This window comes from Narcine bancroftii, chromosome 5 (genome assembly GCF_036971445.1).
Source record: "Narcine bancroftii isolate sNarBan1 chromosome 5, sNarBan1.hap1, whole genome shotgun sequence".
Taxonomy (NCBI): Eukaryota; Metazoa; Chordata; class Chondrichthyes; order Torpediniformes; family Narcinidae; genus Narcine; species Narcine bancroftii.
The window spans coordinates 162,446,896-163,597,633 of NC_091473.1; the positions used below are offsets into that span (position 1 = coordinate 162,446,896).

Sequence of the window (1,150,738 nt, forward strand, 5' to 3'; positions counted from 1 at the left end):
GCGGGGTGAACTTACTCTTACTCCTGTGAGTGCGTAACGCTTCATCGGTCGGGGGCGGGATGCCCCTAAATTGCTGAGGACGGGAAGTTCCAGGACTTTGGACTGCATTGTGAAAGGCATGGGAGGTCATGAGTTCCCAGGAATTTCACAGGGACAAAGTAGGGTCACTGCTCGCCAGCGGTGTGAAAATGGCTGGTGTTTGAAATTCAGATTCCAGGTCATGAATTTTGAGCTTGAATTCTTTCAGCAACTTCCTGTAGATGTAGTCATCAGGAACCACAACAGGTTTCACCTGCTCCCATATCATGTAACTACAACACATCATCTGATCCTGTAACCCTAATTTATTTAGTTATCTTTAATTTGGTGACTTTTATATAACCACTACAAAAGTAGCCTTACCAGATCCTCATCTGTTCCTCCTCGCCAAAGTCTCAAAGCCCCACTCCTACACTACACCGCTTAAACACTGGCTGCTCCAGTTGAGCTTCCCCTCTTGTTACTGGGCCTAGTTAATTAGCAATGGAGAAATGGGGCAGTTACCTTTCCTGCTGCTTTTTAAAGCCTTTTGAGCTCCTCTATCAGTTTATGTTTCGCTCTCCTTGTCTTTTAATCACCCCACAAACAAAGTTCCACTCTGACACTCACCAGTTGCCGAGTTGTGGTTCTGCTTTGCCCACCTTGTCTTTTAAACACCCTGCAAACAAAGTTCAGCTCCCAGCACTCACCAGTTGCTGAGACTTGCCCACGTCCCAGGCAACACCCTCTTCACTCTGGTACCATCAGGAAGGAGGTAGGGGAGCCTGAAGATGAATACCCAATGATACAAAAGCAGCTTCTTTCTCTCTGCCATCAGATTTCTGAATGGACAATGAATCACAGACACTACCTCACTTTCTCTTCTTTTTGCATTTTTATTTATTTTTTAATGTAATTTAGTGCAATAATTCTACCTGCAACGCTGCTGCAAACTATGAATTTTGTGATGTGTTCATGACAATAAATTCTGATCCTGATAGTCTCTTTTTAAATTGTTAATGATTGAACAGCAGATGGCACTGTAGGAACGTGGTATTTACAAAGAGCAAGCCACGTTTTTGCTGACACAATGTTAACAAATCACAAAAGAGTCAAAAGTAAGATTTAGTAACTGAAGTATGGTTGATGTGCAAAAATGACATTGTTTTCCAATGTTTGATTGGATTAAATTAATTGGAGGTAATTGATTAGATTAAAGCAAATAAATAGTTTATTTTGGAAAAATATCCATAAGATTAAACTGAGCGACAACACAGAAGCTTTGTCAAATCTTGTGCAGTTGTGAGAGTGTTTCTTTTCTTTATTGGTTATCATTTCCTGCTCAAAGTAACACATAATTGCCAGAAAAATATACAAACTAGTCAACTGCTAATATTTCTGCTCATATGTTTTTTAGATCGGTTACTTGTTCCTCTAAAATAATTGATACATTTGTCACACTGTATATAAATTTAATCTCCTAATATTAATCGTTCAGCTAGGTGTACTATTTAATGTGTTCTTATCAGTACTAAAAAGCACACAAACTCATTGAGCACCTACCATTTCAGATTTCTCGCATTTGCCAGATTTTTCCTTTTTAAATTAGTATGGCACGTATGTTACTCAGTACTTCCAGCTCTTCAATGCAAAATTAATTCTGCTGGGAGAATTTGGAATAAAAGTGATGAAATTTAAATTGGAGGTAAATGAATCGGAAATGTATTTCCTAATGAAAAATTCTCAATTCAACATATTTTCATTATGCACCTCGAAGAATTAGTGGAGATCAATTTAATTTTAGACATGGCTCAATGGATGATATGGGGAGAAAAAAAATCAGGAAAGCCTACATGGTCATTTTGAACTTGCCTGCTTTACACCTCTGTGGATGCTATTCCTTGGTCTTTAACGATATATAAAATGCCCTCATTATTTATGTCCCCAGAAATACCTTTATTGGATCTATGTGAAATGTATATCGGATAACCTGAAATCATCTATCAAAAGTATTGTCTTAACTATTTGCAACCGTGACATCCTATTAGACACAAAGCTGAGCTTTCAGCCTCATCTCTTTTCTGTTACGAAGATTGCCTCATTTCACCTCGTTAACATTTTCAATCTCCATACATGGTTTGGCTCATCAGCCATTAAAGCATTAATGCATGACTTTGATTACTTCAATGATACACTTGTCTAGCTTTCCATATTAGATTGGAGCACATCCAAAAGTCTACTGCCTTTATCCTAAATTGCAAATCACATTCATCCCATTGTCTTTCCTCGCTGAATAACATTGACTCCTGGTTCAGCAGGCATCAATATTAAATCCCCATTAATATGTTCAGATTCTACCACTGGACTTATTTTACACTATTTCTGTAACCACGTTCAGCTTCTTGCATCATCACAATTTGCATTATTCCATCTATGCTGTCTAGTGTTTGATTACAAAGTCAACAAGCTCTGGAATTCTCTGCCTCACATTCTGTACCTCATATCCTGTGTCTCACCATTCCCCTTTTAGAACATTTCTTAAAGCCTACTTTAAAGAATGTTTGATAGTTAGCTCAAGATTTAATAGATGTGATCAGAAGGATGGAGTGTTTTGATGTAAGTAATGAATAAGAATAATCTGCATTGGCAACAAAGACTGGATTGAATGGATGTGGATGTCGGGACATTAACCTGAGAAACCAGAAATTAACTGGGAAGATTATATTTGCACATTGAGTTTTTATAATTTAGAATGCATTGCTCAAAAAGGTTATGAAAGGGGGGAGTGTCACGTGATGTGGTAGAGTCTGGATGTGGAATTCTGACTCTCCCAGGAATTAGTAAAAAAGTGCTAATTAGGTAAAGTGAAATTAACCAAAACTATTAAAAACTGCTTTACAACCTGTATACAACATTCTAACTATGTCACCGAAAAGAGGAAAAACCGTCACTGGCCCGTCAGGAATACAGATGGAACAATGACAAGATAAAGATCTAGGAGCTGAAGTGAGGGCTCATCCTAAGGTGAGTCGTGCCCCTACGTGGGCTGTTAGTGATGTTCTACAGCGCTACCACAACCATCTCTAAGGGATGATGGCGTCAAGAAAGAAGACATTGAATTGTGCATGCATGGGCAGATCCATATGCGCAGACCAGAAGAGCCTCACTATGTTACTGGAGCCAGCAATGCTGGCTCTGATACATACCAGATGCTATAATCTTGAACAGGTGGAGATCACTCTATCAGATTCGCAGGCCAGCGACGAAGAAGAGGAGGAAGGTCAAAAAGAAGAGGTGACAAGGCAGATGAAAGTTCTTAAAGGCAAGGGAGGAAAATGAAAGTATTATAAGAAGAATGCACTAATGCCCAGTTACTGAAAGAATTGAGAGAAATAAAAGCAAATATGAAAAACTCATAACAGAATGAAGAAATATTTTGCTATTGTTCAGAAATTGCAAAATAAACTGGATAAGGTTGATGAATGAGTTAAGACTGTGGAAGCTGATATTGAAGATCTACAGGATAGAATGGTGAGAGTGGAGAATTATACTGATGCATCTTTCTTCTTTGGCTTGGCTTCGTGGACGAAGATTTATGGAGGGGTAATGTCCACGTCAGCTGCAGGCTCGTTTGTGGTTGACAAATCTGATGTGGGACAGGCAGACACGGTTGCAGCGGTTGCAAGGGAAAATTGGTTGGTTGGGGTTGGGTTTTTCCTCCTTTGTCTTTTGTCAGTGAGGTGGGCTCTGCGGTCTTCTTCAAAGGAGGTTGCTGCCCGCCGAACTGTGAGGCGCCAAGATGCACGGTTTGAGGCGATATCAGCCGACTGGCGGTGGTCAATGTGGCAGGCACCAAGAGATTTCTTTAGGCAGTCCTTGTACCTCTTCTTTGGTGCACCTCTGTCATAGGCCATTTGAAAAGAACCAACTTTGGGAAAAGGTTGGTCAACTAGAGAATTTTAGTAGAAGAAATAATATTAAAATTGTTGGCCTTTAAAGAAGGTGATGATGCAATAAGTTTTTTTTTCCCAGCGCTGGACTCTTGAGGTCTTGGGATCTGATGAATATGAAAATGTTATTGAAATTGAAAGGGCACATGAAGCCCTGAGACTGCAACCTCCTTAAAATCAAAAGCCAAGATTTGTAGTTATAAAATGTCTTAGGCAGAGAGAAAATATTTGTTCCGGCAGCGGCAGGCACTAAAGAACAACAAGGTCCATTGGAATTCCATGGAGTGAAGATATTCTTCTATCCTAATATGTTTGGATTTGTTCAAGTGGAAGAAAGCATTTAACATTCTGAAATGTGCCTTATGGTAAATGGATATCGGTTCATTCTGCGCCATCCAGCTACTCTGAAGATCTTCTTACAAGGAGGACAGAATAGATTTTTACAGATCACATTCATGCAGAAGAATTTGTTGAAACTCTACCAGTTAAGCTTCAACAGGACATTTGAAAATGTTCTGATTAGTACAAAGTAGTTTATTTAGTACAAACTAAATAAACTGAAATCTGATCAGTGTTTTAGATGCAGTCAGTGTAGTAATAGAGTGCAATCACAAGGAAGAGTTGGAATGTGTAGCATCTGGGGAATGCTGCTGGATCTTGGGTACATTCAAGATGGATGCCTCCACATGAGGTCTGGCATGTGTATGTTCTGTTCTAAGGGATGTTTGCTTAGTTAATAAATCTAGTTTCAAGTTTCTTTATTGTAATAAAAGAAACATCACATGGTACCAGGAGTAGAAGAAACAGTCAAAAGTGGAAGAAACAGCCAAGTTGTGATGTGCAGGGGAGTGAAAGATGAAAAGAAACATACATTGTGCGTAGTGAGTAACAATTGATATCAGCAGTGAAAATATGGAGAGTTTAAAAAATCCTAATGCTGTAAAATGGACTGGAAATGTCGACCATGAGTGGAGGCTGTTTAAACAAAGCTTTATATTGTACCTGCAAGCAATAGCCAACTGGATACATGGAAGATTGCACTGCTGCTTACCATAGCGGGGCCTCAAGCACTAGAGGTTTTCAACACATTTGTTTTTGCCGAGGCAGAAGACCAGAGTAAATTCAGCAAGGTTATAGAGATGTTTGATGAACACTGTTCACCAAAGGAAAATGAAACCTTCAAGAGGTGTATGTTTTGCTCGCGCACGCAGCTGTAGGGAGAAAGCTTTGATACTTTTTTTTTTTACAGACTTAAAAGCAAGAATGTAATTTTGGACCAGTGCAAGATTCAATGATCTGTGATCAAATTATGTTGGAATTAATGATGAGTGAGAGAGAGGTTGCTACAAGAGACAGAGCTTACCTGAGATGGAGCTGTGAAGATATGTTACACCAGTGAATTAACTCTGCAACACGTGAAAAAAATTTGGTAGTGTAAAAGCCAGTGAATATGAAGGCATCAGCATAGCCAGTGTATGGACACACACACAAACAAAAAGATGGAGAGACATTCAGTTGTAAATTATGCGCCACTAAACATGCAATGCCCAGGTTATGGGAAAGTCTGTAACCACTGCAAAGGGCAGAATCACTATGCAAACCAATATTTTTTCAAAGGGAAACTAAACAGAAGAAAAAATATACAGAATATAGAAGACACCGTCACACTATAGAAGAAACTGCTCTCAGTGTACACTTTTCGTGGGCATGGTGGTGCAGGAAGTGAACAGGCTAGAGCAGGATAAATGGACTATGTAATGCATACAAATGGAACAAATATTCCTTTCAAGTTAGACACAGGAGCAAAGGTCAATTTGATCTTTGAGTGTGACATCAAGGCAATGAAGATAAAGTCATACATCCATGCAAATTCTGTACTGCTTAAAGCATACAATGGACAGAGCATCAACACAAAAGGTACATATAAACTCAAGTTGAAAGTTAAAGATAAAGAGCACCAGATGGACATTATTCACTGCGTGGTGACAAAGCATGTGAAAACTTAAACCTCATCAAGAGGGTGTACCACATTTACAGCCTTGAGCATAGAGGAGATACTGGATGAATTTCATGACATCTTCAATGGGTTTGAAGTTCCACCATTCACCTATAAGATACAGTAAAAAGTGGACATGCAGTCCATGCCCTGAAGCGGGTTCTAGTGCCATTAAAGAAAACCTCAAGCAGGAACTTGACCAAATGATGGCACGGGGGGTGGGAGGGGGGGTCATAAAGAAAGTGGAGGAGCCCACAGTATGTGTGAATTCAATGGTGTGTGTCAAAAAGAAGAACAGTAACTTGCATGTGTGTATGGACCTGAAAGACTTGAATGCCAATATAAAGAGGGAACATTATCAGATTCCAACCAGGGATGAAATTACAAGTGAGATGGTCGGTGCAAAGTTTTTCACTAAATTGGATGCATCCCAGCGCTTCTGGCAAATAAAGCTGTACGATGATAGCACAAAATAATGTACATTTAATACACCATTTGGCCGATACTCCTGTTTGACGATGCCTTTTGGAATTTCCTCAGCTCCAGATGTGTTCCACAGGACAATGGAGCACATCATAGAAGGCATGAATGACTACGTGTTTACATGGATGACATGATCCTATGGGGATCCACACTAGAATGACACAACGAGAGCTTCTTCAAAGTGCTCCAACATATCCAGAAGTATGGATTAAAGTTAAACAGAGAAAAATGCCAGTTTGGTGTTTAGGAAATCACCTTTCTGGGAGATAAACTGTCAGAGGCAGGTGTAGAGCCAGACAAGAGCAAAGTGAAAGCAATTTTAGAGGTGCCCAGACCCACTGGCAAAAATGGCATATTGAGAGTGCTGGGAATGATCAATTTCATTGGTAAATTCATATTAAAACCTGTCTTCCAAAACAATGTTCCTAAGGAAGTTGTTTCAGGACAAATGTGAATTCAAGTGGACAGTCAACCTTGAGGAAGCATGGGATAGTCTGAAGACCATTCTAACTACAGAACCAGTACTTTTGACATTCTTTGATGCATCCAGACAGACAAAAATATTCACGGATGCTTCAAAAGATGAAATAGGTGCCATACTACTTCAGGTTATAGGAGAAGATTGGAGGTCAGTAGCATATGCATCAAGGTCAATGACCACATCTGAATGTTGATATGCACAGATCAAGAAAGAGTGTCTAGATCTGGTCTATGGACTTGAGAAATTCCACATGATGGTGACTAGCATCAAATCACATGAAGGAGAGTGCAGGTAAAATGCTAGTTTTGATAGGCTAATATATACAACTAGATCTTGAGGTTCTTGAGTGAGCCACCTGGTGACTAGTGGTGTAATAACATACCACCACATTCAAATTGTAACATTGACCAGGTATGGGAACACCGCCTGTAAGTGGTACTCGTCCACATTGCGGTCCATCTCCCACTGGAACAGGGATACCCTGTTGGTGATGCCAAAGGGGAGGTGGAGGAACTGGAAAAGCCTACCGTCCGCCTCGAATGCCGTGTATATCCAGTCGCTCTCCCTAATGGGCAACTGGTGGTATGCGGCCTTGAGATCAATGGTGGAGTACACTTTGTACTGGGCAATGCTGTTTACCATGTCCGCAATACGTGGAAGTGGGTAGGCATCCAGCTGCGTAAATTTATTGATCGTCTGACTATACTCCACTTCCCTACAACAACCTGTGATCTCCAGCGGCTGGAGGTCTTCTCTATAATGCCCTCCTGCAGGAGTCTGCAGACTTCTGCTCTAATGAACTTCCTGTCTTTCGGGCTGTACCTCCTGCTCTTGGTGGCCACTGGGGTGCAGTCAGGAGTGAGGTGTGTGAATAACAGGGGTGGCTCTATATTCAGGGCCATAAGGTTACAGTGTTGTCTATTTCTAAGTAGTGCGGGGAGCGGCCCGTCATGCACTATTGTGAATCTTTTCAGCTGGCACTGAAAGTCCAGCCCCAGCAGTACTGGCGCGCAGAGGCGCAGGAGCACCAGCAACTTAAACCACTCGTACTCTGTACCCTGTATCTCTAGTGTGACCCTGCAGAAATGTTTGACCTTAGTTACATGTTTGTTAGACGCCAATAAAATTTGATGATCACTCTGGTATGTTTTTAACGCAAGGCGTTCTGCTAGCCCTTGGTTTATGAAACTCTCCGTACTCCCACTATCCACTAAACAATTTATGGTGAACCCATTAATCTTAATTCTAATGGTCACATCTGATTAAATCGTGTGGACTCACCTGATTCAATCGCAGTGAGGCCAGCATGGCACGTCCTCTGTTCTGGTAGGAGTCTGCATCTTGGTCATAATAGCATTTGGCATCGTATTCATCACCCAGTCGCGATGTCCCCTGTCCAGCATCCCTTTCCCAAGATGGCCGACAGCACATGGCACTCTGCTTCTGCTTGCCTGTCGGGGAAGGAGAAGAGCTTTCCCGCCTCTCATTTGCATGAGAGAGGGCTTTGGCGAGAGCTTGATGCTTCTGCAGACTTTCGCATAATGCCCCTTCTTTCCACACCTCGAACAGTCCTTCTCCCTAGCTGGGCAGTGAGCTCTGGGGTGCTTTAGCTGCCCACAGAAAGTGTCAGAAGTACAAATTCTCACACATGAGTCTCTTTAAAGTTGGTGACACGACAAGCTTTATTTACAAGTCTGCAGAGTTGGACTTAACTGGCTTCTCGCCAAGTCAAGCCCCGATACATACAGTGCATTGATTTTTATACCTTTTTTGCTTGTCCTTCCCCTCCTCTTTAACACTGTTTTAATTGGTTAGTTTTTGCAAAATCATTCTAAGTACACTTGCATTTGTAATTATCATGTTAGTCAAGTACACTACGAACTCTGCACACACTAAATTCTGTTTTTCACTCTTTTATCAATCTTTGGCTCCTACATGTCTCTTTGTGACCATGAAAGATCTCTGTTTGTTATAACATTGACCAGCTGAACTTTTATGGTAAGCTCCCTGTCTATTCTGGCTTCCCCTTTTATGATTAATCAACACATTTTAACTTAAGCCCTTTTTAACCTAAATTCTCTATCTATAACAATCCACCCCTTTCTTTCTTTAAAATGTGTGTACTATTTCTGAATGGGGGCCTTAACCCAGGGAAGAGAACCATCTTCTGATAAATCAATTTCGTGCTGAAGTAAAATTCTAACTGGGTCTCCCAGGCCCCCTGGATGCCAGGTCTGGATTGGTACATGGGACAAAGTGCGAATATTATCAGCCAATTTGCGAACGGCTTGGCCATTATCACAATCTTTAAGCAGCAGTTAGTCAAATTAAGCTTTCCACCCTGGGACTCACCCTCCCAGGGCCAACCGTTAAGAGGGAAAGGAGTACTATTAGGAATCTGTATATAATGACCCACACTACTTCCTTCATTCACCGTACGAGGGGTATATGGATGTTGGGTGGTATTTTCTGCCCAGCATGTCTTAGGAACTGAGGTATGGGAAATGAAACTACCCTCCTTTCTTTCTCAAGTGTGGTCCTGAAAAAGGACTACTGTATCTCTGCACTTCTTACACTTCAGACCTGACAAAGACATAGGCAAACCAAGAAGAACCAAAGCATATAACAATAACATTGTCAATCAAGTCTTCCTGCGAAATCGTAAAGTAAGAGGTTTGTCTCCAGGAACACAAGTCCAATCTGAGTCCATATCAGGGTCCTGAGGCGCCTCTACAGGTCCCTTAAATCTGGATGCGTGCGTCCACCCCTTCTCTCTTGTTCGTACTGCAGCCTCTGTAGTCAAGAGAACTTGGAATGGACCTTCCCATTGTGGCTGGAGTTTTTCAGTTTTCCAGGTTGTGATGAGAATCCAGTCTCCCGGTTCCACCTTGTGTAAAGAAAAGTCTAGAGATGGTGTTTGTGCCAATAGTCCCCTCTTTCGTAAATCTGTAAGAGAGCGTGACAGTGCGTGTAAATAGTTCCTAACAAAAATATCCCCTTCCCCCAAGGTGGGACACCCCTCAACTTTACTCCAGAAGGGAAGCCCAAACATCATCTCATAAGGGGATACCCCCACATCCCTGCGTGGGGCAGTACGAATTCTCAATAAGGCCAGGGGCAAACACTTTATCCAAGGCATTTTAGTCTCCACCATTAATTTTGTCAATTGCGTCTTCAGGGTTCCATTCATACGTTCAACCCTCTCTGAGCTTTGCGGATGCCAAGGTGTATGCAGCTTCCAAGAGACTTGCAGGGCATCACAAATCAATTGGTGAACTTTGGAGCAAAAGTGTGGACCCCTGTCCGAGTCTATAGAATCCATTATGCCATATCTGGGGATCACATGCTCTAGGAGTAGGCGAGCTACCGTGGAGGCAGTAGCATTCACTGTTGGGAAGGCTTCCACCCATCGGGTAAAGTGATCTACCATCACCAAATGATACTTCCACTTTTGGACCTGAGGTAACTCCGTGAAGTCGATCTGGATTCTTTGGAAGGGGCGTATTGCCAACGATTGACCTCCCATGGTGTCCGTCCTCATTACCTTCTTATTAATTCTTGTGCAGATGTGGCAGTTCTGCACTTCCTGTTGGGCCAAAGTGTAGATCCCCTTACACACATAGTCTCGAAGCACTGTGTCGCACAAGGCCTGGGTGCCCCAGTGGCTCTGATGATGCAGGTGTTTTAAAATATTGCGAGTTATTTCCTTATTTAGAACCATTCTTCCATCTGGGGTCTTCCATGTTCCATCCGGCAGTCGGCATGCGCCCAGCTGAGCCATGTTCGTTTCTTCCTTAGCAGTGAAAATGGGAGCTTTTTATACCTTGTCTTATTGGGATTAAGGTCAGCAAATGGACTTCCTGTTGCATGGCCGCCCTTTTGGCCTCTTCATCAGCCAGTCTGTTCCCAATTGCGGTCGGGGTATCTTCCCTCTGATGGCCTGGTATGTATACCACTGCTATTTCCCGGGGTAATGTCAGGGCTTCCAAGGTCAGAGTAATCATTTGTTCGTGTGCCAACTCCTTCCCTCTTGATGTAATCAGACCGCGCTCCTTCCAGATCTTACCAAAGGTATGCACTACCCCGTATGCGTATTTGGAATCAGTGTAAATTGTCCCAGTTTTCTCTGCCAGTACTCTGAGGGCCCTCTGCAAGGCATATAGTTCGCAGGACTGTGCCGACCAGTTTCCGGGTAGCCTCGCAGATTCTACCACTTCCCAAGCATCTCCTTCTATTATGGCATACCCGCTTCTCCTCATTCCGTCAACACATCTGGCGGAGCCGTCAATGTAGAATTCATATCCCTCTCCCAGGGGTGTATCGCGAAGATCCTCTCGGGTCTTGGTCTGGAGATCTGTCAACTCGACACAGTCGTGCTCCACTTCTTCCCCTGTTTCACCGCCGTATAAAAACTGAGCTGGGTTGCAACTATTATTCTTAGCAAACTGTAGGTCTTCTCCGACCATTAAAATGGTCTCGTACTTTAATATGCGGGAATCAGTCAGCCATCGATGGGCGGTTTGTGCTAATAGAACACTCACAGAATGGGAGGTGTACACAGTCATCCTTCCTCCAAAGGTGAGTTTGCGTGCCTCCTCCACCAACAGAGCAGCAGCCGCTACTCCCTGGATACACGTCGGCCATCTGCGAGACACTGGGTCCATCATTTTGGACAGGAAAGCCACTGGGTGTCGCTGACCGCCTTTTTCCTGCGTCAAAACTCCCACAGCTGTTCCTTGGTTATGAGTGACAAATTGCTGGAAGGGTTGTTTTAAAGAGGGCAGAGTGAGTACCGGGGCCCGCGTCAGGCGATGCTTCAAGTCCTCAAGTCATCCCTTCTCCTCCTGGGTCCATTTCAATGGATATTCATCTTCATTTGTCAGCTTTTCATACATAAACTTCACCAACGCTGAGTAAGGGTTTTGTTTCCTTTCCCCTCTGGTCTCGGCATTTATCTGTCGGATAGTCTGTACCATAATCTTCGCTGCCCTCTTTTGACCTTCCTCTTCCCTCTGCACATATACTCTTTGCGCCTTTTTTAACAGGTCGCTCAAGGGTTTTTCATTCCAGTCCTCCACCTTTTCTAGTTTCTTCCTAATGTCCTGCCACGATTTGGACACAAATTCGATTCGAATAAGCTGTTCGCCCATTGGTGTACTAGGGTCCATTCTTTCTCACCCTCTCCAAGAAATCAGTAGGGGATTCATCTTTCCCCTGGTGGTTCCCAAATGCCTTGGCGAAATTGTGACCCTTTGGCACAGCCTCCCGTATTCCTTTAATCGTCCACTCTCTGTATTGTCTCATACTTGTCAATCCCTCGGGTGTTCGTTTGTCCCACCTGGGTTCATTCAGGGGATATTTTTGTTCATGGGGTCTGGGGTCCCCAGGTTGTTCACGTTTCCACATGAGGAGGGCAGCTTGTCGAATCATCTGCCTCTCCTGGGGTGAGAATAATGTTCCCATTATTGCGTGCATCTCTTCCCAGGTATATGTATTTGGTCCCAGGAACTGGTCGAACTGTTCGGCCAGTCCCATGGGATCTTCCAATAGACTTTTCATTTCCTTCTTGAATCCCCGCACCTCAGTACTGGTTAGGGGAACGTTTACATATCCCGTTCCCCCTCCCGGTCCTCCCATAGAAACTTCCCTCAGGGAATTTAGGCTTACTGGAGCCTTCGATGGTCCTGGACCAATCTGGGATCTGGTCCAGGTTCGGTTTACCGGTGGAAGTTTAGGGTCCGACTCCCTTAATTCATCCCTTCGTTCCCGGCCCCTTCTGGGACAATCAGATTCATCACCTTTCCCCTCCAGCAGCGAGCTTCCCTCGGGCGCAGTGGGCACTGGGGGAACATAAGGAGGGGGGAGGTTGTCCAAAGGTTCCCACTTCTTTTCTCCCGCTACCCTCAATTTAAAACATTTTGTTAAGGATCCTGGCCAGGGAACCCAACAAAATGCATACGCCGACTCTTCTTGATTCACCTTTTGTCTCGAGTTTACATATATGTTTCTTTAGAGATTTCTTTAGGGAAACAAACATATATCTCTTGAAATCTCTTGGTGCCTGCCACATTGACCACCGCCAGTGGGCTGATAACGCCTCAAACCGTGCATCTTGGCGCCTCACAGTTTGGCGGGCAGCAGCCTCCTTTGAAGAAGACCGCAGAGCCCACCTCACTGACAAAAGGCAAAGGAGGAAAAACCCAACACCCAACCCCAACCAACCAATTTTCCCTTGCAACCGCTGCAATCGTGTCTGCCTGTCCCGCATCGGACTGGTCAGCCACAAACGAGCCTGCAGCTGACGTGGACTTTTTACCCCCTCCATAAATCTTCGTCCGCGAAGTCAAGCCAAAGAGAGAAAGAGACATATATGTTTAATGCTTGTCTACCCAATCCTCATCAGATCCAAATTTCGGCCACCAGACCGAGGAACCTTTGATAGGCTGTTTCGACCAAAGAAGACAATATTGTACCATCTTTTTCTTGTCTTTGTCTCGATATCGTTTACTATCCCAATTTTCAAACATTCTCCCCAAAGGGCTGTCAAGGGGAACCCCCCGGAAAAGTCCTGATCTTTCAGACGAGCCCTTAGATTTTGATCCTCCCATTTCCCCGCCTAGATCCGTTTATTGTTGCTGAGGACCCCCCCGTTCGGGACCCTACTCCCTTTCATCTCGGACGCCTCGTCAGAGGTACTATCCCTCCGCCGGTTCCCGCCGAGGTTTTCCCTGGGGTCTATCCTAAGGTCCCACGACAGGGTCCTCATGCCATGACAAAGGCTCTACACCTGATTTATCGTTTTATATATTTTTTTCCCCGTCATGACCGTTACCTGGGTGGTCTCGTCCGTCAATCCCCACACCACAATCGTAAGTCGTCACTTACCGTTGTCTTCCTGGGGATTGAACCATCACCCCTCTCCTTTTCATCTTGTCGTGTCACCTTGTCCGGATACCACTCGCTCAAGCCGCCCGAGGCAACGAGCAAGGGACTAGGAGCCGCTGAACTCAGTGGGGTGCACCACCTCCGATGTCCCCCTTTCTCGCCTCCTCCCACGGCTGGAGTGTAGATCCCGGACGAACCCCCAGTTGTCAGAAGTACAAATTCTCACACATGAGCCTCTTTAAAGTTGGTGACACGACAAGCTTTATTTACAAGTCTGCAGAGTTGGACTTAACTGGCTTCTCGCCAAGTCAAGCCCCGATACATACAGTGCATTGATTTTTATACCTTTTTTGCTTGTCCTTCCCCTCCTCTTTAACACTGTTTTAATTGGTTAGTTTTTGCAAAATCATTCTAAGTACACTTGCATTTGTAATTATCATGTTAGTCAAGTACACTACGAACTCTGCACACACTAAATTCTGTTTTTCACTCTTTTATCAATCTTTGGCTCCTACATGTCTCTTTGTGACCATGAAAGATCTCTGTTTGTTATAACATTGTCCAGCTGAACTTTTATGGTAAGCTCCCTGTCTATTCTGGCTTCCCCTTTTATGATTAATCATCACATTTTAACTTAAGCCCTTTTTAACCTAAATTCTCTATCTATAACAGAAAGGGCACTTCGGGCGCTCCAGTGGGGCTTCTGCCGCTATGTGCTGCCCTTGATCACTCGTGTATCTCTCCCTGTGAGGGGCTAACGAGTCTAGTTCTGAGTACTCCTCTAGTTCCCTCCTAGAGTCCTCCAGAGCCTCCGCAATAGTTTCTGCCTCCAAGCCAACCATCCCTTTTTCCATCAGCCTTTGTCTTATTTTGGTCAACCTGACACCGGCTACAATTCTTACCAGGTCATCCGCATACTCTTGGGTTGATACTGCTTTAAAAGTACAAGCCCTCGCTAAATCTTTCAGTGCGAGTATGAGGTCACTAACAGACTCCCCTGCCTGCTGCGACCTGGTCATAAGCCGATGCCTGGAGTGCAGCTCACCGTGCCCTCTACTATAGTGTCTCTGCAGAGTGTTCATCGCTTCTTGATATGACTTAGTGTCCTGTGTTAATGAGTATGGGCGATTTCCCCCAGCTGAGCTAACAGTAGCATCAGCATCTCCTCCTCTGACGCTCCCTCCACCCCCCGTGTAATTTAAAAAGCATCTCTGCCATTGGCTGAAGTGCATGCTCGTTCCGGGGGTTCTGTGATCTGGCTCTAGCCTGTCGGGCCTCAGTACTTGGCTGATCCTCAGCCTGTGGTTCGGTAGCTGGGAGGGGGCGTGAACTGGTCCTTATCCCTCTCTCACGTGGTCACCCGGTCCTGCGGGAATGTGGGCCTTCTCTGGCGAATCGGGGATGGTTGGGGGTGGTTCTGGGGTAGTAGTCCATCCCCACAGTCCTGCCGGTAAATAGTGATTGGTAGGGCGACTTTCCTCTCGCCTTCCACCCACGCTTGGCGTGATACTTGGTCGTTCACCAGGAACCCCGGCGAGTTAGTTAACAGGCAGGGCTTTTGGCCGCTCATTACCTGCTCCAGGATGCTTCTGCCCCTTCCGTCATCCACCACGACCACTGGGTGGGTCGCTCTCTCTCGATCCTGATCTTGCAGCTCTCTGTCCGATCTGTTTCTGGCTGCACGTGCACGGGGCCCATCTCTGTTCCTAGGTCCCTGAGTCGGGGCTCGGCTGAGTTGAGGGCTGGTGGGGCAACCATTCTGGATATATATTAGCCTATTAAATTGATGGTGACCAGCATCAAATCACACGAAGCAGAGTGCAGGTAAAATGCTAGTTTTAATAGGCTAATATATACAGCAAGGTCTTGAGTTCTTGCCTCTATGCAAGCCTAGGTCAGAATGAGGGGGGGATGGGTCTCCACCAGTTTATATGCAAGGTCACCAGGTGAATCACCTGGTGACCTAGTGGTGTAATAACATACCACTACACCACAGTTATGTATATTATCTATCAACATTCATGACAGACAGACCACAAGCCATTAATAGCAATAATGAAGAAAAATCTCAGTGAAATGTTGCAAAGAATCCAAAGACTGATGATGAAGTTACAACATTATAACTTTGAATTGATGGACACACCAGGGAAACTTATTGTCTTAACTAATGCATTATCCAGGGCAACGATGCAGAGTGAAGCACACAATGAGAGTTCCTCAGAGACAGATGAGAGTCTTCATGTGACTCTGATCACTGAATCTCTTCCCGTATCTGACATGAAATCCAAGCAGATCACAGCTGAGACAGAAAAGGAAACAGTTCTACAGGTCATCAAGAATCTGAATGAAGAATGGCCAAGAAGGAATATCAGCCATACCTACAACATACTCAGATAGAGCAGAATTGTTATTTCTCAATTACTGTGACAAAAGATGTTAAAAAGGATGCAAGAGAAGCACTTTGGATTTGAAAAATGCAAGAGGAGGGCCAGAACTGCTGTTTATTGGCCAGGGTAAATGCTGACGTTGACAGGATGGTTTCAAGCGAAGAGACCTGTTTGAAACATAATGCAAAGCAGGCAAAGAAACCCATGATAATAACTGATGTACCAGCAGAACCATGATAGAAAGTGTGGACCAATCTGTTCCACATGGATGGAAAGAATTACTTGCTGGTTATTGATTATCTATCGAACTATCCGGAGATTACGTTGCTTTCTCGCATGTCTGCTGCTTGTGTGATCCAATATATGAAATCGATCTTTGCAAGATATGGAATTCCTCAAATTGTCTACAGTAACAATGGACCAAGCTACAGTTGTAGAGAATTTCAGAACTTTGCAAAGCAGAGAAAGGAGTTCACATAGTTAAACAGTTGCTCAAGAAAGCACTCGATTTATATTTTAGATGTGACCAAGAAGTAGGTACTTTTTTTCATTCGATGTAGACATGTCCTAAGGTTAAAAGTTTTTGGTTGGAAATAAATCGTTTTTGGAACAGATATTAAAAGTAAAAAGCCTCTGAGGAAAACCCATGCAGTCATGGGGAGAAGGTACCAACTCCTTACAGCCAGCTTACAATTCAAACCCCAGTTCCGACCGTTAGGGCTGTAACACTGTTGCGCTAACTACTACGTTAACTGTGCCACCCCAACTTTGTTAACCTCTATCAGGTCTCTTAGCTTCTGGTGCTCCAGAGAAAGGAATCCAAGTTTGTCTCACCTTACCTCGATGCTAATACTTTAATCCACCCAACATCTGAGTGAACATCTACTCCACCGTCTCCAAACCTTTCACATCATTCCTGTAATGTGTCCCGAACCAAAGTGTTGTACAGCTGCAACATGACTTGATGACTTTAATAGATAGTGCCCCAACTAATGAAGTCAAGCATGCTGTATGTGTTCTTCATCTTATCGTACTTGTGTTGCCACTATCAGGGAACTATGGACTTGAACCCCAAGATTCCTCAGCACATCAATGCACTTCAGGGTCCTGCTATTTATTGAACACTTTTCACTTATGTTTAACTCCCAAAGTGCAATACCTCACATTGGTCTGGATTAATCTCCAAACTGTCATTTTCCAAACCATATTTGCAAATGATCCATATATTGGTGTATCTTTTAACAACTTCACAATTCACAACTCCACAAATTTTTATGTTGTCTGCAAATGTAGTAATCAGCCCATCTACACATTTTTGGACCAAATCATTTATATATTTATTACAAACAAGAGAGATTCCAGTACTGATCTCTGAGACTCCAGTAACTATCCTCAATTTTCTATGGCTGAACCAGTTTTGAATGGTCCACCACGTTAACCGTGGATTCAGGGTTTGAATCTTCTGGATTAGCCTATCAACCTTGCAAATGCCTTGCTAAAGTCCATACAGCCAACATCCACAGCCTTACCCTCATCAATCAGATTTGCCATCTCAAGATAATGCAATAAAGCCTGCACAAAGCTATACTGATTATCCCGAATAAGCACATCCCCAAGAATCTTTTCCAATAGCATCCTTATTATCAGAATTAAGTTTATTGTCATGAATATGTGTCATGAAACTTCTTGTTTAGTGTCAGGAGTATTATGCAGAACAAGGTGCAAAATTATTACAAATTACAATTCCCTAAAGACAAGATCAAAAAATAATTAGTGAAAAATAGAGAAAAGGCGAGGAAGTCCATAGGTTCATTGTTCAGAAATCTGATGGCAGAGGGGAAGAAACAGTCGATTTTGCAACAGTCATGTTGAACTTAGAACATGGATCAGAACATGGCATTGCAATGTTGTGGCCATTACAGAGCCTTGGCTGGCAGAAGGACAGGATTGGCTGATGCAAGTGTTTATAAAGAAATAGGATGGGAGGTAAGAGAGGGGGATGGAATAGCGTTACTGGTCCAGGATTGTATCACAGCTATAGAAAGGGAGGATGCTGTAGAGGGAGTGTCTACTGGCATGGGTGGAAGTCAGAAATTGGAAGAGAGCAATCACTGCACTGAGAATAGCCTGTAGGCCATCAAATAGCCCTCTGGGCTTGGAGGAACAGAGAAGTAGGCAGAATTTGGAATGGAGAAGAAATTACTGGGTTGTTGTTATGGGAGACTTTAACTTCCCTAATGGTGACTGACACCTCTTGACTGCCAGTGGAATAGACAGGGCAGAATTTGTTAGGTAGGTCCAAGAAGGATTTCTGACGCAGTATATGGACTAGCCAACGAGAGGAGAGGCCATGCTGGATCTAATACTGGGTAATGAACCTGGTCAGGTGACAGACGTCTTGATGGGGGAGCATTTCGATGACCACAATTCCCTGAGTTTTAGCATAGCTATGGACAAGAATAAAAGCAGACAAAATGAGAAAGTGTTTAATTGGGCAAGGGATAATTATGATGGGATGAGGTGGAGAGTAAATTGGGAACAGATGATCACAGGAGAAAGCACAGAAGTAATGTAGAGTATGTTTAGGGACCACTTGTTTGGGGTTTAGGATAGTTTATCCCACTGAGACAGGAAAAATATGGTAAGAAAAGGAAACCGTGGATGACAAAACAGGCAAGGCAGCTGGTTAAGAGGAAGATGGAAGCAAACATTATATTTTGGAAGCAAAAGACAGGAAGGGCTCATGAGAATTGTATGGTAGCCAGGAGGGAACTTAAGAAAGGACTTGGGAGGGCAAGAAGGGGACATGAGAAGACCTTGGTAAGTAGGATTAAGGAGGACCCAAAGTGTTCAATGCATATGTGAAAAACAGGAGGACGATGAGAGTGAAGGTAGGGTTGCTAAAGAATAAAGAAGGCAACATGTGCTTGGAGGTGGAGGAGGTTGGATAAGTCCTAAATGAATAATTTGCTCCAATATTCACCAGAGAAAATAACCTTGATCATGATGAGGTCAGAATAGAACAATCTTCTGTGCTGGACCGTGTTTACATTATGAAAATAGAAGTGCTGGATCTTCTTAAAAACTTTAAGATTGATGAGTCCCTGGAGCTGGATGTGTTATACCCCATGTTGCTGTAGGAAGGGAGAGAAGAGATTGCTCTTTGTGATTTTTTTTAATGATCTTGATGAAGAAATGGAAGAATGGTCAGTAAGTTTATGGAGGATATGAAGGTTAGAGGATTTATGGATAATGTTGAAGGTTGTCATAGGTCACAAAAGGATATAGACAGTATGCAAAAGTGGCAGGAGGAGTTCAATCAGAAGTGTGAGGTGATGCATTTTGGAAGGTCAAACCAGAAGGCTGAATACAGGATTAATGGTTGGTTACTTAACAGTGTGGAGGAACAGAGAGACCTTTGGATCTAAATCCATACATTTCTTAAGATTGCCTCACAGTTTGATAGGATAGTTACGAAGGCCTATGGGATGCTGGGCTTCATTAGTTGGGGGATTGAGTTCAAGAGTCAAAAGGTCATTTTGCAATTCTATAAACCTCTGGTGAGACCACTCTTAGAGTATCATGTTCAGTTCTAGTCACCTCATTGTAGGAAGGATATGGAAGCTGTAGAAAAGGTGCAGAGGAGATTTATCAGGATGTTGCCTGATTTGGAAAATGAACCTTATGAGGTAAGGTTAGCAGAGCTTGGACTTTTCTCTTTGGAGAGAAGGATTTAAAAATAGGTCTACAAGATTCTGAGTGGCATAGATAAGGTGGACAGCCAACACCTTTGCCCAGTTTAGGATTAGCAAATGCCAGAGGACATCTGTACAAAGTGAAGGGAGGGGAGATATCAGGGGTAAGATTTTTTACATAGAGATTTGTGGTGTCTGGAATGCCTTGCTAGGGGTGGTGGTGGAGGCTGAAACATTAGGCAGAAGGATTTATGAGACTCTTAGACACATGCATAAAATAAAAATGGAGGGTTACGAGGTAGGAAGGTAAGAATATATAGGTCAGCACAAGTGTGTGTCTTCAGACTCTAGTACTCCATTCCTGATGGTAGCAGTGAGAAAAGGTAATGGCATGGATCGTGAGGGTCAAATGTGGAAGCTGCTTTCTTGAGGCACCACTTCTTAAGATATCCTCAGTGGAGTGGAGACTAATGCCCATGATGGTGCTTCCCAAGTTTAAACACTCTGTAGCCTCTTCCTATCCTGTGCATTGGCACCTCCATACCAGACAGTGATGCTATCAGTCAGAGCACTCTCCACAGTACGCCTGTAGAAATTTGCATGTGTCTTTGGTGACAAATTAAATCTCCTCAAACTCCTAATAAAATATAGCTGCCTGCCCGCCTTCTTCATGATTGCATTGGCATGATGGCCCAAGGATAAGTCTTCAGAGATGTTGACACACAGGCATTTGAAGATTCTTACCCTCTCCAGTGCTGGCCCCTCATTGAGGAGTGGTTTGTGTTCTCCTGGCTTCCCCTTTCCTGAAGTCCACAGTCAATTCCTTAATTTTGCTGATATTGAAAGCAAGCTGGCTGTGACACCATTCAACTAACTGATCTATCTCCCTCCCGTACACTTGCTGATTACCATCTGTGATTCTGAAAACAACCATGGTGTCATCAGCAAATTTGTAGATGGCATTTATTTGAATTGTGTTTAGCCACTCAGTCATAGATATAGTGAGATTAGAGTACTGGGCTAAGTACATATCCTTGTGGAGGTGCGACTGTGTTGATTGTCAGTGAGGAGGAGATGTGTTACTGATCCCAAATGACTGTGATCTCCTGAGGAAGAAGTCTAGGGTCAAGTTGCAGAGGAAGATACAGAGACCCAGGTTTTAAAGCTTGCTGACCAGAACTGAAGGGATGATGGTGTGAAAAGCTCAGCTGTGATTGATGAAAAGCATCCTCATGTAGGTTTTACTGTTGTCCAGGTGAGAGCCATTGAGATTGCATCTGTTGTAGAATGATCATGGCAATAGATAATTTGCCATGGATTAAATGTGGCCTCTTTGCCTGTCTGGAATGTGTGTATTGTGGCTGGTTACATGTCCTCCCCATCTGGAAGTCATTCATAAGTCACATCACCTGTCAATCAAGGTTGGAGTCTGACCACCCATTAGGGCACACCTTACTGTTGGCTAATTTAAATCACCTGGGATCATTATTGGCTAGAAGCACAAATTAACATGGATAAAACATTGATGCATTGCACATTTTTTCTCTCTGCCTAGTGGTCCAAGCTCTGGACATTGCTCCATTTCAGGTCGCTACTGTGGACGTTGGTGGAAGTGTCTTGGTAAGGTGTGCACTACACTGAAGATGAGCTGTAGTATTGCGATAGATCAATACATGCAGAGAGCCTCACTCCCATTGGTAAAGGGTATGTGTAAGAGTCCCTCTTTATAGTGTATCTACTCAAGTATGTGAGCATGTCGAGTATAGGTTCACTATTGTTGAGTCCAACCTAGGTCCGATGTGAATATCTATATTGGTGTTTAACATTCTCCCGTTTGTCTCTCGTGTGTTATTTAATGTTACATCTGATTGTAATACTTATGTCCAGACATGTCTCTCTGTAAACCCACTGAACTTGATACTCTTCCCAACACGACAATGAGTTAATTCTGGCCACATCCAATCTCTCAAAGCACTTCATTACAGTAGATGTGAGTGCTTCTGGGAGATAGTATTTGTGTAAATCTCACTGGCTATAATTTGCTGGATTATCTCAATGTGAAAATGTATCAGTATTTAATGTCAGAAATATACTACTGGGACCCAACTTTAAAAAAAAAACCCATATAATTGTTATCTTTAGTCCTTTGAGCATGTTAGTAAATTCATTACTAATTTTGTAAAGTGTGCATGTAGACCATATTTATAAAATAAATTATTTATTTAAGATCATGCCAGAATATGATGAGCCTTCCTTAGTTAAAAGTGTCAGGTTTGATGCAAGGGAATTGTTAAACTATCATAATCGTATTTCAGAGCTTATTTTTTTTATCAGTGAGTTTTGAATTTACCGTTTCAAAATATGTATTTGATAATCATTACAGGGCATACGTGCTTTGACACATCCATTTAATTCTGTTTATATCCTAAAGCTATGTCCCCATCTAATCTGTAAACATTTGCACTGTCATTCCTCCTCTTTTGCAAGGTAAACAGATATAAATTTGCTTCTAGTTTCCAGGGAAAGGGTGAGCTGGATTGGTGTAGATCAGTGGTTCTCAACCTTTTTCTTTCCACTCACATCCCATTTTAAGTCATCCCTATTGCCATTGGTGCTCTGTGATTAGTAAGGGATTGCTTAAGGTGGTCTGTGAGTGGGAAGGGAAGCTTGAGAACCACTACTCTAGACCCAATAGTTACTGAAATAGTTTGCTTGAGAAAAATGGTCATTGGTCCATTTCCTTTGGAGTTCTGAAACCATGCACATAACGAGTCAATGAGGTACAATTAAAACAGTGGTTTTCAAATTTTGTCTTTCCACCCACATCCCACCTTAAGCAATCCCTTACTAATCACAGAGCACCTTTGGCATAGAGAATACTTAAAGTGGGATGTGAGTGGAAAGAAAATGGTTGAGAACCACTGGTGTAGATGCTGCCAAATGAAAAACATGCTGGTTGCTGACTCACAATATTTAAATTCAGGTGGACTATGGCCTTGTCATTGTACATTTTGATGGGCAATTGGGAAATTGGCCATGGGCTTTGCCTGTGGAGAAAGAATTGGCTCAATGTGGTTCAAGTTCCCTTCAATGCTCTAAAGGAGTACTGCACCGGGAGTCAAATTATCCTGTGCTGCTTTGACACAAAACTTGCCTCAGGGTTATATGAGAGACACATGACAAGACGTGTTCTTTTAAATTTGCTGATTGGTGTTATTACAGGTTGTACTTCTCTTATCTGCAACTCCCATGGTCCGGCACGTTTGAATCTGCCACAATTAGTACAAACTCCTTACAGCATGGGATTCGAAGCCTGGACCTGATCGCTGGTGCTGTAAAGACTTTGCACCAACCGGTACGCTAACTGTGCCGCCCCACAGTATTATTTCCTGTTTTAAGCTTTGTTCTACCTTTGATATGTTTACATAAGGGGTTCCCTTAGGGGTCAATTTCTGTTTTCTGCCATTTTCTGTGGTCTGGCAATGGCCAGGTCCCAACGCCATCAGATTAAAGAGGTACAATTTGACCAAGAAAATGGCTTCAATGCCATTTTCACTGGATTAACTCTATTTTCAATTTTGAAATGTAGATTTGAAACAATCAGCATTATGCAATACAATTCTGAGGCAATTCCCTTTTCAAACCCCATTCCTGGTTGCACTGAGTTTCAATGGCAGATCAATCTTATTATAATCTTGATTACTGAATAGGATTTTAACTTGTAATGTTAAGTACACAGCCAGTTTGAACTTGCCATCTCCCCTGAAATCAGAATGGTGTGTTTGAAATTGCTTGGCACAGAGATGCATTGTGTTTGCAGTGGGGAACATGTGACTGCCATTTTAACCACTTGACCCCCATTCTTGTCAGGCAGGGAATTTTTTCCATGTCATTAATTCTGTGTAAAGCAGTGATTCTCAACCTTTTTCTTTCCACTCACTTACCACTTCAAATAATCTCTATGCCACTGGTGCTCTGTGATTAATAAGGGATTGCTTAAGGTGGGAAGTGAGTGGGAAGGGAAGGTTGAGAATCACTGCTCTGGACCCAACCGTTACTGAAATATTTTGCTTGAGGAAAAAATTGTCATTGGCCCATTTCCTTTGAAACCGTGCACATAACGAATCAATGAGGTATGATTAAAACAGCGGTTTTTAAACTTTTTATTTCCACCCACATACCGCCTTAAGCAACCCCTTACTCGTCACAGAGCACCTATGGCATAGGGAATACTTAAAGTGAGTGGAAAGAAAAAGGTTGAGAATCACTGGTGTAAAGAATGATTTTTGTAAGGGTTCACAAAAAGGTTTCATAAGATATTTTGTGATTAGTAAATTTTAAGATTTGGAAGATGATTTTTTTTTGAGGCTAATTAGAAGAATAATGCAGCACAGTTCAGCCCCTTCAGCCTTCGATGTTGTGCTGATCTATATATACCTATCAAAAATAACCTAAACCCTCTCTATCTCATAACCCTCTTTCATTTTTTTCTTTCATTCATGTGCTTGTCTACAGAGTCTTGTATATGCCCCTATTGTTCTATGCTCCACTACCACCCCTACAAATGTGATTCCAGGCACCCACAATTCTCTGTGTAATTAAAACAAAATTACCCCTGATGTCTCCCCTAAACTTTCCTCCTCCTTTCACTTTGTACAGATGTCTTCTGGTGTTTTCTACTCCCACCCTGGAGGAAAAAAAAGGTGCTGGCTGTCAACCTTATCTATTCCCGTCATAATCTTGTAGATCCACTCGCCTCTTTTCCAAAATTGAGGCTGAGAATGGAGATCTGAGAGGAGAATAAGCCAAATTTCACACCCTTAAAAACTATGATCTTCATGAATACAATGTCACAACTTGAATAATACATTGTGCAGCAAGAGAAAATTTATCCATAACTAGGAAGGCTGAGGGAATACCCACTGAAGGGAATTGAATAAATTCCTGGCTTTGTGTTGGAATAGAGGAAAAGAAGGTGATGAAGCTGTGATGTCAATCATTTTGAATGCCCAAATTTTCACTAAATAGGCACTGTATATGCCATTGTGTATTGGACGACCCCCAGAATTTTCACCAAAAATGTTGGTTTTGAGCAATATCCTTTCAAAAGATGACCTGCCCTACAAAATATGGCACATTTTTAACCAGTGGATGCTGTTAAAAGCAAATCACAATATTTTAATAACAATTTATAATTTAATGGTTTACATTTTATTTGGATATTTTAAAATAAACCATTGTCAGCTCCTGTAACAGACTATTTAAAGCCTGTATAGAGCAGACAGCAGTTGAACTCAGCAGATGGACTCCATGGAGAAACGCTGATACTTTGCAAATAACTAATGGGGGCATGTGTGAGTTTGCGTCGGAGTTGGCAGGGAGATGGCGGCGGTGTTGTGAATTCATTGTCGAGGTAAGAATTGTATACTCCTTGTATAGGACAACCCCTGATTTTAAGGTGAAAATTTTGTTTTGGATCGTTCTATACAATAGCATATGCGGTATGCATATGAAAATTTACCTCTAGAGTTTAGTGTTGGTAAGGAATTGGAGCTCATGGACTCAAACTGAAACATTTTGTATTAAACAGCAAGTGAGAGAAGAGGTTGTAAAGTATTATAGAATCAGAGGGAGCACAGTACTTGTTCTCATTTTGTGAAGAAGTATTTAGTCAGGGTTGCAAAATTCTATACACATGGAAGATAACAGACTCTGGGATTTTGACCACTGAAGCAGGAAAAGTGTAAGATATGCATGGATCTGGGGCAAAATTGTGAAAAGGTACAGCTGGACAACATATCTAAGTAAATTGCTTTGTTGAGTATATGTCTATTCATTATGCAAATTCTCTAAAAGACTCAGGTGCAAACCATTGTGTTCACAGACCAGAACATGCTAAGCTAATGGTTATAACTTGAAATAGATTAGTGCGAAAAGCAAATGACCAAATTGATTTAATTCCAGCCACTAATAGTTCACCAATATTGAATTTTAGACAGGAGTCCCACATGGGGCTGTTAAATTATTGAATAATTATTGAAATAATCATACAGTGCCGAATATTGCTGAGTGAATGTATTAATGAAAAGGAGTAGAAAAGAAGCAAACAAGGGAAAGAACAGTGATAACAGCAAAGGAAACAAAAGCAAGAGGTCATTCACAGCTCTTTTTGCCATCTCTGCCATTTAACAAGATCATACCTGATATTTTACCTCAGCATTACTTTCTTGTGTTAGTCTTGTATCCTTTGATTCATTTAATATCTGAAAATGACCAATTTCTGTAACTTTCAGTCTATTATTTAGAAAATACTCTAAATGCTACTGAAGTGAACAGCATTATGCTCTTCCACACTGAGAAATCTTCTCTGTTCTTGGTAGTAGGCAAAGGTTTATGTTAAGAGATTTAAATAGGATTTGAGAAATAATTTATTTCACTCAGAAGGTGATGGAAATCTGGAAGGCACTCCCTGAAGGGGTGAAGGAGTCTGATCTTTTCAGAGCATTCAAGAAATACTAAGATGAGGTCTCAAAACACCATGTATAGAAGGCTTTGATTTGAGGGCTGGAAAATAGGATTAATATGGTTGGGTGCTTGATATCCAACCAGATAAGCCCTGTAAGGTTCTACTAACTTTTTGTGTCAGAAGAATCTCCTCATTCTGAAAAAAAATTTCTGCAGTTTAAAATGTCAATCTTAGTTCTATGCTGTAGTTTCTTTTCACATTTTCTCAGAATCTTAGAAGACCTTTAAGCTCACTGAATCTTTGCCAGCATTGAGACACGTTAACTTATTTTCTCACATATGCTCATCAACTGCAGTCGCCCACCTACATTAAAAGCAATTTACATCAGTCAACAAGCGTGTTTTAGGGATGTGGGAGGATGTGGGAGGAAAGTGGACATCAAAGGAAAACCCATATGGCCACAGAGAATGTACAGAGTCCACTCAGGAGGTCAACTTTGAACCTAGCTTGCTAATGTCACAGTGTGTAATTTATACCCTTGACAGTCTTAGAATCACCATGTTATTTGTTAAATGTTATTCTGGTGTAATTACTTAGATCCGAGTAATCTGAGTAGTACAAAGCAGGATATATATATATATATATATACATTCTAAATGTAATCTATAATTTAATTAAGTATTAGCTAAGAGTGAATAAACTGCATCATTTGACCTGTTGTTAGCAGTAAAATTCAGTTCAACTGCCATGTTGCTTTTTAGCACAATTTGCATACTGAAACTCGAAATAGAACTTTCTTTTAAAGAGCCATATTTGTCAATGCAAAATATTTTCTTCAAAGCCCCCGTATTTGATGGAATTCAGGTGTCAAACATGGACACCTGAAAAAAACATGGAATTTCGTGACTTGTCCGTGAATCTGATTCTTATTCTGAAGAGAGGGAAGTTTAAGGGAGACATCAGGGGTAAGTTTTTTTTTACACAGTTGTGGGTGCCTGGAATGCATTGCCAAGGATGGTGGTGGAGGCTGAAATATTGAGGGGCTTTTAAGAGACTCTTAGTTACTTGGATGATAGAAAAATAGAGTTACAAGGTAGAAAAAAAAAGTTTTTTTGGTAGAAATATATAGCTTGGCACAACATTGAGGGCGGAAGGGCCTGCAATGTTCTATGTAATGCCCAGATTTTCTTTGTGGCGTGGTTCAGACTAATGGATTTCACTCATGATTACCAATCTCCTCTGCAGTATTTGATGCTGAGATGGGAGACCATCAGCTACATGGTTAATAGTTTTACTTACATGATTATTATCCTCAGAATATGTCCATACCTTCTGAAACCCAGAGAGCAAAGTCACTACTATTACTCTATATGGTTATCATCATCTGATGTAGCTTTGTATTATTTAGTATGTTTTTGGAATCTATTTGCAGCTGTTTTCACTGCAATCTAACAGGTATTGTTTACATATAATTTTCAATTGTTACTAAAGTGAGTTCTACAAGAGCTGAATAAGTTCCAAGAGGAGGTGGAGCTAAAGTTTTGTGCAATGGGCTCTTTTTGAGGCACATAGCCAATAAAAGGATAGTGGATATAGTAGAATGGCCATTTTGGGGTGAGCAGTGTTTAAAGTCTAAGTGCAATGATTTAGGAATAAAGGCAGAGGTTACGGCTTGGGCGTCTTCTGAAATGTGCGGCTGAGCAGAGGTTCAGGTAATAGATAATTCTTCAGCTTTTCACAGTGCAACTTAGCTCCTCAGTTAAGTTGGCAGTGAGTGCAGAGGTATGTTTCTCTTGCAGGATGTGCAATATCAAAGGTACTTCCAATAGCCCTAGCAACTGTGAGAAATGCACCCAACTACACCTTACTGAATGTATAATGGAGCTGGAGTTGGATCATCCAAGAAGCAGATAGGATCAAAAATTGCAGCTTTCGTGACATGGCACACCCAAGATACTGGCTGCAGACAGTTAGTTGACCATAAGGAAAAGTTTTGGAAAAAGGCACAGTATAGAGCTCTGCTATGGCCATTCTCCTTGGTAACAAGTATTCTGCTTTTGATATCACTAGGGCGTATTACCTATCAGAGGGTAGCAAGGACATCGTTTCTTTATTAAACTGGAGAAAATCAAATACATAGTAAGGGTTCACCAGAAAATTTTCCAAAAATAGCAACTGTTTATGCGTAATTTTTCTACATTACGAGTATTTATGGAGTAAATTTCTAACTGCGAGATGGGTGTTCTGTACGAGTATAATTGGTAATAGACTAATTATACTCTCAGCAAGGCAGCGGGAGGCCCGGGTGTGTATCTGAGGGTGTCTGTGAACATTTATGTATATGTGTATTGGTTTTCTTGTTTTTTTTTAAAAAAGGCCACAACATGCACTGATATAATGTAATGAAGTTGGGTTTGATGCTCAATAAATATATTTTGAAAAAAATAAATATATGTAGGGTAAATGGATTTTATTAAGGCATTTGACAAGGTCCCCCATGATAGACTTATTCAGAAAGTCAGGAGGCACAGAGTACATTAAATCTTTGCTGTGTGGATTCAGATTTGGTTCGCTTTCAGAAAGCAGAGGATAGTAGTAGATGGAATGTATTCTTCTTGGAAGTCGGTGACAAGTGGAGTTCCACAGGGATCTATTTTCTAGAACTTCCCCCCCCCCCCCCCCCGCACTTAATGACTTTTAAAGAAGACCTAGACAAAGAAGTGGAAGGATGGGATAATGTTTACATATGATTGGAGGTGTTGTGTATAGTGTAAAAGGTTGTTGTATGTTACCACAGGATACAGATTTGGAAGAAGTGGTAGAAGGAGTTCAATCTGGATAAGTGTGAAGTGATACATTTTGGAAGGTTTAAAAGCAGAATTACATATTTAGTAGCAGAATTCGTAACAGTGAGGAAAAATGAAGGGACCTTGGGGTCCAAATCCATAGATCTCTCAAGGATTCCACGTAGGTTGATAGGGTAGTTGAGAAGGATTATGATACACTGCCTTTATTAGTTGGGGGATTGAGTTCAGGAGCCACGAGGTAATGTTGCAGCTCTATAAAACTCTGGGTTAGACCACACTTGGAATATTGTGTTCATTTCTGGTCATCTAATTACAGAAAGGATGTGGAATCTCTGAAGAGGGTGCTGAGGAGATTTACTAGGAGGTTGTCTTCTGAGGCCAAGTTAGCAGAGCTAAGGCTTTTCTCTTTGGATTGAAGGATAAGAGATGACTTAATAGAGATCTACAACATTGTAAAATGGACAGCCAGCGCCTTTTTCCTGGGTGACAGTCGCAAATAGTAGAGAATATCTACATTAGGTGAGGGGAAGAAAATTTGGACAAGATGTCAGTGGTGAGTTTTTATACCAAGTACTGGGTGCCTGGAGGGCATTGCCAAGGGTGGTTGTGGCTGATACAATAAGGGCAGTTAAAAGACTCGGACAGGCACACAAATGCAAGAAAATAGAGGGTTATAGGTGTGAGGTAGGGAAGGTTTCGATTATACAGGGAGTTTATGTCAGCACAAGATTGTAGGCCGAAAGGCCAATACTGTGCTGTTATGTTCTATGTAAACTGATAGGGTGGTAAGGAAGGTGTATGGTATGTTTGCTTACTTTAGGTGAGGCATTGAGTATAAAGGTGGGAAAGTTGTACAGTATTGCATTTATATGAAGCTTTGTTTAAACTGCACTTGGAATACTGTGTGGAATTGTGGTCTCCCCATTACAGCATGTGGAGGCTTTGGAAAGAGAACAGAAGAGGTTGTTACCTGATTTAGAGATACAATTATGGGAAGAGATTGGACAATTTTGGCTGTTTTCTCTGGAGTGCAGAAAGCAGTCAGGCAACCTGAGAGAAATTTATCAAATTATGAGGAGCATTAGAATCATAGAATATTACAGCACAGAAACAGGACCTTTGGCCCTTCTGGTTTGTGCCGATCCTTTTTTCTGCCTAGTCCCACTTGCCTGCACCCAGTTCATAGCCCTCCATACCTTTCCCATCCATGTACCTGTCCAAATTCTTCTTAAATTGTTAAAAGTGAGCCCGCATTCACCACATCAGCTGGTTGGCAGCTCATTCCACACTCCTACCACTCTGTGTGAAGATCCTCCTGTAGCAAACAAAGTCAGAGTGAGTTGGTTTAACTGATTTTATTGGAACTCCCATGTGAGCTTATAAGCACAATTCCCATGATACTTTGCTGTCCCCAGGACCACTGTGACGTCAGCCTGGAGGGCTGGCAATGCTCCCAGTATCTCTGGGCTCTCAGCCCCGTGAGAACTTGCACATCCGTGACCCGGTTCACTTGCAGATTGGTGCAGCCTGCAACAAGGCCCCCTCCTCCCCAAGAACCAATGTCAGGAGGTGATGAGTCCATTCGTTGTATAAAGTTCGTTTAGGCGGGCAACCTCTCCGCTGTGGGTATGCTACCTTCACCTGCTGCTCCAGGTTGACGTGTACTGGCTTGAGGTGGTCAATGGTGAATGCTTCTTCCACGTCTCCAATGTGCAGTACACATGTCATTCCATTGTGTTGCAATACTTTGTAAGGGCCCTTATACGGCCACTGAATCCAAGTTCAATGCGCCCCCTGCGCACAAACACATACTGACAGTCCTTGAGCTCCATTTGGACTAAGGAGGTAGTCAGACTATGGTGTGAGGTTGGGACAGGCATCAGGCTGCCGACTTTTTCCTTAAGTCGCATCAGGAGAGCTGTGGGCAGTTCTTTCTGAATTCGTGCCAGTGGTATGAATTCACCCAGAACCATAAGCGGGGCCCCATACACTAGTTTGGTGGAGGATGAGGCCAAATCTTCTTTTCGCGCTGTGCGGATTCCCAGTAGCACCCATAGAAATTCATCAGTCCATTTGGGGCTATTGAGTCGAGCCATAGGGCAGTTTTCAGTTGGCGGTGATACCTCTCAACAAGGCCATTTGATTGCTGGTGGTAGGCCTTGATGCGGTGTAATTGGATGCCAAAGAGCTGGGATGGTGCTGACCATAGTGTTGAAGTGAACTGTGCCTCTGTCCACTGACAGCCCGAAATGGGCTATCCAATTAGTGATGAGGGCACTGGCGTAGGACATCGTGGATGTGTCCGAGAGTGGTACTGCCTCTGGCCATCTGGTAAACCTGTCAACCATGGTGAACAGGTACGTGGCATTTTTGGAGATCAGCAGGGGACCAACAATGTCAACTTGCAAATGATTGAAACACCTGTCTGTCGGGGGAAATGACTAGAGTGGGGCTTTGACGTGCCTCTGAATCTTGGAGGTCTGGCAGTGTGCACAAGTTCTTGCCCAGTGGCCCACCTGGTTTCTGGTTGGAGAAAAGATCTTCGCGCCATGAAGATTGGTGGTGAAACCCTGGATATGGGGAATCGGGTGTCTGTCTGCCATTGTGATGCTGTTGAACCAGTGATAATCACCACAAAGTCTCCAGCCTTGGGTACCACGTGCAGGGGGATACACATGGACTATCGGAGTGTCGTACTATCCCCATTTCCTCCACCTTGCGAATTGGGTGTTTCACCACTAATCTTCACGGCGCGAAGATCTTTTCGAAAATTGTCTGGTTAGGGGATACCATCAGGGACACCCCGACGTCGTCCCAGAAACAGCGCTCCTCACTCCTTTTGGGCTGTTCAAGTTCCTGCGTATGCCTTTTGGACTAAAGAATGTGATGCAAACTTTCGAGGCTAATGGACTCAGTAGGTCGTGGCTTGGACTTCATGTTCATCTATCTGGATAATATTATTGCAATGCACTCCTGTCAGGAGCACAGCACATACCTGCGTCAGCTCTGCCAGCGCCTTAGCGAATATGGACTGGCTGTCATTCCTGCCAAATGCCAGATTATTAGCTGTTGTAATATAATGTACAATTGTATAGAGCTGGGGCGGGCAACCTTTTGCCATGCGTGGGTTGGATGATATGTCAGTGGTTGAGTGGTGGGTTGCACTGAAGCTACCATAAATGAAGTAAATAATGAGATAAATAAATAGATGGAATGAATATGAGAGTGCATTTCAGGTCAGGGGAAGCATCTTCGTATCTGGAAATGCACCAAAAATCACAAATTAGTCATTGATCTGTCCTTGGCCAAGGCTGTTGTTCCAACAAGTTTTAAGACTGCTCCCAAAGCACTCTACCACCCATTGCACTTACTTCCATTATCACGAAATGTTTTGTGAGGTTGGTTTAATTTAATCTGAAATCTGGTTTGCCTTCCACTATCAATTCCACATCAATTTGCTACCGTGCTAACAGGTCGACAGAGGATGTCATTTCAACTGTGCTACGCTCGACTATGACTCACCAGGACAGACCAAACTCTTATGTAAGATTACTATTTATTGATTATAGTTTGGCTTTCAACACTGTTGTACCATCAAAGCTGATAAACAAAACGTTGTATGGTATCAGCTCATCCTTTTGTAATTGGATTCTGGATTTCCTTACTAACAGATAGTCTGTTAGGTTGGGTGATATTTTCTCCTCCAGTCTCACCTTGAATGCTCCAGGGTTGTGTGCTGAGCCTCCTTTTATATTTCATTTTTGCCTCCGACTGCATTCCTATGTACAACTCAAATTTATTTGTAAAGTTCGGAGATGACACCACGGTGGTAGGCCTGATCATAGGGGATGATGAAGTGGTCTATTGGGGTGAGGTTCAGCACCTAGCCTTGTGGTGTGCTGAGAACAATCTGTTACTCAATACCCAGATGACAAAAGAGATCATTGTGGAATTTAGATGGGCAGTGGTGGAGCAGTTACAGAGCTTCAAATTCCTGGGGTCCATATCTCTGATGATCTCACTTGGTCCTTGAATTCATCAATGTTGATCAAAAAGGCACAACAACATCTTTATTTTTTGAGATGCATGAGGAAGATACACCTCTGCCCAAGAATACTGTTGGGTTTCTATAGATGTACTATTGAGAGCGTGTTGACATAAAGTATGTCTGTGTGGTTTGGGAATTGTACTGCACAAGATCCTAAGGCACTCCAGCACGTAGTGAAAACTGCCCAACAGATTGTTGGAATGTAATTGGCTACCATCAAATCTATCTATAGGCAATGATGTTTGGACAGGGTGAGAAATATTATTAAAGACGCAACACACCTTAACCATGAACTCCTTACTCTCCTACCATTGGGCAGACGCTATAGCAGCCTTTGCTCAAGAACTACCAGACTTTAAAAAAAAGATTTTGTTTTCATGAAGCTTTGATAATGTTAAATATCAATTCGTGGCGTTGAGCAGTGCTGCACTTATATTTCAGAATCATTATTTTTTAAAAAACATTTATTTTAGAATATTGCAGACTTATTGAGTGTTTTTTTAAATTGTATGTGTTTATTATATTGTGTTCGATTCTATATTCTGGTCGGTGCTAATCATGTTTCATTGGCTGGGATGCCAGCATAATGGCAATAAAGTGAATCACATCATTAAAATGACACACAATGAAAACAAAATAACAAACCCAAAACAGACAGGAGTGATGGAAGGGGAGGTGTCGGGAGCTCACACAAACGGGGGGGAGGCGCTCCCGCACGGAGGGGGGGGGAGGCGTTCCCGCACGGAGGGGGGGGCGGCGCTCCTGCACGGAGGGGGGGGGAGGCGCTCCCGCACGGAGGGGGGGGGAGGCGCTCCCGCACGGAGGGGGGGGCGGCGCTCCCGCACGGAGGGGGGGGCGGCGCTCCCGCACAGATTTATGCATATATAGGGGGAGCCACACATAAAGAGAGGGATTCACACACACAAGAAATCCAATCCAGGGAGAGGAAGGGTAACACTCTGAGAAGGAGTCCAACACATAGAGATAGATGAGTGCAGAGAGATGGTGTCATATACACACACACCGAAAGTCTCACATACAGGAAGTGAGAGCGAGGGGAGTACCTCGCAGAGAGAAGTTGAAAACACATTACAAATAGAGGTGGTGCAGAGAGAGGGAGAGATGGATTCTCACAGATGTGCATCTCTCACAAAAGGGATGGGTCTCATGCAGAGGAGAAGGCTCTCACAGACAACGGGATAACAACACAGTGAGAGGGGGGAGAATGTCATGGGGGGTAGGTCTTGCGCAAAGGGCAGGGGGAGTCTCCAGCGAAGTGGGTGGGGGAGTCTATTCACAACAGAGGGTGTTGGGGGGTGGGGGGGGGGGGGTTATGAGCTGGAACTATGCACAGAGTGAGAGTCTTCAGCACAAAAAGTGGGGGAGCTATGTACCAAAAGTGAGAACCTCACACAGAGGGGGGGGGGGGGCAGCTGGGCTTGATGGGTGGGGGGAGCTTCATACCAAGCCATGCACCAGGCTGGATAAATATGGATCCAGCCCACAGGGGTGTAGATTGTCCACTCCTAGTATAGACTATCTGTCTGAATTATACCAGACGGAAACAACTGGAAATTAGGTGCAGTAGGACAATACACAGCACTTTTATTAAACTTTAATCTAAAATGTTGCACTGTGAATGGGATGTTTGCACAATCTGCAATTTTTAGTTCCTGATGAAAGAATTTCAGTTGTTTTCCTCTTTAAGTTCTACCATCTGTTCACCGGTAATTATTTGTGCATTTGGGAAAAATAAGTGAATATATCGCCTTTAATTGAATCAGTGTAATCTCTAACATGTGAAAAGATTTGAATATAAACACTTGAAAATGTTCAAGAAAAATGCAACGCAAGGTGGACATTCAGATAAAACTCAGTAGCTTAATGTGGAAAATCTCCTGAAAACCATTCACACAAATGTGCAAGTATTGAAATCAATTTAAATCAATATGGACTTTTTAAAATCATCCATCCAGGAGAAACCAAGACTCTCTAAATTACGGCTCCTAATTGTCTAAAAGGTTTAATGATCTTATCAACTTCATTCATTTCACAGTCAACTTCTACCCTGATCTCAAACTCACCTGGTCAATTTCCCCTTCCTGGATCTCTGTGTCTCCATCTTGGGAGACAAGCTATCCCTCAACATATACTACAAATCCTCTAAGTCTAACAATTACCTTGACTACAATTCCTCACACCCTTTCCCCAGCAAGGATTCTATCCCCCTTTTCTCAATTTCTCTGTCTCCACCGCGTCTGTTCCCAAGATGAGGTCTTCCAGTTCAGATCTTCCAAAATGTCTGCCTTCTTCCACAAACGTGGCTTCCCCTCCACCACCATCAACTCAGCCCTCACCCGCATCTCCTCCATTTCCCGCTCATCTGCCTGACACCTCTGCCCCCAGATGCAACAAGCATAGAATCCTCCTTATCCTCACCTACCACCCCACCAACTTCCACATCCAACACATTATTCTCCAGAATTTTCAGCACTTATAACAGGATCCCACCACCAGACAAATCTTCCCCTCTCCACCCCTCGGTGCCTTCCATAGGGACTGCTCTCACCGTGACTCCCTCGTGCACTCATATCTCCCCACCAATCGCCCCTCCCGGTACCTTCTCCTGTGGCCGCAGTAGGTGCCACACTTACGCCCACACCTCCTCCCACACTATGGTACAGGGTCCCAAACAGGGCTTTCAAGTGCAGGACTGATTGACTGAATCCATTGTTCCCTTTTTGGCTTTCTCAACATCGGAGACACTGGGCACAGATTTAGAGATCACTTCGCTGAGCATCTTTGCTCTGTCCGCAATAGTGATAGAGACCATTTCAGTTCTGTGTCACACTTCCACACTCACATGTCTTTCCATGGCCTTATGCACTGTTCCACTGAGACCACCCACAAATTGGAAGAAAACACCTGATTTTCCATCTGGGCACTCTCCAACCAGATGGCATTAACATCAACTTTTCCAGTTTCTGCTAACCTGCTCTCCTCTTTCTCCTCTCCCCCTTCCCTTTCCAGTTCTCCTCTCTCCCTTCACCCAGCCATCCTTCTTCCCCTTGATCACTGCTGTCTTCTCCCTCCCTTCTCTACCTATCACCTCCTACTTTTGTGACCACGCCTCTCCCCATACTCTTTTGTTCGGACACTTGCCAACATTTCTCCATGCCTTGATGAAGGACTCTAGCCTGAAATATCGGTTATGTATTTTTACCTTTGCTATATAAAGGACACTGTTTGATCAGTTGAGTTTCTCCAGCTTTGTGTTTTGACTTTTCTTGATGATCTAGTTGCAGGACATGTGTATCGCTGACTAAGGGATTTTGTTTAGGATGGGGGTGGGTGAGGAGGCTATAATGTTTCAGAGCAGAAAAAATAGACTGAAAAATGACCAAGATGGAGTGAAATTTCTGTACTCAGATGATGGTGAACTTTTTGAATTCTCTAACTCAGTGATGTGTGACAGCTCAGCTCTTGTATCCATTCAAAATAAAATATTAAGAAATATTATAATTCACAAAAGTGTTGGAGGAACTCAGCAGGTTATGCAGCATCCGTGGAAAGCAATAGGCTGTCAACCCTTTTTTAAACATCTGACTGAGATGGGGGGAGAAGGAGGAGCACAGGCAATCTGGTGAAATGTGGGAGGGAAAGGAGCTGAGAAGTGATTGGGGGCAGAGGGCTGAGAAAGATGGTTTCTGGTTGGAGAAAGGAAGGGTTACGGAGATGAAAGGTGTAGAGGGGTAAGAGGAAGGAGTAGAGGGATGAGGAAAATGAGAGAACTGGAGAGGGGTGGGTGGATTGCTGTTGCAGGAAATTGCAGGTTGATATTGACACTGACCATTGGAAACTGGCAAGATGGAATGGAAGGTGTTGTTCTTCAATTTGTGTGCAGCCTCAGCCGTATGAGGCCATACCCTTGTGAGAATGGGATGTGGAATTGCAGTAGCTGGCCACTGGGATGGCCTAGCTGTTGGAGTGGACAGAGCAAAGATACTCAACAAAGCAATCCCCCAATCTGTGTCTCGTCTCTCTTATGTGGAGGAGACCACACTGCAGGCAGTAAATTATCCCTACAGGTTCACAAGTGAAATGTTGCTTCACTTGGAAGGACTGTTTGGGGTCACAAATGGTGATGTGGTAGGAGGTATAGGTGCAAGTGTACCATTTCTTGCAGCCACAAGGATAAATAATGGGTGGTGGTGCGGTTGATGGGAAGAGATGAATGGATGAGGGAGTTGTGGAGAGAACAATCCCTGTGGAAATCATGGAGGGGAGGGGAAGTTGTTCCACATTGTAAGTGGAAAGAATTGCTGAGACTAAATAATATTATTTAATTGGATTAAATAATTATTATTGGGATAGTCACCCTTATCCATTACAATGATTGATCCATTACAATTTGATTAAAATGAACATTTTACCTAAATTTTTATATCTTTTTCAAGCTTTACCAATCTTCATTCCCAAATTTTTTTTGATTCAGTGGATTTGTTTATTTCTTCATACATATGGCAAGGCAAACAACCTCGCATAATTAAAAATAATCTTCAAAAGACTAAATGGAATAGGAGATGATCATTTTCAAATCTTAGATTTTACTTTTGGGGTGTTAACATACATAATGTACTTTTATTGGTACATTTTGATGAACTAGTGAACTTAGCTTTTTAAAAAAAAAAATATTTGTTTGCATCATTACAGGATAAAAATGAATAAAACATTAATCAAATGTCCATAGCCCAATGATACAAAAGAAAGTACTTTTATATTTTTCTCCCCATCCCCCCCACCCAAAAGTGAGAAAAGGAAAGAAACACCTACCATTTAATATACAATAATATTAGCATAGACAATCATTAATTGTTCTTAAAAATTACTAATTAAGAGGAGTGGATAAGTTAGAAGAGGTGGACAGAAAATTATCCATAAAATCTTTATTTGGTTTCCAAATACTATAAAAATTTTCAACTCAATTCCTTAAACTATACGTAATTTTTTCCAAAGCTATGCAATTTTGCATCTCATTATATCATCTACTTGATAACACTTCTCTGTCATCTTTCCTTGATATTGCTATACATTTCTTTGCAGAATGAACTAAATTTATTATTAGGGCAAATTATGAATCTTAAGATACCAAGTGAACTGCCCTTGGGTAGAAATGGAATTGAATTTCTCCAAAAATTCATCGATGTTGGCAATTTTAAGTTCCTCTTTTCCCCTCTCCTTTTCTAAATTGACACATAATCTGATAATGAGAAATAGGTTGAGAATATGGACACAATTTAGGATTTTTTTTTGGTTATAATAGTTTCTCTCTTGCCAGTCCCATTATAGATGACCATCTTTTTTAACCTTCTTTGTTAGATGCAGGTTTTAAGGAATGGTTTAGATTAGGTAGCAAATGTTATAAAGATATTTTTATCCAAAACAATTTTGTTTCTTTTGAACAATTGAAAGCCAAATTTAAACTTCCTAATACACATTTTTTGACAAGTTAGGCATTTTGTTCAGTCTAAGCTTTCTGATTTTCCTTGAATCTCTGGAAAAAAAAATACTTGATTTACTTTTTGATTTGCAGTTCTCCCAGTATGGATTAATATTAATTATTTTAAATAAATTATTAGATTTAGGAGGCAGTTTCAATGACTGGGATTAAGAATGATTGGGGATACGATTTGAACGTATCATTTGCAGACCAAGACTGGATTTTCCACTTTTAACTTGATTTTGTCCACAACATTGTTTGTTACAGTTTAAGGTGGTGCATAGGATACACATATCCAATGATCTCGTTATTACACAGATGTCAATCTACAATGTGTCAAATCTTTGAAGCCTCATTGATTCGTATGTTTTGGGAGTGCACTAATTTAGAAAAATTGTGGTAAGATTTTTTCAGACTTTATCAATGGCTTGATCAAATTAGAATCATGCCCCCTCATTGCTTTGTTTGGTTTTTCTCAAGAAGAGAATAAACTCTTGACTTCAACCTAAGAGAAAATTTTAGCTTTTACCTCATTGATGGTTAGTCGAGCAGTTTTAATGAAATGGAAAGATGCCTCTCCGCGCAGCCATGACATTATGTCTTATTTCAGCTTGGAGAAAATTAGATATAAAATTTCAATTTGAGAAGATGTGGGGCCCATTCATAGATACTATCATGACTGGCAGATTTAAGAAGTCTGGATGCTCCAGAGACTCTGTGTCTGAAGGTTGTTGTTTGATCCATATCTTTATAATTTTACATTAACTTTGTTTAGAGGGAGGGGCTAGATTAGTCAGAGGATTTTTTGGGTTTTTTCTTTTTACTTTTGTTTAGATTAATTAGTTAAACATGGGTTTAAATATGGCTCATCATGGATCATATCATTAATTAAGATAGAATTTACCCGTTGTTTCTATAAAGGGATTGCTTAATTTTGTGTAATCTATTTTCTATCTAGAATTATACTGGGGATATATTAAGAGAAAGGGATAAACTGTTAAATACCATATTTATAGAATTTGAATCGTCAAATAAGCAATTATGGATAGGTCTTTGATTTACATGATGTGACCTGTTGTTTGTTTTATTAGGTGACTTTGTATGTAGGATTTGTATATTAAACTCAATAACAATATTTTAAAAAGAAAGAATTACTGAGATATTATCATAAAAGTTAAGGGGGATCATGCTGGGAAATGATGCCGAGATAGAAAATCAGCTAAAATGATGGAGATTGCCATTTCTGGTCCTATTTCTTTTGTTCTTGCATCTTAAATGATTTAAAGATTCCCCATCCTGTCTGTTTCTGCATTGGTGTGAATTCTAAGTTACCTTCAAACATTCTTCCTCACTTAGTATTTTGGAAATTATCCAGGTAAATTAGAAAACGCTTTGCACCTAGCATAAACTTTGGTGCACACCACTTGTACTTGGACATTAACTTTCTTTTCTATTCATTAAATCCACGAGTTTAGGCTGTCACTTGCAAGGACAACATTTATTGTTCTTGAGAAGGTGGAACAACGGGCAATGGACCAATCAAGTCACAGAGTGAGAAAGCTACATAGGAGCAGGACTAAATAAAAGTAAAGTAGGGGCAGAGCGGAGTGATTATTGTTTGAGTGGCTCAGTGTGGGAGTGGGATTTTGAGGCTTTGGTTTGCAAGGCTTAATTGAGCAGGAAGGTGCAGGCAAGGACAGGTTTTTCTATTTCCTAGATAGTGGGAATGGAACATGCTCCTCTTGCAGAATGTGGATAGTCAGGGAGCCAACAGTATCCCTGACGATTTCATCTGTGAAAAGTGCATCCAGCTGCAGCTCCTTACAAACTGAGCTAGGGAATTGGAGCTGGAGTTAGATCATTCAGGAGGATGGGGGAGTGATTTACAAGTTATAGGGATGCTATCACATGGAGGAGGCAGGAGGAAGGAAGCTGGATGACAGTCAGAAGAGGGAAAGGGAACAGGCAGTTAACGGGACAAGGGTTCAAATTCTGTACTATCTGTAAGGAGTTTGTACGTTCTCCCTGTGTTTAGCTGGGGGCTCCAGTTTCCTCCCAACCTTCAAAACGTACTGGGGGGGGGGGTGTAGTTAATTGGGTGTAAATTGGGTGGCATGGATTTGTGGGCAGAAGTGGCCTGTTACTGTGCTGTATGTCTAAATTTAAAATCTTTTGTAAAAAAATAGGCAGGGAACCCCTGTGGCAGTCCCCCTCAATAACAAATATACCATTTTGGATACTGTTGTGAAGTTGGGAGAGGGGGGGGGAGGGTATGACCTACTAGGGACAAACTGCGGCAGTCAGGTTTCTGGCACGGAGTCTGGTTTGGTGAAGGAGAAGAAGGGAGTTGTAGTGATGGGGATTCCATGTTTAGGGAACAGATAATAAGTTCTGTGGAAGAGATTGAGGATCCTGGATGGTATGTTGCCTGCCTGGTGTCAGGGTCCGAGATATCCAAGATTGAGTCCAAGACATTCTGAAATCGGAAACATTCTCAGGAAGGAGGGTGAGCAGCTACATGCCATGGTCCATGTAGGGATCAATGGCATGGGTAGGAAGGGTGATGTGGCCCTGCAAAGTGAGTTCAAGGAGTTCGGTGCTGAGTTGAAGGACATGACCTCAGTGTTGTGATCTCAGGATTGCCACCCATATCACATACTAGAGAAGTTACAAATGGGAGGATAACACAGCTTAACACATGGCTAAAGACATGGTGTAGGAGGGAGGGCTCAGGTTTCTGGATCATTGGGGTCTCTTCCAGGGAAGGTGGGACCTGTTCCAATGTTTGCATCTGAACTGGAGGGAGACTTTTTCTTGTGGGAAGGTTTGCTAATGCTGCTCTGGTGGGTTTACACGAGATTTACAGGGGGATGGGAACCAGAGTGCCAGAGAAGATAGGGGAATGGAGGAGGAAAAAGATGATGTGAAAATTGCAAGCACTGTTAGAAGTTAATGGGTTGTACATTGTGGAAATGTCCTCAGGTGCATCTCTTTCAGTGCAAGGAGTATTGCAGGAAAGGCAGACAAGCTTAGAGAGTGGGTTTGCATATGGAATTATGACATTGTGGCCATTAGTGAAACTTGGTGCAAAAGGGGCAGAACTGGCAGTTCAATGTTCCAGGCTTCCACTGTTTCACAAGTGATAGAGCGGGAGGGAAGAAAGGGGGAGGAATGGCATTGCTCATCAGGGAAAATATCACAGCTGTGCTCAGACAGGACAGATCAGAGGGCTCATCTACTGAGGCTATATGGGTGGAGCTGAGGAAGGGGAAAGATGAGACCACGCTCATGGGGTTGTAATATAGACCGCCCAATAGTCAGCAAGAATTGAAGGAGCAAATCTGTAAAGAGATAGCAGACATAAAGTTGTGATAGTAGATATTAAATTTCCACATATTGACTGGGAGTTCCATACTGTAAATGGGCTGGATGGCTTGAAGCTTGTTAAATGTGTTTAGAAAAGTTTTATAAATCAATAGATAGTTGGACCAACTAGAGAGAGTGCAATACTGGATCTCCTATTAGTGAATGAGACAGGACAGGTGACAGAAGTATGTGTATGGGAACATTTTGGGTCCATTGATCATAATGCCATTAGTTTCAAGTTAAATTTGGATAAGGTTATGACTGGATGTTGTTCCATTCTTTTTAAAAAAGCTCCAAAAGTAACTCAGGAAATTATAGGCCGGTGAGCCTGACGTCAGTAGAAGGTGTCCTAAGACATCAGATATACAAGTATTTGGATAGCCAGCAATTGATTACGAATGGTCAACAAGACTTTGTGCATGGTAGGTTGTTTTTAACCAAATTTGTAGACTTTTTCAAGGTTAGCAGGAAAGTTGATAAAAAGTTGTGGCTGTTGTGTACGTGTGTTAATCCTTTGACAAGGTCCCTATGGGAGGGTAGTCAGGAAAGTTCAGACGCTCAGTAGTGAACTGGGTTCAACATTGGCTGTACAGCAGAAGCCAAAGAGTGGTATTGGATGATTGATTCAGACTGAAGGCCTGTGGCTTGTGGTGTGGCTCAGGATCAGTGTTGGGACCTTTGTCATCGATATCAATGACCTAGATGACAATGTGGCAAATTAGATCAGTAAGTTTGTAGATGAGACCAAGTAAATATAGGTAGGCTTTTTCCACTGAGGTTAGATGAGATACAAACCAGAGGACAGAGGTTAAAAGTTAAAATGGAAAAGTTTGAGTGAACATTAGGGGGAACTTCTTCACACAGAGAGAGATGGGAGCGTGGAACGAGCTGCCGCTGAAGTGGTGAATGTGGGCTTAATTTTAACATTTGAGAAAAATTTGGACAAGTACATTGATAGGAGGGGTTTGGAGGGCAACAGACTGGGTACAGGTTAGTGGGACTAGGCAGAATAACAGTTCATCACAGACTAGATGGGTTGAAGGGCCTGTTTTCTCTGCTGTAAAGTTCTATGGTTTTAACTGCAATCCTACTTTTGAAAGTAGTCTCACAATGATGTATGGTAGATGATTCCAGGATTTTCCTTGAATAACAATGAATGGTTATAAATTTAATTCAGAGTGATTATAAAGGAGACAAGCAGGTCTTGTCCCTGGTGATGTGTCACAGGTTTGGCAAATGCTGCCAAGTATAGCCCAGGTGCAGCGAACTTTGTAGATGGTGTACATTGCAGCTAATGTATGCTGGTGGATCAAATTTATGTTTAGGGCGGTTATGAGATGCCAGCCAAGTGGGCCACTTTGTCCTGGATGGTGTCATTTATTGAGAGATGTTCCTGATTTATAGTTTTTAGATGGATGTCGGGGGATTGTCACTTGTCAGTGGCTATTATTTTCTGTGTTGTTAATTTTTTTTAGACTTTGTTAGAATTGACACATTTTAACTTTAACAAATAGGTTTTAGTGAGATTTTACTGTCATAATGTTTGTCCTATGTAGTCTGGATTGTAAATTTGAAATATAAGAAAAAGTTTGTAAAGCAGGATTTTCCTTGTATCAAGAGCCTTGATGACATTTTTTACTAAGATGATTGAAAAAAAATCTATATGTATTCCTACTCAGTAATTTATTTCTCAAGGAAATAATTAAGATGAATTAATTCCATCCCTGGAATAAGGGCTCATCTGCTGGTTTCAAATTGACGAGTATCATCTCGGTATTCTGTAGATCACACATGTTCATTTTTGTCATACTTTCTTAAAATGAACAATATATCAGGCAGGTAATTTATTTTTGATTTTAATTTGTATTCTCTTTGAGTATTGCTGATGTAATTTTTCCCTTCTGAATGTTTTGCTGAAATAATCACACACTATGTTCATCTCCGTTTCAAACTTATTTCCAGTCATTATATCCCTAACTGTATTTTTGCTGTTGTTACATTAACAATTCTGGTTACATTTAGTGACCATGTGAGCCCTTAGTTTTCTGATTGGTCTTCTGAGATATTTCTGCTTTTATTTGCCCTCTTCCCTTCCTCTTTTTAGGACGTACTTTTTTTTGGAAATATTTTATTTATAATTTTTCAAACTCAGTGTCAACAATCCATAATAATAAAAAAAACTACATTTTCCAATTATATACAAGCTTCACTGTCAAGTCCAATCTCCCTTCCCTTATCGCAACTAATATATCCAGAGACAAAATTAAATAGACAATTACTCTCCCCGATTCCTGTAGCATTTTACAGTGTCCTTTTACCTTGCTGACATATTAGGGAGATGAGGACCAAAAAGCAAACCAAAACAATTACACATCAAAAATTCTTACAATAAACTATAAATGAACTTAACGAAAAACAGAAATCGGAGAATTTGTCAGGACCCTACCTCTGGCCCCCAGGTCTTTAAATTTTCGTGACTCAACCTAATTAAGATGGATGGATAGACCCCCCCACCCCCCCACCAAGGAGATAGTAGACAGATATGGACAGAGGTACAAAGCATAAGGAACCACACAATATCTGAGCACCTACAAAATGCAGGTACGGTTGCCAAATTTTAAGGAAGGTGTCGTATTTCCTTCTTAAGTTGTAAGTAATTTTCTCCCGGGAACACAGCTCTGCATTTCCACATGAGAGTCCGACTTCCAAGTAACTGTTATGCACTTCCTGGCCACCGCCAAAGTAATCAACACAAATTGGATTTGAAATTTGGACAGTTTCATCACAAGTCTTATGTCCATGATGTTTCCCAACAGGAACAACTCTGGGTCCTGTGGAAATTACCTATGATTTTTTTCTAGGACTTGGCCTAGCTTTACCCAAAAGGGCCTCACCTTGGAGCATGACCAGGTTGAATGCACAAAGGTTCCCTTCTCTATGCCACACCTAAAACATTAATTTGAAATTTCTGGCTTAGCCCTGTTCATTTTCTGCAGTGTAAAACTGGTGTAGAAAATTATACTGTGCCAGCCTGCATTGAGTATTAATAATTGTGGCCATGCTGTCACAACACAGGTCTGACTAGCACCTTTCAGCAATCGTTACACCCAAGTCTGATTCCCACCTTTGCCTAGATTTATGAAGACCCGCTTCGGGCTTTTCACTTGAAGTAATATATACATTGCTGCAATAAACTTATGCGTGTTCCCCTTTCAAATCAAGGCCTCTATGCCACTGCACTCTGGTAGGACCATAGCTGGATCTAATTTGTCCCTTTAAAAAGTACCTAAACTGAAGATAGGAAAAGAATTACCTATTTGACAAATCATATTTATTTTTTAGATGTTTAAATAACATAAGCTTCCCCCACTCAAAACAGTCCTCGATACACCTGAGCCCATTCTGGACCAGGTGTCCAGGATCTTGTGTTCTATTGTCTATGGTAATAAACCATTCTGAGTCAGGGGTGTTTTTTGAAGACATCCCCCACTTTAAGTCCAATGCATTGATTAATCTTGTTCCACCCATAAAGAATGTTTTAAGAAGGGGGTGTCTTTGTCACCAAATAACAATTTAGAGCAGTGGTTCTCAACCTTTTTCTTTCCATCCACATACCACCTTAAGCAATCCCTTGCTAATCACAGAGGACCTATGGCATAGGGAATACTTAAAGTGGTATGTGAGTGGAAGGAAAAAGGTTGAGAACCACTGATTAAGAGTCCCATTTATAAATAAAGTGAGAATAGGTGAGAAGATAGCAAACCAATTAGTGCCCAGGATGGAATACTTCCTCCCTCAAAGAATGAGGTGATATACCTCAAGGGTGCTGCCCAATAGTATTGCTTAAAGTCTGGAAATCTCAATCCATCCAGATAGTAATTCCAGGTTAATGTCTGCTTGGAGACCCTGGCCACACCCCTTCTGTTCCAAATGAACCTACTTACCTGTGAATTAATATTCTGAAAGAATCTCTGGGCCAATGCTGTGGGGAAAGTCTGGAAGAGGTAATGAAGCCTTGGCAACACATTCATCTTGATACAATTCACCCTGCCCACCAATGTGATGGCCAGGGTCATCTATCTGTTTAGGACTTGCTCAATTTTTTTGAGCAAGGGGGTATAATTTAGTTTATATAAATTTTGTAGATTATTATCCACCTTGACTCCCAGGAACTTGATTCCCTTTTGTGGTCACTTCAATTGACTGTTTTTTAAAAATTGACTATAGTCCCCTTTTGTAAGTGGCATAATTTCATTCTTGTCACAATTAATTTTGTACCCTGAGACATTCCCATATTCCTCCAGGGTAGAGTGAAGCTTGGTCAATGAACTTGCTCAGTTATCCGCAGTTGAGTTACAGTTGGCCCCTCACAGAGCATGTCTATCTGTATTCTAATAAAGCTGCAAACCTCCAGCTTTCTCAACAGCAATGAGTTAAGGCTCCATCTGTATGTTGTCTCCTGTTATCTGGCATTGCAATTGTCAATGTCAAGGGTGGGGGGGGAAATCTAACAAAAATCTTGCCATATATTCAATTTCCATGATCCTATCCTTTGGCTGACGCCAAAAATAAATCTATCCTAGTGTAAGAATCATGCTGTTTTGAATTAAAGTAATAATCCCTTTCTCTTGGATGCTGTCGCCTCCATGCATCTATTAAATTCAGCTCTTTCATGAAGGTCTGGGTAGTTTTAGTCACCCTTCTCGATTACTTATCAAAAACCGGATCCAGACAAAAATTGAAATTGCCCCTAACCAGTGTGTTTTCTCTTCTCTCCACCAATTAAAGAAAAAATCTTGTAAAAATTTCTCATCATCCCAATTAGGGACAAATATGTTTAATAAGGTCCAAGATTCTGAATATATCTGGCAGTGAACCATCACAAATCTTCCTGCTTTCCACCCTCACCAGAACATTTTTTCTTACCAAAATCGCTACCCCCACTTGTCTTAGAATTAAAGGAGGATGCTATTATCTGGCCCACCCATCTTCTCTTCGGTTTTTGGTGTTCATGTTCATTTAATGTGTTTCCTGAAGGAAAGCTATATCCACTCCCAATTTTCTTATGTGTGCCAAGGCTCTTTTCCTCTTTGCCAACCCATTTACGTTAAATTGAACATATTTTATACAGTTGGTCATTGGCCCAGTGATTTAACCCTTGGTTATGCCACCCTAGTACCCTCCTCTCCCCCTTTCCGATAGCCATCCAGTCTTTTATACTTGACCGTTCAGACCAGCCTGCTGGTTCTATGACGAATCCCTGAGAAAACAAAAAAAGAAAAAGATCAAAGACAAAAACAACCTAAAATACAATAACCAACCCCCGGCCCCTCCTCATATTCCCTTCTAACCTTCCCCATCCTTCCCCCTCTGGCAATCACATCTCCCATGCTGTTGCCATTTCCCTCTATTGTTCAGTCTGGGTCATCTACACCTCTCCCTTTCATCTTCCCCCTCCACTCTCACCCCAGAGTTCTCCCAGATCCCTTCCTATTTCTCATTTCCAATACATTTTCATAAACCCAATATTTATACATATTTACATTAAAATACTTTACATTTTGCAGCAGTTGTTTATGATGACATACATTAATCCCTGTTTTTTTTTCTCCCCCAAATGCTGGCAGTTCTTTGGCAAATTGCTGTGCCTTTACCAGGTCTGCAAAAAACCTCCTTCCCCTCCCCCCCCCCCCCCCCCACTCCCTGGCAGTACCACTTTCAGAGTGGCCAGGTACCTAAGGACACTCTCGTATCCCTTCTGTTTAACTGGTCTTTTGACTGGTTCAAATTATTTTCTTTGCTGATATTGGGGTAGAAAAATACTTTATACCTCTCTAGTTCCATCAGCTCCCCCACCCCCCCACGCTTTTTCGCATTGGCCGCTGCTTCCTCCCAAATTTTCTTCCCTGTCTTGATGTCGCAGTAGCTTCACCAGGACCGAGCAGGGTTTCTGCCCTTGGCCTGGTTTTGGAAGGGGTGACTGGTATACCCTCTCCATTTCCACCCTCTCTCCCAATATGTCTCTGCCCAGCACTTCGGGGATCCAACTCGGGGGAAAAAAACTCAAAATTCTTCTCCTTGATGCCCTCCATCAACCCCTCTATTTTTATATTGTATCCAAGGGAATAATTTTCCATGGCATCTAATTTATCTCAGACACGTTCTCCCTCCCTCACTGATGCATCCAATTCATTTTCCATCCTACTTATTCTGTCCTCATTTGTCCCCGTTCTATCTTCTACTTCTGTTAAGCTAGAGAGGGCACCTTGCATTTTGTCCCATTTCCTTGGCTCTCCTCTCCACTGTCTATCTTCTATAAGTTGCATGACCTCCAATAAATCATGTAGAGAGCTCAAAGCTCTCCTCCCTTTGCCTTAAAGTCCTTCTCAGGCTTCCTGGCCTCATGTTGATCCTCCGTTTTTGACCGTTGCTGCTTCTGTGGCTGTTGCAGCTGCTTGCCGTGCCGCCTGACCCGATGCTAGATTGCCTCGAGCCTGCCGCTCTCCCACTCGACACACCCCATGCTTCCCGGCCGCTCAGTCCCGCTTCCGTCGCTCCCGCTGGCCACCACTCGTTTGTCATGTTCAATGCGAGAGTGCCTGACCTGGCACTCTCTCCAAGGGAGAGGGTCCCCGAGCCCTTCCCGCACACCAAATCGCTCCACAGGAATTTCCCTTCCGGGGTAGTGTATCTCCCCTCCACGGACCAGCCTTACCTCAACCTTGGTGTTCCTGTGGAGTGGGCCGCACAGGCTGCACCTCCCTTCCCAGGTCATCCTCCACAGCAGGCCTCAAGATGCCACCATCATTTTCTTTGTCACAAGGCACCTCAGGCCACTCCCCTGGTATCGGAGCTGATTCTTTGGTGTTTTTGCTGGGTGTTTTATTTTTTTTTGTCACCTTCTTACTATTGCCGTCTTCCAACACCCCTGGTGAGTATTTTGATAGTTCTAGGTTTTTCTTCCCTTTGGATCTTAGAGCTCCTGGGTTTCACTTCCTCTCACTCTCCTTATGTCATGCGACCTCCCATTTTACTTATTTTTCAATCTCTTTTGTATGTTTGCTAATTCACTTTTTTTTAGCATTTTGTTAAATTGGAATCAGCATATTCTCAAGAACGTATCAAACCAATGATTATGGTTTGAGTTTTTCTTCTTGTTTTAACACGGTACAATTTAAATTGCTTCTCCTCTTTCTTCATCATGCATTATTTCAAATTTATGTGGTAAACTTATTCTACTATAGAATCGTAGGGTGTCACTGTTGGTGACACCGGTTTGCAAAACACCTTTTCAGTGCCAGCAATCAAGACTGGACTTGGGTTTGAATCCCGTGCTGTCTGTAAGGAGATTGTACGTTCTCCCTGTGTCTGCATGGATTTTCTCCAGGGGCTCCAGTTTCCTCCCACCCTTCAAAAATGTGTGGGTAAACAGAGTGTAATTTGGCCTGTTATATTTTTAAAAAATTACTAATTCTCTTCTTTCATTGACTATAATCCTAACAATTATGACCTTAACTCAATATTGAAACATGTTAACTCTGACCATTCTATAGTTGCAAACATTATGTCATGATGTGACTTTCTTTACACATTGGGTCATAAACTTGTCTGTTATCAACTGATTGTAAACCAGTGATGTGGCTGTGGATACATACAAAAGTATTTTTCTGCAGTATTCCCAATGCAGTATTAGATTTCTGAAGCCTTTCTAATGGTACACAATGTATAGGTCATTAGTCTTCTTCTTTGGCTTGGCTTCGCGGACGAAGATTTATGGAGGGGTAAATGTCAACGTCAGCTGCAGGCTCGTTTGTGGCTGACAAGTCCGATGCGGGACAGGCAGACACGGTTGCAGCGGTTGCAAGGGAAAATTGGTTGGTTGGGGTTGGGTGTTGGGATTATCCTCCTTTGTCTTTTGTCAGTGAGGTGGGCTCTGCGGTCTTCTTCAAAGGAGGTTGCTGCCCGCCGAACTGTGAGACGCCAAGATGCACGGTTTGAGGCGATATCAGCCGACTGGCGGTGGTCAATGTGGCAGGCACCAAGAGATTTCTTTAGGCAGTTCTTGTACCTCTTCTTTGGTGCACCTCTGACACGATGGCCAGTGGAGAGCTCGCCATATAACACGATCTTGGGAAGGCGATGGTCCTCCATGCTGGAGATGTGACCTACCCAGCGCAGTTGGATCTTCAATAGCGTGGATTTGATGCTGTCGGCCTCTGCCATCTCGAGTACTTCGATGTTAGGGTTGAAGTCGCTCCAATGAATGTTGAGGATGGAGCGGAGACAATGCTGGTGGAAGCGTACTAGGAGCCGTAGGTGATGCCGGTAGAGGACCCATGATTCGGAGCCGAACAGGAGTGTGGGTATGACAACGGCTCTGTATACACTTATCTTTGTGAGGTTTTTCAGTTGGTTGTTTTTCCAGACTCTTTTGTGTAGTCTTCCAAAGGTGCTATTTGCCTTGGCGAGTCTGTTGTCTATCTCATTGTCGATCCTTGCATCCGATGAAATGGTGCAGCAGAGATAGGTAAACTGGTTGACCGTTTTGAGTTTTGTGTGCCCGATGGAGATGTGGGGGGGCTGGTAGTCATGTTGGGGAGTTGGCTGATGGAGGACCTCAGTTTTCTTCAGGCTGACTCCAGGCCAAACATTTTGGCAGTTTCCGCAAAACAGGACGTCAAGCGCTGAATGGGCAACTAAAGCGGCATCGTCTGCCAAGAGTAGTTCACGGACAAGTTGGTCTTGTTTCTTGGTGTGAGCTTGCAGGTGCCTCAGATTGAATAGACTGCCATCCATGCGATACCGGATGTAAACAGCGTCTTCATTGTTTTTAAAATTTTTCATTTTTCACACCATAAATCACATTAGCCATGATATACACTATTTCTTTTTCACACATATACAGTGACTTTTTCTCCCCCCACCCTTTCCTCCCAAACCACCCCCCCACCCCCCCCTCATCCATTTTAGGTATACAATCTAGGTTGCATTAAGCCAGTCAGACAATGTTGTCATTCAACAAAATTACACCAGAAATTCTACTGAGTCCATTCTTTTCTTTCCTTCTCCTTCCATCAACTTAGGTAATGTTTGTCCCCGGTAGGTTTTCGCTATTGTATTTAATGTATGGCTCCTATACTTGTTCGAATATTTCAATATTATTTCTTAACCTATATGTTATTTTTTCTAATGGATTACATTTATTCATTTAAATTTAGTAGTTTCTTCCTTTTTGATTTGGTTATGTTTCTTTGGCTTGGCTTCGCGGACGAAGATTTATGGAGGGGGTAAAAAGTCCACGTCAGCTGCAGGCTCGTTTGTGGCTGACAAGTCCGATGCGGGACAGGCAGACACGATTGCAGCGGTTGCAGGGGAAAATTGGTGGGTTGGGGTTGGGTTTTTCCTCCTTTGCCTTTTGTCAGTGAGGTAGGCTCTGCGGTCTTCTTCAAAGGAGGTTGCTGCCCGCCAAACTGTGAGGCGCCAAGATGCACGGTTTGAGGCGATATCAGCCCACTGGTGGTGGTCAATGTGGCAGGCACCAAGAGATTTCTTTAGGCAGTCCTTGTACCTTTTCTTTGGTGCACCTCTGTCACGGTGGCCAGTGGAGAGCTCGCCATATAACACGATCTTGGGAAGGCGATGGTCCTCCATTCTGGAGACCAAATACATTTGGTTATGTATTCCATTAATATTTAAAGACATATAGTTCAGCGTAGCCCTTTTATATTTTGTTTATCTTCTCTTTCCGTTTTTCCATCATTACCTTTCCTCCTTTTCCATTTCTGTTTTCTTATTTTCAACTCTTTATAAGACAACATTCCTACAACATCCAACATTTTCCTTATTCTCCTATTTCTATCTTATTTATCCCCAATCTCCCCTTCACCTCCTGAGTTGTCCTTTATCCTTTGTCGGACAACCACATCTCCCCTCTCCATTTGGATTTGCGAATCCACTCGCAAGCGTCAACTGATTTTGCAGTGACCGCTATTTCCCCCCACCCCGCCTCCCCCAGAAAAGATTTCACTTTTCATATGTCACAAAGGTCACTCTTTTAATTCCCTCCTTATTCTCTCTATTCCATTACCTTCCCTTATTAATTCTTGTCTATACTATCTATATTTTCCTCTAAGTACAGATACATTCATGTATGCTCATTGTCTCTATTCACTCTTATACCTCTTTACCCGCATACATATCAATCGTGATCATTTTAACTCTCATTACCCGTCTTCCTCCCTCAGTCTATTTTTGTAATTGTTCTGCAAATTTTCGTGCTTCTTCTGGATCCGAGAATAGTCTGTTTTGTTGTCCTGGAATAAATATTTTCAATACCGCTGGATGCTTTAGTATAAATTTATACCCTTTCTTCCATAAAATCGCCTTTGCTGTATTGAACTCTTTTCTCTTCTTTAGGAGTTCAAAACTTATATCTGGATAAATGAAGATTTTTTGCCCTTTATACTCCAGTGGTTTGTTGCCCTCTCTTACTTTTTCCATTGTCTTCTCCAGTACCTTTTCTCTTGTAGTATATCTTAGGAATTTTACTACAATAGATCTTGGTTTTTGTTGTGGTTTAGAGGCCAATACTCTATGTGCCCTTTCTATTTCCATTTCTTGCTGTAGTTCTGGACATCCTAGGGTCTTAGGGATCCACTCTTTTATAAACTCCCTCATATTCTTGCCTTCTTCATCTTCCTTAAGGCCCACTATCTTTATGTTATTTCTTCTGTTATGGTTTTCCATTGTATCTATTTTTTGAGCTAGTAGTTCTTGTGTCTCTTTAGTTTTTTTATTAGATTTCTCCAATTTCTTTTTTAAGTCTTCTACCTCCATTTCTGCTGCTACTGCCCGCTCTTCCATCTTGTCCATTTTCTTTCCCATTTCTGTTAAGGTCATCTCTATTTTATTTATTTTCTCTTCTGTGTTGTTTATTCTTTTTCTTAAATCCTTAAATTCCTGTGTTTGCCATTCTTTAAATGACTCCATGTATCCTTTAATAAGAGCAAGTATATCCTTTACCTTGCCTTTCTTTTCTTCTTCTATTTCACCGTACTCTTCCTCTTCCTCTTCTTCTTCCTCTGGGTTGGCCATCTGTTGTTTCTTTGATGCCCTTTCCTCCTCTTCTTTCTTGTTTCCATTGTCTTCTGTGGTCTCTTCTTGCTGCAGGTGTTCTGCAGCTGTCGTTGCCGGCTGTGGAGATCGACTCCCCAGCTGGTTCCCCCTCCCGTCGGTGTGTTTTTTTTCATGCGCGGTTGCGCACTTTTACTCGGCTCTGCGAGCCATTTTTGTAGTCCATTATTTACCGACCTGAGGGAGCGGGTTTCTCTCTCCGCAGCGGGCCTCTTCGGACAGGTAAGGCCTTCACCTTTTTCCTCCTTTGTCTTCTCTTCCTCTCTTCTTACCGTTGTTTTCGATTTTTCTTTTTTTGTCGCCATCTTCTTTCCACCTTTATACTCACTTTTCTGTAACTTTTATTTCTGTGCCTTTGTGTTTTCCTTTGTTTTTCCCGACTTTTCTGGAGAGGGCTGGAGTTCACCGTCCGGCCACTACTCCATCACGTGACTCCTCCCGCGTCTTCATTGTTGAGGTCTTTCGTGGCTTGGTTCAGCATCATGCTGAAGAAGGTTGAAAAGAGGGTTGGTGCGAGAACGCAGCCTTGCTTCACGCCATTGTTAATGGAGAAGGGTTCAGAGAGCTCATTGCTGTATCTGACCTGACCTTGTTGGTTTTCATGCAGTTGGATAACCATGTTGAGGAACTTTGGGGGGCATCCGAGGCGCTCTAGTATTTGCCAAAGCCCTTTCCTGCTCACGGTGTCGAAGGCTTTGGTGAGGTCAACAAAGGTGATGTAGAGTCCTTTGTTTTGTTCTCTGCACTTTTCTTGGAGCTGTCTGAGGGCAAAGACCATGTCAGTGGTTCCTCTGTTTATGCGAAAGCCGCACTGTGATTCTGGGAGAACATTCTCGGTGACACTAGGTATTATTCTATTTAGGAGAATCCCAGCGAAGATTTTGCCTGCAGTGGAGAGCAGCGTGATTCCCCTGTAGTTTGAGCAGTCTGATTTCTCGCCTTTGTTTTTGTATAGGGTGATGATGATGGCATCACGAAGGCCCTGAGGCAGTTTTCCTTGGTCCCAACAAAGCTTGAAAAACTCATGCAGTTTGACATGCTGTGTTTTGCCGCCAGCCTTCCAGACCTCTGGGGGGATTCCATCCATACCTGCTGCTTTGCCACTTTTCAGTTGTTCAATTGCCTTATATGTCTGAACAAATAACTGCCTAATGTATTTACTTTAGATAAATGGATAAATACCACACAAATGTAAATAATCAACATTTACTGAATTTTTCTTACTTGGAAAATGAGGAGGAACTTTTGTTGTGAAAGCAATGTGCAGAACTTGAACGATGGAGATTAAATGCAGATTGCTTTCATATGTAGTAAGATCCACAGAACCCAAGTATGGTACATTTGGACTATCCAAGAGATCATACAATGCACGAGTGGAAAGCTTATGTGTCATTTTCTTTAGTTTGGGAATACAGATGCACTGAGCTAGTTTGACTCTACATGTGTGCTGAAAAGATGGATAGGTGGATTATTACATCTAAACTTCAAAAAAAGGAGTGGTTCTCTTAAATCTGTCCTGCCATTCAACATGATCATCTCCCCTTTTGTACCAATTCCCCATAGCTTTCAAATCTATTTTTAAATGCCTCCAGTGATAAAGCTTCCATAACTCTTCAACTTGCAGAACTCTGGTCACATACTGCCACCTTGGTGAAGAAGATGCAATGCACGTATTTAAAAAAAATGATCAGCCCCTTACATTCACAATGTACTCCATGTGTGGTATTGCCTTTCCCTGGATAATTAATCTAATCTCCAAAATGGCGACATACAGCAGCAATGCTTTGTGAGAAGCTTTGATAGGAATAATCTAATTTTTTTGTTCAGATCTTTTAAGAATCAAACGGGAATCACCAAAATCAAGCTTACCTGACAACATGGGTGTCCCAAGATCACTGGCAGACCTTGGAATCAGCAGAATTGGCAGACTCTGTCAGCCTCAGGACCTTTAAACAGCTCAGGGAAGTACAATTACAACACTGTGGAGTTTTCAACAGCCAATCAGGTCATTTAAACTTTGTGGGAGTCACAGACAGTAGACGCTCAACGCATTTAAATATCATGGAGGATTTAAAGGGACAGCTCACAGACCACTTAAACATCACAGGAACTACCAGCAGCAGACCCATGGGTCAGGTAAAGAAGACCCGACTACGTGGATACAGAGGCAGGCAACAGGTCGAGCTGGGACCTGAGGTTTCCACTCCCTACCATCCTCCTGGCCAACGTACAGTCCAAGGAGGACAAACTGAATGAACTCCAAGCCAGAATTCAACATCAGAGAGACATCAGGGAGTGCTGTGTGATGTGCTTTACGGAAACATGGCTAAAAGTGGACATTCTGGACATGGCGCTGCAGCCCATAGACGGCACCCTCCATGGTGCTGACCGAACACTGGCATCTGGAAAAACCAGGGTTAGGTGGCGTTTGTGTCATCTTCAATTCATCGTGGAACACGGTCATGTTCCAGTCCTGCTACCCCAACCCAAAACATCTGGTGATCAAGCGTCACCCATTCTTCCTGCTGATGGAGTTCTTCACCATCATCCTGGTTGCAATATACATTTCATCCAAGGTTCATGTCAGGCTGGCATGGGAGAGACTGAGCAATATGATAAACAGCCATGAGAAAGCACGTCCTGATGCCTTCCTGATCATTGTGAGAGACTTCAATCAGGCCAAGTTGAAGAAGTCTCTGACAAACTACCACCAACATGTTACATGCGAGACGAGGGGAGGGAACCAACACAGTGGATCACTGCTACGCCACCATGAAGAACTCATACCGAGCCATAACAAGATCGAACTTTGGCAAGTCTGATCACCTGGCTGTACTTCTATTCCCAGTGTGCAAGCAGAGACTGAAGTCCTTAGCACCAGTGGGGAAGGTGGCAAAAGTATGGTCGAGGGAGCCAGAGGAGCATCTGCTTTGAATTGGTGGACTGGAACATATTCAAGAACTCATCCATAGACTTGAATTAATATGCAACAGGTGTCACTGACTTCATTAAGACCTATGCGCAAATACTGCCCCCAACAAAAAGCTCTGAATGAATTAAGAGAATTTGCAACCTGTTGAGGGCAAGAACAAGGGCGTTTAAGGCTAGGGATCGAGATTTTTACATGAAGTCCAGGTACGACTGCAGAAGGCCATCTCTGAAGCAAAGTGGCAATTCGGGAGGTAGATAGAGTCAGATACACACCAGCTATGGCAGGGAGTGCGAGCCACTAAGCCTACAAAGTGAGGGCGAACACTATAGATGGCTGGGATGCTTCACTACCTGATGAGCTGAACACTTCTATGCCTGCTTTGAGAAGAAGAACCAAACAATGTTTACTAGAATCCATGAAAAGGCTGAGGACCATGTGATAACTGTCTCTGAGGGTAACATCAGAACATCAGTCAAGAGGGTGAACCCTCGCAAGGTGTCAGGCCCTGATGGTGTACTTGGCAGGATACTGAAAAACTGCGCCAACCAACTAGCCAGATTGTTCCCGGACATTTTCAACCTCTCATTGCTACAGTCAGAGGTTCCCACCTGTTTCAAAAGGGTCATTGTGACAGATTATGTTATATTTTATATTGTATATAGATAGATATGTTTTAAAGGAGATAAATTGTGGTCGGTTATTTTTAGTGTAGGTCACATACAAACACTTGAAAACAGATCTCATTTAAAATGCCAGAGCTGTGCCCAAACCAGATGGTCCAGGGTCTGAGTGCCTTTGCAAAGACTTGAAGGATGCCAATAAGGATGACAAGTAGGTGTTAATTGGACATACTGTGGAATAATGGATTATTGCTTTGAAAAGCAACAGAAGAATGAATTCAGAAGATTAGGTCTGGAGCTGCAGCCTATCTGAGTGCAGTTTGCTGATCTAAGAGGGTCATGTGGTTTTTCTCTGAGTGAGGGGGAGGGACGGACGGAGGGAGGGAGGGAGAGAGAGAGAGGGAAGGAGAATTCAGTTCTACAGTTCAACAGCAGCTGGGACTGGAACAGGACAAGATCAGAAGGAATCAGCTGTGGGTTTCCCACGAGCAACAAATCTCTCTCTGAAAACTGACAAGAACCTTCCTGAGAGTGGTAACCATTTACCTTTCAAACACCAAAGCCTGGTGAACTTCATAAGAGTTCAATTCTGTGCATAGTGTAAGAATTGCCTGCAACCAGTGAACTTGGAGTGAGAAGTGAGATTGGACTGTGAATAAAAGAACTTTTCTGAACTTACACACACATTACATACACGTGCACTTAGAATTAGAAGGGGGTTAAGTTAATGGTGATATTTAACATCACTGGCTCTTCACTCAGCTCTGGATCACTTCGAAAACAACAATTCATACCTATGGCTGCTCTTCATTGACTCCAGCTCAGCCTTTAATACCATTATTCCCTCAGTGCTGGTCAAGAAGCTACAAATTCTAGGTCTCTGTACCCTCCTCTGCAACTGGATCCTTGACTTTCTCATCAGAAGACCACAGACAGTACGAATTGGAAATAACGCCTCCTCCTCAGGGATTATCAACACAGGTGCACCGCAAGGATGCGTGCTTAGCCCAGTGCTCTACTTGACATACACCTATGACTGTGTGGCCAGGCACAATTCCAATGCCATCTACCAGTTTACCGATGACACCATAGTTGTTGACAGAATCACAAACGGCAATGAATCAGCTCATTGAATGGTGTAACAACAACAATAACCTTGCGGTCAACATCAGCAAAGTCAAGGAGATGATTGTGGAGTTCAGAAGGACATCAGGGGAACACGACCCAGTCCTTATCGAGAGCTCAGTAGTGGAGAGGATCAAGAACTTCAAATTCCTGGGTATTAATATCTCTTGAGGATCTGTCCTGGAGCCTCCACATTAATCCATGTAACCATGCTGTATGTCTAAATTTAAAAAATATTTAAATGCTCTTGAATATTTCCTTGAGTATGGTCTGAATATGTCCTTGAATATGGTTCACTTCATTAGTTCAAAGTAGTTCTGCAGGCACTTCCCGCCTCTCTCGATCATCTTCACCACTTGTACTGTAATCCTCAGTGTCTGCTTGTACTCTAGGAGTAGAAGTACAGCCAGGTGATCAGACTTGCTGAAGTGCAGTGATGGGATGGCTCGGTAGGTGTTCTTGATGGCGGACCACCATTGCACAGCCATTTACCCCTATATGTCACCATATAAGAAGGCATACTTTGTGTGTCACCATGAAATTGCAAAAAGTTGCAAGCATTTTACTCTGAGCTATTCCATGGGGATTAATGTATGTCACACAGCCTTCCATAGGTATAAACTGACACCAATTGTCCCAGCATGATCCTACCCAGCACAGCAGCTTGCACATGGTGGAGAGATTGAATAAGATGCCTATCCATTCGGTTGCTAAGTCCTTTATGGTGTTTGGGTTTTCAATTGTTGTTGGAACTGCGCTTATCCAGCCTGGTGGAGAGTTTTCCATCAGGCTGCTCACCTGTGCCTTGTGGATGGTGGTCAGGCTTTGGAAGTTGAGAAATGAGACATGTTGCATTTATAGCTACTATGGGTTAGTTCCTGATCAATGGTAACCTCCAGGGTATGAATAGTGCGAGTTGCTTTGAGGGGCTGTTAGTTGAATTCTTGTCCTTTTGGATATTGTCATTGTCTGGCACTTGTATAGCAGGTATGTTATGCTACCTATCAGTTCAGGCCTGTACAATTGTTTGGAGTGGACTACTTCATTGTCTGAAGAGTTGCAAATGGTACTGAACTGGGCACTGCAGAGGAAGATGAGGAGAATAAAGAGGCAAGGGTTCTCGTTATGGGGTGTAAAGGTCAGAAGTTTTATTAACTTCAGATCAGAATGTAGATGCTTGTGATGCATGCTATATATTGGATGAAGCAAATCTTCCAGAAATGATGATGTAGATAGATGCATAGAATTGTCAGTTTGCAATCACCTGGGTGAAATGCCCTTTTGGTGTCCTGATTCTCTTTCTGTGTTGTTCATATGTGAGTCTTCTCCATTTTGCTGGCTTTGCTTCATGGTTCTGTTTTCACCCATTTTCGAATTCTTTGATAAATGATTCCAAGTTGGTTGCTCTTTCACTAATCTATAATTAGTTTTGTCATTTAATCATCTAAAATCTACACCTAAATTACACATATCCTTTTTTCCCCCCTCAAAGACCCATTTTCTGGCTCCTCTTCTTTATGAAAGATTCAGCTATAATATCCTCCAGTTCTGATGACATAATTATCCAAAAAAATATTAACTTTCTCTCTTGGTTGATGTCACTGATGAGTCTCCCAGATTTTAAAATGCTTGTATTTCAAACTTTCTGCTGCACTATTTTGGTTTCTCTAACAACGATTTTGGATTAGTTATAAAAAGGAAAAAAAAATCTTAGAAATGCTGCTTGCCATTAAGTCAACTTAAAATGCACCAGAGATCTTGAGTAGGTTTTTAAACCATGAGAATAAAGACATCCAGTTAAATCTTGTGTCAGTTTATGGTCCATCAAAACCCATTCTTTATTTCATGTAAAGGAATACAATTTACATATTAAATAACACTATAATAGAACAATTTACTATCGTTTCCAACAGAACAAAGCAAATTTTTTCAAGTTACAAAACACCACATTTTCAAATGGGTTATGAGACAGACTTGTTCAGCAATTGCCTAGGTCTATTCCTATTGCACACACTGACAATATAGTTGAAAATACCTGCAACTTCGACAACCACTGCCCCAAGAAATAATGCATGTTAAATGCCTTTGAAACGTGATGACATTGTATTCATATCAATGCACTTACATCTTTCCACATAGCCACCACAAAACTATGAAGGAGTTGATACTAGAAAAAAATTAGCTTTATATGAAAATATAAAATTCTGTGATTATATACCATAGATACAAAGTCCCCATTAGAAGCCTGCGAAGCAAAAAAATATTTACAGTTTGATTGTGCCTGCTACCTTTAATGAATGAATAAGGATTATGGATTTCGAGATACGATTTTGTATCTAACCGTGGATTTGTCTAAAATGCAGAAACAAAATTATTTTGAAGACGACTACCCCAAATGTTGGAGAAATTAGGTTTATTAAAAAAATTCAAAAATCTCCCCTTGATTGAGAAAAGTTTTTTCTATTTTTATACACTTCTTTTCTTGAAAAGTTTTTTAATCGCCTAAATGTCTGATTCATCTTTGCCTCATCAAAATGTTTAGCTTGTATAGAAAATGTCTCGTACTTTGAGAAAATACCTCTTTTTTTTTTTAAAACACAAAATTTTGAAACTTTTGTTTTTCTTTCTAGGTAGCAGTTTTCTTTCAGGATGTCATGTCAAAGAGAAGATTCACAGCAAATTCTGTCCAGCAATGCTGTTTTCTTCTGAGTTATGACTACAAAGCTACATCTGCAGGTAACTTACACAAATGACTCTGATGTACAAATAGGGCCAACTCTTGAAAAGAGAATCAATATAATTCTAAACTGTAATTAAGGTATGTACGTTTGTGTGAAAATTTATTCAGTAAGTAGAATTTTTCCTGAAAATATGAACTGACATCTTGTAAGCATTAGTGAGTCACTTATTGAGTTTACAAATAAAAAGTACACCCTGGACTTAAGAGACGGTTTAAAAATAATAAGACAATTATAACCATGTCTGATAAAAGAATAACTACATTCTGCTGAGAACTACTTTATATCTTTGGTAAGTTAAAAATTCTGTTCCAATGACATTATATGATTTGAGATCTTTTAAAAAGTATTTTAAAGATCATTTGAGAATGCAAATATGCTGCGTTATTGGTGTAGCCTTCATACAAGTAATGGTAGAATTTTATTGTCAGATGTTCCCTTATTTTGGACCCATGTAGTGTACAATAGCAAGTTAATATTGGTTCTCAAATCCTTGTACACTGTAAAAGAAACAAATTGCTTGTGTTCTTATTAATCCTTCAACAGGCTTAGTAAATCCTGCACCTTCTTGCATGCAAGATCTTTTTCCCTCATAAGATGCCTGTGACTTTTCTGTTGTGTGCAAAAAAAGTCAATATTTTTCTTCACAAATCTCATTACAGCATGGTGCATTGTAAGTAACATTTTTAGAAATTGATAACTTAATTGCTGTACCATATCCCTGACATACAGAAAAAAGTTACAATTTGGATTACTGAAATTTTTTTTTAAACACTGATGGCATCACAGGTATTTCACAAACATTTGCCAGACTCACATAATGTATTACTTTAAAATAAGTTCAAAAATACACCATCTTATGCATAAGGAAAGGCTTCATCTGAGCTAGCCTGCAACCAAAACATAGAATGCTTTTCCTTGCAAAATTACTGTAAAAACGGTCTCTAAACCCAAATAAGAGAAGATTGCAAACAGTATTGTTTCATTCATTTTTGGGATTTTGTCCAAGGTCTTCATAGGCTGTAACACTGATCAAATAGTGCAAATTAGAATGAATTGTGATTTAACTTTATGAAACTGAGAGGTGCAAAATACTCAGCAGGATAACAATAAGTTTCAGAATGGTTTAAAAAAAAAATTGAATCATCACTGTACAAAGTACAGCCAGGTTATCAGTTAACTTGGAACCTGGCAAAAAAAAAGGCCTCAAAAGTTCATTCATTCCTCACCATTTAAAAAAAAAATTAAGTGCCATTTACAAAAAGCTTCATATTACACAAGAGATTCCATGCTCTCTGTTGGGTCTGATTCATCAGTAATAATGATGGTGCCATTTTTGTCAAATGATGAGGGGCTGTTCCCATTCTCTTTTGTGCTGATTAAGCTGAGCATTGCTTTATATAGGAACTGATACTGCTCCTGTGCAAAGACAGACAAAATGAATTGATTAGGAGAAAATCTGTTCATCCAATGTGCACATTAATACTTCAATGTGTGGGGCAACTTTTACAGCTATCGACTCTTCAATAATGTGCAAAGATTAGTGCAATAGAAGTCGACCAGATGCAAGGCCTTCTATTCCTCTAACTTCATAAGCCTACAATACCAGACCCTGTGTAAGCACTGCTCATTTTTATTGCAAATATCTGAGGATATAGCACAACTATCACTTCATACAACTTGCAATGAATGTTTATAAAATGAATAATTATCTATGCAAAATGGCAAGATTTTAATTTTTCACGCTCATATACTTACAATATCGGTGAAAACACCTGGCCTCATAAGGTTTATCATCTTTGCAACCTGGTATACATCTACAGCAGATTCACATTCCAACTGCTGTGACAGGGTGGTAAGGCCACAGAACAACCCAGCAGAAACTCCTCCAAACCTGTGTAACACATAATGAAGGAAACTGTTTAAGATATCTCTATCTTTTCTGATGGCTACGTCTGTATAGTTCAGATCATAGAGTTAATAGATTAGATACAATTTAGAAGTTTAAACCATTCATGATTTCATAACATTTTATAATATGGAATGTAATTAAATGCAGTTGTTAATTTTGAAATCAAAGACCACTTTTTGCTTTCAACAGTGAATCTTTCTTCAAATTGTTCAATTTTAGCAACATTAAATGAAGAGAGCAGTGGATAGATATTTATTAATAAAGGTACACAATCCTTTATCCAGACATCTAAAATCTGGAAAGCTCCAAAAACCAGGAAGTGGGGAGAGAGACAGCAGCGCGAATCGGGCGGGTGGGAGACTGGCAGCACATTTCGGGTAGATTCCATATTGTAACAATGTAGATGTCTGTTTTAATTATTTCCATAGAATCTACTGGAAGAATGAAAATAAGACAAATATGATAAAGGAATTGATCGTATCAAAAAGTTTGAAATAAGAAAAAAATAATCTCAGAGTAATATGGTTGGACTATTGTTTTAAAATTTGCAAATCTTGTTAGTTGTCGTTGTTGGGAGTTGTTGACCTCCTCCTCCCTCCTTCCCCCCAGCAGCACCACCAGCATGACATTCAGGTGCAAATAAAAATGTGAAACAAGAAGTACATACTCATCATGAACAATTGTTGGTCCATCTCTGCTTGAGGCCTCTTCTTTTAATACATTAATAAGTTCAAAGGTGCTGCTGAGAGGAGCATCTGGATTGGGCCATTTTGGACACTGAAAGTGACGCACCTCCAGTACATAATCATCCTAAAGGGATAGAAGACAGGAGAATATTTTGCAAATGAGAAAAATCCATATCTGTCTTTTTTAATCCCATGTTGTTCATATGAACATTGGTAAAATTGCAAGCCAAAATTTCGTTCCCACATTCCTTGACATTATTTTCTTCTCAAATCACCTGTGTGTGAGGCCTTGGCACCAAAATTCTTCACAAGACCTGTGCTTGTGCAATTGTAAGACTGTCTATATTTAGGCTGCACAATTATTTGTATTGAGTTTTCCTGCTATGTATTTAATATTTACAGTTCAAGGGCCTGTACCTGTACTGCTTTGTTCTACAGTGCCCTCCATTATATTTGAGACAGACACTTTTCCTTTATGCAATTTCTACATGATCAAACCAAAATGTATACAAGTACCCTTTAATAAAATCTGGAATGTGTACTATACTCACACGTGAAATGTTCAATTGCAAATTTAAAACTGTGGAGCACTAGGGCAAATAAAAGAATAAAAAAGTGTCTTTGTCCCAAACTTTATAGAAGGCATTGCATGTTCTATTAAGAATCAATGATTAGTGGATGGCACAAAATTGATTGGATGACAGTGAGGAAGCCAGCCATGACTGCAGGAAGATACATCATTGGAAAGTGCCGAATTGCAATTCAGTTTAGAGAAGTATTAAGTGTATATATTTGAAGAGAATTACAAGCAAGGGTGGACTCGGTGTATCAGAGGATACTCCCAACTGTACCAAAAATGAGTTGATTCTCTTGTGGCAAGTGATTGATGGGCTAAATTGGCTCTCTGTACCATATCTTTTTATGCTATTGACTCTGGTTCATTCTTCTCTTTGACCCCAGTTGAAAAATGGCTTTATTGTCATTAATTACATCCTTCCCCAAGCCAAATCTCAGACTCAAACTGACTATTCTTTAAACGCAGATTTTGTCTCAATTCATCTGCTATTGAAACTCTTACCCATGATTTTGCAACTTTTAGACTTGCTTATTCCAGGCTCACCTGGCTAGGCTACTATCTATTCTATAAATTAAAATTCTCCCAACAATCTAGGAAGTCGTCAACTCTGTATCACAACTCCTATTTTGTTTGTTGAGCGATGTTAATTCAACCTATGCTTACAATATGACCCACAAATACATCAAACATTCAATTTGCATTGATGAATGAGTGCAGTGGCAATAACTCGAGAGAACGTTGGCACCATCCTAGACAAAATAACTTTACTTGATTGGTGCCCAATCAACTGCCTGATGCATTCATTCCATCCATTGCCTGTGCTTAAATAAACTGCAATTATGTGCCCAGGCTACTCTGACAGCACTTTCAAATCTTTTCTGACCAAGTGGCAGAAAATCAGCATGTGCAAGCTAATCCGATTACATTTTGGATACATTTCAAATCTCACAGATACTAATTTGAAAATACATTGCTGGCCATTCATTATTGCAAGGTCTGAATCCTAAAAATCCCTACCCAATAGCACAATACAAGTTCCTTCACAAAAAAGACTATAGCAGTTCAAGAAATTGGCTCACCATCACCACCAAATCAAGGGCAATTGGGACAGACAATAACTACTGAGCTTGCTGGCAGTGACCAAATCCCAAAAGTTGATTGATAAAAATTAATAGAAGGTGTGATCTAAAAGTGCATTATACTATATGTTAACTTGACACTGCTGCACTTATTTTGGCTCTTTAAAAATGCAAAAAAAGTTTGTTTTTAAATAAGCATTGAATAACATAATACTATTTTTCATTTCATGTTTACTCATGTCCTAACTCTAAATTTTGCAGTCCTTAGTAGCATCTTCAAATCACCAGAACCTGCATTCCGGTAAGAATAAGACATTCTAATTTTTTTTCCCCACAGTTATTTCACACTGATTTTACATTGTCATTACATTAGTTCCCATCTGATTTTACATTGTTATCTCTGTACTGAGTTTAATATAACAATAATGTAACATGCTGATGTAATCTAGAAAATTACATCTTCATAGTGAAATTTTATCAGAGAATTTCCATATATGACAAATTCCATATCTTGTGTAGCTCCACTTGGAGACCCCTGGTTGATTCATCATCTTCTCATTTGCATTGGGTCTCTATCTCCAAGTCATTAATTTAGTTTAGGAACAGAAGGGGCCTCCACACTAAAGCCTAAGGCAAGCATTTTAATATTTCCTTCCTATGCTGGCATCATTCATGACCGAGTCTCTGTTGTATTCATCCATTAGCTCATTCTTTATCCTCACTCTATCTTAAATAGTACTGCATCATATTATATAAATATATAGCGGGGGTTATAATCTTCCTTTTGAACATTTTGGCAATATTTTCTTGAAATTTTGTTTCTTAGACATGATTTGTAGTTGTCATGTTAGATTGTCTTTTCTAATTTCAGGACAACTTTCACATGATTACTAAAATTTTACAAATGTTACTCATCGAGAATAGATCCTCTTCTTTGCAAATGTACATAAATTTGTACCAGTTGGGGGTATAAGGGACATGTTAATGTCTCTGGCAAATTCTTATTAAGAAAATAATTATTCAGTGCAATAACATTTCCTTATGCCCCTCCCATTACCCCTCAAGTCTAACTGAGTGCAGGTTGAGTGTGCTGGTTCTCAGCCAGAGCTTGGAGGAGGTTCCCTGGGGCAATGTCTGCTGAGCAGAAGGCTGTGCTTTTGCTTCTGGAAAGTAGCTGCTGGGGCACATTATGATAGGAAGCTTTAAAGTTACATTTAATAATTCCAGAACAATGCACAACCAAATCCCATTGTGTTCATTAATATGCATAATACAGTTTGTTAAAATCAAATGATTTTCTTCGTGGCTCTTTTCATTTTAGATCTACTCACTTCCTCCTGTCCAAGTTTTGATACATTGACTGCTCATTGAAAATCACATTGACTCATTCAAGAATAGCATTTTTGAAAACCAATATTTCTTTTAACAAATACAGTTGTATAACAGCTTGCTGAGGATAAAACTCCACAGCCAAAGCAGCTGCTTCAATAGAAGCTTGATGTCTCAGTGACTAGGTAAAATGCCAGCTTCTATCTGGCCTAATTTCTGCTGGTAGCAACAGACTGGAAATGCCAGTTTCTTGCTTGCCAACTTGGCCTGTTTCAATTGAACAACTTCGCCCCAATGCTCAAGATAAAAATATTTGAATTATGATGATTGTGCAAGTCACCATTAGCCTCAAATTCATTTGCTTTAACCTAATGCAAATTTCAGCCTACCCTAACATTTGCTCAGCAAAAGGTGGAAGGTGCTCATACCTGTTTAGCCTCCCAATCAGGGTCACGCGAAGCCATGGATTGCAGATGGTGAATGGTTTTTACAAGCAGATTCTATAAATTGGAAAACTAAAAAAGCTGAGCCAATGAATCTGCTAATCAATGGCCAGAATTACCCATCCAGTATGGACAGTGCAATGAAGAAGGCAAAGGGAAACCACTTCAGTATTTTAAGTTGTATGTCTATGAGCTCAACTTCGACTACAGTCTCAACTCAAAGATGGAACCTTCACTGAAGGAGAAGGGGGAGGCAACAACTACAATTTGGAGGGTCAGAGATTGTGACAGATGGAGAGACATGATCGTCCACGCTGAAAAGCCATGCATATGAATGATAATGATCATTGATCTTAGTCACTGGCCTATGAAGAAATACAAGAATATCCAAAATAATTTGCTTCAAATCCAAAGAAAGATAAACACACTTTTTTTATAAAAAATATCTAGAGTAGCAGTGTTTGAAAGGATTAGTGGTTAGATTTAAAAGTTGAACAAAATTCTCTTAACATTAAAACAAGCATGGTTTCATTTTCTCATTTAAATTGGAAGGGTATTAAGCTTTATAATGTAAGATGTGTCAATCCAACAATGAAAACAAAATCTTATGAATGCAGAATATTTTTTCCAAACCTGTGTTGCTTCCAGGATAAAATCATGAATGATAACTTGCTCTTCATTAGAAAGGCACAGAATGTCTTTGCTGATAAGGGTCACAGTAAAGGCTTCACAGTTCATGGATTCTTCACGGCTTGGCCAGTAAACTGATTCATCCTCAGCCTATTGGAGAAGAACCACACTTTCAAGACCAGAGCTGCTCGGAGTCCTGCAACTCATTATCATTACCAAAGTATTCAAATCACTCATTTATTTGAATGTCTTGAAAGAACTCTTAGGGGTAGAGGGAATCACGCAATGTACAGTAATTTAGCAGTTGATTCACATTTGTGCTTTCTCTTACCAAGCCATAGGGCAACCAGTTTGAGGTCATGTGCTGAAACAGAAGAACCATAGATACAGGAGCAGAAATAGGCCATTCAGCCCATTGAATCTGCTCCACCATTTGATCATGAACTGATCCATTTTCCTGCTCAGCCTTTGATGCCCTAGCTCAGGGGTGTCAAACTCAAATTCACGGAGGGCCAAAATTAAAAACTTGGACTAAGTCGAGGGCCGAACTAAATATTTATTGAAAATTTTCAACAACATCTGCATGTTTTCTCTTCTTTCAACATATGTAATGTTAAACTTTTTCTTATTAAAATAAATGTTTAATAATAGTTTTGGTTAAACTCTTTCATTGTCATTGGCCCATTACCTTTAGCGTCTGAAACCGTGCACATGACGAGTCAATGAGGGATGATTAAAGCAGTGGTCTTCAAACTTTTTCTTTCCACCCACAGACCACCTTAAGCAATCCCTTACTAATCACAGAGCACCAATGGCACAGGGACGCGAGTGGAAAGAAAAAGGTTGAGAACTGTTGTATTGTGGTAACTCCACATCTGATTAGGTTAATTGTTAGGCAAGTGGTCAGAGAAGGACCCCCCCCACACCACCCCAAGAAAGGCTTAAATCACAGGAACAAAACAAGCTTCCGTCTCACTGCTCCCAATCTTACACACAGTCCTGATGTGGAATGTGGGGTCGCAGCTCTACGTTCACCCGAGTTTAGGTGCTGTCTGTGTGGAGTTTGTACGCTCTCCCCTTGTCTTGGACCAACAGGTCAGTCGCCTGATGAAGGCACCCGAACCCCCCATTGAAACGCTGGCGTCCGGGTCGGTGGAGAAATTGGCTGAGAAGAGTGCGTTGCTCCCACCCCCCTCCCATGGTTGGAGAGGGATTAAACTGCGATCTCACGGCGCCGGGCTCATCTCCAACAAAAGGAGCGGGAGGCAGGGTCCGCCGCGCACGGAGCGAGGGGGAAGGCATCGCCAACGAGACGTTCGGTCCGGCGTCGCCGCTGAAGTGCAGACCCAGCGAGGATGGTCCCCAACTCCAGCTGCGTCGGTGTGTCCGGGAGCCGGGTGGGCTGAGTGCGGCGCTCCGATCCCCGGGATTCGGGACTCTGAGATCCCTCCACACCTCCGGCGTCTTCATTTTCACCTTCAGTGTGCATGCGCTATACTGGCGCGGCGGCCAGCGGGCGAACTCTAATATATATTTAATATGATCTTTTTGGCCCGCAGGCCAGAGTTTGACATGTGTGCCCTAGCTAATCAAGAGACTATCGATCTCTGCCTTAAATACACACAATAACATGACCTCCACAACCGCCTATGGCAAGAAATTCCACTGCATTTCTGTTGTAAGCGGACACCTTTCAATCCTGAAATTGTGCCCTTGTAGCAATCTGCTACCCAGGAGGCGGCACAACAAAAAAAATGGCAGTTGAATGCAGCGATCGCACAAGGCCCACGCAGTCCAATGGCCTTAGCATCCTCTTGAACCTCGGTTCTGATATCTGGTTTTCATTAGCTACTCTCCAGCATCCCATAGCCTGGTGTGAGTCCTTTGACCTCAAGTCACCAGCAGCCCGCAATTCTCCTTAACATTCATAAACATAACCACATCCTCACACAATTTGCTTGCCTGAATTTTTAAACATGTTAAAAATTGCACGTGTCACAGTTACCTGACCAGAACATCATCGTTCTCTTTTCTCCTACTGTAGGTGGGTGGGCCATGTGCTGTATACCAAGAGACAGCAGGAAATTATTGGCATTGGTTTACATATACTTGCATCCCTATAAAGAAATCTACACTTGAGGCAGTGTGAGTAGTGGAAGAGAAACAGCTACAAATGTTGAGGGTCATTAATGACATCTGTTGCAGAGTTGAAATTGTGCTTCCGCCTCCCCCAACCACGTTCTCGGTCAGTGGGTCCAAAAGGGGGACAACCTTAATGGAGACAGCATTAACCTCTGCTGAATCCATGGTGTTTTGAGTCCAGAAGAACATCTGGGCTCGTCAGGATCACCACTATGGCAGTGTGAGCAGTGGAAGAAACACAGCCACCACGTTGAGAGTTGTTAACGACTGTTTTTATTCAAATTCAGCATGGCCGTATAAGAGGTCAGTCACCTGGTGCATTGTGACATTATAGTCGCTGCCCAAGCTGCGCGCTGGAAGGGATGCTGGAGTCAGAGAGAAACCTCTGATGACGCCATTTCCCCATGGCTGCCCCACCACATGGCGATACAAGCGGGGCCGGTTTGCCATGAGGATGTGCGCCGCCACACAACCCCCCCCCCCCCCCCCCCCAAGAACTGGCTGTGATAAGTCCAGATGGGCTGCCTACCATAAAAAGTTCCTCTCTCCCCCTAACATCTAGGGTAAAGGTTCTGCTGGACCAGTGCAAAACTTTGTATGGCCCCACGTACGGTTGCTGTAGCAGCGCACCTTGTGGTCCCCTCCGCACAAAAATGAACTGGGCCAAGTCCAGCTCTTTGGGGAGATGAAACGGCCGGGTGCCAGGGGTGGGGGAGCTAGGGAGGCCAGTCGCCTGCGTAGGCTCGCCAGCAGGTTTTTGTCGGTGGCTGTGGTGTCAGGGTCTGGCAGGGAAAGCGGTGTGCCATAGACCATCACCGCTGCTGAAGTCTGCAGGTCTTCCTTGGATGCCGTCCTAATCCCGAGGAGGACCCAGGGTAGTTCGTCTGCCCAGTCTGGTCCAGAGAGCAAGCCCATAAGTGATGCCTTCAGGTGCCTGTGGAACCTCTCCACCAACCCGTTGGACTGCGGGTCGTATGCTGTGATGGAGTTTGACCCCCAGGAGCTTCGCCATCTGAGTCTACAGGGCAGACATGAACTGTGCCCCTGTCGCTTGTGATGTGCGCCAGGAGTCCAAAATGGGCAATCCATTGGCTGATCAGTGTCCTGGCACATATTTGCGTAGAGGCCTTCTTAATCGGGATGGCCTCCAGCCACCTTGTGGCCTGATCTACCACCATGAGGAGGTATCGAGCCTCCTTGGACACTGGCAGGGGCCCGACGACATCAACGTGGATGTGTTGGAATCTTCAAACTGCCGGGTTGAAGTTTTGGATGGGGACTCGCATGTGTCACTGGACCTTGGAAGTCTGGTACCTCCTTCTTCAGCCTGTGCCACACAGACCGCTCTGCGACCATCTGCATGGTTGTCTTTACCGCTGGGTGAGCGAGGTCGTGGATCAAACTGAAGACCTTCAGAGTGGCGGGACCACCGGGCGTGGTGTGGCTGTTGAGACGTCGCAGAGCAATGTGTCCGGGCTGCTGGGCACCTGGACATCCTGGAGTTTGAGGCCCGAGATGACAGTCAACAAGGCCTGCGTCTCCGCATTGTTCCTCTGTGCCTGAGCCAGTTGCTCGTAATCCAGGCTGGGTGTGAGAGTGTTGCTAGCTGGATGGGAGAGCGCATCCGCCACTACATTGTCCTTGCCATCCTGTGTCGGATGTCAGTTGTCAATTCAGACACGTATGAGAGGTGGCATTGCTATCTGGCAGAACACAGATCCTTGGCCATCGCCAATGCTTGAGTGAGGGGCTTGTGATCCGTGAACGGCCTGCCCTCAAGGAAGTAGCAGAAATGGCAGATAGCCAAAGGTGCTGTACTTGAGCTCCGGCGGGCAGGCACAGCTGCTTGCTGAAAAAGGCCAGCGGGCGCCATTGTCCATCGAGTCACTGTTCCAGAACCATCCCCACTGTCGTAGCTGAGGCATCCACGGAGACCGCCATGTGTGCCTTCGACCGTGGGTGCACCAGCAGCGTGCTGCTGGCTGAGCCTCCTTTGTCGTGATGAAGGCTCTGTCCACCTCCTCTGACCACGATAAAGTCTTTTCTTTGGTGGCCATGAGCGTGAATAATGGGCGCATGGTGCGTGTGGCTCTGGGGATGAAAGTTCACCATCCCTGCGAACTCTTGGTGGCCTTTCAGGGTGGAGGGTTTGGGGAATCATTGAACAGCCGCTACCTTTTCCAGCGCTGGCGCGGCCCCAGCCACCGAAATGGTGGGCTTCAGGAACTGGAGGGACTCCTTGCTGAACTGGTATTTGGCTGCGTTGACCGTAAGGCCAAAGTCCGCCAGCCGGGCAAAGAGTGTGCAGAGGTGGGCTTTGTGTTCGTCGCGGTTGCGACTGGCAATGAGAATAGCGTCCAGGTCTTTTCCAACCACGTCCATGAGGCGCTGGAACGTTTGGGCCACTTTCTTTAGACCGAAGGGCATACACAGGAACTGGAAGATGTCAAAAGGGGTGATAATGTCCGGCTTACCCATGTCATCTGGATGCACCAGGATCTGATGGTATCCCCACATGAGGTCCACTTTGGAGAAGACCCGTGCACTGTGGAGGTTGGCGGAGAAGTCCTGTATGTGGGGCACCAGCTACCTATTGGGGGTGGTTGCATTGTTCAACCGACGGTAGTCCCTGCATGGTCTCCAGCCCCTGGACAATTTCGGGACCATATGGAGCAGTGATCGCAGGCGCTGTCCGAGTGCCGGATGATTCCCAGTTCCTGGAGCCTGGAGAACTCCTCCTTTGCCTGCTGGAGCTTCTCAGGAGGCAACCATCTGGGTCTAGCATGCAGGGGTGGGCCCTGTGTGACGATGTGGTGGAAGACCCCATGCTGGGGCAGGGCGGCATAGAAAGGTAGCTCCAAGATGGCGGGGAATTCGTGGACTATCTCATCGAACTTATCCTTTGCGGCAGCAATTTTTGGCCTGTGGCCTTCTGCTGTGTCCAGTCAAGTGGAGTGGAACATTAGGGCGTTGACCAGCCTTTTGCCCTTCATGTCAACCAGTAGGCCGTGAGCTCTGAGGAAGTCGGCCCCTAACAGCACGATGCCCATGGAGGCTAGGACGAACCTCGAGTGGAACCTTTCCTTCCTGATCTGGATCTGTGACCTGTGGGTGCTGTAGGTCATGGTGGTGGAGTCGTTGGCTGCCCGCAGGGTTGGACCTCGAGATCGGGTGTGAGTCTTTAATGCTGTTGGGGGGGGGGGGGGGGGGAAAGGACGGTGAGCTTAGCCCCTGTATCCACCAGGAATCGGCGGCCGGTGGATCTGTCACATGAGGAAGGCTGTTTGTGTGGCAAGCCGTCGCAGCCATCAACGACGGCTGGCCTGGTCATTTCCCTAAAACCCACAGGCTGATGGTAGAAACACCAGGTCGACTGGCCCTCTTCTGGCTTGGTCTTGGGAGTGGCTTGCGGTCAGCTGGCTCCTGGTCATGCCACCTGGTTGAGGGCTGCCTCGTTCTCCCTCTTCGTGTGCCAGAGGGCATCCGCATGGGCTGCTGTCCTCCTCGGGTTCGAGAAGTCTTCATCTGTGAGGAGCAGCTGGATGCCCTCTGGCATCTGTTCCAGGAATATCTGGCAGAAAAGAAAACAAGGCTTGTGGTCTTCCGCCAGGGCCAGCATTTCGTCCATCAGCACCCTCAGACTACGGTCCCCAAGCCCATCTAGGTGAAGGAGCATGGAAGCCTGTTGCTGGGGAGTTAACCTGAAAGTTCCAAGTAGCAGGTCTTTGAGGGCGGTGTACTTGCCCGTAGCCCGGGGGGTGGTGGATGATGTCGTCCACCCTTGGTGCTGTATCTTGGTCCAGAGCGCTCACGATATGATAGAACATCGTGGCATCTGAGGAGATGTTGCGGGGTTTAAATTGGGCTTTCGCCTGCCTGAACCACGTTCTCGGTTGGTGGGTCCAAAAGGGGGGGAAGCTTGATGGAGACAGCGTTAACCTCTGCTGAATTCATGGTGTTTTGAGTCCAGAAAAATGTCTGGGCTTGTCGGGGTCACCACTGTGGGGGTGTGAGCAGTGGAAGAAACACAACCACCACATTGAGGGTCATTAATGACTGTTTTTATTCAAATTCAGCACGTCCCTATAAGGGCAGCATAAGCTCAGTCACCTGGTGCATTGTGACATCAATCACTGCCCAGGGTGTGGGCTGGAAGGGATGCTGGAGTCAGAGAGAAACCTCTGAAGACACCATTTCCTCATGGCTGCCCCTCCATGTGGCGATACAAGCGGGGCCGGTTCACCTTGAGGATGTGCGCCGCCGCACACTAATCATAATCTTAGGTTTGATTTTTTTTGGCATAATGAGTATGAATCCAAACCCAATTCATCTCACACCCACATTCTATTCACTGACCCTTCTACTCTGACTTTATATATTATAGATAGTGCAGGAATTACATCTTATTTGACCATTAACTCATCCACCTTTTTGGGCAGCACAGATTCATAGTCCGAAATGGCCTGTTAGCCTACTGTACGTATGTCTAAGTATTTTCCACAGTATGATCAATACTTTTTACAATACAGCTGCCTTTATAGACTGCAGCTCAGCCTTCAATACCATCATTCCTTTAGTGCTGGACAAGAAGCTACAAACTCCAAGATATTTATTCTGTTCTCGAGTCTTTACGTCCCTGTTCTTTCCCACATTTGTGATCTAGATAAGAAAAAGAGTTAGACTTTCTGGTCTGGATTCCAGAACCCAAGAGCTCCTTTTTCTTTTGTGATTCCTTTGCTTTATTCACTTTCTCTTCTATTTTCTACCTTCCTTCCATCTTCGGGACATTTGGGAGTGGGGGAAGGAGGGATGGAGTTAGTTGGAAACATGGACAACCTGTATCAATGATTTTTCCACCCGCTTTATTCTATGCATCTATAATGGTTAATTCTTTAACCACAAAATTTAAATAAAATATTTTTAAAAAGCTACAAACTCTAAGCCTCTGAACCCGCTCTGCAACTGGATCCTTGACTCTCTCATTGGAAGACCACAGTTGGTACGAATTGGAAACAACATCTCCTCTTCACTGATCATCAACACAGGTGCACCCCAAGGATGTGTGCTTTGTCCACTGCTCTACTCATTATACACCACGACTGTGTAACCAGGCACAATTCCAATGTCATCTACAAGTTTGCTGATGACACCACAGAGCAGAATCACAAACTGCAATGAGAAAGTGAACAGGTGGAAGATACATCAGCTCGTTGAATGGTGTAACGACAACAACCTTGTGCTCAACATCAGCAAAACCAAGGAAATGATTGTGGACTTCAGGAGGTTGTCAGGGGAACACGACACAGTCCTCATTGAGGGCTCAGTAGTGGAGAGGATCAAGACCTTAAAATATCTGGGTGTCAACATCTCTGAGGATCTGTCCTAAATGTTGATGCAAAGAAATTTGGTACATCACTGAAGTCTCTTGAAAACTTCTTCAGGTGTACCATGAAGAGCATTCTGACTGGTTGCATCACTGCCTGGTAATGGAGTCACCAACTCTCAAGACAAGAATAAACTCCAGAGGGTTGTTAACTCAGGCACCAGACTTCACTCCGTCGAGGACATCTACTTAAGCCGGTATCTTAAAAAAGCCTCTATCCTCAAAGATCCCCACCATCCAGGCCACACCCTCTTCACTCTGTGATCATTGGGGAAAAGGTACATGGGCCTAAAGACTAGTACTCAACGGCACAAGAACAGCTTCTTCCCCGCTGCCATCAGACTCCTAAATAATCAATGAACCAAAGACACTGCCTTACTTTTTGTGCACTTTTTAATATTTCTATGATAATGTTGTAAGATGATTTTCACTTAGATGCTGTTGCAAAACACTGAATTTAAATTTAGTCATGACTTCTGATTCTGATTCCTTGAACTCTCACTTTGATTATAGAGTTAAGTTTATGCTGCTCTGAAACTGTTGGTCATCTTTGTGGAAGGGAATTTTGTGCCCGCAGCTGACAGCCCTATTTGTAGTCAAGCAAGGGTTCTATTTTAAAACATAACTAATTGATATAAATTCATATTATCTAATTTTTCTGTATGACATAGAAGGCCACTCAGCCCCCATGTCCCTGCCAGTTCTCAGAGCATTCTCATCAATATTATTATTCCACACATTTCCTTGCAATATCACACCCATCAAGGCCCACACACATATAGTAGGGGTACTTTAATATAAGCAATTAATCTACTAACCAGTTTTTTTTTTGAGGAAAATGGAGCAACTGAACTAATCCCACAGGGAGAATGCATATATTCCACACTGATAACACTATCTGTCAGGATTGAACCTTACTCTCAGGAGTTGGATGGTAGCACTGTTCCACCATTTTGCTACGGTATTTAGAAACTGTTGAGATTGATACTTCTACTATTTTGATCGACTTGTAGTGAATCACAAGACAGTTGTGTATTTGTCCTTTTTTTGTACGCATACAAATGGAATCTGGAGACGAGTTTCTCTGTAAAAATGAATGGTCTTATTTTAAATGGAAGTGCCGCACCACCAATTAGGATGGAGTTTAATATTCTTGTTGTACTCTAAAGTGAATAGTATGATTTGTCAGACATGTGAGTTACACATTTATAATCCTAGGTAAGTTTTAAAAAAAATAATCAGGTGTCATTACTTAATCAAGGTTTGAGGTGAAAATCTCCTTCAAAGTCTTAACATTAATTACAAATTTTATAAGATGCATCTGATTCCCATTTTCTAGAATTAGGGCTTACCATCAAAATAAGGTGAGGAATGAGAGGGAACTTCTTCACCCAGAGAGTAGTGAATTTTCTGCATTATGGGGCTGTGGGACTCAATTCCTAAGTATATTCAAGTAAGAATTCAATTTGTTGTTGAGGTAGAAAATCTGCTGTTAAAATTTCAGAGCAGGCCAAAACAATAGCCTGTTCCTATTTCTCGCCATTGTATTTAAAAATGAAATACACAGAACAATTAAAGTTAAACAACCACTGAAATAATGTGACAACTAACTTGAGATACTCACAAGTCCATGGTTGTCTGGTAACATGACAATAATTTGTGCATTGTGGTCCCAAATCATTCGCCAAAAGTCCTTTGTTGTGTGTGGCAATGGATGTTGGGTAATAATAAATTCATTGCTTCTGTAATATCCCTGCAATAAACACATTTATGTGATATTGAGGTACTTAAATAGATAATATTCATCCAATGATACAAAACCAAGCAACTCACTTGATCTGCATCCAGTTCTCATTGACCATCCATTCTCTGCATGACAGAAGTTAGCAGAATGCATTCACCTCCATGGTATTCTATTGTATGCCTAGCTTCTTCCACAGCTTCTCCTAAACTCCTGTCCCTACCAACTAGCATGTAAAAGGAATCATAACTACTAAGTTTATTATACATCTTCAGTAGTTCAAGAAGGCATGTCTATAATCTTCTAAATCCAACCTGGATTTTAAAGCAAGTTTGGCCATCAGGAGAACCCCTTTGCTCTTCTTCCAAAATTGCCATGGGCTTTTACTTAAAGTGCATGAGTGATAGCACTCAATGTTGTACTGAAATGACAGTCTGTATCAGTGGCTTAAGTCTCTGAAATGAGGATTGAATGTTCAATCTTCTGATTCGTTGATAATATGGTTAACAAGGTCATGATCCGTCATTTACAATAAGAACCTAATGATTCAGTTCAGAATTCCCTGATAGTCATTTGTGAATATCTGTATATTACCGATGAGCAAATATAAACCACCATTCAAATGCAGTCTGAAAATCAAAATGGTCATTTTTTTAAACCCTATTTAATTTTCTTCATTGTTTAGTCAGTAGATGGAAAAAATGTATAATCCATTCATCATTCAAATTATTGTTCGACACAACATTCATTACAAGCTACGACGAGACTGTGGATTGAAGCAGAAAAGTCTGCAGATGTGATTGTAGTAAAAACACAAAAATTACTGGATGAACTCAGCAGGTCTTTAACACCATTATTTTCATCAAAATACTTTGGGTGTAAATTAGAGTCTGAGTGAATGCAGTTCTTTCTCTTATTACTCACCATGATGTAGGAGGCATTGATGTAATCAGTTCCTTTTGTACCAGGTAAGGGTGCAAGACCTACCCGAGCTCGTTCAGCTGAAAGATTGAATTATCATTCAAGGCAGAAGGTTAGTTCTATGAATTACTAAATCTCAGAAAAAGTCAGAGCAAATCGTGAAAAAAAATCTGAAAAATGTTGAATTACACCTAAATTCAAGTGATAGCTTTCAGTCAAAACTATAAGATTTTGAAAATGACATTTTTCACATGAGGAATTTTGATAAAACATTGTCAGTCATAGTCCAAACATAGGAATCAGGTTCCTGGTTCTAAGAGGTCTAAATTCGATCTCCCACAATACATTTTTTTTAAAAAACGATTTCTCAATCTTCAATTCTTACATCTCACCACTGATGTACAGACACAATTAATCTTACAATATGTTAAAAACTTCGATTACAATTATATCAATTGTTCACCAGTCCTCTAAACAGAGATCATCTTACATGGCACAACCGAGGAGTTTCTGTTCTTCTCCTTATTGCATTCTTTCTGGGCACTGAAGCATTCTATAAATTTTGCATTACACTGGGTGACCAACTGCAAACAAAAAAAGTTGTAATTTCTGTACAAAAATCAATGTTTAAAACAAGCAATTTCTTAAATAGGGTAAAATGTTCGGATAATTTTAAGTTCTAATATGTATATACTGTATATTATCATATCAGTTTCTATGACAAATATACACTGACAATAACATGACAACCTTGTATTGGTTGAACCAAGAACAATTATATCTGAAAACATACAGAGACAATTTTTCCTTCCCATTATGTTCTGGTCTAGTCAACTGCTCAATGTTCCTTGATAATAAGAGCACTCCTGTCAGGAATTCATTGTCTGTCCCTTGTCTTATAGGAGTTTAATGAAAGCACAAGATAAACTACAAGGAGATTCATAACGATTATTTATTATCTCTCAGCAAAATCTTGCTTGACTACATTTTAAAAAGGGCACTGCTTTTATGAGATATTCCTGACAAATATCCTTTGCCTTGAAGGAGAGGTCTTAACTCTAATTAGACAAATGACCCCTGGCTTAAATCCTATATTGTTAAGGGCAGAATAGCTGGAGTAGTGAAAGGAAAACCTCTCCCTCTAGACAGTGCACTCTAAAGTCATCTAAGAAATAAACAAGCAAGCTCATTTTCCTCAACAGCCATCAGATGAATGTGTCCAACGATCAGCAGCAGTGGATAACGGTGCCAAATTTTTCTTCGATGTTCATATAGCCGTTTCATTTTAAAAGTTTGCACTAATCTTTGTTTTACCATATTATTATGCAAAACCCTTTGTATATCCCTACACTGGATTTTAAATGTTAATTGATTGTACAATGCAAGTTCAGTTCAGATCTAACTGGTTCACTAAAATAGATTAAAACCAAACCACACAGAAGCATTCAAATGTCTGAAGTACATACTGAAGTAAAAAACACACTCATCCAGTCTCACAGCGTCCATCAGAGGTAAAGATATATTACTGACGTTTCAGGCCCGAGCCCTTCTTCAAGGAAGAAGCAAAGATCAGGAAGGCATAAAGACTAGCGGGGGAGGAGCCCAGACCAACAAAAGGTGTTAATTGCTGAGTCAGATGACCCATTAGACCATTTCAGTTTGGGCCTCCACCTGGAAACCGGCTACGGGGTGGATCAAAAATCTGGAACTCATCATTCAGACTGCAGCACAAAAAAGCTGCTCCAGCGTCCCATTCAAAGGAGAGGTGCCTCATCGCACCCTCTGGATCCCCGTGGAGATGGGCCAACTGGTGCTGCAGCGCCCCCCCCCCCCCCGTCATCAAAACGCAGCAGAGCAATGGCCGTTTTCCCTACCCATAATCCCCCACACAGCTGAAACTACTCTATGGTTCCCAGAACAGTTCCAGCTGCACGGGGGATTATGGGTAGGGAAGACAACCATTGCTCTGCCACGCTTTGAGCCGCAGAGAGCAGCCCCGAACACCGAAGCAGCCCAGTGTGGCTGTCCCAGCCTGCACCGGCCACCCCCTGATGGTCCCTGCTGCCCTAAAAGTCCCTGCTGACAGCTCCCGCTGCCCTCAAACAGCCGCCTAGCGCAACTGCCAATTCAGATCAATTGGCGGAGGGCTGCATTGCAGAGAATATCCCTCTCGGAGAGGGTTTGGATTATGCGGCTTGGAGACCGCCTCCGCACATTCAGGTCATTATGTATTTTGGCGGAGTTTCTCTGCCTTTACATCCCAACTTTTGGGCTATCTGAAATGGCCTATTGAATCTGCAATCTCTTGGACAATCTGAGTGAGGCTTTTACCTATGCCCCTTTCACAGTTGCATCCCAGTAAATTGGCCATTCAATGTCCCAGGATAGGAATGGGGGTTTGGCCTTTCACACTCGACCACTCCTAACTGGGACACTGAACGCTTTCACATTTGCAAGGGTTTATCCCTAGTGTTTGGTCTGCTCTACCTTTAATAGGAAGTGCCTGTAATGCAATTGCTTGGTTCACACTTCCTTGATCTCAATGCCGGCGTTTGCAGACACCAGAGATTGTACTAGGGGTCGAGGATGGCAATCCCCGGCGTGAGATGACGTCATCTGACGCCAGTGTGGAGCAGATTTTGCTTTCACACTTGCCACTTTAAAAGCTGATTGGTGTTCGATTCCTGGGAGCACTGGCAAGTGTGAAAGGGGCTGTAGATATATGCTTGAGAAGCTGCTGATGGTGAATGGCACACTACGTCTTGTTGGCTTGCACATCAAGGGATGGCTAGATCATGGTCCCCAGAGGAAAAAAAAACTACCTTCCAGAGAATGACATTGTACTGACATTCACTGGCAGTGGCACCAAGAGGGATGAAGCCTGGCAGTAAGAATGAGGCTTTCACCCTGCAGGCAAATACCCCTTCCACATGAGGTCTCTATCATTCATAATCAACAGGCTTGAGTTAGAAAACAGTAGGTGTAATATCAATTGTCTGTTGCATGCCTGAATAGACAAATTTTCTGTGCTTTGTTTTTTGGGTAAAATGCCATTGCATTTAGAAACATGACAGTGTGAGAATGTAATCCAATGCTTTGCAAAATTCACTTTCTGATTAGTCATTAGCATAAATTTGTTTTAGTTTTCGGCAACAGGCTTTCCTTTGTGCAATAAAGGCAACAGTCAAAACACATGAGTTTCTGGTTGATATTTATAAAAAGGAGATCGATTAATGTGTAGATAAAATTGGGTGGGAAAGAACAATGAATCCTCCACAATTTTGAGCCTGCCAATTGCTGGGTTGTGGATGCCAATAAAGTCATAAAGCCTGAAGATTATTGATTTTTGGTTTTGCTGGGTGACTCTGTAACATCAAGTGTTTCTGTTATGTGCGGGCGATTCTGGCCCAATCTACACCGCCAGGTTTCTTGAATGATTCAGATTTGCCTTTCAGAAGCAAATTAGGGTGAGAGGCTCAGAATGCTCAGTTGCACCAATTTTTCCATCTTACATGATGTGCAGCAGCAGGCTATAGACTATAGAAACTACAGCTGAGGCGACAGGCCATTTGGCCCTTCTAGTCTGTGCCAAAACATCATTCCTCTCGCCCCACTGACCTGCACCCACTTCATAATCCTCCAGACCCCTCCCATCCATGTAGCTATCCAATTGATTCTTAAAATTTCAGTGAGCCCGCATTTACCACGTCAGATGGCAGCTTGTTCCAAACTCTCACCACTCTCAGTGAAGAAGTTTCCCCTCATGTTCCCCCTAAGCCTCTTGCCCTAAAGCCATGTCCTCTCGTATTTATCTCTCCCAATCTGTGGAAAGAGCCTAATCATGGAAATCCTTTTGAGGTAGATAATATAATCTAATTAGTAATCTTGCCCATTTCTTTTTCACTGGATCTGAGAATGTAAATGACAAAGGATTGCCTCGGGAGGGAGTCATTTTCAATACTATAACTTTGCCCACAAATGTTACAGAGTGCCTAACACGTTGTGGTTGAAGCAGAGTTATCATTTTAAATTCTTTATGCAGCAATGTGGGAAATACAATGCCATAAATATTCTGATTTTTTTCATTCTCACCCAGGTGAAATTTATAAAGCACAAACTGCTGAGTTAAAGGGGAGCAATAAATGCACTGGGAGTTGAAGGATGTGGAGCACGAATAGCCCTAGTGCCACAGTGGTGCTCGAACACTGAACTGCAGGTTGGTTGAGTCCGGCATTGAGTTAGAAACAGTAAAAAAATGTCAGGATGCATGAACTTGCAAGGCATTGAACTGTACTGAAATAATGTTCATAAAATAGGGTTAAAAAGATTTACATAGATTGCTTTAAAAGAGCAGAATAACTGGAAGCAATACAGATTATATTCCTTCTATCAACTCCAGTACATAAGAATCATACATAAATATTATGGTTTCACTGCTCCCAAGGGTCAGTAGGCAATGCTGAATTTTACTTTTAATTTATCAAATGCTTATCAGCACAATATTTTTCTAAAATAAATATCTAAATAATGCATCATCGGGAATTACGTTGTTCTGAGCTACCGTCACAGTGCAAAATGTAATCAGATTTTAATGCATCAATAACTCAAAGTTGAATTAGTTTCAGGAATGCTTGTACATAAGGGACTAGAAATTCTCTTTTTTGATATGTTTCTGTGTTAGCAATGTTTTCCTGCACCGCAAAAATTGACGTAAAATTTAATTTTACATGAACAACCCTATATTTTTTGTATGCGATTTGTGGCATTTCCAGCATTTGGTGCATGCCTGATAACCAAGTTTCATCGATGGGAACAACACTACCTGCCCTAGTGAACTAGATTCCCCACCTAGTTGCACACTGTCGCCAAGAGGTCTAAATCCTGGAACTCTGTGCCCAAAAGTGGAATTACCTGAACCAGAAGGACTGCCATCTTTCCTGCAGGTCACTGACTACCACTTTCTCAATTTTGCTGGTCGTGCCACAATACCCAGATTTCTTATGAAATGTTTAAAAAGCTGGTTAACTATTAGAGATGACAAAAGAAAAGCCTTTGTGCACTTTGACACACGCAAGACCTATCATGAACAATGCTGGGTGTGTCGTAGAACATTACTGCTAAATGACAGCATGGAGAGCTGCTCCCCCTGGACCCCAAGGGAAGTGGAACCTATCAGCTGATTCACCAGTGTAACTGGCAGATTGCTGGCTGGTATATGAATGGAATTGGAAATGCACATGGCCATCATTTCACTACAGAGGATTCAGCCCATTATTATTCAGAAAAACAAAATGTATAAAATAGCATATTTAGAAATATTCTAATAAAAGCTCATCTTTTACAATTGAGCAAAATATTTATAATGACAGTTTGCATCTTCTACACTTTCTTCATCTTAAAGTCAGAAATTCTTAAAATAATAATCATTTTATAAAATTATGCCAAATAACAAGATTATTTACAATTGCCATTGCTTTTTATATCTTATTTGGATCATTCCAGACCAACAGATTCACATTATTATTTTTCAAATCCATTTTGAGGTGTTATGCTATAAAATGTGCCAAATTTAGAATTGGTTTCATTTTCGATAAATATCCATTAAGACCAAAAAAAAATCATTCAGAAGGTTCTGTCCAAATGACAGATAAAACTAAACTTTCAGAGTTTTACATTCCCATTCTACTATAAAGCTTAGAGAAGACACAAGTTGTAGTTACTGACCTTGAATTGCTTCTCCAGTCTCATCTTCCCAGAGAGACCTGGAATTAAAATACTGTTGACGTAACCATGCAGCAGAGTGGAATGTACTTCTGTCTCTTTTCCATGTATTGCTTCCCGCAAGGCTTCATGGATAAAAATGTATTGTTCCTAAAGGTGAAGAAAGTAACATCAAACATTCACAATGCACTGTAACAATTGAGAGAAACAAAATTAATAATGCAACTGCTTGGAAAAAAAACCCAATTATAATTACAGACTGACAATTTTGTTTGGATCAGTTTTCCTTACTGAAACCGATTCCTGGGCTTCCAATGTTTACTAAGAAAGTCACTCGAATAAAGGTTAAGGTTAAGTTTGAGGGTATTTTCCTTCAGGTAGCTGCTTTTAGTTGAGATCAGGGTAGGACTGGAACTGTCTGCACTTTCCGTGAAATCAGAAGTGGCTGGAAACCTACTTGCACTTCTTTCTAGTCCATATGGTTTCTCAATAGCCACTATAATCCTTACTAGGGCAGGCCCTGCTACTTGTTTTGCCTTTCATTGGCATGCTTCTAAAAGAGGTCCTTTAAAGACTTGATCCTCTCATCAACATTTTCAAGGCACATAATGCTGGTTTCATGTCTCTACTTAGAAATTCAATGGCTGGATCTGCACCATCCTGCTTCTGAGGAACCAATAGAAGAATATTTGCTTACTTTCTCACCTACAACAGTGCAATTTTCAATGGCCTAGAGCAGTACTATCATTTTTGCAGATGCCAGTGTCACTCCTAGATTCAGAATTGGCTACAAATGTAAACTAATCTCTGTAGGACCTGGAAATTTCTAACCTCTAATCTTGAACATTCCAATGTTCCTTTTACAAACACCAAATTAAACCCTGAACAAACCAAATTTTAGATATTTTAAAAATACAATGAGCATTGCTTTTGACTGAAATAATGTTAACTACGGAACAATAATACTTGAAATTCTTGTCATGAAACAGAATATGATAATGATTCCAATGTCAAACATCTGTCATCTTGCTGCAGATGCAAAAGAAAGAGACAAAACATAGGAATTCTAGGTTCTATACTTGATATGGACATTTAACCCTAATACGCTTCAAGAATTTAGAAATATATCTCAACATGCAACAAGCGTGGTGTTAAAATTTAATGCAAATAGAAAAAATATTTCAGAACAATTCACTGGAACAGAGAAAACATCTAAATACTAAAACTTCTGTACAGCAAAGCAGCATTGTCCCACTTTTTCTGACTAAATTTGCTTTCATCCAAATGTAATGCATGTCTATATACAGCCAGTGAAATACGTTCATCCCAATCATCATATTTAGAAGTAACAACTTTCCATCTGATTTGAATCTTTAGAGACGTTTAAACTGTGTGGAATGACAACAGTACACCAGTCTCCTTGGCAAAATTTGTTACTAGTCAAACACAACAATTCCTTACTCAGAAGCAAACAAGTAAATCTGCAAATGCTAGGGTCTAGAGTAGAATCCAAACCTGGTGGAGAAAGTCAGCAGGTCATAGGAAGTAAAAGGCATTAAAGTTTTGAGCCCGAAGAAGGGCTCATCAGGTCCAAAACGGCGACTTCCTTTAGCTTTCTATGATTGCTATGTGACTTGTTGAGTTACTCCAGCACTTTTGTGTACTAAAATTCTTCACTTAAACTACACAAATCAAATTATGAATAGGATATATTTTTCTATTAAAGTACTTGCCATTTTTTTTAATATTTACTTACCTCTGTTTGAACAAGATAGTTCCTCTGAGTCCTGATGTGTTTGAGGAAACCAAGAACATTAACTGTGCTTTTATCTTTGATCTGTTTCAGCATGCTGTCAAGCGCAATGTATGTTCCAGTTCTACCAACACCAGCACTGCAGGGTGGAGAGAACAAGTTAAAACAGTTTAAAATTTAATCTATCACAAGATCAATATTAAAATGTGCTAATTTGTGGATTCAAATTCATAAAAAAAACTTCAGCAGGTAACATTTGCTCATTAAATGTATTGATAACCATCTCAAGGTGTGGTATTTAATTAACATTTAAGTGTAATTATTAACAAAAGCTATCCGAGCTCCAGATTTGCTCTTAATGATTAAAATGCACAGCACATTTCTCCTGCGATAAACTAGATTTCAATTTTTTTCCATTCACTGTACTTTGAAAAAAAATTCTCAAGATTACAGAATTAATTGAAAGTGAAATTTTGCTTAAAATGAACAGCTGAATGGTTTCAATGACAGGGCCTTGTGTTCAATGGCAGATCAAGTGACTGAATTTGAATTCATTTTCATCTGCAGCATCAGTACGAGATCTGAGAGCCAGTTCATTTGACTGATGACCATTAAAGCTGCAGGTCATTAATGACAGACTAATTAAATTGTTGGTGACTTCCACCCACACCCTGATCAGGTGTATCAGAGTCACGAAATCAGAGCAGACAAAAAAAAAGCTACGTTATTTTGGGGATAAGGCCAGATTTGTAAGTGGGACTGCTTTACAAGCCATCAAAATTTGAGCAAATTAAGTTTAATGCAGAGAAGAGTGAGGTGATGCATTTTAATTGGAAGAATAATGAACATTATTCTGAAAGGAATTGTTCTCGAAGGAATTGGGAAGGATTAGGAATGGTAGGTTGAGAAAACCAATTGATAAGGAATACACAATTTTGGGCTTTATTAACAAGCATGGAGGATAAAATCAGGGAAAATGTACAGAACCTCATAAATCCCTTGTATACCCTCAACTGGTGTATTTGTTAGAAGCACATAAAATGAGCGATCTGGACAGAGTGAACAGGACTAGGTTGTTCACCTAGTGAAATGGGATCTGGACAGAGTGAATCTGGACTAGGTTGTTCACCTAGTGAAATGGGATCTGGACAGAGTGAATCTGGACTAGGTTGTTCACCTAGTGAAATGGGATCTGGACAGAGTGAATCTGGACTAGGTTGTTCACCTAGTGAAACGGTGGACAATGAAAAGCTAATGGCAAAAAATGAAAAGCAAGGGAATTGGGTGTGACATGAGGATCATTTTTTTAAGCAATATGTGGTTGGAATTAGAAATGCACTCTGTTGGATGTATGTCTGATTATGGCCTTAAGAATAAACTGAATAAACATGAAGAAAAACTTGCAAGGCTGAAGAGAAAGGGCTGGGAGTTAGAAATAGTGTATTGCTCAGGAGGAGAGGCAATGGACATATGTGGGGCCAAATGAGCTCCTTCCATAACATATCCATTCTACAATTCTATAGGTTTCTGGGTACAAAAGTGAAGTTATAAATTCTAGGATCCTTTGTGCTATTTGGGTCAATTATTTCAGGTAGAAAACAGAGGGTCTCTCGGACAATTAATTATCAGTAAGGATTAAGCAATCACATAACCTGAATATTAAATAAAAGCAGGGGAAAAGTAAGATATTTGGCAATGTTCCTCCTAGTAGGCTGATCCAAAATGTAAAAATACAAGGTGAATTGATTGTTAGGGTTTGGAATTGGCTTGCCCACAGCAGACATGGTAGTAGTAGATGGGTGTAATTCTGGGAAGCCCATGACCAGAAGAGTTCAATAGGGATCAGTATTGGGACCCCTATTGTTTGTAATGAATATAAAAGAGTTGGATGAACGTATAGGTGGGTGGGTTAGTAAGTTTGCATTTGACAAAGATTGGTGGAATTGTGGCTGGTGTAAAGGACAATCACGTGACAGAGTCAGCGTACAGGAGGGAGAATGAAAATTTGGCTGAATAGAGCACCAACAATAAGCTCGTACTCAATGTCATCAAAACCAAGGAGCTGATTGTTGACTTCAAGAAGGGATGATTAGTAGGGGAAATGAGAGGTGGAAAGGGTGAGCAAATTTAATTTCTTGAAAGTTATCTTTGAGGATCTTTCCTGGACCCACACACTAATGGCATCATGGAGACAGCACATCACGTGCCTCTACTTCCTGAGGAGTTTGCAATGACATCGGAAACTCTGGCAAGTATCTACAGAGGTGTGGTGGAAAGTGTGCTGACCGGCTGCATCATGGTCTGGTATGGGGACACCAATACCCCTGAGCATAAAGCTCTGCAGAAAGTAGTGAACAAAACCCAGGACATCACAGGCAAAATACTCCCCATCATCAAGAACATCTACAGGTAAAGCTGCTGTCAAAGATCAGCAGCTATCAGCAAGGATCCACACCACCCAGCACACACATCAGGTTCAAGAACAAAGCTACTCCTCCACCATCGGACTCCTCAATAATAAACAATCAGGGACTCATTTAAGGACTCTTTGCACTTGATTGATTTTTTTCTCTCGATTTTGCAGGTGGCTTACATTTCTTTATTTGTGTCCATTTTGTTTGCATCACCAAAAAGTGGTAATTCTTCCTGGCCCGAAGGAAAAATAATCTCATGATTATGTGATGCCATGTATGTACTCTGACAATAAATTTGAATTGGTGATTAAATGTCGGGGGGGGGGGTGTAAGGTGGGTTAACTGTCTCTTACTGGAGATGATAAAAGGCCAACACTTTTGTGGCAGGAACGTTATTTGCCCTCCATCCTAGTCTTGTTGCCATTGATTCATTTGCTGGAGAGTTGCAAATGGAATTGAACAATGAAGTGGAATGCACCATAAGATTTTGCTCACATCTTCAAGGAAAGATAGAATGTAGCTTGTACCTGCAATGAACCACCACTGGTCCCATATCTGGTGTTTGAGCTGCAGATGATTCTCTCACGAAGGTGAGGACAGGAAGTGCATACTCTGGGACTCCCATGTCAGGCCACTGAGTGTAATGATACTGGATAACCATACGTTCATTCTGACGTCCCTTGGCGTTGCCCTTTTGTCCCTGGAACCCAAGTTTATCAGAACATTTACCAGTGAATAGACAAATCCGTTCATGGAGAATAACTGGCATGTATTAGCATTAGATTCACATTTATCCACTCTACATTACCTCTGCAATGTATTTGTCCTAATAACAGACCATTCAAACCTTAGTACATCCTCCTCAGAGCTTACAGCCCCACAAATATTTGTGATATCGGTAAATCCAGATATTAGTCTGAATTCTCTCATCTAAATCACCAAAATATAGTGTAAATAACTGTGATCCAAGCACAAAACTGTGCCTACCACCTGGGGAAAAAAAGTTTATTCCTCGTTGTTTCCTTTCTCTCCACCATTTTCATGTGCACTTATGCAGGAACTTGTTGAAAGCTTTCTGAAAGTATGCCACATTAACTAACTCTCTCCATCTATTCTTTTAACTATTTCCTTATAACATTTCTGGTACATTTGTTGAACATTATTTCCCTCTTGAACATCCCTGCTGACTTTGACCAATCCTGTCACTGTTTCCTATTGGGCTGGAAACATTTTTAGACATGAATTACAGCATTTTCTCCTCTACTGATGTCAGGTTAATCAGTGTATAATTCTCTTTTATTCATTTCCTTTTGAAAATAATGGAGTTACATTAGCTATCCATGAAACTGTAGGAACCGATCTAGAGCCTACAGAATATTGGAAAAAAACCACTGATTTAAGCACTATTTTTGGACCACTTCCTTTCTGCAGACAATAATGTAACCCATACTGTGATGGACTATATCATATTTTATATTGCATATGGATATGTTTTTGAAGGAGATTGTGACTTACACTACCTCCACAATCTAACACAAACACTTCACTAAACAAATCTCATTTAAAATGCCAGAGTTCTGCTCAAGTCCAGGCTCCGGGCACCTTTGCAAAAACTTTGAAGAATGCCTATAGAGACTTCACAAGTAGGAGTTAATTGAACGTGCTGTGGAGAAATGGATTATTGTTTTGATAGCAACAGTTTGCTGTTCTAAGAAGGTCATGTGGTTTTGCAAAGGGAGGGTGGAAAGAGAGAGAGAGAAAGAAAACTGGTTTCTGCAGTCATGACAAGCTGGCAGCTTGTTGAAACCCCATTTTGAAGATGGGTTGTGAATTCTGAGTTCAGCCAGTTGAAAACCCTTGTGGTCCATACAAGAGGAAAAGGCTGGCTAGAGTATTTCACCTCAAATAAGGGAAACAAAAGGAACTCTGTGGTGACCTGCAGAAGAAGAGGTTATCATTTGGAAAACCCTGATGGGGCAAGTTTCTTCAGCAAGACACTGAAGTGGCTGATTGGAGGGAATCAGTTTGTGTGTGTTCAACGACCAACAAATCTCTCTCTGAAAACCAACAAGAACCTTCCTGAGTGGTAACTGTCATGATAATGAATATGTATGAGATGTACCGGAAGTCACGTGGTATGAGAGAGAGAGACAAGCAGGAGAACAAAGGAAACTGAAGAATAAAGACACTGAGAAATTTACCTGATAAAACTTGTGTTCGATGTTTTATTAACTTCACATTTCAGGCCACAAATGTGACATTGGCGACGAGGATGAAAGAAGCTTGAAGACAATTAAAGACTAAAGAAGATTACAGAGGATTAAAGAGAACTTCAAGGTGATAAGAATTTTCTCTTTGACTCAGTACTTTTGGGGCTGGAATATTTCCTCATGGCTGAGGCAGACGGTGACTTTCTAACACATAGTGGAATTGCTCATTTTGACCCAACGGGTGATGCAAGCACTGTAAGTGTGAAGTGGAAGGCATGGCTGGAAGAATTTGAATCCTATGCCGACAGTCGTGGCCTATTTCTAGATACCGGTACGGTTGAACAAAAAGCGCAGAGAAGGGCGTTACTTCTTTTCACTGCTGGTCCCGCAGTTCGGGAAACATTTAAGACACTTTTGAATACTGGAAGAAAGGATGAGTACCGAAAAGCGGTAGATGCATTAAATGCACACTAATGTAGTGACACTGAATGCTACATTTCAACGCCATTTGTTTAGGAGAACGAGACAAGAAGATGGCCAGACAATTGCTCAGTACGTGACAAGACTACGCCAGCTAGCTGTTGGATGCAATTACATGCCTGCTGATTTGGACAACCAATTATTGGATCAAGTCGTACAGCACTGTAGATCAGATAAACTCAGAAGACGTCTGCTGGAAAAAGGGAGTGAGTTGGAGCTCACCAATGCTTTAGCCATTGCTGCTGCATTAGAGGCTGTTGAAGGGCAATTTCATACCATGACCCTGAAAGACAACTCAAGCCAGCAAATTAAGAGGCTCTCACATCGCCATAACCAGCCAAGATATACGTCGACACAGGACGTGGAGTGTTATCGATGTGGAAACCGAGGTCACTTTGGAAAAGACCCATATTGCCCGGCCAAAGGCAAAGTTTGCAGAAAGTGTGGAGGTAAGGACCACTTTGCAAAGAAGTGCAAAATCAAGTCCAATGCAGACCAGAAGAGGAAGAGTACAACTTCCAAAGGCAAAGCCTGGGGGAAAGGAAAGTATCCTGGAAAGAAAGACACCATTCGCCAGATAGACGGTGACGATGATGATACCCAGGAGGGACAGAGTTGTTACCAATTTACGTTGAATGATGTATATCATGAGAAGGTCCCAGTGATCATTGGTGGAGTGACAGTGCAGGTCATTGTAGACTCAGGCAGTGACAGTAATGTGATTGATCGACATTTATGGGAGAAGTTGAAAAGGAAAAAGATCATCTGTACCTCAAAGAAGTGTTCCAAGAAACTGTATCCATACACAGCAACCAAGCCATTGCAGACCATTGGATGTTTTACTGCAACTGTTGAAGCTGGAGATAAGAACACTGAAGCAGAGTTTATGGTCATAGAAGAGAGGGGAAAACCATTGCTGAGTAGAAGCACAGTGCAAGACCTGGCAATACTTCATATTGGACCTTGTGTCAATTCAATTCAGTCATACGAGGATATGAAGCAAGAATTCCCTGCAGTCTTCCAAGGAGTAGGAAAGCTGAAAGGTCGACAATTGAAGCTAGCGGTAGATGAAACGGTCAAACCCAAGGCACAACCAATGCGCCGAACTCCGTTTGGACTTCGTGTGAAAGTCGAAGCCAAAATTAAAGAATTGATCGAACGAGACATTATTGAACAGGTGGAACATTCGACACAATGGGTCAGTCCCGTAGTGTTTGTGCCCAAACCAAAGGGTGACATAAGACTATGTGTTGACATGAGAATGGCCAATAAAGCTATAATTAGAGAACGACACCCTATACCAACAGTGGAGGAAATACTTCAAGAACTAACTACCAGCAAGGTATTCTCAAAAATTGATCTGAAATGGGGCTATCATCAATTAGAGCTGGATCCAGGTTCCCAAGATGTAACAACATTTGTGACTCACTGTGGATTGTATCGTTACAAGAGACTATCATTTGGAATTAATGCAGCTTCGGAGATCTACCAGTATGAAATCCATCGAGTGATTCAAGGCATTCCTGGAGTTACCAACATTTCTGACGACATCATAGTTCATGCACCAACGAGGGAAGAGCATGACAAACGGTTGAGGCGTGTACTATCTAGACTACAGGAGGCAGGCCTTACCGTGAATGGAAATAAGTGCCAGTTCGGTGTGTCAGAAATGGACTTCATGGGACATAGACTTACACGGGAAGGACTAAACCCTGCAGAGGCCAAGGTGAAAGCTATTGAAGAGGCACGTGCACCTCAGAATGCAACAGAGGTGAGGAGTTTCCTGGGATTGGTCAATTTTTGCGCAAAGTTCATTCCTAATTTCGCTGCAGTGGCAGAACCACTAAGGAAACTAACCAGGAAAGGTGTACCATTTCATTTTGGATCTGAGCAGAAGAAAGCGTTCACAGCGCTGAAGCAAAGCCTGACAGATGCAAAGACTCTTGGATATTACGATCCGGCGGCATCAACCAAAGTCATAGCAGATTGGTTGGTTTAGGAGCCGTGTTGGTCCAGATGCATGATGGAGGACCAAGAATCATTGCCTATGCCAGCAGATCGTTATCAGATGTGGAAAGAAGATACTCTCAGACAGAGAAAGAAGCACTCGGACTTGTATGGGCCTGTGAGAGGTTCCATGCATATTTATACGGCATTGAATTTGAACTCATCACAGATCATAAGCCATTAGAAGTGATCTATGCACCTAGATCCAAACCATGTGCCAGAATAGAGAGATGGGTACTCAGACTACAACCCTACAAATATAAAGTAATCCACATTGCAGGGAAAGCAAACATTGCAGATCCGCTGTCCAGATTGGTGAAGGATGGTGGTCCACAATCCAAGTCAGAATTGGGAACAGAAACAGAGAGCTTTGTACGCTTCGTAGCTATTCAGTCGACACCGAAAGCTGTGACTACGAAGGAAGTCGAGAGAGAATCCGAACATGATCCAGAACTCATGGAAGTAAGAGAATGCATACAGAGTGGACAATGGGACAAGTGTACTCACAAGGCTTACATTCCCATTAGAGACGAACTTTGTTGCATCGGACAGTGTGTATTGAGAGGTTGCAGATTGGTGATACCGCAAAGATTGAGACCGAAGATCGTATCCTTAGCGCATGAAGGACACCTAGGTATTGTTGGTACCAAGCAAAACCTCAGGACCAAGGTATGGTGGCCAGGTTGTGATAAAGACGCAGAGAAATTTGTTAAAACTTGTCACAGATGTCAAATCACAAGTAGGAGTAATCCGCCAGAACCGATCCGGAGTACGCAACTCCCAACAGGACCATGGATCGACGTAGCTGTTGATTTTCTTGGACCTTTACCGACGGGTGAATCAATTATGGTAGTGATAGATTACTACAGCAGATACTATGAGTACGTGGTGTTGAAGTCCACAACCACTGAAAAAACAATACAAGCATTAGCAGAGATATTCGCAAGATATGGATTACCTGTTACATTATACTCTGACAATGGTCCACAATTCATTTCAGAGACATTTGCGGAATACATGAGGACCACAGGTATCCACCATCATAAAGTAACTCCGAAATGGCCGCAAGCCAACGGAGAAGTAGAGAGACAAAATCAGTCCATTGAAAAATGATTGAGGATTGCACACGCAGAAGGACAAAATTGGCGAGAAGCATTGCTATCTTATGTGGCTGTCTATCATGCAACCACTGGAAAAAGTCCTGCAGAAGCATTTTTTGGGAGAAAAATCCGCACAAAAATGCCAGAAATAAAGGAAATCCGAGACGACCAGGAGATGAGGGACCATGATGCTGAAAAGAAAGGTGCAGCAAAGCTGTACACAGATTCGAAACGTGGAGCCAAGTACTCAGACATCATGCCAGGAGATAATGTTCTAGTGAGGCATGAAACTGGTGGTAAGCTAGACACACCTTATTACCCTCAACCCTATACTGTCGTATCCAGAAGTGGCAGTATGGTGACAGTCAAGTCTCCGACTGGAGTCCTGTATAAGAGAAATGTATCAGGTGTAAAAAGGTACCAGTCCAGAGATACATCGAGCGAAGAGGTTGAAAGGCCAATACGAGATGCTGAAACTGAGAGACCTGATGATGTTCCAGAGGCAGTTACCAGCACTCCTGATGAAGTGACTAGAGCGCCAGAAACACCCGAAGCCGTGGCGAGCAGTATTTCCGACGCTGAGAGTGAACAACCGAGAAGCGACGACAATATCGCAGGCAGGCCGAAACGAAACCGGAAAGCGCCCAAACGATACGAAGACTTTATGCCATAGTTTTAATAAGAACTTTGGGACAGTATTTTAATCTTATATCATAATGTGCATGTATGAGTGCTGTAGGAAGTAAATTTTATGTAGTTGAGTTATAGTATTACCATTAGTTACGATGTTTGTAGGTTTCCGAGGGATATTGGTAAGTGAAGGTAAAGTTTATTTCTGATTAAAGGAGGGATGTCATGATAATGAATATGTATGAGATGTACCGGAAGTCACGTGGTATATGAGAGAGATAAGAGCACAAGCAGGAGAACAAAGGAAACTGGAGAATAAAGACACTGAGAAGTTTACCTGATAAAACTTGTGTTCGATGTTTTATTAACTTCACATTTCGGGCCACAAATGTGACAGTAACCATTTACCTTTCAAGCACCAAAGCCCCGTTAACTTCATAAATATTAAATTCTGTGCACAATATAAGAATTGCCTGCAACCAGTGAACTTGCAGGAGTGAGATTGGACTGTGAACCAAAGAACTTTTCTGAACTTATACACATTACATACACGTGCACTTAGAATTAGAAGGAGGTTAAGTTAATAGTAATAAGTTAAAGTTTGATCCTGTTTTTATGTTTAAAGAAAATTAAAAATGACTTTTATTTAAGTAACTATTTGTCTTGGTGAATTTCTATTGCTGCTGGGTTTGGGGTTCTCTAGGCCTGTAACATTACGTTTTTACAGAGCCCTCCATAATTTTTGAGGCAAAGACACTTTTTCCTTTATTTGCCCCTGAGCTCCACAGTTTTAAATTTGTAATCATACAATCATATGTGATTAAAGTGAAACAGATCAGAAACACTCTACAGGTGACAAGTGTGGATGTGTCATTGATGACCGTCCACAGAAGACTTCACTACAGAGGCTGCACTGCAAGATGCAAACCTTTAGTCAACCACATAAACAGGATGTTCATATTACAGCTTGCCAAGTATTTAAAAGAGCATTCAAAATTCTGGAAAAAGATCTTCTTGATAGATGAGACTAAGATTAACCTGTATCAGAGTGATTGCAAGAGCTAAGTGTGGAGGCAAAAAGGAACTTCCCAAGAAATAAAGCATACCACCTTATCTGTGAAATATGGTGGTGGGGGTGTAATACCATGGGCATGCCTGGCTGCCATAGAGTCTGGCTCACTCATCTTCATTGTTGATTTAACTGCTGATGTCAGTATCAAAATGAATTCTGAGGTGTATTGAATCATATTATCTGCTCCAGTTTGAACAAATACCTTTAAAAACTCATTGGATGACGCTTCATCCTGCAGCAAGACAATGATCCCAAACAGACTGCTAAAGCAACAAAGGAGTTTTTCCCAAACTAAAAACTGGAAAATTCTTGAATGGCCAAGTCAGTCACCCGATCCAAATCCAGTTGAGCATGTCTTCCATATTCTCAGAGGACAAGCCCCCAAAACAAGCAGGAGGTGAAGATGGTTGCAGTTGAGGTCTTGCAGGGCATCACCAGAGAAGATACTCAGTACCTGGTGATATCTATCAATCAGTCATTGCATGCAAGGGATATGCACAAAGTACTAAACATGACGACTTTAAAATGCATACCATTGCTATGTCCCAAATATTTTGGTGCCCTTAAATGAGGGGACTATGTATAAAAAGTGCTGTTATTTCTACAGGGTCAAACCAAAATGTATGCAAATGACCTGGAATAAACTGTGGAATCTGCACTTTAATTACATATGAATTGTTTGATAACAAATTTGAAATTGTGGAGCACAGGAGCAAATAAAGGAAAAAAAAAGTGTCTTTGTCCCAAACATTATGGAGGGCACCGTATATGTAAAATGACAAAAAGCAAAAGGAAGTGAATTTATTGGTGACATTTCAGAATTAAATACTGCTATGTAATTTTTATTTCCAACTACAAGCATTCACATCTAAATGGCAGCAATCAAATTTTCATGGATGGTTCCAATGGAAAGAAAGGAGAAATGACTTTTTTTTGGACAATTTCTTAACAGTGCTCAACAGGGGCCAGGAAAGAGCAGGCACAGGCCCATAATTCATTTAATTTATCCCAGTGTGTCTGCAGAACCAAGGCTGACACATTCAGTCTGAGAGTTTGTGTTGGCCTATCTCCTTTCATCAAAGCAAATTTTCCAAAAAGTATATAGCTCTGGCAGGAAACAAAAAAAGATTCCAGTTCTTATTTGCTTTTGTGTTTACACCAACATCCTGGTTTGCCAAAACAGCCAATCTATTGGTATTTGAAAACGCATATCCAATGATCTGATTCCTGCCAGAAGAGGTTTAGAAGAGGTTCCAATACTGGAAGATAAGTTAATTGTTCTAATAATCATGTATTGTGTCAAAAATAATTGCTATAATATCGTTTTAATCTTTTATTTAAGTTTCAATAAAAGATAAGAATACTTTTTTGGCAATATTAAATGGAAAGTCAATCTTGCCAATATTCTTTTACTAACAGCAAAAATGATCAATTTCCAGGTTTGCTTTTTGTGGAGCCTTGTTTTATGTGACTTGGCAGCTTTATTTCCCTACATCAGAGGTTCTCAACCTTTTTCTTTCCACTCACACACCACTTTACATAATCCCTATGCCATAAGCGCTTTGTGATTAGTAAAGAGATTGCTTAAGGTGATATGTGGGTGGAAAGAAAAAAAGTTTGAAAACCACTGTTTTAATCGTACCTAAATGACTCATTATGTGCACGGTTTCATAACTCCAAAGGAAATGGGCTAATGACAATTTTTCTCAAGCAAAATATTTCAGTAATAATTGGGTCTAGAGCAGTGATTCTCAACTTTCCCTTCCCCTTCACATACCACCTTAAGTAATCCCTTACTAATCACAGAACACTGATGGCATAGGGATTACTTAAAGTGGTATGTGAGTGGAAAGAAAAAGGTTGGGAACCATTGATCGACATTGAAACTGACTGTGTTCTAAAAGTAATCAGTTGAGTTTAAACTATTTTAAGATACCCCGAGGACCTAAAACACACCTTATAAATACCTTATAAATACGATATGTCTATAATGTGTTTGTGATTGTGCCAAATTTGGGATTATTAATCCCTAAATTGGAAGCATAAAAAAGTCTAAAAGAGGTACATTTTTAAATTACCTTTTTAACTTTTGTGTTCCTTATGGTGAATCGACGTACAGTACAACATGCTCGTACTTTTGTGCTCTTCAAGGTGACAATAATGTTGCCATACTCTTCATTGTTCTCACTTGGCCAGTACTGATCACACTTTCGCTGGAATACAAGGAGGAAATTTCATTAAGAAATTATTACAATTCACTTCTGAATGACAAATCTGAAGTAAAAGCCATGTGCGGACTCGAAAGGCTAATATGGCCTGTTTCCGCTCCGTAAATGGTTATATGGTTATATTTAATATTCTTCATTTAAATGAATGTCCATGACTGAATTGATGTCAATTTACAGTAAAGTTTCTTTGGATAAATAACAAGTATAAAATTTTCTTACTCTTCCCTTTTCCACTAAATTTGTAATCATAACCATAATTTCTGTATTCTGTTCCCAGATCATTCTCCAAAAATCTTCAAATGTAGACTTGAGGGGTCCTTGTGTAGCTATGTACGCTTTTGACTTGTTGTAACCCTGTGGAGAAGCAGAAAGAGCCCAACTTCAATTTTTTGGCCCACTGCATTTATGAGCTTCTAAAATACAAAATTTATAATTGTGTTGTTTACAATCTAAAGAATTTTACATTTTCATGACATTTTGCTCTCCGTTATTTTTTGCTGAAAAATTTGAACTATTATTTCATTTCTTCATGCAATGATTAAGATTAAAGCACTTCAGAAATAACACTCTGTACACTTGGGTTTTTTTTAAATCCACATCCTTTATTCTGTTTGCTTAGGAGTTTCTTCTAAAAATTTTAACAATATTTTTAATTTTGCACTCGAGTTAGAACATTTTGATGGCTAATGATTGATTTTGGTTACAGTGCTTCATTCAACATAATGCAGATACAAGTTCACAGGTTAACTCAGTGGTTCTCAACCTTTTTCTTTCCACTCACATACCACTTTCAGTAATCCTTATGCCATCGGTGCTCTGTGATTAGTAAGGGATTGCTTAAGGTGGGATGTGAGGGGGAAGGGAAGGTTGAGAATCACTGCTCTCGACTCAAATAGTTACTGAAATAGTTTGCTTGAGAAAAATTGTCATTGGGCCATTTCCTTTGGAGTTCTGAAACCGTGCACATAATGAGTCAATGAGGTACAATTAAAACAGTGGTTTTCAACCTTTTTCTTTCCACCCACATCTCACCTTAAGCAATCCCTTACTAATCACAGAGCACCTATGGCATAGGGAATACTTAAAGTGGTATGTGAGTGGAAAGAAAAAGTTTGAGGACCATTGGGTTAACATGGACCCACACCAAGAAACAGTTTCAAACAAAAGTCAACTTAAAAGCCTCTGTTAAAATAAAAATCTGATTAGGGAAGATTTGTGTGCAAGGTTGTGCTTAAATATGCAACTGGATTAGGATACTAATTTTATATAGGTTTTTTTTTTAATGTGAGAGACAAATGAAAACAATGCAAGAACACATTCAACATAGTGGCAAAGCTGTCACAGAGACAGCGATTGGGACCGAGATTCAAATCCAGCCCTGTCTGTAAGGAGTTTGTACGTGCTCCCTGTGGCTGCATGAGTTTCTTCTGGTGCTCTGGTTTCCTCCCACCATTTAAAAACCCCCTGGGGTTTAGGTCAATTGGGTGTAATTGGGAGCCATGGGCTTGTAGGCCAAAAGGGCCTGATACCGTGCTGATGTCTAAAATTTAAAAGAATCTAAAAGAAAAATATTGACTTAGTTCTCTCAGTCTGGCCAAGATTTCATTTAAACCTGAGAAATGCAATGAGAACAAATTCATGATCAACTCCATCTTCAATTCAAATGAAAGGGAATACAGTACATTTAAAGAATGACTTACATCAACGTAATTGGCATTAATGTAGTCACTGTGCTTTGAATCCTTTCCTGGTATCGGCCTTAGCTTTACTCTGCTGTGATCATCTGGGGAAACAGCAACATTAATCCAGAAGAATAATTACCTTGATCTACACAGTTCATTTCAAGCATCCATTAACAAATATTAAACCATAATCAACATTCAACAAATTAAAGTAAACTCAATTGGGGAAGGGGGGGTGGGGGGGTGAAATCACCTGCTTACTCAAATAATTTATAACAACTGCCAATCAACTTTCAGGTCTGAATAATGATTTCTGGAAGCATTTTTAATTGAAAGAGAACCTTGATAAAATAACCTTGTGATTTTATTTGTTCTATTCCTTCTCCATCCTAAAAATGGGGGAATCTCAATGTTATACTTGAAAGAATGACTTAAATATCAACATATAAAAAAGTACAGCACAATCTTACATGCTACAATGTTGATGTATCTGTTTTTGTGCTTGTTATCTGGATGGTTAGAATGCTCTGACGTGATGTTCATATCGGCTGTACAGCGTTGCACTTCCTATAAATTGCAAAGGAGGGAAACTTGATTGATTTCCTGTCAGAAAACATATTTTCAACATGCAAATATTCACACATGTGATATATTTATGTCCACAATTGTCAAATACAAATAACTACATAAAACAATCCATTTTTAAGGATGAAAAATGTCTTAAATTAGAACATTATTTCATATTTAGTTACAGTTCAGTAGAAAAATAAAATCGACATGAGTTTACAAACAAGTGACAGTTTGGATTCCCAGCTTGCATTACGTTGTATTTGCATCTCAAACAGGAGTTGAAACACAACTGGACTGCTTGGATTTTGAACAGTAAAATAGTTTCAATTTCTGATTGCCATCCAAGAGCACTCAGCTCACTTGCAAATCATTGCTGTGTTTGCCAAGTATATTGCTTTGGTGTGGCACTGGATGGAAAATGTACATGATAATTACGGCTTTTAGAGGGAGAAAATAAATCAAAACCGTTTTAAAAAGGAAATTATATAATCTTGAAAATACATGGTCAAAAAATCCAGCAGATTCTATTCTGATTTCCCTTTTAAACTTAGTGCTCCATCCAACCAATACTTCGTGATCAGTTGGTAAAGGTGAAAAACTTCCAAATATTTTTCTACACGAGCATTTGCATGCCTTGTGCTTTTTAACTTGTTACAGTTTAAAGTATTATGGGAGAATTACACATAGGCATGAACATAATGAAATCTGATTAAATCTTCAACTCCAGCCTAATGAGGAAACTACATAGGTTCAATTTAAAGACCATCAAGTATTGGAAGACTGAAGAACTGGAAAATTATTTTGTTTAATTACATTGCAATTACCATAGAATGTTGAATTTTTACAGTAAAAAAGCTCATTGATTGAGACATCATGATTTGATCAGATGAAGGCCTTAGTTCTGAAGATCAGATGCACTGAAAGCAAGGTGGCAAATTTAAACAAGGCTAATTTGGGATTATCAAGGACAACAGTAACCATTCATATCTTGACAAACAGTATAACAAGCATCTCTTTAGAACAGAATAGATTAGATTCACCAAAATCCAACAATTTCAATGTTTGCAGAAAGCTTTCATCTAGATTTTGATTTGATGAGACTTTTAGTGGAATTTAAACCATGCCTCATTCATTTGCCAAGATATTTTGCACATTAATTAAAGTTCTGCATATTTGGAGCAGTTGTGAATCATCTTTTAAAACAGCATGGCTCAGATAACATTAATATCAGAACAATATATACATTCCACACTCTTGAAGGTGCTGACTACCTTGAGGGAATAGTTCTAGCAGTCATCTAGAATTTCAACCAAATAACAAGTGACATGCTTAGACAATGGAATTTTGCTGCATTATTGTGGGTATCACAACAAGCAAAGTTCAAAGTTCAAATTTTTTGTTTGAGTACATCCAGGATATCACATACAACCCAGAGATTCTTTTTCTGTGGGGCAAGGTTGAGTAATCTCTAGAGAACACACTCCTTACTCTAGTTCCACACTAGAAATTAATTTCCAATATGAAACATCAGTGGTTACTTTCATAGCGAGAGGGTTCTGTGCTGCTTCCATCAAAGGGCTAATTTCCATGAAATGCACTTCTCAGCACAGTTCATTGGATAGTACTCTGGAGAAAAAAATGCTAGTTAACTTCTTCCCTCTCCAGCAAGGGTGTACAAACAGTGAAAAGTCTCTGCTGAGAAAACTTCATAACATCCAGAACACAATGATGAATCAGATTTCTCTACGTTTGCATTTTTAAAGTTTATTCTAAAGACTTGGATTTTGCCAGCCAAGTGGTCACATTTGCTTATCCCAAGTTGCCTTGAAGAGGTGGTGATGGACCCCATTTTAACTTGATACAACTGGAACAGGCAACCACATAGATGAGAAATTAAGTCACATACACAAATTTCATTTGATTTTTGTGTTTTAAAACAGAATTCAAATCCTTCGCTAGAATTTGAACTTACCTGAATTGTTTGTCAACCATATCACTACTATACCAAGGAGTGGATTGATCAAATGATTTGAGGAAGATATGCTTTCTCACTTCATTTGCCCTACTCCACATGAGTGACACATGGCAATTTCAGAATGGCAAAAATGCCCAAGCCTGAATGCATGATCTCAATCTCCACCTGACCTTCTCTGCAGAAATTATTGCAAGTCCAAGAGAACTAGACAATACCTCTTCCTTCCCTGAGGGAATGGAACCACTTATATTATTACGATTAATTCAGCATGGAAATGGATCCCAGCTGAAACTTTTTAAATCTGCCTTGTACATCTAAATGATTTAATCAGCTGATCCATCAAAGGAACTTCATTTATCTAGCCTCAGAGGTAACAGTCATTATTTTATCCTGTTTCAATTCAATTAACTTTAAACAGCTGATAAAAAAACCTAATTATGTTTTGCTATTTTTTTGCTTTAGTTTCTCACTAAATCAGTTACAATACTTTTCAAACATTAGGATCTATTTATGAGAAATTTATAGAATAACCCAAATAACTCAAACAATTCTCTGACCATAATACGCGCTACTCTTGTGAAAATAATAGAATAATGGAGCTCTTCTGAGAGTGGAAGTAAATTTTAAAAAGTCTTTAAACATGATTGATTTTGTAATAACAACATTGAGCACAATATTTTTCAAGTAAACAAAGGACACAAAAAGAGCAGGCAATGAGTCATGAAGCAGATACAATTGTAGCAATTAAGAGACTTCTAGATAGAGACATGAATATGCAGAGGAGAATGTATCATGTACAAGCAGGAGAGTTTTAGTTGAATTTGGGCATCATGTTCAGTGCAGATATGTGGGCCAAAGGGTCTGTTCCTGGGCTGTACTTTTGTGTTCTAGGACTGCATCACTTGGAATGTTCCAGAATTCAATGGCAAAATATGCTAATATATTCTTCCAAACTTAGAAGACATGGAACTTCTGGAAGAGGATTGGATAGTGCTCAGTGTAATCCCTCCTTTCAAAATAGGGGAAAAGAACAAACCGATAATGAATACATCTGTAATGACTACTCCAGGCCAGAACACAGCTAATATTAGTACTCACCAACAAAGCTATTTTAAGATTATTTAAAATGTTAAGATAATCTTGAATCTTGGACTATTAATTGGTTGAAAATGTGGGAGAGAGATATCACGGTAAAGGGTTTGTCATTTTGAGTTTGGATAGTGGGCAGTACTGCAGCAGACAGCGTTCAATATGAGGTCATCTGTCTGGAATCTGAGAAATAAGAGAACTTTTTAATTAGTAAAAGATTAGAAACTGGCAAGAAGTAAATGTATTCACATTCACAAATTATATAGAAAAATAATAAAAAGATTGATAAATTTGGCTTTTATCTCAACGTGGTTGGAATGAATAGTGAGGAATGTTGCTTCAGTAACAATCTTTGACTGATGTCAAAAGGAGTACTATATTCAATTTTGGGCAGAGAAGATAAAGATAAAATACAAGATACAGCAAATCTGTAACCTCTTTAAATGTTAAAATACAATTACATATTGCACATTATTTTAATCCCCTTGAACAAAAAGATTGTTTAAAAATATAAAGAGACTTGACTGCTTAGACAATTAATCTGGTCGAGGAATTCATGTACAATAAGTAATTTAAAAATTAAGTTAGGTCATTTAGAAATAAAATAAGTTCACATGAAGAGCAGTTAAATATGGAATGATTTCCCCAAAAAACTGTTGACAGAAGGCCAGTTGAATTTTTCAAGAGACAGATTAATAGAAAAGGAGGTGGATCTCAAAATGAGTGTTGACCTCTGGTCAGTGGCCCAAAATGAGTGTTGACCCCCCTGGTCAGTGGCCCAAAATGACCCCTGGTCAGTGGCCCAAAATGAGTGTTGACCCCTGGTCAGTGGCCCAAAATGACCCCTGGTCAGTGGCCCAAAATGAGTGTTGACCCCTGGTCAGTGGCCCAAAATGAGTGTTGACCCCTGGTCAGTGGTCCAAAATGAGTGTTGACCCCTGGTCAGTGGCCCAAAATGCCCTGAAGTAGTAGCACTACAACTTTGTGTCTGAAATTTACCAATTAACTCAACAGCTGGGCACGAGGAGAGATTGGAGGAAACCTGGAGAAAAATGTACAACTCGGCCGGTCAAGGGGAACTTTGGGCACATGGAAGTTTAGCTTTTGTTTCAGAAAAGGGGGGAAAAAAAGGGTGACCGAGGAAGCCAAACAGATTTCAATCTCTGCAAGTCTTATTGTTGGAGGCCAAAAGTAAGTAAATGAGAAAACAGTTTTTCTTGGGGAAGGTTTATTGGTATATCCAAGGATGGTAAAGTAAGAAAAAAATCGATCCAATGCTTCCTGTTCAAATCCCATGAGATAAAACAGCTATGATTATTACTGTCTGCAGGTGATGGTGCCTACATGTAAAAATGCCCAAGTTTGGCAGGGATTACTAACAAATATGCTAGACATGTGACTCTCACATTACTTTCAGTACAAGTACAGCATTGGAATCCAAGTACAGAACTGTCAGAAGTCTTGTTCTTCAAAGTGTCTGTAACACAAAACATCCTATAATATGGTCATTGTGCACCAATTAATGTTATGTCAACTCCTGTTAAATAGGAAGCAAACTAGATCCTTTAGAAACTAATCCTTAAATCAATCTCTCAATTAAAAAATCCTTAGATTTTTGCTTAGAATAAGAGGTAGATATGGAAATGTGAAGCTTCTTCAAATGACTATGAAGACAAATACCAAGTTAATACTCTCAGGTAGATGTTGTTATTTCTGTCATCAATATTGCTCAAGAAATCCACTTAACCCCTCATGTTTTATGCAATCGGTGAAAGTCACACATCACATTCAACATAACCAACTGATAAGTAATCTTTCTTGGAATGAAGCTTTTCATTACATTTGACATGCCAATTTATCCTGTGAAGTTTCTTAGTTACAAATAGAATAATGGAATGCATAGTAAAAAGCAAATTTATCAAAATGTTAGAAGATGCACACAAATCGACACGATGGAGAAGTGACACATTACATGAATTACACTCAGGCTGCAGCTTTACATCTTAAGTAATCAGGATAAGTTTTTGTTTTGGTTTGGCAAACATTGTCTACACAGAGCACCCATTACCTTTCCATCTTTCATACCCAAAACTTTTGTCATTTCAGTGATGGCTGAAGATACTTAATGTGTTGGTTTCTTACTGCACAAGACTAGTTTTAAAATACCTTTTAGCCTACATGCAATAATCTATTCTGAGAAACTCAAGAGCTAGGAAATAATCATTGATATCCTATCAGAGTAAAATTATTAATTCCTGATGAAACAAACTTATAGGGAAATATGATACAGAATAATTTATGTTTTAAGAAGACAAATTGATGAACTTGAAACTTGTTTAGGTTTTTGGCAGGAGCTGAATAGAAAGGATGGATAACATTACAGTAAAACTCCAAAGATCCGAGATCGGATGATCCAAAATCCTCATTTATCCAAAATTTTTTTGGACATGGAAGTGAGGTCTGTTTGACTCCAAAAAATTTTGGACAAACGAGGATATCCGAAACAATCAGAAATCCTCATTTATCTGAACAATATTTGGAGCAAAACTGACCTCAGAAATTGAAAAAAATTCACCTGACATGAAATTAGGATGACGATTGTCCTCATTTCAGGTAACTCCCTCCCCTCTCTCTTTCCATTTTTTTAAATCTTCTCCCTTCCTATTGGCTTTTCTTTCCAACTCTCCCTCTCAAACTGTGCGCCACTCTCTTCCAGCCCCAAACAGTCGGAAGACTCCCTTGTCCTGCTGGGATCAGGGAGAGCGGCCTCCTGGGCAGGAGTGGGACCTCAGGCTCGGTGGTATTCCCTCCCCTCCCCGGCACACTGGAGCTCCTGATCCCGACTCCGAACCCTCCCCTCGGCCTACTACTGTACACACACACTGGAGTCCCCAGTATGCGTGTGTGGTAGCCAAGGGGAAGGTTCTATGCCCCTGCTCGGGCTCCCGGGCAGGAGCGGGATTTCAGTGGGGATGTGTCAGGGATCGGCAGTGGCAGTTGGGAGGTCTCGGGGATCAGCGGCAGCATTGGGGATGTGTTGGTGATCGGTGGCAGCCAGTAGTTTTTTTTAGTGAAAATTAAACATTTTAATGCTTAAAAAAGCTTCCCCATGTTTTTTGATGCTGTTTAAACATTGATACAAATGATTTGCTGTTGCTACTAGGCTGTTTTTCAAAATTGACCAATTATCTGAAAAATTCAGTCATCGAAAATAGGTCCGGTCCCAACCACTTCAGATAATCGGAGTTGTACTGTATTTTAGTGGTTCTTTTCTGGAAAGGAACTATTCAATAGTAAATCAGTGCATGACAAATCAGTCATTGAGAAAAATGCAATCCTTGGTAGCAGGAACTGATTTTTTTACCCCCCCAGGAGATAAATAATTATTTTAAAATAAACTCTTGGTTAATGTGACATCAATAGCCAATTTAGATATGTCAGTTATTGAAATAGTTAGCAGTTTACATTTCCCTTTCTCCTCATCCCCTCAATTCATTCACAATGAATATATAGACTGTTCTCATTGAATTATATAAAAAAACAGATTATATTGAGAACAGAATATTAATCTTTATTTCTCTAACACAATGTCAGATGTTGAAGAACATGGTTTTACATGACTATGTAAACATATATCAATATACTTCAAAAAGGCACTGCAGTTTATGCAGTCACTTCAAATGAAAATCACACTTTCACCAGAGATCAAATTGCAGAAATTAATCCAGGAACCACACCCCTCCCCCACTTCCAGTGAACAAAGTTAACAACATCATTTCCGATATGCATGTTAAAACATTTGGTAAAAATTAATGGATAAAACTTCAGATATAATGTAATGCTCTGTTTGAAACAACACTTCCTACAACCCCTTATACAGTGAACAAAACAAATTAATTTGAGATACTGCAGTGTAAAGATGCTCCATTTGCTCGCTACAAATTTGGATTTAAAAAAAAATCAGAATCAGAAAAAAAAAGATTTTTAACAACAGAACTGACCTTTAAATAGTGCTAACTGTACAAAGGTGTTTCTAATCCAGCCAGTATGAAAATTTCAGCTTTTAAAAAAATTAGGCAAGTGATACAGTTAAAAGTGATGCAGCTGGAACACTAACTTGCTTCACATCCATAGGAAAAAGAATTCTCCAGCATTACATGTTTCCAATTTTGTCTCATTCTTTGGGAAGTGATAACCAGACAAAGGGGAAAAAGAAAATTTAATAAGAGTGTCCTGATGGGTGACTCTTGTGTTGGAGACAATGATCTTGCTATCACCCCAGCTCAACAAGGCTCAGAGAATACCTAAAGTAGGTATGATGGGAGAGCATGGAGGGGGGGAGGATAAAAGAAGTAAACTCACAAATAAATAAATTATAGTTAATGCAAAATATGTTAGATCCTATTGTCTTAATTGTCTTGGCTACAATACAAATCTTATTATAAATATGACTGCACTGCACACATACAGTACTTTTTTATACAGTAAATTCACCATTTCTACATATTATTTGGATATGGGTGACTAAAGCAGACGTGTGTAGTTAGAAAGTTACTTACATTGACAAACCATTGGCTAAATGATTAAGCATAGATAAGAGTCTTTAACTATGTTGACAGTAGTCAGGACAAACAAGTTTGTCCCAACGGAATTGTTTTTGATCAAGATGATTTAATTCAAATCAGACAAAATCTATTATTCATGATCTGGCAGGCCATTGCTATTAATCACATCTGTTTTGTTACACCATAAACATACTGTGGAATAATTTCATTTAATAAACATATCAATATGTGTGATGGAAAATGAATTTATTCGCCCAAATGACTGTTGTGCTCCATTACCTTTTAACCTTTTTGCTCTCTAATTCAGCCACAATCACTTATATAACAGTGTAGGTTGTAAATAGAAGAGCCAGAAGCACATTTTGAGGACTCAGAGGATTGGAATCATTAAAAAAAATGACAGAAACAGCTCCTTTTCTGAAATTAGATTCTGTAATTTCCTATTATTACAGAACACAATCTAATAACCAGCACATCTGAAGAAGTCCTCGTTTGTGGGACTTCCTGATTTCCAACTCCCAATCTCACCCAAAGTAAATCTGGATAAATGTTACAGTTTAACAATCAATTAAATGAAATAAATGTTACAAATATCTTGATGGGGAACAGAAAGGATATTTGAATATTAATGGTCAACAAGCAAGCAGAGATTCCTCACAGCAGCATCAGTACCATTTACTAGTACTTAGGCATGCGGCTAAGCAACTGAAGAAAGAAAAAAAAAATGCCAGGATCACTTAAAAGTGATAGCAGCATCAGGCAAACTTAGCCTGGCTCAGATGATTCGAGTGGATATTGGAAAAGTGATATGGTCTATGGGAAGGAAGGAGCCATTTTCTGAAGCGTGCCTTCTGGTCACCACCAAGAGCTGCTCTTTTGCCCATGGACCAATCCATAGGATGGATTTTCTGCTTTCCAAATAGAACAGCTTGCAGAGGCTTGGAGGGTTAAAACTGCATGGATAAAAGATTAAAATACGGGGTTTTATTTTACAAGATACACAAACAGTCAATGAAGCAGAGCAGCTGGAAGAGGATCACATCGTAGAATGCAGGAAGTGGATATCATGAGGCTCTTTGAATCTTGAAAGGGATGACATGCAGGAGAACAAGTAGCACTCCAATCCAAACTTCAGCAACAGTTCTTCATAAGAGTGCTCCAAGATGCGGACATATGCTGTGCTTAAACCAGTGTGGTATTTTCCAGCCCTAAAGCAGGAAATGCAAAAACTGTGCAGTCACAGACAGTTGACAGCGAGGAACACTTTAAAAGTGCCTTTTGACGCAGATCCAAAATAGAGCTTCCCATTTACAACAAATCTAGAATTTCACAGTGTTCCACTGTGTTCAGTGACCATTGTCCTCATGTATGGAATGAGCCAGGATTGTTGTCTGGAACTTCCATAAAAGGTTCAGTGTTTGCCATTATATAATGGAACTTCAAAGCACCAGAACTTGTGTAGATCCCACCAGATATCACGTGTTATAGTAAGATTTATAGATTAAGATGAAGCAAGAAATGTTCAATTACTGTATAAGAAGTGCCAAATAAATTAAGATGGAAGCTAATTGACTTGAATATTCTTTTAAGTTTTGGGCCATCACTCCCATTTTACAGGGTCATTACAATGACGTCACGTAATCAAATTATAAAATATAATGACGACTAATTTACCCTGCAATCATTACAGAAACCATACCCCAAACTTTAGCATCTATTATAATCGTTGCTTACCTCAAATTCTTCAGAAAATCCATGCTGGTTATTGTTATACAGCTCATTGATGTGCTTTATAAACTGCTTGACAGGAATGGCCTCCATATCATCTTCAAGGAATGAACAAAGATAGACAAGATGAGGTTACCAGCACAACTGCAGCAGGGATAACCATAAATATGTACCAATTATACTTTTAATGCAAAACCCTGAACTGACAATAGTTGGTGAACATTTCAAAAATGCCTTGTTTAATTATGTACATAAATAAGCTTTGAATGAAACTAATCAAATGTGACACATATGGCAAACCAGAATTACACTGGGCTTGCATTTTACCATTGATTTTGGGTGAAGAACTTTAATTATTTATCAGATATATTGAGACCCAAAAAAAGCACACATGAGCTTAGCATAAAATACTAAAGACACTGTTAGCGTTTCTCCCAAATGGAAAAACAAACCTACTTCTGCGCATTCAGAATAATTAAGAAATGTGATCTGAATTTGGAACTGCGAAATTAAACCGTGTGCAATACAAATGATGTAGCACAATAAAAAAGAAACCAAAATCATAAATTCTGGCAGGATGCTGCTTTCCAACTATGAAAAACAAGAATGTCGAGATTGCCAATCCCTTTACTCATGCCATCTCTTACATCTTAGATCCATAGAAAACTACAGCACAGAAAACAGGCTATTCAGCCCTTCTAGTCCAGTGTTTTTCAAAATTCCCCCCTGTAATGGAAGATTCTAACCGTGTTTTTTTACTTTTTAAGCCTTTGCTTCTGCAAGGCTGAGAACCTGTTGTTTTTTAGAATCAGCAGACATAAGCTAAATTCCACCGAGGGGCCAGAGATGCTGTTATCAGCAAGAAGAAGAACTTCTAGAGTCCAGCCAACGTCCCGGTCGGGGGAGGTGGAGAAGTTGCTACCGGCGCCCTGACAACCTACTACAAGTGTGCAGTCGTTGCCTCGCTTCGGCAGTTGGGACCAGTCCAAGCGTTGATAAGTATAGTTGGGAAGGGCTTGCATATTGTAGTATGAAATCAGGTTTTGAATTTGTAATAAACATTTGTATAATCTGAACTGCTCTCGGTGTGTGTGTCTATTTTCTTTCGGTAGCTCAAACACTGTGACCAATCTAAAACGAACAAAATGAGAGGTATAAGTTTACCCAAGACACCTCCTAAACTCACATTTCACCTTAAGCAATCCCTAAGTAAGAGATTGCTTAAGGTGGTATGTGAGTGGAAAGAAAAGGTTTGACAACCATTATTTTAATCATGCCTAATTGACTCGTTAAGTGCACATTTTAAAACTCCAAAGGAAATGGGCCAATGACAATTTTTCTCAAGTAAAATATTTCAGTAACAGTTGGGTCTAGAGCAGTGATTCTCAACCTTCCCTTCCCATTCACCCTAAGCAATCCTTTACTAATCACAGAGCACTTATGCCATAGAGATCATTTAGGGGGGCAGTTTGAAAACCATTGCTCTAGTCCCACTGACCTGCACCCATTCCACAACCTTCCAGACCATTCCCAACCATGTATCTATCCAACTTATTCTTAAAACTAAGAGTGAGCCCACATGTACCATGTCAGATGGCAACTTGTTCCAAATTCCCACCACTCTCTGAGTGAAGTTCCCCCTAAATCTTGCACCTTAAAGCCTTCTCTCCCAATCTAAGTGGAAGGAGCCTACTTGCATTTACTCTGTCCACTCCCCTCATAATTATGTAAACCTCTAGCAAATCTCCCCTTATTCTTCGATACTCTGAGGAATTAAGTCCCAACCTGTTGAATTTATCCCTGTAACTCAACTCCTGAAGACCCAGCAACATCCTAGTAAATCTTCTCTGCACTCTTTCAATCTTACTGATATCCTTCCTATAGTTTGGTGACCAGAACTGCACACAATTCTCCAACCTCAACATAACATCCCAACTCATACTTTGATTTATGAAGGCCAAGATGCTCAAAGCTTTCTTTACAACCCTATCTACATGTGACGTCACTTTCAGGGAATAGTGTATCTGCATTCCCAGATCCCTTTATTCCTCTGCAATTCTCAGTGCCCTACCTTTTACTATGTATATCCTACCTTTGTTAGTCCTTCCAATATGCAACACCTCACACTTGCCTGCATTGAATTCCATCTGCCATTTTCTGGCCCATGTTTCCAGTTAGTCCAGATCCCTTTGCAAGTTTTGAAAACCTTCCTCACTGTCCACAACACCTCCAATCTTAGTGTCATCAGCAAATTGCTGATCCAATTTTCCACATTATCATCCATATCATTGATACAGACAACAAATAATAATGGTCCTAATACTGATCCCTGAAGCACACCACTAATCACAGGCCTCCAGATTGAGAAGCAATCATCCACTACCACTCTCTGTCTTCAGCCAATTTTGAATCCAATTTACAAAGTCTCCATGGATACCTAGTGTCCAAACCTTCTGAACGAACCTCCCAGGTGGACCCTTGTTAAAGGCCTTACTAAAGTCCATATAGACAACATCCACAGCCTTTCCTTCATCTATTTTCTTGGTAACCTCCTCAAAAAACTCTAAGATTTGTTGAACATGACCTACCACACACAAAGCCATGCCGACTATCCTTAATCAGCCCTTGGCTGACTTGCATATCCTATCTCCCAGAACAGCCTCCAATAATTTACCCACTACTGATGTCAGGTTCACGGGCCTGTAATTTCTTGGTTTACTTTTGGAGCCTTTTTTAAATAACAGAACAACAAGAGCTACCCTCCAGTCCTCTGGCACTTCACCTGTGGCTAAGGACATATTAAATATTTCTGCCAGGGCCCCTGTAATTCCTACACTAGCCTCCCTCAAGGCCCAAGGGAATATCATTGTCAGGTCTAGGGGATTTATCTCCCTTTATTTGCTGTAAGGCAGAAAGCATCTCCTTGTCTTTAATCCCTGTATGTCCCATGCCACTACAGCTTGTTTTCCTTCATTCCTTACACACCATACCAGTTTCCAGAGTAAATACTGATGCAAAAAAAAACTTAAAGATCTCCCCCATCTCGTAAGGCTCCACACAAAGGCATCTACTCTGATCTTCTAGGGGATCAATTTTATCCCTTACGTTTACATTTAACATACTTGTAGAAACCTTTCGGGTTTACCTTCACATTATCTGCCAAAGCAATCTCATGTCTTCTTTTTGCCTTCTGATTTCCTTCTTAAGTATCGTAATCTCTTACATTTTCTGTACTCTTGTAGTACCTCATTTATTCCTTGTTGCCTATATCTGCTATAGGCCTCTCTCTTCCTCTTTACCAGATTGCTAATATCCCTTGGAAAGCAAGGTTCCCTATGCCTGTTAACTTTGCCTTTAATGCAAGGTTCTCTATGCCTGTTAACTTTGCCTTTAATCCTGACAGGAACATGCAATCTCTGAAATCTCAAAATTTCGCATTGAAGGCCTTCCTCTTACTGAACACATTCCTGCCAGACAACGGCTTATCCCAATCCACTCTTCCTAAACCCTTTCTCAATTCCTCAAAATTGCCCTTTCTCCAATTTAGAATTTCAGCTCGAGTACCAGACCTATCTTTATCCATAATTAACTTGATACTAATGACATTATGGTCACTGGATCCAAAATGTTCGCCTCCACATACTTCCGTCACCTGACCTGTCTGGTTCCCTAATAGGAGATCCAGTGTTGCATTCTCTCTTGTTGGTACCTCTACATATTGATTTAGAAAACTTTCCTGAACACATTTTAGAAACTCCAAGCCACCCAGTCCCAATCAATACGTGGAATGTTAAAATCTCCTACTATTACAACTTTCTGTTTTTTTACATCGGTCTGCTGCCTCTCTCCAGATTTGTTCCTCCAATTCTCTGTGACTATTATACAAAAAAACAGAAATGCATGGGTTTCATTGTTTCAGCCATAAAAATAATTGTGAAAGGAAAGATTAGAGATAAAATGTTAAAGTGCAATATCAAATGTTAAAAGAAAACCAATTGTATGTTTTGCTGGAAGCGTACGAGATGTTTAAAGAAAGAATTAGAGGTAAAATTTGCAATTTGACATTCTGCAAGGGTTAAAGCTATTTTCTTAACTGACATTTGAAACATCAAAAATATCTACATTTGAGGAATTGACCAAAAGAGACTAGACAAAAAGAATAGAAATAGACCTTCTGGGAGGAGAAAAGTAGACATGAACCAGCACTGATAGATCTTAGAGCACTCAGTCACAATTTTCAATGTTACCTTCAAGTTCTGTTTATTAATTCAAATGTAGCAACATTACACTTTGAGCAGTGAAATATATTCACAAGAAATTGAGAAACAAATAGATTCAATATTTCACACTGATTAGATACAAACCACAACGTTTAATTTCCCCACCCCCCAAAAAAAAAGTAATTGAAATGTTCAATAAAATCAGAAAATATTGGAATACAGTCTCAAGATAGAAGAAAGAGAAATTACAAGTGGAACCCTTGGTTAGAATTTAATGCCTTTTAAAGTTTTCATAAAACAAATGGTTGTTGCTTTTGAATGTTGGGTTGTTCTGCAGTGTAAATCCATTTTTTTCCTTTCACTACATATTTATTTCACTCAATATTTGGCTCTTTGTACATAACAAGTTTACTATTACAATTAAAGCAGTTGAAAGTATCTGAATGGTTTCAACAATATTTAACGGTTATTTGAGGAACTTATTTTCTTGGGACAATGCATATTCTGAAGAAAGTTCTGTATGACAAATATAAAACAAAAGCTACTTTTGCTAGGCTATCCAACCTGAGCTGAGAACACCTGCGTATACCTGGCACATTCCAGCCTTGTTAGGAAGTATACCCAGAAAAACATTGTTTCAGTCAGGTCAGATCAAGTTGGGTCTGCTAGCCTGATCTGGCTTTGCAGACAACTGTCCAGTCTCACCACATGTAAACAGCACACCCAAGATTCCCACATTTACCATGATGCTTGGGCCAATCAGGGAACAAGGGTAAACAGACTTAAGAGTGGGTCAGGACCAGGGCATTTATAGTCAGGTTGGTTAGGTCCCAATTTTATATTTGAGCAGCTTTCTGAATTGCAGTTCCATTTTGACGTTCTTTTATTCGGTCACGCAGAATGTGCTAGTGCTTTGGAGCATCCTTTTTTCAAAGATGACGACTGGACCATGTCTCCTAGGGTAACAAGATTCTTCCCGCTGCTTTTGATAAGGAGATCCTGCAGTGATGCTCGAAAATAAATAGATTTGTGAATCACTATGCTGTGCACCTTGAAGTGGTAAAATACTCCCATGCACTTGCTGAGCTTATCTCTTAAGCTGGTAAAGTTTACAGTTTGGGAGGGTGCTGCGATAGAAGCTTTTGCAATTCATTTGATTCATGACTCCCACAACTATTTCCAAGGAGTGGCCAATGAAGACCTGAACCAAGTGTTCAAAGGGTACAATGCATAAAGTGGTGAATGGGGAGTTGATCAGGTGAACAGCTTTGTTGTTCAACCCTGTGGAACCTCACATGGACAATGGAAAAATATGATCATGAAACCTAAGTTTGGGGCTTGCACATTCTTTTCTGATTTGCTCATGGGATATACATTGTTTGGGACAAAGACTCTTCTTTTCTTTTATTTGGCCCTGAGCTCTACAGTTTTAAATTTGTAATCAAACAATTCACATATAATTAAAGTACACATTCCAGATTTTATTAAAGGTTATTTATATACATTTTGGTTTGACCATGTAGAAATTACAGCACTTTTTATACATCGTTCTCCCATTATTTCAGGGCACGATAATATTTGGGACATGAGAATGGTATGTACATTAAAGTAATCACGTTTAGAACTTTGTTGCATATCCCTTCCATGCAAAGTCTGTGATTCATGGACATCACTAGATTCTTCTCTGGTGATGTTCTGCTGGGCCTTGACTGCAGCCATCTTTAGCTCCTCCTTGTTTCAGGGACTTATTCCCTTAAGTTTTCGCTTCAGCAAACGGTATTTGGTCTCTGAATCAACGGTCCAGAGTTTTGTTGCATTAGGCAGTCCACAAACGTAACAATCACACAATAAAGGTGGCACCCATGTTCTAGCTATTGGTTTGCAGAAATTGGATCTCACAGAGTTCACATATCACTACCCATAAGGTTGAGATACTAATACAATTTGCACTCATGAAATTTATGAAGAAAACAAGCAAATCACACTATTTCTTTTTATCATGCGTTTGACATTGTTACGAGCTCAGAAGACCCTAAAACCCAGCAGCAATAGATATTCACCAAGACAAATGGTTACTTAAACAAAAGGTGGTTTTAATTATCTTTAAACATGAAAATAGATTCAAACTTTAACTTATCTCTATTGACTTACTTAACCTAACTTAACCCCCTTCTAATTCTAAGCGCACATGTTTGTAACGTGCATGTAAGTTCAGAACAGTTCTTTGGTTCAGAGTCCAATCTCACTTCTCATTCCTCCATGTTCACTGGTTGCAGGCAATTCTTATACTGTGCACAGAATTTAAGATTTATAAAGTTCACCAGGCTTTGGTGCTCCAAAGGTAAATGGTTACCACTCAGGAAGGTTCTTGTCAGTTTTCAGAGATTTGCTGTTCCAGGACATCCACAACTGATTCCTTTTTAATCAGCCACTCCAGTGTCTTGCTGTTGAAACTTGCCCCTTCAGGGTTCTCCAGATGATAACCTCTTTCTTTCAGGTCACTACAGAGTGCCTTTTTGTTTCCCTTATTCCAAGTGAAACATTAGACAGCCAGTCCTCTCCTCTTGCATGAACCACAAGGACTTTGACCAGGCTGAAATAAGAACCCGTCTTCAGAAACCTGCATTTTTTTTCCTGGTGCTGGTACAGGAGAGAGAGAGAGAGAGAGAGAGAGAGAGAGAGAGAGAGAGAGAGAGAGAGGGAGAGAGAGAGAGAGAGAGAGAGAGAGAGAGAGAGCAGCATGACTAGGTTGGGCGGGCGTGGAGGGGGAGAGAGACAGCAGCACGACTCGGGTGGGCGAGGAGAGAGAGAGAGAAAGACGGCAGCACAACTCAGGTGAGTGGGGGGGGGGAGAGAGAGATGACAGTGCGACTCATGTGGGTGGGGGGGGGGGGGGAGAGACACCAGCGTGACTGGAATGGGATGGATACGGAAGCACAATTCGGGTGGGCTTAAATCTGGAAAAACCTGAAATTTGGAACACACTGCACCCAAAGGGTTCCGGTTAAAGGATTGTGCATCTGTACTCTTTGACAATGAGGTTGATCCATTTTATGCTTGGAGGTTGATGTCACCACGCAGTCTTGACTTGGAAACCTCTGTCAGTTAATTGGGAAGCCAAAAGAGTCAAGATAATAAAAGTTGTACTGTACAAACAATTTGTACATGACTTTTTTTGCGTGCTGACATTTGTATTTGTAATGAAACAACTAATCAATCAATGAACCCAGAAGAATACCATACAAACAGAGAACAGAGCTGCTGAAGAACGAGTCGTGTTTGAACTACAACTAGAATTAGAACTTGTAAAAGAGGAATTGATGGTAAATGGTTGAGAAAGAAAAGCAGAGCTTCCTTCCCTCAATATATGGAAAATAACAAAATTGAATATTCACTAGAATACAGGTACTCACCAACTTGAGACCTATGCAACTTACGTTCATCCGCACATATGACATGGTTTATGTTGTATTTGACAAACTATAACAGGGATACAGGACATGTAAGAGTCAAAATGTGCGTACTTACATTGTTAGTCGGTGTCCCGGGGTCCATAGGCTGGGTACGGTCATCTTGATTCCTGTGCACATATGTGAGTCTTCGGTTGGTGCATCTGTGGTTTGTGCATTGCAGTTCGGTTGGCGCATGCACAAGTGGGCAAATTCAATATCATTACAGTGTTTAACTCCTGAGAATGCACCACTGAACTCTAATACATGAACCCACCTTGCATGCGCCAACCGAAGCCTCGCACATGCACACAGGAATCAAGATGACCGTGCCCAGCTGACGGACCCTGGGATGCTGACTAACAAGTACGCAATTCTGACATACGTCCATTCCAAGATACAACCGATCCTTCGGTCCGAATTATGGTTGAAATTTGGGGAGTACCTGTATGCACAAACACAAAATGTGGTTACTCTATGCTGTAGTCAAGGGTTCCTGCAGATTTTTCTACCCACGAAAAGGAGACAAGTAGGAGAATTTCCACAGAAAATAAGAGCAATAACTTCCAATAACTTGAATGTTAATTTAATTAATCATGGAAGAAAAAGTGAACTTGCATCAAAAAAATGTGTGAGATGGACAGTGCAGCTGCCATGACTAGCAAGATCAGTGAGAGACACGAGGTAAATCTGAAGTCTCATCAGCTTGTGATTAGGGAGATCTCAGTGCTTGACATGATTAAATGGGAAAGTGCAGATTATTCGGTATTTGGTCTCTTGATCAATGTAGCATTAGCCAGTCCACAAATTTAACCAATCCACAATACGGAAGTTACAAAATGAAGTATTTTTCTGAAATGGCTTTAGAGAAAACCACCAGGAAACATCAAGTGCTGATAACAGTATACAAAGTCAAAGCCCATTTAGCAGTGATCAGAGGTTGCAAAGCAATGATGTCGCTTTGGATGACATCTCATGCATGGAAATACTATGTAGCATGTCAAGGCAATTACAAATCTGAACATTTTCTTAGGATTTTATTGCAGGATGGTTGTAGTTCAAGCAGTTCTGTCTCAGAATACTATTGTTTCCTAGATTTCAAAATACAGTATACCTTGATGAAGGGCTCACGCCCAAAACGTTAGTGATGTACCTTCATATTTGTTACATAAAGGACACTGTTTGACCTGCTGAGTTTCTTCAGCATTTTGTGTTTTTACTTCAACCACAGTGTCCACAAACTTTTGAACTGGACACTAGATGTTCTGTTCCCAGATATGACCTGGATGTAATCTGATCTTCCTCTTTTTCCAGCAATTTGGAGCACTTACATTTTGCAGATTCCCAGCTCCACTGCCATATAGAAAAGTGATAACATTCCATAATTTCCTGGTTAACTTCACCAACTGCCACAACCAGAATCAGACATTGTTGGCCACGGGCAGTCAAAATAACAGCTAAATGCTTTCCTAAAAATTGCTGACAGTCCCTCTCAGTATTGCTTATGTGTTGATGGCTCAAGCCACTGATTTTTCAGTGATTTTCAGTGCTCCTAGAATTTAAATGGGCTTTAATCAGAAACAGTATTGGATTTACATATTTATTTGGGTCTGCCACTCTTAAGCAATTCTCTGAGATTACTTAATTTAGCCACATTATTGGAGCATCTGGCATATTTTAATCCAGATTAGTCTGAAATTCCAAAGTGAAATTGAAAGATGGTAGCTCTACACAGCTGGTAGAGCTGGTCCACTGGGCCAGAGCTCAATCTTGACCCAGATGCTACCTGTGTGAAGTTTGCATGTTCCCTTTATGAACACATGGGTATACTTTGGGTGCTCTGGTTTCCTTCCACATCCCAAGGATGTTCGAGTGGTGAGTTAATCAGCTGCTATAAATGATCCCTAGTGCGTGAACTTAGGGTGTGAGTGGGCGTGGGGCGGGGAAATTGGGTGGGTGTGGTGGTTGATGAGAATGTAGGGTGAATAAAACCAGGATTAATGTAGGTAGTAGGTGTAGTGCAATTAGGTGGTTGATGGTTGGAGTGAATTCGATGGTACAAAGTGCTTGTTTCTGGGCTGTATCTCTCGGATCAATGACTGGAATACAAGGGAGCAGATGCTGAATTTATCCTCCACTGTGTCTATATTTTTCAATCCTTTATGTATATCTAGTAACATCTGATACCATGTGCTGTCAAATTCATCTCCACACCCTTATTATGGTTCTTTAAAACCTAATCTTCCCAGTTGAATCTGGCACCTGGGGCTCACAATTCGATTGACAGATTATGCAGCTTTGAGTGAGCAAAATCAATTATGATTGCACATATGAATCAATTAGCACTACAATATTAGAATTAGCCATGGAATACACTGACAGAGGATTTATTATGTAACTCAGGGGCAGAGATTGAAGTTCAATACCAGCATCAAAGGCAACAGGTGTATTTCTTTCCTGATTTTAATAAAAATGTTTTGAGAGTAAATGCATCCCTGTTTCCCATTTGCAGACTTCACTGGAACACAACCTTGATTTCATATTAGACATTACAGCACAGAAACAGACTCTTTGGCCCTCATGTCTTCGCTGAACATGATGCCCATGTGCTTGTATATGATACACAACTCTAGTTCCTGCATATTCACAGGGGTATCTAGAGCTAGAAGAAAATTACAGAACTTAGAGCTCTTGTCCTGTTTCCTTTTTAAACCCTAACTGAATGTAAGGTGATAAATAGATATATTTCCCATCTATCCCTTGATGCAATGCCTTTCTGGCCATTCTCCTCACCGGTGACCTTAATGCTGGAGACCATTTTGTCTCTTTCCGTGTGGCAAACACTTGCTGCCCAAAATCTGGGCTGTGCTGCTAAATACTCTCTAAGGATTTTGTTCCCTTGACCAGATGAGAGAAAGGTATTGAAAAGTTCTCAATCTAAGACTGCAAAGAGTTAGATAATCATCTTGACATGTGGCTCTTTGGCAGGAGTTGTGATTAAAGTTCCAGAATTGATTTAAAACTGGAGAGATTTCTATGAGTATATCCAATTTTATATTTTTGTAGCATAGCTAAATTAAGAGTCGAGTGAAACACGATAGTCTGCAGACGCTGTACTGTAGTAAAACACACACATTGCTAGATTAACTTTGCAAGTCTTCCAGCGTCGATAGGATGCAAAGATATATAACTGATGTTTCAGGCTTGAGCCCTTTTTCAAGGTACAAGTAAAAAACAGCAAGCAGCTGGCTAAAACAAGAGAAAAAAAGGCATTTTTCTCACACCCACAAATCACTTCAAAGACATTGAATCATTTTGAAAACGAGAGCCGCTTATACAAACAGATGGAATGTCATGAATTGTTCAAATGCATCCGCTGATAATGTCAAGGTACACTGTGCAATCTTGAGACCAGTAAAAATAGCAGGATTTCCTCAGTAAACCATATAACCATATAACCATTTACGGAGCGGAAACAGGCCATGTCGGCCTTTCGAGTCCACACCGGTTCACGAGAACAACTCCACTAGCTCAAACCTCCCACTCACCGCCAATAACCCTCCAACTCCCTCACCTCCATGTACACATCCAACCTTCTCTTAAATGACAGAAAGGACCCTGACGCAACTATCTCATTCTGAAGTTCATTCCATTCTGCCACCACTCGCTGTGAAAACGTCACCTCTAATATTTCTCCTAAAGTGTTGCCCCCTTACCCTTAACTCATGGTCTTTTGTTCCAACCTCCCCTGCCCTCAGGGGAAAGAGTCTGTTTATGTCAGGTCTATCTATTCCTTTCATAATTTTAAATACCTCAATCAAGTCCTCTCTCAGTCGTCTACATTCCAATGAATAAAGATCCAGTCTCCTTAATCTCTCCCTGTTACCCAGATGCTGTAAACCAGGCAACATCCTTGTAAACCTTCTCTGCACCCTCTCCACCTTATAATTTGGAGACCAGAACTGAGCACAGTACTCCAAACCTGGCCTCACCAATGCCTTAAATGGCTGCAGCATAACCTCCCAGCTCCTATACTATGATTTATGAAGGCCAGCACACCATATGCCTTCTTAACCACTCTGTCTACATGGGAATCCACCTTCAGTGTACCATAAACCCCAGGTCCCTTTGCTCCTCTGCATGCCTCAGTGCCCTTCCCTTAACTGTATATGTCCTATTCTTGATATTTTTACTGAAATGCAACACCTCACACTTGTCTACATTGAATTCCATCTGCCATCTTTCAGCCCATTCTTCCAAACAAACCAAATCCTTCTGTAATCCAAGAAAATCTACCTCACTATCTACCACTCCCCCTATTTTCGTATTATCCGCATATTTGCTTACCCAGTTAACCACACCCTCCTCTAAATCATTAATATAAATGATAAACAACAAGGGACCCATTTTACAAACCCATGCTGGGTGCCCCTAATCAATCCCTGCCTATCCAGATATGCGTGTATACTATCTCAAAGAATACCCTCCATAATCTTCGCCACCACAGAAGTCAAACTTACTGGCCGATAATTACTTGGCCTACACCTACTGCCTTTTTTGAACAATGCAACAACATTTGCAACCTTCCAATCCTGTGGTACCACCCCCTCCTCCAGTGGTCTTTGAAAAATCACTGTCAGTGCCCCCATTATTTGTTCCCTGACCTCCCTTAAAGTCCTGGGAAAAATCCCATCAGGACCAGGAGACTTATCCACCTTAATTGACCCTAGAAGCTCCAAAACTCTCGCTTTACTAATCCTTATCCTTTCCACAACTAAGCCCTTTGCCTCTCATATCTCATAGAGCCCAATGTCCCATTCCCTCGTGAATACAACGAGAAAAATTTGTTCAATATTTCTCCCATCTCATACAGTCCCTGACATAGTTCACCGGTCCCATCATCCAGTGGACCTATTCTATCCTTAACCCTCCTTTTACTGTTCACATATCTGTAAAAACCCTTAGGATTCACCTTTGCCTTATTAGCTATGGACTCCTCATACCTTCTTTTTGCCTTTCTAATTTCCCTCTTAAGGTTCTTCCTGTGATCTAAGTAACGACCATACATCTCCTCAATCCCTTGTTTATTATATTTGGTTGAGGCCTCCCTCTCGTCCCGAACCAACTTCTTAATTTCATCAGAAAACCACGGCTCCCTCAAACCTTTAGTTTTCCCCTTCGGCCTGACTGGAACATAAAGATCCTGTACTCTCAAAATCTCACCCCTAAATGCCTCCCAAATTTCCTTTACATCCTTTCCAGCAAAAAGATCAGTCCACACAACTCTCTGCAAATCCCTTCTCATTTCTCCAAATCTGGCCTTTCCCCACTCGAAGACCTTCAACCTCAGACCCGACCTATCCCTTTCCATCATTAAGCTAAAGCTAATGGACCCATGAACACTGGATCCGAAGTTTTCTCCAATGCTTACCTCCATCACCAGCCCCATTGCATTCCCAAACAACAGATCTAATACCGCTCCCCCTCTAGTTGGCATCTCAATATATTGCTGCAAAAAGCAAGCCTGAACATAATGCATAAATACTAAGCCATCCTGCCCTTTTACTGACTGCGTTTCCCAATCTATGTTTTGAAAATTGAAATCCCCAACCAATACCACCCTATTTCTCCTGCACATCTCACCTATTTCCTTGCACATTTGCTCTTCTAGATCCCTTTCCCCATTTTGAGACCTATAATATACCCCCATAACAGTAACCTCACCCTTCTTATTTTTTAGCTCTACCCACACTGCCTCCCTCGACGAGCCCTCCAGTCTACCTTGCCTCAGCACTGATGTAATATCCTCCCTGACAAGTAATGCCACAGCTCCCCCTCTTAATCCACCAACTCTGTCACATCTAAAGCAGCAAAATCCTGGAACATTCAACTGCCAGTCACAACCTTCCTTCAACCATGTCTCGCTAATGGCCACAACATCATAATGCCACATGTCAATCCACACCTTTAGCTCATACAGCTTCCTTACTACGCTCCTCGCAGTAAAATAAATACAACTCAGGGATCTCCTACATCCTACCTTCTGCCATTCTCACAATTTTCACTACACCATCTTTTTACTACTTCCTGCTGTTCCTCCCTCAAATTATTCAAACTTGTTTCTTTCCTTAGCCTACTAACCCTCACCATGCTGTCCTGCCTAACTTGAAACCCTGTTCCCAACCATACTAATTTAAACCCCCCCCGCCCCCGACAGCCCTAGCAAATTCCCCCGCCAGGAGACTGGTCCCTCTGGGATTAAGATGTAACCCATCATTACGGTATAGGCCCCATTTTCCCCAAAAAAGGTCCCAGTAGTCCAAGAACTTGAAACCCTGTCTCTTACTCCACCCCTTTAGCCACGTGTTTAACCTCCACCTAATTCTATTTCTGCCCTCACTGTCATGTTCCTTATCACGTCCACAAAAACCTCGGTCTGTTCTCCTAACCATTGAATCCTCTATAACTATCGCCCTTTTCCTTTTATCCCTACTTTTCTGGGTCACAGAGGTTGACACCACACCTCTGCCCACCATAGTCTTACTATCCCCCTCCTCAGTACTCAAGATGGAGTACCGATTTCTGAGAACATCCAAGTTTTATAAGTTGACAGGTTTCTCTGAATTTCTTTGTTTTGAACAAATTTGTATGGCTGGCTCCAGACAAGGACTCTTAAGACTGCATTGCCAAATCACAAGAGAGTACCTCAGACTGATATCAGGAAGTTGCTGCGATTTGTTATCATTCCTTCCAATCACAAAGTGTTGAGTTCTTGTTTTCATAAAATCAGAAATTTTACCTACTGTATTTCAGAAATAATCGGGGGCAGTTCAATCTGAATGTGCACAACGGATTAGTGAATGTTTTGGTGCTATCCAAAGCAACGCAATTAAGAACTTGTGTTATATTTATGACATTTCATCCATCCTTATAGATGTTCTGCCACGTTGGTATAAGTAACCAGTTGTTGAATTATATTCAGTCCTCCAGTTAGATCTGCAAGATGGCAGTGAACATCTTCCAAGATGATGCATATAAAGATACTGAACCAAGTATAAAATATGCAAGTGATATTTTAATCTTGACTACTCATTAACCAGATAATTAATCATACATCCAAAGAGGGAAGTCCGTTGGCAACAAAAAAAAGTCTGATGCATGTTACTGTGTTTTTGCTGTTGCCTGGTAACTAAACATGTTGCAGCTTCACAAGAATGTGTGTCTGTTGCCAGGAAATGTGATGTACCTCTCATTGCATTGAGACTGCTGCCTAAATTGCTAGTTTGTCTACTTATTAGTGAGGAGTGGTGAAAACAATTACATTGTGCACTGGGTAATTTTGACAAATGATTTAAACAAATATATCAGTAAGTTGGTGTGGTCTCTTCTGCAATATATTGGCTGAATCTGGCTTTTCCGCACAATTTTCCCTCTTCATCTTCTCAGAGAATTATGCACAAACGAGAAAAAAATAAGTAGGGGAACTGCTGAGTACCTGTTCCACGAACTATCTTTTAATACTGCTTAAAAGTCGGGAGGAACCATGAACGTACGAGATGGGATACGTGCCAACTGGGAATGGACCTCAAACCAAACAAAATATTATAGACACCAAAGGACTCTAGACATTTCAGATGTTAAAGAGAATTTTTACTTTTAATGAAGAGTAGAAGGAATCTTTGAACTTTATCCAAGGGGCTGTGGAGTCTGAGTTGTTCAGAATATTAAGTGCAGATTGATAGCTTTTTGGATATGAAGGGAATCAAGGGAAACAGAATTCATGCTGGAAAGCAGTATGTTAAAAGATTAGATGGCAAAGGTCCACTCCTCATTTAAAAAAAAAGTTCTAGTCTGAAATTGCAGTTAGTTTTTATGTAGATCTTTAATAAGCTACAAAAACAAATCAAAGCATTTTGCAAGGAAAATTGTTTCAAAGAAAAAGAACTGAATTATCTGGCTTTTCAAGCACTAAATTTCTTGGGTGACAGTATTGTCAAAAACGGGAAGAATTATCAACACAAGCTTCATGTAAAAATAAGGAGGCTTGAATCAGAACAAAAATGACCGGATCATCTCCTAAAAATTAGTACAAAGAATCACAGAAATTCTTAGGATAGAAGTGGCTATTAGAGTCAGAATTTTGTCCAAAGCCAACCTCGTCCTTGTTCTTTCTCAACAAATTATTTTCAAATCCAATGACAGTAAAGCCCCTGTTATCCAGATTTCAAGCAACCAGCAAAAATATCGTGGAAAATAAATAGGTAAAAATAAGGAAGTTTAAAATTGGCACACCTCACCATCAGTTTGTTAATCCAGCAACATGTAATCTCAAGCAATCGGAATATTCACTTATCCAGCATCTACCAATCCCCATAGGTGCCGGATCCCAGCGTTTTTACTGTAATTAAAGAATTTATTTCAGCCATGACAATATGGCATGAAATTTCATTTTCTGGTTTTTACCTACGGCAAGGTCATTTTAAAGTTAATTTCTCTCCTTCCATTTTTGGAAAACTATCACCATTTAGTTGAAGACATTTCATGATCTTGAGGTCTTTATTCAATCCTTGCTCCTAAATCTTCTCCACTGTATTGTAAAGCACAGTAGAGTGCTACGAGTTAGCTGACAAAATAGATTAACCATACTTTAAATTTGATACCACTGTGCCCTTTGAGGATAAGATTCCAGGTCAATTATCAGATATTCTATGTAGTTGTATGCCCAGGTGCATGGATCACTGCCTTGCCCAATGGTTTTTCTCATGAATACATATGACAAAAATATTAAATTCACTGTTTCACGGGGAATTGCCAGCAATTTGGCATGGAAGTTCAGGATTTTGATGCATGCATGAACATGTAAGTCATAAACTTGCTGGCAGCTGTTTGTTAGCAATCTCACACCAGCGCTCAGATGTTCAACCTCTAATGAAATCTAACGACAGGCTGTAATATCCATTGTTCCCCAACACTCATGATGAACAATCTGAGGAACCTGCTCCAATTTGGTCTGGCTTCGATCGTTCTCTCCTATTTCAATTGTTATTGTCATTAATTAATATACAATTCTCAAACATAAAATAACATTTAAACTTTTGATTTTTCTGCCATTTTATTAATTGTGAATTGTTTTGGAATGATTTTTAAATGTCAGAAACATGCAATGTTTTGACAGCTGGCTAAAGTAAGTTAGTGTCTTAGCCAGTAGTCAAAATGTTTTTGAGCATTTTCAACAGATTTATGTTTTAGATGTGGTCAAGAAATAGGTACATTTTTTCATTCAACTTGGTCTTGTCCTAAGGTTAAAAGTTTTTGGTTACTAATTAAATAGTTTTTAGCACAGATATTAAAAGTGAATTTACCTTTCGATCCAATGATGTTTTTACTAGGAGATAGCTCTAAGATTGAGATTGACTATGCATCAAATCAAACTTTTGTGTTTGGCCCTGGCTGTTTCAAAAAAGTGTTTAGCTATTACATGGAAATCTGATATGATTTTGATTATAAAAAGATGGCAATAATGAAATGAGAGCTTGTATTCCTTTAGAAAAGATTACATATAATTTAAGAGACAAATAGTTTTTCTTTATTAAATTTTGGAGCACTTATCTGAAAATTATTGGTTTTAAAATTTGATCTCGGTCTGCTTCGATGGATGCCACCACTCCTGCAGCCGAAAAGTTTAAATATGTATGTTACTGTAGTAGATACTTATATGTATGTTATATGTATGTTACTTGCAGTGATTGTAGTAGATGATGATGTTTTTCTTTCTTTTGTAGGTTAGGAAGGGAGGAGAGAGGGTATTAGTAGGGTAGTTGGGGGAGGGGTTAGGGGTGTTTTTTATATAAAAATTATTAATCACATTATATTTGTATCAATATATAGTAACTAATATTATGTTATGTGATTTTAAATTTTAAATAAAATATTAATAAAAACAACAGTAGAATTTGATTTGGTCCCCTTCCTCTCTAGATGGGAGTGACAGAGAGGAAAGTTCTACAATTTTCCACAGTCATCCCACTGAGGTTATTGGCAGCACTTTCCAGTAGCAGTCAACAGTGGCCCTGGCCCATAACTTACTACAGACTCAAAATCTGGGATACTGGTTTTCTCTCTGATTTTATTGGAAGTATCTAATCTGTGCTCAATGCTTTCCTATAGCCAAGACCGCGTCCATGCGTATGAACTGTGTGGTTAGATGACTCAAAAGGAAGAAAAAGTTGCCTTAGCAACATTAAGAGACATTTCAACTGCCAGCTTTTTAATAGTAGTGGCTGTCTGCTTAGTATGCAAGAGGGTTGGTGGCATTGTGAATCATACTGAGGCATCATGAATGCGTGGGATAGGCATACTGGTCTTTTCATCAATTTTATATGAACACTTGTTTATTAATTTGTCTGTAAGACCTTTAATGCATTATCAAAATATTAGCCCAAAGAAATCTAGATTTTAAAGGACTATTTCTGTTAAAGTGTATCATGGGCTATTTCGTTATCTGATGTGCACAAAAGTCGCTGCAATGGAAGCCTAAAACAAGGCTAAAATTGCAGCAATGCTGGTGCAATGAGGTCTTGTTGTCAAAGTGAATCACATTCAATATTATTCAACAGTATTCAATCTGTTCCTTAGGCCTGATGTGGACACTTGTCACTAGACAGACAAGAACAATTATTCAAAGTGAATGAACAGAAGACAGTGACCAACAGCAACCAATAAAATACTGTGACAGGCAGTGAATGAAGATCATTTATCCAGGCATGACTGTTTAACTACTGTTCAGAGTAATTAAACGTTAAGTGTTCATCCCTCATCACAGTGGCATTGCATATAAAAATCATAAAAAGAAAATCCTTTAAGGTTAGCTGCTCATTTGGATTCTAGAAGTCTGAGGAGGCTGTGTGCAATTTATAAATGGGGAAATGTGTGCTCTTATGAGGAAAAATGGGCTCCCCTTATCTAAGGATGAACAAGTGCAGGCCTTCTAGCCTAAATTTCTTGCCATTACATTCCAAGGCTGCTGATTAACTTAACGTATAGCAGGATAAAAATATGCTTCTATTCTGACAGGCTGATTGTCAGTGTTTTGTGACATGCCCTTACATCCTGTTGATAGACAAAAAAAAAATCAGCGATGTTCAGCCTCCCTACATTTAAGAGCAGTTACTTAGTACTAAAGAGAAACAATACTTCATAATGACAAAAACTGCATTATGCACTGACTTTGTTTTGATCAAATATAAGGCAGCATTACTGATCATAAAATAATAATCTGATCAATAATATCGGAGATAGACTCCTTGCACAGAATATCAAGAAGTATCTTTTCTCCTCCATTACAGTTCTTCATTTCAACACACAAATGCACCTTCACTCCTCTCACCCTCCCTTTACCAACTAGGTGAAACCACCAACTCACAAGACATTCATTGTTAGAAATTTTGACTGAAGTTTTGGTTCGATGTTTCGCCAAAGACAACAATGATGTCTTAAGGATGATTTGTTTCTAACAAGAGCAAATACTTCATCAAAATGCAATTTTTAAAAAATCAGATAATAATACAGGAACTTAAAGTTCCACCTAACTCATTAATGCACGTTTTTGTTTTTCCAATTAAAAATATAAATGTATCACAGACATGTTTTCTATGAAATCGTGCAGATCATTTATATCTAAACTTTGTGGCCCAATTGTGTGCTTAAATTTCTTTATTTTGTGCAAATATAAAGTTAACTTAAACCACATTCAAAATTGTGTTTTACATATGGAACAAAAGAATAATGAACATACCTGGAATTGGAATAATGGGAATGCTTTCATTAGGAACCACCCGCGGTGAATTGCTGTCCTCCACATAGAAGTGTGCTGTCTGAAAGCACTTTCTAAGGAAAAAAATAAATAATATGGTTATTTGAATGTAAACTACATTCACAGACAAGATTTTAAGCTTTGAAATAATGGATGCTCATAAATAAATATTTGGCGCATAGCCATCATTTACATTGTCAATCATTCGAAGGTTTCTGAAGGAGCTTTGAAAACAATCACTAAAGAATCAAAATGCCTGCTGATCTAAATTCCACTTCAGCTTTTGAAAAGTGCATAAAAGATAATATCCACGAGTTTGCGAACTTAACACGATTACAATTCCACGTTTAAGATAAAGTTTTCAAAAATATAAAGCTTTCTCCTTCTCATTTCAAGGGCACTTGGAGCAAAACAAAAATATTGAATTACAACCACTAAAGACACAGAAATCAATATATACATTTCTAAATGGCTTGAGATTTAGCCTGGGGCCCCAAGAAGGATGAAAATATTACACCACAAAGAAAGATTCACACAAAGCAAATTATGATAGTTAAAGATGTGTGGCACCACAACCCACTCAATATTTTACCTGTACTTGATGCAAAGCAACGAGCACAAATTGGTCATCATTGAGAAAGCACGGCTAACGAAAGCACACAGAGCTGTGAACAGCCTTTGCATGGTGATGTTGACTGAAGCTGGACTCTAAAACTCCAGCGTCATTGCTCATCTGATTTAATGACTTTCTTTAGGCTGGAACTGAATATCAAATGAGCCTCTCTCTGCTCTTGTGACAGAAGGAGGGACTGCTATGTTCATCAGAGGCTTCTAACAAAAGGATTATTACACCACAATGAAGCCCTTAATAAACCACTTGGGAACACCTGCATGCGGCCCTGATGTTGCTGTTTCCGAATTCATGTAAATTTACTGCTACCACATTGAAAACAAAAAAAAGCCCCTTATGTGTTTCCAGTGAAATGTTGTGTCACACGGGTTGATCTCACACTTTCTAATTGCTGAGCTGTAATTACTGACGGCTAATTAAAGCACTCAGCAGAACTCAACTACATTTAAAGGTGTTGACTTCGTTGTTGGGATCTAATGCAGCAAAAGACTCAATATATTAAAATACTTCATTAAAAAGTATGTACAAATAAAGGACAACAATCTCAAAATTGATCAATCTGAATGAAAAATAACATAATTCAAAACCCATACAGATTTAGCTTAGTTTTCCTCCTTACGAAGCCACATTTTATTTTATTCTCGAAGAATGACATTTAATAATTATTTTCACGATATCAAACCATTTGAATAATATTTTTATAGGAGTAGTTTCAAATTAGTGGGTGTTTTACAATGATCTTGGTACTGGTGATATTACATGTGAACAGTAATTCAGACTATTCTTTTATCATAACTGATAACAAGATTTCATTTTTAAGGGCTTCTATGAAGTCAATTAAATGTGAATCACCGAAACAGTTGAAAATGATTCAGTTTGGACCTGCAAATTAATTCAAATTTGTGTGTGGATTCAGTTCAAAATCTATCAAATATAACTAGAAGAAAGCCTCAAAACTTAACTCCAATTTTACCTGCCCAATTGGGTGGACAATCCAATATCAAAATCACCATTACCACTCCATTGACATTGGCAGCCACCAATTTTAACTGCTCAATCCATATTCAAGAAAAGCATCTTCCATAGGCAGGTGGTTCTTAAATCATTGCCAAGCAGTGGTCTGCATTTTGTTGGCAGGCTCCACCACCCCTGGACATGTTTTCTAAATGTCCCCAATCCAGATGAGGAGGGCCTTTCTTCTTGCTGGGGTAATAATCTCAGAGTATAACAATGACAGACTCAAAGGAACAATGGAAAATTCTTGTACTGAAAACTACCCATCAGCTTTGGCAATTGATAAAAGCTTGTTCTCAAGTTTGATGGCTTTCAAAACTATCAAGTGTTTTAAAAAATGAAACAAAGAAATTAACTTTAGAAATTATTAAAACGCAAACAAATCACCTTTAAATAATTAAAAACAAACAAATCAAAAGTAACTTCAAAAATCCAGAACTTACATTTTCACCTTTCCTCCCTGCAGCCCCACAATCCCCACTGAAGTCATCAGGTCTAACATCAGCATAAATCTTGGAGAATCTCAACAACATGGACACCACTACTGGAATCCACAAGGACTTCAAGAATAATTAAAAACAGACAGAAATTATCAGTAAAACCAGGCCAACATATGTTTTTAATTGAACAGGCAGATTTAAGCTGAGGAAGTTATCAAAAGTTGGCATCAAACATTAGGCGTCTTAAAATAGCACTCATCTTAAGGCACACACATCAGTTGGAGAATGACTGAGCACTCACGTTCAAGTTTATTATCACCTGACTGCACATATACTATCAGAAGAAACAAAATTTCTTTGAACTATGGTATGTGCATGCACACACACACATTTCTCACAAATTCAGTACATAATCACATACATACATGAAATAAAATATAAAATAAATATGCATGAATAATTTACTCTGTTCATTCATAGAGACCCAAGGTTACAGGATATTGTTCATCAATCTCACAATCTGTGGGAAGAAGGTATTTTCCAGTATGGCACATCTGATTTAGATCCTCCTGAACCTCTTTCCTAATGGCTTGTAGGTCTGAGATACTGTGTGATAGATGAGCAGGGATTCTCAATAATTATTTGAGCCCTATTAAGAAATGCTCCCAGTGAATGCTGTCGATAGAGGAAAGGGAGAACTCAGTGATCTTCTTGGTTGTTGTCTGATTCTTTGCAACTACTACATCACAGAATGATGCACACAGGACACTCTCAATTATTCTCCTGTGAAATCTTGCCCTCCCCAACCTACTTAGGACACTGCATTTTCCTGACTAATGAGGAGGTGGAGTGGGTCCAGGTAAGGCCATTAGATGTACGCCAAAGAACTTTGTGCTCTCAACTCTCGTCATGACAATATGTAGGAGAGACTAGTCAACCTTCATCGTCCTGAAGTCCACAGTCATCTCCTTTGTCTTGTCAATGTTGAGACTTAGATGTTATTGTCACACCATTTGACAAGCCTCCCAACTGCCACTTTGATAAGCCAACTCATCATTATTCCTGATGACCCCAGCTTCTGTTGATTCATCAACATACTTAATGATTCAATCTTTGAGGCTTGTGGTTGCTGCTTTTATTCATTCCTCTGCCTGGAAGGAGATGAAGAGCAATTCCAACAATGTCAATGGCCAGGAAGAGCAGCAGATGGGAGTATTAAATATTGCTTTTGGAGGGTTTCCCATCCCAGGACGTAATGCAAACCCCATCAATTCCCTCGCATAAATCCTGCTCAAAGTTACACTTCTCCAGTAATTCTGTTGTCCTCTAAACAGATTTTACTTTGCCTGTGGGATTCGCCATTGCCTTTTGATATTAGGTTGTTGCGAAGACATCTCCTCATCTGCAATGCTACATTGCTTTATCAGAGCAAATCAGTCATTTTCCGTCGTTGCAGACACTAAGGCGGTAGTTATGGAGCTCTGGAATTTGTTCTGGAATAGGTGGCTTCTCTCAAGCCCATAGCTAGATAAATTGGACTCACTTCTCCATTAACAGGAAAGGGAAAAGAGAATTTCAAGAATTTCACTGACCAGAAAAAATAGGAGCAGAATAGGCCATTTGGCCCATCGAGTCTGATCTGCCATTCAAATCATGGCTGATGTATTTTTCCTCAGCCCTATTCTCCTGCTTTCTCCCATAACCTTTGACACCCTTACTAACCGAGAACCTACAATCCTCTGCTTTGAATATATCCAATGACTAGGTCTCCAAAGCTATCTGTGGCAACCAATTCCTCAGCAGAAATTTCTCCTCACCTCGGTTCTAAAGGGACCTCATTTTATTCTGAGGCTGTGCTCTCTTAGTCTGAGACTCTCTCGCTGCTGTGCAATATCACAGAATGATGAGTGGCAATGCCAGCGTTTCAAACTCTTGTCATAGTGCTCTTTACTTACCCCATTCACCTATATCCCCTATATTTAAACCACTCATCCAAGATGAGGCAGAGATAACTTCAACAAATAGGGATATCATACATTTGGCATCAGAACCTCAGATACACTATTGTAATGGGATCATTCCAAAACATAGTGGGAACATACTATTGACATTCTGAAGCAAAGGTTCTGCTGTCCTTATTCAAGATGGAGTTGATTGCTATTACAAAGGGAACAAGCAAGATGACGCTGTATGTTTGGAATAAGAATGGGAGGTTAAGTAATGCCAGGCAATGAGGTAAATATTATAAGGTCAGAATTGAGCAGGGTAGAAGATAGAAAGATCTGTAAACGGATATAACACAGAAATAGAGAATTACTGAAACTTTACCAATAGCATATCAAAAAGATCCATCTTAGTAAAATTTTTGAGATACACGACAACCAGCGCACCGGTGGCATCACGAAGAGAGCCTCTGCTTCCTCAGGAGTTTGTGGAGGAGCTAGTGGAGTTGTTCAAGTGAACCGGTACAGACTTGAAGGGCCGACATGGCCTGTTTCCGTGCTATAAACGGTTATATTAAATTCAGACAGTATAGGAGTAGGAGTGTGGTGGGTAATTCCAAAATCCATCACACATCTTTCTGGACATTCTTGCTTCAGCACCTTTAACGCAATGCTTGTGTTTCCTCTGTTTCCTTTAACGCAATGCTTGTGTCTCCTCTGTTTCCTCACTTCCAGCAGGACCCACAAGGCAAATACAGAGGCTTGATTTCTGAATATTGCTGATATTCCCCTTCTCTGTTCAGCCAATGTTCAAATAAGAAGACATTTTAAGTCAGTCTTGGTTTTAAGAGTTCCATTGTTATTTTAAATCAACCTCTGGCAAGTCCTTGGAAATTGGACTGACAAACTTGGCAGGAGTCCACCTGTAGGAGCCAACCTGATGAGAACGCCAATCATTGTCATGGGCCCAGAAAATTAAAAGGTTGGGTATTCTACCATGGGTGACTCATCACCTCAGTCCTGCCACTCCCTATCATCAGAAGGTGAAAGCTTATTTAGTTCTGCAAAGGCATCAGCTGAAATCATGTTAAGAATCTCTTTTAGAAAATTACTGCATGCAAATTGGCAATTGCATCCATGGTGCAACAGTGATAAGATTTCAAAAAGTACATTAATAGTCATGGACCATTTTGGGACAAGAGGAGCCGAAAGGCATTACATCAGCTCAGTCTTTAACTCCATCTGTCAACTGTCCACATTGAGAAGAGCTGAAAAAGCTGAAGAAAACTATTGCCTCCAATTTCCCTTCCAACCCACAAATGATTCTAACCTATGGATAAGCACTGCTTCAGCTGATGAATCTTTTGATAAAATTGACTAAAATCCCATATCGTCTGTAAAGGGTTTATATGTTCTCCCTATGTCTGCGTGGGTTTTCTCTGGGGGCTCTTGAAAAATGTACCGGGGTGTAAATTGGGCAGCACGGACTCGTAAGACTGATTTGGCCGGTTATAGTGGTGTATGTCAAAATTTAAATTAAAAAAAAAATCAGACTCGATCACTTCTGTTGAGAGCAAGTTCCTAAATCACCCTACAAACTATTGCACAAAATCTGTCCAGAGTTAAAATCAGGGCCTAAGTTATCAGGTATTTTGTTTGTTGTACATATTCAAATTGAGAAGTATCTGAATCATTCATTCTCTCAGTTACCAGTGGATTATAGCTCCATTGTGCATCATCTACCACACTTCAATTATTCCTTCCGCACTTGAAGTGAAATGAAAACACAATTAGATGCAAATTTCCCTTCAAGTTATATACTGACCTCAGTTATAAATGTTTTATTTTTGCTGCTGTATCTGATCTCAGAACTGCCTCGTCATAAACATTACAGAGATAACTTCAACAGACTTGCTTCAAGAATGAGAAGTACTATCATCTTCTCATGGGCAAATTGAGAATGGGCACTTAATGCTGCCTTGTCACAGATATATCTCGTAAATCAATAAAATGTTATTCATGAGATGAAAGAATCATCTCCTTGGATCATAAAGGAATGGCAAATTGCAATTATTACAAATGACTCACTTATGGATGCCTGTATGAGTTCTCATCATGTTATCTAATTCTGAAGTCTGATGTAAAAAGACACACACGCTCCTCTGAATGGCAGAACTAGTTTCCTCCTACACTCCACTTTTAGTAATTGCACTCTCATATGCCCCATGTCTGCTTTTTATTCCATACATAACTTTCGTGTGCAGGCCTGGTGATTCTAGTGTAGTTTCTGATTCAATGGACAAAATCAACTTATGGATGTCAGTGAAAATAGAACCTATTCATTATCCAGGATTACTGCCTAACCCAAGATTCAATTACTTCCGCTTCTAAATTCAGGATTTAGATTGAATAAACTGAAAGTGGCAACCTGTGGAATTTAATTTTGAGTTTGAAAATAATTGTGTCCATTGTTTAAATTTTTAGGCAAAATTTTAATAACTAATACAGTATATTCATTTACATCAAAAAGCAATATGCTGGAGGACCACAGCCCAGTTGCCAATGGGACCACATTTAACGTGGATGCTGACACTCACCTGCAATAGCAGAAAGGAGTCAGTCCTCAAAGGCACATGTGCTCAGGCAGTCCAACAGCAGCAATGCACATAGTGGCTGTCAAGGAAGAGGAAGTGAGCTCCATATGTGTCGCAAAGAGTTGACTGAATTTTTTGGTGTTAAAGACATACTTGAGTTGCCATTGAAAAGGTTGCTGGGATAGAGTTTGTCTGGGGTAAGAATCCCCACATGCTAGAATATTTCTAGATTTGTCAAGGTAGGATCAACATATGCTTCATGCTTTCTGTTTTTCTCTCACAAACACAGACACTCCATTTACAATGCCATACACCCAATTCTCTCCTACACCATCTCCTACAACTCTTTCCATCACCTCCACTCCTCACACACAATACAAGAATCTGTGTAAATGGACAGTAAGAAAAAGTCTACTCAATGTCCTTTATTTGATCAAAAACAATGAGAAATAGAAGGAAGATTACCAACATGGTGTGGGTTTGAGGTGGGCATGGCCAATGTGTGTCCTCAAAGAGGAAACCACCTCATGAGCACCACTGAGCAACAAACTATCTCACCACCAGGTTGCTCACTAACCATATCTAACTACATCACCTTTGATTCAATCAAAAGATCACTCATTCTCCTCTCACCAGCTACTCGGACTGCACACTCTCCCCACAGCTGGACATCCCAGACAGCTCCTTCAACTGGTTCTTGCCAGAGGCTTTATAAAAGAATTAGAATAATCTAAGTTTGTGCAGAGTCTCAGGGTCTGATCCTACAACACTCCACATTTCAGATATCTAGCCTTTCACCTGTGAAAACAGATGGTTGTGGAAAAGCACATGTGGCTCATGATATCAGATAATCTAGCCATAATTAAAACTGGGACTCAACTATTTATATGCCCACTTTTCCCAGGCTTGAACGTTTGCAATTATTCTGCTTACAACGAAACAAAGTAATCTCAGATAAAGAGTCTTTGCCCTGAAATGGCAATTGTACTTCTGACTCGTCAAGTCTTTCATGTCAATAGCGTGTCTCTTTCATTAATGATAACATCAACAAAATGTCCCGATGTGATCCAAGCTGTTGAATGACTGCCCGCAGTGTTTGGACCTTTGAGCCCCAGTTTATATCAGTCAGAATGGAGATGAGCCTTGCACAAAAAGTAACGCCATTAGGTTGTTTAGGGTTTTGGGAAAATGTCAAATCTGCTAACTTGAAAGGTAAACACAAATGGCTAATCCGATTTTGAGATGGGATTAATTTCACCTGGAATTGATTTTTTAGCACAACTTACTCCAGATTATGCCAATATTTGTACAATGAACATACATCAATAAATTTCTTTACTATCATTTATCACACATTGAAATTGTGTTAACTTCTAAAAACTGACATTTCAATATGTTATCTGGGAGCATTGTATACTTTGAACTTAATTTACTTTTAACTTCTCTGACTGCTGAAAGACTTTTCTCTCTGATATTTTGAAGGGCAATTTGCTAAATAAGAATAATTTATTTTTATCCACATAATGATGTAAACTCTCAGGACACTAATGATCGATATTTTCAGGATTCCAAAGGAAGGTGCAACAAAACCAATCAAAGAGCAAACAGAAATAAATAACAAAAAAGACAAATGACAGGCAAAGTTTCTAATTATTTCTCAAAGTTATGGATCTATTGTTTTGTTAAGATATAGCTGATCACATCCTTTAGGGAGAGTAAAACAAATGTACTTTTGCAATTTGGCTCATAGGAAGCAGGCATATAAACTGGTTGTCAAGCAATGACAACATCGTTATTTAAAAACCACATCGTTATTTATTTACAACATCACAGGACCTGCACAAACAAGCAATTGTAATTGGAAGATTTAAATCTAAATACTTGACTGTCAATGGTCCAAAGTTCATGGACTTTAGTCTCAAGGGAGACAAAAGAAATAAACCTATCCATCAATAATGCCAGTGGAGTCTGGCACTAATAATTTATGGGGAAAGTATAATGGCTACAAAAATAAGATAATTATTTTCTGGTTTTAATAAATTATTCTTCCCCCTAAATTTAAAAAAAATGTTTCTTATTGTTTGCTGAGGATTACTGTAGCCAAAGGGCATTTTGTGGGAAGTAAACAAGATTGGGCTGAGTATTGGCAATTGTCATTTGCTTGATTTTCTTGGGCAAAGCAGGAAGAAATTTAGCAAAGGTTTCCCTCGGGAGATTAAATGAATGTAATAGGGACCTTAATTACGTGGATTGAAGGTAGGCGGCGGATAAAGTGTGGTTTAAAAGAGATGAATAAGTGGGCTATGAACCCTATGGCTCACCATTTCATTCAGGAGTCAAAGAAGCAATTATTTCAATTAACTTTAAGATATGAAACAAATATTCCCTATTACTATGGACCATTATATTTCATTGCTGGCTCACTCACTTTACTGCACAAATGTTTTATGTTCCTGAATTGTTCGCCACAATTTTAATTTTACCGCATATACACAAAGATTAGATTTGTCCAAAATTCAAAAGCTGCTAATATTACACAAAATAATCCACAGAAGAACTCATTAACATTGCAATGAGTCCTCAGATAACTGCCTTCCATCTTTCCTAAAGCAGAATGCATGGTTTAATAGCCCAAGAGTCACAGCATTCATCCCATTGGGACCAATATTGCCTTGGGTCTCATCAGCAATTCGACAGTGCAATGGCCACATATGGGGCAAGGGAAGTTACTAATACAAATCCGTAATACAGGAAGAAAAATCTAAATCTATCATTTATACAGGCAAGATCCCAATGGTCTCCTTATTCTCTTGGGCATTCCTTAGTTGAACAATGAACCAAAATGCTTCAAAAATTGGATTATTGTTTTGACATGAAAAGGCAGTAAACCATCTGTTAATATCATTAATCTTTGAAGTGACAAAAGCAAAAATGTGCAATGCCTCTCCTCAGATACTCCTTCAGTAAAGTCTTGTTATTATCATACATTAGAAATCAGAAGCACTCTTCATTTTATTTAGTTCAAAAACAACTTTAGCAACCTGCAGTGCCTCAAACTATTCAAGCTTAGGCAAGCAAGGACACCACTTCAGAACGTAAATATATTTTAAAAATAGCTAAGGAAACTAATTACATTGTTAAAATTTTTTGACATACAGCATGACATACAATTATACTGTATCATGCCCTTTTGGCCTCTGAGCCTGTGCCATCTAATTATACTCAAATGACCTGCACCCTGGTACGTTTTGAAGGGTGGGAGGAAACTGGAGCACTCGGAGGAAATAAAAACTAGAAATTACAGAAATTAATACTGTTGCCTCTTAAGTAAAACAGATGAAACAGTACGTTTTGTGCGCCTGCATGAGAATTATGAAGAACAGACTTGAATAATGAGTGGAAGTGCCCCATGATTTTACTCCAACAGAAACAAATGTTAATGCAACCAAATTAAACACTTCTCTGTCCCCCTCATGGTAATGTTTCACAAATGAAACATTTATGCTTGTCCAAGATGCCCAGGTCATTTTCTGACCTTTGACATGGGCAAAGTTTGCCCCTCTGCATCTCAAAATGAAGAACACCCTGTGTTTGTTGTGCTTATAGTGGAATTTTAGCAGAACTACCCAACGTTTTTACTGTGGACAATGATAAGGGCAAAGTCATGCCAAAGTATGTTCACACCTATTCTGGTTTGAACCACTTAGATTTGAATGCTCGGAAGTGGAGTAAAGTTAGTTTTTCCAGGAAAAATGCTTGAAATAACCTTTAAAATTATATTAATGAGGCAAACGTCCATTTACCACATTGTGATATGTATACCAATTTATCTACAAAGGAACAATAAAGTAGAGCCATTGCTTGAATTCATGCAAGCTGTTGGCAGCTTTTAAAAGCTTTCTTGGATGAAAAATGTTGAAAATTTTCTCTATCACTGTAAATGGTCACCTCCTAAATTATTTTTGTCTTTTTTGCTCAAGGTTTTCAATATATCAAGTTGGTTAAAAAACACGTCTTTTTCATGCCTCTTTAATGGGGGATTGGTCTCCTTGTTTGAATGATTGAACTTCTGAGGTCACACTCAGCAGCAGGGGGGGCCCTGTCACCTTGACAACTGGCAACTTCAATAAACCCTGAAAGGCCAAATTAACATTTGGTGGAAATTGGTGCTAAAAGTTGCACAAAGATCATTGTTTTGGTAACACTGCAACTTGATTATTGCTGTTCATATCAGTTCATAATTACACCCAATCATTCAAACACAAGAGAGACAAGCCGTGAACCTCATGGAATAGCTGAAACACAAGAACATGCCACTTGTCATGATATCTGAAATGATAAGCCCAAACAAACAAAAATGCTTGCAAATAATCGATGCTATGATAAATATTTCAACATCCCATACAACCCCACTGTAACAGAGAGGGCTTGTACCTCAAAACCATTTGTATTGTAATTTTCTGTAATGCATACCCTTGAGAAAAATTAACAAGATTTTGCATTTTGTGCCTTTGTAGCTGTTTTTCCCTCATAAGCTCTGCAAAAGTTCATTTTTATTCAGTATCTCAATTTTTTTTGCATCAGCGACTGCGAATTCTGCAAGGGCGAACTTCCGTAATGTGGGGTTACAGTATATTAGTGTTCTTTCATAAGGTAGCACGATGCTTTCTCATTTGTTTACAAAATAACATATAGCCCTTTAACAATACTTTTTTTTTAGTAAGCTATCATGCTGGAATTGTTTAATACCACCTGGACAGACACCGAACCTGCAGCCTTAAAATAACTCTACAGCCATGTCTGCCTGTCCCGCATCGGACTTGTGAGCCACAAACGAGCCTGCAGCTGACGTGGACATTACCCCTCCATAAATCTTCGTCCGCGAAGCCAAGCCAAAGAAGAAGAATTCTGGTTAGTTAATCATAACATGCCATGCTTAATGTGCTGTGTATACTGAGAAACTCATTTGAAAGAATGAGTTTTTTTGCGAGATAACCCAATACATAATATTTTGCACAATTGCCAAAGAACTAAGCCTTGGGTATTGCCATCAAAAGGTGAATAAAACAGATAGAAAGCACAACTGATTTGCCTCCTGTTGCATTGTTATTCAATCGACAACAAAGCTCTTTTGTTAACTGTCAAATGTTTTCTACCACTCATGGGTAGTATTCTCGATATTGGAACAAATAAATAAATGCTATATGCCCACAGGTCCTCCCTCATCATCACACTTCACTTGTGAATCTGCAGGGTCATCTACTGCATCTGGTGCTCCCATTGTGGTCTCGCCTGCACTGGAGAGACTTGTCATAGACTGGGAGATCACTTGGGTCAGAACCTTCGCTTTGTCTGCTGCAATTGCGAGAATCTCCCAGTGGCAACCCATTTCAATTTTCCATCCCATTCCCATGTCGACATGTCTGTCCATGGTCTCATGCACTAGCAGAATGATGGAACAACACTTCATATTTTGTCTGGGCATCCTCCAACCAGATGGCATTAACATTGACCTCCATTTTCTGTTATTTCTCCCCACTTCCCCTCCCCTCCACCCCCACTGTCTCTCCCCTTTTCTATTTCCACATTCCTCTCTCTTTCCCTTTCCTTCTGCCTCCAGCTCTGCATTCACAAAGCCATCCCCTCCCCAATCAATTCTCACCTTTCCTCCTATCTGTGTTGGCCTGTTTCTCCCCCCCCTCCCCCCCCCCCCCCCCCCCACCCTGCCCTTTCCTCCCTTCTCCCCCAGCCTTTTAATTCAGGTGTTTTCCTGTTCTTTGCTTATACTTTGGAGAAGAGCTCAGGCCTGAAACATTGGTAATATATCTTTACCTCCTATGGACGTTGTCCAGCATTTCTGTGCATTTACTACAATCACAATGTCTGCAAACTTATGTGTATCCCTCTAAAGAAAAGCTTTCATCAGTCTGGTTCCCTTTTCAGTCTCCTCCACTGAGAGCACATCTCTTGGTTAATGTTTCGCCTAGAATACTTCCAAGTCTTGATGAAAAGTTATGATTGGATCATGTAGGAAATGCAGTTCTTCCAGAATGTTGCAAGCTCTAGTCTCCGCTGTAATAATGCCTGCAGTTTTCCATCTGCAAGCTCTACCAACTTTCCACACAAGAGGAAATCAATTTTAATATTTTTATCCCAACCTTCATATTTCTCCAAGCTATGACTACAGTGATTTCATCTGTGCATCTATGAATAGCAGGACACATTATTTTTCTTGTTTGGTTTTTCTGTTTCACTATCAGCATCAGGCCCTTCAAATAACGTCACAATCCTCTGGAGTGCTTTCAATCATCATTGCTTCTTTCTCAGTCCTAAACCTGATTAATCTTTACTACGATGCTTCATCCATGTCTACCGCATGGCAGGCTTCAAGAAGTACAGTGGAACTAAAGATTACTGTAATTCCATCTGTGATGGTTTTGCAGGACACTATCTGCACACAACTTTGCCAGTTTTCTCATATAACTGAATGTAGTTTTACAGCACATAACTAGGGTATTGGCCGACCTTACTGCCCATCCACAATTTGTATGCATTAGGTCTGTATGCTTATTTCCGTTGTGTTTCTTTAAACAATATTGCATTAATGGTTCAAATTGCTGTGAATCAATGTGCATACAAATCTAAACTGATTCACATTCAAAATAAACTAATGTTTTTCCTTTCCAAAAATGGGCGGTATGGTTATCGTATTGGTTAGTGCAAAGCTGTTGAAATGCCAGAGACTGGGTCTGGGGGTTTGAATCTCACACTGTCTGTCAGGAGTTTGTACGTTCTCCCTGTGTCTGCATGTGTTTCCTCTGGGTGCTTCAGTTTCCTCCCACCCTTCAAAATGTACAGGGGTGTAGGTCAATTTGTGCAACTGGCTCATGGGCCGAAAGGGCCTGTTACCATGTAGTATATCTAAATTTAAATTTAAAACATACTCTTTCAGCAAATAGTCAACTTTAAAGTAATCTTATAAAATCTAAAAAAAATAGAAAATTAAATTGTGGGTTCAACCAACAAGAACATTTTTTTTTACAAGTTAATTTTCAAAATAACCCAAAGACCCCAGATAAAGATGGAAGGCCCTGAGGTTGAACTAAATTTTTTACAAGAAAACAAGACCAAACATATCATCCTGAAGGTAGCTATCAATGGTGCAGCCTTACATTTTCTATGAACGCTTCTATAAATGAATATTTTCTATTAATTTTATTGGTATTAATTGCAGCAGTAAATACCATTAATAATAATTTTGATCCATACAAAATCTCTTTCCCATTCTAACACAATGCAAATACAGTAAAATCCCTGTTATTGGGAATTCAAGCAACTGGCAATCCAAGCAAATGGCAAAAAAAATCCGAGGACATAAATAAATAAAAATAAATAAGAATAATTAAAAAGTTAAATGAAAGTTTATAATGGTAAAAGTTAATGTTCTCCAGAGCAACACATAACCCCTTGGTGAAGATGGGAGCAAACATTCAGTCAGCGGAGTGCCCCAGTCATGCTCCGCCCACAGCAGCTGTTGAAATAAAGTTGTGTTTGAATAAAATGGCGTTGGCCAATGCCGCTTGCCGCTGGGCAACTCTCCCAAAGTGTCTCCCTATCCCTGCCTAGTAAGGGTCTTTCTCTTTATTTTTATATTAAGTACATTAGTAAGGCTTTATCTGTAAACTTGGGGAGGGGGGTTAATTATGACGGTGGAACAGTTAGCGTAGCAGTTAATGCAAGACTGTTACAGCACCAGCGACTGGGGTTCAAATTGAAATTTTGTAAATTATGGGAATTATCTGATTAAAATGAACTTTACACAATTAAAGGCGACAATACTGATTTTTTTTTTACAATTTAATTTCCATTTTGCACCGTCATTTGTCTTTTAAACTGTGTGTTCTTAATGCAGAGGTATCCACCAGAAAATTTGCATGTCCGGCATTTCCCAATCCCCATAGGTGCCAAATTTTCTACTGATTTTCAGGTTCCATGCATTTTATTTGTAATCTTTTGTGTTAATTTAAAACTAAACTAAAAATATTAAACCTGTAAATATAATTTTTAAGCATTGTTGTCAAAGTTCTCAAAATCAATTTGTTTGCATTTCAATGCTATCATTATTACATATGCTGCTATTTACTGCAGAAACATCCATAAGAAATATATTGATGCATGTACATACATGAACATAAAATCCCCATTATCAGAATTCAAGCAACTGGCAAAAAAAATTGAGGAAAATAAATACGTAAAAAATACAAAAGTTTAAAATTAACGACCGCAGCAATGATCTTGCCAACGACACAACACGCAATTGCAAGCAACTGGCAAATTCACTTTTCTGGCATCTACCAATCTGCAAAGGTGCCAGATTAAGGGTTTTTTTTTACTGTATATCAATTAATTAACTCATTCAATATTTTTGCCTCTTTAAAGAATAAGAACCATGGGCAATCTCAACATACTAAAAATATTTTGGGTTATATTTAAGGAAAGACCCCATCTCCACACACATTACTGCTACAGATTTTTACTTAGAATTCTGATGCAACCCAGAATTGGACAAGCAGGCTAATTAACAAACTACCACTTTTTGAAAAGGGAAACTCATTAAAAACAAAGATATCTCCCTGAACGTGGTTTAACCATGGCAAATGGCAGGGAATCTTCTTTTTCAAAATTTCAAACCATTAACTTGAAAAAAATAAGGTATTAAAACTTCTTTATCTGACTAAAGACATCTTGAAAACCATCCTTGTAATTGAGCTGATGGAGCTGACTATTGGTGATATTGTCACGAGAGTACTGCCATGCTAAATATATAATAGAGTGTTCGCACAACATCCAAATTGTATAACATCCTATTTCACAGAACATATCACGGACGTTGAGTGACGCATGACTGTATTTCCTTGGTTGATCTGAAGATAATTCAAAACATATTTTGGAGATCTAAGTCCAAAATGCAATGGATTCCAATAAAGTTAAAGAATCTTTGAAACAGTTCATCATCCATTGATATAGAATTGTGTAAAAATGTACAAATTGAATTCTGGAATAATTTGTTGAATACTGATACTGTTTAATAGCAGATCAAAAACATGATACTGTAATGTAATGAGCAAGAAAAGTAGAACTAGGAAGAGAGCTTCAAGTTCCTTGGTGTCAACAACTCTGAAGATCTGTCCTGGGGCCTCCATGTCGATTCAACCATGAAAAAGGCTTGACAGCAGCTGTACTTAATCTATCGGGAAAGGAGGTCCAGGAGCCTAAAGACAAGCACTCAGCAGCACAAGGACGGCTTGTTCCCCTCCGCCATCAGATTCCTGAATAATCAATGAACCAAAGACTCTGCCTTACTTTTCGTGCATTATTATTTTTACTTTTTTATAGTAATGTTGTAAGATGGTTATAATATGAATGTTTCCCCTATGATGCTGCCCACAAAACAACGAATGTCATGACAATAAATCGTCAAAGTAGGTAACCACGAAACATCAAATTGTCAAAGGCAATGACAGTGAATGAAACACAGGTGCCCAAAACGTACAAAGAACTTTTAAACGAAACATCTAATTAGCTGCTACAATGGAAATGCTGCATAGTTGATGTACATGGATGGCATGGTCTTTGCACGGGGATTTTTCCTATTATCCCGTAATATAAATATGAACATTGAATCTAGCTCATAGAACAGTGAAGTACAGTGGAGTGGCATGGTTAGAGTTGCAGTTAGCGCAATGCTGTTACAGCACGAGCGACCCAGGTTCAAATCTGATGCTGTCTGAAAGGAGTTTGTACGTTCTCCCCATGTCTGTGTGGGTTTCCTCTGGGTGCTCCAGTTTCCTCCCACTCTTCAAAATGTACCAGGTTTGTAGGTCAATTGGGGTATTTGGGCGACACGGGCTCATGGGCCAGAAAGGGCTATTATCATGCTATGTGTCTAAATTTAAAAAAATAATAATTAAAATATTTTAAAAAGTACAAGTCACACAGAGATATTCTGATACTTTAAATCAGTGTGTCCGTGGTGATTTAAAATTCTGTTGATTGATATGAACCATTCAATTATTATAATGATAATGATCTTTTTATTAGACAGTGTTAAATAAAATACATGATCATAGCTTTTCTTGGTTTCTTGATTAATTGGCATTCTATTCACCTTTTAATTCAGTCTTGGTCATACCAGATAACCCAAAGAAAAATCATATTCAATTTAAGCATCAATTTTATTTTCTAAACTTGAGGCAAACTATTGTTTAAATTCCTATTACAAGCAGCTACATTCATCTGAAAGTCAGTCTTGATTTTTAAAAAAATAAATGGCTTCATCTACATTGCAAAGGATTCAACTTTAATCAATCTTACTGCAAAATAAGTTGTGGCAATTTTGCTAAGGGAACAAGGGAAACTGTAAAAATAATTCTCACGATCCCCTAGCCCAATTACCCGCCTTTTCATGTGATCTTTCTATAACCAACCATTCAAATATATCCTTTTGCAAATCTACAGTAACCTTGCTTTGATTTAGCTCATGAAGGTCGTAACTTGCGACTGCAACACTACACCCATCTGATCACTGGTTCCATCAGTTGTAGAGCTCAGGATTTTCAGAAGCTGGAGACCATCAAGGTTAGAACTAAAACTAGGGTTGAGGCAGTGTTTTTCAACTGCTGCTGTCCAAAACCTCAGAATTTCCACACATGCTGAATGATGCCTTCGCCAGCTGTGGTTTCATTTCAGAAGTTGTTGCTGTTATGAGCCCAAAGGACCCCAAAACCCAACATGACAAATGGTTACTTAAGCAAAGGTTGTTTTTAATTATCTTTAAACATGAAAACAGAATCAAACTTTAACTTATCACTATTAACTTAACTACCCAACTTAACCCCCTTTTAATTCTAAGCGCAAATGGATGTAGTGTGTGTGTAAATTTAGGAAAAATTCTTTGGTTCTCAGTTCAATCTGCAAGTTCACTGGTTACAGGCAATTTCTATACTGTGCACAGAATTTAACATGTATAAAGCTCACCAGGCTTTGGTGCTCAAAAGGTAAATGGTTACCACTCAGGAAGGTTCTTGTAGGTTTGCAGAGAGAGATGTGTGGTTCCACGATTTCCACAACTGAGGTACCAGCATTAGTCATCTCAATATCTTGCTGATGAAACTTGCCCCATCAGGGTTCTCCAGATGATAACTGCTTTCTTTCAGACTACCACTGAGTTTCCTTCTGTTCCACTTATTCCAAGAGAAACATCAGACAGATAGCACTTCCAGCCATCTGCCACTCTGGAGCTTCTGTTTCAGTTCCCTCAAGCTTCTCCTGGCTTGTTTCAGGTGTCTCTCTTTCTCTGAGATTCCAACTGCCAGCCACATATCCTTCTCTCTCTCACTTGCAAAAACCCCCACCTTCTCCAACAAACAATAGGATTTAGTCTTCTGCTCCCATCTGTTGTTTTAGGTAGACAAACCTCTCAAAGACCTGAGTGAGCACTTTGTAGAGAGGTCAAAAGCTTTGCAAAAAGGTCCAACACCAACCTGGCTCTTCCAAGACAATAGCCGATTCATTTCATGACATTGTTTCAATTAGCACCTACTTGTGAGATGTTCATATAATTCTCCATAGTTTCTGTAAAGTCACTGAATATGAATTCTTCAGTATTTCAAATAAGATCTGTTTTAAAATGTGTGTATGTATGTAACATACTTTAATTTTACCAATTTATCTCCCAAAAACATTTCCAAATATTCCATCACACTGCTTATCTTTAACCACCACACAGGCTTACAGAAACAGGCAGGCATTCCTTCCTCAAGCTGTGCACTAAAGTGCTAGTAGAGATTAAGTACTTGAGTCATGCAGCCAAATTTCATTCTATAATCTTTTGATTCAAATGCAAAATTTCTAATCTACTTAGAAAGGAGAATGGAAGAAGTGGAATTAATTTATAATGGATGCACTACAAAAAAAAAGAAATCTCGGAGTAGGTAACATATCTGACAATGTAATTCTGACCAGTTTGAAATTAGTAACTCAGAAAGTGTTTCTCTTAAAGTTCAAAGTTCAGTTTATTGTTAGAGTTCACGCACACATACAACCCTGAGATTCTTTTTTCTGTGGGCCAGGCAGAATTACCACTTATTGCTAGTGCAAAAAAAAACTTGTACTCAACATACACATGTAAACAAACAGACTGTAATACAGAGAAAAAAAATCAATGAAGTGAAAAAGAGTCCTGAAATTAATTTGTTGTAGAGGAGTCTGATGGTGGAGGAGTAGCAGCTATTCCTGGAACTGGAGGTGTGGCACCTATACCTCTTTCCTGATGGTAGCAGCTAGAACAGAGTGTGTGCTGGCTGGTGTGAATCCTTGATGCTTGTTGCTGCTCTCTGATGGCAACATTCCCTGTAGATGTTCTTGATGGTAGGGAGGGTTTTGCCTGTGATGTCCTGAGCTGTATCCACTACCTTTTGCAGGGCTTTACAGTCAGGGATATTGGTGTCCCCACTCCAAACCATGATGCAGCTGGTCAGCACACTATCCACCACATATTTGTAAAAATTTGCCAGGGTTTCCGATGTCATACCAAATCTCCACAAACTCCTGAGGAAGCAGAGGTATTGACCCTGTGCTAAATCATTGTATGAATTGGTCTCTCCAAAACTCATGAAATTGGTCAAATATGCAATCAGAAACAAATGGAAATGGAACCAGAATCAATTTTGCCCAACTGCCTGAACCTTGGTAACAAGAAAAAGCAAAAGGGCATCAGCACTCTCAAAAGTGTTCCCTGGGCCATGTAGATAAGACTGACGCACTGCAATGGCTGGCATGGAGGAGATAGGATGCATTGGACAGGAAGAGAGTATTCTGAATTACACATGATACTGAATTCTGGATCAGGAGGGAGAAGTCAGGAAGAATACACATAGAACATACGGTTTTATTTAAGTGAGTATATCCAGAAATAATACGAATGATTGAATGTTCATATGATTGAACTTTTCCTGTTGAAATAAATGATCAACCACTTGGAATTATTCTTGAACATTTACATACAGAACACACTTAACAAATAATAAAAATAAAAATTAATAAAAGAAACAATTATTTTACTATATTTCATTGTTATCAAAACTTAAAACTCTCAACTTCATAAGAACACAAATTGCTTGAGAATCACTTCCTGTCGAAAAAGAGCTCATGTTTCAAGCATTTGACTGCTCTTCAGAACTGGGAAAGTGCGAATATAGGCATACAGTATTAAGTTCCAGAGAAAGGAGAGGACAGAGGGAATAGCTATGATAGGATGGAGGCCAAGTTGACACCAAGAATTTTAGTGCGCAAATGAGAAGAAGGTCAAAGAGAAAGGTGTGTTAATCCTTGCTGAACCATGTGCAGATAGTATAAATAAGTAAGATGAGCAGGACAGAGAAGAGAAAATGAACAATGTTGCAAATATGAGATGAAGGGCAGTGCTCTCTACCCTTGCTTTCTCACTTTTCCAGGCCAAATGAAGGGTTGTTCACCTGAAACTTGAACTGTTTCTCACAATAGAAATGCTTTCTGACCTGCTGACTATCTCCAATATTTTCTGGTTTTATACCAGATTTCCAGCATCTCCAGTTTTTACGTTAAACTTGCACAAAAGTGATGTGCTATATTTTTGGCAGCTGCAAAAAAAAACCAACTCAAAATCTTACCTCCAGTATACTAGCACCCCCACGAGGAGAATCAAGCAGACAAATGTCAATGCTGAGACAACCACCAATGGAATTATCCATTCCATTTTACTGGATGGTGAGTATGGTTGTGTGGCCATACTGGAGGAGGATCTGTCTTCTGCACAAAAATAACAGAAAGAGGAAGGCAGTAAAATTGCAGAAATTTAAATTAGGGTAACATTTAATTGAATGCATAAAACATGATATGAAGAACACAGCATGAACATGCTTCTGTAAGAACAATAGAGCTGTTTTCCAGTGGTTCATTCCTGCAGAGTTATAGACCACTAATTATGTGATTACAGAGGTATAAAATGTACTGCAAGTACCATCTAGATGGCGAGTATAATTGCACAAATTAATTCTGCAATCAAGATCTAGTAGTTATCAAATCGCCTGGCTTTGGACTAGTTGTTGCTTTTCCTTCTTTCCTCTTGAAATACATTTCTACAGTTGTTACATACTCTGGAACTAAGGCACAAAATGGATACAATTCTTTCGAAACATCATAATTATCATGAACTCAAAATATCACACTATGTCCAAAGTTACTCTTGGTTGAAATAACTTTTGCATTGTGTTCCTGTAAATTGCAATTAAATGCAATAAAAGCTAAATTTAGTCTCAAAACCAACAGTTCAAACACCAAGGATAAGCAATATCAGATGCATCCTTGTGGTGTAATTGTTTATTGTCACTTAAAAAAAGCCTTCATTATTGATGGAGTTAATGCCTGAGGCAGGTGCACGAAGAGGTGGGGGGGGGGGGTAATAAGAATGATGGCAGTGAGTATCTGTGATGCACGAGTGCAGCTCTGCATGACCGATTCTTAATGCTACTAGCATTCAATGGCCATCAGAAATTCAATGTTGCTTGATAGAGAAAGAAAGGCAGTCTCTCATTTAATCCATAAAAACCATCTTTGATAAAACTATCAGCTCTAAAATTCGTTGATTCTTTTATTGCAATCTGTTGACTGCAACAAAATTAACATGTTTTGCTCAATATTTTATCCATATTTCTTTCTGGGTATATGTGACAAATGTTTCTATTTTAAAGAAGAAATTCATTTATTAATTAATGATTTAGATTATTCCAATGTACTGTATTTGAACGACATGAAAACCGATTTTTCTAATTTTTGGTAATCCCTCACCTCTATGTGTTTCCAGTGTCCATCTCCTCTTTACCTCCTCCCATTCTTATGTATCTCTCTAACCTTCCCCTTCCCAGAAGTCTCTTTCCCACCTTCTGTCCAACACCCTATTACCTCTTTGTCCATCTCCAGTTTCTTCCCCCCCGACACACACTTTTCCCCCTTTTATATGCTTGATATTACCCCTTCCTTCTTTAGTCTCAGTAAAAGATCCTGACCTGAAACAAAGACTTTTTCTACCTTTAGATGCTTTCTGGCCCACTGAGCTCCTCCAGCATTTCATTACTTGCTTTGGTGAAGAATTTCTGCCTGATAGTGAATCCAGGCTTCTGCTAAAGTTAGGAGCTCCCAGGTATACAAACCCCAGTGAGGATTAATTCTGCAATACTGTATGATTGGGCTTTCACAGCCTTTTTTAAAAAATTTAAACAAATTATTCATAGTAACATTTTAATTATATAATAGATTTTCTCACAAACACAACAAAAACAACTCACCCCCTTCCATACATACAGATCCATTCACCATCAGAGCTATCACATTTTTGAAGCATATAGAGTACAGTTGGGGAAACTATTTTTTGTATATATAATAGTTACTTTTATAGCCTTTTTTGTTCCTTGTTACTACTGTATCTGGGGCCCTACGTGGTCCAGGTATGGCTGCCAGACCTTTACAAAAGTGTCATATTTGTTTTTTAAGTTATGTGATTTTTTTTCCATAGGTATACAGCTGTTCATTTCTGCAGTCCATCGTGCTGAGTAGAGGGGAGTCGGTCTTGCAAGTGATTGTGATACATAGTTTTGCTATTTTTATAAATGAGATTTGATATGGCTGCAGAGCCTTAAATAAGAAGACCATCAATGTACACAGTACTGCAGATGTTGTCTCAACCATATTTTATCATTGAGACAGAACCTCCCCAGAGTTAATCAAGAAAATCTGCAGATGGTGGGGTTGAGTGTAATACACAAACATGCTGTTGAAACTCAGCAGGTCACACAGCATTTATAGGAAGTAACCAGTGTTGGGCCCAGACCTGAAACGTGACCTGTGTTTCCCCAGTACTTTTGTGGATTGCACAGAACCTCCCTACCATTGCAATGAACAATAATGTTCTGCTAGCTTTCTTAATTATGTGTGGTAGCTGCATACTAGTCTTTAGTGAATCCTTCACAAGGACACCCAGATCCCTTTGCATCTTTTCATTCTCTCACTGTTTACATAAAACTGTAGAATCCCCATTATCTGGTACCTATGCGGATCATGGATGTCGGAAATGCGAATTTTCTGGTTGACTGAGACTCACACTTCCAATGCCTAACAAATACACCTGGATTAAGAATTGATCATCCAAAAGACAGTGAAAAATGTAAAGTACAGGTTGTACCTCTTTAATCCGGTGACACTGGGATCTGGCTGTTGCTGGACCACAGAAAACGCTGGAAAACAGAAAACACATGCATGCGTAGACTCTGCCGCTACTTTGAGTTTATGGTGGTAGCTAAGGTCAGGTCTGGCACAGACCCCATGGTAAATACCCATGGATCCCTGCCTGCCATCAGTAAGTGCCCGCTGCACCCTGCCAGCCATCGTTAAATGCCCGGAATGTCCCTGCCGTCGGTAGGTGCATCTCACACCTCTTGCTCAGCATTGACGGTAGGACAGCATTGGTTTCTCTCCCACTCTTGACCACAAGAAGAACTCTGCTCCTGCGCAGTCCCTCCAGATGGAGGAAAATGTGTTTCCACATCACTTCCATTTGTTCTGAGGAGGCCGGTGCGGGGCAATGCAGTTTCTGCCAAACGCTGGGCAGAAGCAGTGTGATGAGATGGACATGTGGGAGCTTATGGGTGGGCATGCTCCTTTCATTATTTACACACAGTTGGTGATGAATAAAGGCGAGGTTCCCAACACCATCAGGAGGCGTGGTTGGCAGAGCAGTTAACAAGAGTTTGGACTAACAGCAGCAGATTCAAAGTGTGCTGGACCACGGAGTGGCAGATAAGAGAGGTACAACTGTAATTTTAAAAAAAAACACTATTGAGGTCTTTAATGATGTAAAGATCAGGTAATTCCCATAAGTTACAAATTCGAACCCCAGCCGCTAAGTATTGCGCTGGCCGCAAAGCTAGTTTTCCGCTGTTATAATCAACCCCCACCAATGTTCAACTTGTGTATTTTTCACCTACCGCATATGCTGGTGGATAGGATGATACTCGAAACTTAAAAGTATCCCCTCGAAATGGATCGTCTTATACGCCAGATCTAAAATCAGAACCTTGGCAGCGAAGTCTCAACAGGGTTGCCATCTTCCCCTCCACCTCCATATCCCATCCTCATTCCACTGGCTCCGACTCACGTGTCCCAGTCAGGCCCTCATGCACCTTCCTGGCACTGACAACCTGGCTCACTTTCACACATATGTCCCGGTCAGGCCCTCGTGAACCTTCCTCGCACTGACAACCTGGCTCACCTTCACACTCACGTGTCCCAGTCAGGCCCTCGCGCACCTTCCCGGTGCTAACAACCGGCTTACCTTCACACATGTGTCCTGATAAGGCCTCGCGCATCTTCCTGGTGCTAACAAGCCAGCTCACCTTCACACACGTGTCCTGGTCAGACCCTCCTTCACCTTTCTCGCGATGACAATCTGGCTCACCTTCAGACACACGTGTCCCGGTCAGGCCCTCGCGCACCTTCCTCGCGCTGACAACATGACTCACCTTCACACACGTGTCTCAGTCAGGCCCTCACACACCTTCCTCACACTGACAACCCGGCTCACCTTCATGCAAGTGACGACAGTGAAAAGAATGCACATGCCCCGTGGGGCATTGGTCATTGAGCAGGGCAAATCTGCCCGAGTCTAACGAAGTCTCAGCGCTGTCCTAGCGGGTCCATCCGCCAAAGTCTCAGTCGTTCAAATCTATTTCCTCAGATTTTTGCCAGCTGTTTGAGTTTCCGGTTGATTGAATTCTGGATAATGGGGATTATACTGTGGGTTTCTTACTGTCAAAATGAACAAATGCACATTTTCTCCATTTGGCAGATCTTTGCCCACTTACTTAACTTATGTATTTTTCTTGGTTGACTCTTTATGGCCACTTCTCAACTTACTTTCCCATTATCTTTTTGTCATAAGCAAATTTAGAAATAATGCCTTCATTCAAGTCCTTCACATGCCTCAAAAAAAGTTGATATGCCAGCGCCAATGCCCTTGGTACAAAAGTGGTTACATCTTGCCAACTCAATAAAAAGGCTAATCTATGCCCAATTTCTGTTTCTTGTTTGCCAGTCAATCTGTAATCCCTGCCAATGAGATATCTCCTACTCCACAAGGTTTTATTTTCTGCAGTCAAGTTGATGCAGTATTTGAACAAATGCCTCTTGGAAATGGAAATATAGTGCATCCACCAGGTCACTTTTATCAACAACATCATTAAAATTGCTTTAAAAATAGAAGTAAAATCAAGGAAATGTATCTTATACTTATCCTTCTTCCCTGCAGCCATACATAATCCCCATTCAAATGAATGGGCCTGTCATTTCTGCACGTCTTAACTTAGTAGAGGAGCTGAAAGCAGATTCTCCAGCCGACAAATCTCCACCAGCTCCTGCTCCACATTGGACACTGCGGGGGATCCACTGGCAAAGCACGGACAGGAAATAGTCAATGGAACTAGTCATTAAATTTGGGATTTCCACGTGGAACTGTCAGCAAAATACACCAAAATCCAATCAATTCTTCTTCTGTTTCAACTAACAATCTGGGGTCATTTTTGAATGGTTCATTTCTCATAATTAACAAAGCTTTCTACATTTCAATACTATTTTGCATAAAAATGTTTCTAATTTTATGGACCATTATCTATTTGTCACTCTTCCTTCTATGGAGCCTCCAGTCCTCTCTTGCCCTTAAGACTATTTTTAAAATTTACATCGGGATGTGACATTATCACACCTTATTTTATATTGTATTTGTTGTTACAGAGAGTGCGGCTCCGACACCTGCCGTAATTAACCAGCTGTTCCAGATTGGATTCTGCTCAACAGTGATCCTAACATGCCGTGGGTGATTGGATAATAGAAATGGAGGTAAATACCATGGGTAAATAATCAGACTTTCTCTTGTTAAATACGATAATTGGCTGGCTCTTGTGTGGTTACTTTCCACTCATGGAATGCCTCTTCGTTCAAGTTCTTGGTTACTGCAGTGGGATCCTCAACTGAACTGCATGGCAAACAACCACATTCTGATTACATATCCAGAGAAGGTCAGTTTCTGTTGCTATAAAGATTATTCTTCCATACCAGTTTGCTGCATAAAATGTAGGTGTTTCATTTTAGCACCTGATGCGATCTGCAGTGAGTGGAAATCTCGCATGATTTAGGGATATCTTGTCATCTATCTTTCTGTGGTTGATTACAGGATAACCCTAAATCTGAAGTTTCCCTCCCCCCTATCAACATGATCTTTCGTGATCGTTGTCAGAAGAGGGCACACAAATTCATCGAGGACCCCTTCCACCCCGCACACTGCATCTTTCAGCTGCTCCCGTTGGAAAAGAGATACAGGAGTTGAGGAGCATCAGAGCCAGCACCTCCATAATGTCTCCATAATACATTCAGAATCTTTGATTGTAATTGTTTTCAGCAGGCACTTTCAGGACCTGAGATTGAAGTGAGAGAGTAGCCTTTACTCCCCTACTACAACCATTGGTGCATTGTGGCAATTTAGGCTGACTGTCTCAGGATGACTAAATCATGTAAACTGTCATGGAGCAATGTATTGATGAAGAACTTTTGGTTACACTTCTGAAACTTTGTAAAGCCAATACTTTGGCAAATCTCTGCTCCCATACGTTTCTCTCTCTTTTCAAGGAAATCGAGGCAATTTCCCCCTTCAAGGAGAAAACCTTCAAACAAGTCCTATTTGTAGCAATGGGCTGCACATACGTGGGGTACATCTACTGCCATTTGGAAGGAACTGGGAGCAAGAAGTTCACGGCCACTTCTAAATGCACAAAAGCAGTGAGTGATTGAAGCTCAACATGCACCAGGTGGGAACACTATGTGTCTACTTGCTTTGAAAAGCACCATCTTTGAGTGCGTGGCTTCTTGCACACTTGGGAGATAGGATGTACTCATAGCTCTCCTCCTCGGGTTTCCTAATGTACAGTCAGGCCTTTCCTTTGTACTCTTGATCATCCTGAACTTGTAGAACTGCAGCCATAATCCGTTTAGATATTGGCCTTCTCATTACAAACTGCCCCCCCCCTAAACTCACATTCCACCTGAAGCAAATCCCTAGGCCATCTGTCATTAGTATCATTAGTCATCTGTGGTTAGTAAGGGATAAGGTCATATGTGTGTGGAAAGAAAAAGGTTTGCAAACCACTGTTTAATGGACTTTTTATGTGCACGGTTTCAGAACTCCAAAGGAAAAGGGCCAATGACATTTTTTCACAAGCAAAATATTTCAGTAGAGCAGTGATTCTTAACTTTCCCTTCCCACCCACATCCCACCTTAAGTAATCCTTAATAATTACAGAGCACCTATGGCATAGGGATTACTAAAGTGGAATGCAAGTTTAGTGGGGTGGGGGGGGGGGGTTAGTTTGAAAAACCATGGCATTGCATTTTTCCAAATGCAACTCCATAAAGCACAGAAATTTCCTGTAAGCAACCTGAAAGTAAACAAGGATCCCTTTGAACACAGTAGAAAGAGACCACTACTGTCTTATGTTCAAGTCTGATTTCAGATGCATTTTGCACAGACACTAGCCAAAGTGATAAGTTAGGCAGACATTAAATGAGTCCTCCCTGGGATGTACTTTGGGCATATGGGAACAAAATGATTACAACAGGACAAATCATTCTCACAAACAGAATTAAGTGTAAATTAATGTCCTAATCAAGAAACGTGATCAAAACTGAGCACAAATGAAGGTCTGAAGTACATTGCCCCTAACAGCATATTACCAACTCCTCTAGTGAATTACTAAATGAAAAGAATCTGAATCCTCAGCAGCCTTTCATGTCTGAGTGCAAAATGACTACCAATTAAAATCGAAAAGGAACATTCACGCTATTCAGTAACATCAAGAAAATTCTGACCTTTATGTGGCAATAAAGCTAAACATGCTAGTCATTGAGAGACTATTGAACTGTTGCCATAGGTTTTAGAAGCAGAGAAAACATTAGGTTCCCTTCCTTTGTGGGTGGGAGGGAAGGGGTGTTGGGATGGATATATAATTCAGTTGTGATCCATCAATCCTCAGGAACATCAGAGTGGAATCTCTGAAGTTTCCCTCCCCCCTATCAACATGATCTACCATGATCGTTGTTAGCAGAGGGCACACAAATTCATCAAGGACCCCTTCCACCCCGCACACTGCATCCTTCAGCTGCTCCCGTTGGAAAAGAGATACAGGAGTTGAGGAGCATCAGAGCCAGCACCACCAGGCTGAGGAATGGGCAGTGAGAATGCTGAATGACCAAAGGAACTGCTCACACCAACCATCTGAGACTCTCATATTCACAAAACAATATTTATTTATTTGAAAATATGAATACTGCATATATATACTTTGCCTGTAATGTGTTATGTCTGGTTGAGTGTCTACATGTTTTGCTCCAAGGACTGGAGAACACTGTTTCATTGGATTATACTTGTACAATCAGATGGCAATAAACTTGAATTGAATTGATTGATCTAGTACTGTGTGCAGAACTGCAAAATGATTTTCAGATATATTAAATGATTGGGAGTTGGGGCGCAGAATAGATTTGAGGTACAGAATAAGCTATGATCTTCTTGAATGGTAGCAGACAGGAGGGGTTGCATAAGCTACCTTCTGCTTCTCTTCCTTACATTTTTACATCACGTAGGAGAGCAATTGGAAACAAAATGTTTTATTATGAATCCACTTGATTAATTAGACTATATTTACAGATTACTCTGAATTTCAAGTATCCCAGATTTTCAAAGATATAAAGTGACTCAAGCTTGCAGGAAATAACTAGAGAGGCAAAAATGTTTTGCCTTCAAAAACATTAAAATACAGATGAATGCCCCAAAATTAAAAGCAGGACAGGTGTTAACATCAAGCCATATTAGCACTCAAACATGTCAAAATAATTTAAATCAATTAAATAACATAGTTCACTGATGCACAGAAATATCTATTAATCTCTATGAAAGGCAATAAAAGTTGAACCTTGTGGATCAAGACCTTTCTCAATAGGTTAGGTATCAGAGAGCTATTCAGGATTTCGGAAGGAGCCCCCAGACGACGTTCAGCTGACCTTCTGGAGCATTGCAGAGATACTAAGTGCCTACTCAACATATACATGTAAACAAATAAAGAAATGTAAACAAACTGACTGCAACATAGAGAGAAAAAAACCCAATAAAGTGTGGTTGGTGGTGCTGTGCAGTGAACGAAAGGGGGAAAAAACACAGCTCACTACAAAAGTGGAAAAGTTCGAGTCATTAAATGAGTGCCTGATGGAATTTGTTGTTGAGGAGTCTGATGGTGGAGCAGTAGCAGCTGTTCCTGATCCTGGATGGTGTGAGTCTTGGGCCACCTATATCTCTTTCCTGAAGGCAGCAGCGAGAACAGAGCGTGTTGGGTGGTGTGAATCCTCGATGATTGTTGCTGCCCTCCAAAAATTAGTTCAAATAAATTAACATCACAAGCATCACCCATGTTGCAGACAGAAAGAGCCAAGAAAATATTTGATGATTGGGACAATACGCTTTCAGAAAATAAAAAAGAGAATCTTATGGATTATGAGTACCATATACTGAGAAATTCTTCTTTTGAGTCCACTTGATTAACTAGTGAGATTGAACTAGGGTCATCCAGATTGCAGACCAAAGTACTTCAATTTTTTAACTCTCCACTTTTTCAGAAAATTTGGTCTATTCAACTCTTGTCATAAACACAGCTTTTAATTTTATGTGGTGGGAAAACATGGAGATAACTGTGTATTGGTGGTTTTTCTGCATTTGTGTGGTTTACTTTCTACAGCTATCTCTTCAAAAGTAACTTTAAGGAATTACTGCCAGTTAAGCACTGTTCATAATATTAAAGGCATTGTGTCCTGCTCGCTGCAATAAATGTTTAGTTATTATTCTTGTGTCTGAGATGAAAACAGTACCAATAGTGCTTGCTCATGTTGCAGGGATAATACAGCTATGTGCACTTAGCCTCTGTTAATCCACAAAGCTCATTTTAAAATGGTTGCAAAACACCCTATCTATGAATGGCATCATTATTATCTAATGTGCACAGTGAGAAATTAATGGAAGGGAGTCAGCCAACCCTGTCTGATTTTATATTCTCTCAACTCCAGGGGGTGATTAAAATTAGATGTGGTTCAACCAATCCAATCCTCCAATTTTTTTGCTGAAAACCACAAGAACAAAATTACCATACTGTTTGACACACGGCCTGTTTGATTATGGACAAATATCACCAGTTGCTCAGGTGGCAGCACTCTCACCTGAAAGCCAGATAGTTCTTGTTTATCCTGTTAAAGTGAATTGAGTTTCAAAATCTGGTCTAAAATTCCACTGCACTGCTGGACATCCCACCCCCCAGTTGGACATATCACCGCACCATTGGATGTACTACCACATCATTGACTGAACATCTGCATCATTGGATGTCCTTGGAGGTACCACTGCACCACTGGACACACCTCACCCCTGGAGGTACCACTGCACCAATGGACGCACCTCCGCACTGCTGGAGGTACCACTGCAATGCTGGACGTACCATCACACCGCTGGGCATACCACTGCACTGCTGGAGGTACCACCGCACCACTGGACGTACCACCACACCGCTGGACCTACCACTGCCCAGTTGGATGTATCACCACACCGTTGGACATACCACTGCACTATTGGACGAACCTCTGCACTGCTGGAGTTATCACTGCACTGCCGGAGGTATCATCGCACTGATGGAGGTATCACCGCACTGCTGGATATACTACCACACCGCTGGATGTACCACCGCACCCCTGGAGGTACCACTGCACATGCCTCCCCACCCCTGGAGGTACCATTTCACCACCAGATGCACCACTGCACCGCTGGAGGTACGACTGCACTGCTGGACGTCATCAATGCACCATTGGAGGTATCACCGCACCAATATACATATGGTCTCTCATATGAGATGTTAAGTTGTGCAACCTCTTTTTAAGGTAAATGTTATGGAGAATTACTTAAAAGAAGATGAGGTAAATTATCTCTAATCACCTGGCGAATATGTATCTCTCAAATCAACATTTCTCAGAAAACACATCATCTGCTTTTCCTCACATTGTTGGTGGGAACTTGTTCACAGATTTGTTTATGTGTTTGCTCTATTATCATAGTCAACAAACTTCAAAAATAGATCAAAATCTAAAACTATTTGAAAGTAATATAAAATTGCAAATACATTTAATTCTCAATACTATAGGAGCCACTTTTAAAATGAATAGGAAAAATTGACCAGAAATTGTAACAGTTGAAACAACAGTCATGTATTAACACAAAATGCTTCTGCTGGTGGGCATGGTTATAACTTGTATACCAAGTGAGGCACAAACCCTGAACAATAAAGGGAATAGCTTCAATGGATGTGTCCATGTAATGATGATCTGTTTACTAGGCTATGTTAAATGGTAGCGGTAATTTTAATTTTGCAGGACCCAGCAGACAACTGGGAAAAATGGATCGACTCCCAAATGAGGTTTACTCTCCACAGGAGTGTGATGTTTCTTCTCTTATGATAAAAAAAACTTGGATTCTTTTTGAAACAATGAGATTTATTAACTAAGCAAACAGCACGAAGGACAGAACATACACATGCCAGACCTCATGTGGAGGAATCCATCTTGAATCTACCTAAGTTGCAACAGTATTCCCCACATGCTACACACTCCATTTCTGACTCCTCCTGGTGGTAGCTCTCTATCACTACAGGAAGTTGATGGTTGGCTGTCTTCAGACCATCAGTTTCTCACTTCCAATACTAAATTAAATCTATCCTCTAATGTTGCATTAGTTTTCAGAAAATCTAAGATTCAAGGTCAAGGTTCCTTTAATTAAAATGAAACATACATAGATACCTAAACAAAGAGTCGCCATGAGGATTGCCCGGTAGCCTTAACCATGGGAGAGAGAGAGAAGCAAAAGAGAGACTCCCTTAAGAGACACTGACTTTTCGTGGATTTGTCTTCAGTGCTTCTGCAGCTACGTAGACTCCTGTCCGATCCATCGGCAACCCAAGCTCCAGATCCAAACCTCTGACAATCAGCTTTCAGTGCCCGTGGGCCTTGGAGCCCTTCTTGCCCTCAGCACCCTCTCAAATCCTAGCTCTGATATCTGGTTCCCATGAGCCAGCCCGCAGCCAGTGCAAGTCATCTGCAGCCTGTGTGGGTCCTTCAGCTGCTGAGCCCTTCACTGTTGGATCGTCTCCTCTGTTTCTCCTTCTCAAAGGGGGGGTGTGTTCAAGAACAAAAATGCTGGAAATTGTCAATGGATACAGCAACCCTTTGAGTGAGAGAAACAAGAGTTAACACTTTTAGTTGCTTTTTTCCAACTCAGAATGGTTCTGAAGAAAGGTCATTGAACTCAATGTTAACTTCGATTCTCCCTTCAGAGATGGGGCCTCACTTCAGAAGTTTTATTATTAGCTGATCAAAAGGTATAAACTTCCAATAAACTCACCAAATTAAACTTGAAATTCTGGCTTTGAATATCACCCCTACTTATTTATGTTGGGGGTGAGAATAAAACTCTTTCTTTGCAGGACAAATTATTTTATTGGCTGGACATTCAGAGTAATGGGACATTAATGGGACATTATGTCAATTAGACTATTAATTAGATTGTGCACTCCTCTATAACCTCTCTCTTTTTAACTTGCACAATTCTAGTACACAATGATTACTTCTGGTAGCTTAATATTCCAGTTTTGTACAAAATAGGGTCAAATATCTTTTATTTAAAGGAAAATAATGCATAGATGGAAATAGAATGGATTGGATATAATTGTCCAAAGAATGCAGCACATTTAACTCCAATGAAGTGAAAACCAAAGTGGAAATAAAGATAAAATGTTACAGATGCTGAAGATTAAAATAGAGAAAAAAAACGGCAGGAAACAGTGAAAAAATAAAGACGTCTGCATAAATTAGGAAGAAATTTGAAATGAAATTAGTAACATTAATTTCATTATTCCTGAACAATGTGAGAGATCATGCGGAAACCATGAGAAAACTCGCTGAAAGTGAAGCAATTTGGCAGACTGAAGTTTTTTTTTTACAAGATATTTAATTTTATTTTTTGATGAGTGTGGGCACAAATTTTTAATTTTGAACATACCCATTTTTTTCAATGCAATTGCTACTTTACTGAAATGAAGCCAAATTTACAAATTAAATAGTTACATTTTCCTGTGGTCATGTCTGGTACAATTATTTAAAGTAAGGAAATAAATTGATTTACTATTGTTTTTTCAGCTTTGGAAGGAAAATTATTCCTTTGCTCTTACCCCTGAAAAAATCATTCTGGCAGGAGACGTGTCCAGGCCCTTAACATTGCTGATCTGTAGATGAATCCTGTACCTAGTGAACATGCCAATCACTGCACTTTATTGAACTGAGAGATAAGGAATTAGTTGGTTTGCTGCTTTGTATGAAAAACCGATTTCACACCTGCCATTCACTGACTGTTACCAACAAGAGAATATAAATCTTTTCTAAGATGTTGTCCAGACACTCCACACAACCTTAATCTGGAATGAACTTTAGTTAACCCATTGTGTTGCAACAAGAATGTACCTCAGAAGACCAAATTTAATCTCTAGAAATTTGCTGATGGTTGACCAGGAGTGGGCAGAATATAGGGTTGGTATTTTCAATGTTGATGCTCCAGCAAGTTCTCATCATCCCCTTTCCTTTTCAGCAACTCCAACAATTGTACAATTCCCTATCATTGAACAGAGAAAATGGCTACCTGTTTCAAGCAAAAGTCACATTTATGAGAAAAATGAGGTGAATGGCCTCGTGGAGCATGAATTATCTAGTTTTACAGCTGTAAACACACCAAGAAGAACATGACATTAGGAGGAACTAGAATATTACTGCTGTCTGCAAAATAAAAACCACGCCACAGGTCCTCTGAGACCTCCCCCTTATCACTCCATCATAATCACAGACCCCAGAAGTCATACAACTCATGGCCAGGCAACCTCTGAGGCATCCAAGAATGCATCAGCCCGAATCCACAGAATTATGTTACTTTTGGTAGTTTTAATTAAAGGAAGTGTGTCCTCAAAACTGCCCTATCTACAGTTTGGAACAGATGAAAAAGCAGGTAACATCTATCCCAAGGCCTGCAGTTCCCTCTTTCAAATTTCATTCGTTTCAATTAATTTGAGTAACCTTGTTAGGTCTGATTTCTAACTAAATAAGAACACCTCCCTTTACACAAATAACACAAAAATATTTACTGATTTGATATTCACATTGTTTGCTCAGAGAAAGTTGCTCTACATAATTTCGCAAATCAATATTACTTTTAATTTCTCAATGGTTCAATTTTTCAAGGTTTGGGAGACAAAAATCAATGAAGGTTCCAAAATTATTGATTAGTTTATATTAAAAAGGCAGCCACAAGCAAGTTGGATAAAACTGAATGTTGACACAAATAGAACAGGTACTCCAAATCTGTAACTTGTCACACATTGAATTACTATGTCACCACATTATGATTGAATGAAGAAAATTAGGAATTGGAGCAGGAGAGGGACATATTGGTCTCTTGGGCCGATTGCACGATTAAATACGTTCAGAGTTGATCTGAATGTAGCTTCAACTTCATTTTCCTGTCTGTTCCCATGATCTTTGAAAATATAATAGTCTAAAAGCAAGGCTTAAATGTATTCAGCAACCCCAGTCTGTACAGTGCTGTCAGAGAGAATTCCAATGATTGCAACTCTTTCCTCTTTACCCTCTCTGCCTTATGTACCCTTTATGATTCTAATTGCATGCACTCCAGTTCTAGATTTCACCATGCAAGACATCATTTTTCTTGTCAACTCCTTTTGCCCTTGTATAAGACCATCTTGCACTTTTCTAAACTCCATTAGGTACAAACACAATTCACTCAACAATTCCACACAAGCCAATCCCTTCAACAAAGGAAACCATCCATAGAATCTTTTCTTAATTCCCTGTAATGCAAGAATAGCCATTCTTGAATGACTTTTACATATTGTACGGAATAATCATGAATAGTCTCAGTGAAAACAGTAAAGCTGCAGGAAGATTTCTTGACTTCCCTTGTCTAACCTTAAGAAGCATTAAAAACTAAATCTGTGAAAAGCAACCACATAGAAACAGTTGAGTACAAAAGAAAACTTGAATGACACTTACCTGGATCCACCATAACAAATGTGTTTTCAGCTGAACTCTCTCGTCCTACATCGTTCCATGTTTTTGAAGGAGGTGTCGGATCGACTGGAATTCGAACTGGATAGCTTTCTGTTGTTGCAACTTTGGATAATGTTTCCGTCAGTTCAATTGTTTGTGGAAAAGTGGTATTTTCCTGACTCATAGTTGTGTTTGAAAGGCCTAGTTTGCTGGTCGGATTTACATCTTTTTCAGTTGGACCACTTGAACCTCCAGGTGATGTCCCTGATTCAGTCTCATTTTGTGCCGTAGTAGTTGTTACATTCACAAAATGCTTCTTTTTGTCCTCTTTATTTTCCCCTTCATCACCTTCTCCTCCCTCCTCTTTCTCACCAGTTTCTTTCTTTTCATCTTCACCTTCTGCCTCACCAGTTTTGTTCACTGCAGAACCACCCTCTGAGCCTGGGGATGACAAGGCTTCAGTCGTTGAAACAACAGGCCTCGCTCGGTGTTTGGTGGTCGAAGAAATGGCTGGAAAGCGTGTAGGCCACACGGTGCTAGGAAAGGAAGGAACAACGCCACCACCAAATCCAAGGCTTGCAAGCAAAGTGCTCGTTACCACAGATGCGACAGTAGTCTGGCTTCCACTGGATGAAGGGCCCATGCCAGTTGCCATGGAAACAAAGGGCAAAGTTAGTCCAGAAGAAGTCCAAGTAGATGACCCAGAACTGATTGGTGCCATGTCAGCTGAAGCAGCAGGAGAAGCTGTAGGCTTCAGTGGAAATATGAAAGGAAAATAATAAATGTAGAATTAGCAAAAATACTGGACCAACTACTTGGTTCCCATTATTTATTACAGGAGTTTACTAAAGGGGATTTAACATCCACCATATTTTCACTCTTGTTCCTGTGGACAAAATACCATTTTTTGTCCTTTCTGCCACAGAGACTTCACTTCTGCAAAATTATGTTTAACAAGACATATGTTATTATATAGGCTTCCTATAAAACCCATAATTTCTTTCAAACCTTACATTTACTTTCTGAATCCTGTATTAGAATCAGAAGAACTTTGCTTATGTCCAACATGATTATTTTTCAACTTGTAAATTTAACCAACTGAATGGAGCAAGCCACAGGCAGAGACTGTATTTGAGGTGACAGATCTGCAGATTCTGTCCACCAAGGTCCAAAATCCTATTGACAGTCTGCTGCAATGGGTAAAGAAAATATTTAAAATACTTTAAAGTCCTGGAAATTAAGTTTAAAAAAAGTAAAAGCTCAAGATTTAAGCATCTGCAGCTTTTGTGCTTCTTTAAAAAAAAGTAAACCACTTACCTCGACTTAATGTTTACTCAGAGTGAGTGATTTCATTCATTCTAGCATAAAGCAGAGGGGCCAGGTGTGAAGTGGATCCTGCCCCTTTACTCAATGCACGGTGTGGTCTGTCACAAGGCTCAAAGCTGGGTTTAACAGTTATTTATGCACAGGATGAAATGTAGTCGTAAATGACCTTCAGCTTGTCTCCAATTCCGAAAATCAATATGTATGCAACATACAGAGGTGAACTGAAGAGTATCTGGTGGTTAAGCAGTGGTTCCCATCAGCACTGCTTACTACAATGACAGCCCATTGCAACACTTTCAGGGAAAAACAGCTCGTCGGTGCTATATTAATGGAGGGAAAGGTAATAGATGCACAGGTGAACTATTAAAGAACTTGTACCTATGCTCCCCAATCTTCCACAGCAAGGTGAACATTTCAGATTTCAATCAAAAGACAATTGAACCACTGTTGCAAGCCATCTAGTGGCTAGTTGTAGTTTCACAAGGAACTGATGGTATCTTTCCCCATACTGTCACTAACTTCAGGACTAGTGTCCAAACGCTGAAGCTCTGACTTTGATGCTGCTATTTGCCAGGGATTTCTAAACTACGCTTGTGCGTTGGGTTTCTCACCAAGTCCTGCAGCAGTTTGCTACTTTGTGGCAATTCTCCATCATTGATACTTGGGAAAATGTCTACTCAACCAGCAACATTAGATCTAGCACAGAAAATAAAAACTCCATTCATTTGAATTTAAATTTTAAATTTAGACATACAGCATGCTAACGGGCCATTTCAGCCCATGAGTCTGCGCCGCCCAATTTACATCCAATTAACCTACACCCTCGTTACGTTTTGTACGGTGGGAGGAAACCAGAGCCCCTGGGGAAAACCCACACAGGCACAGGGAGAACCTACAAACTCCTTACAGACAGTGGAGGATTCGAACCCTGGTCCCGATCGCTGGCGCTGTAAAGGCGTTACGCTGACCATGCTACGCAACAGGGAGGAATGGCTACAAATTTATAAGGCAGTCTCCAAGCATCAGGTGTTTTTTGAATTGATTTTTTTCCCCAACATTTGATGATTTTAACTTTTTGTGTTTTCTTCTAAAATTCTATTTCTTTTAAATTTGCATTTTAGTAACATAGTGTGTTTCTGAATGATAAGGGTATTCAAAGTATGGACTGATTTTCCGCTGTCTAAGCTAGCAAAGTGCCTCAGCCAGCTGTCAACGATTCCCAGCTGTTTTATGGGTTGGCTTCTTCTGGCCTTCCAACATTTATGTGCCTGAATGATTTTCCATTTAGGATTCAACCAGCACCTTGTAGTTACTTGAAACCAATGGATCTGTAGAAGGTAAGTTTGGTCCTTTCACGCAATTCTGTAGTGATTGCAGTCAGAAAATTGCCTCAATAATTATGCATAAGCTAGAAGGAGAAGGAAATATTTTTGAAATTTTCCATTGACGAAGAAAGGTACTGTATAGACACTATTTTTGTAGTTCCATTAATTCAAAGATATGATAGAAAGTTTTTTTTAAGTTAAGACTCTTTATGTAATTTGCATTAATTGGCATTGTTGATATCCAAATAGCTTTCATAGCATTTTTCTATAAAAATACATTAAAGCTGGAGAAACTCAGCAGCATTTATAGGAGGTAAAGATATAAAACCAACATTTCAGGCCTAATTTATTCTTCAAGGTATAAGGGTTCAAGCCCAAAACGGCGGTTTTATATATATATTTACTTCCTATCAATGCTGCGAGACCTGCTGAGTTCCTTCAGCTTTTCTGTGTTTTTACTACAGTCATGGTGTTTGCAGACTTTCATCTTTCACTTCCAAATTTTTTCTACCCAACCTGAATTATAAGATCATCTCATAAAAAATTGGAAAGCACATCTTATCCAAAGTTAACAATCTGTGCATTACAGAACATTGCCCTGTTTATATCTGGTATTTTAAATTATTTTCTATGTTTTGATGGTAGGTCATTATCCTGAAACTGTAACTTTATTTCTCTCCACAGATGCTACCAGATCAGCTGAGTATTTCCTGGTTAACTACTTTTCATGTGCTCATAAGTGACTATATTGCAGAGAAAGAAACATTCTTTAAAAACAAATTCCAATGATAACTGCACTGTGGACATTCTGAATTTAATGTGCCTGTCACATAGTTTCATCTGTAGCTGGTGTTCTCTTGAACATTTCTGATGCCAAATGTTCTACCATATCAGCAAGAAAAACCTGTACTTATGTTGCACCTTTAACATGGCAGAGCTTTGTAAGACTTTCTTACAAAGGTATTATCCAGCAGAAAATGGGATACTAGATCAGGAAAAATAATGGGATACTTTTCACTAAAAGTTTGGTCAAGGAAATAGTTTTTAAGAAACACCTTAATGGAATGAAAGAGAGGTTGACTCAAAATAATGTATGGAATTAATAGAGAGGTTATGGCCTTGATAGTAGAAAATAGCAGTGATTAAGTGTGGAACATCTCAAACTCTGGAGGATCAAGAGGACTGTCACTGTGCAGGATTCTCAGATAAGGTTTCAAGACTGGGGGAGGTTACAGAAATAGAAAGGGAAAGGCCAAGTAAGGAACTAAGGATTTTAAAGTTATGGCATTATCCACCACAGATAGACCAATAACTCGGGAATGAAGGGTGGAGAGAACAGTGTGAACTGAGAAAGTTGGGTGTTAATGCAGAGGTGGAAATAGTTGGTGATGGTATGGCTCTGTATTGGCTCACTTATGACCCCAAGGCCATAAACAGTTCATTTGGTTTTGGGAAGTTGACTGGGAGAGGATGGAATTGAGACCTAAGGAAGGGAAATAGTGATTTTAATAGAAATAAAATGGCTTGTGTCTTTTCAATAGCGGACAAAGAAAATTTCTGCTGATCCTGTTCATTGGATTGGAGAAGTGATCTGACTTGTAGACAGGGGTATGAACCAAGGCACTTGATAGTGAGATAAATCTGGGTGTTGCCAAAATACATGTGAATAATGATAGAGTTGACTTGCTATTGTTGTGTGACCACCTATAGATTACACAATCTTACAGCAGAAGTTGGTCTCTAATACTTGGAAGGAAATCAGGCATAGAAAAGCATAAACGTACTGTGTTGAGAAGATGCATCTTGTTTTAAAAAAAAGTGTGAATTACCTTGGTATGAGACGAATTGAGAATACTCAGTTCTCTAAAACCGATATCCTTACCATTGCTGCCTCCATTTAAGCGACCACCTAACATTTCCCCACCACCTCCCAAAACAAGTGTCTTGTACTCTTCTTCACCATTCCCCATTGTTTCTCTTCCTTAATTCTCGTGACTAAAGAACATACTAAAGTAAGGTTATTTTTGAGATTCCAACACATTTTATTAACACAATGCCTATTCTCTGCCACATGACAGAAATGTGAAGGAGAAATGTAAAATAAATTATTTATCTATGACTGAATTATTGAAATTGGGTCACTTTTGGAGATTAACTTTGTACCTTTCACAAATAAACAAACATGAATGAATATATTTTGCTGCCATCTGTTGGTGAACATTGAACTGTTTACCGTAACCAGGTGGAAAATTATCTCTCAACACAAAAAGCCTGCCTGCTCTACTCCTGATTCTCTCACAAAGATACTTTTTCAATAGAATAAAAGATTCTGTCATGCAAGTTTATCACTGAATTTCCCAATATAGCAAAAACTGGAAAATACTAATCGGTGTCATAATTCATCTCTATTCATTACATTTAATCAACTTGATTTTTTAAAAGAGACGACTTAGAATTGATGAGGGTAGGGCAGTAGTCTATTTTTACATGGACTTCAGCAAGGCCTGGACAAGGTCCAGCTTGGTTGATTGATCAGGAATGCAAATTGACATGTAACCCAGAGTGAACCCGTCAACCCAAGGGCCCTGTTCCTGTGCTGTACTGTTTTATGTTGGATACTAAACTGGCTTGGTAGAAGAATACCAGTAGCATGTCATGGATTGGTACCCTTGTACCCAAGGGTACAAGAAAATAGTTCCTCGAAAGTGGTAACATAGGTGAACAAGATGCTGAGGGAACATATGGTATTCATCAAATGTGTATTATCCTGAGACATCATGCTACAATTGTACAAAACGTTGTTGAGACTGCACCTGGAATATCATACAGTATTATCACCGTACAATATTATCACCATACAGAAGGAATTATGTCATTAAGCTAGAGAGGGTGCAAGAAAGATTCACAAGGATGTTATTTGGACAGGAGGCCTTGAGTTAAAAGCAGAAACTGGAAAGGCTGGGACCATGTTCCCCAAAGTGAAGGAGGTGGTGGTTTATCCTTACAGAGTTTTATAAAACTATGAGGGCCATAGATAAGGTGGATTGTTATTGTCTTTTCCCAAGGGTAAAGGAGTATAAAGCTAGAGGGCATAGCTTTAGATGAGAAAGGACCTGAGGAGCATGTTTTTATCCACATAGAGGATGGTGGAGGTCTGAAACGAACTGCCCAAGGAAGTAGCAGAAGCAGGTACAATGATAGCATTGAACAGAGATTTGGACAGGAAAAGGTCAGAGGGATATGGACCAAATGCAGGCAAATTGGATTAGATCAGGAAGGCACCTTTGGCATAGACATGCTGTGCTGATGAGGCCTGTTTCAAAAGGAATAAAATTTTACCTTCAACATTGCATTGCCTTAATGAAAACTTGCATCAAGAAAAACTACAACATAAACAATAATAACAAAAGGTAGCTCAAACAATACCTTTGAAAGTCACTAGTTTAAATATCATGCAAACAAAATTGTATGTGTAAGGTTGGAAAAAAACACACAGCAACACCATTCAATTCTCTGAAGTCATGTAAATGCATTAATTATAATTATTGTTTATACCATACAACAGCTTTCAATTCAATCTGCTTGAAACTTCAGGTTAGCTCCAATTCACTAAATCTGTGCTATTTTCACGGTGTGGTAACATTGGCAGTTCATAGTTCATTTGTTCTTCAGTAGGATGTGCATGTTGCCCACAATGTTAGCATTTATTATCATTCCCAAACAGCCCTTGAACTGAGGAAGCAAACTGAGAATCAACCACATTAGTGAGTTGGAGTTGCATGGGGGACTCTCTTGAAGGATGGTATTTCTTCTATCATCCACAGAAAGTCACATTATGAACGTCTCTTCAGGCTGTCTGATTTTTCAGTTTTCTTTAACTGCAGCACTATTGTTGATACCACCTCAGATTAGAGATGGCTCTATGATACACAAGGTAAGTGGAACAGAGATGACAGATAAGCCTTGGCACAATGGAGACCTCAGCAGCACGGTTAGTGTATTACAATGCCAATGACCCGGTTTTGAATCCTATGTTAACAGTAAGGAGTTTGTACATTCTCCTTGTGTTGCGTGGGCTTCCTCTGGGTACTCCAGTTTTCTCCCACCCTTCAGGGATTTTCAGATAATTGGGGTATTTGGACAGCATGGGCTTGTTACTGTGTTTTATGTCTAAATTAGACTACATATTCATCTGCTCTACTAGTTTATATTGTTATAATACTGCCCATAATCCACATTTCCTTATGGCATAGAAGGAAGCCATTTCAGTTATTACGAACTCCCATTTAATTTTGTGTATCACTTTAAGGGCTAGTACTGGCTGCAAACATTCACAGCTGTGGAGAGACTGGGTGGCTTTACCTAGTACAGACTATACCCAAAGTTGATACTCTGGAGGAAGAGAAAGAACATTTGTTTCTTTATCCAGAGAGAGACTGAAGGAAACAGTATTCATTATTGACCACCAGCCATCTCATGGAACACTAAAGTGGAGTGACTCTGTGTGAAATGGACAATTTGGTTGATTCTCCTTTGTCAGGGGAATTATTGAACCCCACCGTACCTGGGTTGTGGAAGCATCATGGAAGTCACACATTTTGTTTCACCTATGCAACCGTTTGTCCTTAAGGATATTTCTCAGCAAGAAACTGAACAAGGATTCGTGAGTTTTCAGCAATCTGATCACTCAGTCTCTCCCATCTCCTTCGTCTTCGTGATTACCTCTGGGCAACAGTTTAAAAGTCTGCGTTTCGACAATGGACTTGTAAGACTGAACTTTGGAATGACTTTCCAGAATTGTGTCTAAGCTGTAATGATTTGGGAATCACGCACGCACGCACGCACGCACATTGTTGGGTTTGATTTAAGTAATGTGTTATATTATTAATAGTTATTAATAAATAAAAAAGAAAACAACACTGTCTTGGTGAATTTCTATTGCTGCTGGTCTCTGTCAGGTTGCAGAGCAAGCCTATTCCCCACTAATTTTTTTCTGTAACATATTTTCTTTTAGACATACAGCACAGTAACAGGCCATTTCGGCCCATGGGTCCATGCTGCCCAATTTACACCCTACACCACTGGTACTTTTTAAATGGTGGGAGGAAACCAGAGCCCCCAGAGAAAACGCACACAGACACAGGAAGAACGTATTAACTCCTTACAGATAGCAGGGGTTTCGAACCCTGGTCTGGTCCTGATTGCTGGCGTTGCGCTAATTGCTATGCCAACCGTGCCACCCTATTCTTTTCACATTCATATCAACTCCCCCAAATTCTGCTGCTCGTGCACACACCAAAGGCAAGTTACAGTGGCCAATGCCCATGTCTTAGGGGTGTGGAAGGAAAGTGGAGCACTGGGAGGGAAATCTATTTGAGAAAACGTCCAGAGGCCCGTATTGAACACGGGTCATTGTTCCACTCTGCTGCCCCTGTCTACAATGCCCAAAGGCAGTATCAATCCACACTGAGCTCCCATCTTTATTTTATTTTTCCAAAAAATGAATAATTACATAATGATGAAATTACGCTTACTAAATAATTTCACTGCTGGCTGCTGTTTGGATTAAAAAAAGAAAATTTAGTGTAAGAAGCAAATGTTCAAAGATAGACAGTGATACCATAATTTCCTCCCATTTTACTGCAGGGAGATTGGATGTCATTCGGTATTAAAAAAAGAAACATACAAATATGATTTTTAAGCAGAAAATATTAATTTCTATGCTTACCATTCTTGTTTTTATAATCCTGGTTCCTTCAAATATTCTAGTTGTGTTAGCTACAGAGGAACAAAAATACTTTAATATAAATAAAAACATAATAATCAAAATTATGTAAAAGTTAAAAAGGAAGCCTCATTGAAATAGAGCAAAAATAGGTGAGTCATACCTGGTCAAAGATGTGAACACAACAACATAATTTGAACTTGATTCAGAAAGATAGTTTGTCTATTACTTTTCATAGTCTTGTTTATAATTACATTAAAAAATAATAATTTGCACCTTCAGTTACACAAAGCCCAGATAAAATCACAGCTGATGCAAGGTTAACTTTAGGAAGGCTACTTTGGTAATAATGCCACAATGCTTGGGAGCGGTAGTATCTATTCACCCTATTGAGTCTGCTCCGCATTCAAATCTGATGCATTTTTCAACCCATTTTCCTACTATCATTAAATGTCCATACTAATCAAGAACCTATCAACATCCGCTCTAAATATACCCATCTCCACAGCCATCTGTGGCAACAAATTCCACATATTCACAACCCTTTGATTGAAGAAGCCCCTCAACTCTGTTCTAAAGAGACATGCTTCATTCTGAAATGTGCACTTAGGTTCTAGATTCTTCACATGGACTCTAATCAGAATGTTCAATGAGATTCCCCCTCATCGTTCTAAACTCCAGAAAGTACAGGCCAGAGCCAACAAACACCTCATATCTTAACCCTCTCATTCTCTTAAACCTCCTCTGGATGCTCTCCAATGCCAGCACATCCTTCCTTAGGTAAACTGCTTGCAATACTCCACATGGTCTGACTAATGCCTTGTAAATTCTCAGTATTACATCTTTGCCTTTATATTCTAGTCCTCTTAAAATGGATGCCAATGTTGCATTTTCTATCAACTCAACCTTCAAGTTAACCTTTAAGGAATCCTGCTCTCAGACTCCTAAGTCCCTTTGCAAATAGTCTCCCCCTTGAAAAAACTATCTACTTCTTTATTCCTTCTTCCAAAGTGCATGAATATGCACTTCCCTGCACTGTATTCCATCTGCCACTTCTTTGCCCACTCTTCTAACCTATCCAGGGTCCTCTGCAGAGTCCCAACTTCCACCACACTACTCTCCCCTCCACCTATTTTTGTATCATCCACAAAGTTGGCTACAGAATCATTAATTTTGTCATCTAAATTATTTACCTACAATGTGACAAGTAGCAGATCTAACACATACTGCTGTGGAACACCACTGGTCACTGGCATCCAGCCAGAAAAGGCCCCCTTTATTTCCACTCTTTAGCTTCTACCAGTCAATGTTCTGTCCATGCTAACCTTTCACATAATACCACAGGCTCCAATCTTATTTAGCACCCACATGTGTGGCACCTTATCAAATGCATTCTGAACATTCAAGCATACAAGATCCATTGACTCTCCTTTGTCTATCCTGCTCATTACTTCCTCAAAGAATTCCAATAGATTTGTCAGACAAGATTTCCCCTGAAGGAAACTGCTAACTTCAGTCTTTTTTATCTTGTGCTTCCAAGTACCCTGAAACCTCATCCTTAATAATGGACTCTAGACTCTATGATCTCCATAAGTCCATCATCCACTGCTCCCTCCCAACCTTGGAATCTATCCTTGTGACTGCAGGAGATGCTCCACTTGTACCCACACCACCTCCCTCAGCTCCATTCAGGGCCCAAAACGCTCCTTCCAAGTGAAGCAACATTTCACTTGTAAATCTGCAGGGGTCATCCAGTGCTCTCATTGTGGTCTCTTCTACATCGGAGAGACGACATGCTGACTGGGAGATCTTTGTGTTGAGCACCTCATCTCCGTCTGCCACAATAGTGTGGATCTTCCAGTGGCCACCCAATTCAATTCCCAACCCCATTCCCTTGCTGACATGCCTGTCCATGGTCTCATGCACTGAAAGACTGAGGCCACCTGCAAACTGGAGGAACAACATCTCATATTATGTCTGGGCACCCTCCAACCATCAACCTCCAAGCATCGACCTCCATTTTCCATTAGAACCCCCCCCCCCGCAGCCTTCTCTATGTCTCATTTCCTCTACCTCTGCCTCTCTCACTCTTCCCTTTTCCTTTTGTCTCCTTTCACAGAGCCACAATCAATTCACACTTTTCCTCTCTCCTGTCCTCTTACCATATCCAATTAACACCTTTTATCTGTTGGCTGTACTCCCCACCACCCCCCCATCTTATTCTTCCCCCTTTAACACAGATGCCTTTTTGTTCATACCTTGAAGAAGGGCTCAGGCCCGAAATGTTGTTAGTGTAACTTTACCTCCTATGGACGCTGCGAGATCTCCTGAGCTTCTCCAGCATCTCTGTGATTTGACAAAAAATCCCAGCATCTACAGACTATGGCATTTCATTTTAGATTCTTGCCAACCAGTGAAGTTAGGCTAACTGTGCTGTAATTTCCTGTCATTTTCCCCTCTTCCTTCTCAAAGAGTGGAGTGACATTCATGATTTTCCAGTCCTTTGGAACCATTCCTGACTCCAGCGATTCTTGGAAGATCACTATTAATGTATTCACAATTTCCTCAGCTTCCTCTTTGAGGACCCTAAGGTGTAGTCCATCCAGTGCAGGAGACTTGTGTACCTTCAGCCACCTGGACCCGTTGGACTACACCTAAAGAATACCTGGAGCCTAAGGGTTAAAATACAAGGAAAAGTTACACCAACTAACCCAGTATTTCCTCCTTTTTGAATAGCTGTCATTCAGTCCCACCCTCCTCTTGCTGCTGATGTCCTCTGGGTTCCCTGACTGCATCTTAAATTCCACTCAACAGCTGGAAAATGGCCCATTGAATCACTGACTCAATCAAAGTCTTTATTTTACTTCCAAACGCATGGAAATCTCAGTGTGCCAACCCTTGCCTGATCTGGTGCTCCTTTCTCCTTACTCCCCATTCTCCTCATGCTCACTCAAAATATACCTCCATGTATGGGATACAATTTTGTTGCTGAGGGCTAGACATCCTAATGCACAAACCACTTATGCAGAATACTCCAATTAGGAAATGTGCTGCAGAGGACCAAAGAGTGGAAGGAAAGATTCTTGTTCTAAATCAAACCGCGGCAAATTGGGTTGAACCTCACGGACCATCCGAGTAAAATGGCAAATCAATCAACGTAAAATAGAGGTGCTATTAGAAAGTTAGCATCTACCACTGATACAACTACAAAATTGAACTTACATGATTTATATTGGTTTTTCCCTACCATTTGCCAATAGAATAAAATGTTCATGTGCATTTGCTGCAGTGGGTGAAGGTGCACACAATTCTGAATCAAGACCATACAGACATATACACAACTCTAACAAAGTCAACATAGATTAATGAATGGAAATCAATGTTTATTTTTATTGAGTGACAACATTGTTTGACGAGTTTAATTTATCTTATATTCTGAACTTTAAATAGATGGGAGGGGAGGTAGGGAGGGAGAGAGGGGAGGAGGGAAGGGGGAGAAAACGACACTGTATATATTTAAGAAGGAAAATGTATGTATCTTGATCAGTATGGTTTATAGTGTGAAAAATAAAAAAATAATAAAAAAAAAGTTTGAAAAATACAGGTATGTGCGTGTTTTTTTGAGGTTGAAACCTGCACAATGGACAAGAACAATCCATTTAAAGTAGGTCTTTGAGAAGGTTTTTGATAGAGTATCATGTGGAAGATTATTGATCAAAATTAGAGGGTGAGGTACTGGGATAATATATTGGCATGGACTAAGGGTTGGTTCAATAACTAAAAATAATCAAATCAATCTTGGTTTGGAAGGGATGCCACAGGCATGGTGCTGAGACTCTGTTCACAATCCATTATCAACCTTTTGGTTGAGAGATCAAGTATCCAAGCTAAGCACAATTGGGATTGGGAGGAAGATGTAGAGATACGTACTTCGGGGAGATTTCTAAGTGGTGACCTACATGAGCAAGACAATTTCAAGTGGAATATGATGAGGAAAATGAGAAATCATTGATTTACGTCGAAACGTACAAAGAGAGAATATTTCAAAAAATGTCGAGGCTCAGAGGTACCTGGGTTGTATTTGAATCACAGAAAGTTAACTTGCAAGTATAGTATGCTATGGGAAGGAAGATGGCCTTTATTATAAGAGGATTTGAGTCCAAAAATAGTTGTTTCTAACGCCAATGAAACATTGAATAAAGGCCGTATCTCTGACCTAAGAGAGGATATAAAGGCAAAGAACGAATGCAGCACAAGTCCTATGATTTGTCAAACAAGGGGAGATTAAGAAGTCTAGGCATATACTTGGCAGAATTTAGAAATGTGAGAGATGTGTATTTGTCTGTGTGGGCTTGATTCAGAATTGTGTGCACCATCACCCACTGCAGCAAATGAACATGAACATTTTATTCTATTGGCAAATGGTAGGGAAAACCCAACATAAATCATGTAAGTTTAATTTTGTAGACTCTCAATTTTCTTTTGGGATTTTCTCTATTCTGGGTGTCTGGTTACTCTCTTGATTTATTTTTTCTCTCCCTGCTTTTTTTAAATTATGGGGATAAACCTTCCAGTCTTCCAATTTGTGGTGACAACCACTGTATCGCCCTTCTTCAAAATCCAAAATCCCAGCTCCTGTGGATTTATCACTTTTTGGAACTATTACTTACTCTGACAATTCCTTTCCTAATGCAAGTCTTTGAGCTCTGCATTCCCTATAATTTCAACTTAAAAAAAAGGTCATTTAATTTTGCATAATGCCTGAATGGTTCTAATTATTTGTGGAAACCAAAATCATTCTTCAGGGGATCCCAAAGGCAGGACCTGACAATCATGCTCACAAAGGTCCTGTGTCACAAAGGATCGCTCTGGTCATCTGGGGACTAATTTTTCAGTACAAACTGCATCTGTGGGCACATGGTTAAAAGGGTGTACCCCAAAGTCAAGCAACCAACAAACTCAGGCAACCTGTTGATCAGTGGAGAATTCACCAGACTGCACTATCTCATCACATCTTAATACTCTTGTGGGGTCTTTCTGTTTGTAAATTCCGAAAACATTGGGATTAGTGGAACCGTGGCTGTGTGGATGAAAAATTGGCTCGCAGGAAGAAAGCAGAGAGTAGTAGTGGAAAAAAAATATTCTGCCTAGAGGTTGGTAACTAGTGGAGTGTGGCAAGGATCTCTTATGGACCCCTGGTCTTTGTGATTTTTTTTATAAATGATCTAGATGAAGAGGTGGAAGAATGGGTCAGTAAGTTTGTGGATGACATGAAAGTTGGAAGAGTTGTGGATGGACCTGAAGGTTGTAGAAGGTTACAAGATGATATAGTTGTGCAGAGTTGGGCAGAAAAGTGGCAAATGGAGTTTAATCTAGATAAGTGTGAGGTGATACATTTGGATGAGTACAGTGTTAATGGTAGGTTACTTAAGTGTGGAGGAGCAGAGGGACCTTGGGGATCCAAATCCATGTATCCCTCAAGGTCACTGCACAGGTTGATAGGATAGTTAAGAAGGGCTATGGGAAACTGGGCTTCATAAATAGAGGGATTGAGTTCAGGAGCGGAGAGGACAGGTTGCAACTCTACAAATCTCTGGTAAGACCACACTTGAGTATTGTGTTCAGTTCTAGTCACCTCATTATAGGAAGGATGCGGAAGCTATGGAGAGAGTGCAGAGGAGATTTACCAGGATGTTGCCTGGATTGGAGGGCATGTCTTAAGGTTAGCAGAGCTGGGATTTTTCTCTTTGGAGCATAGAAAGATGAGACTTGATAGAGGTCCACAAGATTATGAAAGGCAGCACCTGTTTCCCAGATCAGGAACAGCAAGCACTAGAGAACCTTTGTATAAAGGGAGGGAAGTTTAGGGGAGTCGTCAGGGGTAATTATTTTTTACACAGAGAGTTATGGATGCCTGGAATGCTTTGCTGGGGATGGTGGTGGAGGCTGAAACATTAGGGCCATTTAAGAGACTCTTTGGCACATGGATGAAAGAAAAATAGAGGGTTACAGGGTAGGGAGGGTTTAGTACTTTTTAAAAAAGGAATATATGGGTTAGCAGAACATCAAGGGCAAAAGGGCCTGTACTGTGCTGCAGTGTTCTATGTTCTATTGAATACATAGAACTGCTGATGTTGTAGTCTGGAGCAAAAAAAAAAACTGCTGGATGATTGCAAGTGGCAGATCCTAATAGAGGGTCTCTAACCAAAACATCACCTATCCCTTTGCCTCCACAGTGCTGCTCCTATGCCTGGCTCCACAGATACTACTTCCAGATTGTGACTTCTTAAACACATGAATGGTAACAATATTTCTTTCCCTTTGCTTATCATATTAATAAGATCTAGACATTGGCCAGTTGTGAACAAAAATAAAATTTGAAATGTTCTAATTCCTTTTTATTCACTTTTCTAGCCTTGAGGGTTAATATCTTCTCATGTGGATGAGTTATCGATTTCAAACAACTCACAGTCATGATAACTATGGACAATTATTGGTGGAACGTTATACAGCAGTAGAAGTAGCACATTTCTCAGTTAGGTACCTTGAATGCTGATTTCATAATTGGAAACACATATAAAGCTTTATGTTATTTGGACACACACGTTGTGCATTCTCCTATGACGGAAGACATGACAATTTTAAAGTAATGCTTTGGCAGGCATCATCGGTATTGCACTGAACAATTGCTTTCTTCCTGAGTCACCTTGTGAGTTTAAATACATTGCAGTTTGTTCTACACCAACTTGAATCTGATTTCAATTTATTTCATTCGTTCCTCATCTTTTGGATGGATTGCTCCCCAGCATACATCCATCTAGAAGCAATGTCATCCATTTGCTCTTTACAAAACTCAATGTGAATCCAAGCGCAGCTTTGTATTAGTACATAATACATCTGGAAGAAGCAGATAGCTACATTTTGGTCATTTGACATGACAACTATTTCATTATTCAGCTTAGCATTTGTCAAGAATAAAGCCCATCATCATAAATTATGGGAAATAATAGGAGAGAGAATGGGAGAAGAGATAATGTTGGGTCAGTTATATTCCAATAATTCTCAGGAGAGGGATACATTTGAGGATTTCCCTTTGAAACAAATACCATGAGATTTTCCATGTCACTCATTTCAAATAAAAAGCCCACTGATCTGCAAAAGGACAAGTGCAATGGGTAAAAGGTTGCGCTGACCTGCAGATGTGAACTCTGTTTATAGCAGATGTCAATAGTTTGAAGGATGTGGACCCAACCCATTGAAAAATGGTGCAGTGAAGGCATTTAGGTGTAAACACTGATGACTTGCCATTGGAAAGTCAGACCACATTCAAAAAGTGGTTGGAATGGGTAATGTGGGAGATCAATAAAAAGAGCCAAGCCCTGAGGATCTGAGGATCCTGCACCACACATAGTCAGGACAGAAACACATCTTTAAATGCCAGATCCTTGTGACTGAACTAAGTGTTAAACATTGCTAATTTACCAGTGCCATGGCTCACTTACCAACAATCTTTATCAACTAGGATTACATGCTCAACAGTAACACTCAGTATTGTTACAAGTTTCATATCCATAATTCACAGCTTGCAATTCAGACACAGATTCAATATCATAACTATATTATTCAAGTGAAACCTCCTGTGGTTGCAATGTCTGCCTCACATTCAATTTTCCTTCAATCCAAGCCCTTTTGTGATTTCCAGCTACAAATAATGCAAATACTCTATCTATTCTGACTCACTTACCCAACTACACCTTAACATTTGTAACGAATCTTCCTTCGCGCATGCACTCAAGAAATGTAAAATGGACAAGCTGTAACCAAAGATTCAAAAGAGTTCAAAGGAGAAAAGAGATAGTACATGGTACCTAGTAAAACACCTCAAGTGGCCTGCAGCTTGGTAGGGGGTAAAGATGTGCAGAAGAATCAGGTGACGAATGAATATAGAAATGTTTTGGATACCTTTTTGATGCAAGTTGGAGTGCAAAATGAATAAATGGTAAAAGCGAGGAGAATTGATTACAATGTTTTTATTCAAGCGTTAATACAAGAACTTTGGATATTTTTCTGGCCTGTGGCTCCAAAATTAAAATGTAAGAAATAGACCAAATGAGGGTCATATACCACAGAACTTTAGCTTCAAGGACATACACATTTCAGCAGAAAACTGTGACCTGCTGAGCGGCAGAGGACCATCTCCAATGCCCATCAGTGTGGGAATATACAGGGCTGTTAAGAAGAAGTCAAGGAATTCACCAAGGTACATACCTGCCAGCCAATTGGTGCAATGTGGTGGGGTAAAATTATACTTGCTAGGATCATGTATCTACTTCCTTTAACATACCTGTTTAACTATCATATGAATTGAGCAAATTGATTCAAAAGCTTTATCTCACTAAACTGAATTACAGTACAAACTTTAAAATCTATTACAAGCCTTTTTTACACTTTCAATTAACCAGATGTATTCAATCCTGTCAGTACTGTATATGATGGAAAATTACAAGGCAATGGAAAGACCCATAATGGAAAGGAAGAGGAAAAGCCAAGTAAGAACTTGTGTTTACGTTCACCTCAAGCTGTTGATGACCAGAACTTGCCTTCTTATTACGTTTAAATAAATCCAAACGTTAACATGCAACTATTTTTTGGTTCCATTTTGGCTCACCTTGAAATAGCATTGTCTGGCTAAAATCACTTCGTAGATCATTCTGACATACAGCTTGAACACGAAACAGGTAGAGTTTATCCAGGGAAACATGATTGATTATTGCTTCCTGTGTTAGAAATACAAACAAGCAAATTACTTATTATGTTAAGTCAATAAATTGCAGGTGTAATTATAACTACACAATACAGGCATATTATGATTATGTAGTAAATAGTATGCAATGACATCTGGTTTTATAAAATGCACTGAATTTGAATGGTGTTAGGCAAAGTGCCAACACAAGTTCAAGTTTTTTGAAGGGTGCCCCATCCTGCAAGATTTTTTTTTGTTTTTTACATATTATGGTGTCTATACTTCACATATTGGAGCATGACAGCCATTTGGCATGTTAGCTAATGACGAATTCCCTGGACAGCAATTAGCAAGATAGTCTGTATGAAACATCCAAAACTATATCAGCATTGTTAATGTACCATGCCAACTCTGAACTCAAAGTCTGGTGATATTTGCCAATAATTTTGCAGCGGGTTGCCAAATTCAGTCTTACTCTTTGATATGTAATTGAAAACTGCACAACTCCCCTTGTTAATAAGCACGACTGCACCATTCTTTAAATGCCCTTCAATGATCACCCTCAATAATGTTCCTTTCAATTACGCTCTAAAGTTACGGGAAATGAAAGCAGAAGACAGGAGAATTTACAAAATTAATAGAAGATGAGTCCTAAAATAACTTCAATATTTTTAAAAAAAATTGTCTTTAAAATTTATTCTCAGAGCTGACCATCTAACATTTGGACGCTTCATGCAGACTATCTCAGGATGATTGAGCATCCTTCAATTCCTTTTGTGCATTCCAGTAATGAAAGGAAGAGACATAGAGAAAGGAGCTAACAATGAGAAAATAGAGAGGGGAAAATAACCATATTGCCAATCATTGTCCTCAAGGACAAAATGAATCAATCTTGCTGATCTAGGTTTAAATTGCATGCTTAATTGACTGTTGGAACAAGGAGATAGGTCAACCACTTGAAATATATTATGGACCAGACTTTATTGGCCAATGAATAGAAACAATGGCAGTTAGGCTGCAGTTCCAGACAACTGCATTTGCACTGTCAGAAGCCCCAACCTTAATGGAGGATGATGCCTACAGAGATGCCAGCATTTGTGTTGTAGGACATCATATGATTCAACACTTAACTGACTGCAATGGGGAATGTAAAGCTGTAGTTGTAAGGCAAAGAGCAAGGCAAGTTCCTTTATTTAAAATCTTATTTTGACTTACTTTAAACATTTAATTATGCATTCATTGATGCTTTAGAAATTTTATCTCTCTTAGAATTTTAACTTATTGTTTTATTTTTATATATCACATACATCAGAATGGCATGGACATTGAAAAACAAATAAAACTCATCAACAGCTGTCAGCTGTAAGAGAGCCACCAGGGAGATATTGATGCCACTTAGGCCATGTCCAGTGAGCCCACAACATTTCAAGCCAGCGAGGTAGACCTCTTACCAGTCAAGGTAAGAAGCGACATAAGGAAAGCATGGGAGGTGATTCTTTGTAATGGACTGAAGCCAAAAGGATCTGTCACAATGAGTTTTCTGTTTTAGTAACCATTGCTTTGAATGTTGGGTATCCTTTAGGGCAGTCAATCTTATTAAAGCAAGAGCTCAGTCTGAAATCGTAAAATATTTTTTCTGTACTTCTCTCCTACATGAAACCTTCTAAATGATTGCTTCACAGGGAAGGGAGCCCATAAACATTGAACAAAGTCCTAAGGGGGCCATAGCTAAAAGAAGGTTGAGAATGGCTGCTTTAGGGTATCCAAATAACAAAAAAACACCAAATACTTAAAAACGTAAGTGTTATGTGTTCTGTCAAAATGTAGAATTTTGTATCTTTAAATCAAAATCCAAATTAAGTTGACAATATTGGTGATTTCAAGGGGTCCCTTGAAATCGAAGCTAGTCATTCGAATGGGGCATGTGGCCTTTTGTTGGGCCTGATGAACTACCTGACGTCCTCAGTGGAGTACGGGAGGTTCTGGGCTTTTATGAAATGGAACAACCTCGTGACTCTGGGGTGGCAGAGGTCATCGTGGAGGGACTGGAGGCGGTTGAGATGCGTGCTGGCACATGTCCCCTAAGATAAGGCATCTGGGGGATTGTTGAGTTTGCCTGGCCAGTACAGGATATTGTAGTTATAGGTGGAGAGTTCGATTCTCCACTTCAATATTTTATCATTCTTGATTTTACCCTGCAGTTTTGTGTTAAACATGAAGGCAATGGCCCGTGTCTTGGGGCTGTGGAAAGTGCGGGAAAAACTTGCTACTGGCCTGCCTGCCTGGTTGAGAATGGCGGCCAGTGCGAAGTCGGAGGCATCGCTCTCCTCCTGGAATGGGATGGATTCATCCACGGTATGCATCGTGGCTTTAGCGATATCTCCTTTGATTTGGTTGAATGCAGCCTGGGCTTCTGCCGCTAAGGGGAAGCTTGTGGACCTTACTAAGGGGTAGGCCTGCCTTATCAGCATAATTGGGCATAGTAAGAAAAAAACCCCAGACACCATTTCAGCGCCTTGAGGTTGTGTGGTATTGGGAGCTCCATAAGGGGACGTGTGCGGTGGGATCGGGGACAATGACACCATGTGCCACGATGCATCCAAGGAGGGCCAGGCGAGTGGTACTAAATACACGTTATAAGTCAGATTAAGGGACTTGGGTGTGCTGAGAAATTTCGTCGGTTTGTGTCATGGTCCTGCTGGTCATGGCCGCAGATGGTGACATTGTCAAGGGAACTTGGGGAACATCGCTGTCAGTTTATGCCTTTCTACCATCTGATCCATTTCCCTTTGGAACACTGAGACCCCGTTGGTGACTCCAAAGGGCACACTGAGGAAGTGATAAAGCCTGCCATCTGCTTCAAAGGCAATGTATTTGCAGCCCCCTGAGCGAAGGGGGAGTTGGTGGTACGCCGACTTCCGGTCAGTCATGGAGTACACTTTATACTGGACTATTTTATTGACCATATCAGGTATCCAGGGGAGGGGGGTAAGCATCTAGCTGAGTGAAGCAGTTGACCATCTGGCTGTAATCGATCACCAAACAGGGTTTACTCCCACCCCTGACCACCACGACTTGGGCTCACCACGGGCTCGAACTGGGAGCTATGATCCCCTCTGGCAGGAGTCACTGCACCTCAGACCTTATAAATGCTCAGTCCTCGGTGCCATAGTGCCTGCTTTTCGTCATGATGGGCCTGCAGGTTAGGTTCTCGAATAATGACAGAGGGGACATGTGGGACAGGTGGGGAGCCCGCAGGCAGGGGCCGGCTGCCGGGGGAGGGAGTTGTGAGTCAGGGTTCTGTACCACAACAGTGGTTGTGGACCTCTGAATACCATCGTCACACTCCTAAACTGGTTCTGGAAGTCAAGGCCCAGGAGGATCAGCACACAGAGCTGTGGCATCACAAGCAAATTAAAGTTATCATAATATTCATCACCCCCACCATTAACAATGCTACACAATACCCCCGGATCTCTGCGGATTGGTCCTTCACGGCCATAGAGATTGTGCCGCTCGTGGGTCTGACAATGAGAGAGATTTTATGGGTAGTGTCCGGGTGGATAAAGCTCTCTGTCCTCCCACTTACAAACAGGCAGTTTGTTCTTTTCCCATTTACCTTGACCTCCATCATTGGAGTGGGCGATTGGATGAGGGCTGCCCTGGTTCAGAATCATGAGGCCAAGATCGGGTCATCATTGTCACTGTCGAAGGGGAGGCCCGACCGGTAAGATGGAGGCCTTCATGTTGACCATGCCATTGCATCGGTGGAAGGAGGAAGTGAGGCAATCCGGACGGCGGGAGGCCGAGGTGACATCGTAAAGGAAGGCGGAGGAGACGTGAGGTAAGATGGTAGCTCCTGAGTTGTGCACGTAGTCGAGTTGTTTTGGGCCAGACGAGACATCAGCGCCGCGCTGCTCGCTACAGAGGGTTTGGGCTTACAGACATGTTGGTAAAGTCCCTTCTTCCCGCATCCCGAAAAGATTGCCTCCTTAGCCAGGCAGAGTCATGGGGGGGGGGGGGGGGTGCTGGTTGCAGATGTGGCACCTTGGGTGTCTGATTGCAGCAGTGGCAGTGCCGGGGTCGTGGCTCGCTATTGCGGAGGCCATCTGTGCCAGGTCCCAACATGGCGGTGCCCGCGGTCTGCATGTGGAGGCCCCGTTCTTACCAGCAATCTCATTGCATTGGGCCGAGACAAGGGTCCTGGCAAGCTGGAAGGCTCTCTTCAGGGGCAGCTTGCCTCCTCAAGCAGCCACTGATGAATGTAGTCAGACCTCACTCCAGTCACACAGGCATCTCGGACCAGCTCCTCCACACACTGGGCTACGGGCACGGGGGCTGTAGCAGTGCCCCAGCACTCTCTCCCCAGGTCGTACAGCGCTTGGAGGAACTCATCCATGGACTCACCAGGTTGCTGTCTCCTCGAGGCCAGTCGATACTGTGAGTACACTTTGTTCACCCAGGGTCGGTAGAAGTTGCAGAGTTCAGCCATGGCCTCCAGGTAGGTCATGCAGTTTTGGATCGCCAGGTACGCTTGGTGGCCAACTCTAGCTTGCAGGATCTTGAGTCTCTTCTCATCTGAGTTCATCAGGCCCACTGCGACTTTGAGGAAGTTTGTGAAGCAGGCGATCCACTGCTCGTACCGTTCAGCAGCTCTGAGCATCTGTGGATCAATTTCGAGTTTTTCAGGTCTCAGCAGCTTGTTCATCCCGTGTGGAAAATTAATGTGTATTAAATTGATCTGCAATATCAATTACTCTAAAGGCTGAGTGAGGAACGATAGGCTTTAATACACATTAGATTGTAACTGATCCAACTCCATGTGCTCGAATGAATGGAAAGGGGCAGGGAGATCGACTTTTATGGCCAGGTCACAGGGGGAGGGGTTATAGGGGGTCGAGTCATCAGTGGATGGGCCAGCAACTTATACACAGAGCAGCAACAGTATATACATATATACATATCACCACAGTGTGTCCACAATAGGAATCTAGTTAAGCAAGCTCTGAGGAATGATGCTCTCCACTCTCTCCACTAAAGAGTTGTTAATGTGGTCATTCCTTCTCGGTCCTCCTCAGGAACATGATCACCTACTTTGTCTTGTTCACATTGAGACTTAGCTTGTTACAGGGATCATGACCTACAATTAGTCTTTACCGGAATGTAATCAGCTGGTTAACTTGTGGTTCATACTCAATTACATAACTGAAGTGAACTGCTAACACTAACCACACAGTTCCCTGGCTGAATGTTTCAGCAGATCTTCGATATCTTGCTGGCTGTCACAAGCAGGTCCTCCTCCTCACATCAAAGACACAAGAAACTGCAGATGCTAGAATCTTGAGCAAGCAATGAGAGTTGGCCTCATGTACTCCTCGCGCCTATCAGCGATGCTCAGGAGTATCTATATCATTAAAGCTGAAATTTCCAAGAGCTCCCATCCTTAAACCCATCATGCAGGTCATATGGGTGGCACAAATGGTGTAGCCATTAGTGCAATGCCATTACAAAGCCAAGGTTTGAATCCCACGCTGTCTGTAAGGAGTTTGTATGGTCTGTGTGGGTTTTCCCCAGGGGGCTCCAGTTTCCTCCCAACCTTAATTAATTGGGCGAAAATTGGACGGCACGGGCTTGTGGGCTGAAACGACCTGTTACCGAGCTGTATGTCTACATTTAATCATTTTTAAAAAATTTAAAGTTTGCCGATATTTTGAATATTATCACTGTGAAGAATCTCTAAGTCTCTGTGTCCTAAACAACAGATGTGATATTTATTCAGGAAAGCAGCTGGTTAAAAATGCACCTTGGAAGCTCCTTCAGCTATATTTTTTTGGTTTAACATGCTATTGAAATAATATCAATCTTATCAATCTTCTCTCTATTATGGTACAATAAGAAATCTCAGAACCAAGTACAAGAGACAACACATTTCAATTCACTGCACCCTTCCCATGCCAACATGTCTGTCCATGGCCTCATGCACTACCAGACTGAAGCTGTCTGCAAATTTGGGAACAACACCTCATCTTCCATGTGGGCATCCCCCATCACCGTTTATCCCTATTCCATAAGCAACCCCCATCACCGTTTATCCCTATTCCTCCTTACCTCTTGGCCCGTCTCTCTCCCACTATCCCTCTGTCTCCTTTCCTCCAGCTCTGGCATTCACAGAGCCATCCCCTTCCCCAATCAATTTTCACCTTTCCTCTCCTATCCATGACCAATTATCACATTTTATCTATAGGTCTGTGTTCCTCACCCTGCTCTTTCATTCCTTCTACCTGGCTTTTTAATTCAGGCACCTGCCTACTTTTCACTCATACCTTGAAGAGTTCCAACCTGAGTCTCAACGTGGATAAGACAAAGCAGATGATCGTGAACTTCAGGAGAACAAAGAATGACTGCCCTCCACTACACATCGATAACTCTGTAGTGGAGAGAGCAAAGAGCACCAAGTTCCTTGGAGTTCACTTAACTAGTGATCTATCATGGACACTCAACATCTCCTCACTTTTCAGTTCAGGAAGGTGAACAGCAACTGCACTTACTGAGAAGACCAAAATGGGCAAGGCTACCAGCCACCATCATGTCAACCTTCTACAGGAGCTCTATCGAGAGCATCCTGGCCAGCTGCATCACAGTGAACTACAGTTGCTACAGAGAAATGGATGGGAGGTCAATCCACAGGACTATGAGTGGCAGAGAGGATCTCTGGAGTCTCTTCCCCCCCCTCCCATCGATGTGATCTACCAGGATTATTGCTTGAAGAAGGTGCGCAAAATCATTGAGGATCTTTTCCACTCTGCACACAACATCTTTCAGCTGCTCCCATCAGGAAAGAGATACAGGAGGATCAGAGCCAGCACCACCAGGCTGAGGATGCTGAACGATCAAAGGAACTGCTCACTTTAACTACGCGACACTCTCAGATTTACAAAACAATATTTATTCATATATATGAATACTTGTATTGTGTGTTTTGCATCAAGGACTGCAGAATGCTGTTTCGTCAAGTTGTACTTAGTCAATCAGATGATAATAAACTTGACTTGAGCCCTGAAATGTCAGTAATATATCTTTACCTATTACAGACACTGTGAGACCTGCTGAGTTCCTCCATCATTTCTTTGTTTTTTCTGCAAGAGGTAATCACTAAGTCACCTTCTCCATGATGAAGTCCATGACTTCAACAGCAGTCTGCAAATTTGTATTGCCCTCAAATGACTATTTCCATCACATACTAAATAGGCTTGACTAAAAAAAGACTACATCAATTGCTTTGGCTTTCTTTGATAAACTGCTTGCTTGTTTAATAAGTATACAATCTGATTTAGTCCATAAGATTACAAAGGTCTTAAAAGTTTTCCCCTTAGTGTGAGAAGTACTCGTGTATATTTATGCAGTTTTCTCTCATGGATTCATAACAGAATATAATTGTCAGCTGCTCTATTCAAATCAATTCATCAAAATTTCCTCAATAAAACAATTACAGGTTTGCAAAATGGCCCTGGTTGAGTCACCATCTTCCCATGTGATGTATATATACTGCCACTTCTCGATTTAATTTAGATAAGCATCTGTTGAAGAATGCGCAATTACAACAACGGGGAACACAGCAATACATCATTATATGGACTGGTTTGATGGATTCCTGCGAGATTTCATAATACAGCATGCATTATCTATTAGTGTAAGCTAGAAACAATGTTTTTGAATAAATTGAAACCAGAATTGAACATGAGAAGGAGAACTTCAAGGATAATGAACAGATGAAATCTGATTCTATTATGCAGAATGGCAATCCAAGGACAGAATGTAACATTTTGTATTCCTGGATTTTCTGTATATACCACTATAATTAGTTTTGCATGTATCTGGTGTATTTCGTGACCTCATGAGTTTGGAAAAGCATTACAGCCAATGCAATATATTTGAAGTGCAGCCTAAAGCAAACTGTTGGAGAAACTCAATGAATTGGTCAGTTGCCATCTGCGAAAAGGAGTCGACGTTTTAGGTCAGGATTTCCCATCAGAATAAGGGGAAATCACCAGTATAACGAGGTGAGTGGGAGGTGTGGGGAGGGAGCTGGTAGGTTATAGGTGGATCTAGAGGTGAGGAAGGAATGATAGATAGATGGAACCAGGAAGAAGGAAGGTTGGAGATAGCAACAGAGCCTGACATGTAAAGACAAAGAGATGCAATGTGTTAATAACCAATTATTGTTTTAGTGACGGTTGGTGAGAAATGAATAATATGTGGGGAAGCAGGGGGAGATCGTTACACCTCTTCAAAGCACTGTCACTAGATCTTGAAAAATCCAGGGAAGAAGGCTGAGGCATTGGTTCAGCATTTCAATGAAAAATACCAATTTCTGTCATGCAGCACATCTTCATTACAAGACTGGAATATCAGAAAAGATCTTTGGCTCCAGATTCCCATTATGTGACTTGAACCCAAATCCTTCTAACTCAGAGGTGCACATAATCAAACTGAGCAACAAATGGCAATTTTTCATTCAACCAAAGAATTTCTTAAAAAAAGCAATGATATATGAACAAAGCTGACAATTTTCCACACACAAATAAGTTGAGGCTATTGAATGAAGATTTTAGATTATAAGACAATGTTGTTGGAATTAATTTAAATACACAAAATCTTGCAAATTTGAAAAAGAAACATAAAATGCTGTAAATACTCAGCAGGTCAGGCAGCATCTGTGGAAAGAGCAACAGAGTTAACCTTTTTGGTTGTTAGACCAAGTGTTGATCTGGAGATCCGTGCGGGGCTGCAGAAGCACTGGAGGAGAACCGATGGACACTCGATGACTCTTTTCCTTCTCTCTCTCTCTGACTGTAAGTCTGTAGGAAGCGCTAAGGCAATTCTTGTTGGTGGTGAACCTGTCTGCCTTGCAGCAGGCAAAGGGAAGTTTCACGTAATGGGACACTGTTTTATTACTATGACAATAAATTGAATCTTGGATCTTTCCTCACACTGTCTGAGCACATTTTCTGCTTTTATTATTAGAATTGATAGCCAGAACTTTGCTTTCTGCTTTTAGAATACTTCAATTTTGCTTAATCACATTAAAAATTTACACAACGATTTGGATCTGTCCAATTACTTGATATTCCATCCCTTACACTGATAAAATAAACTGCAGGCTTCAAAGAATGGCTGATGACTATAATATTTGCCTACCTAATTTTATTTTGGTATTCTCTAAAACCTGAAAGAGCATAATAAATAGAAAATGTTATGATTGTTCAAGCTTGCAGTAATTCTGGCTTCAATGCTTATATTTGACATGCCTACAACCTAAACCAACTGGAGGTGGGGGGGGGGGGGAAAGTGGGGGTAGCCTGAGTAAATGGTTGCTCCCACTCCATGTGGTGGGGCCCTCTTAATTAACCAAAGTTGTAAGAAAGTGGACACCTGGAGTAAGATTCAAGCTCCTCTTCTCATCACTCACTATTGGAAAAGTTCCACCTCAGTTATTGATATTGCTACATTTCCCATCTCATTTCACAGCCTTCCTTCAAGCTTAAAAGCCATATAAATTGCCAAGAGATAAATCACCTGCTTTTCCATGTTCAAAAATCACTTACTTTGAAGTCATGCAGGAAGAAGCGGGGCTTCAAGGTTTACTGCCCACTTGCTCGTTTATCTTCATGCCCATATTTTTAGCAATTAACATACTTATACAATGTCCATGAATCCTTTGAACTGTCATAATATGCAAGTTATTTCTTTAGATCTCATCAAATTGCTCCCATGTAGACACAACATTTCCAAACAGAGCCTTAAATGCTGGCCAGGCACTGCTTTATTCAAATAAAATCCTTCATGCAACCTTAATGTAAGAATGCTTCTGCCAGTTTCTCGAGGTATATGCTTGGATAAAATGACAAGCTAATATTTTTAACCACTGGTTTTTCACACTTGGCAAAATAATAATCAAACACCGCAGAAAATATTTTGTTTTGAAGAACAAAATGTCACTATTGTAGGATGGACGCTACTGGATATAAAGTAATTTTTCCATTCAAACAGAAGTACTGGGTATTCATTTGGTATAATGGTCAATGGTTTTAAAATTAAAATTTTTAAAAATTAATACGCAAGTTAATTTACATGATCAATTAATTTAAATTAAAAAAAAATTTTAGACATTCATTTCGGCCAACGAACCCATGCTGCCCAATTTCACCCAACTAACCTACAACCCCCGGTACGTTTTGAATGGTGGGAGGAAACCGGAGCACCCAGAGGAAACCCACACAGACACAGGGAGAACATACAAACTCTTTATAGACAGTGTGGGATTTGAACCCTGGTCCTGACTGTTGGCGTTGTAAAGGCGCTGTGCTAACTATTAAACCTACCATGCTTATTGTCATGAACATGTCATCTGCATCCCTGTGCAAACCTTGATATAAACCACCTTAAACAATAAATAAACATAGTGCAAGAAAAAGTCAATGTAAGGCAGCATCTTTGGTTCATTGATCATTCAGGAATCTGATGGCAGCATGAAGAAGCTATCCTTGTGGAACTGAGTGCTCATCTTCAGGCTCCCTGTCCCTTTTTCCCAATTGTAGCAGAGTGAAGAGGGCATGGCCTGACTGGTGGTGGGGATCCTTGAGGATAGAGGCTGCTTTCTTAAGACACCAGCTCTTGTAGATGTCCTCAATGGACTGAAGACTAGTGTCTGTGATGTCTCTGGGCATATTAGCAACCCTCTGGAGTTTTTCTTGTCCTGAGAGTTGGCACCTCTGTAACAGACAGTGGTGTAACCAGCCAGAATGCTCTCCACAGTACATCTGTAGAAGTTTTCAAAAGTCTTCAGTGACATGCCAAATCTCCTCAAACTTCTCACAAAGTATAGCCACTGGTGAGCTTTCTTTGTGATTGCATCAACATGAAGACTCCAGGAGAGATCCTCAGAGATGCTGACATCCAGGAATTTGAAGTTCTTGACCCTCTCCACTGCTGATCCCTCGTTGAGGACTAGGCCACGTTCTCCTGATTTCTTCCTGAAATCCACAACTATCCCTTTGGTTTTTCTAGCTTTGAGATCAAGGTTGTTGATGTGACACCACATGATCTATCTCCCTCCTGTACATTTCCTCAATGCTGTCTGTGATTCTGCTGACAACTGTGGTGACATCGGCAAGATTGTAGATAGCGTTAGAATTGTGCCTGGCCACACAGTTATGGGTGTAGAGTGAGTAGAGCAATGGACTAAGCATGCATCCTTAGGGTGTGCCTATGTTGATCAACAGTGTGGAGGAGACGTATCCAATTTGCACTGACTGTGCTCTTCTGATTAGGAAGTCAAGGATCCAGGTGCAGAGGTCCAGGGTTTGAGCTTGTTGACCAGCACTGAGGGAATAGTGGTTTCGAAGGCTGAGCTGTAGTCATGAAGAGCAGCCATATGCAGGAGTTGTTGTTTTCTAGGTGAATCAGAGTTGAATGGAGAGCCAGTGATATTGCAACTGTTGTGGAGAGATTGTATCAGTAGGCAAATTGCAGTTGGTCCAGTCCTTTGCTTAGGTATGTGTTAAATCTGGCCCATGACCAACCTCTCAAAACATTTCCTCACAGTAGATGTCAGTGCTACTGGGTGATAGTCATTGAGGCAGCTCACTCTGCTCTTCTCAGGCACTGGGTTGATTGATGCCCTTTTGAAGCAGGTGGGAATCTCTGACTGCAGCAGAGAGAAATTGCAAATGTCTGTGAATACTCCATGATACTATAAAATTAATCTATTACATTAAAAATAATGACAAGACTGTGGAACATTGTTGCAAAAAGAGCTTTCTAAGTCCTTCTCTACATCAGAGAGACTGGGGCAGTCTGGGCGATTGCTTCACTGAGCACCTTCACTCTGTCCTCAACATTGACCTCCCAGTAGCCATTTCAGTTCTGCATCACACTCCCATACTAACATGTCTGTCCATGGCCTCATGTACTCTCCCACCAAGACCACTCGTAAATTGGAGGAACAACACCTGATTTTCCGTCTGGGCACTCTCCAGCTGGATGGCATTAACGTCAACTTCTCCAGTTTCTGCCAACCTACCATCCTTTCTCCCTCCCTTCCCTTCCCCCTGTCTTCTTTCCCTCAGCTCTCCACCCCCTTCCATTTACCTAGCCATCCCTCCTCCCCCTGCCTGCTGCTGTGCCCTACTTCCCTTCTCCACCTTTTACCTCCTACAATTGGGACCATGCTCCTACCCCACCTCTCCCCCAACCTTTTTGTTCGGATGCCTGCTGACATTTTTTTCATACCTCGATGAAAGGCTCATGCCCAAAACATCTGTTATGTATCTTTACCTTTGCTATATAAAGGACACTGTTTGACCTGCTGAGTTTCTCCAAGTTTGCGTTTTCACTTCAACCAGTGTCTGCAGACTTTCATGTTTTACTTCTAGCTTTCTAAGGCTCTTTCTTTACCAGTAAAACAAAACTTTAAAATTTCTTCAGAGCATTTTAGGTGAGACCAATCCACTGATAAGAAATTCAATTTCCCTCTATTCTTGCTGGTGCAGATCTTGCTCTTTGCTGCAATTGGTGTGTACGTGGCCTCTCCTGTTCTTGTTTCAGAGGACCAGTCTGCTGGCCCAGAATATCCTGGATACTTGCATATTACTAGTATATTTGTCCGCTTGGTGATTGGGCCTCAACTGCTTGACAGAAGGCAAAGTCCCTTCCTTAATTTTATGAAAGCTGGGAGGGTTAACTAATTATTTGATTTTCTCACACAATGTTGAACATTGTTATCTTTTAAAATAGTTGAACATTGTTATGTTAGTTAAAATCAAAAATGCTTGGGAACAGGATTTAAATTTGACTATATCGGATGTGGATTGGGACACAATTCTTAAGTCAGTTAATACCTCTTTGTTATGTGCTCGACATTGTCTATTACAATTCAAAGTGGTATGTAGAGCACATTTGCCAAAGGCTAAATTGTCTCTTTTATTCCGATATGAGTCCCTGGTGTGACAGGTGTAGGAGCAGAGAAGCGTCATTATGGTCATATGTTCTGGACTTGTCCTAGTCTAAAAAAATACTGGAGAAGAGTTTTCCATACTTTATCATAAAATTTCAATATAGATTTAACACCAAAACCTTTGGTGGCCTCTTCGGTACAACAGAAGGGAATGATTCTTCTCTATCTTTGGTTCAGAGTCACGTCATTTCTTTTCCCTCTCTTTTGGTGAGTCATGTGATTTTAATTAAATGGAAGGATGCTGCCCCGCCCACTCGTGATCAGTAGTTGCGTGACATCATGTCCTATTTGAATATGGAAAAGATTCATTATTCAATTAATAATCCAGATTTAAGATTTCAGAAGTTATGGGGGTCATTTATGACTCACTTTCTTACTTTATAATTTCATTCCAATGTAATTAAATTTCTGACTTGTATCCTTTCCACGTTCCTTCTATTTATTTATTTAAATCTTTGTTTTTCTTTTAATTCTAGTCATATATAGCAACTGGCAACACGGTTAGGTAAGGGGTTTGAGTTTTTCTCCTATACTATTTTCTTCTTTCCTTTTTTAAATATTATTATTTTTCTTCCAAAGAAGGGTATATATTATTTATAATATGAATGAGGGATATGATTTACAATTTATGTATGTTAGTGATATATAGAATGTCTTATGTAGCTGTCCATACTATCTTATTGAATTGTACTCTTTTTGTTTGTATAAGTTCCTTATTAAGATCAATAAAAATATTTTAAAAAGAAAAAGGTTAGCTAAAAATATTCGTAACATAAATAATTAAAAACTAAATTACAAATAACTAAACAATAAACAATTGATTCAAAATGATTGAAGAACAAAGGAACTCTTTTATGCTTTTCTTTCTTATCTGCACCAGTCATGGAACACTAAGGAATCTCTTAATTCTGTCAGTCATTTGAAAGGCTAAACTCTGATGTTTCTTTCTATTCAGGATGCTGATTCCTTATTGTGATCTTGTACCTCCAGTCCAAACACTCATTGGTATGTACCCTTTGTCCCTTGAAAAGAACATCTGCTCGTGATGTACACCGTTGTGCCAGAAACATGACTTGAACTCTTGCTCCCCCAAATTGCAACTTATTGATGGAAGTGAGTCTGTGTGAGTCCCTGCACTCTGCTAGGGTTCTCATCGCAATGAACTACCCATGGTTTGGTGGGGAGAGGCTGCCAGTGAAAGCTCGTGCTGTGCATTCTTCACTGAGATGTGGCACTCTGGACTGCAACCTGGCTTGCACTGAGAGACCACTGCTAAGGACTGACAGTGACTGCTCTACATGTTGACAGACCACCCAGATGATATAGATTCTCTTGCCAGCTCCTGTTGCAAAGGATGGATTGCTCTTGTCACCTCTATTTCAGCTGTTGAGTCCAGTGATTTTTCTCCAAGACCAACACTGACTGCTGTTCACTGAGCTTGTTACCTGAGATAAATCTGAGCCAGCGAGGTGTGTAGCCAGAGAAAGAGAGGAAGAGCTTGCAATATCCATAACTTCTAACATGGTGGTGATGAGACTGTATGAACTAAGCCCATGGAGTAGCTGCTGCCATTCCCCCAGCAATGTCTGCCCTCCTCACCTTAATAGCCACCATGCAGTCCCGAGCCCCACATCTCACCTCTCTCCAGTCACAATGCTCCCCACAACCCGCCCAACACCAGTCTTCATAGGCAGTGACCCACACTCAATCACGGAGCAACAGATTGCTGCATTTACACCCAGATGGCAGCATGACTGTAATAGAGCAAGATAGGATTCACATCAGCTTCATAGGTCTCAGGTTCCCAGTGCTGCAGTAGGGAGGGTAGGAAATTGTGCCAAGTTCCTGTTTTCACAATGGTGTCAGTAACATCTCTCTGTATAGAATTGTATAATGCCAATATTTGGCACTGATTTCATTAGCTCTTTCTTTCCTGGGATTGTACCCAGTGTGCTGAGTGAGGTGCCAGGCCATTTAAACTTTAAAAACCCTTCTGAGTTAATATGTCTTACACTTCCAATTTTCAGGCCTAAAATATCAGTTCATACCTACTTTGCATACACAAAAGTCACACAATATTCATTGGTGGTCAATGAAGAGTTAGGTTGGAAAATGCTGTTTTTGCAAAAATAATGACAGACTTGTATCAGCTGCATATAACAACTTTTGTCTACTCAGATTTATCTACACATCTGTCTCTGAGCTAAAAATTGAATTTGATTTACATTAAAGCAGTAGTGAATACCAACAGCCTTATCAGTACTTTTTTTTCATTCGTCCATTGTCGACAACACCATTAGTCACTTTAAAATTGGATGGGGTGTGTCCGAAGATGACTGGTCAAGCCAATTTGGGCACGGAATATCCTGGCACATGTTGGGCAGACAAGTGTAGGCACTGCAGTTGTGCTGATGGCTGGACTAGGGCAACTCGTGCTTATGTTATGCTTCAGCAGTGTGCCTTGCCTCATCAGCTTGACAGCCCGTGTGGATAAGGCCATGCCAAGTAGGGCGGTTTTGTGCCAGTGTTTCCCAGGTGGTTATGACTATGTCAAGTGACTTCAGGGAGGCCTTTAGTGTGTCTTTGTAATGTTTCTTCTGCTCTCCATGCGAGTGTCCAGTAACAAAGAGTTCCCAAAAAAGAAGCTGCTTGGGTATGCGCTCGTCCGGCATACGGATGACATGACCTGCCCACAGGATTTGTGCTCTCATCAGCAGTGTGTGGACTGATGGTAGACTTGCTCTAGAGAGAACTTCAGAGTCTAGTCCAGGTTGGTCATTGTGGGGGCATAGGCACTGATCAGGATGGCTTGACTTCTGTCCTGTAGCAGAAATTGTACAGTCACGAGCCAGTCGTTCACACCCTTGGGAAAACTGGCAAGTTTCCGAACAAGTTGACTCCCGACAGCAAATCCAACTCCAGCATCACGACGCTCATCACAGCCTCAACCACCCCCCAAAAAAATGTACCCATCTCCAGTTTCAGTCTTGACTTTAGTTTCTAAGATGAGTCTTAATCAGGGCTGCAATATCAATGTTGTATCTTGCGAGCTCCCTGGCAATTAAGGTATTCTTCTCTCTGGTCTATCTGCTGTAGGGTTGTCCAAAAGTACGTTCCAAGTGCCAATGGTGAGCGGTGTCACCTTGCGTTTTCTTGTGTTTGTTTGATCGCCAAGATGGGATCCCCACCAGCCGTGGTAAACTGGCCAGGGTGTAGTGAAACAGGCAACATTTAGTGGACCTTTTCTAGCTATGGAGGTGAGCAATACGTTCCTGAAGAGGGCTGCTCAGTCACCCAGGTAGATGCCGAGTTTCTCTGCTGCTTTGGTCAGCGAGAAACGGCCATTAGGACCTGAGCCACCTGTGTCTACAGCTCCCAGTGTATCCACACCTGCTGCTTCATCACTTGTCCATCATCACAGGACTTCAAAAGTTGAAAAAGAGGGTGATGGTGGTATCGAGACTAGAACTTCATTTGGATTAAAGTGAGGGAGAGTTGTGCAGTGTCAGCCTCACTCTATCTTCCCAATTCCCGTCTAGATCCAGTGGCAGGACAAATGTCAAGAGGGCTAGAGATGGGACTAGGTGTGGTGGATGACCAGGATACCTGTGTCTTGTCATGCTCTTCACATTACACAACAGTCTGCCTTCTTGATCATGGACACCATTCAGCAGAAAATCTCCGCAATACAGGGCCATATAACCACCATCATCAACGGAGAAACTGGAAGTGGCCAATAAATGTAGACATTATATCACCCAAGGATAAATATTTGAAAAAAAAACACTGTCATATCAAGGATCTTAGCTTCCCCACTTAGCAGTGGACCAGTCCTATGGTTTTACTCGGCCTGTTTTTTGCTTTCCTGAGTTGTCAAATGTTTTAGTCATCTTATCTGAGTTTCATGTCTGATACTCAAAAATAATATTAAAAGTTAAATTAAATTTATGGATGATGGAATGGATACTTCAGGTTGTTGTCACATAAGTACTTTATGGTTGGAAAAATGTACACTTTTAGCAACATTACACAGATGGATTTGGCATAAGGATTACCACAGTGTTATATCATCCAATATGGTGGTCACATTTAAACATGACATTAATGGAACATTTCATATTTTGATTTCATCTGTGAAGAGACTCATGGGGAGCTATGTAGCACACACTTTCTTGAAACCACACTGGAAAGACTCAGCAAAATGCTCTGCTTTGTAGGCAGGCAAGAATCATTGCATTTCATTTACTGTGAACAAACTGATCCAGACTTTTGCGTACAGTGGGAACTTACCAGGTTGTGATCATTCTTCTTGGTAAACGTTTGCTCTTTTTCCCCTTCATCTTTTGTCCAGCTATAGGAGATGAGATAATTTATAATAGGAGGGTGATAGATGGTTTCTGGTCTGTTCCATGTTACGAGTAAAGCAGACCTGTTCACGGGCTGCACAGTCATATTCACTGGTGGGCTACTGCACACTGAAAAGCAAAGCACATAACGGATTTGGATTATCACCATTTGTCTTGCAGCCAAAACTTTCCCCTTTTTAAGAAAAGATACATAGAAATGAGATTTCAGAATTGCAGTTTTGGAACAGACTGCCTTAACCTTGAATTGATGAACCTGTCAAGTTGTTTAACTAAATTTTTTTCATCACTTGCCATTTATAACAGCAATCAATATAATTTATTGCTTTGTAGGGGAAAGGAAACAATGTTAAAACACCCACATTATCATAACGTGTGTGGTGCATGCTCTGTGTAAGAATATAAAATTTTTGAAGCTCACAATTTTGAATTTCAAAGTGAGAATTGGGTGTAATGTTTTTGGGATTTACTGGTGTTGCAGAAGTGGCAGCAGGCTCCAAGGGTCAAACACAGATTTTCACAATGAATTATTAAGTCACTTTGAGAGATGGAAGTTAATTGGAATTAATATTGTTCATTGTAACAGCCAAGAGACAAATTTTGCTTTGTGTTAAACACTAAAATTAAATACTCAAGAGATGCAACAACTGGCAATTAGCACCTTTCTTACAATGAGCTGCATTCTTTATCCCTCAGGCATTTTGAAAAGAAAATTTAAGGAAAAGAGAATACACCATCTAAAGAAATCCTAAATATGAATAGATTTAAAAATGTACTCAAAATGTGTATGAAACCTTTTAAATGCACATTTAGCAACATCACCCATATTAGGACATCTTTGAACATTGATTTTCAAATTTATTAAAAGAAATGATCAAACAATATAGAGCGATAAATGACTGGCTAGATATGTTCCTTGTCAGTTTATGTGATTCTCTCCAAACCTATCTGCATGTGAGAAATTGTAAAGATCCAAACCATTTCCTTTTGCTTAAAAGGTAAATATTCACACAGATTTGGAAAGTCATTAAACCACCATTCAGGGCAATACCACTTTCTGATTTCTTCAAAATAATGTAATAGTGTCCAAGCAGTTAAATGAGATTACCATTCCACTTGACTATCTACTGAACATTTGTGATTTGCTTAGCCCTTTTTCTGTATCTCATTTCCAAAGATATTTATAGTTGGGATGGAATGAGGAGAGAATGGAAAGGAAGGGCTGAATTTTCCAATTGATATGTGGATTGGTGCAATGACATGCTGAGCTAAAGAACCATTCAGTGTATTTTTGATGCAGTAAAAATACCTAACAATACCCAAGGTTGTTCAAAGACAACAAGTACACCCAATTCTTTGGACTTGCAAACAAAAAAGCCAAATGATAACTTCCTACATACAGTAAAACTTTGATTAGAAATAGGTGACTAGATCGGCAGATTTTCTGCATGATTGGATATTCTTTGTAATATCTCAACACACTTTTAATCCATTTTTCTTTAGATGTTAGAGAGCAGCATATCACATTCTTCAGAAAAACTCAAGAGTTGAAAGAGAGTGCAGGAACAAGGAAGTAGATCCCAGGTGATCATAAAGGGAACAAACTGAGTGTTTTTAACACAGAAGGCCAGAAATAAGGTCTTGATGTGTTTAAAGATAGCAAGGGAAACAAGGCCACTGGGATTTCTGAACAATGGGAAAGAGGGTTATCAGCATTTTACTGCAGAACAGAAAATGAGTTAACACTTGAACAAGAAAGCAAATGATAGAAATGCTGGAAATTGGAAATAAAACAGGTGTTGGAAGCAGCTGTGGAAATCAGAGCAAAACACTTAAATAGTGACCTCTCTGTAGGACTTGTGGCAAAATGTAGGAGCCGAGGAAAAGCAAGGGTGTTTGATAAAAGCCATTGTAATGTTAACTTTTATTGTGAATGATTTAATATAAAAGGATGGAGATTCTCTTATCCAGAACTTTACTCTGGGATCCTTTGGTATATCCCATTTAGATTTAATTAGCTCTCTACCAGAAAAATATTCGAACTATAAAAAAGATTCATGATAAAGATAAAAGTGGCAGATAAATCATGGTATTTAAAAAGAACAAGATCATTTGACAGAACAAATGTGAAAATCCTAAAATTGCACTTAATTAAAAAAAATTAAATCAAAAACATTTTTGATTTAAAAAAAAAGCTTATTGGATGTATCATGTGAGTAAAATTTTCAAGGCAGACAGCCATAGATTTTTTTTAAGTTCAAGTTTTAGAGGAATACAGGACAAAGATGGGTAATAATATTGAAGTACAAATAATGCTCATGAAAGAATGTAAATAAATGGGTGTAGAAGTGGAAAGGGGAAGAAAGGTGTTACAAGTTCAAACCAGCAACCACAAAGAAGGCAAATCACACAGGGGTAAAGATGAACAATTACTTTATTAACAAAAATTCACCTTCAAACTTTAATTCAAAATCCTCCCCTTTTATAACAATGCTCACTGGTTACTATGCAAATTCTTATAACAATGTAAAACTAATAAATTCCCCAGCCTAAATATAACATATGTAATTAAAGTCTAAGTTATATTTCCAACCAGCCCACAGAAAAACTTAGACACAAAACAAACACAAAACACACAAGACTCACTTCAGTTTGTTTGGTAAACTGAAGCCAAAAGATCTTTGAGAGAGAGAGAGAGAGAGAGAGAGAGAGAGAGAGAGAGATTTGAAGTTGTCTTCTTGTGTTGCTGCAGAGAGAGGAACAATGGTTTGGTCCGGATCCTTCTGGCTGCCTTCAGAATGTTCATCCCTTTTAAAATGCGCAACATTCTAAACAGCCTCCCAGACAATGACTCTTCTTGGGCCTCCTTTCACTTCACAGCCACACCCAGTGGTGGTTTGTCTTCCAAATCCAGAAATTTCTAGATCATCTTCTGCACATGCCCGGTCCATCCCCCACTCTCTCAGCAGTCCACCTTCACCTTGGCTCTCTAAGGCAAACTGTCACTTTCCAACACAAAACCACACAACACATAGGCCAATACACAACACAGAACTCTGTAACAAATGTAATGAGGAAAATGGTCCTGGAGACATGGGGAAGATGGGTGGAGAGGAGAGGGAATAGATGGGTGTGAAAGGCACAGCCTTTAATATAGGGGGGGTGATGATGTGAGGGATTCAGTCACCAGTGGAGGGAGAAGGGGAGATCTGCAAAAGGATGGAGAGGAGGAATGTATGGGGGTGGTAAGTAGTTTTAATGGCAGGTGTTGTATGGGGTTGGGGTTTGTTGTTGTAGCTTGTGTTATTTTTGTTTTTCTTTACTTTTTCTTCTTTTGTTGAAGTTTTTCTCTTATCTGTCCTTTTTGGGTTCGTGGTCCTTGTTTTATTTTATCTTCCCAGGGTTTGTCATGGGCCTGGTGGGCTGGAGCAGACAGCTAAAGGAAAAAGAATGGATAAACAATGGACATGGGGTGGTGGTGGTATGGAGGAAACACAAGCCTGAGAATCTCTGAGGCAATGGCTAAAAGTATAAAGTATGTTAGTTTTAACATTAATGGCTTGAACAGGAGAGTGAAGAGATAAAGAGTCTTGGCACACATTAAAAAAATGGGAGTGGATCTGGCCTTTCTCCAAGAAACACACTGAATGGAGCGGGAACACCAAAAACTAAAAAGGGTGTGGGTGGACCAGGTAATAGCCTCCTCGTTCAACTCAAATGCAAGGGAGGTGGCAATTCTGATAGGGAAGAATGTTCCAGTGAGAGTATAGAATATCACAGACAAAAAAGGAAAATTTGTAATGGCGCACTGTCAGATATATTCAGAATCCTGGATCTTAGTAAACATGTATGTCTCCAACTTTGATTTCGAAAAGTTCATACAGGACATTTTCCTAGGATTGGCAGAGGGAGAGGAAAGTATTCTGCATTGGGGAGATTTTAATATTTTGTCTGGATCCTGTCTTAGGTAAGTCAACAAAGAAAATAACCAAAACAAAGGTGGCGTGGGCAACCATTGAGGGAGCTGAAGTTGATAGATGTGTGGAGGCAGAAGCATCTGAGGGAGAGGAATTATTACTTCTATTTAAAACAACATGACTCCGACTCTAGAACAGATTTTTTTTTCTTGGCTTCAGCCCATGTAGAGGATAGGATCATGGAGGTTGAGTATACAGTGAGACTTCTCTCAGATTGTTCACCCCTGACATTAACAATAGAAATGCCAGATAAGCGAGATACAGCATACAGATCGCGTCTTAATATGTTGCTGTTAATGAAGCTGGAGTTTTGTAGTTTCATAAGAGTGCAGATAGACATGTTCTGCAAGGCCAACTGTACCTCTACTCCAGATAAATTCCTCCTATGGGACACCCTCAAAGCATATTTGAGAGGTCAAGTCATTGGATACACCAAAACAATAAAAAAAATTATGACGGAGGTAGATGAATTAGAACAGGAAGTTACTCGTCTAGAAAAGGATGTTCAAAAATCATGTTCAGAGGACCATTACAGGGCTGTAACAAATTTTAAAAAACTGAAATACAATACACTCCAAATGTATAATATAGAAAAGGCCATAATGCAGTCAGAACAAAAATTTGGAGAGAAAGCCCACAAAGTTCTTTCTTGGCAGTTGAGGACAGAACAGGCTTCAAAGATGATCAATGTGGTACAAACTGGGAATGGCAGGATCACCATGAACCAAAAAAGATTAACGAGACCCATACCTGGGAATCTTTCTCAATAGCAATCATTGCGATGATCCTTAAAAAAGACAAAGATCTGATAACACCATCTTCTTATAGACCCATTTCATAGTTAAACAGCCAAAGCCCTGGCAAATAGATTGGCGAAACAGTTGCCAAAACTAACAAATAAAGACCAAGTGGGCTTTGTGCAAAAAAGACAGGCAGCGGATGACATTGACAGACTTTTGAGTATAATGCATCTGGCACTAACCAGAAACAACAGAGGTCTAGCTGTGGCCTGGATGCAGAAAAGGCATTTGATAGTTTAGAGTGGGATTTCTTTTTCAAAGTGTTGGAAAAGTTGGGGTTAGGGCCAACTTTTGTAAATTGGATAAGGGCGCTGTATCATGTGTGCAAGGCTAAAGTTGTGACCAATGGACAAATTTCTCCAGCTTTCCCACTGACAAGATCAAGAAGACAAGGGTGGCTGCTATCCCCAGCCCTGTTCGTACTAGCTATGGAACCACTAACCAAAGCCATTCGTCAGGATCTAGACATCAAGGACTTTAGAGCAGGCCAAGAAGAACATAAAATCAAATTATTTGCTGATAATGTACTGATAGATCTGACAGATCCAGCAAACTCGTTGTCCAAGCCACGCTCTACTCTGGAGGATCTCCGACTATAAGGTCAATTGGGACAAGAGCGAAGACAACAGTTGTTTAAAGTGGACAAAAAAACGGGATTAAATATCTAGGACTCAGAATAGACAATAGCTTGAATAATTTATAGAAACTAAATGATACCTCCTTGCTTGGGAGAATTGAGGACTTAAATAGATGGATGTCCCTGCTCATAATTTTAGTGGGCAGGGTCAACTGTGTTAAAATGAATGTGTTGCTGAGACTTCCCTATCTCACCCACGGTGTTGCCCTGGGGATTCTTCCAAAATTTGCTCTTATGAATAAGAACATTTTTATGGAATGGAAAGGTAGCCAGGGCCTCTGTGGAAAAATTGACTGGGGATTACAGTCTGGGCGGATTACAAATGCCAGACTTCAAGAAATACTATTAGGCAGCCCAGTTGAGATACATCACCTCACTCTTTGAAGGGGGAGGTGTACCATCCTGGACACAAATTGATCTGCACGGGATAGGTGAGAGGGTAGCAGAGGACTTTATTTATAAATGGAATGCTAAATTGTTATCTGGGAAAACAAACAGCCCTATACTAAAACAAATTACTTTCATTCAGAATAAAATTAACCAAAATCTAGGAATCCACAAAAACACCCCTTACTCCAAATGGATTATTACCATTGACCATTGATGGTAAGTAACAAGATCCTGGACACATGACATCGCAATGGCATCAGGTGTGTAGTGGACTGTTATGAGCCAGGGCAGCTAATGTTGTTTGAACAATTCAGGCACAAGCATGATTTATCAAATAAGACATTCCACTGCAACTTTCAGATAAGGTCTTTCCTACAGGACAAATTAGGTCCAACTATGGCCCTACCAACGTGCAGTGATGTAGAGGCCATGATTTGAAGGGGGAACACATCGAAGTTCATCTTGACAATATATCTCTTGCTCCAAGCAGAAGGACCTAAACTAGGCCTTCACAAATCAAGGCAGAGGTGGGAGTTGGATCTAGGAATAACAATTGAGCAGTGCTGGTCCAACTTATGTAATATGCATTAATGACTGCAATCATTAATGCATATTACAGGCTGGTACAATATCACTTCCTATACCAGCTATACTTGACACCACAAAAATTGAACAGATCTAAACCAGAATTGTCAGACCAATGCTTTTGATGTGGCATTGAGACAGGAACCTTTGTACACACAACCTGTACCAAGGTGAGACCCTTCTGGATGGAACTAGGTCAAGTCCTAGAAAAAAATTATAGGGAAAGAATTCCCACAGGACCCAGAGTTGTTCCTGTTGGAAAACACAATGGGCATAACACTTACAATGTACCTGGCCAAATTTCAAATCCAATTTACAATAATCGTATTGGCAGTGGCCAGGGAGTGCATAGTGGATACCTGGAAATCCAACTCCTGCCTGAGCATTACTCGCTGGAATGCAGAAATACAAAGCTTTGTTCCCCTGGAGAAAATTACTTACAACTTAAGGGAAAAAGTATAACACTTTTTTGAAAATTTGGCAATTATACTTAAATTCCATCAGAGCACAATTATAGTGCAGTGACCTACCTTCCCCATCTATCCCTCAATCTGTGCGGAGGTGTGGGGGGGTTCCATTACATCCCAACCAGAAAAACATCAAGAGAAGAAAACAGCCTGAGCACTGGTCGCCGTGTTGTGACAACCCATAAAACCCTGATATATATGTCTTATACCTTTGTTGTGAGAGTCTTGAATGTTGTGTGTAACTGTGGTTAGTTAAGTGTTAAATGTGGAGGGTGGGGAGGGAGGGAGTTGAAAAGATCTTGAACTCTGCAGAAAACTGTATAAAATGGATAATTGTAAATTGTGGTCAATGTTGACACTGTTAATATTGATGCTGATAATGTTGATAACTGTTTAAGTTTGGAAAATCATAAATAAAATATTCAAAAAATACATTGAAGGACGGATCAGCTTTTATTGACTGAATGGCATCACATCTTCAAGGCGCTCAATAGCCTGCTCCTGCTTCCACACTCTCACTTCCTCAGTTGAAAAGACAAGAAACAACCTGAAAATTGGTTTAGCAATAAAAAGCCTCGAGTTCAAAAAGGTAGAAGGGACATTAGCTGGTGAAAAGATAAATTGTGCAGACTTGAGAGATTTTGAATACTGTGAATGCAAGAAACAAATGAGATTATTCAGTCCCAATGGGGTAAAGAGGACTCGAGCTTGACTTCTCCATCATTTTCTGGATCTGGCCCAAATATGCCACTACTGGGTTAATTTATACACGATCAATTCAATTCTATGATTTTAAAATAAATAAAATCCTGCCTCAAAAGGTCCGGATATTCGTATTTTCAGGCAGTCTCTGTGGTGCTTACACAACAGGTGCGCACGCACGCACGCACGCACGCGCACACACACACACACACACACACACACACACACACACACACACACACACACACACACACACACACACACACACACACACACACACATGGGTTTTCACCAGATTCTTGGGTGGTCCCAATTTCTGGCATCCAAATTTTCAGAATTTTATTTAGTATTTGGACGGCCAAGAAATTGCAGATGAATTTACGGTCAGCAGATGGCAGTGTGTGACTAAATATTGCCAAAATATCCATATTTTCCTTCGTATTTTAATAGTCCACATCAAATATTGTACTTTATACCTCTAATTCTGGTGATATTTAGCATGAAAATTTTAATTTAAACAACAGATTTCATCTCATTTGCTACACATGGCCATATACTTCCCTGCTTGTTCATATTTTTGTCAAATGTTTGAATAAAATAATATATTTTTTTGACAGGAACCTTTCCCCCAAATTAGCAGAACATCTCTAACACTCGAGCTACCCAGTGTGGAAACTCTTCATTCACCAAGTACCTTAGTGTGAAATGCAATTCCTGGAATAATGAATTAAAATCATGTCAGCTGTTCATTTACATTTTGAAACAATGAGTTCTGCTAGCATGCAACTTAATTAAGTATAATGATGCCAGTTTATTGAATCTCTGGTATCAAATGCAAAGAACTCCAGAGTGGTTGAACATTCATTGACCAATAGCTCAGAGAACTGATATCCTGTGAGTCAATGTTACTTTCTAATAAAATGGGTTTACTTTTGTGGTGTTTAAGTTAAATGGAGGAAATAATCACAATTCAATAAACCAAGATGACTGGAATTGCTGCTCTCCTAATTCAATGCCAATGAAGTTTAACATTCAAGAGTGCATACCTATAAGACAATGAGCAAACAAGAATCACTAATTGCTTTTTTTTTGGCAGCATCAGGTTTGAAAATATTTGTGCAATTAAACCACTTGGCCCAGTGTACAGTTAGCTTGGATCCAGGCAAGGTGGACCAAAAGTACAGGAACACTTCATTCTCAAAAATGATCTTTGCTAAGAACTTGGAAGGACTCAACAATTGTCTGGAAAAACACATGAAACACGACTCAGGTCCATAAATTTAAAGCGAAAAGAACACTCCTCTCCTTCTACGGTACATTCTTAAACAAGTTATGTGTGCCAGTGATTGAATCATATTATACAACATGTGATGTGCTAATTGTTGCAACTCTTCAGTAAATAATGTCCCTATGTTTTGAAGCATCTGGGTGTTTCCCGGACATAAAAGTGGGGATGTAGTAATGTTTCAGGTATATTGGACATTGATGGAAGAATGTTAATACATCAGAAATGGTTTAATGAAGGATTACTAGACTGATATCTGGGATGGGGTTGTTGTCTTGATGAAGAAAAGTTGGCGATGTTACGGAGGAGTACAAAATCAATCACGAGAGGAATATATCAAATGAACACACTGACTCTTTCCCCACCTCCCCCCCCCCCCCCCCCCCCACCGAGACATCCAGTGATCATTGGGGGGATCAGAGGTGGAGAGGGTGAGCAAATTTAAATTCTTGAGAGTCACTATCTTGCAGGATCTTTCCTGGACCAAAAACACTATTGGTATTGTGAAGAAAGCACATTAGCACCTTCACTTCCTCAGGTGTTTGCAGAGGTTTTGTATTACACCGGAAACACTGGCAAATTTCTACAGATGTGTGGTGGAAAGTGTGCTGACTGGCTGCATCACAGTCTGGTATGGAGACACCAATATCCCTGAGTGGAAAGACCTGCTAAAGGTTGTGGATATAGCCCAGCACATCACAGGCAAATTCCTCCCCACCATCGAGAACATCTACAGGGAACACTGCTGTTGGAGAGTAGCAGTCAGTAATCATCAAGGATCTACAGCTCCCAGCATGTGCTCTGTTCTCACTGCTGCCATCAGGAAGGAGATATAGGTGCCACAAGACTCGCACCACTAGGTTCAGGAACAGCTGCTGCCCCTCCACCATCAAACTCCTCAACAACAAACTCGATCAGGGACTCATTTAAGGACTCTTACTTTTGCACTTTGTTTTTTTCTCTCTCTGCATTGCATAGTGTATGTTGAGTAGTTATTTTTTGCCCTACTAGTAAGTGGTAATTCTGCCTTGCCCGCAGGAAAAAAGAATCTCAGGGTAATATGTGATGTTATGTATGCACTCTGACAATAAATCTGAAATCTAAATCTGAGTCAGGGAATCAGTAACTAGAGGACTTAGTTTTAAGATAAGGAAGGTGATATTTTAACAGGAACCTGAGGGGTAATATTTTAAAAATAGAGGGTGTTGAATGCATGGAGCAGGTTGCCGAAGAAGGTGGTTGAGGCAGGAGCTATTGCAATGTTTGAGAAACATTTGGATGGATACATGGATTGGATATGGGCCAAACCTAGGCAAGCGGGCCTTGTGTGGGTGGGACACTTTGGTTTGTGTGGTGGGCAGGTTGGACTGAATGACCTGTTTCCAAGCTCCATGGCTCTATGAATGCAAATTTTCTACAGGTGCTCCCCTACCTACGATGGTCCAACACAATTTTTCAAAGTTATGATTGTTCGAATCCGTACTTTCAATTTCAAATTTTGATCTGTTTCCATGCATGCGACATGCGGTACACTCCTCTCTCGTGTTGCTGAATGATGGCAGCATCGTGTGAGAATATCATTCAGCATACTCTCTCGTGGTAATAGTTTTTACAGTGTTAAATGTAATTATAAAAAATGGTAGGTGCAGTATTCTTTTTTGACATGATTTTTTTGACTTACAATGGGGTTGCCAGAACGCAACCCCATCGTATGTTGAGAAGCACCTGTACCTGCAACCATTTAAAAATAGTGAAAGACGATTTAATTGAAATATATTCTTACTTGATCCCGACAGGTCTCAATAGGATGGATCAGGGAGACAGAGGAGCAGTGATTCTATATTAAAATAAGACAGGGATGAGCACTTTTTTTCTCTCTCAAAATAACTCAGATCAACCATGACCTCATCAAGTGGAGGACCAGGCCCAAGGGATATGTGCTCTGAATTCATCTGTTTGCATTTATTTTCACATAGAGAATATACTTGTTAGTGGTCAAGATTAGCTTCTGGACCATTTCAAAATAAAATTGGCAACAAGGATAGTGGAATAAATAACACATATTCCCTCCACAAGAAAAATGACAGTTGAAACGAGTGCTCCAAAATAGCAACTTTGCATTGCAGGATCATAGCACGAACCACAGGATCTCAGAAAAACACCAGCTTGGGCTGAGAGTAATTCTATAATTAAAACATCTGGAATTAAAAAATATCCATCAGTTGGAGCTCGGAGCAGATGAGAGAAATGCTCAAAAAGGAAAATTAAATGCAGCAAAGTGAGGAGAAGGCGCGGAAGATGCCTAGAGTGAGGCAATGTCGCTGTTTTATGGAAAGTGGATCAAAATAGGAACTCAGGGTCAGAGTGGCCACATAAGCAGCCTAAGCATGTAGGAGTGAGCATGTAAGCATTTCACAGCGTAGACAGAAAGGATGAAAATGTTTGAAAGTCACTGAATACTGATGTAAGAGGACAATTTATTTTTGGAGTATGGCTCTGAGACTTTTCACATCCTCTATAATCTTGTAGCCACACAGAAAACCAAGCATATTCAATTCACAGCAGCAATCCATAAATTGAAGGATTATTTCCAAGCATTCCAATTTGAAATAACCAAGAATGACATGTTCCATGTATGGAATCAAAGAGCAAAAGAAACTTATTCAGTGGGTGCTGTAAGATGGCTTTGTGTGGGATTTAAATGAGAAATGGATTGGGTCCAAACTATTGAACATGCAGACCAGGTTTGCAAAATTGCAAACTTAATGTAAATGCCAAGGTATTCTGTTCATCATAAGGCATAAACATAACTGCAGCTTACTGACATAAGGAAGTAGTGAAAGATTCATTCCTGAAGCAAGGTTACCACCAGGAGTAAGGAAGGAGCAAATTCTTACCAAGATTGATTTGAGGAAGCCAGTACGGATTTGTTGAAGGCAAATCATGTCTAACATGATTGACGAGATTTGCCTTTGAAAGGAAGGTGGATTAATATCAGAAAGGAAAGGATTTGGGTGGCCATGGAGAGAAGACAAAGCACAAGATGTACTCAGAGCTGGTATAGACTTGACAGCCTGAATGATCTTCTATATTGTATTCATGTGGTGCGCTGTTGGTCGGAAGCCAACACCCAAAACCAAGAGACTGTACAACAGGCTTTATTCGTCATAAACTTCCACAGAGCCAGCTGTGAGGAGAGCTGCTGTAAACTCTGAGAGTGTCTTCGAAGGGCCGGCTCAGGGTTATAACCCAGAGGGTGATTGACACCCGACTGGTGGGGCTTGGTCAATTCAGGTCAGCTGATTGACAGCCGGTCAGGTGTTGTCTTGTCCCCATGCTCATCTGCAGGTACAGAGGTTGCCTCCGGCCAGTGGTGTACCATCACATTCACCCGCTTCTTTAAATTGTCATGGGGGGTGGGGGGAGGCTGCAGTAAAGAGCCCCAAAACAAATATACACAATATTTACAAATTGAGACGGTCTGGCGGCCATTGGAGTCTCTGTGACCGTCGCAGGACTGGCTCCTGGTCACTGGTCGTTGAAGGTGTGCAGGGGCTGGGGATGGGGGCCAGAGCAGCTGGCGTGGTGCAGCGCGGAGGAGTGGCCGGGGGGCCGGGGTTAAGGCGTGTGTGTCACATTGGATGGGTGGAGAAAGTGGGTTTGACCCCCACAGTTGTAGTAAGTCCTTGGTGCCAAAGGAGGTCTTGAGTGCCCCATAGCTGTCCGGGGTTGGGGGTGTGTGTTAGACTGGCATGGTCCTGGGCTGGAGGATGCTGTGCTGCGGTGGGTGGTCCCACTGGTGAAGGTCCCTGGTTGAGATGGTGTCCTCCCTGCCGTTGCCGAACCTAACGTAGGCATAGTTATGTTTCGTGTGTAGGAGGAACACCTGCTCAACCAAGCCTTGTGTGCCCGCACGTATCTACGAAGGAGCACCAGTCCTGGGGATGCAAGCCATGCTAGGAGAGATGTTCCCATCGCCGATCTCCTGGGGAATGAGAACAGGCGTTCGTGAGGGGTCTCATTGGTAGTCGTGCACAGGAGTGACCAAATGGGATAGAGCGCCTCGGGAAGAGCGTCGTGCCAGTATTCTACGGACCACCCCTTTGAATTAAGGGCCAGGAGAACTGCCTTCCAGATCACCCAGTTTTTGTGTTCCACTTGCCTATTACCTCTTGGGTAGTAACTAGTCGTGTGACTAGTCACGATGTCCCTTGCTGTCAGGTACTGGAGTAGTTCCTCACTCATGAAGCTAGGCCCCCGATCGCTGTGGATAAATGCGGGGTAGTCAAACATGGTGAAGATCTGTGTCAGTGCCCTGATGACGGTGGCTATGGAGGTGTCCGGGCAAGGGATGGCAAAAGGGAAGCGGGAGTACTCGTCTATAACCGTGAGGAAAGAGACATTCTGATTTGTGGAAGGCAGGGGCCCCTTGAAGTCCATGCTGAGGCACTCCAAAGGCCGAGTGGCCTTCACGACATTAGCCTGGGATGGGCGGAAAAAGCGAGGTTTGCATTCTGCGCAGATCCGGCACGCCTTGGTCATGAACCTGATGTCCCTGACGGAGTACAGAAGGTTCCGTCTGGGACATGATAAAATGGTTTAAGCAGGTGACGCCCAGGTGGCAGAGGAACTTGTGTAGTGCCTGGAGCTGGTTGTTGCGGAGCGACGCACAGGTCCGGGAGAGGGCACCCGGGGAGTCATTAAACTTCCCCGGACAATACTGGATGTCGTAACTGTATGTCGCCAGCTCGACTCTCCAGGGCAAGATCTCATCATTCTTGATCTTTCCCCTGTTGGTGTGTTGAACATGAACGCCACTGCCCACTGGTTGGTGAGGAGGGTGAACCTCCTGCCAGCCAGGTAGTGGTGCCAGTGGTGGACCGCTTCCATGATCACCTGGGGCCCCTTTTCAATGGCAGAGTGCCCTAACTTGGAGCGTGGAGGGTCCTGGAGAAGAAGGTGATTGCCCCCCCCCCCCACTTCCCGGTTGAGGCTAGCGGCGAGGGCTACATCGGAGGTATCACTCTCCACCTGGAAGGGGGAATCCTCGTCCACGGCATGCACCATGGCATCTGCGATGTTCTGCCTGATGCCATGAATGCCGCCTGCACCTCGGATGGGAGCGGAAATGTTGTGGCCTGGGCCAGTGGGTGGACCTTATCTGAGATATGGGGAACTCACTGTGAGTAGTAAGAGAATAAGCCAAGGCACCTGCGGAGGGCTTTGAGCGTGGGGGGGAGGAGGGGCAGCTCCATTAATGGGCGCATCCGCTCTTGATCTGGGCTAATGACACCATGTGCCACGATGTACCCCAGGATAGTGAGGCAGGTGGTGCTGAACACGAACTTCTCTTTGTGAGGTTCAGCTCCTCGGCTGTCCAGAGAAATTTCTCCAGGTTGGCATTGTGGTCCTGCTGGTCGAGGCCGCAGATGGTGACATCGCATGTGGCGATCGTTGCTGGCGAGGCCAGAAATTGGGCTGCCGGGGTTGAGGAGGTCATAAATGGCTGCGGGGGCAATGGCGTGGCCCAGCAATCGCATGTGGCAGGGACTGTGAGGGAGGGAGGGAGGTCGGAGAGGGCTGCTGAGCTGCCGGCAGGGCTTTGAGAGGCATACTTTGGTGAAGTGGCCTTTCTTGCCACATCTTGAACAATATTTGTTTTTGGCCAGGCAGATTTGGTGGAATCGACAATCAGACCCACACCGCGACCCACAGTACTTGTATGGGCGCTGGGAGCCTGCAGCAGCGATGTTTCCTTCCCCAGCTTGATCAAGGGCCACAGCAGCCGAACGTGCAGACCATGTGGAGGCCTGAGGAAGCCTGGAGTCGAAGGCTTCGGTGTGCAGGACTGCTTCCTCCAGGGTTCAGACTACCTCCACTGTTTTGGCCAGGGAGTAGATATTGGCCTCCAGCAGCTTCTGCCTGACAGCCCTTGCACGTAGGTGTCTCTGATTAGCCTCTTGACTTCCCTTTCATTTACCCCGGGTTCAGCCAGACAAGGTCAAGACAACTCATGCAGGGCTCCCAGGTAAGACTCAGCTGTCTCCCTGGGTAGTTGGGCTCAGGTACTCAGGAGGTACCTTGCAAAGAACACACTTGTGGGAGGGAGGTTTATACATGTTCTCGAGGGTGTTCATCATTTCTGAGTACCCCGTGCAGTCTTTGATTCCCTGGAAGGCTTAGGGACCCAGCTTTGAATGGAGTAAGATGAGCTTCTTTCGATCGGAGTCCAGGATGTCATCGGCATGAGCCTCAATGATCGCTTCAACCGTGTGCTACCAGATCTCGAAGCGTGTTTGTGCTTCCAGGTGGCGTGGGTTGATTTTGAGGCTCCTGGCGCTCAGGAGCTTTTCCATAGCAGCTTTAAGAATTTATGTTGAATAAATTGTGGTGCGCTGTCGGTCAGAAGCCAACACACAAAGCCAGAAGACTGAACAACAGCCTTTATTTGACATAAACTTCCACAGACCAGTTGTGAGGAGAGCTGCTGTAAATTCTGAGAGTGTCTTTGAAGGGCCGGCTCAGGATTACATCCCGGAGGGTGATTGACACCTGACCGGGTGGGGCTTGGTCTATTTAGGTCGGCTGTTTGACTGCCAGCCAGGTCTTGTCCTGTCCCCATGCTCTTCTGCAGGTACAGAGGTTGCCCCCTGCAGAAGGCCAGTGGTGTACCACCACAATTCATTTTGTGACTCCATGTGCCAGAAGAAAGGACAGATGATAATGAGTTGAAGATCGCAACCCAGAACAATTTAGCAGTACATTGCTAACAATGCAACATAAGTAGTCCTCAACCTCCAACCGATGTGAGTTACGACTACCCACAAATATGACCAAAATTTAAAAAAAATATTTATTAAAGCTGTCTGTCAGGATGGAGGCCAGTGACGAGTGGTGTGCCTCAGGAATCAGTGTTGGGTCCTTTGTTGTTCATAGTTTACATTAATGATTTGGATGACGGGTTGGTAAAGTGGGTGAGTAAATATGTGGACGATACAAAAATAGGGGGAGTTGTGGATAGTGAGGAGGGTTTTCATGGATGACAGAAGGATTTGGACTGTTTGGAAAGGTGGGCTGAAAGGTGGCAGATGGAGTTTAATGTAGATAAGTGTGAGGTTCTTCATAACCAAAATAGGATATATGCAGTGAAGGGGAGGGCATTGAGGAATGCTGAAGAACAGAAGGATCTTGCAATAATGGTTCAGTGTTTCTTGAAGGTGGATTCCCATGTTGATAGGGTGGTGAAGAAGGTTTTTGGTATGCCTTTATATGCCTCTATATGCCTTTATAAATCATAGCATAGAATAGAGGAGCTGGGAGGTGATATTGAGACTGTTTAAGGCATTGGTGAGGCCAAGTTTGGAGAATTGTGTGCAGTTCTGGTCTCCAAATTATAGGAAAGATATAAATAAGGATATAAATAGGCTCTTCCCACTTAGGATAGGGGAGACTGCAACAAGGATAAGTTAAGGATTAGGGGGAAAAACTTTAAGAGTAACACAGGTGCCCAATCCTTTATCCGGAACCCTCGGGGGACAGTGTGTTCTGAATTTCAGATTTTTCCGGATTTCGGAAAGCCAGATTTAAGCCCACCCGAATTGTGCTGCCGTATCCATCCCCACCCCCTTCTAGTCGCACTGCTGTCTCCCCCCATTCTCCCTCACCCGCCCAACTCATGCTGTCGGTCCCTCGCCGGCCCGACTTGCGCTGCCAGTCTCTCGACCACCCGAATCACGCTATCGGTCTCCCCCCTCGCCCACCCAATTTGCGCTGCCGGTCTCTCGCCTGCCTGGCTCGTGCTGTCGGACTCCCCCCCTTGCCCGCCCGACTCATGCTGCCGGTCTCCCCCCCCCTCACCCACCCTACTCGCGCTGCCATTCACTCGGCTACCCGACTTGTGCTGTCGGTCTCTCGGCCACCCGACTTGCACTGTCGGTCTCCCCCCCTTGATCGCCCAACTCGCGCTGCCAGTCTCTCGCCTGCCTGACTCGCGCTGCCAGCCTCTCGGCCGCCCAACCCGCGCTGTCAGTCTCCCCCGTTGCCCCCCGCTCACCCGCCCGACTCACGCTCCCGGTCTCTCAGCTGTCCAACTCGCTCTACCAGTTTCTTGGCCGCCCGACTCGTGCTGTCGGTCTACCCCCCTTGACCGCCTGACTCGTGCTGCTGGTCGGTCTCTTGCCTGCCCGACTCATGCTGCCGGTCTCTCGGCTGACTGACTCGCGCTGTTGGTCTCTCTCTCCTCGCCTGCCCAACTCACGCTGCCGCCTCTCTCTCCATGCCGGATTTTGGAGCTTTCCAGATTTTAGATGTCTGGATAAAGGATCGTGTACCTGTATAAGAGGATGCTTCTTCACTCAGCTACTGGAAGAGGTAGTTGAGGTAGGGTCAATTCTGTCATTTAAGAGGAGGATAGATGAGTTCATGGGCATGGAAGTGGGTAGGTGGAACTTGTGGAGTTTCATGTAAATTGGTGCGGACTAGAAGGGCTGATATGGCCTGTTTTCGAACTATAAATTGTTATATGGTTATATGGTTAAAAAAAATGCTACTGTACAAGTACATATTATGTATTAAAAGTACTGTATACAGTCCTACTTTCCTCCCTGAGGCGCCTGAAAGTTCACACCAAGACACAAGAGCAACTTGTCCGTGAACTACTCTTTGCAGATGATGCCGCTTTAGTTGCCCATTCAGAGACAGCTCTTCAGCGCTTGATATCCTGTTTTGCGGAAACTGCCAAAATGTTTGGCCTGGAAGTCAGCCTGAAGAAAACTGAGGTCCTCCATCAGCCAGCTCCCCACCATGACTACCAGCCCCCCCACATCTCCATCGGGCACACAAAACTCAAAACGGTCAACCAGTTTACCTATCTTGGCTGCACCATTTCATCGGATGCAAGGATCGACAACGAGATAGACAACAGACTCGCCAAGGCAAATAGCGCCTTTGGAAGACTACACAAAAGAGTCTGGAAAAACAACCAACTGAAAAACCGCACAAAGATAAGCGTATACAGAGCCGTTGTCATACCCACACCCCTGTTTGGCTCCGAATCATGGGTCCTCTACCAGCATCACCTACAGCTCCTAGAACGCTTCCACCAGCGTTGTCTCCGCTCCATCCTCAACATTCATTGGAGCGACTTCATCCCTAACATCGAAGTACTTGAGATGGCAGAGGCCGACAGCATTGAATCCACGCTGTTGAAGATCCAACTGCGCTGGGTAGGTCATGTCTCCAGAATGGAGGACCATCGCCTCCCCAAGATCGTGTTATATGGCGAGCTCTCCACTGGCCATCGTGTCAGAGATGCACCAAAGAAGAGGTACAAGGACTGCCTAAAGAAATCTCTTGGTGCCTGCCACATTGACCACTGCCAGTGGGCTGATATCGCCTCAAACCGTGCATCTTGGCGCCTCGCAGTTCGGCGGGCAGCAACCTCCTTTGAAGAAGACCGCAGAGCCCACCTCACTGACAAAAGACAAAGGAGGAAAAACCCAACACCCAACCCCAACCAACCAATTTTCCCCTGCAACCGCTGCAACCGTGTCTGCCTGTCCCGCATCGGACTTGTCAGCCACAAACGAGCCTGCAGCAGACGTGGACATTACCCCCCCCATAAATCTTCGTCCGCGAAGCCAAGCCAAAGAAGAAAAAAAGAAGATACAGTGGTGTCTGCTCCCGGCAGCAACTCGAAGCTGCCGCTCCTGACAGCAGCCTGAAGTCCTCATTCCCCGCAGCAGTCCAAGGTTCCAGGTCCTTGGTCCCTGCGGTAGCCCAAAGTTCCCTCGGCAGCTCGACGCCCGAGTCCAATTACTATTATTTACTATAAATTCATATGTTGAGTATCTTTATTAAAGGAACTGTACTGTACTTATGTTGAAATTCTTCATTAAAGGTTCATTTGTTGAAAATCTTTTAAAAAAACTGCTTTAAGACCTCGTTAAGCCATGTGTGGCTTACATCCAATCTGAGTTACGACCAAACCTTTGGTCCCAATTACAGTCATAAGTTGGGGATGACCTGTATCTGAACAGGGAGGATATTGTCCAAAATTGAAGCTGATTCAAAAATAGTGGACCTGAACTTGAATTAGCATCTATGCTATTCACAGAAATAGCAGGACATCAGAAATATTTCAAGATCAAAGCTTCAGAAATGAGCACAGATATAGTATTATCAATGATACCTGCTGGAGGAAATTCAGCTGTTTTCATTTGACAGGTATTACATTTAAAATCAAGAAATACTTTGATGAGTCACTGAGGAGGCCAAATCAAATACAATGCCTGTCGTGGTATTATATTGGCTAATGATTAGAACTACCAACAGTTCTAGTTGGCTACCCCGAGTAACTGAAATTACTGAGGAAGGAATGGTGAAAAAAACCCAAAGGATTAATTACTGAGAAACAAAAAAGTCTGCTGAAACTGTGCTTGTAGTTAATACATAAAAATGGTTAAGGAACTCAGCAAAGATTGCAGCGAAGATAAAAGCTCTCACAAGACTGAAGGGAGAACAACGCTTTTATTAGCTTTCAACAACGGTCAGGGTTCACTAGTAGGCTTCGGAGGGGTTTTAGGTTTAGGCGGGAAACCAGGGTTATATATAGGTAAACAGGAGTGGAGTCAGGAGGCAGGGCCAGTCATCAATACAGCACACTCCCAGTGAACCCCAGTTCACCGCAAAGATATATAACTAATGTTTGGGGCCTGAGCCTTAATAACCAAAGTTTCGTGCCTCAGCTCTTTGTCAACTTATTCGAAATGTTCGATGCTGCCACCACCACCAGCTCCCCAGTCCGATGATGTCAAAAAATCAGTGCCCCCTGCAGTGATGCTCATCCTTACCCCGATTAGATTTGTTCTAACACTGACTTCGATAGCCATTTTTGAAGTGCGGAGTTTCATCAGTTTTCATTTGGTGCTTATTACATATTATATTCTCAGCCGTTTTTATCCTAAAATTAACAATTCCATCCTTAATAATCTTTGGAGAAGAGCAATTTGTTATCCCAATATGACCAAATGATGAGGCGCTACCAGAGTCGCTGTAATGGCAGTGCGCTGCTGGTGTCGACCCGTGGGGAGTGAGAAGTGGTACTGTGCTCCTGTAGGGTCTAAACGGCCAGTCAACTGCCATCATCTCCGCACAGGCTTTGAATGGCCTGCTAAAGGAGCCAACGGCAGTTTTATTTAAAATCCCGCGACCGCAGGGTATGCGCCTAAGATGGCAGTGCCTCTGATTAGCAGCAACCATGAGAGGTTGCAGACTCCAGGGGAGCTGAGGACTGAGGCACCAGAAAACGAGGCATTTAAGAAGGAGAGGCAGAGGAGATGACCACAGCGGTGGACTAGTGAGGGTCTCTGCAGCTGAAAGACCAATGCATGAGGCAGACTGCTGGCGACTCAAGGTGAGGAACCCACCGAAGCTGTGGGCTGCTGGAGACTGCAGTCAGGAGACTTGCACCAGGCTGCGGACTGTTGGATACTGGCTTGAAACTGGCTGAAGGGGTACCAGGTATCAGAACCAGGATGCAAGAGAGTGCTGAAGGTTCCTAACCATGTCAGAGGAATCTAGATCTGGACCTTGGATTGCCAAAGGTTTGGTCTGGACTCTGTGGGGCTATGGAGGCTTTGCAATTGCTGGAGGCAAATCTTTGGACACTTGGTGATTCTGAGGGGACTCTCTTTTGCTTCTCTTTCTCTTTCTCTGACTGTTGCACTTCAGGCAATTTCTGCTGATTGCGAATTTCTCTGTCTTACAGCAGGCAAAAGCAATTTCATGTAATATGACACTATTTAATTACAATGACAGTAAATTGAATCTGGAATCTTGATTACTGGTTTTCCAAATAACACAAATTGAATTAGGTACGAGGACACAAGATGAACTCCAATCTGAGACAGAATGTCTAATAATATCATTCTTTAACATGTATTCAATTTCTTGATTTCTCATTTCAGTAAGATCAGGATCTCTGTTCTGCCTCTCATAAGCTCCTTTCAAGATAATGATAAATCTTTTGGCAGGTCACTACATCCTGATTTCTGCTGTTCACTGTCACAAACATCTGACCCTTCTAAATCATTTTCTATAGAACTGTCTTTACTGGCAAGTTTTTTCACCATCGGCCACATTATGCACAAGATGGGTATACATCCAAATCTGTCTCTGTCTCATCAATAGCCACTTTCAAGTACATTCTCTGCCAAGAAAGTGCCTGCAGAAGCGGATTCAGACCTATGGAATGGCCATTCAGGTGGCAACGCTAAAAGCACTGCACTGACCATCTGAAAGGGACAGCTGCATGGGAGGTGCCTCGGAGTGCACTCTGGGTCCTGTCCCTTTGGGATGTCAGGATTGGGGTGGCCGGCGCGGGCGCTGACATCCCACGCTGGCCGTCCCAGCCCTGACCTCCTATGTCAGCTGCCCCTGCCCTGACGTCCCGTGCCGGGGGGCTGTCAGGCGCTCACCAGTTGATTGTCATCCCCTTAGCAGCCACTTTCAGGCGGCTGCATTCAGGTGCTTGGGGAGACTTCAGTGCTCCGGCAATTATCCCTCTCGGAGGAGGGTTGGAAAGTGCGCATCGAAGGCACCTCCTGCTCTTTCAGGTGGCCTCCCAACAGCCATATAGAGGTAGAATATGCGGCTTTACATTGGGGTATTTTGGCCACCTGAAAGTGCCTAATGAGTGGCTTACCTGTTAACTTCACTGCAGGGTCAACTTTACTCTCTGCCAAATCATTTCTGAATACAATGCAATCCCATCCACTGGTAAACTTGATTTGAGTCCTAACATAACAGGTCCATTAAATAGTTCCGATTCCAACAATATCTGGTGCAGTGGTATTGAACCCGAATCACATCAAATCTTGAATCAAATTAATTTCACCCATGGCAGTCTTATCACCAAACTCCAAAACACTTTCTAACATGAGTGACTGGGCAGCCCCAGTATCTTGAAAGATTTTTACTGTTACTGGTGGTGACCCTTCCTTTATCGAAACCTTACCATCTGACACTAAAGTTCGAATTCCTTCCTAATTTTACCTTGTACTTATTTTACCTTCTACTTATTTAGCAAACTCTTGACTAGTTGTCACTCCCTTTTCATCTAAATATGCTTTTATGTCATTAGGAACACACATTTTAATGTCCTTAACCAACATCAACTCTTTCAGTTTGTTATGGTCACCATTTATTTCTTTTGATGTGCACCATTGGTCAAAGCACACAGCTTTATCATAGGCAAAATCCATATAAGACTGATCTATCAATTTTTTAAAAAATCCTGAATTTTTGTCTATAAGCTTCTGGAACCAATTCATAAGCCTTAAGCACAGCTTGCTTTACAGTGGCTTGTTAAATTGTAAGGGCAGAATATGCCTGCTGTGCCTTCCCTTTAACTACACTCTGTAACATTGGTTTCTTGGCCATTTCAGACTCAGAAAATATTTATCAGTATCAGCCTCATTAAATGGAGGAATTAATTTCATCTCTCTATGAGACATAAAACTCTCATGAAAACCAGAAATTGATTTACTTCTCTCTTCTTGCTTTCAAACTCCCCTTGTTTTGCGGCTTCCTCAGCTCTAAGCACTTCTAATTCTAGCTCCACCCATCTTCTTTTATTCTCTCTCAAACTGCCTCTGCCATTCAGCTTCATCTCTTTTTTTCCCCTCTTCTTCTTCCTTTTTCCTTTCTGCTTTTTTCACCTGAATTCTAAGTGTTTAATGTTGCCTTTGGTCTTTCTCTCTCTCTTTATTCTATATTTTTCTAACTCCATCTGTCTCAGCTGTAACTGCTACTCAAGAGATTTATTCTCAAGAAATTGTTTTAACTCCAAAAGTCCCCTCTTTTTACATAGTGGTCAGCTATAATTCTCTGGACCTCAGTTTTTTTTTACATCGACAGTTTTATCTCCATAAGTTTCAACTCTTGAGTGATAAGCAACAACTCATGCTTTTTTGCACCCCTTCAAATCTGTGGGAATTCCAAAAAATTCTCAATATCCATTGCTGCAGTCTTATCCACACACACAAGCCTTTTAACAGGCTTTAAAAAAAATTAACCAAACAAATAGAAAATTAATCGATTAATAAGTTCCAATTTTGGTTAAATCATGGATGAATCCCCAATTTGTTACAACATGGACCAGCAGCAGGAGAAATTCACCAGGCAAAGTATTTTAAAAACAATAATAATTTTCTATTAACTATTAGTAACACTCTTACTTATCCCCACTATACGCAAGTGTGTGTGTGTATGTGTGTGTGTGTGTGTGTGGGGGGGGGGGGGGGGGAGAAGGTCCCAAACCATTACAGTTTAGGCAGGATTGAGGAAAGTCAAATTTTTAAAGTTCAGTCTCAGAAATCTTTTGTGTTGAAACTCAGAATCTTTACTGTTGTGATTTCTTGTAGAGTTGTTTTTAGAGAATTGTTTCTTCATACGAATAATTTGCCTCTTGCATGGAGATTACGGAAGTTTTTCACATGTTGGTTTCACACCCAGGCAAGAGTTACATGAAGTAACTATTTAAAAATGGATATGATAGAATTACCCTCTTTTGACAAAGAGACAGTGAAGTGGCTCTTTCTCTTCGAAACCACTGATTTTGTGTACCTCCCATGCCGAGCAGAATACAACACAACAATGCCTCTCTCACTGACTTCAGTTGATGACTGGTGCAATATTAAAGATGGCTCTTGGAGGCATAATCACATTACATGACATCACTCCTGGTCCTGTTTGAAGTTTCATCTCATCCAAAAGTATGAGTTGATGGTTCTGATTTGTCTGCTCAGGTCACAAGCAGATGGCTTTGAGTGTACACAGATCATTGAAGCAAAAGCCAGCTTGTGTGAACACATGCCATCTCTCAGTAAACACTTTAGTTTCAATGAAGAATCATTTCTGACTTTATGGTTGTTTATACAGCTTGAACAGAACAATGAATTAACAAATTCATTTCTTAATATAGGTTTCCTATTTACAAGATTTCAAAAATGTCCTCAATGTGTCTTTCCCTGTCCAGTCTTTTCTAAGAAATATATATAACAATGGCGTGAAGCAAGGCTGTGTTCTCGCACCAACCCTCTTTTCAATCTTCTTCAGCATGATGCTGAACCAAGCCATGAAAGACCCCAACAATGAAGACGCTGTTTACATCCGGTACCGCACGGATGGCAGTCTCTTCAATCTGAGGCGCCTGCAAGCTCACACCAAGACACAAGAGAAACTTGTCCGTGAACTACTCTTTGCAGACGATGCCGCTTTAGTTGCCCATTCAGAGCCAGCTCTTCAGCGCTTGACGTCCTGCTTTGCGGAAACTGCCAAAATGTTTGGCCTGGAAGTCAGCCTGAAGAAAACTGAGGTCCTCCATCAGCCAGCTCCCCACCATGACTACCAGCCCCCCCACATCTCCATCGGGCACACAAAACTCAAAACGGTCAACCAGTTTACCTATCTCGGCTGCACCATTTCATCAGATGCAAGGATCGACAATGAGATAGACAACAGACTCGCCAAGGCAAATAGCGCCTTTGGAAGACTACACAAAAGAGTCTGGAAAAACAACCAACTGAAAAACCTCACAAAGATAAGCATATACAGAGCCGTTGTCATACCCACACTCCTGTTCGGCTCCGAATCATGGGTCCTCTACCGGCATCACCTACGGCTCCTAGAACGCTTCCACCAGCATTGTCTCCGCTCCATCCTCAACATCCATTGGAGCGCTTTCATCCCTAACGTCGAAGTACTCGAGATGGCAGAGGTCGACAGCATCGAGTCCACACTGCTGAAGATCCAGCTGCGCTGGGTGGGTCACGTCTCCAGAATGGAGGACCATCGCCTTCCCAAGATCGTGTTATATGGCGAGCTCTCCACTGGCCACCGTGACAGAGGTGCACCAAAGAAAAGGTACAAGGACTGCCTAAAGAAATCTCTTGGTGCCTGCCACATTGACCACCGCCAGTGGGCTGATATCGCTTCAAACTGTGCATCTTGGCGCCTCACAATTTGGCGGGCAGCAACCTCCTTTGAAGAAGACCGCAGAGCCCACCTCACTGACAAAAGGCAAAGGAGGAAAAACCCAACACCCAACCCCAACCAACCAATTTTCCCCTGCAGCCGCTGCAACCGTGTCTGCCTGTCCCGCATCGGACTGGTCAGCCACAAACGAGCCTGCAGCTGACGTGGACTTTTACCCCCTCCATAAATCTTCGTCCGCGAAGCCAAGCCAAAGAAAGAAATATAATTTTAACCTAAAGATTAATAATAGCACAATACTGTCATAATGATCAACATGACATGCCACATTCAAGGTATCTTCTCACCAATGCCCTATATAAATATATAAATGAAGCCTAACCATGTACTCAATTCCCCTGGCGGATAGAGATAACACCCAGTTAACACTTTCAATGATAGCATTTAGAAGGCATTGGACAAGTACTTGAATAGCAAAGCAGTGGAGGGATATGTGTCTAATGTGGGCAAATTGGATTAGTGTAGATAGGTACCATGATCAACATGCATAAGTTGGGCTGAAAGGCCCATTTTCCACATATTTAACTCTGTGACTCCACATTAGCTTTCCTGATTACTTGCCATACCTGCATAATATCCTTTTGTGAAACATGCACCAAGGTACCCTGATCTCTCTGCAATTTCTCACCATTGAAATAGCATGCTTTTCTTCCTTTTCCTGTCAAAAAATATCAGCATTTTCTCAAACTCCATTATCCAAGATCAAGAAGTCAAGAAATCCACGATGCCTATGTCCTTCCCAATGTGATGAAATGTGGACATTCAACCTCTTTACATTGATCAAGGATATCTGAAACAGGAACATAGAACAATCATCCCAAAAACCCTGAGATGAGTTACTTTCAGACTGCTAAAGAAAGGTAAATTTTGAAACCATTGAGAGATAATGTTATATTGGTTGTGTCAAAGCTCTAGAAAATGTAATGTCAATGCATACAATCTGCCAAGATTGCAGAATAGCACCAGACACCCTAGAAACATGGAATTGGCCAGCAAGACAATTTCAGAGAATCCACGTTAATGTTTGTCAGTAAACATCAACATCCTTTCCTGCCTTTGTCGACACTCATTCAAAATGGATTCAGCTTGGACATATGGAATTATGTGGTGGTGAAACATACTGTTCATGGCATGAGATTAATTTTTGCCACTTATTGTATTACTGAATAGTTGGTGCCATGAGGTTTTTTTGTGACCTCTAGATCGGAGAGACTGGAAGCAGACTGGGAGATCGCTTCTCTGAGCACCTTAGCTCAGTTCTCATCAGTGACAGGGATCTCTCAGTGGCTAACCATTTCAATTCTGTGCTCCACTGCCAAGCTGACATGTCTGTCCATTGCCTCATGTACTGTCAAACTAAGACCACTTGTAAATTGGAGGAGCAGCACCTAATTTTCCATCTGGGCACTCTCCAACCAGATGGCATTAACATTGACTTCTCTGGTTTCTGCTCGCCCACTCCCTGTTCTTCTCTTCCCCATCCTTCTGTCTTCTTTCCTCCAGCTCTTCATCCTCTTCCATCTCAATTCACAGCCAGCCCACACCCCCCCCCCCCCAATTCACCTATTACCTCCTCCCTGTGGGACTGTGCTCCTGCCCTTCCCCCACCATTTTGTTCAGGCGCCTGCTTACACTTTGTCCAGATCTTGATGAAGGGCTCAAGCCTGAAATGTTGGTATGTATCTTAGCTAGATAAAGTACATTGTTTGACCCGTTGAGTTTCTCTAGCATTATGTTTTTTCAGTTAGTGTCATACCGTATAATGGGGCATAATTTGCTTCATGAGTTGCAGTGGCATCAATTCTTCATTAATATGCCCTATGCCATTCAGCCTCTGTGGGTACAACTGAAAGGTCTAAAGAAATTCTTAAGGAAGCCTTGAAGACACAAGTTTCCCCAATTTTGAGTTTGAGTGTGAGTAGTGGAGAGGGTCAAGAACTTCAAATTCCTGGATGGCAACATCTCTGAAATTCTGTCCTGAAGCATCCATGTTGATGCAATCACAAAGAAGGCTAGCCATGGACTCTGCTTTTTAAGGTGTCTGAGGAGATTCAATATGTCTCGTAAACTTCTACATGTGGACCATGGAGAGCATTCTGGCTGGTTGCATCACTGCCTGGTATGGAGGCACCAACTCTCAGGACAAGAATAAACTCCGGAGGGTTGTTAATTCAGCCTGTGACATCACAGACACCAGACTTCACTCCATTGAGGGCATCTACATGATGCAGTGTCGTAAAAAAGCAGCCTCTAACCTCAAAGACCCCCACCACCCAGGCCATGCCCTCTTCACTCTGCTACCATTGGCTAAAAGGTACAGGAGCCTAAAGACGAACACTCAGCGGCACAAGGACAGCTTCCCTGCTGCCATCAGATTCCTGAATAATCAATGAACCAAAGACACTGTCTTACTTTTCATACACTATTATTTTTATATTTATAGTAATGTTGTAAGATGGTTGTAATATGTAGGTTTGCTCTGTGATGCTACCACAAAACACCGAATTTTATGAATTGTTCATGAGTATAAATTCTGATTCTAAATATGAATTACTATTTAATTAACTTCTTGTTCAAAATATGTAGAATGCTACATTCTACCTCAGGGTTCACCGCAGCAGAACACTTTTGATTCACAGACATCAAATGACTATAGTGAGTTGGGAAGAATAGAGGACAATAGCTGAAGTAAAGGCCAAATGATGACTCACATTCACCAACGATATTAAGCAGTTCAGACAGCAGAAGAAAATTAAGATTGATGAAGAACAATAAGTAGAAGTGGATAGTGGCGAGATTGTACAAGCTTGCAGTGCTATCAGTATCTTTTTTGAACTGGAGGAAAGGTCAGAAGAATCCATGTTTGCCAATGACAAACATACGGATGTAGTGAAACTATGATGAAGAATTCGTACCAGATGAGTTGAGTCAGGATGATAATTCAAATGATAATGAAATAAAATACAATGTCAGAAACTCAACACACATTTAGAAAAGTCCAAGTGTCTAAGAAAGCTGTAAAACAAATTGAAATGCAATTGTAAAAACTTCTTCAAAGAGGAAAATACGTAGCATAATTTTCAGAAAAGATGTAAGTAAATTATACGCCATTATGTTGGAAGGGAAGCAAAAGTGATTCACTAAGATGTTACCTGGACATGAAGGCTTGAATTATAGGAAGAGTCTGGATTGGCTGGATTTCCTTCAGCACGTGTTTCAAAGTGAAAGGGGAGAGATTTAAGAGAGACTTGAGATGCAAGCTTTTCCACTCATAGGGTAGTTAACTTCCAGCTGGCATGGATTAGCAGCAGTAGTTGTGATCCTACTTTTTATAAATATTTCTTCTATTGATTCACTTCTAACGTTTCAACCAAAGTGCCTTATACTTTACCCCCTTGCTACTTATCATTGCTAATTATTTTAAAGTGACTATGAGGAGCACTAAAGCTGAAAAAAATGGCAGAAGGAGGAAGAGACAGACACTTTGACTATGCACTCAATTTCTGAACTTTTAAACAAACATATATGGGAGATAACTGAAAGTTAAATCTACAAATTAAATCTAAACTTGTAAAGGTTTTGGAGTTGTTATCAGAAATTGATGTATGTCTGCAATCTGTGGAGCGAAACTTGGAATCAGTTCATGATTGTGTGGACAAACGAGAGGAATTTTGCTCGGACTGTCTGGTAACAACTCTAACTTCGAAAGTTACTGACTTGGAGAGGCGAAGTAGAAGACAGAATATATGAATTTTGGGCTTGGGCTAAAAATACCAAAGCCGGCCAACTAACAACTTTTTTTCAGAGATGCTTTTGGAAGTTTGCGGAAAGGAGTTCTTTCCTTCTAATCCTGAGCTCAACAGAAGACATCACTCCTTGATTCCCAAGCCGCCCACGTTCAGTTATTCTGCGGTTTCATCGCTACCAAATAAAAGATTTAGTAATTCATGAAGCTCATCAGAAAAGAACTCTTTAATATCGTGAACAACAGATCAGATTTGTTGACGACCTTCGTCCTGAAGAGATTATTCTGCATACAGAATACAAAGAAGTCATGGCTGAACTGTACAAGAAAGTTTTCAAACCTGCTTTGCGAAACACAGCACGCTTCTGAATTATACCCTTCAATTGTCACAAGAAGTTTTTGAATTCGGTAGAAGCATGAAGATTCTTGGAAGATTTGACTTCAACATCAAGTCTTGCATGAACTGTTATTTGGTGTCTGATTCTTTTTGTTTTCTTTTCTTGATTGGGTGAAGTTTGGCTGCTCTCTCCCTTTTGTTAATTGGAAGGGGTCATATACTCACCTGGCTTATAGATATGTTAGTTTGTTTTTCTTTTAATAATTTCATTATATTTTAAATTCTTTTTTGGATGAGAGTACATTAATTTTATCTCAATAATAATGATTTGTATTTGGTACTTTAGTTAGTTACTTATTAATAACGCATGATTTGTTGTACGCATTTATGCGCACAGGCTATTAGATGACCATGGTAAATAAGGCATATGGTTATAACATATACATATATAGTCCAAGCTATATGTGAGAACTGGAAACTTTAAGATTTGCCGTGTATATGTTTTGGCTATTTGTTCTACTGAGCCTGCAAATCTTAATGGAGAGTAGGCGGAAATTTATATATTCATTGTTCTTTAGTATTAATGGCACTTTTTGTGTTATTTTGGATTCTTATTGCTTAGAAACATTTGAGATATCAATGTCTTAAACACGCATTTTATTCCATATCTGAAAGTGGTAAAGGTTGATGGAATACAACATTCATGCACATGCATTAGGGACCTGAATGCGAATCATTAATATAAATTCTTTGTTTTTCACTTTGGTTGTACCTTTAGATATGTTTACATTGTTAGAAACATTAATAATTATAATTTTATTTTAAAAAGAGTCTATCATTAGAATCCATAGCAGAAGATTTTTTGGGTAACATGTTTTTTGAGTTCACTGCTGTTCTAGACAGCAACCTTCTGATTTTGGTTGATTGGGAAGGAGGGTGGGCACTTAAGATGTTGGCTTTACAAGGTAGTTACAACTTTGTTCTGTGTAAGCTGGGTCATTGCATGGCTTCAAGGTGGCCACCTGAAGGTTGGTGATAATTCGAGACTGGTTTTCTTCATAACATTAATTAAAAACCAAGAAACATCTAATCAAAGTTCTTTCTTGGAATGTGAAAGGTTTAAACAGTCTAATTAAGTGAAGGAAGGTATTTGTACATGTTAAACAATTGAAGGCTGAGGTTATTTTTTTGTTACAAGAAATCCAAACCCAAAACTGTGATAATTCTCGACTTATTACAACATGGAGAGGGCAACTTTGTAATTTATTGTTCAATGCTAAGGCTGGGTGGGGGGGGGGGGGGGTCGTCTCTACTTTAATTAACCAAAACATTCCTTTTGTGCAAAGTTATATTAGAAAAAAAGAGTCAATACATTATTGTGACAGGAAGATCATATAATAAACTGGAAGTATTAGCATATGTATACGCCCGAAATGTTGATGATGTGGGATTTTTAAAGTTTTTCACAGCTCTCCCAGATTTGAATCCTTATTCAATTAAAGTCTCCACCCAGCACCAATGAGTAAATTAGTTAGACCTTGCTTTGGGGATTGGTCATCCTCTGAACTTGCTAAGTTGAACAAATCCGCTTCTGTAATTCATTCTTTCTTATCAAACTTTGGTATGTCAGATGTGTGGTGGTCTCCCAATAGGAGAGAGTATTCTTTTTTTCTCCTGTTCACCATACTTCCTCACAGATTGATTATTTCTTAATAGATAATCAATTCATTTCATTGATTTGAGTATAGTGATTTCAGATCATGCTCCTGTTATTTTGTCAATGAATTTTCCAGATTTCCCTCCTACAAAGAGGCACTGGCATTTTAATTCTACTTTGCTTTCAGATAATGAATCTTTCAAATTTATGGAGGAGCAGAAAACTTTTTTCTTTAACACAAATTCTTCTTCAAACAATATTTGGGACACTTTGAAAGCTAATTTTAGAGGGCAAATTATTTCTTATACTGTTAATATAAAGAAGACTAATAAAGAAAGATTAGATTTAGTTAATCAGATTAAATAAATAGATCATCAATATGCACAAGTTAAAGATCCAGAATTATACAAAAGGAGAGTTGAACTTAAAACTAAATTTGATCTTCTTTCAACCTATGCTATTGAACATCAGTTTTTGAAGAGAAAAAGTCAGTTTTATATTCATAATGAAAAGTCAAGGAAGTTCTTGGCCAATAAATTGAAGGGAATTGCTGCTAAGAGACAATTACTAAGATCCGGATGGATTACGGTGATATTATCACAGCCCATCCTAAAATAAATGAAACATTCAGGGAATTCTATTCTAGGCTTTATACCTCTGAATTTGTTAATGATAACTGTTTCTTGGATCAATTAAATATTCCCACACTCTCTCTAAATAATAGTTTGAGTTTGGAAGAACCCATCTCACATGATGAAATAGTTTTTGCTATTTCTTCACTACAGTTAGGTAAAACTCCAGGACCTGATGGGTATCCTGTCGAGTTTTTTTTAAATCCTTTTCTAAATTGCTCATTGCCCAATTAAGTTCTGTGTTAACTAATTCATTTAAACAAGGCAATCTTCCATTATCGTTAAATGAAGCTCATATATCCCTCAGAGTGAAAAAGGGAACAGATCCAGCTGTGCTCCTCCAACAGACCCATTTCTTTATTGAATGCTGATATGAAAATCTTTTCTAAAGTGTTGGCTCGTAAACTGGAGAACATTTTACCATTACTTATTTCTGAAGATCGACTGGCTTTATTAAAAATCGGTATTCTCATTTTAAAATATGTCATTTAATGGATATTTTGTATTCACCTCCCACTGCAGTCCCAGAATGTGTGGTTTCGTTAAATGCAGAAAAACTGTTTGGCCGGGTGGAGTGGGGATATCTATTTACAATTTTGGAAAAATTTAATTTTGGACCACATTTCATTACATGGATTAAATTATTATATTCAAGTTCTACTGCTTCAGTTCCCATCAAGGCTGTCCGTTAAGTCCATTACTTTTTGATTTGGCCTCAGAGCCTCTAGCAATTGCATTTTACGAGTGTAGAGATATTTTAGGGATCAATAGGAAAGGAACGGAGCAGAACGTTTCCCTTTATGCAGATGACCTTTTGCTCTTTATATCAAACACGATATTTATTTACCTTCCGTAATATTTTTACTTTTTCAATTTAGTCAGTTTTCAAGGTATGTTAAATCTGCGTAAGAGTGAACTTTTCCCTGTAAAATGCCCCTTTTTCCTTCCTTTTAAGATTGTGAAAGATCAATTTACTTTTCTTGACATTACACTCACGAAGAATCATAAACATCTTTTTAGGGAAAATTTCTCTACTTAAGTATGTGAAACTGTCTTTAACGAAATGGTCTCCTTTTTCCTATCTCATTGATTGGTTGCATTAATTCTATTAAAATGAACATTCTTCCTAAATTTTTGTACCTCTTCCAGTCAAAACCAATCTTCATTCCTAAATGAGTTTTTTTATTTACTTGATTTGCATAATATCATCTTACATATGGCAAGGAAAGGGCCCCGTTTAAATAAAGCTCACCTTCAAAAGTATAAAAGGAATGGTGGCTTGTCGCTTCCTCACTTTAGATTTTATTATTGGGCGGTCAATATACGTAACCTTATGTTCTTGTTGCAATTTCATAATCGAGTTGACCCATCCTGCTTGGGTAGAAATGAAATTAAATTTAACTAAAAATGTTTCTTCTTGAGTCCTCTCTTGGTTCATATAAACTTAACTGACAATCAGATTGGTAAACCCAGTTCGAGAATATGGGTGCAGTTTAGAAGGTATTTTGGATTTCAGGGCTTCTCTCTTGCAAGCCCAATTTTGTCCAATCACCTTTCTCAGCCCCTCTTTGCAGGACTCTACTTCTAATAATTGGTATAGATTGGGTATTAAATGTTTTAAAGACCTTTTTATTGATAACAGTTTTGCATCTTTTGAACAGTTAGTTGGGAAATTCAATTTACCAAACACTCATTTTTTTTCCCGATATTTACAAATCCGGCATTTTATTCAATTTCAGGTCCCGATTTTCCTGGAGCTCCTGAGGTGAATATTCTGGATACATTTTTCAAATGACAATCTTCAGGGTAAAGGGTTAATATCTGTTATTTATGACAAATTGGATGGTTTAAGACACACCCATTTAATCCAAAATAAAAATGCTTGGGAGCAGAACCTTTCACTGTCCAATGAGATTTGGGACTCTATTTTCAAACTGATTAACACTACATCCCTTTGTGCTCGCCACTGTCTATTACAATTCAAAGTTATAATAGGGCCCACATGTTTAAAGTCAAATGATCTTTTTTTTTTACTCAGATATAAATTCTTGTTGCGATCAATGTAAAATAGACAATGCTTCTTGAATTCATATGTTTTGGTTGTGCCCACATTTAGAAAAATATTGGGGAGAAGTTTTTCAAACATTAATTTAATTTAAATTCTTAATTTAAAATTAGAACCAAATCTATTAGTTACTCTTTTTGGAACTCTTGGAGAAGATGATGCTTTATTAATTCCAATTAAATGTCACATTGCATCCTTTACTTTGTTGCGGGCTAGACCGGCTATTTTGATTATGAGGAAAGATAATGCCCCACCTACTCATGTACAATGGCTAAGGGACGGAATGTCCTGTTTAAATTTAAAAAAAATAGATATGCAATTAATGATTCAAACAGTAGACTCCAAATGTTATGGGGCCTGTTCATGGATTACTACCATAATCTCTAGGTTTAGTGTTATTATAGAATTTTAGCACTGTGTTATCCCACTTAAGAGTGAGCTACTTTATTTAATTAACATTAACTTTCAACCTTGTTTAGGACTAAGGGTTTTTTGATATATTTAAGCCCATGCTTTGTGAATTCATATGTATGATTATTCTTGTCGTGCTTTTCTTTATCTTTTTTTTGAGCACATTCCATAATTGGACTGTACAAACATTACTGAAAATCAATAAAAATAATCTAGAAAGGGCAGTCCGATTCTGTAATGAGCTATCAGAGAAAACCATAGAAGTGGTAGAATTATGGCATTTGAAAGACATTTGAACAAATTTATGGTGAATAAGAGTTCAGAAAGGAAATAGGATGAACCTAGAATGCCAATTTGGTCCATGAGTTGAGTGGAGGGCTTGTTCTGTGCTCCATGGGTTAATGATTCTTTGACTTAATATTCAAGTGACATCATTATATCATTATACATAATAACACGGACACGTGGAAGTTGTTGCAACACAAAGATATTATAGTGATTCAGTAATTTACTGTACCAGCACAACAAAAATGGTTGGGAAAACTACCTCCAAATTACTTGGATTAATAAGTAGGTGGGTAGGTTTGTCAGTTTGCATGTAATGCAAAGTTTGGTAGATTTGAGAGGAGTATAGAGGGTTATCAAATAATATTAGGATACAGCTCAGTTATAGATAAGAGCAGAGAAATGGAAGATAGAGTTTAATTTGGATAACTGTGAGGTGTTACACTTTGGGAAGAATGGGTGTGAAACGGGATCTGGAGGGCCATGCAAGTAGATAGGGTGGTAAAGAAGGCATATTGAATGCTTGGCATTATTGGGTAGGGCACTGAGTATAAAAGTAAGAAAGTCATGTGGCAATTATATAAAATTTTGACTTCAGCTGCACTTGTAACACTGTATGCAATTCTGGATTCCCCCATTACAGGAAGGATGTGGAGGCATTGGAAGGAGTTAAAAAAAAGGTTTACCAGGATGTTGCTTGATTTGGAGGTAATGAGTTATGGGCAGCAATTGGACAGTCTTGGCTTGTTTTCTCTGAAGTGCAAGAGGCTAAAGGTGCATAAAATCATGAGCGGTATTGAAAGGGTGAACAGTCAGAAGCTTTTCCACTAGTCAAAAGTATCAGACTCTGGAATATATGTGTTTAAGGCGAGGAGGAGGAAGTTTAAGAGAGATGTGCAGGGCAAATATTTTACAAAGGGAGTGGTAGATGCCTGGAATGGGCTGCCTGGAGTAGTGGTGGAATGACCTCCTCATTATTCAGGAAGATGCAGGAAATTGATGAGGATAATGCTACCAGCCTCCATTTTGACACCATTTTACAGGAGCACAATGGAGAGTGTCCTGTCTGGCTGCATCAGTGTGTGGTACAATAGCTGTAAAGCGTTGGACCAGAAGCCAGTACAGAGGATTATCAAAACAGCTGAGAAGATCAATTGAGTCTCCCTTTCCTTTAATGATATTTACCTGGAATATTGCTCAAATAAGGCTCAAAGGATTGTTGAGGACTCTATCCACAGCATCTTTGACTTACAACAATTGAGAAGGAGACATAGAAGCATCCAAATCAGAACTGCCAGGCTGCGAAATAGTTTCTTCCCACAGGCTGTGAGATTGATGAATGGTATGGTGTAACTTGGATCTCTTTTAAATGAAACAAGTACCATTAAATTATTTCAAAATATTATTGAACATTTATTTTGTATTATATCTTGATGTACACTTGTGATTAATCTGTGCTGTGTATGTGTGCAGCATGGTTCAGAGAAACATTGTTTCATCTTGTTGAATATGTAGTCAGATAATATAAATGTGAACTTGAACTTGAGAAACAACAGTGGTGTTTAAGAGGCTTTTAGTTGGATACATGAATATGGGATGGAGGGATATCTATTAACTGCAAGCTGCAGAGTTTTAGTATGATGAGGATATCATGTTCGGCACAGATACGTGGGCCAAATGGCCTGTTCCTGTAGTGTGCTGTTCTGTGTTCTAAATACACCGTACCTTCTGCACAGATTGCATTTTTTTACCAGTATGCAGAGTATGTCACAAACAACATGCAAAGTTTTGTTTTAAAGTTAATACTGTCAATCGACACAAAAAGTTTTTCTCTTTCTGTGAGAAATGTACAATATTAACTCATCTGAGGTTGCAAACAATGACAATTATCAGTCATGTTCACTGGATTGACTCAGATGTTGCAGAACTAACGAGACAATTCTCATTAATTCCTACATCCTAGGTAACTTATACATTGTGAATTCATTGGACTTTCAGTATAACTGGTCATACAGTATATGTTAAATTAATTATATGTAATTTACCAGGTGAGATGTTCTGAAAAGGTGAAACAATAACAAATTATTTGTTGGACTTTGGAGACGAGCACTTCCAGGATACCCTCAGGATGATGTAAAGTAGGTCATCCTCAAAATTACAAAGGACATGAAATTAGTAAAGTGCAGAGGCCAAATTGTGATTTGGTCATTGTTTGGGCCAATTACATATTTGCACAAGAGCCATTTTTTACAAGAACAATTTTCCTTCTGAAATGAAATTACTAGGAGGCAGTAGAAGCATTGATGTTTACATATTCAGTTAATTATGAGCATGGTGGAAACATTATCTGTACAAAGAGTGAAATTGCTTGTTGGAATGATTCTCTGAATTATTTGTTTGACTATGGAACTAAAATTGAAAATACAGTAATAACATGGTTTTTTTTTGAGTGCTATCAAAGCTCTTAAATATCCAGGAGGCAATGACAGCATAAATTGACCATATGTTTCATTGCTGAGGCCATCAGCACATGGCTGTCAAAACTATGCCAAGCTGCAGGTCACACTGCAATTTCAAGCAAGTTTCATCTTGATGCTATTGCTTAAATCACACACAAAGCTGATGCCTGAGCCAATGGCTCAGAATAAAACCTTTTTTATCATGATGTTTTGTTTAAAAAAAATTTTTTTTAAGGGAATATCTGTCTTTAATTTCTTAAGATGAACCAAAACTCTCTTACTTTTAATTGTGTTATTGATCCCATTCACATTAAAAGTTACATAATTCAGACTTTGTTTTGACATAGTAATAAATCTTCAAAAAATATAGAGCTCCTTCTCCACTCCAAGAGGTCTCCATTCCACAGCCCAACCACAAAACTCAACATCTCCCAGAAAGGAAGTAGGAAACCCCAAATAATAAAAGAAAAAAAAGAGGAAAAAAGGAACAAAAAAACCCCAAAAGTGGCTCCTTTCATCTTCAGTTGTGTGTCATTTGGCCTAACAAAAGAGACCAAAGTGCCTCAGTGAATAGCACGCAATGTGCTCAGTTAAAGTGCTTGTCATAGTTGAATAACAACTTGTTCAAGTTACAAGTACCATATTGCAGCATTGCACATGAGTGTATGATTCATGCTTGTTGGCAGGTGACTGATGAGGGAGTAATGAATTGGTATTGACCTCCAGTACTTTGAGTTCCAACAGCTTCCTGAGTGTATCAGAGAGTTTTCCTGGATCTCTAAACCTGAAAGATAAATTTCTTCCTATCCATAATGAAGCCCTCAGATTTAGCATCCAGAAACCATAGAACTGACCAACTTCCATGTATTTCTCTTATTTTTTGTAGGTCAGCTTGAATTTGGCCTACAGTGGGCTAATGTCACAGTTGCCTGGTGGTATAAATGTTATCTTAGCTGGAACATTAAGTTGTCATGCTGTCTACATTCTAATGATTGTGGGCTTGTTTTTTAAGGAGTAATTGAATTGAACCTCTCTCTGCAAAACCAAGTTCTATTGACCCATCTCAAAAGATATGCTATGCATTGAACGGAGATATCAAATTTTAAATTGGTTGACGATTGTTAATCAAGAGTTGGATTTCATTTTTTAAAGCATTGCTACCTACTTATAACGAGTGAGTTGAGACGGTAGATTGTCAGACAGTATCATTCATCGATCAGATGAGCATCCAATTCCACAATTTTGAGACTAATTCTTCAAAGAGAACAAACTCATTTTTCATTTCTGAAATCCTCTGTTAAAAATGCTTTGCCAGTGTTCCATAGAAACATAGAAAATAGGTGTAGGAGTAGGCCATTTGGCCCTTCAAGCCTACACCACCATTCATTTTGATTATGGCTGATCATCCACTCAGTACCCTGTTCCATCTCTCTTTCCGTATCCCCTAGTCGCAAGTACTAAATCTAACTCTCTCTTAAATATAGCTATGGAACCGGCCTCAATCATTTCCTGTGGCAGAGAATTCCATAAATTCACCACCCTCTGAGTGATAAAATTCTTCCTCATCTCAGTCCTAAAGAACTTCCCCTTTATCCTTAAACTGTGACACCTGGTTCTAGACTTGCTCAACATTGGGAACAAGTTTCCTGCATCTAGCCTGTCAAATGCTTTAAGAATTTTGAACGTTTCTATTAAATCTCCTCTTAATCGTCTAAACTCCAGTGAGTACAAGCCCAGTTGTTCTAGCCTTTCTCCATATGCAACTCCCGCCATCCCTGGTATTAATCTGGTCAACCTTTTCTGCACTCTCTCCATGGCAATGATGTCCTTCCTCAGATAAGGAGACCAAAACTGAACACAATACTCCAGGTGAGGTCTCACCAAAGCCCTATACAACTGCATCAATACCTCTCTGCTCCTTACTCGAATCCTCTTGTTATGAACGCCAGTATACTATTCCAAGTCATGGAATGTGATTTAAGCTGTTTACATAGATTTTTACATGCATGGAATATTGCAGCAGAGAGAAATAATTTCATCTCAGTGTCATGGTTCCTCTTGAATTTTGGGATCTGCTTTAGAATGTAGCACAGTAGTCATGAGGAATTACTTGAAGTAACCAGGTAGTCAGTCCAGGATTGGTATAATTGAAAATCAATGTCGAAAACATACTGGCAAATGATTTAAAATAATTGTACAAAGGGATGGGAATCCATACAGAAAGATAGAGGAAGGCAATGTAGGGTCTAAAGAATCAACATTGAAGCAGTGCTTCAACAATGAAATGACCAAAGTGGAGCTGTTCACTCTGCTTCCATCGGGAAAAAGGTATAGGAGCCTAGAGACAAGCACTCAGCTTCTTCCCTGCTGCCATCAAATTCCTGAATAATCAATGAACCAAAGACACTGCCTTACTTTACGTGCATTATTTAAAAAAAAATTGTGTAAGGTAGTTTATATGAATGTTTGCCCTCTGATTGCTGTTGTAAAACATTGAATTTCGTGACTTATTCATGACAATGAATTCTGATTCTGTGGCACAAGTGGAATGGGTTGATTTGAGAGCAGACTTTGCCCCTGTTCTACTGAAAAGCACTCAATTGCAGATTTTGAGGGCCATGCCTGAGGGAGAAGTATGTTTTTGAATGTATTGGAATATCTGACAGGCAGCTCCCAAAAATGTTGGAGACAGTGGTAAGATTTGCTGCCAACTTATGTCAAATGTTGTGCAGGCAGATTTGGCAATTGTATGGATTGTTTGGATACTCAGGTACCTGTGGCACCAAAAGTAGAAATACTTCTAGATGATCATACTGGAGATATGCAAATTCTGAAAACCTCTGGCACATCTACCTTCTAGTCAGGGAAACTAAATAGATGGGGCTGAGAATTATGTCATTTGTACAATCATCTCTTCTGCAGAACTGGAACTCAATGGGGAAACCATATATATTGGAAGTGGAGTATATTGCCTTCAAAGACGACAACAGATTTCTATCCTTGCTACTCTTAGAAAAAAGTCCCTTCTCTAGACAAGATAGATATTTCTGAAAGCAGATGCAGTTGTCCCCTCCTGTTTGAACTCTCAAATATTTCTAGACATAAGGATCTTACAACACCTCTGCTTTCTTCTTTTCTTCATACCTTACGCCAAAGATATTGAAGAAATGCTTCATTAAAATCACTTAGGATCCCACTTTGACAAGTATATACCAAGTCTGTCCAAAGGCAATCGAAGCAAACTGAGACAAAACCATTACTTATCAAACACTTCTTGACTACAATGCTGGAAAGAACCATGCTGCTACTTGATAACTATGGCATTCTACTGCCTGAGACGGAGTTCTTTGCGTGTTTGAACATAGCAACAAGGGTGATTTCAAACAGAATTTATGAGGTAAGATTATAACTGCAGCAGCCTTGGTCTCCAGTAGGCAATCTCCCCCTTGCTAAATACAATGGAAAAGAATAGGAAGGTAAAGAATTAGCCAAGATGAAAAGATCAAGGTAGCTGCCAGGAAAATGGACCTAAATGTTCTGATCCCCTGTTGATAATCATGCAGTCTTTGCAAGACATGTACACAACCAATGAAAATATGAAATCCGTAAATATTCCAAAATTCTATCCAGCTGCATCCAGATGTTCTATTGCAACACAATGAGGTTGTGGTGAGTCACCTGCCACACTACAATGTACAAAGTGAATTATTTTATTTGATGCATATTTCACAACTCTTCCCTCCTGTTGGCCACATACAACTAGAACTTCAACTACCGATGCTCCTCAAGAACAAAATAACTGAAAGCAATGGAAATTTCAAGAGAAAATGTTTTTCCCCTTCGAGTTTCTTCAATTTTGCCCAGTGACACTAACAAAAATCTGAAACTTTGGAAGCTGAACTAACAAAGAGAAACACAACGTTCATTAAAAAAAGTCACAAATTTAGTATCAGATTAGGTGAAAGGTCCTTTGAGTCCTAATAGAGCATTGATTCTATCTGTTTTGGTGATTGCCTAAATCAGATTGAAAAAATTGCCAGGGTTGGACTTCTGTTGATAGGTTTTCTCCCTCAATGCCAATGTCTTTGAAGGAGAAAAATACAATGGAATATAAACTTGCAATTTCTTAAAGTTTTATTAATTGTCTTGCCTTAGCAAATGTTATCATATTACTGACAAGATAATTAGGTCAGGGAGTTTTATGGTTTCATGACAGCAAAGTGCTTAAAAGTACCTGCTGTTTCGTGAAGCTTGAACACCAAAACTGTTTCAGATCCCTGGTGATGTCTGTATCTTTGGACATCTGGTTTCCACAATGTCTGCTTTCAACCTGAACTAACAGCATGGCATCAAGAAAATATTTTTTTTTAAATTATGTGAGAAATAAAACAACACCTTTTTTGTTTAAAACAGTCCACTTTATTGTCCCCTCAAATAAGATATCTCAATTATGACAATCTACTTTTTCCCCAAATTATGTAAAGATGAATTTCCAAATGTAATTTTGAGGAAATCAGCCGAGTTTATTGAGCAATGATGGTGAGAAAATAAGGTTTATAAACATACTTTTCTGCTGATATAAATGACTGTACCAGAATAAGTTAATTGCGTCTGTTGGGCATAGTTACTCCTTACGGCAAATAGCCAAATAAAAGCAAAGCCTATAAAGGCACAATATTTTTAAAGTCATTTAACAAATAAGAACTATTTATTTCCCAATGAAAGGTTGTTTTCCTCCAACCCTGGTGAAATTGCAAACAATTACTATAATCATTGCCAGACCTCAGAGACAATTTTAAAAAAATGAGGAATTGCTGTTCAGTTCTGTCCTTTGCTTTGTCAGCAAGTTAAATTGCATTATTTTTTTTCTCTCTTTATGTTAAGTCATTCAATCTTCACTATTTTTCTCAGGGGGGAAATTATTGATGCTATGCCCATGTCACTTTGCAATTATAAATCTTTCTGTTTGGGAAATTGCAACGACTGAAACCCTCTATTTGACAGGCATTTATTTAGGAATTATGACAATAGTTTTAATTGGTCTATACTTCAAATGGGATGTTCCCACCAATGGGTTTCCTTTGAAATGTAAAATAATATCTGCAGAAAGAGTGATGTGACTGAAAATTACAAGCCCAATGACAAAGTTGAAATAACAAGCAAAGCTATTTATTGCAATTAACTAAGCAGTAGATTTTGTAGAATTTGATCTGAATTTAAGTGTTGGATTGGAAATTAACAGAATGGAAGATAGCGGTATTCAGTAGGTGCCAAATATATTGCTGAGCAATTAAGAGTTCTGAATTAAAAAGGTCAAAGTCTCAATACAAAGAGTAGTCATTGAAATAACTAATTCAGTGAAAGTAATGAAAGACCAATTTTCAATATGCTTTAGAAAACCCAATATTGAAGCAATTAACAAACATACGTACTAAAAACTATATTTAATTTATCTCAGAAGGAAACAACATAATTACTATAGATTCCAAACAATCCAAAACAATTAAAAAGTTATCTACCCTGCCCTTCATAAAACTAATAACTGTTAACTGGGGAATGCTGCGCACCATTTAGCTAACAAATTTTTTTAGAAGGAAGAGTATTCTTTCAAGTAATGATCAGAAATCTATTCCTCATGAATCAGGTACAGTAGTTCAACTTTGATTTTCTGAAATGGTAGTTATTTGGACATTTATTTTTGCTCTTTAATTGGGCTCATGGTTTTTGATCAGTCCTTTCATCTCTCCAAGGCAAGAAAACTGGAAGGTTAGGGATCTGATGCTTAAGGCATCATAATGTTATGAAACAAACTAAATGAATTGGCTTTATTTTCTATTTGACCTTTTCACATGTTTGTAATTGAATCCCAGAGTTAATATAATTAAAGGTTGTTGACAGTGTGAGGCACAGTATTTCAGAACTGCGTGTGATGTCAAAGAATCATTGGATTATGCACCTTTGATCAGTAATCAGTCTGAGTCCAGCAGTTATTCTGGAGATACAAGGTCTTTCATGGGGATAGCACCACTATCCACTCAGAATGAGTAGAGGCCTGACTCAGGGCAGAGAATGCACCTGAAAGCGGATAATGATTCTGGGCTGTTTTAATTTCCAACTTGTGGTATTTTGCAAAAGTTCATATCCTAATCCCCCAGTGTCTTGCAAGGTAAATGCACCAGCTAAATGAAGCATTTAGCCACTTTACACTCAAAGGAAAAATGTGCCCTTTTCCTGTTGTGTTCTAAAAGTTGATCAGCTAGGGAAAAAGGAGATGGTCCCTCTTACTATTGTAAACAAGAAGCATTTTTGGCCTGGCACTATGTGGCCTCTGTTAAAGATAAATTTGAACAGTTGTGTGTCATAGTTGAGTGAAGATGAATTTGACAGTTATGAATGAGAAGCCCTTTCACCAAGCTAAGGCAGCAATACTGATCATGTGGAGTGGGTACCAGAGCACGACGACGACAGACCGCAGTATCATGAAGTACTGCCTTCAGGAAAGAAGAAAATGTAACATAAAAACATTATATACAAAATTCTGTTCAGGAAATATTTACAAACCAGGTCTGAAAATCATTTCTTGAAACACAAGTCATAAATCGAACTTAAGATTTCTTTTCAAATTAGACCAAATTTCTCCACTTTCAGTTCAAATCTAATTTAGTTAAGTGGAAAACTTATTAATAAAATTCTTCCTGTAAAATTGTGATTAATATGGCAGTCCCAGGTTCTGAACAATTATAATTTACTGATCTGATTGCAATTGCATGCATCACTCCAGCTGAGAAGGGAAAATTTAATGAAAAGCTACTGCACATCTGCAGATTGATTAAAAGATATATCTATTTGTCAGACCTAAATTGAATTTTTAAAAAAATTAAAAAGTTTAACTTAATTAAAAAAATTAAACCAGAGGTAAAGCATTTTTGAAATGTATTTTGAAGAAGTTTTAAAGACATCAGTTAAAAGTGTACACTGAAACAAATTCTGCTGCAGGATTTTTAAAAGACACAGTAAACACTCCTGATAGTAGAAATCACTGAAAAAAATTGCTGTTTTCTGGAAAAAAGACTTTATAGGTAGAAATTAATGCAGGTTCAGGCATTAGTCCAGTATGTTCTATTGCTTTCTCCACAAACAAAATAATGCATCAGCAGACTAAAGAAAACCATCCCCTAAACTAAATAGGAATACTGAAGCTTCCTCGGTGAGGATAAGGTCGGGATAAGGCAAATTTGTAATTGGATGCTTCTGCTTTGCACCACTCCTGCTGCATGCAATTCCCCCAATACATAAAAGGTAAATGGGTGGGGGTGGGGAGTAGGATAGAAGGCGGAGCAGTGCATGCTGGAAAGTTAAGGGCTGGGGAACCAAACCGATAGCCGAAATGTGGGGAAGTGAGATCAAAAAGCAGGCACTGAAAAGATGGAGGGACAGCAGGTCAGGCAGGATTCATGGGTACAAATTGGATAGTCAATAATTGGGTAGGATCCAACCTGGAAAGTTGACTGATCAATTTTACCCATGGATGTTTCCTGACCTTGCTTGCTATAGATAACAGCAGTTGAAGTGGTAAAGGTAGCATTAATAATTACACAGAAGAATTGGTAGGTAGAAAAGGGATGAAATAAAAAGTCATCACAGAATCATAGAAGATGCAGACATGAAGCTCTAAATTGCATGATGTAATGGGAAGGAAGAAACAGGGCAAGATTTGCCTCAACTATGTGTTCAAGCATAGACTATGGTCATTGATGGCTCCTTTTCACTATAACAACAGAAAGATGGAGGGAAAAGAGAGCCCAACAGAAACAGAGCAAGGAGGAGAAAACTAGAGATAACCATCAAAGACAATTGCTACCAATGAAAGGAGTTATTAACATTGCCTTAGGTAATTCTATTGGAGTTTGGCAGGTTCCCATAATAGTGAAAGAAATTGAGTAAACTACAAGAAGCTGAGGAGCTCAGCAGGTCAGGTAGCATCCGTGGGCAGAAATGGTCAGTCAACTTTTTGCACAAGGATCTTTTATTGAAAAAGGGTCCCAGCCCAAGACATAGGCTGACCATTTCTACCTATGGATGCTGCCTGACCTGTTGGGTTCCTCCAATTTCTCAGTTCCGTCAGCTCCTTATTGTTTACTCAAGATTCCAAGATCTGCCACTTTTGGTGCTTTGGGATTTGATCCATGACAGACAATAGACCAGCGGAGTGATCATTCAGCGCCCCAACATTGGAGGAATCGGGATAATCTTCAGCTATGTGCTCTGAAGGGACTTTTTTTTCTTTCATTTTGTTTCGAACGATGGTGCCAGAAAGAAAGATTTTCACTGTATCCAGGTGCACATGACCATAATAAATAAATCTGAATCTAAATCTGGTTTGCTCTCCACAGGTCTGACCTGATGTTTTGTTTCTCATCAGGAGCATTTAATTCCGATTTCTAGCAAGTCATTTCTCCAGTATTCTTCTTTCATGCCCATCCTTATTCATCACTTTCCAAACCTACCTCCTCCAAACAGAAGTCATAGTTAACAAACCTTCACTGATTTCACTCAACCATCACCATGCCACTACTTATATCATTCAGTCTCAGCCTTCCCCCAGTACATACATCCCCTTTTTTTTTGTTTCTCTATCCCTGCCACTGCTCTGAATCCAAAGAAGGGCTTGAGACATAAAGCAATGAGTCAACAATCTGAAATATTGGAGATACAAAGGAGACTACAGATGCTAGAATCTGAAACTCAACACAATGTGTTGGAGGAACTCAGAGGGCTGAGCAGCATTCGTGGGAGAAAAAGAATGGTTGATGTGTTGGGCAGAAACCAGTTTCCCTCTCTATGGACAGCATTTTCTGGTTTTATTTCAGATTTCCAAAATATGCAGATTTTCATATTCAAAGTTCTGACACGATGTAATGAATCCATTTGGCCGTACGTCTATTCTGACAATCAGATCAACCTCATGTGTCCTACACCTGCCACCACATTAACTCCACACTGCTTCCCATCATTCTTCAACCACCACCAACATGCAGAGATACTTTACAGTTGCCACTTAACCAATCAGCAGGTCTTTGGGACATGAAATGAAACTAGAGCAGGCAGAAACCCACATGGTCACAGGGAAAATGTGCAAACTACAGAAAGACAGCATCAACGATCAAAATGGAACCCTTAAATTCACTGGAGTTGTGTCTCATTATGATACCCATTTTCCTTTGACCAAATTCATACAAGGTGCATTTGTGGAGTCAAAAGTGTTCAGTGAAATTTGGTCCCTGTTTTAGAACACAGAATATGGAGCATTACAGCACAGTACAGGCACATCAGCCCACAATGTTGTGCTAACCAATATGAACCTAATCTATAAACTAAGTCTTCCCTGCCTCACACACATAAACCATCTATTTTTCTTGCAACATGTGTTTGCCTATCAGTCTTTTAAATGATGTTCCTATGTTTTGTCTATTCATTGCTTGGAAAATAGATGTGCCAATGACTATTTTTTCCTCGTTTAATTATGACTCACAACTATGCCTGTCCACAGAGAAGAAGTCTCTAAGGCTTGCTGATAGGGGAAATTCGTAGTTTGAAAAACGTCTTATTCTCCAGGCGCTGGGTCTCGTTTCTTTTTGGGGGAAGCTTGCTGATGGAGAAGCTGAATATGCACTTTGTACAAAGCTGTCTTTGCAAAGTGAGCACTTTAATTTTTTTTGTCTTATCTTCTTCTCTAAACAATCTGGTAATCTGGACTTAGTGTATCAGAAGTGGAGTGAGAGAACTGGGAGGGTCCAGAAGGTTGCAAAATGATGGATGGTTTTTCTCTTGTACTGGCTATAAATACTATGCTTCAAGTATTGTGTTCCCAGTTTGAAGAGCGACAACTCAAAAATTCATGAATAAGTAAATCAAGTACGAAGTATTAATGAACTGATGTTTAATAGTAGTGGAATTAATGATAAAGAGAATAACAAAGAGAGAATTAAATCATTCAGATTTCATACCGTTTTATCACATTTTAAATTCATTACCACTCCACACATTTTTATTTTCCAATTTTCAACCATCACTATTCAATTAAATTACATGTTTCAAAAATCAACTGTAATGAGCTGCAATTGTAAAAACCAATGTTGAAATGAAATGGAGTTTTTAAATATTTCTGTTTGTCAATGAGGTACGGCGATGAGAGTTTTAATCTCTAAGTCACGATCTGCATTAATCTTAAAATTTTTGATCAGAGTCAGTGAAGAGGAAATTTTAAATTGTTTTTATTGAATATTTCAATTTTCTAGCCAAGGAAAGTGATAAGGGAGAAATGAGAACAAAATCATATCAAAAGGAGGTTTTCTTCTCAGAAACACACAATGAAGCAACTTGCAGTGAAATCCCAGGGGAGGAAAATAATGACCTCTCACTGTGGCTTCTGCTGCAGTTCTGTACATGTTTTGTTTACCCTGCCCTCCATTCAAAGGCAGCTGTGAACACTTACATCAGAAGGGTTAAGGGGAACAGGCATTGTTCTCCCACTGGGATCCTGGAAGGATAGCAATTAGTGTAATGACACCGAACAGCTTAAATTGACATCACACTTCACAGTTGGAGTAGAGACCAGAATGTGATGTTTGTCTCAAAAATAAGTTTCATATTCAGCTACCATATTTACTGATCCAATGCCAATTGAAATTGTCAGATAATCTTAATTAAGGCAGAATATCCTGATACAACAATTAAAGGTTATGGCTTTGAACCATTATTATGTTTATACTGGCATTTCCACTGAATGTTGTTTCTGGATTTACATTTAGTTTGATGGTTGCCAGTGGCATCTCCTATGGATGATATTTTTCACCACATTGCAATGGAACTTGAAACTGAGAAGCTGATAAATGGAAACGCCACAATTTGCTCCAAAGGCACGTGGAAATCGCTAAAGTTTTCCTGCCATTTGGGGATTAATCAATTGGTAGAAAATGGCATTGTCCTGAAGGACAGATAGTCATCAACCTGCAAATCTCTTCATTACTTCATTGGTTAAGGGAAAAAGACAAGGATAAAGTACAATGTTAGTACACAATGATAGCAAATGTTCCACAAAATGAAAAACTTAGCAACAAGCTAACTTTAGGTGATGTTCAAAAAAGAATAAAGATCTTGGATCTTGTCAAAGGTTAAAAAAAAGTACTTTCCTTGTGTTCTTCTGAAGGAGCAGGAAAGATGTTTTTACATGTTCTTGTGTTGTTAGGTATCTTCTCAGAAAGATGGCACCATTGATAGGGCAGCATCCACTCTTATTTTTTTAATTGTTTACTGTCACATGTACTGAGAGAGAGAAAGACTTTGTTTTGTATGTTACCCTGACAAGTCAACGCTTATTTAAGTACATGTAAGTAGTGTGACATATAAGTACACAGAGAGAAACTGTTCAAATAATGCAAGGGCAGTATCATTTCGTGAGGTCCAGTCAATAGTCTGATAACAGCAGGAAAGAAACTCCTTGAATCAAGTGATGAGCATATTCAAACTTGTTTTAAGGATTATTTTGGAGGTGTTGTCATCAATCCTCTGCAGGTCAGGAAGTTGAAGATCCATTTGCAGGGTGGGGGGGGGGGGGAGCTGAGGCCTAGATCCAGGGGTTTGGAGTTGAGACTGACATCAGTTTCAATGAAGTGGTCAAGTCTGTCAAGTGGAGGGCAAACCAACAATGTCCCTTCCTGGTTGATGCTGAGATTGTTTGTGGCAAGGGTAGAGAATATAAGACTGTTTGCATTAAATACACAACATATTGAAGAGCACCCTCTAGGAATCAGAACCCCTGAAATAGAAGCCAGCTTTGCTTTGAACAAAGTAATGGTACCACAGTTTAATCAAGTTGTGCTTGGATTCCTCAAGTCAAGTGTCATTTTAGTCAACAATGTTGTGATAAATTACAAAATATTCTAAAGTTAAACAAGGGAGGTTAGTTCTGAAGGTTAAGACACGAGGTTGTAAACTGGATACGAAATTGGCTGTGTGGGAGAAAACAGTGGTAGTGGATGGTTGCTTCTCAAACTGGAGGCCTGTGACTAGTGGTGTGCCTCAGGGATCTGTGTTGGGATCAATGTTGTTTGTTGTCTATATCAATGATTTGGATGTCAATGTGGTTAATTGGATCAGCAAGTTTGTTGATGACACAAAGATAGGAGGTGTTGTGGACAGTGAGGAAAATTTTCAAAGTTTGAAGAGGCATCTGGACCAACTGGGGAGAATGGGCCAAAAAATGGCAGATGGAGTTTAATTCAGACAAGTGTGAGGTGTTGCATTTTGGAAGGGTAATCCAAAGGAGAAGAGACACAGTAAATGGTAGGGCACCGAGGAGTGTGGAGGAGCAAAGAAATCTGAAAATTCAGATACATTGTTCCCTGAAGGTGGTGTCACAGGTGGACTGGGTTATAAAGAAAGCTTTTGGCATCTTAGCCTTTATCAATCACAGTAGGAGTTGGGATGTTATGTTGAAGTTGTTGTGACATTGGTGAGGCCAAATTTGGAACATTGTGTGCAGTTCTGGGCACCTAACTACAGGAAGGATATCAATAAGATAGAAAGAGTGCAGAGAAGATTTACTAGGATGTTGCTGGGTCTTCAGGAGTTGAGTTACAGGGAAAGATTAAACAGGTTAGGACTTTATTCAAGGGGACCAATAGGGGAGATTTGATAGAGGTTTACAAGATTATGAGAGGCATAGACAGGGTGGATATGAGTAGGCTTTTTCCTCTGAGATTAGGGCATATAAATACAAGAGGACATAGCAGAAAGGAGAAAGATTTATGGGAACATTAGAGGGAAGTTCTTCACTCAGAGCGTGGTGGGAGTGTGGAATGAGCTGCCATATGATGTGGTGAATGTGGATCGATCTTAAGTTTGAAGAGTAAATTGGGACTTCGAATGAGGATCTTTACAAAGAAAGGATAGAACTTTAAATGCAGCACGACTTGCTCTTGAGAGTCAACTTCTTAAGTGTAAGCACCAGTTTTACATATACAGAGATAAATCAAGTAAATTGTTGGCTGGTCAACTAAAAGTAGATATTGTTAGAAGACAAATTTTGAAAATACATAAAGTTGATGGAAAGGTAACTTTAGATTATCATGAAATTAATAAAACATTTTTAGATTTTTATTCTAATTTATATAAATCTGATTTTCCATATATAAATCAATTTTTACAAAACTTGAACGTGCCAAAAATCTCTATTCAAGATATGAATTTATTGGACACACCTATTAAGCAAGAGAAAATAAAAAGGGCAATATCTTCCCTTCAGTCAGGTAAGGTACCAGGACCCGATGGGTTATGGTGGAGTTTTTTTTAAAGCCTTCAAAGATACTTCATCCTTTAATTTACATAAAGTCTTCATTGACTCTATATCCTCTAGGACTTTGCCTAAAACATTTTATGAGGCATCTATTTCATTAATTCCTAAAAGAGATAAAGATCTAACTGATTGTGCCTCCTACAGAACTATATCATTATTAAATGTAGACTCTAAAATTCTTTCCAAAATATTAGCCAACAGACTTGAGAATATTCTAAAATTATATCAAAGGATCAATCTGAGTTCATGAAGAATAGGTATTCCCATTTTAATATTCAAAGATTATTTAATATTATTTACTCTTCTCCAACTGAAAAACCTGATTGGGTTGTATCCCCTGATGCTGAACAAGCTCTCCATAGAGTGGAATGGCCCTATTTATTTGAGATCTTAAAACGATTTAACTGGGATTTATTTTATGGATTAAAATGATTTATCAAGCTCCAATGGTTGCAATTATTACTAACAATCAAAAGTCTTCTTATTTTGGGCTGTATAGGGGCACTCAGCAAGGTGCCCTCTTAGTTCTCTGCTGTTCAACTTGGCCTTGGAACCTTTAGCTATTGCCATTCAAGACTCCAATGACATTCAAGGTATTAAGAGAGTTGATAAGAGATATAAGGTTTCATTATATGCGGATAATTTTGTGGCAGCGCACATCTCTCGTGGCGAACCAGTCCCCGCTTGTATTGCTGTGCCAGCAGGACAGCCGTGGGAAGATGGTACTGTTAGGGTATCTCAGTGCCTTGTGGCTCAGGCCACACACAGCGTGCGCCTCGGGAAACATGATGATGTCACCACCCGCACGGGGTGGAGCTCACGCTGCCCTTAAAGGGTGCCCGCGAAGTTTAAATAAATCAGTTCAACTGAAACCCCTCAGCATCCTGTGGTGTGTTTCAGAGTTTGTAGCTGCTGCTATAATTTATTAGTTTATATTTCTGATCCTAAGAAATCTATTCCTTTTATGCTGTCCCTACTTTCTGAATTTGGTAGTTTTTCAGGATATAAATTAAATCTTTATAAGAATGAACGTTTTCCTATTAATAATCAGGAGTATCTATATGATCAAATATTCTTTAAATTGTTAAGAAGTAATTTACTTATTTGGGTATTAAATTTACAAGAAATTTTAAAGATCTATATAAATATAATTATCTCCCCTTGACAGAATATATGAAACAAATGCTTTCCAGATGGTCTCCTATGGTGCTATAATTAGTTGGTCATATCAACACAATTAAAATGATAATTTTACCAAAGTTATAATATACTTTTCAAGTAACACCTTCCTTCATCCATAAAATATTTTTTGACAAGGTAGACTCCAAGATATCTTCTTACATTTGGAATAATAAAAATTCTAGATCGAGCAAACCTTTATTGCAGAAACAAAACCAAGATGGAGGAATGGCACACCATAATTTTAAATTTTATTATTGGGCTATTATTATCCAATATATTACCTTTTGGATGTACATGAATGTCCTTTATGGGTAGATTTGGAGAGGAATTCAGTTGGGGGGGTGTACTCGTTGGGTTAATTGCTGGGAGTTTCCCTACCCTCTGCGTTATCCAAAATTAAAAGACAAGATCTTAACCCAGTTCTTAGCATATGATAAGGACTTGGGTCCAGTTTCGTAAATTTTTTGAGTTTAATAATTTTGTGTTATCGACTAAACTACATCTTAATTTCTTGATCAGGTTTTTTCAATATAGAAAACTAAAGGAATAATAACCTTTCAGACCTATTTGCAGGAGACTGTTTAATATCTTTCAATCAATTAATAGACAAATATGATTTGAGCAAGGCACCATTTTTTAGGTATTTGCAAATTGTGGACTTTCTGCGTACTTCCAAATGATCCTTCTCCTTATCCATCTAACATAGATAGATGCCCTTTTTCAGGTATATCTATTTCAAAACAGGTAAATAGCTATAATATATAATTGGTCACTTAATTGCGACTGATATCTAATGAGAAAATTAAGATTGCTTGGGAATTGGAATTCCAAGAATTGCTTCCGGACAATCATTAGGATCATATTTTTTGACTAGTAAATACTTAATCAATTTGTGTCCATCATCCCTTGATTTAGTTCAAGGTGGTAATATTGGGCACATATGTCTAAAGATAAGTTGGCCCACATTTTATCCAATGTAAATCTTATTTGTGATAGGTGCAAAGCTGAGGTATTCACCTTTACTCATATGTGCTGGTCATTTTCAAAAAGTAGATAACTTCTGGAAAGGTGTCTTTGAAACCCTAACAAAAGTTCTCATATTAGAATTACAACCAAATCTATTAACAGCTATTTTTGGAATCGTACCATTGGAGACTGGCTAGAAAAAGCCAAATTACTTAAATGGAAGGATCCTAATTCACATACTTTACTTCAATGGCTCTCAGCTGCCATGTAATGATTAAGTTTGGAGAAAGTTAGGATTGGGACATTTGATACATCTTTTAAATTTGAAGAAATTTGGCAAGCATTTATTCAATATTTCTATATAGCTTAAGAATTACAATTTTATACTGGATTCTCTCCTAGTTTTAACCAGGAAACCCTTTGTTTTCCAAGTTTACTCTGAATGGGCTGCCCTTTTTCTTTCCTTTTTTTTGGTTAGAGGGGATCTTGCAATAAAATAATTTTTTTCTCTTTTTGCCCTTTCAGTTTGACAAGAGGAAAAGTAACTTACGGTTAATATATATTTGTTACATACTAATATGTTCTTTTTCTTACACACTTGTAAATATATGTATGTAAGTCTCTTCTTGTAGATATATTAGAAAGAACTCAATAAACAAATTGAAAAAGAAAAAGAAAGAAAAATAAATTTGATACATACATGGATGGAAGCGGGCTGGAGGGTTATGGAATTTAAGCAGGTTAATGGTCCAAGTAGAATAATGGTCAGCACAGACTAGAAGGGCCGAATGGACTGTTTTCTGTGCTCTAGCATTCTATGGTTCTATGTACAATACTTTGGTTTTGATCTCAGAGTATATTTGGATATTCATTTACAATGAGAAACAATTTCCTTTTATGACTCTACCTGAATCAATAGGTACCTCAGGTTACTTTAACTGATCGGTGGGGTTTATGCGGTTTGTAATTTCTAATGAAATACATTTTCCTTTGCTGTAGATTATTCTGCACATTAAACTCCCAATTAATCTCCATCATAGCTTATAATATATGCGAGAGAATTCCCATTGTGTAAGGTTGTTAAGGTCTTTATGAAGAGTAGAATAAAAAAGCTTCCTTTGAAGTACCTTCTGTAAGTTGGAATTACAGGTTTTGATTAAATATAAATTAGCTAAGATCAAAATTGAAGAGAAGACATGTTCTGGTATACCACGTTTCATAAAAAGGTAGAGAGTTGTATATGGATGCAAAAGTCACAGTTTACATCATGTTTACTGTAAGTATGAACAGACACTAAATGTATCACAACTTGCTGTTAGGAGTAAATCATTTGTGAAGTATTCACTCTGCAATTTGCTTCACACAGCTACCACAATCAAAGACGACATGGCATGGCCCTGTGCATATGCAGGAACTTGCATGAGATCACATAATGTTTGTGCAAGGCTGAAGAATAGCAGAAAAAGGGACATATGTGGCGGCTCACCACCAGGCAGATGAACTGGCCCTGCTTGTAAGCCACGTGGCTGGGCAGCCGGCCAAAATGGCGCCGTCAGGGGTGTTCCCTTCCTCCCAGCACAGGGCTCAGAAACCCACACTGGGGGACCACGTGACGCCCAGGGGACGTCAGCGCCCTCCATCACAGTTCTCAGCCAGGTCCGGGGTGGGAGTATAAGTGCAGCCCTGCAGCCTGCAATAAACCAGTCTGCTCACTGAACCCAACCCGTCTGGTTGTGTGTGTTATTGCTGGAGCAGTGTAGCCGCCACTACAATTGTTAATCCCGACTGGTTCAAATGTCTTTGAACCCATCATGAGCGAGCCTGGGATCAGTGCTTTCGCCGTGAAACTGCCTGAATTCTCGGTTCAGGAGCCAGAGACCTGGCTCGGCCACACGGAGGCTCAGTTTCACCTCCGCCAGATTTAGTCCGACACGACCAAATTCTACCATGTGGTCGCTGCCCTGGACCAGGCCACTGCCAGACGCGTGCTGCACCTCGTTCAGCACCCACTCGCCGAAGACAAATACAAGACCATCAAATGAGTCCTTACTGGATCCCTCGGCTATCCAGACACCAGTGTGCCACTCGGATGCTGCACCTCGATGTCCTGGGTGACAGGACCCCGATGGAGCTCATGGATGAGATGCTCGCACTCATGGGTGAGCACACCAACTACCCACTCTTTGAACGCATTTTCCTCGACCATATGCCCGGGGACATCCGGCCTCTGCTGGTTCAGGAGAGCTTCACCAACCCAAGGAAGGTCACTCAGAGGGCCCAAGAGCTATGGCTCGCACAATTCCCGGAGGGCTTAGTGGTCCAGCAGGTCACAAGGCATGGGCACGAGCATGCCAAGCCCGCCCCTAGCACTGCAATAGAGCATCCAGCCCCTGCAGATGCCCCCAAGAGCATAATCAAGGCCACAGCATCTGCTTCTGGCCTCTGCTTCTACCACCAGCACTGGGGAGCCAAGGCTCGGAAGTGTCGTCAGCCCTGCTCGTTCCAGGGAAACGACCAGGCTGGCCCCTGATAATGGCTGCGGCGGCTGGCCAAGGACACAGCCTCCTCTACCTGTGGGACTCAGTCAGAGGCCAGCGGTTCCCCGTTGACACTGGAGCCCAGATCAACGTCATCCCAGCCACGGCCGTCGAGTCCAGGAACTGTCCTCGTGGACCTCCCCTCCGTGTGGCCAACGCAACAGAAATCCGTTCGTATGGAGACAAGACAGTCCACTTCCAGATCGGCCAATGAAATTTCTCGTGGAGGTTCACCGTCTTGTCCCTCCCGACCGCCATCCTGGGTGCAGACTTCCTCCTTGCACACAGGCTTCTGGTAGACATTCGAGGTAGGTGCCTGGTGGATGCCCATACCTTCCAGGTCATTCACCTCGACGCCTCCTGCTCGGAGCAACCGCAGATGGCCAGGATCAGCACGCCCAGAAACGAGTTCCAGTGAATCCTGGATGAGTTCCCGACACTCCTCAAGCCACAGTTCTCCACTGCCTCACAGCGCCACGGGGTGTTCCACCACATCCCCACCCAGGGCCCAACAGTTCACACCAAGGCACGCTGGCTCCCACCTGACAAGCTCCAGGTAGTGAAGGAGGAGTTTTCGTGCCTGTTGGAACTGGGGATCATTCGGCGGTCCGACAGCCCATTGGCCTCGCCGCTCCACCTGGTCCTGAAAGCCTCCAGCGGCTGGCATGCCTGCGGAGACTATCGACAGCTCAACGAGGCAACCGTTCCTGACTGTTACCCCATCCCTCACATCCAAAACTTTATGGCCAACCTGCATGGTGCAAGGGTTTTCTCCAAGGTTGATCTGGTGTGCAGATATCATCAGATCACGGTGCACCCTGAGGACATAGCCATCATCACCCACTTTGGCTTGTTCGAATTCCTGTGCATGCCGTTTGGACTCAAGAATGCCGCTCAGACCTTCCAGCGCCTCATGGACTCTGTGGGCAGGTACTTGGATTTTGTCTTTATTTATTTAGACGACATCCTCATCGCCAGCAAGGACCAGGCGCAACACAAGGCCCACCTATGCGCCCTTTTCTCCAGGCTGGCTGATTTCGGCCTTACCATCAACCCGGCCAAGTGCCAGTTTGGGAAAGAGTCCATGCAGTTCCTGGGCCATATCATCATGGTCGAAGGAGCGACACCCGCCGCTGCAAAGGTCACCGCTATCAGGGAGTTCCCATGCCTGGACAGCCTCAAGGGGCTGCAAGAATTTGCGGGTATGGTCAACTTTTACAACCGCTTCATCCTGGGAGCTGCATGCATCATGCAGCCAGTATTTGCCCTCATCACAGCCAAGCATAAAAAGCTCGCTTGGAACTCAGAAGCCTGTACCGCATTCGAGGCCACCAAAGATGCCCTCGCGAAGGCCACCATGCTCACCCACCTGCACACTGACCTGCATATGGCACTCTCTGTCGATGCCTCTGCCACAGCTGTCGGTGCCGTCCTGGAGCAGCAGGTGAATGGACATTGGAAGCCTCTGGCATTCTTCAGCCGCCTGCTCCGCCCGTCGGAACGCAAGTATAGTGCTTTTGACTGTGAGTTACTGGGCGGTGCGGAATTTCCACTATTTTTTGGAGGGGAGGACTTTTACTATCTTCGCCGATCACAAACCCCTCACCCAGGCGCTCGTGATGACAAAGGATCCCTGGTCGGCCCACCAGCAGCATCACCTCTCCTTCGTGTTGGAGTTTACCACTGACATTCGGCACAAGGCGGGGAAGGACAATGTGGTTGCCGATGCACTCTCATGACTGGCCATCTGCGCGCTGACACCCGGCCTAGTCTTCGACCAGCTAGCCCGGTACCAGAAGTCTAATGAGGAGACGAGGGCCATCAAGACCGCCATCACGGGCCTGCGGTTCCGAGACCTCCCGACTCTGAGCAGCGAAGGTACCATCTTGTGCGATATCTCCATGGGCACCCCACGACCAGTGGTTCCCCAGCAGTGGCACAGGCAGGTCTTCCGTCACATCCATGACCTTTCACATCTATCCATCAGGTCCATGGTCCAGATGGTGGCAGAAGGGTTCGTATGGCATGGGCTGCAGAAGCAGATCGTGGGCTGGGCCAGAACATGCACCCATTGCCAGACGTCCAAGGTGCACAGGCACACCAAGGTGCCTGTACAGGAGTTCGAGCACGTCTGGGAACAGTTTAGCCACATTCATGTGGACATTCTTGGGCCTTTACCCGTTTCCCGGGGCAACCGTTACCTGTTTACGATGGTGGACCGCACCACTCACTGGCCTGAGGAGATCCCGATGCCAGACGCCTGCACCGACTCCTGCTCCTGAGCACTGTTGCGTGGTTAGGTTGCCAATGGACTGGTCGAACGTCTGCACCACCACCTTAAGTCGGCACTCATGGCCCGCCTCACCGGTCCTGACTGAGTGGACAAACTGCCTTGGGTGCTCCTGGGCATCATCCAAGGAAAATCTGCAGGCGTCATCTACTGAGCTGGTCTACAGTGTGCCGCTGGCACTATCTGGTGAGTTCGTCAATGCACCTCACAATCCCCAGTGGTCGCCGCACGAACTACTTCCTCACCTCATGGCATGTTTGGGCTTATTCGAATCCCCACTGCTGCCCAGGCATGGCACCCGCCCGTTTCATGTTCCTGGCGAACTGCTTTCTGCGGGTCATTCTGCAGTGACTGTACGAGGGGCCATACAGGGTTGTACAGCGTTCCAGCTCCACGTTCACTCTGGACATTGGCGGCAGGTGGGACCTGTTTACCGTGGACAGGCTGAAGCCAGCGCACCTCGATCCTACTGAGCCCGTGGTCGTAGCCCAGCCCAAGAAGCGAGGCTGCCCTGCGAAAAAGGACATTGGCGGTGGTTCTGGGGGGCCCGGTGTGGTGGCTCACAACTAGGCAGGCGTACCAGGCCCGCTTCTAAGCCACATGGCGGGGCAGCCAGCCAAAATGGTGCCGTCAGGGTTGTTCCCTTCCTCCCAGCACGGGGCTCAGATGCCCGCACTGGGGGACCATGTGACGCCCGGGTGACTTCAGCGCCCTCCAGCGCAGTTCTCAGCCAGGTCCGGGCTGGGAGTATAAGTACAGCCCAGCAGCCTGCAATAAACTAGTCTGCTCACTGAGCTCAACCCGTCTGGTTGTGTGTGATCTTTCAGAAGCAGTGTAGCTCCTGCTACACACTGACAGTTTACTAACTGTATGTAATATCTGTCCTGAATATTGAATATTTCTGTAGGGCATTCAAAAATTTAGAAAGACATTCAGATATCAATTAAAATAATTATATCTTAAAAATTACTTATTTTAAAATGTTTACAAATTAAAAATAAGCAAATTTTGTAAAAAAACCCCAATAAAATGCAAATGACCTTAACCAAGTCCACATCAACTTCCATTCAAATGAACAGGCTTAATGTTCAATTGTCAGATTCAGCAGGCAAATTCCCTAATAAAGTAATGAGAAACTGCAATATATCTGCGCTCTTTTCTCTTTGGCTTGGCTTCGCGGACGAAGATTTACGGAGGGGTAATGTCCACGTCAGCTGCAGGCTCGTTTGTGGCTGACAAGTCCGATGCGGGACAGGCAGACATGGTTGCAGCGGTTGCAAGGGAAAATTGGTTGGTTGGGGTTGGGTGTTGTGTTTTTCCTCCTTTGTCTTTTGTCAGTGAGGTGGGCTCTGCGGTCTTCTTCAAAGGAGGTTGCTGCCCGCCGAACTGTGAGGCGCCAAGATGCACGGTTTGAGGCGATATCAGCCCACTGGCGGTGGTCAATGTGGCAGGCACCAAGAGATTTCTTTAGGCAGTCCTTGTACCTCTTCTTTGGTGCACCTCTGTCACGGTGGCCAGTGGAGAGCTCGCCATATAACACAATCTTGGGAAGGTGATGGTCCTCCATTCTGGAGACGTGTCCTACCCAGTGCAGTTTGATCTTCAGCAGCGTGGATTCGATGCTGTTGGCCTCTGCCATCTCGAGTACTTCGATATTGGAGATGAAGTCGCTCCAATGAATGTTGAGGATGGAGCGCTCTACTGCTAGAGAAACACACAAAACGCTGGAGGAACTCAGCGGGTCAGGCAGCATCCACGGAAGCAAAAGAGGCTGCTATTTTGCCCTGAAGCATTGACTGCCTTTTGCCTTCCGTAGATGCTGCCTGTCCCGCTGAGTTCCTCCAGCGTTTTGTGTGACATCCCACAAAGGGTTTGGAATTGAGTGCAGCCGGAGAATCACTGAAGGTTAGCCATCAAGTTTGGCCCCTCTGCATTTGCATTGGAAACCTGGTGAAATTTGTCCTCGAGACATTATCCAGGGAGTTCAATATTTAGCTGATCCCAGCATGGAGCGCTTGACGATTTTATGAACAAGTATTAATTGTTATTGAAGGTTTTATTTTCTGTTTTGTACTCAAGCTACTGTGCCAATCTTATTCACAGAATAGTTAAGAAAGGCGCATTTCAATTAAGTGATGAAGTGGAAATTCAATTGGTCAAACATGTGAAATCCCTGAAGAGTGTATTCAATCTTTTATCACAAAGCAGTGAAGAAAACCAAATCTATGATGATGAGCTGTCAATGTTCCTGCAGAATCATTTTATCTCTTTCAACACTGTGTATTCAATGGTGAAAAGAATAATAAATTCAGCCACAACTTGAAGCAAACACTTAATAAAAAGACCTGCTATATTCACATTAATCTAGATTTTCTCATAAAAGGTAATCAATCAAAATATGAGCCCTAAGACTGATCGTGGTTTTATGCTACATAAAACAAAATTATAATGTACCAACTGTTTGTGTTAAATATCACAAAACGTAGTTAACACTCAATAACGTGGGGCTCAAGGTTTTCTTTTATTATTTGCCAATGTAACTTCAAAGGACTTTCAGGCACAATTTGATTACTGTGCCAATTTCAAGTCTTGTAATGTTGGCCACACCAGTGTTGGTTCAAATATGCAGCTGCTCATTTTTGAATTGATTCATTGTACTGTGTGTACTGCATGACCCAATTCCAACTTAATTCTATTAAAGCCAGTTTTCTAAGGAATATTTAACCTGAATCAAATTAGTTTCACTAATGCCCTCCACTGGGGCACAATAACATCATTGCACACACAGACATTTATTTCTTTGTTTTCATTTCTCTTTTTTGAAGATGTATCTTTTCTTGCATACAATTGTTTGCACTGCTGATAAGTAGTGATAAGGAGGGAGACAGATCAGCTAGTTGAGTGGTGTCATGCCAACAACCTTGTGCTCAATGTTAGCAAAACCAAAGAGATGATTGGGGACTTCAGGAGGAAGTCAGGAGAACATGATCTAGTCCTCATCAAGGGTTCAGTAGAGGAGAAGGTCAAGAACTTCAAATTCCTGAGTGTCATCATCTCTGAGGATCCGTCCTGCAGCTGCCACGTTGATGCAATCACAAAGAAAGCTCACCAGTAGCTATTCTTTGTGACTGTAGTGCGCGTCAAAAGAACCAAAGACTTGTTGATCCAAACCAAGGCTTTTATTAACTAAAAGACTGGAGCATATCACAAGTAGGTCGACCAGTCCAGAATGACCTGGTCTGGCTCGGAGCAATCCTTTAAGACCTGCCAGTAGGTGTGGCTACACTCTCAGCCAATCACAGTCATCCTACACTACAATCTGTACATATGTACATTGGTGATAGAATCTGTACTATCACAGGGAGGCATTTGAAGAAATTCAGTATGTCACCCAAGACTCTCAAAAACTTCTACAGGTATACCATGGACAGCAGTTCTGGCTGGTTGCATCACTGTCTGACACTGAGCTGGCAACGTTCAGGACAAGAAAAAATTCCAGAAGCTTGTTAACACAGCCTGTGACATCATGGGCACCAGAACCCCACCACCCAGGCCATGCCCTCTTCATTCTGCTACCATTGGGAAAAAAGTACAGGAGCCCAAAGATGAGTACTCAGCGGCACAAGAACAGCTTCATCCCTGCTGCCATCAATGACCCAAAGACACTCCTTTGCTTTCACTTTTTGTACATTATTTTTATTGATTTTTGTAAGGAGGTCTATATGAATATCTGCATTGTAATGCTGCCACAAAATAATTAATCTTGTGACTTATTCATGGCAATGAATTCTGATTCTGAAATCCTGCCTGGCCCACAGGAAAAGGAATCTCAGGGATGCATGTGATGCCAAGTAGGTAGTCCGACAATAAATCTGAACTCTGAATTAAACTTGTCTGCCTGAAATTAAACTCTCGGCTCTCCATCAATTTAAATATAAGGATCAACTCAAACATATTTTTGCACAATAACCATTGAGTTAGTTGATAATAACCATTAACATCAAAATATGCTGTTTGACCCAGTGACTTTCTCCAGCAGATTGTGTTCAGCTTCAAATTCCAGCATCTACAGCCTCTCGCGTGACTCCATTCTGCAATAGGAGTCAGGAAGAAGTGAAGAATCACACCTCCTCATAAGTGTTTCGGTGTCCAGATGTGGGACACTTAGTTTTTCCCACATGGTCTGAATCTCAGAGCCCTATTATCACAGACAAAATGAATGCATAGCTGCAGAAACCTGCCCGAGATGATCATACTTCATCCTGGACCCACAGACAAGATACCTTCACATTTGTTTAGATGTCCAGGGTCCAGCATGATTGGAGGGAGTAAGAACAGACAAAGGTGAGAGGGAGGGATTGTGGAGATCGTTGCAAGACAGCATTAATCTGGATGGCCACTTGTACAGTATGTGGCAGAATATTGGTGGAGTCTCAGGATGCACTGCTGGATTCCCACACTGAGAAAATTAAGTTTGGTCAAACAGTCGCAATATTTTCAGACAGATTCCCCTGGGAAAGTTTTTAACAAGCTTGTCCTTGATGGAAGAGTTGGAAAGAAGATTATTGCAAGAGTTTAGGATGTCCTTAAGATGCACATCATTCAATCCAGTAAATGTCAGTGTTCTTAATTGATTCATTAGATGTGGGCAATGATGGCAAGACCAGTAATTACACATTTCCTTTCCCAAATAGACCACAAACTGAGTGACCTGCCAAGCTTTTACAAAAGGGTCAACACATGTAAGCCAAACTAGGTAATAACAGCACTCATCTTTTTCCTGAATAACATCAATTCATTTGTCATGACAATCGGATAATTTCATCGTCACCGTTATTCATACCCTCCCAATTTATTTGATTAACTGAATTTAAATGTTGCAGCTAAAAATTGTATGATATCATTGCAGTTGCATCATTAGGAGCACATTGCACAGCACTTCCTGATTCATCATTATCTCCTGCAGGTTAAGTCAGGACTAAAAAGGAAGTATTTTGATGGACTTTTGTGTCCTAACCACTCATGGAGCAGAATGCTAGATACTAATGGTATGGCCACTGCTGATGCTGAGCCTGGCAACAATACTCATTAAAAATGACAGAATTCTTCTTCTTGCATCCTTTCAAGTCACCCTGACTTTTGATTTACAAGATGCATTAAAATCCATTCCTTAGACCACAAACATACATGAATGCCTTGTTTTTCTACAAAGATGGCCAAGATCTGTGTATGATAAGAATCCGGGTACAAACACGTTACAGTCAAGACTGGGCAAAGCGTAGCACAGATGACAGCTGGACAGTGCATGAGGTCACTTACTACTGTAGTTCTGTCCTACCTAGATGAATATGTTGATGGGGTAGAATACAGAGAAAGGTGCATCAACAACCACTCCAATTATCTGAAATCGGTTTCTCCAAAATCCTCATTTATCCGAAAATATTTTAAAATTTCAGATAAATGAGGATATCCAAAACAAATCAGAAATTCTCATTTATCCAAAATTTGTTTGGAGCTGAACTGACCTCCCAGGTTGAAAAAAAATTCACTCGACATGAAATTAGAATGATGATGATCACCTTGAAAACAGCAGTTCATACTTACGGCTGTTCTGCATAGACTACAGCTTGTCCTTCAATGCCAATATTCCATTCGTGCTGGTCAAAAAGCTACAAACTCTAGGCCTCTGTACCCTTCCTGTGCAACTGGATCCTTGACTTTCTCATTGGAAGACCACAGTCAGTACAAATTGGAAACAACGTCTCCTCCTCACTGATCATCAACACAGGATGCCTACTAGCCTACTGCTCTACTCATTATACACCAAAAACTGTGTGGCCAGGCACAATCCCAATGCCATCGATGTTGACACTATAGTTGTCGGCAGAATCACAAACGACAATGAGGAAGTGTACAGAGGGGAGATGGATCCGCTCATTGAATGGTGTCATGAAAACCTGCGCTCAACGGTGGAGGGGATCAAGAACTTCAAATTCCTGGGCATCAATATCTCCAAGGATCTGTCCAGGAGTCTCCACATTGATGCGATCACAAAGAGGACTCACCAGTGGTTATACTTTGTGAGGTGTCTGAGGAGGCTCTGTGTCACTGAAGACTCTAGTAAACTTCTACAGGTGGACTGTGGAGAGAATTCTGGCCGATTCGATCACTGCCTGGTATGGAGGTGCCAACTCTCAGCAATAAACTCCAGAAGGTTGTTCACGCAGCCTGTGGCATCACAGGCACCAGACTTCACTCCATCAAGGACATCTACTTAAGGTGGTGTCTTAAAAAAGCAGCCTCTATCTTCAAAGACACCCACCACCCAGGCCATGCCCTCTTCACTCTGCTACCTTCGGGAAAAACATACAGGGGCTGAAAGACAAGTGCTCGGCGACAGAAGGACAACTTCTTTCCCGCTGCCATCAGATTCCTGAATAATCAATAAACCAAAGACACGGCCGTACTTTTTGTGCACTGTTTATTGTTATCTTTATTTATTTTATTATTTTTTTCACAGTAATGTTGTAAGATGGTTATTATATGAATGTTTGCACTGTGACACTGCCGCAAAACACTGAATTTCGTTACTTGTTCATGATAATAAATCCTGATATATATGTATGTGTTCTGGTGCTGTTCCAGCTCAGATTAATATGATCAGAGAAAGGTTTGAGACTGTCAAAGAAATTCAATATTCACTAGCGTTATATTGCAGATCATTTTATAACAATTTCATGATACTGTATATCAGTATATTATGACTTTTAACATGGTTCATGCCATAGTGCATGACATACAGAAACAAGGAAATGCTCAGCACTCTGTTGCAGTTTTGACAAAGGCTTTGCCCTCAATTTATTCCAGTGTCTGAACTTTCAGAATGGCAAATTTGCCTCATTAGCCGTACAGTCAAAGATAATCAGTGCCAAACATCACTTCCCATTCAAACTAATCTTAGATCAATCCCTTTTTTTATTCTCTCCTTTTTCTCACTATTTTCTCAAACTTCTCTCGCTTAACTGCAACAGCGCCAAATTACTTACCAATTTACCTCCTTGCTATGAGATGTGGGAGAAACCCGCAAGTCATGTGGAGAACGTGCAAACAGTCAGACCCATGGTCAATATTGAATCCAGGTCTCTGGTGTTGTGAGGCAGTGACTTTACTAGTTGAAACACTATGCCAGCCATGCGTCTCTTGCTACTGCTTTGTAATCCAGAACTCTGTTCCCTGTGCTTTGATTTGCATCTTAATTTGCTAATTCAAATCCTCTTGACTTGGTTTTCAATTAAACAACATCCTGATTTTAAAATTATCATCCTTATTTTGGAATAACTCCATGAGATCACTTCTCTCCCTTTCTCTAATTTACCACAGGCTGACCCAACTGCCCAAGATTTTGTGGTTTTCTAAATCTGACTTCATGATCACCACCAATTTAATTGTTCTGCTGTTGAAGGCTGTATAAACATCTGCCCAGGCCTTCACCAATGAAATTCACACTGTTTCTTACTTCCTTATGATTTTCATTAAGATCTTCACTAAGGTTTTGGTCGTCTGTCCTTGATTTATTTTTATGCAATGAAATGTCAGCTTTTGTTTGATTGTGATTTTATAAATTACTTCAGAGTTTTTTTAAAATGAGATTAAAGGCTCCATATACATTGTTATTGTGGTTATAAAAAATGGAGGAAAGGGCCTTGAAGTCTACACAGATTTTAGTGAAATGTCATCATTCAGCTAAAAGTGACACACAATCTAATGCAATATTTTCAATCTCCATTCTGTAGTCTGATTGAATGGAAGTTCATAGCACCCCCTTCCACCCCCACCACATATCAATAAAAGGAAATGCTGATATGTCAATGCAGTTTTTCTTAAAATTGTATTTGTCATGCCAAATTGGGGTGGGGGGGGGGGGTGTAGTGGGGGAGGAGAAACAGATCTTAATTTTCTCTATTTTAAACCCAAAACTTGTAATTATTTCAATCATATTAATTGCATATTTCTCCAAAATTATTCATTCATGACATGGAGTCCAAAGGCCATCCAAACAAACTGAGCCAGTGACCATTAAGTGCAACTAGCCAATGAATACAGTAGACAACATGATATTTTAATGCTCAGAAGAAAAGCCAGTTATTAATTACCATCAGAAAGGTTGAATTCTTGTTGACATTTTCTGTTTCCAAGGATGAAGGATAATAATTATGTAGTACGCCTTATGAAGATCTGCTAATTCTGCACCTGCAACATGGAATTTTACAGGTGTCCAATAAGCTCTCAAAAAGTCAACATGAACGGAAAGTCAGTCAATGAATATTGGGGAAAAGATTATTTCTCAAAGGTTGTTTTCCAGTTTCATTTTTGGCCTTTATAAATGATTTACACTGTCTCTAGGGAACACAATAACAATATGAAAGAAAAAACAGAAGTGCTGGAAGAATCCAGTCAAGAACCATATGGGGAAAGAAAAATCAGTCAATGACCCTTCCTCAGAATTGGGGTGCAAGACTGGAGGTTTACAGTTTTCTCGGCAGAGCTGGGGAAAGCCTGAGGTGTAAGGCAAAAAGCCCATTGGAAATAGATTAAGAAACATCCAGGTGGTAAGGAGCAGATGCACTGAGAATTAGCAAGGTGTTTTAAAGCAATAGAATAAGAAAGGAATAATGGGAAATGATGCGAGAACATCCTACCTGAAATTGGAAAATTCAATGTTCATTCATTCGGGGTTGGGGGTTGCAAAGCACCCTCAATCAAAAAATGCCCTGATGTAGAAATAGATTTGGCAGTAGGCAAGAAGAAACCGTGAAGACTTCAGGAAAGCACAATGCAGCAAAGAAGATACATTTTAAAGTACAAAGCAATATATTTTAGCGAAAAGGAAAAGAATAGAAGAGCTTGGATGATCCGTGGAAGAGAATTGAAGTAAAGCTAATGTTATTACACACTGAATGAAGCAGATTTTGTGAATAGGAGCATAGAATATAAACTACTATGAAGAAATGATAAATTTATGAAAATATCAGTGGACCATCCTAGTTTTGGGTATACATCATATAGAAATGGCATTAGATGTGTATAGGTGATTCAACATAAATTCAATAGAATGTAATAATAATTACACTAGAGATAATAATTAGTGGAAAAGGTCCACGAGATTTGTATTTATTTCCATTGGATCAGAGAATATGAAGAGGAGACGAAAGGGATAATTATGATTAATCTTGATAGTTAACAGCAAAAGGTTTATATATTCTGAATATCAGGACAGTAAATAAAAGAAATATATTCACACAGATTATTTTTACAATATTTCCACCCCACACTTGATTCAAGAAATCAGTGATACCTGATGGATAGCATATTTGAGGAATATTACATTTTTTTGTGTAATTAAGGGATATAGAAAAGATGAGACAAGTAAATAGGTATTCCAATTTTAAAAGAAAAATGCAATAAAAATTAATTTTGGGAACAAACAGAAATACAGTTCAAATTTAAAATAAAAAACCTAAAGTTTTGAAACAAGGGTAAATAAGATCATAAAAATGTAAGCTAAACATTAGAATTTATTTTTACCAAGGAATGAAAAATGGCAGTTTTAATCAGAGTGGATCAAACCTTGGATGCAGTTGCATGGTCCTGGCCCTCATATAAAATGACGCAAACACACCGGAAAGGATGTGGATGTAAAAGGAGGAACAGATTTTGTCTGTTTTCTCTGAAAGTTTCCATTTGAAGAGCCAAATTAAGATAAGTCAGCCATTGAGAATTCAAATTTGGAACGTGGGACTTCTTTAGCTAATGTGATTAAAATAGGAAACCTTCTTCGGCAGGAAGTAGTTGGGGTAAATTGTACAGTATAATTTAATTAACAGATAGGGGGAGATGGCGGCCCCGGCCTCGGTCGAGTGAGGCAGGCGGAGGCCCTGATCCGGGCAGAGAGTGGGAGGCGGCGGCCCCAGTCCGGGCTCAGAGAGAGCAGCGGCGGCCCCGGCCCAGGTCCAACGAAGGGTAGGCGGCGGCAGCCCCGATCCAGGCAGGAGCAAGGGGGAGACGGAGGCCCCGGCCTCGGTCGAGTGAGGCAGGCGGAGGCCCTGATCCGGGCAGAGAGTGGGAGGCGGAGGCACCAGCCCGGGCAGAGAGTTGGAGGCGGCGGCCCCAGTCCGAGCACAGGGAGAGCTGCGGCGGCCTCGGCCCCGGTCCGGGCAGTATGGACCGACCTAGGAGGGGAGGCAGACCCCTCCAGCCCGGGTAAGAAACCTGCATAGGAGAAGGCCACACCGATATAAAACCTACGACCCAAGGACCTCGCTGCCACGTCCCAGCTCGCTTGGCCACGGCACACGAACCATGGGTGTAAAGGGTGGGGCCAGTACTGCGCGCACTGCACTCCACCTAAAAGCTCCTTTGCGCAGGCCCGAGGACAGGTCCACGTCCTCCCCCTCCTCGTCCTCCCCCGCCACGTCCTCCCCCTCAAAAGATGCTCACAAACTCAAGCTAGCATGCTGGAACATCAGAACCATGCTAGACAAGGCTGACAGCCACCGACCTGAACGTCGGTCTGCCCTCATTGCACATGAACTCCTCAGACTTGATATCGACATAGCCGCTCTCAATGAAGTCCGCCTGGCAGATGTAGGCAGCCTCCAAGAACGCGGCGCGGGCTACACACTCTACTGGTCTGGCAAGCCTTCGGATGAACGACGCCTATCTGGTGTAGGCTTCATGGTCAAGAACTCCATTGCCTCCAAACTCGAAAACCTTCCGACAGGCCACTCGGACCGAATCATGTCCATGCGACTCCCCCTTCAAAACAAGCGTTGCATCACCCTCATCAGTGTCTATGCTCCAACCCTCCAGGCGGAACCAGCAGAAAAGGACAAGTTCTAGACTGACCTGCGCAACCTCATCCAACGCACCCCTACAGCCGACAAAATTGTCATCCTTGGCGACTTCAACGCTCGCGTCGGCAAAGACTCAGAAACCTGGCCAGGAATCCTGGGCAAGCATGGCGTCGGCAAGTGCAATGACAATGGGCGCCTCCTGTTGGAGCTCTGCGCAGAACAGTGGCTTGTCATTACAAACACCCTTTTTCAGCAGAGGGACAGCCTTAAGACTACCTGGATGCATCCCCGATCCAAACACTGGCACCTCCTGGACTACATCCTGGTGCGAGAAAGTGACAAACGAGATGTGCTCCACACCAGGGTCATGCCCAGCGCGGAATGCCACACTGACCACAGGCTGGTTCGCTGCAAGCTCAACCTTCACTTCAAGCCAAAGCCCAGGAACAGTAAAGCCCCCAGAAAGAGGTTCAATGTTGGAAACCTGCAGTCAGACGAAGCGAGAGGAAACTTCCAGGCAAACCTCAAAGCAAAGCTCGACAATGCAACCCGCCTCACGGACCCGTCCCCTGAAACCCTCTGGGGTTGAAGACTACCATACTTCAATCCACTGAAGAGGTACTGGGCTTCTCCTCCAGGAAAAACAAGGACTGGTTTGACGAAAACAGCCAGGAAATCCAGGAGCTGCTGGCAAAGAAGCGAGCTGCCCACCAGGCTCACCTTACAAAGCCGTCCTGTCCAGAGAAGAAACAAGCCTTCAGTCGCGCATGCAGCCATCTTCAACGCAAATTCCGGGAGATCCAAAATGAGTGGTGGACTAGCCTCGCCAAACGAACCCAGCTCAGCGCGGACATTGGCGACATCAGGGGTTTCTACGAGGCTCTAAAGGCTGTGTACGGCCCCTCACCCCAAGTCCAAAGCCCGCTGCGCAGCTCAGACGGCAAAGTCCTCCTCAGTGACAAGATCTCCATGCTCAACCGATGGTCAGAACACTTCCAATCTCTTTTCAGTGCCAACCGCTCAGTCCAAGATTCTGCCCTGCTCCACCTCCCTCAACAGCCCCTAAGGCTAGAGCTGGATGAGGTCCTCACCCAGGATGAGACATATAAGGCAATCGAACAACTGAAAAGTGGCAAAGCAGCAGGTATGGATGGAATCCCCCCAGAGGTCTGGAAGGGTGGCGGCAAAACTCTGCATGCCAAACTGCATGAGTTTTTCAAGCTTTGTTGGGACCAAGGAAAACTGCCTCAGGACCTTCGTGATGCCATCATCATCACCCTGTACAAAAACAAAGGCGAGAAATCAGACTGCTCAAACTACAGGGGAATCACGCTGCTCTCCATTGCAGGCAAACTCTTCGCTAGGATTCTACTAAATAGAATAATACCAAGTGTCGCCGAGAATATTCTCCCAGAATCACAGTGCGGCTTTCGCGCAAACAGAGGAACTACTGACATGGTCTTTGCCCTCAGACAGCTCCAAGAAAAGTGCAGAGAACAAAACAAAGGACTCTACATCACCTTTGTTGACCTCACCAAAGCCTTCGACACCGTGAGCAGGAAAGGGCTTTGGCAAATACTAGAGCGCATCGGATGTCCCCCAAAGTTCCTCAACATGATTATCCAACTGCACGAAAACCAACAAGGTCGGGTCAGATACAGCAATGAGCTCTCTGAACCCTTCTCCATTAACAATGGCGTAAAGCAAGGCTGTGTTCTAGCACCAACCCTCTTTTCAATCTTCTTCAGCATGATGCTGAACCAAGCCATGAAAGACCTCAAAAATGAAGACGCTGTTTACATCCGGTACCGCACAGATGGCAGTCTCTTCAATCTGAGGCGCCTGCAAGCTCACACCAAGACACAAGAGAAACTTGTCCGTGAACTACTCTTTGTAGACGATGCCGCTTTAGTTGCCCATTCAGAGCCAGCTCTTCAACGCTTGACGTCCTATTTTGCGGAAACTGCCAAAATGTTTGGCCTGGAAGTCAGCCTGAAGAAAACTGAGGTCCTCCATCAGCCAGCTCCCCACCATGACTACCAGCCCCCCCACATCTCCAATGGGCACACAAAACTCAAAACGGTCAACCAGTTTACCTATCTCGGCTGCACCATTTCATCAGATGCAAGGATCGACAATGAGATAGACAACAGACTCGCCAAGGCAAATAGCACCTTTGGAAGACTACACAAAAGAGTCTGGAAAAACAACCAACTGAAAAACCTCACAAAGATAAGCGTATACAGAGCCGTTGTCATACCCACACTCCTGTTTGGCTCCGAATCATGGGTCCTCTACCGGCATCACCTACGGCTCCTAGAACGCTTCTACCAGCGTTGTCTCTGCTCCATCCTCAACATCCACTGGAGCGCTTTCATCCCTAACGTCGAAGTACTCGAGATGGCAGAGGTCGACAGCATCGAGTCCACGCTGCTGAAGATCCAGCTGCACTGGGTGGGTCACGTCTCCAGAATGGAGGACCATCGCCTTCCCAAGATCGTGTTATATGGCGAGCTCTCCACTGGCCACCGTGACAGAGGTGCACCAAAGAAAAGGTACAAGGACTGCCTAAAGAAATCTCTTGGTGCCTGCCACATTGACCACCGCCAGTGGGCTGATATCGCCTCAAACCGTGCATCTTGGCGCCTCACAGTTTGGCGGTCAGCAACCTCCTTTGAAGAAGACCGCAGAGCCCACCTCACTGACAAAAGGCAAAGGAGGAAAAACCCAACACCCAACCCCAACCAACCAATTTTCCCCTGCAGCCGCTGCAACCGTGTCTGCCTGTCCCGCATCGGACTTGTCAGCCACAAACGAGCCTGCAGCTGACGTGGACTTTTTACACCCTCCATAAATCTTCGTCCGCGAAGCCAAGCCAAAGAGATATGCACAAAGGAGAATGGTACAGAAAGCTATGCTGTTCATTGGTGAGAAAATAATAATCGTGTTATATGGCGAGCTCTCCACTGGCCACCGTGACAAGGTGCACCAAAGAAGAGGTACAAGGAATGCCTAAAGAAATCTCTTGGTGCCTGCCACATTGACCACCGCCAGTGGGCTGAACTCGCCTCCAACCGTGCATCTTGGCGCCTCACATTTCGGCGGGCTGCAACCTCCTTTGAAGAAGACTGCAGAGCCCACCTCACTGACAAAAGGCAAAGGAGGAAAAACCCAACACCCAACCCCAACCAACCATTTTTCCCCTGCAGCCGCTGCAACCGTGTCTGCCTGTCCCGCATCGGACTTGTCAGCCACAAACGAGCCTACAGCTGACGTGGACATTACCCCTCAATAAATCTTCTTCCGCGAAGCCAAGCCAAAGAATAAGAGATTAAGTGGAGAATGGATACTGATATGATGAGCTGGAGTAAATAACCCATTTCAGTAGAATATTCATATTAAAATGCAAAGTAAATTGAAAATGGAGTTTTTGCTTTCTACATTCTTTCAACTGTACAATATCAGCCCGCCCCCCCACCCTCCCCACTCCCATAAGAGAATGGGGCCTTGTTCCTGCAACAAATGTCAGTACAAATACATTCAACAGCAATGATTTCATCCAACTCTGCCACAGTCTTGCAATTTGCTAAACCAATTGCGATGTTCCCTGAAGGTAGGAGCGCATGTGGATAGGGTGGTGAAGAAGGCCTTTAGTATGCTTGTCTTTATAAATCAGTGCATAGAATATAGGAGTTGGGAAGTAATGATGAAACTGTACAAGGCATTGGTGAGGCCAAATTTAGAGTACTGTGTGCAGTTCTGGTCACCGATTTATAGGATGGATATTAACAAGATAGAGAGAGTGCAGAGAAGATTTACAAAAATGTTGCCTGGGTTTCAGCATCTGGAATACAAGGAAAGATTGAGCAAATTAGGTCTTTATTCCTCAGAACGTAGAAGGCTGAGAGGGGATTTGATAGAGGTGTTTAAGATAATGGGAGGAATAGATAGAGTTGATGTGGAAAGGCTTTTCTCATTGAGAGTAGGAGAGATCGATACAACAGATCATAGGTTGAGAGATGATGGCCAAAGGTTTAGGAGTAACATGAGGGGGAACTTCTTTACTCAGAGAATGGTTACTGTGTGGAATGGGCTTCTGGGAAAGGTGGTGAAGGCAGGGTCAATTTTGTCATTTAAGAAAGAGTTGGATAAGTATATGGATGGGAGGGGGATGGCGGGATATGGGCAGAGTGCTGGTAAGTGGGATTAGAGGAGGGTACTACTTGGATCAGCGCAGATTAGAAGGGCCAAATTGGCCTGTTTCCATGCTGTAATTGTTATATGGTTATATGTAACCCAATGTTCATATGCTTCTCTACCACATTTTCAGCTGATGACTATGTTTAATGTAAACATGGATGTCTGAGTAAACTTAGCTTAATTTTCAAAATTTTATACATGAGATTAAACAAAGAATTCAAACTAAATCCCAGACGCACTAGCTTTTGGGCACTGCCCTTAGATCTCCAGACTGTACATTTGTAGAATGCACTGCACTTAATACCACTTTGATGAGGATGTTCATGTAAGTGGTGTGCAGACTCACTACAAGTACACAGAGCAGACAGTCCATGACCTCATTCAATGTTCGATACAGATTTGATGCCTGATCACATTGTTTAATATTCCAACTTATAACCTGTTTTAACATTTTATGTCTGAACATCAATTTAGCAGCTAGAAGAACCTCCTGCCTCAACCCACTGAAGAACCCAATTGCTGGAGGAACTCAGTGGGTCAAGCAGCATCTCGCTGATCGACAGTTCCGTTGAGATCCTGCTTCAGGACTAAAGGAAGAATCATCTCCTATTTGAAGATGAAATATACAAAAGCTCGAGAGAAACTCTGCAGGTCACGCAGCGTCTGCAGACTTTCCTGTTTAACTCCTACTTGTAGATCATTTATTTGTTGAGATCTAATAAGCTTTTCCAATTATTCTTTCTAGAGCTGGCACATGTTGAAAAATGTGAGTTTTGGGAGTGCAAGGAAAGATGTGCTGAAAGGCTGGTGATGAACCACATCAGCTCCTGTCTGAGCAGTGACATGGATCCATTCTAGTTTGCCTAATCGTAGAAACAAGTCTACAGTAGATGCCATCTCACTGGCAACACACAAAGCCTGGAACAACTGTTCAGCATTCATACATCTGAATGCCCTTTATCGACTATAGTTTGGCATTTAGTACCATCGTGGCCTCAAAACTGATCAGCAAACTCCAAGACCTGGAAGTTAACACCCCACTGTGCAATTGGATCATGGATTTCCACATCACCAGACCACAATCAGTGAAGATTGGTAAGAATTTCTCCTCCACAATCTCCACCAGTACCAGAGCACCACAGGGCTGTGTCCTTAGCCCCCTCCTCGACTCACTTTACAACTACAACTGTGTAGTTCGGTACAACAATAACACCATTTATAAATTTTCTGACAATACCATGGTAGAGGGTTGTATAAAGGAAGGGGATAAGTCAGCGTACAAGATGGAAATTGAAAACTTGATTGTATGGTGCACCAACAACAACTTTGTCAACAAAACTAAGTTGATTGTTGACTTCAGGAAAGGAAAGTCAGAGGTGTACAATCCAGGGATCATTGGGGGATCAGAGGTGGAGAGGGTGAGTAAATTTAGGTTCTTGGAGTCACTACCTCTGAGAATCTTTCCTGAACCCAAGACACCAATGGCATCATGAAGAAAGCACATCAGCGCCTCTACTTACTCAGGAGTTTGCAGAAGTTTGGTATGACATCAGAAACCCTAGCAAATTTATACAGAGGTGCAGTGAAAAGTGTGCTGACCAGCTACATCATGGTCTGGTATAGGAACACCAATACCCCTGAGCATAAATTCCTCCAAAAGCTAGTGGACACAGGCCAGGACATCACAATTAGAATCTTCTCTACTACTGAGTACATCTACAGGGAACACTGCTGTCGGAGGGCAGCAGCAATCATTAAAGACCCACACCACCCAGCACATACTCTGTTCTCACTGCTGCCACCAGGTTCAGGAACAGCTGCTACCCCGCCACCATTAGACTACTCAACAACAAATTCAATCAGAGACTTATTTAGGACTTTTACTTGTGCACTTTAATTACTTTCTTTGTTCTCTCTGTAACGCATAGTTTATTTACATTTGTTATCTGTTTACAGTTATTTGCTTGCATCACCTACGGCTCCTAGAACGCTTCCATCAGCGCTGTTTCCGCTCCATCCTCAACATTCATTGGAATGACTTCATCACCAACATCGAAGTACTCGAGCTGGCAGAGTCTGCAAGCATCGAATCCACGCTGCTGAGGACCCAACTGCGCTGGGTGGGTCACGTCTCCAGAATGGAGGACCATCGCCTTCCCAAGATCGTGTTCTGTGGCGAGCTCCCCACTGGCCACCGAGACAGAGGTGCACCAAAGAAGAGGTACAAGGACTGCTTAAAGAAATTTCTTGGTGCCTGCCACATTGACCACCGCCAGTGGGCTGATCTTGCCTCCAACCGTGCATCTTGGCGCCTCACAGTTCGGCAGGCAGCAAACTCCTTTGAAGAAGACCGCAGAGCCCACCTCACTGACAAAAGACAAAGGAGGAAAAACCCAACACCCAATCCCAACCAACCAATTTTCCCTTGCAACCGTGCCTGCCTGTCCCGCATCGGACTTGTCAGTCACCAACGAGCCTGCAGCAGACATGGACATACCCCTCCATAAATTTTCGTCCGCGAAGCCAAGCCAAAGAAAAGAAAAGTTTATTTTTTGCACAACCAATTAGTGGTTAATTCTGCTGTGTCTGCAGTAAAAGTGAATTTCAAGGTTGCATCTGATGTTATGAATGTACTCTGACAAACAATCTGAAATCTGTTGGACCTTCTGATGATTTAATGACTATTGCACCAACCAGTTACAGCCCGAAATAGGCATTCCCCTTTGAGCACAGGATTAGGAGAACATGAGCCCAAAAAGAACAAGGAAGCTCTTGAAAGAAGATGAGGAGCAGAAGGTTCCTTGGAAGGAAATTAATCTAGTAATCAATACTGAGCAATTAGATTATCGATCTGAAGTTCATCAAGAAACCTTTTCATTTCAATCTGCTATGAAATCTGATCCTACTGCAAGCACAGATCCATCAGTGGACAAAAACAAGGGCCACATGCAGAGTGCCACCTGCTGCAAGGTATTCAATGTAGCTAACTATTTTGTGTCTGTCAAATCTGATCTTGGGACATGAAAGTGAGAAAAGCAGCCACAGTTTGGGTTGGCTGCCTGACAAAAAAAAATAGGAGCACTGATACAACGGCAGGGCTGGACAAAACCTGCTGACTTCCTGAGCTCAATGCTCAGCAGAATCCCTATGCCATAGATGCTTTGTGATCAGTAAGGGACTACATAAGGTGGTATGTGAGTGGAAAGAAAAAGTTTGAAAACCACTGTTTTAATTGTACTTCATCGACTCGTTATATGCTTGGTTTCAATTACTCCAAAGAAAATGGGCCAATGACAATTTTTCTCAAACAAAATATCTCAGTAACAATTGAGTCTAAAGCAGTGGTTCTCAACCTGTTTTTTCCCCATCGACATACCTCCTTAAGTAATCCTTTACTAATCACAGAGCACCTATGGCACAGGGATAACTTAAAGTGGTATGTGAATGGAAAGAAAAGGTTTGAAAACTACTCGTTTAAATGATGGTCAACAAATTCTCTGTGACTGTATGGTGAACAAGGTCAACTAGCCAGGATTGCTGGATCAGAGGAAAAAATAGCCAGAAAGACATAAAAGAATCAAGGAAGTGCTCAAAGCCTCTGTGAAAATTTCAACGGCCTCCTGAGTATTTTATTGTTTGCATAAAATCATGTTGCCATTCATGAAATTCACAGCGTTTGCTTCAATGATGTTTAATAAAGTTAGTTATGAAGCTATATTATTATTATTTTGGATCCACAATTACTAGTTTAATGGCACAGGCAAAGTTTCTCCAATACTTTCAACAGATATCACCAAAGACTTGTATGCTAGAAGGAAATTTCCATGATTTGAAATTAAGAATATCATACTTTCCCTTTTAAGATATTCGCTAACCTTAAAGAAAGCAAGATCCTGATCTTTAAAAATAATGAACATTTGAGATACCTTTTTAAAGTCAATTTAGATTAATCTAAATTTGGCCCTAAGGTAGTGTTCTGAAGCATATTGATCTAGAAAGCACAAGATATCTTATCCTCCATTATTTTAATTAGTGCAATGATTTAATTTTAAATTTTTTAAAAAATTGAAAATACCTTCTGTGATATGTAGAATCCCAGGGTTCTCAGTCACTTGGGTCCAGGAGCCTTTGACAACTGACTTGTAGACCACTCTGTTATTCAGATTCTGTTGTGGTCGGAAGTTATTCCTCAAGTACTCCACTGATTTGACGTGGTCTTGTTGTTCAGTTGTAAATATGGAATAAAAGGCATCCAGCTGTGCAGACAATCAAATGAGAAGACATTAACGATTGTCAGAGAATAAATGATTCATAATGAAGTAAATAGGATTCTAGAAACTAGGATGTCAAAAATAATAGGTTAGAGATGAAGCAGAGCTACCCACAGAAATGGAGCCAGCAAGCAAATCCAATTCTAAGTGCCGTGCTGAGTGGAAACATTATCTCTGAAATCCAAAAGAAGATGCTGTCAAACCTATCATTTCAAGCAGAGCACTGTTTTGCCGAATTCAAGAGTTCCATTTGTTACGTCATAGGCCAGCAGCAAGAGCAATTTATCAAGACAATGATAGTTTTAAAATAATATTTTTATTCATAATTACTCATAATATAACATTTTAATAAAATCGAAACTTAACCCCGACTATGTACAAAAGTGTATGTGTGTGTGTATTACTCAAACCATTATAGCTTAGGATGGAGGACCTCAGTTTTCTTCAGGCTGACTTCCAGGCCAAACATTTTGGCAGTTTCCGCAAAGCAGGACGTCAAGCGCTGAAGAGCTGGCTCTGAATGGGCAACTAAAGCGGCATCGTCTGCAAAGAGTAGTTCATGGACAAGTTTCTCTTGTGTCTTGGTGTGAGCTTGCAGGCGCCTCAGATTGAAGAGACTGCCATCCGTGCGGTACCGGATGTAAACAGCGTCTTCATTGTTGGGGTCTTTCATGGCTTGGTTCAGCATCATGCTGAAGAAGATTGAAAAGAGGGTTGGTGCGAGAACACAGCCTTGCTTCACGCCATTGTTAATGGAGAAGGGTTCAGAGAGCTCATTGCTGTATCTGACCCGACCTTGTTGGTTTTCGTGCATTTGGATAATCATGTTGAGGAACTTTGGGGGACATCCGATGCGCTCTAGTATTTGCCAAAGCCCTTTCCTGCTCACGGTGTCGAAGGCTTTGGTGAGGTCAACAAAGGTGATGTAGAGTCCTTTGTTTTGTTCTCTGCACTTTTCTTGGCTCCCCACCATGACTACCAGCCCCCCCACATCTCCAATGGGCACACAAAACTCAAAACGGTCAACAAGTTTACCTATCTCGGCTGCACCATTTCATCAGATGCAAGGATCGACAATGAGATAGACAACAGACTCGCCAAGGCAAATAGCGCCTTTGGAAGACTACACTAAAGAGTCTGGAAAAACAACCAACTGAAAAACCTCACAAAGATAAGCGTATACAGAGCCGTTGTCATACCCACACTCCTGTTCGGCTCCGAATCATGGGTCCTCTACCGGCACCACCTACGGCTCCTAGAACGCTTCCACCAGCGTTGTCTCCGCTCCATCCTCAACATCCATTGGAGCGCTTTCATCCCTAACGTCGAAGTACTCGAGATGGCAGAGGTCGACTGCATCGAGTCCACGCTGCTGAAGATCCAGCTGCGCTGGATGGGTCACGTCTCCAGAATGGAGGACCATCGCCTTCCCAAGATCGTGTTATATGGCGAGCTCTCCACTGGCCACCGTGACAGAGGTGCACCAAAGAAAAGGTACAAGGACTGCCTAAAGAAATCTCTTGGTGCCTGCCACATTGACCACCGCCAGTGGGGTGATAACGCCTCAAACCGTGCATCTTGGCGCCTCACAGTTTGGCGGGCAGCAACCTCCTTTGAAGAAGACCGCAGAGCCCACCTCACTGACAAAAGGCAAAGGAGGAAAAACCCAACACCCAACCCCAACCAACCAATTTTCCCCTACAACCGCTGCAACAGTGTCTGCCTGTCCCGCATCGGACTTGACAGCCACAAACGAGCCTGCAGCTGACGTGGACTTTTTAAATATAGCATAAATCTTCGTCTGCGAAGCCAAGCCAAAGAAAAAGAAAAGATAGCTTAGGAACAATTCTGGAAAGTCAATTCCCAAAGTTTAGTCTTAGAAATCCTGTGTTAAAACTCAAAACTATTAAACTGATGTTCAGAAGTAATTATGAAGTAGGTGAGACACTGTGTCATCAAACTTCTCAAAACTCAGGAATCCTTCTCAAGTTGCTTCCAGCAAAATGTTCTTTGTCACAACTCACCTCGTCCTTGAGTCAGGGAAACAAAACTTCTTACTTCCACGATGCTTCCACGAACCCAGGCAAGGGTCAGAATGACCATGCTCCAGACAGGAATGATCCTGTTTCCTCTATCCCAGTGATTTTCAAACTCCCTAAGCTTCATCAAGAAATCTCTGCATTTCAATCTGCTATGAAATCTGATCCTACTGCAAGCACAGATCCATCAGTGGACAAAGGCAAGGGCCACATGCACATTGCAGCACTGTAGCCAACTATTTTGTGTCTGTCAAATCTGATCTTGGGACACGAGAGTGGGAAAAGCAGCCACAGTTTGGGTTGGCTGTCTTGACAAAAAAATAGGAACACTGATACAATGGCAGGGCTGGACAAAACCAGCTGACTTCCTGAGCTCAATGCTCAGCAGAATCCCTAAGCCAAAGATGCTCTGTAATTAGTAAGGGACTACATAAGGTGGTTTGTGAGTGGAAAGAAAAAGTTTGAAAACCATTGTTTTAATTCTCCTAATTGACTCATCATGTGCACAATTTCATAACTCAAAAGAAAATGGGCCAATAACATTTTTCTCAAGCAAAATCTTTCAATAACAACTGGGTGTAGAGCAGTGGTTCTCAACCTTCCCTTCCCACTCACATACCACCTTAAGCAATTCCTTACCAATCACAGAGCACCTATGACATAGGGATTGCTTAAGGTGGAATGTGAGTTTATAGGGACAGTTTGAAAATCACAGCTCTATCCAGATATGAGTAAATCAAAAATGACCATTACAATGGCCACAGTCGATCACTGCTCCTCCTGACAAGGAGAAACAGCAGAAGTGTCCATCTCACACAAAATTACTTAATATCTATCTTGCGGATCTTTGGTTACTTATTAAATCAACCGTGCTTCTTCAAGTGTCTCAATCACATGACTTACTTGATCAATATTGAAATCATTTTCCCAAAGACATGAGGCATAAACCTATGACTTCTTTCTCACCAGATGTCTTCTTGAGTAAACATGCACTGTTCTAGTTTTTAGCTGACAGTATTAACTCTGTTTATGGTTTTGGACTCAGGTGCCAGACTGTCTGGAAATGTTGTGAACTGTGACTGTTTTCAGCCTGGTCCCAACCCTCAAAGTAACACTCACTAAAAACAGAAGCTTGCAATACAATTTTAAAAAATTTAGAGTACTTTTGTTTAATTTTACAATATAAAAACAAGCTTATCCAGAGATAATCTCCAAGAAGCGCACATCAACTCATATGCAAGGTATTTTTCATTAAAATTATTTGTTACCAAGGGAACAAATGGAATTTGGGTTCAGAACATATTATAGATCATTGTTTTTGGAACTAATGCATTTTAACTACCTTAAAGGAATCATATGTCACTACTGCAAAAATAACCCTTCCATCTTCCTCAAACTACGCTGAATAACTTAAAGATGTATCAACTATTTTTGTGAAACTTAAGGATTTTTTTCATATCAATAATGCAGGTTTTTTTCAAATCCAGCACAATTAAAAAGGATTGCAATGAAAGGAAAGATCAATTAACACAAGGCAGGGGCAGTATGATAGCAGTTCAAAGCAGTTCATTCATTACTCTGATGGCTGCCGGGAAGAAACTCTCTTTATGCTTGCTGGTGTGTGTTTTCACATTTCTTAAAGTTTCATCCTGTGTTCAGCTGTGATGGATCCTTGGTTGCCTTTACTGGCAGGTGGAGGAGATGCAGATGGATTCCATGAAGGGGAGGGATGTTTTTGTTACATTCTGAGCTGCCTTCATTATTTTCTGCAGCTTCTTTCAATTTTGCGCAGAGCAGCCACCAAACAACGCTGATATCTTTCTCTTTTCTCTCTTTGGCTTGGCTTCGCGGATGAAGATTTATGAAGGGGGTAAATGTCCACGTCTGCTGCAGGGTCGTTGGTGACTGACAAGTCCTATGTGGGACAGGCAGGCACGGTTGCAGCGGTTGCAAGGGAAAATTGGTGGGTTGGGGTTGAGTGTTGGGTTTTTCCTCCTTTATCTTTTGTCAGTGAGGTGGGCTCTGCGGTCTTCTTCAAAGGAGGGTGCTGCCCGCCAAACTGTGAGGTGCCAAGATGCATGCTGATATACATCCAGCAAAAAGTCCACATGGAGAAGTTGTTGAGAGACAAGGAGGAAATGCTAAGAAAGTAGAATGTTGGTGTGCTTCCTTGACTGTCACATCGATGTGTTTGTCCCAGCTCAGGCCCAATTATTCCTAAGAATTTGAAGTTCATTTCCAAGAATTCGAAGTTACCTATTTTTATCCATATCAGCACCATAAACACAGACAGGGGCACAGATTTTGCCCCCTCTCCAGAAATCACTGATCATCTCCTTCATTCTTCGGACATTGAGGGACAGGTTGTTAGCAAGGCACCATGCCATGAGACTTTCAATCTTTTTCCATAAGACATAGGAGCAGAAATAGGTTATTTAGGCCATTAGGTCTGCCCCACCGACCTGATCCATTTTTCCTACTCAGCCCCACGCCCGGCCTTCTCCCCATAACCTTTGATGCCCTGGCTAATAAAGAATGCTTTAAATACACCCAATCACCTGGCCTCCACAACTGCTGTGGCAACAAATTCCACAGATTAACCACCCTTCTCTGTTCTAAGCAAACACCCTTCAATCCTGAATTTGTGCTTCTTGTCCTAGAGTCTCCCACCATGGGAAGCAACCTTTATACATCTCATCTGTCTATGCCTTTCAACATTCGAAATGTTTCAATAAGATCATTCCCTTATTCTCCTAAATTCTAATGATCATAGGCCAAGAGCTGTCAAACACTCCTCATATGACAACCCTTTCATTCCTGGTATCATCCTAGTGAACCTGCTTTGAACCCTCTCCAACATCAGCACATACTTTCTTATATGAGGAGCCCAAAACTGCTCACAATACCCCAAGTGAGGACTCACCAGTGCTTTATAGAGCCTCAACATCACAATCCTGCTCTTTTATTTTATTCCTCTTGAAATGAATGCCAGCATTGCATTGGCCTTCTTCATCACCTTCTCAACCTGCAAGTTTACCTTCTTGAGGACTCCCAGGTCCCTTTGAATCTGGGTATTTTCAATTTTCTCTCCATTTAAAAAATAGTCTGCCCGTTTATTTTTTCTACCAAAGTACATGACTGTACACTTTCTGACATTATATTTAATTTGCCACTTCTCTGTCCATTCTCCTAATCAGTTGAAGTCCTTCTGCAGACTGTGTTCCCTCTACACTACCATCCTTCAAATCACCTGCAAACTTGGCCACAAGGCCATTCATTCCATAATCCAAATCACTAATATACAGCATAAAAAGAATCGGCCCCAATCCCAGCCTTTATGGAACACCACTAGCAACTGGTAGCCAACCAGAATATGATCCTTGTATTCTGTCTCTCTGTTTCCTGCCAATCAGCCATGCTCTACCCATGCTTGTATGTTTCCTGTTATACCATGGCCTTTTATCTTTTGAAGCTGCCTCATGACAGCACCTTTTCGAATGCATTCTTAAAATCTAAATACACAACACCTATTGCATCTCCTGTATCCAGCCTGTTTGTCATCTCTTCAAAAAATTCCAATAGATTTGTCAGGAAAGATTTTACCTTAAGGAAACCATCAGAGTTTTGCCCTATCCTGCCATGAATCTCCAAATGCTCCATAACCTCATCCTTGATAATCAACTCCAATATCTTCTCAACCACTGACGTTAGGCTAACTGGCCTATAATTTTCTTTTCTGCTGCTTCCCCCTCTTCTTGAATACTGGGGTGACATTTGCTGCATTTTGTTCTGTTGTTATGCAGCATCTTACTGTGGCCTCATCAGTGGATTTGAAAATGGAATTGGAATGATATTTAGTGGTGCATTTCTGTGCGCAGTAGACTGAGGTCATGTCCTTGACAAGCACCATTGTTGAGAATGATTGTCAGATCAGATACTCTTATTTGTCATGTAATAAAAGAGAAATGTAATATGACATGAAATTGGCTTTAGTTTGTCCTAAGGCAGATAAAAATTTGCTATTAGCATAGCCTGGTGTCCCTGATAGTCTGAGAAAGAAAAGTAAAAGAGAGTCCCCTCGGGGTCACTGAGTGTCTGTCGGTACGTCTCCAGTGCTCCTGCAGCCGCACAAGACTCCAGTTCAGTTCAAACATTCAGCAACCCAAGCCAGATCCAAACCTCTGACACAATGAGGAAGTCTTCAGAATCCCAGGGCCCTTCTTGCCCTCAGCACCCTCTCAAATCCCAGTTTCAATACCTGGTTCTCATGAGCAAGTCTCTAGCAGCCCAGATCCTGGTGTGTGCTCTATGACTTCAAGTCGCCCGCTGCCCATGTTGCCGACTTCCTCGCCCGCAAGTTGGCAACATCTTGCCGCCTGTGTGTGTCCTTCAGCCTTGGAAGAGATGCAATTTCCCTCTTCACTGATTGGATAGGAAGTCAAGGATCCAGTTGCAGAGGGGACAGTCCCTCTAGTTCCCAAAGTTTTTCTCTGTGAACACTGCTTGACCTGCCTCTCTTCGATCACTCAAGATTCAAGTATGTGCAGTTTTTGTGTTTTCAAGAGATCAGTTTCTTGATACAGAACACCCATCTTTTGACTTTCTATAATTTCCACTGTATGTACATTGTTGATCCTGTTAAGCACTTAGTCAACGTGTTGAACCCAAAGTTTCATGGTGGGGAACTTAATGCTGGTTATGTTGATTAATGTCTGAAAAATAGTTAAACTCTTTTGCTGGAGCCAGTCAGTACGTTATATTTGTATGGTGCCATTTATCAGTCTGATCTTGGACTTGCTGCATAAACAGGCACCAATTGTTTCACTATTTAAAATAATTGTAAATGGGATTGAATAAGTGAATATCCCCATATCTGATGCCTTGATGAAAATGAAGGTCAACGATCAGGCAGGTCAAGGTGCTTGGAATGAGGACGACACCTCGAACAGATCACACAGAAATATTCTGCAGCTGAGATAATTGATCATGAACAATGAAAACAACCTTCTCTTGTGAAAGGTACAACTTGAACCAGTGTACATTTTCCATTGATTTCAACATGATTAAAACTCTGATGTCTCCTTCAGTGAAATGTCATTTAATGCCAATGGTGGTCACTCTTATCTCATCTTTGGCAATCAGGTATTTGAATTGTGGCTGAATCCAGGGTCCACTCCTCTCTTCCCACCAATTGCCCCCTTGTGCCTACCCCTGTGACCACAAGAAATGGTTCACTTGCACCCACACCTCCTCCCTCACCACCGTTCAGGGCCCCAAACAGTCCTTCCAAGTGAAGCAATACCTCTGTATCACAGGTTTTGGGACTGAGGTGTGAATGAAGTTGTCGCAGGTGGCTGCCTAAGCATTGCTGGTATCCTTCTGGCTTCTCTCCTTAGCAGGCCAATTGACGGAGCAACAGCTTGCTGGGTTTCTGATATGCTGATAGATCTGCTCTTGACTCCTGCACTACATTTGAAGCCAACATGTTTGAATGGCTATTGTGATGGTACACCATCGGCCTACTGCAGGGGGCAACCTCTGTACCTGCAGGAGTGTAAGGGGACAGGACAACACCTGGCTGGCTGTCAATCAGTCAGCCTGAAGGGATCAAGCCGCATCCGGTGGGGCGTCAATCACCCTCCGGGATATAAGCCTGCGCTGGCCTCCCGAAGCTCACTCAGAGTTACTGCAGCTACAGCCAGCCTGGCTCTGTGGAAGTCTTTTGTACAGTCTTTACCTTGTGTGTGTCTGATTCTGGCTAACAGCGCACCGCAGCTATTATCTGGCAGGGGAAAGTTAAGGCCAAGATTAGATATTCATTTATTTTTCATTACTTGTGGGTGTGATCATGTTTTTAATTATTGAAAGGGGGCTTTATGCTTATAGTACAGGTATATTAAAAATGCCATAACCTCTAATAATTTGCTTCACAAATTTGTAAAATGATTGTAACTCCAGTTTCAATGATGGATAAGGTTCTGATAATAAAAACATTTGTGCATGTGCTCCCACGTGATCATGTGCAGTTGTTTGAGAGCATAATCTTAGAAATACAAAGAGATAAAATTCATTTTAGTTGAGGCCATCATGTTTTTCCCCAATGCTCCCACCTCTTACCCACACTGCCATGAACAAGTCTGATACCTTGTCCGTGATTCTTGATAATTACAGCTACAAATAGATCTTGCTGCTGTTTTAAGTAAGCATAGCTCTCAAATTGCAGTTTCAACTAACCGGACAATCTTCTCATCAAGAGTGAAGAGAGACGAGGATTAGTTATAATGAATCCAATATTTATCTTTGGTTCATCATCTGGTCTTATAGGTTCCCAGAAACGATGGATAACTTAATATATAGTAGGAAGTGTCCAGTTTCCAAAAGTCCTTTTTTTTTCCACAGAAGACAACAACTTTGATATGAAATTTAGTGTATTTATTAGTGAATTACACCTATTTTATGGCTTTGTGATCTTGTAATAGAAGCTCAATAATGATTCAGAGTTGGACGCTCCACAATTGGGATGTCCTTCACAATATAATAATTCCAACAAGATGGAACAAGCAGAAAAGGCTCAGTTATTGACCTTGGCAGGAGTGGAATCTGCAAGACTCCTATTCCTGGAGTTTCACAATGGCATGAAGGCAACTATCCAGTCAGAGAAAACACAACATCTGAGCTTGGACCACCAACAACTGTGATCAATGCAGACCATAAAGAACACCAACAGGCCTTACTAGCTGGGATACACGGAGTGTTGCTAATTACATCTGAAGGCTGAGCTCCATGTAAAACTCCAGTGATGCCCTTTACGCAGGCAAAGGCCAAATCTCCGATACAGCAATGTGGTATAATGAGGCCTCAGGAAATTCAAAATTTCAATGGCAACTGAGATTGTGTATTCTACATCTACTCATTTTTGCATAATGGGTCAATGCTGGAGCAATCACCAAAAAGAAATTCAACTGGAGCCCATGATTGTACATTAAAACCCCTCTTATCTGAATTCAAGCAACTGGCAGCCTCAAGAAGCAAGCAAAAAAAAAAAATCGTGGAAAATAAATAGGTAATAAACATGAGAGTCTAAACTTGGTGCACCTCACCATTAGTTCACCGGTCATGTCTCAAGCATCCAGAAAATTCACTGATCTGGCATCTACGAATACCAGATCCCAGATACCAGGGGTCTTCCTGTATTTGCAAGCAGAATAAGCTACAATCCCTTGCTGGCAAGCACACTGCGTAAAGTCTTATTTCCTTAAACAATACTATGCACCTTTCACTGATTGACTTTGATACATCTCCTTGCATCTGCTAGAGAGAAGGAAGGAATGTGGTTTCTAAGATGACTAAATGTGCAAAACAAACAATGCTTCTATGTAATGGACTCTGCAAACTTCTAAGAAGATAATCAGAGTTGTGATAATATAATGCTGGACTTAAATTCATAGAAGTGATAAAATTATACATATTAGAATTGTAAATATATAAAAGATTCCAAGGACCTATAATTAAAACTGTTACAAAAGACAACTGATAGAAACTAATATACAAGCAAGACTAAAAACAATTGAAAATCACTACATCATTTACAAAGTATCTGTCTCTGACCCAGTTTTACCTTGGAGTTAGAAACCCAAACATTTTGTGCTTTGTGTCGTAAGGTACAATTGAGCTTTTAACAGTGTAATCAGCCATTTCCCCATAAATTCCTATTTTTTTACCTGAGACCATTAACACCATAAGGACATAGGAGCAGAATAGGCTGTTAAACCCATCGAGTCTGCCCCACCATACAATCATGAGCTGATGCATTTCCCCTCTCAGCCTCACTGTCAGGCCTTCTCCCTATAACCTTTGCTGACCTGGCCAATCATGAATCTATCAATCTCTGCCTTAAATACACCCAATAACTTGGACTCCACAACTACCTGTGGCAACAAATACTCACCACCCTTTGGCTGAAGAAATTCCTAAGCATCTCTGTTCTAAGTGCATGCCCTTCAATCCTGAAGTTGTGCCCTCATGTCCTAGATTCTCCCACCATGGGAACCACTTTTTACACCGACTCTGTCCATCCCTTTGAACATTCAAAATATTTCAATGCGATCCCCCCCTCACTCTCCTAAATTCCAAAAAAATACAGGTCAAGAGCTGTCCATCTTTCCTCATATGATAATCCTTTCATTCTTGGAATCATCCTTGTGAACCTCCTCTGAATCCTCTTTAAACGAGGAGCCCAAAACTGCTCACAATAATCCAAGTGAGGTCTCATCAGTGCCTTATGAAGCCTCAACATTACTTCCTGCTCCTGTATTCTATTCCCCTTGAAATGAATGCCAGCATTAGATTTCCCTTCTTCACCACCAACTCAACTTGAAAGGATCTCCTGCATGAGGATTCCAAGGTCCTTTTGCATCTGGGAATTTTCAATTTTCTTCCTATTTAGAAAATCGTCTGCCTGTTTATTTCTTCTACCAAAGTGGTGCACTTTCCAACATTCCATTTCATCTGCCAATTCTCTGCCCATTCTCCTAATCTATCCAAGTCTTTCTGCAGGCTCCCCATTTTCTCAACACTACCTACTCCTCCACCTACCTTAGTGGATTGTCATTTCCCCACATGGATATTTCTGATTTTCTCTCTTGTTGAAAACAATTTTTAACCTGTTCCCATCTTTATGATGCTTTCCACAAAACAAAGTTAAATCAAATAAAAAATTATGCTTTTTGCTGTGCTGCCTGTTAACCAGCTGCTCAGACTGCCAGATGACATCCATGCTTGTAATGCCGCTAAAAAGGAAATAACACCTGGAAAAGTTAACTTCATGTCACGTGGGCTCCTAGACCCTTGTGGGTAGAGATCTTCATGGTATGTAGTCTGCACCATCACTTGTCCACTAATCATAAAATCTAGGCCTTAAAATATTTTTAAAGTAGGCCGATGATCAACAGTTCATTCATTCGGGTGCTTTGCCTTTTGGTGTTGGTGATCATGTCTCCCCATCTGTCATGATCTCTGACCCTCTGAATTGTAGTTGTTTCCTCCACTGTTCTCCTTCAGAGAAGCTCCATCTTTGAGCTGAGACCATAGTCGATGTTGAATTCATGATTATACCAGGGAAAAATACTGAAGTGGTATCTCGTTACCTTCTTCAGTTGCAGTGTCCATACTGGACGGGTCACCCTGGCCATTGATCAGCAGATTCATCTGTCCAGCGTTTAGTTTTACAACCATAAATTCAAATATGTAGAATCTTCTTGTAAAAATAATCCACCATCTGCAGTCTACGGGAGGCTAAATAGGTGCTACATCTTGCCCAAGGGTGATTTGCAGGCTATCGGATGGAAGGAGTGGCTTACACCTCCTTTGGCTGAGCAATTCTGCTGCACTGACACTAAATGGGATAAAGTTATCTGTCCTAAAATCAGCGATGAGGAATTTACTCAGACACAGCTTTAGATTTCTGTCCTGATGCAGGGACTTGGCTCAGAACATTGACCAACCCTTTGCCTCACAAATGGTGCCTGATCCTGACATGTTGAGCTCCCCCACCAGCTTGTTTTTTTCACCTAAGAACTCAGTGGCTGTTAATGCTGATGTTTCCAGATATTCTCTTTGGCTCTTCAATAATAATTTGTCCTTGCATCAGGGCTGTTTTCTAAATCTTATTTTCAAGATACCTGTGTGAGAGATGGGAAAATTGATCTAAAATTATGAACATGGAAGAAACTAAAGTTCATCAGTAAAATGGCTGTAACCAGTTCAAACAGGATAAGCTTGGGGCTTAGGATGCAGGAAAGCAGAGTCAGCACGATTAACATAAGAATCTTCTAGTCTTTGTGACAAGACCATAAGACTAAGATAAGGAATGGTAAGGTACAATAGAATGTAGGAAGTTGAGGTAGCCTGGATCAGATAAGGGTCTCCTAGCCCTGGACAGAAGTACCAAGTCATACATTTCTAATTAGCTAACCATACACAGATTTATACATATGAAATTAGCCAACCCTAGATAGAATGAGTCAACTCTGCATATCAAGAGACTGTAGCCCCGAGAATCAGGAAGGTGTGAATAAGGACAATGACATGAAGGGACACCGACAGGATACCCCCCCCCCCGGTTCTCCAAGTATACTGAAATTGCACGTAGGCAGGCAGGATTGCCTAATGCCAAACCTCTCCAGCAGGAGGCAGAAGAATGTAAGGCGGAGGGTATTCCTACACTGAAATCAACTGTATAAAAGTTGGGTGAGCCCCAGTGTGTGTGTGTATTCCCAGGGTAAGGGGAAGCACCCAACTTTGCATTGTTGTAGTAATAAATGTTCTTTGTTCTCAATTTTTGTCTCGAGCAATTTCTTTAAAGGTACTTTAATTTCTAACAAATGGGGGCTCGTCCGGGATCACACTCCCTCCACTGACAGAGTACCCCGACGACGAGAGTAGGTGCACCCCGGCTGATTCAGCTGGACTCACGGGCGACGGGTGGCTGGTCAGTGGAAGAAGCGAGTGATATCCGAGAAGAGGCATTGAGAACAAACGGCGGAAGGACGCGCGCTAGAGCAGTACTGCTAGAACTCGGTAAGAGTATTTTACTTGTTCCTAAGCATGGGAATAGCGGGCAGTAAAGATGAGAGTCCTGACACAGGACGTGACCACCAGATAGCTACGTACAGCCCGCTTGGGTTGATGTTATCTGAGTGGGGCACAGGAAAGACCCGCGGTAAAGACAAACTGACGATGGTCAGGTATTGTTGTAATGAATGGGTTAAATACCCGGTTAAAGGGAGCTCCGTGTACTGGCCAAAATTCGGATCCGAGGATGAATGGATGTGTAAAGCTTTGAACCTATGGCTCTATCAAAACCAGAAAGACAATGTTGAGAGCAGGGAATATGCAGCCTGCTGGCTCAAGGGATCCATTGAACAGCTGGTTTTGAATGAGAAAGAATCCAGGGATAAGAGAGAGGAGGAACCTCTTGTCCCTGAATCACAGGGTTGGGATGTGTTACATTCCCTCCCTCCACCCTATGTTCCTCCTATGCCAGCTCCTATCTTTCCTTCCCCTCCTATGACCTACCCTTCTGCACCTTCCCCACCTCCCCCACCACTAGAGAAGAGAGAAGAGAGCAGGAGTGGTATGATAACTTGCTCACAAAGCACTCGATTACCACCTCTGTTGGCAGGAGAGAGAGGTAACTTTAATTCAGAACAGCGTGAGACTCTTCAGGAAGAAAGGGCAGAACCCTTTGATTCATTTCCCAGGGAGCAGGAACCCAGACCTAATAAGCCAGAAACCAATTGGATGAGACCACTGCGGGAAGTTCCCATGGGAGAGGGTCTCGGTTTCGTAAATGTGCCCCTGACCAGTACTGAAGTGTGTAACTTTAAGAAAGAACTGACCTCCCTGATAGAAGATCCCCAGGGATGTGCTGAACAGTTAGACCAATTTTTGGGACCATATATATATACAATATGGGGGTCTCGACATAGAATCCCCAGCAGGGGAACAATTGGTACTAACAGGTTTTGTTACCAACTCAGCCCCAGACATTAAGAGAAAATTACAAAAGACAGAAATTTGGCATGAGCAGGGAATAACCCAGCTTCTACAGATCACACAAAAAGCATTTGTCCAGACATCTGAGGATAAGCAGAAAGCAAAGGCTAACATTTTGATGCAAGCAGTTAAAGGAATAGTAGATGAGTAACATGAAAAAAGGCAGGGACTGTGTGCCAGCTCCTGAATGTTGGGAGAAGTGCAGGGAGTGGGAGAGTAGAGACCAGAGATAATTTCATAAATCACGACTTCCCACTTCAGTCACTGACCAATATTGATTAAAATTCATGCTAAAAATTAAATGTCATAAATGATCGTTTTTCAATACTGTAGAATTAGTGAATTTAACTACCAGTTAATTCCAATTTATGAAATAAATTGTATTTAAATGTGATTTTGCACAGGGAGTACCTGAGAGTTGAGTGATGTTATAACATTTGCAGGGAGAAATGTTTGCGCAAATAGGGTGAGTTCTATACATCTTAACTTTAAGTGTATGTGAGATAAAGAAAGGATCTGATGTGTAAAGTGGCTGGATCAGCCAGTTGAAGGGGGAGTGTGCATGTCCCTTTAAGTGCACTGTGGCACTTGAAATTGAGGCTTCAGGCTCTTGTCTTGCAGTTAGAGGTATGGAGCCCTATCAACACATTTAATACATTTCTTCTACACATTCAGCAGTCAAGGTCCGTGAGTTTAAAGATCACCCACCTCTGGAGAATAAAGATACCTCTGGGGATTCCTATGGGGATTCCTATAAGTTTAATCATTCATTTCTCTGGTGCATTTTCCTCTGGAGTGAAATTAATGCCTCAGCACAATTTCTCTGTATTGCCGCTGTTATTTAATTCATGATAACTTTCCCCATTCATCAGGTTTATATTTAAATCCGGTAGTGCAGAAGTTACATTGTAAATAATCACGGAGGTAAACCCTGCGCGACTGGATTCAGCTTAATGGAGAAATAAACCTGCGAACTGGTCTATGGTGCTGTGTGAGTATTGCAATAGGTGGAATATGATTTAAATTGGTGGCATAGTTCAGAACAATTGGGTGCATAAGAATAATAATATCATTAAGAACTCACAGATCTTGTACCGGATGCTATTCAGTACATCTTGACTTAAGGACTGGAGAAATTGGCATGTTAGAATGAGATTGGCATGGCACCAATATTTCTTGATTCAATAATGACTCCACAAGCTCCAGGATTCATGCAGCAAAACTTTTAAGTGGAATATAATAGAAACTAGCCTGTACTTAAATTATTGTGTGTGCAATCTTCATAAGAACATCTTTTAACTTTTTTTGGTGCCTGTTTTACAGACTGTTTTAAATAAGGCCAGCTCCTGTGAGCTGTGGCACAAGGCATTTTACTTAAGGCAGAACTAAAGGTTGAATATGTTTCAAGTTCTCTTGCAGGGGCTCTTGTGCTGCAATGTCTGTTATGTACTCACTCTAACAAATTGGAGGGTTGTGCCCCATACAGACAAGCAGCTCCAACTGCATTTTAATAAGGTCTAACATATTCAAAACCCATGAAAATATGGTTTGTGTTTCATTTTACAATTTTTACACTAACACAAAGGAAAGTCAGATTGTTACAAAGTGCCGTAATTTAACATTTTTTTCGTTTCTTTAATGGTTTATTCAGTTATTGTTGTATTTTATTGCTGTTTTCAATGAGCTTTACATTTATTGTGGTTTATTCAGTTATTGTTGTATTTTATTGCTGTTTTCAATGAGCTTTACATTTATTGTGGTTTATTCAGTTATTGTTGTATTTTATTGCTGTTTTCAATGAGCTTTACATTTATTGTTTATTCAGTTATTGTTATATTTTATTGCTGCTTTCAATGGGTTTTACTTTCATTGTTGTTTTACTCATTTTTTGGAATATTGTTCGTTAATGTTTTAAGTCCCCCTGGAATAGGGGCAGCAGAGGTTACAATTGTGCTCCTTTAGAATGTAGACAGGGCATAGATTTAATGTATAGTCATAGTGGGATATGGGTTAACAAGGGATTCCAATACGGACCAGGGGAACTGAACAGCTTTAGTGGAGTACATCTAATTTGTATCTTAGCCTACACAGGTATTAAAGACAGGAGTTTTGAAGCGATAGCACAAAGGACATGGTGGGACAAAGACAGACAGAATGGTAGTCAGGATTGTACATGTAACAGAGAGAGAGAGTTAATACATATGCTAATGTACACAGACAGGCTGCAACTCACAAGTTCAATGATACATATGCTAATGTTAGCAGACAAGCTGCAACACACAGTTAAATCACAAGAAACAATCCCCCCCCAGCTTGGTCTCTTTTCATCACCCCGTGAAGGGGAGCACCAGTTTCCAACAACGTGAGCTGCTTGACACTTTAATATCAGGCTCCAAACAGCCTTCGGAGATCGGTGGCCCTAGGGTTCGGGGCTGAAGAGGACATCAGATACTAGCCACAATTCAACGGAACCGCCTGACTACTCGTTCGCTGCTGAAGGCAGCGTCTCTCACAGACTTCGTCAGGACAATGCTTACAAAAGTCGGGTGGTTAAAAGACACTGCTTCAATGTTTCAACGTGAATCTGCCCATGCCCATGTTCAGACGTGGCAACTTCGGACTGATGTGGGATGGACTAGACTCTTTACTGAGAACTGGAGCCTGATACTCACAACCCTAATAAGCAGCTGGACTCGCTACTCTGACCTTCATGGTGCTCCCCTACCTAAAGACTTTACACAGGTGTTACAATTCGGTTATTGACCAGCTGGGTAAAACTACACCTTACAATTGAAAGATCAGTATTACTGATCTAAAAGAAAAGTGAGGAAGGGGGGGGGGGATCAGTCACACTGACACTAGTAACCAAAGATCAGTAACACTGATCATGGTGAAAGATCAGTATTACTGATCTAAAAGAAAAGTGAGGATTGTGAGAGATGGGAAAATTGATCTAAAATTATGAACATGGAAGAAACTAAAGTTCATCAGTAAAATGGCTGTAACCAGTTCAAACAGGATAAGCTTGGGGCTTAGGATGCAGGAAAGCAGAGTCAGCACGATTAACATAAGAATCTTCTAGTCTTTGTGACAAGACCATAAGACTAAGATAAGGAATGGTAAGGTACAATAGAATGTAGGAAGTTGAGGTAGCCTGGATCAGATAAGGGTCTCCTAGCCCTGGACAGAAGTACCAAGTCATACATTTCTAATTAGCTAACCATACACAGATTTATACATATGAAATTAGCCAACCCTAGATAGAATGAGTCAACTCTGCATATCAAGAGACTGTAGCCCCGAGAATCAGGAAGGTGTGAATAAGGACAATGACATGAAGGGACACCGACAGGATACCCCCCCCTGGTTCTCCAAGTATACTGAAATTGCACGTAGGCAGGCAGGATTGCCTAATGCCAAACCTCTCCAGCAGGAGGCAGAAGAATGTAAGGGAGAGGGTATTCCTACACTGAAATCAACTGTATAAAAGTTGGGTGAGCCCCAGTGTGTGTGTGTATTCCCAGGGTAAGGGGAAGCACCCAACTTTGCATTGTTGTAGTAATAAATGTTCTTTGTTCTCAATTTTTGTCTCGAGCAATTTCTTTAAAGGTACTTTAATTTCTAACACCTGCATGATTCAATACAATGGGAAAGCCCTTCCAACATGTTCCAGGAACCTTGATATGCAGTGCATCATGTTGAGTCAGCTACTCAGGACCAAGCACGTTCTAATAAAAAATAATGAGGCATTACTATGTTAAGAAAATATACAACATTCTGCACCAAAGAACATATGTCTCCTGCCATCTAACATCTCAATGCATCGATGCAGAAGGTTGTGTTAAAGTGGTTGAAGAGTACTGACAAATTTCTAAATGTCTAATCATTATACTATAAATATGGAGAGTAACACCTGGCAACAAAACATTATACATTAATATTTTGAAATCAGTTAGTTGACCTTCTCAAAGATAAACCTGTTCTACATATAAGCTGAAGAGTGAAATGTCTATAGGCATACATGAATCATCTTCTTATCAGAGTAAATTTGTCTTTGTTTGCAATAACTAGAATGGTGAAATGTGTTGGAAAAGAGCCATAGCAATAAAATGCAGGTCCATTGGTTCCTCTTAACTTGTCAATACATACCTGCTCAAGGGAGATAGAGATAGGTCTGCTGAAGACTATCCATTCCACAATTTCACTGCATGGTGGCTTTGTCAATGAGCCAGAGTATCTGTAGTAACTCCCAAGAGTGGCTGGCAGCAAACGTCCCAGTACAAAAGGATCCAGAAAAGTTTCTTTCTCTAATAAACAAAAAAAAATGAATATTAAAATGATTAGTCACACATTTGTTACAGCTTGAAAGGGAAATGCAAATATGGCACAAATTATTATATCGTTTTTAGTATTGGCCATGAAAATTCACAGACAAGTTACAGCACAGGAGACCATTCAACTCATCAAATTCAGGCTGGCTCTCTACCTGAGCAGCTTTCACCATGACCTTTTTCTTCTCAAGGCTCACAAATTTTTCTTCTCTGCATTTTATTCAATTTCTTCTCAATGGTCACAGTGGAACCTGCCTCCACCACACCTTTGGTCAGTGGATTCTAGATTCCAACCATGTGTTAATATAATATTTTCATATGTCACTCAATTCACATTCCCTTTACACCATTTGACTCCTCTACCAAAGGGAACAATCTGCCAGCATTCATTGTTCAGACATTTCATCATTTATATACATGCTGTTAAACCTTCTCTTCATCTTCTCTCCTTCACTAAAAAAAGTTCCAGTCCCTTATTCCAAGGATGATTTCTGTAAATATTTTCGGGATCCCATCTGAATGTTTCCCATACTTCTGATAACTTAACTACAGTTAATACAGCACTCCAGCTGACACCAGATCAGTGTTTTATTAAAAAATTACCATAGTTTTATATTCTTTTCTGATAAGATGAAGCCCAAAGATTGTGCACTTCGTATGAACCTCTTTCTCAACATGTCCTGCAATTTTAGATGGTTTGTGCATACATAACCCTCACCTCCACTCTGAGACCAGTATCCCTCATTCTACATTGTCTCCCCTCATTCTTCCCACTAAAATGCAGCATTTAATATTAATATTTGGGGAGAATTTATAAGATTTAGAGTAGGTCACATACATACACACATTTTAAAACAGATCTTATTTGAAAGACTGAGGAATTCACATTGCAGGATCTCTTGGAGAATGTAAGCACCTTTCACAAGCAGGTGTTAAATGAACTGACCTCATAAAATGTTTGACCATTGTCTTGTTGGAGTCATGCTGTCTATCAGTACCCTTTCTACAAAGTGCTCACAGAAAGGTGGTCAATTCTGGATTGTTTACCTAAGGTAACAACAGATGGGAGCAGAAGATCGAACTCCTGTTGTTTTGCTCAGGAAGGTGGGGGTTTTGCAAAACATGAGTCACATACTCTCTTTGGCATTTCAGTTGGGAGAGAGACTTGAGTTAATAGCTCAGTCAGTCAGTCAGCGTGTGGAACACTGACAAGTTACTGAAAAGTGCAATTCAGGGAAAACTGTTTGAAACTGATGAAAGCAAGTCCCAGAGCAGTAGATGGCTGGAAGTGCTGTCTGTCTGATATTTCTCTTGAAATAGAGGAAGAAATGGAACTCTGTGGTAGTTTGAAGGAAGAGGTTACCATCTAGAAGAACCTGATGGGACAAGTTTAATCAGCGAGACCCTGAGGTGCCTAGTGGTGGTACCTCAGTTGTGAGAATCCTGGAGCAACAAATATCTCTCTCTGCAAACTCTACAAGAGCCTTCCTGAGCGGTAAACATTTACCTTTCAAACACCAAGCGTGGTGAACTTTATACATGTTAAATTCTGTGCACAGTAAGGTGACTGCCTGCAACCAGAGAACTTGGAAGAAGTGAGATTGAACTGTGAACCAAAAAACTTTTCTTGAATTTACACACACATTGCATAGACAAGTACTTAGAATTAGAAGGGGATTAATTTGGGTTAGTTAAGTATAAAGTTGTGAGAAGCAGAGGTGCCTTCACAGATTTCACTCGAGACAAAAATTGAGAACAAAGAACATTTATTTTACAACAGTGCAAAGTTGGGTGCTTCCCCTTACCCTGGGAATACACACACATACTGGGGCTTACCCAACTTTTTATACATTCTATTTCAGTACAGAGGTACCTCCCCCCTTAACATTCTTCTGCCTCCTGGATTGGATTGGCATTAGGTAATTCTGCCTACATGCAGTTTGTGTGCCTTTCTGTGTGTAAACTTGTTTACCAGGAAGTGTCATGTCTTTGTTCTTATTCATAAATCTCAACCCCCCAGGACTTGCTAAATCTATCTTCTTGCTATAAGACCCCCTATTCTATTATACTTAACCCTTCCTCACACTCCATTCTTACTCCACCCTTATTCAACCCATCATAATTCATTCCTATTTAGCACTTGCTTGACTTCCCTTATTCCATTATCCCTTCATCCCATCCTAATTCATTCCTATTTAGCAATTGCTTAACTTCCCATATTCCATTATCTCTCACAGAGTTAGGTTAATGTTTGATTCTATTTTCATGTTTGAAGTTGATTAAAAATAACTTTTGGTTTGAAAGCCACTTGTCTTGGTGAATGTCTATTGCTGCTGGGTTTTGGGGTCCTTTGGGCTTGTAACACCATTTCTTTGCATTAAATGTGATTGTGAGAGATGAGTAAAACTAATATGAAAATATGAGAGATGAAGAAAGCTAGTATGGATATATGTGAGACGGCAAAGTCCTCCTCAGCGACAAGATCTCCATCCTCAACCGATGGTCAGAACACTTCCAATCCCTTTTCAGTGCCAACCGCTCAGTCCAAGATTCCGCCCTGCTCCAGCTCCCTCAACAGCCCCTAAGGCTAGAGCTGGATGAGGTTCCCACCCTGGTTGAGACATATAAGGCAATCGAACAACTGAAAAGTGGCAAAGCAGCAGGTATGGTTGGAATCCCCCCAGAAGTCTGGAAGGCTGGCGGCAAAACTCTGCATGCCAAACTGCATGAGTTTTTCAAGCTTTGTTGGGACCAAGGTAAACTGCCTCAGGATCTTCGTGATGCCACCATCATCACCCTGTACAAAAACAAAGGCGAGAAATCAGACTGCTCAAACTACAGGGGAATCACGTTGCTCTCCATTGCAGGCAAAATCTTCGCTAGGATTCTACTAAATAGAATAATACCTAGTGTCGCCGAGAATATTCTCCCAGAATCACAGTGCGGCTTTCGCGCAAACAGAGGAACTACTGACATGGTCTTTGCCCTCAGACAGCTCCAAGAAAAATGCAGAGAACAAAACAAAGGACTCTACATCACCTTTGTTGACCTCACCAAAGCCTTCGACACCGTGAGCAGGAAAGGGCTTTGGCAAATACTAGAGCGCATCGGATGTCCCCCAAAGTTCCTCAACATGATTATCCAACTGCACGAAAACCAACAAGGTCGGGTCAGATACAGCAATGAGCTCTCTGAACCCTTCTCCATTAACAATGGCGTGAAGCAAGGCTGTGTTCTGGCACCAACCCTCTTTTCAATCTTCTTCAGCATGATGCTGAATCAAGCCATGAAAGACCCCAACAATGAAGACGCTGTTTACATCCGGTACCGCACGGATGGCAGTCTCTTCAATCTGAGGCGCCTGCAAGCTCACACCAAGACACAAGAGAAACTTGTCCGTGAACTACTCTTTGCAGACGATGCCGCTTTAGTTGCCCATTCAGAGCCAGCTCTTCAGCGCTTGACGTCCTGCTTTGCGGAAACTGCCAAAATGTTTGGCCTGGAAGTCAGCCTGAAGAAAACTGAGGTCCTCCATCAGCCAGCTCCCCACCATGATTACCAGCCCCCCCACATCTCCATCGGGCACACAAAACTCAAAACGGTCAACCAGTTTACCTATCTCGGCTGCACCATTTCATCAGATGCAAGGATCGACAATGAGATAGACAACAGACTCGCCAAGGCAAATAGCGCCTTTGGAAGACTACACAAAAGAGTCTGGAAAAACAACCAACTGAAAAACCTCACAAAGATAAGCGTATACAGAGCCGTTGTCATACCCACACTCCTTTTCGGCTCCGAATCATGGGTCCTCTACCGGCACCACCTACGGCTCCTAGAACGCTTCCACCAGCGTTGTCTCCGCTCCATCCTCAACATCCATTGGAGCGCTTACATCCCTAACGTCGAAGTACTCGAGATGGCAGAGGTCGACAGCATCGAGTCCACGCTGCTGAAGATCCAGCTGTGCTGGATGGGTCACGTCTCCAGAATGGAGGACCATCGCCTTCCCAAGATCGTGTTATATGGCGAGCTCTCCACTGGCCACCTTGACAGAGGTGCACCAAAGAAAAGGTACAAGGACTGCCTAAAGAAATCTCTTGGTGCCTGCCACATTGACCACCGCCAGTGGGCTGATAACGCCTCAAACCGTGCATCTTGGCGCCTCACAGTTTGGCGGGCAGCAACCTCCTTTGAAGAAGACCGCAGAGCCCACCTCACTGACAAAAGGCAAAGGAGGAAAAACCCAACACCCAACCCCAACCAACCAATTTTCCCCTGCAACCGCTGCAATCGTGTCTGCCTGTCCCGCATCGGACTTGTCAGCCACAAACGAGCCTGCAGCTGACGTGGACTTTTTACCCCCTCCATAAATCTTCGTCCGCGAAGCCAAGCCAAAGAAAAGAAAGCTAGTATGAATAGGATAAGGATAGATAATAGATTATAAAGTTAGTCTGAATAAGATAAGGGTCTTCTAGCCTTTTAGACAGAATCAGCAAGTTTGCCAGTATGAATAGGATAAGGATAGATAATAGATAATAGAATGTAGGAAGTAAAGTTAGCCTAGACAGAATTAGCAAGTTATCTTGCATATAAGAAGTTAGTAAGCCCTGAGGGTTGGGAAGGTGTGAATAAGGACAAAGGCAGGTTTGTGAATAAGGACAATGACATGATGGGACACAGACAGGATACCCCCTGGTCCTCCAAGTTCACAGAAACAGCACGTAGGCAGACAGGATTGCCTAATGCCAAACTTATCCAGGAGGCAGAAGAATGTAAGGGGGAGGGTACTTCTATACTGAAATAAACTGTATAAAAGTTGGGTGAGCCCCAGTGTGTGTGTGCATTCCCAGGGTAAGGGGAAAGCACCCAACTTTGCATTGTTGTATAATAAATGTTCTTTGTTCTCAATTTTTGTCTCGAGCAATTTCTGTGAAGGTACTTCTGTTTCTCACATGATCAATCTTGTATCTGCCAATTCCACCAGCCTGCTGATACTCTGCTGTAATCCATTCTCTCTGCAAGCATCGAATCCACGCTGCTGAAGACCTAACTGCGCTGGGTGGGTCACGTCTCCAGAATGGAGGACCATCGCCTTCCCAAGATCGTGTTCTATGGCGAGCTCTCCACTGGCCACCGAGACAGAGGTGCACCAAAGAAGAGGTACAAGGACTGCTTAAAGAAATCTCTTGGTGCCTGCCACATTGACCACCGCCAGTGGGCTGATCTCGTCTCCAACCGTGCATCTTGTGCCTCACAGTTCGGCGGGCAGCAACCTCCTTTGAAGGAGACCGCAGAGCCCACCTCACTGACAAAAGACAAAGGAGGAAAAACCCAACACCCAACCCCAACCATCCAATTTTCCCTTGCAACTGCTGCAACCATGCCTGCCTGTCCCGCGTCGGACTTGTCAGTAACCAACGAGCCTGCAGCAGACGTGGACATACCCCTCCATAAATCTTCGTCTGCGAAGCCAAGCCAAAGAAGATGTGTGAGAGATAATGGAATAAGGGAAGTCAAGCAAGTGCTAAATAGGAATGAATTATGATGGGTTGAATAAGGGTGGAGTAAGAATGGAGTGTGAGGAAGGGTTAAGCAAGTATAATAAAATAGGGGTCTTATAGCAAGTAGATAGATTTAGCAAGTCCTGGGGGTTGAGATTTCTGAATAAGAACAAAGACATGACACTTCCTGGTCAACAAGTTTACACACAGAAAGGCACATAAACTGCACGTAGGCAGAATTACCTAATGCCAAACCAATCCAGGAGGCAGAAGAATGTTAAGAGGGGAGGTACCTCTGTACTGAAATAGAATGTATAAAAAGTTGGGTAAGCCCCAGTATGTGTGTGTATTCCCAGGGTAAGGGGAAGCACCCAACTTTGCACTGTTGTAAAATAAATGTTCTTTGTTCTCAATTTTTTGTTTCGAGTGAAATCTGTGAAGGCACCTCTGCTTCTCACATATGCTTTTCACAGATCCTAATGTTATCCAAGTTTTGTGTTATCCACATTTTTATAATTGTACTGGGAACCTAAATTTTTCATCATATACAAACCTAGTTAAAGTTAAGAGAGTCTATTATTCATCATCTTCTTGTACAAACAGTAATCACTCGGTGACTCCTTTGCTTGGTAGAGTTTTGCATTCCTGCTATGGATGTCCATTTTCTGCTGTGAACCCCAGATTGCCTGGACAACATGTTGCATGGCAACTAATCAAAAGCCTTCTGGAAAACCATTTATATCATCTCAACTGCGTAACTCTCATCAAGTCTAGCTGTTACTTCAACAAAACAATTCTATCGATTGGATAAATTCTATTTGTCCTCAACAAATCCATTTTCCATCAGCAAATCCAGTATCAATGTTTCTAAAATCCTTACCACCACTGAGGTTAAACTGACTGGCCTGTTGTTACTGGGCAAATCTTTGCTTCTCTTTTTGATCAAGGGGGATAATATCTTTAGTCCTCTGTCAGCACTTCTGTACCCAAAGAGCACCATAATATTATGGTCAGTCTTCCCACAATTTCCAACTTGACTTCACTCAGAATCTTGGATGCGCATTATTCCGAGCAGGTTATTTACACACTTTGCTGACATGTCCATTTTTATCCATTTTTAAACATAACTTCACTCTTACTTTGAAGCTCCCCCCCGTTTTCCATGGCATAAAGTGATGCAAAGAACTCAAAGAGTACCTGATCAATGCCCTCAGAATCCAAGCGCAAGATCCCAACTTTGTCCTTCATGAATGTCCATGACCTATCATTTTATTATTATTGATTTACATTGTTTCCCTATATGCTGTGTTCAACCCTCATGTTAATTTTTACTTCCTATGATCAGCCTGGTTCGTATGTGCAAAATGACTATTATCTCATGCAGCTTGTTTCATCTCTATCTTTCTCTCTCTCTATTCATCCAGGATCTGTTTTTGGCCATAACAAGTGCACATCTTAACTATATTGAACTACTGATCCCAACAATTTTGTTACAATTTTCCCAACAATTTTGGTTCCAATGGAATATTCTCATCCTGCATGGTCTTTCTCTGATTAATTATTTTACTTCACAGTGTACTTTTTTTGTAGCTAGCCTACTCTACTTAAATTTACAATCACTATTTCTTAAAAGTTCCTTTCATAAAATTTTATGAACTTAACCCTCATTACCAGAACCTGATTTGTATCATCACTCCTTTGTCTTCAGTGTACAAAAGTTCCAAGTAATCAAGTACAAAGACAACCACAGAAGAGAGGAAGGGTAGGGAATAATCAGATAATTATGTTACACGTGCTGTGAATTATATTTTACAATAATGTCTAACGCTTATAGTTCAGAAACACCAGTTATTAGATTTCTAACGGATTTCAATTTGCAACTGACAAGTTATACAACATAGACCGCCCCAGAGCAGAATTTCTTGAATCTCTGATCAATGTAGATTTGCAAAATCTGAGTTGTCCATCTCTAGATACCAGTACAATTAAGCTCTGATAAGTTTGCTTGTGGCTAACTCTGTCACAGTTTTAAGACCAGTGCAAGGACAGGCTGCATAATTAATTTTTGATTAAAGTAAGGAACGAACACAGGAAGATCTTTAACGAATGAGGCAATAAAAAGCAGCCAGTAAAAACCTGAAATTATGCAGTATCAGTAACATAATAAAACACCAATGATGCTTCAGGACTTCACAAGTGGAAGCATTCAGGAAAAGTTTTAAGCAGCTCTAGAGAGGAAAACAAGTGTGCAGAAGAAAATTTTGGAGATTAGGGATTGGAACATTGTAGGAAGTGGGAAAAAGTTGAAGGAAAGCAGAGATCCAGAAACTGAGAGCTTTGAGACCATGGTGAAAATGTTTGTGTTATCGGAAAATGTATAATCAATTTTTCCTCACCTTATTTTTTTCATACTGTAAAACGTAATTCAGCAATGAATTAGACAAAAGTTTACCACATGCTCTCATTTCAATGTACTGTACAACCTTACAGATATCAGTAATTTCAGATAATTTATAATTTAATCCAAACATTTAGAAGCTTTTTTTTTAAGTTATCAGGAAATCACAATGTCAGTAGAACATTCTTCAATATTAAGCCATTGCTTAATTTTATTTTGCATATTTTTGTCTCGTACAAGATCTTTTCAACTTGCTTAATTGAAAGCAAGATGTAAAGTTCACAGATCTAATAAAAACGCATGCATGGAAAGATAGGAAACTAGAGATAAGGTAAGTTAATTGCATTGGGAGCTCTATCAGCTCACAGTACTCTGAATTAAAAAGCAAAAACAGAATTTAAGAAACTTTTCCCACCATCTTCACTTGTTGGTAAAGATTAGCCCCCCCCCCAAACTGAAGACGTTAAAATTGCAGTTCAAGGTCCAATTGTTATTGAATTGCAATCTGTACAGAGACATAGTTATAATGTACAGAAGCAGGTCCTTCAGCTCAATAAGACAGTATTGGCTGTCAAGCAGTTTTTTTTTATACTAATTTTTTTAATACTAACTCTTGCTTAAAAAAAGTTTTCCAGAGTAAACTATTGAACAGTTTGAGAAAACTGCTTTCAATCTCCACATTTTGAACACAAGGACAGCTGGAAAATCCTAGTATTCTGAAGTCACTGCATCGCACTGAGACGACTACTCAAAATGCTAAAGAAGGATGCAGGTGTTCTACTAGTTCACAGCTTAGTGCTGCAAACCCAGCAAACCTTCTTACCCTTCCCCTAACAAAGTACTTAAGAATATCATTTGGCATCAAACTTCAAGATTCTTTATTGACATGTAATACGAAAGAACATGTAACTGCCTTGTAGCAAGGCAGACAAAGAGTCACCATTAGTGTTCCACAGCGCCCCTTATAGTACAAGAGAATGGTATGTGGAATGAACTGCCAGAAGAAATTGGAGAGGCTGGTACAATTGCAGCATTTAAAAGTACTCTGTATTGGGTTCTAATCTAGAAGACATTCAGACATCGCATGGACAGGAAAAGTTTAGGGCCAAACACAGGCAAATGGGACTACTTTGGACAGACAACTTGGTCAACATGGGCCAAAGGGCTGTAAAATTATACAACTACAACATGGAAACTTGAGGCAAAAGGCTATAAAATTCTACCACCACAATAGGGTCAAAGGACTGTAAAATGTCATGAGTTTATTGAGGACTACTTGGGTCAAAAGTCTGTGATACTCTATGAATACAAATTTCAACCTCCCTAGCAATGATTTCTCTGCACTATACCCCTGTGGGTCCCCAGCCATTGCTCATTCCATTTTATAAGAATTTGAATGCTGAGATCAATTTCCAGTAGCAGACTGATAAAGTGCCATTCATAATGGTACAGTATCAACAATGTCAAATGACAAGGATTTGACAGTCATTATCAAAAAGAAAACAAATGAGCACCCGAAGGAACATATTTTCAGGTCTATTAAGAAAGCAGGAGTCTGAGACTAATTGGATAGCCCTGTAAAATGGTACAGGCTTTTCTATGTTGTCATTATCAGAGGAGCCATTTCAGAAGAGCTGTAACTGGGAAAAACAGTAAACATTCTGAAAAATAATAGCTCAACTAAAATCAAAGGTTCATGAAGATCATGTCTTAAACTATTTTTGTGCATCATGAACAATAAGGACACTGCCTCCATTACTGCATCCTGCTACCCACATCTCACCTGCCCACATTCAGTTTCTATCCAAACTATTAACTTGTACGTGCCAACAGTATGGAAAATACGAGGCTTTGGAATTGCTCCCAAGCACTTCAGTCCTGGCTAGCTGTACAGAACTAACAATCTTCTAGTCCTTCCCTCAACATTTTGTTTGACAACTTGCTGCGGTGCGCTGTTAGCCAGAATCAGACACACACAAGGTAAAGACTGTACAACAGGCTTTAATCGATGAAGACATCCACAGAGCAGGGCTGGCTGTGCTGCAGTAACTCTGTGTGAGGCCTCGGGAGGCCGGCTCAGGCTTATAGCCCGGAAGGTGATTGACACTTGACTGGGTGGGGCTTGGTCTATTCAGGTCAGCTGATTGACAACAGGCCAGGTGTTGTCCTGTCCCCCATACTCTCCTGCAGGTACAGAGGTTGCCCCCTGCAGTAGGCCGGTGGTGTACCACCACATTCACCTCCTTCTTTAAAATTGTCCCGGGGTGGGGGGGGGGCGGGTGCAGTAACAAAAGAAAAACCACACACACACAATAAATATACAATATTTACAGGTTGATATGATGCGGTGGCCATCGGAGTCTCTCCGACCATCGCAGGACTGGCTCCTGGTCACTGGTTGGATGGGGTGCTGGCGGCGGGGGTTGGAGTGACTGGCGTGGTGCAGCGCGGAGGGGTGGCTGGAGGGGCCGGGATGGAGGTGTGTGTGTCGTATCGGATGAGTGGGGGGGGGCAGTTTCGTCCCCCACGGCTGAAGTGGGCCTCTGGTGCTCAAGGAGGTCCTGGATGCCCCAAAGCTGCTCGGGTTCAGGGGTGTGTGCCATGGTAGGTGTTCCTGCTGGTGCCAGGTTCCTGGTTGAGACAGTGTCCTCCCTGCCACTGCCGAACCTAACGTAGGCATAGTTGTGGTTCACGTGTAGGAGGAAAACTTGCTCGACCAGGTGTTTGGCCTTGTGTGCCCATAAGTATTTATGCAGGAGCACTGGTCCCGGGGACGCTAGCCATGGTGGGAGGGACATTCTAATCGCCGATTTTCTGGGGAATGAAAACAGGTGTTCATGAGGGGTCTCGTTGTTAGCCGTACACAGGAGTGACCTAATGCCATGGAGCGCCTCAGGCAGGGCATCCTGCCAGTATTCTACAGACCACCCTTTTGACTTGATGGACAGGAGGACTGCCTTCTAGATCACCCCGTTTTCACGTTCCACTTGCCCATTGCCTCTCGGGTTGTAACTAGTCGTGTAACTAGTCGCGATGCCCCTCGCAGTCAGGTATTGGTGTAGTTCCTCACTCATAAAACTAGATCCCCGATCGCTGTGGGTAAATGAGGGGTAGCCAGACATGGTAAAGATCTGCGCCAGGTGATGGTGGTGAGGATGGTGGCCGTGGAGGTGCCCGGGAAAGGGATAGCGAAGGGGAAGCGGGAGTACTCGTCTACTACTGTGAGGAAGTAGACGTTTCGGTTCGTGGAAGGCAGGGGCCCCTTGAAATCCATGCCGAGGCGCTCGAAGGGCAGAGTGGCCTTTATGACATGAGCCTGGGGCGGGCAGAAGAAACAAGGTTTACACTCCGCGCAGACCCGGCATGCCTCGGTCATGGTCCTGACATCCCTGATGGTGTACGGAAGGTTCTGGGACTTAATAATTGGGTGACGCCTGGGTGGCAGAGGGACTCGTGCAGTGCCTACAGTTTGTCATTGTGGAGAGACGCGCAGGTCCAGGAGAGGGCATTGGGGGAGTCATTAAACTTTCCCGGACGGTACTGGATGTCGTAGCTATAGGTTGCCAGCTCGACTCTCCAGCACAAGATCTTGTCATTCTTGATCTTGCTCTTGTGAGCAGTGTTGAACATGAACACCACCGCCCGCTGGTCGGTGAGGAGGGTGAATCTCCTGCCAGTCAGGTAGTGGCACCAGTGGCGGACCGCTTCCACGATCGCCTGGGCCTTCTTTTCAATAGCGGAATGCCCTAGCTCGGAGCCGTGGAGGGTTCTGGCGAAGAAGGCTATGGGGCACCCCCCTTGGTTGAGAGTAGCAGCAAGGACTACATTGGAGGCATCGTTCTCCACCTGGAAAGGGGAGTCCTCATCCACGGCCTGCATCGTGGTGTCTGCGATGTCCTGCCTGATGCGCATGAAAGCTGCCTGCGCCTCAGATGGGAGTGGAAAATTTGTAGCCTGGGGCAGTGGGTGGACCTTGTCTGAGAAGCAGGAAACCCACTGCGAATAGCAGGAGAATAAGCCAAGGCATCTGCGAAGTGGCTTTAGCGTGGGGGGGAGGGGTAGTTCCATTAATGGGCGCATCCGCTCTGGATCTGGGCCGATGACCCTATGTGCCACAATATACCCCAGGATGACAAGGCAGGTGGTGCTGAACAGATACTTCTCCTTGTTGTAAGTGAGGTTCAGCTCCTTGGCCATCTGGAGAAATTTCTCCAGGTTGGCATTATGGTCCTGCTGGTCATGGCTGCAGATGGTGATGTTATCCAGGTATGGGAATGTCGCCTTCAGCCTGCGTCGGTCTACCATACGGTCCATCTCCCGTTGGAAGATGGACACCCCGTTCGTGACCCCAAAGGGAACTCAGCGGAACTGGTACAGGCACCCATCAGCCTCAAAAGCAGTGTAGGGCTTGTCCTGCGGGTGGATGGGGATTTGGTGATAGGCCGACTTCAGGTCAATTGTGGAGAAAACCCGGTAGCGGGCTATCTCATTGACCATGTCAGCTATCCTCAGCAGGGGGTAGGCATCTAGTTGGGTGTACCGGTTTATGGTCTGGCTGTCATCCACGACCATCCTCGGTTTACTTCCCCCTTTGACCACCATGACTTGGGCTCTCCAAGGGCTGTTGCTGGGCTCTATGACACCTTCTGCCAGAAGCCGCCGGACCTCCACCTTGATAAAATTTCTGTCTGCGGCGCAATAGCGCCTACTTCTGGCGGCGATTGGCTTGCAGTCTGGCATGAGGTGCGAGAAGAGTGCGGGGGGGGGGTGATGCGCAGTATGGAGAGGCTGCAGGTTGGCCGGGGCTGGTAGCTTGGTGCGCTGTGTAGCGTAAGTGGAGGTTGGAGCCAACTCACGCAGGTGTCCCATGTTGCTGGGCTCAGGTATTCAGGACGTACTTTGCGAAGACCGCATTCGTGGGGGGTTTGTACAAGGTCTCGAGAGTGTCCATTGCCTCTTTGTACTTGGATCAGCCTTTGGTTGCCTGGAAGGCACGAGGACCCAGCTTGGATTGGAGTAAGACGAGCTTTTTTTTTGACCGTGTGCCTCCAGATCTTGAAGGGTTTGGGCTTCCGGGTGGTGTGGGTCGATTTCAAGGCTCCCGGCACTCAGGAGTTTTTCCATAACAGCCTTGGGAAAATGTTTTTGCCGATTAAATTGTGATGCGCTGTTAGACAGAATTAGGCACACACAAGGTAAAGACTGTACAACAGGCTTTAATTGACGAAGACATCCACAGAGCAGGGCTGGCTGTGCTGCAGTAACTCTGTGTGAGGCCTCGGGAGGCCGGCTCAGACTTATATCCTGGAGGGTGATTGACATCCAACCGGGTGGGGCTTGATCTATTCAGGTCGGCTGATTGACAGCCGGCCAGGTGTTGTCCTGTCCCTCATACTCTCCTGCAGGTACAGAGGTTGCCCCCTGCAGTAGGCCAGTGGTGTACCACCACACTTGTATAAACAAAATTAAGAGTATAAATATAAATAAATATTCCCCAAGATTAAGATCTGCCTTCTGACTTCTTGGCATGTATGCTCTATCTTTTGATTTAAAAAGGAAATGGAATGTGTAACAGATTTTTAGGTAGTTAGCAATGATGCCTCACTGTCAGTCACAGTATTATCAATAAATAATACAATTTGTTACTATGAAAGGTAATAATCAGGCTCAATTTACAGCTTGAGCTGAAGGCAAGGAAGCAGAAATGGATGTTTGTAAAGATGCTCAGCCCAATAATAGACTGCTACAGATAGGAGACTATTCTTTCCCAAAGCCAGTATCTAACCTAGGTTTCACTGCATTTCCATTTTCTGTGAACTAAGCTAAATGCCATCAACGAGATCAAGATCATTTTAATTCATTTTGTCTTTTGATAGACTGGGAAATTGAAACAGCCAGTCACTAAAATAATTAAAAATCTATTCTATAGTAGATGAGAATAGTAAGAAACATATGTAACTTGTCTTCAATACTAAAAAAAATCAATACCATGCTAATCCCTATGCGGACCTAACATAACTAATTGCATATATTTCAGCTGACACGGCAAGCACCATCATTAACCATTTTTCAATGCATTGTTATTGATCTTATAAACCAATTTTTGACTTGAAATAAAGACATGAATAAAAGAGATCATTTATCTCTCCAAAATAAAAAGAAAGCTATCACCTTGTTTTAAATCTGTTGGGGTAGTAATTATTTAGCATCTTTTATTTATAGACAGTGAACCTGAGAATCATAATTAGAAGTGGCAGGTCACAAAAATGGTTTAATGTTGGACTTATGGATAAATAAAATTATTTGTTCAGAAGTCCAGCATCCACTGCAATGCATCAGACATTATTGGTTTTTAATAATGAAATTCCAACAGGATACCAAATTTAGGTTTAAAGAAAACCAAAAGAAAGAAAGCTTGCACAAAGGCAATCAGAAGCTTAGAAACAAGTTGAGCTCTCTTATACCTGATTCGATGAAGCCATTAAACCTATCTGAATAATCATGAACACCTGTGAAGCCAAATGTCCCAAACATTATGGTGCCCTAAAATAGGGGATTGCTGTATAGGAGGTGCTGTGGTTTCGGTATGGTCATCCCAAGGAGTACACAGGTCTTGGGTGGAGTCTGGAATGTGCACTTTGATCACATATGAATTGTTTGATTGCTGGGTTGGAGTTGTGGAGCACAGGGGAAATAGGGGAAGGAGTCTCTTTGGCCCAAACATTATGTCACTGCATGTCTTAGGTTAGCAGAGCTAGGCGTTTTCTCTTTGGAGCGAAGTAGGATGAGAGGTGACTTAATAGAGGTGTTGAGACCTATTCTTTTCTGAATGGCGATATGCTTAATTTAGATTATTGACTATCATCTCGTTCTCTGTTCCACAACAAAATCCAACAATAAGTTCAGTTTAATGTGGTTTATTGATATAAATACAATTTTACACTATGTTACATTTCATCTTTGATAGAATACAATTTCTTCAGTTGTAGAGACATTGTTAATTTTTATAATTCTTTGAAATTACTTGATAACTTGAAATAGTTAAGATAGTTTGAGATATTTGAAATATTGTAAAAGGAGGATGAGATCTTCAAATATTATCGAAATGTTCTTACTGACCATCAAACAAGGCTTCTTGCTTAATCCACAGCGACAAACTGACTGAACCCCCGCCGCTCATTCTCAAAAAACTCACTCTATGACCTTCACAGAATTGGTAAAAATTCAAAACAAGCTGTACCATAAATATACTAATACAGAAACTATATTATTTTAGCCTCTACAAGAGTTTTATGAGATTATGAGGCATAGATAAGGGAGACAATCAGCACCTTTTTCCCAGGGTGGGAGTAGCAAACACCAGAGGACATCTGTACAATGTGAAGGGAGGGAAATTTAGGGGAGACATCAGGGGGTATTTATTTTTACAGAGAGATTGTGAGTGCCTGAAATGCACTGCAAGGATGGTAGTGGAGGCTAGAACAATAGGGATATTTAAAAGACTCTTAGACAGGCACATGGAAGAATAGGGTCTGTGAGGTAGGGAGGGTTTAGGGATGTTTTTGATAGGTATAAATGGGTAGGCACAACATTGTGGGCTTAAGGGCCTATTCTGTGATGTATTGGTCTCCTTTGGTTCAAAGAAGACATGTGGTTGTGCAATTAATCTGTGGACACGAAGATGACTTTGCAGTCCCTGTCTTGAAGTGCAGTCTAGCACAATGGGGGCACTGGTAGTCCATTGTGGTAATAAATGTGGCTGCTGCTTTGTGATGCCATTCATAGTTTTCCATCAGTTTTTGGCAGCGCCTGTCTTCAAAACTGGTGCAGGCTTCATAGCACAGGGCTCACCAACAGGATCTGTCAGCAGCTGTAGCTTCTCGTTCTCTTGGCTGGATGCCACAGTAGTGTAAGGTCTCCTTCACAGCGTCTTTATAGTGCTTGTGTGGACAATCTTGAGCTCTCCTTCTGGTCTTCAGTTCATTATAGAGCAGCTGGCGAGGCATATGGTGGTCATCCATTCTGATGATGTCTCACCCACCACATCTGGGCTCTAATGATCAGGGACTCAATGCTCGTGGACTTCAAACGACCTAAGACCTCCAGGTTGGAGACACGATCTTACCAACAGATGCCAAGGATGGAACAGAGGGCGTGCATGTGGAATTTCTCCAGTTTGATGTGACATTGGTAAAGAGTCCAGGTCTCACACCCATATAGGAGAGAAGGGATGACCACAGCTCTGTAGACTTTCATCTTTGTGGAGATATGGATGCTGTGCTGATCGAGCACACTGTGTTGTAATGTTCTATATATTCTATATTGTTCCAATGGCACCAAGAAAGTTCCCACTTACAATTACAGACATTTTAACCCTGAAATACAAAAATAAACCAATCTCTCCAAATAATTCTTGTCTGTGTCGTAAACAACAGGTTCTCTTGCAAGATATAGCGGATGCACTGTGTGAACATGAGGAAGAAGGTTGCCCAATTGCAAGATACATCAGAGTTGAATTCAATCCTATCCACAAAATCCACACACATATTTACTCTCACTTTCTCTCTCATGAAGACCCAAGCTCAGTGATCAGGAATTGAAACATAAATCAATTCTTGCACTCGGTTTGTTGTAAGTCAATAAAATGTACGATAATTCTTATTTATTTTGTTAATTTATAAACTTTTGGCACTTATGCAATAACATTGGATTACAATTGAATATTCTGTTTGAATGCATCATACCAAAAATGTTAAATAAAGCTCATGAAGACGATGGAGAAATAAAAAAAATCACTTAAACATGATAAGAGCTTTTGGGGTGGTGGGGGGGGGGGGCATCATTGTGAGTGATATGTAACACTGCTGGAGATGATCCAAGCAGCAGATACATGATACCAATCAATGCTAAAGCACCTATTTGGGTACCTCAACACTCTTTAGAGACTTGCGTGACAGAACTTATCCCTAGAGGCATAACATCTGGTGAATATTGTCATGAAGATACTTTTCAAACAGTGACCATATCAAATAAACAAACCAGGTGATTGTGAATTGAATGCACAGGCAGCTGAAGCTGAGAAAATTGTCAGTACATTTTGGACAAATGTTTCTCCATTTGCCCAAAATTGTATTGTGCTACATTCTTGATGTTATCTTTATATCTATGAACCTGATATAATGGAACTTAGTTTTTAGATTTTCAGCTGTCTAAATGTTCTAAAGTACCAGAGAACAAGAAAGAACATTGACATATTCAATAAAATTAACCTCAATCAAAATTCTATGAACAAAAACATAAATAATATATTCATAGCATAAAATAATCTTTAGAGCTTAAGTTGAAAGCTTAACGCAGGTGATTTAGAGATGTTCTATTGACTAACACTTCTTCCTCAATTACCGCTTGCAGAAATATACAAATGTAATCATATTAGCATTGCTGTGAGAAAATATTGTTTTGATATTGGTAGCCACTATTTCTAAAATGCCAACTCCACCTCAAAAACAATTCATTGCCTTGGAATCATTTTTATGGTATTCAAAAGACTTAAAACAATGTTATACAAGAACAAGTTTCTTTCAATATTCTCAAATTTATATCATGACTAAACATTTTTGACAGTGTAGCAGGGTTTCTCATTGAATGACCCTTGGGGAAGATACAAATAGTATTACAGCTTGGTTGGGTTATATTTTCTTTCCCCTCAATAAAGGAAATCATAAATAATTTCTGCTGTATCAGAGTTCATACTTGCCGGAACTGCTCAATATTGTTCTCCAGCTGTGATGGTACCAGGTCATTCATATGCAGCCACTGACAGCTCCAAAGTAAACCAATTTAGATTTGCTAAACCATTGAACTTAATTTTTGAGGGCAAGTGACACTAAAATAACAAAGAACCTATTTTGTAGACATCTTACAATGCACATATTTGGTTATCTTTTTTGCTAGAAGTTCTAAGTCTTGATTGTCACAAATACTTTGATTTTAAATAAACATGTGATATGAAGCAGTAATCACAGCTGGGAAAATATCACAGCTGTGCTCAGGCAGAACAGACCAGAGGGCTTGTCTTCTGAGGCTATATGGGTGGAGTAGAGGAATGGGAAAGGTATGACCACACTCATGGGGTTGGAATATAGACCGCCCAATAGCCAGCAAGAATTGGAAGAGCAAATCTGTAGAGAGATAGCAGACAGCTGCAGGAAACACAAGGTTGTGATAGTAGGAGATTTAAACTTTCCACACATTGACTGGGACTCCCATACTGTAAAAGGGCTGGATGGCTTGGAGTTTGTCAAATGTGTTGAGGAAAGTTTTCTAAATCAATATATAGAGGGACCAATTAGAGAGAGTGCAATACTGGATCTCCTATTAGGGAACGAGACAGGACGGGTGACAGAAGTATGTGTAGAGGAAGATTTTGGGTCCAGTGATCATAACGCCATTAGTTTCAAGTTAATTATAGAGGAAGATAGGTCTGGGTCTCGGGTCTCGGTTCTCAATTGGAGGAAAGACAATTTTAATGAAAAGAGAAATGATTTAGAATGTGTGGATTGGGGTATTCTGGCAAGGATTGCATGGTAAATGAAAGACCTTCAAAGGTGAAAGTTTGAGAGCACAAAGTCTGTATGTTCCTGTCAGGAATAAAGGCAAAATTGACAGGCAGAGGGAACCTTGGTTTTCGAGGGATATTGGGGATCTGGATTGGAAGAAGAAAGAAGTGTATAACAGGTATAGACAACACAGAGAAAATGAGATACTTGAGGAGTATAAAAGATGCAAGAAAAAACTCAAGAAACAAATCAGGAAGGTGAAAAGAAGACATGAGTTTGCTTTGGCAGACAATGTGAAGAAAAATCCTAAGGGTTTCTACAGGTATATTAAGAGCAAAAGATAGCGAGAGACAAAATTAGACCCCCTGAAGATCAAAGTGGTTAGCTATGTATGGAGTCAAAAGAGATGGAGAAATGTTAAATTTATTTTTTTGAATCTGTATTTACTCAGGAAACTGGCACAGAGTCAAGGGAAGTTAGGAAATGGAGCAGTGAGGTCCTGGAAACTAAACATAATAAAGAGGAAGAGGTCCTTGCTGTTTTAAAGCAAATAAAGGTGAATAAATCCCCATGGCCTGACAAGATATTTTCTCAGACTTTTAGGGAGGCTAGTGTAGAAATTACAGGAGGTTTGGCAGAAATATTTAAAATGTCCTTAGCTATGGGTGGTGGTGCAGGAGAACTGGCAGGTAGCTTATGTTGATCTGTTGTTTAAAAAAGGCTCCAAAAGTATCTCTGGAAATTATAGTACAGTGATATTTGTGGTGGGTAAGCTATTGGAAGGAGTTCCAAAAGATCGGATATACAAGTATTCGGATATATAAGTATTTGGATAGTCATGGACTGATTAGGAATAGTCAACATGGATTTGTGCACAGTAGGTCATGTTTAATCAATCTTACAGAGTTTTAGAGGAGGTTACCAGGAAAGTTGAAGGAAAGACTGTGGATGGTCTCCATGGAGTTTAGTAAGGACTTTAAAAAGATCCCATACTAGAAGTTAGTCAGGAAGGTTCAGACGCTCAGTATTCATAGTGAGGTAGTAAACTGGATTCAACATTGGCTACGTGGGAGAAAAGTCAGACAGTGGAGGTGAATGATTGCTTCTCAGATTGGAGGCCTGTGACTAGTCATGTGCTTCAGGGATTGGTGCTGGGACCATTGTTGTTTGCCATCTCTATCAATGATCTGGATGATAATGTGGTAAATTGGATCAGCAAGTTTACAAATGATACAAAGATTGGCAGCATTATGGTCAATAAGGAAGGTTTTCAAAGCTTGCTGAGGGATCTGGACCAGCTGGGAAAATGGGCTTAAAATTGCAGATGGAATTTAATGCAGATAAGTGTGAGGTGTTGCATTTTGGAAGGACAAATCAAGAAATGGCGTACACGGTGAATGTTAGGGCACTGAGGAGTGTGGTAGAACAGAGGGATCTGGGAATAATGATACATAATTCCCTGAGAGGGGTATCACAATAGATAGGGTTATAAAGGTAGCTTTTGATATATTTTCCTTCATGAATCAAAATATTGTGTACAGGAGTTGGAATGTTATGGTAAAGTTGTATAAGATATTGGTGAGGCCAAATTTAGAGTATTATGTGCAGTTTTGGTCACCTAATCACAGGTCAGAAATCAATAAGACTGAAAGAGTGCAGAGAAGATTTACCAGGATGTTGCCCAGACTTCAGGAACTGAGTTACATGGAAAGGTTAAACAGGTTAAGATTTTTTCCCTGGAGCATAGAAGAATGAGGGGAGATTTGATAGAGATGTTTAAAATTATGAGGGGGATAAACAGAGTAAATATAGGTAAACTTTTTCTACTAAGGGTAGGTGAGATATAAACCAGAGGATGGGTTAAGGGTGAAAGGGTAAAAGTTTAGGGAGAAAATGAGGGGGAAACTTCTTCACATAGAAAGTGGTGGGAGTGTGGAATGAGCTGCCAGCTGAAATGGTGAATGTGGGTTCAATTTTAACATTTAAGAAGAATTTGGACAGATACACGGATGGGAGAGGTATGGAGGGCTTTGGACTAGGTGCAGGTGAGTGGGACTAGGCACAGACGAGAAGAGTTGAAGGGCCTGTTTCTGTGCTGTACTCTTTTATAGTTCTATATTACAGTAAATCTTCTTTGGTACTTATTTAATATATCCTATGGTTACATTTGGTTCCATAATGCAAAGACTTTTGTGGAGTTAGAATTTTCAGACATGCAGAAAATTCATAGAAACCCAAGAGGAATTGTTCCTTCTGAGTTTCAACAAACTTCTGCCAAAATTGTTAACAGATGTTCGGAGCAATCCACAGAAATTCAACCCTCACATAAAATGCTTGCATTTTAAAAGCAAAAATAAAGTCCAAGATATTTCATCATAAAGCAGAAATAAAGAGGCAAGAGAAGTGATTTAAAACTTAAACAAGGAGGTGGGTTTTGAGAATTATTAAAAACATAGCACAGAGTGCTGAGTTACAGAGATCAGTTTAAACAGACACGAGTGAAACACGAAATTCTGCAGATGCTGTGATTGTTGTAAAAACACAACAATGCTGGAGGAACAATAGGTCTCTCAGCGTCCAAAGGAGGTGAAGAGATATAACCAATGTATCGGGCCCGAGCCCTTTTTTAAGCTATGAACAAAAAGCGGGTAGCCGCCTGATTTAAAAAGGTTGGGGAGAAGTGAAGATAGGGCATGAGGAGGGGCACAGGCCAACAGACAAAAGATGATAACTGGACATGGAAGACACGAGAGAAAAGTTGAGATTGATCGACGAAGGGGATGGCTTTGAGAATAACAAGAGGGAAAAGAGACAGAGGGGCAGAGGAAAGGAGAAATAGGGATGTAGAAATGGGAGAGTGGGTGGGTGGGGTGGGGGGTGCGCTAACAGAAACCAGAGAAGTCAATGTTAATGCCATCTGGTTGGAGGGTGCCCAGGCAGAAGATAGGATGTTGCTCCTTCAATTTGTGGGTGGTCTCAGTCTAGCAGTTCATGAGACCATGGACGGACATGTTGGCATGGGAATGGGGCGTGGAATTGAAATGGGTTGCCACTGGGAGATCCAAACCTTTGCGGCGGATAGAGCTAAGGTGCTGAATGAAGCGATCTCCCAATCTGTGTCCAGTCTCTCTGATGTAGAGGAGACCACGACAAGAGCATTATATACAATAGATGGTCCCTACAGATTCAGAAGTGGAGCGTTTCGGGCCCCGAATTGTGGTGAGGGAGGGGCTGTTGGTGCAGGTATTGCACTTCCTGCGGTCACAGGGTTAGGTGGCTAGGAAACAAGTGGTAGGAAAGGAGGAATGGATGAGGGAGTCATGGAGAGAGCGGTTCCTGCTGAGGGCAGAGAGGGGAAGATGTGTCTGGTGGTGGGATCAAGTAGAAGGTGGCAGAAATAGTGGAGGATGACAAATTGGATGAGGAGGCTCGTGGGGTGGTAGATGACAACAAGGGGTATCCTGCCCTTGTCGTGCATGGCAGCAGAGGAGGCCAGGGCAGATGTGCGGGTCATGGAGGGTATGCAGGTGAGGGCCGAGTTGATGGTAGTTGAGGGGAAGCCAAGTTTTTTGAAGAAGGAGGACATCTCTGATGATCTCGCATGGAAGACCTTGTCCTGGAAACAGATACAACAGAGACTGAGGAATTGCGAGAAAGGAATGGAATCCTTATAGGGGATAGGGTGTGAAGAGGTGTAGTTGGGGTAGCTTGCGAGTTGGTGGGTTTGTAGAAAATGTCTACCAACAGTTTGTCTCCCAAAATGGAGTCAGAGAGATCAAAAAATAGGAGAGTGTTGCTCAAAATGGACCAAGTGAATTTGAGGTCATGACAGAACTTGGCAGTAAAGTAGATAAAGTGGATGAGCTTAAAGTAGTCATTGATGTAGCGGAGGAAGAGTTGTGGAACCTTGCCTGTGTAGGCTTGTAGCATGGATTGCTCCATGTAGCCAACAAAAAGGCAGGCGTAGCTGGGGCCTGTGTGGGTACCCATGGCTACCTTTGTGACTTGGAGAAAGTGGGATGAGTAATAGAAAAAGTTATTGAGGGTGACAAGTTCTGTCAGCCGGATGAGGGTGATGGTGGAGGGAGACTGGTTGGGTCTATTGTCCAGAAAGAAACAAAGGGCTTTGAGGCCTTTAGTATGGGAGATGGATGTGTATAGTGATTGTATATCCATGGTAAATATGAGGCAATCAGTTTAGGGAACTGAAAGTTATCAAAGTGCTGGAGGCCATGTGAAGAATCATTGATGGAGGTAGGGAGGGATGGGACGAGGGGGCACAAAATGGAGTCGAGGTAAGGGGATACCAGTTTGGTGTGGCAGGAGCACACGGAAACGATGGGACGGCTGGGACAATTGGATGGGAGGTAGAAGTTGGTAGGAGGTAGGTGCAGGCTTGGGAAACAATAAGGTTGGAGGCTGTGGAAGGGAGGTGACCACAAGTGATGAGTTCAGAGACAGTGTGTGATACAGCGGTTTGATGTGTGTTAGTGTGGTCCTGTTGAAGGAGTTAGTGAGAGGAGGTGCTTGAGAGTTGTCTTTTGGCTTTGGCCAGATAGAGGTCAGTGTGGCAGACCACAACAACATCACCCTTGGCTCTGGGTTTGATGGTGAGATTGGGATGGGTGAGAAGAAGGTGGAGGGTAAGGCATTCTGAGAATAGAATGAGTGAGATGAGAGGTAGTTGAGACGGTTGATGTCTTGGGGGCACTGGAAGCATAAAGACCCAGAGCAGGCTTAAAACCGCAACAAGGTGTTCAAGAAGAGGAAGAAGGTTTAAAACGGGAGAAGGGATCTGCAGTGGGGGGGGGGGGGGGGCCTGGTTATAGTAGAGGGCATAAAGACAGAGCCGATGGAAGAAGAGTTCAGCATCATGGCATGCATGAAACTCATCAAGGTGTGGCCAAAGGGGGATGAAAGTGAAGCCTCTACAGAGGCTGTAATGTGGAGTTCAGGAGGTGTTCCGGAGGAGCAAATGTAATACACTCAACATTATTTTACCAATGTTAGGTACTGATAATGGGAGGAAAAAACTGTCCTTGAATCTTGTGATGCATTATTTCCCACTCGTCAATCTTCTTCCCAATGGGAACAGGGTGAAGAGAATGAGGTTGGGGTAAAAACCATCTGCAGTTTCTTGTGGTCTTGGCAAAGCAGTTCCACACCATGCAATGATGCATTCAGAAAGGATTCTTTCCACGATGCCTCTGTAGATGTTATTGCGGGAAACAAGTAACATGCCAAATTTTCTCATGATTCTGAGGGAAATAAAGGTGCTGGTGCACTTTCTTGTTCATGGCATCAATATGGAGGGACCAGGGTATGTTTATCCTCAAAGCCTGAAGCTGTCTACGATCTCCTCCATGGCACCTTTGATGCAGATGGGAGTGAACTCCACCCCTCTTATGGAAGTAAATGACCAGCTCCTTCATTTTGCTGATATTGAGGGATAGATTGTTGTCCTGGCACCAAGCCACTAGTCACTCTACATTCCATCATCGTTGTTTGAGATGCTGCCTACAACAGTGGTGTCAACCACAAATTTATAGATGGGGCTGGAGCAGTGTTTGTCCACAGTCGCGGGGTGTACAGAGAGTACAGTAGGGGTTCGAGGACTTAGCCTTGCAGAGCATCAATACTGATGAGATCATGGAAGTGATGTTTTCACCAATCTCATTGATTGTGGTACGCAGGAAAGGAGGTTGTGGATCCTCCTGCAAAGGGTTGCTGAAGCCAAGGCCATGGAACTTGGGGATGTGTCACCCAGCCAAAGAAACAATGGACCTATTGAATTCAGTAAGATTCAGCAAGAATGGTCAGAATTTTGGTGTAAAAGAAAAAATAAAATAAAATAAGGATTGGCTTTTAAAAAGTGTCAAATTCAGTAATCTGTGGCTGACATCATTATGTAGTTTTCAAATGATCTCAAGTTAGCCTTCATCTCATAATAACTTCTAAAGGAAAAGCATTGCACTTGCTCAATGCTTTAGAAAAAGCTGGCAATGCATGGCACACTCACTTTTCAATTTCTGGCTTTCTAAGAATAAGATAAGTTGAAAAAAAGTTCCAATATCATGGGCTGAAGATTCAAGATTACTGTCGTGTAATAAAAACAGTGCAATATTATACTGAATTTGCTTTTGCTTGCTGTAAGGCAGACAGAATCACCATTGGTAGAAATTGCCTGAAGCTCCTCTAAAAGTCCGAGGAAGAGACGAAAAGGAGGGTCCCCTGAGAATCTATGGATTTGCCTCCAGCACTCTCACAACCACTCAGAGTCCAGTGCGGACCTGTGGAAAGCAGAAAGCAAAGACACAGTGCTTCCACAGGGTCCAACTGCTCAGTTTGACAGCCGTCAGCTCCGTAACGTCTTGTTAATGGGGCTGACGGCGCTTTTATTTTAAAATTCTGCAAATGCAGGGTCTGCACTCAAGGTGGCAGTGCCTATGATTGGTCGCAAACTCTGGGGAAGCAAGAGCTAGCGCAAAATGGGGAGAACACCTACCGTTTGAGGAGAAGCAGAGGAGACAAATCACGGGATGGTGACCACAGGGCCTGTGTTGTGCTGTAATGTTCCATGTCAGTACACAGAATCTGCTCACTGGAAATATTCGATCATAGACTTCATCATGGGCTAGGTCCATACATGTGTCAAACAGTGCCATCAGCTCCTGATATTGAAGCACAATTTGACCAAAGATGGCTTCAAGAAGTCCTGGTAAAACTGAAGTCAACTAGCAAGGGGAAAAGACTCCAACGTTTGGAAATATACCTTGCAACGCTATGAATATGTTTTGTGGGAACCCATCCATCCATCCCCAGGACTTTGCAGCAGGAGTTTCTCAGCGGTGCTCTAACCCCAACCCCATTGTCAGCTTTTTTGTCAATCATCGTGTTTCACAATAAGAATAGAAATGGGAATTCACCGTCCAAGATTTTTTTTTTTGTCATGTACATAAATACACAAGAGGTAGCACTTGGCCTGGAGCTCCCAACAACAAAAGAAAGAAGCAAAAGAGTCATTGAATTTGTCTCCTTTACTCTCTGCAGGTGCACAGTCTCCTGTTCTCTCCAGTAGTGAATATGAGGTCCTCATGTGTGAACCTACAATATGATCAGGAAGATGCTCACACTCAAGGACTCTTGGGAACAATGCTCACCATTGGAACCCTCATGAATTGTGATCCCAATACCTCGTTCTCCTGCAGCCCACAGCTGGTGTGAGTCCTTCAGGCACTGATCCCTTTCCTTGTTCACTGCTGTGTTATCTTCCCTGTAGGGTCCTCTGGGGAGTGGGGGAGCGGGGTTGTTCTCTTGCTGAGGTGCCCCTTCTCCTCCGCTGATCCCCTCACGGTCTGCTGTGATGATTGAACAATGTTTAATTCCCTCTTCTTCAGATGAAGATATCCATCCTTGCATGCACCCGGATCGAGAAACAGACAGGCACAAGCTAAGAAATGGAAAGTACCATTTGATCAAAAATGTGTCAGGGAATGACAACCTCCATGCAAAGGGAGTATAACCATCTGCCCTTGACAATCCTTGGGAATATCATTATAAAATCCCATACCATCAATCTGGGTTTCACCTTGGGCCAAATAATGGCTGCAAGAGCAGGTCAGAGACCAAGTTTCCTGCTTAAAGTTACCAGTCCCTGATGCCTCAACTCCAACTTTTAGAAGAAATTTCTTTAAAGGTTTCTTTACTATAAATGATTGAGCATCATTTCATTTGAACCGTAACAAGATTTTAAAAATATGTAATTTCTTCTGTGGCCCACTGCTTAACACAGAGAAATTAGTCAAGGAATCATAGGTGACAAGAAATGTTTATTACTGAAATGTTTCCATACCCCGACAGTTAATATTTCTCACTGCATTTCGTATCTTCATTGGGCCTATTTGTATTTTAAAAAAGCATAGCCAGCACAGACGATTATTTCCTCAAAGATCTCTTTTTATGCACATCTGTTTTTAAAAACAGTGACTCAGTATATCTTTATAATGATATAACAAAACAAGGGCAGCACAGTTAGTGTAGCGGTTAGCACAATGCCGTTGCAGTGCCAGCAACCAGGGTTCGAATCCGGCACTGTCTGGAAGGAGTTTGTACACTCTCCCCATGTCTGCGTGGGTTTCCTCTGGGTGCTCCAGTTTCCTCCAACCATTCAAAAACATACCTGGGGTTGTTGGTCAAATGAGTGGGCTGAAAGGGCCTGTTACTGTGCTGTACGTAGTTCTAAATTAAAAATGATTAAATTTTAAATTAAAGAGACAAGGATACATTTTGTAAGAAAGATTTTAAATCTTGGTTTTAAAGTGTGATCATTATAAAAACAACAGATTTTTTTCCTCAATAACAGAATTGTATAGCCCAGATGAAAAGAAAAATCTTTATTTAAACAATAAGAAGAAAATAATTGTTGATATCATTTTAATGTCAGGGTAATATCAACGGGGGAAACACAATTGCTACTGCTTCAGTATTGAACAAAAAGTAAAATATGAAAGAGTTGAAAATCTCACGCAAGAATAGTCAGTGCAAGAAAGATATAGCAAATAAGGCAACATCTGTGGAGCAAGCGATAAATTTTGCCTTTCAGGGAGGGATGTACTTCAAACTGGGTTAACAATGAACAGTTTAAAAAAACCCAGAAAATACCCAACAGATCAGGCAGCATCGGCAATGAGAGCTTCAGGTTAGAGACCCTTCGACCCTGTTCTGTCCCTTTTCCCAGACACAGACTGATTTGAATAGTACCAGCATTTGTGATTCTTTTGTTTTCTGAGAAGCAATACCTGAAAATAAATCTGAGCTACATAAATTATTACAAGGGAAACACTGAAATAGCCGGAAAGGAGAAAGGTTAAGTAAGGCCCTCCTTTTGATGTTTTTAATACATTTCATGACTGAGAAGCAGGCAAAATGGAGAGCTTGAAAGTTAGTAGGCAGGAAAATGTGGCAGGGATAAGAGCACCGGTATTCACATAATTGTGAGGAGACCTGATGTTGGCAAGGTTGTCATATCAAGATGAATGTCATCTGTCCTTTATCAGTTTCCTGGTTCGGCTATGTAGTATGTAGAGATCAAGTTCTAGACTAATTTAGGGTGGCATTTGACAGGAACTATGACACAGGATTTTGTCCTCACTGTGATGCACCATCAATAACTCCAAAAGACTGGAAGTTATGCAAAATTGACAGGCTTTTATTCATAATAGAATGGAGGCACACCCGTGCTGGTTGACTGTCCTGATTTGGGAAGGGGCCACGGAACAGTCGCAGGTACAGTCAGCCACTAGGTGTGCCCCAACAGATAAATATACAGACAGTGGTTTACCACGCACTGTTGGTTCATTCTATAACTACGAAATAAATTGAAACTAATCTTTGTTCAATCTAACAGGAATTTGTGGAAAACAATGGGGCTAAGGTAGGGTGGGTTGGAAGAAAGCTAGTGGTGGGCAATGTTGTTAGTAATGCAAAAACAACCAAACACCCAATATCTCAACCATTGATTGAGCCCGAGCAACATTGGTAATGGTAGCCAGGCTAGGAATGTCAACAACACCATATACAATTTTGCTGTATAGTAGGCTGTATAAAAATGGCAATGAGTCAGCATACAGGAGAGAGATTGAAAACTTGGCTGAATAGTACACCAACAATAACCTCTCACTCAATGCCAAGGAGCTGATTGTAGACTCGTGGAAGGGAAAACCAAAGGTGTATGATGCAGTAATCATTGATCATTGGGAGATTAGCGGTACAAATTTAAATTCCTGGGAGTCACCATCTCGGACAACTTTTCCTGGTTCCATCATTGTGAAGAAAGCACATTAGCACCTCTCTGTCCTTAGGAGTTTGCATAGATTGAGTATGTCATTGGAAACCTTGCCAAACTTCGACAGATGTGTAATGGAGAGTGTTCTGACCAGCTGTACCATGACCACATATGGGGGGGGTCACCATTATTTCTGAGCAGAAAGTCCCGCAAAAGTAGTGAATACAGTCCAGGACATCACGGTCAAAACTTTACGCATCATCAACAACATTTACAAAGGAATGCTGCTGTCGGAGACCACCAGCAATAATCAAGATCCACATCACACAGCACATGCTCTGTTCTCACTGCTACCATCAGGAAAGAAGTATAGGTGCCACAAGACTCCCACCACCAGGTTCAGGAACAGTTGCTACCCCTCCACCATCAGACCCCTCAACAACAAACTCAATCAGGGACTCATTTAAGGATTCTATTTTGCAAATTATTTATTACTGAATATTTATTTATTCAGTATTTGCAGTTTATTTACATTTCTATTTTTTTTATTTACAATTCCCTCTTTTGTATAAATATCTTTGCATTATAGTTTATACCTCCAATAAGTAGAATTTTGCCTGACCCACAGGAAAAAATCTCAGTGTTATATGCAATGTTCTCTGACAATAAATTTTGGAAATTTACCACCATTTGAACAACCTGTGCCTGGCTGGAGTAGGGAATTATTTTCCATGACTGAGGCATTAACAAAAATGTATTGATGTTTTTATTTTACTTTTAATTTCTTCACATTTAACTTTTTTGTAAATTTCTTACTGATGGTTTTGAATAGACTTGATAGTTTTTAAAACTGTTGAAAATCAGTAATATTCAGAAATATTTATAATTTTTGTCAGTGTTGACAGCTGGCTAAGCCAGTGGAGTAATTGAATTATCTATCAAAATAGATAGGCTTTCAAAGTTCAACATTCAGAGAGTATTATGACCATGAAGCCTTATGGCACATGTTATAGAGGGCTGTTCCTGTGAGAATTACACCAGGTTCTATGAGTAGATTTCTGTTGAAGGGTCACAGCAGAGCCTGTAAGGGAATAGTTGTGCCAATCAACAGTGACTGGCTTGCATCTAACTGCAAATGGCGGTCATTATTTTAGATTTATAATGCGCCTGGTTATTGTGTTAACAATTTCTGTATAAATCTGTCAACCTCACTGGCATGACAGTTGATGAGCTTAATAAAAATGGCAAAAGTTGAGGGAGGTGCCCAGTTATATAAAAAGGGAAACATGCTGAATATAATTAAAATATTCCCAATTAAACTCATGATCCTAGGAAAAGCAGTCTAAATGATACACACAATTTAGATTCCATATATAACCATATAACCACTTACAGTATAGAACAGGCCAGTTTGGCCTTACTAGTCCATGCCGTAACAAATCCCCACCCTCCTAGTCCCACTGACTAGCACCCGGTCCATACCCCTCTAGTCCCCTCCTCTCCATGTAACGATCCAGTCTATCCTTAAATGTAACCAATGATCCCGCCTCAACCACATCTGCCGGAAGCTCATTCCACATCCCCACCAACCTTTGCGTAAAGAAATTTCCCCTCATGTTCCCCTTATAATTCTCCCCCTTCAACCTTAAACCATGCCCTCTAGTTTGAATCTCCCCCACTCTTAATTGAAAAAGCCTATCCACATTTACTCTGTCTGTCCCTTTTAAAATCTTAAACACCTCTATCAAGTCCCCCCTCAATCTTCTACGCTCCAGAGAAAAAAACCCTAGTCTGCACAACCTTTCCCTGTAACTCAAACCTTGAAATCCTGTCAACATTCTCGTGAACCTTCTCTGCACTCTCTCTATTTTGTTTATATCTTTCCTATAATTTGGTGACCAAAACTGTACACAGTACTCCAAATTTGGCCTCACCAATGCCTTGTACAATTTCATCATAACCTCCCTACTCTTGAATTCAAAACTCCGATTTATGAAGGCCAATATTCCAAATGCCTTCTTCACCATACCATCTACCTGAGTATCAGCCTTGAGGGTACTATTTACCATCACTCCTAAATCCCTTTGTTGCTCTGCGCATCTCAATAGCCTACCATTTAATGCATATGACCCATTTTGATTTGCCTTTCCAAAATGTAACACCTCACACTTACCTGTATTAAATTCCATCAGCCAATTCTCAGCCCACACCTCCAGCCTTCCTAAATCACCTTTTAATCTACAGTAATCTTCCTCACTGTCCACAACACCACCAATCTTTGTATCATCTGCAAACTTGCTTACCCAACTCTCCACCCCTACTTCCAGATCGTTAATATATATATAACAAACAATAGTGGACCCAGGACCGATACCTGAGGAACTCCACTAGTCACCGGCCTCCAATTGGACAAACAATTTTCTACCACTACTCTCTGACACCTCCCATCCAACCATTTCTGAATCCATTTCACTACCTCCTTATTTATACCTAATGCCTCCACCTTTTTTCCTAACCTCTTGTGGGGAACTTTGTCAAAAGCTTTACTAAAGTCTAAATAGACAACATCCACAGCTTTCCCTTCATCAACCTTTTTTGTAACCCCCTCAAAAAAGTCAATCAGATTTGTCAAGCATGATCTACCCCTGACAAAACCATGCTGATTACTCCCTATCAATCCCTGTACCTCCAAATATTTGTAAATACCATCCCTCAGAACACTTTCCATCAACTTGCCCACCACAGACGTCAGACTCACGGGCCTATAATTCCCAGGTTGACATTTGGACCCTTTCTTAAACAGCGGAACCACATGCGCAACCCTCCAATCCTTTGGCACTACCCCCGTGGCCAGTGACATCCTAAATATCTCTGTTAATGGCCCCACTATCTGTCCACAAGCCTCCCTGAGTGTCCTTGGGAATATTTTGTCTGGTCCCAGAGATTTATCCACCTTTATCTTTTTCAACACAGCCATCACTACCTCCTCGGTTATCCTTATATGCTTCATGACCTCCCCACTATTTTTCTTTACTTCAACTGGTTCAATATTTTTTTCCCTAGTGAATACCGAGGCAAAGAAATAATTCAAAATTTCCCCCATTTCCTCTGACTTCTCACTCAGCCTACCCTCGGTATCTACAAGGGGTCCAATTTTATCCCTCACTAATCTTTTACTTCTAATGTACCTATAGAAACCCTTTGGATTTATTTTTACTCTGTCTGCCAAAGCCTCTTCGTGCCTTTTTTTGGCCTTTCTAATTTCTTTCTTAAGATTGCTTCTACACTCCTTGTAGTCCTCCTTCAAATTCTCAGCTCCCTGCTCTTTATACCTCTTGTACACCTCCCTTTTCTCCTAACCAAATTTCCAAAACCAAGCCTCCCTATGACTTCCAGGCTTTCCTTTGATTCTCACTGGGACATATCTGCTCTGTACCCTCAAAATTTCTTTTTTGAATATCCTCCATTTGTCATTTACATCTTTACCTGAAAATATCCTGTCCCACTCAATACTCCCCAAATCCCTTCTTATTCCTTCGAAATTTGCTCTTCTCCAATCCAGAACCTCAACTTTAGGCCCCTCTTTGCTCTTCCCTAAAACTAACAGAGTTATAATCACTAGACCCAAGTTGTTCTCCAACATTAATGTCCCATACCTGACCTAGCTCGTTCCCTAACAGGAGATCCAGTATTACACCATCCCGAGTCGGTTCTTCTACTAATTGATTTAGAAAACAATCTTGAACACATTTAACGAACTCTAGCCCATCCAGCCCTCTAACTGTGTGGGTATCCCAATCAATGTGAGGGAAGTTAAAATCTCCCATGATCACTACCTTATGATTCTCACACATAAACGTTATCTCCCTATAAATTTGTTCCTCTAATTCTTTTGGCCCATTTGGCGGTCTGTAATAGACCTCTATTAGCACCCTCATGCCTCCTTCACCCCTCAATTCCACCCAAACAGCCTCACTGGACGATCCCTCCAGACCATCCTGCCACCTCACGGCAGTAATGTCCTCCTTAACAAGCAGAGCAACTCCTCTCCCTTTATTACCCCCTGATCTATCACATCTAAAACAAATGTATCCTGGAATATTAAGTTGCCAGTCCTGCCCCTCCTGTAGCCAGGTCTCACTAATTGCCACAATATCATGACCCCAAGTATCTGTCCATGCTCTAAGCTCATCTACCTTGTTCACTATGCTTCTTGCATTAAAATATATGCATTTCAGATAATGACCCCCACATATATTCTCTTTTCTACCTTTTACCCTAATCTCCATCCTACCTATTTTATTGTTATTATTCCTATCTAGGTGGCCATGCTCCTATCCATAGAGCCTAAAAGCATAAAATCTGATCCTGATTTGTTTTCAAGTTTGATTGTACTCATTTGGATGTGTCCACATCAGTTTCATTCAATAATTATATGATTCAAATTAAGCTATGTTCAGAGATATTAACATCTTTTAGAGGCTCAGCAGGAAAAGGGAAGCACAAGGGAGTAAGGCTCAACTCATTCCCCTACTATGCTGTGCCTTTCAACACACAAACTCTTATTCCTTATGCTTCAACTGATGCCAGTTAAATAGATAATTTGCCTGAAAACTTTAACATTTTGTTGGAAGTTACAGAGCATAATTTGACTTTTGTGTTTGCTGCATTAATGGGGTCTGTGTCCTTTGGGGTATTGAAAGAGAGGTCAAATGCACTCCATAAATACTGTACAAATCTTTTATTCTTCTCTTCCAGCTTTTTTGATCAACTGTGATTAGTTCAGCTGTCCATCCTCTCAGCTTTATAGTTCAAATGTATCGACAAACATGGTATCACATACAATTGTTTCCCCTGTGGGCCAGGCAGAATTTTACTTATTAATAGAATTATGAACTGCATTCAAGAAAAAGATAGATACATACACAAGAGAAATATAAACAAAGCAAAAAATTCAAATAAACTGTGCAAATACAGAAAAAAATGCAGTAATAAATAATGTGCAAAGTAAGTCCTTAAATAAGTCCCTGATTGGCGATGTAGCAATTGTTTCTGAACCTGGGTGGTACAAATCTTGTGGCACCTATACCTCTTTCCTGATGGAAGTAAGCAGAACAGAACATGTCCAAGGTGGTGTGGATCCTTGATGAGCAGCAGCATTCCAAGTAGTGGATGGTGGGGAGAGTTTTCCTGTGATGTACTGGGCTGTGTCCATCACCTTTTAAGCTATTTGTCGTCAGAACATAGTTGAAGAAATGTGGCAAACATCTATGGGCAGTTAAGATTTCCACTTGTCAGCACAGATACCTTGATACTGATATATCTTAGGCAGGAAAATGCATGAGGTTATATGCAAAACTGCTGGCATTTCCCACAAAATCCAGGAGAACATTTGCACTGTGCAGCTTGTTTGTCAAATACAAATGCACTAAATTCTTGGGTTTTTTTTCCACCTCACAGGTACACAAAATTCACTAAGAAGTATGAATTAAATGATCACACAAGGTAAAAAAGATAATACATAGGAAAGGATAAGTAAAAATTTGCTGTTGCAGTTAGGACAAAAACTATGATGTGACAATGGTGCAGACAGATCTTTAATCCAGGTGTAGTATTCTGGTTTGTATTTAATATCAAATTATGTACATCAAATCTGTTTAGCACATCAAATGGTTGCTTGAGATGCTAATTGGCTAAAGACCCATACTGATATGGCTGTATTGTCTCTTCAATGTTCATTTGTTGCAGTTTCAAAATGCAAAATGTCAATTCAGGAAAATTCTTCAGGCATGCTTAGCATTCATGTTGCTTTCACAAGCTCAGAGATTGTACCTCACACTGAGACAATTGTTCAAAAAGTGCTTTTATTCAAGGCCATGCAAAATCTCAACTTCAGCAGTTGGATATAAAGTTGCGCTATTGCACGAGGAATCAAAGATGAAAGCAGATTCCAAACTAAATGATGATTTATCTTGCTAAGCAGATGGCACTCGTTAATCACATTCATATTCCATGGTCAAATAAATGTTAATGAAAGAATTCTTTATGATGCCTAATTTCAATAATGGATTTAATTTATGTGCAGAACAATTCTAATTGAGCGGAATTAATAAAATAAATAAATATACATGTTTCATCTTTTTGTGGACTGGGAATGGGTAAAAGCTTCAACTCATCAAAGATATGACACAATCTCTTTATTTCTACAAAAGGACGCCTTAATTAGAAAACTCACCATGATGCACAACTCGTTTCAACCCTCTTATAATAGGAACCAGTGCAAGGTTGTCCTGATAGGTGACCTGTGTGGAAAGAATGTGCATTGTTATTTCCTCCCAGCAACAGATAAAATTATCTTCAATTTTAACCTTTAAAATATATGAGGTGGCCATCATCTTTGCTTTCAAAGTCATCCATGGATATAGTACCCAAGTAGATAAAGACTAAAGGTATGAGGAACTGACAAGACAAAACTGACAAGAAAAAAATATCACATTTTGATGAGCAATACTTGAGATAGGTGAAGCTGGAACTTCCGCTGGCAACCTGACGCTTGTGGTCGTGATCTCCGACTACTTTGTTCATGTTTCCCTATTTTCTACTCGCTTTTAATTAACCAAACTGGTTAAAGTTTATTTTTAAGATTGTCAATTACTACTAGATGACCTCTCATGCCAAAGTACCTAAATTTAAAACCATGGAAGAAAGAGAGGAGGAGGAAGAAATGGAGGAAGAAACTGAGATTGAATAAGACACTCCTCTGACATTTGGAATGGCTATGAAAATGATTGGAAAACAGTCAATGGATATTAACAAAGCTTTAAAAATATGGGCCAAAGAAATTGAAAAGAAACTTGATACAGTTTTGGACTCACTACCACAAATAGAAGAACATCTGACTGCAATGGAAGCCGATGACATCACAGTGAATAATAGGGTGGGTAAACTTGAACAACAAAATGAAGCTTTGATTGCTGATAACAAAAAGTTAAAAGCTTGAGGATTGACATTAGAGGACAGAGCCATCAAAATAATCTTTGTTTTTTTTAGGTCTGAACCACCAATAAAGTTTTTTTTGACAGAGCTACTAACTGAACGGTTTTGATTTGAAGTGGTTAGAAATGATTTAGTGCTGGAAAGAGCACACCTCTTCTTATCTTTAAAGAATGCTTCGGAATATCATAGAGCAGTTATATTACGCTTTCAGCATTATCAAAAATAAGAGCTAATCTTGAGAACTGCTCATTCAAAAAAAGATTGAACTTTTCAAGGTCTACGTATTAGACTTGTGGAGGATTAATGCCCAGTAGTCATCGCTCTGTGTAAGGTCTACAATGAGGTAATGGCGGAGCTGTATAAAAAACAATTTCAAATCTGTCTTATTCTACCTGGCAAGATTGAGGATTATCCAAGGAGATCAGAAAATATTTCTACATTCACCTGAAGAGGCTTATAAATTTGTGAACGAGAGACTGCCGTGGTACCATAGACCTCAGCATCAAGGTGAGTGAACTTTTGATACTTGAAACTGGCTGATTTCAATTAAAAAAGGATGTTATTTTCTCTAACTCCCTTTGGTCTTGTGAAGTAACGTGCTTGTATAAGAGAAATGACCATATCTTGGAAATATTTTTGATTTATATATTTAATCAATTATACATTAATAGCAGTAGAATATATCTTTTGGAGCTAAGAAGGTTATTATTTCTGCCGGTTTCTCTGACACATGCACCCAGTACTTCTCTGTTCATTTTACTTTCAGGACATATATTTGCCTATATTTAAAAGTAATATGAAATCATTTGATATGAAATTTTTCACTAGCTATAGATGGTTTGGTTGTTCAAATTTTTTTTCTTTTGAAAATATTTATATATTTTAACATTCAATGTTAAATGTTACAAGTGATATTTTACAGACTAACTGGTGCTAATTGAGCAGTCATGCGCAAAGGACATTTTGGAATATTTTTCACACACTAGCAGGTTGTTATCAGAAATAACTCTGTGTTTAGGAGCAGTAACAATAATAATAGAAGCTATGAGAGGGTTGCATCAGATTTTTTTTGAACCGGCCAAATTTTTTTCAGTGACCTTCAAGGAGGGTAGGGCTGGCAAGGAGGGATTTGTTTAGTTTTTCAAGGTAAAGGTTGTAATTAACAATTTACTTTTTCATCTTTTGTTTCGCAGCAATGATTCACAGCTGCGGTCTCTAGAGTAAAGATGAAATATGTTCCAATGCATCCATTCATTTTGTCCTATACTATAAATTATATTGTGGAATGTGAAAGGGCTTAATGGACCTATAAAAAGGAAAAGGTATCTGTTCCTATTAAATATTTAAAGGCAAAAATTACTTTCTTTCAAGAAACACATTAAAAAGCCAGAGAGAAAGAGACTAACGTTTAAATGGGTAGGGCAATGTGACCATTCATCTTCAGAAGCTAAAGTCAGGGGTATCACCATATTAATTCAACAAAATGTCCCATTTCTACTCCATAATAGCATTATAGATAAAATGGGGCACTATATAATCCTCACTGGGCCAATACATAATAAACTGATTGTTTTAGCTAATATTTATACTTCAAATGTGGATGAACCAGTGTTTTTTTGCCTTATTACTTACTGGATTTATTTAAATATTCACTAATTTTAGGTGGGGATTTTAACTGTTGTCTAAACACAGTGTTAAGACTGTTCTTCAAATAGAAAGGTTAATTCCCCCAAATCAGCCTTGGCAATACAGTCTTTCTTATCCAATATGCGAGTGACTGATATGTGGAAATTTTCAAATCCCAGTAGTAAAGATGGTTCTTTTTTTCGAGTGTGCACTGTGTTGATATCAGCAGAGACTATTCTTTCATTTATAATTAATTGATTAACATAATTAAATCATGCGAACATCAAGGCATAGCTATATCAGACCACACTCCAGTAATTTTAAATTTGGAGTTTCCAAGTATTCCACATACTAAAAAACAGTGGCAATTTAATATCATATTACTGAAGAGCAAAGAGTTTTTAACTTTTTTAGAAAATCAGATTCAATTTTTTCTTGATGTTAATTCAATAATCTGGGACACAATGAAACATGGTCAAATTATTTCATATACAGCTCGTATAAACAAAAAGACTAGGAGAGAAAGAATGGATTTAATCAATCAGATTAAACAGATTAACCTACAATTTGCCCAAAGTAGAGATTTGGAGTTATTTAAGAAGATAACTGAACTCAAAACCAAATATTATTTACTTTCCACTAGTCCAATTGAACAATAGATATTGAAATCTAAGAGTCAATTTTATATCCATGAAGAGATATCTGGAAAATTACTCTCCAATCAATTGAAAGCTATTTTGATTAAAAAAACAAATTAGTAGGATTTCTCTCCCTGATGGTACAATAACCACTGACTATTCTAAAATAAATGGCATCTTTATAAATTTCTGTTTTAAACTTTACTCTTCCGAATTTAACAATGAATATGACCTAATGAATTATTTTTAAGATCATTTGAATATACCGATGATATCCCAGGAAAATCAACAAAGTTTGGAAGCTCCAATTTCACAAGAAGAACTGCAAAAAGCAATATCCTTTCTACAATCAGGCAAATTTCTGGGTCCAGGCAGATTTCCAGTGGAGTTTTACAAATTATTCTTGAAACAACTTATTCCACAACTAAATCTAGGACTGAATGATACCTTCCTCTTTTAGTGAGGCTGTCATTGCTGGGATTTTAGAAAAGGGAAAGATCTTGATAATTGTGCATCCTACAGTCTAATTTCTTTAGTCACTGTGGACCATGAAGATTTTATCAAAAATGTTAGCTTAGAGAATATTTTACCAGAAATAATGAATTTAGACCAAACAGGTTTTATTAAAATAGATATTCTTATCATAATATTCATAGAATAATGATTTTTATATTCTCCGTCTACTCCTCCTTTCCTTAGATGATGGAAAAGGGTTTGATAGAGTAGAATGGAAATACCTATGTACCACTTTAGTAAAATTTAATTTTGGACCAGATTTTATTCAATGGATAAAACTTTTATTTGCATCTCCAATAGCATCAATTCATACTAATTCTCAACACACAAAGTTTTTAAAATTACAACAAGGCACGAGACAGATTTTCCTCCTAAGCCTCTGCTTTTTGATTTAATGTTTGAGCCACTAGCTGTTGCTATACAAGCAAATGAAGATTTTAGAAGCTTGTTTAGAGGACTTTGTTTATAGGTTATCTCTATATGCAGATGACCTTTTACTTTTGTGCCACTCCAGAGGTATCCATACCAAAGATATTGTCATTAGCCAAATTCACATGATATAAATTTAATCTGCTTAAGAGTGAAAGATCAATTTAAGTATCTAGGTATTATGATCATTAATAATTTTTAAAAAACCTCTTTAAAGAAAATTTTAAAGTTTTATTTAATCAGACTGAAACAATACTCTCTGGATGGTCACCAGTTTCTCTAACTATGATAGGTCATATTAATTCAATGAAAATGAATATTTTACCAACATTTTTATATTTATTTAAATCATTACCGATTTTTATTTCAAATTCTTTCTTTAATACATTGGGATCATCTATTATATCATATACATGGCAAGGAAAGAAATAAAACTTTACTTTAGAACACAAGAAATGAGGGATGACTGGTGTTACTGAATTTTAGATTTTATTATTGGGGCAATGAACATAAGGAATATGTTATTGTTCTTACAGTTGGTAATCAGATGGAAACAGAATTGAAATCCCTTAAGAATACTTCCTTATGGGCGATATTGGGCTCATCTTTACCTGTCTCTATTACAAAATTAACAAAGAATTTAATAATGAGACATACATTGATTTGGAGTCAATTTAGGATTTTTTTTGGAATTATGGGATTTATATTTACTAGCCCTATTCTACTCATTTATTCCAACCAGCCATTTTAGATGTAAACTATGAAGAAAGGAATCATCTAGGGATTAAAACTTTTAAGGATCCTTTTATCCAATAAAATTTGCATCTTTACAACAATTGATGATGAAATGTAATAACCATATAACCATATACAGCACAGAACAGGCCAGTTTGACCCTACTAGTCCATGCCAGAACAAATCCCCACCCTCCTAGTCCCACTGACCAGCACCTGGTCCATACCCCTCCAATCCTCTCCCCTCCATGTAATTATCCAGTCTTTCCTTAAAAGTAAATAATGTCCTTGCTTCAACCACCTCTGCCGGAAGCTTATTGCACATCCCAACCACCCTTTGCATGAAGAAATTTCCCCTCATGTTCCCCTTATAATTTTCCCCCTGCAATCTCAAACCATGGCCTCTGGTTTGAATATCCCCCACTCTTAATTGAAAAAGCCTATCCACGTTGACTCTCTCTGTCCCTTTTAAAATCTTGAACACCTCCATCAAATCCCCCCTCAATCTTCTACGTTCCAGAGAAAAAAGCCCCAGGCTGCTCAACCTTTCTCTGTAACTCAAATCCTGACATCCTGTCAACATTCTCGTGAACCTTCTCTGCACTCTCTCTATTTTGTTTATATCCTTCCTATAATTCGGTGACTAATCTGCTGAATAGACACTTTTAATGATATTATCAAATTAGACACTTTATTCATTCTAAACTTACAGTATTTTCAAATTTTCCAGATCCGAATTTCATAGATGAACTTTTTGAATTACAATTTGTACATAAAGGTATAATATCTGGCTTTTATTATAATATACTGAATTTAAAGACAGTCTCTTTAATTAGGATCAAAACTGAATGGGAGAATGATCTTAATATATCTATTTTAGATGAAGATTGGATTTCAATTTTGACCCTTATCCATGACTCATCTCTATGCGCTAGTCACAATTTGATTGAATTTAGAAAAATATACTCTATGACACAACATTAAGTTACCCAGATATCTACTCATTGTGTGAAAAATGTAAAAGATTTGAAGCCTCTTTAATACATATGTTTTGGTTTTGCCCCAGTTTAGCAGAATATTGGACAGCTTTTTACAGAACATTTTTGGGATTGATCTAGAACCAAGTCCATTGATTCCAATGTTTGGCTTCTCCAATGAAGTAAATGCATATTTAACAGGTCTTAGCATTTTCAACAATACTGGCAAGAAGTGGAATATTGCTTAAATGGAAAGAGGACTTTCTACCATCCATAGACAATGATTACTGGACATCATGTCCTTTCAATGTTTGGAAAAAAATCATTCATGATGCTAGGAAGATTAGGATTTCTTTCAATAAGATTTGGGGTCCATTTATAGCTTACTCTCTTAATTGGAATGATCAAGGTGGGGGATGCAGTAAATGGGTATGTTTTGTAGGTTCTCTGGAGGCCGTAGTTCAGTTTCGAGTCTGCTTGAATACCAATTTCAACCTTGGTTGATGAATGGGGTTAGACCATTATAATCAACTTTTTTTTCTCTTTTCCTTTCTTTTCTTTTTTACTATTCACTATATGTTTAGATTGGAACATGAGTCCATATATTGTTATTTCTATATGATATGATAACAATCCAAATGTATATTATATTTAATTGATATGGACTTACAATGTACAGTTGTATGATAAAACCCAATAAAAATAATTTCAAAAGAAAAGAGATAGGAGAAGCTTTACCTGACCTCATTTCAGCATAAGATGAAAGGAGCTTTAACCACAGGTAGTAGGATTCACAGAACCACAGAATGGTTACAACACAAGGAGATAATTCAGTTCATCAAGCTGAATAAAAAGCCATCAGGTCAATGCCAATCCTGCCCTCCCCTCTGAGCATGACAATTCTTTTATTTGATTTCAAATAAATACCAAACTCCCTTTTGAACACCACAATTAAAACTTGCTCCATTAATACCCCCCAGCAATGCATTCCAAATGCTCAGCTAAGTTTTCTTTTGCTATTACTTTGGGCGATGTTCTGTAGAAAATTCATACTTGGGAGAATCAAAGTACAGATGAAACTGCACCCTTACACCAAAGTCCAAGTCATAAGTATTTCTTAAGAGAAATAGCACCCCTCGTACCAACCACTGTACAATTCTCTCCATTCTAACAAGTGACCTTTTGTTAATAAACTTGGTTCATACGAAGATAATTTTTTTATCCAAACTATTCTAGACTTCTTTATTCCATTGCCTTTGGACACGATGATAAACCTACAAGGGGAGCTGGGCGACACTAGTAGTGGCAAAAGGTAATTTTACGCAATATTACATGTTCTGGACTATGACATGAAGACAAAGGAAGCCTTGAATCTATTTGAATCACAGTCATACAGCAGGGAAACAGACCCTTCAGTCCACCAAAATTCTACATGATCGATGACTACACATTTAAACTAATCCAATAACAATCCCATTTTATTCTTCCTACAATTCCATAAACATTCTCAAGATTAACCACCTGGTTACACTAGGATCACGTTATGCTCATCAATAACCGGTAACCTGGTTACACTCGGATCATTTTATGCTCATCAATAATCGGTAACCTGGTTACACTAGGATCACTTTATGCTCATCAATTACCAGTAACCTACCGTCCACACATCTTTGGGATGTAGGAGGAAACCTGAAGGAAAACTACATGGAACGTGTACTAAGGTCTGGTTTGAACCCAGGATGCTGGAGTTGTGAGACAGCAGTTTGACCAGCTAAACTATTATACTGCGAATATGAGGCATTTATGTGCCATTATATAGCATTTCAGTCAGGATTTTTTGCAAGTCTCTCTTTGATTCTCTCCATTATTTCATCAAGATTGTCTATTCTGTTGGGATTATTTCTCGATATTTATTTCATTAAATAAATTGATTGCTCCAGTGCATCAACCCAGAAAGAACAAAATAATATTTAAGACATGGCTAGAACTTCAATACATGACAAAATGTGCTGACTGGATTCAATTATGGTCTGGTATGGGGACACCAATACCCTTGAACAGAAAGTCCTGCAAAAGGAAGCAGACTCAGCCTAGGACATCACCGGCAAAACTCTCCCCACCATCAATAATATCTAAAGGGAATGCTGCAGTCAGAAAGCAGCAGCAATCATCAAGGATCCACACCACCCACCACATGCTCTGTTCTTGCTACTGCCATCAGAAAAAAGGTACAGGCGCCACAAGACTCACAGCACCAGGTTCAGGAACAGCTGCTACCCTTCCACCATCAGACACCTCAATGTCAAACTCAATCAGGGACTCATTTAAGGACTCTTACTTTTGCAATTAATTGATTTTTTATTTTTTTCTCTCAATATTGCACAATTAATTTACATTTCTTTATTTGCTTACAAGTGTAAATGGAGTACAGTTTTTTTTGCACTAACAGTAAGTGGTAAATCTGCTTCGCATGCAAGAATGTATATGATCTCATGTACATACTCTGACAATAAATTGAAAATCTGAAAATCTAAATCTAAAACTTAAAAACATGGCTAGAACTTGAAACCATGACAAGAAATTGAAAACATAATTAAAACTTGAAAACATAATTAAAACTTGAAAACATGGCTAAAACTTGAAAAGTTATCTATAAATTTTTAAAAGACAAAAAAAATTAAAAGTCAACCAAAACATTTAAAATTTGCACTATTCTTTAGCTCAGAAATTTTCAATCTTTGCCAGTTCTCCCGGTGACTAGTTACTCCAAACTGATTCTGCATATTCATTAACGTCAGACCACTTTTTGTTCACTTGCTTAATTCCTAATGTTATTCTGTTGGTGAAGGGAGGGATGAGCTAGTCCTGAGCAACAGACTATGTTCAATTGAATAATGTGTATTACAGCTGCCTGAGCATGTTTTGACTGAAGTAGGAAGTGATTGAGGATTCCAACTCCAATTACTGAAAGCTGCACCTTTGGATTTTACATGCAACATTCACATCTCCAGTTGTTCACTAAATCGTAAAATCACAGTACCACAGAAAGTATGAACTTATGTCTTCAATGCATCATCCTTAAATAACATTCAGAAATGAGTATGATTGATTCAGAAGGACTAGGCTTGTAGGAAGACAGATTTATGAAGAGGAGAGCAAAAAAAAAGGTTTATATAACATGTTTAAATATATTTTGTTCTGTCACTATATTTCATTACAATACCCACAGATCTTGCTTAACTTCAATGCTATAACTGGGAATATAATGCATGGTGCAAAATTCTCAGATAATATGAATCTGGAAGGAACTACTGCAAATGATAAAAAAAACTGAAAGACAGAACATAGAACAGTACAGCACAGTACAGGACCTTCAGCCCACGACGATGTGCCAATCCACATAAACCTACTCCACATCCCTCCCTCACAGCCGACTACCCTCTATTTTTCTTGCATCCATTGCATAAGTCTTTCAAATATCTCTATGTATCAGTCTCTACCACCATCCCCAGCAATGCAAACCAAGCACCCATCACTCTACCACCACCCCCAGTATTGTATTCCAGGCACCCACCACCCTGTGTAGAATAAAAAACCTCTGACATCTTCCCTCAACTTTCCTCCATTCATCTTAACCAGATGATCTCTAGTATTAATCATTGATGCCCTGGGAAGAAAGTGCTGGCTGTCCACCCTATTTATGCTTCTCATAATCATGGACATCTTGATCTCATCACCTCTCATCCTTTGTTGCTCCTAAGAAAAAAAGCCCAGCTTGCTCTGCACAAGGACACATTCTCCAATCCAGTTCAAGCAACATTCTGGTAGATCTCCTCTTCGCCCTCTCTGAAGTGTCCACATCCTTCCTATAATTTGGCAACCAGAAATGAACACAATACACTAAGTATGATACAATGGGAGTTTTATTGAGCTGCCACCTTACCTTATGGCTCTTGATCTCAATCCCATGAATAAAGAAGGCCTTCTTAACCTCCCTATCAACTTGTGTGGCAAACATGAGGGATATATGGGGCTGGACTCTGTTGCTTTACACTGCTAAGAATCCTGTCACTTAACATGTACTCTGCCATCACTTCACCTTTCCGGATTATACACCATCTGCCACTTCCTTGCCCAACTGTGCATCCTGTCTCTATCCCATTGTAACTTACAATAACCTCCTACATCACACATGTCAAACTCTGGCCCGTGGGCCAAATTTGGCCCGTGATATAATTATATTTGGCCCGCAAGATCATTTCAAAAATGTATTAGAGGTGGCCCGTCCTGCAGCGAGAGCCGATGCTGTTTTTTGGTAATGTCACCCCCACCATCCTCCCCCTTCATTGCACATCCTTCCCCATTGTAACACGAGAAGTCTGTCGATGTCATCAGCCGGCAAGCCGGTTGGAAGGCTCCCCGCACAACCAGTCACTTCTCCCACCTGTCGAGCGGTGCAGCGGATTGGCGAGCACCTGTGATTTCCTGTCGGCGCGACGGGTATGGCAGCTGCGCACGGCCCCCGGGCAGCGCAAGCCCTGCGCGACTGGCACCAGACAGCCCTTCCACAGTGCGAGCGCACTTCTCCCGGTCGCCACGGCCTTCAGTGCTTGCACCCGCGCGGACCCCAGGGACGGCTGGTTCAGCCCTGCACGTGAAGAGAGAGATGGTGGCTGTCCGCAAAGGCTGATCGGCAGCGCGCTGGGCCTGAGTGGGTGGGTAAGCAGGGGTGGGCAGAGGGTGTAGGTGAGGAGAAATGGGCAGCGGAAGTTATGGTGGTGTGAGGTCCAGTTAGAGGGAGGGATGAGTAGAATGAGGGGTGGATAGGGAAGAGGCAAAAGGGGAGGGGCAGGGCGAGTAGGTGAGGGGTGATTATAGGGTGAGAGATGGGTAGAGGGAAGAACAGGTTGAGAGGAGAGGCAGTAGAGGGGCGTATATAGGATGGGGTGGGTAGAGGCAGAGCGAGTGGAGTGAGGGGTGAGTAGAGGTTGGGTAAAGGACTGGTCAGGTAGAGGGATGGTGGGTCGAGGGTGAATAGGGGCCTAGAGCCTGAGGAGTGAGCAGGAAATGCTGAGTCCTGATGCAGGCCAAAATGGACACAGCCTGTGAATGCTGACTACATCTCCACAGGGACCAAATAGGTTTCCCTCAGGTCAAGCAAAGGGTGAACTTGAGCTCCCTACTCCTGACCTGTAACATTATCCTCCTAAAGTTATATCCTAAAGTTTAACATTACATATGTTGAAAGAAGAGAAAACATGCAGATATTGTTGAAAATTTTCAATAAATATTTAGTTCGGCCCTCGACTTAGCCCAAGTTTTTAATTTTGGCCCTCTGTGAATTTGAGTTTGACACCCCTGTCCTACATTATTCACAACACAAACAACCTTCATACCATCTGCAAGGTAACTGACCCATTCTTCCACTTTTTCATCCAAGTCATTTATAATCATAAAGAGTAGGAAGTTCCAGAACAGATCCCTGTGAAACACCACTGTCTATCTACTACTATCATTTGCCCTCTGTGAGTCAGCCAATTCCAAAAACGTGTAGCAAGTTGTTATGGATATCATGCCTCATAATCTTCTGGATGAACCTATGATGAGGAACCTTGTTAAATGCTTTACTAAAATCCATATACACCATACCTACTGTCCTACCTTCATCAATTTATTTTGTAAACTCCTCTAAAAACTCAATAAGGCATGCCCTGCCTCTCAAAAGGCCATGCTGACCATCCCTAATAAAATCATGCTTCTCCAAATGCTCATAAATCCTGTGCCTAAGAATTCGCACCATTTAATTATAGACTCCCTGGTCTATAATTCCCAGGATTTTCGCTATTAAAAGGGTCGTACATTAGCCAGGGAGAATGCAAAAATCAATCTATTCCTTCACTTCCCATAGTAATCTGGGGTATATCCCATCTGGCCCTGGGAACTTATCTACCCAATACTTTTTCAGAAGCTCAAAAACTAGCTCTTCTCACCTTAAATGGTCCATTTTCCTGATCTGCAGTGACCTTGCATTCATCAAGATCCTGCTCCCTGTTGAACTCTGAAGCAAAATATTAAATAAGGACCTTCCCTGACTTATCAGCTTCCAGACACATGTTCGTCCCCTTATCCCTAAGTGATCCTACCCTCTTCCAGACAGCTTGGATTTATTTATAACAATGCCAGTATAAGAAGAGTTTCAGTAATCTATTTATTATTTCATGGAATGGTTCTCAAAACAATTGGGATGAATGGAATCGAAGAAGAGAGAAACTGGAAATGTGAAATATTTCACACCTAATGTTTATAACATGTTTCAATAATTCCAAGGTTTCCAGCTCAAAAGCACTTCATAACGTCAATAAATTGCGTAGCATTCCTTCATACCCAGTCTTTAAAGTTAGAACTGAAATCACTTCAATCAAAAATTAAATTTCTGAGATGATAAAATCAGAAGCGAAACAAGCACAGTTCATCCTGAACCATATCGATGTGACAACTCTCAAGTTCAGAAGAAAATGAGAACACTTTGCATTTAAATGTCATCCTTAATTTCGTAAATCTACCTGAAATCTTGGCTCCGATTGGATGAAAGGGTTGAAAATTTTATTTCAGTGACTAGAGTACAAAAACATACTGCAGTCATGACAGAGTGCTCCACTGTAAATGGTTACAGAGTGGTTGCGTTGATGTGGTTCAATAACCTGAGGACTCATTCACCTTTAAAATCACCTGAATTCTTATTGTATGACAGGAACAACTGGTACTGATGGTTCAATGGGAGCCATATTAATACATGGTTGAAATTTCATTACCCCATATGAATATAGTCGGAACTAAATCTAGTCGCTTAGCCTACTGCAAGGAAAATAAAACCATTTGTGTTACTAAAGAGAGGTACTTGATTAAAAAAAAATCAGATAAACTTGGCAAAATATAATTTTCCTTGTAATGATTCGCCTCAGTTTTTATATGGATTTTAACATACCTAAATTTTAACTTAACAAATATGCAAATTCATTCAGTGTCCCAACATCTCAGTTCACAGACATCTTTGTCCTTTTTCTGGATTTATTTTGGTCAATCATTTATACATGGAGGAGATGAACTGAGGCAGTGTAAAAAAAAATCAGTTATGTATAAAACATGGAACTCTGCAGACACTATGACTGAAGTAAAAAGACAATGCTGGAGAAAGTCAGCAAGTCAAACAGTGTACTTTACATAGCAAAGAAAAAGATACAAAACCAATGTTTCAGGCTTGAGCCCTTCATCAGGGTATCACCAATTGTGATGAGCTATATGTGAAGTGTTACATAAATCAAACCCTGTCACTTGAATGAAACAGTGGTGAAGAAATCCTGCTCCATCCAGTTAAATTAAAACCTTGCAAACAGTCATTCTGCCTTATTGTAAAGAAATTGCTGATGGGCAACAATGCAACAAAATTAGTTCCTTAAGGACATGACGACAATCACGTAAGTTATTTAATGGCACCACCAGAGCAGTTTCCAAATTTAATCTCAACTAATTTTTCCTCAGATATTGTCAGTACTGCTCAGTCAGCTGGACAAACACTGCTGGACAATGGCAAAACTATTTGTGTGCCAGTTTTGTTCAAATGCAAACTGCTTGGAATTAATGGGGAAAAGATGTAGGCCACACCAAAGGATTTAATCACCAGACAGTGTGCTAATTTTACTGGTGACATAAGCAGTGAAGGGTTGATTGAGAAAATCAACACAACATTAAGAAAAGGTGAGTTAAGCGTATTTTCAAAACAAACAATATCCTCAAGTGCATCTATTAAAACTAAATCATAGTCATCTCTACCCTTGGCAAGTTTGACAGAGAATAATTTGGCAAACAAACCACAAGAAAATTGGTGGAAAATAAGACAAAATAATTGGATTGACTCCTTTTACAAATATTTCTATTTAGGATGTCATAATTTGATGCCACTAATTTTTTTCTTACAATGGATTAATTCCCAAAGAAACCATGAAATTAATACATTTTCCTCTAAGGTTTAGTTTTGGTCAACTGCACACATTTCAATCATTCTTCTCATCAAATGGTTCAACAGAAGCCCTGGGTGACCTCTTCCTTGCTTCAAGTTATAAACTATACAATAATTTGATATCCACCAGTATATGAGATTTTGTTTATAACTGCTTTTCCATAATCATGTCGTTGAATCTACTTCATTAACATCATTTGATTTTGTTAAATATTTACATTCTCTTTCAAGGACCCAATATCCATAGCCTTACATGTTGCCAATCATGAAGATTTCAACATGGACAGCATGTTATATTTGAACAAGATGTTGGTTCAGCCACACTTAAAGTTTGTGCGTAGCTCTATTCCATGTACTCCAATGGTGTATAAAAGATTCACAAGGATGTTGCCTTGATCAGAGGGCTTGAGTTTAAAGGAGGCATTTGTTAGACCAAGTCTATTTACCCATACAGAGAAGGAGGTTGAGAGATGACATAATAGTGGTATACAAAATGAAGAGAAGCATCAATATAGTGTAAATTCAAAGTCCATTGCCTACAATATGGGTGTCAAAAATATAGGTCATAAATTGAAGGTGAGAGGGAGGTTGTTTAAAAGGTAACATTTTTCAAAGAATAATTGGTATCTGGAGTAAGCTCCTGGAGAAGATGATGAAGGCAGGAACTGAGACAACATTTAAGAGGCATCAGGATGGTATTTGAGTAAACAGAGCAGAGAGGGACATGGAATAAATGCAAGGATCACCATCGATAGGCATCACGGTGGGCATAGATGTGGTGGGCATGAGGGCAATTTCTCATCTCCTCAACCCTATGACGCTATTAATGTTCCAATTAAGTTGCTCTCCTTAGTTTAGTTTTGTGTTCACATTAACAAGAATTTTTATTGTCATTCCTTTCTATAAAGGAAGGAATAGTGAGGATCAAATTGATTTGCTCTACAGTGCTTCTCATGGCCTTTACCCACAGACCAGAAGAACATCAAGAACGATGTGCCAAAGGAGTTCCCTTTCCCCCCCCAATTTCTTTTTAAGACCTTGTATTCTGATAGATTTCAGTTTAATTAATAGCCTTTCACCAAGGTCCCAAGTTTAATCAGTAGTCCTTTACCAAGATTCTAAAGTTTAATTCCTGGCAACTTAATTCATAGGATGTAATACAAGAAATATAATAATTCGTTTCGGGAAACTTGTGCAAGTTTAGGTTCACTATCTTGAAACTTTTTCTGTAAATTCATTAGATTGAGATTAGATTTCAGATTTATTGTCAGAGTACATACATTCCATCACATACAACCCTGAGAATAAAGAAATGTAAGCAAAATGACTGTGCAATACAGAGAGTAAAAAAAAATCAATAAAGTGCACAAGTAATCATTTGCAAATAAATTAATTTTATGTTCTTCTTTTCCAACTTTAATAGCTACAATGATACAGACCCATGCATGAGAGACTCAACAAGGCCAATTCTAGGAATCTTATTCACAATTTAAGAGAAGGTTGGATGTGTACGTGGAGGAGAGGGGGTTGGAGGGTTATTGGCAGAGACCGGGAGGTTTGAGCTAGTGGAGTTGTTCTAGTCAACCGGTGCGGACTCGAAAGGTCAACCTGGCCTGTTTCCGCTCCGTAAATGGTTATATGGTTATAGTAAGAGACCTTAAATGAGTCCCTGATTGAGTTTGTGTTTGAGGAGTCTGATGGTGGATGGGTAGCAGCTGTTCCTGAACCTGGTGATACTAGTCTTGTGGCTCCTATAGCTCTTTCCTGATGGCAGCAGGGAGAACAGAATGTGTGCTGGGTGATCTGGATCCTTGATGATGGCTGCTGCTTGCAATAATGCTGAGGGTTTTGCCTGTGATGTCCTGGGCTGTGTCCACTACCTTTTACAGGGCTTCATGCTCAAGGGTATTGATGTCCCCATACTCATGTCCCCATGAGTCATGCAGTCTGTCATCACACTTTCCACCACACATCTGTATAAATTTTCCAGCGTTTCTGATGTCATACCAAACTTCTGCAAACTTCTGAAGAAGCTGAGGTACATTTGAACATAGGAAGTAGGAACAGGAGTAGGCCAAAAATGGCCCATCGAGTCTGCTCCACCATTCAATACGATCATGGCTGATCTAATTTATGACCTAACTCCACCTACCTGCCTTCTCCCCATATTCCCTAATTCCTCTATCATGTAAAAATTTATCTAACCGAATTTTAAATATGTTTAATGAGGCAGCCTCAACCACTTCCCTGGTTAGAGAATTCCAAACATTCACTACTCTCTGGGAAAAACTATTTTTCCTCATCTCTGTCCTAAATCTACTCCCCCAAATCTTGAGACTGTGTCCTCTCATTTTAGTTTCCCTGGCCAGCTCAAAAAACCTTCCTACATCTATCCTATCCATAATCCTATATGTTTCTATAAGATCTCCTCTCATTCTTCTGAACTTGAGTGAATACAATCCTAGACGATTTAATCTTTCATCATAAGTCAACCCCTTCATCCCAGGGATCAACCTAGTAAACCTCCTCTGGACCGTCTCCAAAGCCAGTATATCCTTCCTCAAATATGGAGACCAGAACTGGACACAGTACTCCAGGTGCGGTCTCACCTTATACAGTTGCAACATTACCTCCCTACTCCTGAATTCAATTCCTCTAGCGATGAAGGTCAACATTCGATTTGCCTTCTTAATAACCTGCTGCACCTGCAGCCTAACTTTTTGCGATTCATGCACAAGCACTCCCAAGTCCCTCTGCACAACAGCATGCTGTAGTTTTTCACCCTTTAAATAATATTCAGCTCTTTTATTTTTCTTGCCAAAGTGGATAACCTCACACTTACTAACATTGTACTCCATCTGCCAGACCTTTGGCCACTCATCCAGCTTAACTATATCCCTCTGCAGACTCTCCACATCCTCATTACAATTTGCTCTTCCACTCAATTTGGTGTCATCCGCAAACTTGGCTACACCACATTTTGTCCCCTCCTCCAAGTCATCAATGTAAATGATGAACAGTTGTGGGCCTAACGCTGACCCCTGCGGCACCCCACTTACCACTCTCTGCCAACCTGAAAAACTCCCATTTATCCCGACACTCTGCCTCCTGTCAGACAACCAATTTTCAATCCAGGCCAATATACTTCCATGGACTCCACTTTCCTGTAACTTACTGAGAAGTCTCTTGTGCAGCACCTTATCAAACGCTTTCTGGAAATCCAAATATACAACATCAACCTGTTCTCCTCTATCCACCGCACCCATTATATCCTCAAAGAATCCTAACAAGTTTGTCAAACAAGATCTTCCCTTTCTAAAACCATGCTGCGTCTGCCTGATTGAACCCTTACGTTCCGAAAGTTTCACTATTTCATCTTTAATGATGGCTTCAAGCATTTTTCCAACTACAGACGTCAAGCTAATTGGCCGATAATTTCCAGTCTTCTGCCTACATCCCTTCTTAAAAAGTGGCGTGACATTTGCTGTCTTCCAGTCTGCTGGAACCTGCCCAGAATCCAAGGAATTTTGGTATATGACCACCAATGTATCAAGTATAACTTCTGCCATTTCCTTCAGAACCCTTGGATGCATATCATCAGGACCAGGTGATTTGTCTGGCTTTTGTCCCATTAGTTTCTCCATCACTACTTCCTTTGTAACAACTATTTTATCAAGGCCCTCCCCAACATTCACATCTTTAACTCTGCACTTGGGCATGCTGGACGTGTCTTCCACCGTGAAGACTGACACAAAATATTTGTTTAATGCCTCGGCTATTTCCTCATTTTTTGCTACCAGTTTTCCTTTCTCATCCTCAAAGGGTCCTATGTTAACTCTGGCCACCCTCTTCCATTTTATATATTTATAAAATTTTTTGCTTTCTGTTTTTATATTCTGGCCAATTTACTTTCATAATCCTTTTTCCCATTTCTTATTACCCGCTTTGTAACCCCTTGTTGTCTCTTAAAGTTTTCCCAATCTTCCAGTTTCCCACTGCTCTTTGCAGCTTTGTACACCTGCGCCTTCAATTTTATACTCTCCTTTATTTCCTTTGTTAACCACGGTTGATTTTTCCCTCTTTTGCTGCTCTTTTTCCTGACCGGAATATATTTTTGTTGAGCATTACAAAATATTTCTTTGAAAATCTTCCACTGTTCCTCAACTGTTTCATCAATTAGTCTGTGCTCCCAGTCCACTCTGCCCAATTCCTCCCTCATCCTATGGTAGTCACCCGTATTTAAGCATAATATATTAGTTTTGGATCTAACTATTTCCCCTTCCATCTGAATGAGAAATTCAATCATACTATGATCACTATTTCCCAGATGGTCTCTGACTATTACATCATTTACTCTACCTATCTCATTGCACAACACTAGATCCAGGAGAGCATTTTCTCTTGTGGGTTCCTTAACATGCTGCTCAAGAAAGCTATCGCGGATGCATTCTATGAAGTCCTCTTCCAGACTCCCACGACCAACTTGATTTTCCCAATCTATGTGGAAGTTAAAGTCCCCCATGACTACTGCCGTATCATTATTACATGCCTCACTTATCTCTCTATTTATTTCCTGTGCCACTAAACTATTGTTATTTGGTGGGCGAAAGATAACACCCACCAATAATTTTTTCCCTTTGTTATTCTTTATCTCTACCCAAATGGACTCAACATTATGTTCTTTAGATCTTATATCATTCCTCACTACTGCCTGAAGCTCATCTTTGATTAAGAGTGCAACTCCACCTCCCTTACCATCCTGTCTATCTCTTTGCACCACCTGATACCCTTGAAAGTTTAATTCCCATTTAGGGTCATCTTGTAGCCATGTTTCCATGATGGTTACTAAATCATAGGCATGGGTACCGATTTGCGCCTCAAGTTCACTAACCTTATTTCTATACTGCGGGCATTCAGATAAAGTGCCCTCATGCTCTTTGTCCTTTTAATATCTAGTGACTTCTGTAACCTTTTCTTTTGATTTTTCTGCCCACTATTTTACTTTGTAATTTTCTTAAGACTATCATTGACCCGAAAACTCACTGCACCATCTGATTTTTTACTTTCTCCTCCCAACATTACTTTTCCTATTTTACTTTTCCTGGCTATTACTTTATCTTCCCTACCTTTTTTCCTATCACTCTGGTTCCCATACCCCTGCCAAATTAGTTTAAACCTTGCCCCACTGCTGTACTAAACATACTTGCCAAAATGTTGACACCTTTTGGATTTAGGTGCAACCTTGTAAAGATCATGCCTTCCCCAAAAGAGATCCCAATGATCCAAGAAGCCAAATCCTTGCCTTGTACACCAGCACCTCAGCCACATGTTCATTTTCCTTATCCTTACATTCTTTTCATCACTTGCATTTGGAACAGGTAGTAATCCCGAGATCATCACCCTAGCATTCCTGTCTTTCAGCTTTCATCCCAACTCACTGTCATCCCTTTTCATTACCTCCTCCCTTTTCTTGTCAATGTCGTTTGTACCCACATGTACCAAGACATCAGGCTGCTCTCCCTTTCCTCTCAGAATATTTTGGACCCGATTTGTGACATCTCGTACCCTTGCACCAGGGAGGCAGCACACCATGCGGGTATACTTATCTGGCTCACAGAACCTCCTGTCTGTACCCCTGACAATGGAGTCCCCAATAACTACTGCATTTCTCCTTTTCCTTTTCTTTTGCACCACTCTGCCAGGCTCATTGCCATTGACCTGGTGCCCATGGCCATCTTCTGTCCAGTCATCTCCCTCATCAGAATCCAACACAACATATCAGGTGCTGATATTCTTTCTCCATGAACCCATTAGTGTGTTGTTAGAAAAGATTAATGGAGAAGTGATGTGGGGTGGCTTAAAAAACTGCCTATTTTGGTAAAACTTCATGACCTGGATCTACATATTAATAAAGACAAATGCACAAGATACCAGAGTAACTAGTAATATAATCTTGAAGCAGAGACACCATAATCTTAGAAATAGGTTTTGACAGAGATATATAAATGGATCATTAAACCAATCCAATGATATTTCAGTCACAGATGGTGTAAGGAAATAAAAATATATTCTGCTAAAACTTTTCAAATCTTGATAAACTCTCAAGATGTTTGTAATTATTTGTTAAAAAAAGAGAGAACTATTATCTTGAGAAACATTCTCTAGAAGAGAACTCAGGATGTACCATGGCAGATATACACTGATAAGATTGATGAAGGGCTCAAGCCTAAAATGTTGGTGATGTATCTTTACCTTTGCTACATCAAGGCACTGTTTAATCTGTTGAGTTTCTCCAGCATTTGTGTGTTTTTTTTCACACTGATAAGCTATTCACCAGAAGTGGCATAAATCTATGGAAAATGATCAGAACACCAAACTGGTAACTTTGACAACTTAGGTCTGCCCTCTACAACAAACACTCGCCTTGCTTTCTGCACCTTTTCCATTAACTGCAATTTAAGATCCACATTTTCTCACTTGTTCATTGTGACAAAGGGTCACTGACTTGAAACATTAACTCTGCTTTTCTCTCCATGGCTGCTTCCTAATCTGCAAAGTGTTTCCATAATTTTTGTTGTTTTGGATTTTAAGATTTTGTTTCCTTGATTTTGACACCACCAATGGAAATAGTGCATGAGATTAATGAATTTTCTGACCAACGCCATGCTGCTTCTTACTGACTGTATTTAATTGATGCACAAGAATACAGCAGGTTAGAATTTTCCAACATTAAATTATCCAGAATTTCTATAGCTTTTATCGTGTCTATGAGCTGTTGCTTTTGAAGCTGTCTAGTAGGACAGTTAGTTAACTGACTAACTTGCCAAAAATTCTGGAGTGGAACAATGATGCAGAGATCTGATCTTCAATACAAATTGGTCAGTAATGTTGCAAAATTAAGGAAAGCATGGATCTGCAAGGATTTTTACTTATTGATGCATCAAAAACAGCTTGCAGAACCAAGAAAGATATGTTGCTCAGCTCAAAAACAGTCAGCTGGAAATAATCTCAATCAAAGTCCATTTCTGAGGCTCAGATGCAGAAATCCCTTCCAATAAGCTATATCGAGGGAAATGCTTCCTTTCAAGTGGCCAGGCTTTCTTTCAAATACTTTGAGTTGCACACTAATACCTTCTTCGTATAAAGAAAACTCCTGCAAAATCATGGAGTACAAAGGTATCCCATCAGATAAAGGCACCACAGTTGCTCAGCACCAATGTAAAAAAAAATATGAATAACCTTTTATCCAAGTATCAATCCTGAAATATACAATCATAGAATTTTATAGGGCAGGAAAAGCCCATCCTCTCAATCCAACAATGGAAAATTAATTCTGATAAAGTTTGACTTGTAGAATTGGCGAATATAAGCTGTTGATCGTCTGGCTACTCAAAGTTGGATCAAGAAATGTATTCACATAGTTTCTGTTAATTTCCAAAAACAGTGATTCACAAAAGTAGAATGCTGCACTTAATTACAGAGCTGGGCAATTTGAAAGGCATTGTGCTGTGGCATCATTCTACCACAGAATTCATCTCTGACTTCAATTACGATAACAAGGAAAAGAACCATACAACATGAATGTCCTGTCAGAAACATTCAATTATTCCACAAAAGAAGAACAAAACTGAAGCTGCAATGCTGACTTTAAAGGTTCAAATTTAATTTAACTAATCACCAGGAAAATGTAAATCATAAGATTTAATTCTGTCTGACCTTCTTCTTCTAAGTGCCTGCCATAAAAAATAAAAAATCTCTGATACTTAGGAAATGTGTTTTTTTTAAAAACTCTTCCTGCGTAGAATAATAGCATTTACTTTATTTCTCTGAAATATTTTGTCTGTAAAATTTTCCATGAAAAAAATAGATTTTTCTAACCTGAAGTGATTTGCGCAGACATTACTCCAGTGAATGCCATTCATCTGGCTTTTTTGTCATTTACGAAAACAAAATGGCTAAGATCTACTTTTAGATACTTATTGACCTTCTCTATGCAAAATCAGGTAGAGATTGAAAATATGCAATTCAAACACACTGCAGTATAAGTAATATTAGAAATTAATGTCACAAAGTTGGACTTTTAAGCGAAGTAAAGATCAAACTATTAATAATTGAAATGAGCTCTATTATAATTGTTACACCATTGCAATATAGCTTCAACAGTAAACCAGTTGAAGACTGTGTACCTTAAAAATATGGAATTCATCCTGGGCATTGCAATGCTTTGTTCCTTCAAAAACAATTAAAAACTTGATGCTCCTTAAGGAAAACACAAACTAAACCAATTTGTAGCCATATCTATAATTTTCTCAATGTTTTCATTTCTATTTTGTAAAAAATACATTAAATATCTTCATTATAATTAATGTAACATTGAATCATTAGTAGATACTCAATTTGTATGGTTAATAAATACAAGGATACCTTGTCTAACACGGTTAATATGTTCCAAAACGTTCAGCGTTATGGAAAACCGAACTGTTCAAAGCATTATTATAATGTGCTTTAATGTAATACATTCTGTGGTGATATGTAATTACACCACTAGGTCACCAGGGCAGAGCAACAGCCCCTGGAGAGCCCAGGTGGTGGTGCATGGTAGTGGATTACAGCCAGACAATCACCAAATTTACACAACTAGATGCCTACCCCCTGCCACGCGTAGCAGACACAGTCAATAACATTGCGCCGTATAAGGTGTTCTCCACCACAGACCTGAAGGCAGCATAATACCATTCCTTTCTCCAGCAATGGATGTCTCGTCTCAGTGGACCGTATGCCCGCAACAATTCTGTCCCGAATAAGGTTCTCCGCATACTCCAGAGCTGATACTGCTTTAAAGTTGCCAGGTCTTTCAGAGAGAGTATAAAGTCTCTGGCAGACTCCCCTACTTGTTGTGACCTGGTCATGAGCCTGTACCGGGAATGGAGTTCACTATGCCCCTTACTGTAATGCCTCTGTAAAGTGCTCATTGCCTCTTGGTAGGACCTGGCATCTTGTATAAGGGTGGTCTACCAGCTGCGCTTACAGCAGCATTAATAGCTCTTTATCCGATGCCTCAGCACCCTCCACGTAATTCAGAAGGCATCTCTGCCAATGGCCGAAGTGTGTGCCGGCTCCGAGATTTCTGGGGTCAAGCTCCAGCCTGACTGGTCGCAGCACATGGCTAAGCCGCAGTCTCTGGTCCCTTAGGCGTAGCAAGGGCAGACGCTGGGGTACAGGGAGCTGCTGGTAGAGCCTCTGTGGGATGGGGGGGGGGGGTTGTGTCTGCTGGAGGAGTAATCTGGGTGCTTGGGGCTGTTGGCTGAGTCTCTGGCTTTGGGACATTTGCAGCGGGCTTGGGGGGAATCCCAGCGGTAGCATCAGGTCCTCACGGTACTGGGGAAACTGCTGCTGGGGGAGTGATGGTAGCAGTGTCTGCTTTCCTTGGCTCTGGAGTGGTCGGGAATTCTGCAAATATGTGGTGATCGGAGCACAGCTTGTGGAGATCCTTCCACCCGCGCTTGTAGTGGCCCCTTTCTGATCGGACTGGGGTTTAGGGTCGGGGGCGCCTGTACCGGCAAACCCACGGGCAGGCAGGGATCTTGGCCATTTCTTACCTGCCCTATTGTACTTCTGTGGTCTTCCCCACATTTCACCATGATTCCAGTACAGCGGTCCCACGCCATCTCTGTCCTCGGATGCACGTGCATGCTAGTCATCCCCGGATTCCATTCCTCAGGAAGAGCCTCCAGGTGGTCGGGAATGTGCATTGGAGCAGAAGCAGCTTCCATCCTAGTTGCTATGATATTAGTTTATTAAATTGTACTGACAATAACCACACCAGCTGTGCGAGTATAAGACAGCTTTAATAAACTAATATGTACACTAAGAAGTCTTGTCTCTCTGCAAGACGAACCTGGAAGGCTAGACTGTAGCTCTGGACTGCTTTATATACAAGGTCACTGGGATGACCCCTGGTGACCTAGTGGTGTAATTACATATCACCACACATTCCAATCCAATAATTATTTATTATTTTACCTACAACTCTTATGCAAACATGTGCATAAAATATTTAAAAGGGATATATAAAACTGAAAAATGACAAAGATCTTTATTGACAATAAGTGAACATTGTTTATTGAACAAAATATTTGTCTAATGCAGTTTGCACTTATTTAGTCTTCTTTAAATCATGCGTATCTTTTTTGAGAGACAGTTTTATCCTGACCATCAAAGAGGCATGGGGAGTAAAAGCAGAGGGGAATGGGGTCATCCATCTCAATTAAGGGATCAGCTTTCTGGGGCAGGATTTGGAGCGGGGAGAGATAATGCCCATTGGGTGTATAAAGACCACAGATGATGGCCATGTGGTGATTCTGCTGGCTCGGAGATGGTGGCCAGCGGAGTATGGGTGGGGAGAGAAAGGGTGGGGAGATGTCCAAGACGTGGAGAGTGCCAAGTCAGTCACCTGATCGAAATTTAATTGAGCACGCCTTCCACATGCTGAAGAAAAAACTTAAGGGGACAAGCCCTGAAACAAGTAGGAGCTGAAGATGGCAAAGCATCACCAGAGAAGATACTCATAACCTGGCAACTTCTAGAAATCACGGACTTCAAGCAGTCATTGCATGCAAGGAATATGTAACAAAGTACTAAACATGACTGCTTTAATATACATACCATTGCTGTGTTCCAAACATTAAGGACTATTATTTTGCACATTATTTATTACTGTAATTGAATTTTTTTGTATTGCAGTCTATTTGCTTGCACTTTTCTTTGTTTACATTTCTCTATTTTGCGTACATATCTTTTCTTGACTAGTTTTTTTGCACAACTGAGAAGTAGAAATTCTGCCTTGCTTGCAGGAAAAAAGAACCTCAGGGTTGTATGTGATGTCATGCCTGTACTCTTGACAATACATCTAATCTTCGAACTTTGCCTTTCTCTTTTTATTACAGCTTATTATAATAGGGTTGCCAGCCAGCACCTTTGGCCCAGGGTGACAATAGCAAACACCAGAGGATATTTGTTTAAGGTGAATGGGGAAAAGTTTGAGGAAGATATCAGAGGCAAGATTTTTTACTCAGAGTGGTGAGTGCCAGAAGTGCATTGTGGGGGTTAGTGGTGGAAGCAGGTACAATGGGGATATTTAAAATATTCTTAGAAAGGCACATGATGTACAGAAAATAGAAGGTCTTAGGTGTATGTTGGCAAGGGTTAGATTGTTGTGGAGTAGGCTGTGGGCCAAAAGGCCAGTTCTGTTCTGGACTATAATGTTCTACAACTCTCTGTTTTACAACATTCTCCAGGATAGTGCCATTTACTGTGGTAGTCATGTTCATGTTTAACTTAACAAATTACAGGACTTTGCACATAGAACCTAGAACATTACAGAACAGAAACAGGCTCCATCAGTCCTTCTAGTTCTATCTGCTAGTCTTTGGCGCACTTCTGTTGATCTAGATACTGTTGTAAACTTGATAACTTCCTTCATGGTCCACTACATCATCACATTTGGTGCTATCCACAAACTATATTCCTCATCAAAATCATTAACATGGGTCAATAACTGCAGACACGTGGACAATTCCTATGGCATAGCACAAGTCACAATCTGAAAAACAACCTTTCACCACCATCATCCTGTCTCTGCTGTCAAACCAATTCTGTGTTCAATTGGCTAGCTCATCCTGGATGCCATGTTACCTAATCTTCTGGACCAGCCTACTGTGTTAAAGGACTTCCTGAAATCCACATAGATAACTCCAACTGACCTATCCTCATTGATCCTTTCGATCACCTTTTCAACAGCATGTAGATCCTGTCTCTCCAAATCCCCTCTGGTAACATTCCCAACACTGATGTTGGGTTCATCAGTCTGTGGTTCCCAGGATTTTCATTGCAGCTTACTTAAATAAAGGAACAACATCAACTACCCTCCTGAAAGTGAAGAACAGTTTCCAAGATGGTTGGCTTGGCCAGAACTTATTGTAGCTGAATGTATTGGGTTTCAAGGCCACTTCAGAGGCTCCAATAGCTCAGTGGTTAGAGCCCTGGTCTTGTAAACCAGTGAGTTCATTCCTCACTGAGGCCTCATTTCTGTGAGGGGCACTGGACACATATCTCATCTCCAACGATGATACAAATATCTCTGCCTGGGCCCAGGAATACTTTTTCCTTGATTCCCACAACATCCTAGGACACAGCATCAGACCCTGGGGATTTACCCATCATTATGCATTTTAAATCCACCAGAACCTCTCCTTTTGTAATCTGGATAGGTTTCAAGACACAATTATACTTTGCACCATATTCCCTACTCTCCTTACATTAATTTCTACACAAAAAACACAGACGAGTGATATTCATTGAAGAATTTGCACTTCACCCCCATAGGTCCATTTGTAGTCAATCACATTGATTCTTTAGGGGACTTATTCTTTCCATGCTCACCTTTTTAACTCTTAAGAAGCCCTATTCTTTCCCAAATTACCCTTCTTCATCTTGAAAAGGACAGCATTGTTCACTATGAAGGGCAATCTGTGGGTGACTCACAGAAAATAAGGGTGAAGAAAAGTCAAGGTTGGTTGAAAATAATGCAATAGAAATGCATATATTACATGTTTAAAGTATTAATACAATTTAGTGCTTTACTATTGATCAAAAAAAATATTTGATAATGAACCAAGGAAGACCACTGACCTAAAGAATACATAATGAATTATTTTCCAGAACTCGATAGACCCAGGATCAGTACCCATGGATTGGAGGGTAGCTAATGTTACCCCACTATTTAAAAAGGGGGGTAGAGAAACAGCGGGGAATTATCGGCTGGTGAGCCTTACATCAGTAGTGGGCAAAATGATGGAATCCATTATTAAGGATGTAATAGTGGAGCATATAACTAGCAGAGAAGGGATCGGACGGAGTCAACAAAGATTTACAAAAGGTAAATCGTGCTTGACAAATCTACTGAATTCTTTGAGATGGTGACAGGTAAAATAGATGGGGGAGAGCCAGTGGATGTGGTGTACCTTGACTTCCAAAAGGCCTTCGATAAGGTCCCGCATAAATGACTGGCTTCCAAAATCAAGGCTCATGGGATTGGGGGCAAAGTATTGATGTGGATTGAGAACTGGCTGGCAGGTAGAAGACAGAGAGTTGGGATAAATGGCTCGTTTTCTGAGTGGCAGGCGGTGACCAGTGGGGTACCACAGGGATCTGTACTGGGACCCCAGCTGTTCACAATTTACATTAATGATCTGGATGAGGGGATTGGATGTAATATCTCCAAATTTGCAGATGACACTAAGCTAGGAGGGGTTGTGTGCACGGAAGAGGGGGTCAGGAAGCTCCAGTGTGATTTGGATAAATTGAGGGACTGGGCAGATACATGGCAAATGCACTACAATGTGGATCAATGTGAGGTTATCCACTTTGGTAATACAAACCGGAGGGCAGATTACTATTTGAATGGCAATAGATTAAGAGATGGGGAAGTGCAGAGAGACCTAGGGGTACTTGTACATCAGTCTCTGAAGGCGAGCATGCAGGTACAGCAGGCGGTTAAAAAGGCAAATGGTATGTTGGCCTTCATATCAAGAGGGTTTGAGTATAGGAACAAGGATACCTTACTGCAGCTGTACAGGGCCTTGGTGAGACCCCACCTGGAGTATTGTGTGCAGTTTTGGTCACCTTATCTAAGGAAGGATGTTCTTGCAATGGAGGGAGTGCAGAGGCGATTCACCAGGCTGATACCTGGAATGGCAGGAATGACTTATGAGGAAAGATTGCGCAAATTGGGATTGTACTCGCTGGAGTTTAGAAGATTGAGAGGGGATCTCATAGAGACATATAAAATTCTGGCAGGACTGGACAGAATGGATGGAGATGGGATGTTTCCAATGATGGGAAAATCCAGAACCCGGGGCCATGGTTTGAGGATAATAGGCAAACCATTTAGGACCGAGATGAGGAGGAATTTCTTTACCCAGAGGGTGGTGAATCTGTGGAATTCATTGCCACAGAGGGCAGTAGAGGCAGGTTCATTAAATATATTTAAGAGGGAATTAGGTATATTTCTTCAGTATAAGGGTATTAAAGGTTACGGAGAGAAGGCGGGGACGGGGTACTGAACTTTAAGATCAGCCATGATCTCGTTGAATGGTGGAGCAGGCTCGTAGGGTCGAATGACCTACTCCTGCTCCTATCTTCTATGTTTCTATGTTTCTATGAATGAAAAGTGCTTAGGAGTAAGATAGTTCGCAGGAGAGAAAATGTTACATTGCATACCAGGATGAAACAATGAGCTACTGGTAAGCTCATTATATATGTGATGACTTGGTCCTTTTACACAATAAATATTAATTACCAAAAGGATTTATTACGGTATTAAATGGCAAATAACACCATCTAACAATAAAGGATCAGCAACTTAAACTAGTAGGAGGGTCAAACAATTGGATGGCGTCAGATATATTTTAGAATCTTCTATATTTTCATTGTTTTCTACCAAAAGGTTTAAAAAAAAATTCTCAGTGGGGCCAGCATCTGAGGGCAAAGAACAGTTTCCGAGATGGTTGGCTGGGCCAGAACTTATTGTAGCTGAATGTATTGGGTTTCAAGGCAACTTCAGAGGCTCCGATAGCTCAGTGGTTAGAGCACTGGTCTTGTATACCAGAGAGTTCATTTCTCACTGAGGCCTCATTTCTGTGAGAGGCACTGGACAAAATGGCAACTCTCTTGTGTTCCTTACAATAGACTAATTTCTAAATCTAGTACTACGAGACACTAATGGAACCTTTACCTTTACCTTTCAAAGCGTAGTCAACCAGTTTTCAAATTACTTGCTGTTGGTCTCAGGTCAGTTGTTTTTTTTTTAACATTTTATGTTTTTGTCTCATAAATACAGATAGTAAATTCTCTAATATCAAAGTATATAGACAAAGCAAAACAAAACAACCCCTCCCTTTTCACAATGTAAGGGCTCACATTTATGTTGACCATAAAAAATTCTATGCGGAAGTCACTTGCATTTATAGTATAGCCTCATCTATTATTGTAGTTATAGTTAGGTCTCTAAAGAAACCAAATCTGGCTGCCACATCTAAATAAATATGTCATTCTTGTTCTTTAAATTGTATGCAATTTTTTTCCATAGGTATACAACTATTCATCTCAGCCCATCGTGATATATGTAGAGGGGAATCAGATTTCCAAGTAATCATAATACATTTCTTAGCCACTGCTAAGACTATTTTAACACATGAAATTTAGAATTTAATTAGTTTCTTGCTTATTTCAATAAAGTTTCCCAAAAGATAAAGCTCCGGGTCACCTGTGAAGGCCACCCCTGTTAACCTTGTTAATATTTCAATAACATCCTTCCAGAAAGGTCTCATCTTCACAAACACACGACCATGTAGCATGTAAAAAGTTCCTGTTTCTGACCCACACCTAAAACACATCTCTTATATTTCAGATTTCAATTTATGCAACTTCTGTGGTGTGAGATACAATTGGTGCAGGAAATTATATTGTACTAATCCGTATCTTGCATTTATAATTGATGTAATGCTATCCAAGCACCAATCAGACCAGCATCTTTCCATTATAACAACTCCTAGATCTGACTCCCATCTCTCTATTGATCTCTGTAAACCTGGTTTTGCATTTTCATTCTGGAGAGCATAGTACATATTGGTCATAAATTTAGGTGTATTCCCCAGCCAAATTGTTTGTTCTATTTCACTAGTTTCAGGTGGAATCAAGTTTGGCCCCCACCTTTCTCTTAGGAATGATCTTAACTGGAGAAAAAAAAAGAAAGTCCTATTAGCCACTCTATATTTATTTCTTAATTGTTCAAAAGACACAAGAGATCCCTCCAAATAACAGTCATCAATGTACCTTATTCCTTTGTCATAGCATGAATTCAATATTTTGTTACCCAGATACATTGACAGCCACACATTTTTACATAATGGTGTTCTCAATGATATAACTGATTTTTTTCCCAATACACTCATTTGTTTCTTGCCATATTCTAATCTTATGTATTAAGATAGGGTTAGAATCAGATGGGTTTTAAAATCAATTCACCAGCTTAAGGGTTTTCCATGGCTAACTTTTTATTTTAGCTTTATTTAACTTGTAACGTTCACGCTACGTGTGTGTGGAGAAGAATGACATGCACACCAAAGCCTTGAAAAATGAGAGTAGTTTATTGCTATGGCCATCATACTGGCGCTGATGTCAGGGCCCCACATCATTGGAGTGCCAGCTTAGGATTGGCCAGTGTTCCCATCTTCCTGCAGCTGGGATGACGGCCAGTGTCGTGCCCCCACCTAGGACTGTGTGGTCACGGAGTTTGTCAGCCATTTTGTGGCCTGGTCCAAGTCTCCGTGTGCGGGCCGCTACAAACTAACAGAAATGAAACTCCCAAACTTTTGTGGTAGGATGTGTCACAGGTTAATGGTCAAGACCTCTGGAGAATAATCTTTAAACTATTCCACAAAAGGTACCTTGTAACAATCCAGTCATACACCATACCAATTCAAGTGGAGGTGAGGACCATAGAAGGGTGAATGGACAGGGTAAGAAAGAACAAAAAAACCAAACCAGTTGTCACTTCAATTAAATTATAGATTCAGAAATTAAGAGGTTTCTTCAATAAAACATAGGATGAAAGAAGTGCTCTTTTTCAACATCATATAAATGATGTATAAAATATATATGTCTTGCTGGTCTTGGGAAATTGTATGATACAGAGATTGAGATGACATCTTGCTCCACTGATCAACATCAGATCTGGTCATTTTTATGTTTGTGAAAGGGGACTGGTTTCTTCAGTATTTATGAAAATTCTCCTACCAGTGATATATACCGTACAGAAAATCTTTCAAGAGTAAAAATTTAAATTACATTTTTGTATACTCTTAATTGGTATTTGCATACAGCTGGAGGATGCACAGTTGGGCAGTTAACAGAGCTTCTGCCCACAGCTTCAGCAAGAACTGGTGCGGACTCGAAAGGCCAACATGACCTGTTTCCGCTCCGTAAATGGTTATATGGATTGCAAGTGAAAACGTTGAATCACAGATACATCTTGGAAAAAAGGTACCAAGCAAATATTTTACAATTAAAACATAATCACCTCCTCAACAAAACTTTGCATACTTTTTCATAAACAACATCACGTCACACTTACTGGACCACAGAATTGTTGACAATACAAAAAAAGCCCAGTGCAGAGAAATAAATCAGCAAAAAACCTAAATCATGTTTCTCATCTGCAGCTGAAAATTGATATGCACACTTCCATTTGATTAATTTAGAGATTGCTTATTTTGACATGTATTGAACAATCCTTTCAAAAAGGCACATCTTGCAGTGAGATTTATAAATGGAATGAAGTGGCAAGGCAAGGAATACACTATCCAAAAAAAATCAAAAGTCTTCATTAAGGTCAAACTGTGGAAATTAGGTTCATAATAACTTTGTTATCAATCAGCTTGTGTGCTCCTCAGTATGTGGGTCATAAACCTGAAATGCTATCCTATTTAAAAAGTCACTGATGCTTCACAAGCCCTTTTTACACTGGCTAACCTGTAAATTGGCTGTTCAATGAACTGGATAAAGAAGGCATTTTTTTTTCATTCATATTGGACCACGGTTAACCAGTTCTCTATATTCTTTCACACTCACCACCAGGCATTCCCGAAGAGAGAGGCACCTATTCTCCACCGCTGGCATCCATGTGATGCATCCGCTAATTATGATCTTGTATTTAAATAAAGTATTCATGCCTAATTATAACATAATTAAGCATTATGTACAGCATAGTATGAGCCCTTCATAAATCTATATAAACCTTTATAAATTTATAAAGACCATGGGAAAGTGGTATAAAGCACATAGGCACACAATTTATAAAGACCAAGGGAAACCTGAGTGATGGTGGACCTGCCTTTTCAGAATTCTGTGTGGGAGAGAAACCCCTCCATGTGTGCTCCAGGCATACAGCCTTTTCTCTGCTGCACGGAATTCTGGGAGGGTAGGTCTGCCATTGCTCGATGCGTGTATTTCATCCTCGACTTTCCCATGGTCTTTATAAATTGTGCACCTGTGTCTTTTATTACCGCTACCACATTCCCATGGGTCTTTATAAATTGTTTTATACTGTTCTGTGATGAATTATATTATAATGATTAGGCATGATCAATTTTGTTTAAATATAAGATCATAATTCATTAATCAGGATTTAGTAAATTGAATACAAAGTTTATACTTTCTTTTGAATCTTTTATTTCCTTCACATTCCTGGTCTCACACAAAAATGTCATCAGCGCGCCACTAATTTGTCTCTGAATATTCCATGTCCCTTTTACATTAGGTTAATCAAAACACAGGCATCTGACGACCCAGGGATGATACTGCCTACCTAGGAAGTCCATTCCGGCATGATTTGATGCTTGCATGGGAATTAAGAGCCATTCACACTGAACCCTTAACCTGTATATTGGCCATTAATTACTAGGATAAGACTCCAGTGTGAAAGGGGCTACAGACAATCTGATCCCTATGGTAATGAGATCATTAACTGTCAATGACATTATTGAACAGTAGGTTAGGCCTGAGGGGCTCTACTCCTGCTACTATATTTTTGTATTCTTGGGTGAGCAAGGTGGTACACTTCCTTGAGGACCTTCAGTGAATGCAGCTGGTCCTCCTTACCAAGAAAATAAAAACCTGAAAGGTGATGGTGTGGATTTGGAGAATGAGAGAGATGGAGGAAAGAGGATCATGCTTTAGTTCCACTTGGAATCCCACAAGCAAGACCTGACTCAGGCCATGATATTGGTATGATGATGTGGTAATAATCCTGTCAGAGTGCCTGATCCTAACCAACAGCAAAATGGTTAAAATTTTAACTTGAGTAGAGTCATAGATTTAAACAACACAGAACTCAGCCCAATTGGCCATTCCGACCCCGGCATCTATCGAGGTATATCCCATTTGTCTGCCTAAGGCTGATATATCTAACTTCCCATCCAAGTACCAATCCAAATGCCTTTGAGATGCCATAATTTCATCTATGTCTACATCTGGCAGCTTGTCTATATACCTACCACCTTCTGTGTAGAAAACTTTTCCCTTAGATCTCCTTCAAATTTCTCCCCTTCCATCCTAAACCTACCACCCTAGGAAATAGACTATCTACCATATCCATACCCCTCATAATTTAAAAAATCTCATTCCTCAGCCTCCTATGTTCCAGTGAGAAAAAACCCAGTTCATCCAATCACTTGTTGTAGGTAAAGACCTTCACACTGAGCAATGTCCGAGTGATCTCCTTTCTCTGTGCACTTTCTATTTCCTTCCTGTCATGTGGTGAGCAAAACTTCACACAATACTCACGTAGCTTGTGATTGATAGCTTCAATTTTCATTCTTCTTGGAAAATTTTGCTGTACAATGAATGTAAATAAAAATGTCTTGTTGTTTTGTACTTTTTTGAAAAACACTTCTGCTATTTAATTGCAACATTTGGAAAGTGTTGGTTGGCAAATGAGTAATGCTGAGTTGACTGAGACAGTTTATGGTTGTCATAATCTGCATGGTATTCTAGGAGAAGGGGACAGCATTTTCAATCCATTATTTTAAACACAATGCACTTTGGAAGGCAGGAGGTGGCAACAAAACTTACTGCTTCCCTCTTGTGCCAACAAAATTACAGATGGTGCAGGGAGTGATGAGAATGGGAAAGAAAGACAGAGTGGATTGGGATGACTGCAGTGAGATCAAAAATCTGATTGTAATTTCCCTCCACATGAAATTGACAATGAGCAGAAATTTCAGTGTTATTTCAAAGAACTAATAAAAACAAAAATGGTTTCTCCAAATCAAGAAAGAAGTGTAAAAGAAACAAAGTGCCAAAGCCTTTCAATGGCTCCTGTGAAATTTAATATGAGAATATGAGACTCGTGCCTACAGAATCCATAGTGGTTAGCAGAATGCCTTTACTACACCAGTGATCAGGACCAGGGTTTGAATCCTGTTAGGAGTTTGCATATTTGCATGTTCTCCCCATGTCTGCATGGGTTATCCCTGGGGGCTCTGGTTTCCTCCCACCGTTTGAAACATACCAGGGGTATAAGTAAATTAGGTGTAAATTGGGCACCGCGGACTCGTGGGCCGAAATAGCATGTTCTGTGCTGTCTGTCTAAATTTAATTTTTTTTAAAATGACCAACACAACACCAGGAAGACTGGTTTTTCAGGAAAAGTGCAAGAATTAAACATAGATAATGATGACTGTTAATGTGCGATTGCTATGTGTGGTCACAGAGAAGGGACAAAAGAATGGAGAAAAGAAATAGAGAAAGGAATAGATGAGAGGATGAAAAAAATCAGGTCAAGAAATTCCTTCTAGATTGTTGGGTGGTGAGGGTGCGGGGTGGGGTGGGGGTGGGGAGCAAGGAAAAAGGAATGGGGATGTTGGGGAAGAAAATTTTGCTTTCTATCTGGGAACAATTCCATTGACAATTCTGTTTTAACAAACAAATACCCTTGAGAAGTGGGATATTTAAACTATTGGTTCACAATTGTATATTCAGTAGTTTTATTGCAATGATTTGTGCAACCTAAATACCACAATAAAACCCATTCATTCTCTGGTCACACAGTGTTAATGGACTGGAATTAATGAGCTTCATGTTCCATCAGTGTGTATTGTGTTGCTGTCGAGTGCTGATAAAGGAATAGAAAAATAGACATTTAACAGAGAAACTCAACTTTGCTTTAAGAAAAATATCAATGTAAACTGCAGCTATCCAGAGACTGCAACAAGAATGCTGTAAACAGCACAACTTCCCTAAAGCTGGAGTGGAAATTAAATCAGATGTAGTGGCCATACAGCAATTTAGCCACAACAGTTGGCCTACCAAACTGTCTGAAAATGCAGTCAAGGAATAAGTGTTAGAATCGGAGCAAGGCATTGCTATGGTCTATAGTTCAGGTTTGAAATTGTATTGCCTTCGGGTAACAGGCAAACTGCTTTTATTTGATGTACTCGAAACATGAATGACATTGCAGAAAGTAGGATTGTAGAAGCCTGGCTCCAATTTTAAGATACTTGATTCAAAATGATCTGCTGTCGTGCCTGGACTTGGTTATATGACCATTGTTTATGTTTCACACTTATCTCCATTTTGAGAAAGACTACAGATTCTATATCACCTTAAGTTCTTGACGATAGGTTGATTTAAACAGGATCTTAAACACCCCATTGGTGCTCTGTGGACTACTGCAGCAAAACTGTAACTCATCTTACCTGAAGGAATACAGCCATTGCCCCTGCAACATCATTTCTTCTGAATGCCAAATCCGTGTCATCATCGTTAGGGCTTGACAGATAAATCTGCATCTGTTTTTAATAAAGGGACAACAAAAAGTGAAGTATTTACAGGGACTATTTTAAATAGATATTTTCTGCACTTCACTTTCTGTGTTAAAATTCCAAATGCTGCAGTTATAAAAAATCCCCATGAAGCAATTAAAAATCATGCAAGCCTTCAGTAAAGCCTTCATTCATCAATGGAATTTATATCAGTTAAGACACACACATATCCAGCAACCATGACCTCCAACACTCTACAGTTCCAGCAGGATACCTTCTCATGAGAGAATGAAGAACACTTTGCCAAAATGACCTTCTGTTAAAATTGTACCATTAGGAAGATAATTTTATAGCAGTAATTAGATGTGTTCAGTTAATTACTCCAGATAAAAACACCTTTTGATGATATTAATGCAAATTAGAGACAGGGGGGGAATAACTACAACTTCTAAACTATAGGCACTATTCTTTATATTAAAAAGTGCCATACTCCGGGTACAAATTATGCATTTACACATCATTCAAATACTTGTTTATCAGTTAAATCATTGCTTTTCAAACATTGCTATTAATGGCAACCAAAATGAGTTGAAGACACACGATATATTCTGTCAGGTATATGTACTTGGTTATCAAAAACAAAATTGTACTTGCAGTGTGCATGCAAAAGTACCCTTTCGTCTTTTCTTGGTTGCCACTGGTGTGTTTCCTCACTACCCTGCCAGTCAGCCATAATACAATCACGTTTCAAGAAATCATCCGTGCCATTATACCATTTTTAATACTGTCAAACAATGAAAAAAGTAGTCTATTTCTTAATTTTTGATATATTTTATATTTTTAAACTCCTTTTGCAGGAGGAAACCACCTTTTCTGTCCCAATCCAGCCGATTGCAATTTCGAATTGCAGGTTCCACTCAATCAATATTTCTCACAGGGCATTTATCCAACTTTACTTTCAAGACAATTGATCTAGTTTAGTTCCAAGACCAACCACCATGTCTATATATCCTTTCATTTTTTTTTCTGAATAAATACCACTGATTCTCACTCCAAATCCATTTTGGATTCCAGAAAACACAAAGTGCATTTTGTTTTCTTGGCCTTTTATGACTTGCATGGCTTGGTTTTTCTGATAATTCACTGACACAAAAGGAAGCTCCAAATGATGCAAGCTTGAGCAGATTATCAGGGCTTCATGAAAAACAATGTTTTGTTAAAATATCACCTTCTGAATCACGACTACATTTTGCTGCTGGGCAATGTGCTGTGGAAGCAAGTTCCCAGGTTCGGTGAAACTTCCAAAGGGAACTTAAGAGAGAATTATGATTTTTGAAATGGAATCCCACTCTCATTCACGAACACACTGCAATATGCACTTGGAAGAATAGGGTGATCATTTTGATGACAGCTCTTCATTTTGCCATTGCTCTGACCAAAGTCCTTTCCCCCTTGCTCTGAACCCTCAACAATTCTCTCCTCTCTCCTATAATCTTAATCAGCAGGAATGGCCACCGATCATTATTATTTCACCACTTCTTCTCCTCTTTTCAAGCAGTGTCTTGGAATCAATGACGACTTACTTCCATTCTGATTTTGTGGTTTCTGAGATGGTTGATGAAGCTCATGAGGGAACCACAAACTCATCTACAGATGGATGCAAGTTTCTTGGAGCACAAAGATCCTGTGTAATTGAGGAAGGACTAGACAGTCAGTTGGTTCATGAAGTAATTTAATCCTTTCATTGTGAATGAAGCGTTTCCACATGTTCCCAATAAATGGCCTTGAAGTTCTCAATATCATCCCAAGTGATCTACTCAACTGTGGGTGGTTATGGACAGAAGATAGTTTATTCCATTTCTTCAAGGAAACTTTGAGCATATATTGAATCTTTTTCTCTATCCATCTGGTAATCTTCGTCCACCACAGTGTTTGGAATAGATCATCAGTTTTGGAAGTCTGGTGTCGGACACACAAAAGATTTGTTCAGTCCAGTTGACTGAGCAAAAAAACTTGGCCTCAATGCCAGTGATGTTGGCCTGGTATTATTTTGCTCATCCTTTTTGCAACTTTACACAATTTGACTAAGACAACTTTGAATGTATTTTTCCAATGGCCTCAAAGTCCTGCTCCAGCTCTCATTGCACATTGCTGGAGAGGGGTCACTGTTGTCTGTTGGTCCATGAGTTTTGTTTCAGGTCTGAAGTCTTGATCTTTAAGTCACCTTTAACTCAATCAATTAAAGGTCGTGCAAGCAATGGCGAATTTCATTATCAACATCACCTTTGCTGAGAGGTCACTCCTGAGAAATGGAAAGTTTTCTAGTTCAAGTTTATTATCATCTGATTCTAAGTACAACTCAATGAAGCAGTATTCTCTGGTCCTCAGTGCAAAACATGTCCAGACATAACACACATCCCATCAATATATACACAGGACATATATGCATGTATAAAAATAAATAAATAGTAGAATTTCAGAGGGTTTGATTGAGTAGGTTCATTCAGTTGTTCACCAGTCTCACTGCCTGTGAGATTGTTATCCAGGGTTTTGTTAGAATCCTTTATGAAAGGAGGGTAATCTGGTACCGTCGGGGCAGGTTGGCCTTGTGGATGTTGTGTGCAAGTACCATCCTCTCACTTACTTTGGTGCAAGAGGCAACAATGCCTTGAAGCTGAACTTCTGACCACATACAAATGCAAGCACCATCTCCGTACTGCAGCTTGACTTCCTCGGTTCCTGTGACCTTGCTTCTGATTGAACAACTTCCCATTGGTTCTAAAGATTTGTTCCACAAAGGAGCTTTCATGGATCCAAGGTGCAAAATGCATGGTGAACAGAGTATTGGGGCAATGAGCTAGTCTTGATTGACATTTATTAAGAGTGATGATGTTATCAACCTGTTGATTAATATCATAACTTGTATGTCATTGCAGACCAAAGAGAAGATGAGGATTAATTTTTGTGGGCAGCTGAATTTGAGGAGGGTGTTCTTTCCCTTTTCCTAACAAATAGAGTTAAAGATTTTAGAGAGCTCTAATAAGACTATGAATGTTTGCTGCTGTTGGTCCATGAATTTTTCTTGGAATTCCCCTGTGGTGAAGACCCTTCCAACTACAACCTCTCACACAACTTTTCAACCCCGCTAAAATCTTTAATTCTATTGGCATCACAATATACATCATCTACTCCAGCTGAACTCTTGCTACCTTTCTATTTAAATTTTGCTAATGCAAATGGCTCCCAAGGGAGGAGAACCATTCTCAGGATCCGTCACATATATTCTCAGGAAGCTACTTCCGAATGGATTGTTCCTATTTACAGTAGTTTCTTCAGTGGAAGTTCAAACATGCAGGCTTAAGGCTCAAATCCATTTCAAGGTCCTCGTAGCAATGTCATCTTTCCTATTTTTTTTGAAATAAGTAGTCAGTTTTTAATATTCAGTGAACAGAGGAAAAAAAACCACACATTGGCCTCTCATCTTCGGTAATAGCATACTCAATAACTGGACACCAAAACTGAAAGCATATTTAAAAGAGTTCTGCACAGCTACAACAGTCTTTGATTGATTGGCTCAATGACCTTACTTCACAATCTTTTAGAAGGCAATGACTCATCCAAACCAATTATTTTCAACAAAATACAACTCCTTAATAACTATTATGTCATTTATTCTGGGCCTTAGGGTGTTAAATTATGACTGCAAACTCACTCATTGAACATTTTGCAGGAAATAAAAGGTTGAGGAAGCTCTTGAATAAGTCTTTGAAATGCTGAAATGCATAGACAATATAAATTAAAGCACATTACTGTACTTAATTTGGGGCGTGAACAGAGAACAGGCAATACATCAGAAAATGAATAATGAAAAAGCAAAATTGGAGATTAAGACACGTTATTTTCCCCACAGAGTTCTTATCAGGTGGAACAGACTCCCAGCTTAGGCAGCTAATTCTATCCATTAATTCCTTTGAGAAAGAACTGGAAAACTCTCAGCAAAAATAAATATAAGGTTGCAACAATGAGTAAAAGATGAAGGCCAAATTCCCCATAGGATAAATTGTTCCAAAGTGCACTAATGCATTGAAACCTAATATTTAAGAAATCATGCAATTATGGATGAACACAGGATAAAAAGTTACTCATAATTTGGATTTTCCTCAGATTGCACTGGGAGTCATAAGGAGAAATTTAACTGTATCCTCCCAGAAAATACCTTCACTTCATGAGACAGATAATGGCAACTCCACACAGAATACCAGACATACAGCATTTCAGTCTTCTTCAGCTTATAAGGTTTGTTACTTCCCCCAATTTAATTGCCTTTACTACCCTAATCATAAACTACCCCAGCACCACTAAAAGAGCTGTCTGCACCGCCTTTTTTTGCCCTCTTGCATGACTCTATCTGTGAATTTTTATTACCTATTTATTTTTATTTGTCTTACAAAGTACTGTTTGGATGCAACAAGAATTTTGGTGCAAATGTACATTATACTTTTGTGTATCACAATAATCTGTCATTATTTTCCCCCCAGGGTGGTCATATAAAATACTCAAGGGTATAGAGGAGAGGAGGAAACATTTGAAGGATATTTGGAAGAAGTATATTTCCTCCACACAGAGAGTGGTAGATGCTTGGAACACTGTCAAGGAAGGTATTGGAGTTATGCCTCTTACGGGTGGGGATTATGATCATGTTAAAAAAGACTCTCAATTTAATTGGTCACTTAATGGGATGAAATATTTTGGTATTAAGATAGATAATAACTTACAGAATTTATATAAGTTGAATTATCTTTCCTTGCTTCGGAAAATTGAGGATGATTTAAATAAATGGATAACTCTTCCTATGACTTTGATTGGAAGGGTCAATTGTATAAAAATGAATATATTGCCTCAATTCCAATATCTTTTCCAAAATCTACCTGTTTTAGTACCACAACAATTCTTTCAGAATTTAAATAAATGTATTAGGACGTTTTAGTGGAAGGCTATGTTTCCCAGAGTCTCTTTTGATAAATTAACCTGGAATTATGAATTGGGAGGATTAAAGCTCCCACGCTTAAAAAAATATTATTGGGCAACCCAAATGAAGTTTGTCACGTCCCTCTTTGACATAGGAGACAAGACACCTTGGGTAAAATTGGAACTGCACAAGATTAGTGAGAAGATAGCAGAAAATTTTATATATAAATGAAATTCTAAATTACAATTTGGTGCTAATGAAGCCCCCTTACTATTATTAAAGTTTGGAATAAATTCAATGGTCAAATTGGTGTTAGGGGAGGCCTCTCAACCAAAACACCCCTAGCTCAAAATAAATTAATTCCATTAACATATAATAATAAAATTCTAGAAACATGGGCTTAGAGTGGGATCAAATGTAATCAAAGATTGTTTTGAGTAGGGACAATTTATGACATTTGAACAAATCAGGAATAAATTTGGAGTTTTAAATACATCCGATTTCTTCTATATCCAGTTAAGATCTTATTTAAAGGAAAAATTAGGTCCAGCTCTAACCTTACCGCCACATACTGAAATAGAGACTCTGGTTCGAAAGGCGATCACAAAGAAATTTATCTCAAAAATGAATTTCTTACTTTAGGCAGAAGTCCCCAAGTAAGAGCTAATAAGTCAAGATTTAGGTATGGAAATTGATCTATTTTGATGATCTCACCTATGTCGGGACAGCAGGAGCAATACAGTTAATGTAAAGTATAGGCTGGTGCAATGTAATTTTTGCATCAGCTGTACCTTACTCCGCAAAAATTGAATAAATTGAAATCTGAATTATTAAATCTATGTTTTCGATGCGGTCAAGATATAGGGACCTTTTTGCATTCAACCTAATCATGCCCTAAGGTGAGATCCTTCTGGGAAGATTTGGGGAATCTCCTGGAACAAATTACTGGAAATTGATACCCTAAGGTACCAGAATTGTTTTTAATGTGGAAATTTGAAGATGTAAGTCCTGAAATTAGGCTGTTGAAATATCAGTTGAAATTTGTTAAAACTGTTTTAGCGATGGCCAGGAAATGCATAGCCATTACTTGGAAATCTGAATCATAACTGAATCTGTCCTGCTGAAAGTCAAAAATGCATAGTTGTGTTCCCCTGGAGAAGATTACTTACAAACTCAGAAATTGTTACAATGGTTTTTTAAGAATATGAAACCCGTTATTAAGATATACCAGGGTTAACCTTTGATGATCCCCTCCCTCCGGTCTCCAATACCACTATCTCCAGTATCCCTAGCATGTCTATGTCATATATATCCTTAAGGGAGGAAGTAGCTCTGGATGAATCACGTAATGTTTAATCTGTATGTAACTAATGCTTTTGGAAAACAGATTATTTTGTCACATCATATGGGAAAATTACTCCTTCGTTCTTTTTTCTTTTCCTTGGGGGGGGGGTTCTTTCTCATTTTCTTTTTTTCTCTTTTTTTAATGTTTCCTAATTTCCTTTTATGGATTGGCATGGTGTGTAATTTTGCTTTTATAAACAATAGTGAAGAATTTGAGAATTGTGATAATGTGTTGATTCTTCTTTCCTTATATATCAACATGTCATTCGATTTTATTGTATAAATCTGTAATGTTTCTTTGATTTTGTTTGTCTTGAAACTTCATGTTAATTGAAAATTTTTAAAAAATAAGAAATAAAAAAAAGGAAAGTATTGGAAGCAGATGTGAAAGCAACATTTAAGAGGAATTTAGACAGGTGAACAGGGATGGGATAGAGGGATATGGACCATGTGCAGACAGAAGGGATAGTTTAAATTGGTATCATGATCTGCACAGACATCATGGGGCTTCCCAATCATTTTGGTGGACTTCAACCAGGCCAACCTGAAGAAGTCTCTGACAAACTATCACCAACATAATTATCTGTGTTATCAGAGGAGTCAATATACTGGACCACTGCGACACCATCATCAAGAACGCCTTCTGAGCCATCCCACTACTGGACTTAAACAAATCTGATCACCTGGCTGTATTTCTACTCCCAGCCTACAAGCTAAGACTGTAGGACTGTAGTACCAGTGGTGAAGACTGTGGAAGTATGGTTGAGCGAGTGCCAACAGGACTGCTTTGAATCAATGGACTGGACCGTATTCAAGGACTCATCTTGAAACTTGGAATGAATATGCCAAGGCTGTCACAAACTCTGTCAGAACCTGTATGAATGAGCGCGTGCCCACACACACATATCATGAGTACCCTAACCAGAAGCAGTGGATGAATCAAAGGATTCCAAATCTGCTGAGGAGGAGGTTGATGGCATTTAAGACCAGTGATCTAGATCTTTACAGCAAGTACAGATATGAGGTATGACCTATTGAAGGCTATCTCAGAAGCAAAGAGGGAATTCCAAGGAAAGCTAGAAACAGAATCAGATTCTCGCCAGATGTGGCATGTCTTGCAGGCCATTACATCCTCCAAGGCAAAGCCGAATATGATAAATGGCTGTGATGTTTCACCACCCAATGAGCTGAACACTTTTCATGCTCTTTTCCATGAAAAAGAAAATTCAGTACTTCCAATGACAATCTCTGCAGAATCTGGCTGACCTGTGATATCTGTCTCTGAGGTCAATGTCAGAACATCCTTCAAGAGAATGAATGTTTGCAGAGCATCAAGCCCTGATGATGTACCCAGCAGGGTAGTGAAAATCTGTGCCAATCAATGCGCTGGAGAGGTCACGGACATTTTCAATCTTTCAGTGCTTCAGTCAGAGGTTCCCACATACTTCAAAATAACTTCTTCTCAGAATCCACTCTGACAAAATGTGATGATGGGGGTTTAGGAGAGTCACACAGGGAAAAACAAACTTACATGATTAGGAATAATCTATCCTCAGTAGCTTAATTCAGCTGGTGGAAAGCTCAGGTGGGTGTTTAGCCCAAGCCACTGATTAAATTGGTCCTCAGGTGCACTGGCAGTGCTCCATGTACTCAAGTGACGACTATTATTTTTCTGCTGAACGACCTTCAGGATGCTGAAGACCAAGTTAAAGCAGAAACCTGAAGCAAAGGTGTAGAATGTTGGCAATCATGTTTGCAGCTGCAAAGTTGAAATTGCCCTTTCATCAAAGTAATATACAAGATGACGAGCAAACCTCTTGTTAAAATCATAATCGGCTCTGAGAATCATTGAAAATCATTTAAGATGAAATTCTTAAAGGTTTGCTCTTTACAGATGGTCATGATAGGATGTCCCTTTGTCAGTCAACAATTTGCTCCATTTGTGCAACGGTGAGAAAAAGGGCATAGTGAGATCTGAAAAGGACAAGCAAGCCAATGTGAAAAGGCCAGGAACTCTGCTGGACTTCACTTTGGTCAAAGAAACATCACATTTGCTTTGTTCAAATGAATTTTAACAACATGTATTATATCCTTTGAGGGAAAGGACAGTTTGATCTTCTTTAGAAACATAGAAAATAGGTGTAGGAGTAGGCCATTCGGCCCTTCAACCCTACACCGCCATTCATTTTGATCATGGCTGATCATCCACTCAGTACCCTGTTCCAGCTCTCTCTCCATATCCCCTGATCCCCCTAGTCACAAGTACTAAATCTAACTCTTTCTTAAATATAGCTATGGAACCAGCCTCAATCACTTCCTGTGGCAGAGAATTCCATAAATTCACCACCCTCTGAGTGAAAAAATTCTTCCTCATCTCAGTCCTAAAGGACTTCCCCTTTATCCTTAAACTGTGACCCCTGGTTCTAGACCCGCTCAACATTGGGAACAATCTTCCTGCATCTAGCCTGTCAAATCCCTTAAGAATTTTGAACGTTTCTATTAAATCTCCTCTTAATCATCTAAACTCCAGCGAGTATAAGCCCAGTCGTTCTAGCCTTTCTTCATATGCAAGTCCCGCCATCCCTGGTATCAATCTGGTCAACCTTTTCTGCACTCTGTCCATGGAAATGATATCCTTCCTCAGATAAGGACTTTATGCTGCACAGCTAGTCCTTTCTTAAAATGCTTTATGATGTCACCTCTCCCTGACTCTGTAATCTCCTTAAACCCCCCCCCCCCACCCCCACCTGCTGAGATATCCATTTTTCACAAACTCTCCAAATTTAATTACTCCATGTTTGGTCCAGGCATTCAGCCGCAAAGGCCAAAAATATTGGAGTTCCCGTTTTGAATCGTGTTGCCTCTGCCTCTCTTTCAACTTTGAAACCTACCTATCTGGACAAGCTTTTAGTACTGGTTCTAATATTTTATGTGATAGCATCTATTATGTTCTTGGGAAGGTTTGAGGAACATTTTGGTGCATTAATGATGCTACAAGCATGGTTGCTGCAAAACTGTGAATTAAAATTTACATCAACATCTTATGATCGGGGGAATATAATTTTGTTTACTCCTCAGCGCTATTTAGTGGCACCTGCAGGAAGAGAGTACAACCCTGTTTGGTTGGAACAAATATGGCTCACTTTCGATATATCACAAAATCATTCTTAATTGGACTTGTGGTCTGGGCCACTTGAGCAAGGTAATAAAGGATTGTTGCTGTTTGTGGGTTCACACACCAGAAAAAGTTGTCTTTGCTGTGAACAGGAGAAAATTATGACATTTAAAAATATGTTTTGCTTCATTTAAAGGCCAATGTTAAAAACTTTTCTTGCAATTGATTTGCAAACATTATGGTTTATTTGAGTCAGAGTTGTACAGTTGAGAAATGGGCATTACGGCCCATGTCTAAGCTGACCCGCATCTACACTACTGTATATGCCCACATGGTGAAGGAGTTTGGCATGTTTGCCTTCATTGGGAGGGGTTTTCCGTACAAAAGTTGAATTAGTGAGATCACATTTGGAGTACTGTGTACCCAGCTAAAGGAAGGATGTTTTTAAGTTGGAAAAAGTGCAGAAGAGCTTCACCAGGTGTTAGCTGGACTTGAGAGTTTGAGTTATAGTGAGAAGCAGGATAAGCTGGGTCTTTATTCACTGGATTTCAAGAGGATAAGAAGTATCCTTAGAGGTATATAAAATCATGAGGGTTATGGAAATGGTGGATGCTCACAGTCTTTTACTCAGGATAGATGAGTACAGAACTGGAGAGCATTGGGTTAAGGGGAGAGGAGGGAGATTTAAGGAGAACCTGAGGGACAACTTTTTCATTCAGAGGGTAGTCTATATCTGTAAGAAGCTGATTGAGGAAGCTATAGACAGGAAGGGTTTCAAAGGATATGTACAAAATTCAGGCAAATATGACTAGCCCAGAATGCCATCTTAGTCAGCATAGACAAGGTTGGCTTAAGGGCCAGTTCCGTGCTGTGCAGTTCTATGACTCCATACTTCTATTTCATCACCCTCCAGCCTCCTTCAGTCCAGAGTAAACAAACACAGCCTATCTAATTTCTCCCCCTTAACGAAAATCATCCAATACATACAACATCCTGGTGAATCTTTACCACCCTCTGACCAATGCAACTACAGGTACATCCTTCCTAAAGTGTGGCAACCAGAACTGCCCACAACACACTTCATGGGGTCGAACCCGTGTTCTGTAAAAGTGCAACATAACCTCCCAACTTTTATATTCTTTGCCCTGACTTACAAGATCAAATATATCCCATGCCTTCTTCAGGATGTGAATAGATATGCCAAATCAAGGCACTCGGTGATTGCGTTTTGGGGAAAAAAATAATATCATTTAGAAAACAATTCCAGTCAAACGTTGAAGTCAGAAAGTATAAATAAAAATTGTTCGAAAAATGAAAAAGTTTGGAGAGAAAAGATGGGATTTGGAGACAGCTAGTGAGCAGGTGAGACAGGGAATGAAGAAAGTGAATGAAAGGCCCAGGATTTATGTCTGCAATGAGCCACGCAGGTTCACTGATCCATTTAAATGAATTTCCTGACATTAACTTTGCCCATCTTTTTGGCTTTAATGTGGTAGAGAGGTTTGTAAATGACATCACCTGATCAGAATTGAATAAGCCCCACTCACACTGATAAGGTAGAATATGTTGCTTGTCTCACCAAATAATGTTGAATGGTTTGAGAGCAGAATGAATAAGCATTCAGTGAACATGTTGAAGTTCGCAATTAGCATGATATTACATGGTTATATTAAAATGTATGATTAAAACCACGGTTCTCCTCATGGGTGGATCAGCTATTTTTGAGTAACTCGCTTTTATTAACTTTACGAATGGACAACCATTCAGCCAGGGTCCGAACGCTGCACTGTGACCATTTTAACTGTTAGATCCACCCTGCTAAAAGATAACAATCTTCTCCTAATTATGAGAAATAAATATCCCAGCAGTTCCCTAATTCTTGGTGTGCTCTGTCTTGCGTGTACACACAACTGAAAATTCCTTGCCTTATTTCTCACACTGCTGGGAAGCTTTTACATGTGTCTCTTCAAAGTCTAGCATGTGTTCAGCCATAGAATACAGAGTTTGTATTTAAATTGTGGATTGTTGTCGTGTACAGAATTTCAACTGAAAATAAAAACTATATTTAATCAGAGTTGTCTGTGATGTTCAATCTTTTTAAGAATGGTGGGAATCACTGCAGCCCTAAATTCTCCTTTAGTACTTCCTACTCCTCTTGCATCATCTTTTGGTTGTGCGCTTTCAGCTCATGACCACACAAAAGAAATAAAATGCCTCACCTCTGCCACTGAAATACTTTTGAACAGCGACTGTCTATTGCAGGCTTTCCCACAAAGGAAATGCCCACTCCACTGCCACCCTGTCAGGACCCTTTGTGATCTCACTTGTTTCAGCCAAGTCCCTTTTTTCCTCATTCCAGGAGATACATGCCTAGCCTGTCAGCTTTTCCCAGAAGCTTTCTACCAATTCCAGATGTCAATCCAGAAAAAAAAAAAATAAATTCCTATCAATGCATTAGCATCATTCCTTAACTTAGGAAATTATTACTGTGCTCCGGATATATCTCACCAATACCCCAAATAACTGAAACAGAACATCCTTATCTTTACATTAAAGTTCCTGTGCCAATAATTAATACAATAGTCAACTTTCATACCTACTGGCTGTTTCTGTGTATGCAAGCTATTTGCAAATTGTGGATCAGGATGCACTGATCGTCCTGGATCTCAGAACTTTGCAGTCCAGGAGGTGTCCAGTGAAGTAGAATGGCCAGTAAGTATAAACGTCTAAGTTGATGTACCAAGGACACTTCACCCCTGAAATGTTTTGTCTGCCTTTGAACACATGCCATCTTTGCACCTCTAATTGTCAGATAGATTATAAAAAGTACTAAAATAGATTTTAATTAAAAAAAAATAATTGCACTGATACAAGGTTGAGGGGCCACATGCAAAGTGTTTTCAGACACTCTCTTCAGCAAATCAGTGCTTTGCTGTTGGTGTCACTGGTGACTTCAGGGTAGAACAGAAGGCTCGATGCACTGGCTTTGAAATTCTACATTTCAAGGTACAGTATATCCGTTAATGTAAGATATCCCAGATGTAGAACAGCTGACACCAAATGTTTCTAATATAAGGAAATCATTATTGTCAAATTTCCTGGCTGTCACCTCTCAATGTTTTCACTTGTAATAGTTTGTCTTCCTGAAAGAGTTAAACTGGAAATGGTATATAATGATTTCAACCAGGCAGTTTGGGTAACTTCTCCTCACTTCAAAGTAATAGCTCATGGAAAAAAAATGGTAGCACACGAGATTGCAGCGACTACTTCAGTTTTGTAAAATGGTGGAATCCTCAACCCATTACGTTTTGCGTATTAAATGTGAAACCCAAGAGAAGCTAAAGAGTATGAACCGGACTTACGAACGAGAGGATCAAATTGGCACTTTTAACATTCTGAACGAAGGGAGCCAGACTGCAGCAAACCGTGGAGCAGATCACTGGAGGCATGCGGGAAGCTGGCAAAAGCTCTGTGCGAGAAGGGAGAAGTTCAGCAAGCGGGCTAGCATTGGGGTTAGACTGAGAGTTAACCCATTCAGACCAAGCTCTTGATGATCTTAATCGCAAATGTAAGCTTGCTGGAGAGGAAAATGGATTACCTGAAGGTGCATCTGAACCAGAGAGAACTGCAGGGCTGCTGTGCCCCAGTGATTACTGAAATGTTTCTCCAGGAATCTATTCCAGACTCAGTGAACCAGCTGGATGGCCTTATCTCCTTCAGGACAGACAGAAACACTGCTTCTTCTGGCAAGACTATGCATTTACATCAATGAGAACTGGTACACAAATGTCTCTATTGAAAAGGTTTTCTGCTCAGCATAGATAGAATACCTGATGGTCAAATGCAGACCCTTCTACCTGCCCAGGGAATTCTCAGCCACGCTGATAATTGTGGTGTATGTTCTGCCTTCCGCAAATGAGTGCGAAGCAATGAAGGAGTTTTATGGTCCCATCTGTGAAGCCCAGATGTCCCAATCTGATAGTGTTATGATTGTAGTTGGCAACAATAACTTAGCCAACCTGAAAATGGTTCCATCAACAGCGTGTAAACTTCGCCACTAGACGAGAGAAACTGGGATTGAGTTACACCAATGGCTTTGGTGCATACAAGGCTGCACCACACCCCCACCTTGCTTATTCAGATCATATATCAGTTCTGCAGACCCTGGCAGACAAAGCACAGGAAAAACAAACTAAGCCAGTTCACAGGGAGATTAGGACATGGCCGAGGTAGGGGGGCACAGCAGTACTACAAGACTGCTTTGAGACCACATACGAGAACGGTTTCAGAGAGACAGCCACCAAAAACAGTCATGTAAACATATAACCATATAACCATTTACGGAGCGGAAACAGGCCATGTCGGCCTTTCAAGTCCGCACCGGTTCACTAGAACAACTCCACTATCCAGGAGTACATGAGCTCAATGATTGGCTGCATCAGCAAGTGCATTGTGGATGCCACCAAGATCAAGTGCTTCACAAACAGGGATAACCAGAAATCATGGTGGGATGCAAAGGTCCGGGCTCTTCTCAGAGCTTGTGATGCTGCCTTCAGGACATAGGACAAGATGGCACTAAGATCAGCCAAGGTTGAACTCCCCTGTGCAATCTGGAATGCAAAGCGTGGGTACGCACCAAAGATCCACATGCAACTGTGTGGTACTGGTGACGTGGCACATGGGGTAAGGGAGCAAGACATAACAGACCACAAGACAACCATGCGGGTCAAAGACAATGACACTTCCCTTCCCGACAGACAGAACACCTTCTATGCACAGTTTGATGAGAAGAACCAGCTGATGCTAAAGAAAGCTCCATCTTCCCTGATGAATAGGTCCCTTGCATAGCCGTGGCAAAGGTGAGGAGAACCCTATCCAAGGTGAACCAGGTGGTAGAACCAGACAAGTGCTGAGGGACTGTGCAGACTAACTGATGCTGATCCTAATGGACATCTTGAACAGCTCACTGTAGCAGTCTATTGTTCCCACAGAGTTCAAGAGAACCACCATTATCCTGGTACCAAAGAGAGCAACAGTATTAGGCCTCAATTACTACTGCCCTGTAGTAATGACCTCCACCATTCTGAAATGCTTTGAGTGTCTGGTGGTGGAATGCATCAAAGTGCACCTCCCAGAGACAATGGACCCATTTCAATTCATCTACAGACAGAAGCGTTCCATTGATGACGCTACAGCTTTGTCCTTCCATTCCTGTCCCACCTAATGACCAACACTTAAGACACCAGGTTGCTGTTCATCAATTTCAGCTGGGCATTTAATACAATTATTCCTCAGAGGTTGAGAAGTTGTCCTCACTGGGACTAAACACCATCTCTGTAGTTGGATTCTAGACTTCATAACGTAAAGGCCAATCTGTCTGGGTCAGTAGCAGAACGTCAAGCACCGTCACCCTGAGCACTGGTGCACCTCAGGACTTTATGCTTAGGCTGCTCCTGTACATGCTCATGATCCACGACTGCATCACCAGATCCCGCTCAAAAAGAGTCAATGTTTACAGATGAAACAACAGCCGTCAGCCTCATCAGCAACAACCATGAGTTGCACTACAGAGAAGAGGTGGAAAATCTTGTGAAATGGTGCGAGATTAACAATTAACAACCTGAGTCTCAATGTGAACAAGATGAAGGAGATGATTGAGGACTTCAGGAGACCCAGAGTTGACCACCCTCCACTACGCATTCAGTAGTGGATACAGTAACTCAGTAGTGGAGAGAGTAGAGAGAGCACCAAGGTTTTCGGAGTCCACCTAGGAAGTGATCTATCCTGGACACACAACATGATTGCACTTCCTGAGAAGACTGAAGCAGGCAAGGCCTCAGCCACCATCCTGTCAGTTTTCTACAGGAGCTTTATCGAGAGTGTCCTGGCTGGCTGCATCATAGTGTTGTACAGTTGCTGTAAAACAGTGGTTTTCAACCTGCCCCTCTAAACTTACATTCCACTTTAAGTAATCCCTATGCCATAAGTGCTCTGTGATTAGTAAGGGATTGCTTAAGGTGGTATGTGAGTGGTAAGGGAAGGTTGAGAACCACTGCTCTAGACCAAATTGTTACTGAAATATTTTGCTTGAGATAAATTGTCATTGGCCTATTTCCTTTGGAGTAATGAAAACGTGCACATAACAAGTCAATTTGGTATGATTAAAATAGTAGTTTACAGACCTTTTTCTTTTCACTCACATACCACCTTAAATAATCCCTTCCTAATCACAGAGCATTTATGGCATAGGGATTGCTTAAGGTGGAATGTGAGTTTAGGGGGTCAGTTTGAAAACCACTGCTCTAAAGCATCAGATCGGAGGTCAATCCACAGGACAAGAGTGGAAGAAAGAATCACTTGTGTTTCCCTCACCCCTGCCAATGGGATTTACCTGGATCGGTGTAAAAATGGCTTGCAAAATGTGTGAGGACCCCTATCACTACACACACAGCATAGAACCATAGAACATTACAGCACAGAAGCAGACCCTTCAGCCCTTCTAGTCAGTGCCAAACTATTTTTCTGCCTAGTCCCACTGACTTTCTCCCAGTCCAAAGCCCTCCATACCCCTCCCATTCTTATTAAATGTTAAAATTGAGCCTTCATTCAGTACAGCTCATTCCACACTCCCACCACTCTGTGTGAAGAAGTTCCCCCTAATGTTCCCCCTAAACCTTTCTCCTTTCATGTCCTTTGGTTTGTATCTCACCTGCCCTCAATAGAAAAAGCATCCCAACATTTATTCTGTCTATACCACTCAAAATTTAAAAAAACCTCTATCAAATCTCTCCTCATTCTTCTATGCTTCAGGGAAAAAAAAAGTCCAAATTTGTTTAACCTTTCCCTGTAACAGTTCCTGAAGGCCTGGCAACATCCTATAAAATCTCTGGACTCCTTCAATCTTATAGATATCTTTCCTGTAGTTAGGTTGCCAAAACTTCACTCAATTCTACAAATTTGACCCCACTAATGTTTTATACAACTTCACCAGGACATTGTAAATCCTATACACAATACTTTGATTAATGAAGGCCAATATGCCAAAAGCTATCTTTACAACCCGATCTCCCTGTGATACTGCTTTCAGGGAATTGTGTATCTGTATTCTGATCCCCCTGTTTACCACACTTCTCAGTGCCCTAGAATTTACTGTGCATGTCCTTTCTTGGTTTGTCCTTCCAAAATTCAACACCTTACACTTGTCTGCATTACATTCCATCTTCCATTTTTCATCCCATTTTTCCAGCTGGTCCAGATCCCTCTGGAAGCTTTAAAAGTCTTCCTCGCTTCCCAATTTGTCCTTCAAGTAGGTTTTCAGTTGGTGGTATGCAAACATTGTACCGTGAGTTAAACCATATTTGTCCTTCATTTGTTCAAAAGATAATAATTTATTTCCTGAAAAACAATTTTCTATTCTTTTGATCCCTTTTCTCTCCCATTCTCTAAAGGAAAGGTTATCTATTGTGAAAGGGATTAATTGATTTTGCGTCAATATTAGTTTTGGTAGTTAATAATTTGTTTTATTCCTTTCTACGTGAACCAGAAGGAAGCAATTTTGAATATGTGATTAAAAGATTTATAACAAACATGTTCATCAAACTGCAAGAGAAAGAGAATGAGGAAACAAGCTGTAAACCCAAACAAAAATGGGAACAAGATCTAAACCTAAAGATAAAGTATGAAACATGGGAAAAACTATGGTCCGGAACTATGAGAAATACAATAAGCACGAGGTTGCGCATGATACAATATAATTGGTTACACAGGCTATGCACCACGCCCCAAAAGTTAAATAAATGGGACCCAACAGTATCAGACAGATGTTTTCGCTGTATGAAGGAAACGGGAACAACAGTACATGCAATTTGGGCATGTGAGAAAGTGGAAAAGTTTTGGGAAGATCTAAATCAGGTATTAAATAAAATCACAAAAAGCAACATACCAAAAAATCCAGAGATCTTTCTTCTAAGTAATATAAGTAAAGAACTTGGACTCGATTTGGATGGAGCACAAAAAAGATTTATTATGATAGCCTTAGCTGTAGCAAAAAAATGTATGATGTCAACCTGGAAATTAGAAGATAGCCTGAGAATACAGCAATGGTACATAGAAATGAATAAATGTATTCAATTGGAGAAAATAACATATAATTTATGAAATAACATCACAGTATTTGAACAAATTTGGGAACCGTACATGGAACACAACAGAGACCTCCACCGCCTAAAATGACAGAAGGAGAAGAAGACAAAATGAACTGACCCAGTGTGTAAAAGTAGATGACACAATTTTCTTGTTTATTTTCATTGTGTGATGACATTGTTTAATGGGTTTAATGTATTGTATATGTTGAACGTTGAGTGAGTGGAGAGGGCGGGGGGGGTGAAGGAAGGGAGGGAAGGGAGGGGGAAAAGGGGAGAAAATGACACTGTGTATATTCAAGAGGGAAATGTTTGTGTGTATTTTGGTCAGTATGGTTCATAGTGTGAAAAATAAAAAATTAAAAAAATAAAATAAAAGTCTTCCTCGCTGTCCACAGCACCTCCAATCTTTGTGTCATCAGCAAACTGGCTGATCCAATTTTGCACACTGTGGTCCAGATTATTGATAAAGATGACAAACAGTGGTCCGAGCACAGATTCCTGAGGCACACCACTAGTCACAGGCCTCCAGTATGAGAAGCAGTCATGCTTCACCACTCTCTTACTTCTCCCCCATAAAGCCAATGTTGAATCCAGATTACTACTGCACAATGAATACCAAGCTTCTGAACCTTCCAAATTAACCTCCCATGTCGTACCTTGTCAAAGGCCTTACTAATATCCATATAGACAACATTCACAGCCTTTCCAATAATCAGTTTTACCATAACCCCTCAAAAAACTCTATCAGACTGGTTAAACACGACTTATCATGCACAAAGCCATGAAGACTATCTCTAATCAGTCTCTGGCTATCCATATATTTCTCTTAGAACACCTTCCAATCCTCCAACACCACACCTGTGGCTAAGGACATTTTAAATATTTCAGCCAGACCCCCTGCAATTTCTACACCAGCCTCCATCAAGGGCTGAGGGAATATCTTGTCAGGCCCTAGGGATCTAACCACCCTTATTTGCTTTAAAACAGCAAGTGCCTCCTCCTCTTTAATCTGTATGACCTCACTGCTTGTTTTCCTAACTTCCCTTGACTCTATGCCAATTTCTTGAGTAAATACTGCTGCAAAAAATAATTAAGATCTTCCCCTTGACATTTTGGCTCCATACGTAGCTGACCACCCTGATCTTTAAGGGAACTAATTTTGACCCTTACTATCCTTTTGCTTTTAATATATTGTTATGGGGCCAAATGACCTAAAAATCCAGCAGCAGTAGAAATTCACCAAGGTAAATGGTTACTTAACAAAAGTTGCTTTTAATTATCTTTAAACATCTAAACAGGATCAAACGTTAACTTATTACTATTAACTTAACTTAACCCCCTACTAATTCTAAGCGCACGTGTATGTAATGTGTGTGTGTAAGTTCAGAAAGTTCTTTGATCCACAGTCCAATCTCACTTCTCACTCCTCCAAGTTCACTCGTTGCAAGTTATTCTTATACTGTACACTGAATTTAACATATATTAATTTCACCAGGCTTTGGTGCTTGAAAGGTCATCTCTCAGGAAGGTTCTTGTCGGTTTTCAGACAGAAATTTGTTGCTTGTTGGACACAAACTTCCTTCTGAACACCCACTTCAGTGTCTTGCTGAAGAAACTTGCCCCATCAGAGTTTCCCAGATTATAACCTTTTTTTTAGGTCACCAGAAAGTTCCTTTTTGTTTCCCTTATTTCAAGTGAAACATTATGCAGCCAGTCCTCCCCTCTTGTATGGACCACAAGGGCTTTGACCAGGCTGAACTAAATACTCACAACACATCTTCAAAATGGGGTTTTTCCACAAGCTTTACAGCTTGTCCTGTTCCAGTCCCAACTGCTGCTGCTGAACTGAATTCTCTCTCTTCCCCCCCCCACTCAGAGAAAACCACATGACCCTCTTAGAACAGCCAATTGCATTTAGACAGACTGCGACTCCAGACCTAATCTTCCGAGTTCATTAATCTGTTGATTTCCAAATCAATAATCCATTACTCCACAGCATGTCCAATTAACACCTACTTGTGAAGTCCTTATTGGCATTCTTTTTTTTATTTTTTGTTTGTTGCACTATGAACCATATCAATAACAATATATACAAGTATTCATCATTAAAATATAAAAAGACATTTCTTTTTATTCCCCCCTCATCTCTCCTACCCTCCCCACCCCTTAACTTAAAATAGGAACCAAAAGTAAAAACAAACAATAAAAACACAAAAAAAGAAAAAAATGAAAAAGTAAAAGAAAGTCATATCATCCATATTTCTATATTTAAGTCTTAGTGACCTTGTATCATATAATTTTAAGAGATGGAGGTCCAGAGATCGGCAGTTTCTAACATATTCTATGCATGGTTCCCAAATTTTTTCAAATAAAGTATATTTGTCATTTAGATTGTAAGTAATTTTTTTCTAATGGAATACACTTGTTCATTTCTAAATGCCATCATCTGGCTTGAGCAGAGCAGAGCTCTGGAATTTTAAATGAGATCTGTTTTGAACTGTTTGTATGTGACCTACTCTAAAAAACCTGCCACAATTTATCTCCTTTAAAATATATCTATATACAATATAAAATATAACATAATCTGTCATAATACCTATAGAAACCCTTAGGTTTTTCCTTCACATTGTCGGCCAAAGCAATCTCATGCCTTCTTTTAGCTTCCTGATTTATTTCTTGAGGGTTTTCTTGCATTTTTTTATGCTCCTCAAGAACCTCATTTGCTCCGTTGCCTATACCTGCTGCACAACTCTCTCTTCTTCTCAAGCAGATCCTCAATATCCCTCAAAAACCAAGGTTCCCTATGCCTGTTAACATTGCCTTTAATCCTGTCAGGAACATACAAACACTATACTCTCAAATTTTTTTCTCTCTCGGTCTTCCAGCTATTGTTGTCAAAGAAAGATACAGGAGTATCAGAGCCAGACCAGGAGAATGAGAAACATAATCTTTCCACAGGCAGTGAGACTGCTGAATGACTGATGAACTGCCAAACCCTCCGTGATTCAAACGTTTATTTAACAATAATTTTTTTTGTTTTAATATTTGTATACAGAGTAAAAGTCCAAAAATTCAGAAGCCAGAAGATGAGATGACTTGCGAATCTCGACTTCTTGAAAACCCTTGCACCAAGGACCAAGTAAGCTGTATTTTTGGGTTATACAATCGGATGATAAATATACTTGAATTTCTTGGTTAACTGTATGATGGGATTGCAAAGACAATAATCATTGTTTTACCTCATCTGATGATTTCTTGAATGTGGGCACAAGGTATCCTCCTTAGAAATCAATTCCAACTCTGTACATTAAGAATATCTCTTGACACGTGACCCAAATGTGGCATTTTCACACTGGCAAACTATTTTCAAAGTATCTAAAATTGCCTGTTTATAAACAACTTCACTCCGCATTTCCCTCTCCTGCCAATCTATTTCCTCACCTGTGGAGTTTGTGGTGTTTAGGGGTAAATTTGATAATATCCTTCTTATCCCAGATCACTGATCATCTCTCACACTTTCCTCCACAATATATACAGAGATACAAACTTCTTTAAGCATGATGGGTTTATAGAAACAAACCTTATAGATGACAATACTTGTTCATCAATGAAGGTTCCCAAAGTGGGTGTGCTACCATTATCCATTCAGCTAAACCGTTTCAAGGTATCAGAATCAATGAGTCAGAGTTCCATAGCATGGAAACAGGCTCTACAGTCCTATTTGTTCATGCTATCCAAACTCATCCCCTTTGTCTGCATTTGGCACATATTCTGAACCCTTCCTATCCATGTGCCTGCCCACATATCTTTTCAATGTTACAATTGTCCTCACTTCTATTACTTCCTCTGCTCACTTGATCTATCCCCCACTTCCTCTGCTTGCATGTTCCATCCCCCACTTCCTCTTCTCGCATGTTCCATCCCCCACTTCATCTGCTCGCATGTTCCATCCCCCACTTCCTCTGCTCGCATGTTCCATCCCCCACTTCCTCTGCTTGTTTGTTGTATATCCCACTTGCTTTACTCACTTGTTCCTTCTATGTCCCACTTTCTTTGCTCACTTGTTCCATATCTGCGTGAAGATGGTACCCCTCAGGATCTTTTAATATCTTTTGCCTCTCACCTTAAGCCTATGCCCTCAGGTTGTAGATACTCTAATCCTGAGGAAAAAAACCCTATGACTATTTAGTTTCTCCATACCACTCATTATTTAAAAACCTCAATGGTTCCCCCTTCGCCCGTACTCCTCCCCCTGCTCCTTCCTCTCTCCTCTCTTCCCCCACCTTTTTATTCAGATGCCTGCCTGCATTTTGTTCATACCTTGAAGGGATCAGGCTGAAACATTGGTTACCCTTTCCTTCCCATAGATGTTGCATGATCTGCTGAGTTTCTCCTGTGTTTTTGCGTATTGCGTCAGGTATTGTACACTTTCTGATGACTGCAAAATGCTCAGGTCTATTTGTGCTGCTCTCTGTCCCATCCCACAAGCAGCAAAAGCTGGACAATAATTTGCACTGCATCAACATTCTTCTCATTTCAGATATATTGTCAGAGTACATACATGTCATCACATACACCCCAAGATTTTTTTTCCTGTGGGCACAGCAGAATTACCACTAATTGGTCGTGCAAAAAATAAACTGCACACAGTGTAAAACATGTAGCCAAAATAAAAGAATTGTAAACAGATAACAAATGTAAACAAACTGACTGTGCAAAACAGAGAGAACAAAAAGAAAATCAATAAACTGCGCAAGGAAGAGTCCTGAAATGAGCCAGATTGAGTTTGTTGTTGAGAAGTCTGATGGTGGAGGGGGAGCAGCTGTTCCTGAACCTGGTGGTTGCAAGCCTTTTGGCACCTAGACCTCTTTCTTGATGGTTGCAGCAAGAATGGAGCGTGTGCTGGTTGGTGTGGGTCTTTGATAATTGCTGCCCTCCAACAGCAGCGTTCCCTGTAGATGTATTCAGTAGTGACGATTTTTCAAATGAATAGTGAGCAGAGATTTATACAACTGATTCTTTGCGTGGGCCAGGGAGAATGTTGCTTTGAGCAAATAACTCACTTCCTGATTTCTATTAAGAAACGACGGCATCAATCAGGTTGGCCCCTAATCTTTTATTTTCCTGGAAGCATACAACTTCAACATTCAAGCATGAAGCATCCATGCATCACTGACATGACCTACATTTATTACACATCCCTAATTACCTTTGAGAAGATAGCGCTGAACTTCTTTAGGTACTTCCATTGTATTGCTAGTGAAATAATTTCAAGATTTTAGCTCAGTGATGATGAGCGATGGTGATACACTTTCAATATAGAAAAATGTGATTCACAGAGGAGAACCCTGAGATGCTGACATTTCTGCTTTTACAGATGTCGTCAACGTTGCATTTGGCAATTGCTGAAAAGCATCACGTAGATTTTACACTGCCGCCACTATTCTCTGATGGAGAATACAGTGAGTATTTCAGGCAGTTGATAGTGTGTTGGTCAAATGGGCCAGGCCATCTATATTGCTGGAGCTGCACTATTTTAGATGTGTGTGAAGTTTTAGAAAATTTACTTTCTCTCTTAACTTGTGTCTGAAAGGAGGTGGAAGAATTTTGGGCAACAAGAGATAGTCAGCCATTGCCAAGTATCTCACCTCCCAATGTTTTCTTGTGCCTCACTGTTTGACATAATTGCTGTAATACTACATCACATTAGTCATGACATTGAAATATTATGGAGTTCCGGTTAAGTTTCTTATTGTTGGTCCTGGGCTGGCATTTGCATGACGTAAATGTATCTTGCCACACCCAACTGAATACTGAAATGAATATTCCAACTCAAGATTTCATGTGGAAGCAGTGGCAGATTAATTACCACCAGTGCCCGAGGCTGAGCTTTAGTAAGCCCCCTCCCCACGACCTTGTCCCCCTACCCCATGGACCCCACCCTTTGTTGAATAGACTGAAATGAAATTGTTCCATTTTTTAGCCTTTGGGTGTGATGCCCTCACGTATTCTAAATTTATCCACCGGGTACGTGCTCGGAATACGCCAGTTGGTGTTTGGTTGTGGAATCGGACATTTTGGCATCTGCAGTCTGGTGTCGGCTCTTGCATTTGGTGCCGGCCACGGCATGTAATTTATTATAATTTTTATTAAATATAATAAATATTAAGCATTGATTAAAATAGTTTCTTGGTGCTAACAGCTTGTCTACTTATTATGAAGCAAAGAGCGGTACTTTGAGCAGTCGTACAGGACCTTGCACTTGGTACAGCGGCTGTCACTGTATCATGTCAAGTTGATTGACGCAGCACTACTGGTGATGACTGAGCCAATGAGTCAATGGATCTGGGGGACAGGAATAAACCAGGTGGAGGAGGCCAGGGGCAGGTGGAGGGGGTCAGGGGCCGGTAGAGGGAACCGGCGGCAGAGGGGGTCCAAAAGCGGAGGCTGATCAGGGATCACGAGAGATTGGTATCCAGACCCCGGCACCAGGATAACCTGCCCCAAAAGGGCTCGGCAACACATTCCCTCCCACTGTCTGCCACTTCTGCTTACTCACCACCAAACACTGGTAAGCCTCCAGTGCCCATAGTGGCATCAGCCTGACATGATAGAGCGGCATCCCCTGTCCCGAGAGCAGGGTCCTGCACGACTGCATGAAGCACCGCCCCTCGCTTCATAAGTATAAGTGAATACTTCGTTCCAGCCTAACCTTACACCAAAATGTCCAGTGCCAAACTTAATTAAACAAAACTTTACCTTACAAAAGCTACCTGCTAGCCCCAAATAATTTGAAAAGTTTGCTAGTTACAAAAGGATAAATAAAATCAGTTTCTAAAAAAAAGTCTCAATACAAAATAACACAGAGAATGGAAAGTCTTTTTTAAAAAGTAAACCTCATTTCCACAGAAATATAGTTATAGTTAAGAATCTTTACCTCCTGTGGACGCTGCAAGACCTGCTGAGTTCCTCCAGCATTTCCGGGCCTTTACTTTGCAAAAAAAGCGTGGTCCCCCTCCCCCTCAGGGGGAGCCCAGCGCGCAGGTGCGAGGGAGCATAACTGACAGTTTTCATTGCCTAATCCAACAGGGAGAATAGGACACGTGGTGGCGATTGGCCTGCTGGCGGGCCCAAGAGAGTGACAGGTTTCCAAAGTTGAGCATTGGAAGAAGATAGGGAGCAGGAATTAATGGCTGGGCGCTGTGCGTGATATTTCATTACGGGAGATCACATGGTTTAGATGCAGTTCATGTGTTATTTTTAAGGCAGGCGAGATGGAACAGTTTCTTTTCATTGTGGGTAAAAACACTGACATCTCTCTTGCTGTACCCCATGTTAAGAATTCTGCTACAGTAGCACTGCACCCCTATGACAGGTGGACCCTGGACTAATTCAAGCCCATGTTGACAAGTGGTTACATTAGTGTACCAGTTGCTGTGATGGGCCCCCTGGTTAATTCGCCTAATGGTTAATCTGCCACTGCGTGGAAGGGAAGGTCATTGTGTATGATATAGTTGTTACTGAAAAACCAAAGTACTTTCTAATTTATTTAGATTTTAAATTTAGACATACAACATGGTAACAGGCCCTTTCAACTCACGAGCCCATGCTGCCCAATTGCACCACTGGTATGTTTTGAAGGGAGGGAAGAAATTGGATCTCCCTCGAGAAAATCCACACAGAACACAAGGAAAACATACAAGCTCCTTACAGACAGCGCGGGATTCAAACCCTGGTTCCGATTTCTGATGCTGTAATAGTGTTGTGCTAACCGCTAGGTTAACTGTGCATTGTTTAATTTCCAAATTTGTATATTTTGGTGTTTTTCTAAGAACAAAAACAAAATGTTTTCAGTTTACTGGTCTATTCAGTTGCTGAAGTTGTGTTTGGTGGTTGGTCAAATCAGATGAAAATCCCCATAGTATTAAATGACCTAGAATTCTGGAAGTTCTTTAGCTGAGAAAGAGTTCTCAATTGAAAAATGTGACTAATTATAATCTCACAAATACTGTGAAACACATACTCCACAAATCAGTCATATACTTGCTGTCAAACCGTACGCCAAATAAAATGATCACATGTATGCACAAAGGCAAGCTGCAACCACTAAAGCTACCGAGAATAATATCCTTTCACATTTTCTTGGCTAGTTCAGCACACGAATATGATTAGTGTTTTTTTTTCCCTTCACTGTTCATACCGACTGATTTGGTCTGAACAGAATTTCATTTCAGTTGACTGCATGAAATGTCTTGGCCTAAACAAAATATCACCTCCACTTCTGTCTGCAAATAGATTTTTAAAAAATTCCACAGCATCTAACAAGAATATGCTAAATTATTAAGCATTTGCAAATGTTGCAAGACTCAAGTAAATTTTAACCCTATATTTTTACTGCTGCAATAATTGGAGCTTTGGGAACAATACATTTGGCATGGAACATTTCAGAATCAACAATGATACTCTGATCCATGTACATGCTTTACTACATTAGGTTTTGATAAATGATGCAAAATAAATGGGTGATGTTGTCATAGAAACCTTGTGGAAAGATGCATAAAGTCCTTTTAAGCTTTCATTCAAAGTTAATTTTTCAAAACAATCTAGAACATTCATTTCAAAAGAAAGCAAATGCAATGGAAGATATTTATCTTGAAATATTTGCATAACTTGATTTTATTTCATTGCAATGCAGATAAAAATTGATTTATTTTTCTGAAGTAAAATGCAGTAATAACCATTTTTGGGTTGCTTTGCATCATTCTGAAAATTTAATTAGAAACCTCCAGGCATGTGTAACCCTTGTGCCCCTGATGCAAAGTTATCCCTCATGTAATATTCCTTTTGGAGCACTGGAGAACATGGATCAGATTTTCCAAGGAACAATGTATCACTTTAGGTGCACAAGTACCCCAAGGCAATTTTGATCTAGGAGATGGATGTGTTTAGACAGAATGTTTAATCTCTCATGTCTTCTCGCAACACAATTTAAAAAGTTAGTTTTAATTGGTACATCTGGTTTGTTTTTGGAAGTCCAATGCTGAGAAAAGCTCATCACCACGTATTGCAACGTTTTTGGAGGACTTATTTGTTATTTCCAATATTTTAACATAACAAATAGATAATGACATAATTAAGATCAGTGTGATATTTATTCCCACATTCCCAATTTTTTCTGAATTGGAAAATGTCAAACACATTCATGGAATACAGTGACAAAGGAAATTGAAGAAAAATTGTGTAATGGTCAGAAAACAAATTTCCTATGTTTATGACAGTGTGAACAGGCAGAGATTTTTATCCAATTTCTGTGGTAGAGCATGGTTTTCTTTTTAACAGTGATTGTTGTTGCAATATTGTTTTCTATTTCTCTTTGTGCGTTCCATTATTAGTCAGCGATTTGAAGAAACAAGATTATACATACTCTGAATTTCCTGAGTCTCAATTATTCATGTTGCTTTTCACTTGTTTGAAACTAAATCTGCATTCAGTTTATGCTGAGGACTGTCAGTACAATTATGCAAATTAAAAATTTTGCCAAAATGGGGGATGTGACAGACTTAGACAGACGTGTTTTGGTTGAGCTCTCCGTGAAGATGAAGATATTCTTTGTCAAAAAAGGATAAAACTAGCACGATGAAGCCAAGACAGCTGAAACAAAGATTCAAGAAGCTCCTGTTCAACTAGTAAAGTCCGAAAGGGAGTAGTGCAAAAATGGCAACGGAACCAGCAGAACCAGGTAAAACTGGGGAGTCAGGTCATCCTGAAGTAATTGATTCATTAGTGTTAAAACAGCAATGAGAGAGATGATGGAGAAAATGACCAAAATAAAAGAAATTGTTGAAGATCAAGCAGAGATTTAATTGATGAAAGCGCATGAAAACTTTGAGGCTTTGGGAAAAAAAAAATCCAAAGAATGGGAGTCAGATAAACGAGGATTACTTGACAAAATTGACCATATGGATGACTTTACACGATGGAATAATGTCCGAATTATTGGACTGAAGGAAAGAATCGAGGGAAGAGTCCTGTGAACATTTTTCAAAAATGGATCCCACAAGTGTTGGGACTAATTTGGAGAAAAACCTGCATATCAAGAGAGCTCACTGAACACTCGGACCCAGAAGAGCCGGCAATCAGAGACCAAGATCAGTTCTGGTGAGACTTTTAAGCTACCAAGAAAGGGAGGCCATTCTGGGAGCAACACATGGTTGCTTTAAGCAGAATAATGGCACACCCGAGGTTGATCATGAAAAGGTACTATTTGTTCAAGACTTTAGCCAAACCTTGATTAATCAAAGAAAAGAATTTGAACATGTGAAAATTCGACTACGTGTTAAAAATTTGAAATATTCAATGATATATCCTGCAACCATGAGGGATGAAGTAGTGGAAGGGAAATGGAGATTTTTCAAGAACAAGGTCAAAGACTTTCTGCGAAGTTTGTAAAAACAAAGAGATTCACCTTGCTGAGGAAGAAGATTGTGAAAATATTTATAATAGAACTATGAACAAGTAGTAAAAGTTGTATTTTAAAATTTTTGTTAAACTGTTTTGTATTTAGTGTTTAAAAGTAGTGTATAGGAATGTTCATGGAGAGCCCAGTAAAAGAAAAGAAAATCTGTGAAAAGTGGTAGCAGGGTGGAAGCTCCAGTCTAAGGGGGAGAATGGCACCTGGAAAGGAGTAGCAAAACAAGATGGCACTAAAGGGAGAGGTTCTTCTTCCTTGAGAGATTGCGTGGACTTTAGAGGCTCTATATATACGTCACTATTGAGGGCAGGGACATTGTATGTTTTTTTTAAAGGGGAAGGATCACTTTACATTTTAAAGACTCAAAGAGATTTTACTGTTAAAAATACTGTTTTGAAGAAGAATATGGATAGAACATTAAAATGTATTAGTTTTCTTTTTCTTTGGCTTGGCTTCCCGGACGAAGATTAGAGGGGTAATGTCCACGTCAGCTGCAGGCTCGTTTGTGGCTGACAAGTCCGATGCGGGACAGGCAGACATGGTTGCAGCAGTTGCAAGGGAAAATTGGTGGGTTGGGGTCGGGTGTTGGGTTTTTCCTCCTTTGTCTTTTGTCAGTGAGGTGGGCTCTGCGGTCTTCTTCAAAGGACGTTGCTGCCTGCCGAACTGTGAGGCGCCAAGATGCACGGTTGGAGGTGAGATCAGCCCACTGGCGGTGGTCAATGTGGCAGGCACCAAGAGGTTTCTTTAGGCAGTCCTTGTACCTCTTCTTTGGTGCACCTCGGTCTCGGTGGCCAGTGGAGAGAATGTTAATAGAATTAACGGGATAGTGAAGAGAAAATGGGTCTTGGCACACCTAAAAAAATTAAAGCTAGATATAGTCTTTTTACAAGAAACACATCTTAACAAATTGGAACACGCAAAATTATAAAGAGGATGGGTGGAGGAAGTAATATTGTCTTCATTTGGATCAAAAGCAAGAGGTACAGCAATTATAATTATTAAAAATATTCCAATAATAATAATAGAAGACCCTTTAACTGATCAAGCTAGAAGATTTGTAATGGGAGACTGCAAAATTTATGCAGAATCATGGACTTTTATGAATATGTATGCCCCAAATTTTGATGATAAAGTCTTTATGAAGGATATCTTTTTTAAAAACTGCAGGGAGAAGACAAAATATATTGATTGGAAGAGTTTCAGTTTTTGTTTAGATCCAATACCGGACAAATCAGCAAGAACAATAACAAGGGTGAAAGCTGCAAAAACTACATTATCATCAAAAAATGGATAATTCTATATTAATACACGATTAGAATATAGCAAGAAATAAACGAATGTATTTGTAAAAAAGCAGGTATGTCACTGAGGACACGATTATGTAAAAAAGTACTACTCCCTATGAATCTGGGTAGTAAAATATTGAATTCATGGTCTGACAAAGGAATAAGATATGTTGATGATTGCTATATGGAAGGATCTCTCATGTCTTTTGAACAATTAAGAAATAAGTATGGAGTAGATAAGGGGGCACTCTTTTGCTTTCTCCAGTTAAGATCATTCTTAAGAGAAAGATAGGGACCAAACTTGGCCCCACCTGAAATTACTGAGATGGGACAAACGATTTAACGGGGAACACACCTAAATTTATAACTAAGATGGACTTTGCTCTCCAAAATTAAAGTGCAAAACCAGGTTTACAGAGATCGAGAGAGGATGAGTTCAGATTTAGGAGAAGAAATAATGGAAAGATATTGGTCTGATTGGTGTTTGGATGGTATGTCAATTATAAACGCAAGATACGGATTAGTACAATATAATTTCTACACCAATTATACCTCACACCATAGAAATTACATAAATCAAAATCAGAAATATCAGAAATGTGTTTTAGATGTGGAATAGAAATAGGAACACTTGTACATGTTATGTGGTCATGTGTGAGGGTGAAACCTTTCTGGTAGGATATTACTGAAATACTAACAAGGATATCAGATGTGGCCTTCATGGGCAACTCGGAGCTTTATCTTTTGAGCAACTTTATTGAAATAAATAATAAACTAACTAAATTCTAAATTTCATTTGTTAAAATAGCTTTAGCTGTGGCTAAGAAATCTATTGCTATTACTTGGAAATCTGACTCCCCTCTACATAGAGCAGGATGGAAGACAGAAATGAAGTTGTATACCTATGGAAAAATAATCACATATAATCTCAAGGACAAATATGACATATTTATTACTGAAGCCACTGAAAATGCAATGGTGGCTGATATGACAAGAGTATTTAGAAGTGGTTTGGGAGGAATTGTTCGAGCAGCTTGCACACACACATTTTAAAACACAGAATATTTGCAGGACTTTTGCAGAATGCTTTTTGCAAGAGGCAACAAAGTATCAACAGCAGCTTGCCTGGGAGAGCATGTGATCTTTGCAGGCAGAGGAGAAGAGTTTTGCTCTCAGAGAGGGAGGGTGTGAAACAGAGCGAAGAGTCACAGAAATTATTTCCAGAAGGACAAATCTGGCAAACTGTGGAAGGCTGTTTTGTCAAAGGAGAAGACTGGCAGTGTGAAAGGTGACCTGAAAGAAAGAGGATCATCTGGAGAACCTTGAAGGGTGCAAGTTTCGTCAGCAAGACTGATTGAGAAGGAATCAGTTGTGGATATCCTGGAAAAGGAATCTCTCTCTGAAGACCAGCATGAACCCCCCTGAGTGGTCACCATTTGCACCAAAAACTGGTGAACTTTGTTAATGCTAACTTCTGTGCACAGAACAAGAATTGCCTGCAACCAGTGAGATTGGACTGTGATCCAAAGAACTTTTCTTTTCTTAAATATACATTACACATACCTGTGCTTAGTATTAGAGGGGGGATTAAGTAGTTAGGTAGGTTAAGTAATAAGTTGAAGCTTAATTCTGTTGTCTTGTTCAAATATAATTAAAAACAAATTTTGTTTAAGTCACCTTGTGTTGTTGTTAATATCTATTGCTGCTGGTTTTGGGGGTCCTCTGGACTCCGTAACACTGATGAATGCGAAATACTGACACACACAGTTGCAGGTAAATCAGAAGTCGCTTCCTTGAGTCACGCGCATATTCTTTTAAAACACTGAACCACGCGTGCCACATCATGATGTTATGACGCCCCGTGCCAGTTTGCTAGACTTCTGGGAGTTGTAGTCTATCTATAGCCCACCCCCCGCCCCCCAGAACTGGCACTATCACCTGGTAGTTTTTTTGGGAGGCTGACCCCTGCATTGGACTGCTGGCTATTGAATAGGGGCAGTTTTGTCAACATGGGCAGGTTTGAGCCTGTCAATTGTGAATAACAGAGACTACCCAGCAATGTCCAAGATGCAGATTGGCCTTGTTTGTTTTTATCACCCTGTATGATCCCTCGTATGGCACCTGCAAGGGCTATCCATGTGTTTCTCTATATACAAACATGTATTCACAGTCCTTCAGTTCGTGTGGTACAAAAGAAACGGGTTTGCTATGTGATGATGGTGGTACAGGGGATAATTTGCTTATGGTATCCCTTAATCTGCTCAGCAGCTCTTTGGGATCTTCATCTTTTCTGGATCCAAATTCCCCTGGGACCACCAAAGGCACGCTATACACAAGTGTCGCAGACAAAGTGTGAAGATACTTTTTTCGGATTTGTCCTAATGCCGAGCAACACCCATGGTAATTTGTTTGCCCAGTTGGGACCATCCAAATGGGTCATTAAGGCTGATTTAAGGCGACAATGGAATCATTCAAACATCCTGTTAGACTGCGGGTGATAAATGCTTGTATGATGAAGCCGAGAGCTGAGCAGCTGAGATAAGGCCATCCATAATGTAACACTGTTGCACTAACCATGCCACCATCATAATTAATCTCCCACCCCCAGGTTTACAGATAAAGCCTTCCTAACATATTAATAATAAAGATATAGACCATAACTAGGCAGGGATATGGAGACACTTTGGGAGAGTAGCCTCAGCAGGAAGTAGCATCAGCTGGTTCTTCATCCAGGACATGCCATTTTATTTAAACACAACTTTTTTGAAACTTTATTCAAACAGTTGTTTTGATGGGGTGTGATGCGGGTGCTCCACTGGCTGAATGTCTTCTCCCATCTTCACCAAGGGGTTGTGTGTTGCTTCGAAGAACATTTAAGTTTACAATTTTTAACTTTTATTACATTTTTAAAATTTGTTTTTATTCATTTGAATATTTTGCATTTATTTGCTCAATTTTTTTGCCAGTTGGTTGGGTTGCCGATTGCTTGAATTCCAGATACTGGAGATTTTACAGTATTTCCTTTTTGGAGGGAATCTGGACAGAAATCAAGATGGTGGAGCTGGTACAGATGCTGTGGTACAGCTGGTGTAATGGCAGTGCTGCCATTGGTGCGGACCAAGGAGGAGCAGAGACACGTCTTCTATTATTCCTTCGTATTGTCCTCATGCCTGGCAGGCCTGAACAAGTTCCACTTGTCGAATGGGGCCAGTAGTATTTGTCCTTGCATCAGAAAATCCACGGAGATCTGTCACAAGAATTTTAACAAACACGCACATCTAATATGCAAATCTTCCCTTCAGTCCTTATTTATCACATTTTTTTACTGAGAGGTTAACAAAACTCCTCTCCATGATAATGGAGACAGTGCTAAACTTCAGAAATAGTCAAATCCAATGATCAGAATAAATGTTTTCTGTTTTGGTGAAAAATCTAAGTGTTTTGTCCACAAAACCAAGGATGCATAATGTTATATTTATGAAAAAACAATAGGTTTTGTACATGGCATCACTTAATCTAAGGTGAACCCACACAAAGCAGCAATCATTTCCATGTCCATGTTGAGAATCTGGTTGTGGTTCATACCTGATCGGGTGCTGAAAGTCTATGTGGACCAGTTGACAGAGGTCCTAACGGAAATCTTCAACATCTCACTGCAGCAGTCATCTATCCCTGCAGAATTCAGTCGCCATCATCCCAGTGACAGTAACTAGACAAAATGTCCAATGCCCAGTGGCAATGACCTCTATGATAATGAAATGCTTTGAAAAACTAGTAATGGAACGCGTCAAATTGCACCTTCCAGTGACATTGGACCCATTCCAGTTTGCTTACTGTCAAAACTTGTCCACAAGCGATATTAAAGTCTCGACCTTCCACTCCATCCCAAACCACCCAGAGAACAATGCCTCATATGCCAGACCCTTGTTCATTGATTGCAGCTCAGCATTCAATACGATCATACTTCAGAGGCTGCTTGCTGGGACTCAACACTTGACTTTGAAACTGGATTAGGGACTTCTTGGCTGAATAGGTGACACTGTTAGCGTGTTGCTATTACAGTGCCAGCATCAAGGGTTTGAATTTGGTGTTGTCTGTAAGAGGTTTTTTGCTCTCCCATGACCTGTATGGGTTTCCCCCAAGTTTTCTTTGGCTTTCTTCCACTTTCCAAAAACATATGGGTTGTTGTTTCATTGGGTGTAATTGGGCGACACAGGTGTCAATGGCTGGAATCAGCTTCCTCCATGTTGAAAATAAAATTTAAGAACAAATAAAAACGTTTATAAGACCACAGTCAGTCTGAGTTGCTAGCAAAACCTCAAGCCCCAATACATTGAGCACTGGTGCACCTCAGGACTGTGTGCTCAGCCCGCTACTGTTCACACTGCTAACTCATGACTACACGGCCAAATTCACTTCGATCAGAATCATTGTTTGTGGATAACACAACAGCAGTTGGCCTCAATGGTTATGATGATGAGTCGGATCACAGAATGGAGATTGAGCGGATCATAGAATGGAGCAGGAACCACAACCAGAGTCTCAACATGGGCATGGAGATGATTGATGACTTCAGGAGGACAAAGTTCAACCATTCTCCATGACACATCAATGATTTTGTGGTGGAGAGCACAAAGTTCCTTGCTATGCATATAAAGCATGAGATGCAAACCTTTTAATTTTTAATTTAGACATATAGCACGCTAACAGGCCATTTCAGCCCACAAGTCTGTGCCGCCCAATTAACCTTCACCCCTTGTATGCTCTTGTGGGCCAAAATAGCCTGTTACCATTCAGTATATCTAAATTAAAAATTAAAGGGTTGGCCACCCCTGATATAAAAGACACACACTTCCTAGATAGTCAGGAAGGCACAACAGCACCTACACTTATTAAGCAGGTTGAGGAGTGCAGGAAGTTAAGGGTCCTGCCTGGCTGCAATATTGTGTGGTACGGCAGCTGCAAAGCATTAGATTGGAAATCAATACAGAGGACCAGAAAATGGCTGAGAAGATCATTGGGGTCTCCCTTTCCTCCATTGATGACATTTACCAGAAGCATTGCCTAACCAGGGCTCACTAGAGTTGTAGAAAACACTTTCCATCCAGCGCACAGCATCTTTGATCCACTACCATTAAGAAAGACATCCAGGAGCATCAAAATCAGGACTGCCAGCCTGGAAATAGCTTCTTCCCACAGGCTGTGAGATTGGTGAACATTTTCCTGTCACCAAGTAAATCATATTTATATTTATTTTACATTATAGTTTCATGTTTGTATTGTATATTGTGGGTGTATAGCACTGTCGTCCGGAAAAATGCTGCTGTCTGGTTGCACATGTCCTGCCAGATGATAATCAACTTGAACTCAACATGGCAGCTTAACGAGAGCAGCTATTAGGCCTGCTATGTTAAGCACTGGATATTTTGATACTCCACACATTTTCAAATCGTGCTACATTTAAGAGATAGGGTCAATGTTACAATCAAGTACATCTATAAACCTGAAGTCACAGGGTTTCAACTTGGATAAAAGAATTCCAGGGAACATGAAATAATGTAAAAATGGTAAATGGAGCATAAATGTTTTTCAAGATTGGGGAGGGGGAGTAAGGAAATGCTGCATTCCTTAGCTTTAAGAAAATTGACACCCTTATCTTAAATAAAATGCTTTTCATAACATCAGTTCACATGGCATGTGTAGTAACAGGCACAGATCTCTAGCTCTCCAGCTCTTCCCTTGACCTCATCCCTGACTGTAATTTTGGCAGATTATCCGACACTCAGTCTCTGATGGGGTAGCATTTCCTCGAGTTAATCACAGGGAAAAGTGAAGTCATCATCTACAGAACCTGTGGCATTCCCTAATAATTGCTATCTATTCTTCTCAGACAATCACTCACTCAAAATGAATCAAATTACTTACGATCATTACATTCTACTTAACCCCAGATGAGTATTCCAAACTAAATCTTCTGCATCTTGAGCATTCACAGCTGAGAAAAGCTGCCTGGCTTGGTCCAGCTGCATTTTATCACTGGCAGTTAAAGATATCCATATCTTTTGTCAATGCACATTTGATCATTCCATTGTCCTTCTGACATGTCTCACAATCGAACACTTCTATTTCCCGAACTATTCAACCATAATATCTTTCCACACCAACCTCATTGATTACTGGTCTAATTATTCCTCAACTTTAAAATCTCACCTTTAGATCAATATGCATCCTTTTCCTCACCAACCTCTCCCAGAAAGACAACAATCATCTTCAGAATTCACAGGCAACTTACTTGGAACTCCTGTGGATTTTATTTTCCATTAGTTTCATCTAAGTTTGTAATTGTCTCCCTTAACTCCCTCACATCTTAATAATCTCCTTAAAACTCACATCTTTACCTGAAGGTTTCAATTGTTTTGTGATTACACATTCCTCAAATCATTTTCTCTGCATTCTAGGCTCTTTATAAATGCCAGTTACTTGTTTATGTGTTTTGTGAGTCTAATAATAACCAGAATATTTTTCAACTTCTTTAATGAGATACAGAATTAACAGGCAGATTCATATATTGGAACGAGATGAGATTTTCTGTCAGAACCTGTGCTGTAGTAATTATAGCCATCATATTTAGATAAGACACAAAAGTCATATATTAAATTTATTTGACTATGCAAATATTGGTGGCCCAGTACAGGCACAAAAACTTTTATCCAAAACCCTTGGGAGCAGACACTTTTCGGAATTTCGATTTTTTTGGACAATAGAATCAATAGTAACTGTATATGTTAGGTAATTGCGCTGATTTCAGATTTGCACAAAACAAAGACACACTCCAACTGAAAGGGTCTCAACTGGGGGGAGAGTTTGGTTGCGGGCACAGAGCTGGACTGGGGATTGTGGCGGTGCTGGATGAGGGGGTGTTTGTGGTGGCCCTGGACCTGGCGAGGTGGGGGGGGGACGTTCGGGCATAAGAATTGGGTGTTCTTATATGATGAATTGGAGTACTGAACTCTGTTTTTCTGCTAGCCCCTATAAAGTAAGAAATTCCTAGGGTTCCACTAGGAATTACCATCATGGACCAACATGGGACATTCAAGCACGAGTTGAGGATTGGTCGCGTTAGGTCATGTTTGGCGCCAAAAACGAGCTTTGGTGTGCAGATGACATCCATGGAAAAAATGTTCGGATTTCAGATAAAAGATTATGTACTTGTACTGCAAACATAAACTTTAAGTTACTGGGAGATAATGAATACAGTAAAATCCTCGTTATTCAGAATTCAAACAACTGGAAATCTCAAGCAACTGGAAAATTCACTAATCTAGCATTCACCAATCCCCATAGGTGCCGAATACTGGGGGTTTTACTGTATTAAACAAGTAGGCAAATCCAAGGTACATAATTTCAATACATGCAACAGAGCAAGGAAATTCAAAATGATATCAAAAAGGAGAAAGAGGTAAAACACGAAAATCTGCAGACACTGTGGTTGAAGTAAAAACACAATGCTGGAGAAACTCAGCAGATAAAGCAGTGTCTTTTATAGCAAAGGTAAAAATACATAACTGATGTTTCAGGCTTTAGCCCTGTGGTGGTACACCACCAGCCTACTGCAGGGGGCAACCTCTGTACCTGCAGAAGAGCACAGGGGACAAGGCAACACCTGGCCGGCTGTCAATCAGCCAACCTGAATGGACCAAACCCCACCCAGTTGGCTGTCAATCACTCTCCGGGATATAAGCTAGATCTGGCCCTTCGAAGGCAGTCTCAGAGCTTGGAACAGCATTCTCACAGCCAGCTCTGTGGAAGTTAATGTTGAATAAACCCTGTAGAACAGACTTTATGTTTTGTGTGTTTGCTTCTGTTCGATAGCGCACCACAAGCCCTTCATCAAGGTATGGAACTATGTTGATAGGCATCCGAGCAAAAGAGTAAGGGAGGGAAGGCGTGGTCTCAAAGGCAGGAGGTGATAGGTGGAGAAGGGAGAGAGGGGACAGCAGAGATCAAGGGAAGGAAGAATGGCTGGGTGAAGGGAGGGAGGATAACTGGAAAGGGGGAGGGGAGGAGGGAGGGGGAAGAGGAGAGCAGGTTAGCAGAAACCAGAAAAGTCGACGTTAATGCCATCTAGTTAGAGAGTGCCCAGACGGAAAATCAGGTGGTTCCTCCAATTTTCGGGTGGTCTTGGTGGGACAGTACATAAGGTCATGAACAGACATGTGAGTATGGGAGTGTGACACAGAACGGAAATGGTTGGCTGCTGGGTGGTCTCTGTCGCTGTTGCGGACGGAAAAAAGGTGCTTAGCAAAGTGATTTCCCAATCTGCTACCAGTCTCTTTGATGTAGGGAAGGCCACAAGGAGAGCACCGAATGCAGTAAATCAGTCCTGCGGCTACACAAGTGAAGTGTTGCTTCATTTGAAAGGCCTGTTTGGGGCCTTGGACTGTGGTGAGGGGGGAGGTGTGGGCACAAGTATTGCACCTCTTGTGGCTACAGAGGGAGGTGCCGGGGGGAATTTGTGGGGAGGGATGAGTGCATGAGGGAGCGGTCCTTACAGAAGGCAGAGAAGGGAGATGTGTCTGGTAGTGGGGTCCTGTTGTAACTGCTGAAGATTTAGGAGGATAATGTGTTGGATGTGGAGGATGGTGGGGTGGTAGGTGAGGATAAGGGTGCTTCTGTGTTTGTTGCATCTGGGGGCAGGGGGGGGGGGGTAGGGGGAGGCCAGGGCAGATGAGCAAGAAATGGAGGAGATACGGGTGAGGGCTGAGTTGATGGTGGTGGGGAAGCCGCGTTTGTGGAAGAAAGCAGACATTTCAGAATATCGGGACTGGAAGACTGCAGGTCTGAAGGTTAGCTGAAGGCTTCAGGTAGAATTAAGAGTTTTAGAGGTTAATATACAGGTCTCTAAAAATGTCAAGGCCAGATATTTAAAAAATAGATTAGCATGAAATTTTAAAATTAGCAGAGCTTGAAATGGAGTTAAATTTTGTTGCAAGTTTAGCAGAGTCCAAGTTAGACAAGATGTGGAGAACAGGACATAGTTTTTAGCACTACAATTGCAAAATGAAATATTGGTCTTGGGAGGAGTGCAGCATAGATTTACCATAAAGTTACAAGGGCTCCAGGGATTAGGGCATGAGAAGTGATTTCAAAACTAGACTTGTAAGAAATGATTGAATTGAGAACTTCAGGAATTGATGTGGTTGCTGCAATGATCAAATGGAAATCCATATGTGATCTCTTAAATGGTGAAGAATGAAGTTTTTCCACAAGATGATAAAAGTGTGCGCAATTTCCCACATAAAGTAGATGTCAGCACAGTAAATAATTTTAAATCTGAGATTGTCAGCTTTATTGCTAAACAAGGATGTGAATCAACGCAGGCAATTGGAGTTAAGATATATATTAGCAATAATCTCAATGAGTGGGCAAAGGGTTGAGAATAAAATTGACCAATTTATATTCTCATGCTCTTTCCTTGTTGCTCCCTGAGTTAAGTCAATAAAACTGATAAGATATCTATTTAGGAGTTTAAAGTTTCCTTGTGGCATTTCAACAATCACTTCCACAACAGACAATTTATATTACTTACATTTTGCAATGAACAACACTATTTACAAATTTGCTATGATACCACCATAGTGGGCTAAAAAAAGAGGGATGACGAATCAGTATAGAGGAGGGAGATTGAAAACGGCTGAATGAGTTACTCTCAACAACTTCTCACTCAATGTCACTAAAGGCGAAGGAGCTGTTTGTAGACTTTAGGAAGGGAAAAACAGGTGTAGAATTCAGTGATCATAGGGGAATCAGAGGTGGAGAGGGTGAGCAAATTTAAATTCCTGGGAGTCACTATCTTGGCGGATCTTTCATGGATCCAAAACACTTATGTCATTGTGAAGAATGCACATCAGGACATCAAAGGCAAGACCCTCCCCAGTATTGAGAACATCTACAGGGAACGCTGCCATCAGAGAGCACCAGCAATCATCAAAGCTCCACATCACCCAGCACATGCTCTGTTCTCACTGCTGCCATCAGGAAAGAGATATAGATGCCACAATACTCCCACCATCAGGTTCAGGAACTGCTGTTACTATCAGACTCCTCAATGACAAACTCAAGCAGAGACTCATTTAAGGACTCTTACTTGTGCACTTTATTGATTCTTTTCATTCTCTCTGCATTGCAGTTTGTTTACATTCTTTATCTGTTTACAGTTCTTTATTTGTTTATATGCATATTCCGTGTATAGTCTTTTTTTGCACCACCAATAAATGGTAATTCTGCTGCACCCCCGCAGTGAAAAGAACCTCCGGGTTGTATGTGATGTCATGTATGTACTCTGACGAGAAATCTGAAATCAAATAGCGAAATCCATCACCTTCCTTGTCCATTGCTTTCACAAATTTTGAGGACAGAAATGTTCGTACCTAGTGGCAGCAAATCCCATCCTTGCAATCTTGAATCAAGTAGTTCTGATTTTGCTTTAGACAAAGAAGTCCTTGACTAGGACATTTAATTTTGGCTGTGCTATCAGATGAAGATAACCATATATAAATGGTTCATCATCTGCATCAGTATCGTTTTCCACATCGGGTTCGTGCATTGTGGCACCTTCATCTACCTCATCTAGGCTCCATGGCTTCAGAACCTGAAAGCTATCGTCATGTGCACTAGTCTCATGGCTGAAGGCAAATTTCTTATTTTTAGCGGAGAAACCAGATACATCGGTCAGACAGAAGTAACAGTCCGTCACGTGATCCTTCTGTTCTCGCCATATCATTGGGACTGCAAATGGCATTGACCTCCGAGTACCTCTGAGTGAAGCTCTCAGGTTGACTGCATATATTACACAACAAATGTGAGGAGCTCAGGGTTTGTCTTGGTCACCAAATTTAGAACTGAAGTAGGCTTCCTTAATAAGTGCACTCGCCACAAATGTAACAGAATATATTGCAGTTGTTGCAACATTAATGAGACATTTCTGCTGTACTGAATCTTCCTGAAGACAATAAATGCTATTGATGAGTACACTCACTATGCTGTTGCCTGAAGAACATGTGCATCAACATGCATTCAAACTATAATCAATGTAATGCACAGCATCTATATACAGGTATATGAGCTGCTTTTATTGCCTGTCTGCCTCTATCCCGACTAAGCCTGCCCAGGCCTGAAACAACATTTGCATAGCACCTGCACCGAGTGCACGGCCAGACATGCTTGGACTGACCAAAACAGTTTGCTTTGTGGGCAATATACTAGTAGACTTAAAATATTGGAGGGTTATGGGCAAGGAGTAGGTAGATGGAACTAGTTGGAGTTTCACATAACTTGGTGCGGACTAGAAGGGCCGACATGGCCTGTTTCCGTACTGTAATTGTTATATGGTTATATAACAAAAAAAGGTTATACCTAAAAAACAGTACATGATCGGAATATTTTAAGATGATTTTATTTTTGTGTTCAGCAGCCCGAGATCCATAAAATACACCCAAAAGTATCCAGGAAGCAAATCTTAATTGTCTAGTCTTATAAGAATAAAATCTGCCTGGCCCACAAGAAAATGAATCTTGATGTTCTATATAATCTCATATATATACTGACAATAAATATGAACTTGAACAATGCCTGCTGTTGAAATACTGTTCTATATAATCTCATATATATACTGACAATAAATTTGAACTTGAACAATGCCTGCTGTTGAAATACCGTTGCTTCATAATGAGTTAAGAACACAAGAACATAAGAAATAGCCATTCAATAAGATCATGGCTGATCTGATGATAGACTTCTATGCATCCACCTGCCTTTCCCACATATCCCTTAATTCCTCTACTTTATTAAAAAAATCTATCCAATCTTGTCCTAAACATGTTTACTGAGGTAGCCTCCACTGCTTCCATGGGTAGAGAATTCCACGGATCCACCACTCTCTGGGAAAAGCAGTTCCTCCTCATCTCTGTCCTAAATCTACTACCCTGAAACTTGAGGCTAAGCCTCCTCATTCTCATTTGACCTACCAATGGAAAAAACTTAACAAACTCTATCTTAACTATTTATTTCCATAATTTTATACACTTCCATAAGATTTCCTCTCATTCTTTTGAATTCCAGAGAGTACAGTCCTAGATGATTCAAACTCTCCTCATAGGCTAACCACCTCATCTCTGGAATCAATTTAGTGAACCTCCTTTGCACTGCCTCCAAGGCCAGGATATCCTTCCTCAAGTAAAGAGATGAGAACTGCATGTAGCACTCCAATTGCAGCCTCACCTGTACCCTGTACAGTTGCAGCATAATCTCCCTGCTCATAAACGCAATCCTTTTAGCAATGAAAGCCAGCGTTCCATTTGCCTTCCTGATAGCCTACTGCATCTGCAAATTAACCTTTTGTGATACATGCAACAGCACTTCCAAGTCCTTCTGTATAGTAGCAGGCTGCAATTGCTTGCCATTTAAAAAAATAATCCAATCTTCTATTTTCCCTTCCAATCTTCCATTTTTCCTTCCAAATATTTGGAAGGAAATATCATTATTCTTAAACTACATCACAGATTCCACTATTAATATACTGCAAATCTTACACATTGCAATTTAAGAAATTCAGTTTTGGATTTCATTTCATTTCATTTATTGCCAGACCAGTTAGGAGTATTCCAAGCATTGTATATGCAGGAATATAGTCAGAATGATAATGTCAACCAAATGTTGTCATCGTGAAGTTATATAGCTTGGAAACTGGCCTCTTGGCCTAACTCGTCATGCTGATTTGCCTGCACTTGGCCCATATTCTAATAATAATAATCTGTTCCTGTCCAAATGTTTTTTAAATCTGTGATTATATCCAACACTTAGCACTTTCTCTTGTACTTATTCCATATAAACCCACTACCTTGTGCAGGAAACAAACATCTTTCAGGCCCCTTTTGAATCTTTCCCCTTTCATCATCAGAGCATGTCCTCTAGATTTAGATTTTTAAATGTACCAGGATTGTGACCATCCACCTTTTTGAAGTCCACCTCTTCATGATTTCATTAGCCTTTATAAGGTCATCCTCCAACTTCCTTTACTGCAGGGAAACCAGACTCCGCCTATCTCGAATCTCAATGTAACTGAAGCCCTGTAGTCCCAGCAACATCCTTGTAAATGCCATTTCTAGATTAATCACATCCTTGTTATCATATGGCAACCCATGACACATCACATATGATACTCCAGGTACTGTCTTCACCATTGTCTTGTACAGCGGTTATCACAACACCCCAACTCTTGAACTGATTGCCCTTCTTCCCCACTCTCAGGACACTATTCACATGTACCCCAAGGTATCAGTTCTGCTTCCTCACTATCCATTGCTGTCTAACTGGAATGGAGTGGAGCAATTTAGTGGAAGAAATTGAGCTGACATAGATGAGAGCTAAGATTAGAAGGGAGGGTGGGTGGGGTGGTAGAGCACATAAAGCATCAACAAACAACTAAACCCAGTCTCTGCCTATTCATGTGTGTGTCCTGCCTTGGTTTAACCTCCCAAAAAACATCAATTTGCACATGTATAATGTAAGTGAGCAATTAACTAACATTGGAAATGTAATATAAATCTGAATGCCAAGACATCTTCCCAAATGCTATCCTGTTCTTTGTGCATATTTTTCTTAGTTAGTAGATATCTCTATCAGCTCAGTTTCCAGCTGGGATCTCTGAGATCTCAATATCTTCCATATTTAAAATCAAGTTGTTAACTTAATCAGTTGGTTATAACAGGAGGCACTAAATATTTTCAATGGTTTCACTTTAGAAATTATTTCAATATTATAATTAAAATACAGACACCACATATCTGAATTCACCTCTAATTTAATGTATTTGATAAAAATGGCCATTTCTAACTTGCTCCAATTTACAGAGAATACTAAGTGCACAGTTATGTACAAACTTGTCGATAAATAAATTTGAAACAAAATTTGCTCATTTCGTTCCAACTACAAGCATTGAATGCAGAATATAAACAGACATTACAGTGCAACAGCTACCGAGAAATGATAGAGTGAAACGTAACAGAATCAATTTGAATATCAATTTTCCAGCAAATTAATGAGTCATTATGGCCAACTGTTACACTTATGGCAGAAGCAATATCTAGTTACCCTGGGAATCCATAAAATGACACAACATGATCTGTCTTAAGCTCTTTTCCTCCATCACATTCTAAGAATTTTTTAATGATTGTTATAGGGAATTGACTGTTCAATCTGACTGATCAGTAATATTGATCATTTTTCTCACATTAAAAAAAATTGCAACTTTTTTGGTGATAATGCAACTGGTTACTTCCATGAACAATTTTATTTAGGAATTTAAAAAATCTCCCACCAGTTCTCTTCTCTGAAGTACACCTGCTTGACTTCTAAACAGTCTTCAAAATGAGCAGTAAAATATTTGAAATGGATAGACAGGGTGGCTTCATTTCTAACGTCTTATTCAGATCATATACTGCTTCTGATCCCAATTAACTCCCATCACTGCAGAAATGGAGCTACTGTGTGCTCAGTGGGTGAACCAGGTGGCCCTTCAATAGGTTACAGGATGTCTTTACTTTTCATGTATTTTTAGGATGATACATTGGACATAGTTGTTTGTTGATGCTTTATGTGCTATACCACCCCACCCACCCACCCTTCTAATCTTAGCTCTCATCTATGTCAGCTCAATTTCTTCCACTAAATTGCTCCACTCCATTCCAGTTAGACAGCAATGGATAATGAGGAAGCAAAAGACAGAAGGAAGGTTGGGGATATTTTCCAGGTCATCAGGTTTGAAGAGTGATTAGATGCCACAGGATTGGCAATGAAGGTGTAATGGGTGCAAATTCCAGGAAAGGGAGCACATCACCCTAACTGTTGAGTTTCTGGACAATCTCCAGACAGGCTTCCATTCAGTAGGCTTCCTCCTGTTGATATATTGTGTCACCTGGCTCATTCCGGGATGTCACTAATTCAAGGCTGAGACTTGTCTGACCTTTGAATTTTCACAAACTTGACCTCTGAAGCAATGGTTTAATTGGGCTTTCCAATATTCAAGTTCATACTGCATCACGTGGGTTCTCGGACACGTGCCTGTCATGCAATGGAAGCCATCTCAAGAAATCAAGTGATGATGAGTTGCTGTTTTAAAAAGTACCTGATGTGCTCAATATGTTTCCTTTATGATATTGGACTCCTCAATTTCCAATGGGCCTCCAATTTTCTCTGTTTAATATTGCTTGACTCTTTTGTATCCAGCTGTTCATTCTGCATCCAATTCCTCCCACTCTGGATAGCTCATCCTGTAAATTCCATCGCAATTTATAATTTCCCGATTAAGAACATTGATCTCATCTTATTCTCATTTATATACAGGAAGAACCCAGCTGTAAAATTGAAACCCAAGGTACTTGAAAAGAATAAAAATTGACCCAAACAAGCAAACTGAACCAAAGATGTCCAGTTACAGAAATGGTGATGTTTATTGAGGAGCCTTTTTTTTCTGGATTGGTTGATGAACTGGAGATTGTATGAGCTCAGAGATAGATTGCAGTATTTAAAAACTAACTGAGATGCAAGACTGTTTGATGAATATGAAATATAAAACAAAATTAAAAGAAAATTAAACATAGAATTATACATAGGACAGTATCACACAGGCCCCTCAGCCCATAATGTTGTGCTGACCTATACAAACCTACTTCATATCAATTTAACCCTTCTCTCCCTCACAGTCCACAAGCCTCAAATATTCTTATATCCATATGCCCATCTAAGACTATTTTAAATGTCTCTATTGTACCAGCCATAAAGTCAGGTCACGTCTAAGTGTTACTGGTACCATGTAACCCAGTAGAACCTGTCGCATGGTTGGCGACTAAACTGGTTCCCCCACCAGGCTTGCCTGGTGCAGAGAGTAGCTGGACACCCTGCAGGATGAAAAACAAAACCTGTCAAAGGGCAGACAAACATTCTTGTAGGGTCAAAGGCCATCTAGCAAGCACGTGCTGTGAAATGCGGAAAGGGCATCCCTTGCATCGAAGCTTGGTCTGGCCATTCTCTGCAACAGAACTTCTCTGCAACAGCCATCTTCGACTTGGGAGGGGATGTTGAGAGGGTGGGTCTGGACCTGTGCAATCCCTACTCATCTAAATCCATTCATGCACATGCTGTTCCTTTCTGAGGAGCAGGGTATCCTCATATCAAACCCCACAAACTGAAAGGAACCACCATCATCATCCTATGGGATGAACAGTCTCCAGCACCATCCCCAGAAATGCATTCCTGGTATCCACCACTCTCCATGTAACAATGTTCCCTATGACATCTTCTCTAAACTTTCCTCTGTTCACCTTAAATGTCCTCCAGTCTTGGCTATTGTTGTCCTTGGAAAAAGCTGCCGCTGTCTACCAAATCTATGACTCTCATAGCGTGATACACCTCCATTAAGTTGTCTCTTATCCTCTGTCACTCCAAAGAGAAAAGCCCTAGTTCACTCAATATTTATTTAAGAGACATTTTCCAATCCAGGAAGCATCCTGGTGAATCTCCTCTGTACCCTCTCTAAAGCTTCCACATCCTATAATGAGGTGACCAGAAATCAACACAAAACTCAGGGCCTGGTCTAACCAAGGTTTTAGAGATGAAACATTACTGGACAACCCTCAATTTTACTCCTCTGACAAATTAATGCCAACACACTATACACCTTCTTAACCCAATCAACTTGAGTGGATTAAGTACTCATTTCAATTTCCTGCCCTCTTTCCTTGCCCACATGTCTATCCATGGTCTCTCGTGCACTGCCAGACTGAGACCATATGCAAATCAAAGGAACACCTCATATTCTGGGCACCTTCCTACCGGATCTGTAACATCAACTTCTCCAGTTTCCATTAGCCACCGCCCCCCACTCCCCCCATCTTTCTCTATGACTCGTTTCCTCTAGCTTAGTCCCTCTCTTCCTTTTTCCCTGTCTACTTTACCTGCATTCACAGAGCCAACCTCCCCATCTCCCAATCAATTCTCACCTTTCGTCTCTCTCTTGGCCTCCTCTCCATATCCAATTAACACCTTTTGCCTGTTGGTCTGTACTCCTCTCCCCCTGCCCTTTCTTTTAATTTAGGTGCCTGTCATGTATTATTCTTTATAAAAGCTTTAACATTCATGAATTGCAGTTACTTCATTTATTCCAAAATGGTGTCACGCAGACACTCTTTGGTCATGAAATTAATTGGTGTTTATAATTTTAAATACTTCAATACAATGACTGCATATTTTAAAATGACTATAAAGCTCAACTTAAATCTGTTAACACTTGTGAACACTGCAGTGAATCTTAAAAACAACTTTAACCAGTAGCCTTAAACTATAGATTCAAACAATCTAATTTGAAAATGCAGTAAACTGGAAAAACACACAAAGTCTTTACGGCACTGCACATAGATTTTGTGATATACTGGAGGGTGATTTTCTCTTTTGGATCTTCGCGGGGATGTAGAACATGGAACAGGAGCGCAAACTTGGGACTTTTCTCTACCAGATAGCATCTTATCACTGGATGACCCTACTGGCTGTGCATCCAGCGCTTGGGTAGAATCTTTCCTCTGGGCAGACACTGACGACGATGTCTCATGCTGAGAAAATAGGGTCGGTTTGTGCCAAAGGAGAAATGTCAGGGGAATAATCTGAAATTGCACTGAAATGGGGTCCTCGGTTGCTCTTAACTGGTCCAAGATGTCATTTCCATATCACGTCACCAACTAACACAGAATGTGAACATGGACTTAGTTTCTTGGGAAGCATGGTTCTTATCCATGTTTCTTTACTCTCCATGAAATCTCGTATTTTGATACTTGTTCTCCGATCTTCAGAGATCTTGTTGGCTTACATGGGGATGTCGACAATTGAATATGAAGTCCGATGCTCGATTGCACCCTGTTGAGTCAGGTTCTCAGGTGGCGGCATAACATCATTTTGTTTTTGAGTGCGGTGTTGTTCTGTATGATAACAAAAATTCTGTAATCTTGTGGTTCTATGATGTTTTTGATGAACTCTGCTTTCATTGCATGTTTAAGGGTTTGAATGGAGTGCTCAGCTTCCCCATTCGAACTCGGATGGCTGAGTGCGTATAATATGTGTCGCACATTGTTGTTTCACAGGAACTGCTTAAAGGCATCTGATACAAATTGAGATTCATTGTCAGAAACCAGTTCTATGTGTAATCCATGATCGCATTCGCAACACAATAGGCCACTTGGTGCGTGCATCGACAATAATTAGAAAGGTTTTACCCAAAAATGGACCAAGGAAATAAATATGAATTTGGTACCTGGTTGGGATGGCCATTTCCATAGGTTAGCTTTGGCTTGTGGTGCTTTCTGTTCCATTTCTTGACAGATGTGGCATATCCGAGCCATCTGTTCAATGTCTATGTCGATCGATGGCCACCAGGCGTGCATGCATGTCAGAGCCTTCATCCAGACCATTCCTGAATGATTAATATGCTGCTCCTTTAGAATGGCCCCATGCCATTTCTTGGAGATGATAGTTCTTGTCTCCTACAGCAGATAACCTTCTTCGATTGAGATTTTGTTCCGATGAGTATAGAAAGTGTTCAAGTCGGGGATAATACTGTCGGCCTCTGGCCAACCATTCAAGATAAAGTCTTCAATAGTGTGGCCTCTTTTGCTACTCCTTTGCTCATCGCCTAATGGGTAAGTGGTGAAGTTGTTCCTGGTTGATTGCTGTTGCTTCTGCCATCCAATTAATGTTCCCTTCTGGCTGTTCTGATTCAGGCACAGTTAAGCATGATAATGTATTAGCATGACTATTCTTGCCTGCAGGTCATAATCATATGCTGCAATCTCCATCGCCCTTCGTTGAATTCTTGCAGCCACTAGCACAGGAATGCCTTTCCTCGGGCTTAAGATCAAACTAAATGGTTTATTGATCATTATTTTCATACCACGTAGGTATTGCTGAAATCGCTTGAGACCAAATATTATGGCCAATCCTTCTTTCTCCAGTTGCACATAGTTTCATTCACAGGCCTTCAAACAACAGAAAACATATGCAACTGGTTGTTCTCCCTTTTCTGTGATTTGTGACAATACCACAGCTAAACCAAAAGCTGAAGCATCAACAGCAAGGGTCACTTCCTTGTCTGGGTCATAGTGAACAAGAAAATTGTCACTTGAAATCAGCAGTTCCTTCAAGCAATTGTTGGCCTCAGCATTCCCACACTACTTCTGGTTTTGTCTAAGCAGTTTATTGAGCCGATTGCAGAGTTGACATGTTGGGGATGTGCTTGTGTTAATGGTTAAACAAACCTAAGAACATTGCAACTCAGCTCGATTTGACGGAGAGGGAGCACTGCAAACAGCTTCGGTGCCAGCTGCATCCATCCTGACTCCTTCACGATCCCAAATATCACTAAGGATTCCACAAAAACATACTTGTCTTGATGCAGTTTGACTTTATCTTGTTCTAACCTGGCTAGGATCTTTTCCAGGTTTGCTAGACGCTCTGCATCATCCCGACCCGTAATGATGATGTCATCTAGGAAACATCTAACATTCAGTCCATGCAATAATTTGTCCATAATAGCTTGAAACATCGCTGGGGCTAATGATATTCCATACGACATCCTGGTATAATTGAACAATCCCAGATGAATGTTCTTGGCAATATACTTTCTCTATTCGGGATCCAAATTTGCCTTGTTGATAAGCTTTTTACTACCATTCAGAGCTTGAAATAACTCATCTGCTCTCGGAATTGGATGTCCAGGGTCTTGCAAGACTTGATTAATTGTCATCTTGTAATCACCACAAATTTGAATGTTACCACTGGGATTTCTGACTGGTAGAATAACAGCTGCCCAGTCACAGTACTGAAGTTTCTTGATTATTCCTTCACTCTCTAATCTGTTGAGTTTTATCTCGATTATTTTATTGTTAGCCAAAGGTACTGTCCTTGGCTTAAAGAACTTGGGTTCAGCATCTGGTTTTAACTGCAATTTGGTCTGGTCTTCCCTAATTTTACCCAGCGTTTTCCCAATACCGTGTGGCATTTCTGAATCACCTGTTTCAGCTTTGAGTTTTTAGCAGGAGTCTGTACCTTCCTAAACTGCACCAATTGTCTTTCAATCAAGTTGGATGTACGGCAACCAATTCCTTTCAAACAAGGCGGGTCCTTTTATATTCACACTGTAGAGAGGTCATCCTTTCTTTGTCCATCAGAATTGATGTCAACTTTACATTTTTCTCACACTTTAACTTTCTCTCCTGTGAGTCTTTAACACAATGTTGGACTGTTCCATTTTGAGTTTGGGCAGTAATTTGTCCTTCAGATCTTTCAGCACAAGTACCACAGCGGCTCCTGTGTCAAGTTCTATCTGGACAGGTTCATTGTTACACTAATCCAAACAAGAATTTTTGATCTGTGACCCGTAACACTATGGATGTACATTAATGCCAATTCATTGTCATCCATGATTTTCTTTCTTCATCTGTCTCACTGCCAGAACTTTTGTCATTTTCAATGATGTTTTTAACTTTCGAAGATTGTTTCTGATGTTTCTTCCTCCTGTGTCTCTCTTTCTCTTTCTGTCTTGTGTTCTATCTTGGACACTTGGACTTGATGTGTCCCACATTGTCACATGAATAACATTTAGTCTTCATATAATAACAGTCATCAGGGCTGTGGTTACTTCTCCCACAGCGGAAAAATTCTCATCAGTCCATTTTCTTCATTGTGGGATCCCCATGATGATCAGGCATTTTAAAGCCCAATGCTGTCCACAATTTTTGTGATCCACAAACGCTGTTGTACATGTTGGTCAGTCAAGCCAATTACCAACCTATCTCTCAAGGTCTCATCCAAAAAGCTATCAAAAACACTTCTCTGATAACTATTGACAAATGGTCATGTTTTGCCAGTCTTTTGCTTTCTGGTATAGAAGTTGTATCTTTCCGCCATTACTATGGGCTCTGGGGACAGATGGTTCCCAACCAGATCACATAACTCTTTATAAGTCTTGATATATGGTTTTGCAGGTGCCAATTGTTTTGTTAAGACCATATGTTCTGCTCCCACCTCACTCGAAAACCACACCTGATTCTTGTTGTAAGTGTCAGTATCTTTTATATCAAGGGCAATGCAATATTTGTCAAACCAATCGACATAATCAGACCAATCCTCAGTTTCTTCATATTCACTATTTAATATTCACTCACAAGGTAAATTGTTTGTTTGATCACTGGCTTAGATGTAAATTTTCATTGCTATCATCCAGCTACTGCTCGATGGTGTCCCAACTGCCATTTTTGCAACCAAATTCCTGCCTCTGACATCCTCTTTATGAGAAATCCCGCTGATTCCATCATCCGGAAATATAGACCTGATCATTTTAATCCCCATCGCCAGTTCTGTCGTATATTACTCTTTATTAAAGCTTTAACATACACAGATTGCAGTCATTTAATTTATTCCAAAATGGCACCCATTGAAATACAATATAAAACATAAAATGATGTCAAGCAGACATGCACATTTGTATAACAGTGCCTACCTGTTTTTTACTCATACCTTGAAGAAGGACTCAGACCCAAAATGCCAGCTATATATCTTTACGTCCTATGGACGCTGTGAGACCTGCTGAGTTCCTCCAGCATTTCTATGCTATTACAACCTGAGTGGCAACCTTAAGGGATCTCCAGATTTGGACCCCAAGATTCCTCTATTCTTCCACATTACTGCCATTAACCATGAACTCTGCCTTCTAGTTCCATCTTCCAAAGTGCATCACTATATACATTTCCAGATTGAACTCAGTCTGCCACTTCCCCGCCTACCTCTGCATCCTTTCTGTATCCCATTGTAACCTATGACAACTTTCTAAATTATCTACAACACCCCCAACCTTTTAGTCATCTGTAGACTTACTGACTCACCCCTGCACTCAGATGGAACTTTTTGGATTTCCACCAGGTTTAACCTCCCTTCCAAGCTCACTGCCATCTTGACTTAGAATTAGATCATATTATTTTCTTGATCAATGGGTCAGTACAGTGGATTTTGCTTTCTGATGCTATTATGGTCTGCAGGGGCTGCAAATCATATCCACAAGCCCATTAGGAATACACAACAGACTGCTTGTGTCAACCAAACCCTTGCTTGAATTAAATTCAATATTTGTACTTGGACTGTGTAATAACATTCAAATGCTTATTTATTATTCCTTCACTATTTTCCCACTGAATAACAATTTTCACTCCTCATGTCAAATATGCTAGCTGGGACTGTGGTCAGTATTCACAGACATTTTCAGTCTCTTATTGCTGCAGTCAGAGATTCCCACCTGCTTCAAAATGGCATCCAGAGTGAGCTGCTTCAACTATTATCACCCAGTAGCATTTGCATCTACTGTGATGAAATGTTTTGAGAGGTTGGTCATGGCCAGAATTAACATGGACCTAAGTAAAGGTCTGGACCCAATGCAATTTGCCTACTGTCACAATTGGCTTTGCAGCAGACACTATATCACTGGCTCTCCACTCATCTCTGGATCAACTAGATGATAGCAACTCACATCCGGCTACGCTTCATCGATTACAGCCCCACTTTTAACACCATTATACCTACAATGCTGGTCAACAAGCTCCATACCCTGGCCCTGTGCACCCGCCTCTGCAACTGGATCCTTGCCTTCCTCATTGGAAGACTAGTCAGTATGAATTGAAAACACAGGCACACCTTAAGGATGCATGCTTCGCCAGGCACAATTCAAATACTATCTGCAAATTTGCCAATGACACAACAGTTGTCAGCAGAATCACAGATGACAATGAGGAAGTGTACAGGAAGGCAATAGATCAGCTCGTTGAGTAGTGTCACACCAACAATCTTGTGCTCATTGTTAGAAAAATCAAGGAGATGATTGTGGACTTCAGGAGGAAATCAGGAGAACATGAACCAGTCCTCATCAAGGGGTCAGCAGTGGAGAGGATCAAGAACTTCAAATTCCTGAGTGCCAATATTGCTGAGGATCTGTTCTGGAGCCTCCATGTCATTGCAATCATGAAGAAGGGCTCACCAGCGGCTATACATTGAGGAGATTGGGCATATCACCAAAGACTCTCAAAACTTGTACAGGTGTACCGGAGATAGCATTCTATCTGGTTGCATTACTGTTTTGTACGAAAGTGCCAATGCTCAGGACAGGAGAAAACTCCATAGGGTTTTTAATTCAGCCTGCGACATCACAGACACTAGTCTTCACTCCACGGAGAACATCTGCAAGAGTTGGTGTTTCAAAGACCCCCACCACCCAGGGCATGCCCTCTTCACCCCGCTACCATTGGGAAAAAGGTATAGGAGCCTAAACTCAAGTACTCAATGACACAAGGACAGCTTCTTCCTCTCTGCCCTCAGATTTCTAAATTAACAAATACTGCCTCGCTGTGTCTTTTTCTTTCACTATTTTTACTCATTTTGAAATTTGGTTTTTAGATATATTTGCACTGTGACGCTGCCACAAAACAACAAATTTCATGACGTTCATGGCAATAAATTCTGATTTTGGATCTGTTTGGCAATTAGCCTCATCCAGACTAATATGGGCACACTCTTAGTTTCAGAATGGATAAAGTGACAGACGTCAATGGATTATGCAATCCTACATCTGAAAGACCTGGTGAAAGATAGAAATCCTTATGTATACTTGTACTGAAATGTAGGAGGAAAAATAAGCTCTTTTTTTCACTATTTCTACTTTGATCTTTCTTGAACATTTCTGAGTGTCTAAAATAATATTAATATAAATTACTTTGTTGTCTTTACATTTTGTGTAATAAATGATGTTATTTTGTTTGTCACAATTGTAATAAAATTTAAATATCTCCAAGTTTTATCCTCGATTTTAGTTCCTGTCAAAGGCTGTCAATGTGTGGGGTATGGCCCTCAGGGCTGGATGATCTGAAACACATTCTCCTGAGGCCGTGCTATGTCTCAGCACTGAACTCCAAGGATGGAGAGTCAGCTTGTTTGATCTCCTCATCTAACCCAGGTGAGTGTGGGCTGGGGAAAGTCTGGGCAAAGGACTCAATACATCTCAATTCCCTCCTTTGTTTTCATCTGAAAAGTTAATGACTTAAAATTTCTCTCTCTTAAATAAAAACTGCAAACTGCCCATTCTGGTTCCGTGTCTTCTTTTTCCTTTTCCAAACTTTCATCTTTGTTCAATGCTTGCCATGTTGATTAAATACTGTAGATTAGTTTGGAACAAAGAAAAGGGATAGTGAGGAATTGCCTTTCTCCTAAAAATGCTTATGCTCTGCAATTCATTGCCTGTCGTAGAGGTGCAAGCGGAATCATTCCAAAAGTGAAATGGACGAGCATTTGATGGGGAATAATGTTCAGGGTAAAGCTGGAATACCCAATTGGCTGAACTGCCACTTGTGTGACTGGATTTTTTTTCTATACTATCATAATGCACAGATACAAGAAAAAAAAATCCCAAGTGGTATTTTCCATTTTTATTCAATGAATTTGCTTTGATGATTGATTTATTTTTTGTGCCTTTATTTATTTAGCCAAGAATCCTCAAGATAGAATACGATATTCTCTTAATAGTATTTATGGAACAAACATTTGATAATTTAAGCTGCTGATTAGTCTGAGATTTAAATGTAATGCACCTGAGCAGGGATGGACTGTGTGCATGAACACATGTAAAACTCTACACCGTGCAGGTGAGCAGGATTGTAATTCTGAGATGATCACTTCTTAATTGCAGCAATTAAAATGCCATATATTTGTCTCTATTGCTTCAAATTCCAAGTGGACATTCAATGATTATCCACATACAATTTTAGTACGTTCCATACAGACATATTTCTGATCTTATTCCTGGAAGCATGGACATAAAGATCTGCAGCCATCAAAGACTCCAAACATACCACGAGCACCTTTGTAAAGGAATATTTTGAAAATCAGATTTCTGAATTTACAGCTACATTTTTTCATTTTTCTCTTTATCCCATTAAACAATGTAAGCTTATGAACAGTCACTTTCATATTTCATTAATTACACCGGACAACAATTTTTTTTCCAAAAGGTTTTCTTGCTAAAAAAATGAGGATTATGATAGACAACTTTAAACTGAACATAAAGATAATTTCAGATATGCTGTATCATGAAGGAAGTTGGAGAAACATTAAATTAACTTTTATTGAATTTAGCATGTTTAATCGCAAAATGATGTTGACACATTGCGTAAGTTCAACTGACCTAAAAATGTTTTTCCATTGATTTTAGTTTGTACTCAGCATTTGATGCTTCTCGTGTCAGTGTCCGACAGTAGTTGGCCAGCATTGATAGATTCCAGTTGCTCTGGTACTGCTTTGCCGTGGTCACAATGTCCTGGTGAAACCTTTCACCATGTACGTCACTGACTGCACCAAGATCAACAGGGAAGAAGTCCAAGTGCAAATCCAGAAAATTAATGTTCAATGACATATTGCACTTCATGGTTTTGTGTGCTCGAAGCATGTTCTCAATCAGCTGGATGTAGTTGCCAAGAAAATTCTCAATATTTTAAAATGCCTTCCATGCATGCACAGGCCTGAGATAACATTTGCATAGCATGTTTGGACTGACCATAACAGCTTGCTTTGTGGGCAATATACTGAAAGTCTTAAACTATGACAGGAAATCTCAAAAATAGATTATATCTAAAAAACGGTAGAAGGTAGGAAAATGTTAAAGTGATTTTTGTGATCAGTGGCCCAAAATCCATAAAATACATCCAAAAGTGTTCAGGAAGCAAAATCTTTGTTGTCCAGTGTTACATACATGTGAGTTGAAGAGAAGAAAATTAAAAAAAAATATTTTCAGATTCAAAAATGTGCTGTATTTGAAACTCAGAGTTCAGATTAGCCCCATTAAAATTAAATAGAATTCAAAAACATTGCAACCAAGGAATACATCAAATCCAGTGATACATCAAAAAAAACCTACAATTTTTAGCACCACACTGAGCTCACAACAGACACATCTACTGAAGTTTTTGACACCCTCTGCTTTGATCACTGTTCAGAGATTACCCAGATGTTGTTGTTTTTAAAATTGTCAAGACTTGTAATGCAGAAAGGATTTCCAGAGAATCACTGTAGCCTCTCAGCAGTTAGTCTTTCAGTGGTTTATCTCAGTTTGTTTTTAAAACCCCATGAATTCACTGGTGAATCTGACACATTTTACAACAAGAGGATCCAGTTATCGTCAAATAGCTAGCTAATCCAAATAAACTAGGAAATCTCCTGAGTTGATGACTGACTCATGGTTTGAAATACGGTAGTCTGTAGATGTTGTGTTTGCAGTAAAAAACACATAGTAACACATAGCAAAAAACAGGCAGGTGCCTGAATAAAGATTGGGGAGAGATTACCCCCCCCTTTCTCTCCACTGCCCTTATTCACATGTCTGCCTGCTTTTTGGGCTTAGACCTGAAATGTCGGTTATATATTTTTACCTCCTATGGACGCTGCAAGACTGGCTGAATTCGTCCAGCACTTACTGTGCATTTGACTCATGGTTTGTGCCATGTTCATTTACATTGCCCCAAGACTACAAGATAATAATTGCCAAGATTTTCCAGCATTGATGACCAGCAATAATATCACACATGCTCCCTTTACTCACCCCTCTCCATTGGGTGATAACTATGGATAACTGCTATAATGAAATGGAAAACTACATGGACAAGACTCGAAAAGACAGCTTGGGCTGTGAAACCATATCCAAACACCGTATCACTCAGCCATTAACGTAATTGGTGAACTAAAGTTCTCTGAAGAGTTGTTCTGTGTCACTTTCAACTATTAACAAGTTCCTAAAAGTGCATTACTGAGAACCACAAAAACAGAGTAATCAAAACAAATTTATAAGTGATGCCAAATAATTTACCTGAAGGAAAATATACGTCAAGTAATTCTAATGGAAATTACAACCAAACCTCTTTACAAACATGGATGATTTAGTGTTTCAAATTAACAGGATGTTCTCCCTGAAGTTGTATTTAAAATACATCTGTAAATGTGCATCTACAGTAATTCATCTTTAGGTTATTTATAGACAAGGTCATTCATGCAATAGGTTCAAAGGAATCTGTATGACAAACAACATCACCTGCCAAATCCAAAAAAAAATTATTTTATTGCTTCAGTCTATCAAGGAGACTCATTTTTAACTTCTTCGTATACAAAGTACATAATCTTTTAGACTTTAGAATATTTATGAATGTGTATTTATGAATGTCTATAGATCACAGCAACATGGAAATACAGATTGGCTACTTCTGGCTGGACACATCTCCTGAGAATGATCCCAGAGGACCCCAAAACCCAGCAGCAATAGATATTCACCGAGACAAATGGTTACTTTAAAACAAAATGCTTTTAATTATCTTTAAACATGAAAACAGGATCAAACTTTAACTTATCACGATTGAGTTAACTAACTGAACTTAACTAACCTAACTTAACCCCCTCTAATTCAAAGCGCACGTATATGTAATGTGTGTGTAAGTTTAGAAAAGTTCTTTGATTCACAGTCCAATCTCACTGCTCACTCTTCCAAGTTCACTGGTTGCAGGCAATTCTTACACTGTGCACAGAATTTAACGTTTATGAATTTCACCAGGCTTTGGTGCTTGAAAGTAAATGGTTACCACTCAAGAAGGCTCTTGTCAGTTTTCCACGTTTGCTCATTGGACACCCACAACTGATTCCTTTCCATCAGCCATGTCAGTGTCTTGCCAAAGAAACTTGCCCCATCAGGATTTTCCAGATGATAACCCCTTTCTTTCAGGTCACCACAGAGTTCCTTTTTGTTTCTCTTATTTCAAGTGAACTATTATGCAGCCAGTTCTCTCCTCTTGTATGAACCACCACAAGGGCTTTGACCAGGCTGAACTAAGAACTCACAAACTGTCTTCAAAAGGGGGTTTTAAACAAGTTTGCCAGCTTGTCCTGTTCCAGTCCCAGCTGCTGCTGTTGAACTGCAAAACTGAATTCTCTCTCTCTCATTCATTCAGAGAAAACCACATGACCCTCTTAGAACAGCCAACTGCACTCAGACAGACTGTGGCTCCAGACCTAAACTTCCGAGATCATTCATCTGTTGCTTTCCAAAACAATAATCCATTACTCCACAGCATGTCCAATTAACATTACTTGTGAAGTCCTTACAGGCATCCTTCAAAGTTTTTATAAAGGCACCCGGAGCCTGGACCGTCTGGCTTGAGCAGAGCTCTGGCATTGCATTCTGCCAGGATCAGTTGATGAGGCTGGCTGATGCTTCAGTCTACAGTCAATAAAAGCCTATTGATTTCACAACCTTAGTCTTCTGTGGGAAACTGATGGTGCATCACAGATTCATGTATATTATGAAAAGATGGGAGGCCATTCAGTACATCAAGTCTCTTCGCGATCTCAGAGGATCTTCATCAGTCCCCATTCCATGCTTATTTCCCGGTAATCTCACATGCTCATTTATTCTTTTCTGATTCACCTGCCATCCACTGACACTGAGGACATTTTACAGGAGACTATTAACCGACCAGTATATCTTTGGTTTGTTGGAGGAAATCCATTCAGTCTCAGAGAGAAAATGTGCATGCTTCACAGATGGCTCCGGAGGTCAAGATTTAACCAGCTTCACTGCAGATGTTGTCCTTCCACATGTTCTGTTCCTTGGAACTTCCTCTGGTTCCACTATGCATTGTATATCTACTAGCCTTCAAGGATTTTTTTATTATTTATGTAATAATACAAAAATGTAATATACACGATGTACTTCAACTTTTGCCTGCCATAAAAGCAAGCAAAGAGTCGCCAAGACAATTGCCTGGTGCCCTCAATAATAAGAGAAAGAAAAGAAAAAGAGAATCCCTTCAAACACACAATGGATTTGCCTTCAGTGCTTCTGCAGTCTCACAGACTTCTGTTCAAATCCATTGGCAACTAGAGCTCCAGATCCAAACCTCTGACATGATTAGGAAACTTTCAGTGCCTGAGGCCCTTTGGGAACCCTTCTTGCACTCTGCACCTTCTCTAATGCCGAACCAATCTCCAGCAGCCACCAACCTGGTGTGAGTCCTTCAGTCATGTTGCTAACAGTCTGCACAGGTCCTTCAGCCGTTGATCCTCTCTCTAGTCTGCTGCCATAGTCACTTTCCTGTAGGGTTGTCTCCCAGCCTTCTCCTTTGCAACGGCGGGGGTGGGGAAGGAAAGAGTGTTGCCCTGTTTTTGATGCCTTGCGCTGGTCTACTGATCCCCAGGGGTCTGCAATAACCCCTTGTAGTATGCTACCCAGTGCAGCCACCGTCATCTTGGGCATAGATCTTAGTGGCTGCCGGATGTTAAAAAAATAATTGGCTCTTTTAACAAGCCTGTATGGAGCAGTTGGCATTGTGACCAGGCAGCACCATATTTTTTTATTATTAATCCTCCCATCATGTAACATCTTGCATTTGACTGATCCTGCCATATATTACAGGCTTTGATTAGCAAAACAATACTGCACAATCACCAGGTTAATTCCAAATCAAGTTTCCCCAAATCAACCCAGGTACCATGGTCTCTTCTGTTTTGTGCCAGTCTTGTTAAAGCTCTCACTGAAATCAACCATATTTAGACGTTCTGAATCAACTTCTTAAAAGGTTCAATGAACTTTGGCATCCCTCTCTCTAAAGAAAATTAGGTGCTCAACTACTAAAACAAGTAAAAAAAATGTTTCTCTTGGGGTTCTTTTTTCAATTATTTTCAAAATGTATAGATCAATTATTTTTGCTCCTTATTACAAATTATTTTTTCTTTTTCTTCATTTTTTTAAACTATTACTATTGAAAGTAGTAATTGATGCTTGGGTTTGATTGCAATTTCTCAGATTGGGGTTAGAAATTACATTTGTTATAGTTTTTTTCTTTTCCTTTTCTATCAACAACATGGATCATATGTATCTTGTTTACTGTTGTTTACTATCTTTAACTTTAATTTACTTTAGCCTGAACTTTATATCATATGCATCTATGTTTTTGGTATAATCATTTTTTCCAAAACTAATAAAAAGATTGAAAAAAGCTCAATGAACTTAAGCAGTCAGCTTGCTTTAACAAAGCCCTGCTGACTATACCCAATTAATCCTTCCCTCTCCAAGTGCAGATTACTCCTGCCCTTTAGCATTGTGACACCAATAATTTACCCTATCACTGGTGTTATATCAAATACCCTGCAATTATTTGGCTGATACCTGCTGCCCTTAAATATACCTGGAGACTCTTCTGTGGCAAAAGATTTCAAAAGTTATGTCTGAATTCTGAATCATAGGTATCTCCCTCCTTTTTCTCCCACACAAGCCTGGGATAAATCTCATCAGGCTGTTGGGATTCATCCGCCAGCTGAGATATCTAATACCTCGGCTTAACATGCTAACTTGTTCTAGAATTATAATGTCCAGTACCCTAAATTCTCTAACTACATTGTCTTTTTTCATTGTGAATGGGCAAGAGAAATACTCATTAAAAATATTAGGCAGAGGTACAGAAGCTTGAATCCAAAACCTCAAGTTTAGGTATAGTGGTATGAAAAAAAGCAATCAGTGTCTTCAACCTTCCTGTTCTCCGCTAACCAGATCATTATTCCAGGATTAAAGATCTGTCTGCACGATTATAACACCATGTACAGTAGGTTTTGTACAAACTGCAATTGTAAATACTTTTTCCTATGTGGTCATTTAATTTATTTATTGTGCATTTTACATACCAGAAAAACTGCAGCGGTCAAGAAACATTTCAATTAATTTATATATTGTTCTTGCATGTGTGACAATAAACTCCCATCACAATCATTTTCTGGAGGCACATGGAATTCTTTCCTCTCTTAACATCCTTCTGGAAATCTCACAAATGATCTACGTTGAAATACTCTTTCTGATCAGTTAAATTTTAAATTTAGACATACAGCACGGTAACAGGCCATTTCTGCCCATGAGTCTGTGCCGCCCAATTTACACGCCATTAACTTACAACTCCGGTACATTTTGAATGGTGGGAGGAAGCTGGGGCCCCCAGGGATAACCCACACAGACATGGGGAGAACGTATAAGCTCCTTACAGACAGCGCGGGATTCGAACCCTGGTCCTGAGCCACTACACCAACCATGCCACCCTTGTTTATTGTTTATTTCTAACTTAGCATTATTAAAAATAGAACGTGACTTTGCTACACTGACAACAATAATTTTTATTAGCACCATGTCTTCCAGTTTTTGACCAAAGAAAATCATGCTTGAAGGCGAGTTTACTGGTTACTTTTCTCCTGCTAGTTGTTTCGCAACACTGATCGCTAAGCTGATGATTTTCCAATTTATTTACTTCTTACTTGTTGATTATTTCTGCAGTTTGCTCACCAATATGCACCTGGTCTCATCAATTGATAAAGTCACAAATCTGAAAGCATCTGCAAAGTGCATTCGTTTTCAGTTCTTGTGAGATGGCTACTTTTCAAATATGACATTGAGGTATAATAGATACAATCAGTCAGATGCATACCCAAAGACTTCCATTTATGCAGACTTTAAGTCTGCAATTTTAAAATCTAAGCAGATTGATGGGATTCACAAAAATAAATTATGTCATCTTTACATCTTAAAATTGGGTTAAGAGAACAACAGTAATAAAATCACTGACATGATTTTATAAACAACAAAGCAAACCATTGTGTTTGGCCAAGATTTTTGTGATTTTACTGTATTTCCAGTTGTGTAATCAACTCAGCGTAACATTTAATCAGAAACTTTCATTTCATATGCACATGACTGCCATTGATAAATTATTGAGCAAGCCCTGCTTTGTGATTCTTTATGCGCGTAAATTTATTTAGTAAACTACGGATGGATCTGAAATTTTAAATGACCACCAATTTGTCAATTTTACAGACATATCCACAGAAAAAAACTCAAGTTCAATAAATATTCGCTGCTCAATATTGAAATTTTTAAGACGTAACAAAACTGAAAAGACATCAATTTATTAATAATCATTAAATATCCAGCAGCATGAAGGGCAATGAAAAAGTTGTTTAATTTACAAAATATTGATTTGAAGACCAACTACATGTCATTTTTAAAATCTCAATTCTATATCAGAAGCAACTTATCTTGGGGCCTTCATGTCAATGCAATAATGATGAAGGCTCACCAGTGGCTATACTTCATGAAAAGTTTGAGTTTTGGTATGTCACCAAAGACTTGCAAATCTCTACAGGTGACTATGCTTAGAGCTTGCAACACAAAATTAACCACTATATTTTCTAGATTACAAGGACAGCTCTGCAATAGTAATTCATTGACTGGGATGTGAAGGGTGATACTTGAATACAAGTTTTTATAGCAATTATAGGTTGTACCTCTTCAATCCAGCGGCCATTGCCGAACCACAGAAAATACCGGAAAACAGAAATTGACCCTTAAGGGACTGCTGATTTGCTTTCAGTCTCTTAGATGACATCCTGAAGGGCTAAAATACAGCTGAATATAAGAAATTAACAGGACTGTATCGTCAAAATACTTGGCTGCAGTGTAAACAGATTTTGTGCATTAGCACTGTGGTGGCAGATTCAAAATGTGCCGGAACACAGATTGCTGGATTAGAGAGGTGCAACCTGTATTTCCTTTTATTCATCAGAAAAATGTTTTGCATTTGAGCTCACAGGTGCAACATATGCCATTACTAATAAATTCATTCACAGACAACAATATTGTTGCAATATTGAAAGTAAGAACGATCGCTGAATAACAATGAAATACTTAAGCAGCCAAACATTCAATGTGAGGTTGGATGTTTGAATGAATTGCTCTCTATTACTGTTCTTCCTTCTCTTGCCAAGATGAAGAATGTTGATCAATTTATGATTATGAGATTATTGTCATACACATTGTTCAAAGGCCTGAAATTCCTACTTGCTGGAGATGAACGGGTACTTATAAACTTTATTAGTAAACGAACTGAATTAAATTAAGAGAGACAATAAATACACAAGATACTCGTAATCAATGTGCAAAAGAATGTCCTTAATGGAGTGAATACTAATGCCCATGACGCGTGAGTTCACAACTCTCTGCACACTCTTCCTGTCCTGTGCATTGGCACCTACATAGCAGACAGTGATGTGATCAGTCAGAATACTCTCCATGGCACACCTGTAGAGATTTGCAAGAGTCTTTGGTGACATACCAAATCTCAAACTCTTCATGAAGTATAGCCACTGGTGAGCCTTCATCATTATTGCATTGACATGAAGGCCCCAGGATAGATCTTCAGAGATGTAGATACCCAGGAATTTGAATTACCTTACCCTTTCCACTGGTGACGCCTCGATGAGGACTAGTCGGTGTTCTCCTGATTTCCCCCTCCTGAAGTCCAAAATCAGTTTTGCTAATGTTGAGTGCGAGGTTGTTGCTGTCTGTGATACTGCCGACAAATGTTGTGTAATTGGCAAATTTGTAGAGAGGGTCAAGCAGTGGGCTTGAGGGGTGCCTGTGTTGGTTCAAGTGTTTGACAGCTATTGGGAAAGAAATCGTGAACCTAGAAGTCCTAATTTTCAGCATTCAGTTCCTTCTGTCTGAGGGTAGCAGTGAGAAAACTTTGTGACAGGGTGATGGAGATCCTCACATACATGTCTGGAATGTACAGAGTCTGTGATAGACCTAACTACATTTGCTGCTTCTACAGCCATCCAAATTCCTGGGAACTTGTATTGCCAAACCAGGCTATGATGCAACCAGTCAGTCAGTATTCTTTCCACTGTGCTCCTGCAGAAGTTTGATAGAGTATCTGATTGCTTAGAGAGAAAAGGTGCTGGTATGCCCTCTTTCCAGAAAGTACGTGACTTTAATAAAGTTGCATGAGGAATCAATTGCAATATTCATGAAAAAGGCAAAGAAAAATGGGTTTTGTGAAATATAGCTTCTCTAATGAAACTGCAAAAGTCACTTGCTCGGCATCCATTAACTAGCTGAGAAGTAACTCCAAAAATACTCAACAAATCAAAATTATGAAGACAATTTGACAAAAAAACGCAATCTATTAATGAATTAGGTTACAACAGCACCATCTTGCCAACATTTATTTGATGGCCCTTTCCTAAAAGTCTTACTTCCTCTTCCATGGACAAAACACAGTGATTTTTCAGCAACATTGCACATTTGATGAGTTGAGAACTGAGATTTCAGTGAGGTTTATCTCGGGAATTGCAGCTTAGAACTGACAACATAAACCTCCTCTCACATCTCACTGAAGTCTGCACATCTTTGACCTCACTATTTCAGCAAAATGTGAGAACTGTTTTAATTTAGCCAGAAATAAGGCATTTAACGTGAGGTATCAGAGTGGATGTCAAACAGAGAATTACATTGCTGCCAATGTGACACTAAATCTTCAGTGCAAAGCCAGGTTTCAGTTGAATTTTTCTGGAATATTAGACGGATTGCAGAGGCTTCTCAAATCAAAGCTTCTGCCAGCACTGATCGACAGGTCCATCCTTTCCTCCTTGATATGCTCAAATTGAAGAAACACTGTAAACAAGCTCTATTACCTTATATTCATTGTAGAGGACTCAATGGAGGCAACAGAAAGCATTGCTGCCATTCAAAGTGTCAAAGCAAAGCAGTTAACAATTAGGTGGAAAACAAATAGAGATAAACAAAGACCACAGCATTGTAGGATCTATTCTGACAGCTGCATCTTGTTGGTGAAGCAAATCTCTGGCATTTCAAAGCAGTGTTGCAAGAGTAGAACACTCTCTTTTTGCTGCTCTTATCGAAATTCAGAAGGACAACTGGCTCTAAACACCCAGTCAAGTGACATGAATCCTCATTTAAGGACATCCTTGGAGATGTGCCAGTGGCAGGTCTTTGCAATTTGTCATTCGATTTTTCATAATGTTGACTGACAGAAAATAAATACATTTTTAAATTCACTTATTTTCCCCAATTTGAGAAGAGGAAACCAAGATTTAAAAATGAAAAAACATTTATTTCAATGGTGACTCATCAAGTCAGATGGCGAGAGAAAAAGTTAATGTTTCAGGGGGACGATTTCTCTCTCCACTGCTGTGAACTGATGTTATAAATATCTCAAGCATTTTCTTTTTGTTTGTTTTGGATATCCAATATCTTCAAGGATTTGCTTTTCATTTTATTTTGTGCTGCTGGGGTTAAAAATTAAATTTGAATTGTTTATTGTCACATATACCAATATACAGTGTAAAGCTTTGTTTTTGTGCTATCCAGGCAAGCCAACCTGTACTTAATGCAATGTACTGCAATAAAAAAAAATGATGCAGGGTGTACTATTGCAACAAGTCAGAGTGCAGAATATTGTGTTAAAAGACTAAGAGTAGTGTGTAAACAAAGTATAGTTAAAACAGTTCAAGGATATCAGTAGCTGCTTTTTCATTGCACCTTGACTCAGGAATTGATAGCCTATTTACTGGTTAAGGGTCCAGTGGAAAAGCGAATCAATTGGCAAGCCGGTATCAAATCACACAAAGGATTGATGACCTCGACCCCTACTCACATCCCTGGCATGCCGATTAACCCAGTAACAAAATGACAAGTTGCATCCTTAGACATTGGCGTTGAAGGTGGACTCTCCTGTCCCTGGGGATGACTTGTGGTCAATGTGAAATCAGGTAGTGTCCCGGTTAAAAGTGACCCAGTGGGAACAGCAAAAACGGCTTCTGTAGCTGGGACACTGAATGGCCAATTAACTGGGATGCCAGTGAGGAAAAGGCTATTGTTACCAATGAGAGAATCATTTCAGATATCAGCAGGAAATGAAATGACCCTGACCCTTGAGACTAAAAACTGTAAATTTAGCAATAACCTATATTATTTTTCTCGTCATCAAAAAATGTTAGATATAAATAAATGGACAGTCATATGGCAATTAAAATTTCATCAGAGAAATGCAGATAAATATATTTCGGCAGTTCTAACAAAGTAATCATAATGTAAAGGAACTATAAATTGGGTGCAGTAACAAATACTTTGGGCATGTACACACAAATCTTTGAAAGGGGGGGTCAACAGGCTGAAAAAATGATTCAAAAATAATAAAGGATTCGTTCACAGAGGCTCAGGGAACAAAAGCAAAGTGCTGGCCCAGATATCGCTGCTGGCTGATGATGACTAAGAACAAAACTGCTGCCATCCATCCAACCAAATTCCAGCAAGTACTGTATATGGGCGGCCATGCATGTGCCTGCAAAGAAATCTCAACTGTCCCCAACATTAATTGATGCTGAACAGTTCAATATGTTCTTGTGCTGGACTCCCATTGGAATCCTAGTGGCAGAGCTTCATCTACCCAAAATTATCCAGCACGTTACAGCGCCAGCAACCGGGACCTGGATTTGAGTCCCGCACTGCCTGTAGGGATTTTGTCCTTTCTCCCCATGTCTGCATGGGTTTCCTCCAGATGCTCTGGTTTCTTCCTATCGTTCAAAACATACTGGGAGTTGTAGGTCAATGGATATAATTGGGCAGCAGAGGCTCATGGGCCGAAAGGGTCGGTTACCGTGCTGTACGTATACAAAATGTACGTCTAAATTAAAATAAAAAATAAATTTATATTTTAAAAAAATGGTGGAGGATTGGCAAATCCATTGTTTTACTGAGGCACAGCCTCTGCTTGGGACCTTCCTGCTGGACACCTGCTTCAGGCCAGCACCCTGCTTCTTGATCAGGTAAATTTGGGCCAATGCAGACATTTGATTTATGCCAATGAACAACAGTCAAGGTGGTCCAATTCATTTTCTATATTCCAAAACTATGAATTAATGATATGCATTAGATTAAAATGCTTGGAAGAACAAGAATCAGCGGCTTAGACGATCCTTGAGTCATTTCAAGAATCTAGAAAAACATAGATCAAATGAATTAAAAGAGTAGAGACACCTGCTTATGCTGATCTAATTTACAAGGTATACTCTCACCAATTTAACGGAAAAATATAAATATTTAACTCCCAGTATGCCCTTGTAATTTTGTCAGAATCTGATGGATCACTGCGAATCTAAGCTGGAGTCATATTTGTTTTTTTGACTGATATTCTAAAAGGGCTCTGAGTTACAAATGGGAATCTACACAGGCATTTTGAATCAAGCTGGAACTAGAACGGGAATGTTTCTTCATTATTTCTGGAGATAGGACAGACATGAAAGAATTTCATTAAGAGTTATTTTAAATTGATTTAATGTTTTCAATCAAGTGATTTAGGTTATTTATTTTATAATACTTTAAATTTTGAGTTAGTTTTGAAAGGTTCTGATTGTCAAAAATATTCATGTTACCAAAAGAATTTTTACAGCTAAACTGGAAGTACAGCTGTTTTATAAGCAGTGTTCGCTGTATCCCCAAACCTCTTCACTACTACTTTAAAGAGGGTATCAATGTAGAGGATCTTGTCACTAGGGATTGTCATTACAATCAGTACAACTTGAAGCACCATCTCTGGCCTGGAACATTGATAGATTTATCTGGAAAATGTATCAGGGGCCCATCATTTCATATTAATCAGTACAACTTGAAGCACCATCTCTGGCCTGGAACATTGATAGATTTATCTGGAAAATGTATCAGGGGTCCATAATTTCATATTAATCACTTCTACTGCCAAAGGAAAAAATCCTGTTTTGAGTTGTCATATAAGCCAGTAGCTGGCATATGATGTAATTCCCTGAATGCAGCTTCCGTTCTAAATCCCATTGTGAGAGATCAGAAAGTTTCCAACAACCTCTCACTGAGAGTCCCCCACATTTTTCAAAGCAAAGACTACGCAGGGATCAGACTAAGATTGACAGACTGCCAACGATTCCCAAAGCAGCTAAAGTAAAAATAATAGGAACTGCAGGAGTTGAATTTGTCCAAAATGAACTTGCGTAATATTACAGAAGAATTACTTGGGGGAAGTGAGAGGATTGTGAATGAAGTGAATTTATGGTTGGATCACAGTTCATTTCCAAACAAAGTTAAAAAAAATTCCAGATTACAAATCTGGAATAACCAGCAGCACAGAAAAATTACCTCACAAAAATCACACAATTAAAAAAATGTTAATAAGGTCCATGTACGGATTGGAACATGCTCAACCAAAATGTTTTTAATAAGAGGAATTCAGGATGACATTTTATGGTTTTGTTCACATATTCACCTGTCAACAGTTGATTGGATTTCAGCTCCATATGAACAATATTTAAACAAAATCGATCCCAGTGATATCCAGACTCTTTTCCATTGAATAACTTGTAAACAAATTCTGAAGTCTGTTGGGAATGCCTATTGAATGACTTGATAGTATATTGCTTGGAACTGTTTAACTGTTACAAACCTTTCTAACCTGGAACAAGGTCAGTGCTCACAGTCTATAAAGTCAGGAATCACATGATATTGTTAATTTAAAATGGAAACCAAGTACAAATGATCTTCTCTAACCTTAACAGGTACACCAACATACATACAGCTTCACAGGAGAGGTCGAGACATGAATAGAGGAAAATACTAGCTGAGGTTCTCCTTTTCCATACTATTTGGGAGTGTAAAATTAAGTGAATGGCTGCTGTGGACCAGCCTCATCATTTAGTATTGGCTGTTTACACAGTTACACTCAGAGAAGATTGCCTGCTCACCCACTTGGAAAATTATACAACAGTGGTGGAAACCCAATTGAAAGAGAGTGAAGGAAATATGACAGTCTTCATGAAGGCCAAAGGAAAATAAAATAATTCTCTATAAGCCTGCATCTACAGTAAAATCCCTGGTATTGGGCACTGAAGGGGATTGCCAGATATGTGATATTTCCGGTGGCCTGAGACACACCCTTACAATGCCTAACTAATACACCTGCATTAAGAATGCACAGTTTAAGAGAGAAAAGACAGTGCAAAATATACAGTAATTTGGAAAAAGGTAGTGTAGTCCTTAATTATGTAAAGTTCACTTTAATCAGATATTTTCCATAATTTACAAAATTTAAATCCCATTCGCGTTGCACTGTCATAATTAACCCTCCCCCCAAGTTTACAGATAAAGCCTTACTAATATAATATTAATAAAGGTGAAGACTCTCCCGAGCCAGGGTTAGGGGGATACTTTGCCAGTTTCCCCAGCAGCGAACAGCTCTTCATTCTGGGTGCCACCATTTAATTCAAAAACAACCTTGTTTAAACTTTGTTCAAACAGCTGGTGTGGCGGGGCACGACTAGGGCACTCCGCTGTCTGAATGTGTGTTCCCGTCTTCACCAAGGGGTTATGTGTTGCTTCGGAAAACGTTTACAATTTTAAAGTTTAATTTAAATTTTCATTAATTTGTATTTATTGATTTCAAAATATTTATTTATTTATTTTTTTCCTCTCTGCTGGTTGCTTGAACTCTGAATACCAGGGATTTTCCTGTATATTCTGGCCCTTCAGGCCCATTAATATATAGCAAAACATGTCATATGCTACTCAGTAGGACAACTCAAAAGTTGGCCCAGTGGTGAAATCACTATTGTTACAACTTGGGAAGTCCAAGTATTGTATAATTACTCAAATACTTTAAATCTGAATTGATGTAGCCATTTTCAGGTCAGGATAAAAGTGTAGAGAAACACTCATACATGAAATGAGACCAACCTGTTCACCTGTTTCCAGATGGATGCAGCCTTTTAACAAATATTTTAGTGCTAACTGGAAATTCCATTTAAAGAGTTTATGTAGCTGGGTAGCACCAAAGTAAATCAGGAGGTGATTGGTGCAGGAGGGAGGGGACAGCAGCAAGTTGATGTTAATGCCATATGGCTGGAGAGAGCTCAGATGGAAAATCAGGTGTTGTTCATCCAATTTACAGGTCATCTTGGTGGGATAGTACATAAGGCCATGGATAGATATGTGAGTGTGACACAGAAATGAAATGGTTGGCTACTGGGAGGTCTCTGTCATTGGTGCGAATGGAGCGAAGGTGTAAATCTTCCAATCTGCACCCAGTCTCTCCGATGGAGAGGAGGCCACAAAGGAAGCATTATATGCAGTCCTGTGGATACACAAGTGAAGTACTGCTTCACTTGAAAGGCCAGTTTGGTGCCCTGGACTGAGTTGAGGGAGGAGATGTGGGTGCATGTCTGGCACCTCCTGCGGCCTGAGGGTTGAGGGGAAGCTACATTTGTAGATGAAAGTAGACAATTCTGAAGATCTAGACTGTAAGACCTCATCTTGGGATCATATGTGGCAGAAATTGAGAAATTTGGAGATGGGGATAGAATCATTGCAGGGGACAGGGTGAGTATGTGAGGTCAAGATCGTTGTGGGAGTTCATGGGTTTGGAATAAATGTTGGTGGAAAGCTTGTTTCCCGAGATGGAGACAGAGAGATCCAGGAATGGGGAGAGTGTTGTTGGAGTTAGATCAGGTGAGTTTGAGATCAGGATGAGTTGAGTTTGAGTTGATCATGAAGAGAATGAAGTTGATGACTCATCATGGCTGCATAAGACAGCCCCGATGTAAACATCAATATATCGGAAGAAGAGTTGGGGGTGGGGGGGGGGGGGGCTTGCCTGTGTAGGCTTGCAGCATGGATTGCTCCACAAAGCCCATAAACAGGCAGGTGTAGCTGGACTCCATACCTGTACCCATGGATATTCCTTTGATTTGAAGAAAGTGAGATTAGTTAAAGGAGAAGTTGTTTAAAGTGTGGACAAGTTCTGCCAGGCAGAGAAGGGTGGTGGTAGAGGGTGACTGGTCAAGTCTCTTGTCCAGAAAGAAGCAGTGCTTTAAGACCTTCTTGTATGGAGGTATAAAGGGATTGGACATCCATTATGAGGCAGTCCAGTTTGGGGAATCTTAAGTCACTGAAGAGTTGGAGGGCATGTGAGGTATCGCAGATGTAAGGGGGGAAGGGAAAGGATAGGACCAGCAGAGAAAAGATAAGAGTCAAGATAAGATGAAACTAGTTCAGTGGGTCAAGAGCAGGCAGAAACAATGGGTCTACCCAGATGGTTGGGTTAATGTATCTAAGGTCGAAGGTAGAAATGAGCAGTCCAGGGATGGGAGACAATGAGGTTGGCGTGGGAGGAGGTGACCAGAGGTGATGAGGCTGGAAATGGTGTTGGAGACAGTGGCTTGATGTGCTGTGGTGGGTAGATAGGCGGTGGTAGAGGTCAGTGCGCCGCATCACCTTTGTCTACGTGTTTGATGGTGAGATTAGGATTATTGTGGAGAGAGTGGAGGGTGGAGCATTCGGAGGAAATAAGATTAGAATATGAGAGGGGAGTGGTGAAGTTGAGACAGTTGATGTCTCAGCGGCAGCTAGAAATAAAAAGATACAGAGTGAGTAGCTGGCCAGGACAAGGTGTCCAGGAGGAAGAAGAAGGCTTAAAGTGGGAGAAGGAGTCTTGGGTGTGGGGTAGGGAGTCATGGTTTGTGTTTAAATTAAAAATTTTAAAGACATACAGCATGGTAACAGGCCCTTTCGGCCCCAATTACACCAATTAACCTGAACTCCCAGTACGTTTTGAACAGTGGGAGGAAACTGGAGTCCTCGGGGAAAACCCACGCAGACATGGGGAGAATGTACAAACTCCTTACAGACAGCGTGGGATTCGAACCCCGGTCCCAATCACTGGCGCTGTAGCTAACCGCTACACCAACCGTGCGACCCTTATCTCAGATCAGCCTCGATGATCTTAGATTAAATGCTGGTTCAGAATTAAACTTTCAAGTATGTTCAATTTTGTAGTGCAAAAGTAAAATCAGGAATGTGTTCACTATTTCATCATACCAATGTGGCTCATATGATTAGCACAAAATTCCACGTTTCTTCACAGTTTTTCAAAGAACATTCTGAAGTCTAACGTAAATATTTCTGATTAATTTCCCTTCAAAGTATAACTCAAGTAAAAGCTACACTTTAATTTCATGGATTTATGAATCTTTATTATTGAAATCGGGGTTTCCATTTCTTCCTCATTAAAAAAACATCATAATTCAGGTATAATAAAGATAACACCTGTGAGAGTTTTTATTACCTGAGTTAAACACAAAATATCAGGAACTATGACCTGATTGGAAATCAAGTCCCAATTAATCAACAAGCAAACCAACTCCTTCCACTACGATAAGAAGTACATATTTATGGTCAGGTAAAATTCCATTTCACACTTTTCTCACCTCAATAGGATATCTTTTTCCATCCACGCTGTGTTCTGAACCTGGGGAACCTCGATTCTGGCCCCAGTGAAATTCCAGTTTTTCCACTTTAAGTCCACTTGGAAGGTCCGCTCCACTGACAAAGTAATCATCTTTCAACAACACAGCAACTGAAAGGCAATATGATAAAATGTCATCAACACATTAAAAAAATATGAAGTGTGTGAGCTTAAAGCAACATTAAAGATTCAACACCATCATAGACACACATACACAAAACCTTTCTCCACAGTGTTTCCTATGGATTTGTATTTTTCCATCAGGTAATTTCAAAATATATGTGAGTATATATACCGTAAAATCCCTGTTAACTGGAATTCAACAACTGGGAAAAAAAATCACAGAAAAGAAATGGGTAAAAACATGGAAGCTTAAAATTGGCGTGCCTCACCGTTAGTTCTCCATTTGCGCGACACGCAGTTTCAAGCAACAGGAAATCTCGCTTATCTGGCATCTCCCAATCCTTGAAGGTGCCAGATACCAGGGTGTTTTACTGAATTTGTACGCTCGCAAATATTATGAGAGCTCATCAATCTAAGTAAGGCTTCCACGGATTACTGCAAACACATGTTTTTCTTGCACCATGTTTACCTCAATCTGTAAAGTAACACCTCGAATTAGAAATTTGTCTGTTACTTCATGATCATTGAACCTAAATTATGGAACCTCCTCCCCATGGATTGTCTGGAACATACTTCGATTTCTCAATGGTGAATAGAGATGTCCACGTCACAAAAAATGGATAAACAAAATAGAACAAAATGAACACAATGAGATATGAAGCAAAATTTAAAAGCAAACAAACACATACAAACAAAGGGTTATCAGTAGATAACTGATTTGAGTGCCATTGGCTTGTGGGTTGTAAGGGTCGATTACTGTGCTGTATCTCCAAATTAAAAAATATTCAATGATACTTTGAATAGATTTAAATAAATTCACTAAAGGGCATTGACTGAATTTACTGCAAATTGTTACTTATAAACAACTTCTTCTGATAATCTGGAACTGAATTTAATAATTTTGCTCTGAAGACCAGGGGTGCAATGCTAATTTTTTAGGTGTCAGAGCTCACCCAAACCAGCAACAAGGAGGTGCCGGAGATGCCACATGCGGTGCCTGGTGCGGCCCCATGAGGTACTGGAGCTTCTCCCTGAAGTGCCGGCAGCACTGCACCCCTGCCGAAGACTGTGCTAAACTTTAACATGCATTAACATGCGCATTAAATCTCTCAAGATACACCTTGCAATCAGCGGAACTGATTAAATATTCTCCATCAGCTCTCATCATTTTCTGCTCGACAGGTTTTTCTTCAATAATTTTTAAGAAACAAGAATACGTTTGAAAATATAACTTTGATATAATGCTTCAAGCTCAAATTTCCTTTCCCTCATGTTTTCCTGAATAAGCAACTTGAAATTTGAAAGCAGCGATCGTTGAGGATTTGAGGAACAAGGGCAAGCTGGAAGAGAAAATGCAAACAGGTTTTCAGCCCTAGAGCTGAAGGGAATGTTACAGTTCTGGTGAATGAAAAAAACCCAGCAGTCATAGTGGCAGCAAAAGAAACACAGTGAAGGAGGAAAGAAGACAACATTTGGGTGAAAATGCTATCTATATCCACAATCCAAAACCATCATGCTGATGACACAGTTATCCTCCACATAAAACCATGCAAAACCACCAAATGTTTCTTAATTGGAAAAAAGAGAACAGAAAGCATTGAAAAATAAAGCTAAAGGTATACAAGACAAAAGAGAGAAGCAACTATTTTGAATTGATTTTTGTATCCCACCGATGAAAGCTACAGTTCAGTAGTTGGTTTGAATATCTAATCTGAATCCAATTTGAATATCATTTCTTATGACGTATTCAGTCTCAATTCTCAAACTGGGTAAAAATTGTAATTCATTTCACTGAATATAATTGCAGGTGCTTCTATCTTAATACACACACTACTCCATGGACTATGAGCAACATTATTTTAAAAATTTTATTATTATTATAAAATACTAGCAGGATACTCAGCATTGCCCAGGAAATAAAACACTCAATTGTTGACGACATGGTTGAAACAATATATTCAAATAATTTCATGGAAATTCAGCATAAATATATATTTTCAAACGCAACATTTATATTCTTTATAACAGAGATGCACAGTTCAAACAAAGTTGATTTCTGGCAAAACATAGCGATTCTAGGCTAAGGGTTTCATAATAAACAATGTTCTTAGTTCTTCACTTCTTTGCTCCACAATGTTGGCATACCTCTGACATGGAGCCAATTACAAATCGTAAACTGCATCGGAGTGAACGGTATTCTGATGACGGATTCCGCAACAGCTATCAACATGCAATTTTATTTGCCAGAAGCCCTGGGATGCATCCAATGTAGAGAAAAACTTTGCACCAGCCATCTCACTTGTAATTTCATCCCTGGTTGGCATTCAAGTCTTTTGGATCCATGTCCATGGGTAGGTCACCATTCTTTTTTACACACACCACAGAAACTACCCATTCTGTGGGCTCTTCCACTTTCTTTTCTGACCCATAGTGCCATCATTCAGTTGAGTTCCTGCTTGAGCTTGTGGTGCGGGAACCTGCCTCAGGGCATGCAATAGTTTCCCTATGGAAAATCATTGCTTTCCATAGAGATTCCGCCCTTTGCACTTGCTACAGACTTTTCCATAAGCTGGGCATTGCTTTGGAGCACGTTTAGTGCCACATCATTTACTATTGAATGCCTTTTTGTTGGTTCCTGTATCTCATTTTTTGTTTGTGTGCATGTATGTGTCCAGACACTGTGGCTACGACTATACCTTCATTTTCATTGGCTTTTACACTACCTTTGAATTTTTTTGCAGGCTGCAGAGCTAATTCATTGGCATGGCACATCTTCACAGCTCCAGCTAAGGTAAGCTCTGTCTCTCTCAGCAACTCTCTCTCACTTTCTTATCATTAATTCTGAACACAATTTGATCACGGTGTACTGACAGTGCGAGTATAAGACAGCTTTAATAAACTAGTATGTACACTAGGTCTTGTCTCTCTGCCGGACAAACCTGGAAGGCTAGACTGTAGCTCTGTACTGCTTTATATACAAGGTCACCGGGATGACCGCGGTGAACTAGTGGTGTAATTACATATCACCACACACAGATCATTGAATCTTGCAGCGGTCCAAAATTGCATGCTCTTGCGTTTAGTTTTAAGTGTGCTAAAAAAAATTATCAAAGCTCTCTCCCTGCAGCTGCATGCATGAGCAAAACATGTTCCTCTCGAAGGTTTCATTTTTCTTTGGTTAACAGTGTTCATCCAACATCTCAATAATCTTGTCAAATTTGCTCTGGTCTTCTACCTCGACAAAAACAAATGTGTTGAAAACCTCTGGAGCTTGAGGTTCCGCCATGATAAGTAGTATTAAATCCTACCACTTGCAGGTACAGCATAAACCTTTGCTTAAACTTACCCTACTCCTAGTACCATGTGATGTTTCTTTTATTAAAATAAAGAAACATAGGTTCTTTTTAAAACAACTAGATTTATTAACTAAGCAAACAGCACTAAGGACAGAAAATACACATGCCAGACCTCATGTGGAGACATCCATTTAAAAAAAAATATTTTATTTATAATTTTTCAAATTCAGTGTCAACAATCTGTAATAATCCATAATTAAAAAAAACACTACATTTTTCAATTATATACAAGCTTCATGGTTGAGTCCAATTCCCCCCCCCCATATTGTCCCCCTCCATTATCCCAATTAATATATCCAGAGACAAAATTAAATAGAAAATAACCCTGAAAAGAGAAATAGCAACAATAAATTAGCCCTCACCCCCAATTCCTGTAGCATTTTACAGTGTCCCTTTACCTTCCAGACATATTAGGGACATGGGGCATCCATCTTGAATCTGATGCAATAGTATTCCAAAGATGCAACATTCCATCTCTGACTCCTCCTGGTGGTAGCACTCTATCACTACAGTAAATGGTGCTGCCCTTTGGCTGGTGGCCTTTGTTCGCATTGCTTGTTCTTCCTCAGCATACTTTTGTTGTCTGCTCATGGAATGCTTGGCGGCATCAGCATTGACTGAGGTGGGCTTGACATTTTTCATCAGTTTCCTGCTGCTTGTTCCTTGTTTGTTTGGAGGCCTGAGCACTGAGGCAGGCCTGGTGTTGCTGTTGTGTTTCCTGCTGCCTGCCCCTTGCCTGACTGGAGGCTAAGCACTGAGATGGGCGTATCGATGGTGTTCTGTTTCCTGCTGCCTGCTCCTTGTTTGTCTGGAGGCCTGAGCACTGAGACGTACATATCACTTGTGTCTGTTTCCTGCTGCCTGCTCATTGCATGTCTGGAAGCATCAACAGTGAGGTGGGACTGATATTCCTCTGCTGCCTCTTGCTTTCTCCTTTGTCTAACTCTACATGCTTATGAAGAGCTTCTGCCAATGGATGTTTGGACTGCGTTTGACCATTTGTTTTTATTCTGAAGGTACATTGATGCATAGCACTGTAACTAATTGAAGTGTTCCTGGAGCAAGATCAAAAAAAATGGAACTTTTGAACTTCATATGACCTTAAAGGTTACATTTAAATATAAAAAAGAAACATAAAATTATAAAAAAAAAATTAATCAAATGGTGGAGGTTTTTCTAACATGAATGATGCAAGAACCAATCCCATAACTTGAAGCAGTGGATTGCATTTGACACTCTTGCCATTTTATTCCCACATGAATTTTGTTACATTCCTTGTGGTTCTTAATAAACTGATCCAACAGTGATAATCCATTGGAGCATGGAATATTATCAAGTCAGTCTCACAAAAGAACAAGGGTCTGCAACAATCCATGACTGGAATGCTTGGCTTTCATTTAAAAAAAATCAATTTTGTCCTTAACAATATGTACTTTCAGAACAAGATATAATACCGCCAGCTGCACAAAGGGATATTCAGACAATTACAATTTCACATTGTAATGGGGAAGATTCTTCAGAATTTCCTCTAAATTAATTAGATTACTCTGTGCATTAGGTGTAGCATTAAACCTCCTTTGAAGAAGACCACAGAGCCCACCTCACTGACAAAAGGCAAAGGAGGAAAAACCCAACACCCAACCCCAACCAACCAATTTTCCCCTGCAGCCGCTGCAACCGTGTCTGCCTGTCCCGCATCGGACTTGTCAGCCACAAACGAGCCTGCAGCTGACGTGGACTTTTACCCCCTCCATAAATCTTCGTCCGCGAAGCCAAGCCAAAGAGAAGAGAAGCCATTGAGAAAGTCACTGAAAGATACAGCACATCCCATGTCAACCATCAACCACCCAGTTTGCATGAAAGGAACTATATCACCTAATTTGATTCAAAATAATCTTATACCTTTTATGAAAGATAATCAATTTTTAAATATTTGGTCTCATAATGGTATTAAAATGTAGAAGATTGTTATGAACAATGCCAAATGATGTTGTTTCAACAATTAAGAAATAAATATGGAATAACTCAGAACATACTTTTCTATTATCTTCAATTGAGAGGATACTTGTGGGAAAAATTAGATTCAACAATGTCGTCACTGGGCTTGTAGTGAGTTGGAAGTTCTTATTAGGAGAGTTATACTAAGAAATTTATGACTGCAATGTATCTTTTATCACAAGCAGGTACTATTAAAAAGGGAGTTCATAAATCTAGGGAGAAATGGGAGAAATATTACAATTGATGAGAAAATATAGGCAGATTTTTCTCATGATTGTATGGCAAATATTATAAATGTTAGGTATTGTTTAGCTGAACATAATTATTTACATTAACAATATTTAATGCTGCAAAAATTGCATAAAATAAAATTGGATTTTTTAGATAAATGTTTTACATGTGGCGAAGAAATAGGAACATTTTTACATTCTACTTGGTCATGTTCTAAAGTTAGAACCTTCTGGTGGATTTAGGTATGTTTTTAGAATAGATTACTAGTATTGTTTTTCCACAAAATCCAGATTTATTTTTATTGGAGAACATCGAAGGAACAAGATCTAAATTAAAATTATCAATCTATCAAGTGAAATTTATTAAAATAGCTTTAGCGGTGGCAAGGAAGTATATTGCAGTGACTTGGAAATCAGATGCATATTTAGGTATGGAAAGATAGAAATTCAAAGTTGTATTCCTTTGGAGAAAATTACATATAATTTATGAAATGAATATTCTATTTTCTTACAAATTTGGAGCCCATATATCCAAAGTATAGGGATAAATATGTAAAAATGTTTTTCTGGCCTTTTAAGACATGCAACAATCTTCTTTCCTAAAGTCACTATAAAAATACTGTAAGATCCCAATATGTGAGCCAACCCTTTGTGCAAACCAGAATATTATTTTTCTCTTTTTCTTTTCTTTTATCTAACTATATATTATATCTATTTCTATTATTATATTTTTTTTAGTGGGGGGGGGAGTGTGTAAGAGGAAGGAGAAAGTGATGGGGGTGGGTTAAATCACCATGTAATCATTGTCATTTCAAACTTAATCAAATTTTGATTTTGTAAAAATATATAATTAAATAAATGGAAATTTTAAAATCAATATTTAAAAAAAAAACACCCATTTTCCACATTCATCCCATTTTATTCTCCCCACATTCTCAATAACTCAGCTCAGATTTTACAACCCACATGTAATTAGGGCAATTGCAAAGTGGCCAATTAAGTTACTAACCTGGGATGCAGAAGGAAACCAGAGGACCAGGGAAACCCACACAATCTCAGGAAGAGCTATACTTTTGATTCATATTATTTGTGGTCACTTGATACCGTTCCTATTTCTGGAATGAGAATTTGTCTTTGATTGCAGATCATTATTATATTTGTGGCTGGGAAAGGACAGAACCTCATGGTTTTGATGGTTGCTTTTTCCATTGGAGTCACAAATCTAGATGTCAAGTCAAATGTCAAATGTTTAAAGAGCAAAGATTAGATTATTTCAAGCCTTAAAGCTCATTCCGTCAGTGCCAATCTAGAGCTCTGGAGCTGTTATATTTTTCAGCATGATGCTAAAGTCACTCATTGGTTTTACTAATTTCTGTGGCCTGAATTTATAGCTGAGCATCATCTCAAGTGGCTGTGAACTGAAGACTTCTTCCAATTTTTCAGTCATCTGTGAAAACAAGTTACCTTTGGCTTTTAGCGGAGCTACTGAGTTAGTGACATAGAACATTACAGCACAGTACAGCCCTTCAGCCTTCAATGTTAGGCCGACCTATATTTTCCTACCAAAAAAAGTACTAAACTCTTCCTACCTCATAACCCTCCATTTTCTTTTCATCCATGCATCTGTCTAAGGGTCTCTTAAAAGCCCCTAATTTTTCAGCCTCCACCAATATTCATGGCAAGATATTCCAGGCACCCACAACTCTCTGTGTAAAAAATCTACCCCTGATGTCTTCCTTAAACTTGCCTCCCTTTACTTTGTACAGATGTCCTCTGGTGTTTTCGGCTCCTGCCCTGGGAAAAAGGTGTTGGCTGTCTACCTTATCTATGCCTCTCAGAATCTGATAGAGCTCTATTAATCCACACCTCATTCTTCGCTCCAAAGAGAGAAGTGCTAACCTTGCCTTATAAGACCTCTTTTCTAATCTAGACAACATCCTGGTAAATCTCATCTGCATCCTTGCCACAGCTACCACATTTTTTTCCTATAATGAGTGACCAGAACTGAACACAATACTCTCAGTGTGGTCTCGCCAGAGATTTGTAGAATTTCAAAATGACCTCTCAACTCTTGAACTGAATCCCCTGACCATTGAAGCTCAGCATCCCATAGGCCTTCTTAACTATCCTTATCAACCTGCATGACAACCTTGAGAGATGTATGAATTTGGACCTCAAGATCCCTCTGTTCCTCCACACTATTAAATATCTGACCATTAACCCTGTACTCAGCCTTCAGATTTGACCTTCCAAAATGCATTACTTCTCATTTATCTGGATTGAACTCCATCTGCCACTTTTCTACCCAACTCTTCATCCTGTCTCCATCCTTTTGTGACCTATGACAACCTTCAGCACCATCCACAACACCTCCAATCTTTGTATCATCTACAAACTTACTGACCCATCCTTCCGCTTCTTCATTTTGGTCATTTATAAAAATTACAAAGAGCAGGGATCCTAGAACAGATCCTGGCAGAACTCAGGTAGAATATTTTCCATCCACTACTACTCTCTGCTTTCTGCAATTCAAGCCAATTCTGAATCCACAGAGCCAAGGTTCCACTGATCCCATACCCCATGACTTTCTGAACAAGTATCTCATAGGGAGACCTTGTGAAATGCCTTACTAAAACCCATATGCCCCACATCTAACACCCTACCTACATCTTTTTGTTCTGTTACCTCCTAAAAAAATACTCAGTTAGGCTCATGAGGCATGTCCTTCCCTTCAGAAAGCCATGCTGACTACCCCTAAGAAGACTGTACTGCTCCAAATGCTCATAAATCCCGTCTTTAACAATTCTCTCCAATAGTTCGTACACCACTGACGTAACACTCACCAGTCTATAATTCCAAGGATTTCCCTACTACCTTTTTTTAAACAAGAGGACCGCCTTGGCTATTCGCCAATCGTCCAGCAGCTCCCCTGTGGTAAAGGAGGATACAAAGATCACAGCCAATGCTATCTCTTCCCTCCCTTTCCACAGCAAGGAGGAGCTGAATATGGCTGCAGTAGAGGCCTGATAGACCATCACCAGAAAAGATACTCGGCACCTGGTGATATCTATGAATCACAGACTTCCAGCAGTTATTGCATCCAAGGGATATGCAACAAAATACTAGACATCTGCAATGTCACAAATATTATGGTGCCTTGAAATGGGGAAGCTATGTATAAAAAGTACTGCAATTTCTACATGGTCAAACCAAAATGTATACAGATAACCTTGAATAAAATCTGGAATGTGCACTTCAATCACATGTCAATTGTTTGATTACAAATTTATAACTGTGGAGCACAGGGGCAAATAAAGGAAAAGCGTGTTTGTCCTAAATATTATGGAGGGAACTGTCCACTTCAAAACACAAATGTGCTGGAGAAACTCAGCAGGTCACGCAGCATTCTTTATTAAGCAAAGATACATAAACAACATTTTGGGCCTGGGTCTTTCATCAAGGTATGAGCAAAACTTTGGCAGGCACCTGAATGAAATGATGGGTGGAGGCAGGGAGAGGAACAAAGGCCCACAGGATATGGGGTTGGAGGGGCGGGGAGGCAGAAGAGTAAAAAGCTGGGAAGTGATAGGGGGTGGGGCTACCTCTCTGAATGGAAAAGGAAGGGAGTGGGGAGCTGGAAGAAAGGAGACAGACTGATATGCAAAGACAGAGAGGTAGGTGAGGTGCCTAACTGAAATCAGAAAAGAAGTTGATGTTAATGCCATCTGGTTGTGAGTGCCCAGATGGAGTACAAGATGTTCCTCCTTCAGTTTGCAGATGGTCTGGCAGTGCATGAGGCTATGGACAGACATGTTGGCTTGAGAGTGGGCATGGACAGAGTGAAAGTGCTCAATGAAACAATCCCAAACTGCGTCCAGACTCCCTGATGTACAGGAGGCCACAACGGGAGCACAGGATGCAGGAGATTCACAAGTGAAGTGCTGTTCACTGGGAAGACATGTTTGGGTCTACGAATGGTGGTGAGGGAGGAGGTGTGAGCGCAAGTGTAGCATTTCCTGTAGTTACAGGGATAAGTACCAAGGGATGGGAGAGGGAGTCACAGAGGGAGATGTCCCTGCGGAGAGGGGAAGATATGTCTAGTGTTGGGATCATGTCATAGATACCTCTTCTCCTTTAAAGAAGAACAAATGGTATAAAATGTTTTCCAGAATATTATCAAATGATACAGTACCATCCCCAAATTTTCAGCAATGATGGCCAAATTCCCAGTTTAATAAAAATGTAATGCTCAGAAAAGGAAATTATTTCATGACCCAAAAATATTACCGAAGCTCAGAGTAGTTTTATTTTTGCATCTTCTCCCACTGTGAATTATGCGTCGCTGGCATGTGCTGTCTCAGACGTACAGGCAGCTTTCTTGTGCATCCTCAGGTCGTGCTCTTTGAATGTGCATCATCAATGAATATTCATTGTAGGAAGAATGACAACGTGCTGAAACCTTCTTCATTTAGGTAGACAGAGAATTGGTATTTCTAGCTCATTTTCTTTTAAGTGGGTTCAGACGTGCAAAGGCTATCCAGATAAAAAAAGGATCTTACTCCCTAACTCTTCATCTGCAGCTTCCCCACACACAAACTTTACCTCCATCTTTTGATTTTCTCGTATTGTACTCTTTCCTCACCATATCTCATCCCCAACCGTGTAGTAAAACTTCCATGCACCTCACATCTAGCACTTAACACACCAGCTATTTTGTCAACATATCCACATGATCCAATTACCTCCCCCTTGCTTTGTCCTCACGAAACAGACTTATGATTCACCCTTTCCACGTTCTGCAAGGCAGACCGTAAGTATTTTTGTCAGCTGTGTTGTGTCCGGGTTCTACCATCTGAACTCTTAATAAACACTAGAAAGGCTTGTAAGTTTACAGCACATTTCTTTACTCACATCAGGCTACTGGGTCATGTATAGATACGTCTCATGTGACGTGGCATTTACTGTGTTCATGCTCTAGCATAAAATAGTCCCAGGTTTCCTCAGTATATAGCAAGCTGCTATTCTATTCTCCCCTTTTTACCCCAAAGAGAATCCTTGTCCATTCCTTTTATGTCAGGTGCTGGTAGATTCATGTCCGCTAGACATAGAAGCAGCAATCTGCAATGATAATTATACAGTGTCACTCTTGAGACAGCCAGTTTGATACTGACACAATGCAGACTAGCTGGGACGTTAGGGGGTTGGGGGTGGCTTTCATGCAGCAACACTGGACAATGAAGATTTTGCTTCCTGAACACTCTTGGGTGTATTTTATAGATTCTGGTTTGCAATCATGAAAATCACCTGTCACGTACCATTTATAGATATGTGTGCTGACCAGCTGCATCACGATCTGATATGGGGACATGAATACCCTCGAGCGTAAAGCCCTGCAAAAGATAGTGGACTCAGACAGTACCAAGGTGGGGGGGGCATCCGCGGGCATCCACAGCAGCATCACTAGTCTCCACGCAATATATGCAGCGTGTTTGTCCGTTATGTTGGAGAGAGGAGCACATGGAGGAGGATTATGACAGGTAGGTTCCACCACTCTACCCCCTGAGTGAGTTCCCCCCCCCCTCCGCAGTTACCCTGATGCCACCCGATTAGACGTTCTGACGATGGACCTGGACACAGCCAAGACATCACAGGCAAACCCCTTCCCAACATCTACAGGGAATGTTGCTATCAGAGATGAGCAACATCATCAAGGATCCACACCACCCAGCATGCGCCCTGTCCTTGTTGCTGCCATCAGGAAAAAGGTATGGGTGCCACAAGACTCACACCATCATGTTCAGGAACAGCTGCTACCCCTCCACCATCAAACTCCTCAACAACAAACTCAACCAGGGATTCATTTAAGGTCTCTTCCTTTTGTACGTTATTGCTTTTTTTCTCTTAGTTGTTTACATCTGTTTACTTGGTTACACGAATACATTGTGTAAGTTTTTTTTGTACTACACATAAGTGGTAAATTCTGCCTGGCCCGCAGGAAAAGAATTTCAGGGTTGTACGTACTCTGATAATAAATCTGAAATTTGACCTATTTTTGTGAATTCCTGCCATATTTTAAGTCTACTTCAAGCATACAAAACCAAGAAGTACAACACATCATTTAAAATTCATTGTCCGCATTTGCACTTGGACTCCTTCCCTGCTGATCTTGATGCAGTCAGTGATGAACATGGTGAAAGGTTTCACCATGACATTGTGACCATAGAAAAGCAGGATCAGAACAACTGGAATCCATCGATCCTGGCCAACTATTGTTGGACACTGACATGAGAGGCATCAGAGGCTGAGTACAAACAAAAACTTGTGACAAAACATTTTTAGGCAGTTGAACTAATGCAATGTTTCGGCGTCATTATGCAATTACACATACTATATTCAATAAAAGTTAATTTAATGTTTCTCCAACTTCCTACTTGATGCAGCAAATCTGAAATTATCTTTGTCTAGCTTGAAGCTGTCAATCATAATCCCCAATTTTTTTTCAGGGAGCAAATCTTTTGAAAAAATTTGTTGTCCAATGTTATCAGCACTGAACAGGGATCAGGAAAGGAAAATGGGCAAAAGTAGTGCCAGCTCACTGGAGGACAACATGATATCATACTTTGCTACACAGGGCTCAAGAAATAGCTTCAAGCATCTAAATTTCCAAATAAAACTGATGGGCTTACAAATTTACAATCCACACTGCCAACAACTTGAGCAAAAGACCCCACAGCTGCAAATTGTTGTCAAGATTTCAGGCTTAGCAAGAAGACTTTTAAAATAGCACAGTTAGTGTTCACTTTCAACCCACTGCACATCAAGAATCAGTAATTTTTCTTTTGCGTTTCTCTTCAAAAAACAAACGGCATAACAAAACAGAATTAACCATTGGATTCAGGAAATAAAATGGTTGCGACCTGCAAATGACCTTACTAATTCTACTTTCTTTTTTTTAAAAAAGGGGAAGGAAGCCAAGACTGGGATCTGCTATCCAATTAAACTGATCCCGACTCAGTGGTCAATGAATAGCAATCAGACCTCAGCTTATCTCGAAGGAAAACAACTTCACCTCACCCTCAGAACAATTACATTGCCAGTTATAACATAGCCCTCATGAAATGACTAGTAATTTGACCTATAATGAACAATGTCAAAGGAAATTCATTATTTTTTTTATTAATCTATCACATTCTAAGTAACCATGAATAGATATAATGGACAGGCACATGAAAAAGAATCAATTTCAAACTAATGATTTGGCAAAGCTCACAGAATGATGGACTGATATTTTTGCATATACATCAATTCTCTTTAACAAACACCACAATCTGAAGTGATTTGAGTAATTTATTTGAACAATGATAAGCTTCAAAATATGACATTGTTCAATAACTGTGCGAAGCTACCATAGATCAGCGGCATCAATTCCAATACAAATCTATTTATCCAAAAATATAACAACGTAAAAGGCCCAGCTACATGGTGTAAACTTGTGAATAGAATATATATTGTATGCTGTTGGTAGTTCATACAATCCATAAATGAGAAAATTTGTTTGAGCTCATTCATTTTTAAATCTGAAATCGATAATTAATAAGACGATTTGCTGTTAATTTACCAATCATGATGAATCATTAAAGACTGTTCTTAAGCAGCACAATTTTGAAAATTCCTATAATTTTTGTTTTACAAAGGAAAATTCCTCATTGATAATTGCAATGCAATTAACAACACTGTACAAGTCAGTTTTTTATTTACTTATTAGGTTTTGGATGAAGGCATTGTGACAGATTATGTTGTGTTTGTATTGTTTTTGGGAGATAAATTGGGACAGGTTTTTTTAGTGTAGGTCACATACAAACACTTTAAAACAGATCTTATTTAAAATACTGGACCTCTGCTCATGCTAGACAGGCCAGTGCCAAGAGCCTTTGCAAAAGATTTGAAGAGTGCCCAAGAGACATATAACCATATAACCACTTACAGCACAGAACAGGCCAGTTCGGCCCTACTAATCCATGCCGTAGCAAATCCCCACCCTCCTAGTCCCATTGACCATCACCTGGTCCATAACCCTCTAGTCCCCTCCTATCCATGTAACGATCCAGTCTTTCCTTAAATGTAACGAATGATCCCGCCTCGACCACGTCTGCCGGAAGCTCATTCCACATCCCCACCACCCTCTGCGTAAAGAAATTTCCCCTCATGTTCCCCTTATAATTTACCCCCTTCAATCTTAAACCATGTCCTCTAGTTTGAATCTGCCCCTTTCTTAATTGAAAAAGCCTATCCACATTTACTCTGTAACTAATGGATTGTTGTTTTCAAAAAGGCATGCTGTTTTGCAAGCAGAGAGAGTGAAACAGGCTTTCTCTCTGAGAGAGAGAGGGGGAGAGAGAATTCAGTTCCGCAGTTATACACCCAGCAAAAGCAGCTGGGATTGGAACAGGACAAACTGGCAAGCTTGTGGAAAACCCCATTCTGAAGATGGGTTGTGACTGCTTATTCACAAGGTCAAAGCCCTTGTGGTTCATACAAGAGGAGAGGACTGGCAGTCTAATGTTACACGAAATAAGAGAAGCAAAAAGGAACTCAATGGTGACCTGCAAGAAAAAGGTTATCATCTGGAGAACCCTGAGGGGGCAAGTTCCTTCGGTAAGACACTGAAGTGGCTGGTTTAAGGAATCAGTTATGGGTGTCCAGTGAACAACAAATCTCTCTCTGAAAACCGACAAGAATCTTCCTGAGCGGTAACCATTTACCTTTCAAACACCAAAGCCTGGTGAAATTCATAAAAGTTAAATTCTGTGTGTGCATAAGAATTGCCTGCATCCAGGAATGAGAAGCGAGATTGGACTGTGAACCAAAGAACTTTTCTGAACTTACATACACATTACATACACGTTCGCTTAGAATTAGAAGGGGGTTAAGTTAGGTTGGTTAAGTTAATAGTGATAAGTTAAAGTGTGATTCTGTTTTCATGTTTAAAGATAATTAAAAGCAACTTTTGTTGAAGTAACCATTTGTCTTGGTGAATATCTACAGCTGCTGGGTTTTGGGGTCCTCTGGGCCCATAACAACCTAAATAGAAAAGTCAGCATTTATTTTACATTCTTAACAGATGGTGATGAGGTACCTTCTCAAACAGCTACTGTCCTGGTTAAGATACTCCAATAGTGATGTTGGGAAGTGTGTTTCAGGATATAGATTCAGTGCTTTTGAAGACTGGCAATATATTTTCAAGTCAGGTTAATCTGAGGCTTGGAAGGAAATCTGCAGGAAGTGGTGATCGCATGTTCCTGCTGTCCTTGCAGGCAGACCATGAATTGGGGAAGTGCTTCTGGAATATCCTAGCAAGTAATGGAAAGGCACTTTATGAACGACATGGACAGCAATTCCTGCTTGCTGATGGTGGAGGGAATGGATTTTTAGGCTCTAATCAAGTGGATTGCTTTGACATGGATGTTGTGAAGCTTCTTGAGAGTTTAAAAACAACTACATTCATTCAGGCAAGTTCTTATTTTGCCTAGCAGATGGTGGAAGAGGCTTTAGAGCGTTGGAACATGGCACACCCCAAGCTAATGGGATTCATAGCATGTTGACGGTGAAGAACTCAGACATGGTAATCAAGGGTAGGCAGTTAGATATTCTCTTGTTGGAGATGGATTGAGGTAGCAGGAATGGCAGAAATAATGGAATCTCCTGGGATCATCAGCAAAGAAATCCCATTTCTCATTTTATAATGGAAGCAAAGTCATTGATGAAGCAGCAAAAGATGGTTATATCAACGGCACTCCCATAAGGAATTCCTGCAGCAATTCCCTGGGGCTCTTTTACATTTCATTCTTGATGCTGATTTATGCATATTTTTGTAGAGTCTAAATTTGAGATGATATTCCATGTAGTCTTGTTAGATAAAGAGAAGAGGTTGTTTTATAGTAACTTTGCATTTCAGGTCAAGTTTATTGCCATCTGATTGTAATATATACAACCTGACTGTAAGAGCCAAAGGCTCATTCCTTACCTGTAATTTGGCTGGGGCATTGGTGGTGTCCTTGGGCCCGTGAGCCTCTTCCCGTGGTTGCGCAGTTGACTCGTCCATGGTGGTTGGCTGCTTCAGCTAGGACCGGCGCGTCTATCAGTACGCAGGTGCTATGGACTGGGTTGATGCATGCGCACTTGGCTCAGCCCGAGCAGCAAGCAGTTGGAGCCAGGGCTAGTGCATTCTGCAATGAGCATGCACGGGTGTTTTCGTGCGTTGAAAAGTAGATTCATTAGCCCACATCTTCAATTGGGCTATCCAAGAGTTAGGTGTCGATAATTTCTGTCAACTGTTACATGGAACTTTACATGGACGTTATACAGATGTTAGATGCTTTGCTATTGACATTACTACAGACATTATCCCTTTCGTGTTTGTTAATAAAGGCTGTTTAAGCAAGTTAATATGGGTGTCGTTACTGATTTATTCAAGAAGTATGTCGCAGACAAGCACCTCACTTAGCCTCCAAGCAACTATTTTGTTGATCAAAGTTGCTACAATTAGTTGACAGAAATTTTTTATTGGAACATTTGGACTGCTGTGAGGAGAAATTGAATTATACTGAATGCAAGACGGCCGCCATCTTAGAAATACGGAGTTGCTTTGCAGTTTGTAATCCATATCCATCGGCTTGAATAGTGGCCAGAAAAAAAGATTTTGAAACTTCTAATCTGTGAGAAGAGGATTTTGTTGTCACGTTGGTAAAGCCATTTCTTCCAAATTAGTGATATATACTACAGGTGCTGCGGTGGAGTTTTTGTTGCAACAGTACAATTTGCTTGTGTTTCTTTGCTGGGAACTTGGCATCAAGATGGATACGGGCAAAATAGCTGCCGCTGCTTGAGGAGTCTGCGTAAGTCACAATGTATCAAAACTTGGAAGAAGGCAGATCTTATGAAAGAACTGCACCAAAAGGGGCTAGAAACAACAGGTGACAAAAGTGCTCTCATCGCTGGACTGAAGCTGGCAATTAAAGAAGGAGAAGAGGCAGCTTTGGTTGATGAGAATAAAGACTCTGCAAAAGCACTGCACATGACGACAACTGATTCTAGAGTCAGTGGTATCGAAATGGCTAAATATGTCCCACAAAATGTCGGCAAAGAGGATGTACGATTCGAATTTGAAAAAGAGTCAGATTTCCGGGTAGCAACTGATGTACCAGAAGTAAATCCAGAAGACTGTGTGTCAAATGCTGGAAGCAGGAGAAGAAAAAGAAGTTCCAAAGTGAGCTCAGGGATTCCTGTGCTTCAAGTGCTTCATCTCAATATAAAAAGGCTTAGGTTGAGTTGGCCACACACAACAAAATGTGCTTGATAAGAACTAAGGAGGCAGCAATTGGAGCTATGGAGACAAATCAAAAGTTGTTGCTAAGAAGGCTGAAGTGAAGGTACTTACAAGTTTAAAGGGATCTGTTGTTCAAAGCGACCTATCTGAGACATCTGATGGTAAGAAGTGATCACATGAAATGAGAACATTTGATGCTCAGGCAGAACCTTTTGCACCACGCTCACAAGGCATGAATATATATGGACAAATCCTCCCTAAGCATGGTGTTGCCAGGGCTTGAACACCAAAAATCACACTCTCAGACAGAGATACAAGTGGATTTCAATCTATCCTGCCAGAATTCTATTCACTTCTGTCAGGTAATAAAAAAAAATCAGGGTGAACAAAGACATGTACCGGCTACAGTACCGGCTTCAAGCCAAGAAGAACAAGACAACATATTGTCAATCGTGGCAAAACAAAATGAAATGACTGTTTTAATAGTGCAGCAACAAGGACTCTATTCCTTACACAAGGAGATTCAAGATTTTAATGGAGATCCACTTCAGTATTGAGCATTCATTAAATCTTTTGAACATATTGAAAGAAGGAATAAAAACGTCAGAGATCGTCTTTATTACCTGGAACAATACACTGGAGGAGAGCCAAAGGAACTTGTGAGGAGTTGCCTGCATATGGATCCAGAAAGGGGACTCACTAAGGCAAAGGCACTACTACAAGATCATTTTGGCAATGAGCATAACATTGTGATGGCTTATATGGAGAAGGTTCTTTCATGGTCATCAATAAAATAGGAAGATATAAAGGCTTTACAAATATACGCCTTCTTTTTAAGAGGATCTTGTAATGCCATGGAAGATATCAATCATAAGCGTGAGCTTAACTTACCTTCTAATATGTTAATTATCACAAGCAAATTGCTTTATAGACTGAAGGATTTATGGTGAATAAGAATTTGTCAAATTCACACAAAATATAGAAAGGATGTTACCTTTGAGGATATCGTGGAGTTCCTTGAATGGCATATGCGGATCACAACTGTACCAGTATTTGGAAATATCAAGGACACTCCAACAGTGAGTAGAGACGTCAAGAATTCCAAGTCGCAGACTCATCAAAAAAAAGGGAAGCACCTTTGCTACTGCTGTATCAATTACAGATAAAGAAGAGAAGGAGAGTTTCTTACTGAGAAAAACTTTGTTCTGTAAAGGTGAGCATACTTTGGAAAAGAAGTTGTGTGTTGAGAAAATCACATTTCTAAAAGAAAATGGAATATAATTTAGCTGTCTCTGTAAAGGACACCTCAGCAACAAACTGTGACTCAACTGCGATTATATGTAGTCAAAAACATCCTAAGAAACTACATAGCTTCGAGAAAAAGGAACAAATGTCAAGGGAAGAAGCAGATGAACACAGTGCTAAAGCTTCAGTAATTGACAAGTGGTCTTACTGGGGCCATTGCAGATAACTGCAAACTCTCAATAGTTAAGGCCAAGAACAGGAATACAACGGTATATATACCATGCATTTCTTGCTCCAGGAAGCACTGCATCATTTTGCTCTGTGAGGCTGATGAAAAGGATTAATCTTGAAGGAAAAAAAGACAAGGATTTTATTGAAAACCATGGGAAACAAAAAGTTCATTGAAACTAAAATTGTTTCAGGGTTAGAGGTTGCTAGAATACACAGCATGATTTTTGTGATCTTCCAGGCATGAACACACAAAAGACTATGCCTGTGAATAAAGGAACCATACCATATCAAAGTGATGTGGATCAGTGGTCATATCTGAGGAAGGTTTATATACCGGAAAATAGCTCTGCGATAGAGATGCTAATTGGTTTACATGTACCAAAGGCTCTGGAACCATAGAAGTAATACCAAGTGTGAGAGATGGACCTTACGCTATCAAAACTATGCTTGGATGAACAATCAATAGACCATTAGAAAGAATGATATTGTTCATATGTTAATATATCTGTTGTGAAACTCAATGAACCATTGAAACAACCATTCAAGACAGACTTTCCTGAACACTTTGATAACAATTAAAAACTTTCAAAAGAATACACAGTTCTTAGAAAATCTCACTGACAAAAAGAAATCATGAGCATCTAGACCAGTAAAGAATAAATTCTTTTTATCAACAACAGATGAAAATGAAGTTTTAGAAGATATGCAAATACTGCTGGTAATTATTCCTGTGTAATTGAATCTGAGGCAGGACAAAAACAAAAGAATGTAAAACTGGTGCAACTGCCTTCAGAGAACAAAATGTTGAAAGGGGACTTGGAGATATTGGATAATGCTAAAATCTTAGCCAATAGGATGGAAAATATTTTACCATCAGTCATTTCTGAAGATCAGATGGGGTTTATTAAAAACCGATATTCCTATTTTAATTTACATTGCTTAATGAGTATGTTTGGCCTCCAGAAAAACTCTTTTGTATTCTTTCATTGGATGCAGAAAAAGCTCTTGATTGAATAGAATGGGCATATCTGTTTAAAACTTTTAAAATTTTTAATTTTGGTTCTGATTTTATTACATGGGTTAAATTATTGTATTCATGACCAACAGCCATAATTGTTAATAATTTACAACAATCTCCACCTTTCAACCTGCAAAGTGGCACTTGTCAAGGATGCCTGTTAAGTCCTTTATTATTTGATCTGGTGATTGCACCATTGGCAATTGCATTTCATGAATGCAAAAAAATCTTGACGATACAGAGAAAAGAGATTGAACATAAGGTCTCCCTTTATGCAGATGATCTCTTACTTTTCATTTTGGAACCAGTTGCCTCCTTCCCACATATAATGTCATTACTTTCACAATTCAGTCAATCTTCAGAGCATAAATTGAATGTGCATAAAAGAGAACCTCTCCCATTTCATTCTCCTACATCAGCGTATGATGATTCTTCTTTTAATATCATTAAAAATCAATTTACCTATCTTGGTATTATAATTATTATAAACATCTTTTTAAGGAGAATTATCTTGCTATGCTTAAACAAGTGAAACATTCCCTGACTCACTGGTCACCTTTGTCTACCACCTTAGTTGGCTGTATAAATTCTATTAAAATTAATATTCTACCTACATTTTAAAATCTTTTTCAAAGTGGTCCAATTTTTGTTCCCAAGTTGTTTATTTGATTTACTTGATTTAGCTATATCGTAAGCACCCTTGCCTTTATTACTTTTCTACTGAGATTTCAAAGACATGGTGGAATGGATCTACCTAATTATAGATTTTTACTATTTGGCAATCAACATATGAAGTCTTACATTTTGGTCTCGTTTTCATAATCATTTGAACCGCCCATTATGGGTATCACTGGAACTGAATTCTTCCCAAAACTTTTCTAATTTAGCGTTTCTTGGCTCTTCATTTCCATTTTCAACTAAGTTAATAGATAATCCAATTGTTAAATATTCTATGAGAATTTAGGCATAGTTTAGAAAACATTTTGCCTTTCATAATTCCTCTCTTTCAAGCCCTATTGTATCCAATCACTTTTTTCAACCTTCTCTATATGATGCTATTTTTCAGAGGTGGTATAGATAGGGTAGTCAAAGTTTTAAGGATGGATATTTTGCATTATTTGAGCAGCTTTCTGCTAAATTTAACCTGCCCAAATCTCAATTTTTTTGTTATTTGCAAGACTGGAATTTTCTTGAATCACAATTACCTGATCTTCCAAAAGAATCTAAATCAAATTTTATTGATGAATTCTTTTGTTTAATACCTTCTTGTAAAGGTTTAATATCTATTATTTATGTTTAAATCAGATTTCTTAAGTTAAAATTAAATTGCTTGGGAACAGGATTTAAATATGACTATATCGAAGGTGCCTGAGGACACAATTCTTAAGTTGGTTAATAGCTCTTCATTATGCGCTCGTCATTGTCTATTACAATTTAAAGTGGGACATGGAACACATTTTTCTAAGGCTAAATTGTCTCTTTTTTATTCTGATATGCATCCCTTTAGCAACAGGTATAAGAGCAGAGAAGTATCATTAATTCATATGTTCTGGACTTGTCCTAGTTTATAAAAATACTGGAGGGAGGTTTTCCATACTTTGTCAAAAAATTTTAATATAGATTTAATACCGAATACTTTGGTGGCTCTCTTCGGTATAATAGGAGGGAATAATTCTTCATTAACTCTGGGTCAGAGTCATGCCATTTCTTTTGTCTCTCTTTGGTGAGGCGTGTGATCAGTGGTTGCATGACATCATGTCCTGTTTGAATATGGAAAAAGTTCATTATTCAATTAATAATTCAGGTATAAGATTTCAAACACTGTGGGAGTCATTTATGACTCACCTTCTTACTTTATAATTTTATTTCAATGTAATTAAGTTATCTGATCTTTTCCACGTTCTTTCTCAAGATTTTTTTTCTACCTTTGTTTTAATTTTAATGTTAATCATATATAACTTCTGGCAAAGTTGTTAGGCACAGGTGTTGAGTTTTCTTTCCTTTTGTCTCTCCTTTTTACTATTTCCTTTCCTTTTTTTCCCTCTTTTTGCTATTAGTTTTTTTATATAAAAATATTTAGCACTTGGAAGACAAAATATGGATATAATCAACAACTTATGTATGTTTTTGATATACGGATTGATTTACAAATCTTGTATAACTACCTTTATCATTGTATTGAATTGTATTATTTGTAAAAGTTCTTTATTAAAATTAATAAAGTATTTTTAAAGGAAATATTGGATGAAAATAATAACTGGAAAGATTTAATTGTATATAGAATTCACAAAGAAAGAGAACAGAAGAAAAGAATAACTGCTGAATAAATGAATACAGTTAATGAGGAAAGAGATTCAGTTTTATCGAGATGTAAAAGGTTGGAAGAGGAGATTCATCTTTTGAAAGAGAACAAGTCACAAGAGCGCTGACAACAGAAAACAATCAAGAATGTGTCTTGAAGGCCAGCTAATAATGATGCAGAGATATTGCATTTCAGCAATGCAAGTGTGGTGAAAGGCATTTGCATAGATGAATGGACTGGGCCAGTCCGAACCTCCCTGACCTTCCCTGACTCCTCCCTAGATTTCCCAATAAAGGCTGGCACGCCCAGACTTCCCCCCCTCTACCTCCTGTACCTGGAACCTAGCCAAGTCATGTATCAGTAATGCTTAGGATTTTGGTAATTAAAGCCGTTTAATCACTCCATCATGTTGATGTGATTACTGTGTGCTCCACAGCAAGAAGCAAGATGAAGAAGTTCAGACACTTCAAGTTTACTACAGCAGGGTTGAAAGTACTAATACATCGCATGACCTTTTCATTCCAGGTCAAGTTAGTAACTTCTCAGAAGATAATAAGAGAATTACTTTCCCACCAAAAGAATGCAGAGACAGAATCTAACAAAAGTCTTCAAAATAAACTGTCAGAAACCGAGACTGAATTGGAAGTCTCAGGCCAAGGCTCCGAGGAACTGTAGATTGAGGGGAGTTTCCCTGAAAAATAGGCTGAAGGACTCTCGCTACCATTTGTGGCCCGGTCAACCTCAGACAGCAATATGGCAGAAAGATGCAGCAGCCTCTGGATGGGGGAACGGCAACTGCTGATCCAGGAGTCACTTTATGCTGATATGGATATTACTATCCTGTCTTACTGAGCCCACGGACTGATCTCAGTATATAAACATGCTCCGTTCACTGTTATTTTGTACATTCTGTTGGTAGATTGCTTTAAATGTAATGCTATGTTGTTTATTTTTAAGGGATAAATTTGTAACTGGGAAGCTGCAATAAGATGGTGGCCATGGTTCAAGAAGGCAGTTGCACACAGCAGCCTTTTGCTACGGCACCATTTTGCTCGCTTCTATGCTTGGTCTTATGAATAATTTTATGTTCTTAAGTAATACCTTATTCTGGAGAAATGCAATTTTATCTATGGCTGCTTTACAGTTTTAAAAATGACTATAAATTCTGACTGACTGAAGTTGCAAAATTAGATCAAGAATTGCTTGAAAAAGCAAGAGAGGCCAGAGTGGTTGATAAAGCTGCAGAGCTAGTTAAAGAGACCTGGAGGAGTCATAAGTGGAACTAGTCAGCTTAGTTACAGAAGGATTCTACAAATGCTACGGCTGTTGATGAGTTTGAAGAACTAATGTCTTTTGAATTTTACCTTATCTACGACCCACTGCAGAAACAAAAGAAAAAGATGAGCAAACCTGTTGCAGGGAAGGTTAAAGAGACTTGTATATTAAAATTGAGAGGATCAAATAAATTTTCAAAATCCTATGAGAAGCAGAATGCTGAAGAAAGAAGGAAAGCCAGATGACATGTTAAACTCATAAGGAAAGCTGTGTCTATTCTGTCTGAGGTCAGCTTTTTAACTCATATATTCTATGGAAGACGGAAGAACTTTGATAAATACAAACTGGCTTTATTTGGTTGCCCACTACACAGATCACAGACTACAGAGTGGAGGTAAAGATCACTCTTTTCAAGACTATGTGCTTGTATTCTGTGGCCTTATGACCAATGAAGAAAGAAGACCTGCATAATGTTCAAATGTTATGTGGTTAATTGTTATTTATAATTGATTGTATAATTATTAGAGACATTACATCTCATTATAATAATTAGGGGCTGGTGTAAGAGCCAAAAGCTTGTCCTTACCTACGGTTTGGCCGCGGGCATTGGTGGTATCCTGGGGTCCGTGGGCCTCTTCTCATGGCCGCACATGCACGGTTGGCTCAGTCCTGACGGCTTCAGATGGGGCTGACATGTCCACCACTACACAGGCGCTATGGACTGGGTTGACGCATGCGCGCTTGGTTCAGCCCTGGCTGCAAGCGGTTGGAGCTAGGGCCAGCGCATTCTGCAATGAGAATGTGTGGGGCTTTGTGTGCGTTGAAAAGTAAGTTCATTAGCTCATGTCGTTAGTTGGCAATCCAAGGAGGGTGAGTTAGGCATTGTTACACGGAACGTTACACGGACATTATATGGACATTAGAACATTACAGGTTATGATTAATTGTTTTTCGCTAGAACGTTACTTTCTTCTACAGTAGTTTTTTACTATTGATATTGAACATTACTACAGAGATTAGTTCAATTGTGTTTGGTTAAAAAGAATATTTAAGAAAATGAATTTGAGCTCCGTTAACAATTCATACAAGAAACGCATCACAGATAAATCCCTCACAGCCTCCAAGCAGCTATTTTATTGATTGAAGTCATTACTGTGACAAGACAGTGTTCTCCAGTTCACGGGACAAAACATGCAGACACACATCTAGATATAATTCACAAACAGACAAATGAGATATATACGGAACAAATATTTCATCCATACAAATGAATAAATGAATATTGTGTGGTACATATGAAGAGTCTCAAATAGTTAGTGGAGCAGTTCCTTTGATTGTTCAACATTCTCACAGCCTGTGGGAAGAAGCTGTTCCTCAGCCTGGAGGTACTGCCTCTAATACTTCTGAACCTTTTCCCCATCGGGAGCAGCTGAAAGATGCTATGTGCGCCATCTTCAGACACATCGATGATTATATCGATGGGAAGGAGCAAGATACCAGTGATCCTCTCTACCAGTCTTGTCCTGTGGACTGACCTCTGATCTATTTCTCTGCAGCAGCCGTACCATACTATGATTAGGCTGTCCAGGTCGCTGTAGAAGGTTGATGTTATAGTGGCCAATAGCCTTGCCCACTTCTCAGGAAGTGAGCCACTGTTGTGCCTTCCTGACAAGTGAGGAGATGTTGAGTGTCCACAACAGGTCACTAACTAGTGAACTCCAAGGAACTTGGTGCTCTCCACTCTCTCTAATATGTAGTGTGTTAATGTGTAGTAGAGGACGGTCGTTCATAGTCCTTCCGAGGTCCATGATTATCTCCTTCGTCTTGCCCACGTTGAGACTCAGGTTGTTACTCTTGCACCATTTCATGAGATTTTCCACCTCTTCTCTCAGTGTTGTTGCTGATGAGGCCGACTATTAGTGTGTCATCTGCAAACTTGATGACACTATTGGAGGTGGATCTGGCGATGCAGTCGTGGGTCAGCTGCGTGAACAGGAGTGGGCTGAGCACACAGCCCTGAGATATATCAGTGCTCAGCGTAACGGTGCTCGACTTTCCACTACCAACCCAGGCAGATTGTGGTTTTTTGTTAGGAAGTCCAGGATCCAGTTACAGAGAGGGGTGTTGAGTCCCAGTGAGGACAGATTCTTCACCAGCTTCTGGGGAATGATCATATTAAATGCCAAACTGAAGCCACTGAACAGCAGCCTGACGTATGAGGCATCATTCTCCAGGTGGGCCAGGATGTAGAGAAAGCACAAGGCTATAGAATCATATCGCTGGTGTCGCACAGCTGTCTGCAGATCTTCTATGTGTACCCTCACTCTGTCTTCCAGATTGCATGGGAGTATTCATCCCTGGTTGATCTTAGTGCTATCCTACACCTGTCCTGAAGGCAGCATTACGAGCTCTGAGAAGGAGCCGGACCTCTGCATGCAACCATGGTTTCTGGTTAGCTCTGGCATTTGATCTCAGTGTTACCTCCATTCACTTGCTGATGTAGCCAGTCACTGAGTTTGTGTATTCCTCTATGTTTTCATGACCATTGTAGGTGGCTGCCTCCCAGAACCAGCTCTAGTCTATGGTCTCAAAGCAGTCTTGCCGCGCTGCTGTGGTCAGCCCCCTCTCCCTGCAAATTGACCTAGTTTGCTTTGCCAGCAGTCCGTACGCCAGGGTTAGCAGGATGGATATGTGATCTGAGTAACCAAGGTGGGGGTGAGATGCATTGGTGTACACCTGATCCAGGGAATTCCCTCCTCTGGTGGCGAAGTTCATATGCTGTTGAAACCGTGCAGTAGTTGTATAACAAATTTGGTGACCAGAATACAGAATTTTCTTTTGCTGTACCACTGGCTTTTATAGAATTGGCATGTTATTCCTATCCTTTAAAATGATTAATAGTGGAATGCCATTCAAAGCAATATAAATTAGAAATGTTATTACCATGCAATAAGGATCTCAACTGGATGAACACAATTCATTCTCTCTTTCATGGGGAATTATTTCATGCACAAATGTGCATATTTGTATATTTATGTGGGACTTCAGTACCCAACAACATCAACTATTCACTGCAAGAGTGAAAAATATCATTTGAGCAGCAATTACTTTTTGTAAATGTGCAGGTTTCAAAATCCGGCATATTCCTTGGGAATAGGTCCTGCAGTAGAATTTAGTGTTAACTGATACCAGTGCAGAACAAATGCAAAGTGTTCAGAGTCATGGAAATAATCCATTGAATGGTCAGCATCATGAAGGATTTATAAAAAAAGGGTTTCCCATCTAACCAATTGGTAAAGAGCTGTGTTTGGAAAAGTATCTGGTTCGGTGGGTTCAGGACAAGCCTGGACACAAGTGTTGCAATCAAAGATAACTTTATGAACACACAGGAGAAAAACAGGGGAAGGTATCAAACGATACTTAATTATTCTACTAATAAACGACTACAGTATATAGACATTCACAACGGACCCTGGTTGAACCCCAATACCAGTGGCTGCCTATCTTCTACATGATCCTGCACATGCACAAACTTCACAGACAGGGACTTTCAAACACACTCCCAATTCCCTTACTAATGGAGGTGTGGCTCTCTGCAAGCACTGATCTATTGCAGTACAGGTTGTACCTCTCTTATCCGGCGCTCTGTGGTCCGGTAACCCTCATGGTCTGGCACATTTAGGTATGCGCTCTTAACGTCCATTCAGCAATGTCTGACCACATATATGTCCGTGGTCCCATAATTATTCAGTTAATATGAGCAAGTCCGCAGCAATTTAGAAAAAGCGATTGCTAGCAATAGGAAATTGTATACTGTGCTGTGTACCCAAACTGATCTGATTGCCCCGCTCTCTCCCCACAGCCCTGCATCAGTCCCAAATAATCCCACTACCCTATTCTCTCCCCACAGCCCTGTATCAGTCCCCACACTGATCCCACAGACCTGTATCAGTCCCCTCTCTCTCTCTCTCCCCACAGCCCTGAATCAATCCCAACTAATCCCACTGCCCTGCACTCTCCCCACAGCCCCTTGTTGGTTCCCACACTGATTCCACTGCCTCACTCTCTGTATCCAGCCCTGTGTTGTTTCCCACACTGATCCCTACTTACAAAGAAAAGTTTACATGTACACTGCAGTATCCCATATAGTTTTGCTACGTTTAAAATATGGTGTTGGCACAACGTCTACATCGCATAATGCCCAATTTCACAGAATGTATCGAGTATTAAGCGGCACATACCTCGTACAAATTCCTTATAGACAGCACATGACTTGAACTCCAATCCCAATCATTTGCACTGTAAAGGATGAATCTGCCGCCATTAGTACAAACTCCTTATAGACAGCATGGGACTCGAACTCTGGTCCCAATTGCTGGCACTGTAACGGCATTGGGCTAACCACTATGTTAACTGTGTCGCCCCACAGTATTTTTCCTGTTTTAAGCTTTGTTCTACCACTGTATGTTTCCATAGGGGTCAATTTCTACTTTCAGGCATTTTCTGTTGTCTGGCAATGGCCAGTTCCTAACGTTGCCAGATTAAAGATTAAAGAGGTACAACCTGTACTACGGCTCAGCTTAAGTGTAATGCACACCTTACCCATGACTCCTCCAGTGATGTCCACAGTAGCAATAATGGCATGGAGTGATGTCCGGGGCTTGAACCAAGCGGAAGAGAGAAAGAAATGTGGTATGCATCAATGTTTTATATTGTTCTGAGCTGCGCATCTGGCTAATGATGACACTGAGTCATTTATAAGGTGTGCACTAATGTATAAGGTGGCTGGAGTCCAACCTTGATTGGCAGGCAATACAACTTCCAAATAAGTTTCAGAGAGGGAAGTCACGTGACCACCCACAATCCACATAAAAAATTAAGCAAACATTCACAATAGTGACACATTCACTCATTCAGAACTATATCTTGTTTCACTAAACAATGACTAAGCCAACACTTGGGCTGTCAGTATTGTCAGTATTAATGGTTGTGAAGTGTATATCAAAAATAATCAAATCAGAAGAAAATCATCGAGAAACTAATTCACATAGAATTATTGAGTTTCAAACATGGATAGAAATCATAGAATCAATTGTAATAACTTAGAGCTATCAAGCAATAAAAATATCATGTTTAATAAAACAGTGGGAGAATAAAGGTTTAAAAAACAGAACACCAATATTTTTAAATGGCCTAAATGAAAGTGCTTTGCCTTTGACAGAGATGTGGATGTGTGGTTTGTGTGTGCTTATATATAATCTCACCTTCCTGTGAATTGACACCTGAGGATTCCTGTTGTGTGTGGGGGAAACATGGTCTCCCTGCCTGTCTGGAATGTGTGTATTGTGCGTGGTCATGTGTCCGCCCTGTCTCCATGCCAGGTCACTATTGTGAATATCACTGGAAGTGTCACAGGTAAAGTGTGCACTACTCTGAAGCTGAGCCATAGTACTGTGATAGATCAATACTTGCAGAGAGCTGCACCCCTGTTGGTACAGGGAACCAGGTATGTGTAAAAGTCCCTGTCTGTAGAATGTGTACTTAAGCGCGTGAGCGTGTTGAGTACAGGTTCACTATTGTCAGAGTCCAACCTGGATCAGAGGTGAATAAAATAGTAATCGAGTACCGTTTAATGTTCTCCTTTTTATCTCCTGTGTGTTAATTAAAGTTACGTGTGATTGTGACACTTGCGAGCAGGATTCAAAGAGTTTCAGCTGGATATACGAGGAATCTAAACCCTGTGGGGGTGGGAGATCGTATTAACAATATGGGAGATCAAATTAACAAGTGTGTGTGTGGGGGTCCTGTCGGGTGCATGTGTGATTGTTTATCTGCTCACCAACAGAGGGCAGCAGGAGATGTCCCACAGATAGGAAAGGAATCCCAGGGTCGGAATATAAAAACCTCAGATGGATCAATGACCGTTAGGGTTTCAGCCATTTGGTGGCAGGGCTGGCAAGCTAGTTGACTGGATTGACAGGCTGGACCCCCAAAGAACAAAGATAGGGCACCACATGGTCTCCCTCCTGGAGGAACTGGGATTTCTCAAGGCCAAGGTGAAACGTGGGGGAGCCCTATGGTTACTGATATCCCTACTTTAGGGCCAGTGGGGTATCACATCTGATTTAAGTAATCATTGCACCTAGAAAGATGGGGAGCTAGGATCCCTGCAGCATCATGTTGTGCACTACAGGAGGATTGCCTGAGTGCAAGTGACCAATCTAGAAATTAAAGTCATGGAGGCAGTTTCCAAGCTGATTGAAACGCAGTAGCTGCAAGCAACTGACTGGTCTGGCTGGCAACTTGATCCAAGAAAATTCCAAGCCATTGTCCAACAGCAGGAGATGATCGAAACATGGTTGGGGAATGGGTGTATATGGATGGATGGTGATGACCACGAGGAAACTGAGCCCTACGGCACACATCCTCCTCCCTGCGTGTCCAAGTCTTTGTAAGCCTGTCCAGTGACCCTACAGTCCCAGACCTGCCACAAGGGTACTCCGCCAACCCTCCACAGGGAGGTAGTTGAAAATAGGGTATCTCGGGTGGGCATGTATGTGGTCACTGTGAGATAATGGGAGTCCCAGGACTATTCTGCTAACTGGGCAAAGGGATTGATATTATCACCAGTGGCCAGGTGAACACCTAGTCATGCTACTGCTTCAGCTGGGAGATGAGGGACACCCCACCCCCCCCACCATTTCCTTCTCTGGGCAATCTGTCTGACCGATGGACGATTGGCAAGAACTTGCAGTGCTGCCAGAAGCAGTCGATGATGGCACCACCCTATGGTTACAGGTGGTGACTGTTGTCTGGGTCAGGTTTCCTGCCCTCTAAGAATTGGATCTACACAGCACTCCTTCCCAGGGAGCACAAAGGTGACTGGTGCCTTAGTGGGCTATTTAGTCACCATCGCACCCCCCAAACTCAGAGGGGTGATCTTGCCCTTCATGGGGCTGGTGACCATGAAAAGCCATTACCATCCTGGAGCGATCAGAGTACATGGAGCAGCTGCCCAAGTTTGTGGGGTTGAGGCAAAGTTTGGCAGTGTCATCCTGCCGGTGACTCCCAGAGACGTGTTACACTCTGGAGAGAACATTATGGAAGGAACCCCCATGGGGATGGAGCTTCCAGTGTGCTGCCCACTCCGATCTGGACCAGCCTCCCCTCTGGTCCTCTCCCATCAGAGGTGACCCCTGACTAATCTACCTTTTGCATCTTCCTAAACCTTTCCCCCCACAGAAGAAGACTATCCTTCAGGCTGTTCCTCTTCTCTATGTGAGGGTTTATGAAACACTCATCTCAACAGACTGCTGATTTCAGCTAGCACCGTTCCATCAACCAGCATGATAAAGCTTTTGTCACCTAATGACCTATTATACAAAGAACTCTCAGCAAAACAGGCAAGAGCTGTTGCCATGGAAACCTAAACCTCAACAATGGACATTCGATTGTATCTTTTGTTATGTGCATTTCAGGTGCAGAATTAGTAATGGACCTTTTGTTTTTCTTGCTTTTAAATACTCTGATCCATAGAAATAATGTCTTTAAGCACACTCAGGCAATTGGAGTTACTGTTCATTGTTTCAAAGTTACAGATTATAAGCAGAGTGTCACAGATCAAATACTAGAAAGAAACATTGTATATATTTTGTTTCACTTGACGATGACAGCATCACCTCAGCCCTCCCATTAACAGAATCAAATACCTCATGGGGTGGGGGCTTCAAGAGTTTTTATTTAAAAATCACAAATTGGCTTTCGGACCTGACTTCTCCTGGCTATCACTACAGGCATCCAACACAGGCAACTTGTGGCACCCATTTAAAGAGAACACAGGCAGGTACAATATCCTGGTGTCGAACAACAGTCCAGGAAAACCCGGGTACACCCTGGACACATGTCTGCCAGCCTGCCACCTGCCTCATCACAGGATAGCATAGCGATGGCCACCTGGGCGCTGTGCTTAGGAAATACCCAAGCATGAGGCCAAGGTGCAGGATGCGCAAGCCAAGAGAGGGCTCTGGCACCTGATGGATAACCTTGAACTGCTTGCTTGCAGATCTCCTCACATTTGCCATCCAAGCCGGAGAAACCAGGCACATGAGTCAGTCACCAGACAAGTTTCTTTCTCTACCCTACCCTCTGACACTGGGAAGCAGCTTCTACAGCACCTTGCTCCATCGGAAACACAGCGGCCCTGTTTGTGGGGGAGCCGGTTAGGTGTTGTCATAGAGTATGATTATGTGCCTTGTCCAGCATGTGGAAGACACTTGTGTATATACTGATCCGCTTGATTGGTGTCATTTTATAAAATCACATCATTTTATTCTTTTCCCTTTTTTTGAATGACTTCCAAGGGGTGGAATGTTGTGTGTGGAGTAAGTGCGGCCTCAATGGCCATCTGGAATGTGTGTATTGTGGGTATTCATGTGTCCTCTCCCATCTGAAACTTATTCAGAAGTCACATCACCTGTTAATCAAGGTAGGCTCCAGCCACCCATTAATGTACACTTTGCCATTGGCTAATGTAAATCACCTAGGGTCATTATTAGCTCAGCACCCAGATCAGAACAGTATATAACATCAATGCATAGAACATTTTTTTCTCTCTGCTTTGTGGTCCAACCCCCGGACATCGCTCCACGCCAAGTCGCTACTGTGGATATCACTGGAAGTGCCACAGTGTGCACTACGCTGAAGCTGAGCCATAGTACTGTGATAGATCAATATTTGCAGAAAGCAGCACCCCTGTTGGTACAGGGAACTGGGTGTGTGTGTGTGTGTGTGTGTGTGTGTGTGTGTGTGTGTGTGTGTGTGTGTGTGTGTGTGTGTGTGTGTGTGTGTGTGTGTGTGTGTGTGTGTGTGTGTGTGTGTGTGTAAGTCCCTGTCTATAGAGTGTGTACTCAAGTGAGTAAGCGTGTCGAGAATAGCTTCACTATTGACGGAGTCCAAATGTAGGTCCGAGGTGAAGGTCTATATTGTTCCTAAAGTGAAATAGTAATTGAGTACTGTTTAGCATTCTCCCCTCTTTGTCTCCTACGTGTTAATTAAAGTTATGTATGATTGTAACATTTGTGTCCAGATTTGTCTCTGTGAATCCACTGAACCTGATACTCTTCCCAACACAATAGTTCCTCAATCCCATTATCAGTACACTAGTGAAATTTTATTTTAAAGACTCTGCCTTACAGTTTATATGTCCATGTGTCTAGATCTGAGCTGGTAGTTCTTGGGGATGGAAAATGGCAGGTTTAATACATTAAAAATGTTCACATATTTGCAATGGTCAACTGCTTAAAAAAATAGTCTCTGTCGAGTGCAGTGCTTGATGCTGCAGACACTCTCCAAATCATCCAGCAGATACAGTTTCTAAAACAACATTGAGACATAAATAAGTGGCCAAAGCCAGCAAGTTTTAACAATTTTCTCAGTAGCTGGTCTAAAGCAGAAGAATTATCACATCACCAGCAATTTAAAGGGAAGAAGTTGGAACCTCGCCCACAAATAATACAAAAATCTGTCAATGCATGTGTCCAGTAAGTGCAAGCACAACTTCTCCATAACACACATTTCACAAAACACTCTCGTAGCTTTGTTCACTTTGCACGAGATGACAAAATAACAAAATTAATGGATTATTATTGCAAATGCCTCCACTTATTTCCTCTAAGGAAAGCGCAGATAAATTAGAAGTCCAGTCAAGTTTTGGTATTTCAAAGCCTATTTCAGAAAAAAAAAATTCAGACTCATTTTCCAAATCAAGTTTTTGCTGTTAATCTGTGTCAATTGCTGCATCAGTCCTTCCCTCTTTTGATTTTAACACTGTTTGTTTTCATCCTATAATAACTTGCATAAAATGGAACAGCGGAAAAAAAAAACTTGCAGGCTTTTTAGGCATTAATGCATTACATATTCAAACATTTGATCTGAATGGAACTGCATAATGTGCACAGGAGTACAAAAAGAAACACAAAGAAGGAATTTCAAAAACCTCTTTTCCAATCAAGTCCTCTATCCATTTTGTAACTCCATTGAAGAAACTGACTTTCATTCCAAGTCGTGGACATTTTCAACACTAATATTTTTCCACATTCAGGTGCCTGCTTACCCCAAGAGTTGAGGAAAAAATATAATGGTTTGTTCACTGTGTGTGAAACAATAACTACTATACAACTATGAACAAGTGAAATGATTACCGGACTAACAGCTGCTGAAGCTTCTGCAGTATCTGTCTCTGTTTTTTTTAAAGTTTTCTTGATTTAATCAGGGCATTAAGAGATCACTCTTATTCTATATTCTTTGAACTCTAAATACACTCTAGATCAGTGGTTTTCAAATTGCCCCCCTAAACTCACATTCTACCTTAAGTGATCCCTATGCCATAAGTGCTCTGTGATTAGTGAGGGATTGCTTAAGGTGGGATGAGCGTGGGAAGGGAAGGGTGAGAACCACTGCTTGAGACTAAATTATTACTGAAATATTTTGCTTGAGAAAAATTGTCATTGACCCATTTCCTTTGGAGTTATGAAACCGTGCACATAACAAGTCAATTAGATTCGATTAAAACTTTTTCTTTCCATTCACATTCCACCTTAAGCAATCCCTTCCTAATCACAGAGCATTTATGGCATAGGGATTGCTTAAGGTGGAATGTCAGTTTGCAGGGGTGTTGTAAGTGAGGAAACCAGTTTGGTGGGTCTCAAAGTGCAAGGAATCTGGACACAGTTTTGGTAGTAAAGGATTTTATCTACAGAAGTTAAACATGGGAAAATGGCAGCCCACACACACACACACACACACACACACGCGCGCACGCACATACGCACATGCATAATTTACATCAGCCACGGGAAAATAGTAGCAGCAATGAAACAATGCGGAAATTTATAAGTGAGCGTGGGAAAAAGTTGGGTTGGCAATAAACAATGCACAGTTTTATAGCGAGATACAAATGTAATAGCGGCAATGAAACACATACATACAACAAACTGGGTACATACAATAATCAAGGAAAAATCAATATGATGTCCCACCACCACTCAGTGCTCCCGACACTAATCATTAGGGACATTAATCAAATGCTCCCAACCCTTTTAAGCACTGCACATCTTACCAACAATTGCTCCAGAACCCTTCCACAGTTCTAGGCCTGGAGTGAAGCAGGGTGGTCCCAAGCTGGCAAAAAGGGGGAAACATAGCATTCGTGGTACCTTTTACAATATTGGAGATCCACCCAAGGTCATTAGCAGGGACCCAATGGCTTGGTACCGGCAACATCAATCCGATTACAAAGGCCCAACACCAAGTACAAATGAATTTAAATTGGTCATTGGCAAGCTGTGCACTAATGAGTGGGGCAGGGCCAAACCTTGATTGGCAAGGTCGTGTGTCCTCTTACTAGGTAGCGGGCATTGCTGTCACATGACAGCCATGGCCCCTCACAATACGGGGAGGGCGGGGGGAGGGGGGGCGCAGTTTGAAAACTACTGCTCTAGATGGACAAGATCATGAGATCCAATTATTATTTGAATTACGCTTTCCACATAACTATCTGAGGACAAGGGACAGGAGCACACAAATTACTTTTTGAATCCCTCTAAGTACAGATGTCAATCTTTCCAAAGAACATTTTGGTCTAATCTTTGGCACCCTCGACATTTATTTTATCAATTGTTATGCCCATATACTGCCTTATTTTAGTGAAGTGTGTCCTTGTGAAAGAAATGTATGCACTTCTCAGGACTGAGCTGACATCCTTCTGATTGATGTATCAAACATGTATGGAAGCAGTGTTGACATTATAACTTCATAGAAATAAATAGGAAAGACCAAGTTAACTCATTGTCTTCATAATATAGAACAAATTCTATTTTTTTCTTTTGAATAATATGAATAACTTTACACTTCAATGTTCAGACTGGCAATCTTGGCAAGGCTCCCTGAGATGACAGAGGAAATGAGGTGGCTCCACGAGCATCTCAAGGGCAAGGCTTAAGTTCCATGGGCTGGCTCTCATAAGGCTCTTTGAGAACCTTCCCTTTGTGTAGCTGATGGCCATGTGACCTGTGTTGATTCTGTTCAGAGTTGTCCTGCATCTTCAAGGGAATAATAAAGAACTTAATCCATTTTGTATGCCATCTCATAGTTCTTTTCACTTGGAATAGTCGATCTGCATCAATGGCACAAATGTGAACTACTGCTCCCAGAATGGCTGGCAAGATTTTGAACATTTTTGTGGTGATTTTTATGTCTTTGTGAGTAAGGAGTTGGGGGCATCCTTCTTCCATCACGCAGGACATTGGAATCATGGCAAAAGGCAAGTGGGACAAGAGAGGTCAGGAGTCACTTGGTTGGAGGGGACTTCAGGCTGCTTGCTGATTACTGTTTGCACTGGAGCACTGAGCTGCACACATTTGACTTTTGAATAGTATGCTGGATAGTGCAGAACAAGAGTGTAAAGTGGTGCCAGCGTTGCTGTAGTGATGCTACAAAAAGTTTTGGATGAATCCCAGGGATTAAAAATTAGGATAATTAGTTAATCAGGTGTCAAATTTTGCAACCTTTTTCAGCGGTCATCAATTTTAGCAATATTTTCATTTTCCAATTCATCACTGAACCATAATCCCAGCTGAAAATTCAATTGGATATCACCTGAGGACTTGCTCGGTCTCCAACTGATGTCTTATCTGGTTTGTACATCCTAACTGTACTTCATAATTACACTGGCTGTTATTATCAATCTTTTAGAGTATGTAGTTATTTTAAGAAAAATAGATTAACTGTAGTTTGATGTCAGTGGTTCCCACACAGGCAGACAATTAATATTTATTTTAAAAAAACATCGACTTAAGAATAATAAATAGTATTATTGCTTATTCGGTGTGTGTGTTTTTTTCCCACCCTCTATTTAAATATCTCATTCATGCATAAATTAAACTCTCAGTTTTAGCCTGACTGAACTGGTCTAACAGTGAGATAATTATTACCTGCAGAAAAGGGAGTTTTCAATGCAGGGGCATGGTAATTCATAATCCTGAGGCATGCTATGCAAATGATTTGGTGAGTGGAGGTCAAAATTTCCATTCACGTCAGAAAATTGTTTGCTTGTGGGAATTACCTTTTTATTTTGAATATGTCCTAAGATTATTGGGAGAAAGACCCATTTTCAATTGAGTACATGCTTGCCACATCCAGAGCTGCAAAGCAATGAGGTGAGGATCATCTACAAACCAGTTTTCTAATTAATTGGGAAAAGTAGTGGTTGTTGGCAAAATACCCAGTCACCTTTTAAACGACTGGAATGTTGGCCTATAGAAATGATTTTGAATTATAGTTGTTTGATTATGTTTTCTGACCTGTTGAAACCAATCTGCAATGCAAATAGGTTGGTTCTACAGCAGCTGGCATGACAGGTAGTTTGCAGGACACCTTTTATAAAATGAACCCAGCAATGAAAATGTACAATAATTATTTTCAGTGCTATGCAAAATCAATGTGCAATACCTGCATAACTGTAATTCTACAAATGGAACTCATTACTTTGATCCAGTTTGAAATGATTTTGTAGTGCTTTAATTTAATTTCCTACCACTCATTGCCTGATCCAGCAATACAAATAAGTATCTATAAACATACATAGTTTTAAATAACAGGAAAGCATTTAGATAGCCATACAACAAACTTACTTGTCTTTCCAGTGTTCTTCATTCGGGTCCGATTGGAGGACTCAATTTCAAAACCCTCAAGATGGATTTGCAGCAGGTCGTCTTTTTCACGAGTTTTCTGATCTACAATATCAATTGGTGATTGATTGACACCTGAGCAATTGATATAAGATGTGGCCCAATTTTTCGGTCCATACTTTCCTGAAGGGAAAACAATGTATTCATTGTCAACATTAAGATTCAGTTTTTGCCATTATTATTTAAAATACCCAGCTTTATCATCTCTGAAATTTTATAACATTAATTTATGTGCAAATATTACTTTAATTACATTTTTACCAAAAGATAGGTCATTTATGAAAAGTTAGAACTTAATGAAGCCCAAGTATAAAACACCAAATGTGACACTTCCTTTTTGGAGAGTGCAAAAAGAAATTTCTTCTCTGGCATTAGCTCCTGAGCTCATTATATCTTGTCATCATGAATTTCCTTTAGCTTCGAAAATTAGTCAACAAGTAACCATGAAACACAAGTTTGAATTATATTCACATGAACTCAGAATAATAAAAATAATATATAGCTAAATAGCATTCCAATTTTATCTTCAAATTTGCTGATGACTCCATTGTTGTGGCCCAGGTATCAAATAAGTTGGAATACAGGAAAGAAACTGAAAGTCTCATGACACATTTCAAGATAACAAGTCTCTCAGCATCAATAAGATGAAAGAGATGATCACCAATTTCAAGAGGGGCACATACAGAACCACAGAAAACTACAGCACTGAAAACAGCCCATTCAGCCCTTCTAGTCTGTGCTGAAACATCATTTCTCTCGTTTCACCGGCCTGCACCTAAATCCATAACCCTCCAGACCACTCCTATCTATGTCTCTATCCAATTTAATCTTAAAACTTAAGAGTGAGCCTGCATTTCCCACATCAGATGGCAGCTCGTTGCAAACTCCCACCACTCTCTGAGGAAGAAGTTCCCCCTAACCTTTCACCCTAAAGCCATGTCCTCTCACATTTATCTCTCCTAATCTAAGTGGAAAGAGCCTACTCGCATTTACTCTGTCTATTTCCCTCATAATTTTCTAAACATCTATCAGATCTCCCCTCATTCTTCTAAGCTCTCAGGAATAAAGTCCCAACCGGTTTAATCTTTCCCTGTAGCTCAACTCCTGAAGACCTGGCAACATAACCATATAACCGTTAACAAAGTAAAATATCCCACAAATTAAAGAGCAAAGATGCTGCTTTTGGAGGGATTTATCAAGCAGTGAATTTTAAACAATGGAGCAAGAATAAGTTTACTCAAAGTCAACAAGTGATGTCTGTTATTCAGACCTGGAGCTCCTTGGATTTTGTCTGACAACTTCATTGACTTTCAAGTACACACTTCACAAGTGTTTCTGCTTTTGACAAGTATCTGATGTTTCTACAGCAACAAAATAAGCAAGACAAGCCAGTTCGGGCTTTCAGTCCAGAAAACAACACAACTGCAAAAACAAGACAGAATTCAAAATTTAACTTTATCCCTGCATTTTAGAGATACCAATGCTAAAAACACTAAGCTCGTTCTATAATTGTTAAAACAAATTTAAGGCAATAAAAGTGAAATTTCTGCTTAAACATTTCACAGTAATTTAACTATTCATTCTCCTGACCTGATTGTTCATAAGCTACTTTCCACCATTGTATTCAACTCCTTTTCCTGAATGCATAGAACCATGTTTGGAAATGAATACACAGAATGAGAAGCAACTGTATTTGAGTGTTTTAAGGAAAATAATTTTACTTGCACAATTAAATTGTTAATATCAATTGATATTCATAGGTCGTTTAATAAACAAAGGAATTCACAGAATCCCACAGTCCCTGGGGGAAAAAAAACATCTTTAAATGCAAAATACATAGGCACAAAACAAAACAAGCTGCAAAATATATACCTTCAGGAATTAGAAAGGCATGTGTTTGGACTCTAAGTACAGTAAATAAATGCACTATTTATATGCAGTGGGAACATGCAAGACACATCACTCAGATTAGCCCAGTGCATTGGTGGAATTTGGATTCCAAGAAATACTTATAACGAAACATCTGGAAGAATTATACAGCAAAAAAAAACCAAACATCTGCTAATTGGTTGCAGGTTAAATCACACATAACACATTTTACTGAGAATTAAATGAATTATGGACCTAAAGAGACACTGGCCTCTCTTTAATCTAGTCAGGGATTTTTTTTTTGAATTAGGCATGTTTATACTTTGTTATTTCTTTGCTAAGAACAAAGTCCATTCATGATCCCAAGAGCTTTTTATTATTTCTTAAATTATATGTTATTTCTTCTGATGGAATACATTTATTCATTTCTATATACCATTGTTGTATTCTCAAGTTATCTTCTAATTTCCAGGCTGACATAATACATTTTTTTGCTACAGCTAGGGCTATCCTAACAAATCTTTTTTGTGCACCATCCAAATCAAGTCCAAATTCTTTGTTTTTTATGTTACTTAGGAGGAAGATCTTTGGGTTTTTTTGGTATATTGCTTTTTGTGATTTTATTTAATATCTGGTTTAGATCTTCCCAAAATTTTTTCACTTTCTCACATGTCCAGATTGCATGAATTGTTGTTCCCATTTCCTTTTTACAGCAAAAACATCTGTCAGATACTGTTGGGTCCCATTTATTTAACTTTTGAGGTGTAATATATAGCCTGTGTAACCAGTTATATTGTATCATACATAACCTCGTATTTATTGTATTTCTCATAGTTCCTGAGCATAACTTCTCCCATGTTTCATTCTTTGTCATTATGTTTAGATCTTGTTCCCATTTTTGTTTAGTTTTACTATTTGTTTCCTCGTTCTCCTTTTCTTGTAGTTTAATATACATGTTTGTTATAAATTTTTTGATTATCATTGTGTCTGTAATCACATATTCAAAATTACTTCCCTCTGGTAACCTCAGACTGCTTCCGAATTTGTCCTTCAAGTAGGATTTCAGTTGGTAGTATGCCAACACTGTATCGTGAGTTATATTATATTTATCCTTCATTTGTTCAAAGGATAACAATTTATTTTCTGAAAAGCAATTTTCTATTCTTTTGATCCCAACAGATCAAATGTACAAAATCCACACTTTCCTTTAGTCATCAATTTGGTGAGAATTTGATTGATCTTCCACCACAAAATCTTCACAATTCAGTCACTTGATGATGCAAAATCATTTCATAAATAAAAATAAATGGAATATTTCTTTCTCCATGGCATTGTTAATTATACAGCTTGAAATTATTGAACAGAGAGCATGTACATGCATTGAAATATGTACACCAGAACTACAACATTCACTGTTATTTCTCTTCTCTGGAATGAATGAAGCCGCTGAATCTTTTGCAGGCTCTGGGCAGATTTCCAAATGCATGTCCTGCCCTATTGGACTTATGAGCAGTCCAGACTCCAATGTTCACTGGTAAAAAAAAGTTCACAAGGAACTGCCAGATTTCTAGTGGGAATTTTGGGCTCTACTGATTCTGAACTATGTTCCAGCATTCGAGTCTCCAAAGCTTCTTGATTATTTTTCCTTAAAAGGAGAAAAAAAACCCTCAAGATTTAATGATTTGCTTCTTGTCTTCCTTTTTAAAAATAAATGTGTAAATAAAATTCATCAGAAGCTGATTACACACCTAAATTCATTCTTCAACACTCACTTACACACCCATAATTTATATCTGAAGAATGATTGGCCAGATGTAAATAACCCAAAGCAGAATTATGACAAGGTGACAATGATATGACATCAAGGAGACTAGTTATGAATGGACTCCAGTTCATTGGGAATTTAGAGCAGCCAAGTGATTAGAGATTCATTAAAATTTAGCTTAAGCTGTTGATCAAGATGTGTGATCAGTAGGGGTGAAATTGAACTCTGATAGTCATGTCAAAACAAACAGAGAATCAGTATCCTATTTTTTTAGTTCATTCTATGATCGTTTCTCTTCTCCAATGAAACCAGCAGGCAAAGAAAACTGAATCAGGTATAAACCATGCTGCACCTTCTCTGTCCAATTCCACCTCACTTAAACTGAAACCAGTAGAGCTTCTAATTATTTTACCAGTCATCACGAGCAAACATGCAACATGGGTGCCTTCTGCAGAGGTAGTCCAGTATCTCCTGCCAGCAGCCAACAAATTCAATGCTCCAAAGAACTATTGTAGATCGTCTACAGAACAGAATCCTGGAATAAAAAAATGTAATCATCGCAATGCTTTGTGCACCTGTTTTGAGAGATTCTTAACCCGATTTATTACACAGTTGGCCAAAGGCTCAATCTCAATCTCAAATGAGGTCAGAGACACATCTTATGACTTTGAACAAGGTATTATCCAAAGATGCTTAGATGTGTTGTGTCTTGTTAAGGATGAAGAACATGAATGTGAACACATCAGTTTCTCATAACGCATTTTGTTTTTCTTCATTCAAGATAAGAAAATGAAAGCAAATCCACAATGCACAAAAACTGGGATAAGTGGTTGAAAAATACATTGAAATGAATATCATTGAAAACTGACAGCACAATACAGGCCCTTCAGCCCACAAAGTTGTACCGAAACATGTCCCTACCTTAGAAATTACTAGGCTTAACCATAGCCCTCTATTTTTCTCAGCTCCATGTCCCTATCCAAAAGTCTCTTAAAAGACCCCATCGCATCCACCTCACTGTCATTGCTGGCAGCCCATTCCTCGCACCCACCACTCTTTACATTAAAAAAAAGACTGGCATCTCCTCTGTACCTACTCCCCAGCCCCTTAAACCTGTGCCTTCTTTCAGTCCTGGGAAACACTTGCTTAGTCTTGAGTTTAAATTTAAAATCAGCTGAATTATATCAGGAAAGTTTCATCAGAAATACAAGCAAAGAGTTTACTCACACTTTAAGGACTATAGTAGTTCAAGAATGTAGCTCACCACCACTCCTCAAGGGTAGAGAGGATGAACATTCAACCATTGGCTAAACCTGTGATACTCTGTCCTTCCAAGAAAGGAAGCAACAAACACATTCGACATCTCTCCTAATCTTATTAGCACGCTCACTTTGGGGAGGCGTATCAGGGTATATTCAATTTTCCAAATTTGGCATTAATGTCCATTGAGAAGACGAGGCAATGGCTTCAAATGGAAAAATTGAGAGGTGAGGCAGTGGTGGGTAGGAGATTCCCTTAGCATTAGCGGCACGGTTGGCATAGAGGTTAGCGCAACACCTGTACAGTGCCAGCCATCGGGATCGGATCTGGGTTTTAATCCTGCACTGACTGTCAGGAGTTTGTACATTCTCCCTGTATCTGGGTTTTCTCTGGGGGCTCTGGTTCCTCCCACCCTTAAAAAACATACTGAGGGTGTAGGTTAATGGGGCGTAAAATGGGCAGCACAGACTTGAAGGGCCGAATTGGCCTGTTACAGTGCTGTATGTCTGAATTAAAAAATTAAAATGAGCTGAATGTTCTTCCCCTTCTGGACGTCTCAGGATGTGTTTGATTGATTACACCAATGTTATACACATTGGATCAAGGATACAAACTGCTGCATGCCATCTGACAAGAGATAATTTGGTAACGCTGTCAATCCAAGTTGGCAATCACCCAAAGATAAATGACCGAATTTATGCACATAAAATAACTGCAAATTAAACTGCATTTTTTATTGGGAGAACATACCCACAGTTCTATTTTCCCCTCTCTTTCGATTATGTTTACTGACCATATTAACACTGTTTGATGTACAAACAGCTGTTTGCTGAAGGTCATATATCCAGTCCCATCTCCAGTTCACTGGCTAATGTAGTTTTCTCAATATTCTGTGTGTACACATTTCAACATCAAGAAATCCCGTTCCTGACACTTAAGTGACATTTGGAGAGAAATTAAATCAACGCTTCATCTTCTGATTTGTTGAATCAACATATATTTGAAGCTCAACTTTTCCTGTCTCGATTGATGCTGCTTCACTGCATAGCATCCCTGGTATTTTTTTGTTTTTATTTCAGATTCCAGCAGTTTTACAATACTGCTTCAGCTCTCTTAGTTGCATACAAAAGATGGTATTTCGAGGGACAACAAGAGAGTTGAGGTCAATACCTATTCCTCAATCAGCATTGCTAAAAGTACATCTAACTTGGTTATTCTAACATTGCTGTTTGTGAGACCTTGTTGGCTGTTGTGTTTCCAACATCATAACTCTGACTACACTTCAAAAGCACTCCATTGGCAATGAATAAATGGCTTTCTTTCTGCAGGATATCTGCAACATCTCCTTCATCAGGCGACATGACTACACTAGGTCATAATTGCAAACCCTGCATGTTCTGTAAACAATACTACTCAGTACAACCATCCTGACTAAGGTTGTTGAATTTTCAGAAATGAAGCTTAATCCTATATTACCTTAGATGTGAATGATAAATTATAATTAGTCCAGTTCATGCAAAAATATGATAATATGCATTGAATTGCCTTTGTAATCTTCATTGATCTTTTCATTTCTCATGAAACTGTTCATCAACTGAACAGTTGTATGATCAATATCTTTCTTTTTCAATCTTTTTATTTATCATATTATAGGAAAAACAATACATAAGGAGAATAGGAGTACATAACTAAGAAGGGTAAAATATCACTATATGACAACATATCACATTACTCCACAATTAACGAATATGTTCTCATCTCAAAAAGGAATCTTCAAAAAAGAAAACTTCTATTGTATAAAACCCCACCTAATCTAAGAAAAAAAAAGTCTGGGCAGCCTATCCTGAGAATTTATTAATAAGAATTGATCGTCTTGTCTTCAACAACAGAGAAAATAAATAAAATTAAATATAGTCTGGAAGGGAAAATAATTGTACTAACTCAGCCACATGTAAGTAATTTAAAGAAGATTGCTGTTTCTTCAAATTTAACAGAAATATCAAATGTATGACTCCTAACTTTCTCTAAACTTAAACATGACATAATTTGAGAGAACCATTGAGTCAAAGTAGGTGGATTAGAATCTTTCTATTTAAATAAAGTAGCTGTTTATTTAATGAGGAAGCAATGAAGAAAAGGCTACAACCAAAAGTGTGGAAGTGGGAACTCGTCCCACTTCTGGAACTAGAATTCCAAAAAGAACAGTCAATGGAATAGGTTGCAAACTAATATCCAGAATAGCTGACAAAGTCTTAAAAATATCCAACTACTACCTCTCCGACATAGGGGATAAGTTAGAGATCAATATCAATTTTTAAAATATTTTATTTAAATTCCCATACATGTATTAATATCTAGAAACAGATAATAATTTTCAAATATTCCAAATCAATTATACATGTTATATATTTTACCCCGTGAAGTCCCATCAACCCCCTCTCCCAAAATAATAATCCCCAAAGAATAGAAAAAAAGCCAAAGTAAAATAAAAGAAAAAGAGTATAGTCAAAGTAAAGAAAAGAGAAACAAACCTGAGAACCAAAATATCATCACCATTCATTCAACTTTGCCTTCTCAATATTATTCATTTACTTATCTCAAGGAGTTAGCATGCTTTCATGAGGTTCAGGGAAAACCCTTTATAAATGAGGACCAAATTATCAAAAAAATATTATATTTATTCCTTAGATTATATGTAATCTTCTCAAGAGGTATACAACAATATATTTCAGCCCATCATCTTTCCATTTCTAAATGGGAATCTAATGTCCATTCCACTGCTATTTTGAAAAAAAAATTCAATTTCAATTTTGGTCTTATCGCCAAAATATGACCCATTAAAAAAAAAATTAGATCTTGTCGAAATTTAACTCCTGTAACTTGTTCTAGAAATGTTCATAATTCCATCCAAAATGGCCTCAATTTTGAACATGACCATGTAGAATGCAAAAAAGTCCCTATCTCTTGACTGCATCTAAAACATTTGTCTGATAGATCTGAATTCTATCTATTTACTTTTTGTGGACTAAGACACAGTTGATGTAAAAATTATACTGAACAATTTTATATCTAATATTTATTGTGTTTGTCATACCGTGATAGCATAATTCCATGCAATTTTTCTCCCCAATACTTGTATTTAAATCTGTTTCCCATCTCTGTCTAGATCTATGAATTCCCTGCTTTGAGGTCCCCTTTTGTAATAATATATACATAAAAGAGATAAATTTCTTAAGAGATCTATTACAAATCAAGTTTCTATTTCACTTCTTTTGGGCAGTAACATTGTTGGACCTAGTTTATCTCATAAATATGCTTTTATTGGATAAGAAAATATTGTTTTATTTTGTTTACCATATTTATTTTTAAATTGGTCAAATGACATTAAATTTCCTCCGTCATAACAATAGGCTATATTTCTAATTCCTTTAGAAAACCAAATATTAAAAAAATTGGTTATTCATTGTAAATGGTAAGTCTGTTTTGAGTCAAAGGCATTTTAACTAACCCAAAGTTCCTCATTCCCATTTCATTATTTACTTTATTCCATATATTAATCAGATGCTTCAACAGTGGTGTATTCCTGTCTCCAGATATTAATCTCAGTTCCCATTTATATATAAAATCTTCTGGTATCTTCTCTCCTATCTTATCCATCTCTGTCTTAATCCATGCCGGTTTCTCTCCCTCTTCAAAAAAAAAGAAGAGAGAAACCTCATTTGTGTAGCTTCATAATAATTTTTAAAATTTGGAAGTTGAAGACCTCCTAATTCATATTTCCGTTAATTTTTCTAACGAAACTCTGGACATCTTGCCCTTTCAAAGAAATTTTCTGACGTATTTATTTAAAACTAAATCTAAAAAAAATTGAAATCTCCACCTATTAATATATTTTCATGTGCATTTTCTAAATTTATAAATGTTTCTTGCATAAATTTTTCATCATCTACATTCAGTGCATATATATTCATAAGTGTCCAATATTCTGAAAAAAAAGACAATGTACCATAACATATCTCCCAGTAGGATTAGTAACTACATTTTATATTTTAACCAGAAGATTCTTATTTATTAAAATTCTATTCCCCTTGCTTTTGAATTAAATGAAAAAGCCAGAAAATACCCTACCCTATCTCTTTTTACCTACTGATGTTCTTTTTCAATTAAATGAGTTTCTTGCAAAAAAAGTCATGTCAACCTTCATTTTCTTGATATATACAAAAATCCTCTTCCTTTTCACCAGGCTATTAAGCCCTTTAATATTAAAATTTAAAGTATTCATTACTTTACCCACTGATATATTTTTAATCAATTTTTTAAATTTTTAAAATCTTTTTAATCAATTGCAATCCCCTTCACCTCTCTCCTCCCAACTCAAATCTTTTTTTAACTCTTGTGCTAAGGCACATCCATCTTATCAATCCAGGTAAAAAAAAGAATAGAGTAAAAATGAAAATAACCAAAAAAAAACCCTATTAACATTGTTTGAATAATGCACAACATTACCCCCCCCTCCTCTATTTTACTTGTTGTGGTCCAAGCCACAAAAACACATGAGTCCATTTCCCTCCAGCCCCTCCCCCCCAAATGTTCACCATTATTCCAAATTAATTTCCATTAGGCAGAATAAAGTAATTATAATTCACTCTGTAAAGAAGAATTTCAGACTCCCGCTTGCTATACCGCGCCCCCCCCCCCTCTCCCAGTCAGATTCTTGATGAATAGCCGGTAAGATCTGTATATTCTTGCACACGTCCAGGACCTGTAAAGAACTTGTTCACTCCTCCTTGCACAAAGATCTTGAGAGTCCCAGCGTGGCGCAAAATAAATTTATAACCTTTCTTCCACAGGGTATTCTTTACCAGATTAAATTCTTTCCTTTTCTTCAACAACTCAAAACTAATATAAGAATAAAAGAAAATCTTATTTCCATGATATTCTATTGGGCTCTTTCTCGCTTTTCCTTGCTTTGCTGTTAACTTTAATACTTTCTCTCTAACCTGAGAACTAAGAAACTTTATCAATATAGACCATAGTTTTTGATCTGGTAATGGCCATGGTCTTAAAGCCCTGTGGGCTCTTTCTATTTCAATAACATCTTGAAATTCATTCTTCAGGGATCCAACATTGAAAAAAGGTTATTGTATTATATTATCCCCTTCTTCACCTTCTTTAAGACCAACAATTTTAATATCGCTTCTTCCACTGAAATTCTTTATAAATCTACTTTCTCACCCAATTGTTTATTCACAGCAGCAAGTGCATCAGTTGAATTCTTCATTTTAACCATTCTATCCTGAACCATCTCCACACCAAATTCCAGATTTTTTAACTTTCTTTCATATCTTCAAATCTTTTTTTGCATATCATACTATCATAATATTTCTTAGTTTTTTTCATCTGACTTGTTAATGTCTGATCTCACTTGTTTCAGCTCTTTCATTAACATCAGTGCTTCTGTTCTTAATCCCTGTGTTTTTACTTGCATTTTAAATTTGCCACCTCCTTTAGTAACAGTTTCTTCTTCTCCTTCATCATTATTGTTATATAGAGAATTTAGGTTAAAATGACTTAAGTTAAAATGTGATGATTAATCATAAAAAGGGAAGCCAGAATGGACAGGGAGCTTACTAGCAGCCAAGGACAAAAGGTTCAGCTGGATATGTTTTTTTAAACCTATCTTTTCATGGTCATAGTGAGAGACATGCAGGAGACAAAAGATTGATAAGAAGGGTGAGAAACAGAATTTAGTGTATGTAGAGTTCACAGCGTACGTAACGAACGTGATAATTAAAAATGCAGTTATACTTAGAATGCTTTTGCAATACTAACCAATTAAAACAGTATTAATAAGAAGGGGAAGGGCAAACAATAAGGGTATAAAAATCAATGCACTGTATGTATCGGGGCTTAACTGGTGAGAAGCCAGTTGAGTCCAACTCTGCAGACTTGTAAATAAAGCTTGTCGTGTCATCAGTTTTAAAGAGACTCATGTGTGAGAAGTTTTATTTCTGACAATTATCATCCTGAAATTCAGCCACATATTCTTCTTTTGTAGGCAAACATGTGGCCTTCTCCAACAACTCCTTCGTATTCTTTTGATCTGCGCATGCGCATCTGCTCATGCTTATGCAATGGTGTATCTTCTTTCTTCAACATCTCTCCGTAACTGCAGCTGCAATGATGCTGCAGCTGGTTGAATAGCCACCTAAGGAACTCTCATTGGTCTGCTAGGACCTCGTACCACAGCGCCCGGGTCCACCTATGAGGTAGGCCTTTCTTTTTGTCATTCTCCTTGATGTGTTCCCAATGGGCCAGCGATATTTCCCCCCTCTTAGGTGACATTAAGAAATTTCTCCCTGCTTATTTTTAAAACAATTTCCAAGACTTTGGTTTCAGTCTCTGCCAATTTTACATTTTTTCTCACTATTTCTTGGGCGAGCTGGATTCTTACTTCCTGACTCTACCTCATCACGTGATATTCCCCATCAATATCTAAGTGCAATCATGATTTTGAAGTTGATAGAAATGTTAATTCATGACGTTTGATTCTGGTAAACAGTTTGGCAAAAAGGTTCATTCACTTTTAATTTGGGTGATAGTTCAAGGATCAGACAGTTTGAAGATGAATGGAATTTCAATATCTTCATCAAATATTCTTGTCAAGGTACATCGCCTGAAGAGCTAGATGGTGATATGCTCACATTTTCAAGTAAACAAATAGTGGATTATTAGAGTTCTACTGAATAAAAAGGTGCATCAAATTATTGCCTCTGCAGTAGGATACAAAAGACATGGCAAAAATATATTAATCTGGAGTGCAAATGGTTTAAAGTAGATCATGTGTTTATAGATATTGAAACAGAAATCACCAACAAATTTGGCCATAATTGAAATATTGTAAATTTCTGTACTTGTAAATGAAAAACTTTGCCCAATGATATTTACTTTCAAACAAACGGTAATTATGACCATGAATCACAGAACTGCAAGGCATTAGCCATGCTACAACTTAAACTGGTCTAAGCTTGGAAAGGGACAAGTGCTTAAGAAAGGGCAGAAATAATTGTTGACAATGGGTCTGGGAAGTGGAGCCATCTGCTGGAATTTGTGTGACCGTCTTAACAGCCATCCGAGGAGGATGTTGGTGATAAAAGTTATTCAAATGTAAATTTTAGATTTACTTACATAATGGTAGAAGCTGATTCTGACCATTTAAACCCATACCGCACAATTTTCCCCAAATTAATCTACAACTCCGTGCGTTTTGGTCTCACCCCCTTGCAGAAGTATACGTTATAGCAAAGACAGACGATGAAAGCACAATGGCAATTATATAATTGAAACTTATTTTTTAAGAAACCCTCTCAATGTTGCGTTTACTCACTGAAATTTAAAAAGAGTGGAAGCAGGAATCAATAAACTTTTCATAATATTTACAGAAGCATTAAGGGCTTAATGTTTGACTTTAGAATGCAAAAGGAATTTAAATGCTAATGAACTTCCAGTTGGCTGCAGCATGGTGTAACAGCAGTAGTCAGTAGCTCCTGCCTACTTTGACCTTTTCTACCTACTTGGTTTTTTATTTTACTACCCAAGTGCTTTATATTTGATGGCTTCCCTCTCCTTTATTCACACTTATTTTAAAAAGGCCACAAGAAATGGAAAATCTGGGAAGAAAAGAAGCAGTACGAGCTAATCTAACTCTGGAGGCTATTTCTGATCTACTGGAACACCACAGTCATTATCTGATGAGGTTAAAGGTATATAAGTCAGTTTTGGTGTTCAACCCAGGAACACGGTGAACGTTAATCATTTTTTGAACATATTCTGAGCAATTTGACTACTGTGAGAATGAAAAACTTAGGTGGCTGCTTTCCAAGCCATACTCAACTTAATTGTACAGTTACAGTTAGAATTTAGAATTATTTAGAACAATGAAGAATAACTTTGTAATATTATATTCTTCCCTCCTAAAAAAAAAACACTAGCAGTATTGAGCAACACTTTACAGGATGACTCCCATCCATATAGATTGGGAGGTTTTGGTACATGACCGGATCTCCTTTGTTCTTGGGGAGCTACTGTTTCATCATCCTCCACACTATGGCATGTCAAATCCTCCAGTATTGGTACCACCAGATTTCTTTTTATCTTGTTCCACAATAAGAGATGTGGGGATTGCCTGGGCTTCTGGACAAGGTGCCAAGTCATGAACAGACACAGTAGACTCCAATCCATCTGGGTACCTGATGTTTGCATATGTTGGATTATTGTCAAGGAGTTCAACTTGATCTAAAAGTGATTCATCCTTGTTACTCCTCACAAACCTTCTTAGTATTCTGGATTCAGAGGTCATTAGCCAGAAGGGGAGTGAATTTCATGGGATGAGCAGAGTTGGAAAGGAAAAAAAAAATTCATGGGGTGTAGTATTTGTTGCTGTATACAATAGAGAATGATCTTTGGGAGTGTAGTGCCTTAGGAAGCATCAGTTCCCAATGCTTCTTGGTTAGGTTACGGATCTAAGGGCCAAACAAACTACCTTCCATTTGACGCTGTTGATCCTCTCTACCTGACAATTCCCAATTGTGTAGTACGGGGTAGCATGACTTGCGGTAACTCCCTTCTGGGAGAGATAATCTTTCAGATTCTTAGACATTAAGGTGGAGCCTCGATCAGAGTGTATGTAATTTGGCATTCTGAATAGGCTAAATAGCAGATCCAGGCATCTGATCTCTGTTAGAACATAGAAAGGCAAAGGGGTAGCAAATGCGTCATTATTGCGTTGACCTACATCTAATGTAGAAACTTGGATAAAAGTAGTCTGCAAGTCCAATGTTTGTTTTCTAAGAGAAACTGGCATATTGAAGGTGAGGTAATGCCAGCGATGAATGCATCATGCATTGCTTCGTTTCCACACTGCTCTGCACCATGATCTCGAAAATTACAGTTTCTCTTTAACTTTTCCAACTCTCTGAAGAAATCATCTAATGATTCTCCTGGCTTCTGCTGCCTGGAAGTCAGTAAGTGACTGGAAAAAAACGCAAGGTGTGTCTTCACATATAAATTATCCAACTCAGAGATAGTTAAGTCAAAATTTTCACATCCTTCTAGTATTCAAAAACATTGCAACTCACACAGCCTAATAGTGTTCTGCACTTGTTCGGTATCTTATCTCCATAGTCTTGACATAGTTCATGAAAATTGCATGCCAATGTCGCCACTTCTTGGCAGCTGTCAGTGAGCTGGGGTTGATGTCTAAGTACTTGGGCCTCCACGCCGTCTCCATGCTTGTCAATTAAGTTGAATAAATTGTCGTGAGGATGAAAAACTTGGTGGCTGCTTTCCAAGCTTTACTCAACTTAATTGTATAGCTACAGTTAGTTAGAATTACAGTTAGAACATAGAATTATTTAGAACAATTAAGAATAACTTTGTAATATTACATTAACTGAGTGTATCGATGGATTAGAAGAAACATGTCCAAACTAAGTGATAGTAATTCGAAGCTAACAGTGAAAGTTTTTGACCTAGAAGGCAGGAGCAGATGACAGAATCTACATATTCTGGGCTTGACTGAAGCTACCAAAAGAGGGCAACTTACAAAATTCATTTCAGAGTTTCCTCTGTGCTGTTTTAGGAAAGGAGTTGCTCCCATCCCCACCAGAGATTGATAGATCACATCACTCACTAATGCCCAAGCCAGCTCGGGGCAGAGACCACGTACGGTCATTATACGGCAACCTTGAGATCAAACTAAAGATCTTCTGATTCGTGAGCTTGTCACAAAGGAAAACTTGAATATCACAGTCAGCAGATCAGGATTGTAGAAGATACTGTCCCAAGGCTTTAAAGCAGCGTGCTGAATATAGAGAAGTAATGTCGGAGTTGTTTAAATGTGGCTCCAAGCCCACCCTGTTATATCCTGTGCATCTCTGTATTACACTTTCTAGCGATTAGTAGAAGAAGAGGCTATCTTCATTTGAAGATGTTCAGAATTACATAGATGGTCTCCCCACTACATCGTGCCCAGTGTAAATCTCTGCTCGCTGACTGAAACTGATTAACTATTATTACATTTAAGGTGTCTAACTCTTGTAATATAACATATATTGGGAAAGTACTTTGCATTATTTTATGTGGTTAAAAAAATCCACTTTGGTTGTAGTTATCCAAGTTTTTTTTGTATTAAATCATTGAGCTATTATATTTCTAACTGAAGAACATTGAGAATCATACATTAATTTACTCTCAGTAAAATTGTTCTATACTATTGCTTTATAATATATTTCTTAGAACTGTATGAGAAATTCTAAATAAATCTTTTTTCATAATATGGCTGAAGTTCTAGCAAAATTACATAGTACTTAGAAGTATTGACTATATTTATATTGACAAGAATGGAGCTTGAGATAAGAACTCCAACAGGAAGATTTGTTTCGATTAAGAATGATTATTTTGTTGAGCCTGTTGGTATCTTCAGCAGCTCTCTGGCTTTTGGGATTGAGGAAGGAGGGGAAGGGAGGGAAGTTATTTTCTTAAGATTGTTATGGCTTTATTAGTATTAAATTTTAGCTGCAAGGCCATTGACTGGAGTTTGATTATTAATTGTGCTAATCAACTTTTAGTTTTAATTTAAAAATATGGATTATTTTATTAATTACCTTAGTTGTAACATGAAAGGCTTTAATGATCTGGTTAAAAGGAAGAAAATGTTTTTGCATATTAATCAACTTAAAACCACAATTAAATTTTTACAAGAAACACTTATTCCTAACCATAATAATTCTTGTCTATGACAACGTGGAGGGGGCAGCATTTTCATTCTTCATTTCAGACTAAAGCCAGAGGAATGTCGATTCTTTTTAAAATAATATTTTATTTTTTGTTTTCCATCAATAAAGCAGAGAGACAACATCACACATTGCTTCAAGATGTTCAATATGCATACATGTGATGTTTCTCTCTTCCACCCCCCTTTAAAAAGAAATAAAAAGAAAACATTGGGTGTGGTGTCGGTATTTCCAATGGACATCCAGGGAGACAGTGGATCGAACCCCTTATATAATTTCTTTTATTAATTCACCAATTGGTATTTTTCTTGGAGTGTAGCTACAGTTGTTCTCCCGTGTACGCCAGATATGGTTGCCATATTTTAACAAAGGTGTTGTGTTGGTTTCTAAGTTTATATGTGATTATTTTTTCCCCATGGAAATACAGCTACTCTGTAGTCCACCTACTGATAGAAGAGGAGAGTCACACTTACAGGTGATCGCTAAAAATTATTTTTCTACGGACAAAGCAATTAATACAAATTGAATTTGGAATTTGGTTAATTTGCAGCTTATGTCCATGAGGTTCCCCTGAAGATACAATGTTGGTTTCAGTGTAAATTTTTGTTATCCTAGTTAGCTTATCATCTAACTCCTGCCAAAATGACCCTATCTTTACACAGGACCAAGTGGCATGAACAAACATTCCCAACTCCACTCCACATCTGAAATACATCCCTGACACCTTTAGTTTTGTCTTGTGAATCTTTTGCAGTGTGAGGTGGAGCTGGTGGAGAAAGTTGTATTGAACCAGTCTGTATCTAGAATTAATTACTGTTGTCAACTGTTTCTGCACCACTCTGACCATCATCTCTCACTAATTGTGATGCCCTAGTCTAACTCCCATCCTTCTCTTGATCTGTGTAGCCCTTGTTCGGGGCTCTCACCTTGGAGAACAGAATACATTCTTGAAATAAATTTTGGTGCATTTCCCAGTCGAAGCATCCACTCAGCCTCGCTAGGTGTAGGAGAAGTCACTGTAGTCTCTAACTATCTCTTAGAAATGATCTTAAGTGGAGGAAACAGTGAAAGATTCCATAAGACAAATCATATTTACCTTTTAGCTGCTCGAAGGACATAAGCTATCTCCTTTTGTAGCAGTTCTCAATGTACCGGATCCTCTGCCAATGCCAGATCTCTAAGATTTTATTGTCAAAATTCATGGGCATCATTTCATCATAAGTCAGTGGTGCTTTGGCGATATTCCCACTTTTTCTCCAACACACTCATTGATCTCACACCAGATTTTAATCATATGTTTCAGTATGAGGTTATCCATTTTTTTGCTATTAGTTTGGCATCCTATTTGTATATAAAATCTTTTGCTGTCCCTTCCCCCAGTGCATGCAATTCCATTTGCACCCAAGTTGGATTGATTAAATATTTGCACTCAATGCCACCAAAACTAAGGAGTTGATTGTTGACCAGGAAGGGAAAGCCAGAGGTATACAATCTAGTAACCATGGGGGGGGCGAAGAATCAGAGATGGAGATAAGTTCTTGGGAGTCACTATCTTGGAGTATCTTTCCTGGACCCAACACACTAATGGCATCGTGAAGTAAGCACATCAACACTTCCACTTCCTCAGGAGTTTGTCTAGGTTTGGTAATGACACCAGAAACCTTGGCAAATTCACAGTCTGGTATGGGGATGCCAATACCCCTGAGCATAAAGCCCTTCAAAAGGTAATGGACACAGCCCAGGACTTCACAGGCAAAACCCTCCCCACTATCAAGAACATCTATAGGAAACACTGCCGTCAGAGAGCAGCAGCAATCATCAAGGATCCACACCACCCACACACGCTCTGTTCTTGCTGCTGTTGTCAGGAAAGAGATAACAGGAGCCACATGATTCGCACCACCAGGTTCAGGAACAGTTGCTACCCCTCCACCATCAGACCTCTCAACAAAGATTGATTAATCAGGGACTCATTTAAGGACTCATTCTAGTGCAGTTTATTGTTTTAAAATTCTCTCTTTATTGCACAGTTTGTTTCCATTCATTGTGTTTACAGTTCTTTGCTTACATGTATAAGCCATGTACAGTTACTTTTTGCACTATCAATAAGTGGTCATTCTGCCACGCCCACAGGAAAAAAGAATCTCAGAGTTGTATGTGATGTCATGTATGTACTTTGACAACAAATGTGAAATCTATCCTATCAACCTGTGCAGCAACCTTGAGAGATGTATGGATTTGAACCCCAAGATCTCTCTGTTCTTCCACACTGTAAGTATCTGATCATTAAATATGTACTCAGCCTTTAAGTTTGACCTTTCCAAATTCTATTCCTGCTCGCCCATACATTTGTACAGATGTATATGATGTTACAACAATTTTATGAGGGACCTTCTAATGCCATTTATTCCAAACAATTTTAGATGCCTCATCACCTTCTCAGTTAAGGATTCTCACCTCACAGCAGCAAAAAGGGTGGAGGAGACCAGAAGGGAGGTTCCAATGAATATGGCAATTTAGGCCACAGCAAGAAGTCACTGAGAACTGAAGAACCTGCTGTTGACTTGGCACAGCATGAAATACAAGTGCAGTCCAGTTGTATGTTTGTTTTTATTAAGGACTCCAAAAGTTTTAGCACAAAGTCAGTCTAGATTCAAATAAAATGTTCCCTAACAGGAAGTGATTTTTTTTCCAGCTTGTTAGTGGACCATTTCCAAAATAAGCCAATAGTGTTCAAAATCAGATTTTCTTATTGTGATGGTTTCAAATTCAATCTCAAGACTTGTTGCCCGAGAACATAACAGCCATTGCTGAGGCACAAAAATCATGGGGAAAATATCAGCTAACACATTTGGTCTGTCCTCAAGCTTCCAGTGGCTGATAAACAAACTCCCTATCCACTGGGGAAATGGGGGGAGGGGGGGCGGGGACAGTTCAATTCAAGGTTAAATAACTTGAAAACACATGTCCAACCCTTTTTGAAAATTACAAGCAGTTAATTTAGAGCACCACCTTTGGTTTTAGGTGATGAGTAATGAAACTTTTAGTTCGATCAGAGGTGTGTGTAACATTTCTTCAAGCAGAATGTTAATCAATAACCTGCAAAGCAAATACAAATCCACACTGTGGCACAACAGGATTTTTCACCATGAGTCGAAAAGTACTTTCTTTCCAACATTTACTCTGCTTCTCTTTCCATAAAAGCCATCAGGGAACTTATAACACACAAGACGCAGATTTAAATTTGCAGTTAGCATGACTGGAGCATTAGAATTATGTTGCTGAGCTCAAAAATAACATAATATATTAAAACATTCATTTTTAAAACAAGGATTGGTTTAAAGATAATTTTTATAGATGTATCATTTTGTGAAACAAAAGGAAGCTCTGTCACATCCAATCAATGAGCTAATAACAAACTCAGTGAATAAAAATCAATACCCTTTTGAAAACATGCTAGATTATTAAGAGTCCATGTCTCACTGTAATCTTCTCATTTATTCCTGGTCACATTATATCTTAAAACAACAGAAGGACACATAATTCACACAAATCATGAATCAGTCGGTTGACAATTAAAAATCCCAGTCCAAAATTTGTAAGTCAGCAGGTATTCTCCAAAAAGATAGCAAAAATAAACTACAATGGCGAATATTAGCTTTACTGCACTACACTATTTAAATCACTTCATCTACCCTGATCGGCTCACCCATGCAAACACTGGCCCATATTTAACGGTGAGCTGCAAATGAACATTGCTAGCCACACATTTAACTTTTTCACTGCAAGAAGCACTAATTATACTGAACTTGACTATAGAGATTATTGAGGGTAAGACTTCTTAAGCAGACAGATGAACTATACCTCACTGACAACTCTGGACTTTTAGTTGTAGAGAGGCTTGGTGCATCAAAACAAGTTACTTCAATAGGGATTGTAGGACTTCGTATCAAGAGGCAATGCAAAGTATTTTACTTTGTTGTTATTTTAAGTTTTTCAGAAAACTTTGTTTTTTTAAAGGTGGCCCTCACAACTTTTGAAGCCATCAAATATGGGGTAGGACTAGGTTGTCTGTTAAAACTTTCAGGATTATTTGGCATTCTCTTTTTTATTATTTCATTTCAAATTTTCTTCCAATACGTAATTAAATTTAAAAATCAGAGTGATTGCATGGTATTCTTTGGCTTGGCTTCGCGGACGAAGATTTATGGAGGGGGTAAAAAGTCCACGTCAGCTGCAGGCTCGTTTGTGGCTGACCAGTCCGATGCGGGACAGGCAGACACGATTGCAGCGGTTGCAAGGGAAAATTGGTTGGTTGGGGTTGGGTGTTGGGTTTTTCCTCCTTTGCCTTTTGTCAGTGAGGTAGGCTCTGCGGTCTTCTTCAAAGGAGGCTGCTGCCCGCCAAACTGTGAGGCGCCAAGATGCACGGTTTGAGGCGTTATCAGCCCACTGGCGGTGGTCAATGTGGCAGGCACCAAGAGATTTCTTTAGGCAGTCCTTGTACCTTTTCTTTGGTGCACCTCTGTCACGGTGGCCAGTGGAGAGCTCGCCATATAATACGATCTTGGGAAGGCGATGGTCCTCCATTCTGGAGACGTGACCCATCCAGCGCAGCTGGATCTTCAGCAGCGTGGACTCGATGCTGTCGACCTCTGCCATCTCGAGTACCTCGACGTTAGGGGTGTGAGCGCTCCAATGGATGTTGAGGATGGAGCGGAGACAACGCTGGTGGAAGCGTTCTAGGAGCCGTAGGTGGTGCCGGTAGAGGACCCATGATTCGGAGCCGAACAGGAGTGTGGGTATGACAACGGCTCTGTATACGCTTATCTTTGTGAGGTTTTTCAGTTGGTTGTTTTTCCAGACTCTTTTGTGTAGTCTTCCAAAGGCGCTATTTGCCTTGGCGAGTCTGTTGTCTATCTCATTGTCGATCCTTGCATCTGATGAAATGGTGCAGCCGAGATAGGTAAACTGGTTGACCGTTTTGAGTTTTGTGTGCCCGATGGAGATGTGGGGGGGCTGGTAGTCATGGTGGGGAGCTGGCTGATGGAGGACCTCAGTTTTCTTCAGGCTGACTTCCAGGCCAAACATTAACCCCCTCCCTAACCCACCCTCCTACTATAAAAGTTATGATAATAATAATAATCGATACAATATACAGTTATATAAAATAATAATATAAAAAGAGAAAATATAAAGAAAAAGTACTATCAATCTGGATTGGCTCACACACTGGGATCTTACAGTATTTATATTAAATGACTTTAGGGAAGATCTGAAGAGGCCAGAAGTACGTTTTTACATATTTAACCCTAAACTCTGCATACACAGGCTCCAAATTTGTATGCAAGTTGACTATTAATTTCTTAAATTATATGCAATTTTCTCCAAAGGTATACAACTTTGAATTTCCATATTCTATCTTTCCGTACTTAAACGTCCATCTGATTTCCAAATCACTCAAAACAATTCCTTGCCACCACCAAAGCTATTTTAATAAATTTGACTTGATAAAATTATAGTTTTATTCCGGTCTTGTCCTTTTTTATTCCCCAACAAAATTAATCTGAATTTTGTGGAATGGCAATAGCAATAATCTATTCTAAAAACTTTCCTCAATCCATCCAAAAAGTTCTAATTTTAGATCATGACCAAGTGGAATACAAAAAAGTTCCTATTTCTTCACCACATCTAAATCATTTATCTGATAAGTCCGATTTCATTTTGTGCAATTTTTGCCATATTAAATATAAATGATGTAAATAATTATATTAAACTAAACTGTATCTAACATTTATAATATGGCATACAGTCTTGACAGTTCTGCCAATCTTTCCTCATCAATTGTAATATTTAAATCAACCTCCCATTTCTATCTAGATTTATGTATCTCTTTTAAATAGTGCCTGCATGTAATAAAAGATACTTAGCAAAAATAAATTTCTTGCCCGATAAGAACTTCCAACTCACTGCAAGCCGATAAATACTTTGTTGGACCTAATCTTTCCCGCAAATATCCCCTCAGATGAAGATAGCACAAAAGTGTATTTTGAGTAATTCCATATTTATTTCTTAATAGTTGAAAATGACATCAATTGACCTTATTCATAAAAATCTTCTACATTTTTAATAGTGAAACCAGATATTTAAAAATTACTTATCTTTAGTGAAATATATAAGATTGTTTTGAATCAAAGGTGTTTTAGGTGATATAACCATATAACTGTTTACGGCGTGGAAACAGGCCATGTCGGCCCTTCAAGTCCACGCTGGTTCACTTGAACAACTCCACTAGCTTTCCCCTCCTGCTCTCCGCCCATAACCCTCCAACCCCTCACATTTAGGAATTTGGGGATATGGGGAGAAGGCAGGTAGGTGGAGTTAGGTCATAAATTAGATCACCCATGATCGTATTGAATGGCGGAGCAGGCTCGATGGGCCATTTTTGGCCTACTCCTGTTTCTACTTCCTATGTTCCTTTGTTCCTATCCATGTACACAACCAACCTTCTCTTAAATGATATAGTTCCTTTTTTCCCATTTCATTATTTATCTTGTTCCAAATGGTAATCAAGTGTTTAAGCAAAGGTGCCTCCTTCACACCAGTTATTAACTTTGAATCCCATTTATATATAAACTCCTCTGATGATTTCTCTCCTATTTTATCCATCTCTCTTTTGACCCATGCTGGTTATTCTGATTCCTTCAAATAACCATATAACCATATAACCATTTACGGAGCGGAAACAGGCCATGTTGGCCTTTCGAGTCCGCACCGGTTCACTGATTTTGTGCACCCTCTTCAGGCATTGGTCCCGGTAGATCTTCATTCAATAACGATAAAGTAAGAAATCTCAATTGAGCTACTTGATAATAATTCTTAAAGTTAGGAAGCTGCAAACTCCCAATTTGTATTTCCACGTCAATTTTTCTACAGATACTCCTGACATTTTACATTTCCAAAGAAATTTTCTTACATGTTTAATTCTTGAAAGAACTTTTGGGGTAACAATATAGGTAAGGTTTGAAAAAGATATTGTATCCGGGAAAATATATTAATCTTAACAGAGTTTACCAAACCTACTAATGTTATTGGCAAAGACACCCATTTTTTCAAATCTTCTTCAACTTTTTTAAGCAATGGTAAATAATTCAGTTTGTATAAATTATTTAAATTATCATCTATCTGAATCCCTAAATATTTAATTGTCTACTTTGGCCATTTAAATTGAATATTTCTTCAATAAAGAGTATAATTTAGTTGTGTAATGGGCATAACTTCATTTTTATCCCAACTGACTTTGTAACCTGAAATCTTACCATATTCTTCCAAATTTAAATGTAACATACATAAGGAGGTCTCTGGTTCAGTCAAATAGATCAAAACATCATCTGTAAAAAAAAATAATTTTATACTCCTCATGACCAATCTTGAACCACTTAATTTCTAAATCACTCCCAATTATTTTAGTCAGTGGCTCTATAGCTAAAATAAATGAAGGTGGGGATAAAGGACAACTTTGTCTACTAGATCTCGCTAGATAAAATGAATCAGAGATTTCTCCATTAGTTACCACTTTTGCTTTAGAATTTATATATCCAATTTCTATAACTTTGTCCAAACCGAAATTTATCTAATACTTTAGACAAAAAATCCCATTCCAATCTATCAAAAGCCTTTTCTGCATCTAATGCCACTGGTACACTTAAGATTTTTCCTCTTTTGTGCTGAATGTATAATACTAATTAATCTGGCTACATTATCCGCCGACTATCTCTTTTTAAAAAATCCTGCCTGGTCCATGTTTATTAATTTAGGCAATAGTCTAGTGACACTATTCACCAGTGTTTTATAATCTGCATTCAGTGAAGAAATTGGTCTATAAGAAAAGTGTTTCAAAGGATCTTTATCTTTTTTGGTATTATAATAATTACTGTGGTTGGAAAAGAATCTTTAAGAGTATAAGTTCTTGATGCTTGATCCAAAATTTCCATAAAAATAGCAATCAATTAATCTTTAAATTGTTTATAAAATTCAGGTGGAAAACCATCCTCCCCAGAGATTTATTACTTTGCAATGAACTTATTGCTTCCTTTACCTCTAATTGAGTAATTTGTGCACTTATTTGTATTTGTTCTTCCAAGTCTAGTATTGGTAAATTTATCCTCGATAAATATCTATTTTATTATCGTATTTTAAAGACTCAGAGCTATATAGTTTAGAATAAAAGTTTTTGAAAGTTTCAGTTACTTCTTGTTTATAACTAATGACATTGAAATCGTTTTTAACTGCATTAATTCTCCTAGAGTTCTGTTCAGATTTCAATGGCCATGCAAGTACTTTATGTGCTCGTTCACCCAATTCATAATATCTCTGTTTTGTTCTTTTAATCATTTTTTTTCAGTTCTCTAAGTTTGTAATGTATTGTATTGAGGTTTTTTATTAATCAGCTGCCTATGCTTATCTTCTGAGCTTTACTTCTGAAGATCTTTTTCCAATATTTTTATTTCTTGGTCCGACTGATCAACTTCTTTCCTATAGCACTTATTAATTTTAGTTGTGACGCATATAATTTGCCCTCTCAGATAAGCTTTCAAGGAAACAGTATTACAAATTTATCATTCACTGAGTTCAGATTTGTATCACAAAATAACTGAATGTGCTTTCTAATAAAATAGCAAAAATATTTCCTTTTTAATAATATTGAATTCAATCTATATCTATATAGTGATTTTTCCTTGCCTGGCATTATAATAGTTATTAACAAAGGCAAATGGTACAATAATATTCTTGTTTTATATTTAACATCCAATATCCTTCCTTGTACATGTGCAATATTAAAAATAAGTCAATTCTAGAATAAGAATCATATCTATTCAAATAAAAAGAGTCGTCTCTTTCTCTAGGATGGACTTTTCTCCAAGCATGTATCAAATTTAAATCTCTCATTGAAACCAGAGTCACTTTTGCTGCTATAGTTCTTATTTCTCCCCTTGTAGTTCAATCTAAAATTGGGTCCAAACAAAAATTAAAATCTCCTCATATCAAAATTTTATTGTGGGCTTCTGCTAGATTCAAAAAGGTACCTTGAATAAATCTCTCATCATCTACATGGGTGCATCCAGATTAAGAAGTGTCCATAATTCCAAAAGTACTTGACAATGTACCATCACACATCTTCCAGCAGGATCTGTCATAGCATTTTGTATTTTAATTGGAATATTGTTGTTAACCAAAATAGCCACACCTCATGCCTTAGAGTTAAAAGAGGAAACCACTACACATCCAATCCAATCTCTCTTTAATTTCAAATGTTCTTTTTCAGAATCGTGAATTTCTTGCAAAAATGCTACATCTACACCCATCTTCTTGAGGCATGTTAATGCTCTTTTCCTCTTCATGGACCCGTTTAAACCATTAACATTGTAATTTACGAATTTAACTGTATTTCTCATCCTACTAATTGACTCTTTCTTCTGCCTCTGACTGTAAATCTTCCTCCCTTAGCTCTCTCAAACCCAGTGCGCTTACACACCTCTCCTCCGGCAATCCAGATAAAAAGACAGAAAAATACTTTCAAAATTACTTTTAACAATACATGTAACTATATCTAAATCAAGAAAATCCCCCCAAAGAAGTGCAGTAATAATATAATCCAACACCTCCCTCTATTTTACGGGCCATGACTGGAGTCACAACTACCCACATGAAACAACATAAATCAGAACCACCTTCTTCCCCCAACTCCCCTGATACTTTTACTTAAAATCCTTTTAATCTTAAATCTAGACTTAGCTAAAAAAAACCTACAATATGCCAGAAAATCAGTAGTAAAGAGAAAAATTGTCAATATAAAATGTCTTAATTTACACCTCATAGGAACAAACTGCCAATATATTTTGTCCATCAAAATTAAACCATTCATAGATCTTTACTATCTTCACTCCCTCTGAAAAATTGGAAGACTTTGAGCGAACTCCTCCACTTCTGCAGAGCTCAAAAGGTACTTATTTTCCTTCTCCCGGTATGATGATCTTCAAAGTCGCAGGATGATGCAGAACAAGCCTGTATCCTTTCTCCAATAAAATCTTCTTAACCGGATTGAATTCTCTTCTTATTTTTAACAAGTCTGCACTTATATCAGGGTAAAATAAAATGTTAGCACCTTCATACTCAAGTGGGTCTTCTGTCGATCTTGTGCTTGCTGCTACCAAAGATAAAAATCTTCTGTTTACCTTGGTACTGGAGAAATTTAATTTGTATAGATCGTGGGTTTCGATTTGGAGATGGTTAGGGTCTGAGAGCCCTGTGTGCTCTTTCAATCTCTTTAGGCCCTCAAGTACTTTACTAATTTCCCCCTTTACATTTGCCCACAGTTGATTATTTGATAAGTCCTTAGCCTTCGTTTTAAATCTAGTTGCTACAGTTCTAGTTGTTTTATTCTTCTTCTCCTTCTGGATCTTCATCCTTTTCACTTGCCAATGACTGTGATCCTGAGTCTTCTTCTGTCAGCATTGCTGAAAGCTTCTGTTATTTGCGCATGCGCGCCACGTCACTTCCGGTTTCCTCTTCTTTGACGCCATCTTTCCGACACTGCGGGAAAGCAATGATGAAAGAGGGGCCTTAAAGAGGATCACTCACCCTGGGATCAGCCTGTGCACTTGCTCCCTGCTTCTCTCCAACGGTAAGCCACTTTTCTTTCCTTGTCTTTTCATCCTCTCCATCTCCAACCACATTGACCTCCCAGTAGCCAACCAATTCAATTTCGACTCACACTCCCAGACCCACAGATTTGTCCGTGGCCCTTTGCACTATCCCAATCTGACCAGCCGCAAATTGGAGGAGCAACACCTTATATTCTGTATGGGCACTCTCCAGTCAAATAGCATTAACATTGATAGCTTTCTGCTAACTTGCTCGTCTTGTCTTTCCCCTCCCCCTTTCCTGTCTTTCCAGTTCTTCCTCCTTACCCACCCAGCCATCCCTCCTCCCCCTCATGGCTGTTGTTCCCTCTCTCCCCACATCCACCCAGAATGTCCTGCCCTTGCCACCCCCTCCCCCCCACCCTTTTGTTCGGATGTCTGCCGGCTTTCTCTCATACCTTGATGAAGGTCTCAAGCCCAAAACGTAGGTTATATATTTCTACCTTTGCTATGTAAAGGACCTGCTGAGCTTCTCCAGCATGTCATGTTTTTACTTCAACCATGGTGTTGACAGATTTTTATGATTTACTTAGTTTACATTTTTATCTTTATTAACTGTAGTATATTATAAAGTATATTAACTATATTAGAAAGGCTTTATTTGGAAACCAGGGTTTGGGGTGGTTTAGTTATGATGGCGGCACAGTCAATATAGCAGTTAGCACAACGCTGTTACAGCGCCAGCGACAATGGTTTGAATTTAAATTTAAATTGTGTAAATTACTGGAATTACTTGAATAAAATGAAATTAACATAATAAAGGACTACAATATGGATTTTATTTCCAAATGAATTTACATTTTGCATGGTCTTTTGTCTTTTAAACTGCGTATTATTCATGCTAGTGTATTAGTTAGGCATTGACAGAGCTAGTTTCAGGCAACCGGAAAATTCACTTATCCAGCATCCACCATTTCAGATATGTAGGTGCCGGATTACAAGGGTTTCACTGTATTACCCAGTATGATAGTACAGATTCTATCACCAATGTGTATATGTACATATGTACAGATTGTAGTGTAGGATGATTGTGATTGGCTGAGAGTGTAGCCACACCTACTGGCAGGTCTTAAAGGATTGCTCCGGGCCAGACCAGGTCATTCTGGACTGGTCGACCTACTTGTGATATGCTCCAGACTTTTAGTTAATAAAAGCCTTGGTTTGGATCAACAAGTCTTTAATTCTTTCGGCGCGCATTTCACCCAGTTAACTTGAAAGTACACACATCCATCTCTTTCCATGCAGCAATATCTAATGAACAATCTTCTGAAACATTAATTCTGTTTCTCTTTCAACAAATGCCATCTGACCTGCAAAATGTTTCCAGCATTTTCTGTCTTTGATTTCTAGAAACTGAGATCAGTGGTGAATGCTTCTGTCATACCCAAAAGATGAAGATATCAACAGATATGGTTCCAGGAGGCATCGGAAAATCTACCATTAAGGTGCTAAGCTTCCTCATGACCTTCTCAAGCAATGGCAATCCTTCACAAAGCTCACCCTCCCGTTTATTGGGGAAGGATGCTGAGCTGCATCTCTCATTTACCTGCTGATAAAATGGCCTTCCCTATCAGAATCAGAATTTATTGCCATGAACAAGTCATGAAATGCAGTGTTTTGCAGCAGCGTCTCAGAGTGCTGCTAACTTGCTCGTCTTGTCTTTCCCCTCCCCCTTTCCTGTCTTTCCAGTTCATATTCATATAAACTACTTTTACAACAATAAAACAAAATAGTGGAGAAAGAGAAAGGCTGTGTCTTTGGTTCATTGATTATTCAGGAATCTGATGGCAGCGGGGAAGAAGCTGTCCTTGTGCTGCTGAGTTGTCATCTTTAGACTCCTGTACCTTATCTCTGTGTCACCCAAAAACAGATCCTATGTAAACAGCAGAGATCAGAGCTCCCAAGTGTACAGAAGTGTCCTTTCCAAAGCACTTTAAGTACAAGTAAGATGGTGGCTCTGAGTACTCAGGGCATTACAAGATTTCCTTGTCCTTATAGATCTATTTTGCCTTTCACTTGCAGGTTTCAGGAGGTTTTGAATATTTGTGATGAAATTAACCTCCACAAGCCATTTTAATACGACTGTAAATAAAAATAAAGCATGCAGATGTTGAATTCTGAAACGAAAACAGGAACTACTCAACAGGTCAGGGAACAACCAACAAAATTAGAAATGTTTCCCGTGTCTATGACCTGATGTCAGAAATGGAAAGTAGAGAAAACAATGTAGTTTGAAGTTGCAGAGAGGGATGGATACAGCAAAAGTGATTTGAAGCGCCAAGAAGGTGAGGCACCTGAAACGTTCATTCTGAAATTGACAGCATCCCTTCATGTGATGCTTACACTCACCTGAAGTGTGGCAGTTAATAATGAAACTGGCAAGCTGTTCAGCTGTTCAACAATCCCATTTTTTGGGATTTTACCCATGTTAAAAAAAATCACATTATTCATATTAAAAAATCTCCCTGCAGCATCTGAACCAGGAAGTCTAAGTGGGAAAAAACTTTATACCACAAAATTTTCAGAAAACAAAGAAATAAATGACATGATTATAACAGAAAGATAAAAAGGCAAAAGGAAAAAAAAGCAATGTTTTCAAATCTACAGCAATAATTAAAATCTGAAAGAATTAGGCTCAACACTTTTATGGATTGTTGCAATTGATTTTCTAAGGTACTTACAACACAACAACCTTTAAAGCAGCTTTCAGTACTGGAAACTTCAAGTACAGCACTAAGATGTATTAACCTACTTTTCCTTCAGTACCAGTTCTGCCCTTCCTATGACCTTTTGTGCTAAATGCAAAATGGTTGAAAGCCATGAAGTGCCATGCTAGGATTTAAACAAAGTAGCTTTGAAAGAGGTTGGCTTGAAACACAAAATATCACATGCCCCACTTTACTTCATTAACTTTCTAGTCTATTAATTTTCATCTGAACTCTGAAGGAATATTTTCCACAGATATAAACAATGCCAAAAATGAAATACTATACCTCTAAAGGAAAATCAGGTTATCTATTGATAAAAAGCTGTAAGGGATTTTAAAAATGATTGAATTAGTGTCTTTTGAATAAGCTCTGAGCAGAAGATTTTTGTGTTTATAATTCACATTCGCAAACTTCAAATCACAGATAATTCATACTTTTTATTTGCCATTAAGATTTACATTAATTCCATTCAAGCAAAAATGCATGCATTTTTCTCAAGATGTTTTCAATCATTTGTCTCTTTTGTTGCATCTCTGTACTAACTGTAAGTCTTGAACGGAAAGAGCAAGGACACAGTGCTGTCAATTTCAACTATCTGTCTATTTCAAACTTCAGTCTAGAAATTCAAAGAAGCACTTCAGATAATATTGGAAATGCAAGGCACAGAAGGATTCAACTCAACCCATCACAGTTACATTGGATAAGAAAGAACCACCCAGCCTTCCCCACCTTCTTTCATTTGATTTATTGCCCTGAGGGTTAAGGACTTTTAGATTTACATCAAGCACATTTTATACAAGGTGAGTATTTCTGTCTCTACCACTCCTTCTGTCAATAAGCACCAGACTGTGACCATATTTTGGGTTTGAAAAAAAAACATAATTCCTCATCTCCCCTCAAATATTTCCACCAATTATTTCATATCTATGACTCCTATTATGTGACTCAGCACCTGAGGGAAACAAGTCCTTTCCACTTTTCCTTTTAGACATACAGCACAGTAACAGGCGCTTTTGGCCCATGAGCCCGTGCCCCATAATTACACCCAATTGACTGACAACCCCCAAACGTTTTGAATAGTGGGAGGAAACCAGAGGAAACCCATGCAGACACAGGGAGAACATAAAAACCCCTTACGGCCGGACACTGCCAGATTTGATCCCCAATCGCTGGTGCTGTTACAGCATTGCATTAACCAAGCGCCCAAGCATATAGACGTGATGAGCAAAAGCACACACCAACACCTCTTCTTTCTTGGAAGAGTAAGTTAAATATCCCCCTCTACAACACCCCCAACCCCTCAGCAACTTCTAGAAGTGCACCATCAAAAGCATTCATATGGGATGAATCACAGCGTGGAATAGGAGCTGAAGGAGAGTGGAAGAATCCATAGAAGGTAGTGAGTACAGCTCAGAATATAACGCAAACTTCCCTCCCCTCCATGGACACCACATGCATTGCCATGGACAACATACATCTCTATGGATACCACACACATTGCCATGGTCACCACACGCATCTCCAGTTGAGAAAAAAGTAGCCAACATACTAAAATTCTCATCACACTTTGAGCACACTCTTTTCCTTGTTCCCGTCGGTTAAATTGGTTCCAATTTGCTTGAAGACATTTCCCTCCCTAAAGCCATCAGGCTCCTGATTTAACCCCATTAGCAGTGCTCTCATGCTCCCCTTGGTTGATGCTAATTGATTTTCCTTTTCACTATAATCCTATACTCTGTAAACTCGATATATGGGTGTATGTACTGTTTGGGATATCCTGTTGGTCTGTTTGCAGAAGAATAGTTCTCACTGAACTAGATATTTTGCAGCAAGTAAATGAACCTAATAAACATTTCTTTATTTTTTTTATTATTTCTTATACATGTGCACTATCTCTAGGTGTTCTGTAAAAAACAAACACCTTAATCCTTTAGTTTACATTTTTAAAATTTAGACATGTAGCACATGACAGGCCCTTTCAGCCCACGGGCCTGTGGCACCCAATTATACCCAATTGACCTCCAACCCTGGAATGTTTTTGAAGATTGGGAGGTAATCCACGTAGACATGGGGAGAATGTACAAACACCTTATTGAAAATTGTAGTTAGTGCAGCGACCGAGTTTGAATCCAGTTTGTCTGTGAGGAGTTTGTACACTCTCCCAGTATCTGCTTGGGTTTCCTCTGGGTGCTCCAGTTTTCTCACATCCTTCAAAGCATGCAGGGGTTGCAGGCTAATTGGAGGGCATGGACTCGTGGTCTGGAAGGGACTGTTACCATGTTGAATATCTCAATTAAGCTGCAAGATACGATCAACTGCATGAAAATATCTTACTTCTAACTGTAGAGTGAGAGGTAATTTGGCTCTTAAGGTCCATGGTGACTCCTAGCAGAATGTTAGCAAGTCTCCTTTCCCCTCTGTGGCCTTACTATTCATTCTCATCCTTCATGAACACTACTTTGACTCTTCTGACGCGTATCATTACCACGAGGCAACTCAGTAAATTAATCTAAGCACATCTTTGGGATGCGGAACAAAACTGAAGCATCTGTTGGAAATCTACACGGTTTTATGGAGAACAAGTAATCTCAACAGGTAGCTCAGGCCAGGAACCTGGAATTACAAGAAAGCAGAACTTATCTGCTGTGCTATCTTGCCACTTGCTGTACATACTATAGCATAATTCAACAGGTTGTCTATTTATAAGAGGAGATTTGCTAGCTACTTGGCCTTCTTCAGAATAATCTGGTGATGATGCAACTGAAAAGTCATGCAAAAGAATGGATTAAGTTTTTCTTCCCTTGGGACATCTATTCAAGAATAAATGGAATACAGATCTCTTTCTGTTAATGGTGAACATTGCTATTCAAAATAGAGGTATTATCCTTGAAATTCATAGTGTGCAGGAGTGCACAGCATGGTATGTAAAAGTAATCTGCAACTTCATACACAAGTGAAAAGACTGAGCTGAACAGAGAAATAAAAATGAAATTGTTGCAATAGAAGGAGAGAAGGCAATGCTAAATTATAAGACACATTGATAGATTTTAGCATTTTGGGCATTTACACGACAGCCGACTAATCTATCTCTGTAACAGAAGTGTATGGTGTCAAGGCTGGCTTTCCTGAAACTTCACTGCAATTTCAAAAAAGTCTACAATAGGACATTAAAATTAATGGCTGGAGCCGGGGTGGGGGGGGGGGGGGGGGAAGCAGATGAGGTTAACTCCCTTTTATACTTTCCTTCCTTGTATTGATTGAGAAGGTACAGAGTCTTCAATTGGCAGTTCTCCTCATGCACCTACTAACATTGGCAATTCACGTCTAAATGATCGTTGATGCAACCCATGTGCAACTCCATTATAAAGGGGTATCAAAGCTCTGACGTATGGAATCTCCACCCTTTGCTATCAATGTATGGATCGTATACAAGTTTATCGTTATTTTTCTAGGGTCAAGAGTCTGAAGAACACAGCCGCATGTTATTACAATAGAGATTTTAATGGACTAGCTGGGAAGCAAAGGAATCGATATACCAGTACACTCATCAAAAGCTACAAAATATTTAGTTAAAGGAACCTTTACTATAATAAAGAATAATGGGCTAACTACATTTAGCTAATATTTAAAATTTTGTCAAGCAGAACAGAATCATAATTACATGGAACACATGACTAAAAATTGGTGAACAAAGGATGAATAACAAATGATTGAAGTCACTTATTTGACCTATTGACCAGAATGCACATGATCTTAAAGCAAACAAAGTGTGAGGAATTTTATTCACATATTTGACAATAGCTGAAATCGTAACTGATGTTCTTCATTGATGCACAATTTTTCTGATCTCAAAAACATATGCATCTATCAATAAGTATTTATTTCTGATTTGCTCTGCATACTGTAAAAAATTGAAAAGGTTGACAATTCACTTTTTGTTAAAAATAAAGTGCATAAAACCACCTCTGTTAGTATAGGCAAGGAATCTTTTTTATTAAAATCATGTGCTTTCCTTTAACCTTGACAACTTCGAATGAATATTGAAATGTAGTTATGCTGGATTTTGTAAGAGGACTATTTGGAAGGAAACAAATGTTGGGAAATAGGTTGCACAAAGTCAAGTGTACCACTTATAATGTACAAAGTATAGATTTAAATTTTTAGGCCACTTACAAGGATAAAATATGCACAACATGTTACTTATGTCAAGGAATAAATATGAACACAAACAACTAAATCTATCCAGTAAATCTATTCAAAATTTAATTTGAAAGTGGAAGAATTTTGCCTGTACATGTAATGAGAATCTCATGCTTCCTCCAGTACATTGTTTCTTTTCTCCAACCTTTTTAATAAATCAAGTAATGGTTTTTCATTTTGAGCTTCTGATCCTTGTGATACCTTTGGAGGATTATAAACTACTTTTTAAAAAAAAATTAAATTTTAGATATACAGCATGGTAACCCAGGCCATTTCAGCCCACAAGTCCGTGACGCCCAATTTACACCCAGTTAACCAACACCCTTGTTATGCTTTGAATGGTGGGCGGAAACTGGAGCCCCTGGGAAAAACCCACGCAGACACGGGGAGAACATAAAAATCTCCTAACAGACACCGTGGGATTCGAACTCTGGACCCAATTGCTGGCGCTGTAAAGGCATTGCACTATCCGCTATGCCAACCGTCCCAATATTCTCACGATTACTTTTATTCCTTCAGGTGCAAACTATTTGAGCTTGAAGATTTGTTTGGTTTCAATCCTTTTAGTTTATTCAATTTTCTCCTGTGTATTTACATTTCTCAGACAAAAATCTATGGTTTTCCTGATAAATTTCTGTCATGAAACTGAAAGAAAACCTTCAGTCCTCCCATGCTTTTAACTCCTTTTAATAGCAGGCCACAATTTGAATGAAGGCTGATTTCATACCTCAATAACCTTTTTTTCTGCCCTTTTTATTAAATGCTTTTGGGATTATCCCCATTCTGTCTGGAAAGTTTTTGAAAAAAAAATCATACACCTATCTTCACTCTTAAAACACCTGGTATGTGGCACCTATAGATGCAGGTTACGTAAATTTTTCGGTTGCTTGAGATTGCGTGTTGTGTGATTGGAACACAGCGAGGTGTGTCAATTTTAAACTTCGGCATTTTTTTAGCCATTTATTTTCTGTGATTTTTTTTCCCGGTTGCTTGAGGCTGCTGGATGCTTGAATTCCAGATAACTGTATCCTTTTTGCATTCTGAAATACCCCAAGAAGACACAAAACATAGTCAAAAATAAAAACAAAGGCAAATAAAAAATGTTTTGAGACATGTATCATGGTGCAAAAACATCGTAAAAGAGAGATATTCACTGTCCTGTAAACCAATTGTCATGGACAATTTACTTGAGAATATTTTTACAAAATTAATTCAACTTCTTCGGGGAGTTAGTTTGACTCCCTAAAGAAGCTGATTTAATTTTGCACATTATCTTTGATAGATGACAAACTATCAAGACAATAAAATTGATATTTATCATTTGTTCTACTGGTGAGCTGATAAAACCATTGGGGCATGAGTGCCACCAAAGAATAAGTGCAGTTTAATTGAAAAAAAAATTTCTAAAGTGGTACAAAATAGTGGGTATATGGAAAAATGTTTTTAACAAGGTGGATCTTAGACAGGACAATGAAATCAGGAGATGGAAGTGACAGGCCAAGGGTATGGAGCCTGAGAGTTGAATATACAGCTGTTATGTGGAGAGTGACAGCTAAGGAATTTACTGAACGCTAGTGTCAGAAGAAAAGCAAATCCTCGGGTCTTACTGAAGTGATTGAAGCTGCCATATCAATGAGCAACTTAAACAAGAGAAAAGGAAGTCTAAATATGAAGAGAAGTAGCAAGAGAAAAACGGAATCACAAAGAACACCGTCGAGAGTACATAAAACATCAGTAGAGTTTGAGATGAGCTCCATTTTATTAAGTGGGGAAAATGGGAAAAAGGCCAAGAGAATGCTGCAAACTTTGAAGGCATTAAAGGCTCAAGTGAAAATTTCACCAGAAGATGGACAATTTTACAGAAATAGAAACATTATCTTTATTTGAGTTCATGGGTTGATGTTCAACTCTCGACTGAATTTGTGGCTGAAATTGTTAACAGTTTGCTGTGGCAACAAAGTGGTATGCTGTTAGAAATAAAACCTCTCAACTTTATAAGTACACATGGATTAGAAGGAGTAGGCCACATAGCCTCTGGAGGCAGCTCCACCATTCAATAAGATCATGCCTGATCTGATCTTGGCCTTAATTCCCCATTTCGAGCCAATTCCCATAACCTTCAAATCTCCTATAATCTAAAAATCTATCTATCTCAGCTTTGAATATCGTAGATAGCCTTCAGTTCTCTGGAGTAGAAAATTCAAAGACTTGATCCTTTGAAAGTAGATTTTCCTTCGCTCTCACACCCAATCTCTCTCTCTCTCTCGTGCACGCGCGCGCACACAGTTTATTCTGAACCTTGCCCCTTGATTCTAAATTTCCCTGAGGGGAGGGGCGGGAAATGCCCTTTTAGCATCTAGATATGATACCCAAGGATCTCATATTTCAATTACGTTAGTTCTCATTGTTTTAAGCTCCATTAAGTCCAGATCAACCCATTCAATCATCCTTCACAAAGCAACCTCATCATTCTGGATATCAATCTATGAATTAGTCTGATCAAATCAACCAAAGTAAGGCTTTACTACGAGGAAAGATCAACAGCAAGACTCAACATCTCTCACTCACCAAAACATTGCAAGAATTAATCAAAATTTATAAATGTGGAATTATAGGTTAACCAAGTGTGCTGTGCATTCTAACTTTTTTAGAAGTCTCACAGACTCTCACATTTAAACTCACTTAACTATTCAATATCAAATCCTAAAATCAACATATTTGCATGCAATGAATTTCCATTATTACGACAGTATGATCCAGTAATATAAATTATTCACCATTTGAGCACTGAAAGATGATTCATTGATGTATTAGTATGTCTGGATGAGACAAACAAACTTACACAGAAGACGATGACCTGAGCATGTAATTACGCCAAACCCTTTGTCCAAATAACAACTGCATAACAAAGGGAAGCACAAGGATTATAATTGTGTCTGAAGTGCAATTTATAAAGCTTTTTTTGGACACTGGTTTACACCCAAATCTCTTCTTTGGCTTGGCTTCGCGGACGAAGATTTATGGAGGGGGTAAAAAGTCCACGTCAGCTGCAGACTCGTTTGTGGCTGACAAGTCCGATGCGGGACAGGCAGACACGATTGCAGCGGTTGCAGGGGAAAATTGGTTGGTTGGGGATGGGTGTTGGGTTTTTCCTCCTTTGCCTTTTGTCAGTGAGGTAGGCTCTGCGGTCTTCTTCAAAGGAGGTTGCTGCCCGCCAAACTGTGAGGCGCCAAGATGCACGGTTTGAGGCGATATCAGCCCACTGGCGGTGGTCAATGTGGCAGGCACCAAGAGATTTCTTTAGGCAGTCCTTGTACCTTTTCTTTGGTGCACCTCTGTCACGGTGGCCAGTGGAGAGCTCGCCATATAACACGATCTTGGGAAGGCGATGGTCCTCCATTCTGGAGACGTGACCCATCCAGCGCAGCTGGATCTTCAGCAGCGTGGACTCGATGCTGTCGACCTCTGCCATCTCGAGTACTTCGACGTTAGGGATGTAAGCGCTCCAATGGATGTTGAGATGGAGCGGAGACAACGCTGGTGGAAGCGTTCTAGGAGCCGTAGGTGGTGCCGGTAGAGGACCCATGATTTGGAGCCGAACAGGAGTGTGGGTATGACAACGGCTCTGTATACGCTTATCTTTGTGAGGTTTTTCAGTTGGTTGTTTTTCCAGACTCTTTTGTGTAGTCTTCCAAAGGCGCTATTTGCCTTGGCGAGTAAAACAGATGAACCAATTGTTCTGGGTTTACACTCAAGTTATAGATCTGACAGAAATTTGCACTGAAAACAGACAATACATGAAAAAATACATTTTTGAAATACTTTGCAGAAGGTTGCACAAAACCTATTCTGCTAATCAAAGCATCTTCTCAACATCCCAATATTTCCCACTCAATTCTGCTCATCGATTTGAATAGCTTTGCCTGTCATTTTGGATATCAGTTTTGCATAAGCACAGATGTGTAAAATTACTTTTCAACTAATCCCTTGTTAATGGAATAGTATCTACTAAAAGAATTTTTGATTTTCTTTTTTTACAAATTTATGCATTGGACTTGCATAATTTTAATATTGGATCCAGAGCACAAAGTCTCTCAGCACCATAAACTCATGCATTTGCCGTTTTTATTGATTGTTCATTTCAAGCTTATTATCATATGTATCAAAGTGCACTGAGGAAGTTGTTTTTACCAGTAGCTCAACTTGACATCCCATACATGAAACAGCAAGTAAAACACAGTTCAGGAACAGCTGGAGAAGAGCAAAAGCATCAGAATTTTCCGATTGTGAGTTTCAATGAGAAGTCAGGAAAGAAACCATCTTCAAATCTAGTGGTGCCTGATTTCACATGCGGGAATCTTCTTCCTGAAGGGATTGGGACGAGTCTTTACATTTGTTGGCTGCTCTTATAAGGGTGTGGGAAGTGTAGAGAGTCGATGGAGGGAAGTTTGTGTGATGGTCTGAGCTGCATTCACAACCCTCTGCAGTTTCTTGCCATCTTGGGCGAAGCACTTCCTGTACCACAGGGTGAGGCATTTTGATAGGATACTTTCAATGGCACATCTGATTGCATGATATCGCCAAATTGTGCTTGAAATGCATACAGAAATAATCTCCTTTTTCCCCTCACCATTTAAAACACCAACTGTTTCATCACACATTTCTGTCATTACATTGAACATAACTGAACACCAAACTCTAATCTTCTGCAGTAGTAGCATTAACTATTTGTTATCTCCAGATACATCAACCAAACAACAAAATATCTTGAGCATATTCCACTTTGGTATGCTCACCAAGAAACTGTAGTTGATTATTATTCATTTAATGAATGAACTGACTGGGCTATTGATCCACTAGAACGAGCCGAAGATCACAGATTGTATGTTCAGCAATTTGAACAGGATGTTCATGATGAATACATTTTATAAATCATCTGAATTTTAGGATTAAAAACATCATTTTCCAAAGGTTCCAGGTTATCATTCATTTAACCACTGTAGCTGCCAACGTGTAAACCAGCTCCCAGCCTCCTTTTGTTCTTGCATTATAAAATCAAGGAAAATAATTAACTTTTCCATTTCTCCACATAACGTAATAGATAAATGTTTTAAATGTCGAGGAATTGAGGGCTATGGGGAACCAACACTGATGAGAATTTGATCAATAGAATTGTAGGGAAGTCTCAAGGACCTACTCCTGCTGCAATTTTCTTGGGTAATATTATTTCATCAACTGTGCAATTACATAATAGGACAAGATTATACCAGCCCAGTCTATCCAAGTCTGTTACTCTGTCCCTTACAATCTCATATGCTTTCCTTTAACCATCCCAAGATGGCATGATAAATTCCCTCCATATTTGAAGCAGGGTGTGAGGCCTCCCAGCCAGAAAGAGACAGCAATGTTTGCCGAACTAGTTTTGACTCAATGGCTCTATTAACATCCAAGTTCTAGCCAGGATCAGTGCTGGGTCCTTTATTATCCAACAGGTAGATTGTTAATTTGGAGAGAATGCAGGTGACATGATAATTGAGTGTAGATGACACCAGCATTGGCGGTATAGTGAACAGCAAAGGTTATCTATAATTGGATCAATATCAACTGGGAAAGTGAAGAAGGGAATAGCAGAAGGAATTCAACTCAGACAAGAGCCAAAGTGATGCACTGAGGGAAGTTAAGCCAGGCCCGGATAGGCCCTAGGTAGAGCTGTTGAACACTAAGATTTTGGAGCTTAAGCACATAAATCCCTTAAAGTGGCGATACAGGTAGCCAGAGTGGTGCAGGTGACAATATGGTATGCTTGCCTTCATTGCACAGGAGTTGATATAACACCTTACAATTTCAGAAGTAGGTGGTTGGGCTGCACTTGGAGTATTATGTACACTTCTGGTTGTCATGCTACAGGAAGGATTTGATTATGCTAGTGAGGATGCTGCAAAAGGTCTTCAGGAACATTGCTTGGATGGGGGGGGGGGGGGCTTGTATTATAACAAACAATTGATTACACTGGGATGTTTTCCCTGGAGCCAAGGCGACTGAGGCTCGACCTTGTATAAAGTTTTTTTTTAATTCTTAGGGGCATTGATTGGGTAAATCACTGTCTTTTTTCTCAGGGTAGTGGAATCTATAACTGGGAAGCATATGTTTAAGGTGAGAGGAGAAATGTTTAAAGGGGATCTGAGGGACAGGTTTTTCTACACAAGGGAGTGATGTTCATGAGTACAAACAAGCTTGCAGAGGAAGTAGTAGGATACAATGACAACATTTTCCAAATAGTTGCACGTGGAAAGGAAGGTTTAAAATGTGCTTACTGAACAAATGCAGACTTCTTGTTCCTATTTCGTATGGTCTTATACCTGCTTAGAACAGAGATGAGGAGGAGTTTATTTCGCCGGAGGGTGGTAATTCTGTAGAATTTGTGGCTGCAGGAAATCGTGGAGGGCAGGAAGAAGGACCGGCAGTGGAAATGAGTGGGAAAATAGATCAACTCATGATTGAATGGCAGGGCAGGCTTGATGGGCTGAATAGCCTATTTGTGCTCCTTTATCTTATGATCTTATGACATGAATCAGTTGGGATAAATGTCCTCTATGAATCTATGAAAATTACAACACATATCTTGTGGAGAATCCTGGAATTAATCCTAATGTGCAAATTTGGAGCAGAGACAGGCCAACCAGGGAATACACTCATAGGTCAGGAGGCAGTAGGCTTTTGAGAATGTCACACTGACCTTTCTCTACATGGTCTGATTGTCAGAGTCTCCTGAGACATTCTTCTTCTCACAAATCAAAGAAAGAGGGACTTTGGCTTGACAGTCAATGTTTCAGGTATCACCTACTCATGTTATGATACACCTGAGGCTTCAGTAAATGCCCAACCAACCTTCCTGTGGATCTATCTCACATATTACTGCATGAGCAGACCCTGTTCTTAAGAGTGAAGATCCTACAGTTGTGGATCTGGTGTCAAAATGTAGGTACTAAAACAAGATTAATAGTAATTCTGCAAAAATGCTCTCTTGATTTGGCAAGAAAAAATACTCAGTGAACAAATGGTGCCACGTAGTAACTTATGATGAGCAGTATTGACAGTGTTCACATTGGCATTTCCGATTCAACATGACCTGCTCTTATCCTCGTTTCTCTGGTTAGTTTCAGGCTTGTGAGGAATCTTGCTAATTTTGGAGATAGAGTCAATCATATGTAATTAGCACATTTCAATTATCGAAGCACATTTATGGTGGACTTTTCTTGATTGCTGCCTTCAAGTGCACTTTCAATCTCAACGTTTAATAACAGCAAACTAGTATTACAGATTTAGCTCACACTGAGAAATGCAGGAATCCCAGTGGATGAAATCCTAATCATATTAATATTCTCCATTACTGCACGAGATGCACATTATTATTCTCAGTAATAAAATTTCCAACGTAAATTGCATGATACATTTTCACTCTTCAAAATTAAGGAAACTGGCTAATCCAACTACTTAGTAGACTTGAAAAATAAATAAAGAAACAATATTGCTGAGAGGATAACTTCATAACTCCCTCTCAAGAGACTCAAGCTTCAAATGCAGATATGTGTATTCAAACAGATTTTTTTGAAATTTGTTATCTCAAGTATAACTTCAAAATATCACTTCAAAAGTTGTTATCTTATTTACAAGTTTCAGTTGGTGTTAAATTTTAATGCATCAATGTCCTCAAGGAAAATATCCCCTAAATATTATGTAATTTTCATAAGCTAATACACCAAATTGATTCCAATGCCAATACTTTACCTCTAATTCTCTGTACTACTCAATTTTCTCTTTCCAGATGCAGCCAAACCGTGAAGTCAGAACATTTCATGTGCCTTGTTTTCTACTTTCCTCAATTCTTCATTTCAAAACCAACTTTTCTCTGCATTTCAGTTCAGTCATAAGCTTTCTCACAACTTGTTCCATGTTAAAAATTTTAAATGTCACTTGATATCATTAATTTTTTTTTCTAATCTTGATTTTTTTCAGAACCGTACATTTAACAAAATTCCACAAATTTTGTTATGATTTTTTTTAACCCAGAAGATAAAGTACAATTGAATCTAAATTTCATCGCGTCACATGAGAAAGAAATTAGAGTTCAGTATTCCAAGAATTATGCATTTTTGAAATCTGATGACCAATGAATCAATTTAAAGCATGCATGGCACATTGGGCAGTGAGATCATTTTTCCAGTGATGACACTTCAGAAGATTTTTTTAATGCAGAATCATCATTGTTTGAACACTATTTTTGTGGAAGCAATCTTAGGTTTTGAGATTAGGCGAGTGATTTCGCACCCTTAATATAATGAAGGAACTTCATTAAAAATTAAATCCAAGCAAATATTTGCTTGTTTGTTTTAAATGTAATTTCTGAGGTTGCCTATGAACTAGTTTTCTTAATATAATTCTGGAGCCCATTGAGATTTCATAGCCTATAAAATAACCTGCATCACTGTGCACTCTTATGTTATTTGCTCTAATGCTAATCCATTCTCATCAGTGCATCTCTTAAAAATGCCCACACCTTTTCAAACCACCAAAGAGAAGCTAACAGCCATTAATTTTGGTTTGGAGCTAAAAATAAACATTTGCAACAAAACAGAGGAGGTTGTTGATTGGAGAGACTGTGGCCTCAAACTCCTGGTCTCAGATCTGAAGGGAAACAAAATAATGAAAATATATAGAGCTAATCACCACCTTGTAAATGAACATCAAATTTTATACATGGGCAAAGTCGCATAGAGCCATAGAATGCTACAGCACAGAAAGCAGCCCATTTGGCCCTTCTAGTTATGCCGACCATTATTCTTCTAGTTCCATTGACCTGCTCCCTTTCCATAACTCTCCAGACTCTATCCAATTTGTTCTTAAAACCTAAGATCAAGCCCGCATTCACAACAACAGATGGTAACTCATTCCATACTCCCACCACTCTATGAGTGAAGAGCTTTCCCCTAAAGTTCCCTCTAAACCATTCCCCTTTCAGCTGAAAACTATGATCTCTTGTATTTATCTTCCACAATCAAAGTGGAAAAAGCCTACTTGCATCAACTTTGTCTATACCTCTCATAATCTTGTAAACCTCTATCAAATCTCCCCTCATTCTTCTTTGCTCCAAGGAATAAAGTCCTAACCTAATTAATCTTTCCTGTAAATCAATTCCTGAAGACCCAGCAAATGCTAGTAAATCTTCTCTGCATTCTTTTTCAATCTTATTGATATCCTTCCTATAGTTAGGCAACCAGAATGTCACACAATATTCCAAATTTGGCCTCACCAATGTCTTAAACAACTTCAAAAGAACATCCCAACTCCTATACTCAATACTTTTATTTATAAATCCTAAGATGTGCAGTGAACTGAGATTCACTGGTAGTGTGTTGTGCTGATGGTTGGCCCTACCACCTTCTCACTATAATCCTGGTTTTCCACCTAAACCCAGAATCCATCTGAAGACTTCTGTGAGACCCTACCCTTAGTTATAAGCTAATAAAAGTGATTGTTCTCCCTCCAGTCGTGAGAGATTTTATTCATGCTACAAGATGCCAAAAGCTTTCTTTACAACCCTGTCCACCACCTTCAGGGAATAATGTATCTGTATTCCCTGCACTCCTCTGCACTCCTCAGTACCCTACCATTTACTGTGTATATCCTATCTTGGTTTGCCCTTGCAAAATGCATCACCTCACATTAGTCTGCATTAAATTCCATCTGCCCTTTTTTTGGCCCATTCTCCCAGTTGGTCCAGATCCCCCTGCAAGCTTTGAAAAATCTTCCTTGTTGTCCACAACACCTCCTATCTTTGTGTCATCAGCAAACTTGCTGATCCCATTTCCCACATTATCATCCAGATCATTGATATAGACAACAAACAACAATGGTCCAACACTGATCCCTGAAGCACACCACTAGTCACTGGTCTCCAGTCTGAGAAGCAACCATCCACTACCACTCTCTGTTTTCTCCCATTCAGCCAATTTCGAATCCAGTTTACAACCTCTCCATGGATACCTAATGTCTTAACCTTCAGAACTAACCTCCCATGTGGGACCTTGTCAAAGGCTTTACTAAAGTCCATGTAGACAACATCCACAGCCTTTCCTTCATCTACCTTCTTGGTAACCTCCTTGCAAAACTCTACAAGATTGGTTAAACACGACCTACCATGCACAAAGCCATGCTGACTGTCCTTAATCAGCCCATGGCTGTTCAAATACCAATATATCCTATCTCTCTGAACTCTTTCCAATAAGTTACCTACTACTGATGTCAGGCTCACCAGCCTATAATTACCTGGCTTATTTTTGGAGCCTTTTTTTATACAATGGGACAACACAAACTACCCTCCAATCCTCTGGCACCTCAACCATATCTACGGACATTTTGAAAGTATCTGCCAATTTCTACATGTCTCCCTCAAGGTCCAAGGGAATATCATGTCAGGCCCGGGGGATTTATCTACCTTTATTCACTGTAAGGCAGCAAGCACCTCTTCCTCCTTAATCTCCATCTGTTCCATGACTCTTCTGTTTGTTTCCCTTCCTTCCTTATGCACTATGCCAATTTCCTAAGTAAAAATTGATGCAAAAAAATTGTTTAAGACCTCCCCCCTCCCCCCTCCCTCCCCCATTACATGAGGCTCCACACATAGTTGACCACTTTGATCCTCTAGGGAACCAATTTTGTCCCTTACTATCCTTTTACTCTTAATATACTTGTAGAAACCCTTTGGGTTTACGTTCACATTATCTGCCAAAGCAAAAGATCTTCTTTTTACCCTTCCGATTTCCTTCTTGAGCACAAAGCAGAAAATTATGGTTTTAGTGAATTTAGTTGAGGAAGTAATATCGAAATTATTCCTTTGTCTTTTTCAATGCTAAAACTAAATTTCTTGCTCTGTTGGAATAGGTAATGAGAAATTAAGAGAAAGAATGTCATTTCTAACAGAGAATCAGAATCAGAATTTATTATCATGAACATTTCATGAAATTCATTGTTTAGCGGCGGCGATACAATGTAAATATTGCTGTAAAATTACATTTAAAATAAATTAGTGCAAAAATAAGAGAAAGTGAGGTAGTGTCTTTGGTTCATTGTCCATTCAGAAATCTGATGGCAGAAGGGAAAGAGTTGTCCTTCTGCCGCTGGGTATTCATCTTCAGGTTCCTGTACCTTCATCCCAATGTTAGTAGTGTGAAGAGGACATGGCCTGAGTGGTGAGGATTCTTGAGGAAAGAGCCTGCTTTCTTAAGACACTGTCTCTTGTAGATGTTCTCGATGGAGTGGAGACTGATTTCTGTGATGGCACTGATTGAATTCACAACTCTGCAGTTTTTTTTCTTGTCCCGTGCATTCGCACCTCCATACCAGACAGTAATGCAACAAGTCAGAATGTTCTCCATGGTACACCTGTAGAAATTTGCAGGTCTTTGGTGACATATCAAATCTCCTCAAACTACTCACAAAGCCATTAACGAGCCTTCTTCATGATTGTATTGACATGGAGGCCCCAGGACAGATCCTCAGAGATGTTGACATCCAGGAACTTGAAACTCTTAATCCTTTCCATGACTAACCCCTCAATGAGGACTGGTTCATGTTCTCTTAATTTCCCCTTCCTGAAGTCCACATCAGCTCTTTGGTTTGCCTAATGTTGAGTGCAAGGTTGTTGTTGTGACCTATCTCCCTCTTGTTCACCTTGTCATTGTCATCTATGGTTCTGCCAACGAATGTGATGCCATCAGCAAATTTGTAGATGGCATTTGAATTGTGCCAATACCCTTTGAAAATAATGAAATGCAGTAATTTAGTTTTTTTCTTCTTCTTGCACAGGGAGATACCACAGATTATTATTTTTTATTATAGATCTACCCAAAGGCTTTGGTTATTGCCCCCTCGATAAATATTATAGCTTCAAGGGACATTTATGTAAAATAGACTGATAGATTTGGTCAAGTTACAGCTGGGAAATGCATTAGTTTTCTACAAGTGTGGTAACCAGGTTTATCTTCTTAGTCTACTTGCAAATGGTTCAAAATTAGATTACATATTCCCGGTCTTGACTCAGAACCTTCCAATTAAAAGGTGAGAAGGTGACCAATGGAGCTGAAATAATATTTAATTGCACTATAATTTAGGCTGACACTTGAGAAGCATGGCTGGAGTGCTGAACAGTAAATTTATGAACAAAATATTGGAATCCTATTTGTTTACGTGGAGTTTAAAAATGTTGACAGTTTTTCTATATTAGGACCTGTTATTTTTATTTAACTTTCAGACAAGATCTCTTCTTGGTTATTGAATTTCATCTATGCACTAAATGGTTTCCATGTTTCTCTTGCATTCCTATTCTTTGCAAATAAAGTGCAGGATGTACAGTGCACATAGAAAATCAAGTATCCTTTCTGTAAAGTGTATACCATTGGGGAAAAGGTAAAGGAGCCTAAAGACAAGTACTCAGCAGCACAAGGGCAGCTTCTTCCCCACTGCCATCAGATTCCTGAATAATCAATGAATCAAAGGCACTGCCATACTTTTCATCCACTATTATTGTTATTTAATTTTATATAGTAATGTGGTAAGATGGTTATAATATGTATCTTTGCTCTATGATGTTGCTGCAAAACACCAAATTTCATGACTTGTTCATGATTGTAAATCCTGATTCTGATACTTGCATTTAAAAAGGTTTCACCAAGGTCAACCTTCCAATTTCCTGAAAACATGTTGTGAGCTGAAGAGCAGGGATTGACCATGATATGTGTTATCAGAAGTACAGAAAACACTACAATGGTAGACTCAAGAGCAAGATTATTGTGGGACAAAAGCTTTTGAAGTATTCTCAATGACGTTACTGATGATAGGAATGTCAAGACTTTAGATTGGTTGTGTATTGGGGCAGAGTGAGCTTGCCTCCCAACTGGTGCTTCCAAGCAATGAGTGTCTACCCACACTCAAAATGGTTATAAACTAGATTTAACATTCCTTTCAGTGGCATGCAGTGAAGAGAACTTGCTTTAAAGTCTTGCTCAACGTCAAAGCCACCCGAGACAAGAAATTAAATGTGGAATGGTCTTTGCCCCATTTGTTTTGGGGAGAGGCAAGGATGAGAATCTCAATGAGCTGGCATTTTTAAACAGAAGAACTTTTATATTTGTTTTAAAAATTTGAGAGTTAATTAATATTCTTAAATTCGGCACTAGATTTGATAATGCTGAACTATATCAATTTCCACATCTCCACGCATGCACATTCATATGTGGAAGTCTCGGTATTACTGAAAGGTTTGCAATTAGAACAAAATGGTTTCATCTTAAAAACTGAGAATTCTCCTTGAATGCCTGGCATAATGACAAAGAACAACTGCCACACAAGATGCACTTTGATATTCCTCTCCTAAAGCATATGGCCTGCTCTACAGGGCGCTGTAGTGCCTTTGACTAATAACTTTAAAGTCAAAACAAAATTAAAGTTAAAGCCAGCATGAGCAGATTTCTTGGCAGCTTGAGTTGCCATCTACCTTAATGGTTAAAAAAGTCAATCCAGACCAAGTTTAGTTAAAAACCAAACACCAAACGCAAGATCAAATTGAATGAAATCCTTAATTGAGTCAAGGCTACTTGAACAATAACAGATTTAACATTAAAAATAAAATTGGAATTTTAACCTTCACTTCCAACTCAACAAAAGTGATCAAACAAAGTGCAGCACTGGTGCAGGCCCTTCGGCCCAATAAAGCCATATGCCTTATTTACCACCCTATCTGTTTGCGTAGCCACTTTCCATGAGCACAGGACCTGGACCTCCAGAACCCTCTGCATATCAATACTTTCAAGAACGTTCCATTTACTGTAAATATTCCCCTCATATTTGACCTTTCAAACTGCAACACCTCGTACTTATCTGGTTTAAACCCTATATGGGACGCCTGTCAAATTTCTAATTTGGTGTATCAGAGGAATGGGAAGCCCTATCAAAAATTTTCTCCCATCTGAACGGGTTAAGTGGAAATTTGAGGAGAAACTGTGGGAAGTGGTTATTGAGAGAATTCATTCTACCACATCCTGCACTCGCTTGGGACTCATTCAGTTCAAGATGCTACATGAAGTTCACTTTTCAAAATCTAGACTGTCAGCCATTTTATCAGTGCCCCAAAATACAAGGGTTCTGCAGTGGAGTCTTCAGCACATCATCCCAAATATTTGAAGTCAATTTACAAACCTGCCCATTGACTGCAATATTTAGAATCTCCAACAACTCCCTCAATTCCCTGCAGATATACGCAAAAGCATTTATGTCCCTATTAGTCAAGCATCTTATCTTGTTACATTGGAAGTCTAACAGGAGTCCTTATATTACACAATGGAGCAAGGATATCAGTTTTTTTATTAAACAATAAAATTAAATTGACATTAAGAGGACCCACTGAAAAATATTTCCACAAATGGCAACCCTTTCTGTGCTTAGGCATTTTTTGTTAATTATGAGTGCTTACGGAATGAAAGACTAACTGTGAGACGGTTGTACCAGTACAATGGGTAATATACTGATGATACTGTCAGCAAAGGTGCCAAGGTGGTAAGGGGGTGGGGTGTCCGGGTGTGTATCTGAGGGTGCATGTGAATATTTGTGTATGTGTATGTTGTTTTAAAAAAATGGAGCACAATGTATATTTATATAATGTGTATGTTGTTTTTGATGCTCAATAAATATATTTTGGAGAAAAAAAACTTCACATGCTATTCCTGTGCCCATATTTGTCACTCATCTATATCCTGTTGTATTGTTTGATAACCTATTGACACTGTGCATAACTCCACCATTCTTAGTATCATCTGAAAACATACTAACCCACCACTTTTTCATCTCAGTCATTTAGAATCAACAAACAACAGGGTCCCAACACAGAACCCTGTGGTACACCTGTCCACCTTCAAAACCATTAGGGTTTTGAATAATTCATTTTCAGGAATTATGTATCTATATTCCCAGATCCCTCTGTTCGATTGCCCTCTTCGGTGCCCTACCATTTACCATATATGTCCTTTCTTTGTTTGTCCTTTCAAAATGCAACACCTCACATTTGTTTGCTTTAAATTCCATCTGCTATTTTTCAGCCCATTTTTCCAGCTGGTCCAGATCCCTTTGCAAGCCTTGAAGGCCTTCCTCACTGTCCACAACGCCTCCAATCTTAGTGTCATCTGCGCATTGCTGATCCATTTTACCACATTATCATCCAGATCATTGATATAGATGACAAACAAAAATAGTTGCAGCTCTAATTCCTGAGGCACAGGTCTCCAGTTAGAGAAGCAATCATCCACTACCCCTCTCTCCTATGTCACCAATGTCAAATTCAGTTGACTACCTCACCATGAATACCCAGTGTCTGAACCTTTCTGACTAACTTCCCATGTCAGACCTTGTCAAAGGCCTTACTAAAGTCCATGTAGACAATATCCACAGCCTTTCCTCCATCAATTTTCCTGGTAACCTCCTCAAAAAACTCTAAGTAGATTACAAATGATCCACCATGCGAAAAGCATGTTGACTATCCATAATCAGTCCTTGGCTATCCAAATACTTGTATGCCCAATCCCTAAGAACATACCTACTACTGAAGTCAGGCTCATTGGTCTATAATTTCCAGGGTTAATTTTGGAGCCTTTTTTAAACAATGGAACAACATGAGCTACCCTCCAATCCTCTGGCACCACTCTTGTGGCTAAGGACATTTAAAATTTTTCTGCCAGAGCCTCTCCAATTTAGAATCCTAACTCAAAGACCAGACCCATCCTTCTCCATAATCAACTTGAAAATAATGGTATTATGATCACTGGACCCAAAATATTTCCCTATATCTACTTCTTTCACCTGTCCTGTCTCATTCCCTAAAAGGAGATCCAGTATTGCAGTCTCTCAAGTTGGTTCATTCTATAAATCAATTTAGAATTTTTTTTTCCTGAATACATTTGACAAACTCCTTTTACACTATGGGAGTCCCAGTCAAAATGTGGAAAGTTAAAATCTGCTATCACCCCGAAAGGTTTTCTGCACCTGTCTGCTATCTCTCAATAGATTTGCTCCTCCAATTCTTGATGACTATTGAGCAGTCTATAATACAACCCCATGAGTGTGGTCATACCTTCCCATTGCTCATTTCCACCCATATATCTTCAGTAGACGAGCTCTCTTGTTTGTTCTGCCTGAGCACAGTTGTGATATTTTCCCTGAGGAGCAATGCTACTCCTCCCCTGTTCTATCACATCTGAAACAACAGAATCCCAGAACATAGAGCTGCCAGTCCTGCCTCTCCTGCAACCAAGTTTCACTGATGGCCACAATGTCATAATTTTGTGTGCCAAACCACACTCTAAGCTCATTTATCTTTCCTATAATACTTCTTGCATTGAAAAAGATACATCTGAGAAAACTGCCATCTTCTTTGACTTCTGATGTTACCAGCAATCTTCACTTTTATCTTTTTCCCTCTCCACTCCCCTATCTACTCTGGTACTGCGGTTCCCATCCCTATGCAAATCTAGTTTAAACACCTGTAGCAGCAATAGCAAACCTTCCCGCAAGGCTATTAGTCCCCCTCAGTTCAGGTGCAAACAGTCCCATTGGAACAGGTCCCACCTTCCCTGGAAGAGAGCCCAAGGATCCAGAAACCTGAAGCCCTCCCTCCTACACCATCTCTTTAGCCTCATGTTAAGCTGCATTATCCTCCTATTTCTAACTTCACCAGCGCATTTCCTGGGTAGCAATCCCGAGTTCACAACCCTGGAGGTCCTGTCCTTCAACCTAGTGCCTAACTCCCTGAATGCTCCTTGTAGGACCTGCTCATCCTTCCTACTCATGTCATTGGTCTCGACATGGACCACGACATCTGGCTGCTCACCCTCCCTCCTGAGAATGCCATGAACTTGATCTGAGATATCTTGGACCATGGCACCAGGGAGGCAACATACCATCTGGGATACTCGATCTTTTCCACAGAACCTCTTACCTGCCCCCTTAATTATGGAATCTCCACTACAGCTCACCTCTCCTCTTCCCTTACCTTCTTAGCCACCAGACCAGACTCCAGGCTAGAGACCTGATCACTGTGGCTTGTGCCTGGAGGTCCATCCCTCCCAACAGTATCCAAAATAGTATACATATTATTGAGGGAAAGAGCCCCAGTTGGTCCCTTTCCCTCTCCTGACTTGTCACCCACCTACCTTCCTCCTGCCTTCTAGGTATGACATCATCCCTATAACTCCTGGCTATCACTCCCTCTGCCTCTCGAATGATCCAGATTTTATCCAACTCCAGCTCCAGTTCCCAAAGTTGGTTTGTCAGAAGCTGCAGTTGGTGGCATTTCTAACAGATGAAGTCATCAGGGATGCTGCTGGCTTCCCTAACAATCCACATCCTGCAAGAGGAGCATGTTCCTGTCCTGGCTGCCATTCCAGTAGCTATGAAATTGGGAAAAAAAGTTTGAAAAACCTGTCCTTACCTTGTCTCAACTCCTGCACCTTCTCCACAGCCACTTGAGCCAGTTTCAAAGTCCCGCTCCCACTCTGAGCCACTCACACACTGGCCACTTTGCTACTGCTTCCCCTCTTTTTATTGGTTAGAACTAATTGGCCAATGGAGAGATTCAAAACAACACTTACCACACTTAACAATCCTGTTGTTGATTTATCTGCTTGCTCTGCCCCTCGCAGCCACCCCCTCCCCTATCCCCCTCCACATGATCTCCCAGGATTGTTGTCTGAAGAGGGTGTGCAAAATAATTGAGGACCCATTCCTCCTCTCACACAGCATCTTTCAAGTGCTCCCATTGGGAAAGAGATGCAGGAATATCAGAGCTCTAACAGGCTGAGGAACAGCTTCTTCCCACAGGCAGTGAGAATGTTTAATGACTAAAGGAACTGCTCACACTATCTAAGACTCTCATATTCATTTGTATATATATCCCACATAAATATTGCATGTGTGTATGTCTGGTTGTGTGTCTGTGTGTGTTTTGCACCGAGGACAGTAGAACACTATTTCATCGGGTCTTTAAGGTGTAATCAGATGACAATAAATTTGCCATGACTCATCACCAAGGGGAATGGCCACAGGGTAATTCTGGACTGCCTGCGGCCTCCCTTTACTCTTCCAAGTTGTTGAACAACTGCCTGCAGCCTGTACCTTAGGCATGATCATGCCACTATAGCTGTAATCTTCTCTGCCTCTCGGATGATCCTGAGTTCATTGAATGCCACTCCAATTCCTTAACATGTTCTTTAAGGGCCATCAACCTGCAGACATTCCTCAGGGACACTGGACATTTCCAAAGTCACACATCTTGCATGAGGAGCAAACTTCTCCCTAACATTCCCACTGCTCTGAGCTAAGTGGCACAAAGTCTGACCCTCAGCTAAATGAGGTCATTTAGCCAAAGTCATGAGTCATGAGGCCAAAGCCTCAGCACTTAACTCAATCATAGCATGTTCCTTCAATCGCAGCCTCTCTGCCACACCTACTCTCCTTCAATGGACTGCTGTACTTCCAAAGAGGCAATCACAATTCTGCTCCCCCTCCCCAAAGCAGTCATTCAGCTGCTCTTAGACTTTTTCAAGCCACCAATCTCACTCCTCCTTTATAAAACTCACATTTGGTTCTGGCAGTAATAATGGGGAGAACAGACTTGATGTACCATTTCCACTTCCTGTGTACCATCTTTCCTTTCTTGGCAAAGCATACTTCATTGTTATCCACAAGATGGCTATTCAGGCAATAGTTTAAAACACATAATAGCTCTAGGAAGTCAAGTTTTTAACATGTACCTGCACAGCTGAACAGATCTTCACTCAGGAAAAAAATCCTTCTACTCCAATCTTCTGCCTTCTATGACCAAGACAATTATGGATCTACTTTACCAATTCACCATGGATCCCACAAGTCTTCAACTTTGGACTAGTCTTCTGAGGGACCTTGTCAAATGCTTTATGAAAATCCGTGTGGACAGCATCCGCTGCCCTCCCCTCCCCTCATCGATTGTTTGCACTTCCTCAAAATATTAAATCAAATTTGAGATAGGAACCCCCTTCCCCATACAAAGTCATGCTGATTATTCCTAAAACAAATCCATGCATTACTGAATGTGAGTAAACCATGCCCCCAAAGAATGGTCTCTGATAATTTCCCGACCACTGATGCAAGGCTCAACAACCTACAATTTTGAGGTTTGTCCCTTTTATTCTTCTTTAAGGTGAAAGAATGACTATTCTTAAGATATCTGGCACCTCGCTTGTGGCTAGATAATGTGAAGACCTGTAATAAGGTTCTGGCAATATCTTCCCTTGCTTTCATCAACATACATCCATGTTCTTCTCCTTGAGAATACTAAAGTACTCATTAAAGACCTTACTTACCATACTTACTTTGTTCTTTTCTAGCTATCTTTTTGCTCCCAATAAATGTACAAAATGCTGCAGGATTCACTTTAATCCTACATGCCAAAGACATGTCATGGCTATTCATTTTCTATTCAAGTTCTTTCCTGCTTTCAGATTCCTCATAGGCCTTGTTTGATTGCAATTTCCTAAACATTCCATTGACTTCATTTTCCTTAAAACTACAGCATCTCTTATCATCCAATGCTCCCAAACCTTGCCACCTTTATCTTTTATTCTCACAGGTATAGGTATAATCAACTGACTATTAAAAGATTTCCACAAGTTAGATGTAGATTTTCCTGCAAACAGCCTTTCCCAATTTATTTTCTCAAATTTTGTCATTAATTTATGTAAATACCTCAGATTTATGCAGATTGCAGAGTAGAGATTTCCATCATTTGACATCTTAACTGCCTTGAATATAACTTTGGGTTCAGTTTGATACATGTCAGCTTTGCGAGATTTTATTTTAAAAATGAATCAGCTCGTAATTTATTTCTACTTGGTACATGAACTGGTTATATCTCAAAGAAAGCTCAATAAAACTGAATTCAGAATGGAGCATTCCACGATAAGCTGACTTTTCTCTGCAGTGTCACATTACAAACAGAAGATTGCTTCATAGGTCAGCAGGGACACTGAACTCACATTGTTACATCCTACACAGTTTAAATTAAATAAATATTTGTTGTTCTTGGTTCCTTGTTATGATTCTCACTGTAATTTGAAGTTCCAAGGATCATTCAAGGATGACAGACAGCTTTTGCTTTCCCTTCCATTTGCCCGGAACACATCAGAGTGAAATAAAATCTTAATTCATCAGATAGTCAGCATGGCATAATTTGCTGACACTTGGAATGAATGTTTACAGTTCTTTATTTGTTTACAACTATACACTGTGTACAGTTTTGCACTTCCAATAAGTGGTAATTCTGCCTGGCCCACAGAAAAAATAATCTCAGGGTTGTATATGATGCAATAAGTGGTAATTCTGCCTGGCCCACAGAAAAAATAATCTCAGGGTGGTATATGATGTAATGTATGTACTCTGACAATAAATCTGAAATGACACTATAAAACAAGAAGAATTCCAAAATCATTCGGTCAAAAGCAAGATGGAATGGAAAATACCAGAAAAGTAGTCTACACATCTGTTTGTGTCTTGCAGTTTATTTTGCAAACTCATCTGGGGATTAGTAACATCAATACAGTTGGTGCTCAGAACCTCTTGTGTCACCTTATGTTAGGTGATGAGGAGTCATTAGTATGGTTCTTGTGCACAGATGGTATCTGACTACTGGCAGCTGTGGAATACCAAATTAAAAAAAAATCAAATGGATATGCTACCAGTGCATGCTGTTCCATCCCATCGATAATTTGAGGTAACACAAACTATCACCTAGCCATTGTCTAAACCAAATGGCTTTATTATTCATTTAGACACTTTTCACTGAAATACTCTCGGAAAAAAAAAATCACGTAGGTCCAAGAACTTGACCCAAGAATGAATTACAATTATAACTTGGCTCTCAATCCATTTCAATATTTTAAAATCCACTTCTGCATTAGCCTCCAACCCTCCAAGATTTTCGCTTCTCTCCACTTTTTGTAACTTTGCACCTGCAATTATACTTCCCATTGGTGGCTCAGCATTCAGTTGCTTTAAAGCCAATCCTTTGCATCATCCTTTTAAAGCATGACACAACATCTGGTCATGTGAATGAACTTATGGGAGCTCAACACCCAACTTTGATTCTTTAATGCCATGTAACATAATAGGGACAGCACACAAGATAGTAAATAAATGCAAATTATTTTTATTATTTTGAACATTCAGACACTTTGCAAATGGCTTTTTGATCGTTTTGCACTAGGTGTATGGTCTTTGAAGCAATTCTAAATGATCAGATTGGCTTAGTCCTCTAATCAACTGATCTTGGAAAGAAGAGGCACAATTTGCCAGAGCACATGTGACAACACCAAGGGCAAAACTCTCCAAGCCTGATCCATGCATGACCATGCCCTGTGGAAGGCCCAATAGGGTGGTGCAAAGGGTGCAGGCAAGAGCAGTTGTGTCTACATTACCATCTAATCCAAGAATCAAAGTTTCCCAAATTTGACCCTATCACTATGAGAAACATATTTAATCTGCAGGCCTCTCAGGTGGTGTGGATCTATGGAAGAAAATATGTTTTGTATTTTAACTTCCATGAATATTTAACATTTTTCTAAAATTCTGAAAGATGCATGTTTGCTTTGGTTTGGTCATGGTTGAACAAAAACAAAAACCAGCCCTTATACCCATAAAAAATTATCAGAGTCATTCCAAAAACATCTTTTTTGGTTGGTGTGCTGGGCAGCAAATGAAAGAAAAAAAAACCACATGGAAGCTGTGGGTGAGTTGAATCAACCAACTGACTTTACTGGAACTCTTCAAGAACTTATCAGCACCAGTCCAATTATCCCTTTTCGGTCCCTCCCACTGGGATCATTGTGACGTCAGCCCAGTGTGAGCTTGCACCTCCATGATCCGGTTTGCTTGCGGATCAGTGCAGCCTGCTAATTGACCCACCTCTGTTCGGAGGTGTCAAGTCCACAGTTCGTAAACAGTTTGTATGTTTGGGAGACTGACTTCTCTGCTACAGGGCTGGAACAGTTACTGTTTAGTCAAGGTGGAGGTGTGCCGGTTTGAGGTGGTTGACCATAAATGTTTCACACCTACCCCCAATGTCTAAAAGGCACATAGTCCTGTTGTGTCATAACAACTTGTATGGACTTGCGTATGGGCACTGAAGGGGTGTCCAGTGCACACCTCTCCTTATGAAGACATATTCACAGTTTTTGAGATCTTTCCGGACATAGGATGGAGCTGGACCATGACATGATGATGGCACAGGGGACAAGGTGCCCATTTTCTCACAAAGTCGTGTTAGCAGGGTCATAGGTGTTTCCTCCTGGCCATGAGCCGCTGGCACAAATTCTCCCGGGTCTGTCAGTGGAGCACCATACACAAGCTCAGCGGAGGATATGGCCCAATCTTCCTTCAGCGCTGTGCGGATACCAAGGAGCACCCAAGGCAGCTCATCTGCCATGAAGGCCATCTTCAAACGTTGATGGAATGTTTCCATCAGGCTGTTAGACTGTTGGTGGTAGGCTGTGGTGTGATGTAACTGGGTCCCTAGGAGCTGTGCCATCGCTGCCCATAGGCCAGACCTGAACTATGCCCCCCTGTCCGACGTGACATTGGAAAGAAGGACGAAACAGGCTATCCAGTTGGCAATAGAGGCCCTGATTCAAGATGTTAAGGAAGTGTCCGAGAGCAGGATAGCTTCCGGCCATCTAGTGAGTCCATCCACCATCATGAACAGCAGCCCAACAATGCCCATGTGAACGTGGTGAAATCATCTGTGTGTCGGCGGAAAGGACTGAAGAGGGGCTTCCACGTGCCTCAACACCTTGGATGTCTGACAGTGCAGGCAAGCTCTGGCCAGTGGCCAACCTGTTTATGCAGGTCATGCCACAGGAATCTGTCTGTGAACAGATGGACGGGTGGGCCAACCCAAGCAACGCGTCGAAGATGCGACGCCTCCACATAGCAGGAACAATGGACCTAGGTCAGCTGGTGCACACGTCACAGAGAAGTATGGCTTTGGATGGCCTGACACATATGTCTTCCAGCTGTAGCCCTGAGAATGCAGTGCGGTTGGCTAGTATCTTGACATCCTGCTGCTGGGCCACTGCGAGCTCCATATAGTCAATTCCGTGGGACAGGGAGTACACAACCAGGATGTACTTACAGGACAGAGCTTCAGCCACGAGGTTGTTCTTGCAGGAAATGTGCTTGATAGCCATTGTATACTCTGAGATATGAGAGGTGTCGTTGCCTTGGCGAAGGCAAAATCAGTAAAGTTTGTGAAATCTCGTCCTTCAAGGAAATAGCGGAAATGATGTACGGTGAGGTAGAGGGCTAGCAACTCCCTGTCGAACACACTATACTTCTGCTCTGGGGGTTGCAGGTGTCTGCTGAAAAAAACGAGTGGCCTCCAACGTCCATCAATCAGCAGCTCCAGGATGCTGCTGACGGCCTTGTTGGATACATCGGCTGTGAGGGCGGTGGGCACATGAATGTGCAGATACACTAGAAGGGAGGCAATGGCCAGAGTGTCTTTGGCCGAGTTGAAAGCAGCCATAGACTCATGTCCCAGTTGAGTTCTTCGGTCTTTGGTCTGACCGAATAGCAGCTTAAAAAGAGGTTGTATGATCCTGGCAGCTGATGGCAGGAACCGATGATAGAAGTTGTCCATCCCACCAAACTCCTGCAAACCTTTGACCATAATTGGCTTTGCGAACATACGAATGGCCTCATCCTCTGAAGGAAGAGGGATTGCCCCTTGTCGATCGATGCAGTGCGAAAGGAAATTGATGGCCGTCAGGCTGAACTGACATTTTACTGGGTTGATAGCTAGGCTATAATCGCTCAGTCACTGGCGGAGCATCTGCAGATGTCTCAGGTGTTTCTGTCGTGAATGACTGGTGAGGAGGATGTTGTCTAGGTAGATAAAAACAAAATCCAGGCTGTGCCCCAACAAGCCTGTGTTGCGTTTTTGAGGCTGAATGGCATGTGGAGGAACTTTAAAAAGGCCAAATGGGGTGATGAGGGCTGTCTTGGGGACATTGCTAGGGTGCACGGGGAACTGTTGGTACCTCTGGACCAGGTCGATTTTTTGAGAAGATCCTTGCTCCATGTAGATTGGCTGTTAAGTCCTGGATGTGGGGAACTGGGTACTGGCCAGCTGTTGTGGTATCGTTGAGCCAACGGTAATCCCCACAAGGTCTCCATCCCCCAGAAGACTTTGGCATCATGTGGAGAGGAGAGGCCCATGGACTATCCAAGTGCCGAATGATTCCCATCATCTTCCTGAATTCTTCCTTGGCAAGCTGCACTTTGTTGGGAGGAAGCCTGCGTGACCTGGCATGCAGTGGCAGTCCCTGTGTGGGGATGTGGTGCCATGTTTTGGGACCGCGGTGGAGAACTGTGGCGTTATAATGGCCAGGAATCCTGCCAGGATTCTGGCAAACTCATTGCCCTATAAGGATACCAAATCGATGTGGGGGGCTGGGAACTTGGGTTTCTGAAGGATGAAGGTCTGGAAGGTCCTGGAATTGACCAGACAGCGACCTTTCAGGTCCACCAGGAAGCAGTAGGCTCTAAGGAATTCTGCACCCAGTAGGAGCTGACACATGTCAGCCGGCCAAAATAAAGGTCCAGGTAAAACGGCAGGAGCCGAACTTGAGCGAGAGGGTCTGCATCCAATATGTGCATATGCTGCCAGTGATGGCAGTAGTGAGGGATGTCCAACTTCCCAGCACAGGTGTCTCAGTTTGAGGGGGGGCAAGAGGCTGATCTCCACTTGTGTCCATGAAAAGATACCACCCTAAGTGTCATTCCCATAGATAAAGTATGCTGCCTCAACAGCCGTCTGTCATAGCCATTAGCGACAGCGGCCCTGGTGTTTCCCGGATGGGAGCAAGGTGGAGGGCAATGGCAACCCCCATTTCTGACGGTAGAAACTCCACCGCTCCGAATTTCAGTGTCCACCTACTGCAGCTGTTACCAGCCTCCTCGGTGGAGGGGGAGAAAGATATGACGAATGCCCTGCCACATTGCTTGGTGTGCTACAGAACATCTGCACGGGCTGCTAACCTGCGTAAGTCGTTGAAGTAATCATCTGCGAGGGGTAGGCAGATGTATTCTGGCCCCTGTTTAAGAAATAGCTGCTCAAACAGTAAGCAGGCCCTGTGGCCAGCCATTAACACTAGAATATTGTTCATAAGGGTGGATGGTGTGCTGTCGCCTACGCTGTCTGTGTGGAGCAGCCATGCTGCTCGTTCGTGGCAGGCAAGGCTGAAGGTGCGGATAAGGAGTACCTTAATTGTCTCATACCTGTCGGTGGCTGGGGGCTGATATAAGAAGTTGAAGATTTGTCTGGCAGCCTCCTGGTCATGTGAACTGACCACATAGTAATATCTTGTGGAGTTCGCAGTGATCTACCTGACCTGAAACTGGACCTCAGCCTGTTCGAACTAGACTAGCGGCTATGAAGTCAATAAGGTCGACAGCTTCAGCGAAACTGCGTTCTGTGCGCTTGTGTCTTTCATCGTGGGGTCCAAATGGCAATTTGGACCATTGGGGTCACCACTGTGGCGTGTGTGCTGTACAGTGAACAAAAGGAAAAATACACAGAAACTGTGAGTAATTTGAACCAACCAACTGACTTTACTGGAACTCTCCGAGTGCTTATCAGCACCCATCCTGTGATCCTTTTCGGCCCCTCCCACCGGGACCAGTGTGATGTCAGCCCAGTGCGAGTCTGCACCTCCGTGATCCGGTTTGCTTGTGGATCAGTGGAGCCTGCTACACTTTCACATTAACAGGCCACCTCTATTTCAGGTTCTGGCCTAATTATGCCTCCATGTGAAGGCAGCGTGAAGAGTCAATGAAAGGCAAGAAATTACGACAATGGTCTTTGCGGTACAATCTCCCACTTGCTTCATTTCACATAGACATCCTTTGATCCTACTCATAATTTTGACATTCAATGGATGCATCCAGCTATATTTTCAGTCTTTCTACCTTTGTTCAGAGGACAGAATCTCTTTCTCTTTGTCAGAATTTAGCCAAGGTTCATCCCTAAGCAAGAAACGTGACAATTAAATTCAATAGAAGATACGATAATTAGCCCAGAAAGATCAACAAAGAAAGAAAACCGTGGAATTGAGTAGGTCACTTAAAGGATAATGAAATATGCAATCAAATTAAAAATTGCAACCATAACTGCAGCTTCATTCTAACAGAGGCATAGCAGTAAATTTAATCTGTCCAGATTTACTCAAAAGGTTAAAATAAAAGTATATCAGACCTGAGACTCAGGAAGCAAAAAGAAAAGGAGATCAGGTTCTTGCTTGCAGATGTTACAGAAAAGGCCAGTTTGAACATAACTCCTGCATACTGAATCAGTCATCTTAGTGCCCACATGCCAAAAGATAATGCTCAACTGGGCTGTCCTGCATTGTTTGGAAGATAGCTGGATAATGAAAATAATGAAACTATCTCCACATGGTTGGCCTAGCAGTTTATAGCATCAGCGATTGGGCCCAGACTGGGGTTTGAATCTCACACTGTCTGCAAGGAGTTTGTACGTTCTCCCCGTGACTGCATGGGTTTTCTCCAGTGGCTCCAGTTTCCTCCCACTGTTCAAAACGTACCGGAGGTGTCGGTTAATGGGGTGCAAATTGCGCGGCACGGACCCGTGGGTCGAAAGGCCTAATATGTCTAAATTTTAAATACCACTTCTTTTAATGGTTCTTCAGTTTAAATACAGTGCCTTTAAGGGAGGCAAGTGCCCAGGTCTGAAGGCTTCCACACTGAAAATTTACGACGCAAGTACCAGAAAGTATTTTACAACAATAGTGAGAAAGCAAATATTGCTTATTTGGCTGAATGAAATATTGCAAGCTATATTATTGATATCATCATCCATTTCTTTGTTACTTTGTACTTTCTCAATTGCTTCAGAAAGTTATCTTTCAAGTTTCTAGGTGTTTGATAAAAGCTCATGTTTCATTTTTAATCAGTAAACTGATTCGTATTTAGTGTTAAAAAATGGGGGGGGGGGGGGAAATCGCACAGTTTATCACATCTTCAAAGGAATGGCCTGATCCAAAATAACCCCAGCACCATCATCAACCTTCATTGTATTGATAATTGCACTGGAGATGCTTCCTGCACCTGTTCAGAACCCCTTCAGTTTTATCAGCTTTGCTGCTAACCTCCACCCTACTCCAAAATTCACTTGGACATTTGTGTTACTTCTCTCCCCTTTCAAGGTGCATTGCCATCCTAGGAGACAAGCTAATGTACTGATATTCACTGAAAATCCATCGGTTCCCACAGATACCAAGACTTCACCCACTCTTCTCCTGTCAGGATACCCAGTTTCTCCATGTCTGCTCTCAAGACGAAACCTTCCATTCCAGAACATTTGCAAAGCCCTTCCTTTTTAGGGGATGAAGTTTCCCCTTGACTGCAGTCAGCAAAGCCATCTGCTACATTTCTTGTAGTTCCACTCTCAACAGCACCACCTTCCCTCATTCAAACAGAATGGGTATAGTGTTCTTCTTGTCCTCATCTTTCACCTCACCAGCCTCTGCATCAGCACATCATCCTGCATTATTTCTGTCAGCTGCAACTGGACCCCACCATCAGATACATCTACCCCTCCCCAGCCCTCTCCACTTTCCATGACTCTTGTCTGCTCATCCTTCCAGGTCTGAGTTCTGAGTTTCCCTTACAATTAAAGGAAATGTTACACTTTCCCTCACTACATTCCAGGGGCCTAAACAGCAAATTCAGGTGAGGCAAAGATTCACATGCACCTCCTCCAATATCATTTACTGCATTCAGTGATAGAACCACAGAACACGACAACACAGAAAACAGGCTACTTGACCCTTCTAGTTTGTGCCGAAACATGAGGTCATCAGTGAGTCCAAACACAGACCTAGGGCACATTTCGTAGAGCATCTGAACTCTGCCGACAAATGTCAACTTGAGGTCCCAGTTGGATACCATTTCAACTCACTTTGCATTCCTTGACCTTCACTGCTAGAAAAAGACCCAACAGAAACTAGAAGAACAGCATCTCTTTGTAGTATTTAGCCCAATGATATGAACATTACCTTTCCAATTTCAGATAATACGGCCGTTCTCTCTTCCAAACTGTTTTCATTCATCCCCCGTTCCCCTCCGCTCCCATTTTTGTCCTCTTTCCTATCTACCCCCACCTATTCTCATAATCTCCTTCTTTCAAACTCATTCTACTCTTCACCACCCTTCAGTTCCATCTAATCTCTTATTGTAGCACTATTGTCACCTTCTCTGGATTCCAGTATTGGCATCCTCTAACCCCACTGATCACCCAACCTACACTGAATGACTCACCTTTTCCCATCTCACCCCTTCAATTCTCTTGTTTCTCTTTCCTTTAACCTGGCATCTGACTCTGAGCAGCATCTTTCTGGATCATCAATTACCCTGTGGCCCCAAACCCTACCCCTCCTGACCTTATTCTACCAACTACCTCCTTTTCACGTTCAGTCCTGATGAAGAGTTTCAGCCACAGTACAGGCACTCCCCGACTTGTGACCTATGCGACTTACGCCCATCTGCACCTAAGACTGAATTTACAAAAAAAATCTGCAAGAGAAAATATAAAATTTATGTGGTTTATGTTGTATTTGACAAACTATAACAGGTATACAGGACATATAAGAGCCCAAATGTGTGTACTTACTTTGTTAGTCAGCACCCTGACATCCATAGGCTCAGCGTTGCCATCTTGATTTCTATGTGCATGCATGGTGGGGTCGTGTATTGGAGTTTGGATGGCGCATGCGCGAGATATAAGGGCACAAATTCAATGCCATCACAGGGCACTCAACTCTCACACAAGTGTCAACCGATCTCCAAAATGCAAACTGACCACACATGTTCCAGCCAAAATCTCACACATGCGCCAACCAAAGATTCATGCATGCACACAGGAATCAAGATGGCCATGCCCAGCCTACGGATGTCAGGGTGCTGACTAACAAAGTAAGTATACACATTTTGGCTCTTACATGCCTTGTATATCTGTTATAGTTTTAGTTTGTCAAAAACAACATTTGATTGAAAAATTTTCTTTAAAACTTCAGGTACTCCACGTACATGGGCAAAATTCCAACTTATGTCCATTTCACAATAAAACCAATCCTTCAGTCCCAATTATGGTTGTAAGACAGGGAAGTACCTGTACTGATAATTCATTTTTCTTCTATTCATGTTTCTCAATCCATTGAATTCTTCCAGCAGAAAGTGTTGAGTACTAATCAAAGGTTCACTGATAACCAAAATCAGCTATACACAAGGCAAAGGAAAAATAATAGAAAATAATATGGAAAACTTTGAGATCATTCATTTTGGTATAAAATATAATTTTTTTTAATGCAAAAGAATAAAAGGGGTTGGTATTCAGAAAGATCTGGGTGCTCTTTTGTATGGATCACTCAAAGTTAAAATGCAGGTTCAATGAGCAATGAGAAGGGTGAACAATATGTTGGTCTTCAATGCAAAAGGAGAAGTCTTGCTTCAATTATATTGAACCCTGATGATAGAGCAACTGGAATATTGTGGACTCATCTGGTCTCCTGACCCAAGATTTCATTAAAAGTTATCTCATTGAAATGTTCAGATTTCAGATTTATTGTCAGAGTACACACATGACATCTCATACAACCCTGAGATTCCTTCTTCCTGCGGACGTAGTAGAATTATCACTAATTGGTAGTGGTAAAGATGTTAAAAATCCTTAAAAGGTTTTACAGGGTAGATGTGGAGTTGGTGTACCCCCTGGCAGCATGTCTAGAAGCAGGATACACAATCACAAAAGGGCTATCCACTCAAGACAAAATTATTTCTTCACCCAGAGGCTTGAGAATCTTCAGAATTCACGACGTGAGAAGGCAGGAGAAACTCAGTATATTAAAACAAGGATTGATGGATCTGACATTTTAATGCAAATAGAGATTATGGGATTAGTACAGGAAAGCGATGCTAAATTATGCCATAGCTTCTGTATTCTTATCGAATTTATGAGATTGTTTCACCTTCATATTCAATAATAAAATGTGCTGTTTATAGTCTACAGCATCTTTTTCCAAATCCATAAGCTATGGATTTGAACAATGGTGTATTATCAGATATTGGGCATATCAAATCACAGTGGTCCACAGGGTGTGAAGGATTGCTTATCGCTATGCGCTTTGGCACTGAGCTGCAGAGAAAGGTCTGTTGAAAGCATAAAAGCAATCAATACAACTATTAAGGTACACTATCTCGCTAGAAATGGAACAGTATTATCAATCTAACCACACAGAATTTGACTGCAGTCTCTAGATTACACCACAAAGATAAACAAGATTTTAGATAGGAAGAGACAATACGTAATAGGAACAGAGATTCTGCAGTATTTAAATAGTTACTCAATTTACACTAATGTTTTTTGGAACAAAGAGAATGTTATAAATGTGACTGCCAGTTAAATGGCGCTCAATTGAATTATCCAATTTAGGGAAAAATACTATGGAGAAATCAGCACATCTTAAAATTTGTGTGTTAAAATCCATTTTTTAAATGTGTAGAGATGATTTTTATTTTTATTTAAGAAATGGCACTATTGTGGCAGCTTAACTAATTAGTATCGTAGAGTGCTGAACCACCAGGCCAATGGAACTAAACTAAACTTCACACAATTCTTAGCAATACAAGAAAGAACTTTCCATCCAAATATCAGAAGAGCAGAAAATTGGAATAAAACTGCCACAATTTCCATTATTCATTGGGAAACAACAGTTGAATACAAATATAGTTGTAAATTCTATAAGACGCGATATCAGGTTATAAAGCCTTCTTGACTGGCAGAACATAATACACGACACTTTGAATTATGTAGTCATCTGCTCATGAAAGTTATTCCAGACTCTGAGTTCCACTTTCAATGGAACTATATATCAAGGCATAGGGAGAGGACTGTCTGGCCTGCTGTTCAAAAAGTTTTCTTCCATAAATGGAAGAGGAAGCAAATTATATGGTGTGGTCTACAAAACTCTCAGTTCCAAGTACCACCTATGAAGAAATTAAATAATACTGACCTATCCAGCTTTCAGCCAGATGAAAAATGCCAATTTTCTCATTCTATTCATGGATTTTCTATTTTTTTGGCAAAATATCTCCCTTGGCTGGTTAGAATCATTTTAAATGTTATGCGTGAGATTTTGAATACAGTTAATGAATTCCAATCTCAGAGGTATAATGTTACTTTGAGAATTGAAATCGTTAACTATCACCAGCCCACATTTATTCCAAATATACAAATAAAACTCATTCCCAAATCTGAATTCCTTGGCAGCCTGAGGCTGGTGTAAAATTACACAATGAGGAATGTATAACCATTGTAAAGAAAAAACTTTATTTTGTAAGGCTGGCAGAGATATTTTAATCCACTATTGGATGAAGGTGCCAGAGGCAAAACCAGTGTATATTGCTATCCCCATATCTCCTCAAAAAATTAGTTGCAAGCTGCCTTCTTGAACCACTATAATTCTATTAGTGAAGGAATTCCTATGGAGCTACTGGATACAGGCAGAGTATTCAGACCCTGGATGCTAGTGCTGTAACAACATTGCGCTAACTGTTACGCCAATCAAGAGTTCAAAGATTGAGACCCAATCTGAGGAGCACGTTTCTGTGCTGTTAAATTACAAGATTTAAAAATCAAAAAACATCTCATGAAGAAAACTTGCTCCTGTTTGTAATTTGTTTCCATTCAACTTGCTCTTAAATAATCAAATATTTTATTTGTATGAGAGCTCTCCAGTAGCATTCTAATGACAGAATTATATTATGACAATATTATATAATTTTACATTATATATTTTCACAAATTTGTCAAGAGGCCAAGTTGGATCACAAAATATGGTGTACAATTGTTCAGGTAATGATTTTTACCTTTGCTTGTCAGATGCAACTGAACAACATGTAATACAGCCTGAATACACTTGAGATCGTCTGAACTCAGAAGCTAAGCAGGCTCAGGCCTGGTCAGTACTTGGAGAGGAAACCGCCCAGGAATACCAGGTGCTGCAGGTTTCCATGAGGGGCGCTGGACAAAGTGGTGACTCTCTGTCTGCCTTATGGTAGACAAAAATTAAAGAATTTCATGTATGTTACATTCTAAATATAGTATTAAGTGACAATAATGGAATGTTTACAGTGCATTTTCGATACATGATTTTTGAAGATCTACAGTAATTCAAGTTCATTGATACGTGCACTGAGGTGGAGAGAAAAAGTTTGTTAATTGAGTTTGAAATCAGAACAGATGATGACAAAAGAGCAATTTACATGCCCACCAATAAATATTCATTTGGGCAAATGCACCTGTCAGCAGAGCTTGCTAAGATCTATTTGCCATTTATTATGATAAAATTAGGAGTTCTGGCTGTAAAAAAAAACCCAGACATTTTTTCAGTGTAAACACGTTTGAAATTCTGAACAAAAATCAGTGGAACCAGCTGCTACTTGATTGATACAAAATTGCATCACACGTGGAGAAAATAATTAAAGAACTGGTAGGTCATATTGAACCCTAATCAAAAGTATGAACGACCTGCCAGCTTGTCGACAAAGCTACTTTATCATCTGAACTTTGTGCATGCAGCAATGATTTTGTGCATGAAATTGGCAAGAAATCTAATATAGAACATTCCAGGAGGACAGCAATTTGGAGGAAAAGATTACTTCAGCTGTGTACCAAGTGAAAAATAATTTTGCGCATTTCTGTTCCATAAAATACTGAAACAGATGGAAATAATAATTCTACTGGAGAAAACCAAGAGGCTCATTATAATTCATGTTAATCAATGTAAAAAATAAAAAAAAAATTGTATTCTTTTCATCATTTCAGCCCTCTTCAATTGTTTACAATTGCGTTGACAATTATTATTTTTTTCTCCTTTGCTTCTCAGATGCAGTAGAATATTAGTATTTATGGTTTTATAATATCTGCATTAATGGAGCTTTGAATCAGGATTAGATTGCAATTGAACAACAATTTGCATGCCTGTTTAAAACTAAAATCACTAAGATGTTTTCAGATGAAAATTGACACAGGAGACAAAGTTTGGGAAGGAGGTAATTTTAATAGGCATTTTAAAGGAGAGAATGGGAATAGGAAGATTTAGAAAAGAATTTCCAGAATTTGGGGTCCTGGCTGCTGAAGGTATTCCTGAATTAAGCAGTAATTAAATCTGCAAATGAATAAGAAGCCATTGCTGAAGAACACAGGATCTCAGAGTATTATCTTGCTATGAAGATTACAGAAGTAAGAAGGGTAAAAGCAGGATTTTAAAACAAAGGTGGCAAATTCAAATTCTAAGACACTGTTTAACCAGATCACAAGTACAGAACTGATGAATGAAGAAGATTAACTTAATTGGGGTCAGGGCAGCTAAATTTTGGATGTTCTATTTTAAACATTGCAGATGCAGTATTTTGGAATGAAGACAATATTGTGGAATAACTGTTGGTCAAGGAACATATGTAGAGGCCTGTGATAGTACAGATTCTATCACCAATGTGTATATGTACAGATTTTTCTATAGGATGACTGTGATTGGTTGAGAGCGTAGCCACACCCACTGGCAAATTTTAAAGGGTTGCTCATAGCCAGACCAGGTCATTCTGGACTGGTCGACCTACATGTGATACGCTCCAGTGTTCTAGTTAATAAAAGCCTTGGTTTGGATCAACAAGCCTTTGATTCTTTTGACGCGCTCTACAAGGCCAAAGGTACAAGCTGACATTTTAAATTGATATCCTGTCAGAACTGAGAGGGAAGGTGAAAGATTGCCTGTGCCTGGCATAATGGTGGGGTGCTTGGGGGGAGGGGAGGTGATGGTGAGGGGATGATGGATAAATAGGTCCAGATAGAAGAGGAGTGGGAATGGTGTCAGTGTGTGAGAGAAGTGAAGACAAGAGGTGCCTGTGGTGCACTGTTAGACAGAATCAGACACACACAAGGTAAAGACTGAGCAACAGGCTTTATTCCACAAAAACCTCCACAGAGCCATGCTGGCTGTGGCTGCAGCAACTCTGTGTGAGGCCTCGGGAGGCTGGTGCAGGCTTATATCCCGGAGGGTGATTGACACCCGACTGGGTGGGGCTTGATCCATTCAGGCCGACTGATTGACAGCCAGCCAGGAGTTGTCCCCTTATACTCCTGCAGGTACAGAGGTTGCCCCCTGCAGTAGGCCAGTGGTGTACCACCACAGTGCCAGAGGTTAGAATGAAAGAACCCAGGAGAGTAGTGCAATAATCAAGGCTAAAGGTGACATGAGATGAGATGAACTGAAATTCTTAGGTTTTATGCAAAGATACCAAGGAAGAAGCAAGTAGTCTTGGTTATCAAATGTGACTAAGTGGCGAGTGGCTATTTTCCCATCATAAAAGTCACAAAGTTGCAACACCTTGGTTCAATTTCAGGCATGTATCAGAGAAAGAAGGTTAATGTCAATAGTAAGGAAACATATTTTGTTATACGACTCTTAAATTCTCCACTAAGAATGAGCCTGAAGAAGCAGAAGTGGCCCTTTAAATTGCAGTTTAGGTGGCAGCGTTGAAAGAGCAGCGCTGGCCACCTGAAAGGACAGCAGTGCCGGGATGCGCATCTGAGCGTATTTCAGCTCTTGTCCCTTGGGCGGTCAAGTCAGGATAGCTGGCTGTCAGCTGGGACAGCCAGCACGGGCTATCAGCGTGGGGATGTCCTGCGTGGGACGTCCCCACACTGATCCTGCTGCCCCGCTCTCTCCCCACTCACAGGGCTGAAGCGTCCGGCGGGGGAGGTTGTACGGGAGCTGGAGCGGCCAGCGGGGGAGAAGGAGGCTGGAGTGGCTGGCGGGGGAGAAGAAGGCAGAAGTGGCCGGCAGGTGAGTATGGGGGCTGGAGCGGCCAGTGGGGGAGAAGGCTGGAGCAGGGGAGAAGGGGGCTGGAGGGACCAGCGGGGGTGAAGGAGGCTGGAGCACCGGCAGGGGAGAAAGAGGCGCTCAAGTCAGGTACCGGCATTGTTTTGGCCAGCCCCCTTCTCCCCCGCCGGCCACTCAAGCCCCCTTCTCCCCACTCCCGAAATCAGTCCCGACAGTTTGGGGATAGCACATGCCGGCTTTTAGGCGGATGCATTCAGATGGCTGGGGAGCCCACTGTGCTGCGGGGATTATCCCTCTCGGAGGAGGGTTACCAAGCTCGCGTTGCAGGCACCTCCTGCACATTCACGTAGCCTTCCCACAGCTGTATTTTGCCAAAATATGCGGCTTTACAAGTGGGGCAATTGGCCACCTATGTATGTGGTCTCCCCTACTTTTAAAAGAAGAAAATTGCTGTGAGACACTGGGCAAACATCTGCCAATTTGAGAGTCTGAAATGATCAAGAATAAAGTTGATTGCCCCAGTACATGCATTGGGAGTTAACAATGGTACCTTATAAATGTGAAATGTGAGGGAGCCGTGTGGATCCATAAGAACACCAATGGTAATATTAAGAATGCAGAAACTGATTCTCCAGTTATAATTGGTTAGCTAAAACTAACACTTACGTGTGATAGTTAAGATACAGGAAGAAAAACAGTGAGGTCATCCTGTCAAAGGTTGAAGAAAATTCAAAAGTATTTTTAAAATTCAAGCTGATGGTATTGTAATAGGAAATAATAATGTCTAATTTTTCAGTCAATAAACTAAGAACCAGTGAAATTGCTAGCTACTTAATTGGTCAAAAGAATTTTAAGCTTTTTTCTGGGAGATTAAGTAAGATTTGAAAAGCAAAAGCAAAATTCAATGTCACAACTGCAGACCCAATTCACCTTCAAGCATTCACACTAGTTCTTTTTCTATGGATATTTCCTCAAGAAGGTGTCTTTATATAGCATGACATCAGCTTTCTTAGTGCAAACAATTATTAAGCCAAATAGTTGCATAATTTTATGATCATACAAGTTTAAGATTTGGAGCAGGTGTGAAAAACTACTCCAAGCTAGGTGAAGCAGGTTAATAATTAGAAACCCAGAAGCTCAGAGGAGTTCAACCCAATACGCAATCTGCCAATACAATCTAATAGGATTGGTCTTCAGAGTAACTGATGCAGAATTTAAAAAAAATCACTGCATCAGTAATAGGATCAATCTGCCATTCAACGAGGTGGATTCCCAAGAGAGTTTGCAATTTCTCGACTGTCTGTTCCTGACATTGCTTATTTGCTTATTTTCAATGAGCTGGGAAGTCTTATCATGGAAGCTATTATCACAAGTTTTATTCTAAATAAAGGAACCATTGGATTAAGAGAAATCGTAGCTACCTCAGAAATAACTTGAACAGTAGCAGGATCGATAAAAGGCAGTTGATAAAGGAGATGGGATGTTGAAACGTGACTAGATCCAACTCAGAGTGTGGAAGCCCAGTGTCATTTTCTTTGATAGTGCAGTCCATCACAAAGATGTTTTTCTGCAAGCAGGTACTCGCACATCCATAAAACCTCAGACATACTGATGCTTTAGAATCACGTTTCACCCATTAGGAGACAACTCAGGAACTTCGCTTTTATTCTGTTCACGGTAGCATTTGACTGTACCCCTTCATGATTATTGAGGTTTGGTTTTTAATTATATTTTGATTGAAATAACTCAAGTTCAGCCTGAAAATGGGGACCTCTCTTATCTGAAGGTCGTCTTATAAAGCGAGATATATGGTATTTCACACATTTTACGCTTTTATTTCAGATTTCATCTACGATTTTTAATCTTATACAGCATTTAAAATTAAATTGTCCTAACCTTCAGTTATGAAATCATCCTTAATGCAAACCTACTTTACCACCTGAAAATATTCAATGACTTAAGTTCAAGTTCATTGTCACATGTATCAAATAAATGCAGTGATAGAGGTTGCTTTGCACAGCAAATAATTTAAAGGTACCAAGGTGTAGGGGAGGGAGAGACATGTAAAGGCACACACATGCAATTTTAAGAACAATTTTAATACCCATTTGTTTGAATTCCCTCTGCAACATTTCAAAAAGTTCCTGACATCAAGGTGATGCTATAAAACTAGATTCAAATGATCAGTCTCATTATTTTTTCCCCAATTTCACTTATTTCCTCTTACATACTTTGCCTTAGTTTGAGGATGTTATTAAGAACTTCCAATAATAAAATTCATGCATACCCTTTCCATAGCATCTTATAAAACCATCACTCATCTATTGTTGTATTTAGCTCCTTGATCTGTTCCCAACTGAGCCTCTCCAAATGGTGCTTCATGACATGATTTAAAGTTTGTTTATTTGTCAGAAAATACTGAATTCAGTAAGAAGGAGTCTTCTGCGTTCGGACTAACAGTCGATCTCTAACATTCATACAGCCGTATATAGAGGACTATATATTCAGTACAGCATTTCAATGAAAAGAACAATTAGCACCAGGCAAATGCAGCAAGATAGCAGTCTTGTGGGGTTCATTCTGGAGCCTGGTGGCTATGGAGAAGAAAGTGTCCAAGTCTATTTCACATTACCTGGTGGGAGGCAGGTGTCCAGGGCATGATGGGTCTTTTAGTTGTCAACTGCCCAGGAAATGCAGATGGAGTCCATGAAGCAGCAGGATGTTGGCATTATTTTCTAAGCAGCATTCAATATTTTCTGTGGCTCCTTCTAATCTTGACCAGGGCAGCTCCCAACCCACACTGTGATGTATCCAGCAAGTATGTTTTTGATGGTCCACCTGTAGAAGTCATCGAGGGATAAGAGGAACATGCCAAACTTCCTCTCTTCTAAGTAGAGGCATTGGTGTGCTTTCTTGATCATGGGGTCAACTTGTTTGTCTCAAGTCATGTCATTGGAGATATTTATTCCTAAGAACTTGAAGGCAGGATTGTATACTCTGCCCTCTCCTGAAGGAGATGATAATTTCCTTGATCTTATTTAGGTTGAGGGTGAGGTTGCTATTTAGGACCACACTTTTGGTTTCCAACATTCCATCTCATGATACTGTGCCTACTACTACATCATCAATGAATTTCAAGATAGGGTTGAAATGGTATTTAGCAGCGCTGTCATGGACATGAAGGGAGTAGAGCAGGGAACCACCTACACATCCTTATAGCAACTGCCAGTGGAAATGTTGTTATAAATCTTTACCGATTGCAGTTTTGGATCCAGATGCAGAGGGAACTGCTGAAGTCTGAATCCTGAAGTTTGGGAATGATTTTGCTTGGGACTATGGTATTAAAAACAGAGCTATTGTCTTACGGACAGTAGTCTGATATGAATGCTCTTGGCATCCAGGTGTTCTAGTGCCAGAGTGGAGTGCCAAAGATATGATGTCTGTTTGGATAATAGGTAAATTGAAGTGGATCAGGGTTGGTTGATTGTCTGGAGCTGATGTGAGCCTTGACAAGCCTCTCAACAAATTCATGATGGCAGATCTCAGAGACACCGATCAGTGGTAATTTAAATCTGTTATTGTGCTTTTTTTTCAGTATTTATACAACGGTGGTCAAGAACTTCAAATTCCTGGGTGTCAATATCTCCAAGGATCTGTCATGGAGTCCCCATGTTGATGCAATCACAAAGAAGGCTCACCAACGACTATACTTTTTGAGGTGTCTGAGGAGATTTGGTATGTCACCGAAGACTCTCGTAAACTTCTACAGATATAGCGTGGAGAGTATTCTGGCAGGTTGCATCACTGCCTGGTATGGAGGCGCCAATTCTCAGGACAAGAATAAACTCCAGAGGGTTGTTAACTCAGCTTGAAACATCACAGACACCAGACCTCAGTCTGTCAAGTCTATCTACATGAGGCATATAGCAGTGGATTCAAACCCAGATTGCTGGTGCTATAACATTGTTACACTATCTGCTATACTCACCATGCTGCCCTATATCATCTGCTAATCCTAGCTACACCTACACATTTGCAGTCAATATATTTTCTATTTTGTGATTCTTAATAAAAGATTAAGAATCTGTTGTCAAAGATGAAATATTAAATATACACAAATATACTTAAAATTTTGGAATTAATGGAAAAACATGAACTAGCAAGCAAGAATATTTAGGTACAATGTTTCTGTCTTTGAATTCTTCGGAGCATCACATGTGAGAACCCCTCCTTTCCTGATTCTTGTGAGCCCACAGTGAGTTTGTAACTGTCTGTAAATTGCCCACCAATGCACTAATAATCTCTCTGAAATAACAAGAGAAACATTGCACTTAGTGTGTTCTTGGAAGTTCCTGACCCCACTAATTCTCCAATACACCAGAACAAATCCAAAGATTTTGGAATCATATTATGCCAGGATGGATAAATAGAAATCTTCAAATAAAACTCTTTAAACAGCTTTCAATACAGGAAAATAACTGCAACAGAACTACAAGAGTCTAAGTGTTTTTTCCCCATATTTTTAATGATTTAAAAATAATATACTGCTCAGAAGTAGGATTTTTGGTTTCAGCACCATGTGCTCTTCCTGTGTAGTTTCATCTATGAATGCCAATATAAAATGACCTTTGACTCAGGTTGTATCTGAGTCAGTGTGCTAAAAATAATCTGGCAAAATGATGGTTGTCTTATGGAGACTGTGAGCTGCACTTACATTTTTTATGATCATTAAATGTTAGCTCTCCAGAACTCTGGGAAAAGGTCAAATGGAAATACCTAGTCAGCTGAATGCAAGGCAACACTGCATGCTTTTTTTAGACATACAGCACGGTAACAGGCCATTTTGGCCCTCAAGTCCATGCCTCCCAATTTACACCCCATTAACCTACACCCCTGGTACGTACTTAGGAAATCTTGAGAATATTCTCAGGCATATGGTAGTAATAAAAAAATGGATGTCTTGGAAAAAAAACATCTTCCTGCAGGGCAGGAACATGAAATTATGTTTTATGCAAGCATCTTCAGAATGAATCATTTTCTAAATGACAGGAGTTTTAAGAATATATTTATTTCTGGGAGTTGGTCATCGTTGGCAAGGCCAACATTTAACGCACAACCCAAATGCTGGTTCTCAAACTGGAGGTGAACCCCACAAAATCCGTGGTTCAAAGGATGTGAAAGGAACGTTGCAGTAATGTTTAAAAGGAGGAATTAACAATTATTGTTTATAACTATTGGTAGATAAAGGCTGAGGGTCTATTCTAAAAAGATCTCTGAAATTGACAACAGTGTAGATTAAATTCAAGTGGAATTACAATCCAATTTATCTTGCCACATTTGAGCCATTTTACAAACGTTATTTTGCACAACACTTTTAGCAGTAAAATGGAGTTGTTGAGTATCATCCATGTTCTGACCTTGAATGCTGTCATAGCCAACACTGTAGGCACTTATAATTAAAGTACAGAAATGTATTTCTATTGAATCTTAATATGGTGCAAATCAATTTCATCTGATTTTTCATTCCATTGCATGAAGAATGTGCAAATCATATCCCAGACCATTAGCTCTGCTTGTATTGATGAAGAACAATAACAAAATATTTACATATCCTGTTCAGCATTATAAATGCATAGGGCATTCAGCAGTAATATTCCTTTCAGTTATTGTGCAAGAATCACCAGTATGTTGGAATTTAATAGCTTATTTTTCTTGAGCTGCTTACTCTCAGCATTTAACAAAACTAATACCAGGTAAAAGAGGAGATGCAGAATTAAGTATTATCTACTGTAAAATACTATGACAATTTTATAATGAGTTTGCCATTAACCCAAGTACAGATGCAATGAAATTCTTACTTGCTACAGCTGAACTATGTAAAATACATTACAGGTAATAATAGGCATAAATTAAATGACCACACAGGAGGAAAAATGAGAAATATAAAAGGATAGAAAAAGATTCACAGTTTCAATTGGTTAATAAAAATATTGTTACAATAATGCAGTCAGATTTTTGGAAGTCCTGGAAAAGTATTATGACTAGGGAAGTAGAGGGTGGTTCAAGAGCCTGATAACCATTGCGGGGAGGAGGGGGGGGGGGAACTCTTCTTGAACCTAAAGGTTCAAAAGACAAGAAAAATGATAGTGATGGTGGAGTTGCGGTAACAGCAGCCCTGTCACTGATGAAGAACTGAGGAGAGCGGGAGCAGAGACAGCGCTCATCCGCAGGGTAACTGCCTGGCACAAATGTCAGTGGCCATGAACAGGTTTTAAACAGCCTGTTAAAGCAGACAATACCATTTTAAAATTCCTGCAATCACGGGGTCTGTGCCCAAGATGGTAGCGCCTGTGCTGGCAGTAACCTCGAGGGGTTGCAATGTCCGGGGGAGCAGTGGACCAGTGCACCAGCACGTGGCACCAGAATAAGGAGAAGCATAAGAGACGACCCTAAAGGAGAGCGACCATGGCAAGAGACCAGCGGGAGGCACAGCGGCTGAATGACCCACACAGGCCGTGGGCTGCTGGTGACTTGTGGTCGGAACACCCACACAAGCAGTGGATTGCTAGAGAATGGCTCTTGGGAACCAGATATCAGAACCACAATTCGAGAGAGTGCTGTGGGCAAGAAGGGTGCCCAAAGGGCTTTGAAGGCTTCTGATTGTATTGGAGGTTGGGATCTGGAGCTCAGGTTGCCAATCGATCGAATGGGAGTCTGTGTGGCTGCAGAGGCTGGAGGAAAATTCATAGACATTCAGTGACTGAAGGGATTCTCTTTTACTTCTCTTTCTCTTACTGTAAGGGATGCCAAGTAATACTAATGATGACTCTTTGATTGGCTTATGGCAGACTAAAGGGAATTTGGTGTAATAGTACATTTTCCGTTTTATTATATGACAATAAAAAGAATCTTCATCTTTCTTGAGGTATCGGGCTTTAGGCTTTGGTAACTTTTGCCTGAAGGTAGCAGTGAGTAAAAGGTGTGACCAGGGTGATGGAGACGCATTATTATGTTGACCTGCTTACTTCATTTACCTTATGTAGATTTCTTCAATGGATAGGAGGTTGGTGTCAATGAGGTACTTGACTAGATTTTCCAATATCCAATGCCTTTTGCATTCATGGGAATTCACGTCTCCAAACTAGGTGGTCGTGCAATGAGTCAATATACTTTCCATAATACACCTGTGGAAGTTCAATAGAAATGCGGAATCTCCTCAGACTCTTCAGAAAGCAGAGGAGATGGTGTGCCTTCTTCATAGCGTAGCAGAATAAGTTAATAAAATATGTATAAAGAAGGGAAAATAAGATTAAGTAGTGCAGGTCACTTTTCACAAGCAAACATCACATTACAGAAGCAGAGAGAGAGAGAGAGAGAGAGAGAGAGAGAGAGAGAGAGAGAGAGAGAGAGAGAGAGAGAGAGCGAGGGGGATATAAAAGCTGAAGCATTCAGTGAAAGATTGGCAAAGTGAAAAGCCTGCTAAAGACCTAATTTCAAGATGTGATTTGAGTTCTGAGTTCAGCCTATTCAAAATCTCAGTAGTGGCTGGTTGTTGTGTTTCTCTTGAAATTGGTAACCTGGAAAAAGGCATGTTTCTTTGGAAAGACCCTTTAATTGACTTCTTCGGTTATCTCACCACTGAACTGTATGTGAAAATGTCATTAATGTAATGACTAGAGATCCTGTTCACCAAAGCATTAATACTTCTATGAAACCAAGTTGAAAGATAGCCAGAGTGTTATTTTAATTTGATTTTGGTCTATTATTTAAATTTTAATATCTAATTTCTGAATTATTTTCTTAGCTTGCAGGATTGCCATTAAATGTAATAGCAACAGTCAAGTCCAGGAAGTGGAGTTACAAAAGATCTTTCTTCATGTCAAATTGGAGTCCCACTTCCACCACCACTTCCTCCAATGGTAGCAGGACCTAGAATACCTCTTCCTCCTCCTCCACCTCCACCTCCACCAGGGTTTATTTGAGGGCACAGGTCTCCAACACCACAGTCACTGCCATATGGATTGAAAGCTAAAAAGGACTACAAACTGGATATTAATATAACCATATAACTGTTTACGACGTGGAAACAGGCCATGTCAGCCCTTCAAGTCCACGCTGGTTCACTTGAACAATGCAACAGATTCACTTCTTCCTGTAAAGTGGAAGATCTTAATGAAGTAAATTCTCAGAATGAAAAGAGTCAACTGGTGTAAGGTATGCGACTTTTTGAAAATGGTAAACAATAATCTTGATTGAAATCCTTTAAAGACCATCGATAAAGCAATCGTTCTGGTTGCCTAGAGTATCGTACTGCTTGATATTGAAGGAAATCAGTTTACGTGTCCAATTAACATCTCTCTGCAGCCTCCAAAGTCCTTTCTGTCTGGTAATAACTTAGGTTAAGGCACCAGAGTCTGTTGAATGTAATGACTGTTTAATTCTGTGCACAGTACTGAAAGCTACCTAACTCCAGTGAACTTGGAGAAGTGAACAGTAAATGACAGGACAAGATCCATCTTGAACACACACACACACACACACACACACACACACACACACACACACACACACACACACACACACACACACACACACACACACACACACACACACACACACACACACACACACACACACACACAGGGGGTTAAGTTAAGTAACCTAATGGTGATATGTTTGATATTGATTTTATTATTCTGTGTTAAAAAAATAAAACCTATTTTGTTTAAGTAGCCATTGTCTTGTTGCATTTCTTTTGCTGCTGGTTTTGAGTCCTTTAGGCTTATAACAATAGTTACCTTGTGCTGGCACCAGGAAAGGTCCTCTGATATGTGGAAGTCCAGGAACTCAATAGTTTCTCAGCCTCCACTTTCTGAAGTCCATAATAAGTTCCCTGTTCTTGCTGACATTGAGAACAAGATTGTTATGGCACCATGCAACCACATTCTTGATCTATCTACCTTTTATATTCTGAGTCAATATTAAAAGTAACTTTTTTCTTTTTTCTTTTCTTTGGCTTGGCTTCGCGGACGAAGATTTATAGAGGGGGTAAAAAGTCCACGTCAGCTGCAGGCTCGTTTGTGGCTGACAAGTCCGATGCGGGACAGGCAGACACGGTTGCAGCGGTTGCAGGGGAAAATTGGTTGGTTGGGGTTGGGTGTTGGGTTTTTCCTCCTTTGCCTTTTGTCAGTAACTAATTCTTAACTAAATACCAATAATCCTTGATCTCGAAACACGATGATGAACTAATAACTACGGTACATAGAATAATGTTTTTACCTTTCAAATGAAACTAAAATCTCTTCCCTCAGAATCCATAACATGGCAATTTTTGACGCAAAGTAGTTAAAGAAAATAATAAGGAAATTTTTATGGAAAGGGGGGAAACCGAGGATAGCACTAGATAAAACCAACTCCGAGCATGAAAATTCAGGATAAATCACCCATGAGTTTTGTGCACTTCTTTTGAAAATAGTGGTTGTCAAACTACTGCTGCTAACGACTGTGATTAACTCAAGATGATCTTACGGGGGGAGTCACGTGATGGAGCAGTGGCCGGTCAGGGAATTCCAGCCCTCTCCGGAAAAGTTGAAAAAAACGCACAAAACACAAAGGTACAAGAATAAAAATTAAAACAAAGTAAAAGTAAAGGTGAGAAGAAAATGGCAGCGAAGAGAGAAAAGTTGAAAACAACGGGAAGAAGAGAAGATGAAAGAACGTCGGAAAAAGAAGGTGAAGGCCTTACCTGTTCGAGGAGACCCGCCGCGGAGAGAGAAGCCCGCTCCCTAAGGTCAGTGGAAGGCCCGAGCTCGGGACTACAAAAATGGCTCGCGGAGCCCAGTAAAAGTGCGCAACCACGCATGAAAAAAAACACACTGACGGGAGGGGCGAACAGCTGCGGAGTCGATCTCCACAGCTGAGAGTGACAGCTGCAACACAGCAACAGGAGCAGAACATAGAAAATAACGACAACAAGAAAGAAGAGAGCAAAAAGAAAACAAGGAAACAACAGATGGCCAACCCAGAGGAGGAAGAAGAAGAAGAAGAACATAGAGAAATGGAAGAAGAAAAGAAAGGCAAGACAATGGATATATCTTTTTAAAAAAAATATATGGAATCAGTGAAAGAATGGCAATTACAAGAATTTAATGAGATAAAAAGAAGAATTAAGAGTCCAGAAGAAAAAATGAATAAAATAGAAATGGTCATAACAGAGATAGGAAAAAGAGTGGATAATGTGGAAGTACGAGAAATAATCGTAGAAATGGAAGTAGAGGACTTAAAAGAGAAATTAGAAGAATCTAATAAAAAAGTTAGAGGCACATGAGCTGTTAGCTCAGAAGATAGATATAATGGAAAACTATAATAGAAGAAATAATATAAAGATAGTGGGCCTTAAGGAAGATGAAGAAGGCAAGAATATGAGAGAATTTATAAAAGATTGGATCCCCAGGGTCCTAGGAAGACCAGAATTACAGGAAGAAATGGAAATAGAGAGGGCACATAGAACATTAGCCCCGAAACCACAGCCGCAGCAAAAACCAAGATCCATTTTAGTAAAATTCTTAAGATATACAACAAGAGAAAATATATTGGAGAAAGCAATGAAGAGAATAAGAGAAGACAAAAAGCCACTGGAATACAAAGGTCAAAAATTTTTTTTCTATCCAGACATAAGTTTTGAACTCCTGAAGAAGAGGAAGGAGTTCAATACAGTAAAAACGATCCTATGGAAAAAAGGATATAAATTTATGTTAAAGTACCCAGTGGTACTTAAAATAGTTATTCCAGGGCAACAAAACAGACTATTCTCGGATCCAGAGGAAGCACGAAAATTTGCAGAACAACTACAAAACAAGCAGAGAGATGAAGACATATAATGAGAGTAAAAAAGACCACGAACTATATGTATGTGTGTGTATATATATATATATATATATATATATATATATATATGTGTATGTATATATGTGTATGTATATATGTGTATACATGAGTGTATCCATATTTAGAGGAAAATATATAGAGTATAGATAAGAATTAATAAGGGAATGAAAGGGAATAGAGGGAATAAGGAGGGAATTAAAAGAGTGACCTTTGTTTTATATGAAAATTGAAATCTTTTCCGGGGGGGGCTGGGTGGGGAGGAGTTACGGTCACTGCAAAATCAGTTGACGCTTGCGAGTGAATTCGCAAATCCAAATGGAGAGGGGAGATGTGGTTGCCCGACAAGGGATAAAGGGCAACTCAGGAGGGGGAGGGGAGAATGGGGTTAAAGAAGTTTTAAATAGGAGAATAAGGAAAATGTTTGATGTTTTAGAAATGTTGTCTTATAAAGTGTTCAAAACAAGAAAGCAGAAATGGATAAGAAGGAAAGGTGATGATGAGGAAACAGAAAGGGAAGATAAACAAAGTATGAAATGGCTACGTTGAACTATATGACTTTAAATATTAATGGAATACATAACCAAATCAAAAGGAAGAAACTGCTAAATTTACTGAAAAAAGAAAAAATTGATATAGCATTTGTGCAAGAAACACATTTAACTGAAATGGAGCACAAGAAATTAAAGAGAGATTGGGTAGGACATGTAACAGCAGCGTCGTATAATTCAAAAGCAAGAGGAGTAGCTATATTAATTAGTAAAAATGTACCAATTAAAATAGAAGAGGAAATAATAGATCCAGCAGGGAGATATGTAATGATAAAATGTCAGATATATTCGGAGTTTTGGAATCTATTCAATGTATATTCACCTAACGAAGAAGATCAAAAGTTTATGCAAGATATTTTTTTGAAGGTAGCAGATACGCAAGGGAACATATTAATAGGAGGGGATTTCAACCTTAATTTGGATTCAAATATGGATAAAACTGGGGAAAAAAATTAATAGAAAGAACAAAGTAACCAAATTTATAATTAAATTGATGGACGAAATGCAACTTTTGGATATATGGAGGAAACAACACCCAAAGGAAAAGGAATATTCATATTATTCGGGTAGACATTAAACATACTCAAGAATAGACCTATTTCTGTTATCAGCTCGTATGCAAGACAGAGTAAGAAAAACAGAATATAAAGCTAGAATATTATCAGACCACTCACCCCTGATATTGACAATAGAGTTAGAGGACATCCCTCCAAGAATGTATAGATGGAGATTAAACTCCATGCTACTTAAAAGGCAGGATTTTAGAGAATTCATTGAAAGACAAATTAAAATGTACTTTGAAATAAACACGGAATCAGTGAAAGATAAGTTCATACTATGGGATGCAATGAAAGCGTTCATTAGAGGGCAAATAATAAGTTATGTAACCAAGATGAAGAAGGACTATAATCAGGAAACAGAGCAGTTGGAAAGGGAAATAGTAAATATAGAAAAAGAATTAGCAATGAAGGAAGATACAACTAAAAGAAGAGAATTGGCAGATAAAAAAAAAAATGTGAAACACTACAAACATATAAGGTGGAGAAGAACATAGTGAAAACAAAACAGAAATATTATGAACTAGGGGAAAAAACGCACAAAATTCTAGCATGGCAGTTTAAGACAGAACAAGCTAAGAAAATGGTATTGGCATCAAGGAAAAAAGACAAACAAATCACATATAATCCAAAGGAGATCAAGGAAAACTTTAGAGAATTCTATGAACAATTATACCAAACTGAAAACAAAGGGAAAGAAGGGAAAATAGATGAATTTTTAACTAAAATTGAACTACCAAAATTACAAATAGAGGAACAAAATAAATAACAGAACCATTTGAAATAGTAGAAATACAAGAGATAATAAAAAAACTGCCAAATAATGAAACACCAGGAGAGGATGGATTCCCAATAGAATTCTATAAAACATTTAAAGATTTATTAATTCCTCCCCTCCTGGAAGTAATCAACCAGATTGACAAAACACAAAGCTTACCAGATTCATGTAAAACAGCAATAATTACAGTAATACCAAAGACAGGGAAAGATCCACTCGCACCAGCGATTAGCAGATTATGTACCTAAAATGGTAAATCTAGACCAAACTGGATCTATTAAAAAAAGACGAACAACAGACAATATTTGTAAATTTATTAACTTAATTCATGCAGTAGAAGGGAGTAAAGCACCAACAGTAGCAGTTGCTTTAGATGCAGAGAAGGCCTTTGACAGAGTAGAATGGAATTATTTATTCAAAGTATTGCAAAAATTCAGTTTACCAGAGAAGTATATTAATTGGATTAAAGCATTATATAAGGGGCCATTGGCGAAAGTGACAGTAAATGGATATATATCAAAGCAATTTAACTTAAGCAGATCAACAAGGCAGGGATGCCCACTATCACCCTTATTGTTCGCATTAGCTATAGAACCACTAGCAGAATTGATAAGAACAGAAAATAATATAAAAGGGATAAAAATAAAAGACAAGGAATATAAAATCAGTTTATTTGCAGATGAACTATCAATAAAAGAATTATATAAGAAATTGAAGGAATATGGAGAAGTGTCGGGTTACAAGATTAACGTAAATAAAAGTGAAGCAATGCCAATGAATAATGCGGATTTCTCAAAATTTAAGAAAGAATCACCATTCAGATGGCAAATGCAAGCAATAAGATACCTAGGTATACAAATAAATAAAAATCTCGGCCATCTATATAAACTCAATTATTATCCACTAATGAAAAAATTACAGGGCGATTTAGAGCATTGGAAAGATTTACCACTAACACTAATAGGAAGGATAAACTGTATTAAAATGAACATTTTCCCAAGGATACTATACCTATTTCAGGCATGCCAATACACTTGACAGAGAAATTCTTCAAGGAGTTAAAGAAAATAATAAGGAAATTTTTATGGAAAGGGGGGGAAACCGAGGATAGCACTAGATAAATTAACAGAATGGTATAAACAAGGAGGCTTACAACTGCCAAACTTCAAAAATTATTATAGAGCCGCACAATTAAGATACCTATCAGATTTTTATCAAACAAGGGAAAAGCCAGATTGGACTAGATTAGAACTAGATAAAATAGGGGAAAAGATACCTGAACACATATTATATAAATGCGATGAAAAATTGGTACAACGTAGGAGTTCTCCAGTATTACATCATCTGCTCAATATTTGGAAGAAGATTCATGTAGAAAGGAATAAAACAAATTACCAATTACCAAAACTAATAATGACGTAAAATCAGTTACTCCCTTTTACAATAGATAACCTTTCCTTTAGAGAATGGGAGAAAAAAGGGATCAAAAGAATAGAAAATTGTTTTTCAGGAAATAGATTATTATCCTTTTAACAAATGAAGGATAAATATAACTCAAGATACAGTGTTGGCATATTACCAACTGAGATCCTACTTGAAGGACAAATTAGGAAGCAGTCTGAGGTTACCAGAGGGAAGTAACTTTGAATATGTGATTACATATACAATGATAATCAAAAAATTTATAAGAAATATGTATATTAAACTGCAAGAAAAGGAGAATGAGGAAACAAATGGTAAAACTAAACAAAAATGGGAACAAGATTTAAATATAAAGATAAAGAAGGAAACATGGGAGAAGTTTTGCTCTGGAACGATGAGAAATACAATAAATACGAGGTAACGTATGATACAATATAACTTGATACACAGGCTATACATTACACCTCAAAAGTTAAATAAATGGGACCCAACAGTATCTGACAGATGTTTTCGTTGTAAAAAAGAAATGGGAACAACAATTCATGCAATCTGGACATGTGAGAAAGTGAAAAAATTTTGGGAAGATCTAAACCAGATATTAAATAAAATTACAGAAAACAATATACCAAAAAACCCAGAGATCTTCCTCCTAAGTAACATAAAAAACAAAGAATTTGGACTTGATTTGGATGGTGCACAAAAAAGATTTGTTAAGATAGCTCTAGCCGTAGCAAAAAAATGTATGATGTCAACCTGAAATTAGAAGATAATTTGAGAATACAACAATGGTATATAGAAATGAATAAATGTATTCCATTAGAAAAAATAACATATAATTTAAGAAATAATATTGAAATATTTGAACAAATATGGGAGCCATACATGAAACACAATAGAGAAAACCTACCGGGGACATCTACCACCTAAAATAACGAAAGGAGAAGGAAATGAAAAGAATTGACTCAGTGGAATTTCTTGTTTATTTTTATTGAATGACAACATTGTTTGACTGGTTTAATGTATCTTAGATTTTGTACTTTAAATGAATGGGGGGGAGGTAGGGAGGGTGGGATGGGAGGAGTGGGGGGGGAGAAAATGACACTGTATATATTTGAAAAGGAAAATGTATGTATCTTGGTCAATGTGGTTTATGGTGTGAAAAATAAAAAAAAATTTAAGATTATCTTACGCTATTTTGCTTGCCTTACTTTCAGAAGTTACAGACAGTGGCTAGATAGGAACTAGATGCTTGGTGTGGAATTGGAGTATGGCAAGGAAGAGAAACAGGATTCAAAAAGGAAAAGCCCAAGAGAAAACAGCAGTAAAGAATGTGACAAAGGGGTTATTTAAAATCAGGATTGTATTAGGACGTTACCATTTCAGAAACATTCTTCTTCTTAGGGAGTCCCTCAGGACTGAGGACAAGTTGCTAATGGATTCAGAGATGGCCAACAAAGCTTATGTGAAGACTACAAACTCTGATATGTAGGGCAGAGGTAGCTGACAATGTGGGTCGGGTGAAAGTTTAAGATGGTTTGCTTTTTCTGCTGTTTTGTTTGCTTAGAAAGTGCTTCTGCATGCTCCCGATTTGTGGCTTTGAAGTTACTCAACATTATTCTAAATGCTTCTTCACTAGAGGGGGGTCGCAGATTAGGGGGTTGCCCTTCTGAAGAGCAGCTTTCAGCACATCCTTGAATCTATACCTTTGAGCATCTGCTTTATCCTCTTACTGCAGATTTGAGTCTACAATTTTGAGTCTATGTCTTCATTTAATTTTCAAACTAGAGCAGTTAGGAGTGTCCCTGTGATGTGTGTTCATTCGAGCATGGATACTCATGATGTACTCTGAACCAATTTATCAGGCTTATCACCTGCCTTTGGTTTTGCAGACCATCTAATCTTTGCTAAATTTGGAGAGGACACCATATTGGCCTTAACATATGGTCAAAAACAATGGAAGTACAGCACATAGAGAAACGCTCTGCAGCATTGATGGCAAATGTATCAACTGAAAATTAAATAAAAATTGTGAGATTCAAATGATACACATTGTTGAAATGCACTTATGTTCAGGTTTCAGCTATAAACATTAATTTTCACTGCCAAGAGCTCATGGAGAACTACAGAAAAGACATCAAGACAATGTACATGGAAGAATGACTCACTTCAGCTACTTGTTGGTATTAATCGAGTAGAGCCAAGGACTGCTTATATTCACATTTCTGACCTTTCCTCTACCCCGCACCTCTCCAAAATCAGAAAATGCGGTTAATTTTTGTAATGTTCAAACTTTACTTTTAACTTTAAGGGAACTGTCACCCTGGAACCAACAATGAAACCTATTAGTTTAAAAGTTTCCTTCCAAGAATAAATCATTTGGCTGTGTAACTCAAGGCTGTGGGAGATACTGTGGTACAAGCTCCCTTCATGCTCTGAAAAATTCTGCAATGGAACTGCTCCTTCAAACATTCTCACACAAAATGAACAATGAGAAAATTATTTTGAGGGAACATTTTTCTACAGCTCATAAATTATTCAGAAAGAATTAACAGTCATTTTAACCTTTACAATTATTGTAAAATTATTACAAAATTCTGTTGAGAAAACACTGCAAGCTTTGAGCACATATAATATTTGAAAAAACAAGTTTCACAATCCCATCAGTTCCCCAGATAACCTATGCGAAAGGTCAGTTAATCTCTGGTTAGGTAGGAAAATCTCTAACTCAATGCTATTTCCTTTCTCTCAGGTAAATTCCATGCTCAAGGAAGCAATGACTTACTTTCTCTTCATTCTCCTTTGTGAATGCTCTGAAAACTGGATTTCTTTAGAGTTCCTAAGCGCACCCTTCCTGCTTTATTGTTCATTGGATACCAACTTGCACAGTATCATGACGGAAATCAGATGTAAATGATCCAAAATATGAACTACTGAAAACAGCATTTAATGCTTTCCAGTCCTTTACTTTGGCTTGCTGTTTTTGGCAGTCTGGAGAATTCTGAGTTAGGTTACTTGATTATCACATCCTGCTCTGGAACTTGGACTTTGCAATAAATGATTATGAAGTCTGCAATCTTACTTGAAAATATGATTAATTTTTTAATGTAGAAGTTCGTATTCTTAGCTTGCCCAGGATGGTTGGATCTGCTATGCCCTTGACCCATTTTCAGTAGTATTAATCTAGGGTTTCCTCTATTGTTCCTCAGACAGAACACATCAATAAAGGTATCTCTTAATCAAACTATGGTACTGAAATACAACAGTCCCTCTACTCCCTCAGAAGCCTGATGTAATTCAGTTTATTGTTTGCAATGCTCAGCAATTTCTACAATTGTCAGGGTACACTGGGAGGTAATGGGAACTTCTCCATTCAATATCACAAAAAGAATGCAGAGAATCGTAAACGCAGCTCAGACTATCACACAATTCCTCCTCCCCCTCCATCTGCAATTCCTGATGCCTCAGAAGAGCAAGTCTCATCTCACCCCAGCCACACACCTCCTTCCTCCCACTGGGAAGAAGGTTGACAAGCAGGAGATTACACACCCCTAGATTGATAAAAAAAGATATTATGCGAGGTAAGGGAGGAGATTAATGGACAATGGTAAGTGGGGAGGACGAGAAAGAAAGCATTAAAATAGATGGGATTCAAGAATGAGGAGGATTGGGATGAGCTTTTATGTGATGAAACACCTGATTATCACTTGAACTGTGTCATATAATCAAATGCAACAGAAATCTCAAGTTTAGATAGAGTGGGAAAAATCGAGCTAATTACTTTGGCTCCAATGGGGTCAAACTTTGAATATTCTGTGACTCCATCTGGATAAATTGCTGGAATTCTGTGAGTGTTCTGACTTGGCATTTCAGATTATTCACATTTCTTATAGTAACATGCGGTCAGCAGAACACAATCACAGCACCAGTGACCTGGGTTTCAATCTGGCGCTGTCTGTCAGGAGTTTGCATGTTCTCCCCATGTCTGCATGGATTTCATTCTGGTGCTTCAGTTTTCTCCCACGTTATGAAAATGAATGGTGTTTGTAGGTTAATTGGTGCATTTGGGCTCATGGGCTACAAAGGCCTGTTGCCGAGCTGTATGTCTAAATTTAAAATCAGAGTTCTAATGTGGTGGGATCAGTTAAATTTCTGATGAACTATCATGACCAATTTTAGAACGTGATTGGCTTCTGTTCTTTCAGGATGTTATTGCTTCCCATATATCACATGATATTTTAAGCTTAATAACAACCATATCCTGTTTTGAGATGAGCAGAAGATAATTTAATGGGAATTGGAATCATCTGTCTCTAACATAATTGAGTAAAAGTCATTTTAACAAAGCAGTTGAAGATGTCTGACGCTCATGCATCAGGCAGCTTCCTCCAGATTCTAATACACACCGAAAGCACTAGGAGCAATCAACAGTGGTTAATGAACCTCCCAAACAATATGTGCTTGTAGGAGGTCACTAGACCACCAGAAGAAACTCTCTCCGTCAATGAAAACATAGGCACCATGAGGGTTAGGGTCCACACCCTGCACTACCCGTAACATAATCTGTTTATTTCCACAAATGCTCCATGATTTGGTGAATATTTTCAGCATTGTCCATTATTAATCATGTTATGATTTCTTTTCTTTCAGAATTTCACAGACTGATGCTTGTCAAGACATTCAGCTATTTGCAATTACCTGGATTTTCTAACCACAATGATGTTGTTCCTGTTATACAACTAAATGTTGCAGCAAATTTGCAATTTCTGTAGTGTGTGTTATAAAATCTGAAATCAAACCGGCTATCAGCAATTCAATGCAGCTCTGTAGGCAGTTTTCTCGTAGTGCAATCATTAAGGAGCTTGATAAGGGAATACAAATTTGGACTCATTGCCAAGTATCAATAGAGATTGCTCCGCTGAATGTTTTGAAAAAGCAAAGATGTACTTTCATGCATATTTTAATGTTAGGAAACCGAATCACTTATATAAATCCTATTTTTGAAATATCTCTAAAACCTTCATTAAAATTAATTCAAATTTAATTTTCATGTAATTTATCAAGTTTGTGACTTTTTTTTTAAAACATGTATGAATGATTGTGCAAGTTTAAAATTCAACAGTTTACACTAACTCCTCAGGCAGAGGTCATGGCCAGACAGATTTTATTACAATATTCACTGGGCATCTGTCTTGATGGCTGCACTTGATGTCACTTTTTATGCATAGAGCAGAAAGTTCAGTGCTTTCACTGTATTTCCACAGAGACTGGTGAAGGCAAGGGTGCAGCTTATAGCAAGAGATTCCCATCACGTCATTGGTCACAAATTCCAATAACTGAACAAAGTGCTTGCAATAACAGTTAAGGACAGCAATCTAGAGTCAACCCCAATCTGTTTGCTGCCCAAAACACTGATTAGGTTTTCTTAAAAAAATAGAAATGCATGGCTAAAAAGTGCATTAGGAATGCACTGGATATACATCAAGGCTGGGAATAAATCAGGAAAACCATAGAATCTTTAGTCATATGGTAGAAAGAACCAGGTCTCTACCAAAAGATCTCAACAAGTATTATTACCATTATAAAGGAAATATTAATTTGAGAATAGTTATGTAGATGAATAAAAATGGTTCGAAATTCAAAAGGAAAGAAATCAAAATTTAAAAAAAAATCATTCAATTTTCATTCAACCACTCAAAAGGAAGGAACTAATAAAGATGACTTCAAGATAAAACAAATTACCACACCTAACCTGACAAAATTTACTGTCAAATGCAGGAGATAAACATAGCCAGAATAATCTTCAAAAAAATCTTCTTTTCTTCAATTAATCAAAAGGAAGGAACTAATAAAGATGACTTCAAGATAAAACATATTACCACACCTAACCTGACAAATTACTGTCAAATGCAGGAGATAAACATAGCCAGAATAATCTTCAAAGAAATACTACATTTATAAATCACAATGGGTTAAAAAAGCCATTCCTTCAGTCTTGACAGGGTTGTTTTGCTCTTACCTGCAAACTGCCATATCACGCAAATGAAAGATTCAGATACTTTTTGGGAAGCTAATTATCTTTTAATAAATAATATCCTTCAAGCAGACAATTACATCTGGTTTTACATATCAATATGCATCTTTGGAAGGACTGCAGTAATTTTACATCTTTTATCCTATACCAGCACATCAATTACCTCAAACTAGTCAAGGCATCAAAATCGAACAGTACACAAAAGATTCTCTTGAATCTACCTAGTTTGCAATTTCAAGAAATCATTCTGATGCAGCTGAACAGATTCTGCTGAGGAACACTCAGGGTTGGCATGATAAAGGCAGCAATTTAGCATAAAAGAACACCCATTCTGTAGGGTTTGTTAAATTTCAAGTGCTGCCGTCAAGATTTAATTGATGGATAGCATTCTTTGTAGTGGCTTGATTTGTATTCCTTTAATATATGAGCATACAATCAAGAATTTAATATTTTGTTCATTCCCATTTCCACTCCTTGCTATTTCTTGTTCACATTTATATTTTAGGTTTTGATTTCTAAAAAATTTCAGCAATAAATGAAAAAAAGCTTCCTGCAATTCCACGGAGGAGGACAAAGAGTGAGAAAATAGCATACTTTTCCGTTGTTCTATTATTAATCTAACTTTTTTTCCTTTCCAACTTTCCTTACACTTTCATCCTCAAAGCAAACCAGAATATTAGACTGACAGTCCATAGGTTAGTTACCGTCTAGCAGAAAACCCACTTCGACATACCTCTAATCTACAATGTGGACTAAGAAATCATCCTAAGAAAATTGAATTGATAATATACTGATAGTACTAGAAAGATAATTTAATTAAGGTAACTAACAATGATTTGTTCCTCGTTTTTCATGGATATCTTCCAATATCTAACACGGAGTAGTACCCACCTATTTCAAAGAGGCCTCAATCGTACCAGTGCCCAAGTAGAATGTGGTAACCTGTGTAAATGACTACTGACCAGAGCCACTCACATCCATTGTGATAACACATTTTGAGAAGCTGGTGTTGAAGCATATAAGCTCCTGCCTGAGTGGCAATTTGCCACTCCAATCCATTCCAATTTTCCTCCAGCAGCAACATCTTATTGAGCCTGCACAAAACCCTGAAACATGTTGATAGAAAAGGTGCATGTGTCAGGGCTATTTACTGACTACAGTCCAGCATTCAACTCCATCTTCCCTTCAGAACTGATCAGCAAACTCCCAAGACCTGGGCCTTAATATCTTACTTGTGTAAGTGGTGTGGTGATATGTAATTACACCACTAGGTCACCAGGGCTCATCCCGGTATCTTTGTATAGAAAGCAGTCCAGAGCTACAGTCTAGCCTTTCAGGTTCATCTTGCAGAGAGACAAGACCTCTTAGTGTGCATATTAGTTTATTAAAGCTGTCTTATACTCGCACTGCTGGTCTGGTTATTGTCAGTACGATTTAATAGACTAATATCATAGCAACTAGGATGGAAGCTGCTTCTGCTCCAACACACATTCCTGACCACCTGAAGACTCTTCCTGAGGAATGGAATCCGGGGACGACCAGCATAATTGGGCATCTGAGGACCGAGATGCCGAGGGACTGCTGTACTGGAATCGTGGTGGAATGCGGGGAAGACCACAGAAGTACGATAGGGCATGTAAGAAATGGCCAAGAGCCCTGCCTGCCTGTGGGTTCGCCGATACAGGCACCGCTGACCCTAAACCCCAGTCCAATCAGAAAGGACCCACTACAAGCCCGGGTGAAAGGATCTCCACAAGTCGTGCACCTGATTGCCATGTATGTGCAGAATTGCTGACCACTCCAGAGGAGACAGTGCTACCATCACTCCCCCAGCAGCAGTTTCACCAGTACCACAGAGACCTGATGCTATCACTGGGATCCCCCCTAAGCCCTCAGCAAAAATCCAAAGCCAGAGACTCAGCCAACAGCCCCAAGCACCCAAGTTAGTCCTCTAGCAGACACAAGCCTCACAGAGGCTCTCTACCAGCAGCTCCCAGTACCCCAGAGTCAACCCTTGCTACACCTAGACCCAGAGACCACCTGGAGACCGGGAACGACCCCTGGGGTCCCCCCACATTACCTAAAGGACCAGAGACTGTGCAACCAGACAGGCTCGACCACAGAAATCCCGGAGCCGGCACACACTTCGGCTGCTGGAGGGTGCTGAGGGATCAGATAAAGAGCTATTAATGCTGCTGTTAAGTGCAGCTGGGAGACCACCCTTACTCCTTTATACAGGATGCCAGGTCCTACCAAGAGGCAATGAGCATTTTACAGAGACATTACAGTAAGGGGCATAGCGAACTCCACTCCCGGTACAGGCTCTTGACCAGGTCACAACAAGTAGGGGAGTCTGCCAGAGACTTTATACTCTCTCTGAAAGATCTGGCGAGAGGCTGCAACTTTAAAGCAGTATCAGCCCAGGAGTATGCGGAGGACCTTATTAGGGACAGAATTGTTGCGGGCATATGATCCATTGAGATGAGACATCAATTGCTGGAGAAAGGAATGGTGGGGCTAGATGAGGTAGAGACCATTGAAGAAGCTTTAGAAAGCACCAGGAAAGAATTGGAGAATAATTCACAGGACCCTGGGGCTGGGGCAAATGTCACACTGCTGGAATCTCTAGCCCCATGAAAAGAAAAGTATGCTCCCTCACAGGAATTCACAGCAGCAGCACACCTTGAGGGTCCCAAGTGCTTTTTCTGTGGACAAAGAAAGGACCCCAGAGCTCTCTGCCCTGCCAGAGAAAATGTCTGTTCCAACTGTGGAAAACGTGGGCATTGTGCAAAAATTTGCAGAAGCCCCAAGGCCACAGCTGTAGAGCTCATCGAAAGAATCAAAGACTTGTTGATCCAAAGCAAGGCTTTTATTACCAAAAGACAGGTGCTCTTCACAGGTGGCCGACCAGTCCGGAATGATCCGACCTGGCTAGGGACACAACCCTTTAAGGCCCAGACAGTCGGCGTGGCTTAGCTCTCAGCCAATCGCTGTAAGTACAGTCTAGGTACAGTAACTATATACACTATATACATTGGTGATAGATCTGTACTATCACATTCACCCCTTCTTGGAGAACTGACCCTGGAAAAAAAAATGGAAAAAGAAAAACAAAAAAAAAACGAGGGAGAGAATGAAAGGAAGGGGTAGGTTAAGGACTGTAGCGGTCAGGGGGTCTGACCATCCGGCGTGACCGCCGTGGTGCCGGGATTGGGGTCGCTGGAGTGGTGTTTCCAGCGGGCTCATCGGGTGCGACCGCTCCTTCGCTCAATTCCCCAGTCGTGTTGTCGGCAGGGTGGCCCAGGTCGTTGGGGTGCTGTTGGTCCTTCTGTTGCGGCATGGGGCCTGCGGAATAAAGAGTTGGGGAAGGTTGGGTTGGGGGGTTTGCTGGGTCTACCGCGTCCTGAGCTAGGTCCCACACCGAAACAGTGTCCTCCCGCCTGTCTGGGAACTCAACATAGGCGTAATGTGGGTTCGCGTGGAGTAGACACACTCGGTTGACCAAGGGGTCGTTCTTTGAGTGCCGGACGTGGCGTCGCAAAAGGACGGGGCCAGGGACGGTGAGCCATGCTGGTACAGTGGTTCCTGATTCGGATTCCTCGAAGCAAGCATGAGCCGGGCATGAACTCTGTTCACCAGTTGATCAAACAGTTCTTTCAGTACCTTTATGGCTGCAGTGTAAGTGGTCTCATCCTGGATGTTCTCGTAGACTCTCAAGGACACCATAGACAGTAATGCTGTTAGACGCTGGTTATCCTCCTCTACCTGAATGAATCTCAGGAAGTTTTCAAAGTTCAGCAGCCAGAACTTAAAGGCTTTGAAGGCTGTAGCTGACTGTGGGTCAATATCAAGTTTTTCTGGCCGAGTCAGACGCTCCATCCCTTTCAAAAAAATTCTTTTTTCTTTTTGCTAATAAAATTGTAGAGCTCGTCGAAAGAATCAAAAACTTGTTGATCCAAACCAAGGCTTTTATTACCAAAAGACAGGAGCTCTTCACAAGTGGCCGACCAGTCCGGAATGATCTGACCTGGCTAGGGACACAACCCTTTAAGGCCCAGACAGTAGGCGTGGCTTAGCTCTCAGCCAATCGCTGTAAGCACAGTCTAGATACTGTATCTATATACACTATATACACTATATACACGGGTGATAGATCTGTACTATCACAACAGCCAAGGCCCATTCTCATGCTAATGAGAGGCGGGAAAGCTCTTCTTTCTCCACAGACAAATAGAAGAAGAAGGATGCCACGTGCAGCCGGCCATCTTGGACAAATGCTACAGAGCAGAGGACACAGTCTTCAGGAGATGAATATGACGGCAAGTACTATCAGATGGAAGGACACGAAGGACGCCCCAGACTCGCTTTCCTACGCATGAATCAGACGAATCCACACAATTTATCTGATGCCACTGTGTGCATCAAAATTAATGATATGAGGGTAAATTGCTTAATAGATAGTGGAAGCACTGAAAGTTTTATTGACCAGGGGTTAGTCAATCGCCTTGCCCTCCCCACACACCCGAGTGAGCACCGGATCCTGTTAGCAGCCAGCAGCCTTGCGGCTGAGGTAAAACAGTTTTGCAAGGTTACTCTAGAGATCCAGGGCACAAAATTCAAAGGGTTAAAATTACTAGTACTCCCTCACCTCTGTGCTCCGGTACTATTGGGGTTAGATTTTCAGTGCCAGTTAGAAAGCATTACAATAGTGCACAATGGGCCTCACCCCCCCCCCCCCACTACGCCTTACGAAGAAACAACACTGCAGCCTGTCTGTCCTGAACATAGAACCCCCTCTGCTGTTCACACACCTGACCCCAGAATGCACACCAATAGCCTCAAAGAGCAGGAGGTGCAGCCCGAGGGACAGAGCCTTCATTAGGACAGAGGTCCACAGGCTACAACAGGAGGGCATCATAGAGCAGAGCACCAGCCCCTGGAGAGCCCAGGTGGTTGTAGCAAAGTCAGGAGAAAAACTGCGCATGGTAGTGGATTACAGCCAGACAATCAACAAATTTACTCTGTTTTAAATTGATGCCCTCTGATCCTGAAGTTGTGCCCTCTTGTCCTAGACAGCCCTCCCATAAGAAACAACCTTGTCACATCTACTTGATTGTTTTTTACTCAACGGAAGAACTGCATTTGCAGCCAGGCAGAATTATTTCCTCTCTGCCCACCACCACCACCCCGCCCACCCCCTGCCAAACTGTTGCATTGTTAACTAATCAGCATCAAATATAACCAATCTAATTAATGGGTTCCCAATACTAAAAGCTTTACAGCAGATTCATTGCTTCACAGATTAAACATCAGACATAATATTCAATTACTAATATCCAAATACGAAGATCAGGGAGCATCTATAGAGAGGGAAATAGAGTTAATACTTTTTGTCAATATCTCAGCATTATTGAGCTGAGCTTCTTGCAATTGTGCATTCTTGAACTGAGTTGTACATCATTAATTGAAATGTAATTGAGAAAAATAAGTGTAGATGTTGGAAATCTGGTTAACCTTTATTCTCTTTTCACTGGAGCTACTCACCTTGAATATTCTTACTAGTTAGCTTGATGAAGGGCTCAAGTCTGAACTGTCGGTTTTGTTGACCTGCTGAGTTTCTCCAGCATCGTGTGCTTACTTCAACCACGGTGCTTGTAAATTTTTGTGTTTTACTAGTTACTTTTTGAAGATGTTTTGTGAATTAACATCCACGTTATTTGAAGAATTTAAAATAAATGTTAAAAGTTTTATTCCAGCTCAGCAATGGAAGTAAGCTGCAATGATAAACTGTTAAGTCTTAAATGTTACAACCAATTTAAAATTTGCAGGTTAATCCATCAGAATGTCTTTACCTGGCCAATGATGTTCAATAAAAGCATTAAGGACCAATGTCTATATTGGTCAGATATTGATAAATGTGCTAGATTGCTGAAAATAAAGACACCAATTTCTTTTTGAAAACTGCCCAGTGATGCACGTTTTTGAAATTCACCTGTGGGGTTTTCCCCAGTATGAATTTCATCACGTCTTCAAAAATATTGACTATTCTGAAGTTAAACAGGAAGGTCCGCAGATGCTGTGATTGTAGCATAATCATGTTTTGCATTTGTAATGGAATATATATTTGGGAAAAATTTGTAAAATTAGAGTAGGTTACAATCATACATACATTTTAAAACAGATCTTATTTGAAAGACTGAAGAATTAATATTCAGTGGACTTTATAGAAACTATGAAGAATGCTATGCACATTTCACAAGTAGGTGCTAATTGAAATTATGTCATAAAATGAATATTGTTTCGGAATGGAGACACTCTGGCTGTTTGCAAGTATCTTTAGCGCTCACAGAAAGGTCACTCTGGGTTTTGTTTACCTAAAGGCAACAGCTTGACCAAGAAGGCTAACTCCTATTGTTTGCTGTAGAAGGTCAGGGGTTTTGCAAGTAAGAGAGTCACCTGGGCTTTTTGAGTTGGCGAGAGAGAGAGAGAGAGAGAGAGAGAGAGAGAGAGAGAGAGAGAGAGAGAGAGAGAGAGAGAGAGAGAGAGAGAGAGAGGTGAAACAAGCTCTCTCATCTAGCGTGTGTGAGTGACACTGAAAGACAGCTGAACAGTCACAGCTGAAGCAAGCAGGAAAAGCTTGTTGGAACTGAAACAGAAAGCTCCAGAGTGGTGGATGGCTGGAAGTGCTATCTGTCTGAGGTTTCTCTTGGAATAAGTGGAACAAAAAGGAACTCTGTGTTCGCCTGAAAGAAAGAGGTCATCATCTGGAGAACCCTGATGGGGCAAGTTTCATCAGCAAGAGATTGAGGTGACTAATGGTGGTACCTCATGTGAAAATCCTGGAACAACAAATCTCTCTCTGCAAACCTTCAAAGAACCTACCTGAGTGGTAAACATTTACCTTTCGAGCACCAAAGCCTGGTGAACTTTATACATGCTTAATTCTGTGCACAGTATAAGAATTGCCTACAACCAGTGAACTTGGAAGAATTAGAAGTGAAATTGAACTTTGAACCAAAGAACTTTTCTTAAATTTACACACACATTACATACACGTACGTTTAGAATTAGAAGGGGATTAAGGTTAGTCAAGTTAATAGTGATAAGTTAAAGTTTGAATCTGTTTTTATGTTTAAATATAATTAAAAACAATTTTTGTTTAAGTAACGACTTGTCTTGGTGAATGTCTATTGCTGCTGGGTTTGGGGTCCTTTGGGCTCGTAGCACATTAAAATCTATATTACATCCTTTTATTTTTTTCATGCCGATATTACAAAGAGTCAAATTATTTCAATTCAGTGCACATTCATTTCAAGCTGGAAATGTACAGATGCAATAACTTCCTTTAATTTAGTTCAATGTGTATGCTGAGTTAACCTTTGAAAACAAATGAAAACTTTCCATGAACCATAATTTTTCATTTTTCAATAATATAATGCCACAATCTAGAGAACTGCCCATGGGCAGTGGCTGCCCATACTCAGAAATAAAGGTCACAGTAAAAGATAAGAGGAAATGAATAAAGTGCACTTCAGCATTTTATCCAAACTAATAATTTGTGAGGTAGTGAATGCTTTCAGATAAACGCACAGGTTGATACCACCACTGAGTGCTGTTTATGAGAAGCTGAATGCAAATGGGGACAATAGCCTATCTTTTATGTGTTTTTTACATAGCCGCTGCGTTCCAGGAAAGTATTGCCATTTTTCTGCAATGCATACTGTGTAAAAAGGTCACAATGAGAATGAGGGTGCCATTCCCATTCCGATATTGTACCTCCTAGACCCCTAGTAAACTTCCCAGAATGCCAGCAGTTTAACGTGAACTGCAGGCATTATGTGAACAACGGTCTAATGAATAGCATGTATCGATGACGTGTGTCGCAAGTCTTGCCTCTAATTACTGCACTTCTGGTATGCTGTCTAAATTCGCATAAGGAAATGGAGATTTCGAGTTTTGGTTGTTCGTGTGTGAATGACCAATGCCGAGACCTCCAACATTCTTCAGTCCAGTAAAATCACACAAATTCTATCTAAAAGAACATAATTGGAATACAGAGGTTGTCATGATAAGAGAGCAGGAGGCAAAACAAATACTTCATTCTGTATTTGGTCAATCACAGTTTGTCGGTTGTTCCTCTCATTGGTGGGTGAACGACCAAAAGAGTTCTTTGCCAGAATGAACTAAATTGTTCAGAAGTTCCTGCTCACAAGATAGAATAACTGCCCATAACCTGCTAAGCTCTAGACAGAAATACATGCCTTGGTGAAAGAAAAATTGAAATTAATTAATGCAATTAAGTTGATCTAAACCATTTGAATCAATGAAAATATTAACTGGGGTTCTGTATGGTTTGGAGCTTGCATCTCAACCAGCATTGCCCTGAAGCATGAGAAATTAAGGGATATGGCAGTTCATGTTTGAACATCAGAAAATACCCCAATACCACAAAAGGATTGTCTCCACTATCACCAGTATTTTTTCCTTTAAAAGGATAATAAAATAGGTTTTATTTATTATTTATTGTCTCTATTTAATTCAATTATTGGTAAGTATACTATTGGAGTTGTTCTTTTTGTTGCTCAACTGGAGCAATGAGAATTTAGATGTATATGTACATTGTACAATATATGTGACATTATTTCTTTTAACCACGTTTTATACACCAAGATTCAACAAATCCAAGATTTTGTTCTGCTTACAAATGATTGACTACAGCAGACACAGAATTATTGGAGGAAATCTAGCAGGTCAGAAAGCATCCATGGATAGACAACATTTTGAGTCTACACGCTTTATCAAAACCTGAGGGAAGAGAGTGATGTTTATAAAAGTGTGGGGGGGGGGGGGGCAGTGGAAAGAAGCTGCAAGGAGTGACCCCAGAAGTGACAGGACACAATGTGTCAGAGATGGAGAGAGAGACTACTAAGGGACAGTGGGGGGAGAGAGAGAGAGACTACTAAGGGACGGGGGGGGGGGGATTGGCGGGAGGAAGAAAAGTTAGGAGGGAGAAAAAAGAAATACTGTATTTAACAACAGGAAAGAATGGAACCAGATTGGGGTAAAAGTTACCCAAAATTAGAAAAATAAATGTTCATGCTTTCGTTTAAGGCTGTCAAGAACCGAACAGCATGATGATTGCATCAACAGATCCATCTCCAACAGCGTCATCGAGTTTGCAGGTGACACAACGGTTGTCGGCCTCATCAGCAACAACAATGAGCTGCACTACAGAGAAGAGGTGGAAAATCTTGTGAAATGGTGCAAAAGGAACAACCCAAGTCTCAATGCGGACAAAACGAAGAAGATGATCGTGGAATTCAGGTGAACCAGGGATGATCTCCCTCCACTGCACATCAGTGTAGTGGTAGAGAGAGTGGAGAACACAATTTCTTTGGAATTCACTTAACTAGTGACCTATCATGGTCACTCAACATCTCATTTGTCACAAAGGTCCAACAGCAGCTGCACTTCCTGAGAAGACTGAAGTGGACAAGGCTACCAGCCATAATTATGGCAACCTTCTGAAGGAGCTCTATTGAGCCCGAGGGAGTCACGTGATGGAGTAGTGGCTGGTCGAGTGGAACCAGCCCTCTCCAAAGAAAAAAAAAGTTTGAAAAAACATAAAATACAGGAAGAGAAAGATAAAGTTACAGAGAAGAGACAGAAGATGGCACCAAAAAGAGAATAAGTAAGAATAATAGAAAAAAGGGAAGAAGGAAAATCACTGGAGAAGAAAGAAGAAGGCCTTACCTGCACATCGGAGCAGAGAGCCACTGTGAAGAGAGGAGCAGTCGATCTCTGATGTTGGTGAGTCCCCAGAGGAGCGGTGTCCTCCCAACCAGCGGACTTCAAAAATGGCTCTCAGAGTCAAGAAAAGGTGCGCAACTGCGCATGCGCGAGGAGTTGCACGTGCGCAGTGCACAAGTAAAAGAAAAGGTTAATGCCGGTGAGAGGGGGACTCAGCTGGGGAGTGGCAAGCTGCGGAATAGCCAGCTGAGAGACGCCAAGTATTGGGGCGTTCGGCTGGGGGAAGCAAGCAAGAAAAGAAGAGTGGAGAGAAAGAGAATGAAGGGCGGGAAGAGGATGAGCGGCAACGGGGCGACCGGCAGGGGGATGACCTGCGGCAGGAGGCCCAGCAGTGGGTCGGCCTGCAGCGGGAGGCCCAGCAGCGGGTCGACTTGCAGCGGGAGGCCCAACGATGGGTCGATCTGCAGCAGGAGGCCCAACAGCAGCTGGAGGCCCAGCAAGGATACAGAAGCAGTTCATCAGAGAAGGATGATAGAGAGATACAGAGAAGAGAAGAAGACAACACAGACATAGATACAGACACAGAAGAAGAGGAGGAAAAAGACCAAGAATTTCAAAGGAAAGAAGGTAAAAAGGACAAAATTTCGATAAGCCCTGTTTTGAAGAACAAATAAGGTCATTAAAAGAATGGCTATCATTAGAATTTAGTTCAATCAAAAGAAAAATGAAAAGATCTGAAGACAGAATGCAAAGCTTAGCGTTGGTCATGACTGAAATAGGGAAACGAGTAGAAAATGTGGAGGAACGAGAAGCTGCAAGCTGCTGTAGAAATGGAGATAAATGATTTAAGAGGGAAGTTGGAAGAGAGCAAAAAAAAATTAGAGATTCAAGATTTATTGTCACAAAAAATTGACGTATTGGAAAACTACGGTAGGCGAAACAACATAAAAATAGTGGGCCTGAAAGAAGACAAAGAAAGGTCAGATATGAAGGAATTTATAAAAGGATGGATCCTGAAGGTGTTGGGAACAACAGATTCACATGAAGAAATAGAAATCGAAAGGGCGTATAGAGCACTAGTACCGAAACCATCAGCACATCAAAAACCGAGATCCATAATGGTAACACTTTTAAGATATACCTCAAGAGAGAACATACTGGAGCAGGCAAGAAAGAAGGTTAGGGAAGACAATAAGCCGTTGGAATACAAGGGACAAAAAATATTTTTTTACCTGGACATAAGCTTCGAGCTTCTAAAGAAGAGGAAGGAATTCAACACGGCAAAAACAATCTTATGGAAGAAAGGTTATAACTTTATATTAAGACATCCAGCAGTACTCAAAGTATTTATTCCTGGGGAATGGAATACACTGTTCTTGGACCCAAAGAAAGCCCAAGAATTTGCTGAACATTTGCAGGACAGGAGAAGAGGCGGAGGAGTAACAAGAAGGAAGACCGGCAAGAAAATATACAAAAATATGTAAAAATATAAAGTAAAGATAATATATAAAGATTTAAAGAAAGGGAATAAAAGAGAGAGCGCTTTGTTATATGTATAGGAAAATAAAGTTCTCTTGAGGGGGCTGGGGGTGGGAGAATAATGGTCACTGTGAAATCGGTTGACGCTTGCGAGTAAGTTTGCAAACTGAATGGAAAGGGGAGTTTTGGTTGCTGTCAAGGGACAAAAGGCAACCCAAGGGGGGGGGGGGAGGTGTACATCTGGGGTTAAAGGGTTATTGCTTGTGGGGATTGTTGGGGTATTTCATGTCTTAAGTGCGTTGTCATATATTGAGATTAAAAAGGAAAACTTTAAAAAAAAGTAATGGTAAAAAAGGGGATGGAGGTGGTGAAGAGGAGGAAAAGAAGTGAAAATAAAGATATAAGATGGCCATGTTGGACTATATAACTATAAACATTAATGGAATATATAACCAAATTTAAGTGTATCCCATTGGAAAAAAAAAATCACATATAATTTAAAAGACAAAGTTACAATGTTTGAAAAAACCTGGGAACCATATATGGAACATAAAGAAAGAGCAGGCCTCGGACCACCTCCACCTAAAATGATAAGAAGATAAACACGATCAGATTTAATGTGTATAAGTAGATGACACATCTTTTTTGTTTGTATTCCTTCTGTATAAAGATATTGTTTCATTGTATTTTATATGTTCAATATTTACTGTTTTTGGAGGGGGGTGGGAAGGGATGGGGGAAGAAAGAGAAAACGTCACTGTGTATATTTAAATATGTACATATATTGGTTGATATGGTTCATAGTGTGATAAATAAAGGATTACAAAAAAAAAAAGGAGCTCCATTGAAAGTGTTCTGACTGGCTGGATCACCACGTGGTATGGTTACTGCAGAGAAATTGATCAGAGGTCAATCCACAAGACCATTAGTGTGCCAGAGAGGATCACTGGAGTCTCCCCCCAACCCATCACCCCCCAACCACCCATGGATATGATTTACCGGGATCGTTGACTGAAGAGGGCGCCCAAAATCACAAAATCATTAAGGAGCCCTTCCCCCATGCACACAGCATCTTTCAGCTGCTTCCGTCAGCGAAGAGATCCAGGAGTGTCAGAGCCAGCACCACCAGTCTGAGGAACAGCTTATTTTCACGGGCAATAAGACCACCGAACAACCAAAGGAAATGCTCACCCTAACCATCTGAGACTCTCATATTCATGAAACAATATTTATTTATTTATTTGTATAATGAATATCTGTCCTACATATGTATTGCTTATCTCTATGTGTACCATGTCTGGTTGTGTGTCTGCAGGCTTTTGCAGTGAGGACCTGAGAACGTTGTTTCATTGGGCTTACTTGTGCAATCAGATAACAATAAACTTGGCTTGACATTTCTTTATTGTTCCTCAAACTTATGTTTAGCTTCTTCCTGACAATGGAGGAGGCCAAGAACAGCCACGTCACTGTTGGAATGGTTGAGGCAGGGTGAGGTGGTGGAGTTAAAATAGTTGGCTACAGGAAGCTCAAGTTTCTAATCACAAGCAACAAAGCAAAGCAGTCATTTCGTCCATTTGATCTCACCAATGTGGAGGAGATCATACCAAATACACCAGATGCAAATCAGGTCAGATTATGTGTATTTAAAGCTCTGCCTCACTTGGATGGCCGTGGATGGAAGTGATGCAAGGGCCAGTTTTCCACATTTAAAAAAAACACTGTGGGTCTAAACTTGAACCGCCTGCAACCAACCATTGTAATTCCCCCATCCATTCCTCCAAATGTCTATTCTTAGCCTCATCCATTGTCAGGAATTGGTCAAATGCAAATCTGAAGAACACACATTCTTTCTAGACAGCATTAAACCTAACCACAAGAACAATGATTTTTCTCATTTTACTTAACCCCCCCCCCCTGCATACAATTCCACTTTTTTCATCCCTTACTCATGCATTTCTTTTATTTTCCTTCCAGCGTTTCTCTCCCAACTTTTCTTTTTATCCAAATACCTTTGGGTACCTCCCACAGCTTCTTTTACCCTTTCAAATACTCCATTTCCAGACTTGTTAAATGGACAAGACACAAAATGGTGACTCACCATTTCTACCCATGGATGCAGTCTGACCCACTGAGTTCCTCCATCAAATTGTGTTTAGCTTCAGATTCCAGGATTTGCAGTTTTCTGTTTACTAACCGGCCTACATTTGACTTATTATAAATTGCATTTATGTATAGTTAACTTTGATATGTAAACGTACATCGGAAACAGAAAGATCTGGATACCAGTTTCTGTGATACTCTAAGTTTATTATAAACACTATTACACTCGGTTTTTCATCCAAGGTTCCAATCTCAATTCAATTATTTAACGATACAATGCCAATATTTACAAACAACTTAGTTAATTGAAAGTAGTGAATTTTTTGACCCAAGTATGGAGTGATATCGATCACATGCAGGTAGAGAGATTTAGTTTAATTTGGCATCATGTTCAGCACAGACATAATAGGGCCAAAGGGACTGATTCTGTGCTGTTATGTGGAGTAAGTAAATAAATAACAATCAGCTGAAGCAATTCATCAACTCAAGGAGCATCTGTCTGGAGGGAATAGGGGCAAATTTTATATGGATATGGAGTTATGACAAAGTATGTAAAGACACATGAAATGGTGCCCTACTTGTTTGCAATGGTATTGATTTCAACCAGAAAATGTTCTTTGGAGAATTTTTTTTTAAACCAAAACCTGCATTTGAATAGGTTTCACATTGAAACAAGCATTTTGTCAAGGAAAGTGCCATATATTACAGGTTTGGTTGGTATCATGGAACATTTTAGAGACTCCAACAGTAAAGTCCCATTTGACATTTCAGTACAGTACTAAAGGGTTGTTGCTCTGTCAAAGGTGTAATCTTTCAAACTGAATGTTAAACAAAGCCCCATCTGCTACCTCAGAAGGATGCAAAGTACTTTGTGGCACAATTTCAAAGAACAGTAGGAATGTTATTTCTTCTATTTCTCAATCAACTGGTTAGCTGGTCATTATCACATTGCATTCTGTGGGAGCTTGCAGTGCACGAATTACCCATGTTTCCAATATTCTAGCTGTGACTGCCCTCCAAAAATACTTAATCAACTGTTAAACTGTAGATGCTGGAAAACCAGAGAAACACGCCAAATGCTGGAGGAGCTCAGGTTAGGCAGCACCCATGGATCGGCGACACTATGGGCCAAAATCCTTCATCTCAGGAATAACACAAAATGGGCTGACTTCCAAATAAAAGGATAGGAAGAGGGGAAGGAGCACAAGTTGACAGGTGACAGATGAATACCAACTGTTAAATGTTTTCGATGAAGTGAAGGCCATAAAAAGCCATACATGTATGAATACATCAAAGTGAACTTAATACAAATTAGTATCAGGAGTAGTTCACTTTGCTCCTTGTACCTGCTTCAGACTATGACTGAAATTTTACTTCAGTGCTAACCCCATATCCAATTTTCATATTCATCTCCAAATTGAATATGTTGAGCAATCAAGCCTGAACTATCTATTGAGTGGAAAATTGCCACCAGTTTCTACCTTGCATGAAGAAATTTCTTCTAACAGCAACAAATGGGACAGAAACCCCCGGTTCTCCATGCCTCATTTTGGGAAAATATCATCCTTATATCTATACCATTAAAACCGTAAAAATATTATACACTTCAATCAGATCACAATTTAACCAAAGTATACTAGCTTAACTAATTGCATCTAAGTATTGTGCATTTTAAAAGAAAATGTATTATTCTGAAAATCCTTACAGGTGTGTGAAAATATTTTGTCAACATTCACATCTTTGTTTCCTCAACTAATGATAGAGACCAAAATATCTTCTCATCTTAATGTACATTTCATGCAGCTTGCATCTGTGGAACAACAATGTTAGACTTCTCTGGTTGATTAACTATTTTCTCTCACACCAGAAAGGGATGAAGCAATTATTTTATATTTATATATTCATTCAAGCGTACAAACTCCTTTTCAGATCCCATTTTCTTTACAGTTGTTATAAGCAGAGTGAAACTCTGTTTATTCAAGTGTAACAATACATTTGAAAAATTCCAATGTCAGACTTCTCCTCTCCCTGGTTCCTGAAATTCAGAAGTCTGAGCTCTAATTTCTTTGCATTAATGACACCCTATATGGCACACCAATGAGAAAGATAGATAGATCCATACAGTATTTAATGGTATATTGGACCCTCTGGCATGCATACAAGACCCCCTCCCCCATTGTAGCGGGAGATTTTAGAAAAATTTGTTTTAGTGTATTTACGCACAAGTTGGCGAACAGGTTCCTCCTTCAAGGCCTCTCGTAGATAATGTGCCTTTGTATACCTTCACTCACCTTGATGGAAACCCTTGAGCTATGCATGGCCGATGCCAAAGCATCCTCACACACGAACAACAGCAGCAACACGTCCTGCCTGCCGCATGCCGAGGCTCAGACCACTTCCCTCCCCACCTTGCAAACGCCGATTGATTGACAGGCACTCCGGGACCAGTGGCCGTGGGATGAAGAGAACCCAGTCACCAGGGTAATGGGCAGGGTCCAACATCACAGGGAGCAGATGATCCATCGCTTGCTTTAAGAGGAGCGCTGGGCCTCGGTGATTAGGCTCCACGCTGAGCCTTTGTTTGATGAGCATGGCCCCTGAGCAAATTTAATGCGGTAATTGTTGTAACATTTTCCCTTCCCAGAATTTGTCTGACCTGCTGAGTGTTGACAGTTACCTCATTAACAGCACAAGTATTTTCTTAAAAATACTTAACATCTTACCCCTTCTCTGTTAAGATGTGATCCATTAAAAAATGGCAAACTGCACCAAGTCAGACATAATAGGTCATGCATGGCTATTGGAAGGATGATTAGTAGTTTGTATTTTTGCAAGTTCAAGTTTATTTGTCATCCAATGGTACCAGCATAACCCGACAAAACAGCATTGTCCATTCCTCGATGCAGAATAGTGCAAAACGCACGTACAGACGTTACATACATACAGACAAACAACTCTACACAGTATGCTGTTTGTGTTAAAATAAATATTATTAACAAATAGTTGAGTCACAGAGACCTGCTTTAGCAGTCATTCAGCAATATCAGCCAATACGAAGTGTGATAAAAGATGACCTTCTACTGGCTCCAGCCAATATGCTTTAAATACTAATAGTTGAAATATCTCCTCTAAGAGCACCGAAATAGTGAAAATGCCTCAGCATCTAATAGATGGAAATCAGATTTTTTAAAAATCTTGAATTGAACATACAAATGTGCACAATAATTTGGAATTTTGTAAATTTCCCTCATTCGATGTCAGCTGGCAAAGGCAGTGCTCACGAAGAAGACACATCTCCTGATAAGAACCAATTAGTGCAAGTAAACTTCTAATTTTTTTTAACCTCAACCTCACCTGCGATTCAGAACATTCATCAAAGGAAACCCAAGAGAAATCCAGTATGATGGAGCCAACAGGCAAACTGAATATTAGAGACAGGCTCATAAAGTGATGCTCTATTCAATCTCTTCTGGTCCCTTCCAAAGAAAAACCTCCAGATCTCGTTGCCTTGAACAAAGAATTGGTGGAGGAACTGAGTAGGTCAAACAGCATCCACGGAGAGAAATTTTGAGTCAATTTTTGAGGCTGAATCTGTAAACAAGACAAGGATAGAAATATAGAAAGGAATTATAGAAGTTGGGGAGGGGCCTAGAGATGGTAAGACTACAGACGAAGGTCTGAGAGGTGGAGAAAAGAGTAAGGAGTTCTTGATAAAATCTTAATCTTGATTAAGAGTTATATCAGTAATGTTGATTGACCGAATCTACTCATGGAGGTTGTCTGACCTGCAGAGTTCCTCCAGAAATTCATTTTTTGTTCAATTTTCAAAGATCATTTCCTGAATTTTTGTTCTTCCATCATGGAGTGTGTCTGACTTTGGGACACAGAGGCAGCCCTGAAGAAGTGCTGCATTCTCAGGAATGCTGTCTGCTGAACCAGAGCTCATCTGTGATGATGGGTTTTGGTCCATAGCTCACAAAGAAAATTGACGCTCCAGGTCATGAGCTGTACACTTCCACCAACATTAATGAAGCTTTATTACATTATTTCCCCACAGTACATGATTTTCTGGCATCAATAACATACTCTATATTTCTTTGAGATGAAAGAGATTGAAGTGGAAAAGAGCCAGATCAGTGAGAGTAAAAATAAGAAAGTAGGAGCAGGGTGGAGCAAGGTGACAACTCAGAGCTGGCCTTGCATCATACAACGAGTAGGCTCAACACAACTACAATAATGATTTCTTCGTGTTACCTTGCTTTTCAGGAGATTGTCAACATTTATTCATAGTTGCAATGGGATAGCAAGTAATATGGCAATGAATAATGTTATTTAAATAGTTCCATGATTTAGCAATCTTTTCAGAATGTTCAAATTAGATTGGATGGGAAATGCTACACTGGAGGTTGCACTTCCAATAATTTTTGCTGTTACATACAATGGGAAAATATTTGTATGTTGGTTTCTTATTCTAAAGACTGCATGAAATTTTACAGTGAATTCATTTAGCAGTCAGTGATTTTAATCAATGCTAACTATAAGCTTAAACCAATATGATCATTATGTAGAGAAAGCTAGAGACTTAACATGAATTGAAAGGATGATCTTTGGAATGGGCAAAAAGAGAAGGGGGTGGAAAACTATACAAATTATTTGACCACTTCAAGTTTCATTTGAATTCAGATTAAGTGCCAGAAATTAAAAGTGGTTTGATTTCACCAGTAAGGATTGCTATGGGTCACTGTAGTTCCACATCACTGAATGGACATGTCGTGTGTCAAACATTTCAATTAGCTAATGAATGGCTGGAGAGAAATCAAATCTAATGCAGGACATCATGCCATTTTTTCGTACAAATATTAAAGTTCATAGAATATACAAGGATGCAGTACATTAAATAGTAGCACACTAAACTGCGAACAAGTTTGTAAAACGTTTAAGGGACTGAATCCCAAAACATTGGAGTACTTAGAATCACCATAAAGCTAAAAACATTAAGTATTTGGGTTTTTTTTTTAAATTCATTGACAATACAGAATATTTACATAATCAAGATCTAAAAAAATCTACCTAAAAAAAGGAAATGGCTAATTCAAAAACACAAATGAATTCGTGTACAGTCAGCATCAAGTTCTTTAATATTGACCTGAAAAATGGGAATACCAATCTTTTGGGGAGGAAGGAATTGCTTCAATGCAGATCCAGTTAGAGAATAACAATAACAGCCTGGCAAATGGTTAAATGTCCCAAAAACAAATTAAATGCTAAACTCAGGGATGATGACGAACAAGCAATATTTCTCTTCCCATCAACTTGGAGGGAACCCATGAATTTGCAGCCTTTGAACTTGTTTGCATGTTCGAGATACTGTTGGGGCAGCCTGGATGCCCAACTGCAGTGCAGGTGGAAAATGCAGTGGGTGCTGAGCACCAGTAATGGAGGAAATGAAAGTTTAGGATGAACTTTGCCCTGGAAAACATCAAGTAGTTCAAGAGTTGTTGACATTCCATTCATCCAGAGAAGTGTAGAATACTCCTTCAGTAGCTTGTCCCACTTAGGGGCACTGGACACAGTGGTGACCTTTTGTCTGCCTTACAGTAGGCAAAAAGTTGAAGTTCATGTATATTATATTTTAGATGTAGGATTACGTGACAATAATGGAACCTTTACTTTTACCTTTTAAATGAATTGATTCGACAGGTCAATGAACCTTGTTTGAGGGACTTCTGCTCAATAATGTAATAGTGCATGAGATAAAAAAAACCATTGCAGAAAGACTTCCACTTTTCCATTCAGGTGTGCTACTGAAATTGGTCTTCAGTGTCCAGTTGTGGAGGAAGTTAGGAGACCAGGTTGTCAGTGAGATGCAGGAGGTTGATCATTGATGGTGCTGGGTAAGAATATTATTTGAACAAAGAAGATGACAGCACAGTACAAGCCCTTTAGCCATCGATATTGGGTTGACCTATGGAAATCTACTCAACAGCAGTCTCATTTTTCCTGATGTCACACCCTCAACTTTCTCTTTTTCTTACATCAATGTGGCTATCTATGAAACTTTTGAATGCCCTGATTGCACCATCCACCATCACCAAAACTCACTGGAGCCACCGTCATGCCACTCCTAAGCAAAAAGGTTTGGGGACCCAAGGCAGCTTGTCAGAACCCCATGGATGGCACGAACAACAGGAAAACAGGCCATTCACTTCAACCAGTGCAGGCCAGGGTCCTGGCTGGGAAACAGAACAGGAAAGCACTGAATAGGACAGAAGATACAAAAGTAAACACACAGTGTAACAAGACTGTGATGAAGGTAGGCAGTCAAAAGGGCAAAATTACAAGCATAAGATTAAGGATTTAACTTGAGGAATTTTGGAAACAAAATTGAAATGGGTGATGAATACAGCACCAACGTCTTGTATTTAAATGCCCACAATATAAGAAATAAGGTTGATGATCTAGTAGTGCAGCTAGAAGTTGGCAGATATGATGTTGTGGCCATCTCTGAGTTGTGGCTGAAAGAAGGCTACAGCTGGGAACTAAACATCCAGGGATACACAGTCAACTGGAAGGCCAGGAAGATAGGCAGAATAAGCGGAGTGGTTCTGCTAATTAAAAATGGTATTAAGTCTTTGGAGAGAGGAGACATTGCATCAAAAGATTTAAAATCCCTTTGGGTACAATTAAGAAACTGTAAAGGTAAAAAGACCCAGCAGGGAGCTGTATACAGGTCTCCAAACAGTAGTGAGGATGTGGTGTGCAAACTACAGAGGGAGGTAGAGAAGGTATGCAAAAAAGGGCAATGTTGCAATAGTCATGGGGGGTTTCAATATGCAGATTTATTGTGAAAACCAGGTTGGTGCTGAATCCCAAGAGAAGGACTTTATAGAATGCCTTCAAGATGGCTTCTTTCAACAGCTTGTGGTTGAGCCGACCAGGGAAATGGCAATTCTGGACTGGGTATTGTGTAATGAACCATTGATAAGTGTGCTGAAGGCAAGGAACCCTTAGAAGGACATGAAAAAATTCACCTTGCAGTTAGAGAAAGAGAAACTAAAATCAGAGGTGTCAGTATACCAATGGAAGACAGGGGACTACAGAGGTATGAGAGAGGAATTGGCCTAAGTTCATTGGAAAGACACACTAGCAGGGAGAACAGTGGTACAGTAATGGCTGGAGATTCTGCAAGAAATAACAAGGGGGTAGGGCAGGGACATTCCACAAAAGAAATAATTGAATGAAGAATAACACATCAGAATTTGACAGGAGAAGTCAAAGCCAAAGTGAAAGCAAAAGAAAGGGTATACAAGGAAGCAAAAATTAACGATGAGGCAGAGGACTGGGAAGCTTTTAAAAGCACACCAAAGGGAACTAAGGCCACGAGGAATGAAAAGATTAGCTTTGAAAGGAAAAACTGGCAAATAATATCAAAAAGGATACGAAAAGCTTTTTTAAGTATATTAAGAGTAAAAAAAAGAGGCAAAGTAGACAAAGAACCGATAGAATAACATGCTGGAGAAATTTTAATGGGAGACAAGGTGATAGGAGAGAAACTGACTGAGTATTTTGCATCAGTCTTCTCTGGGAAGACATTAAGTATATCTGACTTCCAAGGGGGGAGGGAAAGAGAGGTGAGGGCTATCACGATCACCAGAGAAAATGTGTTTGGGAAACTGAAGTCTTCCACACTAGATGAAATGCAGTCTCGGGTTCTGAAAGAAGTAGCTACAGAGATTGTGGAGGCATTAGTAATGATCTTCCAAGAATCAATAGATTTTGGCATGGTTCTGGAGGATTGGAAACTTGCAAAGGTATTTAAAAAGGGAGGGAGGCAGCAGAAAGGAAATTATAGGGCCATTGGCCCAACATCAGTGGTTGGGAAGTTGTTGGAGTTGATTGTCAAGGATGAGGTCATAGAGTACCAGAGGTGTACAACAAGATAGGCCAAAGTCAGCGTGGTTTTCTTAAGGGAAAAATCTTGCCTAACAAACCTACTGCAATTTTTTGAGGAATCCACAAGTAGGTTATACAAAGGAGATGCAGTGGATGTTGTAAATTTGGATTTTTAAAAGGGCTTTTGAAAATCCACATGCCACACATGAAGCTCCTTAACAAGTTGCAAGCATATAGAGTTCCAAAAAATACACTAATATGGGGTGATGAGCAGGAAACAAAAAGCGTGAATAAAGGGAATTTGCTACTACAGCCGGCTGTGAAGACCAAGTCATTGAGTGCATGCCGGGCAGAGATTGATAGGCATCTGAATAGCCAAGGTATCAAAAGTTATGGGGAGAAGTCAGGGGAGTGAGAGAATGGATCAGCTCATGATGGAGTGATGGAGTAGACTCAATGGGTCAAAAGGCCTACTTCTGCTCCAATATTTTATGGTGGTCTTATGGCACACTCATATAGAACCTGAAACATCCTCACAATCTAAATGTGAGCATTGTTTGGAAAAGTAACATTCAACTGGAAATTGGGAGTTGCAAGTGTTTTGTTTTGGTCTCATGATCTGGTTTGGTAGGGTTTATAAACGTCAGGGATGTTGATACAGACTTGAGGAGTGCTGTAAATGCTCTCTTGTACCCATGTGGTCCATGCCAACCATAGGCCAGGTTTGTGTGGACCAAAATTCCACAAGGAGCTGATTGAGCATTGGATGTCACTGCATACCACAGTTCACCCAATTATTAGATATTTTGTAGACATACAGCACAGTGACAGGCCCTTTCAACCCTTGAGCCTGTGCTGCCAATTACACTCAATATATGCCCAATTTCACAATATATTGAAGCACAAAATACCCACTGGTGTATGCAACTTGCAGCATGTCATTTGCCTTTAAAATCAATTCAATTTAAACATTTTAAAAAATCTTTTGTCAAGCAATTCATTCTCTTGATGTTTGTTTATATTTGGTTACGTAGCAGGGGATTAGCTACATTATTTAATTTTAATTTAGACGTACAGCTTGGTAACAGGCCATTTCAGCCCACAAGTCTGTGCCACCCAATTTACACCCCATTAACCTACACCCCCGGTGGGAGGAAACCGGAGTACCCGGAGAAAACCCACACGGACACAGGGAGAATGTACAAACTCCTTACAGACAGCACGGGATTTGAACCCAGGTCCGGACCCTATCACTGGCGCTGTTAGGGTGTTTGGCTAACTGCTATGCCAACTGTGCAGCCCCTGTACTAAATATTCCACCTGTAGCCATCCAAGCAGTTAACTTTGAAAGAATTAAATTGTGTAAACACATAGCAGGCACTGTACATGATGTCACATTCAAATCTGGGTGCTGATTATAATTTCCAACAACGGCTACTTCGAGGGACTATTTTTTCCAAGTAAGGTTGCTCAGGAAACAGAGCTCAAGTGTTTGCAAAATTTAGGTCATATCCATTTAGCTTCTAGAGTTAGGGATGCATTTGATAATAGCTCACTGCAAAGTAACTGCTTGTCAAAGTCACTCTCATTTATTGCTTTTCTTTGGAATTTTATCTACATGTCAAATAGTTGTACATTTCCACTTCTTCTTGTTAGAAACATTCACCAATCTGGCCCAAGAGTCTGCTATTGCGAAGCATCATTGAAAAATAATCCAAGTAAATCCAGTTCATCAAATCAGTTCAGGGAATGTGAGGCAGGTCATTATCCTGGGCTTCTCTGAATCAGAACCATGAAGCTTATTTCTTATCATATACCCTTAAATGGCGGAGCAGACCTCTTCTGGGGGCCATCATCTGCAACCGAGCGCTGAGCTTCAGGAGGGATTGGGGAAACCCTCCTTGCTTTCTCAAATTTCCCTCATTTACCTTCTAAACAATCATGGGAAGATCTAGTATCAGTTAATCCAGGAGTAAGAGGGATCATTTCTAAATTTTATATCTTTATTCTGTCATTTACTTTCTAAAATAAAGATAGAATGGGAGCAGGGATTGGATATGAAAATTGAGGAGAAACAGCAGGAAGAGGCTATTGATAGGATTATCCACCTCCTGTGCCTGGTTAGGACTTGTTCAGTTTAAGGTACTGCACAAGGATTATTTTTCTAAATCTAAATTATCAGCCATTTGTCCAGAAGTAGAGGGAAAATGCAACAGGTGTAATGGCTCCACACCACATGCAGGAATTCTGGAGCAGAGTCTTTGGCACATTATCCAAAATAGTCCAAGTTAATCTGCCACCCTGCCCGTTGAAGGTAATATGTGGAAACTCTGTCACCTCCATATACTATATCGACTTCAGCTCCATGTTTAATGTGATCACTTTCCAGAGGCCGGTGGGGAAGCTGTCGTTGCTGGGACTCAACATCCCTCCCTGCAACTGAATTCTGGACTTCCTGATGGAAAGGCCATAGTCTGTCTGGGTCGATAGCAGAATATCGAGCCCTGTCATGCTCAGCCCATTTCTGTTAATTGTACTGACCCACCACTCCATTGTCAGATCCAGCTCCAACAGCATCATCAATTTTTCAGATAACTCAACAGCACTCGGCCTCCTCAGCAACAACAAGGAGTCGCACTATAGAGAAGAGGTGGAAAATCTCGCGATATGGTGCAAGAGTAACAATCTGAGCCTCAACGTGGATAAGATGAAGGAGATGATCATAGATTTCAGGACCAGGAACGACCACTCTCCACTACACATCAACAACTCTGTAGTGGAGAGCCCCAAGTTCCTGGGGGATTCATTTATCCAGTGACCTATCGTGGACACACAACATCTCCTCACTTGTCTGGAAGGTGCAACAGTGACTGCATTGCACTTTCTGAGAAGAGGGCAAGGCTACCTGCCACCATGTCACTCTTCTATAGGAACCTAATGGAGAGCCTCCTGACTGGCTGTATCACAGTGTGGTACAGTTGCTGCACAGAAATTGATTGATCCACAGGACCATAAGAGCACCAGAGAAAACCAGTAGTGTTTCCCTCCCCCTCCCCCCACTCCCCCAAATTGATATGATCTACCACAATTGTAGTCTGAAGAGGAGGTGCGAAATTATTGAGGACCTTTTCAACCCTGAACACAGCAACTTTCAGCTGCTCCTATCAGGAAAGAGATACAGGAGTAGCAGGGCCAGCACCACCAGGCTGAGGAACAGCTTCACTCCATGGGCAGTGAGAACGCCGAACGAACAAAGGAACTGCTCCCACTAACCATCCAAGACTCTCATTTTCATTAAACAATGTTTTTATTTATTTGTATAAATAAATCCTTGTCCTGCATATGTATTATTTGACTGTATGTGTGCTACGTCTGGTTGTGTGTCTGCATGTTCAGAGAACATTGTTTTGTCAGCGTGTACTGGTGCAAACAGATGACAATAAACTTGACTTGACTTGTCTTATCAAGTTGCTATCCTTGGGACTCTTTAATATAACTTCTTATTTTTATTTGGATCAGAATTGACCAGTCTGGTCTCAGGTTACCTATCTATGATATCAACTTGGATTTCTGTTCTCTAAAGCTCACTGCTTCATTGGCCATTTCCAGCTTTTTCTTCATTTGGTTTCCAGTTCCAGACCCATAAATATTCACAAACACCTTCAAAAACACACACAGAACACTACTCCCTGTCCACCTTGGCACCCTTCAGGAATGATGGACTGCTGACTGTATCACAGAGTATTACCGATGCTAATACATACACCGTATAGTCAAAATGTACTCCTTAATCACTTGTAATTCACTTGTAATTCACTTGTAATTCAGAGAAAAACATTTGCAGTGGACCCTCTTCACATGTATCTGATTTTCTCCAGTTTAATGAAGAAAATTATGTCTTTCATTGTGTAAAAGGACACCTACATATCTATCATATGAAGCCTGTCATATGAGGGTTCGTTCTTCAGGTGGGTCAGGACAAGGCTTTAGCATCGCCTGTGTAATGGTTGCTTCTAACAGTCCCATTGAAATGGATCCAATGTCTCTGGGAGGTGCACTTCGATGCATTGCATCATTAGATGCTCAAAGCATTTCATAATAGTGGAGGTCAGTGCAACAGGGCGTAAATCAATGAGGCCTGCTATTGTCACCCTCTTGGGTACCAGGATGATGGTGGCTGACTTGAACCCTGTGGGAATGATGGACTGCTGAACTGTGTGAGGACCTCTGTAAATTGATCTGCGCAGTTCTTTAATACCCAACCAGGTATATTGTCTGGTCCCACCGTTTTGTGTGGGTTCACCTTGGATAAGCTTCTCCTCAACTTGGCCACAGCTACACAGGGGGACATGGAGATTACTTTGGTGCCATCCTGTTCTCTTCAAACCCAGCATAGAAGGGAGGTGTCATTGTCTTTAACTTGTAATGCTCACTTGTTGTTCACTATAATCTTGATCCCTTACCATAGCCGCTGTGGATCTTCTTTGCCTTCCAGATTGCATGGGAGAGTTCAGCCCTGGCTGATTATAGTGCAATCCTATTCACTGTCCTAAAGGGAGTATCACAAGCTCTGAGAAGTGCCCAGACCTCTACATCCAACCATGGATTCTAGTTAGCCCTGATTGTGAAACATTTTATCTCGGTGAAATTCTCAATGCACTTGCTGATGTAGCCAGTCACTGAGGTCGTGTACACCTTGATGTTCACATGATTGTCGTGGATGGCTGTCTCCCTGAAACAGCTCCAGTATGTTGTCACAGAGCAGTCTTGAAGGGCTGTTGTGCCCCTCACCCTTCACCCCCTGGCCATGCCCCCACGATCTGACCTAGCTTGCTTTGCCAGCAGTCTGTACATCAAGGTTAGCAGGATTGATATGTGATCCGAGTTACCATGGTGGGAGCAAGGTGCAGCCTTATATGCAACAGGGACGTTACTCTACATCTGATCCAAGGTGGTCTCTCCTCCGGTAGCAAAGTTGGCGTAGTGTTGAAACCGTGGTAAGATCGTTTTCAGGTTGGTGTCATTGAAATTGCCAGCTACAATCATGGCAACATCAGGGTGGAATGACTGGTATTTACAGATGGCACCATAAAGCTCTTTCATTGCTTCACACTCATTTGTCGAAGGTGGAACGTACACTGCAGTGTTCAGTGTGGCCGATAATTCGATGGGCAGATAAAAGGGTCTGCATTTCCTATTTAGGTACTGTATCTCTGCTGAACAGAATCTCCTCAAGCACCTCACAAAATACAGCCTGAAGTTGGCCCATTTTCCATGCTTCTGCCTTCTTCAGTAGTGATTCCGATGGCCTTCCACCAGTCTCCCGCAATCCTCTCTGTGGTTTGCAACAATCTGTGTTCCATGCTTCAGTGGGTTAAAACTGTTCAGAACCTTGGCGATCCGATTCACCACTTTGAATGTCTGGTTCATGTTTTATATTTTGATGCGTTTTTTTCCTGATCATTAAGCAAAACGTAATACGTTCGGGATTAAAATGTATACATTTTGGAAATAATATACTGATATTTCCACCCGCATTGAATTCGCCCATCGTTATTGAATGAAGATCTACTGGGACCAATGCCTGAAGAGGGTGCACAATATCAGTGAACCGGTGCGGACTCGAAAGGCCAACATGGCCTGTTTCCGCTCCGTAAATGGTTATATGGTTATTGTTGTGAGGAGCCAAAGTGGCTGCTGCAGTTTTGTTCATCACTTTTTTTTTGAGCAATTCAAAATGCTGTTCCTCAAGTTTGCATTGAGCTTTGATGGAACAATTACTCATTACACAATGCAACAATTTTGGAGAACTTAATTTTTCTGTTGGAATTAGAACCAATTCAACTGTTGGGTGATCTGTCAATAATATCAAGTTTTTCCTCTCTACAGAAAAAGAAATCTGTTCTGATTGGCATTTCTGGGATTCTCCTTTTATATTCAGTTTTCAATCATACCTCTGACCTAGATAAAGCAGTGTTAAATGTCTTTATCTTTCTCCCTACCTCTCTCCTTCCCCTGCCCCCTACCCACTTGCCCTCCTCTACTCCAGTCAGGGTTATAAATTTTGGGATCACCTGGGCAAACCCTAACCTTAATTCAGAGCCATTCTCTTCATCCTGTCCGTCACTTCTATTCCCTCGTTCTCTCAGTTTCTGCTGCTGAAGAAGATTCTTTGACTTGTAGTGTTAACTGTTATATTGACCAACCTACTGAACTTTTTTCTGTTTCAACTTCAGATCTCGGGTGGTTGCAGTTTGTTAATTCTTATCTACAAATCAAATTAATCTCTCAACACCACCCATCAGTCACTGCAAAATGAGAAACATGCAGATTATTTTTTGTATTCAACAAACTACCTTTCATTCCCTGAAGCATTTGGAAACCTAAAAATTTCGTCCTGGATTTGGAAGTGATACCGAGAAATTTTGAAATTATTTAACCTTGGGAAACATTTCATATTCATCTTTGGAAGAGGTAACAATTTTAGAATATTTTAAATACATTTCTTTCTCTCAAAAGGCTGTGTCATTTTGATATTGACCTTAAATAAACATCAGATATAAATTTTAAGAGTTGAAGCTTTTACATACAAGGGCACGAGAAACACAGTTTCCTTTAAATGAGTTCACTAATTGATTAAAAGCTGCTGCCGCTCCAAATCAATTTACCATTCTGGACCATGCAATTACTTGTAAAAGTCAAAGCACTTAATTAATGTATCCAATGCATTAGGGACAAAAATAACATTATATGAAAAAGTGACTAACTGCAAACAGAAAAACTGCAACCATCATCTATTTTTTTGAACTTCATTCTTCGTAAGCAAACCTTCGAGCAGCATAAGATGTTCTTGTCCCTCAAGCATCGTCTTCAGGTCAAACACGACTAAACTGGACCCACAGATCCTGACATAGGTTAGTCAGGAGATACCCAAGAGGATAAGGGAATTTGTTGTTTAGAAGGTTCTGCGCCGCGATTTTGCATAGCCTCAGTGCTCCTGAAGAGATCAGAGCTTGCATTTCCAGGCTGCTCCTTCACCATTTTAAGTTGTTTTATTCAAGAGTGGAGTAGGAAATTACAAAATGTGTTTGAAGATCAAGACCACAAACCTGGCACGAAGGTTAGGATCCACAGGAGAGCAGTGATCCCTGGCCTTTTATTCACTTTGGAGCCTGGAATCCACTGAAGAGGCAAGATGGAGTTACCTCTTCATAATCCTCCAATTCCATTTGCAGAAGAGAACAAATATCAGCATCAACACCAATCAGGCATGCCCAACATTCGACTCTGAATAGGTCATGGTATAGGACAGTTTTATAAGTGTTCATGGAAAGTCTAATATTTTGATCACAAATTGTATACAAGTTGAAACTCCTTCGTGTCCTACATCTGGACATGGCAAAGTTTTGCCTTCCTAACTTGAGATAAATATTTCATCTCTGTGGAATGACTCAAGGAGAATTCAATCGGCCAGAACTTGGGTGTATGCAGCATGCAGAAGAGCAAGAAAAATCAACAAAATTCCTGATAATTTTGTCAGAGAAAGGATACAAAAATTAGTCATGTCTTTAAAAATGGAGGAATCAAGGGATGCCCTGGTGAAGTATTAGGTTGCTCCCAGCTGATGTCAAACACCCACTAATAAATGGCACAAAGTAGCAACTGGTTTCAGTCAGATAAAGGGAAACACCAGAGTGTCTCATCACTACAGACATAACATCCTGGCATTTAAAGATGTGGTCCTTTTTGCTGCTTGTATCAATTTCCCCTTGAAAGCCAGCAACATATTTGGTTGTACAACAATGGTCTGGTTGTGAACCATGTCCAAAAGTCAATTTTCAGAGTATCCCCCATCTTTTCCAACCACCCATTCAAAAGGAGAGAATACAAATGCTGTAACAAACCTGGCTTATTGAGCACATGACAAAACACAGCAGGATATTAGAACATTGAAAATTACAGCACAGTATAGGTCCTTCAGTGCACAATGATGGGCCGACTCGTATATACCTATCAAAGCAAAAAAAAAACCCTAAACCCTCCCTACCTCATAACCCTCTATTTTTCTTTCATCCATGTGCCTGTATAACAGTCTCTTAAATGCCCCTATTGTATCAGCCTCCACTATTATCCCTGGCAATCCATTCCAAGCTCTCACAACTCTATATAAAAAAAACCTAACCCCAATGTCTCTCCTGAACCTTCACCCCCTTCACTTTGTACAGATGACCTCTGGTGTTGGCTACTCCTTCCCTGGGAAAAAGGTGTTGACTATCTACATCATCTATGCCTCTCAGAATCTTGTAGGCCTCTACTGTCAACCCTCATCCTTTTTCGCTCGAAGGAAAAAAAACCCTAGCTCTGCTAACCAGGCCTCATAAGACATTTCTCCAATCCAGGCAACATCGTGAAAAATCTCCTCTGCACCCTCTTCCACATCCTACCTGTGATAAAGTGACCAGAACTGAACACAGTATTCTAATTGTGGTCTCACCAGAGATTTATATAGAGCTGCAACGTTACTTCACGACTCCTGAACTCAATCCCCAATTAATGAAGCCCAGCATATCAGAGGCCTTCTGTCCTATTATCCTGCGCAACAACTTTGAGAGATGAATGAATTTGGACCCATGGTCCCGCTGTTCTTCCACACTGTTAAATATTCAACCATTAACCCGGTACTTGGCTTTAAAGTTCGACCTACAAAAAATTGCATCTCCTCAGATTTATCTGGATTGAACTCCATCTGCCACTTTTCTGCCCACCTCTGCATCCTGCTTCTATCCTGTTGTAACCTACGACAGCTGTCAACACTACCACAACTCCTCCAACCTTTGTATCATCTGAAAGTTTACTGACACATCCCTCTACTTCTTCAACCAGGTTATTTATAAAAATCCCAAAGAGTTGGGGGGGGGGGGTCCTAGAACAGATTCCTGCGGAACTCCACGAGTCACCGACTCCAGGCAGAATACTTCCTGTCCACGACTATTCTGTTTTCTACAAGCAAGCCAGTTCTGAATCCATGCAGCCAAGGTTCCATTGCCATTCTGAACGAGTCTCCCATATGGGATCTTGTCAAATGCATTATTAAAATCCATATTCACCACATCTACCACCCACCTTCATCACTTTATTTTATTACTTCCTCAATAAACTCTTTTAGGCTTGTGAGGCACAACCTTCTCTTCATAAAGCCATGCTGACTATGCCTGAGAAGACGGGACTTCTCTAAATGCTCCTAAATGCAATCCTTAAGAATCCTCTTCAATAGTTTGCCCACCTCTGATGTAAGACTCACTGGTCTAAAATTCCTGGATTGTCCTTATTACCTTTTTTAAATAAGGGGCCCACATTGGCTATTTCTCAATCCATTGGCACCTCCCTTTGCCAAAGAGGATGCAAAGATCATTGCCAATGGCCCAGCAATCTCCTCCCTTCCTTCTCATAAATCTCAGAGGATTTATCATTCCTAATATGTCTTTAAGAAGATCCAACACTTCATCTTTCTTCATCTCAAAATAGCCCAGCACATAAGCTTGTTCTAATGTGACCTCATCTTGACCAAAGTCTTTTCCTCTGGTGAATTCTGAAGCAAAGTATTAATTTAGGACCTCTCCAAACCTCCTCCACTTCCAGGCACATGCTGCCTCCTTCACCCTAAAACAGCTCTGCCTTAATTCTCATCATCCTTCTTTTCTTGATATATGCATAAAATGCCTTGGGATTCTCTTTAATCCTACTTGTCAAGGCCTTCTCATGTCTCCTTCTATCTCTCCTCCTTTCTTAAGTTCCTTCCTGGCTTCCCCTCCTGATTTTTGCTTCACAAATCTAATGTATGCTTCCTTCTTCCTCTTAAGTAGCTGCCTGGTCTGTTTTGCCAAACACGGTTCCTTTTGCCTACCATATTTTCCCTGTCTCAGTGGGACAAACCTATGCAGAACCCTAGTCAAGTGTTCCTAACATCCTCTACATTAAGTACTTAAGTACTTTCTCCCAAGAACATTTTTCCAGTTTACTCTCTCTGCTTTCTACCTCATTCCATTGTAGTGTTCCCTTCCTCAATTAAACACTTTCCCATTTAGTCTGCTTTTATCCTTTACCATAGCTACGCTAAAGCTCACTCAGGAAGTTTTGGTCACTATCACCAAAAATCTCTCCCACCGAGAGGACTGTCATCTGATCAGGTTTATGATCTAGTATGGCCTCTCTTCTAGTCAGCTGGTCCACATACTGTGTCAGGCATTCTTAGGCGCTTCTGAAAAATTCTGTCCCATCTGTCACTTTTGCAGCAAGGTGTCCCACTTGCAGTTGTTATATCTATGCAGACTATCCCAACAGGAGTGACTTCTCCTTTTAAAATTTATTTTCTATGTAAACATTTGAACAAAATATTGAAGAGGCTGTGAAATAAAATCCAGTTTGTGTGAAATTCCTCTATGCTGTTTCAGCAATTATTGACTCTGATTCCAAAATGATTAAGGTCTCTGTTAAAATGGTGAAGAAGAAAGCATCGAGTCTTCATCCATTGAAACTTCAGGTGGTAGGGTGTATTTTGACAAATATATGGTTTTCAAACAAATGAGCAAGATACTGCTTCTTCCAAAACACTTTGAATACCCCAGGGAAACTGTTACAGCAGAAAATGTGTTGGTTTATGTTGCCATTATGTAGAATTTTTAGGCCCTTACAGACTAATCCCAAGAGTATAAAATGCCTTTCAAAACACAGCACCATCTGCTCTCTCTTTGAGATCAATTAAACTGCTGGCACCAGGAAAGAAGTTCACCTGTCCCTTCCCCCTGGAGCACTGTAACTGGTGATGACAGACCGACCCCACAGGCTGCTTAGGGCACCATGGCTGCATCCCAACCATTAATACGGCGTTCACTGTGTATATATTTGCTTAGTTTTCTTTTTTTTTCCTCATCCCGTAGGACTCTTCTTAAAAAGGAGAGGTGAAGCTGATAGTATGCAAAGGGGTCATTGGTAGGATTGGTCTCGGGAGGCAGGCCCAGCTGGCAGTAGCCAATCAGTATACAATACTGTGATTGGCTACTGCTTGCTGGGCTTGCCTCCCGAGACCAATCCTACCAATGACCCCTTTGCATACTCCCCATTCAGTTCTGCCATGATCGGTTGATGAGATTGGTTGCTGCTCCAATCTATAGTCAATAAAAGCCTACCGGTTTCACAACATCAGTCTTTTGTGGTAATTGATGGTGCATAGGAGCCATGTTGGTCCTTCCTGAAATTAGTGAAATGAACAAACAATCTGGCTGGGCAATACACCTAAATTCATAACAAAAATGTATTATGCTTTCCAGAGTGAAAGTGCAAAACCAGGTTCACAGAGGTCTAGGAAGAGATGGGAGTCAGGTTTATGTGTAATATCAGAAAGATGTTGGTCTGATTAGTGTTTGGATAGCCTGACATCAATTATAAATGGACTGGTTCAATATAACTTCCTACACCAATTACATCTTATGCCACAGAAGCTACATAGATCAAAGTCTGAAATATCAGAGATGTGTTTCAGATGTGGGATTGCAACAGGAATATCCTTACATGCTATGTGGTCGTGTGTGAAGATGAGACCTTTTTGGCAGGACATTGTGGAAATATGAATAAGGACAACAGGGGTGGCCTTCGCAGACGGTCTAGAGTTTTATTTTTTGGGTAATTTTATTGAAATAAGTAACAAATTAACTACATTCCAAATTTCTTTTGTCAAAGTACGTTTAGTAGTGGCTAAGAAGTGTATTGCAACTACTTGGAAGTCCGACTCTCCATTACTCATAGCACGATGAACTGCAGAGATGAACAGTCATATACCCATGGTGAAAATGGCATATAATTTAAAAAATAAGTATGATATATTTGTCAAAGTATGTCAGCCATATAGGGGCCCAATTATAATAATAAAGATAATAACAGCTGTTGTTACAATATAAGCAGATGTGATTTCCCCACAGAGATTTTTTATGGATAGTGTGTGGTTTAATATTTTGTTGGAAAGGGAGGGAGGGGTTTTTCTTTGCTTTATTGTATGAAAAAGTTTAATATATTGTGAAATTGAAGATCTTATATATATTTATAAAAAATGAAAAAGTCACACTCCATCTTGTAAATCATGCAAAACAAAATGTAGCAATTATATAACTTAACCAATAAAACAAGTTAAGTAGGCAATATATGTATATGTGCCCCAAAAATTGAATAACTGTACAAATTGGAATCAAATTAAGATAAACTGTCATTAACAGGGTACAACAAGTCGATTGTGAAGGAACAGATCAGCAATGCCTCTTAATCACTGTGAAAGTTGGACTTTTTTTGAAACTGAAAACTTTTAACAGTTGTGGAGAGACAAGACATAATGCCAAAAGGCATGTGCCTCTATCTGTGGCATCAATTCTACTTGATAAAACCTATTTCACTGATTTTGAATTACTGTGTAATTGCTCACACTGTGGACATTAAAAAGTGCAAAGTGTATTAAATTGTCTTAAATTGTATTTATTAAAATCAAAAACATTCATGCAGCATATTAATGTAGTAGTTTGCAACATCATTTATGTCACTTAGTGCTAAACCAGATGAGTAATTATGATAATTACAGGATTCTTATGGTCATTATGCTTTGAACTGTTACATTCTGCAAGATGCAAATTTTATTTTGTACATCATTTTAATGTTTAATGAAGCTCCTTGCTACTAAGTGGGCAAAAATAATTACATGATATCAAAGAATGGTCTTGAGGACCTAGCATTAAAATGTTGATTGTCGCGAGAATGCCAATTTATATATTTGTGCATTGTAACCCAGTGAAAAATCCTGCAGCATATCTAGTATTTCAACCCCCACTCCTACAAGTGATCTGTTTCAGCCTCATACACTAGTGCATTACTTATTAACCTCACTTGGGGTTGCCTTATGAAATTTCACAGTGTTCATCACTTTACACTAGCCTTAAAGATCATAAAACCAATATGAAAATATAGTACATTGGGTTAATTGAGGCATGACTATTCAGAATCTTTTTGTTCCAGATCTGCACAAATCGATGAAAATACAAATCAAATTAAGATAAACTGTCATTAACAGGGTACAACAAGTCGATTGTGAAGGAACAGATCAGCAATGCTATGTTCTCTTAATCAGTGTGAAAGTTGGACTTTTTTTGAAACTGAAAACTTTTAACAGTTGTGGAGAGACAAGACATATCATTAGATAGAAGCAACGTTCATTGCAATACACTTCCAAATTTCCAATCAGAGATGTTTATAAGCTTAATAGAAAAGACAAATGAATAACAGTCACAAAGTTTCCCAAAAGCTGGTTAAATCCAATTGCCTGACTAGGCCTATCCATGGATATTATGCAAAACGAGGGAGGAGATTGTACAGGTGTGGTGGTACACCACCAGCCTACTGCAGGGGGCAACCTCTGACCCTGCAGGAGTGTAAGGGGACAGGACTACACCTGGCCGGCTGCCAATCAGTCGGTCTAAAGGGATCAAGCCCCACCCGGTCGGATGTCAATCACCTTCCGGGATATAAGCCTGTGCCGGCCTCACTCGGAGTTGCTGCAGCCACAGCCAGCCTGGTTCTGTGGAAGTCTTTGTGGATTAAAGCCTATTGTACAGACTTTACCTTGTGTGTGTCTGATTCTGTCTAACAGCGCACCACAACAGGTCCTGGCATTTGAATTTCATTAAACGGAGGCAGGGTATTGGAAGGTAGTTGATGTTGTAACTTTAATTAAAAGAGGCAGCAGGGATTAGCCAGTGAACTATAGACCAGTGAGCCTCACATCAATGGTAGCAAAGTTATTGGGAGGAATTAATTTACATTTGGAAAGGAAAGGGCCAATTGTTTTATGTCGAAAACTTACGAATTGAACAAAATTTTTAGAAGCAATGATCAAGATATTGTGTACTGGGAGTTCAACAACGTCTTTGACCCACATGGTAGATTGGTCCAAATTGATCCCGGGTGAACTAGCCAGTTGGATACAAAAATGGCTTGGTGGAAGGAGGCAGAATGTAGTTTTTTTTAAAGACTGAAGACCTGCGAGCAGTGGTGGGCCACAGGGATAGGGCCTGGCTTCACTGATGTTTGCATTTACACTGACTTCTACAACAATGCAGGTGGCATGATGAGTAGAAAGTTGGCAGGTGATTGGTGGCCTCGACAGTAAAGGAAGAATACAGTAGAGGTTGAATACAGGTTTTTGGTCATTGGGACTGTAGTAAAAGAAATGGCAAATGTAATTTAACTCAAATAAGTGCAGAGTGATACATTTTGGAAAATTAAAGGAGGGCAAGGGGGAGCATCCTTGTGGAGAGACCTGGGCATACAAGTACATCATTCTCTGAAAGTGGAAACACAGAATGACAGGGTGGTGAGGACAGAGTGCAGAATGTTTCTCTTCATCAGCCAAGGCATGTTGTACAAGAGATGGGAGATTGTTACAATTAACTGGAGCTGCTGTAATGGCAGCGCTGCTACTGTTTCAGTCCCGAGAGATAGGAGAGTTGAAACACAACACTGCTCTGAAGGTTTTAACCACCTGGTCCTAATGCCGATGGTTCTGTGCAGGCTTTAAAGAGCCTGATATAAGAGCGAACAGTGCCGCATTTTAAAATCCTGCAACTGCAGGGTCTGTGCCCATGATGGCAGTGCCTGTACTTGGCAGCGGCCACTAGAGTTGCAGACTCTGGGGAGCCACGGACCTGCGCAGGACACCAGAAACTAGGAGAACCCCCCCCCCACCCCCACAATCTTAAGAAGGAGAAGCACAGGAGACAACCCTACAGGATGGCGACCATGACAGTGTACCAGAGCAGAGCTCAGCAGCTAAGGGACCCACACTGGAGACTGGCTCATTGGAATCAGGTGTTGGAACCAGGATTCAAGAGGATGCTGAGGCTGAGGACAAGCAGGGCTCCCGAAGGGCCTTGGGCACTGAAGGCTTCCTGAATGCATTGGAGATTTGGATCTGGAACTTGGGTTGCCAATGGATCAAACAGGAGTGTGTGTGGAAGCGCTGGAGGCAGAATCTATGGACACTTAGTGACTATGAAGGGACCCACTTTCTCTCTTACTTTAAGGGGCACCCAGGCAACACAAATGGTGACTTTTTGTCAGTCTTATGGCAGGCAGAAAGCAATTCCATGTAATATTACTTGTTCTGTACTTTTACGCGACAATAAAGGAATCTTGAACTCTTAACTGTACTTGGACCACTGCGTGCAGTTCTGGTTCTACACTGCAGGAAAGATGTGATTAATTTCAAAAGTGTGCATACAACATTCACACTAATGTGGCCTGGAATGGAGTACTCCAGTTGCAAGGAAATGTTGGATAAGCTGGGTCAGTTTATCTGGTGAGAAGGCCAAGGGGCTATATAATATATGTACAACATTATGAAAGGCATCAACAGAGTGGTTAGCCAGTGTCCCATAATAGGAAAAGTCCACAAGACATTGGAGTGGAATTAGGCCACTCAGTGGAGTGCATGCCATTATTGTGGCTGATTTAGTACCGTTTTTAACCCCATTCTCTTGCCTTATCCCAATAATCCCTGATTGCCTTCCTAATTAATAACTATCTCCCTCAGTCTTAAATATGTCAAATAACTTGGCCTCCACATACATCCACAGCAATGAATTCCATTGATTCATCACTCTCTGGGTAAAGAAATTGCTCTTCATCTCTGTTCTAAAGATATTCTGAGGCTGAGTACTTTGGTCCCAGACACACCTAACATAGGAAATATTGTCTCCATGTGCACTCTACCCATGCCTTTCAATACTCAAAAGGTTTAAATGTGATCTCCCTTATTCTTCTAAACTCCAGCGAGTACAGTCCCAGAGTAAATGCTCCTCATAAGATAACTTCCTTTGGACCCTAACCACTGCCAACACATCTTTCCTTAGCTAAGCCCAAAACTGCTAACAATACAGCATAAATTCTGACCAATGCCTTATATTGGTTCAACATTACATCCCTCTGTTTATATTCTATCCCTCTTGAAATGAATGCCAGCATTGCAATTGCCTTTCTTATTCTGCAAGTTATCCTTTAGTCCCTCTGCACCCATAATTTCTGAATGTGTTGCCCATTTACAATGTAGACTACGTTTTTATTTATTCCACAAAAGTGCATGATCATTTCTATGCACTGTACTTCAGAAGAAACAAGTTGAAGAAGGAATATGATGAATCTTTACACAAAAAGTAGTTGGCATCAGGAATGACCTGCAAAGAGTCACGTGATGGAGTAGTAAGAAATACCAGCCCTCTCCAGAAAAAAAGGTAAAGAAAAAGCAAAGCCACAGACACACAAACCACAACAAATTAAAAATAAAGGTGTGGAGAAAATGGCACCAAAGAAAGAAAAACCAAAAACAACGGGAAGAAAAGAAGAAGGAAAGACGTCAGAAGAGAAAGGTGAAGGCCTTACCTGTACGAAGAGGCCCGCCGTGGAGAGAGAAACCCGCTCCCTGAGGTCAGTGGAAACCCTGAGCGCAGGACTACAAAGATGGCTCACGGAGCCAAACAGAAGTGCGCAACCGCACATCTGCGAATCCTTGCACATGCGCGATGCACACGACAAAATCAACACCGACAGAGGGGGGGACCAGCTGAGGAGTGAATCTCCACAGCTTGAACAGACAAGAATGACCCGATAGCAAGGCTCCCAACAGGAAAACACAGAAAATAACGGAAACAAGAAGGAAGAGAGTGAAAAAAGGAAATCAGAGAAACAACAGATGACCAACCCAGAGGAAGAGGACCAACACCAAGACACCATTAATAAAAAATAATTAAAACAAAAATACCCAGCAAACTGAGATAAACAACCCAATAAGAAAGTCAGAAGAGACAGAGGTAGAGGACACAGATCCTGGAGTGGACTCAGAGGAAGAACATCAAGCTCTACACAGAGAAATGGAAGATGAAGGGAAGGGACAGTACTTGGATTAAAAAAAAAATTCAAGAATATATGGAAGCATTAAAAGAATGGCTGACACGAGAATTCAGTGAAATAAAAAGAAGAATAAAAGGTACAGAAGAAAAACTGAACAGATTAGAGATGGTCATGACAGAAATAGGGAAAAGAGTAGACAAGGTGGAAGAACGAAAAACAGCCATAGAAATGGAGGTAGATGACTTAAAAAAGAAATTGGAAGAATCTGATAAAAAAGTTAAAGAAACACAGGAGCTGTTAGCTCAGAAGATAGATATAATGGAAAACTATAATAGGAGAAACAATATAAAGATAGTGGGCCTTAAGGAAGATGAAGAAGGTAAAGATATGAAAGAATTTATAAAAGAATGGATCCCCAGGGTCCTAGGAATGCCAGAATTACAGGAAGGAATGGAAGTAGAAAGGGCACACAGAAGATTAATCCCTAAACCACAGCCACAACAAAAACCAAGATCCATTCTAGTAAAATTCCTGAGATATACGACAAAAGAAAATATATTGGAGAAGGCAATGAAAAAAATAAGAGAAGACAAAAAAACACTGGAATACAAGGGTCAAAAATTTTTTTTCTACCCAGACATAAGTTTTGAACTCCTGAAGAAGAGGAAGGAGTTTAACGCAGCAAAATCAACCCTATGGAAAAAAGGTTATAAATTTATGTTAAAATATCCAGCGGTGGTTAAAATAGTTATCCCAGGGCAGCAAAGCAAACTGTTTTCGGATCTGGAGAAAGCACGAGAATTTGCAGAACGCCTACAAAACACAGAGAGGTGAAGAGATGTAACAAGAACAAGAATGACAACAAACTATATATAAAGAAGAATAAAGTGTAAGTAAGAACTAAGAAGGGAAAGAAAGGGAAGAAAGGAAGTAAGGGGGGAATTAAGAGAGTGAGCTTTGTTAAATGTGAAGATTAAAATCTTTTCTGGGGGTGCTGGGTGGGGAAGAATAACAGTCACTGCAAAATCAGTTGACGCTTGCCAGCGGGTTCGCAATCCAAATGGAGAGGGGAGATGTGGTTGCCCGACAAGGGACAAAGGGCAATTCAGGAAGGGGAGGGGATAATGGGGTTAAAGGATTTTTAGATGTAGGAATAGTGGAAATATTTTATGTTTTAGAAGTGATGTCTTACAGTGTGTGCAAAAAAGGAAAACAGAAATGGATAAGAAAGGAAGGTGGTGATGAGGAAACAGAAAGGAAAGGTAAACAAAGTATGAAATGGCCATGTTGAACTATATGACTTTAAATATTAACGGAATACATAACCAAATCAAAAGGAAGAAGCTGTTAAATTTACTGAAGAAAGAAAAAATTGATATAGCATTCGTGCAAGAAACACATCTAACTGAAGTGGAACACAAGAAATTAAAGAGGGATTGGATAGGGCACGTAATGGCTGCATCATATAATTCAAAAGCCAGAGGAGTAGCTATATTAATCAATAAAAATGTACCAATCAAAATAGAAGAAGAAATAATAGATCCAGCAGGGAGGTATGTAATGATAAAGTGTCAGATATATTCAGAATTTTGGAATTTGCTCAATGTATACGCACCTAATGAAGAAGATCAAAAATTTATGCAAGATATCTTTTTGAAGATCGCAGATACGCAGGGGAATATGCTAGTAGGAGGGAATTTTAACCTTAATTTGGACTCAAAGATGGATAAAACTGGAAAAAAAGACTAACAGAAAGAACAAAGTAACCAAATTTTTGATTAAATCGATGCAGGAAATGCAACTTTTGGATATATGGAGGAAACAACACCCAAAGGAAAAGGAATATTCATATTATTCGGGTAGACATAAAACATACTCAAGAATAGACCTGTTCCTGTTATCAGCCCACATTCAAGGGAGAGTTAGGAAAATGGAATATAAAGCTAGATTGTTATCGGATCACTCACCCCTGTTATTGACAATAAAGCTGAAGGACATCCCACTGAGAACGTATAGATGGAGATTAAACTCCATGCTACTTAAAAGACAGGATTTTAGAGAATTCATTGAGCGACAAACTAAAATGTACTTTGAAATAAATATGGAATCAGTGAAAGATAAGTTTATACTATGGGACGCAATGAAAGCGTTCATCAGAGGGCAAATAATAAGTTATGTAACTAAGATGAAGAAGGACTACAATCGGGAAATAGAACAGTTGGAAAGGGAAATAGCAAGTACAGAAAAAGAATTAGCAATAAAGGAAGATACAACTAAAAGAAGAGAATTGGCAGACAAGAAAATAAAATATGAAACACTACAAACATATAAGGTGGAGAAGAACATAATGAAGACAAAACAGAAGTATTATGAGCTAGGAGAAAAAACGCACAAAATACTAGCGTGGCAGCTTAAGACAGAACAAACTAAAAGAACGGTATTGGCATCAAGGAAAAAGGACAAACAAATTACATATAACCCAACGGAGATCAACAAAAGCTTCAGGGAATTCTACGTGCAACTATATCAAACTGAAAACAAAGGGAAAGAAGACAAAATAGATGAATTTCTAACTAAAATTGAACTACCAAAATTGCAAACAGAGGAGCAAAATAAATTAATAAAACCATTTGAAATAGAAGAAATACAGGAGATATTAAAAAAACTACCGAACAATAAAACGTCAGGAGAGGATGGACTCCCAATGGAATTCTATAAAACATTTAAAGACTTATTAATTCCTCCTCTCCTGGAAGTAATGAACCAGATTGAAAAAACACAAAACATGTCAGATTCATGCAAAACAGCAATAATTACAGTAATACCAAAGACGGGGAAAGATCCACTAACACCAGCATTGTACAGACCAATATCTCTACTTAACACAGATTATAAGATAATAGCTAAAGAATTAGCAAAGTGATTGGCCGACTGTGTACCAAAAATAGTAAAACTAGATCAAACAGGATTTATTAAAAAAAATGAACAACGGACAATATTTGTAAGTTCATTAACTTAAATCATGCAGTAGAAGGAAACAAGACTCCAACAGTGGCGGTTGCTTTAGACGCAGAGAAAGCCTTTGACAGAGTAGAATAGAATTATTTATTCAAAGTACTACAGAAATTCAACCTACCAGAGAAATATATTAATTGGATTAAAGCATTATATAAGGGACCATTGGCAAAGGTGACAGTAAATGGATATATATCAAACCAATTTAAATTAAGCAGATCAACAGGCAGGGATATCCACTATCTCCCTCACTGTTCACGTTAGCTATAGAACCACTGGAAGAACTGATAAGAACAGAAAATAAAATAAGAGGGATAAAAATAAAAGAGAATGAATATAAAATCAGTCTATTTGCAGATGATGTCATAGTATACTTAACAGAACCAGAAATACCAATAAAAGAATTACATAAGAAATTGAAGGAATATGGAGTAGTATCGGGGTACAAGATCAATGCAAATAAAAGTGAAGCAATGCCAATGAATAATGCGGATTTCACAAAGTTTAAGAAAGAATCACCATTTAGATGGCAAACACAAGCATTCGATACCAAGGTATACAACTAGATAATAATCTCGGCCATCTATACAAACTAAATTATCAGCCATTAATGAAAAAAATACAAGACAACTTAGACACTGGAAAGACTTACCACTAACACTGAAAGGAAGAGTAAACTGTATTAAAATTAACATCTTCCCAAGGATACAATACCTATTTCAATCATTACCAATTCACTTAACAGAGAAATTCTTCAAGGAGCAAAAGAAAATAATAAGGAAATTCTTATGGAAAGGGGGGAAATCGAGGATAGCACTAGATAAATTAACAGAATGGTACAAACAAGGGGGCTTACAGCTACCAAACTTTAAGAATTATTATAGAGTAGCACACTTAAGATACCTATCAGATTTTTATCAAACAAGGGAAAAACCATATTGGACCAGATTAGAACTAGATAAAATAGGGGAGAAGGTACCTGAACATATACTATATAAGTGGGATGAAAAGTTGGTGCAACATAGGAATTCACTAGTATTGCACCATCTGCTCAACATTTGGAAGAAGATTCACGTAGAAAGGAATAAAATAAATGATCAACTACCAAAATTAATATTGACACAAAATCAACTAATCCCTTTCACAATAGATAACCTTTCCTTTAGAGAATGGGAGAGAAAAGAATAGAAAATTGTTTTTTTGGGAAATAAATTATTATCTTTTGAACAAATGAAGGACAAATATAGTATAACTCACGATACAATGTTTGCATACCACCAACTGAAAACCTACTTGATGGACAAATTGGGAAACAGTCTGAGGTTATCAGAAGGAAGCAATTTTGAATATGTGATTACAGACACAATGATCATTAAAAAATTTATAACAAACATGTACATCAAACTGCAAGAAAAGGAGAACGAGGAAACAAGCTGTAAACCTAAACAAAAATGGGAACAAGATCTAAATATAAAGATAAAGAATGAAACATGGGAAAAGCTATGCTCCGGAACTATGAGAAATACAATAAACATGAGGTTACACATGATACAATATAATTGGTTACACAGGCTATACATCACACCCAAAAGTTAAATAAATGGGACCCAACTGTATCAGACAGATGTTTTCGCTGTAAGAAGGAAACGGGAACAACAATACATGCAATTTGGGCATGTGAGAAAGTGGAAAAATTTTGGGAAGATCTAAACCAGGTATTAAATAAAATCACAAAAAGCAACATACCAAAAATCCCAGAGATCTTTCTTCTAAGTAATATAAGAAATAAAGAACTTGGACTCGATTTGGATGGAGCACAAAAAAGATTTATTATGATAGCCCTAGCTGTAGCAAAAAATGTATATGTCAACCTGGAAATTAGAAGATAACTTGAGAATACTGCGATGGTACATAGAAATGAATAAATGTATTCCATTGGAAAAAATAACATATAATTTAAGAAATAACATCACAGTATTCGAACAAATATGGGAACCATACATGGAACACAATAGAGAAATCCTACCACGGACCTCCACCACCTAAAATGACAGAAGAAGAAGACAACGAAATGAACTGACCCAATATGTAAAAGTAGAAGACACAAATTTCTTGTTTATTTTTATTATGTGCGAGGTCCTTGGGTCGTAGGTTTTATATCGGAGTGGCCTTCTCCTATGCAGGTTTCTTACCTGGGCTGGAGGGGCCTGCCTCCCCTCCTAGGTCGGTCCATACTGCCCGGACCGGGGCCGAGGCCGCCGCAGCTCACCCTGTGCCTGGACTGGGGCCGCCGCCTCCCACTCTCTGCCCGGATCGGGGCCTCCCCCTGCCCCACTCGACCGAGGCCGGGGCCGCCGTCTCCCCCTTGCTCCTGCCCGGATCGAGGCCGCCGCCGTCTACCCTTCGCCCGGACCGGGGCCGGGGCCGCTGCTGCTCTCCCTGTGCCTGGACTGGGGCCGCCGCCTCCCACTAGAGCGCATCGGATGTCCCCCAAAGTTCCTCAACATGATTATCCAACTGCACGAAAACCAACAAGGTCGGGTCAGATACAGCAATGAGCTCTCTGAACCCTTCTCCATTAACAATGGCGTGAAGCAAGGCTGTGTTCTGGCACCAACCCTCTTTTCAATCTTCTTCAGCATGATGCTGAACCAAGCCATGAAAGACCCCAACAATGAAGACGCTGTTTACATCCGGTACCGCACAGATGGCAGTCTCTTCAATCTGAGGCGCCTGCAAGCTCACACCAAGACACAAGAGAAACTTGTCCGTGAACTACTCTTTGCAGACGATGCCGCTTTAGTTGCCCATTCAGAGCCAGCTCTTCAGCGCTTGACGTCCTGCTTTGCGGAAACTGCCAAAATGTTTGGCCTGGAAGTCAGCCTGAAGAAACTGAGGTCCTCCATCAGCCAGCTCCCCACCATGATTACCAGCCCCCCCACATCTCCATCGGGCACACAAAACTCAAAACGGTCAACCAGTTTACCTATCTCGGCTGCACCATTTCATCAGATGCAAGGATCGACAATGAGATAGACAACAGACTCGCCAAGGCAAATAGCGCCTTTGGAAGACTACACAAAAGAGTCTGGAAAAACAACCAACTGAAAAACCTCACAAAGATAAGCGTATACAGAGCCGTTGTCATACCCAATAAACTGACTATTGCTGGTTACTAATTTAACTTAGAATATTGTGTTTTCAAGTTGTGCTATTTCTGATATGAATATTTTTAAATAAAATGTTCTAGGTGAAAAACACAATCCGTTAAACCACCTCTTCCATTAAATAAAATACTGGGAAACATTGCACAGCAGAATAACTTGGAATCAATGCAAGTGCATTTCCTTATGTTGCTGGGTCTGGTTGTCTACCATCTTGGAAATGAGTGGCAACTGCAGGCCTATTAGACCAACCAAAAGTGCACCATCTTAGATTAAGTTCAAGATTTAGTTATTATTCACGGTATCTTTAGCAGTGGATAATGAGTCGGTATCATTTACATAACAATCTTATAGGCAAAAGCAAAAACTCAATCAACCATCAATAGCCTCAAAGCCTCCACAGTAATTCTCTGAAAACAACAATGACTAATTTTGTCATGCATAACTGAAGATTACTTGCTGAAAAGCATAATAGTTCAGACTGCATTTTCCTCATTTGAAAAAAAAAGTATTTCCCATACCCCCAGGCTGCCTCTGGTATTCTTCATTAAACCAATCAAACAAAAAATAAGCTTAAATTGGTATATTGAACATTTTTTTAATTATTCACCTTTATACAAAAAGACGATCACTGACAATATTTAATTCTTAGTTGCAAGGTTTTCTGATTGCACCACGGTTACTAACATGCATTTGCTCCCAAGAGGAGGATAACTAGTTTTCCCATTTCTACAAGCTGAAAACAATGTTAATATAAAAATGAAGACAATATTTTGAAAAGAAAAGAAAAATATTCATTTATAAAGCTTCTTTCATGCAATCATATCAGTTTTATACCACATCTCAAAAACTACAGCTCACCACAGCGGAGATGCGACCCAAGCTCACTACTTCCAAAAGGAACTATCAGACACTGGGATCTACCAGTATTGCAGAAGTTCAGCCAACTCGTGGCTGCATTCTCCTGCCCATATTAGGCATGGGAAAAATTTCCACTCCTTCAACTTCCAGTTTGTCAGATTACAAGGTAAGCACCATGTTTCTGGAAAAAAGACATGCAACTTCTTCAATGGAAAGGAATTTGCCCAGCAAGATAGTGTCAACTACCAACACTGCACAGTTGGTTGGGATCCTAGAGACCCTCTACATCCCCTCCAACTCATATAATTGTGCTCTCCAAACAACAGGAATCAAATTGAACACAATGAAATAAATGTTGAAATGAGATTTGTTATTTGAATTAGTCCAGGACATCTTGCCTTGCATACAAGATGTGTGGGCTTTTTTGTCTGCTGCAAATTACACATTTTGCCAAATATACTGTTGGGAGAGCAAGGAGATCTGGAACCTTGGTCAGTATCAACAGCTTTTTCACTAGGCTGAGCTTGGGAGGCATCAGTTACAAAGGGAAAAGGATTCCAAACTGAGAACCCATTTTCATCAGAACATGACAAAATAAAATTTCCCAATTACAAAACAAGTTTTACTCCAGTTCTTCATTAATATATCAGACAAGACATAAAAATCCTGTCATCATAGTGTACAATGAATACCACATCAACAAATGATTCCCTGACACAACAATGTCAATGGTTTGACACTTATTCCCTTCATTTCCTCATAGCACCTTACTTGTGGCAGGGCCTAAATGACATACCCTGCTGCGAAACCAAATCCAGTGCAGTAGGATACACCAAAGCTTAATTCTCAGATGAGTTCAATGCCTTCAACGTATGATGTGATCGCCAGAACAAAGCAGAACAGACTGAACGCCCCCACATCCCCTGATGATCCTCTGCTGCCAATATCTAAACATGATGTATGGACTGCCTTCAGGAACATGAATTCAAGAAAGCAACCAGTCCAGATAGAGTACCCGGCAAAGTACTGATAACCTGAACTCACCAACTGGCCAATATTTTCATGGATATCTTCAACATCTCTGTCTGACAGGGTGTGGTACCCACTTGTTTCAAACAGGCCTCAATTGTACCCGTACCCAAGAAGACTGTGGTAATCTGCCTAAATGACTACTGGCCAGTGGTGCAGTGAAGTGTTTTGAGAGGCTGTCTAAGCAGCAACATGGATCCATTCTGATTTTTCTACCACAGCAACAGACCTACAGCAGATGTCATCTCATTGACCACACAGAAAACCTTCTTCTCCACAATGTCCATCATACCGGACAATATGACAATAACACCATCTCCAAATTTGCCAACGACACCACGGTAGTGGGTTGCATAAAGGAAGGGGATGAGTCAGCGTACAGGATGTGCCGGCATACTTGGCTGAATGGCTTTGGAGTCACTATCTCAGAGGATTTTTCCTGGACCCAACACACAATAGCACTGTGAAGAAAAGACGTCAGCACCTCGACTTCCTCAGGAGTTTGTGGAGGTTAGGCATGTCATCAGAAACCCTGGCAAATTTCTACCAAGATGTGGTGGAAAGAGTGCTGACTGTTGCATCACATTCTGGTATGGGAACACCCTGAGCGAAAAGCCCTGCAAAAAGGGAGTGGACACAGCCCAGGACATCACAGGCAAAACCCTCCCCACTATTGAGTATATCTACAGGGAATGATGCTGTTCTGGGTAAACTTGTACCTCTCACTTTGTTCGATTTAGATTGGTCACAGTGTTTGAGCTACCGAAAGAAAACAGACACACACACTGAGAGCACTACAGTTTATACAAGTTTTTATTGCTAAATCTAAAGCTGAATTCAAACTACAATTTGCAAGTCCTTCCCAATTATACTTATCAACGCCTGGACTGGTCCCAACTGCCAAAGCGAGGCAACGACTGCAGATTTGTAGTAGGTTGTCTGGGCGCCAGTAGCAGCTTCTCCACGTCCCCTGACTGGGACGTTGGTTGGAATCTAGAAGTTCTTCTCCTTGCTGAGAAATGTTCCACCTCTCGGAGAGTCTCAAACTTCAGCAGTGGGACCATGGCTAAAATTACCCAAAAGTTGTTTACTCATAGCTTATCTCTTTGAATAAATGATTTAATTATCTTCAAGGTCTCCTGACAGTCTGCGACCAACAAAAGACAACTGCATCTCTGGGCCCCATGGTGGAATTAGATTATGTCTTCTGATGCATCTGCATCCCTTCTTGCATAAGCTGGTCTAAATCCTCCATTACAGATGCCTTTGGAGGGGAGCAGCCATCTTCAAAGACTCACATCACCCAGCACATGCTGCTGCCATCAGGAAAGAGGTATTGGTGCCACAAGACTCGCACCACCAGGTTCAGGAACAGTTTCTGCCCAACCACCATCAGACTCCTCAACAAACTCAATCAGGGACTCATTTAAGGTCTCTTACTTGTGCATTTTATTGATTTTCTTTTGTTCTTTTTCTGTATTGCACAATCAATTTGCTTACATTTGTTCTCTGTTTACAGTTCTTTTACTTGTTTACATGTTTACGCTATGTATAGTTTATTTTTTGCACTACCAATTAGTGGCAATTCTGTTGCACCCGCAGGAAAAAGGAATCTAAGGGTTGTATGTGATGTCATGTATGTACTCTGACAAGAAATCTGAAATCTGGAATACCTGCACAGCAAAGATACATACATAAGGATGCTCTTTATTTTCTATAGTTTATCAATGAACCATCATCCCTTTAAAACTGACTCCAAGACGTGGGCCTCAATATTCCACTGTGTAAATGCATCCAAGATTTTCTTACCTCCAGACCCCAAAAAGTGCAGAACATCTCCTCCACAATCTACATCAGCACCAGAGCACCTCAGGGCTATATTTTTAGCCTCAGTGGTGTATCTAGGGAAAACAATGCCTATGGCAAGCACTAAAATTGCGCCCCCTCCCCGTTAAAGCTTACTTGAACCCTTCATCACGCAATCATCCCTTGCCGCCGTCACACCATCCACTTCGCCTTCTCTACCTGTCCTCGGCATGATAGAACCCTCAAATATTCATATCCTGCATTGTGTTCGATATATTGAGATAATGAAAAATAATCTACACCTTAAAAAACACAACTTTTAATTTTAAAAAAATCCTCTGCCTACTTCAAAGGCCAGATTTGCTGAATGACAGCGGCGAGCAGCGTTCTCCAAGCTGGAGCAGAGCAGCCAAAGTTAAAAGTGGTGAGTGGCTGTCACTATCCCTGCGGGCGTCCTCTCTTACCTTCTGTGGAAAAAGTGACTCTTAGCATGGAGAACCCGGCGGGAGAGAAGCAGGAAGATGATGAAGCCCATGCTCAAATTCATCCTTCATCTCAAACCCTTCTCAACCCTGGGTCCAACAGGGGACAGGGTCAGGCTTCGGAAACTCCAGTGTAGGCCAAGAGGAGGGTTCAGAGTCAGGCATCGGGAGGAGCTCCCGACATCAACTCCGAAACTTCCCCTTGACAGTCGGCCTACGGGCATACATCGGAGCTCCTGATTCTGAAACAAAACCCTCCCCTCGGCGGTTGTCCTACAGGGGCACACCGGATCTCCTGATGTTGACTCCAAACCCTCTCCTCGACAGTTGGCCTACAGACGCACCCTAGAGCTCCCAACGACAACTCTGAACCCTCTCTTTGGCCTGCTACCACACACTGGACTCTTTGTGTGTGTATGCAATAGGCCGAAAGGAAGATCTGAAGTCAGGATGAGAAGCTCCAGTGTTGGCCGAGGGGAGGGTTTGGTCACTGGAGCTCCTGACGCCTGACTCCGAACACTCCCCGCAGCGATTATACTAAAAGTACTAACACCAATTATTCTCGCTGTTCTGAAATGTATTCTGTTAGAAATAAATCAGACAAGGGGTGTTGGGGGAGACAGGCTTGGGGTTGGGGGAGAATAATTTCCAGGCTCTGCTAGTAGTGGTGCCCCACCCATGCAAGTGGTGCCCAGGGTACATGCCCTGGCTGACATTCCCTAGATATGCCTATGCTTAGCCTCCTGCTCTATTTGTTTTACACCAATGACTGTGTGGCTCAGTACAACATTACTATTTACAAATCTACTGACAATACTACTACAGTGGAATGTTTTTAAAAAAGGGAGATTGAAAACTTGACTGAATTTACGAACAATAACTTCTCACTCACGTCACCAAAAACCAAGGAGCTGATTGTAGACACTGGGGGATCAGAGGTGGAGGGTGAGCAAATTTAAATTCCTGGAAGTCACTGTCTTGGGAGATACTTCTTGAACTCAATATATGGATATCATTGTGAATGAAGTACTTCAGTGGCTTTCCTGCCTCAGGAGTTTGCGTTGGTTTGGTATGACATCAGACACTTTGGCAAACCTCTACGGATATGTAGTGGAAAGTGTGCTGACCGGCTGTATCACATCCTGGTATGGGGACATCTATGCGTCTGAGGTGAAATGCAAAAGGTAGTGCACAATCCCACATATCAGGCAAAACTCTACCCACCAGTGAGAAAAACTAAATGGAATGCTGCCATCAGAGAAGAGCAGCAATGATCAAGGATCCACATCATCCAGGACATACTCTCTTCTTGCTACTGCCATCAGGAAAGAGGTCAAGATGGCACAAGACTCATACCACAAGGTTCTGGAGCTAGGGTGGTCATTCCAAAGGAGGACATGGTTATATATATATATATATGTATGTATGCACACATAAATCTAATTATTTATTTATATACACACAATGTGTTTGTAGTTGTTGTTTTTGCAACACCATTTAATTTAATCAGTATTGTAAAAACAACAACTGCAAACACACTGTGTATATATGGTAACCCAATGTTCTTCTTTGGAATGGCCACCCTATCCAGAACAATTACTACCCCACTATCAGACTCCTAAACAACACTCAGAGACTCGTCCAAAGATCATTATGTTGAACATTACTTATTGCTGAAGGCTTATTTTTTTTTCTGTTTTGCACAGTCTGTATACATGTCTTTTTTGTTTATATTTCTCTCTTTAGTATATGTATGTTTTCTTAAGTACAGATTTTTGCACTTCTCAGGAGAGGAAATTCTGCCTTGCCTGCATGAAAAAAGGACCAATGACTGCGCTCTCCTCTCTCAAGATTCAAATGTGGTCAAGATCTCAAACTCTTGGGCTAACGATCAATGTAGATTAGTAGCCACAACAGCTGATAATAATATACATTAACAACATATAAATTAGCTTTGCATTCAATAGTCTAGGAGAAGCATTGTGGAGCAGCTACTATTTAAGTCCAATTAAGTTCACAATTAATTAGCAATAAGAAATGTGGCTCCAATTGAGGTTTATGTTGATCTATTATAACAATTGGTCATTCAAGAATGATGAGCTGCACCTGATGTACTACAGAAACATTGTTTTTCACTCAGCTCACAGCAACTGAATTTCACCAGGATAGTATCAAGATAGTTACCCGAACCAATTACGATTGATAAGAACATCTGCTCCACAATCTCCATCAGTACCGGAGTTCCACAGGCCTGCGTACTTAAACCCCATGCTCGACTTGCTTTCCACTTATGATTCCACTACTGGGTGTGACAACAATGCCATTTACAAATTTGCTGACGATACTATGCTCGTTGAGTGTATAAAAAGGAGTGATGAGTCAGCACTCAGGAGGATGATTGAAAACTTGGCTGATTGGTGTACTAATAATAACCTCTCACTCCATGTCACAAAACCAAGGAGTTGATTGTAGACTTTAGGAAGGGAAAACCAGAGGTGTACAGTGATCGTTTGGAAATCAGAGGTCGAGAGAGTGAGCAAATTCTCGTGAGTCTCTTTCTTGCTAAGCCGGCAAGGTTAGTGCCACACTGTTACAACACAAGTGATCAGTACTAGCTTTCGAATCTGGCACTGTCTGGAAGGAGTATGAATGCTCTCTCTGTGTCTGTGAGGGTTTTCTCCCCCCTTTAAAATGTACCAGGGGTTGTAGGTCAACTGGGTGTAAAGAAAGCACATCAGGACCTCTATTTCCTCTGTAGTTTTAGAAATTTGGTATGTCATGAAAATCCTGGCAAACTACTACTGATGTGTAATGAAAAGTGTGCTGGCTAGCTGCATCATGGCCTGGTATGGGGGCACCAATACATCTGAGTGGAAATCCCTGCAAAAGGTAGTGGATGCAGCCCAGTACATTCTCCTCACCAGAGAGCAGCAGCAGTCATCAAGGATCCACACCATCGAGGATATGATCTGTTCTTGCTACAGCAATCAGGAAAGAGGTAGAGGTGCCACAAGACTCGTACCACCAGCTTTAGGAACAGCTGCTACCCCTCCACCATCAAATTCCTCAATCAGGGACTCATTTGAGAACTCTGACTTTGAACATCATTTATTGCAGTTTGTTTACATTTCTTTATTTTTTTTCTCTTGTGTCTGTCTCATTTCTTGAGTGCAGTTTTTAACACGACTGATGAGTAGAAATTCTGCCTGGCCCACAGGAAAAAGAATCTCAGGGTTGTATGTGATGTCATAGATGCACTAACAATAAATCTGAACTTCAAACATATTTCCCTTCGCATTCACTTCTTTTTCCTCAAGCATGCCTTCCCACATAATCTTGTAACTTTGAATCCTTTCTTAATCACAGCAAGGGATTTTTTTTCCAACATATAACTTTGCCCATATTTCTCCTTCTCACACAAGAATCCTCTCTCTGAGTCAATAAGAGGTGACCATGATAATTATTGAAAGAGCAGAACTAGCAGGGGATGAGAATGAGTAACAGCTTCACATTGGTTGTGGGGTCAGATGCGGTGATTGCCAAAACAACCTGGTAGCATGAAGCCTGCCACAGTGAGACTAAAATCTTCAAGTGCAAAGGTTCACTGACTATCGAGCTGCAATCTTTCTTGGTGAGATATGGTAGGCTGATATTCCACAAGAGAGCAGCTGTCATACCAGAGTGACAAGTTTGTTACGTGCACAGAATATGAATGCATTTCAGTAATGTTTGTGTCTTTAGAATACTTTACAACAGTGCTAAATCAAATTCTGCATTAATGCAAAATCGAAATGCCTTTCTGTAAAATAACACTTTGCATTCCTTTTCATTCCTCTTGAATATGATTTTCCATGTCCTGCTACAACACTGAAATGTCAATTATTTAGCTTCAGTCTAGCTACTGGGAGACTACTCCCCTTCACTCTGATTTTGTAGATATATTCTTCTGATGGTCCATGCCAATGGTCAATCTGGGATTACTGGCAGTAAACTACAGGTGAATGTGATGAAGAGATGTGTGAATGGAGGGTACATTGCTTCTTACGCAAATGAGAGACTGGTTTGCAGATGTGATTTAGTTTAGAGATACAATGAAGTAATTGGCCTTTCCAGCCCACAAACCTGCGCGGCCCAATTAAACCTATGTGACCAATTAACCTATCAACCTGCGCGTCTTTGGAACGTGAGAGGGCGCCAGAGTGCCCAGAGTAAATCCTCGCAGTCACAGGGAAAATGTACAAAATCCTCAGAGAGCAGCGGATTCAAATCCAGGTTGCTGGGGTTTAATAGCCTTGTGTTAACAGCAAGCTATATAGTACCACCCTCAGTCAGAGAGTGATCTGTTAATGTGTATTATCCCTCCAATAACGAGCAGCAGAAGTGCAAATTCACTTGGCTCCTGGGAAAGTACTCAGTGCTTACTGGCTGCTTCACTGTGTCCATCAAAACCTGTAAACCTGCTCATAAATTCTAAATCCCGGCTCAAAAAGAGCAACCTGTTCATGTGAGTCATTTCTGCTCAATGAGGACATCGAGCTTTAAGGTGTTCCAATGCAGCAGAGACTGCAACTCCAGTTGGATCAGGATAGATAGCGATGAGTGACCTCCATTGGTGACTCCACAACAGCCGTCATCTGCCTTCAAAAAGAGCAAATGACCTCCACACAGCAATCCCAAGTTCTGTGCAAACTTTGAAGAGCATAGAGGTCAACCCTTCCACGCTCCTTATAACGTTGTGCATCTGGCCTGACAAATCTGACCACATTGCAAACCACCTCCATTAATTCCACATTACTTTTATCACAAAAGCATTCCAGTGGTGGTCTTTATCATAATTGTCAAGTTTATTAATCACAACTGAAACCCTCACAGCAAGCCTGGCCTCACTCTGAGAGAGTCCATCCATCCATCCTTCCCCCCCCTTGATCAAAATGAAAATTGTCTTCTCTCTTTCCCAATTCTGCCTTTATCCCTTTGATTTGAAACATTAACTCTGCTTCTCTTTGCACAGATGCTGCCTGATTTGCTGAGTGTTTCCAGCAATTTATTTTTATTTCAGATTTCAAGGATCTCCAAATTTTGCTTTTCAATCCAATATAATTTGTATTTTCACTTCACTGTGAATACTAAATCTAGTATAAAAATTGGAAGAAATGTAAGTGAGCGAGGGCATCATAACTGGAAGGAGTATTTGAATTCTTGGATGGTGGAAGGTGGTTGAAGGGAAATTGTAAAAAAAACACAAATGCTGGAGGAACTGCGTTCTGAGTTTTCACAACGATCACAGCATCTGCAGTCTTTTGTGTTTCACTGAAGGGAAATTCTGTATTTCTTGCAATTATACAGGAAGTTTGCCATCTTCTCTTTCCTCGTTCACCTTTGTCTATTGTATTATCTGCATAGTGATCAAATATTATTAATACCCCTCACTGTGCTCTCTCAGGAACTACTACAACGATTTGGATTATTTTTTATTATAATATGTGGAAATGTAAGGTTACTTACTTTGACAGAAAGAACAGAACACATATCTTAAAATTAAATTATGGGGTGTGATTTATGAAAGTCAGCACGTTGACATGGAAGTATAGCTAACAATTCCACAAACACTGACATGTTGGCTCTTATTAGAGGGTTGCAATGCAAGGGTGAAGGATGTCTTGCTGCTTTATACAGGGCTTTGATGTCTGGAGTATAATCTGCAATTTTAATCTCCAAAACAAAGGAAGGATGTATTTGCCTCAGAGGCTCAACAGTGTAGTTTAACTTGACTGATTCCTTGCAGATTCCTTTGATTGACTATTGGTATAAGGGTTTTGTTTTGATCAGAGATCGAGTATTATCAGTCCACACTAAGGTTTTTAGGAATGAAAGATATTCTCATTGAAACACGTAACATTGCTCAAGGCAGAGTTATTCCCTAGGGACTCTTTCATTCTGACTGGAGGGTTCAGAACCAAAAAGGCTGTTATTGGGAAATTGTCACCACAAAATGCCTACTATGATGTGATAATTTCTTCTACCTGGCTGTTGTCTCAGCCCAATAAAAACTCTCACAGTTTCTCCGTCTCCACCGCATCTGTTCCCAAGATGAGACTTCCAGTCCAGATCTTCTGGAATGTCTGCCTTCTTCCACAAATGTGGCTTCCTCTCCACCACCATCAACTCAGCCCTTACCCACATCTCCTCCATTTCCGGCTCATCTCCCCCCAGACACAACAAACACAGGATTCCTCTTGTCCTGACCTACCACCCCACCAGCCTCTGCATCCAACACATTATCCTCTGGAATTTCTGGCACATACAACAGGATCCCACTACCAGACACATCTTCCCCTCTCCTCTCCTCCTTTGACAAGGACTGCTCCCTCCATGACTCCCTCATGAACTCATCCCTCCTTACCAATTGCACCCCCCAACACCTTCCCCTGTGGCCGCAGGAGGTGCCACATGTGCCCACACATCCTCCCTCACCACAGGCTGGGGCCCCAAACAGGCATTTTAAGTGAGGCAACACTTCATGTGTGTATCTGTAGATTGATTCACTGCATCTGGTGCTCCCTTTGTGGGAGATCGCTTCACTGAGCACCTTTGCTCTGTCTGCACCAATGACAAAGACTACCCAGGTCAACCATTTCAGTTCTGCATCCATTTCCATTCTCACATGTCAATCCATGGCCTCATATACTATCCCACCAAGACAAGACCTGATTTTCTGTCTGGGCACTCTCCCTTCCCCCATCCTGTTCCTTGTCTTCTTTCTCTCAGCTCTCCATCCCTTCCTCTCTATTCACCTAGCTATCCCTCCATCCCTTACTTATTGCTGAGCCCTCCCTCCCTTTTCCACCTATTACCCCCCTGTCTTTTGCTACCATGCTCCTCCCACAACATCTCCCCCTTTACCTTTTTATTCGGACACCTGCTGGCAATTTACCATACCTTGATGAAGGGCTCAAGCCCGAAATGTCAGTTATGTATTTTTACCTTTGCTATATAAAGGACACTGTTTATTTTTACTTCAACCATAGCGTCTGTAAACTTTCATGTTTTACTTTACAATTAAAAAAACTGTCAGAGGCCATGCCATCCAAATCAACTCTCAGCAACCTTAATATTGATGTCTTAAATATTCAGTGAGAATAATAAATGAGCCATAACATGAAAACAATTTCCATTTAAAGCAAAACCCTTAAATATAGAGAGCTGCACTTCCCAATTTTTCTGTCTTTGTTCACCTGAAAAAATAGTGTCACCAAATTTACTACAATATCCTCCCTCCATTTCTACTCTGTCAACTCAACTACTGGCTAAGAGCTATAGTGAACGTGTGTAAGGAGAACAATCCATTATTAACACGTTATTTTATCCCCAGTTTTCGTAATGTAAGCTGATATTACTCAGGATTGCTAAATCCATTTTTGCTCAATTTCCATCAGAAGTCCCAATATTGACTTTTCTAGATTTAAATAAACTGGATTTTTAAATTAGAGAACTCAAAAATGAGCCTAAATATTGAATATATGACATGGGTACTTAACTATTCAGTATACTTATCATAGTCATGGTGGGGAGCTGGCTGATGGAGGACCTCAGTTTTCTTCAGGCTGACTTCTAAGCCAAACATTTTGGCAGTTTCCGCAAAACTGGACGTCAAGCGCTGAAGAGCTGGCTCTGAATGGGCAACTAAAGCGGCATCGTCTGCAAAGAGTAGTTCACGGACAAGTTGCTCTTGTGTCTTGGTGTGAGCTTGCAGGCGCCTCAGATTGAAGAGGCTGCCATCCGTGCGGTACCGGATGTAAACAGCATCTTCATTGTTGAGGTCTTTCATGGCTTGGTTCAGCATCATGCTGAAGAAGATTGAAAAGAGGGTTGGTGTGAGAATGCAGCCTTGCTTCACGCCATTGTTAATGGAGAAGGGTTCAGAGAGCTCATTGCTGTATCTGACCCGATCTTGTTGGTTTTCGTGCAGTTGGATAACCATGTTGAGGAACTTTGGATCATAAATCATAAATTGGATTTACACATATTTTGACGTGTTCTTAGGCAGAAATATTCATGGCCATTTTGGCATGATTGATATCCACAATTTAACATTAAACATCAGCTTTTGATGTTTTCTTAACCACTCTATGAAACAATTAGATTTTTTAAGGAATTTCATGATTTATAAATGTTTACTTGCTTTATTCTTTGATTAAAAAAAAATTCTATTAATTAACTTAATTTTTAATGTTGTTTCTATCTGTCTGCATCACTCAGTCATTTGAAAACAGTTTTGCCAATAAATCTAAAGGATAGGGCTTCAGTGACTGATGAGTCACTTGAAGACACTTTGGACTGCAGCTTCTCTGTATCATTGCAGCCCTGCCACCACTCTGACTCTGCTTATGGACTCTGGGAGATCAGCAAGAGAGGCACGGCGAGAGTAGTTGCAAAATGTATAACAGTGACATGGAAATCAGATCCCCATTTGGGAATGGAAAAATGGCATGCATAAATACATAGTTGTATCTTCTTTGGCTTGGCTTCGCGAACGAAGATTTATGGAGGGGGTATACCAATTGAGAAAATTACATATAATTTAAGGAATAAATATGATATCTTTTTGAAAATTTGGTGCCCATAGTAACATACAGAAGGTATGAATTTATAAGGAGCTTTCCTTAAACCTCATGAAACCCTGCCAACACCTTCGGATAAATTAATGATGATATTGAAAAGGTAAAGTTCTGTGAATAGTGATGATATTTTGGTAACCAGGTTTTTTTTTTCCTTTTTCTAACTTTTCTATACTTTTGTTTTGATCTTTTTTTCTTTTTCTTTTTCTCTTTTGGGGATTATTATTTGAGGGAGGGAAGAGGGTTGACAGGGTTTATTGGGATATAATTTGTAGCATGTATAATCGATTTGAATATATGATTGCAATCTCTGTATTTGGATGTTAATACATGTACAAAAATATAAATGATTTTAAAAAAAGAGGCACGGTGAGGTAAATTCATGGGCAGCTATTATGGAAACTAAGCCCACAGCAGCAAGATCTGGTCTGTTAACACTGCTGTTTACTGCCTAGGACTGTTTAGCATGTGTACACCCTCCTGCTCTTTTTATATTTGGTCAGATAATAAATGAAGCTGCCTTTCAGAGAGTGAATCCAAGGAAAGCATCTGATCGGGATGAAGTACTTGGCTAGGTATTAAAAATCTGTGTTGACCAACTTACCAATGTATTCACTCACTCCAGCAGGCTTTGGTATCCACCTGTTTCAAACAGGCATCAATCATACTGGTGGTGCCCAAAAAGAATATAATAACCTGCTTTTCTGACTATTGACCAGTAGCACTTACATCAACACATATGAAGTGTTTTGAAAGGATGATGTTGAAGCATATCAATTCCTGTCTGAGCGGTGATGTGGTACATTACAATTTGCCTATTGTAGCAACAGGTCAATGGCGGATGCCATCTCAATGGCTCAAAACAAAGCCCTGGAACACCTAGACAGCAAAGATGCATTCATCAAGATGCACTTTATTGACTACAGTTTGGCATTTAACACCATCATCCTCTCAAAACTGATTAGAAAACTCCAAGACTAGGACTCAACACCCCACTGTGTAAATGAATCATGGATTTCCTCACCTCCAGAGCACAGTAAGGATTGGTAAGAACATCTCCTCTACAATCTCCATCAATACTGGAGTACCACAGGACAGCAATTTTAGTCCCCTGCTCTACTTACGTGCTGATAATACCACGTTGTTTAAAAAAAAAAGGAATGAGTCAGCATAAAGGAGGGAGATTGAAAACCTGTTGAATGCTGCACCAACAACAACCTTCGACTCAATGTCACCAAAACAAAGTAGTTGATTGTTGACTTCAGGAACGAAAGCCTGTAGTCTACAATCCAGTGATCATTGGGGGATCAGAGGTGGAGAGGGTGAGCAAGTTTAAATTCTTGGGAGTGACTATCTCAGAGGATCTTTCCTGGACCCAACACACCAATGGCATCATGAAGAAAGCATATCAGCACCTCTACTTCCTCAGGAGTTTGCAGAGGTTTGGTCTGACACTAGAAGCCCTGGAAAATTTCTACAGATATATGGTGGATAGTGTGCTGACCGGCTGCATCACGGTCTGGTACGGGGACACCAAGATTCCTGAGCATAAAGCCCTCCAAAAGGTAGTGGACTCAACCCAGGACATCACAAGCAAAACTTTCCCCACTATTGAGAACATCTACAGGGAACACTGCCGTGGCAGAGCAGCAGCAATCATCAAGGATCCACACCACACAGCACACACACTGTTCTTGCTGCTGCGATCAGGAAAGAGGTATTGGTGCTACAAGACTCGCACCACCAGGTTCAGGGCTGCTACCCCTCTACCATCAGACTCATCAATGACAAACTCAATTAGGGACTATTTTAAGGACTCTTGTGCACTTTATTGACATATTTATTCACTCTGTATTGCATGGTTTGTTGACATTTGTTATCTGTTTATAGTTCTTTATTTGCTTTCATGTATATGCTGTGTACGATTTTTTTTGCACTACCAATTAGTGGTAATTCTGCCTCACCTGCAGGAAAAAGAATCTAAGGATTGTATGTGATGTCATGTATGTACTCTGACAATAAATCTGAAATCTTGAATCTTGAGCTTTCTTTGTACATTTTTCCCCAGTATGTGAAAAATCATCAACGTGTCTATGATGTGAAAAATATTAGGATTTTGATTGGTGCCAATAATCTAAAATGTGACTTTCTTGGTATCATGAAATTCAAGTTTTGAGTTGACCACTTTGAAAGTACATTGCATTTGTTCACCAACAAAAGTTTATTTTCATATAATTGTATGTTGCAATGTCTCATGAAGTCGCAGGCAAATCCATGGCAGTTCTGACTGTGAGCTCTGGGTGCAGGGCAAGCCCACAGCCTGGCAGCCGATGTCATAAAGTCCAGGAGTCACAAGCATCATTGGGATCAGAAGGACTTAAGTGCATGTGAGAGTTCTATTAAAGTCAATTGGTTCAACTCGCTTACGACTGTGTGGTTCTTTCGCTCACTGTGTGCCTAGTGCAACTACAATGTCTATTTTATTGAGCACTCTAAAAGTACATGTATTGTTCATAATAAAGAATGTCTTTCCATTTTGAATTTAATGGAAGATCCAATCAACTGTTAATTTCTTGTTATACTTATTAGTATTCTTTCTTAATAAATTCCACTGAGATTATTCCAAGTCCAGTCAAGTTTATTATCATCTGAATGCACAAGTGCAACCCGAAAAAACAGCGTTCTCCATCCTTCGGTGCATAACATGCAGACACACATCCTGACATAACACACATGCAGATGGAACAATACAAAAGCAGGTCAATTATTCATATATCCAAATAAATAAATGAATATTGCTTCATGAAAATGAGTCTTGGATGTTTAGTGTGAACAGTTCTTTGGTCTTTCAGCATTCTCACTGTCCGTGGGAAGTAGCTGTTCCTCAGCCTGGGGGTGTTGGCTCTAATTTGCCTGCTTCCCTTCCCCAAAGGGACTAGCTGAAAGATGCTGTGTGCGGGGTGGAAGGGGTCCTCAATTACCCCTTTTTTACTGTGCAGCCACACAACTGTTGTAGATACAGTCTCACAGATCCAACAACCCATGTATGATCCTGTTCTACCAGTGGCCATCTGATTTTTCCTGGGTGTTCTGGCTTTCTCCCACACCTTTAAGCTGCTTAACAGCTTAACAACCTTCAGTAAATTATCGCAATGACCACAGAATCAGAGCAAAAATGATGCACTTGCTTCCACCTGCCCATTACCCACATGTCAATGCACTTGAATTTCTCCTCCCTCAGGTCACCTTTCTTATTCTATCTCTTCCTCACCTGGTTTCATTTGCCCATCATTCTTCCTGATCTGGTTCCACGCATCTCCTATCAATCTCTCCCTTCGGTCCCTCATTCGGTTCCATAGGTCTCATTTTACCCCTGCCCCCACATCGGTCATCCCCTACACCAATCAGCCTCTAAAAAATTATTTCATTCCTTCTCTCCCATGTGCTTCTATCCACCTATCATTTCCTCCTCCCTTCATATGGTTCCATCTCTTGCCTACCAGTTTCCATCTTACCCCTCTTTCTCACTTCTCTATATCTTCCCTTTGTTCTTTCAGTCATGATTCAGGGTCCTGACACAAGAAATTGATCCATCCCTTTGCCTTGACAGATGCTGCTTGAACTATAGAGGTCTTCTAGTTGTTTTATTTTGCTTCTGATGCCAGTATCTGCAGTGTCCCGTGTCCCCATTCAAAACCAGTAACAAAACTACCTAAATCATACCAACAGATCCCATCATCACTCCATGTTGGTGGTCCAGTGTGAATTTTATCTCAATAAGTACTTTTATTTACTATCAGTTTAATAATATTTCTGATGGGAATGAGTTTGCCAGTGCACAGCTCTTGCACACCTCCTAAGCCCCTCCCTTCCTGTCTCTCACATTTGCTGTGACCTTGCTGAGGGAGAAAAATGGGAAGTTGTCTTCAAAGAGGAAGCGAATAAATGCTGGAAAACAGTTCCGTCTTCTTCTACGTCCTTTGCGAACCCGTTACATAATCATATTTCAGATATGACTAATTGATCAGATCAATTTCTCTCTATCTCAAGAATACTCTTGTTTTTATTGCAAATGCTTCTTGATATAAAAATTTCATAAATTTTATAATTTTTCCCCTGTTTTGATCCACTTCATTGATGAAATCAATTTCAATTCCATTGAAATCACCATCTTTTTTTTGTCAATCTTTGTTTATACCTGTGTAAATAGATACTAATTCCATAGCTGAAGAATGTGTGACTTTTCATGCAACCTGGCTTTCAATAACTAATAAGATAATAACCAGTTTCAGCTGCATAACATTAAGATATTGTTTAAGTTCTGTGTGATAAATGCCCCCAGAGCAAAAATTGAAGTTTCAATTATTTTTCTCCATTGAGCACTTCATGCATTTTATTTATAGATAGTGACATGTATTTTGCCTTACCCAGGTGTTAATACTTATTTATACAATTTCCACAATCTAAATCAAACACAATTAAGTTTTTCTTTGACATTTGGTCTCAGTTTATAATCACCAAGATGCTACTTATAAGAGAATGAATAAATTAATGCTAAATTTAGTATCTGTAATCTACAAAGTGCTGAGAGGAGTCCTCAGGAAGTCTATCAAATGTAAATTTAAAATCTTGCAAACATCAATTGATGCAAACACTTCAACACCCTGAACTTAAAATCAATCACTGTTGTCAAAACAATGTACCATTACTTCTGAGCATAATGACAGGTGAAATGTATACAATACAGACAGCGGAGATAAGATGCAAAAAGCTGACTGGCATTAAAAATTCTTTAGTCAACCTTTTCTTATTTGTCAGCTTGAAGAAGGCAGAGAACAATGAAAAAGTACAATGGAGCATGAAAATGGTATATTCTGCACCAAAGTACACATTATCCGGATGATTGTGGGAGCTGATGCAGACCATTAATGGGACTAGGTGCAGAACAAAGCTGCACTGCAGACGCTTGCCCAATCACTGATTCTTCACTCATGAGACAATATTAGGAGCATCAATCTATTTAGATATATTTCTTGGAGCGCCTTCTCGTCTGATATTTGACCATGTGACATTTGTCCAAATGATATCCAGTTGCTTTACAATATTGCATTTACATGACAAAGAGTGCTGACCAATAGATGGGAGTCTTTGTTCCCACTGTGTCTACATAAAAGGCAAAGCCTCTAATGTAATGTGGTGACATTGAACTTTTAAATATTAATTCCAATCTGCTGGAGGAAATCAGCAGATTGAGCAGTATCAACGGGAGAAACAATGTTTCAGGCTGGAGCCCTACATCATGACTTTATATTTAAATCACTTGATAGGAGCAGAACAGTTAGTTTAGCACTGATACCACACCAGCGACCAGGACTGGGGTTTGAATCCTGCACTGTCTGTAAGGAGTTTATATGTTCTCCCCATATCTGTATGGGTTTCTTCTGGGTGCTACAGTTTCCTGCCACCGTTCAAATTGTACTCGGGGTGTACCATCAATTGGGTGTACCATCAATTGGGTGTACCATCAATTGGGTGTACCATCAATTGGGTGTACCATCAATTGGGTGTACCATCAATTGGGTGCACCATCAATTGGGTGCACCATCAATTGGGTGCACCATCAATTGGGTGCACCATCAATTGGGTGCACCATCAATTGGGTGCACCATCAATTGGGTGCACCATCAATTGGGTGCACCATCAATTGGGTGCACCATCAATTGGGTGCACCATCAATTGGGTGTAATTTGGCAGCATGGGCATGTGGGCCGATGGGTCTGTGACTGCTGAAAATCTAAATTTTAAATATAAACATTTAAAAGATCAATTTAAATAGATATACCACAACTGCCATTTGAATTTAATTCACAACCTCATTAACATAGACATCGACTGAGCTCATGGAAATTTTATCTGGATATGTAATGCATTTGTTTTGTTTACATCTATGTTAGTTCAAACTCATCTTTCAAGAAGGCCAACTGTAGCTTTAATTTAAAATGATAATCAAGGAACATATACTTTTTACACAACCCTTTCGTTTCGGGACATTTGCTCCTTTTTTTACAGAACACCTGCTGTCTAAAAAGCACCGACATGGAATGGAAGGGACATTCCTGTCCCAGCTTTTTTTCCGGCAGCAAACCTAGCAACAGCCCCGGAATGCTGGCTGTGTAAAAGATGAATCTGGGATTCCAGGACCAATTCAGGGAAGGATGTGCTTGTGTACTGTAATTTGTTTTTGAATTTATGGGTAAGCGTTTAAAACTTGGACAAAAATGCAAGTAGGACAACAGGGAAAAAAAAAATCTTTTTCATAATAATACCGCTGTCCCACTTCGTCATGGCAGCCCGCTGCCTGCTTTCTGTTGCTGGAGGCTGTTTATGGAGAGGGGTGAGGGAAATCACAAAGTGTGGCTGGGTCCAGCATCAAACCAGCAATGTATCCTTTGTAGCACATCACTGATTTGACACTAAGTCTGCCAGATTGAGCTGCCATTATACAGCAAAGGAAAAAAGACAAGGTTGATCTGGGTGATAACGAGTAGTTCATTACACAAGGCACTTGGGGTTTAGCCCATCTCAAATTGTCTATTCATGCTCCCATAAATGCAGAAATCTGAAATGAGTTGCTGGAGTTGGAGATGAAATGAGCTGGTGGTGAAATCGTGATGCATTAGACTCACTGTTTTGTTAGATGCGTGAAGCACTGACGTGTGGCTGGGAGGAGAATGAGAAATGATTTAATTCATAAGTACATAATTCATGGTTTTGACAGGACAGAAGGGGGCTGGCTGTTGGTCTTTTAAAATAGGGCTTGAATTCTACAGAAGGAGGGTGTGAATGCTCAGTTACTGAATGTATTCAAGACAGTCACTGACAGACCTTTAGATATTAAGGGAGAGATTAGTGTTAGTGAGTGGCATTGTGATAAAAGACCAGCTCCCACACTGATCCCACTGCCCTGCTCTCAGCTGTCCCCAGGTATCTCTAGTCAACTTGTGCAGTGAGCATGCTGGTCTGTAGGTTTGTCCTCAGTTTGAACAGTCTGAAGCCCACCTCCCTGCTCCTCCCTCCCCCCACCAACAGCCTACTACTAGCCCCCAACAATAGATAGTGGTGATTAGTAAGAGATTACTTAAGGGGGCATGTGAATGGAAAGATAAAGTTTGAAATCCACTGCAAAAGATCAATACGCAGTAGATTTTCCCATGTCCTTTTGTACATTGTGCGCGTTTTTCCCCACACACTTCTATAAATTGTGCACATGTTTTATTTCCAGTACGATTTTTCCCACACACTTCTAATAATTTTGGTGCGTTAATAAAAGTAATGTTTGATTGCAAACCCTTGTATCCAGCCTTGTCTCTCACAGAACTGACACTTCCTTAATATAATGACCAGTGCAAGTATTAATGACATTACTCACAATTATCACCTTAATTTCAACCTCACATGCAAGACCGGGGAATATTTTTGAGCCATTTTGGGGAGGGGAGGGGGGCGGAAATGGGTCTAACATGCTGTCAAATACAGTATTTTATACGTGACACCAGACGCTGAATCCGATGAGTTACACATTCCGCATCTTCTGCTCGTGGTATGCCGGCTTGCTGTGTAAAATTACACTCTGACCCAGCATTATGCCAGCTTTCTTCATTTCAGTGTAAACGACCAAAGCTGGCTTAATGGCAGGTCTTCCTTATGGAAATATTGCAGAATTTCTGTGTAAAAACACATAACTGCAATGTTTTTAAAATGCTACACTGCTAGTTCAATGCATCTTGCAAAATTCTGCAGAAATTACTTTCAGTCTGCCAAGAAAATATCTATATTTCATGCAAATTAAATCTAAATAACTCCGATTTGAGTGGGTTTTACATCTTGAATTGGAGTTAACACATCCATGAATAGAAATACCATAAACAATTCATCTCATCAAGCTGTAAAATGAATCCGTTCCTTCCAAATAAGATGGGCACACACTTAATGTACTACCATCTGAATGAAAATGTCCACATATCCTCTTGATTGTGATTCACATTAGAAATGAGTTGAGAAGCATTGTAGGTTAAGAAGGATAAATATAGCAGTAATGCAAGGAGTTCAGGTTTTATTAGAGAATGCAGAAATCCCATTTGATGCTTCAATTTAAAAATTACATGGCGATTTTAAATGAAGTGGTTTGTCAAGATGTGATCCCTCACTCCTCTTGCAACTGAAACCAGTCATTATATTAAAAAAATTTGCATTTAATCTTTGCATTGTATATATGCAGATCAGCATGTTTCTGGAGAACTGATAGTTTGGAGATGAAAGACAAATCCGAATGTGAAAGCAGTTTTCTTCCCAGTAGACAACAACATCAATCATCTAATCAAGGACATGTGATGTTTAATGCACTGCAAAATCAATATATAAAGAATTCAAAACAAAGTAGACATTCTCTAATAACCTTGGTAGGTAAGGATCACTATATGCAACAGATTTGCATACAACTTCCCAATGCAATTTAGGGTTATTTTGTACAGATGCACATCAGTTGGGTCCCTTGGAAATTGATAGCTGGAGCTGTTGGAGATGAACAGGTGAGAATTGAACAGCAACGGCACATTTATCATGACTCATTGGAGAGATCAATCATCTATTCTGGGAAGTTTGCAGGTAATCGAGAATGAATAGCTAGAAAATTCTAACTTGAAGAAAATCCATCAAAATTCACCCTGAATTAAATATTTATATCCAGAGCTGAACAAACATTGGCACAAACTAGAAGGGCCAAATGGCCTGTTTCCTGTGCTATAGCATTCTATGGTTCTATAAATTACAATAGGGAGTCATTGGGGAGGGGTTGTAGTTTATGGAAATAAAATTATGAAGTGGATGATTTTGCTCACTGGCCAATAAACATTATTGCCTCACTAACATTTGTTCATTCAGCAGGAGGGAAGAGCATGAATGTGGACTGCAAGTTTTAGTTTCCTTTTGCACCATTCACCGGGTCATCAAGAACAGTTTTTCACCAATGATTTCCCATAATATTTCTTCTAATTATTCATTTGGTCTCTCCTGGTCATATATTTCATTGGGATCCCAGAGTTCTCGTCCGTTTTTATATTTTCTATGTCCTAACTGATTTAAACGACATCTTGATTATATCTTAAGTAAACATTCAGCTCAATTTACTTTTAAATATGATTTACAGGTAGTCCCCAACTTATGACCGTAATTGGAACCGAAGGATCAGTCATATCTCAGAATAAACCTAGGTCAGAATTCTGCTCTTACATGTGGAGTACTGAATTCTTAAAGCAAACTTTTTAAATCAAATCTTTTTCATAGAAGATTTTTGTTGTATTTGACAAACTATAACAGGAATGAGTATACTTATCTTGTTATTTGGTGTCCCGGGGACAATAGGCTGGTCACAGCCTTCTTGATTCCTGTACACAGGCGTTAGTCTTCGGTTGATGCGTGTGTGGTAGGTTTGCGTACTGGAGTTCGGTTGGTGAGTGTGTGGTAGGTTTGCGTACTGGAGTTCGTATGGTGCATGTGCGGTAGGTTCACGTACTGGAGATCGGTTGGTGCATGTCTATTTATTTATTTAAAAACGGCCGTATGTGTGGATTGATGGACTTAAGTCAAGTAGGTCATAAGTCGGGGAGCACCTGTATTTTCATAACCAAGCAACAGTCTCCTGTGGTTCATTTCCAAGTTCTATAACTGATGATGTGATCATTCTCTTGAAATGTTACTATTTATAAAATATTAATCTATTTACTTTGTTAATGCCATGCAACTAAAGATACTGTATATAAAAAATGAAACCTGAAAAAATGTTGCAAAAAAAAAGGAAACTTTCACATCAGAATCAAGCTTGGCTACAAATAACATAATTAAAAAAAAAACCCCACCCACCCCCCCACCCTCAGCAAACCCTGCAAAGGGAGCATTAAAAAAAGTAGAAAAAACATACAATGATTTAAGATATTACTAAACCCATACATTTCAAATAAGGCAACCACGTCTGAAGAAAAAAAAAATATAATTATCATGTAAATTATATGTTTTTTTTCCATATATAAAATCTCAACTCATTATGCCAACGAACTATATTAACTTCTATGTCATCCTTCTAAGAAATTGCCACACATTTAAGCGCTACAGCCAATGCTAGGCGAAGAAAAGCGATCTGAAACTTATCCAACCCCAGATCATTAAATAGAGCAATATAACCCATCAAGAAAATTTTTGGATCTAATAAAAATTTAATCTTAAACAGTTTTTGAAGAAATTCTCTAATTTTTTGCCAAAATGGTTGAACCTTATCACAAAGCCAACATGAATGTAAACATGTTCCTTTACAGTGTCCACATCTAAAACACAACTCCGAATTTCTTCAATTTCTCAGGGGTCAGATACAACTGATGTAAAAAATTATAATTAACTATACTATATCTTACATTGAGCAATTTAGTCACTCCATCATGGCACACAAATAACATAAATCTGAATGGTACCTCAGCTTTTCGCTATATTTATCTAAGCCTTGGATGAATAATTGATTATTGCCGTGTGCACCAAGTATTTGTATTTTGCCTGCCATCCAGGCAAGTCAATGCTTACTTAAAGCAGGTAACGTGCAATAATAAAAGCAAAAGTCCAGGGTAATTACACTAATTCATCTGTGAAACTCTATGGCGCATCAATTTTTTTACTGCAAGACAAATGAGCATAAACTTAAAGAAAAAGATTGAGGATACCCATTTAAAAGCGACACACTTCAAAAGTTTAAGTGTGAAAGTTGAACTGACAAAATGAAACAGAGCCATAAAGATTCATGCAAAAGACAGATAAAAATGTCAATAACTCCTAAGGTTAAACATTTTAACAAACTGTAAAAACATTGTTCAAGATACCTAAAAGTTTTAGGTAAATATAAAAACAAATCCAAAAACATTATAAATGTTAATTCTGTTATTTGGAGTTATTTTGAATCAAAGATACCACTAAATATGCTTTGCTTACAACATCAAACCATTATAGTTACACATATTCATAGTAAGTATAATGCTTTGACTGCAACAGTTGACTTATAAATGTTCACATTTAACTTAAAAGATCTGAAATAGTCCATAAAATGTTTTGTGACTCGCTGGTGACTGGATGTTGCTGCAGCCAGCCACAGCTGCAGCTTGTTAGCTGCCACTACTCTACAGAGATCTCACAGTTACTGCATTATTTCCTGCCTCAGCAATGCCTCCAGAAGATTAAATCAAGTCAATTCATTCAGTCAATTCACTCTCAAAACATTTTGCACATTGTTCATGAGATTGCAGAGAAAAAAAATTCCATGAAAAACATCAACTAAAAATTTAGCTGGTGCTGGGATGAGCTGCAAATATGCTCACTCAAGTCAGTAGGGGTGAATGCAGAAGAGAAAAAAAAAATGTAAAACTACTTTTAAAGTTAACTCATTTAAATAATATGCTATCTGAGCGTCAATATATTGGAGAGATTCCAGAAATGTGGAAGGATTTTTTTAGGTTAATGGAGGAATCAGAAATACCAGATTTTATCCTCTTTGATTCCATGGGCCAAGATTTATTTTAGTCAGTAGGCGTTTTTAGACTGCAGGCATGTAATGGCACAATCAAGGAATTTTGCCACTACATGGGCAGTCAAAAAGGAATATGCAGGAATCTGGAGGCAATTCCTGCACCGTGATTTATCCTGCAGTTGTCGGTCATTCTCTCTACTGCCCATCAAACCACCAGGACTGTTGCACTCAGGTACTTGCAGTCTAAAAAGGTGCCCAGTGTGAACAACCACACAGGCAGTAATTATATTAATTTTTCCAGCGATTTTCTCGACAATGCAGTTAAAAAAAATCACTCTCTCTTTTTTCAAAAATCCTGCAATTACAAGGCAATCCACAAAATCTGGAATGGGGTAACATCCTTCTAACATATACCCCGGAGTGTTTTTTTTAAACAAATGACACATCAAGCTGACCCTCTGGAGTCAATGCAAATATAACTTCTGAAAAATCTTTGGAAAAGTTTTAATGCAGTTAGTTGGCAGATTGACTTGGACAACAAGGCCTGCTTTCAACTCAATAACATGAAATTACCCCAACAAGTATATCTGGAGGAGAAAAGAACCCCCCTCTAAAAAAAACTACCACTTCAGGAGTGCTGCATTTAAGCTTCCAGTTAAAATCAAAACCACAACTGAATGTTTTTCCCAAAATGATTTGGGAATTGTATTTCTCAATCCTGAATTTTAACTGTTAAGTAAGAATCATGAATTTTTCACAGAAATTGTGACCGCTTCTGAAATTCCATCCACATGATTCCATTCCTATAATATAAAGGTACCATTAGATTCAGGACAACATATTAAATGGTGAAACTATTTATTCCTATAACTTGTCATATGTATTTAATTATTCTTAATTGTGAATATCAGTTTCTTAAGTCTGAAATCTTATCATGTTGTTTTAAATTCCATTTTGTACTTTCATCCCAAGGTATGAAGATAAATATGGAAACTTCGAAGGATATAAAAATTGAAAATGAAAAATAAACACTTCCCCAAAAACTGGAATTGCTGTTCAGAACTATGCAATTTTGCTTTTAATTTATAACATTAGTTCTCACATTGACATCAACCAAGTTTTTGTAACACACAGTTTGTAAATTTCATACATTTAAAAAAAATCATAAGAAACCAGAAGAAAATCTGTCTTGGAAATCAAGTCATCTGCTGTTGATAAGAATGTGTACTCATTTCCTCTGGGAAGATAGATTGTCATGAATATTCTTAGACTGCATCTCGGCTTTCAAGAACGTAGCCAAATATTTAAAGTGCAGGTTAGAAGAACTACAGTACTTTACCTCATTAAAGCTTTGAAAGAGTAATAAATAATTGGTGTAAACTAAATACACAAAAAGACATTCTAATCTGCACACATGCATGATGCAATGCGAAAAAAAACAATGACTCTGTATTCCACTTCTCATGGAGGAAGAAACATAATCAGTACAAACCCTTAAAAATGCTAACAGTTGTAAAAAGGAATATTCAAATTTTTGAAATGTCTGGGCCAGAATGCATGGATAAGAATGACTTGATCAGTGCAGGGCTCAGATTTTTGATGTCTTGGTCTTGCCTGAATTCTTTTTTTGAAAAAGGAGCTGCCGGAGTGGATAATGGAGTGTACAATAATGGTGAGGTTTCAAAAATTTGGTACCAAGATCCTCACCAAATACATCAATAAATATTTGGGAGGTCAGCAGAGATCATAAGGATGTACTCCGATTCGCAGATGACAAATGAGCCTGCTCTGTTATCTCAATGGTGCCTCACCTTTTCACCCTATTTATCAATGCCTTGGGTGAATAATTGAATTGAATGTAATTGTTTATTGCCATGTGCACCAAGATGTATTGTTCTGCATAATATCCAGGCAAGTCAACTCTAACTTAAGTAAATCAGGTAATGTACAAAAATAAAAGTTCAGGGGCTTATTGCAAGTCAAAGAGGGCAGGGTGGGGTGTTACAAAGACAGGGTTTAGAGAAAAGTACAGTTTAAAACAGTGCAAGGCATCATCTTTTACCAATTAGATGGTCCATTTAAGAGTCTGATAACAGCAGGAGAGAAACTGTCTTTGAATCTAGAGGTTTGAGTTTTCAAGCCCATGTCCTTCTGTCTGAAAGGGGAAAGAAGAGAGTGATGAGGGTTGGATAGCTCATTTGATATGTTGACAGCTTTCCCAAGACAGTGGAAGATTAGGTAGAGTTGATGGAGGGGATGTTGGTTTCTGTACTTTTTTTTAAACTATTTGCAGTTTCTTGCAGTCCATAAAACCATAAGACAAAGGAGCAGAAAGAAGCCACTCAGCCCATCATCTGTCCTGCCATTCAATCATGAGCTGATCCATTTTCCCACTCAGCCCCACTGCACGGCCTTCTCCTCATAATATTTGGTGCCTGGGCTAATCAAGAATCTATCAATCTCGCCCTTAAATACACCCAATGACATCCTCTCTAACTGCCTGTGGCAAGAAATTCCACAGATTCACCATCCTCTGGCAAAATAAATTCCTCCACATCTCTGTTCTAAGTGGATGCCTTTCAATCTTGAAGTTGTGCCCTCTTGTCCTCCACTCTCCCATCAAGGGAAATAATCTTTATACATTTATTCTGTTCATGTATTTCAACATTTGAAATGTTCCAATAAAGTTCCCTGCTCATTCTCCTAAATTTCAACAAGTTCAGGGCAAAAGCTGTCAAACGTTCTCATATAATAACCCTTTCATTCCCAAAATCAACCTTGTGAATCTCCTCTGGACCATCTCTATCGTCAACATGTCCTTTCTTAAATGAGGAGCCAAAACTGCTAATCATGCCCCAAATGAGGTCTCGCCAGTGCCTTATAAAACCTCAACATCACATCCCTGCTCTTATATTCTATTCCTCTTGAAATGAATGGCAGGATTGTATTTGCCTTCTTCACCACTGACTCAACCTGCAAAATTATCTTCAGGCTACCCTGCACGAGGATGCCCAGGTCACTTTACATCTGGGAATTTTCCATCGTCTCCCCACTTAGAAAATAATTTGCCCAATTTATTTATTCTACCAAAGTGCATGACCATTACTTTCTGATATTATACTTCATTTGCCACTTCCCTGTCCATTCTTCTAATCTCTCTGAGTCGTTTTGCAGTCTCCCTGTTTCCTCAATGCTACCTGGTCCTCTATTGTCCTTCGTATTATCTGCAAACTTTGTCACACAAAGCCATTCGCTCCACAACACAAAAAGAAGCGGCCCCAACACCGACCACTGTGGCAGCCAACCAGAATACAATTCCTGTATTCCGTCTGACTCTCTGCTTCCTGTCAATCAGCCAATGTTCTATCCACGCTAGTATGCCTCCTGATATACCATGGGCTCCTATCTCATTAAGTAGCCTCAAATGCAACACCTAGTCAAAGGCTTTCTTAAAATCTACATACTGCATCTCCTTTATCTATCCTGCTCATCACTTCTTCAAAGAATTCCAACATGTTTGTCATGCAAGAGTTTTCCTTGAAGAAATTATGCTAGTTTTGGCCTATCTTGTCATGTGCCTCCAAGTACTCCAATACCTCATCCTTGAGAATCGACTCCAACATCTTCCCAACCAGTGATGTCAGGCTCATGAGTCTATAATTTCCTTTCAACTGTCTTCCTCCCTTCTTGAATAGTGGGGTGATATTTGCATTTTTCCAGTCCTCTATGACCATTTCAGAGTCTATTGATTCCTGAAAAATCATTATCAATGCCTCCACAATCCCTATTGCTACTTCTTTTTCAGAACCCGAGGGAGCAATCCACCTGGTCCAGGAGACTTATCTACCCTTAGACCATTAAGCATTCTGAGAACATTCTCCCTTGAAATAGCAATTGTACTCACTTCCTTTCTCTGATACCCTTCGATATCCTGCAAGCCTCTAATATGTTCCACAATGAAGGTAGATGCAAAATACACATTTGCCATCTTTTTATCTCATTATTATTTCTCCAGTGTCATTTTCGAGTGGTCCTTCATCTCCTCTCACCTCTTTTTAATCTTTATATACCTGAAGAAAAAATTTGTATGCTCTGATATTATTTGCTAGCCTACTTACATACTTCATCTTTTCCCTCCTTATGAATTTTTTAGTTGGCTTCTGCAAGTTTTTAAAAACTTCCCAATCCTCTATTGTCCCACTAATTTTTTGCTTCCTTGTATGCCCTCCCTTTTGCTGGGCAGAGTAAATTTCATATCACTGTGATGTATCTTGACAGGACACTTTCTATGGTGAATCTGTAAAAATTGGTAATAGTCCTCAGGGACATGCCAAATTTCCTTAGATTTCTGAGAAGGTAGTCATTGGTGTGCTTCAATGTGTTGGACCAGGACAGGTTATTGGTTATACTTATTCCTAAGCACTTGAAGCTCTCCACCATCTCCTCCACTGATACAAGCGTGGTGCCCTCCATTTCTTAAGTCATTTTGTTGACATCAAGCAATGAGTTGTTATCCTGACATAATGCTACCACACCCTCTTTCTCCTGGTACACCGTCCAGTTGTTTGAGATCCAGGCATCAACAGTGGTGCCATCCATCTGCTAACGTGTTGATTTAGTTAGAATGGTATTTGTCCAGACAATCATGAGTGTATAGGCAGTATAGTAAGTGGCTATGTATGAAGTTTTGTGAAGCTCTAGTATTAAGGATAAATGATTTGTCTCTCCAAACCTGGAGTGGTCATAAAGCTGTAGGACATGGTAAACTCAAAGTCGATTGACATTATGTAATAAGAGATGTGTGGGGAAAACAATCAAATAAAACTGGTGCAGATGGGATATCAGGTAAATAATTGTAAGGTAATGTCCTTCAGAACGAAAGTCAAATTGGAATAGTATAAACAAAATACAATAAGCTAGTACTGCACACAGATACAAAATCAGTCTGAGAAGCTAATGGAACACTGACCTTCATTTTAATGTGGGATGTAGGTGGAATACTAAGTGAAGGATGTTCTGCTTCAGTTACACAGAACATTGGTCAGATTTTATCTGGAGAACTCTTTAGTTTTTGATACTCCATCTCTGATGATTTATTGAATTTAGAATAATGGAAGGATTGCGGGTTTATCAGAAAGAATTAATTCACGACTCCAGATGATTCAAAACTGGAAGAGAAATTATTGAATTTAGAGGTTTAGACTTGAAATGAACATAAAACACAAAGTGAACACTGCCAAAGATGGAACCATAATGAGGAATTGCTTCAATGGTACATGCACATGTCTAACTTTTCTACATCATTTCATTTTATTTACAACATTTAATTAGTGAAATGCACAATGACCTTCAGGATATAATTACATCTCATTACTGGTTTTTACCATTACTGACATAATTTACATTTCAGGGCTGCAATGAACAAACAGCATAGAAAGACCATTCAGTCCAACTGGTCTGTGCTAGTTTTTTACTTGAAATAGTCTCCTCCCAGACGTTGTTTTAGGGACACCTTCCAAGATATTGTACATATGTTCCAACGAGCTGGTATTATTTCCATTTGGAAAGATCTAAGAAATTTGCTACAATTACAAGTTGCAGTAATTTTCACATTCTCAAATCAAAAAATCTCATTTTCTCTTTTGTTTGGTTAATTTACAAACTATCAGTAAGACAAACTTCCAGTTGATACATCATAGAAAACTTCTTTTAATTAAAGAGTTGGCTTAAATTTCTTTATGTTTATTTACAAGATGTGTCTAACGCCAGAACAATGTAAATTCTACCGTTGCGCACTAAACTTCACACGGAATGCCACTCTAAAGAGTCAGTAGTTTCCACGCATTTCATAGGAAATGTACATCATAGTCTGATGTACAAAAAAGGCAAATTCAAAAAAAAATGGGGGGGGGTAGGAGCAAAGAGCTTGGAGTTTTATTTACTTCAAAATATGTAATGTTATTTGGACCTTGAACTTTAGGTTCTCTTGTAGTCTTATGAACAGAAACTCAGCAACCGATCATTCCCAATTATATATCTGAACCTGTAGGAACTTCAGAGACTCTATAGCTTGGTGGAATTTTTAAATGGAATATTCCAAATCACTTCTCTCATTACTACCTAAAAATTGCAAACTGTTTGAGAATAGTTACATTACTTGTTACAATAAGATGAGGATTATTTTTGCTCCCGAACTGAACAAACATGACTTAAAAAGAAAACATCAACTACCAAGAAACAAGATACCAAATTTCATGTAATGATTGAAATAAATAAATAATACAATTTCTTACTGGCCTAGTACAGTCAGTATTTATCAGAGACATTGAATCCAATAGGAACGACAAAAATGTTCTTTTATAGCATAGACTTATAATTGTCTTTCTTATACAGGCCTAGAAATACAAAATTATAGTGCACACTGGATTAGATGCATTCAATCAGGCTGAACTGTTTTTTTACCTCAGGCCATTCAAACTGATATAAATAACCTGCTGAACAACTGACTGACTTTCCACACACAGTAAAATGCGAATACTTCAGTTTTTATGAGCTCAATTACAGACAACACAAGGTGACTAGAAGCCCAAACACTGAATGAAAAGTATCAGTCTTCAAGATTGAAATGAATAAAACTATCATTTTCTCCCAGGTCAATGAAGCTCAATCATTTTTGAATTTCATGCATTTTTGGAGGTAAAGGATCTACTTTCTTGTAACACAATGTTGTTTATTTTGGCATGCTATTATTGCAAACTCCCCCTTCCCCTCATTTCTATAAATTGCCACCCATCTGACTCCAAGATCTATTTTCTTTACAAAGTACTTGGGTATATTGGAGCTGCTGTAACATCAGTGCTACCACTGATGTGGACCAGGGACAATGGGGAAAGGAGACATAGCGCTCCCACGAGGTCCCTCTAGCTCGTCCTAATACCAACGGGTGTTTTACTTAAACCTTGCAACCACGGGTACCTGTGTTAGGTTCCAAATCATAGCTCATGGGAACCAGGTATCGGAACCAGGATTTGAGGGGATGCTGAGGACAACGAGGACTCCTGAAAGGCACAAGGCACTGAAGATTTCTTCATTGTATTGGAGTTTTGGATCTGGGCTTGGGTTGCCAATGGTTTGAACTGAACTAGAGTCTTATGCGGCTGCAGAGGCTTCAGGAGTGTTGGCGGCAAATCCATGGACATGCGTTGACTCTGGGGAAGACTCTCTTTCTCTGACTGGAAGGGGTGCCTGGCAATGCTAATGGAAAATCTTTGTCTGCCTTCTGACAGACTAAAGGCAATTTCATGTTATGCAGCCTCTCCACGACTTACGATCATCCAAACATACAAATGAAAAAAATAACGGCTGCATGCATATGATAGTGACCATCTCTCAGTTGCCTTTCGGTAAGCTCACCAAAAAGATGGTGAGAAGAAGTTAAAAAACATCTCCGGCTGATAGATCTGTCAAGAAGCCGAGGAAGTCACTTGATTTGGAATTGAAAATTACTTGATTTACGACTTCTACATGCCATGTTAACAGACTTCTGACTTATGTCCATTTTGAGATACGACCGGTTGGTCAGAACGGAACTCGAATAGATGTCGGGTAATAGCTGCATGACATTTCTGTTTTATTACATGACAACAAATTGTATCTGAGCTGAGCTTCTGAAATTCATGCTAATCTTTTCAGGGCTCTTTGTTTGAATTCTGCTCATCAGATGTCTGACCTTGCCACAATTACAAAATGATCGAGATACATCTGAATATCATGGGTTAAAGACAATCTTGTTCTTCTCAATCCTTTTCCCCCATCTTCCTCCTCTGATGTATTGCCACTGATATCCAACTGGACAGAATTGCACTGCCCTGGTTCAATTCAAATCAAGTAATCGCCAAAGAATTAACTAAAAAATGGTTTTGCCTCCTGCACCCTGACCTGGCAGATCCCTCCAAATTTTTAGGCACACTGACACAGCTGGCAGAGCCCCTTTCTCACAGCACCAGTGATCAGGTTCAGTCCTGGTCCTGGGTTATTTCAGTGTGGAATTTGCACTCTCTACCTAACACATTGAATGTTTCTGCTTTCATCTCACAGTCCATAGACCCGTGGGTTGGAAGGTTAATTGGTCACAGTAAATTGCCCATAGTGTGCAGGCAAGTGGTAGAATTTGGGGGCAGAAATTGATGAGAACTTGGGGAGAGTGAAAAAGTGTGGTAAAAATATAGGATCAGTACAAATAGTTGTTGGCATTTGTTGGGCTGAAAGGCCTGTATCCATGCTTTATCTACAGCCCCATTCACACTGACATTTTAACCCAGTAATTAACCACCAATCTACCATTTAACGTGCCAATGCGAATGCTCATGAACCAGCATGCAGACACCCCTTTGCTCTGGGAATGCTGGGTGGCTAGTGTAACCCTTTTCACATTGGCTAACCGTAAATTGGTGGTTCAACAAATTGGTTCAAAATAGCGTTTTTGCCGTTCACACTGGACCAATGTTAACCACTTGCCTGTCCCCTTTCAGATTCACCACCCCGCATCCCAGAGCAAAAGGGTGCCTATCCTGCAGCAGTGACGTCCTGCATACCCCCTGTTCCTTTCACACTGGGTTAACCGGTATGTCAATTCAAAATGAATCAATGATGATACACCACCCACCCCCACCTTAGGCGGTTCATCCCTGGGAGATCTGACACCTGCATGCCGGTTAGCGAGCATTCACACTGGCATGTTATGTGGTAGACTGGTGGTTAATTACTGGGTTAAAATGGAATGAGAACTGGTCAACATTGGACCAGTGTGAACAGCAAAAATACTATTTTGAACCGGTTCATTGAAATTCCAATTTACCGGTTTGCCAATGTGAAAAGGGCTTATTGTTTTTGAATCAACATGACACCATTCAACAAGATCATCCAAAAACATGGTAATAGTTCCAATATGTCACTGATAATATCCAGATTCTCTGTGCTTGTAATGATATGGATTGTACATAGATGACTCTCTCCCCTGGACTCCTCCCCTGTGGCCTTGGCCATAAAGGTTGAGCCACCTCTCCCTTCCCTGCACTTACCTAGTTTGGATCCAAGCCAGCTCAAGTCTTCTGTACAATAAAGCCTATCATTCCCCTCAGTTTTTGTCATTGTAATTATTGGGGCAACTGGTAGTGCCCATCAGTGCTATAGCCATCAACTCTGAAAACTGAATCAGACAGAGTGGAACTAATCTGCAGTTTACTTTCAGACCTCACCTCGATTACATACCGACAACTCTGACACATTATCTAACTTTGACCCTGCTCACCTTCTTTGTTGCTGAAACCTTCCAGTGATCATTCCAAAACATTGCTCGTCAGATTCTATCTGGGAGAAGGGAGAGCATGAAGAAGTCCCCCTTCCTCAAGCTCCCCACCCTCTTCCCGATTAAAGAGCTACACTTTCCACTGATCATCTCAGCTTTATTTCCTCTTATACTCTCCCAGCTGCATCCACCAATGACCTGTTGGCCTGTCCACCTTCCCATGCCCCTTCCTCCTCCTCCTCTCTTTCCACCTGCTTATTCAAGCACCTGCCTGTTTTTGCTAATATTTGTCAAAGGGCTCAGGCCTGAAATGTTGGTTATCCTTTATGGATGGTGCACGACTAAATGAGTTTCTCCAGTATGTTTGGGCACTGCACTTGACCCCAGCATCTGCAATCTATCCTAGGGTGGCCATTTCAAAGGAGGATATGGTCATAGGTTTTACACTCACACAGTGTGTTTGTATTTGTTGTTCTAGCAATACTGTTTAAATCTTATTAAAACATTTATTTTTTTTAAAAACACACTGTATATGTGTAGCATATATATATGGTAATATATAGTAACATATGACCATATCCTCCTTTGGAATGGCCACCTGGTGAGCTGTCCTACTAATTTCTCCTCTGAGATTCAGCTGATGTGCTCTATCTAAATACCTGCATTTCCTTGGACCTCTTCCTCCCTTGCCCTTGTCACCTTGCCTCAGAAGAGTCCTGGTGCCTTCCTTTTTGGTGTTCTTCATGCTGAATTGAAAACCTCAATGTGCCCCATTTCACTGCTTCACTGATAATAAACAAATATTTGGAAAGACTTCAGGACTCTCTATTTTCTAACATTTTGAAAAATTACATGAAATTGCACAGTTCAATGTTATATTATAATTCACTTTGTTTTTTGGAGCAGAAAATTAGAAAACAGTTTCTCCCCTACAGCCTAACATTAGAATAGTGAACATTTCAGTTTGGACTTTTTTTAAAAATTTAAAACTTTAAAACCATTGACAAATGGGCTGTTGTTGGGGGGAGGAGGGAAGGGGTGTATATTTTACTTTTTTTCCAAAATATTTCTGATGAATCGATCACTTTTTAATATTCAGTTAATTTGATTAAATTGCACTTGTTCAATTTCACAAACATGGAGTTAAAATTCGTTAAATATGTCCATTGTTCACCAAAGAAGCATTTATAAAATGTATTGAATTAAAGCAGTCAAAGCTGACCATTGCTTCAAATAATTAATGTATTCCTTTGCCTTGAGGACTTTTACCATCAATTATGTTCAATCATTATGTGAATTGGGAACATTAACCAATCTAAAATGCTTTAAGTTATAGAGTCCGAAAAAACTGACATTTTTTTTTTTTTTTTTTTACAATCGATATATTTTATCTGCACTGGAATTGTGGTTAAAAGGGAATTCACCAACACAAGTATACAAGTTTCATTTCAAAAACTAACCCCTGATGCAAAAAACACCAGCATCCAGAACACAAATCTTGTCGCTCCATGTTTTTATACAGTGCATGATTCATTTCCATTGGAAAATAAAATAGAACAGGGAAAAATTCAGCAAGTTACTGTTGATTATTTCACAAAACCTTACATTTTTGAGTCTTCCATGAATTTGACAAACAAAATTAGGAAGGGATCTCAATAAAACAGCATCACCTTCAGGATTTTTGTCCAGTATCCATTGCCCACAGTTAAAGCAGACTTTAACATATTATTGAAACGTGATTCAGCATTACTTCAAGGGGATCTCTGTGGAATTTACAATCCTTTCACAATGTCAGGGATGCCTTCTTTAAGCAGTGTACTCACCCCTCCCATGTGTCTCATCCCACCTTAAGATCTACTGATAGGATCCACTACACTCATCAATCTTCTTACTAGACATAGAATCAAGTCCTCGAACTTATCTGCATAGACTTTGCTTGGCAGTAGAGATTTTAAAGATATTAGAAAGTGAATTTTGAATAAACATACTGCTGAACTGTATGTACAATGGATTGTAATTAAAGGTCAACCTTAGGACAGCAGTTTTTTTTAATTCTTTAACTAAACTCTTACTTGTATGACCATTTTAACACTTCAAGGCACAAGGATTTTTAAGTACTAATAGAAAAACAAAGGCTATGAGTCATGATGGGTGATTATTTAGGTATCAAAATCTTTTTTTTCTTTTCTTTGGCTTGGCTTCGCGGACGAAGATTTATGGAGGGGGTAAAAAGTCCACGTCAGCTGCAGACTCGTTTGTGGCTGACAAGTCCGATGCGGGACAGGCAGACACGATTGCAAATAATGTGAGATTATTCACATAATATTGAGCTTTAAGGTCATTCCAAGATGATTAACTGCCACTGTTTTTAACAAGTCACGTGCTGAATTTAGTAATCTAAACCTCTAACTCTCAGGACAAGAATAAACTCCAGAGGGTTGTTAACTCGGCCTGCGACATCACAGGCACCAGACTTCACTCCATCGAGGACATCTACTTAAGGTGGTGCCTTAAAAAAGCAGCCTCTATCTTCAAAGACCCCCATCACCCAGGCCATGTCCTCTTCACTCTGCTACCATCAGAAGGTACAGGAGCCTAAAGACGATCACTCAACAGCACAAGGACAGCTTCTTCCCGCTACCATCAGATTCCTGAATAATCAATAAACCAAAGATACTGCCTTATGTTTTGTGCACTTGTATTTTTTTATATATTTTGTAATGTTGTCAGATGGTTATAATATGAATGTTTACGCTATGATGCCTGCTGTAAACACATTTCATTACTTGCTCGTGACAATAAATTCTGCAAGTAAACCACATATTTCAAATAGATATATATCTGCAATTAAAAACAAATAAATAAATATCTAAAAGTGCACAATAAAAGTACTATTTATATGGCAATTAATCACAATTAGAGTTCTTGAAGCCATTCACTGATAAATTAAGAAACCAATATGCATGGAGGTGTCACATAACTATGCAAGTTTTCAATTAACCAGAAGTCCACACTCAAATGTGTCATAATGGCCTGTAGTTTTGTTCATTGTTATGTGTGTTACCTACTCCAGATTTATTATCTCATACTCCACCATGAAAAATTCATTTAGTATCTGATCTAATAATGAATGCAATCCTGTCTGAAAAAGGTGACAATAATTTCTCCATTCAGAGATTGTAGTGTGGAATTAGTTTTAAAAAGACCCCCACTTTGTGTGTTGGGTTGGATGATTGCTTGTGTGTCTTAGGATGTACCGATAATTTTCTCCCTGCTAATCTACCCCTCCCTCTAAATAAGGTTATCTGTATATATTGTAAATACAAATTGAATAACTGCCTCCAGATACCAGGCAGGGAATCCACACTACTTCAATCCTCAGATTGTGATAATAATCAATGAATGGGCATCACATCTTATCAAATTCAGACTTTGCATCTTTTATATTATATCTAATTTTTTTCCAAACTTAAATAACCATTGAATGTGAGTTCTGTCATCAAAATTGCTCGTCTGGCTATCAACAAACCAAAACCTAAGTTTCCCTTCTGGATTGAGGACAGAGATGTATACTCTTCTCGAGAAAAGACAAATAAAGCAATCAAAGGAGATGGATGTAATTTAGTCTTAAGAATTGTTGATGAAGTTTTGAAAATCTCTTTCCAAAAATGTTCCAAGTTCAGACACTCCCAAAACATATGAATCAATGAAGCTTCACAAATTTTACACAACACATAATGGATCGATATCAGGATAAAAATTAGATAATTTAACTTTAGACATATGTATTCAGTGCACATCCTTAAATTGCAACAATGTTATGCAAAAAAATTAATATTCATTGATTAAATTAAGACTTGCATCCCACTCCTCGTCCGAGAATGTTCTATTCAATTCATGCTCCCAATCGTTCTTCAACTTGGTCATTGAGGCTATTCTTAAATCCATTAAATTGTTATAAATATTTGACATTAATCCTCAATGAGAAAATTGCAAATCAAAACATATCAAAAATATTCACCTCAGAGATTGGATGAAAATCAGAAAGTTTGGACCGAACAAAATGCCTAATTTGTAAATATCTTAAAAAGTGCCTATTAGAAAGATTAAATTTTGCTGATAGTTATTCAAAAGAAGCAAAATTACCTCAAATAAAAAGATCTTTAGAACTTTTAATGTCTAATCTATACCATTCCTTAAAACCTATATCTAATGTGAGGGCTGGAAAAGATTATTTGTTTTGTCCTTTTCATTATTAAGACTAATACATGGGGGGGGGGGCTGTTAACTACAGATTATGGATCATATCATAGAACATGATCAAATCAGGTATAAAGTATCTTATTTAAGAGAATTTAATGTGTATTATTTGCATAATTTTTGTATTCAATATTGATTTTGGACATAATAAGTTATGATTTAATTGTTAAATTATTATAATTATATAATTTTATTTCATGAAATAAGTTAATATAATAATTATGGCTATGCTTATAGCTTTCAATTGATATGTGACATGTATATGATATTATTTATGTTATCATTAATTTACCTTGTGTAAAGGGTTTTTGTTAAATTCAATAAAAATATTTTAAAAAGAGAAGGATGTACCAATAATAAGCAGGTCATTGGTTTGGGGAGCCAATAATTGTGGTTTAAAATGCTAAAAAGCAAACATATCCAAAAATTTATCAGTTTGGAATCCGGTTTACATTTTCCACATAAAAAATACCTCACCCACAATTTCTTCATGTAGATCCTCAATCACCTTTGCTTGAAAAAAACAACCTTACTGATTGCTGTTCTACGGGAGTGCTACTTCCTAACATTACTGAACTAGAATGAAGAGGAGACCTTCAAAATCTAATTTAACAATTTGCTTCTCCCAGCATTATTACAGTAAAAGTCCAAAAATCCGGATGCCAGAAATCCAGACCATCCGAGTATCTGGACTCTAAAACTTTTTAAATTTAGTGAGGTTTTGTGTGCGTGCACAGATGCAGAGACAACAAGTGTAGAGCTCGTCGAAAGAACCAAAGACTTGCTGATCCAAACCAAGGCTTTTATTAGCAAAAGACAGGAGCTCTTCACAGGTGGCCGACCAGTCCGGAATGATCCGACCTGGCTAGGGACACAACCCTTTAAGGCCCAGACAGTAGGCGTGGCTTAGCTCTCAGCCAATCACTGTAAGCAGTCTAGATACAGTAACTATATACACTATGTACTTCTTTGGCTTGGCTTCGCGGACGAAGACTTATGGAGGGGGTAAAAAGTCCACGTCAGCTGCAGGCTCGTTTGTGGCTGACAAGTCCGATGCGGGACAGGCAGACACGGTTGCAGCGGTTGCAGGGGAAAATTGGTTGGTTGGGGTTGGGTGTTGGGTTTTTCCTCCTTTGCCTTTTGTCAGTGAGGTGGGCTCTGCGGTCTTCTTCAAAGGAGGTTGCTGCCCGCCAAACTGTGAGGCGCCAAGATGCACGGTTTGAGGCGTTATCAGCCCACTGGCAGTGGTCAATGTGGCAGGCACCAAGAGATTTCTTTAGGCAGTCCTTGTACCTTTTCTTTGGTGCACCTCTGTCACGGTGGCCAGTGGAGAGCTCGCCATATAACACGATCTTGGGAAGGCGATGGTCCTCCATTCTGGAGACGTGACCCATCCAGCGCAGCTGGATCTTCAGCAGCGTGGACTCCATGCTGTCGACCTCTGCCATCTCGAGTACTTCGACGTTAGGGATGTAAGCGCTCCAATGGATGTTGAGGATGGAGCGGAGACAACGCTGGTGGAAGCGTTCTAGGAGCCGTAGGTGGTGCCGGTAGAGGACCCATGATTCGGAGCCGAACAGGAGTGTGGGTATGACAACGGCTCTGTATACGCTTATCTTTGTGAGGTTTTTCAGTTGGTTGTTTTTCCAGACTCTTTTGTGTAGTCTTCCAAAGGCGCTATTTGCCTTGGCGAGTCTGTTGTCTATCTCATTGTCGATCCTTGCATCTGATGAAATGGTGCAGCCGAGATAGGTAAACTGGTTGACCGTTTTGAGTTTTGTGTGCCCGATGGAGATGTGGGGGGGCTGGTAATCATGGTGGGGAGCTGGCTGATGGAGGACCTCAGTTTTCTTCAGGCTGACTTCCAGGCCAAACATTTTGGCAGTTTCCGCAAAGCAGGACGTCAAGCGCTGAAGAGCTGGCTCTGAATGGGCAACTAAAGCGGCATCGTCTGCAAAGAGTAGTTCACGGACAAGTTTCTCTTGTGTCTTGGTGTGAGCTCTCTGAACCCTTCTCCATTAACAATGGCGTGAAGCAAGGCTGTGTTCTCGCACCAACCCTCTTTTCAATCTTCTTCAGCATGATGCTGAACCAAGCCATGAAAGACCCCAACAATGAAGACGCTGTTTACATCCGGTACCGCACGGATGGCAGTCTCTTCAATCTGAGGCGCCTACACTATGTACATTGGTGATAGATCTGTACTATCACAACAAGTGACCATGCTTAGTACAGGAAATCTTAGAAAGAAGAATTTGTAGATTGCACTTTTCTTTCAATGTTCATTTTTAAACATTATTTCAAGCATTACATGTTTTTTTATTGCAGTGAAAAAATGTTACATTTACATTTTTGTCAAGTGTTGACTTTATTTTTTGTTGAAATTCCTATTTTTGATAAATTAAGCATGCTGTATTTGCTAAATGAATAAACTATCAAAATTTACCTGTTCATCACTTCTTTATTCCTCCTTAAATTTGAAATTTGAAAGTACTGCCTGAGCATCTGGAAAATCAGGACCACCCAATCCCTGAGCAGCATGGATTTCAGGACTTTTACTGTCATTTTAAAATGCAAGATTTGCAACTGTTTGAAGTGGTCAGTGCGAAGGCAGCATTGTAAAAGCACATAGAAAGCAGATCTGTTACAATGTGGAGAATAGTCACATACCATGATATACAATGGAGAACTGATGAGGTATTATGGGACTTGATCATATTCCATTTCTGAGGTCTCCTCAACAGAACCTACTCATTGAGCATCTGCTTATCAGCACTGAAGCAGTTTGAGATGAACACAGTGGCCATTATTCTGGCTCACAGTCCGTGAACAGCATGTCTGGTAAGCATTAAAGTTCAAATATCAAATATCAAATTTCTTTTTTCTGCAGTCTAGGCTTTGTAACATATATACTAGTAATGGTAAACTGTACTCAAAGAAAGAAAAAATAATGTAAACAAACTGTCTACGTAAATGCAGAAGTGGGTATAAATATACAGTAATAAATAATGAGAAAGTATCTGAATGAGTCTATTATTTAAGAGTCTGATGGTTGAGGGGTAGCAACTATTCCTGAACCTGGTTGTACAAGTCCTGTGACACCTATACCTCCTTCCTGATGGCAACTATGAGAACAGAGTATGTCCTGGATCGTGTGGACCCTTGATAATTGACGCCACCCCCCGATAGCAACATTCCATGTAGACGTTGTCGATGGTGGGGAGAGTTTTGCCTGTAATGTACTGGGCTATGACCACTACCTTTTGCAGAGATTTCCACTCCGAGGTATTGGTGCTCATATACCAGGCCAGGATGCAGCCAATCAGAACACTTTTCACCACACATCTCAGGAAGTTTGCCATAGTTTCTGATGACATACTGCAGACTCCTGAGCAAATAGAGGTGCTAACATGCTTTTTTCACAATGGCATTAATATGAAGGGTCTAGGACAGGTGCTCCAAGATAGTGACATCCAGCAATTTAACATTGCTGACCCTCTCCTCTTCTGATCTCCCAATGATCACTCAATTGAATACCTCTGGTTTTCCTTTACCTAAGTCCACAAACAGCTCCTGAGTAAAAATTATCAATACACCATTCAGCCACGTTTTCGTCCCCTCCTGTATGCTGCGCCATCAACCCCTTTTGGATAGCCCACTTTGGTGGTATCATCAACAAATTTGTATATCGTGTTGTACTTAGTCATAACAGCCATAGTATTAAAGTGAATAGAGCAGGGGGATAAATACGCATCCCTGTGGTGCTCCGTGGCTGATGAGGATTGTGGAGGAGATGTTTTTGAAAATCCAAAATGACTGGGGTCAAGAGGTGAGGAACTCTAGGATCCAATTGCACAATGGGGTGTTGAAGCCCCAGGTCTAGGAGCTTACTGATAAGATTTGAGAGGACATTATGGGACAATCCAGAGCCATCTATCACCTGTTCATAAGATGGTTAAATCATCTCTTTTATTTGTAAAACACCTGGTTCAGCATGCAGACAATGTTTATCACAAAATAGCATGAGCTTTGGGGGAAAAAAAAGTAAAATAATGGAGTTTTCCTTTTGTTCTGCTGAGTTGTTTGTTTGTCTGAGATTTTTGGTAGCTCCCTTCCCACTGGTGATGTATATAAAAATCCCTGCCACTTGAAATGGACCAAGGCCCATGTGCTCCTTCAATTACTCTTCTTTACTACACAATGAAGTTAAATATTTTCAGGCTAAATATGAAAATAGGTTATTTTGTCATCAAGGAACTGGTTATCACTTGAAATTTTTTTAAAAAGTGCATTAAAAATAAACCTCGTTAAGGTCCTTTTGCAATCAGTCATAATTATTAATGTTTAAATAAGAAATGGAATTATGTGCTTTGATTATTCACTAAGGACTGATTTTCTTCATTAATTAAGCTTCATATAAAATGCTGTTAATGTTTATCCTACAACACAAGTTGCTGACATTCACGATCCAGGATACTGATCTCTATTAATGTAATTGCCAGAAAGCAGTATGTATTTTTAAAACATGAGCTATAGCCATTCTTTCATAAAATTATCTTTTGAAGCATAATTTGCTGTTCCTGGAAATGTATTGACTTATTCGTCATTACTATGTGAGGATTATCCCTTGCAATAAACTGAAGTAATTCATGTCATTGGGGTATCAGCTTGTTTTTACAATAACTTTTCAAAGTATTGCAAGGGGTTTGATGGACAGGTCATCTGCGGAGCCTCCTAAAGATCAGCTTGTTTTTTTTTTCTTTTCCATTTTTCTAAGTAAAAGGCAGGTTACTGATTTGAACATAATCCTTTGTCCAGGCTAAGAAATGAAATGGGGAGGGGAGGAAGTGAAAAGAATGAAAAAGAGGCATCTGGTGAAATATTCAAGCAAGTCTTTTGGAAAACTGAAAATTTATTTAAAAAATCGGCCTCTTCAAACTAACTTCCTTTTGTCTCTTTCTTGACCTGTCCTCTGAAAATCTGCCTGTTATTCTTCACCTCCATCAAGGTGAGGCAAATTGGAATAGTGAAAAAATAAATAAAACAAAAAATTCGGGATCTTGGGGTACCACGCTATAAAGAAGCACAAACAGACCTCAAGCCACAATTGGGCCACTGCCACAGATTACAGTGTACAGATACAATAACTTTTATTAATGGTATCCGCAAAAAAGTAACACAAATCGATGTGGGGAATTACTGAAAATAAAATTTCCTCAAAAAGGATCCTTTCACGTACTTGTTACACTCCTTGTTTTAATGTGAGTGGACAAAGATCAGGGTCACCATTTACTGAACCAAATTCTGTTCGTGTCAGAAATTGAGCTACTGAAATTGCCATGTGCACCATGTAGAAATGAGATCAATGTTGCTTTCATTGCAGCAGGAAGTGCCTGATTAAATTTCCTGGTAAGGGATTTCAATTGAAAATGGGCACAAAGTCTTCAAAGGGTGTGAAAAATCATTTACATATACTAAGGACACAAATAAACAGAGTAAATATATTTTCCGATATATAATCCAATTTTAATTTCAATTTTTGATGATTTAATAACAAAAGTTTTGGGGCAAGATGGCGTAGTATGAAGATGTGCAATGACATCACTCCCTAAATGAACTAATTAATGCCCGAATTACCAAGCTTGAAAAAGAGGTTTTTTTTAAAAGAAGTTATTTAACTTTAGAAAAAAGTGGAAATGAAGAAAAAAGGTCAACCAGCGAGGAAGCTATTTTTAAAATGACCAGAAAGTGCTGAAGAACTTGGGCCTACCTTCCAGAAGGAGCCTCCACAATCGACTGGTGCTGTACCCAAACCTCAGAGGATTTTGTCAGACAAGGTGAATGTGACGCCGGCACCCTCCTTATATTCGGTTCCTCAAGATGCCACTGGTGTCTTGAGTCTAGTTTTGGACCCGGATGAAGGGGTGTGTGGGCATCGGCGCGCTGCCAAGGTGCCCATGGTGCACGTAGCGGCGTTTGGAAGTGAATGCATGCAAGCAGTTGTGTGTGGCTGGTGGCTCGACTGCACACAACGAAGCATTAGAGGATGTGTACTCGTGTGCAGCGGGTGCAACAGACATATGCGAAGATCCGTGCATAAGCAGTATACTTGGCTGGATCTGGGCGCTGGGGGGGCTTGGCCCGCGTCGCACTGATGAAGTCAGCTCGACATGGATAGGGGTCCAGACCCGCAGTCAGGTGGCTCGGTTGGGAGAAGTTGCAGGTGAGGAGGAATAAGAAGAAAGTCCTGCATTTTTAGAAGACGAAGAACAAGCAATTCTAATGGCTGCAGCAGTATTATGGAAGGTAGGCCCCAAGCAACCCAAGTTTCTCAGAGTTTAAAATCTATTTCTTCTAGAGTTGAACAGAAGACAGTAGTGGGAATTGAAGCTGTACATCCTATATTGGAAGATATTGCAAAACATATGACTGTTCAAATGAATGCTGGTTTTGTCCGAATTTATGATGAATTTGATGCTATGAAAGTGAAAATGAATGGTATTTGTGAAGATGTTGCTACAGTGAAAATGGATGTTAACAAATGTATGCAAGCAGTGGACACTGTTCAAGATAAATTTAAGAAAATTGAAGAGGCTTTTGTTGATTGTAAAAGTCAAGTGGACCAATACAAGAAAAGGATGGATCATATTGAAGATTTGTTTATGGGTTGGGAAATTCAGAAGAGAGATCTGTTGAAGAAGATTGAATCGCTGGAAAACCAAGGTCGACATAATAATATTAAGATAGTGGGTCTTCTTGAAGATAGAGAAGGGATGGAGCCAGTAATTTTTTTTAGGCAATGGATTCCTGAGATATTGTGGGTAGAATCTTTTCCAGATGGATCAGAATTAGATAGAGCACACCGAGCATTAAGGAAAAAGCCTTTCCCGGGTCAACCTCTGAGGGCGATTCTTATCCAATGCCTGCAATACCAAGATGATTCTACGTTTAGCGGTTCAAAAAGCAAGACAAAATCAAGGCCCTTTGATGGTTCAGGGAAATAGGGTTTTTTAAAATGCTGATTTGAGTCAAGACATAATTAGAAGGCATAAAGAATTTAATTCAGCTAAGTCTATATTATGGATAAAGGGATACATGTTTGTTTTTCGGTATCCCGTGGTACTGAAAGTGTCTTATGGTAATCAGACTTACATTTTTGAGAATGATTTTGAGGCATAAACCATTGCTAATTCTTTTCCAGATAATAAAGAAAGTCAAGAGTTGTTGAAACCACCGGTGAAGCTATCTGGAAAGAAGAATGGGTCTTTGATGAATGTTTATGCTCCTAACCTGGACGATGAAGAACTTGTAGCTCAAACATTTTTGGGACTGAACCAAGCACATGAAAATATTTTAGTAGGGGGAGATTTTAATTGTTGGTTAGTTCCTTTGTTGGATAAATCTCCAAAAACTCTGAAGAAAACTAAAATGGCAAAATTTTTGTCAGAAATGATAAGGACTTAAATTTAGTTGAGATTTGGAGGAGATTAAATCTGACTGAAAAAGATTTTTCGTTTTACTCAGCAATACATGATTCTCATTCTAGAAATGATTTATTTTTAATATCAGCACAATTACAAGGTAGAATTACTCAGGCTGATTACAAAAGTAGGATTTTGTTTGACCATTATTAATTTCTTGTCTTAATCTTGAAATGGTTCAGACATCTTATCATAGGAGATTTAACACGATGTTATTAAAACAACTGGAGTTTATTGAATATATTAGGGAACATATAAAGATACTTTTACAAATATATGAAAAATCAGTGCAAAGTACATTTACTTTGTAGGATACTTTAAAGGCTTACTTAAGAGTTATTTATGAACAAATTAGTGAGTCCTGAATTATTATGGGAACTTAAAATGCTGGAAATTGAACAGATTAAAGATATAGTGAAGGAAAAGTGGATAATGACATGCTTCCTCATTTTAAATAAATATATTTCTAATAATAACTTTAATCTGCAGATGTTGTGCTTGTTGTTCTGGAGAAATTCAGAAATCCTGCAGCATTCATAGAAGGTAAAGATAAGTAACCAACATTTCAGACCTGAGCCCTTCGTCAAGGTATGAGCAAAAAGCAGGCAGATGCCTGAATAAAAAGAGAGAAAAGGGATGATGGGGTGGGGGAAGAGCATTGATCAACAGCCAAGAGGCCATAGCTGGACATGGATAGGAGGGAAGGAGGGAAGAACTGAGAATTGATCGGGGGAGGGGTTAACTGTGAATGCTAATCTGGAAAAAAGGAGACAAGAGGGATGGGGAGCTACAGGAAAGGAGACATGGGGATAAGGAAAGAGAAAGATGATGGGGGGGTGATAGAAACTGGAGAGGTCGATGATAATGTCATCTGGTTGGTGCCCAGACAGAATATGTGGCATTGCTCCTCCAATTTCGGGTGGTCCCAGTTTGCCAATGCATGAGACCATGGACGTGTTAACATGAGAATGGGATGAGGAATGAAATGGGTTGCCACTTGGTGATCCCTATAATTATAGCGTATAGAGTGAAGAAGCTCAACGAAGTGATCTCCCAGTCTTCTTTCAGTCTCTCCAAACAACAGGAGCACAGGATGTAGTCGATGACCCCTGCAGATACACAAGTGAAGTGGTGCTTCACTTGGAAGGACTGCTTTGGTGATTAGAGCGGAGGTGGGGCGGAAGGGTAGTTTGAAATTGTGCATTTATTTTCTCTGCGAATGTAACCCATTTTGAAAATATGTGTAATTTCTATATTTTGCAATTTATCCCAATGCTTACCAGCAGAATTGTGCTTTATTTTTTATTTCAGGATAAATAAAAGTATGCAAGTAAAATTAATATATGCAGTTGAAATGTGTGGGATAAACCATTAATCAATTGTAAAGCCACTGAAATTTTAAATAGATGAAGCAGAATCTAATTTTCTAAAAGTTTTTGTTGGAATAATTGGTTTCATTTAAATTGAGTATGAATGCAAAACCGCTTGTCACAGGCAAGAATTCTCCAGACTGAGGCGTTCACTCATAAAGAATGGCTATCATGTTACAACCAAAGCAGCAATTAACTCATACCACCCTGTTATACATCCATGCTGCTTCTAAACAGGAACTTCTATTGAAAACTTTCTTCCACAATAATCAGATCTAAGATTAGACCCACCAAACCTATAATAGATTTGTCCATAAGTCATACAATGGCTTCAAAGTCTTAGAGTAAAACAAGGAAGTATTTCCCTTCACACAGTACCTCGAAGTGGCTTTCTGTTTCATTAATCCACTTAATGGCTTCCTGTCTGAGGCTATTTCCTCTTGGAATAAATAGAAACAGGGAGAGTCAGGCAGAATTGTTAAAATGCACATATTAAGATTCTGACTAACACTCAGCTTCCCCTTTTTCAACATGACAATGCTGGTTTTATAAATGCGATTTTCTTCTGTTTAGGAAAACAGATTTCTTGAACTCTTGCCCCTGTGTCAGGCCTGTAAAACCCAAGTAGTTTGGTCTAAAATCTTCCCGAACTTCTACAGGGGGGGGGGGAGGGGATTTGGTGTCGACTTTCCTCAGAATCAGATCTTATTTCTTTTCTTATATTTCTTCTCTGTATTTTTGTCCTCTTGGCCATCTGGATGATTTCCTTGCCGTCCCCATACATTTTAACAATTCCAACTCACAACAACAATCACCTCTGCTTCTTGGATTCACTTTCTATCTTCATTGCCTCCCCCCCTCCCCCTTCCCTTCTGACATGACCTGTTCTTTCTCGTTTGACATTTCCTTGCCCACACCCAACCTGATCCACTACCTAACTCAGTTTTTTGATCTTTACTCTCCTGGATGTTAGAAGATTATTATGAATGGTTTTTCTTTTAGTATTATTTTCTAAGATCTATTTAATGGTGTGCATTACCTTGAATCTTATGCCAAAGTATTTCTATGCACTTGGAAAGTCTCAGTATTATGTAAATAATGTGTCACCAATCTGAACAATCTTTAGTTCCATGTCTCAACTGTAGAACATGCAAAATCTTAAAGCAAAATATAGCAGTTTTTTTGTTCAGAAAATATAGCAATTTTTTTGGCAGGGCCAAAAGAAGGTGGTGGCGGTGCGGGGGTTGACTTTTACATGGGGATCAACTATTATACAAATATATATGGTATTTATTTTATCCTTGATTTTTTTTTGCTTTTGCTGCAGCATTTTATTGCCTTAAATTATCACAATCTATGAAAGAGCAAAATAGAATCAAGTTCAACATTTTCTAATTCCATCTTGAAATACTTACTCTGATGGAGATAATCAAACGTTATCTTAAATTACAAGAAAACACTACCAGATGAGAATAAACTTATTTTGAGAATGCAAACTTGGGTCATGGAACAAAATAAATGTAGTTTTCTGTTAAAAACTCTTTCCAGTTCTCTATTCACCAAAAGATTACTACAGAAAGATCAGTATGATGTCAACCTGGAGTGTGCCAGCTAGTTCATAATTGGGAATGGGAAAAGGAATTAAATTTACATTATAAAAGGATAGGTAGAAATAATGTTAAACAAAAAAATCTGTTGGAGTCGGATGCAAAAAGCATAGAAATGTCATTCAAGATATTTACAAAAGGTGCTCCTAATCATACTCTGTCACTCTACAATAAGAACATCTCTGATATACAGTAAAAACCCCTGGTGTTTGGCACCTACAGGGATTGGTAGATACCAGATAAGTGAATTTGCCAGTTACTTGAGATTATGTGTTGTGTTGATTGGCCAATTCTCAACTTTTGTATTTTTTTACTTACTGTATATAATTGTACAATAGTCGAGTTTTGGGGACCAATTTCATGTATCAAATTTGGGAGTTGATTTAAAAGAAAACATGAATAGTATTTTTGACTGTGGTAACAAACGGTGTTGTTCAAGGTGTCAGGAGCTCACATGGCTGGGACCAGGTGACATGTCTGCCTTCAGGGTGTCAGGAGCTCGGATGGGCAGGTGGCCAGGGTCTAAGAGAGAGCCTGTGGCAGGGGTGTCAGGAGATCGGTTGGGTGGGCGGCAGGGCCAAAAGAAGGTGGTGGCGGTGTGGGGGTTGACTTTTACATGGGGATCAACTATTATACAAATATGTATGATATTTATTTTCCGTGATTTTTTAAAAATCAGTTTCTTGAGGCTGCCGATTGCTTGAATTCCTGATAATGGGGATTTTACTGCATCTGTAATTCAACAAAATGGACCTTTTACAAAAGGAAATGCTTCAATGTTTATAAAACTATAAATGGTGATTGTTTTAGTAGTTCTGGTTACTTATTGTTTTAATTCATATAAAGAAGAAAGGGTTGACATGAATCATTTAATTAGCACCAAATTATGGGTCATCAGTAAAACAAGTCGACAGAAATGACTAATGTCTTTGTTTAATTATGGGATCCAGAGTGAATGAATTGCTTGAAACACTGAAGTCTTTCATATCAATAGACAGGACAAATCTGCAGTTTATGGCTTCCTATTTCCATCTGAAACTGTAAGCCATGCTGTGCGGATACACAACACAGCTCAAAACAGTGACATCAGTACCAAGGTGAGGTTGGTGGATGCAGTGTGTACAACTCACATTCATGGTAAATTCACCTTGCATGAATAAATCACAGCTGTACTACTCCCATTTCCTGTTGACAGGTCCTGATAACAAAAAAGTTGTTGGTGCCACTGGAATTGCTGAAAATATCAGTGTGTTTGGTGTGGTCTGTACCACAGAGGCTCCCTACCTTTCTCTACCTTATTTCCAGGCATTGGTACCTTTTCTCTGTGAGGTTTCCAATTCCTCCTTTTCCATCAGTTTTTAATGTAACAGCCTCTGGAGGGAATTCTCTATTGTTGAAAACACTCCTGCCCTCACTCTGTCACAGGTTTTATTTCCACTCTGCTGTTCCTTTTCAATTTCTCAATTTGCTTAAAAGCTTCTGCCAGTCTTAAAAACTGTCATGGAATGACTTGGTGTGGTCTAGGAAATCTATTTCATTCTGGAAGTCAGCCTGAAGAAAACTGAGGTCCTCCGTCAGCCAGCTACCCACCATGACTACCAGTCCCCCCACATCTCCATCGAGCACACAAAACTCAAAACGGTCAACCAGTTTACCTATCTCGGCTGCACCATTTCATCAGATGCAAGGATCGACAACAAGATAGACAACAGACTCGCCAAGGCAAATAGTGCCTTTGGAAGACTACACAAAAGAGTCTGGAAAAACAACCAACTGAAAAACCTCACAAAGATTAGCATATACAGAGCCGTTGTCATACCCACACTCCTGTTCGGCTCCGAATCATGGGTCCTCTACAGGCATCACCTACGGCTCCTAGAATGCTTCCACCAGCGTTGTCTCCGCTCCATCCTCAACATTCACTGGAGCGCTTTCATCCCTAATGTCGAAGTACTCGAGATGGCAGAGGTCGACAGCATCGAGTCCACGCTGCTGAAGATCCAGCTGTGTTGGGTGGGTCACGTCTCCAGAATGGAGGACCATCGCCTTCCCAAGATCGTGTTATATGGCGAGCTCTCCACTGGCCACCGTGACAGAGGTGCACCAAAGAAAAGGTACAAGGACTGCCTAAAGAAATCTCTTGGTGCCTGCCACATTGACCACCGCCAGTGGACTGATATCGCCTCAAACCGTGCATCTTGGCGCCTCACAGTTCGGCGGGCAGCAACCTCCTTTGAAGAAGACCGCAGAGCCCACCTCACTGACAAAAGGCAAAGGAGGAAAAACCCAACACCCAACCCCAACCAACCAATTTTCCCCTGCAACCGCTGCAATCGTGTCTGCCTGTCCTGCATCGGACTTGTCAGCCACAAACGAGCCTGCAGCTGATGTGGACATTTACCCCCTCCATAAATCTTCGTCCGCGAAGCCAAGCCAAAGAACACACGTCATTAAACAACAGATCATAATGTTAGTTTTACACCTCTGAACATCTCTGCCAGAATCTCAACATTATGTCTCCAACAATGCAAACTTTCATGTCGCTAATGTAAAAATTTTCAATGAGATGTCAGCTTCACTCATTTCAGCAAGTCTTTATTTTGAAGCCTGCCTCTGTGTAACACGACCTTACTTGATCCTGTGCCAGGAAGCAAGGTGTTTATCTTGTCCTCCTTCAAATCGCTTTCTTGTGTTTGCACCCATGCCTTCATTCCTTTGCTGTAAAGGTCAGTAAACTCACTATCTGATCTTCAATCATCCCTTCAAACGAACCTGACCCATTCTATCTCTGAATGATCTTGGCCCCATTCCTTCTTCAATCATCAAATTCACCCTTCTCAACCCTCGTCCAAACATCATTTACCATTTTCATTCAGTCTTTATCCTTAACTCCAATCTTGTCTCAACGAGTCCACATTTACACCATTCCTCTATTCCTTAATCCTCAGATGATGAAAGGACTTTGTGTATTTATATTGGATTTGCGTGTTGTAGAATTGCACTGCTGGGTCACCTCAAACAAATCTGATGTGGACTTCTTGACAAGTCTGCTTCAATGAATTTTTTTCCAGACTGCAATTTTTGATTATAATGATGCAAAATTAAACTGCTTACACCTTCCGCATATTCTGTTCTCATTTTACATTTATAGCATCTGCAATATTTTTCTATCGAGTTAGCTTGACTCTGGGCATACACTATTTTGCAAGTAACGTGAAATTCAGTCATAGAAGCAGTAATTTAACCCAGAAGAGTGCAGTGACCTGCCTTAATAACTACCAACCAGTAGCACTTAAATCAACAGTGAGGAAGTGTTTTGAAAGGCTGGCGATGAAGCAGATCAGCTCCTGTCTGAGTGACGACATGGATCCATTCCAGTTCGCTGATCGTAGTAACAGGTCTACAGCGGATGCTCTACACCAAGCTCTGGAACACCTGGACAGCAAAGATGCCTACATCAGGATGCTCACTATCGACTACAGTTCGGAATTTAACATCATCATCCCCTCAAAACTGATCAGCAAACTCCAAGACCTGAACTCAACACCCCAATGCGTACTTGGATCATGGATTTCCTCACCTCCAGACCACAATCAGTGAGGATTGGTAAGATCTTCTCCTCCACAATATCCATCAGTACCGGAGCACCACAGGGCTGTGTTCTTAGCCCCCTTCTGTACTCACTTTACACCTGTGCGGCTCAGTATGACAAGAACACCATCTACAAATTTGCCGACGATACCATGGTAGTAATGAGTTGTAAAGGAAAGGGATGAATCAGCATACAGGATAGAGATTGAAAACTTGGCTGAATGGTGCACCAACATGCACTTAATGTCACCAAAACTAAGGAGCTGATTATTGACTTCTGGAAAAGAAAGCAGAGATATACAATCCAGTGATAATTGAGAATCAGAGGTGGAGAAGGTGAGCAAATTTGAGTTCTTGGGAATCACTATCTTGGTAGATCTTTCCTGGACCCAACACACCAATGGCATCATGAAAAAAGCACGACAGCACCTCTACTTCCTCAGGAGTTTGCAGAGGTTAGGTCTGACACCAGAAACCCTGGCAAATTTCTAAGGTATGTATGGTGGAAAGTGTGCTGATTGGCTGCATCACAGTCTAGTACAGAAACACCAAAAACCCCTGAGCATAAAGCCTTCCAAAAGGTAGTGGACAGAGCCCACAAGCAAAACCCTCTCCTCTATTGAGTACATCTATGGGGAACACTGCTGTCGGAGAGCAGCAGAAATCATTAAAGACCCTCAACACCCAGCATGTGCTCTGTTCTCGTGACTGCCATCAAGAAAGAGGTCTAGGTGCCACAAGACTCGCACCACCAGGTTCAGGAATAACAGCTACCCTTCCACCATCAGACTCCTCAATGACAAACTCAATCAGAGACTCATTTAAGGACTCTTACTTGTGCACTTTATGGATTTTCTTTTTGTTCTCTCTGTATTGCACAGTTTGTTTACATTTGTTATGTTTACAGTTCTTTGTTTACATGTTTACACTGTGAACAGTTTATTTCAGCCCTACCAACTAGTGGTAATTCTACTGTGGCCTCAGGAAAAAAGAATCTCAGGGTTGTATGTGATGTCATGCATGTACTCTGCAATAAATCATAAACAATTTCCCTCACACGGAGCAAACTGGAGTGGAGAATCACATAAGTTATGCAGTGAGCTGATTAGAAGACCTTTCATGCTACGAGCTCCAGCTAGCTTCACATGGAACCCACGAGGCCAGGAACTGAACTTTCACCACAATCTCCAGATGCAGGTGCTTTTGTTGCCCCTTCCTTTATATTTAAACCCTAACCTAATGGAAGAGAAATTTTGCATGTGCACATAACTGTATGTGAATAATGCTTTCTCCAAGGCAACAACAACAATCTGCATTTATGTATCCGATTTAATGTAACAAAATTCCACATCAAACATTAGTTGATGTTGTCAAATAAAAAATCGTAAAGTTATTTGACAAAGAGAAAGAATTTAATGAAAATAAGTAACAGTCAGAGAGGTTAAGGCAAAAATCAAGAAATCTTGGGAGGTAATGGGTGGTTGTATGGCAAAGACACTGTCTACAAATAAGAAAGGCAAACTGATGGTATCAGCATATGAATGGAGCAGAGTTGATTGTGTTAATGAGATGGAAACATATTGCATGCATATGTGGTCCTAGACTTAAAGAGAGCAAGAAAAAAATTGTGATGCTGGAGTCAAATGAGAACACAAAAGTTACCTGAGATTGCTTCCAACAGACAATATGGGTAACAAAGGTACCCATGATTGATCTGGTAGCATAGGGCAACTCAAATAAATGTTTCAGTTGTTGAAATTAGTTCAGTAGATTTGATGATAATTAAAACAAAATTAAAATTAACATAATTGATATAGTAAGAATCTTCTGTTCAGGTGAAATAGTTTGTCATTTGCATTATTCACAATAAAAAATGACAGGAAATTGATATCAAATGTTCTCCTCAATTCTCTGAAGGCTACCGACAATATCTCACATCTTAACTGAGAAGCTGTCTGTGACACCTGTAACAATTAACATCAACAATTGTTTTACCATAGTAGTGATCTGTGTGAAAGTATATCACGGAAGATTCTTAAAAATGTCTACAGGTGTACTGTGGAGAGCATATTGGCTGGTTGCATCACTGCCTCATATGGAGATGCCGAATCTCAGGACAAGGAAAAACTCCAGAGGGCTGTTAACTTGGCCTGCAACATCATAAGCACCAGACTCCATGATGGAGTCTGGTGCGTATGATGTCGCAGGCCGAGTTAACAGCCCTCTGGAGTTTAAGGCGGTGTCTTTAAAAAAAAAGCAGCCTCTGTCCTCAAAGACCCCCACCACCCAGGACATGCCCTCTTCACTCTGCTATCGTTGGGAAAAAGGTACAGGAGCCTAAAGAGGAGCCTTCAACGGCACAAGGTCAACTACTTCACCGTTGCTATCAGATTTCTGAATAATCAATGAACGAAAGACACTGCCTTACTTTTTGTGCTCTATTATTTTTATTTTTTATATTATTGTTGTAAGATGGTTCATAATATGAATGTTTGCTCTATGATGCCACTGCAAAACACCAAATTTCGTGACTTGTCCATGACAATAAATTCTGATTCTGATTCAGAGTATCCTATTTTCCCCACATTTGGACACCCCTGCAGCAATCCAAGAATGCTGGACAGACTTAAGAGTCGAGGCCTTTTTTCCTCCTCTCCTCATTTGACAATAAAGCCTGAAATAGTAGTACAACAAAATTAGCACAGTGCAAGGATCAAACTGAAGTTCATAGTTGGTACGACTGAGTGTTTATTTGCAAGGACATTTTGCTGTATGAGGGTGTGTATCTGTGACAAATTTTCACTGTTTTCTGACCATTTCATAACGCAAGAATTTTTAGTTTTAATTACAGTATTTCTAAATAATTCTAAAAATTTTAAAGCATAATTTTTAATTTAATACACTGAAACCTGATTATGTATAACTCATTTTATTTGTTGTATCAAAATAAGTGTGACTTTCTAATATTTCCATGAAAAAATGAACAGGAGTTAAATTTCACAAGAATATCTCAAAATCCTTCACTCTCTACTATAACATCCCAGAACAAATTCCCTTAGCCAAAGTTATCAGAATCATTTAATGTACCCATTAGTCAAACACTGGACACCTTCTGTCAAAACAAGATTGCAATCAGTTCATAACTGCTGAGCAGATACAAATGTTTTTCTTTCAAGGGGCAATAAGCCGGAGCTCCGAGTTCTGCCAAACTCTCTGTTGCCTTTCCCCAAGATGAATGTTTCACCTCTTACAAAGTTACAACCAACATGCTCCTCATTAGCTAGCTGTCATAAAGGGCAGTGATTCTAAGTTTACAGGACAGCTAGCTAATGAGGAAGAACATAAGGCTGAAAGCGAGTCCAAGGGCATTTATGAATATGACAGTTACCATATATTGGAACCCATTTCATCCTGTGTACTCAGCCTCATTCACTGAACTCACCTTTGACTAATATGATAATATCTTTGTTACTCAAACCTAAATGAAATTGCTAAGGCTGGTATGATTGTCGTTCAGTTCTGAGAACCACATTTACTTCCAAACATGATCATTAACATTCAACCTAAATGCCTTTAACTCATTAATGCACTGAACTTTATGGACTTAGGTTCTATAACTGCTTCAGCAAGAGCATATTCTCTGGAAGAAAAACAATTATAAAACAAAAACATTTAAAAAATAATGAAAAAAGGAAAAGACAAAGAACCAATGCAGTTATGAGAAAATTCTTGTGGATTGGGCAATGTTTTAAAAGAAATGAGAAGATTAGGGCTGACTTAGGACTATAGGGAATAATAATCAGGTCATTAGTGCTGGATTGTTTATATATATTTTTTAAAGATAGAATTTGTGATTTTACCGGTCTGAACAATGTCTGATATCTCGGCATTGATCGTTCATACACGAACAACCAAAACTCAAAATCTCCATTTCCCTACGCAAGTTTAGACAGCGTACCAGAAGTGCGGTAATTAAAGAGGTGGGACTTGAAACGCGTGTCATTGATACGTGCTTTCACTGAATGAATGGAGTTAACGTTAGACTGCAGGTGTTCCAGGAAATTTACTAGGGATATTGGAGGTAAAATATCAGAATGGGAATGGCAACCTCATTCCCATTCTGACCTTTTTACACAGCAGGCATTCCGGGAAAATGGCAATAATTTCCTGGAACGCAGGTATGCCTCAGTAAAATCATATTGAAAGCTTTTGCAAGTACCTTCAGCGAAGTGAATGATCCACCTTGGCCTCCTCCAATTGTTCTCAACATGATCAATGCTTGACTGCAGGCAATTCAAATAATTTCATCTCATATCAAAAAGATGTTAAATGTGTTGAATATTACAAAGTCTTTGGGCCCTGACAACATTCCAGCAAGAGTACCGAAGACTTGTACTGCAGAATTTGCTGTACCCTTGATTAAACTGTTCTATTGCAGCTACAGAACTGGCATCTACTTGATAGTGTGGAAAATTGCCCAGGTAGATCCTACCCACAAGCAGGACAAATTTGATCCAGGCAAACACCTCCTCATTAGTTTACTGTCAAACATCGGCAGTGTTGGAAGAGATTATTGATGAGCAAATAATGAGAAATCGCAAGCATAAAGAGAGATTAGGGCAGGGACTAATGAAGATGAGAAAGTTAGAGAGACAGGTAGAGGATGAGACCACCAAAGATATTTGTGCAGGGGGTGGGAGGGATATGTGAAAAAAGTGACCATTGCAGCAAGTAAATATCAGATGTGAACAGTGGAATTGGATTAGGGCAAGGAATACCAAAAATTGGAAACCCAACATTCATGGTTCTCCAATGTACATTCTTCCTAAAGTTTACATCTGGCCTCAACCTGGCAATGAATGAAGTAGAGCACCGACATGTTTGTATGGGAATGGGGAAGAGAATTAAAATGTCAGGCAATGGGGAGTTCCAGCTTGCACCCAACCACAGAGATGGTTGGTGGTGCTATCAAACAGCACCTGATCAGGCATAAACAGTTTACAGCTCAGCTTGGGTTCTGCCAAACTAACTCAGTTTCTGACCTCACTGCAGTCTGGTGCAAACATGGACAGAAGAGTTAACTTCCAGAGGTGAAGTGAGAGCAACTGCTGATATCAAGGCTGCATTTATTAAAGTATGGCATCGAGGAGCCCTGGATAAACTGGAGTCAATGGGATTCAGCGTTAAGATCATAATTAGCACAAAGAAAATCAACTCAGGCACAAGAGGCAGAAGTTCAAAAGGGTAATGTACTGCGCCCAACTCAGTTGCTTTATCAACGATCTTCATTCAATTGGTAGGTCAGAAATCGGGATGATCTCTGAAGATTGCGCAAGGTTCGGTGCATTCACCACTCCTCAGACAATAAACAAGTCCATAACCAAATGCAGCATGACGTGGACAATATCCAAGGGTGGGTTCAGAGGTGGCAAGTACATTTATACTAAACAAGTGTCAGGGAATGACTATGTCTAAGAAGAGGAAATCAGCTGCCATCCAGTTACATTCAATGGCATTACCAATACCAAAAACTTATTCCACAATCAATATCCTAGGGTTTACCATTTATTTAAAACTGAACTGGAATATCTATGTACACAAATGTTCTGTCAATTCTAATGTACATGATATACTTCAACTTTTGTCTGCCACAAGGCAACGAGTCGACATGGGGATTGCCCAGCCCTCCTAACAAAAAGAGAAGCAAAAGACTGTCCCGCCAGTGGCAGTGAGTGTCGTGGATTCACTTCCAGAGCTCTCACAGCTGCTGCAACCACACAGACTCCAGTTCAAATCTTGGAAACAGAGCATAAGGTTGCAGGATTTTTAGAAAAGCACCTTTGATTCATTTAACAGGCCATTTAGAGCCTATATAGGATTGTCAGCATTCAGGACTGGGTGGTAGGACCTTGAGGAGCAGCATTGTGTCTCTGTTCCCCTCTCTCCTGGGTCCGCACCAGTGTTGCTGTTACAAGCAGCTACTGTGCCACCACCATTTTATTCATCAAAGTAGCTGAAATAATAGGTGAGAGGATCCTGCAGTGAGCAACTCACCTCCAGTCCACCACCTACAAGACTCAAATAATAAGTAGGATGAAAAATTCTCCACTTGCCAACAAGAGGGTAGATTAAACATTCAAGAAGCTTGACACCATGCAGGTGATAAGCACCCCATCTGAAACCACTCACTCCACCACTGATGTACTGCACTCCTTACACAGCATCTTTCAAACCTTTGACTTCTACCAACTAGGAGCAAAAGGGAATACCACCACTTGGAAGTTGCCCTCCAAGCCACACACTATTCCTTTACTGCCAGTACCAGCACCTCCAAGACCATCACACTGTGCATGGCCCACCGCCCCCCCCGCCCCCAGGGCTGCGTGCTGAGTCCAATGTTGTTCACTCTCCTGACCCATCATTCGCTGGTGACACAACTGTGATGGGCCTGATTAGTAAGAATGATGAGTCAGCGTACAGAGATGAGGTGTAGTCGCTAACGGACTATCACCTGTATCCGAACATTAAAAAAATAAAAGAGATGATTGTCGACTTTAGGAGGGCCCAAGCGGGGTATGCCCCACTGACCATTGATGGCTCCACTGTTGAGATCGTCAAGAATATCGTTCCTTGAAGTGCACTTTGCAGAGCGTCTCACCTGGTCCCTTAAGACCAGATCCATAGCCAAGAATGGCCACCTGCGAAGGCTGAGGAAAGTTCAGCTCCCACCCTCCATCCTCACTACATTCTACAGAGGATGTATTGAGAGCATCACCGTCTGGTTTGGAAGTTGTACCTCCTCAGCTGTACCTCCTGCAAGACCCTGCAGTGAAGTCAGCAGAGAAGATCCTTGGGGTCTCTCTTCTTACCATGAAGTGCATCTACAACATTCAATGCAGATGAAAGGTTGTGAAACATTGTGATGACTCCACACACCCCTCATGTAAACTGTACTGCAGCACTTGGGCCCTGACATCCAGATCAGGCAAAGTTTTTCCCCCCAAGCCATCAGACGCCTGAATTCCCAGAACATATGTGGATAGGGTACCATGCACACATCTTAATATTTTAATGTGTTTAACTATCCAACATATATTTATGTAAATATACTCCGTGGTCCTGGAGAAACACTATCTTGTCTACTATGCAAGCATGGTATGAACGATAAATAAAGGTGACTTGACTTGACAGTGAGTCAAATTCCTGGAACTCCCTCACGAACAGCATTATAGATATACCCTCACCACAAAGATTGCAGTGGTTCAAGGAAAGAGCAAACCATTTTCTCAAGGCCAATAAGGGAAGTGGGGGGGGGGGGGGGAAGAGACGACAATTAAATGCTGGCTCAAGCATTGTGTACATAATTTGGGTAATGTAGATAATGAACAAAGTATTCTTCAATAAATAATAAATGAAGTTCAGTTGTTTTCCAAAACAGCTATGCAGTGCTATCAGGACTTTATGCACATCTTATAATGAGAAAGTAGAATTTAGAATATAATAGAAATGCAAGTTGAAAATGGTAACTGCAAGTTTTAAAATGGTGACTGGAAGGAAAAGGAAGGCTGCAATCCCTTCTCTGTTATCAGCTTGCGAGCCCTTTATTTGGCAGAGTGGTATGAGATTAATTGACAAATCCCGATAGAATTTTAAGGAGTATTACTGATATGGAGCAGCCTATTTGAATGTTCCATAAACTAGAGATTAGAAACTATAAACAAAGTGATTTTGTAAGGTTCAAGGTAGTGTCCTTTGTGGTGAGGTGGCACCTCGTGGCTGTGCTCCTTACTGTTGAAGAGTTTTAACACTTTGCAAAGTGATTAAAAGTTTGTTTTTGCAGCTGAATTGGTTTTTGTATCAGGTCCACTTTAACAATACAATGTGGTTGGAAGAGGAACATCCATAATTATGCTTAAAAATTGGATCTATTTACACATTTGTTTGACGTTGAACTTGTATGAGGTTACTTTTTACAAATTTGATCGCACTAACAATGACTTCCTGGTCGACCAGCAACGATAATGAAGTTTACCACAGCAATTTCATATCAGTACAGCTGACATTTATTTTCTTGCTGAGGGTTGCTTAATTTAATGACATCTTAGGTGGTGAATTCAGGCTACAGGCCTGAAACTTCCTGTTGCTTCTCTCCTTTTTTTCCCTCGAACAATGATGTGAGATTTTCTACTTGTGGACTATATTGTTCCTTAGAAATTCTGGATGATTAAAGTTAAAACATTTACCATTTCACTCACAAACTTTTAAAGCCATTTGTTGCAGGTGTGTTAAATACACAAAATGCTGGAGATACTCAGCAGGTCAGGCAACATCCATTGGAGGTAAAGATATATCACCAACGTTTCAAGCCTGAGTCTTACTTCAAGGCATGAGCAAAAGTCAAGTAGGTGCTTGAATAAAAAGGCTTGAGGAGGAGGGAAGAATGGGTAGGGGGAGGAGCACAAGGCAAAAGGCCATAATTGGTCACGAAAGGTCAGAACCGATCAGGGTGGTGGGCAGTTTGCTCTGTGAATTCAGAGGTGGAAGAAAGGAGCATAGTGATAGAGGAAGGTGAGAGACAGGTGTGTGTGTGTGGGGGGGGGGGGTGGAATATGAGAAATGGTGTTAATGGAAATGGGAGGTTGATGTTATTGCCATCTGGTTTGGAGGGTGCTCAGTGCCCAGATGGAATACGCTGAGTTGTTCCTCCACTTTGTCTGTCTGGTAGTGTAAAGACCATGGACAGACATGTCAGCATTGGAATGGAGTGGGAAATTGGAATGGGTCGCCACTGAGCAATCCCTGCCTTTGCAGCAACAGAGCAGAGGTGCTCCATGAAATGATCTCCCAGTTTGCATTCAGTTTCTCCAATGCAGAGGAGACCACAACAGGAGCATCAGATGCAGTAGATGAACCCTGCAGATTCACAAGTGTAGTATTTCCTCTAATCATAGCAGCAGGGTACCAAGGGGGTGATTGTTGGGAAGGGAGGAGTGGATGAGGGACTCACAGAGGGAGATGTCCCTGCAGAAGGTGGAGAGGGAGGAGACGGAAAGATGCGCTTGGTGGTGGGATCATGTAGTTGGTGGCGGAAATGGCAGATCATATGTTGGATGTGAAGGATGATGGGATGGTAGGTGAGGACAAGATGTGTGTGGGGGCAGAGGGAGCCAGGGCATATGTGTGGGTAATGGAGAATATGCAGATGATGGCCAAGTTAATGGTGAGAGAGAGAAAGTCACCGTTTGAAAAGGGAATCTCTGATAATGTGGCATGGAAGACCTCATCCTGGGAGCAGATGCGACAGAGATGGAGGAATTCTGAGATCTTGATGAAGGGCTCAAGACCAAAATGTGCATTATGTATCTTTATCTTGTTTGACCAGCATTGTTTTTACTTCAACCACAGCATCTGCAGACTTTCATGTTTTATTAATTGTGAGAGAGGGGACAGGTTGTGAAGATGTGTAGTTGAGGTAGCTATGGCAGTTGGCCAGATTCTAGAAAATGTCTCAAGAGTTTGTCTCCTGAGATGGAGGCAGGAAGATCGAGAGAGGGGAAGGTGTTGCTAGAGATGGACCGAAGTTCATTTGAGGTCAGAGTGGAAGTTGGCAGCAAACTGGATAAAGTCAACGAGCTCATCATGGGTGCTTGAGGCAGTACCAATGTTGTCATCAATGGAGCAGAAGAGCTGAGAATCCTTGCCTTTGTCAGTTTGTAGTATGGATTGGTCCACATAGAAAACAAAAAAGGGAGATTGAAAAGTGCCAGCTATACTTATTTTTTTTGTTGGCGATATGGTGCTTACTTTCAGTTATCTCTGACATTCAGATTTATTGTCAGTATATACATGACATCACATACAATCCTGAGATTCTTTTTCCTGGGGGCAGGGCATAATTACTACTTATTGGTAGTGCAAAAAAAAACAAATAAAGAAATGTAAACAACAGACTATGCAATACAGAGCAGAAAAAAGGAACAATAAAGTGCACAAGTAATAGTCCTTAAATGAGTCCCTGATTGAGTATGTCATTGAGGAGTAGCAGCTGTTCCTGAACCTGGTGGTGTGAGCCTTGTGGCACCTACATCTCTTTCCTAATGACGGCAGGAGCAAGAACAGAGCGTGTGCTGGGTTGTGTGGTTCCATGATGATTGCTGCTGCTCTCCAATGGCAGCGTTCCCTGCAGACGTTCTCAGTGGTAGGAAAGGTTTTACTTGTGACGTTCTGGGCTGGGTCCACTATGCTTTGCAGGGCTTTATGCTCAGGATGTATTGGGTGTCCCCATGATGCAGCCAGTCAGCACTTTTTCCACCACACATCTATATAAATTTGTCAGTGTTTCCAATGCCTTACCAAACCTCCACAAACATTAAAAATATTCTGACAAACTTTTTACATTTCTTGTATTCTATTTTTACTACTCATTATCTGTTTCCTGCACATTATTTCCTTAAATTGTTTAATTATTAATGTTAAAACCTCTTTTCTAGCAGTTTTCATTCTTCAAGGGAAATACATATTGGTCGAGAAATACAAATTATTTCTTCAAATTCTTTTCTATTGGTTATTAGGTGATACCTTTGTCTAATTTCCCAGACGACCTCTTTATAATTGATTTTGCTCAAATTTAGTGCCCAGATTGGAATTAACCACATCAATCTAGATTAGACATTCTTTATCCCAGAACTCTTTACAATGTCATCTCACAATACCAGAACTTAAATAGACTATTTCCCAGTTCGAATCCATATATTAAGAACAATTTTCAAGAATAACATGATAAATCTGAACTTGACTCCAAAAAAAATGTAACTCTTGGTGTCATATAACCATATAACCGTTTACAGCACGGAAACAGGCCATGTCGGCCCTTCAAGTCCGTACCGGTTCACTTGAACAACTCCACTAGCTCCTCCGCAAACTCCTGAGGTCAATACAACTTTTTCAGCACACTCTTCAAACTTCTTGATATATATTTTATATAGCACTTAGATTAATCCTTTGGGAGTGTTTATCTACTCACGGAATCATAAAAAAAATAGCACAGAATGAGGCTACACAATTCATCAAATCTATATTCTCACCAGTATTTTGTTGCCATGTAGGTTTGCCTCTTGCTCCAACATTCAGGTATGAACTTAAAAATGGCCTGCGACGGTCAAGGCGCACAATTGTTTGGCAATGTCCATCTTCAACAAGGGAGAGTCTCATCACCAACCATGGACATTCAATGGCATTCCCTTCAATAAATACCCATATTTTAAATTCTAAGGATTGCCATTCGTTGAGAGCTTAAGTACCCCAATCGGTTAAGTAAGATAATGGCAGATTGATTATCTGGAAGGCACTGGTCAGAAGAGGGATTGCAAAGCTCCCCATTTTCCTAAATATGCTTCCAATAATATTCTAGAAATCAAATATCAACCAGGACATTGGACCTGAGTAATATTCCAGCATCATCTTACCTATATAATCCTTCCACCACAGCCATAACATAGCTACGATGCGTATCAAAATGTGCAATGAGATGCTCTACAAGACTCCTTTGACATTTTTGACCACAACCCTCAAGCCTGAAATCTTTGTTGTCCAAAAACAAACTCTGCAGATGTGTAGGTATCACACCATATGTGGCTCTGCTGGAAAGGGCACAAGTAATCTGATCATATTTACACTGCTCTTTGACTTATCGTCACTGGTCAATATTCTTTTGGTTTCAAGTTTACTGTGAGCATATCTAAACCACCATTTAGTAGCAGTATGAGAAGGTATCTAATTAAGAATGATCACTGACCACCCCAGTAACACCCATGTTAACACACTTTCATTTTATTTTCCCTGTCTTTTCTAGAGATGTGTCTTTTCTGCACAAGTACTCTGGGCTAGATACCATGCTTGGTCATTTCTCATGAGACGTGGATACCCTAATCTTATTTGTCGCTTGTGGGTCCAGGCTCTCGGCAATTTAGCTACTGTTTTTACCCTCGTAACAGCAATTATGTTTCATAAAAATAATAGGATCTGAAGCAATTAGGTATCTCTGGAGGATAATGATTTAGTACTTTATTACTACAAGTTCTGCCTTTTATAATTAAAAATTAATGGACTTTCTTTTTCATTCGCATTAATTTTTAAGTGTCACTTCATTCATTCTATTTGTAGCATTTAAAAACATTTAAAGGATGTGGTAAATGGAGGGACAAATGAATTGCACAAATTTATTCTCTTAGAAGAAAGCATGAAATTAACACAAACCATGCTAAACAGATAAATAAAAATGACATAAATGATGTGATGTTGCTAAGTTGTCACTCTAATGAGCACGAGAACCAGAAGTACAATTCATTCTGCCCAGAGATAGAGAGGATTTATTTTATCTCATTAACAGAACTGAAAATATATTTCAAGGTATGTTAGCAGAAGGATGCATTCAAATGCCGTAGCTCTGCAATAAAGAGCTGAGCATTCAACCTGTGAAATGTATTTCGTTTAAACCAATGACTCTCAATCTTTTTCTTTCCACTCACATCCCACTTTAAGTAATCCCTATGCTCTGTGCTCTGTGATTAGTAAAGGATTACTTAAGGTGGGATGTGACTGGGAAGGGAAGGTTGAAAAATCACTGCCCTAGACCCAATTGTTACTGAAATATTTTGCTTGAGAAAAATTGTCATTGGCCCATTTCCTTTGGAGTTATGAAACTGTGCACATAATGAGTCAACGAGGGACGATTAAAACAAGTGATTTTCAAACTTTTTCTTTCTACCTCCAAACCACCTAAACCAATCCCTTACTAATCAGAGCATCTATGGCACAGGAATACTTAAAGTGGTATGTGAGTGGAAAGAGAAAGGATAAGAACCACTGGTTTAAACTACTGTTTGTCTTTCATAACTCTTGCAACTGTTTTTAAATGATCTTTTCATTCATTATATATAAAAACTCTTAGCAAGGCCAGTAACACGAGCGTCTTTCAATAGTCCTTTCTGTACATCATCTCAAGCTCAAATCAGACAATGCCTATTAGGCACAAGATATTCCACACATCCTGCTGCAAAGCATCGTCGTTGGGAACTGAGCTCTTTCCATGTATTACTTTTATTCACAATCTCAACAGGCTTAAGATTTAAAGTGCAGTTGTTTCCAAAACTCAGCAAAAAGAAAGGTTGGGTGCAATTGTGTTCTATTATGTACAAATTTAATGATATAGTAGACAGTGAAGAAGATGACAACACAATCTGGATGAAGCGAGAAAGTAGGCCAAAGAATGACATTGAATTTAACTCAGATAAGTGTGAGATTAAAATAGAGCAGGATTTACATGGTGAATGATAGTGTCCTGGGGAATGTTGTAGAACACAGACTTGGATGTACAGGAACATAGCTCCATAAAAGTGGTAACATAGGTTGATAGGGTGGTGAAGAAGGCATTTGGCACCTGGCTTTAATCAATCCGGGCTGAGAGTACAGAGCAGGGACATCATGCCACCACTGTGCAGAACATTGGTGAGATTGTTCTTGGAGTATTGTGCATCATTTGGGTCAAAAAGGTAGTTCAGCACTTGAATTACAAGAAACGCCTGGAATTTATCTCCCTAAACATAGGAATCTAAGAGGAGACGGTGGTGAGGAAGGAGATGTTCATAAAATTTTTGAAGGGCATAGATATGGTAAATTGTCATAGCCTTTTTTCCTCGGTAGGGAGTCAAAAATTAGAGGGCATGCATTTAAGGTGAAAGAGGAATGATTTAAAAGGGACCTGAGGGTCAATTTCACAGAAGGTGATGAGTATATGAAATGAGCTGCTAGAGGAAGGAGCAGAAATGGGGATAATTGCATAAAAATAATCCAGTAGGTAACAGGGTAAAAACATAATGCTGGAGAAACTCAGAAGATCAAACAGTGTCCTTTATATAGCAAAGATAAAAATACACAACTGACATTTTGGGCTTGAGACCTTCATCAAGGTCATAGGGTATTTCTCAGTGTGATTCTGAAGATAACCACTGCAACTCATTTCCAACACTTTGGCTTATTTCGAGCAGCCACAAGCAACCAAGGTATCGTCAACTTCAACTGAGCATACATTGGTGCACATTCATCAAGTTGTTGATATCGCTTACAGTAGAGACAGTAAATTCATCAACTTTGGTTGATCATTCACTAAATTCATCAAGAATTTCAGGGCCTAGGGTGGAGGGGCCCCACCCCATCCAACACATTATGCTCAGCAAATTCCGCCACCCACAATGTGATTCTCACCACCATTTATCCTCCCCCTCCTCCTCTATCTGGTTTCCACAGGGACCACTCCCTCATCCACTTTTCCTGGCCCAGTAACATCCATTTTGGTACCTACCACTTTGACCACATAAAATGCTACACTAGCACCCAAACCTCCTTCACCACCATTCGGGGTCCCAAACAGTCCTTCTAAGAAGGGCTCATCTACTGCATCCGGTGCTCCCTACCCGACAGAGACTGGACGCATTCTGGGAGATTATTTCATTGAGTACCTTCACTCTGTCCTCATCGTAAAAGGGATTTCCCAATCCCCAACCATTTTAATTCCACACACCATTCCCACACTGAAAATGGGAAGAAACAACAACTAATATTCTGTCTGGGCACTCTCCAACCAAGCAGCATTCACATCGGCTTCTCCAGTTTCTCTTAAACAACTCTGAATTTCCCTTTCCCAATCCTTCTGTCTCTCCAGCTCTCCACCCACTTCCCTCTCCATTCAGAGAACTATCTCCTCCCTTCTCACCTCAGTTATTTTTCCTTTTCTCCCCTCCCCATCCATATCTGCCTATTATCTGCTAGCCTATACTCCTCCCCCTGCCTCTTCCTCCCTTCTCTCTGCTCCACCCCAACCTTTTTATTCAGACACTTACCTGCTTATTTCTTGTACCTTGATGAAGGGATTAGGCCTGAAACGCTGGTTACCCTCAACTTCTGATGTATACTATGTGACCTGCTGAGTTTCACCAGCAGTTTATCACAGCATCTGCAGAATTTTATGTATAACTGTAATCTTTACAAGTTTGCTCAAGGAACATACTCAGAAATGTGAGTGGAGCAAGCAAAGTGGAGTCAGTTATTCTGACAAATTGAGAAGGTAGCTTAGAACAGAAAAAATGCATTGCAAAATAGATACATGTGAAATTATCTACTTTGATAAGAAAAACATAAAACATAAACTATTTGTAAAACAGATTGGGAAATATGTACACAGGCTTGGATGGATACAATATATTTTGACTATAGTATATCAGTTAAACAGACTGACAAAAGATGAGAGTGGTGAGAGACACTGGGCTTTTATTAAGGTAGCCTGAGGCTCAGTTAGCACAAAATGAGGAACTTCACAGAGGTAATATAGTCTTTACAAAGATCGGATGTGCTTCTCACCGTTTCTGCATACCAAGTATTAACAATGAATGGATTGACAGCAGCAGAAACAACCAATTAGATGACCGTAAATTAGATTCAACTTTATCGTCATTGAGCCAAGTAAAATACAAAGCCAATGAAATACAATTAGCCTCCAACTAGAAAATAGTGCTATATACAGATAACTATGTGCTAATAAATACAAGCACATTTAGCAAGCAAACAATTATAAAAGTACTGACAGTACAATGTGAGTGGAGGATCACTCAGTGCTGGGATTGAAGGTTCAGCAGGATCACAGCCTTGGGGGAAAAAAGCTCTTCTTGAGCCTGCTGGTTGGAGACAGAGCGAAGGCTTCTTTAGTGCCTACCAGATGGAAGAAGAGTGAAAAGTCCATAGTTTGGGTGAGATGCTTCCTTGATAATGCTCTTTGCCCTGCCCAGACAGCATTCCTGATGGAGGTTCTCAATGGTGGGCAATTGGATGCTGATAATCTGCTGGGAAGTTTCACCACCCGCTGAAGTACTTCATGGTCCAAATCAAGATCATTGCTGTACCACACTGAGATACTACAGCTACGTATGCTCCCAATGGTACAGCGGTAAAAATCCATCAATATCCTGGAACAGAGGTGTACTTTCTTCATGCTCCGCGGGAAATAAAGGTGCTGTTGCGCGTTTTTGATCAAGATGAAGGAGTTCAGGGACCAGGTGAGATCATCGGAAATGTGGACAGCAAGGAATTTGAAGATTGAGACATGTTCTATCACAATTCCAATAAGGCAGAAAAATAAAAGTTATTCTGGAGAGCTCTGAGCCTCTGAAAAATTGACAAGCAGAACATTGGAATTGTGTTAAATGGGGTGAGTTGTGCACCTGATGACATTCTAAGAAGAAAGGACAGTTACTGCCAGTAATTCTGGTAGCAATTGCTAGCAGACTTCTGAAGACATGACTATGAATTGGACTCTCAATAAAGCTTAGTTTTCCTTGACTTTCCATTTCGAACTATACAAGTGGTTTATGATTCACCATTCCTTGAACACACTGATGTCTGAACATAAAATCAATTTTTATTTTGTCCATGGCTTACAACATTTGAAATTAAAATGGTTTCTATTGAAAATAAGAACTGTGAATCTGGAAAAAAATTATATTCATTAAGTCAGTAGATTTTCCAACAATTAAATATTCTGCAGTAAAACAAAGATGGTTAGCAACTTCATTATAATATCAAGATTTAACTATAGCACTTCCTTGTAGTTTTCTGAATAATTACACTGGACAATGAAAACTTGCTTGAATTTGGGAGAAATATTAGACATTATGGGGTGAACTTCTCTCTTGATCTGCAATTGTTCCTTTTGGGGAATTTGACTGTAAAGAATGTTAACTTCCCCAAAAGTAAATCCAAATTTATTAAAATTGCTTTGAAAATATCCAGGAAATGAATAGCAGTAACATGGAAATTAAATTCCCTCTGACATATTGATTGTTGGAATATGGAAATGCAAAGTTGTATATCCCTGGAGAAAATTACTGTACTTAAAATCTTAGTATTGAATATAAGATGTTCATAGATATTTAGCAGCCTTACTTGAATTATTTAAATACCTAGTTTAGTCTATTTATTAAATATTTCATATTTAACTTTTATCCCATATTAGTAATTTAATATTTTTACTTTCATTTCTTTTTTGATTGTATTAAATGTAGATCCCAGCTCTTTCCCCTTTTCTTCTTCTACCCCTCTGTCCACTGTTTCTTTTCCTTTCTCCTAAGGTATGGATGGGTTATTTTTAGGTTTAATGTGCATAATTTTTTGTATATTTATATATATTCGTATATACATCCATTGAGTCCTTTTTGTGTGTGTATATATGTATGTTTCTTTGGCTTGGCTTCGCGGACGAAGATTTATGGAGGGGGTAAAAGTCCACGTCAGCTGCAGGCTCGTTTGTGGCTGACAAGTCCGATGCGGGACAGGCAGACATGAAAGGGGAAAATTGGTTGGTTGGGGTTGGGTGTTGGGTTTTTCCTCCTTTGCCTTTTGTCAGTGAGGTGGGCTCTGCGGTCTTCTTCAAAGGAGGTTGCTGCCCGCCAAACTGTGAGGCGCCAAGATGCACGGTTTGAGGCGATATCAGCCCACTGGCGGGGATCAATGTGGCAGGCACCAAGAGATTTCTTTAGGCAGTCCTTGTACCTTTTCTTTGGTGCACCTCTGTCACGGTGGCCAGTGGAGAGCTCACCATATAACACGATCTTGGGAAGGCGATGGTCCTCCATTCTGGAGACGTGACCCATCCAGCGCAGCTGGATCTTCAGCAGCGTGGACTCGATGCTGTCGACCTCTGCCATCTCGAGTACTTCGACGTTAGGGATGAAAGCGCTCCAATGGATGTTGAGGATGGAGCGGAGACAACGCTGGTGGAAGCGTTCTAGGAGCCGTAGGTGATGCCGGTAGAGGACCCATGATTCGGAGCCGAACAGGAGTGTGGGTATGACAACGGCTCTGTATACGCTTATCTTTGTGAGGTTTTTCAGTTGGTTGTTTTTCCAGACTCTTTTGTGTAGTCTTCCAAAGGCGCTATTTGCCTTGGCGAGTCTGTTGTCTATCTCGTTGTCGATCCTTGCATCCGATGAAATGGTGCAGCCGAGATAGGTAAACTGGTTGACCGTTTTGAGTTTTGTGTGCCCGATGGAGATGTGGGGGGGCTGGTAGTCATGGTGGGGAGCTGGCTGATGGAGGATCTCAGTTTTCTTCAGGCTGACTTCCAGGCCAAACATTTTGGCAGTTTCCGCAAAGCAGGACGTCAAGCGCTGAAGAGCTGGTTCTGAGTATATACACATTAAAATACATACACACACCTTCCTGAACACTTTTGTATGTATTTTATGAATTTTGGGCTGCTGACTGATCACAAAAATCACATAAAAAATTTCCTATCACATACCTTTTTTTAGATACCACCTATTTTTATGATTTCCTGTCATATTTTAAGTTTACTTCAAGCATACAAAACCATGAAGTGCAACGTGTAATTGAAAATCAATTTTCTGCATTCACATATCTTTCCTACTGATCTCATTGCAGTCAGTGATGAACAAACAGAGTGTAAGGTTTCACCAGGACATTACAACCAGGAAAAGAGGCATCAGGGCAACTGACATCCATAAATGCTGCCTGACTATTGTTGGACACTGACACGAGAGGCATCAAATGCTGAATACAAATGAAAATTAGCAGCAAAACATTTTTAGGTCAGTTGAACTAACATAATGTGTCAACATCATTGTGTGATTAAGCATGCCAAATTCAATAAAAGTTAATTTAATGTTTTTCCAACATGATACAAAAAATCTGAAATTATCTTTGTGTTCAGTTTGAAGTTGTCAATCATAATCCCTATTTTTTTCCAGGAAGTAAATCTTTTTTAAAAAATTGTTGTCCAGTGTTATCCATTTTTAGTCAGTGAGATTCTGAGCTAAATTTGACCATCTTTGAATGAATAGAGAAATAAACTCAACAGTCTGTCTCATTTCCAGCTTTTGAGGAAGCAGTTTTATGTTTGATAGCATTCCAGTAAATTACGTTGCACACAAAGGATAATATATCCAACCTCAGCAATGCCATCCAGAAATGTTCACTCTACTCCAGCTGATTTCCAACCAAAGTTTCGACTATAGCTGCATCAGAATTTCCATTCTCTAGTACTCAAATTATCCAGCATTTCATTAGTTTTCTTTATTATTTTTGTTACCCATGATCCAAATCAATGAGCTCTCTATATTCCAGCTTCTCAGTCATTAGAAAGCACTTTTTCATTCTTTTGGTCCAAAAGGCATGAATTTGCTTACAAGGAAATCTATTTGATAATTTGCTTAAAGCAATAAGGAAACAACACAAAATCAATGCAGGTGGAACAGCATTATTTTATTAAGAATTAAAAGGCACGTTGCAGCCTCCAGTCGTCTTGCTAAAAACAAAACAAACAAAATTTAATTGCAAATGCAGAAATAAAAGTTCAACATTGATTAACACAAGAGAAACAGGGATGACCGCCCGCTACTGAACATTAATAACTTAGTAGTGGAGAGAGTGGAGAGCACCAGGTTCCTCTGAGTTCACTGAAGAAGCAACTTTATCCTGGACACATAACATATCCTCACTTGTCAGGAAAGCATAACAGTGTCTGATCTTCCCTAGAAGGCCGAGGCAGGCAAGGTTATTGGTCACCATTCTGTCAATTTTCTACAGGAACTCTAATGAGAGCATCCTGGCCGGCTGCCTCACAGAGTGGCAAGGTTGTTCAGAGCATCAGATAGGAGGTCAATCCATAGGACCATAAAAGCAGCAGAGATTGATCATTGGGTTCTCCCTCGCGACCCCCTCTCCCCAATCAAAATGATTTACCAAGATCATTGTTTCAAGAGGTTTTGCAAAAGCAGGGAGGACCCTTACCACCCTGCATGCAGCATCTTCCAGCTAGTCCCATCAAGAAAGAGATACAGAAGTATTACAGCTATAACCACCAGGTTGACAAACAGCTTCTTCCCACAGACAGTGAGACTGCAGAACTCTCCATGACTCTACTTTGTATTTATTTTATTACATGTATATATGTACTCTACCTACGTATCATTTGTCTGTATTTGTGTCATGTGTGTGTTTGCATTGTGGATTGGAGAATGCTGTTTCATCAAGTTGTACTTGTAAAACTGGATGATAAAATTATCTTGAACACACCGATGATTATTTTGTAGTATTGTTTTGTAATTTTTAATTCATTAATTGGTTATTGCTGTGGATGGCAGGCTCTGCTTTTATTGCCCATTATTTATTTTATTTTGATTGAGCCAGAGCCTAATTATAATCATTGTTCAAAAATCACTTCTTGACTTGAAAAATAAAATGTCTCCATGTTTTATTTTGTCCTCGTCTCCTCACCACTAAAAGACATAACAATCATGTTAGGATATTGGGGCTCGTACTCATAGAACCACAAACTTCACCATAGAAACCAGGGCTTTCAATTTAAGACAATTAACAGGAGGGCTTTCAGTCATTGTCACAGCATCCAAGTGCAAGTCAGATATAAAATGAATTAATAAAATATACTAGGTATAAACTCTCCAATTTTGACTGAAAGTCTGCAAGAATTTAGGAAAAAGGTCTCGGAATTTTGGGGATACTTTTGGGAGCATTAAACCAGCCGCTGGTCTGAGATGAGAAATGGAAGAAGAGATCTCCTACATTTCATGTTTAACAAGTATGACCAGATGAGTTTGTTGATTTTACAAAGCTGAGTGGGAAAATGACCCAAGGGGAAAAAAAAAATAAAAGGGATGAAAATTGGTTTAGTGAATGAATAACGTTGGGAATCTCAGCAAAAGAGATTATATACAAGGTTTTTAGGGAATAGAGGTAGAGAAATTGTCATATTTTACATAATGTTAATTTTGAAAAAAATAAAGCAGCTTATTATTTCATTCTGCCCTCGAATCACCATATACTGAAGGATTGATGAGTGATAGAAGCATCCCAGGGAAGTGCAAATATGATAAAGAATTAAGCATTTATAGCTGAGATCAATAGATGATTAATCAGCAAAGAATTCAAGGATAAAATGTTTGGGTGCCAAGGTGAATGGTTGGGAAGTCTTCAGCTGTAGTGTCTTTGCCTGCTTGTTCCTGATATTTTAAAATTACTTTTGTGTTTTTCCTCAAGTTTCATCTGGGAAGGAATTCTGCCTCAATATCAGAAATGCTTGTGCTGAATCCTCATGGTGGGCCTTTTCTGGTTATCTTTTGCAAACTTTCTCCCTGTTACTTTTTCACCTCACTTTTTATACCACTGGCACGTCTCTATTTCCAATAACATCCCTCACTGTATGCTCAAAACAGTATTGCGATTTCATAAAATGCAATTTGCCACAAAAAGGTTTGTTAAATGGATTTAAAAAGAATTAAATGGGGAAGAGCAACTCCACTGAATAGGTCCACCATTAAAATTCGCTCCAGTAGTTTGAAACAGATAAAGAATTGTTTGTTAGAAAAAAAGAACGTAACTGAACTGTCCTTTGTCTGGAGCTTGAAATTTGCACACATTTTAGAGCCTTAACAATTATAAATACTAGAATTATTTGGAAGCCCACATTGGTGGCATGAACAATGGCCTGAAATGGACTTTCCTGGTTTGTAGCCGTATATCACTGCCATCCTCCAGTCTTTAAATTCCCTGTTAACAATATAACCTGAACAGACATACATTTTACACAGAATATAAAATATTTCAAAGGATAGAATAATCAAATGAAAGACCACATTTTCCCATTTCTGATGCCTTAGTTCTCTAATTATTTTTTTCAAAACTGGAAAACATCTGCTGTAAACCTTTCACTACCAGGTCTTGGCGAAACCTTAACATTTTTTGGCATTATTTGCCAAAAAAATCACCTCTAAGAGTGAAATTTTAAATATACATTTAATAGTGCAAGTTTCCACATTTATGATGGTTAAATGATCTTGAAAAGCCAATCATTACATGAATTGATGCAAACAAATCCACTTCAGTTATATGCAGTTCCTATTGTCATTGGAAAAATGATTTTCATCAAATAATTGTGCAAAAGAGATTATCTGGTAAACTGTAATTATAGGCTTCTTGCACATTGAACATCATTCATCAAATGTAACTGGAGTTCTAATCCACAGATGGCATAACATCATGCACCAATAAACAAAGTCACAGATCAAAATGTGACTTAAATAAGTTGTATGGGGGTAGGGGGAAATAGATCACTTTTACCCAATATGCAGTCTTTGCATTCTAATCATTATGCAGCACAAAGCATTCAAAAAATCCAGATAGCAAAATCTAATTGGTTATAGCTTTCAGTTTCCCCATTAAGATGTAAAAAAGTCCTTAAGCAAACAATTAAAATATCCTGTTACTCTTTTCCTTTTAAGTGTAATAATAAGTAAATCAGTAATGACACACTACCTACAAATTAATTCTTCCAATATTTGTTGAACCAATGGAACTTTACTTCATGACAATGGTATCTTTTAGTTGATGTCCATTTCCACCAATTATTCAGTTATTCAATTAGGATGTAACACTAAAATGATTACAATGTGCCTTTATCATTTGTGATATTCTCCTATTCTTCAGTTCATTTGAATGGGACTATCCCTTTATGAGAAAAGGCTGGCTGAGGGATTTGAAATGATTGTGAAACTAGTGGCAAGCTTTGAACAGCATGTTCCTTTTACTGGATAATTCCAGAATCAACGCAGAAGCCCTGTAGAAGCCAGGTGCAAAGACCGTGAGATTAGTTTCATAAAAAGAGAGTGCATTATTTGTTCAAGAGTCCATTTTAAGGAAGCAGCACAAGAGTAAACAGCTCTTCGACCTCCTTTGTGGGAATGAGAAATCAACTAGGCCTCATTGTGTGGCTTTTGACAGAGTGTCAGATTTACTACTTTTTGCTTATTGAGGAATGAGAAATCACTTCAACTGACCCATGAAGAGTTTTAAAGTTGCAAAAGAAATACTGCACTCAACTGCGAATGACCATGAAAAGGGTTCTAATTGTAGAAGAAGGCACTCGTCTAAAAAGGATATTTTTCTGAAGCCTCTCAATAATTAACAATCATGAGTAATTAACATTCTGTCACCCTCAGTCTCTTTCACCCACTTCAGGAACTGCTAACTTTATCTTAAAGCCTGCGTGCCTGACCCATCCCAAGCTGACATAATCACATTCACTTAAGGCCCGTGTGTCTCAACAAGCCTGCATGTAGAGGGAGTCACGTGATGGAGTAGTGGCCGGTAGGGGAACTCCAGCCCTCTCCAGAAAAGTTAAAAAAAAGATAGAGAAAAAACAAAGGCACAAACTTAAAAACCAAAACAAAGTGAAAGTAAAAGTGTGAAGAAAATGGCAGCGAAGAAAGAAAAACCAAAAACAACGGGAAGAAAAGAAGAAGGAAAAATGTCGGAAGAAGAAGGTGAAGGCCTTACCTGTCCGAAGAGGCCCGCAGCGGAGAGAGAGGCCCGCTCCCACAGGTCAGTGGAGGTCCCGGGCTTGGGACTACAAAAATGGCTCGCAGAGCCGAGTAAAAGTGCGCAACCGCGCATGAAAAAAAACACACTGACGGGAGGGGGGAACAGCTGCGGAGTCGATCTCCACAGCTGAGAGAGACACCTGCAGCACAGCAGCAGGTGCAGAACACAGACAATAACGACAACAAGAAAGAAGAGGGTAAAAAGAAAACAAGGAAACAGCAGATGGTCAACCCAGAGGAAGAAGAAGAAGAACAGAAAGAAGTGGAAGAAGAAAAGAAAAGCAAGACAATGGATGTATCTTTTTTTAAAGAATATATGGAATCAGTGAAAGAATGGCAATTACAAGAATTCGATGAGATAAAAAGAAGAATTAAGAATGCAGAAGAAAGAATGAATAAAATGGAAGTGGCCATATCAGAATTGGCAAAAAGAGTGGAAAATATGGAAAAATGAGAAACATTTGTAGATATGGAAGTAAAAGACTTAAAAAATAAATTAGAAGAATCTAATAAAAAAAGCTAAAGAGGCACAGGAGCTGTTAGCTCAGAAGATAGATATGATAGAAAACAATAATAGAAGAAATAATATAAAGATAGTGGGCCTTAAGGAAGATGAAGAAGGCAAGAATATGAGAGAATTTATAAAAGATTGGATCCCCAGGGTCCTGGGAAGACCAGAATTACAGGAAGAAATGGAAATAGAGAGGGCACATAGTACTTTAGCCCCGAAACCATAACCGCAGCAAAAACCAAGATCCATTTAAGTAAAATTCTTAAGAGAACAACAAGAGAAAATATATTGGAGAAAGCAATGAAGAAAGTAAGAGAGGACAAAAAGCCACTGGAATATAAAGGTCAAAAATTTTTTTTCTATCCAGACATAAGTTTTGAACTCCTGAAGAAGAGGAAGGAGTTCAATACAGCGAAAACGATCTTATGGAAAAAAGGATATAAATTTATGTTAAGGTACCCAGCGGTACTTAAAATAATTATTCCAGGGCAACAAAACAGATTATTCTCGGATCCAGAGGAAGCAAAGAAATTTGCAGAACAACTACAAAACAAGCAGAGAGATGAAGACATGTTATAAGAGTAAAAATGACCACGATCTATATGTATGTGTGTAAAGGGGTATATGTGTGTATATATCGACAGCATCGAGTCCACGCTGCTGAAGATCCAGCTGCGCTGGATGGGTCACGTCTCCAGAATGGAGGACCATCGCCTTCCCAAGATCGTGTTATATGGTGAGCTCTCCACTGGCCACCGTGACAGAGGTGCACCAAAGAAAAGGTACAAGGACTGCCTAAAGAAATCTCTTGGTGCCTGCCACATTGACCACCGCCAGTGGGCTGATATCGCCTCAAACCGTGCATCTTGGCGCCTCACAGTTTGGCGGGCAGCAACCTCCTTTGAAGAAGACCGCAGAGCCCACCTCACTGACAAAAGGCAAAGGAGGAAAAACCCAACACCCAACCCCAACCAACCAATTTTCCCCTGCAGCCGCTGCAACCGTGTCTGCCTGTCCCGCATCGGACTTGTCAGCCACAAACGAGCCTGCAGCTGACGTGGACATTTACGCCCTACATAAATCTTCGTCCGCGAAGCCAAGCCAAAGATACATGAATGTATCCGTATTTCGAGGAAAATATATAGAGTATGGACAAGAATTAATAAGGGAGGGAAAGGGAATAGAGGGAATAAGGAGAGAATTAAAAGAGTGACCTTTGTTACATATGAAAATTGAAATCTTTTCTGGGGGGGCTTGGTGGGGAGGAGTCACGGTCACTACAAAATCAGTTGACGTTTGCGAGTGAATTCGCAAATCCAAATGGAGAGGGGAGATGTGGTTGCCGGACAAGGGATAAAGGGCAACTCAGGAAGGGAAGGGGATAATGGGATTAAAGAAATTTTAGATAGGAGAATAAGGGAAATATTTGATGTTTTAGAAATGTTGTCTTATAAAGGATTCAAAACAAGAAAACAGAAATGGATAAGAAGGAAAGGTAATGATGGAGAAACGGAAAGGGAAGATAAACAAAGTATAAAATGGCTACGTAGAACTATATGACTTTAAATATTAACGGAATACATAACCAAATCAAAAGGAAGAAACTGCTAAATTTACTGAAAAAAGAAAAAATTGATATAGCATTTGTGCAAGAAACACATTTAACTGAATTGGAGCACAAGAAATTAAAGAGAGATTGGGTAGGACACATAACAGCAGCATCGTATAATTCAAAAGCAAGAGGAGTAGCTATATTAATTAGTAAAAATGTACCATTTAAAATAGAAGAGGAAATAATAGATCCAGCAGGGAGATATGCAAAGATAAAATGTCAGATATATTCGGAGTTTTGGAATCTACTCAATGTATATTCACCTAACGAAGAAGATCAAAAGTTTATGCAAGATATCATTTTGAAGATAGCAGATACGCAAGGGAACATATTAATAAGAGGGGATTTCAACCTGAATTTGGATTCAAATATGGACAAAACTGGGAAAAAAATTAACAGAAAGAACAAAGTAACCAAATTTATAATTAAATCGATGGAAGAAATGCAACTTTTGGATATATGGAGGAAGCAACACCCAAATGAAAAGGAATATTCATATTACTCGGGTAGACATAAAACATACTCAAGAATAGACCTATTTTTGTTATCAGCTCGTATGCAAGATAGAGTAAGAAAAACAGAATATAAAGCTAGAATATTATTGGACCATTCACCCTTGATATTGACAATAGAGTTAGAGGACATCCCTCCAGGAATGTATAGATGGAGATTAAACTCCATGCTACTTAAAAGGCAGGATTTTAGAGAATTCACTGAAAGGCAAATTAAAATGTACTTTGAAATAAACACGGAATCAGTGAAAGATAAGTTCATACTATGGGATGCAATGAAAGCGTTCATTAGAGGGCAAATAATAAGTTATGTAACCAAGATGAAGAAGGTCTATAATCAGGAAACAGAGCAGTTGGAAAGGGAAATAGTAAATATAGAAAAAGAATTAGCAATGAAGGAAGATACAACTAAAAGAAGAGAATTGGCAGATAAAAAAAAAATATGAAACACTACAAACATATAAGGTGGAGAAGAACATAGTGAAAACAAAACAGAAATATTATGAACTAGGGGAAAAACCGCACAAAATTCTAGCATGGCAGCTTAAGACAGAACAAGCTAAGAAAATGGTATTGGCATCAAGGAAAAAAGACAAACAAATCACATATAATCCAAAGGAGATCAAGGAAAACTTTAGAGAATTCTATGAACAATTATACCAAACTGAAAACAAAGGGAAAGAAGGGAAAATAGATGAATTTTTAACTAAAATTGAACTACCAAAATTACAAATAGAGGAACAAAATAAATTAACAGAACCATTTGAAATAGTAGAAATACAAGAGATAATAAAAAATTACCAAATAATAAAACACCAGGAGAGGATGGATTCCGAATAGAATTCTATAAAACATTTAATGATTTATTAATTCTCCCCTAATGGAAGTAATCAACCAGATTGATAAAACACAAAGCTTACCAGATTCATGTAAAACAGCAATAATTACAGTAATACTAAAGCAAGGGAAAGATCCACTCGCACCAGCGTCACATAGACCAATATCATTACTTAACACAGATTATAAGATAATAGCTAAACTATTAGCAAACAGATTAGCAGAGTATGTACCTAAAATGGTAAATCTAGACCAAACTGGATTTATTAAAAAAAGACGCACAACAGGCAATATTTGTAAATTTATTAACTTAATTCATGCAGTAGAAGGGAGTAAAGCGCCAGCAGTAGCAGTTGCTTTAGACGCAGAGAAGGCCTTTGACAGAGTAGAATGGAATTATTTATTCAAAGTATTGCAAAAATTCAGTTTACCAGAGAAGTATATTAATTGGATTAAAGCATTATATAAGGGACCATTGGCGAAAGTGACAGTAAATGGATATGTATCAAAGCAATTTAACTTAAGCAGGTCAACACGGCAGGGATGCCCACTATCACGTTTATTGTTCGCGTTAGCTATAGAACCACTAGCAGAATTGATAAGAACAGAAAATAATATAAAAGGGATAAAAATAAAAGACAAGGAATATAAAATCAGTTTATTTGCGGATGATGTTATAGTATACTTAACAGAACCAGAACTATCAATAAAAGAATTATATAAGAAATTGAAGGAATATGGAGAAGTGTCAGGTTACAAAATTAACGTAAATAAAAGTGAAGCAATGCCTATGAATAATGCGGATTTCTCAAAATTTAAGAAGGAATCACCATTCAGATGGCAAATACAAGCAATAAGATACCTAGGTATACAAATAAATAAAAATCTCGGCCAACTATATAAACTCAATTATTATCCACTAATGAAAAAATTACAGGACGATTTAGAGCATTGGAAAGATTTACCACTAACACTAATAGGAAGGATAAACTGTATTAAAATGAACATTTTTCCAAGGATATTATACCTATTTCAGGCATTGCCAATACACCTGACAGAGAAATTCTTCAAGGAGTTAAAGAAAATAATAAGGAAATTTTTATGGAAAGGGGGGGAAACTGAGGATAGCACTAGATAAATTAACAGAATGGTATAAACAAGAAGGCTTACAACTGCCAAACTTTAAAAATTATTATAGAGCCGCACAATTAAGATGCCTATCAGATTTTTATCAAACAAGGGAAAAGCCAGATTGGACTAGATTAGAATTATATAAAATAGGGGAAAATATACCTGAACAAATATTATATAAATGGGATGAAAAACTGGTACAACATAGAAGTTCTCCAGTATTACATCATCTACTCAATATTTGGAAGAAGATTCATGTAGAAAGAAATAAAACAAATTATCAATTACCAAAACTAATATTGACGCAAAACAAGTTACTCCCTTTTACAATAGACAATCTTTCCTTTAGAGAATGGGAGTAAAAAGGGATCAAAAGAATAGAAAATTGTTTTTCAGGAAATAGATTATTATCCTTTGAACAAATGAAAGATAAATACAATATAACTCAAGATACAGTGCTGGCATATTACCAATTGAGATCCTACTTGAAGGACAAATTAGGAAGCAGTCTGAGGTTACCAGAGGGAAATAACTTTGAATATGTGATTACAGATACAATGATAATCAAAAGATTTATAACAAATATGTATATTAAACTTCAAGAAAAGGAGAATGAGGAAACAAATGGTAAAACTAAACAAAAATGGGAACAAGATTTAAATATAAAGATAAAAAAGGAAACATGAGAGAAGTTATGTTCTGGAACGATGAGAAATACAATAAATACGAGGTTACATATGATACAATATAACTGGATACACAGGCTGTACATTACACCTCAAAAGTTAAATAAATGGGAGCCAACAGTATCTGATAGATGTTTTCGATGTAAAAAAGAAATGGGAACAACAATTCATGCAATCTGGACATGTGAGAAAGTAGAAAAATTTTGGGAAGATCTAAACCAAATATTAAATAAAATTACAGAAAACAATATACCAAAGAATCCAGAGATCTTCCTCCTAAGTAACATAAAACACAAAGAATTTGGAATTGATTTGGAGGATGCACAAAAAAAATTTGTTAAGATAGCTCTAGCCGTAGCAAAAAAATGTATTATGTCAACCTGGAAATAGGAAGATAATTTGAAAATACAACAATGTTATATAGAAATGAATAAATGTATTCCATTAGAAAAAATAACATATAGTTTAAGAAATAATATTGAAATATTTGAACAAATATGGGAGCCTTACATGAAACACAATAGCGAAAACCTACCGGGGACATTCACTACCTAAATTAACGAAAGGAGAAGGAAATGAAAAGAACTGACTCAGTGGAATTTCTTGTTTATTTTTATTGAATGACAACATTGTTTGACTGGTTTAATGTATCCTAGATTTTGTACTTTAAATGGACGGGATGGGGGAGGTAGGGAGGGTGGGATGGGAGGAGGGAGGGGAGAAAATGGCACTGTATATATTTGAAAAGGAAAAAGTATGTATCATGGTTAATGTGGTTTATGGTGTGAAAAATAAAAAAATTTAAAAAAAACAAGCCTGCATGTAGCATTAAGTTCAAACCCACGTGTCATCACTGAATTTCTGAGACTGAACTTTGAACTGCCTTCACCCATGAGCCTTGAGCTGTAGTGGCTTGGGGTGTTCCACACACTCATAAGTATATTCGCACATAGTTGGAATTTAAGTTAGACAATTGTACGTAAATTTAGTTGTTTAAATAAGTTAGTTAAATTTGAGTAGGAGTTATATAATTATTGATTAATAATTAAAAATATTATTTTAAATTTATCACCATCTGGACTAATTTTTAAATTGCTGCTGCTATGTACATAACACACTTAAAAATATCTTACATATACAGTAGAACTCCGATTATCTGAAATTGGATTCTTCCAAATCCTCATTTATCTGAATTTAAAAAAAAATTTGGATAAATGATGATATCTGAAACAAATGAGAAATCCTCATTTATCCAAATTTTTTGGAGCCGAACTGATCAGGGTCATCAGGCTGCCGGGCAGGAGTGGAGACCTCGGGCTCCCGGCATTGAGTGCCGGCAGCCAGCAAATTTTTTGGTGAGAATTAAACATTATTTTAATGCTTAAAAAGCCTTCCCTTGTTGTTTGTTGTTGTTTAAGCATTGTTACAATTGATTTGCTGTTGCTACTGAGCTGTTTTAAAAAGGCCCGGTCCTGACCATTTTGGATAATTGGAGTTGTACTCTATTTGATTGTTGTTATTCCAGTCTATAACATCTGTCAAAAAAACTCCAGGCACCTGTGCATATTGAAAATTTGATTACTTCAAAAATGACACATTTTAAATTAAACCTCACTTGCTTGCTACAGGTTACTGAAAGATTCTTATGCCAAGTAATTCTGAATAAATATCTATGGCATTGAAATGATTCAAAAGCCATCATCATCCTGAGGAATACAGACATTTTTGCACAATGAAATTAATTTGAGACAAATTGATTTAATATGAATTTAAAGTCTATGGAAGTTTTAGTGTCTGAGTTATTTATTGTACTTTTTACAGAAGTAAATGGAGACATTAAAGCTGTCAAGGCTCTAGATTTTTTAAAGATGATGTATTATCATTTGAATATTAAATAATAAAAGCAGCACACAAATCATTTTCTTTTGTTCAATTCATACAAGGATATTGCTTTTCAAGTGACTGAGCTTTCAAGTCATATATTAAAGGGGGGAGAGGAATATGGTTGAGAAGGAAGCTGGGGAGTACGATTAAAATACAAACAAAATATTCAAACAGTGAGAAACTAGTCTCAAAGTGCATTTTATGATCCAAAGTCTTTTTATACTTTTCAATGCAACGAAGTCTCAGCTTAAACCCAGTGCAATTAAGTGTTTAAGAGTTTAAATCAGCTCGGTTTACAAGTACTCAAACCATGTCTTAAAATATTTGGGGTTAGAGTTAATTAAAAAAAAACACACACTGCAATTGAGAAAGCTTTCATCTTGTGGTCAAAAATAAACAATCAGTATGGACCAATATGATATAGATTCCACTGGGATTTGTATCATCTAATGGTTGAATTCAGTTTTACTTCTTCAAAAGTAAATGACAATATGTTAGCCGAACAGAAGTAGATGTCATTTGTTAAATACACTTCAAGAAGAAATAAAAAGCAGTTGCTAATGAGTAGAACTTTGCAGCAGTCTGATGTCATAATTATAATTCTACTTAGCTACAAATGGTTCTCACTAGTGACAATCACTATCCCACCGTTATCTAATTACGGTAAGTAACCTTAAACTTAAATTGTAAAATTAAACTTCAATGATTTGCAATTTTATTACAGTAATCAGTCAGAACCTTGGCAAAAAAAGTACCAATGTGATATTCCAAAAAATAAGTTTATAGATTCAAGGAATTTCTACTCATTCTTCAAGAGGGTGAACAACTCAATTTTTCAAGTGTTTTATACACACTTAAAGTTAACTTTGTACTTGCAGTGTTTTAAACAAGTGACAGATACTTCAAAAGGCCAGCCGTTGCTTTGCTCCACTGAGGCATAAATATCACAATCTCACTAATCTGCTTTGCTCCCTTGGTTTCGGGCAGATAGAATGATTCATCGACTGTTCATTCTGCAGGTTCACTTCACTTGTCAGTTCAAGTTAATAAAAAAAATCTAATTGCACATCTCTGATCAGGTGTAAATGCAGCATTACTACCTAGTGCACACATGTAGGAGATTCACTATAAATATTTGCCAAGCCTAGCACAAAAGCAGAGGTTTCTAGTTGTTGACCCAGTATATTGCAGTTGAAGTTTCTATTTCATCAATGCTCCTCCTTCCATTATCCAGACAAAAATGTATACGATCACCACTGGTTGTACAATATATAATCCATTTACAATTCCTAAAGGAATGAAGCAGTCCACGTCACAGGTAGCAAAACCTCAGCAATGTGCAAATAGCCTCACAAATAGCAAGTAATAAATCATAATCACATGAATATCCAATTGTTTATTTAACAGCATTACTAATTATCAAGTCTGTGTCAATATCCTGGGAATCACCACTGACCAAAAAAAATCAACAATATTAGCAATAGAAGCCCTGCATTGGGAGAGCAAATCAATGACTGGATATCCTGTGGTGAGTGACTCACTGGCTGACACCCAAAGCTTTTAAGGCAGAAAAAAAGTCAGTTGGATAATGGAACACTCTGACATCTGAATGAATGGAGCTCTAACAAAACTCAAGAACTTTGACACAAAGGACGAACCAACCTGCTTGATTCAAACCCCACCCTAAATACGTTTTCCCTCCATGATCACCATGCCTTGACTGTAGTCTATATCATCTACAAACTGTACCACAATCACTTGCTTTGTTTACTTCAATGGCATTTCCTAAACCTATCATCTTCACCAGCAGGAAGGACAAGCCCACTGCAGTTTCTTCTCCCAGTGGCACATGATTCTAACTCCTGCATTGCCATTGGGTCTATCAAGGTTCCATGATTTTACATGGTGAGTTAGAGGAGTGCATTGGTATATGAAGGTGGTTCACTACCACCTTCTCAGGAACAACTAAGCAAGGGGATTAAATGCTGGTCTTGCCAGTGATGTCAACAATTTAAAAAGAAAATATTAAAATGCAAGGATAACACAATGAACAAATCTAAAACTAAGACAATAAAATTATAATTGCACACAGATAATCCTGAGTAATAGATGATCAAAATACATTTTGAAACTTCATAACCTAAATAAGTTTGGCTGTCCTATTTTAAAATTTAATATCTTTGTGTATCTTTGGCTTGGTTTTGCGGGCGAAGATTTACGGAGGGGTATGTCCACGTCTGCTGCAGGCGAAGATTTACGGAGGGGTATGTCCACGTCTGCTGCAGGCTCGTTGGTGACTGACAAGTCCGATGCGGGACAGGCCTCAAATATTCACAAAGAAAATAAGCATATGAAACATCTTTTCTGAACTTTTCCGATCTGAAGAATCATCATCTTTCCTCAGGCAAATAAATATCAACAGGAAAATTGTTCAGTTTTGGCAGTTGGAAGTGACGTGATGGAATTCTCTTCCCTTTTCTGGAAGGGTAGAGACACAAAAGACCTCATAGGTAACATCAATTTTGTTGCAATTTATTGTTTCTGTAGTTATGTTAAGAAAAAATACTGGCAAATTCAAAGCTGATGAATTAACTTACATTCTCAGTTGAAGTTAAAAATCAAATTAACAAATCATGAGACCAATGTTGAAATGGCATTTGGACAGGCATGTAAACACTCAGGGAAAAGAGGAACATGGAAGATGATATAGGCAGTTTAAATTGGAGTCATGGTCTGCACAGACATTGTGGGCTGAAAGATCTCTTCCTGTTTCTTCACAAATTAGTTGATATGTGCCATAGCTTTGGAAACGAATAATGGGGACACCTTCTTGGGTGGGAAGAATAAAATGTTAACCTAGCTGAATGGCACCTGGAAGGAAGTGCAAGTTATTCTATTTGAACTGGCCACGTTCTGGCATGTTCAACATTAAGGCCAAGAACCAGATGAATGAGCTTTCAAAGAGTTCAAATCAAGAATCAAGAGGTCAGCGAAGAAAGCACTTACAGTTCTAAAATTAAAAGAAATTGAAATGTGTTCTGATTTTTTTTTTGCAAGATCCGATTATTAAAAAGCACAAAAAGATTGTCAAAACATATTAAAAGGATCTAATTTTCTCATTTGATCGAAAGTACGAATAACTTGTTTAAATTTTATTGCAGGAATTTGATTCATTCTTTGAACACAAACAGATGAGAAAGAATATTTATTTAGGAAGTTGCTAGAAAAAGCAATGACAAATAACAACAACTGAAAAGTATTTGGACCATTATAAAATTAAGAGTGCACAAGAATGAATGTGGGAGAATCCTCAGCTGTATTTTCCCCTCTGGTTCTGTCTATTTTGAATGAATTCCTGCATTATTGGTTATTAAAATAGGTTTACCATTAGATTATTCTCTGAGATAAATTGAAAGGTGATATTGAATTAAATGAGTGTCCAAAATAATGATCTTAAAAGCAGTCTCTCATGATATTAAACACACAAGTTCCTATTCAATATAAGCCTTCAATTTTTTGGATATTTGTCACATCATTAATGCTGGAAGAAACACACATGAAAACCACCACTTGTAATTTCAAACTGTGGAAATGACAAAAATACCTTGTTACTTTGTTTTGTCAGATGTCTTGCAAAGGTAAAATAAAACCAATAATAACCAGTTGTTTTTGTAAAGTTAATTCATGCAACACAAATTTATGTTAGGGGTCAGGGTGATGGTACAAATTCATCATCTTGAAGCACAGTATTTGAACCAGGTGTAACAAGGGCCATTACACTGTCTCTGAACATCTCTTTGGGCAAGATCAATACAAAAGTCATTTTTATCACATTGGGCCTTTGATCAGAAGACATGACTCATGTCTACTTTTAGAAACAAATATTCTGACTAGAAGCAAACAAATTTCTCAGGTGAGAATTTTTTTAAAAATTGGAAAAAAGGCATTTTACACAGGGAGGATTTTTTTTTCATGCTGTTAATCACAATAGAAATCTTTTACATATAATTCTTATTGAAATTACTCATACCTGAATAAGCCCAGTATGGTTCCCCGGATTCCCTACGTCTCCGTATATGAATGACATTTTCAAGTCTATTCTCCTGAAGTGATCCAACGTGATCTTCTGTCAAAGCTAAAAGAAAGAGGGTAGGGGTGAGGGGAGCAGAAGAAACATAATGTTAATTATTTATCTGGAATTGTGCTTGGCTTTCTGAGTTTTGTATATGTAACAATTTAAAAACATGAAAAACAAGTAAACAATAAAATCTTCTTTCTAATTATTATTTTAGTATGTTTGCTGTTTTGATCATCAATTAACTGCTATTAAAGTTTTATTTATTTATTTTCCATTAAAGGTACATTCCAGTAAATTTGTTTACTGACCACTGCTTTATTCACGAATGAAAAAAGAATGACAGAATACTGGATCAACTAAATATCTCAAGCAGCATCTGTAGAGACAAAACATTCAAATCGATACCTCAGGGTGAGACCTAACATCAGGGCAGAAAAAGAAAAATGATGGCCAGTTTCATTGACCATAGGAAGGATCGAGACTGATGTGAGTGGAGCCAGATGGTAGATGATAAAGGTTAGATAGAATGAGGAGGGCAGGTGATAGGTGGAAACCAATAAGGAGGTGATAATTAGCAGATGGAATCAAGTGGGAAAGGAGGAACCACTAGTCTCTGTCTTATCCTACTTTCTTGTAATGTTATTACTTGCTAATCCTTACTCTCAATTCTGACAGAGCAGAACTGCACAGATGTTGTGGGCTGAAAGACTTCTTCCTGTTTCTTATTACAGCACAGAAATCAGACTCTTCAGTCCTTCTAGTCTCTACCAGGCTATTATTTTGCCATCCCACTGACCTGCACCCAGCCCTCCATCCCTTTCCCATCCATATACCTGCCCAAATTTTTCTGAAACGTTAAAATTGAGCCAACATTCACCACAGCAGCTGGCAGCTCATTCCATGGTCTCACCAGTCTCTATGTGTGAAGAAATTCTCCCAAACTTTTTCCCTTTCACACTTAACACTATGTCCAATGGCTTATATCACAGCTAACCTCAATGGAAAAAGCCTACCTACTTGCATTTACTCTGCAGCAGACTTCAATGGGGATTTTATCTGAAGGGCACACCTGGCAATTGGATTCAAGTGACTCAGGCAGTTGGATTTGAAAAGCTCAGATCAGCAGAAAACTGATTGGGCAAGAGATCAAGTGATCTTGTGACATAGGGTGGTATTAATTCACTTCAACTCAGTAGTCCAGAGGGATAGCACTTTTTGGGTGAAGTTCCACACAGTACATGCAGCAGTGAGGAGGAAATTCACAATTAACTAGTTTTTATCTATGTTGGTGACGGAGATGTGATGCAATACACTGGACCGTATAAGATGATACGCAGGTCTCTCAAGTATTTTATTCTCGATATACAAGGCAAGAGAGAGTCTGTTAGCATCGAATATCTTAAAGTTGCTCATTTAGAGGATGAGGTTTTAGCTACATTGATGACCAGGAATGAACCAATTGTGCCAGTAAGCAGAAATACTACTACCTCTAATGGGGATAACACATCTCCACCTGCAACACCTTCACCTGTAAAAACAACAAGGTCTGGGAAAACTGGCCAGTTTATTATGCACAATATTTCAACATCTGAAGGGACTCTTGATATTATACATCCGCTATGCTACTTTTTTCTTGTTATTGATTGTTTGCACTCATACTAAATGCTCGTGATCTTGGAAGGGGCTATTGTAGCAGATTTCAACAGGGTTTATCTGAACGCTGCACCTGGCCATTGGAGTCAGGAGATTCAGGCAGTTGGATTTGAAAAGTTCAGATCAGCAGAAGGCTGATTGAGCAACAGAAATCAAGTGACACAGGGTGGTATTAATTCACTTCAACTCAACAGTCTCGAGAGATGGTACTATTGACTGGGGTCCACACAGTACATGCAGCAGTGAGTAGGAGATTTACAACTAACTACTTTTTAAAAAAAACTACAACTCCACCCAAACTCATCATAATTTTGAATGCCTCAATCAAATCTCCCCTCATTCTTCAATGTTCCAGGGAATAAAGTCCTAACACATTTAACCTTTCCTTGTAACTTAGTTCCTCAAGACCTGGCAATATCTAAATAAATCTTTTATTCACTCATACAATTTTATTGATTTCTTTCCTATAGTTAAGTGACCACAACTGTACACAGTACTCCAAGTTTGGTCTCTCCAATGTCTTGTATAACTTTACTATAACATCCCAACTCCTACACTCATTACTTTTAGTTTTCAGGCCAAGATGCTGAAAGCTCTCTTTACGACCCAATTTACTTTCATGGAATTACAGTGCCCTCCTGAATGTTTGGGAGAAAGAAACTTTTTTCCTTTATTTGCCCTTGTGCTCCACAATTTTAAATTTGTAATCAAACATTTCACATGTAATTAAAATGCACATTTCAGGTTTTATTAAAATATATTTGTATATATTTTTGTTTGACCATGTAGAAATTTCAGCACTTTTTATATGAAGTCTCCTCATTTCAGGGCACCATGATATCTTGGACATAGGAATCGTATGTATGATAAAGCAGTCATGTTAAGTACTTTGTTGCATACCCCTTTCATGCAATGACTGCTTGAAGACGGTGATTCATAAACATAACCAGGTGCTGATATCTTCTCTGGTGATGCTCTACCAAGATTCTACTACAGCCATCCTGCTTGTTTCGAGGGCTTATCCACTTGGGCATGCTCAATCAGAATTAGATCAGGTGATTGACTTGGCTATTCAAATATTTTCCAGTTTTTAGCTTTGAAAAACTCCTTTGTTGCTTCAGCAGTACGTTTGGGATCACTGTCTTGGTGTAGGATGAAGTGTCATCCAATGAGTTTGGAGGAAATTGCTCGAACTTTAGCAGATAAGATGTTTCTATGCATCTCAGAGTTCATTTTGCTACTGTCATCCATGGTTAAATCATCAATGAAGACAAGTATACCAGTAACTGTGGCACCCATACATGCCCAGAACTTAACACCCCGACCACCATGTTTTGCAGATGAGGTGGCATGATTTGGATCTTGGGGAGGTCCTTTATGCCTCTACTCTTTGCTCTTCCCCTTCCTCTGATACAGGTGAATCTTGGTCTCATCTGTCCACAAAACTTTTTTTCCAGAATTCTGCAACCTCTTTTAAATACTTCTTAGCAAACTGTAATCTGGCCATCCTGTTTCTGGGGCTAACTAGTCATTTGCATCTAGTAGTGTGGCCTCTGTATTTCTGTTCATGAAGTCTTCTGCGGACAGCAGTCCATTCCTTTCTACATGACGAGTGTTTCCGATTTGGGGATTTTTGTTCATTTTGATGAGAATTCTTCTGTTATCAGCAGTGGAGGTCTGCCTCGGCCTACCAGTCCCTTTACGATTCCTAAGCCCACCAGTTCACTCTTATGATGTTTGAAACTGACGTTTTTGTAATCCTAAGGTTTGGGCAATGTCTCTTACTGTTTTATTCTTGTTTTTCAGTCTCATAACAGCTTCTTTGACTTTCATTGGCAGGAGTCTGGTCCTCATGTTGGAAAATGACAACTACAGACTCCAAAGACAATTGAAAGCTTAAAAGCAAGTCTAGCTCTCTTATATCTGCACCAATGAAGCAATTTAATGTTACCTGAGTAATCACAAACACCCATGAAGCCAAATGCCCCAAACATTATGGTGCCCTGAAATGGGGGAAATTATGTATATAAAGTGCTGTACTCTCTATACAGTCAAACCAAAATGTATACAAATAACTTTGAATAAAATCAAGAACGTGCACTTTAATCACATGTCAATTGTTTGATTACAAATTAAAAACTGTGGAGCACAGGTGCAAATAAAAGAAAAATGTGTCTGTCACAAACATTATGGATGACATTATGTATCTGTATTCCCAGATCCCTCTGTTCCAATGCACTCCTCAGTGTTCCAATATTGACCATGTATGCCTTACCTTGGTTTGTCCTTCCAAAATGCAACATCCACATTTGTCTGTATTAGATTTCATCTCCCAATTTGTAGTCCATTTTCAAGCTAGTCCAGATCACACTGCCAGCCTTGAAAGCATTCCTCTCTATCCACTGCACCTTCAATCTTTATGTCATCTGCAAATTTCAGATACAATTTACCATATTATCATCCAGGTCATTGATATGGATGACAAACAACATTGGACCCAGTGCTGATCCTTGAGGCACACCACTCATCACAGGCCTTTAGTCAGAGAGGCAATCATCTATTACCAATCTCTGGTTTCTCCGACAAAGCCAATGTCGAAACCAGGAGAGTATCTGACCATAAAAATTAAGCAACTGAACCTTCCTAACTAATCTCCCATGTCGGATCTTGTCAAGGGCCTTACTGAAGTTCATGTAGACAACATCTACAGCCTTTCCATCATCAACTTTCCTGGTAATCTACTTGAAAAACACTAAGATGAGTTAAACACGACTTATCATCCTCACCTTCCTTAATCAGTTCAGAACTAACCAGATACTGTACTTGTATATCCAATCTCCTAGAACACTCCTATAAATTACCTACTACTGATGTCAGGCTCACTGGTCAATATGTTCCTGGGTTATTTTTGGAGCCTTTTTTCAAAAATAAAACAATATGAGCTATACTCCAATTCTCCGGCACCTTACCTATAGCTAAGGATGTTTTAAATACATCTGCCATGGCCACTGCAATTTCTGCACATGCTCCCTCAAGGTCTGAGGGAATATCTCGTCAAGCCATGGGGATTTATCTACCTTTATTCACTTTAAGTCAGCAAGCACTGGATAGGTTTCATGACCTTGGTGTTTGCCTCCTTTCCCTAGGCTCTGCACCAGTTTCTTGAATAAATACAAATGCGAAAAAAAGCTTTTAACATCTTCTCCTATCTCTTTTGGCTCCATATTTTGCTAACTATTCTGATCTTCAAGAGGCCCGACTCTGTTCCTTCCTATCCTTTTGCTTTTAGTGTGTCCTTGTAAAAGTTCTGAGGATTTTCTTCAATTTGTCCACCAAAGCAACCTCATGTTTTCTCTCACCCTCCTGATTTCCCTCCCACGTTTTTTCCTGCATTTTTAAAATATACTCAAGTACCTCACGCTCCTTGTGGCCTAAAACTGTGATACACCTCTCTCTCTTTTCTGACCAGATCCCAAATATCCCCCCTGAAAACCAAGGTTCATTATGCCTTTTAACTTTTCCTTTAATCACGACATGGAGATGTGGGGGGGCTGGTAATCATGGTGGGGAGCTGGCTGATGGAGGACCTCAGTTTTCTTCAGGCTGACTTCCAGGCCAAACATTTTGGCAGTTTCCGCAAAGCAGGACGTCAAGCGCTGAAGAGCTGGCTCTGAATGGGCAACTAAAGCGGCATCGTCTGCAAAGAGTAGTTCACGGACAAGTTTCTCTTGTGTCTTGGTGTGAGCTTGCAGGCGCCTCAGATTGAAGAGACTGCCATCCGTGCGGTACCGGATGTAAACAGCGTCTTCATTGTTGGGGTCTTTCATGGCTTGGTTCAGCATCATGCTGAAGAAGATTGAAAAGAGGGTTGGTGCCAGAACACAGCCTTGCTTCACGCCATTGTTAATGGAGAAGGGTTCAGAGAGCTCATTGCTGTATCTGACCCGACCTTGTTGGTTTTCGTGCAGTTGGATAATCATGTTGAGGAACTTTGGGGGACATCCGATGCGCTCTAGTATTTGCCAAAGCCCTTTCCTGCTCACGGTGTCGAAGGCTTTGGTGAGGTCAACAAAGGTGATGTAGAGTCCTTTGTTTTGTTCTCTGCATTTTTCTTGGAGCTGTCTGAGGGCAAAGACCATGTCAGTAGTTCCTCTGTTTGCGCGAAAGCCGCACTGTGATTCTGGGAGAATATTCTCGGCGACACTAGGTTTTATTCTATTTAGTAGGATCCTAGCGAAGATTTTGCCTGCAATGGAGAGCAACGTGATTCCCCTGTAGTTTGAGCAGTCTGATTTCTCGCCTTTGTTTTTGTACAGGGTGATGATGGTGGCATCACGAAGATCTTGAGGCAGTTTACCTTGGTCCCAACAAAGCTTGAAAAACTCATGCAGTTTGGCATGCAGAGTTTTGCCGCCAGCCTTCCAGACTTCTGGGGGGATTCCATCCATACCTGCTGCTTTGCCACTTTTCAGTTGTTCGATTGCCTTATATGTCTCATCCAGGGTGGGAACCTCATCCAGCTCTAGCCTTAGGGGCTGTTGAGGGAGCTGGAGCAGGGCGGAATCTTGGACTGAGCGGTTGGCACTGAAAAGAGATTGGAAGTGTTCTGACCATCGGTTGAGGATGGAGATCTTGTCGCTGAGGAGGACTTTGCCGTCTGAGCTGCGCAGCGGGCTTTGGACTTGGGGTGACACAAAACTCAAAACGGTCAACCAGTTTACCTATCTCGGCTGCACCATTTCATCAGATGCAAGGATCGACAATGAGATAGACAACAGACTCGCCAAGGCAAATAGCGCCTTTGGAAGACTACACAAAAGAGTCTGGAAAAACAACCAACTGAAAAACCTCACAAAGATAAGCGTATACAGAGCCGTTGTCATACCCACACTCCTGTTCGGCTCCGAATCATGGGTCCTCTACCGGCACCACCTACGGCTCCTAGAACGCTTCCACCAGCGTTGTCTCCGCTCCATCCTCAACATCCATTGGAGCGCTTACATCCCTAACGTCGAAGTACTCGAGATGGCAGAGGTCGACAGCATCGAGTCCACGCTGCTGAAGATCCAGCTGCGCTGGATGGGTCACGTCTCCAGAATGGAGGACCATCGCCTTCCCAAGATCGTGTTATATGGCGAGCTCTCCACTGGCCACCGTGACAGAGGTGCACCAAAGAAAAGGTACAAGGACTGCCTAAAGAAATCTCTTGGTGCCTGCCACATTGACCACCACCAGTGGGCTGATAACGCCTCAAACCGTGCATCTTGGCGCCTCACAGTTTGGCGGGCAGCAACCTCCTTTGAAGAAGACCACAGAGCCCACCTCACTGACAAAAGGCAAAGGAGGAAAAACCCAACACCCAACCCCAACCAACCAATTTTCCCCTGCAACCGCTGCAATCGTGTCTGCCTGTCCCGCATCGGACTTGTCAGCCACAAACGAGTCTGCAGCTGACGTGGACTTTTTACCCCCTCCATAGATCTTCGTCCGCGAAGCCAAGCCAAAGAAGAAGAATCACGACAGGAACCTACAAACTCTGTCCTCTCAAATTTTCACTTTGGAAGGGCTTCCATTTACCAAGCACATCCTTGCCAGAAAACAACCTAGCCCAATCCACCTTTTTAGATCCTTTCTCATTTCCTCCAATTTAAAATCTCAACCCGAGGCCCAGACCTACCATCCATATTTATCTTGAAACTATTGGCATTAGGATCACTAGAACCAAGGATTTAGAAAACTTTCCTGAACACATTTGACGGACTTTAAGCCACCTGTCCCCTTTACAGAATGAGAGTCCCAGTCATTATCTATAAAGTTAAAATCACGTCGAATCTGTGCAAGTCGTTGCCAGATATAGCTGTGAAGGCCAAGTTATTTGAAGTGGTGGATAATAGGTTCTTGATGAGTAAGGGTTATAGGGATAAGGAAGTAGAATGGGGTTGAGAGGAAATGTACACCAGCCAAATTTGAATAGTGGGACAGACATGATGCGCCAAACAGCTCAATTCTGCTCCTACATCTCATGGTCTCATGTCGTATCCTGACCCAAAATATACACTTGCACCTTTTGCATCAACAGACACTCCTTAACCCTCTGAATTCTTTCAAAATGGTGTTTCTTTATCCAGATTCCAGCATCTTCAGTCTCTTTTGCTTTCTTAGATTACCAGAATATAATACAATTGCATGCTTTTGCCCCATTCTCGAGATTTATTTCCCCCATCCTTCAGATATCTATTACCCTCTCTATTTTGACAAGGAAAGTTCTTTCCAATATATAAGTTTGATTTAGTAGCCATGTGTGTCATGATAATGAATATGTATGAGATGTACCGGAAGTCACGTGGTATGAGAGAGAGATAGGAACACAAGCAGGAGAACAAAGGAAACCGGAGAATAAAAAGACACTAAGAAGTTTACCTGATAAAACTTGTGTTTAATGTTTTATTAACTTCATATTTCGGGCCACAAATGTGACATTGGCGACGAGGATGAAAGAAGCTTGAAGAAAATTAAAGACTAAACAAGATTACAGAGGTTTACAGACAACTTCAAGGTGATAAGAATTTTCTCTTTGACTCAGTACTTTTGGGGCTGGAATATTTCCTCATGGCTGGTGCAAACGGTGACTTTCTAACACATAGTGGAATTGCTCATTTTGACCCAACGGGTGATGCAAGCACTGTAAGTGTGAAGTGGAAGGCATGGCTGGAAGAATTTGAATCCTATGCCGACAGTCGTGGCCTATTTCTAGATACCGGTACAGTTGAACAAAAAGTGCAGAGAAGGGCGTTACTTCTTTTCACTGCTGGTCCCGCAGTTTGGGAAACATTTAAGACACTTTTGAATGCCAGAAATAAAGGAAATCCGAGACGACCAGGAGATGAGGGACCACGATGCTGAAAAGAAAGGTGCAGCAAAGCTGTACACAGATTCGAAACGTGGAGCCAAGTACTCAGACATCATGCCAGGAGATAATGTTCTAGTGAGGCATGAAACTGGTGGTAAGCTAGACACACCTTATTACCATCAACCCTATACTGTCGAATCCAGAAGTGGCAGTATGGTGACAGTCAAGTCTCCGACTGGAGGGGGGGCGTGGCAAGATGGCGTAGGGAGCGGACGTGCATTCCCAGTCTCCCCCAGGCAGTTATATAAATACCCGTTTTAAGAATATTTCTTTTCTGTTAACAGTCTTTGTTTTGTTTATCAATTGTTTTTAGTTTAAAATGGCAACAAAGATTAAGGAAAATAGAGTTCAAATACAGAACAAAACTACACTCTCCGACTTTGGAAGAAACTCGGCCTACTTGCCCAGACAGAACCACGGAGTCAAGGCTGGAATTTTCTTAAGCACGGAGCTCATTAATTGGACTGTCAGATAAGCTGGCCTTGGACACCCCTCTGAAAGATGGTGATGAATATTGATTTGAAATGTTTTATGAAGATAAATTGCAGTAATTGGCATTGGTTGCCCGTGAGTTTTAAAAATCCAGATAACATTAAAGTTTATTAGTGATTTTTTTTGGATGGAATATCGGAAGGATGAATTTATTATTTATAAATGCAGAACAAAATTACATTCTTTGACTTTGGAAGAAATTTGACCTATTTGCCCAGACAGAGCCGGAGTTGGTGCTGGAATTTTCTCAAGAACAGAACTTATTAAAGTTGATTTCGGACTCCTTTTTGAAAGATGGCGACGAATGTTGATTTGAAATATTTGAAATATTTTCTGAAGATAAACATATATATGGAACTCCTTGACCTGCAATAAGGTTTATCAGTGATTTTTTTTGGATGGAATATTGGAAGAGTGAATTTATTATCTGTGAGTATGCATACATTGCAAACAGATTTTAATAGTTTTGAAAAGGTTTTTTTTTAAACTAAACAACAAGATCAGTTTAATATTGAGAAAATTGGAAAAAACGGAAACTTTATTATTAAATTTGGAAATTCAGTAGAAAGAAACTATGAACAAGATTGATGATTTATAAAATTAAAGTCGAAGGAGCAATGTCCAAGAAGAGTTAAAAATTTTGAATATGTTTTTCTTGAAAATAAACAATAATTTCAACTTAACATTGAGAAGATTGACAAAGTGGAAAATTTGGTATTAAATTGGGAAACACAGAAGAAAGAACTTATGAATAACATTGATGCTTTAGAAGATCAAGACCGAAGGAATTATGTTCAAGAAAATTTTAAAAGATTTGAAAAAAACTTTTTTTGAAAGTAAGCTACAAATTCAACTTGAGACTGAGAAGAATGGAAGATTCGGTGTTGAACTGAGATGTTCAGAGGTCTTTTAATTCAGTGGATGAAATTCAGGAAGACTTGAAAAAAAAATAAAAAAAAACTTTTATTGATTGTAAACAATGTTTAACTCAGTGTTGGGAGGGTGGAAAGGGTGCAAAATTTAATATCAAGTTTGGATTTTCAAAAAAAAGAGTTTATGAATAAGATTGGTTAAATTGATGGACCGGGGTTTTATGGATATAAGAAATTATGATTTTTTGGTTTATACGTGTATTTTGTCTGCCTGGGGGGGGGGGGGGGAGGGGGTGGTACTTCTGCTCCCGAAAGTCATATGCCACTTGTGGTTTATACCACACCCATTTGGGTTTTTGGGAATTAACCACCACAAGGTGGTTTCCTAAGGGGTTAGGGGAGGTGGGGGGGGGGTGAAAATTTGAAAATTATTTAGTATCTATTATGTAATATTATACTAAGTCAATTTGAAATGAATGTATGGAGATATTATAAATAAATTTCAAAAAAAAAAGTCTCCGACTGGAGTCCTGTATAAGAGAAATGTATCAAGTGTAAAAAGGTACCAGTCCAGAGATACATCGAGCGAAGAGGTTGAAAGCCCAATACGAAATGCTGAAACTGAGAGACCTGATGATGTTCCAGAGGCAGTTACCAGCACTCCTGATGAAGTGACTAGAGCGCCAGAAACACCCGAAGCCGTGGCAAGCAGTATTTCCGATGCCGAGAGTGAACAACCGAGAAGCGACGACAATATCGCAAGCAGGCCGAAACGAAACCGGAAACCGCCCAAACGATACGAAGACTTTGTGCCATAGTTTTAATAAGACCTTTGGGACAGTATTTTAATCTTATATCATAAAGTGCATGTATGAGTGCTGTAGGAAGTAAATTTTATGTAGTTGAGTTATAGTATTACCATTAGTTACGATCTTTCTATGTTTCCGAGGGATATTGGTAAGTGAAGGTAAAGTTTATTTCTGATTAAAGGAGGGATGTCATGATAATGAATATGTATGAGATGTACCGGAAGTCACGTGGTATGAGAGAGAGATAGAAACACAAGCAGGAGAACAAAGGAAACCGGAGAATAAAAAGACACTAAGAAGTTTACCTGATAAAACTTGTGTTTAATGTTTTATTAACTTCACATTTCGGGCCACAAATGTGACAATGTGTACCTTGAACATTGAGTATTGTTAAATTTCTAAGTAGGTTACAGCTAAAATAATGACCACGCCAAACAATAATTTAATACACCATTAGAATAACCAACAAAATTCTTGTGTCTCCAATTGTGAACAACCAAGAAGAGAAATCATAGTGTTAATATTCAAAACACATTGAGATTTTCATTCTTTTTACATGGGAGTTGAAAACAAATCGTGCAATTTATGAGAAAGAAAATTAGTTGATGAAATTTCCAGAGTACATCTAGCAACCCCTCTTGAATGAAATACAACGAGACGTTGCAGACTCCAAGGGATGAGCGGACTGGTGTAGGACAAAAGCAGTGGGAATATACACCCTGCTGAGGAGAAGCCTTTGAGATAATCCTATGGGGAAGGTGACAAAGGCAGTGGACCAGTGAGAGGCTCAGCAGTAGAAGGACTTATACAGGTATCAGAACCAGGATTTGAGAGGGTACTGAGGGCAAGAATGGCTCCAAAAGGGGCCTCGGGTGCTGAAATGTATTGGAGATTCAGATCTGGGAGCTCAGGTTTGCCAATGGAATGAACAGGCTGTAGAGGCAGTGAAGCCCTGGAAGCAAATCCACCATGCATCTGTACAATGTACTTCTACTTATAACTACAAATTCTTTCACTCAGACTCAGCAAATGTACGATCTGCCAAAATCGCAGATCACTTGCAGCAAGGACACCAAATGTGAAACCGATCCCCAGGCCATTCTAGCATGTCAACATTAGCTACTGTCAGAACAGTCTGAGAAATTTTCTCCTTTAGATGGACATTTATTCTAAATGTATTGAGATAAAACATGACCCATGCTGCATGATGGATAACATTATCGAAGAGCTCAAATCTATATCTGCAACACATGGTCTCTCTGAGGAGGCCATATTCGATAATCGCCTGCAATTTTAATTTCACCTGCTTATCGTTCAGCCTTAAAAGCATATATTGAGTAATCTGTAAAGTGAAAAGGGTTCAAAGAAGGCAAGTCGTGCAAACAGATCAGATCTCACTATGAAATATCAGCCTCCAGAGTTTCTATTGAGTTATAAATTAATATTGTACTCCTCAATCGAGCAATTTCCTGAAGGAATGCTGAAGCATAGAAGTTCACGTACAACCCTGAGATTTTTTTTTCCCTAAGCGCTAGGTAGTTATCGGTAGTGTAAGTTGTACTAAGATACACATACAAGAGAGAAATGTAAACAAATAAATGTAAATGAACTGACTGTGGAAAGCAGAAAAAATTATTCAGTAATAAATAATGTGCAAAGTAAGGATCCTTGAACGTCTCCGATTGAGTTTTGTTGTTTAGGAGTCTGATGAAACTTCAACTAAAGTGGAGAAAATTTCATGCCAGCATTTCCAATGGATGTCTCACACTCATCCCATAACAGTCGGTTAATTGAACTGGGAAATTAGCCAACATTTCACATTGTCATTGTCGAAGTAAACAATGACAAAAAAGGAGGTTAAAAGATATAAAGAAGTACAAGAAATAAAGAGCTGCTACTTGTCCAAGAAAGGGAATCAAATGTGAATAGGATTGGAAAGGATTTCCATTAGTGACATTCAATCTATATCTGACTATAATTATCGAGCCAGGCACAATATACATTTCCAATCACTTTAAACGTGTGGCTTGTATGGTCCTGAGAATTTATTTGCTATTCTACGAAATGTTTGATACTCTTAAACAAAAGTACATAATCCTGATATCTTGTTGAACCCAGACATCAACATCTTAAAACACTTCACTGCCAAAATCACCTTCTACTTGCCTATTACCTAACAGAATCTTGTCCAAGCCTTTCAATCCGGAGATGTCATTACAACACATTTTCAACTTTCACACATGCCAGATTCTGCATTGAAATCCTAATCATCCGTCACTCTAACTCGGTGCATGAACGCAAAATTCAGTTTTGTCACATTTTACTTAAATTTTCAGTCCAATTATCCCGACTTCTTCAGCCCTGATTTACACACTATCCTCTGCCTGTCCATGTTATCTATTATTCAATGGTTATTGTTCAACCTACTTTTTTCCCCTTTTATTTCTTAAACATACAAATTCTTGATCTGGAAGTTGATGCAAACAGGGGCAGTAAATTTTTATAAAGATTGTTCCCATTTCTAGATTATTCTGGGGGTTGAAAGAAATACTCAAAAAATTTATTTTTGGATGTCATGCTAAAAATAGTAACCAAGTTAAATTTATCTTAATGCCACAACAGCATAATGCAGGATCAAAAAATAAATCCAACATGAAGGTCCAGGTCATCTGAGTCATTTATAACAGACAAATTAAGAATTAGTAAACAAAGCCATAGGTTCATCAGATTGATCCTTGGGATGATGCACTGACCAAGTGAGGAGCAATTGATCAGTTCAATCTATACTCTACTTGTGATTAGAAAAAATGACAGGAGAATTCAGTGAAATATACATTTTTTTACAAATCTGGTCAGGGAAGGAAGGAAGATGGTCAGATGCAAGGAAAATGGCCCCCAAGATTGGGTGCCTGAAACCAGGGGTCAGAGTTCCAAATAAAGAGTTAGCATTCAGCTGAGAGAAAAGAATAAACATCTTTAACTGGAGGCCAGTGAATCTTTCTAATTTTATACCAAAGAGGACTGGTATGTATGTTTCTGAACATTTTCAAGTGAGAGATCAACATATGCTTAGATATTAAATTTAAATTTAGACATACAGTAGGTTAACAGGCCATTTCAGCCTATGAGTCCATGCCACCAATTTTACTTACACCCACAGTACATTTTGAATGGTGGGAGGAAACCAGAGCTCCCAGGGAAAACCCACACAGGCATAGGGGAGAATGTACAAACTCCTTACAGACAGCATGGTCCCAAATGCTGGCACTATAAGGGCATTGCACTAACTGCTATGCCAACCGTGCCACCCAAAGGGAATTAAGGGAATAGAAGGATGTGGGGTGAGTGCAAAAAATGAAAGTTATGGAAAATATTGATTGGCAAGAGTAGGCTCAATGACCCACTTCTGTTTCTGTATCTCATGTTCTAAAGCCTACAGAGATGATGATTTGTTGTGCAATTTTATCAAGAACAAGGCAGCATCAATTTAAACTATTCATTGGTTTACATTAGTACATAAAATTTATTTCAAAAGCCAAAATACAAAACAGAAGCAGAAAACATTTTGACTAAAATGTGTTAACTATTAGGGCAGAATTTTAACATGCGGAGTTGATGTACAGTTCTGGCATAACAGTTCAAAAAAGCTCAAGGGGATAGACATTTCTGGAATATCTGACTGACTTGACTATCCAGGCTAAGAGATGCCAAGGAGAAGTAAATAACGGGCGGTCTTTTACATGGGTAAAACACACAAACATTAAGCGAACAAAGCTAATCCCAAAAGATTTGAAACTTTTCAGTATTCACAGCAAGGATCAAAGAGGGGAGAAAATAATTTGAATAGATAAAAATTCACAAGTAGTATGATTCTTATTAATGTCTTGAATAAACATTCACAATTTAAATCACTTGAATGCATTGTTAATCACAGACATACATCTCATCAATCCGATTTATTTGAACAATTTGGCCTTTAATATAAAAATAAAGATAAAAATATTACAACCCATTCAAGGGGAAAAATTCATTATGACACCGTGAAAAAAATATTGAAATTATTGCATCGATTTTGTGATTGAACAAAACAACATCTTGACTATCAATATAAAACAACTATAGTCAACGACAGGAAATTCCCTAATTGTTCCCCTCAGCTACAAACTGACAGCTGCAAGTAATTACTTCAATAGTTAAGGAATAAAGAACAGGCTTGTAAGCTCCAAGTCTGTATATTCAGTAAAGAAATGAAAACACAACATAATTAAATATTTCCCAATGGGGCAAGGTCTTCTGATTTATTTGTATTTAAATTGTATTTAAAGTTCAGATATAGGTTGAAACAAGAATTCTCTTTCTTTTTTTTTGATTTCATGAATCACTCCATCAAGCCCCATGGGCAACATATAACATTTAAAGGAATTTTCCCATTCAGTTGCATCTATCCCAAGCATGCCAACACAAACACATCTCATTATTCAACTCATACTGATAAAGTACAGGTACTTAAAACTTGATCCCACAACAAATCTTTGTGGGACTAAAACTTCCAATTTTAAGAGTAAACATGAGCAGGGTTCTGGCCAAATGGCTAGGCCTCATGAGGCTTGCATCACCCAAACTTTGATTATGATTTTTTTGATAAATGTTTCTGCTTTATGGTCTTATGCATGAAGGTTTTCAGAAATATAAGTACATTTGATGCTTTGGACAATTTATAACTTAATTTTATTTTTAAAAAAAGGTTCAAAATTGAACCTCAGATCATTCACATTGTCTGGTTGATTTATAAAACTAGGTATTACAATCCCTGACATTTCAGTATTGGTTAATTTGATCCTCCCTCATAGATACAGTCAAATACAATAATGGAGGATGACCACAGGGGAATCTTATATGGTATCAGACACATCTTCAGTTGTATTCCCTGGTATCATTGGGTGTTTTGGCCTTTTAAACATATGACAGATAGGATCCCTCCTGTTCAGACAGAGTCCGTGACTGCTCATTTTAGCTGAGTCAGAGAGAGATTTAATTGCCTTTCTGAGGGATTGCTCTGAGATTCCTACTTCCCTCAGAAGCTTGGTCATGGATTTGGCAACAAATCCTCTACAACAGACTTTGTTAATTGCTTATTTGGTCAATTTTGAAATTACAAAGTTTAAAAGCAAGCCAATGGACCAGAGCTATGAAATTGCATTGTACAGACACATTTACCACTGGTGACTTGCATTTAAGAATTGTTCTTTGTCTTTTTAATGTTGTAATTCCATCTACCTCCACCACTTCTTCCATATATTCACCATCCTTCATGTAGGAGACTTACTCCTCAGGGCTGCTTAAACACGTTTCCCTTTTACTTTAAAGCATGTCCTTTAGTTTTAGACTTCCCTACTCTGGGGAAAAATTGTGATCATTCACCTTACCTATGTCCCTCAAGATTTTATAAACCTCTTAACCTTCTTCACTCCAGGATAAATAATCACAGCCTGTCCAGTATCTTTTCATAACTCAAACTCCCCAGTCCCAGACACATCCATATAAATCTTTTCTGCACCCTCTCTAGACTAATACACCCCAATATTTATTGCCATGTAATAAAATAGAAATGCAGTGGTAGATTAATTACCATCTGGGCCCCTAGGCTGAGTTTTAGTAAAGACTTCCCCTGACTTTGCCCCCATGCCCCACCATTCGTTGAATAGAATAAAGTGACGTTAGGTTTTGTTAAGTAACTTATATCATTATACTATGTATAATGTACATCATGTATAAGCACTCCAATTGAAAACACTTTTCATTTAAAACAGAATACCTTACCCGTGCTTGGAGAATAGCACAGCCAACTTCTCCTGACCTGCTCGCCATTTGTAAGGAAGCAGTAAAACATAAGAGTTACAAAAGTCACCTTTTTGTTTACCGTCATATTTTATAGATTTCACAATACTGGCATTGATGTTCCAACAGGATTTGTTCCCTGTCTTTAACCAGTATACGTGCATGTTAACGTCGTCATGATAAACACAAACTCGCAGCTGCAGTATTAAATACTAAAAGCCTTACTTCTAAATGTTTATATGTTTGGAGCCTAATTTAGAAATCAATAGTATTTGTAATATTTATGATATTCAATATGAAACAAATATGCAAAAGTACTGTACACTCAATTGAACCATTTTTTTTGTTGCTCTTGGGCCCTTAGGCTTAAGTCTATTCAGCCTAAAAGTTAATCTCCCACTGCAGAAATACAATATTACATAAAATTGCCTTTAGTCTGCCATAAGGCAGACAAAATTTCGCCATTACCATTAACATTGCTCGGAACGCCTTACTGTCAGAGACAGAGAAGCAAAAGAGAGATCCCCCTCGAGTCACCGAGTTTCCATGGATTTGCCTCCACCGCTCCCACAGCCTCTGCAGCTCCACAAAGCCCCCCCAGTTCAGCTCAAACTCAAATCCCAGATCCAACCCTCCAAATGGATGAGGAGACCTTCAGCACCCAGAGCCCTTCAGGAATCCTCCTTGCCCTCAGCATCCAATTGAATCCTCGTTCTGATACCTTCTCTTCATGAGTCAGTTTCCAGCAGTACACAGCCTGGTGTGAGATTTTTGACCTCAAGTCACCCGTGGCCTATGCGAGTTCCTCTCCCGGAGGTGGCCAACAGCTCACCGCCTGCATGTGTCCATAAGTAGCGGAGCCCTCGCTGGTCCACTACTGTGGTCACTGACCTTGAAGTCGTCTCTTCTGCTTCATCTTCTCAACAGTGGGTGTTCTCCCCATTACGTTGCTCTGCACCAGTCCTTTGCTCCCCTGGAGTCTGCAACATCTTGAGGCCACTGATGAACACAGGCACTGCCACCTTTGGCCAAGACCCCATTGTTGCAGAATTTTAAATTATACATGGCTCCATTAACAGGCTGTTTAAAGCTTGCAGGGAACCATTGGTGGTATGTCCCTGCAGGGGAGCACTGGTCTTCGCTTTCGACAGGTCCGCAGAAGCATTGTGTTAGAACAGCTTTGAGAGTTCTGCCAGTTTTTTTTTAAAACAATGTCCCTCTGACCCCATGAACACTCACCCCCATTCACATCCTTCCTATTGTTTAGGGATCAGAACTGCACACATTATTGGAGGTGTTGCCTCACCAATGTCTTGGATAGCTGTAACATGATGCCCCAATTCTTGTACTCAATAACCTGTCCAATGAAGGCAAGCATGGCATACACCTTCTTCATCAATTTGTTGGACCCTATTGTTACATTCAGGGATCTATGAATTTGTGCCCTCAGAGTCTCTCTGTTCCACAACACAATGTCTTGGTTTAACTTCCTAAAATGCATTACTTCAGAGTTATCTATGTTGGATTCCATCTGCCATTACTTGCCCACTTTCCCTGTTGATCAAAATCCTTTTGTAACCTTGGACAATCTTCTTTGCTGTGCACATCATCAATTTTGGAGTCATGTGCAAACTTAACAGGGCATCAAAGGTTATGAGGAGAAAGCCGGAAGTGTTGAAAATGGATCAGCTCATAATTAAATGGTAGGGAAGACTCAATGGGCTGAATAGCCTATTTCTGCTTCTATGTCTTAAGGTCTTACACAAAAGGTTTATATAGATAACAAACAACAGGAAACCCAGTACTGATCCCTGTGGCACACCAGTAATCACAACCCACCAGTCTGAAAAACAACCCTTCATTATCACCTTCAAACTCCTTTCTCCAACCCAATATTGTATCCAACTATGTAGGATCTTGTCAAAATCCTTGCTAAAGTCCAAGTAGACAATGTTTACTGCTCTTCCCTCCTCAACCCCATTGGACCCCTTTTCAAAAAAACTCAAATTCATGAGAGAAGACTTTCTATACACAAAGTCATGTTGACTATCCCTTATCTCTCCAAATACAGAAAGATCCTGCTTCTTAGAACCTTTCCCAGTAAATTACACACCATTATATTAAAGATATCAATGTTTGGAAGAGTGCAGAAAAAAATTACAAGGATGTTGCTAGAACTTGAGGAGCTGAGTTATTGGGAAAGGTTTGAAGTTTATTCTCTGAGAGTGTTAGAGAACGAGGGGTAATTTGATAAAATTAAACAAAATTGTTAGTGGCTTAGACAAGGTAAATGCAAGCAGGCTTTTCCCCACTGAGATTGGGTGAGAGGACATGGGTTACAGGTGATAGGCAAATTTTTTAAGGATCTTCTTCAGGAGTTTGAGGAGATTCAGTATGTCACTGAAGACTCTGAGAAACTTCTACAGGTGCACCATGGAGAGCATTCTGACTGGTTGCATCACTGTCTGGTATGGAAGTGCCAACACTCAGGACAAGAAAAAACTGGAGGGTTGTTAACTCAGCCAACTACATCACGGGCACCAGTCTTCACTCCATTGAGGACATCTCAAGAACCGGTCTTAAGAAAGCAGCTCCGAACCTCCAAGATCCTCACTACCCAGGCCATGTCCCCTTCACTCTGTTATCACTGGGGGAAAAAGGCACTCAGCTACTTGCCCTCTGCCATCAGATTCCTGAATAAACAATAACACACAGACACTGCCTTACTTTGCCTTTTTCTTGCATTATTTTAGTTATTTGGTAAGGTGGTTTATATAAATGTTTTCACTGTGATGTTGCCATAAAACAATGAATTTCGTGACATGTTCATGACAATAAATTCTGATTCATGATCCACTATATTACCAATTTTTGTCATCTGCAAAATCCCTAACCATACCACCTATTTTCTTATTCAGACTGCTCATTATGAGCAACAGTGTAACTAGCTCTGATCCATGTACTCACCATTTGGCAAAGGCCTCAACTCCGACAAACTACCTTCCACCAGCATCCTCTCATTCCTCCCACCAATGGCCCAGCTCATCCTCAATCCCATGCGATCCAACCTTATGGACCAGCCAGCCATGTGGCAATTTGTAAAATCCCTTGAAAAAGTCCATGTGGACAACCTTTTCTGCTCTGTCTTCATCAATTTTCTTGGTCATCTCTTCAGAAAGAAATTCCAGCCCTTCTTAAAGCACAACATGTGTCTTCAGGTATATTTTTTTTTGGCCAGGGACTCAGCAATTGCTACGTTAGCTTTCATCTTTTCCTCCTTGTAATGTCCTGGGAAGCATTTGGTGAAGCCCTAAGGATGGATCCACACTTATGCACCTCAACGGTGTCAACACCTCCTCATTCATAATGTTGATATGTTCCAGGACTTCACTGTTCTATTACCTAATTCATTAACTACCAAAACCCTCTCAATGGTAAATATAGAGAAAAGTATCCATGTAAGACTTCACCCACCTATTGAGGATCCACAAATAGACACCAGTACTGATTCTAGGAGGAGCTGTTCTCATCCTAGTTACTAAATGTATTTACAAAATCTTGTATGTTCTTTCAGTGTAAATCCAACATCCTTTTGACACTGTAAATTGGTTTTACATTCTACTTCATTAGGGAAACTGATTTAACTGGATCACAATGTCACATTTAGGCAAATGAAAAAAAACATTTGGGTGGCACGAGTGGCATAGCGGTTAGCGCAATGCCTTTACAGCGCCAGCGATCAGGACCAGGATTCAAATCCCTCACTGTCTATAAGGAGTTTGTACATTCTGCCGTGTCTTTACCCAGGGGGTCCAGTTTCCTCTCACCATTCGAAACGTACTGGGATGTAGATTAATTGGGTAGCACAGACTCTTGGGCCGAAATGGCCTGATCCCTTGCTGTATGTCTAAATAAATAAAGAAGTAAATACCAAGAAGTTGATGGAGTGTGAACATTAATGCCAAGAGAAATATTTTAGTAAAATGGAACAGATAGTTGTGAGTCTAGAAACATTGAAATATCTTGATGTTTTTTGAATAAAAAGACTTGCTTTGCAATTAGATGGAGCTAAAATGTACGTCTTTACACAAAGGTGTTTATACACATTGTGAATTAAGCAACAAATTACCCACTTTCAATTGGAAACAAAGATTACACTGGACAATAACTTTTTTCCCCCCCAAAAAAGTTTGGTTCCTGAAAAGAAATTGGGGATTATAACAGACAACTTCCAGCTGAACGCAAAGATAATTTCAGATTTGCTCTATCACATAGGCAGTTGGAAAATATTTAATTAATCTTGCTTGAATTGAGTTAACATGTTTAATCGCAAAATGATGCTGACATATTGTGTTAGGAAAATTTTTAAGGTGATTTTCATGATCAGCAGCCAAAAAAAAAAACACCCAAAAGTGCTCAGGTAGCAAAATCTTTAATGTCCAATGTTATTGGGAATGAGATGTCATAGAAAGCGGTTTACAACATTTGAAATACACATGAACCAGAAAAAAACTGCAAGGCTGCTGTGCGCTGTGCTCTGGTGACACCATTCCTGACTCAGTGATCCAGAGAGATGGTCATATTTCCCTCAGGGTATACGGAGATGCTGCTGCTTCTGGCAACACTCAAGGTGGGGGGTCTGTCTGTGCCTTTATGTGTAAAGGCACAGACCCCCCCCCCCCCCACCCTGCTGGAATGACCTTATGCTTAGCAAAGATAGAGTACCTGATGATAAAATGCAGGCCCTTCAACCTGCCCCAGAAATTCATGGCCACACAAATGACTGCAGTTTTTGTTTGCCTTTGGTGAATGAAGGTGAAGCAATAAAGGAGCTTTATGGTGCCATCTGTGAAAACCAGGCATCCCACCTGATGGTTGCATGATTGTAGCTGGTGACTAATGATACCAACCTATAAACAGTCTTAAAGAGGGCAACAGTAACAGGCCTTAATGACTCCTGCTCAGCAGCAATGACTTCTACTATTATGAAATGCTCTGAGCTTCTGGTGGTGGAACACATCAAAGTGCACCTCCCAGAGACACTGGACCCATTTCATGGTTTCAACAGCCCGTCAACTTTGCCACCAGAGGGGAGAACACCCCAGATTAGGGGTACACCAACAACTCTAGTTAAGCAGAAGGCTGATACTCACCCCCACCTTGGATATTCAGACCATATATCAGTCCTATTAACCCCAGAGGGGTTAGGGGTACATCAGCAACTCTAGTTAAGCAGAAGGCTGATACTCACCCCCACCTTGGATATTCAGACCATATATCAGTCCAATTAACCCCAGTGGACAGCCTGCTAGCAAAGCGAACTCAGCCAGTTCACAGGGAAATCAGTGTGTGGCATTGGGGGTGGGGGGTCAGGATTGCTTTGAGACTATTCAAGGAGGCAGCCACTGACAATGATCATGTAAATGTCGAATACATGAGCTCAGTGACTGGCTGCATCAGTAGTTGCTTTGGGGACTTCACCAAGATCAAATGTTTCCAACCAGGGCTAACCAGAAACCATGGTTGGATGCAGAGGTCTGGGCACTTTTCAGAGCTTGGGATGTTGCCTTCAGGACAGGAGACAATGTGGCACTAAGATCAGCCAGGGCTAAAAACTCTCCCGTGCAATCCAGAGGGCAAAGCATGGGTATGCACAGAAGATCCATTGACAGCTGTGTGAAACTGGTAACAAAAGGCATGTGTGGCAAGGGATCAAAACTATTACAGACCACAAGACAATCTTAAGACAATGCCTCCTTTTGGGACTGACTGAACAGCTTCTATGCACAGTTCGGCGAGGATACAGGGTGATGCTGAAGAAAGCTGTGTGCCCCTGATGAATGGACCTCTTGCATGCATAGCTGCAACCAGAGTGAAGATAACCCAATCCAAGGTGAATCCACATAAGGCAGCGGGACCAGACAAGATACCTGGTCAGACACTGAAGGATTGTGCAGACCAACTGACAGAGGACCTTATGGACATCTTCAACATGTCACTACAGCAGTCTGTTGTCCCTACGGGTTTCAAAACAGCTACCATCATCCCGGTTTCAAAGAGGACAACAGTAACAGGCCTCAATGACCACTGTTCAGCAGCAATGACCTCTATTATTTTGAGATGCTGAGAATCTGGTGGTGGAACACAAAGTGCACCTTCACCTACAGACTGAACAGTTCCACTGATGATGCTACACCCTATCCCTTCACTCCATCCTGGCTCACCTGGAAAATGATGCTTCATGTGCTGTTCTTTGACTTCACCATGGTGTTCCTTATGATCGTTCCCCAGAGGATGGTGGGTAAACTCACAGGGATTCAACACCCTTCCCTGTAACTGAATTCTGGACTTCCTCACAGCAGGGCCACAATCTATCTAGGCTGGCAGTAGAATGTGGAGCACCATCACGCTGAGCATTGGCACACCTCAGGGCTTTTGCTCAGATCGCTCTAATTCAGGCAACTGACCCTGCAACACCAGATCCAGCCCCAGAGATATCAACTTTGCAGATGACACAACAGTGGTTGGCCTCACCAACAACAATAATGAATTGCACCACAGAGAAGATGTGGAAAATCTTGTGAAATGGTGCGAGAATAATAACCCGAGTCCCATTGTGGACAAGACAAATAAGATTGTTGTGGACTTCAGCAGATCAGGGTTGACCACCCTCCATTAATAGTTCTTTGGCGGAGAGAGTAGAGAGCATCAAGTTCGTTGGAGTCCATTTAAGTTGTTATCTATCCTTGACATAAATATCTCCTCATGAGTCAGGAAGGCACAGCAACCATTGCACTTCCCAAGAAGACTGAGGTGGGCAAGGCTAATAGCCACCATCTTATCTATTGAGAGTCTCCTGGCTGTCTCCATTACAGTATGGTATGGTTGTTATAGAGCATTGAATCGGAGGACCACGAGGGTCACTAAGGTCTCTTTCCACACTCCCTCCCATTGATGCTATCTACTAGGATCATTGTTTGAAGAAGGCTTGTAAAATCATTGAAGATACCTATCACTTCACACAGTGTATTTCCATTACTCCCATCGGGAATGAGATACAGGAATAACAGAGCTAGAACCACCAGGCTAAGAAACAGTTTCTTCCCTTGTGCAGTGACTCTGCTGAACATCTGATGAACTTCAGAAAACCCTTTGATACTTAACTATTTATTTACAATGTTTATTTTTGTATACATATATACCTCCTGGCCTGTAATATCTGTATGTGTGATTGCACGGCGGGTTGTACTTGTTCAAATTTTTTATCATCCGATTGTACTTGAAATGGTATTTTGATAGGATAGGTAAAGGTTTATAGGCCAAATGAAATCAGCTCTGGTAGGCGAATCAGCTGACATGGACAAGTTGGGCTGAAGTGTCTATCTCCATGTTGTAATACTCTACAACTCCTTAACAAGTTTCTCACTGAGAAAATTATAATAAGTCTTTTTACAATTAAAATAGTAGGGTCTATTGATGGAGTATTAACATAATTTAACAAATTAGGAAGCTCCTAAACAACGCTGCCTAGTCTCTGAATGTCATCCTTCGTTTCCTGCATAGATTAGATATGCAAGTTTGCCTTATTTAGAGGAAGGGGTTTGATTATTAGGGTTTTTAAAAAATATTTTGATATAATGTTTTGATTAGGAAGGGTGCACACAATTGGTATTATATATGATCAATGTTTTATTTGAAATGTACAAATTATTTGTCCTTTCTCATGTTCCAGAATTAAACTTAATAGAGATATAATAAAAAGAAAATCTTCCCAGCAATTCATTATGAATATTGCAGGACTGTTGAGCTTTTTCATTATAGAAAGTAAATGTGCTCCAATTCAGGAGGATTTTATAGCTCTGGAGGTCTGCAACTTGTTTTAAATATATGACCCCAATTATAAGTCAACCAGCCTGTTGGGAACAGACCATACAAACCAAAAATTGATTTTTCACCCACTGAAACCCATGCTGGAACTTGATTTGGGTCGGAGAGAAATCCACTGTAAACACGTGAAGCAAATTTAAGATAATAGCCATTAACAATGTTATCATTTCTCCTCTTGTATTGTTGGTTTCACTGGTCTCTCTGGATCAACCTTTGATATTGCAACTGTTTCCCTTATTATTGCCTGGGCAGCATTGTTTGACTCGTTAAAATGAATAGTCCGTTCTAAGGTAGCATTGAGTTTTTCACTGTTTATTAGAACTATTAAAACAATTAAACTATACTTAAAACAGTTAATAAAACAGATAAAAATATTAAATCTCTCAATCTATTATTTTTATGCAAAACTTTAAAATCTATTTGTTAAGCTAGTACACATGGAAGAAACTTCTCTAGAAGAGCAAATCCTCAAAGACAGTGACCTCCATAATATTTTGAACAAAGACTCTTGTTTTCCTTTATTTTCCCCCATGCTCCACAGTTTTAAATTTGTAATCAAACAATTCATATGTAATTAAAGTGCACATTCTAGATTTTATTCAAGGTTTTTAATATTTTTTTTGGTTTGACCATGTAAAAATTACAGCACTTTTTATACATTGTCCCCTCATTTCAGGGCATCATAATATTTGGGACATTTGACTTTGCAGGTATTTGTGATTACTCAGGTATGTTTCATTGCTCCATTGGTGCAGGAATAAGAGCTAGGCTTGCTTCTAAGATTTTGATCACCTTTACAGTCTGGAGTTTTCATTTTTCAACTTGAGGGCTAGAGTTGTGCCAATGAAAGTCAAAGAATGTGTTAGGAGGCTGAAAAACATGAATAAAACAGTGAGAGACATCACTCAATTTTTGGGATTACCAAAATCAACAGTTTGGAACATCAAAGAGAAAAGAGCAGACGGGTGAGCTCAGTAATTGCAAAGGGACTGGTAGGCCAAGGAAGGCCTCCACTGCTGATAATAGAAGAATTCTCATAATGAAGAAAAATCCCTAAACACAAGTCCAACAGATCATAAACACTCTTTAGGAGGTAGGTGTGGATGTGTCAATGACTACCGTCTGCAGAAGACACCATGAACAGAAATATTGAGGCTACACCACAAGATGAAAACTATGGCAAAGGTGGTATGTTTTGGATCTTGGACATCTCCACACTTTGCTCTTGCCATCTCTCTGCTGCAGGTTAATCTTGGTCGCATTTGTCCCAAGTCTTGGCAACGTCTCTTACTTTTTCCCCCCATTTTTTCAGCCGACTAATGGCTTCTTTGACTTTCATTTGCACAACTCTGGGTCCTCATGTCGAAAAATGGCACCTACAGACTTCCAAAGGTGATCAAATGCTTAGAAGCAAGCTTTGCTCTCTTACACCTGCATCAACTAAGCACTTAAACATATCCAAATAATCACAATTACCTGTGAAGCCAAATGTCCCAAACATTATGGTGCCCTGAAATGAGAGGACAATGTATAAAAAGTGCTGTCATTTCTACATGGTCAAACCCAAATGTATATAAATAACGATGAATAAAATCTGGAATGTGCACTTTAATTGCATGTGAATTTTTGGTTGCATTTCTAAAACTGTGGAGTACAGGGGTAAATAAAGGAAAAATGTGCCTGTCCCAAACATTATGGAGGGCAATGTATTACTGTGAGAATTTATTGTGCAAGATTGAAAATTGACTGGCAGAATGTAAATAAAAGGAAGTGGAGGATAGATTTTCATCTGCTTGAAGACTGGTCATTATTGAGGTGCACTTCAAGAAATGGTCTTGAGTCCATCTTCTATATTTACATTATTATCTAAATTGCAGACATTGTGGGCATGATCTTCAAATATCTAAATATTACAATGCCAGTGTTAGATTTGTAGAGGAAAGACTTGTTTGGAGATTAGATTTATTACTGAAACATGACATTTGATCCAGGTAAGTTCCGTGCATGTAGTTAAAGAATATGTTCAAATTCATAAAATATTTAAGGCAGAGAAAGAAATAGCCCCAGTGCATAAATGCACAATAAATTAAATAAAAGGGACATCAAATAAGGTGTTGGTATGCTTACACTGTTCAACTGATAAGATCACAAGACAATAAGACATTGGAGCAGCAATAGGCTTTTCAGCCCATCAAGTGTGCCCGACCACTTAATCATGAGCTGATCCACTCAGCCCCACTGCCTGGCCATCTCCATAACATTTGATGACCTGCCTAATCAAACACTTTATAGACACACCTCCACAATGGCCTGTTGACCTGGATATTGCCAGGGGAGACCCCACGGGCCACAGTGGCCAGGCTCCATTATCATTGTGATTGCATGGATGCCAGAGAACACATAAGGTAAAATAGAAGGGAATGACTATCTCACTCTTCTCCAATCTTACTGAGAAAGTGGCCCAAGCTTCAGTCAACGACATCACTCTTCTCCGATCTTACTAAGAAAGTGGCCCAAGCTTCAGGTAACGACGTCAGACGGGAACTGCATATCCTGAAGGGGATCCGATCCAGGTTAATCTACCTAGCCTGACTACAGATCACTTATGGCTACGAGATAAAATATTTCTTCTTGGCTGAAGAAATGAGAGTAGATGTCAAGATTTTGAAAAAAAACTGATTAAAGGGCGAGAGCAATGGGGCACTGCCACTTGTTGCATACTCTTATCTTAATCTGCAGTTAACAAACTTGTTACAGGTTGTTAAGGAGGAATTCCAATACTTGTATAATATGGCAATATTCTGTTAAAAGTATACACAGACTTAATGGGCTGAACTACTGAAGTGCTTTGCAATGTACTTGTGAAAATAATTCAAATTACACAGACCTATTGGCCCACCAATTGAAACATCATGTTACATTTATGCTGATACCCCAAATTAAAGACTCCTCCAATAACATAACATCTGATCTCATGGAAATTAATGCTGCCTTTCTGCTCATCACTCTACAAATCCAAATATGCTTCTGACGACATCAAAATAAAACAATTTCTTAATCTTATAGCTCTGGTATTGACCCCAACCTGGCTAAGGAACTGAACACCTCACTCACTTTGTACAGATTATACTGTTGATTAAAGCAATGCAGTCTCATAGAGCTTCAGGCTCCAACAGATTTCCAATGGAGTTTTATTAAAAGTTTCATGATAAATTAGCTCCATTATTATTATCAGTGTTTAATGAGGCACTGGTGAGAGAAGTTTCACCAACTACTTTAACCCAAGCATTAATAATTTTCTTCCTGAGGAAAGATAAGGGTTCCACGCCATATGGCTCCTATAGGCCATTATTTCAGCTTAATGCTAATGTCAAAGTGTTAGCCAAGATCACAGCATCTCGGCTGGAAGGAGTGTTACAAAAAATCATACCCGAAGAGCAGAACAGTTTCATAAAACAGCATCATTTGTCATTTAACATCTCTACACTCTTTCAAATATTATTTATTCTAAAACACTTGACAAAATCTCTGCAAGTTATAATTTTGTTAGATGCTAAAAAACCCTTTTATAGGGTAGAATAAAGGTATCATTTTGCAGTATTAAAGAAATTTGGATTTGGTAACAAGTTTATCTCCTGGATTTGCCTTCTATACACTGCACTTCACACATCTGTTCACACAAACATTATTCACTCTGACTATTTTGCATTGGAATGCAGTACCTAACAAGGGCGTCTTCTCTTATTTTTGCTATCGTAATCGAACCATTATCAATTATATTACATCCTCCCCAACCTTTAAAGACATTGTCCAAAATTGACTTGAAGAGAGTTTCACTGTTTGCAGATGACTTGCTGCTGTTTGTAACAGACCCGCAGAGAAGCACTCCCTCCATTCTATCCATGCCGAGGGAGTTCGGCTCTTTTTCAGGTTATAAATTGAATCTTCAAAAAAGTGTATGTTATCCTGTCAATGGAGCTGCTCTGTAACATAACCAATCATACCTACCTTTTTATTTTACTCAATCTGGTTTCAACTAGGTGTTTAAAAAAAACCACATGCACATTCTCCAATTTCCTAATAAAAAAAATTATTTTTCTTATTGACCAGGTGAAATCAGATTTTGAGAGAGGAAGCAATTTGCCTCTGTCACTAATGGGCAGAATAAATGTAGTCAAAATGAATATATTACCAAGATTTCTTTACTTGTTTCAAACTATTCCTTTATATGAGCATATGCACAAGCTAAATTACTGGGTGCATCCCCATGTGCTCTCCTGGTGTAAACTGAAAGAGTAGTTTAGTAAATTATCATCTTTAGCTGTCATGGTATATTCTTCACTACCCACAAAACCCTCTAACCACACCAGAGGGAATGGTAAAAATTTGGTACCATATTGGATGTCACTTTAAGTGGGCAGTGGCATTAGTTCAGGGTCCCTTAAAAACAATCACTTATTTTCACCTTCAGTTACTGATTTTTTTTTCCCAATATATGCCAAACTAAAGGTATCAAATGTCTTTAAGATCTTTATGTGGATAGAGTGCTTATCAGCTTCACACACACTGTCACACACATATGCCTTACCTGCATCACACCTATTTTGCGAGTTTCAGATTTGATGTTTTATTTCAAAGTCTTTCCCAAACTTCCCTCAGTTACCTACCAAACAAGTCTGGGAAGATTTTGTATCAGCTAATACAGGAGTGAGAAATTTATAGCTCTTTCTTTCAATTAAAAGTCATTCACTTTCTAAAATAAAGACAGAATGGAAGCAAGAATTAGAAATGGAAATTGAGGAGAAACTGTGGGAAGAGGCTATTGAGTGAATCTGTTCTACTACCTCATGTGTTCGGTTGGGACTCATTCAATTTAAGGTGTTATACAGGGTTCACTTTCTAAATCCAAATTGTCAGCCATTTATCCAGAAGTAGAGGACAAATGCAATTGGTGTAATGGCTCCCCTTGCCAACCCAGACACATGTTTTATCAGTTCCCCAAAATACAAGGGTTCTGCAGTCCTTTGCACACTATTCAAAATATTTAAAGTCAATTTCCAACCCTGCCCGTTGAGTGCAATATATGGAACCGCCGGCAACTCCTTACATTCCCTGCGGAAAGACATGATAGCAGTTATATCCCCAATAGCTTAATGTCTAATCCTGTCACTTTGGAAGTCTGATAGGGGTCCTTTTATTGCACAATGGAGTAAGGATATCAGTTTCTTGATTAAACTGGAGAAAATCAAATACACATTAAGAGGGTCCACCGGAAAATGTTTCCATAAATGGCAACTCTTTTTGCATGATTTTCTGAATTACGATTGCTTTCGGAGTAAAATTCTAACTGTGAGACGGTTGGACCAGTAAAATTGGTAATATACTGATGATACTGTCAGTAAAGGTGGCAAAGGTGGTCAGGGAATGAGGGGCCTGGGCATGTATCTGAGGATGTATTTGAACATTTGTGTACATTGTGTTGGTTTCTCTGTTTAAAAAAAATAGAAGCACAATGTACATCTGTATAATGTGCACTAAGTTAATTTTGATAATAAGAGGAACATTAAATATATTGTAAATGCTGAAGTTGAGCATAGGAAGATAAAGGTTGAAACTTCAGAGCAAGTATATGCAGTATTCAAAAAGCAGAGAGCAGATAAGCATATTGTTACGGAGTCCAGAGGACCCCAAAAACCAGCAACAATAGATATGCACCACAACACAGGGTTACTTAAACAAAAGTAGTTTTTAATTATAATTGAACAACAGAATTTAACTTATTACTTAACCTACCTAACTACTTAATTCCCCCCCCCCCCCCCTAATACTAAGCGCTTGTGTGTGTAATGTATATTTAATATTAGAAAAGTTCTTTGGATCACAGTCTAATCTCACTGGTTGAATGCAATTCTTGTACTGTGGACAGAAGTTAGCATTTACAAAGTTCCCCAGTCTTTGGTGCTGAACAGGCAAATGGTTACCACTCAGGAGGGTTCTTGCTGGTTTTCAGAGAGAGATTCCTTTTCCAGGACATCTGCAACGGATTCCTTCTCAATCAGTCTTGCTGACGAAACTTGCCCCCTTTGGGGTTCTCCAGATGATGCTCTTTCTTTTCAGGTCACCTTTCAGACCACTAGCCTTCTCCTTTGACCAGTCAGCCTTCCAAACTTTGCGAGCTTTGTCCTTCTGGAACTGATTTCTGCGTATCTCCTCTATTTCATTCCCTCCCTGAGAGCAAAACTCTTCTCCTCTGCCTGCAAAGATCACATGCTCTCCCAGGCAATCTGCTGTTGATACTTTGTTGCCTCCTGCAAAAGCATTCTGCAAAAGTCCTGCAAATATTCTGTGTTTTAAAATGTGTGTGTGCAAGCTGCTCTAACAATTTCTCCCAAATCACCTCTAAATACTCTGTCACAATACTCTTTCAGTGTGAAAGTAAAGAGAAAGATTCACTACCTCAAGGCACCTCACATTACTTCAGAGCACTGAGATACTTTGCAGAAACAATGGACAGTACAGTTGGCGTAGCAGTCAGCTCAATGCATTTACAGCGCAAGCGATCAGGACCAGACCATGGTCTGCATCCCATGCTGTCTGGAACGAGTTTGTAGGTTCTCCCATTATCTTCATGGGGTTTCCCTGGGGGCTTCGGTTTTCTCCCACTGTTTGAAACATACTGGAGGTGTAGGTTAATTGGGTATAAATTGGGCAACATGGGTTCAAGGGCTGAAATGACCTGCTACCATGCTGCATGCCTAAATCTAAAATTTAATGTAGTTACTATTGTAAAGAGAGAGAAATGCAGTGGCCAATTGAACACAACAATTCTCCACAACAGAACTCATAACGATCCAATAGTGGGTTAGATTTTGGAGCACTTGTGTTTGTCAATTTAAGCAATAATATTTCCCAGATCAAATGTGTTAATTTGCTCTTCCACTAGATTCGGTGGCACGTTCAGTAGCAGAGATGGGGAAATTCCCTCTTCTTCCTATGCCAGGCCAGTCCTGCAACAAGACTCTAAGTGAATTTCACTGAGGATTGTGGGGTAAAAACTTAAAGGAGGCAAAAGAAAAAGTTGGTCTTTTTAAAAAAAAATATATCTTGCATTTTTAAAATTAAATGTTCATCATACTTTTCTTTCCAATTTAACTACTGTATATTTTGGTGGATAAGGCAACCTTCAGATCAGACGAGATCCCAATTTCAGTCTGAATTTCAAGGTTTTAACTCATATCGGTGGTATAAAATGTCCACCAAACAAACCGGTACCATATGTGTGTTGATTGAGTTGGTGGGCATGGCTGGTCGGTGGGTGAAGCACCATCACAAAGCGATTCACAGTTCAGTCTGTTGCCAGCTTCTGCCTTAGCAAGTTTCTTTTAAAAAAAAATCAAATTGTTATCATGGTGCCACCAGCAAAATGAAGAAAGTTAGAAGCAAGTTTTAAGTTAAAAGCCATTGAAGTGGCCAAGGGATCGAACAACTGCGCTTCTGGAAGAACAAGCCATTCTAAGATCACGTGCGTGAAGAATGGAGCAACTGGATGATGAGTGCTGAAAAATCCTTTACAAAAGGCGGGGCTCTACGCACTGCATCATATGATGTGCTGTGTAATTTTGTGAAAGTAGAGACGGTAATAAAATATTTCAAAAAGTGCAGCATCTCTCGTGCAATGGATGGTACGGAGGATGATTTATTGTAGCACACTGATGAAGGAAGCCAAAGCTGACTCACCAGATTCAGACTGGGACCCAAATGATGACAGTGAGACTCCGGATGTGCTTGCTGAGTTCTTTGCCTCAGACAATGAAGCTAGTGATTTTCAAGGATTTTAAGTGTTTTTTTAAATTTATTTTACAATTCTTTTATTGGTTTAACACCACATTGGTGGATTTTAGTGCAAAATAAAAATTGTGTACACTACAGCAGTTTTTTCCTAAAATATACCTGTAGCGTAAAATTTGTTATAGGGTGGGGTCTGGAACTAATCAAGTGGTATTTTAAGTAGAATTTTTAGGTCACTGTTTTTGTATCTGGCCTATAGGATGACCCTTGCTTTGGGAGGTGTTTTTGGATGCTTTGTGTCATCTTATCTGCCAAAATTTACAGTATCTCAGTTTTATTAGACTTTAGGAAGGCCACCAAGTTGGAGATAAGATGAGATTGCAGCACGATTCGTGTAGTAGTTACACAATGCCATTACAGTGCCAGTGACCCAGGTTTGAATCCAGCACTGTATGCAAGGTGTTTGTACATTCTTCGCATGTCTTCGTGCTTTTCCTCTGGGTATCCCAGTTTCCTCCTACATTCCAAAGATGTAGGGGTTAGGTGGTAAATTGGTGACATGGGTATACTTTGGCAGCAGGGGCTCATGGGCTAGAAGGGCCTGTCATTGTATCTCTAAATTAAAAATTAAGCAAAAATGTATTGTTTTTTCATCGTACAGATATCTATAAATGCACTGAAAATCTTACTTGCTGCAGCCAAACAGGTACGTACATATGATACCACAACTACAATAGTACAAATTACCACACAATGTCTCAAGACAGAAAAGAGATAATGAAAAAGTTAGATAAATATGCATAGAAGCAGTTTGGGCAAGAAAAAAGTGACATTTCAAGAGTGCAAACAGATCTTTTGGTGGCTCAAGAATAGTTTCTGGTGAGGATTAATGTTGTATAAGGGAGGTTCAACGTCCGATAGCTTTTAGAGGTTTAAAAAAAGCTGATCTTAAACCTGAAGTTGTTGGACTTCAGACTACCTGAGGGTAGCAGCGAGATGGGTGATGGGGAGCCTTTATGATGTTGGCTTCCTTTTTGAGGCAGATGCTAACAGATATCTATCCCTTTGGACTCAAGCCATTTTTAATCTTTCATAATATATTCTCTGGGCTGGGTCCATGGGTAAATTACAGTACAAACACCTGTACCGAACCAGCTGGAGGTAAAACACACGGAGTAAATGCGCTTATTGGTAGTGCATGAAAACCAGGACACAGAGACCAAAAGGTTAATGGATGGAGGTTAATGGATGGGAGGTTAATGAAAGTAATGGACTTTGTTAGGTTTGCCAGTTTCTACAGCTTCACCATTCCTGGATACTTGAATTTCTAAACCAGACTGCGATGCAGTTGGTCTGTATACTTTCCACAATACACCAATAGGTTGATAGATCTAATCACTGGCATGCCAAGTTTCTAGAAAATATAGGCACTGGTGCACCTTCTTCACAGTTGCCTTGATATTATGTCTCCAGGTGAGTTCATCCATATATGGATTTGAAGGTACTCATCTTCTCTACTACCATCTCATTAATGAAGACAGGTGCACGATCCCTTAGTCTCCCCTTCCTAAAGTCCACAATCAGCTCCTTGGACTTGTTCAGAGCAAGATTGTTGTTCTGGCACCATCCAACCAGATTTTCAATCTATGTGTCAGAGGTATGTAACAATTACATATGAAGTAAAAATCACTAATCGCTTTCACACCCTTGCCCTATAATGAGAAAATTTAGTAATTTTGGGGACTTTGTAGAGCATAAATTTGATTTAGCTGCGTAACATTTTCAGCAATGTCCTCTATAACTTCCTGGAAAAAAAAGTGTGGACAGAATCAAGGTTTAAAAAAAATCTAATTCCACTCAATACAAAGTTCATCTAAATGTTCATGATTAAAGCAGTGTTTACTGAGACAGGTCCAAGATTCTATAGATCAGGTAGGACAGGAATAAATTCCATACATATGCTGATTGATTAAATTCATTTCTATTATAGGTTTCTGCTTCTCCTCATCCTCCCAGATATGGATCATGTAACAGGAACTTTCTATAGGGTCGTCCATGATAAAGCCTTCAGCTCTGAGCAAGTCATTCTTCACAAATTGGACGCTTTCTAAAGGTGATATATACCAGTAATTGAAGGGAAGCATTTGTGAGCAAAGTCAAAAAGAAATTATGAAACATCCTTAAGTCCCAAGAAGTAGTCCACCCATAAATTAAATTTTTTTAAAGATATAGAGCACAGTAATAGGCCATTATAACCCATGAGACCATGCCACCCAATTTACACACAATTAACCTACACCCCCAGTAAGTTTTGAATGACAGGAGCAAACCGGAGCACCCAGGGAAAACCCATGCAAACACGGGGAGAACATATAAACATTTTCTAGACAGCATGAGATTTGAACTCTGGTCCTGATCACTGGTACTGTAAAGACATTGTGCTAATCGCTAGGCCAACCATGCCATCCAACTGATAATTATGCCAGGATGCTTCTCCTGACACAAATTGACAGAAAATCCACACAAAATACTAACATCCTCCCCCAATATTAACAAAGCCATATTTATTTATTTAAATAGCTATCATATTTGACCTGCTTATGTATTATTTGTCTCTATGTGTGTTATGCCTGGTTGTGTGTCTGCATGTTTTTGCGCCAAGAACCGGAGAACATTGTTTCATCGGGTTGTACTTTTACAATCAGATGACAATAAACTTGATGTCAATAACTCAGAGGCCTATAACACTTCCCAGTGCATGCTTAGTTAGCCATCACCACAGTTCACAGCTCAACTTGCATCTTTACACTAGCAGATTGACAAACAACAAGGAAAGCATAGATTTCACATGGAACAACCAACTTCACAGTAGCATGAAATAAAACTCTGAGGCATGTCAATATCTGGGTGTTTTGTGACTGATGATCATTTGAAAGAATGCAAGTATTAAAGTCAGCAGGTATGGCCAAAGAAGTTAATCTAAACTTTCCATCTTAACAACTATCTTCTCCAACCCCCAAAAAATCCACAAGACTGTATATCAATAATTTTCCACTATGACTTCAGCAAAAAGCCAACACATAATAAATTGAACCATCATTAAATATTCAACAGACAAAAAGTTGACAGAAAAGAATACAACAAATTGGCACTTTTGATTGTACAGATATTTTTCGTACATCAACCAGAAGGATCACTGGAGATGGCTCAAATTGCCTTTGATGCACCAAGGTGGTCACAGTTGACTGAGGCTTCATTGTTATAATCTGGGTTTCAAAAAATACCATAGTAAATGTAATTATCTGTGATCAGATAATAGCAAAAATCTATGTTGCCTTTTAACATTGTACCTTTGTACATTAACAATAGATGAAAACATTACTGCATATGATTTTAATAGGCTAACTAATCATCATTTCAAAAAGAAGGAAGGAATTGTTGAAATTACTACACAAAACAAGTTACAAAGAAGTCATCGTTCTTTTATTTCCTCTTCAAAGGCATTCTGGAAGAAGACATCAAAGTGACTTTTTGAAAGAAAAAAATGATAGCAAGAAATCTATCAGTTGCATGTACTAAATATAATGCACAATAAAGCCTGCACGTTGCGCAAAATCTCTGAAATCCTACTCCTGCTAATTCCACAGGACCAATTTTGGAAACTACCTACTGATTATATTTGCTTACTTTGCACATGTTCAGAAGGGCAAATTTTAAAATTAAATCAAGCTGAATGAAGTTCATGCATTTGAACCAGAGTATGTAGGCCGCCCAGTCCTTGCAGTCAGAATATGGTAGGAGCAACACCTCCCAAGCCACTTCTCTTAATATCAATATAGGGGAGATGCAATTAACACTAAGTGAGTGAATGGTAACAATAACATATGGCAGGAGTGTAGTTTATTAATCTTTATGGCTGATGATAGATTTTAATATATTTTATCTGTTGTCTGGGCAGCTTGGGCCAGAAAACTTTCTCACAAGTCAGATTGTACAACTTGTGGATGCTGAAGGGAAACAGATACCGAATATCAACAAACTGAGCAAAGACCATTTGCATTGGTTCAGTTACAACTTCTCTTCAAGGTTACAGATTCTTATTTTCACTGATTTGTAAAACAACTTGAATGACTCCTTGAAATCTCTTCTCTGTTCAAGCCACTAATACATCCAGTGTGGCAAAATGCTCATTTATGGAATCCACTGATTTGATATTTGGTTAAAGCTTTGTAATATGGATTTGGAGAAGGCCACATATTCCAAAGCAGAGTTAATAGTTGATACAATGCAGGATGAAAACAGGCTCCTCTACATTTTCAAATATATTGTTAGAACTTCAATATGACCATTCCAATATCTAATTTGATTACACTGGACAATAAAGATTTTGCTTTCTGAAAACTTTTGGGTGTATTTTATAGATTTTGGGCTGCTGATCACAAAAGTCAACTTAACATTTTCCCATCAAATATCGTTATTTAGATTTAACCTCTTTTTATGATTTCCTGTCATATTTTAAATCTACTTCAGCATACAAAACCATGAAGTACAATATGTCATTGAAAATTCATTTTTTGCATTCACATGTGGACGTCTTCCCAGCTGATCTTGGTGCAGTCAATGACGAACATGATGAAAAGTTTCACCAGGACATTGTGACCATGGAAAATTGGTATCAGGGCCACTGGAATCCTTCAATGCTGGTTGACTATTGTTGGACACTGACATGAGAGGCATCAGATGCTGAGTACAAAAGAAAATCAGCAGCAAAGCATTTTTAGTTCAGTTGAACTAACGCAACGTGTCAGCATCATTATGCAATTAAACGTGCTAAATTCAATAAAAGTTAATGTTTCTCCAACTTCCTACATGATACAGCATATCGGAAATTATCTTTATGTTCGGTTTGAAGTTGTCTATCATCACAAAGAAGGCTCGCCAGCAGCTATACTTTGAGGTGTCTGAGGAGGTTTGATATGTTACCAAAGACTCTTGGAAAATCCTACAGGTGTACTGTGGAGAGCATTCTCGCTGGTTGCATCACTGCCTGGTATGGAGGCACCAAATCTCCGGACAAAAATAAACTCCAGAAGGTTGTTAACTCGGCCTGCGACATCACAGGCACCAGACTTCACTCCATTGAGGACATCTAAATGATGTGGTGTCTTAAAAAAATAGCCTTCATCCTCAAAGACCGCACCACACCTCTCCACTCTGCTACCATCGGGAAAAAGGTGGAGGAGCCTAAAGATTAGCACTCAACAGCACAAGGACAACTTCTTTCCTGTTGCCATCAGATTTCTGAATTATCAATGAACTAAAGACACTGTTTTACTTTTCGTGCACTATTATTTTAAATAGTAAATGTTCTAAGATGGTTTATAGTATGAATTTTTGCATGATGCTTCTGCAAAACACTGGATTTCATGAATTGTTCATGACAATAAATTCTGATTCTGAGAATCACTGAATCACAACCATGGAGGTAACTGCAAGTAAATCCTCAGCTGGTTCTGCTCATTCTTGCAGAAAAAGGAAATAAGTTACTGGCAGCATAAGTAATTGTTGAATTTTGAATTATTCTGTAAGAGAAATGATTGAGATTTTTTAAGAATGTTTTTAAGAATATTTTGTGTGGCTCCACCATGAATGATCTTGTGCTGAACACCTGCCAGCATTTTCTCATACTTTGATGAAGGGCTTAAGCCCTAAACGTCAGTTACGAATCTTTACAGTTGCTACAGAAAGGACACGGTTTGACCTGCTGAGCCTCTCCAGCATTTTGTGTTTTTACTGTGCTGAAAGGGAAAGCTCATAGGGGGCAAGAATTAAATGTTTCATGTGCAGTATCAGAAAGGAAAAAGGCCGGTTTCCTCATGCTGTTGAAAGAATGGAAGCATTAATAGCTACATTCACACTGGTTACTTTTCCAAGGTGTCCAAGATTCTTCAGGTAATGTTCCTGCAATTGTCAACAGCATCAATTATTGTCCATTCCAATGGACTTTATCTGTGTCAACCTCCACATGCTGGTTACTTCCAATGTGGTCTCCAGGGAATTTAAGGAAAAACATATAGTCTTGCTGCCACTAGAGAGTAGCAGTTCTCTCAAAGGTGCCCAAATCAAATAATTTCAGGTGGGACTGTGAGAAGTACATTTGTTCTTCAAATTGACCAATAATGAGGGTGTGGCCAAAAATCCATTTGAGATTCATGAGAAACAAACTTGAATATTCACAACTGATTTTCTGATCTGAGAGGGAGTTTTAAAAATTCACCTTTCTCATTCCTTGTTAAACTGCAGTCCAAGCTCACCTTGCTTTTTTGATTGCCCTTGTCTCCTTTGGATGAATGTGTTCCTAGTGTTTCTTACTTCCAATACTCCAGCCCAATGAGTCAATCACAACTCTCATAATTTTTTTTTTTTTTTTTTTTTAGCAATAAATGCAAAAGTTGTATTTTTCAGAAAGCTACATATTTGAACACAAGTTTAAAAAAAACTGAAACGTATCATTTTGAAATATTTGATAATGTGCATATTTAAAATGAGCCATTGTAAACAAGACTTTATGACTTTATGAGACACTAAAATTCATGCAATGAATTCACCATAAATTCTAAAGACTTCTGTAATGCACGAGGTGAATTTAATGCCTGCAGGATATTTTATGGAGCAAGATTTTTTTTTTTTTTTTTTTTTTTAAATTTTTTTATTTTTCACACCATAAATCACATTAGCCATGATATACACTATTTCTTTTCACACATATACAGTGACTTTTTCTCCCCCCCCCCCTTTCCTCCCAAACCACCCCCCCACCCCCCCCTCTCATCCATTTTAGGTATACAATCTAGGTTGCATTAATCCAGTCAGACAATGTTGTCATTCAACAAAATTACACCAGAAATTCTACTGAGTCCATTCTTTTCTTTCCTTCTCCTTCTATCAACTTAGGTAATGTTTGTCCCCGGTAGGTTTTCGCTATTGTATTTAATGTAAGGCTCCTATACTTGTTCGAATATTTCAATATTATTTCTTAACCAATATGTTATTTTTTTTTCTAATGGAATACATTTATTCATTTAAATTTGGTAGTTTCTTCCTTTTAATTTGGTTATGTATTCCATTAATATTTAAAGACATATAGTTCAGCGTAGCCCTTTTATATTTTGTTTATCTTCTCTTTCCGTTTTTCCATCATTACCTTTCCTCCTTTTCCATTTCTGTTTTCTTATTTTCAACTCTTCATAAGACAACATTCCTACAACATCTAACATTTTCCTTATTCTCCTATTTCTATCTTATTTATCCCCAATCTCCCCTTCACCTCCTGAGTTGTCCTTTATCCCCTGTCGGACAACCACATCTCCCCTCTCCATTTGGATTTGCGAATCCACTCGCAAGCGTCAACTGATTGTGCAGTGACCGCTATTTCCCCCCACCCCGCCTCCCCCAGAAAAGATTTCACTTTTCATATGTCACAAAGGTCCCTCTTTTAATTCCCTCCTTATCTCTCTATTCCATTACCTTCCCTTATTAATTCTTGTCTATACTATCTATATTTTCCTCTAAGTACAGATACATTCATGTATGCTCATTGTCTCTATTCACTCTTATACCTCTTTACCTGCATACATATCAATCGTGATCATTTTTACTCTCATTACCCGTCTTCTTCCCTCAGTCTATTTTTGTCTTTACCCACATACATATCAGTCGTGATCATTTTAACTCTCATTACCCGTCTTCCTCCCTCAGTCTATTTTTGTAATTGTTCTGCAAATTTTCGTGCTTCTTCTGGATCCGAGAATAGTCTGTTTTGCTGTCCTGGAATAAATATTTTCAATACCGCTGGATGCTTTAGTATAAATTTATACCCTTTCTTCCATAAAATCGCCTTTGCTGTATTGAACTCTTTTCTCTTCTTTAGGAGTTCAAAACTTATATCTGGATAAATGAAGATTTTTTGCCCTTTATACTCCAGTGGTTTGTTGCCCTCTCTTACTTTTTCCATTGTCTTCTCCAGTACCTTTTCTCTTGTAGTATATCTTAGGAATTTTACTACAATAGATCTTGGTTTTTGTTGTGGTTGTGGTTTAGAGGCCAATACTCTATGTGCCCTTTCTATTTCCATTTCATGCTGTAGTTCTGGACATCCTAGGGTCTTAGGGATCCACTCTTTTATAAACTCCCTCATATTCTTGCCTTCTTCATCTTCCTTAAGGCCCACTATCTTTATGTTATTTCTTCTGTTATGGTTTTCCATTGTATCTATTTTTTGAGCTAGTAGTTCTTGTGTCTCTTTAGTTTTTTTATTAGATTTCTCCAATTTCTTTTTTAAGTCTTCTACCTCCATTTCTGCTGCTACTGCCCGCTCTTCCATCTTGTCCATTTTTTTTCCCATTTCTGTTAAGGTCATCTCCATTTTAATTATTTTCTCCTCTGTGTTGTTTATTCTTTTTCTTAAATCCTTAAATTCCTGTGTTTGCCATTCTTTAAATGATTCCATGTATCCTCTAATAAGAGCAAGTATATCCTTTACCTTGCCTCTCTTTTCTTCTTCTATTTCACCATACTCTTCCTCTTCTTCTTCCTCTGAGTTGACCATCTGTTGTTTCTTTGTTGCCCTTTCCTCCTCTTCTATCTTGTTTCTATTGTCTTCTGTGGTCTCTTCTTGCTGCAGGTGTTCTGCAGCTGTCGTTGCCGGCTGTGGAGATCGACTCCCCAGCTGGTCCCCCCTCCCGTCGGTGTGTTTTTTTTCATTCGCATCGCGCATGCGCGAAACTTCGCGCATGCGCGTTTGCGCACTTTTGTTCGGCTCTGCGAGCCATTTTTGTAGTCCATTATTTACCGACCTGAGGGAGCGGGTTTCTCTCTCCGCAGCGGGCCTCTTCGGACAGGTAAGGCCTTCACCTTTTTCCTCCTTTGTCTTCTCTTCCTCTCTTCTTACCGTTGCTTTCGACTTTTCTTTTTTTGTCGCCATCTTCTTTCCACCTTTATACTCACTTTTCTGTAACTTTTATTTCTGTGCCTTTGTGTTTTCTCTTGTTTTTCCCGACTTTTCTGGAGAGGGCTGGAGTTCACCGTCCGGCCACTACTCCATCGCGTGACTCCTCCCAACTCTCATAATTATTGATGAATCAGCTTAGATCATAGAAAATCCTTGGCATGCAAGATCAATTTGCTTCTTGCTAGTCAATAAGAAAATCTCCAGCCAACTCCTCATATTTCATTCCCTTGTTTGTGGCCTGACATGGCACAACTCTTCAGTTATAGATCCCCACACTGCTTAAAGGCGATAAGGATTGTTGTCTCTCCCAATTTTTTAGGCAGAGAGTTCTTGATTTTTAACCATGCTCTGGATTAAAAAGTCTCATCATCCCTGCAACTAATATAGATCTTGCTTTCTGATCCCTCTGCCAAGGTAAATAGGCCCTTCTTACTTATTTCGTCCAGATCTTTCAACTTTATAGCAAAGTTAATCTGCTGGAGGAACTCAGCAGGTGGAGCAATATCACGGACTGAAAAGGAATTGTCGACATATGGTTTGAAAATAATTGTGGCAAAGGGGTATGGTCAGTACAAGGAGAGTGGGATGGGTGAGAAAGTGGCCACAGGGGATTGATGAATTAGGGAGGGCTGAAGGACAGTAGATGGGGAGGATGAGGGGTAGGTTGGGAGACAGAGTTAGATGATGAACAGGCACCAAAAAGAGAGGAGGAAAAAGGTGTGGCTCAATACAAATCATGGGAGGATTAATGAGCATGGACCAATAAAGAACACTTGATTTGCATTTTAACCATTTATTCACCCGTGTGCTCCCTTCAAAGAACTTTGGACAAACATTCCAGGTCCTTTAGTTCTTCACAGCACTCAATATGTTCCCTGTTATGCTATTTTGTATTGACCCTGTTATCTTCCCAAAAACACTACCCGACACTTCTCGGAATTAAATCCCATTTGTCATCTCTCTTCCCAAACAACTGAACATTCTATACATTCCTGCAATGCAAAACTTGTCTCCCCACGTTCAACCACATGACCAACTTTGCTTCATCTGAAAACATTTTTAAAAAAATTTTAAATCCTCTTCATTCATTTTACGTCTGAATCATTAACATGTATGATACAAAACAAAAGATGGAGTCTGGGCCCCAATGAAACCCCAAAGGAAACAGTTCCAATCATAAAACTCTGCGTCATCCTTTACCCATTACCTGCCATTCAGCCAATTTTGTACCAAGTTTGCTATTCTCAAAACAAAAAAAAAGATGGGATTCAAAGGAATCAGTTATCATATGAATGACTGGTATCAAAATCTTTGCTTAAAAACCACGACATCAAGTGCAAAGTCCATATTGATCCTCTTTGTTACACTCTCAAAATATTTAATCCAGTTAGTCAGACACTACCATCCTTCAACCAATTAATTTTCAAATCAAAGATAATTTTTTTCTGCAAAATGGATTCTAATAATTTCACCCCCTGCACATTAAGCTAACTGGTTTATTTCTTCCTCATTGTAAAAGCAATGGTATACATTAGCTGTCCTCCAAATTTCTAGTGATAGAAGCATACAGAACAGGTCCTTGACTTGCATTATATCTTCTACCACTGTATTGAATCTTTCTGAATTATGATCTTCCACTGAAATTCTTTCCATCTGACAAGCATCATTCCCCAAAACTAAGTGCAAAATTGCATTCTCCCCCCCCCCCCCCACCCCCAAATTGGGCTTGCAACATTCTGGCTAAAATAGTCTGCTTGAATGCAATTTAGGGATCTCATAACACTCTATCCCAATTTCATACTCGAGATTGAAAACTGCTCCAGTGCAATTGTAGTTGTCAGATTCTTGCTCATCCACTTGCTGTCCAATCTTTCTCTGATTTGAATGCTTATGGTGTACTCCCACGAGTATGGCTGTCTCTTTTACATTCTTCCGAACAACTCAAAAGGCAGCATTTGATGATTCATCCAACATATAATTTCTTCTTGTAGTTATGATTGCTTTCCTAATCAATACTGTCACCTCTTCTTTTACAAATCCTCCTCTCTATCTCAACTGAAACACTATAACCAGGAATCTTAAACTGTTAAGCTCTCAGATTTGCCCTACTTCAAGTCCTATTTCAGCTGAACATTCATTCTTCTAATTGTCAATGTCCACAAGGCCTTCTCATTTATTCCCGAAACTCACTGAATTTACGTTTATTCCATTAAGCATTGGCAGATTTTATTTCCATCAGCTATCTACTCTTTATTTTCTCCATTTTACAAAATCTCTTGTTAATCTTCATCCTTCCATTTCTAGTTCTAAACAGTCATCTCTGAATCTCTGCTCAATTTCCAATCTTCTTGCTGAGCTACTTAAAACCCTCCCAAATGGCACCAGCAAATATGCTTGCATGGACATTGATTAATTGGTCTATTTGAAATTCTGTCTACCTTTCACAAGTACCACTTCCCCAGAACTGATCCTGATGTGCCAGGAACCTAAAGCTCATCATTCTGCAACAGCTTCTCAGCCATGCATTCACATGCAATATCCTACTTCTGTACTGATACGTGGAATGGTGAGAAATCCGAGATTTGAAGTCCTGTGATGCTCAAGCTCTTTCGGACTCCCTTGAAATCTCTCTGCAGGATCACCCTTGTCAAGCTACGTAATTTGTAATATAATGGACCATGATCTCGGCTGTTCACTCTATCCTCTCCAGAATGTTATACTGGAGCTGCTCACTGATACACTTGACCTTGTCACCAGGGAGCTAATATGGTAGTTTAGTTTTAGCCGCGATTAGACAACCGAAAGGTGCCCGATTTCCCATCAGTTTTCAGAACAATTTTGATACCCAAATGTTGTCAAGAGTCTCCTGAATTATTTATCTGTTCTTTTGTCAACATGAAAATCACCCATATCTTTGTGGCTGCAAGATGACCACATCTTTCATTGTGGGAAAAAAATTGAAATGCTGGAGGAACTCAGCCAGTCTTTCAGCATCCTTAGGAGACAAAGATATATTGCTGACATTTGGGGCCTGAGCCCTTCTTTAAAGAGTGAGCCAGAAGCAGAAAGTCTCAGAATTCAGATAATGATGGCTAGGGGGAGGAATTCAGACCAACAACAAGTTGTTAATTGGATATAAGGGACAAGGTAAAAATTTATCATGTTTTGCAAAAGGAGACAGAATGGAGAAACAGAGATGGAGGAAGGTGATGGGATAAGTGGGGTGGGGAGGGGTTTAAACAAAAGGCAGAGAAGTCGATATTAATGCCATCTGGTTGGAGAGTGCCCAGTCGGAAGATGAAGTATTGTTTCTCCAATTTGTGCATGAGACCAAGGACAGACATGTCAGCAAGAGAATAGGATGTAGAATTGAAATGGGTGGCCACTGGGAGATCCACGCTATTGAGGCAGACAGAGCCAAGGATCTCATCTTTCATTGTGCCAGCCATAAGATGCCCAGCTTCACAAATACCAGAATTATAGCTGTTCCTGAAACTAAAACACAGAGCTCAAGCTCCTCAATGTGATAACACTTCAGCCATTGTTTTCCAGGTCATGGGAAGCAGCCAAGAGTTCAAACAGGACAAAGGATGTGCATTCAACAAGCCTAAATTTCACTTCAGCAGTTCTAGCAGATTACCTAATTAACTGAGTGTCTGGAAAGGCATGTTTGTACCCTGCTTTTTCGATTAGTTCTTAGTCACATGGAAAAAAGTTTGCTCTTAGGTGATGGGTGGAACTTGAAGTGAAACATGCGGATTCAGAGTATGCAGTATCTGGGAATATATATCTATGTGTTCTGCTAAAGCACAGCATGTTTTTGGACAAAATGCATTGCTCAAGGAAAATTGACTTAAATGAACAAAGAAATAACATTTTAAGATGACCATCATCCTATTCCTTTAACAATTAAAAGTGAAAACCATTAATGGTCCTACAAATGTGCTCAGACATGGAAATTCTAATTCGAATGGGAAATGCAATCAAATTTATCTCTAATATATGCATTCTGATCCAAGATCAAAGCCCAAAATCTGGACCACATAGATTGAGGGAAAGATTGGAATCTGATTTGGGCATTGCAATCGACCCACAATGCAGTCAGATATATATGTGGATTGTATGACTGACTACCTTAATTAATTCTAGGTATAGACTGATTCATGATAATTTTCTGCATCAATTACATAATCACACCTCAAAAGATTCCCAAAATAAACCATAATTTTCTGATAGGTGTTTTAGGTATAGTTATAGATGTTGATACCTTTTTATATTCCACCTGGTTATGCACGAAATTAAGACCCTTTTGGATAGAATTGAGGAAGTGCTGGCAAAAATTCCCTCTCGACCCGGAATTGTTTCTTCCCGGAATTTGGCAGTTATAAAAGTTAATTTCTCCAGCAATTAATCTAAATTTATTAAAACTTTGTTGTCAATAGCCAGGAAATGTATAGTGGTAACATGGAAATCTGATTCCCTACTTCACATTGATTATTGGAACATGGGAGTGCAAAGTTTTAATCCCCTCGAGAAGATCACAGTTTTAGGAATAGATGTAGTATGTTTGTCGAAATTTGGCAACTTTAGCTTACTTAAATGTCCAAATTGCACAATTTATTTTGATATTTGTCAATCAGTATACTCCTTATTGGAAATTTAATACTTTTAAAATGCTGTGACTGAGATGTCAAATCTAGCTCCTGTTGATTTTTCTTTCTTTTTTATCTCCCTCTGTTCCCTGCTGACTGTCCCCTTTTCTTTCAAATCTGGGGAGGGGGTGCTGGGAGAAGAGGGACTCTCCTTGCTTTCTTTGCAATTAATGAATACAAAATCATAGAAAAACAAAGTGGCATTGTTATATTAATTTAGTCCTCTATTCAGCATTTTCTTAAAACAAATAACATTTTCAAGTAAACAGTATAGTTCAATTTATCCAATCATTTTTATTTTACCCACATTAAAAAAGTATATTTGAAGATAACCAGATTATGTGGAACATTAGGTTAACTGTACAGCAACATCATGTTGTTTGAAATTACAGTAAATCCTCCACTGAACATTTTGATAGGGAGATTGTCAACTCAACCATGCCTTCAGACATGTCCTACCTTGCTTTTTGTACTTGCTTACAAGTTGATAGAATGGAGCAGTGAAGAAGCTCACTTGAAATCAGGACCAATTGGCACGACCAAGTTAGACCATTACCACCAGTTGAAACTCTTATTCAGAGTTCAACATGTTGGAGGTTTTAATACAATTTAAAACATCACAGCTCACAAAGCACAATTAAGTTTAGAAAACTTGGTAAATTCAAAAAAAAGTCTGGTTTCTGTCAATACGTGTCAACCAGTTCAGCAGACTTTTTAAAATATCTAGCAGGTGTCTCCACTTTGGTTTCCATAGTAACATGGTTGTTCCTGAACTTCCTGGAGGTGATCCAGCAAGTCATTAATTTGTATTTACTTGCAGGTCCATTGACAATTTCTGAATGAAACATGTATTGGGTAATTTGACAAAAAAGGATATTTTCCAATATGTCTAGTGTTAAATTATGCCACACAATCACTAAGATACTCGCATCACTTTTGGAAGTAATCTTAAACAGCACAAAAAATGTGACAGAATTTACAGCAGAACAAAATTTACTATTAAATACAAATCAAAATGGGGAGTCACGTGATGGAGTAGTGGCCGGTCAGGGAATTCCAGCCCTCTCCCGAAAAGTTAAAAAAAAACATACAAAGCACAAAGGTACAAGACTAAAATTTATAATAAAGTAAAAATAAAGGTGAGAAGAAAATGGCAGCGAAGAGAGAAAAGTCGAAAACAACGGGAAGAAAAGAGGAAGAAAGAATGTTGGAAGAAGAAGGTGAAGGCCTTACCTGTCCGAAGAGGCCCGCCGCGGAGAGAAAAGCTCGCTCCCGCAGGTCAGTGGAAGTCCCGGGCTTGGGACTACAAAAATGGCTCGCAGAGCCGAGTAAAAGTGCGCAACCGCGCTTGCGCGAGGAGTCGCACATGCGCGATGCGCATGAAAAAAAACACACTGACGGGAGGGGGGAACAGCTGCGGAGTCGATCTCCACAGCTGAGAGAGACACCTGCAGCACAGCAGCAGGTGCAGAACACGGACAATAACGACAACAAGAAAGAAGAGGGTAAAAAGAAAACAAGGAAACAACAGATGGTCAACCCAGAGGAAGAAGAAGAAGAACAGAAAGAAGTGGAAGAAGAAGAGAAAAGCAGGACAATGGATGTATCTTTTTTTAAAGAATATATGGAATCAGTGAAAGAGTGGCAATTACAAGAATTTAATGAGATAAAAAGAATTAAGAATGCAGAAGAAAAAATGAATAAAATGGAAATGGCCATGTCAGAGATAGGAAAAAGAGTGAAAAATATGGAAGAACGAGAAACAATTGTAGAAATGGAAGTAGAGGAATTAAAAGAGAAATTAGAAGAATCTAATAAAAAAGTTAAAGAGGCACATGAGCCGTTAGCTCAGAAGATAGATATAATAGAAAACTATAATAGAAGAAATAATATAAAGATAGTGGGCCTTAAGGAAGATGAAGAAGGCAAGAATATGAGAGAATTTATAAAAGATTGGATCCCCAGGGTCCTGGGAAGACCAGAATTACAGGAAGAAATGGAAATAGAGAGGGCACATAGGACTTTAGCCCCGGAACCACAACCGCAGCAAAAACCAAGATCCATTTTAGTAAAATTCTTAAGATATACAACAAGAGAAAATATATTGGAGAAAGCAATGAAGAAAGTAAGAGAAGACAAAAAGCCACTGGAATATAAAGGTCAAAATTTTTTTTTCTATCCAGACATAAGTTTTGAACTCCTGAAGAAGAGGAAGGAGTTCAATACAGCAAAAACGATCTTATGGAAAAAAGGATATAAATTTATGTTAAAGTACCCAGCGGTACTTAAAATAGTTATTCCAGGGCAACAAAACAGACTATTCTTGGATCCAGAGGAAGCAAGGAAATTTGCAGAACAACTACAAAACAAGCAGAGAGATGAAGACATGTAATGACCACGAACTTTATGTATGTGTGTAAAGGGGTATATATTCATGGTCAAGAATATGGTCAAGTTCATGGTCAAGAACTTCATTGCCTCCAAACTCGAAAACATTCCGACAGGCCACTCGGACCGAATCATGTCCATGCGACTCCCCCTTCAAGACAAGCGTTGCATCACCCTCATCAGTGTCTATGCTCCAACCCTCCAGGCGGAACCAGCAGAAAAGTACAAGTTCTACACTGACCTGCGCAACCTCATCCAACGCACCCTTACAGCCGACAAGGTTGTCATCCTTGGCGACTTCAACGCTCGCGTCGGCAAAGACTCAGAAACCTGGCCAGGAATCCTGGGCAAGCATGGCGTCGGCAAGTGCAACGACAATGGGCGCCTCCTGTTGGACCTCTGCGCAGAACAGCGGCTTGTCATTACAAACACCCTTTTTCAGCAGAGGGACAGCCTTAAGACTACCTGGATGCATCCCCGATCCAAACACTGGCACCTCCTGGACTACATCCTGGTGCGTGAAAGTGACAAACGAGATGTGCTCCACACCAGGATCATGCCCAGCGCGGAATGCCACACTGACCACCGGCTGGTTCGCTGCAAGCTCAACCTTCACTTCAAGCCAAAGCCCAGGAACAGTAAAGCCCCCAGAAAGAGGTTCAATGTTGGAAACCTGCAGTCAGACGAAGCGAGAGGAAACTTCCAGGCAAACCTCAAAGCAAAGCTCGACGATGCAATCCGCCTCACGGACCCGTCCCCTGAAACCCTCTGGGATCAGTTGAAGACTACCATACTGCAATCCACTGAAGAGGTACTGGGCTTCTCCAGGAAAAACAAGGACTGGTTCGACGAAAACAGCCAGGAAATCCAGGAGCAGCTGGCAAAGAAGTGAGCTGCCCACCAGGCTCACCTTACAAAGCCGTCCTGTCCAGAGAAGAAACAAGCCTTCCGTCGCGCATGCAGCCATATTCAGCGCAAACTCCGGGAGATCCAAAATGAGTGGTGGACTAGCCTCGCCAAACGAACCCAGCTCAGTGCGGACATTCGCGATTTCAGGGGTTTCTACGAGGCTCTAAAGGCTGTGTACGGCCCCTCACCCCAAGTCCAAAGCCCGCTGCGCAGCTCAGACGGCAAAGTCCTCCTCAGCGACAAGATCTCCATCCTCAACCCGATGGTCAGAACACTTCCAATCTCTTTTCAGTGCCAACCGCTCAGTCCAAGATTCCGCCCTGCTCCAGCTCCCTCAACAGCCCCTAAGGCTAGAGCTGGATGAGGTCCTCACCCAGGATGAGACATATAAGGCAATCGAATAACTGAAAAGTGGCAAAGCAGCAGGTATGGATGGAATCCCCCCAGAGGTCTGGAAGGCTGGCGGCAAAACTCTGCATGCCAAACTGCATGAGTTTTTCAAGCTTTGTTGGGACCAAGGAAAACTGCCTCAGGACCTTCGTGATGCAACCATCATCACCCTGTACAAACACAAAGGAGAGAAATCAGACTGCTCAAACTACAGGGGAATCACGCTGCTCTCCATTGCAGGCAAAATCTTCGCTAGGATTCTACTAAATAGAATAATACCTAGTGTCGCCGAGAATATTCTCCCAGAATCACAGTGCGGCTTTCGCGCAAACAGAGGAACTACTGACATGGTCTTTGCCCTCAGACAGCTCCAAGAAAAGTGCAGAGAACAAAACAAAGGACTCTACATCACCTTTGTTGACCTCACCAAAGCCTTCGACACCGTGAGCAGGAAAGGGCTTTGGCAAATACTAGAGCGCATCGGATGCCCCCCAAAGTTCCTCAACATGATTATCCAACTGCACGAAAACCAACAAGGTCGGGTCAGATACAGCAATGAGCTCTCTGAACCCTTCTCCATTAACAATGGCGTGAGGCAAGGCTGTGTTCTCGCACCAACCCTCTTTTCAATCTTCTTCAGCATGATGCTGAAACAAGCCATGAAAGACCTCAACAATGAAGACGCTGTTTACATCCGGAACCGCACGGATGGCAGTCTCTTCAATCTGAGGCGCCTGCAAGCTCACACCAAGACACAAGAGAAACTTGTCCGTGAACTACTCTTTGCAGACGATGCCGCTTTAGTTGCCCATTCAGAGCCAGCTCTTCAGCGCTTGACGTCCTATTTTGCGGAAACTGCCAAAATGTTTGGCCTGGAAGTCAGCCTGAAGAAAACTGAGGTCCTCCATCAGCCAGCTCCCCACCATGACTACCAGCCCCCTCACATCTCCAATGGGCACACAAAACCCAAAACGGTCAACCAGTTTACCTATCTCGGCTGCACCATTTCATCAGATGCAAGGATCGACAATGAGATAGACAACTGACTCGCCAAGTCAAATAGCGCCTTTGGAAGACTACACAAAAGAGTCTGGAAAAACAACCAACTGAAAAACATCACAAAGATAAGCATATACAGAGCTGTTGTCATACCCACACTCCTGTTCGGCTCCGAATCATGGGTCCTCTACCGGCATCACCTACGGCTCCTAGAACGCTTCCACCAGCGTTGTCTCCGCTCCATCCTCAACATTCATTGGAGCGCTTTCATCCCTAACGTCGAAGTACTCGAGATGGCAGAGGTCGACAGCATCGAGTCCACGCAGCTGAAGATCCAGCTGCGCTGGGTGGGTCACGTCTCCAGAATGGAGGACCATCGCCTTCCCAAGATCGTGTTATATGGCGACCTCTCCACTGGCCACCGTGACAGAGGTGCACCAAAGAAGAGGTACAAGGACTGCCTAAAGAAATCTCTTGGTGCCTGCCACATTGACCACCGCCAGTGGGCTGATATCGCCTCAAACCGTGCATCTTGGCGCCTCACAGTTTGGCGGGCAGCAACGTCCTTTGAATAAGACCGCAGAGCCCACCTCACTGACAAAAGGCAAAGGAGGAAAAACCCAACACCCAACCCCAACCAACCAATTTTCCCCTGCAACCGCTGCAACCGTGTCTGCCTGTCCCGCATCGGACTTGTCAGCCACAAACGAGCCTGCAGCTGACGTGGACATTTACGCCCTACATAAATCTTCGTCCGCGAAGCCAAGCCAAAGATACATGAATGTATCCGTATTTCGAGGAAAATATATAGAGTATGGACAAGAATTAATAAGGGAGGGAAAGGGAATAGAGGGAATAAGGAGAGAATTAAAAGAGTGACCTTTGTTACATATGAAAATTGAAATCTTTTCTGGGGGGGCTTGGTGGGGAGGAGTCACGGTCACTACAAAATCAGTTGATGTTTGCGAGTGAATTCGCAAATCCAAATGGAGAGGGGAGATGTGGTTGCCGGACAAGGGATAAAGGGCAACTCAGGAAGGGAAGGGGATAATGGGATTAAAGAAATTTTAGATAGGAGAATAAGGGAAATATTTGATGTTTTAGAAATGTTGTCTTATAAAGGATTCAAAACAAGAAAACAGAAATGGATAAGAAGGAAAGGTAATGATGGAGAAACGGAAAGGGAAGATAAACAAAGTATAAAATGGCTACGTAGAACTATATGACTTTAAATATTAACGGAATACATAACCAAATCAAAAGGAAGAAACTGCTAAATTTACTGAAAAAAGAAAAAATTGATATAGCATTTGTGCAAGAAACACATTTAACTGAATTGGAGCACAAGAAATTAAAGAGAGATTGGGTAGGACACATAACAGCAGCATCGTATAATTCAAAAGCAAGAGGAGTAGCTATATTAATTAGTAAAAATGTGCCATTTAAAATAGAAGAGGAAATAATAGATCCAGCAGGGAGATATGCAAAGATAAAATGTCAGATATATTCGGAGTTTTGGAATCTACTCAATGTATATTCACCTAACGAAGAAGATCAAAAGTTTATGCAAGATATCTTTTTGAAGATAGCAGATACGCAAGGGAACATATTAATAAGAGGGGATTTCAACCTGAATTTGGATTCAAATATGGACAAAACTGGGAAAAAAATTAACAGAAAGAACAAAGTAACCAAATTTATAATTAAATCGATGGAAGAAATGCAACTTTTGGATATATGGAGGAAGCAACACCCAAATGAAAAGGAATATTCATATTACTCGGGTAGACATAAAACATACTCAAGAATAGACCTATTTTTGTTATCAGCTCGTATGCAAGATAGAGTAAGAAAAACAGAATATAAAGCTAGAATATTATCGGACCATTCACCCTTGATATTGACAATAGAGTTAGAGGACATCCCTCCAAGAATGTATAGATGGAGATTAAACTCCATGCTACTTAAAAGGCAGGATTTTAGAGAATTCACTGAAAGGCAAATTAAAATGTACTTTGAAATAAACACGGAATCAGTGAAAGATAAGTTCATACTATGGGATGCAATGAAAGCGTTCATTAGAGGGCAAATAATAAGTTATGTAACCAAGATGAAGAAGGACTATAATCAGGAAACAGAGCAGTTGGAAAGGGAAATAGTAAATATAGAAAAAGAATTAGCAATGAAGGAAGATACAACTAAAAGAAGATAATTGGCAGATAAAAAAAAAATATGAAACACTACAAACATATAAGGTGGAGAAGAACATAGTGAAAACAAAACAGAAATATTATGAACTAGGGGAAAAAACGCACAAAATTCTAGCATGGCAGCTTAAGACAGAACAAGCTAAGAAAATGGTATTGGCATCAAGGAAAAAAGACAAACAAATCACATATAATCCAAAGGAGATCAAGGAAAACTTTAGAGAATTCTATGAACAATTATACCAAACTGAAAACAAAGGGAAAGAAGGGAAAATAGATGAATTTTTAACTAAAATTGAACTACCAAAATTACAAATAGAGGAACAAAATAAATTAACAGAACCATTTGAAATAGTAGAAATACAAGAGATAATAAAAAATTACCAAATAATAAAACACCAGGAGAGGATGGATTCCGAATAGAATTCTATAAAACATTTAATGATTTATTAATTCTCCCCTAATGGAAGTAATCAACCAGATTGATAAAACACAAAGCTTACCAGATTCATGTAAAACAGCAATAATTACAGTAATACTAAAGCAAGGGAAAGATCCACTCGCACCAGCGTCACATAGACCAATATCATTACTTAACACAGATTATAAGATAATAGCTAAACTATTAGCAAACAGATTAGCAGAGTATGTACCTAAAATGGTAAATCTAGACCAAACTGGATTTATTAAAAAAAGACGCACAACAGGCAATATTTGTAAATTTATTAACTTAATTCATGCAGTAGAAGGGAGTAAAGCGCCAGCAGTAGCAGTTGCTTTAGACGCAGAGAAGGCCTTTGACAGAGTAGAATGGAATTATTTATTCAAAGTATTGCAAAAATTCAGTTTACCAGAGAAGTACATTAATTGGATTAAAGCATTATATAAGGGGCCATTGGCGAAAGTGAAAGTAAATGGATATATATCAAAGCAATTTAACTTAAGCAGGTCAACACGGCAGGGATGCCCACTATCACCCTTATCGTTCGCGTTAGCTATAGAACCACTAGCAGAATTGATAAGAACAGAAAATAATATAAAAGGGATAAAAATAAAAGACAAGGAATATAAAATCAGTTTATTTGCAGATGATGTTATAGTATACTTAACAGAACCAGAACTATCAATAAAAGAATTATATAAGAAATTGAAGGAATATGGAGAAGTGTCGGGTTACAAGATTAACGTAAATAAAAGTGAAGCAATGCCAATGAATAATGCGGATTTCTCAAAATTTAAGAAGGAATCACCATTCAGATGGCAAATTCAAGCAATAAGATACCTAGGTATACAAGTAAATAAAAATCTTGGCTATCTATATAAACTCAATTATTATCCACTAATGAAAAAATTACAGGACGATTTAGAGCATTGGAAAGATTTACCATTAATACTAATAGGAAGGATAAACTGTATTAAAATGAACATTTTTCCAAGGATATTATACCTATTTCAGGCATTGCCAATACACTTGACAGAGAAATTCTTCAAGGAGTTAAAAAAAATAATAAGGAAATTTTTATGGAAAGGGGGGAAACCGAGGGTAGCACTAGATAAATTAACAGAATGGTATAAACAAGGAGGCTTACAACTGCCAAACTTTAAAAATTATTATAGAGCCACACAATTAAGATACCTATCAGATTTTTATCAAACAAGGGAAAAGCCAGATTGGACTAGATTAGAATTAGATAAAATAGGGGAAAAGATACCTGAACACATATTATATAAATGCGATGAAAAATTGGTACAACGTAGGAGTTCTCCAGTATTACATCATCTACTCAATATTTGGAAAAAGATTCATGTAGAAAGAAATAAAACAAATTATCAATTACCAAAACTAATATTGACGCAAAACAAGTTACTCCCTTTTACAATAGATAACCTTTCCTTTAGAGAATGGGAGAAAAAAGGGATCAAAAGAATAGAAAATTGTTTTTCAGGAAATAGATTATTATCGTTTGAACAAATGAAAGATAAATACAATATAACTCAAGATACAGTGCTGGCATATTACCAATTGAGATCCTACTTGAAGTACAAATTAGGAAGCAGTCTGAGGTTACCAGAGGGAAGTAACTTTGAATATGTGATTACAGATATAATGATAATCAAAAGATTTATAACAAATATGTATATTAAACTGCAAGAAAAGGAGAATGAGGAAACAAATGGTAAAACTAAACAAAATGGGAACAAGATTTAAATATAAAGATAAAAAAGGAAACATGGGAGAAATTATGTTCTGGAACGATGAGAAATACAATAAATACGAGGTTACGTATGATACAATATAACTGGATACACAGGCTATACATTACACTTCAAAGGTTATATAAATGGGACCCAACAGTATCTGACAGATGTTTTCGATGTAAAAAAGAAATGGGAACAACAATTCATGCAATCTGGACATATGAGAAAGTAGAAAAATTTTGGGAAGATCTAAACCAAATATTAAATAAAATTACAGAAAACAATATACCAAAAAATCCAGAGATCTTCCTCCTAAGTAACATAAAAAACAAAGAATTTGGAATTGATTTGGATGATGCACAATAAAGATTTGTTAAGATAGCTCTAGCCATAGCAAAAAAATATATTATGTCAACCTGGAAATTGGAAGATAATTTGAAAACACGACAATGGTATATAGAAATTAATAAATGTATTCCATTAGAAAAAATAACATATAGTTTAAGAAATAATATTGAAATATTTGAACAAATATGGGAGCCTTATGTGAAACACAATAGAGAAAACCTACCGGGGACATTCACTACCTAAATTAACGAAAGGAGAAGGAAATGAAAAGAATTGACTCAGTGGAATTTCTTGTTTATTTTTATTGAATGACAACATTGTTTGACTGGTTTAATGTATCTTAGATTTTGTACTTTAAATGGATGGGGGGGTGGAGGTAGGGAGGGTGGGATGGGATGGGGTGGGGAGAAAATGACACTGTATATATTTGAAAAGGAAAATATATGTATCATGGCCAATGTGGTTTATGGTGTGAAAAATAAAAAATTAAAAAAAAACAAATCAAAACTAAACTACTAAACTTATGAAAAATATTGATTTCTTCATGAAACAATATCTTTTTTCACAGCCTACCAATATCTCTCACTTCAGGCAAAAAAAATTTTGCAACAGCTAAAACCAAACCCGACACCAATGCCAAAAATCACATCAATTTGCCCATTACTGCAGTCCACTGAAAGTAGACACAAATTTATAAATGAATGGATCTGTTCTATGTGGATTATGGAGGAACATGTGGCCTCTGTCTGGAACATAGTGGATTGTGGATGGTCACGAATCTTCCCCGTTTGAAACTTATTCAAAGATCACATCACCTGCCAATCAAGGCTGGATTCTGGCCACCCATTAGTGCCCACCTTGCCATTGGCTCGTTTAAATTATTCAGTGTCGTCATTTGGCAGACACCCCACTCAGAAAAGCAAAAAAGCACATTTCTTCCCCCCTCTTTCTCTCTGCCTTGTGGTCTAAGCCCCAGACATCGCTCTCCTCCAGGTCACTACTGTGGACATCACTGGAGGAGTCGTGGGTCAGGTGTGCATTACACAAGTTGAGCCATAGTACTGTACTGCGATAAATCAGTGCTTGCAGAAAACTGCACCCCTGTTGGTACAGGGGATCAGCAGTGTGTTTGAAAGTCCCTGTCTGTGACATGTGTACACATGCGTGAACGTACAAAAGATAGGTGATAGCTGGTATCGGAGTTCATCCTGGGTCCAAAGTGATTAGTATCATTTGACATTTCCCCTGTGTTGAATAAAGTTACCTTTGATTGTAACACTTCCATCCAGACTCCCCTCTCCGTGAGCCAGATGCTTCCTAAACTCAACAATGCACAACAGCATTCACCTCAGCATGGGAAATACAGTGCCAAATTGCATAGACATCTCAAAACATTGAGAGCACCTTCAAACTAGCTGTAACTTGAATTCAATTAACAGGCATGTTTACCCATTCTGACAATTCGAGGATATTGGGTACTTTCAGAATGAATAATGAAGTTTTGTTGGGCATAGGTCAAGAGTTAGGCAACTTGGACAAATGTATGGAGCTCAGCTGTGATTTCAGCCAATAGTTAAATCTGCTTGAAGATCTACATGGCTCATACCTGTTCATTTTATTAGAAATCCAAAACAATACATTTTCTAAGTTTGAGGAAATGTCACACAAATAAAACTTGTTGTCAAATACAGAAAATCAAAGTTATTTTTTTCAAAAAAAGGCAAAATCCAAGGCTTCACTGAAAAAACACAAGGAATTAATGATAAATGTGTTGAGCAGCAGTTACTGAGTTGACCATTTGGGCATCATCTTTCATGAATGAAATGGAGCCCTTGAGACAACAAATTTATCAAGAGATCACAAAGTGCAATTTTCATCACAAAAGAAGTTTAAAGTTAATTGGGATTCTTATCACAAGGAGGAAGAAATTAAAATTGGAGAATCAAAGTCATCAAAACTTTTAATAAATGTTGAAAAATTATTTCCACTCCCAACAGTTGGAAGCCATACAAGAATCATACTTAACCGAGCAAACAAAGAGATCAGAGTTAAAAATGCTCACAGGTAGAAAGATTCATTGTCTATTAAGTTTAAAAAAAAGACCTTTGTCAAGCAACATACTGGGTCTAAAATATATTTATTTTGTAGGTGTAGCAGACTTCAGCAGAGATTTTATCTGAAGGCTGCACCTGGCAATTGGAGTCAGGTGACTCAGACAGTTGGATTTGAAAAACTCATCAGTAGGAAGCTGATTGGGCAATAGAGATCAAGTGATCCAGGGGACTTGTATTTTTTTTTCATGAACGTGACACAGGGTGGTCTTTTCTCATTGTTCTCAGCATAAACCATCCCATTTTCACCAGTATGCCTCCGCCCCAAAACATGAATGCTGGAGAGCCCAAAACTGTACCCTTGAATGGAAACTGAGCATGGACCCATCCATCACCACTTTACATCTTGCTAAATTTGTTCTCACATTGAACAACTTTTTTTCTCCTTTGAGTTGAGGTTTTGCTATCAGAACCTGCATGAATCATAGCTGTGTGGCGGCTCACCACAAGGCAGGCGAACCAGCCCCGCTTGTAAGCCACGCAGTGGGGAAGCTGGCCAAAATGGCGCCATCAGGGGTTTCCCTTCCTTCCAGCACGGGGCTCAGAAACACGCGCTAGGGGACCAGATGACGCCTGGGTGATGTCAGTGCCCTCCAGCGCTGTTCACAGCCAGGTCCGGGCTGGGTGTACAAGTGCAGCCCAGTAGCCTACAATAAACCAGTCTGCTCACTGAGCTCAACCCATCTGGTTGTGTGTGTTATTGCAGGAGCAGTGTAGCTGCCGCTACAGTTGAATCATTAAACGTGTCATTCCCCCAAGGAATCAAAGGCATTACAGCAAAAATTAGCAATTCTAACATTTATAAATAGAGGAAATATTGCAAAAATGAGATACTGGGCATTTCAGAGTATTCTCAACATTTTCAGTTTTTAAACTCAGGAGGTCAAGCAGCATCTGTGGAAAGAGGTTGAGAACCCTTCACAGGAACTGAGAAAGGTAGAAAATAGATTGTGCTCACATTCCAGAGAGAAGTGGAGGCCAGGACTGCCATCATCATAAATTGATGAAACAACCTGGTTGATAGACGGAGGGGAAGTAAACAAAGTAATAACAGGCATGTAAAAGCTGTCATGCAGATCAGTGTTGTCGAAAATGTCCAATAGATCAGCCAGTGTCAATGCAGAGAGGAAGATGGAGTTAATATTGCAGATGGTTCACATTCAGCAGAACTGGCCTGCATCCAGATTTCAAGTGTCTGCAACTTTGACGTCTGTTCTGGCAATGTCACCTTCTTTTGCAATGCAGGAACTATACGTAAATGAAGACTTCATAAGCAGGCTGAGAATAAGTTGTGTATAGTCTACACTAAATTAAGTTATATTAATGTGACACCTTTGAAGTGCCATGCAATTTGCCAAATACAAGCCTTTTGAATGTACATTTAAAAATAAACACCAGAAAATGAATTAGTTTTGAAACTTTTATATTTCAACAACATTGTCAAAAAAAAATTATAGTTGGCCAAGGATCAAAAATGTTCACCGTGATTAATGAAGCCAACTTTGCTCTAAATTGACTCAATTACTGTTCAATTTTGTTTTAAAACTGATGCTATTATCAGCCAAAAAACAATCCTGCACAGAATCCCGAAGGAATTTTGAACAGTTTCTGCTCCCTTGCTCTAACAGTACCAAAGAAAAATGGATATCAGAAACGATATCTGACACTGCAGCAAAAGTGAAACAACTGTTAAAAATGCCTTCACAAAATAAAACAATATTTCACCTCATTGCTGTCACTTTTCCTGTTCTGCTCTTTAAATTTTAATTTCTTAAAATATTCTATTTATTTCAACCTAACAATTTTCTTTTACAGTTTAAAAACTTTTTTATTTCTATCATTCTATACAGCTGAATTTCAGTTTCCTATTTGCTTTGAGGTTTCAAGAGAACTTAGTTTTTTTTAAAACAAGAGATTTTATTCCCTTGATGAACAGCCTGCTCCTTGCATTTCAAAGACACATTCCAAATATTGATAGCAGAGCACGGTTATAGCTGAATCAACACAACAGCACTTCTTGACACAAGCTTAGATCAATCACCTTGCTTCTTATGCCTGAAGTGTTCAAGGATGGGCATATCCTTCCCTCTTTAGTCCAAGGCGAATAGACTCAAATGTAGAACAGTTCAGCACAGTACAGGCCCTTCAGCCAACTCATATATAACCAAAGTGTTTGACAGCCTACAAGGAACCCCTTTTTTTCCCCTCATACTAAATAGGTCTTGTATGTGAAGGTGACATTTTGATGCCGCCATTTTGTGCACCGAAATACAAGCAAAGTAGAGGCTTTTATCCTTAGGATGGCAACAGGAGGAAAGCGCCCAAATTACACTATTGTATACAAACTAAAAGTCGTAATGAATGCCAAGGAGCATGGTAATAGAGTGGCAGCTAAAGTTTACAGTGCACAGCCTACAGCAAAAATGGTATGTGAATGGAGAAAGCAAGAAAAATAGCTAGAGACTGCTAAAAAGGGTAAATGTAACCTTCACTTTCCAGCACATTGGCCACAACTTGAGGAGGAGTTAAAAAAAAAACTGGGTGTTAAATGAAATGGTTTCAGGGAAATGCATTTCTACAAAGATGATAATCCATGAGATTAGGAGAAGAACAAAGGAATCAGGATTTTGCAGGAACAGAAGGTTGGTGTTACACAGTTTATCAATGTGTACCAATTTTCTGTGTCTGCCTGCCCCGCATTGGACTTGTCAGCCACAAACGAGCCTGCAGCTGACGTGGTCATTACCCCTCTCCTAAATCTTCGTCCGCGAAGCCAAGCCAAAGAAAGAACAAAAACATCTATTGCATAAAAAATGCCAGCAGATTATAAAAAAAATAGAATTTCATAAATTTGTAATAAATGCATGAAAAAACTGGTTTTGAACTGCGCCAAACAAGGAATGTGGATGAAGTTCCAGTGACATTTGATGTACTATCCAACAAAATTGCCGTAGCAAAATCTATTGTGCTGTAGTAAAAACCACTGGTCATGAAAAGACACATTCTTTAGTCGTCCTGGCCTGTTGTGTTGATGGCACAAAACTGCCACCCTTTGTAATACAAAAGACTCATCCCAAAGAAAACAAAATACCACAGTGTTTTTCATGTTCTTCCTCATCAAAAAGGCTGGATGGATGAATCTGGAATCAATTTATGGTTCCTGAAAATATGGCAAAGGCATCCCGGTGGACTCTTTAAATAAAAGCCTGCACTTCTGGTCTGGGATCAGTTCAGGGCATACAGAACTGAAGCTATTTTAACAAAGGTGGGAGAACTGAAAACCCAGATGGCTGTTATCCCTGGTGATCTGACGAGTCATTTGCAGTCTTTATACATGTATAAACAAACCACTTAAAAATACCTGTAGCATGAGGGAACACTGGAACAAATGCATGGGTGAAAAAGACTGAACTAACACGATCAGGAAGGTTAAAATGTCCCACCATTACACAGTTGTGTGAGTGGGTGAAGACATCTTCGGTCATTGCAAAAACCGAAATTATTGTTAAGGCTTTTAAGAAGTTTGGAATTAGTAATGCCTTTGATGGGACTGAAGACCATGCATTATTTGAAGACAGTAATACCAGCAGTAGTGATGGAGATTATAGTGATGGATGCTGATTGAAGATGATTAAAGTGATATTTCCAAACCTTTTATTGTGTTTTTGTTTATGATAGTTACTTACTTTAAATGTTCTCTTAAAATGTTTTATCTTGTTAATTACAGCAGTATTATTATCAAAACTATTTTTACCGTTGCCCTATTTGCATGTTTGGTCCAAGATATAGCTGTAAATACACTAAAACAAATTCACCTGCCCTGACCACCCCCAGCAATGCATTGCAGGCACACACCACTCTGTAAAAAAAACCTACCTTTCATGTCTCCACTAAACTTTCCTCCACTCACTTTAAATAGACATTCAGGTATTGGCCACCACCACACTGGAAATAAAAAAAGATACTGGCTGTCTATTCTATCCACACCTCATAAATATTATATTAAGTTCTATTAAGAACTTGTATTAAGTTGATTCACATCCTCTCAAAGTAATTTACATCTATTTGCACACAATAAAATACACATAGGTTAAAGCATATTGAAATCTCAAGCTTTAGCTTGAGATGACTCAATGTAAGAAAACGTGCATCATTCTGAAGGAATATTTTAAACTATCACAAACCAAAATCTTGTATGCTTTAGCAAGGAGTTATTTTCAGTCAGAGAAGAATACAAGCACAGAGGTCTTGGTGCCTGGCATTCCTTTTGAAGTGTCATATCATTTATTTGTATGGCCCATGTGCAATAAAATGCAACTCCAAAATGGTTTTTGGAAAATGGACAACCAACTGTTTTATCTTTTTAATTGAATCTTTTAAAATCACCAAGAAAAGGCAACTTGTTATATGATCTATTGGGAAGCCTTGTATTAAAGCTGCTGTGGTGGATTGAAGGCTGAATGACTACAGGTTAAAAAAAAGTTTATATATGCTCAGTTACTGACGGCACTTAAATATGCCAGTCCTGTTGTGAAGGTAACAGAAGACCATGATAAACTGGTATAGTAGTCTTTTCTTTTTAAAAGTTTCAGAGTTGTATTTGAATAATTCACTAAAAACACAATGCACACTATTTTAATTAAACAGGTTATCGCTTAGACCTCGGTTGAAATAGAGCATCCAAGTTTGCTGTTCTTAGATTTGGAAGGCTCCAGCTTATGTCTAGAGCACTGAACTCTTGTGGAGGAGCCCGTGATTGGATGTTGTGTAATGCACCAAAGGAGATTAGAGAGTTGAGAGTAAAGGAACCATTCAGACACAGTGATCAAAAGATGATAGAGTTCAATTTGAGATTTAACAAGGAGAAACTAAAGTCAGATGAGTCTGTATTTCAGTGGAGTAAAGGGAATTACAGCGGCGTGAGAGAGGAACTGGCCAAAGAAGATTGAAAGGAAGCACTAGTCGGGAAGACGGCAGAGCAGTAATGAATGGGGTTTCTGTAAGAAATGGAGAGGATGCAGGATAAATACATTTGGAGAAAAAAAGGAAATATTCAAATGGAAAAATGTCACAACTGTGGCTGACAAGGGAGTCAAAGTCAATGTAAAAGCAAAAGGGAGGGCATACGAGGAAGCAAAAATAAGTGGGAAGATGGAGGATTGGGAAGTTTAAAAAAAAATTACAGAAAGGATCTAAAAACTCCTAAGGGGGAAAAGATGAAGTATGAAAGTAGGTGAGCAAATAATATCAGAGAAAGAAGTGAGAGTGGATATAGTAAATCACAAAAATCTGTGAACACCGTGGTTGAAGTAAAGACAAAATGCTGGAGAAGCTCAGCAGGACAAACAGGGTCCATTATGTCACAAAGGGAAAGATACAAAACTGACGTTTCAGGCTTGAGCCCTTTATCAAAGTATGAGAAAATGCCAGCAAGCATCCAAATGACAGAGTAAGGGGGAAGGGTGTGGTTGCAAAGACAGGAGGTGATAGGTGGAGAAAAGAAGGAGGTGACAGCACCAATGAAGGGGAGGGGGGGATGGCAGGGCTAAGTGGGTGAAAGAACAGGAAAGACAGGGGGGGGGGGAGAAAGAGGGCAAAGAAAATAAAAGACAAGCAGGTTTAATTGAATACAGTAAAGTCTATGTTCATGCCATATGGAGAGTGCCCAGTCAGAAGATAAGGTGTTGTTCCTCCAATCTGTGGGTGGTCAGAGTGGGACAGTACATAAGGCCATTGGCAGACATGTGAGCACAGGGGTGTGACCTGGAATTGAAATGGTTGGCCACTGGGAGGTCACTGTGGTTGCAACCAGAGTGGGGGTGCTGAGCTAAGCCAAAGAGATAAAAGGAACACAAGAAAATGCTGGAGAAATATGATTATGGGAGACAAGGATCCAAGATTCAATTTATTATCATGTAATAAAGAGAGTGCAATTTTACACAGAATTTGGTTTTTGTTTGACCCAAGGCAGACAGATTTGCCATCAGCAGAAATTGCCTGAAGCACCTCTTACAGTCAGAGAAAGAGAGTGCCTCAGTCACCAAGTATCCATGGATTCGCCTCCAGTGCTTCCACACCCACACAAAGTCCAATTCAAACCATAGAATGCTACAGCACAGAAAGCAGGCCATTCAGCCCTTGTAATCTGTGCCAACCATTGTTCAGCTAGTACCAATAACCTGCTCCCATTCCATAACCTTCCTGACCTCTCCCATCCATGTATCTTTCCAATTCTTAAAATTCAAGATAAGAGGCCGCACCCAACACATCAGTTGACAGCTCATTCCACACCACTGAGTGAAGTTCACCCTAGCTTTCCCTCTAAACCTTCCCGCTTTCACCCCAAAGCCATGTCCTCTCGTATTTATCTCTCCTAATCTCAGTGGAAAGAGCTTACTCGCATTTACTCTGTCTATTCCCCATAATTTTGTAAACCATGATCAAATCTCCCCTCATTCTTCTTTGTTCCAAGGAATATAGTCCTAACCTGTTTAATCTTTCTCTGCATCTCAACTCCTGAAGACCTGGCAACATCCTAATAAATTTTCTCTGTACTCTTTCAATTTTATTGATATCCTTCCTGTAGCTAGGCAACCAGAACTGCACACAATATGCCAAATTTGAAAACTTCAACATAACATCCCAACTCCTATCTCAATACTTTGATTTATAAAGATGCCAAAGACTTTCTTTACAACCCTGTCGACCTGCAATGCCACCTTCAAGGAACAGCGTACTTGTTTCTCCAGGTCTCTTTGGTCCTCCCCACTCCTCAGTTACTATGTACATCCTTCCTTAATTTGCTCTTCCAAAATGCAAAACCTCACACTTGTCTGCATTAAACTCCATCATGCATTTACTGGCCAGTTGGTCCAGATCCTTCTGAAAGCTTTGAAAATCTTCCTCACTGTCCACAGGGACTCCTATCTTTGTTCATCAGCAAGCTTGCTGATCCAATTTACCACATCATCATCAAGAACATTGATATAGACAACAAAGGTCCCAACACTGATCCCTGAAGCACACCGCCTGTCACAGGCCTCCAATCTGAGAAGCAACCATTCACTACAACTGTTTTCTCCCACACAGCCAATTTCAAATCCAGTTTACAAACCCTCGATGTATACCTAGTGCCTTAATCTTCTGAACTAACCTCCCATTTGGGACCCAGTCAAAGGCCTTTCTAAAGTCCATGTATATGAAGGAAAGGCTGTGAATGTTGTCTACCTTCTTAGTAACTTTAAAAACTCTATAAGATTTGTTCAACATGACCTACCATGCACAAAGCCATGCTGAATTAGTCCATGGCTGTCTAAATACCTATATATCTTATCTCTCAGAACCCCTTCCAATAACTTACCTAATACTGATGCCAGACTCACTGGCCTATAGTTACCTGGTTTACTTTTGGAGCTTTTCTTAAATAGCTGGACAACATGAGCTACTCTCCAATCCTCCGGGAACTCTCTTGTGGCTAAGGACATTTTTAATACATCTGACATGGCCCCTGCAATTTCAATACTTGTCTCCCTCAAGGTCCGATGGAATATCATAACCAACCCAGGGGATTTGTCTATCTTTATTCGCTGTGGGGCAGCAATCATCACCTCCTCCTCCTCCTCCATCTCCACGTTTCATGACATTTCTATTTATTTCCCTTCCTTCCTTATGCACCATGCCACTTTTCTGAGTAAATACTGATGCAAAAAAAAACTGTTTAAGATCCCCCTCCATTTTGTGAGGCTCCACACAGAGTTGATCACTCTGAACCTCTCGGGGACTAATTTTGTCCCTTACTATCCTTTTACACTTAACACACTTGTAGAAACCCTTTGGATTTACCTTCACATTATCTGCCAAAGCACCCTCATGCCATCCTGATTTCCTTCTTGACTGTTCTCTTACATTTTCCATCCTCTACAAGTCCCTCATTTGCTCCTTGTCGCCTATACAGGTTGTACATCTCTCTGTTCTTCTTAATCATATCATCAATATCCCTTGAAAACCAAGGTTCCCTATGCCTGTTAATTTTGCCTTTAATCTTGGTAGGAACATGTAAACTTGGCACCCTCAAAATCTCACCTTTGAATGCATTCCACTTGCCAGACACATCCTTGCCAGAAAATGGTTTCCAAGATTCTTTCTCATTTCCACAAAATTAGCCTTTCTCCAATTTAGAACCTCAACTCGGGCCAGATCCATCCTTATCCATAAGTAACTTGATACTAATGACATTGTGGTCACTAGACTCGATATGCTCACCTACAGACATCTACCACCTGACCTGCCTAGTTCCCTAATAGGAGATAGAGAATTGCATCCTCTCTCATTGTTACCTCTACATATTGATTTAGAAAACTTTCCTGTACACATTCGACAAACTTCAAGGCATCCAGTCCTTTTACAGTATGGGAGTCCCATTCAAATTACAGAATGTTAAAATCTCCTACTACCACCAGTTTCTGTTTCTTACAATGGCCTACTATCTCCCAACAGATTTGCACCTCCAATTTTCTCAGACTACTGGGCACTCTATTAGTGCGCTGACACCTTTCCCGCTCCTTAGCTCCATCCACATGGTCTCTGTAGGGGAGTCCAGAGTGTTGTCCTATGTAAGCACAGCTGTGATATTTTCCAACTGGTAATGCCACTCCTCTCCCTTTTATCCATCCCCCTCTATCACATTGGAATCCCAGAACAGTGAGCTTCTAGTCCTGCCCCTCCTGCCACCGTCTCACTAAGAGCGTCATAATCCCACGTGCAAATCCACACCCTAAGCTCATCTGCCTTACTGACAATACTCCTCATATTGAAATGGATCCATCTGAGATCATTTTCATCATGTACAAATCTCTGTTTTCTGTCTTCACGTGCAGCCCTCATATGACCCTTATTGTCCTCCACCTCAATATCTACTCTATCACTCTCGTTTCCCTCCCCCTGCAAATCTAGCACCGCCCCCCCCCACCCCCAGGAGCAGCACTAGCAAACCTGCCCTCAAGGATGCTAGTCCCCCTCCAGTTCAGGTGCCAACCATCCCACCTTCCCTGGAACAAAGCCCAATTATCCTGAAACATGAAGCCCTCACGATTGCTACCCATGCCATGGGCTAGTGAGGTTAGAAATGGGAAGATAATGCTGCTAAAACATGTGGCTAAAGAGATAGTGCCGGATGGTGCAACTTTGCACCCAACTCCCTAAACCCTCCTAGCAGGACTTCCTCACTCTTCCTCCCTATACCATTGGTCCCATGTACAAGGACCATGACATCTGATAGCTCACCCTCCCTCCTTAGAATTGGGAGAACTCAATCCAAGATATCTCAGACCTTGGCACCAAGGAAGCAAAACACCATCAGAGATACTCAATCTCTCCCACAGAATCTCCTATCTGTCCTCTAAACTAATGAATCCCCTATCACGACTGCATTCCTCTCCTCTCCCTGGTAGACCATCCCCACCAAGAGTATCCAAAACACTATACCTATTATTGATGGGTACAGCCACAGGGGCACTAGAGATGAAGCCACAACATCCCACTCTGTCTCTGAGCCACTTTAACAGCTGTCCCTCTTTTTATTTGACCTTATCTATCATCTCAATTGCTCCCTAGCCCTAATCAATGAACTCAATTGTAGCCTCCTGACTCCAACTCAAAAAGTAGCAAGAATGCCTTACCTTCTTAAACCTCCCTCTCAGCTGTACTGACATCATGCGTCTGCGCAGTCTGCCCTCTCCCTTCCTTACTTAAAAAAATAATTAAATAGAAATGTCTACACTCACAGACCGCCCCCCCCACCCTCCCTTGCAGCCTGAGCTCCAGATCCAAACGCCCTCTGCACCCTCTCGCATCCCACTTCCGAAACCTAATGGCCCTTGAGCCAGTCTTCATCAATCCACAGCCTGGTGTGAATACCTCAACCTCAATTGCCAGCAGCTTTGCAGCCTGCATGGGTTCTTATTTTGAGTCACCAACAGCCTGGTATCTGTGGTTTCTTCAACTGCAGAACCATTCACTGGCCCACCGCTGTGGTTACCATCCTGTGGGTCGGTGAAACAAATGAGTATTTTGCATCATTCTACGAGCAGTGTTCCAGATGTCAAAGGGCATCATGAAGGAAAGTGAGTGCATTTACTATTCCAAGAGAGAAAGCTGAATGATCTAAGGGTGGATAAGTATCTGGACGAGATGGATTGTGTCCTCAGGACCTGAAAGAAGTAGTAGAAGAGATTGTGGAGACATTGATAATGATCTTTTAAGAATCAATAGATTCTGGCATGGTCCGAGAAGATTGGAAAAAAAAATCACAAATGTCACCCACTATTAAGAACAGGGTGGGGAGTCAGCAGAAAGGAAGTTATAGACCTGTTAAGTGGATGTCAGTAGTTGGGAAGATGTTGGAGTCAATGGTAAAGGATAAGGTCATGAAGAACTTGGAAGCCAGTATGGTTTCCTTAAAGAAAAATCTTGCCTGATAAACCTATTGGAATTCTTGTAGAAATTGACCAGCAGGTTGGGTAAGGGAGATGCTGTGGATGTTGTGTACTTGGATTTTCAGAAGGAATTTGGCAAAGTGCCATACATGAGGCTACTTAATAAGAGCCCATGACATAACAGGAACACTGTAGCATGGGTCGAAAATGGCTGATTGGCAGGAAGTAGGGAGTTGGAATACAAGGTTCATATTCTGATTGGCTCCCAGGTGCCAGTGGTGCTCCACAGGGTTTGGTGCTGGAGCTCCTTATTTTTATGTGATTTTGATTATGGAATTGTTATGAACCGTGTGTAATGAGCAGGAACAGGCAATGAACCTGACAGTTTAATTTTATTTCTTACTCTTAAACTTAAAGTCTTAACTCAAACTATCCTTATCACTTAAATCTATGCCCAACTATGCGCAGGTGTACTAGTGTATGTGTGTGATATACCCAAACCATTGCAGTTCTGACCAAAATCTAGAAAGTTATTTCAAAGTACAGCTTTCAAATTCAGTGTTGAAGCACAGGCCTTTGAAATTTGATGATTAACTGATGGGAAGAATGGAGTTGCGGCTGTTGCAGATTCACGAATTCTTCTTGCATTGCCTTCGAAGAAATGTCCATCCACGTGAACTGTGGTCACAACACTTTTGGTCCTTTTGAAGGTAAGACTCAAATTGAGCAGTCTCCATGATGCTTCCAAGACCCTGGCACCAGTCTCTCCAAGTATCTTCACTGCTAGTCACAATCTTAAAGATCCTCCTGGCACAGGTCAATCCACTGAAAAGGCCCAGTCCTTCACAGAGCTTTAATTCCAAAATAATGGCTGGCCACAAGAGCAGCTTCAAAAAGCTGTTTTTTCCTTTGCAAAATCACAATGTTTTTGCAAATGTATCAAATCTGGAACAGACTGTGACAAGCCTTCCCTCAGTTCTTCCAATGTATCGAATTGTCTCTGGGCTGTGACTTGTGTTGTAATGGTGCTTGTGTGAAATGTTAACTGGGACCATTCAGTTTCTCCCATCTATACTATCCCTTACAGTGATAATCATATTTTATTAAAACAGGAGCTCAAAATCGAATGAATAGCTTTGTGCCCAAGTATGCAAATTAGATGAAGGGAGGTAGTGGAGTAGGTGTAGAGGAAACATGGAGGCTGCAGAGGGACTTAGATTAGGAGAATGGGCAGAGAAGTGGCAAATGAATAATGTCAGAAAGTGTACAGTCATGCACTTTAGTAGAAAAAATAAATAAGCACTGTTTTTTTTTAAAATGAGACAAATTGAAAATACCCAGATGCCAAGGATACCCTAAAGGTAAACTTTCAGGTTGAGACTGTCATGAAGAAGGCAAATGCAATGCAGGCATTCATTTCAAGAGGAATAGAATATAAGAGCAGGGATGTGATATTGAGGCTTTATAAGCACTGGCGAGTCATCACTTGTAGTATGGTGATCAGGTTTGTGCTCTTCATTTAAGAAAATATATGCTGACTTTGCACAGGGTTCAAAGGAGGTTGACAAGGATGATTCCAGAAATAAAAGAGTTATCATATGAGGAGCATTTGATGATTCTTGGCCTATATTATTTGGAATTTAGAAGAATGTGGGGGGTGGTGGTGGGAATCTAATTGAAACATTTTGAATGTTGAAAGGTGCGAACAGAGTAGACGTTGAAAGGTTGTTTCCCATGGTGGGAGAGTCTATTAAGAAAAGAGATGCAAATTAATTTCTTCAACCAGAGGGTGGTAAATCTGTGGAATTTGTTGGTACATGCAGTGGAGGCCAGATCATTGGGGTGCATAAAAGGCAGAGATTGTTTCTTTCTTTTTAAAAAAAAATTATTTAAAGTTTTTAACCATACATGCATTCAAATACATTTCAAAATACAGATGTAATAATATATTGAGTATCAAATACATGATAATATCCCAGCAACCCCCTCCCCTCACATCCTACAGTCCTAAGATAAAGGAAAAAAAGAAAGTACATAGTTAAGTATTAGGTGAAAAGAAAGGAAGAAAGTAAAGTATAAAAGTGAGAATGAGAATGGACTGCTGGAAGGTGTTAAATCCCATCTGGTCTAAAATTCATATCTATTTCATCATTAATGGGGTTCCACATAGGTCTTAAAGGCAAAGAAGAAGATTTAGAAATTTAAAAAATTAAAAATGTAATCCTATTTTTTGTAGATACAGGTGCCAAATTTGTAAAAATATCATATTTTTTCCTTAAATTATATGCAATTTTCTCAAGGGGAATACAACTGTGCATTTCCCCACACCATCATTCCAAACTCAGGTGTGAATCAGATTTCTCAACAAATGCAATATATTTTTTGGCCACTGTTAATGCAATTTTAACAAATTCTATCTGGTATTTAGTTAATTTCAATTTAGGTCTTATCTCTATAATTCTGGATTGTGTGGAAATTGGACTCTTGTAATTTATTCTTAAAAAATTCCTAATTCCAAAGTGTCTTACTTTATCACAAGACCATGTTGAATATTTAAAAAATTCCACCTCTTCGCCACATCTAAAACACTGATCTGATAAATCTGATTTCAATTTATTTAATTTTTGTGGCGTGAGATATAACTGATGTTAAAAAAATTATATTGTACCAGTCTATATCTTACATTTATTGTATTGGTCATAACATAAATCAGCCCAACTCTTCTCATCTATTATCACATGTAAGTCTGACTCCCATCTTAATTCAGATTTATGAATCCCTGGTTTAGGGGTCTCCATTTAAAATACATGATAAATGGCCGAAATAGATTTCTTTGTATTTCCCTTTCTTATTAAAGTGTCTATATCACTACACTATATCACTATACATTGCTGGACCCAGCTTGTCAATTAATATGCTCTGTTTTGAAAATAGCAAAATATATTATTAACAATACCACATTTATTCTTAAGTTGTTAATTGCCCTTGCTCATAACAAACTTCAATGTATCTGATCCCTTTATGAAACCAAATTTCTGATTGATAGGTTCTTGATTAGTCAGGGTATCAAAGGTTATGGGGAGAAGGTCAGGCAGTGGGCCTGAGTGAGGAAATGGATCAGCTCATTATTAAATGGCGGGACCGACTTGTCTATTTGTGCTCCAATGTATTATGGACTCATCATGTATGACCTTTATTTTACTGGTAAATTCAAGTGGCTCAAACTAGAATTGGAGGCATATACCTGTTTAAGTGCTATTAAGTCTCAGTTATCCATACAGATGTCATTTAATGTGGCAGTAGAATACACTAAGATAGTGAATTCACTCTGACTCTAGAGTCCTGTGACAAGACTCATCATGTCCAAAACTCTCCATGCTTGTACAGGGGAGAAAGATCAGTTTCTTTGATTTTGTACTAGTTGTTAAAAATCATTAACCAATTTTACTTTCAAAATAGGTTTTGATCATTATTTAATAACAAACTGTCATGTGGCAAGGGATCAAGACTAAAACAGATCACAAGTCAACCTTGCCAGTTAAGGACAATGAAGCCTCCTTTCCGGACAGACTGAACATCTTCTAAGCATGGGATGATGAGAAGATCAGAAAGATGCCAAAGAAAGCACCATGTCCCCCTGATGAATTGCCCCCCCTGCATAGCCGTAGCTGAGGTGCAGAGAACCCTGTCCAACCTCAACCTACGTAAGGAGGGAGGACCAGACAACATACCTGGTCAGGGAATGAAGTACTGCGCAGACCAATTGACGGAAATCTTCACAGAATTCTTCAACACCTCACTGTAGTAGTCCATGGGTCCAGCAGGGTTCAAGGCAGCCACCATCACCCTGGTACCCAAGAGGGTGACAATACAGGCCTCAATGACATCCACCATTATGAAATGCTTTGAGCGTTGTTAGGTCTGCTTTGTTCATGAATGAGTGAGACAAACACCAGGCTGAGTCGAAATCAGGGTTCTTTGTTCTTTATTACCGGATTGTAACACTTGCGACCAACCAGGTTAGTCGGAGAATGCATTCTGCCGTTATCAGCAAAATGGTGATTTTTTATACCCTTGGATATGTGCTTAGAACATCATCATATCATTACTTGTCCAATGACTAAAACTGTTGCTATCCTTTCCCTGCCAGCTTCCTGCCTCTCAATCCATCAATGTCTCTCTTATCTTGTAAGTACAAGGATGCATTCACATCTTGTTACTGCCCCGTACATTCCCATCTCATGATGTTTTACCTAACAGCGTCTAGTGATGGAATAAATCAAAGCACACCTCCCAGAGACACTGAACCCATTTCAATTTGCCTATAGAAGAAACCATTCCACAGACGATGCTATGGCCTAGTCGCCTCACTCTGTTCTGGCCTACCTAGGTTGCTGTTCATTGACTTCAGCTTGGCATTTAATACAATTCCCCAGAGGCTAGTGGAGAAGCTGTCCTCGCTGGGACTCAACACCCCTCTCTGTAACTGGATCCTGGGACTTCCTACTACTGTCTGTCCGGTCAGTAGCAAAACATCAAGCACTGTTATGCTGAGTACTGGCGCATCTCAGTTGTGTGCTCAGCCTGCTCCTGTTCACACTACTGACTCATGACTGCATCACCAGATTCAACAGTGTCATCAAGTTTGCAAATGACATAGCAGTCATCGGCCTCATCAGCAACAACGAAGAGACACATTTCAGAGAAGAGGTGGAAAATCTCGTATAATTTTGTGAGGGCAACAACCTGAGTCTCCACATGGACAAGACGAGGGCGATGATCTTGGACTTCAGGAGGACCAGGAACGACCAACCTCCATTACAAATTGACAATTCTGTAGTGGAGAGAGCAGAGAGCACCAAGTTCCTGGGAGTTCACTTAACTAGTGACCTATCGTGGACACTCAACATCTCCTCACTTGTCAGGAAGGTCCAACAGCGACAGTACATCTTGAGAAGGCTGAAGCGGGCAAGTCTACCGGCCATCGTTATATCAACTTTTTTTAATTGGAGCTCTATCGAGAGCGTCCTGGCTGGTGCATCACAGTGTGGTACAGTGGCCGCAGAGAAATGGATCAGAGGTCAATCCTACCCCCCATCAGCATGATTTACCAGGATCGTTATCTGAAGCAGGTGCATAAAATCATTGAGCACTCCTTCTACCCTGCTCTCGTCAGGGAAGAGATACAGGAGTATCAGAGCCAGCACAGCCAGGCTGAGGAACAGCTTCTTCCCACGGGCTGTGAGAATATGGAATGTCCAAGAATCTCATATGCAAAAAACAATATTTATTTATTTGCATAGATGGATGAAATACTTGTCCTATATTGTTTTGCCTGTATGTGTGTCTGCATGTTTTACACGGAGGATTGGAGAACGCTCTTTTGTTGGGTTGTACTTGTACAATAAAAGTTAACTTTTCTACTTTCTTTATTTGTAATATTTTTACATTGTTTCTGAATGTCAGAATCATTTAAAAATTCCGTTTCTGTTTATCAGCCAGCAAAGTTGGGAGCAAGTCTTTGCTGACTGTCAAAGCTTTCTCAGATGTTTTAAGGGAAAGGCTTCCTCAAAGTTTTACCATTGGAGCACAGAATGCTTTGGGCCAGCAAGACAAGTTTTCTCCACCCAGACCAGCTCAGGCTGGGTGTAGCAATTCTGGACCATGTGCTTCAGTCAACGGTATCTATCCCAGAGTTTTAGAAAAAGTAAACACAGATGTATTATTTATTAAGGGTTAAAAGAATAATGGTGATTTGGTCCTTGCTCCCATGAACCAATTACTTCAACTGGATAGGTTAGAGAGAACCAAGTTAAATACAAAGGCAGTATGAAGCTGAATCTTTGACAGCTCATCAGTCCCCTGAATGTAATGAAACTGATTACCAGCTCACATGGAGAACCTTGACTAATTGGAGAACTATTGCAATGGAGAAAGTGAAAGAAGTGAGAGTGTAAAGCTTGCTACTTTAAAAAAAAAGGGAATCTTCTGCTTTCAAAGATTTGGCCTGCACTCGACAATGTTCTGAAAGCATTTGCATAGGGCCTGCTTCCAGCTTCAGTGAACCCTTAACACTCAGATTAAAAAGTGACCCATGCACTCGCCCAGTGTTCATGGAGTGGAAATAGAGATTCTATTTCTCTCAGTTACATCCTGTTAAAAAGCCTGCATAGTCCCTCAGACCGCAGTTTGGCTTTGAAAAACAGAGGACTCATGCAAGGTCTGTCTTTCCCAACTCAAACCTTATGGAAATTTACCAGCAGTTTTTTTTTTCTCTCTCAGTGTCATAAATTTTCTGATCCTAGAAGCTCAAAGGTGGAAAGGGTCAAGAAAAATACTAACTGAAGTTAAACAAAATAGCAGCAGCTGTTAGTCTGATGTCTAAGCTTTTAACACAAGGCAAAATACTTTGAGAATTTATCACCCTTCCATTTAACTAAAACAACGGTGTTCAGTATTTTTTAATTCAGTTCAAATCCTTGAGTGAAGGATATTTATAAAATAAAATAGTTTAAATCTAGAAGACACTTGGATCCATGAGAAAGACTGCAAAGTTTGTGTTTTTATGTATTCATGGCATGAAAATGCTCTCAGCTCCAGATGTTACTGCCACTATCCTTCGGCTGATTGCACTGTGCAAATGTCTTTTTAGCTCTCTCCCAAAGATCCTTTACATATAACCTGCTGTATTGTTGCCTCATAAATGGAAAATAAAAGTTACAAAATACTGGAGAGCTGCTTACACCCTACCAACCAACTTTCATGCCATGAAACTATCTTTGTAAGAAAAAGAAACATTTCTTCATATACTATTACCTAAAAATTATTTTAAAAAAGCAGAATAGATTTTGAAGCTAATATTAAATTGTGGTTTAAAAGTGACTTCATAATATGTATGGCATATAATTTTTACATTGCACATTCACAAAGCAGGGTAGATCTCATGTAATGTCCAATAATTATTTCTCTGCAAAATTACATCTGACATGTGCGATTAGCCTTCCATGTTAGCTATGCAGAGAAAATCATATCTAAAACATGGAACTGTGCAATCAAATTTTATCTGTGGGACATACTTCACTAAAGTATGTCTTAACCTTCCATGTTAGCTATGCAGAGAAAATCACATCTAAAACATAGACATGTGCAATCAAATTTTATCTGTGGGACATACTTCATTAAAGTATGTCTTAACCTTCCATGTTAGCTATGCAGAGAAAATCACATCTAAAACATAGACCTGTGCAATCAAATTTTATCTGTGGGACATACTTCACTAAAGTATGTCTTAACCTTCCATCTTCGCTATGCAGAGAAAATCACATCTAAAACATAGAATTGCAATCAAATTTTATTTGTGGGATATACTTCACTAAAGTATGTCTTGTCCATTATTTCTGTCCACTAAGTCACATGGAGCAAGGAAAGCTGCATGATGCATGTAAATAGCAAGATATATTTATATACTCAGATGGAAAGAACACAGACACACTCCTTTTTCCAACCAAGCATTGTAACATTTCTCCAAGAGAACCAAATCTGGGTCATCCTGACAGTTCACTGCAATACACATTTTTATATTGCACATGGTGTGCCTTATGCATCAAATATGAAATGACATAACCACAAAATAGACACAACAGGGATGGAACTGTCAGTTGTACAATGTGTTATTGGTGCAATAAAGTCACTTTTACACCACAAAAGTGAGTGACACCGTTTAGTCAACCTTTCAAAATAGCAGTATCTATTGCAACCCTTAGACTGTGAATTCAATCATTATGTATGCCAGTGGTTTGAGTCTCAGATTGATCAGTCAGTCCACTACCAAGTCCCTTCACTACAGTTTGCAAAGATGTAACATAATACTGTATTTTTTAATTGCTCAAACACAAAAACTACTGCAATTTCACTCTTCAATGGATATTGTTTTTTTTATAAAGTAGGCAGATATGCTTATTGATAAAAGATATCCAAGAATCTGTTTCCTTTCTCTCCCAATAACAATCACAATTTGAATACTTTCCATCTACTTGCTAGACTTAACCAGCTGATACAAGTTCATTTTCTTATAGCTAAAAGCACAAACAAGTCGGATAATGAACAGTGATATTTCATGACTACCATTTGTTCACCACAGGGCAATGCAAGCCCAAGGTAACTGTGGTTTTTAAGCTACCCGATGGGTACCACAATGGTATCAATCATCCAGCATGAAACTTAACTAATAAATTGGAGTGGCTCATTATGTGATTTTTTTTAAATAGGCCTTTCTGTTTTACATGCCAATGCCAACCAAATATCCAAATTTACCTACATTTTGAAAGTTGGGAGGACATTGGAGAAAACCTACATAGACATGGGGAGAACACAGTGAACTCCTTCCAGACAGTACCGGATTCAAACCCAAGTCGCCAGCGCTATAACATTTAGCGAACTGTGCAGACGCTAAATTTAATGATAACATTATAATCATAATTATATTTCAGAAAATTATTGGAATATCAAAGACATCATAAGGTACTAAATAAATTGAAGGTTGAACTTTGAATTCTGCTTCTACTCATTTTCTCAGCACAACAAAGTTTTCTAATTGAATACAAAGGGTATCCAATCTCTCTCCAAACCACTTATTTACGAAGCAATGGTCATCAGTCTATAAATTTATTATATGCACCACTAATTTTTCAAATTTCTCTGGGTGAAGATTTCTGCACCTATTGGCTCATCTCAAGGGACCTTCAGCTTGAACTATTTGTAAGATAGTATTAGATGCAGAAATCAAAACAGCCATACCATCAGAAATGTAAGTGCTCTGGAAGCCATAAAAAAAAATAAAATGAAATGCAGTGAAACGGAAATGTCAAGAATACACTTGACATGCAAGTTAAATTTAATCCAAGTCAGCCTAAATTGTGAAAGTCAGATCATTCTGAAACACTGGGTGCACAACCATAGAAGCACAATGCTGAATGTGTGACCATTCATACATACATTTTGACTGTTGTTCAACTAATGCAGTAAAATTCTAGATTTAAAAAGTTATCTTTTAAATATGATACAATGTGTTAAATCAGTCTTAAATTATTAGCACCAAAGATCCTGTACAAAACCTGTATATGGAATGAGACGACATGACACATCAGCCAAATGGTTTTAACAGAGTATAAATAAACTGAAGTATAACATTTTGAAATAGGATTTTAAAAAAAGCATGAGAATATTCAGCAAATACATTCACTCTCACTTAATTGTCCAGATCTGCAGCAATATTAAAATGGAGAGTAACAACTATTTAATTCTAATTGCTTCATTAGATATATTCATCCTACAAGTGTAATTATGAAATTAATCCATCTACATAATGTTTTGTCACCTGAAAATTGCCTGTACCTGCAACGGGGTCACTTCCAGTTCATAAAAAAAATTCTCAAATCACGCATAACTAATATTTTTTTTACTAGTAGCTCTCTAAAAGCTCATCCAAAATTATCTTTCCATTGGGTCAAGTAAAAAAAGAAACTACTTGTTCACCTATAAACCAGAGCAATATTTTTCCACATTGGACACACAAGAGAATTAGAACCAATAAACCATCTGGATCACTGGCATTTAACCTCCAAAAGGTTAAATGTAATCTACAGTAATTTTATTCACTGATAAATATAGGAGCATAAAATGTGCAGATAAAGGCCAAATGAAAAATTGCCCTCAAAAACATAGACTACCTACTATGATGTATTTTTGAATTGGTAATAAATAAACTTCGATTCTTTTAAAACAACTATATTTTATTAGCTATAGAACTCATTCACGACTGTGTGGAGGCATCTATCTGAATCCAACTGAGCTACCACAAACTGGTCTCAGACTTTCTATGGTGGTCAGAAGGATCACTAGCACTCTTTCATTACATCCTATTTCCTTGAGATGTTTAATCTAACAACATGACACACTAATGCAGTATTCATTTCAATTTAAAGTTCAAAACAAATGTAAACACATCAGCAAAACAAACTTAAGTGTGCAGTTATTTTTCTTTTAGAGATTCAGCCTGTCAGGTGCTTTGATCCGCATGGATCTTCTTAACGTAAGTGCATGTGTCAGCACTGCTGGTCCACTACTGTCTAGCACTGGTAGTATTTCCTCCGTTGCTGTGCAGGCTGGATCTTCTGCATTTGTCTGTTCCTGCAATATCATTTGCATTTTCAGCAGGTTCTTTCGATTCCTCCTCAGTATTTGACCATCCTCTGTTCTGACTGTGTAGGATCTTGAATTTACTTCCTCCAAGTGTGGGAATCTCTGGGTATCACTGTGTCATGTTGTGCCAGTGGCCCTAAGCTTCTTGCTAACTTGTCTCCATTGTAGATGCTTTTGTTTCCATTCAACATCTCTGTTCTTGTTTAGATCTGCAGAGAAGGGAAGTGTGGAGTGTAGTCTACAGTGCATCAGAAGCTCAATGGGTGACATGCCATGTTCAAGTGGCAAAGCTCTGTAACTTAACAGAGCAAGATGAAGAAAAAAAGAACATAGAAGCATTGCAAAGGAGGCAATTAGATGCAAATGGAAACAAAGCGACTATTCAAGCAAGACTGAAAGAGGAAATAGAAAAGCAGGTTTCAGCTGCTGGGGATACAGATCCTACAGAATTACTGAAGAAAATATTAACAGAAACTAAGATCAGCCACAGGAAATGGATGAAGCTGTGCTACAAGATGGTGGTGAGGAGGATGGGCAATCCAAAATGGAGAGAGAGTTAGATATTAAGTTAACATATGACTTACAGGATGTGTGTCAAATACAGGAAGCAAAAGTAGGAGGAGTTCTAGATCAGGATCCGGTTCCACGAGTACCGCATCAACCCGCGTAAAAGTTAAGGCTGAAAAGGCCACTCTTATAGTAAATTAAGAACAGCTTAAGGGTAAATATGTCTTAGAAGAACTAGAGAAAGAGCATGAGGAGCAGCAACACAGAAAACGGGAACAGTCATGGAGAGAAGAGGAGTTGAAACGGGAGCAGCTACAAAGAGGAGCAGCTAAGGAGGCAAAAGGAGCAAATGGAACTGAAAAAAATAATAGCTGTTATTGAGTCTAAGTCGAAAGCACTAGAGGCTCAGAGGTATCTGGTGCTTAAAGTAAATTATCTAAAGCACCATGTTTTGAGGAAGGCCAACTGAAAAATGTTTGATACCAAGGCTGAGCCAGTGCTACAGTCAAAAGATGTGCTTGGTCATGAACTAGACAGGTTCAGCCATCATGGTGCCAGATATCAAATCCCAATGATGACTTCATTGGCCAGAGATGTGAGCTTACTGCCACCTGATGTAGGAGAATACCACCCGTTCCCAGCAGGTAACAGAAATCTGGGTGAATAAAGTAATTTACACCCAGACATGACAAGACAAGATGAAATGGCTGCATCATCAATTCAGTACCAGACTCTCTCTTCTCTGCCCAAGAGAAAGATTCCAGTTTTTGATGCTGACCCACTTGAATTCCAAGCATTTATGAAAAGTTTTAAATGCAGTATTGAAATTAGGTGTACAATTAAGGATACTGAAGAGGATACCACTGAGCTAAAGATTTCTTAACATAATTCAATAAAGTAAGAAAATTCTCTGAGATTATTGTAATTTTTAGTAATAGTGACACCTATATAATTACATTGATTTTTAGCTATATTGAAAGGAAAGACACCAGGAGATTTCAATACAAACTGCTCACTTTTCTGAAGATTTGGTTATACCCTGAAAATTGACCAAATTGGTGGAGCATTGAGCAATAGATGGGATCGAATGAACAGGATCTGAAATATAAAACAAAAAAAATTATCCCCATATAAAGAAACCCTGTGAACACTTCTTAAAATTCCAAAGATATCATTAGATTGCTGAAAGGTCAAGGCCAATGGTTCTAATGGAAAATTAAATAAAGGTCTTAGAGGACAAACCTCCCAAGTCTCACTGTAAAGATTAAAGGGTTTGGATTTTAAAGAGTTAAATAAAAATTGAAACAACAGGAGATAAATATAATCAAAATGCTACATATGATCCAATTTATGGCCAAATTAATTTTTTTATAGTTATTTAAATAATTAGTCCCATTCTCCCTGATCAAAGGCTTTTTCAGCATATAGGGAGATAACACACCCAAAGGAGAGACAGGAGGGGAGCAAATAATGTTTAATAATAACAGATATTAAACTATGAGAAAGGTCCCTTAATAAACCCTCTTTGATCAGAAATAATAAAAAAATTCCAACCTCTATTATTCAGATTCACCTAAAGGTTTAGTCAATGTGGAGAAATGTTTTTGACTTGAATTTAACAGTCTCTCAATCCCATGTAATCTCCTTTGCTTCCCTTACTGCTGGACATTCAGTACTGATGAAATGGAAAGATGCTGTCCTTCCTATCTGATAAAAGAGCATGCAAAAAAAAAATCAGATGCTCTACCAATGCAATGGCTTTGAATTTTTTTAATTTATGGGGCCCTTTTATTAATTATTTTCATAATTTATAAGATTAATCAATTTTTTTGTGATTTTAGTTTCCTCTATATGGTGGTAAGTTATATGCAACAACCTTGGAAGGGAAGGGGGTAGATTTTGTAGGATAGCAGTATCTGTTCGCCATTTTATATTTTTAAAGTGCATAATATACTTCTTTGTCTTTCTTTTAGTCTATTTGTTAAAATACTATTAATTGTTTTTTTTTTCTACATATAATCACTATACCTGTGTATTACTTTTTACATGCTTACTTTGTTTAATGGCTTTTACATTATTATTATTAATGAAAAATTAATAAAAATATTGAAAAAGGAAATTAAGCGTCAAAGCTTGGAGGATTATTTGCAGCAGTTCATGAGTGGACCACTACAAGATCTTGTAAAGAATTGCCAACATATGTCTCCTATTAAAGGATTCAAACAGGCTAAGTCGTGACTAAAGCATTTTGGCAACAAGTATAAAATTTCTACAGCTTATGCACAGAAGGCTCTTTCATGGCCGTGTATAAGACTGGATGACACGAAGAGTTCACAAGCTTACGCCCTCTTTCTAAGCGGATGTTGCAATGTCATGTTGGAGATCAGCCATCTTCAAGAGCTTGACATACCTAATAATATGCTAAACATTGTAAATACATTACCATTCTGGATTAGAGAACTATGGATGTTAAGTTGTTGAAAACCTGAAAAAATGTGATGAAATGGCTACTTTTTTAGGATTTGGTGGAATTCTTTGAAGGGCAAGTGGACGTTGTCACAGATCCAGAGTATGTTATTATCTAAGTTGAGAAGACCAAATAGTAACCTCAACCAAAATTTTAAAAAGTACATTTGCCACTTCACTGACGGTGGTGGATAAAGAAAATAAGGAAAATGAAAGTGTGCCTGTGTGAAGAAATTTTTGATCTGTAATGATAAACATGGTTTGGAAAAGTGTGCACAGATGGAAAAGAAGACGCATGGTGAGAAAAAAACACTTTTTGAAGGAAAATGGAGTATGTTTTGGCTGTCTGTGTAAAGGACACACCAGCAAAAACTGTAAATATCTGTGACATATGTAGTCAAAAGAATCCCAAAATGCTACATATCTTCCAGGAAAAGAAGAATATGGAAAAGTTACAAACAACAAGGAACGTAGCAGATGAAAACCATGCTGAAGCCTCAGTTTCGGCAGATGGTCTTAATGGGGCCGGAGAAAATAAGTGAAAACTTTTGATAGTACCTGTGCAGGTCAAGGCCAAGAAAAAAAGTGCAATGGTGAGCACTTTTGTATTTCTTGACCCATTTACACCATGGTGCTAATGAATAAGCTTAATCTTCAACGAAGAAGTACAAAAATTCTATTGAGAACTATAGATCAAGTTAAACACATTGAGACCAACATTGTTTTGAGCCCAGAGATCACTGGACTGGATTGTAAGAGTTTTGTGGACCTTCCAGGCTTATAACCTCAGAAAACTATGTCTGTGCATAAAGAAAACATCCCACATCAAAATGACATTGAAGAGAGGACATATTTGAAAATTGTTTGTTTACTTGAAATCAATTCTGAGATTGAGTTGCTGATTGGTTCAGATGTATCAAAGGCTCTGGAACCACTCGATATGATAAAGAGTGTGGAAAATGGACTTTACACATTGTTTGGTTGGAGGATTAATGGACCATTAGGAGAAAGAAAAGAGATTCAAAATCAGTTAGCTGTAAGTGTCAACAAGTTATCAATTGTTAGGGGGTGTGGTCATGCTAATGAGCCGAGCAGAAGTGTTTTGAAAGAACTCTCCACAAAAAGTATTAAAAAGACTTTAAAATCAATGATAGAACTAGCTATTCCCTTCACAAGAAATCAAAAGGCCCTGAGCACCCTACAAGTTAATAAATCATTGAGAAAGGATGGATTTCAACCAGAGTTTTATAGACAATTCAAAGAATTATTAGTGCCCCTTTTAATGGATGTCCTGGACCAAGCTATGGAAACACAGACCCTCCTGGAATCATTCTCAACCACGATTTACCAAAAAAGAATAGGGACCCACAAAAAACGTTATCATACAGACCAATAACCCTGTTAAATGCTGATTATAAGATACTAGCAAAAGCATTGGCTAATAGGTTAGGACAATACTTACCAAAACTGATACATATGGACCAAACAGGATTTGTTAAAGGAAGGTATTCCGCAAATAGTCCAGAAGATTATTTAATATAATACACATGGCTCAATTTGAATGAAATCCAAATATTAATGTCTCCCAAGATATGGAAGAAGCATTTAAACATCTGGAATGGCCCTTTTTATTTAAACCACTGGAAAAATTTGGTATAGGACAAACATTTATAAATTGGAATAAAACTTTATATCATAAAACACAAACTAAAATAATAACAAATAATCAGATGTTGGCAGTGTTCCCCTAAAGTTAATCGAGTAGACAGGGATGCCTCCTGTCCGCAGTGGTTTTTATTCAAGCAATTAAATTGCTGACGGAGATAATAAAAAGGGATCTGGATATAAAGGGCTTCAAAGTTGGGTAAGAAGAACACAAAATTAGTCTATTCACCGATGATGTGCTCTTGTACCTATCAGAACCGGCTAAATCTTTGGAAAAATTACAAGGAACACTTGAAAAATATGGAAGAATATCCAGCTACAAAAGAAATATGAATAAAAGTGAGATAATGCCATTAACAAATTTTGAATATGAAAGATACTAAAAAGGAAGTAAATTTAAATGGAAGATGGATGGAATAAAATATCTTGGGATAGCAACTGACAATAACTTGGAAAATCTGTACAAACTAAAATGTTCTTCCTCTTGGGAATATAGAAAGAGACCAATAGAAATGGAGGGACTTACTGATTACTTTGGTGAGAAGGGTTAAGTGGATCAAAATTAAAGTGATGCCAAGATTGCAAAACCTTTTTCAATCACTGCCTTATTCTATTACCTAAAAACTTTTTAAAGTGACTAAACAACTATATTAGACAGTTCCTATGGAATACTAAGGTACCAAGAATTCCATTGGAAAAACTGACATGGGACTATGGGCTGAGAGGACTTAGATTTCCAGATTTCAAAAAATATTACCCAGCTGAACAGGTTAGATTTCTTGCAGCCTACTCCACTTAAGATAACCGCCCCCCCCCCCCATCTTGGATTCAAATGGGAATGTACTCAATGGAGGAGGGGGAAACAAAGGACTTTTATCTATAAATGGAGTGTCAAATCACTAAAGAAAGACACGGATAACCCTTTTCTAATACATATAATTAGAAAATAGCAAGAAATTAACGAATGTAAAGGAAAAAAAACTGTAGGGATATCAAAATAAAAGCACCATTGTGTAAAAATTTGTTACTACCTATGAATGTAGACAATAGAATATTAAATTTGTTGTATGACTAAGGTACAAGATGTATTGAAGACCGACCACTACATGAAAGGAACTCATGTCCTTTAAACAATTAAAACACAAATAAGGAGTGGTCAATGGGACTTTCTTCTGTTTTCTCCAGATTAGATTGTTCTTGAGAAAGTTGGGGACCAACATTGACCCCACCTGAAATTAGTAAAACTGAACAAATCGTTTGGATGGGTAATACATCCAAATTTATAACAAAAATGTGCCATGCTCTCCAGAGTGTAAGTGCAAAACAAGGATTACAGAGGTCATGGGAAAGATGGAAGTCGGACATGGGAATGATGATTTCAGAAAGAAGCTGGTCAGATTGGTCTAAGGACAGCACAACATTAATTATAAACACAAGATTTGGACTAGTTCAGTATAATGTTTTACACCAATTATATCTTATCCCATAAAAGTTACACAGATCAAAAGTCGAAATTTTAGAGATGTATTTCAGATGTGGGACTGAGAGAGGAACTTTTTTTTACATGCCACGTGATCATGCGTGAAAGAGAGGCCATTTTGGCAAGAAATTGCAGAGAAATTAACTAGGATAACAGGAGTGACCCAGAGCTATCTCTATTAGGTAATTTCATGGATTTAAGCAACAAATTGACCAAATATCAAATCTAATTTATAAAAATAGCACTGGTGGTAGCAAAAAAAATGTATCGTGTTCACTTGGAAGTCCAACTCCCCTCTATTTATAGCACAATTGACTGCGGAAATGAACAACCGTATATCTATTGGGAAAAAAAATCACATATAAAGAATAAATATGACAGTAATAAAAAGGAACATAAAAAGGTATAAAAGTAACTATATATACACACAAAAAAGAAGTTTCCCCAACTGTACTCTATATACTTAAAATATACGCAAGCTCTGACAGTGAACACATCTGTATGTATGGGAGAGGAGGATGGAGGGAGGGACTGTTTTGTTTTTATTGTTGTGATTGTGAGAAAAAGTTTAATATATTGTATATTTAAAATATCACTAGGTATAATTTTTTAGAAAAAACAAAAATAAAATATGATAAAAAGATATCGATTGTCAAGCTTGATAATCTGTGTGAGCAGTAGTTCAAGAATGATCAGGAATGACCAAGAACCTTCAAAGGAACGCCAGCAGTTCATGGAATTGGTGTCAAAATCTATCAAGCTGGTTAATGATCAGCTTTAAAGAAAAGGGAAATATGCATGCCTGATAACAGAAGTGTTATCAAGCAATGTACGTTGAATTCAAGAAAGATTCTTCTGTAGCGGCAGCTACACTGCTACTGAAAGAACACACAACCAGACGGGTTGAGCTCAGTGAGCAGAAAAACTGTTTAATTGCTGGTTGCCGGGCTGGACATACTCCCAGCCTGGACCTGGCTGAGAACCACGCTGGGGGGCGCCGACGTCACTCGGGCATCATGTGTTCCCCCAGTGCGGGCTTCTGAGCCCGGTGCTGAGAAGGGGAAACCCCTGATAGTGCCATTGTGGCCGGCTTCCCCGCCGCGTGGATTACAAGCGGGGCTGGTTCGCCTGCCTAGTGGCCTGCCGCCACACTTCCTTTTATTCAGACACCAAATGCATTTCAGATATCCAAAGGATATGCAGAGAAAGAACCAGATTGTGGTGAGGTTGCTATGGCTACAGCTAGGTTATAGCTCTCAGTTATAGCCCTAAGGCTGTAGCTCAAATCCGCAGGAGAAGAAATACACACACAGCAGTAGAGTGTATTGAACATTGAGTTTATTCAGTGGCAGCTCTGCCTTTTATATTCAGCTCGGCTGGCATCACCACCAGGGCGTGGCTTGAGCGGGCTGGCTGCCGATTGATTACCTCGAATGCCCAGGCCCCGATTAGGCCCCCTGTGATCCATTGGCGGCGATTGGCCAGTTGGTGCGTTTCAGCCTGCACAATGTTTTGCCAGTCGTCATGTTCGACAACCATTTCCTGTGTTGGACTGAGGCGTGGGCCCCAGAACCGGCGATCAGGGCACTGTTTTTAGGAGGCCGACCCCTGCGCTGTGGGGTCAGGTGAGTGATGGGCTGGTCAAAGTCCAAGTAGGCCGGTTTCAACTGGTCAAGTGTGAAAGTCTCTTCCCTGCTGCCAATGTTCAAAACACAGGTGGAGCCGTTGTGTCTGAAGTCCTCAGGGGCCATCATGAATATTCCTGGTATAACTAGGGATGCGCCATACACTAAATCAGTAGAGGATGCCTTGAGGTCCTCCTTGGATGCAGTGTGGATCCCAAACAGGACCCAAGGGAATTTGTTGGCCCAGTTATATCCAGTAAGCCATGCCATTAAGGCTGCCTTAAGGTATCTGTGGAACCTCTCCACCAACCTGTTGGCCTGAGGGTGATACACCGTGGTATGGTGGAGTTGTGTTCCCAGGGCATGAGCCAAGGCGGTCCACAGACTGTAAGTAAATTGGGCACCCCGTCCTATGTAAGGTGTTCGGGGAACCCAAGTGTTGAGTAAAGCCCTTATGTATGCTTCTATGGAAGCCTGATAGTGGCACCACCTCTGGCCATCTAGTCATCCGATTGACTATTGTGAGAAGGTAATGTGGGTCTCTGGATACAGGCAAGGGTCCCACAATGTCAAAGTGCATGTGGCTGAAACACCGACGTGCTGGCTCAAATGTCTGTGGTAGAGCTTTGATACAAGTCTGGATTTTGGATGACTGGCACTGAGAACAAGTCCTGGCCCAGAGGGTGACCTCTTTGTGGAGGCCGTGCCAGTCAGGCCACCAGTCCTGATGGCGGGGTGAGCCAAGTTGTGGACCAAGAAGAAAACCAACTTCTTCCATGCAGCAAGAATGACAAACCGAGGTTTACCCATCGAGGTGTCATAGAGCAGCGTGCGATTGCCTGGGGCAATCTGGATGTCCACCAGTAGTAAGCCGGTGAGCGCTGTCCAGTACACCGGAATGTCAGGGTCTGCTTGCTGCACATCAGCCAGGGCTGTGTAGTCAATGCCAGGAGTAGGGTCGTCCACCACCAAGACAGTTGGATGGGATAGGGCATTAGCCACTATGTTAGATTTGCCGGCTATGTGTTCATGTCCATTGTAAATTTGGAAATGTAGGACAGGTGCCGCTGTTGCCTGGCTGACCACGGATCTGACACCTAACTGAAGGCGAAGGAAAGGAGTTTGTGGTTTGTGTCAATTTTGAACTTCCTGCCCTCTAGGAAGTAACTAAAGTGCCAAATTGCCAGGTATAAGGCTAACAGTTCTCCATCAAAGGCCCTGAACTTGAGCTCTGGTTGTCTGAGAGGTTTACTAAAAAAGGCCAGCAGTTGCCATTGTCCATTCACCAGTCACTCAAGTACACCCCCGACCGCTGTGCTGGAGGTGTCTGTCATGAGGGCGATTGGAGCATCTGTCTGCAGATGCACGAGGAGGGTGGTGTTGGCTAGGACGTTTTTGGTGGCCTGGAAGGACTCGGTCACCTTCTGGGTCCATTGTATGTTTTTACTGGGTCCTACCATAAAGAGAAAGTGTGAGCTCATGATGTGAGCCACTGCAGGAATGAAGCTGCGATAAAAGTTGGCCATACCTGCAAGCTCTTGTAGTCCCTTCACCGTTGACGGCATGGGGAAACAGCAGATAGCATCCACCTTAGTGAGTAACAGTCTGGGTCCATGTTGGTCAATACAATGGTCCAGGAAGTCAATAGTCTCTCAGCCAAACTGGCACTTAGCTGGGTTGATAGTGAGGCTGAAATCACTCAGTCTGGAGAATAATTGTTTTAAGTGGGCACGTGCTCAGTGCGGGGGTGCATGGCAATTAAAATGTTGTTGAGGTAGATGAAGGTAAAATGCAGACCCAGGCCCACTGCATCCATCAGTGTCTGGAATGTCTGAACTGCATTTTTTAACCTGAAGGGCATGCGGAGAAATTCAAACAATCCAAAAGGGGTCATGATGGCAGTTTTTGGGATGTCTTCGGGGTGTATCAGGATCTGGCAATAGCCCCTGATAAGGTCCACCTTTGAGAATATCCTTGCCCCTTGCAGATTAGTGGTTAAATCTTGGATATGGAGCACAGGCCTCGTTGAGGTGGTGGTAGTCTCTGCATGGCCTCCAACCACAGGCTGCCTTGGGGACCATGTGGAGAGGGGAGGCCCAAGGATTATTGGAGCGCCGCCCAGTGCTGAGTTCCTCCATCTTTTTGAACTTGTCCCTGGCTAAGTTGAGTTTCTCAGGGGGGAGATGTTATGCCCTGGCATGGAGGGGAAGGCCCTCTGTAACAATTTGGTGCCTCACCCCATGTTTGGGTTCTGCCGAATGGAAGTGAAGTGTGGTGATGGAGGGGAATTTTGCTAGGACCGAAACAAATTTATTGTTGACAGTACTCACCGAGTGCAGGTGGGGGATGGTGAGTTCAGTGCCCTTGAGCAAGAGTGAGTGAAATGTCTGGCCGTGCACCTTGATATCCACCAGTAGTGAAATGGCCGACAGGAATGGTGGTTGCACGGCCGCCACCATAAACTTCCAAGTAAATTGTCAGTCCCCAAAGCGTAGGGGAATGGTGCGGGTGCTGAATGTTCGGATGTTGGAGCCCTTTGCTGCTCAGAGCTCCCGGCCCACTTTGCCACTGAGAGCCTCCAGGCTGGTCGGGAGAATGACACTGTATTGTGCCCCAAAAAATGTCGGCCCAACAGGGAGTCTTGAATGCATAGCAGGATATGCAGTTGGCCAGTTCTCACAGCCATTAATGACAGCTGGCCTGGGCATTTCCCTGGGGAGTGGCATCAACTGGCCTCCAAAGTCCACTTTCAGTGATAGAAACAATACTGCTCACCGGTGGGGCATGGTGTTCAGGTGGTTGGTCGGTCGGATGGTGGTCTTCCTGGTTGGCTGCTGATGATGCAGTGCTGTCACCTGCTTGAGCGAAGCGCAGGCATCCCTCTTCCCTGTTTGGGCAGTCACCTTCTTGGGGTCATTGAAGTCTTCCTCCGCAATGAGCAGCCAGATGTCCTTGGGCAGTCTCTCCAGGAAGATCTGCTGGAACAACGGGCAGGAGGTGTGGCCATCATTGAAAGTGATCATGTCACTCAAGAGGGTGGAAGGGGCCCTGTTCCCCAAACTGTCGATATGCAAGTTTTTCAATGCTTTTGAGAGCTCGAAAGTGTGGCTTAACACCTCTTTGATGGCCACATACCTTCCTTGTTCTGGGGACTGCTAGAGGAGGTCGATGATACGGGCTGCAGTGTCCTGATCAAGGTCATTGACCATGTGGTAGTAATGCGTATCGTCGGCAGAGATCTGTCAAATGGCAAATTGTGTCTCGGCTTGCTGGAGCCCCACCCGTGGTTGCAATATCCAGAAGCTGGGCAGCTTCAACGCTATGGTGTTGATCGCAGGTTGCTCATCTGTCTTCAGGTCCAAAAATCCAAAGCGCCCTTTGGACCAGTTGGGGTCATCACTGTAGCGAGCTCTTTACGGCTTCAGCTGGGTTATAGCTCTTGGTTATAATTCTAAGGCTTGAATCTGCAGAAGAAAGACACACACACCAGTAGAGTGTATTCAACACTCAGCTTATTCAGTGGCAGCTGTGCCTTTTATAGTCAGCTCGGCCGCATCCATCATTGGGGCATGGCTTGAGTTACCATTCTCCCTGTGGCCGACAGAAACGTGCGTTTCAGCCCACACGATGCTTTGCCAGTCATCGTGTTCGACAGTCATTTCCTGTGTCAGCCCGAGGCGTGGGTCGCTACAAGATATTTTGGGATGGAGAGATGGCAACAAAATGGTACTTCCCACAGCACGGAGTTTTGCATCCACAGAAGAAAACTCTTTGTGTGGTGTTTGATTGTGGAGGAACCTTTCAGGGAATTCCACTAAATTCTCAACTCTTACAGGGTCCAGTATGTCGACAGGTGTCTTAACTAGATTTCGAAAGAGCCTGTTGTCATCACTGCAGACATTGAAGCAATGTTCCACCAGGTGAAAGTACCAAATAAAGACCATGATTTGTAATGGTTCCTTTGATGGCCTGATAGAGACTACAATCAGAACATGGTGGAATACAGAATGACAGGGCATTTATATGGAGCAACTTTATCACCAAGTTGTGTGAATTTTGCCCTGAGGAAGTGTGCTGAGGACAATAGCTCTCAAGCTACGAGCACCGTCAAAAATAACTTCTATGTGGATGACTGTCTCACTTCTGCAGCTACAGTTAAAGAAGCAATGACTCCTTATCATGAGTTAAAGTTGATCTGCTTCAAAGGAGGCTTTCTACTTACCAAATGGACAAGTAACAGGTATTGACTGCCACACCTGAAAGAGAAAGGGCAAAGGAAATTAAGAATTTGGTATTAGACCAGGACAACCTTTGTGTTGAGAGGTGTAGAATGGGGTGTTCAATGTGCTTTTTTTTAGTTCAAAATCATTTTGAAGGACCAACCTCTCACAAGAAGGGGAATCCTATCAACAGTCAGTTGATCCTCTCGGAATATTGGAGCCAGTCATCCTGACTGCCAAGAAGATCCTGTAAAATTTGTGTAGGAAGATTTGTTGGGATGATGAATATCAGAATCCATTATACAAAAATGGACATGTTGGATACAGGATCTTTGGAAGATGGAAGACTTCAAGATTGACAGATGCTCCAAACCCACAAATTTTGGAACTATAACATCTGCTCAATTTCATCATTTTCCTGATGCATGAGAAGATGGTTACAGAAATGTTAGTTACCTATTACTGATAACAAGGATCAGGTACCTTGTGGATTTGCAATGGGAAAGGCTATTGAAACCAATCACTATTCCACGAATGGAGTTGACGGCTGCTACCATGGCGAGCAGAATTGACACAAAATCTTGAGAAAAAAGTGTTACATATGAAAGTAACAGACTCCACATTTTGGACTGATAACATCTCTGTGCTCAAATACATCAACAATAAAAACTCAAGGTTTTGAACTTGTGTGGCTAACAGAATCACTGAAATTGATAAAGTTTCATCTCCAACACAATGGAGATATGTTAACTCAGTTAAGAATCCAGCTGATCTGGTATTTGAAAGTCAAGTCTTTTCTGAAGAATGAAATGTGGGTATCAGGGCCTCAATTTCTTTTGCAGCCTCAAAAAAGTGCCTTCAAAAACTTGATAAATTAAAATAAATTTTACCTGGAGGCCCTGAAATCAAAAGAAGACCTTAAAATCAAAAGTAAGACTGCAAAAGTTGTTCAGATTATATCTGACCAAATGGATTCAGTTACCTGCTTAATCCATTACTTTTCATCCTAGAATAGTTTGAAAAAGGGCAACAGCATGGATGCTGAATCATAGCAGACAGACAGGTAATCTTAAGACACAAGAAAGGGGATATCTGACATATAAAGAATTGATAATGCTGAGATGGAGATATCTGTTTTTGCCAGAGGAAGAAATTTACAGATGAAATTTCAAGTTTGAAAAAAGGAATGAATGTCAGGAGGACAAGTCACATTTGGTGGGCCCCTTATACCAGAAGAAATTAAACTTCCAGTCAACTATTTTTACATTTCAAATCTAATTCTTCAACATAGTCATGAAGAGATAGGACATGGAGGTTGCAACCATATGTTATCCAGATTATGAGATAAATATTAGATTTGTGGTGTCACTAGATTAAGCAGAAAGATTGGTACGAAGTGTGTTGTTTGTTGGCGTGTACATACTCCTTTTGGACAACAGGTGATGGCAGATTTGCCTCTGGACAGAATGTCTTCAGATGAACCTTCATTCATATATGTTGGAGTTGATTATTTTGGTACCTTTGAAGTGAAGCAAGCATAGAGTTTTGATAGGTGTTATGATGTTATTTTCACATCTTAAGCCATAAGTGTGATTCACATCAAAGTGGCATCATCACTTAATATCTCCACACCTGCCTCTGACAGTTTAGCTCCCAGAAAGGTGGCTTCCTTCACACCAAACTGACATCTTTCTCTGTTTAACTTTAATCCATACTTCTGGATGCATTGTAGCACTTTGATGAAGCTCTCGTTGTGTCGTTCTAGTGTGGATCCCCATAGGATCATGTCATGCATGTACACACGTAACCATTTATGCTTTCTATGATGTACTCCATTGTCCTGTGGACACTTCCTGAGCTGAGGAAATTCCAAAAGACAGGAGTATCAGCCAAATGGTGTATTAAATGTACAGTTTTTTGTTCTATCTTTTATTTGCCAGAAGCCCTGGAATGCATCCAATTTAGTGAAAAACTTTGCACCACCCATCTCACTTGTAATTTCATCCCTAGTTGGAATCTGATAATGTTCTCTCTTTATTTTGGCATTCAAACCTTTTGGGTCCATGCACATGCATAGATCACCATTCTTCTTTTTGACACACACCATTGAATTCACCCATTCTGTGGGCTCCTCCACTTTCTTGATGTCGCTCAGTCGAGTTACTGCTTGAGCTTTTCTTTTAGTGGTGCTGGAACCTGCCTCGGGGCTGTGCATTCTTTTTTAACTGTATCTTAAGGTGAATGATAGAATTCCAAACCCCTTGAAGATGTCTGGAAATTATTTCAGTATTTCCTCTTCACTTTCACTGTTAATGTGGTACACTCTCTTGACTAGGCTTAAATTTTCACATGCTTTGTCACCAAGCAGTGATTCATGTCTATCTGGGACTACTGTGAACCTGAGGTGGTGCTCTTTATCTTTAACTTTTACCTTGAGTTTACATGTACCTTTCATGCCAATGCTCTGTCCATGTTGACTTTGAGAAGTACAGGATTTGCATGGATGTTAGGCTTTATCTTCATTGCCCTGATGTTGCACATACAGATCAAAATGACCTTTGCCCCTATGCCCAGTTTGAAAGGAATATTTATTCCATTGGTATGCAATGACACAGCCCACTTATCTTCCTTGACTCTGTTCACATTTGGTTGTTCAGTGTCTGTGGATTTATAATCTTTATCTGCACTACCATGCCCACAAAGAGTCTATCACTGAGGGCAATTTCTGCTCTAGTACAATGTGCACAATTTCACTTCTGTTTTGTTTCCCTTTGGAAAAACATTGCTTTGTGTCATGATTCTGCCCTTTGCAGTTAATACAGATTGGGTTGGGTATTGTTTTGATGTATGTTGAGTGTCACATCATTTGGATTTGAATGACTCTCCATCTTTTTGTTTTCTATATCTCACTTTTTGTTTGTGTGTGTGGACACACACTGTGGCTACAGCTAAACCTTCATTTTCACTGGCTTTTGTACTCTCACCAAACTTTTTCGTGTGCTGCAGAGCTAATTCACTAGCATGGCATATCTTCACAACTCTAGCTAAAGTAAGCCCTGTCTCTCACAGCAACCTCTCTCTTTCTTATCAATAATCCCAAACACAACTTGATCACGGATTATTGAATCTTGCAGCAATCCAAAATTGCATGTACTTGCTTTTAATTTCAAGTCCATTAAAAAAATATCAAAGTTTTCTCTCTGCAGCTGCATGCATGAGAAAAACACATACCTCTTGAGCATTTCATTTTTTTTTTGATGCAATCTTCCATGCATCAAATTTGTTATCAAGTCCAATGGTTTTCAGGTACAGCAGGAATCATTGTTTAAACAGGCTCCACTCGTGATCAACATTTCCAGTCCAATTCACAGCATCAGGTTCTTCACACTTTCCATTTTTCTGCTATCAACTGATTCTCATTCTGCACACTCCTGGTGGTTCTTCCACCCTTGATACCATGTACACTCCTGGTACCATGTGATGTTTCTTTTATTGTAATAAACAAATGTGGGTTCTTTTAAAACAACCATACTTTATTAACTATAGAACTCATTCACAACTGTGTGGAGCCATCCATCTTGAATCCAACTGTGCTGCCACAAACTAGTCTGATTCCCTCTAGTGGTCAGGAGAATCACTAGCACTATCATTACACCTACCTCAGCCACCACAAACCACTGGAGAAGTACCAGTACAACCTCTGAAAAATCCTCTGAATACTCTGACACATCAATGACAGGTGGTCTCTTCCAAGCCAACATCAAGACTCTGATTAACTCAGCTGGCTCGAATTTCTGGCCTGATTTTTTTTTCACACCTAATATCTCTCTCCCAAATCTGACCACTTGACTCTGAACTCCATCATGTGAGGTGACTGAGGTAATGACTAAAGAATGTTCTCAAAGTCATCTTGAGAAAATTTAACATCCTCACTGACTCATGGGAATATCTGTCCCATTAATAGTCAAAATGGAAAAGGAGCATTCAGAATAGCATTGTGGACCTCAAGTTCCATTCCTGGAAGAATGCAGGCCTCAGGAAAACAATGGAATGAATGCACCACCCCACATACTACCTACCTACCAGCTCTCTGGACAAGATTAAAGTGGGACAAGTAAATAATAAGCATAAAAGGGGAGGGAGTTGGGAAGGGGCCATGTAGTGATGGGATACCAGATAAATGAAGATGTGAGAGGTGGAGAGACATTTAAGGGAGGAGATCCCTGGGTAGTTGAGGAATGTTCCAGAGAAAAGTGAGAACAAGAGCAGATAAAAGAGAGATAGAAATAGTGGAATCAGATGAAACCAATGATTACTTAAATTGTAAAATTCAGATGTTCATTTTGTTGGGTTTTAGCCTTCCCTGGAAAAATAAAGTTTGAACGTCAAGTCTTTTATCACCTAGGGTTTATTTGCTTTAGAAAACGTATAGAGACTTGCTTGAATAGATGACTGGATGATTAGGGGCCAAATATAGGGAAGTGTTATTAGCAAATTGATCAAGATGGACGTGTTAGGGCAAAAAGTCCATTCCATGTAGTTTCATGTCGCCCTGTAAATTGATGTAAAGACGACCTTTCTCGTGAACCTTGATAAACTTCTGCAGATATGTAGTGGAAAGTGTGCTGACTGACTGCATCATGGCCTGCTATGAGGGCACCAATACCTCTGAGTGGAAAGCCCTGCAAAAGGTAGTGGACACAGGCCAGCACATTACAAGCAAAATACTCCTCACCTTTGAGAAAATCTACATGAACTCTTCAATCAGAGAGCAGCAGCAATCATCAAAGATCCACACCAACAATGACATACTCTGTTCTTGCTGCTGCCATCAATTAAGAGGTATATGCATCACCAGGTTCAGGAAATAGTTGCCAGCCCTCCATATCAGACTCTAAACAACAAACTCAGAGACTCATTTAAGGACTCTTAGTTTGCACATTATTTATTATTAAATATTTATGTTATGTATTGCAGTTTGTTTGCAATTCTTTGTTGACATTTCTCTCTTTCTTATCGACAAGTAGAAATTATGCCTGGACTATAGGAAAAAGAATTTTAGGGTTGTGCGCGGTCTCAAGTATATACTCTGACAATAAATCTAAATTTTGAACTTTGAAATCTTGCAGTTTCTCACCATACATCTACAAATTTTAAAAATGCATTCCGCTTAAAATGAAACATGATGTATAGAATTGATCTGTACAATTATTTTATTTTACAAATCGCTCACAACCATACGTATTATCAGCTAACTGTCCAACTCAGGGCCAATATCAAGTCAAGCTTACTATTTTCATCAAGCAACATAAAATGAGCAATCTTGCCATGAATACAGCATTAAAAAGGCCTGGATAGCTTAGAATTTGTCAAATGTGTTCAGGGAAGATTTCTAAATCAATATATAGAGGTACCAACTAGAGAGAGTGCAATAGTGCATCACCTATTTGGGAATGAGTCAGGACAGGTGCATAGTAGGGGAATATTTTGGGGGCAGTGATCATAATGCCATTAATTTCAAGTTAATTATGGAGAAAGATAGGTCTGGGACTCAAGTTGAGATTTTAAATTGGGGAAAGGCCAATTATGAAGAAATGAGAAAGGATCTAGAATGTGTGAATTGGGATAAGTTGCTTTTGGGTAAGGATGTGCAAGGTAGGTGGAAGACCTTCAAAGATCAAATTTTGAGAGTACAGAGTTTGAATGTTCCTGTCAAGGATTAAAAGTAAAGTTACCAGGCAAAGGAAACCTTGGTTTTCGAGGGATATTGGGGATCTGGTTCGGAAGAGAGAGGTGTATAGCGGGTATAGGCAACACAGAGTAAATATAAAGAATGCAAGAAAAACCGCAAAAAATCTGCAAGGCTAAAAGAAGATGAGGTTGCTTTGGCAGACAATGTGAAGAAAAATCTTCAGGGCTTCTACAAGCATATTAAGAGCAACAGCATAGTAAGGGGAAAAATTGGTCCCCTTGAAGTCAGTGTAGTTGACTATGTATGGGGCCAAAAGAGATGGGAGATCTTAAAATGATTTTTTTTGCACATTTTTTTGTATTCAATCAGGAAACAGGCACAGAGTCTAGAGAAGTAAAGGAAACAAGCAGGGAGGTCAGAGGAAGAGGTGCTTGCTGTATTAATGCAAATAAGGGTGGATAAATCCCCTGGGTCTGACAAGATACTAGGTCAGACCTTGAGGGAGACATGTCGAAATTGCAGCAGCCCTGGCATAAATATTTAAAATGTCCTTAGCCACAGGTGTGGTGCCAGAGGATTGGAGGGTAGCTCATGTTGTTCTATTATATAAAAAAGCCTCCAAAAGTAACCCTGGAAATGAGCCTGACGACAGTAGTAGGTAAATTATTGGGTTGCTTGAAGAGATTGGATATACAAGCATTTGGATAGCCAGGAAATGATTAGGGATAGTCAACATGTCTTTGTTCATGGTAGGTTGGGTTTAACCAATCTTATAGAGTTTTGAGGAGGTTACCAGGAAAGTTGATGATGGAAAGGCTATGGATGTTGCCCACATGGTCTTTAGTAAGCCCTTTGACAAGGTCTCAAGTGAGAGGTTAGTCAGGAATGTTTAGATGCTTGGTATTCATGGTGAAGTAGTAAACTGGATTCGGCAATGGCTGGACGGGAGAAGCCAGAGAGTGGTGGTGGATGATTGCCTCTCAGACTCCTGTGACTAGTAGTTTGCCTCAGGGATCAGTGTTGGGAACCTTGTTTTTCGTCATCCTTGTCAATCATCTGGATGATAATGTAATAAATTGGATCAGCAGGTGTGTAGATGACACTAAGATTGGAGGTATCGTGAACAGAGAAGAAGGTTTTAAAAACTTGCAGAGGGATCTGGATCAGCTGAAAAAATGGCAGATGGAATTTTATGCAGGTAAGTTTGAGGTGTTACATTTTGGAAGGACAAACCAAGAAAGGACATACACAGTAAATGGTGGGACATTGTAGGAGTGTGGTAGAACAGAGAGATCTGGGAATACAGACACATAATTCCCTGAAAATGGCTTCACAGTTCAATAGGGCTGAAAAGAGAGCTTTTGGCATATATCATAAATCAAAGTATTAAGTATAGGAGTTGGGATGTTATGTTGAAGTTGTTTAAGATATCGGTGAGGTCAAATTTGGAGTATTGTGTGCAGAATTGGTCACCTAACTACAGGAAAGATATTAATAAGATTGAAAGAGTGCAGAGAAAATTTACTAGGATGTTGCCTAGATTTCATGAACAGAGTTACAGGGAAAGATTAAACAGAATAGGACTTTATTCCCTGGAGTGTAGAAGAATGAGGCTTGATTTGATAGAGGTATTTAAAATTATGAGGGGCATAGTCAGAATACATATAGGTTGGCTTTTCCTACTGAGTGCAGGAAGATACAAATCAGAGGACATAGATAAGGGTGAAAGGGCAAATGTTTAGGGGGAAACGTGAGAGGGAACATCTTCACACAGAGAGTGGTGGGAGTGTGGAACAAGCTGCCAGTTGAATGGTGAATGTGCGCTCACTTTTAACATTTAAAAATAATTTGGACAGGTACATGGATGGAGGACGTATGGACTGGGTGCAGGTCAGTGGGACCAAATGATTTGGCACAAACTGAAAGGGCCGAAGAGCCCGTTTCTGTGCTGTAATGTTCTATGGTTTTAATTTCCCTTTCAGCTGAGAACGATGGTATCACCAGAACATGGAATTGTATCTTGGCGCAGCTCACGTTTCCCATAAATTTTCTCATCAATAAATTTATTAAAATATTTACTTTTTTAATGCTCTAATTCACTTTTCAATGTCACTTAACAAGCTTCATTTGAAATAACTGAACAATTAGAAGTGGCATCATTAATCAAAATAGTGAATAAAAGCAAAAAGAAACCCAATACGTTGCAATGGCATAACCATTACCATCATAATGGAGGCATTCCCCCCTGCTGGCAGGTAATGAAATTGTTGTATTATTAAGTGTATTTTGATCTTACACATGACAGCAAATCACAATGCAAATAAATTTCAATTTAACAGGTTTCTTTTGAATGATGAAATGTTGAGATGTGCTGTACAATGCCTTGCGCTGTAAATAATTTAAATATTTAAAGATTCTTTGAACACATTCATCCTTAATGAATTCAGTATTGCAATTAAATAAATATATCCTTGCTTATACAGCATTTTATTCTTGCTAATTATTTCCAGAAGCAATGTATCTTGGCAAAATATGAGAAGTTAATTTTAATATATTTGTTAGAGACTCAAAAATTTCTGAACTGCTTCGGACTCTCAACTCTGCTTGACATTTAACTAGCTCAATCTATTTTTCCAAGAGTTCAACTCCCAAATGTTAAGGAGGTTGTATTATATTATTTACGAGTTCCTCCTCGCTTTACTGTCCTCTAAAACAATCATGATAGCAAACTAACATAGCAATTGAATAACTTTATATTCTCCGAAAGGGAATTTTTAAAATTAGCCTTGCAAATCTCCAAATAGGAACAGCTACTGATTTCATAGCCAGAGGAGCAAAAATATTTAAAAATTCTTTCAGACCATAAATTAAACGCCATACCTTTTTCTGAAACAGAAAAACAAGATTACACACAAAAAAAGATCTTTTTATCCCCACAAGCTAACATTTAATACTATAAAGTGCACCATCTAGAGGAAAAGAGAGGAAAAATCAGACTTTGTCCATCTCAAGCAATATTTAATCAGCATAATTCACATTCGAGCCGCTCTGACAACTTAGGGTGTTATTTCTCACATGACAACAGTCATAGATATTAGTTATTAGAATATATGGAGTTTTGGATTTGCGTAAATTATAAGTACCCAAATTCCTTTTTGTTCATCGTTTTCTGGATTAGGATTGAAACTTCCATCAATTCTAAAAAATTTCCTCTCAAGTCATAATATATTCCCTGCTCACTTGAAAAGATTTTCTGATCCATACTCCAGAATAAGGTAGCAATGAGAAATTATTGTCCATGGTGGACAGAAGCTTAGTAACAGGATATTCTGGCTTTCAGAACATTTCATCAAACAAATACTGGTGCCACCCTGTTAAATATAGATCCAGTTTTATACTAAAGAGGAAGCCGACCTATGCCTGAGTCCAACAATTTTCTGCAGCGCTTCAGATTACTGAGTATCCCACAACAACTCTTTTCATGTTAAACAACTTATTCAAGTATCCTGACAAATTATTGATTTTTAAAAAATTATATAATTGTGTTGGTTTAATTCCAAGACCACATTAGCCCAAATTAGGAAACACTCAATCTCAAAAGTCAACATCCATGAAAGTAATGCCTCTTATGCATAACCTTGAAGTATATCATACTTGGCTAGAAGTTGAATATGCTGGGCATCTAAGACAGCCAGCAATTTATCCTATTTACCCTTGCATCAATCACCACAAAAATTACTGTCTGGCAAATGGCTTTAAATGGAGAGGAGCAAACATTTCATCTGGGAGCACTCCAATGCATGTCCTTAAACAATAAAATACAATTATGTTGAAATAATCGGAATGGGGTGCAAGGAGGATGAACTACAAGTTTAGAAATAAATGCAAATCAGCTCAGAGAAAGAAACTGTGGGAAAGAAAGAAAAGATTAAGACAGAAAAAATACTGCAGAAAATGCCATTTCTAAAAGCAGAAAGGGCCCTGACTGAACTGTTACAATAGTTAATATTCTGCGCCCCCTGAATTTATTCACTTAATTGCATCATGAAAGTGTCACGTTTTAAAAAGTTGACTTTCTGTGGTGTGATTAATCAGCATATGCGGCAAATCAACATAATTAGATTTTCAGATTTAATTTCAAATCTGCTTTTTGTGTGAAGTTGCCATATCGTTGGGTAACAATGAGGACCATGACTCTTGTTATTCGGTCAGCATAATTCTGTCCCATTGCTTTTTTTGTGGGGAGGGGGGGAGGTCAATATATCGACAGCTATTTTGTCATAAACTCTAGAATTGTTCCCAGGGATTAACATTGCACATGTTCTTAAGAAAACATCCACGTTTCAAAAAGTTAAATTTGCTTTGAACTGCAAAGTTCCTTAAATATTTTTTTAGTTCTGCAGAAAGACAGAAGATTTTACTGTAAATTTCAAAAGGGCACATTTGAAACTGATATACACACAAGTTTTATATTTATAAAGCAAATTTTCGTCCCTGACCTCTGCATTCTTATTGGATGTAATTGTTCTTCCTCAATGTCAAAAAATTACTGAAACTTTTATATATACATCTATCTATATAGTTGTCTATATAGAGTGGACAAAATGTTTAAAAATAAGGATAACACTTGGATTATTTTTCACAATTTAATACATTGCTGAACTGAATTAGTTTCACGTGCCTTCACTCTTTGAAGTGAACAAAAGTTTGTATCTAGTTGAGTGAAATAAAGCCTCAAAGGTATTTAGATCAATTTTTAGGAGTGCAAAAATCCTTTGGAAGAAAATATCCTTTTTTTCAGCAAATAAAATGAATAATTACAGGTTTTGTTTTTTCAGTCAAAATTGGTTTTTATTTTTAACTTCATGGCCATTCAATTCAGATTCAGCCTGTTCCTATTATCGCAAATTGGAGCCTTTTTCAAATTATGCTGTTTAAGCATAATTGGTAAAGATGGATATTCCTAAATGTTTTCCTCTTCGTCAAAGCAAAGGCATTAGTTATGGTTAAATCTAATATGATGTCACGGTTTAAACTTACCATTTTATATTTACTTTGCTGCACAAACTTGCTTGAAATTAAAGTTATCTGTATATGCTTCCCTTCAGATTTAGAACGACGAGCAGGTCAGATTAGACAATCTGTCACAGCATGAGAGAACAGTTACTGGTATTCACTGCAAAAGCTTACTTCAACGGGTTTAAGCAAAGACCACTGATGGCAAATTGTTGGTTTTTGGCAATCATTTTAGTGCAAACAGCTATGAGTTCTTTCCCAAAAATAAGGATGAATTAGTACGAAGATGTGAGAATATATTGATTACATATCAGTAAATTTATTTCAGATTAGAATAACAAGTGATCCTCACTGGTCAGAAGAAATATTTTCAGATACCAACACTCTTATTCAATCACAAAGGAATACTAGACAGTTCAGATCAACCTGAGCAACATTTACGGTTTGCCATTTATTGCGAAAACCTATTTTTTGGTGGCAGCTCCAACGTTCAGAATTTGAGGTCAAACAGTTGCAGATTGGAGAAGTCGTAATTTTGCACTGATTTTCAGCACCAAAATTGCACACAGTGCAGCAATATCTCCAAAATATTTATGACTGAAAGCCAAATGAGGGCCAAGTATTACAATTTACAACAAGTTTAAACCATCTACTTGAACACCAGATAATCCCACCAAATATTGACAGATTGTTAATGCAAGGGTGTTCGGCATTGCTACTTTTATTTGATTACTTATTTTTCCTGTTATTCTTCTGTGATCGACAATGACTTACTTCCACTCTGGTTTTGTTGGTTCAGAAATGGCTGATTGGACTTGTGTGGGAATTTCCGTAAATGGGACAGGAGTGGCTGACAGAACAGGCAGGTTTGTGAAGTGATCCACTTCCCTCAGCCACGTCAGCAGGAGTTTCGTTGCTCTCATTACCATCTAAGCAGTCAAGGGTCAGAGATTCCCAGGAGTCAGTGGGGATGCTACATTTCTTTAAGGAAGCTTGAAGCACATCCTGGAATCTTATTTTTACTATTGGCCTGGTCATCTCCTCCCACTGCAGAGCTCCCAAAAGAGAGCCTGGTGATGAATTTAGTCTGAACAAACATGCTTCTTCCCTGAATATGGGCTGGAGCCAGCTCGAAAGTTATCAGTTTTGAAACAGGGAAAAGAGTTAATCCCCAGTAAGCCTCAACAAGTGCAATTATCAATGTTTCTCCTCGCCCACCCCCCAAGTGGGATCAGATTGCTGTTCCTCCGTTGAAATAAAACGACTGTCTGACAAAAGGCTTTAACAGATCCCATTTAAAAATAATGTTATCCTTTTTTAAAAAAAAAACAGAGAAGCCTAAGCAGCTGTCAAGAGAATTCAGTTTGCTTCCGACTTACAAAAGCAGCCTTCCTGGCACAATGTCCCCTTCATTGAGCGCCTCTGATAACTACAAACGCCCGAGGAAGAGAACATCAAAGCAATTCCTCCGTGTCTGTATTATGTCTCCTAGCAGAAATGCTGACCACACTTTATTTTAATACGCCAACTTTCAAGAAACGGACCAACTGAATGCCAATCAACAAGATTACGAGCAAGATGGTAAATTCATGCTGTGAGGAATAAAGGAGCCCACAAATTGCATCTTTTGTTTCATCATTTGGTCTCTCGTGGGTCCCAACATATCAAAGGAAAGATTAGAACCTCAAATGACCAGCAAAGTTTTTTTTCCCCCCTTCCATTTGAAGCCATTGCCTCAGCAGCAACTGTGTGCATTTCAGGTTTATTCCAGCATCTTTCTGTGGATCATATTTACAAATACATGTAAGGAAATGTTGGAAATTGGCAGCTCGAAGTGAATTAGAATCGAAGAACACCGCGATCAAAATAATACAAATGCTGGAAATTTGGATTGCAAAAGACTAAATGAGCTCAAATAACTCGCTGGATCACGCCACTAGCTTTGGAATTTGAAGTGCAATAGTTTCGGAAATGCCGTTTCCAGACACGAAAGAAACCGAGATTCTATCTGGAACATGCTCCTGGCTTTATTTTGTGTGACAGCCCAAAGAAAACGGGGAAGGGCGTCAGAGAGAGAGAGAGAAAATCAACGCTCTGTGAAGGAAAGCCTCGGGGGTTGACTTATGCGTAATATCAGACCAAAAATAAAGAACCGTGCGTCTGGGAGCTCACAGTACCGACTCCAGATGCGGTGTGATGTATGTGGGCGCTGTTCTTTCCTCGGAACATCACTCATCCATTCATGTGGGAGACGATCCTCCGATCGCCCCCTACGACATCATCAATACTTTTTTGGGGGGTAGTGCATTGCTCAACGCAATTATTTCTGACTAGCCAAGGAAATGGGTTTCGTTGCATTAGAGAGATTTCTTTCTCAGCCCCAATTTCCAGGGTCCCTCCACTGTTCTGGGGTTCCCAATCCCAGAAACTTTAGTTTGACAATGCGGCACGAAGAGCAGAACTCCCTGCCAGCTCCGCACACCTCCATCCCTTTGAAACGAACGCTGTTCTCATGAATCGGGATCACCATTGGGATCCCCGTAGCTTTATTAAAGGACACGTCGTGGTAATCAGAGACCAAAGCATGTTGCTTTTTTTAAAATAAAAAAAACCGCACACAATTAATGGTTCAATTTCAGAACAAATATGGAGATGAGAATTCGAGAAATAAAACTGGCCCTCACAAATGCATAACACTCGTCGCTCTTCATTGTGTATCACTTTGCATTGACAAACGGTTGTCTTAGCGCAACGTGACTTCCATATCTGAAGTCAGACACAATCCACCACCAAACAATCGACCTCCACCGTATTTGACTTCAAAACATGTGGCTCAAGTTATACCAAGGTATAAATCAATCACAACTCACAGTCCTGTCAAATCAAGCCCACATCAAGACCTCCGTTCTTCCAGTGCGCCTGTAATGTAATTACAGTACAATACAACACGTCAGCCCAAGGGTTCAGCCAGATTCCCCTGACTCCCAAGTCAAGCCTGAATCATTTCACAACCCGAGATTTATGCTTTCCCTTTCTTATTTTGCAAAAAGGGTCCCCTGAAAAGATCGTGTTAATTCAGACTGTGCGGAATGTTCGGATTTGGTGAGATAACCGACTGTCTAAAAGACTTCTCAGAAATGTTCGGACTGTGGGAATCTGACCGGATAAGTCAAGGTCAGCCAGGAGTGAATGGGCAATAATGAAAAGACTTATTCTACTCCCAAAGCGGCTCGTGGTGGTTGGGGTGGGGGGTAGCTGAACCCCCCCTCTCTCTCATGCCAAGTGTTACTCTTTTAGCCCTGTTAATTGTGGCCAAAGAAATGAAGTGACATGGTTACAGAGGATGATCGGAAGTATTTCCACTTTCCCCTGTTCTGAATTCCGCTTACGCTGGCACTGCACCAAAAGGAGAGTTAACCGGTTTTTGTTTTGCAATAGTCAAAACTGCAGCGGACAGGCATGGAAACAAAAAAAAAACATAACACATCTCAGCATTTGGATTTATCTTTGCAACATCTTGGGCTTTGGACGCAGCCGGAACCCGCGATCCCGCCGTGTGCCAAATCAGCACCCTTCCGCCCCAGACACAAATGGTTTGCTTTAACATTTTTTTTATCGTGGAGCATTTTTTGTCTTAATTTACAAAACACACTGCATCAAAACTGAAACACAGACAAGTCATTTTGTTTCATAATTTGCAAACTTACTGGGTAGAGAATCGGCGAATAAAAACCTGCAGACTGTGTGGCAGAAGAAAAGCACAAAGCCCCGTTCCAGTAGCCCCTGCATGACAAATGCACATCCAAACACAACTTGTTGAATAGTTTTACTGTCGGGGGGAAGGAAGGGAAAGGGAAGGGGATGGGGTGGGGGTCAGGAAAGTCCACGGTTTCACGGGAGGGCCTGAGCAGGGCAGGACTTTAGCTCGGCTGGCAAGGGGAGGTTTTCTCTTCTCCGAAAAGTGCAACTGCCGTCCAAGGTGAGAAGGGCTGACGACGTGCAGGAACCATTGAATCCCGAAGAAACATGAGCCCTGATCTGCTCTGCCTGGCCGAGAGTGGAGTCAGTCCATCACCATCAGCGGAGCAGCGAGCACCAGCAGCGCGCGGGCAGGGAATGGCAGCGCAGTCGGCTCGAGCTGGAAGCTTTCCATTCTTCGGCACAGGAAGGACCATGTGCGCCTCCAGCCACTTCAAAGGCAGCGAACCCGACTTTCGGGCAGGCGCGCGCCACCGCAGCTGGCGATCGGCGAAGCGCGCGCGCGCGCCTCCGGCAACCGTTCGTGCGCGCCAAGGGAGGGGGGGGGGAGGAGGTCAGCGAGCACGTCAATCGTGATGGACGGGAGGCACCGACCATTCACGGCCCCGTTGAACCCGGCTTTCCAGACAGCGGGCCAATCACCGCAGCGGTGGGCGGGGGTCTCCGTCAGCGGCCCGAGACCTTCCGGCCTCGTTGGCGCGAGGCCCACTGGGATATGTAGTGCACGGGATCCAAAGGGTCGTGGTGGGGAACGGAAGTACCCGAGCCACGAACTACGAGTTCCAGCGTGCAGGGCGGCTAATTTTCACCCTCCCCTGGCTTCCCGGCTCCAATTACGGCGGTAAGTCTGTCATTTTCGTGTGATTGCTTGCTCCAGTCGGCAGATGGGATGTTGCCTTTAAAGCAGAGAAAGTCTTAAAAATCCCCGTCTATCCACATCCATGAGGAGAGGAGTAAATATTTTCTAGGGGATTTCACTAATTGGGATCCATGTCGTACGACCAGGGGGCTGGGGACTGATGTCCGGGCTTCCCTGTCATTCATCCACCTGCTTATCCTGTGCAAATGTTGCCAAACATTTGAACGACAGCTTGCACTCTTTGATAGGAGTCCGTCTGATTTGAAACCCGCCTGGTTTTTTGGGCCTCGAGGCGCTCTCAACCACGTTGTGCTCAACAAGGAAGTTGCGACATTCAGCAACTTCACGATACAGGCAAACAAAAAGGGTTGATCATTGTTGCTGAAACTGAGGACGACTGTGCTTCATTGGAGACAAATACCGTGTAAATCACGTTGCCTCCTGCCCTGTGTTTTACGATAAATAAATAGCCACCTCTGCGCATTTGGAGTGTAAGTCTTGCCAGAATAAAGCCACCAGTTGGAAGGACATCTTCCCTGATTAATTCAGGCATAACGTAATTTGTACTTATTTTTCAAATATATGAAAGACAATGTTTAAAGAATCGAAGGAGATGTAAAACCTTGACGTAACTTATGTCTGAAACATCCCCATTAAGAGATATGCAGCGTCGCCCAAATGCTAATCACAGAGAATGTTTTTTTCTCTCTCCTTCAAATGGCAAGTTTTTAATCTTCATTAACAGTCGACAGTGAAGTATTGAATGCTGCTGGTAACATTGTTTTGCATTGATATAATAACATTCCTCTGTCTTTCGCCCTTATTTTTTATCGTTAACGTGGTGCTTGGAAGACTTATTCCCGAAAAAAGTACCTGTATTCAATGTGAATGTCGCAAAGGGGTCTCCTAAATGAAAGGTAGCAACTCATCAGATTTGTGATAAGAGAAATCATGATTCAGGAGAGAGATCCTTGCTCAGTCAAAGGGCCAAGATTCTGATCAACAGTCTCGATCCAGAAACGTTATGTTTGCTTCTCTTTGCACAGAAGTTACCCGACCCGAGCGATCCCCATATTTTCCGTGTTTGTATCATATTTCCAGCATGTGCACGTTCTATTTTAACGTCCCATAGATTCTTCATCATTTCTCAGTAAAAGTTAAACTTCCTTTGGTCGAGTAAAAAAAAACTGATGAGGATAAAATGTCTACTAGTTCTCCGGTAATGAGGTTGTAGTTTCAAGGTTTTTTTTTGATAAATAAAATTAACTTTGACATTCGGATTAAGTTCTATCACTAATTACTAATAGATGTAAAGTTATATTTATTGCGGATGCAGCAGAAAATGTAAAATATATCATGGGCATATCAAGTTATGAAAAGTGAGCAAAGAGAAGGAAAATATGTTTTATCCAACATTTATAGGACTAAGATTTTTAATGACCAGTCGGGAACGAAACATTTTCAGCATTTTTTTTTGGCTGACTTTCTTGGTTTCTTCCAGTATATTCTGAGGCGGGTTTGCAATCCAGCTCACTCTCCAGGGATTTGAGCATTTGATTGGATGATGCACTTTGGAGATATTAAAACTTACCTTTTGATATAATTCTGAAATTATAAATACATCGGTGCTCTGTGGTAAGGGATTAGTTATGATGGTGGATGAGTAGGGAATAAAAGGTTGAGAGCCTCCAGTACAGAGTGAATACACTGGATCTTCAAATAAAATTGCTTTCCGTTCTCTAACCTGAATCCATTCCTGACTTGAAGGTTGCTCTTGCTTGTATGGTAAAAGGCCGAGCAGCATCAAAACACTTGCAAGTTTCTGTCACCACAATTCAGCATAAACTAGCTGGCCCATGCTACAGAAATTTGACAAAGAAGAGATGCCTTTTTATTGAACGAATGAGGCAGAGATGCTGAAGTGTATGTGCATGTGTACTCGGGATGTGCATTAGAAACTTGCTTGAACCTCCTTATCTGTGGAGGGATTGAAGCAATCCATTTATCTGGCCTGGATATTGTCAAATGACAGCCAAACCTCAACATACAACCTTAATTACCTTCTTCCCATCTTGTAAACAGAACAAAAATAATGGATTTTCAAAAAAAGCAGTTGGAGATTTTATAAGGTCAGGCTGCCATGCTGAACGAACCTGTCACAAAAGCAGCCAGATGAGGCAGAAAATAAGTAAACTAGATTTTGTGAAATTGAGCATTCTTTGGAGTTGTGAAGAGATAAACGTAAGCTCTTTTTTTTTCATTGGCATCCCAGTTAATTGGCCGTTCGGTGTCCTGGTTACAGAAGCCGTTTTTGGCTGATCCCGGGACACTACCTTTTTACACATTGACCGCAGGTCGTCCCCGGGGATAGCCTGTCTTTAACCGGAAACGTCCCGTGTGACTTGTCCTTTTCACAGCGGTCGCCGGGGCTGCTAGGAGGGGTCGAGGCCATCAATCCCTGGCGTGATTTGGCGCTATCATGCCGATTGATTCCCTTTCCCACTGGACCCTTAATTGGTCGTCAATTCCTGGGGCAAGGTGCCAGTGGAAAAAAAGGGGCTATAGTTTACTAATAGCAGGGCAGAGCTAAGTAGTGATGCATTTTACCATTAGAAAACAAATCGTAGCCTCCCGTGATGGAAAATCGTGTCTGCAGGCACTATTTTAAAAAAAATCCACGAGGTTGGACAAGCTTTTCAGAAGCCAAGGCCACGGGTAAGGAACAAGAATTGCGATTTCTAATAGCCTGACCGAAAGGATCATGAAACTATATTGAAAAGTTCTTGCTTTCCCACACCCGGCCTTCCACTTTCACAGTCCAAATGAGATATCAGTTGATGGTTTTTTTTTGGGGTGGGGTGGGGGGTGGTGAAACGTGGTTGAAGCTTCTTGGGGGGGGGGGGGGGGGTGTAATGAAAGGTGGTTGAAGCTTTCTTTATGCATGTATTAGATTTAATAATATTAGTGCAAATTTAATTTGAAATCAACCTGACGTGAATAATTTAGTCAATATCAAATACTATTATGTTTATGCTGTTGGGAACATTGACCGTGGCAAAGACCATTGACTGCAGTGACAGCTTTTCAATGGAAAGTGTGCCCCGTGTACATCTTTAGTCGGTTGTGCAGAAGCAGGTTAAATTGAGAGCCTGCATGCATTTCCATTCACATTTGGGAAAACGGGAGCGCGATACAATAGGATAACCCGACCTCATTGCAGCTTTTTTTTTATTGGAAGACTGACGCTCTTCAGCAAAATTCATCACTCACCTGCCTTCTAACCACCCTGATTGTTTATAGCTGTAAAAATCTGCTTGCATGCCACGCAATAAAAGTTGCGTGTATTCCTGGAACACCCGTATCGCCTCGTTGGGGAAGGGTTACACAAATCTCGCTGAATTCAGTATCTCCATCACCTGGACCAGGAGTGCGGGAGGATGGGCATCTGGTGGGGACTGGACTGCAAAATAGCGCCCGACTATCCTTCGCTAATTTCTGCCGCATGTGTGATGATCTAAAACCAGGATATTCCGAAATAGGATATCATGCGTGCTTCTGATCAGTCCCCCGAATGAACAACCGGCTTAGTCGTGATCAGTGAGGAGCGAGGCGCTGTCAAGTCGAAACGTTGCACAAAGTAATTCACAGCTGCAGAGATCGCTGTTGAACGTCCTCGCAATCTTAAAGTTCACAAACTGTTCACTACCGCCTGTTTTCCCTGGTCTTAGTAACAGCTGCACTGGACTATTTTCAGTTTAACTTTTGTATTGGAAACAAGAAAACGAGGCTGAAGTACATTTGATCCGAATTGCATCCATGTAACCTCTGAGTTTGGGATATGCAGCCAGAGCGAATGATCACGGGACATTCATTATTTTCAATTGCAAAAGCGGTGGAAAATAATTATACTCTTTGTTACAATAAATCATTGATTAATTGTTGCAACTGTGCTAAAATGTTTGGAAGAGTTCAGGGTCTTTAAGCTTTTGGCTGAGTGAAAGAAGGTGTAAAATAACGTGTTTCTCCAGCCCGCAAAGGATCAAAGCTTTGAGTTTGCTGCTCATGCAAGTCACCATATGTAATTTGCAGGAATTGAATCTTATGAAGCTTCCTTAAAGCCACAGTTACCCAAGCACAATAAAGCACATGGTCCCACCTTTTTGCTTTTCAATACGGTTCTTGGTTGCCTGCGTCAAGAATGTACTTTTTAATATCGAGCTGGTTTTTAAATATCTCAGAGCTTTTCCACCTGGTTCTCCCCTCCAGTCATGTGTTCCAGGTCGCTGTGTCTGGGGGGAAAAAAATACCCTCCTTTTTAAAACTCCTGCCTCTTGCCTAAAACTTGGGCCCTCTTTTTGAAACGTTGGAAAAGGAGATTGGATGACACAATCTCTTTCATAATCTGATACCCCATCATTAAATCAATCTCCAACACTGGAGGGAAATCAACCCTGCACATCCAATCTCTCCCTGTATCGAACGTCCTATAATCTGGACAACACCCTGGTGAATCTCCCCTCCACTCTCTTTTCTGCAATCATATCCTTCTGTTAACTGTGAAGACTCAAATTATACACAATTCTCCATGTGCAACCTATCCAATATTTTCTAAAGTTGCCACATAATGTCATTACACTTCTGCTCTAGGCCCTGACCTATGCCATATGCCTTCTTCATCACCCTATCCACCTGACTTGTCACTTTCAGAGAACATTGGACTTGGACCTTTGGGTCTCTCTGAGCATCAAGAAATGTTGATGAAGAATTATTTACTCTGTATCTTACTGCTATACCACTTCCCAGAATACATCTCTACATATCAGGATTAAACTTCATCTGCCAAAGCACTGTCCAACTTTAAACAGATCTATATTCTGATGTAACCTTAAATTTCTTCGTATCCACAATATCACCAACTTCTGTGTCATCCGCAGCGAGAAGTAAGCACGTCCTAACTGGTATTGATACTTAATGATTGCTGCTGCTCTCTGATGGTAGTTTTCCATTGTAGAATTTCTCAATGGTGGGAGAGTTGTGTTTGGACTCTGTCCATTACCTTTTGCAGAGCTTTCCGCTCAGAAGTTCTGGTGCCCCCATACCAGGCCATGATGCGGCGGTCAGCATACTTTCCACTACACATTTGTGAAAGTTTGCCAACATTATCAATGTTATCCCAAATCTCTCTAAACTCCTGAGGAAGCACAGGCATTGATGTGCTTTATTCACAATAGCATTTGGATTTTGAGTCCTGGAAAAGTCCTCTGGAATAATAAATCATTATTAATAAATCAGGAATTTAAATTTCCTCACACTCTGCACCTCTGATCTACTGATGATCACTGTATCATTCATTTCTAGTTCTCCCCTCCTGAAATCCACAACCAGCTCCTTGGTTTTGGTGACATTGAATGGAAGGTTGTTGTTAGTACACCATTCAGCCAAGTTTTCAATCTCCATCCTGTATGCTGACTCATTGACCCCGTTTTTAGAACCCACTACCATGGTATAATTTGCAAATTTGTTGATGGTGTCATTGTTGTAGGTATATAGCGGGGATGAAAGTGCAGAGAACAAAACAAAGGACTCTACATCACCTTTGTTGACCTCACCAAAGCCTTCGACACCGTGAGCAGGAAAGGGCTTTGGCAAATACTAGAGCGCGTCGGATGTCCCCCAAAGTTCCTCAACATGATTATCCAACTGCACGAAAACCAACAAGGTCGGGTCAGATACAGCAATGAGCTCTCTGAACCCTTCTCCATTAACAATGGCGTGAAGCAAGGCTGTGTTCTCGCACCAACCCTCTTTTCAATCTTCTTCAGCATGATGCTGAACCAAGCCATGAAAGACCCCAACAATGAAGACGCTGTTTACATCCGGTACCGCACGGATGGCAGTCTCTTCAATCTGAGGCGCCTGCAAGCTCACACCAAGACACAAGAGAAACTTGTCCGTGAACTACTCTTTGCAGATGATGCCGCTTTAGTTGCCCATTCAGAGCCAGCTCTTCAGCGCTTGACGTCCTGCTTTGCAGAAACTGCCAAAATGTTTGGCCTGGAAGTCAGCCTGAAGAAAACTGAGGTCCTCCATCAGCCAGCTCCCCACCATGACTACCAGCCCCCCCACATCTCCATCGGGCACACAAAACTCAAAACGGTCAACCAGTTTACCTATCTCGGCTGCACCATTTCATCAGATGCAAGGATCGACAATGAGATAGACAACAGACTCGCCAAGGCAAATAGCGCCTTTGGAAGACTACACAAAAGAGTCTGGAAAAACAACCAACTGAAAAACCTCACAAAGATAAGCGTATACAGAGCCGTTGTCATACCCACACTCCTGTTCGGCTCCGAATCATGGGTCATCTACCGGCACCACCTACGGCTCCTAGAAAGCTTCCACCAGCGTTGTCTCCGCTCTATCCTCAACATCCATTGGAGCGCTTACACCCCTAACGTTGAAGTACTCGAGATGGCAGAGGTCGACAGCATCGAGTCCACGCTGCTGAAGATCCAGCTGCGCTGGATGGGTCACGTCTCCAGAATGGAGGACCATCGCCTTCCCAAGATCCTGTTATATGGCGAGCTCTCCACTGGCCACCGTGACAGAGGTGCACCAAAGAAAAGGTACAAGGACTGCCTAAAGAAATCTCTTGGTGCCTGCCACATTGACCACCGCCAGTGGGCTGATAACGCCTCAAACCGTGCATCTTGGCGCCTCACAGTTTGGCGGGCAGCAACCTCCTTTGAAGAAGACCGCAGAGCCCACCTCACTGACAAAAGGCAAAGGAGGAAAAACCCAACACCCAACCCCAACCAACCAATTTTCCCTTGCAACCACTGCAATCGTGTCTGCCTGTCCCGCATCGGACTTGTCAGCCGCAAACGAGCCTGCAGCTGACGTGGACTTTTTACCCCCTCCATAAATCTTCGTCCGCGAAGCCAAGCCAAAGATAGCGGGGATGAAGAATACAACCCTGTGGTGCTCTGGTATTGATGAAGATTGTGGAGGAGATGGACTGACCATCCTCACTGATTGTGGCCTTGAGGTTAGGAAATCAGAATCAAATTATACAGTGGAGTATTGAGACCCAGGTCTTGGAGTATGCTGATCAGTTTTGAGGAAATGATGGTGTTGAATGCCGAACTGAAGTCGATAAAGAACGCTCTGATGTGTGCAAATTTTCTATCCAGATACTCCAGGGTTTTGTTTGGAGCCTGTGAAATGGCATCTGCTGTAGAATTGTTGATACGGAAGGCAAATTGGAATGAATCCATGCTGCCGCTCAGGCAAGAGCAGATATGCTTCAACACCAGTTTCTCAAAATACTTCAACACTGTGGATGTGAGTGCCACAGGTCAGTAATCATTTCAGCAAGTTACCTTACTCTTCTTGTATGAAACAGGAGGGTATCACACTTTGCCCATGTGAGATGTTGAAGGTATCCATGAATACCTTGGCAAGTTGGTCAGCACAGGGTTTCAGTACTAGGCTGGGTACTCTGAAGAGACCAGGTGCTTTCCTTGGATTCACTCTCCCTTTTTTTTTGAATATTTTATTTCCTTTTTTTTTATTACCAAACAAAACACAACTACCCCTCCCCAACCCCCTTCACAGTATATATCCATACACCGTCAGGGCTTAAAGTTGGATTTTAAAAAAGAATGTCTTCGTTGGGGGGATCACATATTTTTATAATAGTAGCACCTTTTTTTTAAATTTGTATTTAGGCCCCTATATAGTCCAAATATGGTTGCCATATTTTTATAAATATGTCATATTTGTTCTTTAGATTGTGTGTGATTTTTCTCCATTGGTATGCAACTGTTCATCTCTGTCTTCCATCTTGCAATCTGTGGAGGGGAGTCGGATTTCCAAGTAATCGCAATACATATTCACAACTAAAGCTATTTTAACAAATGAAAATTGGAATTTTGTTAATTTATTACTTATTTCAATAAAGTTTCTCAAAAGATAAAACTCCGAGTCATTCGCAAAGGCCACACTTGTTATCTTTGATAGTATTTCAGTAATATCCTGCCAGAAAAGTCTCACCCTCACATATGACCATGTAACCTGTACAAACATTCCCATTTCTCTTCCACATCTAAAACACATCTCCGATATTTCCAATTTTGATTTGTGTAGATTCTATGGAGTGCAAAAATTATATTGTACTAATCTGTATCTTGCATTTATAAATGACGTCATGTTATTCAAACACCAATCAGACCAGCACCTTTCCATGATTGCAACTCTTAAATTCAACTCCCATCTCTTTCTCGATATCTGTAAACCTGGTTTTGCACTTTCATTTTGGAGAGCAAAGTGCATTTTAGATATAAATTTAGGTGAGTTCCCCAGCCAAATTATTTGTTCCATCTCATTAATTTCAGGTGGGGCCAAGTTTGGACCCCATCTTTCTCTTGAGAACATTCTTAACTGGAGAAAGCAAAAGAAGGTCCCATAAGCTACTCTATACTTATTTCTTAATCGTTCAAAAGATATGAGATCCTTCCATATAGCAATCATCAATATATTCCTTTGTCATACCATGCATTCAATATTTTGTTACCCAGATTCATAGGCAGTAGTAAATTTTTACATAATGGTGTCTTCATTGATATACCTGCTTTTTTCCTGATAGATTCATTTATTTCTTGCCACATTTTAATCTTGTATTAATATACGATTATCTTTTTTTTGTTATTGACAGAACATATCACATAAATAAAATCCTTAATTGTCTCCTCTTTTATTGAATTCAGTCCCATTTGAATACACAGGGTGGGGGGGGGGGGTACTGTTTTCTTCAAAGAAAAATTATAGAAATCTGATAGATAATACTTCTTAAAATCCAGAAGTCTAAGTCTTCCTAATTTATGGTCCCATGATAACTTTTCCAGTACAATTCTTGGTACTTTGTTATTTCATAGGAATTGTCTTATAAAATTATGTAATAATTTAAAGAAAATTTTAGTTAGTACAATAGGCAATGATGAAAAGAGATACTGTAGTCTGGGCATTACCTTCATTTTTATACAGTTTATACTTCTTTGGCTTGGCTTCGCGGACGAAGATTTATGGAGGGGGTAAAAAGTCCACGTCAGCTGCAGGCTCGTTTGTGGCTGACCAGTCCGATGCGGGACAGGCAGACACGATTGCAGCGGTTGCAAGGGAAAATTGGTTGGTTGGGGTTGGGTGTTGGGTTTTTCCTCCTTTGCCTTTTGTCAGTGAGGTGGGCTCTGCGGTCTTCTTCAAAGGAGGCTGCTGCCCGCCAAACTGTGAGGCGCCAAGATGCACGGTTTGAGGCGTTATCAGCCCACTGGCGGTGGTCAATGTGGCAGGCACCAAGAGATTTCTTTAGGCAGTCCTTGTACCTTTTCTTTGGTGCACCTCTGTCACGGTGGCCAGTGGAGAGCTCGCCATATAATACGATCTTGGGAAGGCGATGGTCCTCCATTCTGGAGACGTGACCCATCCAGCGCAGCTGGATCTTCAGCAGCGTGGACTTGATGCTGTCGACCTCTGCCATCTCGAGTACCTCGACGTTAGGGGTGTGAGCGCTCCAATGGATGTTGAGGATGGAGCGGAGACAACGCTGGTGGAAGCGTTCTAGGAGCCGTAGGTGGTGCCGGTAGAGGACCCATGATTCGGAGCCGAACAGGAGTGTGGGTATGACAACGGCTCTGTATACGCTTATCTTTGTGAGGTTTTTCAGTTGGTTGTTTTTCCAGACTCTTTTGTGTAGTCTTCCAAAGGCGCTATTTGCCTTGGCGAGTCTGTTGTCTATCTCATTGTCGATCCTTGCATCTGATGAAATGGTGCAGCCGAGATAGGTAAACTGGTTGACCGTTTTGAGTTTTGTGTGCCCGATGGAGATGTGGGGGGGCTGGTAGTCATGGTGGGGAGCTGGCTGATGGAGGACCTCAGTTTTCTTCAGGCTGACTTCCAGGCCAAACATTTTGGCAGTTTCCGCAAAGCAGGACGTCAAGCGCTGAAGAGCTGGCTCTGAATGGGCAACTAAAGCGGCATCATCTGCAAAGAGTAGTTCACGGACAAGTTTCTCTTGTGTCTTGGTGTGAGCTTGCAGGCGCCTCAGATTGAAGAGACTGCCATCCGTGCGGTACCGGATGTAAACAGCGTCTTCATTGTTGGGGTCTTTCATGGCTTGGTTCAGCATCATGCTGAAGAAGATTGAAAAGAGGGTTGGTGCGAGAACACAGCCTTGCTTCACGCCATTGTTAATGGAGAAGGGTTCAGAGAGCTCATTGCTGTATCTGACCCGACCTTGTATGTTTTCGTGCAGTTGGATAATCAGCGACAAGATCTCCATCCTCAACCGATGGTCAGAACACTTCCAATCTCTTTTCAGTACCAACCGCTCAGCCCAAGATTCCGCCCTGCTCCAGCTCCCTCAACAGCCCCTAAGGCTAGAGCTGGATGAGGTTCCCACCCTGGATGAGACATATAAGGCAATCGAACAACTGAAAAGTGGCAAAGCAGCAGGTATGGATGGAATCCCCCCAGAAGTCTGGAAGGCTGGCGGCAAAACTCTGCATGCCAAACTGCATGAGTTTTTCAAGCTTTGTTGGGACCAAGGTAAACTGCCTCAGGATCTTCGTGATGCCACCATCATCACCCTGTACAAAAACACCTTTGTTGACCTCACCAAAGCCTTCGACACCGTGAGCAGGAAAGGGCTTTGGCAAATACTAGAGCGCATCGGATGTCCCCCAAAAAGTTTATACTTATACTAATGTAATTAGCAGATCTCTCAATTTCTGTAAATCTTTTTCTATTTTTTAATAGAGGTGTATAATTAAGCTCATATAAATTCTGTGAATTATTATCTGTCAATATTCCTAAGTATTTAATTCGATCTTCCATTTAAATCTACTACCTTTTTGGTATCTTTCATAATCAATGTTCAGCAATGGCATTATCTCTCATATTTATATTATATCCTGATATTCTTCCATATTTTTCTAATATTATTTGTAATCTTATCAGTGATTCAACTGGGTCAGACGTACATAATATCACATCATCAGCAAATAAACTAATTTTATGTTCTTGTTTAACTTTGTAGCCCTTAATATCTGGATCCCTTTGTTTAATTGCCACTAGTGGTTCAATAGCTAGGACAAAAATGCTGGTGGTAGGGGATACTCCTGTCTACTCTATCTACTCAATAGGAAAATAGATGACATTTGGTTATTATTATAATTTTAGCCATGTGGCAGATGATAGAGTGTTTTTATCCAATTTATAAATTTTCTGCCTACACCAAATTTTTCCAACATTTTAAATAAGAAAGACCATTCTAATCAATCACATGCCTTTTCTGCATCTAGAGAAATAGTTAAGTTTGGATTCAACCTTGATTTTTGCCATGCATATTACATTGAATAATCTGCTTAGGCCAACCTAAGGTTGATTCCCAACCTTTTTCTTTCCATTCACATACCTCTTTAAGTAATTCCAATGCCATTGGTGCTCTGTGATTTAGTAAGGAATTGTTTAAGGTGCTATGTGAGTGGGAAGGGAAGTGAAGAACCACTAGACCCTATTGTTACTGAAATATTTTGCTGGAAAAAAATTGTAATTGGCCCATTTCCTTTGGAGTTATGAAACTATGCACATAATGAGTCAATTAGGTACGATTACAACAGTGGTTTTCAACCTTTTTCTTTCCACCCACATCTCACCTTAAGAATTCCCTTACTAATCACAGAGCACCTATGGCATAAGGAATACTTAAAGTGGTATGTGAGTGGAAAGAAAAAGGTTGGGAATCACTGGCTTAGAGCAATCATATGCTGCTCCCAGAATAGTCTCCCATTCTCAGTAGCTTAAAATGTCTCACTAGATCTGCTCTTGGTTTCTGATCACTGGCTCTTGTGTCTCTGAGTATTCAGTGAGCTTGCTCGATATACAATATTTCTCCAAATTTGTCTTCTCCCAACACTTTTTGGATCCATTTTTGAAAAACTTCACAGGTCTCTTCCCTAGATTCCTTCTTTCGCTCCAATAATTCGGACATGATTCCGTTGACTGAAGTTCTCCATGTGGTCAATTTTGTCCAGCAGTCCTTACATTCTTTGGCTACTTTTTCCAAAGCATCAAATTTTTCATGCCTTTTTGTCAGGTCAATCACAGATCGACCCATTCTCTCCATCAGGTCTTCAACCATCTTTTATTTCGGTCATTTTCTCTGTCATATTTCTCATCACTGTCTCAACACTTATGAATCAGTTTCTCAAATTCTCAATTTTTTCCATGATAATGCTCAAGTCTTGACCCTACTCCCCAGCTTTACCTGATTCTGCTGGCCTGTCGCCATTTTTGCCCTGCTCCCTTTCAGACCTTCACCCGATGTTCCCAGTTGAATAGGAGCTTCTTCAGTCTTTGTTCTCAGCTGCCCTGGCTTCATAGTACCAGCTTTATCCATCTTTAATGAAGGAAATCTTCATTTCTAGTTTTGACTGTCAATTTAGTGCTCTTCACAGAGAGCTCAACCAAAACTCGTCTAAGTCCTTCACATGGCCACCCCTCCAGATTCACTCTCCTGAAGGCAGCCCACATATTATACTTGGACACTGACAGCAGAGGATTATCAGGGGATATGGGGTGTGCAGTGGACCTTCTTTGTTCTGGTGATCAAATTGGGTGCAGAAAACATTGAGTTCATCTGGGAGTGAAGCCCTGCTGTCTCTTACTGGACTGAATTTGGTTTTGTAGCAGGTTATATCATTTAGGCCCTACCATAGCTGTCAGATATCAATTTTAAGACTCTGAGAGAAAATACAAACTCCTTGCAGATAGCATTGGATTTGAACTCCTGACCTGATTTCTGGTGGTCTAATAGCATTGCGCTAACTGTTATGCTAACTGTGCCGGCCTGCTTTGTGGTTTCCATTCTAGTCCAGAATTTCCATTTGGCCCATGAGATGGTTTTTTGTAAGTAGTACCTGCTCCTTGTGTAGTGATCTGGATCTCTGGACTTAAATGCAATTGGGTTTAGTGGTTCTCAACCTTCTCTTCCGGATTTCATTGTTCATCCAGGAGTTCTGATTGGGGAAAACCCTGAACAATTTGGTGGGGCCACACTTGTCACACAGCTGTTATGGCCATGGTGTAATCATTCAGATCCTCAGCTGTTCTTGAACACCACTCAATCCACTGATTCAAGACTGTTCTTCATCCTCTCATAACCACCTTCTATCTGTCCTGATATCTGGAGCCTCTCCTTTTAGGCACAGCCAAGTGATATGACTTGCCAAGATGCATAATTTTGGTCACTATTTCTCAAGTGTTTCTGAATGACAACTGACATTTCCACCAATTTAAACAAGAGGAAATAGGAGTTGAACAAAAACTGACATGTACTGCATGAACTGATTGAAGACCTTTGGAAATTAAAATTAAAGGTATATAATTCACCAATCATTGGGTGCTCAGAGGTGGAGAGGGACAGGAATTTTAAATTCCTGGGTGTTATTATCTCGGAGGATCTTTCCTGGACCTATCATTAATGTAATTATGTCATCAGAAATCTTGGCAAACTTCTACAGATGAATGGTGGAAAGTGTGCTGACCAGCAACATCCCAGCATGTATGGAGGCAATACCTCTGAGTGGAAAGCCCTGCAAAAGGTAGTGGACTCAGCCCAGAACTTCATAGGCAAAACTCTTCCTACCATTGAGAATATAATATCTACATGGAACGTTGCTATCAGAGAGCAGCAGCAATTATCAACAATCGACACTACCGTCTACCTAGTTCTTGCTGCTGCCATCAGAAAAGAAGTATTGGTGCCAGAGGACACCAGGTTCAAGAATACTTACTACCCCTGAACTATTTGAATCTTGAATAATAGATTTATTCAGAGACTCCTTTAAGGACTAGTATTTTTGTTGTTTATTTATTACTGCATATTTATACAGGTTGTATCTCTTTAATCTAGCAACTTTGGGACCTGGCCATTGCTGGACCATAGAATATGCTTGACCCCTAAGGGAACCCCCTGTGTAAACATAGCAAAGAAAGAACAAAGCATAAAACAGGAAATAATATTGTGGGGCCGCATGGTTAGTGTTGCTGTTAGCGCAGCGCCTTAACAGTGCCAGCGTTTGGGATTGGCATTCGATTCCTGCGCTGTCTCTAAGGAGTTTGCACTAATGGGGGAAGATTCAAATGTGCTGGACCATGGGAGTTGCCGGACCACAGAGCGCTGGATAAGAGAGGTACAACCTATACTTAAATCTGCATTTGCACAGTCAGTGAGTTTACAGGTCTTTCTTTCTTAGAGTGCAGTTTGCAGTTACCGGTATAGAAATGACTAAGCCTGGCCCACAGAAAATAGAATCTCAGGGTTGTATGTGACATCATGTAATTTGAACTTTGAAGAAATGGCAGATGCATGATATCTGCTAGCTCATTGTGTTTCCAAATGCAAATCATTTGACGTGAAGCTTTAATAATGTTTCCCTTAATTGTTTAGACTTGGTTGATACAGCTGCCAAGAGATTAGTGGCTTTACTATGTCCATTTATTCTGAATCTTGTTATTGATGTTATAGAAAATACTGAATCCCAATTGACTGAGAGTGAACTGTAATGCTTTGGTTCTTAATGTATGTGTGCTATATGTATGAAGGGTCCTTTCATGAATTTTTACTTGGTTGTAAAGATCTACCACATAATAGGTGTTGAAATTTTTGGAGGTCAGAAAAAACGTGCGACGTGGCATGAATTCCAATGAGAGTTTGGAAATTGAAATTGGAATTTGCACTAATAAATGGGCCAAACGATAAGCAGCCTTTCAGGTGAACTGGCCAGAATGCTGAAATTTGCACTGGAATATTAAAAAAAAACTTATTCAGCATCTGGCACATTTTTTTTGCCTCGCAATTCAACAATGGTATTGTAGTAATTCAAATAGTGAATTTTACAGAAGTAACTCATCTCAATTCTTGCATCTTTGTGCTTTGCTTGAAGAGATAGGGACTGATCACATTGCCCATTTTTATATTCTGAGTGTGGTAACTATCCCATGGTCAAATAATAATTTGAGAGCATGAATTGTTATCCAAGCTTGAAACTGTTCTGTCTCAAAAAAATTTCTGCTTTGGTCATCTGCTTTCTTGTTTACAATTGTGTGTCATGCCTGCATATTTGGCAAATATATTTGATCAATTCTTTTCAAGGGAATTCTATCCAACATATTTCAAATCACATTCTTTTTTAAGACAAGTTTGATGACCAGAAAGTAAGAATTTTAACAAATTGTTGGTCATCTTTTATAGCAACAGTACCATTAGTGTAGTGGTTAACACAATGCTTTTGCAGTGCGAGTGATTGATGTGAATCTGCTGTTGTCTGGAAGTAGTTTGGACATTCTCCCTCTGACCTGCTTGAGTTTCCTCCAGGTGCTCTGGTTTCCTCCCACCTTTCAAAGATGTACAGTGTTATTGGGTTAATTGGTGGCATAAGTGTAATTGGGTGGTGCGGGCATGTGGGCCATATCTCTAAATTAAAAAAAAATAATTAAAATCTGACAGCAAAGATGTCAATCTCACTCTTCTATCAACATTATATAATCTTATCTTCTGTAGATCTACAGTTAATGCTGAACAAATTCTCAAACGCTGCTGCACTCTTTGGCCTAACCATCAACCTGAACAAGACTGAAGTACTCATCGGTCCGTGTCGAAAACCAACAGCACAGAACCAAAAATCACTGTTGATGATACCCAGCTGACAAATGTAAACAGCTTCAAATATTTGGGGAGCATAATCTTGAGTGATGGGTCTTTGGACAACGAAATTGACTCCAGGATCAGCAGGGCTGCTCAATCAACACAACGTCCGCATCTCCACAAAGTTGAAAGTCTACAGAGCTGTGGTCATTCCTTCTCTCCTATATGGATGTGAGACCTGGACTCTGTACCGATGTCACATCAAATAAATGGAGAAATTCTACATTCGGGCCCTCCATTCCATCCTTCGCATCCGTTGGCAGAACCAACCTGCAGGTCTTGGGTCACGTGAAGTTCACCAGCGTTGAGTCCCTGATCATAAGAGCCCAGATGGGGTGGGTGGGACACATCATCAGAATGGATGACCACCATATGCCTCGCCAGCTGTTGGATAGTGAACTGAAGACTGGAAGGAGATCTCAAGGTAGTCCATGCCAGCGCTATAAAGATGCTGTGAAGGCAAGTCTACACTACTGTGGCATCCAGCAAAGAGAACTAGAAGCTGTGGTTGCTGAAAGATCCCGTTGGCGAGCCCTGTGCTATGAAGCCTACACCAGATTTGAAGACAGATGCTGCCAAAAACTGATGGAAAACCGTGAACTGTGTCACAAAGCAGCAGTCACATTTATTACAAACGCAGACTTCCAGTGCCCCCATTGTGTTAGACTTTGCGCTTCCAGACTGGGACTGCAAAGTCACCTTTGTGTCCACAGATTAACTGCTCAACAATGTGTCTTCTTCAAACCGAAGGATGACCAATATAATCTTATCTAAAACTCAACTCTACAAAGTTTGAAGAGTTATGCACCTCTTGTGACTGATCCAAAGAAAAGAAAGAAATCGATCAATGGATTGAGACTTCTCTGTAAGGAATATTACAGGAATTGTTAAGTTTTTTTTTGTTAATTTTATTTTTCATTTGCATCAATACAAGTACAGGCTTTATCCATATCATACAGAATAATAAAAAAAGATGCAAAAAGAATACAAATTTTCATGTTTTCTCCCCCTCCCTCCCCAAAAAGGAAAAAAAAGAAACCCTACCTGATAATAGTATATCCTTCATTTATTAGTTCAATTTCAAATTTATGTAATGATCTTGAACCTTCAATTAACAAAGGTGAGTTGGAGTGGGAGTGGCGGACACTGTAGATGAAGTCGTAGCAATAAAGTCCATATTTCCAGATCTTATGAAATTTTTTTGCTTGATTCCATAAATTATACCTTATTTTCTCTAATGGTACACAATTTAGAAATTCCGTTTGCAATTTATTCAACCCCACATTATTGTCTAATTTCAATGTTATAGCTGTACATTTCTTTGCTGTTGCTACACTTAAAAACTTCTTCTGGTAAATATTTAACTTCAAATCAAAAATATCTCCTAATAAAAATATTTTGGGATCTTTCAAAACTTGCACCTTCATAACTCGTCCCAATAAAATATTTATATCTTCCCCAAAATTTTCTGCTTTTTCACATTGCAAAACTGCATGCAACTGGAGTTGTTAAATGATATGGACTTGAAGTTGCATTTTCAAAAATGTCACTTCCAACTTTTCAGTTTTGATACAGAATATCTGGAACTCCGTGAACTTGCATTCAAAACCTTACTGCCATTTGACTAAACTTTGTTCTGGTGGATTTTCAGTAATGTTGACAACTAAAGTCAAGTAACAAAAGCAACGGTGTCTTCGAAAGACTTACCAAGTATTCTTCTTTGGCTTGAAAAGTTTGTGTTGATTGACAGACACCGAGATCTCTCAGGATATGCTGATAGGATTTTTTTTATTCATCAAGTTATCTGTAACATGCAAATGGAGATTAATTGTGAGAAAGTTTGATTCCCATTTTGTTGTTGATAGAGTTCTAGGTTTTAGACCCAATGATGCTGTATTCTCTAGTAAGCAGTAAGGATAAAGATCTGTGTGAAGGGGAACCTGCAGGTAATGGTGCTCCCATGCAGTGATGCTCTTGTCCTTAGTGATGTAGGCTGCGAGTTCAAGAAGTGATGTGGGAATAGGCTGGCGATGTAACAGAAGTGCATCTTGTATGTGCCACACACAACAGACATGATGCTTCAGTGCAGATAAGAATGAATATTTAGGGTGGCTGATGGGGTACCAATTAAGTGGTTTGCTTTGTCTTGGATGATTCTGACCTTCTCAATTAGTGCATTGCTAACAACTTTCAAAACAAGAGATGAGTATTCTATCACATTCTTTGGGGTGTCAGAGAGTGAGTAGCCCACTGCAGGATATTTACCCAAAGGCTTGTTCTTTTAAGGCTGGTCTAGTGAAGTTTCTGATAATCAGGATTATAACGGAGGGGATGCCAATCCACACTGCTTGGTGTGTCCCAGCACTAGGTCAAATAGAAGTATTTTCCAAAGCAATTGAATTTTTGATAAAGTTAACAATGTTTTGCCATTGAAAACTCACTGAGAGATGATGCAATTTATTTGTGTACGCTTTTATAAAATATGCAGCATAAGGAAATAAATCTTTTCTACCTCCAGTTACAAAACTTTTATAAATATTCAAAATTTGTTTAAAATGTCATTACAAAAGTCCCATGTGCTCCGGGCCACATTTGATAGATTCTGAATGATCTTCTGTGAATTTTAGAGCATCTCACCTAATTAGTAGCACAATATTAATGAAAAGCTGAGATCAAAAGTGGGAAGCTGATATCAAAGCAGAATAATGATACGAAAAAAATCACAACATATGCTTATTGCATAGATATTGGGCCGATTCATCCTGAACATTTTGTCACCTTATAATCTGTATTTTATTGTAGCAATCTTTTTGTTTCCTTGAGATAAAAATTATGTATACAAAATTCACAATTTGAATTGCCAAATAATCTGAAATTTATTGAAGGAACACATATGCACTGAATTGATTATCTGCCAGAGTTGGGGAGAACTGTGGCAAATACAAGCAAGTATGAGCTCATCTATTTTGATTGATTTAAAAACTTCATCAGATTAGTTTGCAAAGGATGTAAAGCTAGAAGTTTAATCCCAAAGAGAGTTAGAAGCCTATATTTTGAGATAGAGATATATACAGTACAACTCCGAGTATCTGAAATAGAATTCTCCGAAATCCTCAGTGATCCGAAATTTTTAAAATGTTTCACATCTGAAATCCTCATTATCCAAAATTTTTCACGGAGCTGAACTGACTTGGGATGTCGGACTTCCGTCGTCAGTAGTAGTGGACCTTGGGCTCCCAGTGGTGGCAGCAGCACAGCGGACCTTGGGCCCCTGGTGGTGGCAGCAGTAGATTTTGGGCTCCCGGGCAGGAATGGGACTCTCAGGCTCCCGGCACGATTGGGACCTTGATGGGGAAATGTCGGTAATCGGTGGTGGCCAGCATTTTCTGGTGAATATTAAACTTTATTTTAATGCTTTAAAAGCTTTACCTTGTTGTTTGTTGTGGTATAAACACTGTTACAAGTGATTTGATGTTGCTACTGTGCTATTTATAAAAAAAATGACTGCTTTTCCAAAAAAAATGTTTATCCGAAATGGGCCTGGTCCCGACTATTTTGGATAATTGGAGTTGTACTGTGTATATGGATAGATAGAGATGTACATTAGAGATGTACATTAGAGATATACATTAGAGATGTACATTAGAGATGTACATTAGAGATGTACATTAGAGATGTACATTAGAGATTATATATATCTCTCAAATATATTAGCATATATGTCTGTTTGTTCTCCATGCAAATCAATATGCCGCACTTGAGAAATGTCCAAGGAGGTTCAGTAGGGGTAACATTTGATACTGAATGTCATGACCACATTGAATTTAACCTTTTAAGGTCAGATGAAGTTCAAAAGTGTTTTTTGACCAGCTTGCAATAACTTGCATTACTGTTTCCGATAATTGTGGAAACATTTGATGCTGAAGGTAATGACCACGTTGAATTTAACCTTTAAGGTCATATGAGGTTCAAAACAAATTGAACTTGCACCAAGGACACCTCAATTAGTTATAGTGCTGTATATTTATGCAGATTTACCAGATGTGCGTGTTTGTGTATGTGTGTAAAACACATGGGCTCAAAAGCCAAAACAAAGTGATTGCGCTGTCAGCTGTATAATGTTACACAGCATACACCAAACCCCTGTGACTGCCCTGGCTGCTGCCCTGTGACAGCTCCACCAGTCACTTTTTCATAAAAGCAAATTTTAAAAATTCGAGTATTTGTAAAACACCCACCCTTACAACTCTGATTTTTTCCAAATGGTTGGGCCAATGTCAGATAAATGTTTTTTTTCCAGAAAACTGGTCATTTTTAAAAAAAAAACAACCCAGTAACAACAGCAAATCACCTGTGACAATTTTAAACAACAAGGGAAGGCTTTTTAAGCATTAAAATAATATTTAATTCTCACCAAATAATGCTGGCCGCCATCGATCACTGAGGCCTCCCAACCACCGCTGCCAATCCTTGACACAAACCCACTGCTGCCACAGATCCCCAGGGAGGCTTCCCGGGCTGGCGCAACACTCACTGGTGAGTTGGCGGGCTCATGTCTCCCCAGTCACCAGAAGACCTGACTCCAAATCCTCCCCTCGGCCTACTGCATACGCACACTGGGGAAGTAGGCTGAGGGGAGGATCGGAGTTGGCGTTGGTGTGCCAAGGAGGAGGAAACACCACTAAGCCCAAGGTTTCACTCCTGCTTGGGAGGCCACTCTCCTAAATGATGCCGGGACAAGGGATTTTTCCGACTGCTTGCGGCTGGGAGACAGTGGCATGCAAATTGAGAGGGAGAGTTGAAGACAAAAGGCAATAGGGCAAAGGTAAAGAAGAAATGGAAAGAGAGAGGGGAGGGAGTTACCAGAAACGAGGACAACCTTTTGTCTTAATTTCGTGTCAAGTGATTTTTTTTCAACCTGTGAGGTCAGTTTGGCTCCAAAAGAATTCTGGATAAATGAAGGTTTCTGATTTGTTGTGGATAAATGAGGATCTCAGAGAATCTGATTTTTGGATAGTTGGAATTTTACTTGTTATGTAAAAAAAATGTAATTTCTTGCAATTTTTGCACCTGTAATGCTGCCACAAAGGAACATATTTCATGACACATAATGACAATAAATTCTGATTCAGGTATTTGCAGGGAAGAGGATATGGAGAGCTGAGGTGTAAATCATTACATAATCCATTTGAAAGCTGGAATAGGTTTGAGGTGGGAAATGGCTAATTTCTGTTCCTGTTATCGCAATACTTGAATTTACAAACAATTTTTCTGGAATATATTTTGGATCATATTTGATCTTTTTAATTTTCTTGATTCATATTCCTGTCGTATGAAGTATTGGGTTTGTCATCAAGACTCTCATGACTTTTCCTTTGCCACAGAAAGTGAAAGATTGAAGTTGAGACAGAATATTTTGTTAAATCTTTAGTGTAATTGGGTGCAATGGGCTGGAAGGGCCTGTTCCCATGCTGTCGCTCTAAATTTAGTTTCAAAAAAATATATCTTGACTACCACAGGAAGTAATTTTCATCTTCTTTCACCATCTGAAGAGTTCCTCATTCCCCCGCCACATCATTACCACCATTCCATACTTTTCCAATTGAAAATCTCCAGATCTTAACCCATTCACAGATTCAAAGACATCATTCACACTCTGTTTTTCTTTCCCTATCCTGATCATTGGAGACCATTTTCATGTGCAATTTGACATTTTATTCAAGAGTTCTTCATGAAGGTGATTGTGATCTGATAATTTAATAATGACCAAATAATGAAAAAACAATCTTGAGCATTTCGAACCAATCTCGAACAATGATTGAACCAAAGACCATACAACATATGAATGAAGCATGTCTGTCCAGGCATGTTATGAACCAGAAACTATGTAACATATGAGCTGAGACATGTCTGTGCAATTATCTAGAAAGCAATTTTTAATCTTATGGTTGTGAAATAAACTGTTTAAAATGCACCATTTATTTTATATTTGTGTTTTTGATACAGATTTTTCAACTTTAACTTGTTAGTTTATGTCATAAGGTAACTAAATGTTAGTTCACTGCAAAATAAAAGCTTTAGATTTCAGATGTGATCAACACAGTACTTGCCATGTTGAATATTTCTTTGCCTCCATTTTTGGCCTTGTATTTGTGAACATTTCAAGTGCCCTTAGACTACAGAAGATGCCATAATAAGAAGTTTATGTTCATTCGATCACAGCGAAACCAAAGCACTACTGCATTAAAAATCTGATATTTTTCACTGAAAAATAAACTGCAACTGGATCTTGTTCACAAGCACAACTGTTGGAAAAAGTGAAATGAGATATCAGTACTTAGTTTAAGGAGGTTTATTGTAATACTTTATAGTTCATGACATATTTTGTTGTTGTGACAATGTAACAATAGATCAGATTGTCAATATGTCTTTTGGCTTATTCTCAGTTCAAGACGCAAGTTCTTAAAAAAAAAGCTCATTTGCTTACTGTGATTAATGCGGTGTATACATGGCTCAGTGGACTAAGCAGCAATTGAAGCATTTGTTATTGTTATATAGTCAGGATAATGTGAACTATTTTCTAACCGCATAAGAATACACCCTTCTCACTGTAGTAACTGTAGTGCCCCACTATGGAGCGAATGTATATGAGTGTGTGAACAGTTTCCTGAGATGGTGGAAGGTATCAGTAAGTGAAGTCTCATTTGTTATTTGAATCTTGCATCTCTAAGTTATTTAAGAAGCCTCCCAAGTAACACAGAGACATATGGTGGCAGCAGTATAAGAGAACAAGAATAAAGCCATACAATTGATTGTAAGTCACTGAAATATGAAGGGGAAGAGGCTGGAGCAACAGCAGTTCACCCAGTGATGGACAGGGAGGCTGAAGACATTGTTGAATCATTTAAAAAGTTTCAGCAGAAGTACAAATTATCATTCAAAAGCTATTTTGAAAATGCAACAGCAGAGCATATGGTCAGTTATATACTTCTCTGGATGGGGGAGCAAGGCTTTGACTTATTTAATAGCCAGGTGATAAGGAACACTAAATTTTTCTTTATCTTGAACAGGAGGGATGTTATATAGTCAGGATAATGTGAACTATTTTATAACCCAGGTCTAATCATAGAATTAAACACTATGAATTTCAAGGCTTAATGTAAGAGACTGATGAAAATGTTGATAACTTCCTCACTAGACTAAAAATTGTTGCTGCAAAATGCAGATTTAAGGATATAGAGGAAAGATTAGTTGACCAACTAATATGGAGGAGTGCCCATCCTGAAGTGCAAAAGTCTCTTATAGGGAAGGATAGCTTGAAGCTATAGACAAAGCCAGAGCTTTTGAAGCCACAATGGTGCCAATTAAATCCCTAACTATGCAGATCCACCCACAGCAAAGGGTTGATGCTGTAAAGATCACAATCAGAAAACCCCCAAGACCTGCAGGAAGAGCAGCAGACAACACCCATTGATGACCGAAACAAATGCCCCACATACAGTTCTGAATGTAGAGCCTGTGGTAAAGCAAACCACTGGGCGAAGATGTGAAAGTCTGGTATGAAGAAAACAGTGAATAAACAAAGACAAGAAGATATCCTACAAAAAAGGAAACAACAATGAGGACTCTGATACCCAGATACTAGACATAGAATCCATACACCTTCACAAGACGTTGGGTGAGATGAAAGACGGAAGCGAGTTGCACACAAGGATCCAAGTACAAGAGGACAATCTAGAACAAGCCTACAATATTTAACCTAAAGGTGAAGCTGGATACTGGATCACAAAGCAATGTCCTTCCACTCAGACTACCACCAGATGTTCCCAGAGAACATAATAAAAGGGTATCCAAAAAACGGTTCATTGGAAACAGCAAATGTCACATTAACGGCCTATGGTGGACCCATGATCAAGCAGCTTGGAAGAGCTAAGATCAATGGCTACCATAAGGGAAAGAACATCTGTTTGCTCTATGTGGTAGATGCAGATGGACCAGCAATTCTAGGTCTGGATAGTTGCCAGGAGTTGGAATTGATCTCTGTCAATTATGAGATCCAATGAAGAAAATATGCCAAAAGTACAGAAACAAACATCAAAAAGAGGAAATGATTTCCACAGAAGTACCTTCCAGGCGATGGCACACAGTGGGAGCAGACTTGTTCACCAAGAATCAAGAGTGGTATTTACTGTTGCTACTCTAAGTTTCCATTTGTCAAAAGGGTGAAAGACCTGAGAAATGAGAGCACTCCTTGCTGAACAAGGAATACCCGAGCAAGTAATATGTAACAATGGAATACAGTTCACATCACAAGAATTCAGAAAGCTGGCTGCAGAGTATGGGTTTGTTATCACGACATCACCCCCATACTACCCCAAAGGTCATGGGTTCATTGAAAGACAAGAACAAATTGAAACATACACTGGTTAAATGTCATGAAACAAAAGAAGATCCAGACATAGCTCTTCTGTCATTACGAGCAATTCCTTTAAGGGATGACATGAAGTCCCTGGCAGAACTTCTAAATGGTAGGTGATATAAAACAACTCTGCCAAGTACAATACACCCTCCAGAAGACCAGAAGGAAACAAACATGCAAAAACATTGCCAGAACTCTTCAGAGGGCAGCAAGTGCATATTTAAGAGCCGATTTTAAAAACATGGACCCCAGCAAAGGTCATCAGAGAAGCTGATACATTGTTGAGACAGACTCTGGCAATTAGCTGAGGAGGAACAGAATTCACATCTGGCCGACACAAGATGAGATGAAGCATATAAGTTTTACTACCAGCAATACCTGCAACACCAATATCAAGTGAAGAGACCACAACCACTAATACTGAAACATCAACACAGCAGTTGTCAGGTGAAGCACAACAAGTTACATCATCTACAAGTGTAGCAGCAACACAGAGCTCAACGGTCAGAGCCAAATCCACAAGATGGCGAAGGAACATACTGTCGCCAGTGCGATATCGATAAGAACTATTTAAAAATAGTTGTGTACAAGTTCAGTTACTTCAGTTGCACTGGAAAGAAAGTGATAAGGAACACTAAATTTTTCTTTATCTTGAACAGGAGGGATGTTATATAGTCAGGATAATGTGAACTATTTTATAACTACATAAGAATACTCCCTTCTCTCTGAAGTAACTGTAGTGCACTACTGTGGGGCGTATGTATGTGAGCGTGTGAACAGTTTCCTGAGATGGTGGAAGGTATCAGTAAGTGAAGTCTCATTTGTTATTTGAATCTTGCATCTCTAAGTTATTTAAAAAACCTCCCAAGTAACACAGAGACATATCAGTTATCCTACCATGCTAGTTAAAGTGTCGATTTGCTCCATGTGGAAGAGCTGGCCAAGTTAATCCACCTCCAGCTTTCTCACCCCTCCCCCCCCCCCCCCATACTACCCAATGGCCTCACAATTAATCCTTTTCATGCATTTTTTTTTGAAATTTCATACAAAATTTGATTTTGGTGTAGGGTTACATTTTTACAAACCTCTGTGCATTATATGCTTCTCTTGTGTTTGCCAATTATTTTAAATCTTTGATCTTAGCCTTAAAATGTCACTGTCAAAATAAATATTTTTGTTTTAAAATATCACATTTTGAAAATCTCCCATTGAATCTCTCTTTAACTCTGGCTTCTTTAAAGCAAACAATCCCAGCTCCTCTAATCTCTCCAAGTAACTGAAATACATTGTTGCCTTTCTCGTTGAATAATTTTCTTTTCCTTCAAGGCTTTAACATTCTTATAATGTGCCATATTGAATAATATATTTTAATTCCATGTTTGTTAGCTTTAAATTATAAAATAAATTAAAAACATTTTTTGCAAAGCCAGATGCCTTTCTAACAACCACATTTTTAACATTCCCATTCTAATTGGTTTTTGTCAATAATTCCCTTCAACCCTTTCTAAAATGTATATTTCCTTTATTTTAACTCAACAAAGATTCTTGAATTTAATTGCTTCTTTGTGGCCTGATGAACCTGGAACTGCCAAAGCTCAATCTAGAATTCTGTTCCCAAACTTTGATTTTCAGTCTTTCCTATCACCTACAGTATTCCTTCCACCTGTGCAATCCTCTGATCTCCACCCTCTTCTCCTTTAATATTTCATAAACTCTGCCCTCTTTAATCGTCTTCCTTAGTATTTCCTTAACTACTTTGTATCAGTTGTTACTTAAAGCTCTGATGAAATGCTAAGTGCAATTTTACCACATTAAAGAGCAAAAGTAAGTTGTTGTTCACAACTTAATTTGCCATATTTAAGAATATGTGGGCCTGTACTATTCTCAAATACTGTATTTACTAAATATTGAATTTACATTTGCTCTCCATCTACTAATGCATACTTATTATTGATCTACAATAAAAATACAGTTTCCAAAAGTGTGTCCATTTCACCATTTAATTCAAGAATCTGAAACTTACTCATTGTGAACTATTTTATAACTACATAAGAATACTCCCTTCTCTCTGAAGTAACTGTAGTGCACCACTGTGGGGCGTATGTATGTGAGCGTGTGAACAGTTTCCTGAGATGGTGGAAAGTATCAGTAAGTGAAGTCTCATTTGTTATTTGAATCTTGCATCTCTAAGTTACTTAAGAAACCTCCCAAGTAACACAGAGACATATCAGTTATCCTACCACGCTAGTTGAAGTGTCCATTTGCTCCATGTGGAAGAGCTCATTATTTACTGGGTAACCAACTTGTCTCAATCACATTGGACATTGATTATCATAAAATCCCATATGGTTCTCTGATGTCTTTCAAGAAATCTGCTGTCCTTATCTGGTTTGGCCAACATTTAACACCATTCCCACCCTATGTGGTTCATTCTGAAGTGGCGTAGCAAGCCATTCAGTTGTACCAGTACTATTATATTTAAACAGGAAAAAAAAAGAATAAAACTGGAGAGACCAGCTGGTATCCTCAAACTAAGTCACTGAACTCATAGTGAAATTGTTCTGAGAGCACTCAAATGTTTGAAGTCATTCTCATGAACATCCGGAGACTTTTGGGTAAATTGCGAGAGTTGTCCCACAGCAGCATGTGGCAGTTATTGGGCTACCTCATCAGATCCCTGGTCCAAACATAGACTCAATAGCTAAATGTTAGATGTGAGGTGAGAGTGACTACCCTCAACATCAGAGTTCCACTTAATCAAGCGTGGACTAAATGTGTCCTGGTAAAATTGAATTCAATGGGCATGAAAGGGATTACACACCAATGGCTGGAGTCAAACTCGCAGTGCAAGGTGATTATGGTTAACATAACATAAATAACATAACAATTACAGCACGGAAACAGGCCATTAGGCCCTTCTAGTCCGCACCGAACCAAACACCCCTTTCTAGTCCCACCTCCCTGCACAATGCCCATAACCCTCCATCTTCTTCTCATCCATATACCTGTCCAACCTTTTCTTAAATAATACAATTGACTCCGTCGCCACTATTTCTCCCGGAAGATCATTCCACACGGCTACCACTCTCTGAGTAAAGAAGTTCCCCCTCATGTTACCTCTAAACCTCTGCCCCTTAATTCTTAACTCATGTCCTCTTGTTTTAATCTTTCCTCCTCTTAACGGAAATATGAAGTAATTATTCTAACATCCAGACAACATTGCAAGATTCCCTCAAGGCAATGTCCTGGTGCTTCCTCAATCACCTTCCTCCCATCATAAGTGGATAATTGCTGACAATTGTGCATTGTTGCATCTATTTGCAACTCTTAAACAACATTAAGGCATGAGCAAATAATATTCACAACACAAAATTGCCGGACAGTGAGAGAGACTCCAACACTTAACCTTGGCATTCAGTAGTATTGCCATCAATTTCCTTGGGATCACCAGGGACCAATTTTATCAGCTGCATAAATGTGTCTACAAGAACAAATTAAGGCTGTTTCTTGCGATGAATGATACACCTCCTGATACCCAAGGCCTTTGCATTGCTGACAAGGCACAAGAGAGGAATATTTTGGAATACTTTCCAGTTGATTGGATGAGAGTAGAGCTATCAGCACCTTAGAGATCCTCTGTTAATTGGCATCCTTTTAACTACTTTTCCCTTCCTCTACCTGCATGGTGTGGTTTCAGGTGCATTATTTACAAATGTACTGAGGATATTTGTGCAGTCTACCCCAGTGATGGCTCCACCATCAAGAAGGACAAGGTCCTTGGAGCACATGTGGAAAATCACAAACTACATGTTTCACTCCAAGTCGTATACCATTCTAACTTGGAAATGTATTGGCTTTCATCAAGGCAGTGTTTCATTCTTGCCATTGACTGTGATTGGTGCAGTGTAAAAGGGCAAATCAATGAAATATTTTTGTTCACTACACGTTTGATGTAAAGTTTAACCACTTGTATGCCTCCATGATAGTCTGGAGCTTGGCAAGCTTTGTCTCCAAATAGTAACTCAGTGACCAAAAACTTTTCCTGTAGATTAACACTACTATAGCAAGAAAGTAATTGGAAACAAGGAATTATTGCAGGAGAGAGAATTGAAAAGGGAGTGTTCAGTGAAGTCTTTGCCTGACCACAGTCTGTACTGAATCTCTTATGGTTGAAGGCTTTCAGAGGTCAGAAAAAGCTATGACAGTGATTGATTCTGCTCCGTCCATTTTTCTTGAGATGAAGATCATGCCTTTTTGTAGATGGAATCTGAATTGTAACACTAGGAGGCTAGGGTCTGGGGGAATTATCTCAATAACTTCCTGTTGTAGATAACATGGAGGTTCCTTTGTAATTACAAGGAACAGTCATTTTTCTTGAATATAATTATGATTACAGCATTATGAGGTCTCTTAGTATTCTCTCCTTTGAGACCATGAACTTGTGAGAATGTTCCATTTTGTTTGGTTCTTGGGCTGTGTCTTTGCTTTCAGCAGTTGGATGATGTCTTCAACTTGCTATGCTGAGGTAATGCCATAGGTGTGGAGGATATTGTGCCATGGGGTAGTGTTAAGGTCACGAGTAGAGGAGATTTTGGAGTATTATTACAGTAAGTATTAACTGCCTCACTTATTTATTGATCTGACCTCCAAGGAGTGGCAGCTTGGAGGTTTCAGTATTAAATGGTCTTGACAGCATTCAACAATCCATATACATTGTTGTTACTGGCCAATTGTTGAATTACCTGCAGTGACAACCTTTTTTTTTTGTGAGACCTTGGTTTTCAGATGTCTGGAAATCTGAATTATTTTCCCCCTTGAATTGTAATGGTGTTTCCTGCCCTAACATGTTCATTATTAGTTGAGAGTTGTGAGTTTCTCGGTTCATTAGAAGCTTCTTTGTATTTTAATTTTGATAGAATAGATTAGGCAGCAGTTAGTCTGGCAGTTTTCCGCTCCTGTCATGCTGCAGCTGATGGGAGTATCCTTGATGCCCCTTACAAAGTCATTGATGTAAACTGAGGATTTTTCCATACAGCCTTCTACCTGTTGCCATGATAAAGGAGCTTTGTGGTTCTTTTACACAAAAATGCTGGAAAAACTCAGTTAAGCAGTGTTCTCTATGTCGCAAAGATAAAGATACATAATGCAAAGTTTTGGGCCTGTATCTTTCACCAATATATGAGAAAAAACAGGGTCTGAATAAAATGGTGGGGAAGGGGGTGGGGCAGGAGGAGGAGCACCACAGGGCCACAGGAAAAGGTCATAGATGGGAAATGCAAGGGAGGGCTTGAGGAGAAAAAGCTGAGAAAGGATAGGAGAGGAGATAGCTCTTTGAATGTAAAGGGAAAGTGGTGGAGAGCTGAAGGAAAGGAAACAGGGGAGTGGACTAACAGGAACTGGAGAAGTTGATGTTCATGGTTGGAAAGTGCCCAGATGGAATATTAGGTGTTACTGCTCCAATTTTTATGTGGCCTTGGTGTGACAGTTCATGACGTCATGGACAGACATGTAAGTGTGGGAGTTGGGGCACAGAACTGAAATGGTTGGCCACTGAAAGATCCCTGCCATTGCTGCAAACAGAGGGAAGGTGCTCAATGAAACAATATTCCAGTCTGTGACCAGTCTCTCTCATGTAAGGAAGGCCACAACGGGAGCACTGGATGTTGTAGATCACCCCTGCAGATTCACATGTGAAGTGTTTCCTCACTTCAAAGGACTGTTTGTGGCCCCGAGTAGTGGTGAGGGTGATGTGGGCGTGTGCAGCACTTCCTTCAGTCACAGAAGTTGGTGTCAAGGGTGCGACTGAAGGGAAGGGAGGAGAGGACATGGGTGTCATGGAGGAAGCAGTCTCTGAGGAAGGTTGAGAGGGGAGGAGAAGGGGAGATGTGTCTGGTGGTTGGATCATGTTGTAGGTGACAGAAATTGCAGAGGATGTATGTTGGATGTGGAGGCTGGTGGGGTGCTGTTAAGTATGAGGGGAATCCTGTCCTTGTTGCGTTTGAGGGGCAGAAGCAGCCAGGGCAGATGTGTGAAAAATGGAGGAGATATGGGTAAGGGCTGAGTTGATGATGCTCGAGGGGCAGCCACATTTTTTTGAAGACGTCATCTTGGATGATCTGGATTGGATGATCTCATTCTGGGAGCAGATGCCAGGGAGACAGAGGAATCGAGAGAAAGGAATAGAATCTTTACAGGGGCCTGGTGTGAAGAGGTGGTCGAGGTAATTGTGTAAGTTGGTGGGGTTGCAGAAAATGTCTGTAGAAAGTTTGTCTTCTGAGATGGAGTCCGAGAGATTGAGAAAGGGAAGAGTGTTGCCAGAGATGGACCAAGTGAATTTGAGGTTGGGGTGAAAGTAAGCAGCAAAGTGCATAAATTAGATGACTTCATCATGGGTGCAGGAGGCAGCACTGATCTAGTTGTAAATATAGTGGATGAAGAGTTGAGGAGCCTTTCCCATGTTGGCATGTAACATGGATTGTAGCATGGGCATACCTGGAGCTCATGTGGGTACCTATGGCTCCCCCTTTGACTTGGAGAAAGTAGCAAGTGTCATAGGAGAAATTATCGAGTTCTGTGGGTTATTTGATATTTCTTTGTAAATGAGATGACATCTGCACAATAAGGAAAGTTGAGTGATTGTGAGTTTGTGTTTATTGCAAAATAATATGACGGAGAAAGTACACACCAGAGATAGATTACTATCTTAGAATCAATTATACATTAAATGGCATGCAATGTTTTTCCAGATTGAACAGGTAACAAAATAAAGGCACGTTGACTTGATCCTTTCCAAATATCTCTTTGGCTTGTCAGCTGTTGAAGTTTGAGTACTTGTAAGAAATTAAATTCAGTTAAATTAAGACGTAGACTTTGAGAGCACTAGATTGAAACCTAAAGAAAAAAAATTGGAAGTCAATCTGAAAGTATTCAGCCTATTTCATGGAGAAAAAGAAGCAAGATATTGTGTAAGAAAATAGTTTGTCAACTGCAAGTGGCTAGGTAGGATAAAATCAGATGACTTTGAGTAAGACAATAACACTTTTCTCTGTTATGGTGAAAATTAAATTCATAAAATGTTGTTGTTTTTTGGATTCTTACTTTTAAGTTTATATTTATATATAAATTATATATAAATATTATATTATATTATATTATATAAATACAATATGTTATTGACAAATGTACATGACAAATGTACATGACAATGGGTTTTTGTGACATCCCAGTAAATACAGTTGCTATTTCCTCTGGACATAACATGCTCACATTTTAAATCACAGAAGACAATTCAGGTATCTTATAATCCTCTAAATATGGTAGTTGGTAGCCATTCTTTTGGTATGACAGAGAAAGTGACCAGTGTTGCAGGTAATGAGATCAGATATGCAGTTAAAATTATGAGGTTTAAAATAGCTAGTACAAATAGATCTCATTGCTTTTCAAAAGGTCAAATCACTGATTGGAGTTGACAGTGATGTCAACAGAGGCTCTACAGAGGTTATATAGTACTGTCACCTGATTGGAATGCAAGAACAAGAATAATCGTGATAATCACCTAGATTTAAAAGAAGAAATCTATTACTAATTCAGTTTCTCAAATGTACAATCATAGATATAATTATATAAATATTATTGATACAATTTTCCCCCATTAAAGTTGTTTACCAAATGCATTAATATTGTTGTATCGGAGTGGCCTTCTCCTACGCAGTTTTCTTACCCAGGATGGAGGGGCCTGCCTCCCCTCCTTGGTCGGCCCATACTGCCCGGACTGGGGCCGCCGTCTCCAACTCTCTGCCCGGACCGGGGCCTCCGTCTGCCTCACTCGACCTTTGTTGACCTCACCAAAGCCTTCGACACCGTGAGCAGGAAATGGCTTTGGCAAATACTAGAACGCATCGGATGCCCCCCAAAGTTCCTCAACATGGTTATCCAACTGCACGAAAACCAACAAGGTCGGGTCAGATACGACAATGGCGTGAAGCAAGGCTGTGTTCTCGCACCAACCCTCTTTTCAATCTTCTTCAGCATGATGCTGAACCAAGCCATGAAAGACCTCAACAATGAAGACGCTGTTTACATCCGGTACCGCACGGATGGCAGTCTCTTCAATCTGAGGCACCTGCAAGCTCACACCAAGACCAAGAGAAACTTGTCCGTGAACTACTCTTTGCTGACGATGCCGCTTTAGTTGCCCATTCAGAGCCAGCTCTTCAGCGCTTGACGTCCTGTTTTGTGGAAACTGCCAAAATGTTTGGCCTGGAAGTCAGCTTGAAGAAAACTGAGGTCCTCCATCAGCCAGCTCCCCACCATGACTACCAGCCCCCCCACATCTCCATCGGGCACACAAAACTCAAAACGGTCAACCAGTTTACCTATCTCGGCTGCACCATTTCATCAGATGCAAGGATCGACAACGAGATAGACAACAGACTCGCCAAGGCAAATAGCGCCTTTGGAAGACTACACAAAAGAGTCTGGAAAAACGACCAACTGAAAAACCTCACAAAGATTAGCGTATACAGAGCCGTTGTCATACCCACACTCCTGTTCGGCTCCGAATCATGGGTCCTCTACCGGCATCACCTACGGCTCCTAGAACGCTTCCACCAGCGTTGTCTCCGCTCCATCCTCAAAATTCATTGAGCAACTTCATCCCTAACATCGAAGTACTCGAGATGGCAGAGGCCGACAGCATCGAATCCACGCTGCTGAAGATCCAGCTGCGCTGGGTGGGTCACGTCTCCAGAATGGAGGACCATCGCCTTCCCAAGATCGTGTTATATGGCGAGCTCTCCACTGGCCACCGTGACAGAGGTGCACCAAAGAAGAGGTACAAGGACTGTCTAAAGAAATCTCTTGGTGCCTGCCACATTGACCACTGCCAGTGGGCTGATCTCACCTCAAACCGTGCATCTTGGCGCCTCACAGTTTGGCGGGCAGCAACCTCCTTTGAAGAAGACCGCAGAGCCCACCTCACTGACAAAAGATAAAGGAGGAAAAACCCAACACCCAACCCCAACCCACCAATTTTCCCCTGCAACCGTGTCTGCCTGTCCCGCATCGGACTTGTCAGCCACAATCGAGCCTGCAGCTGACGTGGACTTTTACCCCCTCCATAAATCTTCGTCCGCGAAGCCAAGCCAAAGAATATTGTTGTAAATGTTTCAATACAGTTTTTGAAAACTGAAACCGAATGGAAAATTGAATGTAATAACAATCTGATGTTGACCTTGTAAATTGTTTTAATGCAACATTTACGACTTGAGGCAATATTTTGTCAATTACCGGTAAGTATTCATAGAACAGAATATATTACATTATAAATTACTTTTAAATAGCAAGAAAGATACAAAAGGTGTTTTGCAGCAGTTGAGGTAATTTGGAATTAATGTATGTTGTACAGCATAAACTGATGAGGTTGGATGACTAGATATCTCGGACCAAAATAATATTCTTTGTGCCTTTATCCTTTGCACCAGTAATTCATTGTAAAATTAATGGAGAAGCCATCAAATTGTTTGTGAGCTGCCTTTTTCTGATTTGGGTAATTGTGTACAAGAAAAACTCTAGAATAAAATGACAAGTGCAATCATTGAAGTCATGATTTTATGATGCTTGTTAGTTGAATAAATCTCAAAAGCACTATAACTGCCAGTCTATTTCATCTAATTTATGGGCTGATAATAAAGAACACAAAAATAATGCGCCATTTATCTTGATTAAATTATAATTATAAAACTCAAATGTTGCATGGTCCTCTTTGAACGTTGACTTGAATTTTAATGTTCAATTTCAGTGAGATAATTTTCTATAAAATATGAAAGTGTGAAGAAAAAAAAATTGAAAATCAAATCTGTGCATTTGCAGATGTGCTCCAATAAAATGCATTGTTGTTTACATGTTGAACATACATCATCATGCAGGATGAGAACTTCCGATTTAACTGTTATGTGTTTGCTTTGACTTTGTGCATTTATAAAATTCTATATTTCTGGCAAATTGAAAAACATGGAGGGCATTTTTTTAACCTGACCCATGGGTTCTAAATTCTGCTTGATCAATTTCGTATCTCGGCAAAATATAGCCCAATTCAGTACACCAAAGATTAGTTAAAATGAAATCTTGAATCTTTTTTGTTTTAATTAATTAAGTTCAAGTCTATTTATCAACTGATTACACAAGTACAACTGACGAAGCAGCATTCTCCGGTTCTCGGTGAAAAACATGCAAACACATAAACATATATAAAAATAAATAAATATTGTTAAATAATAGTAGAGTCTTAGATGGTTAGTGTAAGCAATCAAGGCCATATCATATGTTAGAGGAGGGTATTAGCAATTTTATGGGGGGCTCGTTCAGCAGCGGGAGGTGGTGCTGGCAGGGACATACCTATTGTTAGTGCCATCCACCCCTCCCTCTGATGTGGGGCACGAGGACAATTTTTATTCCATCAGGTGTCACTAGACGCTATTGACGCTTGATGCATGGTACTGACGTCGTCAGGGGCAGGTGTAGGGTCACTAGTGTGCGTCAACCTAGACGCTACTGATATGGGAGGGAGTGGGGTAGGTCTGATAGCCAGGGATGACCGTATGGAGGACGCAGAACCTCATTTTTGGAAACTCAGCAACTTATTGGGGGGGGGGGAGGGAGGCAATGTCCTTGGATGCCCCCCACTTGGCCCCAACCCTGTGAGCAGTTCATTTAGTTGTGCAGCATTCTCACTGCCTGCAGTAAGAAGCTGTTTTTCAGCATGGGGTTGCTGGTTCTGATCTCCTGTATCTCTTTCCTGATGGGAGTAGCTAAAAAATGCTGTGTGTGGGGTGGTAGGGAGTCCTCAATGATTTTGTATGCCATCTCCAGACAATGATCCTGGTAGATCATGTCAACAGGGGAGGAGACTCCAGTGATCCTCTCTGTTACTCTTATGGTCCTGTGGATTGACCTCCAATCCACTTCTCTACAGCAGTCGTACCACAGTGTGATGTGGCTGACTAGGACACTCTCAATTAAGCTCCTGTAGAAGGTTGATGGTGACTGGTTGCCTTGCCTGTTTCAGTTTTCTCAGGAAATGCAGTCACTGTGGTGCCTTCCAGATAAGTGAGGAGATGTGTGTCCAGGATAGATCACTACTTCAGTTTTCTCTGAGGAACTTGGACCTCTCTACTTTCTCCATGATCGAGTTATGTATAGTGGATAGTGGTCGTCCCTGGTCCTCCTGAAGTCCAAGATCATCTCCTTTGTCTTATCCATATTGGAACTCAGATTGTTATTCTCACACCATATCACTAGATTTTCCACATCTTCTCTGTAGTGTGACTCATTATTGTTGCTGGTGAGGCCAACGACTGTGGTGTCATCTGCAAACTTGATGACTCTGTAGATAAGCTGGTTCTGATGTTGCAGTCGTGGGTCAGTAATGTGAACAGGAGCAGACTGAGCACACAACCCTGAAGTGTGCCAGTGTTCAGCGTGACAGTACTTGATGTTCTGCTACCGACCCAGACAGACTATGGGTTTTTCTTTCCATTAGGAAGTCCAGAATCCAATTACAGAGAGGGGTGTTGAGCCTCTGAGGACAGCTTCTTCATCAGCCTATGGGGATTGATCATATTATATCTTTTCCATTTTAATGATGCATTTCTGTTATTGCCTCCGCATCGTATTCCCATTTGGCTGTTTTTTCTTGTAATCCACTAACCTTGTATATCAAACATGATATATTTACTTACATTCATTCTAAAATGTCCTTTAAACCAATCAATGTTGCCTGTTCAACTAATGTTTCTTGCTAATATGGTACTGCATTTTTTTTTAACCCATCCCACTAGTATTTCACTCCTTAATATTTCTTGCTCCCCTTCCTGACATCAATAGGCTGGTGACCATCCCCTGACCAGTTTAGTTTAAATCCTTCCTCCTGCACCATGCTTTAAGCGATAAATTATTTCTCCATGTCTTCCTATTTCTACTGTTTCTGTCACAAGATCCAAAGATTACTGCCTTTTGATGCCCTGCTTTTTATCTTTATCTCTAGCTGCTGAAGATCTGACAATCTGTCACCACTTTCTTCATCACACGGACAAGTCCTTCTTGCTAGTTTCTATATTTAATAATTTTCCAAGTTAATGTTCCATTGAATTTGATTCTTTGTTACCTCATTACTTTACTACTGTGTGACCTGATTGGTCCAATTCACTCAATGTAGTTATGTGATGCAAGTCACTCTGAGTTTGAACGATTAAGTTCTTCTTGCAGGGATATGTTTGGCTGAAGTATTGTTTGGGAGAGTTGTGCATCTTGATGTTGCACATTTCCATTGAGTGATAACAAAGGAAAAAGTCTGACTGCATAAAACAGATAAGTAAATTCCTAACATCAATTGTAATTTTTCAGATATGTAATTTCACCACTTCTATTTTAGTGTTGATAAAAGATTCAAATCTGAAATATTGACTATTTCTTCCATGGATGCTGTCTGACCTATTGAGTTCTTCCAGTTATCCTTTGTCTGCTCAAAAAATTCTCCAGTCCAGATGAGTTGTGTCCATGCAATTTATGTTTAGGAAGAGATGAGAGAGGCAGATTTCTGACAGATTTCTTCTCATGATTAAATTGGCTAACTCAAGATTCCAACTTGGGACATATTGAACCTCCCCTGGGTACACTACAACATGGATCATCTGCGCTATTGCAAGTCCCATTTTTGCACGGGGATTACTGTGAATATTTATTATTTATCTTGTCTTTTTAAATTTATTTCAATTTGTTTACTATTATGGTGTTTCTTTATAAGTACCTGTTCAGCTGCAGCATGTAAGAGTTTTGGGCATATATATAATAACCTCATTATTATTGCGACCACTGTTCTAAATTATCTTCACAAAATGATTTAGTTAAAAGAAGTATGCTGAAGGAAATTAAGCTACAAAAGAATTTATGATTGAGACTAATGAAACACTTTTGATGTAAAAATCCAAGTTTTTTTAATTCATAATTTAGACAATGCAATTGGAATAAGTTCTTTAATATGTGGTACTTGAATCTTGTATAAACAGATGCCATTTCTGCAGCTTTTTAACTTAGTTATTCTACAGATATTTATTAACAATTTCAGATTTACAACCTTTCTGCATGTGAGACTCCTTCTGCTGCAGGAGGAACAGAGTTAACGTTTAGATTCAAACGAAGGCATGGTGTATCAATGGTGAGCGAGTTGCTATTGGATATGGGAGTTTGCCATGGTTGTGCCAACCTTTTTAAGTGTTACTGTTGCTTCAGAGTGGGAGTTTTTTTTTAAAGTTCTTTATACTTTTGAGGATAGTTGGGAGAATGTTTTCTTGATGTAAATAAAAACCATCTCAATAGAATGAAGCAGTCCTGATGGTGGTCTTAACTTGAACTGTCCACCATCACTTTCCCTCCATAGATGCTGCCTCACCAACTGAGCTCCTTGAGCAGTTTTGTTTGCACCAGATTCCTGCATCTACAGGTTCTTGTGTCTACACTTCATCATATTAAAACAATGATCTGGCATGTGCCCTGACCCTCAAACAACTTTTACAGATGCTTCACTGATGCTGGATGCATCACAGTGTGGTATGGGAGCTGCTCCATCCGAGATTGGAAGAAACTAGAGAAGGTAGTGGATGTAGCTCTGAACATCATACAAACTACTCTCCATTCCACAGAGTGAGTCTGCCTCTCCCACTACTTTGGAGAGGCAGCCAACATTGGGAAAGAGCCACCACACGCCAGACCCACTCTTCTCCTTCCTCCCATCGGAGTGTGAAGGAGTGCCCTTACCATTGTTAAAGATAGTTTTTTCCCTCTAGCCATCAGGCTCCTGAATGAACCTCATAAACAGTCCTGACATGCTACCCTTGCTAGGCACTATTGATTTTTCTCTCCAATGTTATTGTAAATTGGGCTCTTTTCACAGCCATATGGATGTGAGAAATAACCTGTTAGTTTCCTTGCAGAAGAATCCTTCTCTCTACTAGAATGTTGAGACAAATAAACATGAACTTGCTTGATTTGCTGCATTAATTTTTATAATGCAATTCATTAAACCCTATGATTGTACATGCTGTTAGTTAAACATTGTGGAACATTGTGATTTTTAAAGAATTTTCTGGGGAAAATTATTGAACAGCAAACTAATAACATTGCAGTGAGGATACATATTATTTTGCGTCTGAGTGAGGAGGGAAAGCTGCCAAACAGCCTGAAGGATTGTGAAACTAAGAAAATAAGGACTTGAAGTTCAAATTGTAGTAGGTACATTCATTGCCAGATTATGAACTGAAATAATGAGAGAAAGCAAGATCAATTAAAAGATGCATAAAAGAGACAAACAAAATGTAAAATGTTTTAGTCTCCAAAAACTACCACTTTAAAATGTATTTTTTTTTAATGACAGAGAGGCGCAGATTGGAATAAATAAAAATTAGCTTTCTGTAATTCATTTATTTTCAATATACCATACGAGTGGTGTGACTGTGCCATTAAATGTATTTTACTATTGAGCAGACATAAGTTATTTTTAGAAAGCTCATGAAATAACAGTACAATTTTGATATTTTAATTATCCATTGTCCCTTAATAGTATAAATTTATGGAGAATTCTGTTAACTTAACAATTATTTTGGCACCTGTGTCATCACTTTTATCTGCAACAATCTTCATAAGGCGATTTCTGCTCCCTCTCCTGGCAGAGAATGACATTGCATCTCTGATGACATTGTATCTCAGGCATCCGAAATGCATTTAAAAAAAATATTTTGTTGTATACCTCTTGAGTTACCATTTTTTTTAGTTCCTCAGATAATACATATTTGAATTTATTATTTGTAATATGAAGGTAAGTTCTATACCATTGTGATACAAATCCACCTACTCCCACAACTACCTTAACTACCACTTCACACCCTGCCCCCTGTAAGGATTTCATTCCCTTCTCTCAATTCCTCTGTCTCCATCGCAACTGCTTCCAGGTCAAGATTTTTCATGCCAGATCATCAGAGATGTCCTCCTTCTTGAAACAATGTAGCTTTCCCTCTACTACCATCAACTCAGCCCTTGCCCGATATCCTCCATTACTCGCACATCTGCCCTGGCCCCCTCTACCTCCACGCGCAACAAGGACAGGATTCCCTTGTCCTCACCTTTCACCCTCCACGTCCAACATATTCTCCTCCCCCATTTCCACCACCTACTATAATCCCACAACTAGACACATATTCCTCTTTCCTCCCCTCTCTGCCTTCCATTGGGAATGCTCCTTCCCTGACTCCCTAGTCCACTCCTCCTTCATCAATCGTCCTTTTGAAACCTACTCCTGTGACTGCAGATGCTCCACTTTTGCCCACACATCCTCCTTTATCACCATTTGGGGCCACAAACAGTCCTTTCAAATGAAGAAACATTTCACTTGCAAATTTGCAGGGGTTATCTTCTGCACACACTAGGAGATCGATTTGTTGACTTCCTTGGCTGTGTCCACAGCAATAGCATGGATCTTCTAGTGACAACCCATGTCAATTCCCCACCCCATTCCCTTGCTGACATGTTTGTCCATGGTGTTATGCACTGCCAGACTGAAACCACCTGCAAATTGGAAGAACACCTAATTTTCCATATGGGCAACCTCCAACCAGATGGCATGAACAGCAACTTCTCCGATTTCCATTAAAATTTTCCCTCCTACTTCCTCCTGTTGCCTTTCCCCCAGCATGTGCTCTCTCTCTCTCTCTCTGTCTCTTCCTTCCCCCTCTCCTTTCACAGCACTAAAATTAATTCTTACTTCTCTTATCATATCTAATTAACACCTTTTGTTGGTCTGGACTCCTCCCTCGGTAATCTTCATTCTTTATTCTGATGGCTTTCTGTTCTTTTCTTATACCTTGAAGTGCTCAGGCCCAAAACGTTGGTAAAATATCTTTACCTCTTCTGGATGCTGCAAGACTATTTTCTGTGTATTTTTACTACAATCATAGCATCTGCAGACTTTTGTGTTTCACTCCACATCTTTAACTCAACCAACTTGAAGATCTCAACCTGATTGTAAGGCAGCTAAAGCTTTAAAGTATTTTTAATAATAAGATGCCGTGGATCTTGATATTTAAAGGGACCTGCATATGTTAGTACTCAAGGCACTGAAAGCCAACAAGCAGATATAGCAGGTATAACACAGGATTCTGTTGACACCGTAGTTAAGTGAAAAACCACACAAATGCTGGAGAAACTCAGCAGGTCAAACAGTACCTTTATGTAGCCAAGAAAAAAGATATATCACCAATGTTTTGGGCCTGAGCCCTTCATCAAGATTCCAGCACACCTATATCTTTTTTCTTGGCTACATAAAGGCACTGTTTGACGTGCAGAGTTTTTCCAGCATTTGTGTTTTTTCAAACAGATATAGCAAGTGATTTGCTGGGCAAATGGCATCTCAATTATAACTTTAGAGAGCTGGGTAATTAAATTTTGTTACAATGGTATGAAGCTTGCATCTGGCTAGTATGTAGTTTAAATCTCCTTGTCTAAAAGTTTGCTCTTGCTCACTGAGTAAAAATTGAAGAGACTGGTTCCAGGAATTACAAGATTGCTTTATGGAAAAAAATTGAGAATTGGAATGCACTCTCTGGAGTTCAAAACACTGAGAGGAAATTTGATCAAAAAGTCACAAAATTCCCAAAGGGCTTGACACTCTTGAATAAAAAGGATGCTTTTCTTGATCAAAGCATTCATTGGAAAAACCCCTCTGTGTTCTATAATGTCCTGTGATATTTACTTCCTCAGTCTGTGGCACCTTGAGTATTCTCACCTACTTGTGGTCTTTCATTTTTGGAAGTCACATCATCAGTTTATCCAGACCCTAAATGGAAACCCCAGCCTCACTTCACCTTGGGTGTCAACATTTGTCTAATGGTATTCCTGTTAACTTTTCGCAGAAAAACCAAATTTTGGAATTTTAAATGGTCATGTGTGAACCTTTACACTCGGTCTAATATTTTATAAATACCCATTTGCTTTAAACGTAGTATTGAATATATAAGCAAAATAAAGTGCAATTTAGTTTGTTTTACTTTGATTTTTAGTTGTTGAGTGTTTGAGCAATTTAGGCCCATTGAAAATGATCTGTTTGGATGTATATTTATTGCTTGAGAGTCTATTGACAGCAACATTGCTTTGTCACATTGATTTTCTCTCATTCAAGAAGTGGTGTGTTGTGATTAAACTGATGTATGTCAAAGGTTGTGCCTGTTGTGCACAACAAAAGCAACAAACTGGATGAACAGTGCAGGCAATTAGAGTAAAATGGCTGTTTCCAACAAACCCTATTTTATGTTTTATGGTAGTTGATTTTGTAAATAGTATGTATCACATTAAACATCTTATCTCTTTTGATTTGTATCGAGAATTCATAAAATAGAATTCCATCCAGAAATCCATAAAATTATGGAGTTGATTCAGCCAAGAAGGAGGCCACATGATTCATTGCAGTAAAACGGTCTAATTAATTCCAATACTTTGAGATTCATTTTAACTCAAAAAAATTCATACTTCAATAGTGCAGGTCATTTTAATTTAAGGCTGGTTAATTGGACACATAAACCAAACCATTTGGTGTCATAAAGTTTATTGTTTATGATCAAAGTGTCAGGTTGTTGTAAAAGCAAAATGTGGGTCGTTTACACCTCAGTGAAATGTGAAAGTTTGTGCTGGGACTGTTGTAAAACTTGCAAAAGATCTGATGTACCAATATTGGTTTTAAATGGATTTATTTATTTCTGGTTTATCATTATACTCCTGAGAACCCCTGCTCAATAAAGCAACACATTTAAGTATAATAGTTTTTACTTGTGGTTTATTTTACACTTCAAGAACCAAGAGGGATATTTAAACAGGTTTGAGGGTATTCTCATTTTTCTTTTGGCCACATGCCTGGCTTCCATGCATTGCTTCAACAGCACTGTACATCTTGAGTTGGAGTACAAACCAACTTTCCTGACTAAATTAGAAATATCAATTCCATTTTGAACGCTGTGAGGGACTTAATTATTATATGGGATTTGAGTGTGCTTTAAGCATTTAATTCCGTATTTCATCTCCCATTTTTACGCACATGCTGCCAAACTGGACCTCGATGACGCCACTGAGGTTATGATCATCACCTCCGATGGATCCAACATTTCAAGGCTGAAAGGACAACATTGTATCCACTCAATCCACAATCATTCCTTTGTGACATTGAAAGGTATTAGTAGCCCCTTTCACACTGGCATTTTCTCCCAGTAATTAACAGCCAATATACCAGTTAAGGTTCCAGTGTGAACGCTCGTGAATCAGCAAGCAGGCTGATGCGTTGAATCTGACAACTGTCAGCATTTAACTTCCCTTCATGATGGAAAATGGGTAGGCCAGTTCAGTTGTTCACTGCTGGTGATCCCTGACCTTGATGGTCCCTTGCTGTATTGCCATAAGCAACAAAAAAAAAGCCACCCTTCGTGTTGGGTGTAGGCTTCCAGGGCCAATAATCCAAAGTCCTCTGTAATTTTCAATGCTCCTAGATAACAAACTGGTGGGAGGTCACAGAATATGTGAGACCTTGATATAGGAACTGATTCTGCTTTTATCTGGGACTCAGAGGTGGAGTTATTATTGTCATTTGTCGCTCCTAATATTTCAATAGTTTCAATGGAATCTTCACGAGAGCACTGTGCACAGAAGGAGAAGACAAGTTCAATTCTAACATATAACTAAAAGTTAAATATTGCCAATGCTAGATGCCTAAAATTTAAAAAAAAACAGAAAATGTTGAAAATATTCATAACTTAAATTGCATTAAGGGAGAGGAAAAAAGTTAATTTTTCAGGTTGATGAGCTTTTATCTGAAATGGAAGAAGTTGGAAATATTTGCAGTTGATGAGAAAGAGTGGAGGGTGGAGAGAACAAAGAATAAATTCTCAATGTGGTTTGGATTGAAAAAGACTGAATGCTACAAGTTATGATCTGAGACAAGGCATGTATGTCTAATAGAAATGAAAGACAAATAAAATCCATAAATGCAAGTTGAGGAGAAAAAGATTTTAAAAAAGGAAAAATTAGAAAATTGCTAATTGTATGAAATTACTGAATTCCTTGTGTCTGAAAAGCTGTAACGTGATTTGTGAGAACATGAGGTGCAGTTTCTCAAGGTTATCTTGAGCACTGTTAGAATCGTGTACTAGATGTATTAGAAAAATTACAAGAACTGAAAGCTCGGGGTTACACTTGCATACTGAGTAGAGGTATTCTGAAAAGCCTAATCTACATTTAGTTTCTCCAGTGTAGGGGAAAACACATTTTGAGGTCTGACTCGATGGTTGTGCCATTCAATAGCCTCATTCACACTGGCACATTAACCCAGTTAACTGCCAATCTACTGGTTAACATGCCATTGTGAATGCTCACGAACCGACACGCAGGCGTCAGATCGTTCCTGGGATGAATCGCCAAGGGAGGGTGTATCATCACCAATTTGTTTTGAATCTGCATACTGGTTACCCCCGTGTGAAAGGGACAAGGGGGTATGCAGGACATCCTTGCTGGAGGATAGGCACCCTTTTGCTCTGGGATGCCGGGTGGTGAATATGAAAGAGCGCAGAGAATCGGTTAACATTGGTCCAGTGCGATTGGCAAAAACATTATTTTAAGCCGGTTTGTTGAACTGCCAATTTACCGGTTACCTAATGTGAAAAGAGCTATTCTCTCCTGGCCTCCTATCTTTCACATAGCTTCCTTTTGGTTCTCCTTGCTCCTTTTTACCTCTGTGCTTTAAACTAGGTTCATGTATAACTTTTCATTGTTCTGATGGAAGCTCAGTGAGCTGAAGCAACAGCTGTTTTTGTCACCATGGATGCTGTCGGACCTGCTGAATATTTCCAGCATTTAATTAATTTTTGTCATGATGTCGTATGACTAGATCTAATATCAGAAGAAGTAACTTAAACTGTTCATTTTATTTTGTAGATTATTCTACGTTTTTTGTGCCCTTGGCTCTGCTCTTAGTTACAAACAGATATTGAAAATAATTGGTCTCGGCCTGCCCATCAGGAGGCAGATCAGATCACTCCATGCAGACTAATAATCTAACATTATCACAAATTATTCAGTATACATGTCATTGTGTTTTCAGTAATGCCTCTCTTTCAAGTCTTTCCCCCCATCATTTTAATCTGGATGCATTTAATCTCTTGTCAGAACATTTCCTGAAGAAGCTACTGTTTTGTGATAAGAGAAATCAGATTAATATTATCTCTAACTGTGGAACATATTGATGCCTGATAAGAGTATCTTGCATCTTTTAGTTCATATGGGTTGTTATTGGCTTGTTTAGAGTAAAGGTGGTTGGAGAATTTGGTGGGTGACTGCTGTTTATTGCCCAGCAGGAATCTGAGTCTTGCAGGAGGGTTGCACCAAAAGAGGACAAAATGAAATCTATTTAAGTTTTCATGGTTCAAGTTATCCGATCCCTGTCCTTTGAAGCTTTTCTATTTGAAGTCACAGAACCATACAGTGTAGACGAGAGATTTTAGCCCATCTTGCACCTGCTGATCAAGTTGACAATTTGTGCTAATCCAGTTTGCTTATATTTGGCCGTGGTCTTCTGAAACCCTTTCTCTCCATACATCTGTGCAGATGTTTTCTGAATGTGGAATATCTTATGATGGGTTTTCAGTTGTACTCTGAGATGTCTAGCTTTTAAATTGTACCACTTCTATAGCTTGCAGACACAAATAACCCTCTGGAAAAAGTTGCCTCTCCAGTTCCTCAAATTCCTTCTCTCTCACCTTAAATTTAAGCACTCTGGTTGTAGAATCATCAACCCTGGGAAGAAAAAACTGTGCATTCACATCATCTGTGTCTCTCACTCTTTTGTTTATCTCTATAAGATCACCCTTCTGCCTTCTGTGCTCCAGGGACTAAAAGCACAATCTATTCAGCCTCTCCCGAGAAATCAAGCCCTCCAGTTCTGGGAACATCCTGGAGCTGGGCGACCAGAGTTGCAAACAGTACTCTGAGTGTAGTCTCACCAACAGCAAGTACAGCTGTACCGTGGTGTCCCAATTTTAGTTCTCAGTACCCATTAAAGGCAAGCATGCCAAACACCTTCTTCATCATCTGTCCATCTGAGTTGTTACTGTTGGGAAATTGTGCACCTGTACTCCTGGGTTTCTCTCTCCTACGACACTCTCCAGGCCTCTTCTATTTACTGTGGAAGTCCTGCCCCAGTTTGACTGACAAAAGTGCAAAACCTCACACTTGTTAGTGTTAAGTTCTATTTACCATTCTTCGCTTACCTTCCCAACTGACTAGGTTCTGTTGTAAACTTTATCTATTTCTTAATTGTCAACTACGGTATCAACTGCAAATTTACTAACCATTACTTTGCTATGGTAATGTTTCAGATTACAGGTAGTGAATATATTTTCAGTCAACTAGTATCAGAACTATGACCTGTAATTGATAGTACCCTTCATTTGGTAAATGTCCATGACACCAAAAGAATCACGTTGCAAATCTATACCATTCTCATTCATCAAAAAAATTACAGTCGTACTCAGTTTCTTAGCAATATACCACTGTTAACAAGGTTCGCTTAAAATTCATAATGATACTTTATTCTTTCATGACAATGGCATGATGGACTAAATAATCTCCTTTTTGTTTAGTGCTGTAGACCATTTTGTTGTCTGAATGATTAGAACCAACCAAAGGACAAGCTGCTTGCAGCACTTCAAAATGTTAGGTTTTTTTTAAACTTTATTTATTTGTTCAAAAAACAAATAATATATGACATAAACAGCAACTAAACATGAATGTTTTTTTAATATATATATAAAAAAAGAAAAGAACGCCCCCCCCCCCCCCCTTCAGCCAACTCTCCTAAGGAGAGCCATAAAAAAAGAAAAAAAAGAAAAAAAAATGTTAATTTGTGCAAATATAAATTGTTTAATTGAAAACAACAGAAAACTGGCAAGATATAAAGTAAACAGAAGACAGATCCTTCATGACGTTCTCTGGATCATGTCATCATTCAAATTAAAAGCAAGTACGAACATCAGTATTTTGAGAAGCAATCCAGAAGCAAGCAACTGCACTTACATTCCTTTGCATTACAATAGTTTCCATGGTGACACTGGAAACTATAATTAAAGCTTCTTTGAGAATATTAACCAATATTCTGTCCAATGATGGCAAAACAAAATCAGAAGACTGGAAGGTGGCACTTGCCCTGAGGAAGAGCAGTAAGGACAAGCCAGGAATGCCAGGGTGACGAGCCTAATGTCAGAAGTGGTAAAGTTTTAGACACACAGCATGGTAACAGGCCATTTAGGCCCGCGAGCCTGTGCCACCAAATTATCCCCTGTATGTTTCAAATGGTGGGAGAAAACCGGAGCTCCATGGAAAACACGCACACACAGGGAGAACGTACAAACTCCTTACAGACAGCGTGGGATTTGAACCCCAAACCCGATCCCTGGCGCTGTAACTGCATTTTGCTAACTGCTATGCTGACCGTGCTGCACCAGTCACACCTTTGAAGGGTTGAGGCTGCAGCAATTGTGCTTAATTTCTGACAAAATAGTGGAAACTGATGATCACCAGCAGTTAGTATCACACAAATCATTATTCATATCTGAACCACAAAGCTCGCCCCCACCAAAGTAGGCTTGCTAAAAAGGATCAATGGATAGCGATTAGTAATGGAAATAAGTGTTATCTCCCTTTCACAAGGTACTCCAAAACAAATTGTGAATGCTCTCCACTGTGACCAAAAGCAGCCCAGATCTCTGATCCAAACTGAAAGTTGCTGGAAGCTATTCTGAATGATAGGATCTCTCGGCACTTGGATTGCCACAGATTGTCATGGTTTGGTGCATGAGAAATCATGTCTCATAAATCTGATCAAGAGTTTTTGAAGAGGTGACCGAGAAGAATGAAGAGGGCAGAGCAGTGGGAGTAGCCTCTGTGAACATTAGCAAAGTCTGAAGAACTCCTGCATGGTTGGCTAGTCTGGAAGATTACAAAATATGGGATCCAAATAATTTGACCATTTAGATTCATGCTGGTTTGAAGGAAGGAGTCTAGGGTAGTTGTGCAAGTTTGATTTTCTCATTAAAGGCCTGTGACCAGTGGTGTGTTGCGGGGGTTCAATACTGGGTCCTCTATTGGTTGTTAACCATATTCATGGTTTGGATGGCAATACTTTAAAAAAAAATTACCATTTAACTGTCCTTAAAAAGTTGGTTAATTGTGGAAAAGGCACAAAACTTCTGCAAAGGACAAAAACAGATTCAGCAAGTGGGCAAGAGGGTGATGGATGAAAATTATGTACTTTTGTAGGAAGAGGAGAAAATAGGATTTTTTTTACAAGGAAGAGGGTTAGAAGCTATTCATTGTGGGGTACAAACAAAAATCAGTGTACTTTTTTTGAAAAATTATTGAAAACCAATAACTGCTTTTGAAACTGATAGGAAACATGCAAAGATAGCAAGCTGTTGGGAAGTTAAATGATATTGTAAGAGGGTGATTTTATTTGGATTATTGTATGGAGTTTTGGTTTTTACACAAAAGGAAAGAGTTCTTTGGCTTAGTCGGCCAATTAATCTGAAGTGATTCTCGAATTCATGGGATTGATTCTGGAATTAAGGAGTTACCTTATGAGGAGAGATTGAGTAAGAATTACCTTTAAACACTGGCTTTTGAGTTGACTTAACTGAAACCTGCAAGATTCTGAGAAGCATTGATGGTGGGAATCATAAAATGTTGTTTCCTCAACTGAAGAATCCTGAGCCAGAGAGCTGTTTTCGGATGAGGAATCAGCTGCTCTGAAATTGGATGAGAAAATCATTTTCTTTTGTAGATGTACATTATATACAAGTTTGCAATTAATAGATTCTGGGCCATTAAATGATTTGGAGGGTCAGATTTATCCATCACATTGCTTTATGTATTTAATCATGTATTTTTAAATGTTTACTTGTCCTCGAAGAGAAGGAACAATATTTTTTGGAATCTTATTAGGTATTTTCTTTACAAACTTTGCATTATTCATTTTAATTCAGTTGAATTTTAAGAATGTCTCATCTATTTTAATAAGAAGATAATTATGTTATAATGATATTGTGAATTGATTTGAATGCATTTGTGACAGTTGACTCCCACTTTGAATGATGCAAAATGAACTTAGATATCTGTTGAAATTATTATAATTACTACAATAAATAAGAAATACGATCATAATTAAAAATCACAATACATTTTGTCTTTATCATAATAACTAGTAATTACTGCTGGATGAACAATAAGAACATAATTATTTGCTATAAGAACTGTCTGTGGTGAAAACAGTTGTCAGTGTCATCAGATTTGTGGAGACACTTGTATTAGCCAAACATCTTTTAAGATATCCACTTGACTTTGCAGATGCTTAGAATGTGTATTAAATTATATTTAATAAATTTATACAAGATAATAAAATAGATTAAAAGAAGAGTGATTGTGTCAGAATTTAAGATGTCCATAACAAAAAGGACAAAACATTTGGGAAATAGCCACTGGTGGAATATCAGTCAGATCAGGTTGACACTCCATTGTACTCTCCATCCCAATTTTCTTTCCCGTAATCTTCAAATTGCTTACACTTCCACACTTTTTGCATTCAAACAATATTTCTTCATATTTATTAGTGAGAGGACATAATCTTGTTCATTCACAAACAAAACAAATGTTTGTCATCTCTTGGTTAATGATGCTAATATGAACATCTTATCTTAATTAGTATTCTGTCGACCAATTAACCTGAAGTGACTCTAGAATGTTGAGATCATTAATGGAATTCTGTTTGTATGTGCTGAGGTGCAGGAAACATTTGTAAATTTGATTGGAGAAGAATAAAGCAATATTATTAAACTTTGCACCTTCTGGCACAAAAACTAGTCAACCATTGTTTTCAATGTGAAGTTACAGTGATGAAGTATTTTGAAAGGCTGGTGTTGAAGCATATCAGCTCCTGTTTGAGTGACAATGTGTATTCATTCCTATTTTCGACCACAGCAACAGATGCCATCTCAGTAGCTCTGCACAAAACCCTGGACACCTGGACAGCAGAGGCACCACACATCTTGATACTTTTTATTGACCACAGTTCAGCATTTCAAAATTCAATTTATTGTCAAAGTAATAAAACAGTGTCCTATTCCATGAAATTCCCTTTTGCCTGCTGCAAGGCAGACAGATTCATAGAAATTGCATAAGCATCTCTTACGTTACTGACAGTCAGACCTACACTCAAACTTACAGTCAGAGAAAGAAAAGCAAAAGAGAGTCCTCTTGGAGTAGGGGTCTCCAAAGTGGTCAATATTGACCCCCGGGGGTCGATGGGACTATCCAAGGGGTCTAAAAATGCCAGGGGGTTGATAAATGTCCGGGAGGGAGGAGGGAGTGTCGATTGAACTTTTGGGGTCAAAAGAATTGTAGAGCACGAGGTCCCTGCTCCTGCCTGGGAGCCTGAGGCAATTTTTTCAGAGGTTGGCATCGCACCTGATATTGAGAGTGGAACTGCCGTCGCCACTGCTGAAGAAAATGAACCCAGTTCCATTTGGAATCTTCCCAGGCAGAAGTAAAAATCTTTTAAAAAAATTGTTATTGTAATCACTTGCTTGGTTAATTTACCGATTTGTTGCTTGGCAATTGAGGTGTTGTTACAAAGTTTGGATTGTTGCTAGGAGGCCTGGACACCATGTACATAGTACGCAGTTTCCCTCCCTAATGCATATGGAAATAGCACATCTAATTATCATTATTTATTTATCTATTGTTTATACCTGGGGGTCGATGAGGGATCCAGGATTCCATGAAGGGTCAATGGTCTAAAAAGTTTGGGGACTTCTTCCCGAGAGTCACCAAATAGATTCACCTCCAGCGTTTCCACAGACTTCACAGCCATACAGAGTCCAATCCAAACTATTGGCAACCTGAGCTCCAGATTTGAACCTCCGACATATCCAGGGACCTTTTGGCAACCTTGACACCCCTCACATCCCAGTTCCGATACTCCTCTGGACAGTTCGAGCCAGTCCACAGCCTGGCATGTGTCTCCCAATAGCAGTCTCCAGTATCTGTGGATTCCTCACCTCAAGTCACCAACTGCCTGCCGCAGAGCTTCCTCACTGGTCTAGCTCCATGGTCACAGTCCTGTGGATTGTCTCTTCCATTTCTCCTTTTTAGACGGGGGATGATCTTCCCATCTTCTGGTGCTCTGCTCCAGTCCCCCACTATCCTGGAGTCTACACCCCCTCGAAGGTGCTGCCGATTAATATGCCACCATCTTGGTTGTGGGATCTCAAATAAAATCACTGTCGGCTCTTTCTACAGGCCATTCCAAGCCTATGTGGAGCTGACACCAGTCGACTAGGAGGCTGGAACCTGCGTGAGCACTGAATTTCAGCTCCCTTGGACTCCACGGGTCTACACCAGTGGCAAGGCTGCCGCTACAGCTGCTTCATCAGTGTGTCCATGCTTTAACACCACCATCCCCTCAAAACTAATCATAAAACTCCAAGTCCTGGTCCTCAATACCCCATTGTGTATTTGGATCCTGGATTTCCTCACCACCAGACCTCAATCAGTATGGATTGGCAAGAACATCTCCTCCACAATCTCCATCAGTGACTGAGAACCTCAGGGCTGTGGACTTGGCCTCCTGCTCTACTCACTTTACACCTATGACTGCGTAGTTTGGTACGACAACACCATCATTTATTCATATACTGACGGTACCACAAAGTGGTCTGTAAATAAAAAATGGTGATGATGAGTCAGCAAACAGAAGGGTGATTGGAAACTTGGCTGCATGGTTACTTATAACAACCTCTCACTCAACATCACCAAAACCAAGAAGTTGATTGGAGACTTTAGCAAGAGAAAACCAGAGGTGTATGATCCATTGATCATCGGGGAATTAGCAGTGGAGATGGTGTTAAATTACTAGGAGTTACTATCATGGAAGACTTCCTGGACCAACATCCTAAGGACATGAAGAAAGCAGGTTGGTGCCTCTACTTCCTCTGGAGTTTACAGAAGTTCGGTATGACATGTGAAACCTTGGCAAACTTCTCGAGGTTTAATGGAAAGTGTGCTGACCAACTGCATCACAGCCTGATATGGGGGTGTAGTAGGCTGAGTGACCGCATGGTTAGACGGGCCAAATTGCCGCCCCAGTCATCTGACACAAGATGGCGTAGGCCCCTCTTCCCTTTTGAGGAGAAACCCGTGGTTGGCGACATTCATTGGCCAGGGGACAGCGCTGCTTCCATATTGCGTTCTGCTGGTCAGGTTTGATGCCACAGTGCGCTGACGTCACTTCCTAAGGGCAGGGCGGCCCTCACAGAAAGTGGGCAGTTTCCTCGAACAACACGAGCAGATTTCCTCCGGGCATGAACGGTTGCCGTTTGGTCAATGCTACCACGTTCCAGTCATACGGCAACGTTCTTTCTTCCATTAGGAATCAATGTTCTGGACCGTAATGAATATGCCCACCTACTGGCAAAGTACCTGTCACTGTTGGGGCTCAACTTCCACAACACTAAACCATGAATAAACCAGCACATAGCATGGAGCACCACATTGAGATCACTGGGCCTCCAGTGTACACATGGGCATTGCGCCTCCCACAGGACAAACTCCTTCAAGCCAAGACAGAGTTCACTGCCATGGAGGAGTTGGGTATTGTCTGCAGTTCAAGCAGCCCCTGGGCATCCCTGCTGCATGTGGTCCAGAAGAACTCTGGAGGTTGGCACCGGTGTGGCGTCTACAGGTGACTCAACGACATCACTGTCCCAGATAGATACCCCATCCCACATGTCCAGAATTTCACCACGAGGCTCCAGGGCTGCTGGATATTTTCAAAGCTGGACCTCATCAAAGGGTACCATCAGATTCCAGAGCATCCTAACGATGTCCTAAAAAGGGCCGTTATCACCACTTTCAGCCTTTTTGAGTTCTTTCAGATGTCTAAAGAATGCAGCCCAGATGTTTCAGCGTCTCATGGATGTGGTTGGGGGGGACCTTGATTTCATCTTCATCTACCTGGATGACATTCTCATCATCAGCCCTGACACTGGTTCACACAGGACACACCTGACTTGCCTTTTCAACAGATTGCAGGAATTCGTACTCACAGTGAACCCAGCTAAGTGCCAGTTTGGCCTGGAAACTATCGATTTCCTGGGACACAGTATCACCTGAGAGAGGGCAACATTGCTGCCGGATAAGGTGGAAGCCATCCAACATTTTCCTGGCCAAGCACAATCAAAGGCCTACAAAAATTCCTAGGGATGGTGAACTTCTATCATAATTTCCTCCTGGGACTGGCTACCCTCATGCAACTCCCATTTGACATCATCAAACTTGGCGACAAGGCGCTCCAGTGGACACGTGAAACCATTGAAGCATTCCAGGCAACCAAAGTGGCACTGGCGGAGGCCACATTTTTGGCCCATCCAGACTCTTCCTTCCCCCTGACCCTTACAACAGATGCATTGGACAGAGCGGTCGGCGCACTCCTGGAGCAGTGGGTTGACGAACAGTCGTGCCCCCTGGCTTTCTTCGGCAAATATCTCTGGACACCAGAACTCAAGTACAGTGTGTTCAACCATGAACTGTTGGCCCTGTACCTTGCAATATGACATTTCCGGTACATGTTAGAAGGAAGGGTTTTTGTTGCCTACGCAAACCACAAACCACTCACCCACGGACCCATGGTCGGCAAGGCAACAACAACATCTCTCCTATATTTCCGAATATATACCAGACATTCGCCATGCCACAGGCAAATACAACATGATGGCCGATGCACTATCCAGATTGGCCATTGCCACTACCTCAGGAGGGCTTGATGTTCCTCAGCTAGCCAAAGACCAAGCAGAGGATGCGGATGTCCAGGCCTACCAGACCACTATCACCAGCCTGAAGGTTAGTGATTTCTGTCCTTCACTTTACTGTGCAACATATCCACAGGTTTCCCCAGACCCATCCTACCTGCGACCTGGCAAAGATGGATGTTCAACCAAATACACGGTCTATCATATTCTTCCATAAAGTCCATGGTCCTCCAGCTGTCTGACAAGTTCGTGTGCCATGGCCTCTGCCGTGATGTAACCCTATGGGCTAAGACTTGTTTGGACTGCCAAAGTGCACAGACATACCAAGGCCCTGCTCCAGAGCTTCGACCCGGCGTAGTCCCATTTTGACCATGTGCATGTGGACATTGTCGGCCTGCACCCTGTGAGCTAAGGTATGTGGTATTTATTCACAGCAATTGACCATTTTACCCATTGGCCAGAAGCCATTCCCTTGTCCACATGCAACAGAGAGACTTGCGCCAGAGCTGTCTTGGCCATTTGGGTCGCACGCATTGGAGTCCTGACCCACATCACCTCAGGCCGAGGGGCCCAGTTCATGTCCTCGCTCTGGGCCAACCTAACCAAGTTCTGCAGCAGCCAGTTACAACACACCACGGACTACCATCCTCAGGCAAATTGCCTCATCGAACGCTTCCACCTCCACATGAAAGCAACCCTGGAAGCTTGACTACAAGGCCGGAAATGGATGGATGAATTCCTATGGGTGCTGTTAGGAATTCACACAGCACCAAAAGAAGACCTACCAACGTCATCAGCTGAGATGGTGTACGGCTCCCCGCTTACTATCCTCGGGGACATTCACTTCAACCTTCCTGGCCCACAACCCAGTGGTCCAGATGTCCTCCAGCGATTGAGAGAAAAAATGGTAGAAACCTCGACCACCTTCCATTCTGCCACGTCTTGGTGAACCTGCAGTCCACTGAATTAGTTTTTGTGCGGAGAGGACAGCAAGCGACACCCCTACAATGCTCCTATTGTGTCGTTTTCACCTTGGACATTGGTGAGTGGCAGGACAGGATAACCATTGATCGGCTCAAGGCAGCGCATCTTGACTCAGGCCAGCTTGCCCCAGATCCCCAGGTCAGACACAGAGGCTGCCCACCTAAAGACGCTTAAAGGGTGGCGGTGATTCTGAGGGGATGGTGTAGTGGGCTGAGGAATCACACGGTTAGACAGGTCGAATCGCAAGATGGCACAGGCCCCCCTTCCAAGGAGAAGCCCACAGTTGGCTGACGTCACTTCCTAAGGGCAGCGTGCCCCTCACAGGAAGTGGGCAGTCTCCTTGAGCAGCACGAGTAATTCAACATAAATTCATTTACTGGTTCACCTTGGGCTGTGTGGACGCCTGTCATTTCGGTAGTGCTGCCATTTGCGGATGCTACAGGGGCACCAATATCTCTGAGTGGAAATCCTTGCAAAAGGGAGTTGACACAGCCCAGTATATCACAGGCAAAACTCTCCCCATCGTCGAGAAAATCTACATGCAGCAATCATCAAGGATTCACCCCATCCAGCACATGCTCTCTTCTCGTTGCTGCCATCAGGAAGAATGTATAGGAACCACAAGACTTACACCACCAGGTTCAGGAACAGTTGCTACCACTCTACTATCAGCCTCAACAACAAACTCAACCAGTGACTCATTTAAGGACTCTTTGCACATTATTTCTAACCAAATTGTTTCAGTATTTGCACAGTTTGTTTACATTTCTCTTCTATATGCATATCATTTTCTTGAGTACAGTATGAACTACTGATAACTGCTTGACCCCCAGGAGTAAGATTCTCAGGCTAGAATGTGATGACTTGTATGTACTCTGCAAAAAAATTTGAACTTGAACTTGAAATTAATGATTTTTTAACAAAGCAGAAAACAGCTGGCCTGTTAAATGAAAGGTTGAGGAAGGACAAATAGATGGATTAAGAAAGGAAAGATGAAGAGGCTTCTCTTTCATTCTGGATTCAGTTCAATATGGTTGTTTCTAAAAGTAGCGTAGTTTGCCTCCACAGTTCGCCTTTGAAGATTCATTGTCATGTATGATTGAAGTGATAAAGCTTAAATAGTGAAGTCACAGTTTTTTGGTGCTCTTTTCATCTTTTAAAAGATGATGATGCAATTTCAAATGATAATGCCATTTCAGACTTGGCTTTCTTGTCTTGTAATGCTGCAGTTGGTTCTTCTTAAGAAACAAAATTACTAAGTTGAAATTCACGTGATAAAATCCCTAATTTGTGCTTCTTTGTACAAAGTTTGGTCACATCTCTTAAAATGTGACTGCCTCTTATTTCATCTTGGTTGTATTGAATTGTTGCTTACCTTTTAAAAAAAAAATCCTGAAAGCAGTGAAATGGGCATTGGAAGCTGTACTGTTATGATCAATGATTTGCACTTGCTATTTCTTCCTGTATCGTCAATTTTAAAAATAACGAACAATTGAAAGAGAAACACATTCTCCTATTTACAGAATGGGAAATTCTCTAAAATTTCTCACACATTGTTTGTCAATGGCTTTAAATAGGAATAAAGAGAAGTTTGGGCACATGTTCGGCATGTACATAAAATAAAGGCTAATTGGTGGGAAATAGATTTATCTAAATATTCAATCACTATTAAATACAGCCATGCATCGACTTGTGTTTTGGTTACATTCTGGAAGTGGGGACGCAAATTGATTTGGGAGTAAGTCGATCGTTATAGGTGAAATATACTGTACAACAGGATGCTATGACACATACATATTTACCAAAACCTTCACATTGTACATGCACGTCTAAATACCATAGTTAATGAAATGTAAATACTGTACAGTAGCTATAAAAATATACATAGGTAATAATAGTAATAAGGCTGTATGTGTACTGCACTTACCATGACTGGTGCTAAAGTGTTGTATGATGTGAAGGCAGGTGCAGAGTGTAGGGACTGTACAGTTCTCTTCTTATGTACAACACAGTATTATATTCATTAAAAATCAATAAAAACAAAAGAATTGTTATGACCCCAGAGGACCCCAAAACCCAGCAGCAATAGACATTCACCAGGACAAATGGTTACTTAAAAAAGGTTGCTTTTAATTATCTTTAAACATGAAAACAGAATCACACTTTAACTTATCACTATTAACTAACCTAACTTAACCCCCTTCTAATTCGAAGTGCACATGTATGTAATGTGGGTGCAGGTTCAGAAAAGTTCTTTGGTTCGCAGTCCAATCTCACTTCTCATTCCTCCAAGTTCATTGGTTGCAGGCAATTCTTATACCGTGCACAGAATTTAACATTTATAAAGCTCACCAGGCTTTGGTGCTTGAATTACCGCCCAGGAAGGTTCTTGTCAGTTTTCATAGAGAGATTATCTGTACGATGGACATCCAGCCACTTTAGTATCTTGATGATGAAACTTTCCCCCTCCAGGGTTCTCCAGATGATATCCTCTTTCTTCAGGTCACCACAGAGTTCCTTTTTGTTTCTCTTATTCCAAGTGAAACATTAGACAGCCAGTCCTCTCCTCTTGCATGAACCACAAGGACTTTGACCAGGCTGAATTAAGCACTTACAACCATATGGGGTTTTCCACAAGCTTGCCCGTTTATCCTGTTCCAGTCCCAGCTGCTGTTGATGGTTGTAACACTGTAGAAGTGATCTCTGTGCCCCCCTCTCCCTCTCTCTCTCTTGGAGAAAGCCTATTAAACTCTCTCTGCTTGCCAAACCACATGACCCTCTTAGAACAGCTCCAGACAATCTGTGGTTCCAACAAGATCTTTCATCTATTGCCTTTTTGTAAACAACAATCTATTAGTGAAGTCTCTTGGGCACTCGCCAAAGACTGTTGGGCCTGACATGTCCAGTTGGGGGCAGAGGTCCATAAGATCTATTTAAAAGTGTTTGTATGTGATTATCTCCCAAAAACATATCTATATACTCTGTCACAGAATTCACTGAACACTTTTAATTTTATAGGCTATCGTTGTTGTCGTCATCAAATACCAGTGTCACTTCACCTGAAGGACCTGGCTGAGGCTCTTCTGTGGGGAGGAGATAGTTTTATCGGGAAGATATCTAGTGTGGTTTGCTTGGTTTGCCTCTTTTATTTTATCATAAATTTGTCAAAAGCAAGAAATTGCATCATTTATTTTCCTCTCCACTAAAAGGTAATGCTCTGAATTGGGATCCATGTCTTCTGCCTGTTTCAGTGCCCTGTTAAAGGTCAAAAACATTTCTGCTAGACCTTTCACATTGTATCTTTTTCTGTTTCCTCTTTTTTTTCTCTCTTCATGCTTCTTCTGCTACTCGCTGCCTTTCCAGTTCAAGCAACTCTTCATTTATAAGTTCCCCAAGAATGGTTTCATCCAGCTAACTTGTATCCTCATCACCCACATCAAGTTGTAAATTGTTTGCCAGCTCAATGGTAACTCTTTATTTTAGCCAGTTTCTCTGTTTTCTCAAAACCTCTAAAGGAATTCAAATACCTTTTTAAGGTTTTTTTTCCCAGTTGCCACTGTGTGGTGACTTCATCCCAGGACAAAGCAATGCTCTTCATGCAGTAATAATATTGTATTTTTTTCAAAATTTGATGTGTTTTTCTAGTTGTATCTTCCTCAGTTGCACTAATTGCTTGGGCGAATGTTCTTCTTACTATTACATTTCAAATTTCCCTTTTGGATTTCAGATTTATTGTCAGAGTACATACATGACATCACATAGAGATTCCTTTTTCCTGTGGGTGTGGCAGAATTACCAATAACTGGTAATGCAAAAAACTACACAGTGTAAACATGTAAATAAATAAAGAATTGTATACAGATAACAAATGTAGACAAACTGCAACTCAGAGAGAACAAAAGAAAATCAATAAGTCAGATTCCTTCAACGAGTCTCTGATTGAGTTTGTTGTTGAGGAGTCTAATGGTGGAGGGGGAGCAGCTGTTCCTGTACCTAGTGGTGTGAGTCTTTTGACACCTATACCTATTCCCTGATGGCAGCAGTGAGAACAGAGCTTGATGATTGCTGCTGCTCTCCGATGGCAGTGTTCCCTGTAGATGGGGGTGGGGTGGTTGGGGGAGTGGTTTGCCTGTGAATCCCTGAGCCGTGTCCACTACATTTTGGAGGGCTTAACACTTAGGAGTATTGGTGCTCCCATGCCATACTGTGATACAGCTGGTCACCATATTTTCTGTAGAAATTTACCAGGGTTTCTGGTGTCATACCAAGCCTCAACAAGCTTCTGAGGAAGTAGAGGTGCTTTCTTCATGATGCCATAAGTGTGTTGAGTCCAAGAAAAATCCTCCAAGATAGTGTCTCCCAAGAACATAAGTTTGCTCATCCACTGCACCTCTGATCCCCCAATGATCACTGGATTGCATACCTATGGGTTTCCCTCCCTGAAGTCAACAATCAAGTCCTTAGTTTTGGTGATATTGAGTGCAAAGTTGTTGTTGGTGCACCATTCAGCCAAGTTTTCAATCTCCATCCTGAATGCTGACTCATCGCCTTCCTTTATACAACCCTCTTCTGTGGTATCATCAGTGAATTTGTAGATAATGTTATTGTCATACAAGATACACAGTCGTAGGGGTAAAGCAGTGGTTCCCAACCTTTTTCTTCCAACTCACGTACCACTTTAAGTATTCTCTATGTCATTGGTGCTCTGTGATTAGTAAGGGATTGCTTAAGGTGGGATGTGAGTGGGAAGGGAAGGTTGAGAACTACTGCTCTAGACCCAATTGTTACCTAAATATTTTGCTTGAGAAAAATGGTCATTGGCCCATTTCCTTTGGAGTAATGAAACCGTGCACATAACAAGTCAGTTAGCCATGATTATAACCATGGTTTTCAAATTTATTTCTTTCCACCCACATCCCTCCTTAAGCAATCCCTTACTAATCACAAAGCACCAATGACATAGAGAATACTTAAAGTGGTATGTGAGTTGGAAGAAAAAGGTTGGCAACCACTGGTGTAAAGTGATTACATAATAGGCATTGAAGACTGCAATAACCCCTTGATCTATGGGTTGGATCAATGAGATTGTATTGGAAGGAAGATCACAAGTGTAAGGGGATGTCCTGGAGCATTATTCATCATGTAGCAAAATGTTAAAAGGAACATTTTCTTTCAAAGAATAATTTTCCAATTCACTAGCACAACAGTTCATTAAGACATATTCAAAAGGTTTCTGGGTGCACTTGGAGTTTTTGTTTGTTAATGTTTTTAAATGCCCTAGGATTTTCACTATGCCAAACAGTGAATGGTTTCAACTTGCATGCAGCCAGGTTACCACCTAACAAGAGTGTTATCAGGTCCTTGAATGCTTTGAAGCCAACCATTGATTTTGCCTCATTATGGATGAGGGTTCATTCTGGCAATTTTTTTACATCCATAGTAAATATCCTCCCTCCTCAATTAGTGTATCAAATTCTTCCACAAAGCTTCAGCAGCCTTCACATCAGCACATGCATATTTATCACTCACCTTAACACTGTTAAATTGTACATCACAGTCAGGTCCTTTCAGCACCTCGAACAGGACACGAGTCTTTGCTGTGATCATCATCTGAATTAGGGGGGATACATTTTTATTCTGATTTTCTATGTGTTATGAGCCCTAAGGACTCAAAACCAGCAGCATCAGAAATTCACCAAGACAATGGCTACTTAAAAAATAAACTGGTTTTATTTTCTTAATAAATAATAATAAAATCAATACTTATTACTATTAACTTAACTCCCTTCTAATTCTGAGAGGACATGTATGTAATCTTTATGTGTTCTGGAAAGTTATTTTTCACTGTCCAATCATTCACTTGTCACTTCTCCACGTTCATTGGTAAAGGGAAATCTTCCATATTGTGTACAGAATTAATAATTTTTTTATATTTACCAGTGCTTTAACTTAAATTGTTACCGCTCAGGAATGTCTTTGTTGGTTTCAGAGAGATATTTGTTGTTTGTTGTACACAAACGGATCTCCTTCAATCAGCAGCTGAAGAGTCTTACAGAAGAAACTTGCCCCCTCTTGGGTTTTTCAAAATGATGACCTCTTCTTCGAGGTTACCACAAAGAGTTCTTCTTTTTCCCCTATTTCAGGAGAAACACAATCACCAGCCACAATCTCTGCAATTGATTACAGACATTTAGAATAGGTTGAACTCAGAACTCAAAACCCGTCTTGAAATGGGGCCATGCAGCAGGTCTGCCAACTTGCAGCCTTCACCACAAAGTGCTGAAGAATACTCTGTCTCTCTCTCTTCCCCCACCCCCCCCCCAACAAAAAAAATGTTTTCTCTCTATTTGCAAAACCACAGGGCTCCTCCTAGGACAAAAAACTTCAGAAATTTAAAACTCTGGCACCAGTCCAGCAGCAAAAGATCTCTCAGTTCTTGAGCCTGGACACTGTTCAAACATGCTGGTCCCAACTAGTGAAACTTTCACAAGCACCCCCCATTGTCTCTGCAAAGCCAATTGCAGACATAAAGTCTACTCTTGCATGGCAAATAAGATGTTTGTGAAATGTAACCTAATAACTAAACCTCACAATCTTATCCTTTTAAGATATATTTTATCATAATTTTATTAACTTATTCCATAAAACATACTCATGTTGCAAGCAACTTCTCCATAGACCCCTCTCGCTGCTTAGTTATTATTGTTGATTTCATTGGTGCAACTCCTTGAACAGCCTGGTGATTTTAGTTCGATTCTTCAAGATTGTGGTTACGGTTGAATGAGATTATCCCAAGTCATGCACTGTAACATTTACACTTTTGTATTTCTTCATCACCTTTAGTTTCTCTTCCAAATTGATGGGATACATTTTCTTTTTTGATTCTGCCAGAGGCTTACTTTTAGGAGCCTGATGCTCTGTATATTTTCAGATAAAATTTAGCCAATGAGATAACATGCAAACAAGAGACAGCATGGAAAGTAATTTGATGCTGGATTTATGCTATCAAGATTGGAAAATTGTTATATTGTACAGTGTGCTTTTTCACAGTAAATAGAGAAAGTACACATTAATGTCATAACACAATAACAATAAAAAGTACATGCATATAGATTTCAATTGCATATATGTACTATAAGTTAGGTGTATACTATGTACCATTACACGGCTAGCAGTGCAATCGCTTTGTTTTGGCTTTTGAGTTCATGTGTTGAATGCGTAACATGTGACTTAACGCCTGCCAATATTGGTCTCGGTGTAAATTTTAAAATTTTTATTAAGCCCTTATGGTGACCTTGGACGTATCTGCAATCGGACATTACTCAATTGAGCATAAGTCAACACAGAGCTGGAAACTAATGGCGACTTTCTGAAGACTGCAGAAACTCCAACTATCTTTCCTTTTAAATACTCACCTTAACGATCTTCAAATCTCCTGGGCAAACAGCTGAGTCAGTCTGGCTTGAATGCAGAGGTCTTAAAGGGCCAGGCCACAACCAAGGTCAAAGCTGGAAAATGTGACACGAGGGCAAGGATCTAAACTAGACTGAAGCACAGGGGACTGACATCTCCCCTCCCATCCATAATGCTGGTGAATGTTCAGTCATTATAAAATAAAATTGAAAACTAAATATTGTAATGTATCTCTTCATGTGATGTGTCCAAAGTGTTTTAAATGCTATTTTCTGATTCTTTGAAGTAATATATGTTTTGCTTTCATTTTTCATAGAATTGCTTCATTTGTTATCCTGACCATATATGATATGCACAGCATTCTTCTGAGAAATCACATCTTTGCTGCATTGATTCTTTTTTCCATTGCATTTGTGATGGTCCATGACTTGCAGCTGTACATCAATGTAGGAGCTGAGAGTTCTAAGGCAGATTTCAATTACAATTTTCTTGTTTGTTAGGATATTTCTCATTTTTATAAGTGCTGTTCTTGCCATTGCTCTTTTTGCTCTCATGTCTTTTTCATATTTGCCATCAGACATTACACAACTTGAAGTTGTGAACTTGTTTCAGGATTTCATTTCCCAACATGATCCTAACCATTTGGAATATCAGATTTATTTGATATTACAATTACTTTAGTTTTCTTTTGGTTTCAAGTTATGCCATCAACATTGAGAGCAAAAGACTTGGCCTTTACTAATTTCTAAAAATTTACTTCATGGTTTGCCATCAGTACTATACCAGCTGCGTAGTGGAGATTGTTGAAATTGTATTCTCCTATGGTTATTCCAGGTAGGTCTTGCATGGTCTTTGTGATGTTTTCACTGTACAGGGAGAACAAGTCTGGTGATAGAACACAACCCTGTTTGACACCTTGCTTTATTGGCTGATAATCCCCAATCTCGTTGTTGATCCGTATGGCTGCACTTTGTTGCCAGTAGAGATTACTGATTATTCTTAGATCTTTTCCATCGACATTAATATCTTTAAACATTTTCATGATGACTTCGTGTTTCACTGTGTCAATTAAACAAAACTATAGGTCTTGTTGTACTTCTATTGACCTTTTGATAATATTCCTGAGAATATAAGAGGCTTTTGATGTTTTCTTGCCTTCGACAAAGCTGCACTGTTATTCAGTGATCTCTGGTTTAATTTTATTTCTTATTCTGAGGAAGATGATTCTAAGTTGAAAGCCAGTGAATTTAACACTAACATGGTCACATATTGGCACTCTTGTGTCAGTATGGGAGCAAGTACCAGTTCATTTTTGCCTATAAATAATATTCATTTTTATGTGCTATAAGAGACCAATTTCAGATTTTCAGTTTTATAATTTATTGTTAGAGTACTCTAACATCGAAGTACTCGAGATGGCAGAGGCCGACAGCATCGAATCCACGCTGCTGAAGATCCAACTGCGCTGGGTAGGTTATGTCTCCAGAATGGAGGACCATCGCCTTCCCAAGATCGTGTTATATGGCGAGCTCTCCACTGGCCACCGTGACAGAGGTGCACCAAAGAAGAGGTACAAGGACTGCCTAAAGAAATCTCTTGGCGCCTGCCACATTGACCACCGCCAGTGGGCTGATATCGCCTCAAACCGTGCATCTTGGCGCCTCACAGTTCGGCGGGCAGCAACCTCCTTTGAAGAAGACCGCAGAGCCCACCTCACTGGCAAAAGACAGAGGAGGAAAAACCCAACACCCAACCCCAACCAACCAATTTTCCCTTGCAACTGTTGCAACCATGTCTGCCTGTCCCGCATCGGACTTGTCAGCCACAAACGAGCCTGCAGCTGACGTGGACATTACCCCTCCATAAATCTTCGTCCGCAAAGCCAAACCAAAGAAAGACGCATACATGAGTTCACATTGCAACCCTGAGATTCTTTTTCCTGTGGGTGAGGCGGAAATACCTCTAATTGGTAGTGCAAAAAAAACTGTACAGAGCGTAAAATGTAAACAAATAAAGAACTGTAAATAAATAACAAATGTAAATGAACTGTGCAATACAGAGAGAATAAAAAAGAAAATCAATAAAGTGCACAAAAAAGAGTTCTTAAATGAGTCTCTGATTGAGTTTGTTGTTGAGGGGTCTGATGGTGGAGGGGTAGCAGCTGTTCCTGAACCTGGTGGTGGGAGCCTTGCAGCACTTGTACCTCTTTCCTGATGGGAGAAATGAGAAAAGAGCTCATGCTAGGTGGTGTAGATCCTTGATGATCACTGCTGCTTTACAACAGCAGTGTTCCCTGTAGATGCTCTCAGTAGTGGGGAGGGCTTTGCTTGTGATGTCCTAGGCTGTGTCCACTACATTTGGAGGGCTTTATGCTCAGGGATATAAGTGTCCCCATACCAGACCATGATGCAGTTGGTCAGCACCCTTTCCACCACACCTCTGTAGAAATTTGCCAGAGTTTCTGATGTCATACCACACCTCTGCAAATTCCTGAGGATGTAAGGCACTGATGTGCTTTCTTCATGATGCCATTGGTGTATTGAGTCCAGGAAAGATCCTCTGAGATAGTAACTCTGAAGAACTTAAATTTACTCACCCCCCTCCACCTCTGATTCCCAATAATCACTGGATTGTAAACCTCTGGCTTTCCTTTCCTGAAGTCAACAATCAACTCCTTAGTTTGGTGATATTGAGTGTAAGGCTGTTGTTGGTGCACCCACCATTCAATCTCCATCCTCTATGCTGACTCATTCCCTTCCTTTATACAATCCACTACCATAGTATTGATGGCAAATTTGTAGATGCTGTTATTGTCATACCGAGCCACACCGTCGTAGGTGTAAAGTGAGTAAAGCAGGGGGCTAAGAATTATGCCCTGTGGTGCTCTGGTACTGTTGGAGATTGTGGAGATGTTCTTACCAATCTTCACTGATTGTGGTCTGGAGGTGAGGAATTCCATGATCCAAGTACACGGTGGGGTGTTGACTCCCAGGTTTCAAAGTGTCACTCCTGCATGATCAATTTCATAGAATTTCTTGATGTGATAGGATAAAGTTGACAGGGATATTTTAGTTGATGTGATTTACCCAGATTTAACAGATTTACCCTGTTAGTTAGTTGCTGCATTATAGATAAATCAAGAGCACATGAGTTAAGGAAAAAGTCACAAAATGGATACTGAAAAGATGGCAGGTTTTGAAGCAAAATGTTTGGATGAAGGATAGTGATTCAGACCTGTACTAGATAGAAAGTGAGATAATGTAGAAATCAGTGCTGGGATCATCATTGCCCATAATTTATTTCCTAGAAGCACTGCAATCAATTACAAACAGGAAGATAAATTTCCGAAACTGATAATTTAATAATTTTTAACTTCGAGACACGAGCAGCCCACGAGCTTGTGCCGCCCAATATACAGATGTGACCAATTAACCTACTAAACTCCTATATCATTTTGAAGAGGGGGAGGAAACCAGAGCACTCGGAGGAATCTTGCGTGGTCACAGGTGCATTGGCCCGCTTCTTTGAGACACCAGGGTATTTGAACCCGGGTCACTGGTGTTGTTATTGCATGGTGCGAACTGCTGTGGTAACTATGCTGTCGTCTGTAGTTTGCAAACTTACTTTGATCTAGTTGAGTGTGAGGTGAGAAAGGAAAATAAGCTCAATGTAAGTTGTAAGATGTGTATCTAAATAAAGTTAGATAGCAAAGTAATTTGGAATTACCGTTGCATGGTTTAACATGTGTACCTTTAAAGTAAGCCCAGCACAATGGCTTCATTGAAGATGAAAAGTGAAAAATAGCAGTTTATCTAACCCATTTGTATTGAATATTGGTTGAATCGCACACATAGGTACTGTGTAGGAAGAGACCGGGGAAGTTGGGAAAAAGTATACAGTATATTGATCATAGTAGAAACTTGTTCCTCACACATCCAAAAAAGACTCCAACTATATACCCAATGTGTGCCTCATAATTTTATATATCGCTGTCCGGTAATCCTTCAGCTGTCTCCTTCAGGAAAAACCAGTCTATCCAATCCCACCAAATAACCAAAGTCTTCCAAACGAGACAACATCCTGGTGAATCTTCTCTGTCTTTCTCTTGCACAACTACATGCTTTCTGAGGTGCAATAACCAGAGCTGCACACAATTTTCTACATGTAGTTTTACCCCCAAAGTTTTGTGAAGTTTTTCGGATTATGACATCCCAACATTTTTATTCTGTGTCCTGACTTCTGAAGCCAAGCATGCCATATGACTTCTTCAGCACCCAATCTATCAACTTGTATTGCCACTTTCATGGAAACTATTGACATGGATCCAAGGTCTTTCTGTTCATCAACATTTCTGAGCACTCCACCATTTGCGTTATGTCCTTTCCCCTATTGGACTTCCCAAAGTACATCACTTTGCACATATCAGATTAAATTCCAACATGGCCCTGAACTCCTACTCATTCTCTTTCAAATAACTTTTATCCACAGCATCTGTTCCCAGTCTACTTTTGCTAACTCCTCTCTTATTTTATTGAAATCAATCTTCCTCCAATTCAGGATTTTAACTGATGGAACAACTTTCTGCCTTTCCATATCTACATTGAAACTTAAAGAATTATGATTACTCCTTCCATCCCTTCTCTCCACTGACACTTGAATCAAGATAAAGTTGAAAACTGCTCCATCCCCAGGAGGATTACCTACATACAAAATATTTCTTGGAAGCATTTAGACTCTGTTCCATATGAGCCCTTGCATTAAAGCAATCCCAGTCAATATTTGAAACTTGAAACATGGCACAATTTAACCCAATTGCTCTTGCACCTTTCTCAAATTGCTTGCATATCTGTTGACTAATTGAAAGCCAATAGTATAATCCCAGTGATCACATCTTTCTTATTCCTAAATATTTTACAATATTAGATAAACTCTCCAGACAATCCTCTCGGAGTTCTGCTATTTTGTTCTCCCCAGTCAGTTTTCTCTTTTGCAATCCTCTCTCTGCTGTTATCTTGTTGAGATCAGATGAGGAAGGAGGGGAGAGGGGCACAGGAACAGAATATTTGGTCACAGTTGGCAAGTGGTTTGCTGTATTCTATGTCATTTATTTATGATTGTCAGTCCTGAATGAGATTTCAACAGAAAAAAGTATTCTGTGAATCTGCATCCTAATGCTACAAATTTTGGCTCTTATGAAATCCATTAAGTTTCGTCAATCAAAATATGTCCAGATATTCATTTATGGCTGGTGGAATTCTGTACAGTAAGTCCTCGGGTTAAGAATGTCTGACTTTTGGACAATTCGTACTTATGAACGGACTACTCATGGCTTCAGCAATTCATCAGCTCGAGGACGGAGAACGCCATCCACCACTTAAGTTGGTTAATGTTGCCATCAATACTGTGTTGAGTGTGCAACTTTGTATTTGGCTTAAATCTTCCTCTTCTTTACGTTTGTAACCATGCCTCCAAAGTGTAAATCCAATGCATGTGTTGGTGATGCATCAAAGAAAAGGAAATTGATCATGACTGAAAATAAAGTGGAAATAATAAAGCGGGGTATGTCATATGATGCCGTAGGATCAACATGCAAGGTCCTGACTCCCATGGTAAATTTGTGAAAAAAAATGTTAATTAAGTAATGTTTCCAATTAATTAGTATCTTTAAAATACTTTTAAATATTTCTGTTTTACAATAAAAATGCCTCCGATAAAAGATAAACTACCTACAGCTGTCCCTGGAGCCTAATGTGAAGAGACTTGAGGCCTGCCTTGACAGTGAAGCATGGAGCTAGTGCTCGGGTTGCTCCTTGATTAAATGAACCTCTCTACTGACATCTGCCATCCACAACAATGGAAAGATGGCATCAGAGAGAAACGCAAAACTGAACCGCGGTACAGGAAAACACAAGGCATTACTGGGAGTAGGGCAGCAAAGTATTGAGAAGTCGGGAACCTCCACTTCAACGACTGATGAAGATAGGTGGTAGAAGTAGAAGATGATGTGCAATACTGGAAAATATAGCTACTGAGTGAATCAAAAACTTTAAGAGAAAGTGGATGAACTGGAGAATTTCAGCAGAAGAAATAACATGAAAATAGAAGGCCATCTGGAAGGAAAAGAAGATCCAGATGCAATTTGTTTATTTCTAAATTGAATTCCTGATGTTTTGGGAGAGCAAAACTTTGAAAATCCAATTGGAATTGAAAGAACTTATTGGGCTCTGAGACCAAAGCCTCTTCCAAATCAAACATCTCGTTCTATAGTAATTAAATTCCTGCATTATCAAGACAGAGATTTTAAGTCTTGCATTGAGAAGGACAAGGGAACAGCAAGAACCATTACAGTGGGAAAGAGATAGAATTTTATTCTATCCCGATCCGGATGAAGATTTATTGATGAGAAGGAAAGAATTCAATCCAGCTAAGAAAGTTCTTTTTGATAAAAGTTGTAAATTGTTATTCACTGTGACTTTGAAGATTTTTGTGCCTGGAGTCCAAAATAGATTCTTTTCTAACTTTGCTCAAGTGGAAAAATTTGCTTGGAGTCTCCCTTGAGTGCAGCTCCAAAATGATATGTATCTTTGATGGGATGCACTATTTCTTTTTTCCCCCCCTATTTCATTATGATTGTAAAGGGGAAGTTTGTAAGATGGAAGAAGTCATGAGAATTATTCTTTTTTCTCTTCTCTCTTTTTAAATTTCCGGGAAGTGATTTTCAGTGTGGCTAATTCATTAATTAAACTCTATTTTAATTGAACCAAAGGAGTTGGGAGAAGTGGGGAATGGTGATTGCTGCGGGAATCATGTGTGTTTTTGTGACTTTAGTCACAACCCGTAGAGGGAGGTAGTGTTGTATATTTAAACAACACCTATTGGGAAGGTTTTCTTTTATATCAAATAGTTATAAATATGGGTGTATATATTCTCTGTATTTTTTTATTTTTATTTTTTCTTCTATTTGGATTGCTGGAGGAGATGCGTACTGGAACCTGAAATATTACTACCTAGAATTAAATTAAACTTATGGGGGGGGGGGGGAGTGTTGGAGGGGGATTGATTACATCTTATCGAGCTGAGTAAGGTAATGAAATTTCTAAATTTTCACGTTAACAGGTTAAATGGGCCTAAAAAAAAGACGAGGGTGTTAACATATATTGAGAAAATGCGAGTGGATGTAGCTTTTCTTCAAGAAACACATTTAACTGAAAAAGAATATTTGAAAATGAAAAGGGATTGGGTTGGACTTGTAATTATATTTAATTCTTGTATTTAATTCTAAGTTAAGAGGTGTGGCAATTTTGATTTTTTTAAAATAAAGAATCTTCCAATTAAAATACAAAATGTTGTGATTGACCCAGCAGGGGGATATGTAATGGTACACTGCCAAATATTTTCTGAATTGTGGACTTAAAATTTGTATGCTCCAAATATTGATGATGAAAAGTTCATTCAAAACACATTTCTTAATCTAGTAGAGGTACATGAGAATATTTTAATAGGAGGGGATTTTAATTTCTGTTTTGATCCATGGTTAGATAGATCTACTCGAGTAAGGATGAAAACAAAAGCAGTTAAAGCTACATTGATTTTGATGAATGATTTGAATTTAATAGAGGTATGGAGAAGGATTCATCCAAGAGAGAAAGATTATTCATTTTATTTGGGTAGATATGATTCCTATTCTCAAAATGATTTATTTTTGATTTCGGCTCAAATGCAAGCTAGGATTCTTGAAGCTGATTATAAAGTGAGGATTTTATCTGATCATTCATCTTTGCTTATAACAATGGAAATGTCTGAAAATGAAAGATGATTTATAGATGGAGGTTAATTTTTTTATTACTGAATGATCTTCCAGAAGGGATAGTTGCGGCAAGGTCCCTTCTGTCATTTATGAGAAGGTTGGATGTGTACATTGGATGTGAGGGGGTTGGAGGGTTATGAGCGGGAGGGGGAGCTAGTGGAGTTGTTCAAGTGAACCGGCGTGGACTCGAAGGGCCGATATGGCCTGTTTCCGTGCTGTAAATGGTTATATGGTTAAATGGTTTTTGTGAGTTTGTTCAAACACAAATTCAGACATTTTGTGATACAAATTTGAACTCAGTAAATGATATTTATTATATGGGATGCTTTAAAAATGTATTTTGGATGTCAAATTATAATTTTTACTTCTAAAATTAGAAAGGAATATATGAGAGGGATTGATAAATTAGAGAGAGACATAACAGTTTTAGAAGAGGATCAAAAATGGGGGTTTGAAGATAAATGGAGAGAAAAAAAACTTTAGTATAATACATCGCAAACTTATAGAACTGAGAAAGCAATTATAAGAACAAAACAAAGATATTACGAATTAGGCAAGAGGTCACGTAAAGTATTAGCTTGGCCATTAAAGGTGGAACAGACCTTGAGAATAATCAGTGCAATTAAAAAGGATACTAATGTAGCCTCAAGAAATAAATGAATCATTTACAAATTTTTATTTGAAATTATTAAATGCAGATTATAAAATTTTTGCTAAAATTTTGTCTAATAGATTAAATTGTTGCCTAAATTGATAAATATAGATCAAACAGATTTTGTTAAAAAAAAAGACAGTTATCGGAAAATGTAGCTATATTACTTAGCATAATGCATTCAGCGCAAAAAAAGAGCTGATTTGAGTGTTGCGGTGGCTTTAGATGCAGAAAAAGCATTTGATAGATTGGTGTTTGAAAAATTTGGATTGAATTTTTAAAATTGGATCATGGCACTGTATAATAATCCTAAAGCTAAAGTAGTGACTAATGGACAAATATCTGTACCTTTTCAATTAGCGAGATCAAGTAGATGATGAGTTTTTAACTGCCAAGCAAAATTTTTATGAGCTCTTTCTCCTAATTCATAATACCTTTGCTTAGTTCTATCAATCAATTTTTCAATCCTATACATCTGAAAAGCATTAAAATGGAACTTTTCTTTATTAATTCCTCTCTTCTCTCATCTGGTTTTTTGTAATATCTTTTTTCAAATCCTGTATTTTCCTTTATAATTGATTGACATCTTTCATAAAATCTTTCTTAATTTTCGATGTAAAACTTGTGTCCTCTTAAATATGCCTTTAATGTGTCCAGAACAACAAATTTATTGAGAACAGAATTTGAATTTAATTCTGAAACTCCTGAATATGCTTTCAATAACAAAAATCTGTCCTTTTTCGTAATGTTGAATTTAATAGCCATCTATAAACCGTTTGTTCCTTTTCCAAAAATAAATGTCATTAAAAGTGGTGAATGATCAGATAAAATTCTAGCCTTATCATCTACATTCATAACGTTTGCTTGCAATTGTGCCGAGATTTAAAGCAATCTATCCTAGTATGAGATTCAAATCTATGAGAATAAAAAGAATAATCCCATTCTTTAAGGTTTAATCATCTCCAAATATCTATTAAATTCAAATCTTTCATCACATTCAAAATTGCCTTAGCTGCTTTAGCTTGAGTAACTGATTTGGTTGTTTTATCCAAAAGTGGATCCAAACAACAATTAAAATCCCCTCCTACCAATATTTTTACAAATACTCCATGTATTCATGTAAATTCAAAATCGAAAAAATACAAAAGCCTATTAGATTTGATTAGATTCTACTTTTTGTCATTGAACCAAGTAAAATACAAAGCCAATAAAATACAATTAGCATTCAACCAGAAGTTAAAAATAGTGCTATATACAAATAACTATGTGTGAATAAAAGCAAGCAAACAATTATAAATGTACTGACAGTGCAATGTGAGTACAGGACCACTCAATGCTGTGATTTAAGGTTCAGCAGCATCACAACCTTGAGGGGAAGAAAAGCTCTTCTTGAGCCTGCTGGATCGAAAGCAAAGGCTCCTGTAGCGCCCACTGGATGTAAGAAGAAGTCCATAGTTTTGATGCGATGCATCCTTTATGATGTTCATTGCCCTGCCCAGACAGCTTTCTCAATGGTGGGCAATTGAATGCAGATAATCCGCTGGGCATTTTTCATCACCTGCTGAAGTGCTTTATGGTTTGATACAAGACAATTGCCATTCCACACTGAGATGCCATAGGTAAGTATGCTCTCAATGGCACAATGGTAAAAATCCATCAGTTTGCAGGGACAGAGGTGTACATTCTTCATGCTCTTCAGGAAATAAAGGCACTGTTGTGAGTTTTTGATCAGGATGGAGGAATTCAGGGACCAGGTGAGATCATCAGAAATGTGGGCACCAAGGAATATGAAGCTTGATACATGTTCCATCACAAGTTCATCGATGGGCATGGATGTGGCTTCCAACATGCCTGAAGTCCTCTATGATCTCCTTGGTCTTCTGCGTTATTGTCAGCACACCTTGTGGCCAACTACCATGTTGTCATCTGTGAACTTGATTATAGAATTAGAACCATATAGAGGAATGCAGTCATAGGTGAAAAGGGAATACAGGGAGGGCTCAGCATACAGCCCTGGGGTGCACTGGTGCTCAGGTTGAGAGTGAAGAGAAGAGATTATCTAACTTAACAGAGTGGGGTTCGTTAGTCAGAAAATCCAAGGTCTAATTGTATAGGGATGAGCTGATATAAAGCTGGCAAAGTTTGGCGATCAGTTTGGAGGGAATCACAGTATTGAATGCTGAACTAAAGTTAATGAACAAAAATTGGTGAAATCCAGAGTAGGTCCTTTGCAGTCGGAATCAGGGGAATATATAATGGAGAATAAGGAAATGGCAGACCAATTAAATTCTTACTTTAGTTCTGTTTTTACAAGAGAGGATACAAATACCCTCCTAAGGATGTTGGGAAACATAGAGACTAATGCAAGGGAGGAACTGAAAGAAATCAGTATCTCTAAGGACATGGTCTTGGGGAAATTGATGGGATTGAAGGCAGATAAATCCCAAGGCCCTGATAATCTACATCCTAGGGTACTCAAGGAAGTGGCCATTCAGATAGCAGATGCTTTAAGAATTATTTTCCAGAACTTGATAGACTCAGAATCAGTACCCATGGATTGAAGGGTAGCTAATGTTACCCCACTATTTAAAAAGGGGGGTAGAGAAAAAGCGGGGAATTATAGGCCGGTGAGCCTTGCATCAGTAGTGGGCAAAATGATGGAATCCATTATTAAGGATGTAATAGCGGAGCATATGACTAGCAGAGAAGGGATCGGACGGAGTCAACATCGATTTACAAAAGGTAAATCGTGCTTGACAAATCTATTGGAATTCTTTGAGATGGTGACAGGTAAAATAGATGAGGGAGAGCCAGTGGATCTGGTGTACCTGGACTTCCAAAAGGCCTTCGATGAGGTCCCGCATAAACGACTGGCTTCCAAAATCAAGGCTCATGGGATTGGGGGCAAAGTATTGATGTAGATTGAGAACTGGCTGGCAGGTAGAAGACAGAGAGTTGGGATAAATGGCTCGTTTTCTGAGTGGCAGGCGGTGACCAGTGGGGTGCCACAGGGATCTGTACTGGGACCCCAGCTGTTCACAATTTACATTAATGATCTGGATGAGGGGATTGGATGTAATATCTCCAAATTTGCAGATGACACTAAGCTAGGAGGGGTTGTGTGCACAGAAGAGGAGGTCAGGAAGCTCCAGTGTGATTTGGATAAATTGGGGGACTGGGCAGATACATGGCAAATGCACTACAATGTGGATAAATGTGAGGTTATCCAATTTGGTAATACAAACCGGAGGGCAGATTACTATTTGAATGGCAATAGATTAAGAGATGGGGAAGTGCAGAGAGACCTAGGGGTACTTGTACATCAGTCTCTGAAGGCGAGCATGCAGGTACAGCAGGCGGTTAAAAAGGCAAATGGTATGTTGGCCTTCATATCAAGAGGGTTTGAGTATAGGAACAAGGATACCTTACTGCAGCTGTACAGGGCCTTGGTGGGACCACACCTGGAGTATTGTGTGCAGTTTTGGTCACCTTATTTAAGGAAGGATGTTCTTGCAATGGAGGGAGTACAGAGGCGATTCACCAGGCTGATACCTGGAATGGCAGGAATGACTTATGAGGAAAGATTGCGCAAATTGGGATTGTACTCGCTGGAGTTTAGAAGATTGAGAGGGGATCTCATAGAGACATATAAAATTCTGGCAGGACTGGACAGAGTGGATGCAGATGGGATGTTTCCAATGATGGGAAAATCCAGAACCCGGGGCCATGGTTTGAGGATAATAGGCAAACCATTTAGGACCGAGATGAGGAGGAATTTCTTTCCCCAGAGGGTGGTGAATCTGTGGAATTCATTGCCACAGAGGGCAGTAGAGGCAGGTTCATTAAATATATTTAAGAGGGAATTAGATCTATTTCTTCAGTATAAGGGTATTAAAGGTTACGGAGAGAAGGCAGGGACGGGGTACTGAACTTTAAGATCAGCCATGATCTCGTTGAATGGCGGAGCAGGCTCGAAGGGTCGAATGACCTACTCCTGCTCCTATCTTCTATGTTTCTATGTTTCTATTCTGACATAAGAGTTGGAACTGTCCAAGTAGGTCAAGGCAGTGTGAAGTGCTGTGGAAATGGCATCCTCAGTCAATCTGTTGATATGATAAGCAAATCCAAGGTGATTGGCAAACAGGATTTCAAATGTGATCGAATTAGTCTCTCAATGCACTTTGCACTGATGGTGGTGAATGCAACTAACTCCCATCACTGGAAGTCGATCAGATTCGTGGTGGTGGGATGCTTTGGCACTGGCACGATGGTGGCAATCTTGAAGCCTAAGGGAACAACTGCGTGGGCCAGGGACAGATTGGAAATGTCTTGAAGACCCCGGCCAACTGTTCTGCATAGACTAAGCACACAGCCAGTATACCATCTGATCCAGCTGCCTTCTGTACATTCACCCTACTCAGAGTGGTCCAAACATCAGAGATGGAAAGTGAGAGAGGCATTTCATCAGGTGGAAGATCCACTTTGAAGGTAACCTCCTTGTTCTCAATCAGAGCATAGAAATAATTAAGCTCCTCAGAGAGGGAGGCACATCTGGAAAGGCGCACAGTACTCGGTGGTTTATAGTTTGTAATGATCTGCATGTCACACAACATGTGCTCTTCAAACTTTTGTTTGTGCGCATGTTTAGCCCGAGCGATTTCCCTCCTTCAGTTGGCCCTGGCTGAGCTGTAAGTCTTCCAGTCTCCAGATCTGAAGGCAAAACCTGTCTTTGAGTAGAAGGCAAACCTCATGGTTTTTGATTTGCAAAAATTTTTATTTGTTTTTGTGATGTCACTCCATCCACACATTTGTTGATGTACTTGAGAACAGAGTTGGTATATAAATCAATATCAATCTGTGGAAGCATGTGCCCCAAACACACTCCAATCTGTATGTTGAAAATGTTGCTGAAGAACAGAGTCTGGTACCCTCAAGCCAGATCTTAATAGTCTTCATTGTGGGTTTTAAACATTTAATGATTGGGCTATACTTGGGAAACAGAAACAATGAAGGATGGTCAGACTACCCCAGGTGAGGGAGGGTAGTGGTTTTGTAAGCATCAGGAACATTTGTATAAACATGATCTAAAATTGTATTTCTCCTCTTAGTACATGATATTTTTTTGGTAAAATCTTGGAAGCACAGTACAAAGATTGCAATGATAAAGTCCCTAGCCATAATAAAAGCTCCATCTGGATGCAATGTCTGCAGCTTGCTGGTAGCAGCACTGAGGTCTTTCATGGCTACTCTAGCATTAGTGTCCAGTGATACATAAACTGGACCAGCAATGATACATGTAAGCTCTTGTAGTTAATAATCAGGTATTACAGATCCTCAGAACACTAAGTATCAACAGCGGTAGAGTTAGTGCACCATGATCGATTCACATAGATGCATAAATCACCCCTTTCATTTTACCCATTGCTACTGCTGCTCTTATCAGCCCTGAAGACCGTTCACCCTTCCATGTTGTTTGCGACATCATCGTTTAGCCACGTCTCCTTTAAAAACATAATGTTGCAATCCATCAGCCGCCTTTGTGTGAGGATCCAAATTCTTAGTTCATCCAGCTTGTTCGCCAAAGACTGAACATTGATGAGAAACATGCAAGGTAACGCTGGATGGAGTGGATTTTTTTCTTAGCCTAGCATGCAGGCCTCCACGCTTCCCCTGTCTTTGCTTATGGTCTTGATGGCAGCACCAGACCCTTCCGGTTGGGGTGAGTTGAATATGTGCCCACAGTGTCCTTACTAACTGTTGAAATAGAATGAATAATCCAAACCTATATTATTACAACAGTAATAAGCATTTAAAAGTGACTGTCTGCTGTAGATGTAATTTGCATAGCCGAGTCAAACAAGCACGCAGAAAACAATTGGGTATTTTAACGGTATTTTCCAAAATACTGTAAGACACCAAGCATTGTGATGTACATGTGCCACCATTAAGAATGAAATATTTATTCATAATATATTTGTGAAAATAGATTAAAATATGTTTCCTGTATTTATTTTTAAATTGATTCAGAGAGCCAATCTCAGACAGAAATACAGTACATGACTTATCTTTGATGCATGAAAAATTAGCACCATTTAATTCAGAAACATTGTCACCAATAGATAAGGTGGTCAAAGAGACTTTTGGCACATTGGCCTTCATCAGAGTATTGTGTATAAAAGTTGAAAGGTCATGTTCAGTGGTATAAGATGTTGGCAAGGGTCCATTTGGAGTATTGTGTTCAGTTTTGGTCTCCATGCTGCAGGTAAGATGTCAAGCTGAGAGGATGCAGAGAAGATTTATGATGATGTTGAGTAGGCTGGGGCTTTACTCCTTGGAGCACATGAGGATGAATGATCTCAAAGAGGTCTGCAAAATCTTGAGAGTAATATATCAGGTGAACACCAAGTCTTTTGCCCAATGTAGAGGAATTGGTAATCAGAGGATTAAGGTTTAAGGTGGGGGAGAAGATTTAACAGGAACCTGAGAGGTAACTTTTTTTTGAAACAGACGGTGGTGAGTGAATGGAACAGGCTGCTGGTAGAGATGATTGAGGCAGGTTTCTATGACAATGGTCAAGAAGATATTGAACAAATGCAAGGATAGGCTAGGTTTAAAGAAATATAGACTAAATTCATGCAGGAGAGACCAATACGGTTAGAACATTTTGGTCCGCGTGGGCAAGTTGGGCCGAAGGGCCTGGTCCTATGTTGTATGACACTAAAAATAAATTTTAGGATTGTGTGACTTTTAGCGGAGTTCAAAATTTGAAAGTCATGGTGTCTTACTTATAAAAACCTCTTTGCGGACATAGAACCCATAAAAAATGTGCTTAGATTTGGCCAATCAGCAAAGTTATGGAAACCTGATCATCTTGTCTTGGGATGCGGTTTGTATTGGTCAACTCAAGTGCTTGCATCTCAATAAATTAATGGAGTTGTCACCTACCTTGCATACAGTTGAGGAGTTGGATGAGAAGAAAGATTTTGCACGTCTCTGATCACCTGCTAGTTTCAGGCCCTCAGCTATATCGTTGACCTTGTTTGAAGATTCAAGGGCCATGATTCCACCCATATTTCCTTTGTGCAATCTCTCTCTTTTGCGTCCTTCTTACATTTACATTTCTTCTCCTATTCCTCCCATTCTTCCTCATCTTCTCACTCTCCTCCTCCCTTTCACTCTCTTCCTGTCATTTCTCTTGGTCATCATTTCTCTTTTTCTTTCTCTCTCTCCCCCTCTCTCATTCTTCTGTGATCTATTTCATCAGGTAGCTACCTTTCTCTCCTGTCACCGTCACTCTTCTCCCATCCCTCTCACTCCTCACCACGTACATCATCTTATCTTCTTGCACATGGTTGGTAGACCTTCAAGTCATGCACACATCCAAGTGCTACTTAAATGTCTTTTTTCCATTGACATCAATATAGGCAGTAAGTTTTCCTCATCTCTTTATTCCATCAGCAACACAAGCATTTCTAATGTTTTCTCAGTATTACAACTTTCCAGTCTCAGGAGCATCTTATTTAGATTTTCTCTGCACCCTTGCCTGTGCAAGAATACCTTTTTTGAAATATAATGAGTTATTTGCAGCACTTAAATTGTGACCAAAGTAATTCAGTCAACTGTTTTAGTCTAACTTCCCTGCTTGGCTAATATATTTTTTTAGGATCTCTGGAGAGTTCCTTTGTTCCTCCTCTCAATTTGATATGCATCCATTTATTTTTATATTCACTTGCCTTTTTGTCCCTCTCAAAATGCACATTTCTTTGGATTAGGTTTCATTTGGCATCTTTCAACTGACCAGGCTGTCCCTATAATGTGACATGAATTTTCTGCTTCAGACTCGGTTGAAAACAGAAACAGGAAGTGGAAAAGAGAATCTATGTTTAAAAAGCATTTATGTATTAGATTTACTTTTAAATTAATTGTCAAATTGGGTTCTCAAGATGCATGGTATTTAAAATTTATATTCAATTCACTTTGTTCACTTTGATGCATATGATTAACTAAATTTTGGATATTCCATTGTCAAAGACAGTATCATTATTTACGGGAATATCTAAAATACTTGAAGCTTGTTTCACTGCAGTGTTTTTCTGACACCTCTTTTGTACTACTTGGTATCCAAGAAGAGTAGTTTGAGCTGCCTCATTGATGACCACCCAGTACCAATGACTCCTACTTTGAAAGGATGGTCATGGCCTGAATTAACATGTACCTAAACAAGGATCTTGACCCGCTGCAATTTTCCTATCGTCACAATCGCTCCACAGCAATTGCAATATCGCTGGCTCTCCACTCAGCTCTGGATCACCTCGAAAACAGCAGCTCTTTATAGACTACAGCTATGCCTTCAATACCGTTGTTCTCTCAGTGCTGGTCAAGAAGCTACAAACTCTAGGCCACTGTACGACCACCCCCCCCCCCCCCCCCCCACCCCAACCCACCCGCAACTGGATCCTTGACTTTCTCATTGGAAAACCATTGTCAGTACGAATTGGAAACAACTTCCCCTCCTCACTGATTTGCAACACCAGCGTACCCCAAGGCTGCGAGATTAACCCACTGCTCTACTCATTATACAATGTGTGGCCAGGCACAATTCCAATACCATCTACAAGTTTGCCGATGACACCACAGTTTTCGGCAGAATCATAAATGGCAATGAGGAAGCGTACAGGAGGGAGATAGATCAGTTCATTGAATGGTGTAATGACAACAACCTTGCATTCAACATCAGCAAGACCGAGGAGATGATTGTTGACTTCAGATGGAAGTCAGGGGAACATGACCCAGTCCTTTTCAAGGGCTCAGTAGTGGAGGGAGTCAAGAACTTCAAATTCCTGGGTGTCAACATCTCCGAGGGTCTGTTCTGGAGCCTCCATGTTGATGCAATCACAAAGAAGGCTTGCCAGTAGCAATACTTTGTAAGGTGTCTGAGGAGAATAGGCATGTCACTGAAGACTCTCGAAAACATCTATGGTTATATTGTGGAGAGCAATTTGGCTTGTTGCATCATTGCATGGTATGGAGGCGCCAACTCTCAGGACAAGAATAAAGTCCAGAAGGTTGTTAACTCGGGCTGTGACATCGCAGACACCAGACCTCACTCCATCTACATGAGGCGGTGTCTTAATAAAAAGGCATCTATCCTCACCACCACCCAAGGCCACACCCTCTTCACTCTGCTACCATCAGGAAAAAGGTACAGGAGCCTAAAGACGAGCACTCAGTGATACAAGGACGGCTTGTTCCCCGTTGCCATCAGATTTCTGAATAATCAATGAACCAAAGACCCTGCCTGACTTTTCGTGCTCTATTATTTTAATTTTTTTTAATAGTGATGTTGTAAGATGGTTATAATATGAATGTTTGCCCTGTGATGCTGCCACAAAATCCCAAATTTCGTGACTTGTTCATGACAATAAATCCTGATTCTGATTTCTCTAAAACAGCATGTTCTAAAATTAAAAAGATCCTAATCACTATATCCTTTTGTTTTCAGCCTTCAGTTTTTCTGGACACATTCCACAACTAATATCTGTGTGTATTATTTAAGCATCTATTTGCACGTCAAAATTTGATGAGACAAAATACCGAGTGGGTAATGTCTGTATTTTTTTGATTTTTTTTTGAAAGGTAAAGTTAAAGTATTTGGAAGTACATTTACACAATGTTTTCATTATCTGGTATTCACAAGCTTGTTATGGAGCTATTCAGTTTTCTAAAGCAGTTCATTGAAAGAAAAGGACGTTCAAGCTGATTTCACTTTTGACACGTATTCCAGAGGAAGGTAAAAGCTGGCTTTCATAAATATGCATTAACAGAAGTGAGCTTCACTTTGCTGTTATTCACAAATGTTTTATTGAGAAAGTTTTTTGAGTATAGCCTCCAGGCTAAAGTCGTTGCCAATACAGTAGATTTATATTTATTGGAGACCTTGAATGATTGTGGATGCACTCTTTATTTGGTCAGTGATGTTTATTTCACTTTTATTCTGATCCAAGCTGTCAATAGTGAATTGTACAAAAATGAACACGTAGAGGCCATGGAGAGAACTCGCACACGTTCACTGTTACAGGCTATGAAATTTGATGAAAAATATTATGACTTGAGTTTTGGGTCAGTGGATAAATAAGGGTAACCTTACTTTTCCAATAAAAATCAAGCAAATGGTATAGTATGGAGTACTCATTTATAGATTTTGGTTGCAAAGTGACAAAAAGAAACAGTGTATATCATGGCTAATGTGATTTATGGTGTGAAAAAAAAAAAAAAAAAAAAATTTGGGGAGATCTTTGGTCCACAAGTATTAATAATATCACCAAGCAAACTGAGTTCCCAAATGAAGAATTCTCACAAATTATGAGTGAAGAAGTCAAAAGCACATTTATTTCAAAGACATGATACAAACCAAACATTCAAGTAAATTTGGAAACATCTTAACCTTTTCAAAAATGTCAAAATACCATCATTTTAAAATCCATAGTATTATTAAATGTTATATATGGTGGAGGTGGTGTCTTAAGAAAGCAGCCTCTTATCCTCAAGAACTCCCACCACCCAGGCCATGCCCTCTTCACTCTGCTGCCATCATGGAAAAAAGATACTGGAGCCTGAGGGCGAGCTCTCGGTGACACAAGGGCAGCTTCTTATCCTCTGTGGTCGTGTGCGATGAACCATAGACACTGCCTAACTTTTACTGCTTTTATTTATTTTGTACGGTGTTTAATTATATAAATGTTTGTACTGCGATGTTGCTGCGAAACAGCAAATTTCATCACGTGTTCATGACGATAAATTCTGATTCTGAAAGCACTTGCAATTTATTTTGTGGGCAATGGAGATTACTCAACACAAAATATGTTGGTAGGCAAAGAGTAGTTCACGGACAAGTTGCTCTTGTGTCTTGGTGTGAGCTTGCAGGCGCCTCAGATTGAAGAGACTGCCATCCGTGCGGTACCGGATGTAAACAGCATCTTCATTGTTGAGGTCTTTCATGGCTTGTTTCAGCATCATGCTGAAGAAGATTGAAAAGAGGTTTGGTGCGAGAATGCAGCCTTGCTTCACGCCATTGTTAATGGAGAAGGGTTCAGAGAGCTCATTGCTGTATCTGACCCGACTTTGTTGGTTTTCGTGCAGTTGGATAACCATGTTGAGGAACTTTGGGGGGCATCCGAGGCGCTCTAGTATTTGCCAAAGCCCTTTCCTGCTCACGGTGTCGAAGGCTTTGGTGAGGTCAACAAAGGTGATGTGGAGTCCTTTGTTTTGTTCTCTGCACTTTTCTTGGAGCTGTCTGAGGGCAAAGACCATGTCAGTAGTTCCTCTGTTTGCGTGAAAGCCGCACTGTGATTCTGGGAGAACATTCTAGGCCATATAAACCATATAACAATTACAGCATCGAAACAAGCCAACTTTACTCTTCCTGTCTATTCAAAACCCTTGAAACCTCTTGCACTTCATTTATTCATGTTTAGCGTTTTCCAGTTGAGAATATTTATTAAATACTTAAGTGATTAGATTTTGATTCTTTTTTAATGGGTGGTGTATCAGTGTTAAATTACGGCATCTAGTCCTCTTTTTTCCTTCCCCCACCTCAACTGGCTTCCTCAATTTGCAATATTCTCAAGCAAATATCCCCAAATACAGATCCTAATTCTACTTGCTGAACTCTTATGGGCACGCACACATTTGCTCTAAGCTCCATCAAAGTATGAGATTGCTAGGATGATGGAGGAAAAAAAAAGGATAGTCACAAAACCACTTTGGGGAAAAAAATGCAGCATCCCCAGTATCTCTGACCGTGGCCATTTGTAGTAGAAACAGACCATTCAGAATGGTATTAAGAGCCTCAAATTCATCAGTAAAGATCACAGTGTGAATGGCAGAGGGAGCACATCACGTTACACACTGTCCATCCACCTGTCCCACCATGCATCTCCTGTTCAGCTGTGGAAGAGTTTCCACATAAATCTAATCTATCTCTTAAGGACCTACAAAACTAGAGAAGAAACAAGTCATCCTTGATCCTGAGGGAGAGCTGAGAAGAAATGTGCCTTCAAAGCTGATTTTAGTCAATTTGTATACATTGTTTGGTTTATTTTAATTTTTAAATTTAATTTAGACTTGGAGCCTGGTAACAGGCCATTTCAGCCTGTGAGTCTGTGGCACCCAATTTACACCCCATTAACCTACACCCCCTGTATATTTTGAACAGTGAGAGGAAACTGGAGTCCCCAGAGAAAACCCATGCAGGCACTAGGAGAATGAACAAACCCCTTACATACAGCATGGGATTCGAACCCTGGTCCAGTATAAAGGCAATGCACTAATCTCTATGTCATCCTAGGTTAATATGAACAAACTTAAAAGTTGTAAAAGTCAAAAAGAATGATGTGGAAAATGAGAAATTTTTAGGACTGATAAATATATTGAGTCAGCAAAATTTGGTATCAGTAACTCCAAAAAGTTGGCTCAAATGTAAGAGTACTTCCTGTGCAATTAATTTCATTAAGTAAAGCAGAGTCAAAAAAATTAGGATCCACTGAATTTGTAATTAGATATTTATCATAACTACCTGTCAATATCACTTACTCACCCTTTACACTGGGCTGTTTAATTAGTGAAGTGCTTAGTTAATTAATTAGCCAAATCATTACTTAAAAATGAAACCTGAATTATTTTTCACTTAACTCTGACGACTATAAATCACATTTAGAGCATCTTCTGGGAATCCTCAGGCCGTTAACTATATCACTCAAAAGTGACAGAAAATGCGTGGTTTTCCAACATGTGTATTGTGCTGATCATCTCTGAGGCACTATTTTAGGCCAAAGGATAGCTCATAGATGATGATGGCAATCCTCACCAATATTTGGTGGAATTGTGTGGCCTAGAATTCACTGCTCAAACTATTGGTGCGAGCCAAAACTTTCATTGCAATTGAGGCAGCCTGTTGCACATTTGGCAGGCTACTGACTGAGAACTAGGAAGTGGTCACAATGGTCTAAATTTACCTCCTTTTGCACTGTAAATTTATGTGAGTATGAATTCAGACTCAAGCTTAACTCAAAGGCTCTTGCAATACAGGAAAGAGCACCAACAATGAAAATCTTGTTGCCATTCAGAACATAAATTAGCAGACCACTGGCTATTTAAAACAATATTTCTGCTTTGATTCACTCTAAAATTGTTCTACACCATGAGTCATGGTTGTTGGCTCCATGTCCTGGCCCAGCAGCAGTGGACCAGGAGGAGTAAGAGGTAAAACCAACACCAGGGACCTCTTTCTGATGGCATTACAAGAACATCTGCTCCAATTACAATTAGAGTGATTACAATTTCTATTTCATCACTGTGTCATTCCATTTCCCTTTGGTGATCATAACAGCGTCTGCATGGCCACAGGTATAGTGTAAAAGATGACTCTTTATAGCCATCCATTCAGTTATAAATTAATGTGCATGTTGACAGTTCTAGTGGTTCTGCATAGTGCACTCCGAGTGAGTTTGGCCTGATTCGTGGAGATTACTATCATATTTGACTAATAAGCTTGATGAGCTAAGGGGCTGGACGACTAAGTTTCAGGCCATGCCATCTTGCCCTTAGTAGAAAAATCTGGGGCACTTGCCCTTAGTAGAAAAATCTGGGGCACTGGAACAATAGCAGAACTGGGAGAACAAATGCTGTTGTCCTGAGAAAGAAACACACTTTGTGTAGACTGGTGCCATTATCAATATCCTAAGTGGAACCTAATAATCTTGATTATAACTGAATGATGTAGGTTGCTCAAGTGATACAGCACTTAGTCCATTTGGGACCTATGGCTGTGAAGCCAGGTATCATAAAAACATAGAACATAAGAAATCGGAGTTGGAGTCTGTCTTCTGAGCTCTGTCATTCATTAAAGTTAGAGCTGGTCAGGGCCTGGACTCAGCCTCACTATCCACCTGTTCCCCATAATTCTTAATTGCCCCACTGTTCAAAAATATATTATCTGTGTCTTAAATAAATTTAATGAGACTGCCTCCACTGCTTCATAGGACAGATTCACTATTTTCTGGGAGAAGCAGTTTCTCCCCGTCCTATCTTAAATCTACATTCCTGAATCTTGTGCCAATGTCCCCTGATTCTCTTTTCTCCTGCCAGTGGAAACATCCTCCCTGTTCTTGTCAGTTTCAAACTTTGATTTTGCATGTGTTGTGAATGTGAAGTTGGTTGCAGGTCCTAAGATGGATGATCAATCAGTAATGAGAATGTATTACAAAAAGCAATCTGATATTAGTTGTGCAGTTGGTGACATTGGAGAATGAATTCATTTTTCATTGATCATGCGTGTAAAGCCATTGACGCATTGCAAAAAAACCATCAGGACTTTTATAGACTTTGATTGGTGTCTCCTCTTAGAGCTGCTTATGGGAGTCTGCCAAGGTAGCTGACTCCAAAATGATTTCTGAATTATTCTTGCAAGTTCTAGGGCGACAAATCCTGGCCTGGCCAGTGACGCTAATATCTGAACAAATTAATGAGAAATCGTGACTTTGGTGGTTCCTGATTTCCCTGAGAATTGAAGATGCCTTTCCTTTTCTCCACTATTCTACCTGGGCCTTCATTTTTGTATTGAAATATCAGAATCTAATGTTGCACAATATTATCTATTGTTTTCAGCATTGGTTTTCTTCCACAAAGTGCCTGCCTTTAAGAGGTGGAAGCTGTTTATAAGAAGTAAAAACACAGTGCTGGAGATACTCAGGAGGTCAAACAGTGTCCTTTATGTAGCAAAGGTAAAAAATACATAACCAACGTATTGGGCTTGAGCCCTTCATCAAGGTATGGAAAAATGTCAGCAGGCGTCCAAACAAAAGAGTAGGGGGAGAGGCATGGTCACAAAAGCAGGAGATAATAGATGGAGAAGGGACAGAGGGGACAGCAGAAAGCAAGGGGAGAGGGATGGCTAGGTGAATAGTGAGGGAAGGGGGAGGTGAGCTGGAAGGGAAAGAGGGAGGGGGAAAGGGGGAGGGGGAAAGGGGGAGGGGGAGAGGGGGAGGGGGAGAGGGGGAGGGGGAGAGGGGGAGGGGGAGAGGGGGAGGGGGAGAGGGGGAGGGGGAGAGGGGGAGGGGGAGAGGGGGAGGGGGAGGGGGGGAGGGGGAGGGGGAGAGGGGGAGGGGGAGAGGGGGAGGGGGAGGGGGAGAGGGGGAGAGGGGGAGAGGGGGAGAGGGGGAGAGGGGGAAAGGGGGAGAGGGGGAAAGGGGGAGAGGGGGAAAGGGGGAGAGGGGGAAAGGGGGAGAGGGGGAAAGGGGGAGAGGGGGAAAGGTGGAAAAGAGAGCACCAGGAAGCAGAGAGGCCACACCCCCATTTGAGAAGGAGAAGCAGAGGAGATGACCTACTAGATGGTGACCGTGGAGGTGAACCAGTGATGGGTTCTGTGACTGAAGAACACTTAGGTGGTGCTCTGTTGGCAACTCAAAGCAAGGAATCCATGCAGGCTGTGGGCTGCTGGCGACTGGTTGAGGGGTTCACACCGGGCAGTAGACTGCTGGAGATTGGCTTGAGAATGGCTGAAAATATGAGAGGGTGCCAAGGGTGATGAAGGTTTCTTGATTGTGTTGGAGTTTTGGATCCGGAGCTGGGGCCTGCTGACGGTTTGGATTGGACTCTTTGTGACTCTAGGAGCTACAGCATCATTGGAGCACGAGGCAACTGAGGAGATTCTCTTCCGCTTTTTTTTTTCTCTGGCTGTAAGAGACGCTTCAGGCAATTTCTGCCTTTTGGCAGACTAAAGCAAATTCTTTGCAGTATTGCACTGTTTTTATTACATGACAATAAAGGAATCTTGAATCTAGAATAAATTTCACCCTGTTAACATCTATAAGTCTGATCTCATTACAGGCTTTATTGTAAAAAAAAATTCTCAAAATCATGTAATAGTATTGTGAAGAGTCAAACTTAATACATTAATTTCAAATTCCTTTGATCGCTTGCTGGTTGGTGAATTATCAATCCAATTGCCCTCCTTTGATCTTTGATAGAGCCTCTGTATCACCCACCATTTGAGACAATACAAAGGACATACTCAGTCAGACTATAACTTCAAAGAAGTTAACAGTTAATTTCTTTTCACTTATATTCCAAGCAAAATTTCTTTGCGGGCATGTTAAATTACCTGATACCAATTGTAAATTCTTTGGAATACTAAAAAAACTCCAAATGCAACAATGTTATTCATTCTGTCATGTGATTTATTTTTATTGCTATTCTGCATTTGGCTGCTTGTCTCAAATTCAATCATTTATATATTTTCATTTTACAAGTCATCAATTTTGCATATTAATTCCATGATTCACTGGAACTCTGAGATGTGCACGTGATGAACTTAACACAAGTGACAATTGTCATGTAATATGATTGATGAATAAACTTTCTAAACCAGGAGGACCATGGCACTATTAAATAAAAATAAAATAATTTACCATAATATCAAATATGGTTGACATTTTTTGCAGGATGACTTATAGAATTGTTAACATTTAATTGGCATCAAGAGCCAATCACAAGAAAGCAAGCTTTTAACCATAGGTACAAACATAGCACCTGTGGCATTCAATTCACAGCCATACAGCTGTAAGAAAAAAACAATAAATGGTAAGGCAATTAAATAAAACATTGAAATTAATAAAAAGCTTTCTCTTGCAGAGCCTCCTTCTGAACTATTGTCTTGGTCTGGTTTTTGAGCATGAAACCAATTAAAGAGCTTTAATTTCATTATTGTGACTTGGTGATTTTGCTCACTTACCCTGTATTTAGAAAGAACTTTGGCAGATCTTGCCTCTTACCTGTAAAATTCTGGATGATTAATTTTAATAGACACGTGGAAGGAACTTCAGGGAAGGAAGGTAGTGAAAATAAATTAGAGGAAAGAAATATTTAATATTTTTGGGTTTCATTGAGCAAATAGTTCAGGAATTGAGAGAGTTATGGCACCTAGAGAAACTAAATTTATTTTTTGGAGTTTAGAAAGATGAGTAGTGATGTTATTGAAACATGTTTGACCTCACAGGACATAACAGAGTAGATGTCAAGATGTTTCCACGAGTGGGATCATCTAGAATGAGGGACATTGTGACAAGATTATGAACAGACTTTTAAAATTGAGAATGTGGTCAATTTCTGGAATTCTCTACCCTGGAGATTACACCATTGAAGGTAATTAAAGAGAAAGTAGGTGATTCCTTGAAAGATCAGCAAATTGAAGACCAGGGAAAGGAGCACGGAGACCTTGGTCATACTTGAAGGGCTGAGTGGCCTTCTCCAATTACGATTTTCTTATGTTATGTGATCTTTAAACAAAGATAATAAGATACATGTCAGTGATAAGCAACAGATATTACTCTAAGCAATTTAATTAAATAGCCTCGAGGCATAATTTTGTGAATTTATTTTGTGTGTGAACTGTTGCCAGTTGCGATCTGAGCATATATTTTCCCATGCCTTAACTGTAGTCATATTTGCATTCAAATATCAAATAACTTTGTGCTTTGAGAATATGGTGGATCCTGAATGATGGCCTTGGTGAACAACCAATATATTCCGACAGTGCATGGTTCTCTCACAGGAAATTTGTTTTTCTTTACTCACATCTTCCAGCAACCCTGTTCTACTTCATAAGTTACATTCTGTCTCCAGGTTTAAGGATTGCCCTTACCAGCACCTGTTTTCACTACTCTATTTCTCCACTTCCTGGTTTATTATGAGGATAATTCCATAAATGCCATCTTGACACTGAATTGAATATTTTTTTTGCAATTAAGATAATCAATGCTGAGTTGCTTTGCCTATTTCTGGATGCATCTGCGTGTGCATATTTAAAAAATCATTGTCCCGGCTATGAACTAATTCAGGGCAGTTTAACCAGCTGCACTGTGCAGTGGCCAATGTGCACAATGGAACCAATCAAGACTGAATATTTGGAAATGACCCTGCTTTAAATGGATTTGTTGTATTTGGCATAAATTTAAAGCTCAGCTTTTCATGTGATTTGCCTGGTGTTTAAACAAGATTTCCTGTTGTACAAAATGGAATTTCGACGAATGTGCGACCTGCAACTTGTAAGTTTGGAAAAATAATGTAAACTATTTAAAGAAGTGTTTTGGAAATTTGAATAATATTTTATGGGTAACAGCTGATGAATATGCTTGTTTCCAATACAGTAAAAAGTGCTTGAGTACAAGAATATCAAAATGAGCCATTGCAAGGCTTGTGACATGGTTTAACTATCTCCTTAAAAAAGATGAAAATCATAATTTCTAAGGAAACAAATAGCTTTATCTGAGCCACAAGCCTGCTTTCTTCAAAGATAAATGCATAATTAGCTAGTTAACTGAGATAAGATTATGAACTAGTGTCAAGAAGAACTGAACATTTATTGATTGCATTTCCTTTATTTTTTAAAAATCCAACTGAACAATTTGTTAAGTCAGCTAAATTGTCAATTGAGTACAAATTGAACTAAATTGAGAAATTGTATTTGATTAAGGGCAACTTTTGAAAATTTTAATCTAAAATTCAAGCAATCTCAGATATAATCTAAAATACGGGGATTATAGGTTAATTAGTCACATGGGTGCATTTGGGTGGCAAATATGGCCTGCTTCTGTGCTATATATCTAAATATGATATAATTTTCATTCATAAATTATATTTTGATTTTTGATTTATCTTTAAAAGGTTGTGTTATATCATTGACCATTCCTGTTGACATTTTGGAAATACTTGCTTTGATGTGTATAGATCTATTTGCTTCTTGTTCACAGAGGGAATAGAATGATGTGAATTTTATTTGATGGCATTTAAAATAGTGGAGACACTTAAAACATCAGACTTTTCTGAAGATTTTGACGATGGTAAAATAATAAATGATGGCAGCTGGTTTAAAATTAATTTTATGATCTTTTTTACTTGTTTCTTAATATTGTAGCAATTAAGCATATTAAAATTGTTCAGAAAAAGAGGTTAATGGTTAATCTTGGCCTTTTAAAAATAAATGTAGTTCAGAATAATATAATTCCTAGTTTTTTATTTAGTTATTTAAATGATCTAAACCATAGAGTGCAAATCAACTGATGGCACGAATATGATGTGATTTTAAAATTAAATTAGTGCCATTCACTTTACAATTTCTTCGTCTTAACATAAGAGGATGATTAAAAGACAAATGATGTTAATATTAAGTTAAAACAATTTTATCTGTTGGATTTTTTTAAACTGCATTAGTGTTAAGATATCGGCATACTGAATTTTCGGAACTTGTTTTCTTTTCGATCTTGCATGAAGTCTAACTTTCGGCATGTTGACCAATATTATAATTAACGTTGCTAGAATTCATTGAAGAATGGGACTTGTATTTTTCAACCTAAATAAAGAAGCATAATAAATAAAAGCATGAGCAGGACATTCAGACACTTGCCAATAAATAAGATGTTGGCTTGTCATTTCCCATATCAAACTTTTTCAGCACTAACCCAACGTTCCTTAATTCCCTCAAAGAAATTAAAAGTCCATTGACTGCTTCCTTAAACATACTGGTGACTGAATCTTCATAGCCTCTTGAACAGAGAATTTTAAAGATTTATTACTTTTGCAGAAATTTCTTCCCATCTTGGACCTGAGTCGTGTTAGGTAAAAACATCATGAGCTGGGAATGTAGAAGGAGTCACCCAGTGCTGGGCCGTAACAAGATGCAGTTGTGACCTTGTACTCTCAAGATAAGAGTGGGATGACAAATTGATGTGCAGGAAACTAGCAGAGAAGGATAGCAACAGTTTATTCATTGGACAATGTCATGGTATGATAATTCACTAAGTACGTATCCTAAGGTATATAAAAAACACCACTTGCTGATAACGGCAGAATGCGCCTTCTCCAACTAACACTGTTAGTTGCAAGTGTTACAATCCGGCAATAAAGAACAAAGAACCTTGATTTCTACTCAGTCTGGTGTTTGACTCACTCATTCATGAACAAAGCAGACCTAACAATTTGGTGACCCCGACGTGATAAAACGTAGAGTCTTAGATAAGCTGGAAGAAACAAAACGGGACATAGAAAGGAAAATCATTAATCGAGAGTCTGCACAAAAAAAGATAAGAGACAAGGAGATGCAGTACCGTGATGTCCTAGCTATATTCGAAGAATTTGGTCTCCCCGATAACCCACCTATTATGGCCCCTGTAGAAATAGCTTGTAGACCCCCGCCCTATGCATATGTGGAGTCACAAGGTACCCCTGACACCCCAGACGGGACCCAAGAGTCACGTCCCTTATATCCAGATATTGAAACACTGGGACATGACAGGAACATCGGGAATAGGGACACGTCAGACAAAGTACAGGCCCTTTTACTAAAAATAGAAGGGGGAGTAATAGATGTCGAGACCCCCGCGGGATCCAAGAAAATAGAAAAAGACTTAGAGACGCAGAAAAGGAACATGAAAAAGGTTCAGGATAACATTGAAAACTTAAACAAAGATGTGAATGTGCTGGGGCAGACCAGCAAGGAACAAAAAGAATTAATGGTAGGTGTATTGAACGAAATGGAAAAGATAACTACAACACTGTCAGCAGAACTCAAAGCTGGAGGAACAGTAATAGGAATAAAGGACGAGAAGTGTAGTACAGATGAGGAAACGAGATATGACCCACCATGGGAGAAAAGTAGCATAAAAGAACTCAGGAGGGAGAAGAGTAGACATGCCCGCCTGGACATAGTTAGGACGAAAGAGAAAGACGTGAAACCACTAGACTCTGACCGAAAAAACTATCTTAGAGACGAACGTGAACGATATACCTTTGACTCTGAGACATCAGAACCTGACGGGGACAGTGACAGTAGTGACGAAGAGGTGTCTGAACAGGGGGGAATAAATAGATGTATTCCAAGAGTAAAAAAGGAACAGAAATCCCCAAAATTGAGACCTCAATGCCCATTCCTGATCACGGGGCGGGGAAATCAAAAATATGTACCCTGGTCACGAATGGACTTAGAGAGTCTAATGAAAAAACTTCCTCCATTGAGTAATGGGGCTGGTCCATGGATCTCTTGTTTTGAGCGAGAAACCTGTCAAGAACAATTAGCACTCGCAGATGTCAGAACTATCATGATAAAAATAAAGAACAAAGAACCTTGATTTCGACTCAGTCTGGTGTTCGACTCACTCATTCATGAACAAAGCAGACCTAACAATTGTCAACCTCTTTTATTAAGACTATGACACCTGGTCATAGGCACTAAAATTAGAAGAAGAATCACTCAGAAGGAAAGCAGGGGGTGAGAAAGTACAGGGTGTGGGGATACATCAGGACCTCAGCAGTTCTGCGCTATAAGATGTCGTTTAGCAATCCAAATGTTGGCTTGAATTGAAAGCAGGGACTTTGACAATGAGCAGAGCCCCAGGGTAAAAAAAAATCTTTCTTTTCCCCACTTTTCACAATCTTTCTCTGATCTTCCCCCTTGGCTCCCACTCCCTGCTTTCTTTCCCACAATTTTACTTCTCCCTCTTCTGCACCTCTGTCCTCCTTGCTGATCCAGCTTTCTTGCCTCCTTCCACCACCATCGTGCCCTTTCTCACTCTCCTGCTTGTTTCCTCACCTCTTCCTTGCCTATTCTTCTCCTTGTCTTTATTTGTGTTTTGCGTTCCTCTCCTTCTCACTTGCTACCCAGTCTTTCACCTCCTTAAAGAAAACCACAAAAATACTTTCTGAAAAATAAAACAGCAAAATTATGTAAGTTGATTATTTTTTAAAAAACTACCTTCCCTTGACATCTTAATCCATCCAACTGGAATCCCCACTGAAATGAATGAGGTCTCAGTCTTTTGCCTAGCAAGATCTCATACAGAATTGGAAAATGGATTTCTCCATTTAAATGGGTCTTTACAACTGAACTTGTTTTAATGCAGAGCCAACAAACTTACTTAAAAATCAGATGAGTTCTCCAATTGGAGTTAAACAGGAATGTGATATTCCCTATTACTTTTAGAAAACTTTTTCAAGTCAGAAAAAACTTTATTGCCATCTGATTGCACAAGTACAGCCGGATGAAACAATGTTATCTGGTCCTCAGCACAAAACACACAGACAAACATGCAACCAGACAAAACACCCATACAAACAATACATGTGCAGGACACGTATTTCATCTATAAGAAAAACTTTTGTTTTGGTTGGTTAGTGGGAGCAGTTCGTTTGGACATTCAGCATTCTCATTGCCTGTGGGAATAAGCTGTTTCTCAGCCTGATGGTACTGGCTTTGATACTCTTATATCTCTTTCCTGATGGAAGCAGCTGAAAGATGCTGTGGACAGGGTGGAAGGGGTCCTCAATGGTTTTGTACAGCCTTTTCTGACAACGATCCCAGTAAATCAGATTGAATGGGGTTGGGTGGCAGGTGGTGGTGGAGGGAGTCTCCAGTGATCCTCTCTGCCACTCATATGGTCTTGTAGATTGACTTCTGATCCTTTTTACTGCAGCATCCATACCACACTATGATGCAGCTGGTCAGGGAGCTCTCAATAGACCTCCTGTGGAAGGTTGACAAAATGGTGGCTGGTAGTCTTGCCCGCTTCAGTCTTCTCAGGAAGTGCAGTCACTGTTGTGCCTTCCTGACAAATGAGATGTGTGTCCACAATATGTCATTTCTCATCAACCAGTTGAGAGGCGTGCAAATTGTGTTTGACAAGTAGCTACTCTTTTCTCAATTATGCCTTCCCTTTTGATGCAATATTAGATAGTTCAAAGGTGATGTAGAGTCCTTTGTTTTGTTTTCTTCACTTTTCTTGGAGCTGTCTGAGGGCAAAGACCATGTCAGTAGTTCCTCCGTTTGCGCGAAAGCCGCACTGTGATTCTGGGAGAACATTTTCGGCGACACTAGGTATTATTCTATTTAAGAGAATCCTAGCAAAGATTTTGCTTGCAATAGAGAGCAGCGTGATTCCCCTGTAGTTTGAGCAGTCTGATTTCTCGCCTTTGTTTTTGTACAGGGTGATGATGATGGCATCACGAAGGTCCTGAGTCCCAGCAGAGTCCTTGGTCCCAACAGAGCTTGAAAAACTCATGCAGTTTGGCATGCAGAGTTTTGCCGCCACCCTTCCAGACCTCTGGGGGGATTCCATCCATACCTGCTGCTTTGCCACTTTTCAGTTGTTCCATTGCCTTATATGTCTCTTCCCGGGTGAGGACCTCATCCAGCTCTAGCCTTAAGGGCTGTTGAGGGAGCTGGAGCAGGGCGGATTGTTGGACTGAGCGGTTGGCACTGAAAAGAGATTGGAAGTTTTCTGACCATCATTTGAGGATGGAGATCTTGTCGCTGAGGAGGACTTTGCCGTCTGAGCTGCGCAGCGGGCTTTGGACTTGGGGTGAGGGGCCGTACACAGCCTTTAGAGCCTCGTAGAAACCCCTGAAGTTGCCAATGTCCGCGCTGAGCTGGGTTCGTTTGAAGAGGCTAGTCCACCACTCATTTTGGATCTCCCGGAGTTTGCGCTGAAGATGGCTGCATGCGCGACAGAAGGCTCGTTTCTTCTCTGGCCAGGACGGCTTTGCAAGGTGAGCCTGGTGGGCAGCTCGCTTCTTTGCCAGACAAAACACCCATACAAACAATACATGTGCAGGACACGTATTTCACCAGGTGAGCCTGGTGGGCAGCTCGCTTCTTGGATTTCCTGGTTGTTTTCGTCAAACCAGTCCTTGTTTTCCTGGAGGAGAAGCCCAGTACCTCTTCAGTGGATTGCAGTATGACAGTCTTCAGCTGATCCCAGAGTGTTTCAGGGGACGAGTCCGTGAGGTGGATTGCATCCTCGAGCTTTGCTTTGAGGTTTGCCTGGAAGTTTCCTCTCACTTCGTCTGACTGCAAGTTTCTAACATTGAACCTCTTTCTGGGGGCTTTACTGTTCCTGGACTTTGGCTTGAAGTGAAAATTGAGCTTGCAGCGAACCAGCCGGTGGTCAGTGTGGCATTCCGCGCTGGGCATGACCCTGGTGTGGAGCACGTCTCATTTGTCTCTTTCTCACACCAGGACGTAATCCAGGAGGTGCCAGTGTTTGGATCGGGGATGCATCCAGGTAGTCTTCAGGCTGTCCCTCTGCTGAAAAAGGGTGTTTGTAATGACAAGCCACTGTTCTGCGCAGAGCTCCAACAGGAGGCGTCCATTGTCGTTGCACTTGCCGACACCATGCTTGCCCAAGATTCCTGGCCAGGTTTCTGAGTCTTTGCCGACGCAAGTGTTGAAGTCACCAAGGATGACAACCTTGTCGGCTGGGGGTGCGTTGAATGAGGTTGCTCAGATCAGTGTAGAACTTGTCCTTTTCTGCTGGTTCCGCCTGGAGGGTTGGAGCATAGACACTGATGAGGGTGATGCGATGCTTGTTTTGAAGGGGGAGTCGCATGGACATGATCCGGTCCGAGTGGCCTGTCGAGAGGTTTTCAAGTTTGGAGGCAATGGAGTTCTTGACCATGAAGCCTACACCAGATAGGTGTCGTTCATCCATAGACTTGCCAGACCAGTAGAGTGTGTAGCCCGCGCTGCGTTCTTGGAGGCTGCCTACACCTGCAAGGCGGACTTCACTGAGAGCGGCTATGTCAATGTCAAGTCTGAGGAGTTCATGTGCGATGAGGGCAGACTGATGTTCAGGTCGGTGGCTGTCAACCTTGTCGAGCATGGTTCTGATGTTCCAGCATGCTAGCTTGAGTTTGTGAGCATCTTTTGAGGGAGAAGACATGGAGGGGGAGGATGTGGACATGTCCTTGGGCCTGCGCAAAGGAGCTTTTAGGTGGAGCGCAGTGTGCGTGGTACTGGCCCCACCCTTTACACCCATGGTTCGTGTGCCATGGCCAAGCAAGCTGGGACGTGGCAGCGAGGTCCTTGGGTCAATCTTCTTCAGCATGATGCTGAAACAAGCCATGGAAGTCCTCAACAATGAAGACGCTGTTTATATCCGGTACCGCACGGATGGCAGTCTCTTCAATCTGAGGCGCCTGCAAGCTCACACCAAGACACAAGAGCAACTTGTCCGTGAACTACTCTTTGCAGACGATGTCACTTTAGTTGCCCATTCAGAGCCAGCTCTTCAGCGCTTGACGTCCTGTTTTGCGGAAACTGCCAAAATGTTTGACCTGGAAGTCAGCCTGAAGAAAACTGAGGTCCTCCATCAGCCAGCTCCCCACCATGACTACCAGCCCCCCCATATCTCCATCAGGCACACAAAACTCAAAACGGTCAACCAGTTTACCTATCTTGGCTGCACCATTTCATCGGATGCAAGGATCGACAACGAGATAGACAACAGACTTGTCAAGGCAAATAGTGCCTTTGGAAGACTACACAAAAGAGTCTGGAAAAACAACCAACTGAAAAACCTCACAAAGATTAGCGTATACAGAGCCGTTGTCATACCCACACTCCTGTTCATGGGTCCTTTACCGGCATCACCTACGGCTCCTAGAACGCTTCCACCAGCGTTGTCTCCGCTCCATCCTCAACATTCATTGGAGCGACTTCATCTCCAACATCAAAGTACTCGAGATGACAGAGGCCGACAGCATCGAATCTACGCTTTGAAGATCCAACTGCGCTGGGTAGGTCACGTCTCCAGAATGGAGGATCATTGCCTTCCCAAGATCATGTTATATGGGGATTTCTCCATTGGCCACCAAGACAGAGGTGCACCAAAGAAGAGGTACAAGGACTGCCTAAAGAAATCTCTTGGTGCCTGCCACATTGACCATCGCCAGTGGGCTGATATCGCCTCAAACCGTGCATCTTGGCGCCTCACAGTTCGGCCGGCAGCAACCTCCTTTGAAGAAGACCGCAGCGCCCACCTCACTGTCAAAAGACAAAGGAGGAAAAACCCAACACCCAACCGCAACCAACCAACTTTCCCTTGCAACCGCTGCAACCGTGTCTGCCTGTCCCGCATCGGACTTGTCAGCCACAAACGAGCCTGCAGCTGACGTGGACATGACCCCTCCATAAATCTTCATCCGCTAAGCCAATCCAAAGAAAAAAAAGAGATAGTTCATAATTGATTTTCTTTAATAGTAAAATTATTTTATCTTTTTAAACCCATGTTTTGTTCCACATAGTTGAGCATGTTCAAGTTATAAATGGATATTTATTATTCTCTTAACATTTACTTGCATGTCAGTCTAATTATTTTAAGTTACTGTATTCTTCTATTCTTCATTTGACAGAGTTTAGAATTTATCTATTTTAAGCTGAATTTTTTTTTTCCAGTTTCACAACATTATGAAAAATATTAACTTTTAACCAAACAAAATACAGACATGAAGGATTTACAGAACGGACATTTTTGTTGTCACTGTAGGAAATGTCCTTCTGAAAGTGGGTTGGAGTACTCTGTCACGAAAGAGTAGCCAAAGCTTTTATTTCTTTTCACAAGGAAGTGCATGGTACATTCACTTGGGAAAGCGGAAATAAGTTTTTGTTTTAATCGATATGTAAAAGAGCGGGGAAGTGGAGAGTGAATGTGAGAATATATATTCATTAAGATTAATATATAAAGATGCATTTCAATCAAAAATTATTATCAATTTATTTTATTTTAAATTGCAAATGTAGCCAAAGAACTGTGGAGATAATGACAAGGAACTTTATCAAAAGGAAATGGTATTTGTATGTTAATTATAATGTGAAGAGAGAAAAACATTTGTAGTCACTATGGATCAATAACTCGATCCATTGATTCTTCCATTCCCACGCAGAATATAAGCCATAATTATCATTGAATTGTAACTCCCTGTTACAGCAAGGCATCAACTTAACATTGGATTTGAGAAATGGTGCATTTGATGGTACAGCATATACTCTACACAGGAGTGCTAGTCTTTATGACGTGATCAAGTCTCCATTACTGAGGCCCAAACCCACAATCTTCCAATCCAAAATCAAAGAATATTAACTATACTATAGTTATTCTTGTTTAAGTAAACTTCCCAATGAATAACTCATGTTAAGAGATAATTCAGGCTACTTTGTTTGTAGATTTCCAAAATTGTACTGGATTAATTATTATCAAATGTGAATTTTAGAAAATAAAGGTGATGTAGCGGGCTGAGTGGCGCAGTGGGCTGAACTGTCACCCATGCAGCTCGCTGAGTGGCTGCACAGCATAGTGGGCTGAACCATTGCCCATGTGGCTTGCTCAACGGCCACACAGCAATTCAGGGCTGGTCGCTGCTCACTCACCTGGCCAGGGAGCTGTGCATGGCACTGTGGGCTGGGTTGCAGCACACTTGCGACTGTGAGACCCACCTTCAAGAAGGCGTGGGGATTCTGTCATCTTTATTTAAAGACAGGAGCCCCACAAGTGAGTGGCAGACATAGGGGTTTAAAAGTGGAGGCAAATTCAAATAAAGACCCTTTGTGTCTGGTGTATTCATTTCGTAGCTCTACTGATCACAGTCAACACGGACACTACAACAGCAGCTACTGCCACAGCTGCAATTAACGCTGTAAGGGTTCACTTGCCCCCTTACTAGGCCCACCAGCCTCAAGTGTGGCTGAACCAGTCTGAGACCCAGTTCTGTCTTTGTGAAATAACAGCTGAAGACACAAAGTTTTGGGATGTCGTTGGGCCACTGAATGCCACTACAGCAGCTAAAGTAAGTGAATTTATTGGTCACCCCCCAGCAGACAACCAGTATACCAGGTTTTGGCCGTTCCTCCTGGACACCCTGGAATTAACCAGGCATGAATGGGGCATGCAGCATTTGAATATGGAAGGGCTAGGTGACAGTAATCCTTCTGATTTAATGAAGGAAAAACTCGCATTAGCAGACAGTCATTCTAATTGGTTTCATTTTGAGATCTTTTTCCTGGCCAAGCTCCCGGGTCACGTCTCCATACCAATAGCAAACATGAATTTCAGCCATCCCTATGACATGGCCCAGGAGGCTGATGGACTCTACTGCATGCCAAGGCAAGTGTCTACACACATACAGCCCGTGTTCTCAACAGAAACATCTCCCATGCTCTGCGCACCGCCCATATCTGCAGTTCAAACAAAAAGGGACGAACGTTATGACAAGCGCCTAGAATGGTGTTGTTACCACTGGTGGTGGAGGAAAAACCCGAAAAACATACCCCACAGCAGCAGTGGGAGGCCTGAAAAGTTGTTGAGATATGAAAGAACCAGCTGCCAGTAGTGTCCTCGGCAGCTAGCTTGAGCACTGGCCTCCTCTATCTTCATGATGACGCTTATAAATGCAAATTTCTCTTAGACACCGGTACTGAGCTCAGTTTGCTCCCAACCAACATACTTTGAAAAGACCCATAGCGACTGAGACTTGCCCTTCGAGCTGCGAAGGGGTTCATTCAGTTTGGCCGAAGTCCATTGGGGGGGGGGGGGGGGGGGGGGGGGGGGGGGGGGGGGGGGGGGGGGGGGGGGGGGGGGGGGGGGGGGGGGGGGGGGGGGGGGGGGGGGGGGGGGGGGGGGGGGGGGGGGGGGGGGGGGGGGGGGGGGGGGGGGGGGGGGGGGGGGGGGGGGGGGGGGGGGGGGGGGGGGGGGGGGGGGGGGGGGGGGGGGGGGGGGGGGGGGGGGGGGGGGGGGGGGGGGGGGGGGGGGGGGGAGGGGGGGGGGGGGGGGGGGGGGGGGGGGGGGGGGGCCCGGGGCCGAACTTCATTAGATAGGAGAGGCAGTGTTCATTGGAATTTTTATTTTGGCTTCTGTCGCACAGCCCATCTTGGGGGCAGATTTCCTACGGGCCCACGACCTTCTAGTTGACGTTAAAAGAAAGAAGCTCATCAATGCCACTACTTTTCAAAAATACCTTTTGATGAGCAGCAAACGATGAAGTCTCCCTACCCAGGGTGCCCGCTCTATGCACTGACACCTATGCTGCCTTGCTCAACAGATTTCCTGGTGTGCTCTCTCCTAAATTCAATTCCTCGCAAACTGCCATGGCATGTTCCATTACATTGACAACTCGGACCCTCCGATCTATGTCAGGGATTGTCGTCTCCCGCCGGATGTTCAGGCATACAGGACTGCCATTACAAATCTAGACATACAACATGTGGCACCCATAACTAGGCAGGCCAAGTCTGCTTTGTGACATGTCTATGGGCTACCCCAGGCCAGTTGCCTTGCTTCTTGGAGACGTGCCTTTTTGACGAAATTCATAACCTGTCCCATCCCTTCTTTAGAGCAACGGTCAAGGTCATGGGAACTAAATATGTATGGTATGGACTTAAGAAAGATGTTGTGCGGTGGGCCAAGATGTATACCCACTGTCAAAATTCAGCGGCACACCAAGGCACCTCTCCAGTCTTTCCTAGCAGTGTGCCAACATTTTGAACATGTGCATTTCGACCTGGTCGGACCACTGCCAGAGTCTCAGAACATGAGATACACCCTCATGGTCATAGACTGATTCACATAATGGCCAGAGGCCATCCCATTCCCATCCAGTGACTCTGAGACATGTGCCAGAGCATTCATTGACAACTGAATCTCAAGATTCGGGATTCCCACCACATCACCTCCACATTTTGGACTGCCCTTGTGGACTTCTGTGGCACTCAACTACATCACACCACAATGTACCATCTGCAGTCCAATAGTCTGGTGGAACGTTTCCACCGGCAACTCAAGACTGCACTCAAAGCCTGACTCACCGGGCCTAATTGAGTATATGAAATGAGCACCAACCCGAAGGAAGACACGCCAGCATCGTCCACAGAAATGGTTTGTGGTAAACCCGAAAAACTATAAATAAAATATTCAAAAAAAGGAAGTGGTTAACAGTTCAGCTCTCTTGGATCCAGGTGACATTCACTTCTCGTTCAACTCCTGTTCTTCAGATCTGGACGAGCTTCAGCACCACATCGTGTAAGAAAACAAATTCCAACCAACTGACATGGAACTTCCAAGCAGCATGTGCCTCCAGCCCTCCTTGACAATGACTTTGTGTTCGTGTGTAGAGAGGCTCCAGGAACGCCATTGCAACGGACGTATGATGGCCCTTTCCGTGTGATCAAAAGGGATGGGGCTGTGTATACTTTACACATTGGGGGACATTCTCAACTGTTTAGACAGACTCAAACCAGCACATGTGGACCCTACTACCCCTAATTATTGCCCCCAAACTAGGAGACGAGGGCGTCTGCCTAAGGTGCTTGGAGCCAATTCTTCTCTTTTGGGCAATGATTCTGGGGGGGGGGAGGACCAGTGGTGTAGCGGTCTGAGCGGTGCAATGGGCTGAACCATGGACCATGTGGCTTGCCAAATGGCTGCACAGCGCACTGGGCTAGGTCGCGGCACACTTGAGACTGGGGGGACCCACCTTCAAGAAGGCATGGGGCTCCCATCATCTTTATTTAAAGACACGAGTCTCGCAGGTGAGTGGCAGGCACAGGGTGATGTCACTTGCGGTTCCGAGCTGGGAGAGGTTTAAAAGTGGATGCAAATTCAAACAAAGTTTCTTTGCAGACTTGGTATATGCATTTAGTAGCTCTACTGGAGGAGTCACTACAGTGGTTAAATATAATCAAAATTACCTAGAAGTAGCATACCAAGGTCTGGAGTAAAGAAACAGATTTTAGTGATTTTTAAAAAATAAATGTGAGGTATATTCAAATATATTTAATAGTTTTAGATTATACAGTTTCATATTCAGAGTTTTCTCAATTTTTCATTTTAGTGAATCTGCATCTCAGACAGGTTTGATAACAATGCATTTAGAATACAACCAGAAGCATTCAAAATGGCAGCTACAGAGCAGATTTTACTCGGTCACGACTGTTGCATTCTGTTCCATTCCAAACTCATTTCCAAAACATTCCTGCAAAATTTAAATCGAATATGACATGGCAAACATGACTGGTCAGAAACTTGAGAAGCAGCACAAACAATGACTAATTCAATCTTCATCAACACATTAATTGAGCAAATCGGTATTGGCAGATCTTTTTTCTGCACCAAACTTGATCATTTTCAAGAATTTGTCTTGGGTATCTCAAATGTTCAGGAAATCTGGAGATGATTTATTTGATTACTGTCAATTTGGAGGATAATTTTTAATTGATTTTGGAAAATTTCAAGAGCAAAATTGGATGATCTTTTGCATATTTTTCAGCTGAAAGTCATCTGTTGCCAAATTAACTCTTGCAAGTCTGAGTAGATGCAAAGAGTCTCACATATATTTATGTAGAGAAGGAATCCTGTTTCTGGCCTACACTTTTCCACACCAATTCATTCCCTCTTTTTAGATCCAACTTTTAGTCGCCCCTGAAAGTGACCCTATTAGATTGTAGTTTTGAAGAAATAATTTTGCAAGGTTTAGCAGATACACCCTGCTCATAGTCATGAGATGAGATTGGAAGCAGAATTTCAATTGAAACAGGCTTTTGACTCCTTGTGCCAGCTGATAATTGTAAGTCCATTGTGAATCTTTTAATGAATTGCACTTTGATTGTGGCACATTCAGACAGTGTTGTTCCTTTCTTTGTGTACGCAGTATGCACTAAACTTAACACACAATTATGAAGAATTTCACTATATATTTTCTGAAATGATTGGAAACATCAAAAAAATGTTAGTTTAATTCTATTTTAAGCATGAATTCATTTATGTGCAGTTATTTTATTCAGACAAAGTGATGGTAGTCATAATACAGGTGTAAATCCAAGAAGTTCACAATTCAGGAATTGTGGATTTTATTCTGGATTTTAGCGTGTGTAATTCTATTCAATTTTGCACAGTAAAGGTTAGGATAGGATGCAGTCCAAATTTTACAAGGTATTATGCAGAGAAAATTATACAACTCCTTCAACCCAAGTTTCCTGAGACTTGTATAATATATTGGTGCAAAACCCCATCATAGCAAATAGTTGTGGACCTAATCCTGATCTCAAGAGTTGTATGTGTGTGGAGTTTTGACATTCTTCCTGTGGCAATGCAAGTTTCCTTAAAGTCATCCAGTTACCCTCCACATCCCAAAGATGTGTAAGTTGATAATTGCCTACTTGCAATTGCGTAGGTGAGTGGAAGAATCTGGGGGGTGTTGATGGGGAGAATGAAATGTGGTTAGGGAGGATTAGTGCAAAATGGGTACATGATATTCATAATGGGCCAAAGGGATTGTTTCTGTGCTATATCGTCTTGATGACTTCAACGTTAAGAGTGCCAGAAAACAAGCAGTTCCATTTTGAGGAGGAGTTTTTCTGACATCCCAAGAGAATTGCTTAATGTATCATCTTTAAGAACCAATGAAAGTTTTGTCTGGGGTCCACTGGAAAAAGAACTAATATTTCACACAATAGTATGTAAATGCAGTTGCAGATACACTTGCATGATCAATATTGTTTTATGAACACATTTTTATAGTGCTTTCACTTGTTCTGCTAAAATAATGCAGAAGGAATTATTGCCCATTGGTGTGCAGTTTTTTTTGACATTGGGGTGTAATGATAGTGATCATGGTTGCAATGCAACTAGCAATGCCTTAAGGGTTATAGCTCCTGTTTGATTATACTTGGCTGCCAGCAGGGGTTGACACAGCAAGAGGCAGTATGTAAGATTTATAATGGAGGCTTACAGCTTCATGACAAGTCTCATGGTGCTGTTTACAACAACTTTAAAGTAAAGAACCTTTTCCTTCATCCATGTGTTGTCTAAGAAGTCACACATAAGAATACAAGATGAAACATGGTGTCAGAATTGGGATGAAGGAAATTAAAAGGAAATACTTTAAAAGATAAAATCTAAAGTCAGCAACTGATCAGTGAAGAGAAGCTAACCAAGTGAAAAATGGAAGGATTACATCCACCACTGAAACTTCAGCTGACAGGTAATATGGCTGAAAATTGGAACAGATTTAAACAGAATTTTGGATTGTATTTAGTGGCAGTCGAAGCTGACAAGAAAAGTGATAATGTGAAAGCATCCATTTTCTTACATGTCGTGGGTGATGAACCCCTGGAGGTGTATAATAACTTCACATTTGCTGCTGAAGGAGACAAAAATGAAACTGGAAAAAAAAATGGAACAGTTTGAGCCATACTGCATACCTAAACATAACGTGATGTTTGAGAGGCACAGATTTTTCACATGTGTACAGTAAACGGAATAAATTTTAATCAGTAAGTATGTGACTGAATTGAGAAACAGAAGCAAAACGTGTGAATTTGGTGGACTGACTGACTCGGTGATAAAAGAAAGCTATGTGTGGTATTCTAGATAATAGTCTAAGGGAAAGACTGCTAAGAGAGCAAAATCAGCACTCTGTAGGGCTATGTAAAATTCCAGGCAAAAGAGCTGTTCAGTGAAACTAGCTGCAACATGGATGCAGTGATTAAGAACGGACATAAACCATTTTTTAAAAATTGCATCAAAGTGGAAAGAGAGGCGTGGCCAGTGAACAAAAATGAAAGGGACAATCGAAAGCCATGTCATTGATGCGGTACACAACACCTACCAAAAAATGTCCAGTATATGGTAAAATATGCTATATGTGCAACAAAAGCAACCATTATGCCGTTGTTGTGGGAACAAAGTGCAACAAAGCAAAGTACATGCAGTAGATGTAAAGGAGATAGAGGAATTCGATGTAGATGTTATGACTGAAAATAAGAAAGATAACGGACACTGGATGTTGAGATTAAAACTGAATGATATATATGTTTCAGTTAAATTGGATACTGGAGCACAAATTAATGTAATATCAAAGACTGATTTTAAGAAGATTAGACCAAGACCAAAGATGTATGGAACAAAAGTGAAGGTAGCAGGATATTCAGGTACCGATATACCAGTGCAAGGAGAATACATGACCAAAGTGAAACATAAGGACAGAGAGCATATGCTAGCATTCATCGTGGATGTACAGGCCATATGAGGCCTGTGAGAAACTGAACCTGGTAAAAAGAGTTCTCGTTGTGGAAAGCGAAGGAGAGACAGTCTATAATGAACTCATGAAAGAGTACAATGACATATTTCAGGGTCTCGGCTGCCTTCCAGGAGAACACACGATCAGAGTGGATAATCGTGTGCCACCGATAATACAGCAACTAAAAACAGAGTTGGACAGGATGAAAAGCCTGAACGTGATTCAGAAGATAGATGAGCCAACTGAATGGGTGAGTTCACTTATTTTTGTGGTCAAAAAGAATGGAAAGCTTAGAATTTGCCTGGATCCAAGAGATCTAAACAGACCAATATTGAGAGAACACTTTAAGCTTCCGACGCATGAAGAAATCATGTCACAGTTTGCAAATGCAACAGGGGAACTTGGTAATATCTAGATATTCCTGTGCAGTTCACTGTGAAAGAGATATTCCTTGGCTCCACAGGAGCTCAGGGAAATTGATTTCAGATTTCAGGTTTATTGTATATACATGACATCACATACAACTCTGAGATTCTTTTTCTTGCAGGCCAGGCAGAATTACCACTTATTGGTAGTGCAAAACAACTGTACACACATTAACATATAAACAAATGTAAACAACTGATTCTGCAATACAGAGAGGAGAAGAATGATAAACAATAAAGTGCAATAGAGTCCTTAAATGAGTCCCTGATTGAGTTTGTTGAGGAATCTGATGGGGGAGGGTTAGCAGCTGTTCCTGAACCTTGTGGTGTGCGTCTTGTGGCACCTAAACTTCTTTCCTGATGGCAGCAGTGAGAACTGAGTGTGTTCTGGGTGATGAGAGTCTTTGATGATTACTGCTGCTCTCCAATGGCAGCGTTCTCTGAAGATACTCTCGATGATGGAAAGGGGTTTGCCTCAGTTGTCCTGGGCTGCGTCTACTACCTTTTGCAGAGCTTTATGCTCGACTGTATTGATATCCTATCCCCATTCCAGACTGTGATGCAGTCTGTGACACATCTGTTGAAATTTGCCAATGTTGTCGCTGTCATATAAAATCTCCACAAACGTTTGAGGAGATAGATGCACTGACATGGTTCCATCATGATGGTATTGGGAATATAAATTTGCTCTCACCCTTCATCTCTGATTCCCCCACGATCACTGGATCCTACACCTCTTCTTTTCCCTTAGCCAAGCCCACAATCAGCTCCTTGGTTTTGGTGACATTGAGTATGAAGTCATTTTTAGTGGACCATTCGGCCAAGTTTTCAGTCTCCCTCCTGTATGTGACTCAATGCCTCTTTTTATACAACCCACTACTGTGGTATTGTCAATGAATTTGTAGATGGGGTTGTCTTACTGAGTGACACCATCGTAGTTGTAAAGCGAGTAGAGCAGGGGTCTAGGAATGGAGCCCTGTGGTCTATGTTCCCTCTAATTTTTAGTAGTCAGTGTCTGGAAAAATCTTATGTTGTGCAAATTTTTTTTCCTATGACAAAAGTAGGTGTGCACTGAATGCCTGTGCAAGTGTAAACTTGAATTGGTTTCAAGATCATTTTGGCACAGCCTATCTCTCATGGCTCATAAAACTGTATTGGCATGTTTTTATATAAAACAAGTATAATTGGATTCTACGAAGTAACGTATTTAGGTTAGATTTTATTCTATACTTTGAACTACTATTGGCAAAAACATTGATGAGTATTTCTTATCTTAGATTACTAATCTTTTCGGCACACGTTAATTTCCTTTGCGCACTGGTTGCGAAATGAGTGTGCGCACACACACGTGCACAGCTTCGGGAGGGCAGTGCCTTTGGTGCATCGGTACTGATCGAGATTGTGGAGGAGGTCTTCCTACCAATCCTCACTGATTGTAGTCTGTAGGTGAGGAAATCAAAGATCCAATTATATAGTGGGGAGTTGAGTCCCAGGTCTTGAAGTTTCCTAATCAGTTTTGAGGGGATGATGGTGTTAAATGCCAAACTGTAGTTGATAAAGAGTGTTGTCTTGCATGCAAATCATCAGAACTACTGAAGGATGTACATAAAATGGGACTACTTTGAAGTGAGCTGGGACAAGGTTGCCTGACAGGGTGTGTGAAATAACATCTCAACATTTTCTGTGTTAAAATATATTGGGCTACAAATTGTATGCTGTGCATCTCACTTCCTCCAAATTAAAGGAGAAGCTATGGGTACCTGCATGGTTCCCAGCTATGCCTGCCTGTTTGTGGGCTTTGTGGAGCAATCTATGCTACAAACCTACACAGACAAGACCCCTCAACTCTTCCTCTAGTATATCAACGACAACATCGGAGCTGACTCATGCACCCGCGATGAGTTTGTCAACCTCATCCACTTTGTGTCTAACTTCCACCCACATCTCAAACTCACCTGGTCCATCTCTGATAACGCTCTCGCCTTCCTGGATCTCTCCGTCTCCATCTCAGGAGACAAGCTTTCCATCGACATATACTACAAACCCACTAACTCCCACAACTACCTTGTCTACACTTCCTTCCACCCTGTCCTCTGCAAGGATTCCACCCCCTTCTCTCAATTTCTCCATATTCCGCCACATCTATTCCCAACCTAAGGTCTTCCAGTCCAAATTTTCAGAAATGTCTGTAACAAACATGGCTTCCCCTCCACCACCATCAACTCAGCCATCACTCGCATCTCCTCCATTTCCCACTCATCTTCCCTGGCCTCCTCTGCCCCCAGATGCAACAAACATAGTATTCCCCTCATCCTCACCTACCGCCCTACAAGCCTCTGCATCCAACACATCATCCTCCAGAATTTCCGGCACTTACTACCGGATCCCTCCACCAGAAACATTTTTCCTTCTTCTCCCCTCTTGGCCTTCTGTAGGGACCACTCCCTCCACGATTCCCTCATTCACTCATCCTTCCCCATCTATCATCCCCCTGGCACCTTCCCCTATGGCCACAGGAGGTGCAATACTTGTGCCCACATCTCCTCCCTCACCATGTCTGGGGCCCCAAACAGGTCTTTCAAGTGAAGCAACACTTCACTTGTCTATCTGCAGCACTTATTTACTGTATCTGGTGCTCATTTTGTGGTGTCCTCTACATCACAGATTGGGAGTATCACTTGGCAGAGCACCTCCTCTCCATCTGCAACCACAGTGATCTCCCAGTAACCAACCATTTCAATTCTGAGTCATACTCCCAAACCCACATTGCCCCTTTGCACTATCCCACCCTGAACAAAACCATATAACCATTTACAGCACGGAAACAGGCCATATCGGCCCTTCAAGTCCACGCCAGTTCACTTGAACAACTCCCCTAGCTCCCCCTCCCGCTCATAACCCTCCAACCCCCTCACATCCATGTACACATCCAACCTTCTCATAAATAACAGAAGGGACTCTGCCGCAACTATCCCTTCTGGAAGATCATTCAGTAATAAAAAATTTAATCTCCATCTATAAATCATCTTTCATTTTCAGACTTTTCCATTGTTATAAACAAAGATAAATGATCAGATAAAATCCCCACTTTATAATCAGCTTCAAGAATGACCAGACGCAGATTGGAGGAACGACAGCTTATCTTCTGTCTGGGCACTCTGCAGCCAAATGGCATTAACATTGCTTTCTGCTAACTTGCTCACCTTGTATTTCCCCTCCCCCTTTCCTCTCTTTTCAGTTATTTTCCCCCCTTCCTCCTTCCCCATCCAGCCATCCCTCCTCCCTCTTATGGCTGCTGTCCCCTCCCTCCCCTCATCTACCTATCATCTGCCTTTGCCGCTCCTGCCTCCCTCCCACCCTTTTGTTCGGATGTCTGCTGGCTTGCTCTCATACCTTGATGAAGTGCTCAAGCCCGAAACATCGGTTATGTATTTCTACCTTTGGTACACGAAGGACACTGACTGACCTGCTGAGCTTCTCCAGCATGTCGTGTTTTTTACTTCAACCATGGAGCCTGCAGATTTTTTTGATTTAGTGCTGTGGAGGAATACCTGTTACATCTATAAGAGCCATTTCATTTCCTTCAAACCTTGAAAAATGATTTTATTGGCAGAGCTATTCGATTAGGCTAATGGCTGTGGCTACCATCCATCTCAATTAGAATATAAATACATTACTTCTGGAAAGGGTACCTGTTTCTGTAAAAGGTCACATCATTTTCATGAAAATTAGGTATTTTAACAAGTAATACTGGAAAAATGTTAAAATAACTGTCAAAAAAAGAAGGGGTGACTATCGTGATAAGTTATTATGCCACATTTCTCATCTATGAATAAATTTGTGTGCTTGGTATTTCTTTCTCTTTTGTTAGTTGAATCAACAAGATATAATTTTCCCCCATCCATCAAGGATTTGCAAAAAGTCCAGAGCATGAAACCACCTCTGCAGTATGATGGTGAGAAGGACTTAAGAATCTGGGTTTGAATTTGTTCTCTTGAATATGAAACGAGAGTAGTGATTGGACTTTACTTTGGGTTGGGGGGATGGGGATGAGGAAGGGGTAGGAGAAAGAGAAATCATATCATTAGAATTTTAGTGCATTGTGACTTTTAATGCCAGATTGTATAGAATTAATGTGATAAGGAATTTTACATGGTCAAGGAAAGAATCTGTTTTAAATAGTTTGGTAATATACATGTTGCTTAAATGAATGCTGCATACCATTTAATTAACTACAGTATATAGACAAACACTCTAATAGAACAGTGTTTACCTTGGCCTAAGTAGACTGCTCTCTGGGGATATTTGCTCCATCAATCTGGCTAACATTTTGCCAATACTAAGTACTGTTGAAATCTTCAGCAGCAAAATTAAAATGCATCTGAAAGGACTAAGAATCTATGGCCTATGAGATGCTCTAATAGTCATGCATTTGAATCTTAACAATGGACAACTCAAGCCTGAAACATTGGTTAAGTATCTTTATCTTTGCTACATCAAGTACACTGTTTTAAACAAGTTCTACTGTTTTGAATACCCTGTTTATACCATCTCTGAAAAATATTATCATATAAGAGGCTTAAAAAATAGTGATTGGATACGATAGGACTTGAGAAAGAAAAATTATAAAATGCAAAATGTTTTTTAAATTGTGCCCAAATTCTCATAGAATATTTAACAATTGGATTATCTATTAATTTAGTTGAGAATGGAAATGAAGAGCCTAGAAGTGCTGAATTAGAAAAATTTTGGGGGGGGGGGGGGAAATTCAGTTCCATTGATATCCATAACGGGCAGTTAGAATGATGGTGAAAGAAGAACCAATACGTAAAACTTTGTAAATTTAGGTCGAGCCATTCCCCCATCCTTCTTAGATCTCTGAAGAAGAACTTTATTAAGATAAGGATGTAAGATGATATGGCCGAGTCATTTAAGTCAAAAAACGATTTAGGCACATATATTAGAAGAGATTGAAAAAGATATAAATATTTACGCAAAATATTCATTTTAATAGAATTCTTATGGCCAACTAGAGTTGTAGACATAGGTAACTATTGGGTCAGGGAATGTTTCACTTGTTAAAGCATAGCTAAATAATTATGTTCACCGATGGATATTTTACATCATTTGAACAGATTACTGCTAAATTTAACTTGCCCAAATCTCAATTCTTTAAATATTTGCAAGCCCAGCATTTTCTTGAATCACATGTTTCTAATTTCCTAAGAGAGACTGAATCAAATTTTATAGATGAGTTTTTTTTTAACTTAATGCTTTCTCGTAAAGGTTTAACATCTATTATTCATGAGAAATCATTATGTTTAAATCAGACCGTATGTTAAAATCAAAAATGCTTGGGGACAGGATTTAAATTTGACTTTATTGGATGTGGATTGGGACACAATTCTTAAGTTGGTTAATAGCTCTTTGTTATGTGCTCAACATTGTCTATTACAATTCAAAGTGGTACGTAGAACGCATTTGTCAAAGGCTAAATTGTCTCACTTTTGTTCCGAAGTGACTCCCTGGTGTGACAGGTGTAAGAGCAGAGAAGCGTCATTAATTCATATGTTTTGGGCTTGTCCTAGTTTAGAAAAATACTGGAAAGAGGTTTTCTGTACTTTATCAAAAATTGTCAGTATAGATTTAACAGCAAATCCTTTGGTGGCTTCTTCAGTACAATGGACGGGAATGACTCTTCTCTATCTCTGGTCCAGTTGCACAATTTCTTCTGCTTCTCTTTTGGTGAGATGTGCAATTTTACTGATCATCTCATGACCAGTGGTTGCATGACGTCATGTACAGTTTAAATACAGAAAAGATTAGTTATTCAATTAATAATTCAGATACAAGATTCCAGAAGTTGTGGGGGAGGGGGGTGGTGGAGGGTCATTTATGACTCGCTATCTTACTTTATAATTTTACTCCAATGTCATAACATGTCTGACTTGTTCCATATAACCATATAACCACTTACAGCACAGCACGTTCCTTATATAATTTTTGTTACCTTCATTTTTCTTTTAATATCATATTGTAGTTGACTGGTACAAAGAAACACACACACTCGCAGTGTGGGAGGTTAAGCTCTGAGATTTATTGAGGCTGGAAAGTCTCGTTTTATGCAGTTGGAGTTCCCGCCATTTGTTTGATTGGCCGACCTCAGTTGCATGAATAACAATAGCGGGTGGGAACATTCTTGCATGTGAATACCCTTCTTCCCCAGCCTGTTATTCATCTATTAGATCGGCAGCTTGGCCAGCGCCATTTTAGGGCAGCTGGTCTTGTACTGCTCCAGCTTTCAACTGTGCCGGTTCGCTGTGTTAATGGACGTGTTACAGTGTGTTACGCTGCTGTTTGCTACTGCTCATGCTGCCTGATGTGCTGGTTTTGTCTCCGGGGTGGCAGGCCGTCACATGACCTCCACCCCAGAACCAACTCTACAGTTCATAGTGTCCTTGGAATGCGGTCCCCAATGTCTTTGGCTGTCTGCCTCTGCGTTAAGGTGCTGGCGTCTCCACGAGTTGTGTCGGATCCATGTGTGCCTTTCTGCGGTGAAGGTCTCTGGTTTGCCACTGATATCCAGTTGCCACTGATGGCCAGTTGGAGCTTCTCTGGGGGAAGTCATCTCACCCTTGCATGGAGAGATGGACCCTTGGTCAGGATGTGATGCCTGACGCCATGTTGGGGAACCTCCACCAAGAACTGAAGGGAAAGGATTGCTGGTAACTCGGCCAACACCTTGGAGAACTAATCATCTGAGCTGTGGATGGACACCAGGTGCAGTGCTGGGAGCCTGGCGCCCCTCAGTGTGAAAGTTTGGAACGTCTCCGCATGCACAAGTCTCTTGCTCTTGAGGTCTACTAGGAGGCTGTGGGCCTGCAGGAAGTTTGCTCCGAGGAGTGGTTGTTCCGCTGCGGCCAGCATGAACTCCCACGAGAATTGACTGCCTCCGAACTGCAGCTCAGCCCCATGCGTGCCACATCTAGTGTCCAAACCTGTCAGGGGCATCACTCTTGTATCCACCAAGAGTCATCTCCTGGAAAGGTGATCCCAGATATACAGGAGGCTCTCTTGACGGACAGCCACCGTGGCCATCAGCTATGGCTGGCTTTGTCATTTCCCTGGAACTCGCAGGGTGACTGGCATTGGCAGGCCTCGGAGCCCCATCTTTGGTGGTAGAGGCACCATCTCTCCTTGGACTTGTCCCTGTTGCTCCTTTCCAGGGCCTACCTTGGTCTAGTTGAGAGACATCATGTTGAGCCCCATGGTAGCCAAGCACTTCTGTTTCTGCTTTCACAGAATATCTGCCCGTGCTGCGACTTTCTGCGGGTCACTGAAATCCGCATCTGCCAGGAGCAGTTGGATGTCCTCGGGCAGCTGCTCCAAGAGACATCTGGCCATCCAGGTGGAGCAGCCGCGCCCCTCTTGCCGTGAGACCCCGAAGGTCTCGGTTATTAGCTCTTTGAGGACAGTGTAAGTACCTTCTGATGGTGGCCTGTTGATGAAGTTGGCCATTCTGTTTGCAATCTCTGGATCCAGGGCACTGACCACATGGTAGTACTGTGTGGACTCAGATGTGATGCCCTGAATCTGGAGCTGATCCTCAGCCTGGTCAAACCAGACACCGGGTCGAACTGTCCAGAAGGTTGGGAGCTTGAGGCCGACTGCACTGATCGCTGCTTTGCTATCCATCGCTGGGTTTAGATGCCGTCAAAACTGTCAGGGTCACCAATTGTACATAGAAACACACTCGCAGTGTGGGAGGTTAAGCTCTGAGATTTATTGAGGCTGGAAAGGCTCCTTTTATACAGTTGGAGTTCCTGCTGTTTGTTTGATTGGCCGACATCAGCCGCATGAATAACAATAGCGGGCAGGAACATTCTTGCATGTGAATACCCTTCTTCCCCAGCCTGTTATTTCTGTTAGCTGGGCAGCTTGGCTAGTGCCATTTTAGGGCTGCTGGTCTTGTACTGCTCCAGCTTTCAACCGCGCCAGTTCGCTGAGTTAAAGGCCATGTTACAATGTGTTACGCTGCTGTTTGCTACCATGCACGCCGCGCGATGTGCCAGCTCAATCTCCGCAGTGGCGGGCTACCACAATGTATAACACATGCCAATGCAGTTAGGTAAGGGGTTTGAGTTTTTTCTTTTACTATTTACTTATTTTTTCTTTTTTTTTATCTTAAAAATGTATGTAGTATTTAGAATATGAATTATGGATATGATTTATAATTTATGTATGTTAGTGATATACAGAATATCTTATTTAATTTATGTAACTGTCCATACTATCTTATTGTATTGTACCCTTTTTGTTTGTACAAGTTCTTTATTAAAATCAATAAAAATGTTTTGAAAAGAAAACAAGCTTTACTATTTAACCTGCTGAGATTCTCCTTAACACACACACATTTTCTGTCAAGACTTTTGAGAATGAATGATGTCATTCTGGACATAATATTGATATTAGTGTAGCCAGAAACTTTGGATATTGATGTTTCATATGTAGTTGAATTTGCTGTTTTTGATCATCATGGTGTACCTGGTTTTGACACTCTCAGCATCAGTAAGTGCAATGCGTAGCATCATCACTTTTGGGTCAGGTTGGTTGAGGACAATTGGATGGCACAGTAGAGGAGGGTGTGATGCATTGCTGAAGGTGTTGTCAATTGGATATAATGTTAAGCCAAGGTCTCACGCCATTCTTTCTCATAGAAATGCTGTGTTATTCTTGATGTGCTCTCCAACATCTGTCTTGCAAAATGTGGAAATTTACTCCCATAGTCTCTGTTTCCATGGTGACAACACTTCATGGTCATTTCATCGTTTTTTTTTTACTACTTTAGCACACTCCAGAAGGAATATGAAAGTTGGCAATTCTGTTTTCTTTCATAACAAATACAAACTGTTCAAATTACAGTAAAAGTCCAAAAATCTGGATGCCACAAATCCGGACCACCCAAGAATCCGGACTTCTCACAAACTCTCAGCTGAAACCTGAACCACCTGAAAATCTGGACGTCTTGAAAACTCTCGGCTTTTGCATCGGTACACATGTGTGCACATGCATGCATTTATAAGGTCCACAGATGCAAACAGCAACAAGCGACCATGCGGAAGTTGCGGAAATGTAAGAATATTTATTTGTTTTTGTACTTTGCATTTTATATTACAAGCTTTTTGTTAATAAACTATCAAAAATTATCTGTTTATTCTCCTTAAATTTGAATTTTAAAAGTACTGGAGGAGAATCTGGAAAATCCAAAAATCTGGACCAAGTCAATCTCTGAGAAGTCCGGAGTTTTAGGACTTTTACTGTATTCAGGTTTCAGAAGCAGGTAAAAGAAGTATTAATTGATTCTTGTCTTTCAATTTCATTTTATCAAAATTGTTTGATTCTTTTGTATTTATTATATTGTATATTTGTAATGCAAGGATTTAATTTATTAACCTTTTGAAATATTTTTGCAAAAAATTAAAGGACATAAAGAAGTTGTAGAGAAAGGAACACAGGATAGAAATGGGAGAAAGGATTGAGGGTAGAAGATAAAACTGTGCCAAGTGGTCCTATCTGATGCTGTGGTTGGCCCTCAACCCACCTACATTGAATAAAGCTGGCTGACATTTGTAGGGCAGGACCATTCAGAACTCTTTTTACAAGTATACTGAAAAATAAGAAGCATTATTATTAATATAAGATAGAACATTTCAAATAATAAAACAAAAGGATTTCAAAAACATACAGAAGAATTTAGAGATCTGAAAAATGCAAACAGGACTATAAAAAACTATCAGGCATTGCTGCAACCGATGTGCTTTTAACTTTTAATTGTAATTTTAACGTCATGCCAGAAGTTCCAACCTATATTCTGGATACAGCTTACCCAATGTGGGCCTTCAATTTCACAGATAAATCAGACCAAGTTGTCGTCTGTTTGCAATATGCTCTAGTTTACTTCCCATACTCTACTTTTACTAATAGGAGAGAATCACCCCTGATGACATTTTATGCTCCCTTCATGATTGTCCCTTTTGTGCCCATTTTATTCATTGAAGGTTTGTGCAACTTAATCCCGCGTCATCAATTTTCACCAAATATTTGTCATGATAAGAACTATCTCCAGTCTAACCAGCATCCCGAAACGTGTTTTAATTCTGCAGACACTCCACAGATTGCAGAGACACATGATGAGAATGAAGCCCCTTGGGTTAGCTTTGTTTTGGACTTGCAAATACTATTCCAGCTGTGGTTTGACTTTCATTTTGAATGGTCACACCAAACTTCTCTGCTTTTACTATCTCTGCCACTTTGCATGAAGGCAAATGTGGTGGATGTTTTATTTGATCTATCTTTTTTAAAAAATTTACTTGTTGTCAGTGTTCCCTGGACATGATCCCTTGTTCCTCAATCCTTCTAGTCATTGTATATTTGAGCCTGATTTGTCTTTCCAAAATGCATCCTCTCAGTTTCCGCATTAAGTTTCAACTGCCCAACTGCATAGCTCTGCCCATCTTGCCAAATTATATTGTTTGGTAACCTTCCTCATTATCAACAGCATGAATTTTGTGTTATCTAACACTGTGATCATTTCTCTGACATGAACATCCACATTTATACATAAAACTTCAAGGGTCTCAGCAACAAGATTTCAATTAATTTGGAACTGCTCCTGCTGAAGTTGTATCTGCACGGCTGCAAAGCTTTGCTATAGATTGACAGATTAACATGCACTAAATTTAAACATTGCAATCTTACACAGAGAAACGAAACACTACCGTTACCTATGTGAGTAAAATATAATTTAAGTAATGTCATGCAGATAAAAACAAAGGTACAGCCACTTCATTCTGGGTTATTTTTAGCTTTTTAATTCTACGCCTGTTGTGTAAAAAGAACCGACCCAGAATGGAGGGGTGGTGGGGGGGGGATGTCATTCCCATTCCAGCTTTTTTCCAGCAGCAATGTAGTAACAGTGTTGGAACACCTTCTGTGTAAAAGGGACGATCTGGCATTCCAGTAACATGATAGGAACAGATGTGTTTGTGTACCATATATTTTTTAGTGTATTTACTGTTAAGCATTGAAAACTTGGATAAAATATGTAAGTAGGACAACAGGAAATATCTTTCTAATAATAATAATAATAATACCGCTGCCCCGCTCCATCATGGCAGCCCGCTGCCTACTCTCTGTTGCTGTGGGCCGCTCAAGGAGAGGGGTGAGGAATATCACAAAGTGTGACTGGGTCCAGCACCAACCTGGCAAGGAATCATCCCCAGTACATCACTGATTTAACATTAGGTCTGCCAGATTGAGCTACAATTATACAGAAAGATAAAAGGCAGAATCGATCTGGTTGATAGCGAGTAGTTCACTAGGGAATACCTGAATGGCAGGCACTTGGGGTTTAGCCCATCTCAAATTGTCTGTGCATGCTCCCATAAATGCAGAAATCTGAGATGATTGTAGATAAAAGGGCTGGAGCTGGAGATGAAAGGTGCTGGTGGGGAAAATAGTGATGCATCCTCTTCTCGACTCACTGTTTCATTAGGTGGGTGAAGCACTGATGTGTTGCTGGGAGGAGAATGAGAAATTATTTAAGTCAAAAGTACCTCATTCATGGTTTTCACAGGGCATACGTGAGGTGGCTGTTGATCTTTCAAAATAGACCTTGATGAAAATGACACTGTGTATATTCAAGAGGGAAATGTTTGTGTGTATTTTGGTTAGTATGGTTCATAGTGTGAAAAAAAAAGAGTACTGAGTCTAGAACTCTACAGAAGGAGGGTGTGAATGCTCAGTTACTGAAAGTATTCGAGACAGTCACTGACAGACCTTCAGGTATTAAGGAAGAGGAAATTAGTGTTTGGGGTGGCTTTGTGACCATCCCCCACACTGATCCTACTACCCTGCTCTCAGCTGTCCACTGGTGTCTCGAGTCACCTTGTACTGTCATATTAGTTTATTAAAGCTGTCTTATACTCGCACTGCTGGTGTGGTTATTGTCAGTACAGGGTTTATCCTCAGTTTGAACAGTCTGAAGCCCCCAACATTGTTATCTTTTGTTATCTGTCACCAGCACCCAAAGATTGATAGCATTTATTAGTAAGGAATTACTTAAAGTGGTATGTGAGTGAAAAGAAAAAGTTTGAAAACCACTGCTATAGGTGAACATTTCCAGTAGATTTTTCCATGCTTTTTTATAAATTGTGTGTATATTTTCCCACACTATTTTATAAATTGTGCACATGTTTTATTCCTGCTACGATTTTCCCACATTCTTCTATTAATTGTTGTGTGCCAATAAAAGTAACATTTGATTATAAACCTTTCTGCCCAGACTCATCTCTCTCAAACATGACACTTTCTGCACACAACAATAACCAGTGCTGGCTGCTGGGAAAGTCTCCTGACAGCCCACCTCCAGCCATTTTTGGGGAAAAAAAATTGGGTTTAACATGCCTTAAAATATGGTATATGTGACACTAGACACCAATGCCACTGCTGTTGTATTTCACGTCCCGCTGCTTTTGCTCCTGGAATGCCTAGTGTAGATTCAACAACCCCAAATATTACAAATGAAGGAAAGAGCGGTCATAGCAAAGTTAAGTTTCAGCTAATTCATTCATTTTTTATATTAATTGGATTTAATTCAATTATATTTAATTGTATTTTCATTTTGTATTTTAAGAATAGTGTAGCTAGCTTTTAATACTTTTTATAAGTGTATGTTTTGCATTTCAGAGATGTTCAGGGAGAATATCAGCCTGTTGGATAGGTCTATTATGAGTGCGGCTCCATTTCCCTCCACCTGTCTCCACACATATGCTGACATTTTCATGGTGCATAGGGCCTTGCCATCCAGTTGTATGGGGATTTTTAAAAGAAAAGGTGGACATAACTGGGCTAGTCCAGGGACAATGAGATTGCTGAATGACCAAGGAACTGCTCATACTAACCATCTGGGACTCTTGAATTCATGAAACAACATTTATTTATTTATTTGTTTGTATTAGATGAAATACTTGTTATACATGTATATTGCTTGTCTGTATGTGAGTTATGCCTGGTTGTGTCCCACCATTCAAAATGTACTGGGGGCTATAAGTCAATTGGGTGTAATGGAGCAACACAGGCTCATGGCCCAATATGGCCTATTTATTACATGCTGTAGATCTAAATTTAAGGTACAATGTGCCAAAAAGCTCTCTGTTGTACGTCTATGTGTTTTTTTTTGCCAAGGTCTGGAGATTGCTGTTTCTTCAGATTGTACTTGACAACTGCCAATACATGGAAATTTTGGGTTAGTCATATACAGCCATCACTGGCAAAGAATACAATTATTTCCCATTCTGAAATGTCCCTGAAAAAATAGTGATGAATTCCTGTGCTTCTGATAACTAGCATCTTATCTGCAGTTGGATGTAGAGAGGAGTAGACAGGAGATAAGTCCATTTCTACACAATACATGACTGTGATCAGTTGTGACTTTGGTTTAGTTTTTCTACCTAATGGTAATCCCATCTCCCCCAGGATATTAAAAGAATGAGCCTCTGTAATGGTCAACACACAAAGGAACTCAGATGGCCATGCAGCATATAAAAGATCATTGATGTTTTGTTTCAAAAGATCCTTAATCAGAAAAATGGAATGCACTAGCTCTGCTCTGCTCTCTGCACCAATTTAAAAACCAATTAAGATAGTCCTGATCAAGGGATTTTGGCTTAAAACATTGACAATCTATTGCTTTCCTAAGTGCTCAGTTCCTCCAGCACTGTGTGTGTTGCTCCAATTTTCCATCATCAGATTAAGGGTTATGGGGATAAGGCTGGAAAGGGGTACTGATAGTAGTGATCAGCCATGATCTATAAAATGGCGGTGCTGGCTCGATGGGCCGAAGGGCCTACTCCAGCTCCTATTGTCTAATGCTGGCTTGCTATGCAGAAAGATACACTGACCTGGCCTTATGCTGATTTTGTTTGGTTCAGCATAAATGTCCAAAGCCAGCTTAATGCTGGGTCTTCCTTATGGCAATGTTGCGGGATTTCTGTGTAAAAACATAACTGTCATCCAGCACACTTGGGAAATTGGTGCTGTCAGCCTGGCCAAATTTTCCAGATGATTTCAAGTTATTCCAATCAATATTACAATGCTTTTTAAAATCACTTTTTTATTGGAGTTCTTGTGAATACAAAGGAAGCATTGGAAACTGGACCCTGGCATGTTAGAGGAAGCAAAGGGAATCAGCATCAAGCCAGATGCCAAATCATTGGAATTTCCCAACAATCTGGAATTTTATTGTACCACAGGCTGCATTTGTGTATTTAAAATTACTTTGTAACTGAATTTTATCATTCATCTGGCAATGTTCATTCAAACATTCAGACTAATGCTGTTAAGAGAGGCAAGAGTGCTCTTTTTGACAGCTTCTAACTGGCCCATTTCCTCCTGTAGCCTCCAACTGTTCACAAATTTAATCTAACACTCAGTGTTTTACCAACGCTCCTTTTCACAAATATGGAATTTTAAATTCAGAAGTTCATCACCTACTGTTCAGATTATAATGCTTCCACAAAGAATTAGTTTTGTTGTTGGAATAATATTTAAACTCATCATGATTCATGGAACAGAACCAGTAACATGCAGAAGAATATGATGTTTGAATGAATTACTGAGAGGTTTTGAGATTAAGTGCATGTCTTGTCTCTATATACATGAGTTGAAACAAACATTTATTTCAAAAGTAAAACACAAAAATCTGCAGACACTGTGATTGAAATAAAAGACTGTGATCGAAACTCAACAGGTCAAACAGTGTACTTCATATAGCAAAGATAAAGGTAAATAACCAATGTTTTGAGCTTGAGCCCTTCATCAGGTATGGATAAAATGTGGACAGGTGCTCAAACAAAAAGGCTCAACTCCAAATCGTTAATTATGTATTTTTATCTTTGCTATATAAAGTAAACTGTTTGACCAGCTGAGTTTCCTCAGCTTTGTGTTGTTACTTATATTATTTCAAAGATTATTAGAGTATGTAATGACAGAATTTGAAATTATTGATATAGTTTCATTTGCAATATTTATACATTTTAATTCAGCACCAGATATTAGAAATAAAATTTAGAAGCAAGCACATCGCACATCATAAATTTGATTGTCCTTGAAGTACAGAATTAACAACCATTATAGGGGGAATACATTATTTAATTAACACTTCACAAGATTAACACTTTATAAATGTGCAATTATCTAAAAGTTTAAAGAACTTAAAAAAAAAATAGAGCATTGTAATGCATGTTTTAATGACCTCATTTAATCTCTTAAATTTGTGAGTGTAACCATTTAAAATTCAATGTATTAGGAGGTTATGTTACATAGATTCTAAATATTTTTAAAACTTATTCTCTGCTCATCTATGTTGCTTTGGTCGTCAATTATTTAGTTAAGCCTCCTGCCTTAGCCTTCTGTGTGAACTATTTGCACTTAGCCTTGCTAAATGTAGAAGAAAACAGATGGACATTTGAGATCGAGGTAAAGAACAGGGCCAGCAATTGAAATCTTTGATCAATGAGAGAAAACAATGACAGTGATTTTGGAAATTGGGTTATTCAAGGTAGAGAGAGAAAACATAAAATTTAGAGTGGGAAAACCAGAGAGACCAAGCAAAAAAAAGAAAATATGTTGCTTGTGATAAGAATGTGATTTCAGGGCTTAATTGCTTCCTCCCTGAGCCAGAGTGAACACAAGTCATGGGATGGGTCATGAAAGACCTTGTGCTATTGAGGTTAATAGCAAGCTTCTGTCCTAACCTTCCTCAGTAATTGAACTGGTTTAACAGTTCATTCATTCCAACTGTGTGTCTTTGAGGCATACAAACAACTTTTTTAAAATGAATTTCGGTATATTGTATGCTTCATTAATTTATTTGTTAATATTTTATTGTAATTAATTACTGCACAATTTAAAAAAATAATTACTTGATTATGTGTGATCATTTCTTTTTAATTTTGGCACCAGTAAATGTATAATTGGTAATGTGTGTAGTCTTCTGCATTATGAAGTTTTTGTGTGGATTTTAAGTACTTTCTTAATTGATTTACTATCCATTCATCTTTTCATACTCATCAGTAATTTAGTTAAACTTCCCTCAGCCTTCGTCTCAAAATTTGGGTTGAAATGTTTGAGACAATAATGAGATATAGTGGGTGGCACAATGACTATGTGGAAAGTAGAAAGTGTTTGTTTCTCACAGCTCCAGTACCTGGGTTTGATTCTGTTCTCTGAACTATTAGCAATTTTTCACCCACCACCAACAATTGTGTGTCCTTGTACTATTGATCTATCATCCTGCCCTGCTTTGCTTTCTGATCTCTTACTCTCCCCACATTCATCCCATTCAACACTAATGGCTGCAATCAACATGCCTTCCCCGTCACTGACTTTTCCCTTCTGATTTTGTGTGTGTGTGTCATGTCAGTCTATATTTATATATGTGGGTGCAGTAAAATCCCTGTTATCTGGAATTCAAGCAGCCAGCAAAAAGATCACAGAAAATAAATGGGTTAAAATAATGTTAGTTCTCCATTCACGCAACAGTCTCAACAACTAGAAAATTCACTTATCTGACATCTACCAATCCCCATAGGTGCTGCATACCAGGGTTTTTACTGGTTGTGTGTGTGTGTGTGTGTGTGTGTGTGTGTGTGTGTGTGTGTGTGTGTGTGTGTGTGTGTGTGTGTGTGTGTGTGTGTGTGTGTGTGTGTGTGTGTGTGTGTGTGTGTGTGTGTGAAGGTCATTTGTATACACTTTGGCTTGACCATGTAGAAATTACAGCATTTTTATAACATAGTCCTCTCATTTCAGGAGACCATAATATTTGGGACATAGCAATGGTATGTACATCAAAGTAGTCATGTTTAGTACTTTGTTGCATATTCCTTGCATGCAATGGAACCATAGAACATAACAGCACAGAATGGGGCCTTTTTGGCCCCTTCTAGTCGGTGCCAAACTATTTTTTTGCCTAGTCCCACTGACATGCACTCAGCCCATAGCTGTCCATACCTCTCCCATCCATGTACCTCTCCCATGCAGAGTACAAATGGATATATGTTAAAATTAAGCCTCCTTGAATTAGAATTCAACCTGACTTTAACATGGAGCTCAGTCATATTTCTGAAAGGTAAGAATTGTACCACAACTGCTTTCAGTTCAGCTAATGATTTTTCTGGTTATCCTGGACTGAAAGAATCACGTGCATCTGTATCTATTTCTGACAAAAAGGTCAGGTTTTTCTTCTTCGAACCACAGAACATTACAGCACAGAAGCAGGCCCTTCAACATGTATAGCCTGTGCCAGACTATTATTCTCTTTTATCCCACTGACGTGTAACCCGACCATAGCCCTCCATACCTCACCCATCCATGTACCTGTCTAAATTCTTCTTAAATATTAAAACTGAGCCCGAATGCACCACCTCAGCTGGAAGCTTGTTCCACACTCCACCACTCTCTGTGTGAAGAAGTTTCCCCTCACGTTTCCCTCTAAACTTTTCCCCTTTCACTCTTACCCATGTCCTCTGGTTTGTATCTCATCTACACTCAGTGGAAAAAGGCTTCCTTCATTTACTCTGTCTGTTCCCCCTCAGAATTTTAAATACCTCTATCAAATCTTCCCTCATTCTTCTACATTCCAGGGAATAAAGTCCTAACCTGTTTAACCTTTCCATGTAATTTAGTTCTTAAAGTGCAGACAACATCCTAGTAAATCTTCTCTGCACTCTTTCAATCTTATTGATATCTTTCCTGTAGTTAGGTGATCAGAATTGCACACAATACTCCAAATTTGGCCTCACCAATATCTTATACAACACACCAGCTCTTACAATCAGTACTTTGGTTTATGAAGGACAATATGCCAAAAGATTTCTTTACAACCTTTTCCAACTGTGTGACACTTTCAGGAAATTATGTATCTATATTCCCAGGTCCCTCTGTTCTACTGCACTCCTCAGTGCCCTACCATTCACCGTGTACTCCTTTCTTAGTTTCTCTTTCCAAATGCAACACCTCACACTTGTCTGCATTAAATTCCATCTGCCATTTTTCAGTCCATTTTTCCAACTGGTCCAGATCCTTCTGCAAGCTTTGAAAACCTTCTTCACTGTCCACAACGCCTCCAATCATCATGTCATTTGGAAACTTGCTGATCCATTTATCATCCAGATCATTGATATAGATGACAAACAACAATGGTCCCAGCACTGATCACTGAGGCACACCACTAGTTACAGGCTTCCAATCTGAGAAGCAATCATCCACAACTACTCTCTGACTTCTCCCATCCAGTCAATGTGGAATCCAGTTTCCTACTTCAGCATGAATAGCTAATATGTGAACCTTCCAGACTAACTTGCCATATGGGACCTTGTCAAGGGCCGTACTAAAGTCCATGTGGATAACACCCACAGCCTTTCCTTCAACAACCTTCCTGGTAACCTCCTTGAAAAACTATGTAAGATTGGTTAAACACGACCTACCATGCATAAAAGCATGTTGACTATTTCTAATCAGTTTCTGGCCATTGAAATAATGGTATATCTGATCTATTAGGACAAATTCTATAATGTACCTATTACTGAAGTCAGGCTCGGCAGTCTATAATTTCAAGGGTTATTTTTGGAGCCTTTTTTAAACATTAGGACAATATGAGGTACCTTCCAATCCTCTGGCATCACACCCATAGCTAAGGACATTTTAAATATATGCCAGAACTTCTGCAATTTCTACACTAGCTCAAGGACTGATGGAATATGTTGTCAGGCCCTGGGAATTTATCTACCCTTATTTGCTTTAAGACAGCAATCTGTATAGGTTCCATGACCTCACTGCTAGTCTTCCTTACTTTCCATGACTCTGTTTCTTTTTCCTGAGTGAATACTGATGAAAAGAAACCATTTAAGATCTCTCCCATCTTTTTTAGCTCAATAAAAAACACTCTGCTCTGCTCTTCAAGGGGACTAATTTTGTCCCTTGCTATCCTTTTGCTCTTAATATGCCTGTAGAAACCCTTAGGATTTTCAATGAATGCTTGAAGTTTGTGATTTATAGACATCAGCAGGTGTATTTTCTCTGGTGGTGCATTGCCAGGCCTCTACTGCAGTCATCTTCAGCTCCTGCTAGTTTCAGGAGTTTGTCTCCTTATGTTTTTTCTTCAGCATGAGGAAGACATGCTTAATTGGATTTAGATTGGGGGATTGACTTGGCCATTCAAAGATTTTCCAGTTTTTAGCTTTGGAAAATCTTCTTTGTTGCTTTGAAAGTATGCTTGGGATCATTGTCTTGCTATAGGATCAAGTACCATCCAATCAGTTTGGAGGCATTTGCTTGAACTCGAGCAGATAAAATGTTTGTATACACCTCAGAATTCATTTGGCTACTGCCCTCAGTAGTTACATCATCAATGAAGATGAGTGGCAGCCATAGGTGTTCAGGCCATAACACCCCCACCACCACATTAAACAGTGGTATGCTTTGGTTCTTGGGCAGTTTGTTTATGCCTCCAAACTTTGGTATTCCCATCACTCTGATGCGTGTTAATCTTGGTCTCATCTGTCCACAAAACCTTTTTCCAGAATTCTGCAGGCTCTTTTAAATAGTTTTTGGCAAACTGAAACCTGACCATCCTGTTTCTGTAGCTAACTAGTGGATTGCATCTTGCAGTGTATTTCTGTTCATGAAGTGTTCTGCGAACAGTAGTCATTGACCCATCCACACTTGCCTCCTGAAGAGTGTTTCTGATCAGTTTGTGGATTTTTCTTCATTATGATGATAATTCTTCAGACATCAGCAGTGGAGATCTTCCTTGGAATACCACTCCTATTACAATTGCTGAGCCAACTAGTTCGCTCTTTCTTTTTAATGATGTTCCAAACTATTGATTTTTGGTAATCCTAAGGTTTGGGCAATGATTCTTACTGTTTTATTCTTGTTTTTTCAGCCTTATAATGGCTACTTTGACTTTCAATGGCACAACTCTGTCCCCATGCTGAAAAATGGCAACCATAGACTCCAAAGGTTATGGATTTCCTCACCTCCAGATCACAATCAGTGAATATTGCTAAGAACTTCTTCTCCACAATGTCCATCAGTACCAGAGAACCGTGTTCTTAGTCGTCCCCCCGCTCTACTCACTGTGGCTCGGTATGACAGTAACATCATCTACAAATTAGCTAACAATACTGCAGTAGTGGGTTGTATAAAGGAAGGGGATACAGGATCAAGATTGAAAACTAGGCTGAATGGTACACCAACAACAACCTTGCTCTCAATGTCACCAAAACTAAGGAGCTGATCGTTGACTTCAGGAAAGTAAAGCCAGAGGTATACAATCCAGTGATCATTGGGGGATCAGAAGTGGAGAGAATGAGCAAATTTGAGTTCTAGGGAGTCACTGTCTCGGAGAATCTCTCCTGGACTCAACACACCAATGGCATCGTGAAGAAAGCACGTCAGTGTCTCTACTTCCTCAGTAGTTTATGGAGGTTTGCTATGATATTAGAAACTCTGGCAAATTTCTACACAAGTGTGATGGAAAGTGTGCTGACTGGCTCCATCACGCTTTGGTATGGGAATACCAATACCCCTGAGTGTAAAGCCCTCCAAAAAGGTAGTGAATGCAGCCCAGGACATCACAGGGTAAAACCCTCCCCACTATTGAGTACATCTACAGGGAATATTGCTGTTGGACAACAGCAGCAATCATCAAGGATCCACACCACCCAGCGCCAATTTGTTCTTGCCGCTGCATTCAGGAAAAAGATCAAGGAGCCACAACACTCGCACTACCGGGTTCAGGAACAGTTGCTCCCCCTCCACCATCAGACCTCTCAACAACAAACTCAGTCAGGGACTCATTTAAGGACTCTTACTTGTGCACTTTATTGGTTTTCTTTTTGTTCTCTGTGTATTGCACAAGTCACTTTGTTTCTAAGCATTATCTGTTTATAGTTCTTTGTTTGTTTACATGTTTATGCTGGTTTTTTTGTGCTATCACTTAGTGGTAATTCTGCCGCCCACACAGGAAAAGGAAACCTCAGGGTTGTATGTGATGTCATGTATGTACTCTGACAATAAATCTGAATCTGAAGTAAGCCTAGCTGTCTTATACCAGCACCAATGAAGCAATTAAACATACATGAGTAATCATAAACCTCTGTGAAGACAAATATGCCAAACATTATTGTTCCCTGAAATAGGGGGACTGTGTATAACAAGTGCTGTAATTTCTATATGGTCAAACCAAAATGTATGCAAATAACCTTGAATCAAATCTGGAATGTGCACTGTTTGATTACGTGAATTGTTTGATTACAAATTTAAAACTCTGGATAGACAATGAAGTACATGTATTAAAGAGGACAAGCCTGAATATGATCATGGGAATAATGAAATCAGGACACAGTGAAGCACAACTAGCTAGGTCGATCAGAGCAGCGTTTTGCTCTGAAACAACAGTGGACTGCATGGAGCATGTCAAGATTTCATCATTGTATTCACTGGGGATATTCAGACTAATCTGCTGGATGAATCTACCAGAGTTGAATACACTGATGACTGACATTTAGACGACTCGATGTTATTTACAGAGCTGCTGTACATCAGGTGGAAGACCTGTCCCTGAATCAGTAGGTAATGCATTCTGAACTCACACAAATTTTTGAACAAAAATCTTGGCTAATCTTTCAGACCAGTATTGAGAAATTGCCTGCACCCTTGGAAGTGCATTAGACAGAATGCAGAGTAAAGGAACCATGGTTGACAAGAGAGATGGAACAGTTCATTAAGAGGAAGAAGGAAGCATACATAAGACTAAGAAAGAAAAAATTAGGCAGGGGTCCTGAAAATTATAAGGTAGCCAAGGTGGGATTGAAGAGAGTTGAAAGGGATATAATAAGAAAAAAATGGTGGGGCTGCCAGAGCTACGGTTACGTCAGCGAGGCCGCTGGTGCAGACCCAGTAGAACAGAGACACAACGTTGCTTCAAAGGGTTCAACCACGGTGCTAATACTGGCAGCTCCAAACAGGCTTTAAATGGCCCGTTAAAGGAGCCAAAGGTGTGTGTAAGTAAAACCCCGCAACTGTGGAGGTCTGTGTCCAAGATGGGGACACCTGTGCTCAGCAGCAGCCACAATGGGATGCAGACTTTAGGCCCCCCCTCCCACCATTTGAGAATGGCAATCTGAATGAGCCAACAGGATAGTGACCACAGTGGCAGACTAGTGAGGGGCTCAGTGGCTGAGGGACCCATGTAGGCTGTGGGCGACTTGAGTAGGGGGACTTGCACAGGCTGCGGGCTCCTGGAGACTGCATCATGAGAACCAGGTATTGAAGCTGGGATTTAGGATGGTGCTGAGGGCAAAGACAGTCCTGAAGTGCTTTGGCCCTAAAGACTTCCTGATTGTGTCAGAGACTTGGATCTGGAGCTCGAGTTGCTGATGGATCGAACAGGAGTCTGTGGCTGCAGACTAATGGCAACTCTTTGTCTGCCTTACGGGAGGCAGAGGCAATTTTGTGTAATATTACATGTTTCCATCCAATTACATGACAACAAAGGAATCTTGAATCTTGAAGTAACAGTAACCCTAGTGTCCTGGGTAAACTTGTACCTCTCACTTTGTTCGTTTTAAATTGGTCACAGTGTTTGAGCTACCGAAAGAAAATAGACACACACACCGAGAGCACTTCAGTTTATACAAATCTTTATTACAAATTCTAAAGCTGATATCAAACGACAATATGCAAGCCCTTCGCAATTATACTTATCAACGCCTGGACTGGTCCCAACTGCCGAGGCGAGGCAACGACTGCACACTTGTAGTAGGTTGTCGGGGCGCCGGTAGCAGCTTCTCCACCTCCTCCGACCGGGATGTTGGCTGGACTCTAGAAGTTCTTCTTCTTGCTGAGGGATGTTGCCACCTCTCGGAAAGTCTCAAACTTCAGCAGCGGGACCAAGGCTTATATTACCCAAAAACTGTTTACTCGAGCACCTATTCCCAGCACAAAAAGAAAGATAAGCAAGCAAGCTAGCATGCCTAGGCTTCTATTGAATAACACAATTTTCAGCTTATCACTTTGAATACAATGGTTTATTTTGAGTCAAGGTTAGTTCTCTGCCTGAAAGACTGTGAGCAAAACAAGCAGGAAGATTAAATGTTCTTGGTACACAGATGTCTTTTTGTCAGATAACTGTATCTCTGGGCCCCATGGTGGAATTTAGCTTGTGTCTGCTGAGTCTCAAGCAGGTTACTGATTCTCAGCCTTGCAGGAGCGAAAGCATGGTTTAAATCCTCCATTACACCTAGGCAAGTAGAATTAAGGAAAACCCCATGGCATTTTGCTCGTACTTGAAGAACAATAAGATGATTGTTCATGGAGTGATCGATAGGAATGTTCATGGCCATTTTCAATCTCTCATTGCTGCAGTCAGAGGACATCAATCATCCCGGTACCCAAGAAGAGTAGTGTGAGTTGCCACAATGACTACCACCCAGAAGCACTAACTTCTACTGTGATAAAATGCTTTGAGAGACTGGTCGTGTCCAGAATTAACACATACCTAAGCAAAGATCTGGACCCGCTGCAATTCGCCTGCAATCGCTCCATAGCAGATACAATATTGATGGCTCTCCAATCACCTCTGGATCTCCTAAACAACAGCAATTCATATAACTCGGCCTTCAATTCTATTATTCCCTCAGTGTTGGTCGAGAAGATACAATCTCTAGGCTTCTGCAACTGGATCCTTGACTTTCTCATCAGAAGACCACAGTCAGTACACATTGGAAACAACATCTCCTCTTCACTGATTATCAACACAGGAGCTCCCCAAGGATGAATGCTTAGCCCACTGCCGTACTCATTATACACCTATGACTGTGTGGCCAGGTACAATTCCAATGCCATCTGCGTTTGCCATTGATACCACAGTTGTTGGCAGAATCACAAACAGCAATGAGGAAGTGTACAGTTCAGCTCGTTGAATGGTGTAACGACAACAACCTTATGCTCAATGTCTGCAAAGCCAAGGAAATAATTGCGGACTTCTGAAGGAAGTCAGGGGAACACGACCCAGTCTTCATCAAAGGCTCAGTAGTGGAGAGGGTCAAGAACTTCAAATTCCTGGGTGTCAGCATCTCCGAGGATCTGTTCAGGAGCTTCCACATTGATGCAATCAGAAAGAAGGCTCACCAGAGGCCATACTTTGTGAGGTGTCTGAGGCAATTCAGTATGTCAATAAATAGTCTCATCAACCTCTATAGGTGTACTGTGGAGAGCATTCTGGCTGGTTGCATCACTGCCTGCTACGGAGGTGCCAACTCTCAGGACAAGATTAAACTCCAGAGGGTTGTTAACTCGGCCTGCGGCATCACAAGCACCAGACTTCACTCCATGGAGGTCACCTACGTGAAGCGCTGTCTTTAAAAAAAAATAGCATCCTCCATCCTCAAAGACCCTCACTGCACGGGCAATGCCATCATTTTTCTGCCATCATCGGGGAAAAAGATACAGGAGCCTAAAGATAAGCATATAACAGCACAAGGACAGCTTCCCCGTTGCCATCAGATTCCTGAATAGTTAATGAACCAAGGACACAGTCTTTTTGTGCACTAATCTTTATTTTTATAGAAACGTTGTGAGATAGTTATAACATGAATGTTATGTTTGCACTCTAATGCATTCACAAAACACTGAATTTCATGACAGTAAATTCTGATTAGAGTGAGGGGATGATTGATCACGGACAAAAGGCGGGGGGGACATTCATCGTTAATGAATACTTTGTCTCAGTGTTCACCAGGGAGAGGGACCTTGACGGATACGAGATGTGTAGATCAGACAAATAGATGTCGATGTGAAGAAACCCATTCTCTTATTTCATATAGATTTTCATTTATCTCTTTTAATATATCTCTTAAAAGACCAAAATGATGCCTCAAGACTTCATTGCTGTTTTAGCAAAAAAAATCCACATTTTACTCATCTCTGGTTTTATTCAACCACTTTAATTTTTTTGAATAATTATCATAAACTTATGCCATCTGTTATGTTCTGACCGAAGAGTAGCAATAATCTATCACTGTTTGCTTTATTGATCGCAACAGTGCTCTTTTTTTGAACCTGTTTCTGCATTATAAATTTTTCTCACGATAACTGCAAAAAGGCAATACACTTGTGTGATCCCCATCAATTTCAGCAAGACCAACCAACAAGGCTTTATCCCATTGGATTTTCATGTCCAGCTGCAGTACAATTGCAACTGACACTATACCCATATCTCTGCTGTGCCAAGAATTTCATTGACGTTTAAGATCAAGGTAGGAAATCAGCAGGTTTCTGTAGCTGAAAGTTGGTTTAAAAAAAAGAATTAAAAAAAAATTATTTTTTATTTCATAATTTGAAATTTATGCTCAGGACATGCAATAATTTAGAAAAACATGTACCGGACAATGATGGAATAGTGTTAAGTGCAGTTGAAACTGGGAAGTTGGCATAAATCTGACATTGACTTTGTGCATTAGGTTCAGGGAAAGCAATCCTGTTCAATGGAATGGGTGGCCAATTTCCATATGTTAATTGCTAATTTAGACCACTGTACATACGTGTGAATTTTTTTTTTAATTTAAATTTTAAATTTAGACATGCAACATGGTATCAGGCCATTTCGGCCCACGAGTCCATGCCTCCCAATTTTTACACCCAATTAACCTACACCCCCAGTATGCTTTTGAATGGTGGGAGGAAACTGGAGCCCCCGGGGAAAATCCACACAGGCACAGGGTGAACGTACAAACTACTTACAGACAGCATGGGATTCGAACCCTGGTCTTGATCGGTGGTACTGTAAAGGCGTTGCGCTAACAGCTACCCCAACCGTATCGCCACAGTCGAATTTTGGGGACCAATTTTTGGGTAAAATTTAGGGGATCGACTATTATATGCATAATACTTTATTCTGTGGTAAAGGGCAGTGTCATTCAGGGCACTGGGCTCTTGAATGGGCGGGTAGGTCTGCATTCAGGGTGTCGGAGGCTTGAATGGCAGGTGGCCGGGTGTTGGGTATTCAGATGGGTGGGTGGCTGGGGTATCAGTTGCTCAAATGGTGGGTGGCCGGGGCCTGGGCGTGAGTCAATGGTCGGTGTGTCAAAAACTCAGATGGGAAGCAGGTGGGCAGCTGGAACCTTGGTGAGAATCTGCGGCTGGGGTATCAGGAGCTCGGATGGGTGGGCAGCCGGGGCCTGGGCAAGTGACAGTGACACCCTGACACAGGTCAAGGTGTCAGTAGCTGGGATGGGTGGTGGATAGGTATTCAGTTCTCCCACCTGAATTATTTACTGATTGTGGCAAGGTTTCTTTTAACCTCAGCATTGATGGTGATTACTTTATTGCTTCACAGTAAGATGCTTATGCTAGGTTGATTGGACTACAGATGAAAATTAAGTGAGAAGAGAATAGTGAAGAGGTGAATCAGCAGAGTGATGCAGCTCTCAAGAAGCAGGAACCATAAAATGGGGAAAGGGGTAGAAAGTCAGCTTCATTAATTTAACCTTGAGTGAATGAAAATACTCAGAATTACATGCCATGCAGCCTCAGACAGATGTAGTCTCTGGAGACAATGCTGCCTGTTGAACCTGGTACCGAGACATGACCAATGATGTTCAAAGTTATCATTAGTCCCTTTCACACTTACAAGTGATCCCAGGAATTAACCGCCAATCGGTCTTTAAAGTGTCTGGTGTGAGAGCAAAATCAGCTCAATGCATTCAGTTCTGGTCACCTCATTATAGGAAGGATGTGGAGTCTTTGGAGAAGGTGCAGAAGAGAATTACCAGGATGTTGCCTGGAATGGAAAATATTAGCAGAATTGCGTCTTTTCTCTTTGGAGCAAAGAAGATGAGAGGAGACTTAATAGAAGTCTTCAAGATTCTGAGAGGCAGAGATAAGATGGACAGCCACTGCCTTTTTACCAGGGCAGGAATAGCAAACACCAGGGGACATCAGTACAACGTGAAAGGAGGAAATTTAGATGAGATATCAGGGGCATGTTATTTGCACAGAGACTTGCTAGGGATGGTGTCTGAAGACTCTTAAGAAGATCATAGGCACATGGATGAAAGAAAAATAGAGAGTTATGAAGTAGGAAGAATTTGTGTTTTTTTTGGTAGAAATGTATGGCCTGTATTATGCTGCAATGTTTTATGTTCTATCTCCTAGACATCTGCCCACAGACAATTGAATCAAGGTTAGTTTTCCATTTCCAGTATAAACTGTAAGTAAGAGAGGAATAGCATTGTTTTTGATGAGGGAGTATATCACACAGGTCTTAAGAGGATATTGCTGGAGATTTGTCCAATGAGAATTAATGGATATAATTTATGAATCAGAAAGGAGTAATCATTTTGTATAAATTGTCCTTTGCCCCACTGATAGTCAACAGGAATTAGATGAGCAAATATCTCAGGAAAATGCAGATAGTTACATTATAAAGATAATGGATTTTAACTTTTTAAATATCAACTGTTGACTGTCAATGTGTGAAGGAAATAGATAGGGTGGAATTTGCTAAATATGCTCAGATAATTTTCCCAAGCAGTATATAGAAAGCCTGACGGGAGGGCAGTCAAAATGCATGACCTCCTCTTTGGAAATAAGTCTGTGCAAGTGACTGAAATGGAATTTAACAAGTACATGGCACTGCACTTTGGTAGATTAAACCAGAGCAGGACTGCAAAGTTAATGATAGGTTCTGGTGAGTGTTGTAGAATAGAGTGAAACATGAAAGTCTGCAGACGCTTTGATTTTAATAAAAACACAGAAATGCTGGGGGATCTCAGCCAGTTTTACAGCGTTCATACGAGATAAAGATATATTTGCCAACATTTCAGGCCTGAGCCCTTCTTCAAGGAATAAGCAAAGAACAGAAAGGCATCAGAATAAAAACTGAAGACTGGCGGGGGCTGGAGACCAGACCAATGAAAGGTGTTAATTGGATATGATAAGAGGAGAGGTGAGAATTGATTTTGGCTCTGTGAAAGGAGACAGAGGGAACAAGGAAGAAAGAAAGAGAGAGAGAGAGAGCGAGCTGGGGGAAAGACAACAGGAGGAGGAAGAAGGGGGCATTTTAATAGAGAGTGGAGAAGTTGATATTAATGCCATCTGGTTGGGGGGTGCCGAGACAGAAGATGTGTTGTCCTTGGTGCTCTCAGTTTGGCAGTGTACGAGACCATGGACACACATGTCAACAAGAGAATGGGACGGGTAATTGAAATGGGTGGCCACTGGGAGATCTAAACTTTTGCAGTGGACAGAGCCAAGGTGCTCAACAAAGCAATCTCCCAGTCTGCGTCCATTCTTTCCTTTGTAGAGGAGACCAGAATGGGAGAACCGGATGCAGTAAATAACCACTACAGATCCATAAGTGAAATGTTGCATCACATGGAAGGACTGTTTGGGGCCCCGAATGGTGGTGAGGGAGGAGGTGTGAGCACAAATGGAACATCTCCTGCAGTCACAGGGACAGGTGCCAAGGGGGATGATTGGTGGGGAGGGAAGAGTGTACAAGGGAGTCACAGAGGAAGTCATCCCTGCAGAAGGCAGAGTGGGGAGGAGAGGGGAATACGTGTCTAATTTTGGAATCACGTAGTAGGTGGCGGAGGTGGATATGTTGGACACAGAGTCTGGTGGGTTGGTAGGTGAGGACAAGGGGAATCCTGTCCTTGTGTGTGTGTGGGGGACGGGGGGATGGAAGGAGCTAGGGCAGAATGAAGGATATGTGGGTGAGAGCTGAGTTGATGGTGGTATAGGGAAAGCCACATTGTTTGAAGAAGGAGGACATCTCTGATGATCTGTCATGAAAGACCTCATCCTGGGAACAGATGCGACAGAGCTGGAGGAATTGAGAGAGGGGGACAGAACCCTTGCAGGGGACAGGATATGAAGAGGTGTAGTTGAGGTAGCTGTGGGATTTTGTGGGTTTTTAGAAGATAGCTGTCAAGAGTTTGTCTCCCAAGATGGAGACAAATTGAGGAAGGGGAGAGTGATGCTAGAGATGAACCAAGTGAATTTGAGGTTGGGGTTGAAGTAGATGGAATCGACGAGCACATCATTGGTACATGGAGCAGCACCAAAGTAATCAATGTAGCAGAGGAAGAGATGAGGGGCCTTGTTTGTGTAGACTTATCACATGGATTGCTCCATGTGTTGTTGTAGAATAGACAGATTTCGGTGTACAGGTACGTTGTTCCATGAAAGTGATTAGTAGTAGACAAGTTGTTTGGCATGCTTGCTTTCATGGGTCCAGGCATTGAGTACAGGAGCTGAGATGTTGTATTACAACTGTACAAGATGTTGGTGAGACCACACTTGGTGTATAGTGCACAGTGTAGGTTGCCCAACTGTTAGAAGGTTGTCACTAAATTGGAAAGTGCACTGTAAGGTTCATGAAAATGTTGACTGGACTGGTGGGTTTGATAAGTCGGACATGACCATCAGGTTTAGAATTAAATGTGATCTGTAAGTGCTTTACCTAAATAATTTATTTCTTTGCCCCCATTCACTGCTACAACCCACCACACTTCATTTCTGCTCTCAACAGAAAGCATTTTGGTGCAGATTACTGTGGTCCAAACAGCCAAAATTCCTGTCCACTTTTATTGTGTATTTTGGGATCCACTTCCATTTCCAATGGTGTTTCAGATATACATGGATTCATGATTAGAATATTTTTTATGATCCATGGTGTTTGTAAGTCAAGTTCAAACTTGTTGTCACTTGAACTAATATAAAGTGAAAAAGTTGACATTGCAAGTAATGTAGCCAGGCAACCCATACCTAGTACAACAGTTAAGAATAAAACAGAGAGGTATCAGTTAGAAAAGAGCAAAAGCAACATTATTAATGTGAATGAAACAAGATAGCCTGCAGATGCTGTCATTGTAGTTTACACAAAAATACTGGAGAAACTTGTCAGGTTATGCAGCGTTCTTTATGTAGCAAAGATACATAACCTATTTTTTGGGCCTGAGCTCTTCATCAGAGTAGGAATAAAAAACAAGGAGGTACCTGAATAAAATAATGGAGGAAGGGACATGGGGAGGAATGCATGGCCACGGGCAAGAGATCATATCTGGATAAGGGTGAGAGAGCACTAGAGAAAAGAGCTGAGAAGTGATGCGGGGAGGAGATATCTCTCTGATTGGCGAGGGAAGGAGGTGTACAGTTGAAGAAAAGGAGACTGAGGGATGGGGAAGAGAGGGAGACAGGGGAATGGCCTTTCTAAAACTAGAGTCGATGTTAATGCCATCTGGTTGGAGAGAGCCCTAATGGAATATTAGATGTGGCTTCAATTTATGGGTGGCCTGGGTTGGGTTGGGCAGTGCATGGGGTCATGGGCCAACATGTCAGCACAGGAGTGGGGTAAGTAATTGAAATGGTTGGCCACTGGGATATCCCGCCATTACTGTAGACAGCGCGTAGATGCTCAACAAAATGATCTCTCAGTCTGCGTCCAGTCTCTCAAAATACAGGTGGTCACAATGGGACCACTGGATGCAGTAGATGACCTTCACAGATTCACAAATTAAGATTTCTGAACAGAGAGGTGGAGAGGATGAGCAAATGTAGGTTCTTGGGAGTCACTATCTCGAAAGATCTTTCCTGGAACCAACACACCAATGGCATCATGAAGAAAGCCTCTACTTCCTCAGGAGTTTGCGGAGGAGCTAGTGGAGTTCTTCAAGTGAACCGGTACAGACTTGAAGGGCTGACATGGCCTGTTTCTGTGCTATAAACGGTTATATGGTTATATGGTTAAGTGTTGCTTCACTTCGAAGAACTGTTTAGGGCCCCAAATAGTGGTAATGGAAGAGATGTGGGTGCAAGAGTAGCACTACCTGCAGTAGACAAGGTGCCAAGATGGTGGTGGTGGGGAGGGAGTGGTCCTCGTGGAAAGCAGAGAGGGGAGTTGACCAGAATTTTGGTGGTGGGACATTGTAGATGATAGAAATTGCAGAGGATAATATGTTGGATGTAGAGGCTGGTGAGCTGATAGGTGAGGACAAGGAAATTCCAGTCTTTGTTGCTTCTCGAGTCAGAGGGGGCCAAGGCAGATGTGCAGGAAATGGAGGAGATTCAAGTTGGGGCTGAGTTTAATGCTGGTTTTCATGGTATGAGGTTCCTTCAGCAGTCTGATAACAGTAGGGGGGAAAAATAGCTCTTGCATCTGGTGGAACGTGACCTCACACTTGTGGATCTTCTCTCTTTTGGGAACAATTTCTTGCAATCTTGAGTGGAATAGTTCCTCTACCACACAGTGATGCATTCTGACAGGATACTTTTGATGGTGCATCTGTATAAGTTGTTGAGGAATACAGGTGACTTGTTGAATTCTCTCTGGCATCTGAGGAAATAGAGGTGCCTGCTGCAATTTCTTCACCATATCACATCAACATGAATGAACCAGGTCTGATCAAGGGAAATGTTTACCCCTAAGAGTTTACTAATTCTATCACAGAGAGCATTTCAAAGGCCTGTGAATCCATGCCATCACCTCTTCACATTTTTCCCTCTGCTTAAGAAGGTTCAAAGTAATTTTGGAGAGTGTGTCTTGAAAGTCTATCGGGATTTTGTCTCTTGTGTTCCTATTCAATGATTCTCTTGGGTGCTGCGATAAAATAATAATTTTTTTCATTGACTGTCTGCAAAGTACAGAATCTAGATTCAGCTGAGATTCCCTGGAAAACCGAAATAGTACCTGGTGGACATTTTTGAAGATGTTGGTCTTATGGCTCTACATATAACACGTATCAAATTTGATGACAAACATTGGATAACTAACCACTAGGTTCTGTTGCTTGACAGTTTATGCAAAATTTGTAAGTAAGATCATCTTCTTGATTTGATCATTGATATTCGGTGCCATCTGATCAAAGATCTAACAAATGCTCAAAAGCACAAAAGTTATTGAATGCAATTAGAAGCTGAAGTATAGTTAATAAGTTAGTTTCCATCATAAAGCCTTAGTTTCAAACTTGAATATGTATTATAAAGGTTTCTTCATGCTCCTTTTCAGAAAACCAGTGTACAGCCAGCATCAAAACACCCCTCACATGTAGCACAATGGTTAAGACCACAAACATTTTCAGAATGGTCAACCATTCAATCTTGGAGGAGGTAAACAGGACAAGCTGGAGATAAGCACAAGTCTACTTTTGTGGAATCAAAGGAATATTTATGATCTATTTTTATACATTGATGCAAGTAAATACTTAAGAATTGTATCTTTTCTTGGATAAGCCCTGGTACATCCACAAAAACTGAGATGAGTACATATGGAAAATTATCCACTCAATTTTTGTTGAATTTGTCTGTGGACCAGAAACAAGAGTTATTGCCTAAATTGGAATACTGATAGGACCTACCAGTAGGAAGGTACAAGTGAAGTCTGTTTCCTCCAAATTAGGTTAGAAAAGAGAGAAAACGGTGAACCTTTCCCTCAGCTGTGCAAAGCATACAACCAGTATAAATAATGGATTGTTCATTGGTAGTAACTTACTTTGTATGGCGATAAAATTAAATTCAATTGTCTAGTACAGATTTTGAAAGATGGACATGGAGATTGTGGTCATCTTGAACTCTATTTTCTCAAAAATACTATTCTTCACCAAAGAACCTATCATTGGGCATTTTGACAGTGGAGAGGATATGGAGAATTAGGATCCAGAAAAAAAGTTGAGAATATTAGAGCATTTTAAGTATTTGGAAAAGAGAATTTGAGGGAATAAATTCAGAACCATACAGTACACAAAAAAGACCACAGTATCTGCAGATTATGTTGTTTACCAACATTCAAAACCTTTGTCCTTTTCCATCTTTTCATATTGGTGTTGTACTTAAGCACAGGAACAATATTATTTTGAACTTTGGGCAGTCCAAATGAGAAATGAAATTGCAATATCCCAAGACTCTTCTAAGACCACTATCTTGGATCCTGTGTATGATAGTGAGTTCTATGAATTATGTCAGTGCATAGATCTGATATTAGTTGAGGTGACTGTACATGTGCGTCTGTGTGCATAGTCTTTGTTATTTTTTAATTTGTAAGATGCTCAGTCTATATAAAATTGAACATTCCTCAAGCTGCATTTTTTCTCAACGCTCCAAGTTTGTCCTCTCTACTTGTGGTAAAATCCAATAAAGCGACAATGGACTTCCCTCTAGCGTTTGGTGTGAACACAATGCCATCCTGTGCAATTCTGGCAGGACCATTATATTGTGAGGATCCTTCCTTGATTTGGTGGCCTTTTCTAGGTTCTTCAGCCTTTAAATTTTACCTCAAGGTAGATATTTGTGAAGCGCATTTGAATTTGTCTTATAATTTTTTTTTTAAATGGCAGAATTGAGAGATAAAAAGAGAGACTGGAGACTGAGATAAATATATATCTTGTGTTGTCTGATGAATGTTTGCAGCTGAATATGCAGGGTATTATGTTTAGGTTTTGTCAAAAGTAAGCAACATTTTATCGTAAATTCCACTTATTTATTTCCTCTCAGGTCAAATAAAAATTACAGATATGTGCCAAGTGGACAAAGATGTGGAAAAAGTTATTTGAATTCAAAACTGCAGAGTTAGCAGAATTTTTTTATTTTAAGATGAAGAGTGCTTCTGAAAATGTAATGATTGGCACAAAATGTCTATTTATTCTACATTTTGTACATTTCTTGTCTTATATTCTAAAGGAAACAGTACCACAGATAATCTACATATGAAGGAGTATTATCAAATCTGGTGGAACCAGATTATCAGCAAAACATCAAAAACATTTCATTTAAATAAATGTTCTTGAATTTTTCAAATTCTTGACATTGTGAAAGTTTTCAAAAATTAATTTCTCAAGAGGTGGTGATCACTTTCATGTCTAGCATTCAATTTCCATCTCTAATACCATTTCTACCTCTCACTTCCTTTCTAAAAATTATGCTGAGACTCACTCTTGAAACACTGTGCTTTTGGTTATGGAGTCTTCAGATGTAGATCTAATGATAAAGAAGAGTTGGTGAAGTCTGTTGTGGTATTTAGAAAGGAGCTGGCAGTTGTTGGCTGCCCTGTGCCTCTGCAGTCTTGGTCCTTCCTGATGGAGTAGGGTCTGGGTTTGGGAGGTGCAGTCAGTGCATTTCGTTGATGTCACAAACAAAACATAATTACTGTGCGTCAGTGGTTGTATGAATGGATTGTTAGATGGCCCATGGGCTGTCAGTTAAGCAGTGGTTTGTCATGAATTCTAATGAAACTTTTGAGTATCACTTGAGGTGGACAGTAACAGCTGAGCCAGTGACCTGCACTTGTGTCCACAGAGCTTGCGCAGATGATCCAACTGAGTTTCTGAGCACTTATGATTTCTGGATGGGAAAATAACAAGGTCAAGTGAGGGTGGAAACACTTTTGTTGAATATTATCATTATTTGGCACTTTTTCAGCATATAATCCTCCTTGCCACTGAGCAAACCACGCCTCAATATTGGATAAGACTTACTATTTGGCATCAAGAGTTGATTTATTTGCTAAGCTGTTGAGAATGGAATTGAGTATTGTGTCATCATCAACAAAGATGATTATTTCTTGCCTTATGCTTGTATAAAGATCATTGATGAAATCCTGAAAATAATTATTACGCCAATTGAAGAAGTCCACCATAATGACCCAAGGCAGTGCAACCAGTACAACCATCTTCCTTTGCACAAAGTACAAGTCTAGAATTATTTTTAATTTTGTGTCCATTCACTTAAAATTTAAGGGCTCCTTGATGCCATTTTCAGTCAAATCAAGAGCAGTTTCTTTCATCACATCCCTAGAATTCAGCTCTTTGATTCATGCTTGCATCTCTGCTGTGATAAGAGCTAGGACAGTGTTCAGGTTATTTCATTGATAGTACCTTTTGATGGTATTATCAATGCAATATTCCATTCAGCACTGTTGATGAAGGAGAATAGACAGTCTGGGCTATAATTAGCTAGATTGAACTTTTTGTTTACAGAGGATACCTGCATCTTTCCACATTAGCAGACCACAAGGCTATAAGCATGGCCTGACCTGGAGCAAAAGTCTTAAATAATGCAGACAGGATGTTGCTTAGCCCAACTGGAGTACTCTATGCTCTCAAGATTTCTAGACATCATGTAGAGTGAATTGAATCAGTTGACAGATTGCTATGATTGTGGTGTTCTTTCAGAACGAAGAGAATTTGTGAGAGAGAAATTCCAAGTGGAGCACATGTCATCTGTACTTTAATGAAAAGAGATCAAGATTAGTTTCAAACATAAAGAAAAAGTGCAAAGACAGGTGGCATGTTGGAAGATTAGGAAGAATATGAAAAGACAAAATAGAAAATCTAAAAGATGAATCAGGAAAGAAATGTTTACAGAAATGTAGAAACAAATATATTTTTAAAAGTTAACAAAATAAGTCCAAAAGAAAGCAAGTTTAAAAAATTAATATTGACTAATAAAGAGATGGGAGAAGGTTTGATAAACACCCTTCTGCATGCATTCAACCAGAGTTTTTGGGTTGCATGACAACGGTAAAGTGCAGGGTAGGCTGTGCCATTCAAGTTTGAAGTTGTGTGAATTCTGCAATAGAGATATCGGTCTGTCAGATCTGTTCTGCAACTACAGGTACTCCCCAACATGCGACATACTCAACTTGCGTCCACCTGCACATATGACCAGACTTTAAAAATAATAAGTAAAAATATAAAACCTACATGGTTTATGTTGTATTTGATAAATTGTAATAGTGATACAAGACATGTAAGAGTGAATATATGCATACTTACCTTGATATTTGGCGTTCCAGGATCTATAGGCTGCGTGCAGTCATCTTGAATCCTGTGTGCATGCGTGAATCTTAGTTTGACACATGCGCAGTGGACTCACATATTGGAGTTTGGTTGATGCATACACAGTGGGTTCGTGTATTGGAGTTCGGTTGGCACATACACCAGAGTTAAGTGCCTTGACAATATTGAATTCAGGTCCTTAACTCTCACACATGTGCAACTGAACTCCAATATGCAAATCCATCTCGCATGCACCAAAAGAACTCCAAAACGTAAGCCCACCATGCATGCGTCAAACTGAAGACTCATGCATGTGCACAGAATCAAGATAGCCACCCCAGCCTATGGACCCCAGAACGCTGACTAACAAGGTAAGTACGCCCTGTATCCCTGTTATAGTTTGTCAAATACAACAAAAATCTATGATGAAAAAAAGATTTGATTTAAAAAAATTTGCTTTAAGATTTCAGTATTCCATGTGCACAGGGAAAATTCCGACTTGCGTCCATTCCGAGATATGACAGATCCTTCCTGCCCAATTATGTTCGAAAGTTGGGGACTACCTGTATTCTATTTAAGACGATTATAGCAGTAGACAAGATGATGGATTTTGTCCTCCACAAGGACTGTTCAGTAGCTATTTCACAATGGTAGTTACTCAACTGGATGCTATCTTGGATTGCTGGATTTGCAACAGGCTGATTGGCGAGGATGAGATGCAGTGTGTTTACCGGTTTGTTGATTCATTGACTACCTGCTGTAAATGCAGTCTGGTCCCTATTTCTTTCAGGACTCAACAGACTCAGTCAATGATATTGCAACCAATCCTCTGCTAATGGTAGTATTATGAGCTCAGAGGATCCCAAAACCCAGCAGCAATAGATATTCACCAAGACAAATGGTTACTTAAACAAAAATTACTTTTAATTATCTTTAAACATGAAAAAAGAATCAAACTTTAACCTATCACTATTAACTTACTTAACCTAACTTAACCTGTATGTAATGTAATGTTTAAGTTCAGAAAAGTTCTTTCGTTCACAGTCCAATCTCACTTCTCACTCCTCCAACTTCACTGGTTGCAGGCAATTCTTATACTGTGCATAGAATCTAACATTTATAAAGTTCACCAGGCTTTGGTGCTTGAAAGGTAAATGGGACTAAAGCCAGACAAATCACCTGGTCCTGATGATATGCATCCAAGGGTTCTGAAGGAAATGGCAGAAGTTATAGTTGATGCATTGGTGGTCATATACCAAAATTCCTTGGATTCTGGGCAGGTCCAGGCAGACTGGAAAACAGCAAATATCACGCCACTTTTTAAGAAGGGATGTAGGCAGAAGACTGGAAATTATCGGCCAGACGTCAAGTCTGTAGTTGGAAAAATGCTTGAAGCCGTCATTAAAGATGAAATAGTGAAACTTTTGGAACGTAAGGGTTCAATCAGGCAGACGCAGCATGGTTTTAGAAAGGGAAGATCTGGTTTGACAAACTTGTTAGGATTCTTTGAGGATATAATGGGTGCGGTGGATAGAGGGGAACAGGTTGATGATGTATATTTGGATTTCCAGAAAGTGTTTGATAAGGTGCCGCACAAGAGACTTATCAGTAAGTTACAGGAAAGTGGAGTCTGGGAAAGTATATTGGCCTGGATCGAAAATTGGTTGTCTGACAGGAGGCAGAGAGTCGGGATAAATGGGAGTCTTTCAGGTTGGCAGAGTGCCGCAGGGGTCGGTGCTAGGCCCACAACTGTTCATCATTTACATTGATGACTTGGAGGAGGGGACAGAATGTGGTGTAGCCAAGTTTGCGGATGACACCAAATTGAGTGGAAGAGCAAATTGTAATGAGGATGTGGAGAGTCTACAGAGGGATATAATTAAGCTGGATAAGTGGGCAAAGGTCTGGCAGATGGAGTACAATGTTAGTAAGTGTGAGGTTATTCACTTTGGCAAGAAAAGTAAAAGAGCTGAATATTATTTAAAGGGTGAAAAACTACAGCATGCTGTTGTGCAGAGGGACTTAGGGTGCTTGTGCATGAATCACAAAATGTTAGGCTGCAGGTGCAGCAGGTTATTAAGAAGGCAAATGGAATGTTGGCCTTTGTATAAGGTACTGGTGAGACCGGACCTGGAGTACTATGTCCAGTTCTGGTCTCCATATTTGAGGAAGGATATACTGGCTTTGGAGAGGGTCCAGAGGAGGTTTACTAGGTTGATCCCTGGGATGAACAGGTTGACAGGATGAAAGATTAAATCGTCTAGGATTGTATTCGCTTGAGTTCAGAAGAATGAGGGGAGATCTTATAGAAACATATAGGAGTATGAAGGGTATGGATAGGATAGATGTGGGAAGGTTTTTTGAGCTGGCCTGGGAAACTAAAATGAGAGGACACAGACTCAAGATTCGGGGAATAGATTTAGGACAGAGATGAGGAAAAATACTTTTTCCCAGAGTGTAGTGAATGTTTAGAATTCTCTATCCAGGGAAGTGGTTGAGGTTGCCTCATTAGACATATTTAAAATTTGGTTAGATAAATTTTTTCACGATAGAGGAATTAGGGGATATGGGGAGAAGGCAGGTAGGTGGAGTTAGGTCATAAATTAGATCAGCCATGATCTTATTGAATGCCGGAGCAGGCTCGATGGGCAATTTTTGGCCTACTCCTGTTCCTTCTTCCTATGTTCTTATATTACTGCTCAGGAGGGTTGTTGTCAGATCTCAGAGAGAGATTTGTTGTTCCAGGACATCCACAACTGATTCCTTTTTAATCAGCCACTCCAGTGTCTTGCTGATGAAACTTGCCCCTTCAGAGTTCTCCAGATGATGACCTCTTTCTTTCGGGTCACTACAGAGTTCCTTTTTTGTTTCACTTATTGCAAGTGAAACATTAGACAGCCAGTGCACTCCTCTTGCACGAACCACAAGGGCTTTGAGCAGGCCATCTTCGAAAATGAAGCTTTCCATAAGCTTGCCAGCTTGTCCTGCTCCAATCCCAGCTGCTGTCTTCTGGCTGTGTGTGTCTCTCTCTCTCTCTCTCTCTCTCTCTCTTTGAGAGAAAGCCTGTTTGACTCTCTCTGCTTGGAAACCACATGACCCTCTTAGAACAGCAAGCTCTCTTCCAGACAGAAGTTGTTCCGACATGCTCTTTCATCCGTTGCCTTTTATAAACAACAATCCATTAGTGAGGTCTCTTGAGCACTGTTCAAAGCTCTTGCAAAAAGCTGTGAGGCCCTGATATGTCTAGCATGGGGCAGAGCTCCAGTATTTCAAACAAGATCTGTTTTAAAGTGTTTGTATGTGACCTATTCTAACAAATCTTTCCCAATTTATCTCCCAAAAGATACCTGTACACTCTATATACTCTGTCACATTAGACATTGAAATTTCGACCAATGGTTTTATTCCATGACCTTCCTTTTTCTGTTCTCCAACTATTTTTTTTCCCAGGCTCAGAGTAATAATTCATCAACTGAGGAAGAATTGCAAGTGGCACTTAGGAGGAGCTTTCCTTCATGACTTTTAATCCAAAATCTATTAATATAAGAATCTCTTTAACCATGTGTTCAAAGGTTCCTTTTATTGTCACATAATAATACATTAAAAATGTAATATTCATGATAAACTTCAACTTTTGTCTTCTGTAAGGCAAATCATGAGTGTTGCCCAGTCCCCCTAACAATAAGAGAAAAGAGAGCACTCTCACAGCTTCTGCAGCCACACAGATCCAGTTGAAACCATTGGCAACCCGAGCTCGAGATCCACACCTCCACTATGATCAGGAAACCTTCAGCACCCAAGGCCCTTCAGGAGCCCTTCATGCCCTCAGCACCCTCTTGAACCCTGGTTCCCATGAGGCATTCTCCAATAGCTGCAGCCTATGTGGGTCTTTTGACTGCAAGTTGCCAATAGCACATAGTGTGTGTGAGTCCTTCAACTGCTTGTCTTCAGCAGCCTGCAGCCTGTGTGGGTCTTTCGACTGCAAGTTGCCAATAGCTCATAGCCTGTGTGAGTCCTTCAAACGCTTGTCTTCAGCAGCCTGCAGCCTGTGTGGGTCTTTCGACTGCAAGTTGCCAATAGCTCATAGCCTGTGTGAGTCCTTCAACCGCTTGTCTTCAGCAGCTTGCAGCCTGTGTGGGTCCATCATCCACTAAGCCCCTTGTTAGTCTGCTGCTGTAGTCACCTTCCCTGTAGGGTCGTCTTCTATGCTTCTCATTCTCACTGTTTCTTGTGCCCTGCTTCCTCAGAGACTGCAACCCCTCATAGTGCACTGCCCAGCACAGGTGCTGCCATCTTTGGCACTGAATCCATGATTACCAGATTTTTGAAAAGTCACTATTGCCTTTTTGATAGGCCTTTTAAAACCTGTACAGAGCTGTCAACATTAGGACCAAGTGGTCGAACCCTGTAGAGCAGCGTTGTGTCTTCGCTCCCCATTCTCCCATGTCCTTTCCAGTGACAGCCCTGCCATTACAACAACTTTGGCAGCTCCGTAATTTTTTATGTTCATGTGAGTGGCAAGGACTTCAATGTAACATTATTAGCAACAATGTAACTTTGTAACTTTTTGGGCATTACACCAGACAAATTTACAATTGAGCACCTCTTGCTAAAATGCATGAACCTGAGTGTCCAAATGAAGCTGGTGAGACATGAAGGTCTCACTATGATTGAGACATGCTTGATAAAACCTACTCCTGTTTTTGCTCCCTATGTAATTCGTTTTTGTGGACTTGCAGCTTGTCCAGTTTTTGCTGGTGTGGCTATCCCATAAATGGAGCAGTCGTCATGTGGCCTCATGCTGTCGATCCTCAGAAATCCTTTTGGCTGCCTCTTTTACCATGGACGCCCAGTCCCTGTACACTTCCATCCCTCTAAAAGGTCTCAAGGGTCTTGTTTCTTCCTTAATAACAGACTTAACCAGTCTTCCTCCACTACCACCCTCCTCCTCTGCCCAACTCATCCTCAATAACTTCTCCTTTGGCTCATCCCACTTGTTCTAAGTCAAAGGATACTTGCATTGGTCTCAGCTCTGCCTGTCTATTAGTTCAATATGTGGAGCAATCCATGCTGCAACCCCACACAGACAAGGGTGCTTAAATCTTTCTCCATTATGTTGATGATTACATTTGTGCTGCCTTCTACACCCATGATGAGATCAGAATCAAAATTTAATGTCGTGAACATGTCACAAAATTAATCTTTTTGCAGTAGTATCACAATGCAGACGTTTCTATAAACCATATTTCAAAATAAATAAAGTAGTGCAAGAAAAAGACAAAGTGAGGCAGTGTCTGTGGTTCAGAAATCTGATGGCAGAGGGGAAGATGCTCTCCTTGTGCCTTTGAGTGCTCACCTTCAGGCTCCTATACCTTTATTCACTTTGCTGCCAACTTCTCCCCTGCCCTCAAATTCATTTGGTCCATCTTTGGCAACTCTCTCCCCTTTCTCATTCTCGCTGTCTCCATTTCAAGGGGAAAACTATCTCTACTTCTTTTCTAACTCCCACAGTTACATTGGCGACACTCCTTCCCACCCTGTCTTCTGTTGGGATTCTATTCCAATCTCTCAGTTCCTCTGATTCTGAATACAATCATGGATACCCCTAAAGCCCTTTCACATGTACCCAGTTGATATTCCAGATAAACAAATATGCCAAGAATGTTCGAAAAGCAATCACTTTAAAACATTTAAATATCCAAACAGAAATGATATTTGTTATCATAAAAATGCACTTACCTTCAATGAAGTTGCAAAGAACCATGTGATGTCTATCAGAGCAGCCTGATGTATGGGATGGGGCTGGTCAAACCAGTTGGCTTGGGAAATGTGCATAAAGGAATACACCTGTATTAGTCCCTGCTCTTTTGGAGGCATTTATTATCTTTTAAGTGTGGCGCAAAGCCTCTGAAAACATTTGAGATAGCATCTGGGGCTTACCTCCTCTTTATGCAGATCTGTGGTCAGCAAGGCAAAAGATAATGAGAACTAAATGCAGAAATACACTAGGTATGCAAGAATATCTGGAACACCATGTTGCTAAAAACCTTATCAAGTAATGTAGTTAAAATTTAAAAAAAATATATGAAGGAAAAAAAAGAAAATGCAACAAATAAATTGCAAATCAGTCAGCTGATTCTTTTTTTTTGCCTTTCTGATTTCTTTGCATCATTTTGTATTAACGCAGCAACAGAATTCATCTAATTCTGCTGACAGGCTATCAGAATCAAAATGCTGATGTGCCTCTTTTTACATTCAAAAAGTACAAAATATACAAAACGGAATTCAGCATTTTGTCTTTGCATGTTATGAATTTGAAGTTTTGTTTAACGAACTTTGCAGTACAGTCCAGGCCCTATTCCAAAACAATCTACTACTTCCCTTCCTCACACCCATAACTGTCTGTTTTTCTTAGATCCAAGTGCCTATCTCAGAGTCTTTTAAATGTCCCTATTTTATCAGCCTCTGGCAAAGAATTCCAGGCACCCACCACTTTCTGTGTAAAGAAAACTTCTCCCCTAAACTTTCCTCTACCCACCTTAAACAAATATCTTCTGGTATTTACTATTGTCCCAGGTTAAAAAGTGCTGGCTACCCACCTATCTATGCTCCTCATAATGTTATGTACAGTTAAACCTCAATTTAACGCAACATGATTTAACATGAAATCGGATGTAGCACAACCTATTCCTGGATCCGGGGCTTGTGGCAGGCCAGCAAGTGGTTGAGCAAGTGCTGCGGAACTCCGACAACCAGCTGTCCCGCAGGTCACCTGGTGATGCGCACACTGGTGGCCGTTGGTTGAAGCAGAGAACCGGCTGGTCCAACTGCAGCAGCCAGTGCCGACGGCAGTTGCAGCACTGCGGGTTATTAACCAGGCACATCATGGACAGGTTGCATGCTGGTGGCAGTGTGCTCTCTTGCAACGTGGCCAGCTCTCTCAGCTTGTATAACTGTCAAAGGTTCTGCTCCTGCACAGGGAGCTGATGCCCAGGTAACGCAGGAAGAGTGTGGCCAGGTTGTGCAGGTAGGACTGGGATTCGGCTGAAATGGAGGTGAGGCAGGTTGAAATGCTGCTGCCTTTGTTCTTGCTGGAACTGTGAAATCCCAATTTAGTGTGACCCCGCTTTTTTCGCGATGCCATTTTATGGACCCAAATGATCACATTATGACAGGGTTTCACTGTACCTCCATTTAGTCACGTCTCATCCTTTGTCATTCCAAAAGGAAAAACCCATAGCTCTGTCAACCAATCCAATCAACATCCTGGTAAATTTCCTTTTTACCCTCTTAAAAGCATCCACATCCTTCCTGTAATGAGGCGACTAGAACTGAATGCAATATCCCAAATGTGGTTTAAGCAAACTTTTGTAGAGCTGTAATATTACCTCACAGCTCTTGAACTCAACTCCCTGACTATAATGAAGGCCATCAGACCACACACCTTCTTCACTACCCTATAAATGTACACAGTGGCTATGAAGGATCTTGAGATTTTTGTTATTTAAATTACCTGTTCAGATCACATTATCCCTTCAGTAGGTATTTTCATGCAGTAGGTGAATATTTCTGTTTGTAAAATTATTGTGATCACACATAAATCTATTTAATAGTCTGTTTAGTTTGAATTTATAATTAAAGCAGGATGCAGAAATATGGCTATCCCTTGCTTTTCTTGTTTATATTTATGATTGGCGTTCCAGTCTTTTCATCAACATCAGTGTCAATTTCAAATTTTAATTTCCTGTTTCTGTTATCTTTAATTTTTACCCTGAGCAACAGCCAAAATTTCAAAGTTTGAAACCCTTCCTGTGAAGTATTAACATCTAATGCATTGGATCAAAAGAACTGTAGAGATATCTGGAAATGATTGATTCAAGCAAAACAGTATGTTAGTCTTCTGTTGTACTGCACAGCATACATCCTGCATTATTGGTCCAGCTTTTGTAGAGAAAATGAGCACAAGTAGTAGAGCAACAAAAGGAGTTTAAATTGAAATTCACTAACAAATTTGCAAGGGGGTGTGCTTTCTTTGCAGTCTTCAATATTAGCAAGCTGTGCTTTCTATTAGAAGGTAAAATCTCTGAAAAACAATTGGAGAATTGCAAAAATGTCTTGACAAGGCAATTGAAACTTGTGGAGTTTGAAACAGCAATTGCCGCTTTTAATTTGGATGGAACCTCCATGAAAGGAAGCGTTTTGACAGCAGAGCAAGTCTGAGCCTCTGAGTTTAATTAGAATTGGAAAGGTTATGAGGTCAGAGATAAAAAGGGAAGCTAGAGGCTGGATGAAATTAACTAAAAAAACGAAACAGACCCTTTGACCCAATTGTGCCAACCACATTGTCCTCCTGAAGTAGTTCTATTTGGCTGTGTTTGCACCATCACCCCACCCCCCCCCCCCCACCCCACAATCCCTTTAAATGTTTTCTATTCATGAACCTGTTTAAATGTCTTTTAAATACATGTTGTGTAATTGCACTTGCTTCCTCATAACTCACCAGAACTGCCAAAGAAAGCACAGATAGCAATTTACTTGGCTTTGGATCTGGGGGCTGTAGTTTTTTTAATATAATTTGAAGCATAATTAATGGTGCTTTCCCCATTGTGGTGAAAGCATTTGAGCTTGTGATTTGAATAATTAATCTGATCCAAAACCCACTGATCCACTATTCACAAAGCAGGCCTTCAAATAATCAGGCAACCCTGTTATTGTGTATTTGGCCCTTAATTCCTATGGTGGTTCATCTGTTGAAATAAAAGCACAGTGTTGAAAATAGCTGACAAGTCAACCGGGTTTGCTTAGAGAAAATTTGACGTTTTTGGTCAATGAACTTCCATCAGAACTTTCATCAATGACTGATATGTTCTCACATTTGGCCTTCACGTTTCATATCACCAATTTCCTGATTTTAAAAGTCAAAAATGCTTTCTGTAGTGCTACAGATTGATGCTTCTTATCAGGCAAACCAGCAGTTTAAGTTATTGCATATGTCCTACTGTGTTAATGGCTCAGTTTTGTTTATCATTTCATTGATATCAGTTGTAATTTTTCATGAAAATAGGTGGTTAAGTCCTAACTGTGATCTGTAAGCCTGTATTACACATCAGAATGTTTTGCTGAAAGGCTGTTTGAAATGGCTTAAGCTCCTTTCACACTTGTAAGTGATCCCAGGAAGCAAGTGCCAATCGGCCTTTAAAGTGGCAAGTATGAAAGCAAAATCAACTCAATGCTGGCGTCAAATGACATCATCTCATACCGGCGATTGACGACATCGACCCTCTGGTACAATCCCCGGTGTCTGCAGATGCTGGCGTTGCAATCAGGCAAGTGTGTAAAGGGTAATCGCATTGTGGGATTTAAATGACCCAAGTTTTTGCGTGAGTGCAGGAAGAAAAGATTAAAATGAAGGTATAAACTTTGCCATGGGAAAGTCAAAGTGGGAGAGAGAGAGAGGAAATAAATAGCACGAAACAGCAATAAATAGCAATAGCAGACAACTTTTAAACAGCGTGGGAAAATTGGTAGCGCTGTAGCGCTCAATTTGTAAAGACCCATGGGGGAAAAAAGTAATAGCGGACCTGACTTCCCAGAATGCAGTGCAGCAGAGAAACCGTTCTATGAATGCTCCATATATGCAGCCGGGCATACAGCCCTTTCTCTGCCTCATGGAATTCTGGGAGGACAGGTCTGCCATTGCTTTCCCCCCCCCACAGTATTTATAGATTGTACGCGATAGTGCTACCAACTTTCCCAGCTGTATAAATTGAGCACTCCAGTGCAACCAACTTTCCCACCTTGTTTAAAAATTGTCTGCTATGATTATTTATTGCTCGTACTTTCCCATGGTCCCTTATAAATGTTTTTGTAGGTCAGCACAACAACAGCAGGAGCTGAAGGGCTAATACTGTCTTGTACTTAAAGCTTAATGATGTTATAATTTTGTTCAAATATATGATCATAACACATTCATCAGGATTTAGGGCAGGTTCACTATCGCTTGATGTGTCATGATGCCTGCAGTAGAAGTTTTAACATGGCTCCTGGAAAGTGTGAAAGTGTTCACTGTCTCAGTTAGGAATGGTCAAGTATGAAAAGCCAAACCCCCCATTCTTAACCCAGAACACTGAATGGCCAATTTAGCGAGATGCTGGTGTGAAAGGGGCTTTAAATTTTCATTGTGAGGGCAAGGGAAGAATAGGAAGTCAGTATTGAGCTCTGGAATAGTAAAGTTTCAAGGTACCAATAAAGGCGAAAGAAAGCAATGAATTTGTGTGCAAGGATATTCAAGTTTGCAGAACCAAGGTGGATAGAATAACCTTGATAAAAGTCTCAAGCCCAAAATGTTGGTTATATATCTTTATCTTTGCTAAATAAAGTATACCATTTGACCTGCTGAGTTTCTTCAGTATTGTGTTTTTACTTCAACCATAGTGTCTTCAGACTTTCATGTTTTACTCCCAAATAGAATTGAGATACAGATAACTTAAAAAAAAACTGTTGGAGGAACTCGATGGGTCTTGTAACATCTATATGTGTGGGGGGCAGGGAAAAGGAATTGTTAATGTTTCAAGTCAAGACCATGCATCAATTGCTTTAATTTGTTCTAGATTTCAGAATCTGCTGCTTCTTATATCTCCACGATATAATTAAAAGACTCAAGAGAGTTGATAATCTATTCTTATTACCATGTTTATGGAAAAGGAAAAATGTAACTGTTGTCATTGAAGTGCCTGAAGCTCAGTTCAGATTAGAATGGGTCTGTAATTACAGAGGAGAGTGAAATTCATAGCACATTTGTCCAGAATTCCAAGATAATCTGACAAGGTTGTTCAAGAAGGGCTTTAATAATTGAAAAGATTGTTTTCAATATTTGGGACAGAGCAACAAGAAGTCAAAAATGCAGTATATGCAGAATCCACAGAGAGATGAGAAAAACATTTGCACAATAAGAAAGCTTTTGGCATCTTGGCCTTCATTTTAAAGTATTGAGTACAAGAGTTGGGATGTTATGGTGAGGTTGTATAAGACTTTGGTGAGGCCAAATATGGAGTATTGTCTGGAGTTCTGATCACCAAACTACAAGAAGGATATCAGTAAGATCAAAAGAGTGCAGAGAAGATTTACTAGGATGTTGCTAGGTCTTCAGGAGTTGAGTTACAGGATAAGATTGAACAGGTTGGGCTTTATTTCTTAGAGCTTAGAAGAATGAGGGGAGATTTGATAATGGTTTACAAAATTATGAGGGGAATAGACAGAGTAAATGCGAGTAGGCTCTTCCCACTTAGATTGGGAGAGAGAAATATAAGAGGACATGGCTTTAGGATGAAAGGTTTAGGGGAAACTTCTTCACTCAGTGGTGGGAGTTTGCAACGCGCTGTAATCTGATGTGGTAAATGCAGGCTCACTCTTTAGTTTGGATAGATACATGGATGGGAGAGGTCTGGAGGGTTATGGAATGGGTGCAGGTCAGTGGGACTAGCAAAATGATGTTTCAGCACAGGCTAGAAGGGTCAAATGGCCTGTTTTCTGTGCTGTAGTTTTCTATGTTCCTGTGGTTCTAATAGTTGAGCCATACCTTAGTAACTTCTCCAGCTTTGCAGAGGTGGCATACACTTTTTTGATAAGTATGAGAATTTAAGGTGTCAAGAATTTAAATCAGGAATATTAGCCCAGATCTTGGAGATGAGGAGTTTAAGCCTGGAGTAAAATTTGTGGATCTGTTGATTCTGAAGCACATGCATAGGGAATTTGTTGTGAAATTGACTATACTTTCATTTTGAATGAAGATCAGCAAAGATCTCATAAAGGCACAAACAGCATTTTCACCATTTGAACTAAATGTGGAATTTGTCAAAAATACATGTTCTGGAAACTTTCCCCCATTATGAAGTGTTTGCAAATTAATTACCACAAGACAGATCATTAGATATCCTGGGAATAAATATTGAATTCTGCAAGAAAGTATAAATAGTCATTTTTAAGATTATTAGATGTTTTTAAAATAAAGAGATTGGTTTCTGTAAAATGGTGCTTTTCAGTGTACCCTTGTTTGTCATAATCTCACCAGATTGCTAAATTTTCACAATAAGAATGAATACCAGCTCTCCCTTGAAGAAATGCCACCTGTGCTATTTGTTTTGGCCAGGAGCACTAATTAACCACATAATAATTAAACAATATGAAGCACATTAAGTGACACAGAAATGCTGTTAACACAGTTATCAAGCCATAACTGAAGCTGCGAAGCAGTGAAAGAGCTCAGCATCTGTTGGATGAACACTTGCAAAATTTCGATCAAAGATGGCCTCTTTTATTACACATCTTGTAAAATTTCTACAAGAATGATTACATTTCAGAAGACATGCTTTTTTTGGTTTCTTCATCCTTTCCTTTGTGTTCTGACAATCATGATATTCTTTTTTTATATGTTTGATTCTGTTGAATACAGCTATTTCTTGTATTCAGTCTCTCACTCTCTCTCTTTCTGTCTTCAGTACTTCAGCTTGAATATTGCTCTCCAATGGCAAGTCTCGGTAATAGCCAAACAAAATAGAGTTATATTTTCATTCTAATGTTGTTTAAAGATGACTGTTGACTTCTTCCACCCTGCATGCATCAATAAACTATTTTACTCACATGGCCATCTGGCCAGTCTCCTCAAATTAAGGCTTGATTTCTGAAGTGCCTGACAATCAGAAATATACTCTCTGTTGATCCAAGCTAATTATTTGGGTCCATCTGTCATTCGGCTTCCACTGTCTCTGTGCAGTGACTTCTTCCATTCCTGACGTATACTTGGTATGGAACTGATAGTCGTACGTGTTTTTAGACTGGTCAAAAACAAAGCATTCTAGTGGCTTTTAAAGTAATCAAAAACAAACAAATGAAAAATGTTACTTCTGATGGATCATTTGGGAAAATGGGAGAAATTGGATTGGATCATACATAGATATTGTTCACTAAAGGTACCCGATACTAAGAATTGAATGGGATGCAAACTTGATTTGTTTCAGTCATTTTCTAGCCAGATAAAATGTGTTTTGATTGTTTCCTCCTAAAAGCAGACAGAGCGGAACAGGTAGCCAAGTGGCTATTTGAAGAAAGCAAGAAAGGGAAGATTGTTTATGGAATGATCACCATAATTAATTAAATTCTAGAAGGATACAGTGCAAATAGAAGTGAGAATGGAACAAATAAAAGCACAAATAACAATGGACAATGAAGATTTTTCTTCCTGATCACTTTTGGGTGCATTTTATGGATTTTGGCCTGCTGGTCATGAAAATCACCTTAAAATATTCCTATCATGTCCTGTTTTTTTTTCAGATATAACCTATTTTTGTGATTTCCCACTACATTTTAAATCAACTAGTGTATTGCCCACAAAGCAAGCTGTTTTGGTTAGTGCAAACATGCCTGGGCATGCACACAGTGCAACTGCTATGCATGGGCATACTGTGGTGCGCTGTGGTGCAGCAGGCAGACGCAAAACACAGAAAGTCTTTAATCTACATAAAGTATTGTACACTAGTTTCATTTTCGATGGTTCCACGTGTGACTGGCCCGGGATGGGCCAGCACGAGGTCTATATCCAGGTCGCTTGATTGACAGCTGGCCAGGTGGAGTCAGCCTCCCAGGTGGTCTTTCTGCAAGTACAAAGGTCAACCCCTGCAGTAGGCTGGTGGTTGTATCTTACAAGTTCAGGTGGTCCGGTGGCCGTCTGTGCCTGTGTCACAGGGTCGGATCCTGGTCAAATGTCGACGAGGATGGGATTCCCTGAGAGTCGGCTGGGCCCGGGGTGGCTGGGGCGAGCGGTGTGGTGGTGTCTGGCAGTGAACGGGGTGGCTGGGTGGGTCTGGTCCATGAGGAGTGGGACCCTCTGGAGAAGCAGAGGAAGGAGGTTGGCTCTTGGTGAATCCTGAGCAGACTAAGGGTACCCATGGTGGGAAGGTTGGGCGAGATACTCATGGTATTGGGGAGGGTGGGGTCCCTGCTGGTGCCAGATACCTGCTCAAACCAGTGTCCTCATGTCCATTGGGGGACCTGATGTAGGCATAGCTCGGGTTCGAATGGAGAAGGACCACCTGCTTCACCAGGGGGTCAGACTTGTGGTCCGCACGTGCTTGTGGAGGAGTGCCAGTCCCGGAGACGTTAGCCATGTTGGGAGGGAGACACCAGTTGCTGATTTCATAGGAAAGGAAAAAAGGCGATCGTGAAGGGTCTGATTAGTAGCCGTTCACAAGAGCAACCATATGGTGTGGAATGCTTCTTGGAGGGCCTTTTGCTAATAGTCGATGGACCAGCCTTTGGACCTCAGGGCCAGGAGGACTGCTGTCCAGATCACCCCATTTTTGTGCTCCACCTGCCCGTTGCCCCTGGAGTTGTAGCTAGTCATGCGACTAGCTGCAATACCTTGCGCTATCAGGTACTGGTGCAACTCTTCACTCATGAAGCCGGACCCCTGGTCACTGTAGATGAATGTCAGATATCCAAACATGGTAAAGATCTGCGTTAGTGCCCAGATAATGATGGCTGTGGAGGTGTTAGGGCAAGGGATGGCGAAAGGAAAATGGGAGTATTCGGCTACATCTGAGAGGAAGTAGACGTTCTTGTTTATAGAAGGCAGGGGGCCCTTGAAGTCGATACTGAGCTGCTCAAAGGGCCGAGTGGCCTTGACGAAAAGGGGCTGTGGTGGGCGGAAGAAATGCGGTTTGCACTTTGCACAGATCCTGCATGACTTGGTCATGGTTTGGACTTCTTGGACGGAGAGGGAAGTTCTGGGACTTAATGAAGTGATACAGGCGCGTGACGCCCAGGTGACAAAGGGTGTTGTGCAGCACCTGCAATTGGTCAGACTGCACGCTGGTGCAGGTCCAGAACAGGGTATTGGGTGAGTCATTGAACTTCCCTGGTCTGTACTGGATGTCATAGCTGAACGTGGCCAGCTTGACTCTTCAGCGCATAATCTTATTGTTCTTGTTTTTGACCTTGTGGGTGGTGCTAAACATGAATGCCACTGCGCGCTGGTCAGCGGGAAGGGTAAACCTCATATCTGCCAGGTAGTGGCGCCAGTGGAGGACTGCTTCCACAATAGCCTGGGCCTCCTTTTCAATGGCGGAGTGCCCGAGCTCTGAACCATGAAGCATCCTGGAAAAGAAGACCACGGGTCGGCCCTCTTGGTTGAGGGTGGCCGTGAGGGTGACATCAGAGGCATCGCACTCCATCTGGAATGGGGTGTCCTTGTCCACGGCATGCATCGTGGCATTGGTGATGTCCTGCCTGATATGAGCGAAAGCTGCTTACGCCTGGGGTGCGGGATGTGGTGGCTTGGGCCAGTGCGAAAAGCGGGGGACCCAGTGGGAGTAATAGGAGAAAAGCCCTAGACACCTGAAGAGGGCCTTGAATGTGCAAGAGAGGGGCAGTTCCATGAGGGGGTGCATGCGTTTGGGGTCAGGACCGATGACACCATGTTCCACGATGTACTCTACGATGGCGAGGCGGGTGATGCTGAACACGCACTTCTCTTTGTTGTAAGTGAGGTTCAGCTCCTCAGCCATCCAGAGAAATTTCTCCAGGTTGTCATTGTGGTCCTGCTGGTAATGGCCATAGATGGTGACATTGTCCAAGTACGGAGAGGTCGCTCTTAGGTTGTACCAGTCTACTATGTGATCCATCTCCTGCTGGAAGGCAGAGACCATGTTAGTAACCCCCAAAGGGAACCATGCAGAACTGGTAGAGGTGCCCGTTCTCCTCAAAGGTGTTATGCGGTTTATTCTGGACATGAATGGGGAACTAGTGGTAGGCCAACTTCAGGTCAATCATTGAGAAGATCTTATAGCGGGCTATCTCGTTGACCATGTCAGCGATACGGGGTAGTGAGTAGGCATCCAGGTTGATGTAATAGTTGATGGTCTGGTTATAGTCGATAACCATCCTCGGTTTTCTGCCCCCTTTTACCACCAGGACTTTGGATCTCCAGGGGCTGGTGCTGGGCTCTGAGACCTTCCACCAGAAGCTGCACCACCTCTCCCTTAATGAAGGCCCTGTCACCCGTGCAATAGCGCCTTCTCTTGTCAGCTATTGGCTTGCAGTCTGGCGTTAGGTAGTTGAAGAGGGATGGAGGGGATTTCCGGACTGTGGAGAGGCCACAGGGGAACTGGGGCGGTCGCTGAGCTTTGTGCTGTGGATGGTGAGTGGAGGAAGTGGGCCACCGAAGGTAAGGGAGAGGCTTTGGAGATGGCACCGAAAGTTCAGCCCTAAGATGACTGGGGCACAGAGCTTGAGGATGACCAGGAGCCTGAACCCTTGATATGTTTCCCCAACCACTGTCAGATCTGCCGAGCAGCGCCCGAGTGCCGTGATAGAGTGGTTCTGAGCAGCAAAGGAGATAGAGAAGTTTGTGAGGTATACCTTTAATTTCTGTGTCCGGGCCACGTTCAGGTGCACAAAGCTCTCAGTACTGCCGCTATCAAATAGGCATTTTATTACCTTGCTGTTGACACTGACGTCCATCATCGAGCGCCCGAGTCCATGGGAAATGCTTTTCTTTAGCGTGATGAACGCTAGGATCATCTCGGGGACCAAGTCGCTGCTCCCTAATGGCTCTGGCGAGGAGCGGCCAGCAGCTTCCTTCTGGGGTGTGAAGTGCATTGGCTGCTCCATCGTGTATGTGCACATGTTGACCACGTCGTCCCGTCTGCAAGGTGAGCGAATTGTGGCAGTTGGGGTCCAGCTGGCCCGTGATGTCGGTGCCCGGCGGACACACGTGGCCTCAGTGCGGTTGGGCAACCCGAGCGGAAGTGAAGTTGGAAATGATGTCTTTGGTGCAGGTGAAAGTCAAGTGGAGGAAGATGGTGGCCTGAGGTGAGCACATCACAACGGTGCAGGTGGGTGGCCGGACCGGAAGTGACATTGGCGTTGCGGGCGAAAGTGGTTGGCCGAGTAAAGACTGTCCAGTCTTTGCATGTGGCGGCATTCAGGAGGGCTTCTGGTCATGGAGGGCCAGCATTTCTGGCGGGTCTGGAAAGGCACACCTTAGTGAATGGCCTTTCTTACCACATTTGGAGCAATGCGAGTTCCTCGCTGGACAGCCCTTTCAGGAGCGCCTGTCTGACCCACACCAGGTCCCACAGTACTTAAAGCGGTGGGCGGCATCGGCACTGGTGTTCATTTCCTCCCTGTAGGGCCCTTCAGCGATGGTGGTCATTAGCATTGGCCAGACAGGAGGTTGGGGGAGTTGGGCCTCGAATACCTCCACATGGTGGGCTTCAGCCTCCAGAGAGCTGACTACTTCCATTATTCTGGTAAGGGAGGCAGTATTTTCCTCCAGCAGCCTCTGTTGGGTGCCATTCGATCATAGCCCTTGCACTCAGGTGTCCTGGATCCCTTCGGTCACTCCAGTCTTGATCAGGCATGGGCGAGCTAGCTCCCAGATAGGTGTCTGCTGTCTCACCTGGCTGCTGCACCCTGATGCTGAGCAGGTACTGGGCGTAGAGCACATTCGTTGGGGGCCTGTACATGCCTTCCATTATGGCCATTGCAGGTTCATGGTCTGAGCAGTCTCTGATGACTTGGAAAGCGTGGGGGCCCCAATTTAGTGCGGAGTATCATGAGGCGTTTCCGGTTTGTGTTAATTACCTCAGCCTGCATCTGGATGATCGCCTCAATCACATGCTTCCAGATCTTGAAGCGTGCCATGGCATCCGGGTGCTGGGGTTGATTTTCAGACTTCCAATGGTGAGGAACTTCTCCATGGTTTTTAAATTTTTAAGTGGATTTAATTGTGGTGCACTGTTGTGCAGCAGGCAGGCACAAAAGTCAGAAAGACTGTACTATAGACTTTAATCCACTTAAAGTCTTATACACCAGTTTCAATCTTGATGATTTCACATGTGACTGGCCCAGGAGGAGATGGCTCAAGGTCTATATCCAGGTCGATTGATTGACAGCCGGCCAGGTGGAGTCAGCATCTCAGGTGGTCTTCATTGTAGGTAAAAAGGTCGCACCCTGCAGTAAGCTGGTGGTTGTATCACCTCACATACTTTATCAGGGGATGAAGCACTCACATCTACAGATACTGTGCATTACATTGATAGAGATTGAATGTATGGTGATGCACATGTTCTTCAGCCAATAGCATTGTGAATGCACTTAGCAATAGCATTTATTGTATTCAGGAAGATTCAATCCAGCAGAAATGTCTCGACAATGTCGCAACAGCTGCAATACATTCTATTACATTCCTCATATTTGTTGTTCAACAGTGCAGTCAACCTGATAACTTGGCTCAGAGGTACTCAGAAGTCAGTGCCATTTGCAGTCCTAATGATATGCTAAATTCAATAAAAGTTAATTTAATGTTTCTCCAACCTCCTATATGATACAGAAAATCTGAAATGATCTTTGTGTTCAGCTTGAAGTTTATCATAATTCCCAATTTTTTTTTAGGAAGCCAAACTTTTGAAAAAGATATTGTCCTGTGTATTTTTAAATTTTAAATTTAGACCTACAGCATGGTAACAGGCCATTTTGGCCCATGAGTCCGTGCCGCCCAATTTACACCCAATTAACCTACACCCCCGGTACATTTTGAACAGCGGGAGGAAACTGGATCCTCCAGGGAAAACCCATGCAGACACAGGGAGAGCATACAAACTCCTTCAAACTCAGTCCCGATCGTTGGTACTGTAAAGGCGTTGCACAAGCTGCCATGCCAGCCATGCTGCCCCAGTGTAATTATTCCTGAAAAATATATAAACAGCCGGATCATTTTTTTGTAATTTTTTGCTCAGAAGACAGTACCAAAAAGTGTTTTTCTGAGAGCTCACATTAACTTCAATGGAATAGTGCAGGAGACTGAAGACAGAGATGTTAGAATGGGAATGGTACAAAGAATTGAAATTATAGGGGTGGAAACTTTGGGATTTTGCATTTAGATAAGAGAGATTTTTCAAGGTGGAATGTACTCCAGATTGGTGGAGTATATGGATTTAAAATTCTTTCTTCCCACTAGACTAATCTCAGATATTCTGTCTTGAAAATATTTAATGCATAAAAGAGTTGAATAATATTTCACCTTGCTCTTTCACAAAGGGGCGAAGTAAAATGTGACAATTTTGAATTTTGATTCCATTGAAGAATATATTTTTGTATGTTAATCCTTTTCATTAATTTTGCTTGAAAATGAATCCAACAAAATGTATTAAAAAAGCAATGTTAGGTGGGGTTGAACGTCTGGGATAAAAATAAAGTATAGGAATGATTCTACAAGTTTGGCAGCATTTGAAAAGGGAGAAGCAGTAAATTTTACAGGACAATTGCCTTTCACCAGAATGGGAACATTTAAAAAAAATATTTATGATACAGAGAGAAAGCAGAAAAAAGGAAAAGCTAAAGGGAAGGGTTGTAGTATAGTAGAATGCTTCAGGAGAAATTAAATAACATATAGACCTTTTTTTTAATGTCATCTCTCATTGCTATTTGGACTTGAACCATGGTAATTTAATAATTCTTGCAATTCCCTGGCTACATACATTCCCTCTTTTCATCTTGATTTTTAGCCTTTCTGATGGAAAGTCATTGATGGAACATTAATTCGGATTCTCTCTCCCCAGACACTGTCTAACCTACTGGGTAATTAGGTCACTTTCTGCTCGTACAATTAAATGAGCTATTCAGTTTTCAACACTGTTTTTGTTTATTGATGAGATTCCTAGAATTTATCCATGTACTCTGAAAAAGTAGATCTTCATTGAATTACAAGCTTTGATTTTTTGAAGATTAGAATGCAAGTAGGGGTTATCATTTGTATTTTATTAAATATATACTAAAATTATTACAGATGCAATTCTATATAAAAATTTTATTTTTCTGATCTTTTGGATTTTGGATAAAATGTGATATCATCTACTTCTAATCAACAGCAACTACATATGTTAATAGAATTATAATAAAGATTTTCATTGTTAAGTGTTGTTACCATTAACAATTTAACACTTTGGTCAGAAATTGTCATGCGCAAATTATAGCCGTGGATCCACGCTTCTGATATTTGTTTCTGTTGAAATGAGTTTATCTGATCTTCAGACATTGAGAACAACGTGCATATTCCATAATACTTAGCATGGTGACCAAGGACATTTTTCCATTCCAGGTGTCTCTGGAATTTACCTGGTTGCAAATGAATAATATGAATACAGGGAGACATTTATCTCCTGAATGTTCAATCTTCCTTTTCCCCCTCCCCTCTTCAGTCATTCTTTCTGTTTTCCTCTGCACTGACCCAATTCTTCCATGACCTCATCATTCAGTTCTTTGAACCTGATTACTTATCTTTAATGTTGCAAGAGTTAAACCAGTGCAACAAATTATTGTCTTCAGCCATTGATTATGTTGTTCTCTATATTCTTTAGATCGTTTGTTTCCCACAGCCTGCAGAATTAAGAGAGCTCATAACATCAACATCCATCGTAGTAAGGTAACCAATTTTAACCACAAAACATTTACATTTAATGTTTAATCTTGACAGTAATTAATCTTAGATTTTAGTAGCTGTTTATGTTTATCAAATGGATAAAAATGATTGAATGAAGTTCATGGCCTTGCACATTACTTTTGAAAAAGAAAATATATTTAGAACTCGAAATTCCATCATTTGATGGAACCAGAGAATGAATCATCTGAAGGTCAAAGAGGACAAACAATTGATTTAAAAGAGAAACATCCTGTTGATGGAATATTTTACATTGCAGAAAGTGTGCTATCTATCTTTTGGTAAACAAACACTGATATGTAGAGTTTCTTAAAAATTCCCCTCTTTTCATTGGCATGGATGAAGAAAACTCAAATTTTTCTTTATAGTGCATGGTCCTCAGTTACAAAGTTAAGATTATTCTCCGTTTTCAAATTTGTAAGTTATGTTATGATAGTGAAATTGTTGTACTGTCGTGAAATGGAATGGTACGTTATGTAAGACGAGATGTTAATATCCCTTATTGCATTCCTGAGACTTGCTGCCTAGACTCTGCAGGGTAGCCAAGTGAGTGGTGGCATCTTCTGGGTTATCAAGTGGGTGCCTCCCTTCCTCAGTGTTTCACTTATAGACCCACGGCACCTCTGGAGGGTACAGCGTTGAATCCCGACATCCCAGACTTACCCTTAAGATGCCATCCACTCAATTGGGTGCCCAGGTGGAACCTTTTCTCCTCAGCAGTGGATAATTGCACTGAAATTGCTGAGATTATCAGGTTTTCTTTCCTAACAAAAGTTGCTTTCAGCAGCTCTGGAGAGATCTTTGACTGCTTGTCGGTGTGTCTTTCCTCACACTCCCAACTCCCGGAGTAGCCTACTTCAACTGTTGGGCCCTTGCCTTCCAGCCACATTGCTGCACATGCATACCTCAGTTTCTTATAGGCCTCCTTCACTGCATCCTCCTAGGGCACTGTAAGTTCGATTATATAAATGAGATGGAATGAGACTGACCACAGGACAAGATCTGTTCTAAGGTTGGTCTCTGCGATTTCATTTTGGAAGCAGAGCCTAATTCTGCTACCATCATCCAATCACATGCCTGCCAAGCTGCCCGGAATCTGATATTGATGTGGCGATTCTGGCTCGACCCTCATCTTCTCGGACAAATGCCGTTAACAGTCAGCAGGATGAAGAGGGAGGTAGAACATTAGCACTCATCCACTGATTTTACAGCACTGCTGCAAGACACTGTAGCAACCGGTTATAACGCCAGATGTATGGGCCTTGAATGAGGCTGGTCTTGCAGCCCACCAAAATATGTTTTAGTGTAGCTGAAGTCAGGCAGAGGGAGCATGTGGGGTCCTCTCCATACCACTGGCTGAGATTCATGGCAGATGGCAAGATATTATATGCAGCCCTGATGGTGAAGCTCGCTCTGTATATCTCCATCTCCCACAGATTTTTCCAGGAGATCTTACTTTTCTCCACTCCCTCCCATCTTGTTCATTGCCCTTTGTCTGAGCGACGGCCTTTGTGGACCTTGCCGCCTCCTACTGCCGATGTATCTCTTCTTTCACAAGCCTACTTCTCTGAGATGGATGTACTGGCCCTAAGACCAAGACTGTTCTTCCCTTGCTGCATTTGGCCCATGATTTCCCTGTGCTTGAGTGTGGGCTTTGGTTGCTTTCTTGATCCTGATGGAATCCATTTCCTTTCAGTATCTAGGATGACGGCAGCTTGAGGTACAAATGGATCACTTGCCTTTTAACATCATCTCCAGTCTTACGTTGGCGCACTTATACTCCTCTGAAAAACTAGAAATGGGTAGCTCGAGGACTCCATTGCTGTAATGCTCTATACTGCTGAGGCACCTATGAAGACCAAGCCACTTCCTTACATACCAGTTGATCAGTCACTCCAGTTTTTCCACTCTCGAGACTGGAACTTCATACAGGGTTAGTGGCCACATGAGGCATGGAAAGACCCCAAACTGCATACACCAGAGCTTCAACTTGCCAGGTAGTGCGGTTCTGTCGATGCTCAAGGCCACTGATAGCATCCTTCTTGAGCTGATATCGCTGCTCTGTATCTTTGAGGGATGTGTTATACCACCAACATAAGCTTTTCACTGGTTTCTCAAAGACTATTGGAATCATCTCATCGCCCATGTAGAGCATTGATCTACCAGCATTCCCTTAACAATGGAGATGGTTCTGGACTTGCTCGGCTTGATCTTCATCCGAACCTGCTCAATGTTCTCTTGAAGCTTCCTCAACAGGCGTACGGTTCAAGCCTTGCTTGTGGTCAGTGTGAGATCATCCATATATGCTCTGTTAGGTGGCAAGTCTTAAGCCAGATCTTATGCGCTGCCCTCCAACCGCCTATGAAGATGCTCTAATGATAACCTCCATGGCCATGGTGAAGGCTAGCGGGGAGATGATGCAACCAGCCATGATTCCCACCTCCAGATGTTGCCATGCTGTGGTGTAGTCTGCTGTTGTCAAACACATCTACACGTCCTAGAAATAGGCCTTAATGAGGCATGTGAGGGCCACTGGAACCCTGAAGAAGTAAAAAGCAGTCCAGAGGAGGTTATGAGGGTCTGAGCCGAAGGCAATGGTGAAGTCCAGGAACACCACATGAAGATCTGTTCCCTCCTTCTTGGCGAAATGAATCTATGCCAGATAGTGCATGCATGTTCCAGACAGTCAGAGAAGCCTGAGATCCCTGCTTTCTTGATTGATGTATCAATCAGATGGTTCCTTTGCAGATGAAATGTTAATGAGTCCTGCCAGTGGATAATTGCACTGAAATTGCTGAGATTATCAGGTTTTCTTTCCTAACAAAAGTTGGCATCCTAATTTAAGTCAACATTTGCAGTAATAGAAGCTGAAAATATAACATGAAACTACGTTTTGAAAATGAATCATATTATAGAGTCAACATGTGATTTTCCTGATAACATCAACAACTCAGAAATTGCTGGGTCTGCTGTAAACATTTTCAGTGCATTACCTCTCAGTCAAAGATGAGTTATAAATAGAATTATTCAGAAGCGAAAGAGCATTAAGAAAGAAAACTTATATTAAACAATTGGTCATACGAGTTGGAACTGCATTAGATAAGATGAAGAGTGCAATATTGTTACCTCAAAGGAAACAATAGTCAAGAAGTTTGTGGATGGACTTCTTAAATTGTAAAGTGATTTAAAGCATTGTCACACAACATGAAATGAACAAACATATACTTACCTCATATCTAAATGAAAATTAATTGAAGCTGAACAAACTTTATATAGATTTAAACCTTGTCTCATCACGGAATGAAATTATAATGATAATTATCTTCAATTAGGATTTGTCCAAAATGAATTTACTCTATGACCATGCATTTTTGGTTTTTTACTGTGTTTCCCTTAAGTGTTGCAACAGATTTTAAGATCGAAGATGGGAATTTAATGGGCTATCTTTGCAGGGACACAGTACCCCTCTCTGCAACTGGGTTCTGGACTTGTTGATGGAAAGACCAAATGCTATCTTTCTGCGATGAATGTTCCGATAATTTTTGTTTATGAAGTCAAATATGATGGCTACACATCACAGCAAAGATTTTGAGGTCTCTCTGCACCAAGAAGCTTTCCTGTGCTTGAACCTCATGGTGTTAGTCTTGGGATACCATAGCAAGAATCCTATCATGTTCACTACAGTTAAATAAAAGTTGCAATACCTCTGCTTGGAATATCAAACACCTCAAATCAACAGCTACATTTCCTAGGCCAAACAAGGAAGGATCTGGAAATAGGGAACAGAATCAAAGAAACAACAACTGCAAGTCAAGACAACCCACAGCCTTGATGGCCACAATTTGTTTCGTACAACAAGAATATCCCCACATCCTTCAAAGGAGCTTTAAATAAACAAAAAAAAAATCAATGCCATGGCACACAAACTGATGAAAGAACAGAAGAGCAATTTTGCAAAAGAGATAAATGAATAATAGCTCTTGGAAGGGAATTCGAGGAGAGGACCCATGTAGTTGAAGGCATGATCATCAGTGCTTGAGCAATGAAAACGGCACATGTGCAAGAATCTCAAAAATATGGATATTTCAGTGGAGGACAAGAAGAGATCAGCGAGTGATTAGGGACAAAATCATGAAGGGATTTAAACATATTTAAAACCAAGGCTTTGATGGATTGATGGCCAGTGGTAAATCAGAAAGCATCAAAGTGATAAGTGAATGAGACCTGATGGAAATTGTGGTTCGCCGAGCAAGGTTTTGAACGACTTCAGATTTATTGTGGATGGAATGAGGATGCTCTCTCAGACTTAATGGCGGAAGTTGCTTAGAAAATAGCTAGTATTTAGAGGAAGAAATGAATAATTTACATTCACTCATTGCAATCCACAGTGGGATTTCAGACAGCCACTGGCAAAATCTGTGTGATGAAGATACACAGACTAAATGGTTACTGCCCAGTGGCACTGACGTCTACAATCATGAAGTGCTTTGAATGGCTGATGATGGAACACATCCAAGTGCATCTTCCAGTGATTTTGGACCCGTTCCAATTTCCTGCCGTCCAAACCAGTCCGTAGATGATACAATGAGTGGAGCCTGACCCACCTCGAGAACCTCATATGCCACACTATTGTTTATTGATTTCAGCTTGGATTTAACATAATCATACCTCAGAGGCTGGCAGATCAACTGTCCTTGCAGGGACACAATACCCCTCTCTGCAACTAGGTCCTGGACTTTTGATGGAAAGACCAAAGTCTGTCCAGGTTGGCAGGAGACCCTCAAGCTCCATCAGGGCTATGTTGTCATCCCACTATTCTTCACGCTGCTGACTCACGCCTGCAGTGCCAGATTCAGTTTTAACAGAATAATCAAATCTGCAGGTAATACAAGAAAGTTGACAGCATTGGCAACTATGATGAGTCTGTGTTTCAGAGAGGAGGTTGAAAGTGGGTACGAGAACAACAGGACTTTTTTAGATTTCAGATTTATTGTCAGAGTACATAAATGACATCACATACAATCCTGAGATTCTTTTCCCTGAAGGTGAGGCAGGTTTACCATTTATTGGTATTGCAAAAAAAACTGTGCGCAACAAACACATGTAAACAAATAAAGAACTGTAAACAGAAAAAAATGTAAACAAACTGACCATGCAATATAGAGAGAATAAAAAAAAGTGCACAAATAAGAGTCCTTAAATGTGTCTCTGGTTGAGTTTGTGGTTGAGGAGTCTGATGGTGGAGGGGTAGCAGCTGTTTCTGAACCTAATGGTATGAGTCTTTTGGCACCTCTACCTCTTTCCTGATGGCAGCAGTGAGAACAGAGTGTGTGCTGGGTGGCGTGGTCCCTTGATGATTGCTACTGTTGTTCTCCTATGGCAGTGTTCCCTGTCGATGTTATCAATAGCGGGACAGATTTTGCCTGTGAAGTCCTGGGCTGTGTCCACTTCTTTTTGGAAGCCTTTATGCTCAGGAGTATTGGTGTCCTTATACCAGACCATGATGCAGCCAGTCAGCACACTTTCCACCACACATCTATTGAAATTTGGCAGGATTTCTGGTGTCACACCAAACCTCCACAAACTCCTGAGGAAGTAGAGGTGCTGTTGTGCTTTCTTCATGATGCCATTAGTGTGTTGGGTCCAGGAAAGATCCTCTGAGATAGTGATTTCCAAGAACTTAAATTTGCTCACCCTCTCCACCTCTGATCCCTTAATGATCACTGGATTGTATCCCTTTGGTTTTCCCTTCCTGAAGTTAGCAATCGGGAACTTGGTGTGATGGCATTGAGATTTACTCTATTGCATAAGAGAAAATCTTGATTAAATGCAGACCCTTCTACCTACCCTGAGAATTATCATTGATTCTCACCAGAGTTTATACCTCTCTCGATGCCAATTACAAGCAGGAGCTTCCGGAGCTGCATGATGTGGTTAGTAAACAAGGGGCGGCCCAGTCCGACATACTACAAATATGACCTGAAACATTGGTTTTATATTTTTACCGTTGCCATATAAAGGACTGTGTGACCTGCTAAGTTTCTCCAGCATTGTGTTTTCGCTCTACAAATCTTAGTCAGCGACTAACAACAATTTGAGTCTTAACATGTTCAAGACAAGGGAGATCAATGAGGACTTCAGGAGGATTCTCCACTACATATCAATGCTTCAGTCGTGGAGAGAGAAGAGTGCACAAAGTTCCTTGCCATGCATATAAAGGACAACCTATCCTGGGCTCGAAACTTCTCCTCATTAGTCAGGAAAACACAGTAGCATCAACACTTCCGAAAGAGGCTGAGGAGGTCAAGACTACTAGTCTTCATCTTGACAACATTTTACAGGGCAGGATTTTACAATGATAGTGTCCTGTCTGGCTGCATCATTGTGTGGTATGGTAGCTGCAAAGCATCAGACCAGCAGTCTTTAGGTACTCCCTGACATTTGTCCATGCTCTGTTCTAGATGATCAGGGTCATATCTCGGAATGGACGTATGCCTCCCAGGGTCCATAGGCTTGGCGTGGCCATCTTGGTTCTTGTGCGCATGAACGAGTCTTCAGTAGGCGTATGAGTGGTGGGTTCATGTATTGGAGTTCGGATGGCATGTGCACAAGAGTTAAGGGTGCAAATTTAATATTGTTAGGGTGCTTGGCTCTCATGCATGCGCCATCCGAACTCCAATACGTGAACCCACCGCATATGCACCAACCGAAGACTCGTCTTGGCTGTGCCCAGCCTATGGATCCCGGGATGCCGACTGACAAAGTAGGTACACTCATTTTGGGTCTAACATGCCTTGTATCGCACTTATAGTTTGTCAAATACAACATTAACCATGTAAATGTTATATTTTTGCTTTTTTTAAAAAAAAATCAGTTGTATGTACAGATGAACATAGGTAGCAAGTTAGGGAGTACCTGTATACATTGGATCATTAGAACAGCCAAGAAGATCACCGGAGTCTCCTTTTCCTCTTTTGATGAGATTTACTGCAAGCATTGTCTAAATAGGACCCAAGGAATTATGTAAGACCCTTTCTATCCAACGCACAATATCTTAAAGCCATTACTATTAAGAAGGAGGTAAAGGAGCATGAAAATCAGGACTGTCAGGCTGGGGAATAGCTTCCTGCTGCAGGCTGTAAGAGTGATGAACAGTATCCTGTAACCAGGTAAATCATCCCAAATATTTGTATGTATTTATTTTGATTATTTATGGGATCATTATGTACTGTGTATTGTCTGTTGTGTATGCATCATGGTCTTGAGAGATGTTTCATTGGGTATGTGTATACAATCAGATGATAATAAACTTGAACAATAAACCAGTTACAGACACCCAATTCATGTGTTCAGCCGCCTATTCCACACTCACCTGGTGTCCATCAAGGATCGGAAGCCCATCTCTCTAAATAACGTGGAACTCCCAGTGGCCAATCATTTTATTTCCACGCCGCATGGCTGTCCATGGTCTCATGCACTACACACAAATTGGAGGAACAACACCTAATCTTCCGTCTGGTCACTCTCCAAACAGGTGGCATTAAAATCGACAACAGTTTTTGTTAGGCCCTTCTCGCTCTCTCTCTCTCTCTCTCTCTCTCTCTCTCTCTCTCTCCCTCTCTCCCTCTCTCTCTCTCTCTCTCTCTCTCTCTCTCTCTCTCTCTCTCTCTCATATACATACATGATTGTACAGTCTAAATAAAGCAAATTTAGAAACATACTCACAGTCCTTTGAGAGAACTGGAAAAATGCTACAATATTTTATTTTGTCCTTTTAAACACAGCAACTAACTACCAGTTACTAAGAGAATACGTAATGGGTACAAAATAGAAAGTAACTTAGAGTTGGCACTAGGACCTCAAATAGTGTAAATGATTTCCTATTAGAATAGGAACCAGAGGGTTTTTTTAAAGCACGACAGAAGAAATTTATATTTTATAAGCCTCAGACCATTCCTTCACATTAAGTCATCATCATCAATGCTAATCTCTAGCAACTGTGTACGTTCTACCAAATGACAGAATATTCTTTCACGGACTTCTTTTGATACAAAGACAGGTTTTTATTTTCAAGTCCAGAATTTCTCAGTCACATTGATGGAAATTTATATCAGCTACATGGCAACTCATTTAAAAGCGATGTTGGAGCTGAGATGAGTAGTTTTTATATTCATGAAAATACTTCCTTGAGTTAAGAGTTCAAATGGTGGTGTAATCACCATGAATAAGATTTCAAAAGTGTTCTCTTCTTTTGTGTGGCCCTGATCAGAGAATTTTAAGATATTTGTTCTCTTTTCTGCCTTTTCCATCATGAAGATAGATTATACTTCTATATAAAAATATAACATAATTTATGGATTTAAGCATTTGCTGCCCCATTGGAAGCAGAGTAAAGGGAATCACCTCTTTTCAAACCAGACCATAACTTTCACCAAATGCTAAATCTTAGTAATCGTATAAATCCCACTCTACAGCTGAAGATTTGGGAGATTTATCTATCAAGAGGTATGGTAATATAAATATCATGTCCAACACTGGGGTACCAAATTTACTTTATATAATAGAATGGGCCCTATCCAAGAAACGAGGATTTATTGTGGTCCACAGTCAACTTTCATTTTCTGGATATATAGGAGAGAAATTGGTATGCATTTGTTTTCTTTCTGTTTGTCGTAAAACAAGATCAGTTTTAACTATTTCTGGATTTGATCTACTGCACCGAACCAGTTATATATTGACACCAGCTACATTTCTCACTCGTAAAAGCATGGGAATTAGAAAGAAAATGAAGAGACTACAAATGTAGTAATCTGGAGTAAAAGAAAACAAATTGCTGGGGGAACTGAGTGTTCAAGGCAGCAAGGGAAGTAGTTGGTAATTTGGCCTCTTGTGTCTGCTTTTCCATTCAATAAGATCAGAGACTTTTACCTCAGCTTCTCTTTCTTGCATTAAGTTCACACTGAAATACTCCAAACTGAATCAATCTCTGTCTTGCATACACTTAGTGACTGACCCTCCAGATTGCTTGGCATTGATAAAAATTCCTCAGGCAGGGTTTTAAGGATTCACTCTCTTTCTTAAAAGCCATTGAATCAATCACTGTGATAAAGAATGATCTCTCAGACATTTCTGAATTCGACGAGCATTTTGCCTGGCTGTTGCTTCCCAAGTGACCATACACAACGGAAGTTACACAATTTTCTCTTTGGTTAGGGGGACATGTTTCTGAATTTACTTTAGAAAGTTGCAGCTAAATGGCATTTTATAATTACTGATTGTTGTTAAGTATGCGATTTTGGTAAGTACTTGAGAACATGGGACAGATGTTGAGGGGTATTTGTTACATTATTGAGTCAATTCACTTGACATAAAACCTTTGTTTTAAATAAGAGTGATTTTTATCCTCAAGCACTAATCAAACAACTTGTTGTGGTAAACTATATTTTGTCTAAGCCCCAGGTGACTTTGCAGTATTGTGTGCACAACTAAATTCAGACTGGAGTGATGCTTCATTTAAAGTCACGAAACAGATGGTGTGAGTAATTGTTATGAAATGGTCCCAGATCAATAAGAATTTTCTTATGAATCACCAAAGAAACATATTAATCTCCATGGTTACAAACATCATTAAGATGTGCTCCACTGATAATGTATTTCTGAAACAGCTGTTACTTGTGTATGGAAGAAAAGGTGTTTAGTTTTTCAGGATATTGATGGTGAAAAATTGGGAGTATGTAGCTAAATATTTTCAGTAAGTCTTTTTATCCCAGCAGCTATGTGAATCTTCCATAAATATCCATTTTTATTGTATTGCTCTCACATTTATTTAATCCATTGGTTTAATGTTTCCTGAATTTAAATTGCTGAGATAATTATTGAAGTACAAAATCTAACTTTTTTTTACTCTTGCTTATTATGTTTGCTTTGTCAATAGTAACAAGGAATAAATCCACAACACATATGAATTAGTCATTTATTCCTCCTTTTAAATAAGGCGAGCCCTAGAAATTGTAATTCACCTGTATGCTAAGATGATGGGGAGAAAGGGGGTCGACACCAATTTTGTACAGAACCCTGGTGCAGTGATATTCATTGTGCAAAATGCCTGATGCAGTGTGTACAGCAGAAGTGTCTTAAAGAAGCCAATATGAATAAACCATGTGCATGATATCTTGAACTGTGGATAATGCGGATCTAAGAAAATTATAGTAAGTCATAATCAGCTGGGCTTTATTAACAAAAGATCAGACTTGACTAATCCAATAACTTTTGAGGAATTAACTATCAGTTAGATAAAGAGGAACCGAGACATGTGATACATCTGGATATTCAAAATTCAAAATAAAATGTTATTAAGTAAAAGAGTCCATGCCTCTTTGGGGAATTTATTAATATGTTTAAGGAATTAGTTGAAGAGCCAAAAACGAAGAGTAGTTTGATATAAAAATTATAGATCTTAGCAATGACCTGCTGAAATAACAATATAATGCTTCCAAATTTGAGAACGATAAAAAATGTAGCTGGGATGTGAGTTGTGAGGAGAATCCAGAGTTTGCAAAAATACAGATAGGGAGAGAGGAAGAAGTAGATATCACATGGAGTATTATGTGGGGAGATGTGAGGTCATGCAGTTCCACTGGAATAAGAGAAAAGCAGAATATTTTTGAACAGTCAGAAAGTATTGGTGAATATTCAGAGAGATTTCTGTATGCAATTTGTTGAGTTTCAAAAGGTTATCATGTGGGTAGAGTAAGTGGTTTGCTGGCCATTATAGCAAGATTCTTGGAGAACAAAAGTAAGGGAATCTTGCTAAGAATTTGGAAAAATTTGTTACTTAGAACGCTGTGAGCAGCTTTTATGCTTGCAGGGAGGTAAACTGACATTGATCTTAGATTTCTATAGATCCATAAGATTTATGGATCAGGAATATTTTGTATGCATTGCCAAGTGATCTGGTATATTTTAATTTCCATTTTAAGCACACTTGAAAATAGTTGATGACAAGCACACTGTTTTGTCCAATTGGAACACAGTTTGTTCTTTCTTTATCTGGTTCAAGTTAAAGAGTTTGAACTATTATTTCTGCTTCAGATTTTCCCCTGGCAGAATCGACCTTCTATTTTGGAAGAACAGGTACACAAGAAAAGCTTTGAGAGCTTCAGTGTATCTCTGTCCAATGATTCCATGCATCATTGCACTTCAGAAACCTGAGTCTTTTACAGGCTTTGTAGTATGAAGTGTGTGTTGAAGTTGAAGAGTAAACAGAGAAAGGCTTAATTAGTTTGTGGGGTTTTTTTTGTATTGGCAAATAGAAATGGAAATGAACAGTCTTCTTTTGTATACTTTATGTAAAAACAGTTTCGGCAAACCTATTTGATTTAGTCAACTGGAAATGTTTATCCCAAAGTAACAGATTCTGCATCAGAAGGAAACAGCACAGCAAACTAAATAACCTGGCGAGATGGTAAGTGAACTGTGGGTCTGATTAAAGTGTGAAATAGTGAAGTCAGAATTCAACACATCATGATTCACTTCCCAACATTAATTCTAAACATTTGCAAAAGTATTGCTTTATCAATCAGTTTTACATCACCTTATAATAGATTGAATGTTATATTCAGACAAGCATTAAGTTAAATTAATGGGACTTGTCCAAAAAATATTCCATGCTTCCTCTTTCATAATGATTGACTTGACAGCATTTTTGTTGGAAAATCATGAAAATTTTAAAGCAGTTCACAAAATTCCAATAAAAATTGATGTTTGTACTGTTGCTACTGTTTAAAATCTCATTTAAGTTCTGGAGCTGAAATATGAGCTCGTTTAAATGCAAATTAAATTTAATGTATTCATGAATTTTGCGCACTAATCCATAAAGGTTCTCACTGGAGGTGACCCTTCATATTTGGTACTTGGAGGAAAACTGCCAAATCACTTACCTGACCTTAAACTCACCTGTATGAAAACACATTTGTGTTTAATTTTTTTTTTATTTGTTAAGAATTTAGTGCAGGGATAAAAGGTGCAGGTGGAAAGGGAAAAGTCTGTGATATTGTGAGCAAAGTTGTAAAAAATTTTCTGCTATGAGCCCATAGTAGAAGGCAATTAATCAGTAATCAAAATGAAGAAAAATGAGGAAAAATAAGACCAAGAATGAACAATTTTCAGCAGAATGCATGAAATGTGTTGCTGGACCCCATGATGTGCAAAAAATGTAGCTATAAGGAGATGATGTGTACAAATGTCCTTCAGCAAAGGAAATCTGCTGTCCTTCCATGAGCTGGGCTTAGATTCTCTGGTCCTGCAACCACATCTACAATCACTCTCAACGTCTCTCCTGCCAGGGTAATTTCCTTCACCTTTTTTTGTCCTGGTGCGTGAATACTTCTGCTGTCAGCCAGCTTTTTTGCCAATTTCTACTTTGCTCTCTTTTTCAAATGGTCCATCTCTGACTCAGACGTTACAGAATTCATCATGAAGGAATTGTCCAATAAAGAGCATATTTGATCTCAGCAGGAGATTTGCACTTATCCATCACTTTCCCGAGATGACACCTCACCTGTTGAGAATATTCACTTTCACAACCAAGTAAAATGAGAAATTTTGGTATGTTGCAGATTTTAAAGAAATAATTAGAAAGGAAAGTTTATAATGCTTGAAGAATTTGTTGTCTGTGCTTAATGCCAGTTCTATATTTGGTATTGATTTGGGGACCTTTCCAGAAATATGGGTTGCAGCAAAAGAAAGTTCTCTTTTTTTATTCATACATGGAATGCATATACTCACTTGCCAAAGTGAATTTTTTTTCATGGACCTTATTCTTCTTGAACCAGGTAGGTTACAAGGCAATGTCAGAGGCCAATTGACCATGATTACAGATGCTGTTTTAGGTCCAAAGTAGAATCTAGGCCCAGATGGAAGGACAGCAGATTTCTTTTGCTGAAGGACATTTGTACACATCATCAAACTTTTAAATTGCAATGTAGTTTCATGATCTCCATTACTAGTAATAATTTTAATTCAATTTCAGATTTATTCATTTAAAAAAATAAAGTTGTTCAACTGCTATTGTGGATTTGTCCATTTTGTTAGCCGAAGAACATAACTGTTATGCAACTTGTTTTGTATTTACCCTTTTGTTTTTGCGATGTAAAACATCTAAGATAACCAGAGTCAAAATTGTTATCTTCCATTGCTTTCCAAAACTTATTATTAAATTGCCTACTTAGCCCACAAACCCTTCGGCTACCATCAAGAAATAAACCTGAATCTTCTTGTTTAAAAAAAATCACGCAAAATAATTTTCTGTGGATATAAATAAATGCATTCAAATATTTTCAGGAGAAATTTCAAAATAATGTTGTGTCTGTAATCACATATTCAAAGCTGTTTCCTTCTGGTAACCTCAGCCTACTCCCCAATTTCTCCTTTAAGTAGGTTTTCAGTTGGTGGTATGTAAACATTGTACCATGAGTTATTCCATATTTGTACTTCATTTGTTCAAAAGATAATAAATTATTTCCCAAAACACAAATTTCTATTCTTTTAATTCCTTTTCTATCCCATTCTCTAAAGGAAAGGTTATCTATTGTGAAAGGGATGAGTTGATTTTGCGTCAGTAATAATTTTGGCAGTTGGTAATTTGTTTTTTTCCTTTCTACGTGAATCTTCTTCCGTATGCTGAGTAAATCGTGCAGTACTGGTGAACCTCTATATTGCACCAGTTTTTCATCCCACTTATAAAGTATATGTTCTGGTACCTTCTCCCCTATTTTATCTAGCTCTCACCTGGTCCAATCTGGTTTTTCCCTTGTTTGATAAAAATCTGATAGATATCTTAATTGTGCTGCTCTATAATAATATTTAATGTTTGGTAGGTGCAAACTACCTTAGTTGTACCATTCTGTTAATTTATCTAGCGCTATCCTCGGTTTCCCCCCTTTCCATAAGAATTTCCTTATTATTCTCTTTAGTTCATTGAAGAATTTCTCTGTTAAAGGAATTGGTAACGATTGAAAGAGGTATTGTATCCTTAGGAAGATATTCATTTTAATGCAATTTACCCTCCCTATCAGTGTTAGTGGCATTTCTTTCCAATGTTGTAAGTCATCCTGTAATTTCTTCATTAATGGCTGATAATTTAATTTGTATAGGTGGCCTAAATTATTATCTTATCTAATACCAAGGTATCGCATTGCTTGTGTTTGCCATTTAAATGGTGATTCTTCTTTAAACTTTGTGTAATCCTCATTATTCATTGGCATTGCTTCACTTTTATTTGCATTGATCTTGTACCCTGATATTTCTCCATATTCCCTCAATTTCTTACATAATTATTTTATTGATATTTCTGGTTCTGTTAAGTATACTATGATGTCATCTGCAAATAAAATGATTTTATATTCCTTCTCCTTTATTTTTATCAATTTTATTTTATTTTCTGTTCTTATCAGTTCTGCCAAGGGTTCTATTGCTAAAGCGAACAATGAGGGAGATAGTGGACATCCCTGACTAGTTGACCTACTTAATTTAAATTGGTTCGATGCATATCCATTTACTGTCACCTTCGCCAATAGTCCCTTAAATAATGCTTTAATCCAATTAATATATTTCTCTGCTAGGTTGAATCTCTGTAATACTTTAAATAAATAATTCTGATCTACCCTGTCAAAGGCTTTCTCTGTGTCGAAAGCAACAGCCTCTGATGGTATCTTATTTCCTTGTACTGCATGGATTAAGTTAATGAAATTACAGACATTGTCCGTTGTTCGTCTTTTTTTAATAAATCCAGTTTGATCTAGTTTTACTATTTTTGGTACACAGTCGGCCAATCTGTTTGCTAATAGTTTTGCTATTAACTTATAATCTGAATTAAGTAGAGATATTGGTCTATATGATGCTGGTGTTAGTGGATCCTTCCCTTTCTTTGGTATTACTGTAATTATTGCTGTTTTACATGAATCTGGCAAGTTTTGTGTTTCTTCTATCTGGTTCATTACTTCCAGGAAAGGAGGAATTAATAAGTCTTTAAATGTTTTATAGAATTCTATTCGGAGTCCATCCTCTCCAGGCGTTTTATTGTTCAGTAGCTTTTTTAATATATCCTGTACTTCCTCTATTTCAAATGGTTTTATCAATTTGTTTTGCTCCTTGCAATTTCAGTAGTTCAATTTTAGCTAAAAACTCATCTATTTTGTCTTCTTTCCCTTCATTCTCAGTTTGGTATAATTGTTCATAGAATTCCTTAAAATTTTCATTGATCTCTGTTGGGTTCAATGTAATTTGTTTGTCCTTTTTCCTTGATGCCAATACAGTTTTTAGCTAGTTCTGTTTTAAGTTGCCAGGCTAGTATTTTGTGCATTTTTCTCCTAGCTCATAATACTTCTGCTTTATTTTTATAATGTTCTTCTCCACCTTATATGTTTGTAATGTTTCATATTTTACTTTTTTGACTGCTAATTCTCTTATTTTTGTTGTATCTTCCCTTGTTGCTAGTTCTTTTTCTGTACTTACTATCTCCCTTTCCAACTGTTCTATTTCCTGATTGTAGTCCTTTTTCATCTTAGTTACATAACTTATTGTCTTCCCTCTAATGAAGACTTTCATTGCATCCCATAATATAAATTTGTCTTTCACTGATTCCATATTTATTTCAAAGTACACTTTAATTTGGCGTTCATAAATTCTCTAAATTCCTGTCTTTTAAGTAGCATGGAGTTTAATCTCCATCTATACGTTCTTGGTGGGATGTCCTCCAGTTCTATTGCTAATAACAGGGGTGAATGGTCAGATAACAATCTAGCTTTATATTCTGTTTTCCAAACTTTCCCTTGGATATGGGCTGACAACAGGAACAAGTCAATCCTTGAGTATGTTTGTCTCTACTCGAATAATATGAGTATTCCATCTCCTTTGGATGTTGGCTCCTCCATATATCCAAAAGTTCCATTTCCTGCTTTGATTTAACCATAAATTTGGCTAATTTGTTCTTTTTGCTAGTCTTTTGTCCAGTTTCATCCACCTTTGGGTCCAAATTAAGGTTAAAATCCCCTCCTATCAATATATTCCCCTGCGCATCTACAATCTTCAAAAAATATCTTGCATTATCTTTTGTTCCTTTTCATTAGGTGCATATATATTGACCAAATTCCAAAAGTCTGAATATCTCTGGCACTTTATCATTACATACCTCCCTGCTGAATCTATTATTTCCTCCTCTATTTTGATTGGTATATTTTATTGATTAATATAGCTACACCTCTGGCTTTTGAATTATATGATGCTGCCGTTTCGTGCCCTACCCAGTCTCTCCTTAATTTATTATGTTCCACTTCAGTTAGATGCGTTTTCTGCACGAATGCTGTATGTATTTTTTCTTTTTTTGGTGAATTTAATAGCTTCTTCCTTTTGATTTGGTTATGTATTCCATTAATATTTATAGTCATATAGTTCAACATGGCCATCTCATACTCTGTTTACACCTCATTTCCACTTCCTCACCACCACCTTTCCCCTTTTCCCCATTTTCATCTCTCAGTTTTCCTTTTTTGAACTCAATGTATGACAACACTTCTAAAACATAAAATACTTCAACTATTCCCACATCTAAAATTCCCTTAACCCCAAGTGTCATTTCCCCCCCCCCCCTCTGAATCGTCCCCTATCCCTTGCCGGGCAACCACAACTACCCTCTCCATTTGGATTGCAAACCCATTTGCAAGTGTCAACTGATTTCGCAGTGACTGTTATTGCCTCCAGAAAAGACTTTTATCTTCACATTAAAACAAAGCTCACCCTCTTTTCTTCTCTTTTTCCCCCTCCTTTTATCCCCCCTCTCCCTTACTTCCCTTTTCTTTACCTTCTTTAGTTCTTACTTATACATTACTTTTTTATATCTTTATATGTAGTTAGTCGTCACTCTTCATTCTTGTTATAGCTCTTCATCTCTCTTTCTGTCCTGCAGGCGGGCTGCAAATTCTCGTGCTTTCTCCGGATCTGAGAACAGTCTGTTTTGCTCCCCTGGGATAACTATTTTAAGCACAGCTGGATATCTTAACTTAAATCTATAGCCTTTTTTCCATAGGGTCGATTTTGCTGTGTTAAACTTTTTCCTCTTCTAAAGAAGTTCGAAAGTTCTAAAGAGTTCAAAACTGATGTCTGGGTTTTAAAAAAAAATTGACCCTTGTACTCCAATGGTTTTTTTGTCTTCTCTAATTTTATTCCTTGACTTCTCCAATATATTCTCCCTTGTTGTGTGTCTCAGAAATTCTACTAAAACGGATCTTGGTTTTTGTTGTGACTGTGGTTTCTGTGCTTTCTATTTCCATTCCTTCCTGTATTTCTGGCATTCCCAGGACTTTTGGGATCCATTCTTTTATAAATTCTTTCATATTTTTGCCTTCTTCATCTTCCTTTAGGTCCCTATTTTTATATTGTTTCACCTACTATAGTTTTCCATTATATCCATCTTCTGAGCTAACAACTCCTGTGACTCTTTCACTTTTTTGTCACTTTCTTCCAATTTTCTTCTCAAGTCAGTCACTTCCATTTCTACAGCCATTTCTTGTTCTTCCACATTTTCTAATCTTTTCCCTATTTCTGTTATGACCAGTTCTATTCTACTCACGTTTTCTTCTGTACTTTTCATTTCACTAAATTCTAATGTCAACCATTCTTCTAATGCTTTCATTTGTTCTTGAAATTTTTTTTATCTATGTACTGTCCATTTATTTTACCTTCTATTCTTCTGTGCAGAGCCTGGTCTTCTTCTTCTGTGTCTGCTCTTGGGTTTGTATCTTCTATTTCCCTTCCTTGTATCTGTGTCTCTTGTTGAGCTGCTTGCCTCAGTTTGTTGGGTGTTTTTTTCATGGCTTCTTGTTGTTGGTCCTCTTCTTCTGGGGCTAGTTATGTGTTGGGATTCCTTTTGCTGTTTTTCTTTCTTATCACTCCCTTTCCCATTGCTTTCCTCTTCTTCCAGCTGAGAGCCCTGCTGTCGGGAATCTCTCAGCTGGTCGCACTGTGTAAATTCACTCCACAGCTGGGCTCCCCTCCCATCGGTGTTTTCCTTTTCCTCGTTGTGCAGTTGCGCACTTCTGTTTGGCTCAGTGAGCCATTTTTGCAGTCCCGTGGTCAGGAGGTCGTGACCCTGCGGGGTCTCCACTAACCTCGGGGAGCAGGCTCCTCTGTCCACGACGGATCCCTGCCTCTTCATGCAGGTAAGGCCTTCTCCTTTCTCTTCCGGCGTCTTTCCTTCTTTTTTTCCCCGTTGTTTTTGGTTTTTCCTTCTTTGGTGTCGTTTTCTTTCTTTTCTCCACACCTTTATCTTTTATTTGTTGTGTTTTGTGTTTCTTGAGCTTTGTGTTTTCTTCACTTAATTTCTTCTTTTCTGGAGAGAGCTGGTATTCTCCTTCCGGCCACTACTCCATCACGTGACTCCTCTTTATGTGATTTAATTCAGGACGTGATCAAATTGCATATACAATGGCCACGTAAATTATTTGTCTTAACTTTAGAGTGTAATCCAGATTTGAATTAAACATCCCTCTGAAAATTTTTTTGTGAAAACCATCCATCAAATGGCCTGGTTATCATATATGTCATATTTTGATAAATTTTTACTTGAATCTAGCTGTGAAATAAATACTTTTCCCAACAATGACGACATCATGAAATTAAATTAATTTGAACTCAGGTGCCTCCTTTTCAGTCTGTTACATTTCAGCTGGAGGACTGAATATGAAGACAAATTTGTAGTTGCATCTGATTTATTAGCGAATTAACAAGCCAAAGCAAGACAAATTGCTTGGACCATTAGCTCATTCAAACTATGAGTAATTGAAAGTTTACGAGGAGGGCAGTGATGACATGTAACTCAAATAAAATAGGGCATCAGCTTCACAACAAGTTCCTTGAATAAACTTTATCCATTTAAAGTAATGGATCATCATCTGAACAATTATTCCACCAAAATAAATTTTATATTGTAGCTTTGATGCTCCTAAGTAGATACATTTTATGACTGACTTCAATCGCATATTTTTCAAAGATCAGTATAATAATTTTTGATTAACTAAATCACATGAACAATGACTGGTAAATCTTCTGCAGAAATGCACGCAGATTGAGGAAATAGGACAGCCGTAAATTCTAGCAAAATATTTTATGAGTGTAAAATATATAATTATACAAATCAGGCTTGAGAAGTTTTGAATTCCTTGTAAATAATCACAGCAGCATTTTCTCTACAAAATGTTGGGAAATTTCAACTGGACGGGAATATCTTAGACAAGGTAAACTCACGGTTTTGACTTCCCAAGCCTCTCGTTGTATTGTGTTTATGCAGAATTATACAGCCTATTTCAATTTCAAGACTGGCCACAGCCATCGCTGTTCATCTTCGTAACTTGAAAAGACTGAAATGGATTGGTAAGGCAAATTGTCAGAATGGATATGTAAATAGCAATGAAAATAAAATCAAGCGCTGCTGAGTTCTTGCTTGATGTTTAATGATGTTATGTATGAATTGCAATTAAGGTTATTAATTTGTACAGCTTAGGGCTAGTTTTACCTGAGAAATGTGAGTGGACCTCAATGTTGGTCATTTTTCATCATTTTTTAATGTGAGTTCAGTAAAGCCCGTTATCTAGAATTCAAGCAACTGGCAAAAAAAATTACCAAAATTAAATAGGTAAAAAACACAAGTTCAAAATTGGCATGCCTCACCATTAGTTTGCCAATCACGCAACATACAATCTCAAGCACCCAGTGGTGCAGATTTAGCCTAGTGTAGATTCAACAACCCCAAATATTACAATTGAAGGAAAGAGTGGTCGTAGCAAAGTTAAGTTTCAGCTAATTCATTCATTTTTTTTAATTAATTGGATTTAATTCAATTATATTTAATTGTATTTTCATTTTGTATTTTAAGAAGAGTGTAGCTAGCTTTTAATACTTTTTATAAGTGTATGTTTTGCATTTCAGAGATGTTCAGGGAGAATATCAGCCTGTTGGATAGGTCTATGAGTGCGGCTCCATTTCCCTCCACCTGTCTCCACACATATGTTGACATTTTCATGGTGCATAGGGCCTTGCCATCCAGTTGTATGGGGATTTTTAAAAGAAAAGGTGGACATAACTGGGCTAGTCCAGGGACAATGAGATTGCTGAATGACCAAGGAACTGCTCATACTAACCATCTGGGACTCTTGAATTCATGAAACAACATTTATTTATTTATTTGTTTGTATTAGATGAAATACTTGTTATACATGTATATTGCTTGTCTGTATGTGAGTTATGCCTGGTTGTGTCCCACCATTCAAAATGTACTGGGGGCTATAAGTCAATTGGGTGTAATGGAGCAACACAGGCTCATGGCCCAATATGGCCTATTTATTACATGCTGTAGATCTAAATTTAACAATTAATACTTTGATTTATGAGGTACAATGTGCCAAAAAGCTCTCTGTTGTACGTCTACGTGTTTTTTTTTGCCAAGGTCTGGAGATTGCTGTTTCTTCAGATTGTACTTGACAACTGCCAATACATGGAAATTTTGGGTTAGTCATATACAGCCATCACTGGCAAAGAATACAATTATTTCCCATTCTGAAATGTCCCTGAAAAAGTAGTGATGAACTCCTGTGCTTCTGATAACTAGCATCTTATCTGCAGTTGGATGTAGAGAGGAGTAGACAGGAGATAAGTCCATTTCTACACAATACATGACTGTGATCAGTTGTGACTTTGGTTTAGTTTTTCTACCTAATGGTAATCCCATCTCCCCCAGGATATTAAAAGAATGAGCCTCTGTAATGGTCAACACACAAAGGAACTCAGACGGTCATGCAGCATATAAAAGATCATTGATGTTTTGTTTCAAAAGATCCTTAATCAGAAAAATGGAATGCACTAGCTCTGCTCTGCTCTCTGCACCGATTTAAAAACCAATTAAGATAGTCCTGATCAAGGGATTTTGGCTTAAAACATTGACAATCTATTGCTTTCCTAAGTGCTCAGTTCCTCCAGCACTGTGTGTGTTGCTCCAATTTTCCATCATCAGATTAAGGGTTATGGGGATAAGGCTGGAAAGGGGTACTGATAGTAGTGATCAGCCATGATCTGTAAAATGGCGGTGCTGGCTCGACGGGCCGAAGGGCCTACTCCAGCTCCTATTGTCTATTGTCTATTAATGGTCATTTTGTTTAATTTCATTGGGTGGCAATGAAAATATCTCTTGCCTTCTACTTTTGGCTCCTGCCTGAATTTCGTTCAGATCCTGATGCATACAGGCATCACAGTGGGAACTTGAATGATATTTAACACTATTGAACATTCTTACCTTGACCTTGTTGGACAACTAAACCATTAGGGAAAGCTAATGAATTGTGAAATGGCTGAGGCATTGAACAAATATTTTGTGTCAGTCTTCACGGTGGAAGACACGTCCAGCATGCCCAAGAGTGGAGTTAAGGATGCGAATGTCGGGGAGGGCCTTGATAAAATAGTTGTTACAAAGGAAATAGTGATGGAGAAACTAATGGGACTAAAGCCAGACAAATCACCTGGTCCTGATGATATGCATCCAAGGGTTCTGAAGGAAATGGCAGAAGTTATAATGCATTGGTGGTCATATACCAAAATTCCTTGGATTCTGGGCAGGTCCCGGCAGACTGGAAGACAGCAAATGTCACGCCACTTTTTAAGAAGGGATGTAGGCAGAAGACTGGAAATTATCGGCAAATTAGCTTGACGTCTGTAGTTGGAAAAAGGCTTGAAGCCGTCATTAAAGATGAAATAGTGAAACTTTTGAAACGTAAGGGTTCAATCAGGCAGACGCAGCATGGTTTTAAAAAGGGAGGATCTTGTTTGACAAACTTGTTAGGAATCTTTGAGGATATAATGAGCCTGGTGGATAGAGGGGAACAGGTTAATGTTGTATATTTGGATTTCCAGAAAGCGTTTGATAAGGTGCCGCACAAGAGACTTCTCAGTCAGTTACAGGAAAGTGAAGTCCAGGGAAGTATATTGGCCTGGATTGAAAATTGGTTGTCTGACAGGAGGCAGAGAGTCGGGATAAGTGGGAGTTTTTCAGGTTGGCAGAGAGTGGTAAGTGGGGTGCCGCAGGGGTAGGTGCTAGGCCCACAACTGTTCATCATTTACATTGATGACTTGGAGGAGGGGACAGAATGTGGTGTAGCCAAGTTTGCGGATGACACCAAATTGAGTGGAAGAGCAAATTGTAATGAGGATGTGGAGAGTCTGCAGAGGGATATAGTTAAGCTGGATGAGTGGGCAAAGGTCTACAGATGGAGTACATTGTTAGTAAGTGTGAGGTTATCCACTTTGGCAAGAAAAATAAAAGAGCTGAATATTATTTAAAGGGTGAAAAACTACAGCATGCTGTTGTGCAGAGGGACTTGGGAGTGCTTGTGCATGAATCGCAAAAAGTTAGGTTGCAGGTGCAGCAGGTTATTAAGAAGGCAAATGGAATGTTGGCCTTCATGGCTGGAGGAATTGAATTCAGGAGTAGGGAGGTAATGTTGCACCTGTATAAGGTGAGACTGCACCTGGAGTACTGTGTCCAGTTCTGGTCTCCATATTTGAGGAAGGATATACTGGCTTTGGAGACGGTCCAGAGGAGGTTCACTAGGTTGATCCCTGGGATGAAGGGGTTGACTTATGATGAAAGATTAAATTGTTTAGGATTGTATTCGCTCGAGTTCAGAAGAATGAGAGGAGATCTTATAGAAACATATAGGATTATGAAGGGTATGGATAGGATAGATATAGGAAGGTTTTTTGAGCTGGCCAGGGAAACTAAAATGAGAGGACACAGTCTCAAGATTCAGGGGAGTAGATTTAGGACAGAGATGAGGAAAAATTGTTTTTCCCAGAGAGTAGTGAATGTTTGGAATTCTCTAACCAGGGAAGTGGTTGAGGCTGCCTCATTAAACATATTTAAAATTCGGTTAGATAAATTTTTACATGATAGAGGAATTAGGGGATATGGGGAGAAGGCAGGTAGGTGGAGTTAGGTGATAAATTAGATCAGCCATGATCGTATTGAATGGCGGAGCAGGCTCGATGGGCCATTTTTGGCCTACTCCTGTTCCTACTTTCTATGTTCCTATGACACTTTCTTAAAATCTTTTTTAATGATGCCTCAAGACAGTTGATTGACCTGCAACAATTTTCACTGTTTTCATTTGTATGAGTGGCATGGTGGTGCAGAACTTTGACTTTGGGTGCTGGAGTTTGCATATTCTTACTGTGATTTCTTGTGCCTGGTTTCCTCCAGTTTCTTCCGACATCTGAAAAATACACTGCTGGGTTCATTGGCTTTGGACAGTTATCTCAGTGCAGGTAAATGGCAAAAGAAGCAAAATTATATTGATGGGTATTTGAGATAAAGTAAGTTGAGGAGCTCTGGAAAAATAAGGAAAGTGGATTTGGCCTGATGCTGTTGCCGTACTGGAAACTACATGGACCCAAAGGGTTGAATGGAAAGTAAGTATTTAAATATTCATTTCAATGGAGAGTTTTCCCCTGGATTTCAATTAATCACTTTTTTCTGAAGTTCAGTAGTTGCAGCAGACAATGAAAAATATTGAGAGGAATTACTCCCAATTTGCCTTTGGAATGATTATATTTGCTAATGTTTGAACCAATCAGGATGAAGCTGAGGCGTCCTGGTTAAATTCGAAAAGTGCAACCATGAATAAATTATTCAGAAATGTTATTTGAGAGCACAGTCAACACCACCTTCTAAGGCCAATTGGCTTTCACTGTGATGCATTTGCTATTGACTTGGAAATAGAAAACAAAAGAGATAATGACTGACAAAAAGGATTATCTGAAGGATAATAATTAGTAAATGTTTGTAAAATCTTATTCAGTGATCTATTCATTAATGGCCTCTTGAGAGTGTCTTTCCCTTGCTTGGTGATGACTACATTCTTCAAGGTCAAATAATTAGCTTTAAAGAAATTAATTGTTGACAAAAGGATCTTATTAAATTGTCAGGGTTATGGTGGATGGACAAATGAATTTTGATGTCAGCGAATGCAAGATAATGAATGTGAAAACATAAAACATGCGATTTCCAAAATCAGAAAAGCATTCATGCATCTGGTGTGTAAAATATTGGTATTCATACATAAGTTAAATGTCCAGAAAGATTCAAGTAATTTGATTGAGGTATATTTTATTTTAGTTTGTTCACATTTTGGGATGTAGGCCAACATTTAATAACCAATCCTAAATGCTCATCTTGAATCACTCCTGTGCTTCTGATAACTAGTGATGTGTTTCCAAGTCAAGATGGAGTATGCATTGGACTGAAACCTGGAAAAAATTAATGTTTCACATTCCTACTACCTTTGTCCTTGGTTGTGGATTTGGCTTATGCTGTTAGCATTGCTGAGGCAAATAGACATAGTGCATTGTGAAGAATAGACACTGTGTAGCCATATTACGCTCTTGGTTTGGAAGAATAAATGTTTAATGTCGTGTGATAGAGTACCAATTGAGGTAATTTTTTTTTCCAGAAATGTTGGACTTAAGTTGCAGCAGCCCTGTTCCAGGGAAAGGGAGGGTATTCCACTATGGACATAACTTTGCCTTCTTGTTGATAACTTGGATATGTCTCTCACTGCAGATAGGTGATGATCCCCAACAGGATGATAGTGACAAATTTGGTTAATAAAAATTTAATACCGTTCCAAATTTTGTCTATCCGGAACTCAAAATAACAATTCATTGATGTTGTGTTTGGAAAGTATCACAGAGAGATGGGTCTGGACAGAAGTGATGGTAACATGGGAGACAAACATCAAACTATACTTAATTACTCTAATACTAAACAACTATATAGACATTCACATCGGACCCAGGTTGCCCTCTGGTGCCAGTGGCCACCTTTCTTCTACACGCTCCAGCATGTGTACACACTTCACAGACAGAGACTTTCTGCACCAACAGTGATGCAGCTCTCTGCAAGTACTGATCTAACACAGTACTACGGCTCAGCTTATCCACGACTCCTCTAGCGATGTCCACAATAGCGATCTGGCGTAGAATGATGTCCGGAACCAAGAGGCAGAGAGGAAGAAATGTGCCATGAATCAATCATTATACTGTTCTGAGCTAGGCATCTGGCCAATGATGTCACTGAATCATTTCAATGAATTAATGGTAAGATGTGCCCTAATGGGTGGCTGAAGTCCAACTTTGATTTGCAGGTGATGTGACTTCCGAATAAGTTTCAGATAGGGAGGTCACGTGACCACCTGCAATCCACAATGTTCCAGACCAACATAGGACACGTGTTCCTCCACAATCCACAATAGATTGGAAGGAAAACGTCACTGGATGAGAACCTTTTAAAAAGATGAAGATGAATGAAATGAATCTAAGTTAAAAAAAAAACTGATTATAATTGCAAGGCTGATAAATAACAGAATAAAAGTAGCAACAAAATGTGGCTGCACACATTTCATTGCACCTTGAACATCCCCTCGCCATATCTACCCATCTGTTTAAAACCATTTCCCAATCGACATACCCACAGACTATGCTAGATATGATGTAATTTGTGAAGAAAATATTTAATGCTAAAAGTTGATTTGGGGTGGGGTGGGGGGGGGGGATTAAGCAAAGGAAAGAAAACACAAGATTAGTAAATATAATCGAGTTTCAAATAATATTTGAGCAATAAACGTCATGAAAGTATTTCTTGAATATGTGCTGTTTTGTGGCATGAGAGGAAGAGGAATAAAATGGGTAAAGTGAGATCAGATTTTTTTTAATATAACTGGAAAATAAAGGTTTCATGGGTAAACAGATATGTTTCATTCCATGCCATCGAATATTAATATGATTTCTCCAAATCTTTTTGAAAGAATTTAACATAATCTTTTGAATTACCATATGTCTTAAAATTCTTGAATGGAGAGTAAAGGAAACAACTAAGAGAACGTAATTGTGTTTGATGAAGTACCCATCCATTTGTCTGATGTGAAAAAGGTTCTTAAGCTTTGGATAGAACTTCAACCTGCTGGCTTGAGAAGATATTATGGAGGCTAATGGTAAAAAGCAAGTAGAGGATTATAATATTAAACCTATAATATGACATTCCTGATTGCTTTCTGATCTCCTTTTTCAATAAAGTTGAAATCTTTACCTCACAATAGATGATTAGAATGCAGTGCAGAGCAAATTCTAATAAACCACCATACAAGGCAAATAAATATTTTGTGCAAGATGTTCGCAGAGAATCCATTGTTAATAGATTTGAAATGGTAGGTCAGGATTATATGTTTGTGGATTATCTCCAGGTATTCATTGATTTGGGACATATTATATATTTTCAAATAGTTGTTATGTGGCAATTATCTGTCAGTATTGGATACAAACTGAAAAATAGTGGGTCTAGGATTTGAAGCACATAACAAAAAACATAATGTAAAGTTGACCAGTTATTTCTGTAATTCATTTAATATTGCAAGTATGTTGCCTCATTTGGTTATCAGGGAAGAAATTAATTCTATTATTAATTTGTTCTAACCATGTGAAATTATTCTCCAGTGGTGTTATTGGACATCAATAGCAGAAATAAAATGAGAAATAACAAGAAAGAAGATTATGTAGGTATTTCATTAAAATGAGTACATTCACAAAGAATTTAATTTAAATTGAAATTGAAACAGATTTCTAGTAGAGATGTTTACACAAAGAGACTTCCTGGTCCACAAATTTAATCTGTGTAAACTTGTCAACAAAATCATTTCTTGATTTTTATGAGATGGGACAGATTTTTATATTGAATGTAATGGAAACTATACCCAAATTTTTGATGCTTTAATAATGAACTTTTGAACTTAATTTCAGACATTAAAATAAAATTATTAATATTTTAAGTTAGTAACATTAATTCAATATAATTTAATATCCCGATCCAATTGTATGTTTTTAAATTTTTCCCCTTCATTATTTTTCATTCCCACTGCTGGACTTGGGCAGAGACCAGCTCCTTGTTGTTCAGTATCACTTTCTGCCTGGTCGTCAATTATGTGCTTTCTGGGACATGAGGCATTTTGGGTTTTTTTTGATGCCACAGTCAATTAGTTCACAAGCAGCGGCATTGGTTTTAGTTAGTTTGCTATCTGCTCTAAACCTGAGGTGTATTAACATAACACTGAAGAATGCTCTTTCAAACCTATATTTACTTGTCATCTATGGCAGGACATTGTTCTCTCTATGGACAAGTATAAATTTATGAAGCTTTTTTAAAGTGCAAATGGAGTCCAGGAAAGTGGTTCCTCCTTTATTACTGTAGCTTTATCTTTGCATGAAAAGTAGCATTCAATGCATTACAAAATGTGAGTTGTATGTCTTTTTTCAAAGTCTGGACTATTCAAAAGCTATAATAAGGTTGCTTTCATAATGTTCTTTGCACTGGCTTTTCAAAAAATCCACATGCCAGTCAATTTAGGTGTTGCTTCCTGGTTCTTATCCAAACACTATAGTTACAATGGAGTTCTGTTCAGATATTTCAATATGTATAATGTATTTCTATTCTGACTTTCAACGAGGGCATAGTTCTGTATATTATTTAGAAGTCTTGCTGAAGCATCCAAACCTTTGCTGTGATTGCCTTGCACACAAACAGAATCAATCCAAGCTGAGCCGTTCATTATTCTGGAGGTTAAATGGATTTCTCTACTTCTCAAGCACATTAATGAGTACACACAGAAGCTTTTCATGATTCATGTGAAATGAATATTTTTTTGTTGTTGACCCATCATCAATATTCCATGACAGAAATGATGTTCACTTTTCAAATATTTATTACCGATATTTTCAAACTTTTCTTTATTGCATAATTCTTTCCAAATTTACCAGCTGCCCATGTCCCCACTGAACAAATATATGTTTTATATTTTAACTCTTTAAATTTGCTTAAAAGATCCTACCTGCTGTCCAATTCTGCCACCCAATACTTTTCTCTGATGCAAACAATGAGCTGCTGGAAGAATTCATTGGGTCAGGCAGCATTTAGGACTAGAAATGGTCTGTCAACATTTTGGATTGAGATCCTTTATTCCAGCATCCAAAGTTCATGTGCTTCTTCAATTTCCTCTGATCTCTTGCTTAGTTTTTATTCTAATCCCTCCACTTACAATAGGAAATCATTGCCATAGAAAATTTGCTGTTGCACATCCTCCCTATATAATCTCAGAGATTTATTGCCTACATGCATTTGTATGTCTGTCATATTTTGGGATGCTTTGATTTAGAAAGATGAATTTGCCCAAATGGAAGTAGGATTGAGGGAGAAATCTAATTGAATATCTATTCTGATAGGGTCCAGATTATCAGTTAGATTGTCAACAGCAGTTCATATTTTATTAAGTTTTTGATTATCATTTCACTGCTGTTATTGCCATTGATTGTTGACAAATGTCAAACACCATCACGCTGAGCACAGGTGCACCTCAGGGCTGTGTACTCAGCCCTCTCCTGTTCATGCCACTGACCACGACCGCATCACCAGAACCAGCTCCAACAGTGTCATCAAGTTTGCAGATGACACAACAGTAGTTGGTCTCATCAGCAACAACAATGAGTTACACTCACGGGTGCAGTGCTAATATTTGGGTGCCAGAGCTGATAAAATGCCTGCCATTTCCTGCTATTTCCTATATCCTCTCTCTATATATTGTCACAGCCAATATGTGTAACTGTTCATTACATGAATGGGGCAAGGAAGTTTAAAACTAAATTTAAAACTAATTACTGAATATTTCGGTGAATAAATTGACCGTCATGTAGGTCGTCCCTCATTTTTCAGCATAATTTTAAGGATTTTAGGATATATCTGGCTTATGTCAACCCCAATTTTCTGGATGCCTGAGTTGGCCAGTTGACCAGCATATAAGTCAACACCAAAGATTGCAATGCCTGAGATGGATCGTTGACCGGCGTATAGGTCGACCCCCAAAGATCTCATGGATTGATCTACTGCGTGTTGGCTGGAGGTGATTGCTATCATGGAGGGTCCATTGACACAATGCAACTCGTGATGAAAAAATGAAGCAAGTTGAATGTTGAAAGGGATAGAAATGGCCAAGAAAACGAACAGCTGTGCTGCAACAATAAAATTTGATATCGATGAGAAGTTGGTAATTGATTGGATGAAGAAAGAAGAGACTTTAAGAAAAATACCAAAAAGGCAATGTTCTTTGAGAAAAGGAATCACCAATTGGCCAGAGTTGGAAAATCACATTGCAGAATGGGAATGTGAACAGAGGCAAGATTACTACATAGTCACCTGAAATAAAATAAGAACATTTGCACTGCAGTGGGCCAAGTCTCACCCAGACCTCAGGGATGATTTTGAGGCTACAGTCGGCTGGTGCAACTGTTTCATGAACAGGAAAAATCTAGTATTATGCCAACAAACAAAAATTAAACAGAAACTACCAAAAGATTTTGATCATAAAGTTTTTACGAGTTTATTATACACAAGTGGCTGAAACACAAGTCTGCATTGGTAAATAATCAGAAACATGGATGAAACCCCCATGAATTTCAACATGATAGACAATAGAACAGTGAAATAGAAAGGTTTTAAAACTGTGTGAACCAGAAATACAGGCCATGAAAGGACCAGGTTTACCATGGTGTTATCGTGCATGGCCAATGGATGAAGTTAAGACCCATGATAATCTTCAAATGCAAAATTAAATCTAAAATAAAATTCCCTGCAGGTATTTTAGTACATTTTCATGAAAAGAGATGGATAGATGAAAATGGTGTAGAACTATGGATAGACAATATGTGGAACATGTGGCCAGGCAGTTTACTCAAAGAATGGAGTTTGCTGGCCTGGGATATGTTTCGTAGCCACTTAACTAAAAGTAGATAAGCACTACATAATACTTACATGATGGTTATGCCTGGTGGTTTGACATCTAAATTGCAACCTCTCGATGTCTGCTTGAACAAGCCATTCAAAGATCATGGAATACGTGGATGTCAAGTGCAGAAAAGTAATTTGCAAAAGGTGGGGCAATGCATGCTGTATCACATGATATGCTGTGTAACTTCATGCTCAAAGCATGGGACAAAGTTAAAGTAGAGACTGATAAAATAGTTTAAAAAGTGTGTAATTGATGGCACAGAAGATGATTTATTGTGGGACACTAATGACTAAGCTAAAACTGCCTCATCAGATACAGACTGGGACCCATATGATGACTGTTTAAACAGTGAGAGTATGGATGTATTTGTGGCATCTGTGCTTCAGACGATGATAGCGAGAGTGATTCTGAAGGGTTCTAATTGTGTTGTTCTCATTAAAAATCTCAATGAAAATCTGTTGCAGTCAGGTTTTTTATGGTGTTTTAAGGGTTGACTTGAACACTGAATCTGCTTTTCATGGGTCAATTTATATACCGAATTGGTCAATTCATAGGTCGACTTCTATGTCGGATCAGCGTGGATTATATTTTGAGCTAAATCTAATGTCTTAAAAGTGTATCCTAGAAGTTGACCCCCATTTTTTGAGAGTTTTTTGGGTCTCATGACTTGACTTATACAGTATTTCCAAGCAATTTAATTATCATTGTTTTAACATTTGCTTTCTATCAAGCATCTATATTTATGACTGGTGTCCCATCACTAATAAAACATACCTATTTATGGTTTTTTTTCTGATCTGTAGCCTGTAATCGTACTCCCAGTATTCTTAACATCTCTTCCCCTGCCACCCACTCCCCCCACCCCGGCAGTAGAACCACAATAACTCTCTAAAGAACCCATCAACAAATCTCTGCTGATATATCGTCCTATTCTGACTGTCACAATCCTTATAATTTCTCAAAACTTCACAACATACAACCTCTGTTTGGTTCTTGCCAGGCCTTAATAACTTCTTTGAATTGTTTTATATCCAAGTACAATATATCAATGTCAGTTCTCCCAAATATAACTTTTTCCACCCTCCCTACTCTCTGAAATCTTGATTTGCTTGTTACTGTCTCCCTCCAGTTTTTATTTTTCCCTCTGGTGCTAAGAAGGAGAAATTATGGAATCAATACAATACAGGAGGAAGCATTTTGGCCTATGGAACCCATTTCAACTTTTTTTGTGAAGGTAATCCACTCACAATTTCCCAGCTCCTTCCCTGCGGCCTTTTGAAGTACCCATTCAATTCTCTTTGGAAAACAATGATTGAATCTCCTTCCATCCCACTTTTAGTCATGAGAAAGCTTTTCATCATGTAAACCTGGTTCTTTTGCCAATCGTCTCAAATCTGCCTCCTTTGTTTCCTGACTCTTGCACCAATGATAGTAATTCTTTTTTCATTATCACTATTTCCAACTTTGATTTTCAACCAAATATCCTCTACTCCAGGAGAACCATTCCAAGTTATCAGTTTATTTATTTAACTAAAAGTCCTTAGTCTCAGGACCATTCCACTAAATCTTAGCTGTTCTCTCTCTCTCTCTCTCTCTCTCTCTCTCTCTCTCTCTTTCTCTCTCTTTCTCTCTCTTCCCCCTCCACCCCCACTTCTTTCATTTCTTTCCAGCAGTGTATTGGGGTGACCAGAAATGGCCACAGCTGGATCATAAATATATTGAAGTTTAAAATAATCACCTTTTGTACTCTGATTTTATTTTGAAATCAAAAGATTCAAACTGTGTTACCACATTCAAAGATCTATGCACACATGCCATCAGATTCCTTTGTTCCTGTCATATGACCTACTTAGTTCACTTTTGATAAGCTTGAAACATCTACAATAAAGTCATTCACACTAAATTCATTGATGGCTTTTACCTGCTACGAATTTTGGACAAATTTCGATGTTTTGCTGTTGCAGCTTGTTGCTGTAAATTACTTGCAGCAACAAGCTGCAACCTGATGATTTAATAGGGTAAGAAGTCTGCTGTGTAATTGACATAAATGTAGTTTAATGTGATGGGCAAGTCAATGCACTTAGAGTAATCATCTTCTGAATTTAAGGTGATATATTTTGGAAGAGATTTATATACTCCTCAGGAAATAAATTTGCTTATTGTTGACCGGACTGGATTATCTTGGATCAATTTAGGTACAATATCTCACGAGTTCATAATCAATATTTATCTTTGCTTTTACATTTTTCCAAGATCTTAAACCTTCTCATAACTAGAACATTTTCATGATCTCTGTCCTTCCCAATTTTCATCATCCCACCATGAGCTGTCAAGTCTTTAGCTGTCCAGGCCCTAAGCTCTAGATTTTCTCTACCTTTCCACCTAGCTCTATTCTTTAATCTTCCAGTTTTAATGGTCCACAATTTTCGACCAGTGAATTTGAGTCCTTTGAGTACTTGGGGATTTTTGGGGATTTCAAGCCCATATCACCCAAAGTCTAATGGCCAAGCAGATGGTTCTGTCAAGATGGTGAAGCACCTCATGAAGAAAGCACATGAAGGATGAGAGGATTTCCACAGAAGTCTAATGATTTACAGAAATGCGCCACTACAGATGGCGCTTCTCCAGCCCAAATGCTGATGGGTCGACACATATGGACCAACCTTCCAATATGTGAAAATCTGTTGACACCCAAAGGAACACACAAGGTCAAATGGGCGAAAATGGAAGAGAAAATAAAACAGAAACAAAATAAATCTCCTAGACCACTATTTTAGGCTCCTGTTCTAATATCTCTTTGTTATGCTTGTTCTTTCAAGAAGAACAACTTTATGTGAGTTTATTTTCCTTGAGCTACTTCCAGCGACACGCCAGGGACTCCTAGACCATTTCCAGTTTCTACCCAATCGTGCAGATTGCATGCTGGGAAATGTAGTTCTTATTTACATGCATACTAACACATCTTTCTCTTTTAACAAAAATACAAATACAATACTATGTCTCCATAACAAAAGTATCTACATTCTGTGGCCAGTCTCTTTTCCACACAGTCTCTTTTCCAAACAGTGAGAGTATGGATGTATTTGTGGCATCTGTGCTTCAGACGATGATAGCGAGAGTGATTCTGAAGGGTTCTAATTGTGTTGTTCTCATTAAAAATCTCAATGAAAATCTGTTGCAGTCAGGTTTTTTATGGTGTTTTAAGGGTTGACTTGAACACTGAATCTGCTTTTCATGGGTCAATTTATATACCGAATTGGTCAATTCATAGGTCGACTTCTATGTCGGATCAGCGTGGATTATATTTTGAGCTAAATCTAATGTCTTAAAAGTGTATCCTAGAAGTTGACCCCCATTTTTTGAGAGTTTTTTGGGTCTCATGACTTGACTTATACAGTATTTCCAAGCAATTTAATTATCATTGTTTTAACATTTGCTTTCTATCAAGCATCTATATTTATGACTGGTGTCCCATCACTAATAAAACATACCTATTTATGGTTTTTTTTCTGATCTGTAGCCTGTAATCGTACTCCCAGTATTCTTAACATCTCTTCCCCTGCCATCAATGGCTGATGGCTGATGTCTTTCTTCTATCAGTCTCTGAGGTGGTTTAATAGTCCTTTTTGGTCTGCTATGTGTTTCCACCAGTGTCCTGCTTGCATTTTCTGCATTAGACTTAGTGTCTTTCTGTGGTCTCTGAACCACGTGTTCTTTTTCTTCCTGTGCTGGACCCTTTTGTGTACTAACAGCCCACAACTGTGGGCTGGAGTTTGTGGTTGCAGATCCACATGGTTCCCTCTCAGAGGTGTCCCTCCCTTTGTCTGGATCTGGTAGTAATATGTATCTCTTTCCTCTTGCACATATCCTGGCAAGGCACATGTGCCAGAATTGTGGACTTGGATTCATTCTGGAACTCTGGGCTTCAGGACTGGTCGGCTTTTCACAGTCTTATCATGATACTGTTTCTGTTTTATTTTCTCTTCCATTTTCGCCCATTTGACCTTGTGTGCTCCTTTGGGCATCAACAGATTTTCACGTATTGGAAGGGTGGTCCGTATGCATCGACCCATCAGCATTTGGGCTGGAGAAAGGCCATTCTGTAGTGGTGCACTTCTATAAATCATTAGACTTCTGTGGAAATCCTCTTGTCCATCATGTGCTTTCTTCATGAGGCGCTTCACTAGCTTGACAGAACCCTCTGCTAGGCCATGAGACTTTGGGTGATATGGGCTTGAATTTACATGCCAACCCCCCCCCCTCCCCCCAAGTATTGGCAAAGGACTCAAATGCACTGGTCGAAAATTGTGGGCCTTTGTCTGATACAACTTCACAAGGAACTCCATGCCTCGCCAACACACTTTTAATGAAAGTGATGTGCTTTGCTGGATGTTGACTGCAATGTTGTTACCTCTGGGTAATTGGAAAAAGAGTCTGTTAGTACTATATGACTCTTCCCATTACAGTCAAACGAATCTACTCCAACGTTGAAGGACAGCCTGCCTGGTACAGGGTGTAGTGTAAATGATTCTGCTTGCTTCTTTGGTCTATAGGAAAGGCATATTTCGTGTGAAGAAGTGGTCTGGCTTATGTCTTGGTTCATTCTTGGCCAGCACATCACCTCTTGAGCTCTTTGTTTGCATTTTTCCTCACCAAGATGTTTTTCATATTTCTTCTGGAGCATTTCCTTGCATAGCAACACTGGAATCACAAACCTGTTCCCTTTGAAGACTAAATCTTTTACAACTGATAGTTCATCTCTGCATGCCCAGTAATCCCGAATACTGATTGACAGTCATTCTTAGCTGCTGGCCATTCTTTCTAAATTGTATCTTTGAGCTCTTTCATTGTTTTATCTGTCTATGTTGCTTTCCTGATCTGCTCTGTTCTCTCCTGGGATTCAGGAAGTGAGGTGATAATCATGTCAACATAGGCCTGTATCTCTGCATTGATTTCTTGGTCACTTCTTTCTTGTCAACTGCTCAAGGCAGTGCATCAGCTGCAAACATGTATTTTCCTGGCATGTAGATCATTTTCACATAGTATTTCTGCAGCCTTATCAACATGTGCTGTACTCTCATGGGACAGTTATTCGGTGGTTTGGACATAAATAAGCAGGCCGGATTAACATAGTAGTGAAAGTAGCATATGCTTCGGGCTCTGGATTTTCAAGGGCCACCACTTTTATGTACTATGAATTATGAGAAACATTTTTGTTTTCATCTTAGTGCGGTGGCTATGAGATAGCACACTGATAGTCTGTGGTAATAACCCCAATTAACCTCCCCCCCCCATCTAACTCCCGACGTGGCAGCAGGGGTGCAGTGCTGCCGGAGTTCACCAGGGTGCCACTCCAGCATCTATCGGGCCACTTTAGGGCCACCCTGGCAGCTTGCAGCAATGGCTCAATGCAGGAGCAATGGCTATCTTCGATATCCATAATACCCCACGCAGCTGGAAGTGTTCTGCCAGTGCCAGGGAAATGCAGATGGGTTCCAGCTGAGATAGTGATCTGAGAAAGCTAGCATCATTTTGTTAAGAATAATTAAGAAATTTCAAAGTTATCAAAACAGAGAACATGCAGGGTCAGCATCAGAAACTCTTTCAGGGGGCACATGCGTCAGCTGACACTTCGTGTGCTACCATCACACTTCCTCCCTCACTGCGCATGCACCAGCCAGCACTATTTAGGACTACACATGCGCCAGCCGGCACAATTTAGGGCCCCTTTAAAATAAATGCAACAGGCCCCACACTACCTTAATCCAGTTCTTTAATTGAGACTAGTCTCCACTTCAAAAGCTTGTCCAAAAATATATTGATGGAACCTTTCTCGTGCATAACTGCTGGCAAGAAGCTCTGTGCATAGTTAGCTTCTGCACATGTTAAAACCCTTGATGCATAGGCCACAATTTGCCATGTGTCCTCACGTTGCTGCATTAGTACTGCTCCAAGGCCATGTTGAGATGCGTCAGCCGAAATCCTGGTGTGTCTCTCCAGATTATAACATTTTAGTACAAGTTGTTCTGTTGGGACTTTTTTTGAGAGTTTGGAAGCACTCTTCTTTCTTGTGCAACCAGATCCACTAATTTTTCTGATCAAGGAGTGATCTAAATGGTGCTGATACAGTCAACTTATGAGGGATGAATTTAGCCAGGTAAATCACCATCCCTAAGAAATGTCTCATCTCCTCTTTGTTTTGGAGCGTCTCAAAATCCTCAATGGCTGATGTCTTTCTTCTATCAGGCTTCACTTCCTGTTCAGATTTGACATCTCCTATGAAGGTCAGTGTCTCTTTGCCAAACTCATATTTCTTTTTATTTAATTTCAAATTGCCATTCTGTGTCACACCAAGCACTTGCCTTAGTCACATATCATGTTCATCCTTGGTGGACCCCCATATCATGAAATCATCCATCATGGTCTCAAGTCCAGGTATACTTTCAAAGATCATGTGTATGGCTTTATGGTTGACTTCTGGTGTGGACAAGATTCCATATGGTAGCTGAAGAAAGCGGTATCTTCCTTGTGGAGTATTGAAAGTGCATAGTCTCGAACTTTCCTCACCGAATTTCATCTGCCAAAACCTCAATGACACGTCGTGCTTGCTAAACCACTTGGCACCTGCAAACAGGGATGTGATTTCCTCCTATGTCGGCATTTAAAATGCTCTCTCTTGCAGGCTTTATTGAGATCTCTTGGGCCCAGATATATACATACATATATATATATATATACACAATGCTCCATTTTCCTTTTGCACAACTGACCCAATCTATAAGTTCTTTAATTTTCTGGATGATTTTCATCCATGCATGTTAGTTCTTGTTTAAGTTTGTCACTAAGAGGAAATGAAACTTTTCTGCATGCATGAATAACGGGAACCCACTGTCTCATCAATGTGTATCTTTTGTATGCCAAGCCCCTCAGAGTCATCCGCATACACTTCCTTGAGTGTTGTATGTGAATCTACTTTTCACCAAGTTGAGTTCTTCACATATACTCAGACCTAGTATTGGCCATATTCTCCTTTCTACAATCAGTAGGTGTGACTTTAGATGCCACCCTTTGCATTTGAAGGTCACCATACAACCCCCTGTCACTGGAACGTTCTCTCCAGTGTAGCCTGTCTCTTTTAATTTCACAGAATAAATCTTACTCTTTATAGTGAGGGCCATGTAATCACTCAAAGATAACAGATTAACCTGGGCACCAGTGTCGAGTTACTGACTCATTCAGTCACTGGAATGATCCATTCTGTTTTGCCAGTGGCAGCAAGCTGTTGTGAATCCATTTTTTCACCACTATGTACACCTTTGGTGCCCTCTGCTTTGCAGCACTTTGCAAAATGATTCTCTTACTATTTTATTCTGGTCTTTCAGCCTCATAATGGCTTCTTTGACTTTCATTGGCACAACTTTAGTCCTCATGGTGAAAAATGGCCACTGCAGAAGCAAGGCAAGCTCTCTTATACCTGTACCTCTTCTTTTCTTTGGCTTGGCTTCGCGGATGAAGATTTATGGAGGGGTAATCTCCATGTCTGCTGCAAGCTCGTTGGTGGCTGACAAGTCCGATGCGGGACAGGCAGGCACGGTTGCAGCGGTTGCAAGGGAAAATTGGAGGGTTGGGGTTGGGTGTTGGGTTTTTCCTCCTTTGCCTTTTGTCAGTGAGGTGGGCTCTGCGGTCTTCTTCAAAGGAGGTTGCTGCCCGTCGAACTGTGAGGCGCCAAGATGCTCGGTTGGAGGCGAGATCAGCCCACTGGCGGTGGTCAATGGGGCAGGCACCAAGAGATTTCTTTAGGCAGTCCTTGTACCTCTTCTTTGGTGCACCTCTGTCTCGGTGGCCAGTGGAGAGCTCGCCATACAACACGATCTTGGGAAGGCGATGGTCCTCCATTCTGGAGATGTGACACACCCAGCGCAGTTGGGTCTTCAGCAGCATGGATTCGATGCTTGCGGACTCTGCCAGCTCGAGTACTTCGATGTTGGTGATGAAGTCGCTCCAATTAATGTTAAGGATGGAGCGGAGACAGCGCTGATGGAACCGTTCTAGGAGCCGTAGGTGATGCCAGTAGAGGACCCATGATTCGGAGCCGAACAGGAGCGGGGGTATGACAACGGCTCTGTACACGCTGACCTTTGTGTGTTTCTTCAGGTGGTTGTTTTTCCAGACTCTTTTGTGTAGTCTTCCAAAGGCGCTATTTTTCTTGGCGAGTCTGTTGTCTATCTCGTTGTCGATCCTTGCATCAGATGAAATGGTGCAGCTGAGGTAGGTAAACTGGTTGACTGTTTTGAGTTCAGTGTGCCCGATGGAGGGGGCTGGTGGTCATGGTGGGGAGCTGGCTGATGGAAGACCTCAGTTTTCTTCAGGCTGACTTCCAGGCCAAACATTTTGGCAGTTTCCGCAAAACAGGACGTCATGCGCTGGAGAGCTGGCTCTGAATGGGCAACTAAAGCGGCATCGTCTGCAAAGAGTAGTTCACGGACAAGTTGCTCTTGTGTCTTGGTGTGAGCTTGCAGGCGCCTCAGATTGAAGAGACTGCCATCCGTGCGGTACCGGATATAAACACTGTCTTCATTGTTGAGGTCTTTATTGGCTTGTTTCAGCATCATGCTGAAGAAGATAGTAAAGAGGGTTGGTTCGAGGACGCAGCTTTGCTTCACGCTGTTGTCAATGGAGAAGGGTTTGGAGAGCTCATTGCTGTATCTGACCCGACCTTGTTGGTTTTCGTGCAGTTGGATAACCATGTTGAGGAACTTGGGGAGGCATCCGATGCGCTCTAGTATTTGCCAAAGCCCTTTCCTGCTCACAGTGTCAAAGGCTTTGGTGAGGTCAACAAAGATGATGTAGAGTCCTTTGTTTTGTTCTGTGCACTTTTCTTGGAGCTGTCTGAGGGCAAAGACCATGTCAATAGTTCCTCTGTTTGTGCGAAAGCCACACTGTGATTCTGGGAGGACATTTTCAGCGACACTAGGTATTAGTCTATTAAGGAGAATCCTAGTGAAAATTTTGCCTGCAATGGAGAGCAGCGTGATTCCCCTGTAGTTTGAGCAGTCTGATTTCTTGCCTTTGTTTTTGTACAGGGTGATGATGATGGTATCACGAAGGTCCTGAGGCAGCTTTCCTTGGTTCTAGCAGAGCATGAAAAACTCATGCAGTTTGGTATGCAGAGCTTTGCCGCCAGCCTTCCAGACCTCTGGGGGGGGGGGATTCCATCCATACCTGCTGCTTTGACACTTTTCAGTTGTTCAATTGCCTTATATGTCTCTTCCTGGGTAAGGACATCATCCAGCTCTAGCCTCAAGGGTTGTTGAGGGAGCTGGACCAGGAGGATTCTTGGATTGAGCGATTGGCACTGAAAAGAGATTGGAAGTGTTCTGACCATCGATTGAGGATGGAGATCTTGTCGCTGAGGAGGACTTTACCGTCTGAGCTGCGCAGAGGGCTTTGGACTTGAGGTGAGGGGCCGTACACAGCCTTTAGAGCCTCATTAAAAACCCCTGAAGTCGCCAGTGTCCGCGCTGAGCTGGGTTCGCTTGGCGAGGCTAGTCCACCACTCATTTTGGATCTCCCGGAGTTTGCACTGAAGGTGGCTGCATGCGAGACAGAAGGCTTGTTTTTTCTCTGGCCAGGAAGGCTTTGCAAGGTGAGCCTGGTGGGCAGCTCGCTTCTTTGCCAGCAGCTCCTGGATTTCCTGGTTGTTTTTGTCAAACCAGTCCTTGCTTTTCCTGGAAGAGAAGCCCAGTGCCTCTTTAGTGGATTGCAGTATGGCCGTTTTCAGCTGATCCCAGAGGGTTTCAGGAGACCTGTACCAGTGAAACAATTAAACATACCTGAGTATTCGCAAATATGTGTGAAGCCAAATCTCCAAGCATTATTGTGCCATGAAATGGGGGAACTATGTATAAAAAGTGCTATAATTTCTTCAGGGTTAAACAAAATGTATACAAATAAAATCAGGAATGTGCACTTTAATCACATGTGAATTGTTTGATTACAAATTTAAAATTGTGGTAAAAAGTGTCTTTGTGACAAACACGGAGGGCACTGTTTACCTCTTTCATGATGGTAGGAGCAAGAGCAGAGCATGAACTAGGTAATGAAGATCCTTGATGATTGCTGCTGCTCTCCTGGCAGCATTCCCTGTAGATATTCTCAGTGGTGGAGAGGATTTGCCTGTGACGTCCTGGGCTGTGTCCACTACCTTTTGCAGAATTTTACAATCAGGTTCATTGATGTCCCCATACCAGACCTTGATGCAGCCGGTCAGCATACTTTGCACCAAATATCTTGTAGAAATTTGCCAGGGATTCTGATGTCATACTCCTGAGGACGCAGAGGTGCTGATATGCTTTCTTCATGATGCCATTAGTGTGTTGGGTCCAGGAAAATTCCCCCAAGGTAGTGACTCCCACTCTCTCCACCACCGATCCCCCATGGATCACTGGATCATATACCTCTGGTTTTCCATTCCTGAAGTCAACAATCAGCTCCTTCATTTTGGTGACATTGAGTGTGAGATTGTCGTTGGTGAACAATTTAGCCAAGTTTACAATCTCCATTCTGTATGTTGACTCATACAACCCACTGACATGATATTGTTAGCTAATTTGTAGATGGTGTTGTTGTTGTACTGAGCCACACAGTCATAGGTGTATAGTGAGTAGACCAAGGGGCTAAGAACTCAGCCCTGTGATACTCCAGTACTGATGGAGGTTGTGGAGGAGATGTTTTATATCTTTGGCTTGGCTTCGCGGACGAAGATTTATGGAGGGGGTAAATGTCCACGTCAGCTGCAGGCTCGTTTGTGGCTGACAAGTCTGATGCGGGACAGGCAGACACGGTTGCAGCGGTTGCAGGGGAAAATTGGTTGGTTGGGGTTGGTTGTTGGGTTTTTCCTCCTTTGCCTTTTGTCGGTGAGGTGGGCTCTGTGGTCTTCTTCAAAGGAGGTTGCTGCCCGCCAAACTGTGAGGCACCAAGATGCACGGTTTGAGGCGATATCAGCCCACTGGCGGTGGTCAATCTGGCAGGCACCAAGAGATTTCTTTAGGCAGTCCTTGTACCTTTTCTTTGGTGCACCTCTGTCACGGTGGCCAGTGGAGAGCTCGCCATATAACACGATCTTGGGAAGGCGATGGTCCTCCATTCTGGAGACGTGACCCGCCCAGCGCAGCTGGATCTTCAGCAGCGTGGACTCGATGCTGTCGACCTCTGCCATCTCGAGTACTTCGACGTTAGGGATGAAAGCGCTCCAATGAATGTTGAGGATGGAGCGGAGACAACGCTGGTGGAAGCGTTCTAGGAGCCGTAGGTGGTGCCGGTAGAGGACCCATGATTCGGAGCCGAACAGGAGTGTGGGTATGACAACGGCTCTGTATACGCTTATCTTTGTGAGGTTTTTCAGTTGGTTGTTTTTCCAGACTCTTTTGTGTAGTCTTCCAAAGGCGCTATTTGCCTTGGCGAGTCTGTTGTCTATCTCATTGTCGATCCTTGCATCTGATGAAATGGTGCAGCCGAGATAGGTAAACTGGTTGACCGTTTTGAGTTTTGTGTGCCCGATGGAGATGTGGGGGGGCTGGTAGTCATGGTGGGGAGCTGGCTGATGGAGGACCTCAGTTTTCTTCAGGCTGACTTCCAAGCCAAACATTTTGGCAGTTTCCGCAAAACAGGACGTCAAGCGCTGAAGAGCTGGCTCTGAATGGGCAACTAAAGCGGCATCGTCAAGACACAAGAGAAACTTGTCCGTGAACTACTCTTTGCAGACGAGATGTTTTATATAGAAACATAGAAAATAGGTGCAGGAGTAGGCTATTTGGCCCTTCAAGCCTACACCACCATTCATTTTGATCATGGCTGTTTATCTACTGAGTACTTAGTACCTGTCTTCTCCCCATACCCCCTAATACCCTTAGCCACAAGGGCCAAATCTCACTCCCTCTGAAATATAGATAAGGAACTGGTTTCAACTCATTCCTGTGGCAAAGAATTCCACCAATTCACCACTCTCTGAGAGAATTTTTTTTTCTCATCTCAATCCTTATCCTTAAACTGTGACCCCTGGTTCTGGTCTTTCCCAACAATGGGAACAACTTCCTGCATCTAGCCTGTCCAATCCCTTAAGAATTTTATAGATTTCTATAAGATCTCCCCTCAATCTTCTAAATTCCAGTGAGCATAAGCCTAGTCGATCCATCCTTTCTTCATATGTAAGTTCTGCCATCCCTGGTATCAATCTAGTGAACCTTCTTTGCACTCCCTCTATGACAAGGATGTCTTTCCTCAGATGAGACTAAAACTATACACAATACTCCAGGTGTGGTCACACCAGGACCCTGTACAGCTGCAGTAGAACCTCTCTGCTCCTGTGCTATGAATGCCAACATACCATTTGCTTTCCTCACTGCCTGCTGTACTTGCATGCCCACTTTCAATGACAGGTTTCATTGCATCTCTCCTTTTCCTAATCGGACACATTTAGGTTATAATCTTCTCTCCTGTTCTTGTCTCCAAAGTGGATAACCTCACATTTATCCACATTATATTGCTTCTGCCATGCATTGGCCCACTCATCTAAGTTGTCCAAGTCACCCTGCATCCTTTTAGCATCCTCTACACAGCTAAAACTGGCACCCAGCTTCATGTCGTCTGCAAACTTGGAGATGCTGCTTTCTATTCCCTCATCTAAGTCGTCTATATATTGTAAATAATTGTGGTCCCAGCACTGAGTCTTGCTAATTCACTGGCTACCATTGGAAAAGAACCCGTTTATTCCTTCTCTTTGCTTCCTGTCTGTCAATCAATTCTCTGTCCACCTCAATACCATACCTCCTATGCTGTGTGCTTTTAGTTTGTACACTAAGCTGTGAGGGGCTTTATCAAAAGCCTTCTGAAAGTCCAGATATACCACCTCCACTGGTTCTCCCTTATCCTCTCTACTAGTTACATCCTCAAAAAATTCTGTAAGATTCGTCCGACATGATTTTCCCTTCATAAAACCATGCTGACTCTGTCCGTTGATATCACTACTTTCCAAATGTGCTGGATTCGCATCTTTAATAACTGACTCTAGCATTTTCCCCATTTCTGATGTCAGGCTAACTGGTCTATAGTTTCCGTTTCTCTCTCCCTCCTTTCTTAAAAAGTGGGTTATGTTAGCTACCCTACAATCCTCAGGAACAAATCCAGAATCTAAAAAAGTTTTGAAAAATTATCACTAATGCATTCACTATTTCTTGGGCTACTTCCTTAAGCCCTCTGGGATGCAGACTATCTGGCCCCAGGGATTTATCTGCTTTTAATCCCTTCAATTTACCTAACACAACCTCTCGACTTACAGTTATTTCCTTCAATCCTTCCCTCACGTTAATCCTCGGTCCCTTACTATTTCCTGAAGATTATTTATGTTGTCCTTAGTGAAGATAGAACTAAAGTAGTTATTCAATTAGTTTGCCATGTCCTTGTTCCCCATGATCAATTCACCTATTTCTGACTGTAATGGACTCACATTTGCCTTAACTAATCTCTTTCTCTTTACATCTCTACAAAAACTTTTATAGTTTTTTTAATGTTCCTTGCCAGCTTTGTCTCATAATCACTTTTACCTTTCCTAATTAATCCCTTTGTCCTCCTCTGTTGAACTCTGAATTTCTCCCAGTCCTCAGGAATACTGTTTTTTCTGGCTAGTTGATATGACTCTTTCTTTGGATTTTATACTATCTCTGATTTCCCTTGTTAGTCACGGATGCATTACCTTCCTTGATTTATTTTTCCAAACTGGGATGTACAAGTGTTGTATTTCATCCAAGCTATCTTTAAATGATTGCCATTGCATTTCCACCATTAGTCCTTTAAGTATCATTTGCCAATCTATCTTAGCCAATTCATATCATCAAAGTTACCCTTCTTTAAGTTCAGGACCTTTGTATCTGAATTAACTCTGTCACTCTCCATCTTAATGAAAAATTCCACCATATTTTGGTTACTCTTGTCCAAGGGCTTTGCACAACAAGATTGCTAACTAACCCTTCCTCAATACTCAATATCCAGTCGAGAACGGCCTGTTTCCTTGTTCGTTCCTCAACTTGCTGGTTTAGAAAATAATCCCACAAACATTCTAAGAAATCCTCTTCCTCATTACCCTTACTAATTTGGTTCACGCAATCAACATGCAGATTAAAGACACCCATTATAACTACTGTACCTTTGTTGCATGCATTTCCAATTTCTTGTTTAATGCCATCTCTCATCTCACTACTACTGTTAGGTGGCCTGTTCACAACTCCTATTAGCATCTTCTGCTCCTTAGTTTTTCACAGCTTGACCCATATCGATTCATCATCCTCCAAGCTAATGTCCTTCCTTTCGATTGCATTTACCTCCTCTCTAACCAACAATGCTACCCCACCTTCTTTTCCTTTCTGTTTATCCCTCCTAAAATCAAATATCCCTGGATGATAAGCTCCCAGCCTTGGTCTCCCTGAAGTCATCTCTCTGTGATCCCAACTATATCATATTCATGAATAGCTATCTGCACATTCAATTCATCCACCTTATTACGAATGCTCTTTGCATCGAGACACAAAGCCTTCAGGCTTGTTTTTGCCACCGGTTTACCTGCCTGCCGCTTTTCTTTTCACCTTGCTACCTTTTGCATCCACCCTCATATTACATCCTTCTGTCTCTTTGCACTTGCGGATTGTGGTCTGGAGGTGAGGAACTCCAGGATCCAATTACAGAGTGGGATGTTGAGTTTCAGATCTTGAGGTTGCTGATCAATTTTGAGGGGATGATGGTGTTAAATGCCAAACTGTAGTCAATAAAGAGCATCATGATGTATGCATCTTGGCTATCCAGGTGTTCCAGAGCTATGTGTAAAACAAAATGAGATTGCATCTGCCATAGATCTGTTGCTAGAATAGGCGAATTGGAACAGATCCATGCCATTGCTCAGTCAGGAGCTGATATGCTTCAACACCAGTCTTTCAAAACTGTTGATGTGAGTGCAAATTTTTGATAGGTTAGGCAGGTTACCACACTCTTCTTGGGACACCTTCTTGATTGATGCTTGTTTGAAACAGTTGGGTATCATGCCCTGCCGGAGCGAGATGTTGAAGATATCTGTGAATGCATTGGCAAGATTGCAGCATAGGTTTTTAATGCTCAGCCGGGTACTTCCTCAGATTCACTCTACTGAAGGCAGCCTGCATATCATCCTCGAATGCGTTCAGGAGAGCATTTATCAAGGAACGGGGTGAGGGGGGGGGTGCACAGTGGTGATTCTTCCTTGTTCTTGTGGTCTAATCGGGTGTAGAAGGCATTGAGTTCTTCAGGGCATTGAGTTAATCTGGAGTGAAGCTTTGCTGTCTCCATCTGCACCGGATTTGATTTTGTAGCAGGTTATGTTATTTTGGCCCTGCCGCAGCTGTTGGGTTTCCTTTGTTGTTTCCATTTTCAACTTGAAACTCTATTTCACCTAGGAAATGGCTTTCCCTAGGTTATACTTGCACCTTTTGTAGTGATCTGGGTCTCTGGACTTAAATGCCTGTGATCTTACATGAATCAGAGAAATTCAAGTACATGATGAAATATAGAGTGTGCCTATCTGGCTCGCTCGCTCTCTTCTCTCTCTCTCCTTCAGTCTCCTTTCACAGAGCCAAAAACAACCAACCTCCTGCTATCAGATTTCATCTTTCCTCTCATGTGTCCTCTTATCATATTCAATTAACACCTTTTATATGTAGGTCTGTACTCCTCTCCCTTCCAGTTTTCCCTTTTCATCAGCTTTCTAATACAGGCCCCTTGGATGCTTTTTACTTACCCCTTAAGGATGGTCTCAGGCCAGAAACACCAGTAATGTATTTTTAAAGAATCTCCTAGGAATGCTGTGAGACCTGCTGAGTTCCTCCAGTATTTATGTGTTTTTACCATGATGAAATATATCTTATGTTAGTTAAAAATATTCAGTGCTATACTTGAGAGGAAACTTAGTATTGTGAAAAATCATTTTATCACCAAAAGTTATATATCTATGAAAATTATTTTTAAAACCTTTTTTTTTGGAAAAATTTTCCAGGTTTATTGTTACATTCAGACATGTTTTCTTTAGGATATTGAATGTTTCTTTAAAGTGAAAAATGTCTTTAAATGGTGGCGGGCAACTTGCCAGCTCCAATTGTATTATGTTTAGTTTTTAGTGAATTTATGTTTAAGTTAATGTTAATTAATGTTACATTTGCAATTAAGTTTGACATTTCTTAATATTTGGCTTTCTTTGGATGATTTTAGTGGGTTGCTTGATAAATCTCAAAAACATGGCTACAAACTCAACCTTATGGATTTTAAAAGAACCAATGCAAGGATCCAAACTACAAATTTATCGGTAGTTTCAGAAAACTGTTGTTAAATTTTATGTGATTGTTAACCCTTTTATGCTGAAGCTTAAAAGAATGTTTTTACAATGTGCTCACATGAATAGAGCAGCATAATGACTGGGGTTGGAAGAGGTCTTGTTCTGTGCCATGTGGCATCTGTTTGGCCTGAATTATTATCATGCTTTACAATTGTATTTACATTGTCCTTGCCACATAATCCTGAATGACTAAGGAATCTTCTATCCTGAGCCTATAAATATAGATCCATTGTAAATCACATTTATTATATGTTCTTCAGACCAAGTAGTTGACTAACAGGCTCAATGACAATCTGAAATATTATTCTTATAGCTAGCTGAACACAGAATAAATGTCGTATCAAAAATATTATGCTCGTCACTGGTTGACACAGAGCCACATGTTCAGATTTCAGGTTTCTTGTCAGAGCACATACACGATATCACATCCAACCCTGAGATTATTTTTCCTGCAGGCAAGGCAGGATTATCACTCATTGGTTGGGCAAATAAAAATTATACTCAACATACATAATCATGTAAGCAAATAAAGAAATGTAAACAAACTGTGCAATACAGAGAGAGAAAAAAATCCATTAGGTGCAAAAGTAAGATTTCTTAATTGAGTCCTTGGTTGAGTTTGTTGTTGAGGAGTCTGATTGTAGAGGAGTAGCAGCTGTTCCTGAATCTGGTGGTGTGAGTCTTATGGCACCTCTACCTCTTTGATGATGGCAGCAGTGAGAACAGAGTATGTGCTGGGTGGTGTGGATTCTTGATGCTTGCTGCTGCTCTCCAACGTGAATGTTCCCTGTAGATTAATGGTTTTCAAACTTCCCCCAAACTCACATTCCACCTTAAGCAATCCCTGTGCCATTTATGCTCTGTGATTATTAAGGGATTACTTAAGTGGTATGTGAGTGGAAAGAAAAAGGTTTGAAAACCACTGTTTTAATCGTACCTAATTAACTCGTTATGTTCACTGCTTTTTAATTCCAAAGGAAATGGGCCTATGACAATTTTTCTCAAGCAAAATATTTCAGTAACAAGAGCAGTGGTTCTCAACCTTCCCTACCCATTCACAAACCACCTCCGCAAATTCCTGAGGGAGTAGAGGTACTGATGTGCTTCCTTCATGATATCATTGGTGTGTTGGGTCCAGGAATAATCCTCCGAGATTGTGACTCCCATGTTCTCTTCTGATTTTAGTATACCATTTCTGAAAAAAAATTATAATAATATAGTAGGCTGTAATGTTCACTTCTCACAAGTGTGACAGACCAAACATTGGTGCATTCATTGCTCAACTTAATGAGTAAAGTATGTTTGGGATGAACTTTCATTCTCTTGAAGGGCAAGGAAATCTCACAGGTTATTGCAACTTTTTTCTATTATTGTATTTGCCATAGTATCTTCAATCCTAAGCATATTTACATGTATTGTACAGATAACTAGTTCTTACAGCTTTGTCTTCCTTCCCGCTGAGTGTATTTTCATAGGAAGGGAGTGGAAGAGGATGTGGGACACAGTACAATAGTGTATTATCAATGTTCTATTGTGTGTGATAAAGAAAATCATTCCACACATCATCATTTTCATCTATCTGTCAAGGCTACTTTGCAATTCTAATTTTCATTTTTTGCATTAGAATACACAAAAATAATCAGTAGCTATTCATGAAGGACAATTCATATTACAGTGTCAGGGACCATTAATCATTTTTTTATTCACCATTTACCTCTTAAAATTATTTTATAAAAATCAAAAATATGAAAAAGACTTTGAAAGAATATTTCAGATTAATATTTTACATCTGTTGAAATAACACAATCCAAATTCAAAGGAAAAAGCTGGGCACGTAACCTTGTCTGCATAAATTACCATATCAGAGTATGGCATGTCATGTGTGTTGATGACCCAGTCCCATATAACATTCTCTTTCAAATTATATCCCAATCAGCCATGCAGCCTTACAGGGAATGAACATGTTTTATGTGAGCAAGTGGTTTCTCAAGGGACTAAGCAAGGACATTTCAGATATCGTATTTTTCTCTGACCTACTTTGTATTAACTCAGGTGCCAATGTCCCAGAGAAATGAACTATTCAAAAATCTTAGGGGAGCAAAGAACTTTACCAAGATTTGTCTTGTGGTAGATTTCCTGCATGATTCTCAACAATTGTTTTTATATGCTTTCTAGAGACCAAAATACAGATATTCAGTCTTATTCTAATTGGATTCATCAATCAGCAACACTGAATTTTATGCCATAAAATGTGTACATCCATGTCGCTCTTTGCTACTTGTGCAAAAAAGTGAATTTCTTCATAACTTTATTGAATCACCTTCCTAAAAGGCAGTTGCACAAGTCCAAAGTTGATATACTTCTCCTCTGAATTTTGTGGGCTTTAAGTTAGCAAATGAGCATGTTAGTCAGGTAATATGTACAATGTTAGTCTCCTGGAAAGGGTAGACAAGCTATGGAGTAGTCCAGGGAGATTCACTGGAATAAGAGGGTCCTATTGTGAACAACGAAAAAAGTTAGATCCATTTTTTTTGGTGTTTAGTGGAATATAAATCATAAGTGAAGTTGATGCCACTAATGGGAATCATTTGATTTCAAGATAAAAGGATTGTCATTTACAATTGAGATGCACATGAATTTATTTTCACAGGTGATAGTAGATCCCTAATCCAGAGGGTGTGGGGATTGGATTTAATTAACATACGGATACTGTTACGGAGTCCAGAGGACCCCAATATGCACTACAACACAGGGTTACTTAAACAAAAGTAGTTTTTAATTATAATTGAACAAGAAAACAGAATTAAACTCTAACTTACTACTTAACCTGCCAAACTACTTAATCCGCCCCCCCCCCTCTACTACGAAGCTCAGCTGTGTGTAATGTATATTTAAGATTAGAAAAGTGCTTTGGATCACAATCCAATCTCACTGGTTGCAGGCAATTCTTGTACTGTGCACAGAGGTTAGCATTAACAAAGGTCACCAGTCTTTGGTGCTTAACAGGCAAATGGTTACCACTCAGGAGGGTCCTTGCTGGCTTTCAGAGAGAGAGATTCCTTTTCCAGGACATCCGCAACTGATTCCTTCTCAATCAGCCTTGCTGACGAAACATGCCCCCTTCAGGGTTCTCCAGATGATCCTCTTTCTTTCAGGTCACCTTTCATGCTGCCAGTCTTCTCCTTTGACCAGGCAGCCTTCCAAAGTTTGCCAACTTTGTCCTTCTGGAAAGGATTTCTGTCTCCTCTCTCCCTTTTTCACACCCTCCCTCTCTGAGAGCAAAACTCTTCTCCTCTGCCTGCAAAGATCACATGCTCTCCCAGGCAAGCTGCTGTCGATACTTTGTTGTCTCCTTCAAAAAACATTCTGCAAAAGTCCTGCAAATATTCTGTATTTTAAAATGTGTGTGTGCAAGCTGCTCTAACAATTCCTCCCTGTTACAAGATCAAACCAGCAACCACAAAGAAGGTATATCACACAGGAGTAAAGATGAACAATTATTTATTAACAAAAATTCACCTTCAAACTTTAATTCAAAATCCCCCCTTTTATAACAATGCCCACTGTTTACTATGCAAATTCCTATAACAATGTAAAACTAATAAATTCCCCAGCCTAAATATAACATATGTAATTAAAGTCTAAGTTATATTTCCAACCAGCCCACAGCAAAAACATAGACACAAATCAAACACAAAACACACAAGGCTCACAAAACTTCGATCTCAACCGAAGCAAAGATCATAAACAAAATTCAGTTTGTTTGGTAAACGGAAGGCAAAAGATCTTTGAGTGAGAGAGAGAGAGAGAGAGAGAGAGAGAGAGAGCACAAAATTCAAAGTTGTCTTTTTGTGTTGCTTGCAGAGAGAGGAACAATGGCTGCCTTCGGAATGTTCATCCCTTTTAAAATGCCCAACATTCTAAACTGTTCCTCCAGACCATGACTCATGTTTTGGGCCTCTTTCCACTCCACAGCACCATCCAGTGGTGGTTTATCATCCAAGTCCAGAAGTTTTTAGATCATTTTCTGCACATGCCCAGTCCGTCTCCCACTCTCTCAGCAGTCCACCCTCACCTTGGCTCTTAAAGGCAAACTGTCACTTTCCAACACAAAACCACACAACACAGAACTCTGTAACACTCCCAAACCACCTCAAAATACAATATATTTTTGAATGATCAGGGAATTGAGGGTGATATCAAACTCAGATCAGATTCAGGTTTCACATTTTAGATTTATTGTCAGAGTACATACATGACATCAAATAAAACCTTGAGATTCTTTTTTCCTGCAGATGAGGCAGAATTACCACTTAATGGCAGTGCAAACAAACTGAACACAACAGACACATGGAAACAAATGAAGACATATAAAAAAAAGACCGTGCAATACAGAGAAAGGAAAAAAAAAATCAACAGTGTAAAAATTAAATGTCCTGATTGAGTTTGTCATTCAGGAGTCTGATGGTGGAGGGTAAGAGCTGTTCCTGAACCTGGTGGTGCGATTCTTGTGGCACCAGCACCTCTTTCTTGATGGTAGCAATGAGAACTGAGCATGTACTGGCTGATGTGGATCCTTGATGATTGCTGCAGCTCTCCGGCGTCAGTGGTGTGGGAGAGGGGTGAAGTGGGATGGCCTGTGATGTTCTGAGTTGCGTCTACTATTTGGAGGGCTTTACACTCAGAGGTATTGGTGTCCCCATTGCCAGTTCACAATGTAGCCCGTTAGCCCACTTTCCACCACAGGAGTTGAGGCCTGGAGCACTCATCTGTAATTACCTGGAATGGTGGGACAAGATTGAGTCCACATTGGCCTACTCCAATCCCATTTTTATGTGTGTATGTAGAAGTGCTGGCTCATTCACAGATGGGGCAAATAGTGGTGAATGGGATGAATGTGGGTTTGTGAGTTGCGTACATTCTATGGTTTTCTTGAGCTCCCAATTCATGGTTTTGTGCCACAATGTCAACCCAAATGCTCCTTTTCCACTTAGAGTGGTCATAAGCCAGACATTCCCCGAAGTCATTGGACATGTTGCACTTTTTGAAAGTTGTGAGTATATTCTTGAATCTTTTTCTCTGTCTACTTGATGATCTCTTTCCGTGACAAAGCTCAGAATAGGGTGTCTATTTCTGAAGTCTTGGTGCTCGACACCTGAACAAAGTAGCCTGCCAAACAAAACTAACAAATGGGCATCAATTCTGGAGATCTTGATATGGTACAGGACACTGGAAGGACAGGCAAAATAATGCAGAGAGAGCATTGATGCTGTTCTTTTAGTCATCTGACTGCCTGCTGTAGATAATTCTGGTCTCAGAACGATGCAGATGAGCAGTAATTGCTGCTGCCTGGTCGACCATGAATTTGTTAACAAGACATATCTTGATCTTCCAAAATCTCTTTTTTCTTGATTTATCTAAGGGCTTTTCTGGTGTATTGGAAATGGTGATAAATTTGACCATCAATTATTAATATAGAATAGGGCGCCAGCATGGGAATAGTGGTTAGCACAAAGCTATTAGAATGCCAGCAGCCAGCATTCAAATCCGACACTCTCTGTAGGGAGTTCCTGTGTTCTCCCCGTGTCCACGTGGTTTTCTTTGGGTGCTCCGATTTCCTCCCACCCTCCAAAACCTACAAGGATTGTAGGTTAATCGGTATATTTGGGTGGCAAGGGCTCATGGGTTGAAAGGGCCTTTTTCCATACTGTATGTCTATAATTTAAAAGAAAATACAATATAGGAGGTAGAGCCCACTTTGCAGGGTTTCACTGTAAATCTTTCTTGTTGGAGGGCAATGTACTGCAGTGGTGGAAGGTTTGTCAAAGACTCTTTATCTTATGTTTGTTAAGAAGGCCATCCTCTCGAATGCTTCAGTGAAACTATCAGCGATGGTCTGGAGCATGGCATCTGAGCATGAGCAGATTCAAACATCATCTGCACACTGCAGCTCAATTACCGAGGATTGGATAACCTCTGTCTATTGACTATCAGTGACTGTCAGATCTATTGGACAGAGATTTATTTGTATTGTGACATATATCATACTGTGAAAAACTTTCACATGCCATTTTGCATGCCATTCTAAAGCTAGCAAAGAGTCACCATGCACCATACTAAAAAAAAATTGAGAAAAATAAAAGAACAAAAGAAAAGAAAGTCCCTTCAGAGACAGAGATTGGTGGAGGATAAAATGCAGGGATTGAATGATTAAGGAAGATTAATCTCAAACAATATATAAATAAATTCCAGCAGTTTTCTTGCAGTATTGCAGGTCCACACATTGGTACAAATTAGCTTCAGCAGTTTATCATGTGAATAACGGGTCACTTATAATGTTCTATTAATGGCAGAATATTTTGTTTCTTTTTGGAGATTTGCATTGAAGGGTGTTTTGGAGTGGGCTGTTACTCATGACTACATTCAGCTATTTAGTTCAATTACAAGTTAAATCTATGAGAATATTCTATTAATTCATAACTATTCCACACAATTCTTTACTCCGCTATGAAAATCATGTAGCCATTAACTCATTAAAAATTTGTCATTCTGTTTTTTAATTAATTCCATGTTCATGCAAAATTAGGTACAGTGTAGTTTTTCTACTGGTCATAACACTTCAATCTCACGGAGAGGAATTTGCTATGTAATTTTAGTGCTGTGTTCCGGAAAGCTATATATCTCCAGTAATTGTCTATTTCACAGTACTTTTAAGTTCACTTCAAACTGGTTAGTACTTAAATTTTATTTTCCATGACAGAAGAATAGTCCACCATTTGCACTCGCCCTGGATATAACAATTACAGTATATTTGACATCAAAGAAGCATTTTTACAAAATGAGCAGATGACTTGTTTCAGACTGTGCTATCAGTGAAGGCAGAAATTTGTCCTGCAGAATGACAAGATGATTTTCAATGGTTTCTCTGGAAAAGTTTGTCCTGCCGAATGACAAGCTGATTTTCAATGGTCTTTCTGGAAAATGCATAGAAGCCTTCAGAGAAGTCTCAGAGGATTCCAGTGAAGTTTGATAGTTTTTTGAGGAAGTAACTCAGAAGATAAATAAAGGCAGAGTGGGAGATGATGTCTAAATGGACTTCTGTAAGGCATTTTACAAGGTCCTGTTTTGGAAGCCCATCATGAAAATGGGATCCATGGGATCCAAGGCGACCTAGCAAATTAGACCCACTGTTGACTTGGTTACCAGTGGCATAAGTTAGTGACGGAAGTATTTTTTGATTAGATATCAGTAGCTGCTGGTGTACCACAGGAATTAGTGCTGAGACCCTTGTGGTTTGTGATTGTATGTAAACAACTTTGATTTGAATATCGGAAGAATGATTTGTAAGTTTGCAAATGATATGAAAATTAGTTAGTATTGTGGATCGCAAGGAAGGTTATCTAAGACTACAATAGGATACAAATCAGATGTATTCTTGAGCAGATCATTGGTAAATGAAATTTAATCCTGATCTGTGGTGTTCAGATCAAGAGATTCAGAAATATTTGAAAGACAAGGTACAACCTCCGGGAGGCTATTAACAATGCAAAGAGACAATTCAGGTCTCAAAGAGTCAATCAGCAGCTGTGGCAGGGCTTGCACGCCATTATTTCCTGCAGGGCAAAACAAGGCAGTATCATTAACTGCAATGCATCCCTTCCAGATGAGCTAAATGTCTTCTATGCTCAACTCGAAAGGGATAAGAATGAAGGACTCTCGTGAGCTCTCACAGCCCCCAGCAATTCTGTACTCCAGGTTCTGTGGCTGATGTGTAAAGAACCTTCAGGAGGGTGAATCCTTGAAACGCATCCAGCCCATATGGTGTACATGGCCATGTCCTTAAAATCTGTGCATTTTCAACCTCTTGACAGAGGTTCCCATCTGCTTCAAAATAACATCACAATATTCAAACAAATATGGGAACCATACATGAAATACAATAGAGAAATCCTACCATGGACCTCCACCACCTAAAATGACAGAAGGAGAAGACAACGAAATGAACTGACTCAGTATATAAAAGTAAAAGACAAAAATTTCTTGTTTATTTTTATTAAGTGACGACATTGTTTAACGGGTTTAATGTATCTTATAGATTGAACTTTGAATAAATGGGAAGGGGGGAGAGGGAGGGAGGGAAGGGAGGGGGGGAAAAGGGGAGAAAATGACACTATATATTCAAGAGAAAAATGTCTGTATGTATTTTGGTCAGTATGGTTAATAGTGTGAAAAATAAAAAATTAAATTAAAAAATGACATCAATTATTCCAATGGCCAAGAAGAGCAGAGTGAAATTCCTCAATGACTGTTGGCTGGTGGCACTTGTGTCTAATAATGATGATGTGCTTTGAGAGGTTAGGTATCGAGCAGATTATTTCCTATGTCAGAAAAGACCCGAGCCCACTTCAATACATCTCTCTTCACAACATGTCAATGGCAGACACCATCGCACTAATACTCTGTCTATATTTGATCACCTGGACCTCAAGAAGACCTATGTCAGACTGTTATTCAATGATAACAGCTCGGTGTTCATCATTCCAACAAAATATCACTAAACAAAGGAATCTAGGACTTTCATCATCCCTCTGCAAAAGGATCCTTGTTTTAAACTGTCTTTAAGTCTAACTTTAAGATTTAAACTGAGTTGAAACTGCAATCAAACAATGCATTACATGTAATTGTATTTAAATGTATACTTAGAAAACCAAAATCTTTCTTTTTGCCACGATTTTAGTTTAACCTGAACAAACCGTCCATCAGTTTGTTGTCTGATCATGTGGTGCATAATATAACTAACTTTTCAGAGCTTATTAAATTCACTTTATGAAATTAAGGTCCCCCATATATCAGTTTCTATCCCCTTTGAGTTGTGGTTTTGGGCAGTAGCTTTCCTTTAACCAGAGAACCATAAAGTCACATGTAGTTTGGGTGAAAAGCAGAAATACGTTTTAGGAAGTTTGAAGGTGGGGCAGGATTTCTAAGAGGAGCAAATAGCAAATATCAGACTGACATTCTGCATTTGCATTTTTATGTATAAAGAAAGGTGGGAATCTTGGTGACAAAATAATGTGAAGTAAAAACAGCAGCAATAGAAATTCACCAAGACAATGTTAATTTTCTTTTAAACAATATATTTATTAATTATTACTAATAATATAACATTTTACTTAAATCTAAACGTAACGTGTGTGTGGATTACCCAAACCATTACAGCTGAGGCACAATTTTGAAAAGTAATCCCCAAAGTTCAATCTTAGAAACCCTGTGTTGAAATTCAGACTTTAAAACTGATGCACAGAAGTAATTTTGAAGGAGGTGATACCCTGAGTTATCAAACTGTGCAAACCTATGAATCCTTGTTGAGTTGCTTCCAGTTAAATGTACTTTCATCGAATGGTTGTCATAACTCCCCTTTTCTTTGCAAAGGGGAAACAAAAAAATTGCTTGATTTCCACAATGCTTCCAAAACCCGGGCATGGGTCAGATGAAATGACCATCAAAGTGGTCATGATCCAAATGTAAGAATGATCCTGCTTCCTTTACCCAGATATGGGTCAATCAAAATGACCATTACAATGGTCATGGTGGTTCAACAATAATTCCCTTGACAAGGAGAATCATCAGAATTGTCCATTTCAGAGAGCCATTCCAACTCTGTTTTTTTAAATGACTTGCTAATCAATACTGAAAGACTGTTTCTTTTAGTGTCTCAAATACGTGACTCATAATCATATGACTCTCAGTATGTGTCCCATTTGTTTTGTCTCTTGGATAAACAACCTTTGTTCTTGGTTCTTCTCCCAGAGCATTACTCTGTTTATAAACAACACTCAATGGTGCCATGCAGTCTGTAAAATTGTTGTGAAATTTATGAATGTTTTACACCCTGAACCAACCTCCAAAGAAGCACTCACTAAAAAAAAACCAGGAGTTTGTAATGTAATGTAAATATTATAGAAAAGAAGCCAGGTACCTTGAAAAGTTGACATTCCTTTCAATATATTTGTGGAGATGCATATTTTCTCTTTGTATTGTTTGTATTCTTGGCAAACCTGGGGGATTTCTGTGTATGATTGGCTCATACTATGTTTTATTGAACAAAATAAAAACATGACCATTAAGTTTTATTTTGTGCAACATTAAAATCTTAAAGTGCATAGGCAATTCTTGTTTTGCAAATCTGTTCCTCTTGAAATTTATTGGCTATCGAGACATCGTTTTCATTTTATTTTGAAATGAATTCATAGGGTAGTTTTTGATAGCTTATCCAATGTTCTGTGACCCTTTCTGACCACTTTTAAAGATAAGGTTTGAACTGAGTCAGCATGTTACTTCATGAAGGATGGTTGTCTGCATTGAATGTTTAACCTTTACAAAAAAATAATGCTGCAACTTAAATAGAAACATAATGAAGCATGTCAATTGCACAGATAAAATAAATGGAGTGTAGAGTGGCATGTCGACTTGACTTCTTTAGACCTTGAATCAAAATATAACTCAGTGAGTAAATTTTTGAAAACCAGCATATTTAAATATTTTCATCACCTTCTATTGATGAAAGAAATTGCTTATCTTACATTATGCACAGCTTTAACTGTGAAGCTGAAGCCAGGAGTCTATTAAAATAAAAATACAATGCTGTTGGATGCGGAGGCTGGTTGGGTGATAGGTGAGGACAAGAAGAATCCTGTTATTTTGTTGCATCTGAGAACAGAGGGGGCCACAGCAGATGAGCAGAAAATGGAGGAGATGTGGGTGAGGGCTGAGTTGATGGCAGAGGTGGGGATGTCACATTTTTGGAAGAAAAAGGTCATTTCAGATGATCTGGTCTGGATAAATTGAGAGGAAGGACCCAGGAGTTAATTGCTTTGCGGCTATGACAGTTTTAGTTATTTTGATTACTGTCACATGCAACCATCCATTGATAGAGAAATTTATTATCGTATGACAAGGAGTAATTAAAAATGCTTTAACAATAATAATAAAATCATTATATCTGAATGTTCCATAATTCGTTGGCAGCATGTCATGATTATTCTGCATAATTTTCAAAAACATATATTTTTAAAAATTTTTAACGCTGAAAATTTCAGAAATATCTTTGTACAGTAAAACCCCTGTTATCTAGGACCTATGGGGATTAGTAGATATTGGATAAGTGTATTTTCTGATTGCTTGTGACTCTATCTTACAATGCCTAACTCAGTAGTTCTTAAACTTTTTCTTTCTACTCACATATCACTTTAAGTAATCCCTATGCCATAAGTGTTCTGTGATTAGAAGGGATTTCTTAAGATGGTTTGTGAGTGTGAAGGGAAGGTTGAGAATCACTGCTCTAGACCCAAAAGATACTGAAATATTTTGTTTGAGAAAAATTGTCATTGTCCCATTTCCTTTGGAGCTTTGAAACCGTGCACATAACGAGTCAATTAGGTACGATTGCATTTCTTTCCATTTTTCGAAGCAATCCCTTACTAACCACAGAGCACCTATGGCATAGGGATTACTTAAAGTGGGATGCGAGTGGAAAGAAAAAGGTTGAGAACCACTGGCCTAACGAATATACCTGCATTAAGAATAAACAGTTTAAAAGAGAAAAATACAATACTGTACTTTCACTTGCATGAATATATAAACCTTAAAAAAGTTCACTTTATTTTCAGTCACATTCTTTGAAAACATTTAACCATCATTGCATTTGCAGGTCCTCCCCTCCACAGAGCTGCCCGAAATAACGTTATAGATAATTAACCCCCTGCCCAAATTTACAGATAAAGCCTCTGACTGGGGTAACTCTTACTAAAAGGAGACACTTTAAGAGAGCCACCCCAAAGGTGAGCAGCATCAACCAGCTCTTCATCCTGGGCAACGCCATTTTATTCAAACTCAACTTTATTCAAACAGCTAGCTATCTTCCTTCCTTGGGTTTTTTATTGCAGGTTGCTTGAATTCCTGATAACGGCTTTTACTGGTTCTCATTGATATCTCAGTTGACAGAAGAAATAGGAGTAGAAATAGACACTTTGACTCCTTGAAAGTGCTTCTTTCTCCATTCAAGAATATTATGGTGATCTTCTGCCTCAATACAGTTTTCCTGCACTGTTACCTGATGTTTCCCTGAAATGCCCAGGAATTTATCAGTGTCAGTGGTGAATACAAGCAATAACTGTGCCTCCGTTGCCCTCTCTTCTGCCTCAACACAGTTTTCCTGTACTGTTATCTGACGTTTCCCTGAAATGCCCAGGAATTTATCAGTGTCAGTGGTGAATACAAGCAATAACTGTGCCTCCATTGCCCTCCAGGGTGCAGAAAGCAAATATTTGCCAGTTTCTAAGATTGAAGAAATGGCTTCATATTACCATCTTAAAAGACCCCCTCTATATTTTGTAGTGACCCCTGGTTCTAGATTCTTCAGTCAATGGAAATGACCGTAACATATATATCCTGTGGGGCCCTCAATGCATTTCATTGGGTCCCCTTGCATTTTCCTTAGTCCCATGGTGGCACTGCTGCAGCTGCTGCATTGATAGTACTACAACAGGTGCAGACCAGTGAGAATGGGGAGTGGATACCCAGCGTTCCTCCGTGGCATCCTACTGCTCAGCTGTTAGACTGATGGTTCCCACAATGAATTCATGGGATTCTTGCCCAAGATGGCAGTGCAAGTTCCTGCGAATCAGCTGACTGGTGGAGGGCACCAGAATGGAAAAATGCCCCCTCCCCTGCCGAGAAGAAGAAATCTGGGAAAGGCCCCTGTAAAGGACCAGTGAGAGAGATTTAGAGCAGGACTTAGAGCAGGCAGCTGGCTGCTGCAGACTGGCTCATAGGAACCAAGTAACAGAACCAGGACTCAGCACGAGGATCCTGATAGTAAACAGTGTTCCCAGGGGGATTCGGGTGTTAACAGCTTCCTAAATGTATATATAGGATTAGGAAGAATAAAACACGAAAGTCTGTAGACACCATGATTGAAGTAAAATCACAATGGTGTAGAAACTTCGCTTGTCAAATGGTATGCGTTATATAACAAAGATAAAGATACATAACCAACTTTTGCCATCTCTGACAACCCTCCCCTTCCTGGATCTCTCAGTCTCCATCTCAGGAGGCAAGCTTTCCACCAACATATTTTACAAACCCTCCAACTCCCACAACTACCTCGACTACACTTCCTTACACCCAGTCCCCTAAAAGGATTATATTCTCTTCTCACAATTTCTCCGACTTCACTGGAACTGTTCCCAAGATAATATCTTCCAGTCCAGATCATCTAAAATGTCTGCCTTCTTCCACAAATGTGGCTTCCCTTCCACCATCAAATTATCCCTCAACTGTATCTCCTCCATTTCTTGCTCATCTTCCCTGGCCCCCTCTTTGCCCCAAGATGCAACAAAAACAGGAGCCACCATATCCAACACATTATCCTCCGGAATTTCCAGCACTTAATACAGGATTCCACCACCAGACACATCTTCCCCTTTCCTCCCTCTCTATTTTCCTTAATGACTTCCTTGTGCACTCATCCCTCCTCAACCTCTCCCTCCCCAGCACTTTCCCCCGTGGCCACAGGAGGTGCCACTTCCTCCCTTGTTACAGTTTTGAGCTCCAAATAGACCTTTCAAGTTAAGCAAAGCTTCACTTGTGTATCTACAGCAGTAATTTACTGCATCTAGTGCTCCCTTTTTGGCCTTCTCTACATCAGACAGTCGGGACATAGACTGGGAGATAGTTTTGCCGAGCACCTTTGCTCTCTGCATTAGTGACAGGGATCTCCCAGTAGTCAACCATTTCAGTTCTTCGTCCTACTCCAATACTCACATATCTGTCTATGACCTCGTGTACTATCCTACCGCTCACCGTAATTTGGAGGAACAACACCTCATTTTCCGTCGGGGCAATATCAACCTGGATGACATTAACATCGACTTCTCTGGTTTATGCTAACCTACTCTCCAATCTCCCTCCCTTCCCTTCCCCTTGTCTTTTTTGCCTCCGCTCCCCACCCCCTTCCTTCTCTATTCACTTAGCCATCCCTCCTCCTCTTGCTTATTGCTGTGCCTTCCCTCCCTTCTCTACCTATAACCTCCTTTCTTTGGGACCATGTTCTTCTCATTACCCCTCCCCCTTACATTTTTTTGTTCGGACTCCTGCCAACATTTTTTCATACCTTGAAGGTATTTTTGCTATATAAAGTGCACTGTTTGAGCTGCTGAGTTTCTCCAGCATTGTGTTTTTACCTCAACCATGGTGTCTGCAGACTTTTGTATTTTACTTATGGATTACAGATGGGGAGATGAGTTTCTGCAGGATTGTTTTTACCTCAATCACGGTGTCTGCAGATTTTTGTGTTTTAGTTGTATAAAAGGTTCAGAACTTGGAACTTGATTTCACTGCTAGAATGGGCAGAAGTGGTAGAAGTGCAGTTGGAGATTCTGCCCACACTGAGTATCTCTGAAGAGAATCTCTTTCTCTAACTGCTAGGATGCCTGGGCTTGTGGTGACTCTTTGTGTGCCTTCATGATAAACAAAAGTTAACACATTTTATGTATTTGCACCCTTGAGTATGAAGTGACCTTGAACTTTGAATTGCAGCCTTGACTGCTCAATTTCTCTTGATGTGACAAACACGCCATCCCAAGAACTGACCTGATGAATCTTCATCTTTTCTCACTGCTACCTTCAGACAGATGGTACAGAGGCTTGAAGTACAGCACAATTAGGTTCAACATCTATCAGCGCCTTGAACTTCCCAGAACTACACTAACCATAAGAGTACTCTGTAGATCAAAAGCAGCAAAAGTAAATATTTTAGAAGAGATTCACTCTACCTCAACAACATCCTTGATAAATCTGAGAAAATATAATTTTAGGTTAACATTGCACAGCCCTGTGATTGATAATATACCAAAAATGTTCAAAAAGGCTCTTAAAATGTGGCTTTTCAAATGATAGCAAATCTTGATAGTGTGAATAGAATGAAGGGATATGAAAAAGGAAGCAGAATGCATAAGTTAAGATGAATAAAATAAAGCCAGAGGATGTTTCATCCCTCAAAGTTTTTTTTGTACTGTTTCTCATGTTTTTGAAAAAAATTATATAAATTACCTTTTGTTTATAGAACAACATGGAAATTAGATTTAGAATTAATATAAAGGTGGACAGGAATGGCCTGGGGGGGGGTGGCGAATAAAATAATTATAAAAATAGAATGATCAAAGATCATCACATCTATAAAAATGAGTATGAAGTGCATTGAATTGGAAGAGTTAGTAGAGGACATGGTTTTTATCTTGAATTTGGGGAAATGATGACAGAGAAGCAGACATGGCTCTTGCCGTCATGCTAATGGAGGGAATCAAATTACAAAGATGACAGATGAAAAAAGATATAAAGCTGAGCTTGTTATGCCAAGAAAGGGGTTCAGATTAACTTTGAGTATTGTGTCAAGTCACAAAGCCAAGATCAATGCACAAGGAAATTATCCAAATGGTAAAAATGTGGCGAGCCTGATGTTTACTTGCAGGAAATATTGAAACTTGCATATTTTAAGGAAAATCACCCATTAAATAATAGGACAATAAGAAACAACAGCAAAGGGGAAACATATTGCTGATATCAAAATATTACTTCATTTTATCAAAATTAAATACCTACAATTGATTTCTGGAATTTAGAATTATTCAAAACATTTTTACTTCTTTTGACTGCATTGCATGTGAGAATGGAATGGCATTTGTCATGGGGGATTTTAATTTGCACATAGTTTGGATGAGACAAGTTGGTCGAGGCAGTCTTGAGCATCTATGATAGCTTTCTTGAACAGCATGCTACTAAACCTCTAAAGGAACGTGCTTCCTTAGATCTGGTCCTGTGCAATGAATCTGGTAAAATTAACTATCTTGCCCGGAATCTTCTTGGGAAAAAAAAAGGATTATAGGATGATTGAGTTCGTCATAAAAATGGAGGGTGCAGTAGTTTGATCTAAAACCACTGTTATGGGAAACTGCAACAGGATGAAGGAAGAATTGGCTCCCGTAGATTAGGAACACAGGCTTAATGATGGCACAGGCTTGAGGAACAATGGAAGACTTGCAAAGAGAATTTTTCACAGTGCTCAATGAAAATATATTCCAATTTAAAGCAAAGACAGTAAGGTTGAGGGACTCATCCTTGATTAACCGAAGAAATAAAGGAAGACATCAAATTTAAATCTTGTGCACATGGAGTTGCCAAGAGTAAAAGAAAATTGGGAAAACTTTAAAAAGTAACAAAAAAATCACTTCGTCGATAACAAAGAAAGGGCAGATTGATTATGAAAGTAAACTGCCACAAAATGTAAAAACAAAAAGTAAAAGATTGAGGGACAATCTAAAAATCTATTGGTTCATTTGCAATGGGGGGGAGAATCCTGGTTATTATTGGAAGACTGCCTCAGATTCCATGGATATAATCACACTCCACCTTCCTCTCATAACCTTCCCTGATTTACAAGATGGAAATAATCTATTCAAGCAACAACTACATCTACCATCCACCCATAATTCAGTTCACTACGGCCCCTTTTTTCCTTTAATCCAACAAGGAGTCAAGAAGTCCTGTTGGACAGACATTTTGCAGCAAGACAGTGAAGTAGAATACATTTCTTTACTTGATCTAACATTCCCAGAAATGAGCTCAGACAAAAGCACACCACCAAGTCAAGGGGGTAGATAAGATGTATGTTTGGAATGAGTTACCAAGTAATGGCTAAAAGCCAATTGAGAGGATAGATGTAACCCAGGTGACAGTTTCCTGAAGGATGAACATAAGTTCGACTGCAGAACAATACATCACAAGAACATACCTTTTAGCCCATAATGTTTGTGCCAAATATGATTTATAAATTAAACTAGAATTCTGCTGTGTACACAGGAAACTTATCTGTGCTGCTACCATCACGAAAGAGGTACAGGTGCCGTAAGATCGCATCACCAGGTTCAGGATCCTCCATCATACTCCACAACATCAGAGACTCGTTTAAGGACTCCTACTTTTGTACTTTATTGATTTTTTTTCTCTCTGTATTCCAGTCATTTTGTTTCTATTTCTATATTTGTTTACATATGTACATTGAGTAAAGTTTTTTGTTGCACTACCAATAAGTGGTAATGCTGCCTCACCTGCAGGAAAAACAATATGATGCCATGTTTGTACTGTGACAGAATATGTTTTTTATATTGTATATACATATGATTTTGGGAGATAAAGTGTGACAGGTTTTTTTTAGTGCAGGTCACATACAAACACTTCAAAACAGATCTCATTTAAAATACAAGAGCTCTGCTCAAGCCAGGCAGTCCGGCTCTGAAGGCCTTTGCAAAAGCTTTGGGGAGTGCCCAAGGGACTTCATTAATGGATTGTTATTTTGAAAAGCAACAGATGAAAGAACTCGGAGGATTAGGTTCAGAGCCGCAGGCTTTCTGAGAGGAGGTTTCTATTCTAAGAGGGTCATATGGTTTTATAAGCAGAAAGTGTAAAACAGGCTATTCTCAGAGAGAGAAAAAAAAAATTCCTGCAGTTTTTACAGTTCAGCAGCAGCAGCTGGGACTGAAACAGGACAAGCTGGCAAACTTGGGGGAAAACCCCATTTTGAAGATGGGTTGGAAGAGGAGAGGACTGGCTGCCTAATGTTTCACTTGAAATAAGAGAATCAAAAAGGAAATCTGTGGTGACCTGAAAGTAAGAGGTTATTATTCTGGAAAACCCTGATGGGGCAAGTTTCTTCAACAAGACACTGACATGGCTGATTAAAAGGGGTCAGTTTGTGGCAGCAACAACAAATCTCTCTGAAAACCAACAAGAACATTCCTTTCAAGCACCAAAGCCTGGTGAACATCAGAAATGTTAAATTCTGTGCACAGTATAAGAATTGCCTGCAACCAGTGAACTTGGAGGAATGAGAAATGAGATTGGACTGAAATAAGGAACTTCTCTAAACTTATACACGTACATCACAAAGATGTGCACCTTAGAATTAGAAAGGGGTCAGGTTTGGTTAAGCCAGTTAATAGTGATAAGTTAAAGTTTGATCCTGTTTTCATGTTTAAAGATAATTAAAAACACTTTTGTTTAAGTAACCATTTGTCTTGGTGAATATTTATTGGTGCTGGGTTTTGGGGTCCACTGGGCTCATAACAGTACTCTAACAAATCTGAAATCAAAATTGAAATCTATTCCCTGCATATTCATTAATCTATCCAGTTATCCTTTTTTAAATTTTTAAAAAATTTTTCACACTATGAACCATATTAAACAAAATACACAAACATTTCCCTCTTGAATATACACAGTGTCATTTTCTCCCTTTTTCCACCCTCCCTTCCCTCCCTCCTTCCCACCTCCCTCCCTACCCACTAAACGTTCAACATATACAATACAATAAACCCTGTCATCACACAATGAAAATAAACAAGAAAATTGTGTCATCTACTTTTACACACTCGGTCAGTACATTTGGTCTTTTCATTCTATCATTTTAGGGGGTGGAGGTCTGTGGTAGGCCCTCTCTGTTGTTATTTTTTCGAATGGAATACATTTATTCATTTCTATGTACTATTGCTGTACTCTCAGGCTCTCTTCTGATTTCCAGGTTGACATTATACATTTTTTTGCTACAGCTAAGGCTATCATAATAAATCTTTTTTGTGCTTCATCCAATTTGAGGCCTAATTCTTTACTTCTTATATTATTTAGATGAAAGATCTCTGGATTTTTTGGTATGTCGCTTTTTGTGATTTTACCTGATTTAGATTTTCCCAAACCTTTTCCACTTTCTCACATGCCCAAATTGCATGTACTGTTGTTCCCATTTCCTTCTTACAGTGAAAACATTTATCTGATACCGTTGGGTCCCATTTATTTAACTTTTGGGGTGTGATATATAGCCTGTGTAACCAATTATATTGTATCATGCGTAACCTCATGTTTATTGTATTACTCATAGTTCTGGAGCATAGCTTTTCCCATTTTTCATTTTTTATCTTTATGTTGAGATCTTGTTCCCACTTTTGTTTGGGTTTACAGCTTATTTCATCATTCTCTTTCTCTTGCAGCTTGATGTACATGTTTGTTATAAATCTTTTAATTATCATTGTGTCTGTAATCACATATTCAAAGCTTCTTCCTTTTGGTAACCTCAGTCTACTTCCCAATTTGGCCTTTAAGTAGGTTTTCAGTTGGTGGTATGCAAACATTGTACCATGAGTTATTCCATATTTGTACTTCATTTGTTCAAAGATAATAAATTATTTCCCGAAAAACTATTTTCTATTTTTGTGATCCCTTTTCTCTCCCATTCTCTAAAGGAAAGGTTATCTATTGTGAAAAGGATTAGTTGATTTTGCGTCAATAATAATTTTGGTAGTTGGTAATTTGTTTTTTTCCTTTCTACGTGAATCTTCTTCCATATGTTGAGAAGATGGTGCAGTACTGGTGAATTTCTATGTTGCAACAGTTTTTCATCCCACTTATAAAGTATATGTTCTGGTACCTTCTCCCCTATTTTATTTAGCTCTCACCTGGTCCAATCTGGACATTCCCTTGTTTGATAAAAATCTGATAGATATCTTAATTGTGCTGCTCTATAATAATGTTTAATGTTTGGTAGGTGCAAACCACCTTGTTTGTACCATTCTGTTAATTTATCTAGCGCTATCCTCAGTTTCCCCCCTTTCCATAAGAATTTCCTTATTATTTTCTTTAGCTCGTTGAAGAATTTCTCTGTTAAGGGAATTGGTAATGATTGAAATAGGTATTGTATCCTTGGGAAGATATTCATTTTAATGCAATGTACCCTTCCTATCAGTGTTATTGGTAAATCTTTCCAATGTTCTAAGTCATCTTGTAATTTTTTCATTAATGGCTGACAATTTAATTTGTATAGATGGCCAAGATTATTATCTAGTCTAATACCTAGGCATCGGATTGCTTGTGTTTGCCATTTAAATGGTGATTCTTTCTTAAACTTTGTGAAATCCACATTATTCATTGGACCGCTTCACTTTTATTTGCATTGATCTTGTACCCCGATACTTCTCCATATTCCTTCAATTTCTTATGTAATTCTTTTATTGATAATTCTGGTTCTGCTAAGTATACTATGACGTAATCTGCAAATAGACTGATTTAATATTCTCTTTTAATTTTATCCCTTTTATTTTATTTTCTGTTCTTATTAGTTCTGCCAAGGGTTCTATAGCTAAACCGATCTGTTAGGGAGATAGTGGATATCCCTGCCGAGTTGACCTGCTTAATTTAAATTGGTTCGATATATATCCATTTACTGTCACCTTCGCGAATGTTCCCTTATATAATGCTTTAATTCAATTAATATATTTCTCTGGTAGGTTGAACCTCTGTAGTACTTTGAATAAATAATTCCATTCTACCTTGTCAAAGGCTTTCTCTGCATCTAAAGCAACTGCCACTGTTGGCGTCTTATTTCCTTGTACTGCATGGATTAAGTTAATGAACTTACAGATATTGTCCGTTGTTTGTCTTTTCTTAATAAATCCAGTTTGATCTTGTTTTACTATTTTTGGTACACTGGTGGCCAACCTGTTTGCTAATAGTTTTGCTATTATCTTATAATCTGAGTTAAGTAAAGATACTGGTCTATACGATGCTGGTGTTAGTGGATCGTTCCCCGTCTTTGGTATTACTGTAATTATTGCTGTTTTACATGAATCTGGCATGTTTTGTGTTTCTTTTATCTGGTTCATTACTTCCAGGAGAGGAGGAATTAATAAGTCTTTAAATGTTTTATAGAATTCTATTGGGAGTCCGTCCTCTTCAGGCATTTTATTGTTTGGTAGCTTTTTTAATATATCCTGTATTTCCTCTATTTCAAATGGTTTTATCAATTTGTTTTCGTCCTCTTCTTGCTATTTCAGTAGTTCAATTTTAGCTAGAAACTCATCTATTTTGTCTTCTTTTCCTTCGTTCTCAGTTCAGTATAATTGCTCGTAGAATTCCTTGAAGTTTTCATTGATCTCTGGTGGGTTCAATGTAATTTGTTTGTCCTTTTTCCTTGATGCCAATACCGTTCTTTTAGCTTATTCCGTTTTAAGCTGCCAAGCTAGTATTTTGTGTGTTTTTTTTCCTAGCTCATAATACTTCTGCTTTATCTTCATTATGTTCTTCTCCACCTTATATGTTTGTAGTGTTTCGTATTTTATTTTTTTGTTCGCCAATTCTCTGGTTTTTGTTGTTTCTTCCCTTGTTGCTAATTGTTTTTCTGTACTTACTATTTCCCTTTCCAGCTGTTCTATTTCCCGATTGTATTCCTTCTTCATCTTAGTTACGTAACTTATTATCTGCCCTCTGATGAAGGCTTTCATTGCATCCCATAATATAAATTTATCTTTCATTGATTCCGTATTTATTTCAAAATACATTTTAATTTGGCGCTCAATGAATTCTCTAAAATCCTGTTTATTAAGTAGCATGGAGTTTAATCTCCATCTATACGTTGTTGGTGGAATATCCTCCAGCTCTATTGCTAATAACAGGGGTGAGTAATCCGATAACAGTCAAGCTTTATATTCCGTTTTCCTAATTCTCCTTTGGATATGGGCTGATAACAGAAACAGGTCAATCCTTGAGTATGTTTTATGTCTACTCGAATAATATGAGTATTCCTTCTCCTTTGGGTGTTGTCTCCTCCAAATATCCAAAAGTTGCATTTCCTGCATTGATTTAACCATATATTTGGCTACTTTGTTCTTTCTGCTAGTCTTTTGTCCAGTTTTATCCATCTTTGAATCCAAATTAAGGTTAAAGTCCCCTCCTATCAATATATTCCGCTGCGTATCTACAATCTTCCAAAAGATATCTTGCATAAACTTTTGATCCTCTTCATTAGGTGCATATATATTGACCAAATTCCAGAGTTCTGAATATATCTGACATTTTGACATATCTCCCTACTGGATCTATTATTTCCTTCTCTATTTTGATTGGTACATTTTTATTGATTAATATAGCTACACCTCTGGCCTTTGAGTTATATGATGCTGCAGTCACGTGCCCTACCCAGTCTCTCCTTAATTTATTGTGTTCCTCTTCAATTAGGTGTGTTTCCTGCATGAATGCTATATCAATTTTTTTCTTTTTTCAGTAAATTTAATAGCCTCTTCCTTTTGATTTGGTTATTTATTCTGTTAATATTTATAGTCATATAGTTCAACATGTCCATTTCATGCTTTGTTTACATCTCATTTCCTTTTCCCCATTTCCATTTCTCAGTTTTCATTTTTTTGTACGAACTGTATGACAACACTTATAGCCTTTCTTCCATAGGATCGATTTTGCTGTGTTAAACTCCTTCCTCTTCTTCAGGAGCTCAAAACTTTTGTCTGGGTAGAAATTTTTTTTTGACCTTTGTATTCCAGTGGTTTTTTTGTCTTCTCTCATTTTATTCATTGCCTTCTCCAATATATTTTCTCTTGTCGTGTATCTCAGGAATTTTACTAAAACGGATCTTGGGTTTTGTTGTGTCTGTGGATTCGGGCTAGTGTTCTGTGTGCCCTTTCTATTTCCATTACTTCCTGCATTTCTCGCATTCCCAGGACCTTGTGGATCCATTCTTTTATAAATTCTTTCATATCTTTGCCTTCATCTTCCTTCAGGCCCATTATCTATATTGTTTCGCCTACTATAGTTTTCCATTATATCCATCTTCTGAGCTATCAACTCCTGTGTTTCTTTAACTTTTCTGTCACTTTCTACCAATTTTCTTTTTGTCCTTCACTTCCATTTCTACAGCCATTACACATTCTTTCTGATCTTTTCCCTACATCTGCTATGACCAACTATATTCTACTCACTTTTTCTTCGGTACTTTTAATTTTTCTTTTCATTTCACTAAATTCTAGTGTCAGCCATTCTTTTAATGCTCTAATTTGTTCTTGAATTTTTTTTTAATCTATGTACTGTCCATTCATTTTACCTCCTATTTTTCTGTGCAGGGCTTGGTGTTCTTTTTTTGTGTCTGCTCTTGGGTTTGTGTCTTCTATTTCTCTTCCTTGTATCTGTGTCTCTTCTGACTTTCTTGTTGAGCTGCTTGTCTCAGTTTGTTGGGTATTTTTTTTTCCATGGTGTCTTAATTTTAGTCTTCTTCTTCTGGGTGGTTTTCTGTTGTGTCTCTAGTTTCCTTTTTTCATTCTCACCTCTCCCATTCCCGTTGTTTTCTTTATCTTCCAGCTGGGAGCCCTGCTGTCGGGTCTTTCTCAGCTGTTTGTGCTGTGGAATTTCACTCCACCCCTGGTCCCCCCTCCCGTCGGTGTTGTCCTTGTCGTGCGCAGTTGCGCACCCCTGTTTGGCTCTGTGAGCCATTTTTGCAGTCCTGCAGTTAGTGGGTCGCGACCCTGCAGAGTCTCCACTAACCTCGGGAAGTGGGCTCCTCTTTCCACGGCGGGTCCCTGCTTTTTCGTGCAGGTAAGGCTTTCTCCTTTTTCTTCTGGCGTCTTTCTTTCTTTTTTTCTTCCCGTTGTTTTTGTTTTTTCTTTCTTAGGTGCTGTTTTCCCCACACCTTTATTGTTTATTTGTTGTGATTTGTGTGTCTGGGGTTTTGTTTTTTCTTTACTTTTTTCCTTCTTTTCTGGAGAGGGCTGATATTCTCCTACCGGCCACTACTCCATCACGTGACTCCTCAATCTATCCAGTTATCCTTGACCACAGGACTGGTACCAGCAAATTTGAGAAATGCTAGCAAATTGCTGTTTTAAAAGAGAAGAAAGATAATCAAAATAATTACTGGTCAATTAATTTAACTTAAATGGTGGCCAATTTAATGGAATAAAATGATTTAGAAAGACAATAACTAAGGAAGACAGCATGGAATTATTAAGGGCTGATCATGTCTGACTAACATGATTGAGTTTTTTTTCAAAGGGACAAGACGGGAATTCTAAAAGAGCAGTGTATTTCACGATTGAATTAAATCAGGGCCTTTCTAAAAGTTCTGAATTGTAGGCTGGTTAAAAATTCAGGTAAAGGGCTCTGAGGAGAGTATCATAGAAATATAGAAGATAGGTGTAGGAGCAGGCCATTTGGCCCTTCAAGCCTACACCACCATTCATTTTGATCATGGTTCCCAGTACCTGCCTTCTCCTCATACCCCCTGATACCCTTAGCCACAAGGTTCAAATCTAACTCCTTAAAATTAGATAAGGAACAGGCTTCAACTACTTCCTGTGGCAAAGAATTCCACCAATTCACCACTCTCTGAGAGAATTTTCTTTTCATCACAGTTCTGAAAGACTCCCCCCCCCCTTATCCTTAAACTGTGACCCCTGGTTCTGGTTTTCTCCAACATCGGGAACAACCTTCCTGCATCTAGCCTGTCTAATCCCTTAAGAATTTTATATGTTTCTATAAAATCGCCCCTCAATCTTCTAAGTTTCAGTGAGTATAAGACTAGTTAATCCAGCCTTTCTTCACATGTAAGTCCTGCCATCCCTGGTATTAATCTAGTGAACCTTCTTTGCACTCCCTCTATATCAAGGATGACTTTCCTCAGATAAGAAGACCAAAATTGTACACAATACTCCAGGTGTGATCTCTCTGTGGCAAAAAGCAAATAGGAATAATTGACAAGACGTTTTTGCTGTTGGAATTCCATGAGGCTCAGCACTTGATGTCTTGAAACTTTTTCACATTAATGATGTATATTTAAATATTACAAACCTGTAACAAAGTTTTTTGGGAGTTGCAAAATTGTCTGCCCAGTTGATCAAGAGCAGGAAAGTTTTTGACGTCAGAAGAATATTGATGGTTTGGTCATTCAGACAAAGCCCTACTTTGAAAATAACAAAACAGTGCCTGGATTTTATTGAAAAAGCCGAGACCTGCAGAGCTACTGATTAGGTGCTAGAAAATTATATTAGATTAGACACCTCTTTTGTGACTGACGTATATACGTACTCCTGTATAATCACTCTTTTGCATGATTCTATCCTGGGGAATTTATAACAAGAAATTAAATACACAAATTACTCTTGTGTTTAAATCAAATGTGAGGAAAATCGATGAAAAGAGATTAGGTGATACCTGTTAATGGTGAGAATATTCTTTACTTGAAATCTATTCCCAATTCTCTGGGCACCTTATTTTTTTTTTCCTGTCAATATGTCCTTTTCATTTGTAGTTTTCTAACAAACTCTTACTCAAATTGAGCGCAAGTAAAACATGCGGGGGAGCACGTTGTTACCACTCCAGCGGTCGGGACTGGGGTTTGAATCCTGCACTGTCTGTAAGGAGTTTGCATGTTCTTCCCATGTCTGTATGGGGCTCTGGTTTCCTCCCACTGTTCGAAACATACCAGGGGTTGTAGGTCAAATGGGTGTAATTGGGTGGCTCGGGCTCATAGGCTGAAAGGTGCTGTAACCGAGCTGTGTCTAAAAACAAACAAAAAAATCCCACTGAATTAAAGTTCAACTAATATTCTCACTCTTTACGAAGATGTAATTTTCTGGTTGAGTGTATCTACAGCTATTCCCATAAAATCAATATTAACAAGTTGAATTTTGACAATTATTATTTTACGGACCATATTATGAAACTATCATTTAACCTTATGATTGTAGTGGAAGTAGACAACCTCTCCATGGATTTGCTCAAGGTAAGAGGAAAGCAAACTAATATCTTTCTCCTCACTTGTTCTGGAAATATCTGTAAATTGAACTCGGAAACATTGCCGCGTTAAAAGTGGATGGCAGATGAGGGCAGAATTATTACACTCCCCAGCAGATATCTTTCATTTCCCCTGAACTTGTATTTTTCATTTTACAATTTATCTGAGTGATAAGGCCATCATTCCAAATGTCTGAAGCTGTCAGAAGCCAGGACTAGATAGCTTGAGTTACAAGGCGAGGCTGAATAAGTTGAGACATTTTTTTCCTGGAGGCTGAGGGCTAACCTTATTGGAGTGCAGTATATAAAATCACGAGGGGCGTGGATGGGGTGACTAGTCAGTCTTTTGCCCAGGTTAAGGGAATTTAAAACCACAGGGCATAGATTAAAGGTGAAGGCAACTATTTTCATAAGGTATCAGAGGATATGGTGGGGGCAGGCACAAATACATTAAAAAAAAAGTCCATGCTGCCCAATTTATACCTCATTAACTTACACCCCTGGTACATTTTGAATGGTGGGAGGAAACTGGAGCCCTCAGAAAAAATAACCCATTCAGACATGGGGAGAATGTACAAACTCCTTACAGACAGTGCAGGACTTGAACCCTGGTCCAGTCCCAGTCGCAGGCACTGTAAATGCTTCGTGTTAACCACTACCTCAACCGTGCTGTCCTGAATTGAGTGAACTTGGGTGCGCAGCTTGGTTGGTATCAACCTGTTGGACCAAAGACTCTGTTTCTGTGCTGAGCTTCTCAATTACTCGTAGAGGCAGCAATGCTCAGTCGCAAGAATACAACAGTACTTTTTGGTAGTATTAAAAAGAAGAATATCTGTCATTTCCCATTTCTCAACTAACCTTTTGTTTTTAACTCTTCGTAATGAGTTTCTATTCTGGCACAGAATGGGCATTGATGTTGTATCAAGCATCACAGAAACATTAAAGGGTAACTTTCTAAGAATTCTACAAGAGGATAAAGAGTTCATGTTTTCTTATATCTATTGAGAGTACTATTTCTTGTGAAGTGTATTGTGTTTTTAACTTTTAACTATTGGAACAATTGGACTTTTAACATTTAATTCTTAGTCCATTCACACTGCAGTTTTTGCTAAATTACTCCTCTTGATTGAATAATTTGTTCTCAGAAATATGGTTATATTAAATCAATAACTGGTTAGGAAAGGAGGCCAGTTTCAATGCTTCACCTTGATAGAATTAACCTTAGAACCGATGGGGACACATTTTAAAATCAACTTTTCTATGTTGTATCAATTCAGCTTTCTCTGTGGTAATGAAAAAGTAAAATTACAGCTGGCTTGTATCATCTCTGAGCTGCAATCTGATTGGCATTACTTTTTTATAAAGCAGAGAACAATTTAGACTTGAGAAATGTAATTTAATTTTTATTTAAATAAATATTTTCTTGCTGGAGATAATGACTCAAGTTATTTAACTCTTTGATGTGTTATGTTAGCTGATTAGCTCTGAGAGTACCAGTACTAAATCAATGCACACCTTTGTCAGACATCTTTAAACGTGACAGAAATCACTCGGCAGTTCCAGGGACGTGCACTTATTCTACCCACTCAAACTCTGCTCTCTTTCTTTTGAATACTGTCCTCTCAAGAAGCTGAATGGCGATGTTTTTTGTATAACACAGCCACTTACTTGGTTTTCCTTGTGTCCTACTTTGGCATAGTTGCCTTGACTCAGTGGAAATGCACATGCAAGGGTTCAAATCTCCAGTCCAGAGACTTGCAGAATACAGATGAGCACCATAGTGTAGCACAAAGGGAATGCAATATTTCAGGTTACATGTTAAACCATGTTCACATCTTTCCCATCAGTTGAATATAAAAGAAATAAAGCATGATGTGAATTCGTCTTTTCTCCCTCCTTTATTTCCCTACCCCTCAGCTGCTTCCATATTGTGTCTTTTTTAATGTCTTTTTAATCTTTTGTTCTTTTTAATCCTTAATATTTAAAGTGAAATTCAACACGTTTGACTTTTGATTGATTACTTATGTTCATTTCTTTATCAATTTTAATTCTTCACTTTTGTTGTATACCAATACTGTAATCTTGAATTCCAATGACTCTGTGCCCATATAAACTCAAGTTAGGTGCCACCAAGCGGACCAGAAATTGTATCTAAGGTCTTATATTTATGAACAGAATGGATTGTTTTCTTTAAAAAGTACTACCTTTTCATTTTCTCCAGGAAGTTACAAAGACCAAATTAATTAAAAAATACAGATGTTTGGTTGTTCACAGAAAAGTATCCCAAATGTAAAATGACATGAACTCATTTGTAATTTATTTCTGACTCTCTGTTCAGTTGTATAATATATATGACAGACAATTTTCCTGTTTTGTTTCTCTTCGTGAAAAATGTATGTCATCGCACCAGGGTGAGCTGATGACAAATACCTTCATGGAACTGACGGATGACGTTGGTTGGGTGTGGGGGGGAAACCGAATTTTGGTAAGAACTTCCATAGGCCATCTCTACCAACAGTCAAATGTTTTGGTTAGATCAACAAAAGTAACTTTGAGACTTCTCTGCTGCTCAGCACAATTCTCTTGGAGCTGCTACAGTGAGAAGATCATATTCATTGTACTACTGCCTGTTCCAAAGCCACAGTGGCTTTCTGGAAGGATGTTGTCATTGATGTTAGACACCAAATGTCTAAGGATGATCTTCACAAGACATTTTCCCACAACTGACAGAAGAAAGATGCCACAATAATTGTTGCAATCTCTTTTGTCTCCCTTGTTTTTCTAGATGGTCACAAATGATAGGTCTTTGAAATCTTGCGTTAGTTCTGCAGCTCCCCACAACTTTGCTGAACAGCTGTTGCAGACATGATGTCAGTGTGTTACCATCATACTGGTTGATCTCAGCTGGAATACTGCCAGGCACTGGTGTTTTGTTGGGTTTTAGCTATTTGTTGGCTTTGATGACTTCATGAAGAGTAGGGGGAAGCATCTAGCTCAAAAAATATGGGTCGAGGGTGCACTCTGCCCAATGCATAATTGGGGATGGTTCCTGGTCCATTCAGCAGCTTGTAAAAGTGTTCATGCCATCTTTGCATGTGCTCTGACTTCTTAGTGAAGGTGGATGTACTGTCTTTGCTCAGGCATTGTGAACTACCTTGCTTTGATGGACCATACACAACCTTGATCGATTCATAGAAGCTTCTTGAGTCATTACAGTCAGTGAAGGTCTTGTTTGCCCATCACTGGTCTTTCATAGCTCTGAGCTGCCTCTGCAAAGATGATTTGCACTCCAAAAGGCACATTTTTTGAACTTGAGTGTGGGTGTCGAAGAGGAGCTTGGTATGCACCTGCTTCAGGTCTTAGAAGATCTTCCGCAGATTGGTTGTTCTCATCAAATCAGTCCTGACGCTTGCGCTTGACTTTACCCAATGTGTCCTGGGCAGCGCTACAGACTGTTTCTTTGAAAGCATTCCAGTGCTCAGTAATATCATCTGGTGGATTCTCAACCAGTCTCCAGAGCACAGTTTCCATGGAGATTTTCTGGGCATCAGCACACTCACGGTGTTTCAATTATGCCAGAATTTAGATTGTGGATGCATCAATGTGCATTTGAGCTTGTTAGGTAATCTGAACAGTGTGTTAGTAATGCACAGTTTGAATTCTGTGCACATCGAGAGAAGCAGTAGACCGTTACTGTTGCCAGTCCATTGACATCCAATCACACCAGGCCACACAGTGGACTCCTTGCCAACCTGAGCATTAAAGTCTCCCAGCCACAGCAACATATTGGAAGTTGCCATGCTACTAATGGTGGTTTTCAGCTCACTATAAAATGCCTCTTTTATTTGTAACTTTTTATTTATTGCACTATGAACCATTTTTCGTTTTCTTTGACTTGGCTTCGCGGACGAAGATTTATGGAGGGGTATGTCCACGTCTGCTGCAGGCTCGTTGGTGACTGACAAGTCCGATGCAGGACAGGCAGGCACGGTTGCAGCGGTTGCAAGGGAAAATTGGTGGGTTGGGGTTGAGTGTTGGGTTTTTCCTCCTTTGTCTTTTGTTAGTGAGGTGGGCTCTGCGGTCTTCTTCAAAGGAGGTTGCTGCCCGCCGAACTGTGAGGTGCCAAGATGCACGGTTGGAGGCGATATCAATCCACTGCCGGTGGTCAATGTTGCAGGCACCAAGAGATTTCTTTAAGCAGTCCTTGTACCTCTTCTTTGGTGCACCTCTGTCTCGGTGGCCAGTGGAGAGCTCGCCATATAACAGGATCTTGGGAAGGCGATGGTCCTCCATTCTGGAGACGAGACGCACCCAGCGCAGTTGGGTCTTCAGCAGCATGGATTCGATGCTTGCGGACTCTGCCAGCTCGAGTACTTCAATGTTGGTGATGAAGTCATTCCAATGAATGTTGATAGCACTGATGGAAGCATTCTAGGAGCCGTAGGTGATGCCGGTAGAGGACCCATGATTCAGAGCCGAACAGGAGCATGGGTATGACAAAGGCTCTGTACACGCTGAGGTGTTGTTTTTCCAGACTCTTTTGTGTAGTCTTCCAAAGGCACTATTTGTCTTCGTGAGCCAGCTCTCCAGCGCATGACGTCCTGTTTTGCGGAAACTGTCAAAATGTTTGGCCTGGAAGTCAGCCTGAAGAAAACTGAGGTCCTCCATCAGCCAGCTCCCCACCATGACCACCAGCCCCCCCACATCTCCATCGGGCACACTGAACTCAAAACGGTCAACCAGTTTACCACTATGAACCATATTAACAACAATATATACAAATGTTCTTCATTAAATATACACAGTTTCATTTTTTTCCTTACTCCCCCCTCCCCTCCCACCCCATTCAAAAACCAATAAATATTAAACATACAAAATTCAAGAAAACAAAATCCACACAGAAAAATACAAACAAAAGTCGTGTCGTCCACTTTTATATATTTAAGTCTAATCATGTTTATCTTCTTGTCACTTTAGGAGATGGAGTTCCGAAGTCAGCATTTTCTGTCATATTTCATATATGGTTCCCAAATTTGTTCCAACAATGTATATTTGTCTTTTAGGTTATACATAATTTTTTCTAATGGAATACACTTATTCATTTCCATATACCATTGTTGTATTTTTAGGTTTTCTTTCATTTTCCAGGTTGTCATTATGCACTTTTTTGCTACTGCTTGGGCTATCATAATAAATATTTTTTGGGTTCTATCTAATTTGAGACCTAATTCTTTGTCTCTGATATTAACAGAAACATTTCTGTGTTTTTTTGGTATATTGTTCTTTATAATTTTGCTTAATATCTGACTTAGTTCTTCTCAGAAAGTTTTCACCTTTTTCATGTCCAAATTGCATGTATTGTTGTTCCAATTTCTTGTTTATAGTGAAAGCATCTATCTGTATATCTATCCGATATTGGGTATTTCAATTTCTTTTTTAAAATATTTTTTATTTTTCACACCATGAACCATATCAACCAAAATACATACAAACATTTCCCTCTTAAATATGGACAGTGGCATTTTCACCCCTTTTTTCCACCTTACCTTCCCTCCCCGCTTCCGACCCCCTCCAAAACCAATAAACATTCAACATATACAATATAATAAACCCATTAAACAATGTCATCACACAATGAAAAATAAACAAGAAAAACGTGTCATCTACTTTTACACACTGGATCAAGTCATTTTGTCTTCTTATCATTTTAGGGGGTGGAGGTCGGAGGCAAGCCTTTTCTGTTATGTTCCATGTACGGTTCCCAAATTTGTTCAAATAATGTAACTTTATTTTTTAAATTATATGTTATTTTTTCCAATGGAATACATTTATTCATTTCTATGTACCATTGCTGTATTCTCAGGCTCTCTTCTGATTTCCAAGATGACATTATACATTTTTTTGCTACAGCTAAGGCTATCATAATAAATCTTTTTTGCGCTTCATCCAGTTTGAGGCCTAATTCCTTACTTCTTATATTACTTAGAAGAAAGATCTCTGGGTTTTTTGGTATGTTGTTTTTTGTGACTTTATTTAATAGCTGATTTAGATCTTCCCAAAACTTTTTCACTTTTTCACGTGCCCAAATTGCATGTACTGTTGTTCCTATTTCCTTCTTACAGCGAAAAGATCTATCTGAAAATGTTGGATCCCATTTTTTTAACTTTTGGGGCGTGATATATAACCTGTGTAACCAATTATACTGTATCATGCGTAACCTTGTGTTTATTATATTCTTTATAGTTCCAGGATATAACTTTTTCCATGTTTCATTTTTTATCTTTATGTTTAAATCTTGTTCCCACTTTTGTTTGGGTCTTAAGCTTATTTCATCATTCTCTTTCTCTTGCAGCTTGATGTACATGTTTGTTATAAATCTTTTAATTATCATTGTGTCTGTAATCACATATTCAAAAAAATGAAAATATGGGAAAAGCTATTCTCCGGAACTATGAGAAATACAATAAACACGAGGTTACGCATGATACAATATAATTGGTTACACAGGCTATATATCATGCCCCAAAAATTAAATAAATGGGACCCAATGGTATCAGATAGATGTTTTCTCTGTATGAAGGAAACGGGAACAACAGTACATGCAATTTGGGCATGTGAGAAAGTGAAAAAATTTTGGGAAGATCTAAATCAGGTATTAAGCAAAATCACAAAAAGCAACATACCAAAAACTCCAGAGATCTTTCTTCTAAGTAATATAAGAAGTAAGGAATTAGGCCTCAAATTGGATGAAGCGCAAAAAAGATTTATTATGATAGCCTTAGCTGTAGCAAAAAAATGTATAATGTCATCTTGGAAATCAGAAGAGAGCCTAAGAATACAGCAATGGTACATAGAAATGAATAAATGTATTCCATTGGAAAAAATAACATATAATTTAAAAAATAAAGTGATAGTATTCAAACAAATTTGGGAACCGTACGCAACACAGAGGGCCTACCGCAGACCTCCACCCCCTAAAATGATAGAATGAGAAGAAGACGAAATGGACTGACCCAGTGTGTAAAAGTAGATGACACAATTTTCTTGTTTATTTTCATTGTGTGATGACATTGTTTAATGGGTTCATTGTATTGTATATGTTGAGCGGCTAGTGGGTAGGATGTGGGGTGGGAAGGAGGGAGGGAAGGGACGGGGGAAAAAGGGGAGAAAATGACACTGTGCATATTCAAGGGGGAAATATTTGTGTGTATTTTGGTTAATATGGTTCATAGTGTGAAAAATAAAAAACAAAAAAAATACTGTCTAAATTCCTGCCTTTTAAGTAGCATGGAGTTTAACCTCCATCTATATCAGGGGTCTCAAACTCAATTTACCCAGGGGCCGCTGGAGGTAGAGTCTGGGTGAGGCTGGGCGGCATCAGGTTTTCCACAAGAGAAGCTCTTAGAAAAACATTCCAATGTTATCAAATGTCTTTATTTTTATTTTTTAACACAAAATAAGATGAAAAAATAAATAAATTAACAATTGATAAGAAAAAAATAAAATCAATCAGTAATAAATAAAAAGAATGAAAGTAATAATAATGAAAATAATAATACAGCAGATATAGAAGACTGAAGAAACCACATATAGTTGCTGACTGGAGAAATGTAATTATTATTATTATTCAGATTCAAATGTCTGTATTAACAGTTCTTTAACCTTTAACTTTCTGAACATGAATGGAACATTGAAGATAAACTGTTATGAACATGTCTTCTTCTGCCTACTTCTTACTGCTAGAGATCTGGCAGCGCTTCCTCTCGCATAGCCGAGCCACATTTGGCTTAAGGGAGGAGGCAGTTGAGACCCTCAGTATTACTTGAAGATGCTCGTCAGTAAGTCTGGACCTGTACTTGGACTTATTGAAGTTCAAGGTAGAGAAGAGCTTTTCGCACAAGTATGTGCTCCCAAAAAGACACATGGTCCACTTGAACATTTGGGAAAGCTCAGGGAAGCTGAGGGGCAATTCTCTCAAAAATTGCCCAAGCTTGTCTGCTTTTCCACTCTCCTCCCTTGAACTTGGTTTTGAGTTCACAGTTGCACTGCATGTCAATGTTTAGCCGATGCGTCTTTTCCGCTTCTTTTTCTGTCCCGCTGAGCAACAACTTCCGGGTTCAGACTGGATGCCGAAGCGTGTGAAATTGCGCATGTGCCACATGCATATAATGACAAATAGAAAATGCACACAAATATGCTTATATTCGCAATAAGCCCAGCCGATGTCCTGCCCCCAAGAGCAATATACCTCACCGTGATTGGTAGGTTCGTTCAGCTCCGCACACAACACTGAGAAGTGCCAATCATATCAAATTCGCGGGCCGCACTAACATTAAACTTTCATATTAAGGCGGGGCCACATACTATCGTCCCGAGGGCCGCAAGCTTGAGACCCCTGATCTATATGTTCTTGGTCGGATGTCCTTCAGTTCCATTGGTAATAGCAGGGGTGAATGATCAGATAGCAATCTAGCTTTATATTCAGTTTTCCTAACTCTCCCTTGGATATGGGGTGACAACAGGAACAAGTCAATCCTTGAGTATGTTTTATGCCTACTCGAATAATATGAGTATTCCTTCTCCCTTGGGTGCTGCCTCCTCCATATATCCATAAGTTTCATTTCCTGCATTGATTTAACCATAAATTTGGCCTCTTTATCCTTTTTGCTTGTCTTTTGTCCAGTTTTATCCAACATTGGATCCAAATTAAGGTTAAAATCCCCTCCTATCAATATATTCCCTTGCGTATCTACAATCTTCAAAAAAATATCTTGCATAAACTTTTGATCCTCTTCATTAGGTGCATATATATTGAGCAAATTCCAAAATTCTGAATATATCTGACACTTTATCATAACATACCTCCCTGCTGGATCTATTATTTCCTCTTCTATTTTGATTGGTAAATTTTTATTAATTAATATAGTTACACCTCTAGCTTTTGAATTATATGATGCTGCCACTACGTGCCCTACCCCGTCTCTCTTTAATTTATTTTGTTCCACTTCAGTTAGATGCGTTTCCTGCACATATGCTATGTCTATTTTTTTCAGTAAATTTAATAGCCTCTTCCATTTAATTTGGTTATGTATTCCATTAATATTTATAGTCATATAATTCAACATGGCCATCTCATACCCTGTTTTCACCTCATTTCTGCTTCCTCACCACCACTTTCCATCTTTTCCCTATTTTCCTCTCTCAGTTTTCCCTTTTTAAACTCAATGTATGACAACACATTTAAAACATAAAATACTTCAACATCTCCCACATCCAATATTCCCTTAGCCCCAAATGTTCCCCCCCCCCCCACCTCTCTGAGTTGCCCCTTATCCCTTGCTGGGCAACCACAACTCCCCTCTCCATTTGGATTGCGAACCCACTTGCAAGCGTCAACTGATTTCGCAGTGACGGTTATTCTCTCCCACCCAACCCCCCCAGAAAACACTTTTTTTACACATATAACAAAGCTCACCCTCTTTTTTTTCCACTTACTTCCTTTCTTCCCTTCTCTTTCCCTTCTTTAGTTCTTACATATACATTACTTTTACATCTTTTTATGTATTTTATCACCATTCTGCATTCTTGTTACATCTCTTCATCTCTCCTTCTGTCCTGCAGGCATTCTGCAAATTCTCGTGCTTCCTCTGGATCTGAGAACAGTCTGTTTTGCTCCCCAGGGATAAATATTTTAAGCATAGCTGGATGTCTTAACATAAATTTATAACCTTTTTTCCATAGGATCGATTTTGCTGTATTAAACTCCTTCCTTTTCTTTAAGAGTTCAAAGCTTATGTCTGGGTAAAAAAATATTTTTTAACCCTTGTATTCCAATGGTTTATTGTCTTCTATAATTTTATTTCCTGCCCGCTCCAGTATATTTTCTCTTGTCGTATATCTCAAAAGTTTTACTGAAACGGATCTTGGTTTTTAATGTGTCTGTGCTTTTGGGGCTAGTGTTCTGTGTGCCCTTTCTATTTCCATTCCTTCCTGTATTTCTGTCATTCCCAGGACCTTTGGGATCCATTCTTTTATAAATTCCTTCATATCTGTGCCTTCTTCATCTTCCTTTAGGCCCACTATTTTTATGTTGTTTCGCCTACTATAATTTTCCAACATATCAATCTTCTGAGCCAACAACTCTTGTGTCTCTAACTTTTTTGTCACTTTCTTCCAATTTTCTTTTTAAGTCGTTCACTTCCATTTCTACAGCCGTTTCTCGTTCTTCCACATTTTCTAATCTTTTCCCTATTTCTGTCATGACCAGCTCTCATCTATTCACTTTATCTTCTGTACTTTTCATTTTTCTTTTCATTTCACTAAAGTCTAATGTCAACCATTCTTTTAATGCTCTCATTTGATCTTGAAAAAAAACTTTATCTATATTCTGTCCATCTGTTTTACTTTCTATTTCTCTGTGCAGATCTTGGTCTTCTTCCTCTTCTTCTATGTCTGTACCTGTGTTTGGTCTTCTCTTCCTTGTATCTGTGTCTCTTCTGACTTTCCTGATGAGTTGCTTGTCTCAATTTGCTGGGCTTCTTCTTGCTTGGGTTCTTGCTGTTGGTTCTCTTCTTCTGGGCTACTCATCTGATGGGCCACCTACTGCTGCTCTTCTCTCCTTTCACTCCTTTTCCTGTTACTTTCCTCTTCTTCCAGCTGAGAGCCCTGGTGTCGGGCATCCCTCAGCTGGTCGCATTGTGTTTGCCCACTCCTCAGCTGAGCCCCCCTCCCATCGGTGTTTTCCTTCTCCTTAGTAAGTGCACTGTGCACTTTTGTTTGGCTCAAAGAGCCATTTTTGCAGTCCAGTGGTCTGGGGTCATGACTCTGGAGGGTCGTCACCAACCTCGGCAAATGGGCTCTCTTCTCCACGACGGCTCCCTGTTTCTTCATGCAGGTAAGGCCTTCTCCTTTCTCTTCCGGCGTCTTTTCTTCTTATTTTTTCCCATTGTTTTTACTTTTTCTTTCTTGGGTGCCATTTCTTTCTTTTCTCAACAACTTTATCTTTTATTTGTTATGTTTTGTATTTCTTGAACTTTGTATTTTGTTCATTTTATTTCTTCTTTTCTGGAGAGGGGTGGTATTCTCCCACTGGCCATTACTCCATCACGTGACTCCTCCCATATTTCAATTTCTGAACAGTGATATATAGTCTGTGTAACCAGTTATATTGCATCATGCGTAATCTTGTATTCATTGTATTCCTCATAGTACCTGTACGTAGCTATTTCTATGTTTCATTTTTTATCTTTATGTTTAAATCTTTTTTCCAGCTTTGCTTAGGTTTATACCTTGTTTCATTCACTTCTTTGCATTGCAATTTAATGTACATGTTTGTTATAATTTTTTAAATTATCATTGTATCTGTAATTATATATTCATAGCTGCTTCCTTCTGGTAGTCTCAGACTGTTTCCCAATTTGTCCTTTAAATAAGCTTTCAACTGATAATATGTGAACATTGTACTGTTTGTTATTCCATATTTGTCTTTCAATTGTTCAAATGTTAATAAATTATTTCCCAAAAAGCAATTTTCTATTCTCTTGATTCCTTTTCTCTCCCATTCTCTGAAAAATAAGTTATCTATTGTAAAAGGGATTAGTGGGTTTTGTGTCAATAGCATTTTTGGTATTTAATAATTTATCTTTTTTTGTTCCACGTGTATTCTCTTCCATATTTCAAGTAAGTGATGCAGTACTGGTAAATTATTGTATTGCACCAGCTTTTCATCCCATTTAAAAAGTATATGCTCTGGTACCTTTTCTCCTAATTTATCTAGTTCTATCCTAGTCCAATCCGGTTTTTCTCCCATCTGATAAAAATCTGTCAAATACCTTAGCTGTGCTGCTCTATAATAGTTTGTAAAGTTTGATAACTGTAGCCCTCCTTGCTTGTATCTCTCTGTTAGTTTATCCAGCATTACTCTCGATTTTTTTTCCCCCTTCCATAAGAACTTCCTTATTATTCTCCTTAGTCCGACAAAGAATTTCTCTGGCAAGGGAATTGGTAACGTTTAAAATAAGTATTTATCCATGGAAATACGTTCATTTTAATGCAGTTGACCCTCCCTATCAATGTTAATGACAACTCTTTCCAATTTTCCTAATCTTCCTGTATTTTCCTTATTAATGGCTGATAATTTAATTTGTACAAATGATTTAGGTTATTGTCTATCCTGATACCAAGGTATGGTATAGCTTGTGATTGCCATTTAAATGGAGATTCTTTTTTGAGTTCAGTATAATCCATATTACTCATTGGAATCACTTCACTTTTATTTGCGTTAACCTTGTACCCAGATATTTCTCCATACTCCTTCAGTTTCATGTATAGCTCATTTATTGATCTCTCTGGTTCTGTTAGGTATACTCTGATGGCATCCTCGAATAGGCTAATTTTGTATTCTTTCTCCTTTATTTTTATCCCTTTTATTTTATTTTCCTTTCTTATCAGCTCCGCCAATGGTTCTCTTGCCAAGACGAACAATGAGGGGGACAATGGGCATCCCTGTCTAGTTGATCTGCTCAATTTAAAATGATTCAATACATACGACCCATTATCTAATGCCCTGATCCAATTACATTTCTGTAATACTTTGAACAAGTAGTTCTACTCTACCCTGTCAAAGGCTTTTTCTGCGTCTGGTGTAACCACCACCATTGGACTTTTATTCCTTTGTGTTGCATGAATTAAATTAATAAATTTACAAACATTGTCTGCTGCTCGTCTTCTCTTGACAAATCCAGTTTGGTCCTGCTTTACTAATTTTGGTACACAGTCAGTCAACTTGTTTGCTAATAGTTTTGCTATTATCTTATAATCTGCATTTAGTAAGGATATTGGTCTGTATGATGCTGGTGCTAATGGGTCCTTCCCCAATTTTGGTATTACTGTAATTATTGCTGTCTTACATGATTCTGGTAAATTTTGAGTTTCTTCCACCTGCTTCATTACTTCCAGGAGGGGTGGGATTAATAAATCTTTAAATGCTTTATAGAATTCTATTGGAAATCCATCCTCACTTGGTGTTTTATTGTTTGGTAGTTCCCTTAATATAACCTGTACCTCATCCATTTTAAAAGGCTTTGTCAGTTTGTTTTGGTCCTCTACTTGCAGTTGTGGTCATTCAATTTTAGCTAAAAACTCATCTATTTTATCGTTCTTTCCTGCGTTTTCGGTTTGGTACAGTTGTTTGTAAAATTCTTTAAAATTTTCATTGATTTCTATTAGGTTGTATGTGATCTGTTTATCAATTTTCCTCGTCATTGCCACCAATACATTTCTTTTAGCTTGCTCTGTTTTAAGTTGCCAGGCCAATATTTTATGAGTTTTTTCTCCCAGTTTGTAATATCATTGTTTTGTTTTCATTATGTTCTTCTCCACCTTATATGTTTGTAATTTTTCGTACTTTATTTTTTTATCTGCCAATTCTCTCTTTTTCTCCATATCTTCCCTTTTCACTAATTATTTTTCTGTAATTGCTATCTCCCTTTCCAACTGCTCTACTTTCTGGTTATTTTCTTTTTTAATCTTATTGTCTGTCCTCTAATGAGGGCCTTCATTGCATCCCATAGTATGAACTTATCTTTTACAGACTCTGTGTTTATCTTAAAATATGTTTTAATTTAGCAGTCAATATATTCCCTAAAGCCCTGTCTTTTGAACAGTATGGGGTTTAACCTCCATCTATATGTTTTTGGTGGGATGTCCTCTAGCTCTATTGTTAATAGCAGGGGCGAATGATCAGAAAGTAGTCTAGCTTTGTATTCAGTTTTTCTGACTCTCCCTTGGATCTGGGCCGATAACAAGATCATATCTATCCTTGAGTATGTCTCTATCTTTTGGATGTTGTTTCCTCCATATAACAATTAGTTTCATTTCTTGTAATGATTTAAGCATGAATTTGGCTACTTCATTCTTTTTGTTTATTGCCTTTCTGGTTTTGTAATACACTGGTTCCAAGTTAAAGTTAAAATCCCCCCCCCTCCTCCATCAGAATGTTTCCCTGTGTACCCACTATCTTCGGGAAGATGTCTAGCATAAACTCTTGATCTTCTTCATTAGGTGTGTAAATATTAAGCAAATTTCAAAATTCTGAGTATATCTTGTTCTCTCTCTCTCTCTCTCTCTCTCTCTCTCTCTCTCTCTCTCTCACTCTCTCTCTCTCTCTCTCTCTCTCTCTCTCCCTCCCTCCCTCTCTCTCTCTCAAAGATCTTTTGGATTCAGCTTACCAAACAAACTGAATTTTGTTTACGATCTTTACTTCGATTGAAATCGAAGTTTTGTGAGTCTTGTGTGTTTTGTCTTTGTTTTGTGTCTAAGTTTTTGCTGTGGGCTGGTTGGAAATATAACTTTAATTACATATGTTATATTTAGACTGGGGAATTTATTAGTTTTACACTGTTATAGAAATTTGTATATTAATCAGTGGGCATTGTTATAAAAGGCGGGGGGCGGGGGGGATTTTGAATTAAAGTTTGAAGGTGAATTTTTGTTAATAATGTAATTGTTCATCTTTACCCCTGTGTGATATGCCTTCTTTGTGGATGTTGGTTTGATCTTGTAACAGTACCCTACTTTCTCTTCACAAAGTGCACCCTCTGCTTTGAGTTGAGACTCTTGGAGTGCTGCAATGTCCAATCTGTAGTAGTTGAGCACACGAGGAACAAGTGCAGTACATCTCTCTGAGCAATCAGAAATAACATTGTCCAATAGAGTTAGTATATTCCATGAGGCGATGATCAGATTCTGCTTGTGATTCTTACCGCTAGCGTTGGATGACCTTCTTGCCACAGCAGATTGGCCAGGTTGATGTGAGTGGGTTTTGAGCCACCTTTTCTAGGGCCTTCCCTTATTTTAAGATGAGCAGTGCCTCCCTAAACAGGGCTGCTCAGACACAGAAGGTGCTGCCTCACTGAATCTCTGCTCTGTAATCCATGTGTGACCACTCTCCCCCTGCCGTCTGCCTGCAGACTTGTGACTTACAGCTAGTTAAGCTTACTTCTTTGCCACTTGTCCGATGCTACAGGACTTGGATGTGTTGAGGATAAGCCACTTCTCAGAAAGGAATAGGATGTGTGTGAAGGGATTTTAGTTGAATAGGGGGGTTCCACAGGGCCAGACCCTCCCTCTTGACATCCCCTCCCTGATCCAGTGGTATGGTGAGGTCCATGATGGCTGGGGGAAGTTCTGTTGCAGCGAATGGCCAGACCAAGCTTTGTTGCAAGGGATGCTCTTTCCCGCGCTTCATGGCATGTGCTTGCTAGATGGCCGTTGACCCTACAAGAGGGTTCATCCACCCTTTGACAGCTGTTGTTTTTCATCCTGCACAGTGTCTAGCCAACCCTCCACACCAAGCAAGCTGGTGGAAGAGACGGTTTAGTTGCCAACCATCCGACCATGTGAAAGGTAGTACTGGGTTACATGGTACCACTAGCACTTAGATGAGAGACCTAACTAAATGGCATGTGATATGTGAACATTCTTAGCATGTGAGAATACAGTGGAGCATTGAATGTTAAGTCAAGATTCTTGGTTGACAAATTACTGAATGGCTGTGATAGGTGTGTGGTGCATTTATCAAATCTGAGTCTTGTCATGGAATTAATTTAAAGATGTACTCATTCACCTGAGCCATTCAAATGAGATCAATTAATTTTTGCAGTATTCTATTTATGTTATTATGTCTTTCATTACTTGTCTTTTGGCATCATTTTAATCAGTAGTTTTCAAACTGCCCCTCTAAACTCACATTTCATAGAAATCCCTATGCTATAAATACTCTGTGATTAGTAAGGGATTACTTAAGATGGCATGTGAGTGGAAAGAAAAAGGCTTGAAAACCACTGTTATAATCATACCTCATTGACTCGTTATGTGCAGGGTTTCATAACTCCAAAGGAAATGGGCCAGTGACAATTTTTCTCAAGCAAAATATTTCAGTAACAATTGGGTCCAGAGCAGTGGTTCTCAACCTTCCCTTCCCCCTCATATACCACCTTAAGCAATCTCTTACTAATCACAGATCAGAAAATGTAACATGACATTGAATAAAAATATTTATAATATTTCCCGATACACTTTTCTGAATAAAGGTTCTGTTTTAAAATTGGCTTCAGTACTTTTTATTACAAATTCATTTGTGCCAGTGGTTTTCAAACTACCTTCCCCCCCCCACCCCCCCAAACTCATATTCCACTGTAAGTAATCCCTATGCCATAGGTGCTCTGTGATTAATAAGGGATAATTAAGATGGTATGTGAGTGGGAAGAAAAAAGTTGAAAACAACTGTTTTAATCATACCTCATTGACTCGTTATGTGCATGGTTTTGTAACTCCAAAGGAAATGGGCCAATGGCAATTTTTCTCAGACAAAATATTTCTGTAACAATTGGGTTCAGAGCACTGATTCTCAACCTTCCCTTCCCCCCCCCCCCCCCCACCACATACCACCTTAAGCAATCCCTTACCAATCACAGAGCACTTATGGCATAGGGATTGCTTAGAGTGGAATGTGAGTTTGGGGGCAGTTTGAAAACCACTGATTTATACCATGTTTTCTGTTTTTTTTTGATAATCGTTGGTTAAATTCAGTAAATCACAGGGGATAATGAAGGAAAATGTACTGATTTTAAATGCAGCCTCAGAAATCTATTGATCATGCAAGTCAAACTACATCTTAAGATAATTGATTTTGATCATTTTTAACTAAAGCATGAAATGTCATCATATTACCAGTAAAGTATGTTCCTAAATGCTAATAAAATAAGCAAAGTATGAGGTCTACTTTTAAGAATTATTTCCAAATAAAAATACTCATATCCCAAATCTTGCAAAGTTCAATGGCTGAACCATTAAAAAAAATCAGCAAATATGTTGCAAATCAAGCCTTCAATTTATCATTTTATTTCAAAACTTGAAAAATAAATGATTTTTCCATGAGTAAAATAATCCATCCCAGGTTAACTGAGTTAGAGTTTAGAATATAGAGCAGAACAACAAGGAACAGGCCTTTGGATATGCCATGTCTGTGCTGACCATGATGCTAAATTAAACTACCGTAAATCTCTTCTACCTGCACATGTTCCATGTTCCTCCATTGCCTGCATATCCTTGTCTCTCTCTCAAAGCTTCTTGAACATTACCTGTTACCCAGGTATCTGCTTCTAACACTACCCTGGGCACCTACCACTCTCTGTGTAAAAAAGAAAATGCCCCTCACATCTCCTTTAAGCTTTCTCCATCCCACAAGTACTTGAGTTTTACCCTGGGTAAAAAGATTCTGACTCTCTACCTTATCTACGCCTCACATAATTTTAGAAATTCTATCAAACATCCCCTCAACTTCTGGTGCTCCACACACAGCAGCCCAAGTTTGTTCAACCACTCCATATAGCTTCAATTCTTTAATTCAGACAGGACCCTCCCAAATCTCTTCTGTACCCTTTCTGAAGCCTCCACATGCTTTCTGTAATAGGATAACCATAATTTCACACACTGATTGATTCACAGCCCTCAAGAACAAAAGTATTGCAGATTTTAATTCAGGTACCGACACAATCTTGCAGATTATTTTTTTTTAAAAGGTATTGGAAAAAAGGGTATTGAAATCATTTTACCAACTATTTTTCTATGATGGTGCTTTGTGTTTTTAAAGGTCTGAAGCGGTCTGAAACCAACAATGGCTACTTTCAGATTTGGACAACATCTCATTAAGTCCTCCATTATTTTCCGACAAACGGAACTGTCGTTCGCAATAGTGAATAGGAAGCCAGTGGTTCCTGGACGTATCCTTTAAAATCCCTCCTTTGTCTTTCACAGTAATAAATCGATCCTCATCAGTCAGCTCACCTCAACGAGGTAAGATAATGTTCAAATGACTGGATTGTACAAGAAACAAAGCTTCAACCAAAAGTAATTGGAACATAATGTCCTAGAATTATGGTAGAACTTAGGAATTTATTGCCTTGCAAACTATTCAATTGAAAGATCAAAGCACAATTGTTCTGAAAAGATTCATGAAATGAATTTTAAAGCTCATGGCATTAAGATTTAAACGTTCAAGAAAAAATATTGATTATTTTTTGCTTTTATTTCTAAATGAAATTAAAAATGTGAGTCTGTCATTTTTCATTGCTATTGCATAAGTAATCTCTTTGAATAGGTTTATTCATTGCTTTTAGAGGGTTCTCAATTTATCATTGTTAATATTATTAGTGCCAATTTAGGTGAACTCTTATTTGTCCACTGTATTTTCCCAGGACAACAATAGCAAATGAGAGGATATCTTGTTTAAAATGAGTGGAGGTAAGTTGAGGGGAGAGATATATTTTACACAGAGAGTGGTGTGTACCTGGAAAGCATTTCTGGGGGTAGTGGTACAATAGGTCCCCCCAACATTGCAGACTGAAGGGTTTGTATTGTGGTGCAAAGTTCCATGGACCTTGTTTTAATATCTCACTTCCTTTATTGCAGTCTGAACAGTGCTTTGGATTTAATTGTTGATTTTAAGAATTTAAAGCTACTCATGTGTTGTGATAGCATGTTGCATCTCCATATAATAAAATAGATGTAATCTCAATTTCTAGATTGTTCAAATATGTGAGGTATCCACTGAAAGAAAGTTACTGCTAATTGTAATTCATGTCTCTGTATTCTAGGGTCACTCTTTTATCTACATCTGTACTTGCTTCCGAAATATACGCATTACATTTCCTCTGGTGTAATTTGATTCACAATAATCTTTAATGAACAATGGGTAGTATCCTGGGAATCTATTATGCAATTTTGCGATTATTTTTACGTTCAGAAGTACCAAAGTTAACATTTCTGCCATTTTCTTAAAATGGCAGGTAATATCACATCTGCAGGGATTCAAAACATGGGAAAGCATTGTGAAAGCTTTATAGTTTGCAGCATTCAAGGAAAATTTCTGTCTCCTCACTCTGGATAAAATGATCTATGTTGGTAGCCAGTGGGAATTGGAGGGATCTGCTGTTTTATAATAGTTGTAGGTTTTGGAAAGTGAGGAGATTTGCTTGCAGCATAATACCTCTTTCTGGCCTTTTATGAGTTGTAACTTCTAATTCCTGCATTTACGAGATTAATTTATATGTAAATGGCCACGATTTAGTGCTACATATAGAGTAAAATAAAATAAAGGCATACTTATCTGACATCCTATCGTAAATCTAATTTTCAATAAATTTCCAAAGAATACTCAGCAGCCAGTAACTATTTGATTGATTGAATGTTGTTTTGTACCTTAAGTCTTAAATGAGTAGTAATTTGGATGATTTTTGCAAAAATGAAAGAAAAGCATAACTTTCTTGAGAACTTTATATGACTGTACTGATGCCTTCAACTGAATTCAAGATTTGAATGTAATTTTATTCTCCATTTTGTTTATGCTGTAGTTCTTCAAGAGAACAGTACTTACTTGCAAACATTTTTTCAAATTCAGGCATGGATCAGTGCAAGTATCTTATTGTGAATTCCCATTCACTTCTTGTCTGCAGTTTATCTTGGATTGATAATGTAACAGAATTATGCTTGAGAAGAATGGTTCAACATTTATTTGAGTGTATTTAACATAAATATCAGGTTTGGACAATTCAAGTTGAATGATGAGGTCTCTTAAGTCATTAAACACAATCTTCTGGAGGAACTCAGTGGGTCAAGCAGTATCAGTGGGAGAAAAAGAATGGTCAACGTTGTGGGCCTGATGAAGGTTCCAGCCAGAACATTGACAGTTCATTTTTTTACCGTTCTAATTCCACTTGTCCCACTGAGTTCCTCCAGAAGATTGTGCTTATTTTTAGATCCCAGCATTTGCAGTCTCCTGTGTGTCTCCAGTCTGTTGGTGAAAAGTCAATTTGAGTTTCCATACATTGAAACAATTGTATACAATATGAAAAAGAAGCATGTAATTTAAAAGTTAAGTTTTGAATTACTTTTACAAGTTATTTTATGGATGAAGGGTGTATGGTGTGTCTAGGGAGGGGTAGCAGCTCTGGTTGGGGGTGGAGAGCTGCCATGGCCTTTTTGGGCAGCTCATCTACCTTTGGTCCCCACCTGATGTTCAACTCTCATCTGTGGCTCCAAGTAGCTGTAGCACGTGCAGCGGCCACACCCAGGTAAATTATTTTGGTAGATGGGCTAAACCAGCTGAGATAGGGGATCTGTCTATCCCTGTGTGTGAAGTATGGCCCTTTCGGATTGAATGGAAAAGATAATTTAATGGACCAATGGTCAAGAAGGCAGGACCAGAAGGCATTGTGGAGCACTAAGAGCATGACAAGACACTGAGGCATCCTGGTCATCCAATGCAGCAAGAGAGGTCTCCAGCTGTAATGGTTGTCCGTGCCACTGGATCAAGGTCTCTTCTGCCGAGAGAGTGGAATTGCGCCTGTGCAAGGGCTGTTCCACTTCAAACTCCATCACAGGTTTCTGTTGAGCGGTTCATCTCCATTATCCTAACTCATCAAATCCTGCGGTGATGGAGGAGTGGTCAAGCAACAGGTGGAGATGACCACTGGCAGTTGTAGTCACAAACCTGCACATAGGCAGCCTTTGGACCAGTGATCGTTCATCTCTGTAGTCGGGGCAGCAGAGATGTCCAGCAACATCTACGGCGACTGGGCAATCCTTTTTTAGGACAGCACTGCCCACCCTCACATGAGGGAGGAGTTTAGAAAAAGTACCCCAAACATTGCCTGCCCAGCAACAGCATCCAACTAGCTAACTGTGGCTGGCTGATCATCTCTTTAGGACTCAACATACAAGAGAAATAAATCAAAGAAAACTCCTTTTTTGGAGCCTGGCATGTCTGCATCTTGCTGGATTGAGACAAGGTGGCAAGGCCTGAAAGACGAACAGCGCTCATAGCGGCTGAACTTCTCCATTATCACATTAACATCGCTGCACTCAGTGAGGCCAGGCTTGCAGACGAGGGTTCATTACAGGAAGCAGTGAGTAACTATATGTTCTTTTGGAAAGGAAAACCACAGACTGACAACAAGATCCACAGAGTAGGTTTTGCAATCAAAACTACTCTGCTGAAGACCATCCCTACCCTACCCGCTGGAATCAGTGAACGTTTTATGAAGTTTTGCTTCCCTCTTATAAAGTCCTGACATATCACCATTGTCAGTATCTATGCACCGACTCTCATGAGTTCAGACGAAGACAAGGAAAGTTTCTATGAGGTCCTGGACCAGTCTATTTGGACCACCCCTGCCAGCGACAAACTTGTCACCTTGGGCAACTTCAACCTTAGGGTGGGGACAGATAGCAACAACTAGGACGGAGACCTTGGAGTGGGAAAACTAAACAGGAATGGCCTGATGATTCTGAGTAAGTGGGCCAAGCACAACCTGTGCATTACTAACAAGATGCTCAGGCTTGCAAACAAGTACAAAACAACTTGGATGCATCCTAGGTTAAAACACTGGCACCTACTACGTGACTATGTCATAGTACGCCAGAGGGACCTTCAAGACATCACCATCACCAAGGCCATGCTGAGTGTTGGACAGATCACAGGCTGGTTTGGTCAGTCCTCAACCTGTACATAGTCCCCTTTGCATCATAAACAATCAGAGTGGATGATCCAGATCAAGTCCAATGTTTTCAAGATGTACTTTAATGAAAAACTCTCCAGCAATTCACCACTTGTGGGAAACCTGTTCTGAAAAGTGGAAGCAGTTCAAAGATGTTGACATGCAGACTGCAACATTAGGGTTAGGGTTAGGGTGCATCAAGTGCATCAAGATTAGTTAGATGAAAACTTTGAAACCATTTCAGCAGACTTTAGGGCCAAGAACAGTCTGGCAAAATGACCCATCATCTGTCTCAAACAAAGACAAGTTTAAACATATGCAGTCCGAAGTACAGATAGAACTGTGAGAAATGAGGGACAAGTGATGGTAGGGAAAGGCTGAACAGGTGAAACACTATGCAGGCATACATGCCACCGGAAAGTTTATGGTTCTTATAAATCAGGATGCTCCCCCTTGTCATTAGATGGGTCGAGCTTGATCAAAGACCAGGAAGGACTGAAAAACCTCCGGGCTGAATACTTTTCCAACCTACTCAATAGGCCGTCCACAGTTGATCCTGATGTCTTACAGCATATCCTTCAGCAGCCAGTCCTGGATGACCTAGACCTGTCACCCTCTACTGATGAGATCAATAAAGTGATCTTGCAGATTAATTCAAATAAAGCAACAGAGCAGGATTGTATTCCTGCCGAGATCGACAAAGCTCTAAATCCAAACACATTACAGGCCTTCCAAGACATCCTGGAAGACATTTGGATCACAGAGGAGATGCCTGATTGTGTCTCTCAACAAAAATAAGGGAAGTAAATCAAACTGTGGAAACTACAGGGGTATCTCACTGCTGTCCATTGCAAGCAAGATTTTTGCCTGCATCCTCCTGAACAGACTTGTCATTGTCTCGGAAGGGAATCTCCTGGGGGTCAGTACAGTTTTCAGCCAGAACGGAGTACAGTAGATATAATATTTGCCTTGAGACAAGTTCAGGAGAAGTGTATCAAGCAGAACAAGCCTTTTTACTCTGATTTCATTGACCTGACAAAGACATTTAATGCTGTATACAGGGAGGCTCTCAGGATAATCCTGAGATGTTATGGATGCCCAAGGAAATTCATAAAAATGACGGAATGATAGGACAGGTCCTTTGCAGTGGTGATACATCAGCTGCATTTGCCTATTCTAATGGGGTGAAGCAGGGTTGTATACTATCCCCAGTCTTGTTCAATCTGTTCCTCACTTGCATGTTGACACGTGCTGTGCAAGATCCGGAGGAGGGAGTGTACATCAGGTACCGACTGAACGGCTCTCTCTTTGACCTTTGCTGCTTGAACATACGGACAAAGAGCCTCTACACAGTCATTCAAGAAACACTATTTGCTGATGACTATGCGGCACACAAAGGTAGTGATCTGCAGTTAATGCTGAACAAATTCTCAGATGCTCCTATGCTCTTTGGCCTGACTGTCAACTTAAACAAGACTGAGGTACTCTATCAGTCCATGCCAAACATCAATGCCATCGAACTAAAAATCACTGTTGATGACACCCAGCTGACAAATGTCAACAGCTTCAAATACATGGGGAGCATCATCTCGAGTGATGTGTCCCTGGAGAAAGAAATTGACTCCAGGATCAGCAAGGCCAGCCAGACTCTGGAGAGGCTACGAACTAGAGTGCTCAATCAACACAAGGTCCACATATCCACAAAGCTGAAAGTCTACAGAGCTGCATCCCTTCTCTCCTATATGGATATGAGACCTGGACTCCGTACCAATGTCATATGAAACAACTGGAAAAATTTCACTGACTCGCTCTCTGTTCCATCCTTGGCATCCGTTGGCAAGACCGTGTCTTCAACCTGGAGGTCTTGGGTCATGCCAAGTCCACCAGCATTGAGTCCCTGATCGTCAGAGCCCAGATGTAGTGAACTGAAGACCAGAAGATGCTATGAAGGAAACCCTATGCTACTGTGGCATTTGGCCAAGAGAAATAGAAGCTGTGGTCGCTGACAGATTCCGTTGGCGAGCCCTGTGCTATGAAGCCTACACCAGTTTTGAAGACAGATGCTGCCAAAAGCTGATGGAAACCATGAACGGTGTCACAAAGCAGCAGCCATGATCATTACAGAAATGGACTTCCAGTGTCGCCATTGTGTCCACAGATGAACTGAACACAATGTGTCTTCTTTGAACTGAATGATGACCAATATTTTGAATGAAGAGCCAAAAGTTCTCTGAAATAGTAAAATGCACAAAATGTACAGAATTGGAAGAGTGTAAAATATCTTTCACTATCTTCTTTTCTTTGGCTTGGCTTCGCGGACGAAGATTTATGGAGGGGGTAAAAAAGTCCACGTCAGCTGCAGGCTCGTTTGTGGCTGACCAGTCCGATGCGGGACAGGCAGACACGATTGCAGCGGTTGCAAGGGAAAATTGGTTGGTTGGGGTTGGGTGTTGGGTTTTTCCTCCTTTGCCTTTTGTCAGTGAGGTGGGCTCTGCGGTCTTCTTCAAAGGAGGCTGCTGCCCGCCAAACTGTGAGGCGCCAAGATGCACGGTTTGAGGCGTTATCAGCCCACTGGCGGTGGTCAATGTGGCAGGCACCAAGAGATTTCTTTAGGCAGTCCTTGTACCTTTTCTTTGGTGCACCTCTGTCACGGTGGCCAGTGGAGAGCTCGCCATATAATACGATCTTGGGAAGGCGATGGTCCTCCATTCTGGAGACGTGACCCATCCAGCGCAGCTGGATCTTCAGCAGCGTGGACTCGATGCTGTCGACCTCTGCCATCTCGAGTACCTCGACGTTAGGGGTGTGAGCGCTCCAATGGATGTTGAGGATGGAGCGGAGACAACGCTGGTGGAAGCGTTCTAGGAGCCGTAGGTGGTGCCGGTAGAGGACCCATGATTCGGAGCCGAACAGGAGTGTGGGTATGACAACGGCTCTGTATACGCTTATCTTTGTGAGGTTTTTCAGTTGGTTGTTTTTCCAGACTCTTTTGTGTAGTCTTCCAAAGGCGCTATTTGCCTTGGCGAGTCTGTTGTCTATCTCATTGTCGATCCTTGCATCTGATGAAATGGTGCAGCCGAGATAGGTAAACTGGTTGACCGTTTTGAGTTTTGTGTGCCCGATGGAGATGTGGGGGGGCTGGTAGTCATGGTGGGGAGCTGGCTGATGGAGGACCTCAGTTTTCTTCAGGCTGACTTCCAGGCCAAACATTTTGGCAGTTTCCGCAAAGCAGGACGTCAAGCGCTGAAGAGCTGGCTCTGAATGGGCAACTAAAGCGGCATCATCTGCAAAGAGTAGTTCACGGACAAGTTTCTCTTGTGTCTTGGTGTGAGCTTGCAGGCGCCTCAGATTGAAGAGACTGCCATCCGTGCGGTACCGGATGTAAACAGCGTCTTCATTGTTGGGGTCTTTCATGGCTTGGTTCAGCATCATGCTGAAGAAGATTGAAAAGTGGGTTGGTGCGAGAACACAGCCTTGCTTCACGCCATTGTTAATGGAGAAGGGTTCAGAGAGCTCATTGCTGTATCTGACCCGACCTTGTTGGTTTTCGTGCAGTTGGATAATCATGTTGAGGAACTTTGGGGGACATCCGATGCGCTCTAGTATTTGCCAAAGCCCTTTCCTGCTCACGGTGTCGAAGGCTTTGGTGAGGTCAACAAAGGTGATGTAGAGTCCTTTGTTTTGTTCTCTGCACTTTTCTTGGAGCTGTCTGAAGGCAAAGACCATGTCAGTGGTTCCTCTGTTTGCGCGAAAGCCGCACTGTGATTCTGGGAGAATATTCTCAGCGACACTAGGTATTATTCTATTTAGTAGAATCCTAGCGAAGATTTTGCCTGCAATGGAGAGCAACGTGATTCCCCTGTAGTTTGAGCAGTCTGATTTCTCGCCTTTGTTTTTGTACAGGGTGATGATGGTGGCATCACGAAGATCCTGAGGCAGTTTACCTTGGTCCCAACAAAGCTTGAAAAACTCATGCAGTTTGGCATGCAGAGTTTTGCCGCCAGCCTTCCAGACTTCTGGGGGGATTCCATCCATACCTGCTGCTTTGCCACTTTTCAGTTGTTCGATTGCCTTATATGTCTCATCCAGGGTGGGAACCTCATCCAGCTCTAGCCTTAGGGGCTGTTGAGGGAGCTGGAGCAGGGCGGAATCTTGGACTGAGCGGTTGGTACTGAAAAGAGATTGGAAGTGTTCTGACCATCGGTTGAGGATGGAGATCTTGTCGCTGAGGAGGACTTTGCCGTCTGAGCTGCGCAGCGGGCTTTGGACTTGGGGTGAGGGGCCGTACACAGCCTTTAGAGCCTCGTAGAAACCCCTGAAGTCGCCAATGTCCGCGCTGAGCTGTGTTCGTTTGGCGAGGCTAGTCCACCACTCATTTTGGATCTCCCGGAGTTTGCGCTGAAGATGGCTGCATGCGCGACGGAAGGCTTGTTTCTTCTCTGGACAGGACGGCTTTGTAAGGTGAATATATTTGCAAGGTTTGAAACATTAACGTTGACTGACAATTTCTCTCCATGGATTCAGGATCAGGATGAAAATCAGGTTTATTGACATGAACGTGTGTCACAAAATTTGTTGTTTTGTGACAGCAGTATTGAGCATTGAAGGTGAAATTAAATTTCCATAAATACACTATTTAAAAGTAAATAAATTAGTGCAAATAAAAAGTGAAGTTTGGTGTCTACTTCATTGTGCGTTCAGAAACTGTTTTTGTAAATTTGGGTATTTATCTTTAGGCTCCTGTACCTCCTTCCTGATGGTAGCAGTGAGAAGAGGGCATGGCCCAGGTGGTGAGGAACCTTGATGATAAAGGCTGCTTTCTTCAGACACCATCTCTTGTAGATGGAGTGAAGAATAATGACCATGATGGAACTAGATGAGTTCACAACTCTTTGTGTTCCTGACTTGTGCATTGGTGCATCCATAGTAGACAGTGATGCAGCCAGTCAGAATGCTCTCTATGGTACACCTATCGAAATTTGGTTATATACCAAATCTCCTAGTGAAATATGGCCACTGGCGGACCTTCTTCAAGATTACATCGTCATGATGGCCCGAGAATAAATCTTCAGACTTTGAAGTCTTTTACCCTCTCCATTGTTGACACCCTAATGAGGACATTTTTGTGTTCTCCTGGTTTTCCCTTCCTGAAGTCCCCAATCAGTTCCTTATTTTTGATAACATTGAGTACAAGGTTCTAATAGTGAGACCACTCAACCTGCTGTGACCTGACCCACTGAGTCCCTCTAAATTCTCCTGGTTCAGTCAAACTATTTGGCTCTTTACCTCTTCAATTATTAGATATTTCCACTCTATTGAATTTTATTTCAGATTTCCAGTGCTGTTTTAATTTTTTTTTGGTGTCTCTACACCCTGATTCTGGCATTAACCAATATAGATTTTTTTTTTAGGATTGGACACCAGGTACATTTCATATTATTGTCTGGGGCATATTTATGTGACATATTTTCAACAGTGAGCATGAAATTTACAAGCTCCTATCAGTGGCTTTTCATAACCAACTGCTATCTACTTCAAAAATAATGCTTTTTTTTTATGAAGCTAGCATAATTATTCAAATTTTAAATGCAATGTTTTAAGATAAAGATGTGTTTTACCTTCAGGGAAATATTTAACTTTTGCACAATTTATCTTAATTGTCCCATTGAATGCTTTTCATTTTGGGGTTTTATTATGAGAACTGAATTTTGTACAATTGAAAAGTATAAAGAATCTTGTTTGCATCATAACATAAATATATCAATTTGTTATCATATTTAGATATATTTGAACAATCAAAGTAATTGGTTGGTGTTTGAATTGTTTTCTGGGTGAATATTTAATTTTTGGGTGAAGATTTAATTTAAAAAAAATCTAAAAACGGATGTTGAAGAAAATAAATAAATAATTCCGGGGAAACTGTGTTTGATACTTTGTTAAAATAATTTGCAAGAGGTACGGAAGGTTGGAAAATATAAAGCAAAGGAGTCAACTTTCTTTTGCATGCAAGACTAATTTGACAATCCAGATCACTTCTGAAAGCCACCACCTAAAATCTCCAAGAGGACCTCATCACATGTGAAATTCAGAAGTGAGCTTCCTTCAGATTTTTAGCTGCTTGGCTAAACTAACAACAGGTTCAATCCAGAACAAGTTAAGTGATTCCATTCCCGCTGAGGGGAATGGCTCGGTGTAAGTTTCAGGCAATTTACATATTTGGAAAGAATTGAGTTAATTTACGTGTCTTTATATTGAACTTGAAAGAATGTTTTCATTTGTGTTTTCCGGTGTTTGCAAAAGCTTTATCCTTTTTCTTGGGGTCAGGAGGAGTTCAAAGGAGATGTGTGAGGCACATTTTTACAGTGATATGTGCCTGGAAATGGCTGCCAGGGGCAGGGTTGGAAGCAGACACAATAGTAGCTTTTAAGAGGATTCATGATAAACACATGGATATGTATGGAGCAGAGTGGTATGTATTATATGGAAGAAGCAGAATTTTAATTTAATCATCAAATGTGGCACAGACGTTGTAGACCACATAGTCTGATCCTGTGCTGTACTGTTCTATCATCTAATTCTTATGTTTTTGTAGATTTTTTAATGTTTGTCTATACATTCAACATAATTACACTTTTGATCAGCTGGGAGCAGGACTTGTGGGTGTCTAAAAGGACCACACAAAACTGTAGCTGCTATAGAGTTAGGTACCAGTTAAATAAGACCTGTTCAGCAAAGCAGGAATAAGAAAAAGGTAAGTTTATCACAGGGAGCCCTCTTCAGAACTGTTCACATGAAACTAAGAATTCCAAGGTCAACAAGCAATGCAGAATAGAAGTTGGCACATGAATTTTTTTTTACTGCCACTGTCAGTATATTTCATTCACTGTGTTTTTTAAAAATCTTCTGATGCATTCATCCATGTTTAGATTACAATCTTAAGTACCAATCTAAACCTTTCCTTTAAAAATCTTGTGCATCTATATCATTTTGTGCTGTCTGTATCTCTCTTCTCACATCAACAAATTATCCTGTGATTTGACATTGTTGTTTCACAGCTGTCTTGATTTAGGCAGAGTTTCCATTTTAGATCCTGAAGAGACTTAGTGGGTAAGCCTGGATTTTGTGTGTCTGAACAGTTAAATTCAAACAGACCACCGTACAAAATCGTATTAAAAAAGCATCAAATCTATGAATGTTTGAAAACTGTTTGTTGGATTCTCTTAAATTGCAACTATAAATTTCTTAAATATTACTATGTTGTATCTGCTTTCTTTTAATTTGTGGAGGGTGCGTCTGTTACACATAACATACGAATGAGGAATTAGTAACTTAACTTCTCACACCTGCTCCTTCATTTCATGGCATCATAGTTGATTGGATTGTGACAAACTGAAGATTCCTATCCACCTGTGGTAACCTTTCATCCTTTCGACCTTAAAGAAATTCCAGCATCCTTTGACAGGAGAATTTTAATCCTCTGAGCAAAAATAAAAGCCTCATCTTTGTTTTAAAAGAGTTAATTGTTAATTTCTTTTAACAGTGCCTCCTCGTTCTAGATTTTTCTACAAGGAAACATCCTTCATGCATCCACCTTGTCACCACCTTTCACGATTATGCATGTTTCATTTAAGTCTCCTCTCATTCTTCTAAACTCCAACAGCTGCAAGCCGAGCTTGTCAAATTATTCCAAGTGATCACTTTTTAAATCGTCTCTGAATTGCTTCCAATACATTTACATCTTTTGTCGGAAAAGAGGATCGATACTGCAGATGGTACTCCAGATGTGGTCTCAATAATGTCCTATCTCACTGACGCACGACCTCCCTATTTTTGTTTCGATCACAATCATTCAACTAAACTTCTCACCAGTCATACAATTAAATTATATTTATTTATACTGTTTATTAGCAATGCATTAGTTCAAACTTAATTCCATTTGCTAAAAATGATGAGGGTTTAATTTTATTTTATAAACTACCAGTCTTCTCAGTCCATAACCAGTGGGGAATTCAAATACATTGGGTTTTTTTTGTCAGTAAGTTCAGTGTTAATGGGTAGGAAAAGAGTATGCAACATTTTTTAAGGCCTACAATTTGTTTTGTATTTAAACAATTGCCTGCATAATATTACTCACCATGAAATTGAACAATGGACAGTAATCTGATAAGCAGTGAAATGAGATTGGTTGGAATTAAGGGCTGTGAAATTTTCCTCTGTGGCAGCTACTCTAAGTGTTTAATCAGTTCTAAAATGGTGTCATTCATTCGGGGAGATTTTTATCATGAGTCAGGCAGGCTAATATATTATGAAGTGCAGTGTTAACTCTCCTCAAAAGCAGGAATGGCAACAGCTCCAAGTGTAACATGCATGCAAACCTAATGAATTGGCGAGCTCAGCATTACGGCTAGCATCCTCTCTTAGAATCGTGCAATACGCTTTCAGCATTTGGATCTATCCCAAAGAGCACGACTTCAAAAGGATCATCAAGTGTTAAAAGTTACCCGCTGAATAATAAGTACAGCAAGATAGCAGGGCAAGCTGCTGAAAAGGGTTGGGAAGCACTTCAGCAAGAGACCATTTCTATCCAGTGTTTCCTGAGTGAGCAAGCCCATGATCAACAGAATGGATCACCACAGAATGATAGATGAAGCATTAGTGCTTCAGCAAAGATGCCCTCACTGAATTATGTTACCTCCTGCAGCCATACCCTCATCCTGAAAGAAGGACAAAGACAGCTTTTCTGTCAGCAGTCTAAGTCACAATGGTAGTGTACTTTTATCTGAGCAGCTTCTTCCAGATTGGAGCTCACAATGTAATGTTTTCAATAGTTTGTCTTTTGTTATTGCCTTTGGGAGGGCTTTGAACTGGGATAGTCTATGAAAGCCAAATATGTTTACTGTAAACAGTTAACCTGCCTTATCTTCAGTATTACTTGGTGCCTGACCAGATACAATGCATTATGCAGGTTAATGTCTGGTAATCTGCCAACAGTTCTCTGTGCCACCTGCAGATAAACTATTGCAGCAAAACACCTTGCAACTGGGTGACAAGGGGATAATGCGATGTATTCGTACTAGCAGTGGAAGATAAAGGAGGTGATTGCTGCAACTCCAATATAAGTTATCACACCTTCTCTAGCCACAGAAGTGGTGCTAAATGGCTGGAGGACAATAAATTTTGGTACCTTCATTCAAGGAGGCAGCAGGTAATTGCAGACCTGTTGAGCTGAATTATTAGCAAAGATTCTGAGATAGGATTAAGATGTATGTAGAGACCCCAGATTAATCACAAATTGTAGGCTAAGCTTTCAGGGGAATTCTCTACGACCAATTTGAATTCCTTATCGAGAAGAAAAATTGAGGGTCATGCAGAGGTGCAATGTTGTCCATATGGACTTCAATATGACTTTTTTCAAAACTCCGCATGAATCAAAGTAAAAAAGAGCTCACGGGATGTTTGACAAATTACATTCTTAATTGGCTTGGTAATGACTGCTTGGTGATAGTCAAAGGTAGTTTTTGTGATTTGAAACTTGGGGTCCAGGGTGAATTGTAGGAAATGGTCCTGGATGTGAATGCAGAAGGCATGATTGGTAGGTTTGCAGATGACATGAAGATTAGTGGTGTGGTGATAATCTTTGGTTACAGAGCAATATCGATGAGGAAGTTAAGTGGTTTGCGATGGGGGGTGATTTGTCAGAATTTAGAAGGTAGACCAAGAGGCTGGTCAAACACTTTGAAGAAGGGTGAAGCTCACTCAGCTGTCCATATCAGTGGCATTGAGGTGGAGATCATAGACTGTTAAACAGTGAAGACAGTAGAAAGTGTTTCAAGCCCAAAGGACCCAAAAACCCAGCAGCAATAGACATTCACCAGGACAAGTAGTTACTTAAACAAAAGTTGTTTTTAATTATCTTTAAACATGAAAACAGAATCAAACTTTAACTTATCTCTATATTTAACTAACCCAAATGAACCCCCTTCTAATTCTAAGCGCACGTGTATGATGTGTGTGTAAATTTAAGAAAAGTTCTTGGGTTCACAGTTCAATCTCACTTCTCCTTCTTCCAAGTTCTCTGGTTGCAGGCAATTCTTATACTGTGCACAAAATTTAACATGTATAAAGTTCACCAGGCTTTGATGCTCAAAAGGTAAATGTTTACCGCTCAGGAAGGTTCTTGTAGGGTTTGCAGAGAGAGAGAAAGATTTATTGTTCCAGGATATCCACAACTGAGGTACCACCATTAGTCACCTCAATGTCTCGCTGATGAAACTTGCCCCATCACGGTTCTCCAGATGGTAACCTCTTTCTTTCAGGCTATTACAGAATTCCTTTTTGTCCACTATTCGAAGAGAAACATCAGACAGATAGCACTTTCAGCCATACACCACTCTTGAGCTTTCTGTTTCTAACCAGCTTCTCCATGCTTGTTTCAGCCGTGACGGTTTAGTCTCTTTCAGTGTCACACACACACTGGCTGAGAAAACTTGTTGAACTTCTCTCTCTCTCTCTCTCTCCAACTGCCAACTGTCAGAAAGCCCATGTGACTCTCTCACTTGCAAAGAAACTCACTTTCTTCAGCAAACCACAGGAGTTCTCCCTCTTGGTCAAGCTGTTGTCTTAGGTAAACAAAGCCCAGGGGTGACCTTTCTATGAGTACTCTGTAGGAACTTGCAAACAGCCAGTTTGTCTCCTCCAAGACAATGGTCTATTCATTTCATGACATCATTTCAATTAGCACCTACTTGTGAAATGTGCATATCATTCTCCAAAGTTTCTGCAATGTTACTGAATATGAATTCTTAGTATTTCAAATAAGATCTATTTTAAAATGTGTGTATGTATGTAACCTACTCTAATTTTCCCAATTTTTCCCAAATATATATTCCATTACAAATGCAATACATGATTATGCTACAATCACAGCAGCTGTGGACTTTGCTGTTTAACTTCAGAATAGTCAATATTTTTGAAGACATGATGAAATTCATAGTAGGGAAAACCCCACAGATGAATTTCAAAAACGCGCATCATTGGGCAGTTTTCAAAAAGAAATTGGTGTCTTTATCTCTATTTTCAGCAGTCTAGCATAATCTTCTAATCTTACCAAGTTCCTCCCAATATTTATCCTTTACAAAAGGTATAGGCAGAGTAGATGTAGAAAGGGTATTTCTCATAGTAAAAGAGTCTAGGACAAGAGGATCAAAGGGAACAGAGATGCAGAGGAATTTCCTCAGCTGGAAGGTGGTAAATCTGTGGAATTTGTTGCCACAGGTGGTTGTGGAGGCCATGTCTCCACAACCACCTGTGTAGAGATTGGTAGGTTCTTGTTTAGCCTGTGCAGAGATTGGTAGGTTCTTGTTTAGCCTGTGTAGAGATTGGTAGGTTCTTGTTTAGCCTGTGTAGAGATTGGTAGGTTCTTGTTTAGCCTGTGCAGAGATTGGTAGGTTCTTGTTTAGCTTGTGTAGAGATTGGTAGGTTCTTGTTTAGCCTGTGTAGAGATTGGTAGGTTCTTGTTTAGCCTGTGCAGAGATTGGTAGGTTCTTGTTTAGCCTGTGTAGAGATTGGTAGGTTCTTGTTTAGCCTGTGCAGAGATTGGTAGGTTCTTGTTTAGCCTGTGTAGAGATTGGTAGGTTCTTGTTTAGCCTGTGCAGAGATTGGTAGGTTCTTGTTTAGCCTGTGTAGAGATTGGTAGGTTCTTGTTTAGCCTGTGCAGAGATTGGTAGGTTCTTGTTTAGCTTGTGTAGAGATTGGTAGGTTCTTGTTTAGTCTGTGTAGAGATTGGTAGGTTCTTGTTTAGCCTGTGTCGAGATTGGTAGGTTCTTGTTTAGCCTGTGTAGAGATTGGTAGGTTCTTGTTTAGTCTGTGTAGAGATTGGTAGGTTCTTGTTTAGCCTGTGTCGAGATTGGTAGGTTCTTGTTTAGCCTGTGTAGAGATTGGTAGGTTCTTGTTTAGTCTGTGTAGAGATTGGTAGGTTCTTGTTTAGCCTGTGTAGAGATTGGTAGGTTCTTGTTTAGCCTGTGCAGAGATTGGTAGGTTCTTGTTTAGCCTGTGTAGAGATTGGTAGGTTCTTGTTTAGCCTGTGTAGAGATTGGTAGGTTCTTGTTTAGCCTGTGCAGAGATTGGTAGGTTCTTGTTTAGCCTGTGTAGAGATTGGTAGGTTCTTGTTTAGCCTGTGCAGAGATTGGTAGGTTCTTGTTTAGCCTGTGTAGAGATTGGTAGGTTCTTGTTTAGCCTGTGTAGAGATTGGTAGGTTCTTGTTTAGCCTGTGTAGAGATTGGTAGGTTCTTGTTTAGTCTGTGTAGAGATTGGTAGGTTCTTGTTTAGCCTGTGTCGAGATTGATGGGTTCTTGTTTAGTCTGTGTAGAGATTGGTAGGTTCTTGTTTAGCCTGTGTAGAGATTGGTAGGTTCTTGTTTAGCCTGTGTAGAGATTGGTAGGTTCTTGTTTAGTCTGTGTAGAGATTGGTAGGTTCTTGTTTAGCCTGTGTAGAGATTGGTAGGTTCTTGTTTAGCCTGTGTAGAGATTGGTAGGTTCTTGTTTAGCTTGTGTAGAGATTGGTAGGTTCTTGTTTAGTCTGTGTAGAGATTGGTAGGTTCTTGTTTAGCCTGTGTCGAGATTGGTAGGTTCTTGTTTAGTCTGTGTAGAGATTGGTAGGTTCTTGTTTAGCCTGTGTCGAGATTGGTAGGTTCTTGTTTAGTCTGTGTAGAGATTGGTAGGTTCTTGTTTAGCCTGTGTAGAGATTGGTAGGTTCTTGTTTAGCCTGTGTAGAGATTGGTAGGTTCTTGTTTAGCCAGGGCATCAAAGGTTATGGGGAGACCGGGGAGTGAGGCTGAGTAGGAAAATGGATCAGCTCATGATTAAATAGTGGGACAGACTTGATGGGCTGAATAGCCTATTTCTGCTCCAATGACTGATGATCTTAACTTCTTAGGTCTGAACGTTTTGAATGATCTGTCTCATACAACTGATGCGATGACCAATAAAGAGCGCCAGTTACAGTATTTTCTCAGAACCCTGCAGAAATTTGGTATGCCCTCTGCAGCCCTCAACAATTTTTACAGATGCATCATTGAAAGTGTCCTGTCAGGATGAATCATGGTATGTTGCCGGAACTGATCTGCCAATACCACAAGAAACTGCAGAAAATTGTGAATGCAGGTCAGACCATCACTCTTCTGTAAATACACCGTGGAAAGTATACTGACTGTTGCATCACAGCCTGGTTTAGTAATTTAAGTGCTCAGGAACACAAAAGGCTGCAGAAGGCAGCGGACATGACTAGATTCATCACAGGCTCAGACTTCCCATCCACTGAAGACATTTATGTGCTCAAGAATGCCGCCAACATCATAAAGGACTCACATCACCCTGGTCTCAATCTCCTCCTGCATTTCTGGGTTGAAGAACAGATTTTTTTTCCAATGGCCATCAGGCTCTTGATCCTCTCCTTGCTACCCTAATGATAAATCACTCTAGCACCACAAAAAGACCTGACTGCACTATGAAACACCACTTTTTATTTTCTGGCACTAACTGTGAATATTTATCATCTATTTATATTTTGTATTCATGAACTCTTTCTGTACTGGGGTGATTTAATGTATACCACTGGCATTGTTTTTTTCCCCACAAAAATACCTGTTTGCCGCAAGAGACAAACACAAGAGCTGGTCAAACATTTGGTCTATCATGCAACTGGAGACCCATGGGACTGCGCTGGAATGGTGTTTTATGGAGTGATGATTATTCAGATCCTCATCAATCAGCTGGGGACTGGCCTGTTCACAAAAAAAGAATGTGATCAGTGGTCTGCTAGAAGGAAAGGGCTGTTTCTAGTGTGTCTTGCAGTTCACTGTTCATCTGGACTTTTGGCTCCATTTGTGCTCTACAATCAAGTTGATGGACTTCCAAGTACCTTGGTCAATAAAATGACTGTTGTTTGGGTATATTTTCTGACTGATATATGACAGAAAAGAGAATCTTGGCCAAAAAGGACAGGCTGCTGCTCAGAACTTACTAGGTTTACTGATAGGTTTTCCATAAGAAAAGGAAAATGACAATTTTGATGTAATTTCCTTTCAGTGCTTCCACTGGAGGATTCTGGGATGAAGATCGCTTTCATCTCTTTAATAGGAAATAATGTCATGTGTAATACATTGACTAAAATGAGGAAGAATTGCATTTAATTTACAGAACACTGGACCACAGGTTTTTTTCCCCAAAAGGTTTTCTTCCTGAAAGAAAATTGGGAATTATGATAGACAGCTTCAAACTGAACAGAAAGATAATTTCAGATTTTCTCTATCACGCAGGAAGTTAGAGAAATATTAAATTCTTTTCTTGAATTCAGCATGTTTAATTGCATTATGATGCTGACAGATTGCATTAGTTCAATGTTTATCTGTTGGTTTTCGTTTGTACTCAGCATCTGATGCATCTTGTGTCAGTGTCCAACAATAGTCAGACAGCATTGATGGATTCCAGTTGCCCTGATACTGCGTTTCCATGGTCGCAGTGTCCTGGCAAAACCTTTCACCAGGTTTGTCACTGACTGCAGGGAAGAAGTCCAAGTGGGAATGCAGAAAATGAATTTTCAATGACTTTGCACTTCATGGTGTTGTCCACTTGAACCTTATTATAAATGTGGCAGCAAATCACAAAATATGGTACATCTAAAAAACAATACATGATTGGAAAATTTTAAGGTGATTTTCATGGCCAGCAGCCCAAAATCAAAATCTTCCTGTTCAGGAAGAAAAATATTAATTGTCCAGTGTTATATTACTGGATTTGAGGGTTATATCTTTTTTAAAAATGCTTTGTTATATTTGAAGCAACGGCACTGGAAAATTCTTCTCAGAGTTCTTAAAGAGTACCGAGCACCTTTGTTTGTTTGTATTTGAAAATGGTTGGGTGTAAATTACATTCATGTCAGTCCACCGGATTGGATAAACTGTTTCAGCCTTTTTTTAAACTCAAATATTCCCATTTCCAAAGAGATTAGCGAGGTAGAAAGTACAAGATGGGAAACCGGCTAAATATTTCTACATTGATTATACTAGAACACATTGCATATTGATGAAAGTGTTAAAGAGAGAAAAGGAACTAAAAATGAAGGCTCGGCTTACAAGTAGCATACTCATCTATTTCTCTTATTAAGCTTTCTTAATAAAAAAGTGATCTTCTTAGCTCAGCAAGTGAATTTCATTTGTTCATCTTGATATTGCACAGATATGAAAGAGCCATGATATTGTTTCATTTTGTTTCGATGTGTTACAGACCATAAACACAATTATTCATCTTGGATCATCATTTAATGAATAGTGGAGCTGTAATATGTGGACTGCTTTGATTAGACTTTTTTTTTCCTTTTGTATGTGTCCCATTTCTCATGCTGTGCACCAAAGAAAATATAGAGGGACAAAAAAAAAATCTGTTGGAGGAATCAACGTGTCGAGCAGCATCAGTAGGGGAAAAGGGAACTGTCAGTGTTTTAGGTCAAAATTCTTTCATTAAGGCTTCATTCAACCTGAAATATCAACAATTTCCTTCCACCCCACCCACTTCCTGATAATGCTGAACCTTTCACCAACAGATCAATTTTGCCTCTGATCCCACCATCTCTTGTGTCTCCTATATTTAGTGGGAATTTCAATTTTCAAATTGTTTAGAATGTGCAAGAGGAGGAAATTTAGTCCATAAAAATGACAAAATACTTCATGAACATTTTTTTCAAAAAAGCTTTAAACCATGAATAAGGTCAAAGAAATTTATTGACACAAACCAACTGCTCCCTTCTCACAGCTCGCTGTTCTTGCTGCACGTAATTTCTGTATAATTTTCTTTGCTTATCAGATCCAAGAAGCTGCAGTAGTCAGCGAATGGAGTAAAATTCATGATTTTCTGAAGCAGAAATCTGCATGTTCTTCGATACATTTTTCAAACTGTTTTTGGTAGTGAATATATCACCTTAATTAGCACGTGGCTGTTAAATCTTGCTTACTTTTTATGGCTACGGTGGGCCCTTTTACTTGGCAGCCACGGATTGGCTTCACCATGACATCCTCGCCGTTGTGAAGATCTTTTGAAAGCAATGATGCTGGTAAATCTTCAACAAATTTTTCAATAAATACCTCATTAATCAGGTTCATGCTGAGGTGGAATGAAGAGCAGAGCAAAAACATAATTGAAAAATATATTGGCTTTATCAGAGCAGTGAAAATACATTCATCTGCTAGCTTTGGCATCAGAACAGAGCTTTTTTTTAAAACTGCTGTGCTGTTATTGGAATGTAAGAAGTGACGAATGTTAACAATTTCAGATCAGACAGCACTGTGTCTTAGAAGCAGCTGACTGCAGGTTATCACAACAGCCAAATTGTCATGTATAAAATATACAGTATATGTAGTTGTTTTGGTGACATGTTTCTAATATATACAGGGACATTGATGTCCCACAGCACTTTATTTCTGCAAATAACATAACTCTGACAGTGTACTTCTTATCCGATCACTTTTATTAATATCTCATTGATTCGTCGTGCTAAACATGCACTTTAAAGAAGAGAGAGAGAGAGAATGTGAGGCACAGATTTAAAGAGATAATTTAGATCTTTGGACCTGGATGCTTGATCTACTAAATTTATGGATATGCAGGAAACAAGAACTGGAGGCAGGGATCATGATTGATTTTAGGGTATGAGAGGCTACTAAAATTGGGCAGACTATATAAGAGCAAAGTGCAGTAAATGATTAGTTATGACATGACAAGATCCTAATGTGTGGGCAATATTGGTTTGTTATACTCTTCCTGTCACCTGATGAAAGCAGATATTTATTCTAAGTGAATAGATCAGTGGTTCTCAACCTTTTTCTTTCCACTCACATACCACTTTAAGTGATCCCTGTGCCATGTGGGGGGAAAGAAAAAGGTTGAAAACCACTGTTTTAATTGGACCTAATTGACTTGTTATGTGCCCAGTCTCACAACTCTAAAGGTAATGGGCCAGTGACAATTTTTCTCAAGCAAACAATTTCAGTAACAATTGGGTCTAGAGCAGTGATTCTCAACCTTCCCTTCACATACCACCGTAAGCAATCCCTTATGAATCACAGAGCACCAATGGCATAGGAATTACTTAAAGTGGCATATGAGTGGAAAGAAAAAGATTTGAAAACCACTGGCATAGATGTTTGCAACATATTTAATTCCCATCAATTATTTCTGCATCATCTCTCCATTCCATTCTCCCAATTTTCCTACCACTTTTGCATTTGTAATCATAGGGTTAAGGAATACGAGAGCACAGAAATGGGCTATTTGGCCCACCATATTCATGCTGATCTGTCACTTCACAAGTTCCAAATTCTATGGACCACCTTCTCAAATCTGCAATATCAACTTGATGCCACACACCTTTCTTCTCTCCTTTCAGTATTCAAAGCAATGCTTCTACCTGTAACACTCTATCAATCTTCACCAGCACCCACCCTTGCCCTTTGTTGATCATAAGAGAAGAAACATCATCACATTTGAGATGCAGAGCATCTCCAAAAAGTTGACTTTCCAATTGCCCATCACTTTAATTCTCCATCCCTCTCCCATTTTGATCTCTTACTTTGACTTCCAACACTCTTCCAATGAAGCCCAATGTGGGGTTGAGAAGCAGCATTTCATCTTCCATTTACATGTTATTGTCCCCAGAGTCCAATATTGAAGTGAAAAATTTCAGAAATCTACCTTTTTTGATCATGTAAGAATGGACCAGTTCTAAATGGACCAGTCGGGCATCAACTTGTGACATTAACTCAGCTTTACTCTTTCAACAGATTTCACATAGGACTGCTGGCCACTTGCACCGTTCTGATTTTATCTATGATTTCCGGCATAGACAGTAGTTTGTATCTCACCGACCCAGCATTGTTTGCTCGTCTTCCTTCCTTCCTCCATCTCTCTTTTCATTCATTTGTTCTGGAAAGGTCATCTGCCAGTAACAAATCTCCTCTTCACTCTCCTTTCATGCTGCCTGGTTTGCTGATTATCTGAATCAGAATTTATTGTCATGAACATGCCACAAAACTGAAGCACATTTAAAATTAAAATTCACCTTGAGCCAAAAATCAGTTGTTCAGCTTATTTCTGCATTTAAATAAATTCTTCAAAAGAACAGGCTTGAAAGATGCCAGTTGAAAAATTAGTCTTTCAAAAGCAAAGAATTGAAATGGTTATACAGTTGAATAAGTAATAAATTGTAAAGAAAGTCCACTATCATATTATTCTGAGTGAATGTTTGTTTCATTTGGGCTTGTTTTGCACAAGAATCTTTTGTCAAAATTCATTTAAAAATAGAATATTTGCTGCAATATTGTGTTACATTATTTTTCTAACAAATCAACAAACAGGGTGCCATTGACAGTACCATACAGTTGTCAGTCTTTTATAGTTTCGCTGAATTTTACTTTATATAAACAATAATTGGAAGAACTACGATCAAGCAGTATTAAAAATTGCTTTCTTTTCATCAACTGGATAGTATTGGAAAGAAGCTCATTGTTTCTTTTTTATTATAATTTCCTTATTTTAGTACTTGCACGTCAACTGAAGCGATAAAATCACACTTTTTGAATGAGTATGACATTTACAGTTCTATTATTCAGTAAAGCCAGATCAGAATCAGAATTTATAGTCATGAACAAGTCATGAAATTTGGTGTTTTGTGGCAGCAATCATAGTGCAAACATTTATATTACAACCATCTTACAACATTACTATAAATACTTTAAAAAATAGTGCACGTAAAGTAAGGCAGTGTCTTTGGTTCATTGATTATTTAGGACTCTGATGGCAGCGGGGAAGAAGCTGTCTTTTTGCCATTGACTGTTCATCTTATGGCTCCTGTACCTTTTTCCCGATGGTAGCAGATGAAGAGGGTGTGGCCTGGGTGGTGGGGGTCTTTGAGGATAGAGGATACTTTTTTAAGACTCTGCCTCATGTAGATGTTCTCGAAGGAGTGAAGTCTGGTGCCTGTGATGTCTCAGGCTGAGTTAACAACCCTCTGGAGTTTATTCTTGTCCTGAGAGTTGGCACCTCCATACCAGGAAGTGATGCAACCAGCCAGAATACTCTCCATTGTAGGAGAATTTTTGATGACATGCCAAATCTCCTCAGACACCTCACTAAAAAAAGGCGAGCCTTCTTTGTGATTGCATCAAAATGGAGGCTCCAAAGCAGATCCTCAGGAATGTTGGCATTCAAGAATTTAAAGTTCTTGACCCTCTCCACTACTGAGCCGTCGATGAAGATTGGGTCCTGTTCCCCTGACTTCCTTCTGAAGTCCATAATCATCTCCTTGGCTTGGATAACATTGAGTGCAAGGTTGTTGTCATTCCACCACTCAAAGAGCTGATCTATCTGCCTCTTGTACACTTCTTTATTGCCATTAGTGATTCTGCTGACATTTGTGGTGTCATCAGAAAATCTGTCGATAGATTGGAGTTGGAATTGTGGCTGGCCACACAAGTCATGGGTGTACAATGAGTAAAGCAATGGGCTAAGCACGCATCCTTGGGGTACACCTGTGTTGATAATCAGTGAGGAGGAGACGTTGTTTCCAATTCGTACTGACTGTAGTCTTCCGATGAGAAAGTCAAGGATCCAATTGCAGAGGAAGGTAGGCCTAGAGTTTATAGCTTCTTGACCAGCACTAATGGAATAATGGTATTGAATGCTGAGCTACAGTTGATGAAGGTTGCAACTTCCTGCACTCCTGTTCGTCTCCGAATCATGGGTCCTCTACTGACATCACCTACGGCTCCTAGAACGCTTCCACCAGCGATGTCTCTGCTCCATCCTCAACATTAATTGGAGCGACTTCATCCCTAACATCGAAGTACTCGAGATGGCAGAGGCCGACACCATCGAATCCACGCTGCTGAAGATCCAACTGCGCTGGGTAGGTCACGTCTCCAGAATGGAGGACCATCACCTTCCCAAGATCGTGTTATATGGCGAGCTCTCCACTGGCCACCGTGACAGAGGTGCACGAAAGAAGAGGTACAAGGACTGCCTAAAGAAATCTCTTGGTGCCTGCCACATTGACCACCACCAGTGGGCTGATATCGCCTCAAACCGTGCATCTTGGTGCCTCACAGTTCGGCGGGCAGCAACCTCCTTTGAAGAAGACCGCAGAGCCCACCTCACTGACAAAAGACAAAGGAGGAAAAACCCAACACCCAACCCCAACCAACCAATTTTCCCCTGCAACCGCTGCAACCGTGTCTGCCTGTCCCGCATTGGACTTGTCAGCCACAAACGAGCCTGCAGCTGACGTGGACATTTACCCCTCCATAAATCTTCGTCTGCGAAGCCAAGCCAAAGATTGCTATGGCGTCCTCATATTAAGGTACTGCAAAGAAGGTTCTTTTGAAACAGTTAATGATGGTGATCCTCTTTCCTTCTGATTTTGATAACCTGGAATAGAGTCAGAAGCAATAGAGAGTGGTGACTGGGTGGTCCAGGTAGCTACAAGAACTTGGTTGCAAGAAGAAATTATTTGCATTACTGAACTCAGATTTATTTTCATATATTTATATTCCATTACAACACTTGACATTAACTCTAACATGAGCAATCCCTTTTTCTATCGCTTCTATAACGAAGATGAAGAAAGCATTTGCCTTTTAACGGCTTTATTACCTCTTTGAGATGGCAAAGAATTGCTCAGATTTTAAGCAACCTTTGTTATTAAGACAGTCTTTCAGTGTCGTTGGTGATTTAATTGAAGTAATTTAAATTTTGTAGAATTCTGTCTGCCAAAAACCTGCTCTTCTTACTTTAGAATGCCAGCTACATTGAGCAAGTTTTTGTAATGTACATCTGGAAGGTTTAAGATTAAAATTTAGTCTGGCTGCCACACAAATCCAGAATAATTACTTATTTCATATGAATTTGAACAGTGATTTTAAATTATGGATTAATAATTTATTAAACCAGAAATTTAACAAGATGGTACAGTGGTAGCCCCGTTATAACACGATCTTTGGGGTCCATAAAATGTTATCATGAAAAAGCAGGGTCGCGCTAAATTGGGATTCAAGAAAATCAGTGATCAAACTAACCCAATGTTGACCTAACATCCTAAACCCTCACTATTTTCACCCTATTTGACCCATTCTTTGCACAATTACCTTCTGGCAAGTAAATTACCTCTGAATTTAAACATTTGCAAATAACTCATTGTTGTTACAGTAGAAATTAAAACAAATTAATTTTTAAGCTTTTTAATAAACAAAACAACAAACAAAAACATTTGAGAATATTAGCAATCATCATTTATAGTTCACTTCTTAACAAAGTGATCTAACTCACCAAAAAACTTTTCGTTTCTAGAAAGAGCAAAAAAAAATCATCGCGTTATTTCTAAATTCACATTAAATTGGGGTTTCACTGTATTGATGTATTTGCAATTCTTATTCATTTTCATTCCATTTTATACATGAAGGTTTTGTTTCTAATATAAAACTATTCACTCACAATGAATCTTAAACTCTTGGAAAAATGGAAGAGCATAAATTTGTCATTTTGGCTAGATCATCAACAGAAGGCAAGTGGCTGTACCAACAACTGAAAACCACAATTTGCAAGCGCGCGCTGAAGAAAAAAAAAGATAAATATTGAATCCAGTCTTAAACTGTGCACTTCAGAAGATAGATTTTTTCTTTTTCTCGCATCGCATAATGGGATCTTTCACCATTATCTTTCACTGATTCCGTATTTATTTCAAAGTACATTTTAAGTTGGCGCTCAATGAATTCTCTAAAATCCTGTCTTTTAAGTAGCATGGAGTTTAATCTTCATCTATATGTTCTTGGTGGGATGTCCTCCAGCTCTATTGCTAATAGCAGGGGTGAGTGATCCGATAACAACCTAGCTTTATATTCCATTTTCCTAACTCTCCCTTGGATATGGGCTGACAACAGGAACAGGTCAATCCTTGAGTATGTTTTATGTCTACTCGAATAATATGAGTATTCCTTCTCCTTTGGGTGTTGTCTGATTCTTTTTTTTTCTAAAAACAATTTAGATGTGCCCCGATTGTGAAGTAACGAGAATTAGTCAAGTTGCTAGAATAACTTACACTAATGTCAAAGGACCAAGGACAATTCTGGGAGCTTTTTATTTACTTCTTGGCCATAATCATAATTAAAGATTAACAATAGAATTTGATACTATATTTTTGCTATTTCCAGGGCTTTATTGTTACGAACGCAGAAGTTTTTCCATGCTTTCGTAAAAAAATTGAGCTTGTTATGGTAAATATTTTGGGCATTCTTGCCATTTGACATAGACCTTGCACTGTCATAACTGCACTGAACTGAAGTGAAATAGCTACCTCTCTGAAATGAATTACTCACAGCCAGTTTCCATCCTCAGTGATAGCAAGTATCCCTCAATCCTCAGGGGACAGCCTAATAAGAAGAGGATGCAGACTAGTTTGATCTCTAAATTAGTCTGACCATATTATTTTCATTGTTGTAGGGTCATTGCTGTAGGGAGCTGATTGTTGACTCCAGAGGTTTTAGGAGTCACTATCTCCGAGCATCTTTCTTGGACCCAAAACACTAATAGCATCGTGAAGAAAGCATGTCAGCACCTCTACTTCCTCAAGAATTTGTGGAGGGTTGGTATGACATTGGAAACCCTGGCAAGCCTCTACAAATGTTTAGTGGAAAGTGTGCTGCCCTGCTGCATCATGGTCTGGTATGGGGACACCAATACCCCTGAGCATGAAGTCCCGCAAAGTGTAGTAGACACAGTCCAGGATACCATGGGTAAAACCCTCCCCACTGTCAAGAATATCTACAGGGAACACTGCCGTCGGAGAGCAGCAGAAATCATCATGGATCCAACACCACCCAGCACATGTCTTGTTCTCGCTGCTACCATCAGGAAAGAGGTATAGGTGTCACAAGACTTATAGCACCAGGTTCAGGAACAGCTGCTACCCCTCCACTATCAGACTCCTCAACAACAAACTCAATCAGCGGCATATTTAAGGACTCTTACTTTTGCATTTTATTTATTTGTTTTCCTCTTTCTCTGTATTGCACGGTCAGTTTGTTTCCATTTCTCTATTTATTTTTATGTGTTCGTTGAGTTAATTGTTTTGCACTGCCAATAAATGGCCATTCTGCATCGCTTGTTGTTTGTGATGTCATGTAATTACACTGACAATAAATCTGAAATCTAAATCGAAACCATCGTGCTATCCTAATGGACGCTTATATGATAGCACAACACAGAGAGGTTACAACATTACCTTGTGCCATAGCTAGACATTGGTGTGAATCTTTTCATTAGGTAAAAATAAAAGAGCAATGACACAAATCATTCCTGGTTTTAATGGTGTCATTGATTCTTTTTTTTAAATTGCGTTTTTGAATTGTTCTGACATTTAGAAACATTCATAATTCTTGTCAGCCAGCCTAACCGGAATCTAATTGTTTTATTGACACGTGTACTGACATACAGTAAAAGGCTTTGCTTTGCATACTATCCAGGCAAGTCAACTCATCCAGCAGGTTGTGCGACAGTAACAAATAAGACATCAATGAAGGGAATAGTGTTACATGACATCCGGTGATGTATCCTTTTTGATTATTTCTATTTGGTGAATCACCTTTTTGAACTGCTGCAGCCTTTGTTACCAATTTATTGCCAAGGATGTTGGGTAGGGAGTTCCAGGATTAAGACTCAACGTGGATAAAAAAGCAGAAATCTGTTTATAAATAAGGACCTTGAATGGGAAACTGGTGTTTCCATGTATTTGTTTCTATTGACCTTTTTGACAGTCAAGATTTAAATGCTATCAGAGCAGACTAGGTAGGTAGCTGCAGTCCATGTTATACACATTCAAGCTCTGATATGTTGGCAGTTGAGAAAGTGAATATTTGGGATTATGAATGTGGCCCTGATCGAGTAAAAGGCTTTTGGCTTGTATTCTGATCCAGTAGCTGCACAGCTCTTCAATATTTTAAATTTTTTTGATAATTTTCTGCATCCTGAGGTTTTAATAATCTCTGTGTCTGGATCTCTAAAATAATTTTTTTCAAGTCGTCAAGTTTATTATGTTCTGTTCTCTGGTCCTCAGTGCAAAGCATGCAGACACACAACCAAAACAACATACATACAGTACAGACAAAGAATGCATATGCAGGACAAGTATTCATATATAGCAATAAATTAATGAATAAATAAATAGATATTGTTTTGTAAATATGTGAACATTTTGCTTCCTGTGGAAAGAAGCTGTTCTTTAGCCTTGGTGGTGCTAGCTCTGATATTCCTGCTTCTCGTTCCTGACGGGAACAGCTGAAAGATGCTGTGTACAGGGTGGAAGGGGTCCTCAACGATTTTGCACGTCCTCTTCAGACAACAATTCTGGAAGATCACATCGATGGGCGGGGGGCGGAGGGGGGGTGGAGACTCCAGTGATCCTCCCTGCCACTCTTATGGTTCTGTGGATCGATCGCTGATCCACTTCTTTGCAGCAACTGTACCACATTGTGATGCATCTGGCCAGAAGATTCTCAACTGAGCTCCTGTAGATGGTTAATATGTTGATGGCCGGTAGCAGTACTTGCTTCAGTCTTTTCAGCAAGTGCAGTCGCATTTTGATTTTGATCTCACCGTAACCACTTTCACTATCACAACTGGCATTTCACCACACAGAATGTAATTTGATATGCCTTTAATGTGAACCCAAATAGATGACCTCATGTTGAAATTTATCTATTGTGATTTTGGCTTTTCAGTTACAGTTTCATAAAAATCCCTTCATCATGTTATGCTTTGAACAGCACTGGTTACAATGCCACTGATCTTCGCGGTGACCAAATTTGATACTTTCATCTTCTCAGTTGAATAAATTCAGTGCAGAGTTGATGCCACAGCATGAATCTCTTGATTACTGACCCTTGATCAACTTCTCTGGCTTTCGTGAAATCTGCTCCCCACCCCCCCTCCCCCGCCCCACCACTTCTTTCCCTGTCTCCTTTCCCAGCTCTCTCTCTCTCTCTCTCTCCCTTCCCTGTCTCGTTTTGCACAAACATGATAAATTCTTACCATGTCCTTTATTATATCCATTCTGTTGGTCTGGATTCCTCCCCCAGCCGGCACTATCTGAATTCAGAGATTTCCTGCTTCTGGCTCATTCTGCTTATTCCTTGAAGAAGGGCCCAGCCCCGAAACATTGGCAAATGTATCTTTGTCTCCTATGGATACTGAAAAGAGCGGCTGAGTTCCTCCAGCATTTTGGTGTTTTCTTACATGAATCCCTGATTAACTGTTACTGAGCAGTGGAAATGAGTCGTTCACATGTAGTAAAAACACAAAGCTGGAGAAACCCAGCAAGTCAAATAGTGTACTTTATAGAGCAAAGATAAAGATACTTTACCAACATTTCAGGCTTGAGCCCTTCCATGTACTTATACTCATAGTAACTAGATTACCAGTATAGTGAACATTATAATGTAGCGGAGGTATAGATATGCTATAACTCCCAGAAGTCTTGCGAATGGCACAGGACATCATAACGTGGCGAGCGTGGGTTCAGTGTTTTAAAGAATACGCACGTGACTCGATTAAATGAGTTCTGATTTACCTGCAACTGTGTGATCGCTATTTTGCATTCATCAGCCACCACTGCGTTTTCAGTGGCTACAACATTACATATCTTTCATAGTTTCATTCTTTTGAAAGATCATTCTGGGATGTATTATAACATAAAAGCACCTGTATGTATCTATAGGTTGAGGCAGGCTTTTTGTGGTCCAGCAAATTGATTAGGTTTATTCATTGGAATATTGCATTCGTAAAATATTGAAATGAATAATAGTTGAAAATTTAGTCAGCGTTATTCCCAAAAGATATTATCTATCCTTCCTTATTAACAGCCTGTAGATTTCAAGTTTTTATCCCAAATTTTAGTAAGTTTTCATTATGTTTTATTTAGATATCCATTAGCCATGGAAACTGCTTTGCCAGAATGATTCAGTTATATTTGCATATAACAGTTCTCTGCCCTCATGTAGCAGCAGTCAGAAAAAGAGTCATTATGTTAACCAGAATACAGTTAGACATTTGAATAATGAAAGTTTGCTGATAAAATAGCGAACCCTATCATCATATCAGAATTCCCATTGCTCATTTTGCAAAATTAAGCTCCCTGCAGCAGGTTTTCACACAAATAATATTTGCAGGAATTTCAGTCCTTGGCAATAACTGTTTGTCTCATTTTCTCTTGAGGATATACAGCTTATTACATTAGGTAAACATTAGTGGAGTTGAATTTCACTTTATTTCTGCCAGATGGTGGCTGCATTATATTTTTGTGATATGGCTTTGTTAAATGTTGTCGCCAAATGAGATTTTAAATTCTTGCTCATGGCTATGTGAAGCAACCAAAATATCAGAACAAAAAAAAATTCTATTTAACATCTAATTACTAATGAGCACATAAAAAGCGATACTAGTGTGTGTCCAATTAATATTATGCAGCAGTGACCTCATTAACACCATGTGGTAAACTCACACAGGGATGCTAACTGAGTAAAGCAGCAATAGTGGAAACTCATTGCAGCCACATGCAGAAGATTTGTAGATTATGTATTTAATTGCTGCCATTTACAAGTAACTTAAAATAATCATGGAAACATTTCAGGACACAGGGGAACCGTACAAAGTCAATGTTCTTTGTTTCTTTGTGTGACAGAAATAGTAATAGAATATTAACAAACAAATGTATGTTCGACTATTTCGTACCCTTTGCAATATTAATCACAACCTATGTTACTGTAATGCTTAATTAGTGTGCAAAAAATCCATCCAAGGAAACCTGACATTGAATTTGAAGGCGACTGATGGATTTAGAACAATTCTCAAAACTAACACATTTTTAAAATTTGTCTGGGAAATGAATTTGCTGCATGTCTTGATTTTTTCAAAATAAAGAATTGCAGGAGTCTGCCATATTTTAGGATGTTTACAACATTGGCGAATTCCCAACACCATTCAGCCTTGACTGACCACCTTTGGAAGATCATTGGTTTTACTGCATGTATTTTGGCAAAACTTCGATGCCTCTGGAGATCTTTCTTCATTCAGCAGAACAGAAGTGCAAAATATGAATGGATTTATTTCAACTTTTGGGTGTCCAACCAGTGTTTCACAGGCCAAAAAATGAAGCTGAAGTCACGATATGCCCCTCCCCCTATTTCAGGTGGAACTGGTGAACTGTCAGAAGCAAACAAACATCTGATTAAATATTCCAGATTCCAGTCTGGGCCCGCAGAAAAAAAGTCATGGGCATCACTAATAATCATCTTGCCTTTGTGAAAGCTTAAATAGAAGCTATCTGGATCTGGGAATGTTATCCCTCTTCTATTAATCTCTCATGAATTTATCAAGAGAAATTGTGAGTATATTGATGACATTTAAAGGATAAGTTGTAAGTATTGAATTAAACGACAGGTAAGCATGAATCATATCTTGTGGAAACAATTGTCGAGTTTATCATTTCTATATTTCACTTGAAATGATGGCAGTTTTTCTGAATTTATCACTTGGTCAATGTTAAAATTTGTAGTTTCATTCGTTCACTTTTATTCCCTGAATACCCTTTGATCTGGCAACTAATTATGGTTACTGAGAAATAAGTGATAAACATTTGCTTTTTTGTGGAGGGAAGAGTTAATTGTCAGATCTCAAGTGTTAAAGGAATGAGTTGTGTCGAAAAACTAGGTAAAATATGAATATTAATTTGGGAAAGTGATATCCAAGGTATAATTTCATTGAGTTTTACAAAAATTGTGAGCATACAAAAAGCCAGCTTGCTATTTTGTTTTAAGTTAAACTGCTTTTATTCAACTGTTTTATTCAACAAGGTTGTTGAATGTCATTCAGAAAGAGGTATATAGCTCTGCATCGACACTACCTCATTTGTAAAGAGTAAAGTATACTGTTTGATGGATCATCATTGCAACAATTGCATTAAGCAGATCTGCTAATTCACCATTCATGCATCAAGTGACCAGGTCCAGTCAGATACAATTTAAATCCTTAATTGACTCGCGGATGGTCAAAGCCAGAAGGCATTCTTTTCAGGGTAAGATATTAGGGTTTATTTAAACTGGCGCTTTCATTCCACACTTTAGTCCAAGATACTGCATTATTATGTCCAAAAAGAGCTTTTCACATGTCCACAAAAGTTTCTCTTAAACTGATCAGTGAGCATGGTTGAATCTTTCCAAATTCAGACTTCTTGGTGGTTATTCTCTATGCAGCTTTGTTGTGACAAATGGCTGGAGGAGTAATCTTGTCCAGTGCTGTTGACCATTGCTTTGGTGTGGATTTCAAGTCTCCAATGATGCCATGTGTGATGGAACCCAACTGGCTTTCCACATGTGATATGAGCGCCAGCTGACCAGACAGGTATCCAATACACAGCTGTGGAGAAGACCACTTAAACCTTGTACACCAATACCTAAAAACAAGTACTCAGGTACAGCAAGCAATGAGGAAGGCAACTACTATTGAGATTTTTTTATTATTATTCATGTGAAGAAAAATCATTGCATTGATTGAACTGCCAGATAATGTGAAAAAAAAATCCTTGGGATGATTTAAAAAATCCAATTTCACACAGTAAGAAAAGAGTCAAAATAAAAAGATTGTTTTCATGTTGACAGCATGTGACTTGTGGGATTGTGCAGGGATCAATGTTTGCATAGCAGCTTGGCACAATCAAAGTCAATGACTTGCCTGAAGGGACCAATGTCATATTTCCAAGTTTCCCAGCAATATTAAAACAGGTGGGATTGTGAAGATTGTAAAGATGTAAACAGGTTTCGAGAGCATCTTGACAAGCTAAATAAGTACACAGTATCGAGTGAAGGAGACCAATGAAGTGATCTCCCAGTCTGCATTTAGCCCCATCAATACAAAGAAAGCTGCCTCGTGAGCACTGGATGCAGTAAAGACACTAACAGACTGACAGGTGGTGTTGCTTCACTTGGACAGACTGTTTAGGGCCATGAATAGTGGTGAGGGAGGAGGTGTAAGTGCCTGTGCAGCACTTCTTCCAGCATATAAGACAGAAAGAATATTTTGTGGAAAAGTGCAAGGGTATTCATTTGATTGCAACTAATAGAAAAGTGAAGCATGATTAAATGCTGAGAATTTGGAAAATTTTGATGCTCATGGTCCGCTTGTACACAAATTAACGAAAGCCAACGTGCAGGTATAGAAAGTGATTAACACGGCAATTGCAGCAGAGCATAGAAAATAAGATCAGAAGAAGACCAGGAAGACAAGGACATCTGCAGGTGCTGGAGAAACTCAGCAGATCATGCATCATCCATTGAAAATAAAAGACGGTCCATGTTTTAAACCTGAGCCTTTCTTCAGAAGCGCTGAAAATCAGTCAGACACCTGAATGAAAAGGTCGGGGGTGGGGGAGGAGAAGGGGGAGTTGCACTGGCTAACAGGTAAGAGGTGGATACTGGTGGGAGGGCAGAAGCAAATAAGATGAGAGGGAAAAAGGCAGAGGGCTATGAAAGATAGTTCTCTTAGAGAAGGAAGGGAAGAAGTGGTGTGCTGGAGAAAGTGGACAGGCCGAGGAGAGGGTTAAAGGAAATTGGAGGTTGCTATTAATGCCATCTGGTTGAAAACGGCTGAGATGGAATATAAGGTGGTGTTCCTCCATTTTGCGGGTGATCTCAACCTGGAGGCCATGGACAGAAATGTCAGTGTGGCAGTGGGTTGGGTGTGAGAAGTCCTTGTTGTTGAATGAAGGAGACCAATGAAGTGATCTCCCAGTCTGCATCCAGCCCTGGCAATACAAAGGGAGCTGCCTCGGGAGCACGAATGAAGTCAATGACCCCGACAGATTGACAGGTGGTGTTGCTTCACTTGGACGGACTGTTTAGGGCTAGGAATAGTGACGAGGGAGGAGATGTGCCTGTGCAGCACTTCTTCCAATCACAGGGATAAGTAGCAAAGGGGTGATTCATGGGAAGGGATGAGTGGACGAGGGAGATGTGGAAGGAGCGATCCCTATGGGAATCAAAATGGCGGGGGAGGAGAAGTGTCTGGTGGTTTCCTGTTGTGGGTGAAATTGCAGAAAATAATATGTTGGATGAAGAGGCTGTTGGGGTGGCATATGAGGACAAGGCGAACCTTGTCATCCTTGAATCTGGGAGGTACAGGAAATGTTCAGGACAGATGAATGGGACATAGAGGAGATGCGGATGAAGGCTGAGTTAATGGCAGCAGAGGGGAGCTTCCATAAATGTACATGAGATTTCCGACAATTATTTCACTGAGGAATAGGTCAACAGAAAGTTAAACATTCCATCACATGTCTTGGGTTGGACGTCCCTGATTATTAGATATTTAAATCCATTGACTCTTGCAGCCTTTTTGTTATTGGGCTATTTATTTTATGTTATTTATTCATATCTGATTAATTTTGATGTATCTTACACTTTTTTTCAAAAGAGATTACTGCAAAGTCACTATTATTTTGAACATTATTCATTGTCTGTTGACATTATATTGGAGACTTGTGTTAAATATTTTGTGATAAAATATTTATTTTGCTACTTTTTATTCAATTCTTAGCAATTTAGCATCCTTCAACATATCTACTTAACCATTTTAACATTTTATTTTGCACTTTAAAACATGAGCAAGAGCAAGATAAATACAGTTGTTCTTACTAATGTATATTGTACCTCTTTGTGCTGAAAGACTGCTGTGTTATTGCCTGAGTTGACACATTCCCATTGTTTCCTGCACATCTTAATAATACAAGCTCTGCTCTGAAGGGCAGAATGATACAACCGTAATTACATGGTGTCATCTAGCCACGTAACAATTCACATGATAAAATACAGCACAGCTATTTGACCCCACAGTAACAAGAAATAGTTTTAAGGACAAATTAGACATCAGTTCTCTAAATGACATAATTTGTCAGGAATATGAGAATTTATTCAGGGGGTAAGGTACAAAATGATGAAACAATAATCATACGTTTAACAAATAATTTGCATTTCTATGATACATTCCAATCCAAAAATCTATAAAAACTTCCAATGGCTTAAGCATTGAATTGGTTCTATACTCTCAAGCAGAAGTTTGTGATCAAGATTTTTTTTTGAAAAATTGATTTGTGATCATGCAGGGGTGGAATTCAGATATTGAACTTTTTTTCAATTTCAACTCGGATGGTTTGAAAAAAAACCTGTCACTGTATATCACCGCTTATTTCCGTATAAATGACAGGAATGATTTATAGTTGGTTATGTAGTGTGGAATGGGCAGTGTGGTGGTGGTGACCGTAAATCTAACTTTATAATCAATCACTGTTTAGAAATGAAACAATATTGAGTGTTTCCTTTAACAGGTTACTCATCCAATGCCCTTTTTACTTATTGACGACAGTATTTATTGAGTTAGTCATATTTATTACCTCCAGATCTGCCTGCCTTCAAAACTAAGGTGTCAAACAGACCCAACCCAAACTCTGAGACATCTGTATCAGCAGTCTCCTCTACAAATGGATCCTGAACTTCCTGACTTGCAGACCACAAGCAGTGATAATTGGTAACAAAGCTTTCACCACAATAATCCTTAACACTGGTGCCCTATAAGGCCCCTTACTATACTCACTATAGACACGTGTGGCCAAAATATTGCTCTTACTCCATCTTGCAGATTACACTATTGTTTTAGGTCGGATCACAAATTTCAGTGAAATGGAGTGCAGAATAGAGATGGAGAGTCTGATGGCATGGTGTTTAGATAACAACCTCTCCCTCATTATCAGCAAATTGAAGGAGCCGGTCATCAACTCCAGAGACAGAGTCAAGCACATGTCCCTTTATATATCAATGGTGTCCAGGTGGAGTAAAAATCTACAACAATCTGTCCTGGTTCAACCACATTGATGTTACAATCAAGAAAGCGCTCTGATTACTTCCCTGAGGAAATTTAGCATGTTGCCAAGGCCTTTTACCAATTTTAATGGATGCATTCTAGGAAGTATCCTGTCTGGGTCATAATAGCTTGGTTCAGGAACTGCTCTGCCTAAGACCATCAGAGATGGTAGAAAGTAGTGAAAGCAGCTCAGGCCCTTTCAGAAACCAGCCTCCCTTCCATTCATCTTGTGCATATCTTCAGCTTTCTTGGGAGAGCTGCCAATGTTTTAAAGGACCCCATCCCATCTCAGTCATACTTTCTTCTCCCCTCCACACACTGGCCCAGCCCAGGGAGTGAAGATCAATCATCTTAAAAACACAGACCTCTAGATTCTTTCTTTTTCAATCTCTTTATTAAACATATTATTAGTAAATAATACGTGAGGAGAATAGAATGCAGAATCGAATAGTAAAAACAGAAACATCAATACATTTCAATACTTAATACAATGCATAACATTATAACATATTGAGCAATATTATCCCTTTTTCCTCAATTTGAAATGAGGCTCCAGTGAGAAACAAGCTCGTAACCCCTGGTTTACAAGACCAGTCCTCTAACCACTGAACTATCGGAGCCTCCACTGCAGTCTCAAATGCTTTCACTAAAGGTTCCAACAGATTAAGAGAAGAATATCTTTGATTATTGTAATTACTGCAGCAAAAGGAGCATGATAGATCAAATTAATCCATGAAATGAAACCAGGACCGAAATGAAATCTTTCCAAAATTTCAAACAGATATTTACATTCCATTCTATTAAAAACCTTTTCTGCATCTAATGATGCTATACATTCTAGAATTTTAGTCACTCAAGAGTAAATAATATTCATTAACCGACGGATATTAAAATGTGAATAATGATCCTTTATAAATCCTGTGTTTGGTCCGTAGAAATTATCTGAGGAAGAATATTTTCCAATCTGAAAGCTAAAATCTTAGAAAGGATTTTGGAATCAACATTCAACAATGATATTGGTCTAGAGCAGTGGTTTTCAAACTCACATTCACCTTAAGCAATCCTTATGCCATAAGTGCTTAAGGTGGGATGTGAGTGGGAAGGGAAGGTTTAAAACCACTGCCGAGACCCAATTGTTACTGAAATATTTTGCTTGAGAAAAATTGTCATTGCCCCATTTCCCTTTTGAGTTATGAAACTATGCGCATCATGAGTCAATTAGGTATGATTAAAACAGTGGTTTTCAAACCTTTTATTTCCACTCACATACCACCTTAAGCAAACCCGCACTAATCACAGAACATTTTTAGCATAGGGATTGCTTAAGGAGGAATGTGAGTTTAAGGGGCCAGTTTGAAAACTGCTGGTCTATAGGAAGCACAATCTAAAGAGTCCATATCTCTCTTAGGAATTAACGAAATTAATGCTTCATAAAAAGTCTGTGGCAAAGTTCCAAGAGATGCAGAATTATTAAACACCCTACATAATCAAGGTGTTAGAATGTTAGCAAAGCATTAAAAAAAAACTCAACAGTATAACCATCTGGGCTGGGGCTTTGCCAGATTTAAGAGAGGAAATAGCTTGAAAAATTACAATTTCTGATATTGGAGCTTCCAATAAAAGTAGGTAATTAGAAGAAATTTTAGGGATATTCAATCGTTTCAAGAATCTATCCATACAGGAAATTGAGATTTATATAAATCCGAATAGAAATCCTGAAATGCCTTATTCATTTAATCACGATTGTACACAATATTGCCATCTCCTTTATAAAACTTAGGAATCTGTCTTTAAGCCATAGCTGCCTTTAATTGTCCAGCCAATAATTTATCTGATTTATCCACATGTACATAAACTGGCTATTTGATTGAAACAATGGTCTCTCGATAGGATATGTTAATAATAAATTATATTGCGTTTGGAGTCATACTCTTTCCCTTGTGATAGAGTATTTAGAGGTGGTTTGGGATGATTGTTAGAGCAGGTTGCACAACAAATGTTTTGAAACACAGAATCTTTGCAGAGTGCTATTTTGCAAAAGGCAACAAGGTAGCAACATACAGCAGCAGCTTGTCTGGAAGAGCATGTGATCTTTGCAGGCAGGAGGCAGAACAGCTTTGCTCTCAGAGAGGGAGGGAATGAGAGAGAGGAGAGACAGAAACTTTGGTTCCAGCGGGACAAGCTGGCAAACTTTGGAAGACTGCCTGGTTAAAGGAGAAGACTGGCTGGCTGAAAGAAACTCTTTTTGACCTGAAAGGAGAACCCTGAAGGGGAAAGTTTCATCAGCAAGACTGATTAAAAAGGAATCAGGTGCAGATGTCCTGGAACAAAAGGAATATCTCTCTGAAAAGCAGCAAGAACCCCCTGAGTGGTAACCATTTGCCTGTTAAGCACTAAAGCCTGGTGAACTTTATTAATGCTAACCTCTGTGCACAGTACAAGAATTGCCTGCAACCAGTGACATTGGACTGTGAACCAAAGAACTTTTCTACACCTATATACACATTACACACACGTGCAGTTAGAATTAGCGGGGGTTCAGTAGGTTAAATAAGTTGATAGTAATAAGTTAAAGTTTGATTCTGTTTTCATGTGCAAAGATAATTAAAAGCAACTTTTGTTTAAGTAACCCTTTGTTGTGATGCATATCTATTGCTGCTGGGTTTTGGGGTCCTCTGGTCTCCGTAACACACTGTAGAGATCCATATTAGGTTTCCTTGAGTATTCCAGATTCAAGGATAATTTCTTTCTTCCTGTTATCAGACCTTAAATGGATCTGTCACTGGTAAAAAAATGTTGCCCTTGCACTATTTTAACTATATCTTCCTCCATATCCTGCATTTTGTTTTCATTAATACTATATCCTGCTCTATTTGACTCATTATAACACCACTCTGTGCACTTTTGTTTATTTATTTGTTTATTATTGCACTACCTTCTATATGAGTTGTCTTGCCTGGATAGCCTGCAAAACAAAGCTTCTTACTAAATGTTAGATGTGACAAGAAAATTTAATTCCTTGCATTCAGTTGAATCCAATACTTTGCCACTTGCATTCACTGATCCTTTTTTTGTCATTTGTTTTCATTTTTGTTTCCATTCTGCCATCTCCATCATCTTTCTCAAGAAGGACTTTACGAGTTATGTTTTAGTAGTTCTTTGGAAAAGTGGTCCAAATAAACTGCAGCAGTGAATTCTATGAAACTGTGTTTCATTAGGTGGTATACTCATTAAATCTTATCCTGTCCTTCTTGATATCTTCACATTTCTGGCGGTAGGGGAGGAGTGGGGGGGGGGGGGTGGGGTGATAGGTGGCTAAAACATTGAATGAATTACAGAGCATAAATGAAACATTTTGGAGCAGGATCAATTATGTCTCAGGAGCCCCTGCTGAAATATCTTGTTGTAGACTCAAGAGATGAGCACATACTTGTCCCACAACAAAAGCACTGCTTGAGTACCTTCTTTCAGATAATTTTTCAATGTTTTCAGGAAGAAATAGTGAGATTAGGCAGATACAGCATGGACAAAGGTCATGTTTGACAAATTTACTGGAGGATATAAGAAGCACAATTGATAGAGGGATACAGGTAGATGTGTGCTTGGATTTCTTGAAAATATTTGATAAGGTGCCACATAAAAGGCTTGTGCATGACCTAAGGATGTATAGTGTTGAGGTTACATTAATAGAATGGAAAGAGGTTTAGTTAAACAATAAAAGGCAGAGAGTTGGGGTAAATGGCTGTTTCTCTGGATGGAAATCAGCAGGGAGCAGGGTGATGCAAGGCCCAACCTGTTCATAATAGACATTATCAATTTGGAAGAGGGGTCTGAGTGTAATGTATCTAAGTTTGTGGATGGCAAACTAAATTGAGGGGAGAACCAATTGTGTAGACGATATGGAGAGTCTACAAAGAGATTTACAGAAGTGGAAAAGGTCTGCAGTTGGACTATGATGTTGGTAAATGTCAGATCATCCACTTTGGAAAGAAAAATAGAAGATCAGATTATTATTTACTTGGTGAATGATTGCAGCATGCATTGTGCACAAGGTCATGCGAGTGCTATATTGCAAAAGGTTAGTTTGCAGGTACAACAGGTAATCAAGTGGGGAATGGAATGTTGGCCTTCATTGCTTGAGGGATTAAATTGAAGAGCAACTGAACAGCGTAATGATAAGGCAACAGAAGGAGCACTGAGTGCAGTTCTGGTCTCCTTTCTTGAGAAAAAATGTACTAGCTTTGGAGATGGTGCAGAGGTGGTTTACCAGGTTGATTCCAAAGAAGAGAATGTTAACATAGAAAGACAGAATGATTTGCCTGGGACAACACTCATTGAAATTCAGTAGAATGAGAGGGGATCTTGTAAAGCATTTAAAAGTTTAAAAGGGACAGACAAAATAGAGGCAGGAAAGTTGTTTCTACTGGTAGTGAGACTAGAACTAGGAGAGACAATCTCAAGATTTGGGAGATTAGATTTAGGACAGAGATGAAGAGGAATTCTCTGCTCAAGGAAGCCGTAGAGTCTGCCTCATTAAATATATCTAAGACAGTTAATTTGCACATGGTAGGGGAGTTATGGGTAATGGGAAAAAGGTTGGTAGGTGGAACTGACCTCCAGGCCAGATTAGTTATGATATTATTAAATGGCAGAACAGGATTGATGGGCCAAATGGCTGACTCCTGCTCCTATTTCTATGTTTTTGTTATCAATGTTTGAATCAAAAATCTTTCACAAGATCTGGAAAATTCTGGGAAAAAAAAGCAGATTATAAAATGCAGAGAGCAGAGCAGAGAAGATATCTGTGCAGACCAAATTTGTCAAGGAAAAAATCAGTTTAAAAACTGACAGTTGGAGAAAAACAAAACAAAGAGAAACAAAAAGGAGCAGCGACATGTGGAATGAAAGAGAAAAGGGTAGTTGTCTGAGATCACTGAACTCCACATGAGGCCGTGAAACCTGCCACACCCACAGATGGAAGTGACATACAATGCTCAAGTTCAAGTTCAGATTTATTGTTAGAGCTCATACATGACATCACAAAAAAATGCTGAGATTCTTTTTTTTTCATGTAGGCCAAACAGAATTTCTAAATTATCGGTAATTGTCAACCGTACTCAGAGAGATATGCATTGAAAGGAAATTTAAACAAACTGACTGTGCAAATACAAAAAAATTAAATATTCAGTAATAAATAATGAGAAAAGTAAGAGGCCTTAAATTAGTCTCTGAATGAGTCTGTTGTTTAGGGGTCTGATAGTTGAGGAATATAGCAACTATTCCTGTGGTACCTGTACCTCTTTCCTAATGGCAGCAGTGAGAACTGAGCATGTCCTGGATGGTGTGAATCCTTGATGATGGCTGTTGCTCTCCAGCCTTAGCATTTCATTTAGATATTCTCAATGGTGTGGAGAGTTTTTCCTGTAATGTACTGGGTTGTGTGCACAACATTTTGCAGGACTTTCTGCTCAGAGGTATTAGTGCCCCCATACCAGGCCATGATGCAGCTGGGCAGCACACTTTTCACTACACATCTGTAAGACTGTTGCCATGGTTTCTGATGACATAACAAACCTCCGCAAACTCTTGAGGCAGTAGAAGTGCTGACGTGCTTTCTTCATAATGGCATTAGTAAAATGGGTCCAGGAAAGGTTCTCTGAGATAAAGACTCTCAGGAATTTAAATTGCTCACCCTTTCCACCTTTAATCATGAGATTGCCCTCTGGTTTTCCTTTGCTAAAATCTACAATCAGCTTGTTGGTGACGTTGCGTGTGAGGTTGTTGTTAGTACACCATTCAGCCAAGTTTTCAATCTCCCTCCTGTATGCTGACTCATCACTCCTCTTTTTGTTGTCGTTCCGAGCTACATAGTCATCAGTGTAAAGCAATGAGCATCTGAATAAACAGTGAGACATTGGAAGATTCAGCAGGTCAGATGGAGCCTGTGTGTGTGCGGGCGTGCGTGCGTGCGTGTGTGTGTGTGGAGGTTGAGGTTGGAATGCCATTTGCCCAAGATTTCAGGACCTGCACAGTTAGCACAATGTCTTTTCAGTGCCAACGATCAGGACCACACAAGGGTTCGAATCCTGCGCTTTCTGTAAGGAATTTGTATGTTCTCCCTGTGTCTGTGTGGGTTTTCTTTTGGAGGCTCTGGTTTCCTCCCATCCTTCAATGTTTGGTTACTTAGGATTGGGGATGAACAGAGGGATTTTGGGGTCGAAATCCATACATCCTTCAAGGTTGAGATGCAAGTTGATAGGACAGTTAAGAAGGCCTACAGGCTGTTGAGCTTCATTAATAGGGGGATTGAGTTCAACAATTGAGAGGTCATGTTGCAACTCGACAAATCTCTGGTGAGACCAGGGCCAGATTAACATCATAGAGAAAGTAGCATATGCTAAGGGGCCTGCATTTTAAAGGGTCCCAGCTGTTTATGACAGTACTATGAATTATGAACTTAAACATTTATCATTTTCATCTTTGTGCAGTGGCTAGCAGCTCTGAGATACCGCATTGATAGTCTGTGTTAATAACCCTGATTGAAGGTGATAATTGCCTAAAATTGCTAACCTTAATTGGGGTCATTAACATAGATTATGGGTGTGTTGTGTCTCATAGCCGTCCATCACAACCCCCCCCACCCCACCCAATCTAACTCGTGATGCAGAAGCAGGGGTGTAGTGCTGCCAGAGTTCACTGGAACGCTGCTCCGGCATTTAATCAGGCCGCTTTGGGGCTGCCCCGACAGCTTGCGGAGACAGCTCAATAAATGGCTGTCTTCATTACCCATAATCCCCCATGCAGCTGGAATTGCTCTGCCAGTGTTAGCGCCAGGGAAATGCAGAGCAGTTCCAACTGCGTGGGGGATTATGGGTAATGAAGAAAGCCATTGACCATGCATTAAGCCAGCCACCTGCTGCCATAAGTAAGTTTCTAACATGGAAGATTCGTTACGGCAACGAATGTCCAAGTTTTGTCCCATTTCCATACTGTCTCGTCAGTTTCTGCTTACCTGCAAGACTCAGTGGTGAAAAGTTGTTTACACTGAACAGGATAATGTGGAGCATAACAAGACAGAAAACCAATAACATAACACCTCCCAATACTTAGCAAAAAGAGACACAGGCTCATTGCAGTCGGAGGCAAGTTTGCAAACTGGTTATTCTGGGAGGTGCATTATGATTACTTAATTATTTGTCACAATAAGCTGCTTGTAAATGTGAACAGCCTTTATTTTTGCCTACTGGAGTCAATAAAGTCAGATTGGTCTGACAAGGAGTCCATTGTGACTGTGACCAGGGAGCTAATCTGGAATCCGGATCACTTAATCAACGTAGTGCCACAAAAATCGGTAGCAATGAAATTGAGCAACTTGGTAAAGGTAGGCATCAGGTTAGCTGGTTTGAAAATGCGATGCAGTCTTCAGTCAATCTTAAGAAATCTTTCCATCTATTCCTGACTTTTAACGGCACGTTCACAGAAGCACATAGATGAATAATTATTTCAACTCTTGCATTTGCTGTTTATTTACAGTCGAAACATAACATCGAGAGAGAGAGAGTGGCCACAAGTAATGACAAAATCCATTTAAAAAAATATTCCATGTCAGGAATATAGAATATCAATAAATTAATATCTAAACATGTTGTATGTCTAAAATGATGTGGCTTTAAAAGATTCTAATCTCCAGCTGCATTTTACAGTATGAAATAGTAGCAATGGCCCTGCAATATTGCAGGACACTATTACCAATGGATATATTTGTATATATTTACATATAGTAGTAGTGATTGGCTGAGAGCCATAGCCATACCTACTGGCAGGTCATAAAGGGCTGATCCTAAACAGACCCAGGTTGACCTCGATGTAATACACTCTAGTCTTTTGCTAATAAAAGCCTTGATTTGAGTCAACAAGTCTTTGAGTCATTCGACGTGCTACAGGCCCAAAATCGGTTCCTCCAACCTCGTCTTTGCACTTCCATCACACTTCACCCTCACTGCGCATCCGCTGATCGGCACTATATAGGACTGTGCATGCGCAAGCCGGCACAATTTAGGGCCCCTTTAAAATATATGCTACAAGCCCCATGCTACCTTAATCCGGCACTGGGTGAGACCACATTTCGAGTATTGTGTTCACTTCTGGTCACCTCATTATAGGAAGGATGTGAGGGTGCAGAAGGGATTTACCTGATGTTACTTGCATTGACGAATGAGTCTTGAGACAAAATTAGCTGAGCTGGGACTTTTCTCTTTGGAGTAAAGAAGAATCAGAGTTTTCAAAGAGTTTTCTGAGAGGCACAGATAGGGTGAACAGCTAGCCCCTTTTTCCCAGGACAGGAATAGCAAACACCAGAGGACATCTCTACAAAGTGAAGGGAAGGAATTTAGGGGAGACATCAGGGGTAAGGTTTTTTTTACACAGGAGTTGAGTGTGTCTGGAATGCCTTGCCCAGGGATGCTGAAACATTAAGGGCATTTAAGAGACTCAGACAGGTGCATGGATGGAAGAAAAATAGAGAGTTACGAGGTAGAGTTTAATATTTTTTTAAGTAATATATAGGTTGGCACAACATCGAGGTCTGAAGGGCCTGTACTGTGCTGTTGTGTTCTATGTTTTAAACCTTCAATTTGTTTCCTGTCATTTAATTTTTTTTTCGGAAATTATTACTTTCTGTTTTAATTTTTTCGCCTGCTTTTCTTGTACTCCATTTTTCCTTCATAATATTTCTTTTATTTTTCATCATCTTTTATTTTCCATCCACTCTTCTGCTTGGCCAAGCCTTTGTGCAATTGTGTGATTTTTCTTTGTTTGGTACTATCTTTAGATACATTTTATACATTTTAATTAAATTTAAAATAGTAATCACAGACCCATTCTTACATCCATCAAATTGAATATAAAATCATATGATCCCTGCTAGCTCAAGGGTTTCTTCAAAATGAGTTCATTAAGTGATTCCATCTTGTTATATGATGAAGGTTTGCTCTTTTGATAGCTCTACAATGTGCAGTTCTAAGAAACTATACTGAAAAATCTCTATCAACTTTTCATCCAGACTTTGCTTCCTGATTTGACTTTTTTACCATCATTATGTGATGAAAATCACCCATGACAATCACCTCCACTTCCTCACAATCTCCCATTATTTTTTATGTAGTTCCACTGTTTGAGGATTTGTATTGCCACTCTCACAAATAAATTCTCGCCTTTATCCAAAACACTTGGACATCTTGAGACCCTGAATTTAAATAAATCCTCAAAAATTGTGCAGATTGTACAGCAAAGTATCACCAAAGTAAATGGCCCATCATTGTCTTGGGGATGGTGCGGGGACAAATAGCCGGTTTCACTATGTCTTGTAGTCTAATCCTTTAACATGCACCTCAATGTTATATAAGCCTGGCTATCTCGAATGTATTATGTGAAGAGTGGAGTTAACAATCTCGACTGATCATGACAGGTATTTTGCATTGATTCTTTATTTTGAGTTCTGTAGTGTTTTCTGAGACAACACTTGTTTGAGCTGGACTTCAAATTTGCAATTTCTTTATTAGTTGCACAGAAAGAGATGTCAAGGCCTTTGTGTATTTCCTTGAATTTCAACATCAGTTTCAGAACCAAGGCTTTTCCCTTCATAGTTCTTCACCTGAACTCCATGACCTCTCATTGGAGAATGTTTGGAACTCTTGTTATTGGCTCCACTTTATCTATTAGCTTCAGAATGTCTCAAGTTTGTATCTAACTATATCAAGATTTTATTTTGAGTCCTTTTCCTGTTATGGTTAAGATTAATTATTCTCCATTTTGTGTTTTGTGTGGTTTTCTGTTAAAAGTATTCCATAGCATGACTTTGCTACTACATACATTCCTAAGCTCCGTTTCTGACACTGTGTTGCTGGAGGTATCTGTTAATGCCGTATATACAATACTAACAATATGGTAATATTTTAATGTAATTAGCCTGCTTAAATGAAGTCTTCATTATAATGACAATTCTTTTAAATCCATCATAAATATTTTTGTTATTAAAGGTGTTCTTAATTCTATTACTTTACATCTCCGATTCTCCAAAATGGTCGGGACAGGGCCTATTTCGGATTAACGATATTTTCGGAGAATGGTCCATTTAAAAAAAAACCAGCCCAGTAGCTATAGCAACCAACATCAAAGGAAGAAGGCCTTTTAAGCATGAAATAATGTTTAAATCTCACCAAAAAATAACCTGACCAAAATAAGATAAGTAATTCGACTTTAAAAATTTTTGGATAAATGAGGATTTCTGATTTTTCGGAGCCAAACAGACATCACTTCCAGGTTCAAAAAAAATATGGATAAAGGAGTATTTTGGATAATTTGATTTGGGATTATCGGAGTTGTACTGTATTTTAAAATAGGTCTAGAAATTTACAATAAGTTTGGAATGAAAGATTCATATTTGGAGATACCCTGACATTCATCTGGTTTCTGGTGATTCTCTGAAGCGTAGTGGCAAAAAAAAGCATCAGTTTTGATATTTTAATTCCTGGTACCAGAGTTTTAAAACACTGCTTACAGAATGGTAGAGGAACTCAGCAGGTCTTGCAGCATCCACAGGAGATAAAGATATACTGTTTAACTGATGTTTCGGGACTGAACTCTTCATCAAGCATCTTTCGATTCAGGAATGCTTCGAAGGTCAGAGTAGCAGAGACATTGAGTCTGCAGGATTGTAGATGTAATAAAAGTCAATAGAGGGCAAAACAATGAAATCATTTGAATACAAAGATAAGAATTTTGAGCATGAGACTGTCAGTGCCCATCAGCATGTTTGTCTTTTCAATTAATAGTGCATGTCAAGCAGTATCAGTATACTTGGATTTTTCATTTCTGACAATGAGGATTTCTTATAAAATAGATAGAAATTTTAAAAGCACATTTCAAAATCTAAATTTTACTTTGATTTATGCTTTGATGTTTAAATTGAGAAAATGAAAAATTGGCTTTGTTGACTGTAATTAGTTCTGGATAAGTGAAAATAAAATTGTACTTGGATCAAGTTATTTTTGTTTATTTTGTATAGCTATGACTTATAAAAATTTGTTTTAAATGAAAGATTTTAAAATGTGATATGGAAATCTTAAACTATTTTTGACCCTTTTGGCACAAATACTAATTTGACCAGGCATGCAAAAACATGTATTTATCAATCTTATGTTGAAGAATTTAAAATATCCTAACATTTATTTATATATATTTATGCTATTTTTACTGTGAGGCAATTGTTTATCAATCCAACATCATGGTGGATCCCTTAACCAATATAACAAAATCACAATACCTGATCTTTCTATGCTGTGGTTTGTGATGCATTGCAAGAGCAGTTATACTTGAAAACTAGTTCAGTGACACAGAAGTTTGTTCGAACTCCTGAGATTATAAAATTACCTGTTTATTTTGCTGAGCAACTACAATGCACCAGAGGCCCTGGACATGCAGTAAATGAAGATGATGAAGGGCTCAGTCCCGAAACATCAGTTAGACAGTATATCTTTACCTCCTGTGGATGCCGCAAGACCTGCTGAATTCCTCTCGCCTTCTGTAAGCAGAGTTTTAAAACTCAACTTGTCTCTGCCCTACATTTTTGACTCACCACCTCCTATCCTTCCTTCAAATCCATGCCATCTTTTTAGTCTCATAACATCCCTTTTAGCTAAATATCTTGCTTGGGAAGGTTAAATGTCTGTGAAGCATTTTGCCACATTAAGTATGATACACAGTTTCCAGCTGTCTCCGTTTTTTAGTATTGGGAAATTAAAGTTTTTGCTGAGGCAGTACTTGTATTCCATCTGCTTGCTGAAGTTGTACATAGAGTCTAATCAGACTGCGTGCATCCAAATTCAATTTGAAGTGGAACAAGACTTTCTCAGCCAGGCTTTCATTTAGTTTGAGGAAAGTTATTGTTGTATGCAGATGACATTTATATTGTACATGATGGATTTAAGTTGAAATTCAAACAGTTAGATCATATTAGATTTACACTGCAGAATATAAATTTGAAAACATTCAAGGAACTGAAGTCCAAAAGCAAAATACTACAAATTTGAAATGAATTTTGGTAGCTATACTGTTTTTCTTTCAATTGATAGGTGTAAGGATTCCTTTTTGAATATAAAATATATGTTTGAAAAAATTTAACTTTTTCTTATTGTTAATATGAAGGCAACCACATCTCGATCATTTGGTATTCTAGAAGCAAACATGTAGTTTGTACAACTTCAAGACAATAGTGAGACTGTTTTAGTATCAAAATGGTTGTTTAATAAATTAGTGAAATAATTAAAATCCACCCATGTGATGAAAAATATCTTCCACAGATAAATGTCAGAGACTCTTAAAACTGGTTAATGGTAAAAATTTTATTAAAGATCATTTGTTATTTAAAATGTTAATGGAAACACTTATTTAAAATTTTGAATATAAACAGAGTGGAGAGAGTGCAGAGAAGGTTTACCAGAATGTTACTTGGGTTTAAGCATCTAGAGTACAGGGAGAGATTGGACAGATTAGGTCTTTATTCTTTGGAGCGTAGAAGATTAAGAGGGGATTTGATAGAAGTATTTAAGATTATGAAAGGGATAGACAGAGTGGATGTGAATAGACTATTTCCGTTAAGAGGAGGAAAGATTAAAACAAGAGGACATGAGTTAAGAATTAAGGGGCAGAGGTTTAGAGGTAACGTGAGGGGGAACTTCTTTACTCAGAGAGTGGTAGCCATGTGGAATGAGCTTCCGGGAGAAATAGTGGCGGCGGAGTCAATTGTATTATTTAAGAAAAGGTTGGACAGGTATATGGATGAGAAGAAGATGGAGGGTTATGGGCATTGTGCAGGGAGGTGGGACTAGAAAGGGGTGTTTGGTTCGGTGTGGACTAGAAGGGCCTAATGGCCTGTTTCCGTGCTGTAATTGTTATGTTATGTTATGTTAAATCCTGGTGTATCCTTATTTCAAATAATATTTCACCTGGAATGATTGATTTATTTTTTTTTGGGGGGAGGGGTGGGGTTACGGAGAGTTTAGTTTTAAGGGGAGTGGTTTGTATTTTTAGTTAGAAACAACCTGTATTAAAATGATGGATGTATAAAATAAGATATTTAAAAAAAATATTTCACCTAATTTTTCAAGATGTTTTAGACTAGCAGGGGAGTAGCTACGTCATATACCCTAGACCGGCGGAGCGGTCCTCTTCTAGGGGGCCATCCTCTGCGACCGAGCGCTGAGCTTCGGGAGGGACGCACATGGAGCTGTGAGGGAAGGGTGACACCCACCTAGCCAGCCAGATCAGCCGAATCATCCCTAGCGATCAATGGGGTGACAGATGTCGCAGCCAGATCGCCCTCACACCCACCTAATTTTTCAAGATGATGTAACTTTTAACAATAGATTTTACCCACTTTTTACATCCTCATCGATTTTCTTAAACAATGGTCCATAATTACATTTAAACAGATTTTCTAAATGGTTGTCAATTCGAATTCCCAAATATTTTATCCCTCTATCCGGCCTTTTATATTTCGTATTTTGTTTACACTGAGTATAATCAAGTTAAAGGCATAATTTCACTTTTGTCCCAATTAACTTTATATCCTTTTTTGAAAACTTTATTCTCATTTGCATCCATAGCAAATATAATATTTTCTCCATAATCATACACAATCAATGCAAAAATAATACACAATTTTATATTTTCTCCCCCTCCCTCCCCAAAAAAGTAAGAAAAAAGCCTTCCTGAATTGTAATATACCATTAAATGTCAAATTTGCAAATATAATCTCTAAGTTTAGGGTGAATTGGAGTAGGAGTGGTGGATGCTGTAGATGGGCATTTGCCAATGAAATCCATATATGGTTTCCAAATCTTGTAAAATTTTTCTGGCTGATTCTGTAAATTATAGATAATTTCTCTACCAGTATACAATTTTGTAATTCCATTTTCCATCTATCCAACCCCACATCATTATCTAATTTCCACATTACCTCCTGCTATTGCTACATTTAAAAACATCCTCTGATAAATATCTAACTCCATATAATGAATATTGCCTAGCAAAAATATTCTTGGATCTTTCTGAACTTGTTTCTTCATAATTTGTCCCAATAAAGTACTCATATCCTCCCAGAATTTTTCTACTTTTTCATATTGCCATATTGCATGTAAAAAGGTTCCTACCTCTTTATTACATCCTAAACATTGATCAGAGCAATCGGAATTAAGTGCATGTAATTTATGTGGATTATAATATAATTAATGTAAAATATTAAATTGTACCATTTGATATCTGACATTAATTGTATTTGTTACACTCTCATAATATAATTTTGACCATACTTCTTTGTGAATTTGTATATTCTGATCCCTTTCCTATCTTAATTTAGATTTAAATAATATTGTTTCTGCATAGTCTCTTGCAATTTTATATAAATATTAATAATACATCTTTAAATATATGCATTGTTTGTTAAATATTCAAATTGACTTTGTTCAGGTAATCTCAAATTTGATCCTAACTGTCTTTTTAAATATGATTTCAGTTGATAATTGGAAAAATAGTATTATTTGGTATATTACACTCATCTTTCAATTAGTTTAAAAAGCAAAACCCAGCCAATTAACTTTATAACCTGAGACTACCCCATATTGTTACAATCTCATATATAATTTATTCAATGAACTTACTGGATCTGTCAAATAAACAATCACATCATCTGCAAAAAAGCTAATTTTATGTTCATTATTCCTTGTTTTAATACCCTTAATATCTAAATCTGTTCTAATAAGTTCTGCTAATGGTTCAAACAGTAATATAAAAAGAGCAAGCGATAATGGGCAGCCTTGTCTTGTTGATCTTATGAATTTAATACAATCAGACTCAAATTCTCTTGTTTTTGGGCCAGATGTATTAAACTAATCAGCCTAGTTACATTGTCCACCAATTTTCTTTTCTTTATAAATCCTGTTTGATCTTTATTGATTAATTTTGGAAGAAAAATTTCCAACCTATTTGCTAGTAATTTAGCCACTATCTTATAATCCACATTTAATAACGATATTGGTCCATGAAATGATGCCATTAATAGATTCTTACCTTTTCTTGGAATTGCTGTCTTGAAAGATTCAGGTAAATTTCCAGTTTCTTCCAATTGTATTAAAACTTTCATAAACACAGGAATGAGCACATCTTTAAATTCTTTACGAAATTCTGATGTAAATCCATCATCACCAGGGGATTTATTATTCTATAAAGAAGCTATATAACTCTTGCTACCTCTGCAACTATAAAAGAAGCTCCTAATATTTTCTGCTCTCCCATAGTTAATTTAGGTCAATTTACTTGAGTTAAAAATTGATCAACTTTATTATCACCTTGTCCAGATTCTGACTTAGATAATTTCATATAAAATTTCTGAAAACCTTTAATAATATACTGAGGTTAATATCCTGATGTGGCCCATCTCATCTATAGTTTCAATAAAATTTTTAATTCTTGTTCAGTTTTCCAAGCTAACACTTATGTGCTCGTTCCCCCAGTTCATAACATCTTTGTTTATTTCTCATAATCATTTTTTTTTTCATTTTATAAGAATGTAATGTATTATACTTCAACTTTTTATTCACTAGAATTCATTTTTTTGCTGATGGCTGCTTACGCAATTCCTTTTCTGAGGTCAATATTTCCATCTTTAAATTATTAATTTGAGACATGTTCTCCTTTTTACCTTTAGATGGAAAACTTACTATCTGACCACTTATGTATGCCTTTATTGCATCCCAAAGAATAAATTTATTATCCATAGAGTCAGCATTAAAGTCCAAAAATTGTTTTATCTTGTTTCTAATAAATTGACAAAAATATTTCTTTTTTCAATAACATACTGTTAAACCTCCATCTAAAAACTTGTATCCTGTTTATCTTCTGGATCTAAGACTAACAACCAAGGAGAATGATCTGATATAAGCCTTGCTTCATATTGAGCCTGCTGTACCCTACCCTGCAATCTTGGTGATAATAAAAATATATCTATTCTAGAATATGAATCATGCCTATTAGAATAAAACAAATAATATCTTTCCCACGGATGCACCCTTCTCCAAATATCAACTAAATTCAAATCTTGTATTCATGATAAAGTTATTTTAGCTGCCTTGGATTTTAATACATTCTATGTAGATCTATCCAATAAGGAATCTAAACAAAAGTTAAACTCTTCACCTTTTCATTAGCATCTCCCATGCTTAGAAAGGTTTCTGGTATAAATTTACCATCATCCACATTTGGAGCATAGATATTCATTAATGTCCATTGTTCAGAAAAAAAATCTGACAATTTAGTCGAACAAACCGAGCAAATGGATCCAAAACTGTATTTTGCATTTTGAGTGGAAGTTTTTTGTTTATTAAAATAGCGACTCCTCTTGCTTTCCTCTTGAAATGTGATGCAATTACACGCATTGGTTGATTAAATTGTAATAAAATGAATGTGTTTCCATGAGTGCAATATTTCAATCACTACCTATTTATATTCCTAAAAAAATTTTAAGGACCTAAATAAAATTATGAGGAAATTTTTAAGGAAAGTTAAAATGTCACGGATTTCTATGGAAAATTAACGTGGAGATTTGAGTTAGGAGGTTTACAACTTCCAAATGTTGAATATTATTACAGAGCAGCCCAACTAAGATTTCTCTCTTCCTTTATTGAGGTGGCTTGGGCTACTATAGAAATGAATAAGCTAGGTAAAAAAGAATCTGAGGAGTTTTTATATAAATGGAACAAGACACTATTAATGGGCAAAGTAGGTGTACCAATATTAAGACATTTGGTTAGAGGGTGGCATAAGGTACATGTGCTGCTGGGTATTAAGGGATATGGATTGGGGAGGTGCCATTGGTACAAAATCAATTGATCCTATTCACATTGAATAATATAAATTTTATTCATTTATTAATAAAGTTTATTAAAGATTGTAATCAAGGTAGTTATTTAATGACATTTAATGAATAGAAAATTAAATATGGAAGACAATATTTGGATATAAACAGTTAAAAGCTTATTTATGAGAAAGATTAACCACCTTGTATTTGTTGTTAGAAGATGATGAAAGAGAAACAGTAATATCAAATCCAAATATAAAAAAGTTTATATCTGTAATGTATCTATTACTCTTGAGGGGGGTAAAGAAGAAAGACTTACATAGATCAAAACAAAGATGGGAAAAAGATTTGGCTATAGATATAACTGATAGAAATTGGACTCATATATGTTATGATAGTATGAAAAATACAATAAATATCAGGTATAGAATCATACAGTATAATTTTATACATCAGTTATATTTTACACCACAAAAGCTTAAAAATTGAATTCAGATATTTCAGATAAGTGTTTCCGCTGTAAGCAAGATATAGGTAATTTTTTTACAATTTACGTGGACATGTCCCAAATTGAACTCTTTTTGGACTAATTTAATAGATTTTCTTCAACAGGTAACGGGTGTTAGACTCCCGAGAAATCCTGTGCTATTTCTTTTGGGGGTTATTTCATGGATTAATCCAGATTTAAAGTTGAATTGGTTTCAAAAGGAATTTTAAAAAATTGCACTGGCAGTTGCCAGAAAATGTATAGCTGTTTCATGGAAATTGGACACGGATTTAGTATTAGATAGATAGCAAGGTGAAATGCGAAGTTGTATACCCTTGGAAAAGATTACGTATAATTTAAAGAATAAATGTAATAATTTTTTTTAGAATTTGGTTTCCGCATATGCAAAAGATTGGTGATATAACCTTATAAAGATCTACATTAAGTTAATTGGTAGATTATGGTTTGAGTTTGTCACTCCCCAGCCTCACCTTATCTTAACTTCTTAAATAATGTTTTAGTTTATTGTATATCACATATTTAGTGGATATATTCGTAGTTGTAGAGATTAATATAATTAGGTTTCAATTTAATTATAAGGTAACATCCAGTATCATTTATATAATTAGTCTATTTGCTTTATTTTCATTTTGTGTTTTCTTGCTTTTCTTGAGGGTTTTCCTGTGTGAGAGGGAAGGGTTGGGGGAGGGAGAGAAAAAAATGATAAAATAGCATGTATTAATTTTGATATATAATAATTTGGCTATGTATATACTTTTTACATGTGCCAATAAAATAAAATTTGAAAGAAAACAATAGATTTTAATATTCATCAAAACAGATAAAGCACACATATTTTTTAACCCTATAAGTAAACCTCAAAATCAGTGGTTTTCAATGTTTCTTTCCACTCATGTACCACCTTAAGCAATCCCTTACTCATCACAGAGCACCTATGGCATAGGGAATACATAAGGTGGTATGAGAGTGGAAAGAAAAAGTCTGAAAACCACTGTTCTCAGCTAAGATTATAACTGGATCTATTTTTAAAATCTTGTCCTTAAATTTTAATGCTTGGTTGAAACTTCAAATTTTGGCTCTATTTTTCAATCTGTAATAATTTATTGATGAAATGTTAAATTGCCTTGATGAGATCATTTGTATGAGCTTGGAACAACAAACTGTTCTGGTATCAAACAGACTGAGCCTCGTTGTATATTTCAGACACAAATTCAGAATGGAGATCTTTCAACTCCAGAAGTGGAAAGCTTTGAACTGATATGGGCTGTTTAGTTCTCAGCTCTGCTCTGGGAAGCACCAAGGATGACATGCCTTGGTTTTGAAGTCAGTGATAAGTTTTGCCAGACATAAAAAATACTGCAGCATGAATAAACAATAATTGTCTTTTAAATTTGAAACTTTAATATTGTCATTAGATTAAAAATCTGTTTTAATTTAATTCCAATAATTTCTGAAAAGTAAAATTGAAAATGATTCTAACTTTGACACTTTGATCACAGTGTATAACTATGGCAGAAATTCAGGATTCAAGATTCAATTTATTATCATGTAATTAAAAACTGCCATATGGTACAAAATTTCCTTTGTCTGCTGTAAGGCAGACAGATTTGCCATTGGCAGAAATTGCCTGAAGTGCATCTTACAGTCAGAGGAGGAGAAGCAAAAGACAGCTCCCCCCCAGAGTCACTGAGTGTCTGTGGAATCTCCCCAGTGCTCCCCCAGCCTCCACAGCCACACAGAGACCAGTCCAAACCATCTGGCAACCCAAGCTCCGGATTAGAATCTCTGATACGATTAAGAGCCGTTCAGTACCCTCGGCACCCTCTTGCATCCCGGTTCCAATACCTGGTGTCCCTTCAACCAGTTTTGAAGCAGTCTGCAGCCTAGTGCGAGTCCCTTGACTGCAGTCTACAGCAGCCCACACCCTCCATTGGTTCCTTGCCTTGAGTCATCAGCTGCCTGCTGCTTTTGTGGTTACTTTAAATATTTAAAATGTCCTTAACTATGGGTGAGGTGATGGAAGATTTAATATTTTGCATTTTGGAAGGACAAACCAAGGTAGGACATACATTATAAATGGAAGGGGATGGTGGAATGTGGTAGATCTGGGAATGCAGATACATAATTTCCTGAAATCAGGCTGGTTAGGGAAACAGAGGAAGTCATAGACAGGAGTTACAGCCAGGTGGTCACGCCAGGGCCACGGGAGGATGAAAGGTGGGTAACTGTCAGGAGAGGGACAAAAAACCGTAAGGTACCAGAGAGGAGCCCTGTGAATGTAACCCTCAGCAATAAGTACGCCTCTTTGAGTACTGTTGAGGGGGACATCAAGGTTGGGGGGAGCGACAGTGGCTGTGCCTCTGGCACGAGGCCGGCCCCTGTAGCTCAGAAAGGGAGGGAAAGGAAGAGGAGGGCAATTGTGATAGGAGACTCCATAGTTAAGAGGACGGATAGGGGATTCTGCGGACGCAGCAAGGAGAACTGGATGGTGGTTTGCCTCCCTGGTGCCAGGGTCCGGGATGTTCCTGCTCGTGTCCCAGATATCCTAAAGTGGGAGGGACAGGAGCCAGAGGTCGTGGTACATGTAGGTACCAATGACATAGGGAGAAATAGAGAAGAGGTCCTAAAAAGTGAGTACAGGCAGTTAGGTAGGGAGTTAAAAAGAAGGACCGCAAAGGGGGTAATCTCTGGATTACTCCCTGTGCCACGTGACAGTGTGAATAGAAATAGAATGAGGTGGAGGATTAACACGTGGCTGAAGGGGTGGAGTAAGGGGCAGGGTTTTAAGTTTCTGGATAACTGGGACCTTTTTTGGGGGAGATGTGACCTGTACAGTAAGGACGGGTTACACTTAAATCCCAGGGGGACCAGAATCCTGGCAGAGGTATTTGCTAGGGCTACTCAGGATCCTTTAAACTAGAATGGTTGGGGGGAGGGAACAAAATAGTACAGAGCAGAAAGGAGAAGGTTAGAATGCAAACAAAGAAAGTTTGTAGTAAGTATTTGAATATGGATGGGCAGGTGATAGAGAAGGGAAATGCTCTAGAAGAAGATGAAGGGCAATTGGCAGGAAAAGTAAATAATGTTGTTATTAAAGATGAGGGAAAACAGGGATTAAAAATTGGGAAATCTCTGAAATTCATATATTTTAATGCCAGGAGTATTGTAAAAAAGGTGGATGAGCTGAAGGTGTGGATTGATACTTGGAAGTATGATGTGGTAGCGATTAGTGAGACATGGTTGCAGGAGGGATGTGATTGGCAACTGAATATCCCTGGGTTTCGTTGTTTTAGGTGTGATAGAGTCGGAGGGGCAAGAGGAGGTGGGGTTGCATTGCTTGTCAGGGAAAATATTACAGCGGTGCCGAGGAAGGATAGATTAGAGGGCACATCCACGGAGGCTATTTGGGTGGAACTGAGGAGTAGGAAAGGAGAGGTTACACTTGTAGGGGTGTATTATAGACCACCCGGAGGAGACCGAGACCTGGAGGAGCAAATCTGTAGGGAGATAGTAGATATTTGTGATAAGCACAGGGTTGTAATTATGGGAGATTTTAATTTTCCACATATAGATTGGGAAACACATTCTGTGAAAGGACTGGATGGGTTAGAGTTTGTGAAATGTGTGCAAGATAGTTTTTTACAACAATATGTAGAGGTGCCGACCAGAGAAGGAGCAGTGTTAGATCTACTGTTGGCAAATGGGATGGGTCAAGTGACGGAGGTTAGTGTTGGCGAGCACTTCGGGTCCAGTGATCATAATGCCATCAGCTTCAATGTCATTATGGAAAGAGAGAAGTCAGGGCCAAGGGTTGAGGTTTTTGATTGGGGAAAAGCTAGATTTGAGGAGATGCGAAAGGACTTGCAGGGTGTGCATTGGGACAATTTGTTTTATGGGCAGGATGTAGTAGAGAGATGGAAGTCTTTTAAAGATCAGATTTTGAGAGTGCAAAAGCTTTATGTTCCTGTTAGGTTAAAAGGAGGGGCAAAAGGTTTGAGAGAGCCGTGGTTTTCAAGGAATATTGGAAACTTGGTTCGAAGAAAAAGGGAGGCGTACATTAGATATAAGAAGCATGGAGTTAAGGAGATGTTTGAAAGATACATTGAATGTAAGAGGAATCTTAAGAGAGGAATTAGGAAAGCTAAAAGAAGGTACGAGGAAACTGTGGCAAGCAGGGTGAAAACTAATCCAAAAGAGTTCTACAAATATGTTAATGGTAAGAGGAAAGCTAGAGACAAAATTGGTCCCTTAGAAAATCAGAGCGGAAAACTGTGTGTGGAGCCTAGAGAAATGGGGGAGATATTGAACAGTTTCTTTTCTTCGGTATTCACTAAGGAGAAGGATATTGGGAGATGTGAGATAAAAAAAGCAAATTGGGTAAATATGGGGAATATAGAGATTACAAAAGTTGTAGTTTTAAGGCTTTTGAAGAATATAAAGGTGGATAAGTCTCCGGGACCAGACGGGATCTTCCCCAGGACATTGAGAGAAGTGAAGGAGGAAATAGCAGAGGCTCTGGCGGTAATTTTCCAAATGTCATTAGATATGGGGATAGTGCCGGAGGATTGGCGCATTGCGCATGTGGTTCCGTTATTTAAAAAGGGTTCAAGGAGGAAGCCTGGCAACTATCAGCCTGTAAGTTTGACGTCTGTGGTAGGTAAATTAATGGAGAAAATTCTTAGAGATAGTACTTATAAACATCTGGATAGACAGGGTCTGATCAGGAGCACTCAACATGGATTTGTGGGAGGAAGGTCATGTTTGACCAATCTGATTGAATTTTTTGAAGAGGTAACTAGGAATGTGGATGAGGGTAGCGCAGTGGATGTTGTCTATATGGACTTCAGTAAGGCCTTCGATAAGGTACCACATGGAAGGTTAGTTAGGAAGGTGCAGTCTTTAGGTATAAATTTTAAGATAGTCAAATGGATTGAACATTGGCTGAAAGGGAGAGGCCAGAGAGTGGTAGTGGATAATTGTCTGTCAGGTTGGAGGCCGGTGACCAGTGGTGTGCCTCAAGGATCTGTATTGGGCCCATTGTTGTTCGTTATATACATTAATGATCTAGATGATGGGGCGGTGAATTGGATTAGTAAATATGCAGACGATACTAAGATAGGTGGAATAGTGGATAATGAAGAAGGTTTTCAAGGATTGCAGAGGGATTTGGGCTGCTTAGAAAAGTGGGCTGAAAAATGGCAGATGGAATTTAATGCTGATAAGTGTGAGGTGCTTCATTTTGGTAAGAAGAATCAGAATAGGACATACGTGGTAAATGGGAGAGCATTGAGGAATACAGAAGAGCAGAAAGATTTAAGAGTAACGGTACATCGTTGCCTGAAGGTAGAAACTCACGTGAATAGGGTGGTGAAGAAGGCTTTTAGTATGCTGGCCTTTATCAATCATTGCATGGAATATAGGAGTTGGGAGGTGATGTTGAGATTGTATAAGACGTTGGTGCGGCCTAATTTGGAGTTCTGTGTGCAGTTCTGGTCGCCTAATTATAGGAAGGATATAAACAGAGTGGAGAGAGTGCAGAGAAGGTTTACCAGAATGTTACCTGGGTTTAAGCATCTAGAGTATAGGGAGAGATTGGACAGATTAGGTCTTTATTCTTTGGAGCGTAGAAGGTTGAGAGGGGATTTGATAGAAGTATTTAAGATTATGAAAGGGATAGACAGAGTGGATGTGGATAGACTATTTCCGTTAAGAGGAGGAAAGATTAAAAAAAGAGGACGAGTTAAGAATTAAGGGGCAGAGGTTTAGCGGTAACATGAGGGGGAACTTCTTTACTCAGAGAGTGGTAGCCGTGTGGAATGAGCTTCCGGGAGAAATAGTGGCGGCGGAGTCAATTGTATTATTTAAGAAAAGGTTGGACAGGTATATGGATGAGAAGAAGATGGAGGGTTATGAGCATTGTGCAGGGAGGTGGGACTAGAAAGGGGTGTTTGGTTCGGTGCAGACTAGAAGGGCCTAATGGCCTGTTTCCGTGCTGTAATTGTTATGTCAAGGTGTCTTCACAGGTAAATAGGGTCATAAAGAGATCTTTTGGCATATTGACCTTCATAAATCAAATTATTGAGTTTCAGAGTTGGTATGTTATGGTAAAGTTGTATAAGACATTTGCGAACCCACTTTTGGAGTATTGTGCGCAGTTTTGGTCACCTAACTACAGGAAAGTTATCATTAAGATTCCAAAAATACAGGAAAAATTTACTAAGATGTTGTAGGAACTGAAAGAACTAAATTACAGGAAAAGATTAAGCAGGTTAGGACTTTAATTCCCTGGAGTGTTTAAGTAGGGCCTGAAGGTTGTCGTTGGTTTCAAAAGAATATAGACAGGATGCAGAGATGGGTGTAAAAGAGGTAGATGGAGTTCAATCCAGATAAGTGTGAGGTGAATCAATTTGGAAGGTTAAATGAGAAGGCTGAGCATAGGTTTAATGGTTGGATGGCTAACAGTGTGGATGAACAGAGGAACCTTGAGGTCAAAATCCATACAACTCTCAAGGTTGCCATGCAAGTTGATAGGACAGTTAAGAAGGCCTATGGGATGCTGGGTTTCATTAATAGGAGGATTGAATTCAAGAGTTGAGAGGTCATGTTGCAACTCCTCAGATCTCTGGTGAAACCACACTTGAAGTATGTTCAGTTCTATTCTAGGAAGGATGTGGAAGCGATGGAGAGGATACACAGGAGATTTGCCAGGATGTTGTCTGGAATGGAAAATAAGTTTTGTGAGGCAAGGTTAGCAGAGCTGGGACTTTTTGAGGTGAAGAAGGATGAGTGGAGACTTAATAGAGGTCTACAAGATTCTGAGAGGCATAGAAAGTGTGGACAGGGCAGGAATAGCAAAGTCCAGGAGACATCTCTACAAAATGAAGGGAGGTTTAGGGGAGAGATTAGGGGTAAGTTATTTACACAGAGAGTTGTGGATACCTGGAATGCCTTGCATGGTGGTGGAGGCGGAAACATTAGGGGCATTTAAGAGACTCTTAGACAGGCACATGGATGAAAGAAAAATAGAAGGTTATGAGGTAGGGAGGGTTTAGTATTTTTTGTTTTTATTTGGTAGGAATATATAGGTCAGCACCACATCAAGGGCAGAAGGCTGTGTGCTATAATGTTCTATAAATGAGGGGATATTTGCTAGAAGTATACAAAATTATAAGGGGTATAAGCAGAGTAAATGCCACGAGGCTTTTTCTTCTGAGGGTAGGTGAAATACAAACTAGAGAGCATGGGTTAAGGATGAAAGGGGAGAAGTTTAGTGGGAACATTTAGGGGAACTTCTTCACACAAAAAGCCATGGGAATGTGGAACAAGCTGTCAGCTGAAGTGGTGAATGCAGGTTCAATTTTACCAGGTAACAAAAACTTGGACAGGTACATGGATGCGAGGGCTATGGACTGGGTGCAGGTCAGTGGAACTAGGTGGAATAATAATTTGGCACAGAATAGAACGGCCAAAGGGCTTTTTTTCTGGGCTGCAGTGTTCTATGGTTCTATGTCATTTCCCCATTTGCCAGTTTACAATAACAATTTCTATTCATCAAGTCCCCTTAAATGCAGCTTAAGGACAAGAGCACAACAAAATTGTGTCTGGAATAGGCCATCTGCTGCCTCAAGCTAGTTCCACAGTTCAGTGTGATATAGTGGAGCTGCCCCAGGTCTCAATTTCTCTTCTGTGCCAGTTCCCCATTGTTCTCAATGTCACAATGTCTTAATTTTTTCTTTGCAAGTATCTTTCCAATTCCATTATCATTATCTTGAATGATTAAATCCCTGCAGCCCTCCTGGCTAGACAATTCCAAAGGTTTACCTCAGCAAGAAATTTCTATGCACCTCAGTTTTAGTGAGGTATTTATCTTGTATCAATGTCAACTTGTTCTAGACTCTCAACATCTACCTTGTCAGGACCCTTTGGGACCATGAAAGGATGGCACGGTTGGTGTAGCGGTTAGCACAACGCTTTTACAACACTGGTAATCGGAATCGTGGTTTTGAATACCGTGCGGTCTGTCAGGAGTTTGTATGTTCTCTCTATGTCTGTGTGGGTTTTTCCTGGGGGCTACATTTTCCTCCCGCTGTTCAAAACATACCAGCGGTGTAGGTTAATTGGTTGTAAATAGGGCACCATGGACCCGTGGGCTGAAATGGCTGTTACCGTGCTGTATGTGTGAATTTAAAAAAAGATTACCTCTCATTCTTCTGAACTCCAATAAACACAGATCTAGTTTACTTCACATCTTATGAAAAGATGATCCTCTCATTCCACGAAGTAGCCAGGTGATTCTCAATGTGGGTATATCCTTTCTGAATCTGAAATCAAGAGAGTACTCCAGGAGTGACCTCACCAATACCCTACACAAATGTTCAATGCATCTCTATGTCTCCACTCCAACCACTTTGCAATAAAGATTATTACAATAGTTTTTTTTGAATATTTTTAAATTTTCATAGACAGGTAAAATTCAAACAAACCATATAATTCTTTTTAACATTCATGTAACATACAGAGTCTGTTTTTATCCTCCTGCCTCCCCATCGCCCCCACTTTCATACAACTGAAAGTACAGTCAATTAAATTAATTTGATACAATTAAATTTTAAAAAATTAGAAAACTCAACCTGAAAGAAACACATCACCTGCATCATGTCCCACGTCTTTGATCACATTAATTTCCCTTCTGCAACAGATTACTACAGTACCCCTACTTCAAAGTGGGGGATGGGTGGGAAACTAATCAAACTGTGTGCCAATAAATTTTATTTATCTCTAAGATGTATTACATATTCCAAAGTGAGTACCTGAAGCCGGGCTTACTCAGGTCAGGGGAGAGATGAGAGTCAGACTTGGGCACAACAATCAATGAAGATTGGGGGCAGGACCTGTGTCTGGACAGTGTGACTGGGGTCTTCATTACCAGATACAGGTTGGTGCAGTACATTTTATTGCACCAGTTGTACCTCACACCACAAAAATTACACAAATCAAAGTCAGAAATTTCAGAAATGAGCTTTAGGTGTGGTGTGGAGATTGGAACTTTTGTCCACTCCACCTGGCTATGTACAAAGGTGAAACCTTTCTGGAAAAACCTGGGGGACATTGTAAAAAAAAAGACAAAATTGGATTTTTCATAGGATCCAGAAGTGTTATTCTGGGAGACATTTGGGACGTGAGTTTTAGACTATCCAAATTCTAAATTCTGTTTGTGAAGCATTAGGTCACCTTGGTGGTTTCATGGAAGTCCGACTCCCAACTAAATACCACATGATGGAATGGGGAAATGCAGAGTTGCATTCCCCTGGAGAAAATTATATACAATCTAAGGAGAAACATAACACATTTGTTAAGGTGTGACAAACTTACTTGAAAGATCATTGCAACAGTTGATATATTAATGTATTACTGAATTGCCTTTTAACTTATTTTGATTCATGTTTAAGGAGATCTACATCCCTTTGCAGTCTTCTTCAATTAAGATAGCCCATCCATGACTCCATCAATGCGGCAAGTTAGCATAGTGGTTAGTGCAATGCTATGGCAGCGTCAGCTATCAGGACAGGGATGCGAATCCCGCCCTCTCTGTACGTTCTCCCCATGTCTGTGTAGTTTTCCCCAGGAACTCCGGTTTCCTCCCACCATTCCAAATGTACAGGGAGTTGTAGGTTAATTGGGTGTAATTGAGTGCCACGGGTTCGTGGGCCGAAATGGCATGTTACTGTACTGTATGAATTTAAAAAAAGATAATAGCCTGCCCTTTGTTTCCTCATACCAAAGTGGAAGACCTTATATTTTCCTATATTAAACTCTGACTGCCTTATTGTTGTCCTTTTATCCAACTGATCATCAAATTTTCATATGCCCTTGGATGTTGGTGAACATGGATATCTTGTATTCTGCTCCCTCTTCTGAATAAGTAGGAAATAACGAGGAACAGGAACAGATTCCCTGAGCATAACAAGCCTAAAAAATACCCATTTATTCCTACCTTCCCTCTCGTGTGAGAACCACTTTGATCCATGCTCGCATCTTTTCTCTTTCTGGCAATTCATCAAATTGGAAATCCAAATGAACTACATCCACAGGTCCACTTCTATTCGCTCTGCTTGTTATATTCTCAAAGAACTTGAGTAAATTTTTCAAACTAAATTTGTCAAAGTATTATTGATGCCAAGAGTCATGCACATACAGTATATTTTGCTGTACATGTCAACCCTCGAAACCCTCAAAAATCAGGGGTCGCCTTGTACGCCAGATACAAAAATAAGAACTTAAATTCAACTAAAAAAAAATGCTCAACATAGATCCAGCATACAAGATGACCCGAAGCACCCCTGCCCCCCCCCACCACCAGTACGCTGCTCCCTGACACCTCCCCACCACTGCCATAACCAACCCAGAGATTTTACAAATGTAGAATCCGAGGCCCCGCTCTTACCCGGGAGGCAGAGGTCCCCGCTCCTGCCTGGGAACCAGTGCCTGAAGGCTGATACATAGCCGCTGTTCCTGCATCAAGCACACGTGGGGAGTGAGCCGACTTCTTCGATGTGGACAGCCACGCACCTGATGTTGAAAATGGAGTCACTGACTCCAGCTGCAGCCGATGCTGAAGACTTGGACCCAGCACTGTTTGGCATCTTCCCGGGCAGAAGCAAGGTTTTTTTTTACTGCATTTGTTTTTAACTTGCTTGCTTAATTTATAGATTTGTTACTTGGCAGTTTGGGTGTTATAACAAAGTTTGGGTTGTGGCTTGGAGGCCTGGACACCAGCCTCCGTTGGCATATTCCTTGCAGATAATTGGGGAGGAGTGCTCAACGTATACACCTGATATACCATGAAAATGAGACTGAAATTGGGCACTCAACTGAAGGACAACTTAAAATATACAGTATATCAGGTCAATTAACATAAACTTAATTCCTAGGACTCATGAGATATTGAAGACTGAAGCAAAACACAATCTGCTGAAAGAACTCAAAGGGTCAAGCAACATTTGTGCGAGAAGAAGAACCGTCAGCATTTCAGGTCGGGAAGCCTTCATCAAGTCTTTTTTTCCCCCACCGATGTTGTGCACATAGCTGAATGCCTTACTTCTTGATTCAGAGAAGTTAGGATGAAGATTTAATAATCGTTACAAACAACAGGATGGACTGAGCATAGAAGAAAGATATATGTGTTCTTCGAACCTTTTGGAGTGCCCTGCCAGCTGGCGCCACCACCAACCACTCCCGTCCAGCACTGGGATTCCATGCCTGGGGGTCGATAAGGGATCAAGTATTCTATGAAGGGGTCAATGGTCTAAACATTTTGGGGATCGCTGACCCAGAAAAAGCCCACAGTCAAAGGGAGAATGCCTTCACAGACTTCACCTTGAACTTGGGTCTCTGGAATTGATAGCTATGGCACTGTACTGCCCAATGGAAATGTTAAAATCAACATTTTGCTCCAGGATTGAGTGCTTGAAAAGTCACAAATTTTGCTTCACTTTCGAAGATGGGTTCTTAAATTTGTATGCAGAGTACCAGCTTGTTTTACCTAATGCTTTGTGAGAAAAATGATAATCAGTAAGATGATGCAAATGGTTTACTTCAGTCTCTAGAGCATATTACCATGTTTATGTCCTGACATTCCATTCCTGCTGTTCAACCAATGATCTCTAGTAATAGGCATGTCCTTGAAGAAAGGTGAAATGGTGTGACAAAAAGACAAATTGTGCTACAATATAATTAGAAGAAAGCTAATCCCAGGAAATGATTCAACTATGTTCCTCTAGTTTTGTAGAACTAATTCCTGACTTGATTATTTGTACGTATCAAGTATTCCAATAAATATCAAGGATTTAATAATGGAATTGTTGCATCACATTCCTCGGAAAAGTCAATAAATGATATTTTCAGTGTATTATAGATTTTTTTAAACCAAAGACAGGATATTCTGTGGAGGGGTTTTCTCTTCTAGTAATTTCATAAATTTGTTTCGATTACATACTTAAAAAAACAACCACATTTGTGAGAGAGGAAATAAAATATACAGCAATTTTTTTACAAATTTGAAATTTAGTGTGAACGTATTTTCTAAAAAAAACTCCAAATAAAAGTGAGGAAACAGTACTGCAATCTCAGTGACCTTTCAGCCTGCGCTCTGAATGTTCTCTAGTGTGGCCTGACCTGACCTGCTGACTATTTTCTAAGGAGTGTTTGTGATATGGATAATTGATTAGGTGCCCTTGATGGCTTAATGAAAGTTTGGTGGAGTTGTGAATAGTGCTGAACGTTGTGAAAGGACATAGATCTGTTGAAGATATGGTCAGAAAAATGGCACGGGGGGGGGGAATTTTCACCCACACAAGTGTGTGGTGTGGAACTTTGGGAGGTTAAATGTGTAGAGTTAATTACAAGATCCTTTGGAGCATTGATCATGGGGTGAGAATCCATAGTTCCTGAAAGTGGCACGAAAGTAGATTGACTGGTAAGGAAGGTGTGCAGCATACTTGCCTTCATCAGTTGAGACATTGACTATAAAAGTTGGAGACTAGTTTTTCAGATGTGGCCAGGAGATAAGTACATTTTTACATACTACTTGGTCCTGTCCTAAAGTGAGCCCACTTTGGATAAATTTGGCAATTCTTCTTGAACAGGTTACGCAAAACCCAATGTTATTTTTATTTAGTCATTTTGAAGGGATAAGACCAAAATTGAAATGATCTAGCTATCAAAAGGAATTTGTAAAGATTGCCTTGGCAGTAGCAAGAAAATGTATAGCAGTAACGTGGAAATTGGATACCCACCTAGGTATGGAGCGATGGAACATAGAGATTCATAGCTATGTTCCTCTTGAGAAGATTACTTACAATCTGAGAAATAAATATGATGCATTTTTGAAAAGATGGTTCGGGAATTAATCTATAGATGTTTTCCATAAGCTCTGAACCTTGTTAACCTCCTTGGAAGTATTAAAAGATACAAATGGTCAGGGCCATGTGGTGAGGGGTGTCCTCTGGCATCCAGGTTTCTATTCTTGTTTTCCTTACTTTTCTTTATCTTTCTTTTTCTATGCTTTTTCTTATTTCTATTTCTTTCTTTTTTGGGGGTTTTGTTTAGGGGAAGGGGTGGAATGAGGTTTTATAACATCATGTATAATGGATTTGATAGTAATATTTGACTACAGAACCAGTTTTTACATGGAGAGTGGTAGGTACTGGCAATGCACTCCCAAGGAAAGTGGACAAAGCAGATGCAACTTAGAGGCATTTAGTCAGGCATGTGTGTTGCAGACAGATGCGTGGAAATGAATGATGTAAATTGGCACAGACATTGCAGATTAAAAGGCCTGTTCCTGTGCTGTAGTCTTCTCTTTTATCTCCACCATTCTCTGCTCATATTCAGATTTCCAGCACCTGCCCAACAATCATGCATTTACCAGTACTGCGTCCCAGTTTTAATGTGTAAAATAATGGTAGACATCTATCCATTAACACTGTGCCAGTGTATAATAGGATAATTACCTGTCACCTGTAATCTTTTCTAGTATTCTACAGTGACAGACTGTGCCTGCCAGTACTAAATGCATGTTATAAAGTGATTTCTTTGTACTTCTGGGATCTGAATTCTACCCAAAGACCAGTAAGGGTAAATGATGGCCACTGAAACTTACCATGAAAGTTGCAGGATGAGTCAGGTGCCTGATCCAATCTGACATTGGGTTGACCTAGATGGCTGGGCAGACAACAGGGAGAGATTTTTTTTCTTGTCACCAATCTACATAGTGCTCGTCTGGGACACTGGATGATGAAGACCTTAAATGATAAATTTGACACTGTCACAGCACACTCCTTACAAGGGGTTATGGCTGGTTGTGAGATTATTGGTAACATTCACACAGCTTCTGTTAATCTTAAATCTTCTTCTTTGGCTTGGCTTCGCGGACGAAGATTTATGGAGGGGTAATGTCCACGTCAGCTGCAGGCTCGTTTGTGGCTGACAAGTCCGATGCGGGACAGGCAGACACGGTTGCAGCGGTTGCAAGGGAAAATTGGTTGGTTGGGGTTGGGTGTTGGGTTTTTCCTCCTTTGTCTTTTGTCAGTGAGGTGGGCTCTGCGGTCTTCTTCAAAGGAGGTTGCTGCCCGTCGAACTGTGAGGTGCCAAGATGCACGGTTTGAAGCGATATCAGCCCACTGGCAGTGGTCAATATGGCAGGCACCAAGAGATTTCCTTAGGCAGTCCTTGTACCTCTTCTTTGGTGCACCTCTGTCTCGGTGGCCAGTGGAGAGCTCGCCATATAACACGATCTTGGGAAGGCGATGGTCCTCCATTCTGGAGACGTGACCTACCCAGCGCAGTTTGATCTTCAGCAGCGTGGATTCGATGCTGTTGGCCTCTGCCATCTCGAGTACTTCGATGTTGGTGATGAAGTTGCTCCAATGAATGTTGAGGATAGAGTGGAGACAACGCTGGTGGAAGCGTTCTAGGAGCCGTAGGTGATGCCGGTAGAGGACCCATGATTCGGAGCCGAACAGGAGTGTGGGTATGACAACGGCTCTGTATACGCTAATCTTTGTGAGGTTTTTCAGTTGGTTGTTTTACCAGACCCTTTTGTGTAGTCTTCCAAAGGCGCTATTTGTCTTGGCGAGTCTGTTGTCTATCTCATTGTCGATCCTTGCATCCGATGAAATGGTGCGGCCGAGATAGGTAAACTGGTTGACCGTTTTGAGTTTTGTGTGCCCGATGGAGATGTGGGGGGGCTGGTAGTCATGGTGGGGAGCTGGCTGATGGAGGACCTCAGTTTTCTTCAGGCTGACTTCCAGGCCAAACATTTTGGCAGTTTCCGCAAAACAGGACATCAAGCGCTGAAGAGCTGGCTCTGAATGGGCAACTAAAGCGGCATCGTCTGCAAAGAGTAGTTCATGGACAAGTTGCTCTTGTGTCTTGGAGTGAGCTTGCAGGCGCCTCAGATTGAAGAGACTGCCATCCGTGTGGTACCGGATGTAAACAGCGTCTTCATTGTTGAGGTCTTTCATGGCTTGTTTCAGCATCATGCTGAAGAAGATTGAAAAGAGGGTTGGTGCGAGAACGCAGCCTTGCTTCACGCCATTGTTAATGGAGCAGGGTTCAGAGAGCTCATTGCTGTATCTGACCCGACCTTGTTGGTTTTCGTGCAGTTGAATAACCATGTTGAGGAACTTTGGGGGGCATCCGAGGCGCTCTAGTAAATGCCAAAGCCCTTTCCTGCTCACGGTGTCGAAGGCTTTGGTGAGGCCACAAAATGAACACTGGTTTAAGATACAATATCATATAGCATGGTCAATTTTCGAGAGCAATTTACAGAGTGAACACACACAGACATGGGGGTGGGGAGCGTACAAACTCCTTTCAGACAGCGCAGGTTTCAAACTCTGGTCCCAGTCATTGGAGCTGTAACAGCGTTGCTCTCACTGGTACACTAACCGTGCCACAAAGAGGCATCAAAAACTACCAACTGATGATGACGGTGACCAATGATTAACAGATTAAAGCTTTAAACTGCACTATCAATGAGTGACATGAAAATTAAAAATGACCATTTTTAGACATTGTCAGGTCCTGTCCAGTCTTTAAAATCTTTCAAATCTCATTAGTCATTAAATGTTAAATAAAGCACTTCATTTGCCAAAGAGTCCATTTCAGCTACGCATTTGTTTTCCAACTTCCAATTAGAGTGGGAAAAAAAAATCGAAGTGCCATTTTCATTTTATCTTGACTCACACTATCTTCAGTTTAAGTTCAGTAGTCGGCACATGACACAACTTAACAGTTCCTGTTCAGAAGTGATAAGCCCCCCAAAAGAGCTGCACACCCGATCGTATTCAGTTCAAAAAAATCTGCTGAAAAACGATAGTTAAAATGACGAAAGTATTTAAACCTTTGTTAAAACGTAAAGTTATGGCTCACTTGCTATAATTTTGCACACTTAGCACATTAGAAAAAAAAAAGATTTTAGCACCATAAAAAGAAACATGAATTCAAATCAACATATGACGAACTTCAGTTATTTGGAGGAAATTCCAAAGCAAGTCACTTTTTCAATTCCTATATGCCATCTCACAAAGGAAACGAACTTGCTAGATCACACTCCAATATAATTTTTTTGCTCTGAATTGTTTTTCTCAAACAAGAGTGGGCAATTGTTAAAATTAATATAACCAAGCACTTATGCTGGATTTTGTTCCTGGAATAACTAATAACAGCAAAGCGCTGAACATCCAGGTAAATTGGGATGTCCAAGTATTTGAGATAATCATGGGGTCCAGGTTTGAGGGGAAAACACTGAAGTTGAAACTTTTGTTAGTTTATTTTATTACAAGCTGGAAGGATGATTGCCTATATTTTGCAAAGAGTGTGAAGGAAATGCAATATACATTATCTGAAGCTGGCCACAAAATGCTCAAAAGTATTGGTGTGAATGACAGGTGCTGGTCTCGTGCATCATTCTCCACAGCTCCATGTAATAGGAGCAGGAGGAGGTCATTTGGCCTATCGAGCCTGCACTGCCATGGCTGATCAGGTGATGGATTGAGCTTCACTTAACCTACCTTTTCTCCACAACCCTTAATTCCCCATGGATGCAAAACTTTGTTCAACTGTGTCTTAAATATATTTAGACATTCTCCACTGTTTCTTTGGGCAGAGGATTTCACAGATTTACTCTTCTCTGTGAAAAGCAGTTCCTTTTCATCTCCATCCTAAATCTACTCCCTCGAATCTCAAAGCTATGTCCCCAAGTTCTTGTCTCACCCTAACAATGGAAAACTTTCCTACCTCAATCTTATCTCCTTGTTTCATAATCGTATTTGTCTCTATAAGATCCCCTCTCCATTACCTGAATCCCAGCGAGTATCACCTCTGGCGATTCAATCTATCATATGCTAAAATCCTCATCTCCGGAATCCACCTGGTGAACCTCATCTGCAACTCCTCCAAAGCCAGTTTAGTTTATCAAGACCACAACTACACACAGAACTCCAGGTGCAACCTTACTAGTACCCTGTGCTCTTCAATTCAACCTGTCCAACATTTCCCTTCTTGATTACCTGTTGTACCAACCTTTTGCAATTTCTGCACAAGCGCTCTGTATTACAGCATGCTGCAATTTTTCACCACTTAAATAATTATCTATTCTTCTGTTTTACTTTCCAAAATGGATGACCAGGCATTTACAAACATTGTATATCATTTGCCAGACACTCACCCACTCACTTAAGCTATCTATATCTGACCACAGACTTTCCAAATCCTCTGCATAATTTGCTTTTCCACTCAGTGTCATCTGTGAACATAGATACGCTACACCTGGTTCCCTCTTTTAAATTGTTTTTTATATATATTTTATTTTTGATTTTTGCAAACTCAACAAACCAATATTAAATCAACCAGAGTATGTGTTAATCCCATCCCCTGACTTCTCTCCCTTAGACAATTAATGAAGCAATGAATAAACTTATATTAATACAAAATCAATTAACTACCCACCCCTGTTAAAAAAAAATGGTAAACTCTTCTAATTTGTTAATATATATTGTGAACAATTGCCGGTCCAGCACTAACTCTGATCGCCACTGATTACCAACTAGAGAACACCCATTTATCCCACCTCTGTCTTATATTTGTAAACCAATCCTCTAACCATTCTAATCTTTGGCTTGGCTTCGCGGACGAAGATTTATGGAGGGGGTAAAAAAAAAAGTCCACGTCAGCTGCAGGCTCGTTTGTGGCTGACCAGTCCGATGCGGGACAGGCAGACACGATTGCAGCGGTTGCAAGGGAAAATTGGTTGGTTGGGGTTGGGTGTTGGGTTTTTCCTCCTTTGCCTTTTGTCAGTGAAAACCATTCTAATACATAACCATTTATTCCATGTGTCCTGATCTAATGAATAAGAATTTTATGCGGCATCTCATTGATTGCCTTCTAGAAATCCAAGTATACAACATCTATCTGTCCCCTTCTCTCCACTGTGCTTGTTATATCCTCAAAGATCTCCAGTGATTTTGTCAAACAGGACCTGCCTTTCCTGAATCCATCCTGAATCCGTCTACCATATGGAACAATCTCCATCCAGATGTCTTTCTATTTCTTCCCTAATGGTAGCATCCAGCATTTTCCTGACTACAAACATGAAGCGAACTGATCAATAGTTACCTGCCTTTTGCCTAAATCTTTTATCAAACAATGGCATGACATTCACTTTCTTCTAATCCACCAGGACATGCTCAAGTTGCCTCTCTTCATCCATGTTAACATTCTCCATCACAACACATAGTGAGTTCATCCATTTGCATAGCCCTCTATTTTTATTGCTTAACTTGTTATAAATTATACTTGATATTTTTCTTCTAGTTCACACAAGAAAAAAATCTAGTCCCATAAGACCTATATAAAAATTATGTTCCTGATGGATGTCACTAGACAACTCAATCCTTTGGCAGGAGGCAATGTGAGGCAATAGTAGGAATTGATGTTAATTGGTGTCAGGCGCTATCTTTAGGGAAATGTCTTGCAGTTTGGTCTCCTTGAAGGCGAGCATACTGTGCGTACTTCTATGGTACATGGCATTCACCAACAGATAAACCTCTGATATTGACAACAGACTATGTTTAGAGAATGGATTTTTTTTGTAGAAAAATAGGGTCGAGATCATTCATGTGAGCCTCTCATGAATTCAGGCATGCAATTAATAAATGCCAGTACTTGTGGGAAATCAGCAACAATGGCAAATTCCACTGCCCAAGATGCCACCTGATCTTCACCAAAGTAAAAATTATTGAAATCATTGCTGTGTTGTGGAGTCACTACGGTTATAACTCGGATTATAGCCCGAGGTAGAAAGAAGACTTGCACACCAAGGGACTGTAATTGACACTGACTTTATTGGGCTGCAGCTCTGGCTTTTATAGACAGCCGGCCGTGTCACCACCAGGGCGTGGCTTGAGCGAGACTGGCTGTTGATTGGTTGTTCCGGATATGCGGGCCCAGATTGGACCCCCTGTGATCCACTGGCTGTGATTGGCTGATTCAATAGCTATTCCTATGGCCTATGGGAGCGGGCGTCGCATCCCGTGTGCTATCTGCCCGATTGTCGAGTTCGACAACTGTTTGCTGTGTCGGCCCATGGAGTGGGCTGCGGGCCACTACAGCTGCACAATACCCAGGAGGCTTCTCCTAATTTGCTGTGGTTGAGTAGCAAATTATAAGACGCAGCAGAAATCTGCTGTGGCCTCTTGGAAATATCCAGCAATGAGAAGCTCAGGCACATGTGGCTAATGGTCTTCTCATTGCATTTCATGTATCTCAGTGTTAACAGCCTTGTAAAGCCTGATCCTGCATATACATGACTCATCTGCACAGTCCAGGTGGTATCTCTGGAGGCTCATCCGGTCCTGATGATTCATGTACTTGTTTCTCTTGCCCCAGTGTCTGCTCCACCCTGAATGCTCAATCATTGCAATAATGTTGCCTCCGAGAATATGTTCCTCCCAATAATGTCATAACTCAGGGATTTATTGAATGAATTTCTCAGCAGTTTAATGCTGGATAAAGTACACACTCTTAGTTGTAGCACACTCTGTGGAGTTTGGACAGTGTTTCTGCAGCCTGAAGTAAATTCTGAAGCAGCCCAATTAAGTATCCTAATGTCACATTACAGTGTTATGTTCTCACAGTTTATCTCTGCAATTGATCCACACATTATGCTTTCAGCTGCATTTTATTTTGGGAAGTACAAAAGTATTTGCTTCAAGAATGGTGGTCATTAAATACTGCATCTAAAGTACCAAAAGTACATAAGACACACCAAAGTCAGTGGCACACAAAAGCAAAAAAAAGGAGAAAAGCAGATTTTTTTTGACCCCTATGCCCTTCTCGTTGAATTTCATGATAGACCTGCGCTATATCACCCGGAAATGATCACTGAAGCAGTTTTTACTCTGTTAACTTGATTGGTGCATTCTAGGAAATGGTTTAGCCAACAAAGACTGTTGTTCAGTTACAAAGAAGTAAGGTATTTAAAAAAAAATCTTATTGCATGTTCACTGCTTTACATCTTACCATTTTACTAACAAGCATGTAAAATTTAAAACATATGAGTATAAATATTGAAAGAGCACAGCCAAGTAATGTGTTGAATGCATGTGTTTAACTTGAATGCTATTTGATAATGGGACCTACAATTAACCACAACTGTATTTCAATTTGCCTTCTTTGTCCTGGTGTTGTTACCTACCCTTTTCTGACCTTGGGGATAGGATATATTGCTGAATGTCAAACTAAATTCTTAAGTTGCAAATAAAATATAAGTTATTAATGCGTGTACAGCTGGCAATCCATCAGTGCCTGTTCACACAAATTCTATATTGGCTGCTGCATTTGTTTTCCTGTGTGACTTTACCTAGTTGATACACACTGAATGCTGTGACAACACCTCATTTTGAAAGCGTTGACAACAAATTGCATTGATCCAATAACACATTTGGTTGCTAACAACATTGATGCAGTCCATGATATATTCAGTGTGTTATTTTCTGCTGAATGTTCAGAGATTCTGTTTGGCTCTTTTTTCTTATCATGACCGAAAGATGTAGATCTTGTCGTCTTTACCTCACTTCATCAATAAAGTTAAATATTATTTCATGTGTGATATTCAGTCCTGATCCTACTCATGGCTTTAAGAAATTTGTTATATTTCAAGAAAATTACAAAGCTCTGAGATTGTTGTCAAAATCAAGCACATTTGGAATGGAACCATGGAATTTATGGAACCTTAGTTGTGTGGATACAGAAATGGCTTGACTCAACAAAGTAGAAGGTAGTTAGTGGAACATATTCTGCCTGGAGCTTGGTGACTAGTGGAATTCCACAAGGTTCTGTTCTGGGACCCCTGCTCTTAATGATTTTTATAAATGAGCTGGAGAAAAAGGTAGACTGCTGGCTCAGTAGGTTTGTAGATGACACAAAGGTTGTGTCATAGTGTAGAAGATTGTCGTAGATTACAACAAGATAGATAGGATACAGACTTGGGTGGAAAAGTGGCAGATGGAGTTCAATCTGAATATGTGTGAAGTGATGCATTTTGGAAGGTCAAACCTAGAGGTGGAGTGTATAGTTAATGGGAGGATTAACAGGGCAGGGCAGAGGAACTTAGGGGTTCAAATCCATAGTTTGCTCAAGATTGCGGCACTGGTTGATAGGGTAGTTAAGAAGGCTTATGATATTAGTCTGGTGATTGAGTTCAAGTGTTCATAAGATAGACCATAATATATAGGAGCAGAAGTAGGCCATTTAGCCCATTGAATCAATTCTGCCATTCCATCATGAGTTGATCCATTTTCCCACTCAGCCCCACTCCCACGCCTTCTTCCCATAACCTTTGATACCCATACTATTCAGACACCTATCAATCGCTACCTAAAATACACCCAAACCAGCCTCCACAGGTACCAGGGGTTCATCACTCTTTGGCTAAAAAAAAAATCCTCTGCATCTCTGTTTTCAGTGGGCATCCTTTAATCCTGAAGTTATGTTATCTTGTCTGAGACTTCCCTACCATGGGAATCGACTTTGCCACATCTACTCTGTCCAAACCTTTCAAAATCCAAATTAATTATTTGAGGTCCCCCTCATTCCTCTGTACTCAGAGCCGTCAAATATTCCTCATTTGCTAATCCCTTCATTCCACGAATTATTCTTGTGAATCTTTTCTGAACCCTCTCCAATGCCAGCACATCCTTTTTAAAATAAGGAGTCCAAAACTGTACCCTGTGCTCCAAGTGAAGCTTCGTTGGTGCCTTATGAAGCCTCAGCATCCCTGCTCTTCTATTCCTCGAGATATGAATACCAACATTGCAACTGCCTTCTTCACCACTGACTCAACCTGGATGTTAACCTTTATGGTGTTCTGCACAAGGATTCCCAAGTCCCATTGAACCTCTGAATTTTTAATTTTCTCCCCCTCCAAATAATAGTCTGCTCTTTTAGTTATTTCTACCAAAGTGCATAGTCATACACTTACCAACATTATATTTAATTCTCCTAATCTAGCTAAGTATACCTGCAGCCTCTCCATTACCTCCGCACTACCTGCCATCCCCCCACCTAACTTTATATCATCTGTAAACTTAGCCACAAAACCATTTATTCCATAATCCAAATCATTAACATACGATGTAAGAAGAAATGGCTTAAACATTGACCCCTACGGAACACCACTGGTAACTGGTATCTAAACAGAATAGCATCCTTTTACTCCCACCCTCTGTCTCCTGATAATCAGTTAATGCCTGAAACTTTCTTGTAATTCCATGGGCTCTCATTATTCACCAGCATCATGTACGCCACCTTGTCGAACGCCTTTTGAAAATCCAATCTACAACCTCCATCACGTCTCTTTTATCCTGCATGCTTGTGGTTTCTTCAAAAATTTGCAGAGCATTTATCAGGCAAGATTTTTACTAAAGAAAGCCATGGTGACCTTGGCCTATCTTGTAATACACATCAAGAACTCCGTAACCTCATCCTTGACAATGGAGTCCCAACAATTTCCCAACCACTGTAACAGGTCTATAATTTCCTTTCTGCTGCCTTTCTCCCTTTTTAAATATTGGAATGACTTTGCAATATTCCAGTCCTCTGGAAGCATCCCAGAAGCTATTGATTCTTGGAAGATCATTAATGATGCCTCCACAATCTCTAGAGATCCTTTTTTTCAGAACCTGAGGGTGCATTTCAACTCGTCAAGAGTCTTATCTATCCTTAGACCATTCAGCTTCCTAAGCACCTACTCTCTGGTGATCATGACTGCACTCACCTCTCTTCCTTGACGCCCTTGAAAGTCGGGTGTACTGATAATGTCTTCCACAGTGAGTCATGACGTAATGATGCAGCTCTATAAAACCCTGGTTAGACCACACATGGAATATTGTGTTCAATTCTGGTCGCTTTATTACAGGAAGTGTGTGGAAGTTTTGGCGATGGTGCAGAAGAGGTTTACCAGGATGTTGTCGGGATTGGAGAATGTGTCTCATGAGGCAAGGGGAACAGAGCTGGGGCTTTTCTCTTTTGGAGCAAAGAATGATGAGAGGCAAAGGAAGGTTGAACAGCCAGCACCTTTTTCCCCGGGGCAACGGTAGCAAATACCAGAGGTCATCTCTATCAGGTAAGGAGCGGAAATTTAGGGGATACCTCATGGTATGTTTTTTACACAGATAGTAGTGGGTGCCTGGAATGCATTGCCTGGGGTGGTTTGTTACAATAGGGACATTTAAAAGGCTCTTCGACAGGCATGATTCAAGAAAATTAGAGGGTTATGGGTGGAAGGAAGTGAAGGTTTAGATTGTTGAGTAGGTTTATGTACGCCAGCACAACATTGTGGGCCAAAGGCCTGTATTGTGCTATAATATATACTGCATTGTGATAGAATAAGGCTCTTCATTGTGCAGCTCATGTAAAGAAAGCACGATGTTCTCGATTTTGCACAATCCAAACGTGTTTCCAGGATTGCGTTACAGAAAGGTCAGAGTTACCTTGAGAGGCTTGTGGTTAAATCTATTTTGAAGGTATCCTTAGCAACATGTTTCATTGTAATGATAGGAAAGGAACAGGGTGGACTCCTTTGAGTATTGTACACTGCCTGCAAATTTAAGTGTTTGTGATCGTGCCAACTTTCTACAGTCAAATCTTCTTTTCTTGACCCCCTACTGTTTATTAACAGTTTCAATTTATGTCAAAAATATTAATTTGAGCTGAGCAATATTTCTGCTCACGCTTATTTGCGGTCTCTTGGGGTAAGTACCATAAAATATTATCAAAATCTCAACAATGCATTAAATCCTTCCAAAATATTCACATGAGCTGTTTTGGTTTTCAGGTATACTTTATATTGGCAAAAAAGTGTTTTTATTTGTTAGGTTTTTTTTTACATCTCCAAGCAAAAATAAATAAGGCAAGAACACATCATTATAATTGGCAAAGTGGCAAATGATGCAAACTCTGTAGATATCAGAGAACTTAATGTTTTCACTCGTGAAAAATACTTTAAAGCTGATCTCAATTTTTTTTTCCACTTCATTATTTAAGAAACTTTAAACAAGACAATAATGTGATTGACATACATTGTTAAAAAAATTGATCAATCATGTCAAGCATCAGATAAATATTTATGGTATTCAAGAAGCATTTCCTTGTGTTTTCTTAGAGAAATGCAATACAGTGAAATCAGTCCTTTAACATATAGTGCCCTCCATACGTTTGGGACACAGGCACATTTTCCATACATGTAGTAGTCAAAGATTAACAAAAATAATAGATTGCAAAAAAGAAAACAAGCTAAAAACTACAAACATGATGGCATATATCCCCCCTACAAAACCTTCCCCCCCAAACCCTCCACCCTCAAAATAATTAATATTGAAGATATAATATCGTAATATAAAATAAAAGACAAAAGATATTTCAGGACTGCACAGATGGATGTCATCTAACACACAGGTTTAAACTCAGTTTAAATTTGTAACCAAACAATTCACACGTGATTAAAGTGCACATTCCATTTCAGCCACATGTTCTGCTCCTGAATGCTTCAGGGCCTTGTCGCCTTCAATTTTCTTTTCAGCATGTGGAAGGGTGATCAGATGATTGACTTGGCTCTTCAAATTTTTCCTGCTTTTCGCTTTGAAAAACTCCTTTTGGGATCATGCTGAAGGATGAAGCACTCTCCCATGAGTTTGGAGGCATTTGCTTGAACTAGAGAAGATAAGATGTTTCAGAATTCATTTTGCTACTGCCATTAGCATAGAAACATAGGAAATAGGAGCAGGAGTAGGCCATTTTGACCATCATTCATTATGATCATGGCTGATCAGTACCCGGTTCCTGCCTTCTCCCTATATCCCTTGACCCCCTTAGCCACAAGGGCCAAATCTAACATACTCTTAAATATTGACAAGGAAACGGTCTCAACTACTTCCTGTGGCAAAGAATTCCACAGATTCACCACTCTCTGAGAGAAGACATTTTTTTCTCATCTCAGTCCCCTTATCCTTAAACCACGACCCCTGGTCCTAGTTTTTGCCAGCCAACCTTCCTGCATCTAGTCTGTCTAATCCTTTAAGAATTTTATATGTTTCTATAAGATCCCCCCTCAATCTTCTAAATTCCAGCAAATACAAGCCTAGTCGATCCAACTTTTCTTCATAGGCAAGGATAAGGAGCCCAAAACTGCACATAGTATTCCAAGTGTGGTCTCTCCAAGGCCCTGTACAGCTGCAGTAGGACCTCCCTACTCCTGTACTCAAATCCTCTTGCTATGAACACCATCATACAATTCACCCTCCTCACCGCCTGCTGCACCTGCACTCCCACTTTCAATGACTGATGCACAGCAACACCCAAGTCTCGCTGCATCTCCCCTTTTCCTAAACAGATACCATTTAGATAACAATCTTCTCTCTTGTTCTTACCTCCAAAGTGGATAACCTCACATTTATTCACGTTATTACTGTGTCTGCTACTTCTTGGCCCACTCGCCTAACTTGTCCAAGTCACCCTGCACCCTCCTTGAATTCTCTACACAGCTAACCCTGCTACCTAACTTTGTATCATCTACAAATTTCAAGATGCTGCTTTCTATTCCCACATCTAAGTCGTTGATATATATTGTAAATAACTGTGGCCCCAGAACCGAACCCTGTGGTACCCCAATAGTCACTGACTGCCATTCTGAAAAGAACCCATTTATTTTTACTTTGCTTCCTGTCCATCAACCAACTCTCTATCCACCTTGGTGGAGATCGCCCAGATGGAAAATTGTGTTATTCCTCCAAGTTATGGGTGGTATCCTTGCAGTGGGCAACTGGGAGGCCTGGAACTGGAGCTGGAAGCCACGAAGCATAAGATGGCGGCAGAGGCGTTGAGACTGGAAGGCAACATAGCTGTGGACTGAGTGTGGGTGAGTATATGGTCGTAGAGGTTGAGAGCTGCAGGGAATACAGATGGAAAGCCTCTTCAATGCACCTTTGTTAGATTGGGCTTCCATTTTATAACTCTGTGTTAATTCTTGTTCATTCAATCATATTGCTTTTCCAAAGAAAAGAGATATAAAAGACTCCTGATTAAACACAGCTCTATTTTGCCAAATAAGCATTAGACAGCCCTTGCTTCTGCCACATCAGTCATTATTTCTTCTTAAACTGTAATGAGGATTGGTAGCACGAAACAATAGATTATTCTGATGAGCACTCCGACAAACTAATCAGCAGCTAGCCTGTGAACCTCTGGCAAGTTGCGCGAGAGTGGGCAAGATCTCAGGGTGCTAAATGCTGGATCCTCTGACTGAACACATGCTGTCAGCTACGGTTCTGAGATCCAGTTTGGCATTGCATTCTGTAATCATGATTTGTCTTTTCTCGGTATTTCTGCTTTATGAAAGTGCAAATTGTCCACCAAATTGGAAGCGAATGAACATCTGTGGCAACTGATCAAAGATTTTTATTCAGCTGATGTTTGCAGTCAACTGATCTTGTGCAAAAACAAAATGAGCAACAACATGCAATATACGCATTTAATGTTGATAAAAGTATCAAAGTACACTGTACAGAGCAAACTCGGTGTCATGCAAAGCAAATTTCTTCCTTAAATTTGCACTTAGGAACAGCAACATACTCTCAAAGAAACATAATGAGGTTATTTTTCCAGTTAAAACTGATTAAGTGGCCTTTAATCAAAACACATGGCAAAGAGCCATCTCTAACAAGGTCCAGTGTGAAGCAGGCAGAGGAATGTTTGTTGTACGTTTGTGTCTCTGCATCTCCATTTGAGAAGCCTGTAAAATGCCTGATAGATTTGTTCATGTTTAAAATGAGATTTGGCTAGATGTAAGAACACATTTAAATGAAGTAGACTTGTAAGGCTACTGGGATCCATTATGGGATGAAATGTTCTTAACAGACAATTAGTCAGTACTGTTAATCAAGTTTAACAGGTGGTGTGTAATGAACTAAGACGGCATCTGCTGTGGCCAGCCTAAATCTAATCTGGTTAGGGAGGTGTGGAGTATCTGAAGCCTAAAATGCTTTGGGCTGTAGTCCAGGATCTTACTACGATTGGAGCATTCAGTAATTGTTCAAGGATGGTGACGTTGGTCGATGGAGCCCATAAGGAACTTGTCGCTAATCCGAAGACAAGAAATATTTGAGCAAATGAGAATCAAATTGCACCATACGTGACATGAAGAAAATTGTTTTATTGTAATTAGCCAAAATTCAACGTTAATTCTGCATAGCAATGAGAGAATAAATGCCCTTTTTGAAACTTGGCAAAAATGTTAGGTGTTTTTGTTGTCTGGAGGATTGATATTCATTGATATCTATTAGTAACCTACCTTTTAATCTGATTCAATTTGTAATTCATTTCACAACTTCAAAATAAATTGGTAAAGCTTCAAAATATTTGGACTGATTGAAGAATAGAAATGTTAACTACATTAGAGCAATAAAATTAAGGCTGAGATCATTTGAGAGATGGATACTAACCTACTATCCAGAATGGGATTGTACTCGCTGGAGTTTAGAAGATTGAGAGGGGATCTCATAGAGACAGATAAAATTCTGGCAGGACTGGACAGAATGGATGCAGATGGGATGTTTCCAATGGTGGGGGAGTCCAGAACCCGGGGCCATGGTTCGAGGATAATAGGCAAACCATTTAGGACCGAGATGAGGAGGAATTTCTTAACCCAGAGGGTGGTGAATCTGTGAAATTCATTGCCACAGAGGGCAATAGAGGCAGGTTCATTAAATATATTTAGGAGGGAATTAGATCTATTTCTTCAGTATAAGGGTATTAAAGGTTACGGAGAGAAGGCGGGGACGGGGTATGGAACTTTAAGATCAGCCATGATCTCGTTAAATGGCGGAGCAGGCTCGAAGGGTCGAATGACCTACTCCTGCTCCTATCTTCTAGGTTTCTATGTCTTTAAATTCCAATTAAGTGGTGCCACCTTCTATTACAGACAATTGCTGCACTGTGTGGAACGGACAGGCGGTGACATTTTGAGTACGTTAGACTTGAGGCCTGAGTGGTAATCTCGCGGAGTTTGCTGTCCACAGCAGTAAAAGCCACCCAGTTATAAATCAAGTTTATCACATGCAAGCTTTGCAATACTGAGTTAACAATCGGGGATTTTAAAAAAACTGATATGTTTTGTATCCCATAGTTCAATTTTTAAAATTATTTGTTCTGTTTCCCTGTATTTACAGCATCTTTTGAGGCTTCTAATTATGTCTTTAACCGACTGTTTTTTGGCTGACTCTACTCTGTACTATACATTTAACTTCTTTCCTATCTCAGGCATTCTTTATTCACTCTACTCAAGTCCCCCTCTTTGAAATTTAAAACATATCTGATCAACCTGAAATGTTAACCCTGTTTTTCTCTATACAAATACTTTCTAATTATTTCTGATATTCGCATGTTTGCTTTTCATATGCTATGATTTATTCGTTTCACCCCACTTACAAAAATGTTAATTTTACTGAATTTTTTCGACTAAAATGAGCAACCCCAGATTATACCTCATCTTTTTGCAGCTTGCTATCATTCCTCACTTTGTTTGGCGGGAATGCAAGCTTCAATACATTACTCTCTGCCTCTTATGAGATCAACGATAGATCCTGTAAAACGTCGCAAGCTACAACATGCAAACCTGAAAACCATCTATATCTGCCTTTTAAGAAATCACCAATCCATAGTTAATGATCCTTTACCCCTTGCGTTATGGGCCCAGAGCACCCCAAAATCCAGCAGCAATAGAAATTCACCAAGACAAATGGTTACTTAAACAAAAGTAGTTTTTAATTTTCTTTAAACATAAAAACAGGATCAAACTTTAACTTATTTCTATTAACTTAACTTAACCTAACTTAACCCCCTTCTAATTCTAAGCACACATGTACGTAATGTGTATAAGTTCAGAAAAGTTATTTGATTTACAGTCCAATATCACTCTCACTCCTCCAAGTTCACTGGTATCAGGAAAGTCTTGTACTGTGTGCAGAATTTAACATTTATGAATTTTCACCAAGATCTGATGTTTAGAAATAATTGGTTACCACTCAGGAAGGTTCTCATTGGTTTCAGAGAGAGATTCACATTGGTTAGACACACATAAACTGATTCCCTACAATAAGCCACTTCAGTGTCTTACCAAAGAAACTTGCCCCATCAGGGTTTTCCAAATGATAACCTCTTCTTCTGCAAGTCACCACAGTGTTCCTTTTTGTGTCCCTTATTTCAGGTCCTCTTGTATGGACCACATGGGTTGTTTCAACAGACTGAACTCAAAACTCACAATCCATCTTCAAAATGGGGTTTTAAATAAGCTGCCATCTTGCCATTACGGCAGAAACCAGTTCTCTCTCTCTCTCTTAGAGAAAGCCTGTTTGGTCTCCCCTCTCTCTCTCTCTTTCTGCTTGCAAAACCACATGACCTTCTTAGAACAGAAAACTGCATTCAGAAAGATTGCAGCACCGACAATCTTTTGAGTCCGTTCATCTGCTGCTTTCAAAACAATAATCCATTACTCCACAGCATGTCCAATTAACTCCTACTTGTGAAGTCTCTATAGGCACTCTTCAAAGTTTTTGCAAAGGTACCCAGAGCCTGGACTGTCTGGCTTGAGCAGAGCTCTGGCATTTTAAATGAGATCTGTGTTCTGAAGTGTTTGTGTTTGTTTGTGACCTACACTACTCCCACAATCTATCTCCTTCTAAAACATATCTATGTACAATATAAAATATGATATAATCCATCATACAAGCAAATAACATTTTATTCAAAACCTAATCAAATACATTGTGAAAAATCTAAATAATCAATGATCACTATTGCTACTTGCCACAAACATGCTCAAATTAGATTTGGTAAACACAAATTTCATTAAATTGTATTTTATCATCATTTTCCAAATGCCCTGAAACCACATGTTTAAAAATAAATTCCACCTTTTGCCAACAATAATATATAGGGCAACTGGTCTAGTCTGCATCTTAACAAATAATGTTTCATTTGTGAAATTTCGCTTTGTTGGAATCTTTGAAGATCATCATTAACTCACTCAAAATCTACATGCGACTTTCTTTGGAATCCTGGCAATATATTTATTTTTCTTTCACCAGAAAAGAAATAGTAGCAGGATTCTAGCAAATACTCTCTGAAACCCGATTTGTCAGTCAATCCAGTGTAGGTAGATCTGGTTTCTGGACTAAAATTCATTTTCCTATCTAAATCTCATAACTTTTAATTCCACAATAGTTCAAAAATTGATCTCACTTTCTTTAGTGAATTTTAGTTATATTGTGTCTTACTTTATTTTGATACTTAGTTCCTGAAAATATTTGCTCAATGCATTGTCATCCATTTTAAATGCAGATATTTGTTCAATGTACCTGCAATTTACTTATTTCTTCAGCCATTTTCCCAAAAGCAGCTGCATTTATTTGTTACCTTCTCTGCAATTTTACATAATTGTGAAATCTCTTGCAATACTTTTTTTAAATTCTTTACAATTTGCTCTCATATTCTCTTTTCCTACCATAATTTTTTGTCCCTACCCAGCAGCTTCGAAAAACTCTCCAAACTCAAGACTATATAAGCTTCTTTTAGGGTAATACAATAATTAATCTTTTTTTTTTAAAGACTTTATTTAAAATTTTTATAACATGAATACAATAAAGAATTACATTTAAAGAAAAATAGAAAAAAAATTAAAAAGGTATGATTACAATATTACATCAGAAAACTACACAAAATAACCCCCCCATTAATTGTAACACAATATTAATAGTCTAACTTAAAATTAGTCCAACCCTCCCCCCAAAATAAAGAGTGAAGAGATAATAAAATTGACAATATTATATATGAAAAAAAAATACCCACTTACAAAACAGAGATAAAACTTAACCTAAAAAATTCTAACAACAAAAAAAAATTGTCAATACTAAAATATCACACTTAAACATATATTTAAATCAAACTTAAATGCATATAATTAGCAAACGGAGTCCACTTTAACATAAAAGTACATCTTATCCTGAATTGAAAAAGATATCCTTTCCATAGTCAAACAAAATTTCATTTCCAAATACCACTTATCTAAAGTTAGTATATTTCTATCTTTCCAAGTAAGTGCTATACATTTCTTAGCCACAACATACAATAATTAATCTAAATTAGCCAATGATTGATTACTTATTATATTTAAATTTTAATTCAAATTTTTAAATATTTCACATACAGCATAGTAACTGGTCATTTTGGCCCATTAGCCCAGGCCACCCAATTACACCCAATTGACCTACAACCAGTCTGCTTTTTTGAATGGTAGGTGGAAATCAGAACCCTTGGGGAAAACCCACATAGACACGGGAAGAATGTACAAACTCCTTTCAGACAGTGTGCGATTTGAACCCCGGTCCCGATTGCTGTGCTATAAAGGTGTTGTGCAAACTACTATGCTCATCGTGCCACTCTAGCGGATGTACTTACCTTGAGAATTATGATAATTATTTAAATGTTTGCCATGATTGACTGGCAATGCTTCTTATCTAATTCATCAATTGGCCTCTCTCACCACATCACTGGCTTTACTTCAATTCAAGACTAGTTTCTGACAGTTGTGTCGCTCTCGAAGTGAAAATAAAATCCAACAGTGTGTTATGAACTGATAACCCTTTTAAATTTTGTTTGGGACTAAAGTGACTTTGTTAGCAATAACACAGGAACAGCAATGGAAAATTCACCAGACAATGCTAAATTCAAAGTAATAGTTTTTAATTAAACTATTAACATAACATTTATTACTTATCTCAAAACTTACTTCACTCTAAATTTAATTTCACTCTGCCCAAAGGTGTGTGTGTGTGTGTGTGTGTGTATAAAAATAAAGTCCCACTCTGAAAAGTCAATCTTTAAGAGATCAGCATCATTTTAGTCTTGCTTGAAGGTCTTAAATTCTCAGTTCAGAAATAATTATAAAGTATTTTAAACATCATATCTTCAGGTTTCTTTACTCACAATGTTGCTATTTTCTTCCATGATGAATTCACAAACCCAAACAAGGTTAAATGAAATGTCTCTTTTCTTCGATGATGAATTCACAAACCCAGATAAGGGTTAAACAAATGTGGTTATCTTCTTCCACGATGAAGCCACAAAGTAGACAAGGGTTAAACAAAGTGGCCATACACAAAAATAGACCCAGTAGAAATCTATCCTTTTTTTCCAAAGAGACAGTGAAATGGTCTTCCTTATTTCAAAAGCCACTGATTCTGTATTCCACCTTTCCAAGGAGTAACACACAACAACAGCACTTATTAGTCTACTGTAACTCAACCCTGTCTTCCACAAGGTTCCAATCCCTGTGTCACAGAGAGATTTTGACTTTTATACTCTCCAATCTGAACTCTTCCAAAACTGAACTCAAAATGTCTGAATTTGTTAATATATTTCTCAAAATCATGTGACCATTACATCATCATCGAGATGGGTCCCAATTGTTGGAAACCACACGATCATCAGTTTTATTTCTACCAAATTTCTGTTTCTTTTTTCAAAACTATTCCATCATATGCATAACAACCTCTGACCTCATCTCTCTTCAAGAGGCTTAAGTGGCTTTGATTAAAAGCAGATGGCTTTCTTCAGTAGTTCTTGAATAATTAAGACCCACTTTAAGTCCATTAGCTCTGTCTGTTCAAGAAGCTGCGACAAGGAGGAGTCACGTGATGGAGTAGTGGCCGGTAGGAGAATACCAGCCCGCTCCAGAAAAGAAGAAAAAAAGTGAAGAAAAAGCAAAGCCACAGATACACAAAACACAACAAATAAAAAAAATAAAGGTGTGGAGAAAATGGCACCTAAGAAAGAAAAACCAAAAACAATGGGAAGAAGAAGGAAAGACCCCAGAAGAGAAAGGTGAAGGGCTTACCTGGACAAAAAAGCAGGGATCCACCATGGGAAGAGGAGGTTAGTGGAGACCCCACAGGGTCGCGACCCACCGACCGTGGGAGTGCAAAAATGGCTCACTGAGCCAAACAGAGGTGTGTGATCCGCACGACAAGGAGAACACTGACAGGAGGGGGGACCAGCTGTGGAGTGAAACTCCACAGCATGAACAGCTGAGAGATGCCTGACAGCAGGGCTCTCAGCTAGAAGACAAAGAAAGCAATGGGAAAGGGAGGGGCGAGAAAGAAAAAAAGGAAGCAAGAGACACAGCAGATAACCAGCCCAGAAGAAGAGGACCAACATCAAGAAACCATGAAAAAAAACCCAACAAACTGAGACAAGCAGCTCAACAAGAAAGTCAGAAGAGACACAGATACAAGGAAGAGAAATAGAAGACACAAACCCAAGAGCAGACACAGAAGAAGAACACCAAGCTCTGTACAGAGAAGTAGGAGGTAAAATGAATGGACAGTACATAGATAAAAAAAATTCAAGAACAAATGAAAGCATTAAAAGAATAGTTGACACTAGAATTTAGTGAAATGAAAAGTACAGAAGAAAAAGTGAATAGAATAGAACTGGTTATAACAGATATAAGGAAAGGATTATAAAATGTGGAAGAACGTGCAATGGCAGTAGAAATGGAAGTGAACGACTTAAAAAGAAAGTTGGAAGAAAGTGACAAAAAAGTTAAAGAAACATAGGAGTTGTTAGCTCAGAAGATGGATATAATGGAAAACTATAATAGGCAAAACAATATAAAGATAGTGGGCCTTAAGGAAGATGAAGAAGGCAAAGATATGAAATAATTTATAAAAGAATGGATCCCAAAAGTCCTGGAAATGCCAGAAATGCAGGAAGGAATGGAAATAGAAAGGGCACACAGAACATCAGCCCCGAAACCACAGTCACAACAAAAACCTACATCCGTTTTAGTAAAATTCCTGCGATACACAACAAGAGAAAATATATTGGAGAAGGCAATGAATAAAATGAGAGAAGACAAAACACCACTTGAATACAAAGGTCAAAAAAATATTTCTACCTAGACATAAGTTTTCAGCTCTAAAAAAGAGGAAGGAGTTTAATGCAGCAATATTGATCCTATGGAAAAAAGGGAATAAATTTATGCTAAGATATCCAGCGGTGCTTAAAATAGTTATCCCCGGGAAGCAAAACAGGCTGTTCTCAGATCTGGAGAAAGCACGAGAATTTGCAGAACGCCTGCAAGACAGAAAGAGAGATGAAGAGAAGTAACAAGAACAAAGAACGATGGCAAACTGCACATAAAGATGTAAAAATAATGTATAAGTAAAAACTAAAGGAGGGAAGAAAAGGGAAGTAAGGGAGAAGGGGGAAAGAGAAGGGGTTAAAAAAAGAAAAAGAAGGAAAGAGGGGCTTTGTTGTAATGTGAAGATAAAAGTCTTTTCTGGAAGGGGTAGGGTGGGAGATAATAACAGTCACTGCGAAAGCAGTTGACACTTGCGAACGGGTTCGCAGTCCGAATGGAGAGGGTAGTTGTGGTTCCTCGGTAATGGACAAGGGGTGACTCAGAGTGGGGGGACAGACACTTGGGGTTAAGGGAATTTTAGATGTGGGAGGGGTTGAAGTATTTTATGTTTTAGAAGTGTTGTCATACAATGTGTTCAAAAAAAGAAAACTGACAAATGGAAATGGGAAAAAGGGGAAAGGTGGTGGTGAGGAAGCGGAAATGAGATGTAAACAGAATATGAGATGGCCATGTTGAACTATATGACTATAAATATTAAAGGAATACATAACCAAATCAAAAGGAAGAGGCTATTAAACGTACAGAAAAAAGAAATAATAGATATAGCATTTGTGTAGGAAACACATCTAACTGAAGTGGAACACAATAAATTAAGGAGAGACTGGGTAGGGCACGTAACGGCAGCATCATATAATTCAAAAGCCAGAGGTGTAGCTATATTTATCAATAAAAATGTACCAATCAAAATAGAGGAGGAAATAATAGATCCAGAAGGGAGATATGGAATGATAAAATGTCAGATATATTCAGAACTCTGGAATTTAATCAATATATATGCACCTAATGAAGAGGATCAAAAGTTTATGCAAGATATTTTTGGAAGATTATAGATATGCAGGGGAATATATTGATAGGAGGGGACTTTAACCTTAATATGGATTCAAAGATGGATAAAACTGGACAAAAGACTAGCAGAAGGAACAAAGTAGCCAAATGTATGGTTAAATCAATGCAGGAAATGCAACTTTTGGATATATGGAGGAGACAACACCCAAAGGAGAAGGAATACTCATATTATTTGAGTAGACATAAAACATACTCAAAGATTGACCTGTTCCTGTTATCAGCCCATATCCAAGGGAGAGTTAGGAAAATGGAATATAAAGCTAGATTGTTATCTGATCACTCACCCCGGTTATTAGCAATAAAACTGGAGGACATGCCACCAAGAGCATATAGATGGAGATTAAACTCCATGCAACTTAAAAGACAGGATTTTAGAGAAATAATTGAGCAACAAATTAAAATGTACTTTGAAATAAATATGGAATCAATGAAAGACAAATTTATATTATGGGATGCAATGAAAGTCTTCATCAGAGGGCAAATAAGTCTTCATCTTATGTAACTAAGATGAAAAAGGACTACAATCGGGAAATAGAACAGCTGGAAAGGGAAATAGTAAGTACAGAAAAATAACTAGCAACAAGGGAAGATACAAGAAAAAGAAGAGAATAGGCAGACAAAAAAATAAAATATGAAACACTACAAACGTATAAGGTGGAGAAGAACATAATGAAAATAAAGCAGATGTATTATGAACTAGGAGAAAAAATGCACAAAATGCAAGCTTGGCAGCTTAAAACAGAACAAGCTAAAAGAACGGTATTGGCATCAAGGAAAAAGGACAAACAAATTACATATAACCCAACAGAGATCAATGAAAACTTTAAGGAATTCTATGAGCAATTATACCAAACTGAGAATGAAGGGAAAGAAGACAAAATAGATGAGTTTCTATCTAAAATTGAACTACCGAAATAGCAAGAAGAGGAGGAAAACAAATTGATAAAACCATTTGAAGTAGAGGAAATACAAGATATATTAAAAAGCTACCAAACAATAAAACTCCTAGGGTGGATGGACTCCCAATAGAATTCTATAAAGCATTTAAAGAGTTACTAATTCCTCCTCTCCTGGAAGTAATGAACCAGATAGAAGAAACACAAAACTTGCTAGATTCATGTAAAACAGCAATAATTACAGAAATACCAAAGATGGGGAAAGATCCACTAACACCAGCATCGTATAGACCAATATCTCTACTTAACTCAGATTATAAGATAATAGCAAAACTATTAGAAAACAGATTGGCCGACTGTGTACCAAAAATAGTAAAACTAGATCAAACTGGATTTGTTAAGGAAAGACGAACAATGGACAATGACTAAGTTCATTAACTTAATCCATGCAGTACAAGGAAATAAGACGCCAACAGTGGGTGTTGCTTTAGATGCAGACAAAGCCTTTGACAGGGTAGAATGGAATTATTTATTCAAAGTATTACAGAGGTTCAACCTAGCAGAGAAATATATTAATTGGATTAAATCATTATATAAGGGACCATTGGCAAAGGTGACATTAAATGGATATATATCGAACCAATTTAAATTAGGCAGGTCAACTAGGCACGGATGTCCACTATCTTCCTCACTGTTCGCGTTAGCAGTAGAACCCTTGGCAGAACTGATAAGAATAGAAAATAAAATAAAAGGGATAAAAATAAAAGAGAAGGAATATAAAATCAGTCTATTTGCAGATGACATCATAGTATACTTAACAGAACCAGCATTATCAATAAAAATATTACATAAGAAATTGAAGGAATATGGAGAAGTATCAGGGTACAAGATCAACGCAAATAAAAGTGAAGCGATGCCAATAAATAATGCGGATTACACAAAGTTTAAAAAAGAATCACCATTTAAATGCCAAACACAAGCAATTCGATACTTAAGTATTAGACTAGATAGTAATCTAGGCCATCTATACAAATTAAATTATCAGCCATTCATGAAGAAATTACAAGATGACTTAGAACATTGGAAAGATTTACCACTAACACTGATAGGAAGGGTAAATTGAATTAAAATGAACATCTTCCCAAGGATACAATATCTATTTCAATCATTACCAATTCCCTTGACAGAGAAATTCTTCAATGAGCTAAAGAAAATAATAAGGAAATTCTTATGGAAAGGGGGGAAACTGAGGACAGTGCTAGATAAATTAACAGAATGGTACAAACAAGGTGGTTTGCAGCTACCAAACTTGAAAAATTATTATAGAGCAGCACAATTAAGATAGCTATCAGATTTTTATCAAACAAGGGAAAAACCAGATTGGATCAGGATAGAGTTAGATAAAATAGGGGAGAAGGTACCAGAACATACATTTTATAAGTGGGACGAAAAACTGGTGCAATATAGAACTTCATCAGTGCTGCACCATCTGCTCAACATTTGGAAAAAGATTCACGTAGAAAGGGAAAAAATAAATGACCAACTAGCAAAATTATTATTGACGCAAAATCAACTAATCCCTTTCACAATAGATATCCTTTCCTTTTGAGAATGGGAGAGAAAAGGGATTTAAAGAATAGAAAATTGTTTTTTGGAAAATAATTTATTATCTTTTGAACAAATGAAGTACAAATATGGAATAACTCATGGTACAATGTTTGCATACCACCAACTGAAAACCTACTTAAAGGACAAATTAGGAAGCAGAATGAGATTACCAAAAGGAAGTAGCTTTGAATATGTGATTACAGACACAGTGATAATTAGAAGATTTATAGCAAACATGTACATCAAGTTGCAAGAGAAAGAAAATGATGAAATAATCTATAAACCCAAACAAAAGTGGGAACAAGATCTAAACGTAAAGATACAAAATGAAATATAGGAAAAGCTATGCTCCGGAACTATGATAAAAATAATAAATACGAGGTTATGCATGGTTCAATATAATTGGTTACACAGGTTATCACGCCCCAAAAGTTAAATAAATAGGATCCTCCATTATCAGATAGGTCTTTTCGCTGTAAGAAGGAAACGGGAACAACAGTACATGCAATTTGGGTATGTGAGAAAGTGAAAAATTTTGGGAAGGTCTAAATCAGGTTTTAAATAAAATCACAAAAAGCAACATTCCAAAGATCTTTCTTCTTCTAAGTAATATAAGTAAAGAATTAGGCCTCAAAGTGGATGAAGCGGAATTTTTTTTTATTATGATAGCCTTAGCTGTAGCAAAAAAATGTATAGTGTCAACTTGGAAATCAGAAGAAAGCCTGAGAGTACAGCAATGGTACATGGAAATAAATAAATGTATTCCATTGGAAAAAATAACATATAATTTAAAAAAATAAAGTCACATTATTTGAACATATTTGGGAATCGTACATGGAACATAGCAGAGAGGACTTGCAACACCCAAAGGAGAAGGAATACTCATATTATTTGAGTAGACATAAAACATATTCAAAGATTGACCTGTTCCTGTTATCAGCCCATATCCAAAAATGATAGAATGAGAAGAAGACAAAATGACTTGATTCAGTGTGTAATAGTTGATGACACAATTTTCTTGTTTATTTTAATTGTGTGATGACATTGTTTAATGGGTTTATTGTATTGTATATGTTGAACGTTTAATGGGTTTGGAGGGGGTGGAAAGGAGGCAGGGAAGGGAACGGGAAAAAGGGGAGAAAATGACACTGTGCATATTCAAGAGGGAAATGTTTGTGTGTATTTTGATTAATATGGTTCATAGTGTGAAAAATTAAAAAAAATTTAGAAAAGCTACAACTTTGAGAATGGACACTCTTCTCTGAGTACAACAGTGTATCTGTAAATATGCTGTGACCTGCGTGTGACCCTGTACCAGCCCACAACTAACTAACTAAGAATACATATCTAGATAAAATATAGTTTTAACATTATACCAAAGATTAACACAAATCCATTACAGGTGTTATTTGTGCATTTCCCTCGAGAACTCCTTATTATCCCAGGAAAAATTTTCAAATGACCTGTTTCCAAGCTGATCCCATGATGTATTACTCCAGGAATTTGTCCTGAATATACTTTACCAACATATTGTTCAAACTACTTGTGCCAATTTGATTTTCTCAGTTCATTTCTGATGGTTGTCCAGTGCATTCATCTCCAGAACTCGATGCCTATAATCTTAGCATGAGTTTGAAGAAGGCTGCACGTGCTGAATTGCAATTCCCACCATCTGCAAGACTGCATCAGAGAGACAGACAAGAATTAGTAGAAATAGACACAGACAGTTAATAACATTATTAGTGAAAATAGATAATAATTCTGTCTGTTTTCCTTACATTACAAGGTTGTAAGTTTGCAATGATACAGATGCTCCATGATGAGCTCATCAACTTTATTAACTCTGCTGCCTATTTAACCCTCCCTTCAAATTCATTTGGACCATTTCTGGTAACTCTCTCGCCTTTCTTGATCTCTGTGTCTCCTTTTCAGACATTTTTATAAATCAACTGACTCACAGTTTCCTTGACTACACGTCTTCCCACTTTGTGTACCGTAAAGATTCTAATCCCCATCTTAGTTCCCCTGTTTGCTGTACCTGCTCTCAGAAGGGGATTTTCCATTCCAGGATAGCTGAGATTGTCTGCCTCCCCCTCCATTGCCTTTAACTCAGCCTTCACCTACATCTTCTATTTCCCATAAATCTGGCTTCATCCCTGCCACCCTTCCTGTCTCCTTTGGCAGTCTCCAACCAGATGACATCAATGCCAACTTCTCCAATCTCTTCCTTCCCAGATCCAGAAGCTAAACATGTCTTTTATCGATCATTTGTTTCCAACACCCTCCCTCATCCTTCCCTCATTTCCACGACTCATTTCCTTCTCTTTCTTCTGTCTCTCATCCACACCTTCCTTCCTCCAGCTCCCCACCCCTTCACTTCCTTCCTCCCATGACAGAGTATCCTTCTCACTCCTTTGCCCCCTTTCCCTATTTTCTCCCAACTCCTTTTCTTTGTCCCCTTACCACTGGCATTGGCCTATTACCTGTAAACCTATGCTCTTTCTCCCTTCTACCCCCCCCCCCCCCAACTTTCTTATTCAGGCATCTGTCTAACCCGACATACCTGAAGAAGGGATCAGGTCCAAAACATCGACTGCATATTGTTTTCCGTGGATACTTCATGATCTGGTGAGTTCTTCCATCATTTTTGTGTATTGCTTTATTTTTTGGCTTTGTGGACCCACTCAAAGCAAAAGTCTGTAAAAATTCTCAAGAATACTCAACCTAATAATTTGTCAAGTTCTGTCTTTGCAACATTTAATGCAACACAATGATTGAATGTTGTTGCAACATACAAAATGCTGGAAGAACTTCGGTGCAAGACTACTAAATAATGTCATTTATTGCTTTTTCAGTCACAGGAGTACAGATCAAACTGAAGTACATCAGTGTTCAGGACACAATGTATCAAAATCTTCTGTCTGCTTGGTTGAAAATGCTTGATACTGCAGGAGTTCACAATACTAGATTCAATCGTCTACCTTGACAATAAAAGCCAAAGCTTGCTGCATTGACAGTCTGTTTTTCTGACCCTGTACAAAAAATGTGATTTATCTCCTGTTCTCACTTCTCCAAGTGAAATTGTCATGTGATTTCAAGCCTTTGAATGTAAAAGTTTAAGTATGAAGCTTGTTATTTGTTTGTTGAATCAACAAATTGGTCTGTGAATATCATCTCTGATTCACCTGCTGATATCTTGATTTAATTTCTTCAAGTATCAGAATTGAATTAGAGATATAACTCTCTTTATATATTTGACTCTTGTAACATCTGTTATTTTGCTCAACTTACAAAACAAGGGCTTTGAAAACAAAAGCTTTCCATACTGAAGCAGAGAAGGTTAGAAACCAACTAATGACTTAAATATGATGCAATGTTTCAATAGCCTATCAATGAAATAAACATATTTTAACTGGCCCTTTAAATGATTGGCCGCAATTTAGAATTTCTCCTGATTCCCTCAGTTGCTCAATTGCTTAAAGTGAGCACAAATTCATAGCTAATAGCCTACATTTTAGCAGGGGAGATGGACTTGCTTTATTTCATACCAGATTATTTGAATGCACTGTTGAAGCTGAGGAAACCGTTGTCTGAGAAAATCAAACAGTTGAAGATGCAATACCCGAATATTTAAGGAGAATGAGCAGGGACATGGGGATGATGTGATTCAGATGGAGAAGAATCAAAAACAAGTTGACTTTCAGATAATGACATTAAAAACTGCTATTTTGTCTATAAAGTGCAATTTGATAAGTGAAAAGGAAAAGTGGTAAGAGATATGGCCACCAAGAAAGACTAGGATTAATGTGAATGATGAAAAGAATCAACCTAAAATTACTTTTTAAAATGTATTTATGGAATATATATATGTACACCACGGGAAAATCCATTATTGATGCATTGTGCATAGTTGCATACTGGCTGAATATAGATTACTTTTGGTTGCACTACATCAGAGAATTTAAATGCTCTGCCGTAAAGTCATGTACATGAAGTGAAACTGGTAATCTTCAAAACTGTGCATTCCTTCTACCTGCTACTTTCTGGCAAGGCAGAATGAAATATTAACATTCTTATCATTCCAACAGAGTATAAATTGAGAAATTGTTCCAAAATTTCCAACTGAACCTTGGAAAGGTTTAGTCATCTGTCCATAATGACTTCTGGAGTCACTTACAAAGCAAAAGTTGGCATATGTGAATATTGGATTTATGATTGCACCAGGTAATTCATTTATTCGTGAGGACATAGTTTTTGAAATCCAAGTATTTTCTGTAATGTTACTTGCTGAGATTTGATCTTCAGATTTGCTTCCCTCGTTCTTCTTCATCCCTTTCCTGCAATCTTCCCTGACCCTGCATGTCGATGCACTTCCTTCCAGTCATTCTGTCTGTCAAATGGAATGCCTATTGATATAGCTGTGCCTGGGAGCAACTGATCTGTGGTGACATCTTGAAGTCAAGATAAAGTTCTTCAACAACTGGCTCAAAATCAACAACGAAACTTAAAGGAATTGGTGATCCTTTAAAACTGGACAAAAAATTTGCTCTTGTTGCTGAATGCCTGTTCCACTGTGTAAGATTTAGAAATATAATTAGCAGAAATATTAGGCTCCAGTTTGGCAACTCTAGCATATTAATTGATGTCACAATCTGTTTGTCCTACATACTTTAAGTAGATGTTTACTTTGTATGTGGTCACAGCACCACCAAAATGGGAGATGGTGTTTTACTTGAGTCACAACTTTGCATGCATTTGATGAACAATTCCAATGTCCATGGTGCAATTAAGATTATGTTCTATTAAGACCAATTTTGAAGTTGTTTTCAAGATTTGGGATCAGGTAATTTAGATAGATTTGAATTGAATCATTTTTGTCATGTGCACAGAGATACAGTGAAAGTTTAGTTTTGCTGTTATGCAGATCAACTCATACTGAAGGTTTTGAGAGTAGTCAAATCTTGCATAATATAGAGAAACATACAAAAACGATGAAGGGTATAGAAAAAAGTACAGTTGAAAACAGTCCAAGTGCATAAACTTTTGTCAAAAAGAGATCCATTTCACAGTCTGATAACAGCAGGACAGAAATTGTTCTTAAATCTGGAGGTTTGGGTGACCAAGCATATATGTGTTCTGCCAAGAGGAAGAGGGGAGAGGCAGTTATGATTAAGGTGGGTTGGGTCCTTTAATATGTTTTCAGGTTTCTCAAAACAATTGCAGACACATATGGAGTCAATGGAGAGTAGTTGACTTGAATGGATGGCCTGAACTACACTTACAACTCCTGCAGTCTTGCCCAGAGCCATTCTGTACTAAGCTGTGATATAATTTTTATGCTGCATTAGTAAAAATTTATAAGAGAGTTCAAGGACCTGTCAAATTTCCTTTGGCTTTGGAGAATGTACAGTCTATAGTGTAGTTTCTTGCTTGTCACATCAATATTGTTGGACCAGGGAATGTTAATGGTGTTATTTACTCTGAAGAACTTACAGATCTTCACCATCTTCACCTCAGCACCTTTATACAGAGGCATGAGCTCTTCTCTATTTCCTGAAGCCAATGACCAGCTCTTTCATTTTGTTGACATTGAGGAAGAGGTTATTATCCTGACACCATGCCATCAGAATCTATGTCTCCTTTCTATGTTTCATCTCACCATTGTTTGAGATCTAGCCTGTGACTACAGGGTCATCCGCACACAAAGATAAGAGTGAGAGCAATGCTTGACCCCACATGGAATATAGCATTGGGCTGAGTTAATTGCCTTGTAGGGCGTCAGTGTTCAGGATTATTGTGAAGGAGGTGTTGTCTGCAAACCACTTCTTGGTCAGTAAGTTGAGGAACTCGCTGCACAGATGGGTGCTCATACCATGCCTCAGATTAAAGAACGAAGAAATTCAGTGGATTTGAATTGTTTGCTTTCATGAAGGGTAAACACTGACATATGGCTTGTGCCAAATGGCCCATTTCCATGATTCATTTTAGCTACTTTTATATATTGGTTAAGTGGTTTATGTTGAGAGACATTTGTATAATTTTTGAGGAAGCAGTTTCTTCTTTTGATATTGTTAGGTTTTTTCATTGTTTCAACATTTATTCATGGATTTTGCCCTGCCTAGTATTTTAACCCTCTATTTTGCTCTGGTCTCCTCTCTTCAATTACTCTGAATAGAATCTTCCTGGTCATCTTTGTTTCATTTTATTTGAAGCATAAGATATGTTTGAAGCAGGTATGTGGGCAACAGGAATGTGCTAAAATGTGTGAATGAGAGAACATGTAGGTTAAAATAAGGAAATGCATCTTGGCTTTGCACATAGGAGGCAACAATGTTAGAGTGCTGTGTATTTTGGTGTGTTATAAAAAATGATTTCTGTAGTAGTATAAGATTTAATGTATTCTTGGACAGGAACAAACGGTTACATTTTTCAGATTGTATTTTGCAGGCCATCTTGATCATTACTTAGAACATAAAATTGGCTCTGCTGTCAAAGCTATATGCTTTACTGCTTAACCATCTGCTTTACTTCCTACTTCATCTCAACCTTTGCAATATTTCTAATTGGAAATGATTAGCAAACTAACATTCATGAATGCTTGTGTCTTCAGTAAATGTTCTGTTCTTTTATAGTCTGAGAAACATATTTTTGCAGTTAGCAAGACATGAAAGTAGTAAAACGGAGTATTGAATTTGCAGTGATATTGCAAACCTAAATCTGAACATGGTCAAGTCCAACCCAGAAGAATACACTTGACTGAAAAATACAAATGTTGGAGATGCTGGAATCTTGAGCAAAAATTTGCTGGAGAAATTCAGAGACATTTATCCATTCAGAGTCAGTATCCATGGGTAGAAATGGTCAGTCAATGTTTCTGGTCCGATCCCTTTAACAAGACCAAAGGAAAAGGACAACTGCAGTTTTTGCAGCATTTAATTCCTAGATTGAGCTGCAGAGTTTGGACAAATTAAGTAAGGATTGGGAATTATTCACTGGAAGAATGAAAGGAACTAATTGTCTTTGATGCTTCAGGAGATGTGAGCAGACTGCTACAAAATCACATTGAGAGCTAAAAAGAGATTAGAAGTAGCATGAGATAACTCACGTGTATCCATATTTGTGAAGTAAAGTAGATACAATCAAATTGCACCCAAGCAGATGGTCAATGTACATCAGCATCCAGGGTTCATCTGGATGGAACTTAGTCAATCTTGGGAGTCCTCAGAAGTATTTTCTGAGAGCAAAAAGTGCTGAATATTTTGAGGATAATTTTATTGCTTAGCATGTGATTTATTTTTAATGTTGGAAAGATTAACAACAGTGTACTTATTTGCTTCCATTATATGTTTAAGTGCTTTATCGACATTGAATTAATACTTAAGTCCATAGCAGAATAATTTTGGAGGCAATAGATAATCTTAAGTAACAGTGACTTGTAGGGCTGTTGCCATGCAGGTGCTTTGAAAGAGCTTTCTACAAAAAGTATTAAAAAGACAGTTACAAAGCTCAAAACCAGAATTTTAGCATCAAAAATGGATAAAACTAGTACTAAATGACCATGGCAACCAAAAGCAAAAATTGAAGAAGCAACAGTTCAGCCAGGAACATCGAGTGGAAGCCTGATGGGGAGTGACTCAGGAGGAGCCTTGGGACCAGCTGAACACAGCAGAGCTGGGGGGTCATCCCAAGATATAACCATCATCCTGAACAAGATGGAAACTTTATGCACTCGTTTCACTAGTGTGGAATCAGCGATGAGAGAAGTATTGGAAAAGGTAACAGAAATCAAAGTTGTGGAGGAAGTAATGGAACAAATGACCTATTAGGGGGCTGAGCTGGACGTAACAAAAGACAGACTAAAGGCACTAGAAGAAAAAGCAAGAACATGGGACAAAAAAAGGATTGATGGACAAGATCGATCATATGGAAAATTTCAGCAGATGTAACAATGTAAGAATCATTGGACTGAGAGAAGGAATAGAGGGGAAAGACGTGGTGAGTTTCTTCGAAACATGGATCCCACAAATGCTGGGACAAAATAAGTTAAATGCAAAGCTGAAAATTGAAAAGGCTCACCGGACCCTCGGACCCAGAAGAACCAGGGAACAGCAACCTGGTAAGTCTTTTATGTTACGGGGAGAAAGATGTGATCTTGGGTGCAGCATAAGAGTATTCAAAAAATAATGTGGTGGACAATGCAAAAGTAATTTTTTTCCTGGACTTTAGCTCTGCCTTGGTCAAACAAAAAAGGAATTTGATGAGGTAAAGAGGCAACTGCAATCTAAAAACTTTAAATATTCATTGATTTACCCAGCAATGTCTCAGATGGTAATCCATGAATTTTCAAGATAAAAGAAATGGAACAAATTTTAAGGAAGTTATGAAAAGATTAAAATCACCAGCTGAAAGGACTGAAAAGACCATTTCAAAAAGGGATGAACTGAAAGATGTATCTTTTTATTTATATCACTGTTAAAAGAAAAACCATTGTGGTTTATATGGAGAACTCTCAAAAGATAGAAAGATGGTAAGGAAAGTAGCAAGGTGGGAACTCCAAATTGGTGGGGGGAGATAGAGCTGGGAGAGGACCAGTTTTAAAAGATGGCACAAAGGGAGGGTTTCTTCTTCGGAAGAATCCATACGCTTTTTTCGCGGAGGTATGTGTGTGCATTTCTTAAAGGGGAATGTAAGTGTTTGAAATATCTCTTAAAAGTGAAATGTAATGACAATATTTTTAAAAATTGGAAACATTTTATTATACAATATCTGTTTGAAAAATGGAAGGATAAAATACTGAAGTTTATTAGTCTTAATATTAATGGGACAAATGGGACGGTGAAGAGGAAGTGGGTCTTGGCATATTTAAATAAATTAAAAATGGATATAATCTTTTTGCAAGAAACACATCTTATCAAATTAGAACAAAAGACAATTGGTGGGACAAATAATACCGTCTTCCTTTGGTTCAAAGAGGTGGTGATTCTAATTAATAAAAATGCACCAGTGTTATTAGAAGATACTACGATTGATCAAGCCAGAAGGTATGTAATGGCACATAGTAAAATTTATGGAGAAGCATGGACATTTATGAGCCTTTATACTCCAAATTATGACAATAAAGCCTTTATGAAGGATATCTTCTTAAAAACAGCAGAGGGAAGATAAAATATATTGGTTGGAGGAGATTTTAATGTTTGCTTGGACCCAATACTAGATAAATTGGCATGAAAAATAACTAGGGCAAAAGCAGCAAAAAACACAATTTCATATATTAAAGATCTAAATCTTATCGATGTATGGACGCAATTAAATCCCACAGAGAAAGACTACTCTTTTTACTCAAAGGGGCATGTCTCACATACAAGGATTGATTTATTTTTAATGTCTGCTCAGTTAAAAAGTAGAGTGATAAAAACAGAATATCTAGCGAGGCTTCCATCAGACCATTCTCCATTAATACTAACTAAAGCAATAATGGAAAAGCAAGAGAATGTATACAAATGGCATCTCAATACTACATTGCTTAAAAGAACAGACTTCTGCAAATTTATAAAGAGACAGATAAAAATATTTTGTGAAACAAATCTGCCATCTACTAATAATAGTTTTCTGATATGGGACATGCTCAAAGCATATTTAAGGGGACAAATTATATCCTATACAAAAAATCTTAAGAGGGAACATATGGCAGAAGTAAACAGTTATGGAGAAAAATATTAAAGAATTAGAAAAAAAATCAAAGATCATGACTACAAGAAGAATACAGATTATTGGAGAATAAAAAAGCTAAGATACAATACAATACAAACATAGGACAGAAAAGGCTATATTAAAAACTAAACAACAATACTATGAGTTTGGTAAATGGATGCACAAAGTTTTAGCTTGGCAAATTAAAACAAAAGAGGCATCAAGAATGATAAATGGTATAAAAACAGAGACAGATACCCTAGTATATAAGCAAAAAGAAATTAATGACATTTTTAGACAATACAGGTACACAATCCTTTATCCAGAACCCTTGGGGGACGGTGTGTTCCGAATTTTATGGATTTCGAAAAGCCCACCCGAATTGTGCTACAGTATCCACCCCACCCCCTTCCAGTCGCCTGGCCCGTCACCCCCAACCGTGGTCCCTCAGCCGCCTCCCCCAACCACGGTCCCTCGGCTGCCTGGATGTCTCCCCTGACCACCGGTCCCTCAGCCGCATCCCCCGACTGCTGGTCCCTCAGCCGTCTCCCCTGACCACGGTCCCTCGGCCGCCCAACTGTCTGCCCCAGCCATCTTCCCCGATTGTGGTCCCTCGGCCACCCGGCCATCTCCCCCAACTGGTCTCTCGGCCGTCTCCCTTGACCGCGGTCCCTTAGCCGCCTGGCAGTCTCCCCCGGCCACCTTCCTCAACCACAGTCCCCACTTGCTGGATTTTGGAGCTTTCCGGATTTTAGATGTCCGGATAAAGGATCATGTACCTGTATTACACAAAATTATACTAGGAGATGAGAATGAATTGGAAGAATTTTTGTTGAATATCGAACTTCCAAAAGTAGAAGAGAGAGGATAGAATTAGATACTTCCTTCATAAGGGAAGAAATTGAAAAGGCCCTGGGCACCCTACAGGCTAATAAATCATTAAGGGAGGATGGATTTCAACCTGAGTTATAGACAATTCAAAGAACTATGAATGCCTGTGTAAATGGATGTCCTGTATCAAGCTGTGGAAACACAGACCCTCCTGGAGTTATTCTCAACTTCAATTATTACAGTGTTGCCAAAAAAGAATAGGGGCATGTTAAATGCTGATTATAAGATATTAGCAAAAGCATTGGTTAATAGGTTAGGACGATCCTTGCCAATAGATCACGCAGGAATTGTTAAAGGAAGGCATTCCTCAAATAGTCTAGAGAGATTATTTAATATAGTACACATGGCTAAATCTGAAAAAAAAAGTATTACAGTCTCCCTAGACATGGAGAAAGCATTCAACTGTTTGGAATGGCCCTTTTTATTTAGAGCACTGAAAAAAATTGGTATAGGCAGAACATTTATAAATTGGATAAAAACTTTATACCATAAACTGCAAGCTAAATTAATAACAAATAATCGGATGTTGGCAGTGATCTCCATGAGTAGATCAAGTAGACAGGGATTCCCCCTGTCTACAGCACTTTTTATTTTAACAATTGAGCCGCTGGCAAAGATGATGAAAAGGGATCTGGATATAAATGGCTTCAAAGTTGGGCAAAAAGAGCACAAAATCAGTCTATTTGCCGATGATGTGCTAATGTTCCTATCAGACCCAGCCAAATCTTTGGAAAAATTACAAGGAACACAAGAAAATATGGAAGAATATCATGCTACAAAATAAATATGAATAAAAGTGAGATAATGCCATTAACACATTTTGAATATGAAAGATACTAAAAAGGAAGTAAATTTAATTAGAAGACAGATGGAATAAAATATCATGGAATAGCAACTGACAATAACTTGCAAAATCTATACAAACTAAGTTATGTTTCTCTTCTTGGAAAGACAGAAGGAGACCAACAGAAATGGAGAGACTTACTGATTACTTTGATGGGAAGGGTTAACTGTGTCAAAATGAAAGAAATGCCAACACTGCAATACCTTTTCAAATCACTGCCTATTCTGTTACCTATAAAATTTTATAAGCTACTAAACAACCAGATTAGACAGTTCCTATGGAATAATAAGGTAGCAAGAATTGAATTAGAAAGCTGACATGGGGCTATGGGCTGGGAGGATTTAGACTTCCAGATTTCCAAAAAATATGACATAGCTGCTCATGCTAGATTTCTCGCAACCTTTTTCACTGAAGACAACCCCATGTTTTGGATTCAAATGGGAATGTACTCAATGGAGGAGGGGAAGCTAAGGACTTAATCTATAAATGGAGTGTCAAATCACGAAAGAAAAAAGATGGATAACCCCATTTTAATATATATGATAAATTAATGAATGTATTGGAAAAAATGTAGGGATATCAATAAAAGCACCACTGTAAAAATGTGTTATTGCCAATGAATGTAGGCAATAGAATATTAAATTCATGGTTTGACAAAGGTATAAGATATATTAAGGACTGTTACATGGAAAGATCTCTTATGTCCTTTGAACAATTAAAACACAAATACAGAGTGGTCAATGAAACCTTCTACTGCTTTCTCCAGCTTACATTGTTCTTAAGAGAAAGTTGGGGACCAACATTGACCTCACTTGAAATTAGTGAAATTGTACAAACATATACACCCAAATTTATTTGTACTATGCTCTCCAGAGTGGAAGTGCAAAACCAGGGTTGCAGAGGTCATGGGAAAGATGGGAGTTGGAATTGGGTTAGATGATTTCTGAAAGAAGCTGGTCAGATAGGTGTAAAGACAGCATGACATCAATTATAAATGCAAGAAATGGATTGGTTCAGTATCATGTTTTACACCTATTACATCTTAACCCACAAAATTTACACTGAACAAAAGCCAAAATTTCAGAGATGTGTTTCATATGTGGCACTGAGACAGGAGCTTTTCTCCATGCCACGTGGTTGTGCTTGAAGATGAGGCCATTTTGGCAAGAAATTGCATAAAAATTAACCAGGATAACAGGAGTGGCCTTCACGGGCGACCCACAACTATATCTGCTCAGTAATTTTATGGAAATAAACAATAAATTGACCAGATATCAAATCTCATTTATAAAAATAGCACTGGTGGTAGCGAAAGAATGTATCGCGATAATTTGGAAGTCCGACTCCCCTCTACTTATAGCAGAAATGAACAGCTGGAAACTAATGGAAAAAAAATCACATATAATTTTAGAGAATAAATATGACACTTGTAAAGGTCTGGCAGCCAGACGTGAACCACATAGGAGTCCAGATACAGTAATAAAAAGGAAAAAGAGGGTCTAAAATTAACTATTATATAGATATATATATATATATCAATGTAGTTTCCCCAACTGTACTCTATATTCTTAAAATATATGAAAACTCTGACGGTGAACATATCTGTATGCATGGGGTTTGGGGGGGGGGGGTGGAGGGGGAAGAAGGGAGGGACTGTTTTGCCTTTGTTTGTGTTTGTAAGATAAAGTTTAGTATATTGTATATTTAAAATGTTACGATGTATATTTTTGAAAAAACAATCAAAAATAAAATATCCAAAAAAAAACAGTGACTTGCAGATTTTCCTTCATGTTATCCGGTTAGATTTTTATTTCTAAGTGTAGAATAGAAAGATGATGAGGAATCAGTGGAGAAAAGGAGTTAACCATTTTTTTTGCTCCAGACATTTGTTGCAAAGGTTGATCTGATAGAAATCAATTATATCACACTGGAATATTGTACTTCAATTTATGTATTTGGTTATAAATATATGCAAGCTCCTGATGTTAATTTTGAATGCTTAATTGACTGAATGAATGGAATGTTTATCATATCGTTCTTTGAAGGGGCGATGACTTGCTTATATTTAAATTGATTACCTTGTTAAAGACAATGTGAGCTGTTGGAAGTAATGTGCAATTTATGTTCTTTGGTTTTGTACCAAAAGCTGCTTTTGTAATGGCAGTATTGTTATAAAACACTATTTTCATCGCACCCAGTTTCACAATAATCTAATTGCAATTAACAGATGTGAACAATGACACATCCTGAAATTGTTCTCATAGGAACAGTTGATGTGATTTTAAATCTGTTGTGGTCGGCAACAGCTGCACTATTGTTGCTACATAAATATCATTGTTACCTATAACCAACCCAGCAGAGTATTTAGATAATTTTTTTAGTCACTAAAACAGGAGAGTAGATGTTGGAAATAGTAACCAATAGCCACATTCTCCATTCAACGAGCCTCCTTTTGCCGTCTCTTTCCTTTCAAAAGGAATTTCTTCACTCTGATTTCAGTTTGGGATGAAATGAAAGTTGATAACTGAGTAAAGATTTGACACTATTACTGCCTTTCAAATAGAGGCAGATTTCACCAAAATTTTCCAGTGGTAAATGTGGAAGGTGTCCTTCAATATAATTCATCTTCCGACCCTTCATGAGAAATTCATTGATCTCCACACATTTTTTCTTTTTAAAAGATTTTCATTGATTTTAATAAAGAACTTACACAAAAAATACAATTCAGTAAATGATATTGTGCAAGTTAGGAATCCACAAATCAAAATTAAGATGGGAGATTGATTTAAATAGACAAATAGATGAAAATGACTGGAAGCAATTATGTAAAGAAAATATGATTAAAATTATTAATGTTAGGTATAGACTAGTTCCATATAATTTTTACATCAATTATATTTAACTCCTCAAAAATTAAAAAGTTGAATCCAACATTGTCAAAGTTATGTTTCAGATGTGGTCAGGAAGTTTGTTCAATTTTTTCATTCGAGTTGGGAGTGTTCAAAAGTAAAGCCTTTCTGGTTAGAGGTTAAAAATTTTGGGAGAAAATATTAAGGGTTAAACTCCCACAGGATCCGATGCTATTTTTATTGGGTAATATGAAAGTAGTTAGTTCTAAATTACAATTAACTATGTATCAAATTGAATTTTTACGATTGGCTTTGCTGTTTCTAGGAAGTGCAAAGGCATTACTTGGAGATCAGATATGGATTTAGGGATGGAGAGGTGGCATGCTG

At 39.9% G+C, this 1,150,738-nt stretch overlaps 1 protein-coding gene and 1 long non-coding RNA gene across 3 annotated transcripts; one reads left to right on the forward strand and one right to left on the reverse strand.

Annotated features, from left to right (window-relative positions):
• Positions 1-59,694: 59,694 nt before the first annotated feature.
• On the reverse strand, positions 59,695-795,090 carry LOC138764115 (receptor-type tyrosine-protein phosphatase gamma-like). 2 transcript variants are annotated; one of them, XM_069939515.1, is made up of 29 exons: positions 793,834-795,090; positions 689,313-689,417; positions 469,714-469,893; positions 432,884-433,032; positions 361,195-361,287; positions 326,180-326,246; positions 291,518-291,675; positions 273,578-273,758; positions 197,557-197,741; positions 180,177-180,285; positions 171,512-171,561; positions 163,136-163,883; positions 148,510-148,648; positions 128,161-128,252; positions 108,704-108,795; positions 99,241-99,337; positions 98,789-98,871; positions 97,308-97,442; positions 96,939-97,073; positions 87,889-88,061; positions 84,951-85,086; positions 83,198-83,344; positions 77,964-78,057; positions 77,477-77,553; positions 76,436-76,564; positions 67,290-67,436; positions 63,210-63,352; positions 62,389-62,524; positions 59,695-62,049 (listed from the first exon to the last, which is right to left on the reverse strand). In XM_069939515.1, the coding sequence occupies exons 1-29, from the start codon at positions 793,913-793,915 to the stop codon at positions 61,903-61,905; spliced, it is 4,209 nt and encodes a 1,402-aa protein (XP_069795616.1). In that variant the 5' UTR covers positions 793,916-795,090; the 3' UTR covers positions 59,695-61,902. The 2 variants fall into 2 exon arrangements, with proteins under 2 accessions (XP_069795616.1, XP_069795617.1); XM_069939516.1 differs by lacking the exons at positions 326,180-326,246; positions 361,195-361,287; positions 432,884-433,032; ... (1 more) ...; positions 689,313-689,417; positions 793,834-795,090 and adding an exon at positions 293,207-293,506.
• LOC138764124 (uncharacterized) lies at positions 685,894-689,482 on the forward strand. Its single transcript, XR_011357993.1, has 3 exons — positions 685,894-685,945; positions 687,687-687,792; positions 688,444-689,482. It is a non-coding gene; the product is annotated as an uncharacterized lncRNA (long non-coding RNA).
• Positions 795,091-1,150,738: the final 355,648 nt, after the last annotated feature.

Coding starts and splice junctions, on each gene's coding strand:
- LOC138764115 (XM_069939515.1), bottom strand. CDS start 793,915: ATGCAGGGGCTACTGGAACGGGGCTTTGTGCTTTTCTTCTGCCACACA. Junction 689,418..793,833: donor ATTCGCCGATTCTCTACCCA/GTAAGTTTGCAA, acceptor TCTTTCTTTTAG/CTTTGACAGAAGATCACGTT. Junction 433,033..469,713: donor GAAGAACACTGGAAAGACAA/GTAAGTTTGTTG, acceptor ATTGCCTTTCAG/TTGCTGTGTTGTTGAAAGAT.